Source organism: Carcharhinus amblyrhynchos, chromosome 1, assembly GCF_965287045.1.
Source record: "Carcharhinus amblyrhynchos chromosome 1, sCarAmb.v2.hapA, whole genome shotgun sequence".
NCBI lineage: Eukaryota > Metazoa > Chordata > Chondrichthyes > Carcharhiniformes > Carcharhinidae > Carcharhinus > Carcharhinus amblyrhynchos.
Genome location: NC_137324.1, coordinates 50739154 through 51892586, shown reverse-complemented (window position 1 = coordinate 51892586; position 1153433 = coordinate 50739154). Strand labels below are relative to the sequence as shown.

Here is a 1153433-nt window from a genome sequence, read left to right as displayed (position 1 = left end):
ATGATCAGGTCACACATACACCTAATTTTACTTGGGATACAGTGAAAAGTATTGTTTCCTGCACGCTACACAGACAAAAAGTACCGTACGTAGAGGAGATAGGGGAGAGTGCAGAATATAGCATTACAGTCATAGCTAGGGTGTAGAGAAAGAGCAACTTAGTAGGTCCATACAAAAGTCTGATGGCTGCAGGGAAGAAACTATTCTTGAGTCGGTTGGTATGTAACCTCAGGCTTTTGTATCTTCTTCCTGACAGAAGAAGGTGGAAGTGAGAATGTCCGGGGTGCATGGTGTTCTTAATTATGTTGGCTGCTTTTCTGAGGCAGCAGGAAATGTAGACAGAGTCAATGGACGGGAGGCTGGTTTGTGTAATGGACTGGGCTACGTTCAGAGATTTTAAAAGTTTCTTGTAGTCTTGGTCAGAGCAGGAGTCATACCAAGCTGAGATACAACCAGAAAGAATGCTTTCTATGGTGCATCTGTGAGACTTGCAACTTAAAAGGACCTTAGTTATGCCACACTACAGAAGGACATGGAGGCTTTGGAAAGGGTACAGTAAAGATTTACTAGGATGTTGCCTGGTATGGAGGGCATTAGGGTAGAGGATAGGGTGGAGAAACTTGGTTTGTTCTCACTGGAACCACGAGGTTGAGGGGTGACCTGATAGAAGTCTGCAAGATTATGAGGGGCAGAGACAGAGTGGATGGTCAGAAGCTTTTTCACAGGGTGGAAGAGTCAATTATGAGGGGGCATAGGTTAAAGGAAATGTACGAGACAAGTGTTTTTACACAGAAGGTGGTGGATGTCTGTAACACGCTGTCGGGGGGACATAGTGGAAGAAAATACAATAGTGACTTTTAAGGGGCGTCTTGACAAATGCATGCATAGGATGGGATTGGAGGGATATGGTCCCTGGAAGGGTATAGAAGTTTTAGTTCAGTCGGGCAGCATGGTTGGTGCAGGCTTGGAGGGCCAAAGGGCCTATTCCTGTGCTTTAATTTTCTTTTCTTTGTTCTACATGCCAAATTAATGGACATAGTTCATTTAAAGCTGGATCAGAGTCGCGGGGAATGCGCCCTCAAACATCAGGATTTTAAGCACAGAATTGTGAGGTTTATCACTTTATTGAGATAAGGAATAAAAACTGCTGGCATGAAAATGTAAAACTTTACAGAAATGTTGTTGGCGATTCCCTTCTGGGACTCAGGGCTGACACAAATCGCAATTATCATTTGTGTTATGATTCAGTTGCCCACTGTGTGAGAAAGAACTGAAAAATGTTCTTTTCTCTGGCACGTACACATTTGTGTATTTAAGGAAATAGCAACCCCCTCCCCCTCTCTCCAGTAAAAATAATCTCATCATAAACATAAGTCTTTCCTTTAAGCAGGGTTGGCAAGCAGAAAGATATTTCCAATTAAAACTGTAGTGATTTCCAGGAAAAAGAACGCAACTAGTGGAGGTGTTAAAACATGAAGACTAAAGCTTAAAGGATTATCTTAAAAGAAGCACAAAGAAAATAGGGGCTTATATGGAGGATATATGAATTTCCCTGCTGTTCGACACAAGCAGCCTCATTGACAGAGTAACATGTACACAATGTGATCACTGAATTCCTGCTACAAATCAAAAACACGTATTGAATGTGGTGTGGAGACCGCATAGCTTTGGTTCAGCATAAATCAGAATATAACTGCATCTGTTTTTAAAAACCGTATGTTTACTTCAACTTTAAACAAGTTTTATTGAAAATAAATAGATATTGACGCTTCCTTGATGACATTCATCGTCCAGGCTCACATACAGAGGATATTCACTGGGGGTTGCTGGCATTGATGGAACTGTGTCCGAACATGAATCAGTGCTTCCAGGGTAGTGGGAAACAGGGGAAGCAAGAGCACTCTGAATAAATTGTACATGTATACTCTGCTCTTGTCAATCTCTGTTTCAAAGGTTACTTTGCACTATTTCAGATCCTTGCTTTGTGAGGATTTAAAGTAGGATTCAAAGCCATATATGTATATATAAATGTTACGTGACTCTTTCTGCTCCACAAAACTTTGAAACCTCCTTAAGCAATGAAGCATCCTCTAATGTTAAACAGCCCGATTTATCAGTGCATTCTTCCAGCAGAATTCCTTAGGGCGAGTGGTATCCTCTGATGTACACAGTCCAGTTCTGAAATTTTCTTTTTTAGTGCAGTAACTTACTAATGAGGATGTTAGTAAATAAAGAAAATCAATCTACTTTAGTTACCTTCTTTTCATTCTTGGGAAGAGCTAAAGATAAAAGTTTGCGTCAATTGATGTCAGTGATGTTACTTCTGGTTCACGGGACATGTTCCCACATTTTCTTCACTCTTAGCATTTTAGGTTTCCAGATTATAAGCAGCAAAGGCTACACCTTACTTACAGAAAGAAAGGAGGTGTACATTTCTGAATAAATATTTCAGTTCCTTGCTTTTAATGTTAGTGTGCCAGGAACAGAAGGAAATTCATGATTTGAGAGGGAAAAGATGAACAGTTGGCAACTGAATGGATCCAGGATTCCAACCATAATATCACAGAATTGTTGTGGAGCCGAAACAGGTCATTCGGCCCATCATGTCAAACCAGAAGCAGGGAAGTAAATGCAGCCTGGGATGTGATGGCTATGGCAGTCAGTGCCCATGGCCTGACACTGAGGACTTTCATCCAGTGCCACAAGAAAATGAATGACCTCATTCAAACTGCGAGGGTGAGTGTCCATCCTCTTGGCATCAGTCCCAGCTGTCACACTAAATCCACTCCCCGACAGCCTGTGCCCTCTAGCACCTGACCCTCCCCAGCATCTTCCTCAAATCCCTCCCCATCACAACACTTTCCTGTGCAGACACAGTGCCAACTGTGAGGGAGTGATAGAGATCTCAGGGAAGCCACATGAGAGAGTTGTGAGTGACAGCGAGGTTAGTCAGTGCTACAGAAATGAGGATCAACAGTGGCACACTGGTTAGCACTGCTGCCTCACAGTGCTGGGGACCTGGGTTCGATTCCTGGCTTGGGTCACTGTCTGTGTGGAGTTTTCACATTCTCCCCATATCTGTGTGGGTGTGCTCTGGTTTCTTCCCACAGTCCAAACGATGTGCAGGTTAGCTGGATTGGCCATGCAACATTACCCCTTAGTGTAAGGGGGACTAGCCAGAGTAAATATATGGGATTGTAGGGATAGGGCCTGGGCGGGATTATGGTCGGTGATGGGCCAAATGGCCTCCTTTTGCACTGTACGGATTCTATGATCTAACCTTTATCCATATTGTCTTGTCTCAAGTGAGTTCCAAGCTGCCTGGGCACTAATTCTTCCCTTTCACTGAAATTTTGCAGGATCAACTCCTGGCGAGGCTGGGCCATCAGGAGTCACCGTCCCCCTGCAACCCCAGCCAACACCTGGGAGTAAAGCTCCAAGGAAAGCACTATCCGAGCTTCATAGGCATTACCAGCTCAGAGATACACACCTCGGGTGGTGGAATTAGCAGACAGGCTTCAGGATCACTATCTGGTAAGCACCACACAGCTGCTGATGCACATGTCCATGCGGGAATGCCCGAGGGATCAGGCAGGTGGAGATCTGCTGGATCCCAGGAAACAGCTGACTCCCAGCCAGATGCTGGGCCACTGGAAAAGGCTCTCCCAAAGCTGCTGGAGATGCAGAAGCAGAGCTGGGAACGGCAGGAGGGGCTGTCAACGACATTCTGGCAACTGCAATGACACTTGGAGGAATCAAACAGCTTTCAGGTGCAGGAGATGGTGCCAGCATTGCGTAGCATCCAGACTGACTCCTCAAGGGTGGCAATCGCAGGGGATAGCCTGGGGCAGGAATTTGTAGACATGGGTGTCAGGGTCCAAGGCATGGCTGCTGGCCTCAGCAGCATGGCCCAGATACAGAAGGCCATAGCTGTGGGTCCCAGGAACATGCTCCAGATACAGAGGGCCATTGCTGCGGGCCTCAGGAGCATGGCCCAGATACAGAGAGCCACGGCTGCGGGCCTCATGAGCATGCTCCAGATACAGAGGGCCATGGCTGCGGGCCTCAGGAGCATGCTCCAGATACAGAGAGCCACGGCTGCGGGCCTCAGGAGCATGCTCCAGATACAGAGGGCCTTGGCTGCGGGCCTCATGAGCATGCTCCAGATACAAAGGGCCATGGCTGCGGGCCTCAGGAGCATGGCCCAGATACAGAGGGCCATGGCTGCGGGCCTCAGGAGCATGCTCCAGATACAAGGGCCATTGCTGCGGGCCTCAGGAGCATGCTCCAGATACAAGGGCCATGGCTGCGGGCCTCAGGAGCATGCTCCAGATACAAGGGCCATGGCTGCGGGCCTCAGGAGCATGCTCCAGATACAAGGGCCATTGCTGCGGGCCTCAGGAGCATGGCCCAGATACAGAGGGCCATGGCTGCGGGCCTCAGGAGCATGCTCCAGATACAGAGGGCCATAGCTGCAGGTCCCAGGAGCATGCTCCAGATACAGAGGGCCATGGCTGCGGGCCTCAGGAGCATGCTCCAGATACAGAGGGCCATAGCTGCAGGTCCCAGGAGCATGCTCCAGATACAGAGGGCCATGGCTGTGGGCCTCAGGAGCATGGCCCAGATACAGAGGGCCGTGGCTGCGGGCCTCAGGAGCATGCTCAGATACACAGGGCCATTGCTGCGGGCCTCAGGAGCATGGCCCAGATACAGAGGGCCATGGCTGCGGGCCTCATGAGCATGGCCCAGATACAGAGGGCCATGGCTGCGGGCCTCATGAGCATGCTCCAGATACAGAGGGCCATGGCTGCGGGCCTCAGGAGCATGCTCCAGATACAGAGGGCCATAGCTGCGGGCCTCAGGAGCATGCTCCAGATACACAGGGCCATGGCTGCGGGCCTCAGGAGCATGCTCCAGATACAAAGGGCCATGGCTGCGGGCCTCAGGAGCATGCTCCAGATACAGAGGGCCATGGCTGCGGGCCTCAGGAGCATGCTCCAGATACAAAGGGCCATGGCTGCGGGCCTCAGGAGCATGCTCCAGATACAGAGGGCCATGGCTGCGGGCCTCATGAGCATGCTCAGATACAAAGGGCCATAGCTGCAGGTCCCAGGAGCATGCTCCAGATACAGAGGGCCATGACTGCGGGCGTCAGGAGCATGCTCCAGATACAGAGGGCCATGGCTGCGGGCCTCAGGAGCATGCTCAGATACACAGGGCCATGGCTGCGGGCCTCGGGAGCATGCTCCAGATACACAGGGCCATGGCTGCGGGCCTCAGGAGCATGCTCCAGATACAGAGGGCCATGGCTGCGGGCCTCAGGAGCATGCTCAGATACACAGGGCCATGGCTGCGGGCCTCAGGAGCATGCTCCAGATACAAAGGGCCATGGCTGCGGGCCTCAGGAGCATGCTCAGATACACAGGGCCATGGCTGTGGGCTTCGGGGACATGGCCCAGATACAGAGGGCAATTGGAGAGCAGCTCTAGAGCTTGGTCCAGATGCAGAGGTCCATTGTTGAGAGCTTGTACACCATGATGCAGACAATGTTCTATCTCCAGGACTAGCAGCACCAGGTGACACGGAGGTTTCTGGAGCTCACTCCAGCTGCACCTCTATCTAATTGAGTTTCCCAGGGATCCCTGAAGGCTGAAGGCTATCCCGGGGCCTTCCACCCAGGAGACCAGGAGTTCCCAAGCACATAGATACTGAACCCTGGCACCCATGGCCTTCGGCAGCAGCATGTGGCAAATTGTGCTGAGCTCTATGGTGTTCATGTACACATTCAGTGTGTCTGTGAGAAGGCACTTATGAGGAATGCTCGCAGTATGATTTCTGCGTGTGGCCACCTGGACGTGTGCTACAATGATGTGGAGATGCCAGCTTTGGACTGGGGTAAGCACAGTAAGAAGTCTCACAACACCAGGTTAAAATCTTTATTTGGCAGCACAAGCGTTTGGTGTTTGCTACAAACCAGCCTCCAGGAATGACATGCAATTCAAACAGAACAAAAAATCTCTCCTAACTTCCATGCGATTAGACATTACGGTGCTCATTGCAAGAGGCACTTCAGAGTTTATGCAGTGTGAAGAGCTGTGACAAGTTCCCTTGATTAAGACAACAGCTGCCAGACCTGGTATTTGTAGCTGTTAGTGGGGCCTGAGATGGAATGTCAAAAATAAATCACAGAGCGTTTCTAGCAGACAAGAGCAGAGTGACGAATGCACCATTAGTGGGCTTTGCAATTGGCATCATAGGCAGTTCCTCAAGGGCCTCTCAACAGCCAGTAAAATACTCACCACATGAGCCCCAACCCAGCAGTTGGCACCAGCCTGAAAGACCTCCAAACCCACCAACAACCCCAAGCCCCTGCAGCCTTGGAGGCACCCCGCTCTACATGGCAGCAGCGGCTGGCATACCCCTTTGCACCCCGGATGTTAGTGATAAGTGGTACTCACCACCTCATTCGTCATTGCAATCCATTGCAACTGTACCACATTTCAAGGGACCAGTAATGATTTGGGTCCATTTGATTCCCTGCTGGCTGGGTGGGAACATTCTGGGGGTGGCTGGGGTGAGGGATTGTAGAGGTCATCGTGTGCCAAACTCACAAATGAAATTGAAATTATGCTAATCAGCCCTGCATTTTATCTGGGCAAGATCCAGATTGCACCAGAAAGGGACTGGGGAAATCACAAACCATATGGCACCAGGTGCAATGCCTGTCTTTATTTTTATTTTATTTGATTTTTCATTGTCACATGTATCAGTATGCAGTGAAAATTATTGTTTCTTGCATGCTATATTTGGCTGGTTAGTCTTACTTTGGTCGGTTAGTCTTACTTCAGTGGTCAGTAAATTAATGGAAAAGATCCTGAGGGATCGGATTTATGACCATTTGGAAAGATGCAGCTTAATCCAGGATAGTCAGCATGGATTCATGAAGGGTAAGTCTTGCCTCACAAATTTGATTGAACTCTTTGAGGAGGTAACTAAGTATGTAGATGAAAGTAGAGCAGTTGATGTCGTATACATGGATTTTAGTAAAGCGTTTGTTAAGGTTCCCCATGGTAGGCTCATGAAGAAAATAAGGAAGTGTGGGATAGAGGGTAATTTGGCCAATTGGATAAGTGACTGGCTATCTCATAGAAGACAGAGGGTGGTGGTGGATGGAAAATTTTCAGACTGGAGACCAGTTATCAGCGGTGTACCAAAGGGATCAGTGCTGGGTCCTCTGCTTTTTGTGATTTTTATCAATATCTTAGAGGAAGGGGCTGAAGAGTGGGTTAGTAAATTTGCTGATGACACCAAGATTGGTGGAGTAGTGATAAGGTAGAGGGCTGTTGTAGGCTGCAAAGAGACATTGATAGGATGCAGAGCTGGACCAAAATGTGGCAGATGGAGTTTAATCCTGATAAGTGCGAGGTGATTCATTTTGGTAGGACAAATTTGAATGTGGATTACAGGGTCAACGGCAGGGTTCTGAGGAATGTGGAGGAACAGAGAGACCTTGGGATTCATACCCACAGGTCCCTGAAGGTTGCCACTCAAGTGGATAGAGCTGTGAAGTAAGCCTATAGTGTGTTAGCGTTTATTAACAGAGGGTTTGAGTTTAAGAGCTGTGGGGTTATGTTGCAACTGTACAGAACCTTGGTGAGACCACATTTGGAATATTGTGTGCAGTTCTGGTCATCTCACTATAAGAAGGATGTGGATACATTGGAGAGATTGCAGAGGAGATTTACCAGAATGCTGCCTGGTTTGGAGGCTAGGTGTTATGAGGAAAGGTTTAGGGAGCTGGGGCTTTTCTCTTGCGAGTAGAGGAGGATGAGAGGTGACTTAATAGAGGTTTATAAGATGATGAGGAGGATAGATTGAGTGGACGTTCAGAGACTATGTCCTCAGGTGGATGTAGCTGTTACTAGGGGGCATAACTATAAGATTCATGGTGAGAAATATAGGAGGAATGTCTGAGGTAGGTTCTTTACTCAGAAAGTGGTTGGGGTGAGGAATGGACTGCCTGCTGTGATAGTGGAGTCGGACACTTTAGGGACTTTCAAGTGGTTATTGGATAGGCACATGGAGCACACCAGAATGATAGGGAGTGGGATAATTTGATCTTGGTTTCGGACAAATGTCAGCACATCATCAAGGGCTGAAGGGCCTGTACTCTATTATACTGTTTTATGTTCTATGTTCTATGTTGACAAAGCATACCATACATAGAGAAGGAAAGGAGAGAGTGCAGAATGTAGTGTTACAGTCATAGTTAGGGTGTAGAGAAAGATTAACAGTGGCACAGTGGTTAACACTGCTGTCTCATAGTGACAGGGACCCAGGTTCAATTCCAGCTTCGGGTCACTGACTGTACGGAGTTTGCACATTCTCCTCGTGTCTGCGTGGGTTTCCCCTGGTGCTCCGGTTTCCTCCCACAGTCCAAAGACATGCAAGTTTGGGGGATTAGCTATGCTAAGTTAACCCTAGTGTCAGGGGGATTAGCAGGGTAAATATGTGAGGTTACGGGGATAAGGGCTGGGTACGATTGTGGTCGTTGCATACTTGATGGACTGAATGTCCTCCTTCTGCACTGTAAGGATTCTATGATTCTATGAACTTAATGCAATGTAGGTCCATTCAAAAGTCTGAAAGCAGCAGGGAAAAAAAACTGCTCTTGAGTCAATTGGTACGTGACCTCAGACTTTTGTATCTTTTTCCTGTTGGAAGAAAGTGAAAGAGAATATGTCTGGAGTGCATGGGGTCCTTAATTATGCTGGCTGCTTTTCTGAGGCGGCGGGAAGTATTGACAGAGATAGGAGACTGGTTTGCGTGATGGACTGGGCTTTATTAACAACCCTTTGTCATTTTTTTGCTGTCTTGGGCAGAGCAGGGGAGGTGGTGGTATAATGGTGTTGTCACTGGACTAGTGATCCAGAGACCGGATTTGAATCCCACCATCATGGATGGTGAAATGTAAACTGAATAAAAATCTGGAATTAAAAGTCTAAAGATGTCTATTGTCAATTGTTGTAAAAACCCATCTGGTTCACGAATGTCCTTTAGGAAAGGAAATCTGCTGTCTTTACCTAGTCTGGCCTAAATGTGACTCCAGATCCACAGCAATGTGGTTGATTCTTAAAATACCCCCTGAAATGGCCTACCAAGCCACTCAGTTTGAGGGCAATTAGGGGTGGAAAATAAATACTGGCCTTGCCTGTGACACCCAGATCCCATGAATGAATTTTTAAAAAGGGGCCTGCACGCAATTTTTGCAGATTTGCACAATCTGCGCCTGGAACAATGTGGTCAGGAACCACCGCCAATCTCTCTGACTGCTTATTAAATGGCTAGTCTGCAATAAATGGCTTCAGGACTTTTATTTATTGTGTCAAAAAGTGAAGATGATGCCACTCCATGCCGCTTTGCAGCTTATAACCTTGTTATGAACTGTTATAAATTGACCATTTAGCTTTGCCAAATTATTATGCACTTCAACCAGAATTCCAGTTGACAATATTAAAAAGAGCCCCAATTGTAATGAAGCCCCAATATCCTGCGTATTCACGTTAGCAGATAACAATCTATAATTTGAAGTGGTTTACTTACCAGGAAAACAATGCAATCGGTTTGAAAAAGATCCTCAAACACACGCATGTTAACCATATTGACAATCTGCTTTGCATCTCTTTCTTGGCGCAATCATTGCAGCAACTAATTCTGAAAATGCAGGCAAATGACAAACACATTACAAGATATAAACATTCTATTTAAATCTCCATAAGGAAATATCACATTTAAAAAAAATTATTCTGGCCTTCATTCCTGCTGTGCCACAATTCTCTGGCTGCCTGATTTTCCTCCCTCTAATGATTTTTCCTTCTGTCTGAGTTTAGAAAATGAGCATGAGATTTTCTGCTGGAGTTGTGATGGCTCCCCTAACTCCAGTGGAATACTGTGAAAAGTTCTCTGGGAGCTGTTCTGCCGGAAGTCATGTGAGATGTACTGCAGACCCACCCAATTAGTGCCAGGTGCATTCTCGTTGTAGACAAATTAGGCAGTCCATATATCATTCAATGCATTCTCTATTATTTGTGGCCTAGCAATTCCTGGGACAACAGATTGTATAGACTAAAGCTTTTGTTAAAAAAAATCACTTCTTTGTCAGCCTGTGATAGCCTGTTTGTGAAATAGCTGTAAGGAGTCTGACAACACCAGGTTTAAGTCCAACCAATTTAGTTACTTAAACCTGGCTTACACCTAGTGTTATCAGACTTCTCACTGTGTTTACCCCAGTCCAAAGCCGGCATCTCCACATCGTGAAATAGCTGAACATGGAAGACTGTCTGATGTTAGAGACAGAAAGTCCACCTAAACTGGGATATCATAGAATACCTGCAGTACAAAAAAAGACTATTCGGCCCATTATTTCTTCTCTGATCTTCCAGTAGAGCACTTTACCAAGATCCTATCCCTGGAACGCCACTTATTTACCCCACTAATTCCCCTAACCTACACATCTTTGGACACTAAGGGGCAATTTAGAATGGCCAATCTACCTAACCTGCATGTCTTTGGAGTGTGGGAGGAACCTGGAGCATCTAGAGGAAACCTACGCAGATACAGGTTTAATGAGCAAACTCCACACAATCAGTCACTCAAGGCTGGAAATGAATCCGGGTATCTCTCGCTGTGAGGCAGCATTGCTAACCACTGTGCCACCATGCGGCCCTTGTCAGGGTTCCTATCATATGTCAGAATGCCAGCAATTCCATTACAAAAAAAATCTTGGCCAATGAATCAGCAGTGTTTTTATTACCGAAGAAGACATCACGATGCAGCCCAATAGCATTCTTTGGTTCAGCAATAGATGGTGTACATACCAACCAAACCAACACGAGTCCTCTGAAATTGTTAATTCTTGCATTAAATGAATTTTTGAGGCTAGATTTTCTGTGCTTCCTTCCAGGCATATTTTTGGCCAGGGAGTGAGAATATAAAATATGTCAGGTAACTAGGCTCCCACCTTTTCGCCAACACCTAAGTTAATTCCTACTACATGCGAGATATGTGTGTGTCAAAATCAGCAGCCCAATCACCATTTGTAAACAATTAAGGAGCAATTATGTCTGTTAGCAAGCCTCCTGACTGGGATCTTACACTGCCTACTCTATAATATGGTTGGAATGAGCACGCGGGTGAGAATGGGTAAGCTGCTTTTTGAGTCGTAGTTGAAAGAAGGCACGAAGGATTGGGGGCATCTCATTAAAAGGGTGCATCAGGGGCATCCGCTCCCAAGATGCCAACCTCCTCCCCATCCTTCCTCACTGCCTGCCTTCCTTCCAGAGATGCAGAGAGGGGCAGGGGAACATGAATATCAAAGCATATATTGGCACTGCAAATTGGTGTCCTAGTGGGAACTAGTTGGTCGGATGCCTGGTGTGAGTCAGGTTGATACCAACAGCATTGGGTTCAATCCCTGTTCTGCCTCCAGCCTTGGTGGAGGTCATCATGCTGGGGGTAAAAATTGCCTTTGGACAGAGAAACAAAGAAGAAGAATGTTGGAGGAAATCCCTAGTTGCCTTTGAAAAGGTGGTGGTGTGCCATTTGCTTAAATACTGCAATCTGTGGGATGAAGATATTCCCAAAGCGCTGTTAGGTAGGGAGTTCCAGGACACTGACTCAGTAATGATGCATTACATGTCCAACTCTTTCCATATAGTACAAGATACATTTTTCGCAGTCTCCCATGGAAATCCAACAGTCATAAGAACATAAGAACATAAGAAATAGGAGCAGGAGTAGGCCATCCAGCCCTTCGAGCCTGCCCTGCCATTCAATAAGATCATGGCTGATCTGTCGCTGCTCAGTTCCACTTTCCCGCCCTCTCCCCATAACCCTTAATCCCCTCTCCTATCAAAAACCCATCAACCCGCGTCTTAAAAATATTTAGCGAGGCAGCCTCCACCACTTCAACGGGCAGAGAATTCCAGAGATTCACCACCCTTTGAGTGAAGAAGTTCCTCCTCAACTCCGTTCTAAACCGCCCCCCTTTTATCTTGAGGCTGTGCCCCCTAGTCCTACTGTCTTTTTTGAGCGGGAAGAGTCTTTCCACCTCTATCCTATCCATCCCATTCATCATCTTATATGTCTCAATGAGATCTCCCCTCATTCTTCTAAACTCTAACGAGTACAAGCCCAGTTTATTCAGCCTCTCCTCATAGCTCAACCCCCTCAACTCCGGTATCAGCCTAGTAAACCTCCTCTGCACTCCCTCCAAGGCCAAAATATCTTTGCGCAGGTGCGGCGCCCAAAACTGCACACAGTACTCCAGCTGCGGCCTCACCAATGCCCTATACAGCTGCAGCAAGACCTCCCTACTTTTATATTCAATCCCCCTCGCTATGAAGGCCAGCATCCCATTCGCCTTCCTGACCACCTGCTGCACCTGCAAGCTGGGTTTTTGCGACTCATGCACAAGGACCCCGAGGTCCCTCTGCACCGTCGCCTGCTGCAGTTTTTCGCCCCGTAAGTAATAGTCTTCCTACCATTCTTCCTACCAAAGTGGACCACCTCACACTTGCCAACATTAAATTCCATTTGCCATTTCCTGGCCCATTCGCCCAGCCTATCTAGATCCTTCTGCAGACTCTCCACACCCTCTGCACAATTTGCCGTTCCCCCAATCTTGGTGCCTTGTCTACTTAATTAACTCAAGAAGGATTGAGATCAAGTTTTCTGAAATTGTTCTTTTTGATTTGATTTGATTTATTATTGTCACATGTATTAACATACAGTGAAAAGTATTGTATTTTGCGCGCCACACAGACAGAGCATACCGTTCATAGATAGAGAAATGAGAAAGTACAGAATATAGTGTTACAGTCATAATTAGAGTGTACAGAAAGATCAACTTAATGCAAGGTAAGTCCATTCAAAACTCTGACAGCAGCAAGGACGAAGCTATTCTTGAGTTGGTTGGTACGTGACCTCAGACTTTTGTAAATTTTTCCAGACGGAAGAACATGGAAGAGAGAATGCCTGGAGTGTGGCGGGTGGGGGTGGGGGTGGGGGGTGGTGGGTGGTTCTTAATTATGCTGGCTGCTTTGCTGAGGCAGTGGGAAGTGTAGACAGAGTCAATGGATGGGAGGCTGGTTTGCATGATGGATTGGGCTACATTCACGACCTTTTGTGGTTTCTTGCTGTCTTGGTCAGAATAGGAGCCATACCAAGCTGTGATACAACCAGAAAGACTGCTTTCTATGGTGCATCTGTAAAAGTTAGTGAGAGTCATAGCTGACTTGCCAAATTTCCATAGTCGCCTGAGAAAGTTCTCTTTCTTTGCAATGCCCTTTCCCTTTTTTCAATGGCCTGTGCTGACCTTTCTCTTTCTTCAGGTACCATGTCTGAAAAGGACATTGGCGACCATGGGCATATGATCCATATGACAGCTGGATGTAAGCCATCAAACCAGCCCCACCACAGTAGATGGGGCAAAGCAACCAGATGCATACTTAATTACACCAGGGATAGAAGACATGATGTGGATTCACATTTTACTCCACAGTGAGAGACATTCAGCATCTTCCAATCCTGCCATGGGACTTAGTGCCAAATGGGAGAATTCCACCCAACAGAATGAGGATGTCTCCAGCTAGTTGTCAAGAACTGGGTATATAAGAATCACGTATGATACAAAACTGGGAAGCATGATTTTCGTTTGCCCTAAATTGACTCTTTGTGTTGTCTGCTGCAGGTCCCCATATTCAGGGGGTACATTAACGATAGCCACTAACAACATAGCACTCTGTCTCTGAGGATAATCCTAGTAAGAAGTCTCACAGCACCAGGTTAAAGTCCAACAGGTTTATTTGATAGCACAGATTTTTGGAGTCTCGCTCCTTCTTCAGGTGAGTGAGGAGTTGTGTTCACAAACAGGGCATATATAGACACAAACTCAATTTACAAGATAATGTGAGTGGACAGAAAGAGAGAGAGAGTGGAGTCTTGCGACTCGGCCAATGTTGTCTTTCTGATATGTTGCAGGAAAGGATGTTCCAAGATATAGTACATTGGGGAGACCATGCAGACACTACGACAACGGATGAATGAACACTGCTCGACAATCACTAGGCAGGAGAGTTCCGTTCCAGTCGGGGAACATTTCAACAGTTACAGGCATTCAGCCTCTGATCTTCGGGTAAGTGTTCTCCAAGGCGGCCTTCACAATACATAACAACACAGAATCGCTGAGCAGAAACTGATAGCCAAGTTCCGTACATATGAGGAAAGCCTCAACCGGAATCTTGGGTTCATGTCACACTATCTGTAATCCCCACGACTTGCCTGGGCTTGCAAAATCTCACTCAATGTCCATATCTTTTTAACCTGTGCTTGGCCCTCTCTCCACGCACATTGTCTGTACCTTTAAGACTTGATTACCTGTAAAGACTCTCATCCCAACCACTATCTTGTAAATTGAGTATATGCCCTGTTTCTAAACACAACTCCTCACTCACCTAAAAAAGAAGTGAGACTCCAAAAGCTTGTGCTGCCAAGTAAACCTGTTGGACTTTAACCTGGTGTTATGAGACTTCTTAATGTGCTTACCCAGCCGGCATCTCCACAGCTGAAGATAATGACAAGGAACTCTCAGAGGATGCACCATCATCCCCTGAACCCTCCACAGCACAGAGGCAGGCATCCATTTACGATTAGACTCAGGTCGCTTATTCTGCCATAGTCCACACTATTACCCAGCTCTCATCTGTGGTTCCAGTGGAATATATTAAAAATTACATATGTCTTTACTGGCTGATAAACAATATTGGATTTTAAAATGATGAAAACAACATTCCAGTGACTTAAAACCAACAGTTTCTAAAATGGATGAATACTTGCAATACTGTTCATGACAAATTCCAAAGCCATGAGGTTGAGCCAATCTGTCTGCTGGAACCCATCAAAGACGAGGAGAATGTGAATGACCGCATCTCCTGAGCCATTTGCAGACTCAACTGGGTGGGGAACAAACGTTAGATATAATTGCTTCAGACAAAGGACACTGACTGAGATAGGATTTCACCCAGCTGTAATCTAACCACGTTCCACTAGACATAACCATATTTGGTCACTGATCAGTTGGAGAGAGAGGATCACGTGATGAGCTCTCCTTTGTGTTTTAAGAAATTGTTTCCTCTACTGACAGAAGCAGAAACTATGCCAAAGTAGCAAGATCCCTCTATGGCCATCATCCCCTCTCTCTGTCCATCCAATTTGCAAGTTTGAGCCCTGCCTGTTGTTTGACTATCTATGTGTTGTGGACAAGAACTTTTTGTAAGAAATCAACCCCAACAATACTAACCCTGGAAGAAAAGAACAGCTGGATCCGAGAATGCCGAGTTCAATCTGAAATTTTCCAGGTCGTTGATCTACAAAACCTTAACTTTTGTCAGACTCTGAAAAGCCTACCTAATGTATTCTCCCACTCCATAGCTTATTTTCAAAAATTATTTCACAAATGCTATGCTAATGCCGGTGTTTTTATTGCCCATCACTAATTGCCATTGAGAGGGTGGTCATGAACCACCTTCTTGAAGTGCTGCAGTCCATGTGGTTTGAGAACATCCACAGTGCTGTTAGGAAGGGGGTTCCAGGACTTTGGCCCCATGACAGGGAAAGAACAGTGATATGGTTCTGAGTCAGGAGAGCAGTGACTTGGGAGGGAGCTTTCAGGTGGGATTTCTAGACATTTGTTACTTTGATCCTTTTAGGTGGTAGAGGTTGTGGGTTTGGAAGGTGCTATCAAAGGAGTCTTGGTGAGTTGCTGCAGTAAATCTTATGGATGGTACACATTGCTGCCAACGTGTGCTGGTGGTGGAGGGACTGTATGTTGGTGGTGGTGGATTGGGTGATAATCAAGTGGGCTGTTTTGTTTTGCATGATGTCAAGCTTCGTAAGTGTTGTTGGAGCTGCACTCATCAAGTCAAGTTGGGAGTATTCCATCACACCCCTGATTTGTACCTTGTAGATAGTGGACAGCTTTGAGGAGTCGAAAGGTGAGTTACTCGCCTCAGAATACCCAGCCTGTGACCTGCTCTTGTAGCATGTTTATGCGTGTGTGTGTGCACGCGCGCGCATGTGTGTATGTCTGTATGTGTATGTGAAAGTTAGGAGTGTGTTTGTGTTCTTTTTGTACTTGGATCAAGTTAAGTAAAGTAAAAACTATCCCCTGTTCCTTCATCAAAAGAATTCAAGGCGACCTGTCCGTTGATGTCTTTTATAGTCACAGCACATAGTTAAGCATTTGCTGAGTTGGCAGCATATTCTTTCTTACAAAGTAACAGGTTCTACAGATGAGGAGTGAAAAAAGACCGTAAGATATAAGGAATAGAATTAGGCCACTCGGCCCATCAAGTCTGCTCCACTATTCAATCATGGCTGATAATTTCCTCAACACCGTTCTCTTCCCTTTTCCCCATAATCCCTGATCCCTTTAATCAAGAACCTATCTATTTCTGTCTTAAAGACGCTTAATGGCTTGGCCTCCACAGCCTTCTGTGGCAAAGAGTTCCATAGATTCATCACTCCCTGGTTGAAGAAATTCCTCCTCGTTTCTGTTCTAAAGGATCTTGAGGTTGTGCCCTCTGGTTCTAGTTTTTCCTGCTAGTGGAAACATCCTCTCCATGTCCACTCTATCCAGGCTTCGCAATATCCTGTAAGTTTCAATAAGGTCACCACTCATCCTTCTAAACTCCAATGAGTTCAGACCCAGAGTCCTCAACCGTTCCTCATACGACAAACTGTTCATTCCAGGGATCATTTTTGTGAACTTCCTCTGGACCTTTTCCAAGGCCAGCACATTCTTCCTTAGATATGGGGCCCAAAACTGCTCACAATACTCCAAACAGGGTATGACTAGAGCCTTCCAAAGTGCATAACCTCACACTTCTCCACATTGTATTCCATCTGCCGCTTCTTTGCCCACTTCCTAACCTGTCCATGTCCTTCTGCAGCCTCCCTGTTTCCTCACTACCACCTGTCCCTCTACATTTCTTTGTATCATCTGCAAACATAGCAATGGCGCCTTCAGTTCCTTCCTCCAAATTGCAAAGTGAAAAGTTGTGGTCTCAGCACTTACCCCTGAGGCACACCACTAGAGGGAAACCAATTTATCTTTCCTCAACTGATCATAACAGTAACTGTCAGCATGTAATGATTCTTTCAACACAATCATATGTCACCATCGGCACATGGAACATGTGCAACTTCCTGGACAATGCTACACACAACAGATCTTTTTGGTAGAGATCTGCTGGGTGTAGCATCCAGATCGCCACCCTCAGTGAAACCCGTCTACATGAAGGAGGTCAGTTCAAGGGCATTTGTGCAGGTTACACTTTCTTTTGGAGTAGCCCATAGCTAGGCTTTGCTGTCATTAACCACCTGATTAATAGGTTGAGCTGCTCTCCAAGGATGTTAATTATACATTCACTACAGTGCAGAAAGAGATCACTTGGCCCATCAAGTCTGCATTGACTGGCTGACAGAATATCTTACCCAAGCCTTCCTATCTCCATAACCCCCATAAATATAACATGGCTAATCCACCTAACCAACATGGCCAGGGATACTAAAGGACCATTTACTATGCCAATCCAATTAACCTGCACGTCTTTGGACTGTGGGAGGAAACCGGTGCACTCGGTGGAAACCCCGGCAGACATAGGTAAAATGTGCAAACTCTACAACAGACAGGTACCTAAGGCCAGAATCAAACCTGGGTCCCTGGCGCTGTGAGTCACCATGTCACTTAAATGATCATCTGATGGTACTTAAACTTGCTGCATGGCAGTCATGAGCTTCTCTCATTTTTAGATTAATTCATCACGAACTCCTGGGAGTATTGGCAAATGATGACTGCAGAGGTTTGTCCACATTTGTCTGCTGAGTAGTAATTCTGCATTGGTTCTGCAGTGCAATGTTTGCAAGTTCATAATGGGTATAGGTACTCAGTTCAATCTGCATTGTGTAACCAATTATCTGCATAACTGTGTTAGGTAATCTTCTCCCAGCGTTAGCATTGGATTTCTAATGCCTTCTGAGACCTTATGGTCTCTGACCTTTGCCATTGTCTTGATGGTTCCTTAAATGATAACCAAGGACAGTTCCTTGCACGCCAGTAACCTGTGATTACAGGACCTGTGGTGTCCATGATATAAAGCATATGGGATGACCAGAATGAGTTTTTATAGTGACAGTGAGTGTAATGGATCCCAGGAATGGAATCTTCAAGTCATTGTACATGGTGAGATTAGCAGTGCTTGGTCATCACATGCCCCTCTGTATGTACATATATTTCAATGTGCAAAGTGGAAGGATATTTCTAGCCACTACTCTCAAGACCATAGAATGAAATCCATTCAGACCAGGGAATATACCACAGGTACAACAATTTGCTGAACACAGCGTAGAAAATGGGTTGTGGGTGGGTGATGCTTGCTGGAGAAACCGCCATGAGTCATGTGCAAGTATTGGGGTTGGCCCTCATATCATGCAGTCATGGCACTGCAGTCTGCCAATTTGGAGTTAGGAACTCAGGCAGGCCAATTCAAGGGACTGCACAGTAACTTAGAAAGGAAGTGTATCTCCATCAATAATATAACAAGGTTCAGAAATTCTTTAAGCCTTATATCCATTTAGAAAGAAGCCCTACAAGCAATCACCTGGAAGATGCCTCTAAAAACTCCATCCAGCTATACTTGGCAGTAGCTTCTTTTTTTAATTCATTTGTGGGACATGGGTGTCACTTGCTGTCCAGCATTTATTGCCCAACCCTGAATGGCCTTGAACTGACTGGCATGCTTGGACATTTCACAGGGGCAGTTAAGAGTCAACCATATTGCTGTGGCCCTGCAGTCACATGTAGACCAGACCAAGTAAGGACCACAAATTCCCTTTCCACAGTGGCACAGTGATTATCACTGCTGCCTCACAGCACCATGGACCCAGGTTTGATTACTGGCTTGGATCACTGTCTGTGTGGAGTTTGTATGTTCTCCCCTGTCTGCGTGGGTTTCCTCCGGACGCTCCGGTTTCCTCCCATAGTCTGAAAGATGTGCTGGTTGGGTGCATTGACCTGAACAGGCACCGAAGTGTGGCAACTAGGGGAATTTCACAGTAACTTAATTCAGTGTTAATATAAGCATTACTTGTGACTAATAAATAAACTTTACTTTAAACTTTAGTGAATCAGATGGGTTTTTCTGACAATTTTTCTGACAATGGTTTCATGGTCATCAATAGCTTCTTAATTCCAGATTTCTTTTTATTGAATTTAAATTCCACCAGTGCCATGGCGAGATTTGAATCCGGGTCCCCAAAACATTAGCTGAGTTTCTGGATTAATAGTCTAGCATTAATACTACAAGACTCCCCTACAGATCTCTTTAAGTATCATTACAACTGGCTGCCTCCTAAATTGTACTGTCCATGGTTGGAGGGAGGGGACAGGAACTGACAATAGTCAAAGGGAAAAAGAAATTTGATTAGGGTTGAAAGGATGTCTTTTGACTCCATTTTCACGCATTCATGAAGCTCTCACCCGCTTCTGACGCCAGTAATTAAAACTGTTCAGAAATCAGAAGAGTAAAAGTGACAGTAAGTCAGGACAATGAGAAGCTACTTTATTCAACACAAACAGGTTGGAAAGAAAAATTTCAGCTTATTTTAACTTGATCTGATATATTCTATGAAGGTGTATTCTACACTGTAAGCAGTTTTGAGCACCGTACATTCAAAAAGATCTTTTTACTAATATTTTACCTTTGTCTCTGTGCAGCAAGATATTTTTGTTTCATGCAATAGAGGAAATGAGCACTATCTATTGTACACCTATAATAGGATTGAGATTCTTAATTGTTCCATTCTTTACTTCCTCTCTCTAATTTAACAGAGCTTCATCAGTCTTTATTTTCACCAGGGCTGGAAGAGTTCATACTGAAATTGCTTTTGAATACAGTTCAATGTCATACAAAGCCCTTGAAGCTTTGGTCTGTTATTGAAAAAGCCCTGCTCTATTCTGGAATGTGAGCTTTGAAAATTTTCTTTTGTTGTTTCTTAAACTTCAAAGCATCGAGCTTTTCATGGGAAAATACAAGGTAGCATGAATGGATGATGGCTTCTGTAGTAAGAACACTCTTAATACCAGTGAGAAGGTGTTTTAATACATGTCCCGTCAATCCCATTCTTTCACTTTATTCTTGCAACCCCTTAAGTTTATTTCCCTTAAATGCCTATCCAATTTCCTTTTAAAATTATTCATTGTTTCATTTATAGGCAGTGAGTTCCAGGCTATTATCACTCACTGAGTAAAAGTGTTTTTCCTCACATCCGCCCACATCATCTCTTGCCCCACACCTTAAATCCGTGCTTCCCTAATGGGGTAAGAAGTCTCACAGAACCAGGTTAAAGTCCAACAGGTTTATTTGGTAGCAAACGCCACTAGCTTTTGGAGCACTGCTCCTTTGTCAGGTTGAGTGGGAGATTTGTTCACAAACTGAGCAATTTACAGAATAATGATTGAAATGCGAGTCTTTACAGCTGATCAAGTCTTAAAGGCACAGACAATGTGAGTGGAGAGGGCATTAAGCATAGGTTAAACAGATGTGTATTGTCTCCAGACAGGACAGTTAGTGAGATTTTGCAAGTCCAGGCAAGTCGTGGGGGTTACAGATAGTGTGACATGAACCCAAAATCCCGGTTGAGGCCTCCTCATGTGTGCGGAACTTGGCTATCAGTGTTTATCTTGGTATGGTGGAGTGGGAACAGCAGTTCCTAATGGGAACAGCAGTTCTTTCGATTCACCAGGAACTTGCCTGGCCTCGAGGGTGTTGGCTATGGAGAGAGGTTGAATAAACTGGGACTGTTTTCACTGGAAGACAGAAGCTGAGGGGAAACCTGATAGAGGTTTACAAAATTATGAAAGGCACAGGCAGATGGATAGTCAAAGGCTTTTTCCGAGGGTGGAAGTGTCAATTAAAAGGGGGCACAGGTTCAAAGTAAGAGAGGAAAGGTTTAAGGGAGATGTGCGGGGGAATTTTTCACACAGAGAGTGGTGGTTGCCTGAAACACGCTGCCAGGGGAAATGTTGGAAGCAGACACATTAGCAACATTTAAGAGGCATCTGGATGGATACATGACTAGGGAGAGGATAGAGGGATACAGATCGAGTAGGGTCAGAACTTTTTTTTAGTTTAGTTAGGATATCGTGATTGGTAAGAAGTCTAACAATGCCATGTTAAAGTCCAACATTCGGCAGCACAGGCTTTCGGAGTGTCACTCCTTCTTCAGGTATCTCCACATCATGATTGGCACAGGGTTGGAGGGACAAGTGCTGTACTTTTCTTGCCTACCTTATCTAAACTTATCATAATCCTGGAGACATCCATCAAATCTCCCCTCAATCTCTTATGTTTCAAGATGAACAAGTCCAGCTTCTTCATACTAACCTCTTAGCACAGACCTTGCTGGGATTTTCCAATTTCCTCTGTTCTTGTTATAAAGGTTGGAGTTAATTACAGAAAGCCAGCACAAAGTGAAAAGGTAGATTTGATTTGACTAAGCCAATTGAATATTTTGATGATGTAACAGAAAAGGCTGATGAAGAGAATGGAATGTTTGCTCTCTATATGATTTTTAAAAAATGTTTGACATAAAAGCCTGGTTAATGAAATTGAGGTTTTTGGAATGGTTAATGTCAACATGAAACTTTAAAAAATTGGCTTAAGGACAGAAGAACAAGAGATTGAAATGCTTAATTCCAAAATGGAGGATGGGAGACAGTAGCATTCCCCAGAGGCCAGGGGCAGGTCCTCAGATTTTTTGAGATATTTTTTAAAAACACTTAGGTATTAGAATACAGACTGGCAAACAGTGAGGTTGCATCTGACGGCAATAAGTTACTAACAAGAACAAAAATAGTTAAAATCAAGCTTTATTCAAAATTAACATAACTTTATTAGAATAATAGGTCAGGATTTTCCGCTCTTTTTCTGGACAGGGTTGCTGATGGGAGCAGAAAATCTTGAGATGACCAAATCACATTTCATGCTGACATAAAAGCATGGAACGATTGTCTGCACCCAGCTCCAGCGATGTTACAAGAAAGGCAGGAACAACATTGCCTTACGAACAGCACGGTGGCAAAGTGGTTAGCACCACTGCCTCACAGCACCAGTATCCCTTGTTCAATTCTGGCTTTGGGTAAGGGACAATTTAGCATGGCCAGTCAACCTGACCCACACATTTTTGGAGGATGGGAGGAAACAGGCGCACTTGGAAGAAACCCACACAGACAGAGGGAGAACATGCAAACTCTACACAGACAGTGATCCAAGGCTGGCATTGAACCCGGGTCCCTGGTGTTGTGAGACAGCAGTGCTAACCACTGTGCCACCATGTCAGAAAATTTAGGGAATTAGCGGGGTAAATGTATGGGGTTACAAGGGTAGGGCCTGGGTAAGATGCTCAGTTGGAGAGTCAGTGAATGTTTGATGAGCCAAATGGCCTCCTTCTGCATTGTTGGGATTCTATGATTTTCTCTCATTCATGGAGTAAAAACCCTTCTGGTTGAGAAAGTTTTCTATCAGAGCTTTCAAAGAAATATGGTTGGCATTGATTATCTCCCACAATTCAGGAAAACCAGGAACTTCGTGTAACTAGATGTCCCTCACTTGCATGAAACTTTGCTGGGATGCAAGGAAACTGATAAAGCCTGGCTGATATCAAACAGAACCACACCCTTTGGTTATCTGAAAGGAAATTCAAGGAGTGAAGAAATTGTAGAATTTAGGTGGGTCAAGATCATGGATGGGTTTCTAGGCAAGAATATATAGATTGTGGGGATCACTTTCTCCAATAGCTCATTCTTCAGCTGGAATTCTGGAAAATGGTGTAAGATATGATTCAGAGCCAAGGGGAAGAAACATAGATCGGAGAACGGGAAGAACAGCAAAGGGGGAAAAAAACAATATGAACTTCAAGACAGGAATACGAAGAAAAACTTGCATGGGATGTCAAAATCAACAAAAACATTCCAAACATATTAGGAAAAGGAGGACATTCAGGAGCAATGTGGGTCCCTTGAAAACTGACAACAGTGATGTCATTGACTTGTCTACACTTCTGGCTGCCTCGGCAAAGCAGCCAGCATAACTAAGGACCCCACACATCCCAGACATTCTCTCTTTCACCTTCTTTCTTTGGGAAAAAGATACAAAAGTCTGAAGTCATGTACCAACCGATTCAAGAACAGCTTTTTCTCTGCTGCTGTCAGACTTTTGAATGGACTTGCCTTGTATTAAGTTGACCTTTCTCTACACCCTAGCTATAACTGTAACACTACATTCTGCACTCTCCCATTTCCTTCTCTATGAACAGTATGCTTTGTCTGTTTAGCGTTCAAGAAACAATGCCTTTCATTGTATGTTAATACATATGACAATAATAAATCAAATCAAATCAAATCAAAATGTTGAATAGGTATTTTGTCTTGGTATTTACAGTAGAAAAAGTCATACATGCCAAAGAAAGCAAGATTGAATCCGCCATCTTGTTAAAATTAATGTATCAAAATGATGACAGTAAATCTATCTGTCCCAAAATGAAGAAATTAATGGCACTAAGGATTGACAAGTCTCCAAGGCTTGATGGTTTCCAAGTGGTTGTGTTCCATGGGTTTTAAAGGAAGTGGGGGACAGCATTTCAGATGACCTAACAATAATCTTCCAATGTTCTCTAACTTGGGAACTGTTCAGTTGGATTGGAAAATTGTGCATATCATTCCACTATTTAATAAAAATGACAAATCCAAAAACAGGGCACTGCAGGTCGCCGAGTTAATATCTGTTGCCAAGAAATTCTCAGAGAAGAAGTGGACAAAGGAGATAATTGAAGTCAGGAGAAATTGGTATGGAATATCATTCTGGAAAATCAGTGGAGCCACATGTTTTTGTGCTGACAATTTCATTAATTGAAAGTGTAAGTTCAAAGTGAGGGGGAAAATTTTAAAAAGAGGTAAGAGGCAAATTTTACACACAGAGGGTGGTGAATGCCTGCAATGTGCTGCCAGAGGAGGTGGTGGAAGCAGATTCTATCACAACGTTCAAGAGACACCTGGATAGACACATGAATAGGCAAGGAATAGGGGGATATGGACCACATAGAAGTAAGAAAGTGTTAGTCTAGAGACGTATCTATGTCAACATAGACTTAGTGGGCCAAAGGGACTTTTCCTGTGCTGTACTGTTCTTTATTCTTTGTAATTTCTACATATGTTGGTTGTGTCAGCATCACAGACTAATATTAATAATCCACCAACTTTTGTAAATGTGGTTAGTTAGTTGGTTAGTTAGTTTAATTAGAACTTAATTTTTGTTTCGAACTTTGCCGCTGTTTTTTTTTCAAATATCCCTGGAAACACAGATCCTAACTAGGGTCAGTTCCAAATGTGGTGGTTTGGGATCATGTTTTAGTCTCCGGCCATCCATGGAGATATGTAATTCTTTTTTGGCTTTGGCATTGTATAAAGTAATCAACAGACTAATGGGATACTTGTCTTTATGTTGAGAGATCCAGAATACAAGAGGTAGAAGTTATACTTCAGCCATAGTTAGACCGTACCTGGAGTGTTGTGAACAGTTTTGAACATCGCACCTTCAGATAGATATATTATTCGTTAGGGGGATGCAGCATAGATTTAACAGAAGGATATCTGGATTCCAAGGATTAAATTAGATGGCGAGACTACACAAACTGGGGATAAGTATTTCTTAGAATTTGCAAGGTTAAGAGATGATCTTCTTCCCTGCTGCCTACAGACTTTTGAATGGCCTTGTATAAAGATGATGTTTCTCTACAACTTAGCTGTGACTAACACTCCATTCTGCACTCTCTCCTTTCCTTTCATGTTTTGTCTGCATAACATGCAAGAAACAATAGTTCTCACTGTTTACTGATACATGAGACAATAATAAAAATCAAATCAAAGACTGAAATTTTCAGGATATCATAGGGGCAGATAGAGAAGTTAGGGTGAAACTATTTCACTAGCTGGAAAGTCCAGGATTGAGGACGTAAACTAAAAATTAGAGGTAAGCATCTCAGAAGCTCTACACGCAAACAATAGTAGAAGTTTGGACCTCTCTTCTGCAAATGTCAATTGATGATAGATCAATTATTAATTTTAAATCTGAGATTGCCAGATTTTTGTTAATCCAAAGGTTTAAGTAATGTGGGACAAAGGGCAAAGTTAGGTTGCATATCAGCAAAGATCTCATTGAATGGAAGAATTGGTTTTAGAGGCTTATTGCTGTTCTTCTGTACACTGTAAGTATTGCAAGAGCCAGGAGCAGAATATTGGTCAAGGTGTGAACAGAGGACCAGAGATGGCAGGCAAGGATCAACCAGAATCAAAACCTTGATCCAAGGGCTTTTCAAAGATGTTGAAAACAGCTTGGGAGACAAACAAAAAGGTGCAATACAAAAGTGGAATCGCCTGCTGCTGCCTAAGGACCCTTTAAGACTCGATTACCTATAAAGACTCGCATTCCAATCATTATTTTGTAAATTGAGTTTGTGTCTTTATAAGCCCTGTTTGTGAACAGAACTCCCACTTACCTGATGAAGGAGCAGTGCTCCGAAAGCTAGTGGCATTTGCTACCAAATAAACCTGTTGGACTTTAACCTGTGTTGTGAGACTTCTTACTGTGTTTACCCCAGTCCAACGCTGGCATCTCCACATAAGGACCGCACTAGGGATGAAGAGAACACAAACAGATTGATCCACTGAATAAATATTCCCCCTGTTCCACAGATGATGTAGTGGGCAGTTGTCAAAAGTGGCATGTTGCTGAGTTATATAGGTCTGCCTTCGCTTCCTTTACTGAGCTTGGTGTAGTATTTGAGATACCAAAACTGACCACAGAATTCATAGGTTAGGAAAGGGAGTAAGAAATGCTGTTGGATTATAACAATGAGGCTGTGTCAATTCTGTGACCTAAATATTGTTGAAAATTATCTGAACATAGCTATCTTATTCAGCAGCTGAGAAAGATTAACGGAATCAGCCTACCTATGAAAGCTCTCATATATGTATTGAAACCAAGATCTTTATTCAGAGAAAAATGTAACTGCATTTATGAATTAAGATGAAACCAACTGATCTGCTCCTATCCAATTTAATTACTTGATTTTTGTTTTAGATTTTTGCCTACATCTCTAGAACCTCTGCCTCCTGACTAGGGATTTTCACAGTCACTTCATTGCAGTGTTAATATAAGCCTACCTGTGACACTAATAAATAAACTTTAAAAACTTTATAGTGATTGATTAACTAATATACCATTAACGATGGTGAGATTTTGACATCAGGGCCATGAGAGAACTAAAAAAATAAACATAATTGCCAGCTCCCTGGGTGCTACTTAGCTCCAGATTAAAATACATGCACCCATTCTCCTAGCTTTCCTATTTCAGCTTTCTGGAAATCATCCAGATTTTATTATTGAATTGTGTAGAGACTGAATGAAAGAATTTTTGAGCTGATTCTACATTCGTGGTCCTGAACCTAACACATTTAACAAACTCAATTACTCACAGCATTATATTACTTTCTCGGCTTGCGTTTAAAAATGTTTCAGAGGCAGGAAAGGAGACAGTAAGGAACAACTTTTAATTAAAGATTTAAAGTAAAATGTAAGGGGAGGGGATGATGAAATATTCCTTTAGGGTCACCTGTAAAACTTAATTCACAGCATCTATTAATTATTCCCCACTGCAACCCATTGCAGACAGCAATTCCCAGAACAGTCCATTATATTAGTAAAAGTGTTCTTTTGCAGAGAGAGTTTCAGGCAACATTAGTAAAACCTTTTGCAAGACCCAAATTTGAGTAGATGAATGTCTGGGTTTTATTTATTAAGCGCGGTCTTAATTACTAAACAAAAAGCTTAGTGCATTCTGACTCTAAGCATGCTCAGCATTTTAAAGCAAAGCAGTCATGTACTGCTTGCCAAAGCATCTATTAACATAGTTCTGATTAATTGTCCTTACCAGATTTAGAAAGATAAAATAGCTACTCTATTAATTACAATGATTATTATTTACTGCAAAATGAGTTTCTCCGCAAAATGTAAAATAGTGAACAAATTAATAATGCACTACAAGAAAGAGCTATTTTATCTTTGTGAACAAGATTAGTGTCCAATAGTTTTCCTGCTAATAAAATTATTCATTATCTTTGGTGATAAATTAGTGCACTTCTAGCTAGCATTTTAAGTCTAAATACAGCTTCAACAGCATTGCACCCTGTACAGGCTTCCATAAGTTCATAAAATTCAGTAAGATGTTTAGATAATAGGAGTGTTAAAAAAATTCATATTTTGTAATGGATTACTCATTCATCATGGTCAGATAAGAATAGGTGGGAAGGGAAAACAAAGAGACACTATCGGAAAATATGAAAACCCAACTTTATGAGGCTAAAAGAGGTGTTCTCTTACGGCACATCTTTTTAAACACTTCAGGGCTGGTATTCCTGTAAAATATAGCACAAGAATTGTGCAGTTGCCCTGATGGTTCAATGTGTTTTATCTAGCAGGTATTAGAGCAATGTAAAGAAAGAACATAGTTTTATATAATGCTTCTCTCACACCTCAGGACCTAAAAAATCTACATTGCAATTCTCACACGCAGTTAGGGATTGGCAAAAAATGCTGACCTGGCCAATGATGCCCACATCTTATGAAAGAAAATTTTTAAAAAATGGATTGCTTTTAAAATAGGGGTGGCATGGTGGCACAGTGGTTAGCACTCCTGCCTCATAGCACCAGGGAAATGAGTTCAATTCCCTGCTTGGATCACTGTCTTTGTCGAGTTTGCACCTTCTCCCTGTGTCTGCGTGGGTTTCCTCAGGGTGCTCCGGTTTCCTCCCACAGTCCAAAAGATGTGCATTGGTCATATTAAATTCTCCTTCAGTGAACTTGAACAGGCGCTGGCGTGTGGCGACTAAGGGATTTTCACAGTAACTTCATTAGCAATGCAAAGTGGGATGGACAGTGTTGGCAATGCAGTGGGTCAAGCATCATCCTATGAGGGCAAGTACGTGTCTCCACTGTGATTTTTCTAGCATTTAGTGTCCGTTTTTGTTTTGAACAACATTTCCAAAATTACTTTAACACTTTTTATGTGCAGCATTACTGAAAACAAAAGATTTTAATAGATTTTGTAGCTTGTATCTAAATTACTGCCAAGATAAACTTTTATCTCTCAATTTAAAATAGTATGGGTGATTTAGCTGGTGTGTCAAATAGTCACAAATTTTGTCATGATGTTTGATGTTGGCCAAGGCACTGATTTTAAATCATCAAAAAATAAAAAAAATTGCAGATACAACGGTGAGTTTTAAGGGGCGTCTGGCCAAATACATGAATAGGATGGGAATAGAGGGATATGATCCCGGGAAGGGTAGGGGATTTAGTTCAGTCAGATGGCCTGTTCGGTGCAGGCTTGGACGTCCGAAGGGCCTGTTCCTGTGCCGTAACTTTCTTTGTTCTTTGCAGTGTTAATGTAAGCGTACTTGTGACATTAATAAATGAACATAATCATAGAGCCATAGAGGTTTACAACATGGAAACAGGCCCTTCGGCCCAACTTGTCCATGCTGCCCCTTTTTTAACATTTAAGCTAGTTCCAATTGCCTGCGTTTGGCCCATATCCCTCCAAACCCATCTCACCCATGTAACTGTCTAAACATTTCTTAAAAGACAAAATTGTACCCGCCTCTACTACTACCTCTAGCAACTTGTTCCAAACACTCACCATGCTCTGTGCGAAAAAATTACCCCCCTGGACTCTTTTGTATCTCTCCCCTCTTTCCTTAAATCTATGCCGTCCAGTTTTAGACTCCCCTACATTTGGGAAAAAACTTTTAAACTGGGTATGTGGGTAAACACAGCAGCAAAATTACACACAGCACAGTCCCACAAATGTCAAAAAATTGGGGTTTTTTTGTGCAGTTCAATGCTGCGGATGATTGTTCCAGTAAGAAAACGAAGCAAGTTGACATAATTTTTGGCCTGGCAATCAGCCAGCCTGCCTTGAGATGCTGGAAACCATGCTGATGGAAGAAATACTTGTTTTACAGCCTTTTAAAATTGAACTTGTCAGCTGTGGTAAGACAGTGAAACTAAACAAATCTTAATGGGAAAAACATAGATGGTGCCGTTGCAGAGAAACAGAGAATCCTAGAATCATAGAATGGTTACAGCTCAGAAAGAGGCCATTCAGCCTGGCATGTCTATATTTGTTCTTCGCAAGACTAGTTCACCTGGTGCTTTTCTCCTGTCTTTTCCACATAGCCCCCACAATTATTTTCTCTTCAGAAAATGATGTTTTGAAAGTCATGATTAAATATGCCTCCACCAGCCTCTCAACTAGTCCATTCCAGATCTTAATCATTCGCTGCATATGAGTGATTTTTCATCACGTTCTCTGCAATAAACTTTATCTGTCACTTGTCATGTCCTTTCTATCTTTTGGAAGTGCATGTCCACTTCATTAACATCAGTACCTGTTTGTATGCCCCTATGAACTAAGGGTGCATAAAGAATCATAGAATTTTTTTGAATTATAGAAAGCCTACATTGCAGAAGGAGGCCATTTGGCCCATCGAGTCTGCACCAACAATAAGCCCACCCGGGCCCTACCCCCATATTCCTACGTATTTACCCTCTAATCCCTCTAACCTACACATCTTACGACTCTAAGGGACAATTTTTAGCATGGCCAATCAACCTAACCTGCACATCTTTGTGGCAGGAAACCAGAGCACCCGGAGGAAACCCACGTGGACACAAAGAGAATGTGCAAACTCCACACAGACAGTGACCCAAGCCAGGAATCGAACCCAGGTCCCTGGAGCTGTGAAGCAGCAGTGCTAACCACCGTGCTACCGTGCCGCCCTAAAAGATGGTGAAGTAGCCTCGGTAACTTGAACACCGAGAGCTCTTTATTAGTTGTTACCATTGGCACTTTGTTCCTTGGGCAGTACCAGGGGGCACAGGCTGGCACTGCCAAGGTGCCAGTGCCCAGGGGTACTCCCTGCACCGCACAACCCCACCCCCCTCCCCAGGGCCCCGACTGCTCCCTTTCACTCCAGTGGGGTCGAGTTGCTAGCTCCCCGTAAGTGAGGAGATATTCTAAATCCCACTGGGGTAAACCACTCCTAGCAGGGAGGGGAGGAGAGACTTGTGGGCTTGGAGACTTCAGTCCTGGGTCCACTAACCATATTTAAATTATATTAAAATCCACCTCCCCCCCCCCAACATACCTAATGATGTTCTGCACCTATTTCCGACATGGAGCTGATAGCGCCATTTATCTGGCACTGGGAGGGTGCTCAGGGCAGGATGTCCAGTGCAGATCACCCTAATCGGCCCCACTGAAATCTCCCAGCCTGCTGTGCTAATAACTTAATGCAGTGGGATGGGAGAATCACTCCCATTCTTCCTGTTTGAAAAGGGTAGAGCCCTGTGTGTGAATATATGTAGCTTTTTGTGTGCATTAGCATTCCATAATCTTAAATTGGATCGTTAGTATAATCTTTAGCACGCTCGGGATTTGGTATTCTTGTGATTTTGACCTGAAAAGTGCTAAACAAAATGTTTCAACGACAGATTTTTTTTCAGTCATAGAAAATAAATGGAATCACCAATGCAAAAGTGAAATCCAACAGTAAGTGAACATTCCAAACCAAATTTATGACTCAAATCATTCCATATTTTCACACAACCAGAATATTAGCAACAGCTAGCCAGATGGGGACATGTGCGCTTACATACCCTGGCTCTGATAGAGGAAGCAGTGTTGGCCATTACTAGGATGCCAGTACCTGAGGCTGTGACCAGTGGAGGCTCCAAAACTATTAAAGATGACAATATCCTCAGACCAAATCCTTCTTCTCTGGTTGGGTTTGGCTAGCACAGTTGAGCTTGAAGTGGTGTTTAGTCTTTTAGCATTTTGGGCACCCTACTGTGGCATGCAGCCATTCAGTATGATTCATGCTGGCTACACACTGCATTCAGGTTTATCAGCAGACAGCACAAAGTGCTACCTGTATCATATTGTCAAACACAGGAAGGGTCATTTGGACCTGAAACATCAGCTCTTTTCCCTCCTTACAGATGCTGCCAGACCTGCTGAGATTTTCCTGCATTTTCTCTTCTGGTTTGAGATTTCAGTATGCGCAGCAATTTGCTTTTATCACACAAAGTGATTCCCTTGCCTGTTTCTGAGAACAATCAAGTTTTGCTTTTGATAATTCTGTTTCTCTTTCTGCCTGACTGCTGAGTGCTTTGATCATTTTTTTTATTAGGATGCAGTGAGGTGGATGGAGGCAGGTAGAGAGTACTAAATTCACTGTGGATTGGTTGGGCCAATTGGCCTGTTTCTATGCTGTGTGTTCAGTGCAGGAGAATTCCACTCATTAGTCTAGGCTGGATTTGAATGAAAACTGATGGGTGTAAGTAGAATGATCTTGCATATAGGGCAAAAAGGGGAATAAGATTGCTTTGGCAGATAAGGCAAAGGAGAATCCAAAGAGATTCTACAGATACATCAAAAGCAAGAGTAACTAGAGGTAGAGTAGGGCTCTTTAGGATCAACAAAGTATGGATCCACAAGAGATGGGTGAGATCCAAATGAATATTTCTCATCAGTATTTACTGTTGAGAAAGGCATGAATGTTAGGGAACTTGGCAAAATAAATATTGACGTCTTGAAGAGTGTGCATAGTACAGAAAAGGAGATGCTGGAAGTCTAAAGCACATCAGGGTAGATAAATCCCTGGGATCTGATGAAGTGTATCCGAGGATGTTGTGGGAAGCTAGAGAGATAATTACTAGGGGGTACAGGTTGAAGGTGCGAGGGGCAAGGTTTAAAGGAGATATACAAGACAGATTTTTTTACTCAGAGAGTAGTGGGTGTCTGAAACGCGTTGCCTGGGGAGGTAGTGGAAGTGACTTTTAAGAGGCGATTTGACAAATTCATGAATAGAATGGGAATATAGGGATATGGTCCCTGGAAGGGTAAGAGGTTTAGTTAAGTTAGGCAGCATGGTCAGCGCAGGCTTGGAGGCTCAAAGGGCCTGTTCCTGGGCTGTAATTTTCTTTGTTCTTTGAAATTGCGGGTCCCCTAGCAGAGCTGTTTCAACCATCGCCAGCCACAGGTGAGGTGCCTAAAGATTGAAGCGTGGAAAATGTTGTGCTTTTGTTTAAGAAGGGTTGCAGGGAAAAGCCTGGGAACTATAGATCGGTAAGCCTAACGTCTGTAATGGGTAAGTTGTTAGAAGGATTCTGAGAGATAAGATCTACAGGCATTTAGAGGAGCAAGGATTCATTAGGGCTTAGTGAGTGGAAAATCATGTCTCACAAATTTGATTGAGTTTCTTGAAGGGCCAACAAAGAAGGTCAATGAGGGCAGTACAGTTAATGTTGTCCACATGGGCTTTAGCAAAGCCTTTGACAAGGTACCACATAGTAGGTTATTGCATAAGGTTAAATCTCACAGGATCCAAGGCAAGGTAGCAAAATGGATATAAAATTGGCTTCTTGACCAAAACCAGAGAGTGGTCGTAGAGGGTTGTTTTTCAAACTGAAGGTCTGTGGCCAGCAGTGTGCCTCAGGGATCAGTGCTGGATCCACTGTTGTTTGTCATTTATATCAATGATTTGGATGAGAATGTAGGAGACATGGTTAATAAGTTTGCAGATGACACCAAGATTGGTGGTTTAGTGGACAGTGAAGAAGGTTATTAATTGGGCCAGTGTGCTGACGAATGGCAGATGGAGTTTAATATAGATAAATGTGAGATGATGCATTTTGGTAAATTGAACCAGGGCAGGACTTATTCAGGTAATGGTAGCGTGCTGGGGAGAATTATGGAACAAAGAGATCAATGAGTACAGGTACAGAGTTTATTGAAAGTGAAGTCACATATGGACAGAGTGGTGAAGAAGGCATTCAGCATGCTTGGTTTCATTGGTCAGAACATTGAATACAGGAGTTGGGATGTCTTGTTGAAGTTGTACAAGACATTGGTAAGGCTACATTTGGAATACTGTGTACAGTTGTGATCACTCTATTATAGAAATGATATTATTAAACTAGAAAGAGTGCAGAAAAGAATTACTAGGATGCTACCGTGACTTGATGGTTTGAGTAATAAGGAGAGGCTGGAAAGACTTTTTATCTGGAGCATAGGAAGCTGAGGAGTGATCTTGTAGAGGTCTATAAAATAATAAGGGGAATAGATCAGCTAGATAGTCAACATCTTTCCCAAAGGAAGGGGAGTCTAAAACTAGAGGGCATAGGTTTAAGGTAAGAGGGGAGAGATACAAAAGAGTCCAGAGGTATAATTTTTTTACACAGAGGGTGGTGAGTGTCTGGAAAAACCTGCCAGAGATAGTAGTAGAGGCAAGTACAATTTTGACTTTTAAAAAATGTTTAGACAGTTACATAAGTAAGATGGATATAAAGGGTTATGGACCAAATGCGCGCAATTGGGACTACCCCAATGGTTAAAAAAGGGGTGGCATGGAGATGTTAGGCCAAAAGGCCTGTTTCCATGCTGTAAACCTCTATGACTCTATGGCCCCACTTGTACAGTCAAGTTGCGTCCATTTTTCAGTGTGAATATTTGGTAAAATCGGACGTAAGGTGAGTGGCGAGATTTGGCTCGCCTCCGCGCTGGTTCCCCCTCTATCAAGGCCTGAAAATGGCCACAATCGGGACCATGCCCAAAACGAGTGTGACGCTATTTAAATGTATTTGCATGCATTTACATTGGCTTAATGGGCTGAAGGTCCAACCTTACCAGCTCTTCCCCCTTTACCACCTCATTTACCCATCCAGATTCGGCATGAAACAGACATGTTCCACAAAAGTTTGATTCAGACACTCCAGGCAGTGAGGAGGTAAATGTCTAGCATCCGACGGGTCTTTGCTGGAGAACGGTCAGTAATGTGGTGGGGGTGGGGCAATGCCTGTGGGGGCCATGGGGAGGCATTATCTTATCTGGGTGCAATGTGGCGGGGAGCAGTATTCTATCATTTTTTTTCTGTGCATGTGAACTTGGAGGCACCGATCAGAGCTGCAGGGTTTCGGGCGCATTAAGCCTCCGCCCACAGGCTTGTGTACCACGATTCAGAATCACTGATTTTTTTTCAGGCAGAGTGCGTGTGGGGGTGCCTGAGAACAGGTCGAAAAATCAGATCTGAAACACTCCCAGTTTCAAGTCCACCCAGCAGTTAGGAACAAGATGGTGAAATAGGAGCCTATGACTACAGCACTATCCTGCATCCCAGCACCCCCTACTGTAAACTGAAGCTTTCAATTGCTTAGGCAATTAGATGAGAACAAATGCAAAGTTTTTGAAGCTGAATCTCTACAAATGTAACCAAATATGTTGCTGCATATTTCTGATACAGTTAGATAAGTCCTTCCTTAAGTTCCAGAAGACCATAAGACCATAAGACATTGGAGCAGAATTAGGCCACTTGAGTCTGTTCCACCATTCAATCATGACTGATATTTTTTTCATCCCCTTTCTCCTGCCTTTTCCCCATAACCCCTGATCCCCTTATTAATCGAGAACCTACCTATTTCTGTCTTAAAGACACCTGGCCTCCACAGCCTTTTGCGACAGACTTTCACAGGTTCACCGCTCTCTGTTGAAGAAATTCCTCCTCATCAATGTTTTAAAGGATCGTCCCTTTAGAATAGGCACTAGAGTGTAGCGACTAGGGGATTTTCACAATAACTTCATTGCAGTGTTAATGTAAGCCTCCTTGTGACACTATTAAGTAAACTTAAATTTAAGCTGTTCAGCATCCCACTGTACAGTAAGCTCACAGCGTTATCAGAAGTGAGCTTACTGTAGACACCATTACTCACATTGAATAGGCACACAGATTTCAAAATCATTTGGTTGCTTTGAGTGTTGCACATTTACAACCACATAAAATTAATAAACAGGCCTGTTTATGTGTTACCCTGTAGTGTGCAAAGAGTTCTTTGCAATGAGTAAGGCTTCTGCAAGCTATGGTGTATGAAAAATATTAATCGCACTGATAGGGGTCAGGGCTGGTGGGGGGAGCACGAGAAGAATTAGAATTATGTTCTGAGCGTGATTGAATGTGCCACTTCAATGAAATACTCCACAATTGCCTCCAGTTGCTTGTGAGGTGGAACTACATGAGCACTGCAGGAATCAAAGCTTCGATTGAAAGCTGGCACAAGATAAAACAGAGGGTCCAAGAAATAACAACATTAGGAAATAAAACATAAAGGAATGAAGTCTTGAGTTATGAATCATGCTATTAAGGGTTCACGATGTCCAAAACTAAGCTTGCTGTGCTTTATGTAATTCATATGAACTATTGAAGAAACAAAATATAAATTAAGCTGCATAGATATAGGGTCTGATACTCATTGGTGCTTTAACTGTTCTCATTGCAATCGGTGAGGAAGCCATCCCCACTGGTTTTCTGCCTCAGGATTAAAGCATTAAACTTTAGTTTACATTTTGGGCCTTCCTGCTATTCACTTGCCAGATTGAATTGATTGAATTCTCTTGATATCAGGATTAGTGGGGCAGATGTCTTGATATCCCAGAAGGCTCACCACGTACCTTGAGGTAAATTGGAATGAGAAATGGAAGGGTCTGCTGAGACTGGAGAAATGTATGAGCGATTGAGCCTGAGGATTGACAAAGTCTTCAATCCCAATTGCCAAATCTGGAAACAGGTTTCTCTGTAATTTTGTTTGCACTGGCAGATAGTGCTGGACTCATATCAGACAGGGTTGGAGGGGAGGGGGGATCTGAGAAATTATGGCATCAGTGGGCATTCCTGGAAGCAGTGTGGTATTCCCGGCAGGCATATTTATTTGCCATTATACTGGAGGAGAAGGAAGAACAGGAAAGACTGAAGGACACAAAAGTGAGGGAGAATTTTGTGGAGTAAGCAACTTTTAAGATATTAATCCCACCCAGAAAATAAGTAACAACGATCTGATGAAGGCCTTAATGAAGGGCAGCAGAGCACACTTCACCTGAACTGCAACTGGGGAGCAGTGCGAGCTTTATGGTCATCTGTAACAGTTATAGAAACCCTACAGTGCAAAAGGAGGCCATTCAGCCCATCAAGTCTGCACCAACAACAATCCCACCCAGGTCTTATCCCCATAACCCTACATATTTACCCTGCTAACCCCACTAACCTATGCATCCTGGGACACAAAGGGGCAATTTAGCTTGGCCAATGCACCTAACCTGCACATCTTTGGTCTGTGGGAGGAAACTAGAACACCTGGAGGAAAGGCAAGTGGAGAACATGCGGATTCCAACAGGCAATGACCCAAGCCAGGAACCGAACCCAGGTTCTTGGAACTGTGAGGCAGAAATGCTAACTACTGTGCCATTGTGTCACCCTTAAAAGACATAACAGATGTATACCTCAATAGATGTTTCTGCCTATGAAGGCAATCACCATACTCAAGCTTTATAGAATTAGAGTCATTTTAGAACTAAGAACAAAGAACAAAGAACAACACAGCACGGGAAACAGGCCCTTCGGCCCAATGAGCCCACGCCGCCATCTTAACGAAGCATTTTCCTACACTTACCTTGACCCGTGTGCATGCGTATGGTACCCCCATTGGAAACCAGATTCAGGGGAGAATAATTTAGGGACAATTTGTTACACCAATCAGCCTAAGAGCACATCTTTGGGGTGTGGGAGGAAACCGGAGCACCTGGAGGAAACCCACGCAACCACAGGGAGAATGCGCAAACTCCCACAGTCACTGGCCCAAATCCATGTATCTGCACAGCTAGCAGTGATAGTCACTGAGCTGTTGTGGTGCCCATCTGCTGGTCCAGTTTTAAGCACACACAACAACGCCAAGTACTAGGCCACTCTCGAAACATCCAAGAGCAGCCCACGCACGACCCACCGTGTGCATGCCCCTCGTTAGTCAACAAGGTGGACCGACACACCTGCAGAGTAAAAGAGACAAAACATCAACACATGTAGCATTAGATTTCCAGTAACGTCCCGAGGCTCTGACCCTTATTTAAAACAGTCTCCTATAACCCTCCATCCCTGTTTCGCTCATGTGCCTATCTAAGTAAACCTTAAACAAGTCCAGCGTGCCTGCCTCCACCACCTTACTTGGTAGTGCATTCCATACCCCCACGACCCTCTGTGTGAAAAACCTCCCTCTAGTATCCAAATTACACTTCTCCCCCCTCACCCTTTCAGGCAACAACAGAAGATTCAGTGTTGCGGCTGTGGCTACTATCTTAGGGGATTTAGTGAACTGCAGGATTCAGTTTGGTTTTGATGAAATTCTGGCAATTTTCATGGCCATTTTCTGATGTTTGTCCACAATTGATCATATTTTTAAACACAGGACAAACTATCATTAACCTTCCTTACATCACTATTATCACAGTCATTCCAATTAAATGTTGACCATAATGATAATAAAATGCCAATTGATGCTCCAGGGAAACAGTTTTAATGCAATTTATCTATATAGGAATTATTTTTCATTTGCTGCCCAAGGCTTTCCACTGGGCAGTGAACAATTGAAAATGCTTGGGCTCTCTCCCCCCAGGACCTGACTGCAATATTTAACTGACAGCAATCAGTTTCCTGCCACACAAACTTGGCATGGGGCTGGAACCAGGGTGATCAAAAAAGAGGGCCATTTCATCTCTGTGTAGGTCCAGGGGGAGCAGTAACGCTCCTCTAAGCCCCAGAAAAAAAATCTGAGGACCTTCTGCCATGATCCTGCCCCATTCTCCTAATACCTGGCTTATCAGTTCAGTGGGCTGTGTTCAGACTGCTTCCTGCTGACTACCTAGTCTGAAATCGATGAGAAATTGACTGGTGCCAAATAAGTTTGAGGCCTGGGAATTTTCCCACTTGGTTGAATTTTAAACTTGCATCAAGATTCGCCTGTGGAAAACTGGTCTACGGTTTAAACATAGACAAGTGATAGAGTTAAAGGTAGGTGAACTAGTGGAGTGCCCCAGGGGTGGGTGCTGGGGCCTCAGCTTTTTACCATTTATATAGATGATCTGGAGGAGGGAACCGAGTGTAGGGTGTCGAAATTTGCGGATGACACCAAGATTGGGGGAACGGCAAATTGTGCGGAGGGTGTGGAGAGTCTGCAGAAGGATCTAGATAGGCTGGGCGAATGGGCCAGGAAATGGCAAATGGAATTTAATGTTGGCAAGTGTGAGGTGGTCCACTTTGGTAGGAAGAATGGTAGGAAGGACTATTGCTTACGGGGCGAAAAACTGCAGCAGGCGACGGTGCAGAGGGACCTCGGGGTCCTTGTGCATGAGTCGCAAAAACCCAGCTTGCAGGTGCAGCAGGTGGTCAGGAAGGCAAATGGGATGCTGGCCTTCATAGCGAAGGGGATTGAATATAAAAGTAGGGAGGTCTTGCTGCAGCTGTATAGGGCATTGGTGAGGCCGCAGCTGGAGTACTGTGTGCAGTTTTGGGCGCCGCACCTGCGCAAAGATATTTTGGCCTTGGAGGGAGTGCAGAGGAGGTTTACTAGGCTGATATCGGAGTTGAGGGGGTTGAGCTATGAGGAGAGGCTGAATAAACTAGGCTTGTACTCGTTGGAGTTTAGAAGAATGAGGGGAGATCTCATTGAGACGTATAAGATGATGAATGGGATGGATAGGATAGAGGTGGAGAGACTCTTCCCGCTCAAAAAAGACACTAGGACTAGGGGGCACAGCCTCAAGATAAAGGGGGGGCATTTTAGAACGGAGTTGAGGAGGAACTTCTTCACTCAAAGGGTGGTGAATCTCTGGAATTCTCTACCCGTTGAAGTGGTGGAGGCTGCCTCGCTAAATATTTTCAAGAAGCGGGTTGATGGGTTTTTGATAAGAGAGGGGATTAAGGGTTATGGGGAGAGGGCCGGAAAGTGGAACTGAGCCATGACAGATCAGCCATGATCTTATTGAATGGCGGGGCAGGCTCGAAGGGCCAGATGGCCTACTCCTGCTCCTATTTCTTATGTTCTTATGTTCTTATGAAAATCTTTTACTGATCTCTCCCATCTGACCACAGGATGCCCAGGGTACATTCCTAATAATCCTAACTCTTAATGTTGATCCGAGGCAGTTTAATTCCTTATTGCATTGTCTTTCTCCTCCACAAGAAACACAATTATCACTGTTTTAGTAAACATTATTCTTCCGCATCTTCCATTTTCTTTTGATTTGATTTATCATTGTCACATGTATTAGTATACAGTGTAAAGTATTGTTTCTTGCATGCTGTACAGACAAAGCGTACTGTACATAGAGAAGGAAAGGATAGAGTGCGGAATGCAGTGTTACAGTCATAGTTAGGGTGTAGACAAAGATCAACTTAGTGCAAGGTAGGTCCATTCAAAACTCTGTTGGAGCAGGGAAGAGGCTTAGGGATGTGATCTCAGACTTTGTTGTCCTTAATTAGTAAATATGATCCTTCATTTGTCTGCAGGCCACAAAAGTTTAATTAAATTCAGTTTTCTAACCTTTTCATAACTTTAGCACCTCTCTCAATTTTATTATTCATTTATGGGATATGGGTGTTGCTGGCTAGGTCAGCATTTATTGTCCATTCTCAATTGCCCTGAAGAAGACATGATGAGTTGCCTTCTTGAACTGCTGCAGTTCCTCACTAACAGCACTAACACACACAGTGCTGTTAGTGAGGGAGTTCCAGGATTTTGATCCAATGACAGTGAAGGAACATTCCCAAGTCAAGCTGGTGAGTGATATAGAGGGGAACGTCCAGGTGATAGTGTTCCCATCTGTCTGCTGCCCTTATCCCTCTAGATGGTAGTGATTGTGGGTTAAGAAGATGCTGCCTAAGGAGTCTTAGTGAGTTGCTCCAGTGCATCTTGTGGATGAAACACACTGCAACCACAGTACGAGGGAGCAAATATTTAAGGATGGAATGCCAATCAAGTAGGTTGCTTTGTCAGAATCACGTGGAGCTCCTTCAGCGTTGTTGAAGCTGTATTCATCCTGGCAAGTGGACAATATTCCATCACACTCCTGACTTGTGCCTAGTAGATGGTGGGCTGAATTGGGAGGTCAGGATGTGAGTTACCCACCATATGATTCATCACCTCTGATCTGCTGTTGTACAATATTTATATGGCTGTCCAGTTCAGTTTCTAGAGATTTGATAGAGATGTTCAAAGTCATGAGGGAGCTAAACAGATTAGATAGGGAGAAACTGTTCCCACTTATAAAAGGATCAAGAATGAGAGGGCACAGATGTACTGCTAAAAGAGTAAATTAATGTAAGAAAAATGTTTTTCACCCAGTTAATGAGCAATTCGGGTCTGGAATGCACTGTCTGGAGGTGTGATGGAGGGAAGTTCAATCAAGGCATTCTGGAGGGCATGAGATGATAATTGTGATAGAAGCAATATGCAGGGATATGGGAAAAGGGTAGGGGAATGACACTAAGTCATGATGCTCATTTGGAGAGCAAGTTCAGACATGATGGGCTGAATGGCCTCCTCTGCACTCTAACAATGCAGTGATTCTCTGATTCTGCGATCTCCACCCACCCATGCTAGGAAAAATAAAACAGATGTACTGGCATTTCATTTTGCAGCAAGGTAACAGTTGTTGAATCTAAGGAGCTATTAGGATTGGTTTTTATGTTTCTTCATGGGAGATTTACAAGGATGTTGCCAGGACTTAAGGGACAGAGTTATAGGGAGAGACAACATTATAGTTCAGAAAGCTCACCAACGCCTTTACTTTCTCAGAAGACAAAGGAAATTTGGCATGTCAGCTACGACTCTCACCAACTTTTACAGATGCACCATAGAAAACATTCTTTCTGGTTGTATCACAGTTTGGTATGGCTCCCGCTCTGCCCAAGACTGCAAAAAACTACAAAAGGTTGTGAATGTAGTCCAATCCATCATGCAAACCAGCCTCTATCCCATCCATTGACTCTATCCACACTTTCTGCTACTTTGGTGAAGCAGCCAGCATAATCAGGGACCCCACGCATCCTGGACATTCTCTCTTCTATCTTCTTCCATTGAGAAAAAGATACAAATGTCTGAGGTCACTTACCAACCAACTCAAGAATAGCTTCTTCCTTGCTGCTATCAGACTTTTGAATGGACCTACCTTGCATTAAGTTGATATTTCTCTACACCCTAGCTGAGACTGGAACACTACATTCTACACTCTCGTTTCCTTCGCTTTGCCTGAAGAGCTTGCAAGAAACAATAATTGTCAATGTATGCTAATACATGTGACAATAATAAATCAAATCAAATCAAATTAAATCAAAAGACAGGTTAGAACTTTTTTCTTTGGAGCATAGGGAACCAAGGGGTGATCTTATGGAGGTGTATCAGGTCATGAAAGGCATGGATAGGATGAATGCACTCAGTCTTTTTCCCAGGGTTGGGGAATCGAGAACTAGAGGGTGTAGGCTTAAGTTAAAAGAGGAAAGAATTAATGGGAACATGAGGAGCTACTTTTTTACACGGAGGGTGGTACCTATGTGGAATGAGCTACCAGAGGAAGTGGTTGAAGCAGGACATTGACAATATTTTAAAGGTATTTGGACAGATATATGGGTAGGAAACATTTAGAAGGATATTAGCCAAATGGGGGCAAGTGGGGTTAGCTTAGATGGACATTTTGGCCGGCATGGACAAGTTTGGGCCAAAGGACCTGTCTCTGTGCTGTAGATTCATTGATTCTATGAGCAGAGAATAACTTCAAAAGTACTGAATTAGTGGCAGAAGAGTTTTGGAACACCTTGAAATGGGCATTCCATTCAGATGCAAGTTTTTTCTTCAAATGCTGGAAGTTTAAAGGAAGAACAAAAAAAATGCAGGAAAGCACAGGGGCCTAATTAGCATCTGAAGGCTGAAGGCCTTTCAGAAGAGCAGATCTGGTGAAGGTTTGCACCCATATTTATAATGCCAGAAATATCTCCCTGGTAATGACCTTGTAAAATTAAACGTGGGAAGGGTGCAACCGCAAGCTAACATTCCTTTAATTTTTGGAAAAATAAAATGAATCAAGTAATCAGCAAATGGCTGTTATTAATGTTCTATGTCATTCAGTAGAACAAACCCTCCTGTGCAGATCAAAGAGATGAGCTTGTGGTTTAATATTTTCACCAAACAAATGTTTCTCTTTTTCCAGTCTCCCCATTTTTCCTCTTACTCCCCCTCAATCCAGCACAAAGATGTGCATAAAGGGTAATCAGACGAAACAAAATGCTGATTTTAATTCATACCACATGTGCGGCTTGGGAACTGTGGAGGATGTTTTTCATAGCTCTGCTAACTGTGGTATATGAGAAAAAAACCTTTGTTTAAAACTTCTATATCAAACATATGGGACACATGACCGTGGGTCATGGCAGCGGTGAAATCAGATAAATATTTTCCACTTGAAAGACTGATCAAGACTCAGTTGTGACTGTTGCTTGTGAGTGATCATGGCAGGTTTCTTCTTCCTGTGCCAAGGGCTATTGGATCACATGGGCACGGTGAATGCAAGAAAACTGAAGAATGGAGGGATGCAATCACCTCAGACCAGGCTGAATTTCCTATCCCTGCAGCAACAGAAATGGCCACCAGGGGCTAGTTGCTTTCCAAAATCAGCAAACTGAAGAGATCGGATCACCTTCTTGAGCTCAAAGTCTCTCTTATCTTTTAACTGAAGAGGGGCTGAGCACTGGATCTAAGGTGTGCATTTTCTGAGCACCTCTCAAACTTCACGACCCATTCTTTCAGCAATGTAAGAAAAAGAATAAGGTTCAGGATTGGCAAAAGCCTACGCACCTCATTAACATGGCTTCATTTCATCTCTTACCTTGCATGTCAAAGAAGCTTGAGTCAGAAGAGTGAGAGGATGTTTAACATTTACTGAGAAGTGGGGAGTCCTGACAACATTCTTGGACCAGGGGTCGAATCCGGCCACGGCAGAAGGTGGAATTTGAATTCAGTAAAATAAACATCTGGAATTAAGAATCTATTGCTGACCACAAAACCATTGTCGATTGTTGGAAAAACCCATCGGATTCGCTGATGTCCTTTAGGGAAGGAAAGCTTCCGTCCTTACCTGGCCTGGCCTATATGTGACTCCAGAGCCACAGCAATATGGTTGATTCTCAACTGCCCTCCAAGGGCGACTGGTGATGGATAATAAATGCTGGCCAGCCAGCGATGCCCAAATCCCATGAATGAATAAAAACGGCTACAGAAACCTTGGAGCGGATGAAAAAATGATTTACAACCACAACAGTGAAGTTATACCTATCAGCAAAAGGCAAATCAGCTTGGTCTTTTTTTTTCTTGGAAGGATAAGGCTAAAATTCATCTAACTGAGGCCTTTAAAATTATGAAAGCTTTTGACAGAATAGCTACACAGAGGGTGACTGAAATTTTGCTGCCATTCATGGTGGCTGGATCTTATGATCCTGCTGAGGGTGCACCCCCTAGCCTGGGCTTCCTAGCGATAAGGGGTGCATTCAATGGGAAACCCCGTTGACAATGGAGGCACCAAAAGATCCTGTCACCAATCAATGACATGTCACCTCCCGTCATCGTGAAACACACTGCAGAGAGAGAAAAATCCTGTCTGGTGTTTCCACTTGTCAGGAGGAACAAAACTAGAATCTATCAATGTATCAGCAAGATATCAATTAGGGAATTCAGATGGAATACCTTTGTGTAATGGTGAAAATTTAATTGAGGCAAATAGTATGAATGCATTTAAGGGGATTTGAGCATACTAGAGAGAAGGGAATGGAAGGATTTACTCATAATTAGATGTGGGAGGCTGTGAGGAACTTGAGTGGTGCATAAATATTAACACTGATTTGTTGGGCTGAATATTCTACACTCTATATTGTGTATATTGTATGCAATCCTGTGTAACGTTGGGGAACCATTCAGGATGGAGAGATGCACTTTATCCCCACTCCTGTGAGGAAACTCATTATCATGTTACACAGCTCCTATATAACCAACAGAGTTGTGGCTGCAGCTTGTACAAGGGGGCAGCATTGCAGCACAGTGGTTAGCATAGTGCCTCACTGCTGCCTTACAGTGCTAGGGACCCAGGTTCAATTCTGGTCTTGGGTCACTCCCATGTGGAGTTTGCATGTTCTTCCCTATCTGTTTGGGATTCCTCTGGGTACTCCAGTTTCCTCCCACAGTCAAAAGATGTGTATGGTAGATTGACCATACTAGAGTGCCCCTTGGTGTCCCAAGATGTTTGAATTGTTGGATTAGCCAAGGAATAGGACAGGGTAGTGAACCTGGCTAAGTCTGCAGAGAGTCTCTAATAGAACATAGAACAGTACAGCACAGTACAGGCCCTTTGGCCTTCAATGTTGTGCCGAGCTTTGTCCAAAACCAAGATCAAGCTATCCCATTCCCTATTATACTGGTGTGCTCCATATGCCTATCCAATAACCGTTTGAAAGTTCCTAAAGTGTCCAACTCCACTATCACAGCAGGCAGTCCATTCCTCACCCTAACCATTCTCTGAGTAAAGAACCTACCTCGGACATCCCTCCTATATCTCCCACCATGAAATCCATGCAGACATGGGGGCATGCAGACTCCGCACAGGCCCAAGCCAGGAATCAAACTCAGGTCACTGGCACTGTGAGGCAGCAGTACTAACTACTGTGCAACCATTCTATACATTTATAGACACATACAAATTCAAAAAGATAAAACATCTTAACATATCTATCTTATACTCCAATATTTACAGTATGCATGCAGTACATTTGACTCCACTGGTGCAATGTGGTCAGACACACTGTACTCCAAGATAAATAACAGATGCAACCAAAGCAGATTCTATGGATTTCTGAACAACCCACCCAGATCCATGCCACACCATGTGAAAGGATTAATAATCACACAAGTTTAAAAATCCCAAGTACCTCCATCCATTCCCAGCCAATATCACATCTTTTAAAGTTTATTTATTGTCACAAGTAGGCTATATTAACACGGCAATGAAGTTATTGTGAAATTCCCCTAGTTGCCACAGTCCAGCGCTTATTTGAGTCAACACACCTAACCAGCATGTCTTTCAGAATATGGGAGGAAACCGAAGCACCCAGAGGGAACCAAGGCAGACATGGGGAGAATGTGCAAACTCCATGCAGACAATGACCCAAGCTGAGAATCAAACCTGGGTCCCTGACGCTGTAAAGCAGCAGTGTTAACCACTGTGCTACCATGCCATCCCTAAATGAACTCTCCTCCCTCACCCTATAAGGCCTGCTCCTTGGCACAGCTTGGCACTGCCAGGTTGGCACTGTCAGGTAGGTATGGTGTCAATTTGGCAGTGCCAATTTATGCTAATGGTCAGTACCGGTGGCATTGCCAGGGCACTGTCTGATCATGTCCCTCTCCTTTGGGGTATATTTACCTTTGCACCCTGGGGAGACCCCCATGACATGTTCACTTTCGGTGAATTAGTTGAAAACTGCACCAATGTGACATCACGTCGGCACAGTCAATATACGGCAGGGATCCAATACCTGGTGAGGGGTCAGGATAATGCTATAAAATCCTATTCAAATGCATGTAAAGTAGGTTCACATCTGTCACTAGACATAAACCTAATGACATTGCTGGTGAGGGGTGGGGAAGATCCAAAAGCCAGCGAGAACTCCAACTTTTGGATCTTGAGCTCCCGCCAGCATTCACTCCCTAGGGTTCAGTACATCTGGGGAAGATCCATTGTGAGCAAGGTATTGTGAGGAGAGTTAATTGTTTTTCTGAACCCCTCATATTAACTGGGACAGGAAATGTTTCAGTACGTGGGTCATATTTAATATATAGTGCCTATCACTTTGTTGCTAGACAGATCCAAGTACAAAGTCAGGAATAACATCAAGAACTAGCTATTTCATTCATCGACCTGATCAAAGCATTTGACTCAGTAAATCATGAAGCTCTGTGGATTGTGCACCAAAGATTCAGATGTCCATGAAATTTCATTACAATCCTGCCATTGCTCCATGACGAAATGACTGCAAGTAGCTCGAGTAGGAAATGCAAAACCTTCAAAATCCAAGCTAGAATTAAGCAAGACTGTGTGATAGCCTGTATGCTATTTGTAATTTATCTACAGTGGCTATTCAACTCATCAAAGATCAATTGCATCTCTCATGCCAGTATTAAATACTGCCTAGGTGGAAAATTCTTTAACCTCAGTCATTTCTGTACCAAAACTAAACTGACCACCATAGTCATACATGATCTATGAGGACCACAGTAGTGTCATTGCCTTGTTAACCCCTTGCCCCTAGCCCGAGCACACCTAATCACCAGGGCCACTGGGAATCCTCCCTCTACAGCCTGGCAGTAGCAGAAGGGCACAAGGGTACCAGATCTTCTTTCTTGCCTCTCCCCCTCCTTGGGATCCAACATGCCAGGCCTATGTTGCTCTTGACCAACAACTAAGCCTGCCTAATGGTGGCAAGTAAATAGCAGGTGGCTGCTGAATTGGCTGTGCAGCCCACTAATGATATGTCAGCTGGGGGAAGAGGGGGGGGAGGGGGGGAGATTATTTGGTTATTGGGTTCCCACCAGCCCTGGGCCGCAATCTGATTGGGGACAGCAGAGTGGGCCGGGTTAATCAGGATTCCCGCCATTGGAGAAGGGGGGAGATGAATTTCACCCTCCCCACTCAGAGAAAATGGCCATCATATCAAAATACTCACTTTCATCTCTGTTTGTATTTTGAAATTAAGAAAGCTGAACTTAAGGGAACTTCGGCTAGTGGCCTTGACACAAAATTTAAACCCAAATCAAATTTAGGAAGGGATTTTCTGGCCACGATTGCTCCAGAGCCTGAAATCTCCACCCGATAGACTTTTACATGGTCCACTAAATTTTCTGTCCTATCCGCTATGATTCCCGTGGGAGGTGAATTGGGAGAATTTCACTCTTTGTTTCTATTTTTTGTACTTAATGTTTCTAAGACTAGTTAACCCAATTGCTGAAGACGATTTGCATTGAAATAGTAATGCCAAAAAGATGATTACTTCAATAACTAGTTTTAAGAAGACAGCAGTCATTACAACGGGAAGGGTTTAATTAAAGATGGCACTTTGAAACAAAACCCAATCTACAAAATAGCAACTTTAAAAACTCTGAACTGTTAATTAATTGAATACTCCAGGGGCCATATTTTCTGGCACACCACTGAAGAAGCATCCTGAAAATAATGGCAGCCTGCACTGTGCAACCTATTATCAGGAGTCATTTCCGCTGAATTCTGAGACAGGACTCAACACCTGAGGTAAGCTATTTTTCAACAAATTTATTCTCACTGTCAGCTAAGCCTTAGAAATGCAAATTTACAGAAACATAGTCATTTACATTTTAAATGATTCACCATCCTTCATAAATAATTTGAAAGTTTTACTTCATTCTTTTATTACCGCAAAATGATTATTCCTTTCAAATTTAAAAGATTTGGAGTTTTTTTATACTGGGATTTTGTTCTCATAGCTGGAGGGGAAGAACACAGTTGCATGGGTTAAGTTACACTTCAACACAACAGTACGTTAATAAGCAATGGTGCCATTTTGTCATGATAATTCATCTCATAGCAGGAACTCCTATGAAGGTTCCCTCATTGGTTAGCATCACTTTGGCAGAGGATTGTAGGAAACCTAGCCAAGATAATGGTGGCTGAACTGGGGAAGCCTAAAAAAATTGCTGCTATTCACTTGCCAGTGCATATTCAGTGGGCCAAAGAGACCTTTTCTGCACTGAATGACTCTATGAAGGCGGCATAGTGGCAGAATGGATAACATTGCTGCCTCACTGCATCACAGACACAAGCTCAATTCCCAGATTGGGTCTTTTTCTGTGCAGAGTCTGCATATTCTCCCCATGTTTGCATGGATTTCCTTTGGGTACTCTGGTTTCTTCCCATAGTCCAAAGGACATGTTGCTTTGGTGCATTGGCCATGCTAAATTCTCCCTCAGTGTACCCAAACAGGAGTGGAGTGATTTGGGGATTTTCACAGTAACTTCATTGCAGTATTAATGTAAGCCTACTTCTGACTCTAATAAATAAACTTTATGATGGAATTTTACCACCCTACTCACTACGGGAATCGGAGCAGGCAAGGGGTGGACAATGGAAAGGTCCATTGCCCTCGAACAGGATATTACGATTTTAAGACCAACGAGACTGTAAAATCCTGGTCTATAATTTTACTCATGTTCCAAGTCTGACCCAATATTAGGTCATTAGGATCATTGTTCTTCTCAATGTATATATGTATAAAAATCTGTATATGATCTGGACATGAGCTTGGGACAAAGTGGTCAGAATTTTCCGATCTTGCACATACCCCACCCCCACTGCCAACGAGAGCAGAGAATTTGGCACGCAGCCAAATCTGCGGCCACTGCAGCAGGACCAAAAAATCCCAGCTGCGGGCAAAGTTGGAGATTTCTAGCCAATATCAATATTTTCACATGACGCAAACAGAAAGCATTGTTAATTGTGAAGCTAAACATCGGAAAGATGCTTCGGATAAGATGGCAGGTGGGTTGGGTGATTGGTGGGCAGAGTGAGAGATGGATGAGGTGGTAGTTAGATAGGGAGACAAGTGGGCACGGGGGCAGGAGGGAAGAGCGGCAGGTTGATGAAATGGCAGGAGGGTAAGGTGTCAGGTGGGTCGGGTAGCAGATGCGTGAAGTGACAGGTGACTGAAGTGGATGAGTCGATCGGTAGCTCAGGGGTAATTGGGGTCAGGTCAGGCTGGGGGGAGTTAGAGTTGTGGTTGGAGGGGGTAATTGCGTGGTTGGGGGAGTAACATAGCTGGGAAGAGTAGACTGGTCCATGAGTCACGACAGTAACCTGTTTGGGTGAGGTCGGGAAATAATTGAGGGTTATCAGCAATGGTCAGGGTGTGTGGGAGTAAGGGTGGTACTCAGGTGATTAGGAGGTGTGGTTGGGGAGTTGAGGGGGGACTTTGGGGTGGGGGGGACTGGGCAGGGGGTCAGTTGTGCAGTTTCCAAGGAGTTAGACTAAGTTTTTGCTCACATTTTCTGGCTAACTGTGGAGGTAAATAGTGTGGAATTGTCCAAAGTCTCTGAAGATCTACACAAGACAGAAGCCACTTGCACAAGACAACGCCCTAATTTTTGGCAATCTTGTCAGTGTAAGATCATTGGAGTCAGAGGGTGGGATTTTCCAGGCCTCAAAACCGGAAAATCCTTTCCAAGGTAAATGGGCCTGTGCATGGCCTGCCGCTCTAACCCACCCCTACCCCATGACAATTCCCATTGTGGGCAGGATGGGAAAATTGCCCCTGGAGATACAATGGTCTGCTGATGGGCTGTGATCATTAAAGGCCACAATCATGACTGCATTGTTCTACAAGAGAGGTTTCCTTTTGACATGCCGTCCTCAATTTTGTTTATTTCTTGGTTGCTGTGCTGCCCAGTGAGGTAGCCTCCATGTTGAGAGATCTTTGCAGTGTCCGACCTTACTCAACAGCACCCGGATTGTCCTCTGATTGGGCTGGCAACAAAGAGACCCAACCTGCTGCCTCCAGCAGCCGGTTAGAAGGATGTCACCTGGAATATTGCTCACCCTGTGTCACTATTGGTGAATGCCAACTTGGGAAACTTCAACATCCTCCAGAGTTAACACTTCTGCCTCACAGCGCCAGGGACCTGATTTTGATTCCTGGTTTGAGTCATTGTTTGTGTGGAGTTTGCACATTCTCCCTGTGTTTGTATGGATTTTCACCGGTTGCTTTGGTTTCCTCCCACAGTCCAAAGATGTGCTACTTGGCTTGATTGGCCATGCTAAATTGCCACCTAGTGTCCCATTATGTATAGGCTTTGGGAGAATTGTGGGGTAAGTATGTGGGGTTATGGGGATAGGGCCTGACTGTGATGCTCTTTTTAAGTGTTGGTGCAGATCTGATGGGCCAAATGGCCCCTTTCAAAAAAAAAAGCCATCCCAAAAAGCATGACCAAAATATGACAGTAGGAAGTAAAGCTGTGTAGAGACGATGTAATGTAAATGGAAGAATTTCCACCTAATCTAGCTCTGTCTTTGCTTTCCCTCTCAGTGAGGAACAGAGGAACCAAGGACAGGCTGATGACTCAATGAGCTATGTTTCCACAGATATACTATGGATAAAAAGATTTGGACTGAATGTTGAGCTCGCCACATAATAAATGCATATTAAGGTACAGTAATTTTGCTGGTTAGCACTTAATAGACCAGGGACGAACTTTTGTCAATGCTGCAAAATTGCTCCTATGGGTGGAAACATTAACACAGTGACCTAGTATTCAGAGATATTTTTCCCCCTTGTTAAGTGCTTGTTAAGCAACAATTAACGGAAAGCATACAGATTAACTGAGGATTTACTGGGTATGCATGCTGCATTAACTTTGCACATTTGAAGCTGCCATAAAAGCACCAGAGAGAGCAGGCAAAGTGAGAGGTGAACATAACGGGAGAGAGCTTATGGATCTAGATAAACTGGGGATTACTGTAACAGTGAGCACAGGAGCATCTACTCTCTGTACTTCATTTACCACAGTTCAGACCTAATATACGACAGACAGTTTTGAATGAAAAGCAAAAGGTTACATTCTAACAGGTTTCAAGGGCACAGGAGGCCATACCTTCCAAAATGGCAGTTACCTAACGCATCATGATTCACTGGATTTTAGAAGAGTGAGAGGAGATCTCATAGAAACTTACAAAATTCCAGCAGAATTAGACAGGCTAGATTCAGAAAGAATGTTCCCAATGGTGGGGGAATCCAGAATTAGGGGTCATAGTTTGAAGATAAGTGTAAATGTTTTAGGACTGATATGTGGAGAAATTTCTTCAGAGAGTGGTGAAGCAGTTGAGGCCAAAACATTGTCTGATTTCAAGAAGAAATTAGATATACCTCGCGGGGCTAAAAGGATCAAGTGATATGGGGGAAAGGGAGATTAGGATATTGAGTTTGAAGATCAGCCATGATCATAATGAATGGTGGAGCAGGCTCAAAGGGCTGAATAGCCCACTCCTGCTTCTAGTTTCTATGTTTTTAAGAGTATCATCAGCATGCTGTCTATCTGGCTGGGCTGGGGAAGTGCGTGGAAGGAGGGTGGGGAAGGAGGGTGGGGAAGGGGGAAGGAGGGTGAGGAAGGGGGAAGGAGGCTGGGGAAGGGGGTAGGGGGAAGGAGGGTGGGGAAGGGGGAAGGGGGTAGGGGGAAGGAGGGTGGAAAAGGGGGAAGGAGGGTGGGGAAGGGGGAAGGGGGAAGGAGAGTGGGGAAGGGGGAAGGAGGGTGGAGAAGGGGGAAGGAGGGTGGGGAAGGAGGGTGGAGAAGGGAGAAGGAGGGTGGGGAAGGAGGGTGGAAAAGGGGGAAGGAGGGTGGGGAAGGGGGAAGGAGGGTGGGGAAGGGGAAAGGAGGGTGGGAAAGGAGAAAGGAGGGTGGGGAAGGGAAAAGGAGGGTTGGGAAGGAGAAAGGAGGGTGGGGAAGGGGAAAGGAGGCTGTGGAAGGGGGCAGAAGGGTGGGGAAGGGGTCAGAAGGGTGAAATATACTAGAACATTTGGAGGTAATGGAACAAAGGGAAACATTTAAAGAAGCAATTCAAAATGTTCAACAAAATACATTCCATTGAAGAACAAAAACTCAGTAAGAACAACAGATCCACAGCTCACTCACGAAGTTAAGGAGAGTATTAGTTTCAGATTACAGATTAAAAGAAGCAAAACAACAATAACAAGTCTGAGCATTGAGAATGCATTAGAAACTAGCAGAGGGCCACCAAAATGTTGATAAAAAGGGAAAAAAAAGAGAGTAAACTAGCCAGAACTATAAGAACATATTATAACAACTTTTACAAACATACAGAAAGGCAAAGAATTGCTAAAGTAAACATTGGTCCCTTAGAAGCAGAACTAGGAGATATCATAGGGAATGAGGAAATGGCAAAGGCACTGAAGAAATATTTTGTGTCTGTCTTCACAGTGGAAACCATAACTTTCATACCAGAAATGGATGGCAACCTAGGGGTTAAAAGTGTGACTAAATTAATATCAGCAGAGAAAAAGTATTACAGAAACTTAAGGTATTAAAATGTGACAAATTCCCAAAACCTGATGGCCTACACCATAAGGTTCTGAAAGAGATAGCTACAGAGATAATGGATGAGCTAGCTTTGATTTGACAAAATCCCTTAAATGTCAGGAACAGTCCCACAAAATTGGAAATTGGCAAATGTTACACCACTTTTCAAGAAAGGAGGGAAACAGAAAACAGTGAACAGCAGGCCAGTTAGTCTAACATTAGTCACTAGAAAAATGCTGGAATTAAGGAAACTTTAACTTAGAAAGCATAGTATGATTAGAACAAGTTAGAATGGTTTTACTAAAGAGAAATCCTGCTTGACAAATTTATTAACAGTTTTTTTGAGAATGTAACTAGTAGGGTATATCTGGATTTCCATAAGGTACATTTGATAAGGTGTTGCACAAAAGGCTCATGAAGACGACATGACACACATTTGCATAGATAGAGGATTGGGTAATGGATAAAAAGCAGAGAGCAGGTCAAGTTGGCAGGCAATGGAGTGCTGATCAGCGCTGAGGGCTCAGTGGTTTATAATCTGTATTAATGACATAGATAAAGAGTCAGAGATTTATGTATCAAAGTTTGTTGATGACACAAAGCCAGTCAGAAAGATAAGCTATGGGGAGGACACAGAAGCTGCAAAGAGACAGAGATAGGTTAGCTGAATTGGCAGTCTGATGGCAGATATGATATTGTGAAGTATGAAATTATTCACTTTGTTCATAAGAATAAAACAGCACAATATTTTTTAAAAGATGAGAAACTAATGCTTATGTTCAAAGAAGCTTAGGTGTACTTGTACATGGATTGCAGAAAGTTAGCATGCAGGAGCAGCAAGCAATTGGAAAAACAAATGATATGTTGTTGCAAGCAGATTGGAATACCAAGAATAGGGAAGCCTTGCTACAGTTGTACTTGGTTTTGGTGAGACCACATCGAGATAACTGTCTTACTTTCCACATGTAAGAAAGGATATACTTGCATTGGAGGTGGCAACGCAACGGTTCATTAAATTGATCCCTGGGATGAGAGGGTTGTCCTATGATGTGAGGCTGAGCAAATTGGGCTGATATTCTCTGGAGGTCAGTGGAATGAGAGGTAATCTCATTGAAACCTACAAAATTCTGAGAGCTTGTTTCCTTGGTCAGGGAATCTAACACAAAGGGGCACAGTCCCAAGATAAAGATCCGATCATTTAGGACTGAGATGAGGATACATTTTGTTACTCAATGGATGGTGAATCTTTGGAATTCTCTACTCCATAGCGTTGTGGATGCTCACTGTTGAATACATTGAAAGCTGAGATCGATAGAGGTAAAGTGGAGTTGAAACCCAAAATCAGCCATAATCATATTGAATGGCAGAGCAGATTTGATGGGCCATGTAGTCAACTCCTGCTCCTATGTCTTGCATTCTTGTGTTCGCTCTCAGAGTTGCATATCTTGAATTTCTCTACTGAGAAAACTGTAGAGGTTCTATCAATGAGTATATTCAAGAAAAATACTGATAGATGTTTTGATTTGATGTGATTTGATTTATTATTACCACGTATTAATATACAGTGAAAAGTATTGTTCTTGTGCACTTTACAGACAAAACATAATGTTCATTGAGGAGGAAACAAGAGAGTGCAGAATGTAGTGTTACAGTTATAGCCAGGGTGTGGAGAAAAACCAGCTTAATGTGAGGTAGGTCCATTCAATAGTATGATGGCAGCAGAGAAGAAGTTGTTCTTGAGTCAGTTGGTATGTGACCTCAAGCTTTTGTATCTTTTTCCCAATGGAAGAAGGTGGAAGAGAGAATGTCCAGTTGCATGAGTCTTCAATTATGCTGGCTGCTTTGCCAAGGCAGCAGGAAGTGTAGACAGAGAAAATGGATGGGAGGCGGGCTTGTGTGATGGATTGGGCTACATTCACAACATTTTGTAGTTTCTTGCAGTCTTGAGCAGAGCAGGAGCCATACCAAACTGTGATATAACCAGAAAGAATGCTTCCTTTGGTGGATCTGTAAAAGTTGGTGAGAGTCAGAGCTGACACACCAAATTTCCTTAGTCTTCTGAGAAAGTAGAGGCGTTGGTGGGCTTTCTTAACTATAATGTCGGCATAGGGGGATCAGGGCAGGTTGTTGGCAATCTGGGCACCTAAAACTTGAAGCAATTGACCATTTCTACTTCATCTCCATTGATGTAGACAGGAGCATGTTCTCTTTTACACTTCCTGAAGCCGATGACAATCTGCTTCATTTTGTTGACAGTGAGGGAGAGATTATTGTTGTCGCACAAGTTCATCAGATTCTCTATCTCATTTCTGTATCTATCTCATTACTTTTTGAGATCCGACCCACTGTGGTGGTGTCTTCAGCAAACTTGAAAATCAAATTTGGCCACACAATCATAGGTGTATAAGGAGTATAATAAGGGGCTGAGAACACAGCCTTGTGGGGCACCTGTGTTGAGGATGATCATGGAGGAGGTGTTGTTGCGTATCTTTACTGATTGTGGTCTGTGTTTTAGGAAGTTCAGGATCCAGTCGCAGAGGGAGGAGCTGAGGCCCAGGTCTTGGCTAAGGAAAGAAGGGGTTTTATTCAAGAAGGTAAAGATAATGTTACTGAAAGGTAAAACAGTCTTTTAAAGTTTATTTCTTAGTGTCACAAGTACATTTACATTAGCACTACAATTAAGTTACTGTGAAAATTCCCTAGTCACCACACTCCGGCACCTGTTCAGACACACTGAGGGAGAATTTATCATGGCCAATGCATCTAACCAGCACATCTTTCAGACTGTGCGAAGAAACCAGAGCACCTGGAGGAAACCCATGCAGGCACAGAGAGAAGAGCAAACTCCACACAGACAGTCACCCAAGACAGGACTTGATGGGAGAAAGGGCCTACTCTATAGCTCCTATTTCCTTTGATCTTATGATTTAATGTGAACAAAAGCTATTACGATATGAAATGGATTCCCACCTCAATTTCTAGTTGTATTATTAACCTGGCATTATTTGGACATTTGGGTTTTTTTCAGGACAGGGACATTGTCTTTCATCTGGATTGTATTGAATCCATTAGCTGTGAATGATGTGACTGGAATTTGCCACGATGGATTTCTGCCAAGGAGAGGGTTAAGCATGGAAGGTTTTTGATACTGTTAACTTCAGAACAAATGATGGGTATTAAAAGTCTTCACACTCAGTGCAGAGAGCCCAGGTGTTGGAGAAATTCCATGGGACAAAAATTTTTAATTAGAACTTACTCGAGAGTATAGGAGAATATAGTGACTGGGGTCACAAAAGCAAAAAATAAGGATAATTGGGAAATTGGGACTTTATTAAAGTTTACAAACCAACAGAGGCATGAGCCATTGTACCATGACTGTCTTTGCTTGCTTAGTCATTATTCAAAATATATGCTAGCCAATGATATAAATGATGTAATTAAGATATGCACATTTAGCATAAATTTCATAATAGAAATGTTGCAGTCAGCAGATATTTGGTTGCACTCATAAGCAGCAGAGATACAGAGGCTCAGTCTCAGATGAAAAACACCAGTGGTGTGTTGTACAATTGCCACACAACACATGTACTGGTTCACTGACGTTATTAGTGAGGGTGCCGGGTTTAATTTAAGATATGTCTGAATGGTTAATCGTAAACCATAACACAGTATTATTGGAATAATCACCGAAATGTGCCTTTCCATGTCATCATTTCAGCGCATTTTTTTATTTTTAGTTTTATTTGCTTCTTTTATTTGTATTCCCAGCACAGTAACCTCCCCACCTCTTCTAAATACACTAAGATTGACTTTCATTATCCTAACCTTGTGTTACAGGATGATAACATTCTCAAAGTGGGGATGGGAAAACTCATTGCCTCATTAACCTGTTCCAGTGTAAAAGGAGCCCCCAACTGAGTGTCCAAAATGTACGCCTGATTCAGACAAGAGGTCTGGGTATCAGGGTTCAATGGCATAAATAGGCCTCCAATTGGCAGATTAAGTCAAAAGTAGCTGGAACCTTGGCACCACAAGATCTACCCGGCTCCACAGGCGATGAAAGAGAAGCAGCACTTAATTATTTTGTAGGTCCCAGAGTAGCAGGAATAAATAACCTGGGTCGCTGGCATCCTGGACCCCCACCCTCTGGGATCTGGACCACGATTGCAACTTAACTTGCCGGCAGCCTGCTTTCCTGTCTCTTGCTCAAGCTGCAGCCTCAAAATGGCAGGGATCACTTTGCCGTCAGCTTGACTGGCCGACCAATCTGACAGGATGGGGCTGATTGGGCCATACAAGATTTAGCATCTTAAAAAGGGCTTTAACAGTTGGTGTAGAGAATGCAGGGCACACAGGGTGCCCACATTCTCCACTTTGATTTCTGTGGTACAGTGGCTCAGTGATTAGCATTGCTGTCTCACAGCTCCAGGGACCCAGGATCCATTCCGAGCTTGGGTCACTGCCTGTGTGGAGTTTGCACATTCTCCCTGTGTCTGCATGGGTTTCCTCTGAGTGTTCCGGTTTCCTCCCACATTCCAAAGATATGCTAGTTAGGTGCATTGGCCATGCTAAATTGTTCCTTAGTATCCCAGGATGCGTAGTTTAGAGGAATTGGTGGGGTGGATACACAGGGATTGCGGAAGTGGGGCCTGAGGGTGATTGTTGTTGGTGAGGACTGGATGAGCCGAGTGGCCTCCTTCTGCACTATGGGGATGTTATGATTCTATGCTCCATCCAGCATTGCCTTCGTTGCACATGAAACCCAATAGCAACTTGCGTATTCAAAGTGTCTGTCTCAGCGTCAAGCAAACATTCTGCCCTGGGTAAACTACCAAGAATCTGGGGAGGGCCACACTATCAGCAGGAATGAGAAATTTTCAGGATATTGCTGCCTGTTTCAGTCAAGCAAGATGCTTCAAGCTCTCATTGCGCCAGGGCCTTGGGTTAAATTCCCAGCTTGGGTCACTGTCAATGCAGAGTCTGCGCATTGTCCCTTTGTCTGCGTGGGTTTCCTCCTGGTGCTCCAGTTTCCTCCCATAGTCCGAAAGATGTGCTGGTTAGGTGCATTGACCATGCTAAATTCTTCCTCAATGTACCCAAACAGGTGCCAGTGTGTGGCAATCAGGCATTTTAACAGTAACTTCACTGCAGTGTTAATGTAAGCCTACTTGTGACAGTAATAAATTAGCTTTAAACTTTAGGTATTCATTTCAGTCCACACCCGCAGTTCTAAATTATGAACTTTCCCACATCTGCTGTACAGCAGATAATAAAGAAAGCGGATAAATCGTTGGCATTTATAGCTAAAGGAATAGAATATAAAGGTAAGGAAGTATTGTTGCAACTATACAAAGCATTGGTGAGAGCGCACCTGGAGCTTTGTGCACAGTTTTGGCCCCCATATTTGAGAAAAGATATAGTGGCATTGGAGGCAGTTCAGATGAGGTTAATCAGATTGATTCCAGAGTTGAAGGGTTTGTCATTATGAAGAAAGATTGAATAGTTTAGGCCTATACTCGCTAGAATGTAGAAGAATGAGGGGCAATCAAATTGAGGTACATAAGATGATAGAAGGTATGGATAAAGTAGATATGGAGCAGATGCTTCCACTAATAGGGCACTCTAGGATGAGAGGTCATAGTCTTTGGATAAGAGGTAGCAAATTTAATACAGAGTTGAGGAGAAACTACTTCTCCCAAAGGGTTGTGAATCTGTTGAGTTTGCTACCCCAAATTGAGGTGAATGCTGGGACAGTGAGTAAGGTTAAGGAGGAGTTAGACAGATAGTTAATTGATAATGGGCTGAAGGGCTATGGGGAGAAGGCAGGAAAATGGGGATGAGGAGCATATCAACCATGATCAAATGGTGGAGTGGCCTCAATGGGCCGAATGACCCAATTCTGCTCCTATATCCTTACGAACTTATAAAGTTAGTAGGTTGAACTTTATTTGGATGGCAAAGATCATCGTGGCAACATTGGAAATAGGTGCTTATCCAATTAATGAGTGGGACCGGTGACAAAGTTCAAATGGTGACATCACCTGGCTGATAAACAGGTGCTGCGCCCCCATGAAAGCACTACCAAAGCTGAATGCAGTTTACTTTGGTGCTAAATATTGTCTCTTTATCAGTGCTACTGACCCTTGTAGCTCAACTGAGGAGCCCTCCATCCCTATGTGATCCCCTGCACCCCTGTGACTCAACAGAAAATCCATAGAGAGAACCAGGAAATTTCTGCCACCATGGCAGAGGAATGACACTGGTTTAGCAATGCCTCCCTGCGGGTTTTCATCCAGGTTGTAAGGGCAAGTGCCTCTTAACAAGAGAGGGCAAAAAGAACCTGCCCCACCTTATTAAGTATGCTTGGTCAGAGATTCCAGTGTGGGTCAGCCAATATGGGGTCAGCCTGCTGAACATGTGCTTTCAGTTTGAATCAGGGTTACAAGCAGGTGGACACATCAAAGATGTGCCCAAACAACCAACAAAGACTGTGACAGCCAAGGGTACAGGCAGTCAAAATGCTGCGGGAAGTGTTATAATTCAGGTCAGAAACTCTAAAGTGTTTTATGGAGCCCCACTTGGATCATAAATTTTGCAATTTGAATTTGGCTAGGATAAGCATGATATTTTTCACCTCAGGTATGATTCAAATGATCCACTAGGGAGCTTTCTTCAAACAAAGTTTATTTACCAATATAGTTAACATGTATGGAAAGAAAATTAGCAATAACTTTTATCAATTACAAACAAAAACAAACAACCAAGATAATGTGTAACCCTTTACAAATATATCTAAAATGTTCCAATCAAACAAAATGTCCTATAGACAAAACCTTTCCACAAGTTTAACACAGCAAAGACTAATGTACACATGATACTGAAACTGAGCCCTTTGGATGAATGCTGCAGTCCTTTTGAGGCGAACACAGACAAGCTTGGAGTTAGAACAGCTTCCCAGAACACCAAGGAGATACTCTGGATGAGCCATCAACAGCAGTTTCTCTACTTCAAGAAAGAAAGAAGCCTTGTGTTTAGCTGATCAACAGGACTTCCAAAACCAGGCAGCGAGAGAAACACTTCTTTCCAGCTTGATGCCCCTTCTAAACTAACACTGCTATCAGCCAAACAGAAAATAAAACCTTAAATTCATTCAAAAGGAAAGAAAACTGTCCAAAACTCACGACCTTCCTCCTAACAATGCAGGATCATAAAGCATCCCAGAGTAAAAATAAACAAACACAATTTAAACCACAGAAGGAGCAATAAAAGGACTTCTAGCAGCTGGCCCAGCAGCAATGAAACTAAAACTGCTTATAGCTGCAGAAATCATGACTTTTTAAAAAATCTTACCGGTACACTAATATCACAGAGGCAAGGCCCATTCTGAGTCCTAGTATGATGCTGTACCTCTGGAGTCAGCAACAGGAACCTGTTGCAGAGATAAGAGGTCATATCTGGCCAAGCTGCCAGATGCTATGCTCACCCAACGGAGGATCTCTTACAGGCCTTGAGCGCTGTCATGTCTCAGAAATTCCTGGTGCATGCTACATGAAATGCCTCAATCAATCATAATTGACTTGTCAATCAATCAGTACTATTTTCTCGTGCAATATAAATTGTTGCTTTCGTTGAAAATTGTCCTGTTGAGTGCCAGATGAGAAGTTATGACAACATGTTTCATTTCTAGGAATACGGTGGGCAGCACAGCGGCACAGTATTTAGCACTGCTGTCTTATAGCACCAGGGTCCTGTGTTCCATTCTGACCTTGGGTAACTATGTGGAGTTTGTATGTTCTTCCTGTGTCTGTGTGGGGTTTTTCCAGTTCTACCACAGTCCAAACATGTGCAGGTTAGATTGATCAGCCATGCTAAATAACCTCTTACTGTCCGAAGATATGTAGGTTAGGAGGATTAGCAGGAAAAATAAGTGGAGTTATGGGGTTAGGGTCTGTGTATAAGATGTTAGATGTTGGTGCAGACTCAATGGGCCAAATGGCCTCCTTCTGGATTGTAAGGATTCTATGAACACTTAAGATGGATGTGAAAAATATTTTGCAATGGTCTCACAGGAAATATACTAAGGTGATCAGGGAAACTATGCTCAAACATGGGGCTGAAAATCACTGGGATGAGGGAGATGTTCATTGAAGAAGAACCATGATAAAAAGAAACCTTGACTTTGTCTCTAGGCCTGAAACCTAGAGGTGAGAAAAAAGAGAGGAACCATTCATGCATTCAGCTCTTGATACCATAAAACCATAGAATGTAGGAACAGAAGTAGACCATTTGGCCCATTGAATCTGCTCCACCATTCAATGAGATCATGGCTGATCTGATAAAATCCTCAACTCCACTTATCTACATTATCCCCATAACACTTGATTCCCTTACTGATTAAAAGTCAACATAAGTTATATAATTTACATTGAACCCTAAATTGCTGCCTAAGTTTATGACTACAGTTCACCGAAAAACTGAATAAATACTTTTTTCAGTAAAGGTGATTTACAACTATGCTCACTGCCAAATTACTGACTGAAAAGGGGAGCAATTCCCTCTAAATTCTGACACAACTACTGTTAGGCAGTCTATTAATTACTCCTACCAGTCTTTTCTGAAAACCTACTATTCCTAATTTTTACCCGTACCCATTCTGATTCCTCATCTTCTGAGCCAAGGTCCTTTTTCACAATTCTCAAGATGATAGGGATATTCCTTTACCATTCTGTCTGTTTATTCAAATTGCAGACACTGGAATATTTCCAACCTTGGTCACTTCTGACCATGTCACAATAATAATAAATAGATCTTTGGTCGAAATGTTACCACCATTCAAGCCAGTGGGATTTTCCCACCTCGCTGCAATGTACAGAGATTTGGCTGGGTGCCAAATTCTCTGACCTCGCAGCGGTGGGAGTGTGGCATGAATGGCCGGTAAGATCACTTCCTTTATCTCTGTTTGTGCCACTCATTTAGCACTGTTATTGAGACTGCTTTATGCATTCAGATATAAAGGCTTTGATATTATTTTAATGTTGTATGCAGCAGTGACGCAGTGTTTAATTTTATTTACAAATAGACAAGTAGATTGCAATGAAGTTACTTTGAAAATCCCTTAGTTGCCACACTCCAGCACCCATTTGGATACACTAAGGGAGAATTTAGCATGGACAATTCACCAAACCAGCACATCTTTCAGATCATGGGGGGAAACTGGTGCACTTGGAGGAAACCCATGCAGACACAGGGAGAACATGCAGACTCTGCACAGACAGTGACCCAAGTCGGGAATTGAACCCAGGTCCCTGATGCTGTGAGACAGTGATCCAAGTCGGGAATTGAACTCAGGTCCCTGGTCTGTGAGGCAGCAGTGCCGCCCAGTGAGAGAGGGATCAGGCAATAAAGTGCAATATGAAGGAAATTTGCATTATAGAGTTTATTACACTGATGCTCAAAGGGCATCAGGGTCACAATTGTAAGGTTGTCCTGAAGGTCTCTTTCATATCTCTCAACTTGTCTCATCTCTGTTGCAAGGGGTTTCAACTCTCTGCTGTCTGCTCAGCCCCCTCCTCCACATCTTTCTCATCAGATGAGGAGTGATGGACATTGATGTCCTCATTAAGCAAGATCTTTCCCCTTTGTAATGCTAGTTTGTGCAGTGCACTGCATACCACACTGATACAAAAGGGCTATACAGAGTCAACCCAGGTGCCTGAATCTCAGCTTTAGCAGTTCAATGGCCTGTTCAGTGTTTAATGTGTGGGTCTGTAGCAGACATTGCATCTCTCCTCTGCAGCAGTGGGAGGATTCCTCGCTGGTGTGAGTAGCAATGTTTTCAGTGGGAATCTATCCCTCAAAGAAACGCAGGTGATATGGCAGCTTTGACACACAAGAATGCTGAAGTTAGAACATAGAACATAGAAAAACTACAACACAAACAGGCCCTTCGGCCCACAAGTTGCGCCGATGATATTCATGCCTACTAGACTTACCTATAACCCTCAATTCTATTAAGTTCCATATACTCATCCAGAACCCTCTTGAAAGACCCTATCGAATTTGCCTCCACCACCACCAACAGCAGTCGATTCCACTCACCCACCAAAGTTAGTAGGATTCACCACAGCTTCCTAGAAACCGAGCACATATCTGAGAATTTATTTTTTGTGAATGAAAACCAGCTAATATTTGATGGAATAGAAGCCCTTTCTGTTGATGAAGGCTGCTAGCTGGTCGGAATATCCTGAGATAGTCATGTGCACGCACCCAAGAGAATCCAGCAATGAGCCCAAAGCTGATGACCTGTTCCATCTGACTGTTAGGGTCAGTGTGATAGTACACATAGTCACTGGCACTCCTAAACATGGCACCGGTCACCTCCTGCTTGCTGTGATAGACCGTAGCCTATGAGATCCCAAACATGTTAAATTGATTGGTCATGCTAAATTGACCATCAGTGTCAGGAGGATAAGAGGGGTAAATACATGGGGTTACAGGGATAGGGCCTGCGTGGGATTGTTGTTGGTGCAGACTTGATGGGCCAAATGGCTTCTGCACTGTAGGGATTCTATGATTCCATGTCCCAAGTGGATCCTTTAAAAAGATTGAAAGTCACTTTGATCTCCAATGCTACTGGCATTGAGTATCCACCAAAGTCCATGGGTCTCAGTTCATGCTGCAGCATGGTGTGTATGTAAGTCAGTGACATCCTCCCTGGATACTCTCTGCTGATGCTGCCACTCAAAGATCTGTGGTATTTGAGTCATATACGGTAGAATCAATGGAGGTCTACTGATGAACAGGCGATTACAGCTGTCCAATGCCTGCTTCACCAGTATGAACAGTAGGAGGCTCACACTCAAGAATCATAAAATGGTTAAAGCACAGAAGAAGGCCATTCAGTCTATCATGCCTGTGCCTATATTGGATCAGGAATTGGCTATCAGATAGGAGACAGAGGGTGGTGGTGGATGGTAAATATTCATCATGGAGTACAGTTACGAGTGGTGTGCCTCAGGGATCTGTTTTGGGGCCACTGTTGTTTGTAATTTTTATTAATGATCTGGATGAGGGTATAGTTGGGTGGATTAGTAAATTTGCTGATGACACCAAAATTGGAGGTGTGGTAGATTGTGAGGAAGGGTGTCATAGTCTGCAGGGAGACTTAGATAGGTTGCAGAGCTGGGCCGAGAGGTGGCGGATGGAATTTAATGCGGAGAAGTGTGAGGTAATTCACTTTGGTAGGAGCAACAGATGTGTCGAGTATAGGGCTAACGGGAGGACTTTGAATAGTGTGGATGAACAGAGGGATCTAGGTGTGTGTGTACATAGATCCCTGAAAGTTGGGAATCAAGTAGATAAGGTTGTTAAGAAGGCGTACGGTGTCTTGGCGTTTATTGGTAGGGGGATTGAATTTAGGAGTCGCAGTGTAATGTTGCAACTGTACACTACTCTAGTGCGGCCACACTTGGAGTACTGTGTGCAGTTCTGGTCCCCGCATTACAAGAAGGATGTGGAGGCGTTGGAGAGGGTGCAGAGGAGGTTTACTAGGATGGTGCCTGGTATGGTGGGGAGGTCCTATGAGGAGAGACTGAGGGATTTAGGGTTGTTTTCGTTGGAAAGAAGGCGGCTAAGAGGGGATCTTATTGAAACATATAAGATGATTAGAGGTTTAGATAGGGTGGATAGTGATAGCCTTTTTCCTCGGATGGAGAAAGCTAGCACGAGGGGGCATGGCTTTAAATTAAGGGGGGGTAGCTACAGGACGGATGTCAGGGGTAGGTTCTTTACCCAGCGGGTGGTGAAGGATTGGAATGCCCTGCCTGCTGCAGTTGTAAATGCGTCTAGTTTGGGGGCGTTTAAGAGATCTCTGGATAGGTTTATGGACGAAAAGGGATTGGTATAGGCTAGTGGGTCATTGTTTTTGTAACTGGTCGGCGCAACATCGTGGGCCGAAGGGCCTGTTCTGCGCTGTAATGTTCTATGTTCTATGTTCTATGTTCTATATTTTGCATTTAGTCTCACAACCTGTTTTTTCCCATGTAACACTGCAAGTATTTTCCTTGCAGAAATGGGTGCTATTCAGATTGGCGGATGGTGACTAGTGGAGTGCCCCAGGGGTCGGTGCTGGGGCCTCAGCTATTTACCATTTATATAGATGATCTGGAGGAGGGAACCGAGTGTAGGGTGTCGAAATTTGCTGATGACACCAAGATTGGTGGAACGGCAAATTGTGCGGAGGGTGTGGAGAGTCTGCAGAAGGATCTAGATAGGCTGGGCGAATGGGCCAGGAAATGGCAAATGGAATTTAATGTTGGCAAGTGCGAGGTGGTCCACTTTGGTAGGAATAATGGTAGGAAGGACTATTACTTAAGTGGCGACACTTTGGTAGGAATAATGGTAGGAAGGACTATTACTTAAGTGGTGAAAAACTGCAGCAGGCGACGGTGCAGAGGGACCTCGGGGTCCTTGTGCATGAGTCGCAAAAACCCAGCTTGCAGGTGCAGCAGGTGGTCAGGAAGGCAAATGGGATGCTGGCCTTCACAGCGAGGGGGATTGAATATAAAAGTAGGGAGGTCTTGCTGCAGCTGTATAGGGCATTGGTGAGGCCGCAGCTGGAGTACTGTGTGCAGTTTTGGGCACCGTACTTATGCAAGGATATTTTGGCCTTGGAGGGAGTGCAGAGGAAGTTTACTAGGCTGATTCCGGAGTTGAGGGGGTTGAGCTATGAGGAGAGGCTGAATAAATTAGGCTTGTACTCGTTGGAGTTTAGAAGAATGAGGGGAGATCTCATTGAGACGTATAAGATGATGAATGGGATGGATAGGATAGAGGTGGAGAGACTCTTCCCACTCAGAAAGGACAGTAGGACAAGGGGGCACAGCCTCAAGATAAAGGGGGGGCATTTTAGAACGGAGTTGAGGAGGAACTTCTTCACTCAAAGGGTGGTGAATCTCTGGAATTCTCTGCCCGTTGAAGTGGTGGAGGCTACCTCGCTAAATATTTTTAAGACGCGGGTTGATGGGTTTTTGATAAGAGAGGGGATTAAGGGTTATGGGGAGAGGGTGGGAAAGTGGAACTGAGCCACGACAGATCAGCCATGATCTTATTGAATGGCGGGGCAGGCTCGAAGGGCTAGATGGCCTACTCCTGCTCCTATTTCTTATGTTCTTATGTTCTTAAATGATCATATTCTCTTCCAGCAGCCTTGATTGAACCTACGTCTACCACACTCTGAAGCAGTGCATTACATACCTTAATCATTCATTGTGTGAAAACATTTTTCTTATGTCGCTATTGCTTCTTTTGCTAATCACTTGAACTCATTCCGCCAATAGAAACTATTTCTCCCTATCTTCTATGTGCAGGCCTTTTGAACAACTCTATTAAACCTCCTCTTAACCTTCTCTTCTCCAAGGAAAACAATCGCAGTTTCTCCAACCTTTCCACGTAACTGAAGCTTCTCATCCCTTCTCCATTCTCATGATCCATTCTCACAAATCAATTCTGCACGTCCTCTCATGCCTTTAGATCCTTCCTAAGGTGTGCTGCTTGCATACTCCAGTGAAGGTTGCGCTAGTGTTTTTCACAGGTTTGAACATAACTCCTCTGATTTTGTGCTCTATGCCCCTATTTATAAAGCCCAGGATCTCATGCGCTTTTGCCATCTTCAATGATTTGTGTGCGTATACCCTCCGGGTCCCTTTATTCCCAGATCCTTTATTTTATTTCACCCCCGCTTCATTCTTCCCACCAAAATGAATCACTTCACATTTCTGCAGATTAGATTTTATCTGCTCATTTCACCAGCCAGTAATGCCCTCTTGAGGTTTATAGCTTTCCTCCTCAAAGTTCACATACTTCCACAAATAATTGACAATAATTTGTCAACCATAAATTGTGAAATTGCACACTGCATACTCTGGACAATTTGCTGCTGTTCCTGCTGTGGAGCTTCTAGTACCTGGTCTCTCTCTCACCATGCTCAACTTTTCTAGCGAAGGTCAGTGGTAGGGAGGCATAAAGATTGAATGGGTCAGTATCATTCCAGATAGTCTATTCCCTGACTGTTGTCGTATCTTTTCAGTGCACCTCCCTTGAAACATTCCCTTTGCCATCCCTTGAATTAAGTTGCACAGCCCCTTTTCACCCCTTGACGAATGATCCCCATCCACTGTTGCTGGTACCTCTACACATCTTCCCCCAACCACTGTTACCCTAACATATGTTTCCACCTTCTGTTGATGCTAGCCTTACACACCTCACCCACTTACTGGTGTTGCAACCTTTATACTCATCCCAATTCATTGCTGCTGCTGCCCTTACACTCTTCCCAAATCACTGCTGCTGCCACCCTTAAATGCAAACGTTACTGCTGCTATTGATATACTTACTGAGTCCCTTAAACCCTTACATGATGCCTCCACTGCTGGCAACCTTACGCAATTCCCACCTCCAGGCATCCTTAGGGGCTCTCTGCTGCAGACCAGCAATGGTCATCTTTCTCTACCCTCTCCACCCTACTCCTGTGAGGACATGTTCCTTTTCAGAATAAGAACATAAGAAATAGGAGCAGGAGTAGGCCATCTAGCCCTTCGAGCCTGCCCCTCCATTCAATAAGATCATGGCTAATCTGTCGTGGCTCAGTTCCACATTCCCGCCCTCTCCCCATAACCCTTAATCCCCTCTCTTATCAAAAACCTATCCACCTGCGTCTTAAATATATTTAGCGAGGCAGCCTCCACCACTTCAATGGGCAGAGAATTCCAGAGATTCACCACCCTTTGAGTGAAGAAGTTCCTCCTCAACTCCGTTCTAAACTCCCCCCTTTATCTTGAGGCTGTGCCCCCTAGTCCTACTGTACTTTCTGAGCGGGAAGAGTCTCTCCACCTCTATCCTATCCATCCCATTCATCATCTTATATGTCTCAATGAGATCTCCCCTCATTCTTCTAAACTCTAACGAGTACAAGCCTAGTTTATTCAGCCTCTCCTCATAGCTCAACCCCCTCAACTCCGGTATCAGCCTAGTAAACCTCCTCTGCACTCCCTCCAAGGCCAAAATATCCTTGCGTAAGTGCGGCGACCAAAACTGCACACAGTACTCCAGAATGGTTGGCAGAGCCAGAAATTAACTCTTTACTCACTGCTGCCACCCATAACAAGCCAGGCCTCTGAAGATCATTGAATCCAGATGCAGCAATCATTAATACAAACTACACCCTAAAAATTCAGTCAATCTTATTTCAATTTAGTTTAATTACTATATAAATAAGTTCAATTAGTTCCCACCACATTGTAATGAGACGTCTGCCAACCATTTTTCCACAGCCTGTTAAATTCAGAAGCACCATCCTATTTGCTTTCTCAGGTGCCCCTGCCATACATCCTGTCCTTCTAGCCTGGTAAAATGTCCAATGTGGCAATGGATGGCATCTATCTGTATCTATCCTGTTAGTACTAATTCTTTTCAAAATCAAGACCGGAATTCTGCATTCTCGTTCACCTGCCACTGTTGGCAGCGAGAATGGAGAATTTGGCACTCAGCTGAAACTCCTTTCACCGCAGTGGGACTGGAGAATCCCAGCAAAGGGCGAAGTCGAAGAATTTGGGCCCAAATGTTTGTAAAGTTCCCCTCTTAAAGGAATCAGCCCGACAGATGAAGTTACTTACTTTTATGGTGGAGAATTCCTTCTAATCTTCGAATTGTTTAATCCTCATCTAATTTGTGTCTGTGTCCCCTAGTCTTGCAAGTAAATTTGAAGTTCAATAACTCGATTGCAGACACATTATCCAAGCTGATCTGCGCTTCAAGGACATCCACCATAACCTACTTTCTCTAGGGTATAAATGAATACTATTGCCCTCTCCTCAAAATCAGATCTTTACATAGTTTTTCTATGTAAGGCAGGGAATCAGCTTGCAAAATGCTGGCACATTCCTTCAAATCCCCTCCAAAAAAAAATGAGCCCACTGCTAGGGACCACCTGCAAATAGTGGCTCACTCCCAGGAACCTCCTGCAAATATTGGCATATTCCTGGACCTCCTGCAATTATTGATGCAGTTCCAGAGACCACCAGTAAACATTGGCAATAGACATTCCCTCCTGACACCTCCTGCACTCCGCCCATATCCTGATTCAGAAAGAAACTGTCAGCTACTCAAAGGGTTATGGCACATTACAAGAATGGATTTTTTTTGTAAGAATGCAGCAAGAGAAATAACCTGCAAATAAGTCACTAAAAATAGAAACCCGATGACCTTGTAGACCCCTATGATGTCCCTACAGGGATCCCAGTTTGAAAACATCTGCTCAAAATTGCCGTTAAAAATTGAAAGGAAAAAAAGTTGTTTCAAAAATCTGTTTGCACTTCAGTGCTTTGCAAGCATGAGCAATGACCTTCCCTATGAATAGATATTTTCTAAAATAAATGTCATTTATTTTCCTTTTGGCCAATAAAGTGCTGAATTATAAAACAATTGCAAAACTCTACCTTAAAGCCACATATTTCCATTTTAATAAAGGTGGGATAGTGTGCAGGCAGTGAGCCTTCTCCCAGAAGGCAGCTTAGCTATCCAAATATTATAATGATGCTGGGACCTTCAAGTTTAACCTGTCTTATAGCTTTGCCCCTGGTCAGCATGTTTTCGCAGGCCTTGGGAAACCTGGCAGCTCAAGAGAGTTGAAAGCAGCTTCAGGCGCTGCTTATGGGCCAAAAATGTTTCCTCCCAGCCCACCGATGTCTACCAGTTTCCCAGCAATAGGACCACCCCCCCTCCATCCAATTGAACCACCATCCATCAAAAGGTCCCCAGATTGGGGATTGGATGCTTCAATGGGGTTGGTGGCCAAAACCTTCCTTGCTTCCCTGTTTCCTGGAGCAGCATGGTGGCACAGTGCTTAGCACTGCAACCTCACAGCATCAGGGACCTGGGTTCAGTTCTGGCCTCAGGTCACTGTCTGTAGAGTTTGCACATTCTCCCTGTATCTGCATGGGTTTCCTCCAGACACTCTGGTTTTCTCTCACAGACCAAAGGTGTGCAGGTTAGGTTGATTGGCTGTGCTAAATTGATCCTAGTATGAGGGGGATAAGCAGTGTAAATATGTGGGGTTATAGGAATGGCCCTGGATGGGATTGTTATCGGTGCAGACTTGATAGGCCGAAAGGCCCCCTTCTGCACTGTAGGGATTGCTTAATTCTATGATTCCATTATCAGAGCAACAGGCTGCTGACTTGCTCTTGTGACTACAGTTTGCTTTGGAGCGTTCATTGCTTATGGGAGTCAAGGATGTCAAGTAGACTGAATTCCAAGGAGGGACCTTGTAGAGAAAATAAAAAGGCAGAGACGATGGGGTTAAAACTCCACAGCGTGTAGAGCCTGATTGAAACAGGAATGTAGGAACAGGAGTCAGCCTTTCAACCCATTGTACCTGCTCCACCATTCAATATGACCAAGGCTGATCATCTACCTTACGCAAGGTGCAGCACTCATTAAATACAAACTACACCCTAAAAATTCAGTCAATCTTATTTCAATTTAGTTTAATTACTTTATAAATAAGTTCAACTGAGTTCCCACCACATTGTAATGAAAAGTCCACCGACCATTTTTCCACAGCCTGTTAAATTCAGAAGCATCATCCCATTTGCTTCCTTAGGTTCCCCTGCCATACATCCTGTTCTTCTAGCTTGGTAAAATAATTGTCCAATGGATGGTATCTATCTGCACATTCCTGTTAGTACTAATTCTTTTCAAATTCAAGACCGGAATTCTGTGATCTCGTTCACCTGCCACTGTTGCCAGCTAGAATGGAGAATTTGGCACTCAGCCGAAATTCCTTTCACCCCAGCAGGACTGGAGAATCCCAGTAAAGGGCGAGGTTGAAGAATTTGGGCCCAAATGTTTCCCACATTACCCCAAACCCCTTTATGTCATTGGTATTTAGAAATGTGTAATCTCTACTTTAAACATATTCAATGATGGAGCTTCCACAGTCCCCTGGGTCAAGAATTCCAACACTTCACAGTCATTTTTAAAGAAATTTCTTCTCATCTTGGTGACTTCCTGCTTACTTTGAAATCCTGGTTCTAGGCTGTCCAACAAGAGGAAAGGTTTTACGTGCATCTACTTGGACTGCCCCTTTGAGTATTTTGCAGCTTTCAATGAGATCACCCCTCATTCTTTGGAATTCTCAAAAATACAGATTCAGTTTCCCCAGTCTTTCTTCATTGGACAGCCCTGCCATCCCCAGAGCAAGTTAGTAAACCTTTGTTGCACTCCCTCTTTGGTAATAATATCCTTCCTAAGGTAAGAGGATAAAACTATACATAGTACTCCAAGTGTGGTCCAACCAAGGTTCTCAACAATTGAAGTAAGACATCACCACTCCTGTATTCAAATCCTCTTGTGGTAAAGACTGAAATACCATTAGCCTTCAACTTTCACTTACAAAACCTTCCCCTGCCAATACAGGCCATTAAAACTTATGGCACATAAAGGGCCCATTCAGCCCATTATGCCTGTACTGACCCTTCAAAGAGCAATCCAATTGGTTCCACGTCCTGGCTTTTTCTTCTTAGCATTTCAGTTTTCTCCATTTTATATGTTTATCCAATTCCCTTTTGAAAATGACTATTCAATCTGTTTCCAATACTTTTTCAGACAATGATTCCAGATCAGTGATGCCCATTGAGCTATAAGCCTCTGGCAACAGACTAGTAACTTGTCCTGGGAATTACTAGCTATGGAAGCAGATGAAAGTCTGCCTTAGTGCACTACTAGGTGAGGGAAGAGAATTGGAATTGGAATTTCAGATAACAATGTGTTGCTTAAAAAAATTCTCCTCATCTCACCCCTGCCTGTTTTGCCAATTACCTTAAATCTCTACCCTCTAATTGGTCTGTCAGTGAAAACATAGACTTCTCCAGTCTCACCAAATCACTGGAGTTCCTCCTACATGGTACAACCCTATTAAACACAGATGACCATAAAACATAGGAGCAGAATTAGGACACTCAGCCCATCAAGTCTGCTCCGGTTGGAGCAGAATTATCATGGCTGATAATTTTCTCATCCCCATTCTCTTGCCTTTTCCCCATAATCCCTGATCCCCTTATTAATCAAGAACCTGCCTTTCACTGTCTTAAAGACACTCAATGATCTGGCCTCCACAGCCTTCTGCGGCAAAGAGTTCCACAGATTCACCACTCTCTGGCTGAAGTAATTCCCCCTCATCTCTGTTTTAAAGGATCGTCCCTTTAGCCTGAGGTTGTGCCTTCTGGTTCTAGTTTTTCTTACTAGTGGGAACATCCTCTCCACATCCACTCCAGTTAGGTCTCGCAGTATCCTGTAAATTTCAATAAAGTCTCCCTCATCCTTCTAAACTCCAACAAGTACAAATCCAGAGACATACGACAAGCTCTTCATTCCAGGGATCATTCTTGTGAACTTCCTCTGAACCCTTTCCAAGGCCAGCATATCATTCCTTAGATATGGGGCCCAAAACTGCTCACAATACTCCAAATGGGGTCTGACCAGAGCCTTATACTGCCTCAGAAGCACACCCCTACTCTTGTATTCTAGCCCTCACGACATGAATGCTAACATTGCATTTGCCTTCGTAACCTCCAACTGAACCTGCATATTAACCTTAAGAGAATGTTGAACAAGGACTCCCAAGTCCCTTTGTGTATCTGATTTCCTAAGCATTTCCCCATTTAGAAAATAGTCCATGCCTCCATTCCTCCTTCCAAAGTGCATAACCTCACACTTTTCCACATTGTATTCCATCCGCCACTTCTTTGCCCACTCTCTTAACATGTCCAAGTCCTTCTGCAGACCCCCTGTTTCCTCAATGCTACCTGTCCCTCTACATATCTTTGTATCATCTGCAAACTTAGTAACAGTGCCTTCAGTTCCTTCTTCCAAATCATTAATGTATATTCTGAAAAGTTGAGACCTCTATACCCTCGGGGATTGACATCCAGAATTGGGACCAATCCTCCAGTTGTGGCGAATCAATTATTTCTAAAAGATTTGAAGGACAATGCGGGAAAGACGTAGGGAAATGGAAAGCAGATGAGGCCTGATTTTTCTTTATCTTTGCATATAACATTTCCACATGCCAGTGGGTGAAATTGCCAATCAGCACAGAGTTTATGCCAATAGAAGTGAGGATCCGGAAATGCATTGGTCCTGACAATCCATGGGAATGATGTTGGACTCCCAATGTAACTCCAGTAGAAGTCTGGTGGAAGCCAGCACAACATGGCAGAAACACGGGCCTCCACTGTTTCTACAATATTCCAGCCAGCCTTTTAATTTCTTACATGGCTAAAGTTGCTGAGGGACATACCTGCCCATATTGGATATCATTTACTTCTGAGCTGTTAGGATCAGGTGATTAAAATGAGGCCATTCAATGGGCACAAACAGAGCAATCTGGACTTTGAGGAAGGATGGTCGTTTATCATTAGATCTGTACCTTTTGGAGGAGAGATAGAGCAGGAGTCTTATAGGAGTGGTGGAGGATAGACACCAAAAATGGAGCAGTGACAGAATTTCCAATTGGAGGAGGTAAGTGGTGGAAATGTGTCTGTAGCAGTACCAACTCATGCAAGTTATGACTTCCTGCAAACTCAAGCAAGGTTAGCACCACAGGCCATTCACAGGACAGTGCACTGGACAGGATTGCAGAATGCTCCAAGCCATCATTAATTAACATGGAGACTCTGCTACAAAACTCGACTGAGAGGAAAGGAATTGGCAATGTGTTCTTCCCATTACAACTTTCAGACTCGCATGCGGCAGTGTGCATGCTTAGTGCTTTAGATGCAAGGGAAGGAAATAAACTGCCCAGGAGAAGTTTGTGATTTTTGAAGAATGAATGAGCAAGGACAAACAGAAGGCTTGAATTTTACAGTCTCCTGTTAAGGGACAAGGTAACTTTGCCTTCTATCCGGTCCCAAGTGAAAACCAGCCTGCAGCAATGCTCCTGTTTTAACAGATTGATTCAGCTGGACAGAAAAAGTCAATAGATGTATTGTTCTCTGTTACACTTCGGGGCCATTCCCAGGGGCAGGACACATGTCGTCGTACTGGGATTGCCTGGCTTTCCTGCTAACATACAGCCTGATTGACTTTGGTTGGAAAGTGATATCAATTCTGTCAGACGATCCTCTTTGATGCTACGAGCATCGAACACACATGCCGGTGCCTTTTAAACCTTTTGAAGCCACCGATTCTGCTGGTATAAGCTGAGACTGCTGTAGTGGAGCGTTGTGTCATTAACTGTGAACCCTTTCATTTCGCTGTTTAGATGACTACATTTTTCACAAACCTTAAAAGATCACGTAGCATCAAATGAGCAATGGTTCGTGTAAAAGATATAAATTGTTCTTGATTGCTAAAACGTTCGGTTGTTTATGCCACTTACCTGAGAACTTACCTGAGAACCTGAGACGGCCTCTGCGCAAGGGTCCCTGAGAATGTCAGAACCTTCAGCTGCCCCAAGGCCTCTTATTGACTTTGTACACCACTATCACAGAGTTCAACGCTTTCCCCAGGAAGAGCTAGTTGAAAACAATTGCTAAATCCTGGCACAACCTCGAGGAGATTTTCTCTAGGGCTCCACATTTTGGTTTGATTCTCTAACTCCTGGACAGGAATGTAGGGAAGCAAGTGACATGTCTGTCCTGAAGCAACAGCGCTGGCCAAACAGAAATAATGTGGAGATGCCGGCATTGGACTGGGGTAAACGCAATAAGAAGTCTCACAACAGCAGGTTAAAGTCCAACAGATTTATTTAATAATAAACGCCACAAGCTTTCGGAACGCTGTTCCTTCATCAGGTGAGTGGGGATCAGAACTCTAATCAAACTCTCCACTCACGTGACGAAGGAACAGCATTCTGAAAGCTTGTGGCGTTTATTATCAAATAAACTGGTTGGACTTTAACCTGCTGTTGTGAGACTTCAAACAGAAATGACCAGGAAGCAGCCACCTAGCCATGAAAATGGCATGGGAATAGGCCATAGCTAGTGGCCCAAGTATCCTGTTCCTCACTGTAAAGTAAGTGTAGAATCATAGGATCCTGCAGAATGAGGCCATTGGGCCCAGGAAGTCTGCACCAACAACAATCCCACCCAGGCCCTATCCCTGTAACCTCACATATTTACCCTGCTAATCCCCCTAACACTAAGGGACAATTTAGCATGGCTAATCAACCCTGACCCGCACACCTTTTGAGTGTGGGAGGAAACAGGAGCGTCCGGATCAACACCATGCACAGGGAGAATGTGCAAACTACACACAGGCCGTCAACCAAGGCTAGAATCAAACCCGGGTCCCTGGGGCTGTGATGCAGCAGTGCCACTGTGCTGCCCAGGAGTGTTCCAGGAGTAAAATGCTGGTCATGAGATGGGGGAGCAAGCCTAAAACCAACAAAGCATCTCTCCTGCTCTAAGTTCACAAGGAATTTGCTAGGCCTTTTCTAACCCATGCTGGTTTTCCCAGGTAGTTTGACTTGTTGGGGAAGGCATTTTGCTTCAACACATTCAGGGGATGTGGGAGTTGCTGTCAAGGCCAGTTATCTTTTGCTCATCCCTATAATTACCCTGGTGATGAGCCCTCTTCTTGAACCTCTGCGGTCCATGGTGCACCTCAATATTCACCTGCAGCTCAGGTTAGAATGGCAGACCAGGATCCAGTGTGAGGAACATTGCTTTGTATCCACAAGCCTATCATCTTGTGGTGCAGCGTATTACAGTATTCCCAAGAGTATTCCTGAGCGAGATCCTGGTTGGGATTCACATGCTTGATAACACATTATGGAGTTATGATACCAGGGTGGAATAGTGGCACAATGATTAGCACTGCTGCCTTACAGCACCAGGGACTCAGGTTCAATTCCTAGCTTGGGTGATTGTCTGTGTGGAGTTTGCATGTTCTGCCTGTGTCTGTATGGGTTTCCTTCGGGTGCTCCAATTTCCTCCCACAGCCCAAAGATGTGCAGGTTAGCTGAACTGGCCCTGCAAAATACCCCCTCATTGTACCCAAACAGGAGTGTGGCGGCTAAGGGATTTTCACAGTAACTACATTGCAATGTGAATGTAAGCCTACTAGTGAAATAAATAAACTTTTACTTTATACTACTCATTTACAAAATGTCATTATGTAACAGAATGTTCAGATAGCTGGCATGCAATATACTTTCAAGACTAATTACTTATAAAAGCAACATAAAATGGTGTATATTATGAAAGAGAGAAGTTAATTAATACAAAATAACCAATAACCATCTATTTCTCATGACATTAGATTCATAACAGCAAGGACGGGAGTGAAGAATATACATATTAAATATATATAGGGTATACATTACAGGCTACAATTCAAGGAAGAAGTACACTGGAAACTAAAACGAAATAAAATTAACCTCTTCTGAACATAATGGGGTGGAATTTTTCTGCCATTCACACCAGTGAGATCTTTTCATCCCACTGCAGTGAATGGACGTTTAGCCAACTGCCAAATTCTCCGTTTCACTTGCAGCAGCATTGGGTCACGAACGGCCAGAAAATTCCAACCATCTTCTTTGAAAGACTACAGTCCAAGGTCAGCCTGTGCTGCTTGTGGGCATCCTGCAGTCAGCAGTGAAATCTGCAGTCTCCCCCATTGAAGATCAGCAGCTTTCCACCAGCCTTGCTGCAGTCACATGCTGCATAGAAACATTAGGACTGGTACTCACAGGACAGGGAGACAAAACAGGGACAATCATAGAATCCCTGCAATGCAGAAGGAGGCCATTCGGTCCATTGAGCCAGCACTGACAACAATCCCACCCAGGCCCCATCCTCGTAACCCCACGTATTTACCACGACTAAGGGGCAATGTAACATGGCCAATCCACCTTCTCACACATCTTTGAACTGTGGGAGGAAAATGGAGCACCAGGTGGAAACCCACGCAGACACAGGGAGAATGTGCAAACTCCACACAGTGACCCAAGGCCAGAATTGAACCCATGTCCCTGGTTCTGTGAGGCAGCAGTGCTAACCACTGTGCCATCATGCCACCCTTGATTATTGAACTTCAAATTCATATTAAGGCAGTGGAACCCTTTGTGGTTGTGGCACATTTCCTCATTGATCTGAGGCACCCACAGAGCCATGTGTGTACAATCAGTGTCTGCACCAAACCAAATCCCACTACCCTGGGAAAACCATATGCCCACTGTTCATGCTTTTCACTGATTGGAGCAGAGACAATGAAAAAGAAAGATTTGTTCTAGAAACACCTTTCATGACCATAGGATTTTGCAAATCTCTGAAGTGTCTTTTGAAATGTAGTCACAATTATAGCATGGGGAACGTGGCAGTGTTTCCTACAAACCACAATGTGATAATGGCCAGATAATCTGTTTTCTGTGGTTGGTTGAGGGATGAATGTTGGCCAGAACACTGGGGCTCAGGTAACTACCCTGATGTTGCCATGCACTCTGAACTGGGCCATGTTGGCTTTGCCACAAGGTCCAGCCTGATAAGATCCTGAAGCATGGAGAGTGGTGGCTACAGTAACTTCAAGGTTGTGCAGCAGCAGAACTGGTCAAAGCAGAAGTATTCAGTGACCATCTCCTTGTCTGTATAGCGTTCAAGAAACAATACTTTTCATTGTATACTAATACAATGTATACTAATACTAAGACAATAATAAATTAAATCAAATCAAAAAAGGAATGGAGTTGGCCACCACTTTCATAATGAAGAATGTGGATTCTAAGATCTGCTTGAAGCCTGTGTCATGTTCGAACCAGACTCCTTCATCTTCCTTGACTGTGGCAACATGCTGCACCAAGCATAACTGTGTGCATGCCCATCAACCTTTTCCTCTATGCCATCCCACTAAAGTCCTCAACTGTTGTCTAAAATGGACAGATCAAATAATAGTGATGAGGAGTACCTGCTTCAGACTCTGCTACACAGGTCTGCATGTTTAAGCTCTACCATATTACATTTGTCTAATGAAAACCTGACACATTCCACTGTCACCACTCAGGAACAATTATTTTTCAGATTGACATTTTGCTCCATATTTTAATCTTATTTTTCCTTACTAGTCACTTATCTTTCACCAGCCAGCAAGTGTTTGACAATGTAGGTTGCCAACCCCTGTGTAATTTTTATCTCAAATTTTCCTATCATTCTCTACTATTAGGAAGGGTGTTAACATTTGAACTGATATAATAAGGCAATGTCAGCTTATGCCCTTCTTGATTTTATTTTAACCTCTGGGACTGGAGTTTCATTCTGATTGAATGAAAACCTGCTCCCAGGATGATAAAGCAAAAGGAGACTCAGAAAGTCTCAATCTGTTTCCTAATTACTCTGATTCGTATCTTAAAACTGTTCACAACTTGAGGTTAAATGGCCATTCAAGAGGCCATAGAAGTAACAGAAATGGGAAATGAAAGCATCATATTAGTTCAGTAGAGGGTATTCTGAGGTTGGCAGCCCAAGGCATGTTTTGGGGATAAAGCCTGCATACAAACCATGTTAAACTTGGGAGTTCCTAGTGCCGGGGGGCAACAAAAATAAGCTTTCTGCTGTGTAGCAATAATAATTCTCTCCTGGGCCAACACAAAACAGCAAACCCTTCTGCTAACCCTTCCTGATACAGAAAACCAGCCACAGGGTCATTTAACAAATCTAGGACGACTTCTTTTCTATGTTTCTCTTTATTGAAGCTGCAGCTTAAGTCAGCTATCTAAACAATTGAGGCAGAAAGGAAATGGTTAGCATTCTTGTCCAAATCTAAAGGTAAATTACAGAACAGTAAAAAATCAATGCGTTGGCAGTTGTGAGACAAACCTTGCTGTGTCGAGCAAGAAACATGGATAGTGTCAAGGAGTGAGGAATGACGACAGAATACTAGTGAGATACGGATGCTGCAGTGGATATGTGGAGGGATGAGAAAGCACAAAATCAGTAAGCGGCACATCAAGGCTGAAAGGGTTAATAATCACACAAGTTTAAAAATCACATAAACTGCTATGAGAAAAAAGAAGAGGTCTTTATAAAAATCTTCACAGTTTTAAGTTTAAGCTTATTTATTAATGTCACAAATAGGCTTACATTCACATTGCAATAATCTACTGTGAAAATCCCCTAGTCGCTACAATCTGGTGCCTGTTCGGGTACACTGAGGGAGAATTTAGCATGGTCAATGTGCCTAACCAGCACATCTTTTAGATTGTGGGAGGAAACCGGAGCACCTGGAGGAAACCCATGCAGACATGGGGAGAACGTGTAGACTCCACACTGACAATGAACCAAGCTGGGAATCGAACACAGATACATGGCGCTATGAGACAGCAGTGCTAACCACTGTGCTACCCAAGATAAGCACCCAGGCCTTTAGTCTAGGAAAATGTATTAAATCAGATACCTGCACCTGGAAGGAGGAGTGAAATACTCAGATGCAAACTGGGGCATCAATGACAACTTGAAGGGTGATCAACTCAACATTGTGGCGATCCCAAGTTAAATGGCAGAAGCAACAAGAAGAAAATTAATGGCAAAATTCTAATCATAAAAGTATGATAAGACAATGACGTTTGTTCTCAGAAAAGTAATCACAGATGTTGTACCCAAACACCTATATATTTTGTCTTTCATGAAAAAAACTGCAAGACAGCAACCATGGGAGGGGAGACTATAATTCAAAAACAGAAGATGCATTTGCAATGGATTTGCTGCCTTCATGTTACCAGATGCGTATCATTTTCACATTATATTATCAACTGCGCATAATCTTCTAGGAGCTAGCAAAGGATAAGATGATAAGAACAAATAATTCTTTGTTTTACTCACTGCACAGATAGTATACCAAATCTTCCTGGAAAATTAATAGCATTGTGGTTGACACAGTTTTATTGATACACAAATCAATCAATTCAGGGGATGAAAAGTTCCACCATGAATTGTGAATCCCTGATCAAATATGATCACAACATAATTCCAGCAAAACGTGGAGCAATTTTTTTTTATTTATTCATAGGACATGAACGTCACTACTGGTCAGCATTTATTTCCCATCCCTAGTTATCTTTGAATTGAGTGGCTTGTATTTCAGAGGGCAGTTGAGAGTCAACCAAATTGCTGTGGCTCTGGAGTCATATGTAGGCCGGACCAGGTGAGGACAGCAAATTTCCTTCACTGAAGGATGTTAGTGAACCAAATATGTTCTTCCAGACAATTGACAATGGTTTCATGGTCATCAGTAGCTTCTTAATTCCAGAGAATTTTTAATGAATTCAAGTTCCATCATTTGTCATGACGAGATTTGAATCTGGGTCTCCAGAACATTAGCTGAGTTTCTGGATTAATAGTCCAGCAATAATACCACTAGGTCACCGCGTCACTTAAAGCCAGTTAATTCAGGGGATGAAAAATTACACCATGAGTTGAGAATCCCTCATCAAACTATGATCAGATCACAATTTCAGCAAAATATGGAGCAAGTTGAGCTGAAGGTTGCAGGAAAAAGAGGCAGCCCTTTGCTTTCACATTCGTGCATGTGTTGAAGCCCATTTTGTACTTCTCTGTACAAATGCACATGCAATCTCTCCCCCTCGACCCCAATAATTCAGGTCATCAAAACAGGATATCTGTAAAGATATTCCAAATTACATGCTTGAGACCTGAGCAAAATGGACTTTTACAACCCAGTTACACAATGCTCATGTAAAGCCGACACTAGTTAATTTCATATTTCCAAAAAAATTTGGGTTGTGTTTGTAAATATCCAGGTTTTGCTAAATTCAGATTTGGTGGCTTGGGTGGGTTGGGGTAAAGAGATCGAAAATTGGATATGGGCATATGGAGTAATTACACAGCATTGTTTCGGCACAGGAGGAGGCTATTCAGCCCATTGCAATCCTCCCAATATGCAGGACGTAAAATGGGGCATACATTATTCAAAAGAGAAACAATAAAAATTGCAGTCAACAGGGATGGAGTGTTGTTACATATGTCCTCCTTACCTTTAACAGCTCCAGCGACTAGAGTCAACAAATGACACCATGAAAATTGATGCGCTTCAAGTAATATGAGGAAAACGTGAATGCATTTTAAAATGTTCTGAGCATTACTGCTCTGTTTGTACAACTGATTTTATTTTCATGCAGAGCTATTCCCAGTGAGCACTGAAACCCCTTCTGATGTTGTACTGCGATAATTAAATGAGATAAACATGGCTTTGCAATGAAAAGGTTATTGACCTATCAAATATTGGAGGCCTCAGGTGCAATGCAGAAGGACCTTGTTGGCTTGTTTACGCTTTCCTGCTTGCAATATGTCTATTGTGAGTTCCAAATATTAAATGTGGTCGCATCAGAACCCAGAAGGAGTTCGTGAGCTGCCTTCAGCTGCCACAAGGTGGCATGTGAAAAACTCGGCTGTTTAGTTTGTGAAGTTGCCGAACAAAGTTAGAGGGCGATGTCAAATACTGCATATCTTTCTAGAAAACCATTGTTTGTAAAATTCTCTACTCTGAAGAATTTTACAATTATCACCACATTTACAAAGAAAGGTTGTAGATACAATGTGGACTTGATATGAATTATTGTGAATTTTAATCTCTTTTAATGGAAGTAGGTGGATTTAAGCTGGAATCCAACGGTTTGCATATGAATCATAGAAACCCTACAATGCAGAAGGAGGCCATTCAGCCCATCGGGCCTGTACTGACAACATTCCTGATCATAGCGTATCCACATAACCCTACGTATCCACCTTGCTAATCCCCCTGACACTAAGGGACAATTTAGCATGGCCAGTCAACCTAACCTGCACATCTTTGGACAGTGGGAGGAGACCAGAACACCTGGCAGTAACCTACTCAGACACAGGGAGAATGTGCACACTCCCCACAGTCAGTGACCCAGGGCCAGAATTGAACTTGGATCCCTGGTTCTGTGAGGCAGCAGTGCTAATCACTGTACCACTGTGCTGCCAATGTACATATGTACGTGATGAATTTTTAAACCTTTGCTTCTAGGACTGTCCATCAATATTGACACATCCTGGTGATTCTTCCGAAATCAGTGCCAGTAACTCAAAGGAGAGCAAAGTCCACACTGTTAGATATTTAGATAGAGATACATGGCTAAAGAAATACCAAACTGATAAATCTACTGTAAAAAAGTAGAGGTATGGGTCTGGATTCTCTGCCAGGTCCCAAATAATACAGGAGTCTAAAAGGTAATTTGAACTGAATCTGCTTAGTGAAAAGCTAATGGGATCATATTCACGCTCGGCTTGCACTTTCTCAGCAGCATCTCTTCAGAACATCGGAAGACATTCCAGCTTCGAGGAACCCCAAAACTGCTGTTCCAACCAGGATTTGGCCAAGTGTCAGGGTCAGTCAGGAAACTAATGGTGTAACTCTAAAGTTGCACAGATCAGTTTTCTCTCCAGATTTTGAATCACTTCAGAGAAAAAGAAATAAGTGGGCATGGTTTTTGCTGTCACTCTGGTGGGGCAGGGACTCTGAGAGCCAGGCTTAACAGAGGTGGGGGCGCCATCTTTAAAGGATGCCTCAATCAGACATAAAAATAACTCCCCCACCACAGAAGTATTATGGGATCGAGTCTCACACCACCACCCCCCACCCGCCCCCACCCCAAGAACACAGGGTGGCACCGGTTAGCACTGCTGCCTCACTGTGCCAGGTTCCCAGTTTCGATTCCTGGCTTGGGTCACTGTCTGTGTGGAGTCTTCACGTTCTCCCCATGTCTAAGTGGGTTTCCTCTGGATGCTCCAGTTTTCTCCCACAGTCCAAAAAACATGCTGGGTAGGTGCATTGGACATGTTAAATTCTCCCTCAGTGTGCCCAAACACGTGCTAGAGTGTGGTGACTAGGTGATTTTCACAGTAACTTCATTGTAGTGTTAATGTAAGCCTACTTGTGATGCTAATAAATAGACTTTAAACACACATACAATCATCCCTTGACACTGCCTCTGGCATAGGTTGGCATAGTCGCAGTGTGAACCCGATAGTGCCAAATGGCAGTGCTAGGTGGCATTGCCAGGGCACTTCCTATCTATGCCCCTCTCCCTTGAGAGCTATGCTTACTTTATACCTGATGTGACATATGAATATTCAGTGAAGTAGGAATCATGTGGTGAGGGGACAAGATTTAAATTTATTATAATATATTAAAATCAGCTCCATGCTCATAATGGGCGATTTCTGATTATCTTCAGATTTTGCACCCCCCCACCCCGGTGGTCCTGCACACAGAAGGTCTGGGCCCAAGATCCTGCACAAAATGTAATGAATCATTTCTTCAAGCTATCATGAACTCATGGGATGGCACAGTAGTACAGCACTGATGCCTCACAGCACCAGAGACCTGTGTTCGCTTCCCGTCTTGGGTCACTGTTTGTGTGGAGTTTGCAGGTACTCCCCATGTCTGTGTGGGTTTCCTCCAGGTGCTCCGGTTTCCCCCTATGGTCTGAAAGACGTGCTGGTTAGGAGCATTGACCATGTTAAATTCTCCCTCAGTGCACCGGAACAGGTGCCAGAGTGTGGCGACTAGGGGATTTTCACAGCTTCACTGCAGTGTTAATGTAAGGCTACTTGTGACACTAAAACATAAATATAACTGAAATATAACATTAGCTTTCTGTCCAAATATTAACAGATATTTGTATCTCACTGACCTACTAATTTATGTCATGAGTAACCATGAAACAACAGTAAAGGAGTACCTGATGCAGATGGAATCACAAGAAAGTAACAAAATAAAACAGTTTGGATGGAATGAATAGGGCTTTAGCTCAAACAAAAACAGCAAACTCTGGAAAATCTCACAGGTCTGACAGTATCTGTGGAAATAGAATAAAGCCAATGTTTCAAGTCTGGATGACCCTTGATGAAAATCCCCCAGTGACTTGTCTGGGTACAGTCAGGGAGAATTTAGCATGGCCAATGCCCCTAAGCTAATTATTGGGTTTGTCTGAAGTCAAGGGGAGTGGCTTTAATAGTAAATGAGAAATTACTCATATACCCAACAAACCACAATAACACCAATCATGGAATAAGGAATACAGCGCGAATGTTAACAGAACTCTTTCCAGAGGAGACAAAGTTACAATTCTAGTTCTGAGTCTCGATCTCCAGAGAAGGTCTGAAAGATCCATCAATTTACTTTAAAGGAGTTAGTCAACATGACATTATAACTGCTTTCACTGAAAGTCTACTGCTATTCCATGTGGGGAAAGACATCTTTTGACACAGGTTATTCAAAGATAAATGTGACCCTAAATAAGCATCCCAACTGCTACAGTACTCCCCGATGTGTCACTTCCTGCCTTCTCTCACATTAATAATACAACACAGCAAACTCTAAGAGAAGCATTTCTCATATTTCCTTCTGCATCTCTTACATTATTCTTTCCATCACATAATAAACTTCAAAATAAATGAAAACACTTTTTTTGTAAGTTTACCCCTTGCCACTTCTCCCATTTCAAGAATGTCCATATTTGTGCTGTGCCACATTTCCTCAGGCTATGGCTTGTCCTCCAATACCACTGGCAAGTCCAGTCTGCACTATTAGTCCGAAGAGTATTGGCATTATTGTGGTAGTTCTGGCAGCCAAGCTTAATCACATCCTCATGATGTCATTAACACAATGCATTCCAGAAGGGATCACTGCAGAGTTCGGGAATGGAAATTGTGCTTAATTATTCCCTTCCCTAGACCTGGAACACTGAGACTAATGGTAGTAATGGTGCCAATTTCGACCATGCCTGAGATCAGTTAAGAACAAAACTAGAATTCAACTTGCTGTCTGGTCTGACTCAGTTCTAGACAACAGCCATTGGAATAAGGGAAAGCTACACTATTTTCTTTAGTAATCTTGCTGGATGAAATTTATTCCAGTACGAATAGCCTTGACACAAAAAATCCAGAGGTCTTGTTTATTGTGGCCGGGGTCTTCAATCGAGGCAAGGTCAAGAGCATACTACCAAGTTATCACCAACACATCTCCTGTTACAGCAGAGGCCCAAATATCCTAGGCCACTGATACACAAATATTATGCATGCCTACCGCTCTATTGCCCGCCCACACTTTGGCATATCAGACCACAAGGCTGTGACTGAAGCGGGAGAATCCATCAAAGAAAGTTGTGCAATGGTGGTCTGGGGAATCAGATGATTGCCTATGGGGCTGCTTGGAGTCAGTGGACTGGTCAGTATTTAAAAACTCTGCAACCAGCCTGAAAGAGTACACCACTACAGTAACTGACTTCATTAGTAAGTGGAGAGGACTGTGTGCCAAAGAAGCAAATCCACACTTTTCCCAACCAGAAACCATGGATGAGCAGAGATATCCACTGCTTGCTGAAGTCCAGGTCTGAGGCGTTCAAGTCAGGTAATCCTAACCTATACAAGAAAGCCAGAAACCATCTAAGGAGATCCATCAAAGATGCCAAAAGAGAGTACCAGACCAACCTAGAGTTCCAGGCTAGCCACACAGACCCCCGCTGACTATGGCAAGGTCTGCAAGACATAACAGGCTACATGATGAAGGCATGTAAAATCACCAGCTCCAACGCATCCCTCCCTGATGAGCTCAATGCATTCTTTGCCCATTTTGAGCAAGAGGTTAGCAGGTCCATACCCTCCACCAGGGAAGCCTTGGATGAACCTGTATCTGAAGTCACCATTGCAGACGTCAGAGCAGCTTTCTAGAAGGTCAACCCAATGGAAACAACTGCCCCAGATGGGGTACCTGGACGAGTACTTAGATCCTGTGCAGGTCATCTGGTGGGGGTATTCGCAAACGTCTTCAACCTCTCTTTACAACAATCTGAGGTCCCTATCTGCTTGAACAAGATGACCATCATCCCAGTACCAAAGGAAAGCCAAGCAGCATGCCTTAATGACTAACATCTGCTGTCGCTGACATCCATCATTATGAGGTGCTTCAAAAGGCTAATCATGCACAAATCAATTTCAGCCTCGCAGACTGTCTGGATCCACTACAGTTCGCCTACTGCTACAACAGGTCCACATTAGACACCATCTCCCAAGCCCTGCACTCAAACCTGGAACACCTAGATGACAAAGACACTTATGTCAGACTCCTATTTATTGAATACCGCTCAGCCTTCAACAGCATTACTCCTATAAAACTCAGCTCCAAATTCCGTGGCCTGGGCCTCGGCTCCTCCCTGTGCGACTGAATCTTGAACTTCCTAACTCATAGACCACAATCAGTAAGGATAGGCAACAACACCTCTTCCACCATCATCCTCAATACTGGTGCCTCACAAAGCTGTGTTCTCAGCCCCATACTCCACCCCTCATACACCTATGACAGTGTGCCAAATACCCCTCCATTTCAATTTTCAAGTTTGCTGATGACACCATGGTAGTGGGTCGGATCTCAAACAGTGATGAGATAGAGTACAGGAGTGAGATACAGAATCTGGTAAACTGGCGTAGCAACAATAATCTCTCCCTCAATGTCAACAAAATGAAGGAGATTGTCATCGACCTCAGGAAGTATAAAGGGGAACAAGCCCTTGTCTACATCAATGGGGATGAATTAGAGAAGGTCGAGAGCTTCAGGTTTTGGGTGTCCAGATCCCCAAGAATCTGGCCTGGTCCCTCATGCCAATACTACAGTGAAGAAAGCCCATCAATGTCTTTACTTTCTCAGAAGACTATGGAAATTTGACATATTAGCTATGACTCTCACCAACTTTTACTGATGCACCATTGAAAGCATCAAAACCATAGAATACTACAGCACAGAAATAGGCCTTTTGGCCCTTCTTGGCTGTGCCAAGAGGGTTGTATCACAGCTTGGTATGGCTCCTGCTCCGCCCAAGGCCGCAAAAAACTACAAAAGGTTGTGAATGCAGCCCAATCCTTCACAAAAACCAGCCTCCCATCCATTGACACTGTCTATACTTCCCACTGCCTCGGCAAAGCAGCCAGCATAATTATGAACTCCATATACCCCAGATATTCTCTCTTCCACCTTTGTTCCATCTAAGGTCACGTACCAAACGACTCAAGAACAGTTTCTTTGCTGCTGCCATCAGACTTTTAAATGGACCTATCTTGCATTAAGTTGATCTTTCACTACACCCCAACTATGACTGTAACACTACATTCTGAACTCTCTCGTTTCCTGCTCTATGAATGGTATGCTTTGTCTGTATAGCGCACAAGAAACAATACTTCACTGTATGCTAATACATGTGACAATAATAAATCAGATCAAATCAAAATCAAATTAATAATTTGCTTTAGCGACTGGAAGCCAGTGGTGTACCACATGGATCTGTGTTGGGCCCCCTATTATTCATCATTTATATAAATGACATCGATGACTATGTGTGGGGGTAGGATTAGTAAATTTGTGGATGACACAAAGAATGCACAGGTGGTTAACAGTGACACGGAATATCTTGGGCTACAAGAAGATACAAATGGAATGGTCAAATGGGCAAATAAATGGCAGATGGAATTTAACCCTGAAAAGTGTGAGGTGATACACTTTGGAAGGAGTAATTTTACAAGGAAGCATTCAATGAATGGTCGGACACTAGGAAATTCTTTGAACAAAGGGACCTTGGCGTGTTTGTCCACAGATCTCTGAAAGTGGAAGGACATGTCAGTAGGCTGGTGAAAAAGGCATATGGGACATTTGCCTTCATCAGTCAAAGCATAGATTACAAAAGTAGTGAAGTCGTGTTGGAGTTGTATAGAACTTTGGTGAGGCCACAGCTAGAGTACTGTCCACAGTTCTGGTCACCACATTATCGGAAGGATGTGATTGCACTAGAGGGAGTGTAAAGAAGATTCGCCTAAGTGCTGGCTGGGATGGAACATTTAAGTTACGAAGAGAGGTTGGATAGGCTTGTGTTGTTTTCGTTGACATAGTGAAGACTGAGGGGCGACCTAATCGAGGTGGACAAGATTATGAGAGATATGGACAGAGTGGATAAGGAGCAGCTGTTCCTCTTAGCTGAAGAGTCAGTCACAAGGAGCATAGGTTCAATGTGAGGGGCAGGAGGTTTAGGGGGGATGTGAGAAAAAGCATTTTTACCCAGAGGGTGCTGACGGTCTGGAATGCGCTGCCAAAGTCTGATGGAAGAGGTGGGTTGTCTCACATCCTTTAAAAAATATCTAGATAAGCACTTGGCACATCATAATATTCAAGGCTATGGGCCAAGTACTGACAGATGAGATTAGGTGGGAGTTCAGGTGTTTCTAATGTGTCAGCGAGAACTCGGTGGGTCAAAGGGCCACTTCGATGCTCTATGATACCATGAAATTTATGAATTGTCTCTCAATTCTATTTCGTGAAGTATTTTGAGGATTTTGTAGTATAAAGTAAATAAAGATTTGCATTATATGGTTCCATTTTATCCTATTGTGCTATATAATTTGAAATATCAATTAGATCCTAAAACAGCAGTTTAGTAAAATAAGATGGAAATTATTGACAATGAGATGTTCAAGGATAACTGGACCAACAAGACCAGTTAGAAAAGACTAACACTGAAAAATTATATTCCATACCCTTCACAATGCTGGCCTCTCAGATCCCATTGAGTTCATGAGAGGATTCTGGGGACTCCTAAGATTATGGGCTGGAATTCTCAAGCCATTCATGCCCTGCCACCACTGTCAATATGGATGGAGAATTTGGTGCTCAGCCATTCACTGAAGTAGGATGGGAGAATCAGAGAACCCAGCCCCATGGGTGGCACAGTGACACAGTAGTTAGCACCGCTGCCTCACAGCCCCAGAGACCTGGGTTTAATTCCCACTTTGACTATCTGTGTGGAGTTTGCACATTCTTCCTGTGCGTGAGTTTCCTCTGCTTTCCTCCCACATTCCAAAAGACATGCCAGTTAGGTGCATTGGTGTTATTCTTTTCTAACCAGTCCTTGGAGTAGTGATATTTGAATAATTAATCTTATTGAGCATCACTTTGTCAATAATTTCCATCTTATTTCACCAAGCTGCAGTTTTAGCATCTACATTGATATTTCAAAAAATACTATTCAATAGCACAGTAGAATAAAATAGAACCGTATAAATGCAGATCTTTAGTTGTTTTATAATAATTACAAACTCATGCTAAATTCTCCCTCACTGTACGCGAACAGGACCGTGGCGACTAGAGGATTTTCACAGTAACTTCATTGCAGTGTTAATGTAAGCCCATTGAAACATAACTACATAACCCAATAAAATAAATTTATAACTGATATAACATAGAACATAGAACATAGAACACTACAGCACAAACAGGCCCTTCGGCCCACGAGTTGCGCCGATCACATCAACACCTATCTATAACCCCCAATCCCATAAAACCCCATATACTCATCCAGAAGTCTTTTAAAAGACCCCAGCGAGTTCGCCTCCACCACCACTGACGGCAGCCGATTCCATTCACTCACCACCCTCTGAGTGAAAAACTTACCCCTAACATCACTTCTGTACTTTCCTCCCTGCACCTTAAACCTGTGTCCTCTCGTAGCGACCATTTCAACCCGGGGAAATAGCCTCTGAGAATCCACCCTATCTATTCCTCTCAACATTTTATAAACCTCTATCAGGTCGCCTCTCAACCTACGTCTCTCCAGGGAAAAGAGACCCAGTTCCCTCAACCTAACTTCATAAGGCATGCCTCCCAGTCCAGGCAACATCCTTGTAAATCTCCTCTGTACCCTTTCAATAGCTTCTACGTCTTTCCTATAGTGAGGCGACCAGAACTGCGCACAGTACTCCAAATGAGGCCTGACAAGGGTCTTATAAAGTTGCAGCATTACCTCCCGACTCCTAAACTCAATCCCTCGATTTATGAAGGCCAGTACACCATACGCCTTCTTGACCACCTCTTCCACCTGCGAGGCCGATTTAAGAGTCCTGTGGACCCGGACCCCAAGATCCTTCTGCTCCTCAACACTACCAAGACTCCTGCCCTTGATAGTGTACTCGTTCATCCCGTTGGTTAACATTAATATATAACATTAATATATAACATTAGTTTTCTGACCAGCTATAAACAGATACTTATATCTCGCTGACCTACTTCCAAGTTATTTCAGTTTCTGGATAATTTTTTTTGTCTACAAAGAAGCATGATTTTTTTTTCTTTTGGAAAGTTGGCATTGTCTTTTGGATACAAAAATCGGCTTTCTAGAGAGCCAGAGAATATGTCAAAATTTCCCAAGAGGTGCCCCATACACAGAAGCGTGAAAATTATTGATGCAGACTAAGATTAGTGATTTTCAAACAATTTTTTCATTGAGTCTTATTTGTTTAATGCTCCAGGCTTAATAAACAATTGCAGGATAAAACTTTATTTTGCGGTAACTGGAATTATTGGTTGATTAGAATTTTGGTAAGGGAATTTTCGATCTCGGAAAGCGTTTTTGTTCCAAGTATTTTTATTGGTCTCCTCACTTCAAGGTGTTAACTCTTACTAGGGTATGGTTCCAAACATGTGAAATTGGGTAAGGTCGGATGAGGGAGTCACAGAAATTTTTATTACATGGGGAAACAAGACATGACCAGAGGTCACAGAACATCCTTGTCTCCTCAAGGAACCAGATAATGATATTATTGATGAGGCAAAAAGTTCTCAGAGGTCACCGAATCCTAATACAATTGATGATATACTACTGCTTGTATTACTAATTAAACTCCTGAGGTCATGTAAGCTGATAAGAAAAAGGTATAACTATTGAACTGATTCTTATAGTTGGCGCGGTCTTGGGATAGAATCAGCAGTTTGTGCGGACTGTTCTCTGTTTCCAAGATTCTGCCATATACTACTTGCAGTTTTGTGATAATAAAAGCTAGTTGTTTTTTCAAAGCAAACTTTGTTAAGTTTTAATATCACAGCTCAGAAAACAAGAAATTCTACACTACAACACATTCCAGACCAAAACCACTCGCTCCATGAAAAAGTTTTCTCTCAGATCACTTCTGCTGCTTTTGCAAGTTGAATCTATAATCTCTTTCACGAATAGGAACAGTTTCTCCCTATCTGCTCTATTCAGACTCCTCATGATTTCAGATGCCCCTGTCTTCTTTTCTCCTGGGAAAATAATCCCAACTTCTCCAATCTATCTTCATAACTGAACTTTCTCAGCCCTGTATCCATTCTCATGAGTCCTTTCTACACCCTCCCTCCAATGCCTTCACATCCTGCTGAAAGTCCAGTGCCCAAAACTGGATGCAATAACTAGCTGAGGCCGAACCCAAGTGCAGCATAGCCTCCTTGCTTTTAGTATGTGCCTAATAATAAAGCCTAGGATACTGTATGTTTTATCAACCACTCTCTCAAACTGTCCTGTCTACTCAATGACTAACTCACACGTAGAGACACAGGTCCCTTTGAACATAAGAACATAAGAAATAGGAGCAGGAGCAGGCCATCTAGCCCTTCAAGCCTGCCCCACCATTCAATAAGATCATGGCTGATCTGCAGTGGATCAGTCCCACTTTCCCGCTTTCTCCCCATAACCCTTAATCCCCTTGTCTATCAGAAATCTTTCCTCCTGTGTATCTTTTAGAATTGTACCCTTTGTTTTATATTCATCTTTCATTACTTTCTACCAAAATGAATAACTTGACATTTCTCTACATTGAACTTCATCTGCCACCTGTCTGCTCATTCCACCAACTTGTCTATGTTGTTTTGAGGTTCTGCATTATCATCCTCACCACTATCTGACTAAAGATGTTTCTCCTGAATCCTTCATTGCATTTATCAGTACCTATATGACAGACAAATGAAATATACGCCTTAGCCTTTGTTTTATTTCTGCTATCTTTGATTTCACCTCAGGCATGTCGCATTCATAGATTAGTAACAAGTAACTTGGCTACAGAACTCTTCGTTTGCCAGTCTAGAATAAGTGTAATATACATGAATCCAATCCTTTGCCTACTTTCCAGAACCCTACAGGCATTTTACAAAAAGGAACAAAGAAGAGTACAGCACAGGAATAAGCCCTTCAACCTTCCAAGCCTATGTTGATCATGATGCCCAAACTAAACTAAAAAAAACTTCTGCCCTTACTCAATCCTTATCCCTCCTTCCCCTCTCTATTCATGTATGCATCCAAATGCCTCTTAAATGTTGCTAATATGCCTGCCTCCATCAACTCCTCTGGCAGTGGGTTCCAGGCACCCATTACTCTCTGCATGAAAAACCTACCCTGAAGATCTACCTTAAACTTTCCCCCTCCCACCTTGAACCTGTGCCCCTTTATATTTGACACTTCCACCCTGAGAAAAAGTCTCTGACTATCCACCCTGTCTAAGCCTCTCATAATTTTGTAGACCTCTATCCGATCTCCCCTCATCCTCCATTTTTCCACTGAAAACGATCCCAGTTTATTCAACCTCTCCTCATAGTCAACATTCTCGAGACCGAACAACATCCTGGTGAACTCTCTTTCACTCTCTCCAAAGCTTCCATGTTCTTCTGGTACTGTGATAACCAAAATTGCATGCAATACTCCAAATGAAGCCTAACCGAGGTTTTATATAGCTGCAACACGATTTCCCAACTCTTGTACTCAGTGCCCTGGCCCCTGAAGGCAAGCATCTTAGTCACCTTGGCCACCTGTGTTGCCACTTTTAAGGATCTGTGGACCTGCACACCCAAATCCCTCTGTATGTTAATGTTCTTAAGGTTTCTGCCGTTATAGTCTAATTCATACCTAAATTTGATTCTCCAAAATGCATCACCTCGCATTTGTCTGGATTAAACTCCATCTGCCATTTCTGTATCCAAGTCTCTAATCTATCAACATCATGTTGTATCCTCTGACAATATCAGCAACTCTACCTATCTTCATGTAATCCACAAATTTACTAATCAGATCACCCACATTTTCCTCCAGATCATTTACATATACTACAGCACTACTCCCTGCAGAACACCAACATCTCCATTCTGAGAAAGATCCTTTCACTGCTACTCTCTGTCTTCTATAACTAAGTCAGTCCATCCCAAATCCCATGTGCACCAGTCTACCATGTGGGACCTTGTGAAATGCCTTCCTAAAGCCCATATAAACTGTATCCACAGCCCTTCCCTTTTCAATTATCTTTGTCACTTCTTCAAAAAAATCCAATCAGGTTGGTGAGACATGACCTTTCCTGTACAAACCATGCTGCCTGTCACTAACTAGACCATTTTCTTCCAAATCTGCACATATCCTGTCCCTCAGTATCTTCTCCAAAAGTTTCTCCACCACTGTCGTCAGACGTATCAACCTATAATTTCCTGAATTATTGCTGCTTCCTTTCTTAAACAAATAAGAAGTCTCACAACACCAGGTTAAAGTCCAATGAGCTTTTAGAGTACTGCTCCTTCATTGGGTGAGTTTCTTAAACAAGGGAACAACATTGGTTATTCTCATAGAACCTCACCTATGGTCAAAATAGATGTGAAGATACCTGTTAAGGCCCCAGCTATTTCTCCCCTTGCCTCCTGCAGTATCTTGGGATAGATCCCATTCAGCCCTGGGGACTTGTCTACTTTAGTGCAATTTAGGATATGCAACACTTCCGCCTTCGATTATATTGACATTCACACACCTATCCCTGACCTCAACACCCGTCACATCCTTCGCCTTGGTGAATACAGATACAAAGCGCTCATCAAAGATCTCATCCACTTCCTGTGGCTTCATGCACAACTTCCCTCCACTGTCATTGAGTGTGCCTACTCTTTCTCTTAGATTCATAGAGTCATAAAGCTTTACAGCATGGAAATAGGTCTTAGGCCCAACTTATCCATGCTACCCTTCTTTACCACTAAGCTAGTCCCAATTGCCCGCTTTTGGCCCATATCCCTCGACACTCTTCTGACCCACGTAACTCTCTAAATGCTTTTTAAAAGCCAAAATTGTACCTGTCTCTATTACTACCCCTGGCAGATCATTCCAGGCACTCACCAACCTCTGTGTAAAAAAATTGCACCTCTGGACACTTTTGTATCTCTCCCCTCTCACTTTAAACCTGTGCCCTCTAACTTTAGATTCCCCTACCTTTGAGAAAAGATGTTGACAATCTACCTTATCTATGGCCCTCATTAATTTATAGACCACTAAAAGATTGCCTCTAAGCCTCCTACGCTCCAAGAAAAAAAGTTCCAGTTTATCCAGCCTCTCCATATAGCTCAAACCATCAAGTCCCAGTAGCATCCTAGTCAATCTTTTCTGCATTCTTTCTAGTTTAATAATATCCTTTCCATAATAGGGTAACCAGAACTGTACGCAGTATTCTAAGTACCCTCTTAGCCACTCCCAATCCACATCCCCCAATTCCTATCGAATTTGGATGTAATTGGCCCTCACTCAATTAAGCAATCTCACCCTAGGGCCACTCTTATCCTTATCCCCATGACTGCTTAAAATGTTTTGGAATGATGGTCACTAAACCCAAAATGTTCCCCTACTGAAACACCGATCACCTGGCCTGGCTCATTCCCCATTACCAAGTCTAGTATGGCCCCCTCCCTGGTTGGATGGTCAACTTACTGTATCAAAAAGCCCTCTTGGATACATCTAACAAATTGGTCTCCATCTAAGTCCCTGACTGTAAGGGATTCCCAGTCAATATGGGGGATGTTAAAGTCACCCACCAACTAATCTTTTTTTACATCTTTTTGGTATCTGATACACATCTACTCTTCTGTCTCCTGTGGGCTTTGGAGGGTCTATAGTCCACTCCCATTCCTGAGCGCCACACATAATACCTTACTACGATATCCCCCCAGTGTATCCTCCCTCAACACAGCTGTGATCTGCTCCCTAATCAGCAATATAACCCCCCCATCCCTTTTGTTTCCCCTTGCGCCCCATCTAAAACAATGAAATCTCTGAACTGCCAGTTCTGTCCCTCCTTTAACCCTGCCTCCGTAATTGCAGTAACATCATAATTCCATGCAGCAACCCAGGCTCTCGATTAATCTGTTTACCTCCAGGCATGCTGGGGTCTCAAATGGAGACACTGGCCTCACAGGTATTGCAGTAATCCTGTCCCATGCTCTAAACTGCCAGGATATATAAATCACAACCCTCATTCTCTGCTTCCGTTTTGGCCTTCCTGACTAACGAACTGAGATCAGGCACCGATCATGCGCAGCACTGTCCGTGGTGGGCCATTGCTTTTGGTGTGAAATAAATTACTTCTGCAGATTTACTAAAATCCAAATATTTTCATTATACATAACAGCAGCAAGGTCCTGATATACATCGCAGGAAATGAATTGTGAAACTTTGTAGATTTAAATAAAACCAAAATGTAAAATGCAGGTTGATCAGCATCTGAAATAGGTTAGCATTTCAGAATAACCCTTCATGAGAAATGACATGATTAGGCTGGATTAGTGCCTCTCACAACACGACAAACCACAAGTGCGAACACATGCTGAACTAAACTGAGAGTGAAAAGGAGAGGAGAGGATGGCCTGACTATTATCTGTTAACCTCTTCAGTTTCATCACATCAGAAAATGTTTCCCAAAATACTTATCCTCTTATTTCAGATGCTGGTTGATGACAAGTGTTTGCTTTTTATATTTCAGATTTCCAGTACTTGCATTATTTTTTATTTCTCTTTTTTTTATTTACAGCAAGGAAAAGATATGTGATGTTGATATCAGGCATAGGGAGGTCGATACCATTCACTGCAGCCACAGCCAGAAGCTATGGGTGCAGGTTGTGCTGTCTGTCTGGTGCCAGGTTAAAGGATATCCCCATTCACAGCTGGAGATAAATCTGGAAGAGGAGGGGGAGGGTCCATGTGTTGCTATCCATGTGAGATCCAGCAGCATAGATAGAGTGAGATAAGGCCAGGGTCCAGTTGTGGGAGGTGAGGGTGGGGTGAGGCAGGGTGGGGGGGAGGTCAGATTGAGTCAGCACGCAGGAGGTGATGGGGGTGGAGGGAATCTCATGGGTTGGGGAGTCCCTATCGGGGTGTAGTCTCCGGTGTATGCAGAAAAGAGCCCTGAAGGGGACTAGGAGGTGAGGGAGACCTGTGGGAGGATCAGGAGGATGGAGGAATCCTGTGGGGGCTTGGTGTGTGTCTGTGAGGTGAGAGCTGTTTTTGGAGGCCTAGGGGCTTAAGGACAGGATGTGGTCTGGGAGGGGAAGGTGGGGGGTTGCTTTCACTGGGGACAGGACATCCCTGAAAATGAAGCACCCTTTCTGTCTGACAGCAGCCTGTGCAGTAAAAGCTGCCTTGCCTCCGCCTTCCCTCACTGAAAGTAAAATAACAATGGAGGCAGACTGAAAACTCAAGTGGTTGTTAATTGTCCACTTAAGATCATTAATAGGCCCAAGGGCAGGCGAGCTACCTACGTTAATGTGGATGAGCAGAGGGCGGTGGGAATGCAACTCACTTTATTTTAAGAGAACCTTTAAATATGTTGATGGGGTCCATAGAATCCAACCTTAAGGCTCCTTCAAAATGACCAAATAGTTCACATGCTGTCTTTAGGTTCCTCCGCTATTGTACACAGTTTCCAGTAATAAGTACATGAATGCAGTTTTAATCAACAAAACTGTGGAAAAAAATAAAACTCATTATCATTAGCACTTAACAGGCTGTTTATACTCTAAATACTAATCCACAATGCATAGGTTAAATGCACTTTCCTTTATATGGTAGATAGTAGAGGAAGAACAGAGTAGTGAACAAAGTGTTGACATTTTAAAGTCTATTTAATTGAGGGAAAATGATTGAAAAACTGACTCTGTGAATTTCAGTCACTCCTAATTGCAAAACCTATTGAACCAGTGATGAAGAAAAATCCTGGTTAAGTGCATCTTTTAAAGAGGTTCTTGACATTATTGTTTGAACTACAGCAGTGGAAAATGCCATCAGCTGCGATGCATTGCTGACTAAATGTTGATTTTAGGCATAATTTTACTTATCATTATGCTTCTTTTTCTAAACAGTTATGTCTGAATCGTTTATAAATATCTATCAGATTGTTAACTTTGTCAATGGTGCTGCCTTATTGTGCTCTTCCAGATGACCAACATTTGGAGAAAACTCTCCCAGATTAGTATCTTTTTCATTTGGCTGAGTATTATTTCCTATCACAAATTTGCTCTCTCTCTCTCTTCTTATTCCAAAGGCACTGATTTCCTGATGCTTCAAAGCTCCACTGGTGCCAAATACTAAAGCGACCATTATTCATGGATGAGGCTTGAAGGTCAAGAGAATATTGTGTCAATAGAACATTCACATCGGATAGAATTGCAGCTGAGCTCAGTCCTGTCCCAAACTGACATCCACCCATCAGCGTTTGCTGCAAAGGTCATTGGAAAGGATCCAGGAATAGCAACTCTGGTTCATTTCTTCCTTTTCAACCAGGATGAGAAGGGTTTGATTCCTGGCTTAGGTCACTGTCTGTGTGGAGCTTGCATGGTCTCCATGTCTCTGCGTGCATTACCTCCGGGTGCTCTGGTATCCTCCCACAGTCTGAAAGACATGCTGGTTAGGTGCATTGACCCAAACAGGTGCCAGACTCTGGCTATAGAGGAATTTCACAGTAACTTCATTGCAGTGTGAATGTAAGCCTTACTTGTGACTAATAAATAAACTTTATTTTCCTTTAAGGTGGTGGGGAATGGGGGTGGGCAGGCAGTGCTGAGGTCAACTTTAGCGATCCTTTCTTTCTGTCCTCTTCTGGAGTCAGCTAATTCAACATAGACTGCAGAAGAAAGCTGGATTTGAATAGCGGGGGGAAAAAAGCAAGGATTCTTGATTCTAATCACTAACTGGCTCCAATTTTCCTGGGTTGCGTTCATCAGAGGGTCAGAAATTTTCACAGAGATCCCAGGGAGCAACAGAATTCATTTCATGGAATCATAGAATCTTACAAGGTAGAAGGAGGCCATTCAGTCCAGCGAGTCTGCACCAACCACAATCCCATTCAAGCCCTACCCCCATAACCGTAGCTAGCCCACCTTCACGAAGGGACAATTTAGCATGGCCAATCAACCTAACCCGAGCATCTTTGGAGTGTGGGAGGAAACCAGAGCACCTGGAGAAAACTGACACAGACACGAGAAGAATGTGCAGACAACACACAGACAGTGACCCAAGCCAGGAATCGAATTTGAGTCCCAGGAACTGTGAGGCAGCAGTGCTGACTATAGAAACATAAAAACATAGAAGATAGGAGTAGGAGGAGGCCATTTGGCCCTTCGAACCTGCTCTGTCATTCATTACGATCATGGTTGATCATCCAACTCAATAGCCTCATCCTGCTTTCTCCCCATAACCTTTGATCCCATTCACTCCAAGTGCTATATCCAGCTGCCTCTTGAATACATTCAATGTTTTGGCATCAACTACTTCCTGTGGTAATGAATTCCACAGGTTCACCACTCTTTGGATGAAGAAATGTCTCCTCACCTCCGTCCTAAATAGTCTACACTGAATTCTCAGACTGTGACCCCCAGTTCTGGACTCCCCCACCATCAGGAACATTCTCCCTATATCTATCTATGACCACTGTGCCACCATTTGAACAGCAAAAAAATTAAGGGTTATGGTGAGCGGGCGGGTAAGTGGAGCTGAGTCCACATAAGGATCAGCCATGATCTTATTGAATGGTAGAGCAGGCTCAAGGAGATAGATGGCCTCCTCCTGCTCCTAGTTCTTTTGTTCTTATACCGCCCCTCAGCTCAGCAGCTCAGCAGCAGTTCAGCTGCATTTCTATCCTATGCAAATATTCTATTGACACAATATTCTCTTGACCTTCAAGGCTCATCCATGAATAATGTTGCTTTAGCATCTGATTTGATTTTATTTGATTTGGCTTGCCATCCAATCCATACCATTTTCTCATGCAGTATAGATTGTTTTTCCCTTTGAAATTTAGTATTCTTGTATCTGTCCTGTAGAATAAATGTATCTTTTTTCTTCAACAAAAATACCCTGAGGGAAAATAGAAGATGGCACATTTTCTTTTAGTGAGAAAGAGACTGGTGTTAGTCTGATGACAACTCACAAGAAAAGACATGTTCAGATATCAGTACCATTAACATTAGACATTGCTGCTAATAGGCAAGTATTAAACTAAGATTGGAAACTGCCCAACCCAAGTGACGATTTCAGGTATTGACATGACTTTAATTCTGAGTTTCTCTTTTACCAAGTTTATCATATACCAGTATTTAGAATTTCATTTAAAGTGTGGCTATGAATTTGCCATAGTACCATAGATCAAACACTCATAGAGTTAGACAGTGCAGAAACAAGTCCTTTAGCCCACAATGTCTGGGCCGGCCATCAAATACCAATCTATATTAATCGCATTTACTAGCAATTGATCCATAGCCTGCTATGCCTTGGCGACTTAAGTGTTCATCTAGATGCTTCTCAAATCTTAATCTTAATGGGATTGGGAGTTACAGACAGTTCTTTGGCCTGGTAGGTATGGATATGGTTGGCGCAACTTGTGGACTGAAGGGCCTGTTTGTGCTATAGTGTTCTGTGTTCTATGTTCTAAATACTGTGAGAGTACCTGCCTCCACCACCCTCCCAGGCAGTGCATTCCATATTTCCACCACCCTCTGAGTGAAAAATCTCCTCCTCAGATCCTCGCTAAACAACTTACTCCTCACCTTAAACCTATGCCCTCTGGCTTTAGACACCTCTGTCATGACAAAAAGCTTCTTATGATCTACCCTATCTATGACTCTTCTAATTTTGTATACCTCTGTCAGATCACCACCAGCTTCCTCTGTTCCAGGGAAAGCAAACCTAGCTTATCCAGCCTCTCCTCAAAGCTAAACATTCTATCCCATGCAACATCTTGGCAAATCTTTTCTGTACTCAGTGCAATCATGTCCTTTCGATAGTGTGGCAACCAGAACTGCTCATAATATTCCATCAGTGGTCCAATCAATGTTTTACAAAGTTGTACCAAGACCAACCTGCTCCTATATTCCAAGCCCCAGCTAATGAGGACAAGCATTCCATACATCTTCTTCACTACCCTATCTACCTCTGCTGCCACCTTCACAGATTTATGGACTTGAACACCAAGGTCCCTTTGTTCCTCAATACTCCCAAAGGACTAACCATTCATTGTGTATATCCTACCCTTATTTTACCTCACAAAATGCATCACCTATGACTTTCACCAATTTCTATAGGATGTATCACAGCTTGGTATGCCTCCTGCTCTAACCAAGATAGCAAGACACTACAAAGGGTCAATAATGAAGCCCAATCCAACATGAAAACCAGTTCTCCTATTCACTGACTACGTCTACACTTCGTGCTACCTCAGATCAGCAGCCAGCATAATCAAGGACTTCACATACCCCGACATACTCTCGTCCATCTTCTTCCATTCAGGAAAAAGATACAGAAGTCTGAGATCACATATCAACTGACTCAAGAACATGTTCTTCCCTGCTACCATCAGGCTTTTGCATGCACCTACCATATGTTAAGCTAATCTTTCTCTATCCTTTAGCCATGTCTGTAACACTACATTCTGCGCCCTCTCCTTTTCTTCTCCTCTATGTACTCTATGAATTGTATGTTTTGTCTGTATAGCCACAAGAAACAATACTTCTTACTGTATCACAATGCATGTTACAAGAATAAATCAAATCCATAACACGACCAACTGCAACACCCACCATAGCTTCGATCAGAGAATGAGGAAATATTCCTGGAGATGAATGATTTGATTGAAGTGTTCCCTATCACCATCTTCTTAAGAGAACAATAGATGGACATCAGAGACGATCTTGCCACATTGTCCAGATTCAGAGGAAATAGAATTGATAAGATAGATGACGCTCAAAATTTATTTTTCTAACTGAGAGATTTATAATGAAGAAACATCTATCAGAATTAGATAGAGTGCTGCAAAGTTAATCGAGGAAAAAAATTCTCACCACTAAATCCTGTAGGAGTATAAACACATTCCCAAGAGAATGTTGTTGCATATTTAATTGAGGCATTTAGAAGGTGTAAGTAATTTGGTTCTTAGAACATTAAGTGAAGTAAATCTATCCTTCTGCCACTAAGGTTAGATCTACCATTTGAACAATATGGAAGAGCATGCTTATTGGCCTATTTCCTTGAAGGAACCAGACTGAACTTGACCGTGATGTTTGTTTAAGTGTTGATAATGTCATTCTGAAAGGGAGAGGAATCAATGGATTTCAGAATGGGTGTCCCTGAACAACAGGCTCAAAAAACAACATAACCAATTACCTGCTGTGAGTTAATTGAGTACAATGAAGAGACTTGTTCTGTAACATTTTCTTTTGCATTCATCAGGACAGATGCAAGAACACCAAATTTCAAAGGGAGCAACAATTTATTCTGCATGAGAAAGGGTGTTCATCATTTGGAAAATGAATTTTAATTGGTTGAAGTGTTGCGTTGGGGAATTCACAGGGAACTATTGTCTCCATTAGTTTTGTTCAATTCAAAAGAAGGCACAATGACTGGACATATTCCTTTTGCCCACAGAGGGCAGGCCTATGTGAGAATATATGTACCTCATAGCAAGCAGAGACATTGTGCTCCACATACATTCTTCAAGACAGTGTTCTACCAGCTCCCTCCCATGTAGTTCTCCTGAGGAAGAAATGTGCTCAGTCCACCATTAAGGATGTCTTTCTTCCCACATGATTGATTGAGGGCATTTCTCTCAAGTTCCAAGACGGTTCATCTTGCTCACTAGGGCATTATTTACCCTGTCCTTTCAAGGTAATGTGACACTCATCCATTTTAACCCCGATTCTCTGAACTTGCTTTTGACTTGAAACATCCAAAGTCAGGGAAAATTGACTACTTACATAGTTCAATTTATTTTATGCTTTTTATAAATATTTATAGTTTTTGGATCTCATAGTATTAAAAAAACTTACCTTGAAGTAGTTCAAGCTTAATTAGTGGGCATTTATAAAGAAATAATTAGCTGCATTCAGTGTGAAAAATGTGAAAATGTTCCTTTTGGGAGAAAGACTGAGAAGGCAGATTAATATTTAAATGGAGAGAGACTGCAATCCAGAAAACTAGCATATAAGAGCAGAAGGTAATATGGAATGTTGATTTATATTTCAACAGAGCTAGAGTATAAAAGTAAGAGGTCTTGCTGTAACTGTACAAGGTACTAGTGAGGTCACAGCTTAATTACTGCGTACAGTTTTGGTCCCCTTATTTAAGGAAAGATATATCATTGGTGATAGTACAGAGGAGATTTACTAGGTTGATCCTAGGTGTGAAGGGATTGACATATGAGGAAAGATTAAACATGTTGGGCCCCATTTTACCATTTTGATTCTAAGTGCTGGGCAGACTTGAAACTGGGGGTGTTTCAGATCAGACTTTTAGACCCATTTTCTGGCGCCCCCATACGCACACTGCCTCCAAAAATATCAGCAATTCTGAATTGTGCTGCACAAGCCTGAGGGTGGGGCTTAATGTGCCCAAAACCCTGCAGCTCTGATCAGCACCTCCAACTATGCATGCGCAGAAAAAAAAGATGGAATACTGCTCCCCTGCCACATCCCGCCTGGGCTGGATAATGCCTTCCCCGCGCCCGCATAAACATTGCCCCACTCCACAACAATACTGACCCCCTTATCCCCCTTTCCACAGCCACCCAGATCGATCGTAGGCTCCTCCCCCCACTGACCTCAGGCAGCGTGGGGGCAGACTTCCCTTCCCTTCCACTGATCTCAGACAGAGTAGCAGCAGACCCCCCTTCCTCTCCCCATCGATCTCAAGCAGAGAGCTGTTGGACACTCAGCACTTATCTCCTCACAGCTGGAGTGCCAGAATCGAACTTTTGTAGAGCATGTCTGTTTCGTGCCGATTCCAGATGAACGAACGCAGTGGTAAAGGGGGAAGTGCTGGTAAGGTTTGGGCATGAAGTCCAGTAAATCAATTTAAATGCATTTAAATGGCAGTCGCACCCATTTCAGGCGCAGTCTCAATCACCTTGGTAAAGGGGGAACCAGCGCGGAGGAGGGCACGGATCGCGCTACTCGCCTTACACCCAACTTTACCAAGTTTTCATGCCTGAAAACAGGCGTAACTTGATGGTAAAATTAGGCCCGTTAGATCTGCAATCCTTGAAGTTCAGGAGAATGAGAGATGATATGACTGAAGCATGTAACATTCTTCGGATAAAAGTTGGGAGGCTGTTTTCATTCATGGGACACTATAGGACCTGAGGGCAAAGTCGCAAATGAGTGGCAGCTCACATTTAAGGTGGACTTGAGGAGGAATCCCAACAAGGGTACAACTTGTTATTAATGTAACCTAATACCTGATCCTTCGAAATTGTAAGTGAAATTTTCCCAAAGATTGTCAGAACGGTGAGAATAGGGTGAAACGAGTCGGTCTCTCAGGCGTGCTCTGCATCGATACTCAGTCACTTTTGTGGAAAGTTGGGAGTTTCTTGTTAGTACTGAGGTACGATGCCTAAACACACCAGTGAGCCGACTGCAGGTGCCATTGTGCAAGGGCTTCCCATTCTCACGGTTTCCTCCGGGTGCTGTCTCTCCTCTCCCAGTCCAAAGATGTCAGGTTAAGTTGATTGGCCATGCTAAATTGATCCTAGCATCAGGGGGATTAGCAGGGTAAATATGTGGAGTTACGGGAATAGGACTTGGATGGGACTGTGGTCGGTGCAGACATGATGGGCTGAATGGCCTCCTTCTGCACTATAAGGATTATATGATTCTGTCCTATAAGATCAACAATGATATCTGATTGAACAGCAGACCAGGCTCAAATATCTGAATGGTCAACTCAGTTTATCAAGGCATATGGATTCAAGGCAGGTTAATGTATTTTAGGTACAGAATGATCAAAATAAAAGATGAAAAATGCTTTTGGGGTGGAACTCCTGTTGTGTTAAATTTAAGGCAAAGTGCCCCATCATTGTCCATCATCTACACTCCCTATTCTCTGGGACATCATCACGTGAAAAGCTGTCATTGAATTCCAACACAGTGTGCTGTCCTACCCTAAGTGAAACCCAATGGTTTGCCAAACATAATTTCATCGAGGTGCGGCCCCTGAGACTGAAGGGTCAAACCGTGACATCACAATGCAAGTCTCCTCCTCACAATATGTATCATGGTGATACCAGATAGACATCACAATGCATTTGTAAACTGGATAAGTTTGAAGCAGGAGGAGACTGCACGAGCAATTTAAATGATGGGAATGGAATTGATTACACAATCACTGTTGTTAACTGGCTGACCTACCGGATAGTGAATGTGCTAGAAGATCTGAACAAGTTTAATTGTGAAGGAAGTATGAAGATCAGTAACATAACTACTGAATTTAATGCAAAACTGCAGACTTTCAAAGGTTTGTCAAAATGTAGTTATTTTGTATTGTAATTTGTGACAAACTCAATGGCACTGATTTGATTTGATTTGATTTATTATTGTCCCTTGTATTAGTGTACAGCGAAAGTATTGTTTCTTGCACGCTACTGTTCATAGAGAAGATAACGAAGGAGGGCAAAATGTAGTGTCATAGCCAAATTGTAGAGAAGGATCAACTTAATGCAAGATGAGTCCATTCAAAAGTCTGATGGCAGGAGGAAGAAGCTGTTCTTGAGTCAGTTGGTACGTGACCTCAGACTTTTATATCTTTTCCCCGATGGAAGAAAATGGAAGAGAGAATGTCCGGCATGCATGGGGATTTTAATCATGCTGGCTGCTTTGCCGAGGCAGCAGGAGGTGTAGATAGAGTCAATGGCTGGGAAGCTGGTTTGCATGATGGATGAGGCTACATCAATGACCTTTTGGAGTTTCTTACAGTCACAGAATAAGAGCCACACCAAGCTATGATCCAACCAGAAAGAACGCTTTCTATAGTGCACTCATAAAAGTTGGTGGGAGTCGAAGCTGACATGCCAAATTTCCTTAGTCTTCTGAGAAAGTAAAGGCAAGGCATTAGTGAGCTTTCTTAATTATAGTGTCAGCATGAGAGGGCCAGGACAGGTTGTTGGTGGCTGCACAGTAGGGTGGAATAGTTACATTCTAATAGTTAAGCAGCACCTCTCTCAGCTCCCTTATTAGAGTACCTGACTGATTGTCTCAATCATAATCTGTGAGTTTGGTGTGTATATCCTGTTCTGTAGCTGTCATCTGCAGCATTGCTCATGGGTAAGCAGATTAAGTCACCACAGCTTTGTGAAGGGTAGGTAACATCTGGCTAACCGCGCAAAAAGAATTGAGAATGCCACTAACATAGTGTGCAACTAAGATGCTGTTTATTTGGACTTTCAGTGGTATTTTTACATTTGCTTAACATTAACAGCAGGAGACAAGGAACCCATCATTAAAAGTCGGCCATATTCCCTGTTCCCTGGAACATTATCACATGGAAATGTGTTGAATTCTAGCGCAGTAAGTCATAAGACATAAAAAAACCCAAGGATTTGCAAAACATAAATTTATCAAAGTGTGGCGTCTTGAACTGATGGGTCATGCCATGACATCACAGTGCAAGTTGAGTTTAGGAGTCGGGAGGTAATGCTGCAACTTTATAAGACCCTTGTCAGACCCCACTTGGAGGACTGTGCGCAGTTCTGGTCGCCTCACTACAGGAAGGATGTGGGAGCTATTGAGAGGGTGCAGAGGAGACTTGCAAGGATATTGCCTGGATTGGGAGGCATGCCTTATGAAGATAGGTTGAGGGAGCTAGGTCTCTTCTCCCTGGAGAGACGAAGGTTGAGAGGTGACCTGATAGAGGTTTATAAAATGTTGAGAGGAATAGATAGAATGGATTCTTGGAGGCTATTTCCCAGGGCTGAAATGGTCGCTATGAGAGGACACAGGTTTAAGGTGCTGGGAAGCAAGTACAGAGGAGATGTTAGAGATAAGTTTTTCACTCAGAGGGTGGTGAGTGAGTGGAATCGGCTGCCGTCGGTGTTGGTAGAGGCGAACTCGCTGGGGTCTTTTCAAAGACTTCTGGATGAGTATATGGGATTTATTGGGATTGGGAGTTACAGATAGTTCTATGGCTTGGTAGGTATAGATATGATCGGTGCAACTTGTGGGCTGAAGGCCCTGTTTGTGCTGTCGTGTTCTATGTTCTATGTTCTAAGTCTCCCTTCACAATGTGTATCACGGTGACGATATCAGACATCACAATACCTTTGCAAACTGGATAAGTTTAAGGCAGGAGGGGCTGCACAAGTAGTTGAAGTGAAGGAAGCAGAGATGCAAGCACATTGTTGTTAATTGGCTGATGCATTGTGAACTGAATGTGGTCGTCTGGAAGATCTAATGAGCCTGCTTCATGAAGGAAGTGTGGAAATTGGAAGCATGAACCAATGGATTCAATTACAGGTTGTGACATTGAAAGGTAAGTCTCAGCATGGTTGTTGGTATTTTGGAGGAGGCTGCATGATCAGTTCAAGTGACAAAAATGGAGCTGCCCTGACACCGTTATTAAGTGGCTGATCTATCTAACAGGTCGGCCAGAATATCCGAATGAGTTCACTTTGCAAAGAAAACTTGGTAACGTCATCAATTAGTGGATTCAATGGAAGGCTGTGAAATTGAAAGGTGTTTTGTGTCATTTCTTGAATCTTGCATTGTAATTCATGAATAACATTACAAACTGGAGTTGAGGAGAATAAGAGGGGCTCTCATAGAAACTTATAAAATTCTAATTGGGATGGACAGGATAGATTCAGAAAGAATCTTCCCGATGGTGGTGGGGGGGGAGGTTACAAAATTAAGGGTCATAGTTTAAGGATAAGGGGGTAAACCTTTTAGAACTGAGGTGTTTTCTTCACTTCAACTACTTGTGCAACCCCTCCTGCCTTAAACTTGTCCAGTTTATTAAGGTATTGTGATGTCTGATATCATCACTGTGATACACATTGTGAAGGGAGATTTGCACTGTGATGTCATGGCATGACCCTTCAGTTTAAGAGGCCACACTGATAAATTTGTGTTTTTGCAAACCCTTGGGCTTCATTTTATGTCTCATGATTTACTGCACTAAAATTCAACAAGCTTCCATTTGATAATGTTCCAGAGAACAGGGAATATGGGCAATTTCTTCACCTAGAGGGTGGTGAATGTGTGGAATTCACTACCACGGAAAGTGGTTGAGGCCAAAACATTGTGTGATCTCAAGAAGAAATTAATTATAGCTTTTGGGCCTAAAAGGATTAAGGGATATGGGGAAAGGTAGGATCAGGATATTGAATTAGATGATCAGCCATGATCAAAATGAATGATGGAGCAGGCTCAAAGGGTCAAATGGCGTCCTCCTGCTTCTAGTTTCTATGTTTCTATGCAACTCAGTAATACTGCTGCACAGTATAGGGGAGATGATGATATAATGGTAATGTCACTGGGCTAATAATCCAGAGGTTCAGGCTAATGTCATGGGGACACAAATCCCACCATTGCAGCTGAAGGAATTGAAAGCTGGCCTCAGTAACAGCAACCATAAAACTCATTGAGCTGTTTGACAAATGCCCTTTAGGGAAGGGAATCGCGGAATCACAGAGTGCAGAAGAGGCCCTTTGGCCCACCAAGTCTGCACCAACATGTGAGAAATACCTAGCACACATAACTAATTCCATTTACCAGAAACTGGGATACAGCCATAAATGTTATACAAAGAACAATGAAAAGTACAGAACAAGAATAGGCCCTTCAACCCTCCAAGCCTGTGCTGATCATGATGCCCTAACTAAACTAAAAAATAAACTTTCTGTCCTTACTCAGTCTGTATCCTCTATTTCCTCTCTATTCATGTACCCATCCAGATTTCTTTTAAATGTTGCTAAGGTGCTTGCTTCCACCACCTTCCCTGGCAGAATGTTCCAGACCCTCACCACACTCTGCATGAAAAATTTCCCCCACACATCTCACCTTGAACATATGCCCCTTTCAATTGACACTTCCAACCTAGGAAAACGCTTCTGACTATCCAGGTACAAACCCAGGTACTTTTTTAAAGGATGTCAGGTAACACACTTCTACCACTCTTCCAGGCAGCAAGTTCCAGACTTCTGGTTAAAAAAGATTTTCACTCACATCCCCCCTAAATCTTGTATCCCTCATCTTGAGCCTATGTCCCCTTGTGACTGAGCCTTCAACTAAGGGGACACCGCCACCTGCAGGTTCCCCTCCAAGCCACTCACCATCCTAACTTGGAAATATATCACCGTTCCTTCGTGGTCGCTGGGTCAAAATCCTGGAATTCTCTCCCTAATGGCATTTTGGGTCAACCCGCAGAACATGGACTGCAGCGATTCAAGAAAGGCAGCTCACCACCTCCTCCTCAAAGCGTAACTAGCGATGGGCAATAAATGCTGGCTCGCCTATAGTGCCCAAGTCCCATAAATGAATAAAAAACAAATTCAAGCTTGCTGTTGGCATTAACTGGTTGCACAAGAAATGTTGATCAGTAGTACATTTTCTAAATTGTGGGAAGTTGGAAACAGATAAATAAAAATAAACTCATAAAATGTTACTTTTTACCTCAAAAAGAGCCTGCGAGAACTGATCTTTGGGAGCTATGTCACAATATATAACAAAAAAGACCACATATGAAATTTTCTTTTCAAATCAGAAGGATGACTGCCTGTCATAGATCTGCCTAGTGACAGCATTTAAAGAGAAATACGTGATGTAAATTTACCCAGTAATAAGAATAGCAGACAGAATCAGATGTAAATAGCTTTCTTCAGGTTGTTGGAAGGTATTTTGAGAGCCAGGATCTACAGGTATTTGGAGATGCAAGTACTGATTAGGGACAATCAGCATGGCTTTGTGAGTGGAAAATCATGTCTCACAAATTTGATTGAGTTTTTTGAAAGGGTAGCCAAGAAGGTAGCTGAGAGCAATGCAGTTGATGTTGTCTACATGGACTTTAGAAGGCCTTTGACAATGTATGTTGCATAAGGTTAAATCTCACGGGATCCAGGATGAGATATCTAAATGGATACAAAATTGGCTTGACAGAAGCCATAGAGTGGTTGCAGAAGGTTATTTTTCAAACTGGAGGCCTGTGACCAGCGGTGTGCCTCAGGGATCAGTTCTGGGTCCACTGTTATTTGTCATTTATATTAATGATTTGGATGAGAATATAGGAGGCATGGTTAGTGAGTTTGCAGATGACACCAAGATTGGTGGCATAGTGGACAATGAAGAAAGTTATCTCGGATTGCAATGGGATTTTGATCAATTGGGCCAGTGGGCCGACGAATGGCAGATAGAGTTTAATTTAGACAAATGCGAGGTGATGCATTTTGGTAGATTGAACCAGGGTAAAACTTACTCAGTTAATGGTAGGGCATTGAGAACAGTTACAGAACAAAGAGATCTAGGGGCACATGTTCATAGCTGTTTGAAAGTGGAGTGACAGATGGATAGAATGGTGAAGAAATCATTTAGCTTGCTTGGTTTCATTGGTCAGAACATTGAATACAGGGATGGGATGTCTTGTTGAAGTTGTACAAGACATTGGTAAGACCACACTTGGAATACTGTGTACAGTTCTAGTCACCCTATTATCGAAAGGATATTATTAAACTAGAGCAAGTGCAGAAAAGATTTATAAGGATACTACCAGGACTTGATGGATTGAGTTATAAGGAGAGGCTAGATAGATTGGGGCTTTATTCTCTGAAGCATAGGAGGCTGAGGGGTGATCTTATAGAGCTGTATAAAATTGTGAGGGGCACAGACCAGCTAGATAGTCAAAATCTTTTCCCAAAGATAGGGGAGTCTGAAACCAGAGAGCATAGATTTAAGGGGAGAGGGAAGAGATACAAAAGAGTCCAGAGGGCCAATATTTTTCATACAGAGGGTGGTGAGTGTCTGGAACAAGCTATCAAAGGTAGTAGGAGAGACAGGTACAGTTTTGTCTTTTAAAAAACATTTAGATAGTTACATGGATAAGATGGGTATAGAGGGATATGGTCCAAATGTGTGGGCAGTTGGGAGTAGTTTAGGGGATTAAAAAAAAAGGGTGGCATGGACAAGTTGGGCTGAAGGGTCTGTTTCCATGCTGTAAACCTCTACAACTCTATGACTCTATGATTCTAACAGCTTAATTAGATGACTAAGAGATCAGGGGAGGTATGCAGGTACTAATTTTGAGATTCACAAAATTTTAGAGATACAGACAATCCAATTATAGGTAGGAGAGAATCAGAGAGGAATTTTCAACACCTGCAGAAGTAGGTGTAGGGTAGCTTAGCAACCAGCAATCAAGAAGGCACTGTGACACCTAAGAGCTGAAGAGGCCAATGTTACATACAGTTCATAGCCTGAGAGATCATTTTAACACCTAAGAAACCTTAGATCCAACATAGAGCTGGAACCTTTGCAAAGGCAGCTTAAATATCTTCACTAGACCAGGAAAAGATGTTTCTCAGATTCGATCATCCACCTTGTTTGTATAGTAACTAAAAGCTGGATTTGACTTGTAGGTTTATTTAATTTGGAAGTTGTTTGCGAACAGGAAAGTCTTAAGGAGTTCAGAGATCACAGATATATATGTATTTTGGAACAGGGTATAATTGCTATATAAACGGAGTGTGTGTTTAGTAGTTCACATGGTTAATTATCGTAGAGTATTATAGTCCTATCCGTGTGTATTTGTCTTTTCTTCAGTTTAATAAATAGTATTTCGTAATAGTCATGTGAAGTCTGGGCTGGTTATTCTCACTGGAAGTTTCACATGACTCCTCATGCAATCCAAATCTATATACCACCACAAACATATACTTCAAGTTGAGATGCCCTCGCAGATAGCATCCATGTAGTGACAATACATTTTTGTATCTGAGGCTCCTTCTTCTTCAGCTGTCTGCCGGGATGATTATTCAATGATTATTCATTGAATCACAGCAAAGTACCATGATCTACCTGAACCAGAACAGGTATTGAACCCCACGCTGCTAACGCTAATCTGACCCACATGCTAGCTGTCTAGCAAACAATGCCAAACAAGCCATCCCATATCTAGAATATTGTGTTCAGTTTCGGTACTGCATTCTCCAGAAAGATAAATTGACCCTGGATTTGCAGCATAGATTATGGGGTAGCGTGAGACTGTGTAGCCTAAAGTTAACATAGAACAACATAGAACATAGAACACTACAGCACAAACAGGCCCTTCGGCCCACGAGTTGCGCCGATCACATCAACACCTATCTATAACCCCCAATCCCATAAAACCCCATATACTCATCCAGAAGTCTTTTAAAAGACCCCAGCGAGTTCGCCTCCACCACCACTGACGGCAGCCGATTCCATTCACTCACCACCCTCTGAGTGAAAAACTTACCCCTAACATCACTTCTGTACTTTCCTCCCCGCACCTTAAACCTGTGTCCTCTCATAGCGACCATTTCAACCCAGGGAAATAGCCTCTGAGAATCCACCCTATCTATTCCTCTCAACATTTTATAAACCTCTATCAGGTCGCCTCTCAACCGACGTCTCTCCAGGGAAAAGAGACCCAGTTCCCTCAACCTAACTTCATAAGGCATGCCTCCCAGTCCAGGCAGCATCCTTGTAAATCTCCTCTGTACCCATTCAATAGCTTCTACGTCTTTCTTATAGTGAGGCGACCAGAACTGCGCACAGTACTCCAAATGAGGCCTGACAAGGGTCTTATAAAGTTGCAGCATTACCTCCCGACTCCTAAACTCAATCCCTCGATTTATGAAGGCCAGTACACCATACGCCTTCTTGACCACCTCTTCCACCTGCGAGGCCGATTTAAGAGTCCTGTGGACCCGGACCCCAAGATCCTTCTGCTCCTCAACACTACCAAGACTCCTGCCCTTGATAGTGTACTCGTTCATCCCGTTGGTTCTGCCAAAATGGACGACTACGCATTTATCCGCGTTGAAGTCCATCTGCCACTTCTCCACCCAGTCCTGCATCCTATTTATGTCCTGCTGCAACTTTTGCCATCCTTCCAGACCATCCACAACACCACCGACCTTCGTGTCATCAGCGAACTTACTTACCCATCCTTCCACTTCCTCATCCAGGTCATTTATGAAAATGACAAACAGCAAGGGTCCTAGAGCAGATCCCTGGGGCACTCCACTGGTGACTGACCTCCATTCAGAAAAAGTTGGATTGTTCAGGGACAATGTCACACAAAGGATAATGGAAATCAGGAACTCTTCCCCACAGCTCTACTTTACAAATTAGTGTGTAGATTTATATTTGTTGGTCAGGTGAGACATCAAAGTGGGCAAGGTCTCTGGAGTTAAGATATGGATCAACCATTTATTATGTGAACAGTAATAGATCGATACACCTTTGATATAAAGGGATATGGAAAAATGACATGGCAATATATTTGAGGTACAATATAGTTCAGCCATGATTGAAATAAATGCAGATATAGACTTGGGGAGCTGAACGGCCTATTCCTGTTGTAATATTATATGACTACTTATCAGTAGTGGAATGTTAAAAATAACATCATTCAACCTCCTTTCTGCTTTCTTGTTCTTTGGGATATGATCAACCTGAAACCGGTTATTGCATTCTAACGCAGGAAATCATTGTACCTGAAATGAAGCCCAAGGGTTTACCAAACATAATTTTATCAATGAAGGATCAAGCCATGGCATGACAATGCATATCAGAGTGATATCAGACATCACAGCATGTTTATAAACTGGATACATTTGAAGTAAGAGGCTGGCAATCAGTTTAACTGAAGGAAATGGAACCTCATTGACTTACTAAGTAGCTGATCTATTTAGCATTGAATAAGAACCACTGGAAGAGCTAACACATTTGCTTTATGAAGGGAGTATAAAGGTTGACCCTTAACATGATTATCTTGTATTGCAATTCTTGAATGACATTATAAACTCAGTAATACTGCTAGGAAGGAATAGTTGCCATGGGTAAATCTCCCATATCATTGCCCATAGTTAGTTGAATGCCTGAAGTCTGATTTCAGATGGTTAATATCCACCCTCAGGTCCTTCCCTGGAGAAGCTGACTGACTCTCAATGCCAGGTTGTGCATTTGGTTCACATGCCCTGCTCTGTCATATTATGTCAGGCTTAGGAGACAAGATGAAAAGAAACTCTTAAAAATGTATTTCCCTTCCATAGTTTCTTGTTTTTAAAAATGGAGAACGGCTGATTCCTCAACATTCCAGCCAAACCAATGCGAAAGATGAGCAGATGAGGCATCTGCACCAGCCAAAAAACTGGTCAATTATCCAACTCCAGAATTGATGAAATCCTTAATTCTAAGATGGTACTCGGAAAAACAAAGCAGGCAGTTTTGTCCCCAGAATGAGTTAAATGTTAATACTGTTTTGAGGGGAGCTAAATAAATAATGCTGTTTATATTTGTTGCAATCCAGTATTTCGCCTTAGCCCTTTCTAAATGCCTTGTTACAGGGAATAGCTGAGTTAATTAAGAGAAAGTTACTTAAATATTTGATGCAGTGAAACCTGATTAGAGATTGTAGGTCTCACAGAGACTGCCTAAAGGTCTATAGGTTGTGTTTAGGGCATGATATTCATCATTATCTTCACTGCTTTATTCAGGTATTTATTCCTATTTCTTATAGTCAAATTCCATCATCCATTTAAGGCTGTACCTTTCAAGCTGAGCCCTCATATCAAGAAACAATCCTTTTCCCACTTCAGGCATAGTTTGATATTGTCAATTGAACAAGTTAGGGCCTACCCCACCCAGTCAGTCATCCTTAACCAAAGTCAACTGGGCATCCTCTCTCAAGGAGATAGATGCTCTAGTATCCTGTGGAAGATCAAAACCTCAGAGTACCAACCTCAAATGAACTGGTGCCAAAGGAGGCCAAAGTGCAGGGATGAATTAGCGTCACCAGATAGTAAGTGGATGCCACTGATAAAGAGTAGCTGGTGGTGCCTGGGCAACTTACTCTGGTACCTCGATGCACAGCCATATCAGAGACAGCTGCTGCCAGTAAAAGAGTCTTCCTCTTTATTCTGGGAGGCAATAGCACATGACGGATTGGGGATCTGAGCCAGTGGTGTGGTCTGAGATGTAGGGGATCCATCAGTGAGGGACAATAATAAGCCCAACTCATTCTACACCATCGACTGAACCATCTGTGAGTCACTGAAATGTTCTGGTTTGGGGTGGAAACCGCCAGGTCATCAGGGTGAAAGAAAAGTGAGGGAATAGTCATCCTGTGAAACAGGCAGGCAGGGAAGCCTTCAACCTATTTAACTCAGCTTCTACTTTTTCTTGTAAGACAAATGGAACTGGGCCTTGCCTTTGGATTAACTTAATTCTTCATTTACAAGCCTTTGATTTTGCCTAATTCAGCATGGAAGACATTGTTGTATTTTCTTAATAATTCTAGAAGTCTGCCTGCCTGCACTTAAAACATAGAACATAGAACATTACAGCGCAGTACAGGCCCTTCGGCCCTCGATGTTGCACCGACCAGTAGAACCAATCTGATGACCCTCTAACCTAAACTATTCCAATGTTATCCACGTGCCTAGCCACTGACCATTTGAACGCCACGCAATGTTCTGTGCATGACCGGAGATACAAAGAACAAACAAAGAACAAAGAACAACCCAGCACGGGAAACAGGCCCTTCGGCCCAATGAGCCCACGCCGCCGCATCACCCTACACCTATTCTACCCTGCGTGTCTACAAATGGAACCCCTAACTTAGCCAGATTCAGGGGAGAATAGTGTCAATTTGGTAAACCCAATCAGCCTAACAGCACATCTTTGGGGTGCGGGAGGAAACCGGAGCGCCCGGAGGAAACCCACGCAACCACAGGGAGAGAATGCACAAACTCCCACAGACACAGGCCCAAATCCATGTATCTGCACAGCCAGCAGTGCTAGTCACCGAGCTGTTGCGGTGCCTGTCTACCGGTCCAGGATCAAGCACACACACCAACACGAAGTACTAGGCCACTCCCGGAACCTCCAAGAGCAGCCCACGCACGACCCACCGTGTGCATGCCCCTCGTTTGACAACGAGGTGGACCTCCACCTGCGGAATAAAAAGACAAAAACGTTAACTTACAAGTCTGCATTTCCGGTGTCTCCCGAGGTTCTGACCTTATTTAATAGCCCCTACTATAACCCTCCATCCTCGTTTCACTCATGTGTCTAACTGAACCTTAAACGAGTCCAACGTTCCTGCCTCCACCACCCTACTCGGTAGCGCGTTCTATACCCCCACAACTCTCTGCATAAAGAACCTTCCTCTCACATCCAAATTATACCTCTCCCCCCTCACCCTTAAATCATGACCTCTCGTGTTTGTACCCAGTCTAGGGAGCAGTCTCTCACTATTGACTCTATCTATTCCCTTCAGTATCTTATATGTTTTCCATTTCACAGCTGCTTCTGTAGTTTTAGCATGACAGCTGGCTGCAAGTTCTTATCCTAATTGGAGTAACTTTGTGCGCTCTGCAACTCCTGTGAATCTTTTTCAGTACTTTTCCAGCCAGTGCTATCTCCACAACAGAAGTAAGGCTCACTGGTCTATAATTTCCAGGATGGTCTCTCTTCCCCTTCTTGAACAAGGGGACAACATTTGCTATCCTCCAGTCTTCCGGCACTATACCTGTAGCCAATGACAACATGAAGATCAAAACCAAAGGCTTTGCAATCTCCTCTCTCGCCTCCCATACAATCCTAGGATAAATCCCATCCGGCCCAGGGGACTTATCTGTTTTCATACTCTCAAGAATTGCTAACACCTCCTCCTTATGTACCTCAATCCCGTCTAGTCTAAAAGCCTGTATCTCAGTATTCTCCTCGACTACATTGACTTTTTCCTGCGTGAATACTGACGAAAAATATTCATTTAGTGCCTCTCCTATCTCTTCAGGCTCCATGCACAACTTCCCACTACTGTCCCTGACTGGCCCTAATCTTGCCCTCACCAATTTTTTATTCTTGACATAGCTATAGAAAGCTTTAGGGTTCTCCTTGATCCTACCTGCCAAAGTCTTCTCATGTCCTCTTCTAGCTCTTCTTAACTCTCTCTTTAGCTCGTTCTTGGCTAATTTGTAACTCTCCAGTGCCCTATCTGAGCCTTCATGTCTCATCTTTACATAAGCCTCCTCCTTCCTCTTCACCAGAAATTCAACTTCCTTAGTACACCTTACATTAGTACAATTGAACTTGATTTCTTTAAATCAATCAAGGCCCAGAAGGCTTGGTGCTTCATCCATTACTATTATTACCGAGAGCTGGGTAAATTTCTGCCCATATGTTATAGGTACTATTGGAGTGAGGTGCCTTTTACTTCTATTGCTTCTTCCATTTACATCCTCAACCTTGCAGAAGTGCTTTCCAAGTTCAGTTACAGTGGTTGATCCCTCTGTATCCACTTCTATATTACAGGCTCCCCATTTACATGGAATGTTTCAGTAATAGGGTCTGGCTTGAATGCTTAAAAATGAAAAAGTGAGTAAATATCAGAATCAATGGTGTCAGCCCTATTCACATTGTGTACTTGTCATCTTGGTTGACTGGTTGCTCAGCAGTCTTGACATAGATCTGCACTGTTTTATCAAATGTCCTCTTTTATGACAAAAATAACATTCAGTCTAAATAAACCTACATTATTCAGGAATGTGGTCAACACCAGTAACATTCCACTTTAAGAATCATTCTCTGATTGCCTCTGCTACATCTTTTTGTTCTGTGCATGACCAAAGATGTTTTCCATTTCCCAGCTGCTTCTGTGGTTTTAGCATGACAGCTGGCTGCAAGTTCTTATCCTAATTGACATATGGAGCAACTTTGTGCGCTCTGCGACTTCTGTGAATCTTTTTCAGTACTTTTCCAGCCAGTGCTATCTCCTTTGGTCATTTGAAATGTATATAACTCCTGTGACCAATCAACACTGTATGGCATCATTGTTCACGCTACAAACTAACCAATCCTGCAACATGCCATTTAGGGTTGCTGCAAAATCACAATGCACTGATAATCGCTTCACTTTAATAATGTAAGTCACAATTGATGTACTTGGGGCTCTCAGCCTCCAATTAAATTTGAATCTCTCGATTATGACTGATGATCTGGTTTGAAATAGACTCTTCACTAAATCCACAAGCTCACTGAATGATTTGAAGCCAGGCACTATTGCAGCTCTGAGACAGCGAATGTGGGCCTAATTTCCACAGATACCAAAGAATGGTTTTGCACTTTGTCTCCCCCTTTATTTATTTTGCCTGATACGTACACAAGTCAAATCGGTGTATTTGCCTGAAGAGAGGTGTTCTAGTGAGTATATCTATTTTTCTTCAGTCTTTGTTTAAAATGTGACACTCACAGGTGTAGGGTTAGAGGAGATGCCAATATCATCATTTATCCATGTCAACAGATGTAATGATGAACTCCCCAAAGGCATCTTAAGTTGAACAGAGAAATGTTAGCTTCATTAGCGGCACACTTTGAACTACTCCATACTACACTCTAACTGGGATAACTCTCCCTTAGAGAGATTTCCCGCACTAGGTTTTGATTGTTTGTTTAGACCGTGTTACCCTTACTCAGTAAGGCTGGTCTTAAGAACAAAGAACAGTACAGCACAGGAACAGATCCTTCAGTCCTCCAAACCTGCACCAATTATGTTATCATCCTATCTAGACATATGCATCCCTGTATTCCCTGACTGTTCCTCTGTTTATCCAGATAAGTCTTAAATGTCGCTAATGTGTCTGCCTCAACTATGTCACTCGGCAGTGCGTTCCTGGCCCCCATCACTCTCCGTGTAAAAAACTTTCCCTGCACATCTCTAATGAACTTTACCCCCCACCTTCCCTTGAACTTATGCCCTCTTGTAATTTCTGCCCTGGGAAAAATCTTCCAACTGTTCACCCTATCTATACCCCTCATAATTTTATAAACGTCTATCAGGTAACCCCTCAGCCTCTGTCTTTCCAGAGAGAACAATCCCAATTTATTCAATCCCTTCTCATAGCTAAGGTGATAATCGCCAGATGAGTTGGAAATGCTTCAAGAAGACAGAAATGAGAAATGAGTCTCCTCCTCTCGCCACATGCCAGCGATAAGGCTGTTTGAGTGCCACATCCTGGCATGAAAAGGATTGAATGGACGCTGTCCCGATCGAACTGAAAGTATCCAGAAAAGACAAAGACACCCTCAAAAAAATGAAGGACTCAATCTCAGAACTGGAGCAACTGTCAGCAATTTGGAAAAGTGAGTAGTGGAGCCTGGGAACAGAATTAGCATGTTTCAGGATAGTGACATGGGCAGTGATGGGCTACTCTCTTGTTTACTCCGGAGAAGCAGGCAATTAGAGGATAGATGTGAGATCCTCAGAAATTTCATGACATGGAACAACCTGAGAATTTATGGGGTGCCAGAAAACTCAAAGTGGGGACTTTACCCAGTGGGCTGAAAGCTTTCTCAAAGATCTACTTAAACCCACAGCCAATTTTCCTATACAACTGGAGCAGGATCACTGATCACTGCAATGAAAGCCATCAGGTGCCAATGCACCTCTAAATCTCCCTGAAATCATAGAATCATAGAATCCTTACAGTACAGAATGAGGACATTTGGCCCATCGAGCCTGCACTGACAACAATCCCCCCAGCTCCTATCCCCATAACCTCACGTATTTTTACCCTGCTAATTCCCCAATCCCCACATCTTGGGACACCAAGGAGAAATTTAGCATGGCCAATCAACCTAACACACATATCTTTGAACTGTGGGAGGAAACCAGAGCACACAAGGGGACCCGTGCTATTCGTCTAGTCTCTTCGCTCTTTACTGTTGATGTGGCTGTCATCTGTAAGAACATAAGAACATAAGAAATAGGAGCAGGAGTAGGCCATCTGGCCCTTCGAGCCTGCCCCGCCATTCAATAAGATCATGGCTGATCTGTCTCGGCTCAGGTCCACATTCCCGCCCTCTCCCCATAACCCTTAATCCCCTCTCTTATCAAAAACCCATCAACCCTCTTCTTAAAAATATTTAGCGAGGCAGCCTCCACCACTTCAATGGGCAGAGAATTCCAGAGATTCACCACCCTTTGAGTAAAGAAGTTCTTCCTCAACTCCGTTCTAAACCACCCCCCCTTTATCTTGAGGCTGTGCCCCCTAGTCCTACTGTCCTTTCTGAGCGGGAAGAGTCTCTCCACCTCTATCCTATCCATCCCATTCATCATCTTATACATCTCAATGAGATCTCCCCTCATTCTTCTAAACTCTAACGAGTACAAGCCTAGTTTATTCAGCCTCTCCTCATAGCTCAACCCCCTCAACTCCGGCATCAGCCTAGTAAACCTCCTCTGCACTCCCTCCAAGGCCAAAATATCCTTGCGCAGGTGCGGCGCCCAAAACTGCACACAGTGCTCCAGCTGCGGCCTCACCAATGCCCTATACAGCTGCAGCAAGACCTCCCTACTTTTATATTCAATCCCCCTCGCTATGAAGGCCAGCATCCCATTCGCCTTCCTGACCACCTGCTGCACCTGCAAGCTGGGTTTTTGCGACTCATGCATAAGGACCCCGAGGTCCCCCTGCACCGCCGCCTGCTGCAGTTTTTCTCCACGTAAGTAATAGTCCTTCCTACCATTATTCCTACCAAAGTGGACCACCTCGCACTTGCCAACATTAAATTCCATTTGCCAGTTCCTGGCCCATTCGCCCAGCCTATCTAGGTCCTTCTGCAGACTCTCCACACCCTCCGCACAATTTGCCTTTCCACCAATCTAGTAAGTACTCAGTTAGTTTGTTTATCATGTCTAATCAGACAACTGTCATCAAACATGCACAATGTTTCGCTAGGTCTGAAAATGTAGACTGAACAGAGAATGGGGGTTTCAACATTTCAATATGCCAGTGTGTTAACTAAACTACCTACAAGATACACTGCAGCAATTCACCAAAAATCCTTAGACAGCACCTTCCAAACCTATGACCATATCCATCTAGAAGGACAAGGGCAGCAGATACATGGGAACACCACTACCTGCAAGTTCCCCTCCAAACCACTCATTATCCTGACTTGGAAATATATCGCCAATCCTTCACAGTCGCTGGGTCAAAATCCTGCAATTCCCTCCCTAGTGGCATTGTGGGTCAATCCACAGAACATGGACTGCAGTGATTCAAGGAAGCAGCTCACCACCACCTTCTCAAGGGCAACAAGAGATGGGTAATAAATGCTGGCCAGCCAGTGACACCCATGTCCCATGAATGAATTTAAAAAAACCTCTCAAAAAAACCCAAAAGAGACTGGAATTCTTTGCCCCAAAGGCTGGATCAATAGAACTATTTAAAGTGGAGGTGGATAAAGATTTGATAGATTGAGGAAGGCCATGGGGAAATGACACAGAAAAGGAGTTATGGCTGGCTTACATAGAACATAGAACATTACAGTGCAGTACAGGCCCTTTGGCCCTCGATGTTGCGCCGATCAGTGGAACCAATCTAATGACCCCCCAAACCTAAACTCTTCCAAAGTTATCGAAATGCCTACCCACTGACCATTTGAACGCCCTTAAAGTTGGCGAGTCTACAACTGCTGCAGGCAGGGCTTAGATCAGCCAAGGTCAAAATAAATGGTGGAGCAGGCTGGAGGGGCCAGGTGACCTATTCCTACTTCTACTCCTTGTGTTATTGAGATCATTCAGGGTGAAACTTCTCAGCTTCCAGTCAAAACAATACATTCTTACCAGACCCTGGGGCAGGAAAAACCTCCCTTCAAAGGAAGACAGGTCACACCGGACCAGGACTACTCGCCAGCATGGCAGGGAGCTGAAACATTTCAACATCACCGTCAGCCTCTCATAAGATGAGCGGCAGGAGAGAGACATGCACCTCATCAGGTGGCACACAATTGGTAGAAACCAACGAAAGTGCAGTTCACTGCTTAGCCATCTGATGGTTCGGGATGCGGCAGTACTGCTTCAGAGTTGCAATGAGGGAAAGCGGTATTAAAACAGTGGTGAGGAGGCTTTCAGAGATTAGTGGGACTGAAATGAAAATGGTTAAATTACAGTTTCTTTAACTTATGTGTTACCCTTGGACTGGGCTAGCTAACCAAATAGCTCAGCTACATCCAGCTTGATAGCTGCAGAGCAAGCTATCCAGTGTAAAGCCAGCTAGCTGTTGCAAAATTGTTCTTTGGGGATATTATTTTACAACTATTTGTTTTTTGTACCTTGTTAAAATAACTTGGTTTATTCAGAAATGTTCAAGAAATTCTTTGCCAGTTCTTAAAATGGGTGGAAGGGGAACCATTAGATGGGGAGGGGGAGGGAAGCAGTCTTAGTGGACCGTAGCTAAGCGCAGACAGTCGTGCTTGTATAGACGGGAGAATTCATTCGTTCAGCTGCATCCTCACCAAATATAGCTGAAAGCCCAAGCTCTGGAAGGACTGCTCTGGAGATTATCTTGTTATCCTACACAATTGTTCTGAGACACAATTACGCATTTAACAAAGTGGATTCAGAGATGCTAAGCCTTGCTTTTGTTGATTTAAGCAACTTTTGTTTTCATTCTAGGCCCACTTGGAATTAGGTCAAGTTTGCAGTTAAACATAGTTTTTAGCTCAAAGCAATGTTAAAGCCTCTCTATGGACAGCACATTTTTCTTTCTTTTTCTTTCCCCCTCAATGCTCTCTTCTCTGATACTAGAATATTTGTCAAACTGGGTACACCTGTCATGTCAATTTGAATACAGATTATTGTGGATGCATTAAAAGGGTAATTAGCTATAATGTGAAAGGGTTATGTAGCCCAATGAAGAGAAAAAAGATATTGGCAGCACGGTGCTACAGTGGTTTGCACTGCTGCCTCACAGCGGTGGAGACCCGGGTTCAATTCCTGGCTTGGGTCACTGTCTGTGTAGAGTGTGCACATTATCCCCGTGCTCTGGATTCCTCCTACAGTCCAAAGATGTGCAGGTTAGGTGGATTGGCCGTGCTAAATTGTCCCTTAGTGTGAGGGGGGCTAGCTAGGGTAAATGCATGGGGTTATGGGGATAGGCCCTGGGTGGGTTTGTGGCCGATGCAGACGTGATGGGCCGAGTGGCCTCCCTCTGCATAGTGAGGAATCTATGATTCTTTATTCTGCTCATTGAAACATTTAAACTGCAAAATGATATTTGTCAAGCATATAACATGGTAAGCTGGATAAATCCCGGGCAAGTATAAAAGCAAATGACTGCAGATGCTGGAATTTGAACCAGAAAATGCTGGAAAATCTCAGCAGGTCTGACGATATCTGTCGACAGAGAACAGAGCTAACCATTCGGGTCTGGATGATTCTTCGTCAGAGCTCTGACAAAGATTCGTCCGGACTCAATTGTTTCCTCTCATAGATCAGGGAAAATCTTATTCCACAGATCAGTGAATATCTGTATCCACTTACAACACAAGGACAATGAAGGCAGGGTCACATTGCTTAATAGGACAGTGATGGGCCAGTGGTCTCACTGATAAATGTATATGTCCCCAGCGAGGATGACCCACAACTTATTAAAATGATCTTCAGCCTTATCTTGGATAAAAGTACAGGATTGCTCTCACTGGGTGGGGATTTTAATTGTGTTATGCCCCAAATAGCAGGCAGGCTCTCTCAGCATCATCTCAAGCCCTTTCTCCAAGATGAGCAAGTCATTGAGAAGTCATGTGATGGAAGCTGGGCTAGTATCCATAAAATATGGTGGCATCTATATCCAAGTAGCAGACTTTAGCCAGAATTCTCCCATCCCGCCCATCACTGGAATCCTAGTGGGCAGGGGGCACGGTCAAAGCTGCATTGAAGTAGGGAGGGATTATCTGGTTTTCCGCCGAGTGCAGCCGGTCTTTTATATTTCACTCCAACAGACACTGACTGCTCTTACCCTCTCGCATTAGCTATTTCTTTACAATAAAGTCATAGAGGCTCATAGAATAATTGGCAGTGACATCTTACCAATAACTCGCTCCAACTGTGGGCCTATACTGTGACTTGGGGTCTGGCATATAAAGAAGTGGCGTTTGAATGCATCTCTCCTAAGTGATAAAGAATTTGTCGAATTTGTGAGAAAAGGAATATTACTATAACTAGGAGCAGCCGATATCTTACCCCTGACCCTATGGGACTGCACAAAGGCATGTTTAAAATGTTACATCATTTCATTTGGTTGTGCCAAAAAAGAAGAAAAATGAATTTAACTGGATTGAATTAGAACAGGAAATTGAAAACTTGGATCAGCAACACAAATAGCAGCACTTACCAGCTTTGATGGCTTCGCTTACAAAAGCTTTAGATAGTTTACTTTCAGAAAAGAAATTGAAGGGTATTTACAATTTGTAAAACGATATTAGGAACATAGTAACAGGGCAAGTCATTTGTTGGCATTTCAATTAAGAAAACCACAATTACGGAGTATTGTTCCAAATCTTGTCACAGGCACCCCATCACTTCTAAGAGCAAACCAGAGCAAATTTGTTCTGCTTTTGTTGATTTCTATAGAAAGTTGTACAAGGATTCTAATATCTGTAACAATGGGAGAAAAAAATAATGACTGGATTTATAATGGTGCATTACTCTGGAGACAATCTCTGCAGCTTCCTTAATATCATAATACATGCCCAAACTTGTGGAAGTAAAGGATCTTAGTTGGAATTCTCCAGTCATTCACGCCGCCAGCGGGATTCACCACCATCTGGCATGGGGTGACTACGGTGGGAACTCCCTTTGACAGCGGTGGGACCAGAGAATCCCGCCGCTAGCAAACAATGCACCACCTCGCACCAATGGGTAACACGCAGCTGGGAGGCCTGCTCGTTACCTTATCTGCTCGCTCCTTATCCTTAGAGACTGATGTAACACTTGACTGAATGTCATGGGTGTACCTATTTCAGACTTTAGTCCATCTGCAGTTTGAATCCAATTGGGGTGGCATGGTGGCACAGTAGTTAGCACTGCTACCTCACAGCAACAGGGACTCAGGTTCGATTCCCAGCTTGGGTTACTGTCTGTGTGGAATTTTCATGTTCTCCCTTTGTCAATGTGGGTTTCTCAGGGTACTCTAGTTTCCTCCCACAGTCTGAAAGATATGCATTGGCCATGCTAAATTCTCCCTCGGTGTACCTGGATAGGCACCGGAGTGTGGCAACTAGGAGATTTTTACAGTAACTTCATTGCAGTGTTAATGTAAGCCTAGTAGTGACACTAATGACTAAACTAAGTATTTACCATGATTAATCCACCTAAGCTACACAGCTTTGGACAATGGGAAGAAACTGAAGCACCCGGAGGAAACCTACGCATATACTGGGAAAATGTGCAGGCTCTGCATAGACAGTCACCCATGACTAGACTTGAATCTGGGTCCCTGATGCTGTGAGGCAGCCTCACAGATTCCTTTGGCCACCATTCATGGTATTGTCAAGACAATAACACCCTTTGAAACCCCACACTCACACCTGGAAAAGACTACCTAACACTATGCACCACATGAATATGTATCAATATTCCAAACTTACATGCTTCATTCCACTGCGGATTTATTATTTGGCGGACAAGTCTGAATAATCCTTCCCAGTCTTCGCTCGATACTCCCAGGAATATAAGGTGTTTTGGGTGTCCTACTGTAATGTGGACAAGTCCAGTTAACAACCTTGTAAACTTCCTAAAATGTGCGTGATCTTCTCCCACCAGGGGAAAAAAGTCAGCTTCAGTAATTAAAAGCTTGGAATCTAACCCTCATTCCACAAAATGTCTTTTGCTGTACTGTGCCAACAAATTGCACTGTGTCAGCCAATGAGCAGGTGGGGGTGTATGGCAGACTCACAGCTAGCAGTCTATTTTACAGCAAACAAAGTCTATCTGCTCAGCAATAGAGTTTTAAATAGTGTATGAAAACAAACCATCAAAAGAGAGTCTGCTTGAATTGATTCTCCACAAACGACAGCAAACAGGACATACAACCAATATGGCTCAATGAAAACTGGGTGATTTAAATGCAGTGAATGGAGAGAATAGTTGCCCGATACAAATTGTGTGTAAATTTTCACCGGTGATTTACAGCTCTGCGGTCTCCAGTCAAGATTAATCGGGGAACACCCAACCATCTCCATTTTGAACTGGTGTGGTATTACTATATACAGTCCTCACGTTTACTCTCTATGGAACTCCATGTAAAAGTACATTAGCTACCAGCTTCCCTACTACAACAGTAAAGGCGAGAAAGCAACAGACATGTACTGCTCTCCTGAAGCTGGGTGACGTGTAACGCAAATATCAAAGTACTTCTCACACTCTCCTCCCTTCTACCACCTCTGTGGAAATGCAATGTGGCAGTTATACCATTTGCAGGGAATTAATAGTGCCTGGAGGGGCCTGTAATTCAATTCGCTGCTAAGTGGCAATTTGCAGATCCACAAAGCTTAGAGTGGCTTCTGAATAGCAATGCGTGGAAGAAGGCCTTAACATGAAGTTTAAAAACTGAAGTTCAACAAAAATTTACCTCCATAACAGAGGGCTTTAAGTGCCACCCACAAGTAGATACAAACAGTTTTGCAGAAAAACTTCAAAGAAATGTACTTCTGCTGATTTTTCTAACCAAAGAATATTATTGTACACATTGTATAATGAATGCACAGTGCTTATATTTTATCCATCAATGTCATAGGACTCAGTAAAAAGGTTCAACTGGAAGACTGAGTTTAGGGAACTCATTAGTTTGTTCTGCAGTTGAAGAAAGAGTGGGTTTAGGGTAGTTTTTGTGAGTCTTGGCGAGAGATATGAGTCGGATAAAAAGCATCAACTTAATGTTCAAGAATGTGCTAGTACCAAACAAGAAGCCTTTGTGTCAAGCTAAACGATCAAGGCTAGTAGGCTATGGACCAAGCGCTGGTAAATGATATTAGTATAGATTAGTATTTAATGGTTAGCATAGACATGTAGGATTGAAGGACCTGTTTCCTTGCTTTATGACTCCATGGGTGGAATTTTCCTGTCAGCCTCGGGCAGAATTATCCTATCTTGGGGCAAGCGCGGCAAGAAAATTGCACTCCATCCCTCTTTGACTCTAGTGGCAAATTTTCACTGGCTTATGTACCGCTCAAAACATTGTTGGTGTAAAGGAATAGTGTAAATTTGAATTGTCCTCTTGTGTTTGTATTGAGATCTTTCCAACCTTTGTGTCTGGTATAATGCAGTTCTATTTTCCTTGTTTAATATTTTATTCTTTGTATTAAAAGTTCATCAGCAGACTCCTGTGAAATTATTCAGTAATTTTCCTGCATGGTTTCTAAAGACAAAGGGGGTGATTCACCCAGCCTGCTGTGCTGTTCGAGTAGCGCAGCAGGCTGGGAGACATCAGCGGGGACCATTTCGCAGGATTCCCGCTGGGTGTCATGACCTCCCCAGGTCTGGAGAATCAAGATTTTCAGCATAATAAGCTTCGCACCGGAAAAGGCAAAGGAGCTGATTACAGTTTGGAAACAGCAATTTCCATCTGATTAGGGGCCCAGGACTGAAGTCTCTGGGAACGCTAGCATCTCCCCTCATGCTCCGCCCCCCCCCCCCTCCCCCCCCCCCCCCCCTCCCCCCCCCCCCCCCGCCGCCCACACCCAGGACTGGTTCACTCCAGCGGGATCTACTCCTGCTCCCCACTAATGGAGGAACAGGCGACCAACCCCACTGGAGTGAAAGGAGGCTAATGAGGCTTCCCCAGGAGGTCGGGAATGGTCTACCCTCTGGACAATGCTAGCCTGGCAATGCCAACCTAAACCCTGGCAATGCCCAAGAGAAAAACTGGTGCTGCCCAAGGGACACCTTGGCGCTACCTGCTGGACATCGGGCAGTGCCCGAGGGGCCGCAGGGGATAGGGCCTATTGGGGCCGTGATCGGTTGGGGTGGGGTGAACCTGTTGCCACTCTACAATTGGAATTGCTGGCAGAGGGAGGGAAGAGGGGATTGGGGCTGGCCATCTGGATAGTGTGGAGGAGTCGGGGGCGGTGGAGGGGATGTCGAGGATGGTCATCGGGTGGTGGGGGCTGATTGGGACTGCCGGAGGAGCGTTGATCAGGAGATAGGGGGAGTTCGGGCAGGAGGAGAAGGATTGCATTGTTTGAGGCACCCTGAGAACCTGATAGACTTTAATCATCAAAATAAAATAAGAATCCTGGAAGGAAAGTTTTCCTCACATTCAATTCACTGGCTTTTCTTTCCTCCTGTTATAACAAACCCTGAAATTCTTACATCCAATGTTTCAGTGATCCTGTGACCATTTCTTGGCTAGTGCTGTTAGCTTTGCACTCCAATTGGTGGGAAAGCTTAGACCATCGCATCTGAATGCATTGAATTCAAATAGCCAATTCAGGGGCGGAGCAAAAAGAGGAGCTAGTTCACCGTTGCTGACCTGCTTGTAACAGTATAAATCAGGAGAGGAATATTGATTGCTAACTGTATAGGTGCCACTATAATATTGTCATGACACAGAGAGGTTCACAGCTGAGTGAGACGCACCCGTTTTACACACTTTCTCTAAGAATTCAACATAACAGTTAACCATTGAAGAGTGCTCCCTCCTTTAGAGCTGAAGATTGATATTGTAAATCCTGTTGCAATAATTCTCAGTAATAAAATCGAGTTTACTAAACTCTGAGGTGCCATTTTTTCATTTGCATTTATCAGCCAACTTCATTTGATGAAAGTGAGATTTCACTTAACCTTGCAGCAATCTTTGAGACATCTTGAGGATATGATGAGACACTACATACATGCAAGTTTGTTTGCAAGGAGCGTGAACTAATTACAGGTTGTATTGATTATAAGGTGTTTTTGCTCTGCACAAATACAAATGTGCAGCATAATTTCTGAGGGACATTGATCAGATTCAGTCATGAAGTGTGAGGGGATAGTCTTCCATCATTCTCCGTTACTGTCAGCTGTAGTACTTTGTTAAGTGAAGTGTTATCGCACATTTGGGCTCTGGTTTTAAAACAGAAATTACATGACAGGAAGACACATTGAGCTTTCATCTACAAGTGTCTGTAAAATCTTTACTCAAAGGCACAGATGATTATTTGGTGGTGGGGGCACAAGGATGGCCTGCAATTGTACAGGAAACTCCAAAGTAGTTTGGCATGTCTGTCACTGGCTTTTGAACTGAGCCAGTTCCATTAGCATTTACTCACAAGTTTAGTATCCACTGCGTGGCAATAGGTAAGGTGTTGGTCCGCTTGGTGTGAGCTCAACTCTTGTTCTAAAGAGGTAACACAAAGACGTATTTAACTATATTCTCTTATAAATCTGTATTTAAAGCTGTGTACCTTCACACGTAGACTGGGAGATGCTGGTTATGTCTCAGGCAGACCCAGGGACTGAGATATTGAGAAGGATGGTGACTTTAGTAGCAAGTGGTTACCAGGTCCAGTAGGAAGTGCAAACCTCTGTCCAGGGAACAAAAAATGTTTGTCATCACTTGGCGTGACAGCTTGAACCTTTTGACACTATGATTGGATACATCAATGGAACTCAATCATTGCCTGTACACCCTGTGTATTGGGCAGCACCTCCTGTAAGCTGCACCACTCATAGCTCCCCTCTGTTCCATTCCCCTTTCCGTCACTCTTCTGCCATCGCTCTCTCTGCTGGTGGCACTGATCTTGGAATCATAGAATCCCTACAGTGCAGAAGGAGGCCATTTGGCCCATCGTATCTGCACCGACCACAATACCACCCAGGCCCTATTCACACTAACCCCATGCATTTACTCTTATAATCCCTTGACACTAAGGGCCTGATTTTACCAAAAATTGGCGCGAAATTACGGTAAATATGGGCGTCGGGCCTTTAACGCGATCTGCACCTGAATGTCAGCAGATTGCGGCATAACCAACACTCGATTCGGGCACGGATCCAGTCCCTAACCCCCCAGAGGATACTCTGTCACCCCACCCCTGCCCCCCAGCCCCCCAACCCCCCACCCCAGAGGATGATCTGTATCACAGAGTCGCTCTTTCTGCTTTTCCTTTCTTTCCCGACCCGGGCGCGCTTTTTCAAATTTTTTTCGAACTGCGCTTGCACGGTTCAGAGCTCCGCTCGTTCCGGCAGCGCTAAGCCCTGCCCGCAGCGCGGATCGAACCAGAGCCGGCACAAAGCACATGGGCGTGCTGCAAAGACGATTCCAGGCTCGGACCTGTATTACACCCAGATCCAGCCCTTAGACTCCACATGGTAAAATCAGGCCCTAAGGGTCAATTTAACATGGCCAATCCATCTAATCCAAACATCTTTGGACTGTGGGAGAAAACTGGAGCATCCAGAGGAAACCTACGCAGACTCGGGTGGAACGTGCAAACTCCAACCTGACAGTCACCTGAGGCTGGAATTGAACCCAGGTCTCTGCTGCTGTGAAGAGGCAGTGCTAACAACTGTGCCATCCGTTGGTCCTTATGCGATGTTAAGGATAAGCTTATTCATCTTTAATGGTCCTCAATATTATTGGTCCTTTTCTGAGATCTAATCTAAGGAAAGCAAAGATCTTTCGATCTTGATTTGATTGAGAAAACTTCAAAAGTGTTGAACATAACCAGAAAAACATAATTTCCCTTCGGCTGGTAAGAAACCATTAGCAGTTTGTATGTACAAACATATGAATAAGGAGCGAGAGTAGGCCATTCATTCAGCTGGTCTCCAACGATCAGACCTGCATCCCCGGGGGTGGAGCCTTCTGCACCCCCATAGTTCCCTCCAAATCCAATGGTCAGACCAGCAAATCTGGGGCTGAAGCCTTCATTCCACTAGCACCCAAACCCAGAGAGCTGAGACCTTCTGCAGACCCCAAGCACGCCCCCACACCCGCCTTTCCACAATCATCCCACACTCCCAAAAATCACTAACACTGCTCTTTCAAATTTATTTGCAGGTCTGGAAAAAAATTGGGAGGCTACCGAAAATGGGCACGATATCAATTTAAATGTGTTTGCCCCCATCATAATGCATTTGACAAGCTTCACTCCCAATCATCGCAGCTCGCTTGCTTTTACTACCATGTTTGCCATAGCTGAACTGGTTTGGAAAACATCGTCTCTGTAAAAATCAGATTCTGGTGCTTGATCAGTGAGGTATGAGTGAGGAGGAGGTAAGTTTCTGCATTCAAATTGCTCTGTGTTGCTTAGAAGGGGGATTGTTTCATGGCGGCCATGTTGCATTTCAGGTCAGGGGTAGGGGGTGCTGCCAGTGTGCGGGGGGAATGGGGGGCTGTTGTTCATCGCAGAGTCCAAACTCAGACTCTCAGCATGGACCCAAGTCTGAGCACTGACCACAGGCTTTAGGGATGCTTCAGGGTCCCAGGCAGCAGGAAGCACTGTTGGGCTATGTGCTGGAAACTCTTTGAACTGGCAGTGCTGCAGCCTCAGGACCTGTCAAGCAGCATATCAGTACTCACTACTGCATGGGTTCTGGATGTGTGTTAGTCGGGGGGTTGGGGGGGTGGGAATAGGGGATCTGTGTTACTGGGGGTTAGGGGGAATGAGGGGTGATCTGTGTTGCTGGAGTGGGGGGGGCGAGCAGAGTTCTTTAATCTCTCCATTTGTCTCTCCCCTTCCCCAAATTCTCCCTCCCCCCTTCATAGATGGCTTTTGGAATACAACCTATTGATCTTACTGCTCTTTTCGTTGCTGCTGGGGCTAAGGAGGAGGAGGGGCAGGAGGATGAATTGCAGGCAGACGTGGCCAAGATCTTACCCACCCACTGGAGTAGAGGGAGTCAGTCATTGAAGGCAGGAAGTTGCTGCCATTTGCCACGTGAAGGGCAGGAGAAGGAGGGAGCGAAGATCCCGGCAGTTGCGCACACAAGTGCCCTTCGAGCAACGGTCGGACATCATGTGCTGCCAATGGCAGTACAACACCCGTGCCATTTGTGGCAGGACCTGGCACCTCAAAGCTGGGAGGGTGGGAGGGTGTGGGTGAAGACAAACGTAAGTTCGCTACAGACAGAATCAGGGGAATGTATAAAAGGGGACAAATAAATGGCTGAGCAACTGAATGCATACTTTGGTTGTTCTGTCTTCACAGAAGAGGACACAAATCAGATACCAGAAATGGTGGAGAATACGAGATTTAGTGACAGGGAATAACTGAGGGAGATCAATATTGATAGAGAAATGGTGCTGGGAAAATTGATGGGATTGAAGGCGGATAAATCCCCAGGGCATAATACATCCCAGAGTACTTAAGGGAGTTGTTCTAGAAATTATGGATGCATTGGTGATCATCTTCCAGGTTTCTATATATTCTGGATAAGTCCCTGCAGATTTGAGGGTAGCTAATGTCACTTCAATATTCAAAAAGGGAGGTAGCGAGAACACAGGGAATTATAGATCAGTAAATTTAACATCTGTAGTGGGGTAACTCTCGAATCCATTAAGAAGGAGCATTTAAAAAGTAGTGGCAGGATCAGACAGAGTCAGCATGGATTTATGAAGGGGAAATCATGCTTCACAAATCTGTTGGAATTCTTTGAAGATGTAACTCATAGAGTTGACAAGGGGGAGCCAGTCAATGTGGTATATTTGGACTTTCAGAAAGTGTATGGCAAAGTCAGGCTTACAAGATTATCGTGCAAGATTAAAGCATATGGGATTGGGGGAAGCGTATTGAGAAGGGTAGAAAACTAATTGGCAGAGAGGAAACAAAGAGTAGGAATTAATGAGTGTTTTTCAAAGTGGCAGGCAGTAACTAGTGGGGTGCTACAGGGATCGGTGCTGGGACCCCAGCTATTCACAATATATATTAATGATTTGGATGGGGGAACAAAATGTAACATCTCAAAGTTTACAAAATGATACGAAGTTGGGTGAGAGGATGAACTGTGACGAGGATGCAGAGATCCTTCAGAATGATCTGAACAGGTTGAGTGAGTGGGCTAATCAATGGCCAATGCAGTATAATTTGGATAAATATTTGGAAGGAAAAATAAGAAGGCAGGTTACTACCTGAATGGCTGTAAATTGGGAGAGGGGAGTGTGCAACGGGACCTGGGTGTCCTTGTGCACCAGTCACTGAAGGTAAGAAAGCAGGTGCAGCAAGTGGTAAAGAAATCAAATGGCATGTTGGCCTTCATTGTGAGAGGTTTCAAGTACTGGAGCAGGGGTGTGTTGTTGCAATTATATAGGGTCTTGGTGAAGCCACACCTAGAATATTGTGGACAATTTTATCTCCTTTTCTGAGGAAGGATGTCCTTGCTCTCGAGGAAATGCAGCGAAGGGTTACCAGACTGATTCCAGGGATGGTGGGACTAATGTATGAGGAGAGATTAGGACTGTTTTCGTTGGAGTTCAGATGATTCTCAGAGAGACTTATAAAATTCTAATAGGACTAGATGTATGGGTGCAGAGAGTACGTTCCCGATAGTGGAGTATCCAGAACCAGGGGTCACAGTCTGAAGATTCAGGATAGGCCATTTAGAATGGAGATGAGGAGACATTTCTTCACCCAAAGAGTGATGAGCCTGTGGAATTCATTAATACAGGAAGTAGTTGATGCCAAAATATTGAAGGTATTCAAAAGTCAGCTAGATATAGCACTTGGGGCAAAAAGGATCAAAGGTTATGGGGAGGAAGCAGATTGGGCTATTAAGCTAGATGATCAGCCATGGTCGTGATAAATAGTGGGTAGGCTCGAAGGGCCAAATGGCCTCCTCCTGCTCCTATTTTCTATGTCTTTATGTTGAGGAGCTCGAATATCCCAGAGGTCTTTTAGGTGGAGCCCAGGGTATAGGGGTGGCTCGTGAGGGACATGGAGGTACCTGCTTCAGACTTGACTGATGATGCCTGTACAGATGCCTGAAACTAGGCAGAGATCTGATATAATGAAGCCCACATTACCACGCGTTCAATAGTGGAGCAGTGCACAGGGCTCCTCAAGATGTGGTTCAGGCACCTAGACCACTCTGGCGGGGGCCCCTGGTACCATCCCCATTGTGTTTTGTGCTCTGCCCTACACAACCTGGCGCAGCAGTGAGGAGACCTTCTTGAGGAAGGGGACATGGAGGCCGACCATCAGAGCATTGCTGGGCAGGGGGCCACCGAGCAGGAGGAGGAGGAAAAGGAAGAGGGGGAGGAACAGGAACACCACCTAGGCACTGATGAAGGGCTGGCAGCAGCCAGGATCAGGCATGTGAGGGCAGTGAGCAAGGCCCTAATCAACACTTGCTTTGGGCAATAGGAGACTGTGTTCCTCCCATGGATTCTCTTCCTCTGCCAGCTCCCCAAACCCCCTCTAGGATCCTACAATCTCCTGTAACATTGTAACACTAGTTACAATGTGCTAGCGAGTCTCTTTGGCAGGCAGGAGGGTGATGACAGCTTGCTAAGCATCATTGTGATGATGCCCTGATGCAAAATAGTCTGACTCCTCCCTGTGCTTCACATACACCTGGGGCCAACATCTGGGTAGTAGTAAGGGACATCACTAAACCCCCATACAGGACTTTGGGGCAGGTACGGTGCAGAAGGGATTCTTCATGAATACTGGGGCTGCCATGGCAAATGCTGTAATTGGCTGCCAATGCATGCCACCGACTGGTGCCAGTGATTCATATAAGCACCTTAATTTTCTCAGTGACTCAGCGTTGAGGGGCCTCCCCCACTGACATCAACATGAAGGATCCCTCCAGCCACTGTCAGGGTGAGAGCAATTCTGTTAGAGGCAAAGTTTTGGGCGCCGCACCTGCGCAAGGATATTTTGGCCTTGGAGGGAGTGCAGAGGAGGTTTACTAGGCTGATACCGGAGTTGAGGGGGTTGAGCTATGAGGAGAGGCTGAATAAACTAGGCTTGTACTCGTTAGAGTTTAGAAGAATGAGGGGAGATCTCATTGAGACGTATAAGATGATGAATGGGATGGATAGGATAGAGGTGGAGAGACTCTTCCCGCTCAAAAAAGACAGTAGGACTAGGGGGCACAGCCTCAAGATAAAGGGGAGGCGGTTTAGAACGGAGTTGAGGAGGAACTTCTTCACTCAAAGAGTGGTGAATCTCTGGAATTCTCTGCCCGTTGAAGTGGTGGAGGCTGCCTCGCTAAATATTTTTAAGACATGGGTTGATGGGTTTTTGATAAGCGAGGGGATTAAGGGTTATGGGGAGAAGGCGCGAATGTGGAACTGAGCCACGACAGATCAGCCATGATCTTATTGAATGGCGGGGCAGGCTCGAAGGGCTAGATGGCCTACTCCTGCTCCTAGTTCTTATGTTCTTATGTTCAAATCTGAGACAAATTAGTCGCAGGTGAGTGGTGAAAAAACATTTATTGGTGACAATAAAAGTGTCTGATTTCAAAGTGCTAACATAAAAACATGAACAGGAAGCATTAAGGTGCATGAATACTCTCTTGACATATATTGCCCTTCCCTGTGCTATCTTACTGTCACTACAACTTCCTAACTTTACATGGCCTACCATTATGGGGATGATTCTCCCCCACCCCACCATGTTAATTTTTGAGCGCAGCGCGGTGAGAGAATCACACAGCCGGGCACGTGCAGGATTTACGCATCTGTTCCTGCCGCAATACATTTCCCAGCGCCAGATTTCTGATGCCATCAGATCTGCGTTGGAAACTGGTAGGAAGATCAGATAAGTCATTTTAATCTCATTGTAATGCGATTTAAGTGTAATTAGCAGGCCCAGGAACAAATTCTCTGGGTACCCTAGCCTCTCCCACCCCACCAGAGAGTTTCACTTCAGCAGGGTTTACAGTAGGTCCTCATTTTCGGGGAACTACCAGGATAACCCTGCTGGAGTGAAGTGGGGCAACTGGGGACCCCCCTTTAGATCAGGCAGCAGGGGCTGGTGCCCCCTAGGCACGGGCAGTCTGGCAGTGCCAGCCTGTGGCCTGGCATTACCCAAGGGGCAAATGATCCATGCCCAGGAGCATCTTGGCACTGCCCATCAGGCATCAGGCAGTGCCAAGGGAATGGAGCCTATGCGGCAGAAACTAGAGGGTGATTGGTGGGTGTGGGGTGGGGGAGGGGGGTCCCACTGACACTCAGCATTTGAGATCAGTTGGTACAGGAGGGAGACCAGTGATTATGGCAGGCTGGGGGAATCTGCCTGGGGTTGTCTGCCGATGGACGGGAGGTCAGCCTTGGGGGTGGTCTGCACTGGTGGGGAGTGGAAGATCGTCACTGGGGAGGGAGTTGGGGGTGTCTAGAGTTTGCGGCGGGCTAGCGGGTTCTTCCCACTGGGTGGTCGGCACTATATTGGTGTGGGGGGGGGTGGTGGGGGACAGTGGTGGAGGCGTGAGTGGTGGAACCTGTGGGGGTAGCTGGAGATCAGGATGCTCCGGGATGGGGGTGGTGGGTGTCAGAGCTTGGTCTGGGAATTGTGAGGGGAGCATGATCAGGCATTGGGAGACTTGGGGAAACAACAAAGCAGGGGTCCTGGGCTGGCCAGTGATCGAGCTAGCCAGCAATCGGGAGGCTGACATTTTGGGGTCACAGCACATTCGCAAAGGCTGGCTCTATTCAACCTCTCCAGTGAGTGTAGGTTTTGCCCCCTAAAATTGAATGCAGATGGTCTCTGCATTGCACGGAGTGTGGAAGACTCTAGTCTGAACTCCCACTGGAAAAGAAAAGTGATTTCTTCCAGTTTTCCCGCAGATTTGACATTTAGAATTTTTGGGGGAGAATTCTGGCCTGCGTCTCAGTGTCACCCCAGAATGTACATTGGAGATGGAGGGGGCCAGCTGTCTATCGCACCCCTCGACCTGTGATGCGCTTGGCGGGTATCCTCTGGAGGCCCTGGACCTTGAGGGCCCTGGCCGGCTTCCAGGTGTCAGGAATGTTTCACTGACATCCTTTTCATCCCGCTGCCCCTGAGATGCTCCAGTGTCAGGAAGGGGGGAGTCAGAAGGTGTTGCCTCAGCCACTGTCTCCTGACTGGAATGCTTGGGCTCCTCCCTTGGGATTCCTGTGGGCCCCTGGGTTATTCCATGGGATGGCGGTGCTTCTGCAGTGAGCCCCTCGAAGCTCTAGCATTAACCTGGCACTGCCAGTCCTAGAGGACCACTGGCGTTCAAGCCATGTTGGTTGGGCCGCCTGAGTCGGGGGGGCACTTGTCATTGGCCGCAGCAAGTGCCCTTTGAGACTGGGCCATGCTCTGCACCCTCAGCCATGCTGTGACCAGGTGATGTCCCTCTGGGATTCTATTGTGGCCCTTATGACTCGCTTGGAGCCTGCTACTCATGGTGAGGATCCCCTGCCCCGGGCTTCCCACTGCAAATGCCATCCTTGCAGTTTTGACCTGGGAAGAATGCAAGACAGGCAATATCTGGTCTGCCTGAAAGCTTTGGGACTCATCCCAACAGCCTCGCAGTTTGTCGGTGTGGCCGTCAGCCCCTCCTGCATTCCCTGGCTCTGTTGCTGCACCTCCAGCAGTTGAGGGACAAGTGATCTCAGAGGCCCAGCACATAGCCTGGGGCCAGCTGAGCCCTTACATCCAGCAGGCTACCGAATGCCAGAGGCTTCGAACATTCCCTCCTCCTCCACCCAATGTACATCAGTAGATAGAACATAGAACACTACAGCACAAACAGGCCCTTCGGCCCACAAGTTGCGCCGACCACATCACCTACCAACCTACAGACCTATCTATAACCCTCAATCTCATTAAACCCCATATACTCATCCAGAAGTCTTTTAAAAGACCCCAGCGAGTTCGCCTCCACCACCACTGACGGCAGCCGATTCCATTCACTCACCACCCTCTGAGTGAAAAACTTACCCCTAACATCACTTCTGAACCTCCCTCCCCGCACCTTAAATCTGTGTCCTCTCGTAGCGACCATTTCAAACCGGGGAAATAGCCTCTGAGAGTCCACCCTATCTATTCCTCTCAACATTTTGTAAACTTCTATCAGGTCGCCTCTCAACCTTCGTCTCTCCAGGGAAAAGAGTCCCAGCTCCCTCAACCTAACTTCATAAGGCATGCCTCCCAGTCCAGGCAACATCCTTGTAAATCTCCTCTGCACCCTTTCAATAGCTTCTACATCTTTCCTATAGTGAGGCGACCAGAACTGCGCACAATACTCCAAATGAGGCCTGACAAGGGTCTTATAAAGTTCCAGCATTACCTCCCGACTCCTAAACTCAATCCCTCGATTAATGAAGGCCAGTACACCATACGCCTTCTTGACCACCTCCTCCACCTGCGAGGCCGATTTAAGAGTCCTGTGGACCCGGACCCCAAGATCCTTCTGCTCCTCAACACTACTCAGACTTCTGCCCTTCATAGTGTACTCGTTCATCCCGTTGGTTCTGCCAAAATGGACGACAACACATTTATCCGCGTTGAAGTCCATCTGCCACTTCTCCGCCCAGTCCTGCATCCTATCTATGTCCTGCTGCAACTTTTGCCATCCTTCCAGATCATCCACAACACCACCGACCTTCGTGTCATCAGCGAACTTACTTACCCATCCCTCCACTTCCTCATCCAGGTCATTTATGAAAATGACAAACAACAAGGGTCCCAGAACAGATCCTTGAGGCACTCCGCTGGTGACTGACCTCCATTCAGAAAAAGCCCCATCCACAACCACTCTCTGCCTTCTGCAGGCAAGCCAGTTCTGGATCCACAAGGCCAAAGGCCCTTGGATCCCATGCCCTCTCACCTTCTCAAGAAGTCTTGCATGGGGGACCTTATCAAACGCCTTGCTGAAGTCCATGTACACTACGTCCACGGCACTTCCTTCGTCAATGTGTTCAGTCACATTATCGAAGAACTCAACTAGGCTTGTAAGGCACGACCTGCCCTTGACAAATCCATGCTGACTATTCCTGATCATGTCAAACCTCTCCAAATGTTCGTAAATCTTGTCCCTCAGAAGCCTCTCCATCAGCTTACCAACCACTGAGGTCAGACTCACCGGTCGGTAATTTCCCGGGCTATCTCTGTTCCCTTTCTTAAAAATAGGAACTACATCCGCAATCCTCCAATCCTCTGGAACCTCTCCCGTCGTGTGCACCAGAGTCACCCAGATGCCTCGCCATTAACTTGACCCACCAATATGAGAGGCTCGAGAATGGTGAGTTGTGAGGTGGAAGCTGACGCAAAAGAGTTCCCTTCACCAGCTTCCTCCAAAAAGACCTCTGAGTTGTCAGGGGCAGGACGGATGGGAGCAGCAGTGGGGGCCATGATACCAGATGGCCCGGGTGCATCGGGGTCCCTTACTGCAACACAGGACACAAGGTTAAGTGCAAGGCGGGGGGGGAGAGGAATTTGGGTTGCATGCAGCTTACTTGACATTTCTCCATAAAATGGAGGATTGACAGGTGCTCACTTCTATGTCCAGATCACCAACAGCCTGTCCAGGTCCCTCCATGTCAACACTATAATTAATAAAGCCCACCAAATTTCTCAGAAGACTCGGGAAATTTGACATATCTGCTATGACTCTCACCAACTTTTACAGATGCACCATAGAAAACATTCTTTCTGGTTGTATTACAACTTGGTATGGCTCCTACTTTGTCTAAGACTGCAAGAAACTAACAAGAGTCGTGAACGAAATCCAGTCCATCAGTCAAACCATCCTCCCACTCATTGACACTGTCTATACTTTCCACTGCCTCGGGAAAGCTGCCAACATAATTAAGAACAAACAAAGAACAACACAGCATGGGAAACAGGGCCTTCAGCCCTACAAGTCCATGCCACCCATTTTAACATTTAGTGAGTGCCTCATTCCCATCCTTCTTCTACCTACGACTTTTGTCTACGTCTCTTGGACTCCACAATGAAGGGGTGCAAATTTAGAGAATTATATGTGCACCAGATTAAGGGAGGTCCAATTTAGGGACAATTTGTTAACACCAATCAGCCTAAAAACACATTTTTGGGGTGTGGCAGGAAACCGAAGCACCCGGAAGAAACCCACGCAAGCACGGGGAGAATGTGCAAACTCCCACAGACACCGACCCAAGTCGGAGATCTGACCCGGGTTCCTGTACCTGCACAGCAAACAGTGATAGTCACTGAGCTGTCGTGTTGCCCGTCAGTTGGTCCAGTTTAAGTGTACACTAATGACATGAAGCACGAGGCAACTCTCGAAGCAACATCCAAGAGCAGCCCTCGCACGACCCACCGTGTGTATGCCCCTTGTTAGTCAACAAGGCGGACCGAATCACCTGTGAATGTAAAAAAAAGACATCAATAAGACTTTATAAGACCCTTGTCAGGCCTCATTTGGAGTACTGTGCGCAGTTCTGGTCGCCTCACTATAGGAAGGACGTAGAAGCTATTGAAAGGGTACAGAGGAGATTTACAAGGATGTTGCCTGGACTGGGAGGCATGCCTTATGAAGTTAGGTTGAGGGAGCTGGGACTCTTTTCCCTGGAGAGACGAAGGTTGAGAGGCGACCTGATAGAAGTTTATAAAATGTTGAGAGGAATAGATAGGGTGGATTCTCAGAGGCTATTTCCCCGGGTTGAAATGGTCGCTACGAGAGGACACAGATTTAAGGTGCGGGGAGGAAAGTACAGAAGTGATGTTAGGGGTAAGTTTTTCACTCAGAGGGTGGTGAGTGAATGGAATCGGCTGCCGTCAGTGGTGGTGGAGGCAAACTCGCTGGGGTCTTTTAAAAGACTTCTGGATGAGTATATGGGGTTTAATGGGATTGGGGGTTATAGATAGGTCTATAGATTGGTAGGTGTTGATGTGATCGGCGCAACTCGTGGGCCGAAGGGCCTGTTTGTGCTGTAGTGTTCTATGTTCTATGTTCTAATAAACATACACAGCCTATACAGACATTCACGGAAGATCCTCAGAAGCTCAAACATAAGAGTCAGGTGAGCCATAAAATATGTTGGACGGCCCACAGGAATCTTTTGATTCCCAGGAACGTCCTGAGGCTGAGGCCCTTACCTTAAGGACCCAACACGCCCCAGACATACTCTCTTCCACCTTCTTCCTTTAGATTTGAAGCCATAGCGTCACAGAGTCATAGAGGTTTACAGCATGGAAACAGGCCCTTCAGCCCAACTTGTAATGAAGCCCTTTTTTTTCACCGCTAAGCTAGTCCCAATTGCCTGCATTTGGCCCATATCCCTCTATAACTATCTTACACATGTGACTATCTAAATGCTTTTTTAGAAGACAAAATTGTACCTGCCTCTATTACTACCTCTGGCAGCTTGTTCCAGACACTCACCACCCTCTGTGTGAAAAAATTACCCCTCTGGACCCTTTTGTCTCTCCCCCCTCTTACCTTAAACCTATGCCATCTAGTTTCAGGATCCCCGATGTTTGGAAAAAGATATAGGCTACCTAGCTGATCTATGCCCTCATTTTACAGACCTCTATAAGATCGCATCTTAGCCTCCTACACTCCAGAGAAAAAAGTCCCACTCTATCCAGCCTCTCCTTATAACTCAAACCATCAAGTCCCGGTAGCATCCTAGTAAATCTTTTCTGCATTCTTTCTAGTTTAAGAATTTCCTTTCTATAATAGGGTGACCAGAACTGTACACAGTATTCCAAGTCTAGCCTTACCAATATCTTGTACAACTTCAACATGACATCCCAACTCCTGTATTCCATGTTCTGACCGATGAAACCAAGCATGCTAAATGCCTTCTTCATCATTCTATCCACCTGTGACTCCACTTTCAAGGAGCTATGAACATGTACCCTCAGATCTTTGTTTTGTAACTCTCCAGTACCCTCCCATTAACTGAGTAAGTCCTGCCCTGGTCCAATCTACCAAAATGCATCATCTCGCATTTGTCTAAATTAAACTCCATCTGCCAATTGTCAGCCCAGTGGTCCAATTGATCAAAATCCTGTTGCAATTGTAGATAACTATCTTCACTGCCCACTATGCCACCAATCTTGGCATCAACTGCAAACTTACAAATCATGTGTCCTATATTCTCATTCAAACCATTGATATAAATTACAAACAACAGTGGACTCAGCACCAATCCCTGAGGCACACCGCTAGTTACAGCCTCCAGTTTGAAAAACAACCCTCTATAACCATCCTCTGGTATCTGTCATCAAGCCAATTTCGTATCCATTTAACTACATCACGCTGGGTCTATGATTCAACCTTATGCAACAACCTACTATGCGGTACCTTGTCAAAGGCCTTGCTAAAGTTCATGTAGACAACATCAATTACACTGTCCTCATCGACCATCTTGGTTACCCTTTCAAAAAATTCAATCAAATTTTTGAGGCATGATTTTCCATTCACAAAGCCATGCTGACTGTTCCTAATCAGTGCTTGTATCTCTAAATGCTTGTAGATCCTGTCTCTCAAAATAGCTTCCAACAACTTACCCACCGCATATGCGAGGCTCACCGGCCTATATTTCCCAGGCTTTTCCCTGCAGCCCTCTTTAAACAGACATTTAGGATCTCACCCATCTCTTGTGAACCTTGTTGATTCTTAAGAAGCCTTGCTCTCTGTCTAGTTACTCTTTTGCCCTTTACATATGGCCATTTACTAGCTGACTCAAAAACAGCTTCTTCCCTCCTGCTATCAGATTTTTGAATGGACTTACCTCACATTAAGTTGATCTTTCTGTACAACAGAAGTTTTGACTGTTACACTTTTTCTACACTCTCTCCTTTCCTTCTCTATGAATGGTATGCTTTGCCTGTATAGTACACAAAAGACAATACTTTTCACTGTATACTAATATATGTGACAATAAATCAAATCAAATCAATCAAACCCTTGAACCTGCTCCACCATTTAATAAAAGATCATGGCTGACATGATAGTATCCTCAAATTTATATCTTGCCTACCCCCTGGCTTACCGACCATCTTTCTATTCTGCCTTAATAATATTCAAAGACTCTAGGCAGAATTTTACCGGCACATCCACTCAAGGTTTGTACGATCCTGCCCAAGGCCAACGGAGAATGTCGTTCTCCGAGCCTCACTTGCCCCCGGAATTGGGGCGGCATGCCAGTAAAATTCTGGCCCCTGTTTCTACCACCCATTAATGCAGTGAGTTCCAGACGGCCACCATCCTCTGGGTGAAAAAAGCTTCCCCAAATCACGTCAATCTCTTGCCCCTTACTTTAAATCTATGATCCTCAGGGAATAAGTTACTTCTTATCTACTGTACCTATTTTGTTAATATATGGATCAGAAAGCCCAAACCAAGAAGCCTGATGGGAATTAAACCAGGGGGACCCCAGAGCATTACCCTGGGTATCTGGATTGCAAGTCCAGTGACAGAACCTCTACATCCCTAATTGTCCCATATGCATTCGTAACCACCTTATCTACCTGTCCGGCTGCCTTCAGGGGCCTATGGGTATGCACCCCAAGGTTCCTTGCTTTGTGAGTGCGGGCTAGTGCAGTTCTGAAATTCCCTGAGAAGCCGTGCCCTGTACAGCCACAAAATATTGATAAAAAAGCACAATGAATGGATTGTGATGGTTAATAAATTGGCCTATTTATTAAGATTAAGGCAAACATAAGGGAAAACAAGGAGAGGCTGTTGTGTGTTTCCAAAATCTTCTTACTGTTTATTTCTGCTTTTCTAGATTTGAAGTTTTTTTTTAATTTTTACACATAAAGAATTAAATCTCTTGGAAGATAAATCAGCTGATGTTACAATGAAAATTTGTCCCTGAATTTGAAGAGGCTCTTATAACTCAGGAAATATTAGAAAGGAACAAAAATAGTTCTCCAAACCTACTGTTCTTGAGCAACATACTGTTAATTAAATTAACGCAGTATGTCGGATTGCTCCCAATTTCCTGGCTTCATGACATACATTAAATTTAACTGAGATGGAAACAAATGTTTCTTCCTGCTTCACATCATAAAATGTCTGTATTAAATCTATTTCCTATGAAATCATGGGCAGGCCATTATACGACCAGACTCTCATTTATTTGCCACTAAAGGAGAGTCTGATGGCGGCTTCCTTAAAAATCGTGGAGAACGGCTTTTGTCAAGGGAAGCGGTTTAATATAAGTGAGTGGTTCACTGGGATTTTCAGAGCACAGTTGAGAGCCAGAGGCCATGAAATTGGGCTCTGTTGTGTTGCTGATCCTGGCACCACTGAAAGCCAAAACTGCAGAAACCTTTTGGCTGGCAGTTTTTCAGCCAGATTTGGGGCACATCCTGCATGGTGCCCTGAATGTGAAAGTGCTAAGGGCAGGGCATAATGTGTATGCACAAGAAGCACCGTAAGAAGTCTCACAACACCAGGTTAAAATTCCGGCAGGCTTATTTGGTAGCACAAGCTTTCGGAGAACTGTTCCTTCATCAGGTGAGTCTCACAACATCAGATTGAAGGAGCAGCACTCCGAAGGCTCACGCGTGACCAAATAAACCTGTTGGATGTTAGCCTGGTGTTGTGAGACTTTTTACTGTGCCCACCTCAGTCCAACACTGGCATCTCCACGTCATGGCACAAGAAGCAGGCAAGTGAATTGTGATGTCAAGCTGCCTCCAACACACATGCCGCACCGGTGTGGCCGTTTTGGTCACTTCATCTCTCCCAGTTCTGAACATTCAACTGCACTAGGGATCTACCCCCATCAACAGGGATATTTAGCAGGCAAACCGTCCAGTTTTCTGCCAAGGTGCCTTTAGTATTCTTTTGCTGGTGGTGAGTTGATGGAAGTTAGCGTTCTGTGTTATTGGATGGGTTTTGCTAACATTTTGGATTCACAGGGAAATGGCGCAGGGTTTTGACAAAATAGTCCGACTGGTTGATTGGCCTTCTTCAATAGTGGGATCTATAGTTGTAGCACATGTCTTTTGGGCTGCAGCATGACTGGGGCAACCTGATATTGTCATATTCACTGTACCCTACCTCATATACAATGTCCCAGTCTTATCCATCAGCATCCCTGCTCCACTGGAAGGACAACTCTGGTGGAGAATCTGCAGGGAAGCATCAATGAAATGTGGGGCCTGTTTATCTCCTGGCTCTAACATCTCAAAGGTGACATAGTCACTGCTGTGAGAGGGGCTTGAATGTGATGGGGAGGTGGGACGATAGAGACTAGTAATCTGTGGTCCCAGGACAATAATGATTAATGGGGCGGGTGGTGTGATTGGGCAGAAGTTTGAGGGAGGTTGAAAAGCTTAGGGTGCCACAGAAAAAGTAAAGTGAAAATAGAAATAAAGTTTATTTATCAGTCACAAGTAAGGCTTACACTGTAATGAAGTTACTGTGAAATTTCCCTAATCAGCACAGTCCTGCGCCTGTTCAGGTAAATGCACCTAACCAGCATGTCTTTCAGACTGTGGGAGGAAACCACAGACACGGGGAGAATGTGAAAACTTCACACAGACAGTGACCCAAGCTGGGAATCGAACCCAGGTCCCTGGCACTCTGAGGCAGCAGTGATAACCATTGTGCCACTATGCTGCGCTGACACATGACTTCTGTCAAGAAGGAAATGATGGACAAAAGAATTTGGTCACAACGTAGACCCACCCTGACCTGCTGAACTGTCATGTGACAGTGGAATCTTCCATGAAAAAAATCAACCTCACCAACACAATTGCACATGTCTCACGTGCCCTCTGGTGGCTGGGGGTGTGGGGGAGGAGTGGTTAAGGAGGAAAGTCCAATGCTCATGTGCCCTCTCATGCTACCAAGCTACAGAGAAAGGGCCTCTCAAGGGTCCTGGGGGTTGGGTGCACGAGAGGTTGACTCGCCACTCTCCCCCAGGATACAGATCTTGTGGTTGGACTGCCCCTTCTAGCCCAGACAGACCTGAAGATCAACCTTGGCATGGTGATTTCAGGCAGCTCTGTGATCAAACATCTTCATTCTGCCTGTTAGCTGTGAAAGTATGAAGTGGCCAGCTCACTTTAATCTCTATACTCCCAGCACAGCTAATAGGCTTTTTAATCATAGCAGCACCCCATTCTATAGCAGAGATTTCCCTTTCTGTCTGTCAGAAGCTGCAGGTATGAACAGACCTTTGACGTCCCCTGATAAAGAGGAGATTCATTTCACAGGAGAGTGGGGTGGGAGTTTCCCTCTGCACAGCTGCACAGCATCTCAACCCCAATGTGTTCACACAGCTTTTGTTTGAAGTTTCTGAGCCTTCCTTGAAAGTTGAAACCTTTGAAACTCTCTCTATTGCATTGAAAACCTTTCTTCTCTTTCAATACAATAGTGCAGTGCTTGGAAATTAGCTTTCATTGACAACTTAATGGATTTCTACTCAGCCGCTCATAAGCTGTGTTTATTAATCTTTTCCTCCATGCCCAAATGCAAGTATTCCCATTGTTCCTAACCATAATATTTACATAGTCTCCATGCCTGATTGACAGCTGTGGTTTCTTCAAGGGAATAAATGGTCTTCAAAAGAAGTCATCCCAGGAGAAAGTGGCAAGGTTAATCTCTTGCCCCCAGCCCAAGCCCGCCTAACCACCAGGACACTAAGGAGACACTTTTCTGCAATCTGGCAGTGGCAGAGGGGCACATGAGCCCTGGAATTATCTCCTTGACCCACGGCCCCCCCAGGGCCCAAGGCACAAGGCCATTGTGCCAGTTCCAGGCAGTTTACCATTGGCACTGCCAAAGTGCATGGCCTGAAAGCGGTACGAATGTGGGTCTGTGGGGCGGGGGGGGCTGAGTGGCTTCTGAGAAGGGAGGGAGCTGAGGGACAGCCTGAAGGTGGTATCTGTCAGGGGAGAGAGGTTGAGTGGATATCTGAAGGGGAGGAAGACTGAGGGGAGGCCTTGCAGGGCTCTCAGGTCACCCTTATGTATGACCCTTTATTTGAATGGTGGGAGGGAGGATGCCTTTCTTTGCTAAGAGGTGGGTGATGCTTCCCTGCACAGTGGGGACTCACCAATTCGGTGTTTGCAGGGAGGGGGACCTGTTTCCAAGTGCACAGATCAGGGCACCCCTTAAAAATGGCACCTGCATCTCTGAGCAGCTGTGTCTGGCTCACGGGTTTCTTGGGATGTGCTTATTTGCATCTTTCAGGTGGGTGAATCCCAGCTGACAGACACTGCTGGTGTCGGTGGGAAACATTCCTGTTATCCCACTGGCATGGACATTTAGTCCTGATTCAAAAGAATTGCACCCCTGGTGTGCGGGCAGGATTTTATATCTCATTTGTCCCAAAACTGTAAAACCCTGCCCAAGGTCAATGGGCCTTCCAATTCTCTACCCTTCGCCTGCTCCAATTCCCATAGCGGGCAGAGGCGATAGAATCTCCTGTCCATCTCCAATACTGAGGCTTCCGGCACAACATTGCAAATCCTGGACACCCTCTGCTCAACTTTCCATGCTGTACTTTGCAAACAAGCCTTCCAGTGTTGGTTCCTGCTGTGCCTATTAAATGGATCCAGATCTCCTTAAGAGGGGCAAGCTGCCTTCAAAAGGCGTAGGTGTCATGCAAACCATGATGGCACCTGGCCCTCCTCTGTGATGTGCAGCCAGTCAGTGGTGTGTTTTGCGATGGTCTGCATGCTGAAACCATTTGGATGAATAAACAGCACAAAGTTTGCCTGCTGCTCACTTCCAACAGAACCAAGAGACAGGGCTATAGCACATTGTGAGCCCCATACCCAACACGGCAATAGCACATTATAATCCCCCCATAACTGACAAGACAATAGCACATTGTGATCCCCATACCTGACAGGACAATAGCACATTGTGATCCCCATACCTGACAGGACAATAGCACATTGTGATCCCCATACCCGACAGGACAATAGCACATTGTGATCCCCATACCCGAAAGGACAATAGCACATTGTGATCCCCATACCCGACAGGACAATAGCACATTGTGATCCCCATACCCGACAGGACAATAGCACATTGTGATCCCCATACCCGACAGGACAATAGCACATTGTGATCCCCATACCTGACAGGACAATAGCACATTGTGATCCCCATACCCGAAAGGACAATAGCACATTGTGATCCCCATACCCGACAGGACAATAGCACATTGTGATCCCCATACCTGACAGGACAATAGCACATTGTGATCCCCATACCCGACAGGACAATAGCACATTGTGATCCCCATACCCAACAGGACAATAGCACATTGTGATCCCCATACCTGACAGGACAATAGCACATTGTGATCCACATACCCGACAGGACAATAGCACATTGTGATCCCCATACCCGACAGGACAATAGCACATTGTGATCCCCATACCCGACAGGACAATAGCACATTGTGATCCCCATACCTGACAGGACAATAGCACATTGTGATCCCCATACCCGACAGGACAATAGCACATTGTGATCCCCATACCTGACAGGACAATAGCACATTGTGATCCCCATACCTGACAGGACAATAGCACATTGTGATCCCCATACCTGACAGGACAATAGCACATTGTGATCCCCATACCCGACAGGACAATATCACATTGTGATCCCCATACCCGACAGGACAATAGCACATTGTGATCCCCCCATACCCGAAAGTGGCAATTGCACATTGTGATCCCCATATCCGATTATAACTCCGAGTGTTCCCCCAGCGTTGCTCCTTCTGCTGCTATTATTTTAAATAAGTTTAAATTCAATCAATTACTGAAGAGCAGGATGTGCCTGTGTGGCTTTGACTGCTGGTCATAGATCTTATGTACCAAGGGCAAATCAAAGCTGTTAATTGAAAGCAATTAAACACATACTGCCATATGCAAATAACGTCAGTAAGGGTTCAATAGACTGAATGCAGCAAATCTTTGACAATGTAAGGTAACACGGGCAGCGGAATACGTTTAAGGTGCAAAACCATTAGGTACAACTTCCACCCGATTTTCCTGTTGTGAGCATGCTGAGAACAGTAAGATACTTTATCCTCACAGTTTTGTTGCCATTAGATTGTTAATTTATACCCGATCTGAATTTAGCAGATGATTGGAATTTGTGTTGCAGGAGTGCATCGTAGGATGGAGAGAGCTTGTGAAAATAAATACTTTACCTCATCTACACAGCTTAATATTTGTAAGTCATGGTAAAGGCAACAACCATGAGCAAATCAGGCATGTTAAATGCAATTACACATACTTCTTCTGATGTTTCTCCATATGAAGCATCACTAATTCCCAAACAGATACCTGCAGGGTCCACTATCAAGAACATCTGCTTTGGACAACGATAAATGAACCATATACACTCACCACTGAACAGACACTTAATTAACTGACAGAAATAGGAAGCAGACAGAAATGTAATTATATATCCAATTTGTCAAGTAAGTTCCGAGCTAAGTAATGTATCAGACATCCACTCAGTGTTGACTCCGGACTTTTATTGCATTCAACTGCTTAAAAAGTAATTGAAAAATATTACAGTGATAGCTTGATTTGGTTTTTAATTAATTTCCTCTCCTGTTTCCACAAGCCTCCTTATTTCTGGGATATTCTTGCTCGAGAACAGCTTCACTACTACTTTCCTGTCATTACACTTAAATGGCTTTTCCTCATTTAAGAAGCCATACAAACCATGCATGCGGCTAGAGTCCACTTACCAGTGACTACTGATGATATTTAAATCCAGGATGTATTATCATCAAACCTGACTGGCCGTCATCCAGCACCCAGGCAAAATAACACTTCGTGCTCGAGTTGCTCAATAACAGCCAGCAAGTCAATCCCTACACTAACCTGTTAGGCTTCCATTTTGTCTAAAACCACTTGGGCCACACAACACAATGTACCACCCCTGTCCCCACACACAACCACCACCATTTTTGCTAGATCAGCTAACTCAGCACAGACAAGAAAACCCAACTGTATGACCCAGTTGATAGCTAAACAACTGACTGTAGGATACTTACATGTGCTCTCTTATCCACTTCCCTGGCTAAATTTTCCTTGCAGTTTTCATGCATTTATAGTAACTGTGTGCCAGTGAGCCTTCTTTTGCTTATGCAATAGGTGTAGTTCATTATATTTCCAAACTAATGGCACCCTTGTGGCTAATCAAGAACAGTTAGCCTTCAGATGAAAGATCAGTTATGGTTAAGAGAGAAAGCACGTGCCACTCCAAAGAATGAAAACAAAGCAAACACTACCTGTGAAACAGAGTTCTGGATCCTGTTCCAGCTCAGTGTTCCTGATATTTGCACCCTCCTCAACTGCACTTACCAATGCCACTCACACATTGATCAGTTGAGGATTGCAAGAAAAGAAAACATAAGTTTGATATTAACAAAAAGTTTTGAGAAATGAAGATGGACATTGACAGATCTGCTTATGACTATACATTAGTCATAGTTGAGTTACAGAGAGAGATTGAATAGATTAGGGCTTTATTCCCTGGAGCGTAGAAGAATGAGGGGAGATTTGATAGAGGTGTATAAGATTTTGATGGGTATAGATAGAATGAATGCAAGCAGGCTTTTTCCACTGAGGCTAGGGGAGAAAAAGAAACAGAGGGCATGGGTTAAGGGTGAAAGGAGAAAAGTTTAAAGGGAATATTAGGGGGGGCTTCTTCACACAGAGACTGGTGGGAGTGTGGAATGAGCTGCCGGATAAAGTGGAAAATGCGGGGTCACTTTTAACATTTAAGAAAAACTTGGACAGGTTCATGGATGAGAGGGGTGTGGAGGGATATGGTCCAAGTGCAGGTCAGTGGGACTGGGCAAAAAATGGTTTGGCACAGACAAGAAGGGCCAAAAGGCCTGTTTCTGAGCTGTAATTTTCTATGGTTCTATGGTTTTCTATTGATCCTCGTTAGCACATGAAATAAGGCTATATGGAGTCACTGGATAAAAGCAAGTTACTGTGGATGCTGGAATCTGAAAGCAAAGGGAAAATGCTGGAAAATCTCAGCAGGTCTGGCACCATCTGTAAAGAGAGAAAAGAGCTGGTGTTTCGAGTCCAGATGACCCTTCGACAAGCCCGCTGAGATTTTGGTTGGACACCAAATTCTCGCTGCAGCGGGAGCATGGCATGAATAGCTAGTAAGATTACGCCTTTAAATTTTGTTTTCGTCTCCATAGTTGCTGCCATCTATGGGAGAACACTGGAACTTTTCCAGTGTTTTGTGCTTTTATTTCAAGTTTCCGGCATTCGTAATATTTTGTGTTTACTTTGTTTTCTTCAATTTCTTAAATTTGTTAAATTTAGCCTTCTCAATTAAGTTCCTGCGGGCATTGAAACAAGAACTGAAAGCTCATATGACTTCTTCAAAAGAAGTTGAAATCTCACCATGCACCCCCACTGCTCCCCCCACCCCCACCTTGTTTTGCTATCACATCATCAGTGGTAGTTCCTACAGCATAAATTAGGGTAGTGACCTGATTTTTCTGGTTCTTTTTATGAATCCTGAAGCAGGATTGTAAACCTTGTGAACCTTGTTCACTAGTTGTCCCACTTAATTTATTTATTTAAAGTGTATTTGGTTATTGGTCACAAGTAGGCTTACATTAACACTACAATGAAGTTGCTGAGAATCCCCTAATCACCACACTCTGGCACCTGTTTGGGTACACTGAGGGAGAATTTAACATGGCTGGTGCACCTAACCAGCACATCTTTCAGACTGTGGGAGGAATTCAAAGCACCCAGAGGAAACCCATCAGACACAGGGAGAACGTGCAAACTCCGCACAGACAGTGATCGAAACCAGGAATTGAAGCCAGGTCCCTGGCACTGTAAGGCAACAATGCTGACTATTGTGTAACAATGCTGCCTTTCCACATTCTAACATGGTTCTGGGGGTGCTCGTGTGGAGTCCCTGCTGGGAGCTAGAATTGTTCCTGTGTTTGATCCAATTATTCCACTGCTGCTTGCTATTTTGGGCCTGCGCTTCACTGCTTTCTGTAAAGTAAAAGTAAAGGTTATTTATTAGTCACAAGTAGGCTTACATTAACATTGCAATGAAGTTACTGTGAAACTCAGGTCTCTGGATTGTGTCACAGTAAAAAGTCTGACAACACCAGGTTTAAGTCCAACCTATTTATTATGCCGGCATTGGACTTAAACCTGGTGTTGTCAGACTTTTTACTGTGTTTACCCCAGTCCAACACCGGCATATCCATATTGTGTCACAGTCTCAGCTGCTCCCATTATATTTCAACATTTTAGTGAGTATAGGAATCTTTTTCTTTCATTCTTCCTTTGAAGTTTTCATTTGCTGCCAGCCCATAGGGTCTTTCCGAATTTGCTGGGTCTTTGACTTGCTGTCGCCATGTTTTGTTGGGTGGTTAGAGGTTAGACAGGGTTTGGTCTCCCCAGTGTATAATTCCATAATCTTTTTAACCAGAAATATATATTTACATTTGGACTTTTGCAAAAGGTAATGGCTTATGTCCTCTTCAGGATGTCTCTTGCTACTCATTATTACATCAGCATCATATATGCTCCTGATGTTAAACCTTTACTCCACTGTCCCTCTGCTCTCCCTCTAACTGCTGCTCTGCCACTTTCATATCATTCCACTGATCTCTCCACAAACTCACTCTCACTGCCATCAGCTCTTTTGTCCTACTAGAATCCCTCCAGTGCAGAATGAGACCATTCAGTCCATTCAGCCTGCAAAGACATCAATCCCACCCAGGCTCTATCACCGTAACCCCACATTTTAACTTTACCAGTCCCCCTGACATTAAGGGGCAATTTACCATAGCCAATCTATCTAAGCCACACATCTTTGGAATGTGGGAGGAAACTGGAGCACCCAGACGAAACCCATATAGGCACAGGGACAATGTGCAAACTCCACACAGACAGTCGCCCAAGGCTGGAATTGAACCCGGGTCCCTGGTGCTACAAGGAAGCAATGCTAACCACTGTGCCACAATGCCGTCCCATAATTTTATTCTCCTGTTTTTATCGGAAAGTGCCACACATCTACATGCTTAGAATTATTTTCTGAATGGCCTGGCTCTAATTTTAAGGTCATGTCTCCTTCTCCTCGATTCGCCCAATAACATCAAAAGTCTTTCTCTCATTCTATATTGCTATGTTGTTGGATTGGAGTCATTTCAATGATTCCTAAAGACTGCTGGTTAAAGACACTCTTAATATTTATTTTATCAAGTTTACAGATCCTGGAGAACACTTCTGTAGAACTTCTGACCATGCTTTCTTCCTTTTCACTTTAGGAATCCCAGAGTCAATTCATCACATGACGATGTCACTTCCTTCTCTGACATCACAGGTTGTTACAGTCAACCTTTTCTTTTATAAGACTTTGTCCAACATATTGCATTACATTACACCATTCCGTGCAATCCAATAAGGGGAGATGTCCTAGTGGTATTGTCATAGACTATTAATCCAAAAACTCAGCTAATGTTCTGAGGACCTAGATTCAAATCCCATCACAACAGATGGTGGAATTTGAATTCAATAAAAATATCTGGAATTAAGAATCTGCTGATGACCATGAAACCAATGTTGACTGTCATAAAAACACGCCTGGTTCGCATCTAGTTGAGGCGGCTGAGGGACTTCATTGGTGCACTCTGGGAGAAGTCAGGCCAGCAACATAGAGGGTAGTGGGTGCCTAGAACCCGCTGCGTGGGGGACATAGTGGAAGAAAATATGATAGTGACATTTAAAAGGCATCTTGACAGGTACATGAATAGAGTGGGAATAGAGGGGGATATTGTTCTTGGAAGTGTAGGAGGTTTTAGTTCAGTCAGGCAGCATGGTCGGTGCAGGCTTAGAGGTCCAAAAGGGCCTGTTCTTGTGGTGTAATTATCTTTGTTCTTTGTTCTTAATATCCTTTCGAGAAGGAAATCTGCCGTCCTTACCTGGTCTGGCCTATACATGACTCCAACTGCCCTCTAAGGGCAATTAGGGATGGGCAATAAATGCTGGCCAGCCAGCGACACCTATGTCCCACAAATGAATTTTAAAAAATCGAAGTTTCAATCAAATCCTCTCTGTACCTCCAATATTCCAGTGAATATAAGCCAAGTCTATGTAATCCTTCCTCATAATTGAATTCTTTGATAATCTTCTGGCCAATCTATGCTGCACGCCTTTCTCAGCCAGTATATCTTTCTAAGTTGCAGTGGCCAGAGCTGTACACAGTGCTCCAGATGTTCATAGATGCATAAGTTCACATGATTTTGGAGCAGAATTAGGCCATTTGGCCCACTGAGTCTGCTCTGCCATTCGATCATGGCTGATATGCTCCTCATCCCCATTTTCCTGCCTTCTCTCCAATTTCCTTCAACCCATTATCAATTAAAAATTGGTCTAACTCTTCCTTAAACTTACTCACTGTCCCAGCATTCACCAAACTTTGGGGTAGTGAATTCTGCAAACTCTCCCTTTGGGAGAAGTATTTCTCCTCAACTTTGTTTTCAATTTCCTACCCCTTATCCTAAAACTATGACCTTTCATCCTAGAATGCATCCATTCACGTCTACTTTATCCATTCCATTTATCATCTTGTATACCTCAATTTGATCTCCCCTCATTCTTCTTAATTCCAGAGAACATAGGCCTAAACTGTTCAATCCCTCTCCACTCGACAAAACCCTCATCTCTGAAATCAATCTCATGAATCTCCTCTGAACTGTCCAATGCCACTAAAATCTTTCCTCAAATAAGAGGACCAAAAGTGTGCACAATACTCCCGATGTGTTTTCACCAATGCCTTGTATAGTCAAAACAATAGTTCCTTGCCTTTATATTCTATTCAATTAGCTATAAATGCCAACATTACATTATTAAGATTACATTATTACATTATTTAACATTATTAAGTTGACCTTTCTCTACACCCCACCTATGACTGTAACAATACATTCTGCACTCTGTCCTTTTCTTCTCTATGAACGGTATGCTTCGTCTGTATAGCACGCACGAAACAATACTTTTCACTGTATGTTAATACATGTGACAATAATAAATCAAATCAAATACATTCGCTTTCTGATCTGCTGTACCTGTATGCTAGTTAAACTAGTTAAACAGTCTAACTAGTGCTTTGTATAGCTCTAGTAACATTTCCTCCCCATTATATTTTGGTGTCTATATTTAGAGGCTTAACATTCCATTTACCTTTTTGATTATTCCTGTTCCTGACTATTACATTTTGCCATGAAAAGTTTTTGGGACAACACAGTTCCTGGCTTTTCACCTTTTTACAAGGTACTCAGATTTATCCTTTGTTTCTTCAAAGTGGATGGCCACACATGTAGCTGTATTGAAATACATTTTTCATAGTTTTGACCACTCGCTTAATCTATCGATACCTCTTTAAAAATGTATTAACCAAGAATTCCTGCTGCGGGGTTGCTCCTGCTTCTGAGGTCCTAACTTTGCCACAAACTGAAGGGATTGTCTTGATGTAATTGAAAGAAACTGGGTAAAAACCAATAGTCACCCAGTTGTCATCCACTGCTCTCTGTGCAACACCTCCATGTTGGATGTTCTCGACAGAAAGTAATTTATCTGCAATGGGACTCAGAACTCACCAAGTTGGCAAATCAAAAGATAAAGCCAACAGGCAGCTGTGAAATATTATCTATAAAGTACGGCCAAATTGCTTCTCAGAATGTGATGAAACATAATTCCAGTTAGGAAGCAACTCAGTGATGACAATGTCAACTATCTGCATAAGGCTTGTCGCTATGACTGAAGGTGGCTGTAAATTAAGAAATCTATTATAGAGAATCACAATTGTTTTAGTGCAAAAGGAGGCCACTGGGCCATTGTGTCTGCACCAACACTCCAAATGGGCATCTTAACTTACTGCCATTCTCCTGCCTTTTTCCCGTACATTGTTTAATGAGGTTGACTTACCACCACGAACAGTAACTTCCATTTTCCAATTTTCTCTTCACCCTATTGAAGCACAGTTTGACTGGTAGCAGGTAGGAACTGTACTCAGGTGCCCATTCTTCGCAGGTTAGCGGGTAGAATCTGAGTTTGGCATATGGGTGCATTGCCGTTATATCCAGTCCTCTTTTAGTTGAACATACGCATGAAAGTACCTTGTAGAAATCACAGGCTAGTGATTCAGAGATGAAAGCTCTGGTGGATTGTCCTCCTCACTAGTCCAGGTGCACTGAGGCCTGCAGTTCTGACAGTCACTACAGCCTAAGATCAGTTTATGCTCCAATTAATTTCAACAGAATCAAACCAGATTAAAAGTGTGCATTGCAAGTTCCAGATGCCAAGACTGTTCTGAGCAGGAGACAGCTGAAATCTGATTTCTGCCCAGGAGCAGCTAAAATGTGAAGCAAAACCTGATTCTGGAATGGTTACAGCACTGAAAGAGGCCACTTGGCCCATTGCATCCATGCCAGCTCTCTGCAAGAGCAACACAAACCAGTCTGATTCCCCTGCTCCTTTCTCATAAACCTGGAAACATTTTGCTCTTTATGTACTTGCCCAATGCCCCTGTGAAAGCAAAGATCTAAGCTCACTGTGTGTCAACTGTGACTCAAGTTGGTAGTATGAGTCTCTGAGTCCCACGGTTCTGTGTACAAGTCCCACTTCAGGTCATGAACACTCTGTTGCACTGAAGGAGTACTGCATTGTCGCTGGTGCTGTTTTGCAGCGTGGTACAGTGGTTAGCCCTGCTACCTCACATCTCTATGGACCTGGGTTCAAATTTGACCTCGGGAGACAGTCTGTGTGGAGTTTGCACATAATTGCGGATCATTGTTTAAACAAAAACACGAAAATGCTGGATAAGTTAGGAGCAGCACAGTGGTTAACGCTGCTGCCTCACAGCGTCAGGGACCCAGGTTCAATTCCCGGCTTGAGTCACTGCCTGTGTGGAGTTTGTACATTCTCCTCATGTCTGTGTGCGTTTCCTCTGGGTGCTCCTGTTTCCTCCCACAGTCTGAAAGAAGTGCTGGTTAGATGCATTGACCGGAATAGGCGCCAGAGTGTGGTGATGAGGGGAATTTCATAATAACTTCATTGCAGTTTTAATGTAGGCCTTGCTTGTGACTAATAAATATACTTTAACTTTTGACAGAGAGAAACTGTCTCCAATGGTGGAAGGATCAAGAATCAATGGAATCCAATATAAAGTGAAAATGAACAGCCAATAAAATGAATTTGAAGTGTACTCACTGTCCTGATGAAACAAAATCAGCAACCAACTTGTGGACATCAACGTTCCAGAAACAGTCAGGTGATAATGCCCAGATAATCTGGTTTTGTGATGTTGCACACGATCTGTGCCCGCCTCCATGCCAGTTCCCCCTTTACCAAGACCCGAAAATAGCTGTGATCAGGACCACACCCAAAATGGGCACAATGAATGCATTTAAATTGAACATGGGCAGCACGCCCAACTTTACCAGCACTTCCCTCTTTACCACCGCATTCTCCAATCCAGAATCAGTGCAAAACAGATATTCTCCATAAAAGTCCGGTTTGGGTGCTCCATCAGTGATGGTTAGTGAGGAGGTAAGTGCACAGTGTCCAACGGCTCTCTCTACTCACAGGTGTTCTTTTATTATGGCCATTTTCTTTCTCGGGTCGGTTGTGGCTCCGTGAATGCGTGTGTGTGTGTTTGGGGGGGGTGGGGGAGGGAGAGATGGATTGGGGCTGTTGCTCAACAGGGTCTCCGATGTCTGACTTGCAGCATGATCCCGGGACTCAGCACTGACCTCGGGTCTTGCAGTGCCGCTGGATCCTAGTGCACCCAGCTCACTTCCAGCTGAAGGGTGTGCAAATAGCCCTTGCAAATTGCATTGCTTATTTATAGAGAAGGAAATGAGAGCATGCAGAATGTATTGTTACAGTTATTGTTAGGGTGTAGATCAACTTAATGCAAGGTTGGTCCATTCAAAAGTCTGATGGCAGCAGGGAAGAAGCTGTTTTTGAGTCAGTTGGTACGTGACCTCAGATTTTTGTATCTTTTTCTTGACAGAAGAAGGTGGAAGAGGGAACGTTCAGTATGCATGAGGTCCTTTATTATGCTGGCTGCTTTGCCAACAGAGTCAATGGATGGGGAGGCTGGTTTGCATGATGGATTGGACTACATTCACGACCTTTTCTAGTTTCTTACAATCTTGGAAAAAGTAGGAGCCATACCAAGCTGTGATACAACCAGAAAGAATGCTTTCTATGGTGCATCTGTAAAGGTTGGTGAGAGTCGTAGCTGAAATGCCAAATTTCCATAGTATTCTGAGAAAATAGAGAAATTGGTGGGTTTTCTTAACGATTGTGTCGGCATGGGGGGACCAGAACAGGTTGTTGGTGATCTGGACACCTAAAAATTTGAAACTTTCAACCATTTCTACTTCATTCCCGTTGATAGAGACAGGGGCATGTTCTCCTTTACTTTTCCTGAGGTCGATGACAATCTCCTTCATTTTGTTGACATTGAGGGAGAGATTATTGTTGCTGCACCAGCTCACCAGATTCTCTATCTATTTCTGTCCTCTATCTCATCATTGTTTGCGATCCGACCCACTACGGTGGTGTCATCAGCAAACTTGAAAATCGAATTGGAAAGGAATTTGGCAACAGAGTCATAGGTGTATAAGAAGTATAGTAGGGGGCAGTGAACCCAGCCCTGAAGGGCACCTGTACTGAGGATGATCGTGGAGGAGGTGTTTTTGCCTATCCTTACTGATTGTGATCTGTAGGTTAGGAAGTTCAGGATCCAATCGCAGAGGGAGGAGCCAATGCCCAAGCCAGGGAGCTTGGAGGTGAGTTTTGTAGGAATAACGGTATTGAAGGCTGAGCTGCAGTCAATAAATAGGAGTCTGACTTAAGTGTCTTTGTTATCTCGGTGTTAGCTAGGTGTAATGCAATGACATTACCACTACTGTCTTCCCATAACAGAGGGAAATACAACTTATACATAGCCTGTATCCTTCACCTGCACAAAGTTCCAAATTCCAATCAGGCCCATCTTTTCCAAGTTCTCCTTGCTTCATGTGCCTCAGCAAGTTGAGTTCAGAATTTTCATCCTTACTTCCAAAGGTTCATCCACCTTGTCTTTTTGATCCGCTCCGGTCTTGTATGTTTTCCCTTCTGTAGGAGCTAGCCCCTTTAAGGGACGTGGATTAGAAGGGTCATGTGACCTGATCACCCAAAGGAGAATGAGCTTGGACTTTGGCACCCAGAGTGATCCTGGTGCTGTGAAATGAAGACATTGGGCAACAATGGTTGGCACTACTGCTTCACAATGCAGGGACCTGCGTTCGATTGCTGGCTTGGATCACTGCCTGTCTGGAGTTTGCACATTTTCCCCGTATCTGTGTGGGTGTCCTCCGGGTGCCACAGTTTCTTCCCACAATCCAAAGATGTGCGTTTTAAGTAGATTGGTTGTGCTAAATTGCCACTTAGAGTTAGGCGGACTAGATAGGGTAAATGTACGGGGTTATGGGGATAGGGCCTGGATGGGATTGTGATCAATGCAGACCCAATGGGCCGAATGGCCTCCTTCTGCTCTGTAGGAATTCTATGATCTACTATAGTGCTCTGTAAGTAGTTTGAATAGTAATGAGCCTGTTGTTGTTCACTGGCTAACTAGTGGTCGCCAATCATTGCATGTACTGCATCTTCCTATGCTAATGGGCTTCCCTTGTCCCCTATTGTCTCTAGACTGGCTGGCTGTATCCTGTTTCTCTGTTGCAGTTTCTGTGTAACTCTATGTAACTTGTTTTAGTTTTACTCCACTAGTGGAAATCAGAAGAAAATTGGAATTCAAGTAAAGTGAATTGAAATGTCCACGGCAACAATTTAATACTAATACCCACTGAGATGTATGAAAATGTTATGCGGGTTCATTTATTAATGTGTATGTGTGCCTAAAACATCAGCTGCTCTACAGAATATTGATTACTGGTTTCATGTATATGTATCAAAGTCAAGCAGCAGGGAACAAAGGAGGTGGAAAGCAAGATAACTCCGCACCAGATGGGATATAAGCTGTCAGTTAGCATCATGTTTCGCAGTCATGTGTAACGAGGACAATTTACTGGTGTTTGGAGACAGTTTTTTGAGGAGTTCAAGATCTATATTTTTATCTTGTTGAAGCATGCGCCAACAAAGCCCACACCTTGGGGCAATGTCCCTGACACCTTTCAACAATAGTGCTAAGTCCGAAAAGATGTAGAATTACTTGAATTGCAGTAACTCAAGAACAGCCTCTTCCCTGATGCCATCAGACTTTTGAATGGACCTATCTCATTTTAAGGGTTGCCTCATATCTTTAAGAAGTATTGGATGAACACTTGGCACATTGTAACATTCAGGGCTGTAGGGCAAGTGCTGGCAGATGGGATTAGATGGGAGTTTAGGTGTTTCTAATGTTTCAGTGCAGACTTGATGGGCTGAAGGGCCTCCTCTGCACTCTGTGGTTCAATTCTATGATTCTAAGTTGATATTTCGGTAGATCCTAGCTAGGACTGTAACACTACACTCTGCACTCACTCCTTTCTTTCTCTATGTATGATGCGCTTTGTTAGTGCAAGAAACAATACTTTTCACTGCACACTAATATATGTGACAATAATAAATCAAATCAAATCAAATCAAAAAGACCCTGTAACCTGCAATCTCCACTGTATTACATGTACAAATCTTGTTTTAGCCTTTGCTTGACCACAGCTCTGACTTTATTCCAGACCTTTCCAATTTTTTGTCAGTGTTGTTGCAGTTCTGCTTCTTGGCTGCTAAGTACTGAATAATCCCTTGTGCAATATTTGGAATTTTAAAAAAAGAGTTCATGAAATGTAGCATAGTTTACTAGGCCAGTATTTATTGCCCATCCCTAATTGTCCTGGAGACAGTGTTGGTGAGTTGCCTTCTTGAACTGCTGCAGTCCATGTGATGGAAGTACACGCACAATGCCAGGAGAGAATTCCAAGATTTTGACTAAGCGACGGTAAAGGAACAGTGATATAGCTCCAAGATGAGATGGTATGTAGCTTTATGGGGAGCTTGCAGATGATGGTGTTTCCATTTGCCTGGTGTCCTTGTCCTTTGAATTGGAAAGATGTGTTTTTGGAAGGAGCCTTTGTGGAGCTGCTGCAGTGCATTTGATGATAAAGCTCAGGATGATGATCGTGGGGAATTTAGTGATTGTAATGATATTGAATATCAAGGGGCAATGAGCAATCTTGTTGGACATGGTCATTGTTTGGCACTTGCATGGTGCTAATATTACTTCCCACTTATTAGCCCAAGCCTAAATATTATCTTACTGCATTTTGGAACAGACTGCTTCAGTATCTGTGGATTGTGACTGGTACAGAACATTGTGCAATCATTAGCAAGGACACATCTGACAATATGATGGAGGAAAGATCATTCAGTAAGCAACTGAAAGTGGTAGGCAGGATATTACCCTGAGGAACTCCTCCAGCAATGTCCTGGAGCTGAGAAGATTGACCTCCAACCTTCTTCCTTTTTGCTAGGGGTATGAGTCCAAACAATGGAGAGTCGATTCCCGTTGTCATTACCTGATCTTTGTTTGAAGTCGTTTTCAAATGTCTGTTTGTTAATTTGGGGCAAGATTAAACGTCAGATTGTCCAACCATCAATGAGTTAACTAGAACTTCACATGGCACTCAAGTTATAGCCTAACTAGTGTTTTATGTTTTTCCAACATAACCTCCCTCTTCTTGTATTCTATAGCTCAAATAATAAAGGAAAGAATTCCACAGTACTTCACACCCCATCAATTTATCCTGCCAGCTTCAGGGATCTGTGGACATTTGCTCAAACCTCCTCTATACCTCTCAGTATCCTTGCATTTATTGTGTAATCATTTGCCTTGTTTGACCTCCCCAAATGCATCAAATCACACTTCTCAGGGTTGAAGTCCATTTTCCACCTTTCTGCCCACCTGACCACTTCATTGATATCTTTCTGCAATCTACAACTATCAATTTTGGTGTTTTCTTTAAACCTCTTGATCATTCCCCTTACATTTACACCTAAATTGCTAAAGTGAAGACATGCTTTAAAGTCATGATAAACTATTGGATGATAGCAGTTGAAGTTGGCAAAGGCTTTCTAACTTACCCATTCCTGACTCCCAAACAGTTCCCCAAGATGTATGAATTGACTTACTTGTTATGGTTCCCAAAGTCTTCAGGAACCCACCTGCTTACAACTAATTAGTAATGAGCAGGAAATTTGAATTTGCAGCAGTGATTTGAATAGCAAACCCAAGGTCACTTCAAATGCTCACTGGGACAAAACCCACCACCTGACAAAAATAACAGAGAGCTAGGATCAAAGACAACATTTAAAAACAAGGCTCTGCAGGCCTCCCATTTCATCCTCCAGGTTTGTTCAAAGTCAAGAAAGTCCATTTCAAGAAGTGAATTTGAGTTAAGCCTCGAAGTAACAAAATCCAGGCTGAGGGTTTCAGCATGCTGAGGTAGGTGTAGAGTTGGAATAGATGGTTGCAATGATGTGATTGGACATGTATCTCAGCATCAAGTATGTCAGCAAAGTTGAAAACAATCTGATTCAGCCTTCGATGGTTTACCGAAAGAGGGATGGAATCGATGAGTTGGGAACATAGTTTCTGGCAGTGACTACAGATTCCGTTTCTCCAATATTCGGCTGGACAGATAGAAATGTCATCATGCCTCCTCCATCCCATATTTGATGATAACCATTACCTCGTACATAATATTGAATATCTTGGACTCTGTCATTTCTTTGTTGCATTATGAATATTCACACTTTAATTTATTGCAAGTACAATATTTAAAAGTCTATTTATTTTAAGTGGTTTGGAATACAAAGAGATTGCCGGTGCTCAGACTTGTCCACGGGAACATTACAAAGTAAATACAAAGTAATGGTAAGTACAGGAATTCACCGTATTAAAAAGTTTCAGTTGAAAGTTTAAAATTTATATAAAATAAGACTGGTGACACAGAGATTATCAACTCATCTGGGATGGATAACACCAGAAGCATCTGATATAGTTGAAGGCACCCATTTATTCCTGCCTTTTGCAATGTTTTGCCTGCAGAAACCTCCGCGTCACAGCTGAAGTAGTAAAGAGAAAAGAACTATATAAAATTATATATCCATTACACCTTACTTCAATCATATAGGGACAATGTGATTGGCATTAGTGCCTTCAGCAGTACGTCTGCTACCTCCCTTATTTTATGATCTCCCTTATATCCGCACTTTACTTAAGTGATTTAAGGTCTAAAGTTTTAAAGTTTATTTATTGGTGTCACAAGTAGGCCGAGATCAACACTACAATGAAGTTACTGTGAAAATCCCCTATTCGCTACACTCCCATGCTTCTTCGGGTACACTGAGGGAGAATTTAGCATGGTCAATGCACATTATCTCTGGAAATGTGACTTTCTTCTCACATAAACTTCAAATGACAATTATAGTCCTTGGACATTCCTTTAGCAGGTTTCCCCAGTAAGTACCTGAGGGGCACTGAACAAATCCTGTGTTCAACCTTTGCTTTGTAATAAGCAAGGTGACCAAAGCTAAGGCGGAGGCAGGGATGTTGAAACTAACCTCAGCACCTCAGCTCCCTGCTTTAGGTCATTAGTCAGTGACTCCTGATGCGGCTGGCACATGTGCAGGTCAGATAAGGACAGAACGAGGGGCTGTCCACAACCAAATAGTCTGGCAACATCATGACACTAACATATGTTTGGACTCACTGTCAGATAGTGGCTGAACACAGATGGACACACGTTGACATTCTGCTACAAAGCTGAGATACTGCTGAGTGTGTGGTCTGCTTTCACCAGGAATTTCTAGTCTGGAAGTCCAACAATGCAATACTTCACAGTTTCAACAAAAAAATCTTGCTTGTGACTACAAAAGCAAAGCACAAGGGCTCCTAACTCATGCTGTGCCAAACACGGCATGATGAATCATGCCCCTATCTGAAATTAGCAATTGTGCCGCTGCTATTATCTACAATTAAGTGATGATGTGGGAATTGCCAGGACTGCTCACAGCCAGATTTGTGTATTGTCATTGGCTTCCTTCAGGGAGGCTGCAGAGCTACATTCTGGGCTGGGAAGCAGCGGCACTAAGGTCATGATCTGCCTGTTTCACTTTAAAGAAAACATTATGAAGCACTGTTGACTTGGGCAACTCTAATTTAAATTATGGCTTTAAGTTAGCGAGTATCTGTACTAAGCCTTTAAAAGAACAATGAGGAAGGAAAAAGGGAACAGCACAAACTGCAGGGTGGGAGGGAGAAGAGAGAGCATTCTCATTTAACCTTTGACAAGCCCTGTTCTATAACATGTCAGGAGTCAGAGAGATGCAGTCCTTGTCCATGAAGCTGGGATGTGGAAGTCAGTTGTTGAAATCCTGCTGGCCTGCCACAGATTTCGCAGCAGCAAGGGATGTGTTCTCCATTGACAATGGCAGGACAGTAAGATCCTGCCGCTAGCGAGCAGCACATCGCTTCCCACCGCCATAGAATACCAGGGAGGGGGAGGAAATTCCCACCCAATGAATCAATTAACCTTGGTTTTGGTTTAGCTTATATTCATAACTTGCTATGCATTACAAAAAAATCAGAAGATTGCACAAAGATTTCAGCTACAAGTTATAGGCGCGATACTCCTGGCCTGCTGCACTATTCGAGTAGCACAGCAGGCCGGGAGACATCAGCAGGCGGCAAGTCTCCCAGGCCCTTTTGTCTAACATAATCTGCCTTGTGCCAGAAATCAGCTCGAGGCTGATTACAATACAGAAGTTCATATTTCCACATCATTAGCGAGCCTGGGACGGTATTCCCCAATGTTTCCCCCATTGCCAGGAGAGGTCCCCATCAACAGGGACCAGGTATGATCACTGGTGGATACAGAGGCCATTCAGGCCTACCCAGAAGATCGAGGGCAGGAAGGTTACCCCATTGGGCAGTGCCAGCCTGCTATTATCAGATTCTTAGGAATGTCTATGTCTTCATTTGGCACAGTTTGTTGCGGACTCTCAGTTGACTGTCTCTGGCAAACTCGTTCTAGTTGCTAAAAGTTGTCTTCTCCACACTACATCATCCTGAGTTTGAATAGTGTAAGAGACTGGTCCTGTTTGTACTAATATAATGACAGGTATCCACTCCTCAGTTGACTTCTCTACGTCATCCTACAAATGGTCTTGGAGATTTAGCCTAACAGGGGAGTATAGCTACATCATGTACCCTAAACCGGCAGAGTGGTCCTCTTCTAAGGAGTCATCCTTCGAGACAGAGCCCTGACCTTTGGGAGGGACGCAGATGGAGCTGTGAGGGAAGGAGGGACATCCGCCTAGCCAGCCAGATCAGTTGAATCAACCCTAGCGATCAGTGGCCTGACAGATGTTGCAGCTAGATCGCCCTCACACCCTAAGGTTCTCACTGATGGTGTAGTTCCTTGCCAAGACTTCCTGACCGTTCTGAAAAACATGGTGTTCAGCCCTCATAGATCTCACATCACAAACCCGACTTTGCTGTTTCCTCTAGACAATTTCTCTTGTCTCAGATGACTTCAACAAATAAAATGCTGCACGTAACTGATGCTTATCATGACAATGCCAGAAGAATTTGAGATGTCAAATGTGTTGCATTTCTCTATGTCATCAAGAATTGGCATAGTCGTTTAGACAATGACCCTTTTCTTGAATTACCATCAATGAATGCTTCATTGTCTGAACAAACCTTTCAGCCAGCCCATTTGTGGCAGGATCATTAGGAGTGGATCGGATGTGTTGGATTCAGTTTTGCTTTAGATAATTTGTGAATTCTTGAAAAATGAACTGCGGCCTATTGTCATTAACGAGTTGTTCAGGGTAACCAAATATTGCAAAAAATCTCACCCAGTCTTTCTATTATTCTTTCCGAGGACACTGTCTTCATAATAGTGACTTCAGCTCATTTCGAGTTTGCGTTAATCACAATGAGAAAAAATTGCCCCTTGAATGGTCAGACATAATTGATATAAATGCAGCATGGACAAGCCGGGCTGAAGGGTTTGTTTCCATGCTCTAAACCTCTGTGACTCTAATTCTTTGCCATGGACATTCTGGCCATTCAATAGCTAGGTAACAGGTTTTGAACTTTTGTACAAGCTGAACATATACCTGCCTTCTCCTCAATTTCACTCATTCCCTAGAGGAGACACCCAGCTTTGTTGATCTTAATTCTCTTTTTTCACCCTTTGGAGCTGAACTGTTCCTTCTCAACTCTGCATCTGATATTAACAGTGGTCATTGGATTAACCCATTCCTTATTTGGGGAGAACAAACTCACAGCTCATTGCAGGGTTCATTCTGTTTCTCTTCTGACATACGGTTTACCATGATACATGGTGAGGTGTAAGATGTCTCTTCCTTTTGTGTAGGTGTGACATATCAACGGGTTGCTTCAATTCCACAGCACTGTCAAAATCACGTACCCTCTAGTGATTAATTAGGGTATTGCCTCCTGCAGTGTCCCTGCTCTGATGCTGTTTAACTAGTTAGACATATTGCTCGGTACCATGGCTCATCCCCTTAAGATGGATCTGTGCTGTAAACAGATTTCAGACTGTCTAAAAAAATGAATGGCCTTTCCAAGGGTCAATCTTCCTTAGCTTGAAACATGTCTGAGAGTGCATCATCCAACAACAATGCTGTCACTCATTAGCTCCGATTTCAGGTCACCATAGCCACAGCCTTCAGCCATTCTGTACAGCTCATGAATGAAGGAGTCAATAGTGTTCCCTAACTGTTAGACAAGTTTATTAAACGTTATTCTTTCAAGAATCTTGTTGCTGCTCAAATAAAAAGTTGTGTCAAAGGATTCTAAAACATCAGTGTATTCACCTGTTCAGCTTCTGTCCTTTTATCCGGATCTAAATGAAGCACTTGTGTGTCTAAGGAATTTCTTTTTCCAATGCCCTGAATTTTGTAAGAAGTCTCACAACACCAGGTTAAAGTCCAGAAGGTTTATTTGGTATCTCTGAAGGAGGAAAGGCAGGTTAATAGGCTGGTGAAAAAGACATATGGCACAGTTGCCCTTGTCAATTGGGGTACAGATTACAAAAGCAGAGAGGTCGTGATGGAGTTGTATAGAACATTGATGAGGCTATAGCTGGAGTACTGTGTGCAGTTCTGGTCGCCACATTATATGAAGTACGTGAACGCACAGGGGGAGGTGCAGAGAAAAGTCACCAGGATGTTGCCTGGGGTGGAACATTTAAGTTATAAAGAGAGGTTGGACAGGTTTTCTCTGGAGCAGAGAAGACTGAAGGGCGACCTGATTGAGGTGTTACGAGGTGTTAGGAGGAGTATGGACAAGGTAGATAGAGAGCAGCTGTTCCCCTTAGCTGAAGAGTCAGTTCCAAGGGGACACAAGTTAAAAGTGAGGGGCCGGAGGTTTAGGAGGGATTGGAGGAAAATCTTTTTTACTCATAGGGTGGTGACAGTCTGGAATGCACTGCCTGGGAGAGTGGTGGAGGCCAGATGCCTCACACCCTTTAAAAAGTACCTGGATGAGTATTTGGCATGCCATAACATTCAAGGCTATGAATCAAGTGCTGGCAAGTGGGATTAGGTGGGCAGGTCAGGACGTTTCTGTGTCAGTGCAGACTTGATGGGCCGAAAGGCCTCTTCTGCACTGTAGGATTCTGTGATTCTGTGAATCACGAGCTTTCAGAGTGCTGCTCCTTCAACAGTTGAACTTTGTGACTGGTCTTGGCCTTGGATGATTCTTAACTGATCTGATATGGTTTATTCGATTTTCAAATTTGCTGACAAAACCACAGTAGTGGGTCAGATCTCAAACAATGACAAGACAGAATACAGGAATGAGATAGAAAATCTGATGAACTAGTGCAGTAACAATAATCTCTCCCTCAATGTCAACAAAACTAAGGAGATTGTCATCAACTTCAGGAAGCATAAAGGAGAACATGCCCCTCTCTATTTCAACAGGGATGAAGTAGAAACAATCGAGAGCTTCAAGTATTAAGTGTCCAGATCACCAAAAGCCTGTCCTGGTCCCCCAAGGACGACACTATAGTTAAGAAACCTCACCAATGCCTCTACTTTCTCAGAAGACTAAAGAAATTTTGTATGCCCAATACAACTCTCACCAATTTTTACAGATGCACCATAGAAAGCATTCTTTCTGGTTGTATCACAGCTTAGTGTGGCTCCTGCTTTGCCCAAGACCGCAAGGAACTACAAAAGGTTGTGAATGTAGCCCAATGCATCTCACAAACCATGACTCTGTCAACACTTGCCGTTGCCTCGGCAAAGCAGCCAGCATAATTAAGGACTCCACGCACCCTGGACGTTCTCTCCTCCACCTTCTTCCATCTGAAAAAAGAAAATAAGTCTGACGTCATGTACTAAGCGACTCAAGAACAGCTTCTTCCCTGCTGCTGTCAGACTTTTGAATGGACTTACCTTGTATTAAGCTGCTCTTTCTCTACACTCTAGTGTGACTGTAACACTATATTCTGCACTCCCTTGTTTCCTTCTCTATGAACGGTATGGTTTGTCCGTGTAGCGCACAAGAAACAATACTTTCACTCTATGTTAATCCACGTGACAATAGTAAATCAAATCAAAAATTTTAGATCCATGGCCATTTAAAATTAAACAAGTGTATAGCTTTAAAAAATCCAAGATAGCACTGCCATACACTTCTCACTGAGGTTTCCCACACTTGTCAGTTCTGGTGAACTCCCATGGTAATGGCGGTAGCAATTCCTGTGTTTTATGTTTTCAGCAATGACTCTTTCTGAGTCTTTACCACATTAAGTATTATTCGGTCATGAAAGTATTGATTCCTGGCTTTTGCTGGGTCTTTTAACTGCTGATTCTTTGTGATTTATTTGAATTCTTTTTCTTTCAGACTGAGTTCAGTTACCATGTGTGCAGGCTCCAAATTGGGTTCCTTGTGATGAATTTTAAGATGGCAATTCTAACTGCAGCTAACTTTGAAACATAGGGCCCAATTTTACCATTTCCATTCTAAGTGCTGAATCTGGGGGTAATGCAGATCTGACTCAGAAATCTGCTTCCAGGCACCCCCATACGCACTCAGCCATCTCCAGTCCCATTCGCACTGTGGGCAGGGCTTGGCCCAGCCAAAACATTCGGAGTTCCAGGCACCCACCCACCTCTGTGTAAAAAACTTGCCTCATACATATCCTTTAAACCTTGCCCCTCGCACCTTAAACCTATGCCCCCAAGTAATTGACTCTTCCACCCTGGGAGAAAGCATCTGACTATCCACTCTGACCATGCCCCTCATAATCTTGTCAATTTCTAGTAGGTCACCCCTCAACCTCCGTCATTCCAGTGAGAACAAAACAAGTTTCTCCAACCTCTCCTCATAGCTAATGCCCTCCATGCCAGGCAACATCCTGGTAAATCATGAAACCTTTGTCAATTGTTGGAAAAACCCATGTGGTTCACTAATATCCCTTAGGGAAGGAAATCTTCCTTCCTTACCTGGCCTGGCCTACATGTGACTCCAGAGGAACAGCATTGTGGTCGACTCTCAACTACTCCTGGGCAACTAGACATGGGCAATAAATGCTGCCCAGCCAACAATACCCATATCCCACAAATGAATCATTTTTAAAAAGCACCCAATTCAACAGCCAAATATTATCTATCCTGTTCAGCATTGATTAATCAGCAGCAATAGCAGATATGATGTTATAATGTACTTCAGGAATTAGGAGCAGAAGTAGGCAAATACAGCCCTTTGAGCCTGCTCTGTCATTCAATCAGATCATGACTGATCTCCCCCAATCTTAAATCCACCTCCACATCTGTTCCCCATATCCCCTTACCCCTTTTTTGTTAGAAATATAGCTACCTCCTTCTTGAAACCATCCAATGTTTCAGACTCCACTGCACTATGGGGCAGCGAGTCCCACAAATACACCACCCTCTGCGGGAAGAAGTTCCTCCTCATCTTAGTTTTAAACCCACCACCTCTCAACCTATATTTGTGACCTCTTGTACTAGATTGCCCCATAAGAAGAAACATTTGGTCTAGATATACCTTATCAATCCCTTTTAAAATGTCATATACTTTGATCAGATCTCCTCGCACCCTTCTAAACTCCAGTGAGTATAAGTCCAAACTGTTCAATCTCTCTTCATGCATTAACCCTTTCATCCCTGGAATCAATCTGGTGAACCTCCTCTGAGCTGCGTCCAATGCCATCACATCCTTCCTCAAATAAGGAAACCAAAACTGGACACAATACTCCACATGTGGTCTCATCAATCCCCTATACAATTGCAACGACACTCATGGGCTAGGGAAGGAATGATTACTTGGAGTTCTCAATTGTATTGCCACCTATTGAAGGTCGAATCAGGCTCAGTTCTGATATCCTCCATGATCAAATATTCTGCCGAGCATTTATGTTAACCAACGATGACTAACCAAGCGGCTAGTTTGGCAAAGTACCAGAGATCTGCATGGTGCCAACAGAACAGAGCAAAATTTGTTTCATGATGATATAAAACAGTTCCACTCACTCCATCTGGGGTTAAGTGCTTCATGGGAGACCCACTCAATGATGGGCATCTCACACATACAAACTAGAAATTAGCCTCCCCTGCCTTTAGGAGAGAACAGGAGATAACTGGGCTGGGATATTTTTCATATCAGAAGCAAAATGAATTTTTCAGTCAAGATTTCTGGGTATCCTGAATAAAACCGTAAATCATTAGCCTGCAGATGCCTTCCCAAGATAGAGGAATTCACAGCCCACTGAGGATTTTTTTGTTAATCCATATATTGATCCAAAATGTTACCTTGTGGAATTGGTTGTTTGTTCCATAAAGCTCTCCTATGTAACAGCCTGCTTATGGGTCACCTGGGGCTTTAGCCAATCTAAAGACTCAAGACCACTTACATGGAAATTAATTAGAAGAGGAATGCTGAAGAGCTGCTCTGTGGAAATACAAGATGCCCTGGAGCATTTGAACAGAGAAGGCATCATCCCCAAGGCAACTGTCCAAACATGTTCTTGTGTAATAACCAAGCTCGGCAGCAAACTCAGCCAAAGAGGCGCGATGATTTCTGCAGTACAGCTGTCATCTTATTTCAGAACAATTACACAGGTGATAAATTTTGGACAGGGTAAGAAGGAAAAGATAATGGATTTTTTTTCTCGCATATGGAAGATCTACTCCGGACAAGCCTTTAAGAAAGTACTTCAGAATTTGTCAGAAACTGCAGCAAAAAGACTAGCTTTTGCAGAGATTCCCAACCTTTTGATGTGGGAGCTGGGTACAAGTGTCAGATGGACTGAATGATTAACTTTCCAATGGGTCAGACAGAATTACGATTTGGCACCACTTCCAGCAACATGATCACAGGGCTCTTCATTGCGATGGAGGGACATTTTCATATGCATTGGAGAAGCAGTCTCTACCCAACATGTTGGCTATCTCACTGTGTTAATATAAAATCTGGTCTTGCTGCTCCTTTGCCAGCTTTTTGACTGCCAGTCCCCTAATGAACCATTAAAAGATGCCTTACAAATTCTTGTCTGTGATCCTTGAGTAGAACTGAGGCTCCTGCAATTTCATTCACCATAATACTCACTTATGAACTTCTGTTAGACATATTTTTAATCGGTAGTTGAAGGGTTAAGGGGAGAAGGCAGGAAAATGGAGATGAGGAGCATATCAGCCATGATGGAATGGCAGTGCAGACTCGATGGGCTGAATGGCCTAATTCTGCTCCTACATCTTATGAACTTATCCTATGAACTAATAAATTGGTTTGGCATTGTTATGAAAATGGTTGTAATTTTGGACAAATAGTGGCCTACAGGAGGTTCCTGTAAATGGGCAGTGGTTATGACAGCTGCCTTTGTTTCGTTAGCATGGTAAAAAAAATCAGTAGAAAAAGTCTCAGGATTTGGAGGATAGAGGGCAACTATAAAATTTCCCCACATCTGATTATGAGACCAAATGATGTCAAACAACTTCCAAAATTATCAGCTTTGATTTGATCACATTGAAACGATTTGATCTTTTGGAGGTAGAGATTGATACTAAATTTATTTGCACCAAGATGAAATAATTCAGTGTTCAGAAAAACTAACAAAACCCCAGAGGGGATTTGAACCCAACTCACAATAGATGGAAGAGGGTCAGGATGTTAAAAATTACAAATCACTTGACAGGACATCGACCTGCCACGTGAGTGCCTTCCAAATTTTCTATGGTGGTGGGTTTGGAGGTATGTCTATATCCTGCTCTCGAGAGGCAAGGCACCATGTTAAAACATTTAAGTAAGGCTGCAAGGTTTCCTGTTGCTCTTTCCCCAATTGTTAGTTGATTTTTTCCTATTTAATTCTTTCATGGAGTGTTTGCATTGCTGTCTAGACCAGCACATATTGGCCATCCCTAATTGGCCTCCAGAAGGTGGTGGTGAGCCACTTTCCTGAACCGCTGCAGTCCATGTGCTGTGGGACCATCCACAGTGCTGTTAGGGAGGGAGTTCGAGAATTCAAATGGGGTTGCCCACCTGGAAAGAAAGGGGTCCAAATTCTGACTCCTATGCCAAGTTGGTGCTGCAGCTCTCCATTCTCATTGACATAGGCCGCAGGCTTTCTGGAAGAATTCCCAATACATCAGTCATTGTGCTGTGCATATCCATCTGTGTTCTTCTGCAGGGTGCCCCATCATTATCCTTATTTAAGTCCTTTGTCTGTAACTTCACCCGCCAGCAAGCAGCACTCATCCCTGGTGTCTCATCATGTGCTGATTGCACCTCTCATTCAGCTGTAAGATACAATGCAGTGCCAATACCTGAGCTGGTGACTGTGAATGTGAAATTAGGAGCTGGTGCTGTGTATTCATTCACACACTGCTCTCGTTTTCCCTCGGTGGCAGGGCAGGAGAGGTGTCACAGCAGTGGGAGCTCGTGAAATCCAGTGGGATCCACAGCAATCATACCTTCCGGAAGTGCCTATGGCTTCAGGAGCTCAAATTCATAGAAACAAAGAAACTAGAAAATAGGTGCAGGACTAGGCCATTTGGCCCTTTGAGCCTGTATCACCATTCAATATGATCATGGTTGATCATGCACTTTCAGATTCCCATGCCCACTCTCCATACTCCTTGTTCTCTTTAATTGCAAAGGCCATATCCAGTTCCTTCTTGAACATATCAAAAGAACTAGCCCCAACAGCTTTCTGTGGTAGAGAATTCCACAAGTTCACTACTCTCTGAGTGAAGAAGTTCTTCCTCATCTCAGTCCTAAACGGCTGACCTCTTATTCTTAGATTGTGATCCCTAGTTCTGGACTTGCCCAACATTGGGAACATCTTCCTGCATCTAGTCTGTCCAGTCCCACCAGGATTTTATATTTTTCTATGCGATCGCTCTCATTCTTTTAAATTTCAGCGAGTACAAGCCCAGTCAATCCAATCTCCCTTCATATGTCAGTCCTGCCATTCCAGGAACCAGTCTGGTGAATCTTCACTGGACTCCCTCAATAGCAAGAATGTCCTTCCTCAGACTAGGAGACAAAAACTCAAGGTGTGCCCTCACCAAGGCCCTGTATAACTGCATCAAGACATCCTGCTCATATACTCAAATTCTCTTGCTATGCAGACCAGCATGCCATTAGCTTTCCTCACTGTCGTCTATGCCAACTTTCAACGACTGTTCCACCATGACACCTAGGTCATGTTGCACTTCCCCTTTTCCTAAACTGCCACCATTTGGATAATAACCTTCCTTTCTGTTTTTGCCACCAAAGTGGATAACCTCTCATTGATCCACATTAGATTGCATTTGCCAAGTGTTTGCCCACTCAGCCAGCCTGTCCAAGCCACCCTGCAGCCTCTTAGCATCCTCCTCACAGCACACACTGTCACCCAGTTTAGTGTTGTCCGCAAACTTGGAGATTTTGCACTCAATTCCTTCGTCCAAATCATTAATATATATTGTGAACAGCTGAGTTCCCAGCACTGAACCCTAGTATCCCACTAGTCACTACCACTCTGAATAGGACCCATTTATTCCCATTCTCTATTTCCTGTCTGCAAACCAATTCTCTGTCTACATCAGTACACTACGCCAATATCATGAGCTATAACTTTGCTCACTAATCTTTTGTGTGAGATCTTGTCAAAAGCCTCTTGAAAGTCCAGATACACAATATCCACTATTCACCCTTGTCCACTCTACAGGTCACATCCTCAGAAAATTCCAGAAGATTTGTTAAGCATGATTTCCCCTCAGTGAATCCATACTCACTAATCCTGTCACTGCTTTCAAAATGCCCAGTTGTTACACCCTCAATAATTGACTCCAGCATTTTCCTTAATACCAATGTCAGGCTAACTGGTCTATAATTCCCTGTTTTCTCTCCCACTCCCTTTTTTAAAAGTGGGGATGCATTAGTTACCATCCAATCCATTGGAACTCTTCCACAGAATGCTGGAAAATGATCACCAATCCATCCATTACTTCTAGGATCAATTCCTTAAGTACTCTGGAATGCAGAGCATCAGGCACTAAGGATTTATTGGGTTTTAATCCCCACAACTTCCCCAAAACAACATCCTTTCATTCCTCTTTGATGTTAGACCCTCTGTTCTCTAGTATTTCTGGAAGGTTATTTGTGCCCTCCTTAGTGAAGACAGAACCAAAGTATTTGTTCAGATGGTCTGCCATCTCTTTGTTGCTCATTATGAGAGACCTACATTTGTCCTTTTTTCTTCACATATGTATTGAAACTTTTGCAGTCAGATTTTATGTTTCCAGCAAGCTTATTTCCATATTCCATTTTCCCCTTCCGAATTACGTCCTCCTCTGCTGGATTTTAATTTTCTCCCAGTCCTCAAGTTTGCTGCTTGTTCCGGCCAAGTCATATGCCTCTTCTTGGCTTCAACGCTATCCCTGATTTCCTTGTTAGCCATGGTTGAGCCACTTTCCCCCTTTTACTCTTATGTCAGACCGGAATGTACAGTTGTTGAAGTTCATCCACGTGTTCTTTAAATGCCTGGCATTGCCTATCCACTGTCAACCCCTTAAGTATCCTTTGCCAGTTTATCCTAGTCAATACATACCATCAAAGTTAGTTTTCCTTAACTTCAGGGCCCTAGTCTCAGAGTCAATGAGCTGGAAGTTGAGCTACAGGAACTGCAATGCACCATGGAGGCCAAAGTTACCTGGGCGGTTTGCTCCAGAAGGCAATCACATCCCTTAGGCTAGTGTCATCTGATTTGGTCCATGGTTAGAGACAGGAGGGCGTGACTTTAAGTGAAACAAGTGTGTGCACCCAAAAAGTCTAAGTGGAGAAACCTCAGCCCTTGCAATTGTCCAAAAGGTTCAATGTTCTTGCAGCTTGTAAGGGAAAGAACGAGGTTGCAGAGTGGATGAGTGGATCACTGTGGTACAGTGGCACAGAAAGCCATTCAAGGAGGTGAGTAAATAGAACGTAGCAGCAGTAGGGGTCAGTGTAGTCAGAGGCATAGACACTGTTCCCTGTAACCAAGTGCAAAGGTCCAGATGGCTCTGTGCCAGAGCTCAGGACATCGTTTCTGGCAGAGACGGAATTGCAGCAGGGGGTGGGAGGATCAAATGGTTGTGCACCATGTAAGAGTCAAGTGGTATAAATAAGATTAGGAAAGAGTTTCCGCATCAGGAATATGAGCAACTAGGGGCTAAATTAAAAAGCAGAACCTCAAAGGTAATAATCTAGGAACATGACTTAGGAATAGGAATAGGCCATTAAGCATGTGTATAGCCTGCTCTTTTATTCAATAAGATCATGGATATGATCTCAGGGGAACAAGTCATTTCTAAATGTTATTTTTTGACTTGGCTGGTGGCACAGTGGCACACTGGTTAACACTGTTATCTCACAGTGTTAGGGATTTGTGGGTTAGGTGGATTGGCCATGCTAAATTGTCCCTTAGTATCCAAAGGCGCATAGGTTAGAGGGATTAGTGGAGTAAATGCATGAGGTTACAGGGATAGGGCAGAGTTGCGGGCCTCGGTAAGATGCTCTGTTAGAGAGTCAGTGCAGACTCCATGGGCTGAATCACCTCCTTCTGCACTGTAGGGATTCTATGGCTTTTTTGTTGCTTTCTTGTAGTCCTTTTGCTCCATGTATTCACTGGTTTTACTGCTCTGTCGTTCATTTTTGATTTAGACATTTCATGATGAACTTTATTTACAATTTGAGCACAATGCATAATTAAGATGCCAAAGAGGAGTTTATCCTCAATGAAAATTGAAATCTATCGGCATGCCTTCTCCAGTACATAATACTGGACAGCAGGAGTCCTCAAAGTTTCTTTGACTCCCCAAACCAGGGAATTGAAGCTTTATGGGACATACAAACTTGTCTGAGATCAGTTAAATCACCAGAGGCCAGGGACCAAGACGATACCCTTGTTTGAGAAAACTCTGGACTTGATTTTTATTTAAATTATGAAATTTTATGTCTAGTAAATGTAAAATGCGCAGGAAAGCAAAAGAAGAAAGGAAAACTTACAACCAGTTAAAAAGAAGTATGGGGCGCAACCTATATTCTGATTCATAAATCAGAAGGGTTGAAACTCCTGCCCAATTATTGTCTCCATCCAAGCAGATGGTTCCGCTTTCTTTCAAAATAACCCGAGGCTGTCAACAGACAGAAATATTTCAAGACAATGTCAAAAAATGGGACCAAGAATACCTTGTCCACTGGTCTGTGAAAGATAGTTTTCATTTCTGAACAGGTGGACCTGCTCAAACAGACAGGCGGGTTTTGAATACACAATGATTACTGACAATTCATAACAGATAAATCATTAGCTGTCTGCACAGACAGCTACACATGTTTAAAGTTCTTATATAAGGTTGTGCTTCAGTGGATGCAGTATATCACAGGCCAATCTTTGCCTAAAACTTAAAGTTTTAGTTTATTTATTAGTGTCACAAGTAGGCTTATATTACCACTGCAATGAAGTTACTGTGAAAACCCCCTAGTCGCCACACTCTGTTGCCTGTTTGGGCACACTGAGGGAGAATTTAGCATGGCCAATGCACCTAACCAGCACGTCTTCCAGAGTCTGTACATGATTTTCCCCTGCCTATCCTAACAATTTCACTATTTTTCTTGCCCAATGCCCTTTTTCTTGTAATTGCAGATCATTATTTAAATATAAACAGAAAATGCTGGGTAAACTCAGCAGGTTTGGCCATTCTGCAGAACCAGAGAGGGGTCATTTAGATCTGAAATGTTAACTCTGTCTTTGTCTCGCTTTCTTTCCACAGATGCTGCCAAACCTGCTGAGTTTATTCAGCATTTTCTGTTTTTATTTCGGTTTTCCAGTATCTTGCTTATTTTGCTGATAATTATTAAAATCTAAGTTTCTTGTCTGACAATGTAGGTTTAACTATCACCGATGGAATGTAAGTTCTTTTTTTCCCATTGGCTTTGAAGGGAAGTGAGTGAAATGTTTTTGTAAATTTGTAAATACCATTGAATATTGCCTTCATTAATAGCACTGGATAATAATTTAATAATGTCGACTCAACAAGACCATCTGTAGTTGCAAAAGCCACATTACAGCTGTCAGAGAGAGGGGAATGCACCCATCCAAAGTAATCATTCAGAAATATTGTCAGGGTGAGACAACTAATCAAATTGATCCTCAGATATATATTTTCCATCCCAAATTCCCTGATCCTAGTAAATCAATTCCAAGCAAGTTGTTAATTTGTAACTAATAGTAATATCAAAAAAATGAAATAAAATTTGTCTTTAATGAAAAATAAAGTCTGGCATGTCTTCAAACGGCATATCGATTTGCTATTAGAGTCATAGTTTGAGAATAAGGGGTAAATCTTTTACATTTATTGCCCATCCCCTGTTGCCCAAGGGCAGTTGAGATTCAACCACATTGCTATGGCTCTGGTGTCACATCTAGACCAAACGGATAAACCTTTTAGGACTGAGGTGAGGAGAAACAGAGGATGGTGAATTGTGGAATTCACCAGCACAGAATATAGTTGAGGTCAAAATGCCGTGTGATTTCAAGAAGAAATTAGACAGAGCTCTTGGGGCTAACGGGATCAAAGGGAAGAAGTGTGGGTCAGGATATTGAATTTGATGATCAGCCATGATCAAGATGAATGGCGGAGCAGGCTCAAAGGGCCAATGGCCTACTCCTACTTCTAATTTCTATTTTTGTATGTTTATGCTATCAGTTTCTTTCACACTGCTGCTGAAGACTGATTTTGCCCCCAACGATACCCATGATTTTAAGTTGGAATTGTAATATTAATAATTATTTTTTATGCAGGAGCGGGTTTGATTGTAGGCAACTTGTTGCTGAGAGGGAATGAGTTCCCATTTTAAGATGTTCAATTCTCAAAGAGTTAATAAATGAGCGTTCACTGAGTGTAGCATGAGAAATGATGTTTGCTTCTTATCCTGCAGAGGGATCTGCTCAGCGGGTAGCCTGTCTCATACATTATACAACTACATGATAACAGAAAGCAAGAAATCACAGAGAGACTAATTACTGGTATAAAAGGTACCAAACGACCCATTTCTCTTAGCGTGACTGACAGCTATGTGATCCAAGTGCTTAGTCAATTTTTAGGCTATTCTTCCATGAAGTCAAAAGTTTGCTGCACATTCCAACAAGAAAATGGCCTCTGAATGCATTGCAGAATAACAAGAGATGTCAAACTCAGATTTCAGTAAGAAGTTTCAGGACATGTATTTTTCCATCGTTAACATTAATTTAAGTCTCTGATGAATGAGGAGATGCACCCCATTCCTCCCTCCGTCCCTCTGCACAGAAGTATTTAATTGGAACATACTCGTAGGAATTAAGCTCAGAGCTGAAATATCAGAAACAAAAGGGGTAAAGGGAAAATCCAGGCCTCCGTGAGATTTTGGATCTTTGCGGGCAGCTTTCTTCAAGATCAATGAAAACGTTGTTGCTTTGTTGCTGACCAAAATATCGGGATGTGGACATGCCGGCGTTGGACTTGGGCAAAACAGAAAGAAATCCCACAACACCAGCTTAAAGTCCAACAAGTTTATTTGTAGCAAATGCCACAAGCTTTCGGAACATGCTGTCCCTTCATCAGGTGGCTGTGAGTTCTGGTCACAAACAGGGCACAAAGACACAAACTCAATTTACATGCATAATGATTGGAATGTGAGTCTTTACAGCTAATCAATTCTTAAAGGTACAGACAATGTGAGTGGAGAGAGCACAGGTTGAAGAGATGTGTATTGTTTCCAGACAGAGATTTTGCAAGTCCAGGCAAGTTGTGGGGGTTACAGATAGTGTGACATGAACCCAAGATCCCGGTTGAGGCCGCTCTCAAGTGTGCAAAGCTTGGCTACCAGTTTCTGCTCAGCGACTGCACTGTCATGGGTCGTGAGGCCACCTTGGAGAACACTTACCCGAAGATCAGAGGCCGGATGCCCATGACCGCTGAAGTGTTCCCCAAAATATCAGGGCCTTTGTATCGATCCTCACAAAATAAAGAGAATAAAGTTGATGTTTTATTAGAGGATCAGGAAGTAGAAATTTTTTTATTCATTTGTGGGACAGCATTTATTGCCCATCCCTTGTTGCCCATTGGCAGTTGAAAGCCAATCACATTGCTATGGCTCTGGGGTCACGTGTAGGCCAGACAGGATAAGGCAGATTTCCTTCCCTAAAGGATTTAAGTGAACCCAATGGGTTTTTCCAACAATCGACAATGGTTTCATGGTCACCAGTCAATTCTTAATTCCAGATTTCTTTTGTTGAATTCAATTGCCATCATCTGCCATGGTGGGATTTCGAACCTGAGTCCCCAGAACATTAGCTGAGTTTTTGGATTAATTGTCTAGCAATAAGGCCACTAGGCCATCACCTCCTCCAGATTGGATAAATAAGTTGGCATGACCCGAACTTAACATCACCTGGTCCATAAGGGGTGCATCCTACGTTGCAGAGGGAAATTAAGATGAAAGTAGCAGAATGTCTGGTCCAAATACTCCTTGGGTACAAGAATAGTGCCAGAGGAATGGACATTTGCAAATTTGGAACTTCTGTTAAAAAAGAAAAGAGATGATAAATCTGATAACAATCAGACCAATCAGTGTAATACAAGTGGTGGGAATGTTATGTGAGACAATTGTCAAGAAGGACAAAATTAATTCCCATTTGGAGAAGCCTGGGGATAACCAGCATGGACTTGTTAAAGATAATTTATGTCTGACTAACCTGACTGAGTTATTTAATGAAGTAGCAGAAAGGGTTGATGAAGCTAATGCTGCACATTTTGTATACATGTTATTAAAAGGCATTTGACAAAGTACCTCATAATGGACCTATTCAGAAAATAGAAGCAAATGGTATTAAAGGGACAAGGGTACGTTTGGTATATAATTGGCTAGGAATAAACATATAGGGTTTTGTGAATTAATGTTTTTCTAATCGGAAAGAATTCCACTGTAGTGTCCGCTGGGTGTTTTATATATAAGTAACCTGGATTCTCCCTTTTCCAACATGAAGATGAATCTGGCACCATCTAGGCATCTCCATGTATTCAACAACAATGATGTTATTAAAGTGACAACAAATTGCATTGCAGTATTCTCACAGGCAAAAATGATATCACTGTATTTTTCACTTTTATTTAAATTTTAGACAGTGAAATGATTGAGACATATGTTAGTGGTGGAGGCTGCCTCGCTAAATATTTTTAAGACGCGGGTTGATGGGTTTTTGATAAGAGAGGGGATTAAGGGTTATGGGGAGAGGGCGGGAATGTGGAACTGAGCCACGACAGATCAGCCATGATCTTATTGAATGGCGGGGCAGGCTCAAAGGGCTAGATGGCCTACTCCTGCTCCTATTTCTTATGTTCTTATGTTCTTATGTTATGTTAGCAGCTGAAACAAAGGGAATAAGTGACATTTGTTTAAAGAAATAAGAATGTGTGATTTCATTACTACATTGTGGCATAGTGGTTAGCACTGCTGCCTCACAATGCCAGGGTCCCAAATTCAGTTCCTGGCTTAGGTCACTGTCTGTGTGCAGTTTGCACATTCTCCCCATGTCTGAATGGGTTTCCTCCAGGCGCTCCGGTTTCCTGCCACAGTCTGAAAGATGTGTTAGTTGTGGCATGGATTCAAACAGGCGCCAGACTGTGGCAACAAGGGAAATTTCACAGTAACTTCATTGCAGTATTAATGTAAGCCTTACTTGTGACTAATAAATAAAATCTTAACTTTAATTATTATCTTAATAAAAAAGTTTGATATGCCACAAACATAAAATTAGTTCTTCAGGGACAGAGATGGTAGGGGTGATTTTCCGACCTTGCCACACCTCTCCAGACTGCACCAATCACAGAAAATTAGACATGGCCCAAAAATGGATATCTCACCCTGCATCTAATGGTTTGCAATTGTCCTGGTAATAGTCCTTTCTAATCAGGAAAATCAGGAATATAAGGCTGATTAGCATTTTTAAAGTAGTATTTAAACATGCATAGCCCATTGGAAGATGGATTCTCCCAGCTCCCAGAATCTTCCGATCTTCAAGTGTGACGCAGAACAAGCAAGAATCACTAGTGATCTCCATTATTGGAGACCAGCCATGATAAGAACATAAGAACTAGGAGCAGAAGTAGGCCATCTGGTCCCTCGAGCCTGCTCCGCCATTCAATAAGACCATGGCTGATCTTTTCGTAGACTCAGCTCCACTTACCCGCGCGCTCACCATAACCCTTAATTCCTTTACTGTTCAAAAATGTACCTATAATAAGAACATAAGAAATAGGGGCAGGAGTAGGCCAACTAGCCCTTCGAGCCTGCCCCGCCATTCAATAAGATCATGGCTGATCTGTCGTGGCTCAGTTCCACATTCCCGCCCTCTCCCCATAACCCTTAATCCCCTCTCTTATCAAAAACCCATCAACCCCCGTCTTAAAAATATTTAGCGAGGCAGCCTCCACCACTTCAACGGGCAGAGAATTCCAGAGATTCACCACCCTTTGAGTGAAGAAGTTCCTCCTCAACTCCGTTCTAAACCGCCCCCCCTTTATCTTGAGGCTGTGCCCCCTAGTCCTACTATCCTTTCTGAGTGGGAAGAGTCTCTCCACCTCTATCCTATCCATCCCATTCATCATCTTATACGTCTCAATGAGATCTCCCCTCATTCTTCTAAACTCTAACGAGTACAAGCCTAATTTATTCAGCCTCTCCTCATAGCTCAACCCCCTCAACTCCGGTATCAGCCTAGTAAACCTCCTCTGCACTCCCTCCAAGGCCAAAATATCCTTGCGTAAGTACGGCGCCCAAAACTGCACAGAGTACTCTAGCTGCGGCCTCACCAATGCTCTATACAGCCACAGCAAGACCTCCCTACTTTTATATTCAATCCCCCTCGCGATGAAGGCCAGCATCCCATTCGCCTTCCTGACCACCTGCTGCACCTGCAGGCTGGGTTTTTGCGACTCATGCACAAGGACCCCGAGGTCCCTCTGCACAATCGCCTGCTGCAGTTTTTCTCCACGTAATTAATAATCCTTCCTACCATTATTCCTACCAAAGTGGACCACCTCGCACTTGCCAACATTAAATTCCATCTGCCATTTCCTGGCCCATTCGCCCAGCCTGTCTAGATCCTTCTGTAGACTCTCACCACCCTCCGCACAATTTGCCTTTCCACCAATTTTGGTGTCATCAGCAAATTTCGACACCATACACTCGGCTCCCTCCTCCAGATCATCTATATAAATGGTAAATAGCTGAGGCCCCAGCACCGACCCCTGGGGCACTCCACTAGTCACCATCCGCCGATCCGAATAGCACCCATTGACCCCCACTCTCTGCCTCCTATTTGACAACCAATCCTCTATCCACGCTAACACCCTACCCCCAACTCCATGCCCCCTTACCTTCTGCAATAACCTCTTGTGAGGTACCTTGTCAAACACCTTCTGAAAATCAAGATCCTTGCCTTAAAAACATTCAATGAGGTAGCCTCAACTGCTTCACTGGGCAGGAATTCCACAGATTCACAAACCTTTGTGTGAAGAAGTTCCTCCTCAACTCAGCCCTAAATCTGCTCCCCCTTATTTTGAAGCTGTGCCCCCTAGTTCTAGTTTCACCTGCCAGTGGAAACAACTTCCCTGCTTCAATCTTAACTATCCCCTTCATAATCTTATATGTTTCTACAAGCCCTCCCCTCATTCTTTAGCCTCTCCTCATAACCCAACACTCTCAACTCCAGAATCAACCTAATGAATCTCCTCTGTATCCCCTCCAGTGCCAGTATATCCTTTCCCAAGTAAGGAGACCAAAACTGTACACAGTACCACAGGTGTGGCCTCACCAGCACTTTATACAACTACAACATAACCTCACAGTTTTTAAACTCCATGCCTCTAGCAATGAAGGACACAATTCCATTTGCCTTCTTAATTACCTGCTACAACTGCAAACCAACTCCTTGTGATTCTTGCACAAGGACACCCAGGTCCCTCTGCACAGCAGCATGCTGCAATTCTTTACTATTTAAATAATAGTCCATTTTGCTGTTATTCCTACCAAAATGGATGTCCTGATATTTACCAACATTGTACTCCATCTGCCAGACCTTTGCCCACTCACTTAGACTATCTATATCCCTTTGCAGACTTTCAGCATCCTCTGCATACTTTGGTCTATCACTCACCTTAGTGTCATCTACGAATTTTGACACACTATAACTGGTCCCCAGCTCTGAATCATCTATTTAAATCATAAACAATTGCGATACCAACACTGATCCCTGAGGCACACCACTAGTCACTGATCACCAACCAGAAGAACATCCATTTACCCCCACTCTTTGCTTTCTATTAGTTAATCATGTAAGGAGGATTGGATGGCCATGCCAGGTGGATTGGAAGCTGTGGTAACCCCCGGGTGATTGGGGATAATGCTGAGCAGAGCCCACCTGGTAGTGCCCACCTCTCAGGGCCCACGGCACCCTGGCAGTGCCAACCTGCCATCTTGGAAGTGCCAGCCTGGCATACTGACAGTGCAGTGGCAGTTGAGCAGTGTGTCAGGACAGTGCTAAGGTGTGGGTGTGGGGCCTGAGTGAGCGTGGAGCTATGATTGGGGGGGGTCTATGAAGAGGGGGCTGTCCAGGGATGAAGTGCGGCGGGGGGGGGTGGTCATGCATTGTTGCAGATATGGGGGGTCACCTGGGCAGTCATGAAGTGGGACCGACCAGGAGGAACCCCAATGTCCCAAAGCCCACAGCCTATATCAAAGAGAGGGTGGGAAACATGTACTGATGGGGGAGCCCCCAAAATCTGTGGGTGGAGAGTTGACATCTCCCACTGCACTGAGATTGAGGCACCTCTCCAAAATGGCACCTGATCATTTTGCAGCCAGGCTCACCAGTGCGTCTAGGCCTCATCTCCCCCAGAACCAGCATGCAACTCACAACTCTCCAAAAACATGACTGAGGGTGGGTCACTTACAGTTCTGACCATGCCGGAGAGACCGGCACAGATTGCCCCAGTATTCTCACCATTATGACACTTGTTTATTTGGAAAAATCACGGCCAATGTATAATGGTAGTTATGAACTTAGTATGCTGTTAAAAGCCCAGGTATACCTCTTTCAACAAGTGCTGTTTCTTTGAATGTCTTTATAAGTAGCTTAAAATTCATCTGTTCATAGATTTCTACTCGATTTCAGTCTGGAGGGACTTCCACTTGTAATGAGAAGCATAGATTATCTAATAGCATCTTTTGGAGTTCACTCATACAGTTCAATGCCAAAATTCTGAAGTTGCTGTCAGATTCAGAGTAGCAATGATAGTGAATGGACAGTTTCACCATATTTACTACTACAAAATCTGGTCTAGAACGTCTTTCCAATACCTCAGTCACATCCTCTGCCTTCCTAAGACGATATTCCATTTTTAGGTCTCAACCCTGCCCCACTATTCCCATAAATATCCTTTTACTTTAATTATCATTACCAAAAGATTATTGGTTCCCTTCTATTTATCTATTTTTCTCATACCCTCGCTTTTCCCTTCTTACATCCTTTTCAATTGTCCCTTATGTGCTTTGCATTTCTGCCTGGTTTTTGATTGCATTCTGTACCTGACATTTGTCTTAAACTCCCCTTTTCAACATCATTTAACCTCTATTTAATTTTGTCATCCAGGAACCCCTAGCTTTTACCTTTAGTTTTTACATCAGCCAGGAAAGCTTTTATCTTTCCTGGCTGATAGGAACTTACGTGACTTGCACCCAAATTATCTCTGTCCAAAGGCCTGCCATTGCTCATGTACAGATATCCTGGTCAGTCTTCCTTTCAAGTCCACCTTTTCTGTTCTCAAGTCACATGAAATTGGCACTCATGCAGTTGGTCATTTTCACCTTTGATTATATTTCCCCTTTCCATGACTACATTAAGTCTTAATTATGATCGCTATTACCCAAATATTTGCCACTTGATCTTTTTCATTTGTCAAAAACTAAACCAGCATTCTTCCCCATTGTGCCAGAAATTTATCAATTAAGAAAGTTCTCCTGTATGAACTTTATGGAATCCTCACCTTTCTTTGCCATTCCTAGTCCATATTGGAGTAATTAATCACCTACGATTCCTGCTTTTCTTTTTACGTTTCTTTGAAAATCACTGATGGTTTGACTTCTCATCTCTTTCTCACTACTTGGGAGTCTGGAGCAAACATCCAGCAATAAAAAGACTTCTTTTCACTTCCTGATCAAATAAATTCAGTCTCTGAACTCTTTAGCATATGGTCTCTTTGCACAACTCAAATACCATTTTGATGAATACTGCCTCTCCCTATCCTGGTCAGGATTTTTAGGGTGGTGGAGTTTTCCCTCCGCCATCCAAAGAGTCAATGGGGAACACATCCCTGCTGATATTTGCTGCCCTGCAGACATTTAACACTCAAAAAGCTTTATTTTTTTGGAGGTAGGACTTTAATCCCTCATCTTATGGAGGTCCCATGCAAATACCAACATAAACAAGCAAAGTGTCAGTGATTGGCAATTGGCATTCTTCCATCTGTGAGCGATGATGGAAATGTATCCTGAGCACCTTGATGAGGTGAGGTCAGATCATCTGCTATATTACTTCCAAAGTGTCACACAGATCGAAACAAAGGAACAAGAAGCAAGAATGGGCCATTTGCCCCTTTGAGCCTTCTCCACCATTCATTTTGATCATGGCTGATTATCAAATTCAATATCCTGATCTCCCCTTCTCCCCATAACCCTCGATCCTTTTACTCCTAGAGCTATATCTAATTTCTCCTTGAAATCAGGTGTTTTGTCCTCAATTACTTGCTGTGATAGTAATTCCACACATTCACTACCCTCCAGGTGCAGAAATTGCTCCTCATCTCAGTTCTAAAAGGTTTACCACTTATCCTCAGACTATGACCCCTAATTCTGGACTCCCCCACCACTGCAAACATTCTTTCTGAACCTACTCTGTCTAGCCATGTTAGAATTTTATAAGTTTCTATGCAATCCCCTCTCACCCTTCTAAACTCCTGTAAATATAATCCAAACTGACTTATTCTGTCCTCATATGACAGACCTGCCATCGTAGGAATCAGCCTGGTAAACTTTCACTGTACTCCCTCAATAGCAAGGACATCCTTCCTCAGCTAAGGATACCAAAGCCGCACACAATACTCCGGATGTGGCCTCACTAACGCCCTATACAACTGCAGCAAAACATCCCTATTCTGTATACTCAAATCCTCTCATGATGAAGGCCAATGTACCATTTGCCTTCTTTACCGCCTTGTGTACCTGCGCGCTTACTTTCAGCGACCAAAGTCTTATTAAGTATCCACCTCTCTCAATTTACACACATTCAAGGTATAATCTGTCTTCCTATTATTGCTACCAAAGCGGATAACCTCACATTTATCCACATTATACTCTATCTGCCATGCACTTGCCTACACACTCAGCCTGTCCAAATCACGCTGAAGTATGTCCGCATTCTCCTCACAGATCACTCCCCTACTCAACTTTGTGTCATCTGCAAATTTGGAGATAATACATTCAGTTACCTCTTCCAAATTATTCATCTCTAGCACAGATCCCTGCGGAACTTCACTAATCACTGACTGCCAATCAGAAAAAGACCCATTTATGCCACTCCTTGTTTCCTATCCGTTAACCACCTTTCTATCCATCTCAAGACATTACCTATAATCTCATGTGCATTAACGCCACATAGTAGTCTTAAGTGAGACCTTGTCAAATGTCTTCTGAAAGTTCAAATAAACCACATCCACTGGTTCTCCTCAGTCAATTCTACTGGTTACATCCTCATAAAAGTCCAATAGATTCATCAAGTATGATTTCCCTTTTGTAAATCCATGCTGACTTTGTTTGATTATACCACTGCCTTTCAAATGCTGAGTTATGAAATCCTTAATAATGGACTCTAGCGCCTTCCCCAGTACTGCCGTTAGGCTCACTGGTCTATAGTTCTGTTTTCTCTCCACCTCCCTTTTTGAAAAGTAGGCTTACATTAGCTACCCTCCAATCTGTGGGAATCAGTCCAGAGTCCAAAGAATTTTGGACTCCAGGTGTACCTGCAGGTGTCTGAAAATAATGAACATCTTATTTATTTTAAACAATACGGAGAATGGGCAATGTGTGTTGTTACAAGATGGAGTCGAGGGGGTGGTCAGGTCATAAGATATAGGAGCAGAATTAGGCCACTCAGCCTACCGAGTCTACTCTGCCTTTCAATCATGGCTGATATTTTTCTTATCCTCATTTTCCTGTCTTTATAAGACCATAAAGCATAGTGATATTTCTCCTTGTCTGCCAAATATACTTGAAAATGGCCAAAGCTTGAAGTAGCCTGATTATCTGGTCAAGTCACTAAAATGTAACTAATCTTTTGGAACACTTCTTTGAGGAGACATAAAAAATGCAACCTATCTCTCCAGTGGATTTAGCAGCTACCTTTGCACTGGTGGGCAATCTGCAGCCTGAAGGCCACATGCAGTCTTTTGGGTTCTGAGTGCGGCCCACAAGACATTTTTTGACTGGTGCCCACACGCAGGGTTGCCACATACCTCTGGTTCCGTCTGTGTAGATTTATTCCTAGTAATATGGCTGAAGTGAAAAGCACTCAAAGCAAGGGCAAATGAAGTGAGGTGCAGGCTGATTGCACATTGCCTGTGAGAGCCATACGCTCTCTCTGCAACCAGATACTTATTTTGTTTCCACCATTTGAATTTGCTGATGGTTCTAATAATATATAAATGATTAGCATTTTCTCTAACTCATTATGAAATATTCGGTGTGTATTAAATGTATTTAATCTTATTGTTGGGATTATGGTTAATGAACAAGCCTGATTTCAATCTTGTGGCCCACCGGAATGAAGCAGGGCCACTCATGGAGCCAACTCAATGGCCTAGGTTGCCCATCACTGTCCTATTGCCTGAATGGCTACAGAATACAATGCACAATGACCGCACAGATTTAGTGACTGCAGAAGTAAATTCCAGAGAATAACTGTGAGAAAAAAGCATTCTATGATAGAGAAATGAAAATAACTGAGATTCAAAACCCATTGATTGTCAATACTAACATCCTTAGCAGCATTTGTCTAGGTAATGGAAGCAATGATACTATGGCCAGTGGACAGATTTTGATTTGATTTGATTTATTATTGTCACATATACAAACATATAGTGAAAAGTATTGTTTCTTGTGAGCTATACAGACAAAACATACCATTCACAGAGAAGGAAACAAGAGAATATAGAATGTACTGTTACAGTTATAGAATTAGAGCATTGTTAGAGAGTTTAAAAGAGTTAGAATAAAGTTTTAATAGCACAGAATGAGAGTAAAAGATAGAATTAGAAGGTATGCTGGGCACAGCTTACAAGAAGTCACCTTGCTCTGGCGCCATCTTGGAAAGGAAAGAAACCAGCTTGTGATGAGAAACACCTCACTGAAAATGCACCTTGAGAGCAGTCTCATGCCAGTCAATCTGGAAGACTGGGACACAACAGAGGGAAGAGATCCTGGTGAAGGAGCAGCACACTGAAAGCTTGTGATTTCAAATAATCCTATTGGACTTTAACCAGGAGTTGTGAGACTTCTCACTGTGCCCACCCTGGTCCAATGCTGGCATCTTCACATCATAAAATCCACTGACAGCCAAAGAATGATTTACCTGAAGATTTGAAGGACGAAGCCAAATTTTCACCAAAGGAGCTAAAATGTACCCTCACCTGGAGTAAAGCCAGAAACCTACTGCTGCAAGTAGCTGGTCACTGTAAATTCATCACAGAAACTTCCATTTTCATCAGTGAACCAAAAGAAAATGATCAGAGCTGCAACTTTTCAGCTTTTATCTTGAAAGTTAAGTGCATTAAAGGCTGGAATTCTGTGGCTGTTCACGCCAAAGGGATTCTCTGGATCTGCCAGCAGCTTTCCTGGTGATATGGGGTGAATTCAAGGAAATTCCCATTGACAGTGGCAGGCAGAGAGAATCCTGCTGCCAGTGACCAGCACTTCACCTCCCGCCGCTAAGAAAGATGCTGAATGGAGGCCAGAGAATCTCTTCCAATGTTTTAAAGTGTCCACAAAGTAATAAGTACATGTTACCTCTTCTGTGATCACCATTTTAGAGCCATAGAGCCACAAAAAAATTACAGAGGCCATTCACCCCACCTTGGCCTTATTCTGCACTGTAGGATTCTGTGATTCTGTGATCAGTGTGGCCATCAACTATTTATAATATATACTAATGACCTAGATGAAGAGACAGAATAATGTACCAAAGTTTTCTCATGATACCAAGCTAGGTAGAAAGATAATGTGTGAAGAGGACACAGAGAGGCAGTAAGGAGATTGAGCGAGGTTAGGTGAGTGGGCCACAAGATGTCAGATGGTGTATGACATAGGGAAATGTGAAGTCATTCACTTTTAGTGGAATAAAGAAGTACAATATGTTTTAAAAGGTGAGAATTTGTAAGTATTGACGTGCATGCACATGCAAGGAACACATAATTGTTGTGCAGGAACAGCAAACAATTAGGAAGGCAAAAGTTATATTGGCCTTTAATGCAAAGGGATTGGAGTTCAAGAATAAAGAAGCCTTGTTACAATTACACAGGATTTTGGTGAATCTACATCTGGGGTACTGTGTGCAGTTTTGGGTCTCCACATTTAAGAAAGGATATAATTAGATTGAAGGTGACACAACAAAAGTTCACTAAATTAGTCCTTGCAATGAAGGGGTTGTCCTAGAATTAGAGGCTGAGTAAATTAAGCTTATGTTCTCTGGAGTTCAGAAGATTAAGAAGTGTTCTCATCGAAACTTACAAAATTCCAAAGGGGAAAGTGGACTCTGAAAGATTGTTTCCACGTGTCAGACAACCTAAAGCAAAGGACACAGTCTCAGGATAAGGGGCTGATCATTTCGGACTGTGGAATCATTGGAATTCTCTATCTCAGAAGGTTCTGGACGCTCTATCATTGGATACCTTTAAGGCTGGGATAGACTGAGTTTTGGTCTCTCAGGCAATCAAGGCACATGGGGATGAGTAAGAAAATTGGATTGAAGCCAAAGGGCAGCCACAATCATATTAAATGTTGGAGCAGGCTTGATGGACCTACTTTCTTTTAGAAACTTATGAGAAAACCTGTCTTGTCTGTTTTTGAGAGTCACAGCACTCAAGGAATTAAAACATTTCTTTAAAACACATTTTATTGCGATTAGTCAAGAGATGGAATAGAGGGGAAACCATCTAATTGTATCTCCACTGACAAACATATAGCTGAACAAACAAAGACCACAAGTGCATAAATGAAGTTAGCTTTTGCCACTGCTGTGGGATGATCTCTGCTGACAACTTATTAGCAGGGTTGGATCTGCTTTGGACCTTCATTGGAACTACACCTTGTGGTGCCAAACACCCACCTGCAGCTATTATTGCCATTTGTATTAGCCATCAGTTCAAGTTTCCCACTTGTCACAATTGATGTTGAGGCTTTCATGTCTCATTTGACAGTGTACTTGAATCAAAGCATTGGATATCTTACTGTTTTTTTTGCACAGGCAATCTCTCCATATTGCATTTCCTTGGGAACACGACCATCTTTTATCCTGTGCATATGCCCAAACCTGTGGAGCCAATACCTTGACCTGGGATTTTCACCGTAACTTCATTGCAGTGTTAATGTAAGCCTACTTGTGACTAATAAATAAAATTTAAACCTTTTTTTGATCAAGAATGCCATCACATGGTTTTGTATTTATCGTTCTGGCAGAGGAAAGTGTCTCAGCAGGAAGATACCGTTTACTTTGGGAAAAACAGGATAGGCAAAACCAATGGTTTCACTCCAAACACTGGAATCGAGGCCAATGCTGGCATTAACCTTTACCAGAAGGTGGCAGTGAGGATATCATCAAGGTCAGTAGAGAACTTTTCTTTAACATCTTCATTGAAGTCACTGGAAAGACAGGGGCTGAGGGTAGACCTGATAGTTGTCTTCAAAATTATGAAAGGCATAGACAGGGTGGATAGTCAGAGGCTTTTTTCCAAGGATGAAAGTGTCAAGTACAAGGGGGCATAGGTTCAAGGTGAAAGGGGGAAAGTTTAAGGGGGAAATGCGGGGCACGATTTTCATGCAGAGAGTGATGGGTGCCTGGAACATACTGCCAGAAGATGTGATGGAAACAGGCACATTTAAGAGGCATCTGGATGGGTACATGAATAGGGAGGGAATAGAGTGATACAGACCGAGTAAAAGCAGAAGGTTTTTTTCAATTTAGTTAGGCATCATTGTTGGTACAGATCTGGAGGGCCAAAGGGCCTGTTCCTGTGCTGTACTTTTCTTTGTTCTTTGTAAGTCAAAAGTGGGGGCACAAGTAACAATGACAGTGGCATTTTGGGTTATGACTGGGCTGTAGTTGAAGTCTCAGGAGGCTTATATATTGACAGAGTTCTGGCAGTGCAAATAAGATCCTGGTCCGGATGGTAAAACCATGTACCATTGCTCGAATCAGCATGTTTGGGAGAGGAAAAAGAGTTGGAAAGAAGGAAAAAAATGCCGATTCTTAGTACTGACCCAGAATTTTATTTAAGTTTGAGGAAAAAAATATGAACAGTTTCTGGCTTTAATATTCTGATGTGACAACACCCGGTTTTTGTCACTTTTTGAGTTTTGTGAAATACTCCTTTGACATTAGTTGGCACATCACTGACAAGGTTGTAATAGCATCTCTCCAATATCTGTAATAACTTGTCATAGAGCTGTCATGTTAGGTATGAATTAGTTGATTTTAGATTCTGTTGAATGTATCATTGGCTGGTTTTGTAACTTTATTTCAGTCATTATCTTTTTTAAAATGCAAAAACTTGAAAATGTTGCCTTTGATTAAGCTGTCTGTAGCAATTACCCTTACTTTCTCACCTTCACACCTTTTGAATGAGTCAATTAATCACGGAGAAGAGAACCAGCAACCTGCTAAGTGCTTTCAATTTACATTGTTAACTGCATTATTGGATATTTTGTGGCTGCACTGTCCCAGGACTCATGAAATAAAATAATACAATAAACTAAAACCCAGGGATCATGACTGGGATCATTACAGTTTCTAATTTACACACCTGACATATATTCAGATGCAAAGTGATCAAATTTGCTTTTACACCAAGTTAGAAGTGGCAGTGGAATTCGGAGGAGCAATGCTGAATTCGTTGAATGAGTTGGACATTAGTGGGGAGAGCAGCAGGCAAATTGAAATTAAATGCAGGCAACTATGAAATGCTACCCGCAGGAAGAAATAATAGATAACATGAACAAGGTGAACAACCCTCATGGAGAAAATTAAGGGGCAGCAGAAACATAGAAACATAAAAGGTAGGAGCAGGAGGAGGCCATTTGGCCCTTTGAGCCTGCTCCGCCATTCAATACCATCATGGCTAATTGTCAATTCAATAGCCTAATCCTGTTTTATCCCCATAACCTTTGACTCCATTCACCCCAAGTGCAATATCTAGCCGCCTCTTAACAAGAACATAAGAAATAGGAGCAGGAGTAGGCCATCTAGCCCTTTGAGCCTGCCCTGCCATTCAATAAGATCATGACTGATCTGCAGTGGATCAGTTCCACTTTCCCACTTTCTCCCCACAACCCTTAATTCCCTTGTCTATCAGAAATTTATCTATCCGTGACTTAAATATACTCAACAAGGTAGCGTCCACCACTTCAATGGGCAGAGAATTCTAGAGATTCACCACCTTTGAGTGAAGAAGTTCCTCTTCAACTCCATTCTAAACTGCCCCCCCCTTTATTTTGAGGCTATGCCCTCTAGTTCAGTTTTCCTTTCTAAGCAGAAAGTATCTCTCTACCTCTACCCTATCTAGCCCCTTTCACTATCTTGTACGTCTCTATAAGATTCCTCCTCAGCCTTCCAAACTCCAACGAGTACAGGCCCAGTCTATTTAATCTCCCCTCATAAGCTAACCCCCTCATCTCTGGTATCAGCCTGGTGAACCTTCTCTGTACTCCCTCCAAGGCCAATATATCCTTATGCAAATAAGGGGTCCAAAACTGCACACAGTGCTCGAGCTGCGGCCTCACCAGTGCCTTGTACAGTTGCAGCAAGACCTCCCTGCTTTTATATTCCATCCCTCTCGTGATAAAGGCCAACATTCTTGATCACCTGCTGCACCTGCAGACTGGGTTTTTGTGATTCGTGAACAAGGACCCCCAGGTCCCTCTGCACAGTAGCATGCTGCAGCTTTTCACCCTTTAAATAATATTCCTTCCTACTATTATTTCTACCAAAGTGAATACTTGAATACATTCAATGTTTTGGCATCAACTACTTCTTGTGGTAATGAATTCCACAGGCTCACCACTCTTTGGGTGAAGAAATGTCTTCTCATCTCCATTCTAAATGGTCTACCCTGAATCCTCAGACTGTGACTCCTGATTCTGGACACACCCACCATTGGAAACATCTCTGTCTAGTCCTGTTATGATTTTATAAGTCTCTATGAGACTCCCCCCATCATTCGTCTGAACTCCAGCAAAAACAATCCTAATCTAGTCAATCTCTCCTCATACACCAGTCCCACCATCCCCAGAATTAGCCTGGTAAACCTTTGCTACACACAATATTCCACGTATGGCCTCACCAGAGCCCTGTATGATTGCAACAACACATCCTTTACTCAAAACCTCTCACAATGAAGGACAACATGCCATTTGCCCTCTTTACCTCCTGCTGCACCTACATGTTTACCTTCAGCGACTGGTGCATAAAGACACCCAGGTCTCGTTGCACACTCTCCCCACCCAATTTACATCTATTAAGGTAGTAATCCGCCTTCTTGTTTTTCTTCCAAACTGAATAACTTTCCATTTATCCAAATTATGCTACATCTGCCATTGATTAGCCCACTCGTCCAACCTGTCCAGATCATGCTGACGGATCTCTGCATCCTTTTCACAGTTCGCCCTTCCAGCCAACTTGGTATCACCTGAAAATTTTGAGATGCTACATTTTGTTCCCTCATCCAAATCATTAATACATATTGCAAATAACTGGGATCTCAGCACCGATCCCTGTGGTACCCCACTAATTACTGCCTGCCACTTTGAAAAGGACCCCATTAATTCCCACTCTTTGTTTCCCCTCTGCCAACCAGTTTTCTATCCTTCTCAATACACTTCCCTCAATCCCATCCGCTTTAATCTTGCATGATAATCTCTAATGCAGGACTTTGTCAAACACTTTCCGAAAGTCCAAACATACCACATTGGCTGGCTCCCTCATTGTCAATTCTACTAGCTACATCTTCAAAGAATTCAAACACATTTGTCAAGCATGAGTTCACCTTCATAAATCCATATTGACTCTGTCTGATCCTGCCACTGCTTTCTGAATACTCTGCTATAAAGTCGTTGATAATGGATTTGAGAATTTTCCCCATTACCATTGTTAGGCTTACTGGTCTATAATTCCCTGTTTTCTTTCTACCTCCCTTTTTGAATATTGGAGTGACATTAGCTACTATTCAAACTGCAAGAACTATTCCAGGGTCTATAGAATACTGGAAGATGACCACCAATGCATTCACTATTTCTTAAGTACTCTAGGATGTAGGTTATCAGACCCTGGGGATTTATACGCCTTCAATCCCATCAATATTCCTAGCACCAAAAGAGGGGCCTTCTATTGGAGCTATGAATAAGAAGTCTCACAACACCAGGTTAAAATCCAACAGGTTTATTTGGAGCCTTCGGAGCACTGCTCCTTCATCAGGTGAGATTTCTTACTGTTCCCGCCCCAGTCTAATGCCAGCATCTCCACATCGGAACTATGAAAGTAAGGGACAGGAGGAGAGCAGGTACTGCGCATATGTGAAATTCAATGGTTAGGATTACTGGACAAACAATACCCCATCAGTATGCAACTCAGGACACAGGACAGTGGACTCAGGTACAAGACAATTTCATAAAATAAGGAATGGCTAGTCACCTGGAAGTGAGGGATGTAGAATTAGCTAAGGATGAAGCTGAAACAGACCTGGGATGCTTAGTGGGTTAGACATGAAATATGTCCAACTGGAACACCTGGAGAAAACCCATGCAGACATAGGAAGGACATGCAGACTCCACCCAGACCTCTTAATATGGGTTCTGGGCAGCATCGTGGCATAGTGCTTAGCATTGCTGCCTCATAGCGCCAGGGACCCAGATTCGATTCCTGGCTTTGGTCACTGTCTGTGTGGAGTCTGCATGTTCTCCCTGTGTCTGTGTGGGTTTCCTCCAGGTGCTCTGGTTTCCTCCCACAGAGTGAAAGACGTGCTGGTTAGGTGCATTGGCCGTGCTAAATTCTCTCTCGGTGTACCTGAACAGGCGCTGAAAAGCGACGAATAGGGGATTTTCACTTTAATTTCATTGCAGTGTTAATGTAATCCTACTTGTGACATTAATAAATAAGCTAAACTAAACTGAATTAGTCTGCCTTACCTGCAGTCTTTACACTTCAGCTTCAGAATTTCCTATCTTTCTACCCCTCCCTCCCACAAACCCTCTCTATGACATTCCTTAAAACATAGCAATTTGACCAAGATTGCGATCGCCTGTCCGAATGTCTCATATGTGTCTGCATCAAATATTGTTTAATAGTGCACTTGTGAAGTACCTTGGGACATTTTACAACACTATTGGTGCTATATAAATGTAAATTGTTGCTGAGTTTACATTACAACAGAAAGGATTGTACTCCAAATACACTTAGGGTAAACAAGAAATAAAGGCAACACTCTAAATATAAAAGAAATGCATTTATTAGATATTAATACAATAATAAATCGATAGCAAATAAAAAGACTAAGACCCCCCAGTACACTATTCTCATCTTATTTCTGGAAAGAATTAATACAAATTGATGCTGAGGGGGACAGATAAAAATTCAACTGGATTAATTTTGCCACACCCAATTTGCTTATAATTCCTTATCAGGGTCTAGTTTCTTTTATTTTGTTCAGGGTTTCCATGTGGGTTAGAACATGCTTCCAGCATTGTTAGCTTTTATGTGTCTGCTGATCAATGATAACACAATAGATATGCAGCAAACTGCCTCTGTGCTATCCCATTAATTCACCATAGTTAACTCAAAGAGAAACACCTCCTTCAATTCCTATCATCCATTATCTTAGTGAAACCCTTAGTTTTGTGTTGAATTATGCTCAGCCTTGAACCAGAGACTCATTTTGCACTTGGAAATAGATTACGATCACCCAAATTAATTTTGCTGATGAAACTTGCAAGTAAGGATGAGGAAATTTCAACTTGTCAGTTTGAACTAATTACAATCTGAGAATGCTGAAGCATTAGAATCAAACCATTCCTTAATCATTCAATTTTATGAAACACCCAAGCTTTTGAAATCGGTAAGTCACTTTTTAGGTGGAAGTAGTCAACAAATTTAAAGGTAACATTGCTTCAAATTACATTATGTGAACATAGAAAACTACACCTACGTATATGCTGGTTGACGTAATGGATGAATGAAGTGTGCCAACATTAGATTATAACAATTGTCACACCATGTAATTGAATCCTATATAGGAGAGAGATCCAAACAAGGCAACACAGAAATCTATTCAAAGAAAAGCAATCATTTCTTGTCTCTAACCATGGGAAGTGAGCACAATAAATATTAGTAAGTTTTCCTATCTGAAATTGTGTAAATAGTTCTAATAGCAGAACACATGTGAAGCCCATACAAACAGCATACAGTAGGCATTGCCAGGCCTTCCAGGGTTGGCAATAATTATACATTATATAAACACAGCAAGCTCTTGGCCTGGATTGAGCCTGCCACTGTGAGCTCATTCAATTTATTTCTGTTTGCCAAAAATTCACCAGAACATGGAAATACCCTGAATGTAACACTGTCAGGCAATAGCCTCAAATTTCACAGACTTATCTGTAAAGTTGTTCCTTCATGAAGTGACACCGTGATCTCCCACGGGGACAAAACAATGCAGACCATGTGGGAGGAGGTGTCACAAAGGGAGAAAGCTGTGCCCGAATATTCAGATCATCTGGGTGAGAACCAATTGATTCAACTGAATAAAAGCTGCCAAGGAAAATACTCCCAATATTTTTATATTTCGAATAGATAGAAAATACACACATGACAAAATGTTTCTTCCCAACCTGCTACACTATGATAATGGTCACATGCAAAGCTCTCAAATAACTTAACAGCTTTTTCATAATTCATAGTATTGTATTCAAAATATTATAGCAGTAACATAGAAAAATAGAAACTAGAAGCAAGAGTAGGCCATTAAGCCCTTCAAGCCTGCTCTGCCATTCATTTTGATCATGGCTGATCATCAAAATCAATATCCTGATTCCCCCCTTCCCATCATACCCCTTGATCCCTTTAGCCCCTAGAGGCATCTTTAATTTCTTCTAGCAATATAGCCAAATGCCAGTTTTCCATCACCAATGTCTTTGATTGTGCACCAAAGCAAAAGGCCACACGGCAGCTTACAGTCAAGTAGTCTTCACCTTCGGACCTACAGCACCTATCCAAGTAAAGTTACCAGCTTAAAAACCCCTATTGGCTGCTTCCCATTGGGCAAACCCCCACTTGCTCGGTAAGGTAGCTCATACTCCACGCAGCCGATGGGAAGATCTATTGAAAATCCCCATGGCCAACTTGGTCATCATAACAACAAGCATAAGCTGTACAAACTAAGATACATGTTCATTCACTCACAAACTCCCAATAGCAAATGGGCATTTGGGTGTTACTCATCCAACTTCCAGCATCACAACACTAGCTATCTGCTCATAGAAGTAAACCTTGCAACAGGAGGGAACAGAACTGGACAACTGGAAACCGGTAACATGAAGCCCTTGATTTCCTTTGAAGAAGTTACTCTCAAAATAATAGAGGCAAAAGCATTAGAGGGAATATCTTGTATTTATGCCTCAACTAAAGTCATGAAAACAGGCCATCTTATTATTTATTAATGGAAGATGGCTCACTCAAAGGGTGGTGAATGTCTGGAATTCTCTGCCCATTGAAGTGGTGGAGGCTACCTCGCTAAATATTTTTAAGACGCGGGTTGATGGGTTTTTGATAAGGGAGGGGATTAAGGGTTATGGGGAGAGGGCGGGAATGTGGAACTGAGCCACGACAGATCAGCCATGATCTTATTGAATGGCAGGGCAGGCCCGAAAGGCTAGATGGCCTACTCCTGCTCCTATTTCTTATGTTCTTATGTTCTAAGGGTAAAGGTTGTATTACAGCAATGATGACATTGAAAAATATTTTTCTGACCATGAAACGTGAGGTTATGAAAGGATTCAATGTTTGGGTTTTGGAAATGCCATCCTGTACTTGCTGATTAATTGACTTGCCATAGTTATGTGACTCTGCCAAGAGGCACCCTGCCTCTGGAGGCAGATTTTTTTTATTCATTTGTGGGTCATGGGCATCGCTTGCTGGCCAGCATTTATTGCCCATCCCTGCTTGCCCTTGGAGGGCAGTTGAGAGTCAACCACATTGCTGTGGCTCTGGAGTCACATGTCGGCCAAATCAGGTAAGGAGGCATTTCTCCTTCCCTAAAGGACGTTAGCGAAACCGATGGGTTTTTCCAACAATCAACAATGGTTTCATGGTCATCAGTAGATTTCGAATTCCAGAATTTTTCTTATTGAATTCAAATTCCACCATCTGCTATGGTGGGATTTGAACCCAGGTCACCAGAACATTAGCTGAGTTTCTGGATTAATAGCCTAATAATAATGCTACTAGGCCATTGCCTTTCCAGGGCAGATATCTTAAGACGAGTTCAATAAAGACCTCTGACTGAATATAGACTAATGAAGACTGCTAATCTTATTCATGAAACATGCTGTGGGATTTTACAGCCTTGCCGTCCTGAAACTGTAGAATCCTCCCAAGGTCAACATGGTCCACTTCTCACTTGCTCCGATTTTCATGGTGGGTAGGGTGATAAAATTCTAGCCCATAATGTGTGTGGAAGTGACAAAAAAGATAGAATTTTGAACCCTAGAAATGATTCAGTGAAGACACAGTGAGAAAAGGAACACAAAAAAGGTTCAAAATCTACAAAAAAAGCTGCAAAAGACATAGGAAATCAGGCATAAGGCTATAGCACTAGAAGTTCAAACAGCTCAAAAAGGTGCACAGAAAAGTAAACAAGCTGCTGAAAAATATAAAAGTTGTAAAAAAAACTGAGTGAATAAAAAGTGACTGCAGTAAATTTTTCAATCCCATCTTCATTAAAGCTAAACTGTATCCATAGCAAAACTGTCATTTTTTTCCAATGCAATGGCAAAATTATGCATTTGCAACAGACTTAGTTAACAAGCCTAAAGTGATGTGCATAGCCATACTCGCATTGCTGCTGTGGAATGTATACTATCCTTGATCTCACATGAGCAAAGAAAAATTACAGAGATTTTGAATGCCTTGACTGCCCATTTTGAACCCTAAGTAAACGTAACATATGAACATTATATATTCAACACTAGAATTCAAAGCAAGAACTGTCAGATAAAGACACGTGTGATATGCTGCATGACAATCGTGTGTGGCTGTGATGTGACTCACTATGGCAATCCAAAACTAGAGCCCTCAAAAGTAAGATTGAGGTTATAAGATGACACAACTCATACTGAAATGATGAATTAGTCTGACATACGAATGCAATGGCAGGAAAGAATATCTTGAGTTCCAGATCATAGATGGAATATAACATCCACTCATCTCAGCTACGGCATGTATAAATCTTGGATTGGCAACCCTGAACATGCAAAATACCAACAGAGAAAGGGCAACAAAGTGTCCCCGGAGAGAAAGAGACAGACAGACAGAGGACTCCAAAGAGATGGAGTCAGAGGATTCCAGAGAAATTGAGACAGAAGGCCCCGGAGGAAGAACTCAATAGTCAAGTAAATCACACAAGATTGTTACCAACCCTATCAGTGCAATGAAATGCATGAGCCCAAGGCAAATCTTCTACATGAAAATGTTCATTATAGAACTGACTGGAAGGGGTTGTAGGGGAAGATTCCAGCTGAGTATATACCTTTGAAAATGCATGATCATCTGAAGTCTTCAATGAATCAAGCTGTGTGAAATCTGACCTAACAAATTCCAGTGACAACACAAAGATTCCAGAGGAAAGAATTACCCACAATTCCACAGTTGGCAACTTGAGGTGGGAGTTGAAAAATCTCAACATATATATAGCACAATTTCAGACAGATGCACTTGACTATTGATGCTATTCCTTCATAATGATCAGGGAGAAGTAAAGTAATCTCATTAATTGTACTGAGTACAGAATTATTAGCAATGCCAGAGGTCCATGAGTCCCCGACAACCACAATGGAACAATAGTCACCAAGACAACAGGGGCCAAGGGAACAATGTTCTCTGGACAAAGTACATCAACCAAAAGAACAGTCAATGTTAACACGCACCCATTCCATTAAGAGCGAGCCCCACACAATTTAAGGACTGTGTACAATGCATGTGCAGAGACTGACTAGTAGAACAAAATAGTTGTTAATGCATAAGAACAGTTGGCGTATAGTGGATCACTTGGGTAACTCACAATCGCACGGTATTATGCATGCAAATGTCTCTTCTGTTCACTGGGAAATGGGGGATGTTTGTATTTCCTATGTGAAAAAGGGGATATTTGAGTTTTTGAGAGCAGTCCTATACTACCTGATTATGAGGCATTCTGTCTCTGGAGGCAGACAGCTTAACATCAGTTGAATAAAGACCTCTCGCTGAATACACACTAATGAATACTCCTGACCTTATAACTGAGAGAGGATATAACTAAATGTAACACTTATTGTCTATTTCCTCTTTTTGCTATACGCAAATGGCAAAAAAATCCTGAACTCCCAATAAAATGAAAAGAAACTAATATCCTGCGCACAAATTTTTAAGTTCATTCATGGCATGTGGGTGTTTTGCCTATCTCTAAATGCCCTTGAAGAGATATGGGCCAAATGCAGGCAATTAGGACTTGCCTAGTGGTAAAAACTGGGCGGCATGGACAAGTTGGGCCGAAGGGTTTGTTTTCATGTTGTAAACTTCAATGACTCTAAACATATACACCTTGGATGCAGAGGGAATGCACTGCTCTCGCAGTCAATGGAGTGTGCCATCATCATGCATCTCACTTCACTTGCCTTTGCTTTATATGCATATCATTTCAGTCATACCAGTATGAAAAAGCTATTTACCATTTATATAGATGATCTGGAAGAGGGAAGTATGGTGTCGAAATTTGCTGATGACACCAAGATTGGTGGAATGGCAAATTGTGCGGAGGGTGTGGAGAGTCTGCAGAAGGATCTAGATAGGCTGGGCGAATGGGCCAGGAACTGCCAATTGGAATTTAATGTTAGCAAGTGTGAAGTTATCCACTTTGGTAGGAATAATGGTAGGAAGGACTATTACTTACGTGGCGAAAAACCGCAGCATGCAACGGTGCAGAGGGACCTCGGGGTCCTTGTGCATGAGTCGCAAAAACCCAGCCTGCAGGTGCAGCAGGTAGTCAGGAAGGCAAATGGGATGCTGGCCTTCATAGCGAGGGGGATTGAATATAAAAGTAGGGAGGTCTTGCTGCAACTGTACAGGGCACTGGTGAGGCCGCAGCTGGAGTACTGTGTGCAGTTTTGGTCGCCGCACTTACGCAAGGATATTTTGGCCTTGGAGGGAGTGCACAGGAGGTTTACTAGGCTGATGCCGGAGTTGAGGGGGTTGAGCTATGAGGAGAGGCTGAATAAACTGGGCTTGTACTCGTTAGAGTTTAGAAGAATGAGGAGAGATCTCATTGAGACATATAAGATGATGAATGGGATGGATAGGATAGAGGTGGAGAGGCTCTTCCCGCTCAGAAAGGACAGTAGGACTAGAGGGCACAGCCTCAAGATAAAGGGGGGGCGGTTTAGAACGGAGTTGAGGAGGAACTTCTTCACTCAAAGGGTGGTGAATCTCTGGAATTCTCTGCCCGTTGAAGTGGTGGAGGCTGCCTCGCTAAATATATTTAAGACGCGGGTTGATAGGTTTTTAATAGGCAAGGGGATTAAGGGTTATGGGGAGAGGGTGGGAATGTGGAACTGAGCCATGACAGATCAGCCATGATCTTATTGAATGGCGGGGCAGGCTCGAAGGGCTAGATGGCCTACTCCTGCTCCTATTTCTTATGTTCTTATGTTCTTAAAAAACAATATGGATGGAAATGTGTGCAGTTTTGGGCACCGCACCTGTGCAAGGATATTTTGGCCCTGGAGGGAGTGCAGAGGAGGTTTACTAGGCTGATACCGGAGTTGAGGGGATTGAGCTATGAGGAGAGGCTGAATAAACTAGGCTTGTACTCGTTAGAGTTTAGAAGAATGAGGGGAGATCTCATTGAAACGTATAAGATGATGAATGGGATGGATAGGATAGAGGTGGAGAGACTCTTCCCGCTCAAAAAAGACAGTAGGACTAGGGGGCACAGCCTCAAGATAAAGGGAAGGCGGTTTAGAACGGAGTTGAGGAGGAACTTCTTCACTCAAAGGGTGGTGAATCTCTGGAATTCTCTGCCCGTTGAAGTGGTGGAGGCTGTCTCGCTAAATATTTTTAAGAAGCGGGTTGATGGGTTCTTGATAAGAGAGGGGATTAAGGGTTATGGGGAGAGGGCGGGAAAGTGGAACTGAGCCACAACAGATCAGCCATGATCTTATTGAATGGCGGGGCAGGCTCGAAGGGCTAGATGGCCTACTCCTGCTCCTATTTCTTATGTTCTTATGTTCTTATGAAATTAGCAGAAAGTGGCAACTCTGTATGTGGGCAAACGTCAATAAAATGTTTCATGTGCTGTACTCAGAACCTAGATGGGCTGCATGTAGTCCCCAAGCTGCAGGTTGCCCATCAATGTCAAGGGGGCCTTTGTGCAGATACTCAGCAGTTTGAGGAAAAGGCTGGTGAGACATGCAGCGGAAATATCAGATAATCAAGTTAATGAGCCTAACACATTTCTTCTTTGCGGATAGTTCATTTTTCACAGATACAGCCACACCTGTTGAGCTTTTTCACCATTTCGTTTTTATTTCAGATTTTCCAGCATCCATATTATTTTGCTTTATTTTACTGTTCTCTTTGTTGCCTCCTAGTCTATCGCTGAGGTGTCCAGTCTTCATGTGCCTAGCTGCACCAACTGCAACTGCCTGTTCCTCTCCAAAGCCATTGAATGTGCTGTCACCTCCCAGACCCATGTCCATCTTTCATGCAGCTCCATGTTTGAATATCTCCAAACAGGCAGTTTTAGTTCTAATCAGTCACAAATAACTGTGACCATAAGTGTAGTGCACTAATCCTTCTCATCACCCTCTCCTCAGTTTTCTAGCTTAAGAATAGGACTGGATTACTTAATTCAGACGGTCCTCATTCTTCCCCAGTTGCATACTACCTCTTGGCAACATCATCCAAAGATATTGATCTCAGTGTACATTAATGACAGCCAGTAGGTTCCCAGGTATCAAATACAAGGCTGAAGTTCTCCATTCATGTGCTCAGCCAAATCTCCATTCGCTGTAGCGGGACCAGGGAATCCCACAGTCATGAATGGTTGAAGAATCCAGCCCTTAGACATAAAGGATTCTGTTTTACCCTTTTGATTTTAAGTGCTAGGTAGACTTGAAACTGGGAATGTTTCAGATCCAACCTTTACACTCATTCTCAGGCAGCCCAATACACCCTCTACCCACAAAAGTATCAGCGATTCTGAATCATGCTGCAGAAACCTGTGGGCAAGGCTTAGCACGCCCGAAACCCTGCAGCTCCGATCGGCGCCTCCAACTGCGCATGTGCAGAAAAAAAATGATAGAATGCTGCTACCCTGCCACATCCCTCCTGGGCCGGATAATGCCTCTCCCTGGCCCCCACAGACATTGCCCCGTGCCATAACATTACTGGCCCCCTTACCCCCCACCCCCACCACCCTGATCAATCATGGCCCCCCCCTTCCCCCCACCAATCTCAGGCAGAGTGGTAACAGACCCCCCTTCCCCTTCACTGATCTCACGCAGACTGGCAGCGGACACACCATTCCCGAACCCCCCTACCAATCTTAAGCAGAGAGCCATCGATGCCAGGCACTTACCTCCTCACTAACTGGACAGCCAAATCGGACTTCTACGGAGCATGTCTGTTTCACGCTGATTCCGGACAGGTGAATGTGGTGGTAAAGTTGGAAGTGCCAGTAAGGTTGGGCATGCAGTCCATTAAGTCAAATTAATTGCATGCAAATGCACTTAAATGTCCGTCATGCCCATTTGGGCGTGGTCCCAATCGCAGCCATTTTCAGCGTTGGCGAAAGGGGGGCTGCTTCTGAGCAGGGCGCAGATCACAATACTCACCTCATGCCTGACTTTACCAAGTTTTTGAACTTAAAAATACATGCAAGGCAATGGTAAAATCAAGCCCAACAAGTTAAGTTAGCTAAAGGGTGCCTACTGAACAGATAGGTACGATACAGTCCCTGTACAGGCTGGGAAACAAAGTGGTGTCCTGAACTGTCACATAGCAATGTGAGAAGAAGTGTAAATGAAAGGAGTTGGCAGTTAGACTGTGAATCCTGTGAACCCTCCACAAGATCTATTCTGGCAAAGGCCTCAGGAAGTACTTGGATAGTCTTATTCAGGTAGAGTTGCCCAGTGTTTTCCACTATTGCTGCAACAGTAAAGCTGCTGCTTTACTAAAATACTTAAAGCCTATTGTAAATAAAGATTTATGTGTGTGTGGGTGGGTGTGTATGGGCATGTGTGTGTGTGTGGGTATTTGTATGTATGTGTGTATTCATGCAGAATTCCCAGGTCTGTGCTCAAATTTGACTTGGAGACACAATTCACTAACTATGCTTTGTCAGGTACAAAATAGGAAAAGGTTTCTCCTGTGCTCCAGGTGCTGTACAAATTTAAATACGTTTCTCAAGAAATAGGGTTTTGGTTCATGAAACGCACTGAGGAAAACTTTTAATCCCAAATTCAGATCTGCACTGAATTCACCAATCTGAAACTTCTCATTTCCCACATCAACTATCACTGGGTGAAGTCAACAAGTAAGTTTCAACTTGGGACAAGTTCTGCTCTGTGGCCCATGCCCACAGAAAAAAACCCAAGACGACATTCTTGCATTGTTTGAATTTCTATCCTCGAACACAGTCTTACGCTCTAAAATAGATCTTCATCCCATAGAGTTAGACTGGACTTCTTTCTGCCAGCTGTCACTGCAGTCAACAAAGATCAAGACAGGTTGGATAGTATTTTTCTCTTCTTCACCTCCGCCGAGAAATACATTCAAAGATCAGTCACAGGAAAAACGGTAAATTGACATGAGTTTTTCACATACTTAAACTTCAGAACATGTGGTTTTAAGAATGATGCCTCGACTAGCAGGTCAGCTTAATGAATGAAACTATTCCAAACTTACTTAATGGTCCTCATCTGTATATTCATGCCATGCCTCCACGGGAGGTCCTCGCTACCTAAAAAGTCAAATTCGTGCCTCGCACCTTCCAACAGTGTCAGGTAAGTTTGGGAGGAGGATTAAAGCAGGCACGAGTTGGGGAGCAACAGACCAAAAACAGGAAATGCTGAAAATTTCAAACAACATCAGAGCTCTGATGACGAGTCATCCAGGTTCGAAACATTGGCTCTATTCTCTCTCCCCACAGATGCTGTCAGACCTGCTGAGATTTTCCAGCATTTTCTGTTTTTGTTTCAGATTCCAGCACCAGTATTTTGTTTTGATCTTATTTGGGGGCAGGGTGGGTTGTAGGGTGGCGCTCTGATTGATAGAATGTTGTATCCTGGCTCCATGGAATGGTTTGTTTTTAAATACCAAGAACACTTATCTTTAGATGGCCTGTTTCAGCAAAGACCATTAAAAAATCCGGAGAAGTAGGATTGTCACCTTCCCCACTCATTTGTAACTAATCTGCAGACTAGCCTGTCAATGGCTGTTAGGTCCCTTGTTTATAAATTCACTTATTTCGGAGACTGGTGAGATGCCTTGGAAATGAGTTCCCTGAATTTAGTAGTGGAGCTGGTGTGTGCACAGATTGAGTGCAGATTGTCCCACCATTAGGTTGATATGATTTGCACCATTTGATGCTCAATGAATGGATATAGCACATGCATGTGGCATAACAGTGGTTCATACTGCTGCCTCACAGCACCAGGGCTCAGGTTTGATTCCCGACTTGGTCTGTGTGAAGTTTGCATGCTCTCCCCGTGTCTGCATGAGTTTCCTCTGGGTACTCCGGTTTCCTCCCACTGTCCGAAAAACGTGCTGGTTAAGTGCATTGGCCATGTTAAATTCTCCCTCAGTGTACACGAACAGGCGCGGAGCATGGCGACTAGGGAATTTTCACAGTAATTTTATTGCAGTGTTAAAGTGGGCCTACTTGTGACACTAATAAATAAACTGTTTAAAACCCCTGTTCTCCAAATCTAAGCAGTGAAATTAGTCTAACATCCTATTAACCCATTCTTTAAATTTCAATCATTTAATTTTACATTGCCTTGCACAGTTTCTTATCTCCAGAATCGTGACAACATCAGAGACAGAGTAAAGGATTGTACAATCTAGTTCCTTTGTGTTTTGATGGACAGCTCCCAGAATGCTTTGTAATGAGGACTTCAGTGATGACTTTATTTTTCTCATTCAAGCTGCCAAGTGGAGCTGTGTTCCCAGGGTTTTGACACCTTGTAAAGTCATTTCACTGCATTCAGATACATTGAGACAGATGGTGTGAAGAGATGCAGAGGATGATAGAAGAGCAACTTGCCAGCTTCTAAAGTGTGTTAGGTACCTTGATGTTCCAGGAAAGAGAACAGGAAATTATTTTTACAAGTCTGCTTCAAAGCTGTACACTGCAGGACACTGCCACCGACAACCCAACCTTTATAACTCCAGTGAATGCTATCTAGCCACATAATAACACATTTAATGGTATTTTGCTCAGAGCTCAGCATTCTCTCATGAGAGTTCTGCTGTGGGCAGCAATCCAAACACGAGCTAACTTGTGCACCAATACCTATTTATTTTTAACTTTAATGATGTTTTCAATTGGGCACTAACCTGACAGCTGTCACAGTTCTCATTTTTTTGATATAAAGCTGGCCGTCATCGTCAGCTACACAGGTACTATACTGCTTTGCTTTCCTTAATACATTCCATCATTAATTAACCCCTAGCATTCAGTCTTAGATATAGAACGAACGAGAGAGTTTTCATTTGTGTAGATATGCACATTTTTATACATTAATATATCATGTTTTATATATAACATTAAGGGCAAAATCTTGACAAAAAATGGCAGGCATAGAATCCTACAGTGCAGAATGAGGCCATTCAGCCCATCGAGCTTGCACTGATCATAATCCCATCTACGCCCTATCCCCATAACACCATGCATTTATGCTAGCTAGTCCTCCTGACACTCCCTGAGGGGCAATTTAGCATGGCCAATCAACATAACCCATCTTTGGAGTGTGGGAGGAAATGGAGCATCTGGAGGAAACCCACACAGACACAGGGAGAATGTGCAAATTCCACACAAATGGTGACCCAAACCAGGAATCAAACCTGGCTCCTTGGTGTTATGAGGCAGCAGTGCTAACCATTGTGCCACCATGCCGCCCACACTTTGGTTTTCTCTCTAAAAAAAAATCAAGGGAGTGTGGCAGGTGAGGAACTCAACTCGCTGGAGATCAAAGCATTATCTTTAAAGGACGCCCTGATCATAATCTGAGTAAACCTCCCCCCAGCTCACCACAGAGATCTCACCTCCTCCTCCACCCTTCGCATCATCGACCCTTTCTATTAACCCCGGAAAATGGGCCCGTCCTCCACTCCCACCTCCATCATCAATTCCTCCCCCCACCCATGCCGGTCATCGGCCATTTCCATTGCCCACCTCAATCATTGGCCCCCCTCCCCAACCTCAAATCATCAGCCCCGTCCCTATCCTCTCCACGACCCCAGACCATCGGCATCTCCCTCCTCCCCCCACAGCCAGAGCCGGCAGCCAACCCCCATCCTCAGGGGACTATTGCTGGCAACACTGCTTCCGGTGCACAATCAAATCTAAATGAATCTCCCTCCCAATGAGGTTGCGTGATGCCAACTCGGCAGTGCCAACTTTTGCCGGGGGCAGTACCTGGGGGAAATGCCAGACCACTTCCTGGACATGTTCTCTCCCACAGGGACAATACTTACTTTTACACCCCCGGGAGACCCCCATGACAGGTTCACGTCTGGGTAAACCCATATGGGTTTGTACCCATATTGCTGTGGATCTGGAGTCAGCCACACCAGGTAAGGATGACAGCTGTCCTTCACAAAAGAATATTAGCAAACCAAATGGGCTTTTACAAAGATCGATGATGTTTCACATGATCACTATTACTGAGTCTAGCTATTAATTGAAGATTTCAATCATTGAACTTAAATTCTACTAACTACCAGGCTGGGATTTGAGCCCATGTCCCCAGAGAATTAGCCTGGCCTTTAGGTTAACAGCCCAGTAGTATTATAACTACGCTACCATCTCCTCTTAGCTTCACTTCCGATCACAACAATAAAGATTTCAAGCACTGCTTTTTTCTGTTTTAATGCATAATAGTACTTCTCTCAATAGAAAAGTACTCTCATGCATCTGTAGGAGGTACACTTACGCTTACTGTTAATTCTTAACTTTAAGGTTTTGTAAAAAAAACACATTTATGCAGACACAGGTTTTAGACTCTCCTGCCTTGACACAAGAAACCTAAACTGGTGAAATGAATGTGCATAACACTCAAAACCACTACTTATTAATAAAAGCTTGTACTGAAAAACCAGGGGCAAAACCTTAGGTTTCTGCCAAATTTTCATTGGTTCAACTGAAACCCCTTTGGGATTTAGTTGCTACCCTTAAATTGTCTTTAAATCTCAGCCCCACTATCCCTGGAATCTGGCTGATACAACTCCTCACACAGTTGATTGTAGCAGTGTGATCCGTAAGTCCGGGAATCAAGTTGACCATTCTCCATAGTGCCTGCAGTGCCAGATCCTATTGTCTTGGTCATTTTATTATAAAGCTTTATCAGAAATAACAAAGTATGTTTCTTGGAGACATTCTGTTTGGATGGTCTTTTTCATCTTTCTTGCCTTGGTCCAGACAAACCCATTCACCATGATGTTGTTCCCATGACCAAAACAATGGATCCAATTCAGGTGTGATATCTCTGTCTCTCATGTTGTTAAGTATGTGAAAAAAGCCACATTTCCTCAGCTTTGATTTTGATTTGATTTATTATTATTGCACATATTGGTACACAGTGAAAAGTATTGTTCCTCATGCACTATATAGACAAAGCATCCCAAACATAAAGAAGGAAAGGAGAGAGTTATAGTCATAGCTAGAGTATAGAGAAAGATCAACTTAGTGCAGGGTCGGTCCATTCAAAAGTCTGACGGCAGCAGGGAAGAGCTGTTCTTGAGTCGGTTGGTACATGACCTCAGACTTTTGTATCTTTTTCCCGAAGGAAGAAGGTGGAAGAGAGAATGCATGGGGTCCTTAATTATGCTGACTGCTTTGCCAGGGCAGGGGAAGTGTAGACAGAGTCAATGGATGGGAGGCTGCTTTGCGTGATGGATTGAACTAGATTCAAGACCTTTTGTAGTGCCTTGCAGCCTTGGGCAGAACATGAGCCATACCAAGCTGTGATACAACCAGAAAGAATGCTTTCTATGGTACATCTGTAAAAGTTGGTGAGAGTCATAGCTGACATGCCAAATTTCATTAATCTTCTGAGAAAGTTGAGGTGTTGGTGTGCTTTCTTAAACATAGTGTCAGCACGGGATGGGGGCGGGGGGGGGTGCCAGGACAGGTTGTTAGTGATCTGGACACCTAAAAACTGAAGCTGTTGATGTTTGTTTGTGTAGTAGCCAAGATTGCTGCCCCTCCCCACCAAGTGTGCAGTGAGAAACAATTCAAAATGATTAAAAATTCACTTAATTAAACTAATTAATTATCTCCAAGACCCGATGAACCTCTGGTCTCCTACCCATGTGCCGGCTGGGAAATAGCCATGTGCATGTGATTTAGATTTGTTACGTTGGACAGTCCAATGAACATGACCAATGGGATTTGGAGCTGAAGACAAAGATCCCATGCACCCTCACCAAAAGCAAAAAACCAAAAAGAGTGCAAAAACCCTGGGAGGAGTGAGAGAATAGAGATTTTAAAAAATGGCTTATGCTTTTCTGAAAACCACAATATTGAAGCTATGCCAATAATTTGTATCTATGTTTATTTTTAGCCTAGATATGAGATGAGCATTATGCTGAGCCTTCAGTCCTAACACTTCAGTTTCTCCTATCTTTTTTAATTGTATTCCACTGTTTTCTCATTCATTTTTCCAACTGAGGCCACAGTACTGAAAATATTAATACAAAAGCAAATACTACCGATGCTGGAAATCTGATATCAGAAGAAAAAATGTTGGAAAATCTCAAACAATCAGGGAAAATCTGTGGAGAGAATCAATCACGATTCATGTTGCTGACCATTTCAAATTATTAAATCCTGTATGAACTGGAAAGATTATCGTGAGCATTATTTTTAAGTAAATCAAGCTTCCCTTTACACAGTTTACAGCTATATTGCATTGTTTGCATCTTTCCAAATCAATGGCCCAGATTTCGGAGTAATTGGAATTGAAGCTATCAGTGCTCAGCATCATTATGGCAGAAATAGGATTTTTGGCATCCACATATGCACAGCAAAACATGGAAACCCATGTTTCATCTAATTCCTACTGTGCAGATGGAGACCATTCAGCCTCCAAATGGTTTCCCGCATCGGCCATTCGAAGATCAACTCTCCAACAGAACATTTTACCCAGGCTCACCTCCAGTCTTATTCTCTTAACCACGTGTTATGTGCCACCCTTGTTCTCGCTAAGTTCCATAACTCACACTAAGGGAGAATTTAGCATGGCCAAACCACCCAACATCAGGAACCAGCTCAAAGTCTTGATGAGCCAAAATGCAGCTCTGGAGCCACAAGCTGCCATGCCTTAAAATTTTGGTTTCTCTCTGAATTTGAGTATGTCAGCAGTGGGCTAGCATTCTCCCTGGCGCAGTGATGCCTCCCTGGTAATGTATGATCTTGAGATCTGTGGGTCGTGTGAAAAGGTTAAAATAAGGTGAAAGTTTCTAATTTCCACTTTTTTTCCAATTCAATAAACTGCTAAATTCCAGCTTTCATGAACCTGCCTAACTGATTATCCTTTGTTGCCTCCTTAATCCTACAACTGCCAAACACTGTCACTGTCACCATTCACATCTCTTTTTCCCATTCTCCCTTCAACCTTCTCATTCCCTTCCCCTTCCCAGCACACTAGACTAACTATGTTATTTCAATCCAGTTCTACTCTCCGGTACCACTGATCTGCAGTGCTTTTTTTAAGTCTTTTATATCTGTTGTTTGGATGTGGACATCACTGAAGATCTGAATTTATTGCCCATCCCTAATCACCCTTGAGAAGGTGATAGCTACCTTGTTGAACTGCTGCATTTCGTCTGAGTAATTGCACCATATGGTTAAGCAGTTTCAAAATTTTTACATAGTCCTGTCATAGCCCAATAATTACTCTCCAGCGCTATCACAGGTCTAAACTGCTCTCTGAATCCTTGTCCTACACTGCTATAATGTCGATATACCCCGCTTCACCCCTCACATCCACCACCCACACCCCCCCCCATACCCACCACCCCACCATCTTGGCACATTTGTCCACCATTGCTGTGGTTCTCACACATCTTTAAAAGGAGAAGAGATGTAACTTGTGTATATAGATAAATGAACCTATGTATTTTCTCACAACGCCAACTAGAGATCAATATTCAAAGTATTGCAACACTACACGTTTGCTGTAAGTGTTTCATTTCTACCTCAGTCTGGCAGAAATGGTGAGGGACACGTAACAGCCAGAGATGTGTCAAGTGTGGGGCAGCACAGTGGTTAGCGTTGTTGCCTCACAGTGCCAGGGACCTGGATTAGATTCCAGGCTTGGGCCACTTTCTGTGCAGAGTCTGCTCTTTCTCCCCATGTCCGTGTGGGTTTCCTTCAGGTGTTCCAGTTTCCTCCCCCATTCTGAAAGACTTGTTTGTTAGACACATTGAGCCGAACAGGCACCGGATTGTGGTGATCAGGGAAATTTCGCGGTAACTTCATTGCAGTGTTAATGTAAACCTATTTGTGACTAGTAAATTAAACTTTAAAAGAAATCAGACCAACACCCACTTCTGCTTCTGTGGTCCTGTCTCCCCACAAACTTGTTGCAATACATTCTTGGGATGCGGGTGTTGGGAGGCGTTTATTGACCAAACCACTTCATGGGGCAGTTAAAGTCAACCATGTTGTCATGGAACTGGAGTCATGAATTGGCTCTGCTGAGTAAAGTCAATGGGGTCCTTCCTGAAAAGGAGGTAGTCAAACAGATGGGTTTTTGTAACAATCCAGTGGCTGCTTGGATAGATTTTCTACTTATTCCAGCTTGTTTTATATCCATGGAAAGAAGTTAAACTCATTTTATCAAGAATATCTGTCCAAGTTTCTGAATTACTAGTACAAAAACATAACCATGGCTTCGTTTGATGCAATTACACCAGAATGTCCACAGATTTAGGTTTCTAATTGTTAAAAAAATAATAATTTTTAGAATAATGTTCAAATACACTGAAGTGTTTTGTGTGTCCAAACAGTCTAATTAGTGTTTTATATGAAGTCTTCTGCCTCTCAAAAATGTGAAATTGATAGTGTGGTGGTTATCACACACTGCAATAGTGCCAACCTGAACACTTGCAAATTTCCCATTAAGTATCAATCAGATTCTGTCACGGCAAGTAGCAGTCACGTCTGGAAAGATATATCTCCTCACGTATAAAAACGATTTCTCAATTACTTGAAGTCTGAACAAAAATTGGATATAATTCCACAGTTAATTTTATAGGTAAACTTTCATCAACAGTTGAATTACTACCCCAGAAAGACTTCAAACAGGTGGCAATCTTCCATACTTTTGTTCCCCAGATAATGCTGATTTCCTCCACACACAGAGATCAGAATGAAAAGGAAAGGAGCTGGGATCCCTTCATCTGGATTTCAGCTCCTTTATGCTGCTCATGTATTTCTGCTGCTGATTAAGAGGCGAAATGCTGGACCTGCATCTCCAGTACGGATAGGTCCCAATCTGAGGTACATCTCCTTCCCATCTGATTTTCATGTTCTTTAGTCACTGAGTAATCTAAGTCAGAGTAAAACATGATGGCATTGGCCATTGCTGACTGAAAATCAGTGGGAATTCTGAGGTAAGCCTTAGTTCATCTGCTGTTGAAATCCTTGTCTATGCCTGTGTCACCTCAAGTCTTGACTGCTGGCCAGTTTCCCATCATCCACTCTCCGTTAGCTTGAACTCATACATAATTCCACTGCCATTTACTCAAACCTATCGCAAGTCACATTATATATTAATGATTTAGAAGAGCAAACTGAATGCATTATCTCCAGATTTACAGATGAACCTCCTGCGATGAAGGCCAACATATCATTTGTCTTCTTTACTGTTGGCCTTCATCGCAGGAGGATTTGAGTGTAAGGATAGAGATGCTTTATCGCAATTGTACAATAAGAAGTCTCACGAGATCAGGTTAAATTCCAACAGGGGTTTATTTGGAATAACGAGCTTTTGGAGCACTGTTCCTTAAGCACTCACCTGACAAAGGAGCAATGCTTCAAAAGCTTGTGATTCCAAATAAACCTGTTGGACTTTAACCTGGTGTTGTGAGACTTCTTAATGCGCCCACTCCAGTCCAACACCAGCATCTCCACATCATGGCAATTGTATAGGGCATTAGTGAGACCACACCTGCAGTATTGTGTGCAGTTTTGCTGTCCTTACCTTGCTATAGAGGGAGTACAGCGAAGGTTTATCAGGCAGATTCCTGCGATGGCAGATCCGTCATACCAGGAGACATTAAGTTGGTTAGGAGTATGTTTACTGGAGTTCAGAAGAGTGAGGAGGGATCTCACAGACACTTATAAAATTCTAACAGGATTAGACAGGGTAAATTCAGAAAGAATGTTCCTAATGGTGGGGGAGTCCAGAACTAGGGATCATAGTTTGAGGACAAGGGGTAAACCTTTCAGAACTGAGATGATGAGAAATTTCTTCACCCAGAGGGTGGTGAACATGTGGATCTCATGTTCACAGTTCAGGCCAAAACATGTGATTTCAAGAAGAAATTAGAAATATCTCTGAGGGCTAAAGGGATCAAAGGATATGGGAGGAAGAGGGGAATCAGGATATTGATGATCAGTCATGATCAAAATGAATGGTGGAGCAGATTCAAAGATCTGAATGGCCTACTCCTGATCCTAGTTTCTATGCTTCTGAGTCCCAGTCAGCCATTACCCCTGAGCTCCGTGACCCATACTGGCTCCTGATCTAATAATAGGTCCTCAATTTTTAATACATTTATCTTTGGTTTCAAATTTCACTCTGTTATCATCCCAGACTGCCTTTACAATTTCATCTAATCCCACAGCTTTCTAAGGCCACCTTGTCCTTCAATCTGAGTGTTGTACCAATCCACTAAATGATAGAACAGGCTTGATGGATAGTATGGGCTTGTTTCTATCCTATGTTCCTTTCTGAAATGCTAATTGCTGCTGTACTCTGAGTTTTGATGTATCAATGGCATCAAACAGTAGGCCAACATTTCTGCATATTTCCTTCCGTCTATTCATCAATGAGACCCCACTGGGCCCGCCAAACCTCCCTCATACTTGGGACACACCTCTCCTCATAGTCACCCTTAACAACTGCTCTCCATCCATCCATTCAGCACAATTCATTATTCTTATCCACAATTTTCTTCCAAGCCCCTCATCATCCTGACTTGGAAATATATTGCCACTCTTTCACTATTGCTGGATTAAAAACATGCAACTACCTTCCCAACAGCACTATGAGTGTATCTACACCAGATGGATTGTAGTGACTCAAGAAGGCAGCTCACTACCACCTACTCAAGGGCAATCAGGGATAGGCAATAAATGCTGGCCAGACCAATGACATTCACATCCTGACAAAGAAGAAAAAAAAGTTGGCATGTTGGAGCCGGGACCTCAAGTTGCCTGCATTTGTTTCTGGACCAACCGCACCAGGCGTCACAGTAGCACAGTGGTTAGCATCGCTACCGCATAGCACCAGGGGCCCATGGGTTCAATTCCGGTGATTGTCTGTGTGGAGTTTGCACATTCTTCCCGTTCTGCATAGGTTTCCTCCAGGTGCTCTGGTTTCACCCTGCAGTCCAAAGATGTGCAGGTTAGGTTCTTTGGCCATGCTAAATTGGCCCACAGTGTCAGTGGGATTAGCAGGATAAATACATGGGTTTTTGGGGATAGGGTCTGGGTGGGATTGTTGCTGATGCCGGCTGAACAGGCTGAAAGGCTTCCTTCTGCATTATAGGGATTCTAGGGCCCAATTCTTCCAAAAAAATTCGAAGTGCTGAATTTGTGGGAAAATTCGTGATTGTTTTTTCAGTGGGAGTTCAGACTGGAATCTTCCACACTCTGTCCACACTCTGTGCAGAGGTCACAATCGTGAATATCATTAAATATCATTAAAAGCTTGAGGGGGCAGGGCCTGACAATTCCGGAACTGATCCAAGGCCCTGATCTGTCAGCCTCACATTTGCTGGCCAGCTCAATCATTGGCCAACCCGGGACTCTGGCAGCGTTGCCCTCCACCCCCTCCCCCACAGCTATATCACGGTCCCCATAACCATTCTCAGGCCAGCCCCAAAACACCCCCATTCCAGAGCGCCCCGTACTCGAGCACCATGCCCTCGAGCAGTGACGACCCCCCCCCCCCAACCCCAGCAGCCCCACAACACCTCAAAGACCCCCCTCCCTTGGGAAGCAGACCCCTTGGCAGACCACTCCCCCAATTGCTGGTCTTCTTCCAACCTCAAAAGATCCCAATGGCAGAGTAGCAGCGGGACTCCCTCATCCCCATTGATCACCTCATAAGCCCCACCCACAATAGGCTCCTACCCCTGGTAGGCAGTGACAAGGTGCTTCCTGGGCATGAACACTTTTCCCCTTGAGCAGTGCCGGGGATACAGGCTGACACTGCCCAGGGATCACCCACTGCCTGATTTCTTGGGGTGCCCCAATTGCCCCCCCTTCACCCCAGGGGGTGTATGGCTAGTTCCCAGGTGATGGGGGAGGTGGTGCCCCCTGGGTAGTGTCAGTCTGTGTCCCTGAACATGGGGAGCTAGCCTAAACCCTGCTAGAGTAAAATACTCCTGGCAGCGTGGGAGATGCTATAAGGCCTGGAGAATTCAGTCCCAGGCCCAATAATGACATTTAAATTACACTAAAATAGGGTAAAATCACTTATCTGGTCTTCCCGCCGGTTTCCAGCATGGTTCTGACCACACCTGCTCTCTGGCAATGGGAGTTGCACAAAATGACTGATGCGCGCAACTCCCAACCCAACGCGCCAAAAAAATTAGCCAATTGTGATGACAGAATTGGGCCCATGACTCTATAATTTAATTGCCCATCTACACCCAAGCCCACATGTTCACCCACATTAAAATTCCTCTCATATCCAGAAGTGAATTTACAACCTTATAACTCCACAATAATTCAAACAATAGGTGGCCATCCTTATTCTAAGATCAGTTGTTGCCCACTGAGTGTTTATGGCTACTTACAGCAATGAATTGGTAACTTGAGTAAACTGGATTTGAGATAAGACTGTAGGAGGATCACTCTAGCCATGTACTTTGCAGCAATAGTTTTTCATTCTGGATAGCTAATTAAGTATCCAAGTTCATTCCAATTAATTTCCAACCCACCATTACTAAAATAAACTACAATAACCATGTGTTTATGAAGATAATTCAATTTGCTAATAAATTAATTTAACAATGAACGATCTAATTAGAAAACCTAGATAGCTCATATTAAATACAACTCAATTTACATTTAAAATAACAGTGTAAGTATTTCAATGTGATTTGAATACACACAATCATTTGAAAAAACTGCAGAATTGTTATTCTAGCAATTGGACATAAGGAGACCATTCTTTGCTAGTAACTGTATACATTAGCTGTGAAGCCATTAGCACCACGTATTCCAATGCTGTGCGTTTTAGATCACTGCTCGTTGATGGATGAGTGTGAGTTATTACACAAGTGACAGAAAATGGAGTCAGAAGGATTTTGCACTGGAAGCGAAGACAAAATAGCTTGTATGCGTAAAACATTTACACTTTTCATCATGGCACAGCAAACCTTCATCGATGGTATTAGCTTCTATGCAGGTCAAAAGATTCCAACTTCAGTCCAAAGTTGTTGAATTTGCAGAACTCACTCTTAGCTTGAGTGGGGTTACTGCAACTTGCAAAAATGACCTGGCTTGGAGACAACAAATATCAGTGTTCTATCAGCCAGCGTTCTTCCCAGTGAACTCAATTGGAAAAATAAGTGAGATAAATGGGGATTGGATTAAACTCATTTATATTTTCCATAGCGGGGTTATTGCCACAATTCACTGTCTCTTCTCACAATGTTAAAATTGCCACTTGCACAATTAAGCCTGCAGCATCTACGAACTGTACTGCAACAGTCACTGAAAAATAAATCAGCAGGTACAGCAGGCAGTAAAGAAGGCAAATGGTATGTTGGCCTTCAGAGCAAGAGGATTTGAGGATAGGTTTAGGGATGGTTTGCTGCTATTATATAGGGCATTGGTGAGGCCACACCTGGAGGATAATGCATAGTTTCACCATCCTTATCTGAATAAGGATGTCCTTGCTATAGAATGAAGGTTTACCAGGCTAATTCCTGGGATGGCAGACCTGTCATATCAGGAGAGACTAAATCAGTTAAGATTACATTTACTGGAGTTTAGGAGATTGAGAGGGGATCTCATAGAAACTTATAAAATTCTAACAGGGTTAGACAGGGTAGATTCAGAAAGAATGTGCCAAATAGTGGGAGAGTCCAGAACCAGGGGTCATTGTTTGAGTACCTTTTAGAACTGAGGTGAGGAGAAATTTCTTCAGCCAGAGGGTGATGAATGTTTGGAATTCACTATCAGAAAGTAATTGAGGCCAAAACGGATTTCAAAAAGAAATTAGATTTATCTCTTGGGGCTAAAGGGATCAGGGGATATCGGAGGAAGGGGGGATCAGGATATTGAATTTGATGATCAAAATGAATGGCGGAGAAGGGTCGAATGGCCTACCCTAGCTTCTAGCTTCCATGTTTCTAAAATCAGAAACTTCAAGGAAAGAAGGTGAGAAATTTGGAGCAATAAAAGCAACACGGGAGAAAATCAAGCAAAACTGTGTTGAAATTTAAAGTTGTGTTACAGCAGAATAACAGGCAGCATCTATCAATTTTCTTCTCAGGGTACAGAAAATGTTCACCAGGTTGTTGCCTGGTATGGAGGTTATTAGCTATGAGGAGAGATTAAATAAATTGGGATTGCTCTCCCTGGAAAGACAAAGTCTGAGGAGTGACTGATGGAAGATAATAAATTATGAGGGGTACAGATAGGGTGAACAGTTGGAAGCTTTTTCCCAGGACAGAAACGACAATTATAAGGGGATACAAGTTCAAGATAAGGAGCGACGGTTCAGTGGCAATGTGCAGGGGAAATGCTTTAACAGAGGGTGGTGGTGGCTGAAATGCACTGCCAGGTGAGGAGACAAGATACACTAGTGACATTTAAGACTTATCTGGATAGACACATGAACAAATGGAAATAGAGGGATACCAGTGGTTGGTCCAGGTAGGAAAATGTGATCGGCGCAGGCTTGGAGGGGCAAAAGGCCCGTTCCTGTACTGTACTGTTCTTTGTTCTTTGTTCCATAGAATCCATAGAATCTCCTCAGTGCAGAAGGAGGCCATGTGGCCCACCATGCCTGCATCAACAACAATCCCACCCAAGTCCTATCCCCATAACACCATGTATTTATCCTCCTAATTCCTCTGACGCTAGGAGTAATTTAACATCGCCAATCAACATCTTTGGACTGTGGAAAGAAATCAGAGCTGATGCAGGGAGAATGTGCAGTCCCCACACAGGCAGTGACCTGAGGCCAGAATTTAACCCGGGTCCCTGGTGCTGTGAGGCAGCAGTGCTAACCACTGTGCCACTGTGCCTCCTGAGTTTTGAGTTGGACCTATTTTGCTGTGTTCATCCTAACTTTAAAGATAACAAGCTAATTTCTAGGTTAGGCCAAGGATGCAGATGACGTAAATGGGTCCAAGAGAGAGATTGAGTGATATGGCAATAATACAGGAAGGTGTTGTTAGTCTGCTAGAAAAAGGACAAGTTTTTCAGCCTGCTAGCATGTTATTTTCCTTCAACCTTCTTCAAAGGTGGGTTCAAGATTTGGAACCTTCAAAGCGGGAACAGCAGTCTGGTGGTATCAGTATCTGGTATTCTGATGAATCCGTTGGTGTGTTTTAGTAGCAAGAAAGGATGGGAAAGTTCACCTGGTGAATAGAAAGAAAGGTGATGCAGGCTCTATGGAAGGATGTGAAAGAAGCAGTTGTTGTCATCTCCACCACCTAGAAATATTATATAATGCAGTTTCAGTGGTGTGGAAGGATGACCCAGCTAATTCAAGTCACTGATACAAATATACATTCTTTCACATTCATACCCATTTCCCAATTAACGCTTGAGTGTCAAGGAGACTCCAGCAAAAATGACCAAAAACTCAAGCAGCTTCTTTGCTCAACTTTCCACTCACCTTTCCTGCTAAAAGGCCTCCTGCTGGTTTTCAAACTCAGGTCACTGAAAGGGACAGCACTACACATCATTAATGGTGTGCACGGTCACAGTCTTCATGAGCAGGTTGCAGATGAACTGACAAATAAACAAAACATCACTGAAAACCTTGAATATGCAGAAATATATGTCTTTTTTTATTATTCATTCGTTGACCAGTATTTATTGCACATCCCGAGTTGCCCTTGGGAGACAGTCAACCGCATTGCTGTGGTTCTGGAGTCACATTTAGGCCAGGCCAGGTAAGGGTGGCAGATTTCCTTCCCTAAAGAATACTAGTGTACCAGATGCATTTTTCCAACAATCAACAATGGATTCATGGTCATCAGTCGATTCTTAACTCCAGATTTTTTTTTATTGAATTCAAATTCCTCCAGCTGCCATGGCAGGATTTGAACCTGAATCTCTAGAAGATTAACTGAGTTTCTACATTAATAGTTTAGCGATAGTGCCACTGGACCATTGACTCCCTCTGGTTTAATAGAAAACATAGAAGCGCTGTAGGAAAGAGCAAGATTGCAGATGAACTGATGAGTAAACACGAGAACATTCAGTTCTCAAGTGTAAAATCTCCAGGGCATATCTTATTAATAAAAAACAGGAAAAATCCAAATCTGGCCAATTACTGGTCTACCAGTCCACTCTCAATCATCAGCAAAGTGATGGAAGATGCTGTCAGCAGTGCTATCATGTTGCACTTACTCAGCAGCAACTTCCACCAGGGCCTATTCCAGCCTCAGTCCAAACATGTGCAGAAGACCTGAATTCCAGAAATGAAGTTAATCTTCTCAACACCACAATATTGCTCCAATAGTTCCTTAGGGTAGAGTCCTAGGCCCAACCATAACCTTTCTTCCATCATTAGGTCAGAGGCCTGGATGTTCACTGAAGATTGCAGTGTTTAGTACCATTCACATCTCGTCAGATAAAGGAACTGTCTATACCTGGGCAACATTCAGGCAAAAATGATAAATTACAGCTTTATCAGTTATACCACACAGTGTCTAGGTAATAATCATCTTCAACAAGAGACAACCTACCTGTTATTCAATGACATTATCACTGCTCAAATCACCACTCTCAACATCAGGTGTCACTATTGACCAGGAACTTAACGGGACCAGTCACCAAAGGATTGTGGCTAAAGAGAAAGACTGAATTTGGGCATTCTGTGGAAATAACTCACCTTCTGACTCCGAAAGCCTGTCCACCATCTGTAAGGAATAAATCATATTCCGAAAAGTCAGGTGCAACCTAACAACACAGCATCCATGTCCATTCTGTTACAAATGCAGGAATATAACATCTGATGTACGCATTATTCAAACTGCTTTCATCGTTTTATGGCTTTGACCCTGTCTTTTTTGATTATCCAAAGCTGACATATTGTTTTAAAGAACATGTCAAACCTGCTCACAATTAACTTTGTTCACAGCTTGCAGTGCAGCAGAATGATATTGATCACAAATTACCTTAACATTTTCACTGCCTGAAAAGGCAGTACAATGCTATAAGTACTATGCAAGGTCAGACAGATGTCTGTGGAATTCATTACGGAGATCCCGCCAATGACCCTATTAGTATATGTGCAGTCTAACATGAAACTAAGTCATGATGGTTCGCAGGGTTTCAGTTTCAAATGTTGGTTTGTACTGAGATAGTGAATCTTATTCAGGGCAGCAGTAGTGACTGCAATTGCCCTCAGAATTCTTGAGATAGAGAAAATAGAAAAGTCAGCATTTTAGTGATTTGCACTGGAACGTGTGCATCTGTATGAATGTTGGTTGGATGATGTCAAAATTGGGCTGGGATATTCTACATGCCCCTTATTAAAGTGACCCCTCCAACTCACGAAACATATAGGATTACATTTGAAGAATGGCAACTCCGTGGTCATGCAACTGTATCCCGAAAGTGTCAGCCAATGTAGGATTTTCTTGCAAAGCTATTGGGAGTCAGTGGTTAGAAGAGATTGGTCTAGGGATGGAATCTGGTACAATGGGCTGGACACATGGGATACATGTTTAAATATATCATCCAAAGGCTCACTGAAGATTAGGCATTCAGCCATATCTACATAAAAGCAGTGAGCCTCAGAAACCGAGCTTCTCAATGCAGCTCACTAATTGGAGAGGCAAGGGTGTAATGCAGTTTTTACTGGATGAGTAATTCAGAGATCAAGGGTAATGCCCTGGAGACTGAGAATTGAATTCCACCAAGGCAGATAGTAAGATTTTGAATTCAATAAAAATCTGGAATTAGAAGTCTAAAGATGACCATTAAACCATTGTCAATTTTCAGAAAAACCCATCTGATTCACTGATGCCCTTTAGGGAAGGAAATCTTTGCCGTCCTTTCCCAGTCTGGCCTACACGTGACTCCAGAGCCACAGCAAAGTGGTTAACTCTCAACTGCCCTCTAAAATGGCCCCACAAGCCACAAAGTTGGATAAAACTGCTGGAAAGTCTGAAAGGAATGAAACTGGACAGACAATATGGCATCAACCGAAGCACCAGAAACATCAACAACAAACCAGCCTCATCAACCCTACAACAATTTCCTTACTAACTTTTAGGGGCTAGTGCAAAAATTGGGAGTCCTGGCTCAGAGAATAGCCAAGGAACAGGCTGATTATTCACGTGCATAGAATCATGCCTCAAAGATAATAGCTCAGACACCACCATCACTATCAGCTTTGACAAGGGATCATCTTAACTCAAAACGTCAGCTCTTTTCTGTCCTTTTAGATACTGCCAGGCCTGCTGAGATTTTCCAGCATTTTTTCTTTAGGTTTCAGATTCCTGTATCTGCAATAATTTGCTTTCAGCCACCATCACCATTCCTGGGTGTTTCACATCCCATCAGCAGCACATACTAAGAAAAGTTGCTTCACAGTGGTGTACAGTTCAGAAGGAGTTATCCAGGGAAGCCACAAGACTGTCTCAGGCTTAGAGTTTCAGGTCAAACCTAGGCAAGGAAACCTTCTGCTGGTTACCACTGACTACACCACACCCTGCTCCCACCCACCTCAGCTGCTGAATACAAACAAGAAGCTGCAGACTATTTGGCCCTTGAACCTGTTCCATCATTTAATGAGATCATGGCTGATCTGATAACAACCTCAAATTTGCATCTCTAATAACCTATCAGCCCCTTGTTCACCATGTTTTCAGGAAAAGTGTTCTAAAGACTCACAACTGTCTAAGAGAAAACATTTTGCCTCATTTCCATTTTAAATGGATGACCCCTTATTCTTAAACAGTGACCACACGCCCCCTCCTCCCCCAACCTCCCTGTTCTAGATTCTCTGAATCAGTCCATGTCCATGTTTAACATCACTTGGAAGAAGCATTAAGGATGGCAAGAGAATGTATTCTGGGTGGGGACTTTAATTTCCATCATCAAGAGTGGCCTCCATTGCATCACCACAAGCCAAGCTGGCTAGGTCCTAAAGACAGTAAGAAGTCTCACAACACCAGATTAAAGTTCAACAGGTTTATTTGGTAGCACAAGCCACTAGCTTTCGGATTGCTGCTTCTTCATCAGCTAAGTTACCTGATGAGGAAGCAGCTTTCTGAAAGCTAGTGGCTAGTGCTACCAAATAAACCTGTTGGACTTTAACCAGGTGTTGTGAGACTTCTTATCATGTTTACCACAGCCCAGTGCTGGCATCTCCATATCATAGCTCCTAAAGGACACAGCTATTCATCTGGGTCTGCAGCAGGTGGGTGAGGGGACCAGCAAGAGGGACATACCTGACCAACTTTTCTGTCACAGATGCATCTGTCCATGACCATATCGGAAGGAGTGACTACCACCTAGTCCTTATGGAGACAAAGTCTTGTCTTTACATTGAGGGTACCCTCCATCATGTTGTGTGGCACTACCACCATGCTAAATGGAATAGATTTGATAAGGCACATGGGAGAATGATAGCAAAAGTAAAAACCTGTGAGATCCAAAGAAATTTGACTAATTGGATCCAAATTGGCTGAGTGGCAGGAAGCAGACAGTAATAGTTGAGAGTTGTTTATTGGACTGGAACAATGTGTCTAGTGGGGTCCCACATGGATTAGTTTTGCAGCCCTTGCTATTTGTGGTTTGTATAAATGATTTGGATTTGAATTTTTTATAGTCAGCATGGATTTGTCAAGGGCAGGTCGTGCCTTACGAGCCTTGTTGAGTTCTTCGATAATGTGACTGAACACATTGACCAAGGAAGTGCCGTGGACGTGGTGTACATGGACTTCAGCAAGGCGTTTGATAAGGTCCCCCATGCAAGACTTCTTGAGAAGGTGAGAGGGCATGGGATCCGAGGGCCTTTGGCCTTGTGGATCAAGAACTGGCTTGCCTGCAGAAGGCAGAGAGTGGCTGTGGATGGGTCTTTTTCTGAATGGAGGTCAGTCACCAGTGGAGTGCCCCAGGGGTCTGTTCTAGGACCCTTGCTGTTTGTCATTTTCATAAATGACCTGGATGAGGAAGTGGAGGGATGGGTAAGTAAGTTCGCTGATGACACGAAGGTCAGTGGTGTTGTGGATGGTCTGGAAGGATGGCAAAAGTTGCAGCAGGACATAAATAGGATGCAGGACTGGGCGGAGAAGTGGCAGATTGACTTCAATGCGGATAAATGCGTAGTCGTCCATTTTGGCAGAACCAACGGGATGAACGAGTACACTATCAAGGGCAGGAGTCTTGGTAGTGTTGAGGAGCAGAAGGATCTTGGGGTCCGGGTCCACAGGACTCTTAAATCGGCCTCGCAGGTGGAAGATGTGGTCAAGAAGGCGTATGGTGTACTGGCCTTCATAAATCGAGGGATTGAGTTTAGGAGTCGGGAGGTAATGCTGCAACTTTATAAGACCCTTGTCAGGCCTCATTTGGAGTACTGTGCGCAGTTCTGGTCGCCTCACTATAGGAAAGACGTAGAAGCTATTGAAAGGGTACAGAGGAGATTTACAAGGATGTTGCCTGGACTGGGAGGCATGCCTTATGAAGTTAGGTTGAGGGAACTGGGTCTCTTTTCCCTGGAGAGACGTCGGTTGAGAGGCGACCTGATAGAGGTTTATAAAATGTTGAGAGGAATAGATAGGGTGGATTCTCAGAGGCTATTTCCCCGGGTTGAAATGGTCGCTACGAGAGGACACAGGTTTAAGGTGCGGGGAGGAAAGTACAGAAGTGATGTTAGGGGTAAGTTTTTCACTCAGAGGGTGGTGAGTGAATGGAATCGGCTGCCGTCAGTGGTGGTGGAGGCGAACTTGCTGGGGTCTTTTAAAAGACTTCTGGATGAGTATATGGGGTTTTATGGGATTGGGGGTTATAGATAGGAGTTGATGTGATCGGCGCAACTCGTGGGCCGAAGGGCCTGTTTGTGCTGTAGTGTTCTATGTTCTATGTTCTATGTAGGAGGGTTGATCAGTAAGTTTGTGGATGATATGAAAATTGGTAGGGTGGTGAATAGTGAGGAGGAGAGCTTTAGATTACAATATGATAGAGACAGCCTGGTCAGATGAACTGATCAGTGACAAATGCAATTCAATCTGGATAAAAGTTGGGTGCTGCACTTGGGCAAGACAAACAAGGCAGGGAATACATGATGAATACAAGACCCTGGGAAGCATCGAGGATCAGAGGGACCTTGATATGCATGTATACCAATCCCTTAAGATACCAGGACAGGTGGATAAAGTGGTTGAGAAGGCATATGATACACTTGTCTTTATTAATTGAGGCATAGAGTTTAAGAGCAGGGAGGTTATGCTGGACCTATATAAAACAATGGTGAGGCCACAGCTAGAGTATTATGTGCAGTTCTGGATTCAATATTAAAAGAGGGACACAATAGCACTGGAAAGGGTGTAGAAGTGAGTTATAAGGACGTTGCCTGGGCTGGAGAAGTTTAGTTATGAAGAGAGATCAGATATACTGGAGTTATTTTGCTTGGAATTGAGGAAACTAATGTGGAGCATGATTAAGATGTATAAAATTACGAGGTCATGATGTGGATATGCCGGCGTTGGACTGGGGTAAAATTGATTCACCTGATGAAGGGTTGATTCACCTGACAAAGGGGCTAACCCGAAAGCTAGTGAATTTACTATCAAATAAATCGGTTGGACTGAAACCTGGTGTTGTCAGACTTTTTACTAAAATTACGAGGGTTATAGGGTAGACAATAAGAAACTGTTTCCCCTCGGTGGAGGGATTAATGACTAAGGGTATGATTGAAGGTAAGGGACAGGAGATTTTGAGTGGATGTGAGGAAACACCTTTTAACCCTAAAGGTGGTGGGAGTTTGGACACACTGCCTGGAAGGATGGGGGATTCAGAGACCCTCATAACACTTAGAAGTATTTAGATGTGCATTTGCGATGTCAAGGGGTATAAAGCTACGTGTCAAGTGCTGGCTAGGTGCATGATATGACAAGCCATGAGATGGGATTAGAATAGTTGGGTGGTTTGGCTTTGACCAGCGCAGACACAATGGGCCAAATGATCTTTTTCTGTGCTGTATGACTCTATGATTTTATGAGATTTTGAACAGCTCTACTAACTCAAGACTGGGCAACAATGAGGTGCTATGGGCCATCAGTGGCAGTAGAATTGTAGTCAACCACAATCTTCAATCTCAAGGCCTGTCATATCACGCACCTAGCCAGGGGATCACGCCAGTTCAATGAAGAGTGCAGGAGGACATGCCAGGAGCAAATCTAAGATGATCCATCTATGCCTTCCCCGGAGATCCCCAGCATTACAGTTGCCAGTCTTCAGACAATTCAATTCACTCCATATGATATCAACAAAAGGCTAAGGGCACTGAATACTGCAAAGCTTATGGGCCCTGACAATACTTAAGTTTATTAATTAGTGTCACAAATAGGCTTACATTAACACTGCAATGAAGTTCCTGTGAAAATCCCCCAGTTGCCACACTCCAGCATCTGTTTGGGTACACCGAGAGAGAATTTAGCATGGTCAATGCAACTAACGACTTTCAGACTGTGGGAGGAAACCAGAGAACCCAGAGGAAACCCACACAAGCATAAGGAGAACATGCAAACTCCACACAGACAGTGACCCAAGCCGGGAATGAAAACCTGCGTCCCTGGCACTGTGAGGTAGCAGTGCTAACCACTGTGCCACCAGCTGCCCTATATTAGAATAGTACTAAAGACTTTGCTTCAGAGTTCCACTCTAGCCAAGCTATTCTAATACAGTTAAACACTGGCATCTACTACACAATGTGAAAAATTACACAAGTACATCCTACACACGAAAAGTAGGACAAATCTAACCAATCAATTACTGCCCAATCAGTCTACTCTCAACCATCAATAAAATGATGGAAGGGGTCATCGACAGTGCTCTCAAGCAGTACCTGCTAAGCAATAACCTGCTCAGTGACGCCCAGTTTGGGTTTTACCAGGGTCACTCAGCTCCTGACCACATTACAGCCTTGGTTCAAACATGGACAAAAGAGCTGAATTCCAAAGGTGAGGTTAGAGTATTTGCCCTTGACAACATTGCATTCAACTGAGAGAGGCATCAAAGAGCCCTAGAAAAACTGGAGCCAATGAGAATCATAGAGAAAACTTAATGCTGTCATATCTGGTGTAAAGGAAGGTAGTTGTGGTTATGATCACCTCCAAGTTCCTCAGGGCAGTATCTTAGGTCATATCATCTTCAGCTGCTTCATCAATAACCTTCCTTACATCATAAGGTCAGAAATGGGATGTTCACTGTTGTTCAGCACCATTCGCAGGTCCTCACATCCTGAAGCAGTCCATGCCCAAAAGCAGCAAGACCTGGACCCCCCCTTCCCCCTCACTGATCACGGAGAGAGTGGGAGCAAACCCCCCCTCCCCACCACCAATCTTAAACAGAGAGCTGTCAGACGCTCGGCACTTGGTGCCTCACTATCTGGAGCGCACGAATCGGACATTTGTAGAGCACGTTTGTTTCTCACCAAATCTGGATGGATGAACACGGTGGTAAAGGGTAAGGTTGGGCGTGAAGCCCATTAAGTCAATTTAAATACATGCAAATGCATTTAAATGGCCGTCGCGCTCGTTTCGGGTGCAGTCCCAATCACGGCCATTTTCAGGCCTTGTTAAAGGGGGAACCAGCAGATAGGCAGGCGCAGATAGCACTACTCACTGTGTGCCCAATTTTACTAAGTATTTGTGCCCATGTAACGCAATGGTAAAATCAGGCCCTATGCGTCCGATTCACCCAAAAAAATTCCAAGTGCTGAATTGATGAGAAAAATGATGTCAATCACGACTGTTTCTTCACTACAACTCCAGACCTGAATCTCCACACTCTATGCAATGCAGAGGTCACAATCGTGAAGATCATTGAAAGCTCGGAGGGGTGGGGGGGCCCATTCACACCAGAGAGCCTGAAATCGGCAGGATGTGTGGGAACCCATGCATGTACTCATCTCTGGGAGATCACTGAAAAGACCTCCCAGCATCCTGATCACTGCCCTTCAACATCAACTGACATTGCTGGCCTCACTGCTGGCCTCCACAATCCCTACACAGACATCACTGCTCCCCACCTTCCCCCCCCCTCCCCCCACCCCCTGTACAGACATCACTGGCCCCTCTCCCCGCATAGACATCGCTGCCCCTTCCCCCCACAAACATCGCTGACGCCCCCACACACCCCCCCGCCACACTGACATCACTGCCCCCCATCCACACAATCATGCTGTCCACTCACCCCATGCCCCCACGGATCCGGATAACACAGGTACCCCATCCATCCATCCCTTGAACATACTGACCTCACTGCTGCCCTGCAGAGAACTTGCATTGTGCTGACGTGCACAACCCCAGCTTGTGAGCATTCCCTCTCTTGAATGGGAGTCTTGAGTACTCCACCCTCCCGCTGGACACAGCAGCCTATTGAATGGTAGCCAATCAGCACCCTGAGGGATGCATGGCACTCAGTTGAAAGCAGCCTTCAAAATTTCTCACAATTTGTTGCCATCTGGCCCATGACTGGCCAAAGCCACTGCACCTGCACTCCCCTAATAAACCAGGGCTGTATATAAGCTGCAGCAATGGACACACAACCAGTCACACCTCGAAGATGTCTTCCAGGAAATCTGCCCCAAGGTTGCTGAGACGGACCAGGAGCACCTGCTAGATGCTGTGGAGGAGAGGCGTGAGTGAATCTTCCCCGACCACAGCCCTCACCCAAGGGGTACAGCCACCATGGCATTGTGGGAGGAGGTGGCAGAAGTGGTGAATACCAGGAGCCCAGTGCAGTTCCTGACCACACCCCATGGTAATTCAATGCCACAGCAAAGTGGCCTGGAGGGGAAGGCTGAGCGGGATCCCTTTCTGGGACCTCCCCCATTGAGCTATAGCAGTGCCCTCAGGGGAAGGCTAAGCAGGATTCCTTCAGGGACTCTCATCTACTGAGTTACAATGCTGCCCTCAAGGGAAAGGCTGAGTGGGACTCCTTCAGGGACTACTCAGAGTCCTGAGAAGATAGAAACGCCCCTCCCCATCAACCTTCCCCCGCAACACCCCCCCCACCCCAGCTACCCCCAGCCCCAGATATCACTGGACCATGGGTCAGCACCTGAAGACAGCAGGAGGAAGCCCACTAACATCTCCAGGGCCTGCCTGCAACACACCCCACACTTCATTAACAGCACTTGCCTCCTCACGCCCATTCAAGGCAGCCTCGCCAGGTTAGACTTTTATAAACCTGCTCTGGTTCGCACAAAAGTGACATCACGCCAAAGAGGTGGGAGTTGCTAGCGTGGGTGGAGATTGCCACGTCGATCCCGATACTGGCTAAAGTATGGTAAGTAATGCAAACCAGCAATACGTCAGTGTTAAGCGTGGTCCCAGCAGCACTTTTTTTTTGCAGTTGTGAGTTGCGCACAGGTCATAAACATTCTCCAAGGAACCTGCAAAATTGCCGACACATATGTCTCCTAACCCACCACATCAAAAAACATGCGCGTCGCGATGGGAGAATCGGGCCCTAAATCCTTTATTGTTGCTGCGTCAAAATCATGAAACTGCCTCCCTAACCAGCACAGCAGGTGTACCTACACTACATGGGCTGCTACATTTCAAGAAGGCAGCTCACCACCACCTTCCAAAGGGCAATTAGGTCTGGGCAATAAATGGTGGCCAAGCTGCCAAGTAAGTGCTGCATGCACTGGGAAGACCAGGAGAGGAATGAGGCTGCTGTGAATGTGGAAAATTAATAAAAATTCTGAAACAAGCATGAGGCTGGAAAGGCCTGACATGATCACCCTGGAAGTCACCGGCTGCCAATCTGGTAACACACACGCTTCAGGGTAAATTTCACAGATTGAAAGCTGGCCATTTCAACTGCAGAGAACAATAATGATGGGGATTAATTTCTCCACCATCGTCCCAGCAAAAGAAGCCCATGTGATCTCTAAGACACACAAACTCCAGCAATATCATTCACAGGGGCAGCCACAGCAAAACCCCAGGTCAAAGGTGAGAAGATTTCAAGGGCCAATAAGATTGATCAACTTCAACTAATCAATACACCGGCTGTCATATTCAATTATTCAGTTGTTCGGTATTTGATTATGTGTATCTGTTAACTGTTTTCTGTGCTGTCTGTTAAACCTGGGATGGTTACTAAGAAAGAGGAATTAAGCTAAAAACAAGCTGCTGCAAGCATGAGAGAACAAATGTTTTAAAAGCGCTGTGAATAAAATTTGTGATTGGAAACCGGTGGCAACTAAAATACAAAATGCTGGGAAATCTCCACAGGTCTGGCAGCATCTGTAAGGAGAGAAAAGAGCTGACATTTCGAGTCCAGATGACCCTTTGTCAAAGTGACTCTTTGTCACAGAAACTGGTGATATCTTTGCATATCTCCAAAGCGTTAAACACAACCCCCATAGTTTTGTCAATCCGAAGAAGATGATCCCCACTTAAGAAATTCAACTTAACCAGCTACAACTAATTTGTCAGGAGACACTTTGGCAACTGAGCCAGTTGTATTTAAAACTGCTGCCAAATGACGATGTCTAACTGTAATACTTCTGCCAAAGCCAGTCTTCCACCACCAAAAACCTTTTCATAATAATACAGGAAAGATCCTCATCTGCGGCTTACAGCATGCAAGTCAATTCCCGACGACCTGCGGGATACCTGCCTGGGTTGAAGCAATCCCTAACTGCTCACTTCCCATTGAGTGGGCCTTTACTCACACAATAAGAGAGTTCATATTCCACGAAGCCGGGGGGGGGGGGGGGGGGGGGGGGGGGTGGTCTCTAACACCAACGGTCCAAATTATTTACATATTGGGCACAATCTTATGACCTCGTCCCATCCGAGTTTTGCAGGGAACAAGAAAGACACCCAATTCTTCCTTCCCCAAAATATACCAGCCCAGTTCTGCTGGTGAAATTGGCTTTGCACAGAGAGCAAAGTGGGGGGGTGCGGTTCCGATTTTCATGGAGCAGTTGGGAGGGAGTGGCAGGGGATCTCCTGGTGCACTCCACCTATGTAGTGGCGCCCCAAGTGCTCAGGCTCTGCGCCCCTGCCCACCCCCTGCCCACATCATGACTCTTTTTTTGCACTATAATTGTCCTTGATTGCCTTCATTGATTGATCTGAGGGTGGTAAGGTTTAGAACTGAAGTTACAAAGACTTGACTACATAAGGCGGGGGATGGGGGAGGGCATGGTGGCAGGATCCCTTCCTCAGGAGGACTATAGAGAACCCACTAGTGTCTAAACACCATTTGGCAACTTTCATGATCATTGTTTGAATCTAGACCACGAATTACCAGCCTGACAATGCGCGCCCAGTATCATAACAACTGGGTGAACGTACCCACGCCACATTTGGAATCAGATTCCGGCACTTCCAGATTTCCTCTGGGGCTGAGAGTGTAGCACCTAATGACAAAAATACAAATCACAACTATTAAATTCCCACTTTCAGTGCACCGTGAGCTCAGAGAAATATTTCAATGTTCCATATGTTCATCATTGGCTATTCAGGAATGCAGTTCTTTGCCTCCAAACTGTTCCCTGTATGACAGATAACCATAAAAAGTGTGATGGTGAATAAATAACTCTGACAACCTGCCAAAAACTCATAGAAAAAGCTAAAGTTTATTTATTAGTCACAGGTAAGGCTTACATTAACACTTCAAAGAAGTTACTGTGAAATCCCCCTAGTCACCACAGTATGATGCCTGCTCAGATCAATGCACTTAACCAGCATATCTCTCAGAATGTGGGAGGAAACCAAAGCATCCGAAGGAAACCCACGCAGACACGGGGAGAATGGGCAAACTCCACACAGACAGTGACAAGCTGGGAATCGAACCCAGGTCCCTGGTGCTGTGAGGCAGCAGTACTAACTGCTGTGCCACTAAAGATTAATAATGAAGTTCAATACAACATTAAGTGAAAGATTTCTGTTAATAAAAAGATGAATAAACCATTCTTTTTCTGAATGCCATTCTTTAATTGCAGTGAATGTTATTGTGCTTAAACAGATTTGAGACAACAGGGCTGGGAGATCAATTATGACTTTTATTTTCTTTGTGGCAAATGAACACAACAAACAAATTTTGATCAGCTATTGTCCACAGGTTAAATTTAATGTTAGCCTTCCCTGACACAGCTCAACAGTGAGTCTTAACCCCCAACCTGAGAAGAGCATCTCCAGCTACACGTGTGTGACATTTCCATTTCCCACACCATCTGTCCTTATGGTCTCTCCAAGTGAGATTGGCCAAGTAGTGCTAATTTACGAGCAGATTGTGTTGTGGTCTTGCCGCTACTGGGAACTGGAAAAGCACTGTCCAAACTCATTTTTCACTTAGGACCCTTAACAGCTACTAGAAAGAGGAGTCTTTGATCCCATCTGTTTGATATGGACTAAAAGCCAGATCCCAGAGGTGAAATGATAGTGTTCTAATAAATGTCACCATCTCATTCAGTAAACTGACAGGATCCAATCCTTATGCTTGCATTTATAATTAGGGACAGAGTTCTGTATCAAAATGACAACCCACCATGCCCTAAATTGGGACTTCTATGGTTTTGTTTGTCAACAAGTAAACTTGGCTCAAATTCAACCTCTCTGAGTTCTGCTGCAGTTATTTGTTTAAAGGAAATACATGACAATTTTTATATGTGGTGATAATTACTCGGCATCCAGCTATATTGGGAGGGGTATTAGGCCTCTAATTTGCATATGCAAATATCCTAACATGCGATTCAGCCATGAGCACTGGATGGTGACTTCTTGACCTTTCCCAACATGTTGAATTCAATGTCATAATTTGCCATTGTAGAATTTGAACATTTGTGTCCAACATTCCAATCCCTAAACTATGACAGCCCCTGCTCTATTATTTGTCATTAACCCCAATCAGCCCTGACACACACCTTTACACAATACTTTAATTGCCTCCTATCTTGGGATCATAGAGCCATAGAATAATGTACGACGTAGAAGGAGGCCATTTGATCCATCTAGTCCATACCATAAGGAGTAAATCAGTAGTCCCCCTCCCCTGCCCAGTTCCCATAGTTCTGCAGGTTTATCTTCTTCAAGTGGCCATCCAATTTTCATTTGAAATCGTTGATTGTTTCCACTTTTGTGAGCAGTGAATTACTTGCTGTTTTTCCTCTTCACCTCTTGGCCAAAATCTTAAATCTGTGCCCCTTAGCCTTCGTGTCATCAGTTAATGGGAATTTTTTTTTCCCTAGTTCACTTCCTCCAAATGTATCATAATCTCATGCAACCCTATCAAATCTCCCCTCAATCTCCTTTGCTCCAAGGAGAACAATCTACCCTTTTCAAACTAACCCTGTAACTAAAATGCCCCATTCCTCAAACCATTCCAGTAATCTTTCCTGCATTCCTCTTAAGGGCCCTCAAATCCACCCTAAAGTGTGGTAACCAGAACTGGATGTAATGCTCCAACTGGATGTAAACCAAAATATTAGTAAGCATTCTTTCTCTGCAATACACTCAATTGTTAATGCTATCTGGGAGCAGGATGGAAGAAAATTAGCCCTGGCATCTTCATTATTCATTGAATCATCCATCACAGAAGGAGACCATTTTTGTTTTCATTTACGGAATGTTGGTGTCGCTTGTCAGGCCACCATTTATTGCCTATCCTTAACTGCCCTCAATTTCAGACGGCTTTTGAGAGTCAACTGTATTGCTGTGGATCTGGAGTCACATGTAGGCCAGACCAGGTAAGGATGGCAGATTTCATTCCCTAAAGGATGTTAGTGAGCAAGTGGGTTTTTACGACAATTGACAATGGTTTCATGGTCATAACTACATTTTTAATTCCTTTTATTTATTGATTTCAAATTTTACCACATGTTGTGGTGGGATCTGAATGCAGATCTCTGGATCTTGGGTCTCTGGGCTCCTATTCCAGCAACAATACCACTATGTCACCCCCTTCCTCATTATTTGAGCCATTGTCCTTGTGCCAGCTCTTTGACTGGGTCAGTAAGTAATTTGCATTGTCAGGAAATGATGTCGGCATCTCCCTCTATTTGCAAGACTAGTGATTGCATAGGTTGAGGGGAAAAATTCCACATCAACTGTTGGGTCAGGTAAGGAAGCAAGAACCTATGAACTGGCACAACCAGTACAGGGATTAAACACATGCTGTTGTTGCCTTTCCACACCGTACTCTGGCCCTCTAGCAAGTGGGCTAACAGACACCTGACTAGCGCCTAGGTAAGATGCTTTGTTGGAGAGTCAATGCATACTCAAAGGGTCAAATGACCTCCTGCTACACTATAGATATTCTATGATTCTATAATAGGGGCACAGTCTAAAAACTAAGGCCAGACCATTGAGGAGAAATGTTAGGTACTTCTACACACAAAGGTTGATAGAGGTTTGAAACTCTCTTCCACAAAGGTTTATAAAATGTTGAGAGGAATAGATAGGGTGGATTCTCAGAGGCTATTTCCCCGGGTTGAAATGGTCGCTACGAGAGGACACAGATTTAAGGTGCGGGGAGGCAAGTACAGAAGTGATGTTAGGGGTAAGTTTTTCACTCAGAGGGTGGTGAGTGAATGGAATCGGCTGCCGTCAGTGGTGGTGGAGGCGAACTCGCTGGGGTCTTTTAAAAGACTTCTGGATGAGTATATGGGATTTAGTGGGATTGGGGGTTATAGATAGGTCTTTGGATTGGTAGGTGTTGATGTGATCGGCGCAACTCGTGGGCCGAAGGGCCTGTTTGTGCTGTAGTGTTCTATGTTCTATGTTCTATGTTCTAAATAGTAGTTGTTGCTAAATCCATTGCTAATTTTAAATATGAGATAGGTACATTTTTATTGAACAAAGGTATAGGCATTATGGACCAAAGGCAGGTATATGGACTTAGGCCACAGATCAACCTGAATCTCTTTGAATGATGGAATAGGCTCAAGGGTGACATGGTGACACAGTGTTTGGTTCTGCTGCCTCACAGCAGCAGGGACCTGGGTTTGATTCTGGCCTCAAGTCACTGTTTGTGTGGAGTTTGCAAATTCTGCCCGTGTAGCGTGGGTTTCCTCTGGATGCTCCAGTTTCCTCCCACACTCCAAAGATGCACAAGTTGGGTGGAACAGCCATGCTAAATTGCCCTTAGTGTGTAGGTTAAGTAGATTACCTATGGTGAATGTATAGGGATGCTTTTCGGAGCGTCGGTGCAGATTCGATGGACTATAGGGCCTCCTTCTGTGCTGTAGAGATTCTATGATTCTATGAAGGGCTGAATAGACTACTCCTGTTCATATGTTCCATCCCATTTCAGAGGGCAATTAAGAATTGCTGTGGACCTGGAGTCACATATTGGCCAGACCAAGTAAGGGTGGCATAATTCCTTTCCTAAAGAACTAGAACTAGATGGGCTTTTACAACAATTGCAGATAATTTCACTCTTAGCCTTAAGATCAGCTTTCAATTCCAAATTTTATTATTTAATTTCCACCAGTTGCTATAGGGGATTCAAAATCATATCCTCAGGACATTAGCCTGAGCGTCTTGATGGCTGGTCCATTGACATTATTACTATGTCACTGGTTTCCCCATCTTACCTCCTTTTTTGTCAATCAACTTAAATTAACTCACCAACCTTACTACCTTTGGAAACATTTTTTTTCCTTCAAAGGCCCTAGTGATTTTTAACCTTGTCATAAAATCTTCCTCTAATCTTCTTTAATCTGTCCAAAAAACTGAAGTTATATATTATTGAGTCAACAGCTGGCCTATTTTGAATCAGCCACCCCAAGCCTATAACTACTTTAGAAATCCTGACATTGTTGGGAAGTGCATAGTCTCAATCTCAGGTCAAACACTATGGGAGAGAAATAAGCAACATTTCTTCACTCTCAGCCTTAGCTCAGAGGCAGTACTCGAGCCATCGAGTTAGCAAAGGCTAGGAGTTCAAATGCTGCTCCAGAGAACATGATTTCTGCTGCCTCCTGTCTCTTTAGTATTAAACAGCAATGTGCTGTCAAAGGTGCCATCTTTCAGATGGGATGTAAAACCAAAGACCTTATGGAATGCATATTGGGTAACAGATCTGCCACTTTCTGTTTTCTGCTCACACTGAAAGTAAAAGTAATCCCGTTACCTATGCTCACCTGTAAAGAATGTGCATTTGGATGGAGAACTACAGAAATATTAGTGCTTGTTTAATTGTACCAAAGCAAAAGCTGGGAGAGAAACTTCAACAACACTGCTCTTAAAAAGGCTTCTTTACAAAATAAATATTTGTATTGCGGTTGATTTCATCAAATTGCCAGGCAAAACCTTCTGTGAAATAAAAGCAAATTACTGTGGATGCTGAAATCTGAAACAGAAACTGAAAATGCTGGGAAATCTCAGCATCGGGGGAGAGCAGGGTCATCCAGACTCGAAACGTTAGCTCAAATATCTCCTGTTTCTTTGGCTAGTGTTATGTGTTTGCGAGAATCTTTATGCCCATTCAAATACAGAAATTGCATTTCATTACTTCCCGTTCCTCTAGATCTTATACAGCGGCGAGGAGGCTAATCCCACTCGGAGTGAAAAAAAGCAATTCGGTACCCAAAGAGTTAAAACAAAAGGCTGCCTTGAAGAAAATGGATTGTCTCCAACTGTTAATAACAGCTGATGAGAGTATTTTAGCTGTTGCAGACATTCTGCAGCAAAATGTATAACTATAGGAGCAGAAAGATGGATACATACATTCAAGAAGAAAATCAGATTGCTAAGAAACCACACAGCTGTTTCCATATTAGTTTTTTTCATATGCATAATAGTGAATTCAGGAAATTTCACACAGTGCTAATAATGCACGATTACTTTCCCATGATTGATTAGCTGGAGCAGACCCAACATGGCTTCTGTTTTGTTTTTTGCCAAATGCCTCTTGAGGCTGAAGTAATGAGTATGAAAGCGCCAACAAAATGTTACTCCACACAAGTTGTTAGTTAAAGAAATCTATTGTGGCCTTCAGATGTTTAATTTAGCGAAGGTTTTTCTTTTAGCATTTTAACTTTCAAGAATTAATGGAAAAAGTTTCAAGTAAGATTGCATCTCACGATTTTATTAGCAGGATGCGAACTCCATAAAAATCACTGCGAGTTGAAAATCATTCAAGATTTCTTACTCCACAATTTTGTTTTATTTATTTATGTCTGTATATAAAGTTTCGAGATGCAGCTTTCACACCTCAGGCAACACATTTTGTTAGACATGCAAAATCCAAAAATATTTAATAAAAACCAATTATTTACAGCTAAAGTTCCTTTTAACCTTCAAGAGACGTATGGACTTACAAGCACCAGTCAATCCACGCAAATTTTTTTTGTAAGCAACAGAAATTATACTCTAATTGACTTTCGGATCTACCCAAGAGCTATTTACTGAAATTAGATCATGTTACGTTAAAGGGGCACACCAGCTATATACATATTAGCAGCAAGATGAAAAAATGCATCACATCATGTAACGTCAATAGGAAACAGTGCATCCTGTAACTTACCAAGACAATGCCAGGGAGACCTGTTAGCTTAATTAAAATTAATTGATAGAATTTAACTGTCTGGTTGGTGATCATTAATCTCAAAGAATTCTTTGTTCCAAAACCCTAACTGACAAAGCAAAGCAGCTTCACAATGAGTCTTGAATTCCTTAGCCCTCCAAGCCGGACACAATTCTGGCAACACAAAGCGGGGAGTGTTTCATAAACAGAGAGGTCCCAGAACTGAGAATTGTCCTTTGGCCTCATCATCATAATTCAGGACAGTTGCAGATACCAAGTGATACAGATCACCTGTAAGGGCCTTACCAATTTCAATTGCATAAGTGAGTCAGAGAGGGGGTGCTGAGGGAACAATCAGGAGTTGGGAAGAAGCAGGTCATCAACAGCCTATGCTTGTTCTGTGAAATCAGGAGTCCCCCCCACTGTAATCAAGCAAAATAGAATTTTGTCAAGTGTTGGGATCTTCAGTCTCCAGCGATTGATTTAAGGACCACTGTATCAGCAGGATCCAGAAACACTGATCTGAGTTTAAGCAATGAAAGAGCTGACTAGCCTAGCTGAAATTTGGAGTTCCAGTTTGAAATGGGCACAGGATCCTCACTGGAATATTGAAAGGGGCCTCTTCTCATTGCAGGAAGCTGCCAGGCTGCTTAAAACGAAACGCCCCAGGCAAGTGAACAATGCCCCAAATGCATAGACATGAATCATTGCTCGGCTGAATTAATTATTGTTGCACAATAATGTTGAATTTACCTCCCAATCAGTTCTAATATGCATCACTTGCCATCAGTTTTCCCTTTCTCATAAAAATATAAGGCTTTAAATGACAAGACTGGTGTTACTGAATGAGTGCTTGCTGCTTTACCATACCATTGTTTTTCAAGGAGTGAGCCCACACTCTTGAGAGTTAGTAGGAAGGACGAGTGGAATATTGGATGCATTGTTGAAGCCAGCCTGCACTCCCTGCTCACGCGATCTCACAATGAGAGCATAGAACTGCAGCATCATCTCTGTAGCATTTTTAACCTCGGTTATGGCTCTTCATCTTTATTTATCAATTTTTTAAAAAGTACGTTCTAAAGACCACATTTTAAAAGAATCAAACTATTATTGGTAACATCACAGAAGTCATTACCTTCTGTGCTGGAGCAGAGTCACTGGAGATGATTAGAGCATAGAGCTATTGCTTTAATCAACTCTCTGCCCTCTGTTCTGACAGAGAACATGCTGGCTCCTACACTGTAGCCATAATTATATCAAGTTCCCAATCTTGATTATTAAGTGAAAAAAATCTAATTAGCAGTCATTTCTTTTCTTTACATTTCCCTTATTCATAGCTCTTCTTTGTGTTTTCTGAGTGTGCTTCGATTCTCTGCAGTAAATTAACTGCGTTCTATATTTATTGCTGACTCGTTCCCCACATTGTTCTTGAATTATTTTTAATTCTGCTTTATATATAAATCATGTTTTCTTTCTCTTTGCTGTAAATAAAATAGATACAAAATTCTACAAAACACTGCTTGAGTAATTTCTTTGTAATAGAATAATTGCTTAAATAACTGCTTAAATACAGCCAAACCAAATGAACTTTTCAAAACAAAATTGAACTGTTCAACAGTGAGAAAGGAAGCATGATCACTTATTCTCAGTAAAATCATGAGGGTAATTTTGCCATATTGTGCCCTTCAAACAGAAAGCCTCGGCAGCCAGGAATGCATTTTTGGAATTTTGGTCTTTTGGCCATCAAACCGCAAGAAACTACAAAGGGTCATGATTTGCTTTGATTTGATTTGGTTTGATTTATTATTATCACGTGTATTAGCATACAGTGAAAAATATTGTTTCTTGTGCACTATACAGACAAAACATACCGTTCATAGAGATGGAAACGAGAGAGTGCAGAATGTATTGTTACAGTAATAGCTAGGGTGTAGAGAAAGACCAACTTAATGCATGGTCAGTCCATTCAAAAGTCTGACAGCAGCAGGAAAGAAGCTGTTCTTGAGTTGGTAAGTCCGTGACCTCAGATTTTGTATCTTTTTCCCAACGGAAGAAGGCTGAATAGAAAATATCTTTAATTATGCTGGCTGTTTTGCCGAGGTAACAAGAAGTGTAGACAGAGACAATGGCTGGTTTGCGTGATGGATTGGGCTACAATTACGACTTTTTGTAGTTCCTTGCAGTCTTGAACAGAGCACGGGCCATACTAAGCTGTGACACAACCAGAAAGAATGCTTTCCAATGCTTGCATCTGTAAAAGTTGGTGACAGTCATAGCTGACATGCTAAGTTTCCTTAGTCTTCTGGGAAAGTAGAGGTGTTGGTGTGCTTTCTTAACTATAATGTTAGCATGGGGGGACAGGACAGTTTGTTGGTGATCTGGACACCGAAGAACTTGGAGCTCTCGACCCTTTCTACTTCACCCCCCATTGATGTAGACAGGGGCATGTTCTCTTTTATGCTTCCTGAAGTCGATGACAATCTCCTTTGTTTTGTTGACATTGAGGGAGAGATTATTGTTGCCGCATCTGTTCGCCAGGTCCTCTATCTCATTCCTGTACTGTCTGTCTCATCATTGTTTGAGATCTGACCCACTATGGTGGTGTTGTCAGCAAACTTGAAAATTGAATTGGAGGGGAATTTGGCTACACAGTCATAGGTGTATAAGGAGTATAGTAGGGGTCTGAGAACACAGCCTTATGGGCACTGGTGTTGAGAATGATCATGGATGAGGTGTTGTTGCCTGTCCTTAATAATTGTGGTCTGTGTGTTAGGAAGTTCAGGATCCAGTCGCAGAGGGAGGAACCGAGGCCCAGGCCACTGAGTTTGGAGATGACCTTCATGGGAATGGGCTGCACTCCCTGCTCACAATGTGTTGAAGGCTGGGTTGTGATCAATGAATAGGAATCTGACATAGGTGTCTTTGTTATCTAGGTGTTCCAGGGTTGAGTGCAGGCCCAGGAGATGGTGTCTGCAGTGGACTTGTTGCGGTGATAGGCAAACTGTAGTGGATCCAGGTAGTCTTTGGGGCTGGAATTGATTCATGCCCTGACTAGCCTTTCGGAGCACTTCATAACGATGGATGCCAGAGCCACCGGCCGATAGTCATTAAGGCATGCTGCTTGGTTTTTCTTAGGTACATGGATGATGCTTGTTTTCCTGAAACAGATAGGGACTTCAGACTGTTGTAAGGAGAGGTTGAAGAGTGTGCGAATACCCCCGCCAGCTGACCGGTGCAGGATCTGGGTGCACGCCCGGGTATCCCATTTGGGCCAGTCGTTTTCCATGCACTGACCTTCGAGAAAGCTGCTCTGAAATCTGCAATGAATGAAGTCCAGTCCATTACACAAACCAGCTTCCCATCCATTGACTCCGTCTACACTTCCTGCTGCCTCGGAAAAGCAGCCGGTGTAATCAAGGACTCCACGCACCCCAAACATACTCTCTTCCATCGTCTTCCATTGGGAAAAAGATACAGAAGTCTGAGATCACGTATCAACTGACTCAAGAAACAGTTGTCATCAGGCATTTGAATAGATCTACCTTATATTAAGTTGTTCTTTTGCTATACCCTAGCTATGACTGTAACATACATTCTGCACCCTCTCCTTTCCTTCTCCATGCACGATATGCTTTGCCTGTATGGTGCGGAAGAAGCAATACTTTTCACTCTGTACTAATACATGTGGCAATAATGAACCAAATCAAGATTGTGGCCTCACTTCCACATTCATGCCCTTCCCAGATAATCTTTGATTTCCTTGTTAGCCAAGAATCTATATACTTCTTTAAAACTATTTATTAATCCTGCCTCTACCACTCTCTGTGGCCTCCTCATATGCCACATAATCTCCACACACCTTCCATTCCCACATTGCATCCTCTATGCCTTTTGGTTTTAGGACTTTGACTAGGATTCCCTGTCTGAACTCTTCTCATCAATCTTCCTTTGGAATTTAGTCTGCTGGTAGGATCATTAGCTTCCCCAGGAAAGCCTGGGTATTGGGGGAAGGGGGGGGCGGGTGCATGGCGTGTATTTGAATGCCGATCCATTGCTCCATACATGATCATGGAGCAACCCAAAAGCAACCCACTCAGAACCGTCCCTGAGTTACTTCCAGCCATGTTTCCAGCTTCCTGCTTGTCATAGCTAAGGCACCCTGGACAAAAACACCAGAAGAAACATCCAGGATGAGCTAAGACAACACCATCAGCCACACAAAGAAGATAATAGCCCCGTCCCCTTTGAACTTGTAGAAATAAAGAAGGTCCTGCAGGGCCTGAATTGTGGCAATGCAGCAGGATATGATAATATTGCGGCAGAATTTATGAAGCACTTGGGGCCCCGAACTCCTGCCTGGCTGACCCAATTTTACACCATGGTCAAAAACTCCACCACCACTCCAAAGAAATGGCAGATAACAAACATCATCACCATACCAAAAGCTGGAAAAAGATCCCATACTTGCAGCTGGCTACTGTCCAATCTCTGTCCTGTCAATCCCATACAAAATCCTTGAATGCCTCATTCTTCAGCACATGTCCCCAATCATAGAAGAAGCCCTTAGCATTGACCAAGCTGGTTTCCACAAGGACACAGCACAAGGGAATAGGTACTGGCCCTAACTATCTATATTGAAAATGGCTTTGAGAAAATCTTGCAGATGGTTACTGTGTTCCTTGACTGCACAGCTACCTACAAAACTGTTTGGTCCCCTCCTGAACAACCATCCCCGCCGCACTCCCCACCACCCCACCCCCTCCACTCCCCCGCCGCCGCCCCCCCCCCCCGCCCCCCCCCCCCCCGCCACCCCAACTAAGCCCACGAGGCAGCTAAAATAATCGGAACACTATTAAACAGTCAAAGGTTCAGCGTTCACAATGGACAGGCAAAAAGTACATGGAAAAGACAAACCAGTGGACTCCCCCAGGGCTCAATCCTGGCTCCAACCTTGTTCAGCCTGTCAGATGATCAGCAGAGGCCTATCCAAGTCAACACAGCAGAACTGGAAGAAACTGCTTGGTCTAGGGACTTTGCATTTGCTAAGTATAATAAATCCTCTATCTCCATTCATTCAGAATGCTATATGTAGAAAACCAATGAGCCATATAATAACCATAGTAATTCTTTGATATGCTTATGAAAAACACCCATTCAAGAATTTCCTTTGAAAGAAAAGCTATTTTTACGATCTTATGAAAGTATCAGAACCATTCATCATACCAATGATAGATATTTTATCTCATTTTGTATCTCTTAATCCTGTTGAACAAACAAATATTGAAAAAATATTTTTAAAAATTACTCAGTATAATCTGATAAAGGTGTCAATCAATCAAAACAAACTTTCCCTTTCCACCTGTGTAAACAGACCCCAGCTAAGCATACCCATCACTGAATCTCTGAGCTCAATCAAGCATTCATAATGAGGTCTTATGGGGAAACAGGTGCCTGGCCACATATCTTTATTGATATAGTTGTCAGATGACCTCATTATGAATGCCTGGCTGAGCTTCAAGACTTACCTGACAAAAATCCAGTATTTTAAGTAAGTATCAAGATTTGTTGGTGAGATATAGCCATTAGATACAGGATAAAGTTCTTTACGCTCTACCCTAACAATATGCTTCAAATCCATCTTCAGAAAAGCATTTGAGCATACCAGAGGTACATTCTCCAATATTGAACACTAAGGATCCTGTGGTGTATCCAAAGGGCATTTCAAATTTAGTCTCAATTAAGGTGGTGGGGGGGAAGGTTTCTTTAAATGGCTATCATACAAAAGTATAGAAATAGGTCCTGGGTTTTTTGATCTCAGCCAAGATAACAGTTGTCCATATAAATAATTTCCACAACTTCAACTAGAAAAAGGAAAATTCAGTGTGTTTTTGATCAGTATCCAACAATTCCTGTGGAAAGTATTTGCCTCCAAATACCAGGTAAGGACAGGATACAGTTTACTGGTAATGCCACCTGTAGGTGAATATTCTTTCAGACTTCAGTGTCAAGGTGCACAGGTGAAGAAAAACTTTTGCAGTGATCTGCTGGATCATACTTTCAGGGAGTTCCAGCATAGCATGAGTCGGCAGTTCAGGAAAGTAAGAGAATTTTTGGAAAGATACAGATTTGAAAATATAAGGTAAAAAATATACACCAATATGATTTATATTTGCACTGGTCAACATCAAAGCAGCATGTGTCAGTGTCTGATCTAACACCTATAGTAACTATAAAAATTTTCCATTACAATGATAACTGCAATTCTGTAATACACTGCTAGAAACTCCTTATCACAGGAATTGTACTAATACCTTTTGACTCAACAATTGTCCCCTTGCATTTCACTGAAGGCTACTCCATTATTTAATGAGGGCAGGAGAGGTAAACTAGTAAATTAGACTGATTGGGAAGCTATAAGCTGTTATTAGGTTCAGAGTGACTGAGTATTTGGACAAACATGATCTGATCAGAGAGCTGGAATTATTTCACAGAGGATAAGTCATGTCAAAAAACTCCCCAAACCCGACACACATTGCACCCCATGTCCTTCCATACATTATGGTTTCAATCCCCCTCATGTCCCCACAGGAGAAAATTGCACACAGTTGGTGTGAGAGGGAGAAAACTGATGGTGGAGTACCCAAGCTGAGCTTGCTGATGGGTCTGAGCAGCGTGCCCTGGAGCTGTGGGGGGTGGGGGGGGGGGGGGTGACGCACCTAGAACAGTCACTGGCAGTCAGGTCAGGTTATTGCAGAAGGTCAGGGGACATGGAGTTGGGGGTAGGGTGTTAGCGTGGATAGAGGATTGGTTGTCAAATAGGAGGCAGAGAGTGGGGGTCAATGGGTGCTATTCGGATTGGCGGATGGTGACTAGTGGGGTGCCCCAGGGGTCGGTGCTGGGGCCTCAGCTATTTACCATTCATATAGATGATCTGGAGGAGGGAACCGAGTGCAGGGTGTCGAAATTTGCTGATGACACCAAGATTGGGGGAAAGGCAAATTGTGCGGAGGGTGTGGAGAGTCTGCAGAAGGATCTAGATAGGCTGGGCGAATGGGCCAGGAAATGGCAAATGGAATTTAATGTTGGCAAGTGTGAGGTGGTCCACTTTGGTAGGAAGAATGGTAGGAAGGACTATTACTTACGTGGCGAAAAACTGCAGCAGGCGACGGTGCAGAGGGACCTCGGGGTCCTTGTGCATGAGTCGCAAAAACCCAGCTTGCAGGTGCAGCAGGTGGTCAGGAAGGCGAATGGGATGCTGGCCTTCATAGCGAGGGGGATTGAATATAAAAGTAGGGAGGTCTTGCTGCAGCTGTATAGGGCATTGGTGAGGCCGCAGCTGGAGTACTGTGTGCAGTTTTGGGCGCCGCACCTGTGCAAGGATATTTTGGCCCTGGAGGGAGTGCAGAGGAGGTTTACTAGGCTGATACCGGAGTTGAGGGGATTGAGCTATGAGGAGAGGCTGAATAAACTAGGCTTGTACTCGTTAGAGTTTAGAAGAATGAGGGGAGATCTCATTGAGACGTATAAGATGATGAATGGGATGGATAGGATAGAGGTGGAGAGACTCTTCCCGCTCAAAAAAGGCAGTAGGACTAGGGGGCACAGCCTCAAGATAAAGGGGAGGCGGTTTAGAACGGAGTTGAGGAGGAACTTCTTCACTCAAAGGGTGGTGAATCTCTGGAATTCTCTGCCCGTTGAAGTGGTGGAGGCTGCCTCGCTAAATATTTTTAAGAAGCGGGTTGATGGGTTCTTGATAAGAGAGGGGATTAAGGGTTATGGGGAGAGGGCGGGAAAGTGGAACTGAGCCACAACAGATCAGCCATGATCTTATTGAATGGCGGGGCAGGCTCGAAGGGCTGGATGGCCTACTCCTGCTCCTATTTCTTATGTTCTTATGTTCTTATGTCAGCGTTCGGCATGCGAGTGAGATCAGCTGAATCCCATTCCTAACTAGTCTTTGAAATAAGAGCTATGCTGTATGGGCTGTTTTCACTCCCTTCTCTTAACATGTGTTCTTTCTTACAGTGCTGGATCCCGATGAACCAGCACCGCCCTGCCACGCTGCTTGGGAACCAGCTCCCATAGACACCTTGGAGGGAGGCCATGAAGAATCCTTCGAGGACAACAACAGCGAATAGCGAATCAGCACATGCATCAACAGCACAACCCACCAATACAGAGACTATCACCACGGTAGGTCATGTTGGTGCTGAAGCTTCTGGGTTACTTACTGGTGAGCACACATCACAGAGACTGATGCACATCGAGTGGAGGCAGGCACATCCGATGTTTCGGGCACACAGAAGTCTGCTGGAGGCAAGGAATCAGCTGGCCCCAGGCCAGATGCAGGGCCTCAGGGTTCATTCATCCCAAAGTTAGTAAAGATGCATCGGCAAACCCGGGGAGTTGTTGATGTGCTGTCAGCAATCGTACTGCAACTGCAAGGCTGTTTAGAAGAGTTCAGACAGAGTGTAGTTGCAGGAGGTGGTCTGACACAGCATACAAACCAAGCCAACACTGCAAGAATAGCGTGTGCAGTGGAAAGTCTGGTACAGGGATTTGGCCTTATGGGTGACCGAATGCAGGCCATCCTGGAGACATAGCGGACCATGACAGAGACACAGCAGCCAAGGCTGAGGGCGTCACCAGCATTCAGGAAGCACATTGCCCCATGGCCATAGGGGCATGTTGGAGACACAGCAGGCCACAGCCAACAGTTTTGGTGGCATCATGGAGCTTCTGGAGCTCAGTCCAGCTACTCTGGCATCACATGGAGTGTCCCTGAGGCCTATGGGCACCCCGAGGGAGGAAGAAGAGTTAGAGTCCATGCCGAGGCCTTCCACCTAGGAGACACCGGGCATTGTGAGACCTTCCAATTCCCCCCTTCCTTATCTCAGGGCCATCTGGGTGAACAGGGTGGCACAGAAACATCAGTGTCACCTGCAAGTCAGCCGGGCCCCTCCAGGTCTCTGTCCTGCAGGGAACGGTTGCCAAGTGCATCACAAGCCATGGGGCATGGGATCACAGTGGATACCTCCACCTCTGATGTGCATCCTGAGGGAACAGTAGGCTGCACAAGATTAAAAAGTTGTAGGGTCACTAAGAGGGCATAGGTGAAGGTCACCAGTAGTCAGGGTTAAGTTTTGGTCAATGCTAATAGCACTATTAAATGTTATTTGCACCTCACAGCTTTGACTTATCTGTCTCTGATTCTTCCCCCACAGAGCTGGTGTTCCCCAATCCCATGCACTGGGACACAGGCTGCTGTGCTGCGTGAAACCAACTCCTCAACCAAAAGTTAGAGACCACCTTCCAGACCCTTAGTTAAACAGCGCCCTCTGTCATGGCTTCCACAACCCCCACCCCCCCGTTGAACCCCCGATCCATTGCCCCAAACGTTTGTGTTCCCAACCTTTATTGGTTGTGGGCCCAAGAGGCAGTGTGCACTAGGAGAGCAGATAGGGGTCAGACTTCAGTGGCACCAGGGGCAGGATCCCAACCTGCTCAACAGTGAGTCATCATCATCCTCCAGCCTTCACTAAAGACTTGCTACCAGTGCCAGCCCAGGTCCATTAGCTTGTTGTGATGTTTCTCGAGGTCAGAGGGTGGGCTGAGAGAGGGTGGGGGGTGGACTGAGAGAGTGTGGGGGGTGGGCTGAGAGAGGGTGGGGAAGGGGAAGCATCATGTGGAGTTGAGTGACAAGATTTGGGTTGTAGGGTGTCGTGGCTGCAGTGGCTCCTGGGCGTTGATGGATGGGTGTTAGGAACAGTACTTCCTGCTCTCCAGGGACCTCCCCACACCAGAAGCAGAAATTTTCCAGGCCCGGCCTCCAAACTCCCCTGCACCCTAGGGCTGCAGCTCCATAAAGCTTGCCTCCTTACTCCTGTTCAACGCTGTCACATCAGGTTCCAACTTTTATACAGCAGTTGTAATTATCACCAGTGTGACGTCACACCAGAGAGAGGGGAGGCACCACTGGGGGGGCGGAGATTCTAGTCGTGCATCAGCTAATTAGATGGTAAGGTATGTAAATGCATGCTAATATCCATTAGACTGATTTGCAGCGTGGATCCATCGACACCAAAAATTTAGGCTGGGAGACATACTCAGGCCTGGATGCCCGGATCACACAAATCAGCCGCCACTCGAGTCTCCCAGCCGGCTGCGCTAGAAGAGCAGTGCAGTGGGATGGGAGAATTGCCCCTGTGGTATTCCCCAAATTGCCCCTATGGTATTCCCCAGGGACCTATGCTGAGGTCATGGCTTTTCACATGTTTTGTTATAAGCTGTGATGAGGGAATAGAGAGTTGTATCTCTAAGTTCACAGATGATATTAAGTTAGGTGACATAGTAAGTAGAGTGGATGGGAGCAGTACTTTGCATAGGGACATTCATAGATTAAGTGAGTGGGCAAAACAGCAACAGGTGGGGTTCAATTTAAAAACGTTGAAGGTCACTCACCCTGGACACAAGAGCAGACAAGAAGTGAGGATCTGTGCATGATCAAAGAGATTTAAGGGTTCAAGTAAAGAAACTGCTAAAACCTTATGGACAGTTACAAAAAATGATTTAAAAATTTAATGTAATGTTGGCATTTATCTCAAGGCAGCTGGGATGCAAAGGGATGGAAATTATATTACAATGTACAAAGTCCTGTTTAGATACTACCTAGAGTACACAATCAATTCTGGGCACTACAGCACAGGAAGACATAGTGGACTTAGAGGAATGATACTGCAATAAAAAGGGTTAAATTATGAAGATAGGTGGTATGGATTAAGATTCTATTCGTTACGTACAAAAATTAAGGAGGGGTGATTCTCTGGTCTCCCCGCAGCGTATTTCCCACAGTAGAAGGGGGCGTGCCAATCACCAGCGACTGTATTTTCTGGTGCCGCCAACAGTTCAGCCCTGCCATGGGTTTCCCAGCAGCATGGGGTGCAGTTAATGGGAAACCCCATTAGCAGCGGCAGGATAGAAATCACGCCGGCGTGAACAGCCAGAAGGTTCCGGCCTAAGGGTGAGCTCATAAAGATGTTTAAAATAATCAAAGAAGGTTAACGAGAGAATGTCTTTTTCCCAATAATAAGGCAGCCAAAAATGAGGCTATGCTATCCAGGAGCAATGTCAGCAAACCCTGCTTCACAAAAAGGCTTGTGAAAATCTGGATCTCTCTCCCAAAAAGCTCTGTAATTTGATCAACTGATAGGACTTTGGGCAAACTTATTATGGAATCAAGGCTACATCCTGAAACAAAGATCAGCCATGAACTAATTGAATGCCAGAGCAAGCCCGAGGGGCTGAATGGCCTGCTGGTTTTCCCCTGTTCCTTCCTTTACTGGTGGGCTCAGCAGTTGGATATTTAACCAGTCTGAATAGAAAGTTATTACACTGTTAATTCTTAGGGTATGACTGCATATGGTAAAAGTGATTGGCTTACATGAAAGCTGTCAAAGGCAGTCAATGTGTGTGGGTGTGCGTTGGGATTTGTTCAGCAACATGTTAAGTGGCAGCAACAATGGGGTGCCAAGACACCACAGGGGTGAAAAGAAGAAAATATTACATGAAAATGTATGAAGCCTCCAGTTCCAGGAGTCAACCGACACAAATGTAATTACAGAGAAGACCAATATCATTGCAGGGAAGTGTTCTGATATTGGAGACAACAAAAGAAAATTGGCTGGTACACTCTATTTAAAACAGCAAACTGAATCATCAGCCAGATGCAAAACAATACTTGATATTATTGGCATGTACAGAGGGAGAATCACACTGCACTTATCAAACTGAAATTTTTGCATTTCAAAGAATTATCTTATTGAACCCAGAAACAAAACTGTGAAAACTAAAGTTAAATATCGCTAAGCAAGGAACTTTACAAACATGGGATTATGATAAACAGCAGTTGCAGTAGGCCATTTGGCTCTTTAAGCCTGCCCTGCCATTCAACAAGATCATGGCTAATCTTCTACCATGCCTGCACCTTCCCACAGCACCCCTGTATCTGTTAATTTGCTATGTATCCAAAATCTGTAACCTCTGTTTTGAGTATACTCAATGGTTGAGAATCCACAATGCTTTGGGATTGAAAATCTTAAAGATCACAAATCCTTTCAGTGAGAAATTTTCCTCATGGCAATCCTAAGTGGATGACTCCTTACAGAAACATAGCAGATAGGAGCAGGAGGAGGCTATTTGGCCCTTCGAGCCTGCTCCGCCATTCATTACGATCATGGCTGGTCATCCAACTCAATAGCCTAATCCTGCTTTTTCCCCATAACCGTTGATCCCATTCTGAGACTGGTGGAATTGAATGTGCTCCTCAGAGGCTAGTCAGAAGACCATGGAACCATGCAATAAAGCAGTGGGTAGGTACAGGCTGGAGACAACCATCACCTTCCTGACTCCTCCCCCATTAAGTCTGGGTCAGGAAAGATCAAAGGGGGCCTTCCTGCACAGAGGTTAATGAGGCGCTTAAGGGGCCACTGATGGACCATCTAAGGACCTCAGCCCTCTTCCATTGGTTTTGGCAGTAGATGTCATGCCACTTGGGCATGCCACCAGCTAAACATGATGACCATGCCCGTGGCTTAATAGAGGGGAATCCCTCCTTGCCCAATGGAGACATTCACTGGTGACAAGCCACGCACATGACAATAATCCTACCTGCCCTTTAAATTTGAATCCCTTTCTCACCTTCCTGACCAGCCCTGGTGATCCCATCTCAACTGCCTTTTATCCAGGGCTCCAGTGAAACTCCTTCTCCTGGGGCCAGTTGCAGTACCAGCAATGGCCACTACTCCCAGTGGCAGTGCTGGTGCGGGAGATCCACCAGCCTCTGATTGGTCAGCAGCTCGCAGAGGTGGATCATCTGCACTGAAAATACCAAGGACCCTGTCACCAACAAGAAAAATGTCTGATTGCCATTAGATCAGGTCGGTGGCCCTGAAATGGCCTGGCAGAGTTGCCACTGATTCTCCAGCTCATGGATGGACCCAACACTACAACCATTAAGTTCTATCCTGTGACTCTATGTTCCTAATTCTCCAGCTAAGGGAAACATGTTCTCAACATCTATCTTGTCAAACCCCTTAAGAGTTTTTTATGTTTCAATTAAGCCACTATTTGTTCTTCTAAACTCCAGGGAATATCAGTTTAATCTACTTAATGTCTTCTCATAAAGTCTTTCCTTCATTTCAGAAGCTAGCAGAGTGAACAGCTAGGTACACAAGATAGATTCAGAAAGAATGTTCCCAATAGTGGGGAGCCCAGAAATAGGAGTCATAGTTTGAGGATAAGGGGTAACCATTTTAGAACTGAGGTAAGGAGAAATTTCTTCACCCAGAGGGTGGTGAATGTGGAATTCACTAATACAGAAAGTAATTGAGGCCAAAACATTGTCTGATTTCAAGAAGAAATTAGATATAGCTCTTGGGGCTTAAGGAATCAAGGGATATGGATGGAAGGGAGGAATCAGGATATTGAATTTGATGACCAGCCATGATCATAATGAATGGCGGAGCAGGCTCAAGGGGTTGAATGGCCTACTCCTGCCTCCAGTTCCTATGTTTCTATGAGCTTTCATTGCCACTGCTTCTTGGGCAAGTATGTTCCTCCTTAGGTAAGGAGACCAAAACTGCACAATATGCAAAGTGTGACTTCACTAATACCATGAGTTATCTCTCATACCCTTTATTCTTATACCCCAAACCCAAAGCTAACATACCATTTGTCTACCCAATTGCTTACTATACCTCCAAGTTAACTTTCTGGTATTTATGTGCAAGGACAACCAGTTTGCTCTGAAAATTTCAGTCTCCCACCAGTAAAAAATATTATTTATTTCTCCTCTCAAAGTGGATAACTTAACACTTCACATTTGAAGCCACAAGGTATTAGAGTAATGAAAGGTCACTGAGCAACAAGTATGGATTTTTATGGCTGCAGATGCATTTCTGGAAAGAAAGAGATGAAAGGGTGTAGTGAGAAGGTAATTGATGGATTTGAGGTGTTCTGGAGATAACTTACCTTTTTGCTCCCTCAAACCTTTTAGCAATATTAAGAGGATTATAACAAGCAAGAGGCTGGTAGCTAATTTCAAAATCTGTGATGAGGTTAGGTAAGCAAGTAACATGACCAAGCAGCTAATTACCTCATCATTATGAAAATAGATGGAGTAGTGGCTCCCCCAATGGGTAGTTTTTCATATAGCTCAGTAAACCTATCCATTAAATAGCTGAGCCATGCAGCTCAGAATAATCTGCGGTTTGGCCCCCTAGTTAATGCTGAATTCGCTGATGCCAACAGTAAACGCGCCACAATTTACCTTTTTTATCCTGGGTTAGGAAAGGGAAGATCAGTCAATGATTTCCCTCCTGATTGCTATCTGGTCATCCATGCTGGAAGTGTACAGGCTCAGCTGAAAAGCAAACAGCACATGCCTTTCAGAGAGTCAATAATGGAACAAGGAAGAAGGAGCTTTCCAAGCCTCTAGCTTATTATAATCCCCTTAATATCATATTAAAATCTAACTGATGTTAGAATTAATAGGAGGTAGCATGCCATTGTATTGCTGCAATCAATGTGGTTCATTCCACACCATTAACATCTCTCACCTTCCTTCAAGAAATAAAATAAATTTAAAGGGAAATGGTAATATCTACGAAAGAAAAATTATCAATTAGAAAATAACAAAGGAGCAGCCTCGAAGGGCCAAATGGCCTACTCCTGCTTCTAATTTCTATGTTTCTTTGACTTCCTTTTATCTCAGATCTTGCTTTTAAAAAATCAGCACATTGTCTTCTTTCTGGTAATTGGGGAGATTGAGACATATCAAAGCTCCTGAAGAAAATTGAGTCATTAAAAACTGGCTGCTTTAATTTTTACCAAAACTAAATGCCACTGTTCCAAATAATAAATTGAGAAATAGGGAAGCTATGGTTGAGAGTTTTTCCAGTTCTTTGAACATAAATATGATTGCAGAAGATAAAAAACTAAAAACTATTTCAAATTCTGTCAGGCATCTGTTATCTCGCCACGACTGGGGGCATCGCAAGCAGTTGGTGTATCGGTGTTCTTTCTCGCCAGAGTATCAATTCTCTCAACGTAAGGAATTCTGTAGTAAGAACAGTGGGATAACATGCTGAAGGCACTATTTTACTTGTGAAATGGGTTCCACCCAGATCTTTTTTATATCTATCTCTTTCAGATATAAATTAACTTATACAGTTACTTATTGCGTATTATTAGTGGAGTAATACAATAATGTAACAGTTCTGGTGTTTGACCTTATGTTTAGAATCTAAACCACAAGGCCTGGCTCAGTCAGCTGCCTCCATCGTTATCTCAGCCCACCTGCTGCTCAACTATTCCAATGCTGTCCTGAACAGCCACTTATCATCTCGACTCAGCCAACAATATAAGTGTGAGGTGATTCATTTTGGTAAGACAAATGCGGATTACAGGGTCAACGGCAGGGTTCTGAGGAATGTGGAGGAACAGAGAGATCTTGGGGTTCATATCCATGGATCTCTGAAGGTTGCCTCTCAAGTGGATAGAGCTGTGAAGAAGACTTATACTGTGTTAATGTGTATTAACGGGAGTTTGAGTTGAAGGGTTGTGGCGTTATGCTGCAACGGTACAGGACCTTGGTGAGATCACATTTGGGATATTGTGTGCAGTTCTGGTCACCTCACTATAAGAAGGATACGGAAGCATTGGAGAGAGTGCAAAGAAGATTTACCAAGATGCTGCCTGGTTTGGAGGATAGGTCTTATGGGGAAAGGTTGAGGGAGCTGGGGCTTTTCTCTTTAGAGCAGAGGAGGATGAGAAGTGACTTAATAGAAGTTTATAAGATGACGAGGGGGATAGATAGAGTGGATGTTCAGAGGCTATTTCCTTGGGTGGATGTAGCTGTTACTGCTATTTACCATTTATATAGATGATCTGGAGGAGGGAACCGAGTGTATGGTGTCGAAATTTGCTGATGACACCAAGATTGGTGGAACGGCAAATTGCGCGGAGGGTGTGGAGAGTCTGCAGAAGGATCTAGATAGGCTGGGCGAATGGGCCAGGAAATGGCAAATGGAATTTAATGTTGGCAAGTGCGAGGTGGTCCTCTTTGGTAGGAATAATGGTAGGAAGGACTATTACTTACGTGGAGAAAAACTGCAGCAGGCGACGGTGCAGAGGGACCTCGGGGTCCTTGTGCATGAGTCGCAAAAACCCAGCCTGCAGGTGCAGCAGGTGGTCAGGAAGGCTAATGGGATGCTGGCCTTCATAGCAAGGGGGATTGAATATAAAAGTAGGGAGGTCTTGCTGCGGCTGTATAGGGCATTGGTGAGGCCGCAGCTGGAGTACTGTGTGCAGTTTTGGGCGCCGTACTTACGCAAGGATATTTAGGCCTTGGAGGGACTGCAGAGGAGGTTTACTAGGCTGATGCCGGAGTTGAGGGGGTTGAGCTATGAGGAGAGGCTGAATAAACTAGGCTTGTACTCGTTAGAGTTTAGAAGAATGAGGGGAGATCTCATTGAGACGTATAAGATGATGAATGGGATGGATAGGATAGAGGTGGAGAGACTCTTCCCGCTCAGAAAGGACAGTAGGACTAGGGGGCACAGCCTCAAGATAAAGGGGGGGTGGTTTAGAACGGAGTTGAGGAGGAATTTCTTCACTCAAAAGGTGGTGAATCTCTGGAATTCTCTGCCCGTTGAAGTGGTGGAGGCTGCCTCGCTAAATATTTTTAAGACGCGGGTTGATGGGTTTTTGATAAGCGAGGGGATTAAGGGTTATGGGGAGAGGGCGAGAATGTGGAACTGAGCCACGACAGATCAGCCATGATCTTATTGAATGGCGGGGCAGGCTCGAAGGGCTAGATGGCCTACTCCTGCTCCTATTTCTTATGTTCTTATGTTCTTAACACATTGCTTGTCATGTCCTATCTCCAACTCACTCATCCCTCCTCTCCCTGCTAAGACTAGTCCCACTTTTCCCAATTCTCTCCATCTAAAGTTATTATTTCCAAGTTTTAAATCATATCATGGCCTTTCCCCTTCTCCTTCAAATCTACTGTCACACTTTGCCCCAAATCTCATCACTGCTTCAACCCTTGTGCATTCAACCCTTCCCTTCACGTGGGTAGCACAGTGGCACAGTAGTTAGCATTGCTGCCACACAATGCCAGGGACCTGGATTCAATTCCCGGTTTGGATCACTGTCTGTGCAGAGTCTGCACGTTCTTCCTGTGTCTCTGGTGGGCTTCCTCAGGGTGCTCTGGTTTCCTCCCACAGTCTGAAAGACGTGCTGGTTAGGTGCATTGGCCATGTTAAATTCTCCTCAGTGTACCCAAGCAGGTGCCGGAGTGGGGCGACTGGGGGATTTTCATAGTAACTTCACTGCAGTGTTAATGTAAGCCTACTTGTGACACTAATAAATAAACTTAAGCTCATGCTGGTCATGTAGCCTGCCTGGCTGTTCCTTCCAAAGGCATACAGATATTTCTTTTCAATTCAAGTTTGAGCTTGATAAATTTTTGTTAGGCACAATTATCAAACGATGTGGAGCAAATAGGGTGGTTGGATTTGTAGTGCAGATCAGAATGGTAGAACAAGCTCGAGGGGCTGAATAGCCTGTGCATGCTCTTATTTTCCCTTTGTTATGCCAACGGTAACAATGGCTGGGATTTTCTGGCCCGCTGGGATAGGACCAGCCGCAGGGGAAATGCCACAGTCTAGCCAAAAGTACATTGACTTTCAGCGGGATCGGGCAATGCCAGCAATGAGCTTGGTGGGGAAATCCCAACCAATATCTTTAGCCAGTTGAACCACACTGAAATGCTGGAAGAAATAACAGTTGGTCATATGTTAATGCAGCTACTTAATTATCACACCACTTCTGGGTTTGATAGTGGGTGCACGAGAGCAGGTAATATGTGAATCCACATGATGTGATTACAGCTGGAGAATTTAAGGGATCAATCCAAAGATGGAATTTAAAGGTGTTAAGACTTTGAACAAAGAGAGGAAGAAGTTTTATCGTGAATTTAGGGTGGTTCAACTTAGTGATGCATCTTCAACACATTGCTAGTTTCAGCAAGGAACCATAGAAACGTAGAAACATTGAAGAGGAGCAGCTGACATCACTGTTCATGGGACTGAAATGCCCTGTCATATCTCTATTTATAAACACTTGTTCAAGTGAAATGTCTTACAATGTCAGTGTCCATGGCTTTCCAATTCTCATTGCCCTCTATTTATCACACTAATTAAAACTAATATAAATAAACAACAACTTTTTGAAGATTTATACAAAATAACCATACCACTGACAGTCTGGCTTAATCTCGTTTAATTCTTACAACAGTCATGACAAAAATTGTACAAGCAAATTAATCATTTTGTTGAATCATGTGTAATAAATTCCTAACAAAGATTATTAAACAATGGTATAACAATATAATACACCGCAGCCAAGTCATAAATAAGAACATAAGAATTATGAGCAGGATTGGGCCAGTCAGCGCATCGAGACTGTTCTGCCATTCAGTAAGATCAAGACTGATCTGATTGTGGCTTGACTGTACTTTTCTGCTGGCCCCTATCACCTTTGGGCACCTTGTCAGTCAAAAATATATCTAACTCAGCTTTGCATATGTTCATGGCCCCCACTGCTCGCAGGGGAAGAGAATTCCAAAGACTATTGATTCTCTAAGAGAAGAATTTTTTCCTCCTTAAAATGGAGATCCCTTATTTTGAAACTGTGTCCTCTACTTCTAGATTCTCCCATGAGAGGAAACATTCTCATGGCATACAACTGTCAAACTTCCTTAGAACTTTACGTGTTCCAATAAGATCACCTCTCATTTTTCAAAACTCCAGTGAGCATAAGCCCAAGCTGCAAATACAAGGACTAATTTAAGAGTTCATGCTGATGGAAAGGACCATTCACGTGGCCATTGACCATAACTATCTGACAATTGTGGTCCTCTGAATCCCCATTAGTTGTTGATTTTAACAGTGTCTGCTCATTGTCTAGCTGTCTCATTTGACTTTTCAATTAGCCAGGAGAGTGAGCTTGGTATTAAGTGGATGTTAAGTCACAGCATAGGTAACTACTGCATATTGAGATCTTGTCGCCTGAATCAGAGTGATGTTATCTGACAGCAATCTTCTAACTTTAACTGATTTTCAGTTCCTTAATCCTCACCTATTTCACAGTTTGCACAGATTCCAGCTGAGTGAAATTTATAGCTTCTGAAAAATCTGTTTAATATGGAGCCTAGATCAATGGGGTTCATGCATCAATGTCCAAGCATGTCATACCTTACATATTGTAAATATAGGTGAAGGGTACAAAGTGTGAAATGGCAATTGTGAAAAGTATTCATTGCTAGTTTTTCCTCTTGCAGAATGATGTCTTCCATACCAGAGGTTAAGCCATTCATTCTCATTATGCTGTTCCTATTTCATAAATTATGATGTTTCTAGGCCATGTTTTATGGTTTTGATCAGAAAAATACTGCGCTACTTAATTTACTGTTTGAAATATCTGATGCTCTATTGATGGATAAAGAGTAAGAAGCCTCACAATACCAAGTAAAGTAAAGCTTATTTATTATTAATCACAAGTAAGGCTGACATTAACACTACAATGAAGTTACTGTGAAATTCTCCTAGTCGCCACAGTCCGGCATCTGTTCAGGTCAATGCCTAACCAGCAAGTCTTTTAGAAAGTGAGAGGTAATTGGATCACCCGGAGGAAACCCACGCAGACATGGGGAGAACGTGCAAACTCCACACAGACAATAATCCAAGCCAAGAATCAAACCTGTGTCCCTGAGCCGCCCAGGTTACATAAGAACATAAGAACATAAGAAATAGGAGCAGGAGCAGGCCATCTAGCCCCTCGAGCCTGCCCCGCCATTCAATAAGATCATGGCTGATCTGTTGTGGCTCAGTTCCACTTTCCCGCCCTCTCCCCATAACCCTTAATCCCCTCTCTTATCAAGAACCCATCAACCCGCTTCTTAAAAATATTTAGCGAGGCAGCCTCCACCACTTCAACGGGCAGAGAATTCCAGAGATTCACCACCCTTTGAGTGAAGAAGTTCCTCCTCAACTCCGTTCTAAACCGCCTCCCCTTTATCTTGAGGCTGTGCCCCCTAGTCCTACTGTCTTTTTTGAGCGGGAAGAGTCTCTCCACCTCTATCCTATCCATCCCATTCATCATCTTATACGTCTCAATGAGATCTCCCCTCATTCTTCTAAACTCTAACGAGTACAAGCCTAGTTTATTCAGCCTCTCCTCATAGCTCAATCCCCTCAACTCCGGTATCAGCCTAGTAAACCTCCTCTGCACTCCCTCCAGGGCCAAAATATCCTTGCGCAGGTGCGGCGCCCAAAACTGCACACAGTACTCCAGCTGCGGCCTCACCAATGCCCTATACAGCTGCAGCAAGACCTCCCTACTTTTATATTCAATCCCCCTTGCTATGAAGGCCAGCATCCCATTCGCCTTCCTGACCACCTGCTGCACCTGCAAGCTGGGTTTTTGCGACTCATGCACAAGGACCCCGAGGTCCCTCTGCATGGTCCAATAGACTTATTTGGAATCATGAGCTTTCATCAACTGAGTGGAGAGGTAGGTTCACAAACACAGCACATATAGGCAAAGACACAATTGCAAGATATTGGTTGAAATGTGAAGAACAAATGGAATGCAAGTCTTTACAAGCAATCAAGTCTTTGCAGGTACAGATAGTGCGAGTGGAGAGAGGGGTAATCACAGGTGAAAGAGATGTGAATTGTTACAAACCAGGAGAGTTAGTAGGATTTTGCAAGCCCAGGCCAAATGGAAGGAGTTACATGTAGTGTGACATGTAACCCAAGATCCTGGTTGAAACAATCCTCATGCATGCGGAACTTGGGTATCAGTTTCTGCTCGGCAATTCTGCCTTGTGGTGTGTCCTGAAGGCCACCTCGGAGAATGCTTACACGAAGAATGGAGACTGAATACCCTTGACTGCTGAAGTGTTCTTCGACTGGAAGGGAATACTCCTGCCTGGTGATTGTCACGCGGTGTCCATTCATCCATTGTCATAGCATCTGCATGGTCTCCCCAATGTACCATTCCTCGGGACATCCTTTCCTGCAGCATATCAACCTTAGCCGAATTGCATGAGTATGTACCATATACCTGGTGATTGGTGTTTTCACGTATGATGATGGATAAAGATATCAGTGGAATACAGTGCATGAAAATATTACATAACATCTTGGACACAGCATCCTGCAAGACACTCTTCAAGATGACTGATGGGGCATAGAATTATGGGACAGAAAGCAAATTAGATTAAAAGTTATTTTAATTATTTATTTTATTGTTTACACTAGTGTCACAAGTAGGCTTACATTAACACTGCAATTAAGTTATTATGAAAATCCTTTAGTTGCCACACCTCTGTTCAGATACACTGAGGGAGAATTTAGCATGACCAATCCACCTCACCTGCAATTATTTGGACTGTAGGAAAAAACCAGAGCACCTGGAGGAAACCCATGCAGACACAGGGAGAATGTGCAAACTCCACACAGACAGTGACCCAAGGTGGGAATTGAACTCGGGTCCCTGACGCTATGAGGCAGTTGTGCTAACCACTGTGCCACTCTAAAATGAAAGGGCCAGAGACTAGAATATTATTGGCACACTGTAGATTCCAATATCAGAACCCTGCAAAACTCATGAGTGAAGACTTTTTAAATATTGCTAATTTATTTCATGTATACAATGTAACCTCTCTCCTCTTAACTATCTCTGCTGTATTTAAGTTGTTTTTTCTCAATCTCTTGCACTTTGGTATTGTTGCTTTCTTTCTTTTCCTTAACTCCAATTCACTCTTCTTTTTATTGCTTTTACTTTCTTCCTTTAGGAAAAGGCAGTCACCCAAGGCTGGAATTGAACCCAGGTCCCTGGCACTGTGGGGCAGTACTGCAAATCACTTTGGCACCCATTTCTCATGATCACAAACTCACAAAGTGTTCACTCACCTTCAACACCGATGCTCCATTTGCTTTCATGCCACACTGCTACCCTGATTTCTTCCACTTTCAACCACCCATTCAATTTCTTTATCCACCGATATTGTTTGCTCCATTGTACTGTAACCTCAACATTAAGTTCCCTCTTCCTCCATCCATTCCCATCGCTTTCATTCATTCCTCTAGGGACATGTGGCAAAAGACCAGAGCATGCCTCACCCACAACATATTTCTTTCTTCCCCTCTTCTCCTCTTTGACATTACTTTGACATATGTAATCCTAAAAAAGGAGTCAGAAGGTTGTAGGATCAACTCTTTCTCTGAGACTTGAGCATAAAAATCTTGGCTAATATTCTGGTACATGACTGAGAAAGTGCTTCATTGTCTCAGGTGGCATCCTTTAGATGAGACTTTAAACCAAGGCCCCATCTGCCTAGTCAGGTGGATATAAAATATCCTCTGGCACTATTTTAAAGAGAAGCAGTGGAGATCGCCTGGCTAATGCTTATCCTTCAGTCAACATCATAAGAGTGACTTATCAAGTCATTATCACATTGATGCTTGGGAACTTACTGCACACAAATTGGCTGCCTCATCACAGAATCACAAAATCACTGAATTGTTACAGCATGGAATGAGGCCATTTGGCCCATTTTGTCTGTGTCAACTCTCAATAGGTGCAATTTACCTCGTGTCACTCTGCAGCCTTCTCCTATAACGCAGCTTCTTCCTTTTCAGATATGAATCCAATACCCTTTCGATTAAACCTACCTCTACCACACTCTCAAGCATTGCATTTTAGATCCTAACTACTCGCTGTGTGTTTTTGCAGAGGTTGCTATTACTTTTTTTTCCAATTACCTTATATCTTTGCCCTAATTGTTCTCGACGCTTCCCCCAATGGGAGCAGTTTTTCCTTACCTACTCTGTCCAGAACTCCCATGTTTTTGAATATCTCTATCAAAATGATTCTCAATCTTCTCTTAATATGTCGCCCTCATATGCTTTTGCTTTCAATTTCAATTTTCATTCATTCATGACACATGGGCATCGCTGGCTGGTCAGCATTTATTGCCCATCCGTAATTGCCTTTGAGAAGGTAGTAATGAGCTGCCTTCTTGAGCAATTGATATGTCTGAGTGACTTGCTAGGCCATTTCAGAGGGCAGGTGAGAGTCAACCACATTGCTGTATCTCTGGAATCACATGTAGGCCAGACCAGGTAAGGACAGCAGATTTTCTTCCCTAAAAGACATTAGTGAATGAGTTGGGTTTTTCCCACAATTGACAATGGTTTCATGGTCATCAGTAGATCCTTAATTCCGGATTTTCTTTAATTCCAGATTTTCCTTAATTCCACCATCTGCTGTCCTGGGATTTGAACAAAGAACAAAGATCAAAGAAAATTACTGCACAGGAACAGGCCCTTAGGCCCTCCATGCCTGCACTGACCATGCTCCTGACTTAACTGAAACTCCCAAATCTTCCGGGGACCATATCCCTCTATTCCCATCCTACTTATGTACTTGTCAAGACGCCCCTTAAGAGTCACTACCATATCTGCTTCCACTACATCCCTCGACAACGAGTTCCAGGCACCCACTACTCTCTGTGTAGAAAATCTGCCTCGTATATCTCATGGGTTTCCTCCGGGTGCTCCAGTTTCCTCCCACAGCCCAAAGATGTGTAGGTTAGATTGATTGGCCATGCTAAAATTGCCCCTTCGTGTCCTGAGATGCATAGGTTAGAGGGATTAGTGGGTAAAATATGTAGGGATATGGGGGTAGTGCCTGGGTGGGATTGTGGTCAATGTGGACTTGATGGGCCAAATGGCCTCTTTCAGTGCTGTAGGGTTTCTATGATTTCTATGATCTCCTTTAAACTTTACTCCTCGCACCTTAACCTGGGGCCCAGAATATTAGTTGAGTTTCTGTATTAATAGTCTAGTGATATTACCATTAGGCCATTGCCTCCCCAGTTTAAAATGCATGTTTTAGATGGGTGATAGAAGGAGAAAAGAATAGGTTAGGTTCACCATAAGCTTTAAGGATTTTATAAGCTTTCCTTTTATTACTTTCAGAAGAAAATCAATCATATGAACCATTTCATCAGTTGGTGTACCACATTTAAAACACATTACAGATCAGCTATGATCTAACTGAATGACAAAACAAGTCTGAGGGGCTGAATGGTCTAGATCAGTTTGTTTTGAGTTACAGATCATGCAAAATGAGGAAGAAAAGACAGCAGAAAGGAACATGAAAACTGCATATATTATTTAGTCCAAACCTTTATTCATGTAGAAGTCAAGATCTAATCACAGACATCTGAGATTTGACAGAGGCAAATATCAGGCAAAGCATCAGCAGATGACTTTCCCTTTATATAAAAATACATTTTGTAACACTAATTGTATTGAGAAAACTTTAATTTGCTAAATTCAGCTGTGTGGAGATGAGGGGTCAACTTAATATGAATGGGTTAGCTTTTTTGATACTATCATGGGGAGGGGATTATATTATTGTTCTGAACAAGAATGATTTTCACTGGGTGAAGCCACATTTTAGATGATCGATGGAGGATAATAAAGATTAATTGTGTATACAATACTGAATAAGCAAATGCTGCAAAGTAGACGGAGCAGTATAAACCAAAACAGGGCTTTCATTGCACAAGTTACATATTTTATTTCAGATCTTCTTTTAATGAGCTAAAATCCCCTGACTCTGTTTTTAAAGCCATTGTAGCCATGAAAAAGACAGCTTTTTGAATCTGGATACCCAAGTGACACGAATGATTAATGGGATAATCTTGTAGATTACAATAGTCCAAGGCAGTTAACTGCCATTTTGTAATCTCCGCGGGCTAGTATTTCTTAGACACAATACAACAGCTGCAGATCCAATAATGCCATTACTATGCTTGTTGCGCCCGTTGCGGTGTTCATGTGTGCAGCATGTTTTAATTCCTCAATGATGCATTTAATTGGCTTTGCTACCTATGCCATACAAAGGTTTTTCATCTGCCATTAAAGGTCTCTCAAGATTTCATGATTCCTTGATTGCTAAGGAGTTTTTTTGATAACAACGCAGATAATGATCTATATAATTCTCTACTTTTTCTCTGTAACTAACACATGACTCAGCCTGTAAATTGAGATAATAAGGTCAAGAGTCATAAAGAAAACTATTGCATGCCTCAAATTGTCGTAAATCAAGCATTAGTTGAAAATAAAATTCATTCTATTACCTCTCCATGTACAGCATATAATGCCGTACTTGGTTCATTGTGCTCCAGTTTAGCTTGCACTACAGACCAAATTTTTCAATGGCAGCAAATTATATTAACATCCAAAATTCATAATGAAACAAAACATTGCTCATTGAGCACCCAACATAGATGGTACAAAGTGGAAATGTTTGAGAGCTTCAAGTTTATAGGTGTCCAGATCACCAACAACCTATCCTGTCCCTCCATGATGATGTGATAGATAAGAAAGCCCATCAATGCCTCTACTTTCTCAGGAGACTAAGTACATTTGGCTTGTCAGCTACGACTCTCACCGACTTTTATAGATGCACCATAGAAATCACTCTTTCTGATTGTATCACAGCTTGGTATGGTTCCTGCTCTGTTCAAGACCGCAAAAACTACAAAGGATCGTGAATAAGGCCCAGTTTATCATGCAAACCAGCTTCTCATCCATTGATACTGTCCACAGTTCCCGCTGCCTCGGAAAAGCAGTCAGCATAATCAAGAACCTCACAACCCTGGACATTTTCTTTTCCACCTTCATCCATCAGGAAAAAGATACAAAAGGCTGAGCACACATACCAACTGACTCAAAAACAGCTTCTTCCTTACTGCCATCAGAGTTTTGAATGGAGCTACATCACATTAAGTTGATCTTTTTCTACACCCTAGCTATGACTGTAACACTACATTCTGCATTCTCTCCTTTCCTTCTGTATGAACAGTATGCTTTGTCTGTATAGCATGCATGAAACAATACTTTTCACTGTATATTAATTCATGTGACGCAATAAATAAAATCAAATCAAAGTCTAAAATCCTGGGTTATGCAGTGGAAAATCCTAAATTTGAGTGCAACACAAAGAAAAAATTGTGTTTACATTGTTCCTTGTACATATAAAAAACAACCCAAGGTAGTTCACAAGGATATGAGAGGTGGCACAGTGGCACAGCAGTTAGCACTGCTGCTTCATAGCACCAGAGACCTAGATTCAATTCCAGCCTGGGGTCACTGTCTGTGGAGTTTTCACATTCTCCCCGTGTCTGCATTTCCTTTAGGTGCTCCAGTTTCCTCCCACAGTCCAAAGATGTGTTAGTTAGGTGCATTGACCATGCCAAATTGTCCCTTCGTGTCAGGAAACTGGGAGATTAAATATATGGGGTTCGGATCTGTGTGGGATTGCTGTCAAAGAAATGTCGAAAGGACGAAAGGCCTCCTTCTGAACTATAGGGATTCTATGATTCTATTCTAAAATGTCTGTAAAAGTCAGGTGAAGATTATTTTGGCTCCACCATGATGTCTCACACATTGATTTTCCAGACTCACATGAGGGTGAGGCACCAAAATCAGCAGGACCCGGGAATGAAAATACATTCAGGTGGATTGTAAGAGGGTATTTTCCATTGCTATCTCTGAGTCAGTAGGAAATGGGTACAAACCACATCCGTAATTTAAGCATATAATCAGGATATGCCTGAGGATGGCATGGTGCTCTATAAATGTGTATAACTTCTGTATGAAAATTTCATGATCTCATTAAGACATTTCTTTGACAAAATGTCCCCTTCTCCATTACCTAAAAAGTCTAGTTAAAAGTTTATTCATCACAAGTAAGGCTTACAGTAACACTACAATGAAGTTACTGTGAAATTCCCCTAATTGCCACACTCCAGCATCTGTTCAGGTCAATGTACCAAACCATCACATCTTTCAGAATGTGGGAGGAAACTAGAGCATCTGGAGGAAACCCATTCAGGCAGCGGGAGGATGTGCAAACCCCATGTAGGCAATGGCCCAGGCCAGGAATCAGACCCATGCCCTGGCACACTGTAAGGAAGCAGTGCTAACCACTGTACTACCTATACTTCTGACCAGAGTCATAAATAAGAAGTCTTACAATACCAGGTTAAAGTCCAAAAGGTTTATTTAGAATCACAAGCTTTCAGAGCGCTGCTCCTTCATCAGGCACTTATTGTGCCCACCCCAGTCCAACACTGACATCACCACATCAAAGTCATAAAGCATAAGTTAAAAGAAACAAGAGAAACAAGATGGAAAGATTCATTGCCACCACAAAAAAATTAAATTGTTTTCTGTCTGTCAGAAGTTTTACATTTAAACATAATACCCAAACTTTATGTGTTTATAACTAATTCTGTTCAATATCAAAATTATCAGATAATAACGTCTAAGTGCATGGCTGCTTTGTACATGTTTAGACTTCTTACTGTGCACTTAGGAACATTGGAATTGTTAGTTCTCCTGTTACCAGCCCTGGTAATTACATGGTCTAATGGTAATGAAGCCATTCATACATTATAGCAATTAATCTGCACCAACTATCATAGAATCCCTACAGTGCAGGAGGAGCCCATTTGGCCCATCAAGTCTGCACCGACTCATATCCAGGCTTATCCTGTAACTCAATATATTTACCTTGTTAATCCCCATAACCTATATATCTTTGGACACATCGGGGCAATTTAGCACGGCCAATCAACCTAACCTGCACATTTTTGGACAGTGGGAGGAAACTGGAGCACCTGAAGAAAACCCACGCAAACACAAGGAGACAGTGCAACCTCCACACAGATATTCACCCAAGACTGGAATTGAACATGGGTCCCTGGCATTATGAGACAGTAATACTAATCACTGTGTCATCGTTTCGCTACTCAGCAATAGAATTACATATAAAGTAAGGAAATTGCTCCCAGTGATGGAAGAAGGTTGTGGTAACCATATTTGAAAGTCACTTTGCATTTCTGATCCGTAGCTACAGTGTAAAAATGTTATTCATGTGGTGTCACTCAGACACCATCAGAGAACATAGAACATAGAAAACTGCAGCACAAACAGGCCCTTCGGCCCACAAGTTGCGCTGATTATATCCCTACCTACCAGGCCTATCTATAACTCTCAATCCCATTAAATCCCATGTACTCGTCCAGAAGTCTCTTAAAAGACCCCGACGAGTTTGCCTCCACCACCACCGATGGCATCCGATTCCACTCACCAACCATCCTCTGAGTGACCATCCTCCATTAAAGAATAAGCTTGATGACAAGTAATATCCTCTCACCTTCATCACTCAATCTCCATTCTTTTTCATGTCACATCCTCCCTCACAATGCTATCCCCACATCTTCCCCTTTCAAATACCCTGTTCAACCACTCTATCCTACGTCCCTCTTGTTCCATTGTTCTGTGACCTCAACCATAAATCTCCTCTCCCCTCCTGTCATTCACATTCATTCCTCCAAGGTCATGTGGCAAAAGATCAGTTCCCACCTTATCCTCCTTCAGTGTCACTGAAACTGCTTGCTAATAAATACCAGGACAAAATTACATTGGTTTTGGCAGTCACAGCGAAGATGTCAACTGTGCTAGCAGCAAGAGTGGGAAAGAGTATTTGTTTTCAAAATCAGCCACACCATTGCTGTTTTAGTTTATTTTTATGAAGGGATGAATGGGAAATGAAATTGACATCAGTTGTGATGTAGCCATCATTTGGGGCATCAAAATGTAAGCTTGCTGCGTACAAGCTCTTCAGGAATACCTCTGGGAGTCATGTCGGGCATTCCTTTCAAACAGTTGGTCACTTAATAGAAGTCCAAACTTGTTCTTTGGTGAATGGTGATGTTTGCTGGTAACTGTTCTTCAAGCAATTTTCATTTCACAACAGAAAAGATGAGGATTTTTGTTTAAGTGAAATCTGTAAAGCATAAGAAGTAAAGACCTTTTCTTCTGTGTATTAATCAAGAAACTCAGCTAATGTTCTGGGGACCCGGATTCAAATCCCACCACAGCAGATGGTGGAATTTGAGTTCAAGGAAAGATATATGGAATTAAGAATCCACTCATGACCATGAAACCATTGTTGATTGTCGGAAAACCCCATCGGGTTCACTAATGCCTGTTAGGAAAGGAAATCTGCCATTCTTACCTGGTCTAGCCTATATGTGACTCCAGAGCCACAACAATGTGATTGACTCGCAACTGTCCTCAAATGGCCAAGCAAGCCATTAAGTTCAAGACCGAGTAGGGATGGGCAACAAACGCTGTAAGTTCTCCACTCCCCACTCACCTGATGAAGGGGCAGAGCTCCAAAAGCTAGTGGTGTTTGCTACCAAATAAATCTGTTGAACTTTAACCTGACATTGTGAGATTTCTTACTGTGTTTACTCCAGTCCAACGTCGGCATCTCCACATCACAGCAAATGCTGGCTAGCCAGCGACACACATGTCCCACGAATGAATTAAAAACAATATTATTATGTTAATGAGACTGATGAGAGTAGACTATTTCTGATGTTCTCTTCAATGTTGATGTCACCAACATTGGAAACATAACTGGAATATTTTGACTTATTGCAATTTCCAAAAAATTGTAAACAAATTTTCCTGCAGTGTTATTGATGTTGCTGTTACATAATAATTAAAGGACTCTTGCTCAACATTAGTTGAGCTATAAATGACGTCTGGCTTTGATCTATTAAAGAGAAGACTTACAATGATATCAAGAATTGGAATGATGTTTGGGTGAAAGCTCACTCTCTTGATGTCAAAATCTTTGATTGAGAATTTCGGGGTGCTGCTGTTGATCTGTCACCTTGGGAGATGTTTACTATGAAAAAGGTGCTTATAAACTTAAGTGTTTTGTTGCTTTATTGTAAATGGGGTTCCCACTGCACTCTCAGTGAAGTTACAGTTGTGGAGTAGGAGCAGTTCCAGCCTTAATACTCGTTATAAAAGACCTCTTATTGAACTTTCCTCTCACTTACAAAAAAAAAATCAAAACCAACAGCTGGTCACCAGTATAATCTCCCTTTAATTTAACTTGCAAGACAAATCCCTCATGAAATAAAAGGCAGATTACATTGGCGTCATTGTATTATCCTGCATATACTATTCCCTGAAGAACACAACCTTCCTGTTTACTTGAATGGGTCTGAATTTTTTTTACCAATTTGATTAAATGGTTTGATGATAGACAGTGAGTTAAAAAGTAAAAAAAAAATTCAGATTGAAATGTTTGTTACTTAAGGTTCAAATTGATAAACATCAAACTAGAATGGACACAGATTGACTGTGAAATTTGGCTTTGTAGCACCGGCCATGAAGGCCTAAGATGGTAACAGTGATACTCATGGCCACTACTGGCATGGCCCATCCACCACCTGATAGTCTGAAGCAAACTAACTGGGACATGCTTTGCATGCACTGGTAATGTGGGTAGAGATCCTATCATGACATCAAACAGCCACTCTGGCTTATTTGATGCTTGTTCCCCTAACTTGGTTGATGCATGTGTACTAAACACCTCTGCTAAACACTTATAGCTGAACAACTAATCAGAAGCATGGAGGAACAACTTCCCTAATGGGCTGCACAGTGGCACAGTTGTTAGCACTGCTGCCTTACAATGCCAGGGAGCCGGGTTCAACTCCCAACTTGGGTCACTATTTATGTGGTGTTTGCACGCTCTCCTGTATCTGCTGCATATATTGAGGGAGGTGACAGAACACTGCATAAGGTATGGGGGCTGTGGTTGCAGGGTCTCTAATGCGATCAGGAAATGGAATAAAGATTGCAGAGAAAGGAAGCTGCGTGCAGAAGGAGGGAAAGGACAACTCGCCACAGGAGGCCATTGGTTTTAATTCGCCAACCTCCACCTCATCCAAATCAATGCCTGAGGTAACTCAGGTTCAGCAAGGAAGTAGTGTCAGAGCTGTGCCACCGTCTCCAACCTAGCCAGGAGCCTCATACCAGGCCAAAGTTGGCGCTGCCAATATCAGCAAACGTTGTAGTCAGTGATTCTTTTAATTTTCCTCATGCTGCAGAGCCTGTGTTTTTTTTAACACTGCATGGTCCCTTTAAGATTGCTGCAATGTCACGTATGTGTGTAACTTAAGGGATTGGTTTAAACTGCAGTTATTTCAATGCACGAGGCTTAATAGTTAAAGCGGATGAGCTCAGAATGTGGATTTGCTCTAGGGACAGGAATATTATTGCCATAACGAAAAGATGGCCGAGAGAAGGACAGGACTGGCAGCTCAGTATTCCAGAATTCAGAGGCTACAGCCATAGCAGAGGTACAGGAAAGTGAGGAGGGGAAGCTGCCTTATGATAAGGGCAGCATTACAACAGTCCTTAGAGAGAATATTCTTGGGGGTTTATTAAATGAGATCATATTAATAGAACTTAGAAACAAGAAAGGGTTGGTCACTCTGATGGGACTCCTCCCCAGCCTCCTCAATAGCCAGCAGGAACTAGAGGAGTAGATGTATAGACAGATTGCAGATTGTTGTAAGAATAATAGGATAGTATTAGTAGGAGATTTTAATTTCCCCACTATTGACTGAGCCACCCAAAGTGCAAAAGGACTGGACAGGGTGAAATTTGTTAAACGTGTTCAAGAAAGTTTCCTGAATTGATGTATGGAGGGCCCTACTCGAGAGGGTGCAACACTGGACCTCCTCTGAAGAAACAATGTCGGGCAAGTGACTGACGTGTCAGTCGGGGAGCACTTTGGATCCAGTGACCACAAAACTATAAAATATTTATGGACAAAGATTGGGTGGCATATATACACCGTCCTTTGTGTGGGTGGCACGGAAAGAGTGGATCCACAGGTTAAAGTCCTAAACTGGAGCACGGCCAATTTTGAGGGCATCAGGCAGGATCTCGCAGAGGTTGATTGGGTGAATCTGTTTGAAGAGAAACTAACAAGTGGCAAATGGGAGGCTTTTATAAGTATGATATCAAGAGTCCAGGGGCAGTATGTTCCTGTTAGGGTGAAGGGGAAGGCTGGCAAGTTTAGGGATCCCTGGTTGACGAGGGATATTGAGAGTCTGGTCAGGAAAAAGAAGCAAGCATACATTGGGTTTAGGCAACTGGGGACAAGTGGATCTGTTGAAAAAGCGTAAGAGTACACTTAAAAGAGAAATCAGGAGGGCAAAAAGAGGATCTGAGATGGATCTGGCAGGTAAGGTTAAAGAAAATCCCAAGAGGTTCTATAGCTATATTAAGATAAAAAGATGGCTAGGGAGAATAGGTCCCCTTAAAGATCAGCAAAGCCATCAGTGTGTGGAGTCACAGAAGATGGGTGAGATTTATAGAACATAGAACATAGAACACTACAGCACAAACAGGCCCTTCGGCCCACGAGTTGCGCCGATCACATCAACTCCTATCTATAACCCCCAATCCCATAAAACCCCATATACTCATCCAGAAGTCTTTTAAAAGACCCCAGCGAGTTCGCCTCCACCACCACTGATGGCAGCCGATTCCATTCACTCACCACCCTCTGAGTGAAAAACTTACCCCTAACATCACTTCTGTACTTTCCTCCCCGCACCTTAAACCTGTGTCCTTTCGTAGCGACCATTTCAACCCGGGGAAATAGCCTCTGAGAATCCACCCTATCTATTCCTCTCAACATTTTATAAACCTCTATCAGGTCGCCTCTCAACCGACGTCTCTCCAGGGAAAAGAGACCCAGTTCCCTCAACCTAACTTCATAAGGCATGCCTCCCAGTCCAGGCAACATCCTTGTAAATCTCCTCTGTACCCTTTCAATAGCTTCTACGTCTTTCCTATAGTGAGGCGACCAGAACTGCGCACAGTACTCCAAATGAGGCCTGACAAGGGTCTTATAAAGTTGCAATTATTTTTAATTATTTCTCCTTGCTTTTTTCTGTGGACAACATTATGGGTGCTAAAGAATAAGGTAAACAAGAGGTGATGTCTTGGGCCACATGCATATTACTGGGGAGGAGCCTGAAAGCACATTAAGGTGGATAAATCCCTTGGGTCTGATCAAGTGCATCCTCAGGTCTTGTGGGAGTCTAGGGAAGAAATTGCAGATGCCCTTGCAGTGATATTTGCTTTGTCTCTTCCCACTGTCAAAGTTCTGGAAGACTGGAGGGTGATTAATGTTGTTCCGTTGTTCAAGAAGGGTAACAAAGACAAGCCAGGGAATTGCAGGCTGGTGAGGCTGACGTTAGCAGTGGGTAAGTTACTGGAGGGGATTCTGAGGGAAGGATCTACCAACATTTGGATAGGCAAGGTCTGATTAAGGATAGTCAACATGGCTTTGTGCATCAGAAGTCACGTTTGATAAATCTTTTAGAGTGTTTTTAAAATGTAACAAAGAGGATGGATGAGGATAGGGCAGTAGATGTTGCTTATAGGGACTTCAGCAAGGCCTTTGACAAGATCACACATGGCAGGCTAGTCTGGAAAGTTAGGTCACATGGGATCCAGGGAGAGCTAGCTAATCGGATTCAAAGTTGGCTCTATGGGAGGAAGCAGAGGGTGATGGTCGATGATGGTTTCTCAGACTGGATGCCTGTGACGAGTGGTATGCATCATGGGTTGGTGTTTGGACTCTTGTTATTTGTTATTTATATAAATGATTTGGGTGTAAATGTACAAGTCATGGTTAGTAAGTTTGTGAATTATACTAAATTAGGAGGTATCATTGATGGCAAAGAAGGTTATCAAAATTTACAGGGGCATCTTGATCAGTTAGGGAAGTGAGTCAAAGATTGGCAAATGGATTTCCAAACAGAGAAGTGTAAGGTGTTGCATTTTGGAATGTTAGACCAGGGTAGGACATATACAATGAATGTTAAGGCCTTGGGGAGTGTTGATGTACAGAGGGACCTAGGAGTACGAGTACATAATTTGTTGAAAGCAACGTCATAGACAGACAAAGTGGTGAAGGAGGTGTTTAGCACACTGGCCTTCACCAGTTAGGGCATCGAGTATAGGAGTTCAGACATTATGTTACAATTATACAGGTCACTGGTGAGGCCGCACTTGGAGAATTGTGTACAGTTTTGGTCACCCTGTTGATAAACTGGAAAGCATGCGACGAAGATTTACAAGGTTGTTGCTAGGACAAGTGGGCCTGAGTTATAAGGGGAGGGTTGGCCAGAATAGGGCTTTATTCTTTGGAATGTAGGAGAATGAGGGGCGACCTAGTTGAGGTGTATAAAATCATGAGTGACATAGATAGGCTGATAGCACATAGACTTTTTCCTAAGGAAGGGGTATTGAAAACTAGGGGGCATAGGTTTAAGGGAAGAGGAGAAAGGTTTAAAAGGGAACTGAGGGACAACTTCTTCATAGAATCATCATCATAGAATCCCTACAGTACAGAAGGAGGCCTTTTGTCCTTTCAAGCCTGTACCGAAAATTCCACTCTATCCCTGTAACCCCATATATTTACCCTGCTAAGCACCTTGAAACTAGGATCAATTTAGCATGGCCAACCCACCATCTTCAGACTGTGGGAAGAACATAAGAACATAAGAACATAAGAAATAGGAGCAGGAGTTGGCCATCTGGCCCTTCGAGCCTGCCCCGCCATTTAATAAGATCATGGCTGATCTGTCGTGGCTCAGTTCCACTTTCCGGCCCTCTCCCCATAACCCTTAATCCCCTCTCTTATCAAAAACCCATCAACCCGCTTCTTGAAAATATTTAGCGAGGCAGCCTCCACCACTTCAACGGGTAGAGAATTCCAGAGATTCACCACCCTTTGAGTGAAGAAGTTCCTCCTCAACTCCGTTCTAAAATGCCCCCCCTTTATCTTGAGGCTGTGCCCCCTAGTCCTAGTGTCTTTTCTGAGCGGGAAGAGTCTCTCCACCTCTATCCTATCCATCCCATTCATCATCTTATACGTCTCAATGAGATCTCCCCTCATTCTTCTAAACTCCAACGAGTACAAGCCTAGTTTATTCAGCCTCTCCTCATAGCTCAACCCCCTCAACTCCGGTATCAGCCTAGTAAACCTCCTCTGCACTCCCTCCAAGGCCAAAATATCTTTGCGCAGGTGCGGCGCCCAAAACTGCACACAGTACTCCAGCTGCGGCCTCACCAATGCCCTATACAGCTGCAGCAAGACCTCCCTACTTTTATATTCAATCCCCTTCGCTATGAAGGCCAGCATCCCATTTGCCTTCCTGACCACCTGCTGCACCTGCAAGCTGGGTTTTTGCGACTCATGCACAAGGACCCCGAGGTCCCTCTGCACCGTCGCCTGCTGCAGTTTTTCGCCACGTAAGTAGTAGTCCTTCCTACCATTCTTCCTACCAAAGTGGACCACCTCACACTTGCCAACATTAAATTCCATTTGCCATTTCCTGGCCCATTCGCCCAGCCTATCTAGATCCTTCTGCAGATTCCCCACACCCTCCGCACAATTTGCCGTTCCCCCAATCTTGGTGTCATCAGCAAATTTCGACACCCTACACTCGGTTCCCTCCTCCAGATCATCTATATAAATGGTAAAAAGCTGAGGCCCCAGCACCGACCCCTGGGGCACTCCACTAGTCACCATCCGCCAATCCGAATAGCACCTGTTGACCCCCACTCTCTGCCTCCTATTTGACAACCAATCCTCTATCCACGCTAACACCCTACCCCCAACTCCAAGTCCCCTGACCTTCTGCAATAACCTCTTATGAGGTACTTTGTCAAACGCCTTCTGAAAATCCAGAAAGACCACATCCACCGGCTCTCCTCTATCGACCGCCCTAGACACATCCTCATAGAACTCCAGTAAATTTGTCAGACACGACTTCCCTTTAATGAAACCGTGCTGCGTCTGCTCTATCAAGCAATTCCCTTCAAGATGCCTCGCAATTTCCTCCTTAATGACGGATTCTAACATTTTACCTACCACAGACGTTAAACTAACCGGCCTATAATTCCCTGCCTTTTGCCTGGCACCCTTCTTAAACAACGGCGTAACATTAGCCGTTTTCCAATCCTCCGGCACTTCCCCGGAATCCAGCGACATCTGGAAAATAACCACCAATGCATCCACTATAACCTCCGCCATTTCTTTCAGAACCCTCGGATGTATTCCATCCGGTCCTGGGGACTTGTCCACAATCAGCCCCTCCAGTCTGTCGAGCACCGCCTCTCTAGTAACAGTAATGTCATTAAGACCCTCCAGTCCTACCACCTTTCCATCTCTAACACCCGGCAAATTATTCATGTCCTCCTCCGTGAAGACAGAAACAAAAAAGTTATTGAATACCTTAGCCATATCCAAACTGGAGCACCCAGAGGAAACCCACGCAGACATAGGGAAAATGTGCAGACTCGACACAGCAGTGACCCAAGGCCAGGGAATCAAGCCCAGGTCCTTGCCGCTGTGAGGCAGCACTGCTAATCACTGTGCCACCATGCCACCCATGCAAAGGACGATGCATATATGGAATGAGCTGCTGGAGAATGTAGTTGAGGCAGGTACAATGGCAACATTTAAAAAGCATATGGAAAAGTATATGGATGGGAAAGGACTAGAGAGATATGGCACAAAACTGGGCAATTGGAACAAACTGGGAGCCACCAAGGTTTCCATGGACCAGTTGGAGCAAAGGGCCAGTTCCCATGACTCTATGATTACTGCCTGTACACAGCCAGTTCGTTCCTTGCACAACATACTCCTAATTGTTGTGCAATATGCACCCATGCAGCTTTCAGTGAAGGCTGATGTCAGTGGCATTGATTTTTATGCACCTGGATCTTACAGTTGAAAGTAAATAACCGTTTTAACATTTACCAGTCTGCGACCCAATTGATGCACCTGGGAGGGGACGGAGGCTATCTATGCCAGGAGGAACAAATCCATCATTTGCCCCCCATGGGTCGAGAGAAGCAGGATAAGAGGGTACATATCTTTGCCAGGATAGGAGATTCTTGATGATGTAGAGGGCCATCGATCGCACATAATAGCTCTGCAGGATTCACATGTCAAGGAGGAGAGGAACAGGAAGCACAAGAACTACAATTCTATAAAGAGGTAGCTGGTGTGTGATTATGCACATTACATCATGTTGGGAGTTACCAGCTATCCTGGCAATAGTCACACAAGGAAAACAGATATAAAGGAAGACATGGAACTGCTATGCACATAGTGCAGCAGCCTATCACACACTCAGTCAATGTCTCTGTTATCTTGATTGCTGAGTGAGAGCACTCTGGTACATGCTAGAGTGGGTGTCCGAGTTCAAGGTGATCTATTCCATCCTTCTTAGTATCACTGACATGACATTGCAGCCATTAGCTCCAGGAATCTGAGGGGCATGTGGGGAAAAGAAGAAGATGAGGAGGAAAAGCAAAAGGAGGCAGAGAGAATGCATTGTGGACCCGTTCACTTCAGATAGACAGTCTGAGAGCATTGGCTCAAGCACTTGTTTCCAGGGAATGACTTCCCTTTATCACCACAAGCCCACTATTCCCCATCATTATGTCCACTTGAAAAAAATCCCTTTTCCACAATCCTATCATAAAAGCCACCCACAAGAAATTTCCCAATAATATCTTTCTCCAACAACACATCCAATTACACAAGCAGAAGTAACCTCTTCAACCTTCTGCATTCCCTTGGTCCCTGTCTTACAGGTGCCTTTACCTGTTATAGCACTGCCGAATGGTCGAACCATGACTTGCTGAAGGTTATTGATTTTCAGTGAGGAAGACTTCAGGGGGCCTTAGACCAGAGGATGCACTTGAACTGTCCTAGGCCTCTACATTAGGACAGTAAGAAGTCTCACGACACCAGGCAAAAGTCCAACAGCTTTATTTGGAATCACGGGCTTTTGGAGTGCTGTTCCTTCATCAGGTGAGTATCAGATAAACCTTGGACTTTGACCTGGTGGTGTGAGACTTCTTACTGTACCACCCCAGTCCAACACTGGCATCTCCTCATCATCTCTATGTGTGGTCTAGCAGTCTAATTTGGCTGGCTGATAAACATCAGCAAAAAGGTATGTAGGGTCACAATGATAGGAGTGTAAATAACATCATCCTGAGTGGTAACAGTCGGGTTAGGTTTCTTGGCATCATTGCTACTCTTGCAAGGCAGCACCTCCACAACATAGCAATCTGTTGGAGGACAAACTTGTTGGAGGACAAACTTGTTGGACAACTCTGAGAGCCTGCAAGCCCTTTTGAGTATGTGATCTGCAGTTATACTGGCAGCGGTTTGAGCTTGTACATCAGCAAGATTGGATTCCAGGGCCTCTGAACATCCTACACTGAGACATTTTGCTGCAGTGGAAACTGAGCAAGCAGCCATCATGGGGAGGTCTGCTAGTGATGAGAGGGAGTTGGCCATCACTTTCGTGATGGAAAGGATGATTCCAAGTTCTGTGCAAACTTGGTCAGACTCCTCCATGCTCCATAACAGTGAAAAGAGAGTGGCTGGTAAATGTGCCAATGCACCAAGCATTTTGGTGTGCAATCTCATTAGTGTTCTCCTGTCTGCCACCCCATTGAAATCTTCACCTGAGTCCCCATAGCAAAACACATCAGTGACCTCGTCCTCCTGGCAGCTAGCCGAAGGGTTACTCTGTGTCCTTAGCCTGACTGCAGCCGACTCATGCTCAGTGATTCACCACATTCAGATTTCAACACCATTCTACCCTCAAAGATACTTCCAAGGGATAGGTTGTAGTTTGCACGTCCGTGGTTCACAGAGGCAGCTGTACATGTAAAAGTGCAGTTGCCTTCCAACAGATGTAATTTGCAGTTAGTGGGATGTCCAAAGACGAAACCCGAAAACAAAGATCAAATCATCCATCTATTTTCTCCCCCAAGTCAGATTTGCTGAGTTGGGAATTTTCCTAACTCTGCAATCCTGAGTCAGGAGTAAGAATTTGGCCCCATCTTCCAACCACTTCTTTAAAACTCTTGAATTGTGATACATTGGTGATATGGTACATAGGAATATAGGACTTAGGAATTAGGAGCAGAAGTAGGCAAATTCAGCACTTCGAGCCTGTTCTGCCATTCAATCAGATCATGGCTGATCTCTCCCTGGTCTCAAATCCACCTCCCCACCTGTTCTTCATATCCTTTTGTCCCTTTCTTCAAATTAGAAATATATAAACATATCTATCTCTTTCTTAAAATGGTGTTTGGACATTATCATCTGCAGGTGCATTCACTGACTTTGACTGCCCACGTAAGGTCATTAAACTTCTTCCTGGAGCATTGACTTCCCAGACCACCTGTCACAACTCCTTTCAGAGGGCTAGCCTTGAGAGTCTGCTTGCTTCCCACAGAGAATTGCTGTCTTTTCTCTTGTGAACTTCTATAACTAAAGCCTCTAGAACCATATTTGTGAACCATGGGGCCCTCTGCCTGCCCTTGTATCCTGTTTCCTTACTCTCCATTTATAATAGAACAGTCTGCAACAACATCCTGTGAATCAGTGTAGCTTCCCTTTCAGAGAGACAGATTGCCTTTAGGAACCATTGCCTTTAAGAACTGATAGCTATCTGTTAGGTCTCAGGTTTTGTGTGTGCCCGTTTGATTTTATAGGTTGCACTGGGATTTATACAGAAGTACAAAGTATGCAAACTGCCTGCCTCAGTGGGAATGGGCGCAAGCAGATCACAAGTTGTGACCCCTACCATGCCCAAAAATGAGCCTTGACAACTTTTTCCTCAGTGGCTTAAGCGTTTTGCATGATAACTTGCACCTTTGGATGAAAATTAAGGATTGTGCAATGTCAAAATGGATGGTACAATGGCACTCTACCCCAAATTCTTACAATCTAATTAGAAGTTGTTATTAAAAATGAAATAATACGGAGACAGCTTATTATAGTGATGATGGAAAAGCATCTCGGCTGTGGGGCAAAAATGCTATTTTCTGACTGGCTTACCTTTTTATCAAAGAATGACAAAACTGAGAATGTTCTATCGTATCACTAGTGCGAGTATAAGTTCTTATTTACTTTTCATGTCGCAATACTTTGTATTTGTCTTCATTAAGCATTATTTGCCATGGTCAGCCTAGGTACAAGCACCATCACACTTTCTTTGTAAGATACTGGCTGTCCCCTCAATGTCTACTGTCCTGCTAGTTTTGGTATCATCTTCAAAGTTAATTTTCTTGGACTGAGATCACACTTCCTAGTCATACAAGGAAGAAGAAAGGTCCCAAAAGTAGACTCCGGATCACCCATTCTATCCCTTCCCCATTTTAATTTTGCTTTCTTTTGTATCAATTGAGAATCCATATTCTTGTCTTAGATTTGGAAGCCTCTGAAGCAAACTTCTATTATATTGGAGTTTTGGGTAGCCCATGCACAATGGTAGCCTCAATTTGTAATGCAGTCTTATCAAAAAAATCTTTGAGAATTGTTAGACAAATCGATTCCAACAGGAGCAATGCATAGTTCTCATTTATTACACATGTTGATTAAGCTATGAATTCCTAAATTCTGACTGAACTATCTCAAATTTGGGTGGCACGGTGGCACAGCAGTTAGCACTGTTGCCTCATGGCACCAGGGACTTGGGTTCAATTCCTGGCTTGGGTCACTGTCTGTGTGGAGTTTGCACGTTCTCCCCGTGTCTGCGTGGGTTCCTCCGGGTGCTCCAGTTTCCTCCCACAGTCCAAAGATGTGCGGGTTAGGTGGATTGGTCATGCTAAATTACCCCTTAGTGTCAGGGAGACTAGCTAGAGTAAATATGGGGATAGAGTTGCGGTTGGTGCAAGCTCGATGGGCTGAATAGCCTCCTTTTGCACTGTAAGATTCTATGAAATTGTAGATACTAAGAGCTTACCCATTGGACTGAGTGATACTTGGTTACAGTTGAAGGTGTTGTAACAAGGAAAATTAGAAGTAAAAAAGGTTATTGCTCAACATCTAGAATAAACTTTTATAAGCAAAAAGCAGGTTTGCTAAATAAGAGCTCTGACGAATAAATAAGTTTCCAGTCCAGAATACTGGCGCTGTGAGGCAGCAATGCTAACCACTGTGTCACTATGCCGTCTAATTTCCTAATTTCTATATTTATTTCACCCTCCGCTTTCTATACTTCTCTCTGCTTTCTATAGTAGCAAGTTCTTGGTAGCTGCCATAAGCTTTCCTGTTCCACCTTATCTTACCCCATATACATCTTGACAACAAGGGGGCTCCATATTTAGCCATCCAACCTTTTCCCTTTGTGACAACGTGTTTACTTTGAACCCTTGGAGCTTCTGTTTGATTACTTCTCCAAATATATAGAGTCATAGAGGTTTACAGCATGGAAACAGGCCCTTTGGCCTAACTTGTCTATGCCACCCAGTTTTTACCATTAAGCTAGTCCCAATTGCCTGTATTTGGCTCATATCCCTCTATACCAATCTTACCCATTTAACTGTCTAAATGCTTTTTAAAAGACAAAGTTGTAGCCACGTCTACTACTACCTCTGGCAGCTTGTTCCAGACACTCACCAGCCAGCTTGACATCAGTAGTGGAGAAGCTTTTGGAGAAAATACTGAGGGACAGGATGTTTGTAGATATGGAGAAAAATGGACTAGTTACTGACAGACAGCATAGTTTTGTGAGGGGAAGGTCATGTTTCACCAACTTGATTGAGTTTTTGAAGAAGTGGCAAAGAAAATTGATGACGGAAGGGCTGTGGATGTAGTTTATATGGACTTTTAGTGTTTGACAAGATCCCACATGGCAGATAGGTATAAAAACTAAAATCACATCCCATTCGGGTTTGGCTGGCTTGATGGATATAGAACTGGCTTGGTTATAGAAGACAAGAGAGTAGCAGTGGAAGGGGTTTTTCAGAATGGAGATTTGTAGCTAGTGGTTTTCCGCAGGGTTCAGTGGGACCTCTGTTGTTTGTTGTATATTTAAATGGTCCAGAGGAAAGTGTTGGTGGCCTGATTAGTAAATTTACTGATGACATGAAGATTAGCAGAGTTGCTGATGGTGCCGAAAATTGTCAGATGATAAAATGGGATATTGATAGATTGGAGGCTTGGACACAGGAATGGTAGATGGAGTTTAAATGTGAGGTGATGCATTTTGGAGGATCAAATTTAGGTATCAATTATACTATAAATGGCAGAACCTTTAGAAACATTAACATACAGAGGGATCTGGACTTGCAGGTCTACAGTTTTCTAAAAGTGCTAGAAGTCTTAAAGCGCATCAAAATAGATAAATCCCCGGGACCTGATGAAGTGTATTCCAGGATGTTGTGGGAAGCTAGGGAGGAAATTGCCGCTCCCCTAATGGAGATATTTGAGTCATCAATAGCCACAGGTGAGGTGCCTGAAGATGTCATGTCTTTGTTTAAAAAGGACTGCAGGGAAAGGGTTAGCTTATGAAGAGAGACTGAATAGACTGGGTCTGTACTAGTTGGAGTTTAGAAGGCTGAGGGGGGATCTTATAGAGACGTACAAAATAGTGAAGGGGACAGATAGGGTAGAGGTAGAGAGATTCTTCCTGCTCAGAAAGGACAGCAGGACTAGAGGGCACAGCCTCAGGATAAGGGGGGGTGCAGTGTAGATCAGAGTTGAGGAGGAACTTCTTCACTCAAAGGGTGGTGAATCTCTGGAATTCTCTGCCCGTTGAAGTGGTGGAGGCTACCTAGCTGAATATATTTAAGTCACGGGTAGATAGGTTTCTGGGGAGAAAGCGGGAAAGTGGAACTGATCCACTTCAGATCAGCCATGATCTTATTGAATGGCGGGGCAGGCTGAAGGCCTAGCTGGCCTACTCCTGCTTCTATTTCTTATGTTCTTAACACAATAACTTGCTCAGCCTATCCAGATCTCTCTCCATACTTTCCACTCCTCCACGCAATTTGCTTTTCCACTCATCTTCGTGTCATCAGCAAATTTCGTCACCCTACACTCAGCCCCCTCCTCCAGATCATCTTTATAAATGGTAAACAGTTGAGGCCCCAGCACCGATCCCTGCGGCACTCCACTAGTCACCAACCGCCAACCAGAATAGCACACATTGATACCAACTCTCTGCTTCCTATTAGACAGCCAAACCTCTATCCACGCTAACACCTTACCCTCAACTCTGTGCACCCTAACCTTCTGTAGCAACCTTTTACGAGGCACCTTATCAAATGCCTTTTGGAAATCTAAAAACACCACAACCACCGGTTCCCTTCCGTCGACTGCACTAGTCACATCCTCATAGAAATCCAATAAATTCGTCAAACACGACTTCCCCTTAACGAATCCGTTAAAAGCCTGGGAACTACACGCTAGTGAGCCTCATATCTGTAGTGGGTAAGTTGTTCGAAGGTATTCAGAGTGATAGGCATTTAGAGACAGAAGGACTGTTTATGGTCTGTGAGCATGGCTTTGTGAGTGGAAAATCATGACTCACAAATCTGAATGAGTTTTTTGAAGGGGTAACCAAGAAAGTAAATGAGGGCAGTGCAGTTGTTGTTGTCTACATGGACTTTAGCAAGGCCTTTCACAAGGTTCGACATGGTAGATTAAATCTCACGGGGTCCAGGGTGAGGTAGCCAAGTAGGTAGAAAATTGGCTGGATGACAGAAGACAGAGGGCAGTTGTAGAGGGTTGTTTTTCAAGTTGGAGGCCTGTGATCAGCAGTGTGCCTCAGAGGTCAGTGCTGGGTCCACAGTTATTTGTCTGTTATATTAATGATTTGGATGAGAATTTAAGAGGCATGGGTAGTGAGTTTGCAGATGACACCAATATTGGTGGTATAGTGGAAGGTTATCAAAGACTGCAGCGGGATATTAATAAATTGGGCCAGTGGGCTGACGAATGGCAGATGGGGTTTAATTTAAATAAATACAAAGTGATGCATTTTGATAGATTGAACCAAGGCAGTGTCTTCTCTGCTCCTTTTGCAGCGTTCAAAAATCTATTTTCATTCATTTCTATATACCACATTTCATGTATAAGAACAGCAGTCTTCATTACTGTGTTCTTGGTGACAGCTTTTATTGAACTTATCTAAGATGTCTTCTTCCAGAGGTGACCTCATGGTAAAGTCACATGGCTATGAAAAGTCAGGTGTGCCAGACTGATTACATTTCATAACCCAAACTACTTGGCTCCATTACAGTCCTGAAAAACAGTGCTGTTACTAGCCTGGCTACATCTCATTTGCCTTTTTATCCACATTAGTTATCTTCAGAGTTCCTTTAGATTGCCCCACACTTCCATCACAATCCTCCTCTCACTCTTTGTCAATCGATTCCTGTCTCTCTCAATTGCCTGTGGTTTCATAGAACATAGAAAACTACAGCACGAACAGGCCCTTTGGCCCACAAGTTGTGCTGATCATATCACTACCTACTAGGCCTACCTAGGACCTAGACCTTCCTGGCACTTACCTGAGAGCTATTGTAAAGAAGGTAGCCATCCCAATCTTTTTCCTGTGTACCTGGTGAGTTGCCGCCTGATGCATGATTTAGCATCTGTAGCAAAGGGCCATAGGCCTATATTCCAATACATATCTTGGACCTTCAGCTTTTAGTGCATCTCAGTCCTGAAAATTGGCCAAAACAAATTTCTATTGCCAATCATTTATAGTCCAAAATTTAGTGTCTCTAATCATTTTTGTGTATCCTTGTGAGCATTTCACTATTGATAATCATAACTGGATTCTAATCGTTGCCTTGCTGTCGTACTTTACGTACAATTTCTGGTAAAGTCCTGAAGATTATATCCAGTGGGCCTTCTGACCTCATTGGCTGTATACTGAAAGAAAAAGGAAGTCCCACATCACTGTAAAAATATGTACCTATTACATACAGCACGTGCGAGGATTGGAGGGGGTTCATTTTATAAGAATAAAAATGGATAGCTGTGAAAGAACCTCAGTGATATTCAGCGTTAGCTTGGCAGCATCTGTGTGTCACTCATGCACATATAAACCCTGAACCAGCAAGGGATCACATACATCTCAGTAATCCATCCTTGACCATCTGTTATTTTATGCAATATACATCGTATACTAACCCTTTTAGGAAATATGATGATTTTACTGGAACATAGTCTGTGAATGGATTGTCACATTAAGCACACAACATAGGTGAGCAGATGGTAATGGCAATTCATAACAATACAAACAGAAAAATGATATTGGATAATACAAACCACAGGTTTATACTCCTGCAAATCCTGTTGCATGGTGATACAATGCAAGAGCTTGGATGGTTCTTGTAAAAAGATAAGCATATATTATCAGTCTTAGTGTTCATGTATAGCATTTTCAACATAGACAATATATAGAATTGCAAATCTCACTGCACTTTCACACCACTACCTTATTATTTCATTTTTAAATTAATTTTTCCAGCTGGGTAACGAACGCCAAAGAAACTTTAGATGAGGGTTTTATATGTTGACTGGAATATATTAATTCCTAATTATGAATAAATCCATTGTTTTTTCTTGTACTAACCTTGCCAATCATAAGTAAATTTACTGACTCTTTAATTAAAAGAAAATTTTCCATCCGTAAAGTTTGCTTGTTTAGTGTTGGAAAGGAAGAAAGAATATTTCGGGGATAACATTTATCAAGACTCGAAGTGTTATAGAGTAAACTTCCAATAAAATTAATTAAAGTGAGCAGTGTAAGTGGATTGAAAGGACGTCTAGATGCATTTCTGAAGGATTGAGGGGTGTAAGGAGATGATGTGGTGGGCAGAGTAGCTGATTTCTGAGGAAAAGAATAGGCTCCCTCAGCCGAACGGTCTTTATTGTTGCTGAAAATTATTGTGCTTTGTTGCTTGTTCATATTTGTGTTGTTCTTTTGCCACAAGTGCAGCATATATTTTGTCAGTAAAAATGACCTTGTCCATCAGTAAAACCAGCTTCCAAAGTGACTGCCAGAAGACACTGAGGATTGAGGGTTGTGTGATGGTGACAGCTGCTCCAGTTTTTCACTCTGTTCTAAAAGTGCATACTGACATCTGCTGGATAATTCAACAACTACAAATACAGTCTTAAAATTCATGCATCCCCTGATTTATAATTCAGATTCTTATCATTTAAGTAAACTTTTCAGCATAATAGCAGATGTATTATTTTGACAAGTAAAAAAATCTGCATACCTAGAATAGCTTAGAACAATTTTCACCTTGTTCCACCACTAAAATCAATAAAAATCACAATAGGCAGAATTCTACATTCCCTTGAAGTGACTTCTGAGGTGGGAAGAATGTAAATCATAGTATCATACAGTGCAGAAGGAGGCAAGTCAGCCCGTCAAGTCTGCACCGACTACAATCCTGCCTAGGCCCCATCTCCAAAACCATTTACCTTCGCTAGTCCTCCAGACACCAAGGGGCAATTCAGTACAGCCCAATCCATCTAACCCGCACGCCTTTGGAGTGTGGGAGGAAATCAGAGTATTCAGAGGAAACCCATGCATTCACGGGGAGAATGTGCAAACTCCACACAGACATTGACCCAAGCTGGGAATCGAACCCGGGTCCCTGGAGCTATGAGGCAGTAGTGCTAACCACTGTGCCACCATACCCTACACTTTGGCATATTTTTATGATTTTGGCAAAAATGTGTTGGAATCAAAGACTTACTGTAAGTCCACAGATGTTTCCCACTTACACACTGTTTCAGTGTTTTGCATGCTTTAAATTTGTTGGTCAGTTAGTGAACAGATTTTTAGCCCACATTCTCCATCTGCGGGAATGGCCTGCTCAAAATCCAGAAGGAGCGATTTACTACAGTGAGTTTTTTAGTTCCAATCTACTCAGCCCCTGGCCAGTGGAGTGGCCGGAAGCATAAGAACATAAGAAAATAGGAGCAGGAGTAGGCCATCTAGCCCTTCGAGCCTGCCCCGCCATTCAATAAGATCATGGCTGATCTGTCGTGGCTCAGTTCCACTTTCCCGCCCTCTCCCCATAACCCTTAATCCCCTCTCTTATCAAGAACCCATCAACCCGCTTCTTAAAAATACTTAGCGAGGCAGCCTCCACCACTTCAACGGGCAGAGAATTCCAGAGATTCACCACCCTTTGAGTGAAGAAGTTCCTCCTCAACTCCGTTCTAAACCGCCTCCCCTTTATCTTGAGGCTGTGCCCCCTAGTCCTACTGTCTTTTTTGAGTGGGAAGAGTCTCTCCACCTCTATCCTATCCATCCCATTCATCATCTTATACGTCTCAATGAGATCTCCCCTCATTCTTCTAAACTCTAACGAGTACAAGCCTAGTTTATTCAGCCTCTCCTCATAGCTCAATCCTTTCAACTCTGGTATCAGCCTAGTAAACATCCTCTGCACTCCCTCCAGGGCCAAAATATCCTTGCGCAGGTGCGGCGCCCAAAACTGCACACAGTACTCCAGCTGCGGCCTCACCAATGCCCTATACAGCTGCAGCAAGACCTCCCTACTTTTATATTCAATCCCCCTTGCTATGAAGGCCAGCATCCCATTCGCCTTCCTGACCACCTGCTGCACCTGCAAGCTGGGTTTTTGCGACTCATGCACAAGGACCCCGGGGTCCCTCTGCACCGTCGCCTGCTGCAGTTTTTCGCCACGTAAGTAATAGTCCTTCCTACCATTCTTCCTACCAAAGTGGACCACCTCACACTTGCCAACATTAAATTCCATTTGCCATTTCCTGGCCCATTCGCCCAGCCTATCTAGATCCTTCTGCAGACTCTCCACACCCTCCGCACAATTTGCCTTTCCCCCAATCTTGGTGTCATCAGCAAATTTCGACACCCTGCACTCGGTTCCCTCCTCCAGATCATCTATATAAATGGTAAATAGCTGAGGCCCCAGCACCGACCCCTGGGGCACCCCACTAGTCACCAACCGCCGATCCGAATAGCACCCATTGACCCCCACTCTCTGCCTCCTATTTGACACAGTAAAAAGTCTGACAACACCAGGTTTTAGTCCAACCTATTTATTTGATAATATACTCACAAGCTTTCGAGGGACACCCTCTTCGTCAGGTGAATGGAGAGTTCTGGCCTCAGACAGAGCATATAAAGCACAGACAGTTTAGAGATTACTGATTAGAATGCGAATCTTAGGTGTAAAGATTCGCATTCTAATCAGTAATCTCTAAACTGTCTGTGCTTTATATGCTCTGTCTGAGGCCAGAACTCTCCATTCACCTGACGAAGAGGGTGTCCCTCGAAAGCTTGTGAGTATATTATCAAATAAATAGGTTGGACTAAAACCTGGTGTTGTCAGACTTTTTACTGTGTTTACGCCAGTCCAACGCCGGCATACCCACATCATGACTCCTATTTGACAACCAATCCTCTATCCACGCTAACACCCTACCCCCAACTCCATGTCCCCTGACCTTCTGCAATAACCTCTTGTGAGGTAACTTGTCAAACGCCTTCTGAAAATCCAGAAAGACCACATCCACCGGCTCTCCTCTATCCACTGCCCTAGACACATCCTCATAGAACTCCAGTAAATTTGTCAGACACAACTTCCCTTTAATGAAACCGTGTTGCGTCTGCCCTATCAAGCAATTCCCTTCAAGATGCCTCGCAATTTCCTCCTTAATGATGGATTCTAACATTTTACCTACTACAGACGTTAAACTAACCGGCCTATAATTCCCCGCCTTTTGCCTGGCACCCTTCTTAAACAACGGCTCACTGTAATACATTGGCATGTGTTTGGGGCGAATGTTCTCGGGATATTGAGGCTGCGCAGAATGCTCAGTGGGCACCAGCTTGACATCCCGCCGCTATCATTTAAACAACTCTACAGAAGCATGAACCTGGCACCTTTACCGCCAAGGGGGGATTCAGAGCTAAGCACGCAGACAGCACCCTCCGCAGTGTTCACAGCTCGGAGGCACCTGAGAGGACTTGGAGGGTCATGGATAGGTTCAACTCAGGGCAGGGATGTGAGTCCCAGAATCGCCGTTTTGGGGAGAGGGGTCAGGAGGGGTCACTCGCATGCTTATCCACCCTTCATGTCAAGGCACCCCTAGCCCTAAAGAGGTTGTGAAGTCTGGTATGAAGGCAGCGCTTCCCATGTCCTCCTTCCTGTTGTTCCTGTACATATCACAGTTGAGGGAGTGCCCTTTGTTAGTGGGGGCTGGCATTCTCACACTCCAGGGCGATGAGGCACTGGCTGAACACAGTGGTTCTCCCAAGCTTGGTGGCACAGGGTTGAGGCTGTGTGGGTGAACAAAGTGAAATTAATTTATAAATATTTGGAACAAAATGGTGGCCTTACTGCAATAATGCCTCCATTCACTCATGCCCACTAAGTTTCTTAATCTTTCCCACTCTTCTACCACATCAAGACGTGTCTGCAGGATCCACAGCTGAAGTTGAGGTGGCCTGCTGCCTCCCATGTCCTTTTGCCTGAGTAGACTTTGGCAGGCATCTCCTGGGAAGCTGGAACCTTGAAGATCCAGGCCTGCTTTTGGGCAATGTGGATGTTGGACTGCTTCTCTCCTGTGTCAAGGAATGGAGGTATGGCACTCAGTCACAGGGAGGTGAGTGTGAGATGGGCCAGAGACACCTAGAATCCCCTGGCTGAAAGCCCCTGGGTTGAACTCCTGCTGTTCCTCTTCACTTCAACTATGAGATGCTCACTCATGAGTGACCTAGAAACCTGCCTCCTTATTGAATCCATTGAGGTGTGAGCATCTGCAATGGTGCAGGATATGGCTGACAGCTGTGATGTATCTTCCATAGTGGGACCAAAGAAGTCCCCTCTGCACTGTTGGATGCCAGTGGTTCCAGTAGGAGCGCAGCACAGGAACAGGTCCTTCGGCCCACGATGTTGTACTGAACATGACACCAAATTGAACTAATCCCTTCTGCTTTCCCTAGATCCATATCCCTCTATTCCCTGCATATTTGTGTGCTTACCCAAAAGCTGCTTAAACGCTGTTTTCATATCTGCTTCCAACACCATCCCCGGTAGCACATGCCAGACACGTACACCTCTCTGTGTAAAAAAACTTTCACTTTACATCTCCTTTGAATTTGGTGCATGACCCCTAGTATTAGACATTTCAACTCTGGGGAAAAAGATTCTGAATGTCAACCTATGCCTCTCAACTCTCCTCTCAGCCTCTGCCACTCCAGAGAAAACAACTCTAGTTTGTCCAGTCTCTTCTTGTAGCTCGTACCCTCTAATCCAAACAGCATCCTGGTTAACTCTTCTGTACCCTCTCCAAAGCCTCCACATCCTTCCTGTAATATAGTGACCAGAATTGAACACAATACTTTAAGTGCAGCCTAACCAAAGTTTTATAAAGCTGCAACATGACATCTTGATTCTTGCACTCAATGAAGGCAAGCATGTCATATGCCTTCTTTAACACCCTATCTAACTTTCAAGGAGCTTTGGACTTGAGTTGCAAGATCCCTCTGTACATCAATGCTGTTCAGGGTTCTGCCACTAATTGTATACTTACTCTTAACATTCGATCTCCCTGCATCACACACTTGCCCAGATTAGACACCATCTGCCATTATTCTGCCCACATCTGCAACTGATCTATATCCAGTTGTATCCTTTGATAATCATAGAATCCCTATAGTACAGGAGAATGGTGCACACTAACAACAGTCCTACCAAGGCCCTATTCCTGCAACCCCACATACTTACCCTTCTAATCTCCCTGACACCAGAGTCAGTTTAGCATGGCCAATCAACCTAACCCATGTATCTTTGGAATGTGGAAGGAAACCAATGCAGAAACAGGGAGAACATGCAAACTCCACACAGACAGAGACCCAAGGCCAGAATTGAACCAGGTCCCTGGCACTCTGAAGCAGCAGTGCTAACCACTGTGCTACCATGCTGCCTCTAATGTAGATTATCCACAACTCCACCTATCTTTGTTTCATTAGCAAACTTACTAACTCACCCATCTATGTTTTTATCCAAGTCATTTATATATATATATATCACAAACATCAGAGACCCCAGTCGGCATCCCTGCGGAACACCACTGGTCATGGACCTCCAGCCAGATAAACACCCTTCCACATCTAATCTCTGACTTCTATGGGCGAACCAAGTCTGAATCCAGGCAGCTAAGTAATTGTGGATCCTACACATCTTAATCTTCTGGATGAGCCTAACATGAGGGCATAGAAATATAGAAACTAAAAGCAGGAGTAGGCCATTTGGCTCTTCAAGCCTGCTCTGCCATTCATCTTGATCATGGCTGATCATTGAAGTTAATATCCCGATTTCCCCCCCTTCCTCTCATATGCTTTGATCCCTTTATCTAACCTCTTTTAGAAATCAGGCAAAATTTTGACCTCAACCACATTCTGTGGTAGTGAATTCCACACATTCACCACCCTTTGGGTAAAGACAATTTTCCTCACCTCTGTTCTAAAAGGTTTACCCCTTGTCCTCAGAAAAGGACCTCTTGCTGAAAGCCTTATTAAAATCCTTGTAGACAACATCCACTGCTCTACCCTCATTGATCACCTTCGTCACCACCTCAAAAAAATTAATCAAGTTAGTAAGATATGATTTGCCCCATACAAAGCAATGCTGAATTTCCCTAATTAGGCTATGCTTTTCCAAATGTGCATAAATTCTCTCCCTAAGAAATCTCTCTATTAGCTTCCCATCCACCGATGTGAGACTCTTTCCTGAACAGAGGAATAACTTTAGCTACTTGCCAGTCCTCTGAGACCACTCTAGTGCCTAGCGGGGATACAAAGATCTTTGTCAGGTTCCCAGCAATCTCTTCACTTGCCTCTCTCAATAACCTGCGGTAGATCCCATTAGGTCCAGGGGTCTTATCTACCTTAATGCTCTTCAAGAGACCGAACACCACTCCTTTCTTGATCTCAAAATTCCCTAGCATATTAGTATGCTCCACACTAATCTCACTATCCTCCATGTCCTTCTCCTTGGTGAATACTGACACAAAGTATTCATTTAGGATCAACCACATCCTCTGCCTCCAAGCACAAGTTCCCTCTATCCTTGAGTGATCCTACCATCTCCCTAGTTGTCCTGTTTTTAGTGTATATGGAAAATGCCTTGAGATTCTCTTTGATCTTGCCTGCCAACATCATTTCATGGTCCTTCCTTGCTCTCAAGTAGTTTATGGATGTTATTTAAACAGATTATAAGCAAATATTTGCTTCAACATTTAACAGGGTAATTCACTCCTGACCTACAGCCTTGGTTCAAAATGGACATAACAGTTGAATGCCAGAGGTGAAGTGAGAGTGATTGCCTTTGACATCAAGGCAGCAGCTGAACGAGTGTGGCATCAGGAACCCTCGAAAAACTGGAATCAATGGGAATCAGTGGGAAAATCCTTCATTGGCTAGAGTCCTACCTGACACAAAGGAACATGGTTGAGGTGATTGGTGGTCAATTATCACAATTCCAGGACATCGCTGCAGGAATTCCTCAGGGTAGTGTCCTAGGCTCAACCATCTTCAGCTATTTCATCAATGACAGTTCTTTGATTTGATTTGTTTTGATTTATTGTCACATGTATTAACATACCGTGAAAAGGATTGTTTCTGGCATGCTATATAGACAAAGCATAGCGTTCAGGGAAGGAAACGAGAGTGCAGAATGTAGTGTTACACTCATAGCTAGGTATTTAATGCAAGGTAAGTTCATCCAAAAGTTTGACAGCAGCAGGGAAGAAGCTGTTCTTGAGTGGGCTGGTACGTGACCTCACTTTTGTATCTTTTTTCTGATGTAAGAAGGTGGGAGAGAGAATGTCTGGGGTGTATGGGCTTCTTAATTATGCTGGCTGCTTTGCCGAGGCAGTGTGAAGTGTAAACAGAGTCAATGGATGGGAGGCTGGTTTGTGTGATGGACTGGGCTATAGTCACAACCTTTTGTAGTTCCTTTTAGGCTTGGGTAGAGCAGGAGCCATATCAAGCTGTGATACAACCAGGAAGAGTGCTATGGTGCATCTGTAGAAGTTGGTGAAAGTCGTTTCAGTCGTTTGAATGCCAAATTTCCTTTGTGTTCTGAGAAAGTAGAAGTTTCTTAACTATAGTGCTGGCATGGTGGGAGGAGGAGGAGGAGCGGGGGGAAGGGAGGGAGGGAAGAAGGGACCAGGATAGGTTGTTAGTGATCTGGACACTTAAACACTTGAAAATCTCGACTCTTTCTATTTTGTCCCCGTTGATGTGGACAGGGGCATGTTCTCCTTTATACGTCCTGAAGTCGATGACAATCTCATTCGTTTTCTTGACATTGAGGGAGAGATTATTTTTGTCGCACCAGTTCTAGCATAACATCCAAAGTGGGGATGTTCGTTAATGACTGCATGATGTTCAGCACCATTCACAACTCTTCAGATACGGAGATAGTCCATGAACGAACGCAAGACCTGGACAATGTCCAGACTTAGGCTGACAAATGGCAAGTAACATTCAAGCCACAGTTAGCAGTCAATGAAAATCTCCAACAGAAGGGGATATAACCATTGTTGCTTGATATTTATAATGGCATTCCCAACGCTGAGTCCCCCACTATCAACAACACGGGGGATACCATTGACCAGAAACTGAACTAGAATACTCATATAAATACAATAGCTACCAGAGCCTCCTGGACTCAAATCACCTCGCTATGAAGACCATCATATCATTTGCCTTTTTTGTTTTACAGCCAGTTGCACCAGTATGCTTACCTTCAGCACTGGTGTATGAGGACATCCTGGTCTTGTTGCACATCCTCCTTTCCTAATGTTTTCCTGTTTTTGTTACCAAAGTTGTTTCATCCTAATTAAACTGCATCATTCAATCACACGAAAGAATCTCTGCATTCACCTCACAGCTCACCCTTCACCCAGTTTTGTGTCAACTGCAAATCTGGAGATGTTTAGTTCCTTCATCTAAATCATTAACGTATATAGCGAGCTGGGGTTCCAACACTGATCGCTAAGGTACACCACTAGTCACTGCCGGCTGTTTGGAAAAATACCATTTATGCCTACTTTTTATTTCCTGTCTGCCAACCAGTTTTCTATCCATCTCGATGGATCCTAGCATTTTCTCCATTACTCAGGATCACTGGTCTTTAATTCCTTGTTCTCTCTCCAGATCCCTTTTAAAATTGGAAGGTTACATCAGCTATCTTCCAACCTGTAGGCTCTGTTGGAGTCTACAGCATTTTGGAAGATGACCACCACTGCATCCACTATTTCTCAGTCCACTTCCAGCAGGCCTTGGGGATGTATTGACCTTCAATCTTATTAGTTTTCCCAATACCATTTCTCCACTAATGTTGATCTTCAGTTCCTACCTCTCACAGAATCCTGTTACCCCAAAAATATAGCTGTGAAACTCAACATTATCGATGGAATAAGCTCACATTCCACTAATTTTTGCAAAAAATAAGAATGAACAAGATATGGTGTAATGTCAGTAAAACAGATGGAACATATTTGAAATATTTAGCCCTGATATAATCCTAACAGTGAGCTTGTCACATGTTTCTTAAAGCCTTACTATGTCCATCAGTGATTAATTCATGCAGAATTGAGCAGCCACATAAATGAAAAAGTGACTATTACGCACCAGCAGAATGCCATGTTGTTTGTTGAACTTTCTAACCCAACACAATTTTTTTTCAGATTGAGTGCCAGATACTAAAATGGAATAATGTTGCATTTTCCATTGCGTGCATGTTGAATTTCCTTTGTTTAAAGTCACTCTTGCCAACTGAATGCTGTGAACTTCTGATATCCATAATGTATATTAAATGGTCTTCTCTTTGAAAATGGGAAAATTACTAGGTAGCTGCTTGGTCAACAAAATCTGAAATTAAGGTTCTACTGATGACCATGAAACTACTATCGATTGTTGGAATAAAAATCCATCTGGTTCATTAATGTCCTTTAGGGAAGGAAATCTACTGTCCTTATCTGGTCTGGCCTACATGTGATCCAGAACCACAGCAATACGGTCCAACGGCAATTAGGGATGGGCAATAATGCTGGCCAGTCAGCGACACCCATATCCCACAAATGAATAAAAAACTAATCCCTGTAAAAGTAATTTGAACTTAATTCCTACACCACTAGTAATGCACTTTAAAATAGTTGTTTCTCAATCACTGATTTCACTTGGAGGCAATTAAATCTATTTCTGATAAATCTATTTTTAAAATCAGTAATTAAAATTTATATTGTATAAAGGGTTTTCAATAGAATTTTGAAAATCACACTATTTAATTTAGTCACAGATGTGTAAAATTTCTACATCAAAGTCTCAATAATTTGGAAAACTTGCAGTGTAAGTAAATATTATTTTATAGGAATTAGAGTGAACGCTCAACTAAATCTCTGCATTCTGGGCATGAACATTTTGATTATTGTAAAAAGCCTTGGTGAAACCATATATGGGAGTATTGTGCAGAGTTCTGATTTCCATATTATAAAAACACAGAAGCACTTTGGAAAGATGCAGGAATGATTTCCAAGGGCACCAGAACTGAAGTTTTACCTATGAAATATTGTAGGGTGAAGGGCAAAATGTGATTCAATAGAGATTGACTAGGAAAGGGTTTGCAATAAGATATTATCAATGTTTCACTTGTGAGTTGACCAAAACTATGGGTTGTAAATACTAGATGGTCACTAATAACTCCAATCAGAAATCCAGGAAAGACTTCATTCCCAGTGGTTAGAATGTGGATTTTTTAAAAAACCACAAGGAGCAGTTAAAGCAAATAGCATAGATGCAATTGAAGGAAGGCTAAAAATAGATTATGACTGGTTTGGTAAAATTCCATTGACCTGGGTTGAGGTTAAGCACACAGAAGACAGAAGATGTCATTCAGAAGTCCTTCAAAGGTGAACTGGGTACATTGTGTGTCACAACAGTTAAGTCAGGCTTCTCACTTTTTCAAGCTCAGGGCAGTGCCATATACCATGAAAGGCAAAGTGGAAGAGAAGTTGGAGCTGTTGAAAAGGCTTGGATGGGTCGCTCCAATCGTCCCTGTTTTTAAAAGTGATGGCACTGTGCAGGCTTCCAGAGATCTGTTTTCAACCCTTGCAGGACACAAGACATTCTCAAAACTTGATACAAGCCACAACTGCAGCCAGCTTTTGTTAGGGGAGGCTTCAAAACAGTACTTCACATTCGACACAACTGCCCATTGAAGTTCAGGCTACCTCGTTGAATGCTTTTAAGGCAAAAAATAGATTTTTGAACAGTAAAGGAATTAAGGGTTATGGTGAGCAGGTGGATAAGTGGAGCTGAGTCCTTGAAAAGATCAGCCATGACTTTATTGAATGGTAGAGCAGGCTCAAGGGGCCAAATAGTGTCCTGCTCTTAGTTCTTACGTTTGCTTAAATACAACTGTCTAGTTTTCAGGGTGTCCTCCAGTTCAGCAATTTTTCAGAGGACAATGGATAATCTATTACAGAGATTCCTCAGATAGCAGTTTACTTGGACACAGTCTGATCACAGGGAAAATTGCAATCTGAATCAAGTATTAGAGAGGCAAGGCTGCTCCTGAACTGTAGCAAGTGCATCATCCAATGTGTGGAATATTTAGGTCTCAAAATCACCATGCAGGGTCAGTTCTCAGTGGAAGACAAAGTGGAAGACAAAGTCAAAGCTATCAAGGAAGCTGCAAACCCTGGAAGTATGTCCAAGCTCAGTTCATTTCTGGGCGTGGTAAATTAACCTGGGAAGTTTCTACCAGGCCTTTCAGTGTTGGCCCCATCGTATTGACTACTTCACAAAGGAACAAAACGTCAAAGTGCTGCTACAACCAGCTAATCTGCTGGCTCACTCTAATCAAGATAGATCACATATATTGACAACAGCTGAGAAGGGATATTCGCAGTTGACAAGGTCAAGCCCATCGTCTTGTTATGAAATTATTTCATTCAATACATTTATGGTCATTCCTCCACTAAGGTACCAACAACAAGCCATTGATAAGTCTTTTCAGTGAATCTAAGTGCATTAATCCTATGGCCTCAGCAAGAATGCAGCACCGGGCTCTCACATGATCAGCCTATCAGTAAAACGTTGCATTTATGTTCTGTACAGGGCAGGGAAGGGCAGACTTCTTTACTGGACATTTTCATGGGTCATTTCTTTTTAGTTATCATGAATGTACATTAATTGGTCAGAAGTACACAACATGAGCAACATTTTGTTCTCATTACGATAGAGAAGCTGTGCCAATTTTTAGCAACTCATGGCTTACTGGATTCTCGTGTTTCTGATCAAGGTACAATATCCACATATGATTTGTTCCAAGACATCATACAAAGGAATGGAATATGATATGCATTCATTTAACCTTTTCATCCAGCTTCAAATGGTTTAGCACAGCAAGCTGTTCAAACACACAGAATCAAGGAGAATGGTAGGTGATATGATGGATATCAAGCTCTCATGGTTTTTGTTCCAGTATCATATCACTCCACAAACAACAGGACTCTCACCTGCTGAATTACTAGAAAGCCAAAGTCTCACCTGGATCTGCTACCTCCAGATGTCAAATCAAGTGTAGGAAGGAGACAGGAAAAGCAGGAGACGCATCTCAAACAGCAGAAGATCCAGGTAATGGTAGAAAGAAATGCAGCAATGGACATTCAACAAAAAGTGGCTCTGTTGTAGAAAGACGTCCAGTCAAGACTACTCCAGGAGAGGACAAAGGACATCCATTCACAGATCTACAAAACACAAATCTACTCCTGGAGCCACAAGTTCAGCTCAACAAGCCTCACCAGTGTCGATGGAGTCAGCAGTGGTACTGTGCAAATCACAGTGTAGTTGCAAAGCTCCTGAAAGACTGACAGTTTCATTATGTTTCTTTCCTTAATTGGGATTGAAATTAAGGAGGGGTGGGGGATGGAGAGAAAAGTTAGGGTGTTACAGTAAGCATTTTCCTGTTTGAAAATACATACTGATGCCATTAGCAGATATGTGCAGGTGCAAGTGACGTCTTTGGTACTGCGGGCTTTCGAGGGTTTAGTCTTGCCACAGGAAACCTGTGCAACTAACTGCCTCCAGTTCTGAGTCGATTTTGTTCTGTACTGTATTTCGATTTTTTTTTATATGAGCAAATATCACAATGTGTTTGACCACCTTTTCATAGCCAAATTATTGGCATCCTGGCCAATGTTTATTCCTTAATCAGAAGAACTAATTAGCTGGTCATAATCATGCTCTGTGAATGGGGGCATGCTCTGAAAATAATGGCTCTCACATTTCCCACATTATTTTGAAGTGTAGTCACAATTATAAACTGTAAAGTGCTTTGGAACATCCTTTGAAAGACAAAATAAATGCAGGTTCTTTTCTTTATAACCATACAAATTAATCTTAGTTAAGTACATCTCTAATTGCTTTTCAAACCTCCTTAGGAATCTGTTTCCACCAATCAAGTAGTGCAATCCAGATATTAGCCCCACATAGGTATAATTTCCACACACTCTTCTCTACACTCACATCACCATCCACTCCTCCCGACAACACCTCCCCCCCTCAATTAAGTTGAATCAGACACCTCTGATTACCACTCCATTTGCAAGAAAACATTTCTCCCTACGTAGTCAAAACCCCTCCATTTTTGAATACTTCTAAGGTTTCCCTAAACTTTACTGCTGTAAAGACAGTTCCAGCTTTGCCAACCTCTCCACACAGCTGAAGTACTTCTCCTTGACATCATCCTGGTAAACCTCCTCTGAACCTTTCCAAGGTCTGACATCCTCAAAGTATGATGCTCAAAATCATACTCGATACCGTGATTGTAGTTTGTACGGTCTAGCATGACTTAATTTTTGCACTCTGCTCCAAATACATTACTGGCAAGATTTTCCACGCAACCCACTAAGTGATTTGTGGTGGCAGAGGCAGCTCACCATCAACCAGCAATGGGATGGTCTGGTCCTGCCACTGTCAATGAGATTCCCTTTGAATGCACTCCGCGCTGCCAGGAAAGACACCACAACGGTGTGCCATCTGTCAGACTGGAAGACCTTACCTGTGCCAACAGCTGGAAAATTCTAGCCCTCGTCCCTCTTTTTGCAACCCCCTAAAATACCATTCAGATTATGCTGTCTCTACATGCACACCAGAGCACAACACTTCATACTTGGTATTAAATTGCATCCATATGTGTCTGCCTACAAAGCATTTCACAACACCTTACGGTAGTGAGATGTGCTGTACAAATGCAAATTATTTTTATCCCTAATAGTGGGGAATGTAAAACAGTGCAATTATTGTTTTAATAGTGTTTATTAGTTCTATTAGTTCTAATAGTTCTATTAGTGTTTGTAGAAGTTTATGTTTCTAAGGGGCAGTGACTACGAAAGTGCACAAGGCATCTTGGGCATTCCTGCTGCAGTGTAACCAGTTTTCCAGTATTAACTTAACATTGATCTTGGAACATGCCCCATAATCAAATACAGAAGTAACTTGATACGGTTACCCAAATAAAGTTTGGACCAGCCCCAGCCATAACACATGTTGTGTATAAAGTGTAATTTACCAAGAAAAATTAATATCCAAGTGCATCTTTAATATGTCCACAGGTAGCTCTTTTAAAAAAAAAAATCACAATCAGTTGGCACAATTAGGTAAACATTATTTTAATTACCCAACACTATTAGTATTAGAGTCAACAGACGGCAAATGCAGTCATGTTTATATCTCAAATTTAGAGGAAACAACTACCAGCTTACCATTGGAATCCGTGTGAAATGAAGATCTGAAAAGTACCACCACATTTAGGTTGGCTAGTTACAGCAAGGCTAAGTGCACAATTTTAACTTTCAGGTGTATTCCAAGGTGACTTCCAGAATGACGAATTCTCATGTGCAGAAAATAATTAAACCAGTTCATCACAATCAAGAATAATCCACAAAATATTTTTGAACTGAACAATGATTTGCATGGAAGTCTGGAAGCTAGAGATTTTAGTGAACCAAATCAAGAGTCATGGTATTGATGATATTGCAAGAATCCAGAAAATGCAGTAGGAGCCAAACGTGGTCTTATCAACACACAATCAGCCTTCCCAGTCGTTCCTTCATTCAGTTAATGGCTTTCTCCTTTCTTTCCTGCAATCTGGGAAAATAAATTTACAGTGCATTTATTTGATGATAAATTCTACCATTTAATATTTCAAACATTTTGTTTCATTAATCTGCCACTTCAAACTTAGCTAGAGTTTCTCCCCCAGGATAATTTGAACAATCTGGCATCAGTTTATTGAAATTCTGATTGTAAAATCAAACAAATGGGGGAATGGATGCATATTCTTAACTTTAGCAACCACATATCTACACCAAATGTCTCTCGTAGCATCCAGAACTTCATTTAGTTTCTTCCACCATCCAACAATTCATTCAAGTCCTAGGGTTAAAGGTCAAATATAATACTCCACTAATCTGTCATGTGTTATCAAATTACTGGGGACTCAAAGCCACCTACCATGTCACCATAATAGATCTGGTGTAAAAATTACTATTATTTTTCTTTTTGAGCAGGTTGCACCTTTTTCCCTTCACTTTTTTCTATTTGATTTCTCATGCTGGCACAGTGGTTAGCACTGCTGTTTTACAGCACCACGGACCCAGGTCAATTCCCAGCCTGGATAGTTGTGCAGAATCTGCACATTATCCATGTCCATGTGGGTTTCCTCCCACAGTTTGAAACATGTGCTGTTAGGTGCACTGGCCACGTTAAATTCTCCGTGTACCTGAACAGACACCAGAGTGTGGCGATTAGGGGATTTTCATAGTAACTTCATTACAGTGTTAATGTAAGCCTACTTGTAACACTAAAACAAACTCATGACTGTGCATCTTCCATAACCATGTTTTAGATGCACAAGAAAAACAGTGGAAGTCAGTAAAGTAGCCAATTCTGTAAGATATTGGAACATGTCTTTGAACACACAGTTGTAATAACAGTGAAACAGCAGGATTATGTAATGCCAAAACTCGACTTTTGTCACCAAAAGGTTCTGATGGTCAGTTAATTTTTATGGTTTCTGGATCTGTCCAATAAGATTTGACCCAAGAATACTCAAGGCAGTGGAGATAGACAGCTTGAGTTTATTATTCTTTATTTTTGTTTTAGCGAGTCACCAAGAAATAAATTTCCGTACAATCATCCACCAGCCCTTTTCTCAAAAAATTCTAAAGATTTGAGGGACAGCTTACAATGCTCATTGGCTTTGAATTGCTGTCTTTCTCCTCACACAGCCACAAGTTGGAGATATGCAAGTGTAGCCTCTGGTGTCTTGGCTAATCAGTTTAACAGTTGGATGCAGCAACGAGGTATATGGCAAGTGCCAGATATGCCCACTAGCCCAGTCGCTTCAAAGCGCCAAATTTCAAATAGTAAACTTACTCGTCTGAAGTCCAACATGTTTGTGGTTTGTACAGGAGTTCCAATAAATGCAAGATAGTTAATTCTTGTGGTGTCCTCATCACCTTGGTTTGATTTGATAAAAAGCTGAAAACAAAAAGTACATAACAGATTTAACTAATGTACACACAACACCGAATCACAGTTACACTTTCCCTCTTGCACCACTGTGGTTCCTGAAGCAATTATTTACTCACTTAACACAAACAACAGTGCTGGCTTATGCAAGACCTGCTGGGAAATTGGCAGATCTTCAGTTTGCAATGCAGTTTTCTCTAGTTCAATCAGGATCCGTCATCCCAGAAGGAAAAAGGGCATGTAGCCACAACAGTCAAAAAACTCAAAACTGCATTTTGTTTCCAAACTAAATTACCCAAAACAACTCATTCTATAAACAGCATCAGGCCTATAACCTTAGATATTCAAAAAAATTAGATATACACATGAAACACGGCATTAGGTTTAATAATAGACACCTTTTTAACATGAGTTCTTGATTACTATAAACCAACCTCTACAGATCGGAATGTAAATATAAACTCTAATCTCGCTCCTTCAGACAACAAATTGCTGAGAGGTTTTAAAAAGCCATTAAAAATATTTTTTCTCCCAATCCAGATTTTATTTCTTTGTACCCAATATGATTAATTGCCTTCCTCAGCCATTTGCCTTTATTCCTCAATCCTTAAATCTATTTTGATTTGGAAGTTATCATACAGTATATTGTCAGTGCAGGATCATTTAATCAGATTATGCTTCTGACACAAAGTAAAATGAATTTAGCATCAACAATTTAAGCACAAATCATTGCATGTACTTTGAAACATATTTCAAACATCAACACTCACTGTCACACTATTAACATTCTGAAATTTGACATAGCGCAGTGACACAATTCCATCCTCTTTGAGGTCCTCTATTGTCAACTCCAGGGTTTGGGTTGGTTCACTTCTTTCAGCATCATCAAAATCAAAAGAGCGTGGCAGGTTGGTGAATATTTTTACAAACTTAGGACCTCGGCCTGTGAATGCAAGAATATTATTAAATTATGTAGTGAAACTATGGGTTAGTTGACTAACCATCACCAATGAAAGTTGACATCCTAAACAACTAAAGCAAGTCTTTCCCAAGAGCACAATGAGTCCTATTCAAAGCAGGCCATACAGTCAACATGAAGAACAAGAATGCTTGATTTATTATGCAAACTTCTCTAAAAGCCTGTAGTAAAGTGAAATTCACAGCATTAAATCTGGATCAGTGTAATAAAATACTGTAGACTAGCCAAATACTGTTATTCAGTTGTGTTGTATTGTCATACAGCCCTCAATTAAATTAGTACACATTGCACTGCTGGGCTGCTCAATTTCAAGAAATTCTTTGTTCTAAGTAGTGGAATAGTGAAGACTTTATTGAAAGTCATCTTACAAGATATTTCCAAATGAGCTTCTGTTCCAAGAATGCATCCAAATTCCTCAAATAGAGTTAATTTTAAACTCATTGGGTGCAAAATGTGGGGTTCCGTGGCAACTTTTGTTGTTTGGTGAAAAACCGTTAGGTCAGCTTTGCAGGTTCTGGAACAAAGTTGCCAGCTTAAGGTAAATAAAAGAACTTTGTACATGGCAAAGTCTTTGCACTGTAGTGCAAGAATTAGATCAAACATAAACTTGTATGAAATTACGTCTGAAAAATCACTAACATATTGCACAATGGAGACAGCCAGCACCTGTCCTGGAGGTATTATCAGTAGACCTGATCATTCAAAAGAACACGGTAGCCATGCTATTCAGCACTGTGGTGAGTACACCTGATGAACCTCAACATCTACAGCAATAATGCACATCACATACCACATCACAGGGACACAAATTTATCTCCATCTGGTTATCAAATTGCATGAAAAGTTGGTCTCAAATTTGAATCAACTGATGGTACCTGGACACAGCAATTCCATCCACAAATGACTTGTTCCTTGGGGAACATGATCTAAGACAGGTTGGTAAAACCCTTGACATCATCTTGAGTTGTGGAGGGGCCGTGACATTGTCCATAGCTAGCTATATAATTTGACAGCTTCCCATGCTTATGACGGTCACATTTAGTGCCTCATGACAACTTTCTGAAATATTTGCTAGATGACAGATAAATTCCATCTCAATCAACAGTTTGCCACTGAGTAGTCACAATATTTATGTTGAAAATAGATGCAAGAAATCAAGATCCGTCATCCATTCACATAAGCAGGCTTCACCAACTCCTTCACCATTCTTATTGTACTCTTTGATGAGTACTTCTGCCTCTGCTGCTAGCAAGGAGCATAAACTGTACAACTGCGTGTAATCTTGGATTAGCATGATACAGAGCAACCCAGTTCAACCAAAGCAGTTTTGGTCAACATGCAATACAATGGGACAGTACTGGCTACAAACAGTTTGCAAAACTTTTAAAGTAACATAATTCATCAGAAAGCAGAGATCCAACTTAGGCTTAACATTCTTTTTGACAAAGAACAAAACAGCACAGGAAACAGGCTCTTCAGCCTCCAAGCCTGTGCTGCTCATTGGTCCAACTAGACCATTCGTTTGTATCCCTCCATTCCCAGTCTGCTCATGTGACTATCCAGGTAAATCTTAAACAATCCCAGCATGTCCGCCTCCACCACCCTACTTGGCAGTACATTCCAGGTCCCCACCGCCCTCTGCGTAAAAAACATCCCCCTGATATGAGTTAAACCTCACCCCTCTCACCTTGAGCCTGTGGCCCCTTGTGATCATCACCTCCGACCTGGGAAAAAGCTTCTCACTGTTCACCCTACCTATACCCTTTAAATTTTGTACACCTCTATTAGGTCTCCCCTCATTCGTCATCTTTCAAGGGAGAACAACCCCAGTTTACCCAATCTCTCCTCATAGCTAAGACCCTCCATACCAGGCAACATCCTGGTAAACCTCCTCTGCACTCTCAAAGCCTCCACATCCTTCTGGCAGTGCGGCAACCAGAACTGGACGCAGTATTCCAAACATGGCCTAACCAGCATTCTATACAGCTGCAACATCAGACTCCAGTTTTTATACTCTATACCCCGGCCTATAAAGGCAAGCCTTTATAGTTATCAAAGAAGTTGTAACCAAACTTCTATAGTGACCAAAAAAGTTACTATTTGCTATTGGCAAAAGTCCGATGCCCTCATACAATTGGAGACTAATCTGGTAACAGTGATCCTCAGCATGCTGATGGTGGAGCAGAATGTCATTGATTAAGCTGATTGAGTCAGGGACACTTCCTGAGGAATTCCTGGAGAAATGCCTTGGGCTGTTATGATTGAGCTCCAAAAATGACCATCTTTCAATGCATTTGATATGATTATTTTCACTCATTGATGCCAGAATTCAATTTTACTGAAGCCTTCAACATCACAAGCGCTGCAGTATTTGAATCCTATCTCAATGCTCAGGTCAGCTACTCTGATCTTTTAACATTCTGCTCTTGCATCCATGCCTGTGACATGGTCCAGAGCAGAGTGCTCCTGATGGAATTTAAACTGAGTGTCAAGTGAGCTTGTCCATGAGCAGCTGTTGCTTGATGGAACTGTTAATGACTTCATCCATCACTTTGAGATTGATGAACAGACCAACAGAATTATTTGCCCAACATTTGAGTGTGACATGCCTGGCCAACATTCCAGTCAATTAGGATCCAGTATTTATCGTCACTCAAATAACTTCACCAGGGGTCGTTAATTCTGGTATAGAAGTCTTCAGCATTGTAGCTGGAATGTTGCAAGGAGTAGTACAATCTGCCTCAATGTCAGGGTGAATTGAAGTGGATGGTCATTGGTATCTATTAGTAAAGATATCTGGAAACATTAGCTCCTTTTAGTACCACCGCCAAGGATAAAACGTAGATGATGCTTCATTTTTCTGCCACTGTTCTTGACTGATATGATCTGGCTACTGAGCTTCCATCTGATCCGCTGATTTTAGGACTGATTCACTACATCTATTGAAAGGTATTAGGCTGTTGTCTCAAAACTATCATTGTCTCATGTTCTATTCTGCTCCTCTCACATACCAAGCAGTTCAATACTAATCATACTCAGTTAATAAATTGGGTGCCCATCTTTCCTTACTGAAACAAAGTAGGGAAGACAGGATATTTCCCACAAATTCAAAGTTGATTAGCTTATACATTTTTGTAATTTTATGCTGAGAATGGCTGCAGTTCCAAATTAGTTACCAGACCAAATAAAACTGACTTGCTTTAAAATGCAATGTATTCCCATGGGTCTTTGTACAGGGATTCATCAGCTTTCAGTCCCATTGATTTCTCCAGCACTTTTGAAAAAAAACTCTTTCCTTCAATTCCTCCTCTTCCCTGGACCCTTGAACAAATGTATTTGTTTAATTGCTCTACCATTTTTGCTCTCCATTATAAATTCTCTCATTTTGGAATGTAAAGAACCTAAATATGTCTTCACTAATGTTTCCTTTTACATACTTAGAAAAGCTTTCACAGTCTGCTTTTGTGTTCCTTGCAAGCTTACTTTCATACTCTTATTTTTCTCTTAATCATTGTCTTGGTCCTTCTTTGCTGAATTCTAAACCAAATCCTCAGGCTTGTACTTTTTCTAGCAATTTTATAGGACTCCTCTGAATCAAATATCAAATCTTCATTTATTTTATTAACCACGGATGGGCTGTTTCTTTGTTGCACTTTTGTACCAGAAAGGAATATATAACTGTTGCAATTTATGTACGAATTCTTTAAATATTAGTTACTGCCGAAGTACCATCCTGCCTTTCAATTAAAGTGTTCAATATATCACAGCTAACTCAGCCCTCATATCTTCAAAATTTCCTTTAGTTAGTACCTTAGTTTTGGACTGGACTGCGTCACTTTCAATTTTAATAAATTATATCATGCTACAGTCATTCTTCCCTCAAAGAACCCCAAACAAGATTAATTAACCTCTTATTGTACAATGCTAACTCTAGGATAGCCTGTTCTCTAGCTGGTTCGTTGTAACTGGTCCAAAAATTCTGTACACACTCCAGGACATTTGCCACAATATTATTGCTAACGCGGTTTGACCATACGTGGTCTATAAAATCACGCATCATTACTGTAGCGCACAGAAACCAGAAATAGGAGTAGGCCATTTGGCCCTTCGTGTCTGTTCCATTGTTCATCTTGATCATGGCTGATCAAATTCAATATCCTGATCTCCCCCCACCACTTTCTCCCATATCCCTTTAACTCCAAGAGCTATATCCCATTTCTACTTGAAATCAGACAATGTTTTGGTCTCAATTACATTCGGTGATAGAGAATGCCACATGTTTACCACCCACTGGGTGAAGAAATTTCTCCTCACCGCAGTTTAAAAAGGTTTACCCCTTATCCTCAAACTATGACTCCAGGCACCCTTGTAATATGCATCCCTAGCATCCCATTTAATGCCAAGCCCCATCTTATCATTCTTGTTTGATAGATAGTTCCATTCCTCATACGGGTAAACATTACAGCAAAAGCAAATCAATTGAAGGAAAAAACAAAATTACAAAAACAAATTTTGAAGAATTTGAATGATGTAACTCACCATTGTCAGGGGCTTGAAGCCTCATTGAATAAAGCTTGACTGGCTGGTTAAATGCTATCGTCACAAGGAGCTGTTTAGAACAAAGAAATCAGTCCCTTAAATATTATCAAACTTTTGCTGCAGTTCAAGATTTTCACAGTAACTTCATTTGCAGTTTAAATGTAAGCAGCATGTGACTAATAAACAAACTTTAAACTTTTATTTTTCCTCTATAATCCTTCCTCATAAGGAGACCTAAATGGCACACAATATTCTAGATCAAGGCCCTGTATAGTAGCAGAATGATTTCCCTGCTCCTGTAGACGAATCCTCTTGCTACGAAGGCCAACATACTATTTGCCTTTTGTGCCGCCTGTTGCACCTGCATCCTTAATTCCAGCAATTGGTGTACAAAGACACGCAGGTCTCACTGCACATTCCCCAAGCTATAGCTACTCAGATCTTGATATGGTGGAGAGAACTGAGTTCTGCTGGATCTGAATCAAGCTCACTATGCTCTTGACTTTATTTACTGGTAAGAGCAAAATTAGTGCACCTAACGGCACTTTTCTGAAAGGCATACCTTCCACCTCCAGCATGACAAATCATGCATTGAATTTCAACACCAGGCTTACTGTTGACTGAAAACTTCTGATACTGAAAGATTAAATACCATATTGAGATATCGAATTACCTTTTCACTGAACAGAATAAAGTTTTGGGGCATTTTTCTTGATATAAGATAGAGCAATCAAGATTAAGTTACATGAACGATGTAAAATGATTGTTAAATGTGCAGAAAAACAACCTTCAAATCCTTACTCAAGTTAACATTTTAATCTAAAAACATTGAAAACCTTTACCTGTTCATCACAGTCAGATTCCAAATATGTTTGGTCCTTTTGTAGACAATTGTCAAATCCATTTTCATCACTTTCATTAAGGCATTCACACCCAGTCTTATTTATAAATGGCGTCAAATCCATCTGTAAAGCATAAAATGAATAAATCAAATTTAACTAAGTCTCCTAGTTGCAAAAGCACAATACTGCAGACGCTGGGAATCTGAACTGAAAATACAAAATGCTGGAAACATTCAGTAGGACTGACTGAATCTATGGAGAGAGAACCATCTGTGTGACCTTTTGTCAGAAAGCTATTCTGACGGATAGCCATAAAACTCAATTATTAACTATTTCTCTCTCTCGTTCTCTCTCTCCAAAGACCTTGCCAGACCTGCAGAGTTATTACCAGCATCCGCTGCCTTCAAATACCCTTGTTGACCTCCTGCACATCACACGCCAAGAGAAAGGCCAAACATATCATTCGGGTGAAAAAAGACTGGGGAGTGACTTGGACTAGCACATGCAGATGTAATGTAGCTGCCACTTCAATGGGAAAAGATGGCTGAAATTGACAAAAATACAACAATCCATTTTATTAACAAATTGTGTGCAGATAAAAGTATTTAATATATTACTAATGACCATTTTAAAGTAAAAAGCCATCTCAAATTATGGATTTGACCAGACGTACAGTCACTCCAGGTACTGGGTTTGAAGTACACATCTTTACACTGTAACGAGGAATCCAAACGAACAAATCTGGTTTCAAGAATACCTAACGTGCTGTGCACTTAATTTTAATACAACATCAATTTTATTCCACATTATGTGCCAAATTTTGCATTATATGCTATTTGTTCAAATTCTAACCACTGCATTCAAGACGTGCACTACTTTTAATTCCACCACCCCCCCACAAATTTTCACTCTTCTTTTTCTAACACAATTAAGAAATTTCCTTTGTTTCCAAGGATGCAAGCTGCCCCACCCTCCCATCACCCCACCAATTACTTTCACTTAGTGGCTGCGTCTCACATGAGCTTAAGTAATGATTATTAGCAGGCTAATAGTGAACTGTAAGATACATCACAACCAAGTCTAATCAATCACCCTGGGTAGAACTTGGAATGGGAAACATTACCTTCTTCTTTTCCAACCCAGAGACAGTAGCACTCAATGATCTGCTGTCTGGATCCTTCTGGTCAGCAATCGAGTTTTACCCAATCACCAGGACAGTTCACTGCTGCATAACTAAAGCTCTTTCCGTGAACTATTAAAAGCTTATTCTGCCTTTATAATGCTGAGCAATAGCAGTGTACCCAATTAAGTTACTGTGCAGCTTAGTATAAATTAAAGCAGAATATTAAAGTGCTTTGTGCTATGTGCCAGGAATGGAAAATGGGATGGATTTCATCTGGTTCAGCTTCAAATGTCTTCCTCCCCCTCATTTCACCCTTGAATTTCTGGCCAAGTTGAGGGAATGAAGAAAGAGCTCTGCACTGATCCTAGCCCTTTTTACAATGCAGGGGTAAGGATATCCAAAAATAAATTCAAAGGGAATGACAAGGAAGCTACATTTCATTAAAAATGTCTTTATAGTTTTCACAGCATGTTTTACATACATATCCTCTGGGAATGTCCAGATCTTCAATTCCAGGATCATTTTCCAGATGTTGTTTAATTTTCTCTTCTAATCCATTGGCATCTGCTCCATGAAGGTGATCAATTCTCACTTTATTTCGGAAGAACAAAAATGATGGTGTTGCTGTGATGTTATTGGCTGTTGCTGTTTGCTGAAACAGTAACAAGTTTATGAATAATACTTAAAATATTTTATAAAACAAAAGTAATTCTAAATTCAATTTCTTGGGACTGAAACCAAAACTCCAATTATAGAATAGATAGTGGTCGATGTTGAAGTGAACAACTAAAGATGAGGTGTACTGGCAGAGAAAAGAGCCTTTAATATCAAAATTGTACTTAAATTATGCACATCTTGTTCAATCCTCAGCTAAGTTTCAAATCCTGTAACCTACCCTCTGAAAAACAGTTACATGCTCAACGGTCAAATCACTTACATTGCAGAAATCTCCCAAAGTTTGATTTCTCCAAGAATTTTGTCGCTTGCAAGCTCTATTCTAACTGCATTCCATTTAGAGCTTCACAGCTCTTACCTCACACCATAAAAAAACCATGCAAAATCATCCACATTCTTGCAAATCATAAGGGACATTACTTTGGAATGTCTCAACTTACCAGTCCCTCCAATAACTTCTCAAGCACTGACATTCAGCGCACACACTGCCCTAATCCCGTCCCTCTAATATTTAAGATTGTTTTCAACTAATCAGACCCCTGCATTCTCCATGTTGCCACCTGACCACTTTTCTCTGACAAATTCAAAAGTCACCTCATTTTGTCACAATTTCTTTGCCACACAATTAAATTGGTCACTTCCATGTACTGTTTGGTGTCCACCTTTCAGTGAAACAAAGGTGGAAAAATGTGAGGTCATCACTTTAGTAGGAAGAACAAATATACAAGGTATTTTCTTAAATGGCAAGTGGTTAAAAAGTGTGGATACAAAAAGCGTCCTTACAAATAAGTCAATGAAGGCAAAGATGCAAGTGAAACTAGCAATTAGGTACATTTGTCTTCATCACAAAAGGATTGGAGAACAGGAGTAGTGAGGTCTAGCTTCAATTGTATGCAACTTTGATTAGATGGTACCCAGAGTGCAGTTTTGGCCACCATGCATTAGGAAGGATAGTATTGCCATAGAAGGGGTGCATCGACGGTTCACAAGACTTGTTTCCATGACTGTCGAATGAAGAGGGATTGGGGAAACTGGGCCTGCGTTCTCTAGCTTTTCAAAGAATGAGGTGTGATTTAATTGAAGCATACTAAATACTTAAAGGACAGATGCAAGTAAGGTCTTTTCCCTGGCTGGGGAGTGCAAACTCAGGAGACAATTTCCAAAATAAAGGATAAGCCACTTAGACCAAGATTAAGAGATTGGAGGGCTGAGAATCTTTAGAATTCTCTGCTCCGGAGGACCGTGGAAACAAAACTATTGAATATATTTAAAGCAGAGATTGACAGGTTTTTAGATACCAATGGCAAAGGGATGTGGATGGCACGGAAAAATACTCAAAGTATGATTTTACTCATTGACAAAGCAGGCCCAATGGGCTGAATGGTCTATTCCTGCTCCTACATTTGTGTTCTACTAATATAAACTGCTTTTTTCAATTCATTCATGGGAACCGCTGGCTGATCAACATTTATTGCCCATCCCTAGCTGCCCTTGACAGAGAGCAGTTGAGAGTCAACCACATTGTTGAGGTTCTGGAGTCACATGTAGGCCAAACCAGGTGAGGATGGCAGATTTCCTTCCCAAAAAGGACATTAGTAAATCAGATGGATTTTTTTCCCCCGACAATCGACAACGGTTTCATGGTCATCAGTAGATTCTTATCTCTAGATACTTTTTTGTTGAATTCCAAATTCTACCATCTGCCGTGACAGGATTTGAACCTTGGTCCCCAGACATTAGCAAAGATTCTGGATTAATAGTCTAGAGATAATAACACTAGCCATCGTCTCCCCTAAATCTAAATAAGAAGCTCCTAAAAATCCAATGCAACTTGCCATTAAAAATGCACTTACTGTTCTACTGCAACTAATACTTTAAAAGAGAAAAGTGACAAGCAACTATCATTTGATACATCTCTAACCATTAATGAGCTTATTAATGAAAATGTCAACATTGGGAAAGTAGTTTTCTGCTTTTTGCACCAGAGGGCAACATCAAGCACTAATAGTCCCACTCGGTCAGGGATCTGCAACCTGCTCACGTGGTCAATAAGGCTCAGGCATGGCCCCCAACTTTGCCCAATTAAACCCACTTTAATGCAAATTTAACAGCTTATTCAGCTTTTTAAACTTCTATTCACATAGCATTTGAGAAAATAGTGGACCATAACTCCTGACCCCTCAGCAGTGTATCTGAGGAAATACCCCAAAGATGTGCTGGTGACCCATCCCCGTGAAGTTTCCAGATACAGGGACACACCCTGCTCCCCTCAATTTCCCCAAAATTTCCATGTGGAAGAATGCTTGCATTAGCTTCAGCCTCAAATAAAACACTTTCTATTGCATTGCTAGCTCAGTGCCAAGTATAAATATTCGTTTTAGGCTTTTGTTCCTGCAAGTTGATTACTCGTGCAAATTTTGGTCCATAGTTTGTTTACTCAGTGTAGTTAGAGGACTGTCATTACACACGAGCGTTAGCATGATCATTACACCTTTTGCTAATAGGCTTCACTCAGTAATGCGTTCTGTATTCATTTTCTCAGACAAGCTACGGAGTAGCATTTGTAGAAGCTCTGGGGCAGGACCCTTCCCAACCTTTTTTGCCACATGCCGCACAGCAGAGTTCACACTGGGACAAGAAAGAAAAATGCACATCATAAATTGTATTCACACCAATGTAGTCAATTCAAGTTGCATCATGAGTTTTGCAATGGGCTTTGGAGCTGTCTGAAATTAACTGGGGCAAAAATCTGATCAGGTTACCCAAGTTTATTGTACATGTAGCGCACTGCTGAGTCTATTTGTCTCTGAGTGGGCAGCACAGTGGCAAGCACTGCCTCACAGCGCCAGGGACCTAAGTTCAAGTCCCAGCGTGGGTCACTGTCTGTGTGGAATCTGCATATTCTCCCCACATGCGTGTGGGTTTTCTCAGGATGCTCCCACAGCCCGAAAGATATGCTGGTTAGGTGCATTGGCCAAGCTAAATTCTCATGTACCCAAACAGGCACTGGAGTGTGGCGACCAGGGGATTTTTACTGTAACCTCACTGCAGTGTTAATGTAATCCTACTTGTGACACTAAATAAACTAAACTAACTATAACAGCACATATTTAAATTGAGTGTCTCTTTTGATCTAAATTTACACCAGCATTGTAGCGAGATCATACGTATGCAAGGCAGGGACAACAGGAACATGCCAAATACATGGAGCTAACCATTCTACTGCAGAAGGAGCAATATCAGGTCTGTAACCGAGAGGGTTTCTAGAATTTTGAGGTCCTGGGGAAGTTATAATCTCACGAATCCTTGGTTCAACAGTGTTGGTGGCAGAAAAAGGGCAAAAGAAGACTGCATGGGAGGCACATTAGTTGAAACACAAAAAGGAGAAAAACATTTGGTTTACTCCAGACGATGAACTTTATTTTTAATTTATGAACTAATTATGGGAATTTTCAATCCACTTACCTGACACTGATGCACATCTACTTCCAGAAAGACAGCATGTGGGTATTTGGAACTCAATGCGCTGAAAACTGGAGCTATTCTCACACACGGTCCACATCTTTAAAAAGAAATCACAACTAGCTTATTACTCAAACATCATTAGAGATAAACATTTTTGATCAGTGATTCATAACTGTTCACTAGAGTGAAAAATAACCAGTGAAAGGACTATTATTTTAATGTCACATTCCTTGACAACCATGAATCAAGGGGTGTACTGGACAGGATGTATGCTTTCAGTGTATCACTGAAGTCTGGCTCTTTAAAGAGATGCAAATCATGTGCATTCATGATCTACTTTTCTCCGATGAAAGTTATTTATATTCCTCATTGCACCAAGTTTTAAAATTGCTGCTCTATTTTCTCTTCAAAGCATCATACCATTGATGATAAAATCACAAAATACTGCTGTCTTGGAAATGTGAATCAGTTACAAAAGGTTGATGTGACCCACTTCAATTTTAGGTTCTGTATCCTCAAGAACACACAGGCCATTCGGGTAACAGCTTTACATTTAACTTTATATTTGTAACAAGTAGCAAACATATGCTACTGCTATTTATCCTGCAGCCACAAATTTCATCTCTTTTAAAGCATTCATTCACAGGATGTGAGCATTGCTGGCAAGGCCAGCATCTACTGACCACGAGATGGAGCTAGTGAGTCATGTTCTTCTATACAAATGAGATACTGAATAAGTACTTGGTATCTGTCTTCATAATTAAAAACACAGAAATAATCCTAAAAATAGGAAACCTGGGGGCACAAGTGAAGGAGGAATTTTAAATAATTACTACCACTAGAAAATGGAACCAAAGGCTAACAAGCTCCTTCGAAGGCGTACATCTCAGGGTCATAAAAATCACTACAAAGATGGTGAGTACATTGGTAATAATCTTCCAAAATTCAGATTCTGGAAAGGTTTCAGTGGATTCAAAAACCACAAATGTTAAGCACCTAGTCAAGAAAGAGACAGAGAGCAGGAAACTGTAGGTTAGCCTAATTTGTGCTGAAAAAAATGCTGCAATCCATTACTATGGAAGTAGTAGCAGAACCTTTTGGAAATCGTAAGACAGTGAGGTAGAGTTAACATTGTTTTATGAAAGGGAAATAGTAATTAACATATGAGGATGTAACAAGCAGGGAAACCAGTAGATGCAGTGTATTTGGATTTTCTAAAGATATTCTATGCCACATGGAGTCACTATACAAGATGAGAGTGCATGATATTGGAGAGAAGATATTAGCATGAGTAGAGGATCAACTTACTAAAGGATTCGGGTTAACTGGATCATTTGTAGATCAGCAAACCGTAACTAGTGGAGTGCCACAGGGAAAAATGCTGCGGCCTCAACTATTTACAATCTACGTTAATGACCTGGAGGAAGCAACCAAATGGTATCAAATTTGCTGATGATACAAAAATAGGTAGAAAAGCAAGCTGTGAGGAGGATACTGAGATAGAGAAGCAAGTTGAGAATACCAAGAGGTGGTGATGGCCTAGTAGTATTATTACTAGACTATTAATCCAGAAACTCAGTTCATGTCCCAGGGACGCAGGTTCGAATCCCGCCTCCGCAGCTGGTGGAGTTTGACTTCAATAAAAAAGTATGGAATTAAGAATCTACTGATGACCATGAAACCATTGTTGCTTGTCGGAAAAGCCTATCTGGTTCACTAATGTCCTTATCTCGTCTGGCCTACATGTGCTTCCAGAGCCACAGCAATGTGGTGGACTTTCAGCTGCCCTCCAAGGGCGAATAAGAATGGGCAATAAGTGCTGGCCAACCAGCAGCACCTAGTCCCACAAATGAATAAAAGAGAGAGTTTGCGAAGAGATATTGACATTTTAGGCAAGTGCGCAAAAATATGGCAGATGTACTTTAGTGTGGGAAATGCAATTTACCCACTTGTGTAAGAACAGAAAAACAAAATATTATTGAAATAGAGAATACAGGATGCTGGAGTACAGAGGGATCGTCACACACGAATCACAAAAAGCAAACATGCAAGTAGGACAAGTAATTAGGAAGTCTGTACAGTGTACAGTTTTAGTCTCATTATTACTTGCACTGGAGACAGTTCGGAGAAGGTTCACTCATTCGATCACAGCATCAAGGTGCTGTGATGAGGAACAGTTGAGCTCACACAGGAAGAATGAGAAGTGATCTTTTTGAAAGATAAGATTTTGATGAGGCTCAACAAAGTAGATATTAAGATGCTTCATCTTATGATGGAATCCTGAAGTAGGGTACACTGCTTAAAAATAAGGGGTCTCCCACTTAAAACCAACGGGAGGAGGAATTTGTTCTTAGAGGCATCAATCTTTGGAAATCTGTATCCCAGAGAGGAATGATGGCTGGTCATTAAATGTATTCAAGACCAAGACAGTCAGGTTTTTTTGATCTACAAGGGAGTTAGAATGAGAGTTAGACCATTTTCCTGAATAGTGGAATAGGCACAATGGCCAATTCCTGCTCCTTTTTCTAACAATCTGAAATTGGCCTTATTGAGAAAGGGAAAGTTAAAAGACGAAAAGCAATTAAATGATAAATAATAGAGTATAAGAGCAAAAGGACAGACCCAAATAAGCTTTTTTTTAAAAACACAAATGCATGATTGTAAGAAAAATTATCAAATTAATTACAGACATCTTCAGGTTAGTTGCCATGACTGAGGAATGATTGAGAGAGCCAGGACTGGGAAACTAAATATCTCAGGCTGTATGATCTGCAGGAAAGACAAAAAAAAAAGCCTTAGCACTTATCATTGAAATGATTTCAGGTTGAGGGTACAAGACCAAAGCAGGCAGCATTTTACAAATTGAAGACTATAGTCAGACTTGTGTAGAGGCACCCTCCCCCAGGTACCAGCTTTAGTGGAAACTGCAGAGATCAGGCAAGTGTAACATTAGTGGAAAGAAGGGTTTTAATAGGAGAGTTTCAATTTTCACAGATTGGGAATAAGCAGACCAGATGATGTCAGAAAGGTAGAGTGTTCCTTGCGTGTTTTCAGTATAGTTTTCTGCAACGTATGTTCGAAAACTAATGGGAAGAGGATGGGAGAGAGGTGCCAACTGTATTAATGTGTAATTAGCCAAATTTAATTATCTTAACAGTGCTTCTAAGAAATCATAATGAGTTGAGTTTTGTAATTGAAAAGGAGATACATTCAAAAACTAAGATTTTCAAATTACACACAGCAGACTTTCAGGGCAAATCTACCTTCCAAAACAAACCAAGCACAAATGATGAAAGTAAAATAAAAGCATACATAAATGAACACGCCCCAGAAAATGGAAGAAACACAAAGAACAAGGAAGCGTAAAACAGGTGGCAACATCTACAAGTAGGAAGTATGAAAGAAAACATGCATTGGAAGTCAAAAATCAAACAATTCTAGCTGGAAAAAGGTGGCTTTTTTTATTCATCCAGGGGATGAGGGTGTCGCTGGCTGGGCCAACATTTATTGTCTATCCTTTAACTGAGTGGTCTGCTAGACCATTTGGGAGGATATTTAAAAGTGAACCACATTGTTGTGGGTATGGAGTCACATGCAGGCCAGGTAAGGATGACAGATAGCAAGCCAGATGAGTTTTTACAACAAACAACAATGACTTCGTGGTGATCATTTGACTTTTAATTCCAGCTTTTTCTAGTGAATTCAAATTTCGCTGTCTGCTGTGGTGGGATCTACGAGGCCTAAAGTTAAGGAGAGGGTACAGGTAAGGGTGGAGGCCGAGGATGTCCCAATAATAAAGGGAGTAGGGGGCGTGAGTATGAATAGGGTCCAGGGGAAGGCTGGGATGAAGGCACTTTATCTGAATGCACGGAGCATTCGGAATAAAGTCGATGAGCTGGTGGCGCAGATCGACACAAATGGATATGATCTGGTGGCCATTACAGAGACGTGGCTGCAAGGTGACAGGGACTGGGAGTTGAATGTCCAGGGGTATCAAGTGTTTAGGAAGGATAGGCGAGAGGGAAAAGTGGGGGGGGGGGGCGTAGCTCCGCTGATTAAGGATAGCATCAGGGTGGTAGCAAGGGATGATATTGGAGCCAAGGAGCAGAACGTGGAATCGTTGTGGGTAGAGATTAGGAACAGCAAAGGGAGGAAGACGCTGGCGGGTGTCGTCTATAGGCCCCTGAATAATGATCTGGAGGTGGGGCGGGCTGCTAACGCACAAATAAGTGCAGCGTGCAGGAATGGGACGGCCGTAGTTATGGGGGATTTCAATCTGCACATTGATTGGTCGACCCATGTTGGACGCGGTGGGCTCGAGGAGTTCTTGGAATGCTGCCAGGATAGTTTCCTTGAACAGTGCGTGTTGGAGCCGACGAGGGAGCAAGCTATCTTGGATCTGGTGTTATGTAATGAGGTGGGTAGAATCAGGGACCTTGCGGTGAAGGATCCTCTTGGGGAGAGTGATCATTGTATGGTGGAGTTTCTGGTGCAGATGGAGGAGGACAAAGTGGGTTCCCGGACGCGTGTCCTTTGTTTGAACAGAGGGGAGTACGGTAGGATGAGAGAGGAATTGGCGAATGTGGACTGGGGGAGCGCGTTGGAAGGTAGGTCTGCTGAAGAGCAGTGGAGGATTTTTAAGGAGATCTTTCTTGGTGCTCAGCAGAAATTTATTCCGATGGTCAAAAAGGACCGTAGGAGGAGAGGTAATAAGCCGTGGATAACGAAGGAGGTGAAGGAAAGTGTTAAATTAAAAGCGGAGGCGTTTAGAGTAGCTAAGAGTAGTGGGCGAGAAGAGGATTGGGAGAGGTTTAAATGTCAACAAAGATTGACAAAGAAATTGATAAAGAAGGGTAGGATAAACTATGAAGCTGGGCTAGCGCTTAATATAAAAACGGATAGCAAGAGTTTTTATAAGTATATAAAAAGGAAGAGGCTGGCTAGGGTGAACGTTGGACGCTTAGAGGATGAGAAGGGGGACTTAGTGGTAGGGGATGGGGAAATGGCTGAGGTCTTGAATAACGTTTTTTGTTTCGGTCTTCACGGAGGAGGACGTGAATAATTTGCCGGGTGTTAGTGATGGAAAGGTGGTAGGACTGGAGGGTCTCAATGACATTACTGTTACTAGAGAGGCGGTGCTCGACAGACTGGAGAGGCTGATTGTGGACAAGTCCCCAGGACCGGATTGCCTTGGTGGTTATTTTCCAGACGTCGCTGGATTCCGGGGAAGTGCCGGAAGATTGGAAAGCAGCTAATGTTACGCCGTTGTTTAAGAAGGGTGCCAGGCAAAATGCGGGGAATTATAGGCCAGTTAGTTTAACGTCTGTTGTAGGTAAAATGTTAGAATCCGTCATCAAGGAGGAAATAGTGAGGCATCTTGAGGGGAATTGCTTGATAGAGCAGACGCAGCACGGTTTTGTTAAAGGGAAGTCGTGTCTGACAAATTTACTGGAGTTCTATGAGGACGTGTCTAGGGCGGTGGATAGAGGAGAGCCGGTGGATGTGGTCTTTCTGGATTTTCAGAAGGTGTTTGACAAGGTACCTCACAAGAGGTTATTGCAGAAGGTCAGGGGACATGGAGTTGGGGGTAGGGTGTTAGCGTGGATAGAGGACTGGTTGTCAAATAGAAGGCAGAGAGTGGGGGTCAATGGGTGCTATTCGGATTGGCGGTTGGTGACTAGTGGAGTGCCCCAGGGGTCGGTGCTGGGGCCTCAGCTATTTACCATTTATATAGATGATCTGGAGGAGGGAACCGAATGTATGGTGTCAAAATTTGCTGATGACACCAAGATTGGTGGAACGGCAAATTGCGCGGAGGGTGTGGAGAGTCTGCAGAAGGATCTAGATAGGCTGGGCGAATGGGCCAGGAAATGGCAAATGGAATTTAATGTTGGCAAGTGCGAGGTGGTCCACTTTGGTAGGAATAATGGTAGGAAGGATTATTACTTACGTGGAGAAAAACTGCAGCAGGCGACAGTGCAGAGGGACCTCGGGGTCCTTGTGCATGAGTCGCAAAAACCCAGCTTGCAGGTGCAGCAGGTAGTCAGGAAGGCTAATGGGATGCTGGCCTTCATAGCGAGGGGGATTGAATATAAAAGTAGGGAGGTCTTGCTGCGGTGGTACAGGGCATTGGTGAGGCCGCAGCTGGAGTACTGTGTGCAGTTTTGGGCGCCGTTCTCACGCAAGGATATTTTGGCCTTGGAGGGAGTGCAGAGGAGGTTTATTCGGCTGATGCCGGAGTTGAGGGGGTTGAGCTATGAGGAGAGGCTGAATAAACTAGGCTTGTACTCGTTAGAGTTTAGAAGAATGAGGCGAGATCTCATTGAGACGTAAGATGATGAATGGGATGGATAGGATAGAGGTGGAGAGACTCTTCCCGCTCAGAAAGGACAGTAGGACAAGGGGGCACAGCCTCAAGATAAAGGGGGCGCGGTTTAGAACGGAGTTGAGGAAGAACTTCTTCACTCAAAGGGTGGTGAATCTCTGGAATTCTCTGCCCGTTGAAGTGGTGGAGGCTACCTCGCTAAATATTTTTAAGACGCGGGTTGATGGGTTTTTGATAAGAGAGGGGATTAAGGGTTATGGGGAGAGGGCGGGAATGTGGAACTGAGCCACGACAGATCAGCCATGATCTTATTGAATGGTGGGGCAGGCTCAAAGGGCCAGATGGCCTACTCCTGCTCCTATTTCTTATGTTCTTATGATCTGAATCCTGGTCCCCAGAGCAGTACCCTGGATTACAAGTCCAGTGACAATACCATTTCCATTGGGAGCAAACAGTTAATGGTCATATTGTCAATGAAAATAAGAAAATGGTTGAAGCACGAGATAAGTACTTTCTGCCAGTACTTGCAGTAAAGCTGGATATCTGAAGCAGGGACAAGGTCTCACCAAAATTCTAAGCAAAAGAATAATTAAGAAAATGATGTCACTAAAATGAGAAACTCCTTGGACCAGACAGTTCTCTACACCAGCATTTGAAACCAAGGTGCAAATTTTTCAGATGCCCAAACTATACTTTTTAGAAGTCTTGATTCTTGAACCGATCCCTCAGATGGAAAAACTGGGCATGTCATTCCATTATTTAAAATGAGGGAGGGAGAACTTGTCTTTTTATTATGTTAAAGGTAAGATGAAACAGTCAAGGTGCTTCACAAATCAAAATTTGTCATCAAGACATGGAGAAATTAAGGCAGACAGCCAAAGCTTTACAGCACATCTCTGGAGGAAAGGTGAAGGTTCTGGGAGAGTCTTGAACCTTAGTAGCTGAAGGCACAGCTGCTAAATGATAAAGCAATTAAAATTAGGGATAGACAGAAAGCCAAAATGAGTGAACAGCAGATATCATGAGTGTTGTGGGACAGAGATTTTATTTTATTGATCCAAGGGATGTGCGCTTTGATGGCAAGGCCAACATTTATCGCCCATCCCCAATTGCCCTCAAGAAGATGGTGATGGACTGCCTTCTTGAAATGCTGCAGTCCATATAGTGTATCCACAGTGCTGTTAATTTTTGGAGAAAGTGCCAGGATTTTCACCCTGCGACAGTGAAAGAGCAACAATATATTTTCAAGTCAGGATAATGAGTGGCTCAGATTGGAACTTCCAGGTGGTGAAATATGTCTGCTGCCTTAGGTCTTCTAGATGGTAGTGGTCATGGATTTTGAAGATGTTGTCCAAGAAGTCTTGGTGGATTCCTACAGTGTGTCTTACAGATAGTACACACTGCTCCTATTCTGCGTAGGTAGCACAGGGAGTGAACATCTGAAGAAGGGTCAACGACAAAGTGAGCTGCTTTGTCATGGATGGTGTCAAGCTTCGAGTGTTGTTGCATGCATCATGAGGCCATGGAGGGATTTGAACATAAAAGGTGAATATCTTAAAATTCAGGTGTTTTTCAACCAGGAATCCAATGTAAATCAACATGGAAAGGACTAAGGTGACTTGGAGGCAGAGGTTTGGATAATCTCATGTTAAGAAGTCTCAACACCAAGTTAAAATCCAACAGGTTTATTTGGTAGCACAAGCCACTAGCTTGCAGAACACTGCTCCTTCATCAGGTAAGTGGGAGTTCTGCTCACAAACAGGCATTTAAAGACCCAAATTCAATTTACAAAATAATGGTTGGAATGCTAGTCTTTACAGGTAATCAAGACTTAAAGGTACAGACAATGTGAGTGGAGAGAGGGTTAAGCACAGGTTAGAGAGACAGGAGCACGTTGGAATTGGGAAGTCTAGAGGTAACAAATGTCTGAGCGATTCCGTACCAGATGAACTAATGCAGGGATGAAGCCAGATGATGTTATAGAAATGGAAAAGGCACAGACATGCAATGGAAGTTAATTGGAGTCAAATATAACACCAAAGTTGCGAACTGTCACACTCAGGCTTTGCAACAAGAGATCAAAGACAACAGAAGAAATTTCTATTCATCTAGATTTTAGAATCATAGAATCCTACAGTGCAGGAGGCCATTCAACCCATCGAATCTGCACCAGCCACAATCCCACCTGGCTCTATCCCATAATACTATGCATTTACCCTAGCTAGTCCCCCTGACACTTAGGGGCAATTTAGAATGGTCAATCCATCTAACCCACACATGGGAACCGTGGGAGGAAACCCACAAAGACTCGAGGAGAATGAGCAAACTTAGTGTGCCAAGCTGGGAATCAAACCTGGGTCCCTCACGCTGTGAAAGACTACTAAGCACTGTACCACCCAAAACAGGATTTTGAACAAGCAGTCCAACAAACAGATGGTATAGTGGTAACGTCATTGGACTAGGACCTGGGTTCAAATTCACCTTTGGAAATTGAATTTTAAAAAACCTGGAATTGAAGTCTAAGTGATTACCATAAAATGACACTGGCATAAAAACCCAACTGGCTCACTAATGTCCTATAGGGAAGGAAATCTGTTATCTTTATCTGGTCTAGCCTACATGTGACTTTTAAATATGCTCTGAAATGGCCTAGCATGCCACTCAGTTGTATCAAATTGCTAAATAGTCTAAAAGGAATGAAACCAGATAAGTATCTTGGCATCAACCCAGGCATTGGAAATGACAACTCCGCACTTTTGACCCTGCAAAGTCCTTACTGGGAACTTGTGCGAAAATTGGGAGAACTGTCTCACAGACAAGCCAAGCAACACACTGACATGATGTACTCATGGAATCATACCTTACAGAATGTCTGAGACACCACCAACCCTAGGTATGTGCTATCCCACCAGCATGACTGACAGCAGAGGTGGCAGCACAGTAGTCAGGAGTTTCCATGGGAGTCCTCAACGTTGACTCTGGAAAATGTTTCACCTGATTCCGTAACATGGGCTATTAAACCTTCTGAATACCACAGACCACTTCACCTCAGCTGATGAATCATGTCGAACAACACTTTAGAGAAAGGACTGAGGGTGACAGAACGTACTCTGGGTAGGGGACTGCAGAGTCCATCACCAAGAGTGGTTCAGTAGCACCAAAGATAGAGCTGGTCAGGCTCTAAAGCACACGGAATGCATGTGGGGCAAGTGGTAAGGGAACTAACAAAACAATCATCCTCACTAACCTGCCTGCCACAGATACAGCTGTCATGATAGTATTGCTAAGAGTGACCACCACACAGTCCTCCCAGGAACAAAGTTCTGTCTTCACATGTCGTATTCCACTACCATCCTGCTAAATAGGATCTATTTTGAACAGATCTAGAAACTCAAGACCACGAAACGCTGTGGGCCAACAACAGCAACAGAACTGTTCTCAATGACAATATATGACCTTGTGGCCTGGCATATTATCCACTCTACCATTACCAAGCCAGAAGACGAGCCCTAGTTCAAAGAGGAGTGCAAGAGGGCATGCAGGAAGCAGCACCAAAAAGAGTATCAACTTGGTGAAGCTACAACACAGGACTTGCATGCCAAACAGCATAAGCAGCAAGTGATGACAGATTCCACAGCCAACAGATTAGATACAAGCTCTGCAGTCCTGCCACCTGCAGCAGTGAAGGTGATGGACAATTAAACTCACTCACATATATCCAATTCTTCAATGGTGAGGAGTCCTGCATATCAGTGTAGAAGACAAGACTACAGAATTTACTACAATCTTGAGCCAGAAGTACCAAGTGGATGATCCATCTCAGCCTCCTCCCGAGGACTCCAGCATCACTAATACCAGTCTTCAGCAAACGTAATTCACTCCACATAACAACAAACAGCTAAAGGCACTAGATACTGGAAAGGCTATGGGCCCTGACAATGTTCCAGCAACAGTACTGAAGACTTGCACTCCAGAAGAAAATATCTAACCATTGCCCCATGATATTCAATGGCATTATCATCACTGACTTCCCCATACAAATACTGTGGCTCCAAAAAGGTTAGAGGCTAGTAATCCTGCAGCAACACACCTGTGACTCCCCACATCCTGCCCACTACTTACAAGGCACAAATTAGGAGTCTGATACAACAATCTCCACTTGCCTAGATGAGTGCAGCTGAAACAATACCCAAGAATCTTGACACCATTCAGGTTAAAGCAGCCTGCTTGATTGGTATCACATCGGCCACCTTCAATATTCACTCCTTCCATCGCAAATACACAGTCGCAACAATGCGTATTGTGTACAAGATTTGCTGCAGCAACTTGTTAAGGCTCCTTCAACAGCACTTTTCCACAACCTCTACACAAGGGCAGCCGATCCATGGGAACACTACCACCTGGAAGTTCTTGTCCCAAGTCACTCAGCATCATGACCTGGAACCATATCACTTACTTGACTGTTGCAGGATCAACATTTTGGAACTCCATCCCTACTAACATTGTAGGTGCATCTGCACCTGGTGGAGTTTATTTATTAGTAGGCTTACATTATCACTGCAATGAAGTTACTGTGAAAATCCTCTAGTAGTTCAGGTCAGCAGCACGCCATCTTCTCAAGGGCAATTAGGGATGGGCAATAAATGTTGGCCTAGCCAGTGATGTCCACAACCCACAGAAGAGTTCTAAAAAAATGGTGAAAAGCCAGAAAGTGAAAGTTGAGGAGGCCAGATGGGTTTTTGATAAGAGGGGATTAAGGGTTACGGGGAGAAAGCAGGAAAGTGGAACTGAGCAGCGACAGATCAGCCATGATCTTATTGAATGGCAGGGCAGGCTCGAAGGGCTAGATGGCCTACTCCTGCTCCTATTTCTTATGTTATGTTCTTAAAATCAAAATATCATGACCAGGCACAGAGGATAATCATGAAGGTAATGGTATACTGGTTTTTATATTTACAGGACTCTGGATAGTTGTAATGCTACATTTATACAGACCTCCACTTGGACCACACATGGAATACTGCTTACCTTTGGAAGGTTATAATGGCCTTGGAAGAAGTGCAGTGTAGATTTAACAGAGTAATACTTTAAGTCCAAAAATTAAGTAATGTAGCAAGACTAAAGTTCAAAGTTTAGAAGTTTATTATTAGTATCACAAATAGGCTTACATTAACATTGCAATGAAGTGACTGTGAAAATCCCCTCACCATCACCCTTTGGCACCTGTTCAGGTACACTGAGGGAGAATTTAACATTGTCAATGCACCTAACCAGCATGTCTTTCAGACTGTGTGTGTGTGTGTGTGTGTGTGTGTGTGTGTGTGAGTGTGAGAGAGAGAGAGAGAGAGAACAGGAAGAAACCCATGCAGGTATGGGGAGATGCAAGATCAATTGCTGACTTTAAATTGGAGATTGAGAGATTTGCTCACCAAAGGTATCAAGATACTCTGGGGAAAGACAGGAGCTAACTTGCCTTTTTCTGTTCCTACATGGAAGAAGACAAGTGAAGGCTTAGTTGGGGAATGCCAGAGCATCTGCGACTGGTGGAACAAAGAAAATAGAGGTCGCAAAAGAAGCCAGAATTGGAGGGGTACAGGGACCTTAGGAGTACTGGAGTAGAAAAGGGCTACATCAGAACATGCAAAGCCATGGAATGCATCAAAACAAGAATGATAATTTTAAAACGAAGGTGTTGCCAGATCAGGAGCTAATTAAATGTAGGTCAATGGGTGAACAGTACTTGGCTCAAGTTTGGACATGGGATATAGAGTTTTGAATGAGCTCAAGTTTATAAAGGATGGACGTGGAAGGGCAGCCAGGCCTTCAATGAGAACAGATCAGCAGAGGCAGGAGTGGAGTCATGTAATTTTACAGAGGTAAAAGTTAGAAATCCTGGTGATGGATAGGACATGGGATTGGCAGTTTAGCTTACAGTCAAATTGGTGAATCAAAAGGGTGAGCCAAAAGGGTGAGCTATTTGAGAAGGTGGGTGACAATAGAAGATTTGAAGGGAAAGGATCCATTAATACTATGTCAACATAGAACCCCAGAGAGTAATGAGCTTGTGGAATTCATTATCTCAGGAAGTAGTTGATGCCAAAACATTGAATGTATTCAAGTGATGGCTAGATGTAGCACTTGAGGCAAATGGGATCAAAGGTTATGGGGAGAAAGCAGGATTAGGCTATTGAGTTGGATGATCAGCCAAGATTGCAATGAATGTTGGAGCAGGTTCGTAGGGCTGAATAGTCTGCTCCTATTTTCTGTGTTTCTATTCAACAATTCTATGTAGTTTATCATAGAATTGTTGAATAGAAACACAGAAAATAGGAGCAGACTATTCAGCCCTACGAACCTGCTCCAACATTCATTGCAATCTTGGCTGATCATCCAACTCAATAGCCTAATCCTGCTTTCTCCCCATAACCTTTGATCCCATTTGCCCCAAGTGCTACATCTAGCCATCACTTGAATACATTCAATGTTTTGGCATCAACTACTTCCTGAGATAATGAATTCCACAAGCTCATTACTCTCTGGGGGAAGAAATGTCTCATCTCCATCCTAAATGGTCTAGCCGGCAGCCTGAGACTGTGACCCGTTTCTGGACTGTCCCACCATCAACAACGTACTCCCTGTCCAGTCCTTTTCAAATTTTTTAAAGTCTCTAATGAGATCCCCCCACCTCACCCATCTGAACTCCAGTGAAAACAATCCTAACCTCGTCAATCTCTCCTCATTCATCAATCCCGCCATCCCCAGAATTGGCCTGGTAAATCTTTGCTGCATTCCCTCAAAAGCAAGAGCATCCTTCCTCAAAGGAAACCAAAACTGCACAAAACTAGGTGTGGCACCAAAGCCCTGTATAATTGCAACAACACATCCCTGCTTTGATATTTGAAACCTCTCACAATGAAGGCCAATGAACCATTTGTCTTCTTTACTGCCTGCTGCACCTGCATGCTGATCTTCAGCAACTGGTGCACAAGGACACCTAGGTCCCACTACACACTCCCCTCTCCCAATTTACAGCCAGACAGCAACCTGCTGCATTGTTTTTGCTTCCAAAACGAATAACCTCACATTCATCCAAACTATACAGTATCTGCCATTGATTTTCCCACTCACTCATCCTGTCCAGATCATGCTGAAGGATCTCTGTGACCTTGTCACAGATCACCCTCCCACCCAACTTGGTATCACCTGCAAACTTTGAGATGTTACATTTTGTTCCCTCATGAAAATTATTAATATATACTGTGAATACCTGGGGTCGCAGCACTGATCCCTACGGCATCCCACTAGTTACTGCCTGCCATTAATGCCTACTCTTAGTTTCCTCTCTGCTAACCAGTTTTCCATCCATCCCAATACACTTCCGCCCGTCCTGTGTGCTTTAATCTTGCACGATAATCTGATACGGGATTTTATCAAACACTTTCTGAAAGTCCAAATATACCATACTGAGAAACTAGTAGAGTTGACAAGGGGGAGCCAAACCCTTGGCAACTCTACTAGTTTCATCGTCAAAGAATTCCAACAGATTTGTCAAGCATGATTTCCCCTTCATAAATCCATGCCAGCTCTGCCCGATTCTGCCACTGCTTTCTAAATGTTCCGCTATAAAGTCCTTGTTAATTGATTCGAGAATTTTTCCCACTACCAATGTTAGGCTTACTGGTCTATACGGCATGGAAGGCTATTCAGCTCATCATACTCATACCTGATCTTCAGCAGAACATTCAATTAGTCCCAATCCTATTCTTTCCCCGTAGCCCTGAAACATTCAATCCCTTCAAGTACACCTCCCCATTCATGTTTGAGTGTTGCAATTGAATCTGCTTTCACCACCCCTTGAGAATTGCAGAAACAAAAGATAACAAAAGATTCCTCATGTCGTCTTAGGTTTGTTTGCAAATCTTCAGTAAAGCCTTTGACAAGGTCCCTCATGGCAGACTGGTACAGAAGGCGAAATTGCATGGGATCAGAGGTGAGCTGGCAAGGTGGATATAAAACTGGCTCGGTCAAAGGCAGAGGGTAGCAGTGGAAGAGTGCATTTCTGAATGGAGGGCTGTGACAAGTAATGTTCCTCAGGGATCAGTGCTGGGACCTTTACTGTTTGTAATATATAAATGATTTGAAAGAAAACGTAAATGGTTTGTTTCTGAAGTTTGCAGATGACACAAAGGTTGGTGGATTTGCGGATAGTGATGAGAACCAGAGGATACAGCAGGATATAAAACAGTTGGAGACTTGGGCGGAGAGATGGCATAAGAACATAAGAAATAGGAGCAGGAGTAGGCCATCTAGCCCTTCGAGCCTGCCCCGCCATTCAATAAGATCATGGCTGATCTGTTGTGGCTCAGTTCCACTTTCCCGCCCTCTCCCCATAACCCTTAATCCCCTCTCTTATCAAGAACCCATCAACCCGCTTCTTAAAAATATTTAGCGAGGCAGCCTCCACCACTTCAACGGGCAGAGAATTCCAGAGATTCACCACCCTTTGAGTGAAGAAGTTCCTCCTCAACTCCGTTCTAAACCGCCTCCCCTTTATCTTGAGGCTGTGCCCCCTAGTATGGCGGATGGAGTTTAATCCGGACATATGTGAGGCAATGCATTTTGGAAGGTCTAATACAGATAGGAAATATATAGTAAATGGCAGAACCCTTAAGAGTATTGATAGGCAAAGGGATCTGGGTGCACAGATACACAAGTCACTGAAAACGGCAATGCAAGTGGAGAAGGAAGTCAAGGCGGCATATGACATACTTACGTTCATCAGCCGGGGCATTGAGTTTAAAAATTGGCGAGTCATGTTGCAACTTTCTAGAACCTTAGTTAAGCCGCACTTGGAATATAGTGTTCAATTCTAGTTGCTACACTACCAGAAGGATGTGGAGGATACAGAAAAGATTTACCAGCACATTGCCTGGTATGGAGGGCATTAGTTACGAGGAGAGGTTGGAGGAACTTGGTTTGTTTTCACTAGAACGACAGAGGTTGAGAGGCAACCTGATAGAAGTCTACAAGATTATGAGGGGCATGGACAGAGTGGATAGTCAGAAATTTTTCCCCAGGGTGGAAGAGTCAATTACTAGGGGGCACAGGTTTAAGGTGTGAAAGGCGAGCTTTAAAGGAGATGTATGAGGCAGTTGTTTTTTAAAAAACAAAGAATAGTGGGTGCCTGGAACTCGTTGCCAGGGGGAGGTAGTGGAAAAGGATACAGTAGTAACTTTTATGAGGCATCTTGAATACATGAATAGGATGGGAAAAGAGGGATATGATCCCCAGAAGGATAGGGAGTTTTAGTTCAGTCGGACAGCATGGTCAGTGTTGGATGGCTGAAGGGCCCGTTCCTGTGCTGTAATTTTCTTTGTTTGCTGGCGGCACAGTGGTTAGCACGGCTGCCTTTCAGCACCAGGGACCCGGGTTTGATTTCCGGCCTGAGTCACTGTGACATTTTCACATTCTCCCCATTTCTGCATAGCTTTCCTCCCACGTTCTGAAAGACGTGCTGGTCAGGTGCATTAACCGGAACAGGCGCCGGACTTCATTGCAGTGTTAACGTAAGCCTTTACTTGTGACTGATAAATAAACTTTTAAAAACTTTATAATCTGTGCCACCTGGTTGCTGATCCTTCTGCCACTGGAAACAGTTTCTTACATAAATTATCCAAAAACCTTAATCGTTCATGATTTAGAACACTTCAAATCTCCTCTGTTTTGAGCACAACCCTAGCTTCTCCAGTAATTGTACTGTAAACCCTCATCCCTGATACTATTTGAGTAAATTTATTCTGTACAGGCCTTGTCATCCTCTCAAAGTAATGATATTCAGAATTGAACACAGCACTCTAGCTGCAATTTAACCTGCATTTTATGAAGGTTTAGTGTAACTTCCTTGCTCTTATACTCAAAAACATGGAACCTCATGCTTCAAAAACCGTCTTCTCAAATTATCCTGTCACCTTTACAGATGTGTGTACATATACCCGAGGATTCTCCATTTTAAGGGAATGCAGCTACTCTGCACTTCAACCATTTCCTTTTGAAGACCTCCCCAATGTTCAATTATTGTTTGGTTGACAAATTTTTGATTCTTTCTTAAGTCACGTTTCTAAGCATGATGACATTATGATCACTGTTCTCTAAAATTCTCAACTTGCTTCACTCCATTCCCTGGAACCATCTAACATTAACAGCAGATCTAACATTACTTCCTTCTTCACTGCGATGGAAGCGATGATCAAAAGTGTTCCTTTGTACGTATCAGGATTTCCTGCTCTCTGTATTAACACTTATTAATAAGCTGTAGTTAGTACAGGATGTCTCTTTTCAAATCTGAGCTTGCAATATTCATGAGTTTCTTTATTATGCTAGCCCTAAATTTGTTATGCCTTTCATGTGTTTGGTGATTTATCCAAAGGCACAAGATTTTGACAAGGATCCTTTTTCACCATACAGACATTTACTTTCTGCACTAACCTCTAACTTCTCATTGCTTATTTTGTAAACTTTTACATTTTTTTCTGTTCAGTTAATTTTGGCCAGATCCAAAATGTGCAAGTTAGATAGATTGGCCATGCTGAATCATTGAATCACTATAGTGCATGAGGCCGTTCAGCCCATCAAGCCTGCACTTACAACAATCCCACCCAGGCCCTACCCCTATTCTCACGTATTTACCCTGCTAGTCCTCCAACATTAAGGGGCAATTTATCAGGGCAAATCCACATAACGTATACAGGTTACGTGATTAGAGCCTGGGTGGCATGCTCTTTTGGAGATTCAATGAGTCAAATAACCTCTTTTGGCACGATAGGGATTCTATGATTAACTATCCTCATGTCACTGTTCCCAATTGTTCTATTTTTCCATTATTTTTTCCCTCTTAATTTCCCAAAACTCAATCATACATTTCTCTTCTCGGTTTCAAAACTAATGCAGGAAGCATTCCCAGACAAAAAGCACTACCGGTTTTCACCACACGCATGATTTTATTACACCGATCCTCAAACGCTGCCTTCTGGAAGTTGACTGTTTTGAAGGGATGGGCAGAAGCAAAAAAAAATCTCATGCGGCTAAGAGCCCAGAGAAAAGACCAGAAAATCCATGCACCTTGTCAGCCCATCTTCCACTACAACAGAAGTGGCAAACGCTGCCATGACAGAATGGGCACCTGAGCCACACCTGATAATGGTTAATACTAAGCCACCACGGCACAAACCACCGTCTCACAAGACAGAAGGCTGCGAGGATCCATCCCAATAAAGGCTTTTCAAAAACAAAAATCAAAATTATTGCCCAGTGCTCACTCGGAAGTACCCTTATCGCCGAAGCTTGGTGTTCTGCAATGCCTACTGACAAGTATTATCTCTATTCCAATTTCGCAATCACCCATCTGGATTTATAATGGCAAATGATGCCCAGTAACAGCTGGGCTACGGTTTTGCTTTCTTAAGTTACCCATATGGATCTCCTCCCCAACATACACATCCTTTACAGTGAGACCGGCTCTTTTGCGAAAGCTGTCAGCCCTGCCCAGCCTCGCCTCCGCTCAGAAGCAGCTCCCAGTCCAGATCAGAGAGGCCTTCAGACAGGAAGCGGCAGCGGCGGCAGCAGCAGCGTCCATGGGGCGGCAAGAGCTACCGGAAAAGTCACTCTCTCCCGGGTCACAGCACACGATGCATGGGGGAAACTATCTAGGCCGCAAAGCCTGAGCCTGACGCAGAAAGCACCAACCTCTCCGGGCTGGGGCCGCGGTCACTCACCCTTTCATGGTGAACTTCACCACCGTTAACCGGCAGCCGGCGTTGGTCAGTTCAGGCTGAAACTCGGCGTCGCCCACCACCACTTTCACCCTCATCCTCAGTGAATAGTGTCCAATATAGTTTTAAATCAGAAGTAGATCCCTATCCAGTCCAGGCCTCAACTTTTATTTCTTTAAAACAGCAAAATTTAAAATAAAAAAACGCGCTTTCGGACAGTCACCCACAGACACAGAGAGGGGGGAAGGGAAAGGGGTAAAAACACTTCCACCGGCACCGACCAAAACCAGGTTGGAAGCTCCCGCCCACCGCGCATCCCCGCCGCCCATTGGCCAACCACCGCGGGCTCCGTGAGCGCGACTGCCGGACGCCTTGTGTCGATTGGAGGAGGGCCTTGTCTCTCAAATGACGTTTCCCCGCCTGGCCCCGCCTCCCCCTCGCCCTGCGTCACCGGGCGCGCTCCAGCTTCTTTGCTAAGTCATGGCGGCGATTACCCAGCGGACAAGGCGTATGTGCGCGTGCGTTTTCCCACCCCTTCCCAGCCCCTCTACTGAATTCCTTCATTGGTCAAGTGGTCTTACCGGGTGTTTGGTGTGGGGGCTGACTTCATTCTGATTCAGTTTTGGGTTGCTTTCTCAATTCTCCTTTACTCTAGGGCCGGCCTTCCTTCATTCTCCTTTAGTCTTGGGGTCCTCCCTTCATTCAGCTTTTGTAGTCTGGAGGCTCCCCTTCATCCCGCTGTAGTTTGGAGGCTCTCCAATCTGCTTGAGTCTGGGGGCTCCATTTCATTCTGCTTACACTTTTTAAAATTTTTACTCTTAAAGTTACAAAGCCAATGCTTACAATGGACTGGACAAACACAAATCAATTCCTTGTTTGCTTCAAAAACCAAAGTCAAAATCCAATTGAATCCACTTCAAGGGCCCACAAGGGAAATAAAAAAGATCCAAGCTTACAAGAGGAGGCACTGCACCCCATCTTGGGCTTCAACTAATGTTTAATCAGGACCAAAAGGCCGAGAAGCTTCCACTCCTATTTTCCCAGTTCAGCCAGTCCAGGAGGCTTGGGTTTACCAGAGCCCAGAGGCAAGTGCATCCCCTCACATACCTTCTTGCTTCAAGGTGGGCTGAAGCCAGTGACCGGGCAGCAGAGTGGCCTAGTGGTTAGCACTGCTGCCTCACAGCGCTAGGGATCTGTGTGTGGCATGAGCACATTTTTCTCCATGTCTGCGTGCTATGGTTTCCTCCCATACTCAATAGATGTGGAGGTTGGATTGATTGGCCATGATAAATTGCCCCTTACTGTCAGGGAAATTAGCAGGATAAATACGTGGGGTTATGAGGATAGAGCGTGGGTGGGATTGTTGTTGGTGCAGGCTTGATGGGCCGAATGCCCTCCTTCTGCATTGTAGGAATTCCGTGATTCTAGAAGTGAAAAGTAAAATGCTCAAAACTTTTTTCAGTTGCTAGACCCTGCATCAGAACTAGAATATATTACAAATGCTGACTTTTTTTAAAGAAAAGAACAAGGGGTCTTCTATTTTTAAAAAAGTCACTGGTCTTTACCACGATCATAACAGTACCCAGAAAAACTCGACTCACATTTGAAAATTCAAAAATAGCGAGGAAAGGGAAGTTAAAGTTGGAACTTTTCTGGCCATCAACGCTGCACTGAACTGCACAGTGAGACTTGGCAACCGTGTCTCTGATTTACTGCTCTATGGCATAAATTTTAAAGCAACTTTGGTCATCTTCCAGCTTTCCTTACTGCTGCTCTCTCCTGAGCCTGTGCCTTGCTTGCTGGTTCTACTGGCCTTTCAGTTTCAGTTACAGTCTGATTCATTGTCAGACATTCAAATCATGCACTGACATAAAATCCTTTGCCACGCTAGATGTTATGGCCTCATACTATGTCACATACTTTGTTTTGTCCCACAACTGATTCTGCATGCCTTGGGGATCTTGATTCCCACGGAAATATCTCCAACAATGCATCCTCTAATACAGAATCAAAGAATCTTTATGGAGCAGAAGGAGGCCATTCGACCCATCAAGTCTGCACTGGCTTGCTAAAAGACCATTATCTAATCCCATTCCTCTGTTTTATCCCTTGTCTGCCCCACCTGTCGACAAACCTGGATAACAGTTCACTGGTGCTGCACGATGCTTCCACCCTACCTGCATCAATTTTATCCCATTGTGGGATCTCTGACTAACTTTGGACTCTCTCCGATTGTCTTCTCTTGAAAGTAAAGGAACATTTGCATTTTTGTAGTGTTTTTCATGAGCACCAGATATGTCAAAGCACTTTAGAGTCAAAGATGTACTTTTTGATCACTGTTGTCATATTGAAAATGCTGCAGCCACTTACTTATTTTTTACTATCATTTTATGTTTTCTAACATTTGCAATGTACCATAAGCTTTGTGGTTTGAATTTTTCTTGAGACCATATGCATTTGGCTGCCATTCCAAAGTGCACAAATTCACCTTCCTTTTTTTTAACCCCTTCTTACTTATTTTCTGCTTTTTTTCCCTAGATTCCTTTATTCTATTGGAATACGTCGTTTCATCTGTCACTGGAAAATGTTGGTGTCCATTATAAAGGATGTAATCCATGATCATCCTCAACACTGGTGCTCCACAAGGCTGTGTTCTCAGCTGCTAACTATACTGCTTATAAATCTATGATTGTGTGGCCAAATTCCCCTCCAATTCGATTTTCAAATTTGTTGACAATACCACGGTAGTGGGTCGGATCTCAAGCAATGACGAAACAGAGTACAGGAATGAGAGAGAGAATCTAGTGAACTGGTTCAGTGAAAGTAGTCTCACCCTCAATGTCAACAAAATGAAGGAGATTGTCATTGATTTCAGGAAGCGTGAAGGAGAACATACCCCTGTCTATATCAACGGGGACGAAGCAGAAAAGGTCGAGAGATTCAAGTTTTTAGGTGTCTAGATCACCAACAAATTGTCCTGGTCCCCCATGCCGACGCTGTAGTTAAGAAAGCCCACCAATGCCTTTACTTTCTCAGAAGACTAAGGCAATTTGGCATGTCAGCTATGACTCTCACCAACTTGTTCAGATGCACCACAAAAAGCATTCTTTCTGGTTGTATCACAGCTTGGTATGGCTCCTGCTCTGCCAAGACTGCAAGGAACTACAAAAGGTTGTGAATATAGCCCAATCCATCATGCAAACCAGCCTCCCATCCATTGCCTCTGTCTACACTTCCCACTGCCTCAGCAAAGCAGCCATGCATCCCGGACATTCTCTCTTCCACCTTCTTTCGTTGGGAAAAAGATATAAAAATGTCTGACATACCAATCGACTCAAGAACAGCTTCTTCCCTGCTGCTGTCAGACTTTTGAACGGACTTACTTTGCATTAAGTTGATCTTTCTCTACACCCTAGCTATGAATGTAACACTACATTCTGCACTCTCTCGTTTCCTTCTCTATGAACAGTATATTTTGTCTGTGTAGCGCATAAGAAACAATACTTTTCACTGTATGTTAATACATGTGACAATAATAAAATCAAATCAAGTAGCAGAGTATTTAAAAATGTGTAATATAATAACTTCATGAACGAGATATCATGTCTGACAAATATATTAGAATTCTTTGAGATGGTGATGAGCAAGCTAGATAAAGGGGAACCTTTATATTTGGATTTCCAAAAAGTGTTTGATAAGATACCACACAAAAGGTTTTGCCAGGCGCAAGCATATAAGCTAGTATTGGGGTAGTATATTAGCGTGGATAAAGGATTGGCTAACTGATGGAAATCAGAGAGTTGGGATAAGGGACATTTCCAAGATGGCAACCTGCAAAGAGTGAGTTGTCACAGGGATCAATTGTTTAAAGCGATGACTTGGATAAGGGGCCCCATGCCAACACTATAGTTAAGAAAGCCCTCCAGCCCCTCTACTTTCTCAGAAGACTAAGGAAATTTGGCATGTCCGCTACAACTTCCAGCAATTTTTACAGATGCATCATGGAAAGCATTCTTTCTGGTTGGATCATAGCTTGGAATAGCTCCTGCTCAGCCTAAGACCGCATGGAACTGTAGTCCCTTCCACCTTCTTCTGTAGAGAAAAAGATACAAAAGTCTGAAGTCACATACCAACCAACTCAAGCACAGCTTCTTCTGCTGTCGGACTTTTGAATGACCTCCCTCACACTAAGCTGATCTTTCTCTACACCCCAGCTCTGTCTATAATACTACATTCTGCACTGTCCCCTTTCCTTCTCTATGAACGGTATGCCTTGTCTGTATAGCATGCAAGAAACAATACTTTTCACTGTATACTAATACATGTGACAATAATAAATCAAAATATTGCTAAGTTTTCAGATGTCGCAACAATAGGTGGGAAGGCAAGTGATAAAAATAACACAAGTCTACAGAGAGATAGAGACAGGTTAAGTGAGAGGGCAAAAATTAACAGATGAAATATAATTTGGAAAAATGTGAATTTATGCACTTTAGTAGGAAGAATAATGGAGCTGAATATTATCTAAATGGGGAAAACTGCAGCACAAAGCGATTTGGGAGTTCTCATGCTTAAATCACAAAATGTTTCAAGAGAACAAAGTATGTTGTGTTATGAATAATCTTTTGGCAACTTATAGAAACACAATTTATGTGACTACTCAAAGTTCACCTGCATTACTACTCTTAAAGTTGAAAACTATGTTTGAAACTATGTTAGAAACTGTAGAGATTGCAGAGCATCAAAAACAATCTCAAGTTGCTAGATGCAAACTGAGGGCAAAACAATGTTCATTTCAACAAGGAGGTCGAGTGTTAATACATAATTATGTCACAACTGAGAAATAAGACCATAAGATATAGGCATCAGTTTTAGTTTTAGCAAATACTGGTCCAATTTCTTAAACCATTCAAACCTAAGATGAATTAGTTTGGCAATACTATGATGACCAATTGTTGTCACCTCAAAATTATTTCTCACAGTCATCTTCAGAAGTACCACTTCTTTAACTCCAAATGTTGTGAATACTACTATGAAAGACTTAGTTGAATTTGAGTTGCTTTATGACAATCTTTTAAGTTCTTCTTCTTAATTTGGTGCTTAGGTCCTCATAGTGACTATGCAGAACCTCCTTCCTTGTACTGCTTATGTCATTAATACCTACACGGACCACAGCATTTGGATCTCCACCCCCACTGCAAGTTCCTCTCCCGGCTTGAGCATATGTCCTAAAATCCTGGCATCGGACAGGCAATATAGATGTCTGGACTTGTGGTCTTTGCTGCAAAGAATGGTATCAATCACTTGAACTATACTATTCCTTATTAATACTACATTCATTTTTGCTCCCCCACTTGAATTTGTACTATGATGCCATTGTCAGTTAGCTCATCCATCCTGCAGTCACTGCACTCACCCAAACAAACTGAAAAATCCTCAAACGTGATCTCTGGATGGTCGCACCCTAGAGGTGCTCCAGAAGGTATGCTAAAGTTTAAAGTTTATTTATTAGTCACAAGTAAGGCTTACATTAACACTGCAATTAAGTTACTGTGAAATTCCCCAGGTGACCTTTCAGAAGTCCCAACACAAGGAGATTGCACAAATTGCCCTGAAAGCTCCATCTTTCATGAGGCAATTACCCTGAAGCCACAGCCCTTCAAACTCTGAGCTAGATTTGGACACTTTGCATGGTTCAGGGACCCAGGTTTGATTTGGCCTTGGCTCGATGCCTGTGTGGGCTCCTCACATTCTCCCATGTCTGCATGGGTTTCCTCTGGGTGCTCCAGTTACCCCACTGCAGTCTGGGGCATGTGCTGTTTCATGCATTGACCATGCTGGGTTCTCTGTCAGTATGCTTGTGCGGACACTGGGGTGTGGTGGCTGAGGATTTTTGTGGTGGCTTTGTTGTGTTGTTGATGTGGGCCTACGTGTCACTAATAAATAAATTATATTAAAGATGATACTATGTATTACATTATATATTAATGATTTGGAAGAGGGAACTAAATGTATTATCTCCAAATTTGTAGATGATACAAAATTGCATGGGAGGGTGAGCTGTGAGGAGGATGTAGAATGTTTCAGAGTGAATTGGACAGGCTGAGAGTGTGGGGCATATGTATGCAGGTGCAGTATAATGTGGATAAATGTGAGGTTATCCACTTTGGTAGCAACAATAGGAAAACAGATTATTACTCGAATAGGTGCCAACTGAAGGAGGTGGATACTCAGCGAGACCTTGGTTTCCTTGTGCATCAGTCCATGAAAGTAAGTGCACAGGTACAGCAGACAGTAAAGAAGGCAAATGGTATGTGGAATAGACATCCTCCCACCCAACTTTGTATCTTCTGAAAATTTGGAGATAATACATTAAGTTCCCTCTTCCAAATCATTAACATATAATGTAATATATGATATAATACATAAAGTTTATTTATAAGTGACAGATATAGGCCCACATGAACACCACAATGAAGTCACTGCAAAAATCCCCCGCCTCCGCACCCCGGCGCCTCTGGGATAGGAATGTTTTGCTGCAATTGTGTAGGACATTGTATGAGGTCATGCATTTTGGAAGATCTAATGCAGATGGGAGACAGTAAATGGCAGAACCCTTAAGAATATTGATAGGCATAGGGATCTGGGTGTACAGGTACACAGGTCATTGAAAGTAGCAATGCAGGTGGAAAAGGTAATCAAGAAGGCATACAGCATGCTTGCCTACATCAGCCAGGGCATTGAGTTTAAAAATTGGCAAGTCATGTTGCAGATTTATAGAAGCTTATTTCAGCCACACTTGGGATATAATGTTCAATTCTGGTCACCACGCTACCAGAAGAATGTGGAGGCTCTGGAGAGGGTACAGAAAAGATTTACCAAGATGTTGCCTGGTATGGAGGGCATTAGTTATGAGGAGAGAAACTTGGTTTGTTCTTACTGGAACAAGGGAGGTTGAGGGGCTGACTTGACAGAAGCCTATAAGATTATAAGGGGCTTGGACTATCAGAAGCTTTTTCCCAGGGTAGAAGAGTCAATTACTAGGGGGCACAGGTTTAAGGTAGGAGGGGCAAGGTTTAAAGGAGATGTATGAGGCAAGTATTTTACATAGAGAGTGCCTGGAACTTGCTGCCAGGGAAAGTAGTGGAAGCAGATCTGAGTGACTTTTAAGTGGCATCTTGACAAATACATGAATAGGATGGGAAAAGAGTGATATGGTCCTGGGAAGAATAGGGGTTTTTAGTTTAGTCGGGCAGCATGGTCGGTGCAGGCTTGGAGGCCCAAGGGCCTATTCCTGTGCTGTAATTTTCTTTGTTCTTTGTTGGTGAGGCACACCTGAGGTATTGTGTGGAGTGTTTGTGTCCTTATCTGACTTGCCATAGAGGATGTACAGAGAAGGTTTATCAGGCTAATTGGTGGGATGGCAGATCTGCCAAATGAGAACAGGTTAAGTCAATTTGGATTATATTCACTGAAGTTTAGAAGAATGAGAAGGAATCTCATAGAAACTTATAAAATTCTAACAGGGTTAGGCAGTGTAGATTCAGAAAGAATGTTCCCAACGGTGGGAGAGTCCAGAATTAGGGGTCATAGTTTAACGATAAGGAGTAAACCTTTTAGAACTGAAGTGAGGAGAAATTTCTTCTCCCAAAGGGTAATAAATGTGCGGAATTCACTACCACAGAAGTCAAAATGTTGTGCAATTTCAAGAAGAAATTAGATATAGCTCTTGTGGCTATAATGATCAAGGGATATGGGGGGGAAAGGGGGATCAGGATATTGAATTTGATGATCAGCCATGATCAAAATGAATGATGGAAGACACTCAAGGGGCCGAATGGCCTATTCCTACTTCTGGTTTCCAATTTTCTATGTTCCAACTCATAGAATAGGTAGCCAGGAAATTAGAAAGAGTAAAGCCAGTTTTAACTCCTGGGTAACTAAAATCCTAACACTACAACTGGACTCTCCAACACCCCACCATTAGCCGACTGCTCTCCCAACGCCCCCTCCCACTCTGATTATCCATCCCAACTACCTGACTACCTTCCAGACCCTTGACCCACTCTACCCTATCACCTACCCACCTGCCATCCTAACCCTTCATCACTTACCTTAAACACTTACTTTCTCTTTGTAATTTCTCAAAGTGGCTTTTGGGGCACTTAAACTTACCAGTATATGACAACTATTGTCATAAAAAGGGGGCTTGGCTTGACTTCCTCTGACACTCCTGCACTACGATGGAGGACTTGATGCTCCACATTTCTGAGGAGGTCTTGTTTGGAATTCCAGGTGAGAAATTTGAAGCTCCAGTGCAAGTTAAATAAATAGGAGTGGAGTAGGAATCCAACAATGATTTCTAGTTGTTTGAATGTTCAGCCCAATGAACTCAGAACCTGTGATGACTTAAAAAAAATTGGAATGAAAAGTCGGCCAAAACCTTTGTCCAATTTGACAATGTCAACATCTTTGATACTGTTGAGACATCAAAATCATACAACCATGTGAAAAATCCTGCAACTCCTAACAGGTACGCACAGTGGGCAAGTGCAGCAATATTTAACACAACTGATCATTATGATGTACATACAATTCAAACTACTGAATAATAGTTGCCATGGCAATGTATCATGTACATTTTATGATACACATAATGAACATAACATGTGACAAAGAAACAAAAAAAAGTAAATGAAATACTTTCCCCTTCTTACAAAATCATTTCTGCTGACACTTGAATTTTAGACAGTTCTTTTCAGTTCTAGGGCAGCCTGACAACCTAGAATTCAAAGATTTTACTTTTTAAAAGTAACAGGACATAACTTATTTGAAATTATTTTTAGAAATAAATCAGAAATTCCAATGCAATTGTTGCTTTGAAAAATTATGTTACTATAATCCAGCTCATTTCTGAATAAAAGATGCTTTCTTAATTACATTTTACTTCCGAGACGTTAAAATCTTTCACATGCATTTGAAGGCATACACATACACAAATCAGCCCGAGTCAGCAACAAATACAAAAGATTGACTGACAACAAAAAAAGCTATCTTGGTCAATATGTAGTAGAAGCTCTGATAATAGAAAAGTTAATGCCTAAATTCCAGTCACTTGGACAAAAATAAATGTGACATTAGATTTCAATGGTAAGTGTGAAATAAATTTTTACTGCATAGCCAAGTTGCCTAACCCCTAAAGGTGAATAATGAAACATATTTCTGTATCCTGTTTGCATATTGCAACATTAAGATAATTTAACACTACTGCAGTTTAGTCACAATGCACACATATGTTTGTCGAGCCCTGGTTGTTATACTTTCCACTCAATTTCTCAGACTGTCATTGTTTATAATATCAAATCAATATTATTCAAACATAAGAACATAAGAACATAAGAAATAGGAGCAGGAGTAGGCCATCTGGCCCTTCGAGCCTGCCCCGCCATTCAATAAGATCATGGCTGATCTGTCGTGGCTCAGTTCCACTTTCCCGCCCTCTCCCCATAACCCTTAATCCCCTCTCTTATCAAAAACCCATCAACCCGCTTCTTAAAAATATTTAGCGAGGCAGCCTCCACCACTTCAACGGGCAGAGAATTCCAGATATTCACCACCCTTTGAGTGAAGAAGTTCCTCCTCAACTCCGTTCTAAACCGCCCCCCCTTTATCTTGAGGCTGTGCCCCCTAGTCCTACTGTCTTTTTTGAGCGGGAAGAGTCTCTCCACCTCTATCCTATCCATCCCATTCATCATCTTATACGTCTCAATGAGATCTCCCCTCATTCTTCTAAACTCTAACGAGTACAAGCCTAGTTTATTCAGTCTCTCCTCATAGCTCAACCCCCTCAACTTCGGTATCAGCCTAGTAAACCTCCTCTGCACTCCCTCCAAGGCCAAAATATCCTTGCGCAGGTGCGGCGCCCAAAACTGCACACAGTACTCCAGCTGCGGCCTCACCAATGCCCTATACAGCTGCAGCAAGACCTCCCTACTTTTATATTCAATCCCCCTCGCTATGAAGGCCAGCATCCCATTCGCCTTCCTGACCACCTGCTGCACCTGCAGGCTGGGTTTTTGCGACTCGTGCACAAGGACCCCGAGGTCCCTCTGCACCGTCGCCTGCTGCAGTTTTTCGCCACGTAAGTAATAGTCCTTCCTACCATTCTTCCTACCAAAGTGGACCACCTCACACTTGCCAACATTAAATTCCATTTGCCATTTCCTGGCCCATTCGCCCAGCCTATCTAGATCCTTCTGCAGACTCTCCACACCCTCCGCACAATTTGCCTTTCCCCCAATCTTGGTGTCATCAGCAAATTTCGACACCCTACACTTGGTTCCCTCCTCCAGATCATCTATATAAATGGTAAATAGCTTTCTGAAGAACATAAACATATAAGTTCCTGATCTCATCTGTTGTTTTGAAAATGGAGAATGAAGGCAGACAACAATCTCACAAAGGTTAAAAACAGTGAAAATACTGGGAATGGCTCGGAAATATTGGTGGAAGTCTAAGAGCACATATTTTTGAATTATAGCAATAACATATATAAAAAAAGACTCCCTGGCTTTGTTCCTGTTGAAGCAGACCAGTTAGCAAATATTTTGTTGCAGTAATATCTTTTACATGACGATGTGTTTTGATATTGAAAGTTAAAGAAAATAAAGTACTTACAGGATCTGCCAAATAATTCAAAACCCATATTATTTCACCTTTTGTGTTTGGTGAAGGAACTAAAATTATATGTCATGGAATTAATTGTGTCAAATAAATTCAATTAATATTTATCATGATGCAAAATAGCCAAAACAGTTGTGTGTTTTTAGCTTGATAATTTAAACATTTATGGTTTGCTATGTAAAGATATGGCTAATTTGATTTAGATATAATTGTTCAGAGCAATATTAAACAATTGGATGGATTTCCACAGTTCTGTAGTTACATTGGAGCTTCCTACCTAAAAGTTAATGGGGTAGACACAATGGCTCAAATATTTCACTGGCTCAATAAACAAGATCAAAAATGAATTTGCAGTTCCTGTTCTTGAAGCCATTAACATGTTGTTAAGGAATTCTTAATTTGTAAACATGTCTTTTCTAGTTAAATCATCTCTTTAAATTATTGATCTGATTGCCCAAATGTTCAGTGGTATTCATAGTAAGGGATTAAAGATAAACTATCTTTCACTAAATTTGCAGGAGATTCTGAAGAAACTTTAAAGAATGTTTCAGCAATCAGTGAAGTGGTTATGCAAGATTTTGGAACGGGATTGTGAAAAATGAAGATGACAAAAAGTGATCAACTGATGAAGGAGCAGCGTTTCTGAATGCTCGTGATTCCAAATAAACCTGTTGGCCTTTAATCTGGTGCTGTAAGACTTCTTACCAATAGCAAATCAAAACGTTTCATGTCGTTGGTTGAACTGCCCTTTGCGAGAAACCAAGAAATGCCCACACGGAATCAATCTACTGCAGAGAATTGGTCAGGGAGATGTAGTGGGAGGTTGCTGCAGGTGGCGCTGCCGAGGGAGTCAGAGAAGCGGGCTGGCTGCGAGGCCGGGCCGGGCTGGGCGGAGCCGGGAGTGCAGCTGTTGCCAGTGAAGCAGTGTCAGAGCTGGAGCTGCAATATGGAGTGAAAGTAGACGGGAAATGGTAAGAAGCAGACCGGCAAGGGGAGCGAGTCAGGTCGCAGTAGGGTCAGCCTTCAGCGCCCGCCCCTGTGACAGCGTGTGTTTGACAACTGTTATTTAAACAGCAAGCAGGAATGCAGCTGTTAACAGCTTTCATTCAGGCCTTTCACCCCTGCAGCCTTGTCTGTAATGGAAGCAGTTGGGCTTTTTGAGGAACACCACTCACTCACATCTGTCCATTTTGTAAAGATCATTTGCCCTGGCTATCCTCACCTATCGTTTAATGAAAAGCTGTTTATTAATTAGTGCTGTCTGTCTGCCATGTGGCCTTCCTCGATGACTGCTCAGCCCTGGTGATAACGATGGGATTTGGTACAAAGTGGATCTGATGTTTAAAAAGTATTTTATTTGCTCCCGTGTTTAGTCAACTGGCATTGCCTATTTTTTCCCTAAAAAGTGACAAATCAGGGCTTGTTTTGATACACGAACATGTGGGAACCACCAGATGAAAGCTGAAATTTCACTCCCCACCTTCCCCCCGGCGTTTTAAGCCTGATCTGTTTTGAGGAAGTCGTCGTTTTTCTGTGTTTTGACTCGTTTTCCGTGCTGAGCCCTCTACTTTCTGCCCCTTGTGTCTTGAATTCACACTGTTGTTGGCAGAAGCTGATATTGATCTCTGCAAATGATTACCAACACCGTCTTAAAGAGGACAATGATTCCCTCTACTTCCCCCACCCCCGTCCCCGTGAGTTGGAGTTTGTGGATTGCTGTTGGGGTGGCCTGGGAGTTGTGATTCTCAAGCTTTGGAGGAAAACTGTATTGCAGGTGTGATTTTAATAATGTCAGGAGCTTTGCTGAAACTTCTTGTCTATTGATGGTCTTGGCATGCTGCAAATTCGTGAGTGCTGACCTGTTCCCTTTGTAATTCCAAATGATTTTTAAAAATTTATATCCAATTCAATTCAAAGCCTCAGCAAGTGAGATATTCCAGATCCAAGCTGACAAGACAGGCATCCCACTTCCTGTCTTGGGCTTGATCTACATGATCCAAGCTGATTGGAGCAGGCATTGCACCTTCTCCAAGACTTGAACTAATTTGCATCTTAGACAAACTGCCTCGATGCTGCTTTAAAAAATTGCTTCAAATGAAGCCTCCGTTCATTTCAACCAAGTGTTGGATCCAAAAGGCTGAGAAGTGTAGTGTAGTGTAGCACGTTATGATAATTTTAGATTAGCCTTGGCGCAGGCTTGATCAGCTGCATGTCCTTTTAATTCCAGCTGATTTAAAGTATCAAGAAAATAGAGGAAATAAGAGAGAAAGTGAGCTTTATAAGGAATGCAGTTTTAGTTTTGTGACTTGAGTTGTTGTTTGGAGATCTTTTTTGCAGCAAGGTGTGCATCGACCGTCAAGAATGTCATAGCTGACATTGTACTGGCCTGTTATCAGCCTCAGTTCAGGTCTTTTGTTCTCCTGAAGCTCTGTTCTGATATTCTGGCATTCTCCATATTGCCGAAACATCTATTAGTGCATTGACACTGGTGTTCTGGGAGCTCAATCCCAGACAATCATCAGTTGATTGTTTCGTGGCAGAGCAATGAAATGGGAGTGGGAAGTGGGATAACTGCATTTGGGGTAAATTATTTAATTAGAAATTGTGGGCAAAAAAATTTCATTTTAAGGTTGAAACTATTCAACAGGCATGTGCTGACTTTGTATCTACTTTTCCTTGAATCACTGTGGGAGAGGTCCAATGGGTGGCACAGTGGTTAGTACTTCTGCATCAATGCCAGGGTTCAATTCCAGTCTTGGGGTAACTGCAAACTTCACACAGATATTCTCCCCATGTATGCGTGGGTTTCCTCCAGGTGCAGGTTTGGTGGATTGGCCATAGTTAAATTGCCCCTTAATGTTCCAAGATGTGTAGGGTTAGATGGCTTAGCCATGGTAAATGTGTGGGATTACATATAGGGTGAGGAAGAGGGCCAGTCAGAGAGTTCAGACTTGATGTGCCGAATGGCCTCCTTCACAGTGGAGTTTCTGTAATTCTATAGCTTAAAATCTTTGATCTACTTCAGTGAGAAACTGCATTAGAACCAACTATTGTATGATTGGCTCCAGAGTACTGTTTCTATTATATTCTCATCCATCTGCCTTGACAGATGATGGACTGTGCCTAGAGTGTATGTCACTTCTGTACTGAACATTTTTTGTGACTGTAGAGGCCAATTCATGAATGTCAGTCTCTTCTGCAGCTGACACAGGCCTGAGATTGACCAGTGTTTTTCCCTAATGGTGGGCTGTCTTTTTCACTGTCTGCTCATTTCTTTAACCTCTGTTTTGTCTATACCCTTCCACTGTTTTTCTCCAGGTACTTCATATCAGGGTTGAATTGTGTCGGCTGGGTTTAACCCATCCATCTGAATATTGCTGAAAAGAGAGATCTGTTGCTGAAGATTTTTGTCTGGGTACTTGTCAAGACAATGTGCAAGAATACCAAATTTTAAATGATCACCTGTAGTCTAAATTGTTATGATCCACCTCTGTATCATTGTCCCACTACCTAGTGCATAACATCTGCTGAAACTTTCATTAATGACTTTGCGTTGGAATAGACTTGTCTACAGCATTCTGCTCTCCATAAACTTGAGGTCATCCAAAACTCTGTAGTAACTCATGTCAACTCCTGTTCATCTATCTGCTCTGTGCTCATTGACATATATTGGTTCCCGATCAAGCAATATTTTGATCTTAAAACTCTCATCCTTGTTTACAAATTCCTTCACAGTCATGCCCCTCTCTATTTTTGTAATCCCCCGCTCTGAGATCTCTGTGCTCCTCTAGTCCTGGCCTCATGAACATCCCTAATTACTCCACCAGTGGTAGATATGCCCAAGCTCTGGAAGTCACTCCCTACACCTCTCTGTCTTTCCATTTCATATGCCTTCTTTAAACCCCTCCTTAAACCAACCTCATTCATCAAGATTTTGGTAAATGACCACGTATCTCCTTTGTGGTCTGGTGTTTTATAATATCTCTATGAAGCCCCTTGGGCAGTTTTCTTAAGATAGAGAAGCTATATATACAAGTTGTTATAACCAGACACTGTTCCTTGTATTACTATGTCCGAGTCATGATATACAATGAACTAAAGCAGTTCCAAAGCAGAACATTGTGAAATACTACTACTTCCATGTCACTACCCTAGTCTCCAACACTGTTTCCTTTGTTCCATCCAATTTGTTGGCATCCTGCTAATTCCATATCCCTTAATTTTCTGTAAGATACCTGCCCAAAGGCCTTCTGAAAGCTCATCATCACTCTATATATCTTACTTCCTCAAGTCTTGCTTGTCTTTTAAATTTTTCAATTGTTTCCTTTTTTCCCTTGGCCGTCCACCTTTTTATTGTCCTGTCTTTCCTCTATTTCTCCCTTGGTCTTGTATATACCTCTCCCCTTGTGTCTTTTTTCAGTAGATTTTGTTTTCAATTGTCTGTCCTTTTCCTCATTTACTGAAGGGGTCTGTTGAGATGTGACCCATTTTTCCTTAGGTTCTTGTGTAAGAGACTCGCCATAGGAATAATGGCCCAAATCTTCCTGGTAGTGGCAATCACTTCTTTCTTCTACCATACTCCACATTCCTATTTGGGATTTCCGATCCTGGCTTCTCCAGAAATGTAAGATATTTGATCCCCTAAAGAGCTTCGTTGTTTTTGTAGCAGTGCATTGTCAGGGAGGATAGTGCTGCCTATTATATTCTGCTTATCATATTCTGATAAGTAAGATTAAATGTCTCAAAGCTTCTTTGAAAAGCTATGGAGAGATGGTGAGTGGGAGGGGGTAGGTAGTTGAGCTGATAGGATGGCAGATTGGTGAGTGTGGGTAGGTTGAGGTGAAGGCAGGTCAGGGTGGGTTGTCAGATTAAGGGCTAGTCAGGTCGGGGTGTTGGGTAAGGCCAGCAGTGGGGGCGAGTTTGAGGCTAATTATGTGGTGGTATTGGGTTGGGGGTTGGAGTTGGCTGGTCAGGGAGCAAGGGAATCATCCATTGGAAGTTCAGACCTCCTGGGCAACATGTACAGTGTGTTTAGACTTCCAAGGGGTACTGTACGGTACCTTCCAGGGTATGTCAGGTCTCTTGACCATCCGGAAATCGAATATCTAGGCCCATTTGTCAGCCTGATTCTAATAGCACTTGTACCTCTTAAGTCAGAACTTGTGTCTTAAAGCATCAAGGTGGCCTTCATCACATAACTTTGCTGGCATTTGCAGTATTTTGTCTTTATATAAATGCACATCTATCAATCTACTCGCTCACATTCAAAGTGCCCTTCAATGTTACTTGGTCCCTGCTTTCTTCTGACAGTAAATTTGCCACTTGTTATCTTGAGTGAGATTGTGGATCTGAACATCATTGAATGCAAATTTTTGTAATTGTTTAATTTTTTAAACCTAAAATCTGTACACTGGTTGTTGTATTTGTTCAATGCGTTTTCTTTAGACCATTTAGTGGTGTCCTTTGGCCAGGTACTGACCATTATTCATTGCATTTTTATACAGAAACCAGTTCAATTTGTTTGAACATTGATTGATACTGGAAGTTGTGGAGTACTTTGTGCTAACACTCACAGTTTTTGACAGAACGTGAAAGTCTTACTCCAGGGGCAACAAGTAAGTGACCAAATCTGACTTGGAGGCTGCATGTCTGTGTCAAATGAATTGGTCATTTTCAGAATTCTGCTACTTGGTATGAATATCCATAGCCTTAAAACACACCCCTTAAATGTCTTTTTATTTCAGATGTTTTGTGATTAAATTGTTTAAAAAAAGTCTGCTATTGGTTAATTCATTGACAAGATTGTTGAAACTATGCTGTCAAATATCAGATAACTTGTTTTTTGTGGAAGTGTGGAATATTGTAATGTGTGCAGAACCCACTGGACAATAGTTGCTCTCTGACTCAACAAGTAATCCAGAGATGTGTTCAAATCGCAAATTTAATTTCAGTTGAAAAATCTGGAATCAGGAGCCAGTGTCAGTAATGATGATCATAAAGCTATTGGATGTTATAAAAATCCACTGATTCACTCATGTTTTTCAGGAAAGCATATCTGTTGTCCTTTTGCGGATGTACGTGACTCTAGATTCACAGCCGTGCCGTTGAGTCTTGACTGTCTTCTGGGCAGCATTGTGGCACACTGGTTAGCACTGCTGCCTCATAGCGCCAGGGACCCAGATTCGATTCCCAGCTTGCGTCACTGTCTGGGAGGAGTTCGCATGTTCTCCCTGTGACTGTGTGGGTTTCCTCTAGGTGCTCCAGTTTCCTCCCATAGTCCAAAGATGTGCAGTTTAGGTGAATTGGCCATGCTAAATTCTCTCTGTGTACCCGAACAGAGCAGGAGGGGATTTTCACAGTGACTTTACTGCAGTGTTAATGTAAACCTACTTGTGATTTACAAATAAACTTTAAAAATTTTGAAATGGAAGTTACTTAGCTGATTCAAACTGCTCTAAATGATCTTAAGAATAAAGCCAGAAAGACCACCCACCATTGATCTGGGCACAAAATTTGGACACAACAAAACAGGTTTGTTGATCAGAGTGAAGTCCACCTCATAACACTTAATGTTGAAGTTAGGAGACAGGTTTGAATTTGACTACGACTATCAGTCAGTATTCCAGACTCCCTCATCACCATCCCATATAAAATGTAGGAATATACTGAAAATGACCCTGGAAATTCTCACCATTAATCCTGGACTCCCTGCAGAATTGTATTCCAGTATAATCTATAACCTCTTGATCTGGCATATTCCTTATTCTAGCACCATCACCAAGCTAGCCCGACTAACCCTGTGCTCTCTTCAGAGTTTCAGCATGTGGAACATGTTTATTTTGTATCATTTGAAGAAATTTAAGTTAGTAAATTGCTTGTGGACAATACATCCATAAATTAGGCAAGTAGAATTGGTCAAAGGATATCGTATGAATCTTTTCTTCAACTCTACTTGGGAAAAACGATTAGAATTTTACCATCCGTATGCAATGTTTATTGTTTGCCTGAAGTTTACTTTGTTTGAATTGTTTGAATTATCTTTTTATGACCCAGTATATTGACAGATACATAAAATAAATAAAGTGACACCATTGTGTAACACTAGTTGTACAATGTCAATGGAAGTTAATTAATTTCCTCTTCCTTGAGTCACCTAAACCAATATTGAATCTGGATATGAGAGCTAACATCACTTTAACATATCAAATATTATTGTCCTGCTTGTAGCTCCTATAAAGAAACCTTCTGTCATGTTATGTCACCCTCACCTGTTTTACACATCCATTATAACTTGTCTGCAACTGCCCGGTGACACCTGTTATTTGATAATGCTTAGGTTTGCTGCCCTCTACTTTGCTCTTTAGAAGAGATTTCTAGCTTTTTATCTCTGGTCAGAGTGTGGCACAGCTCCAGGGGTCTACATTTGATTCCTGCCCATGCGGAGACTGCATATTTTTCCTGTGTCTGTGAGGGTTTTTTCCAGGTGATCCTGTTTTCTGCCACAAAGATGTAGGGGTTAGGTTAATTGGTTATGCTAAATTGCCCCTTACTGTCCCGGGATGTGTAGGTTAGAGTGATTAGCGGGGTAAATATGTGAGGTTGTGGAGATAGGACCTGGAGTGGGATTGTTGTCGGTGCAGACTTGATGGCCTCCTGCACTGTAGGGTTTCTATGATTTCTATGACTGAAATATTGACATTTTCTTTTCTAGATGTCATTTTTTACTATTGCAACTTCATGCTCCTCACTTGTCATATGGTCTGTATGTGGAACTTTTCGCATATGTCTTAGAGATCTTTGAAATATGGGTGCTATTTTCTTTCACAGATCTTATTCTCCAGGTTTCTGAGGCATAGAGGAAAGTAGATAGAATGTAGCATCTTGTGAGTTTTTTGTTGTTTACATCTTTCATTTTAACAAAATTGCTTCTGGCTATCTCTATCATTTTTCTGACTTTGGCATTGCACCTACCATCTGCTGTTATTGTTTGTCCTAGACAAAATTACGACACATTCCGGTGTAACACCATCCACTTAAATCTTCACTGTAATTTCTTCTAATGCATTCCTTTCGATGACCAATGTCTTTGCCTTTTGATTTTTGTATCAAATCATGTTCTAAATCTCTAGCTTTGCTTGATCCATGACGTTTTATAGATTGCGTATTGAAATTAAGCATCAAAGAAAGCACATCATTTAGACAGTTTTAATCTTTATATGCTTGCACAAATGTGTTGTACTTGATCAAAGTCACTTTCAATACAGTATATTTAATAGTAATATAAAAAGAAAAAAAAACTTAATTTCTAACGGGAGTTTCTCTTTATCTAACTTGTTTCCTCCCTTTTAAGAGGTTTGAAAATTTCAATCTAATCATCACTTAACTGTCTAAATTCCCGGAAATATAACACTAGTTTGTACAATTCTTCATGGTAATTGAACCCTTGGAATTAGGTATGATTGGTAGGACTGAAGTAGGGAAAGTATGAATGCATTTTGTACCTGAAGAAGAGAAAGGGTTAATGGATTTTGTACCTAGGATATATCACAAACATAACCCTTCATCATGGCTGATCTTCCCAGGCTTAATTTGCTCCTGGCAGTAATATAAGTTATTTGTTCATGTGTTACATGCTTTAATTCTCATTTTTATAAAGACAGTTTAATGTGGCTGTTGTTTTGTAGACTTTGCAAATCTTACCTATTTGTGTTAGTTGAACGCCGTTACGCAGATGGTAGTTTACAACACTGTCTTTTGACAGCTGTTGATGGCAGATCACAATACCAGCTTTTAATGGGAAGACTCCCACTGGGGCAAGCGCAATTGCACAAGTAAATTCAATGATAGCGATGCTGGTACTTCTGCAGAAGGGTTCTGAATCATGACCGGATTAAGCCTGTGTCATGACTGTAGCTGTCAGCTGGACAGTAATCTCTGGTCAACTCTGAAGCTAAATCATGACCAGGGAAGGTAGACCTGGAGGTCTGGCCGGAATTAGAACTTTGAATCATGATTACTGCTCATATTGAACAAATGCCCAATTGTGTTTGTGTTCTATAAGAAGTCTGGCAGTCCATTGTTACCAGTTCTCCCAAAGCTCTGGAATAAACGCCAGAGCTTTGAAATAAAAACCACTGTATTTTGACTCACTAACAGTCTCAGATATTATTTTACCTACAACAGGACAATCATGCAGGTTGCCTTTTGGAACTTTTTACAGCCAATTCAGAGGATTGACTTTGGAGGCTAGGCACAAGTACCTTATTCCCAATGCATGTTGAAATCTGCAATGGAATCTGAATACAAAAACAAATTTCTTGTAGAAGATCACACTGTCAAGATAACTTTTTCATTTATTTTTATGATTCTAATTCCACCAAGTTGTTGGCATAAGTGAGGAGGCACGGACAGGTTGATAGAGGGGCCTAGTAAAATATTATGTCCTGCACTTAATAAGTGTTTATCAAATGGCACATCAAAAATTGCTGAATTTGTGCTGATGTCCGAATTGTGTCAAATTAGACCAAACTAACAAGGGAGGAAGGGAGGCATTGCTGCATCTGGTTCTGGGAATAAAGTGAACCAAAAGTGACGGGAATACTTCAGGAATAGTGATATTGTTGATATGAATCTCAAGATACTATTGGAGAAAGAGAGGGAGCAACCTACGGTAAAATAATAATTAATTGGTGGAGGGCCACTTTAACTCAGCTGAAAATGGACCTGTCCTGGGTATGATTTTTTTATTGTTGACACCAATTGCAAGGCCAGCATTTATTGCCTATCCTAAGTGCTCGTGAAAAGGTGGTGATAAGTTCCTACCTTGAACCATTGCAGTGTTGTGTAGGTACATCCACAGTACTGTTAAGGAGGGAGTTCCAGGAATGAAAGCAAGCCAACACAGATTTCTTAAAGACAAATCATGTTCAGCAAACTGAAATGAATTTTTTGATGAGCTACCTGTGAGGGTTGATGAACGTAATGCTCTTGATAGAAATTTGTCTGAGTGAAGAGTAGTAGTATAGCGGTAGCCAGTTGTTTTTTGAAGTAGACAAAGATATATAGGGGTTGGTACTATGAACACTGTTTCACTTGATCTATGTTAATGGTCTAGACTTGGATTACAGGGTACAAAATTTGGAAATATTTTGAATTGTGAGCAGGCTAGCAATAGACTTTGAGGGCATGTTGAAATGGGTGAGTACATAGCATATGAAGTTTAATGCAGAAAAATGTGAAGTGATGAATTTTGGTTGAAAGAATGAGGAGAGGCAATATAAAATACAATTCTATAGTGGATGTAGGAACTGAGATTTGGGGGAATATATACAAAATAATTGAAGTGGGCTGGGCCAGTTGCGAAAGTCCATAGAATCACAAGAAATCGGAAAAAGAATAGGCCTGCTGCAACATTCATTGCTAAACTGACTGTGTCTTAAGTGCTTTTTTGTCTGCCCTCACCAACCCTTAACTCCCTTTTAGATCAAAAATCTGTCTAACACAGCCTTGAATATATTCAATAATGCAACCTCCACTGCTTGCTGAGGGAGAGAATTCTATGGATTACTAATCCTATGTTAGAATAGATTCCTCATCAATGTCTCAACTGGGAGACCCTTGTTTTAAAATGTATCCTCTAGTTTCAGATTCCCACCTTCGCAAGCCACTTCAAGATCTATGTTTCAGTTAGATCACTTCTCATTTTTTAAACTCCAATGAATATAGGACCAAGATGCTCATCCTTTTCTGTAAGGCAGTCAGCCTAATGAATCTTCTCTGGATTGCCTCCAATGCAAGTATGTCTCTTCAATAAGGATACTAAAAATGTATTCTAGGTGTGATCTACCCAAGACCTTGTGAAGTTGTAGCAAGTCTTCCTAACGTTTATATTCCATCCGCTTGTAATATAGATCAAGATTCTATTTGCCTTTCTATCTACTTGCATGCTTACTATGATTCATGTGAAAGGGCATCCAGATGCCTCTATCGCAACATTGTACAACCTCTCTTCATTTCGATAACACTTTACTCTTCTATTCTTCCTGACAATATGGACAACTTTACATTTACCCACATTACACTCCACCCACCAAATCTTACCCACTCACTTAATCTGTCTGTATCCCTTTGCGTCCCCTTGTATCCTCTTCACAACTTTACCACTTATCTTCATACAGACAGCAAATCTGATTGCAATATAGTCATCCAACTCATTAACATGGATTGTAAATAGTTGAGGCTTCCGCACTGATCCTCTAGTCATAGTTTGCCATCCTGAAAATGACCCATTTATCATACATTTCACCCCCAACACAGTGAGCTCTGAGCTTGTGCAGTAGCCTTTTATGTGACACCTTGTTAAATGTATTTTGGAACTCCATCTACACTATATTTACTGGTTTCCCCTTGATGCACCCCGCTTATTGTTCAATTTGTTAAGCATAATTTCCCTTTCACAAAACTACGTTGACTCTCTCTTACTGCATTATTATTTCCAAAATGTTCTGCTCCTACCACCTCAATAATTGATTCCAGCAGTTTCTCAATGACATATAGTAAGCTAACTGGTCTACAGTTTCCTGCATTCTCTCTCTCTCAAAGAGAAGTGTTAGAATTGTGCATGGACCTTTCCAAAATTTAGGGAATTTTGAAAGATTACGACAAATACAGTCACCATCTCTGCAACCACTTCTTTTGAGGCTCAAGGATGCAAGCCATTAGCTCTGGGTGATTTGTCAGTCTTTAGTCCTGTTCTATTTTCCAATACTGTTTTTCTAGTGAGAGTGATCGTTTTAGGCTTCCCTGCCCTTTTACCTTTTGATTTTTTTAAAGATTACCAAGGTAAAGAGGAATTTGGGCTTTATAAATTAAGGCACAAGAGTACAAAATCAAGGATGTTATGAAAAGGTTTGGTCTCAACTGGAGGATTCTCAATTTTGGGCACCAAACTTTAAGAAGGATGTGAAGACATTAGAGAAAATTTACTAAGTGGAGAGATTTTTCCTGCTTACAAAGGATAGCAGGACCAGAGGGCACAGCCTCAAGATAAGGGCGGGGGGGGAAGCGCAGTTTAGATCAGACTTGAGGAGGAACTTCTTCACTCAAAGGGTGGTGAATCTCTGGAATTCTCTGCCCGTTGAAGTGGTGGAGGCTACCTCGCTAAATATATTTAAGTCTCGGGTAGATAGGTTTTTGATAGATAGAGGAATTAAGGGTTATGGGGAGAAAGCGGGGAAGTGGAACTGATCCACTTCAGATCAGCCGTGATCTTATTGAATGGCAGGGCAGGCTCGAAGGGCTAGATGGCCTACTCCTGCTCCTATTTCTTATGTTCTTAATAATGAATTTCAGTCACAAGGACATATTGGAGAAGCTGGGGTTTGTTATCTTGAGAGAGGTAATTTGATTTGAACTACTTAAAATTAATTTCAAGTCTAAACACCGAAGAACATAGTGGGAGAAACTGTTCTATTTGGTGGAAGGGTGGAGAATTGGAAAACAGATTTGAGGCGATTGGCTAAGATAGAAGGTGACATAAGAGAACATTGTTTTATGTAATGAGTGGCTAGGATCTGGAGCGCACTTCTTGAATGTGGTGGAGGCGGATTCATTTGTGGTTTTCAGCAGGAAATTGGGTAGCTAAGGTTTAGGAAAAAAGCACAGCTATGGGGAATAGGTGGGGAGATTAGGTCTACCTCTTGCACAGGCTGGATGGTTGCCCCCTGTGATGTGACCATTCTGTAATCTCAAACGTTGTTGTGGTAATTCTGGAATGTGCAGAAATTATATGGCTTTAGAAGAAATTGTACTAGACTTTTATTATATGTGTACAATGTTTGGATGGAGAAGATTCCTGTCACCTAGGTTAGATATTTTCATGTATAAGCTGGAGAGTTTTATGAATTGTGTGTAGTACTGTTGTGTTCCTGTTGATGGTGGTGCTGAGCTATCAATTCCAGTTCTTGGCAGCATCCTCGCCAGGTGACTAATGGTACTGCAGTTCCTAATTAGACAAGTGCAGTGATACAGACAGCGATTCTCTTTGAGCAATCTTAGGATCTTCTGCCCATGTTACCTCATCCAGGACAAATTGAAACATACTGCAGTCAGCATCTAACTGGTACTTATGGTCTAGAAAAAATCAACTGATAGTGTTGATAAGTCAAAACCAAACATCTGACTCTATTTGAAGACCTTACAAAATGTGGGTAGACAAATCAAAAATTAAGTTGAATTATCCTAACTGGAGAGCAGATGCTGTAAATTTCAAATTGCAGTATCTTTTTGCAGTATAAAGCATTTGCTCGTTGTAAGTGATAACCTTATTATGTTATTGAGAAACAATTTGATTATTGATTTTAAACCACATCATTGAAACTAATCTGGATACTGGAAATATGTTGCATATTGCTAAATTAGTTTAAAATAACTTATGCTTTGGTTTTATGTCATTGGAAAGCAACTGTGTATACTGGACACAGAAAAATATTCCGATGCATTTTTAGCTGTTTTGCCTGGCCTCCTTCTGAAGTCTTGACAATTCAAGACTGGTTTACACTGCTGCCTGACAGCACCGGGGACCTGGGTTCACTTCCCAGCTTGGGTCATTATCTGTTTGGAGTTTGCATGTTCTTCCTGTGTCTGTGCGTATTTCCTATGGGTGCTCCAGTTTCCTTCCGCAGTCCAAAAGTTGTGCAGGTTAGGGGCATTGGCCACGCTAAATTCTTCCTTAGTGTACCCAAACAGGTGCTGGAATGTGGCGACTCGGGGATTTTCACAGGAACTTCATTGGAGTGTTAATGTAAGCCTACTTATGACTAATAAATAAACTTTTAACTTTCACTCTTTAACTTGGTTTGTTTTGTGTGACATAGTTGTGCATGCTGGGCACGGCAAACCGGCTGTCATACTGAAGACCTGCTCAGTGCAACTAGAGATTTTGATTTCTTGATGTTTGCATGTACAAGGCATAATTTCAAAATTTGTGGATGACACCGACCTTGAGGATGAATATGATGGACTTCATGAGGATATAGACACGCTGGTGGAATGAGCAAATATCTGGCAGATCCAATTTAGCGCGAAGATGTGCAAAGTGGTACATTTTGAAAGGAAGAGCAAGGAGAGATAATATCAATTGAAGGGTCAAATTCTAAAAGGGCATATGTGCACAAGAAGCTAATGGTAGTAGATGGACAAAGTGGTTAACAAGGTATATGGGGCGACTTTCTCTGTTCTGCCTGCCATGGGAATCAAAATGAATGAGGAATAGACCATGGAAAGGTCTGTTGAATTTATATAGCACCATTAATATTGGAAAATGTCCTCATGGCCTTAAAAATGGTGTCATCAGACAGAATTTGACATCATGTCACAAAAAACATATTGGGGCAGATGACTGGAAGTATGGTTAAAGAGGTGGGTTTTAAGGAGCGCTTAAAGTTTTAAAGTTTATTTATTAGTGTCACCAGTAGGTTTACATTAACACTGCACTGAAGTTACTGTGAAAATCCCCGAGTCGTCACACTCCGGCACCTGTTTGGGTACACTGAGGGACAATTTAGCATGGACCATGCACCTAACCAGCACATCTTTCAGACTGTTGAAGGAAACCAGAGGAAATCCACAGACAACGTGCAAACTCAGCACACACACAGACTCAAGGCTGGGAATTGAACTCAGGTCCCTGGCACTGCAAGGCAGTAGTGCTAACCATTGTGCTACCTGAGGTGAAGATTTTTAGGGAGGGAATTAGTGTTTAGGGCATCAACAGTTGAAGACATGGTCACCAATATTGGAGCAATTAAATCCAGGATGCAATTCCAAAGGCATCTGGCAAGGTATGTGGAACAAGTTAGGCTCAAAGTTGTGTAAATTCAGGAGAAAAATATGGACAAGGAATTGATAGGTAGAGAACATTGGTTATGAGCTAGAGGGAAATGCTAGTGTGGGGAACATGCTGAGTGGAGAGATCAGTTTTAAATTTATATCATGAGTTGAAATCACAAATTTAATATAAATATTTGCAGACAGTACCAAACTCTTAACGGACAGTAGACGTGAAGGAAGTGGCCCAGAAGTTGCAAAATGAGAAAAATGAATAGGTTGTGGGATGCTGTCTATGGTTCATATGTAAAAATTGGCGAGAGTCGTAGCGAACATAAGAACGTAAGAAATAGGAGCAGGAGTAGGCCATCTAGCCCTTCGAGCCTGCCCCACCATTCAATAAGATCGTGACTGATCTGAAGTGGCTCAGTTCCACTTTCCCGCTTTCTCCCAATAACCCTTAATTCCCTTGCCTACCAAAAACCTATCTATCTGTGTCTTAAATATATTTAGCGAGGTAGCCTCCACCACTTCAACGGGCGGAGAATTCCAGAGATTCACCACCCTTTGAAGAGGTTCCTCCTCAACTCCGTTCTAAACTGCTCCCCCCTTTTCTTGAGGCTGTGCCCTCTAGTCCTGCTGTCCTTTCTGAGCGGGAAGAATCTCTCTACCTCTACCCTATCCATCCCCTTCATTATCTTATATGTCTCTATAAAATCCCCCCTCATCCTTCTAAACTCCAACGAGTACAGATCCAGTCTGTTCATCCTCTCTTCATAGTCCAACCCCCTCATCTCTGGTATCAGCCTAGTGAACCTCCTCTGCACTCCCTCCAAGGCCAAAATATCCTTGCGCAAGTGCGGTGACCAAAACTGCACACGGTACTCCAGCTGCGGCCTCACCAGTGCCTTGTACAGTTGCAGCAAGACCTCCCTGCTTTTATATTCTATCCCCCTCGCTATAAAGGCCAGCATCCCATTCGCCGCCTTGATCACCTGCTGCACCTGCAGACTGGGTTTTTGCGACTCATGCACAAGGACCCCCAGGTCCCTCTGCACTGTAGCATGCTGCAGCTTTTCGCCCTTTAAATAGTAGTCCCTCCTACTATTATTCCTGCCAAAGTGGATAACCTTACACATGCTAACATTGTACTCCATCTGCCAGGTCCTTGCACACTCGCTCAGCCTATCTAGGTCCCTCTGCAGACTTTCCACACCCTCCTTAGTGATTATTTTCTGAACCTCGCTGGATTCCGGGGAAGTGCCGGAAGATTGGAAAACGGCTAATGTTACGCCGCTGTTTAAAAAGGGTAGCAGGCAAAAGGCAGGGAATTATAGGCCGGTTAGTTTAACGTCTGTTGTAGGAAAAATGCTTGAATCCGTCGTCAAAGAAGAAATAACAAGGCATCTTGAAAAGAATTGTTTGATAGAGCAGACGCAGCATGGATTCGTTAAGGGGAAGTCGTGTCTGACGAATTTATTGGAATTCTACGAGGATGTGTCTAGTGCGGTGGACGGAGGGGAACCGGTGGATGTGGTGTTTCTCAATTTTCAGAAGGCATTTGATAAGGTGCCGCACAAAAGGTTGTTACAGAAGATTAGGGGGCATGGAGTTGGGGGTAAGGTGTTAGCGTGGATAGAGGATTGGCTGTCAAATAGGAGGCAGAGAGTAGGTGTCAATAGGTGCTATTCGGATTGGCGGTTGGTGACTAGTGAAGTGCCCCAGGGATCGGTGCTGGGGCCTCAGCTATTTACCATTTATATAGATGATCTGGAGGAGGGAGCTGAGTGTAGGGTGTCGAAATTTGCTGATGACACAAAGATGAGTGGAAAAGCAAATTGTGTGGAGGGTGTAGAAAGTCTGAGGGGGGATCTTATTGAGACATATAAGATGATGAAGGGGATGTATAGGGTAGAGGTGGAGAGGTTCTTCCTGCTCAGAAAGGACAGCAGGACTAGAGGGCACAGCCTCAAGATAAGGGGGGGGGGGGGGGTGCAGTTTAGAACGGAGTTGAGGAGGAACTTCTTCACTCAAAGGTTGGTGAATCTCTGGAATTCTCTGCCCGTTGAAGTGGTTGAGGCTACCTCGCTAAATATATTTAAGACGCGGGTAGATAGGTTTTTGGTAGGCAAGGGGATTAAGGGTTATGGGGAGAAAGCGGGAAAGTGGAACTGAGCCACTTCAGATCAGCCATGATCTTATTGAATGGCGGGGCAGGCTCAAAGGGCTAGATGGCCTACTCCTGCCCCTATTTCTTATGTTCTGCACAATTTGCTTTTCCACTTCGTGTCATCAGCAAATTTCGATACCCTACACTCAGCCCCCTCCTCCAGATCATCTACATAAATGGTAAATAGCTGAGGCCCCAGCACCGATCCCTGCGGCACTCCACTAATCACCAAACATGCCTAATTTCCTTAGCGTCCTGAGAAACTAAAGGCGTTGGTGGGCTTTCTTAACTATAGCATCAAAGTGGAGTGATCAGGACAAGTTGTTAGTGATTTAGATACCTAAAAACTTGAAGTTTGCGACCATTTCTACTACATCACTGATGTAGACAGAGCATGTCCTCCCCTACCCTCTGAAGTCGGTGACTATTTCCTTCATTTTATTGATATTGAGAGAGATTATTGTCATTGCACCAGTTCACCAGATTCTGTACCTCTTTCCTGTACTCAATCTCTTCGTTGTTTGAGATCCCACCCCCAAAGGTAGTGTCATCAGCAAACTTGAAAATGGAGTTGGAGGGAATTTGGCGACGTAGTCATAAATGTATAAGTAGTATAGTGAGGGCCTGAGGACAAGATCTTGCGGGGTACCAGTGTTGAGAAAAATCATGGAAGAAGCATCGTTGCCTATCCTAACTGATTGTGGTCTATGGCTCAGGAAGCTTAGGATCCCATAGCAGACGGAGGAGCTGAGCCCTAGGCCATGGAGTTTGGGGATGAGTGTTGGGATGATGGTGTTGGTGTTAATAATCCAATAGATCAAAGTATGTACACTCCTATGGCCTTCAATGTTTCTTCTAGTTGCCAGCGAAACGGCATCATGATTGACAACAAGAAGCTCCCAAGAAGGATTCCAAAAAGACCATCAAAAAAATGGCCCCGAAGGGCGGGAAGAGGAGGAAGAATTTCATGAAGGAGTGTTATGCTATCTACATGTACAAAGTGATGAAGAAGATTCATCCCGACACCGGTATCTCCTCCAAGGCCATGAGCATCAAGAACTCGTTTGTTAGTGACATCTTCAAATGCATTGTCAGTGAGGTTTCCTGCCTGGCCCATTACTACAAGTGGCAGATCATCTGCTGCCTGGAGGTCCAGATTGCTGTGTGTCTGTTGCTGCTCGGGGAACTAGCCAAGTGTCAGAGGAGACAAAGGTGATGATCAAGTACACTAACTCCAAGTAAACCATGCCATGTAGTGAAAAACAGACAAGCTAATTGAAAGGCTATGTCATCCCTTTGGATTGCCGAGCAACTCCAGTGCTGGTTGAAAGATAACACGTATTTCCTCGTAATTTTCCCCTTGTGATTTCTTAAAACCAATTTGAATCTGATAATGCTAAATGTTTTCTCCATTTCATTCAGAGGTCTTTTCTTCGAGTGTTCCTTTTGAATTGAAAAATGTGACCACATGACGACTGTGGTCTTGGTATAAAGTTGCTTCATTTTCTACCTTTGCTGCAATTACAAAGTGAATGTAAAAACAGAAAATGCTAAAATTACAGAGATCTGTAAAGAACAGATAAATTCATGTTTCAGGTGTAAATCCTCTGTCAGAACAGGCCAAAATGCGCATGAGCAGCATTTACAAATGGACAGAATAAGGCAAAGGGGAAATAAAAATTAAAAAAAACTTAGGTAATTAAATGCTTAAATCAGTTGAACAATTGAAGGCTGAAGAGAAGTGGAAGTTAGGTTGAGCTGAGTATCACCAGAATAACCTGAGCAAACACATGTTGATGAAAATAGAATAGGTTAGATCAGTGGGGGATACCAGAGTAATGGTGGAGAGAGAAGTGAAGGTTAAATAAGAGGGGAACCTGGAATATGCAGTTCCACCTAGCTGGGTGATACAGACAGCCTTCGACTCTGATGCTCGAATTGCGACGAGCGACACAACTTTTATAAATTGACACCTTATTTTGATTTTACAACATTGGTTTCGACTTTGATGCCATGTCAGCATGTTCATACATGTGCATTGACATTTTGCACTGCTGACCTGTATGACTGGACAGGTCAAACTACCTTTATTTGGTTGGAAATGAGTGTTTTATTGTGTTAGATTTTCACCACAGCCATTGCAATTTTAATGCACTTATATGCATATGTTGTGTTTAACATATGCACAGGTTAGCAGACACTCAGGGTTAAACAGGAACTGACAGTGAGCGATGGCTTCATTTTCTCCCACATTAACCGTGGAACTTAAGCATGTAAGAATCGACAGCTGCCTGAGTGACTTGATAGGCCAAGAGTTGAGAGCATTTTACACTGCTGGATGCCCCGAGTGATTTCTGGCCTTGGTTCAAAGCCCCTGTTTATATCATTGTTCCTACAGGAAAATCAGCTCAGAGTTATGACTTTTGAACTTCTAGGAACCGATTGTGTTGTAAGACCAGGCACTGGAGAGATGTTGGAGTAGAATTTTGCAGTCGACCATGACCAAAGGCTGTGAGCAGGCCTGGAAAGCTAGGAAAGGAAAATTTAACCTGAAAGCAAATCAAATGCCATTTGAGACTTTGGTACCATGGTCGGATGGATTCAAACATGAATTTCAAAGAAAATTGAGGATGGATTTGAGAGGAAAGGAACATTGAAAATGGGGTGCTAATTTCCAAGGATTGAGGAATCATGTCAGTTTTTTTTGAGGAGAGGTGGATGGCAGATTTCAAGGTGAAGGACCAATACCCGAGGAAAGGAAATCATTAATAATATCAGGAGCCAAAATAAGAAGGTTGGTTAATAGTTTGGTAGGAATAGATGATGGTGGTGAGCGTATGCACAGGTCTCATGCATAAGATGAGTGTGGGAGAAAAATTAGAGAAAGATGCATATTTATGGTTAGTGTAGGGGAATCTTTAAATTGTGGGCAGTTAAGGCAGTTGTGGGCTGATCAGGGGAACCTGACTGGGGTGCCACAATGATTAGCACTGCTGTCTCACAATGCCAGGATCCGGATTCAATCCCTGCTTGGGTCGCTGTTTGTGTGGAGTCTGCACATTCTACCCATGTCTGTGTGGGTTTCCTACAGATGCTGAGGTTTCCTCCCACAGTCTGAAAGACGTGCTGGTAAGGTGCATTGGCCACATTAAATTCTCCCTCAGTGTACCTGAATAGGCGCCGGAGTGTGACACTAGGAGATTTTCACAGTAACTTCATTGCAGTATTAATGTAGGCCTACTTGTGATGCTAATAAATAAATAATGTTTTAAGTGATCCAGCTACATCTGATAATGGAGCAAAGGATTGAGGAACAGGAATAAATCATTCAGCTCTTTGAGCCTGCTTTGCCATTCAATAAAATCATGGTTGATCTGGTTGTGATCTCAACTTCACTTTGCTGTCTGCCCCATAACCATTGACTTCTTCGTTTATCAAATATCTGTCTAACTCTGTCATAAAAAAAATTAGATGACCCATCTTCTACTGCTTTCTGGGGAAGAGATACTAATATAACACAGACTAATGTCCCTTTGCCTTAAATAATAGACCTATTATTTTTAAACTAGTTCAACTCCCTCCCACTTGTGGATACACCCTTTCAGTGTGTAACCAAGTCCTCAAAGTGTGCAGACCTGAATCCCTTAGATTTATGGGAGCAAAGGTAGGGAGATGCAGGTAAACCAGGATGAAAGAGAATTTAGTAGGGGCTAGAGCATCAAAAGTTATATATGTGTGCAATTGTTGTCACCCTATTATAGAAAGGATATTATTAAACTAGAAAGAGTGCAGAAAAGATTTACTAGGATGCTACTGGGATTTGATGGATTGAGTCATAAGGAGAGGCTGAATAGACTGGGAATTTTTTCTCTGGAGTGTAGGAGGCTGAAGAGTGACCTTAGAGGTCTATAAAATAATGAGGGGTGGAGATAGTCAATATCTTTTCCCAACAGTAGGGAAGTCCACAACTAGAGGGCATTGGTTTAAGGTGAGAGAGGAGAGATGGGCAATTTTTTCACACAGGGTGGTGACTGTCCAGAACAAGCTGCCAGAGGTAGTAGTAGAGGCGGGTACAATTTTATCTTTTTAAAAAGCACTTAGACAGTTACATGGGTATGATGAGTATAGAGGGATATGAGCCAAATGCAGGAATTGGAATTAGTTTAGGGATTTAAAAAAAAAGGGCAGCATGAACAAGTTTGGCCTCTATGACTCTATGTAACCAAAGGTTATATAATGGAGAATTTTCAAGTAAGAGATTTGACAGAAGAGATTTAAGGGAGCATTTTTTCAAGGGCATGACATGGAAAGAAATGGAATATGTAAGGAGAAAGAAATTTATTTTTATTCATTTGTGCGACTTGGACATCGCTGGATGGCCAGCATTTATTGCCCATGTATTGCAGATCTCTTGTTCCCCTTGAAGGTGGTGGTGAACTGCTTTCTTGAATTACTGTAGTCCATGTGCTATGAGTTGATCCACAATGACATTAGGGAGCGAATTCGAGGATTTTGACCCAGTGACTACAAAGGAACAGCAATATATTTCAAGTCAGGATGGTGAGTGGCTTGGAGGGAACTTGCAGGTGGTGGTGTTCTCATGTATCCGCTGCCCTCGTCCTTCTAGATGGAAATGGTTGTGTGTTTGGAAGGTGCTGTATTTGGTGAATTTCTGCAATGCATCATGTAGTACACACTGCTGCAACTGAGCATTGGTGTGGAGGGAGTGGATGTTTGTGGATGTAGTGCCAGTTGAATTGGCTGTTTTGTCCTGGATGGTGTCGAGTTATAGGAAAATATAAGAAAATATGGATCAATACAGGGAAATGATCTGAACCTGCCTTTTCTGTGATGGATACCATGGAAATAACAAAATTGCATAAGATATCAAGGCCAAAACCGGGGTCGTAAATATGGGTGGGATAGACTTGGAGAGGGGAGCAATACATTGAAATTGAGCTTGAAATTAGTCAGAATATTAAGGTGTTTGGTTCAGAGGCAGAGAGAGGAAAACTGAGAAGCTATCTCACTGTGAAACTTAGATTGTGTGCTTGGGTGACAGATGGCACAGGGAAAGGATTTTCTGGGAGAGATTCAAAGGGAGAGCAAGGCGCGAGCTGCGGAAATGGAGCTAGATTGACCAAGGCCACCAAGTTGTGCCAAAGAGAAAGTGGCAACTTGAAAACTGCAGTTAGCTGAGCCTATTGGAGAACTCAAGGGTACATGTGTGAAGATACATATGGTTCTTAATGAATGTAAGCAGAAGTTATGCTGCAGACATTGAGCTAAGGAACTGAAGTATGAAATACTGGATGTGTTAAACATAGTGAGAGAGGAAATGGTAAGGAGGAATTGGCACCTTTGAAAGAAGATGGATCGCTAGACGCGGATGAAATGTATCCCAAGCTGTTAAGAAAAGCAACGGAGGAAATAGTGGAAGCACTGGCCATAATCTTCCAATCCTCTCTGGCTGCAGTGGATGGGAAGAGTGTTAACATTGTGTCTTTCTTCAAGAAGGGAGAAAGAAGTAGATCAAGAAATTGTAGAGCAAAAGCACAAATTTTATGCCTTAACTGATAAATATTCAGTTTTCCTTTTTAACCCTCCTTAGAAATAGTCAACTTATCCTTGGTGGTGGGATAGTTATTAGGAAAATTTCTGAGGAATGGTATGAATCAATAAAATGGGCAATGCATCAAAGACGGTCATCTTGGATTTATTAAGGGAAGGACACATCTGACTAGATTGAAGATATAATAAGGTGAGTCAGCGAGGGTAGTGAGTTTGGTGTGGTTTTTGCGAGGCTTTTGGGAAGTTCCCACATGACAACCTGATCAGAGAATTAAGCCTATGGGATCCAAGGGCAAGTGGCAAGTTGGGTCTAAAATTGGCTCAGTGGCAGGAAGCTCTGTCATGGTTGACAGAGAAATTTGTGATTGGAAGACTGTTTATGTTGATGTTCGATCCCATGCTTTTTGTGGTGTGTATCCAGAATTTAGACTTAAGCATGGGACATTGATTAAAAAGTTTTCAGATGGTATGAAAATTGGCCACGTAGTTGAAACAAGGAGGACTGTAGACTCTTGGACAATGGCAATGACGGGTCAGATAGGGACAGGCAATAAATGCCAGTGATGCTCATGTCGCATAAAATGAATTTTAAAAAGAGGTGGGCAAAGAAGTAACAAGTGGAATTCAATGCAGAGAAGTGTAAGGTAGTACATTTGATGAAGGCTGACCAAGCAAAGAAAGATGTAGTAAATCATAGGATGCTGAAAAAAATGGAGGACCAGAAGGACCTTGGTGTGCATGTCCACAGATCCTTGAGGGTAACAGGAATGGTGGATAAGAGGGTTAAAAAGGAAAACGGAGTATTTATTAGTGAAGGCATAGAATTTGTGCTTTTGCTCTTGTGTCTATTAAGCTTCAATAAAGTAAAATGAGGGTAAAGACAGATTATATTGGAATGGTGAATTAAAGTTTGAAATGACAGGAGTTTAGGGTCATAGAAGGAAGGAGTTTGGCAAAATAGTCACCTGCATTTGGTTTCACCTGTGCAGGAGAGACCTCGTATAGTCTCGTATTTGTAACAGTTCAACTGTTTCTCACCCTGTCCCCACTTTTCTTTTAAATGCTAGTCATCTATAATTTATTGGGATATACAAGGCTGTACATCTGAAAAATTAACTAAATCTGTTCTCCTCACTTGAGTGTTTTCATTATTTTCTATTCTGTTTCATGTTTTTGTTTACAGCATGAATGCAGCCCGTAGAACCTGGGCTTGACAGGTTTTGCTGGAAGAGATAATCTCTGTTCTCCTTGGTTAAGAGCGCATTTGAACTTTGCCTTATGACATGCACTTTATAAATTCAGAAAATAATTCAACCAATGAAAATTTTGTCATCCCAATTAGCTGATTTCTCATTCTACTTCATAATGTTACATTAATTGCTGAAATGTACATGAAGGCAAACGTAAGAATGCAAGATTAGGGTCAGAATTTTCCAGCTGTTCATGTTCTGGCACTGCTGCAAGTGAGGATGGAGAATTTGTCACTGAGCCAAATCATTGTTCACTGCAGATATAACCCGAGAATCCAGCTCGTGTAAAGGGCTGGAAAATTCCAGCCGAGGTCTTTATTGAGGCACCAGTACCTCACAATCCAATATATGTGCTCAGGTACATAACATTTCATGATTCCAGACTACAAAGTGTTACTCAAAATTTTATACTAATTCTACATTTGATCTTTACGTTTCATGTATTGCACCGATTAGTGAGATGCATGGAATGAGAATAGATAGCAGAATAACTGGAGCCAGCAAAATGCATTTACTCTTTCCTAATTCCATCTAGTTATTGTTATCATATTTATTTTGCCTTTTAAACTCGATGTGTTTATTGCCCAGTCAAATGTCTCCCGCTGTTTTATTCCTGGAGGCACAAGTAACCAAATTAATACATTCAAGATCATTGCAAACATAGATGAGCACGCCCCATCACTCCCTTATCTAAGAAGATATTTTTGTTTTAGGTCCACTTACACAATGCATACCATGGTCAGCGAAAAGCTATTTGAATGCCAAATAATATTTCCACTTGTGATCCAGGATATTGAAGACACGGAGTGTGAATTCTCGTCCATGCAGCCCCTATAAAGCTGAAGTTGAATCTGTTTTGTATAATGCAAAATTTGTACTCTACGCTGTCGCTGTATTTCTAAAGGCCAGTCAGAGCAAACCCTATCAATATGTTTATTAATGTAGAATCAGAAATGGTAATAGGCTAGTTGAGCAGATTACACATGTGCGATTTAAATAGATTTAAATAAATTTAAATGAGGGAGGGTGGGATGGAAATGGATAGTATTTAAAATGTGCTGAAATGGTGATACTCTTAGTCTGAGCAAGAGAGGGTTAAGTTGAATGTTCCATTAAGCTTGCCCTTGCCTCTAGCTATTTTATCATAACACACAGATTAAATAGGTTTTCATCTAAACATATACAGTAGCCAACATTTCCTATTGCAAATCAATTATCCTTGGTGTATTGGCTGCATGACTCCAGCTGAAGTTTGTTTTAGTAACACAAAAATGGTAATTTTTCAAGTTATATTTATGCTGGAAACAACATTGTTTTCTGTAACAAAAATTCTGTTTCCTGAATTGGTTCCAAGTATTTTCTTCCTGAGTAAGTGTACCTTGATATCAATAGAGGGAATTGGTTAAAATAAACAAATAATTGGGGAAGTGGGGTTGATCAACATAGATGACAAATAGCTATTGATTGAGTTTCAGTATTGGTTGCAGAACTATTTAATGCTGTTGGGGATGGGGCGTGGTCACAAGTGTGAGTGAGCAAATGTTCAATGGTTGTTTTATTTGCACAGTCAACTTGGCCATGAGTGCTGCAGATAAAACTGTTGGAGATAATTTAATGGAAGGAAATTACATGAGCTATTGCCCTTCCTTCTCAAATTAACATGGTAATTGGTTGCTCATCCAAAAGTTATAAGAATTCTGTGCTTAGCATGTTGGTGGGGAAGTCCTCGAGTTGTAATGTGCAAAGTTACAAATCCATGATTGTGAATGTTACTTTACAAAGAATTGAGCCTTTTTCATCAGTCTGTAAAAGCAAAATTCATATTTATTTTCAAGAATTCAGAGACAATGGACCACAACATACTAATTTGATTTTTTTTTAGTTTGAGGGATGATTCACTTTTTAAAATCCGTTTTGATAGAAATGCAATTTGAGTTGATATGCCTACCCACATGAAGTGCATGCGACTAAAGTAATTTTCTCTTATTCTGCACGCTGCATCTTTGTTTATATTTCAGCGCTGCAGGAATGAGGAAGGAAGCTGAAACACCTAAAATGCACTTGGTCACCACCAGCATTCAGTTATAGTGCACTTGAGGGAGAGCCGATTTGTATTGTGTTGAAAAGAAATGGAGTGAAAATAATTCACTAAAGATATGGTTTCCCTATTAAATTATTTCCACTGCAATTTTAAACCTAATTTTACCCGCCTTGGTTTATCATGTTACAATATTTTATGCATAGTGCAGATTTCAGGGCAATTAATATACACATTGAGCATGTTATATAGCTTTTTAGATTTGGGTAGGACTGCTCGTTGTCTCAATCCTTACCAGCAATTTGGATCAAGTTGGATCAATCGCCGCAAGGTGTTCCTCTGCAATGTCCTAGCCCAACCATCTTCAACTGCTTCATCAATTACCATTTTTCAAACATAAACTCAGAAGTTGGAATATTCATTGATTGCAATGTTCTGTACCATTCTCAACTCTTCAGATGCTGAAACAGTCTCTTACCATATGCAGCAAGACCTGGACAACATTCAGGCTTGGGCTGAGAATTGGCAAGTTACATTTGCTCCACACAATTTTCAGGCATTAGCCAGCTTCAGTAAGATAATCTAACCATCTCCCTTTGATATTTCAATTTCCATAATTGAAACCATCCATTTATAACATTCTGGGGATGACTATTGACTAGGAATTTAACTGGACCAGCCATGTAAATCCAGTGACCAAAAGAGCATGTCAGAGGCTAGGAATTCTGTGTGATTACTCTTCTAACTTACCGAAGTCTGACCACTATGTACAAGGCACATGTCTGCAGTTTGGTGAGATGCTGTCCACTTGCTCGGATGAAAACGTTTCCAACAATACTCAACACTCAAGACACAGCCATTTGCTTGTTTGGCACCCCATCTACCACCATTGATATTCATCCCCACCATCACTGACACGTACTGGCTGCAGTATTTGTATACAAGATGCACTGCAACTTGCCAAACCTCCTCCAACAACACGTTCCAAACATGTGACCTCTTCTACCGAAAAATTGGAACTTCAGATGGACATCAATGGTCCAAGAAGGTAGCTCATCGTCACCTTCTCAAGGGCAGTTTGGGATGGATAGAAAATGTTCAACTTGCTAGCGACACTCTCAAACCTAAAAAGGAATATAAGGAAATTTGTATGACGAAGGAGACATGGAAATCATATTGACATTTGGTTAAGGTACCTTGAGATGAAGAGAATTTGTATTGCAACATTTGTTATTTGCCACCTGCTTTCATTTAATGTCTATGATCAGCATTCTGATCCTCTTTTCCACTTTCTTGTGCATTTTGGGATCTTAAAATGGGCTCATAACAGCTAGCAAATGATCTCTTGCTGCATGTTCAGGAAGGATCCTTGCAATGTACTTGGGACAATTCAAAGAACTTGTTTGTGTTCAGTTATGAGTATTAGTAGCCAGCCACCAATTGTCTCCCAATACCCTTGCCATGGGATCAAGACCCTACTTTGCTGAAACTGTGTGGTAGTCAATGCATAGCAACCACCCCACATTTTAAAAAAAAATCTTGCACAAACATCTTCCACTCATCAAAATGAAGCTTGGAACCTGGGACTGGTCATGGATAACCACAACAGTCATGATGTGGGTATGCCGGCGTTGGACTGGCGTAAACACAGTAAAAAGTCTGACAACACCAGGTTTTAGTCCAACCTATTTATTTGATAATATTCTCACTAGCTAGTGAGAATATTATCAAATAAATAGGTTGGACTAAAACCTGGTGTTGTCAGACTTTTTACTGTAACCACAACAGTGACAGACCTGAAGGCTGTACAGCCATCGATGCTTGGGAACCCAGATGCCTTGACATTGATGTTGCTAGTCTAACTGAGAGACAATTTGCAGAAGAAGGCCAACTGAAGAATCAAAGTGATGACTACAACCTTTTTGGAAGGGTCTTCCAGAAACAGAACATTTCCTCTGCAGGCTGGACTTTGCCATCACAAATCAACCTGTTTGACACTTCAGCCATCCCCCCTCAGGGATGCACAAGTATGTCATGATTGCCTGGCTGACCTTGATCAGGAATCAGCATGACATTGGCATCAGTGCGCCTGCCTCTGCATATGGGGCAACAGGCAAGGTCAAAGAGGGGTTATACACCAACCTTGAGAAATTTGTAGCCCGAGTCCCAGCAGGTGACAAACTTCTCCTCTCCTGATTTAACTTCAGAATTGGGTTGGATGTGCACTTTGGAAGGGTGTGATAGGCAAAAAAAAAGGAGTAAGGATAGCAAACTCTTCCAGAATTGGCCTCCTGACAAAATGCCCCAAACGTGACCTTATCATAACCAACATCATGTTCCACTAGTACGATGAGCATGAGATCTCATGACAACTCCCATGGCTCAAACATTTGCTTAACCACCACATCATTCATGCAAGAGATCATAGAGATGTCCACAGCACCCATGCTGTGACAGACATCAAGACTGATCATCATCTTGGCTAACTTACCATCTGCATCAGCCTAGCTTCCAAACAATAGAGGCAAAGAAGCAATACTGCAAGAAAATTAGGTCTCAAAGATCCTATTAAGGTGGTCCTTCTTAGTCAGCGTCTTACTGCTTAATTTCAGCTGTCAGGAGCTACAGAGTGCTGATAGTGCCTGTTCAGTTCTGGAATCCACCATAATAAGCACCTGTGACAAAATCCTTTACCAGGAAGCATCATAACTGGTTTCACAATAATGATAGAGATACAGGACTAAATCTCTGAAGTGTTAAGTGCAAAGTTTTGACAGAGAGCAGGGGGTGCAACAATTTGCAGACACTGATGGCATGCATGGTTTCTTCAGCACTGTCATGACAATCTATGGTCCAAGCACTCGAGGACCACCTGCTGACAGCCAAACATGGAGGGGGCAGCTTTTCAAGAATAGGGAGGCAATCAGTGCTCACTGGAGAGAACATTTCAAAGATATCTTTTACACTAACTTTGGCTCAGTCTCAGTCTCAGCACTAATCTGATAATGAGTGATGTTGGAAAAATGAATTTTGTATCTGAGAAACACCAAAGCTCCTTGAGCAGGTGGAATCCCTGTCAAAATTGTGGAAGACAGTGGAAAAGGCTGCTTGACAGCCACATAAATTCATTTGATTGATCGCCAACATTGACCTAGGAACTGCAATGATTCAAGAAAGACACCTCATCACCATCTTCTGAAGGGCAATAAATGCTGGAGAATCATTATGCATTCTATTTGAGTTGGTCTTGGATCCATGAAGGGATGAAAGAGAAACTCGTGTAAATATAGAATGTGGCTGTTGAGAATGGAGGTTCAAATGCTCAGAGACTGAACCATGTTGTGAGCAGCAAGATTTTTGCAAGGCTGCTTGGTGTCATTTGCAGTTCTACCTGGAATTAATGATTTTAAGACAATTTTATACATTCATCAAGTTACCCTGTATATTAGATTGGCACCAATTTTTCTTCTATCTATTGCTATAATACGGTGTAGCAATTGTTTGAATATAGTTTTAACTCCCGAAGAATCATTCTGAAACTCCTGGGAAGGGACAGTGGCCACATTTGCCCAAATATTCAGACACTATACATTTACTTGACAATGTTGCACGATTGCAATCATGTTAAGGAACTGGGTGACAAACGAAAAAAATGATCACAGGAGATATATTAACCTAACTTTTAATGTTCAAGAGCAATAGGGGTGTAGGTTTACAAAGTTGCCTAAAGAGGGCCTGAAAACCTTATAGATCTCCAATTTTAAGCAGATCCCAAGCCTCAAGAGTCTTTGAGAGGATGCACAGGATTAAAAGCTAATATATATAATATATAAGCTTGCTCCACTCTTCAAACCTATAAAACTGTGTGATTGAGTGCATAAAATTAATCAGAGCTTAGTGGCTATCCATTTGCTTGGATTCAGACCCACTCTGTCGCAGCTTAATTTTAGTTCTACTATCCTGTTTCGACATGTGCATTACTTCAATAGTGGTTAAATGATCCACGTAACAGTTCTGTTTCAGCAACATCTGGTTTCATCATTTTAGGAATAGAAGCAGTTCATACTTTGTGCTGAATTTAAGGCAATTTTGTCTATTTTCGTGAATAAAGTTTTAGGCAGTTTGGTCAAGTTTAGTTGGTTATGTCATATCCTGGAAACTCATTAGGCATTTCAAAGGGGAACTTGTGGAGTATTGAGCCTGGCAGTAACTATTTCTTAAATTACTGTGCACTGCATTCCCATTGTGTAAATCCTTTCTGATTGTTTGGCATGCATGAGGTCACTTGATTTATTTTTATAAGCAAATTAGATGGGAGAATATGACTGTACAATAATAATAAGACCCCTGAAATTCCAGAAAATAAAAAGGAACAAACTTCAGTGGCCTTGATAAGCTTTTGTCAAGTGCCAAGTTCCAACTGTAATTTATTTGTTTGAATTGTCAGGTTTTTTTCATGTCAGTCCTTTTGGAAACTCAGTCTTGTAGATTGACATTCGTGCAGTATAAAAATACATTTATTGCCTTTCTCTGTAAAACGCGTGTATATTGTGTACAGTTTACAGTAATGATAGGAGTGAAGTTAAGCAGCACATTTCATGTTCGTAAAAATGTTATGCCTCATCGAACATGTAATGTCCTCTCCACCGATGTCTCTATAACTATTGATTGTCTGGTGCAAAGCTGTGCAGATGAATCAGTTCCTGAAATTGTTTGTTTTGTTCAGTCAATTAATGCGAGGTCTTGGGTCTTCCAGTCACACTAAGGCAGGGTGGATAAATCTCTGACTTCATCATGCGTTCCTTTGCTTCCAAGAACATGAGAAAAATATTTGTGAAATGCCGACGTTTTGCTTCTGTCAAAGGGAAATGGAAAATGCCAGCCAGGTAGATCTGTATTTCTTTCTGACACAAATGTGCGAAATATTTTTTAATGGATGATTTTTGTCCTGTCAGTATTTGCTCATTATGTTCTCCTGTGCGGCGTAATTCCTTGGGAAACTGATGAGAGGATGGCAAAATTCATGCTTGGCACCGTACTGAACCTCTTGAAGTTTGTTTTCTTTGCACTGTCTCTGTTACAGAATGGTTAAAATACCTAAATTATGATTGTGGCAATGTAACTAATTTCCACAACAGTTTATTTTGAAAATCAGTACTTTAGTGTGTGTTAATCCTGAGTCTTTTCTGGTTGAAACGCAATCCAGTAACAAAAGTTCCATCAAGAAAGAAAAGTTTTAAACATTTTGTGAAAATCAAAATAGAATCATTTAATGCTGGCATGCTGATGTTTTGTAATGTTTTAAGTTGCCTCCAGGACAAGAGAGACGTAGTCAACTGTTCTAGTACAGTTCCAACACTGGACTCTATCCGGCAATGCGGAAATTTCTCTAGGACGCCCTGTCTGCGAAAAGCAGGGCAATTTTTTTCCAGCAAATTACAGCCCTATTAGTCTGTTGTCAATCATCAGTAAAATGATGGACAGTATGTTCAACAGTGCTATTAAGTGGCATTTTCTCAGCAACAACCAGATCGTGGGCTGAGTTTGAATTCTTCCAGGGGCACTCAGCTTGAGACCCCTTTCCAGCCCTGGTCCAAATATGGACAAAAGGGCAGAACACCAAAGGTGTAGTGAGAGTTGATGGGCCTTGATTTCAAGGTGGTATTTGACCTAGTGTGGCACCAAGGAACCCAAGCAAAATTGAAGCCAAAGGGAATCAAGGGAGTTACATGTGACACAAAGGAAGGTGATTGTTGTGTTGGAGACAATCAAAACCTCAGGACATTGTGCAGAGTAGTGTCCTAGGCGCATCATGAGTGCCATCTCCAACAAAAGGAAACCTAATTGTCATCCCTTGACATTCAATGACATTCCCATTGCTGATTCCCCCAGCATGTAGATGCTGATGGTTACCATTGACCAGAAACTGAACTAGCCCTATAAAAATTGCAGCCACAAGAACAGCTCAGCTTGGGAATTCTGTAGTGATTAACTCACCTCCCTACTCCCCAAAATCTGTCCATCATCTATAAGAACATAAGAATATAAGAAATAAGCCCCTCGAGCCTGCCCCGCCATTCAATAAGATCATGGCTGATCTGTTGTGGCTCAGTTCCACTTTCCCGCCCTCTCCCCATAACCCTTAATCCCCTCTCTTATCAAGAACCCATCAACCCGCTTCTTAAAAATATTTAGCGAGGCAGCCTCCACCACTTCAACGGGCAGAGAATTCCAGAGATTCACCACCCTTTGAGTGAAGAAGTTCCTCCTCAACTCCGTTCTAAACCGCCTCCCCTTTATCTTGAGGCTGTGCCCCCTAGTCCTACTGTCTTTTTTGAGCGGGAAGAGTCTCTCCACCTCTATCCTATCCATCCCATTCATCATCTTATACGTCTCAATGAGATCTCCCCTCATTCTTCTAAACTCTAACGAGTACAAGCCTAGTTTATTCAGCCTCTCCTCATAGCTCAATCCCCTCAACTCCGGTATCAGCCTAGTAAACCTCCTCTGCACTCCCTCCAGGGCCAAAATATCCTTGCGCAGGTGCGGCGCCCAAAACTGCACACAGTACTCCAGCTGCGGCCTCACCAATGCCCTATACAGCTGCAGCAAGACCTCCCTACTTTTATATTCAATCCCCCTCGCTATGAAGGCCAGCATCCCATTCGCCTTCCTGACCACCTGCTGCACCTGCAAGCTGGGTTTTTGCGACTCATGCACAAGGACCCCGAGGTCCCTCTGCACCGTCGCCTGCTGCAGTTTTTCGCCACGTAAGTAATAGTCCTTCCTACCATTCTTCCTACCAAAGTGGACCACCTCACACTTGCCAACATTAAATTCCATTTGCCATTTCCTGGCCCATTCGCCCAGCCTATCTAGATCCTTCTGCAGACTCTCCACACCCTCCGCACAATTTGCCTTTCCCCCAATCTTGGTGTCATCAGCAAATTTCGACACCCTGCACTGGGTTCCCTCCTCCAGATCATCTATATAAATGGTAAATAGCTGAGGCCCCAGCACCGACCCCTGGGGCACCCCACTAGTCACCAACCGCCAATCCGAATAGCACCCATTGACCCCCACTCTCTGCCTCCTATTTGACAACCAATCCTCTATCCACGCTAACACCCTACCCCCAACTCCATGTCCCCTGACCTTCTGCAATAACCTCTTGTGAGGTACCTTGTCAAACGCCTTCTGAAAATCCAGAAAGACCACATCCACCGGCTCTCCTCTATCCACTGCCCTAGACACATCCTCATAGAACTCCAGTGAATAAGTAAATAACTCCAGTAATAAGGCCCAGGTCAAGAATATGATGGTCGTGAAAAGTGTACATCTTTTAATAAGGACATTGTCTTGCTTTGTATCGCTGTGGTGCTTGCATATCAGTAATAAGCTATTTTGTGTATCTGTAACTGAAGTGAGTTAAGTTCCAAATTAATAAAATCTTTTTTAGAATTTTTTGCTACAGCTTAAAATATATAACGAAGGAAAATCAAGCTGAATGATTTGAAAATGTTACAGACTAAATAATTAAGACAACTTTGCCTAAAGTCAGTAGATGGAAAGCATATGCAAACAAAATAGACGCTTGAAACAACATGGCTTAATAAATGACAGTCAGCATGGATTTGTTAAAGACAACATGTCTTTGACAACCTTGCAACAATGGAAATGTTGATGAAGCCTATGCGTATGGACATTAAGAAGATGTTTGATAAAGTGCAGCATAACATAATCAGCAAGATTGAAGCCCATGGGATTAAATTGGCAGTGGATAAGAAATAGGCTATTGTACAGATTACATTGGTGAATGGCTGCCTGGCAGATTTAAGAGGAGTATGCAGTAGTGTCCACCAGGTGTCAGTATTACATAAGAACATAAGAACATAAGAAATAGGAGCAGGAGTAGGCCATCTGGCCCTTCGAGCCTGCCCCGCCATTCAATAAGATCATGGCTGATCTGTCGTGGCTCAGTTCCACTTTCCCGCCCTCTCCCCATAACCCTTAATCCCCTCTCTTATCAAAAACCCATCAACCCGCTTCTTAAAAATATTTAGCGAGGCAGCCTCCACCACTTCAACGGGCAGAGAATTCCAGAGATTCACCACCCTTTGAGTGAAGAAGTTCCTCCTCAACTCCGTTCTGAACCGCCCCCCCTTTATCTTGAGGCTGTGCCCCCTAGTCCTACTGTCTTTTTTGAGCGGGAAGAGTCTTTCCACCTCTATCCTATCCATCCCATTCATCATCTTATACGTCTCAATGAGATCTCCCCTCATTCTTCTAAACTCTAACGAGTACAAGCCTAGTTTATTCAGCCTCTCCTCATAGCTCAACCCCCTCAACTCCGGTATCAGCCTAGTAAACCTCCTCTGCACTCCCTCCAAGGCCAAAATATCCTTGCGCAGGTGCGGCGCCCAAAACTGCACACAGTACTCCAGCTGCGGCCTCACCAGTGCCCTATACAGCTGCAGCAAGACCTCCCTACTTTTATATTCAATCCCCCTCGCTATGAAGGCCAGCATCCCATTCGCCTTCCTGACCACCTGCTGCACCTGCAGGCTGGGTTTTTGCGACTCATGCACAAGGACCCCGAGGTCCCTCTGCACCGTCGCCTGCTGCAGTTTTTCGCCACGTAAGTAATAGTCCTTCCTACCATTCTTCCTACCAAAGTGGACCACCTCACACTTGCCAACATTAAATTCCATTTGCCATTTCCTGGCCCATTCGCCCAGCCTATCTAGATCCTTCTGCAGACTCTCCACACCCTCCGCACAATTTGCCTTTCCCCCAATCTTGGTGTCATCAGTATTGGGGTAAGAATTTATTTAGTTCCTGCGATGTCAAATGTGGCTGGCAAGGTCAGCATTTATTGTCTCATATCAGATGAGTTGGTCGTAGGTATGGAGGCAGAATTTCAAAATTTGCCAATAATGCAAAGCTTGGAAATATAGTAAACAGTGAGGGAAAGCCGTAGAATTACAGAAGGACATGGACTGTTGAGTTGAGTGTACTAACGGCAGACAAAATTCAATGCAGAGAGGTGAGAGATTTTGGAAAGAAGAGTGGGACAGGTTATTTAAATTAAATGGCAGAATTCTAAGTGTGATCTTAATGGGAAGATGCATATAAATATGAGGTTGTCCAGGCAGGTTTTTTTTTTAAAGATACACCAGGGTCCTTGGCTTTATAAATAGACACATAGAGTATAAAAGCAAGGAAGTTATTAGAAGTTGTACAGTAACTCTTTAGTGAAGTCTCAGCTGAAATATTGTGACCAGTTCTGGTCACCAAAATTTCAAAAAGATTTCAAGGCGCGTAATTCTCCAACAGAAGTTCATGACTGAACAGTTAATAGATCGGTAGAATGGTGTTGCAGTATTTCTCAAATGAGGAATGGGAAAATCAGCAGACAAGCATCTGAGAGCAATGTTCATGCAGCTCCTGGTTGAGGTTACAGATGTCTTGACACACAGTTGACACACCCATCATGACCAAAGAACTGAAAAGAGAAACACACTGAAATTAAAAGGAAAATACCAGAATGGAAATAGCTATGTAGCAATTAAATGTACCATTTCAAAAATAAATAAAAAATTTGTGACATACTTGGAAATTGGATAGCATTCGTTGAATTAGAATGCAACCTATTTAGCATTAACTTAATGATCTTAAATACAACCATAGAACATTATAGCACAGAAACAGATCTTTTGGCCCTTCTTGGCTGTGCTGAACCATCCTTCTGCCTAGTCCCACTGACCTGCACCTGGATCATATACCTCCACACCCGTCTCATCCATGTACCTGTTCACGTTCTTCTTAAATGTTAAAAGTAAGCCCGCATTCACCACTTCATCTGGCAGCTCATTCCATACACCCACCTCTCTCTGTGTGAAGAAGCCCCCCCTAATATTCCCTTTAAACTTTTCCCCCTTCACCCTTAACCCATGTCCTCTAGTTTTTTTTTCTCCCTTAGCCTCAGTGGAAAAAGCCTGCTTGTATTCATTCTGTCTATACCCATTGAAATTTTATATACCTCTATCAAATCTCCCTTCATTCTTCTATGCTCCAGGGAATTAAGTCCTCACCTATTCAACCTTTCTCTGTGAGTTAGAGTTTCTCAAGTCCCAGCAACATCCTTGTAAATGTTCTCTACACTCTTTCAATCTTATTAATATCGTTCCTGTAATTGGGTGACCAAAACTGCGCACAGTACTCTAAATTCAGCCTCACCAATGTCTTACACAACCTCACCATAACATTCTAACTCATACTCAATACTTGGATTTTGATTTATGAAGTACCAAAAGCACTCCTTACGACCCTATCTACCTGTGATGCCACTTTTGGGGAACTGTGTATCTGTATTCCCAGATCCTTTTGTTCTACTGCACTCTTCAGTGTCCTACCATTTACCTTGTATGTTCTACCTTGGTTCGTCCTTCCAAAATGCAATACCTCACACTTGTCTGCATTAAACTCCATCTGCCATTTTTCAGCCCATTTTTTGAGCTGGTCCAAATCCCTCTGTAAACTTTGAAAACCTTCCTCACTGTCCACTACACCTCCAATCTTTGTATCATCAGCAAATTTGCTGATCCAATTTCGCACATTATCATCCAGATCATTGATATAGATGACAAACAACAATGGACCCAGCACTGACCCCTGTGGCACATCACTAGTCACAGGCCTCCACTCAGAGTAGCAATCCTCCAATACCACTCTCTGTCTTCTTCCATTGAGCCAATGTCTAATACAATTTGCTACCTCTCCATGTATACCTAGCAACTGAACCTTCCTAACTAACAAAATTATTAAAAATCTTTATTTGTGCGCCAAATCCTATTCACCCATCAAACCTTCAGCTTGCTAACCTACATTAGCTTCTCATTTAGCAACCCCTTGATTTTTGAACTTTTCTTTCATACTTCCATCTACCTCAGTGGTTTTGTCTTTCCCTAACTCTGTAACCTCCATTAGCCTGACAACCCTGCAAGGTCTTTGTTCCTCTGGCTTTTTTTTGTTTTTATTCCAATTCAATCATATCAAGTCCAATTCAGAGTCTCAAGTTGAGACATTCCTAATCCAAGCTGACAAGACAGGGCTCTCACCTCCTGTCTGGGGTTTGATCTACATGATCCAAGCTGATTGGAGTAGGTATAGAATCATTAAATCAAAGAACCCAAAGTGCAGAAAGAGGCCCTTCGGCCCATGGAATCTGCACCGAACACAATCCCATCCCATGCCCTACACCCATATCCCTCCATATTATACCCACTAATCTCTTTAACCTATGCATCCCTGGACACTAAGAGACAATTTCTTAACATGGCCAATCAACCTAACCCGCATATCTTTGGACTGTGGAAGGAAACTGGAGTACCCGGAGGAAACCCACGCAGGCACGAGGAGAATGTGCAAACTCCACACAGACAGTGACCCGAGCCGGGAATCAAACCCAGGACCCTGGAGCTGTGAAGCAGCAGTGCTAACCACTGTGCTACCGTGCTGCCCTCCTCCAAGGCTTGATCTCATTTGCATCTTAGCCAAAAGACTGAAATGCGGCTTTTAAAAATTACTCAAATGAAGCTAAAATGTAACCTAATGACTTCAACCAAGCACAGCATGTCGATACTACACTTGATCTTGTGCATCATGATATGGAGATGCCGGCGTTGAAGTGAGGTAAACACAGTAAGAAGTCTCACAACACCAGGTTGAAGTCCAACAGGTTTATTTGTAGCTAACACCACTATCTTTCAGAACTGGCTGTTCCTTTGTCAGGTGGATGGGAGTTCAGACGAAGGAATAGTCAGTTCCGAAAGCTAGTGGCGTTTGCTACAAATAAATCTGTTGGACTTTAACCTGGTGTTGTGAGACTTCTTCTTGTGCATCCCCAGTTTTAATTCTTCTACGTTTGGTGGCTGTGCCTTCTATGGCCTTGGCCCTGATCTCTGGAATCCTACCTGTCGACCTCTTTCACTCTCTACCCTTGTCATCTCCTACACTCCTTGGACTAAGCTTTTGTCACATGTTCTCATATCTGTGTGTCAAAGTTTGCTCCTTGGGATGTTTATCTACATTTAAAGGTACTATATAAATGTAAACTGTTACTGAAAAGTGATTTGTGTTAAAAAAAATAAATTTTGGGTGTAAGTGTGTGCATGAGAATATTCATTGCATAATGGACTTAAAGTAACTTTAATGAATGATGAGTTGTCTTTCGATTTCAGAAAATTGTGTCTGCACAATAGATACTTCTTGCGCGTACTGATGTTAAGCATCGGTATTCAACTGGGAGGACACGTTATGTTCCATGCCTAAAGCTAGATCATTAACTGTGAGTGTGTAGGGGTGTTGTGAGCAGTGGAAATTCACAGCAACACTTTGAGCAGTGATGTGAAGAACTGTGAATTGACAGTTGAAATGATTGCATGTTGAGGCTGGCACATTTTTCCAGATTGAGCAAAATAGTTATCAGTTTCAACCTAATTGCAGATTAACAGTTTTAATAAGCTAAAACAAGTGTCATATTTTGCACACAAGTATATTACAGCTATATATAGAACTTGGTAATTAATTGAAACAATAATTGTAGGAATTGATTCAGCCTTGGCTGATGGCAATCTAATGTAAGACTGTACACAGTGAAATGAATATAGAAAATGCTTGAAATAGACATGGGAACAGTTAGCTTTGTAATATCAAAATAGCAATGAGTGAATTTTTGGTATGTAACCATTCATGAGGTCTGTACGACTGAGCCACTTCTGCAAATATGTCGGTTGCAAAATTGAATGTGAAAGTCACATCTGGTTGATTATTTTTTCAAAGACACCATTACTTCAGTGTATTCAGCTTCAACCTCCTGAATTGCTAGTTTCAGAAAAATCTGCAACAGACATGGCATTCTGGTACATCAATCTTCCTGCAAGTATGTTGGCACTTGCAAAGTTTTCTCTCAATTCTATAGAGGCATGACCTTCCATGCAGAGTCCAGCAAACAAATGATGGCATAAAAACTTCCCTTACCCAACCTGCCCACTGGGAGTTTATGTATTTAGGGATTTTAACTTTGGTTTTGGGGTTCAGGTGAGCAAGGGAACATAGGGGTGAAGAGGTGGTGTGCAGAGTGCAGTTAAAAGAAGAAAACAAGCCTGGCTGGTTCCCCTTTTGTACTTAATTCGTACCTATCTTATTCAGTTTTGTGCCTCTCCCATTCTTGAGTTGGTAAGTGAACAATTGAGTTAATGTACTTTTATCCACTGGAAACTGAGAATTAGAGTCAAACAACTATAACTGTTCTAAAGTTTATGTTCCTGCAAAGAAACATGTATTTTACATTCAGATTAAAAAGTGTCTCAACACTAAGTTAAAGTCCAACAGGTTTATTTGATAGCACAAGCTTTCAGAGTGCTGCTCCTTCATCAGGTAACTGATGAAAGAGCAGCACTCCAAAAACTCATGTTACCAAATAAATCTGTTGGACTTTAACCTGGTGTTGTGAGACTTGTTACTGTGCCCATCCCAGTCCAATGCTGGCATCTCCACATCATGCCTACGTTGAGATTAGAATTGAACTTTGATTGTGAATTGATCACTATATATGATTCTGTGAACATTTCCTAATATGGAATAGGTGGACAAGGACCTAATTAATAAAAACTGCAAGTGCTGACATCTGAAATTAAACAAAGTACTGGACATGGTTTGGTTCAGATCTGTGAAGAGAAAAGCCAGATTCAAGTTTCATGTTGTGATGAAAGTAAACACTGAACCATTAACCTACCCGAATTAAGGACGACTGGTGCAATAGTTAGAGATTACCTTGTTTCAGGAGATCAGAGTGTAGAATCAGTCTGAGTGAAGAGGAGGAATAGTTGGTGAAAGAGGTCGAGGAGGGATGATCTATAGGTCCTGTCTCTCTCTCTCTCTCTCTCTTCCTTCCCCCCCCCCCCCCCCCAACAGTAACCACGCAGTAGGGCAAATTATAAACAAGAAATATTAGGAGGCTTGTGATAGAGGGATGGCAATAATCATTGGTAATTTTAATCTACATATACACTGGAAAAATCAGATTGCCAGCAGTAGCCTGGAAGAAGAGCTCATAGTGTTTTAGGGACAGTTTCTGAGTGGCAGAAACTGTCCCTAAAACAATCTCAAAAGCGAGTTCTTTACATAAAAAATAGAAGCAGAGTAGTCCATTTGGCCCTTCGAGTGTGCTTTGTCATTCATTATGATCATGGCTGATCATCAAATTCATCCCTTCAATTCCAAGAGTTGTATCTAATTTCTTCAAATCACACCATGTTTAGCCTCAACCACTTTAGTGAATTCCATATGTTTTGGACCTCAGTCCTAAAGGTTATGATATAACGTGATCCTAACCATCTTGGTCTCTCCTCATTTGACACCTACCATCCTAGTAATCAGCCTGGTAAACCTTTGCTCCCTCGATAGCAAGAACATTCTTCCTCAGAAGAGGACACCAAATCTGCACACCCTACTCCAGGTGTGACTTGACCAGTGCCCTATGCAATTGTAGTAAAACATCCTGATTCCTAAAGTTAAATCCTCTTGCAGTGAAGGCCAACATACCATTTGCCTGTATTTTGCCTGCATGTTTATTTTGAGTGAATGATGTATGAGGGGACCAAGGCCTTGCTGAGAATCCATTTGTTGGTGGAGTAACATACTGTGGATAGGGAGTCTGTGAACACATTCTGGTTGGATTTCTAAAAGGCATTTGATATGGTGCCACATCAAAATTTGTTGTGGTAAATAAAAAAAAACCATGGTGTAGGAGGTAATTTATTAGCATTGATAGAGAACTGGCTAGCTAGAAGAAAACAAGTATGCATAAATAGGCCTTTTTCTGATTGGCAGAATGTGACGAGTAGAGTCCCTCAACGGTATGTACTGGAGTCTTAGCTTTTACAATTTATATCAATGAATTAGACGAGAGGAGCAAAGGCGTGGTTGCTAAATTTGCAGATGATGCAAAGATAGGAGGAAAGTATCTTGTTAAGAGGACAAGAGATTGCTGATGTATACAGACGAGTGAGTTGTCAAAGATCTGGCAGATGGAATATCATGTGGAAAAATGTGAAATAGCTCACTCGGACAAAATAAAACATCAAGCTGTTGTGGGGGTTTCACCGCTATTCGAATATAGTGTATCTCACTTCTGACTGACCAGACAAAACTGAGTTCCAGTTCAAGATTTATATTCGAGCTGTAACAAGGAAGTCTTTTTGCTACTGAGGCTCACAGACTCCCCGAACAAGGAAATACAATGGTTATTATATCTTGTGGCTCAGCTACAAGCAATTAACATCTACCAATCAAAGGTGTTGCAGAAATTTTCTATATCACAACTAACAGATGGGATCACAGAATGTATAACAAATGGGTATAGTTGTCCAGTTACAATTTGTGCATGCCTACCTAATTATAATATCACCGAGCAGTTATTTCTTTCTATTTATCTATTACCTTCCAGACATAATTATAATAGCTATATTTCTAATTCTAATTCCCTTGGATGGTAGGAGGCTTAGGGGTGATCTTATAGAGATGTGCAAAATAATGAAGGGCAGAGATAATGTTAACAGCATATTTTCCCAACGGTAGGGGAGTTTAAAACTAGAAGGCATAGGGTTAAGGTGAGAGGGGAGAAATACAAAAGGGTCCAGAGGAGCATTTTTTTCACCCACGGGGTGGTGAATGTCTGGGACAAGCTGCCAGAGGTGGTAGTAGAGGCAGGTACAATTTTGTCTTTTAAAAAAACATTTAATAGTAACATGGGTATAGAGAAATATGGGCCAAATACGGGCAGTTGGGACTAACTTAGTGGTTTTAAAAAAAGGGCAGCACGGACAAGTTGGGCCTGTTTGCATGCTGTAAATCTCTATAACCTTGGTATATCCACCCTTATGTCCTCCCATGTTCACTGTCCTTTGTTAGACACATTCTAACGAGCTCCAGCTCTGCATAATTGAATGGCAGCAGCCTTGTGTCTGCTGTGACTGAGGTTTTCCTGATAACAATCAAGGACAATAGACTCCAAGTTATCTGGGTCCACTGGTTTTCTCAGTTTTCCCGTTGTGATTGAATTTAGCAGCTTGTAGTTTATGTGATTTTTAAACGTGTGATGATTGACCCTTTCACAGACTGTTACTTAAATGGAGAATGGCTGTAGAATCCTGAGGTGCAAAGGAATCAACGTGATCTAGTACATGAGTTACAAAATGTTAGTTTGTAGTTGCAGCAAGTAATTAAAAAGGCTAATGGAATGTTATCCTTTATTATGAGAGGAATTGAACATTAAGGATTTTATGCTTCAATTCAATTATACTGGGCATTGGTGAGACTACATGCCTAATAGTTTAATTTACTTACTAGTGTCACAAGTAGGCTAAAATTAACACTACAATGAAATTATTGTGAAAATCCCCCAGTCGCCACACCCTGGCACCTGTTGGGGTACACTGAGGGAGAATTTAGCATGGCCAGTGCACTTAACCAGCATGTTTTTTGGACTGTGGGAAGGAACTGGAGCACCTGGAGGAAACCCATACATAGAGACTATGCAGATTCTGCACAGACAGTGACCTGAGCCAGGAATCGAACTCAGGTACTTGGCACTGAGGCAGCAATGCCACCCCACTACTATATACAGTTTTGGGTATCCTTATTTAAGGAAGAATGTGAATGCATTTGAGATGGTTCAGAAGTGATTTAGTAGATTGATACGAGGGAAGAGTGGGCTGTCTTCTGAAGAATGATTGGGCAGATTGGATTTGTTTCCAATGGAGTTTAGTACAGTGAGGAGTGACTTGATGGGTGTATCCAAGGTCCAAAATAATCTTGTGAAGGTCCATATGGAAGGGATGATTCGTCTTGTGGGTGAGCCCAGAACTAAGGGGCACTGTTGTAAAATTAGGGGTTGCCCTTTTAAGACAGAATTATTTTGTCTTGAGGATTGTGCAACTTAGGAATGCTTTGCCTCAAAGTGGGGTCATTGAATAATTTTAAGACAGAGTGGTACATAGATTCTTGTTAGGCAAGAGAATTAAAAATTATCCGGGGAATTTGAAACGCAAACAGATCAGGCATGATCTAAATAAATGGTGGGGCTGAATAATAATCTATTTTGTATGTTACTGTTATTAACTCCTACGCTCCAACAGCACTTGAACTTTCTGATTCTTTTCCCCTTGTTCATCCTTGCTCCCTTTGTCCATCATAGTGGCCATGCTTCCCAATTTCCAATCTAAACCTCCACCTCACTCTCCTCTTGTGATGCTTCTTCAAACCAACTTGCAGGACAAATCTCTTTTTGTCACCCCATAACTAGCTCTTCTGTCTCAACTTCCATTTTGTATGATTACACTTATCTGAACATTTTTCCATGTTTTCTTAATTATTTTTGAAAATAAAAGTAAAAAGTATGTGCCCTTTGATTTGTTATTGTCACATGTATTAGCATACAGTAAAAAGTATTGTTTCTTATACAGACAAAGCATACCATTGATAGAGAAGGAAACAAGGGTGCAGGATGTCATGTTATAGTCATAGCGGGTAGAGAAAGATCAACTTAATGCAAGGTAGGTCCAGTCAAACGTCTGACGTCAGCAGGAAGAAGCTGTTCTTGAGTCAGTTGGTACGTGACCTCGGACTTTTGTACCTTTTTCCTGATGGAAGAAAGTGGAAGAGCGAATGGCTGAGGTGCTTGGGGTCCTTATTTATGCTGGCTGCTTTGCCAAGGCAGTGGGAAGTGTGGACAGAATCAATGCATGGGAGGCTGGTTTGCACGATGGATTGGGCCACATACACGACCTTTTGTCATTTCTTATGGTCTTGGGCAAAGCAGGAGATTTACCAAGCTGTGATACAACCAGAAAGAGTGCTTTCTATGGTGCATCTATAAAAGTTGGTGAGAGTCGAAGCTGACATGCCAAATTTCCTAAGTCTTCTGAGAAAGTGGAGGAGTTAGTGGGCTTTCTATAGTGTCGGCATGGGGGAACCAGGACAGGTTGTCGGTGATCTGGACAACTAAAAACTTTTCAACTCTTTCCACTTTGCTTCTGTTGATGTAGATGGGAGGCATGTTCTCCTTTATACTTCCTGAAGCCAATGATGATCTCCTTCATTTTGTTGATGTTGAGGGAGAGGCTATTGTCACCGAACCAATGCACCAGATGCTCTTTCTCATTCCTGTACTCTGCCTTGTCATTGTTTGCGATCTGACCCACTAAGGTGGTGTCGTCAGCAAACTTGAAAATCAAGTTAGAGGGAAATTTGGCCACACAGTCATAGGTGTATAAAGATCATGGTCAGGGGCTGAGAACACAGCCTTGTGGGGCACTCGTGTTGAGGATGCTTGTGGAGGAGGTGTTGTTGCCTGTCTTTACTGATTGTAGTCTGTGGGTTAAGAAGTTCAGAATCCAATCGCAGACGGAGGATCCGAGGCTCAGGCGACAGAGTTTGGAGGTGAGTTTCAGTGGAATAATGGTGTTGAAGGCTGACCTGTGGTCATTAAATAGGAATCTGACATAGGTGTCTTTGTTATCTAGGTGTTCCAGGGTTGAGAGCAGCGTCAGAGTGATGGTATCTCCTAAGGACATGTTAGGTTGGTAGGTGAACTGTAGTGGATCCAGGCAATCCGGGAGGCTGGAATTGATTTGTGCCATGACTAATCTTTCAAAGCACTTTATAACGATGGATGTAAGAGCCACCGGATGATAGTCATTAAGGCACACTGCTTTGCTTTTCTTTGGTACTGGGATGATGGTCGTCATCTTGAAGCAGATAGGAACCTCGGATTGTAAGGAGAGGTTGAAGATATCTACAAATACACTGGCCAGCTGATCTGCGCAGGATCTGAGTGCTTATCCAGGTACCCCATCTGGGCCAGTTGCTTTCCGTGGGTTGACCTTCGAGAAAGCTGTTCTGACATCTGCAATGGTGACCCCAGATACAGGTTCATCCATGTCTTCCATGGTGGAGGGCATGCTCTCGCTGACCTCTTGCTTAAAACAGGCATAGAATGCATTGAGCTCATCAAGGAGGGTTGAGTTGGAGTCTGCGATTTTTACATGCCTTCATCTTGTAGCCCGTTAAATCTTGTTATATAGGATGTGTCTTGCTATGTTTTACAGGATAATAAGACTGAAAATTCTCCTTGACCCATGCACAGTCATTTAAAATGATTATATATTCTTGATTTTTCAATTGTTATTCAATTGTTCTCCATATGTAACACTTCCATACTTTGAAAGCAATTGAGTTTTGCACCAGTTTAATAACAAAAACAGAAAATTCTGGAAAATCTCAGCAGATCTGACAGCATCTGTGGAATGAGCACAAAGCTAATGTTTCAAGTCTGGATGACTCTTCTTCATTCATTATATTTGTCCAATGAAAATATTAATCAAAATAAGGTCAACTCTTTTGGATAAAAGACTTGAGTTTATTTCATGATCACCAGATGCCTGAAAGCTCTTCGCAGCCGATGAAGTAATTTTTGGAGTGTAGTCACTGTTGTATTGCAGGCATTGCTGCAGTTAGTATATGCTTAGCAAGTTAATACAAAGAGAAATATAATAATAACCAGATAAACAGTTCATTGTGATATTGACTGGAGGATAGATATTGTACAGGCCACTGGGAATAACTGACATGCTCTTTGAAATAGTGCATGGGATCTTCTACATCCAACTGAGAGGAATGGGGCCTTGGTTTACCATATTCTAAAAACAGTATCCCCAACTGTATAGAACTTTCCTGAACATGGGGAGAGAAGAGGGGCAACAAACAGAATGAAGAATCCAACTCTGTTAAATCCTGGCTGATATGATTTCATTAAAGGAGCTCTTGTAATATTTCCTAGTTTTCTTTGAGGTGTGATAAAACAGCTTGATATGACAAGACAATAGATAGAGACATTGAAGATCGGAGCAGAAGTCATTTGGCCCTTCGAGCCTGCTCTGCTTTCATGACGATCATGGCTGATTAACCAACTCTGTAGCCTAATCCTGCTTTTTCCCCATAACCTTTGATTCCATTCGCCTCAACTGCTGTATCTAGCTGCCTCTTGAATAATTCAATGTTGTGGCATCAACTACTTTCTGTGGCAATGAATTCCACAGGCTCATCACTGTTTGGGTGAAGAAATGTCTCTTCACCTCCGTCCTGAATAGTCTACCCTGAATCCTCAGACTGTAACCCCTGGTTCTGGACTTCCCTACTATCAGGAACATCCTCCCTGCATCCACTTTGTCTATCCTATTAGAATTTTATAAGTCTCTGAGATCCTCCTATCATTCATCTGAACTCCAGCAAAAATATTCCGAACCAAGTCAATCTTTCCTCATACACTCAGTCCCACCATTGCCGGAATCAGCTTGGTAAACCTTTGCTATGCCCCCTTGAGAGCAAGAACATCCTTTCTCAGAAAAGAAACAAAAACTGCACACAGCATTCTAGATTTGGCCTCACCAAGGCCCTGTATAATTGCAACAACATATCCCAGGCCCTGTACTCGAACCCTCTCGCAATGAAGGTCAACATATCATTTGCCTTCTTTACACCTGCTGTACTTACATGCTTACCTTCAGCAACTGGTGCACGAGGACACCCAGGTCCCACTGCACACTCCCCACTCCAATTTACAGCCATTCAGATAATAATCTGCAGCCTTGTTTTTGCTTCCAAAGTGAATAACCTCTCATTTATGTATGTACTGGATTTGAGTAAGTTCTTTAATGTAGATTCTTTGAAAAGCTGGTATTGAAAATTAAGTGGGAATCAGTAGAAGTACGTTACAAAAGACACATTGGTTAACTGTTGGAACAAAAATAGGGTAGTGGTTCAGGAAATGTTTTGTTTAACTTCTCGAAAAATGATCTGCAGCTTTGTAATCAACTTTGTAGATAGAAAACTAATGAATATGGTAGACTCCAAAGCTGGATAGGTTAGGTTGGCGGAACATCTGAATATGTGTGGGAAATACAAAGTGAAGCACACGGGTAGAAAAATAATCCAGGAAAGAATATTATCTGGAAGAGTTGGAAGAAGATAATACATAAGACCTGAGATCTGGGGACTTGATGAATGATAAATTGAATTCTTCGTAGTAATGCTATCCCTGATCAACCCTTGCCCTTCCAAATGGAGATAGATGCTCTTCCTTTAGAAATTTCTCCGTAATAATGCTCAGTGGCAGTGATTAAAGCAAATCTGATCTATGAACAGAAAATGTTGGAAATACTCAGCAGATCTGGAATGATCCAGGGAGAAGGGAAACAGCTAATGTTTCAGGGCCTTTTGTCAGAATTGGAAAATGATGGAACATGTTTTAAGCAAACACATTCTCTTTCCAAGGGCACTTAAGGATGGGCAATAAAAGCTGGCCTCGACAGTGATGCTTATATGCCATGAGTGAGTTTAAAAAGTCAGGGAATGAAAGGGATGAAATTGGTTGGTCATCCTACTTTAGCAGAGAGATAAATAACAGGGAAGATGTGCGATAAGATGAAACACAGGAACAATTAAATGAAAAAAGGAATTTTGGTGATAAAAGGGCAAGCGAAGAAACAGAAGATGCATTTAGAGGAGCTGTAAATGATAAGAGATACTTTGCTAGTATCTTTTGTCTAAAAAGAAATACGGGTAATGGTTATTGAACTGGATGTAGAGTCCAGAAAGCTTTAAGATGCTTAGTTGAAAGATGAGGTGAAATTGAAAGGTCGAGAGCTTCAAGCTTTTAGGTATCCAGATCACCAACAACCTGTCCTGGTCCCCCCCATGCCTTCACTATAGTTAAGAAAGCCCACCAACGCCTCTACTTTCTCATACGACAAGAAAATTTGGCATTTCTGCCATGACTCTCACCAACTTTTACAGATGCACCATAGGAAGCATTCTTTCTCGTTGTATCACAGCTTGGTATGCTCCTGCTCTGTTCAAGACTGCAAGAAACTACAAAAGGTCGTGAATGTAGCCCAATTCGCCATGCAAACCAGCCTTCCATCCATTGACTCTGTCTACACTTCCCACTGCCTTGGTAAAACAGCGAGCAAAATTAAGGACGCCATGCACCCCGGACGTTCTCTCTTCAACCTTCCTTTGGGAAAAGGATACAAAAATCTGAGGTCACGTACCAGCTGACTTAAGAACAACTCCTTCCCTGCTGCTGTCGGACTTTTGAATGGACTGACCTTACATTAAGTTATTTTTCTCTACCCACCTGAGCTATGACTGTAACACTATATTCTGTACTGTCTCATTTCCTTGTCTGTGAACAGTATGTTTTGTCTGTACAGTGCACAAGAAATAATATTTTTCACTGTGTGTTAATACATGTGACAGTAATAAATCAAATCAATCCATCATGCAAACCAGCCTCCTATCCATTGACTGTCTACACTTCCCGCTGCTTCGGATATACAGCCAGCATAATTAAGGACCCCATACACCCTGGACACACTCTCTTGCACCTGCTTCTGTCAGGGAAAAGATAAAGTAGTCTGAGATCACATACCAACTGTCTCAAGCACAGCTCCTTCCATATTGCCATCAGACTTTTGAATGGATTTACCTTATATTAAGTTAACTTTTGCTACACCCTATCCATGACTATAACACTGCATTCTGCACAGTCTACTTATCCCTTAAGTACTCTGTGAACGGTATGCTTTGTCTGTATATCATGCAAGAAGCAGTACTTTTCATTGTGTAGCAATACATGTGACAACAATAAACCGAATCAAAATCAAATTGTTAGAACTGTGTGGAGAAGACCGTGGACAGAGACAGCAAGATGGAAGTCAGGCAGAGACTTAAAATAGCAAATGGTGGGCCCTCACCCAAATTTTTAATTCCTCTCTGGCTATGAGATAGTGGCCAGAGATCTGATGAACAGCTAATGTGGTTCCACTATTTAAGAAGGATTGTAGGTAATAACCAGGGAGCTATATACCAGTAAGACTCACGTCAGTGTTCGAGAAGCTATTGAAGAAACATCTGAACGAGATAATCTATCTCCATTTGGAGGGGCAAGGCTTGATAATGGATAGTCAGCATGGCTTTATCAGAGAGAGGTCATGCCTAACAGATTTGATTGGATTTTTTGAGAGAGTGACCAGATGTGTAGAAGAGAGTAGTGTTGATATGGATTTCAGCATGAGATTTATAAAGAAGGCAAATGCACATGGGATACAATGTCATTCGATAAAGTGGATTCAAAATTGGCTCAGTTGCTGGAGACAGAAAGTGATGACAGAAGGCTGCTTTAGTAACTGGAAGTCAGTGTCTAGTGGTGTGTCACAGGGATCTTCAGATCAGCCATGATCTTATTGAATGACGGGGCAGGCTCGAAGGGCTAGATGGCCTACTCCTGCTCCTATTTCTTATGTTCTTATCTTAGGTGGGTCCCTTATTATTCATCATTTATATGTATGGCATATGTGGGGAGTATGATTCGTAAGTTTGCTAATGAAACAAAATTAGTTGGGTGGTTAACAGTGAGGTTGAGTGTCTTGGGCTGCAAGAAGATGAGACGTGATGGTCAAATGGGCAGATGGTATTTAACCCTGAAAGTTGGAAGGAGTAATTTGACTTGGAAGTATTCAATGAAATAGCATGACACTAGGAAGTTCTGTGGAACAAAGAGACTTTGGCAGGTTTGTCCATATGTCTTGAAGGTGGAAGGGCATCTTAATTGCCATATAGGACACTTTATCAATTGAAGCATTGTTTACAAAATCAGGGAAGTCATGTTAGAGTTGTATAGAACTTTAGTGAGGCCACAGTTAGAGTACTGTGTGCAGTTCTGGTCACCACATTATTGAAAGGATGTGATTGCATTGGAGGGAATTCAGAGGAAATTCACCAGGATGCTGCCTGGGATGGAACATTGAAGTTTTGAAGAGAGGTTGGGTAAGAACATAAGAACATAAGAGATAGGAGCAGGGGTAGGCCATCTAGCCCTTCGAGCCTGCCCCGCCATTCAATAAGATCATGGCTGATCTGAAGTGGGTCAGTTCCACTTCCCCGCTTTCTCCCCATAACCCTTAATTCCCCTGTCTATCAGAAACCTATCTACCCATGACTTAAATATATTTAGCGAGGTAGCCTCCACCACTTCAATGTATCAGCCTAGTGAACCTCCTCTGCATTCCCTCCAAGGCCAATATATCCTTCTGCAAGTGCAGCAACCAAAACTGCACACAGTACTCCAGCTGCAGCCTCACCAGTACTCTGTACAGTTGCAGCAAGGACTCCCTACTTTTATATTCTATCCCCCTTGCTATAAAGGCCAACATTCTGTTCGCCTTCTTGATCACCTGCTGCACCTGCAGACTGAGTTTTTGCAATTTGTGCACATGGACCCCCAGGTTCCTGTGCACTGTAGCATGTTGCAGCTTTTCGCCTTTTAAATAATAATCCCTCCTGCTATTATTTCTGCCAAAGCGGATAACCTCACACTTGTTAACATTATACTCCATCTGCCAGGTCCTCGCCCACTCGCTCAGCCTATCCAGATCTCTCTGCAGACTTTCCACACCCTCCACGCAATTTGCTTTTCCACTCATCTTCATGTCATCAGCAAATTTCATCACCCTGCACTGAGCCCCCTCCTCCAGATCATCTATATAAATGGTAAACAGTTGAGGCCCCAGCACCGATCCCTGCGGCGCTCCACTAGTCACCAGCTGCCAACCAGAATAGCACCCATTGATACCAACTCTTTGCTTCCTATTAGACAGCCAATCTTCTATCCACGCTATCACCTTACCCCCAACTCCGTGCACCCTAACCTTCTGTAGCAACCTTTTGTGAGGCACCTTATCAAACGCCTTTTGGAAATCTAAAAACACCACATCCACCGGTTCCCCTCTGTCAACCGCACTAGTCACATCCTCATAGAAATTGAATAAATTCGTCAAACACGACTTCTCTTAACGAATCCATGCTGCGTCTGCTCGATCAAACCATTCTTTTCTAGGTGCCTCGCTATTTCTTCTTTGATGACGGGTAGGCTTAGGTTGTTTTTATTGAAGTAGAGAAGACTGAGGGTGACCTGACCAAGGTGTACAAGATTGAGGGACATGGACGGAATGAATAAGGAGCATCTGTACCCCTTAGTTAAACAGCCAGTGATGAAGGGACATAGGTTTGAGGTTTAGTGGAATATGAGGAAAATGTTTTTACCCAGAGGGTGGTGATGGCCTGGAGTGCATTGCCTAGGATGTGCTATAGGTGAGTTGCCTCTTGTTCCTTTAAAAAAAAATACCTGGATGAGCATTGGCACGGCATGATGTTTAAGGCTATGGGCCAAGTGCTTGCAAATGGGGTTAGGTGGGAAGTCAGGTGTTTCTCACGTGCCGGCGTGGACTTGATGGGCCGAAGAGCTTCTTCACTGTATGATTCTATGGTTCTATGAAACTCAGGGTCAGGCTTATGGTCTGAATGGTGGTATTTAGCAAAGTGATGAATCAACTGAATTTGTTCTTTCTAATGTAGAGGACACCACGTTAAGAATAGTGAAAACAACATACTAAATTGAAACAGGTACAGGTAAATTGCTGTTTCATCTGGCAGAAGTGTTTGGAGTACTCTATGGTGAGAAAAGTGGAGGTGAGAGAGGGCAGGTGTTGCATCCGCTATCTTGCATGGGAAGCTCAAATGCAAAGGGGAGCAGGTGTTGATCATGGTGTCACGAAGGGAATTGTGCTTTTGAAATTCTGGGAGAGGAGGGGAAGATGTGCTTGGTGGTGGAAATGACAGACAATGATGTTGGGATGCATCTTCAGGTCAATATTGAGCCAAAATAGTGAGATAAACCATTCCCTTAATAAAGCATTGGTGTCCATACTTGGATTTATGTATGAAGAGTTCTGGACAATATGTGTGAACTAGAATGATTGTGGAAATTGAGGGATTGGATTATAAAGAACAAATTAAAAACAGCAATGAATGTCATTTCTGTGATTTAGAGACACGTTCTCAGAAAAGGATTTGTGGTGGACCAGATAATGGAAGCTCATTTTTTTTTTACATGCACAGGGGCACCAAGGTAACCACCATTTGTAACTTTAGGAAGTGCTGATCTAAGTGCAATTGAGCAAAGGGGAAATCATCTTGTATAGGGACAGGACACAGAGGAGCAATTTTCAGGAAAAGGAAATTTGTATGACAAGGGGAGGTGGTGGTGTAGTGGAATTATCACTGAACTAGTAATCACGCAACCCAGGGTTTGGTTCCCACCACGGCAGATGGTGAAATTTGAACTCTCAAAAAATCTGGAGTTAAAAGCCTAATGATGACCATGAGTGCATTGTTGATTATTGTAAAAAAAAGATTCACTAATGCACCTGTACCTGGTCCAGCCTACATGTGACTCCAGACCCATAACAATCTAGTTGACTCTCAAATGCTGTCTGAAATGGCTTAATAAAATGCTGAGTTGAAGGGCAGTTAGGGATGGGCAATAGATACTGTCCCAGCCAGCAACACCCACTTGTCCTGAACAAATGTAAAAAGAAGATGGCAAGGGCAATTTAAGATCCATCCATTTTGTTTTTGATCAGCATAACACTGACATCACTTGACGGCAGAAACTCATGTGAATCTGGAATCTTTCTCGTTTGTACACATCTACTCGTTGTAGCCAGAAATGAGTTGGGGAGCAACTATACATAACAGAAATGGACACAAGAATAGAACATTTGCTGCTTCTTGCTGATTTGATATAGAAATAGTACTTGTTTCTTAAGTTACTGGCACCACACTTTACATCAATATTTGCAAATAATTCTGAGTTCAGCTAGCTGATCAAACAGTTGTAGAGTTTTGAGAACTTTGATTGTATAGAATAGTTCCATTGTTGCATCTTGATTTTACTTATCTCCTCATGTTTCTAACATTTTATTTTTAAACAGGCCTAGAACAAAAATGGCTGCAAATAACCTGGTATTGCCCATCGTACTGTGGGGCCCCAAAGCACCAACACATTGTATTTCAGCATTACTGGTGATGGATGATTTGGCAACCATCGTTACAGGATGTCATGATGGGCAAATTTGTCTTTGGGATCTGACTCCAAAATTAGAGGTCAGTCTGTAATACTGCAAATTATGTTGCACTTTAGAATGAAGGAGTAAAATCATGGAATATCATTTTATGAAAATTGTGAATTTGGATCATCAATTTGTGCAAATATTTATCTTTACTTCCACGTAACTTGGACATATGTGATTTTGTGTGTCATTTCACGATGTTAATTAAAGTAAATTATGACTATCTCATGTTGATATTTGCCTTTGTCTCCTTTTGGTTTCTGTCTCTTCCTTTATCTTTTCTTTCTCTCTCCTCTCCATCTAGCTCTTGTTACTTTTCCCCATCCCTGTTCTTTTTGTTTCTTTCTTTCCTGGTGGTGGATGTCGTGATGGGCTTTGGATATCCAGCAATGATTGTATTCAGGATGGTGATAGTGGCGTTAAATATTTAATGTTCAACGTTTTATCTTCCCTTTCCCTGGTTTTGCTGTTGCTCGCCTTACCTTTAATCCTCTGTCCATGATTCCAGCCTGCTCCTTACCTGTGCCCTTGGGAGATCTCTCCTTCCCTCCTCAGGTTATTTCACCAAGTTGTGTTTTAAAAAGAAACTGTTGATTCAAAAATAATTGAAATTAAGAAATAAATTACCTCTCTGCCTTTCACTCAGTTTGCCTTTGTCACTTTAACCCTTCCATTGGGTGTTAGATGCAAGAGATTAGAATTTCAAACTCAAGTAAACAATTAGCATCATCCTTTCTCCTGGTCAACACAGTTGAGATAATTAGGCGATTTTAATAAAACAACTGGTTTGTCAATTGTAGTAATATTCAATTGAAAGACACACTTCCCCTCCTTGCCATTGGCTGCTTCCTTTCTTTCTGTCTTGAATAAACTTGAAAAAAACTTTGAGTAGAAAATCAAAGCTGTAAAAAGTATGCCATCAGAATATTTTCTCAAAAGTAGAGTCTCTTTTCTAATCATAGAATCCTTACAGAGCAGGAGGCCATTCGGCCCATCAAGTCTGCACCGACCACACAATCCCATCCAGGCCCTGTCCCCATAACCCCATGCATTTACCTTTGCTAGTCCCCCCTGACACTAAGGGGCAATGTAGCATGGCTAATCCATCTAACCCGCATATCTTTGTAGTGTGGGAGGAAACTGGAATACCTGGAGGAAAGCCCCATGCAGACACAGGGAGAACATGCAAACTCCACACAGACAGTGATCCAAGCTAGGAATTGAACCCAGGGCCCTGTTGCTGTGAGGCAGCAGTGCTAATCACTATACCAACATGCCGTCCAATTTAATAAATTTATTTACTGATGATTTTCATTTCACACTTTACCACAAGTTGCACCAAATCCCCAAAATCTAGTACAGTACAAAGTGATCATTATTCCACACATACAAGAAAGACGAGGAAATATTCATACAAATGGTTCAAATTATATTGTTATAGTCAATGTTTCGTTTTGTATGGATAATGCAAGCTTGCCAGAAAAGACTGGGAAAGTCTCAGAATAACAAGATAAAGTCATGAGCACAGGGCACCAAAGTGCAGGCCCTCCTCCGCAGGATAACAAAGACAAATCTAGCTAATATACAAAATCCCTTGTAGGGTAACATACAATCAATCAGGACTTAACTCACCACCTCTAAGCAATGAAAGGATACCCTAGAAAAAATGGACCATTAGGTACTGCCATTGGTACAAGTCATAGATGGTAATGCACATTCTTGTTGACAAGAGCCAATAAGCTAAGGATTCTTGCACCACACTGAGACACTCAGCACTACAGACCTCGCTTCTCTCTAGCCATATCAGAGGCGCTGTTCAGACCTTGCCATCACCAGAAAAAAAGCTTTACCAACAAGTAGAAGAAGAATAGTCAATGCACCCATTAACGGGATATCTCAGCGAGAGATACAATTCTCTTACTCCTGACAAAATGAGGGAAACCCTCTAAAATTGCGCAGCCTCTCTTTCCAAAAGAAACAGTCCAAATTTTACTTTGATCATGCTTTTTGAAATTTGTTCTAAACACAGTTGGTTTGGAAAAAAAACTGGAGTTTATTACAAGTCTAACCTAAAGTATTTTACTTTACACATTCAAACTTTATTCATTAACAGTCAAACATGTTGACTGTTAATGAATAAACAACCACTCAAAACCTGGCTGTAAGTAGGAAGAGTCTGATGTCTGCTGTAGAATTTATGCACTAACCACTTCTTGTACTCTGTGTATAAATAGATCATTCCAAGGGCTTTACTGTTTGGCCACACATCGTCCATCACTTGTCTTTCTAAAGCGAATGCCACCAGTGACAAACAGTTTGTCGTCAGTGCATCTGAAAGTGGGTAAGATTGAAAAATTTGCACCATCCTGTGGAACTTACATTGGGAAATGCCGTTTTTAATCAAATAAGTAATTCCACATTTTGAAAAAAGTATGTATGATGGTAAAAATGTTTATACTGTGACAAAAAGTGCAATGATTATTTACTAGAGGTCAAAATATGGAAGGGAAACGTAGAAAAAAATTCAAGATCCTTAAAAGGTGACTCTCTATGGAGATATGACATGCTTAAGAGGAAGATGTGCAGGTTCTGTGATGGTTTAAAGTTTGTTAATGTGAAAGCTGAAAGACTGAGATAATTGGATGGACTTTACACGTTCTCCCTGTGTTTCCTGTGGGTGCTACAATTTCCTCCCACAGTCCAAAGATGTGCAGGTTGGCTATGCTGAATTGCCTTTTATTGTCCTGAGGTGTGTAGGCTACATGGATTTGTGGGATAAATACATGGGATTACAGGGATAGGGCCTAGGCAAGATTCTCTTTTGGAGAGTCAGAGCAGACGCAATGGACTGAATGGCCTCCTGCATTGTTGAGATTCTATGATGCCTTTGGTATGTTTGTACATTTCAAATAATGAAAGGAACTTGTTGCTGCTAAATCTTGAAAGGTTCCGTGTGCTCAGTTCAGATGTTTTCAGTAATCAGTTGATGTGAATTCCTGCAGTACTCCTGGAACAAAAGATCATTAGCATAATACCACATTGCAGTGGAATGAAATGTTTTCAGTCCTGGTAACAAAAGGGTAGAGTGCTAATTGACAAAGTTGATGTTTCTGTAAAAGGGTTGTTACCAACACCATCTTGACAATTACCCTGTGTGTTGATTTGAACAATTTTCAAATGGAGCTGGTTTCCTAATCATAGAAGAATATTTTTTCCCTGAGAAGAAATGAATAACAAACATAATTCAGGGATTCAGGAACTTGAGTGATTGGATTAAGGAAATTGAGTCTCTTCTCTTTGGAAGAGGGAATCGAAGGTAATGTAATAAAAGTTTTCAAAATCATGAAGGAACTGATGGAACCGATCCAAACAAATTTTCACCATGATGAAGGTTTCAGACCAGGCAACATAAATTTTGAAAATTTATAAGTTGGGAGTAATGAAATAAGGAACTTCTTCAAATCAAACAATGGTGATGGCATGTGGCAGGTTATCAAAGAAGGCCATTGAGGTGAATTGTGGGCTGCACAGTAGCACAGTGGTTAGCACTGCTGCCTCCCAGTGCCAGGGTCTCGAGTTCGATTCCCACCGTGGGTCCCTGTCTGTGTGGAGTTTGCACGTTTTCCCTGTGTTTGTGTAGGTTTTCTCCCATGTTCTGAAAAACGTGCTGGTTGTTTGCCTTGACCTGAACAGGGACCAGAGTGTGGCATGTAGGGGAATTTCACAATAGCTTTATTGCAGTGTTAAGGTAAACCTCACTTGTGACTAATAAATTGAAAAAAAGTCAAAATGTTGTGTAAATGACTGTGATAATTGGATGTACAGTCAATTAGTAGTACGGGACTTGAGTGTTGCAAAAATTTTTTTGTCTTGCATTCTTGAGGATATAGGCAATGTGATGGCACTGCTGCTTCACAGCCCTAAGGACCCACATTTAGTTCTGGCCTCGGCTGACTGTGTGGAGGTTGCACATTCTCCCCATGTCTATGTGGGTTTCCTCTGGGTGCAGTGTTTCTCTTTTCCTCCCACAGTCCAAAGATGTGTGGGTTGGGTGGATTGGCCATGTTAAATTGCTCCTTAGTGTATAGGGATAAGCAGGATAAATATGTGGGGTTACGAGGATAGAGCCTGGGTGGGATTGTTATCAGTACAGGCTTGATGGGCCAAATAGCTTTCTCCTTCAACATAGGGATGCTATGATATTGCAAGAAAACCATTATAAGGGGGAAAACAGTTTATACTGTATGAGAAGAGAGTGCTGAGTAGTTGGCAAGTGGACTCTGGTAGTGGCATTGCCACGGAGAATGTACCAGTCAACGATGACTGAGTGATAACTGCTCAACATTGTTTGAAATTTAAACTTGGCAGCTTGCCCCTGATTGTTCAAGGCATTGTCCGTCTCTTCTAACATAGTATAAATTGTTGCCTTCCCTTTGTGCTGATATTCTTGCAAAGTGTCCTAATGAGTGCCAGATGAAAAGCTTCAACATATCTCTTCTTTCAGCAATGCAATTAGATGTATTTTTGAAGGCAGATTTGAGAGCTATAAGCTAGTTGAACTCTGTAAAAGAAACAGATGGCCTCAATGTACTGCGGCAATCAATGGGCGGCACGGTAGCACAGTGGTTAGCACTGCTGCTTCGCAGCTCCAGGGACCTGGGTCGATTTCCAGCTTGGGTCACTGCCTGTGTGGAGTTTGGACATTCTCCTCGTGTCTGCGTGGGTTTCCTCCGGGTACTCCGGTTTCCTCTCAAAGTCCAAAGATGTGTGGGTTAGGTTGATTGGCCATGCTAAATTGACCTTAGTGTTCTGAGATGCATTGTTTAGAGGGATTAGAGCCTGGGTGGGATTGTGGTCAGTGCAGACTCGATGGGCCGAATGGCCTCTTTCTGTGATGTAGGGTTTCTATGATTTTTATGATTCAATGATTTCAGTGATTACTGGCCTTTTTACATTTTCTAAACATCCATCAGTTCACATGCTGTGGCTTATTTCATATGGCTGTGACCCCTGTGCAACACAGCATGTCCATTCTTCAGCCCAGCTGGGCATGCCAGAAATTGAGCCCAATCAGGAGGAAATATCTGGAGAATGTCTTTACAACTCCTTTACTACTTCAAAATACAATCCAGGAAATCTTTCTAGGTCTGATTAATATTATAAAGTTTACCTCCCTTTTATATGGGGAGATCTTGGCTGCAGGCAGTTTGCCTGGAGGGCTGGGTTGAGAAAATTTTTGCTTGAAAGAGTTCAGTAGATCAGCGTCCATCTCGAGAGCTAGTGACCTATGACACAGATTCACTATTTTTTGATGGAGTAGGTAGGGAAGAACCTCTTCACGTTCAGTCTAATTCTGCTGAGATGAGTGTGACCTCTGAGCCCTCCCAGGCCAAATTGGTTGAAACAATTTGTCTACACAAAGACAGTCCCTTCATCACCTTGTAAACCTTGGTCAAGTCATCCCTATGTCTGTGCTTGTTGTCTTGGAAACTAAGTTAACTGAATTATCTCCCAACATTTTGTGGAACCCTGTTGATGGATCTTTTGCATAATTTAAGACCATTTTGTGGTTTTTCTTAAATATATTGAATTATATTTGCAACGTGATCTAAATATATTGCTCATATTAAAAAAAATCTTGCAGAGAGATGTGCCTTTGGGATGTGAATGATGGAAGATGCATCGAATTTACTAAACTGGCATGTACTCATACTGGCATTCAAGTGAGTATATGTGAATTTGCTAAAATCTTTATAAAGTTGAAAAACAATTCAGGAATGTGAAATAGTTATACCCAGTTTCTATCTTGTGTGTTGCAATAAAACAGAAATCACTCTCCCATGATGTAAAATTGATTGTATTACTGTGTAATTTGGGCCTTATTTGTCTTGGGAGCAGATCACTGTAAATCACTTGGGCATTCTTTCAATAGCTAGGTTTAGCACCATATGTATAACTTTATTGCAATTCATTGGACCACCTGTGCACTTGATTCCTTGTGCAGGGTATTTTGTAACATGTTGAAAATATAAACAATAAAGAACAAAGAAAATTAGTTCGGCCCTCCTGCATCGATCATGCTGCCTGACTGACCTCAAACCCCAACCCTTCCAGGGACCGTGACCTTCTATTCTCATCCTATTTGTGTATTTGTCAAAGCGCCCTTTAAAAGTCACTATCATATCTACTTCCACTACCTCCCCCAGCAGTGAATCCCAGGAACCCACCAACCTCTGTAAAAAAAAACTTGCCTCATACATCTTCTATAAACTTTACCACACATGTTGCTATGTTCGAAACAGTTAAAACTTGCAGGCCAGAAGAAGGCTTTGCACATGCATGTAAGCAGGCAGATTAATGTTCAAGTGCCACTTAGAGTCATAAAGTCACTGGCAAAGAAGCCATGATGTGGAGATGCTGGTGTTGGACTGGGGGGTAGGCATAGTAAGAAGTGTCACAACACCAGGTTAAAGTCCAACAGGTTTATTTGGTAGCACGAGTTTTTGGAGTGCTGCTCCACTCGCCTGATGAAGGAGCAGCGCTCTGAAAGCTCGTGCTACCAAATAAACCTGTTGGACTTTAAGCTGGTTTTGTGAGACTTCTTATTGCCAGAGAAGAAAGCCAATCAGCCCATCATGGGATAGAATGCAGGTGGTGTTGGATTGGGGCTGGGCAGGGAAGCCTGACTGGGATGCACTGAAATTGTTGAGTCTGTACGTGTCAACAGCATGAATCAGAGTTTTGACAGCAAATGGGCATTCACAAAGGTGGAAACATGCAATATTATTGAGGTGGAAATGGGTCGTCTTTGTGGACCAAATCTGTACTCAAGTGGACACTTGAAATTGTGAGCTGTATGGTTCTATCTGAGGCAATCCGTTGGGAGGCAGTTGTAATTAGTGGTGGGTGTATGGAGTTTGTGGTGGATGCCAAGGATATCTGGATGTGGTTAAAACCCTCTGACAGGACAGAGACAGTGAGAGGTTCTAGAGAGCTGAGGGTGAGGTAGAGCTGGGTGTCATTGGTGTGTGTGTGGATAATGATCTAGTGGATATGATATTTCCAGTAGGCAAGATTTAGAAGAGGAGCCAAATATTGTTGTTTGGAATAGTGTAAAGCAATCATCTCCAGTGAGGAAATTGTGCTTGACAGGAGCTTGTGCAATCAGAAATTGGTACTGACAACATATTTGGTTAAAGAGATGGGTTTTGAGGAAGTTGTTGGAGGATGAAGGAATGGTTTTAGATTGGGATTTCAAGAGTTTAGAGCTTCAGTGTTTGAAGGCATGCCAGACATGAGCACAAAAGGATTAAGGGATGCACAAATGGCCAGAGGTGGAGGAACTCTGAATTTTTGGAGCATTGTAGGATTGGAGAAGGTGATAGAAATAGGATGCCACAGAGCCATGAAGAAGTTGAATATGAAGATAAGAATTTTAAAATCATGACAAAATTTCACTGCAAGTTTTGTGGTGGAAAAATAAATTTTATTTTCCAGTAAGGCTGTATTCTTGGTCAGTTGGCATTTTCAAGACTATCACCAATTCATTCTTGTTAGTTAAGAATATCAAGAAGTGATGTAACAAACACAGATAAATTGAGCTGAGATTGTCGATCATCCATGATGTAGTTGCGTGGAAAAGCAGCTTTGGGAGTCGAATGGCTCATTCCCAAATTTACTCTGGAGGTAGTGGGATTGACAGGAAAAGAAAAACAATTGCTGGAGGTAATGGGGTTGCAATCAGATTGGGGAGAGAGAACAAGTTGTGGGTATTTCTGAATAGGCAGGCAGATGAATTGGAGGAAGGTGGTGTGGTCAACCATGTCAAAGGCTACAGAGCATCACAATCACACAAGAGGGTTAAGTCTGAGATTATGTGGAAACCTAAGGGACAGATTCAAACTTGGTATTGTGTGAAAGATGGGCACTAATTTGGGAAGTAATAACATTGACAAGGTTTAAATAAACAGGGATAGGAATATAGTTTTAAATTTTCCCTTTCTAATATTGTATCAAAAATAGTTTTATCAGTTCAGCATCGGAAGTCAAAGAGAAGGAAGATTGCTATGCTACGGACATTACCCAGAAATCCTTGTCATTGATGCCATTAGCCTGGAGGTCCTTTATTCTTTGGTATCCAAGATTTCTCCTGATTGGATTAGCTCAGTGAGCATTATTCGTTCACTGAGAACACAAGGTGAGGAATGAATTTTGTGAACCTGCATTGAGACCTTTTTTCTTTGTATAATTATTGCAAGTTATAATGGAGCTATAATTAGAATTTTTGAAAATTTGTTAGAGGTACCTGTGAATGAGCTTAATAAACAATAGTCATCCATTATTTCAATTCTGTGTGTCAAATATATAGAACTTCTTTGCAATTGCATCCTACTCAATCCAAAAAAAAATTAGCTGTTCAAGCTGCTTTAGTTCCAACATTATTAGAGATTGTAGAAGTGAAGCTTAAAACAATATAACCTAGTGTCGCAGTTTGTATTTTACTGGTTTTCCTTGAGCATGACTCATGATATTTCTTGCATTGGAAATGCTGCATTTTTGACTTAACCATCAGTTAAAGGACAAAAGGCAATTTGAAATTCTAATTCACTACCAAAGAGAGAAGAGCCAACTCTAAAGTTACTTATTTACACAAGTTTCTGTAGCTTTAAAATGATTGAGGAGCGGTCAACGGTAAAAATGGTCTCTCTTCACAGTTGATGGAATTATCATTGTTGATCAGTTAAATTAGCAACTATAATTTGTGCATAAACAGATGTAAGACAGGACATGGGGAAACACTCTAGTTAGGGAGACATCAGAGAAGGTTATGTGACCATGTGTGACCACATGTTACTTGCAATAGTGAAAGGTGTGGTCAGTTACCTTGGATTTTGATGACTTGAAAATAAACTTTCACTCAGAACAGTGACTGTTACGTTTTAAAAATATTTTATCGGCAAAGAAGCAAGCTGTGTGACAACCACACTGTGAAAACTTTGTTGTATCCATTCCTGTACATTGTGTAAACTCTCCCAGTTTCCTGGTTTAAGTTTATGCTGCCTTCAACAAAATTATTTTCCAGTTGCTTCACTAAAAGTTGGGTAAATAGACCTAATGGCACGGATGAGATTGTAGTAGTTTGTACCCACAGTAAAAATTCTAGGTTATGATTCGCAGCTTTAACTATACGTTAGGTTGTTAAGTTTATAAGGGGCACCAAGTTCTTAAATGGGAGTGAATGATGATGGTGAAGGTGCGATGATGCCATTTAACACCTAGGTATTAAAATACTATTTGAGTATGTGCCTGGTTGGAGAGTAAAACTATATTTCAAACTAAATAACTTGTCCAAGTTAGCCAAGTTGTTTCATATTATCAGTAACTTCATAAGATTTAATTCCATCATGATTGTTGACTGTTGTGAAATCACAGTGTTTATGAAGCATCTGTGTAAAGAGAGACCTTTATAGATGCATTAAAAAATTGAACAACTAAGACTATTTAGTTTTTCTGTCCTGAAAAAATATTTTTAGGAAGTTGCTTTTAAGTACTGGTGGTAGTAGTCCTGAGTTAAAAATGCAACTGTATGCTGATTTTTTTTTTAAATGAATGGAACACGACATTACTGGCAAGGCTAGTATTTATTGCCCATCTTTATTTTAACTGAGTGACTTCCTAGGCCATTGGAAAGGGCAGTCAGAACGCAACCACATTACTGTAGATCTGAAGTTGTATAGGCTAGACACTGTAAGAGCAGCAGATTTTCTTTTTAATGACAAAATGGTAGTTACATAGTCACCATTAACAAAGTTAGCTTCTTGGTACAAATTTTATTTATTAACTGAACTTAAATTTCTTAGCTCTTGTGATGGAATTTGAACTTCTGCTTGTATTTTGTTAATGTGGGCATCTGGGTTACTCATCCAGTACCAAAATCCCAAATGCTCTTGTTCCCTGAATGACCAGACTGGTTCAGTACTATGCAGTTGCTGATAAAATGAAATAGATGATCACTGTATGTAATACCTTGCGTTTTCATTCTGAGTTGAGTTGGCTTCTCTAGTTCAAAGATAATTATTTGTCATTTATTGTCAGTGTTGACCATAAATGCATATTTTTTGTGGGACTGGTTTCATTGGTCATTTCTATTCCATTCTCTGTTTATACTGTGCAGTGGAATTAGAGTACTGGTCAGTAACAATGAAAGAATCGTGCATGTATAAATCTCATCATGCTTTTGTGATTTCATTATACTGAATAAGAATTTTGTTCCATTGTCATGGTCCAGTTGATCAACGGTATTAAAACATGGCCTCTTGTAGACTGTGAGCTCACCCGTTTGTAACCAGAACAAATGGCACCTGAGGGTGCTACCTTGTTGCTAGTGGCAGTTTGCCCCAGGAAGTTACATGATATGTGCCTCTGGAAGCATAAACTCTCATCTGTAGTTGGTTACCAGACTTGCTTCAGAAGCAGTTCTGCAGTAGAAATAGTGTATAATGCAAATCACATCATTGTGCGTGACCTTTAGCTGAACTGTTATTGTTAAATGATCAACAATTTGTTCATTTTCTATTCTCAGAGGATACAGTAGTAGCTGTTTCAGTAACTGGAATTTTGAAGGTGTGGATTATTACTGCTGAAATCAGTCGAATGCAGGTATAATTTTAAGCATTTGGATAGTGTATTTTTGTAAATCGGCAAGTTCTCTTCTGATTGAAAGTTTCATGTCTAATCTACATTATATAGACATTGTACTCCATGAATAACTATATTTATTGAATGGTGAAGCAGGCTCATGGCCGAATGACGTACTCCTGCTCCTAACTTTATGAGCAAAACTCCCAGAAAACTATCTGCTGCTGTTTGCAATTTCCATGGGATCTCTTAGACCATATAAAGAAGCTGATGGGCTCATTTAATACCTGATGTGAAAGGTGAAATTTCTGACAATGCTGTAATCTCTACAGTGAAGTATCAATCTAGGTTATATTTTGAAATCCTGGAGCAGGGATCGAACTAATGATCTCTGGACTGAGTGTTACAGCACTGGATCAAGTTGAAAAAGTTGAAGGACCTATGAGTGCTCGAGGGAATATACAAGATTCCACTGGTTGGTGGAACAAGGGTTGGAGGTCTACGAAGATTAAAAACGAGGATTCAAATTCAATGCGCTCATTTTTGTACGTCATTGAAGACAAAATGATGGTTAAAATACTTAATTTGACAGAATACAGGTAATGTAGTTAATGTTTGAACAAGTTGGAGTTTACACAGGTAGGATATTGGAACCTGGCAAAGATAACTTTGGAAAAGTTTACTGTAGGGTGACAGAGGTTACGAACATTTTTGGTAATAGTTTCAAGTAAAGGTCTGTCCTAAAAGTTGAACATTTCAGGTTATCTGAGGAATATTGGAAGTATGCATTCCCATGATTCTCAAAGACCACTTAAATAATTGGAAGAGTAATTGAAGTTTTATGATTCTTATAGACCAAACTCATCTGATGAATCATGGTGTGAGAAGATGACCGTATCTCACTGTTTTTAGTAAAATGAATAAACAAAATTTTAGGAATAACTTGTTTCAAAGTTTCCCTTAAAAGCAGATATACACATTCAGCTCAAGTACAATCAGCACTGGAGGGCAAGTACCTGTCACAGGTGCTATATTGAATTCTTTGGGTATGTAGGTTCAGACTAGGGAATATTGACTTAAAGATATTACAGTAGAATCAAAGTATGATGAAGTTGACAAGGATACTTGAAGATGTGGGATTACTTTATAAGCTTAGTTTTCTAGCTCAGTTACTGAATGAGAAAAGTATTGCGCAGCTAGTAACAGGTGATTGAGTTTGCACGGTGGCACAGTAATTAGCACTGCTGCCTCACAGCGTCAGGGACCCAGGTTCGATTCTGGCTTCCACTCTCGACTTGGGTCACTGTCTGTGCAGAGACTGCACTTTCTCTGTGTGCGTTTCCTCCCGCAGTCCAAAAGACTTGGTTCGTTGCATTGGCTATGCTAAATTCTCCCTCTACCTGTACAGGTGCCAGAGTGTGGCAACTGGGGGATTTTCACAATAACTTCATTGTAGTGTTAATGTAAGCCTATTTGTGACACTAATAAGGTTTAAAAAACATGTTAACTTCAATTATTGATTGTTATACAACTAATTGCAATGTATTACTTCCTCTAAATCTGGATCAGAACTGTGAGCACAAAAATGCTTCATCTACTTTTTCTAATTTATAGGATACTGAGCCAATATTTGAAGAAGAATCCAAACCCATTTACTGCTTAAACTGTCAAAGCATTTCATTTTGCACATTCACACAGCGATCCTTGCTGGTGGTTTGCTCCAAATATTGGAGGGTAAGATTTTTATCCAGTTTTGCAATTGAACATTAAAATATAAAGCTAGAATTTTAAAATATTTTTAATCCATCTAGACATTCTGGAATTTGTAATGCAGTGCTATAGGTAGGATACATTTCTCGACTTTCTCTTTCAGGTGTTTGATGCTGGAGATTTTTCATTGCTATGCTCAGTAAACAGTGAGAACGACCAATCTTGGACTGGAGGTGAATTTGTAGATGCTGACAAGGTTGTCATTTGGACAGAAGATGGAAGTAGCTTCACTTATCGGCTGCCATCAAGGTATTTGACTTGATCTTTATTTTGTATTTTTTTTTCCCTTTATTCTTGCATAAGTCATGGGGTGTTGCTGGCAAGGTCAGCATTTTTTGCCCTTCCCAAACTGCCCTTGAACTGAGTGACTTGCTAGGCCAGTTAGAGAGTAGTTAAGAGTCAACTACGTCACTCTGGTTCTGGAGTCACAGAAAGACCAGACCAAGTAGAGATGGCAGATTTCCTTTTCTAAACATAGAACATATAGAACATAGAACATTACAGCGCAGAACAGGCCCTTCGGCCCACGATGTTGCGCCGACCAGCTTTTAAAAAAAAACACTAACCCGCTAATCTAAACCAATCCCATTTCGTCCATAAACCTATCCACAGATCTCTTAAACGCCCCCAAACTAGGCGCATTTACAACTGCAGCTGGCAGGGCATTCCAGTCCCTCACCACCCTCTGGGTAAAGAACCTACCCCTGACATCAGTCCTATAACTACCCCCCCTTAATTTAAAGTCGTACCCCCTCGTGCTAGCTTTCTCCATCCTAGGAAAAAGGCTATCACTATCTACCCTGTCTAAACCTCTAATCATCTTATATGTTTCAATAAGGTCCCCTCTTAGCCGCCTTCTTTCCAGCGAAAACAACCCCAAATCTCTCAGTCTCTCCTCATAGGATCTCCCCACCATACCAGGCAACATCCTGGTAAACCTCCTCTGCACCCTCTCCAAAGCCTCTACATCCTTCCTGTAATGTGGGGACCAGAACTGCACACAGTACTCCAAGTGCGGCCGCACCAGAGTTGTGTACAGTTGCATCATGACGCTGCGACTCCTAAATTCAATCCCCCTACCAATAAACGCCAAGACACCGTATGCCTTCTTAACAACCTTATCTACTTGATTCCCAACTTTCAGGGATCTATGTACACATACACCTAGATCCCTCTGCTCCTCCACACTATTCAAAGTCCTCCCGTTAGCCCTATACTCAACACATCTGTTATTCCTACCGAAATGAATTACCTCACACTTCTCCACATTAAACTCCATCCGCCACCTCGCGGCCCAGCTCTGCAACCTTTCTAAGTCACCCTGCAAACTATGACACCCTTCCTCACAATCTACCACACCTCCGACTTTGGTGTCATCAGCAAACTTACTAATCCACCCAACTATACCCTCATCCAGATCATTAATAAAAATTACAAACAGCAGTGGCCCCAAAACAGATCCCTGAGGCACACCGCTCGTAACCGAACTCCATGACGAATATTTACCATCAACCACCACCCTCTGTCTCCTATCTGCTAGCCAATTCCTGATCCAATTACCTAGATCACCCCCAATCCCATACATCTGCATTTTCTGCAGAAGCCTACCATGGTGAACCTTATCAAACGCCTTACTAAAATCCATATACACCACGTCAACTGCCTTACCCCTATCCACCTCTTTGGTCACTTTCTCAAAAAACTCGATAAGGTTAGTAAGGCACGACCTACCCGCTACAAAACCATGCTGACTGTCTCTAATTAATTCATTACTCTCCAAATAACTATAAATCCTGTCTCTAGTAATCCTTTCCAAAACCTTACCCACCACAGAAGTAAGGGCCAGATGGTGAACCAGATACATTTTTACAATAAGGTGACTAACTTTATATTGCAGATTTATTCATTTGAATTTAAATTCAACCAACTGCCATGTTGAGATTTGAACCCAAGACCTCAGAGCATTAAACTGGGCCTCTAGACTGTTGGTCCGCATCTCTCCCAAATGTTGATTTAACAATTAGTTGGAAGTCTTTATTGTGGTTGTTTTACTTCCTGCACTTCTCATGTAAAGGTACCAGCCTTTTAACATGTAGTGTCCTGATGCTTGTGCTTATTAACATTTGATTATCACATTGTAATGATGGTATGATATGGAGGAGGGAACTGAGTGTATGGTGTCGAAATTATGATCTGGAGGAGGGAACTGAGTGTATGGTGTCGAAATTTGCTGATGACACCAAGATTGGTGGAACGGCAAATTGTGTGGAGGGTGTGGAGAGTCTGCAGAAGGATCTAGATAGGCTGGGCGAATGGGCCAGGAACTGGCAAATGGAATTTAATGTTGGCAAATGTGAGGTTGTCCACTTTGGTAGGAATAATGGTAGGAAGGACTATTACTTACGTGGCGAAAAACTGCAGCATGCGACTGTGCAGAGGGACCTCGGGGTCCTTGTGCATGAGTCGCAAAAACCCAGCCTGCAGGTGCAGCAGGTGGTCAGGAAGGCAAATGGGATGCTGGTCTTCATAGTGAGGGGGATTGAATATAAAAGTAGGGAGGTCTTGCTGCAGCTGTATAGGGCACTGGTGAGGCCGCAGCTGGAGTACTGTGTGCAGTTTTGGTTGCCGCACTTACGCAAGGATATTTTGGCCTTGGAGGGGGTGCAGAGGAGGTTTACTAGCCTGATACCGGAGTTGAGGGGGTTGAACTATGAGGAGAGGCTGAATAAACTAGGCTTGTACTCGTTAGAGTTTAGAAGAATGAGGGGCGATCTCATTGAGACGTATAAGATGATGAATGGAATGGATAGGATAGAGGTGGAGAGGCTCTTCCCGCTCAGAAAGGACAGTAGGACTAGAGGGCAGAGCCTCAAGATAAAGGGGGGGTGGTTTAGAACGGAGTTGAGGAAGAACTTCTTCACTCAAAGGGTGGTGAATCTCTGGAATTCTCTGCCCGTAGAAGTGGTGGAGGCTGCCTCGCTAAATATATTTAAGACACGGGTTGATGGGTTTTTGATAGGCAAGGGGATTAAGGGTTATGGGGAGAGGGCGGGAAGGTGGAACTGAGCCGCGACAGATCAGCCATGATCTTATTGAATGGCAGGGCAGGCTCGAGGGGCTGGATGGCCTACTCCTGCTCCTATTCCTTATGTTCTTATGTTAGCAAATGCTAATGTTCTAATTGGTGATATAAATTAAATAGAGAGCTTGAGGGAGGACAGGTGAGTGAATATGATTCAAATTAGGTTTTGTGTACTGCAGGTTAGGCTAGTAGAGTACGTTAACATTGTAGTCAATGATGTGTGAATTAGTGTATTGGGACAAACAAATTGTGCTTCATCTTAACATGCGTTCTTTCTTTCAAACAAAAATTTTAATAGCTCTAATTCCCTGCCATATTTCAGTGGTAGTATGTACAATGGTTAGATTTTATTAAGTAAAACAAAACAGAATGCTAGTAATACTAAGCAGGTCAGCTGCATTTGTGTGGAGAAAAACATAGTTAATAATTCAGTTCGCTGGCCTTTTCCGTTCAGATTTTCAGCATGTGCCGAAATTTTCATACGCTTTTAGATTTTCGTTACGTGTATGCATGTGCCTGACAGGGAGAGTCAGACAGACATTTACATTCAGGAGTCTATGACAAAATACTAAATTCCATGTTTGTTGGGATCCTTTAAAGTTCAACTCCCATGCTTCTGGTCATGGGATCCCTCCACTTCGTATCATGCCTTGCCCCATCCCAACTGATAGAGTAAAAAATCTCCCAGATTCAAATTTTGCATTTAATGCCATTTGTGCCAAAACTTGGGATTACCTACCAGTTTTGCCAAAACTTTAGTTTCTTTCCACAGAATGATTTGGATCATGATGAAAGGATTCATGCTTCTAAATGTGAGCACCTGTTCTGTGTTATTGTGAACCCCTAGGATCATTGCCTGATATTAACAAAGCCCTGGACCATTACCAGTTATATTCACAGTCCATTGTTGTTCCTATTTATTAGTGAAACGCGAGACCACTTCCACCTCAGTATTACTGAACCTCATTATTTCTGACCATACAGTTGCATTCTATTTCCCTTTCTGAATTTTGCTACATGCCAAATACCTATTTCTAACTTCTGCATCATGCGTATTGTTATGTTGTATATTCTCAGTGTTAAACATAGTAATGGATTAAAACTAAATATATTGAAAGATGCTGACTGTTTACACAGAATAATAGAATTGTAGTAATTAATCCCTGAAGTACCAGTAACATTCGGAAATACCATTTAATAATCAAATTTGGCTTACTCAGCCCCTGTGGTTCGGCTGTGATGTTTGATTAACTAAGCAGAACCACAGGAGATTTACTTAATTAATTGAATCCAACCAGATATTTTTCATTCTGTTTAAAGTTTCAATAAGTTATTTCTAATGATGTATGTTATTAGAATAAGGAATATCAATGATATATTTGAATACACGTCAAATAGATCTCTGCACCAGCTGTTTCTTAAGGTAATAATTATTAGCAACATTATGTGGGGTTCTGTTTTTAAGCTAGTTATTGTAGTAATTAGCATGATGCTTAATAAACCTAAATCTAGGTCTCTGTGAATGAAGTATTGAATTTGTACATTTTATTATTTGCTTTTTGAAATTCTGTTAAGTGCTTCCCTGTGGTAAAGTTTATTGCAATATGTGGTGATGTATGGAAAATTAAAAAACATTTTTCTTTGTATTTTTCCAACAGCTGTTTACCAGCCAGTGAATCATTCCGCAGTAACGTTGGCAAAGCCATTGAGAACTCCATTCCTCCATTACTATACAGTGTGCTGGACACGGAAGAAAAATCTGTAAGCAATATTTTGTTTAGCAATGTTTTGTTTGATTTGAGTAGTCAAATTTATTTTGTATAATATTTTATATAAATACAAAAGAGATGGGCTAGGCTATTAGGCTATTTGCTAGGCTATTATTCCAAAAACCCGGCTAATGTCCTGGAGACCCAGGTTTGAATCCCGCAATGGCAGATGGTGAAATTTGAATTAAATAAAAAAATCTGGAATTAAGAATCTAATGATGACCATGAAACCATTGTAGATTGTCAGAAAAACCCATCTGGTTCACTAGTGTCCTTTAGAGAATGAAATCTGCCATCCTTACCTGCTTTGGCCTACATGTGACTCCAGAGCCACAGCAATGTGGTTGACTCTTAAGACTGACTAGGGATGGACAATAAATGCTGGCCTGTCAGCAAAGCCCATGTCCCAAGAATGAATAAAAAAAAATTTGCTTGATTTGTTGGTGCATTTATTTTAGGGAATGGATATCTCTCTTTCTGGTACAGAATTTAGATCCCCATTGTATGTTCTTGATGGGATCTATTAACGTTAAAATATTGCACTGTTGTCATATTTCAATTCCTCATTCTGATATTTTCAGAATGAGATTTGCATCCTATGCTGCATTGTGCAGGGATTTTCTTTGGAATGGATCTATATCCCTATGACAAGGCTTAAGATTTGTCAGAATCTTGCAAATTACAAAGAAAGAATACCTTGGATAGATTTGACTCCAGTTTGAACTCAGTATGCTACTCCGTGACTGTACCGTACCATTGCCATATTGTAATAACTGAGATAAATTTTTGCATAGGAATGCCACCACCTGTAAGTTTCCCTCAAGCCACACACCATCCTGACTTGGAACTACTGTCCTTCTTTTACTGTTGCTGGATCAAAATCCTGCATGGTGAATGTATCTACACCACATGGATTGCAACAGTTCAAGAAGGTTGCTCACCAATACCTTCTTGAGAGCAATCAGGGATGGGCAGTAAATGCTGGCCAAGCCAGCAATGACCACGTCACATGAAAGAATAAATTTGCCAAAGTAAAGCTTTTAGGATTTTGAAGTTATTGTGAACCATTATTAAATGCAATTTGGAAATCCAGGCATACTACATCTATTGGTTCCCACTAGTTCCTACTAGTTCCATCCTCAAAAAATTTCAATACGTTTGTTGAGCATAATTCCCTTTCATGTTCAACTTTGACCATATTTTAGAATAGAATAGAGTAGAATCTCGACAGTACAGAAAGAGGCCATTTGGCCCATCGAGTCAGCACCGACCACAATCCCACCCAGGCTCCACCCCCATATTCCTACATATTTTACCCACTAATCCCTCTAACCTGTGCATCTCAGGACACCTAAGGGCAATTTTAGAATGGCCAATCAATCTAACCTGCACAACTTTGGACTGTGGGAGGAAACCAGAGCATCTGGAGAAAACCCACACAGACACAAGGAAAATGTGCAAACTCCACACAGACAGTGACCCAAGCTGGGAATCAAACCCAGGTCCCTGGAGCTGTGAAGCAGTAGTGCTAACCACTGTGCTACGTGATTTTCTAAATCTGTTGTTGAGACTTCCTTAACTGTATATTCCAGCCCTTTCTCAATGACTAGATGGATTAGCCATGCTAAAATACCCCTTAGTGTCAGGGGAAGTTGCAGGGTAAGTACGTTGGGTCACAGAGAAAGGGCCTGGGTGGGATTGTTGTCAGTGCAGACTTGACGGGCTGAATTGCCTCCTTTCGCTCTGTAAGGGATATATGACTGTCATGTCGACTGGGCATAGTTTCCTGTTTTCTCTCTTTATTTGCTAATTTCCAATCTGCTAGGACCATTCTATAATCTAGAATTTTGGAAAATCATAGCTGAAGCATTCACTGTGTCCACAGTTGTATCTTTTAGAAATTTCTGATGTTAGCCTGGGGATTTGTCAGATTTTAGTCCCATGAGTTTCTGTAGTATTTGTTTTCTACTAACCATTTCCTCACTTTTTTAAAACATTATTAAGGTATCTTCAATAGCTGAAGATATCTTCAGCTACTCTCTACCGTTTTACATACATCACTGTTTTTGCATTCTGTATTAACCTTCAATTATTCAGTTCTTTCAGCCTGGGTTATCTCTCAACATAGAAACTAGAAGGAGGAAAAGGCCATTCAGTCCTTTGAGCTTGCTCATCTTGAACCTGTGCCCCCTTGTAAGTGGCACTTCCTCCTTGGGAAAAAGCCTCTGACTATTATACTTGTATAATTTTGTAGATCTCTATTAGTCACTTCAGCCTCCATCTTTCCAGTGAAAATAATCCTAATCTATTAAATATTTCCTCATAGCCAACACCCTCTAGACTAGGCAGTATCCTGGTGAACCTTGTTTGCATTTTCTCCAAAGCGTCCACGTTCTTCTGATAATGTGGTGACCAGAACTGCACGCAGTACTCAAAATGCAGCCTAACAAAGGTTTGATATAGCTGCAACATGTTTTCCCAACTCCTGTACTCAATGTGCTGGCTGATGAAGGCAAGCATGCCGTATGCCGCCTTAATCACCTTGGCTACCTGTGTTGCCATCTTTAGGGAACTGCACACCAGATCCCTCTATGTCAATGTTCCTAACGGTCTGCCATTTATAGTATAATTCATACCTAAATTTGATCCTCCATAATGCATTTGTCTGGATTAAACTCCATCTGCCATTTCTGTGTCCAAGTCTCCAATCTGTCTATATCTTGTTGTATCCTCTGACAGTCTCTGGCACAGTCGGCAACTCCACCAACCTTTATGTAATTTGCAAACTTACTAATCAGACTTCACTTCGTTTATACATTACTACAAACAAAAGAAGTCCCAGCACTGATCCCTGTGGGACACGACTAGCGAAGTTTCTCCATTCTGAAAAACACTCTTCCACCACTAATCTATGTCTTTAACCAAACCAGATCTGTATCCATCTAGCCAGCTCAACCCGAGTCCCATGTAACTTGAGTTTTTGTACCAGTCTGCCATGTGGGACCTTGTCAAATGCCTTACTAACATCCACATAAACTGCATCCACAGCACTTCCATCATCAATTATCTGTGTCATCTCTACAAATTGTCTGTGCCACCTTTGCTTGCTTTTGTCTGCATCACTACCTTGTTCTGTTGCCTTGACTTTTCTCTTTGGAGTTCTAAGTCTCCCTACACCTGAACGCTCCTTCACATCCCCCCATCTCCCTGTTAGTTTCAAACTGTCCACAACACTAGTTATACAATTTATCAGGACACTGCTTCTTGCCTGGTTTAAATGAAGACCGTCGCAGCCAGACAGCTCCCCTTTGCCTGATTATTGATCCCAGTGCCAGTGAATCAAAACTCTTTTTACCCACCCCACTCTTTGCCATGTGTTTAATTCACTAATCTGCTCAATTCTATCCCACTGGCACTTGCTCCGTAACATGTTCTGCAGTTTAATTTGAACTTTTCACACTTTCTCAGCAGAACTTCATTCTTAGTTTTAACTATACTGTTGGTTCCTAAATGTACTTGGATCCTTGCCCTCCTGCATTAAGTTAGTCTCCAGTCATTCAGAAGTGTCCTTAGGTCTGGCATGGGACAGGCAACCCCACTTTTGGAGCTCCTGCCCACAGCTGGAGATTTGTCCACTTTTAAGCTTGCCAACACCTCCAAAGCGTCATCAGTCTTGATGTCAATTTGCCCAAGAGCCTCGCAGTCTCTCCCCGAGTTCCATTCCTTTATGCTCTTAGAATCATACAACGCAAAGGAGGCCCTTAGACCCATCAAGTCTGCACTGACACATTAGAAACACCTGAACTCCCATCTAATCCCATCTGTCAGCACATCACCTTGAACTATGTTCCCCTTGAGAGTGATCCTTTAACTAAGGGGACTAGCTGCTCCTTGTCCACTCTTCCCGTGTCCTTTTATAATCTTGTACATCTCCATCAGGTCACCCCTCGGTTTTCTGTACTCCAATGAAAACAACCCAAGTGTCTCATAACCTCTTCTCTTATTTTAAATGTTCCATCCCAGGCAACATCCTGGTAAATCTCCTTTGCACCCCCTCCAGTGCAATCATATTTTTCCGATAATATAATGATAATATAATGACCATTATATTATAATGATAATATAATGCAGACAGTACTCTAGCTATGACCTCACCAAAGTTCTATGCAATTCCGACATGATTTCCCTGCTTTTGTAATCTATGTCTCAATTGATAAAGGCAAGTGTCCCATGTGCCTTTTTCACCACCCTACTAACATGCCTTTCTGCTTTCAGAGATCTGTGGACAAATATGCCAAGCTCCCTTTGTTCCACAGAACTTCCTACCATTCGTTGAATACTTTCTTGTCAAATTACTCATTCCAAAGCGCATCACCTCACATTTTTCAGGGTTAAATTCTGTCTGCTGCTTAGCTGTCCATTTGACCATTCCATCTATATCTTTTTGTCACCCAAGACACTCTAAACTACCTGTCCAATCTTTGTGTCATTCTGCAAACTTACTAATCATACAATGCCATTTATATAAATGATGAATAATAGGGAGTCCAACATCCCTGTGGTACCACTTGACTCTCCACTTGAAGAGACAAAACCTGCTCAGGGATAGTCAGCATGTCAGAGGGAGATCATGCCTAACAAATTTGATTTTTTTTTTGAGGAGGTGATCAGGTGTGTAGACTTCCTGGCTCCCAGTCACTAAAGCAGCCTTCTGTTATCGCCCTCTGTCTCCTACAACTGAGCCAATTTTGAATTCTCTTTCTCAAATTACCCTATGTCCCATACGAATTTACCATTTTTTTTTTAGAAGTCTCCCATGTGGGACCTTGCTAAAGGCTTTGTTGAAATCCATAAACTACATTGACTGCACTACTCTTGTCCACACACCTAGTCACCTTCTCAAAAAATTCAGTCAAATTTGTTCGGCATGACCTCCCTCTGATAAAGCCAAGATGACGGTCCCAGATCAAGCTCTGCCCCTTCAAGAGGAAATTGATGCTCTCCTTCAGAAGTTTCTCCAATAGTTTCCCTACCACTGATGTGAGACTCACTGGTCTAGTTCCCTAGTTTATCTCTATAACCCTTCTTAAATAACAGAACCACATTAGCAGTTCTCCAGTCAAATGGCACCTCCCCAGTGGCTAGAAAGGAATTGAAAATTGGGTCAAAGCCCCTACACTCTCCTCCCTTGCTTCCCACAGCAGTCAAGGACACAGTTCATCTGGACATACTAATTCTCTTGGGTGAAGACGGATGTGAAATATTTAACACACTACCGATGTCCCCTGGCTCCACTCATAGATTTTCACCCTGACCCCTCATGGGCCCACTATTTCTCTGGTTATCCTCTTCCCGTTGATATACTTAGAGAACATCTTGGGATTTTTCCCTATCTTTACCAGCCAGAACTTTTTCATGTAGGTACAGAGGAGATGTCAGGGATAAGTTTTTCACTCAGAGGGTGGTGAGTGAGTGGAATTGGCTGCCGTCGGTGGCGGTGGAAGCAAACTTGCTGGGGTCTTATAAGAGACTTCTGGATGAGTACATGGGATTTAATGGGATTGTGGGTTATAGATAGGCCTGGTAGGTTGGGATATTATCAGTGCAACTTGGGGGCCGAAGGGCCTGTTTGTGCTGTAGTGTTCTATGTTCTATATCCCCTCTTTACTCTCCTAATTGCTTTCTTAAGCTCAACTTTGCACTTTGTGTGCTCCACTAATGCCGCCACAGATTAGCTCCCCTAGTCCTGCTAAAAGCCTCTCTCTTTTTCTTCTCGTCGTATCCTTTCATTATACATTGCACTTCATGATCTCAGTTGTCACAAGAGTGCTTTTCAATGAATTATGTACTTTTGAAGGGCAGTCACAGTTGTAATGTTGGAAATACGGTAGCTGATTTGTACACAATGATGTTCCACAAATAGACAGAGATAAATAACCAAGTCATTATCTTTAGATGGTGGTTGAGGGATGAATTTTGGCCATGATGCTGGGAGAATTTCTCTTTACTTTGTTTAGGGGAGATGGAGCCTAAGTTTAAAAGGTGGCATTTCTGACAATGTAGCATCAGCCATGATTACATTGAATAGCTCTTCAGGCTCCAAGGGCCACGTGGTTATCTACTAACTCATATTTCTCAGGTTGCATATCCTCCGCTTTGCATTGTTGGCTGAGACAATGAAGCTTAAACCTTCAACCTCTGACTCTGAGATGTAGTGCTACCTTTGAAACATGACTAGCACCTTGAGGAGGCTTTGCGACTATTTATCTGTGGTGCAGTCCCACTTTAACTGGAGTTGTAATGACATTTGTCTGCACTTTTTATTTGTCATTTTATATTCTTTAATCTCATGTTTAATTCAATTTTTTATTCCATATCTAGTTGCCATTGGGTCTGCACGACAGTAACAGCTCTATTGCTTTTTAACTTCCACTCCAAAATAGTAAATAGTAAATGTTAAAAATAAATAAATTATTGTTTATTTTTTGGTTTGTTTGAGCAAAGGCATCTACTATTGTCGTGATAAAAACGATAACTCTTGAATCTGAGGGTTCAAGCAAAGAATTTATTTCAACATATAATGTCAGAAGTTGTAGTGTGACATAGATAGGATGCAAGACTGGGTGGAAAAGTGGCAGATGGACTTCAACCCGGATAAATGTGTAGTGGTCCATTTTGGCAGGCCCAATGGGATGAAGGAGTATAATATCAAGGGTAAGACTCTTAGCAGTGTAGAGGATCAGAAGGACCTTGGGGTCCGGGTCCATAGGACTCATAAATCAGCCTCGCAAGTGGAGGATGTGGTCAAGAAGGCGTATGGTGTACTAGCTGTCATTAATCGAGGATTGAGTTTAGGAGTCGTGAGATAATGCTGCAGCTTTATAAGACCCTAGTCAGACCCCACTTGGAGTACTGTGCTTAGTTCTGGTCGTCTCACCACAAGAAAGATGTGGAAGCTATTGAAAGGGTGCAGAGGAGATTTATAAGGACATTGCCTGGATTGGGTGGCATGCCTTATGAGGATAGGTTGAGGGAACTAGGTCTTTTCTCCCTGGAGAGACGAAGGATGAGAGGTGACCTGATAGAGGTTTATAAGATGTTGAGAGGTATAGATCGGGTGGATTCTTAGAGGCTATTTCCCAAGGCTAAAATGGTCGCTACAAGAGGACACAGGTTTAAGGTGCTGGGGAAGTAGATAAGAACATAAGAAGTAGGAGCAGGAGTAGGCCATCTAGCCCCTCGAGCCTGCCCCGCCATTCAGTAAGATCATGGCTGATCTGTCGTGGCTCAGTTCCACCTTCCCGCCCTCTCCCCATAACCCTTAATCCCCTTGCCTATCAAAAACCTATCAACCCACGTCTTAAATGTATTTAGCGAGGCAGCCTCCACCACTTCAACGGGCAGAGAATTCCAGAGATTCACCACCCTTTGAGTGAAGAAGTTCCTCCTCAACTCCGTTCTAAACCGCCCCCCCTTTATCTTGAGGCTGTGCCCTCTAGTCCTACTGTCCTTTCTGAGCGGGAAGAGCTTCTCCACCTCTATCCTATCCATCATCTCATATGTCTCAATGAGATCTCCCCTCATTCTTCTAAATTCGAACAAGTACAAGCCTAATTTATTCAGCCTCTCCTCATAGTTCAACCCCCTCAACTCTGGTATCAGCCTAGTAAACCTCCTGTGCACTCCCTCCAAGGCCAAAATATCCTTGCGTAAGTGCGGCGACCAAAACTGCACACACTACTCCAGCTGCGGCCTCACCAGTGCCCTTTACAGTTGCAGCAAGACCTCCCTACTTTTATATTCAATCCCCCTCGCTATGAAGGCCAGCATCCCATTTGCCTTCCTGACCACCTGCTGCACCTGCAGGCTGGGTTTTTGCGACTCATGCACAAGGACCCCGAGGTCCCTCTGCACCATCGCATGCTGCAGTTTTTCACCATGTAAGTAACAGTCCTTCCTACCATTATTCCTACCAAAGTGGACAACTTCACACTTGCCAACATTAAATTCCATTTGCCAGTTCCTGGCCCATTTGCCCAGCCTATCTAGATCCTTCTGCAGACTCTCCACACCCTCCACGCAATTTGCCGTTCTACCAATCTTGGTGTCATCGGCAAATTTCGACACCATACACTCGGTTCCCTCCTACAGATCATCTATATAAATGGTAAATAGCTGAGGCCCCAGCACCGACCCCTGGGGCACTCCACTAGTCACCAACCGCCAATCCAAATAGCACCCATTGACCCCCACTCTCTGCCTCCTATCTGACAGCCAATCCCCTATCCACACTAACACCCTACCCCTAACTCCATGCCCCCTGACCTTCTGTAATAACCTCTTGTGCGGCACCTTATCAAACGCCTTCTGAAAATCAAGAAACACCACATCTACCGGTTCTCCTCTATCCACCGCCCTAGACACATCCTCATAGAACTCCAATAAATTTGTCAGGCACGACTTCCCCTTAACGAAACCATGCTGCGTCTGCTCTATCAAACAATTCTCCTCAAGATGCCTCGCTATTTTCTCCTTGATCACGGATTCTAACATTTTACCTACAACAGACGTTCAACTAACCGGCCTATATTTCCCTGCCTTTTGCCTGCCACCCTTCTTAAACAATGGCGTAACATTAGCCGTTTCCCAATCTTCCGGCGCTTCCCCGGAATCCAGCGACGTTTGGAAAATAATCATCAAGGCATCCACTATCACCTCCGCCATTTCTTTCAGAACCCTTGGATGCATTCCATCCGGTCCTGGGGACTTGTCCACAATCAGTCCCTCCAGTCTTTCGAGCACTGCCTCTCTAGTAACAGTAATGTCATTCAGGCCCTCCACTCCTACCATCTTTCCATCGCTAACACCCGGCAAATTATTCACGTCCTCCTCTGTGAAGACCGAAACAAAGAAGTTATTCAAGGCCTCAGCCATTTCCCCATCCCCTACCACTAAGACTCCCCTCTCATCCTCTAAGGGTCCAACGTTCACCCTAGTCAGCCTCTTCCTTTTTATATATTTATAAAAACTCTTACTATCGTTTTTTATATTAAGTGCCAGCCCAGCTACATAGTTTATTCTACCCTTCTTTATCAACTTCTTTGTCATTCTTTGTTGATATTTAAACCTCTCCCAATCCTCTTCTCGCCCACTACTCTTAGCTACTCTAAACGCATCCGCTTTTAATTTAACACTTTCCTTTACCTCCTTCGTTATCCACGGCTGATTATCTCTCCTGCTACGGTCCTTTTTAACCATCGGAACAGAAGAGGTACAGAAGAGATGTGAGGTGTAAAGTTTTCACTGAGGGCCGTGAATGAGTGGAATCGGCTGCCGTCAGTGGTGGTGGAGGCGAACTCGTTGGGGTCTTTTAAGAGACTTCTGGATGAGTACATGGGATTTAATGGGATTGAGGGTTATAGGTAGGCCTAGTAGGTAGGGATATGATCAGTGCAACTTGTGGGCCAAAGGGCCTGTTTGTGCTGTAGTGTTCTATGCAAGGGAGAGAGATTTTCAGTCACACGAGGATCCCCTCAATGATGTAGAGTTCACAGCAAATTTTTATGCATTTCTAATTTTTTGTTTTCACAAAGCATTTTGGGACAGTTATTAATTCTTAACTATACTATGTCAATGTCATGTAGGCCTAGCAGATGTTTCTGTTATATCAGCCTTCAGATTTTAGTTTGCTAGTTTCTATGGTGACCCAGTCATCAGGTATGATCTTTGGTTCCCCTCCTCCTTCCTCTGTATAGCAATGAATGGTATATTTATACAGGCTGTTAAGGCTGTTGTTGTTAGCTGCTAAGGTTCAACCCCAGCCACCTTTCGTCAAGAATCCTATCAACCCTAGGAAAGGAAATCTTGTAATTAGAGCACTTATTTTAAGATTAGTTAAGCATTTTAATATTAACTGTATTAGTATGAGTCCCCTAGTCCCCATTTTGCTATGATTGCAATGAGGCCTGATTATTGTGGACTCTGCATCATACAGCCAGCAGCAATTTCTCCTGTGCTCCGATGTCGGGATCAGGATCCAAAAGCATTGTATCTGGAGTAAACCCTTGGTTTGTTGAGTGTATGTCTTATTTATATGGTTGCAACATTTAAAGAAATTCAGGTATTAATCAGAGCACAGATGGCCTGCATGCTTTGTTAAAAGTAACTAAACAGAATACCAAAATTCAAGTTTGAAACCTGTGATGTGATGTGCTTTAATATTTGTCCATGAAAGTACTTGATCCTCAAAAAAGTAGAAAATGTTAACTTGAATTGGTCTGCGAGGGAGACGATGACCCAGTGCTATTGTCGTTAGACCATTAATCCAGAATCTCAGCTAATGTTTTAGGGACCTCGGTTCAAATCCTGCAATGGCAGATGGTGGAATTTAAATTCAATAAAAAATATCTGGAATTAATAATCTTACTGATTACCATGAAACCATGGTTGATTGTCAGAAAAACTCATCTGGTTCACTAATGTCCTTACTGAATCTGGCCTACGTGTGACGTCAGACCCACAGCAATGTGGTTGACTCTCAATTGCTCTCAGAAACGAAGTGCTGGCCAGCCAGTGACACCCATGTCCCATGAATGAATGAAAAAAAAATCTACTTTTAATACAGTTCCATCATCCTTTTAATGCAGTTAGTCTTACTTATATATCACTCCCAATCTTTTTCCTACTACGTTATTTCTGTTAGGAGTATTTTTGATGTGTGATATATTTGGTATTAACTGTGTAATAATACAGTAATGTTATGTGCTGCCTTCACTAGAAAGGACAGACTTGTATCTAGTTGGAACTTTTATAGTCAAGGGTTGTGGGGAATATTGTATGACCATCCAATAACAACCATCTAAAATGCCTGTGTATTCTTGAAAGCGCATTAGATTTTATTTTAGGAATGAATTTATGAATAGTAGTGTACAAAGTCTTACAGTGAGCTGTTGGGCTCTTTAGCCCATGTTTCGGCTGCGATAAATGCCCTTATAGTTCAAATGGCGTCCAGGGCTCAAGCACACGTTTTGGGGTGACTTACCTGGATTGCATATTTATGTAGACATTTCTCACATTTTTGCACACTAGCAGGATGGAAGTCCCCCCTCAATTGCTGGCCACCCTGACCCCATCACCACCAGTGCTACTAAAAGGAATCATAATCTACTTACAAGATAATTGGTGTTTGATTTCTTCTGGCATTTGCTACGATTGTACAAGTGTTTGCTGTTTTCTACAGTTTTTCTGTAGGATCTTTTTGCTGACTTTAAAGCTTTTGCACTATCCATTTGCTCCCAGATATGGATGCGTGCATCAGCCTTTATCCTTGAATATATATGTGTGATATCAGTTTCTGAATTGGTAGCTGAGTGTGAAATCAAGTGATGATGTTTTCATTATCACCTTCTTGGTGTTTCTTCATTGCTTGGGTATTTGCATCTCTTGGGTGTCTGAAAGGGTAAAGGTACAAGAGGAGAGAGGGGCCATCTGTAGCTTGCAAATAAGGTAAGCGTGGGATGGGGGGTAAGTGGGATGTGTTTAGAAAAGTTAAGTATGAGGATACAGTTATGTCATCACTAGCCAAAACCTTTGCACTGGCCATACTGACACTAAGAGCTAAAACTTGGCAAGGTCTCAGATTTGTTGATCCAGAAAACTCAGGCGACGGTGCAGAGGGACCTCGGGGTCCTTGTGCATGAGTCGCAAAAACCCAGCTTGCAGGTGCAGCAGGTGGTCAGGAAGGCGAATGGGATGCTGGCCTTCATAGCGAGGGGGATTGAATATAAAAGTAGGGAGGTCTTGCTGCAGCTGTATAGGGCATTGGTGAGGCCGCAGCTGGAGTACTGTGTGCAGTTTTGGGCGCCGCACCTGGGCAAAGATATTTTGGCCTTGGAGGGAGTGCAGAGGAGGTTTACTAGGCTGATACCGGAGTTGAGGGGGTTGAGCTATGAGGAGAGGCTGAATAAACTGGGCTTGTACTCGTTAGAGTTTAGAAGAATGAGGGGAGATCTCATTGAGACGTATAAGATGATGAATGGGATGGATAGGATAGAGGTGGAGAGACTCTTCCCGCTCAAAAAAGACAGTAGGACTAGGGGGCACAGCCTCAAGATAAAAGGGGGGCGGTTTAGAACGGAGTTGAGGAGGAACTTCTTCACTCAAAGGGTGGTGAATCTCTGGAATTCTCTGCCCGTTGAAGTGGTGGAGGCTGCCTCGCTAAATATTTTTAAGACGCGGGTTGATGGGTTTTTGATAAGAGAGGGGATTAAGGGTTATGGGGAGAGGGCGGGAAAGTGGAACTGAGCCACGACAGATCAGCCGTGATCTTATTGAATGGCGGGGCAGGCTCGAAGGGCTAGATGGCCTACTCCTGCTCCTATTTCTTATGTTCTTATGAACTGTTCAGTCTTTGTCCTCTGGCCTCTTGATGGTTTGGCGCATAAAGACACCTGAGGGCCCCCAACACTTCTCACTGACAGTGAAGACCTGTTTTGTTCTATCATCCTGCTTTGTTGCTCAGGAGTCTTTTGATCTTTCTACCTTGTAAGATTACTGTTAAAATAGAATCCAATTACACCCCTTGAATTAACTAAGATCGAATAATATCACACACCCAGGCAGAAGAAATTCTTCAATTTCAACAGAATGGAAAAGATTCTGTGCATTTTATCTGCTTCGCAGTTATTGAATCTTATCCTCTTCCACCCACCAACCAATATTTATTTATTCTTTATTAGTGCCATTAATATTACAATGAAGTTATCGTGAAAATCCCCTCGTCACCACACTCTGGCACCTGTTCAGTTACACAGAGAGAATTTAGCATGGCCAATGCACCTGCTCAGCACATGTTTTAAACTGTGGGAGGAAACCGGAGCACCCAGAGGAATTCCACGCAGAAATGGGGAACGTGCAGACTCCACACAGACAGGGACCCAAGTTGGGAATTGAACCCAGGCTCCTGACACTGTGAGGCAGCAGTGCTAACCGCTGTCTGTACCACCGCTGGACTTTGTGCCGTATGGGCACAATGACAGTAATGTGCAGAACAAATTAATGAGGGCTGAGGCAGTCACCAAAATCAATGTTATTGTCTACACTGTGTTATATAAATAACTAATGTAATATTTTCCTGTCAAATTAATAATGCACAATGCTGTTAAAATAAAACTTTTACTTTCTGGTTTGTTTAATGGTCATGATGGAATCACATGTAGGGTGCACACAACACTTACACTGCATTATCTTTGCTACTTTTAATTTTTATAACTCCTGCAGTACTATATTTGTCACCGGATGCCAATAATGGGTATTATCATTTTACTTGGACTTTTCTGTGTTTGTTGAATTGATTGGTGAAATGTGAAAGGGGAAAAATATCATGCATGATTGAAGGGCAGGTTTAAAGTGGTGGAAGGAGTGTGAGAGAGGAATAAGGGACCGGGGTATGAATGAAGGTTTGGCTGACTGGCAGAAGGCGTAGAGTGGGGATAAAGGTGTCTTTTTCAGAATGGCAGCTAGTGACTAGTGATGTGCCTCAGGGGTCAGTGCTTGGATCATAACTTTCAGTAATATACATTAATGATTTGGAAGAGGGAACTGAAGGCATTGTTGCTCAGTTTGCAGATGATACAAAAATATGTAGTGGGACAGTTAGTACTGAGGAAGCAGGGGGGCTGCAGAAGGACTTGGACAAGTTGGGAGAGTGGGCAAAGTAGTGGGGCATGGATTGGGGCAGCATGGTAGCACAGTAGTTAGCATTGCTGCTTCACAGTGCCAGGGTCCCTGGTTCGATTCCCGACTTGGGTCACTGCCTCTGTTTGCATATTCCCCCGTCTGTGTGGGTTTCCTCCGGGTGCTCTGGTTTCCTCCCACATTCTGAAAGACGTGGTTAGGTTGACCTGAATAGGTGCCGGACAGTGGTGACGAGGGGAATTTCACAGTAACTTCATTGCAGTGTTAATGTAAGCCTTACTTGTGATTAATAAATAAAAACTTTAAATCTAACATGGAAAAGTGTGAGGTTATGCACTTTGGAAGGAGGACTGGTGGCATAGACTATTTTCTACATGAGGAAATCAGAAACACAAAGGGACTTGGGAGTCCTTGTTGAAGATTCTGTTAAGGTTAATGTGCAGGTTCAGTCAGCAATTAGGAAAGCAAATGCAATGTTAGCATTCATGTCGAGAGAGCTAGAATACAAGAGCAGTACTTGAGTCTGTATAAGGCTTTGATCAGGCCTGTTTGGAGTATTGAGAGCAATTTTGGGCCCTGTGTCTAAGAAAGGATGTTCTGGCCTTGGAAAGGGTCAAGAGGAGGTTCACAAGAATGATCCCTGGAATGAAGAGCTTGTTGTATGAGTAATGATTAAAGACTTTGGGTCTGTAGTCGTTGGAAGGATGAGGGGGGATCTTATTGAAACTTGCAGAATACTGCGAGGCCTGGGTGGAGTGGATTTGGAGAGGATGTTTCCACTCGTAGGAAGTGCTAGAACCAGAAGGCACAACATCAGGTTAAAGGGATGGTCCTTTAAAACAGAATGGGGAGGAATTTCTTCAGCAGAGTGGTGAATCTGTGGAACGCTTTGCCACAAAGGACTGCAGAGGCCAGGTCATCGAGTGTCTTTAAGCTAGAGATTGATAGGTTCTTAATTAGTAAGGGGATCAGGGGTTATGGGGAATGGGAATGAGAAAAATATCAGCCATGGTTGAATGGCAGAGCAGACTCGATTGGCCGAGTGGCCTAATTCTGCTCCTACGTCTTATGATTTCTCCCCCTGGCCTTATAAGTGTCTTGCCAATATTTATCTCTCAACAGAATCACGAAAACAGATATGTGGCTGTCTATGGCTGAATGTACATTGGCTGCTGTTTCTCTACATTAGCAGTGATTATACATTAAAAGTACTATTGACATTAAAGCCAGATGTGATTCTGAGGTTATTCAAGGCATTACATAAGAAACTCTTTCAATTCCATTATTTTGTGTTCTCTTCCAATATTGTATACACATTAGTGTTTAAAGTTTACTTTGAATTTGAGGTATGTCAGTTGTGAGTGGCCTTGTGTTAACCCTAATTTGTCTCACCTTAAAGCATTAACAAAACTTGTCTGAGCCAAATTAAATTGAGCGAATTGAGGATTTGCGTAGTATTCCTTTGTTAAAAAGGGCTGAAATCAGAAAGCAATAAATGAGTTATAATCTACGGAAGAATAACTTGAGCAGTAATATCAAGATCTAAAAAAGGAATAATTTGTGTTTCTATAATGTTGTTTATGTTCTCAGAACATCAGAACTTTAAGACCAGTTAATTATTTTTGAAGTGCAATTATAGTGTCATAGGACAACGCAGCAGCCAGTTTGCAGTGAGCAAGTAATCTGAATGGACGGTTAAAATAATCTTTTAGCTATGTTATTCAAAGTAAAGTATTTGCGAAAGAAGCATTTTATTCAAACCCAGGTAATCTTGCATTTTTATGTACACTTTTCATTTTCCATTAAGCTCATTTATGAATTGCATTTTTTCACAAGATATAGTTAAGGAAGATTCCACCAACCTGAGATACATTGAATTACATTTTCTTGGCTTACTTGCTCTTTATAAGGACCAAGGTCGAAGCAATTGGAAAATGGCTGCTGAGGTGTGAAATGACAATTCTGCATTGTGGTTGTAGGCACTGTGTAGGGACTGTCCCTTTTCAATATGATCTCTAAAATGTTCACTAGCTGGCAAAGCCTGGAGTAAAAATATTGCTTAAAAATAATGTACTGGAGGTGGTGGCATTACATCTACTATTTAATTGGTGATTGATTTTAATAGCAACAATATTTTAGTTTTAATTGCATAAATTGGAACAGAATGTAGTTTTCTTTGATTGTGACTGCAGCAGTGGTGTCAGTTAACCAGTAGAGGATGCTGTAATATCAGTAGGTGCCATATATTTTATTTTGGAATTACAGCCTGTACCATTTTCCCCTTTAATAATGGTTTCATACTGTGTAACTGCAATCTTGGTGAGAAACGCTACAGATTAAATAGACAGCAAGATTTCAGTTCTGTCCGCAAATAGTACTGCGTGTGCACATTTCACTGAAAGTAGAAACGAACAAATCTTCTCCTGTTATATTTTGGTTAATTGACTTGAAAATTTCCAAAGCCCATTTATTGCTTTAGTATCAAAAGACTTTCACTTGTAACATGAAAATTAGTTGGGTTTTTTAAAAGTACGGTGAATTGAAATAAGGAGCAGCTTGTTTGATTTTGATTTGATTTGTTATTGTCACATGGATTGGTATATAGTGAAAAGCATTATTTGTTGTGCACTGTACAGACAGAGCATACCATTTGTAGAGAGTGAAGGAAATGTGAGAATGCAGAATGTCGTGTAACAATCATTGTTAGGATGTAGAGAAAGGTCATCTTAATGCAAGGTAGGTCTCGTCAAAAGTCTAAGGGCAGCAGGGAAGAAGCTGTCCTTAAGTCAGGTGGTATGTGACCTCAGACTTTTGTATCTTTTTCCCGAAGGAAGAAGGTGGGAGAGAGAACGTCTGGAGTTCGTGGGGTCCTTAATTATGCTGGCTGCTTTGCTGAGGCAGCAAGAAGTGGAGACAGTCAACGGATGGGGAGGCTGTTTGATGTGATGGATTGGGCTACGTTCACGACTTTTTGTAGTTTCTTGCGGTCATGGGCAGAGCAGGGGCCATACCAAGCTGTGATACAACCAGAAAGAATGCTTTCTGTGGGGCACCTGTAAAAGCTGATGAAAGTCATAGCTGTTATGTCTAATTTCCTTAATCTTCTGAGAAAGTAGAGGTGTTGGTGGGCTTTCTTCACTATCGTGCTGGCATCGGGGGACCAGAGAAGATTGTTGGTGACCTGGATACCTAAAAACTTGAAGCTCTCAACCCTTTCTACTTTGTCCCCGTTGATGTAGACAGCGGTGTGTTCTTTGTTTTCTGATGACAATCTCCATCGTTTTGTTGACATTGAGGGAGAGATGATTATTGCTGCACCAGTTCACCAGGTTCTCTATCTCATTGCTGTACACTGTCTCATCATTGTTTGAGATCTGACCCACTACGGTGGTACCGTCAGCAAACTTGAAAATCGAGTTGGAGTGTATAAGGAGTATAGTAGGGAGCTGAGAACACAACCATGTGGGGCACTGGTGTTGAGGATTATCGTGAAGGTGTTGTTGTTGCCTATCCTTACTGATTGTCAAAACCTGAATAATTTTACCTTCTTTTAGATCAACTGGCATGCATTATTTATTTTATTATTAGTGTTACAAGTGGGCTTACATTAACAGCAAAGCAGTAGCAATGAAAGTACTATGAAAATGTCAGAAGTTGCAGCGAGACATAGATAGGATGCAAGACTGGGTGGAGAAGTGGCAGGTGGACTTCAACACAGATAAATGTGTGGTGGTCCATTTTGGCAGGTCCAGTGGGATGAAGGAGTACAATATCAAGGGTAGGACTCTTAGCAGTGTTGAGGAGCAGAAGGACCTTAGGGTCCGGGTCCACAGGACTCATAAATCGGCCTTGCAGGTGGAGGATGTGGTCAAGAAGGCATATGGTGTACTAGCCGTCATTAATTGAGGGATTGAGTTTAAGATTCGAGAGGTAATGCTGCAACTTTGTAAGACCCTTGTCAGACCCCACTTGGAGTACGGTGTGCAGTTCTGGTCGCCTCACTACAGGGAGGATGTGGAAGCTATTGAGACAGTACTCCAGCTGCGGCCTCACCAATGCCCTATACAGCTGCAGCAAGACCTCCCTACTTTTATATTCAATCCCCCTCGCTATGAAGGCCAGCATCCCATTCGCCTTCCTGACCACCTGCTGCACCTGCAAGCTGGGTTTTTGCGATTCATGCACAAGGACCCCGAGGTCCCTCTGCACCGTCGCCTGCTGCAGTTTTTCGCCACGTAAGTAATAGTCCTTCCTACCATTCTTCCTACCAAAGTGGACCACCTCACACTTGCCAACATTAAATTCCATTTGCCATTTCCTGGCCCATTCGCCCAGCCTATCTAGATCCTTCTGCAGACTCTCCACACCCTCCGCACAATTTGCCGTTCCCCCAATCTTGGTGTCATCAGCAAATTTCGACACCCTGCACTCGGTTCCCTCCTCCAGATCATCTATATAAATGGTAAATAGCTGAGGCCCCAGCACCGACCCCTGGGGCACCCTACTAGTCACCATCCGCCAATCCGAATAGCACCCATTGACCCCCACTCTCTGCCTCCTATTTGACAACCAATCCTCTATCCACGCTAACACCCTACCCCCGACCTTCTGCAATAACCTCTTGTGAGGTACCTTGTCAAACGCCTTCTGAAAATCCAGAAAGACCACATCCACCGGCTCTCCTCTATCCACTGCCCTAGACACATCCTCATAGAACTCCAGTAAATTTGTCAGACACGACTTCCCTTTAATGAAACCGTGTTGCGTCCGCCCTATCAAGCAATTCCCTTCAAGATGCCTCGCAATTTCCTGCTTAATGATGGATTCTAACATTTTACCTACCACAGACGTTAAACTAACCGGCCTATAATTCCCCGCCTTTTGCCTGGCACCCTTCTTAAACAACGGCGTAACATTAGCCGTTTTCCAATCTTCCGGCACTTCCCCGTAATCCAGCGACGTCTCAAAAAAGACAGTAGGACTAGGGGGCACAGCCTCAAGATAAAGGGGAGGCGGTTTAGAACGGAGTTGAGGAGGAACTTCTTCACTCAAAGGGTGGTGAATCTCTGGAATTCTCTGCCCGTTGAAGTGGTGGAGGCTGCCTCGCTAAATATTTTTAAGAAGCGGGTTGATGGGTTTTTGATAAGAGAAGGGATTAAGGGTTATGGGGAGAGGGCGGGAAAGTGGAACTGAGCCACGACAGATCAGCCATGATCTTATTGAATGGCGGGGCAGGCTCAAAGGGCTAGATGGCCTACTCCTGCTCCTATTTCTTATGTTCTTATGTTCTTATGAGACGGTGCAGAGGAGATTTACAAGGATGTTGCCTGGATTGGGTGGCATGCCTTATGAAGATAGGTTGAGGGAACTAGGTCTTTTCTCCCTGGAGAGACAAAGGTTGAGAGGTGACCTGATAGAGGTTTATAAGATGTTAAGAGGTATAGATAGGGTGGATTCTTGGAGGCTATTTCCCGGGGCTGAAATGGTCGCTACGAGAGGACACAGGTTTAAGGTGCTGGGGAGCAGGTACAGAGGGGATGTCGGGTAAGTTTTTCACTCAGAGGCTGGTGAGTGAGTGGAATCAGCTGCCGTCAGTGGTGGTAGAGGCAAACTCGTTGGGATCTTTCAAGAGACTTCTGGATGAGTACATGGGATTTAATTGGATTCAGAGTTATAGATAGGCCTGATAGGTATGGATATGATTGGCACAACTTGTGGGCCAAAGGGCCTGTTTGTGCTGCAGCGTTCTATGTTCTGTGAAAATACCCAAGTCACCACAGTCTGGTGCCTATTCAGATATGCTGAGGGAGAATTTACCTTGGCAAGTTCACCTAAGCAGCACATCTTTCAGACAGTGGGAGGAAACAATGTGCAGACTCAGCAGAGACCGTGACCCAAGCCAGCAATCAGACCCAGGTCCCTGATGCTGCGAGGCAGTAGTGCTAACCACTGTGCCACCATGCCACCCATGACACTTGTCTGCCACTGTTAACATAGAACATTACAGCACGATGCAGGCGCCCAATGTTGCATCGATCTGTGAAACCAATCTAAAGCCCATCTAACCGCCACTATTCCAATATCATTCGTATGTTTATTCAATGATCATTTAAATGTCCTTCGTGTTGGCAAGTCCATTACTGTTGCAGGCAGGGCATTCCATGCCCTTAGCACTCTCTGAGTAAAGGACCTACTTCTGACATCTGTCCTATATCTATCACCCCTCAATTTAAAGCTATGTTCCCCCATGTTAGCCATCACCATCTGAGGAAAAAGGCTGTCACTGTCCATCCTTTCTAATCCTCTGATCATCTTGTATGCTTCTATTACGTCACCTTTTAACCTTCTTCTCGCTAACAAAAACAGCCTCAAGTCCCTCAGCCTTTCCTCATAAGGCCTTCCCACCATGCCAGGCAACATCCTGGTAAATCTCCTCTGCACCCTTTCCAATGCTTTCACATCCTTTCTATAAAGCGGTGACTAGAACTATACTCAATACTCCAAGTGCAGCTGCACCATGACCTCATGACTCCATGACCCCTAAACTCAATCCCTCTACCAATAAAAGTTAACACACCATACGCCTTGTTAACAACCCTATCAACCTGGGTGCCAACTTTCAGGGATTTATATACATGGACACTCAGATCTCTCTGCTCATCCACACTACCAAGCACCTTAACGTTAGCCCAGTACTCTGTGTTCATGTTACTCCTTCCAAAGTGAATCACTTCACAGTTTTCCGCGTTGAACTCCATTTGCCCCCCTCAGCCCAGCTTTGTAGCTTACCTATGTCCCTCTGTAACCTGCAACATCCTTCCGCATTGTCCACAACTCCACCGACTTTAGTGTCACCCACAAATCTACGCCCTCATCCAGATCATTTATAAAAATGACAAACAGCAGTGGCCCTAAAACAGATCCTTGCAGTACACCACTAGTAACTGAACTCTAGGATGAACATTTCCCATCAACCACCACTCTCTGTCTTCTTACAGGTAGCCAATTTCTGATCCAAACTGCTAAATCACCCTCCATCCCATGCCTCCGTATCTTCTGTAATAGCTTACTATAGGGAACCTTATCAAATGCTTCACCGAAATCCATATACACCACATCAACTGCTTTACCCTCATCCACCTCTTTGGTCACCTTCTCAAAGAACTCAATGAAGTTGTGAGGCATGACCTACCCTTCAGAAAACCATGTTGATTATCCCTAATCAAATTATTCCTTTCTAGATGATTATACATCCTATCTCTTATAATCCTTTCTAAAACTTTGCCCACAACGGAAGTAAGGCTCACTGGTCTATAATTACCAGGGTTGTCTCTACTCCCCTTTTTGAACAAGGGAACAACGTTTTCTATCCTCCAGTCTTCTGGCACTATTCCTGTAGACAATGATGACATAAAGATCAAAGCCAAAAGCTCTGCAGTCTACTCCCTAGCCTCCCAGAGAATCCTAAAATAAATCCCATCCGGGCCAGGGGACTTATCTATTTTCACACTTTCCAGAATTGCTAACACCTCTTTATGAATCTCAATCCCATCTAGTCCAATAGCCTGTATCTCAGTATTCTCCTCAACAACATTGTCTTTTTCATGTGTGAATACTGATGAAAAATATTCATTTAGCGCCTCCTACCTCTTCAGACTCCACACACAACTTCCCATTACTGACCTTGACTGGCCCTAATCTTAGCCTAGTCATTCTTTTATTCCTGACACACCTATAGAAAGCTTTAGGGTTTTCCTTGATCCTACCTGCCAAAGACTTCTCATGTCCACTCCTGGCTCTTCTTAGCTCTCTTTTTAGGTCCTTCCTGGCAAACGAGTAACTCTGAGCCTTCGCGTCTCATCTTTACATAAGTCGTCTTCTTCCTCTTCACAAGAGATTCAACTACTTTATTAGACTACGGTTCCCTCGCTCAACTGCTTTCTCCCTGCCTGACAGGTACATACTTATCAAAGACACGCAGTAGCTGTTCCTTGAACAAGCTCCACATTTCAATTGTGCCAAGCCCTGCAGTTTCCTTCCCCATCCTGTGAACCCTAAATCTCACCTAATCGCATCATAATTTCCTTTCTCCGAGCTATAGCTGTTGCCCTGCAGTATATACCTATCCTTTTACGTAGAACACTACAGCACAAACAGGCCCTTCAGCCCACAAGTTGCGCCGATCATATCCATACCTTCCAGGCCTATCTATAACTCTCAATCCCATGAAATCCCATTTCTCAATCCCATTTTCCATCACTAAAGTAAACGTAACCCAATTGTGGTCACTATCACCAAAGTGCTCACCTACCTCCAAATCATAACACCTGGCCTGGTTCATTACCCAGTACCATATCCAGTGTGGTGTCGCATTTTGTTGGCCTATCTGCATATTTGTGTCATACATTGGACAAAAACTGACCCTTCTAAAGTACTCGAACTATAGCATTTCCAGTTAATATTTGTAAAGTTAAAGTCCCCCATAACAATACCCTGTGACTTTCACTCCTATCCAGAATCATCTTTGCAATCCTTTCCTCTATATCTCTGGAACTTTTTGGAGGCCTATAGAAAACTTCCAACAGAGTGATGTCTCCTTTCCTGATTCTAACCTCAGCCCATACTACCTCAGTAGATGAGTCTTCATCAAATATCCTTTCTGTCCCCATAGTACTGGCCTTGACTAACAATGCCACACCTCCCCCTCTTTTACCACCTTATCTTGAAAATGACCAAAAAAAAAGGCATAAACAGCTATAGTCAGCTCAGTCAGATCACATGTAAAAAGGGTCCATGATGTGGTAGTCAAGAATGCTATATTTGTAATTAAATGTACAGTTCTTTTAAAAAAATTACAATGTATATTTTTGCTGTTTCCACATGAAGTGAAATGAAATAAATCAACATTATGTTAAACTCAAAATCCAAGTTTGAGAGAGGGGTCTTGCAGCTTCTTGCTGTCCTTTAATTGCATTTGTTGGAAGTGGATTAGAACTCTTTCCTCTGCTGCAAGTTGCAACTGATTAATTTGCGGAACTTATAGACCGGAATGGTAAGGATATAATGCATCTCCAGGATCAAAGTGACATTGGAGAAGTCAGCTTTGCTCTCACTTAATGCTGTGTTAAGCATCTGAGCTATTATCTTATTATCCACTCTAACCCATGTATTCTACAAAACTCAATTAGATGCTGCAGGAGAATAATTTTAAGATCTTTCGGGATGGATAAATTAAAATAGGCATTTATCATCTATAATATTTTTGTCATTTGCCTCAAGCATTGAATTAATTGGGCTGATTTCTTGTTAATCTTGGAGTGATAATATATCAATTCTTCTCTTGCATTCACTTATTTTCTGTTGTCTGTTGTCTACCAAACAAGTTCATGGTTGGTGCCTGCGCTAGCAATTATTGCTGGTAGAATTTGTGGGGCGAGGGCATTACTAGCTGGCCAGCATTTATTAAAGAACAAAAGAACCAAGAACAACCCAGCACGGGAAACAGGCCCTTTGGCCCAACGAGCCCGCGCCGCCGCATCACCCTACACCTATTCTACCCTGCATGTCTACGAATGGAACCCCTAACTTAGCCAGATTCAAGGGAGAATAGTGTCAATTTGGTAAAACCAATCAGCCTAAGAGCACATCTTTGGGGTGTGGGAGGAAACCGGAGCGCCCGGAGGAAACTCACGCAACCACAGGGAGAATGCGCAACTCCCACAGGCACAGGCCCAAATCCATGTATCTGCACAGTTAGCAGTGCTAGTCACCGAGCTGTTGCGGCGCCCGTCTACCAGTCCAGGATCAAGCACACACACCGACACGAAGTACTAGGCCACTCCCGGAACTTCCAAGAGCAGCCCACGCACGACCCACCGTGTGCATGCCCCTCGTTTGACACGAGGTGGACCTCCACCTGCAGAATAAAAAGACAAAAACGTTAATCTTACAAGCCTGCTTTTCCAGTGTCTCCTGAGGTTCTAACCTTATTTAATAGCCCCTACCATAACCCTCCATCCTCGTTTCACTCACGTGTCTATCTAACTGAACCTTAAACGAGTCCAATGTTCCTGCCTCCACCACCCTACTCGGTAGCGCGTTCCATACCCCCACAACTCTCTGCGTAAAGAACCTTCCTCTCACTTCCAAATTATACCTCTCCCCCCTCGCCCTTAAATCATGACCTCTCGTGTTTGTACCCAGTCTAGGGAGCAGTCTCTCACTATTAACTCTGTCTATTCCCTTCAGTATCTTATATACCTCTATCATGTCCCCCCTCAATCTCCGTCTTTCCAAGGAGAATAGCCCCAGTTTCTCCAACCTTTCCTCGTAACCCAGCCCCTCCATGCCAGGCAACATCCTGGTAAACCTCCTCTGCACCCTTTCCAGAGACTCCACGTCCTTCCGGTAGTAAGGTGACCAGATCTGGACGCAGTACTCCAAATGCGCTCTAACCAACGTTCTGTACAACTGAAGCATTAGACGGCAGCTTTTATACTCTATACCCCTTCCTATAAAGGCTAACATTCCATAAGCCTTCCTAACAACCTTCTCCACTTGTGACGCAACCTTCATGGATTTGTGAACCTGCACTCCCAGGTCCCTCTGTATGTCTACACTCCTAATCTGTCTACCTTTTATCACATAGCTCCTCTCTGCATTATTCCTTCCAAAATGCATCACCTCGCATTTGTCAGGATTAAATTCCATCTGCCACCTATCTGCCCAATGCACCAACCTATCTATATCCTGTTGTATCACCTGACAATCCAGTTCAGTACCTGCCAACCCTGCTGTCTTGGTGTCATCAGCAAACTTGCTGATCACACCACCTACGCTCTCTTCCAAGTCATTTATGTATACTACAAAGAGGAGAGGTCCCAGTACTGAGCCCTGCGGCACACCACTGGTCACTGGCCTCCAGCCCGACAAGGTCCCCTCCACAACTACCCTCTGTCTCCTATTACCCAGCCAGTTCTCAATCCACCTAGCCACCTGGCCTCGTATCCCATGCGCCTTAACCTTTTCTACCAGCCTACCATGAGGGACTTTGTCAAATGCCTTACTGAAATCCATATAGATGACATCAACGGCTCTCCCATCGTCAACCGTTTTTGTCACCTCCTCAAAGAATTCCACCAGATTCGTAAGGCAAGACCTCCCTCTAACAAAGCCATGTTGCGTATCCCTAATCAGATCGCAATGCTCCAAATGCTCATACATCCTACCCCTAAGTATTCTTTCCATTAATTTCCCTACCACCGATGTCAAACTCACTGGTCTATAATTTCCAGGGTTATCCCTACTACCTTTTTTGAACAGCGGTACCACATTTGCTACCCTCCAGTCCTCTGGGACCTCACCTGTGTCCAAAGAAGAGACAAAGATTTGCGCCAGAGGCCCAGCAATTTCATCTTTCACCCCCCTAAGCAGCCTGGGATAAATACCATCAGGCCCCGGAGCTTTATCCATCCTTACGCTACCTAAAAGCCCTAGCACTTCCTCCCTCGTAATAGATATCTCCTGCAACTGATCCTCAGCTCCCTTCAAGAGACCGCACGATTCCGAACCGCTCTGCTTCGTGAATACCGACGCAAAGTATTCATTCAGGAGCTCCCCCATTCCCTCCGACTCAATACATAACTCTCCACTCTTGTCCCTAAGAGGACCAATTTTCCCTCTAACTACTCTCTTGCTCCTAATATAGGAATAAAATGCCTTTGGATTTTCCTTAATCCTACCAGCCAAAGCCATTTCATGCCCTCTCTTCGCCCTTCTAATTCCCCTTTTTAGCTCCCTCCTACTCTCCCTATATTCCTCCAGCGCACTCTCCGTACCCAGTCGTTTCGACCTAACATACGCCTCCCTCTTCTTCCTGACCAAGTCTTCAATACCCCCTGTAATCCACGGCTCTCTAATCCTACCTTTCCCATCCTTCCGCTTAACCAGAACATACTTCCCCTGCAACCATTTCATTTTGCCCTTAAAAGCCTCCCACTTGCCAACCGTGGACTTTCCAGCTAACAGCCCCTCCCAATCAGTGTCCTGCAGCTCCCTCCTAATCCTGCTATAGCTCGCCTTTCCCCAGTTCAGCACACTCCCGTTCGGCCGGCACTCTTCCCTTTCCATTTTTATCCTAAAGTAGTTATTGCCCATCCTTAGTTGCCCTTGGAGGGCAGTTGAGAGTCAGCCACATTGCTGTAGCTCTGGAGTCACGTGTAGATCAAACCAGGTAAGGACAGCACCTATTAGTAAACCATATGAGGTTTTTCAACAATCAACAATGGTTTCATGGTCATCAGTAGATTCTTAATTCTAGATTTTTTTTTATTGAATTCAAATTCCACCATCTACCATGACAGGATTCAAACCCGATCCCCAGAATATTAGCTGAGTTTCTGCTTGAATGGTCTAGCGATAATATCACTAGGCCATGCCTGCATTAAATGGTAGCATGAGAAGATAAATCACCAATGTAAGTATTGCTTCAGTTTTCTTTTTTGTTTAATTTCTTTGTTACTAAGTGTACTTTGGATGGGAATTTAGGAGGCATGGTTAGTACATTTACAGACGAGACCAAGATTGATGGCATAATAGACAGTGAAGAAGTTATCTCTGATTGTAACAGGATTTTGATCAATTGGGCCAGTGGGCTGACGAATGGCAGATGAAGTTTAATTTGGATAAATGCGAGGTGATGTGTTTTTGGTCCATCAAACCAGGACAGGGCTTACTCAGTTCATGGTAGAGTGTTGGGGAGAGTTACAGAACAAAGAGATCTAGGGGTACAGGTTTATAGCTCCTTGAAAGTGGAGGCACAGGTGGGCAGAGTGGTGAAGAACGCATTCAGCGTGCTTGGTTTCATTGCTCAGAACATTGAATATTGGAGTTGGGGTGTCTTTTTGAAGTTGGGGTGTCTTATTGAAGTTGTACAAGACATTGATAAGGCCACACGTGGAATACTGTGTGCAGTTCTGGTCGCCCTATTATAGAAAGGATATTATTAAACTAGAAAGAGTGCAGAAAAGATTTACTAGGATGCTACCGGGACTTGATGGTTTGAGTTATAAAGAGAGGCTGGATGGACAGGGACTTTTTTTCTGGAACGTAGGAGGCTTAGGGGCAATTTTATAGAGGTCTATAAAGTAATGAGTGCATAGATCAGCTGGATAGTCAATTTCTTTTACCAAAGGTAGGGGAGTCTAAAACTAGAGGGCATAGGTTTAAGGTGAGAGCGAAGAGATACAACAGTTTCCAGAGGGTCAATTTTTTCAGAGGGTGGTGAGTGTCTGGAACAAGCTGCCAGAGGCAGTAATAGAGGCGGGAACAATTTTGTCTTTTGAAAAGCATTTAGACAGTTACACGGGTAAGATCGATATAAAGAGATATGGGCCAAACGCTGGCAATTGTTACTAGCTTAGGGGTTTAAAAAAAGGAGCGGCATGGACAAGTTGGGCTGAAGGGCCTGTTTCCATGCTGTAAACCTCTGTGACTCTATGACTTTGTATGGAATGGAGTCATGTAGATCAAAACATCATGGTTTTCACCAACTTCTGTGTTTACGACTCTCAGCAATCTTGGGCTAGGCAGCTGGGAGAAGATCAGCTAAGTTTTGTGCAATTGATCACGATCCTTATTCATATTAGTAGGTCTTTGATTTTCACTCAGGAGTGGATTGCACTTAGCTGTGAAGCTTCCAACAATTGAGAAATCTGCAAATGCTTGTTGCTCAGAATCATATTTGAATGGTCACTGGATATGGTCCTGGAGAGCAAGGATATTTGTGCAACAACTCTTGCAACACAAAGCAGAGTCATAAATCCATAGCCCTTCTGATTGTATCATTCCACCAAGGCCAACAAAGGTCCAAATCTCATGCAGTACTACACTGGTACCTGAGTAGTTTGACACCTGGAGTAGACAGAAGGCTCTGGATTCAGGTGGTTGTTGGTAAGATACGGCGTTATTGGTGCTGACACCTGATCATCAACTCATGATGTGTAGAAAATGTGCTAAGAGACAGAGTAAGTGATTTGGAGTTAGGTTGAACTGACAGGGCAGATTAAACTGCAGCAGCCTTCGAAGTTTCATAAAGTCAATGCAATTTGATTGGCTTGATTGAAGCAAAACAATTCAATATGTCTGCAGGTTAAATAAATATCATGATTTGTGGAATTTGCTGAATTCTCTCAAGTAGATATTATCCTGTGTCATTTCATGGCTTTTGTGCTTCTGGCTTGGAGGCTGTGGGTTCAAGCTCCACACCCTTGAACGCATAAGGTAGCAGACAGTGTACTGCTCTACTGTGCAGTGCTGCTTTGTCCAAGCTGTGATCTTTAGGATAAAATCAAGATCCTGTTTGAATGGATTTGAGCAATTCCACAATAATATTTGAAGATCAGTTCTCAACAAATATTACAAAAATAAATTACTTAGATATTTAGCTTGTTACTTTTGTGATGGCTACATAAGTGCACTATTACACTGCCTCTCCATGGCATATTTTAATGCAATGAAGCCTGACGTGAATTCAAGTAATTACTTACAAAAAAAAGTGGTGACTGCTGGAAATTTGAAATGAAATCAGACACATAAAACAAGCCCATCAGCATCTGGGTCACATCGTAAGTTGAGACCGATATCAAACTTTTCCGATAGAGAGCTTCCACGTGAAACATTAACATTATTTATCTTTGCATGTTATTGGCTCTGTGTATTTCCAGCATTTTCTATCTATTTTTATAATTAGTACCATATCATTTGCTGACCTTGTATGCAGGTTGTTCTTGCAGTGATAATTTAGTTGATTTGTAAATTAAGGCTTTTATTACATAGCTCCACCTGGATTAAGGTGCTGTTAAATCCTAATAAAAATAACTTTATTTTTCAGTGATATTATCTCCAACTAATTTTCAAATATTTCAGCAACTTGTGTTTCGCTCAGAAGTTAAACTGTTGTGGGTTATTAAAATGAGTTCCAAGAATTGAATACTGATTTAAAACTAATTTTTATATGTTTACGAAAATATTATGAAATTAAGAAACATTCTGTGGTACCATCCATTTGTATTACTGAATGTTGCATCAAGCTATGCCTATGTGAACATCACAATGGTCCAGTTTGAAACACCAAAGGACACTCAGTGTACATAAGGTTCAGCAAATTAATGCAACAGGTGGTATTGTACCAAGAAGACTGTATGGGTTAATTTCAAGGGGACGGTGATCAGGCACGAGAATTTTCCTCACGCACATAGAAAACAAAAATTTGCCTGGGTTTCTCTTTATGCTTAATATCAAGTGACCAAAGATGAGGTTCATATGTGAAGACAAGAACACTCCTGGCTGAGATTCCTGCTGAGATCAAATCGTGTGGTGACATTGCCCAGGCTTAAGTAGAAACAATGACCAATTAGGCAATATGCCAAAGAGCAACTAATGCCGTTGGCAAGAAGTCAATAACTTCAAACGTGGAACAGAGTAGAAATGTGAAGGGGAAATGAATGTTTTACTTACTGTTTTAACAAGCTTGGTGTTTGGGGCACTTCTTTCAGGGCATCTGGCCCAAAACTCAGCTCATCATGTCTATTTCTAAACTACTCCCTTGAGGTTAGACTAAGTAGAGAGTTAGCATAGAAATTATAGCAGTGCAGGAGACCGTTTTGTTCTTGGTACCTCAGATATGACTACTAGCTCAGGTAACCCATTCCTCACAAATACTTTTATATTCTTCCTTTCCAAGTATTTTCTTTCGATTGATGGTGCATTCTCTACCTCAACCAGTTGTGGTGAGGCATTTCATGGTCCAATAGCCCTCAGTCAAAAATGTTCCTTTTCCCCATTAGTTTTTCCAATGAGAATCCTCTAGTTCTGTTCCCTATTTGCCCACCTGTGTGAACAGTCCTATACAGCTTCAGCACAGAAGGAGCCCATTTGATCCCTAGTGTCCGTGTCAGCTCACCCAAGAACACCTCACCTTTTTCTCACAGCTCTGCAGTTTTTCTGGTCAGTTAATTGCTGCACTTTGCGAGTGCTTTCCAGATCCTAACCACTCTCTAACACTGAGAGGTCTTTCCTCATGTCATCCTGCCTTCTTTAAATTTCCCTGGTTCTGGACCCTTCTACGATTAGAAACAGTTTATTTCTATTTACCCTGTTCAGACCTCTCAAGATTTTGAAAACCTCTATCAAATCTCATCTTTGATTTTGATTTGATTTATTATTGTCATATGTGTTCGCATACAATGAAAAGTATTTTTTCTTGTGCGCTATACAGACAAAGCATACCGTTCATAGAGAAGGAAATGAGAGAGTGCAGAATGTTTAGTGTTACAGTCAAAGCTAGAGTGTAGAGAAAGATCAACTTAATGCAAGGTAGGTCCATTCAAAAGTCTGACAGTAACAGGGAAAAAGATGTTCTTGAGTCAGTTGACACGTGTCCTCAGACTTTTGTATCTTTTTCCCAATGGAAGAAGTTGGAAGAGAGAATGTCCAGGGTGTATGGAGTCCTTAATTATGCTGGCTGTTTTGCCAAGGCATTGGGAAGTATAGACAGATCAATGGATGGGAGACTGGTTTGTATGATGGTTTGGGCTACATTCGTGACCTTTTGTAGTTTCTTGCAGTCTTGGGCAGAGCAGGAGCTATACCAAGCTGTGATACAACCAGAAAGAATGTTTTCGATGGTGCATCTGTAAAAATTGCTGACATGCCAAATTTCCTTAGTGTTCTTAGACAGTAGAGGCATTGGTGGGCTTTCTTAACTGTAGTGTCGGGGGCCAAGACAGGTTGTTTGTGATCTGGAAACCTAAAAACTTGAAACTTGATTTTCTCTTCCAAGGAAAGTTTCCCAGCTTCTCCATCTATCCAGACAACTGAAGCTCCTCAATCCCTGAGCTATTATTGTGAACATCTTCTGCACCCTTCTAATGTCTTCACAGTGGTGCCTAGAGCTGTTACACCAGTTGACACCAAAACAGTGTTTTCTTGCGGTTTATCATAACTTACTTGTTTTCATAATAAAAATAAAAATGCTAGAAGTACTCAGCAGGCTAGGCAACATATGTGGAAAGAAGCAAAAATAATGTTTCAGATCATAATGACCTTTCATCAGAACTGAAGAAAGATGGCAGTGTAGAGGGGCAGGGGGCAGAAAGAACAAAAGAGTCTCTAATAGGTTGGAATCTAGGAGAGCTTAAATAACAAAAGATTTCACGATGCAACAGCCAAAGAATGGAATGGGTACACTAGAGAAACCTAGGTTGTTGCCAAATGAGAAATGAATAGTTGTATAACGGCCATCTAAATGCAATGTGAAAGAAAGAAGCAAGACCAATCCAGAAGTATAAAAAATGGAACATAGAGGCTATGATCCTAAATAGTTGAACTTGTTGTTGAATCTGGAAGATGGTAGAGTGCAGAGTTCATAGATAAATTGCTGTCTTTGAGCTTCACCGGGACACTGTAGCAGGCTATGGACATACCAGTTTTAAAGTTTAAAGTTAAAGGTTTTATTTAATAGTCACAAGTAGGCTTACATTAACACTGAGTTTACAGTGAAAATCCCTTAGTTGCCACACTCCGGGTACCTGTTCGGATACACTAAGGGAGAATTTAACATGGCCAATGCACCTAACCATCATGTCTTTGGACAGTGGGAGGAAACCAGAGCACCCAGAGAAAACCCACACAGATGTGGGGAGAACATGCAAACTCCACACAGACAGGTCCCTGGCACTGTGAAGCAGTAGTGCTAACTCCTGTGCCACCATGCTGCCAGTAGCCAGTGTGAGGGGAAAAAAGTAGAGAGCTAAAATGACAAACAACTGGAAGCTCAGGGTTATGCTTGTGGACTGAATGGAGGTGTTCTGCAACTACAACCTGAACGTCTGACGGAATGCTCATTTGTCAATGGCGGTATCCTTTGGACCAGTGGTTGAAATTGCTTGCTTTTTAGATGGATCAAAAGGATTCCATTGCAATTTTGAAGAAAGTATGGGGAATATTTATGCCTCAACCGACACCGAAAAGCAGTGATTTGGTCATTTAACCCATTGCTATTTGTGGACTTTGCTGTTCACAAACAGACATAACCTGCATTAAAGCAATGATCACACTTTGAACAATACAGTGAAGAATCCACTGACGTTAAATGCAAACGTATCCCAAAAACCAGAACAATAACTTGGAACACTGATTCTCAGTGGTATATATTGTTAGTTTGGTATGATGTGAGAATGAAATGAAAATCATAGAGGAACAGTGCTATCTTGTTGTGATCAATTAATAAAGAATATTTATACAGTGGTGGGGCAATGGCCTGGTGGTATTATTGATAGACTGTTAATCCAGAAACTCAGCTCATGTTCTAGGGATCCGGGTTCGAAGCCTGCCATGGCAGGTAGTGGAATTTGAATTCAATAAAAAATATTTGGAGTTAAGAATCTACTGATAACCGTAAAGGTATTGTCAATTGTAGGAGAAAAACCCATCTGATTCATTAATGTCTTTAGGGAAGAAAATCTGTCATCTTTACCTACATGTGACTTGGTAGGAAGGATTATTACTTACGTGGCGAAAAACTGCAGCAGGCGACGGTGCAGAGGGACCTCGGGGTCCTTGTGCATGAGTCGCAAAAACCCAGCTTGCAGGTGCAGCAGGAGGTCAGGAAGGCAAATGGGATGCTGGCCTTCATAGCGAGGGGGATTGAATATAAAAGTAGGGAGGTCTTGCTGCGGCTGTATAGGGCATTGGTGAGGCCGCAGCTGGAGCACTGTGTGCAGTTTTGGTCGCCGTACTTACGCAAGGATATTTTGGCCTTGGAGGGAGTGCAGAGGAGGTTTACAAGGCTGATGCCGGAGTTGAGGGGGTTGAGCTATGAGGAGAGGCTGAATAAACTAGGCTTGTACTCGTTAGAGTTTAGAAGAATGAGGGGAGATCTCATTGAGACGTATAAGATGATGAATGGGATGGATAGGGTAGAGGTGGAGAGACTCTTCCCACTCAGAAAGGATAGTAGGACTAGGGGGCACAGCCTCAAGATAAAGGGGGGGGCGGTTTAGAACGGAGTTGAGGAAGAACTTCTTCACTCAAAGGGTGGTGAATCTCTGGAATTCTCTGCCCGTTGAAGTGGTGGAGGCTACCTCGCTAAATATTTTTAAGAAGCGGGTTGATGGGTTTTTGATAAGAGAGGGGATTAAGGGTTATGGGGAGAGGGCGGGAATGTGGAACTGAGCCGAGACAGATCAGCCATGATCTTATTGAATGGCGGGGCAGGCTTGAAGGGCCAGATGGCCTACTCCTGCTCCTATTTCTTATGTTCTTATGAGACCTACAGCAATATGTGGTTGACTCTCAAATGCCCTCAGACCAAGGGCAATTAGGGATGAGTAATAAATGCAGGCCAGCCAGTGACGTCCATGTCCCATGAATGAATTAAAAAAAACTTAAAAAGAAAACACAAAAGAAGGGCTATAGAACACTGTGATAGTACGCTTAACCATACTGATACTCTCACAAGATGTCATGATGTTACCCCGGTTCCCAATTACCTATGTTTTCTGAACTCTGCAAAATGCCTCTTTTTGCCAAATAATATCCAATATTATATAACTCTGAACTAAATCCAACAGTTACCACCTGCAGGTTATTTGTCCACATTTGAGAAAGCCACCTTTAGTTTCAGTGAAGGAATAATCTTTGTTCAAATTTTAGATTTTAAATAGCAATCTTTTAGCAATAACTTGTTTTCGGGTGAACCTGCTTTCTACTGCTGGTGTGGCTAAGCTATTTCTACTGTGTCCCTTTCTCTAGTTATCATGTTCTGAATATATCGTTCTTTCCTTTTGTTGTTACCCATCCTTTTAGCTTTTAGCATACATATACCAATTCCCTCATCTCTCCACACTGAAGGCTGTACACCGTTGTTTCCTCCAAGTCACATTGGCAAACACTTGTTTTACCTATTGGTATGCTAATTTGCATAACAAAACACCTTTACAGAAAGCTGCGCATATCAGCCCTCTTTTATTCTCTTTCTTTTATCCCAATTCATTTTTTAATCTTAATTTACCTAGAGACCAAGCAACACTTCAGCTGTAACATGGTTTGGCACATCCAAAGGTTGTAAAAGGTGCTGTGTGAATGCAAGGTGCTTTATTCACATTATTTTCCTTTTCTTTTTATTCCCCTCTCTATTTCTTCCCCCTCCTCCTTTCCATTTATCACAATATTTTCAATTACCAGCTATCTCCTAATTTAGCTGAGTATTATAGTTGGGCTCAGTAATAACTTGCAACTATTATTTTCCCGGCCATTATTCTCCTAACCACCCAACCCCAGTGGATATCACCCAATATTCATTTAACCAATATCTTTAAATGTGTTAGTTTAACACGATACAACTGGTGAGCTGTTTAGTGCCTCAGCAATCACAATTTACTCTGTCAGAAAACGACAGTGTAATTTTCCTGATTTGGTCATTGCTTATGTATTAGTATAGAATAACAGCAATTATACACTTGACATTTTCAAGAAATATGATCCCAAGAGTCAAGATATTTGTAAAATATTAAAATATGTTGTGAACTTGTTCCGGGAAGAGCTGTCTTGTTTTCGGGATTTTGTTTTCCCAGAACATGAATCATACTAGCATATCTCTTTCACTTACTGTGAGTGAAATATTTTAGTTTAAGATCTTTGTGTAATTTGAAACTGCCTGTGTGATTACAACTTATATTATTTTAAATTCAGGGACTATGTAGGAGTCTGATGAGGAACATTATTCTTGAGTGGGGTGAATTCAGAAAATGAAATCTCAGAATATATCCATCAAAGTACTACTTTTCAGACTGTTTTTTGTGATGCAATTTTGCTGTTGAATACAGTGCAGGTGACCATCCATGTGCTGTTTTCAATTTTCTTTCACCAAGTATCTATTATCTAATTATTGGAAGGCAGTAATCTCGTTGAGCGATTTGGATGCCATGTACTGCCAGTGTAAAGCTTGAGCAGTTTATTTTTAGCATCTGAAGTCTGAAATTGGATTATAGTCTTAAATTAACTGAGGAGTGTACTGCAATGAATTTTCCTTTCTCTTACCATTGTGCTGTTGTTCTTTTGTTCACAAACATTTTATGACATAAAGTAAATGATTTAATTATGTGGATCCTAAAGGTATATTGAATTTGACTTTGAGCATACAAGAGTACAGTTGTTATCAAGAAAATTTTCTGTCCTGTGTAGGTTTGTTCAAATAATACAAAAGCAGAATATATATCACTGATCAACAAAATAACTGTTTTTGGTATCCAATAGTATCAGCCAATAGTTTGATCCTCCCATTAGTACTTAGGATCAGATATGCTTATGGAAGGAATGACAATGAATGAATGAATTCATTATTTGAATGAACTGAAGTGTCATGGAGATTGGTCAAAGGACATGCCTTTATATCCTAAATTACATGTTGTAATTTGAAACTGTATATGTTGGAAGTAATCACTTAGATAATTCTGTAATAAATATTAAAGTCATTAGTTCAAAGTGAGCATGTAGATTTTAGTTTTAGAGTTTATAATTCGTCCTACCATTGTTTTAAACTGTTGTGTTGTATAATTTTCAATATGTCACTGAATTAATTGTCTAATAGTAAATAAGCTAAAATTTAACTTAGTGCATTGTACAATGTGTTTCATTTGGCTTTGTAGAGATTTTTAAATTTGTTTCACCATTGATCTATTTGCACATTTCTTATTTATCTTGACATTTGTTAATACCATTATTGTTCTATATGATTTGAACATTCATTGTTTTTATTTACTTTTTTCTTTTGCTCTTTTTCTCTTCCTCCAATATTTATTTACCCTTTTGGCAGGGTGTCCAGCATGTAGAATCTAGGTATGTGGGGGAGGCAGTTGTCCACGTTCCTCATGAATATTACCCTGACCCTGTAAAGGCCTGGGAGCTCTACAGACCGCAGGTGTTATCTTATGCTCGGCCTTTTGAGGCACCAGTAAGAATCATCAACCATTCTCTCCCTCTATTTGTGTGTCTCTGTCTAGCCATGCAATGTTTGGTACCTAAAACGCCAATAGTTAATCTTAAGCTGGTGGCTTGCTGCTTCTTTCATCATTTTTGACATAGTGATATGTAGTCAGGTATTCTAGCACACCAAAACATTGAATACAAGTTATTCAAATGTTCAAGTTCAAATGTATGTTGCAACTTCTGATCAAATCATTTCTGATTTTTCTTTTAAGAGGATATTATTGAGACCTAGCATAATGTTTACCAAACTGGTGGTTAGATAGTCGTCTTATGCTCTGAAGAATGTTACTTACAATTAGTGTTTCTGTTTATCCATTTTTAAACTTGCATAATGAAAGACAAATTCATCATTTGGTTTGCAGCTGCACAATGTTCTTGGTGGCAGTCACATAAAAATGATTTTGTATAACAAGACTTAAAAACAGAAAGTTCTGGAAAAACTCAACAGGTCTGACCACATCTGTGGAGAGAGAAAAACAGTGAACATTGAGTTCATCTGATTGCTCTCTGTATCTATCTCCCCAGATGATACCTGACCTGCTGAGTTTTTGCTGAATTTTCCGTTTTATTTCAGATATCCAGCATCTATGGTATTTTGCTTTTACTCGAGGTTATTTGGTTGTTTTGCTGTATCGAACTTGGTCACCTTTCAAAGAATGATCTTTCACAGCCCATTTTTTACCTTCTCCCCTAACAAATCCCAGTGCCTGTTTTCCCTATAGCAATGTGTGTAATTTTAGCAATCCTGGAATTTTCTGGCTGTTGTAATTATTTAACATTGATCATTGTTAAGCAGCCAATGTCCAAATGCAGAATGACCTGGGCAATATCCAGACTCAAGCTGATAAGTCGCAAGTAACGTTTATGCCACACAACGCAATGACAAGCATCAAGAGGAGAAAATCTAACTATTACTTCTTGACATTCATTAGCATCACCATTGCTGAATCTCCTACTATTAACACCGTTGCAGGGTGGGGCGGGGGGTGGATGTTACAATTGAACAGAAGTTGAAGTGGACTAGCCATATAAATATTTGGCTACAAGAGAAATCTTGTGCCAAGTAATTCATCTCTTGACTCCCCCAGTGCCTGTCCACACTCTACAAGGCATAAGTCGAGAGTGTAATGGAATGTACTCTAGTTGCCCAGAGAAGTACAGCAACAACAATACTCAAGAAGCTTGACACCATCCAAGCCAAAGCAGCCTGCTTGTTTAGCATCCCATCCATAAACATTTACTACTGATGCACAGTGCCACCAGTGTGTCCCATCTACAAGATGCACTGAAGAAACTCATCAGGGTCACTGAGATGGCACCTTCCAAACGCACGCAAGCTACCATCTAAAAGGACAAGAGCAGCACACACATGGAATGCCACCACCTGGGAGTGCTCCTTCAAGTCACTCAATATCTTGACTTGGAAATATATTGTTATTCCTTTACTGTCACTTGGTCAAAATTTTGGAATTATCTCAACAGCACTGTGGGTGTACCTAAACTACGCACACTACGGTATTTCAAAAAGTATGCTTACCAACATCTTAAGGGAAATTAGGGATGGACAATGAATTCAAGTCTAGCTAGTGATGTCCACATCCCATAATTGGAATTGGAAATATAAATTCTGTATTCTGCCATTTTAATCGCTCACTTTATGTACTTAGTGCAACCTTAGAGTGTGATTATGTAACTTGAGTTTACCTACCAGTGGAATTAATCCATGAATATTTTGTCGTCGTTTTGGAGAAATCAGAAATGAATTTTCAGTAGTTTTGGTGTAATTGAATAGTTTGTACTGCATACAAAAGGGGAACTATTTCCAAGTGAAGATTCATTCCATTTGTGTGCCGTGTTGGTATTTGTATACGTGTTGGTACTGAATCAGACACTCTAAATTGAAATATTTTGCTACTTTACAACCTGAAAAGTAAAACTTATTGATGTAATACCAGTTCAATTTCTGCACACTTGTTACATTGAAATATTGCTGAAGAAGTAACATCTGTGGAAGCTTTTCTTCTTGCCCTCATCAGGACAGATTTGCAAAAATACCAATTGCACCAGTGCAGGAATCTCCTGTGGCTATTCCCCTGCAAAACAAGTATACTGCTTTGGATACTGTTGAGAGAAATGACCTCTTTTGGTGCTGGGGATGTGTAATGAGATCCTAAAAGCAGAATATAGAGTTAAGAAGTAAGTTGAAAATTCAGACCTCAAAGATAGTGATCTCAGGACTATTACAAGTACCACGTGCAAGACTGAGCAGAAATAGCAGGAAATATTGGATAAATATGTGACTGAAGAGATGGTGTGAGGGAGAGGGTTTCAGATTCCTGGGACATCAAGACTGGTTCTGGGGGAGGTGGGACCGGTACATACTGGTTATTTAGACTTTGAGAAGTCTTTTGACAAAATCCCACAAGAGATTTGCATGTAAAATTGAAGACCATAGGATTGGGCGTAGTGTATTGAGGTGGATAGAAAACTGGTTGGCAAACAAAAAACAACAAGAAGGCATAAACAAGTCTTTTTCCAAATGGCAGGCAGCGACTTGTCAGGTACCACAGTGATAGTTGCTAGGATCCTAGTTAATCACAATATGTGTTAGTATAAATTTATATGAGAGAACTAAATGACTATCTCCAAATTTGCAGATGACACAAAGCTAGGTAGGTGGGTGAGCCATTACTAGTTGGATGATGAGCCATGATCATAACGAATGGCAGAGCAGGCTCAAAGGGCCAAATGGCCTACTCCTGCTCCTGTTTCTTATGTTTCTCTGTAAAGGGAATAACAATTTGTACTGCATGTTCTCTTCTGCGGTCTCCATGTAATGGCTCCGTCAGAGCCTACTTGCCAACCAATCAGATTCTTTTCTCATGCACTGTGAATTGTTATTCCTTCATAATTGATATTCTTGTGAATCTGTCCTGATGAATGCAAAACTTGCAACAGCATTCACTTTTTTTCACAATACTAAAGTTATGTTCCTTCAGATGAAGTTTCTTTGTTGAGGTATTTGCTCATGCAGTTGACTTGAAAACTAAAATGTCTACATATGTAAAAGAGCAGCTGTTCGTCTTTTTTCCTGGCCAGAAAGTTCTTCTATTTGTTTTGGAACCTTGGTGACATGCAAAGATTGCATTTGGTCGCCATTACTAGTTGTTTTGTAATGGTGGTGGTGGATGGCTCTAAGAACATAGAACACTACAGCACAAACAGGCCCTTCGGCCCACGAGCTGATCACATCATGTTGCAGATGCTTGTATTAAATAATAAAATTTAAGATATTAATTAAAATAAGTGAAGGACTGTTCTTGTATGTCCAGGCCAAGATGGTTTGCAGTTTGGAATTTGAAGTTGTTTCAGCTACATTGTTGCACTTAGTTTTCTCTGTTGGAGAGGTTGCAGGGAAGGCTGATGCCGTCCAAATAACTTCCAAATGTTGCTGCACTGTATCCTATAGATTATACAAGCTTCAGCCATTGTGCCTCTATATTGGAGGAGATGGAATCCAGCAACAGGTAATCAATCAAGCACTGTCTTGAATGATGTTTAAGCTTTTTGAATGTTACTTCCTTGTCCAGATGTGTGTCAAGTATTTCACCACATTTTTGATTTGGGCTTTGTAGAGTGGAGAGGCTTTCCTAGTCGGAAGTGACCCACTCATTGCAGATTGTCAACCTTAGAACTCCTTTAGCTGAGGTATTAAGATGGATGAATGAGTTCGGCTTTTAGTTTGTAGTGACCACAAGAAGTAGCTGATGGGTGTCTGCTGATGCTGATGCTGGTACTTTTGAAAGCTCAGGAAGTGGTTTGGTATTATCTTCAAGATCATCACCTGGGTATTATTTGTTATGTACCGAAGCTTGGATGTTATCCTGTTGTGGATGGACATGTAGTTTCATTACTTGTACAGCTTCCTTCACAACCTTTCAGTTTGGAATAGTCAATGAACAGCATAGTCTAATTCCAGACCATACAAACATGCAGTATTATTGTGCTTCTGTCGGTATATGTATTTTGACCAGTTGATGAATTTGAATTTCTGTTCATTAAAACTTGAACTGATTAGTGTAGCCCCAATATATTCAGGGATTTCCACAGCCATTTTTGAGCGTCGCATCTGCTTTTCCATATTTCTTTCATATTTTCCATATTTCTGCTTGCTCTGTAATGCATGGAATGGCTTCTTTTCTTTTAAAAATCATTTTTGTGATTTTAAAAATGTGTAAGATGGTGTATGCTTAATGTGGAATTGTTATGGATTGCAAGTCAATACTTTGAATGTATATGCACTTGGACACCAATTTATGATTTCAGTTGCAGGTTGAACTGATAGCCATTACAGAGAAGTGGCTGCAAGGAAACTAAACCGGGACCTGACTATCCAAGGCTTTTCTACATTCAGGAAGGATAGGAAGTTGGGTGGTGGGTAGGCATGTTCATTTTTAGTGGGCATTGGTATTGTAGTGAGAAATGAGCTTTTAATTCTACAGGTCAAGATGAGACATTAGTTTGGGCGCAAGTAAGAAACAGCAAGCGTCAGAAAACATTATTGGGCCGCTAAAGAGCAGTGATAATGGAAATCTCAGCATAAATCGGAAGTTTATGTATAAGAAGCATAATGTAGTAATCGTGAAGGATTTCAATCTACATATACATTGGGTAAACCTAACTAGTCCAAATCTTGTAGAGGACTTATTCTTGAAATGGATGCAAAATGGTTTTCTAGAGTAGTACGTTGAGAAACCAACTGGGGAATGGGCTATTTTAAACCCAGTGTTCAATGAATGAAGACTAACTAATCTTGTTGTAAAGTATCCTTTAGAAATGAGTGATATAATATGATAGAATGTTACTTTAAGCTTGAAAGTGATGAAGTTCAATCAGAAACTAGTGTCTTAATCTAAACAAAGGGAACAATGAGGCAATAAAGGGCAAATTAGCTATGGTTTATCTACGTTAAAAGGTAGACAGGCAGTGGCGAACATTTAAAGAACTAATACATAGTTTGCAACGAAAATCACATTGCTTTAATGTGCAAAAAACCAGCAAAGGACAATGTTCCAACTATGGCCAATGAAAGAAATTAAGGATTAAATCGAATCATAGGAAGAGGCAGATAAAGTTACCAAAAATGGTAAGCCTGAGAATTGGGAATGTTTTAGAAGCCTGCGAAGGAGGACCAAGAAAAAAAAAAGTAAGGAAGGGAAACTAGAATATGAGTAATCTGGTCAGAAACACAAAGATGGGAGTGTAAAAACTTCTGAAGGCATGTAAAAGGGAAATATGATAGTCACTCTCCATCTTGATGAGAAATTCTAATTGATTCTGAGACTAGAGTCCTGAATCTTAATGGAAACTATGCTGGTGTGAGGCACAAGTTGGCTGTGACAGATTAGCAACATTAATTCAAGTGATGATGGTGGATAGGCAATGACAAACATTCAAAGAGTGCATAGATGAACTGCAACAATTGTTCATTCCTGTCTGGCGCCAGAATAAAACTGGAAATGTGGCCAAACCCCAATTAGAGATAGTATTAGATTCACGGAACAGCATTCAATTTGGCCAGAAAAAACAGGAGACCTGAGAGTTCGGGTAAACAAGACAAAGGGATTGATTAAGAAGGGGAAATTATAAAGTGAGAATAAGCTTGCGGGGGGCAAAAAAGCAAACTGTATAAGCTTCAGTAGGTTTGTGAAGAGAAAAAGATTGATGAAGGCAAATGTAGGTCCCTCACAGTCACAGGGGAATTTATAATCGAGAACAAAGAAATGGCTGACCAACTAAATACATACATTAGTTCTTTGTTCACAAAGGAGAACCCAAATAACATATCAAAAATGTTGGGAACCCAGGGCTTAATGAGAAGGAGGAACTGAAGGAAATTAGTGTAAGCCATGAAATGGTGCTGTGAAAATTGATGGGATTGAAGGCTGATAAATTCCCAAGGCCTGATAATCCACATGCTGAGTACTTGAGACCCTCTATCGTGGATGTATTAGTAGTCATCTTCCAAGTTTCTGAGACTTGGAACACTTTACATAGATTGGAGGGTAGCTAATGTAATCTCAATATTTAAAAAGGGAGGCAGAGAGAAAATGGAATTCTGGACCAGTTAGTCTGACGTTGGTAGTCAGGGGAAAATCCTAGAGTCCATTATCAAAGATTTTATAGGAGAGCACTTGGTAAACAGTGGTAGAATTGCATAGTCAGGTTGGATTTACGAAAGGGAAATCATGCTTGACAAATCGATTGGAACGGCTTCATCACTCCAGGGATCAGGATGCTGCCTGGTATGGAAGGACTGGGTTATGAGGAAAGATTGGGTAAACTGGGGCTCTTTTCCTTAGAAAGACGGAGATTAAGGGGGGATCTGATAGAGGTGTATAAAATAATGAAGGGTATTGATAGAGTAAACAGTGGCAGGCTTTTTCCTAGATTAGAGACAAATATCACGAGGGGCCACGAGCTTAGGGTGAGGGGGGAGAAGTGTAATTTGGATGCTAGAGGGAGGTTTTTCACATAGAGGGTTGTGGGGGTATGGAATGCACTACCAAATAAGGTGGTGAGGCAGGCACGCTGGACTTGTCTAAGGTTTACTTAGGTACATGAGCGAAGCAGGGTTGGAGGGTTTGAGGAGACGGTTTTAAATAAGGGTCAGAGCCTCAGGACGTTCCTGGAAATCTAATGCTACATGTGTTGATGTTTTGTCTCTTTTACTCTGCAGATGCATCGGTCCACCTTGTTGTCTAACAAGGGGCATGCACACGGTGGGTCGTGCGTGGGCTGCTCTTGGATGTTTCGAGAGTGGCCTAGTACTTTGCATCGTTTGTGTATGCTTAAAACTGGACCAGCAGATGGGCACCACAACAGCTCAGTGACTATCACTGCTAGCTGTGCAGATACATGAATTTGAGCCAGTGTCTGTGGAAGTTTGGGCATTCTCCCTGTGGTTGCGTGGGTTTCCTCCCACACCCCAAAGATGTGCTGTTAGGCTGATTGGTGTAACATATTGTCCCTAAATTATTCTCCCCTGAATCTGGTTTCCAATGGGGGTACCATAAGCATAGACACGGGTCAAGGGACGGGTAGGAAAAATACATTGTTAAGATGGCGGCGCGGGCTTGTTGGGCCGAAGGGCCTGTTTCCCGTGCTGTGTTGTTCTTTGTTCTTTGATTCGATTCCCAGCTTGGGTTGCTGTCTGTGTGGAGTTTGCACATTCTCCTCGTGTCTGCAGGGTTTCCTCCGGGTGCTCCTGTTTAGAACATAAAACATAGAGAACTACAGCACAAACAGGCCCTTCGGCCCACAAGTTGTACCGATCACATTGCTACCTACTAGACTTACCTAATAACCCTCAATCCTATTAAGTCCCATGTACTCATCCAGAAGTCTCTGAAAAGACCCTCTTGAATTTGCCTCCACCACCACCGATGGCAGCCGATTCCACCCACCACCCTGTGAGTGAAAAACTTACCCCTGACATCTCCTCTGTACCAAATGCTTCAGTCGGAGTAGAGAAGGAGGTAGAAGGTGGGGAGGAGTAGTATTATTAGTCAAGGACTGTATCACAGTGACAGAAAAGAAGTTTGATGAGGACTTGTCTGTTGAGGTAGTATGGGCTGAGATTAGAAATAGGAGAGGAGCAGTCACCCTGTTGGGAGTCTTTTATAGACCTCCTAAAAGTTCTAGAGAGGTAGAGGAAAGGATTGCAGAGATGATCCTGGACTGGAGTGAAAGTAATAGGGTAATTGTTATGGGAGACTTTAACTTTACTAATATTGATTGGAATAGCTATAGCTCTAGCTCGTCAGAGGGGTCAGTTTTTACACAAAGCGTGCAGGAAGGTTTTTTGACTCAGGATGTAGATAAGCCAACTAGAGGTGAGGCTATATTGGATTTGGTGCTGGGAAATGAGCCAGACCAGGTGTTAGTCTTGGAAGTTGGTGAGCATTTTGGTGATAGTGACCACAATTCGGTTACATTCACCTTAGTGATGGAAAGGGATAGGCATGAACCTCGGGGCAGCAGTTATAGCTGGGGTAAGGGTAATTATGAGGCTATTAGGAGAGAATTAGGGAGCATAGGTTGGACAAGGAAACTACAGGGGTTGGGAACATCGGAAATGTGGAGTTTATTCAAGGAGCAGCTACTGCGAGTCCTTGATAAGTATGTCCCTGTCAGGCAAGGAGGAAATGGTCGAGCAAGGGAACCGTGGTGCACTAAAAAAGTTGATTCGCTGGTTAAAAGGAAAAAGGAGGCTTATGTCAGGATGAGGCTTGAGGGCTCAGGTAGTGCACTGGAAAGCTATAGATTAGCCAGGAGGGAGTTAAAGAGTGAGTTAAGAAGAGCTAAAAGAGGACACGAGAAGACTTTGGCTGATAGGATTAAGGAGAATCCTAAGGTTTTCTTTAGATATGTTAAGAATAGAAGATTGGTTCGGGCAAGATTAGGGCCAGTCAGAGACAGCAGTGGGAAGTTATGTGTGGAACCGGAAGACATTGGAGAGGCACTGAACAAATATTTCTCTTCGGTATTCACGCAGGGAGATGTAAATGTAGTTGTGGAGAACACTGGGTTACGGGGTTGTAAACTGGATAGCATTGCAGTGGATAAGGAGGATGTGCTAGATATTCTTGAGGGTTTGAAAATATATAAGTCCCCTGGGCCGGACGGGATTTACCCTAGGATTCTCTGGGAGGCAAGAGAGGCGATTGCAGAGCCTCTGGCTCTGATCTTCAGGTCGTTGTTGGTCACAGGTATAGTGCCAGAAGACTGGAGGATAGCGAATGTTGTCCCATTGTTTAAGAAGGGGAATAGAGACTTCCCCGGGAATTATAGACCGGTGAGTCTTACTTCTGTTGTGGGCAAAGTATTAGAAAAAATTATTAGGGATAGGATTTATAGTTATTTAGAGAGTAATGAATTGATTGGAGATAGTCAGCATGGTTTTGTGAAGGGTAGGTCGTGCCTTACTAACCTTATTGAGTTTTTTGAAAAAGTGACCAAAGAGGTGGATGGGGGTAAGGCAGTTGACATGGTATATATGGACTTTAGTAAGGCGTTTGATAAGGTTCACCATGGAAGGCTTCTGCAGAAAATGCAGATGTATGGGATTAATTGGATCAGGAATTGGCTAGCTGATAGAAGACAGAGGGTGATGGTTGATGGAAAGTATTCGTCATGGAGTTCGGTTACAAGTGGTGTGCCTCAGGGATCTGTTTTGGGGCCACTGCTGTTTGTAATTTTTATAAATGATCTGGATGAGGGTATAGAAGGATGGATTAGTAAATTTGCTGATGACACCAAAGTCGGAGGAGTGGTAGATAGTGAAGAGGGGTATCATAGCTTACAGAGAGACTTGGACAAGTTGCAGAGCTGGGCCGAGAGGTGGCAGATGGAGTTTAATGCGGAAAAGTGTGAGGTAATTCACTTTGGCAGGAATAACAGATGTGTAGAGTATAGGGCTAACGGTAGGACTCTGAATAGTGTTGACGAACAGAGGGATCTAGGTGTATATGTGCATAGATCCCTGAAAGTTGGAAATCACGTCGGTAAGGTTGTTAGGAAGGCATACGGTGTCTTGGCGTTTATTGGTAGGGGGATTGAATTTAGGAGCCGCATCGTCATGTTGCAACTGTACAAAACTCTGGTGCGGCCGCACTTGGAGTATTGTGTACAGTTCTGGTCCCCACATTATAGGAAGGATGGGGAGGCATTGGAGAGGGTGCAGAGGAGGTTTACCAGGATGTTGCCTGGTATGGAGGGAAGGTCCTATGAGGAGAGACTGATGGATTGAGGTTGTTTTCGTTAGAAAGAAGGCGGCTAAGAGGAGACCTTATTGAAACATACAAGATGATTAGAGGTTTAGATAGGGTGGACAGTGATAGCCTTTTTCCTCGGATGGAGAAAGCTAGCACGAGGGGACATAGCTTTAAATTAAGGGGTGGTAGTTATAGGACGGATGTCAGAGGTAGGTTCTTTACCCAGAGGGTGGTGGGGGAATGGAATGCCCTGCCTGCTGCAGTTGTAGATGCGTCTAATTTGGGGGTGTTTAAGAGGTCCGTGGATAGGTTTATGGATGGAAAGGGATTGGTTTAGGTTAGAGGGTCATTGCTTTTCTCTTAATTGGTTGGTGCAACATCGTGGGCCAAAGGGCCTGTTCTGTGCTGTTATGTTCTGTGTTCTACTCTCCAGCACCTTAAACCTATGTCCTCTTGTAGCAACTATTTCAGCCCAGGGAAAAAGCCTCTGAGAATCCACCCGATCTATACCTCTCAACATCTTATACACCTCTGTCAGGTCACTTCTCATCCCTTGTCTCTCTAAGGAGAAAAGACCAAGCTCCCTCAACCTATCCTCATATGGCATGCCACCCAATCCAGGCAACATCCTTGTAAATCTCCTCTGCACCCTTTGAGTAGCTTCCACATCCCTCCTGTAATGAGGTGACCAGAACTGAGCACAGTACTCCAAGTGGAGCCTGACTAGGGTCTTATAAAGTTGCAGCGTTAACTCCCAACTCCTAAACTCAATCCCTCTATTGATGAAGGCCAGTATTCCATATGCCGCCTTAACCACATCCTCTACCTGTGAGGCCGATTTAAGAGTCCTATGGACCCGGACCCCAAGGTCTTTCTACTCCTCTACACTGCTAAGAGTCTTACCCTTGATATTATACTCCTTCATCTCGTTTGACCTGCCAAAATGGACCACTACACATTTATCTGGGTTGAAGTCCATCTGCCACTTCTCCGCCCAGCCTTGCATCCTAACTATGTCACGCTGCAACTTCTGACATCTCTCCGAACTATCCACAGTACCACCAACCTTTGTGTCGTTGGCAAACTTACCAACCCATCCCTCCACTCCTTTATCCAGGTCATTTATGAAAATTACAAACAACAAGGATCCCAGAACAGATCCCTGGGGCACTCCACTGGTGACTGCCCTCCATGCAGAAAAAAACCCATCCACAACCACTCTCTGCCTTCTGCGGGCAAGCCAGTTCTGGATCCACAAGGCAACACCCCTTGGATCCCATGCCCTCTCACTTTCTTCAGAAGTCTTGCATGGGGGGACCTTATCCAAACACCTTGCTGAAGTCCATATAAACCACATCTACCACTCTTCCTTCGTCAATGTGTTTAGTCACATTTTCGAAGAGCTCAACCAGGCTCATAAGGCACGATCTGTCTTTGACAAAGCCGTGCTGACTACTTTTGAGCATACTAAGCTTCTCAAAATGTTCGTAAATCCTGTCCCTCAGGATCTTCTCCATCAACTTACCAACCACTGAGGTTAGACTCACTAGTTGGTAATTTCCTGGGCTATCCCTATTCCCTTTCTTGAATATAGGAACCACATCTGCAATCCTCCGGAACCTCTCCCGTCTCCATTGATGAGGCAAAGATCATCGCCAGAAGCTCTGCAATCTCTTCCCTCACCTCCCACAGTAACCTGGGGTACATTCCATTCGGTCCCGGCGACTTATCTATCTTGACGCTATTCAAAAGTTCCAACACGTCCTCTTTCTTAATGTCCACGTACTCAATCTTTTCAGTCCACCGCAAGCCTGCAGTATAACCACCCAGATCTTTTTCCACCATGAATACCGAGATAAAGTATTCATTAAGCACCTCTGCTTTTCCACTGGTTCTATACAAAGTTTCTCACTGTCACATTTTATAGGTCCTATTCCTTCAAATCTCATCCTTTTACTCTTCACATATTTGTAGAACGCCTTAGGGTTCTCCTTAATCTTACCTGCCAAGGCCTTCTCATGACCCCTTCTGGCCCTCCTAATTTCCTTCTTAAGTTCTTTCCTACAAGCCGTATACTCCTCTAGATCCCTAACATCGCCTAACTCTCTGAACCTTTTGTATGCTTACCTTTTCTTTTTGACTTTTCGTTACAACTTTCATGCACCATGGTTCCTGTAACCTACCAAAGTCACCCTGTCTCATTGGAACGATGTCATGCAGAACTCCAGGCAAACGTTCCTTGAAAATCTGCCACCTTCGGTACTTTTCCCCGAGAATACCTCCTTCCAATTTATTCATCTAATTTCTTGCCTGATGGCTTCATATTTCCCCTTACTCCAGATAAACACATCACACTTCCAAGCAGCGATCCACGCTCTAAGTTCATCCACTTCATTCACTGCACTCCTGGCGTTAAAATAGACTTATCTCAAACCTTCGGTCTGAGTGCTCCCCTTCTCCATCACCCATCTATCCGCTGTCTTACACTGTCTACAATCCTTCTCTATTTGCGAGCTAACCTCCTCGTTCCCAGTCACCTCATCTCGATTCCTTCCCACAGTCCAAAGATGTGCGGGTTAGGTTGATTGGTCATGCTAAAATTGCCCCTTAGTGCCCTGAGATGCGTAGGTTAGAGGGATTAGCAGGTAAATATCTAGGATATGGGTGTAGGGCCTGAGTGGGATTGTGGTCGGTATGGACTCATAGAACATAGAACACTATAGCACAAACAGGCCCTTCGGCCCACGAGTTGCGCCGATCACATCAACACCTATCTATAACCCCCAATCCCATAAAACCCCATATACTCATCCAGAAGTCTTTTAAAAGACCCCAGCGAGTTCGCCTCCACCTCCACTGACGGCAGCCGATGGGCCAGATGGCCTCTTTCTGCACTGTAGGCTTTCTATGAACTAAGGTGAATGGCATGTTGGCCTTCAGAATGAGAGATTTGAATATAAGAAGAGGGATGTCTTGCTGCAATTTTATAGGGCCTTGGTGAGACCACATCTGCAATATTGTGTGCAGCTTTGGTCTCCTTATCAGAGGAATCATATTCTTGTACCGGAGGGAGTTCAGTGAAGATTGACCAGATTGATGCCTGGGATGGTGGTACTGACGTATAAGGAGAAATTGAGTCAGTTTGAATTATATTTGCTGGAATTTAGAAGATGGGAATCTCTCCGAAATTTATAAAATTCTAACAATTCTAGACAGGGTGGATGTAGAAGGAATGTTCTGGGGAGTTTTGAAGCAGGCATCCCAGTTTAGAATATGGGCTGTACTGTTTAAGAACATAAGAAATAGGAGCAGGAGTAGGCCATCTAGCCCCTCGAGCCTGCCCCGCCATTCAATAAGATCATGGCTGATCTGTCGCTGCTCAGTTCCACTTTCCCGCCCTCTCCCCATAACCCTTAATCCCCTCTCTTATCAAAAACCCATCAACCCACGTCTTAAAAATATTTAGCGAGGCAGCCTCCACCACTTCAACGGGCAGAGAATTCCAGAGATTCACCACCCTTTGAGTGAAGAAGTTCCTCCTTAACTCCATTCTAAACCACCCCCCTTTTATCTTGAGGCTGTGCCCCCTAGTCCTACTGTCTTTTTTGAGCAGGAAGAGTCTCTCCACCTCTATCCTATCCATCCCATTCATCATCTTATACGTCTCAATGAGATCTCCCCTCATTCTTCTAAACTGTAACGAGTACAAGCCCAGTTTATTCAGCCTCTCCTCATAGCTCAACCCCCTCAACTCCGGTATCAGCCTAGTAAACCTCCTCTGCACTCCCTCCAAGGCCAAAATATCTTTGCGCAGGTGCGGCGCCCAAAACTGCACACAGTACTCCAGCTGCGGCCTCACCAATGCCCTATACAGCTGCAGCAAGACCTCCCTACTTTTATATTCAATCCCCCTCGCTATGAAGGCCAGCATCCCATTCGCCTTCGCTGCACCTGCAAGCTGGGTTTTTGCGACTCATGCACAAGGACCCCGAGGTCCCTCTGCACCGTCGCCTGCTGCAGTTTTTCGCCACGTAAGTAATAGTCCTTCCTACCATTCTTCCTACCAGAGTGGACCACCTCACACTTGCCAACATTAAATTCCATTTGCCAGTTCCTGGCCCATTCGCCCAGCCTATCTAGATCCTTCTGCAGACTCTCCACACCCTCCGCACAATTTGCCGTTCCCCCTATCTTGGTGTCATCAGCAAATTTCGACACCCTACACTTGGTTCCCTCCTCCAGATCATCTATATAAATGGTAAAAAGCTGGGGCACTCCACTAGTCACCATCCGCCAATCCGAATAGCACCCGTTGACCCCCACTCTCTGCCTCCTATTTGACAACCAATCCTCTATCCACGCTAACACCCTACCCCCAACTCCATGTCCCTCGACCTTCTGCAATAACCTCTTGTGAGGTACTTTGTCAAACGCCTTCTGAAAATCTAGAAAGACCACATCCATCGGCTTTCCTCTATCCACCGCCCTAGACACATCCTCATAGAACTCCAGTAAATTTGTCAGACACGACTTTCCTTTAAGGAAACCGTGCTGCGTCTGCTCTATCAAGCAATTCCCTTCAAGATGTCTCGCAATTTCCTCCTTAATGACAGATTCTAACATTTTACCTACAACAGATGTTAAACTAACCGGCCTATAATTCCCCGCCTTTTGCCTGGCACCCTTCTTAAACAACGGCGTAACATTAGCCGTTTTCCAATCATCCGGCACTTCCCCGGAAACCAGCGACGTCTGGAAAATAACCACCAAGGCATCCACTATCACCTCCGCCATTTCTTTCAGAACCCTCGGATGCATTCCATCCGGTCCTGGGGACTTGTCCACAATCAGCCCCTCCAGTCTGTCGAGCACCGCCTCTCTAGTAACAGTAATGTCATTAAGACCCTCCAGTCCTACCACCTTTCCATCGCTAACACCCGGCAAATTATTCACGTCCTCCTCCGTGAAGACAGAAACAAAAAAGTTATTCAATACCTTAGCAATATCCTCATCCCCTACCACTAGGTCCCCTTTCTGATCCTCTAAAGGACCAACATTCACCCTAGCAAGAACTAAGATGAGGAGAAATTTCTTCATCCAGCGAGTGGTGAGCCGATGAAATTGGCAACCAGAGAAAGCAGTTGAGGCTGAAATATTTTACGTTTTAAGAAGAAGATAGATACAGCAGTTGAAGCTAAAGGGGTCAAAGGATATGGGGGTGGGGGTAGGGGAAGCAGGAAGAGCCTACTGAGTTAGATGATCAGTCATATTTGTAATGAATGGTGGGTCAGACTTGAAGATCTGAGTGACCTACCACTGTTCTTATTTTCTATGTTTCCATGTTTCTAAAATGTTAACAAAGACAAATATGGGTCCATTATAAGTTGAGTCAGCTAAATTTTTAATGGGGACTAAGGAAAGTAGTAATTTGGGATAGTGGGGTGAAGGGTATTGACGCTGTCCTTTGTCGCAATGACAAAGTGCACAGAAGGATGTGTTGTCTGCCTGGTGCTCGGGCCTGGGATGTCGCATCTGGGCTGCAGAGGAACCTGGAATGGGAGGGTGAGAATCTGGTCGTTGTGGTACATGTGGGTGCCAACGACGTAGGCAAAATGCGAAGTGAGGATCTGGGGAGGGAGTATGAGAAGCTGGGAATGGAATTAAAAAGTAGAACCGACAAGGTGGTTATCTCTGGGCTACTGCCTGAACCGAGTGCAGACGGGCGTAGGGTTGATAGGATTAAGGAAGTGAATGGGTGGCTCAGGGATTGGTGTGGGAGGAATGGGTTTGAATTTATGGGGCATTGGCATCAGTATTGGGGTAGGTGGGACCTGTTCGGGCGGGATGGGGTTGGTCTGAACCGTGCTGGGACCAGAGTCCTGGCAAATTGTGTAAAGAGGACTGTAGACAGGGCTTTAAACTAATTAGCTGCGGGGAGGGTGCGAGGGTAGGTGACATTACGAGGCCTAAAGTTAAGGAGAGGGTACAGGTAAGGGAAGAGGCTGAGGATGTCCCAATAATAAAGGGAGTAGGGGGCGTGAGTATGGTTGGTGGCGTTCCGGCAAATAGGGCCCAGGTGAAGGCTGGGATGAAGGCACTGTATCTGAATGCACGAAGCATTTGGGATAAAGTGGATGAGCTGGTGGTGCAGATCACCACAAATGGATACGATCTAGTGGCCATTACAGAGAGGTGGCTGCAAGGTGACAGGGACTGGGAGCTGAATGTCCAGGGGTATCAAGTGTTTAGGAAGGATAGGCGGGAGGAAAAAGGGGGGCGCGTAGCTCTGCTGATTAAGGATAGCATCAGGGTGGTAGCAAGGGATGATATTGGAGCCAAGGAGCAGAAAGTGGAATTGTTGTGGGTGGAGATTAGGAACAGCAAAGGGAGGAAGACGCTGGTGGGTGTCGTCTATAGGCCCCCGAATAATGATCTGGAGGTGGGGCGGGCTGTTAACGCGCAAATAAGTGCGGCGTGCAGGAATGGGACGGCCGTAATTATGGGGGATTTCAATCTGCATATTGATTGGTCGACCCATGTTGGACGCGGTGGGCTTGAGGAGGAGTTCTTGGAATGCTGCCGGGATAGTTTCCCTGAACAGTGTGTGTTGGAGCCGACGAGGGAGCAAGCTATCTTGGATCTGGTGTTATGTAATGAGGCGGGTAGAATTAGGGACCTTGTGAAGGATCCTCTTGGGGAGAGTGATCATTGTATGGTGGAGTTTCTGGTGCAGATGGAGGAAGAGAAAGTGGGTTCCCGGACACGCGTCCTTTGTTTGAACAGAGGGGAGTACGGTAGGATGAGAGAAGAATTGGCGAATGTGGACTGGGGGAGTGCGTTGGAAGGTAGGTCTGCTGAGGAGCAGTGGAGGATCTTTAAGGAGATCTTTCTTGGTGCTCAGCAGAAATTTATTCCGATGGTTAAAAAGGACAGTAGGAGGAGAGGTAATAAGCCGTGGATAACGAAGGAGGTGAAGGAAAGTGTTAAATTAAAAGCGGAGGCGTTTAGAGTAGCTAAGAGTAGTGGGCGTGAAGAGGATTGGGAGAGGTTTAAATGTCAACAAAGATTGACAAAGAAATTGATAAAGAAGGGTAGGATAAACTATGAAGCTGGGCTTGCACTTAATATAAAAAAGGATAGCAAGAGTTTTTATAAATATATAAAAAGGAAGAGACTGGCTTGGGTGAATGTTGGACCCTTAGAGGATGAGAAGGGGGACTTAGTGGTAGGGGATGGGGATATGGCTGAGGTCTTGAATAACTGTTTTGTTTCGGTCTTCACGGAGGAGGACGTGAATAATTTGCCGGGTGTTAGTGATGGAAAGGTGGTAGGACTGGAGGGTCTTAATGACATTACTGTTACTAGAGAGGCGGTGCTCGACAGACTGGAGGGGCTGATTGTGGACAAGTCCCCAGGACCGGATGGAATGCATCCAAGGGTTCTGAAAGAAATGGCGGAGGTGATAGTGGATGCCTTGGTGGTTATTTTCCAAACGTCGCTGGATTCCGGGGAAGTGCCGGAAGATTGGAAGACGGCTAATGTCACGCCGTTGTTTAAGAAGGGTGGCAGGCAAGGTGGGGAATTATAGGCCGGTTAGTTTAACGTCTGTTGTAGGTAAAATGTTAGAATCTGTCATCAAGGAGGAAATAGCGAGGTATCTTGAGGGGAATTGCTTGATAGAGCAGACGCAGCATGGTTTCGTTAAAGGGAAGTTGTGTCTGACAAATTTACTGGAGTTCTATGAGGATGTGTCTAGGGCGGTGGATAAAGGAGAGCCGGTGGATGTGGTGTTTCTTGATTTTCAGAAGGCGTTTGACAAGGTACGTCACAAGAGGTTATTGCAGAAGGTCAGAGGACATGGAGTTGGGGGTAGGGTGTTAGCATGGATAGAGGATTGGTTGTCAAATAGGAGGCAGAGAGTGGGGGTCAATGGGTGCTATTCGGATTGGCGGTTGGTGACTAGTGGAGTCGGTGCTGGGGCCTCAGCTATTTACCATTTATATAGATGATCTGGAGGAGGGAACCGAGTGTATGGTGTCGAAATTTGCTGATGACACCAAGATTGGTGGAACGGCAAATTGCGCGGAGGGTGTGGAGAGTCTGCAGAAGGATCTAGATAGGCTGGGCGAATGGGCCAGGAACTGGCAAATGGAATTTAATGTTGGCAAGTGCGAGGTGGTCCACTTTGGTAGGAAGGATTATTACTTTCGTGGCGAAAAACTGCAGCAGGTGACAGTGCAGAGGGACCTCGGGGTCCTTGTGCGTGAGTCGCAAAAACCCAGCTTGCAGGTGCAGCAGGTGGTCAGGAAGGCAAATGGGATGCTGGCCTTCCTAGCAAGGGGGATTGAATATAAAAGTAGGGAGGTCTTGCTGCGGCTGTATAGGGCATTGGTGAGGCCGCAGCTGGAGTACTGTGTGCAGTTTTGGGCGCCGTACTTACGCAAGGATATTTTGGCCTTGGAGGGAGTGCAGAGGAGGTTTACTAGGCTGATGCCGGAGTTGAGGGGGTTGAGCTATGAGGAGAGGCTGAATAAATTAGGCTTGTACTTGTTAGAGTTTAGAAGAATGAGGGGAGATCTCATTGAGACGTATAAGATGATGAATGGGATGGATAGGATAGAGGTGGAGAGACTCTTCCCGCTCAGAAAGGATAGTAGGACTAGGGGGCATAGCCTCAAGATAAAGGGGGGGGCGGTTTAGAACAGAGTTGAGGAGGAACTTCTTCACTCAAAGGGTGGTGAATCTCTGGAATTCTCTGCCCGTTGAAGTGGTGGAGCCTGCCTCGCTAAATATTTTTAAGACGTGGGTTGATGGGTTTTTGTTGAGAGAGGGGATTAAAGGTTATGGGGAGAGGGCAGGAATGTGGAACTGAGCCACGACAGATGAGCCATGATCTTATTGAATGGCGGGGCAGGCTCGAAGGGCTAGATGGCCTACTCCTGCTCCTATTTCTTATCTTCTTATGAAATGTCAGGGAAATGAAACCAATAGTTTGTGTATATTTTTGTGGGAGAAAAATATGAAAAACATCCCAGAAATGACAATCAATGGACTAATGCAAATGAGGAACTGCAACATATTAGTTTAAAAAAAAAGTACTGGAGAAATTAATGGGACTTAAAGTGGATAAATCCCCTGGATGTGATCAGTGTTAAAAGAGATGGCAGTAGAAATAATAGATGCACTGGTGGTCATCTTTCAAAATTCTGTAGACTCTAGAATGGCTTTTGCAGGTTGGAGAGTGACAAGTGTTACGCCACAATTTGAAAAAGGAGGGAGAGAAAAAATAAGGAACTATAGCCCTATTAGCCTGACCTTGATATTGGGGAAAGTGCTAGAACCCACAATAAAGGATGTGATAACAGGACACTTAGAAATAATGGTAAAATTGAACAGAGTCAACATGAATTTAGAAAAAGGAAATCATGTTTAACAAACATGTTGGAGTTGTTTGAGGATTTAACTAGCAGAATGAGTAAAGGCTGATTGGAAAATGTGGTGTATTTAGATTTTCAGAAAACTTTTTTGATAAGTTTGCGAAGTTGGTAAACAAAATTAGAGCATGTGGAGTTGGGGGATATACTGGCATAGATGGAGAACTAGTTAGTGGACACAACAGCGAGTTAGGAAAAATGAGTAATTTTCAGGCAATGACAAATGGGGTACCAATAGGATTAGTGCTTGGGATCCAGCCACCCATAATCTACATCAATGATTTGGATGTGGAGATTAAAGGTAATTATTCAAAGTTTGCAGATTGCACAAAACTAGATGGAAGTGTGAATTGTAAGGAAGATGCTTGATGGATGTTTGGAGAGACTAAGTGATTGGGCAAAAAAATTGGCAGATGGAGTACACTGAAAAAATGAGAGGTTATTGATTTTGGGAGGGAGAAGAGAAAGGTAGAGTATTACTCAGTTGCTGAAATGCTGGGAAATATTGAAGTTCAAAGGGATTGTACTTGTTCACAAGTCACTGAAAATTAATATGCAGATGCAGCAAAATTAAGAAGAAAATTTATTACAAACAGATTTGAGTGTAGGACTCGGTGTATTGTGCTGCAATTATATAAAAGCTTGGTGAGACCTCACTTGGCATATTGTCTAATCTTGGTCTTACTGAAGGAAAGATAGAAGGAGTGCAATAAAGGTTTTCTAAATTAATTTCTGGGATGGAGGGATTCATCTATGAGGAATGATTAAATAGAGTAGGCCTTTATTCACGAGTTTAGCGCAATGAAAGGTGATCTCATTCAAACATACAAAATTCTTACAGAAGTCAGCAGCTAGTTGCAGGAAGGATGCTTCCTCTGGCTGGGGTGTCTAAAATCGGGGATACAGTCTCAGAATAAGGGGCAGGTCATTTAGGACTGAAATGAGGTAGTGAATCTTGGGCATTTCCTATCCCAGAGGGCTCTAGTCACTCAGCTATTGAATGTGATCAAGACTGCGATCGATAGTTTTTTATATGTTAGAATGTCAAGGGATTCAGAAGTAGTGCAGGAAAATGGTATTGAAGCAGAAAATTAGCCATGATTTCATTGAATATTAGTGCAGGCTTGAAGAGCTGAATGGATTATTTCTGCTCCTATCCCTTATGTTCTTATGTATCATCTGTTACAGTTGCACTGTGAGGCACAGTCACTGGCTGAAAGGAATAAAGTTCCTTTGTGTATAGATTGATGGAAATCTGTTTAAATAATTCTGATAATCATGCTATGGGTTGACAGATGATCTATACATTCACAATTCATGCCTCCAGAGTATCTGATGTCAAGATGCAGTGATATGCTAACACACGCAATATAGAAATCCCTCAATAATCACACTCTTTCCTTTTTCAATCTTTCTTCTCTCATTTAGATGATTTTGTCCAGTACTTGGCTAATTAATTACAACAGCAAAGATAGATCCTGAAGAGTTTTCCTTGGTTGAAGGTGATTTTTATGGTTCTACAGTCGAAACAACATGCTTGGTTTGACCTCCCCAAACCATATTGCTAATGAATATTAATTGTACAACACAGAAGATTCAGATATTCTAATACAGCTAAAATTGACTCATTATTCAAGAAGACCACCACATTAATCCAAAGAAAGGCCCTTGATTCTATTTATATCTGCACACTGCTGCACTTCATCTTGCCTTGCTTGCTTACTCTGCTTGGGAGAGGAAATCAATTGGATTCTTCTAGAAGAGAAAAGGTTCCAGATTGTGCATTCACTGAAAAAACAGAAAATAAGTAGAAAGTGGAAATTAAGCTCTGCATTTTTACTTGTGTGAATTTGCTGCTAAGTGTAATATTTTTAATGGGAATTATCACAGTGGATTCCTGAGAGCTGCACAATTTCATTGGAAAACCTGTGATGACAAGCAGCTTACAGAGGGTGTTGACGCTGTGTGGTAGGAATTCTGTACCATTAGATTCCCAATACTTTATATTGGGTTGAGGACATTGGTTACCTTCAAAATAAATCTAGCATATATGAGTTAGTAGAAAAAATAGAACTGAACACATGAGTGACAGTGTTCTGACTTTATATACTTAGAAATAATTATACATTTTTCAAGATAGGGTAATATTATTAGTGAAGCTGTGTGAACAGCGTGGTAACACAGTGGTTACCTCACAGCGCTAGGGACCCAGGTTTGATTCTGGCCATAGGTGATTGAGTGGAGTTTGCATGTTCCCCTCATGTCTCTGTGGGTTTTCTCCAGGTGCTCCAGCTTTCTCCCACAGTGCAAAGCTGCACAGATTAAGTGACTTGGCCATGCTAAATTGCCCTTTAGTGTCTTAAAATGATAGATAAATAGGATTAACCATGATAAATGCACAGGATTACATGGATAGGGCAGGGAAATGGGCCTGGGTAAGATGTGCTTTCAAAAATCTCTAATTCCAGATGATTTCCTAGTGAACCAATGCTGCACTTTTGCATTATTTCAGTATCCTTGTAAATGACTACACAGAATTGTCCTGAACTCTTCATCTGAAGCCAAGGATCTTGTACCAGTTCAATATGCTTTCCTTGCATTTGTAATCTATAGCTGCAGATAGAAAACACAACTGTTAACATGCAGAAGGAGGCCATGTGATCCATTGTGAGCATTATAACTTAGTGCCATTCTTGTGCCTTTTCTCCATACCCTTGCACATTATTTCTGTTCAGCTAATCATCTAATGCCCTCTTTACAGCTTCTATTGAACTTGCCCCTACCACCCTTCCATATTGTGCATTCCATGGTTGCACAGAGGTTAGCACTGCTGCCTCACAGTGCCAGGGACCCAGGTTCAATTCCCAGCTTGGGTCATTGGCTGTGTAAAGTCTGCATAGGTTTCCTCCGGCTGCTCCAGCTTCCTCCCAAAGTCCAAAAGATGTGCTGGTTAGGTGCATTGGCCATTCTAAATTCTACCTCAGTGAACACACATAGGCACCGGAGTGTGGCAACTAGGGCACTTTCACAGTAACTTCATTGCATCATTAATGTAAACTGTCTATGACACTAATAAATAAACTTTAAAACTCCAGGCTTGAACAACTTGCTGTGTGAAAAGGTTTTTTCTCGCATCACATTTGCTTTTCTTGCAATTAACTTTGAATCTGTTCTCTTGATCTCGGTCCTTTTATGAGTGGGAGCAATTTCTCCCTATCTAATCAGCCCAGCCTGCTTATTATTTTGAGCATCTCTATCAAATATCCTCTTGATCTCCAAGGAGAGCAGGCCCACACTTTTCAACCTGTCTTCATAACTGTAGTTTCTCATACCATTTACTTCCACCCTTAGTTTTCTGTCGTCCAATCATGTCTTAAGATAGAATTTTATATTTGAGTGATTTAGTGATGCATAAATCTAATGCCCTAAATTTGAAGCAAACTAAGTTGGTAAGAAACTTGCTCTGGTTAAGGTAGATTGAGAAACGTTATCATAAATTGAGGCTTGGCTAGTGGATTTAAAAGAAAGTCAAGAATAAACAGGTTATTTGGTGTTACTTCTAATGTATATGATTAATTTACATGAGGGAATTGAGTCTATTATGTCTAGATTTGCTGATAAGTGGGAAGCAGGCAGTAAGGTAGACATAATAAGGCTCTCGACAAGTTAGAGGTGGGCAAGGACATGGCAGATGGAATGTAACGTGAAGTTATCCATTTTGATATGGGAAAGAAAAGCAGATTTTCAAAAAACTGTTTTTGAGGCTGGACAAAGCTGTTATTCAGAGGAATGTGGGTGTCTTTTACCACAAATCACAGAATGTTAACATGCAAGCAGGAAGACGGATTATAATCAGCTTTGATCTGGAATCAGTGTAGAAAGAAAAGAAGTAATTTATTTGAAATATCTTGGGAACTTTTATTTGTTTTGAAGAATGTTTGAAAAGGGCTTTTAAACGTGTGCATTAAAACTAAAGGGATCAGTTGTAATTTTCTTGGATAATAAATACTAGTCATGTGATCTGCTGACACTTGACCTCGAAACAGAAACAATGCCAAGGTTGAAGCTATGTGGCCAGACATACAGCATTGCTGTACATAAAGGAGAGAACTATAAGCAGAAGGCGTGAGGGTGAAGGTCATCAACACAGATGTACACAGAAAGAGAAAACAGACAGCGACTTAAAGGGGAAGAGGCAGAAGAAGCAAATCATTCTTAGGAGGAGGTCAGTTTTTATGTTTGCAAGGAGGAGGAGATGGAAGCTCTTGGAGGTAATACTGTGAGCTAACTTCCAAAGGTCTAAAACCTGTAAAGCTTTGTGAATAGTTCCAAAGTGCCAAAGATGTGTCTGTTTTCCCTGAAGTGATCATTTGAAAAGGAACTCTGGAAAGCTACATCATCAGGACTGTTTTTCTTTATTTGTCCATGGGACGCGGGTGTCACTGGCTCGATTCACTTTTATTTCCGATTGCTTTTATTTCCTATTGCTGTCAAACATAGTGGTGAGCCCATGTGTTGTAGAAACACTACAGTTCTGTTAGGGTGGAAGTTGCAGTATTTTGACCCTGTGACAGTGTAGGAATGGCGAGATATGTCCAAGTAAAGATGGTGATTTATCTTGGAGGCGAATTTGCAGGTGATGTTCTTCCCATGCTTCTGCTGCTCTTGTCCTCCTCGGTAGTAGATGTCAAAGTTTTGAAGGTGCTGTTAAAAGAATCTTAGTTTGTTGCTCCAATACGTCTTGTACACTTTGCTGCGACTGTGTATCGGGGTGGAGGGAATGAATGAGAAAGGCGGTGCCAATCAAGTGAGCTGCTTTGTGCTTAATGGTGTCAAATTTCTTGAGTATTGTTGAGCTGAACTCATTCAAGCAAGTGGCGAGTATTTCATGACACTCCTGACCTGTGCCTTGCAGATGATTTACTGGCTTTGGGGATCCAGTAAGTGAGTTACTCTCACAAATTTCCAAGCCTCTGACTTGTTCTTATAGCCACAGTGTTTATATGGCTAGTCCAGTTCACTTTCTGGTCAATGGTAACTCCGAGGATGTTGATTGTGGGGGCATCTTTGACGATCATGCCAGTGATCGTCATGGGGTGATGGTCAGATTGGGTTTGCTAGAGATGATCATTGTCTCCATGAATATTACTTGCTGCTCAACAGCTCAAGACTGAATACTGTCCAGGTCTTTCCATGTATTGACATGGAATGCTTCAGTTCCTGAGGCATCACAAATGGTGCTGAACATTGTGGAATTGTCAGCAAGCATCCCCATTTCAATGATGAAGCATCTGAAGATGATTGGGTCTACAATATTGTCTTGAGGAACTCCTGCAGTGTTGTTCTGGGACTGAGTTGATTGATGTCAACAATCATAACCATCTTCAGTTGTGCTAGTTATAATTACATTTGATGGTGAGTTTTCCCCTGATTCCTGGAAAAAAGGCACACTTCTATGAATCCTCTGTCTCTCAGGTCATGACAGTTCTGAAATGCTAAGTGAGTAATCCATCTCAACCCCCATCCGAGGAGCCCATCATTATAGATGTCAATATTCAACACCAGTTGTCTATCTCAGACTTAAATGTACACAAATATTCTGCCTCCACAGCTCACTGTGGCAAGAAATTCAAAGACTTTCAACCTCTGAGAGAAGAAATTCTTCCTCAGCTCAGTTTTACATCGGCTGTGCCCTTTGGTCCTCGACCCTCTCATGAGGAGAAACAACATCTCACGTTTGCTGTTAAGCCCCTTAAGAATCCTATTTTTTAAATGAGACCACCTCTTATTCTTTGAAATTCCATTGAGTATAATTCCAACTTATTTAACTTTTGCTCATAAGACAATTCTTCCATGTCAGAGATCATCCTAGTGAGCAGTTTCTGAACTGCCTCCAAGGAAATCATATCTTTCCTTAACTAAGGGGTCCAAGACTGCTCATGATGCTCCAGATGTGGCCTCACCAGTACCTTGTATGGATACAGTCAGATTTCCCTACTCTTTTACTCCAAATCCCGCAAAATGAAGACCAACATTCTGTTCGTCTTCCTGATTATCTCCTGCACTTGTGTACTAGTTTTCTGTGTTTCAAGCAGAAGTATTCCCAGTTCTTTTATGTTGCAACTTCCTGCAGTTTTTCTCCCTTCCAAAATGAACAACTTTACATTTTACGTATTATACTGCATTTGCCAACTTTTTACCCACCTAATTAACCTTTCAGTATCTCTTCATAAATGATTTGTATCCCTCTCACAACTTTCCTCCAATTTTTGAGCTGTTTGCAAATTTGGCTAAAATACATTTGCTTCCTTCCTCCAAGTCATTAATACACATTGAAACAATTGCGATCCCAGCACTGATCCCTGTGAAACTTCACTGGAAAAATAACCCTTCATCCCCACGTGCTGTTTCTTGCTCATTAGCCAATTTTCTATCCATGCCAATACACCACTTCACAACATCCTGTGTCATGTCTCATGCTTGTAATTGCCTGAAACATATCTTTGTTGTATCAACTTTTTATTGTGAAACTTTCCTTTTTATTTGAAGTATCATTTGGTAGTTCATGTGTAATCTGTGTTCTGATTTGTTTTAAAGTAAAAGCTATATGGACAAACTTAGGTTGTTTTCTCTGGAATGGATGAGGCTGAGCAACGACCTGATAGAAGTCTATAAAATTGAGAGGTATAGATAAGGTTGACAGTCAGAACCTCTTTCCCAGAGTTGAAATGCCCAATACTAGGGGGTATGGACTAAAGATGAGGGGGGAAAGTCCAAAGGAGATGTGAGGGGCAAGTTTTTTCTTCAGAGAGAGGTAGGTATCCAGAACCTGCTGCTGGGAGTGGTGGTGCTGACAGGTACCCTCGGCGTTTAAGGGGCTTTTAGATAAGCACATGACTGTGCAAGAATTAGAAGGACATGGACCTCGGGCCGGCAGAAGAGATTAGTTTATTTAGATGACATGTTTGGCACAACATTGTGTACTGTTCTATGTCCTATAATTGGAATCTTGTTGGCATTTTTTTCAGCTTGGAGAGTCATTCAGTAAATTTGATCATTTGGGTTTGGAGATTGTAACAAAATCCCTTTATTACAAGGAATTGTTTGAAATTTAAGGCACTTGTTCAAGGCCTTGATGAGGTCATGCCTAGAGTGTTGTGTACAGTTTTGGACTCTTTACCAATGGAAGAATATTCTTGAATTAAAGGGAGAGTCATGTGGATACATCAGACTTAATCCTGAGATCTTTGATGAGAGATTCAGTAAACTTAAGTTTATGAGTTAAAAAGAGTGAGAAATATTGAAACATGTAGCATTTTTATGGAGTTTGATTCAGTCGATGTGGGGGTGGAGATGCTTTCCCTGATCATAGAGTCTCAGCCTCAAAATAAGAGGCTGACTATTTAAGACTGAGATGAGAAATTTCTTCACTCGGATGATTGTGAACTTTTGGGATTGTGTCCTTTTGCAGTCGTTGAGTATATTTAAGTCTGAGATGGGCAGATTTTTGGATAGCAAGGGTGTAAGGAGATATGGGAATAGTGCAGGCAAATGTAGCTGAAGTTGAAAATCAGTCATGATCTAATTGAATGGTAGTTCAGGCTTGAGGAACCAAATTACCACCTCCTCCTATTATAAATTCTTACGACTGTATTAATGTAACCACATTCCCTTCACTTAAAGGTCAACTAATTTTGTCTTATGACTTTAACTTGGAACTGTACTAAAAACTGTTAATAGGCTTGATGTCTTGTTTAGCATGTTATGCCATCTGTGTAGTTGCATTTAAAAAGCACTGTGACAGTTTGAAGAGGCATCAGAATACAAGTTAGAAGCTGCAAAATAATTATTGCTTCACGTTGGAACTTGGCTGAATGCCAAAGGACTAAAGGTGGCGTTGATTTTATAACACAGTTGGCTGCTGTATCAGAGCTGAATTTGCAGTTGTATTTTATCTATTTTTGGGAATAGCTACACCTTAATGTTCTGTTGTGTGGCATAGCAAATTAAACTTATTGTTTCAGAATGGGGAAATTTCCTCCAATGTTATTAAATGTTTCTTTAGTCTTCCTGAAGCAGTTGTGTCTGCTGTGACCAATGGAACACAACAGATTTTTTTCCTACTTGTGGATTGTTTTAAATTACAAAAACCCTTGACATATTGGAAACATACCAGCTGCTGTCTAGAAGTCTTAGTGATCAACAGGATTTTGTGAATATATTAGTAATTTTGTCTAAAGGTGTTTCTATCGGCTAAAATATGTAATAAAATCTAATTGCTTTACTGCTGCTTGCATTTGTGCGTGTTTTGTGCCTAGGGGAATTTCACCATAACTTCATTGCAGTGTTAATGTAAGCCTTACTTGTGATTAATAAGTAAGCTTTACTTTTTCCTTTGTTTCTGGTGAATTTAGGTTTTGTTTATTTTTCAGGATTTGCCATCACTGTAGAACACAGATTTTTCCCCCAATGCTTTTTAACCTGTATTTATTTACACCTGTAGCTAATTTTGTGAATTAGTAGTGCAAAGTAGCACAAATTGTTTCATATCTCGTATTTCAAAATTGGACCCAAGGACAAATACAGGATAATGTTTCGTTAATTTTCTCTCCAAGCTATAGTTGCTGAATTTCAAATCCAGTTCCATTTCCTAGATCTTTCTGCTTTGTATTTAATTGCTTACACTATTTCTTGCTTTTTACAAGCATTTTGTTATGCTATCCACTTGTTCAGCTCATCTAGTTTGCCATGACCTATGTTTAAAGTTTCAGTAACTTAAATAGTAGTTCATATTTCTTGTGCAAAGCATTTGTTAAGACATCTTTGTTAAATTGGAAAAGATAATGAAGGGAAATGGTCCTTGCGTTTCCTAACTTTTCCCCAAAGATGCCGTGTTGGCTTCATCGGATTAGCATTTAACTGTGTTTAAGGCATGCACTATTTGGATTCAGTCTAAAAACACTAACTTGCCACCAAGTTACTCGAGAATCTTAATCAGAATTCTTTCAAAAATACAATATGTGCAACATTTTTATTGCAATGATTTTACTGTTGAACTATATTAAGTCTGAAGTTGTACCACAATTCCTGAAAGTTGCTAGCATAATGGCACAATGGTTAGGGCACTGCTGCCTCACAGCCATAGACCCGGGTTCGATTTCTGGTTTGGGTCAGTGTCTGTGTGGAGTCTGCACGTTGTCCCTGTGGGTTTCATCCAGGTGCTCTGGTATCCTCCCAGAAGTTCAAAAGATGTGCTGGTTAGGTACATTGGCCTTGCTAAATTCTGTTGTGTACTCAAACAGGTGCCGGAGTGTGGTGACTAGGGGATTTTCACAGTAACTTCATTGCAGTGTTAATGTAAGCCTACTTGTGACACTAATAAATAAACTTTAATTTTTCCTTACTTTAAGGTTCATTAAGTTTTTTAAAAAAATCCGCTGATGTCACTTCAACCCTTTTTCTATTAAGAATTAATTTAAAAAGGAAAGTATGTGTCTCTGATGAAAGCCATGATTTAAATATTTTGTTGCAGCTAACAACCTTAAAACATAAGCTACAATGCAAGGGCAGTCCTTTTGGCCCAGCCTCTGAATGTTGGTGTTTATCCTCCATGTGATAAAGTAGTTCTACTCAAATTTACTCACCTTGTTCTCAAAACCCTGCAGTTTATTTTCATTCATACACCTATCTAATCTAATCCTGATACTTGACATAGTTTCAGTCTTGAGCAGCAAGCCTGGAGGTCAGTTGCAAAATCTCAAAACTCTGAATAAGTTTTGTCCCTTGTTGTAAATCTTTAATATTTACAATTATTCTTGTGTTTAATACTATTGCAAATACTGACTTGCCCAAAGGATCCTTTCATAATTTTAAGCAATTGTATCACTCCATCAACTGCTTGGATGAACCAGAGCAGATGTTAGACTTGGAGGTAGGTGAGCACTATGGTGATAGTGACCACAATTCAGTTACGTTTACCTTAGTGATGGAAAGGGATAGGTATATACCGTAGGGTAGAAGTTATAGCTGGGGGAAAGGAAATTATGAGGCGATTAGGCAAAATTTAGGATACATAGGTTGGAGTAGGAAACTGCAGGGGATGGGAACAGTTGAAATGTAGAGCTTGTTCAAGGAGCAGCTACTGTGAGTCCTTGATAAATATGTACCTGTCAGACAGTGAGGAAGTGGTCGAGCGAGGGAACCGTGGTTTACTAAGGAAGTTGAATCTCTGGTGAAGAGGAAGAAGGAGAGTTATGTAAAGATGAGATGTGAAGGCTCAGTTTGCGGACTAGAGAGTTACAGATTAGCCAGGAAGGCACTAAAGAGAGAGTTAAGAAGAGCCAGAAGAGGACATGAGAAGAATTTGCCAGGTAGGATCAAGGAGAACCGTAAAGCTTTCTATAGGTACGTCAGGAATAAAAGATTGATATCGGGCAAGGTTAGGGCCAGTCAGGGACTGTAGTGGGAAGTTGTACATGGAGCCTGAAGAGAGAGGAGAGGCACTAAATGAATATTTTTTGTCAGCATTCACGCAGGAAAGAGCCAGTGTAGTCGAGGAGAATACTGAGATACAGGCTTTTAGACTAGACGGGAGTGAGGTACATAAGGAGGAGGTGTTAGCAATTCTTGAAAGTATGAAAATAAATAAGTCCCCTGGGCCGGATGAGAGTTATCCTAGGATTCTCTGGGAGGCGAGAGAGGAGATTGCAGAGCCTTTGGCTTTGATCTTTTATGTTGTCATTGGCTACAGGTATAGTGCCAGAAGACTGGAGGATAGCAAATGTTGTTCCCTTATTCAAGAAGGGGAGTAGAGACCATCCTGGAAATTATAGACCAGTGAGCTTTACTTCTGTTGTGGCCAAAGTTTTGGAAACGATTATAAGAGATAGGATTTATAATCATCGAGAGAGAAATAATTTGATTAGGGAGAGTCAACATGGTTTTGTGAAGGGTAGGTTGTGCCTCACAAACCTTATTGAGTTCTTTGAGAAGGTGACCAAAGAGGTGGATAAGGGTAAAGCAGTTGATGTGGTGTATATAGATTTCAGTAAAGCGTTTGATAAGATTCCCCATGGTAAGCTACTGCAGAAAATATGGATGCATGGGATTGAGGGTGATTTAGCGGTTTGGATCAGGAATTGGCTAGCTGATAGATGGTGGTTGATGGGAAATATTCAACCTGGAGTTCCGTTACTAGTGGTGTACCACAGGGAGCTGTTTTGGGGCCACTGCTGTTCGTCATTTTTATAAATGACCTAGATGAGGTTGTAGAAGGATGGGTTAGTAAATTTGCAGATGACACTAAGGTCAGAGGCGTTGTAGACAGTGAGGATGGATGTTACAGTTTGCAGAGGGACATAGATAAGCTGCAGAGCTGGGCTGAGAGGTGGCAAATGGAGTTTAATGCAGAAAATGTGAGGTGATTCACTTTGGAAGGAGTAACAGGATTACAGAGTATTGGGCTAATGGAAGGACTCTTGGTAGTGTGGATGAGCAGAGAGATCTCGGTATACATGTGCATAGATCCCTAAAAGTTGACACCCAGGTTGATAAGGTTATCAAGAAGGTGTACAGTGTGTTAGCTTTTATTGGTAGAGGGATTGAATTTCAGAGCCATGCGATCATGTTGCAGCTGTACAAAATTCTGGTGCGGCCGCACTTGGAGTATTGTGTACAGTTCTGGCCACCGCATTATAAGAAAGATGTGGAAGCATTGGAAAGGGTGCAGAGGACGTTTACCAGAATGTTGCCTGGTACGGTGGGAAGGTCTTATGAGGAAAGGCTGAGGGACTTGAGGTTATTTTCATTAGAGAGAAGAAGGTTAAGAGGTGACCTAATTGAGGCATACAGGATGATCAGAGGATTAGATAGGGTGGATAGTGAGAGCCTTTTTCCTCAGAAGGTGATGGCTAACACGAGGGGACGTAACTTTAAATTGAGGGGTGATAATTATAGGGCAGATGTCAGAGGTAGGTTCTTTACTCAGAGGGTAGTAAGGTCGTGGAATGCCATGCCTGCAGCAGTTGTGGACTCTCCAACTTTAAGGGCATTCAAATGGTCATTGGATAGGCATATGGATAATATTGGAATAGTTTAAGTTAGAGAGTCATTAGGTTAGTTCGACTGGTTGGCGCAACATCGAGGGCCGAAGGGCCTGTACTGTGCTGTTATGTTCTATGGATCTGAAGGGGTCTCAAGCCTTTGTTTGTTTCTGTGCTTCTTCATGACACATGTCTGTAGTTTAGGAGTTTATTCAGGAGGTAATCTAATGAGGATTATTTCCACAAATAAAGCCTTTAAAAATACTGTCAGTATTTTTTTAACTGTAGACATTTTAAGTAATAACTCAAATCAGCTGCTGTGCATTTAGTCTTTACAGTTTTTAAACTGTGCACTTATTTAAAAAGCAATTAAAAGTGAGAGATTGGGCGATATTAGCACCAGCAATATCCTGTTCACTTTTGCAGAGTTGTAATTGGACCCATTAATTCCTTTTTAAGGTTTTTCATGTTTACTTCAGGCAACATTGTTCACTGAACTTCTGGCTGTATGTTGCTTTGCTTTCTTTTCATTTTGCTATGTCTGTGAATGAACTTGATAAGTAATGTCTGCAGTACAGTCTATCTTGCTTTCCCCATGTTAAGTGAAACTGACCTCTTCATTTTGTGATATTGCAGCTTCTCATTTGCCCACCTGTCACACGGTTCTTCTATGGTCGCAGAAGTCCTTTCCATAAACTGTTGATTCAGGGAGATTCATCGGGGAGACTCTTAATATGGTGTATCCCTGAAATAGTTGACTTATCTCAGAAAAGTGCTGTTCAAGGTAAGATACTTGCATATCTGCTTATTATAATTCATATAGATCTGACTGTGATTTAATTATTGAGGTTTGCTGTTTATATATTTTGTTTATGTGGCTGTTCTCAATAATTCTACAAAAACAATTAATACAAAAACCGTGTGGGCAGCATGGTAGCACAGTGGTTAGCACTGCTGCTTCACAGCTCCAGGGACCTGGATTTGATTCTCGGCTTGGGTCACTATCTGTGTGGAGTTTACACATTCTCCCCATGTCTGCGTTTTCTCCGGGTGCTACGGTTTCCTCCCACAGTCCAAAGATGTGTAGGTCAGGTTGATTGGCCATGTTAAAATTGCCCCTTAGTGTCCTGAGATGCGTAGGTTAGAGGGATTAGTGCGTAAATATGTAGGGATATGGGGAAAGGGTCTGGGTGGGATTCTGGTCAGTGCAGACTTGATGGGCGGAATGTACTGTTCTGTACTGTAGGGATTCAATGCTTCTAAAAACCATTTTGCTGTTAATTACTGGATACTGTAATTGTCATGGCTGTGAAAATTACTGAATTATATAATTCCTCATCTTTGTGTACATCAGAAAAATAATTTTCAATTTAATAGCTTGACATTGAGGTAACAATATGGTTGGGTGCCCTTACTTGACTGGTACACACTTCTTTCTTTTGCTGCTAATCAAGTGCTGATAGGCACTGTGATGAGTAGTTAATCGCATTATTTTGTAATTTTATTTTCTAAATTTTCTGAGCGTTTGGACCAGGTTTTGGACCTGATTTGACCAAAGATAGTTTATGATTCAGGATGTAGTATCTCTAAGATGCAAATTTCTAGAGCTCATTGTAACACAAAAATTGAACACTGATAAATGTGGTTTCAGATTGTAACAAAGTGTAAGTCAATAGGGCAGTTGAAGTTTGTGTTCTATGAGTGGGGACAACTAGCACCAGGATGAAGTTAGTAATGGTGAAATTTTAAGTAACAGAACATGCTTATGCAGTTTTAGATCTTTTAGTGAAAATATAGGGTGGGATTTTCTGGCTGTGCTCGCCTCAAAATGGGAAAATCCCACCAGAGGTCAGTGGACCTTTGCATGGTCCTCCATGATTCCCCTCTGCTACGATTCCTGTGGCAGGCGGGATGGGAAAATTCTTCCCACAGAGTTTCCAGGATATATGATTATGCCTGACCTGCCAACTATTTCTAGTGTGATGAAAATCAAAATATATCAAAAAATGCTGGAAATCTGAAATAAAACTTGCAGCAGATCAGAGAAACAGATGTTACGAGGGATTTTCAGGATAGCAATGTTTTCGTCTCTTCAGTAAATGTAGATTTTATTTAATTTGAGTTCGTTGTGATGAAAATATAGCTATTTAAATCCTTAATAAAATGAATATCTCCTTCCATCTAAGAAACCAAATTTACCGTGTCTTATACATTATGTATTGAATTACAAATTGTCTTCACAGAGTTGAAAGTCACCACTTCTGCATGCTTGCAAGATACATTTGATCATCTCCTTCCAAGACCTGCTGGAATTATAGACCAGCTGAGCGCACTTCCTGGCAGTGAGGAGCCTTTGAAGGTGACAGCTAGTGTTTATATTCCCTCTCATGGACGTCTGGTGTGTGGACGTGAAGATGGCAGTATTGTTATTGTGCCAGCTACTCAGACTGCTATAGTTCAGCTACTGCAAGGAGAACACATGCTGAGACGAGGTAAAATATCATCTGTGCTGTAGCTTGAATTTCAGGTTCAAGTCTATTATCAGAGATGTATTAAACAGAGATATGACTAGATTTGCTTAAGTATTTTTCAGAACTATTTGATTTCATATGACTTAGTAAGTAAACATAGAGCAACAATACTTTGTTTAATGGAAAGCACATTAAATTCAGAAAATGATAAGTGATGTATATATGCAATATATGGTAGTGTATTATCTGTCAAAAAGTGGATCGAATTAGTAAGTCTATTGCCTTTCCTACTTTTAAAATAGTGCCCTGTTCAATGATTAAAATAGAAGTTAAACTGGTAAGTGTACTTTCAATAAATATTTAAACTCTGATCGTCAACTTAATAACCACTCAGTTGACTTCAGTATCGTCAATATCAGGGAACCATGATCTCTCAATCTGTATTGTATTGATTATCGGATAGAACCATTACAACTCGTTGTTGAGGTGTGTCTATCGCAATACAATTTTTTACCATTTAATTATAGCAGGGACTTGAAACATATAATTCCTCAGGTTGTTTTAAGCAAGGGTGGCACAGTGTCACAGTGATTAGCACTGTTGCCTCACAGTACCAGGAACCCAGGTTCATTTTTGACCTCCGGTGACTCTGTGGAGTTTGCACATTCTCCCCGTGTCTTCATAGACTTTGTCTAGGTGCTCCGGTTTCCTCCCACATGCCAAAGAAGTGCAGTTTAGGTTGATTGGCCATGCGAAAATTACACTTTGTGTCAGGGAAATTAGCAGGGTAAATATGTGGGGTTACAGGGATAGGACCTGGATGGGATTGTTGTCAGTACAGGCTTGATGAGCTGAATGGCCACCTCTTGCACTGTAGGTATTCTATAAAACTATAATCTCATAAATTCAAATAAGGCATTTGGATGAAAGATTGTGCATATGCTAAAGTAATTTTTTCCTGAGTGTGAAATTGTTGGTTGGACAGGGTATTCAAAAAAAAACTAGCAGAGTAGTATAGAAAAATACTGTGACTACAGTACTAATGGGAAATGGTGTGGCTGCTCGGGGTAATGGACGGGTTCTGATAGCTGTATTGGTGGATAGGTTTTTTATAGAACAAAGCTTTAGCCTGGGTTTAAGGATTAGGAGTGCTGGAATGACGTTTAAAAAATATCTTCAGCTCATGGAACATGATCTGCTGACGCATAATAATGAAAAAATGTTATGCAGTTTGAATTGTGAATCTCATTTGACTATTGTGTGTAATTGCTTAGTGTCAAATAAAGCAATTTTACCATTTGCTTTCTGGTACTTGTCCATAAATCTCTCAATCCATCACTGTTCTTCCTTTCTTTAGCTGTCCCAGGCTTAAATTCTGTCTAATGTAGTTTTCAGTTGCCCGCTGTGCCTTCCTTTCTTGGCATTCTCCAGTCGGCACATTAATGCACCCGTCACTACTCTGATGCAGCAACCTGAACCTCCCATCCTCTCTTCGTGAACTTGCATCAAGTACGTTGGGTGGGGGCTCATCTGGCTAATTATTGCAGATCAACAATCAATGTTCTTTTGCACTTCCCTCCAGAATGCCCACTTACAACCAAGTAAAGTTATTGCCGTTCGCGAACTTAGAATGAAAAATTTAATTCAGTGAAATTTGGTTAATCTATGATGACACCTTGCCTCTTACCAAGACGTCCACAATATTTTCCAAAATACAACCTATGATGGTTGTTGTTGGCCTTTGATATCAAATCACATTATGGTCTTACCTCAATCTATTCTGGTACCTCTTTTGAGCATCTCCTATTTTTTGTTTGCCTCCTATAAGTTTATTGGCACATACTGCCTGTTCCAAGTCACACTCTGAGTTTCTCCCAAAGTTTCCTCCCTCAGCCTTTGCTCTGAGTAACCAATTATTCTCACTGATTTCAGTCTTCATCTCTGCCATTCTGGCTCCTTTTCTCTGAAATGACTCCTCTCTCTCCCTCTCTTTCCCTCTCTCCATATAATATCTTTGACCTATATTTATGGCTACTGTTTCGATTTTAACATCTCCCATCATTTCTGTTTATATATTTGATCTCGTATCACAAAGACCATCTCTGAAAACGTCTTTCTATCCCTTATCACTAACCTTCCATTTCCAAGATCACTTGCTTTCATAGAATCGTAGAGGCAGAGGTGACGGCCTAGTGGTATTATCGCTAGCCTATTAATTCAGAAACTCAGCTCAAGTTCTGGGGACCTGGGTTTGAATTATCCATGGCAGTTGATGGAGTTTGAATTCAGTATAAAGTATCTGCAATTAAGAATCTTCTGATGACCATGAAACCTTTGTCAGAAAAACCCATCTCATTCACTAATGTCCTTTAGCGAAGGAAATCTGTCATCCTTATCTGGTCTGGCTGACATGTGACTCCAAAGCCACCACAATGTGTTGACTCTAAATTGTACTCTGAAATGGCCTAGCAAGCCACTTAGTTCAAGATAAACTAGGGATGGCCAATAAATGCTGGCCAGCCAGCGATGCCCATACCCCATGAATGAAAAATAATTTTTTAAAAATTTCCTACAGTGCAGAAGAAGGTCATTCGGCCCATTGAGTCTGCACCAGCAACAATCTCACCCAGGCTCTATCCTTGTAACCTCACGAATCCCCCTGATGCTAAGGGGCAATTCTACCCAGACCTATTCCCTATAACCTACACATCTTGGGACATTAAGGGCAATTTAGTATAGGCAATCCACCTAACCTGTCCATCTGTGGGAGGAAACCAGAGCACCCAGAGAAAACCCATGCAGATGGGGAGAATGTGCGAACTCCACACAGACCGTGACCCAAGGCCAGAATTGAACCCGTGTCCCTGGTGCTGTGTGGCAGTAGTACTAGCCACTGTGCTACATTGTTGCCCGGGATCCATTCATGGCAAAACACTTCTTCTGAACTACTTACAGACTCCCAGTTGCCCCAACTTTGACTTTCACTTAGTCATAATACTGCTGCAGCCGTTAATCTGCTCTGCCACTTCATTAACTCTTATCTTTGAATGCCGTATCATCAGAAATCATTTACGTTTTTCTATCCTTGTCTTTTACTCTGGTATAGTCCACATCTCTGCTCCTTCAAATCTTGCGAGCGTGAACCTTTAGTCAACCATTATGAGACCTGAAAGCACCACATAAAGCATCATCTGGCCTCGTGAATTTGAATCGAGAACAGAGTTAAACATTTCTGTTCTTGTATTTTATCAGGCTGGCCCCCTCATCGAACTCTTCGCGGCCACCGGAGCAAAGTGACTTGCCTGTTGTATCCACATCAGGTCTCAACACGGTATGATCAGCGCTACTTGGTGTCAGGCGGAGTCGATTTCTCTGTAATCATCTGGGATATAAACTCAGGGGAAATGAAACATATCTTCTGTGTCCATGGTGGAGAAATCACCCAACTGGTAGTACCACCTGAAAATTGCAGTGTAAGTTCATTCTGAGAATATTGTAATTCAGCTTTGAATGTATTTAATCTTTGTATTTAAATATAATCTCAAGTTTTATGCCACTTGTTATTTATTTCAGAATTCTCATTTTTATTTTTAGTACAAATTTTGGAGCTCAAAACATGTTAATTTTTTCATATAGATTCAATCTGGTTGTAGGCTTTATGGGAGGATTTCATTTTTAAGGAGCGTTCATAGAAATATTCTCTTTAAATTTTAATGAAAGTAATCCAGTTTTTTTATCCAAAATAGTTTCTTTTGGCTATTAAAAATTTATGGATAGTGATTAATTGGGTCAACTCAACTCATTTCAGAATGATGAATTATCAGATCTCTCAAACTACTAGAATTTATTATTACATTTTGTTCTTGTTTGAACAAACATATCCAAAATCTCTCTCTCTTATTGAGAATTCATAAACTTGTGGAATAAATTGCGAAGGAAGGCCTTTGAACTGAACCTTTCAGTTGGTTAGAGGGTCAATTGGTGTGTTTTTGGAGAGCAAAGGGGATAAATGATGTGCGGGTGGCTCAGTGTAGTTGAAAAATATCAAAGCGAATAACTTTGAATGGGAATGGAAAATGTTTTGATTTCCAGCTTAGTAAAAAGCATCGATCAAATTCAGAAAGGAATGAGCATACTTGACTTTTTGAGAAAGTGACATCAACGTTTTCTGAAGTTACGAATTAAGCTCAAAGTTATAGGAATTTAAGGTAAACAAGACATTATGCTAATCTAGGAGAAAATTGCTGAATTTGAGACAACAGCCTAGAAACTACATCAAACAAAATAAATGTTAACAAATAGGTGCTTCAGGTTTGATTAGAGACAAGATTCTTGAAATGACCCATGATGTGGAGAATTCTGAGGAGAAGGATGGAAATGATGAGCGCAAATAAATTACTGATTACAAAGAGCCTTATTGCTGCAATTAATTGTTGGTTACAGAACTCTTCAATAGTGTTTACATTTCAGTATGTGGAACATTTTGGCGAAATAGTGCGGTTTTTTTATTATTCATTTGTGGGACATAGGTGTCGCTGGCTGGCCAGCATTTATCGTTCATCTTCTGTTGAGAAGGTGGTGGTGAGCTGCCTTCTTGAAGTGTTGCAGTCCACAGTATTGTGGGTTGACCTACAATGCCTTTAGGGAGGGAATTCCAGGATTTTGGTCCAGTGACTTCTAAGTCAGGAAGTTGCAAATTTTAAGGAGTTTAAAATGCTGCTTGCTTTAGATTTCTTAATGCATTGATATCATGAAAGAGATGTAAATTAGTTGGAATAGGTCATCTTATAAGTATTCATGTAATCTCTTGTGAGATATCTCTGCTATTCAATAAATCTTCGATGAAAAGTGCATAAATGAAACTTGACATGGAGTAGGATAACTTTTTTCAAGTTATTGGATTGGCAGTTCACTCAGTCAGCACGTTACTGTATCTTTTTAACAAAGCAGATTTTTCTTGTCAGAGTAATTATGGCACAAGACCATAGAAATAGGAGTAGGCTGTTTGGCTCTGCCAATCGATAGGGTCATGGCTGATCCAGCATTCCTCACGTCCACTTCCCTGAGCTTTTTCCCAGAACCCTCGATTCACCAACTGATCAAGAATCTATCTGAGCCTTAAATATACACGATGACTCTGCTTCCGTAGCGTCTTGTGGCAAGGAGTTCCGAAGAGAGACAACCCTCTGAGAGAAGAAATTTCTCCTCGTCTTAGTCTTAAATTGGCGTCCCTTTATTTTGAGACTATGTCCTCTGGTTCTAGACTTTCCCATGAGGGGAAACATCCTCTCAGTATTTACGCTGTCAAACTCCCTTAGGGGTTTGATCCCTTAGGAATCCTATATGTCTCAATGAGATAACCTCTCATTCTTCTAAATTCTGATGAGTCTCAACTTATTTAGTCTTTGCTCTTAAGACATCACTCCATACTGGGAATCATCCAAGTGAACCTTCTCAGAACTGCCTCCAATGAAATAATTTTTCCTTAAATAAGGGGACCAAAACTGCTCACAGTATTCTAGATGTGTCTCACCAGTACCTTGTACAGTTGCAGCAAGACTTCCCTATTCTTGTACTCCAACCCCCTTGAAATAAGGGCCAACACTCCATTAGCCTTCCTGATTACCTGTTGCACCTGTGTGCTCGCTGTCTGTGTTTCATACATAAATATCCCCAAGTTTCTATGTTGCAGCTTTCTGTAGTTTTTTTCCGCATTTAGATAATTCTCTGTTCTTTTGTTCTTCCATCCAAAATGAGCGTCTTGACATTTTTCCACATTATACTCCATTTGCCAATGTTTTGTCCACCTGATCAGAATCAGGGAGGGGAAAAACGATTGTGCAAAATATATAGACAATTGTTAAAGGTTAATAATCTGATGAAAAGATGTAGGGATGGTTGATGACTATGCAAAGCCTATTGCAGAGATTTGTGTGAAATCTGTGTTTAAAAATTCTGTGGATTCCACCATGTCCTGTTGACAAGCAGTTTTAACAGTACTAGGCTGATACCGGAGTTGAGGGGGTTGAGCTATGAGGAGAGGCTGAATAAACTAGGCTTGTACTCGTTAGAGTTTAGAAGAATGAGGGGAGATCTCATTGAGACGTATAAGATGATGAATGGGATGGATAGGATAGAGGTGGAGAGACTCTTCCCGCTCAAAAAAGACAGTAGGACTAGGGGGCACAGCCTCAAGATAAAGGGGAGGCGGTTTAGAACAGAGTTGAGGAGGAACTTCTTCACTCAAAGGGTGGTGAATCTCTGGAATTCTCTGCCCGTTGAAGTGGTGGAGGCTGCCTCGCTAAATATTTTTAAGAAGCGGGTTGATGGGTTCTTGATAAGAGAGGGGATTAAAGGTTATGGGGAGAGGGCGGGAAAGTGGAACTGAGCCATGACAGATCAGCCATGATCTTATTGAATGGCGGGGCAGGCTCGAAGGGCTAGATGGCCTACTCCTGCTCCTATTTCTTATGTTCTTATGTTAGTTTTCATAGATCTAAAGCCATAGAACAAAGAAACATTTTCATTTAATAGTTTTTAGACCTGGTGACCAGAGTTAAACTTTAAATAACAATGCGTAGCAAGGGTAAAGGTTATTTTGTCAAAATGATGGAAATATGGCTTGGGACTAATTGATGGAAAATTCGTCAATGATGAGTTCAGTGACTTGGATGAAAATATAAATCAGAGAAAAAAATTTATTGAACATGAAAAGTTGGAATATTATACAATGCTTCTCTAGTCTACTTTATTTTAACAATTAAACAAAGATTTGAAGATTAAGATTACAAAATACATTTTACATTACAATGGTCTTGTTAACACATACTAAAGTTTATTTGTTAGTCACAAGTAGGCTTACATTCTCACGGCAATGAAGTTAATGTGAAATTCTCCTAGTTGCCACAGTCCGGTGCCTGTTTGGGTACATTGAGGGAGAATTTATCATGGCCAATTCACCTAACCCGCACATCTTTGGATGGTGGGGGGAAACCAGAGTACCCGGAGGAAACCCACGCAAACGGGAAGAATGTGCAAGCTCCACACAGACTGTGACCCAAGCCGGGAATCAACTCGGGTCCCTGGCTCTAAGAGGCAGCAGTGCTAACCGATGTGCCGTCATGCTGCCTATTTTAAACATGCATGGGACTGGGAAGACACACTCCTCTCTGAACTCAAGTAAATTTCTGTGTATTTCTCCTCAAACTTCCCCAGATGATTCTTACACCATGAACTTGTCTCACTGAACTCTGGCTTCCACTTTAGTAATTTCAAATTCCACTTTCAAAAGTCACATTTCTTTTAAACTATGCCTTCCCTTCGCTGTTTCCATCAAAGCTCCACTTTCAGGTTTTACCTCCCTCCCTTCAGGTTTCATTTGTCTTTAAGGCTTTTACACAAGCTCTGAGGTCCAGCTACCAATAGTCACAATTATTTCAAATAATGTCGCCCAAACTGTAGCAATTTCTCTCAACCCTTAGCACTGTTGCAGAAATCATTTGGACATCTCATGTTCAATGCCTTTTTTTACTCTTAGAACATAAGAACATAAGAAATAGGAGCAGGAGTAGGCCATCTAGCCCTTCGAGCCTGCTCCGCCATTCAATAAAATCATGGCTGATCTGAAGTGGATCAGTTCCACTTTCCTGCTCTCTCTCCATAACCCTTAATTCCCTTGTCTGTCAAAAACCTATCTACCCGTGACTTAAATATATTTAGCGAGGTAGCCTCCACCACTTCACTTAGTGTGACCTTACTGAATGGTAATCGATTACTGGAGGATTGCTTGGAGGCAAATGTAGCTGGTTTGATTGGTAAGTTTGCGGATGACACAAAAATTGGTGGAATTGTGGATAGTGATGAGGACCATGAGGATACAGCAGGATATAGATCAGTTGGAGACTTGGGTGGAGAGATGGCAAAAGGAATTTAATCCAGACAGGTGTGAGGTAATGCATTTTGGAAGGCTGAATACAGATAGGAAATACACAGTACGTGGCATGCTTGCCTTCATCAGCTGGAGCATTGAGTTTAAAAATTGGCAAGTCATGTTGCAGCTTTATAGAGCCTTAGTTAGGCCTCACTTGGCATATAGTGTTCAATTCTGGTCGTCACACTACTGAAAGGATGTGGAGGCTTTGGAAAGGGTACAAAAAAGATTTTTAAAAATTCATTTGTGGGACTTAGGCTTCGCTGGCTGGCCAGCATTTATTGCCCATCCCTAGTTGCCCTTGAGAAGGTGCTGATGAGCTGCCTTGAATCGCTGCAGTCCATGTTCTGTGGGATGTTGCCTGCTCTGGAGGGCATTCATTGTGAGGAGAGGTTGGAGAAACTTGGTTTGTTTTCACTGGAACAACGGAGGTTGAGGAGCAACCTGATAGAAGTTTACAAGATTGAGAGGTATGGACAAAGTGGATAGTCAGAAGCTTTTTCCAAGGTGGAAGAGTCAATTACTAGGAGGCATAGGTTTAAGGCGCAAGTGCCAAGGTTTGAAGGAAATGTGCGAGACAAGTTTTTAACACAGAGGGTGATGGGTACTTGGGACTCGCTACCAGGGGAGGTAGTGGAAGCAAATATGGTAGTGACTTTTAAGGGGCATCTGGACAGATACATGAATAGAACATAGAACATTACAGCGCAGAACAGGCCCTTCGGTCCACGATGTTGCACCGACCAGTTTTTTTAAAAAAACACTGACCCACAAATCTAAACCAATCCCTTTTCGTCCATAAACCTATCCATAGATCTCTTAAACGCCCCCAAACTAGGCGCATTTACAACTGCAGCAGGCAGGGCATTCCAATCCCTCACCACCCTCTGGGTAAAGAACCTACCCCTGACATCCGTCCTATAACTACCCCCCCCCTTAATTTAAAGCCATGCCCCCTCGTGCTAGCTTTCTCCATCCGAGGAAAAAGGCTATCACTATCCACCCTATCTAAACCTCTAATCATCTTATATGTTTCAATAAGATCCCCTCTTAGCCTCCTTCTTTACAACGAAAACAACCCCAAATCCCTCAGTCTCTCCTCATATGACCTCCCCTCCATACCAGGCAACATCCTGGTAAACCTCCTCTGCACCCTCTCCAAAGCCTCAACGTCCTTCCTGTAATGTGGGGACCAGAACTGCACACAGTACTCCAAGTGCGGCCGCACCAGAGTTGTGTACAGTTGCAACATGACGCTGCGACTCCTAAATTCAATCCCCCTACCAATAAATGCCAAGACACCGTATGCCTTCTTAACTACCTTATCTACTTGATTCCCAACCTTCAGGGATCTATGTACACATACACCTAGATCCCTCTGCTCCTCCACACTATTCAAAGTCCTACCGTTAGCCCTATACTGAACACATCTGTTACTCCTACCGAAATGAATTACCTCACACTTCTCCACATTAAACTCCATCCGCCACCTCGCGGCCCAGCTCTGCAACCTATCTAAGTCACCCTGCAAACTATGACACCCTTCCTCACAATCTACCACACCTCCGACTTTGGTGTCATCAGCAAACTTACTAATCCACCCAACTATACCCTCATCCAGATCATTAATAAAAATTACAAACGGCAGTGGCCCCAAAACAGATCCCTGAGGCACACCGCTCGTAACCGAACTCCATGACGAATATTCACCATCAACCACCACCCTCTGTCTCCTATCTGCCAGCCAATTCCTGATCCAAGTACCTAGATTACCCCCAATCCCATACATCTGCATTTTCTGCAGAAGCCCACCATGGTGAACCTTATCAAACGCCTTACTAAAATCCATATATACCACGTCAACTGCCTTACCCCTATCCACCTCTTTGGTCACTTTCTCAAAGAACTCAATAAGGTTAGTAAGGCACGACCTACCTGCTACAAAACCATGCTGACTGTCTCTAATCAATTCATTACTCTCCAGATAACTATAAATCCTATCCCTAATAATTCTTTCTAAAACCTTGCCCACAACAGAAGTAAGACTCACCGGTCTATAATTCCCGGGGAAGTCTCTGTTCCCCTTCTTAAACAATGGGACAACATTCGCTGTCCTCCAATCTTCCGGTACTATACCAGAGACCAACGATGACCTGAAGATCAGAGCCAGAGGCTCTGCAATCACCTCTCTAGCCTCCCAGAGAATCCTAGGGTAAATCCCATCCGGACCAGGGGACTTATCTATTTTCAAGCCCTCTAGAATATCCAGCACATCCCTGGTTTCAACTGCAATACTTTCTATTTTACACCCCTGCACCCCAGTGTCCTCCACAACTACATTCATGTCCCCCTGCGTGAACACCGAAGAGAGATATTGGTTCAACGCCTCTCCAATCTCTTCCGGTTCCACACACAACTTCCCTCTACTGTCTATAACTGGCCCTAATCTTGCCCTAACCAACCTTCTGTTCTTGACATACCTATAGAACGCCTTAGGATTCTCCTTAATCCTATCAGCCAAAGTCATCTCATGTCCTCTTTTAGCCCTTCTTAACTCCCTCTTCAACTCCCTCCTGGCCAATCTAAAGCTTTCTAATGCACTACCTGAGCCCTCAAGCCTCAACCGAACATAAGCCTCCTTTTTCTTCCTAACCAACGAATCAACTTTTTTAGTACACCACGGTTCCCTAGCCCTACCAAATCCTCCTTGCCTGACAGGGACATACCTATTGCAGACCCGCAGTAGCTGTTCCTTGAAAAAATTCCACATTTCGGACGTTCCCAGTCCCTGTAATCTCATAGTCCAACCTATGCTTCCTAATTCTCTCCTAATAGCCTCATAATTACCCTTCCCCCAGCTAAAACTACTTACCCGAGGTTCATGCCTATCCCTATCCATCACTAAGGTGAACGTAACCGAATTGTGGTCACTATCACCAAAATGCACACCAACTTCCAAGTCTAGCACCTGGTCTGGCTCATTACCCAGCACCAAATCCAATATAGCCTCACCTCTAGTTGGCCTATCAACATACTGAGTCAAAAAACCTTCCTGCACACTTTGAACAAAAACTGACCCCTCTAACGAGCTAGAGCTATAGCAATTCCAATCAATATTAGTAAAGTTAAAATCCCCATAACAATTACCCTATTACTTTCACTCCTAACCAGGATCGTCTCCGCAATCCTTTCCTCAACCTCTCTAGAACTTTTTGGAGGTCTATAAAAGACTCCCAGCAGGGTGACCTCTCCTCTCCTATTTCTAATCTCCGCCCATACTACCTCAACAGACAAGTCCTCATCAAACTTCCTCTCTGACACTGTAATACAGTCCTTGACCAATAATGCTACCCCACCCCACCTTCTACCTCCTTCTCTACTCCGACTAAAGCATTTGTACCCCGGGACCTGCAACATCCATTCCTGACCCTGCTCTATCCATGTCTCTGAAATGGCCACAACATCAAAGTCCCAGGTACTGATCCACGCTGCAAGTTCATCCACTTTATTGCGAATACTCCTCGCATTAAAGTATACGCATTTCAAACCCTGCTCCGCCCCACCCCCACAATGCTGTGCATTGCAGTCCCCAACTATGCCCCCCTCACTTTCACCCCCTCTACTCAGGATCCCAGCCCCCCTCTGAATCAGTTTAAACCACCCCGCATAGCCTTCACAAATTTACCCCCCAGGATATTTGTTCCCCTCTGGTTCAGGATGGGAATAGAGGGATATAGTCCCTGGAAGGATAGGGGTTTTAAGTTCAGTTGGGTATAATGTTTGGTGCAAGCTCGGAGAGCCAAAGGGCCTGTTCCTGTGCTGTAATTTTTTTGTTCTTTCTTATTTGATTCAAATTCCCAGTTTCTGCTATTCAGTTAACTCAATACATTTTGGAAACTTCTTTGTTTCTCTTGTTTCCTTAATTCGCTGGACTTTAGTTTTTCAGCATTAGTTTCCTGAACCATTACTTCATAATCTGTCTTTGGCTCAGAAAGAAGCTCTCTCTTTAACTACAAAACCGTACACAATATTCTAAGTGCGGTCTCACTAATGCTATGTACAGTAGCAGGAACATTTCACTACTTTTACCTTCTATTCCTTTAGCAATAAATGCCAAGGTTCCATTTGCCGCCTTTATTATCTGCTGTACCTACATGCTAGTTTTCTGCAATTCATGCACAAGAACACCCAGATCCTTCTGCAATGAAATACTACAGAGTCTCTCTCCATTTAAATAATTTGCCTTTGTATTTTTCCTAGTTATCCACATTGATCTTTGTCACAAATTTTGACCCATCCACTTAGCCTATCAGTATTGTTATGTAAATTTCTTATTTCTTTACTGCCACTTAATATCCCACCTCCTTTAATGTCATCTACAAACTTGTTTGTGGTATCTACCATCCTTGTATCCAAGTCATTAATATAGATTGTAAATAGTTGGGGCCTGAGATTGAACCCTGTGGTACCCCACTAGTAATATATTGCCAACTCGAGAAAAATCCATTCTGACTCTGCTTTCTATTGGTCAGCCAATCTTCTATCCAAACTAATAAATTACCAGTAATCCCATGTGAACTAACTTGTTTTAACCTTTTTACGTGGCATCTTATCAAATGCCTTCTGGAAATCCAGATTGACTACATCTACAGGATCACCATTATCCACCTTGCTTGTTACATCTTCGAAGAACTTGAGCAAATTAGTCAAACATGATTTACCCTTCATATAACAATGATGGATTGCAAGTCGATTTTCTAAATGTCCTGCTAGTATTTCTTTTATAATGGATTCTTGCAATTTCCCAATGGCAGACATTAAACTAATTGACTTATAGTTTCCTATATTTTGCCTCCCTTCCTTTTTGATTAAGGACATTACTTCAGCATTTTTCCAATCCATCAGAAACATTCCCACATCCAGTGAATTTTGAAATATTGTAACGAAAAGATCCACTATCTCCAACCCCATTTCCTTTAAAACTATATATCAGGCCCTGGGAACTTGTCTGCCTTCAATCCAAATAGTTTGCTCAGTACGTTTTCCCTACTGGTGATGATAGGCCTAAGTTCTTTCCTTTCTATAACCTCTGCATTTTCTGTTGCTATTGGGACAACACTTGTGTCCTCTGACATGAAAACTGTGGCAAAGTATCATGTCTCAGCCATTTCTGCATTACCCACTGTTAACTCCCCAGCCCCATCTTCCAAGGGACCAACATTCATTTGAATTACTCCCTTCCGCTTTGTATACTTACAGAAGCTTTTGCAGTTCATTTTTATATTCCGCGTGAGTTTTCTTTCATAATTTACCTTTGCTTTTTTTATGAGTTTTTCAGGGACCCTTTGGCGATCTTTAAAAGTTTCCCAATCTTCCACTGTGGCACTGGTCTTTGCAATGCAGTGTGCCTTAGCCTTTGTCTTTCTATTATCCTTAACTTCCTTGCTTGGCCATGGAAGTCTTTCCCAGGCATTAAATGCTGACCCAGTCAATGACGCTCATGTTCACGAAATAAATTAACAAACCTTTTTAACCATGTTTTTGTCCTCTCCAATCTTCACCCTCATTTTCTTGCTTTTCCTCTTGTGCATAATCCTCATATTCTTCTTCTTATTTTTCTCATGTGCAACCTATCATTTTTATCTCTTGGTGTATTGGGACTCTGCTCTCCCTGAGATATGCTATAGGTTTGTTGCAAGTTCTGCGTACTTTTGAGGGGTTGTTATTTTTGTGACACTTGCGAAAACCTGTCATTTTATGTCATTTGGAACCTAGGAACATTTTAAAGCTTGCTTTGCATCAATTGCGTGCATTTGTACTGCAGATGCAGTGTGCAGCTTTACTTTTAAGGCTCCCATATACATTTTCAAACTTTATTGTGGCTTAAGCAACATTTATTGAACATCGCCCACCTTGCATCTAAAAGCCTTGTGCTCTCATAGTCTGAGTAGACGCTCAATTGGATTTTTTTTTGGTTTTTATTATTTTTAAAAATTATTATGAGCATTTATTCCTCCCTGGGGAAGTATATAGAATGTGCACTTCAGACTTCTGCGCCAGCGTTTTCTCTTTCACTTAGCTAGAGTTTGCCCTTGTCATCTCAGATATGGAGATAGAGCTGTCGTTTATGGCACGAAGCAGAAGTGGGCAATTTTCACATTATGCAAGACTTTTTGAAATAAACTCTGCGCTATATGTAAACAAACAAAGTTGTGTCACTGTCTATAGTACCTGGCATAATCCAAGATTACTATCTGTATTCTCGCTACAAAATGTACTTTGATGAGGCTGAGAACTTGTCCCTAGGGATCACCGTTCAGAGTGGTTTTAGAGTCAACTTTCCTTTTAGATTGGCCAGTGGGGATTTTGTTTCCCCGAATGTCTTCAGCTCTTACTATCAAAGGGTTATAAAAAGCTAGCTATCCAATTTTACTTGAAAGTACAAAGGCATGCTTTCAGAGGTGGAATCCATGTCACTTAGATATCTATATATGCACTCACAATGACAGTGTTCTTTTGCATATGGTTCTTATTCCCAATGCCATCAATCCAAATTTTAAAGCAAAAGTAGGGACATTATCAAAATTTTTAGGGAAGGGCCATGACCTTGGATTCAGACAGGGACCTTGTACCCTCAAGCACAAAGAAAAAAATATACACCCAACTTTGAGACTGGTGGGTAGAGACTGCTTTCAGTGGGGTTAAAAACAGTCCCTTCCAGAATGTTGAAAGTTATCTTTTTTGTGAAGAATTGTTCCCAACTGAATTACGTGTATGGCACTTTGTGTAATCGATCTACATTTCAGATGGGAATCCAGACTAAATGTAATTATCAGGTGCAGCAGGGTTAGCCAGTGGGGCTAATTGGGACAGAGCAGATATGCATAATTTAGTCCCCATGTTAGATTTGTCTGTTCTGTTTGCATTTTTATATTTCCATTATAAATTCTTATATCCACATTAATATGAAAGCTATTTAAGTAAACTCATCAAACTGTATTGCAAAGGGAATGGAACTTGAAAGTAGGGAAGTTTTGCCACAGTTTTATAGATTATTGATAAGACCAGACCATCGTAGCATCATAGATTCTCTATATTACAGAGGAGAAGCCATTCAGCTCATTGAGTCTTTACGGAGTAACTTACCGAGGCTTTCTCCCCTGTCCTTTCCCTATAATCATGATGTGGGTATGCCGGCGTTGGACTGGCGTAAACACAGTAAAAAGTCTGACAACACCAGGTTTTAGTCCAACCGATTTATTTGATAATACAAGCTTTCGAGGTTTCCCTCTTCGTCAGGTGAATGGAGAGTTCTGGCCTCAGACAGAGCATATAAAGCACAGACAGTTTAGAGATTACTGATTAGAATGCGAATCCTTGCACCTAACCTGCTGTTCAAGACCTGAAGTGGCTGACAATGTGAGTGGAAGGAGCACTGATCACAGGTTACAGAGATGTGTATTGTCTCCAGACAGTACAGTAAGTGAGGTTTTGCAAACCCAGGCAAGTCACGGGGGTTACAGATAGTGCGACATGAACCCAAGATCACAGGGATCTTCCCTTTGTGGGAGAGACTAGAACTAGGGGGCAAAGTTTTAAAAACAAGTCTCCCAGTTAAGGTAGCCAACAGAAGTTTTTTTCATTTGAGTGTAGTGAGTCCATGGTACTCCCTTCCCCAGAGAGAGAGAGAGGTGGAGCAGGGTCCTTGAGTATTTTTAAGGTAGAGATGGATAGATTCTTGGTTAATAGTGGAGTCAGAGGGTATCCTGGTAGGCAGGAAAGTGGTGTTGAGATCACAGTTAAATCAGCAATGACTTTATCAAATGGCGGAGCAGATTTTTGAGATCGATTGGCCTTCTCCTAATTCCTATGTTTGTATGTAATAAGGCCACTGGTTAAGTTAACAAATTCATCATTGAGACTTCTGGATTAACAATGCAGAGATCACAAATTCAAAATTCTCCAGTAGCAGTTTGAGTCTTTGTACATATATCTTAAAAAATTCAGCCAGCCAAGAAAACTGATAGCTGTCAAATCAGTTTGCCTGAAAACCAATTGCTTACGTACTTATTTTTAACGCTCAAAATTTCAGTTGCTGAGGAAAAAAATTGCAGGTGAAAAGCTTTCATAAAGTTGTTCGTGATTTGCGGGAACACAGCGGGCAAATTGTATAAGCCACGACAATACCAGCAATTATTGATGAATTTACATAGGAAGAACTTGATGGCAACAGCAACTTTTTTTTTACAAAGCATCTTCGTGAAGTCAGTTTTTCATGCAGAAATTGTGCACATGTAAGATTTCTGTGTGTGTGTGTGTGTATGGATATATCTATTTCTTTTTGATTTATTATTATCACCTGTGTTAGCATACAGTGAAAAGTATTGTTTCTTGTGCGCTTTACAGACAAAACATACAGTTCGTAGAGAAGGAAACAAGAGTGTGCGGAATGTAGTGTTACAGTCATAGGTATGGTGTAGAGAAAGATCAGGCAAGGTAGGTCCATTCAGTAGTCTGACAGCAGCAGGGAAGAAACTGTTCTTGCGTCGGTTGGTATGGGACCTCAGATTTTTGTATCTTTTTCCTGACAAAAGAAGGTGGAAAAGAAAATGTGTGGGGTGCATGAAGTCCTTAATTATGCTGGCTGCTTTGCCAAGTCAGAGGGAAATGTAGATAGAATCAGTGGATAAGAGGATGGTTTGTGTGATGGATTGGGCTGCATTCACAACCTTTTGTAGTCCCTTGCAGCCTTGTGCAGAGTAGGAACCCTACTAAGCTGTGATATAACCAGAAAGAATGCTTTCTATGGTGTATCTGTAAAAGAGTGCACATCTGAGTACCCCATCCGGGCCAGTTGCTTTTCGTGTGTTGACTTTAAGAAAGTTGCTCTGACATCTGTGACCCAGCTACAGGTTCATCCAGGATTTCTAGGATGGAGGGCATGCTCTCACTGACCTTTTGTTCAAAATGGGTGTAGAATGTATTGAGCTCATCGTGGAGGGGTGTGTTGGAGCTGGCGATTTTACATGCCTTCATCTTGTAGCCTGTTATGTCTTGCAGACCGTGCCATAGTAGGTGTGGCTAGCTTGGGACTCTAGCTTGGTCTGGTAATGTCTTTTGGCATCTTTGATGGATCTCTTTCGATTGTACCTGGCTTTTTTGTATAGGTTAATGTCTCCTGACTTGAATGCCTCAGAGCTGGACTTCAGCAAGCAGTGGATGTCCCTGTTCATCCATGGTTTCTGGTTGGGGAACACATGGATTTGCTTCTTTGGCATACAGTCTTTGGCACATTTACTAATGAAGTCAGTTACTGCAGTGGCGTACTTGTTCAGGCTGGTCGCAGAGTTTTTAAATACTGACCAGTCTACTGATTCCGAGCAGCACTGTAGGAGATCATCTGATTCCTCAGGCCAACACCGCGCAACTTTCTTTGATGGATTCTCCTGCTTCAGTTTTTGCTTGTAAGCTGAGAGCAGGAGCACAGCCTTGTGGTCTCATTTGCCAAAGTGTGGGCGGGCGATAGAGTGGTAGACGTGTTTGATTTTGAGTAGCAGTGGTCTAGGATATTTGGGCCTCTGGTGGAGCAGATGATGCGTTGGTGGTATACTGTTGAGCTTGGCCTAGTTGAAGTTCCCAGCCATGATGAACAAAACCTTGGGATGTTTCGTCTCAAGGCGATTCGTAGTGGTGTATATTTCATCTAGCGCGATCTTCATGTCGCATGGGGACCTGAAGATCACGCTGGAGTAATACATCTATTACTCTGAGTATACTGTGGAAATTGAGTTTTTGTTCAGAAAGACGTTGAAAAAAATGAAGATTGAATTCTCAAAGCTAAAGTGAAATAATTGTTACTACTTTTTACGTTACAATGATAATTCTACTTCACAAAGTAATAATTGACTGTAAATGCAGTTTGGGATATCCTGAGATTGTGAAGAAATTATATAAAGACAGACTTGTTTGGATTTTTACTAATAAATGTGATGTTGAATTATAAATGAGCAGTAAGCATAATTGATCAACAGTACCTGGCTTTCTACTTTAGTTTTTTGCCTTTTCAGTTTGATTGTATGCTTCATGAGAAAAGTCTTTTTAGAACCACTTTTGGGGCTTATTTCTACGATTGAAGGGGTGATTTTAATTTTTAAATGTGAAACTTGTCTGAAATCAAATTTAGTATACCCAGGCTAAAGTTGATTTTAAAATGCTTCACAAAAGACAAAAAAGTTTTGTCACAGACTGAGGGAAGGCATTCTTCTGCATAGTACAGAGGGGACAAATTAATGCAAGCATGCAAATTTTGAAAAGTAGCGTACACATGTTGAGAGTACACAGCTGTAGTTGATAACGCCATTTGATTGTTCTGGGAGGAGAAAAGAGTTGAAGCCCAGATTACTAGTCCAAAAATACTTAATGGAGGTTTTAAAAGTCACAAAAATAGTGCATAAATTTAGAAATTATAAATATTGAAAGAAATGGACTAATTTAACATCTTTGCTTTTAGTTTTTTTGAGAGTGAATTTAGTTTACAGTTGAGAGTGGGTGTCAGGGTCAACTGCAGGCTGATCTAGGAGCTTGTGGTGTATCCGCAGACAGGGAATGGGTTGCATGTGTACAGTTCTACAATTTTTATATTCTGCGGTCCTGGCATGCCTGTGCAGGATGGAAAATGGCATCAAGACCTAGGTGAGGTGACTGGGGGTGGAACACCATTGTTTACCCGAAGCCCTGAAAATCCAAGATGGCAGCAGAAAGTCGGTGACTCTGTGTTGCAGATCGTTGGGACACTAGCGTGAACATCTGAACTTGTGCTTGTGAGTTAGTGCTTGAGTGCAGCCTCGTGAATCCAGAGCAATGAGATCTTGGGAGACAACATTGAAATTCTCAGAGGTGGGCTGTTGTTGGTGCCATCCAAATTGGAGCAACCTTTGGGGAGAATTCTAAGATTGGAACTCTGAAGTTGAAGATTGGAATTCCTTGTGAGAGAGACAGCTTCATGACTGGTGTGTGTGACTTGATATGGTTTAGTGTACAGGAAACACAGTTTTGGACGATTGGAAGTTTGCAGAAAATAGAAAACTGAAGAGGAGAGAATTGAAATCGTCTGCACTTTCAATAGTGCAACAATTGGTGTTCTAAAAGTAGATTTTGTTATCCTCAGTTGAATTTTATCCTAGCCTATGCCCTTGAAACTAAAATCCGTAACTTCCCCCTGGTTGTCCAGTGTTGGATTTGGGGAGCACCCCAAAGATGTGCCAGGGGGTCTCTCTTGGAAGTTCCCAGTTAAAGGTTTACCTGGCTGTTGTCCAAAAAGGCTAACTTCCCCTGAACATTTGCACTGTGCTTGGAGCCATCCAGCAAAGTGATTTAAATTTCTAACTTTGGATGGTTCAGCCAGTTCTAACTCTGAAAGAGTTAGAAATGTAAAAGCACATCCAACTTCAGCGTAGCTATTTTAAAGGCCCAAACTGAGCCCACATGGGATACCCCATCACACCTGCCCCACCCACCCACCTGATGGGGCCCGCCATCCCTGCTCCTGATGTCCAAACTACCCCACATCCCATTCACTTAATTTTTTAGGAATTTACCTTCTGCCTTTCATTGGGACCTTTAAACTCACCTGCTTTACAGCAACTGGTTGCAATCTGCCGCTGATTGGCAGTCTGAGCAAGTTACTGCAAGTTTAGTCTATAAGCAATTTGTATTTCGACCTTGTATGCTGAGGTTAATTTAATGAAGTTACATTGTCTTATTCAAAACAGAAAATGTCCTTTTCAATAAGCATGTCTCTAAGTCAAAGTATCTAATGTTAAAAAGTATATGTTTTGTTTTTGGCTTCGGCCGTAGTCTCGAGTTCAATACTGCATCTGCTCAGTCGCCAGCGACCATTCAGTGGGTCTGCTTAGCCTTCGAGACAAGAAGTGCATAATGCTGGCATCGAGGCATCTATTTCCAATTCAAACTATCAAGTGGAGACCTTCAGATGATTACCTAGTGGTTGGGTGTTCAGATGGATCGGTGTACGTGTGGCAAATGGACACTGGTGAGTCTATACTTCTCGCTTTGCATAGCTGTTAATATTGTATGATGTTTGCAGTCAAAAGGCTTAACAACTGAGAATTTTAAGTCCTCAATTATTTATGTTAAGCTGTTTACGTTCGATGCAAAAATAAATTTCTCTTCAAGTAAGGTAACAAAGAAGTTTACAGTTGGACATTTTAGGTCAAGAAATTACCTACCCCAAACAGAAGTGTTTTGTGAAGGTGCAGTAAATGTTAAATATACATGCTAAGTTGAGGAGAAATTGTGAAGAAGGGAGCTGGATGCAGTTTAAACTTGTGTCTTCTCTCATTGCTCTGTTGGAACTTGAGTAATATTGTGGGGTTGATCTGTTCACTTCGTTCTGTCAAGCTAATAGAACTCTAACTTTTCTGCTTTATGCCTGGGATCACTTCTATTGCTCTTCTTGAACGTGCGTATGTATGTTGTTCAAAACTATACATATATGGTACATTTTTACTGTCTGGAAATGGCAGACACTTTGACCAGTTTATGTTAAAACAGTTTACCCAGGTGCCCTTACCCATGAGATGGACAAAGGACAAGACTCAGTTCACTAATCAACCCAAATTTTATTTAACTAGTCCTTAATGCTGGGCATCCAAGGTGCCAGGGAGTCTGACTGAAACTGGGGAATACACTAATACTGTTCTTATTTGGTCAGGGCTGAGCACCTCCAATCCAGCCTCCAGGCTAAGTCCAGGCTTGCCGTTCCTCATCTCTGACTGGTTTGTGTTTTAAACCTGGCCTCTCTGAATTTCCGTCTGGCTTGGCTATTGGATGCTGTTTAATTTAGATTGCCCAATTCTGTGTTAGGCCTAGTTTTGCTGCTGAATAAACCTGTTGGACTTTAACCTGGTGTTGTGAGATTTCTTATTGTGTTTAGGCCTAGTTTCTCAGACAGTTGGCCACTTGGCCATGTTTTTAAATATTTCAGCTTCTTTTTATCATGGCTCCTCTTATTCGTCCCCTGAAATCAAAACACACTCATCATTCATGAATTCCATAACTTTGTGACACAATGGTTAGCACTGCTGCCTCACAGTGCTAGGGACCTGGGTTTGATTCCCAGCTTGGGTCATTGTCTGTGTGGAGTTCGCACATTCTCCCTGTGTCTGCGTGGGTTTCCTCCGGGGACTTTGGTTTCCTCCCACAGTCCAAGGAAGTGTAGGTTAGATGGATTGGCCATGCTAAATTGCCCCTTAGTGCCAGGTGGATTAGGTAAATGCATGGGGTTATGTGAATAGGGCTTGGATAGGATTCTTTCAGTGCAGACCTAATGGGCAGAATGGTCTCCTTCCACACTGTAGGATTCTATGATGTCTCATCTTATTCCTAAATCTAAGCAATATTTGCTCATGATTCTTAAGAATAATTTATGATAAAGAAATCATTTTTAAATTTTCCGTGCATAATCAATGTGTTTGTCCGTGTGAAGGGTATTAATTACCACATGGATACAATCAGCATCAAGCACTTTCAGAATGGTATAATGTGTCATACCATGTGTAAATAGAAAAACCATAATGGATCATGGATTATGATTTATATTCCACAAAGGGATGACCTTGGTGAATTACGCAAATACCACAAATAGAGTATAGATTGGATGTCAAGGAACTTCATAATCTGCTCAGTCAAGGTAAATTAAAATAAGATGCAAATTGTAAATGAGAGCTAAATAGATCCACAGATTTAAGATGAATTTAGATGATATCATAAAACTTACAAGATGCGAGGCTTGTGAGTGAGAAAAATAATTCTAGCGGTATTTGTGAATAGCACAATAGTTATCAAATGAATCGACTAGGAATCCCATGGTGAATGAAGCACCTATTGATTTTGATTTAGTTTATTATTGTCACATGTATTAGCATACAGTGAAAAGTATTATTTCTTGCATGCTATACAGACAAAGCATACCATTCATAGAGAAGGAAATGAGAGCGTGCAGAATTAGCATTACAGTCATAGCTAGGGTGTAGAGAAAGATCAATTTAATGCAAGGTAGGTCCATTCAAAAATCTGATGGCAGCAGGGAAGAAGCTGTTCGTGCGTCGGTTGGTACGTGACCTCAGACTTGTGTATCTTTTTCCCAACAGAAGAAGGCAGAAGGGAGAATGTCCGGGGTGTGTGGGGTCCTTAATTGTGCTGGCTGCTTTGCCGAGGCACCAGGAAGTGTAGACAGAGTCAGTGGATGGGAGGCTGATTTGTGTGATGGATTGGGCTAATTCACGATCATTTGTAGTTTCTTGTGGTCTTGGGCAGTGCAGGAGTCATACCAAGTGTGATGCTACCAGAAAGAATGCTTTCTACAGTGCATCTGTAAAAATTGGTGAGAGTTGTAGCTGACATGCCAAATTTCATAGAAACATAGAACAGCACAGGCCCTTCGGCCCTCGATGTTGTGCTGAGCTTTGGCCGAAACCAAGATCAAGCTATCCCACTCCCTATCATTCTGGTGTGCTCCATGTGCCTATCCAATAACCGCTTGAAAGTCCCTAAAGTGTCCGACTCCCCTATCAGAGCAGGCAGCCCTTTCCTCACCCCAACCACTCTCTGAGTGAAGAACCTACCTCGGACATCCGTCCTATATCTCCCACCATGAACTAGTTTTGTCTCCAAGTAACAGTTACATCCACCCGAGGAAATAGTCTCTGAACATCCACTCTATCTATCCCCCTCATCATCTTATAAACCTCTAAGTCGCCTCTCATCCTCCGCTGCTCTAAAGAGAAAAGCCCTAGCTCCCTCAACCTTTCCTCATAAGATCTACCCTCCAACTTGGCAGCATCCTGGTAAATCTCCTCTGCAATCTCTTCAATACTTCCACATCCTTCTTGTAGTGAGGTGACCAGAACTGTACACAATATTCCAAATATGGTCTCACCAAAGTCCTGTACAATCGCAGCATAACCCCACGGCACTTAAACTCAAACCCCTGTTAATAAACGCTAACACACCATAGGCCTTCTTCACGGCTCTATCCACTTGAGTGGCAACCTTCAGAGATCTGTGGATATGAATCCCAAAATCTCTCTGTTCCTCCACGTTCCTCAAAACCCTGCCATTGACCCTGTAATCCACATTCAAATTTGTCCTACCAAAATGAATCACCTCGCACTTATCAGGGTTAAATCCATCTGCCACTTTTTGGCCCAGCTCTGCATCCTATCAGTGTCTCTTTGCAGCCTACAACAGACCTCCACCTCATCCACTACTCTACCAATCTTGGTGTCATCAGCAAATTTACTGACCCACCCTTCAGCCACCACCTCCAAGTCATTGATAAAAATCACAAATAGCAGAGGACCCAGTGCTGATCCTTGTGGTACACCACTGGTAACTGGTCTCCTATCTGAAAATTGTCCATCCACCACCACTAGCCAGTTACTTATCCAATCGGCCAAATTTCCTTCTATCTCACACCGCCTTGTTTTCTTCATGAGCTTGCCATGGGGAACCTTATCAAACGCCTTACGAAAATCCATGTATATGACATCAACCGCTCTACCTTAGTTACCTCCTCAAAGAATTCATTCAGATTTGTGAGGCAAGTCTTATCCTTCACGAGTCCATGCTGACTATCCCAGATTAAGCTTCATCTTTCCAAGTAGTCAGAAATCCTATCCCTCAGGACCTTTTCCATTAACTTGCCAACCACCAAAGTAAGACTAACCGGCCTATAATTACCAGGGTCGTTCCTATTTCCTTTCTTGAAGAGAGGAACAATATTTACCATTCTCCAGTCCCCTGGCAGTGTCCCCATGATGTGGAGATGCTGGTGTTGGACTGGGGTAAACACAGTAAGAAGTCTGACAACACCAGGTTTAAGTCTGGCTAAGTTAGGGGTTCCATTCGTAGACATGCAGGGTAGAATAGGTGTAGGGTGATGCGGCGGCGTGGGCTCGTTGGGCCGAAGGGCCTGTTTCCCGTGCTGGGTTGTTCTTTGTTCTTTGTTCTTTTGTAAGTCCAACCAATTTATTTGACAGTAAACTCACAAGCTTTCGAGGTTTCCCTCTTTGTCAGGTGACTTAAAACTGGTTTTGTCAGACTTCTTACAGTATTCCCATGGACAGTGAGGACCCAAAGATCAAAGCCAAAGGCTTTGCAATCTCATCCCTTGCCTCCCAAAGAATCCTAGAACACATCCCATCTGGCCCAGGGGAATTATTGACCCTCAGGTTTTTCAAAATTACTAAAACATCTTCCCTGTGAACACCTACCTCCGCCAGCCCATCAGCCTGTATCACACACTCATCCTCAAAAACATGGCCTCGCTCCTTGGTAAACACTGAAGAAAAGTATTCATTCATTGCCTCTCCTATCTCTTCTGACTCCATGCACAAATTTCCACTACTATCCTTGATCAGCCCTAACCTCACCCTGGCCATTCTTTTATTTCACACATAAGAGTAAAAAGCCTTGGGGTTTTCCTTTATCCGATCAGCCAAGGACTCCCCATGTACCCTCCTAGCTCTCCTAAGCCCTTTTTGTAGCTCATTAGTCTTCTGAGAAAGTAGAGAAATTGGTTGGCTTTCTTAACTATAGTGTTGGCATGGGGGGACCTGGACAGGTCTGGACACCAAAAAACTTGAAGCTGTCAACCCTTTCTACTTCATCCCCATTGATGTACACGGGCATGTTCTCCTTTACTTTTCCTGAAGTCGATGACAATCTCCTTAGTTTTGTTGACAGTGAAAGAGAGATTATTGTCGCCGGATCAGTTCACCAGATTCTCCATCTCATTCCTGACTCCAAAAGCCTGTCTACCATCTAGAAGGCATAGGTAAGTTGGCATTGCAGTGGAATAATCTACAATTGCCTGAATAGATGCATATGCAAAATCTTCCCAGTATACCAGCAGTTGTTAATGCATGGGTGTATAGTGAGTAACAGGAGCATGCATGTAAACGTATCTTTTGTTTGTTATGAAAAAAGGGATGTTTTCTACTTGTAGTTTAGTATGAAACCGGGGATGTTTGAGTTTTGAAATGTAACAGGTTTCACACCTCAGGCTTTTCATGTGACTAGGCATTGAGTCCTCGGGAGGTGGGGGCGGGGTGCGGGGGGGCCGTGGTGGGCAGACATTTTAAGATCAGTTCAATGAGAGCCTCTCACAGGGGCATACTAATGAAGACAGCTGCCTTTTATATTTGCAAGAATCATCTTCTCAAGGTCAATTAAGGCTGGAGAATCAATGCTGTCTCTGCCAGTGACTTTCATGTCCCATGAAAGAATAAAAAGCCATACTTCCAATTAGCATAGTGTTCATACTGCAAGGTATTCTCGATTGTATTAAGTATCCAGGAAGACATTTGGGGGTATTTCATTGTCAGAAGTTTGCTGAAGTTTTTTTTAAAGAATGTTTTTAATGCAAGTTTTTCACTTAACACAAAAGGCAACAAATCCCAAAACCTAATACAGTACAAAGTAATCATTATGTTACATGATCATAAGCTAGAGGTTGGGTAGTTTCCTTCGCTCAATGTTTGAGTGATGTTTGTCCACACTCTTGAGGTTTGGGCTCCCCTGGGGGGAGGAGGGAAATGGGAGTCAGTATCCTGTTTCTTGTGAAGTTGTACTGTTGTGTTTCTGGTATCCTTCTTGTGAAAGTATATGCTGAAAGACCACATCTGGCATCTGTTGGATAATTGTGATGCTCCTCTCTCTTTGGGGTAATTTAGCATGGCCAATCCACCTAACCTGCACATCTTTGGACTGTGGGAGGAAACCAGAGCATCTGGAAGAAACCAACACAGATGCAGAAAAATGTGCAAATTCCACAGTCACCCAAGGCTGGAATCAAGCCTGGGTTCCTGGAGCTGTGAGGCAACAGTGGTAGCCAGTGCGCCACCCTTTTTGGATGTTGGTGGGATGGGATGTCTGAGTTCAGGTGAACATTGGTAATTTTGGGGACCCAGCAGGAGTTTATCAGTATCCTTCACTGTTGTAGATATTCAGTCCTCCTTGTCATGTGCATTTTTTGTTTTCTTGTTTATTAATTGTTCACACATTGACTGGACTGCTTCCTCACTAGGTTGTACATCACTACCTTCATAATACCAAATAAAAAGCAGATACTACTGTGTAACATTACAAGGGGGCACATGTTCAAGGTGAGAGAGGGAACGTTTAAGGGAGATGTGCAGGGGAGGTTTTTCACGCAAAGAGTGGTGGGCGCCTGGAACACGCTGCCAGAGGAACTGGAGGAAACAGGCACGTTAGCAACATTTAGGAGGCATCTGGGTGGGTGCATGAGTAGGGAGGGAATAGAGGGATATGGACCAATAAGGGCAGAAGATTTTTTTAGTTCAGTTAGGGCATTATGATCGGCATTGCTTGGAGCGCCGAAGGGCCTGGCCCTGTTCCTGTACTTGCCTTTGTTCTTTGAATCGCTGTTCCAGGTTATCCTCCTGGGTTGCATTGAACATGCGGATTGGCCATCCATGCCTGGGCATGCACCAGTATGTAATTCCCCCCACTCTGACAATGCCAGAGACGCCAGTGACAGTAACGTTTTGTGTGGGACTGTGTCGAAAGCCTTTTGAAAATCCAGATACACTACAGCCACTGGTTCACCCTTGTCCACTCTACTGATCACCGTCCTCAAATGATTCCAGAAGATTTGTCAAGCATAATTTCCCTTTGGTGAATCCATGCTGCTTTGAACCGATCCTGTCACTAGTTTCCAAGTGCTCAGTTATTACATCCTTAATAATTGAGTCCAACATTTTCCCCACCAGATTTCAAGCTAAGTGGTCTATAATTTCCCATTTTCTCTCTCCCGCCTTTTTTAAGAAGTGGGGTTACATTAGCTACCCTCCAATCCACTGGAATTTCTTCCAGAGTCTATAGAAGGCTGTAAAATCATTACCAGTGAAAAAAATGGCTGATGGAGTTTATTGCAGACAAGTGTGAGGTATTGCATTTTGGAAGGACAAACCAAAGTAGGACATACAAGGTAAATGGTAGGACACTGAAGAGTGCAGTAGAACAGAGGGATCTAGGAATACAGATACATAATTCCCTAAAAGTGGTGTCACAGGTAGATAGGGTCGTAAAGAGTGCTTTTGGTACATTGGCCTTTATAAATCAAAGTATCGAGTATAGGAGTTGGAATGTTATGGTGAGGTTGTGTAAGACATTGGTGAGGCCAAATTTAGCGTATTGTGTGCAGTTTTGGTCACCTAATTACAGGAAAGATATTAATAAGGTTGAAAGAGTGTAGAGAACATTTACAAGGATGTTGCTGGGACTTGAAAAACTGAGTTACAGAGAAAGGTTGAATAGCTGAGGACTTTATTCCTTGGAGCATAGAAGAATGAGAGGAGATTTGATAGAGGTGTATAAAACTATGATGGGTATAGGTAGAGTGAATGCAAGCAGGCTTTTTCCACTGAGACAAGGGGAGCAAAAAACTGGAGGACATGGTTAAGGGTGAAGGGGGAAAAGTTTAAAGGGAATATTAAGGGGGGGCTTCGTCACACACAGTGGTGGGAGTGTGGAAAGAGCTGCCAGATAAAGAGGTGAAAGCAGGCTCACATTTAACATTTAAGAGAAACTTGGACAGGTACACATGGATGAGAGGAATATGGAGGGATATGGTCCAGATGCAGGTCGTGGGACTAGGCAGAAAGATGGTTTGCCACAGCCAAAAATGCCCAAAAGGCCTGTTTCTGTGCTGTAATGTTCTATGGTTCTATGTGTCCATTATTTCTCGGGCCATTTCCTTAAGTACTCTGGGATACAGAGCATCAGCCCTGGGAACTTATCGGGTTTTAATCCCAACAATTTCCCCAATTTAGTTTCCTGACCAATAAGGATTTCCTTCCATTCCTCCATCATGTTAGACTCTCTATCCCCTAGTATTTCTGGAAGGTTATTTGTGTCCTCTTTAGTGAAGACAGTTCCAAAGTGTTTGTTCAGCTGATCTGCCATCTTTTTGTTGCCTATTATGAGGGACCTGCATTTGTCTTCACCAGTCTTGTCACTCATCTGTAGAAGGTTTTGCTGTCAGCTTTTATATTTACTGAAACCTTACTCTTGTATTCTGTTTTATATATTATTTTACTCTATATTTTAAACCATTTGTCCTCCTCTGCTGGATTTTAAATTTCTTCCAGTCCTCAGGTTTGGTATTTTTTCTGCCCAATTTATATGTTCCCTCTTTGGCATTGACACTATCCTTGATTTCCCTTGTTAGCCATGGTTGAGGCACCTTCCCTGTTTTATTCTGACACATTAGTGATATGATAAGTAAAGCAATTTGCTTTGATGAGGTGCAGTTCAGATTGGCTTGATACCAAAGCAAGGGACACAACTAAACAGTTGAGAAAAACAGCAAGCTGTTGGGAATTATGTAGGATTCAGTCTGATAGAAAAATTGGAATGTTGATCTCAGAAGGTAGAAGAAGAGACAGCTTGCAGACCTGGGGATGGTTGAGGCTACAGGTGGATTTGAGCACAAACATGAGAATTTGAAATAAAGTTGTTGATGGAGCAATGCTGGTATAGCTCTGAGTAGAATGGTGATAGATGTGCAGGATTTGGTATGGGTTAGAGTACAAGAAGTGAAGTTTATAAAGGGTGAAAGCTGGCACGTTGGTCATGAGACAATTGGAATGGATGATTCTGGATAAAGCAAAGCACAGATGAAGATTTTAGTTGCAGGTAGCAAAGGCAAGTCCAGAGACCAGGATAATGAGGTTGGAAATAGGCAGGTGAGAAAACCATCTGCTGATGTGACTCCATTTGTGAGATACAATAGCAATCCTATGGCACTATCTGAAGAAAAGTGGGGAGTTCTCACAGGGATCAGCATTTATCCCTTGGGCATCATCAAGAAAATAGATTTTGTGGTCACCTATCTGATTGTGAAAGCATTGTGTGCCATTATTCTTCTCTGTTGCATTTTCATATATTATAGAAGGTTAGGGGACATGGAGTTGGGGGTAGGGTGTTAGCGTGGTTAGAGGATTGGTTGTCAAATAGGAGGCAGAGAGTGGGGGTCAATGGGTGCTATTCGGATTGGCGGTTGGTGACTAGTGGAGTGCCCCAGGGGTCGGTGCTGGGGCCTCAGCTATTTACCATTTATATAGATGATCTGGAGGAGGGAACCGAGTGTATGGTGTCGAAATTTGCTGATGACACCAAGATTGGTGAAACGGCAAATTGCGTGGAGGGTGTGGAGAGTCTGCAGAAGGATCTAGATAGGCTGGGCAAATGGGCCAGGAACTGGCAAATGGAATTTAATGTTGGCAAGTGCGAGGTGGTCCACTTTGGTAGGAATAATGGTAGGAAGGATTATTACTTACGTGGCGCAAAACTGCAGCATGCAGCGGTGCAGAGGGACCTCAGGGTCCTTGTGCATGAGTCGCAAAAACCCAGCTTGCAGGTGCAGCAGGTGGTCAGGAAGGCGAATGGGATGCTGGCCTTCATAGCGAGGGGGATTGAATATAAAAGTAGGGAGGTCTTGCTGCGGCTATATAGGGCATTGGTGAGGCCGCAGCTGGAGTACCGTGTGCAGTTTTGGGCGCCGTACTTACGCAAGGATATTTTGGCCTTGGAGGGAGTGCAGAGGAGGTTTACTAGGCTGATGCCGGAGTTGAGGGGGTTGAGCTATGAGGAGAGGCTGAATAAACTAGGCTTGTACTCGTTAGAGTTTAGAAGAATGAGGGGAGATCTCATTGAGACATATAAGATGATGAATGGGATGGATAGGATAGAGGTGGAGAGACTCTTCCCGCTCAGAAAGGACAGTAGGACTAGGGGGCACAGCCTCAAGATAAAGGGGGGGCGGTTTAGAATGGAGTTGAGGAAGAACTTCTTCACTCAAAGGGTGGTGAATCTCTGGAATTCTCTGCCCGTTGAAGTGGTGGAGGCTACCTCGCTAAATATTTTTAAGACGCGGGTTGATGGGTTTTTGATAAGAGAGGGGATTAAAGGTTATGGGGAGAGGGCGGGAATGTGGAACTGAGCCATGACAGATCAGCCATGATCTTATTGAATGGCGGGGCAGGCTCGAAGGGCTAGATGGCCTACTCCTGCTCCTATTTCTTATGTTTTTATAACTTTGCCAAATCTTCAAAACTTTTCCATCGGCTGTTAAGCAATCTGGCACAACAAAAAGATATGGAAAATACAACATAAATGCAGATGTTTTATTTCTGTGTACGAGCAACATAGTTACATGATCTAATACTCTAGTTTACAATCCTAAATAATAGTTATGTTGGATGAACAAAATGATGCATCCCATATTTTTATTGAGGAAAGGGTGTCAGCCATTTGAGAATTCAATAGGTGATTTTGAGCATTAATGACCTTTGCAGAATTTAGTAATGTTTAAAGTTCTCAGATTTAAAACATCTGTTTTTGTACCATCAAGTAGTGAAGTGGACCAGAGATGTATGTATATTCCAGTCTTAATATATTATGAAGATGTGAAACCATTAACTGGAAAATGGGGTATTTTCCAATTCGTTAATTGTGTTCCTTCGCTTTTTTATAATTGCAGCATTGTTTGCAGTGTGGTGTATATCAGATGCTTTGTTTACTTGATTTCATTTCAGAGCAACAGAGGAACATAGATTGGGCATGTGGCTAAATGAATGGGATAGTTTTCTGATGGTCAATTATTAGTGCAAAATACTTCTGAACCTCGTGTCCTGTGGTATTCTTTTCAGTGCATAAAATGGGAACCGCTGTTGGAACTGTCAAATTGCATAATAGTTTGCTGCATATAGTGTTATAAAATATTTTGTGTTTAAGTCCTGACCAATTTTATGTGCCAGTTATATTTTTAAAATGACTTGTTTTTTCACGTCTGTGATGGTGAATATTGATGAGCTCCAGATACAGCATCTCTAAATTTTAATAAGTGTACCTTCTTCCCCACCCCCACTTCCCAGAGGACCAGTCCATTTCACTTACTTACTTAGGACCTCATTCAGTTCAGCTTCAATGAGCTTATTGCCTGAAGTATAGCCTCAGAAATTCTTGTTTAATTGATGCTGTAAGTGTGTATAAAGACAGAAAATAGAGACCACTCATCTCAATGCAATTTTCATTTCTAATAAATCTAAGTGTGCTAATGTTGAAAGTCAACATTTCAGGCTGCATTAGACACATCAACTACTGTGGAAAACTGAAGGAATAAAAACATAGTTTGAAGGGCATCATGGTTCGCTGAGTGTGTCACAAACTTGAAGAGCTTTCTAGAGAGCATTCTTATGTGCTCATGCACATTGCTGAAGGCAGTTGGGTTGAGTTGACCAGATGGTTTTACGGATGATTCTATTTGAAAGGTGATACTTAGAATTATTTGAAACTATTTGCTTCTGTGTGACTTGAGAAAGATTGGAATTGTGGAGATTCTCTCTTGATTTACTGAAACTTATTTGGAATTAATGGACCGGATTTTACATGAAAAATAATGGTGTCTCAACAAGGCACACACCATTATTTATGTGCAAATTGGCCATAGCTTTCATCAATACGGGAAACCCCAGGCTGGAAATTATCACAAGCTGCTGACTGATTGCACAGCTGAGCTGTTAGCCTGACGCAAAAGGAAAGTCTTGCTTAACTGTCAAGCAGTTGTCATGAATTTGCTGTATTTGCAAGTTTATTATCCCATAAAGTCTTCATGAATTAAACAGAGGAACAAAGGAACATGAGTTGACCATTCAGAGAGATCATGGCTGATCTATATTCTAACTCCATGGACCTGCCTTGACTTGAGCAAAAATCCATCAAATTCAAATTCAGAATTACTAATTGAGTTAGCATCAACTACATTTTTGGAGAGGAGACATCCACATTCATACCATCCTTAGTGTTACTGCTGAATGGTTTGGGTGCTGATTTTGAAGTTATGTATCATTGTCCTAGACTCCAAATTTGCAGATGACACTAAGCTGTGTAGCAATGTATGCTGTGAGGAACATGCTAAGAAGCTGCAGGGTGATTTGGACACACTGGGCAAATACTTGGCAAATGAAATATAATGTGGATAAGTATGTGGTTATCCACTTGGGTGGCAAAAACAGGAAAGAAGATTATTATCAGAATGGTGGCGGTTTGGGAAAAGGGGCAATACAATGTGATCTGGGTATCATGGTGGAACATTCACTGAACGTTGCATGCAGGTACAGCAAATGATGAGGAAAGCTCATGGCATGCTAACCTTCATAGCATTATAGGAATAAGGATGTTTTGCTGCAATTATACAGGGCCTTGGTGAGGCCACACCTTGAGTATTGTGTGCAGTTTTGATCTCCGAGTTTGAGGAAGGATACTCTTGCTACTGAGGAAGTCCAGTGAAGGTTCACCAGACTGATTCTTGGAACGGCAGGACTAACGTATGAAGGGAAGCTGGGTTGACTGGGCTTGTTCTCACTGGAATTCAGAAGAATGAGAGGGGATCTCATAGAAACATATAAAACCCTGTTGAGACTGGAAAGGCTAGATGTGGGAAGAATGTCCCCAATATTGGCCAAGTCCAGAACTGGGGGTCACAGGCTAAGAATAAGAGGTAAGCCATTCAGGACTGAGATGAGCAGAAACTCATCTTCCTCAGGGCGGTACAGTGGTTAGCACCAGGAACCAGGGTTCAATTCCCGATTTGGGTCGCTGTCTGTATCATTCTGCCCGTGTCCGCGTGGATGTCCTCGGGGTGCTCCAGTTTCCTCCTACAGTCTGAAAGATGTGCTGGTTCGGTGCATTGACCTGAACAGGTGCCAGAATGTGGCGACTTAGGGAATTGCACAGTAACTTCATTGCAGTGGTAATGTAAACCTTACTTGTGAATAATGAACAAACGTTTTTAAAAAAAACTTCTTCATTCAGAGAATTGTGAACCTGTGCAATTCTCTACCACAGAAAGCTGTTGAGGCCACTTTGTTAAATATGTTCAAGAGGGAGCTGGCCCTTGTGGCTAAAGGAATCAAGGAGTATGGAGAGAAAATGGGAGTGGGATACTGTAAGTGTAAGATCACAAAGAAATCACAAAGAAATGTGGGGTTTCTTTGTGTTTTACCCCAGTCCAACGCCGGCATCTCCACATACACTGTAAGATCAGCCATGATCATATTGAATGGTGGTGCAGACTTGAAAGGCCAAATGGCCCTGCACCTACTCCTGCACCTATTTTCTATGTTTTTCCTCAGCACAGATTTAAGAAAATGATCTCTCTTCACCCTTTTGATTCCTTTCGAGATCCTGAAGTTCAACATAATTATTCCTGAAATTTCTATATTATAGGATCACAAGCCTTGTTTATGTAATCTCTCCTCATAATTTCACCCTTTTAACACTGGTACCATTCTGGTGAATCTGCATTGCACTCCTTCCAAGGTTAATTTGTCCTTTCAAGTGCGCAGTACCTTCAGATGTGGTCTAACTAAACTTTGTATACTTCTAGTAAAACTTCCTCTCCTTCATGTTCTAGCCCTTGATAGAAGAGGATGAGCAGAAACTCATCTTCCTCAGGTGGTATGGTGGCACAGTGGTTAGCACCAGGGACGCGGGTTCGATTCCCATCGTGGGTTTCTCTTCTTATGTCAGAATGCGCAAACTGCAATAGCGGAGTTCTTCCCCCTATTTATTTTGCTTTTACAGTTACAATCCCACCACTCATACTGTCCACTTTTACTTTTACCATGATTATCCAGCAATATTGGGCAAATTGAACTCAATATTTGCTTTTGCTATACTTTAGGCATTAATTACAAAGGCATGACTTATACCATGTTGAACAGCTCACATATCCAGCCTTTTTGCAGGTAATAGATTTTAAAACCATAAAACAGGCTATTTTGGGCAGTGGGAGATCAAATTATGGTTATTGCAGTTCATAGGATAATATAGCACTTGACCCAACATGCCTGCGCTAACTTTGTGGTTAAGTTATCCACTTTATCCCACTTGCTTTTTCTCCATGTCCCTGGAATTTCCTTCAGTTCAAATATTTATCTAATTCTCTAAAGTGTTAACACTGAATCTGCTTCCACCAATCTTTTAAGTGGTGCATAAATTGCTGTACAATAAAAAGTCTCCTCATTTTACACACAGTTCTTTGACAATCATGATATAAATCTGTCCTCTCATTACCAATTCTTTTGCCATTGGAAACCATTTGTAAAAAAACTCGACAGTTTATGATTTGAGCAACTCTACCAGATCTCCTCATAATCCTTCATGATCTGAGAATAGCTGCTACTTCTCTTGTCCTATATAAATGAATTCTGGTAGTCTTCAGGAACACATGACGGAAAGGGGATTTGGCATGTGTAAAGAATCAGTATGTCAATGTTCATAAGTTGTCACTGTATAATGCTGTTAACCTCTCGATCCCTCAACATTGAGAGTTCCGAAGAGTCTTAGCTTTTTGAATGGAGAAATTGCTCCTCGTCTCAGCCTTGAATAATTGGCTGCTTAGTCTGAGACTGTACCACCCCGAATATTGATTCCCCAAGGGTGAATAGGTCTTGGGTCCTGGTGTGAATAAGGACACAAGCAGTTGGGCTTTGGATGATTTCATGCTTAGACGATAGAATGAAGGTAATATTGTATTCAAAAGCTATGTTGCCATAGTTTGCTTTATACTAATATCATGGAGTTGTCCTTTAACAGGAGTAATTCAAAATAAATAAAGACACATGTCTGATAAAGCTGCAGTGTGATTGTTACAACATTATTATTTCATAAATTAAATTTTAATGCTTTCAAAAATATATGTAGATCTAAATTAAGTTAGTGAAGTAATATTTAAACTTGATCAGTTAGTTTCTTCCAAAGTTAGGAGTACCAATCCATTCTGGCCTTGAAGATAAAGAATACAAATCCCTAAAAACAAAAAAAATGTCACCACATTCTGGCATCTGTTCAGGTCAAAGCATCTAACCAGCATGTCTTTCAGACTGTGGAAGGAAACCGGAACAGCCAAAGGAAACTCACTAGACACGGGGAGAATGTGCAAATTCCACATAGACAGTGACCCAAATTGGGATTTGAACCTGTTGTGAAGCAGCAGTGCTAACCACTGTGCCACCATGCTGTCCTATTTCTAAGTGAGTGATAATAGCAATTATAAATAATTTGTCACTGATTTTTCTCTTTTTCTACAGGTGCGTTAGACCGTTGTGTCATGGGAATTACTGCAGTGGAAATTTTGAATGCCTGTGATGAAGCTGTTCCAGCTGCTGTGGATACTCTAAGTCACCCTGCTGTAAACCTAAAACAGGCCATGACTCGACGGAGCCTCACCGCTTTGAAACATATGGCACACCACAAGCTGCAGACGCTTGCGACCAACCTTTTGGCCTCTGAAGCTGCTGACAAGGTATTTGAAAATTCTGACACATTCTAATTTAAATTGATTTGAGTTAATTTCATGAGTTTGCCTGGGAAGTGTAGATTTTTGTTTTGATGTAAACTCAAGCCTATATTGTCGAGCATCACTAAGCCTGAAGAAGAAGGCACAAATCGATGCAATGCTCAACTTGGGTATTAACGATATAGACTGGAGACAGGAAAACTTAAGCTGGTAACAAATTCTGCAGTTTTGGGATGCTGCAACTGTTTAGTTGGAGGGTAAGCTGCTACATTGTATTCGGATATCAGAAGAACAAGAATGCAGTGAATAGGCAAAACATATGCAAACAAGAAAAAGAAGCATTGACTATGAGCAATACTTGCACTCACATTTATTATTCTCTCTTTAAGCTATTGTAACATTTTAAATGAGTGTCGAGCTTGTATTGATTTGTATCTCATTTGTTTACCCGGTGCAGATTATGAAAAATATCATTTTTCATTCCAAAATGGGAACATGTGGTTCGTTCTTCAGTGCTGAAATGAATTGTAAATGAATGCGTTTATAAGCAAATCAGAAAGTTTATCTATGACCTTTGGAAGATCAGCTTGATGTTGTTTATTCACATCATGCTTTGTGTATAGTGTTACAATTACTTTTATTTTCTGTTGTGAATTTTTAATAGCAAGGTTTTATAGTGCAATTAGAGATAATAGCATTAGAAATGGCAACATTACTCAGGCTTCCAACTATATGGCCTGTAAAGGCCTGTTGGGGTCTAGGACATCTGCAATTATGTCTTCACCTACGTGGTAACAATTATGAAGATGAAGGATTAATCACTTCATGAAAAATGTATGCTGTTATCATGGATTTTGCAGTACTCTTTTGCAGAGATTAAAGCTGCAGCTGAAAAGCATAAAATCTCTTGGAAAATAATAGAAAAGCACCATCCTGTTGGTGAGCAGGGTTTCCTCCTTCTGTGAAGAGACTGCACCTTGACAATGAGGATGTTTAAATTAGCCCATGAAATAGACTACAAGAAACTCGTAGATTATGAGCAAATGAATTGAATGTGCAGGATTTCAAGAAGTAATGTTGTAAGAATTTATAGGAGTGAAGAATTGAATTTGATCCTCTTGGGGATGTGGGTACAATATTTTTCCCCACTTGTAAATGCAGAGGTCTTATCAAGTGTCAGGTGCAGTTTCTGGAAAAATGTTCTTTTGTTTTACAGGATGTTAGAAAATCCCAAGGTTAAGTGCTGAGTTTTGTTTTCAGTTGACTTCAGATTCAAGCCCGCAAAATCTCTTTGCCACTATAAAATCAAGGTCATATAGCAAAACTACCTGTGTTTGCCGTCATTGCACCAGTAAAAGTGATAGCAACTTATAAACACAATAAGCTGTCAGTGATCCTGTATTACTCCAGAGAGTGCATTGCCGATGTTCCACAGAGTGCAATTCCGAAGCAATGAGTGAGTTCATGAAATTTTCAAGCGAATTCCTTGAAGGTTTCCACTTGGGGATTTTCTGGCCTCCCCGCGCCATATTTCTCTCATTAGGACATGGCATGCCATTTACCGACGGTGGGATCTTCTGGTCCGGTTGCCATCAATGGGAAAATTCCAGCTGTGATAGGTCAAATTTTTCCATAACGATATAATGGAAATTTTAGAAGTTTATTTTAGCTTCTGTCTCAATCCAGTCAATGTTTAACTTACATTCTCAGTGAGATGAAAGTTGAAACATTTTAATTGCTTTTAACTTACTGATTTGCTGTGTTGATTGGCTGCTTGGTTATATCATAGTTGCTGCGCACTGATAGATTTGATGACAGATTTAAACTGCCATTGGAAAAGGGGAAAAACTGTGCCATAGCAATCATTCGGAGGTGGGAGGGTAAACTTTCTCATCCCCGGTGCCCTAATTTTGTAGCCCAGCAGGATGGCAGAATCACATGTCAGTCGATTCACAGGATTCCCTAGGAGTTTTCAAAAAAGAGCTGGATACATATTTGAAAGTGATGAATTTAGAGGGCTGTGGAGAGACGGCTGAAGAGTGGGACTAGCTGGGTAGCTCTTTTGGGTGCCGGTGCAGACATGATGGGGTGAATAGCCTCATTCTGTGCTACAAAAGTCTATGATTTATGGTGCGGTCTCACCAATGCCCTATGCAGCTGTAGAAGAACAAAGAAAATTACAGCATAGGAACAGGCCCTTTAAGTCTGCACTAACCATGTTGCCCAACCAAACTAAAACCCCCTACACTTCCGGGGACCATATCCCTCTATTCCCATCCTATGCATGTATTTGTCAAGACGCCCCTTAAAAGTCACTACCATATCCGCTTCCACTACCTCCCCCAGCAACGAGTTCCAGGCACCCACTATTCTCTGTAAAAAATCTGCCTCGTACATCTCCTCTAAACCTTGCCCCCTGCACCTTAAATCTGTGCCCCGTAATAATTGATTCTTCCATCTTAGGAAACGGTTTCCAACTATCCACTCTGTCCATGCCTCTCATAACCTTGTTGACTTGTATTAGGTCGCCCCTCATCCTCCGTCGTTCCAGTGAGAATAAACCCAGTTTCTCCAACTTCTCCTCATAACTAATGCCCTCCCTCCCGGGCAACATCCTGGTAAATCTTTTCTGTACCCTCTCCAAAAGCCTCCACGTCCTTCTGGTAGTGTGGCAATTAGAATTGAACACTATATTCCAAGTGCAGCCTAACTAAGGTTCTATAAAGCTGCAACATGACTGACTTTTATACTCTGTCTCCACACCCCTGCCTTGCAATAAAGACAAATATTCCATTTGCCTTTCTGATTAATTTGTGCACCTTCATATCCTTCTTTACCCTGTCAAAATTGTTCATAATTTTGAATACCTCAATAAGGTCACCTCTTAATCTTCTCTGCTCCAAAAAATTTAAGGCTAATTTCTCATCTTCCTGTAGCTCAAGGCACTTCGCCTCACCATTAACTACCCGGCCAATCTTTGCGTCATCTGCAAATGTACTAATTCTACCCCCCACCTAGTCATCTATGTTGTTTATATAAATGATGAATAATAGGGGATCCAGCATAGATCCCTACAGTATGCCACTGGACAATGACTTCCAGTCACTAAAACACTCTTCCGCCTGTCATCACCCTTTGTCTCATTCAACAAAGGCATTTTTGAATTCATTATCAAATTATCCTGTCCCATATGCATTTGCATGTGGGATCTTGTCAAAAGCTTTGCTGAAATCCATATAAACTACATCAAATGCACCTCTTCTACACACCTGATCACCTCCTCCACAAAAATTCATTAAATTTTGTTAGGCATGACCTTCCTCTGACAAAGCCATGCTAACTATTCCTAATCAAGCTATACCTCTCCAAGTGGAGATAGATGCTGTTGTTCAGTATTTTCTCCAGTTGGTTTCCAACCACTGATATGAGACTCACTGGTCTGTAATTCCCTGGCTTATATAGAAAACCCTCAAATAGTAGAACCACATTAAGGGTTCTCCAGACCTCTGGCACCTCCCCCATGCTATTAAACAATTGTGTCAGGGCCCCTGCAATCTTCTCCCTTGCCTTTCACAATAGCCTGGGACACAATTCATCAGGACCTGGAGGTTTGTCCGTTTTTAAGCCTGCCAACACTTCCAATCCTGTGTCCCTCTCTGTCAATTTACTCAAGAACCTTGCAATCTCTCGTCCCTGAATTCCATACCTTCATCCTCACTCTCTTGGCTGCGGATGGATATGAAGTATTCATTCAACACACTACCAATGTCCTCTAGCTTCACCCACAGTTTGTCTCCTTGGTCCCGACTGGGCCCTTCTCTTTCACTGGTTATCCTCTTACCTATTTCCACCTCGTTCAGTGCCCTGGAAACGTTAGTTCTAACAAATTCTGTCCCTTGGTAAAGATGTAGAGTATTAATTCAGAAGTTCAACTATTCTGCCATTGAGTTCAAACAATTTTAGATGGCAATTTGTGTCCATTTTGTTTCAGTTTGCTTGTTGTTTTGGTCTTTTAATCAGCAGCAAACATACCATTGCTGCAGCTCTTGTTTCTTGGCTTCTTTTCTTCCTCCATCACCATTTTCTTTGGCCCTGGAAGGCTAACTCTTCTGTCATTCATTCTCTGCTGTCTTTCACCCTATAACAGACTTTCCTTTTGTCCTTGTCCCATCCACCCCTTTGCTTAAAAACCCATTACATTTTCAACTTCTACCAGTTTTAATGGAGGGTCGTTGACCTGAAACATTAACTCTGATTATCTCCACAGATGCTGCCATAATCTGCTGAGTATTTCCAGTATGTTCTGCTTTTATTTCAGATTTTCAGTATTAGCAGTTTTGTATTTGCCGATTAGTGCTAATACTTAGATCTGACAGAAGAGGGAACCAATGCACCAGCATTAATTGATATCTATTAACTTTAAACAAAGTTCAGCTCAGCAGAAGTATTGAACTCAATGTTGTCATGCCAATAGTTTTTTTTAAACATTGGGGTGATTTTGAGCTCCCTGCCTGCGGGAATGGCAGAGTGCACTCAAAATTTGGAGAGACACAGCGAGATTCGTGACAGCAAATTTCTGAATTCCAATCTTCCATCCCCCTTGTTGGCAGAGCAGTGTGAAACATGCTGGGGGACGCCAGGAAACTTAATTTTGACCCATTAGCATGTCATTAGCGAGCACTCTCTCTGGAACTTCCCTGCCTCACTAGATATTCAGCAGGCACCGGCGTGACATCACATCAGTGCAGTTTACAACAGCTCTACCTAATCGTGAACCTGACACCTTCACCTCCAAGGGGGATTTTGAAGGTAAGTGCTCAGGCAGCAGAGGATGCAGATTAGTGTAACTGAGGGCCGGTGGTGGGAGTCCCAGAATTGTGATTCATGGAGAAGAATCCAGGAGGTTCACTTAGAGGCCTTATCTTCTCTTGATTTAAGGCTGCTCCTTGATTTAAAAGGGATGTGAAGGCTGTAATGCAGGAAGTACTTCCTGCATGCTTCTTCCTGGGTTCTTGTCTATGTCGCAGCTGAAGATGTACCCTTAATGTAGGCTGGCCAGAAGGTTGGAGGGCTTGAAAACAAGAGGCTCAGCAGTGAGGACTGTTGTAGGTAAAAGATACCTCTGAGACCAATTGTGAGTCAAAGTACAGCAAGTTTATTCAAAAACTTTTGGGAAATGCACCTGGTTCCTAACAGCGGTTCCCCAGGATTCTCCCCGAACACAACTTAAGAGTATTACGCATGCATCTTCTCAGTCTCAGCAGTTTCCCGGGCTGTGGATTGTTCTCCATCGTGGGAACATGGCTGCCTTGGCATTTCTTCATGGTTATCTCAAGGCCACAATTGTCATGTGTGATTAGCCCTTAGCTAACATACAGGCCGGCAAAACAAGTTAAAATTAACAGGACCAGTGTAACAATTTATATTCATAAGTTGTATAGCATATAATATGTATAATATGTTGGTACGTGACACATGAGCAGTACATAACGAATATATATGAATATATATTTAGGGCATGCAATCTTCACTATGTTAGGCAAAAGTCCACGAAATTAAAGACACAAACATCGATACGAGCTGGGTCAGCTACATTTCTGAACGGACTATCATAAACTTGTGTACAGCAGCAAGGACAGCTGCAGTCTTTGTCTGGGCACACAGAAGTAAATCTTGCATCTATCTGAGATACGTGAAAACAAGCTACATTCAAGTTGTACAATACTTTTTTCCACTCTCCAAGTATTACAAAGTTCATTATCCCAGCCCATACTGCAGGACGACTCTGAGTTACCCAGGTGGGGCCCCATGAGAGGTCAGACTGTCAGGGCACAGTAGGGGATTCAATAATGGGCTGAGACTCCCCCCTTGCGGCCTGAAGAACTTTGCATTCTAGGGAGGATGATGCAGTGTTATTGGTACCCACACTCAGGCAGCAGTGTGACGACAAAGGAGAGAAGCTGCCAGGCAGTACAAAACTACAAAAGGTCATGAATGTAGCCCAATAAGAACATAAGAAATAGGAGCAGGAGTAGGCCATCTAGCCCTTTGAGCCTGCCCCGCCATTCAGTAAGATCATGGCTGATCTGTCGCTGCTCAGTTCCACTTTCCCGCCCTCTCCCCATAACCCTTAATCCCCTCTCTTATCAAAAACCCATCAACCCGCGTCTTAAAAATATTTAGCGAGGCAGCCTCCACCACTTCAACGGGTAGAGAATTCCAGAGATTCACCACCCTTTGAGTGAAGAAGTTCCTCCTCAACTCCGTTCTAAACCCCCCCCCCCGCCTTTATCTTGAGGCTGTGCCCCCTAGTCCTACTGTCCTTTCTGAGTGGGAAGAGTCTCTCCACCTCTATCCTATCCATCCCATTCATCATCTTATACGTCTCAATGAGATCTCCCCTCATTCTTCTAAACTCTAACGAGTACAAGCCCAGTTTATTCAGCCTCTCCTCATAGCTCAACCCCCTCAACTCCGGTATCAGCCTAGTAAACCTCCTCTGCACTCCCTCCAAGGCCAAAATATCTTTGCGCAGGTGCGGCGCCCAAAACTGCACACAGTAGTCCAGCTGCGGCCTCACCAATGCCCTATACAGCTGCAGCAAGACCTCCCTACTTTTATATTCAATCCCCCTCGCTATGAAGGCCAGCATCCCATTCGCCTTCCTGATCACCTGCTGCACCTGCAAGCTGGGTTTTTGCGACTCATGCACAAGGACCCCGAGGTCCCTCTGCACCGTCGCCTGCTGCAGTTTTTCGCCCCGTAAGTAATAGCCCTTCCTACCATTCTTCCTACCAAAGTGGACCACCTCGCACTTGCCAACATTAAATTCCATTTGCCATTTCCTGGCCCATTTGCCCAGCCTATCTAGATCCTTCTGCAGACTCTCCACACCCTCCGCGCAATTTGCCGTTCCCCCAATCTTGGTGTCATCAGCAAATTTCGACACCCTACACTCGGTTCCCTCCTCCAGATCATCTATATAAATGGTAAAAAGCTGAGGCCCCAGCACCGACCCCTGGGGCACTCCACTAGTCACCATCCGCCAATCCGAAAAGCACCCGTTGACCCCCACTCTCTGCCTCCTATTTGACAACCAATCCTCTATCCACGCTAACACCCTACCCCCAACTCCATGTCCCTTGACCTTCTGCAATAACCTCTTGTGAGGTACTTTGTCAAACGCCTTCTGAAAATCTAGAAAGACCACATCCATCAGCTCTCCTCTATCCACCGCCCTAGACACATCCTCATAGAACTCCAGTAAATTTGTCAGACACGACTTCCCTTTAAGGAAACCGTGCTGCGTCTGCTCTATCAAGCAATTCCCTTCAAGATGCCTCGCAATTTCCTCCTTAATGACAGATTCTAACATTTTACCTACCATAGACGTTAAACTAACCGGCCTATAATTCCCCGCCTTTTGCCTGGCACCCTTCTTAAACAACGGCGTAACATTAGCCGTTTTCCAATCATCCGGCACTTCCCCGGAATCCAGCGACGTCTGGAAAATAACCACCAAGGCATCCACTATCACCTCCGCCATTTCTTTCAGAACCCTCGGATGCATTCCATCCGGTCCTGGGGACTTGTCCACAATCAGCCCCTCCAGCCTGTCGAGCACTGCCTCTCACGCAATCCGTCACGCAAACCAGCCTCTGTCTGCACTTCCTGCTGCCTTGGCAAAGCAGCCAGCATAATCAAGGACCCCATGCTACCCCGTCATTCTCTTTTTCACCTTCCTCTGTTGGGAAAAAGATACAAGTCTGAGGTCACCGAACCAACCGAGTCAACAACAGCTTCTTCCCTGTTGCTGTCAGACTATTGAATTGACTTGAATTGCATTAAGTTGATCTTTCTCTACACCCTAGCTATGAATATAACACTACACTCCCTCATTTCCTTCTCTATGGACAATATGCTCTGTCTGTATAGTGCGCATATTTTCACTGTATGCTAATACATGTGACAATAATAAATCAAATCAAATAAAAATCAAATCAAACGAATTGTCAAGGGTGTTTGTGTGTAAATGGGCCTTGGAAGGCTGTTCCACTCTGTATCTCTTGTGACTTGAGTGAAAGAGGATGCCCTCTAGGAATGTGCTGGACATGCTAATTGTTGGCCTCACGTGAAACAGTTGTGCCTCGTCTACCTCGACAGCAAGGCACTTGGCTGAACAGGCACCCCAGCCTATCCTTACTGATGAATATGCCATTACATGTTGTGCAGCCAAAAATCGCTGTCATTTAGTTGAGGTCAACTTTTAACCCTTTCCAAGCCAATGTCCCAGGCATGTCAATTGGCATTCCCAGAACAGCTGCAACCTTGTTCACATACCACTGTTGTGAACCCCTATGTAAGGCATGATGGTAATGGCTTTCACGATGCACCCTAGTCGAGGTCAAACAGGTTGCGTCAACAAGGCCCCATGTCAGGATGCAAACACTAGTCCCGTGCAGCCATTCAATTGTCCAACATGACACCAGGTTACTTTGGGTGTTTTTGGATGCTGGGGGAATGAGAACGTTCAGTACCACTGACACCCTGGTGGATGCATGTTTACAGGGACCAATGTGGAGATGATTCAAGGTGGAAGGTGTGTGGGACGGCATTAAGGCACCTACTGAGTGTACTGCAATTAGGTAGTAATTTCTGAAGGATAAGGCTCAGAACTTTCTCTCAAATCCTTGTAGTTCACTGTGATTTACTCCTTACAGTGTATGGTCTGGAGGATCATGGAGCCTGTCGAGTTGGCTATTCTAATTATTGCCATGGAGCAGCAACAGAGATCCCAACATGCTGCAGCATCTGGCCAGGTGCCCTGCAGAGGGGGGAAAGGCTGGGTCTGTCGCTGTTCCGGGAGCAGCACCACAGATATGTAGGTACCACCTGATGGTTTTCTGATGCCTGTCGTCATACCTGCAGCTGTCAGAGATGTTAGTGCAGTGCTGTAGAAGGCTGAGTCTGTCCCAGGAGACAGTGGAACATTTCTGCCAGACCCTACAAGAGCTGACATTAAATGAAATGGGAGGACACCCATTGCTTGTGGCCCTTAATTCAAAGCTGCTCTGAATTTCTGTGCAAGTGGCACATTCCAGGGCAGCACAGGTGACATGCATGGCATTTCCCAGTCAGCCACACTCACAACCATCCAGGAGGTCCCAGATGCTGTTTATGCAAGGGCTCACATATAAATCAACTTGATCTAGGACCAGACGAGACAAGATGCCTGCTTAGCAGGCTTGCCCCAGGTGCAAAGTTGACTGCACCCACGTGGCCCTCTGGGCTCCATGGTGCCACACGTGCCACGTGAACAGCAAGGGATACTACTCCCTCAACGTGTGGCTGGTCTGTGACCACATGATGCACATGCAGCTGTGAGATCGTTTCCCAGGGACCGTCCATGACAGCTACAGCTTAGAGTCATAGAGATATACAACACAAAAACAGCCCAACTCATTCATGCTAACCAGGTTTCCAAAACTGTCTTTGGCCCATATCACTTTAAGCCTTTCTTATCCATGTACCTGTCCAAATGTCTTTTAAATGTTCTAATACCCGCCTCTACCACCCCGTCTGGCAGCTCATCCATATACACACCATCCTCTGTGTGACAAAGTTGCCTCTCAAGCACCTTTTAAAACTTTCCCTTCTGACCGTAAACCTATGTCCTCTGGTTTTATTCTGAGGAAAAGACCTTGGTTATTCAATGCTCTCAAACCCAGTTGTCTTTGATGGAGGGATGGCTCCTTGGGGACAGGGGCTGCTCACTCAGCAGGTGGCTGATGATGCCAGTGCAAAGACCACAAACATCAACAGAGACTTGTTACAACGAAGCTCATGCTTTATTGTGCATGTTGGTCAAGCAGGCGATTTGTCTTCTGAAGATGTGGTTCAGGTACCCGGACCAGTCAGTGACTGCCCTACAATATAACACCCATTGTAGTCTGCTGTGCTCTCCACAACTTGGCAGTTCAAAGGGAAGACCACTGAAGGAGAAGGAGAAGCGTCATATCCCCTTGGATGAGGAGGATGTCGAGGTGGATGGTGATGATGACCACGCAGAGGAGGAGATATTAGAACCCAGGCCATGGACAGGACCTGATGAGTAATAGGGATCTCTCGCTTCAGGGGTGAGCAGGTCTTGGGAGTGAATAGCTCTCCCACAATGAGGATTTACATCTAACCAGTTATATAGGGCCAGCAGTATAGCCCACGCTGTTGCCAGGCTTCATGGCAGGATGCTGAAGCTATTGGCTGGATTCTGCGGGAGAATGATGACTTGCATTGAGGACTAAATGATGCTCCTCTCATCCTCAGAAATATATCTGACTCCTGCCTGACAAGAGCATAACACATCCTGCCATCGAATGGTCTCATCGGGCTCAGAAACACAGGATATGCAGCGTCAGCTACTACAGGGCCCACCAACGTCAGGGGTCCTGGTGTTTACATCCATTTTACAGCTGAAATGGCAACCTGGCAGCACCTCAACAACTCTTGGTCTCCTGATCACTAGACAACACTGTTAGACATGAAAGGGGTGTGCTTTGATAGTGGGTGAGCAAGAGGGATTCACCCTTCCATGCATGGGGGTTGGGGAATGAATCTCCATGGATGGGGTGAGAGGGGTGCATGCCAGCAGCAGCATCTCTTTACTGCAACACCAGTGTGGGAGAGACATAGCATTGCCATTCTCCAACTTAACAGGAACAAGGCGCCGGGTAAACATGGTGGTTCCCCAAGCTTGGTGGTGTGACCAAACAGGATGGAGACTCTGGGTGAACGAAGTGACATATAATGCAAATCATTCAATACAATGATGAGCTATCTGCACAAATGCCTGTATTCACCTCTGCTTTCTTAATCTTCGCCCTCATGCTACGTCTAGGTGTAATCCCAGGATCCACAGCTGAGGTTGAGGTGGCCTGCTGACTTCAACCCCCTGTTGCGTGAGATGACCTTAGCATGTGTCCCCAGTACCTGGAGGGTCCAGGCCTGCTTTTGGGCAGATGTTTGACTGTTGTTCTCCTTGGTGTCAGGGGCTGGACATGTGTCACACACAGGGAGAAGGTGTCAGCAGGGACCTATACCTGACAGGCTCTAAGCTTTTCCTTTCAGGCTACCATGGGATCCTGTGCTCCTCCAGGGACGGTGGAAGTGAGATCCAGAAATGCTGCCATCCTCTGGCGCTTGTGGATTCCCACCAATGTCTGCATCATGCAGGCGAAGCCCAGCACCATGAAGCTCATGTGCTGAGTCATAAGTACGGACGTCTCAGGATGGAGTGCTCATCCTGCACCAAGCTCTCCACTGCAAACGTCAACTTCACAGCATGGGCCTCATTGCCCTGAAGTGATGGCACCATCTCCTCTGATGGAAGGCGATGGGACTCCTCCAGGTGGCCTTGTGTTATGAGGAATGATGCTGTTGTGTCTTCCTGATTGTCATGACTCTGTCTTTGCAGCTCCAGCAGCTCTGGAGTGATTGGATTTAGAGACACAACAGTGACAAGGAGTCAGCAGAGTTCTGGGCTCTGACATCCCTGCCAGTGCTGATTCCCTGGGATGTCCTTCCCTCCACCTGTTATGGATTGTCAACAGTGAGGTGGTCACCAGTGGGTGTCTCAGAAGCCTACCTACCGAGTGATCCTGCCAAGGTGTGAGTATCTGCACTGGGTGCAGGTGACAGCTGTGACATAACTTAAGCAGTGGAGTTGGAGAAGCTCCCTTTGAGCTGCTGGAATTTGATAGGTCCAGGCAGCACAAGGATGGTCCAGCCTGTTCTGCTGGTCGGCCTCCAAAAAAATGGAAGATAACATCAATCTAATACAGGGCGTACGGAGGGAATGTTGATTACTCACTTGAGACTTGAGGAATGGCAGCATATGTCTTGAGAATTCTCAAGTTTCTCTGCTGGCCTCACTTCAGCACAGGCACAGTCTTCCTCCTCCTCAGCCAGCTCAAAGACTTGCTCCTCAAAACACGTGAGGATTCAAAGATCCAGCATTATCCAGATGGCGAAGCCGGCTCATGCTGTTTGTGGTTGAGTTTGTTTCATGATGGCACAGTTCGGGAACGTGTAGGTGGGAGTGTTGACATTTAAGATGATGGTGAGGTATGGCAGCCATGGGACTTGACTGTGAGCTCGAGTGTGAGGAAAATAGCAGCTACAGGGGGAACATGATATCTGTGGGAGGGAGGGGGAACCTGGGGCCTGGTGTTGACAAAGGCCAAGGTACCTGAGTGAGAGAAAGAGTTGGGGGTGCAAGGGGTGTCCATGTGGGTCCATAGAGAGACTGGGGGTGGTTCACTTACTCTGTCGGAGTAAAGAAGATCAATCATCTTCTGACACTGCTACCTCATCCTCTTCTGGATTACACTTACACTCACCAGGGTTGGCATGACATCCCAGGCAGGGGTGGTTACTCTGCTGGAAGACCGTCGCCCAGAACGTGGGACTGTCTATGTGGAGTTTGCACGTTCTCCCCATGCCAGTGTGGATTTCTTTTGGGTGCTTCAGTTTCCTCCCACAGTCCGAAAGACATGCTGGCTGGGTGCATTGGCCATGCTAAATTTCTCCCTCAGTGTACATGATCAGGTGCCGCTGTGGCAACTGAGGGATTTTCACAGTAACTTTATTGCAGTGTTACTAAATTAATAAATAAATTTTTAACTTAATGTGTCCTGTCTCTGTTCCACTCCATCCAACGTCCTGACGAGGGGCCCCTCTGAATTTTTTTTTATTATTATTCATTCGTGGGATAGGTGTTGCTGGCTGGCCAGCATTTATTGCCCATCTCCTAGTTGTCCAAGGGCAGTTGAGATTCACCCGCATTGCTGTGGCTTTGGAGTCATGTGTAGGCCAGGCCAGGTGAGGTAGCAGATTTCCTTCTCTGAAGGACATTAATGAACAATGGTTTCACGATCATCAGTAGATTCTTAATTCCAGATTTTTTAAATGGAATTCAAATTCCACCATCTGCCATGGTAGGATTTGCACCTGGGAGCCGAGAACATTAGCTCAGTTTCTAGATTAATCGTCTAGTGATAATACCACCAGGCCATTGCCTCCCCAAGTGGGCTTCTTGGCTGTCGTGCTCTGCAGTCTTGGAATGAGTGTTGGGGAGTCATTTATATGGAGCTCCCCAGTTAGCCACACTATTGACCATTCGTGCAATTTTAGAGTGCGCACATGAGGATTCAGGAGAAAAATAACTGAAGAGGGACTCGGTACATTGACTTCCACCAATTATGCACAAATAAGTCACCACTATTACCATGAAGGTCTTCTTCATAAAATTGATCTGGAAATTTATCAGACTCTGTCTTTTACTTGAGTCCTCTCTTAAAAATGACTGCCACTTTCAAACTTTTCATATAATGATTAAATCTTCATGAGGCCATTTCAAATCAGTTGTGGATCATTGATAGCACTCTTACCTGTGACTCAGGATCATGATGCACTCCAGAGACATGCATACACAATCGAGGTTAATATTTCAATCCAAGAATCATAGAACCTACAATGCAGGAGGAGGCCATTTGACCCATCGAGCCTGCACCAATGACAATTCCACCCAGGTCATATCCCTGTAACCTCACATATTTACCCTTGTAATTCCCCCTCACACTAAGGGGCAATTTATCATGGCCAAGCAACCTAACCTGCACATCTTTGGGCTGTGGCTGGAAACCAGAGCAGCTGGAGAAAAACCCACGCAGACATGGGGAGAATGTACAAACTCCACATGGACAGTGACCCAAGCCAGGAATCGAACCCGGGTCCCTAGCACTGTGAGGCAGCAGTGCTAATCACTGTGCCACCATGTTATAAAATTCATGAATGATGAGAGTGTTTTGACTTGAGGGGATGACAGAAGATGACTTGATGACGAAACAGAGGGTAGTTGTAGAGGGTTGTTGGAGACTTGTGACCTGTGATGTGCCTCAAGGGTCAGTGCTGGGTCCACTGCTATTCGTCATTTATGTTAATGATTTGGATGAGAATATAGAAGGCATGGTTAGTAAGTTTGCAGACGACACCAAGATTGGTGGCATAGTGAACAGTGAAGAAGGTAATCTGAGATTGCAAGCAGATCTTGATCAATTGGGCCAATTGGCTGACGAATGGCAGATGGAGTTTAATTTAGATAATGCAAAGTGTTGCATTTCGGTCGAATGTACCAGGGCAGGACTTAGTGAATTAATGGGAGGGCACTGGGGAGAGTCATAGAACATAGAGATCGAGGGGTACAGGTTCATAGCTCCTTGAAAGTGGAGTTACAGTTGGACAGAATGGTGAAGAAGGCATTCAGCATGCTTGGTTTCACTAGTCAGAAAATTGAATACAGGAGTTGAGACGTCTTGCTGAAGTTGTACAAGACATTGGTAAGGCTACACTCGGAAGACTGTATACAGTTCTGGTCACTTTATTATAGAAAGGATATTATTAAACTAGAAAGAGTGCAGAAAAGGTTTACTAAGATGCTACCGGGACTTAATGGATTGCGTTACAAGGAGAGCCTGGATAGACTGGGATTTTTTTTCTCTGGAGTATAGGAGCTTAGGGGTGATCTTATTGAGATCTGTAAAATAATAAAGAGCATGGATCAGCTAGGGAAGTCTAAAACTAGAGGGCATAGGTTTAAGGTGAGAGGGGCAAGATACAAAAGGGTTCAGAGGGGCAATTTTTTCACACAAAGGGTGGTCAGTATCTGGAACAAGCTGCCAGAGGTAGTAGTAAAGATGGGTACAATTTTGTCTTTTAAAAAGCATTTAGAAAGTTACATGGGTAAGATGGGTATAGAGGGATATGAGCCAAATATGGACAATTGGGACTAACTTAGGGGCATCACGGACAAGTTCTGTCAAAGGGCCTGTTTCAATGCTGTAAACCTCTATGACTCTACATGTAAAGAGACAAGTAGTATTGTTGAAACAAGGGGGCTGCAGAAGGACTTGGGCAGGCTAGGAGGGTGGGTAAAGAAGTGGCAGATGGAATACAATGTGGAAAAGTGTGAAGTTATTCACCATGGAAGAAGAGATGGAGGCATAGACTGTTTTCTAAATGGAAAAATGCTCAAGAAATCAGAAACAGAGGGACTTGGGAGCACTTGTTCAAGATTCTGTTAAGGTTAACATGCAGATTCAGTCGGCAGTTAAGGCAAATGCAATGTTGGCATTCATGTTGAGAGGGCTAGAACACAAGAGTGGAGATGTACTTCTGAGGCTGTAAGTCTCTGGTCAGACCCCATTTGGAGTATTGTGAGCAGTTTTGGGCTCCGTATCTAAGGAAGGATGTGCTGGCCTTCGAAAGGGTCCAGAGGTCGTTGAGTGTCTTTAAGACAAAGATAGATAGGTCCTTGATTAATAAGGGGATCAGGGGTTATGGGGAAAAGGCAGGAGAATAGGAATGAGGAAAACATCAGCCATGATTAAATGGCAGAGCAGAATTGATGGGCCGAGTGACCCAATTCTGCTCCTATGTCTTATGGTGTCCTATAGTCTGTCTTTTATTACTTAATTGCTTGTTTTATTACTGAATTGTGAACTATATCACTAGAAATTTTAATGATGACATTTTCAGTGACCAGCATCACAATAAAAAACACGCAGCATGAATTTCAATTTGATTTGTAGATCTTTTTAAAATTGCTTTTGTATTAGTTGGTGTGACTGTGCACAAGTCTGATGCCTCTCTTGGACACAATTAAGCACAGTTAAGCAACTGATTTGAGTGGTGGGGATGGAAGCAGAAGTAAACTGGCTGTACTTGTTGTAATGAAACAAATCCAGTTTAAAATGTTGACCATGAATATGCAACACTTCTGTTGGTGTGCAGGAAAGAATGTTTGGATACAATAAGATCTGTCCCATAATGGCCCAGAATTTGCTGCAACTGGATAATCAATACCTTTCACAGCTCTTTCTCTCAACGCACCCCCACCCCCCACCCCACAAACTTTATAGGCTTACGCGTGCTCATTTAATCACCATGATATTTTGCACTGCAAGTTGCTTGACCTGCGTGATGCAACAACCTGACACTCTTGTAGTGTTCTTTGTTGAATCGGATATGCAACGGTGTATCATCTTGACTAATCAGATTGAATGATTCTGAAATTAACAGTTTAAGAACTGTGAAGAACCCGCATGTTAAAATGGGGGGATATAATGACAAATCAGGTACAGGATGAGATAGAGACAAAAAGCAAGATTGGATCAAGTGTGAGAAAAATGAGGCAGAAAGAAGTTAAAGGCAGAAAGGAATTTCATTTAAAAGTCTTGAAGAACAATTAAAATCTTATAGAATGAAATCTGTACTTAATATCTGTAGTTAATTTTCAGTACTGTAAGATTTGATATCCCATGGCATAGGTCACAGATTACTCAAGAGTTGAGGAATCACGAGTGCTGTCTCAGCACTAAAATATTTATAAGATCAAGAGAAACCAGAGCATTTACACCAGGATGCCAGCCTGGATTATGTATGCAAATCCCTTAAGTATGGCTTGATTCAGAGTCCAAAGTCTCTCAACACTACATTAAAGTCCAACCAATTTATTTGATGGTAAACCCACAAGTTTTTGGAAACGCTGTTCCTTCGTCAGGTGTGTGGAAGGTTCTGATCAGGGAAGGGCATATAAAGGCACACACAGTTTACAGAATACTGATAAGAATGCAAGTCTTTACAGTGAACCTGCTATTCAAGTCTTAAAGATACAGACAATGTGAGTGGAGATAGCATTAGACATAGGTTAAAGAGATGTGTATTGTCTCCAGATCTTGTGTTCATGTTGCACTATCTGTAACCCCCATGACTTGCCTGAACTTGCAACATCTCACTTACTGTACTGTCTGGAGACAATACACATCTCTTTAACCTATGCCTAATGCTACCTCCACTCAGATTGTCTGCATCTTTAAGAGTTGAATAGCAGGTTAGCTGTAAAGACTCGCATTCTTATCAGTATTCTGTAAACTGTGTGTGCCTTTATATGCCCTTCTCTGATCAGAACCTTTCACACACCTGACGAAGGAACATCGTTTCTGAAAGCTTGTGGGTTTACTATCAAATAGACTGGTTGGACTTTAACCTGGAGTGGTGAGACTGTTTACCCCAGTCCAACGCTGGCATCTCCACATCTTGATTTAGAGTCAACAGTGAGAATGCTGCCTATAATCCACAATTGCAATGAAATGGCCCAATGAAAATTTAGCCGTCATGAAAATTTATTTAAAAGTGACAGACCAATAGCTCAAATACAATCAGACTAAGTTAACCCACAAGTTGTAACAGGTAAGGCTGGTTTACTAATCCTGGTTTAAATGCCCATACGGATGAGGTCAAGTGATTTGTTCTCTGTGGACAGAGGTAACAATCTTCATCTTGACTTCCTCTTGAGTTGGCTGAAGCTAGCTTTGATTAATCTCTGAATGTCCTGCCCCCCCACCTCTGGATTTAATTTTTCTGATATTTGTTTGTATACCTTATCTGTGGGGCAGGTGGATACCTCGTATCAATCACAAATTCATTGTTCAACTTAATTACATAGAATGAAGCCCAGTCCATCAAGCAAACTAGCCTCCCATTCATTGAGTCTGGCTACACTTCCCGCTGCCTCGGAAAAACAGCCAGCATAATTTAGGACCCCAACACACCCCGGACATTCTCTCTTCCACTTCCTTCAATCAGGAAGAAGATACAAAAGTCTGAAGTCACGTACCAACAGACTCAAGAACAAGTTCTTCCCAGCTGCCATCAGAGTTTTGAATACCTACCTTATAAGTTGATCTTTTGCTACACCCTAGCTATAACTGTAAACTACATTTGGCACTCTCTTCTTCTGTTTTCTTTGTACGATATTCTTTGTCTATATAGCTCACAAGAAACAACACTTTGCACTGTATACTAACACGTGATAAGAAATCAAATCAAAATCACATCAAAGTTAGGATTACATCAGATATAAGCATACTGCCAGGGATTTGATTTTGATTCCCAGCTTGGGTCATTGTGCAGAATCTACATGGGTTTCCTCCAGGTGCTCCGGTTTCCTCCCACAGTCCAAAAGACGTGCTGGTGAGGTGCATTGGCCATGTTAAATTCTCCCTCATTTATCTAAACAGGTGCCAGAATATGGCGACTAGGAGATTTTCACAGTAACTTCACTGCAGTGTTGATAATATAAACCGAATTGGGACGAATAAATAAACTAAGTACACAGCACTGAAACGTACCTATGAATTCTGCCTTGTGGGATTGTACCTTAACTGAGCCCGAATTGTTTCCTCTTCAAAAGCAACTCATTATTTTGTTTGAAATGAGTTTTGTTTGACAATTACACAAGACTATATGGGATATATGTACAGTAACAGGCCATTTATCTGACCATTCCTTGTCAATATTTAAGCTTCTCGTGAGCTTGACCCCTTTATCTTTTCTCATCGAAATTATCATCGTTACCCTGTATTCACTTCTCTTTCATCTATGTCTCTATTTGCTTCCCCTACTCCCTGAATTAATCATCTGCTCTAGGCTAAAGTTGCATTTTTGTATAATGTTTTCATTCTATCCCTCTTTGAGAAATCACATGCAGACTGAAATTGCTGTTGTGTTCGTCAAAAAACTGAGTACATGTCTGATCTAGTTTCTCAGATCCACAGTGTTCTTTTATTCTGGATTTGTAATGACACTTAATCAAAATTAACGGTCTTTACAAAAATCTTATGAAGACAGAAAACAATTGTATATTCATTTGTATGAAGTATGATCAACAAAGTAGTTTTTGTGATCACCAGAAAACCCAAAAATACTGCTGATTTCTGATGGATAGAAGCAATGTAAAAACAAAAAAAAGCCTGCGATATAGTTCTTAAATGCGGTCTTGTCTTTGACATACGTTGAAAGATATCAACAGGAAAAAGACTGCCCAAATCAAATAACTGAGAAATCCAAAGAAGTAAAGTACTTTTTAAGGACAGATGGACTCCCCAATGAATACCCCCCACCTCCATTACCTAACATAAGGATATATGATAGGATATTTCTGGAATCTAACTGGCAAAAACTTTATTAATATCTAATACCTGCAAGCTTTCAATTATTTACCAGGTGAGGGTCACCTTGCTTGTTAAGGCAATGGGTTTGTGCGTTAATTGGAACTGAGTGGTAAGAGCCCCAGCCCCCAGTCTTGGTTCTAGTCCTCTTGGCCTGTCAAAGAGCCAGATGCCCTGGAATACTTTGGGCCTAATTAGCTCAGAGATTATATTACTAAGGCTATCAAAGGATTGAATTTCTCATTGCTGAGCATATTATCTTGAACCCAACCTGATCCTAAAGAGACTTCTTCCACAAAGAAAACGCCTGCAGAATTGTCTTTAGATATCATCGTACTAAAGTTTATGCCATTTCATGGGAGAATCTGAAGAAAAGTGCCCATGCACATAGTTCTAGCTAGATTCTATACATAATTATTTATGTTGATGCATCAGATCATTCAACCCTGTTTTAATTGTAACAAATGACTCTATCATATATTTTCTGTGTTTATATTTCCACATACCTTATACCCAGTGTAAAAGAAAATGATTTCCAAAAGCACGAAACATTAATGGAATATTTTTTGAAGTGTGGGAAATGCAACGGTTGGTTTGTGCACAGCAAGGTCACCAAAACAGCAGTGAGATAAAGACGAGATATTCTGTTTCTTTTAGTGATGCTGATAAGGAATAAATATTGGCCAGACTCCTTTGCTATTCCTTAAAGGTTTTACTGCATTGCAGTAGCATGTAGCATCCAATCTCTAACTTGGCTCATGAAATTTTATACTTTAATTCTTCAGCCGTGTGTACTTTTTTCAAATTAACTGCTTACTTCATTTCATTATTTTAAAGGACAGTGAGAAGAAATATGCTTATTTGAACTGTACTTCTCAATTTAATCCCGTAAAACCTGAACTCTGTGTGATGATTCTTCCATGAGTCCTTTCTGATGTATCTCCGCTTTTCTGGTGTAGGGTAACTCAAACCATATGTTATGGTGCATGTTGACCTTGACATTGATTTGTGGAGTAAGTGTATTATATCTAATAGATATTATTAGATATTTTCAGAATGTAAAATAATTGTGAATGTTTACAGGACAAAGGGCTTGCTGCCTTAGAGTGGAATTTTCCCATCCTGCCCGCCACAAGAATCATAGCGGACAGGACACAGACCATGCAAAGGTCCATTAGCCTCGGGCAGGATTTTCTGGCCTTGGGGTGAGTTCGGCCAGACAATCTCGCCCATAGAGTTTTACGGCGAGACCCTTGGACCTCTTGTGTCTGCGCCAGCCGTGAAGCACATATCCATTCTAATCCCGCTTTCCAACGTTGGGCCCATAGCCTTAATAAGATCATTAGACGTAGGAGCAGAATTTAGGCCACTCCACCCATCAAGTCTGCTCCGCCATTCAATCGTGGCTAATATTTTTCTCATCCCCCTTATCTTGCTTTTTTTCCCATAACCCCTGATCCCCTTATTAATCAAGAACCAACCTATCTCTGTCTTAAAGACACTCAATGACCTGGCCTCCACAGCCTCTGTGGCAAAGAGTTCCACAAATTCATACCCTGGCTGAAGAAATTCTTTGCCATCTCTGTTTTAAAGGATCGTACCTTTAGCCTGAGGTTGTGCCCTCTGGTTCTAGTTTCTCCTACTAATGAAAACATCCTCCCCACATCCATCCAATCCAGGCCTCGCAGTATCCTGTAAGTTTCAATAAGATTCCTCCCTCATCCTTCTAACGAGTACAGACCCAGAGTCCTCAACCATTCCTCATACAACAAATTCTTCATTCCAGGGATCCTTCCTGTAAACCTCCTCCGGACCCTTTCCAAGGCCAGCACATCATTCCTTAGATACAGGATCCAAAACTGCTCATAGTACCCCAAATGGGGCCTGACCAGAGCTTTACACAATCTCAGAAGTACATCCCTGCTCTTGTATTCCAGCCTTTTTGACATGAATGCTAACACTGCATTTGCCTTCCTGACTGCCGACTGAACCTGCACATTAACCTTAAGAGAATCTGGAACAATGACTCCCAAGTCCCTTTGTGCTTCTGATTTCCTAAGCATTTCCCCATTTAGAAAATAGTCTATGCCTCCATTCCTCCTTTCAAAGTGCATAATCTCACACTTTTTTCCACATTGTATTCCATCTGCCACTTCTTTGCCCACTCTCCTAACCTGTACAAGGCCTTCTGTAGCCCCCCCACTTCCTCAATTCTACGAGTCCTTCTACGTATCTTTGTACCATCTGCAAACTTAGCAGTAGTGCCTTCAGTTCCTTCTTCCAAATCATTTATGTATATTGTGAAAAGTTGTGGTCCCAGCACTGACCTCTGAAGCACACCACTAGTCACCTGCTGCCATTCTGAAAAAGTGTAAAAAGTCTGACAACACCAGGTTTAAGTCCAACCGATTTATTTGATAGTACACTCACTCGCTTTCAGGGTTAGTCCCTTCGTCAGGTGAATGAAGAGTTCTGGTCTCAGACAGAGCATATAAAGGACAGACAGTTTACAGATTACTGATTAGATGGGCGGGATCGCATTCTAATCAGTAATCTGTAAACTGTCTGTGCTTTATATGCTCTGTCTGAGGCCAGAACTCTTCATTCACCTGACGAAGGGACTAATCCCGAAAGCTAGTGAGTGTACTATCAAATAAATCGGTTGGACTTAAACCTGGTGCTGTCAGACTTTTTACTGTGTGTTTACCCCAGTCCAATGCCGGCATATCCACATCATTCTGAAGAAGACCCATTTATCCTCACTCTCTGCCTTCTGCTTGTCAGCCAACCCTCTATCCATGCCAAGATCTTACCCTTAACACCATGGGCTTTTAACTTATTTAAGTCTCCTGTGCAGCACCTTGTCAAAGGCCTTCTGGAAATCTAAATAAATCATGTCCACTGCTTCTCCCTTATCTAACTTCTTTGTTACCTCCTCAAAGAACTCTAACAGATTTGTCAGACATGACCTCCCCTTGAAGAAGGGGACTCAGTCCGATTTTATCATGCACTTTCAAGTATTCCACAATTTCATCTTTAATAATAGACTCCAAAATCTTGCCAGTGACCGACGTCAGTCTAACCCGCCTGCTGTATCCCTCCCTCCTCAAGCAGCAGTGTTACGTTAGCTACTTTCCAGTCCTCTGGGACCCTTTCTGCCGTAAGAAGTCTCACAACACCAGGTTAAAGTCCAACAGGTTTATTTGGTAGTAAACGCCACTAGCTTTTGGAGCGCTGCTCCTTCGTCAGGTGAGTGGGGAGTTCTGATCACAAACAGGTCGTATAAAGGTACACATAGTTTACAGAATACTAATTAGATTGTGAGTCTTTACAGCTAATCAAATCTTAAAGGTGCAGACAGTGCGAGTGGAGATAGCTTAAGCATAGGTTAAAGAGGTGTGTATTGTCTCCAGACAGGACAGTAAGTGAGATGTTCCAAGTTCAGGCAAATCATGGGGGTTACAGATAGTGTGACACGAACCCAAGATCCCGGTTGAGGCTGTCCTCGTGTGCGGAACTTGGCTATCAGTCTCTGCTCAGCGACTCTGCGCTGTCGTATGTCATGAACGCCGCCTTGGAGAACATTTGCCCGAAGATCAGAGCGTCTGCATTATCTCCCACATGCAGACGGTAGTACAACGGATGAATGAACACCACTCGACAATCACCAGGCAAGACTGTTCCCTTCCTGTTGGCGAACACTTCAGCAGTTATGGGCATTCGGCCTCTGATCTTCGGGTAAGCATTCTCCAAGGCGGCCTTCGTGACATATGACAGCGCAGGGTTGCTGAGCAGAAACTGATAGCCAAGTTCCACACACATAAGGACAGCCTCAGCTGGGATCTTGGATTCATGTCATATTATCTGTAACCCCCATGACCTGCCTGGGCTTGCAACACGTCACTTACTGTCCTGTCTGGAGACAATACACATCTCTTTAACCTATGTTTAAAGCTATCTCCACTCACATTGTCTGCATCTTTAAAACTTGATTATCTGTAAAGACTTGAATTCCAACCATTATTTTACAATTGAGTTTGTGTCTTTATATGCCCTGTTTGTGAACAGAACTTCCACTCACTTGATGCAGGGCAGCGCTCCGAAAGCTAGTGGCTTTTGCTACCAAATAACCTGGTGTTGTTAGACTTCATACTGTGTTTACCCCAGCCCAATGCTGGCATCTCCACATCATGATTCTCATCCCCATTCTCCTGCCTTCTCCCGTAACCCCTGATCACCTTATTGATCAAGAATCTATCTTTTTCTGTCTTAAAATCACTCAAAAGTAAAGATTTGCATTCTAATCAGTATTCTGTAAATTGTGTGTGCCTTTATATGCCCTGTTTGTGATCAGAACGCCACACTCACCTGATGAAGGAGCAGCACTCGAAAAGCTAGTGGTGTTTGCTATCAAATAAACCTGTTGGACTTTAACCTGGTGTTGTGAGACTTCTTACTGTGTTTACCCCAGTCCAACACAGGCATCTCCACATCATGACTCTTTCTGCCTCCAGTGATTCCTGAAAGATCACCACCAGTGCCTCCACAATTTCCTCAGCTATCTGTTTTAGAACCCTAGGGTGTAATCCATCCGGTCCAGGTGATTTATCCACCTTCAGATCTTTCTAGTTTTCCTAGAACCACCTTCTTAGTGATGGCCACTACACACTCATGTGCCCCCGATTCTCCTGGAGCTCTGGCATCCCACTGGTGTCTTCCACCGTGAAGATTGATGCAAAGTAACTATTCAGTTCCTGTCACTTCTTCGTTCCCTATTACTTCTCCAGCCTCGTTTTCCAGTGGTCCAATGTCTATTTTTGCTACTCCCTTGCCTTTTTACATGTTGAAAAGAAAAAGCTTAGTATGTCATAGCTCATCTCAATTCTTAAAATTCAGACAGTGCTCCAGATTCCTACCATCCTTTGAGTGAAAAAATATTTCTTCAAATCCCTTTTAAATCTTCTGCCATTACCTTAATCTGTCCTTCCTAGTTATTGACCCCTCGAGTAAGAGGAAAAGTTTATTTTTTCTACCCTCTCTATGCCCTTGCCCTTCCAGGTGGTAGAGCCCTGAATTCCCAGAATCAGAAAATTATTACATCACATAGGGAGGCCATTCAGACCATCAAGTCAACTAATACAGTTCTTCCACCTTCTCCTTGTAACCCTGCCCATACTTCATTTTCTGATAATGAAATAAATTCCTTTTGAATGCTTCAACTGAATCTGCTCCTCCATACCTGTAATCCAAATTCTATGTGGAAAAAGTTCTTCCTCATGTCGCAGTTGCTTAACATAGAACATAGAAAACTACAGCACAAACAGGCCCTTTGGCCCACAAGTTGCGCTGATCATATACCTACCTACTAGGCCTACCTATAACCTTCAATCTCATTAAATCCCATGTACTCATTCAGAAGTCTCTTAAAAGACCCCAACGAGTTTGCCTCCACCACCACCAATGGCAGCCGATTCCACTCACCCACTACCCTTTGAATGAAAAGCTTATCCCTGACATCTCCTCTGTACCTACTCCCCAGCACCTTAAACCTGTGTCCTCTTGTGGTGACCATTTCAGCCCTGGGAAATAGCGTCTGAGAATCCACCTGATCTATACCTCTCAACATCTATAAACCCCTATTAGGTCACCTCTCATCCTTCGTCTCTCCAGGGAGAAAAGACCTACCTTCCTCAACCTATCCTCATAAGGCATGCCACCCAATCCAGGCAACATCCTTGTAAATCTCCCCTGCACCCTTTCAATAGCTTCCACATCTTGTAATGAGGTGACCAGAACTGCGCACAGTACTCCAAGTGGGGTCTGACTAGGGTTTTATAAAGCTGCTGCTTTTGTCAATTACTTTACTTTGTGCCCTCTCATTTTCCATCCTTTTGTGAGTAGGAAACGGTTTTTCCCATCTGCTATCCAGATCCCTCGTGATTTTGAATGCCTTTATCAAATCTCCTTCATTTTCTTTTTTCTAAGGAAGTTAATCTCAACTACTTGAATTTTCTTTGCGTGAATCTTTTTTGCACTATCTCTATTGCCTTCATATTTTTCCCAAAGTGTGGCACCCAGTGTTGGATGCATTACTTCAGTTGACAGGTTGAAGGTGCTGTTGAAGGAGCTTTGGTGAGTTGCTGCAGTGTATCTTAGTCGGTGGTTCAAACTGCTGCGACTGTGCATCGGTGATGGAGGGAGTTGATGATGATGGTGGTCAATGAGGATTCAATGTACCTGGATGGTGCTGAGCGTCTCAATTATTTTTGGATTGATTCAGGCAATTAGAGAGTATTGTATCACATTCCTGACTTGTCTTGTTCATGAAAGACAGGCTTTGAGGAGAATGGAGATGAGATACTTGCTGCAGAATTCCAAGTCCCATCTACACTTGTAGCCATAACATTTATATGGCTACTTCAGTTTGGTTTCTGGTGAATGGTAACCCCAAGTATGTTAACAGGGGAGGGAGTTGCAGGGCAGGGGGAAAGAGTGTCGCGATGGTAATGCCATTAAATGTTAAGGGGAGATGTTGAATTCTTTCTTGGAGATGGTCATTGCCTGGCACTTGTGTAGAATGTTACCTGCCACTTATCAGCCCAAACCTGATTTGCTGGATTTGAACATGGATTGCTTGAGTGCCGTAGGAGTTACAAATGGTACATCGAACATTGCACAGTGTTCAGCAAACATGTCCACTTCTGACCTGGCCTAGGACACAACTCTGAGGAACTCTTGCAATGATGACTAAGATACTCGACCTCTAGCAACCACAACCATCTTCCTTTCTGCCATGTATGACTCCAAACAGTGGAGGTTTCAACACTTGGTTCCCACTGCCTAACATTTTGCAGGAGTTCCTTGATGCCACAGTTGGTCAAATGGTGTTGAGGGCTTTCACTCTCATCTCGACTCAAGTTCAGCTCTTTTGTCCATTTTGGATTAGGGCTGTAATACGATCTTTAGCTGATTAGTGTTGGCGGATCCTAAACTGAGCATCACTGAGCAAGTTATTGATAAGCAAGTGCCACTTGATAACACTGTTGACGACCCTTTCCATCACTTTGCTGATTAGTGAGAATAGATTGAAGGGGCAGTAATTGGTCAGCTTGGATTTTCCCTGTTTTTTGTAGTGATGATATAGCTGGACAATTTCTGCATTGCTGGTAGATGCCGGGCATATACTAGGCCATGAGGTTACAGATCTTGGAGGATACAATTCTGCTGATAGTGGCCCAGAGTGTCTCATGGATACCCAGTTTTGAGTTGATAGATCTGTTCTGAACCTATCCCATTTAGCACAATCGTAATCTGACACAAACGATGGAAGGTTTCCATAGTGTGAAAATAGAATTTGGTCTCCACAAGGAGTCCAAGTATTCTACCAATACTGTCATGAACAGATGAATCTGCAGCAGGTAAATTGGTCAAGTATATTTTTCCCTCTTGTTTACCTCCTCACCACTTGCTGCAGATCCAGCCTAGCAGCTATATCTTTTAGGGCATGATGAGCTTGGTCAGTGGTGGTCAGCTATTGAGCCACTCTTGGTCATTGAAGTCTCTCACTCTTGCCACCCTCAGTGCTTCCTTCCTTTAAATGGTGTTTAACATGAAAAAGCACTGATTCATCTGTGGAGGTTGGGGTAGGAGTGTAAGTGGTAATCAGCAGGTTGCTTTGCTTATGTTTGAATAGATGCCATGAGATTTCATGGGATCCAGGGTCAGCGTTGAGAACATTCAGGACTACTCTTCCCTGACTGTACATCACTGTGCTGCTACCTCTGATGCATGGGACAGGGCGTACTTGGGGATGGTGATGCTAGTAAGGAGGACTTTGTAGAGTCAACAGGGTTGGGATAACCAATGACATTTCTGATGCCTAGGTCAATGTTGAGCGATCTGTGCAATTCTTTCATTTTTGTAGACTTTGCTACAGTTTGATACAGCTGAGTAGCTGACTAGACCATTTCAGAGGACATTTAAGTCGCGTGTAGGCCTGGTAGCAATGGATGATTTCTTCCTCTAAAGATGGGTTTTTACACCAATCAACAATGGTTTCATGGTCACTATTACTGAATCTACAGCATTCATTCTAGAATTATTCACTGAATTTAAATTCTTCCAGCTGCCACAGGCCTCAGGATTTCTAGTTTGGTGACATTACCACTACGCCACTGCGTCCTGCTTGTCAATGTCTACTACTTTTCCATAAGAACAAAAGAAATAGGAGCAGGAGTAGGCCATCTAGCCCCTCGAGCCTGCCCTGCCATTCAATAAGATCATGGCTGATCTGATAGTGCTTCAGTTCCACTTACCTGCCTGCTTCCCATAACCCTTAATTCCCTTGTTGATCAGAAATCTATCTACCTGTGACTTAAACACATTTAACGTGGTAGCCTCCACTGCTTCAATGGGCAGAGAATACCAAAGATTCACTGCCCTCTGAGAGAAGAAGTTCCTCCTCAACTCTGTTCTAAACTGACTCCCCCTTATTTTGAGGTTGTCCCCTCTAGTTCTTGTTTCCTTTCTAAGTGGAAATAATCTCTCTGCCTCTACCCTGTCTAGTGCCTTCATTATCTTACATGTCTCTATAAGATCCCCCTCAGCCTTGTAAAGTCCAACAAGTACAGGCCCAATCTACTCAATCTCTCCTCATAAGCTAACCCCCTCATCTCTGGTATCAACCTGGTGAACCTTCTCTGCACTCCCTCCAAGGCCAGTATATCCTTTTGCAAATAAGGGGACCAAAATTGCACACAGTACTCGAGTTGCGGCCTCACCAGTACCTTGTACAATTGCAGCAAGACCTCCTTGCTGTTATACTCCATCCCCCTCACGATAAAGGCCAACATTCCACTTGCCTTCTTGATCACCTGCCGAACTGGCAAACTGATTTTTTGCAATTCATGCACAAGGACCCCCAGGTCCCTCTGCACAGTAGCATGTTTTGCATCATCTACGTGCTTGACAATGCTCTATTCTGCATCTAGATTGGTTATAAAAAATGAAAGAGGTAATGAACTCAACACTAACCTGAGAGGACACCAATGCAAACTGCCTCTGAGTCCGAAGAACATCCATCCACCCTCAGCCTTTGCTTCCTGTTACTTTGTCTTCTCACTACCACTTTCACCTAAATTCCATAAACTTCCATTTTCACTTGCATGATGCTAAAAAGAAAAGCAGATCTGTGCAGCTGTTAGGAAGAAAAAGGGTAGGGCTTCGGGGAAGGGATAGGGAATGGGCCTAACTGAGCTGCTCTTGCGTGGACATAATGGGCCAAATTGCCACCTTCTGCGCTGTAATAATTCAACGATTAGAAGAACGAGAAAGTTGGAAAAAGCTGACATTGACCCTGTAGTTGGTAACTTACGAGAGTCTAAAACTAGACTTCATGACACGTGAAAGCCCCAGTTTACTGTTATCATAGCTTTGATTTATTGAAGGTGAAAATGCCTAAAAGCGCAAAGAACATTTTTCAGCAAGATCAAATTTTGAGATTACTAATTGGGCCCAGAACACCTGAAAGAGCAGACCCTTATTTGAACCTCCCCAGAAAATTTCGATGTTTGAGATTTTATTTGGTGTATTTTGAAGCATTGTTGAAGATCTGTTTTTAAAAGAATTATTTCTCCTGGAAGGATTACAGATCATTTAAATGTGAAAAATATGGGCATTTTAATGTAACTTTAAGAGTCTGTGGAAAGACATATAAACATAAGCAGTCATCTGCTATTTTTATCGAAGTCATTTCTGGACAATGGGAGTTTGTTTCCTTGCATTGGAAATATGTAATTTTACCATGAAATCACAAATCAGATTATGTACAAATATATGGTTTGCAGGAACAGGCATGTGGAGCCAATTTTGTTCTTTACTGTTGACCTAACTGACTACCCTCACCGGCATTTTCGATTTGTGTTTCTTTATTCATTATTAATACCATTTCTCATATTTCCCAATGAATGTCAACTACTCTAGTATGGACATCATGGTTGCAAACCAAAAACCACTTTGTGTTACAGAAGATAGCCAGGCATTCTAAGTCACCCAGAATTGGCCAGAAGTTTATTTCTCACAACACAGTCATAGACTATTGGAAATTTCTAAGTACTCCCTGTATAATTCTAATCACTAAATCCACAACTGCAGTGACTAGAATTCTGAAGTAAAGCTAGTTAATGCACTCATCCTATATTTTGAGGAAACAGCTGCCACTAATCTTAAAAAAAGCAATCCTTTGCTATATCCAACAATGATCTAAAGTTCTTTTGAAGGACATTTGTGTTTGTACAAACTGCAGTTAAGTCTCATTTGTCCTGTGTAACTTCTGGGAATGAACTTTTAAAAAATTCTTTTTTTAAATTCATTCATGGGACGTGGGCCTTGCTGGCTTGGCCAGGATTTATTGCCCATCCCTAATTATAGTGTCATAGAGGTTTACAGCATGGAAACAGGCCTTCAGCCCAACTTGCCCATGCTGCCCTTTTTTTTAAAAACCCCTAAGCTAGTCCCCATTGCCCGCATTTGGCCCATTTCCCTCTATACCCATCGTACCCATGTATCTGTCTAAATGCTTTTTAAAAGACAAAATTGTACCCCCTCTACTACTAACTCTGGCTGCTTGTTCCAGATGCTCACCTCCCTCTGTGAAAAAATCTGGACACTTTTGTGTCCCCGATCACCTTAAACCTAAGCCAAGTAGTTTTAGACTCCCCTACCTTTGGGAAAAGACACTGACTATCTAGCTGATCTGTGCCCCCTATTATTTTATAGACCCCTATAAGATCATCCTTCAGCCTCCTATGCTCCAGAGAAAAAAGTCCCAGTCTATTCAGCGTCTCCCTATAACTCAATCCATCAAGTCCCAGTAGCATCTTAATAAATCTTTTCTGCACTCTTTGTAGTTTAATAATATCCTCCCTATAATAGGGTGACCAGAATTGCACACAGTATTCCAAGTGTGGCCTTAGCAATGTCTTGTACAACTTCAACAAGACATTCCAACTCTTGTATTCAATGTTCTGACCAATGAAACCAAGCATGCCAAATGCCGCCTTCACCACCCTGTCCACCTGTGACTCCACTTTGAAGGATCCATGAACATGTATCCCGAGAGCTCTTTGTTCTGTAACTCTCCCCAACGCCCTACCATTATCTGAGTAAGGATGCCCTGGTTTAATCTACCAAAATGCATCACCTCGCATTTGTCTAAATTAAACTCCATCTGCCATTCGTCAGCCCACCGGCCCAGTTGATCAAATCCCGTTGCAATTAGAGATAACTTTCTTCACTGTCCACTATGCCACCAATCCTGGTGTCATCTGCAAATTTACTAACCATACCTCCTATATTCTCATCCAAATGATTAATATAAATGACAAATAACAGTGGGCCCAGCACTGATCCCTGAGGCACACCGCTGGTCACAGTCCTCCAGTGTGAAAAACAACTCTCTACAACCACCTTCTGGCTTCTGTCAAGAAACCAATTTTGTATACATTTAGATACCTCACCCTAGAAACCAGTGATATTTAACCTTTTGCAACAATGTACCATGTGGTACCTTTTTAGAGGCCTTGCTAAAGTCCATGTAGACAACATCAACTGCACTGTCCTCATTTACTTTCTAGGTTACCCCTTCAAAAAACTCAATTAAGTTTGTGAGACATGATTTTCCACTCACAAAGCCATGCTGACTGTGCCTAATCTTTACTTGTGTCTCTAAATGCCTGTATATCCTGTCTCTCAAAATACTTTCTAACAATTTATCACCACAGATGTGAGGCTTACAGGCCTGTAGTTCCCAGGCATTTCCCTGCAGCCCTTTTTAGACAAAGGCACAACATTGGCCACTTTCCAATTTTCAGGCACCTCATCCATGACTATCGATGATTCAAATATTTTGACTAGGGGACCTGTAATTTCCTCCCTAGCCTCCCACAATGTCCTGGGATACACTTCATCAGGCCCCGGGGATTTATCTACCTTGATGTGCTTTAAGACTTCCAGCACCACCTCCTCTGTAATATGTACACTCCTCAAGACATCACTATTTGTTTCCTCAAGTACCCTAACATCCATGCGTTTCTCAACAGTAAATACTGATGAAAAATATTCATTTAGGATCTCACCCATCTCTTGTGGATCCGCACACAGATGACCTTGTTGATCCTTAATTGCCCTTGAAATGGCGGCGTTGACTGCTGCAATCCATGTATGTTAAATGCAGACACATCTCGCTATTTTTTTTAAAAAAGCTGGTAATTCACAATAAAATATTCAAGTTTGCATGTGAATAACAGGACGAGAAGTAATGGTTCACGTTAACAGTCTCCCACTGCATGCTTTGGTTATAACAGCCTTCAGTTTCAGCCTCTTACCAATTTGGTTCTCTTGGCATCTAGACTTTTCCTTCAAATGATTTGATTGGTTTGGGTGGCTCTGGTTTAACCCTGAAACTAATCTGGTTAGTTAATACAATTCCAGACAAATGCGAGGTGTTGCATTTTGGTAGACCCACTTCAGGTGGGAGCTATAAAATAAGTAACAGAACCATCAGGAGCATAGAGACATTGAGAGATCTGGAAGTACAGGTCCACAAATCCTTAAAAGTGGCAGCACAGATGGAAAAGGTTGTTGAAGAAAGCATATGGCACGCTTGCCTTCATCGGACAGGACATCAGGTACAAAAGTTGGCAAGTTATCTTACAGTTGTATAAAATGCTGGTTAGGCCACATTTGGAATACTGAGTCCAATTCTGGTCACCACACGACTAGAAGGACGTGCAGGCTTTGGAGAGGGCAGAGAAAAGGTTTACCAGGATGTTGCCTGTTATGGAGGGTATTGGCTATGAGGAAAGATTGAATAAACTGATTTGTTCTCCCTAGAGTTTGTAAAATTGAGAGGTGTAGATAGGGTGAACAATTGGAAGCTTTTGCCCAGGGCAGAAATGACAATTACATGGGGGCACAATTTCAAGATAAGGAGGGAAAGGTTCAGTGGAGATGTTTTTTACACGAAGGGTGGTGGGGGCCTGGAATGCACTGCCAAGTTAGGTGGTTGAGGCAATTACATTAGCCATATTTAAGACTTGTTTTGATAGACATATGAACAAACGGAGAATAGAGGGATATAAGCAGTTGGCCCGGATAGGTAAACATGATCGGTGCAGGCTTGGAGGGCTGAAGGGCCTGTTCCTGTGCTGTACTGTTCTTTGCTCAGTAATAAAAATTGATTTCCCCTTTTCTCTGCTGGTGAGGACAAACTTTGCACAGTGTCTTTGGAACTGTTGAGGAAAACCAAATATATAAAGCATATTGATGTGTTCTGTGGAAGAAATTGATTAATAAAGTCACCCTCTACTTCCACAATTTTAATAGTTTTCTTGTTGGAAAGTTTTAGTCAGCCTATTCATTTAGAATGCTAGGTTTTGGGAGAGAAAGCTTTTGATCTATTTAGTTTGAAATGCTTTGTTTCAGATCTTCAGTTTGTTAATTACAGATTTTTGTACTGGCTAATTTATTTTCCTGTGTTGTTTTTCTGTAGGGGGCTTTGCCTAAATACTCCCATAATGCCCTTATGGTTCAAGCCATGAAAACCAACTTGACAGATCCAGATATTCATATATTGTTTTTTGATGTGGAAGCTCTGATCATCCAGCTGCTAACGGAGGAAGCATCCAGACCCAATCCCACTCTTATTTCTCCAGAGAGCCTCCAGAAAGCACAAGGCAGCACAGACAAAAGCAGTTCCTTCCTGACTGGGAAGAGAGCAGCTGTCCTCTTCCAACAGGTGAAGGAAACTATCAAAGAGAATATTAAGGAGCATCTGTTGGATGATGATGAAGATGATGACGATGAGATCAAGAGGCAGAAAAGGGGAGAAAGTGACGCAGAATATAAGGGCAGTAAATCGAAACCACTCACACTGTTAGAGTACAACCTAACAATGGACACAGCCAAACTATTCATGTCCTGTCTTCATGCCTGGGGGTTGAATGAAGGATTAGATGAGGTTTGCCTCATCCGTCTTGGCATGCTAAAACCTCACTGTCCTGTATCTTTTGGTTTGCTTTCAAGGGGAGGACATATGTCGCTGATGCTTCCTGGCTTCAAACAGACTACTTGCAAGACACTAGATGGTGCCGTTGAAACAGGAAAGAAACTAATTCTGGGAAACAGTGCATATAATGTGTCCAGGGCAGTCACAACTCAACACCTGCTCTCTCTTATCTCCTTAGCCAATACCTTAATGAGCATGACCAATGCCACCTTCATTGGAGAGCACATGAAAAAATTGCCACAAAGGTGTGAACCATTTCTTTGTTCTCGTGCATCTTTAAAAAAAAATGAATTTATCTTCTGAAAGTTAATATTGAATTTTGTATTAAGGTATTGTGGTAACGTTATTCCTTAACTTTTAGTAAAACATTTATTTACTTTCAATATAGTAGTAGAAATATTTTTCTTCAAAAGCACTTTTAGGTAACAGGCTCCACATTGTAATCATATTTTCCAACTGTGACCCATTATTCAACTTTCCCTTTCCCTCCACTGTCTGTTTTGTTGCTGGGTAAGAACATAAGAACATAAGAAATAGGAGCAGGAGTAGGCCGTCTAGCCCTTCGAGCCTGCCCCGCCATTCATTAAGATCATGGCTGGTCTGTTGTGGCTCAGTTCCACTTTCTCGCCCTCTCCCCATAACCCTTAATCCCCTTGCCTATCAAAAACCTATCAACCCGCATCTTAAATATATTTAGCGAGGCAGCCTCCACCACTTCAACGGGCAGAGAATTCCAGAGATTCACCACCCTTTGAGTAAAGAAGTTCCTCCTCAACTCCGTTCTAAACCGCCCCCCCTTTATCTTGAGGCTGTGCCCTCTAGTCCTACTGTCCTTTCTGAGCGGGAAGAGCCTCTCCACCTCTATCCTATCCATCCCATTCATCAATTTATATGTCTCAATGAGATCTCCCCTCATTCTTCTAAACTCTAACGAGTACAAGCCTAGTTTATTCAGCATCTCCTCATAGTTCAACCCCCTCAACTCCGATATCAGCCTAGTAAACCTCCTCTGCCCTCCCTCCAAGGCCAAAATATCCTTGCGTAAGTACGGCGACCAAAACTGCACACAGTACTCCAGCTGTGGCCTCACCAGCACCCTGTACAGTTGCAGCAAGACCTCCCTACTTTTATATTCAATCCCCCTCGCTATGAAGGCCAGCATCCCATTTGCCTTCCTGACCACCTGCTGCACCTGCAGGCTGGGTTTTTGCAACTCATGCACAAGGACCCCGAGGTCCCTCTGCACCGTCGCATGCTGCAGTTTTTCGATGCTTCCACATCTTCTCATCAACAGCCTCTTCCGTGCCCCCACCGAGTTCTGGAGAGTCACAAATCTCACATCTGTCCCAGTCGCACCACTGAGACTGGGTTGGTTAGTTATGTGTCTGTGACAGTGACAATGTTTCTCCTCAACTTCACTTCTCCATTGTCATCTGCTGCCATATTACTTTTCCTACTGTTTGTTTCCCTGGCATTGCATTTCAGTGGTTCCACATGCACCTTTCTGATTGTAGACGTTGCTTCCATTTAACTCTTTCCTCTATTGCCTGCTCCATCATGTCTGGGCTATGACGAGCTTTATCTTCTGATTCTTTGTTCTTTTCCCATTACTCTTTATTTATATCATTTGAAGCATGTGAGCAGTTTCACAATGTATGTCAAAACTACATCTCCTCTACTTGATGTCAAGATTAATGTCACATTATCCAAATGACATTACATGACATTGAGTTCTGGGTGAATTGAAATTAATATTGAAGATGACAAAAAGCCACCACTTTGGCTTTGGCCAGCACTCACTGATCTTTGAAGCTTGATTTGTTCAGTGTACCCAGCTGCTTTTTTGGGTCAAGGTGTGAAATCTCAATTCAGTATTTGTTACCAAGCGCACCTTTCTTCCCTGTGTGAACCATGTGTTCCTCTGTGAATACATCTTCCATCCCATTTCTCCAGTACAGCTGATGCAATCCTATTTCACATCTATATCCTTCATCCTCCACAAACAGCAACTTATTCAGATAACTACATGCCCCAACCTCACTTGCACACAGTCCCTCTTTGGCTAACACTATCAAATTCATGTTTCTGGCCTTTAATCTATCAACTGTTTAGCTTATTAGAGGGGTGGAACCCTTGCATATTGTCAACATCTGCTTTCTTTACTTCCAGTTATCCATCTCTGCCATCCAAACCATCACTGATAGTAAACCTTTTATCATTTTAATTTGAGTGGAACTAAAGTACATTCCTACGCAGGGGAAGGTACGACAAACAAGTCCAGAGCTCTCTGAAAGACAACAATGACAGTCTGCAAGATAAAACAGAAAAGTGTGCATACGTAGATGTTAGGTGAATAATAGGGGAAGGTCCGAAATTCCTGTATTGCATTCAGAAGAACTTTATGGAACAGAACATTTCCAATCTGACCAAGGAGGAAGCTGTGCTGGATCTGGTCCTCGGAAATGAGATAGGCCAGATGGAGAATGTCAGAGTGGGGGAGCAGTTGGAAACTAGCAATCACAATATAATAAAGTTCAATATTAAGTTGGAAAGGGATAAAAAAAATCAGTCATCGATTAAGATCCTAGACTGGAAAAGGGCAAATTTTATAGGTCTAAAAGTTGAACTGGAGCAGGTTAACTGGAAACATGTTTTGGTGGATAAAGCAGTGGATGGAAAATGGGAGACTTTCAAAGGAGAGATGAATAGTTGCAAGCTGGGTACGTACTACGAGAAATAAATACAGGGTATCCAAAGCTAGAGTACCCTATGTGACTAAGGATACTGATGAAAGAAAAAAAAAGAAGCATATGAGGCATGACAGAATAATAATAGCAATAGAAATCAGGAAGAGCCTCTCAGCAAGAGAGAGACTAAGTCTGGAATAAGCAAGGCTAAGAGGAAGCACGAAGAAAGGATGAAAGAATGTGCTTAAACAGATAGTAAAATGTCCTTCAAACTTATTCAAGGTAAAAGATTAGTGAAGGACAGAGTGTGGTCCATATGGGACAAGCAGGGTAAACTGTTCACTGAAATGGGTGGTGTGGCTGAGGTTCTAAATGAGTACTTTGCGTCTGTCTTTACCAAATTATATGATGATGACAATGGCCCAATTAAAATCTGGGTATTCAGCAACTGAGCAGTATAGTGATAGATAAAGAAAATGTGCTAATAAGCTGGCAGCACTCTGGGTAGAAAAGACAAAAGGCCCAGATGGGAAGCTCCCTAGATTGCTGAGAGAGGTAAGGGAGCAAATTATGGAGCCATTGACAGAAATTTTCAAGCCTCTCTGAATGCTGGATTAAATCCTGGGATACTGGAGTATTGCAAATGTGACATTGTTGCCTAAAAAAGGGCAAAGGATAACCCAGGAAACTACAGACTTGTCAGCTTGACATCAATAGTCAAAAAACTGTTTGGGACCATAATATGGGATAAGATAAATATACACTTAAAGAAAAATAAGTTAATACTAGGCAGTCAACATGGTTTGTCAAGGGCAGATCACATCTGACAAATTTAGTTGAGTTCTTTAACGAGGTGACGCAGACAGTGGATGAGGGTAGTGCCATGGACTTTGGACTTTGAGAAAGCAATTGATACAGTGCTACATGATAGGTTGGTTAGCAAATTAGAAATATTTGGGATTGATGGGTCCTTGGCAGCAGTGATTAGAAGCTGACTAAGACATGGGATGATGTGGGTATGCCGGCGTTGGACTGGTGTAAACACAGTAAAAAGTCTGACAACACCAGGTTTTAGTCCAACCTATTTATTTGATAATATTCTCACAAGCTTTCGAGGGGTTACCCTCTTCGTCAGGTGAATGGAGAGTTCTGGCCTCAGACAGAGCATATAAAGCACAGACAGTTTAGAGATTACTGATTAAAATGCGAATCCTTACACCTAACCTGCTGTTCAAGACCTGAAGTGGCTGATAATGTGAGTGGTAGGAGCACTGATCACAGTTTAAAGAGATGTGTATTGTCTCCAGACAGTACAGTAAGTGAGGTTTTGCAAACCCAGGCAAGTGACTTGCCTGGGTTTGCAAAACCTCACTTACTGTACTGTCTGGAGACAATACACATCTCTTTAAACTGTGATCAGTGCTCCTACCACTCACATTATCAGCCACTTCAGGTCTTGAACAGCAGGTTAGGTGTAAGGATTCGCATTTTAATCAGTAATCTCTAAACTGTCTGTGCTTTATATGCTCTGTCTGAGGCCAGAACTCTCCATTCACCTGACGAAGAGGGTAACCCCTCGAAAGCTTGTGAGAATATTATCAAATAAATAGGTTGGACTAAAACCTGGTGTTGTCAGACTTTTTACTGTAAGACATGGGAAACAGAGTTGGTATAAGTGGGCATTTCTCAGAGTGGGGATGATTTGACAGTGATCCCTGGGGAACACCTATGTTGGGACCGTTGCTTTTTCTGATTTTATATAAACAATTTGGAGATGGGTGTTGAGGGCAAAATCTATAAATTTGCAGATGTTACTAAGCTAGGGAGAATGGTGAATTGTGAGATGACACTGAGCAACTTCTAGGGATGTTGATAAGTTTGCCAAATGGGCAGACACCTGACAGATGAATTTCAAGACAACAAAATGTGAAGCAATGCATTTTGGTAGAAGAAACATCGGGACACAATACAAGCTCAATGGTACAGGGTTGAGGGGAATACTAGAGCAGACGGACCTTGGGCTTTACGTGCATAATTCTGTGAAGGTGGCCAGGCAAGTTGAAACAGTTGTTAAGTGGGCTTATCGGAGCCTTGATGTATAAGTGTAGGCATAGTGTATAACAGCAAAGAAGAATGCTCTTCCCCTCTGAATCATTGGTCAGATGACGTTTGGAATATTGTTTTCAATTCTGGCACCTTATTGAAAGAAGGATGTTAAAGCCCTAAGGAGGGTGTGAAGCAGACTTACTAGTGTTATACCAGGAATGAGGAACTTCAGATGCAAGAAAAACGTCAGAATCAAAGAGGTTTTTCAGCATGGAAATAGCCCTTCGGCTCAACTTGTCCATGCCACTCAGTTTTTACCACCAAGCTAGTCCCACTTGCCTGCATTTGGCGCGTATCCCTTCATACCCATCCTACCCATGCAACTGTCTAAATGCTTTTTAAAAAGACACAATTGTACCCTCCTCTGGCAGCTCATTCCAGGCACTCGCCACCCTCTGAGTGAAAAAATCGCCCTTCTGGACCCTTTTATATTTCTCCTCTCTCACCTTATACCTATGTCCACTTTTAGACTCCCCTACCTTTGGGAAAAGATGCTGACTATCTACCTTATCTCTGTCTCATTATTATAGACCTTTATAAGATCACCCCTAAGCTTCCTCCACTCCGGGGAGAAAAATATTAAAGAAATTGGGCATATCTCCTTGGAGCAGAAAAGATTACGAGGTGACCTTAATGAGGTGTTCAAAATGATGAACAACTTTCATAGGGTAAAGAAGGATTTTCTTTCTCCGCTAGTTCGTATATCAGTAACCCAGGGTCTGAATTTCAAGATGGTCAACAAAAGAGCTAGGAGTGAGGAAAAGAGAAATTTCTTTATTCAGAGGGTTCTGCCCCTTTACCTTCTCCCTGCTCACCATGCCAAGTCCGAAGCACCCTTTTGAGGTGAAGCAGTGCTTCACATGCACCTCTTTCAATCTGGTCAATGGCATTCGCTGCTCTCATCTACCTCTACATCAGAGAGACCAAACATAGACTGGGTGATTTCTTTGCTGAGCACCTTCGCTCCATTTGCAAGCAGGACTTTCCTGTCATTTGCCATGTCAGCACACCACCCTGCTCTCCTGTCCAGATGTCCGTCCTTAGGCTTCTGCAATGTTCTAGTGAACCATGACTGCAAACTGGAGGAACAGAGCCTCATCTTCCAACTGAGCACTTTCCAGCCTTCTGGACTGACCATTGAGTTCAACAACTCGAGAGCATTAACTCTCTCCTCCAACTTCACCCATTTCCATTTATTTTATTTCATTTTGTTTTATCCTATTCGTCCATTGTATCATCCTTCTTTCTACCTCCATTTTTCCACTTCTTGTTCCAGCTCTCCTCTTTGCCCCCTACCCCGTTCTTCAGGACAATTGCTACACTCAGGCAGTCCCTGAACAACCTGCACCTCTGTTCTGTCTTTCACACATTCTGATTATTTAATGGGCACTTTTTAGCACCTTCTGAATCCTCTTTGTCCCATTCCACCCCTCCCATCCTCACAATATAATCTCCACTGATTCTCTTCGCTCTCAGTTCTGATGAAGGGTCATCTAGACTCTGAAAATTGGCTCTATTCCCTCCCCACAGATACTGTCAGACCTGCTGAGATTTTCCAGCATTTTCTGCTTTTGTTTCAGATTGTAGCATCCACAGTTTTTTGCTTTTATTCAGAGAGTTGTTGGGATTTGAAATGCGCTGCCTGGAAGAGTGGTGGAGGTGGATCTCATAGGGCTTTGCAAAAGAGAGGTGTATACATATTTGAAAATGATGTGCTGTGGGGATGGGGCTGGAGAATGGGGCTGACTGGGTAGCTCTTTCGGGAGTCAATACGCTCATGATGGGTCAAATGGCCTTCTAATACAATTGAAACCTGGCTGAAAATGGATAGTTCAGAGCAGAAGTGATAAAAAGAGAACAGATGTGATAAAGATTAAAAGAAGTATGTAAGGAGACTAACAGCTAACATAAAAGAGAATCCAAAAGTCTACCATAAGCAAATAAATAGTAAAAGCATAGCAAAAAGAGAAGTAGGACAGGTTAGGGACCAAGTAGGGTTTAGGCAATAGGATTATTTATGTATCGGGGCAGAGGCATGACTGAGATGCTACATGATTACTTTGCATCTGCCTTTAACAATGACTTGGCAGCATCTTCATTTTCCGTAAAGAGGACCTAGTTGAGATACTGAGTTAAAAACTGAAAGAAGAGATATTAGCTAAGCTTGCTATGATTGTATTCCACATATGGATATGAGGTATTCAAGGATATTAAAAGAAGTGAGAATGAATATTGTAGAGACACAGTTCATAATTTTTCAGTCTTCCTTCAACTCATGAATGGTGCCAGAGGAGTGTTAAAAAACGGTGTTGAGATAAGCCCAGCAGATAAGGATCAGTCAATTTAACCTTGGGAAAGCTGTTAGAAACAATTCAGGCCAAGATTAACAATTACTTGGATAAATTAAGGAAATATAGCAAGCATTTGTTCGGAGCAAATCATGATTCACAAATTGATCTATCTCTGTAGCCTGACAATGACTATAATACTACATTCTGCATTCATGTTTCATAAGAACATAAGAAATAAGAGCAGGAGGAGGCCATCTAGCCCTTTGAGCCTGCCCCGCCATTCAATAAGATCATGGCTGATCTGAAGTGGATCAGTTCCACTTTCCCGCTTTCTCCCCATAACCCTTAATTCCCTTGTCTATCAAAAACCTATCTATCCGTGACTTAAATATATTTAACGAGGTAGCCTCCACCACTTCAATGGGCAGAGAATTCCAAAGATTCACCACCCTTTGAGTGAAGAAGTTCGTCCTCAACGCCGATCTAAACTGCACCCCCCTTATCTTGAGGCTGTGCGCAGTAGTCCTGTTATCCTTTCTAAGCAGGAAGAATCTCTCTACCTGTACCCTATCCACCTGGTTCATTATCTTATATGTCTCTGTAAGATTCCCCCCTCATCCTTCTAAACTCTAATGAGTACAGACCCAGTCTATTTAGTCTCTCTTTATAGTCCAACCCTCTCATCTCTGGTATCAGCCTAGTGAACCTCCTCTGCACTCCCTCCAAGGCCAATACATCCTTGCGCAAGTGCGGCGACCAAAACTGCACACAGTACTCCAGCTGCGGCCTCACCAGTGCCCTGTACAGTTGCAGCAAGACCTCCCTGCTTATATTCTATCCCCCTTGTTATAAAGGCCAATATTCCATTCGCCTTCTTGATCACCTGCTGCACCTGCAGACTGGGTTTTTGTGACTCGTGCACAAGGACCCGCAGGTCCCTCTGCACCGTAGCATGCTGCAGCTTTTCGCCCTTTAAATAGTAATCCCTCCTACAATCATTTCTGCCAAAGTGGATAACCTCACACTTGCTAACATTATACTCCATCTGCCAGGCCCTCGCCCACTCACTCAGCCTATCCAGATCCCTCTGCAGACTTTCCACACCCTCCACGCAATTTGCTTTTCCACTCATCTTCATGTCATCAGCAAATTTCGTCACCCTACACTCAGCCCCCTCCTCCAGATCATCTATATAAATGGTAAATAGCTGAGGCCCCAGCACCGATCCCTGCGGCACTCCAGTAGTCACCAACCGCCAACCAGAATAGCACCCATTGATACCAACTCTCTGCTTCCTATTAGACAACCAATCGTCTATCCACGTTAACACCTTACCCCCCCAACTCCATGCACTCTAACCTTCTGTAGCAACCTTTTATGAGGCACCTTATCAAACGCCTTTTGAAAATCTAAAAACACCGCATCCACCATTTCCCCTCTATCTACTGCACTAGTCACATCCTCATAGAAATCCAATAAATTTGTCAAACACGACTTCCCCTTAACGAATCCGTGCTGTGTCTGCTCTAGCAAACCATTCTTTTCTAGGTGCCTCGCTATTTCTTCTTTGATGACAGATTTAAGCATTTTTCCAACTACAGACGTTAAACTAACCGGCCTATAATTCCCTGCCTTGTGCCTGCTACCTCTTTTAAACAGTGGTGTAACATTAGCTGTTTTCCAATCTTCCGACACTTCCCCGGAATCCAGCGAATTTTGTTAAATAATTACTAAGGCATCCACTGTCACCTCTGCCATTTCTTTCAGAACCCTGGGATGCATTCCATCCAGTCCTGGGGACTTGTCTACCTTCAGTCCCATTAGTCTATCAAGCACTACCTCTCTAGTGACAGTAATTGCATTGAGGCCCTCAACTCCTACCATCCTTGTATCTTTAAGATCCGGCAAACTATTCATGTCCTCCTCTGTGAAGATCGAGGCAAAAAGCTTATTTAAGGCCTCAGCCATTTCCTCATCTCCCACAGCTAAATCCCCCCTCTCATCCTGTAAGGGTCCAACGTTGACTCTAGCCAGCCTCCTCTTCTTTATATATTTGTAAAAACTTTTACTGCCCTTTTTTATATTTAGTGCTAGTTTAGCTTCATAATCTATCTTTCCTTTCTTTATCACCTTCTTAGTCATTTTTTGTTGATTTTTAAATTTTTCCCAATCTTCTAATCGCCCACTATTTTTAGCCACTCTGAACGCATCAGCTTTTAAAGCTGCAACATGACTTGCCAATTTTTAAATTCAATGCCGCAGCTGATGAAGGCAAGCATGCCGTATGTCTACTTGACTGCCTTCTCCACTTGCATTGCCATTTTCAGTGACCTGTGACCTAGATCTGCCTATCAATAGATCATAAAGGATGGGGGAGTGCTTATGAAAATATCCCCTTCGAGCATCTAAAGCAACTGATATGATCAATTGCATCATTCCTGTTTGTGAAAACTTGTGTGCAAGTTGGCTATTGTATTTCATATGTTACAGCAATAGCTGCATTTCAGTTATATTTCATGGGCTGTAACAATTTTTGGAGCATCCTGAGATTGTGAAAATGCGCAAGAGATAAGAGTAGATTGTACAGACTGTCGAGGCTGCTGTTCAATTCAGTATGATCATAGCTAATTTTCATCTCCACTTTCCTGCTGACTGTCCATATCCTTTGATCCCCTGAGAGATCAAAAATCATTCTATCCCAACCTTACCGAAAGTACACGATGGAGCAGTCACAATCCTTTGAAATAGAGAATTCCAAAGATGGACAATCCTTTGGGTGAAGTAATTTCTCCTCATTTCAGTCCTAAACGAAAGCCCCTTATGCTGAGACCGTTCCCCTATGTTGTAGAATTCCCAGCCCGGTGAAAACAACCTCATAATGTCTACCCTGTCAAATGACTTGAGAATGTTGTAAATTTAATGAGATCCCTCATTTTTTAACTCGAGCGAATATAAACCCAATTCACTCAGCCTTTCAGCACTGGACATTCCTCCCATCCCAAAGACCAATCTAATGAATCTCCGCTGTACAAATGCAGGTTGAGCCTGCTGCTGATACAATGTTCCTCCATCAGATTAATTCATTTACCATGCCCTTGATTTCAGGAATACATTGAAAAGCCGTTTTTACTTTTCTGTTCCTCTTGTCCATGGAAATAATATTGAAATCTGTAAAAGTTTGGTCAACCCGAAATTCCTCCTTGCACAATTTGCACCTTTCCCCCTTGTCAAGTTTTAAGAATTTCGTTTACATGTTGCTGATTTGCTGACCAAAGTGTATATCTATAGTCAGAGTGCAGCCGATAAGGTTCATATGTTGAGTGAGCTATTCATAATTTGTATCAGAGAATTTTGTTGGTTACAGTAAGGAACTATCATAATTAAATCATACTGAGAAAAGAGAAAAGAAAATTGAAGTTTATGAAGTGTAGCATCCAATGCGTCAACGACACAGTCGACTTTGATCAAAATGTGGAATTTTTATCACGTTCTTTGAGCATTCAAAATTCAAGGTTTAAATGGCTGATGTTTGGTTCAGTGCAAGATTGCCTTTTACATACGAAGCAGTCAAACAAGGACATCAAATGATCTAGGTTCTGCTAAATAATGGAACAAAAATTACACAATTTAACTGAAACTGTATCAGCTTCAGGACGTGGTTGCAACTCATTATAATCTGAATTAACAATATTTATAGCATTATATATCCGTGCCAGTAGTAACATTTTATTGCTGAAATAATTTTATATCATCTGTATTTCTCTATGCTTCACTTGCATGGAAAGGTAAAATACTATGCTGCGAAAGAAGTCTTCTGTGCTTAGTTATTTGATAGCAGACTTCAAAGACACAAATTTTATAATTTAGTGGCCAGGTGATTATGAGTGAAAGAAGTGAAACAGCAAAGGTAACATTTTTCAAAACAAATTTATTAGAAAACAATGGAAAAGAATGGAAAACTAAAATTAAGCTTTTGTCAAAACTGAAGCTGAATTATTGTAACCAAAGACTAAGCTAAATTTATTGTGTTGTGCAGACTGTCATTAATTAGTCTGCACAACACAATAAATTTAGCTTAGTCTTTGGTTACAATAATTCAGCTTCAGTTTTGACAAAAGCTTAATTTTAGTTTTCCATTCTTTTCCATTGTTTTCTAATAAATTTGTTTTGAAAAATGTTACCTTTGCTGTTTCACTTCTTTCACTCATAATCACCTGGCCACTAAATTATAAAATTTGTGTCTTTGAAGTCTGCTATCAAATAACTAAGCACAGAAGACTTCTTTCGCAGCATAGTATTTTATCTTTCCATGCAATGAAATGGAGATGAAATTAATATTAATGCTGTAGTACTACTGCTATTTTCCCAACAAAACAATTTTATTTTCAGGAACTAAGAATATTGACATTTTATTACCAAAAAATATATTTTCATTTGATTGCTACACAGAGTTTTAACTTTTCACTAAAAATAGTCTGATCTTCATGCTGAAGATCAGATCTTTCAATTATTTATTTCTCCCTATAGTATATGTAGGAAGTCTGTCATAATTACCTGCATTAAACTTATCTTTCCTGACACTGTTGCATTCACAATGGCTATCTGGCATGAGACCACATAAACATATGACTTAACTGATGTGCTATTAATCGATGATAAATACCTTTGACATGTAGTCTGAAGTATCTCTTTGATATGTTTTAATTCTGAAGAACAATTTTCTGAGATTTGTGTCTTTCATTTAAAGTTGTAACCATAAGGCTATCATTGCTTAGTGATTTGTTGATGTGATGAGGAAACACTAAAACTTTGAACATATGACCGATACGGTCGAGCTTCAAACCCTGAACATCAAGCAGGCTTGACCTGTTCTGAAAGTCTGTAATTAATATTTGATTGTTATTCCTTGCAGACCACAGAAACCAAGCACCCTGGAGATGACTAAAGGGAAACCTTCCCCTCCAGTCTCCTCCACTGCTGTACAGGGACAGATCAAACAAGGTAACTACAAAGCAAAGCTTGGAGAGGAGCACAGTATTAAAATGACAGGGTAGCGGGGAGGCTAAATGCAGTGTGTGAAATGATTCCTTATCAGTCTTTTTTTTAACGTTCCGAAAAGTCCAGAGTTAAGCAATCTGAGTATTTTTGCATATGTTTATGTTTATCACAGAGTTTCAGTATACAAATAGATTAAAGTTCTCTGATTCATATAGAACATGCAAGAGGTTATTATGGAATGTCAGTGTTGTTTGCTTTAGATTATGTAATCTCATGTTGTCGTCAAATTTTCTGCTATTTCATTGAGTATTGAGTGCTCGCTTTGTCTTGTGAAATCTAAATCTTGAACAGATGAAGTTGAATAACTGGAATGTATTGAACAATCTGTGAATGCATGAATGATCTGTTTTTCTGAAGATCTTTTGTTCAACCAATTGATTAACTTGTATGTTATACTTGAGAAAAAGAAAAAAAATCACCACTGAGAAGGTATTGAGCCTATGATCAGAAGAAAAATCAGATTGTAGTGCATAAAGAGCAGAAAATCTTCTCAAAATGTCACAGAGCTTATTCTTCCATTTATTTTTTCTGTCTTTCAATCCTTTCTAATAGCCATTTCCCCTGCAAGCCTGTCCCTTTTTGCGAGTGCATTAATTGAGTTCATAATGACATTCTCTACAAAGTAACAGACTGAACCTTCCAGAAGGCAGTATTGCCCTGCTGTGCAAGCATTCTACAGATTACAGCTTCCAGAATGCAGATATAAGTAGCTTCTCTTTCAATGAATATAGCCATAATTTCATATGGTTTGGGTTGTGTCACATGCTAGATTTTTACATCTGTGTTTAAGAACATAAGAACATAAGAAATAGGAGCAGGAGTAGGCCATCTAGCCCTTCGAGCCTGCCCCGCCATTCAATAAGATCATGGCTGATCTGTTGTGGCTCAGTTCCACTTTCCCGCCCTCTCCCCATAACCCTTAATCCCCTCTCTTATCAAGAACCCATCAACCCGCTTCTTAAAAATATTTAGTGAGGCAGCCTCCACCGCTTCAACAGGCAGAGAATTCCAGCGATTCACCGCCCTTTGAGTGAAGAAGTTCCTCCTCAACTCCGTTCTAAACCGCCTCCCCTTTATCTTGAGGCTGTGCCCCCTAGTCCTACTGTCTTTTTTGAGCAGGAAGAGTCTCTCCACCTCTATCCTATCCATCCCATTCATCATCTTATACGTCTCAATGAGATCTCCCCTCATTCTTCTAAACTCTAACGAGTACAAGCCTAGTTTATTCAGCCTCTCCTCATAGCTCAACCCCCTCAACTCCGGTATCAGCCTAGTAAACCTCCTCTGCACTCCCTCCAGGGCCAAAATATCCTTGCGCAGGTGCGGCGCCCAAAACTGCACACAGTACTCCAGCTGCGGCCTCACCAATGCCCTATACAGCTGCAGCAAGACCTCCCTACTTTTATATTCAATCCCCCTCGCTATGAAGGCCAGCATCCCATTCGCCTTCCTGACCACCTGCTGCACCTGCAAGCTGGGTTTTTGCGACTCATGCACAAGGACCCCGAGGTCCCTCTGCACCGTCGCCTGCTGCAGTTTTTCGCCCCGTAAGTAATAGTCCTTCCTACCATTCTTCCTACCAAAGTGGACCACCTCACACTTGCAACATTAAATTCCATTTGCCATTTCCTGGCCCATTTGCCCAGCCTATCTAGATCCTTCTGCAGACTCGCCACACCCTCCGCACAATTTGCCTTTCCCCCAGTCTTGGTGTCATCAGCAAATTTCGACACCCTACACTCGGTTCCCTCCTCCAGATCATCTATATAAATGTTAGCAACGTTGTTCATTCACACGCAAGGCGAGTACTTGCTGTAGAAATAAGCTATTGAACTTGTTCTGAGCTAACTTTGACAAGAAAAGCAATGTAATAGGCTTGTACTTTATCATTGGAAAAACTTTTTATTTGTTTATCTAGAATTAACTGTTCATGCTGCTGTTCCAACCTCCCTCTCAGCCACAAACGTTACAGCTCTCTTTTGTCAGATAAATTGATATTACTGAATTTCATCTCAGGCCTTGTATGTAGTTTGGTTAGAAACATAGAAAATGGGAGCATGTGAAGACTGCTCAGACCTTCAATTCTGTACTTCAACATGATCACGGCTAATCCTCTATCTTAACAGTCTGCTCTCGATTATCAGTATAGTGATGGAAAGTGGCAGTGCTATCAAGTGGCACTTACTCAGCAATAACCTGCTCATGCTCAGTTTGGGTTCTGTCAGGGTCATTCAGCTCCTGACTTAATTACAGTCTTGGTTCAAATATGGACTAAAGAACTGAAATCCAGAGTTGAGGCGAGAGTGAATGCACTTGACATCAGGGCCCATTTGACCAAGTATGTCATCAAGGAAACTGAACAAAACTTGTATCAGTGAGAATCAGAGGGAAAACCCACCATTAGTTGGCGTCACACTTGGCACAAAGGAAGATAGTTGTGATGGTCAAAAGTCAATCATTTCAGCTCCTGGCCATCACTGCAGGAGTTGCTCAGGGTAACGTCCTAGGCCAACAATCAATGACCTTCTTTCCATCATGAGGTTTGAAGTAGGGATGTTTGCTAATGATTGCACAATGTTTAGTAACATTTGCAACTTCTCAGATACTGAAACAGTCCATGACCAAATGCAGCAAGATCCGGACAATATCCAGGCTTGGCTGACAAGTGGCAGGTAACATTTATACGACACAAATACTGAGCAGTGAGCATCTCCAACAAGAAAGGATCTAACCATCACCACTTGACATTCAATGGCATTACCATCGCTGAATCCCCAACTAAACTTACTGGGGGTTACATTTGACCAGAAACTCAACTGGACAAGCCATCTAAATACTGTGGCTACAAAATCAGATCAGAGGCTAGAAATACTGTGACAAGTAACTCATCCCCTGATTCCCCAAGCCTATCCACCACCTACAGGGCACAAGTCATGAGTGTAATGGAATGCTCTCTATTTGCCTGGATGAGTGCAGTTCCAATAACAGAGAACACTTGATAACATCCAGGGCAAAGCAGCCTGCTTGATTGCTACTCCTTCCATAAACATTCACTACCTTTGTCACTGATGAACAGTGGCAGCAGTGTATACTATCTACAAGAAGGAATCAACAAGGTTCCTTAGGCAGCACCTTCCAAACCTATGACCCCTATATGTAAAAAGACAAGAACAGCAGATATGTCGGAATACCACCACCTGGATGTTTCCCTCCAAGTCATTCGCGATCCTGACCTGGAACTGTCTCGCTGTTCCTTCACTGTCACTGGATCAAACTTGTGGAATTCTCTCCCTAACAGCATTGTGGCAATTCAAGAAGGCAGCTCACCATGACCTCTGAAGGGCAACTATTGATGGGCAATAAATGCTGACCGAGTCAGCGATGCCCAGATGCTGCAAATTAGTAATTTAAAAAACAGTATTGTAAGTATGTTGAGCAGTCACCATTGATCAGAGGCTGAACTAGGCCAGCCATGTTAACATCATTGTTACAAGAGCAGGACATGGGCTGGATGTTCCAAGATAAATAGTTCAATATCTGATCCTTGAAATCCAATCTACAAAGCTCAAGCCAGAAGTGTTGTAGTACACCTATCACTTACATGGATGGATGCAGCTCCAACGACAGTTAAGAAGTTTGACACCATTCACAATAGACCAGTGTGCTTGACTGCCATTCCTGACACCAAGTTCTATATCACTGTCCTGTATCTGTAACATATATGAATTATACAACTGTGACCCAATGTTACTTGAAAACACATCCATCTCTGAAACTTCTACTATTAAGAAGAATGTATAGCAAAATTGTGGAAACTCCATCACTTTCAAGTTACACTCTAAGTTGCACATCATCTTGACTTGTGCATCTGTTACTCTCCATTATTGTTACTTGTTTAAAATTCTAGTTGAAGCCTGGACCCACCATCACCGTGGGAGCACTACCTCCACAAAGGCTGCAGATATGCAAGGAAAAAAATCCACTACTGTCTTCCCAGGAGCAGTTGATATAAGCAAGCTCACTGGAATTGCCCATGTTAGAAGAAAAATATATACAGAAAGGCAGTTTCAGTAAAGGAGTGTTCATTAGTAAATGAAATAGATTCTGACGAGTATTGGTTACAAATTTCCAAAATGAGAATATTTCATTTCAGCAACTAATCAGGTACTAAAGAACATCTGATTCTAATTTGGTCTTGACATAGTTTAACGGACAGAAAGGAAACCCAATCCAGGCATTTAAAACTGAATAGCACATTTTAATTTCTAACTCAGATGGATACAAAGTTGGCTGAGTGACAGGAAACGGAAAGTGATGGTGAAAGGTAGTTTCATTGAATTGAAGAAAGGTGTGTACAGTGGTGTTCCCCAGGCATCAATACTAGGACCCAGTGCCTTTTTTAGTGCATATTAATTACCTGGATTTGGGTATCCATGTCACAATATCGATACCTTAAATATTCCCTCCCTCCACAACTGGCACAGTGCAGTTTTGCATACAGTCTCTCTCTCTCTCTCTCTCTCTCACTCTCTCTCTCACTCTCTCTCTCTCTCTCATGTGCTCTGTCCCTTGAAATGAGGGAGATGCTTGCCTTAAAATTCAGCTCTTGGCAAGAGTTTAGAGTAGAATCTTTTAACATGAGGCTGTTGTGTTATAGCTATCACATGGCTCTGGCTGACCAGAAAACAATTCTGGTCTTAATGCCTGCCTTGGGTGCATTGTAAGGATTTACAGGTTGATAATCAACCTGTGTGGCCACATTACAAATACACTTCTGTGGTTATCAATTCTGGAGCGTTATTCAAACCCAGAACTTTTAGCTCAGAGACATGTACACTACCCCCTGTGCCATAAGACCTCCAAAATGAAACTTCCTTCAGTGGCACCTTTCAAACTTGTGAACTCAAATACCTAGAATGACAAGGGCAGCAGATGCATGGGAGTACCAACACCTGCAAATACCATCCTGACTTGGAAATTAATCATCGTTATTTCATTGTCACTGGGTTAAAATCTTGGAATTGCCTCTGTAAAGGCAGTGTGGGTGTACTTACACCACACAGACTCTAGCTGTCCAAGAGGACAGATGACCACCACCTCGAGGTCAATAAAGTGTTGGCCTTGATAATGGTGTTCCTATCCCATAAAGATGAAAAACAAAAGAATGCCTGTTAACAGGTATTTGTTTTCTGTGTTCTGCTTAATCCATATTCTTTCCCATAGGTCCAATGATGACACTTCACTCAGCAGATTCCCAATTCAATATTAATTGCAAAGATTACCTTAACTTTTATAATGAGGCATGCTGTGTTTTGAGTGTTCAGCCATTGGGTCTGGAATCATCTAATATGATCTAATGAAATTCTTTATTGCAGTTACTATTTTTTCAAAAAAGTTAATGTGTTTAAAACCAGATTCAAATTTAATGCAACAAGTCATATTGTATCGAAGTTTCAATCTAATACAATATTGCAAAGTGCTTTGCAGGAATGTTAGCAAATTAATTTTGACACTAAGCCATATTAGGTCAGGGTGGCCAAAAAGGTAAATTTTAGTGAGCATCATAAAGGAATAGAGAGCTGGAGAGGTTGAGGGAGGAAATGCTGGAACTTGGGGCCTTGGCAAATGAAGGCACAGTAGTGGAGCAAAAAAAAAATCAGTAATGCAGAAGAATCCAGAATTGAAGGGGTGCAGAGATCACAGAGAATTGTTAGGGCTGGATGAATGGGAGAGACTAGGTCATGGAGGGATTTGAAAACAAATATTAGAATTTTAAAACAATGAATTGCAGGACTACGAGCTATTGCAGGTCAGTATGCACAGGGTTAATTGATGAATGAGACTTGATGGTAAGAGCAGTTAGAAGGATGGAAGTCCAACAGAAAAGCATCAGATAATGCTTTCCCCTGAACGGTGAGCTATATATGGTTACAGTTTTAAGTTGGCTGCCTCTTTAATATTTGTGTGAACTATACATAAACATATATATCGATTGTATATAAACAGAAGAGTTCATAATAAGTCCCTCATTGACAGTAAAATACTGTGGAACAGAAACTAGTAAAGGGATGAGAAGAAAATCAAGAAGAGTATTTTAACTGATATTCTTCACCACAAATAACAGTGAATGTTGGTTTGAAAAAAACCTTCCCCTGTACTACTAAAAGTCTATCTGAATGACTGGAAGCAAGTAGGAGAAATCTATTTCATAATTTGAAATTTGCCCACAATGAAATAGGTCACAATTAATTCAAATATTAACATGCCTGAAAAAATCAGTTTTACAATTTAAAGTTGAGTACATATCTGATATTTTGATAGCAAAACATAGCAGTTAGAATAATAATGTGGGCAGTACAGTGGTCAGCACTGCTTCCTCACAGTGCCAGGGACCTGGGTTTGATTCACAGCTTGGGTCATTCTCTGTGTGGAGTCTGATCATTCTCCCTGTGTCTGTGTGGATTTCCTCCCAGTGCTCCAGTGTCCTCTACAGTCCAAAGATGCGTACGTTAGGTGCATTGGCCATTGTTAATTCTCTGCCAGTGTACATTTACAGGCATCGGAATGTGGCATTTAGGGAATTTTCACAGTACTTCATTGCAGCATGAATGTAAGCCTACTAATAAATAAAAATGACTTTATAAATGGCATGTTGTAAACATATTCAAGAGTATCCTTTCAGAGTTCAGTTTCCATAACCGTCTTATGGGTAGCGTATCAACTTCTAATCCATAGACTCCCTTATATTTCACTCATGTTGCTTGGAACAAAGCTACATATTTGTACATGTCTTTAGTTCAGTAGTGAGTGGAAACTAAGCAATGTGTAAATCTCTGATATGCTGGGGTAAGACCTGTAAACAGGACACCAACAAAATAACAAAAGAAGATAAATCATGGCCACTTCAAATTTTCAAAAGTCTGTTTTAAAGTAATCGTAAAAGAATTGGTGAAGCTTCAGCAGGCGACGGTGCAGAGGGACCTCGGGGTCCTTGTGCATGAGTCGCAAAAACCCAGCTTGCAGGTGCAGCAGGTGGTCAGGAAGGCGAATGGGATGCTGGCCTTCATAGCGAGGGGGATTGAATATAAAAGTAGGGAGGTCTTGCTGCAGCTGTATAGGGCATTGGTGAGGCCGCAGCTGGAGTACTGTGTGCAGTTTTGGGCGCCGCACCTGCGCAAGGATATTTTGGCCCTGGAGGGAGTGCAGAGGAGGTTTACTAGGCTGATACCGGAGTTGAGGGGATTGAGCTATGAGGAGAGGCTGAATAAACTAGGCTTGTACTCGTTAGAGTTTAGAAGAATGAGGGGAGATCTCATTGAGACGTATAAGATGATGAATGGGATGGATAGGATAGAGGTGGAGAGACTCTTCCCGCTCAAAAAAGACAGTAGGACTAGGGGGCACAGCCTCAAGATAAAGGGGAGGCGGTTTAGAACGGAGTTGAGGAGGAACTTCTTCACTCAAAGGGTGGTGAATCTCTGGAATTCTCTGCCCGTTGAAGTGGTGGAGGCTGCCTCGCTAAATATTTTTAAGAAGCGGGTTGATGGGTTTTTGATAAGAGAAGGGATTGAGGGTTATGGGGAGAGGGCGGGAAAGTGGAACTGAGCCACGACAGATCAGCCATGATCTTATTGAATGGCGGGGCAGGCTCGAAGGGCTAGATGGCCTACTCCTGCTCCTATTTCTTATGTTCTTATGTTCCCAGTGTGAGATCCTAAAAGAATGAGAATAGATTAAGTCTTGTATTACAATCTCCATTGAGGCTAATATCTTTGAAAATTAAATTTGATTCCCCACATTAAAGGATTACATGGCAAGATTTCAAGTTTCAAGACTTTCACTGTATCAAAAAAAAACAACAGTACCTTGGATAAACACTTTTGTAGGCAACTTGTTCTTTAAACAACGGAAAAGAACATTCATCTTTTACTTTTAACCCAACTGAAAATCCTATTTCAGTTATATTTTAATCTTTTAAGTTCAGTTCTCCAAGAGCAAGTCCAAAGTGATTAGTGTCTGTTAAGATTTTACATTCATTCTTTTCCTTTCCCAATCTGATAACTTTTAATCCAAGAAAAATCTTTCACCACGAGGGTTTTCCTGGAGATTCTCCCTACCTAAGCTCAAGCTAGGTGCATCTTCCAGGCTTCTTTTAAATCCTCATAAACTTCAATCCGAGCATGAGCTCTCTTATGGTTCAAATGTTATGGTTGAAGAGCGTTCTTTCAGAGTTCAGCTTCCATAATCCTTATAGTTCACCAGGCCTCATTCCAGCCTGGTGAACCATCAGACTTTTGATCTGATTTATTATTGCCATGTTTACTGGGATCCAGTGAGAAGTATTATCTCTTACGGACAATGCAGGCAAACATACTGTTCATCAAGTACATAGGGGAAAAGGATAGGGTGCAGAATATAGTGTTGCAGTTACAGGTAGGGTGAAGAGAGAGATCAGCTTTCTATATGATCGGACTATTAAAAGTCTCTATTTGCTCCCTTCCCCTCTGATTTTGGAAGACTGATCTGTCTGTGAAATTAAGGGATCTTGCTTAGAAAGAGCCTTGTAGTGTGCTCCTACATTGGCTTCTCATGGACTCATCCCTCTCAAACCCTTCTCCATGCCAAGTGAATCACAGGGACCTTGTGTGCAAGTGGACATACTAATTAACTATCTTTTAGACTTTCAACTTCATAATAGCTTGAAATTAAATCTACAGCGAAAGTGTAATTGTTTACAAACTTAATATTCTTAAATGTATTCCTGGGACTTTGGAGACTAAGAGTGGAATTTTCTCATCCCGCCCGCCACTGGGCAAGACATCGACCACGCAAAGATCTGTGGACCTCGAGTAGGATTTTCTGATCTTGGGGGGAGTGCAGCTGCAAAATCCTATCCGAACAATTCAGCTGTCATCAGTACTGATGCTGTTGCCATTGTTGATGTGTGTGAAATCCTTTCACCTTCTTTCCGGTGAAACCTTTGGCTCTCTTTAATCTTAAACAGTCATACAATCTGGGTTTTGTGTCAGCAGAATTCAGAATGGGTCAGAGCCCGCCTGCCCCCCCCCCCCCCCCCCCCCCCCCCCCCCATTAGCCTTCCATTTCACTCTTTTAGTGAAACATGCTCTGAAAACATAACTATCTTATAATCCCATATTGATTTCTACATGAGGAAGACAGCACATTGGAAGCTCAGAAGAGTTGCCAAAATCTCGAGGAATACTTACCACAGTAATTTGAATAAGACCAGGGAAAACAGAAGTGTATGATGGTCTGGAGTGCTGAAGGTAAAAGAGGAACTTGTTTTCAAATAACCGCTCTTTTTAACGCATCGCTTAGACATGTGCGACACATGCCAAAATGTATATATGTTATGAAATATAAATGTTTGATCAATTAGAAAAATTGATCAAATTGAGAGGAGTACAGCATAGGAACAGACCCTTCGGCCCTCCAAGCCTGTGCCCATCATGATGCCCTAACTAAACTAAAAAAAATCCTTTTGTCTTTACTCGATCCATATTCCTGTATTCCCTCCCTATTCATGTACCCATCCAGATGCCTGTTAAATGTTGCTAATATGCCTGCTTTCGCCACCACCTCTGGCAATATACACCAGGCACCCACAACTCCCTGCGTGAAAGATTTCCGCCGCATATCTCTCTGAAACGTTCCCCCTCTCGCCTTGAACCTGTGCCCCCTTATAATTGACACTTCCATCTTTGAAAGAAACCTCTGACGATCCATCCTGTCTATGCCTCTCATAATTTTGTAGACATCTACTAGGTCCCCCTTCAGTCTCTGCCTTTCCAGTGAAAACAATCCTAGTTTTTTTAACCTCTCCTCATAGCCAGCACCTTCGAGATCAGGCAACATCCTGGTGAATCACCTTTGCACTGTCTCCAAAGCTTCCATATCCTTCTGGTACTGTGGTGACCAGCGCTGCATACAGTACTCCAAACGCGGCCTAATGGCCAGCCTCACCGGTCGTTTTTTTTTCCAAGATGGCACCAATTAGAGGCAACCTCTTGCAAGCTGGGCCCAGCGTACCTTCTAATTTTTTTGCTCTCATTCTATGCTTCCAAAACTTCATTCTAACTCTTCTAAATTCTCTAACAATGCTTTATGACTGTAACACTGCATTCTGCACTCTCTCTTGTTTTCTTCTTTATGAACAACATGTTCTGTCTGTATAGCACACAAGAAACAATACTTTTCACTGTATGCTAATACATGTGACAGTAATAAATCAAATTAAAGGTTTTATATAGCTAATGCAGCCTAACCAAAGTTTTATATGGCATTTGCATTTGGAAGTTTTATTTGAGATCAGAAAGGTAAGATGAACAGTGGTAGTGAATGCAGTACTAAGAATCTGACTACGCTATGTGCAACACATTGGAGTCTTCTAGGCAACATGTGCCACCGCTAGTCTAACAACCATAGATTGTGGCCTTATAAGCAACATATTAAAACACTAGATGAACTGTAATCATTTCTACAGCCATGAGAAATCCAGTAGCTTTATTTGTACACGTTTACTGTATATAGAGATTCTGCTATAGTCAAACAAAAGAGAGATTGTATGTCTTGGATTTCAATTGTCAACTCAATTCTCTTGTTGCTTAAGATTGCTTTTAACTGTATCCAAGCTAATCACGCTTGCAAATTTAACTGAATTGTGAATAAGGCTACAGTATAACCACAGAAACGCACATGACTCCCTTGAAATTCAAGCTGCCATAGAGTAGTGGTCTGCCTGCAAGCTATCTGTTTAAAATAGACACTAAGGTTAACTAATATTTCTTAGCCTGACGAAAGCACGTGAGCTTGGGGAAATCCCAAATGGTGTTGACCAGAAGCTGTAAGTAGTTCATTGTTACAAGCAAATGACAATGTTAACACATAGGTGTACAAGGAGAAACTAAAATGTATTCATTGACTATGCAAGAAATATGCCAACAGTTGCACATTTTTCAGGCAATAGGTAGTTGAGTTGTAAATCTGAGGTGTACTCAATAGAACATTGCAGGCCAGGGATGAATAATAGGTGCCTTCTAAATTATGAAAGCATTTGGAAGGATTATACTTGTAACACAAACTAATTCAAATATAAAGAACATTGTACACAAATCCACTTTGCTGGTCTTCTAGCCCAACTTCAAATCAGAAATTCTGAATACCCTTTTATTACCCAGGACTTCTACAACTTCACTTTCCCTTGGTGCTGCTGTCATGAGTTTAGGCCTTTTCTTCAAAGATGAGTAGAGATCAAAAGAATTGAGCAACATGAAGATGCCTTCCAGACATTATCAATGAACTGGACATTTTTTTTTAGGAAACAATTGCCTATTCTACATTTCTTGCTTACTGATCAAGTAGTCATGTTGGGAAGTTCTTGCCAAAATTTTTAAAAATTGAAGTTTGTATTCCTTTGTGCATAAATGGTTAAAGAGTTTCAAAAAAATTAGCACTTTCATTTCCTCGACGTGAGCTGAGAAATCCGTGAACAGATTCAATTTGAGAAATCACTAATACTGTTATCACAAGCCTATATTCACCAGTCAATATACATATTGGGATTCATATAGCTTCGCATTGGTTTAAAAGCACTCTGCTGGTTGTTGCTGAAAAGAGAGACACGTTATGGAGAAATAAAAGGAGAATTTTGATTCCCAAACTCTTGGGTAATTCAAAAAAAGGTGCAAGACTTGAATAAATGTATTTTGTTTGCAGAGACTTGGTTCCTGCATATGAATGCATAGCACTTCTAGCAAACATAAATGGGCCATGTTATGAGCTCAGTTGATTACTTTAAATTGGTTGTTACGTGTTACCATTGGCACATTTAGGATTATTCAGCAAGTGTAGTCCAATTGTGGAGTCGCATCTAACAGCAGATGTTTTGTTTTGTAACCGTAGATTGGTTGTATATGGTCTGTAATCTGCCTGTTATGAACAATTGAATATGGTTGATTTGATCAGCCAATTGCTGAAACATACATCCTACATACTTGGCATCACAACAATATTGTGGGCAAGGTTTTAGAAAGAATTATTAGGATTTATAGTTATTTGGAGAGTAATGAATTGATTAGAGACAGTCGGCATGGTTTTGTAGCAGGTAGGTCGTGCCTTACTAACCTTATTGAGTTCTTTGAGAATGTGACCAAAGAGGTGGATAGGGGTAAGGCAGTTGACGTGGTATATATGGATTTTAGTAAGGCGTTTGATAAGGTTCACCATGGTAGGCTTCTGCAGAAAATGCAGATGTATGGGATTGGGGGTAATCTAGGTACTTGGATCAGGAATTGGCTAACAGACAGGAGACAGAGGGTGGTGGTTGATGGTGAATATTCGTCATGGAGTTCGGTTACGAGTGGTGTGCCTCAGGGATCTGTTTTGGGGCCACTGCTGTTTGTAATTTTTATTAATGAGCTGGATGAGGGTATAGTTGGGTAGATTAGTAAGTTTGCTGATGACACCAAAGTCGGAGGTGTGGTAGATTGTGAGGAAGGGTGTCATAGTTTGCAGGGTGACTTAGACAGGTTGCAGAGCTGGGCCGCGAGGTGGCGGATGGAGTTTAATGCGGAGAAGTGTGAGGTAATTCATTTCGGTAGGAGTAACAGATGTGTTGAGTATAGGGCTAACGGGAGGACTTTGAATAGTGTGGAGGAGCAGAGGGATCTAGGTGTATGTGTACATAGATCCTTGAAAGTTGGGAATCAAGTAGATAAGGTTGTTAAGAAGGCATACGGTGTCTTGGCGTTTATTGGTAGGGGGATTGAATTTAGGAGTCGCAGCGTCATGTTGCAACTGTACACAACTCTGGTGCGGCCGCACTTGGAGTACTGTGTGCAGTTCTGGTCCCCACATTACAGGAAGGACGTGGAGGCTTTGGAGAGGGTGCAGAGGAGGTTTACCAGGATGTTGCCTGGTATGGAGGGGAGGTCCTATGAGGAGAGACTGAGGGATTTGGGGTTGTTTTCGCTGGAAAGAAGGAGGCTAAGAGGGGATCTTATTGAAACATATAAGATGATTAAAGGTTTAGATAGGGTGGATAGTGATAGCCTTTTTCCTCGGATGGAGAAAGCTAGCACGAGGGGGCATGGCTTTAAATTAAGCGGGGGTAGTTATAGGACGGATGTCAGGAGTAGGTTCTTTACCCAGAGGGTGGTGAGGGACTGGAATGCCCTGCCTGCTGCGGTTGTAAATGCGCCTAGTTTGGGGGCGTTTAAGAGATCTGTGGATAGGTTTATGGATGAAAAGGGATTGGTTTAGATTAGTGGGTCAGTGTTTTTTTTTTTAAAAACTGGTCAGCGCAACATCGTGGGCCGAAGGGCCTGTTCTGCGCTGTTATGTTCTATGTTCTATGTTCTAATATTGATGCTTACATAACATTGCTCAATTGTGCGCTAAGCACAATGTTTTTTTGGGCTGACAGCAGCAGCCTGCTCTGGAAAATCCCACTTGTATAGCCACCTCATAGTAGCAGTGTGAAACAACTTATTTATTGTTAAAATTTTTCAGATACCTTGCCTCACCGGGGCATTAGGAGGCAATGTTCCAACCCAGATGTAGTGGCCTTTGACCCATTAGCAAGTTTGCACGATATATGACTGATACTGATCTGATCACGATAGTCATTGTTCCGCAGGATAGTTTTGATTTGCTCGACAAGCAATAAGTTTGCAAGGTGAGCAAATAAATAAACCTAATGCCTTCATCGGCCGGGGTATTGAGTTTAAAAATTGGCAAGTCACGTTGACGCTTTATAGAACCTTAGTGAGGCCGCACTTGGAATAAAGTGTTCAATTCTGGTCACCGCACTACCAGAAGGATGTTGAGGCTTTGGGGAGGGTACAGAAAAGATTTATCAGGATGTTGCCTGATATGGAGGGCTTTAACTATGAGGAGAGGTTGGAGAAACTTGGTTTGTTCTCACTGGAGCGACAAATGTTGAGGGGAGATCTGATAGAAGTCTACAAGATTATGAGAGGCTTGGACATGGTGGATAGTCAGAAACTTTTTCCCAGTGTAGAAGTGTCAGCTATCAGGGGCACAGGTTTAAGGTGCAAGGGGCAAGCCTTAAGAGATGTACGAGGCAGATTTTTTAAACACAGAGTGGTGGATGCCTGGAACTCATTGCTGGGGGAGATAGTGGAAGCAAATACGGTAGTGACTTTTAAGGGGCGTCTTGACGAGTACATGAATGAGATGGGAATAGAGGGATATGGTCCCCGGAAACGTAGGGGGTTTTAGTTAAGTCAGGCAGCATGCTCATGCAGTCTTGTTCCTATGCTATGATTTTTTTTGTTCTTTGTTAGTAATAAGTCAAAGCTCCAGTCGACTGGAGTCTACTAGCCAACCAACCAGCACCCTTTTTAGCAATGCTGTAAATTATTATAAATATTTGAAATTTGGCATTCTTACATTTATTCTGAAAAGTACAAGATGGTAATGTGCATCTGTCTTCAACAATGACCAGCAGAGTACTTTTGAAGTAATGTTGCTGTTGCAAAGTAGGAAATACAACAGCCAACTTCCAACAACTGCAGTGTGATAATTGCCAGATCCGCCTTTGTGAAGATCCTTGAGGGATCAGTCCTGGACACGACTTGATTTGATTTATTATTGTCATGTGTATTAACATACAGTGAAAAGTATTGTTTCTTGCGCGCTATACAGATAGACCATACCGTTCATAAAGAAGGAAACAGGAGAGTTCAGAATGCAGTGTTACAGTCATAGCTAGGGTGTAGAGAAAGATCAACTTAAAGTAAGGTAAGTCCATTCAAAAGTATGACAGGTTTTTTATGGTCTTAGCTATTGTGCTGCCGTCTTTTACAATTTGCAGATTATGGTTCGTCTGCTTACTTTTAGACAAGATAGTTATACTGACGGTAGGATAAATCCAAGATGCCAGGGGAAATAAGGGGGGAAAAAAGCACTGGACCTCTAAGTTATATTGCAGGGCTGGATTGAAAGAGAATATTTAGTGGAGAGTGGGCAATGTTGATCCCATTTTCAAAAACAGAGACAAAACTAACCTGAAATACTATATGGGTATATGGAACTCAGAAATGAAAACAGAAGATGCTGGAAATACACACCAGGTCTGGCTAGCAGCGTTTGTGGAACCTGTTTCTCTCTCCACAGATTAACCTGACCTAAGTATATCCAGCATTTTCTGTTTTTGGTCTAGGAAATTGCAGACCAGCTGATTTAACATCTGTGTTAGGGAGATTAGAATCTTTAATTAATCATCTTGCTATCTAGAGAAATGAAAATAATTCAAAGCTGCTATAACATATTTTGCAAGATTATGCTTGCCAAAGCTGCTAACAACTCTTTGAGGAGGCAATGGATATGGTGGATGGGGAAAATGCAATGAATAAGGTCTTTGTGGACTTGCAAAAAGGTAGGATGTATTGGAGACGGTTAAGAGTTATGGAATTAAGAAAACACAGATTAAAATCGATTTTAAAAACAGGGATGAAAGACAGAATATGGATTGAGGATATTTCCTCAGATTGGCTGGAAGTAGGTTGTTGCTTTTTAAAGGGTTCTGCTCTGAAATGGCTGCTGTTCATTGAATACAGCAATGATTTAGGAATTGGCTGGAAGGTGTGATTTCCAAATTACAGACAGTAATAAAATCGAACTAACTTTTGAGACGGTGAAATAGGCAGAAAGCGGTAGTTGGAATTCCATGTATGTACAGCTTAGCTGATGCATATAAGATTGAAAGAAGGATGTGAGTTTTTTTTTGTTGAATGAGATGCAGACTGGTTGATTGTAAAACAAAGAATTCGGGGTTAAGATTCGCAAGACATTAATAGACATCAGTTACAAACGGTCATAAAAAAGGCTAATGAGATTGGATTTTATAGAAAGTGGTATGGAATATTAACGTAGAGATAAAATGGTGAATCTAAGTAAAATCTTACTGAGACCTGGAAGCTTCTAGAAACAATAATTTAGCACAAAATTAATAGTGATTTGGGCAAATGTTGATTACTTAAAGAAAGCCAGCCCAGACTTGGTAGGAGTAAATTGTGTTTAACTATCTTACTGGAAGTTTTTGATGAGGTAAGAGAGGTTGAAGACGATAATGCCGTTGACGTGACAGACATGGAGTTCCAGGAGATATTCGATTAAAGTGCTGCACCGCATGCTTGTGGGCAATGGTCTCTCTTATGCAATGGGGGATAGTGACAACATTGATACAAAATTGGCTGAATGAACAGAGACAGAGTTGTGGTTAATGGATGCTTTCCAGATGGGAGGAAGGTTTGTGGTGGAGTTGGACCCTTTCTCCTCCAGATATTTATTAATGAACTAGATCTTTGTATACAGGGCACAATTTTAAAATCTGTGATGATACAAAACTTGAAAGCATTGTGAACTGAGAGGGGGTTAGTGTAGAATTCAAAAGGACGTAGGCTGGTGGAATGGGCAGATGAGTGACAGAAAACGTTTGATGCAGAAAGACAATATAAAGGCTAAAATTCTAAAGGGGCTACAGGAGCAGAGGGCACTGGGTTATCTGAGCATAATCATTGAAGCTGGAAGGACAAGTTGTACGTGATTAATAAATTGTACATCTTAGATGTTATTAATGGGAACTGATAGGAAATTTCACTGATATCCTGCAAAATGCGTACTTTGCAGCCTCGGTTCATTCATGCTATAGAGAAGAAGCCTGCCTTCCATCAGGTGTTGTACAGACTTGCTGAGTGACACATGGCTTGGGTGGATATATTACTGCTTATCGTACAAGTGATTTGCATGTACCAATCGCAGGTGTACATTTGTTCTGAAGTCATTGATATCCAAGTAAAATGAATAATTCTAGTTACTTCATAAATATTACAGCCACTATATGCTTGACTAATTGTAATGATTTATCACTAATGAAACATGCCTAAATGGTTACATAATCTAACTGTAATACCAGTTATTGTGGCTATTACCCTGTGGCTGTCAACATCCCCTTGTTCTCTGCCAGCTTGTTTGTGCAGTCTATCTGCACACATGCGAATATATTCATAGCAGCTTCCCAGGAACTCTATGCTGTACTCAATTGACAGGGGAACTCTGCGGCATTCAACAACTTGAGTGCTTCTAACCTTTCAGGAACATGTATAAAATAAAGCAAGTTAAGTTTGTATAGAACACTGGATCGGCCTCAACTGGAGTATTGCATCCAGTTTTGGACACCACAGTTTAGGAAAGATGTGACAGCATAGTATGTGCAGACAAGATTCATGAGAATGGACCCATGCATGAGAAACTTTAGCTATATGATTGATTGGAGAAATTGGGACTATTTCCCTCGATAGACGAGATGGTTGAGAGAAGATTTGACAGAGGTATTCGCAATTACAAGGGTTTGGACTGAGTAAATAGGGAAAAAAAAGTGTTTCCATTGGTAGAAGGATCATAAACAAGAGGGGACAAATTTAAATTGATTGGCAAAAGAAACAATGGCGATAAGGAAAACTTTTTCACGCTGAGTGGTTGGAATTATAAATGCACTGTCTGAGTGTGTGGTAGAGGCGATTTCAGTTGAGACATTCGAGAGAGAATTGGATTGTTATCTGAAAGGTAAGAATGTGTAGGGCTACAGGGAGAATGTGGGAAGTGGAACAAGATAAATTGCTCCAGAGCCAGACATCATGGGTCAAATGAACTGTAATACGCCAATACGTCGCTGCAGACCATATTTGCATAATGTATGCAATTTTGTTCTCACACTTCTGAAAGCTGCAGAAATAATAAAGAGGATTCAATGGATAGTTGCCTACTGTAAGGAAAAATAGAGTTGAATTATATGGTGCAGCAGATTGCTTGCCCTCACCCTCAGCTTCAAAAGTCAGGTGAGGGAGCTCACAGATGGGGGAGCATTGGCTGCCCCACAGCCATTTAATTGGCTATTAATAGGTTGGAGTGGGGGTTTCCACCAACCTTTAGGCGGCCTATTATTCAGGAACCCCTGTGTCAACCGTCAATCCGTGCAAGGAAATCTGTCAGGTTGGGTACTTGACATAGGCCTCTCGTACTGCTGATTACAATGCATCTTCAATTGACCCACTGGTAAGCAGACTGTCCAGCTCAGGGTATGATTGTAGTGGGGCAGGGACGAGTGGCTGAGCAGGCTATCCACTGGAGTTGATGTTCCCTTCCTATCTTCATATCCGCTGGGAAGGATGCGTCCGCCCATTGAAAATAGAAAAATACACAATTAGGGCTTTAAGTTGAGTTGCATTGAGCTAACAGCCAAGCTCAACTGGTTAATGCAAGTGTTTATACTCCCATGAACCTCCTATTCCATCTCTCTTTCTATTCCCTTAAAATCGTAAGAGATAGGAGTGGAAATAAGCCATTTGGCACCTGAGCCCGTTCTGCCGTTCAGTAAGATCATGGCTGATCTGATTATGGCGTGAACTCCACTTTACTGCCTTCCCACTCACTCACCCTTGAGTATATTCTAATTTGATTTATGATTGTCATGTATTAACATGCAGTGAAAAGTATTGTTTCTTGCATGCTATACAGACAAAGCAAACCATTCATAGAGAAGGAAAGGAGAGAGTGCAGAATTTGGTGTTATGGTCATAGCTAGGGTGTAGAGAAAGATCAACTTTAATTAAACATTACAGCGCAGTACAAACCCTTCGGCCCTTGATGTTGAACCAACCTGTGAAACCAATCTAAAGCCCATCTAACCTACACTATTCCAATATCATCCATATGTTTATCCAATGACCATTTAAATGCCCTTAATGTTGGCAAATCCCCTACTGTTGCAGATAGGGCATTCCAGGGTCTTATTACTCTCTGAGTAAAGAACCTACTTCTGGCATCTGTCCTATATCTGTCACCCCTCAATTTAAAGCTACGCCCCCTTGTTCTAGCCATCTCCATCCGAGGAAAAAGGTGCACACTGTCCGCCCTATTTAATCCTCTGATCATCTTATATGCCTCTATTAAGTCACCTCTTACCCACCTTCTCTCTAACAAAAACAGCCTCCAGTCCCTCAGCCTTTCCTCATAAGATCTTCCCACCATACCAGGCAACATCCTGGTAAATCTCCTCTGCACCCTTTCCAATACTTCCACATCCTTCCCATAATGCGGCGACCAGAACTGTACACAAAACTCCAAGTGCAGCTTCACCAGAGTTTTGTATAGCTGCAACATGACAACACAAGGTAGATCCAGTCAAAAGTCTGATGGCAGCAGGGAAGAAGCTGTTCTTGAGCCAGTTGGTACGTAACCTCAGGCTTTTGTATGTTTTTCCTGACGGAAGAAGGTGGAAGAGAGAATGTCCGGGATGCATGAGGTCCTTAATAATGCTGGCTGCTTTTCCGAGGCAGAGGGAAGTGTAGACAAAGCCAATGGATGGGAGGCTGGTTCGCATGATGGATTGGGCTACATTCACGATCTTTTGTAGTTCCTTGCAGTCTTGGGCAGAGCAGGAGCCATACCAAGCTGTGATACAACCAGGTAGGAAGCTTTCAATGGATCTGTAAAAGTTGGTGAGAGTCGTAGCTGGCATGCCAAATTCCTTAGCCTTCTGAGACAGTAGAAGCATTGGTGGGCTTTAAACATCCATAAACATCCAACAACCGTTTCTCTGCTTTCTGTCTTTTAACCAGCTTCCTCTCCACACTGCCATATTAACCTTTTTATCTTTGGCAAGCCTCCTATACAGTATTGTTAGGAACACCTTTTGACACAGAAGGCAATGTATTAAACATTAGCTCCTTGAATAACTATATTAAATTTGTCACACATGAATTGCTTTTTACAAATCTGAGCTGGCTGTCCTGAATTACCTAACTGTTGATTGTTTCCGTTTTACAGACTCTGCAAGCCCACTGGCTACCGATTTCAGCTTGAGTAGATGATAGTTGACGGATTTAATTTTTTTTACACAGATTCATTACGGAAACATTGAAAGATCCTTGTCCTTTCTGGAGGAAAAAAATACTGAATATCAATTTAAAATGTCACACCATAACGATGCCAATTTTGAACTCTGAGATATTCCAAGTAGCAGTATTAATATCTAGAACTGAATCCTTACACAAGCATTTCTGGTAATAACTAGATGAGATTTACACCAGTGAGCAGAACAACATGTGGAAAAATTAATAATTTAGAGGCAAGAAAACCATACGGGCTTAAGTAAACAAACATAGGGATTTTATTTTTGATAGTCTCATAGACATTTCATTGTCTGGACCGTTTTCCAAAAAAGTCATATTCATACTGTTAGGTTTGAGATGATCTAACTAGTAGATTATAGAAACTGATATCTTTTCCCTACTATCTAACGCAGAAAATTGTTAACCATTGAAAATATTAATTTTTTTGGTGAACTACTTTTCAGAGTAGCAAATTTAATTAAAATTTGTGGGAATTTTAATTTTGTCAGGCCATAATTTGTCATTTCATTAAAAATAAGACAATCATTTGAAGGCAGTTTAACTTTTGTGACAATAGGGTAGAAGTATAAATGTTCACTGAGACAGTTCTCAAGAAAGTCACTTGATCCACAGAGCATGGCACGTTTATTGCACAGGCATTTTGCAGTTTATTAAAAACATAGTGAGTTTAAAGTTTATTTATTAGTGTCACATTAGCTTACATTAACAGTGCAATAAAATTACTGTGAAAATTCCCTAGTCGCCACACTTTGGCACCTGTGCGGGTATGCTGAGGGAGAATTTTGCATGGCCAATGCACCTAACCAGCCTGTCTTTTGGAGTGTATGAGGAAACCGGAGCACCTGGAGGAAACCAGTGCAGACACAGGGGAAATGTGTAGACTCCTCACAGACGTTAATCCATGCCAGGAATTGAACCTGGGTCTGTGGTGCTGTGAGACACTGTGCTAAAGTGTTTCAGTAGATGACAAGCCAGAGAATCAGTCTTAATTTTAAGGTGAAACAAAAATAATGAGACAAATATTTAAATGGTATTTGGACACAAAATTAAAACTGACCAGACATGACTTTTCTTCTGCCCGTGGTGGTTAATTAACATAAAAAGGAAATGAGAAAAACAGTGCTTTTGGTCAAGCAATGTTAACTGTGACACCTTTAGAAGAATGAGGGGAGATCAGATTGAGACATATAAGATGTTGAATGGGATGGATAGGATAGAGGTGGAGAGGCTCTTCCCACTCAGAAAGGACAGTAGGACTAGAGGGCACAGCCTCAAGATAAAGGGGGGGCGGTTTAGAATGGAGTTGAGGAGGAACTTCTTCACTCAAAGGGTGGTGAATCTCTGGAATTCTCTGCCCGTTGAAGTGGTGGAGGCTGCCTCGCTCAATATTTTTAAGACGCGGGTTGATAGGTTTTTGATAGGCAAGGGGATTAAGGGTTATGGGGAGAGGGTGGGAATGTGGAACTGAGCCACGACAGATCAGCCATGATCTTATTGAATGGCGGGGCAGGCTCGAGGGGCTAGATGGCCTACTCCTGCTCCTATTTCTTATGTTCTTATGTTCTTTATTAATTCTTAATCCTGATTTGAATAGCATCCAGATAAAAAACTGCTTTTATTTTCTTTTTGGGGGTGAAAGGTGACATAATCAGTAAAAGTGGTAAAACAAGAGTAACTTTCACCAATTTTGATCGGAATTTGAAACATTATCAGCAAAAATAAGCATTTTTTGAAAAGTTTGTGGAACGGTCATCCACCCAGAAGTCAACATCAAGCTTTAACCGTTGTGACTTGTAGCTTGGCACTTCTCACTTTATCGAAAACAACCTATGCCCTACATTCAAAATAAAATCCTGATTTACCTTACTATGGAATTACAGGAGAGGCAAAATCCTATAAGGATTAATTAGTGTTGTGCAAATATTCATTTTCTCCTCGCAACTTTCAGTTATTAAATAGAAATTATTATGTGTATTTCATTCTGCCAGTGAGCAATGTTATTTTTATCAATGTAATTAATTTGCAAATAATGTACAAAAATAAATTATACCAGACTTGTTAGCTGTTGTGCTGTAAAGTTGGCATGAATGCAAAGGTATTTCAGCTGCACAGAACTGGCTGCACAAATCAAGCTTTGAGATTGATCTAATGGCAGAGTGTGAGCCTCTGGACAGGGTAGTTTCAGATAAACTTCGTACAACTCCTGGAAGGGAAATTAAGTGAGGAATCAAACTTCGCTTACAAAGTGCTCGAGTGCTTTGAAGAACTATGGGACATTTTATAATCATGCCAAATCTCAGTTTAACTACTGCTGGAGCTGGGATTCTTTTCCCCAATTTCTGAACATTTTAAGTTTTAACTGGTAGAGGAGAATTATATCCATATTGCCACAGGCTTCCATTATTTAGAACATAGAACATAGAACACTACAGCACAAACAGGCCCTTCGGCCCACGAGTTGCGCCGATCACATCAACACCTACCAACCTACAGACCTATCTATAACCCTCAATCTCATTAAACCCCATATACTCATCCAGAAGTCTTTTAAAAGACCCCAGCGAGTTCGCCTCCACCACCACTGACGGCAGCCGATTCCATTCACTCACCACCCTCTGAGTGAAAAACTTTCCCCTAACATCACTTCTGAACTTCCCTCCTTGCACCTTAAATCTGTGTCCTCTCGTAGCAACCATTTCAACCCGGGGAAATAGCCTCTGAGAGTCCACCCTATCTATTCAAAGAACAAAGAACAACCCAGCACGGGAAACAGGCCCTTCGGCCCAACGAGCCCGCGCCGCCGCATCGCCCTACACCTATTCTACCCTGCATGTCTACGAATGGGACCCTACTCAGTCAGATTCAGGGAAGAAATAGTGTCAATTTGGTGGAAACCAATTAGCCTAAGAGCACATCTTTGGGGTGTGGGAGGAAACCGGAGCGCCCGGAGGAAACCCACGCAACCACAGGGAGAATGCGCAAACTCCCACAGACACAGGCCCAAATCCATGTATCTGCACAGCTAGCAGTGCTAGTCACTGAGCTGTTGTGGAGCCCGTCTATCGGTCCAGGATCAAGCACACACACCGACATGAAGTACTAGGCCACTCCTGGACTTCCAAGAGCAGCCCACGCACAACCCGCCGTGTGCATGCCCCTCGCTTGACACGAGGTGGACCTCCACCTGTGGAATAAAGACAAAACATATTAATCATACAGCCTGCCCTTCCAGTTTCTCCCGAGGTTTAACCCTATTTAATAGCCCCTACCATATCCCTCCATTCTCGTTTCACTCATGTGCCTATCTAACTGCATCTTAAACGAGTCCAACGTGCCTGCCTCCACCACCCTACTCGGTAGCGCATTCCAGACCCCCACAACTCTCTGTGTAAAGAACCTTCCTCTTACCTCCAAATTATACCTCCCCCCCCTCACCCTTAAGTGATGACCTCTTGTGTTCGTACCCAGCCTAGGGAGCAGTCTCTCACTATTAACTCTATCTATTCCCTTCAGTATCTTATATACCTCTATCATGTCCCCTCTCAATCTCCTTCTTTCCAAGGAGAATAGCCCCAGTCTCTTCAGTCTCTCCTCGTAACCCAGTCCCCCCATGCCAGGCAACATCCTGGTAAACCTCCTCTGCACCCTTTCCAGAGACTCCACGTCCTTCCGGTAATAAGGTGACCAGAACTGGACGCAGTACTCCAAATGCGGTCTGACCAACGTTCTGTATAACTGAAGCATTAGACGGCAGCTTTTATACTCTAAGCCCCTTCCTATAAAGGCTAACATCCCATAAGCCTTCCTAACAACATTCTCCACTTGTGACACAACCTTCATGGATTTGTGGACCTGCACTCCCAGGTCTCTCTGTACGTCTATACTCCTAATCGGCCTACCTTTTATCACATAGCTCCTCTCTGCATTATTCCTTCCAAAATGCATCACCTCGCATTTGTCAGGATTAAACGCCATCTGCCACCTATCTGCCCACTGCACCAACCTGTCTATATCCTGTTGTATCACCTGACAATCCAGTTCTGTACCCGCCAACCCTGCCATCTTGGTGTCATCAGCAAACTTGCTGATCACACCACCTCCTCCCTCTTCTAAGTCATTTATGTAGACTACAAAGAGGAGAGGTCCCAGTACCGAGCCCTGCGGCACACCACTGGTCACTGGCCTCCAGCCCGACAAGGTACCCTCCACAACTACCCTCTGTCTCCTATTTCCCAACCAGTTCTCAATCCACCTAGCTACCTGGCCTCGTATCCCATGCGCCTTAACCTTTTCTACCAGCCTACCGTGAGGGACTTTGTCAAACGCCTTACTGAAATCCATATAGATGACATCAACGGCTCTCCCATCGTCAACCGTTTTTGTCACCTCCTCAAAGAATTCCACCAGATTCGTAAGGCAAGACCTCCCTCTAACAAAGCCATGTTGCGTATCCCTAATCAGATCGCAACGCTCCAAATGCTCATACATCCTACCCCTAAGTATTTTTTCCATTAACTTCCCTACCACCGACGTCAAACTCACCGGCCTATAATTCCCAGGGTTATCCCTACTACCTTTTTTGAACAACGGGACCACATTTGCTACCCTCCAGTCTTCTGGGACCTCACCTGTGTCCAAAGAAGAGACAAAGATGTGCGCCAGAGGCCCAGCAATTTCATCTTTCGCCTCCCTAAGCAGCCTGGGATAAATACCATCAGGCCCCGGAGCTTTATCCGTCCTTACGCTACCTAAAAGCCCTAGCACTTCCTCTCTCGTAATAACTATATCCTGCAACTGCACCTCCGCTCCCTCCAAGAGACCGCACGATTCCGAACCCCTCTCCTTTGTGAATACCGACGCAAAGTATTCATTCAGGAGCTCCCCCATTCCCTCCGACTCAATACACAACTCTCCACTCTTGTCCCTAAGAGGACCAATTTTCCCTCTAACTACTCTCTTGCCTCTAATATAGGAATAAAATGCCTTAGGATTATCCTTAATCCTACCGGCCAAAGCCATCTCATGCCCTCTCTTCGCCCTTCTAATTCCCCTTTTTAGCTCCCTCCTACTCTCTCTATATTCCTCCAGCGCACACTCCGTACCCATTTGTTTTGACCTAACATACGCCTCCCTCTTCTTCCTAACCAAGTCTTCAATATCCCCCGTAATCCACGGCTCTCTAATCCTACCTTTCCCATCCTTTCGCTTAACCGGAACAAACCTCCCCTGCAACCATTTCATTTTGTCCCTAAAAGCCTCCCACTTGCCAACCGTGGACTTGCCAGCTAACATTCCCTCCCAGTCAGTTTGCTGCAGCTCCCTCCTAATCCTGCCATAGCTCGCCTTTCCCCAGTTCAGCACACTCCCGCTTGGACGGCACTCGTCCCTTTCCATTTTTATCCTAAAGTAGACGGACTTGTGGTCACTGTTTGCCACATGTTCGCCTACCTCTACCTCACCCACCTGCCCTGGCTCGTTTCCCAACACTAAATCCAGTATAGCCCCTCCCCTAGTCGGGCAAGTTACATACTGTTCTAGCGACCCTTCCATAACACATTTCACAAACTCCTCTCCCTCCGTACCCCCAGCTCTAGGCCCCCTCCAATTAACTCCGGGAAAATTAAAATCACCCACTACAACCACTCTATTCTTTCTGCACCTGTCCAAAATGCCCCTGCAAATTCCCTCCTCCACTGACTTTGGGCTGTTGGGTGGCCTATAGTACACCCCTGGCAGTGTGATCTCTCCCTTTTTATTCCTCAACTCCACCCACAACGACTCAATCCCTATCTCTTCCATATCGCCCTCCCTCTGCACTACTGTGATGTTTTCCTTGACTAACAGTGCCACTCCACCACCTCTCTTCAACACTCCTCTGTCATACCTAAAACACCTGTACCCAGGAACATTCAGCTGCCAGTCCTGCCCTTCCCGTAACCACGTCTCCGTTACAGCCACCACATCCAACTGCCTCACAAACATCAAGGCCCTAAGCTCATCCGTTTTCCCTGCCACACTCCTAGCATTGAAACAGACACAGTTCAACCCACAAACGTCCCTCGGAACCACCTTCTCCCTTATAATTTTCCTTTCACCCGCCTCTCTCCCAGCCACCTCCCCACCCCCCCTCCCTATTAGTTTAAATCATTCCTGAACACCCCAGCTAACCTCCCTGCTAAGACACTAGTCCCCCTCCCGTTCAAATCCTCCCCACCCCTCCTATACAGTTGCCCTTCTCTCCTAAACACCTCCCAGTGATCTACATAAATAAACCCCTCTCCCCTACACCAGTCCCTCAACCATGCATTCAACTGCATGATCTCGTCATTCTTAGCCCTGCTCGTACTGGGCAGCAACCCAGACAGTGCCACCCTAGAGGTCCTGCTCTTTAGTTTGGCCCCCAACTCCCTAAATTGCCTACGGACCTCTCCCCTACTCCTCCTTCCTATATCCCCCTCCCCTACATGTACTATGACCTCTGCCTGGGTCCCCTCCCCTTTCAAAATTCCCTCTACCCTTTCCATTATATCCTTTACCCCTGCTCCAGGGAGGCAGACCACCATCCTGGAGTCGCGCCCTTGTCCACAGAACCTCCTATCAATCCCTCGGACCCTCCCATCCCCTACCACTATCACCTTACCAGCCCCCTTCCGTCCCTCTAAATCAGTCTCCCCTTCCTTCCTATTTTTCTGTGCCCCTGCCGACGAACCTTGGGGGGCCTCCGGGGAGGCCGGGGGACCCTGACTACTCTTCTTCTTCCTCTTTCCCCTCCTAACAGTCGTCCATCCTCCCTTCTCTTCAGCCCTTGAGACCTCCTCCTGCTCATGTTTCCCAGCCATTATCTCCTCATTCTCCCTAACTAGAAACACATCTTCCAGTCGCCCCTCGAGTTGCCTGACCCGGGCCCTCAATCGCTGCAGTTCTAAACATTTACTGCAGATGTGTACCTTGGGGACCCGTGACACCACCAGGAACTCCCACATGTGGCACCGGACGCAACTTACATTCCTCCCTATATTCCCTGCCATGTCCCAACCTCCTGTAAGTGCCCAAGGTAGGAATCTGTCACTCACCTACTCCAAGCCTGCACTCGCCTAAGCCCAGCAAGCCAAAGCCCTTCTCACTCAGTTCCCACTCACTCCGCTGCCCGCTCCCGACGCTGCCCGCTCTATACTGCTACCCCTTTTTTATACCCCCCGCTCCCCCTTAACGACTATCCCCTGGCCTAACTTCCGGTACGGAAGTAAACTACACTCTAACAAGCCCCGAGAACCGGAAGTACAGGAAAAAAGCGGTTTTCACTTTAAATCAGTCACTCACCACAGCCACCAGGTTCAATGCTCCGGAGAACAATGACATTGTTCAACATTTTGTAAACTTCTATCAGGTCGCCTCTCAACCTTCGTCTCTCCAGGGAAAAGAGTCCCAGCTCCCTCAACCTAACTTCATAAGGCATGCCTCCCAGTCCAGGCAACATCCTTGTAAATCTCCTCTGTACCCTCTCAATAGCTTCTACATCTTTCCTATAGTGAGGCGACCAGAACTGCGCACAATACTCTAAATGAGGCCTGACAAGGGTCTTATAAAGTTGCAGCATTACCTCCCGACTCCTAAACTCAAACCCTCGATTAATGAAGGCCAGTACACCATACGCCTTCTTGACCACCTCCTCCACCTGCGAGGCCGATTTAAGAGTCCTGTGGACCCGGACCCCTAGATCCTTCTGCTCTTCAACACTACTCAGACTTCTGCCCTTGATAGTGTACTCGTTCATCCCGTTGGTTCTGCCAAAATGGACGACTACACATTTATCCGCGTTGAAGTCCATCTGCCACTTCTCCGCCCAGTCCTGCATCCTATCTATGTCCTGCTGCAACTTTTGCCATCCTTCCAGACCATCCACAACGCCACCGACCTTAGTGTCATCAGCGAACTTACTTACCCATCCCTCCACTTCCTCATCCAGGTCATTTATGAAAATGACAAACAACAAGGGTCCCAGAACAGATCCTTGAGGCACTCCGCTGGTGACTGACCTCCATTCAGAAAAAGCCCCATCCACAACCACTCTCTGCCTTCTGCAGGCAAGCCAATTCTGGATCCACAAGGCCAAAGGCCCTTGGATCCCATGCCCTCTCACCTTCTCAAGAAGTCTTGCATGGGGGACCAAGTCCCCCATTTGTTATTATACTTTACACTAAAAGTTTAACAAAATCAGATTAACCAACTTTAACAAATTCTTTGGAGACAAGGAGGGTTTTCAGAAGATCTTTGAGATGCCTCTTGAGACACATAGCTAAAGTCAAAGATCACTGAGTCAGAAGACAGATAAGGAAATCAATTTAGAGATAGTTACAAAATAGGGTAGGAGTTGTGAGATATTTCTCAGAATAGAAAAATGTGACAAGCTAAGGTCCATCTATGCTGGAGCTTCTATCATTCAACATATGTAAAGATGAATTGAAATTTGCAGATGATTCCAAATTGAGAGGTATTGTGCAGAAATTTTGCCAAAATACAGGAAGACGAAAATAGTCTTGCAAAGTGAGAGATGGTTCATTTTGGTATGAGAAATAGAAGCTAGCTAGTTGCACGCCCCAGTGATGCAACCTTTATGAAAAAATGGTACAATCCAAATGTTATTTTTGAATACCATTAAAATGTCCAAACACTCACGGATACTTGTCCCTTGAAGCCAAAATAATTATTCCTGCTTGAAATAAAAAGATACCTGTCAAGAACCCAGCTGATTTTACCTGTGAGTTTGTGGTGGTGTATAGTTTTGTTTGCAGGAATGCTGTGAGAAGTCACATGTAAGACCCACTGAGAACAGTCATCAGACCAATTGTAATTTGTTTATTAGCATTAGAAGGAGGCTTACATTAACACTGCAATGAAGTTACTGTGAAAATCACCTCGTTGCCACACTCTGGCACCTGTTTGGGTACATCAAGGGAGAATTTAGCATGGCTAGTGCTCTTAACCAGCATGACTTTGGACTGAGAGGGGAAATAGGGGAAATTGGAGCACCTGGAGGAAGCCCATGCAGACATGGGGAGAATGATCTGATTGAAACATGAATCCTAATGTGCAGCCTCTGCACAGACAGTGACTCAAGTCATGAATTGAACCCGGGTCCCTGACACTGAGGTAGTAGTTCTAACCACTGTGCCACAGTGCCTTTCTGTATAATGCTAAATGAAGACCATTTCTTATAATAAAGGAAAGACGCATATATGTAAACAGGACTATAATGATTTAAGATAATTACATACAAGAAACTATTAAACACACCCACACAGTTTAAGAAAGAATTACCCTTTTGATGCCAAATGCATTTCAGGACTTAGTTCTTCCCAACAACATTCAACACAATAGATCTTTAGATAGAGACCAGCTTACAATTATCACACTCCGTACAATTGAGTTGCGCTAGGGAATGTCTCTTCCTGTTTCAGCCAAGATATATGAGTTTTAAATGCCTCCACAAAGTTTTCTGCATTATTGAGACCAGAACAAATAGGAACACAAATTGGCCCCTTAAACCTTTGCCATTCAATACGATCGTGGCAATCCAGCATTCCTTACATCCACTTTGTCTTTTCCACTTAAGCTTCAATTCCCGTACCGATCAACGATCTATCTCAGCCTTAAATATACTCAAAATCTCTGTTTCCACAGCTCTCTGAAAAGGAGTTCCTAAGACACACAACTCTCTGAGAAGAGATTTCTTATCTCAACCTTGAATCGGTGGCCATTTATTCTGAGGCTCTGCCCTCTAGACCTAGACTCCCTTGAAGGGAAACATCCTCTCAGCATTTATCCTGTCAAGCTCCTTAAAAATCCTACTTGTTTCTATCGGATCACCCCTCATTCTTCTAAATACCAGTGAGTACCAACCTGTTTAACCTTTCCTCATAAGACAATCCCTCCTCATGAACCTACTCTGAACTGCCCCCAATGAAATAATATATTTCCTTAAATAAGGGGACTAAAATTTCTCTCAGTGCTCCAGATTTGATCTCGTCAGTATCTTGTACAGTTGCAGCAAGATTTCCCTACTCTTATACTCAACCCCCTTAAAATAAGGGCCAACATTCCATTAGTCTTCCTGATTACCTGCTGCATCTGTGTTCGTTTTCTGTGTTTCATGCACAAGCTCCCTCAAGTCTCCTGGTGTTGCAGCTTTTTGCAGTTTTTCTCCATTTAAATATAAGTCTGTTTTTGTTCTCTCTTCCAAAACGAACAGCTTCACATTTTATCACATTATACTCCATTTGCCAAATGTTTGTTCACTTACTGAACCAATCTTTGTAAACACTTCATATTCCTCTCACAACTTGCCTCTCCACCTAGTTTTGTGTCACCTGCAAATTTGGCTGCAGTACATTTGCTTCTTTTTCCAAGTCATTAATATTTATGTAAATGGTTGTGGCCCTAGCACTGGTCCCTGTGGAACCTCACTGGAAAAATAACTCCTTATCCCCACTCTCTGTTTCCTCCCCATGAGCCAATTCTCTGTCAATGCCAATATACTACCTTCAACACCATCTCAATGACTTAAACCTTTTGTGACATACCTTGTTGAATACCTTTATGGAAGTCCAAATACAACACAATTGCTGGTTGAAACTTCCTTAAAGAACTCCAATAAATTAGTCAGACAAGATTTCCTTTTTAGGAAATCATGTTGACTCTGTTTGATTAGATCATGACTTTCTAACTGTGCCGCTATTACTTCCTTAATAATTGATTCCAATATTTTTCCAACAATAGGTGTTACCCTTGCGTCTGGTCTGCTAGCTAGAACTGGCTTGCAGGCTGCTAGATGGAAACCTGCCCTCCCTGCTTCCAGGAAAAGATTGCCAATGATATTATTATTTCCCTTTGGTTATTTCTGTGTGTCGGTTGTCTATCCCCTCAGCCTCTGCAATTCTAAAAGATTAACCTATGTATGCCTTCCCTGAATAGTGCAATCATTACATTCTGCACTCTTTCACTTCCTTCTCTATGAATGGTATGCTCTGTCCGTATAGCACGCATATAGCTGTATGTTAATACACGTGACAATAATAAATCAAATCAATATCAAATCAAATCATTTATCCAAAGTTATTTTTCCCATTAGCAGAGTGATGTATTCTTCTGGTTTGTCTACAACTGTTAATCTTCTTATTGGGATTCATATCCTGTGAAAAACATTTTGAAATGCTGGTAACTTTTAACCTGCTGGTGTCATAGAGGTTTTGCAGCATTGAAAATAGGCCCTTTGGCCAAACTTGTCCATGCCACCCTTTTTAACCCCCTAAGCTAATCCAATTGCCCACATTCGGCCCTTTTACCCCTCTATTCCCATCTTACCCATGTAACTGTCTAAATGCTTCTTAAAAGACAAAATTGTGTGCACCTCAGCTACTATCTCTGGCATTCATAATTTATCCAACTGAGCCATCTAGTTTGTGATTTCTAGCAATAGTTTAGAGTTTTTTTAGTTCTGGGAAGATTGAAGTTTAATTGTAGAAAATGGGATAAATTCAACTAAAGCTGCCTGTAATCTATTATGATGAAAAGGTTGAGGCCATATTGACTTAAGGGGTTAACAACTAGAAAAGTATGCACAGTAAAACAGCAGATAGGCTTACTTAGTTGCTGAGCTGGAGGTATGATGTCTATACTGCTTGCAAAGAAGTGCAGTCCAGTGGGATGTTTTCTTTTGAGGTTAGAGCTAAATTAGTTTGGAAGCATTCAGGAAAAGACTATGTTGTAATGGAGATGGGTGGACCTTCAGGTTCTCTGGTTTTAGTTTGTGTATGTGCTGGGCAAGTGAGTGTTCTACTGCAGGGAAATAGGTTATTTGGTGAGACCAGAAGACATAGGAGCAGAATTAGGCCACTCAGCCTATCGAGCCTGCTCCACCATTTAATCATACCTGATATTTTTCTCATTCCCATTCTCCATCCTTTTTCCTATAATCCCTGATCTCCTTATCAATCAAGAACCTATCTGTCTCTGTCTTAAAGATACTCAATTACCTGGCCTCCACAGTCTTCTGCGGCAAAGAGTTCCAAAGATTCACCACTCTGTGGCTGAAGAAATTCCTCCTCATCTCTGTTTTAAAGGAACGTCCCTTTAGTCTGAGTTGTGCCCTCTAGTTCTAGTTTTTCCTAGGTGTAAATATCCTCTCCACGTCCGCTTTATCCAGGACTCGCAGTATCCTGTAAGTTTCAATAAGATTCCTCCCCCCCCCACCGCCCCTCATCCTTCTAAACGCCAATGAGTACAGACACAGAGTCCTCATAGAAGAAGCTCTTCATTCCAGGGATCATTCCTGTGAACCTCCTCTGGACCTTTTCCAAGGCAGCATATCCTTCCTTAGATATGGGGTTCAAAACTGCTCACAATACTCTGAATGGGGTCTGACCAGAGCTTTATACAGTGAGGGTGTTGCTGTTAGTTAATTCAGCCAGGTGGGGCTCCAAGAAATCCTGCAAGTTGTTTGGTACAGTTCGGAGTCACGAGAAGTTCTGAGGAACTAGAAGATGGTGGAATGTCTTTGGTGCTATGCTGGAGAAGGAACCCTATTTATAGCTTGATACAGCTGCGAATTCGGAGAAACTCTGTGGAAGCGCCAATTAATGAAGCTAGAAGTCTGTGAAAGATTTTGAACTGAGGTGGGAATGCACTTTTAGCAGTCCCGTGGAATGCAGTTTCAGGAGGAGAAATTGAATAGTCAAGAGGCAAGCATTCATTGAGGCTGCCTGAGTCACAGTGTCTTTTGTGGGAATTTAGGTGATCGATCTATAACAGTGAAAAATCCCTCCTGAGAGAGATCATTTTACCAAAATGTTGTGGCTCACAGTGGTCACTGATGTCTGGGTGGATTGTTGAGAAACCTGTGGATCATTTGCAGCTGCCATTTAATGTACAGTGTTTAAACCATAGTTTGCCCATTAATTAATATTTATCACGTCTCATGTTAATTCTGCATGTTAGTGCTTCAATTGAATATTGTAATTTGTTTTACTTTTCTGACTTTGTAAAGTTTATTTTGTTCGTTTGTTTGTGGCTTTACTCTTCTCATGGGTATCTGGATTACTGGTCCCTAATTTCATCATATAATACTTTAGGATAGAGTATCGAAAGTATACTAATCTCTGAATATTTATGGTCACTCTTCATGCTTAGTGGATTATTTCCAACACTAACTATAACTTGCATATATTTGGCAGTTGGGATAGTGGGTTAGGGGAATTAATTTTTATTAATTTATTGTAATGATTTACCTCATCTTGATTTGAAATATGTCTAGTTTATAGTTATTACATTGCACGTTTGACTGCTTTTCACGAAATATAGTTTACTAGAGCTTTCAAATCACTTTGTGTATGCACATTAACTTACAGTAGATGCAGATATCTAAAAACAATGTATTGCTTTTTAAGAACTTCATAGAAAATAGCATAAGAATTTCATGTGCATTTTTAATGTGAAGGTTTTACAGTTAAAAGGACTATGGATTTTACTTAATGTAAGTTACTAAATCATGACTTAATACTTCATTAATATCTTTTAAAGTCTCATTTTTCCATTCTTACTAATGCTATTATTTTTATTTTGTCCTCTAAATATTACTCTGCTTCTCTTCTCTTTTCTGTCTTCCTTTTCCTTTCCAAGCTGCTGTTGCTGCCCATGAGGCTGACTGCTCTGGCAATGTTTTACATAATTGCCCCTCAGTCAATGAAGGTATTCTGCTCCCTCTCTAATACATCATACCAGCTTTCATCCTTTAATTTCAGTAGTTATTTATTATTCAGCTTTAACCACTCTTACATAGAGGTAAGTGCATTCATGCCGAAGAGAATTTTCCTTGAGCTTTTGCATTAAAAAAAAGTTAGAATACACGTTCATTTTTTTCCCACCATATAATTTTCCTCAACATGGCATGAAGAATGTTTCATTTTTATAGGTAAAACATATAGATGTGTAAAATTTACAAACCATTCAAATTTTGACCTAACTGGACCAAATGTGTCATGATAATAGTTTCAGCTGTGTCTTTTCCTGATTCACTGCCAAGTAGAGTGGATAAAAATGAGAACTTTGTTGTTACAGCAAATTAAACAGACATTCAACTTTAGAAGGAATAGTCAAAGCCTATTAGGAAATCTGAAAAGCTATCCAAAATGACAACGGGACACAACTCTTGGCCATTCAGAGTGCCCAATACAAGTTTTGGTGTTGTTCAGTTGCCCCTTGTTTAAAGCTGCTGGTCGAAGATTGTCTGAGAGCAGGGGAGTTTTTGCAGCTTTTGTTGCAATGAAGATCCTTTTCAGTGACATCATCAAGTCAGTCCTGACCACATCCCATCACTGAACTGAAAATTAATGTTGTTGGATCAGAGAGAAATCTGCGTGAAATGTATGCTCAGTTCCTTCTAATTCACAGCATAAAACAGAAAAATTGTGGCAAGGGAAGACTAAATTACACCAATAAGAGTACAATTTTCTGGACATTATACTGGTGATGATTTAAATAAAATATCTGTTTGTTTGTCTCCCACATTTTGGATTATACCTGAAATTATTTCAGATATTCAAGCATCCTCAGATTTCCATTTTTTGGTTCATGGTCTAAAAGAGTTTGCAAACTAGAAAATATTTTTTGTATATTTTAAAGCTATGAAAGTATGAATATTTTGTTAATTGTAGCTACTGATTATACTGATTCTTGTAAAAATCCTTGTTAAATATTTTGCCAAAATAATACATTTTGCTCTCTTTGTAGTCCACAATACATCATCGCCGTTATTATTTTTCACAATTTTATGTATTGTCATTACATTACATTTAACCATTACAGTTTGAATGGATAACATCTTTGTGGAGGTGGATAACATCTTTTTAATTTTATGATTAGATTTGTTTCTTATATTAGGTCACCATAGAAACTGCAGTTAGCTTCTGTTGATTTATTTTTTCTGTTAAAATTGCTTAAGTAATGCACACAATTTGATTTTCAATCGACACATTTTCATTTGGCCTAAAAATGAGCAGTTGAAAAAGATGCTTTTTAAATATGCTTGTAAAGTGGTGTTTGTGATTTTTATTAAAGAGCTGCTTAAAGAAGTAGTCAACAGTGTAGGTGCTGGTATCTTTCATAATACAGGCTTCAGGAGTAATTCCAGTTCAAGTTGATTTTGACACCTAATTTTGAATATAATGTGTGCAAGACTATTAGGATTGTCATAACTTTAGATCAGTATTCAATGTATCATGATGCACAATGCATTTGATGTACCTTTGTAGGTTGGAGTCAACTAGCAGCCATGCATTGTGTAATGCTTCCTGATTATCTGGGACAGGACAACTTTAGACCTCCGCTCCTGGAGATGTTGGCCCGTCGATGGCAAGATCGTTGTTTAGAGGTAAAAATTTATTTAAGGACCTGCTGCTGATTGAACAGATGAGATATTTGCTGAACAGAATGTTGTTTCCTAATGCAAACTCTGTGGAGTTTGCACATTCTCCTCGTGTCTGTGTGGGTTTCCTCCAAGTGCTCCAGTTTTCTCCCACAGTCCAAAGATGTGCAGGTTAGGATGATTGGCCATGCTGAGGTTGCCCCTTCGTGTCCTGAGATGCGTTGGTTAGAGGGATTAGTGGGGAAAATGTGTGGGGATATTGGGGTGGGGCTGGGTGGGATTGTGGTCGGTGTGGACTTAATGGGCCGAATGGCCTTCCTGTACTGTAGGGTTTTTAAAATATTGGCAATGCATTCTGGCAGTGAAAAAAATGCACATTTTAGCCTTATTTTTTCCTTCAATATTGGATGTTATGCTAAAGTATATTCTGGATTTCACAGTCCTGTTTATCATACCCAATGGAATTTGAGCTTATACTGTGTGGATTTGCTTGTTAATTGATATTTAATGTTAATTATGGTTTAATTTGTTTTGGCCTTAAAAAAATTAAAGTGAAATCTTGTAATTTCATCTGGGAGTTGTTTGGTAAATTTGTTTTAAGATCACAATGGACATTTTAACAATATTCTAATTTGATATTTCCAGCTTTTTGTTGGAATAAGTTTATTCGAGGCTGTTAAAGTGACAGAATTTGTACGGAGTAGTTACCAATGACATGTTGCTGATTGTTACAGTTTTAGAACTTTTTATAGAGACTGGTAAATGGTTTTTTGTACCTATGTTTGATAAATGAGTAGGTAGCCTTGACATCGCACCTTTGCTGCTGTGGCAGAAATTTTGTTGAATGTGCAGCTTTGTGAGAAAGGTTCTATGAGGAGTTGAATGAGGGGCAGCTGGGATTTTACCATTTGATAAATAACTTGAACACAAAATACTGTTTGCTTTTTTAAGCATTGTAAAGGCTCACATTGTAATACTTGTGAGATATTTGAGGACAACCCCTCCCCCCCAATTTTAAAAGTTCTTTCACAGTTCAATTTGCAATTGAATTTCAAACATTCTCCCTTGCCTCACCCATCATTCTCTTTCTTAAAATACTTTCTGCATTATTCTTGTTTAAGTTATCAAGGTTTACATGAGCATAGTATTCTTTTAGAGAACAGATGAAGCTGATCATTTAGAAGTCTTCATGTTGGTCTCCAGCTCTGGAATTCCCTTCCTAAAGCTCTGCACAGAGGACTGAGGCTTGGTGATTATGTAACTAGGCTAGTAATTTAGAATCTAGGGCTAACAATTCAGAGACACAAGTTTAAATTACACCACAGCAGCTAGGGAGATTAATTTAAATAAGTCTGGAATAAAAAGCTACTATTAATAAAAATGACTATGTAACTACTGGATTCTAATAAAAACTCACCTTGTTCATTATTATCATTTAGGGATCAAAATCTGCCATCCTCACTTGATCTAGTCCATACGTGACATCAGATCCAGAAAGAATGTAGGGCCGAATGACATGGTCCTTTTTTTATATCCAATAATTAATCCCTTAAAATTTATAAATGTTTCCAAAAGTATGTAAATTTAATGATGTTTTCATGTTTCCGTTTGATTTAATGTCTGTTATATATCATTTCAGACCTGAATGCATCTATTTTAACTATCTTTTCTTGAAAGGTGAGAGAAGCTGCTCAAGCTTTACTGTTGGCAGAGCTTCGTAGAATTGAGAAAGAAGGACGAAAGGAAACTATTGACATGTGGTCACCGTACCTGCCACAATATGTGGACAACATTATGTCACGTAAGTACTACTTGGTCTCTTAATTAGAAGATTCTAAAATCTGGAAATAGAAGCTGTTGGTTGTAGAGGATTGTTTTTCAAACTGGAGGTGTGCCTCAGGGATCGGTGTTGGGTCCACTGTTGTTTGTCATTTATATTAATAAGTTGGATGAGAATATAGGAGGCATAGTTAGTTAGTTTGCAGATGATACCAAGATTGGTGGCATTGTGGACAGTGAAGAAGGTTATCTTGGATTGCAACGGGAACTTGATTAATTGCACCAGTGGGCTGACAAATGGCAGATGGCGTTTAATTTAGATAAATGTGAGGTGATGCATTTTGGTAGGTTGAACCAGGGCAGGACTTAGTCAGTTAATGGTAGAGCATTGGCGAGAGTTACAAAACAGAGAGATCTAGAAGTTAAGGTTCATAGCTCCTTGAAGTGGCATCACAGGAGGACAGAGTGGTGAAGAAGACATTCAGCATGCTTGGTTTCATTGGTCAGGACATTGAATAAGAAGTTGGGATGTCTTGTTGAAGTTGTACGAGACATTGGTAAGGCCACACTTGGAATACTGTGTCCAGTTCTGGTTGCCCTATTGTAGAAAGGATATTATTAAACTCAAAAGAGTGAAGAAAAGATTTACTAGGACACAAGTGGAACTTGATGGTTTGAGTTACAGGGGGAGGCTGGATTAACTAGGACTTTTTTCTCTGGAGCGTAGGAGGTTAAGGGGTGATCTTATAGAGGCCTATAAAATAATGAGGGGCATAGATCAGCTTGATAGTGAATATCTTTTTCCAAAGGTAGGGATGTCTGAAACTAGAGGGCATGGGTTTAAGGTGAGAAGGGCGAGATACAAAAGTGTCCAAATGGGCAATTGTTTCACACAGGGCAGTGAGTGCCTGGAACAAGCTGCCAGAGGAAGTAGTAGAGGTTGGTACAATTTTGTCTTTTAAAAAGCGTTTGGACAGTTACATGGATAAGATGGGTATAGATGGATAAGGGCCAAATGCGGGCAATTGGGATTAGCTTAGGGGTTTAAAAAAATGGCAGCATGGACAAGTTGGGCCAAAGGACCTGTTTCCATGCTGTGAACCTCTATGTCTCTATGCATCTGCTTCACTAGTTTTATTAATTAGTATAGAAATCCATTGCCTGTTCTTGTGCTGAGCCAGACCAGGTTTGTGTTCTAATCCATCTGGGGTTGGATGATCTCAGCTGAGCTAGCGGTTGTTATGCTACAATTGGTAGTGGCATCTCTGGGTACAGAAAGGCAAAAAAACAGAGCTCCAACTCTAGACGACTCTGTAGAAAACACCATATATGAATATTGGCTGAAGACAAGCTTTTGTGTCACGCCCGTGTATATCAGCTTACTGATCTATTGTCAAGGCTTACACATTAAAAACATCCACTGAATGAGTGATCCAAAGTTTCCCTGAAGGGCTTCATGATTTGATTTATTATTATCACATGTATTAGTGTACAGTGAAAAATATTGTTTCTTGCATATCCTTGTACAACAGTCGCTGAAGGTAAGCATGCAGGTAAAGCAGGTGGTCAAGAAAGCAAATGGTATCTTGGCCTTCATAGCAAGAGGATTTGAGTACACGAGTAAGGATGTCTTGCTGCAGTTATACACGGCCTTGGTAAGATTACACCTGGAATATTCTATGTAGTTTTGATCTCCTTATCTGAGGAACGATGTTCTTGCTATGGAAGGAGTGCAGCAAAGGTTGACTGATTCCTGGGATGGCAGGACTGACAAATGAGGAGAGATTGAATCAGGATTATACTTGCTGGGGTTTAGAAGAATGATGGGGGGGCGGTCTCATAGAAACCTAGAACATTCTAACAAGATTAGACTGGGTAGAAGCAGGAAGAATGTTTCCGATGGCAGGGGAGTCCAGGGCAAGGGGTCACAGTCTGAGGATATTGGTATACCATTTCGGACAGTAATGAGGAGAAATGCCTTCACCCAGAGTGATGGGCCTGTAGAATTCTCTACCACAAAGAAGTTGGGGCCATACATTCTATGTTTTCAAAGAGTTATATATAGCTCTTGGGGCTAAAGGAATAAAGAATAGTGGGGGGGAAGTGGGAACAAGTTACTGAATTGGGTGATCAAACATGATCAGAATGAATGATGGAGTAGACTCGAAGGTCGAATGATCGATTCCTATTTGTTATGTTTCTGTGAACTGATTCACAGCTGACACCAATTCATGTTAGGCTGTTTTGTCCTATGTATGCTATCAAATATCTATAGGAAACAAATGGAAGGCACATTCTATGTAGGTCTTCATAGCACAAAGATTCAAGTACAAGAGCAGGGATGGCTTGCTACAGTTACGCAGGACTTTGGTGAGACCACACCTGAAATATTGTATGCAGTTTTGGTCTCCTTATCTGAGGAAAGATGTCCTTGCTATGGAGGAAGTGCAGTGAAGATGTACCAGACTGTGACACATTTCTCTTCATCACTGTCCTAAATGGGCTGGCTACCTGTATCCTCAGACTGTGATCTCTGGCTCTGGGTTCTCCTGCCATCAGAAACATCCTTCCTGCATCTGTGCGGCCTAATCTTCTTTGAATTTTATAGATTCTTATGAGATTCCCCCCGATTCTTCTAAATGAAAATTACAGATCTTCCGGAGTCCATAGAAAGAAGAGAAGGAACTTGCATTTATATTAGCACCCATTTGCAGCCAGAAATACTTCTCAGCCAGTATCATGGTTATAATCTGAAAATTTGCTGTGACAGTGAAGGGAATGACCAGATAATTTGTATTCGTAAACTTACTTACGGGATAGTAACATCGAATCATAGAAGCTGTAGTAGAAGACTCATGGGTCTTGATTTAATGATGTTGCAAGCTGGACAGAGTTATGTGGCCACGTTTCGGTGGTTGGCTTGATGTTGCAACCGAGTGACTCAGAGTTGTGTGTGTTACCATTACACTGAGGCTGACACCTCATGATCCCATATAAAGCTGTTGAATTGAGAATCCATTTTCTTTTACCACACCCCTCATTTTAAATATGTTTTATATTTATTTTGCATGGTGCTTAATATCATATGCAATGGAGTTATTACTTGTTGACCTTGCATGTCACTGTATATTCATTAATCGTATGAAACATTTTATTTCATGGTGTATTTGTAGGTGTATTATGAATTTATTCTGCTTTTGTGTATTGAAAAGAGGTTTGTAGTTGTGGTTTTAAAATTCCTGTTCTCAGAAAAAGTACACTCAATTGTTTATCGCCCGATTATATTTTCAGATAATTATTGTGATTAGTTTCAATTCCTTGGAGACAGCAAGCTTTTGCAGTAATTGAGTGAGAAACAATGTCAAACAATAGGAAAGATAATTTTGCTGCTATTGTACCACATATCATTATTTAAACCCTGTTTGAGTTGAAATCACCTAAGTGCTGTGTAATGTGAGACTGATGAATCTGCTAATGGTGTTGTATTAGGAATGAGGTTATTATTTATTACATCCCAAGAGGGAATTAATCTAATGCCTGTTGTGATTATTTTTTGACAGCAGTCAGTCAGTTGAACAACAACTTAATTGATTTTGGATAACAAAAAATATTAATACACTTAACAATTTGGTGAAGAAAATATGTATTTTTGATTGTTTACCTTTCACCTCCATTGATTATGTTTGCAAATTTTCAAGGTTGTGCATCTTTTGGCATTCCAAATGAAGAACTGTCAGCCATCTAGAAAATTGGTTAGATTAAAAAAAAGTTCTGGCAGTGTGTTGGCTATAAAATCACCAGGGCACTGCACCTCACAAACATGGAGCATTGCAGTTAAGATATTTGTATTCTGTATGCACTTTGCATTATGTCATTTGCTTTATCATGTGTCTCAAGATGTTTTGAGATTTGTGCGCAATCGATTATCTTTTGAAATGTAGTCATGTTATATGGGGACACTGCCAGTTAGTTTTTCACAAAGCATAATCCCATAAATAAATAAGGTGAATATCCAAATAATCTATTTTTGGTGGTGGTCATTGAGGAAGAAATACTGGACGAGGAGAGTGCCTTGTTTTTCTATGAATGGTGCAATGGAATCTTTTATATCCACTAAAATCACTGGATCTGGCAGACAGGGCTTTACCCTAATGTTTATTTCAAGGACTATATTTCAATAATGCAGTCAAGCGCTGGCCTAGATTATAAGTTTTTAAGTCTTGAAGTAGAGCCCAAACCTATATCTTTTTGACCTGCACTACCAACTGGGAGACGGTGATAGTTTTGCCTTGTCGCTTTTTTCTCTTCTTCCCTACCTCACTAATTAATTGAAGGAGAAATAAGATGTATTGTGTTGACCGTTATTATGTCAAATGTTGAATTCAGGACAAGATCAACTCATTCAGCCTATCAAACTAGTTCTGCCCAGAAGCCAGTAGAATTCTTCTATCATAGATTTTCAACTCACAATATCTTACTTAAAAAAAACTGTGCTAGTGGGGAGATGGATAAGTCAAGTTATGTTGCCCTAGCCCTGCTTTTAGCAGTTATTAATCAAATTCCTTTTTAAAAATTTTGAATTAATAATTTTACCATCTTTGGAGAGGCTGAATAAACTAGGCTTGTACTCGTTAGAGTTTAGAAGAATGAGGGGAGATCTCATTGAGACATATAAGATGATGAATGGGATGGATAGGATAGAGGTGGAGAGACTCTTCCCGCTCAGAAAGGACAGTAGGACTAGGGGGCACAGCCTCAAGATAAAGGGGGGGCGGTTTAGAACGGAGTTGAGGAGGAACTTCTTCACTCAAAGGGTGGTGAATCTCTGGAATTCTCTGCCCGTTGAGGTGGTGGAGACTGCCTCGCTAAATATTTTTAAGACGTGGGTTGATGGGTTTTTGATAAGCGAGGGGATTAAGGGTTATGGGGAGGGGGCGGGAAGGTGGAACTGAGCCGCGACAGATCAGCCATGATCTTATTGAATGGCGGGGCAGGCTCGAAGGGCTAGATGGCCTACTCCTGCTCCTATTTCTTATGTTCTTATAACTGTTGTATATTGCATTGAGTAACACATGCTTAGCTACAGTCAGTCATCACTGAACTAACTTTATTTACCCTTCCTCAACAAACAGGGTAGCAGAAGGGTAGCTACACTCCTTCCCCATTTCATAGAATGACTTGGACATCAAAATGTTAAATGTCATGGGTACATAATTTGCCAGTATATATGTCTTAACCTATAATATGTCTAAACCAGCATCAGCTATACGGATGGCATGGTGGCATAGTGTTGCCTCACACTGCTAAGGACCCAGGTTTGATTCCAGCCTTGGTGACTATCTGTATGCAGTTTGCACGTTCCCCCTGTGTCTGTGTGGGTTTCCTTTCTCAGACCAAAAATGTGCAGGTTCTGAAGATTGGCCATGCTAAATTGTCCCTTAGTGCCCAAAGATGTGTAGGTTAGGCAGATTAACCATGATAAATGCAAGACAGATGGGGTGCATCTGGGTGGAATGATCTTTTGGAGAATCAGAATGGACTCAATGGGTTGGACAGCCTCTTTCTTAAGTGTACATATGCTATAGTTCTAAAATCTGATACTTAACAGTTATGTTGCATGGGTTTTTTAACTGTACAAAAACACACAAATTACAAAATTGATTAAAATGTTTTCATGTGAAAAAAATTATTTTCCTAATCTTAACAAAAATGTCTCCTTCTTTGCTACGTATGTTCAGTTTACCTATCTTTTTCTTCTACTGTATGAGCTGAGAGAAACTATTACTACCAGATCATTAATTAATCCTGACTCATTATACGTTTTCTATGAAAGTATTGAAATCCTACACTTGCTTTGCAATAAATGCCAGCTCACCTTGCGGGCGCTCGCTCATCTTGCGGGGTTTGACGAGGAAGGGTTGGTGATCACCATCAGCAGTAACCAGAAGGATCAGAGAGTAGGAAAGGCAGAAAGCTGGAGGGTCAGCGAAGAGGGATGGCATCAAGCTGGGGGTAAGTCGATAGAGTCAGTATATTTCTTCCATATTCTGCATTTTATTTCATTTGTGAATATTGGAATTTAGGAGTATAAAGTATTTTAGCGTAAGGGTAATATTTTAATGTTGTTCTCATATTGAGAACCTAACGACAGCTTTTTACATTGGTTTTAATGGAAAATTTGATTTGTCTATTTTTTTTCATTTAAATAAAAGCAAATTACTGCGGATATTGGAAAGTGAAACCAAAAGAGAAAATGCTGGAAAATCTGAGCAGGTCTGGCAGCATCTGCAAGGAAAGAAAAGAGCTGATGTTTCGAGTCCAGACGATCCTTTATCAAAGTTAAAAGGCATAGAAAGTGGGAGATATTTAAGCTGTTTCGGTGTTGAATTCAACAACTTCAGATGATTAGCTCCACCTTGCCACAACCCCTTTGTTTTCATTTTATTTAATTTTACCTGCTCTCTTCCTTTTTATTTCTTTATTGTCTGTATTTTTTCATCTCCCCTTCCCTTACCTTTTCTCCCTCCTTGCTTCTCCTTTTTCCTTTTTTCTCAGTTTTACCTCTCTCCCACCCACCTCTCCCCCACTTCCCCCCCTTCAATTTCATCTGTCACAGATTACCCTCTGATTCCATTCACACTTCCTGTTTGGTCTATAGACTGCCATTAGCAGCCTTTCCTCTTGGTTTTGTGGCTATAACTCATCTTTCATTCCCTCACCCTACAGTAAAAATATCTTTTACTTTCTGTGCCTTTTAACTTTGACAAAAGGGTCATCTGGACTCGAAACGTTAGCTCTTTTCTCTCCTTACAGATGCTGCCAATGCTGCTAAGATTATCTAGCATTTTCTCTCGTTTCATTTGAAGTTTCACTTTGTAATTGCATTGCCATCGTTAAATGAGGACTTACTGCGTATGTAAACGCCATTTCTGACTTTTAAAATATTTTTAGTTTTTTTCTCGTACTCCAATTTCTCCCTCTTTTTTCCAGTCATCTCTCATGTTATGATTAATCTCCTTCCTGGAGGATCCTTTATTACCATGTCATTAATTAATCCTGTCTCAGTACACATTTACCAGGTCCAAAATGGCTTGGTCCTGTTCGGTTCCAGAATGTATTGTTCTAAGAAACTGTCCCAAAACACTCACTTTGGCTACCTTTGCTAATTTAATTTGTCCAATCGATGTGAATATTAAAGCCATCAGCGATTGCTGCAGCATTTTTCTTGCAAGCCCCCAATATTTTTTAATATATACTCTTTCTGAATGTGTAAGGGTTTGTCAGCTACTACCACCAGTGAATTTTATTATTTTCTATTTGTTACTTCCATCAAGTGTGTTGCTGTATCTTGATCTTCTGAACCAAGATGTTTTCTCACTATAGTACTAATCTCATCCTTTTCCTTTCTTCCTCTCCATCCAAAATGTCAAAAACCTTTGAATATTCAAATTCTTGGTCACTTTGCAACCATGGTCCTGTCATCACTATTATATCAGACTCATTTATTTCTACTTGTGTTATCAGTTCTTCCATTTTGCGGTGAATGCTGCAAGCGTTCTGATAAAGGGCCTTCAATTCTGCATTTTCACCTACTCTGACCTTATTTGTTGATGCACTCTTACCTTTATATACACTGTGCTTTCCTGTTGTACTCTTGTCATCGATGCACTTTTCCTTTCCTCTTTAACTTTCTAAATCCCTCCTCACATAAGCCATCCCCTCACTAATTAGTTTAAAGCTTCTTCTACAGCCTTTGTTCTATGATGCGCCAGGGTACTTGCCCCAGCAGGTTCAGGTGAATGGTCTGCCAATGACACAGCACCCTCTTCCCTGCGTTGTGGTGCCAGTGTGCCATGAACCGAAACCCATTTCTCTCTCACCAACCTTTGAGCCACAAATTCAACTATATTATGGTATTTATTCCATGTTATTTGCTGGTGGCTCAGTTAGTAATCCAGAGATTATTACTTTTGTGGTTGTGTTAATTTAACCCCTGGCTGCTCTTGCTCCCCTAGCAACTGTTCTTTGTGCTACCTGTGTCATTGGCACCCATCTGGATCGTGAATCCTGGCTCATACCCTACCCACTACAGGTCCGTTACCAGCTCAGAGGGGCTTTCCATAAACCTGGCAGCACAACCATTGGAGCTCATGCTGTTGGCTGAACCATATCTATCCCCAAGCCACGCAGTCCCCTACTACAATGACATTTCCTTTAATTTCCACCACTTGAATGGCTTCCTGCGATAAGGTACCATGATCAGTCTGCTCACCCTCCCTGTGATCCCCCCTCAGCCACACAGCTTCAAGAACATTAAACATTGGACAATTGCAAGAGCTGCATCTCCTCCAGTATAACTTTCTTGATTCCTAGACTTGCCTTACGCTGTCTCAAGTTGCACTCGGCCATGAGCTGCCACCTCTGTGCCTGCTTCACAACTTCTCACCAACTCTTCAGTGTCTTTATATATCTTTGGATACCAAAAAATAGTCTCCCTTCTGCTTTCATACAGACCATCCCTGTGTTCTTTTGATGAAGTTCTTCTCACAACTCTCTTAACCTTGGTGGAAAAATAGCTCCTAAATCCCATAGAAAACAGCTTTGATCTACATTCATTTATATATATGCAATATTCCTGTAATTTCTCATCACAGCCTTTAGTTCAGCCATTCATGACATAATTGAGCACACTCTACCACCAAGGGATGAATCATCATACTATATAATCAGTTTTAAACTGTGGAATCTTGTGCCTTCATTGCTTTTGTAAATAACTAAGATTTCAATCAAGACTAACAAAAATAATTCACAGGTAATTCAGTGGTTAAAATGAATTAGTATTCACAAGAAACTTTGAAAGAGCAATTGCATATCTGTTGACTTAGAATATTTAGTATCATGTTGATGGCTGATTTTGCAGTTTGGTTCTCCTTGCTCAAAGACCTCTTGTGCTCCCTTTGTACTTCTTCAATGTCAGATGTATTGTATTCTTCAATGTCAGGAGTATTGTGAGCAGTTTTGGGCCCCGTAACTAAGGAAGGATGTGCTCGTTTTGGAAAGGGTCCAGAGGACGTTCACAAGAATGATCCCTGGAATGAAGAGCTTGTCATATGAGGAATGGTTGAGGACTCTGGGTCTGTACTTCGTTGGAGTTTAGAAGGATGAGGGGAGATCTTATTGAAACTTACAGGATGCTGTGTGGCCTCGATAGAGTGCGTGTAGAGAGGATGTTTCCACTGGTAGGTCAAACTAGAACCAGAGGGCACAACCTCAGAGACAACCGTTCAAAACAGAGTTGAGGAGGAATTTCTTCAGCCGTAGAGTGGTGAATCTGTGGAACTCGCTGTTGAGGTGGGTGTGGAGGCCAAGTCATTGAGTGTCTTTAAGACAGAGATGGATAGGTTCTTGATTAGTAAGGGGATCAGGGATTAATGGGAAAAGGCAGGAGAATGGGGATGAGAAACGTATCAGCCAAGATTGAATGGTGGAGCAGACTCGATGGGCTGAGTGGCCTAATTCTGCTCCTATGTCTCATGGTCTCATATACTCTGATTATTGTAAGTACTTGGTCCTGCTTAACTGTACTTTGTTGAGCAAATTTTCTCCCATCAAGGAGACATTATTCCTCCTACTTCCAATGGATTCATCATCACATTCCACCTTAACAGAAACTTCACCTAACGCTTGTTAAAAGAATAAGTAGTCAGTTTAACACTGGTCTTGCATAAGGAAATGTGACTGAGGGACTTTTTTGCAATCTCCTTCCAAGATAACAGATACTGCTGCAGCTATTTCAGGAAGGAAACTAAATTGTAAATCTGTGACTTTAATTTTACTTTGGATACTCAAATTTTATCTTCAGCCATGTTACTCTCATCTTCCATGTGCTGCTTTTCTTGCTCTCTGACTGAGTACAACTCTTAACCAAAAGCAGAAAATGCTGGAAAAGCATTTGTGAAGAGAGAATAGAGCCAATGTTTTGAATCTGGATGACACTTTGTCTATCTCTTGACCATCCCACTTGATAACATCAACTTCTGTTTTCACCTGTATAATACGCACAATTGAGAACACCCAGATTTTTGAACTAGCTTTCATTGTCCCACACCCTGGTTCATGGCTACCACAACCTAAAGCATTTCCTCTGGTCCTGCACGCTGTCTGGATATGAACCACTTTCCCCACAGGTGCAACATCTTTATTAGGAACGGGGTCAATTAAATGGCTGGTGGCTATCATGGCAATGGGTGCATCTAAATTTCTGTTTCTAACAGACTAAATCAGTCTGCAATCCAGTAGACCTATCCAGCTGGTTCAGAGAAGAAAAAAACTCCCTTGCAATTTGCAACTTCTCTTTCTGCCATTTTCATGGCTATGGGCCCTCACTTCCATGCCAGCTTGTTGCCTTTGCTCAAGGTCTGGATTTTATTGTTCTTTAGGTCTCATTCAGACATCTGTCAGGCTGATTTCTAAGCAACGCTCACAGTGACGAGAGTTTCTTTAATTTGAGAATGCAATTTATAGTAGTTGCAATTGACAACTACTTCGCTTCATGGAGTATAACTCTCAGCGCAATTTCATTCTTAGTCATGCCATGAGTCCAAAATCTCCTCAATTTCAGAATAGTCCACAGTACTGAGGTTTTGTTAGTAACGTTGGTTAGACACTACCTCAAAAGCATCTGGCCCTATCATTTACTTCACTCTCAACTTTTCAATTCATTTTCAGTGAAATATGTATCTTTCGTTGGTTACCAGTTTTCTTTGTTAGGATTTCCTCTTTTGTCCCCAAATTTTCTTTCAGTTTCATTGTTCAACTCTAACCATGCTGACTCACGTGTACCTAAACACAATGTTTACACGTGCAGCAATCTTTCACACTGCTCAAACTTCCTCAAAAACAACTTTGTGTTCCAGAATATGTCATATGTTTTCTTCGTACTTAATTTCTTAAATCAAAATGTAAAGGATCGCCATCTTCTGTGTGTTGTACTGAGCGAGAGTAACACCAATTCAACTGCAGGCAGCCAGTATTGAACTAACCTTTTTTTACTCTTCCCCAATAGAGAGGGTAGCAGAAAGAGCTGCACACTAAGGTAACGCATAGGGCTACCAACCAAGAGTTGAAAGTGAAATTAGAATTTTTTTTTGTCTGGGTGGCCTTCCTGTGAGCTGTAAATTTTCTATGGTATTGTGTTTCTAAGAATTTGGGATCAAAAAGAACAGTCTGCCATATGGACCACAACTTGGACTCTTTTGTACAGCTCATCACCAAAGCCTGTTGGAGATACTGATGCGTTTGAACCAGCATGGAGGTTAGATCATCTCTCTTCACTCTTCACTCTTCTCAGTCTTCCTTACAAACTCCACTCCTGCAGGGAGTTAGTTAAATCACAGAGCAAATGGGAGTCTGTTCAATCTCTACTATCTGCAGGCCATAGCCAAGGTTGTCCCATTGTGTCACTGATTTACTGTATGCAGAGTGTGCTTGTGTCTGTGCAAACTTGGAGGCCAAGCTCCATGCCATTGTTGGCATGGAGGTAATTGAGAGCATGGGCCTTGACTAAAAGTTAAGTTTAACGTCCTCTACCTGTCTGGTTTAATTCCCATGAATCAGGTCCAGCGCAGCTCCCTCCCTTATGGACCCTCCAAATATTGATTTAAAAAGTTCTCCTGTATACATTTCAAGAATCTACTACATTCAAACCCATAACTCTATATATATCAGTTAATTTTGGGAAAGTTGAAATCACCTAATATAATAACCTGTTATTGTTTTTACACACCTCCACAAACTGAGCACATATTTGTTTCTCAATATCCCTCTGACTATCTGGGGGCCTATAGTAAACACTTAACAATGTCGTTAGAACATATCCTAGAATGTTGAGTTGCCAGTTGTGCCCTTCCTTCAATCATGCTCTGTTATTACTACTATGTCACACTTCTTTGTGTCAATCATTGCCCTCAACACATCTGTTTTACTTGCAGTACTCCTGCCATTGAAGTAGAGGCCATCCAGCACAGCCTTTACTCCCTTGAAATGTAATACAGTTACACTTGCTCTGACTTTGGTTTTGTGTATGATTCCATGCCCTTAAACTGCAAATTGTCTGTGTCCTCTCCCCCTGCCAAATTAGTTTATACTTCCCCCAACAGCCCTAGCAAAACATCCTGCAAGGATGTTCGTCCTGTTCTGTGATTGTGACATTGGCCTCTTCCTTATATTTCACTGCTCTCATACTCTCACTGAGTCAGCAGATGCTGAGGGACAGGCTAAACAGATACCATTTCCAAATTTCGACAGCTCCAATGTCACCCTTTGGCCTTTTAGAACTTGGAACATAGAACATTACAGAGCAGTACAGGCCCTTCGGCCCCTGATTTTTGCACCGACCTGGGAAACCAATCTAAAGCCCACCTAACTTGCACAATTCCAGTATTATCTATGATTCTCTTGAAGATCACAGGGGTCGGCTATGTATGGAACCAAAAGAAATGGGGGAGATATTAAATGGGTTTTTTGCATCTGTATTTACCAAGGAAACTGGCATGGAGTCTATGGAAATAAGGCAAACAAGTAGGGAGGTCATGGAACCTGTTCAGATTAAAGGAGAGGAGGTGCTTGCTGTCTTGAGACAAATCAGAGTAGATAAATCCCTAGGACCGGACAGGGCATTCCCTCAGATCTTGAAGGAGACTAATGTTGAAATTGAAGGGGCCCTGGCAGATATATTTAAAATGTCAGTATCCACTGGTAAGGTGCTGGATGATTGTAAGATAGCCCATGTTGTTCCGTTGTTTAAAAAAGGCTCAAAAAGTAATCTGAGAAATTATAGGCCGGTAAGTTTGACGTCAGTAGTAGGTAAATTATTGGAAGGAGTACTAAGAGATAGGATCTACAAATACTTGGATAGACAAGGACTTATTAGGGAGAGTCAACATGGCTTTGTGCGTGGTAGGTCATGTTTAAGCAATCTATTAGAGTTTTTTGAGGAGGTTACCAGAAAAGTGGATGAAGGGAAGGCAGTGGATGTTGTCTACATGGACTTCAGTAAGGCCTTTGACACGGTCCTGCATGGGAGGTTAGTTAGGAAAGTTCAGTTGCTAGGTATACATGGAGAGGTAGTAAATTGGATTAGACATTGGCTCAATGGAAGAAGTCAGAGCTGTGGAGGATTGCTTCTCTGATTGGAGGCCTGTGACTAGTGGTGTGCCACAGGGATCAGTGCTGGGTCCGTTGTTGTTTGTCATCTATACCAATGATTTGGATGATAATGTGGTAAATTGGATCAACAAATCTGTTGATGATACAAAGATTGGAAGTGTAGTGGACAGTGAGGAAGGTTTTCAAAGCTTGCAGATGGATTTGAACCAGCTGGAAAAATGGGCTGAAAAATGACAGATGGAGTTTAATGCAGACAAGTGTGAGGTATTGCATTTTGGAAGGACAAACCAAGGTAGAACATATAAGGTAAATGGTAGGACACTGAAGAGTGCAGTAGAACAGAGGGATCTGGGAATACAGATACATAATTCCCTAAAAGTGGTGTAACAGGTGGATAGGGTCATAAAGAGTGCTTTTGATACATTGGCCTTTATAAATCAAAGTATTGAGTATAAGAGTTAGAATGTTATGGTGAGGTTGTATAAGACATTGGTGAGGCCGAAGTTAGAGTATTGTGTGCAGTTTTCGTCACCAAATTACAGGAAGGATATTAATAAGGTTGAAAGAGTGTAGAGAAGGTTTACAAGGATGTTGCTGGGACTTGAGAAACTGAGTTACAGAGAAAGGTTGAACATGTTAGGACTTCATTCTCTGGAGTGTAGAAGAATGAGGAGAGATTTGATAGAGGTGTATAAAATTATGATGGGTATAGATAGAGTGAATGCAAGCAGGCTTTTTCCACTGAGGCTAGGGGAGAAAAAAACTAGAGACATGGGTTAAGGGGGAAAGGTTTAAAGGGAATATTAAGGGGCTTCTTTACACAGAGTGGTGGGAGTGTGGAATGAGCTGCCAGATGAATTGGTGAAAGCGGGTTCACTTTTAATATTTAAGAAAAACTTGGACAAATTCATGGATGAAAGGGGTGTGGAAGGATGTGGTCCAGGTGCAGGTCAGTGGGACTGGGCAGAAAAATGGTTCAGTGCAGCCAAGAGGGGCCAAAAGGCCTGTTTCTGTGCTGTAATGTTCTATGGTTCTATATGTTTACCCAATGACCATTTAAATGCCCTTAATGTTAGCGAGTCTACTACCGTTGCAGGTAGGGCATTCCATGCCCTTACTAGTCTCTGAGTAAAGAACCTACCTCTGACATTTGTCCTATATCTATCACCCCTCAACTTAAAGCCATGTGCCCTTGTGCTAGCCATCACCACCTGAGGAAAAAGGGTCTCACTGTCCACCCTATCTAATCCTCTGATCATCTTGTATACCTCCATTAAGTCACCTTTTAACCTTCTCTCTAATGAAAACAGCCTCAAGTCCCTCAGCCTTTCCTCATAAGACCTTCCCACTATACCACGCAACATCCTGGTAAATCTACTCTGTACCCTTTCCAATGCTTCCATATCTTTCCTACAATGCAGCGACCAGAACTGAATGCAGTACTCCAAGTGCGGGCGCACCAGAGTTTTGTACAGCTGCAATATTACCTCATGGCTCCGAAACTCAATCCCTCTACCAGTAAAAACTAACACACTGTACGCCTTCTTAACAACCCTATCAATTTGGGTGCCAACTATCAGGGATCTATGCACATGGACTCTGAGATCTCCCTGCTCATCCACACTACCAAAGATCTTACCATTAGCCCAGTACTCTGTATTTCTGTTACTCCTTCCAAAGTGAATCACCTCACTCTTCTCTGCATTAAACTTCATTTGCCACCTCTCAGCCCAGCTGTGCAGCCTATCTATGTCCCTCTGTAACCTGCAATATCCTTACGCACTGTCCACAACTCCTCCAACTTTAGTGTCGTCCACAAATTTACTGACCCATCCTTCTACGCCCTCATCCAGATCATTTATAAAAACGACAAACAGCAGTGGCCCTAAAATAGATCCTTGCAGTGCACATCTAGTAACTGAACTTCAGGATGAACATTTCTCATCAACCACCACCCTCTCTTCTTACAGCTAGCCGATTTCTGATCCAAACCGCTAAATCACCCTCAATCCCATGCCTCCATATTTTCTGCAATAGCTTACCGTGGGAAACCTTATCAAACGCTTTACTGAAATCCATATACACCATATCAACTGCTTTACTGTCATCCACCTCTTTGGTCACTTTCTCAAAGAACTCAATAAATAAGCTTTTTGATGCACGACCTACCCTTCACAAAACCGTGTTGACTATCCCGAATCAAATTATTCCTTTCCAGACGTTTATAAATCTTATTTCTTATAATCCTTTCCAAAACTTTGCCCACAACAGAAGTAAGGCTCACTGGACTATAATTGCCAGGGTTGTCTCTTCTCCCTTTCTTAAACAAGGGGACAACATTTGCTATCCTCCAGTCTTCTGGCACTATTCCTGTAGACAATGCCGACATAAAGATCAAAGCCAAAGGCTCTGCAACCTCCTCCCTAGCATCCCAGAGAATCCTAGGATAAATCCCATCTGGCCCAGGCGACTTATCTATTTTCACACTTTCCAGAATTGCTAACACCTCCTCCTTATGAACCTCAGTCCTGTCTAGTCCAATAGCCTGTATTTCAGTATTCTCCTCGACAACACTATCTTTTTCCTGTGTGAATACTGAATTGGATCGGAGTTTCAGATTCCACATCCTTAGATTGCAGTGAACCTGGCAGTGACCATCTTGATGGGACTGGCTTGGATATTCCTGTCATATCATCCAATGTTTGGCTACACTGAAGAATCGGAGTTTGGATCACACACCAATGATGTCATTGAACCTAATGAAAAACTCAAAGTGCAAGCATAAATGGGTGTTTGGAACGTTAAAGGGCTTGGATTGGGGGAGAGCAGATCTTAGTTAAGTAAGACAGATCTGGCCAAGGTAGACTGGAGGGCATTCAAAAAGAAAATGGGGTGGGTGCAAGCCCAGCCTGTTCCTTCTTGGGTATAGTTAGGAATAACAAGCTCAAAGAACCATGGATGACCAGAGATATTCAGGATACAATGAAAGGAAAGAGAAAGGCTTTTAAAAAATACAAGGGGAGCAAATCTGTGGGGGCATTAGGTATAGAAAGTGCAGGGTGGAGCTGAAGAAAGCAATTAACAATGTGAAGAGGGGATATGAGAGAGCTCTGGCTGGTAAAAGCATAGAAAATTCCAATCATATCAATGGGTAGAGGATAACCAGGGAAACAGTAGGGCCCATTAGGGACCAAGGAGGCAATCTGTGGGTGGAGCCAGGGGACATTGGTAGAGTGTTGAATGAATGCTTCACATCTGTCTTCACCCAAGGGAACGAGAATGAGAATTCAGGGACAGTGACTGTGAGGTTTCTGAACAAATTGACAGGAAAGACAAGATATTGGAAGTGTCGGCAGCCTTAAAAGGGCCTAAATCTCCAGGTTCAGATGAATTGTACCCTAGCCTGCTGTGGAAGGCAAGGGGGAAGTTTGCAGGGGCTTAGACTCAAATTTTCATTTCCTCTCTGACCACTAGGGAGGTGGCCGATGACTGGGGAACAGCTAATATGGTTCTGCTATTTAATAAGGGTTAAAGAGATAAACCAGAGAACTACAGACCAGTGAGCCTCACAGCAGTGGTAGGGAAATGGAAAGAAACTTCTGAAGGAGAGCATCTATCTCCACTTGGAGAGGCGAAGCTTGATCTGGCACAGTCAGCATGCCTAACAGATTTGATTGGATTTTTGAGGAAGTGACCAAGTGTGTAGATGAGGACAGTGCAGCCGATGCAGTTTATATGGATTTCAGCTAAGCCTTTGAAAAGGTCCCATGTGGGAGACTTGTAAAGAAGGTAAATTCACATGAAATGCAAGGTAATTTGTTAAAGTGACTTCCAAAATTGGCTCAGTTGTAGGAGACAGAGGATGGTGACAGAAGACTGCATTAGTGACTGGAAGCATGTGTATTGTGGCGTACCACAGGGATCTGTGTTGGGCTCCCTCTTATTTGCCATTTATACAAATGACATAGATGGCTATATGGGGATAGGATTTGTAAGTTTACAGATGACAAAGGTATTGCACAGTAGGTTGTTGCATAAAGTTAAATGTCACGGGATCCAGGTCGATGTATCTAAATGGATACAAAATTGGCTTCACCTCAGAAGGTGGCTGTAGAGAGTTGATTTTCAAACTGGAGGCCTGTGACCAGTGGTGTGCCTCAGGGATCAGTGCTGGGCCTACTGTTATTTGTCATTTATATTTATGATTTGGATGAGAATATAGGCTGTGTGGTTAGTAAGTTTGCAGATGACACCAAGGTTGGTGGCATAGTGGACAGTGAAGAATGTTATCTCCAATTGCAATGGAATCTTGATCAGTTGGGCCAGTGGGCTGACGAACGGTAGATGGAGTTTAATTTAGACAAATGCAAGGTGATGCGTTTTGGTAGATTGAACCATGGCAGGTCTTACTCAGATAATGGTAGGACACTGGGGAGAGTTATAGAACAAAGAGATCTAGGGGTACATGTTCATAACTCCTTGAAAGTGGAGTCACAGGTGGACAGAGTGGTGAAGAAGGCATTCGGCATGCTTGGTTTCATTGGTCAGAACATTGAAGACAGGAGTTGGGATGTCTTATTGAAGTTGTACAAGACACTGGTACGGCCACACTTGGAATACTGTGTGCAATTCTGGTCACCCTGTTGTTGAAAGGATATTCTTAAACTAGAAAAAGTGCAGAAAAGATTTACTAGGATGCTACCGGGCCTTGATGGATTGAGTGATGAGGAGAGGCTGGATAAACTGGGACTTTTTTCTCTGGAGTGTAGGAGGCTGAGGGGTGACCTTATCGAAGTCTATAAAATAATGAAGGGCATAGACAAGGTAGCTAGTCAATATCTTTTCCCAAAGGTAGGAGAGTCTAAAACTAGAGGGCATAGGTTTAAGCTGAGAGAGGACAGATACAAAAGTGTCCAGAGAGGCAATTTTTTTTCACACAAAGGCTGGTGAGTGTCTTGAATAAGCTGCCAGCGGTAGTAGTAGAGGTGGATACAATTTTATCTTTTAAAAAGCATTTAGATAGTTATATGGGTACGATGGGTATAGAGGGATATGGGCCAAGTGCAGGCAATTGGGATTAGCTTAGAGGTTTAAAAAAAAAGGGGTGGCATGGACAAGTTGGGCCAAAGGGCCTGTTTCCATGCTGTGAACCTCTATGATTCTATGACACAAAGATTGGCTGGGTGGTCAACAGTGAGGCAGAGTGTCTTGGGTTGTAAAGAAGCCATGGCCCTGATGATATTCTGGCAGTAGTACTGAAGACTTGTGCTCCAGAACTTGCCACTCCCCTAGCCAAGCTCTTCCAGTACAGTTACAACACTAGCATCTACCCAACAATGTGGAAAATTGCCCAGGTCTGTCCTGTACACAAAAAGCAGGACAAATCCGACCCAGTCAATTATTACCCAGCCTACTCTCGATCATCAGTAAAACGATGAAAAGGGTCATCAAGAGTGCTATCAAGTGGCAACTGCTCAGCAATAACCTGCTCGATGACACCAAGTTTGTATTTCACTCAGCTCCTGACCTCATTTCAGCTTTGGTTCAAACATGGGCAAGGGAGCTGAATTCCAGAGGTCAGGTGAGAGTGACAGCCCTTGACATCAAGGCTGCATTTGACTGATTGTGGTATCAAGGAGTTGTAGCAAAACTGGAATCAATGGGAATCAGGAGGCAAATGCTCTGCTGGTTGGAGTCATACCTGGGTACATAGGAAGATGTGGTTGCGATGGGTCAGTCATCTCAGCTCCAGGATATCATTGCAGGAGTCCCTCAGGGTAGTGTCCTAGGCCCAACCATCTTCAGTTGCTTCATCAATGACCTTCCCTCCATCATAAGGTCAGAAGTGGGGATGTTCGCTGATAATTGCACAGTGGTCAGCACAATTTGTGTCTCCACAGATACTGAAGCAGTCCATAACGTTAAAGTAAAGCTTATTTACTAGTCACAAGCAAGGCTTACATTACATTGCAATGAAGTTACTGTGAAATTCCCTGAGTCACCACATTCTGGCGCCTGTTTGGGTCAATGCACCTAACCAGCATGTCTGTTTGAGAATTTAGCATGGCCAATTAATTTAACTTGCGCATCTTTGTGGGAGGAAACCAGAATACCTGGAGGAAACCCATGCAGAGATGGGGAGAATCTCCAAACTCCACACAGACAGCGACCCAAGCTGGGAATCAAACCCGGATTCCAGTCGCAGTGCTAACCACTGTGCCACTGTGCTGCCCCTATTTGGCATTTGTTGCATTTGACAACATGTTACAGCATGCCCATGTTCAAATGCAACAAGATCTGGACAATATCCAATCTTGGGCTCACAAGTGGCAAGTAACATTTGCACCACACAAATGCCAGGCAGTGACCATCACCAATAAGAGATACTCTCACCATCGCTCCTTGACATTCAGTGATGTAGCCATCACTGATTTCCCCACTTTCAACATCCTTGGGGTTACCTTTGACCAGAAACTCAACTGGACTTACCACATAAATGCAGCGCTACAAGAGCAGGTCAAAGACTAGGAATATTGCGGTGAGTATCTCACTTCCTGACTCCCCAAAGCCTATCCACCATCTACAAGGCACAAATCAGGAGTGTGATGGAATACTCCCCACCTGCCTGAATGGGTGCAGCTCCAACAACACTCAAGAAGCTTGACATCATCTAGGATAAAACAGCCCGCTTGATGAGCACCACATCTACAAACATTCAATCTCTCAGTAGCAGCAGTGTGTACTGTCTACAAGATGCACCGCAGCAATTCACCAAAGATCCTCAGACAACACCTTCCAAATCCATGACCACTTCCATCTGAAAGGACAAGGGAAGCAGATAATGGGACCACCTGCAAGTTCTCTCTCTCTCTCTCTCTCTCTCTCTCCCCCCCCCCCCCCCCCCCACCCCACCTCCACCCCCCCATGCCACTCACCGCCCTGACTTGGAAATATATCACTGTTACTTTGCAGTCACTGGGTCAAAATCCTGGAATTCCCTCAGAACATGGACTTCAGCGATTCGGGCAACTAGGATTGGTCAATAAAAGCTGGCCAGCCAGTGATAAGTGGCAGATGGAATTTAAACCTGAAAACTGTGAGGTTGTGCACTTTGGAAGGAGTAATTTGACAACACAGTACCCAATGAACAATAGGACATGAGGAAGTTCTGAGGAACAAGGGGACCTTGGCATATCTGTCCTTAGATCTCTGAAAACAGAAGGGCATGTTAGCAGGTTGGTGAAAAAGGCATATGGGACACTTGCCTTCATCAGTCGAGGCGTAGATTATTAAAAGAAGCGAATTTGTGTTGGAATTGTGCAGAACTTGGCCACAGCAAGAGTATTTGTGCTGTTCTGGTTGCCATGTTATTGGAAGGATGTGAAAAGCACTTGAGGGGATATGAAGGAGATTCACCAGGATGTGGCCTGGGATGGAACACTTAAATTATGAAGAGAGGTTGCGTAGGCTTGGGTTTCTTTTCATTGGAGCAGCGAAGACTGAGGAGCGACCTGATCGAGATATACAAGATTATGAGAGACATGGACAGAGTGGATAAGGAGTGGACGAGGAGCAACTGTCCCCCTTAGTTGAAGGGTCAGTCACAAAGGGACATAGGGGCAGAAGGTTTAGGAAATCTTTTTTAACCAAAGGGTGGTGACGGTGTGGAATACGCTGCCTGAGCGGATGCTTGAGGTGGGTTGCTTCACACCTTTAAAAAGTATTTGGATGAGCACTTGGCACATTGTACCATTCAGGGCTATGGACCAACTGCTGGCAGATGGGATGAGGTGTTTCTGATGTGGCAGTGCAGACGCGATGGGCTGAAGGGCCTCTTCTGTGCTGTATGATTCTGTGATTCCAAGGGATTGCCGAAGAAAGGGAGATGGAAATTGGGCAGAAAGTGGATCCCCAGTGTAGAGATAAAATGACATAGATTAATAATTTATCGCTGGTATTAAGAAAATATTAACAAAAATGCATGATTCACGGCAGACTAAGTAGATTTGCTCATTGAAAGTCATCTTGTTATCCCTCTCTTTTGAGTGATGAACGAAGAGAGCAATGGAGGATGACATGCAGCATGCCCACAACCCATCCTAACTGAACAGACAGCTTTAGTTGGTGAAAAAGAGCAGCATTATGTTTCCTATGATTTGCAGGCGCTACCTCCATTGCAAGGAGATCTTGTCAAAGCTAGGAAGTAGAAGGCGAAACTGTTGCCTATCTGCCATGTTGATGCGCTCTAAAGAGTTGTGCAAAATCCAGGTCAATGTTCTATTTATCTTGCAACAAATTTAATCTCTAGATATTCTCCCAGTGAAAAATATATCCTTACTGACTGGTAGCACTTGGGGAACATCAAACATTCTTGAACATGATGTCATCAGTAATCACATTATGAAGAAAAGTAATAAAATACCTGTTCCAGTCAGCAGACTAGATGCATGCTTTCTGTGGCCAACTGTGTATTAATGTTGAACATATATGATGTGAACTGTATGACTTTTTGGGATTTTTAGCACTGTTCATTGTTTGAATTGTGGGGAATGTTAGCATGGTGGATTGTCTGAACTGTTGTCCAGTGTAGTTCCTGCATGTGATAAAAGTCATTGAATAAATTAAAAATATTGAGGCGAGTTCACTGTATTGACAGAGAGACAGCTCTCTCTCCAGTAGATGAATATGGAACAAAATGGACATGAAATTTCAGCTGAGATCAGTTATAGAAAATGTGGAATGCACTGCCCCGGCTACAGATCTAGAATCAATTTCAGTGTTCACATACAAAGTAGAAGCAGGAGTAGGCCATTATTGGCCATTATTAGACCTTATTGAGTTTTTTGAGAAAGTGACCAAAGAGGTGGATGGGGGTAAGGCAGTGGACGTGGTGTATATGGATTTTAGTAAGGCGTTTGATAAGGTTCACCATGGTAGGCTTCTGCACAAAATGCAGATGTATGGGATTGGGGGTGATCTAGGGAACTGGATTAGGAATTGGCTAGCGGATAGGAGACAGAGGGTAGTGGTTGACGGTAAATATTCATCATGGAGTTCGGTTACAAGTGGTGTGCCTCAGGGATCTGTGTTGGGGCCACTGCTGTTTGTGATTTTTATTAATGATCTGGATGAGGGTATAGTTGGGTGGATCAGTAAATTTGCTGATGACACCAAAGTCGGAGGTGTGGTAGATTGTGAGGAAGGGTGTCATAGTTTGCAGGAAGACTTAGACAGGTTGCAGAGCTGGGCCGAGAGGTGGCGGATGGAGTTTAATGCAGAGAAATGTGAGGTAATTCACTTTGGTAGGAATAACAGATGTGTTGAGTATAGGGCTAACGGGAAGACTTTGAATAGTGTGGAGGAGCAGAGGGATCTAGGTGTATGTGTACATAGATCCCTGAAAGTTGGGAATCAAGTAGATAAGGTTGTTAAGAAGGCATACAGTAGAACATAGAACATAGAACATAGAACATTACAGCGCAGAACAGGCCCTTCGGCCCACGATGTTGCGCCGACCAGTTACAAAAACAATGACCCACTAGCCTATACCAATCCCTTTTCGTCCATAAACCTATCCAGAGATCTCTTAAACGCCCCCAAACTAGACGCATCTACAACTGCAGCAGGCAGGGCATTCCAATCCCTCACCACCCGCTGGGTAAAGAACCTACCCCTGACATCCGTCCTGTAGCTACCCCCCCTTAATTTAAAGTCATGCCCCCTCGTGCTAGCTTTCTCCATCCGAGGAAAAAGGCTATCACTATCCACCCTATCTAAACCCCTAATCATCTTATATGTTTCAATAAGATCCCCTCTTAGCCGCCTTCTTCCCAACGAAAACAACCCTAGATCCCTCAGTCTCTCCTCATAGGACCTCCCCACCATACCAGGCAACATCCTAGTAAACCTCCTCTGCACCCTCTCCAACGCCTCCACATCCTTCTTGTAATGCGGGGACCAGAACTGCACACAGTACTCCAAGTGCGGCCGCACTAGAGTAGTGTACAGTTGCAACATTACACTGCGACTCCTAAATTCAATCCCCCTACCAATAAACGCCAAGACACCGTACGCCTTCTTGACAACCTTATCTACTTGATTCCCAACTTTCAGGGATCTATGTACACACACACCTAGATCCCTCTGTTCATCCACACTATTCAAAGTCCTCCCGTTAGCCCTATACTCGACACATCTGTTGCTCCTACCAAAGTGAATTACCTCACACTTCTCCGCATTAAATTCCATCCGCCACCTCTCGGCCCAGCTCTGCAACCTATCTAAGTCTCCCTGCAGACTATGACACCCTTCCTCACAATCTACCACACCTCCAACTTTGGTGTCATCAGCAAATTTACTAATCCACCCAACTATACCCTCATCCAGATCATTAATAAAAATTACAAACAACAGTGGCCCCAAAACAGATCCCTGAGGCACACCACTCGTAACTGCACTCCATGATGAATATTTACCATCCACCACCACCCTCTGTTTCCTATCTGATAGCCAATTCCTGATCCAACTTCCTAGATTACCCACAATCCCATACATCTGCATTTTCTGCAGAAGCCTACCATGGTGAACCTTATCGAACGCCTTACTAAAATCCATGTATACCACGTCAACTGCCTTACCCCCATCCACCTCTTTGGTCACCTTCTCAAAAAACTCAATAAGGTTAGTAAGGCACGACCTACCTGCTACAAAACCATGCTGACTATTTCTAATCAATTCATTACACTCCAAATAACTATAAATCCTATCCCTAATAATTTTTTCTAAAACCTTGCCCACAACAGAAGTAAGACTCACCGGTCTATAATTCCCGGCAAAGTCTCTGTTCCCCTTCTTAAACAATGGGACAACATTCGCTATCCTCCAATCCTCCGGGACTACACCAGAGACCAATGACGACCTGAAGATCTGAGCCAGAGGCTCTGCAATCACCTCTCTAGCCTCCCAGAGAATCCTAGGGTAGATCCCATCCGGACCAGGGGACTTATCTATTTTCAGCCCCTCAAGAATTTCCAGCACATCCTCTTTATCAACCGTAATACTTTCTATTTTACACCCCTGCGACCCAATGTCCTCCTCAGCTATATTCATGTCCCCCTGCGTGAACACCGAAGAGAAATATTGGTTCAATACTTCTCCAATCTCCTCCGGTTCCACACACAACTTCCCCCTGCTGTCTGTAACTGGCCCTAATCTTGCCCTGACCAACCTTCTGTTCTTGACATACTTATAGAACGCCTTAGGATTCTCCTTAATCCTATCAGCCAAAGTCTTCTCATGTCCTCTTTTAGCCCTTCTCAACTCACTCTTCAACTCCCTCCTAGCCAATCTAAAGCTTTCTAGTGCACTATCTGAGCCCTCCAATCTCATCCGAACATAAGCCTCCTTTTTCTTTTTAACCATCGACTCAACTCTTTTAGTGCACCACGGTTCCCTAGCCCTACCAAATCCACCATGCCTGACAGGGACATACCTATCAAGGACTCGCAGTAGCTGCTCCTTGAAAAAATTCCACATTTCAGATGTTCCCAGTCCCTGCAATCCCCTAATCCAATCCATGCTTCCTAATTCACTCCTGATAGCCTCATAATCGCCCTTACCCCAGCTAAAATTGCTGACCCGAGGTTCACGCCTATCTCTTCCCATCACTAAGGTGAACGTAACCGAATTGTGGTCACTATCACCAAAATGCACACCAACTTCCAAGTCTAGCACCTGGTCTGGCTCATTTCCCAGCACCAAATCCAATATAGCCTCACCTCTAGTTGGCCTGTCTACATACTGAGACAAAAAACCTTCCTGCACGCTTTGTACAAACACTGACCCCTCAAGCGAGCTAGAACTATAGCAACTCCAATCAATATTCGTAAAGTTAAAGTCCCCCATAACAATTACCCTATTACTTTCACTCCTAACCAGGATTGTCTCCGCAATCCTTTCCTCAACCTCTCTAGAACTTTTAGGAGGTCTATAAAAGACTCCCAACAGGGTGACCTCTCCTCTCCTATTTCTAATCTCCGCCCATACTACCTCAACTGACAAGTCCTCATCAAACTTTCTCTCCGACACTGTGATACAGTCCTTGACTAGCAATGCTACCCCACCCCCCCTTCTACCTTCTTCTCTACTCCGACTAAAGCATTTGTACCCCGGAACCTGCAACATCCATTCCTGACCCTGCTCTATCCAAGTCTCAGAAATGGCCACAACATCAAAGTCCCAGGTACTGATCCACGCTGCAAGTTCATCCACTTTATTGCGAATACTCCTCGCATTAAAGTACACGCATTTCAAACCCTGCTCCGCCCCACCCCCACTATGCCGTGCCTTGCATTCCCCAACTATGCCCCCCTCACTTTCACCCCCTTTCCTCACTATCCCTCCCCCCCTCCGAATCAGTTTAAACCTTCCTGCATCGCTTTTGCTTGGCGTTTATTGGTAGGGGGATTGAATTTAGGAGTCGTAGCGTTATGTTGCAACTGTACACAACTCTGGTGCGGCCGCACTTGGAGTATTGTGTGCAGTTCTGGTCCCCACATTACAGGAAGGATGTGGAGGCTTTGGAGAGGGTGCAGAGGAGGTTTACCAGGATGTTGCCTGGTATGGAGGGGAGATCCTATGAGGAGAGGCTGAGGGATTTGGGGTTGTTTTCGCTGGAAAGAAGGCGGCTAAGAGGGGATCTTATTGAAACATATAAGATGATTAGAGGTTTAGATAGGGTGGATAGTGATAGCCTTTTTCCTCTGATGGAAAAATCTAGCACGAGGGGGCATGGCTTTAAACTAAGGGGGGGTAGTTATAGGACGGATGTCAGGGGTAGGTTCTTTACCCAGAGGGCGGTGAGGGATTGGAATGCCCTGCCTGCTGCAGTTGTAAATGCGCCTAGTTTGGGGGCATTTAAGAGGTCTGTGGACAGGTTTATGGACGAAAAGGGATTGGTTTAGGTTAGTGGGTCATTGTTGTTTTTTTTTAACTGGTCGGCGCAACATCGTGGGCCGAAGGGCCTGTTCTGCGCTGTAATGTTCTATGTTCTATGTTCTATGTTCTATTCAGTCCTTCGAACCTGCTTCACCATTCATGATAGACTAATGGGACTGAAGGTGGATATGTCTCCAGGACCGGATGGAATGCATCCTAGGGTTCTGAAGGAAATGGCAGAGGTGATAGTGGATGCCTTAGTGATTATTTACCAAAATTCACTGGATACCAACTCTCTGCTTCCAATTCTGTATCCACGCCAACACCTTACCCCCAACTCCGTGCACCCTAACCTTCTGTAGCAACCTTTTATGAGGCACCTTATCAAACGCCTTTTGAAAGTCTAGAAACACCACATCCACCGGTTCCCCTTTGTCTACTGCACTAGTCACATCCTCATAGAAATCCAATAAATTCGTCAAACACGATTTCCCCTTAACAAATCCGTGCTGCGTCTGCTCTATCAAACCATTCCTTTCTAGGTGCCTTGCTATTTCTTCTTCAATGACGGATTCAAGCATTTTTCCAACTACAGACATTAAACTAACCAGCCTATAATTCCCTGCCTTTTGCCTGCTACCTTTTTTAAACAACGGCGTAACATTAGCCGTTTTCCAATCCTCTGGCACTTCCCCAGAGTTGAGCGAATTTTGATAAATAATTACTAAGGCATCTGCTATTAGTTCTGCCGTTTATTTTAGAACCCTGGGATGCATTCCATCCGGTCCCGGGGACTTGTCAACCTTCAGTCCCGTTAGTCTATCAAGCACTACCTCTCTAGTGACAGTAATTGTATTAAGGACCTCATCTCCTACCATCCTTCTATCTTTAATATTCGGAAAGCTATTTGTGTCCTCCTCTGTGAAGACCGACACAATAAACTTATTTAAAGTCTCAGCCATTTCCTTGTTACCCACCGCTAAATCCCCCCTCTCGTCCTCCAAGGGTCCAACATTCACTCTATCCAGTCTCCTCCCCTTTATATATTTGTAAAAACTTTTACTATCAATTTTTATATTTAGAGCTAGTTTAGCTTCATACTCTATCTTTCCTTTCTTTATCGCTTTCTTAGTCATTCTTTATTGTTTTATAAATCTTTCCCAATCTTCTGATTCCCCACTATTTTTAGCCACTCTGTATGCATCGGCTTTTAATTTAATACTCCTTTATCTCCTTCAATAACCACGGCTGATTATCGTCTTATGCACCTCTATCAGGTCACCTCTCATCCTTCGTCTCTCCAGGGAGAAAAGATCAAGCTGTCTCAACCTATTCTAATAAGACATGCCACCCAATCCAGGTAACATCCTTGTAAATCTCCTCTGCACCCTTTCAATGGCTTCCACATCCTTCCTGTAATGAGGCGACCAGAACTGAGCACAGTACTCCAAGTGGGGTCTGACCAGGGTCTTATACAGCTGCAGCATTATCTCCCGACTCCTAAAAGCAATTCCTCGGTTGATGAAGGCCAGTACACCATACGCCTTTTTAACCACATCTTCTACCTCCGAAGCTGATTTGAGAGTCCTATGAACCTGGACCCAAAAATCCTTCTGATCTTCTACACTGCTAAGAGTCTTACCTTTAATATTATATTTCTTCATCCCATTTGACCTGCCAAAATGTACCACTACACATTTATCCGGGTTGAAGTCCATCTGCCACTTCTCCGCTCAGTCTTGCATCATATCTATGTCATGCTGCTACTGCTGACATCCCTCCAAACTACCCACAACACCTCCGACCTTTGTGTCATCGGCAAACTAACCAACCCATCCCTCCACTTCCTCATCCAGGTCATTTATAAAAATCACAAACAGCAAGGATCCCAGAACAGATCCCTGGGGCACTCCACTGGTGACCGCCTCCATGCAGAAAAAGACCCATCCACAACCACACTCTGCCTTCTGTGAGCAAGCCAGTTCTGAATCCACAAAGCAAAGTCCCCTTGGATCCCATGCCCCCTCACTTTCTCAATAAGACTTGCATGGGGATCCTTATTGAACGCCTTGCTGAAGTCCATATAAACCACATCAACTGCTCTTCCTTCATGAATGTGTTTAGTCATACTTTCAAAAAACTCAACCAGGCTCTTAAGACACGGTCTGTCTTTAACAAAGCCTTGCTGATACTTTTGATCATACTATACTTCTCTAAATGTTCATAAATCCTATCTCTCAGGATCTTTTCCATCAACGTACCAACCACTGAGGTCAGACTCACCAGTCGGTAATTTCCTGGGCTAACTCTATTCCCTTTCTTGAATACAGGAACCACATCCGCAATCCTCTAGAACCTCTCCCATCTCCATTGATGATGCAAACATCATCGCCAGAGGCTCTGCAAGCTCTTCCCTTGCCTCCCACAGTAACCTGGGGTACGTCCCATCCAGTCCCAGCGACTTATCTATCTTGATACTATTCAAAAGCTCCAACACATCCTCTTTCTTAATGTCCACACACTCAAGCTTTTCAGTCCGCCACAACCACCAAGGTCCTTTTCCACCGTGAATACCAAAGTAAAGTATTCATTAAGCACCTCTGCTATTTCTACCTTTCAAACTTTCCCACTGTCACATTTTGTAGGTCCTATTCCTTCGCATCTCATCCTTCCTTCGCATCTCATCCTTTTACTCCTCATATATTTGTAGAACGCCTTAGGGTTTTCCTTAATCTTACCTGCCAAGGCCTTCTCGTGACCCCTTCTGGCTCTCCTAATTTCCTTCTTAAGTTCTTTCCTACAAGCCGCATACTTCTCTAGATCCCTAAAACTACCTATCTCCCTGAACCTTTTGTATGCTTTTCGTTTATTTTTGACTAGATTCGTTACAACTTTCGTGCACCACGGTTCCTGTAACCTACCATAACCCCTCTGTCTCATCGGAATGTTGTCGTGCAGAGCTCCAGACAAACATTCCTTGAAAATCTGCCACTTTCCTTCGGTACATTTCCACGAGAATACCTCCTTCCAATTTACGTCTCTAATTTCCTGCCTGATGGCTTCATATTTCCCCTTCCTCCAGATAAACACTTTCCAAGCTTGCCTGATCCTATTCCTCTCCAATGCTAGTGTAAAGGAGATAGAGTTTTGCAGCAAAATTGCAGCAAAACATTCCTATCCCTACACTCAATTCCTCTTGCTATGGAGGCCAACATACCATTTGCCTTCTTTACTGGCTGCTGTACCTGGAAGCTTAATTTCAGCGACTGATGCACAAGGACTCTAAGATCTCGTTGAGTATCCACCTCTCTCAATTTACACTCATTCAAGTAATAATCTGTTTTCCTATTATTGCTACCAATGTGTATAACCTCACATTTGCAGCTGCCATGCAAATGACCGTACACTCAGCTTGTCCAAATCACACTGAAGCATCTCAACATCCTCTTCACAGTTCGCCCTCCCACCCAATTTTTTCATCTGCAAATTTGGAGATAAAGTTTATTTATTCGTCACAAGTAAGGCTTACATAAATGAAGTTGCTGTGAAATTCCTCTAGTTGCCACATTCTGGCACCTATTCGGGTCAATGCACCTAACCAGCGCGTCTTTCAGACTGTGGGAGGAAACTGGAGCACCCGGAGGAAATCCTTGCAGACGTGAGAAGAATGTGCAAACTCCGCACAGACAGTGACCCAAGCTGGGAATCAAACCCGGATCCCTGGCGCTGTGAGGCAGCTGTGCTAACCACTGTGCTGCCCATACAATACCAGATAATCCCTCTTCGAAATCATTAATATATAATGTGGGGTCCCAACACAGATCCCTGCAGAGCCCCACTAGTCAGTGACTGCCAATCAGAAAAAGATCCATTTATGCCAACTTTGCTTCCTATCTGCCAACCATCTTTCTATCCACCTTAAGACATTACCTGTAATCCCATAGGGCTTTAACTTTACATAGTAATCTGTTATGTAAGACTTTATCAAAAGCCTTCTGAAAACCTAAATAAATCACATCCACTCGTTCTCCTCAATTAACTCTACTACTTAGTTACATCCTCAAGAAATTTCAATAGGTTCAACAAGCATGATTTCCCTTTTGTAAATCCATGCTGACTTTGTCTGATTATACCATTGCCTTCCAAATGTTGAGTTATGAAATCCTTGATAATAGATTCTAGCAACTTGCCCATTACCAACATTAGACTCACTGGTCTATAGTTTCTTGTTTTCTTTCTATCTCCCTTTTTAAATACATTAGCTGCCCTCCAATCTATAGGAGCTATTCCAGAGTCCAAAGAATTTTGGAAAATGACCACCAATGGATCTCCTACTTCCAGGGCCATTTCCTTAAGTACTCTGGGATGAAAATTCTCAGGACCTAGAGATTTATCCACCTTTAATTCCATCAATTTCTCCAAAATCATTTCCCTATGTGTGCTGATTTACTTCAGTTCCTCAGTAAAAGATGTTTCTGTCAGCACTTCTGGTATATTATTCATGTCTTCCTTTGTGAAGACTGAAGCAAAGTAGAAATTTAATTCCCTGTCATGAATTTTCCCGTTTTTGTCAATCTTTTTCTCTTTACATATCTGTAGAAACTTTTATAGTCAGTTTTTACATTCCCCTCTGGCATCTTTTATTTTCTATTTTTCCCTCAATCAATCTCGAGTAGTGTTTAGAGCACAAAGGGCCGTAGATATTTTGTAGAAAGGGTATGAAGGGATATTGGATTGAAGAATTGGGATTAAAAAGATGGTGCACTGTCATAGTTAACAAAATGGAGGATGATGCTTTATGGGCTGGTAAATAACTAAATGTTTAATCCTGAACACTTCATGTATCTTTATAAAACTGGCAAGATAAATTAGGACGAAGAGTCTGAAGAAACAGATATGTCATCCGTTGTTAGCAATGGGTTTTCTTTTTTAATTCTTCTGAATGCACAAAAAGATAAATTATATAAATATCATTTTGTGGATTTTGATTAGTAATATAGAGAGTGGACATGTCTTTTTTGCAATATTTTGCATTTGACCTATTTCCCCTCACCAATCGATTTTTTTCATTAAAGTACAGTTTCTTGAAGGATGTTTAGGAGACTAAAGGGTTAATGATAAGTGTTTTATTCAGAAGCTGAGAGAGGCACAGCTCATTAGTTGTGAATCCTATGGTTTTAGTTTTTACATTGCCACTGGCATTAATCCTGTTGTATACCCAATACATCAAAGTGATGAATAGGTTTTTAACATCCCAGTCATAGAAATCAGTGGGCTACAAATAGTATCCTGAGCTAAGGTCAGGGAAAATTTTGCAGGTTTGCCTTTATGCCCACAAATGTCTGCGATTTATCCTGTTTCTTAATAAAAAAGGATCATCTACTGCTGAAGCATTGATGAAGTAGTAGCAGATTTGTTTAATTTGCCTGTTTTTATATATCTGTAAAATAAAGTGGGACCTACAAAATAATTCATTTGTTTTTGACATTCTGCACGGGTCATTTGTCAAAACTCTTTTTCCCCCCCATCTTTCTCTGTTGTTTTGAAATTTCATATTAACACAGCCAAAGAACTGCAGCACTGGATTGTTAACTGGGAGTTGAGAATTTGAATCCTACTGACATTTGCATACAAGCTTTCCCTTGACTCAGTCTTAGGTCATTGGTGATGGGGACATACAGGTACTGTACTTTTAACTGACCTGCAAGTAAGCAAACTTTGAGGTACAGCATTATTGTTGTCTGCGAGCACAATGAATCATGGAGAACACTGCAGAATCTAATTCTCTGTTCTCTTTACTAAAGAAGGGTAGATCATCCTCATTTCACCTCTTTGTCTACAATAGCCATACAGAGACATGGAATTTATACTTAGCAATCTGACCAACTGGAGGCAGGAACAAAGACTAGCATCTCAACAGTAGATCTGATGAAGTGAAAGGTAGATTACTTCCCTATGCATTAACTCTTACCAATGCCAACCTGATGATGGTTGTGAGCACTCTGCATTCTTAAGCTAACACTATATGTTGCAGCATTTAGTATAATGCACAAAACTGCACTATAGCAACACAGCTATTTTGCTAATTTGAACTATTTTCTGGCACCTTTTGTTCTATTGTAATATACATAATGCATCTTGGATTAATTTCAACTTTAGAAATTTAATTCATGATTAAAATCAATAACAACCCAAGTTACTAGGTTAATTGCTTGCTCTGTATTTATACTTAGGGGTGTGCTGATTGAAGTTTGACTTTCAAATGCATTTTAAAACACACAATGTGTGTTTTAAAACACACTCTGTTCATGCTATTCTCTGATGGGCAGTGAATCAACAAAGGTTTCGTACTAATCTTGCAGTTTTATCTTGCCTTTTGAAAATATGAAGGTAGCTTTATTTCAAGGAATTGAAGTTGTAATCTTCTTTGTGAATGACATTGCAAGCAACTCTTTATTCAGCCAAGATTTTAAAACATAGCTTATATTTAAACAATGCTTCTAAAATAATAAAGGAACCCACAATGTTTCTCTGGAGTATTATAAAATGAAGCATGACATCGAACCATACAAGCAGATATTCACTGGGTGATCAAAGGTGTGGTCAAACATTGGATTTTAAGAAATATTTTTGAGGAAAGTGAAGTGAAACATATTGGACAACTTGAAGGTGGAGCAATTAAAGTCAGATATACAGAAGGCCAGTTAGAGAAGTGCAGAAATTTTGGAGGAATGTGGGCAGTAGGACATCACAGAGGGGGGAAGGATGTTACCCTTGGAGGATTCCAAAAGCAAAGATGAGAACATAAGTAAGACATTGCATGTCCAGGAACTAATGTAGGTCAGTGAGCACAGATGATAAGGAATCAGGACTTGGCACAAGTTAAGCAATGGGCAGCAGAATTTTGGATGATCTTGAATAGACTGTAGAATAGTGTATTGGAGTCGTCAAATATGGAGGTAATGAAGCCATGATTGTGGGTTTCAGAAACAGGTGAGCTGAGATTGGGGCAAGTAAGGTGATGTTACAGAAGTGGTAAAGGCGGTCGTAGTGATAGCATGAATATGAAGTTAGAGCTTATCTCAGAATCAAATGTGACATCATGGTTCTGGACAGATGGGCATAATCCGCAAGAGAGAGGAATGGTGTCAGTGGTTAAGGAATGGAATCTGGAGGAGATTGAAAACAATGGTTTCAGTCTTCCCAGTATTTAGTTTGAGGCAATGTTCTTCGTGTATGTCTGATAAACAGTTTGAGCACAGCAACAGCGAAGGAACTAAGATAGGTGTGTAGAGGTGGGTGTCATCATTATTTCTGAAAACTAAGCCATGCTTTCTCTTGATGTTGGCAAGGAGCAACATGTAGGTCATAGAATCATACTGTGCAGAATGAGGCCATTTGGCCCATCGGGTCTGCACCAACTACAATCTCCTTAACCCCATACATTTACCCTTGCTAGTCCCCCTGACACTGAGGGGCAATTTATTATGGCCAGTCCACCAAACCTGTACATCTCTGGACTAACCTGCAAATGTCAAATGAGAAACAGGAAGGGGCGCAGGATAAATCCTTGGGAGATTCCCGGGATTGGGTGGGGGGGGTGGAGGTTGTCGACAGCAGTGGTGGGATAAGACCGGCCATTGAAAGTGATTTTTGGCTGAGTGTAGTTAGATAAGAATGGAATCAGGTGAGAGTAGCCTCACCCAGCTGGAGGACTGTAGAGAGGTATAGGATGAAGGTGGTATGGCCACTCATGATGAAGGCTGTAGAGAGGTTGAGCAGGACAAACTTACCTTTATTGAGCTCACATAGGAAGAGCTGTTTCAGTATGATGATAGGGTGGAAGCTTGATTGGAGAGATTCACATGTAGAGTTCTAGCAACAATGGGATCAATTTGGGAAGTGACAACACTTGCAAGGATGTTGGAGAGGAAAGGAAGATTGGAGATTATGAACAAACACATTGACCACCAATATTTAGGTTCTGTTATGATTCCCATAGAGACCCAATAACTTTGAAAAAACAAATTCAGATTTCCACTTGATTGCTGAAAGGATGACACAACATTTCATGTTTTGAGACTTTTACTGTGACAACCAAAATAGAAGCATCATTGATTAAACACTATTTTTGGTAACTTATACTTAACACTGTAGAATGGGACTTTTCCCTTTTTTTAGTATAACTGAGAAAACTAGTGAAAGGTTTTTCAACCTGAAATGTCAAATCTTTCTCTCCACAGATGCTGCTTAACCTACTGAGTATTTCTAGCATTTTTTGTTTTTATTTTAAGAAACCCATTTCTCAGGTATATTTTACAAGGTAGATGTTCAGTTCTTCTGGAATCAGTTCAAAGTGATTCTTTGCTCCCCAGGATATACTTCCCTTTTCCTTTCTCAGCTGGTAATTTTTAACCCCAAAACCGCCCTTTATAGTTGGGGTTTTCCATAGTGATTCTTTCTGTAGTGTAAGCCAGGTGAACCTTCCGACCTCATTTTAAATCCTAATAAATTTGGTCTTTTTAAATTGAGTGCAAAGTCTCATTTACATCCCTGCGTGATGTCCCAGTGGAGATTTTCAGCCTCTAGCTGCTCTCTCAGATCCTTGCAGCCTCCTATGCTTAAGGAAGTTCTTCCCTTTCCAAAGCAGTTGAATTACATAGGCCTTGGATCCAAATAGAAATACTGATCAGTTATTCTTGAGATCATTCTTGGAAATATATGGACAGATAAGTGTTGGCACGGTGGTTAGCACTGCTGCCTCATAGTGCCAGGAACCCAGGTTTAATTCCTGGCTTGGGTCACTGTCTGTGCAGAATCTGCACGTCTTCCCTATGTCTGTGTGGGTTTCCTCCTAACTCTCCTGTTTCCTCTTACAGTCCAAAAGACATGCTGGTTAGCTGCATTGGCCATGCAAAATTCTCTCTGTGTACCCGTTCAGGTGCTGGAGTATGACGGCTAGGGGATTTTCACAGTAACTTCGCTGCACTGTTAATGTAAGCCTACTTGTGACACTAATAAATAAACTGACTTATTGAAACACATCACGTTGTCCGACAGAACATCTGTCTACCTTGTAAAGCATATCTCTGAAATGGGTTCTTGTAGCATTTGCATTAAAGAAAGCACACACAGTTTATTTGATTTACTTTAAGGGCACATAGGCAGGAATATACACGCGAACGTATTTAATATAAAACATCAACTTTTCAACAACTGTGCTTGGTCATACATATATGGTCATATGTATACCTATGCATCTAACACCACATACGTACAAAAAAAAAATTAGGAGCATAAGTAGGTCATTCAACACTCAAGCTTGCTCTGTCATTTGTTAAGATGGCTGATCTGATTGTGGACTTAACTGTACTTTCCTACTGACCCCAGATCTCTCTTGACTCCTTTGTTAGTCAAGAATCTATCTCTACCTTGGTCTTAAAAATATTCAATGGCCCTGTCTTCCCTGCTCTGCGAGGACGAGTGTTCCACAGACTGACGACCGTCTTGAGAGAAAAGAATTCTCTTCATCACTGTCTTAAATGGGAGACCCCTTATTTTTTAAATTGTTCCTCATATAGCCTTTCACACAGGAGGAAACATATTTTCAGCATCCACTTTGTCAAGTTCCTTCTGGCTTGTACGTTTCAATAAGATTACCTCTTATTCTTCTAAGCTCCAATGGATACTGGCCCAAAATGTCCAACCTTTACTTTTAATATGACCCCTTCGTCCCAGGAATCAATCCACTCAACCTTTTGTGAGCTGCTTCTGACACAATTATGTCCTTCCTTAAATAAGGAACCCAAAACTTTGATTCTGAGCATTCGGGATGTGGTGTTTGATTTTTAATCCATATTATGGGATGTAGGTGTCACTGGCTGGCCCAGCATTTGTTGCCCATCCCTAATTACCCTCCATTTCAGAAGGCATTTGAGAGTCAACCACATTGCTGTGGCTGTGGAATCACATGTTGGCCAGACCAGATAAGAATGGCAGATTTTCTTTCCTGAAAGACATTAGTGAACCAGGTGGGTCTTTACGACAATCGACAATGGTTGCATGGTCAGCATTAGACTTCTAATTGCAGATTTTCTTTTTACTGAATTCAGATCCCACCACCTGCCATGGTGGGATTTGAACCCAGATCGCCAGATCATTACCCTGAGCCTCTGGAATTTCACAGTAACTTCATTGCAGTGTTAATGGAAGCCTTTCTTGTGACTAATAAATAAACTTTAACTTCGGATCACTAGTCGAGTGACAATTCCATTATGCCACTGTCTCCCCTCACAACTCCCCTGCACAGCTGTCGGCAAGGCATCCCTAAATTTAAATTGCATTCTCCTTGCAATAAACAGCAACATTCCATTCACCGTCCAATCACTTGCTATACCTTGTACTACAATTTGTGATTCATGTCACAGGGCAGATCCCTCTGTATAATCACTCTGCATTATACCTTGTACTATACCTGTACTAAAATTTGTGATTCATGTCACAGGGCAGATCCCTCTGTATAATCACTCTGCATTTTTTTTCCAGCTAAAGTGGACAAGTTAACATTTTCCCACTTTATACTCCATCTGAAAAATATTTGTTACTCAACCTATCAAGATCCCGTTTCTTATTCCTTGGGACAAACCTTCCGGCTGCACTCACCGCAAAGCCGGAAGTTACCGCCTGAGGTCAACAGACTTTTGTACGGTCTACCCTTGCCCCCTACAATTCTCATGGTAGACAGGACAGGAAGATTACACCCCAGATATCTTCACAACTTATTACCCTACCTATCTTTGTGTCATCAGTGTTCAGTCCCTTAACACAGTCATTGATATAGATTGCAAATAATTGAGCCCCCAGCACTGATTCTTTGGCACTCCACTTGTCCATTTTGGCAACTTGAAAATGACCCACTTTCTACCTTCTGTTAGCTAACTGATCCTCTATCCAGGCTAATATGCTACCCCCTACTCCATGAGTTCTTATTTTGTGTAGGAACCTTTGATGTGGCATCTCACCAAATATTGTAAAGAAATCCAAGTACAGCATATCTGGACATTCCCCCTTTTCCACAAATCTTGTTACTTCCTCAAAGAGCTTGAATAAATTAGTCAACCATGATTTCTCTTTCAGTAAAATATCTCGATTCAGTAAAATATCTCTGATTGCATTGAGATTTTCTAAGTGTTCTGTGAGAATTTCCTTTATAATAGGTTCCAGAATTTTCCTGATGACAGACAAAACCGTTAAACCATTAAACCACCTTAAATACAATAAATGGAAATAAATGGTTACTTGTTAGTACAGAATTTGAGTATTGCTGAAAAAGAGAAATGCTGTTGAAACTTCTTGTCTTGCACTCATCAGAAGAAATGTGAGAATGCCAAATTTCAAAGGAAGCAGCAATTTATAGCAGCATGCATAAAGGATGCTGATTGGTTGGCAAGTTGATTATGATTGGTCAATTCTTAGCCATGGAGAACGCACCAGAGGACTAAATTTTGATTTCAACAATTTTGTGGGGATCGGTAGTTCGCTGGCACATTCTCCATGGCAACACTTGGTCCAGAAGGCTGGTGCCCTTGACTTGACATGTATGCCCAAGCCATCAGGAGGTGCGTCAACATCTGATTCATCTGCCGCACTCGACAGCCCCGAACATCACTCAAGCACAACACAACACCATCTGCGCTCTCAAGACCGTGTCATCAAACCAGCAGACAAAGGAGGGGCCATCGTCATACTGAACAAAATGGATTACCACAAAGAAGTGTACTGAACAATGGGGAACACTACAGACAGTTACCCGCAGATCTGACCAAAGGACACACCATCAACTTAACAGATTGATCAAGACCTTTGATCTGGACCTTCAGAACACCCTCCGTGCTCTCGACCCACATACTCCCCGCATTGAAGATCTCTACTGCCTCCCGAAGATACACAAAGCAAACACATCTGGACATCTCATTGTATTGAACAATGGAACCGTGTGCAAGAACCTCTCTAGCTACGTCGAGGGCATCCTGAAACCCATCGTACAAAGAATTCCCAGCTTTTGTCACGACACTGTGGACTTCTACAGAAACTCATGCACACATGGAGCAGTTGAACCAGGACCAGTCCTCGTCACAGTAGATGTCTCGGCACTCTACAGCAGCATCCCCTACAACAATAGCATTGCTGCAACTGCCTCAGTAGTCAACGCCAACAACTGCGAGTTTCCAGATGCAATTTTCCAACTCATCCGCTTCATTGTGAACCACAATGTCTTCACCTTTGACAACCAGTTCTTCACCCAGACACATGGAACAGCCATAAGGACCAAATTTGCACTTCAATATGCCAGCAGCTTCATGCACAGGTTTGAACAAGACCTCTTCACCACACAGGACCTTCAACTGATGCTATACACGAGATACATCGATGACATTTTCTTTCTTTGGACTCGTGGTGAACAATCACTGAAACAACTAAATGATGACATCAACAAGTTCCATCCCACCATCAGACTCACCATGGACCACTCTCCGGAATCGGTTGCATTCTTGGAGACACACAACTCTATTAAGGACGGTCACCTCAGCACTTAACTGTACTGCAAGCCCATGGATAACCTCACGATGCTCCACTTCTCCAGCTTCCACCCTAAACACATTAAAGAAGCCATCCCCTACAGACAAGCCCTCTGTATACACAGGATCTGCTCAGATGAGGAGGCTCACAACAGACACCTTCTGACGCTGAAAGAGGCCTTCATAAGAACGGGATATAGCATTCGACTCATCAATCGACAGTTCCAACGTGCCACAGTAAAAAACCGCACTGACCTCCTCAGAAGACAAACACAAGACACGGTGGATAGAGTATCCTTCGTTGTCCATGCATAAAGGATGCTGATTGGTTGGCAAGTTGATTATGATTGGTCAATTCTTAGCCATGGAGTACGCACCAGAGGACTGGAGAAGCTATGATATCTTCTCCAGAGCCTTCGGCATGTCATTGATGAAGATGAACATCTCGCCGAGGCCATCCCCACACCCCGACTTTTTGCCTTCAAACAGTCGCACTTCTAACAGACCATTGTCCACAGCAAACTACCCAGCCTTCAGGAGAACAGTGACCACAACACCATACAACCCTACCACAGCAACCTCTGCAAGACATGCCAGATCATCGACATGGATGCCGTCATCTCATGTGAGAATACCATCCACCAGGTACATGGTACATACTCTTGCAACTTGGTCAACGTTGTCTACCTGATACGCTGCAGAAAAGGATGTCCTGAGGCATGGTACATTGGGGAGACCACACAGACACTATGACAACGAATGAGTGAACACCACTCAACAATCACCAGGTAAGAGTGTTCTCTTCCTGTTGGGGAACACTTCTGTGGTCACGGGCATTCGGTCTCTGGTCTTCGGGTAAGCATTTTCCATGGCGGCCTTCACGACACACGACAGCGCAGAGTTGCTGAGCAGAGAGTGGTAGCCAACTTCCGCACACAAGGACAGCCTCAACCGGGATCTCGGGTTCATGTCACACTACCTGTACCACCAACCAACAACCACACCACCACCACCCTCCCCCCCCCCCCCCCCCCCCCCCCCCTCCCCCCCCATGACTTCCCTGGGCATGCAAAATCTCACTAATTGCCCTGTCTAGAGACAATACACATCTCTTTAACCTGTGCTTAACCCTCTCCTCACTCATGTTGTCTGTACCTTTAAGACTTGATTACCTGTAAAGACTCGCATTCCAATCATTATTTTGTAAACTGAGTTTGTGTCTTTATATGCCCTGTTTGTGAATAGAACTCCCACTCACCTGAGGAAGGGGCAGCCTCTGAAAGCTTTTGCTACCAAGTAAACCTGTTGGACTTTAACCTGGTGTTGTGAGACTTCTTATTGTGTTTACCTCAGTCCAACGCCGGCATCTCCACATCATCAGCACTTGGTCCAACCAGAATCAATTTATCATCCTTTTCTCATGTGATATAAATTGATGCTCCCTTTGAAGTTTGATATTTTTGTGCCTGTCATGATGAGTGCAAGAAAAAAGTTTCAGCAAGTTTCTTTTTTAAGCAAAGGGAAAAATGTCTAATGTTGAAGTACATTTTGCTGTCAGCAATGCTGTATGTTCTGACTGCTGCAGCTCACTGCTGATGAATTCTGTACCCACTGCAGACCATAATGATTTCCAATGTTCATTTTACCAGTAAAGTTTTCTTTTCATTGGCTTTCGTACATTTAAATATTTTGGTTTTGTGAATGTTGCAGGGATCAGTCAATAATGGAGAGTATTCTGGGGAACATTGATCAAGTCAGTAGGCAAGTTATAGATATTCCAATACAATAAAGCTCACTGCTATAACCTAAATTATAACTTTCTGAACATCTCTTCCCATCTAAAATACTGAGTATTCTGTGCTATACAGCATATGTCTCTGTAACAGTTGCAAAGTAGTTTGAAAAGAAATCTTAGATTTTTAAGAACTTTTTGGTGATTATTGCACTCTGTATTCTTGATTAATGGCTTTACTTATGGTTTGCCTATTAACTTTAAGTTTTTCATGAGGTAACCTCTTTTAATGCACATTTGTCTTGTTTCGACTTCTTGGTATCAGAATAGTTACAGCACAAGAGGAGGCCATTCAGCCCATCATGTCTGTGCTGGCTTCTTGAAGGAGCAATTCACTTGGTGTCACTCCCCAGCTTTCTCCCAGTAACCCTGAATGTTCTTCCTTTTCAGTGAATCCAATTAACTCTTAACTGCCTCAATTAAACCTGTCTCTACTACATTCTCAGGCAATATATTCCAGATTCCAACCATTCACTGTGTGAAGAAGGTTTTCCTCATGTCTCCATTATTTATATGCCAATTACCATAAACCTATGCTCTCTTGATCCTTTCACCAATGGGAACAGTTTTTTGCCTATCTAATTTATCCACAGACTCCTCAAGATTTATACCCCTACTAAATCTCTTCAGGGAAAGCAGTTCTCATTTCCAATCTATCTGCGTAACTTAAGTTCCTCATCTATGGAACCATTTTTGTGAATCTTTTCTGTGTTCTCTCTAAACAACTTTACTAAAGTATGTTGCCCAGGACTGGCCACAGTCTTACTGTTGAGGCTGAACCAGCGTTCTATACAGCTTTAACGTAACATCATGACATTGGTATTGTATGAATTTATTAATAAAGCCTTGGATGCTTGGTGTTTTATTAACTGCTTTCTCAACCTGCCCTGCCACCTTCAATGGCATATGCACATACACATGTGTTGCTGTATCTTCTTCAGAATTGAACTCTTTACTTCATATTGATTCTCTGCGTTCTTCCCACCAAATCACTTCTCATGGTTGTCTGCATTAAATTTCATCTGCCATTTGGCCACTCATTCCACTAGTCTATGTCTACGTCCTTTTGAAGTTTTACACTCTCCACCTAACTCTTCATAATGTTTCCAAATTTGCAGCATGGGTGGTATTCTCCATGAGCAGAATCAATGAATAATGTGATTAATGAATTTCACTACTGGTGCAAAGCCAGTTAAGAAGGCCATATTTCCCAATGACAGGCAGATCATAGCAAACTGCCATACTCCACCAGCCATAAGACAGTAAAACATAGGAGCAGAATTAGGCCATTTGGCCCATCGTGTCCGCTCCACCATTCAATCATGGCTAATATTTTTCTCATCCCCATTCTCCTGCCTTTTATCCATAACCCCTGATCCCCTTATTAATCAAAAACCTATCTATCTCTGTCTTAAAGACACTCAATGACTTGGCCACCCACAGCCTTCTGCAGCAAAGAGTTCCACAGATTCACCACTCTCTGGCTGAAGAAATTCCTCCTTATATCTGTTTTAAAGGATTGTCCCTTTAGCCTGAGGTTGTGCCCCCTGATTCTAGTCTTTCCTATTAGTGGAAACATCCTCTCCACATCCACTCTATCCAGGCCTTGCAGTACCCTTAAGTGTCAGTAAGATCCCCCCCCCCATCCTTCTAAACTCCAACAAGTACAGACCCAGAGTCCTCAACCATTCTTCAAACGACAAGCTCTTCATTCCAGTGATCATTCTTGTGAACCTTCTCTGGACCCTTTCCAAGGCCAGCACATCCTTCCTTGTGTATGGGGCCCAAAAATGCTCACAGTACTCCAAATGGAGTCTGACCAGAGCTTTATACAACCTCAAGTACATCCCTGCTCTTGTATTCTAGCCCTCTCGACATGAATGCTAACATTGCATTTGCCTAACTGCCGACTGAACCTACACATTAATCTTAAGAGAATTTTGAACAATGACTCCCAGGTGCCTTTGTGTTTCTGATTTCCTAAGCATTCTCCCATTTATAAAATAGCCTCTGCCTCCATTCCTCCTTCCGAAGTACATAACCTCGCACTTTTCCACATTATATTCCATTTGACCATTCTCCTAACGTGTCCAAGTCCTTCTGCTTCCTCAGTACTACCTTTCCCTCTTCATATCTTTGTATCATCTGCAAACTTAGCAACAGTGCCTTCAGTTCCTTCCTCCAAATCATACAAGCTTGTAGAACTTGGAACATTATATGTGATTCCATGGTAGCTCATTGTTTACTGAACAAACGTGAATTTGCTAAGTATTACACTAATAACAAATTCAAGATTATCAGTTGGACTTGGCATTGTGGCTCGTTTATGCTTGCTGGAAGCTTTGCATATTTATATGTAGGGACTTACTTATCCCTTGCAGTCAAGTAAAGCTTTTCAACTTGAAAAGCTTCAATAGCATGTCCTTTTTTTTTCAGTAATACTCAAGTTATGTCCTGTATATCAAAGCCTAGGTCATCAGTATATGTCAGGAAGAGCAGGGGCCAAAAGACCTACCACTTGTGAACTCCACCGTAAACTTTCCACGAGTCCGAAAGAAAATCCATTAACCGCTATTCTCTGTTTCCTGTCGGTCAATCAATTTTAGGTCCGTGCTGCTACGGTCTCTTTTCTTCGAAGAGTTCCAGCTTTGCTCACAAATGGTGTGCAGAATTTGATCAAATAATTTCTGTTAATTTTCATTAATTTACATGTTTGAAAATCCTGTAATATATATACTAGTAAAGTATCAAACTATCAAAATAATCAAACTGTATTGATGTGATTTTCAGCGTTCCTCATCTTTTATTTAAATTAACATCAGGCATGACAGCATCATACTACTGGACAATAATCTGAACATGAATGACCAAAATAGCAAGCAAATTTAAGCTCAATTAATTAAATCTGAAATAAAAAAGCTAACATTGATGATGAGGATAATGAAACTACAGAATTGTTGTAAAAACTGCTAATGGTCACTAATGTCCTTTAGGAAAGGAAATCTGCCATTTTTGCTTAATCTGGCCGACATTAGACTCCATACCTGCACCAATGTGATTAACATTTAACTACCCCTCAAACAGCCTAGTATGCCGTTCAATTGTATCTATCTGATGGCTTTCCACAGAGTTGTCAAGTGCAATTAAGGATTGGCTATAAATGTTGGCCCTAGCAGCAACATCCATGCCTTTGGAGTGAATAATGTAATTGATCTCTAATGAATTTACTCCATTGCATTTTTTGTCTTACAGATTTTGAGATTTCAAATATTGTTGAAAAATGTTGAATGCCTGTCAGAAATATTGTAGTTCCAAGATTGTTTATCATTTTCTTATAGAATTGCATTCATGGTTCCAAATGCATCCCTTCTCTTCACTCCCCAGTCAATGATTTCATTCCATTGAATCTTAGAATTGTTGCAAAAAGAGGCCATTCAGCCCATCAAGTCTGCACCAACTCTCCAAAAGAGCATTCACCCAGGCCCCATATCTCCATAACCCCATGTAATTACCATGGCTAATCCACGTAACCTGTGGGAGAAAACCGGAGCACCCGGAGGAACACTGCACAGTCACGGGAGAAAGTGCAAACAACATCTGGAATAGAACTCTTGTCGCTAGTGCTTTGAGGCAGAATTGCTAAGTACTGTACCACCCTGCTGCCCATCCCATTAATGTCACATGCTGTGATCTTTGTTACATTACTAGCTAATTTCTGCAGGTAAATGTGAAGGTTGAGTGAAGTGGGTTTCTTGATTTCTTTCAGAAATATGAGTCTGATTTAGATAATGGGTAGCTGGTAAAATTATTCTGCGTAATAATGACATGGCGTAGAGTTAACATTTCCATATGGATGCTATTTTAGAGATAACACATTCGGGTGACACCTCATCAATGCAACGTCATTGTTAGAGCTATGAATTTTCCTTCAGCACCAAATGTCTTATTTTTAAAGTGAAATCATGATAAGTTCTCACAAATATGACTTGTGATGATTGCTGAGGAGTTTGACCAGAATACTGTGTTCCTAAGTTTTGATCAAAGATTATTGACCTGAAACATGAAATGTTAATTCTGTTTTATTCTCAACACAGATGCTCCCTGACATTCTGCTTCCTTCATTTTCTTATTTCAAATCTCCAGCTCTCTGGTGTTGATTTGATTTGATTTTATTATTGTCACATGTATTAGCATATAGTAAAAGTATTATTTCTTGCGCTATACAGATAAAGCATACAGTTCATAGAGAAGGAAATGGAGAGTGCAGAATGTAGAGTTATAGTCATAGCTAGGGTGTAGAGAAAGAACAATTTAATGTGAGGTAGGTCCTTTCAAAAGTCTGATAGCAGCAGGGAAGAAGCTGTTCTTGAGTCGGTTGGTACGTGACCTCAGACTTCTGTACCTTTTTCCCGAAGAATGTAAATGGAAGGGAAAATGTCCGGGGTGCACGGGGTACTTAATTATGCTGGCTGCTTTGCCAAGGCAACGGGAAGTATAGACAGAGTCAATGGATTAGAGGCTAGTTTGAGATGGACTGGGCTGCATTCACGACTTTTTGTAGTTCCTTGCAGAGTAGGAGCCATACAAAGCTGTGAAACAACCAGAGAGAATACTTTCCATGGTGCATCTGTAAAAGTTGGTGAGACTTGTAGCTGACGTGCTAAATTTCCTTTGTCTTCTGAGAAAGTAGAGGCGTTGGTGGACTTTTTTCACCATAGTGTTGGCATGGGGGGACCAGGTTGTTGGTGATCTGGACACTTAAAAACTTAAAGCTCTCGACCCTTTCTACTTCGTTCCCATTGATGTAGACAGGGATATGTTCTCCTCTATGCTTCTTGAAATCGATGACAATCTCCTTCATTTTGTTGACATTGAGGAAATGATTATTGTTGCTGCGCCAGTTCACCAGATTTTCTATCTCATTCCTGTACTCTGTCTCGTCATTGTTTGAGACCCACTATGGTGGTGTCGTCCCCAAACTTGAAAATCGAATTGGAGAGGAATTTTGCCACACAGTCATAGGTGTAAAAAGAGTAGGGTAGGGGGCTGAGAACATAGCCTTGTGGGCACCGGTGTTGAGGATGATTGTGGAGTAGGTGTTGTTGCCTATCCTTTCTGATTATGGTCTCTGAGTTGGGAAGTTCACGATCCGGTCGCAGAGGGAGGAGCCGAGGCCCAGGCCATGGAGTTTGGAGATGAGTATCATGGGAATAATGGTGTTGAAGGCTGAACTATCGTCAGTAAATAGGAGTCTGACGTTAAGTGTCTTTGTTATCTAAGTATTCCAGCATTGAGTGCAGGGCCGGGGAGATGGCTTTTGGTGTGGCCCTGTTGTGGCGGTAGGGAAATTGTAATGGATCCAGGTAGTCCAGGAGGCTGGAATTGATTTATGCCATAACTAGCCTTTCGAAGCACTTCATAATGATGCAAGTCATTGATGGTCATTGAGACAAGCAGCTTGGTTTTTCTTAGGTACTGGGATGATGGCCATCTTAAAGCACGTAGGGACCTCAGATTGGTATTTTGTTTTCTGCCAGTGGTTTGCTAGTCTAGGCCTTTGATATTCCTATATCGTAGTATGATGTATATGGCGTATAGTTCTGCGATTGCAGATTTCCTCTTCCAAAGAGGATAAGTGAACATGGTGGGTGTTTATGACAGTCTGTAGTTTTACGATCATTATTAATGAGACCAGCATTTTCTTCCAGATTTATTAATTCAAATAAAATTGAATTAATAAATCTGGAAGAAAATGCTGGTCTCATTAATAATTTCCTCCAGCTGCCTTGCTAAGATTTCAAATCGTGGCTTCAGAGCATTAGTCCAGACCTCTAGATTACTTGTCTAATAACATCATCATAATACTACTGTCTTTGTCTAATTCCAAGCTGAAAAATACATTGGCCGATTATAGAAAAACATATCATTACCTGAATTTTTGTTGTTGTTGGACCTTTGCATTATTAAATGCCTATTTCTTTTGGATGGGACGTGGATGTAAAAAAAATCCATGGCACTATTCTAAGAAGGGCAAAGGTGTTAATCCTTGGTATGCTGATTGATGACGTCAAAAAAACTGATAACTTGGTCAATATTGCATTGCTATTTTGTAGAAGCTTGCAGTGTGCACATTGGCTGCCATGTTTCCCGTATTTTCACAGTGACTGTGTTTCAGAAGAACTTAATTTGTTGTAAAGCATTTGGAAAATCCGGTGCTTGTGAAAGGTTCAATATCATGCAAGTTTTTCTTTCATTCTTTTTGCTATAACTTCAATAAAGGATACCCAGTGCCAAATATCTCAAGGAAAAATTAATTTTAAATACAGTTTGCAAAGCATCTTTCCCATTGCAAACCATCTATTTGATTTAGAATAATGTAGGAAAAGATATTTTCTTTGAATTAGAGAACATGGCACAACGTGGCGCAAGATTAATTAAGTAGACTGCATTCATTTCCTGATATACAGTGTTATCTGTGGTCAGTTGTTGGAAATGACTATATTCTAAAAGCAGCTAAAGCCCTGCTCTGGGGATTAACTTCCATAGCAACCACTGATGGTCAGTATTTTGTTTCAGCTGCAGTGATGTTGCCTGACCCCTCTGTGACTTGGGTCGTAAGGTCAAGAAATTGTGTTTTATATTCAAAAGCAACATGCCCACCAAACTAATGTATTTTTTTAAGGATGCACTATCTGGAAAGATCTTGTGCAGATTTTTATGCCTTGGAAATGAACATTTTGACACTAAATTTCACACATGTCGAGTTAACACCAATCCTCTAGAATAGCAGATGATACATTTCCTGTTTTCCAGCCAATTGCCCGTCCTTTCTAAATTGGGTCACAATGGATTGCAGTGAGCAATTGGAAAAAAAAACCCTTCTGCTTGCAGGAAATGCTGAGAGGAACAATTTTACTTGCAATAAATGTACCATAATTAATTCCACAAGATTTTATTTTTGGCTATTGATACCAAGTTGCACACTTGTTTGTTCATCCCTGTGTTTAAACACACATTTACTCAGTAATTACAGTTCTTACTGTAAAAGGTAATATGTCAGGAGGTGGTCCCTGAAGACCTTGCTGATAGTACATCAGGGACTGAGCCTATCTCATTTCTGCCCATTTTTCAGCTAAATGTGAATGTCCATGTGATATGTCAGTTGGTATATTATCCAGTGTTTGATTAGTCTCTGTCAAATGATGATTTACTAGAGCACATAGCTTAGTGATGCAGCCTGCATTACAAAGCACTGGTAACAGATGCTAAACCATTGCTTCAAATAATCAGTACTTGTAAAAGCAGCTGACTATAAGTAATTATCTCTTCAAAATCATATCTCCTTAACTAAGCGAAATTAGTATTGTCACTGAAGTAACAACATCAAAGGCAGAACATGTCAGAAATATTTTGATGTGCTACCGTTTTTCAAAATATGTGGTATGCTTGAATTAAGACGTATTTTTCCATTAAGTTCAACTTGTAGTGTATTAGTGAAGATATCTAAGCACTTTGTAGAATAAATGACAATGCTTTTCTTTTACACTTGTTTGGAAAAACTGCCTAGTTTCTTGGTTTCCTACTATAGCCTTTGTGCAGCAGAGTTAAATACAGGGAGACAAAATTGCAACTCTCTGGAAATTGAGATGATCATAACTTTGTGTTTGCAACAGTGATGTAAATACAGTTATAATGTCAAACACTGATGATATCTTCATCTTTTGAGATAATAGCAGCAACTTGTATTTATATAGTGCCTTTAACAAAATCAGACATCCCAGGGCAACAAAGCATGATGCTGGGCCACATAAGGCAATAAAGGTCAAATGACCAAAATTAGGTTCAAGTTATAGGTTTGAATGAGTGTCTTAAAGGAAGCAGTCCTGCTGTTGGAATAATCAAGTCTAATAGTAACAAAGGCACAAATCAGTAGCAGATGAGCTGAGACTAGGGAGAAGTCAGGTGATGTTATGAGAGTAGAAATAGACATTCTTAGTGATGGTGTGAATGTGAAGTCAGAAGCTCACCTTAAGACTAAAAATACTATCAAAGTTGCTGGCACACTGGCTTAATGTTGGATTGTTGCCAGGGAGTTGCAGACGAGAGGACAGAGTTTAGAACAGAATTCAAAAATAATGGTGTTAATCTTATAATATTTAATTGGAGGACATTTCCGCCCATCCAGCGTTAGATGTCAGTTAAGTAAGCTGATAATCTAGCAACAATGGAGGAACCGAGAGATGATTGAGAGCTGGGTGTCAGTGACATACATGTGAAATCTAATGTATGCTTTCCAATGTTGTTGACGGATGTTGCAGTGTGTGGATGAGAAATAGCAGAGGGCCAAGGATAGATCCTTGGGGCATACCAAAGGTACTGGTGCAGGAGCAGGAACAGAAGCCATTGCAAGTGATTCTCCAGCTATAACAAGATGCTTCAGAAATAAAGCCAGGTACTTTATTTAGTCAGCTATCCTTGTTGAATCTTATTGCTTGATAAACCCTAAGCTGAGATGTACTTCAAAGCTTAACCGAACTGAAACAGTTCACGAGAAAATGGGCAGAATTCTGCCTGCCAGAGCTGACATGACCATGAGGTGGTCAAGAGACCTTTCTTATGGCCACAATCCCTCAGAATCTGAGGTAATTAACAGTCATTTTAATCCTGAAATCCTTTAATGCTGAATTCGCTGTGCTCACTCAGGTTGTCTCACATTACTTCTTAAAATTCAACTGTCTTTTTTACTTTTAAGATTCCTCTTGAAACAACACTGTGTTCATATTTTGAATTCCACACCTCAGGAAAAGCCTCCTGACTCAGTGAAAGCTCAGCGGTTACTCACCAGATTCATAGTACATAAAAGGACTATGCACTATGTCCTTTTAATGAGAGATTGGGTAAACTCTAGGTAAGCTATAACTGCTGGAGGTGCAAGTCAAGAGGTTATTCAATTTAAATATTTAAAATAATGGAGAGCTGCTAAATGGATTGAGAAAGGAATTTTCACACAAGTAAAAGAAGGCGTGAGCTGAAAATTTGGATTAAGCCAGTTTTTTTTTATCCCACATAGTCATTGAAATACAAATGTTTTATCTTAGAAGGCTGTAACTATAGAAGTGCAGTAATAGTCCCAACAATTTCCTCCCTTGCCTCCCTCAGTATTCTGGGGTAGATCCCTTCAGGTCCTAGAGACTTAGCTACTTGAATGCTTCTTAAGACACTCAAAATCACCTTTTCAGCATCAGCGTGACCCAGAATATTTACACATCCTACCTGAGGCTCTTCATCCATCAAGTCCTTCTCTTTGGTGAATACTGAGGCAAAGTATTAATTTAATATCTCACCCATTCTCTCTGGTTCCATGCATAGATTCCCTCCACTATCCTTGAGTGGACCATCCCTTTCCTTTGCTATCCTCTTAAGTAGTTGAAACACCCTTGAAAAACTTTTTCCATCATTTGTAAAATTCAAACAGAGTAAATTTCTTTAATTGATTTTGAAAAAAAAAATAGATGAGACATTTCTCTTGCTGGCGGTAATGTATTATATTTTTGAACCAAATTTGATTTTATAGGAAGTGTTTTAAGGAGTCTGTGAACATTATGAATTTATTTAAAGATGTCTTGAAAAAAGTCATCAAGTAAAAGGAAAACAGTTGTGTATTTTGCTAACTAAAGGTTTTTCACTAGTTATAGTTAATGATTTTTTAAAAAAAATTGAAACTGGAATATGAAATAAAGTCAATTATGCTTAACTAAACTTCTTGTCACCTTGATCAGCTAGAAGCCAAGTGCATCTAGAAATGGATGAAAAATTGGTACAGCAGCTCAGTGCAAATGGCCTTGTATAGTTCCCAGTCATTGTGCATAAAGTAGCTGGTTCGCCATTTACTGACCTCACTCATAATGGAGCTTTAAATAAGCTTGAAATAATCAGAGCAAGGGAAATGTTAATTGTTAAATAATTTAATATCATTTGTTTTATCAGTTCCACAACAGAAATATTTTGATTTATTTTGCTTTTTCCATACAAATTGGCAGGATTTCAGTAATTTCTTCATAGATTTTCTTAACTTTCTCCATATTAAAACCATAAAATTAAAGAAAAAAATGTATCCAGTGAGGAAACACTTTCTGGGCCCCACGGTTCCTAAACGAATTGTCAAAGAAGTTATTTCCTGCTACAAATATTTTCTGTATCTTTTTATTTTTTTATCACAGTTTTTAATTCTCCACTGATAGTCCTAAACAGGAGCTTATGAACATTTGTTCACTAAATTTAAGCAAGAGTTATGTATACTGCCATGTCATACTGCAAAATCCATTTGCAATGTTAAAGTAATATCAAAGCTATTCTGAATATATGCAATTCATGGCAGTACAACAGGCAAATTGCAATCGGACTTGGGTTTGCGAATTCCAGGAAAAATCTTAATAGTACTGTTTTTGACAATGGGGGCAGTTCATCAGGGACAGTGGTCTTGAGAATTGACCACAACTGCAGTCTTGCACTAAAACGTAACTAGGAGCCAGGCTGCTTTTTTTTTTGAGAAATGTTTTTATCTTGTAAGTTTACCCCTTAATGGCATTGATTCTGAAGGTTTAACAGGAAATGTATAAATACATCATTGTGGTTACCTGTAGATGGAAGTTTATTTTTTTTTAGCATTAAAGTGGCATTGTTTCGTGGAAATATCTGCAAGCTTTCAATACAGCATGTGTAGCACAGTTGCATTGCCTTTTCGCAATAAGTAAAACATACTAGAAATACATGAGCTTTTTTTTGCTAACTTTGTCTTCGTTGAGAGAAAGCTGCTGCACAGACAGCAAAATTAAATGTAACCAAATGAGAAATCTCATTGGAAGATAATAAAGGTGAACAAAAATGTATCTGAAAAAACATTTTTAGAATGGTGATTTTTTTAAAAAATATTCATTCATGGGATATAAGCATCATTGACAAGATCAGCATTTGTTGTCTATTCTAATTGTCCTTGAGAAGGTGGTAGAGAGTACATTTTCGAATTGTGGGACACCGTATGGTGTAGGTACACCCACAGTGCTGTTAGCCAGGGAGTTCCAGGATTTTGGCTAAGTGACGATAAAGGAACAGTGATGTAGTTCCAAGTTAGGTTGGTATGTGTTTTGGGGGAGAACCTCCAGTTGGCGATGTACCCATGTGCTTGCTGTTCTTGCCCTCCTAAATTATAGGGGTTGGGGGAAGATGCTGTTGAAATTGACTTGATGTGTTGCTACAGTGCGTCTTACAGATGGTCCATTCTGCTTTGGTCATGGAGGGATGAATCTTTAAGATGGTGTTGATCAAGTAGATTGCTTTGTCTTGAATGGTATTGAGCCTTTTGTGTGTTGTTGGAGCTGCAATCATCTAGTCAAGTGGAGAGTATTCCATCACCCTACTGACTTGTGCCTTGCTCAGGCTGTAGAAAGTCAGAAGATTATATTACTTGCCATAGAATTCCAGACTCTGCCCTCTTCTTGTAATTGCAGTATTTATATGGCTGGTTCAGTTAGGTCTCTGGTTGATGATGACCTCTACTCCCAGATTTTAATGGTAGGGGATTAAACAATAGTAATAGTATTGAATGTTGAGGAGAGATGGTTCAATGCTTCCGTTTTGGAGAAGGTCATCCCTGGCATTTATGTGGCGCAAGTGTTACTAACCTAAGCCTAAATGTCGTTCAGGTTTTGTCACATGCAAGCTTCAGAAACCAAAGAGGTGTGAATGTTATGGAATGCTCTAAGTAAGTAAGTGAACGTTTCACTTCTGACGTGATGGAGGGAAGATCATTGATGGAGCAGCTGAAGATGATTAGGACTAAGACACTATCTTGAGGAACTTCTGCAGCAATGTCCGAAACTTAGGATGATTGGCTTCCAACAAACACAACTGTATTCCTTTGTGCTAGGTATGGCTTCAAACAGTGGAAGGTTTCCACTGAATCCCCCGGTTTTCCTTTGACTTCAATTTTTATGTCTCGTTAATGCCACAGTTGGTCAAATGCTGTTTTGATGTTAATGGTAGTCAATCTCACCTTATCTCTTCGATATATCATCCTACTAGTGAAGAAATTCCAGAGTTTAATGCTGAAGCTGGCAGCTGAAGCTGCTACTTCAATGACCTTTCTTCCATCATAAAGTCAGAAGTGGGCAGTTCATTGCTGATTGCAATATCTACAGTACTATTTGCAACTCCTTGGATACAGAAGTAGTCTATAGCTGTATCAAATATGACCTGGCCATTCAGGTTTGGGCTGTTAAGTATCAAATGTCATTCATGTAATGCAAGTGCCAGACAATGACTGTCTCCAAAAAAAGAAAGAGAGAATCTGATCATCTCTTCCTGACATTCAATGATGTTACGATCACTGAAACCCTCACCATCAACATCCTGGGGGTTGCCATTGACTAGAAGGTTAGCTAGACTAGTCATACAGATAAAATAGTGACTATAACAGGCCAGAGGTTAAGAATTCTCCAGTGGGTAACTCATCTCCTGTCTCCCCAAAGCTTGTCCATCATCTGTGAGGCACAAATAAGGAGTGTGATGGAGTATTCTCCACTTGCCTAGATAAATAAAGCCTCAATCTGATTCGAGAAGCTCAGCACTATCCAGAACAAAGTGGCTCATTTGATTGGCATCCCACCAAACCCATTCTTGCCATCACAAGTACGCCATGCTATTAGTGTGTACTCTATACAAGATGCACAGTAGTAATTGGCAAATCTCCTTCTGCAGGACCTTCCAAACCTACAACCTATGCCATCAAGAAGAACAAGAGCAGCAGATCCATGAGGTCATCTGTAAGTTCTCCTACAAGCCTCACACCATCCTGACATGGGCTATATTGCAATTTCAAACTCCCTTCTTAGCAGCACTGTGGGTGTATTAGACAAGATGGGCTGCAGCTGTTCACATAAGAACATAAGAAATAGGAGCAGGAGTAGGCCATCCAGCCCTTCGAGCCTGCCCTGCCATTCAATAAGATCATGGCTGATCTGTCATGGCTCAGTTCCATATTCCCGCCCTCTCCCCATAACCCTTAATCCCCTCGCTTATCAAAAACCCATCAACCCACGTCTTAAAAATATTGAGCAAGGCAGCCTCCATCACCTCAACGGGCAGAGAATTCCAGAGATTCACCACCCTTTGAGTGAAGACGTTCCTCCTCAACTCCATTCTAAACCGCCCCCCCTTTATCTTGAGGCTGTGCCCCCTAGTCCTGCTGTCCTTTCTGAGCGGGAAGAGCCTCTCCATCTCTATCCTATCCATCCCATTCATCACCTTCTACATCTCAATGAGATCTCCCCTCATTCTTCTAAACTCTAACGAGTACAAGCCTAGTTTATTCAGCCTCTCCTCATAGCTCAACCCCCTCAACTCCAGTATCAGCCTAGTAAACCTCCTCTGCACTCCCTCCAAGGCCAAAATATCCTTGCGTAAGTACAGCGCCCAAAACTGCACACAGTACTCCAGCTGCGGCCTCACCAATGCCCTATACAGCCGCAGCAAGACCTCCCTACTTTTATATTCAATCCCCCTCGCTATGAAGGCCAGCATCCCATTTGCCTTCCTGACCACCTGCTGCACCTGCAAGCTGGGTTTTTGCGACTCATGCACAAGGACCCCGAGGTACTCCGGTTTCCTCCCACATCCCAAAGATGTGCTTTTAGGCTGATTGATTGGGTAACAAATTGTCCCTATATTGGACCTCCCTGATCCTCACACATTAGGCGTAGACTAAAATCATGAATAGGTCACTGAGACAGTGGGACGGCGGCGCGGGCTCGTTGGGCCGAAGGGCCTGTTTCCCGTGCTGTGTTGTTCTTTGTTCTTTGTTCTTTGTTCTTTAGAGGTCCCTCTGCACCGTCGCCTGCTGCAGTTTTTCGCCACGTAAGTAATAATCCTTCCTACCATTATTCCTACCAAAGTGGGCCACCTCGCACTTGCCAACATTAAATTCCATTTGCCATTTCCTGGCCCATTCGCCCAGCCTATCTAGATCCTTCTGCAGACTCTCCACACCCTCCGCGCAATCTGCCGTTCCACCAATCTTGATGTCATCAGCAAATTTCGACACCCTACACTCGGTTCCCTCCTCCAGATCATCTATATAAATGGTAAATAGCTGAGGCCCCAGCACCGACCCCTGGGGCACTCCACTAGTCGCCAACCGCCAATCCGAATAGCACCCGTTAACCCCCACTCTGTCTCCTATTTGACAAACAATCGTCTATCCACGCTAACACCCTACCCCCAACTCCATGCCCCCTTACCTTCTGCAATAACCTCTTGTGAGGTACCTTGTCAAACACCTTCTGAAAATCAAGAAACACCACATCCACCGGCTCTCCTCTATCCACCGCCCTAGACACATCCTCATAGAACTCCAATAAATTTGTCAGACACGACTTCCCCTTAACGAAACCGTGCTGCGTCTGCCCTATCAAGCAATTCCCCTCAAGATGCCTCGCTATTTCCTCCTTGATGACGGATTCTAACATTTTACCCACAACAGACGTTAAACGAACCGGCCTATAATTCCCTGCCTTTTGCCTGGCACCCTTCTTAAACAACGGCGTAACGTTAGCCGTTTTCCAATCTTCCGGCACTTCCCCGGAATCCAGCGACGTCTGGAAAATAACCACCAAGGCATCCACTATCACCTCGAACTCTACTTTCTACCATCTTCCCCAAGCCAGTTAAGGATGGAAAATAAATGCCAGTGCACTTACCAGTGCTGCTCACATTGCACAAAAGAATTTTAAAAGTGAACCTGCCTGTGGTGCAGCCTATGAAAATGCTGTTGTGTACGTTTTAAATTTTGCAGCCTAGCATTGAGAAATTATTTCAGAGTCTTTTTTTAAATCTTGCAAAATTAATAACGAAGAGCATTGTGGACTGTTGTACTGCTACAATGAAAATAAAGCAGTGCTCCACAACTGTTCTTTCAATTTGATGATGACATGGAGGAACTGGTTTTGTTCCTTCTGATGTTATGTCAGTTTGATAGGCTGTGCCTGATCCAGCAAGGCTATGTTGTGTTTGGAGAATTTTGCAAATTTTCACAACTGTCATAACGATCGTATTGCCTCTTTTATAAATGATTGCTATTTAACTTGAGTACTGCTGTTGTTAGCCACTCTAATATTCCTCATTTTGCCAAGTGGAAAGATTATGCTTTGGTAATAAATGCTATTGTACTCTTTGAAATAAGTCAAATTCAAAGATAACATTATTTAAATGAAGCTTTATCTTTCAAAGAAAATTGTTAATTTATCCTATCTTTAGTTAATCAGTAGTATTGGTGAAAGACACAAACATAACATCTATTTCTGAATGCTAGTACAAGGAATTCTTGTCATAATGAAACTGAAAATAGCATTCGCAGTATTGTTACTTCAGCGCTATGCCTGTGCTTGATTTTTGCATCACATCGTAGGTTTCCATAGAAAAGCACGAGTATAAAAGTGTCGTGGACCGCCAAAATGATCAATACAAAGTCAGCTGCTGTGTTTTCCTTGGAAATCTGTTTCTTTAGAGCTGCTGAAATTTTTTAAATCAATATTGATTGAAGAGAATTGGTGTTTGAGAGAACGCTTGGACTTGCTGAAAATGCCAGCTACTTTGTGATATTTACAGAGAACAGAGCTGCTTCAGAAGGTTTTAGAAATTTGAAAGGGTTGCTGGATGCATTTGAAAACATCCTTATAAAATGGTGGAAATACAATGATGGTTTTATCATTTTCTTTTTCTAAATCTACAGTTATTTAATTTTGTATTCTTTTAAACGTTGTTCAAGTTCTATGATTTAATCATAGAAATTCTTAAGCCAGAAATTGGCTTAAGAATTGGAATTTTCCAAATAAAAAAAATCTGGCTAAGGATTATCTAATCTTCATTGTTTATCGCCTGCTAGAAATGATTGACATTCATATCCATTAGTAAAGCAAAGTTAGTATATTAGTTTTTTGGAGATGTAATTTGTTTACCATTTTTTAGAAGTAAAAATTGATCTTCAGGTTTATGTAGTTGAGAAAATTCTTGCACTAGTTGCAGTAAGACCCGTAAGCTGAAGTAAAAAATGATCAATTTTGCACTATTTTATAAATTAGACAACCATTTTCCGTGAAGAGAAATCAAACCCGATTTCAATGGATGGCGATGTATAGGGCTAATCTCCAACAGCACACAAATGCTTGAATTTGTAATGTACCCCTTTGTATAAGAAAGTAACTGTTAGCATTGACTTTAAGTTGTCATATGCCATTCTTCCGAAATCTGGATGCAGCGCAACAGCAATTTATAGAATCCTAATACTGCTTTTGACTGTATTTTCATCTTCAGAACAAACATTTCGTATCATTCTTAAAAAGCATATCTGAAAACGTATTCAATGAAAATAAATTATTGTTTAGTCTGCTTTTAGGTTATTTAGGTAACAACACACGGTTAGCTGAAATTTTATTGCTCGATGGAGAGTTGGATAGAAAATAACTGTTCAGAGTTAATATAACAAAATTGATATTCTAAGAATGTGAATGGACACATGAACAAGCATTCTAGATGATTCCATTATCTAGAATGGAGCTCCAAAGGTGGGCATAGTATTAGTACTTATGTTTCACGAAGATTTCTGGCCATTACTTCAGAATAAAGAGCATTTTTCTGAATTCATAGTTTATATGTTGCAATATGGTGAAGCACCACAAATGGTAATTAGATTATGCAGCAAACTTCTCTGCTTTCGCACAGATTTGATTTATTATTATCTAATCTAATATATGTATACCTACCTTGCATTAACTTGACCTATCTCTGTAGCCTAACAATGACTATAATACTACATTCTGCATTCTTGTTTCATAAGAACATAAGAAAAAGGAGCAGGCCATCTAGCCCTTCGAGCCTGCCCCGCCATTCAATAAGATCATGGCTGATTTGAAGTGGATCAGTTCCACTTTCCCACTCTCTCCCCATAACCCTTAATTCCCTTGTCTGTCAAAAACCTATCTACCCATGACTTAAATATATTTAGTGAGGTAGCCTCCATCACTTCAATGGGCAGAGAATTCTAGAGATTCACCACCCTTTGAGTGAAGAAGTTCCTCCTCAACTCCAATCTAAACTGCCCCCCCCTTATCTTGAGGCTGTGCCCTCTAGTCCTGCTAACCTTTCTAAGTGGGAAGAATCTCTCTACCTCTACCCTATCCATCCCTTTCATTATCTTATACGTCTCTATAAGATCCCCCCTCATCCTTCTAAACTCCAACAAGTACAGACCCAGCCTATTTAGTCTCTCTTCATGGTCCAACCCCCTCATCTCCGGCTACGTAGTCCAACCCGCTCATCTCCGTTTCCTGCTCAGTGAGCAATATGCTCTTTCTGTATAGCGTGTAAGAAACAATTCTTTTCACTGTATGCTAATATATGTGACAAATAAATCAAATACAGTGAAAAGTGTTTCTTGCACGCTGTACAGACAAAGCAAATAGTACATATAGAAGGAAAGGAGAGAGTGCAGAATGTAGTTTGAGTTGTATCTGGGATGTGGAGAAAAATCAATTTAATTTGAAGTAGATCTATTCAGTAGTCCGACATATATTCATAGCGAGGGGGATTGAATATAAAAGTAGGGAGGTCTTGCTGCAGCTGTATAGGGCATTGGTGAGGCCGCAGCTGGAGTACTGTGTGCAGTTTTGGGCGCCGCACCTGCGCAAGGATATTTTGGCCCTGGAGGGAGTGCAGAGGAGGTTTACTAGGCTGATACCGGAGTTGAGGGCATTGAGCTATGAGGAGAGGCTGAATAAACTAGGCTTGTACTCGTTAGAGTTTAGAAGAATGAGGGGAGATCTCATTGAGACGTATAAGATGATGAATGGGATGGATAGGATAGAGGTGGAGAGACTCTTCCCGCTCAAAAAAGACAGTAGGACTAGGGGGCACAGCCTCAAGATAAAGGGGAGGCGGTTTAGAACGGAGTTGAGGAGGAACTTCTTCACTCAAAGGGTGGTGAATCTCTGGAATTCTCTGCCCGTTGAAGTGGTGGAGGCTGCCTCGCTAAATATTTTTAAGAAGCGGGTTGATGGGTTCTTGATAAGAGAGGGGATTAAGGGTTATGGGGAGAGGGCGGGAAAGTGGAACTGAGCCACGACAGATCAGCCATGATCTTATTGAATGGCGGGGCAGGCTCGAAGGGCTAGATGGCCTACTCCTGCTCCTATTTCTTATGTTCTTAAGTTCTTATGACATCTGCAGGGAAGAAGCTGTTCTTGAGTCGGTTGATGCATTTCCTCAGACTTTTGCATCTTTTTCCTAATGGAAGAATTTGGAAGAGGGTATGTCTAGCTACATGAGGACCTAATTAATCTGGCTGCTTCTCTGAGGCAGCAGAAGTGTAGACAATGTCAATGGGTGAGTGATAGATTGGACTTTGTTCGTGACCATTTGTAGTTTCTTGTGGTCTTGGACAGAGCAGGAGCCATACCAAGCTGTGATGCAAATGGAAAAAAATGCTTTCTATGGTGTTTCTGTAAAAGTTGGTGAGAGGCATAGTGTACATGCCAAATTTCCTTAGTCTCCTGAGATGGTAGAGGTATTGGTGGGCTTTCTTAACTATAGCATCAGCATGGAGAGACCACGATAGGTTGTTGGTGATCTGGACACCTAAAAACTTGAAGCTGTCAACTGTTTCTACTCCATCTCCATTGATGTGGGCAGGGGTACGTTCTCCACTGCGCTTCCTGAAGTCAATGACTATCTCCTTCGTTTTGTTGACATTGAAGGAGAGATTGTTGTCATCTCACCAGTTCACCAGCTTAGTCACAGAGTCATAGACATTTACAGCATAGAAACAGGCCCTTTGGCCCAACTTGTCCATGCCATCCGTTTTTTAATGACTAAGCTAGTCCCAATTGCCCACACTTGGCCCATATTCCTCGATAGCCATCTTACCAGTGTAACTGCCTGAACACTTTTTTAAAAGACAAAATTGTACCTGCCTCTAATACTACTTCTGGCTGCTTGTTCCAGGCACTCACCACCCTCTGTGTGAAAAAATTGCCCCTCTGGACCCTTTTGTATCTCTCCCCTCTCACCTTAAATCTAAGCCCTCTAATTTTAGACTCCCCTGCCTTTGGGAAAAGATGTTGACTACCTTGTCTCTACCTCTCATTATTTTATAGACCTCTATAAGGTCACCCCTCAGCCTCCTGTGCTCCAGAGAAAAAGTCCCAGTCTATTCAGTGGCTCCTTATAACTCAAACCATCAAGTCCTGGTACATCCTAGTAAATCTTTTCTACACTCTTTCTAGTTTAATAATATCCTTTCTATAATAGGGTGACCAGAACTGTACACAGTATTCCAAGTGTGGTCTTACCAATGTCTTTTACAACTTGAACATGTACCCCTGGATGTCTTTGTTCTATAACTTTCTCCAATGCCCTGCCAGTAACTGAAAAAGTCTTGCCCTGGTTCGATCAATTAAAATGCATCACCTTGCATTTATCTGAATTAAACTCTATCTGTCATTCATCAGCCCACTGGCCCAATTGATCAAGATCCAGTTGCAATCCTCATGACCTTCTTCATTGTCCACTATGTCACCAAATTTGGTGTCATCTGCAAACTTAGTACCCATGCCTCCTAAGTTCTCATCCAAATCATTAATATAAATGACGAATAACAGTGGACCCAACACCAATCCCTGAGTCACACTGCTGGTCACAGGCCTCCAGTTTGAAAAACAGCCCTCTACAATTACTGTGTCTTCTGTCATCAAGCCAATTTTGACTCCATTTGGCTAACTCACCCTGGATTACATGAGATTTAATCTTATGCAATACCTTACCATACAGTATCTTGTCTGAAGTCTGAAGCCTTGCTAAAGTCCATGCAGATAACATCAACTGCACTGCCCTCATCTACCTTCTTGGTTACCCCTTCAAAAAAACTCAATCAAATTTGTGTGACATGATTTTCCACTTTCAAAGCCATGCTGATTGTCCATAATCAATCCTTGCCTCTCTAAATGTCTGTAGTTCCTGTCTCTCAAAATAGCTTCTGATAACTTACCCACTACAGATGAGAAGCTCAGCAGCCTGTAGTTCCCACGCTTTTCCTTGCAGTCCTTTTTAAACAAAGGCACACCATTTGTCACCGTCCAATCTTCAGGCACCTCACCTGTGGCTGTCAATGATTCAAAAATCTACCTCTTTCCTGTGCTACATCTCATCACTGTTTGAAATCCAACCCACTTTGGTGGTGGCATCAGCAAACCTGAAAATCAAGTTGAAAGGGAATTTGGCCGCACAGCCATGGATGCAAAAGGAGTAGAGTTAGGGGCTGAGGACACACCTTGTGGGACACTGGTGTGGAGGAGCAGGAGTAGGGTATTTTTCGGGAAGGACTTCTGTTAATTTCCCAACATTTTGGGATGAATTGCATATTTAATTTGAGATATGATGTAGTGAGGTGTAACATGCATGGAAAGATAAAGATAACTTTGGATCTCTGGTGCCAAAGTCTTTGAGTACTGGAGTTGTCACGTTACTTCTGAGTCTATTGTGGACTAATTGATGATGATCGATTGCTTAACAACTTCATTATCGTTGTAACATATGAGTACTAAGATGCCAAACTAGTTGAATTATTCAATCTAGTTGAATCCACATTCCTGAGTTATGAGAGCTCTTGGTTATTGCTCTTAGACTGTACTTATCAAGTAATATCTTAAACAATGTTTGCTGCTTTTCAAATACACTCTTAGAGAATATGGTAGTATTCTTATCTGTGCTAAAAGTAAGATATGCTTGTGCAAAAGCACTTTTTGATCCTTTTGTGTTCTGTTTTTAACAAGAACATGAAAGGCTGAAAAATTACCTTTGTGCTGTTATTTCATAATTTAAAAAGATCAGACCTATTTCAGATGTTATTAGAAAACTATAAACAGAAGAAATAATCACAGCTTTTAAAGGGTTAAGAGGTACAACTAAGTTGTGTACTGTTCTCATTATCACTCAAATGCATGCCACGTAGTCATCTGCTGTAGTCACAAATGAACAGAGAAATTGAAACTGGTTCACGTGACATGCATGATCAGCCAATCTGAATGGCAGAGCATGGATTCCCATCAGACTCCACCTTCAAGGCCTTGACTACAGTGAACTCTCAATCTGTGCACGCTCCTGAGCACTGATTTGTCTGAGTTGGTGTGCTCCTGTGCATGCAGACAGCCAGACAGGCACTGTCTAAAGTGGCTGGGGAGCCTGCCATTGATCGATTGAAATGGTGTGAAGTGAATTAATGTGAGGCAGGCAGTCTGTCTATCAAAGCACACTAAGAATCTAGGGCAGAACTGATCTATGGTAGAAAGCTCAATTTACTGGAGTACTGAACCGCATATATAATGGAGATGTTTTGTACCAAATTTGTATGTTCTCATATGAATTGAGGGAATCAAAGAATAGTCAGTGAACATTTTATTTTCAAAACCTATGTGCTGAAGCAGACTGGTATCTACTATTAAAATAATGTCACCAGTTAACAGATTATAAAGCACAAACTGTAATTAATCTACTTGGAAAGTAGAACTGCCAAAAATTCTCAAGATCTTACAATTGGTAGAACAGGAATCAAATCTGGAAAACACAAGATAATCCAAATTTATGAATCCACAAATGTATGAATGCGGAGGCACCAATTTAAGAAAACTTTAGAGCTATAACATTTGATTGGAAGTGTGAAAAGGCCAAGTACAGAATGTAATTTGGTAGTTCAAGAAATCAGCACAGCGAAGAAAGATGGTGTAAAAATATATGTTTTCGGTTCAACACTGCCTCAGAATACTGCATGTTGGTCAGCTCATCACCCCCTTTTCAAATTTAAGTTATGAAGATGACAATTATACTAGCACTAATTAAAAGCAGAGGCTGATAAAAGCATTCCCAGCTGAATTATAAAGTTCATTCTTTTAAAACAAATTCTCAAGATAACATATAATTCTGTATGTGGGAGCAGTATTATTTGTTCAGAGGGCATCTAAGTCAATTACCTAGAAATAAAGGTCAAGACAACTAAATCCATTATTAGAAAACAGTAGTTTGTGGAAAAGTGGAGATGAAGTAAAAGTTGAATGATATAAATTTTCATCAGATTATGTCACACTTAATGTATATATTCAAAAATAGGCAAATGACTGATCAATCGGGAAAAGAATGATAAAGGCTTGGCACCAAATGACAATTTAGATTTTATGTGACACCTTTAATGTAGGATAATATTGCACGGCACTTCACAGATGCATAATCAAGAAGAAAATCAATAAGCCAAAGCAGGAAGTATTAGGAAGAATATTTTATGGAGGTGGCCTTAAAGGACAAGAGAGAGATTTTAAAGAAAAAATTGAAGAATGTTAGGATTAGACATCTGTAGGTATGGCCACCATGGAATCAAAGTGGACTAGGGTGAGATGGCTGGTTAGTTTGTGGGGCTTGACTAGGCAGAAAGGCTGCAGAGATAGAGAGTATGAAACTGAAGGGATTTAAATGCTCGAATGCAAATCTTAAATACCAAGTGTAGTGAGACTACGAGTCAAGGCAGATCAGCAAGAAAAGCAATAAAGGTTGATTGAGATTGATGGATAAGATGCTGGTAGAAAAGTTTTGCATGAGCTCAAATTTACATCTTGTGAAAGATAGAGGGATTTATAGGGAACCATTGAATTGTTCATTGGAGTGATGACAATGGATGAAGGATGCAGCAGATGGGGTGAGATAGGGGTGCTGATGAGTCATGCTGCAGAGTTGGATTAATGTTTCTGTGGCCTGAGAAGGGAATGAAATTGATGTTTAAGGCATGGAATTTGTGATGGGGCCAAAAATGAATCAACAATGTCATCCAGCACTGGGAGCAGCGATGCACTGAATTTGTACTGTTGGTGCATGTTGGGATCCTGAGGGGGCCCTGATGTGCACATGTACTGTAATTGCCCTGGAAGTTTAAACTTCGGACAAATTTGCACTGCCTGGGAGCCTCTGTGAATGTCTCTTGCACTGATTTTAGAGTTGGAGACTTGGGCTAGGTATGCTGTAGTTTGCTGGACACTTAGCTAGAATTGTTGCAAGCTAAATCACTCCTCCCCCGCCTTTATTTCCTCTCCTTGCATTATCATTAGACCTGCCAAGATTTCAGCTGCTACGTTGAATATTCTCCCACTTCTTGGTCTTATCCGCTGCTTTTAATGTAAAATGTTTTGTCACATGAAAAATACACTAAGAGTAAGTTTTTGCATGTTTGAAGCTTGTTTGGCCAACAAGTAATTGATATGACTGAGCTTTTTAGTCACACAGTGCTTTAGAAAGAAAATGTGATATTGTATGTGGCAATGGGGATTTAAAGGCCAAAAATTGAATTTAATTCAAATGTCACTTTTCAAGAAAATCCCTAAAAACTAATTTTTTCATGGATTGCTTTTTAGCTGGTGTGACAACAGAAACTTTGCAAGCTGTTGGTGCAACTCCTGACACACAAGGGGCAGATGCCAAAGTTCAGGAAGAAGAACCTGACCTAGCAGATGATGACATTACTACAGGTAAGTGGTTCTGTTTCCAAACCTGTGAAGGGCCTTCTTATTAAAGAATGTTTCCTTGATTTTGTTTTGAAGAATTCTCATAATGGGATCCATAATGGGAACAGGCTCAAAGGGCTGAATTTGCCTTCTGCTACTAATTCGTGCGTTCCTAAGATGCTTGTGAAACAATGAATTTGTTGTGTTTACGTTCTAAGATGATGCAAAATGTTTGTTCTAATTATACTATATAAAGCAGTCATTGTCAAATTAGGATCATGTGATTCTTTTTTCTTGCAGTCAAACTGAGAATTGCCATGTAATTGTCTCTACTAACCTTTAAATTTAAACCTTTGTGCTTCATACTTTTTAATAAAAGTTAATTTTGTAATGCAGTGTTAATCATCATGCTTTGCTATGTTCAGAGTGCCCATTTATTGATAAAATACCTCTGCTTGTAACCTTTGAATTTATGTGTATAATAGCATTTATAGACTTGTGCTATCTAGATAGATGGAAATTATTACTCTGGTGAATGTTGCCTTGCATAATGGTGTTGCAGATCTTGGTAAACACTGCAGGAATTATGCTGTTTCCTGATGGCATATCTTGGTAAATTAGCATGTATGGTACATTTGTATTTTGACTTGTGTAATTTAGGATTTTGTTTTGATGTTGTTATTTTACCCTTAATTGCTTATGTACTGGTAATCCAATAGATGCTCTAGCTTCTCCAGTATTTTGATCAGGAAGGGAGGTAATTGAATGTGACAATTATGATACTAAAATATTCCAGCATACACAAAGTTGATATGTTGGAATTTTTCACCTGCTGTTCTTATTTCCTAAACAGATTATTGACTCTCAAGTTATCTGTAACAAATTGAATGCATACTCTGGCTTTCTTTCTGCCTTGCCTTTTAAAATCCAAAAGTAGTTAAATAGAATAATAGTCACAGTCCTTTAATAATATCACATGGAGATGCATAACCATTGGATAACATTTATTTTTGAGCTGCTTATAATAAATTCATAATATTTTGAACTTTACACTGTATGACACCTTTTCCTGTTGTGGTTTTTCAAGATTGACCTAGCAGAATATTATCATTTGATGCTAACAATAAAGTAGAACCCATTGTCAAAAGACTAAAGAAATTTAGCATGTCAGGTACACTTTCTCCAACTTTTACAGATGCACCATAGAAAGCAGTCTTTCTGGTTATATCACAATTTGGTATGACTCCTGCTCTGCCCAAGACCGCATGCAACTACAAAATGTCATGAATGTGGCCGAATCCATCATGCAAACCAACCTCCCATCCATTGACTCTCTCCACACTTCCCACTGCTTTGGCAAAGCAGCCAGCATAATTAAGGACCCTACATACCCCGGACATTCTCTCTTCCACCTCCTTCCGTCAGGAAATAATATAACTGACTCAAGAACAGCTTCTTCCCAGCTGCCGTCAGACTTTTGAATGGACCTAGCTTGCATAAAGTTGATCTCTCTCTACACCTAGCTACGACTATAACACTACATTCTCGCGTCTCCTTCTCTATGACTGATTTGCTCTGTCCGTGCAGAGCACAAGAAACAATATTTTTCACTGTATGCTAATACATGTGAATAATAAATCAAATCAAATAAAATCAGATCAAATCAAACAGACAAACAAGTTTTAAAATATCCAGTTAGGATATTATTAAAAGAATCTTCCAGAATGAAGTACAAGAAGTACAAGTACCTTCTTGAGAAGGTGAGAGGGCATGGGATCCAAGGCGCTTTGGCCTTGTGGATCCAGAACTGGCTTGCCTGCAGAAGGCAGAGAGTGGTTGTGGATGGGTCTTTTTCTGCATGGAGGTCAGTCACCAGTGGAGTGCCCCAGGGATCTGTTCTAGGACCCTTGCTGTTTGTCATTTTCATAAATGACCTGGATGAGGAAGTGGAGGGATGGGTTAGTAAGTTCGCTGATGACACAAAGGTCGGTGGTGTTGTGGATGGTCTGGAAGGATGTCAGAAGTTGCAGCAGGACATAAATAGGATGCAGGACTGGGCAGAGAAGTGGCAGATGGACTTCAACGCAGATAAATGTGTAGTCGTCCATTTTGGCAGGACCAACGGGATGAACGAGTACACTATCAAGGGCAGGAGTCTTAGTAGTGTTGAAGAACAGAAGGATCTTGGGGTCCGGGTCCACAGGACTCTTAAATCGGCCTCGCAGGTGGAGGATGTGGTCAAGAAGGCGTATGGTGTACTGGCCTTTATTAATCAAGGGATTGAGTTTAGGAATCGGGAGGTAATGCTGCAACTTTATAAGACCCTTCTCAGGCCTCACTTGGAGTACTGTGCGCAGTTCTGGTCGCCTCAGTATAGGAAGGACGTAGAAGCTATTGAAAGGGTACAGAGGAGATTTAAAAGGATGTTGCCTGGATTGGGAGGCATGTCTAATGAAGATAGGTTGAGGGAGCTGGGACTCTTCTCCCTGGAGAGACGAAGGTTGAGAGGCGACCTGATAGAGGTTTATAAAATGTTGAGAGGAATAGATAGGGTGGATTCTCAGAGGCTATTTCCCCGGGTTGAAATGGTCGCTACGAGAGGACACAGATTTAAGGTGCGGGGAGGAAAGTACAGAAGTGATGTTAGGGGTAAGTTTTTCACTCAGAGGGTGGTGAGTGAGTGGAATCGGCTGCCGTCAGTGGTGGTGGAGGCGAACTCGCTGGGGTCTTTTAAAAGACTTCTGGATGAGTATATGGGATTTAATGGGATTGGGGGTTATAGATAGGTCTATGGATTGGTAGGTGTTGATGTGATCGGCGCAACTCGTGGGCCGAAGGGCCTGTTTGTGCTGTAGTGTTCTATGTTCTATGTTAAATCCAAAATTCTTCAGCTGGTCATACTTCAGATTATTTTTGAAAAACAAAGTGTTTTTGTTTATTTTTTGTGATCCTGTGGCTGGATGCCTTAATTTCTTTCTCCCCATCCCTTCAAAAAACGTTGTTCGGGTGTGTACCTGTGTCCATCAAGGACGGTCACCTCAGCGCTTCACTGTACCGCAAGCCCACGGATAATCTCACGATGCTTCACTTTTCCAGCTTCCACCCTAAACACATGAAAGAAGCCATTCCCTAGGGATGAGTGCTCTATATACCCAGGAAATGCTCAGATGAGAAGGATTGCAACAGACATCTCCAGACGCTGAAAGATGCCCTCAAGAACAGGATATGGCACTTGACTCATCGATCGACAGTTCCAACGTGCCACAGTGAAAAGCCACAGTGAAAAACCGCAGTGACCTCCTCAGAAGACAAACACGAGACACGGTGGACAGAGTATCCTTCGTCGTCCAGTACTCCCCCGGAGCGGAGAAGCTATGACATCTTCTCCAGAGCCTTCAACGTGTCATTGATAAAGATGAACATCTTGCCAAGGCCATCCCCACACCCCCACTTTTTGCCTTCAAACAATCACATAACCTCAAACGGACCATTGTCTGCAGCAAACTACCCAGCCTTCAGGAGAACAGTGACTACAACACCATAGAACCCTGCCACAGCAATCTCTGCAAGACATGCCGGATCATTGACACGGATGCCGTCATCTCACTTGAGAACACCATCCACCAGGTACACAATATGTATGCTCTCACAACTCCGCCAAAGTTGTCTACCTGATATGCTGCAGGAAAGAATGTCCCAAGGCATGGTACATTGGGGAGACCATACAAAGGCTACGACAACAGATGAATGAACACCGCTTGACAATCACCAGGCAAGACTGTTCTCTTCCTGTTGGTGAACACTTCAGCAATCATGGGCATTCAGCCCCTGATCTTTGGTTAAGCGTTTTCCAAGGTGGCCTTCAAGACACACGACAACACAGAATCACTGCGCAGAAACTGATAGCCAAATTCCGCACACATAAGGACGGCCTCAACCGGGATCTTGGGTTCATGTCACACTATCTGTAACCCTGACAACTTTCTTGGGCTTGCAAAATCTCACGAACTGTCCTGGCTGGAGACAATGTACATCTCTTTAACCTGTGCTTAACCCTCTCTCCACTTGTTTGTACTTTCAAGACTTGACTACCTGTAAAGACTCGCATTCCAACCATTATTTTGTAAATTGAGTTTGTGTCTTTACATGCCCTGTTTGTGAACACAACTCCCACTCATCTGATGAAGGGGCAGTGCTCTGAAAGCTTGTGGCTTGTGCTACCAAATAAACCTGTTGGACTTTAACCCGGTGTTGTGAGATTTCTTACTGGAATTCTCTAACCCTTCATGCCAGCTGTGCACTGCCTGCTGTGGGTTTCCTGGTGTTCCATTAACAGCGGGGAGACCAGATAATCCCAATGCCAGCAGGCGGCGTGCTGCCGCAAAAAGCACTGAGAAGAGGCAAGAAAATTTTGCCCATTGTTTATTGTTCCTGAGATGATATCAATGCATTCCAGAATAGGATATTTAACCAATCAAGTTGTTCTGGAGGTTCACCTGTTTTTGTTCTCCGAAGACAAGTGACGATGCCCTTGTTAAGATTACGGCTCTCTCGCAACTTTGCTCAAGTCTTTGGAAAATGGCAACTTGCATAGGCAGACTATGCCTTTTAATTGTCCAAAATTTGTAATAATGCTTTGATTTAATTGACTTGCTTGTTTCAATATTAATAATTATTGTTATACCGAATTACTCAGAACCTGAATTATGTGATTTGTCTGATCTTTCTGAATAGGTGGAAAATGGTTATATTGACATACAATATATCCAGCTTTAACATCTGGCTGCCCCATAATTTATTTGCTGATGGAGTTTGAACAATTGAATATATTGGGTCAAATGGCCAATTTCTGTTCTGTTTAAATTTACCTGCTTCTTCTTGCTATATAATTTTGAAATGTTATGAAGAAAGTCCTTGATTATTTTGTTACATTTGCTCAGTTGCTTCATGGAAACTTGTGTGCTAATTCTTTCTTACTGTTGAGAAGCTACCAGTATTCTATCTAAGTGACTATGCTTTATTAATTTCAACCTCTTTTTAAAAGAAGCTGTCTTTGTTTAAGCTATTGAATGTTCTGGTATGGCAGAGAGCATGCTTGTGGCTGATGATCTGCAATCCATTTTGCAGATTAAGAGAATGTCAGGACCAGTTTGTTGTTTAAATTTATTTTATTAAAATATCACATTAAAGCATACAGACAGCAATAAAGATGATATTCCTGGGATAATATCTGGTGCTGTCAGCCTTCTTAACTTAAGTAACCGCTGTATCAAGAAATGCAGAGTTTGTCTTGTTTGCGCTCTCCATATCTGCGTAAATGTTTTATAATCAAATGTGCTTAAGTACAGGGGATTAACAAAAAATGATAGCATTTTCAGCTTGTGTATGTTGCACACGTTGAAATATAAATTTTATAGACCATCTACGTAGAGCATGGCTAAGAATATTAAATGTAACAGAAAAGGAAAAGATCCTCCATTGACTTACTTTGAATAGACAAATCAGTTTTTGTTTGATGCGTTTTTGAAGAGCTTGTGCTTGCATAAATGTAAACCAGTTGGATATTTTATTGAAAAGAATTTGACACTTTTTTTAAAAAAAATCTTTGTTTCAACATCGAAACGCAGTCTAAGGCTTCTGAGAACTGAATACAGTTGTTCAATAATTCTGTTACAATATGTGACTTCAGAGTCATTAAAAAACTTACAACCAAACAAAGACTTTCCAACCCATTTACTACTATCTATAAACATGAGGCATATTTTAATTGTCATTAATGTTCTGTACTGTAAATACTGGTGAAATGTGCAAGATTATGTCATCCCTTTGCGACCTCGTACTGAATATAGGTAAAATAGTGCTTTGAATAAAAATGCAGGTATTTTTCTCCTTCAGAAGTTATCTGAGCTCCAGCAACCACTAAAAATAATAATGTCTTTAAACATTACTTTGATCTTCTTTGTGCTTCCTCCTCTTCCTTAGAAGCATTGTAAACTCAAGCTAACGTTTCAGTCAATGTTCAATAACAGCATCAAAAGCTCAATGTTCTAATTCAATGATACAGTTGCTATTTTGCTCCCTTGCTAGTTGCTCAGATTGTCATTGCACAAATACAGTGTAATGAAACACGTTTATCGTCTTTACGCTCTTCGTCATCTTTCAACGGGCTTTCATCTGAGCCAGACTTTTTGAGGCATCATAATAGCATGGCACCACTCATCTTTCTCCTGTATATCTTCAGTTTTAGCTGCCTCCCATTTTCTATTTCCTCCCATAGAGTTAGCCCTTTGCTTATGTTATCTTCTGTTGCTACAGGTGAAAGTACTCCCTGCGCATTTAGCTGAGCTATCGATGGGTGTTTCTTGAATGTATTTGTAAAAGTACTGTGGCTGTCTTGTTTGTGTCACTAACTTAAGTTATTTTCATAATTTGTTGCATATCCTCATTTTAATGTCACTGCACTTGGCTTCTACCTGTATTTTCCACCAAAAGAATATTTCAAAACTGGAAATCCTGTCTATCATGTTTTGATGATGTAGAGGTGCTGGCGTTGGACTGGGGTAAACACAGTAAGAAGTCTGACAACGCCAGGTTTAAGTCCAACCAATTTATTTGATAGTAATCCCACAAGCTTTCGGAAACGGTGTTCCTTCGTCAGGTGTGAACATAAGAAATAGGAGCAGGAGTAGGCCATCTAGCCCTTCGAGCCTGCCCTGCCATTCCATAAGATCATGGCTGATCTGAAGTGGATCAGTTCCACTTTCCCGCTTTCTCCCCATAACCCTTAATTCCCTTGTCTATCAGAAATCTATCTACCCATGACTTAAATATATTCAACGAGGTAGCCTCCACCACTTCAATGGGCAGTAAATTCCAGAAATTTGCCACCCTTTGAGTGAAGAAGTTCCTCCTCAACTCCTTTCTAAACTGCCCCCCCCCCCCCTTATTTTGAGGCTGTGCCCTCTAGTTCTGCTATCCTTTCTAAGCAGGAAGAATCTCTCTAACTCTATCCTACCCAGCCCCTTCATTATCTTGTAGGTCTCTATAAGATTCCCCCCTCAGCCTCCTAAACTCTATCGAGTACAGACCCAGTCTATTCAATCTCTGTTCATAAGCCAACCCCCTCATCTCCGGTATCAGCCTGATGAACCTCCTCTGTAGTCCCTCCAAGGCCAATATATCCTTTCACAAATGCAGGGACCAAAACTGCACACAGTACTCCAGTTGCGGCCTCACCAGTGCCCTGTGCAGTTGCAGCAAGATCTCCCTGCTTTTATGTTCTATCCCCCGCGCTATAAAGGCCAACATTCCATTCGCCTTCTTGTTCCTTCCACACACCTGACGAAGGAACACCGTTTCCGAAAGCTTGTGGGATTACTATCAAATAAACTGGTTGGACTTAAACCTGGTGTTGTCAGACTTCTTACTGTATCATGTGGTGTCTATGGGGATGAAAATAATATGACAGGTTGGCAGTTCTTTTTGTTGACGACTTATCAATGCTTATCTAGTCGATCCTGATCTTAATTAAATCTGGCTCTGTTCATAGCATAGAATCATAGAACCCCTACAGTACAGAAGGAGGCCATTTGGCCCATCGAGTCTGCATAAGGCCACAATCCCACCCAGGCCCTATTCCTGTAACCCCATGCATTTACCTTGTTAATCCCACCGACACCAAGGGATAATTTATCATGGCCAATCAACCTAACCCACACACCTTTGGACTGTGGGCGAAAACCCACGTAGACACAGGGGGAATGTGCAAACTCCACACAGACAATGGCCCAAGGTCAGAATTGAACCCAGGTCCCTGGCACTGTGAGGCAGCAGTGCTAACCACTGTACCACAGTGCTGGCCCTGTGATGAGTTCTTTGCTGTCCCTCAATTCGTGAATGGTATCTTCTTGAGTTGTGAGTTACTGCCATTAGTCTTCATGTGACTGAGCAGGCTGATTTTGACACACAGATCTTTGAGCATGGGCAGGACGCCCTTGACTTGGTCAGATCCTATTTGCAGTATTTGCTTCCTTTACTTCCTCCTTTGTTGTTGCTCTGCTCCTTCATTAAGGTGTTGGTAGGACAAGTTGTTGTTCAGTCTAGTCATTGAGCTCAATGCCACAATGTAGCAAAGAGAACTTCAGAGTCTCTTTGAAGCATTTCCTTTGTTCTATCATTCGAATGTTAACCATTTCAGAGTTGCGAGAACTGTCTCTTTTAAGGTGAAAGTTTTCAGACGTTCAGAAACAGTGGCCAGCCCATCAAAGTTAATTTTCTAAGAGTTTTGCCTGAGTGCTTCGGGTGGCACAGTGGTTAGCACTGATGCCTCACAACGCCAGGGACCCGAGTTCAATTTCTGGCTTGGGTCACTGTGTGTGTGAAGTGTGATGTTGTCCCCATGTCTGCGTGGGTTTCCTTCAGGTGCTCCAGCTTCCTCCCACACACTGAAAGATGTGCTGATTGGGAGCATTGACCTGAACAGACACCAAAGTATGGCGACCAGGGGAATTTCACAGTAGCTTCATTGCAGCATTAATGTAAGCCTTACTTGTGACAAATAAATAAACTTTTAAATTTTGTTTGATGCTCCTCCCATTGATTTGGAAGATGGAATTTCTCTTATGCTATTTTGTGTGGCTAATGCTCACTCCAGGCCTTGTTGCTGTGCTGGAGTGTGGCGACGAAAACTATTCTGCACGCTATGACTTCTATTGTCTTGCGGAGGCCTTTGTTGTCAAACACTCACTGCCATCTTCCTAAAAGGTTGAAGTGACAGCAGTATGATGTTGGATCCCCTCATCAATGATGATCTAAGTTTGAGAGGCAAGTGCTGAGGTGTGGGAAGTGCTCAGTATATTCCAGTGTCTCTTCAAAAAGCTGTATGGCCAAGTGTGAGTTTGTGCATTTTGTTTTGATAACATTCACGGACAAATTGAGTTTCTTGTTTACACAATTGAAGAGATTGAGAGTGGTTTGCAAATTTGATGCAGGTTGAACATCGACCTGTCAACAGTAGATCCTATTTCTCTGTAGTGGTTAGTTTAGTTTTAGTAACCAAGATTAAAGAGTTCCCCCATAGACAGTATTTACACTGACACTAGAGAACAGTTGATCTTTGAGTGAATAGCCACCTGCTCCTGGTCTGTCCAAGACCACAAGAAACCCGGTCCATCAGGCAAGCCAGCCTCCATCCATTGACATTGTCTACGTTTCCTGCTGCCTCAGAAAAGCAGCCAGCATATTCAAGGACTCCATGTACCCCAGATGTACTCTCTTCCACCTTCTACTGTTGGGAAAAATATACAAAAGTCTGCAAACATGTATTAACCAACTCAAACAGCTTCTTTCCTGCTGCCATCAGACTTTTGAATGGACCTACCTTATATTAAGTTGATCGTTCTCTACACCCTGACTATGACTGTAACAGTACATTCTGCCCCCTCTCTCTCTCTCTTCTCTGTGAATGGCACACTTCGTCTGTATAGCATGTAAAAAAAAAATACTTTTCAATGTATACTTGTACATGTGACAATAAATCAAATTAGATCACCATCGGATATATTCTAAATACTATGGGCTATCTCACAACCTTGCTCCACCCTAGTCTGGATTTTGGGGTTACCTGTTATCTCCCGTTTGAGACAATCGCAGCCAGCCATCATGGAGCAATTGTCAGACTTTTGAATGGACCTATCTCACATTAAGTTGATCTTTCTCTACACCCTAGCAATGACCATAACGCCACATTCTGCACTCTCTTGTTTCCTTCTCTATAAACGATATGTTTTGTCTGTACAAGAAACAATACTTTTCACTATATGTTAATACGTGACAATAATAAATCAATCAGATTGCAAAGAATATCTTGGACTTCCAAATTGTTGTAGTGCAAGAGCTGAATTAATTGTGATAATTGGCCTGTGACAAGCATTATATCCTACCTGGATGTTACGTATGATTTCAATGGTTAGATTAGAGGATGGTCATTATTATATTACAGATGATAATTGTTTCACTGATTTGCAATTTACTACTGTTCCACAAATTGCTGCACTGTATCAGGGTGCTTTCTTTTCCATGCCATTTCTAATCTCTATTTTAGGAACACTAATCTATTTGCCTAGTTACTTTATCAATCCCACAAACTGGTTATTGTGCGTCTACTTTCACCCATTATGTAACAATGACCACCCTCTAGTCTAGTTGCTGAAGTTATACTTAATATCCAGGTAGGGAGTAATACTTGTTAGAGGCCAATTATCACAATTAATTCACCTCTTTCATCTGGACAATATTTGTTGGATTGCATTAGTTCCTCAGGGTGTCATGCTTGGTCTAGCTTTCTTCACCTGTTTTTTCAATGACCTTCCCTCCATCACAACGTTAGGAATGTAGCTGTTTGCTGCCAATTCGCCATTCACCTGACGAAGGGACTAACCCGAAAGCTTGTGCGTTTACTATCAAATAAATCGGTTGGACTAAAACCTGGTGTTGTCAGACTTTTTACTGTGCTGCCAATTCTGCAGGGTTCACCTGAAAAATTTCCTGATACTGAAACAACATGTCAGCATAGGCAGGGCCTCAATAAAATCTTACTGTGTCAGATGACAAGCAACATTCATGCTAACAAGTATTAGACTGTGATGGTATCAGACAATGATTAGTTTGTTCTCCACAGTAAACTAATTTGAAACTGGAATGTTGTGGACAAATATTAGCTCAATCAATTATTAGGCAAATATTTTATCTTAATGTTTTAGCGTGTATGTGCATAAAATATACTTGTAGTTTTATCATTTACGGGTTGTGGGTTCTCTGGCTAGGCCAGTGTTTATTGTCCATCCCTAATAATCATTGAGAAAGTGGTATGAGTTGCCTTCTTGAAACACTGCAGTTCCTGAGGTGTAGGTACATCCACAGTGCTGTTAGGGAGGAAATTCCAGGATTTTGAAGCAACAATGAAGCAATGGCGATATTTCTCCAAATCGGGATCAGTTGAGCTTCCGATCAATGATGTTGGTAGTGACGGATTTTGCAGTGGTGATGTTTGAGATGATGTTGTGAACACCTTCGTAATTCCTATGTTTTCAAACATAACTCTTTCTTTTAGCACTTGAATTCAAACTGTAGAAAATTGGGCCTCCGGTTAAACTGACAAAGAATTAAATGCAATTTATACAGGCTTGGAGCGAATTACTGTTAAAAGGTTGGGGCCACTACATCAGATTTTAAAAGAGAGAAAACTAAGTTCATAAAATGGCAGGTGGACTTGGCTAAAGAACTGGAGACGTGACATCTGCAATTGTTTGAATAAAGGAAAGTTTTTCAAATTCAAAGGTAGTTTATTACCATTTCTAATTGAAAACAGCCCATGTGTGTGTCACATGGCTGTGGGGATGGATGGAGCTTAGATAGATCCTTTGTCTTGAGGTTAAATTTAGTGCATAGCTAACAAGCAAAATTCGTTGATGTTTGGAAAGAAGCTAAGAGACTATCAGCTTTGGGTCATATGAAGCGCATAACTCTTTGGAAGTCAAGGTAAAGGCAAAATTATCCTGAAGTAGAGTAAATGCTAGATGATAAACGGGCACTGATATTCATTATAAATAGTTGGTCAGGGAAAGGAAACAACTGGAAGATTTGTTTATTCTCTCAGTGAAAGGCAGTTAAGCTTTTTGCACAATACAATCTGCAAAATAGAATTCTGAAAGTAACCAGCCTCTTTGCAACTTGAAACCATAGCAGCGAACTATTGGAAACCAATGTTATAAGCCATTGTACAGAAGTTGCAGAGAGACCAATGATTGAGATGTGGAATCCCTAGTCATAAAAATTTAAAGGGAGAACATAAGAACATAAGAAATAGGAGCAGGAGTAGGCCATCTAGCCCTTCGAGCATGCCCCGCCATTCAATAAGATCATGGCTGATCTGAAGTGGCTCAGTTCCACTTTCCCGCTTTCTCCCCATAACCCTTAATTCCCTTGTCTGTCAAAAACCTATCTACCCGTGTCTTAAATATATTTAGCGAGGTAGCCTCCACCACTTCAACAGGCAGAAAATTCCAGAGATTCACCATCCTTTGAGTGAAGAAGTTCCTCCTCAACTCCGTTCTAAGCTGCCCCCCGCCCCCCCGCCTTATCTTGAGGCTGTGCCCTATTGTCCTGCTGTCCTTTCTGAGCGGGAAGAATCTCTCTACCTCTACCCTATCCATCCCTTTCATTATCTTATACATCTCTATAAGATCCCCCCTCATCCTTCTAAACTCCAACGAGTACAGACCAAGTCTATTCAGTCTCTCTTCATAGTCAAACCCCCTCATCTCCAGTATCAGCCTAGTGAACCTCCTCTGCACTCCCCCCAAGGCCAAAATATCCTTGCGCAGGTGCGGCGACCAAAACTGCACACAGTACTCCAGCTGTGGCCTCACCAGTGCCCTGTACAGTTGCAGCAAGACCTCCCTGCTTTTATATTCAATCCCCCTTGCTATAAAGGCCAGCATCCCATTCGCCTTCTTGATTACCTGCTGCACTTGCAGTCTGGGTTTTTGCAACTCATGCACAAGGACCCCCAGGTCCCTCTGCACCGTAGCATGCTGCAGCTTTTTGCCCTTTAAATAATAATCCCTCCTACTATTATTTCTGCCAAAGTGGATAACCTCACACTTGCTAACATTGTGCTCCATCTGCCAGGTCCTTGCCCACTCGCTCAGCCTATCTAGATCCCTCTGCAGACTTTCCACACCCTCCGCACAATTTGCTTTTCCACTCATCTTTGTATCATCAGCAAATTTTGTTACCTTACACTCAACCCCCTCCTCCAGATCATCTATATAAATGGTAAATAGCTGAGGCCCCAGCACCGATCCCTGCGGCACTCCACAAGTCACCAACCTCCAATCAGAATAGCACCCATTGATACCAACTCTGTGTCTCCTATTAGACAACCAATCCTCTATCCACACTAACACCTTACCCCCAACTCCATGCCCTTTAACCTTCTGAAGCAACCTTTTGTCCGGCACCTCATCAAACGCCTTTTGAAAATCGAGAAACACCACATCCACTGGTTCCCCTCTGTCTACCACACTAGTCACCTCCTCATAGAAATCCAATAAATTCGTCAAATACGACTTCCCCTTAACAAATCCATGCTGGGTCTGCTCTATCAAACCATTCCTTTCCAGGTGCCTCGCTATTTCTTCTTTGATGACGGATTCAAGCATTTTTCCAACAACAGACGTTAAACTAACCGGCTGGTTAGGTTGGAAGGTTGCTTAGTCAATGGCAAATGGAATGACTCCCATGAAATTTGTCCCCTTGGAGACAATAGCTGAAATAATGAGCAAACTCAAAGTACAAAATAGAACTGTATTTCCAACGTAAGTCATTATTACTATAGGGTTAAATTAATTGTGCTTACTTTGCTTAATTCTTTTTGAAATACACTAAATTTGTTTTTGTTTAAAAAGAAATGAAATCTTGTGGCAATTAATTGATCTGTGTTTGGATTTCTTAATGATCCTAACATGGTCATCATAATGATCATTGCCTTGCCACTCTTGTGTTCTGAATGTTACTTTGCATTTATTAAGCCTAGCCTAGTTGTTCAAGTGTTGCTGCAGTGTGGGAGCGGAATTACAAATGGATCTGATCACTCTGTAGTTGTCAGAGAACAGCCTAATTTTGCCCTTATGAGAAATGGAAAGTTATTGGTGAAGCAGTTGAGTTAACTGAGTCACGAATTTCGAGATACTACGACAGCGTTGATATTTGGCCTCTAACAGCTGCAACTGTCTTCCCTTGTGCTACATTTGATCTCCCCACTGATTCCCATTGATTTCCGTTTTACTTGAGATCCATGATGCTAACTTCATCAAATTATGCCTTGACATCCAAATAATCACTTTTGCCTCACCTCTGCAATTAATTTCCTCTCCATGTTTGGACCAAGGCATTAGTGGCACTGGTATAAACCAAACTAAACATTGCTAACAGGGTTGGTAACTAACTGTGACTTAATAATACTTGGCAACTGCTTCCACGCTATGCTGTTATCTGAAGGACATATCTGTTACTCTTGCGTGCAGCAGTTGCAAAGAGAGTCAACAACACTAATTTTAAGAGACTGTTTCATTACACCTTTGGCAGAACAAGTAATATAGAGTGGATGTAGATTTCATTACTGTCCATGTGCAATCACCCAAAACGAGATGTTATCTGAGAAATCATGGCAAATTTTACAAGCCCTTAGTCCACCTCAATCCTACCTCCTAACTCTCTCTCTCTCTTGGAGTCCCATCTGCTATTCAGCATTCTATCAAACAGTTCACAAAAGCTCAGAAATACTGATAATAGCCATATCTGAATTTCAGCCCTGATTGGAAGTTCAATATTTTACTAAAATCAATAGTCACCACTGAAGTGTATTTTTATTGAGATACGTGAAAAATGTAGGATTGTTTTTAATTTTGTGAAGTTTTGAAGTTGACAATTTTGAAGTAATTTTGAAGTTGACAAAGTGATGAGATAGAGGAACCAAGAACTTGAAGACTAATTGAGAAGAGCATATGTATGACAATGGCCAAGGTACTGGAATTGGAGAAAAATTAATGTTGAGGGGCAGAGGATGGAACTTTGACAATACAATGAACAGCAATTGACAAACGCAGATGTAGAAAAGCATTGGAAACATTTAAAACGGTATTCACCAGAGTCCAGAAAAAAGATACTATGCTAGTAAGAAGCAAGAACAGCTAAATTATGAATGAATAAACAGGAAAAGAAAGAGACACAAAATCTGTGCATGGATAGCAGGGAAGAGGTTGAAAAGGAAACGTGTAAAGAAATTAGGAGAGATGTCAAAGAATTAAGAAGCAAAGAGGATAATAAAATCATTAGAGAACATGAATTAGTAATTCTACAGGCATATAATTAAAAAAGCCCAGGATGGGATTAGATCCATTCGGGTGGACAAAATCAAATCACAGGGAAGAGCATTAGTAAAATGGCAGAAATATTAACTAATTACTTTGCTTCAGCATTTAACAGGGAAACACATCAGACAGATGAATCATTGGAAGATGAGATTTGAAGTTATATATTAGAATATAAAATAAAAACAAAAATATTGAAGAAACTAAACATGTCCAAATTGCATAAAACAAATGGTCTGAATGGATTATATCCGTGCATTTTAAAATCTAAGGAAGAGATAGTATAAATGATTTGTTAGAAAAATATGTAAAGCCAAATTCTGCAGACAGCTAAGGTAGTACCTATATTTAAAAAAGATGATGGAACGTGTCCAGTGAACAATTGGCAGGGAAAACAGTAGAATTCCTATTAAACAAGAAAATAGCAAACTTTTAGACACCAAAAATATAATAAATATGGATTACATAAGGGCAAATATTGCTTGACCATCATCGTTGAATTATTTGAAGAGGTTTCAAAGAGAATAGATGAGGTTAACAGAGTAGATGTAATTTATACAGATTTTCAAAAGGCATTCAATAAGTTTCCACGTAATAGACTAATGAATAAGGTTGGAGAGTTGGGGGGCAAGGGCAGAAAAGATAAGCAATAGGTTATTCAAAATGGAAAGCAGGGGAAGTAGCTACTTAGAATGGCAGAGGGTGAGAAATGGGATGCCATTCGAATCAGTGCTGTAACCAATGTTGTTCTCAATTTTTGTCTATGTTACTGATATTGGAATCAAAAACACAATTTCTAAATTTGTGCATAACACCAAATTGTGAAGGATAGTCAACATTGAGGAGTATTGTAACAAATTACAAGAATCATGGAATGGTTACAGCACAGAAGGAGGCCATTTGGCCTGTTGTATCCATGTTGTTCATCTGAATTAGCCTATTATGTGGACACTTAGAGCTTTTGGAAATCTGGATGAATTATATCTATGTTACCATTGTCTAAGCCCTTTGATATCTTTTGAAAGAATTCAATGAGGCAAGACTTTCTGATTTGAAATCAATATTTGCTATTGTATCTTTCATCTCTAGAAGATATTAAAAAACCTTGTAGAATGGGCATATAATTGGCAAATGAATTTTACACACGTGAGGTATTCTGTTTTAGTAAGAAAAGTAATGACATCACATTATTTGAAAAATAAGGATCTAAGTAGTGTGGAAAACAAAATAGATCTCCGGGTATAAATACACAAATCACTAAAATTGATGATGCAGGTTAATAAAGTCAAGTAAAAAAGCAAGCCAAGCACTAGTGTTTCTTTCCAGAGGAATAGAATTGAAAAATAGAGAAGTAATACTGAACTTGGATTGAACCTTGGCTAGATATCATTTGAGGTATTGTGTACCGTTCTGCTTACCATACAGCATGGTGGCACAGTGGTTTGTACTGCTGCTTCACAACTGGCATGGACCCATTCAACCAAATGGCCTCTTTCTGTGCTGTATTTGATCCATGACTAGAGATCTGACATTGCTTGAAAACATACTTTTACCATCCTAATGTAAAAATCCATTGTGGTTTCATAATTCCCATAACGTGCACTACGCATATTACTACTTTGCTATGAAGTATAAAAACGAGGGAAAGGGGAAACAATTTTCTTTTTGTATATGTGAAAGCATATATAAACTGGATAAAATTATGGACAAATATGAGCCACTCAAGGGTAGCAGATGTAGTATCAATGCTTTTTTTCAGGGTCAGCCCTAGAGATTGACCCTTATTTCCTGAAGAAAAATCATACAAAAATCAAGCTGTGTGGCAAATAGCCTATTACTCCCACACCACTGCTTTGAATCCTGGAGTCCAGTTGAGTCACGTGTGCAAAGCGATTCTTTTGGCAAACTACCAAAGTACTTTGAACTCTTGATTAATGTTAGTTACATATACCTCAAATGTTTCAGCAACCCTTGGGGGAAAATCTTAACTCAATAGGAGAAGATTGAAGTAATCTGTCAAACTTGAGTCTTTTTTTTGAATTGAGCAATGGGTTTTACCAAAATAATGCATTGTTATAAGGATTCGGCCTTGGTTCAGTGATAGGGATTATGCCTCTGAGTCAAAATGTCATGGGTTCATGCTCAATTTAAGAGATTGGAACTTAATGCAGTACAGTGTTCCAGGGAATTCATGTCGGGGGATTAGTAGAGTACATACGTGGGGTTACAGAGATGGAGCCAGGGTAAGGTTGTTGTTGGTGCAGGCTTGATGGGCCAAATAGCCTCCTTTTGAACTGTAGCGATTCTGTGATGATTATGACACGGGAAGGGACCTCAGCCATCTGTTGGATGACATGCTAATTAATGCAATGTTCACCTGTTCATTTGGATGTGCAAATGCCTGCAATGTTCAAAGAATGAGTATTTTCTCTGTTGACCTGATCAACATTTATCATTCAATCACCATCACCAACCACTGAACCAAGTCTTGGAACTTAGACTAAGTGCTATCAGGTGGCACTTGCTCAGCAGTAACCTGTTCACTGATGTTCAGCTTGGGTTCCACCAGGGCCACTCTACTCGTGGTCTCATTACAGCCTTGGTCCAAACATGGACTAATGAGCTAAAGTCAAGAAATGCAGCAAGAGTGATTGCCCTTGACACCAAGACAGTATTTGACTGTGTGTGGATTCAAAGAGCCCTTGCAAAACTGGAGACAATGAGAATTCAGAGGTAAACCTTCCATTGTTTGAACCTACCAAAAAGGAAGATGGTTGCCGCTCTTAGAAGTCAAGCATCTCATCACTACAGGAGTTCTTCAGGGTCGTGTCCTAGGCCTACCTTCCATCAATGACCTTTCCTCCATTGTAAGGTTAAAAGGAAAGTAGTTTGCTTATGATTGCGCTGTGTTCAGCACCATTTGTGACTCTTCAGATATTTAAGCAGTCCGTGTTAATATGCAGCAAGACTGAAGCAGTCCATGTTAATATGCAGCAAGATCTGGACGACATTCAGACTTGGGCTGATAAGTGTCAAGTAACATTAGTGCCACAGAAGTGCCAGGGAGTGACCATCAACAAGTGGCAATCTAACCATCAGCGATAGTGAAGGTACAGCAATATAGTACCAAGTCAGGATGCCGTGTGTGTTGGCAGGGAACTTTATTGTCCCAGGCTGATTTTGTTCTCAGTGGTAGGGATCATGGATTTGGAAAATGCTGGCAACAGAACTTTGAGTTGCTTCAGTACATTTTGGAGATGATACACACTGCTACCATTGTGCATTGATGTTGGAAGAAGTGATTTTTTGATACTCAAATATTAGTAGCATTAACATGTACATATGGCGTATCACGTACGTAAAATCTCCAAAGTAGGAATGGTGGGCATAGAATCAAAACAATTACCTCTGAATCAAACAGAAGTTGTGTTGATGGGCAAATGGTTCAATCTGTAGATATTCTTTTTTGTGAAGATATTTGCCTCTAATTGATTTTGTGGAGATAAGAAGAAGAAATAAGAGATGAACTTGAGAATTGGGATGGAGGCTATAGGTATTTTAGCTGGAATTTAACAGCTATCTGTTCCCACCGATGGCGCACTCCCAGTGATGACGCAACTCTGCCATGACTTTCCCAGGACCAGAAAATGGCACTGCTGGTAAATGGTACGCTACCTCTTGCCGTGAGAAATGCAAGCAGAGGCGAGAAATAACCCACATTGTAGAGTAAGGGACAAGGATGATGTTGTAAATCGTTTATTAGAATTGTTCAGGGTAGGCATTCTTTAGTCAGCAGATGTCAGAAATATAGTTATTTCTCTTTAAATTTAATTTATACATCCGGTCTTGTTTTGAACCGGTACCATCTAATACTATGCTCAAGTGTCTTAAGTAATTGATGCATCATCCATCTGTCTAATATTGGAAGAACTTGGTTGATGTTTTCTTATCTCTAATCTTTCCTTCAGTAAAAACTTGTTGCCTGTCCTCATAACACTAAGTGTCCACATTTTCTTCAGGGTGGAATGAAAATTGTGGAATGGACTGTATTGTGCATTAAAGCTGATCCAGTGAGCAGGTCTCTTGTGCCATGGAACAGCTCAACTCAGTCATCTATCCCACCCCCTCACCTGCAGCTGGTTTTGAGAAAAATGTGACATCCTTCTGGATGTCGTGCCGACCTGTTACTCTGGTTAAAATTCACCATCTGTCATTGTTTAGTTACTTTAGTTCAAGAATGTTGCAGATATTTTCTCTTTGCAGGTTTGAAAGCTTTTATATTGTCCCTATGCAGTATAATCTGCTGTTGGGCTTCCTGTGGTAAAAATTGTACGTGAACTGTTTTAACTGGTGTTGCTCTTGAGCATGCCACAAGAGGGAAGTTGGTAGCATCCAGATAGTAGTTCTTGCTTTGATGTCCTTACCCCCAGGATAAATGCCTTTCCACAGAAGTGCTGCTGAGATCAGAATATCAGGGAATTGAGGATGATCAAGCCTGTCTTCCTGCACTCCATGCTGGCTGTGTGCCTTTGTGACACCATTATAACCTTCCAGTTTGGGTTTTGCCAAAAATAGTGTGTGTAATATTATTTTACAATGTAACCTAATGTTTTCAGTAGAAAATCATTTTGGAGGCAAGAGATTCACATTGTCATCCAGGAAATTGCTGTTGAGATTTTATTAGCAACTGCTGTACAGCGTAAATGTATTGAAGCTGTTAAAGGCAAAATGCTTATGAATTATAAATACTTTTCAGAGATCTAAGCTTCTGCCATTGCCTCCAGGTCAACTTTGCACTGAAAGTCCTTGCATATGATCCCAAAGAGTTGTCTCTTTGTGGGACACTTTCTGAGTTGCAGTAATACAATCTTGGTTTTATGATTTATAATTCTACATTTCTTAGCTATCTAATCAAAGGGAACTGCTACTTTTTCAGAAGAATACTAAAATGAATGGGAATCAAAAAACTTCTTTTTAACTTGAGGCTCCATTTTTGAATATTATCCAGTAATGCGAAGTGAATTGTAGGATACATCCAGGCAAATTTTAGTCTTGCATTTTGAACTATGTGCACTAGCCAAGTGAGAATAACATGAAAACAGTGTTGGAATCTTATTTTGCAATAAAGGATAAACTAACTTAAGGTTGCTTCAATAGCCAAGTAATTGCACTAGTCAAATAGGAGACTAAGAATTTGCCAATTTATATGAAAATGATATATCTTTCAATTAGTGCTGGACCAGAATGCAGACTTCGTGGTCAACTTTGGGTTCTGATACTGACCAGCTGGTATATATCTATTGATTTAGTCTTCAGTGGATTCCCGGTTTGTTGGTCTCTTAATGAACGAGATTTGTTTTTCTTAAGGTGGATACTAAATCCAAGTGATCTGTCATAATTCATATGCTATCCATTGCTAATAAGGCACTGATAATTGTCTCTTCATCTCATGACTTGCATGGAAAACTGGCAATTTATGTCCAGAATCTTGCAGTCTACCATGAGATATGTGGTTACAAAGACTTTTATGCCAGCTTGAGAACTAAGATTGCATGTTGCATTTGAATTTTAAAACTAGATAACAATATTTGACATTGGCATTGTAATTAAAAGGTTTTGACCTGCAACTTAATTTGCAAAAGACATTGATTCAGTTCTGGATCTGTTGATGACAGATCCCTGAGACATGTCATTTTATCCATCTTGCTGTTTCATTATCAAATATCAGAAAGCCTGATACTGGCCTATGTCTCAGGCAATTTAACAGAAAAAGCCAGCAAAGACACAAGATTTAGGACCACAATTAGTTCATTCGGCCCTTTGAATCATAGAACAGAATCCCTACAACGTAGAAGGAGGCCATTCGGTTTATTGAGCCTGCACTTACAATGATCTCATCCAGGCCCTATCCCTATAACCCCAAGTATTTAGCCTAGTTAGTTCTCCCCTGACACTAACGTCAATTTTGCATGACCAATTCACCTAACCTGCAAATCTTTGGGCCTGCCCTGCCATTTGCTGAGGTGATGGCTGATCTAGTTGTGCTTTCAATTCCACTCTCCATCTGCCTCCCCCATAATCCCTGGCTCCCATGTACTGAGAAAAAGTCTGGACATAACGGAAAGCAATTGAGGGTAGCTTTAGCTGAGGTAGGATGTAGCTTATGTGCATCTGTTTGAGATGTACTAAATGCACGAAACTTATTCCAACATCGGATAATTCACCATTTCATCTGTAGCAATTTGGAAAAAGGGACGAGTCTTGAGCAGTGTCAAAAGAGCTGATGTAGCACTGCAGAAAGCAAATGATTCTAAATAATTGTGCATATTGGCCCAGAGACGCACACGATGAAAAAGCAGTGGTAGCCAATTGTCATCATTTACATTATTGTATCTGAAATTGTATTCTCAATGAAATGAACATTTATTTTAATATTTAAGATGCCCTCAACATTTGCAGGACTGATTTGTTTATAATTTAAAAGACTGGATTGAAGTAAGTTTTGACATTCACTGCAATAAATCACTTTTATTGCAAAGGATAAAATAGAATACAATGCAGAGAAGTTGAATTTGCAGCATTTGAAGTTGATGGGGAACGAATGTGGAGGTGAGGGGATTTTACCTTTGAAGGCCAAGATTATACACCACTCGCTCCCAGATTTTGAATTTTGGTTCTTCGAATTTTCTGGTATTTTTGAATCTATTTTAACTACTGTAAGTTAAAGATTGATCCAGCATAGCTTACACATCATTTAAATGAGGAACAGAACTGAAGGAACTTGACAACTATTTTAAAATGGCCAGTTCCTACTTTTGACGGCATAAGTTCAACTATATCTTGAGAACCAAAACCTTTAGCTATGCACAACAAGCCCAACTAATGGTGCATTTTCCATTGAACTGCTTCACTATTGTCTCTGTCCAAGGCCTGGACCTTCTGCCTCTCCAATGGCAACAACATTCCCATGTGGAGAATGTGCACAAACTTTTATTTTTAAATAGCTTCAAGAGAGGCAAGGTAAGGTAAGCTAATATTGTTAAAACAAAGCTTTAGAACCCAGTTCTGAGAGTCACAATCATGAATCCAAATATGTCCTCTTTTTCTTATTAGGTGCTAAAAATTTCTGTCATTTTCTGAGCAACATATGATGCTGGTTTCGTTAGTGGCAATACTCACTTGAAATACGTACATTCTGTCCTAGTTTAGTGAGTATATTAAAAATTTTACAACTACATCCATTTACTGTCACACTTTCCCAGTATAAATTTTCTGTATCCACATTTATAATGAAAACTGCTTCTGTCATGCTATAATTGCACCTTCCTCCCTAGCCCCCACCAGTAGTGCACTGTCACTTCCATTATAAATGGTGACATTTTAATGACTCCGATTTTTCTGCAAAAATAACGGCAACATGGAGGAGATTACCTTGTGAGTTGTAAAAACAGATTGCTGGACAATTTGCAGTCCTCTGTTGTTAGCCTTATAAAAGCAACAGCTCACCCGAAACCAGCCGGTGTGTTTCATGAAATTGCTGGATTTGTGCACTAATTACCAATTCAACTTCTTGAAGGAAGTTAGGGCAGTTACCCTACGGTCTAAGTACTGTTTTAGTGAGATTTATTTTCTTGCAAAGTAGAATTTGGAATCTCATTTTGGCAAGTAATAAATAGTTGGACACACTGTTTTAAAATTATATAGTTTTTCTTACTTTTTCCTTCTGCCTTGTTTCTATTTTGATTGTCTGGGGACACCCTGGATCATCTGCAAATTAGGGAGTATTGGGGATGACACATATTGAGAGATGGTCACACCACAGGCAGGAAGGGAATGGGTGACCCACCAAGCGGAGCAAGAGGACTATGCAGGCAATGTAGGAATCTCCTGTGGCCATTCCCCTGCAAAACAAATATACCACTTTGGATACTGCTGAGGGGAATGGCTTCTCAGCGGATAACAACAGCAGCCAAATTTGCAGCACCACAGTTGGCTCTGCTGCACAGAGGAGGAACAAAAGGCAAAATGCGATAGCCATAGAGGATTCAAATCGTGAGGGGGGGGGGGGGGGGGGCAGATAAATGTTTTTGTGGTTGCAAAAGAGACTCCAAGATGGTATGTTGCCTTCCTGGTGCTAGGGTCAAGGATGTCTCAGCAACTACAGGACATTCTAAAGGGGGAGGGTGAACAGCCAGTGTCATGATACACATTGGTACAAACAACATAGGTTTTAAAAAAAGGGTACCATGTGCTAGTCAGAGTGGAAACAGCAGGACATATGGGATGAATAGATGGCTGAAAAGATAGTGTGAGGGCAAATTTATTAGTGTGTGGGGGGGGGGGTGCTTCTTACTAGAGAGTGGGGATGACCATGCCTCCTTGTGAGAGGTGGGAGTGGGAAGAAGCCAAGGTTGGGGAAGCAGGGATGCGGAGGCTCTTGCTAGAGTGGGTGGGGAGGGTTTAAACTAATGTGGCAGGGGAATGAGAACCTATGCAAGAACTTAAAGCAAAGAGAATCAAGAACAAGAGGAAAAGACAGCAAGGAGAATAACAAAAGTGGTAGGCAGAGAAATCAAGGGCTAGTGTCAGATAAGGACACATTTTTTTAAAAGAAAGTAGGAACAGGACAAGGAACGTTAAATGGACCAGCCTTAAGATTTTGTACCTGAATACTCTGAGCATTCAAAATAAAATTAATTCAGTGCACAGATAGATGTAAAGGGATATTCTATAGGTGGGATTCTGGAAACATGGCTCCAGGATGATCAAGGATGGGAGCTAAACACTGACAGCTATTCAGTATTTAGAAAGGACAGGCAGAAAGAAAAAGGTGGGGTTGAATTGTTGATTAAAGAAGATAGTGATACAGTATTGAGAAAAGGTGTTAGCAGACAATGTAGTATGGGTCCAGTTAAGAAATACCAAAAGGCAAAAACAGGAAAATGAGAGGGGAACTTATAAAATTCTAACAGAATTAGACAGAGTATATTCAGAAAGGGCAGCACTGTGCAATTTTGGTCTGCATATTCAAGAAAAGCTCACCTCGCATTAGTGCAAGTACATTGAGGCAAGACAAGATTTGTCCCTGGGATGAATGGGTTCTCCTATGGCTGAATAAATTGTGCTTATAATTCTCTGGACTTTAGAAAAATGAAAAGTGATCTTGATGAAACATTCTAGATTTCATAGGGGCTTGACGGGTTAGATATTGAGATGTTATTTCCTGTGGCTGGAGAACCTTAAATGAATAATCGAAAAGGGGACACAGTCTCATGATAAAAAGTCGAGCATTTTCAACTGAGATGCAAAATCTTTTCACTGAAAGTGTTGTTAATCTTTATGATTCTCTATCCCAGAGGATTATGAATGCACCATCAATGAGTATATTTAAAGTTGAGATAGTCAGGTTTTTGGCGTCTTAGGGAATGGTGGACATGCTGAATAATTTTTTTTGTCAGTATTTACAGGAGTCATGCCAGACATCAAGAGTATCAGAATCCTAGAATCCTGATAGTGCAGAAGGAGGTCATTCAGCCCATCGAATCTGCACAGCCCACAATCCCATCTAAGCCCTATCCCCATAACCCCACATATTTACTCTGCTAATCCCCTGACACTAGGGTCAATTTAGCATGGCCAATCCACCTAACTCACAAATCTTTGGATTGTGGGAGGAAACCAGAGCACCCAGAGGAAACCTGTAGAGACACGGTGAGAATGTGCGGACTCTGCTCAAACAGTGACCCGAAGCCAGAATTGAACTCAGGTCCTTGGCGCTGTGAGGCGGCAGTGCTCACCACTGTGCCACTGTGAGGCAGCGGTGCTAACCACTATGCTGTTGTGCCACAACACTAATAAGTAAACTAATATTGAATCAGGGGCATACACTCAACTAACATAAGAAAGATAGCCATAATGGAGCAAATGATACTAAGGAATGACAAATCTACAAGTTTCCATCCCATTATGTTAAAGGATGTGGGTGAAAATGTTGATAACCAAGTTCTCTTGATTTGGAAAGCCCCTCAATAGTTTGGAAAATTGCATTTGTCTCTCTGCTATGTACAAAAGGTGAAAATGTAAAACCACGTATGTATAGAGCAGTTAGTCTAAAACAGTTATTGGAAGATTTGCAGTCTAGAATAAAAATAGGAAGACACAACAACTGAAAAATTTCAGCTGATCAAAGCATAAATTGGTGCAGGATAGGTGTTACTTGATGAATTACTGACTTGCCTTCCTCTTGACCCCTCCATCTGCAGCAGCCCCCTCCCGTTCTTCTCAGCCTGGCTCCCCCTGTTCACCGCCGCCCCGCCCCGCCATCTCTCCTTGTTTCCCTCCCTTCATTGCCTCCTTCCTCTCCCAGCACCACTCTTCTCATCTCCCTCCCCTCTTGTCTACTTCCAGTCCCTTCCTCCTTCCACTCTTTACAGCTTTATTTTGTAGTTAGATAGATAAACTTCCTTTTCATCATTTTGTGTTTAGCATTGTTTAGTTTGACATTTTCATTTTTTAAATTCTATCCTGCTGTGAAGAATTTATTGAGTCTTTTGCTCTTTTTTTTAGCAAAAACTATGGCTAAGTCATGTTTCTTGCATGTGCAATACTCATTTGAATTGCAAGAAATAGCTCTGAGGTTCTACTTCTGTGTAAATGCTGCACTGTGTTACGCTCATTTGTCAAACTTGCAGAGTGGGAAATCTTTAGGAATGCACAGAGATAGGATAGTTTAATGTTTCCGTTTACTGTAATGTACGAGAGATGGTGCTGATGGGTTTCTAAAAAGTAATTAAATTCAAATTAAAAGGGCCTTTGATCATTGTGAGATGTGCTTGCATGAGACTGCTTAAATAAATGCATGTTGACAGGATCTGAAGCAAGCTCTTGGGTTTGTCTAAGCTCTTTAAATGGAACCCAGCAGGAACTTTGTCAGTGCCTAACATCTTTGACACAATCATTGGATCCAGCAGTGGGTCCCAGATCTGTTTGTTTGGACTGACAGATGGCCTCAGTTACTCAGTTTTAGATCTTTCAAAAGATTGGGGACTAGCTCATGCAAAGCTAGGGGAGTAAGGTTATTCATAGATGCACCTGTCGCACTGGCTTCAGAAAACCGATTGCTACAGTTTTTTTTTCAGATTGATGAGAGTAGTAGGCTATGGCTTTTTAAACACATCATTAGAACTTTCCATTTGTTTTATAAAATTGCAATGAAATTGAACTGTTAATAAATAGAGGGTAAAAGTTGGAAGTTGTATTTTCAAATTTGCTCAAGACAAACTACAGGTTTTAAAGTTTATTTATTAGTGTCACAAAGCTGACATTAACACTGCAATGGAATTACTGTGAAAAATTCTGATAGTTTTCCAAATCTTTTCAGCCAATCAAGAGATATGCCACTTGAGTTTCAACCTTTTATTGAAGGGGTAAGAACATTCAAGAAAATATCCAACAAATGTAATCTATTGGCAATCAGGTGCTTTTCAAAGTTTGATTACATTAGAAAGCATTTTCATACCCAATTGTACTAGGTTTATTACCGTGACAGCAAAATATTTATTTACTGCCTGTTTATTTTTATTTTGTTTCTAAAAATTTTAATTTTGTACTGGAAAAATTAATATCTGATGCTGTATATCATTATTATGGTGCGGAAATTCTCAGAAATTGTCTTGAGGTACATATACGATTGCATATGCTGCACTATAATTCAATGTAATTTTTGTACCATTCTCAAGATCCTTGCCAAAGAGTTGACCAGCTAATCGTTACAGTTTATCCCCCACAAGATCAAGTTTGCTGAATCAACGCTGCTACGATGAACCATTAGTCCATTATACCAGAGGTCCCTGAATTTGACAATTTGGATGAAGTTTTGACTAAACAAAATTGCCTCAGTCTAAAATATTCAAAATTTGCCAGTAATTCCAAAGTTGAAGGCGTGCTAAACAGTGAGGTTGGTGCAACTTAACAGAACATCAGCTAGCAGAATGAGCAGACAGGTAACAAATGGAATGCAATGCAGAGATATGTTTAGTGATGCATTATAGCAGAAGTGAAAGCTTCATGGACATTCCAAAGTACTTGATCACCAATTAAGTCCTTTTGCAGTTGTTACTGCAAACATTGGATTGGAGGGAAGGGTACTGCAGAGACAATGAGCAAACTGACCATGGCACCGTGATACAGGGAGCCATTCAAGTGGGGGGGCGGGTGGGGTGTGGGGAAGAAATGTAGTCATAACTGGAGATTGTATAGCTTGGATATTGATGCTGCTCTCTGTAACCAGGATTGAGAATCTGGAAGGTTGTGTTTCCTGCCTGGTGCTTGGGTTCAGGATATCTCATCTGGGCTGCAGAGGAACTTGGAGTGGGACGGTAAAGATCCAGTTGTGGTGGTTCACATGGGTACCAATGACATAGGTAGAGCAGGAACAAAGGTTCTGCTAAGGGAATATGAACAGCTGGGAGGTAAATTGAAAAGCAGAATCAAAAAAGGTAATAATCTCGATGTTGTGGGCACCACAGAGACATGGCTGCAAGGGGATCAAGGCTGGGATCTAAATATCCAATGATATGTGTCCTATCCAAGGACAGGCAGATGGGCAAAGTAGGTGGGGTTGCATTGTTAGTAGGGAAGGAAGTTTACTCACAAGAGTTTCTATGCCTTCTGATCCTATATTGCTTTTTGCTATTGATTTGAGTTGAGGAATCACAAAGGTAAAAAGAGGCTGATGGGAGTTACATACAGAAAATAAATCAGGAGATAGAAATGGCATATAAAAAAGGCAGTATTACAATAATCAATACGCAGGTGGACTTGGAAAATCAAGTAGGTAGTGGATCCCGAGAAAATGAATTTGTGGAATGGCTAAGAGATGTTTTTTTGGAGCAGCTTGTGACAAAGCCTACTGGGGAACAGACAATTCTGGATTTGATGATGCATAATGAAGCGGATTTGATTAGGGAATTTAAGGTGAAGGAAGCCTTAGGGAGCAGTGACCACAACATGATAGAATATACCCAGCAGTTTGAGAGGGAGAAGCTGGCATCAGATGTAACAATATTATAATTAAATAAAAGTAACCGCAAAGACATGAGGGAGAAGCTGGCCAGAGTTGATTGGAAAGGAAGCCGAGCAGGGAAGACAGTGGAATGGCAATGGCAGGAGTTTTTGGGGGTTATTCGGGAGGCACAGCAGAAATACATCCCGAGGAGGAGGAAACATGGGTGGGCAAGGCATTCATGGCTGCTGAGGGAAATCAAGGACAGCATAAAAGTGAAAGAGAAAGCATACAAAGTGGTGAGCATTACTGTAAAGACTCGCATTCCAACTATTACCTTGTAAATTGAGTTTGTGTCTGTATATGCCCTGTTTTGTGAACGCAAATCCTCACTCACCTGATGAAGGAGCGAAACTCTGAAAACCTGTGCTGCCAAATAAACCTGTTGCTCTTCAACCTGGTGTTGTGAGACTTCTTACTGTGCTTACCCCAGTCAAACGCCAGCAGCTCCACATCATGGCAGCGAGAATCCCAGAGGAGTGGAAAGGAGCTAATGTAACGCCGCTGTTTATGAAAGAAGAGAGGTAGCAAATGGGAAATTATAGGCCGGTTAGCCTGATTTTGGTCATTGGGCAAGATTTTAGAGTCCAAAGATGAGATTGCGGAGCACTTGGAAGTGCATGATAAAATAGAACTGAGTCAGCATGGCTTCGTCAAGGGGAAGTCATGTCTGACAAATCTGTTAGTGTTCTTTGTGGAGGTATCAAGAAAGTTAGATAAAGGGGAACCAGTGGACATGATTTATTTTGATTTCCAAAAGGCCTTCGACAAAGTGCCACATAGGAGGCTGTTAAGTAAGTTAAGAGCCCATGGTGTTAAGAGTAAGATCCTGGCAGGGGTAGAGGATTGGCTGAGTGGCAGAAGGCAGAGAATGGGGATTAAGGGGTCTTTTTCAGGATGGCAGCCAGTTATTAATGGTCTATCTCGGGGTCGGTGCAGGGACCACAATTTTTCACAATATACATTAACAATTTAGAGAAAGGAACTGAAGGCACTGTTGCTAAGTTTGCAGATGATACAAAGATATGTAGAGGGACAAGTAGTATTGAGGAAGCGGGGGGCTGCAGAAGGACTTGGACAGGTTAGGGGAGTGGGCAAATAAGTGGCAGATGGAATGCAATGTGAAAAATATGAGGTTATGCACTTTGGAAGGAGGAATGGAGTCATAGATTATTTTCTAAAGGGGAAAATGCTTAGGAAATTAGAAACACAAAGGAACTTGGGAGTCATTGTTCAAAATTCTCTTAAGTGATGTACAGGTTCAGCTGACAGTTAGGAAGGAAAATGCAATGTTAGCATTCACGTCAAGAGGGCTACAGTACAAGAGCAGGAATGTACTTCTGAGGCTGTATAAGGCTCTGTCGGACCCCGTTTGGAGTATTGTAAGCAGTTGTGGGTCTCATATCTAAGGAAGGATGTGCTGCCCTTGAAGAGGATCCAGAGGAGGTTCACAAGAATGAACCCTGGAATGAAGAGCTTGTCATATGAGAAACGGTTGAGGACTCTGGGTCTGTACTTGTTGGAATTTAAAATGATGAGGGGGGATCGTTTTGAAATTTACAGGATACTGCGAGACCTGGATAGAGTAAATGTGGAGAGAATGTTTCCACTAGTAGGAAAAATTAGAACCAAAGGGCGCAACCTCAGGCTAAAGGAACAATCCTTTAAAACAGAGATGAGAAATTTCTTTAGCCAGAGAGTGGTGAATCTGTGGAACACTTTGCTGCAGAAGGCTGTGGAGGCCAGATCATTGAGTGTCTTTAAGACAAATTATTATTAATTAATAAGTGGTTGGGGTGATGGAGAAAAAGCAGGAGAACGAGGATGAGAAAAATATCAGTCACGATTGAATGACAGGGCAGACTTGATGGGCTGAGTGGCCTAATTCTGCTCCTATGTCTCTTGGTTTTATGCAAAATTTGAATAGAAGGTATTGATATTGAACTAATTTAAAAGTCATATAATCTGTTTGTTTGATATAATTCCATTATAAATTGTTCTGCAGTAATGATGGGTCCTGCCTCTTAAATTTGTGGTATAACTGCAGCTTTTTATCAATAATAACACTTGAGCGCCTCCATGAAGGAAAGGTTTAACTGCAGCCTGACAAGTTTACATAGGTAGTTTCAATTATAAATGTAAGGAAAACTTAAAAAAAAACTGACACGAGATGTATGTGGACATGTAATTCTTAATATAGTTAAAGTTATAATAGTTATACTTGATAAGACAACCTGAAACACTATTACACTTCCAATAATATAAACACGAGTTCCTTTTCTTGCCATTGCACCAAAAATTTCACTAATCTGATAATTACTTCTAAATGACTTATAAGATTAGTCTGCAATGTGCAGTATCATGAAGCAGACACAATCTAAAACCAACAGTTAGATGTTAATTAACAGTGCTGAGTAAGGTGGTGCTTATCAATTAGTGATTAATGTTCAATAACACTACGGGTGCAAAATGCTTCAAGCTGTCCACTCTATTCTGTACTGAATTAAATTAACCACATTAAGATTAATTATTTTTGTTCATTAAAAGTTAACGGATGTGGCGGGCCATTATAAAGTATTGGAGCCATAAATGTATCAATTTACTTTGTGCAAATCTCTTGGAAAGAGACAAATAAAACAACACCTTGGAATTCTGTACTGGAGTTTTACTTGCTGAAAAATGTGTAGTAGAGCAGAGTAGATTCAATTTCACACACGCTCCCTTAAATAAGATCAATAGTGTATTGGCAGTGTTTTGTTTTACATTTTTCTTTTGCGTATTGTCACCCTAGCCATCTCTCTTTTGGTTCAGTCCATTTTCCTCTCCCTTTCAATAATTTTGGAATAGATGTCTGCATTAAAGGAATTCAATAAATGTGCATTGTTGTGTTTCACACCATTTTATTGATGACTTTTTTCAAGATATTAGTTCTCACATAGCAAATACAGTGCAGTACCAGCACTTCTGACAGCATGTCCTACAATGAGGAAGGAGTATTGCGAACGAGATGCCAGATAGGGAAATTAGTATTACTTAGAACATAGAACATAGAACATTACAGCGCGGAACAGGCCCTTCGGCCCACAATGTTGCGCCGACCAGTCTTATTTTTAAAAAAAAACATTGACCCACTAATCTAAACCAATCCCTTTTCGTCCATAAACCTATCCACCAATCTCTTAAACGCCCCCAAACTAGACGCATTTACAACTGCAGCAGGCAGGGCATTCCAGTCCCTCACCACCCTCTGGGTAAAGAACCTGCCCCTGACATCCGTCCTATAACTACCCCCCCTTAATTTAAAGCCATGCCCCCTCGTGCTAGATTTCTCCATCCGAGGAAACAGGCTATCACCATCCACCCTATCTAAACCTCTAATCATCTTATATGTTTCTATAAGATCCCCTCTTAGCCGCCTTCTTTCCAGTGAAAACAACCCCAAATCCCTCAGTCTCTCCTCATAGGACCTCCCCTGCATACCAGGCAACATCCTGGTAAACCTCCTCTGCACCCTCTCCAAAGCCTCCACATCCTTCCTGTAATGTGGGGACCAGAACTGCACACAGTACTCCAAGTGCGGCCGCACCAGAGTTGTGTACAGTTGCAACATGACGCTGCGACTCCTAAATTCAATCCCCCTACCAATAAACGCCAAGACACCGTACGCCTTCTTAACAACCTTATCTACTTGATTCCCAACTTTCAGGGATCTATGTACACATACACCTAGATCCCTCTGCTCCTCCACTCTATTCAAAGTCCTCCCGTTAGCCCTATACTCAACACATCTGTTATTCCTACCGAAATGGATTACCTCACACTTCTCCGCATTAAACTCCATCCGCCACCTCGCGGCCCAGCTCTGCAACCTGTCCAAGTCACCCTGCAAACTTCGACACCCTTCCTCACAATCTACCACACCTCCGACTTTGGTGTCATCAGCAAACTTACTAATCCACCCAACTATACCCTCATCCAGATCATTAATAAAGATTACAAACAGCAGTGGCCCCAAAACAGATCCCTGAGGCACACCACTCGTAACCGAACTCCACGATGAATAATTACCATCAACCACCACCCTCTGTCTCCTATCTGCTAACCAATTCCTGATCCAAGTACCTAAATTACCACCAATCCCATACATCTGCATTTTCTGCAGAAGCATACCATGGTGAACCTTATCAAACGCCTTACTAAAATCCATATATACCACATCTACTGCCTTACCCCTATCCACCTCTTTGGTCACCTTCTCAAAGAACTCAATAAGGTTAGTAAGGCACGACCTTCCCGCTACAAAACCATGCTGACTATCTCTAATCAATTCATTACTCTTCGTGAACCTCTGTCAAGGACCAAAGCACTGACCCAGACTACAAATCCAAAATCTCAGCTAATGTTAAAATTGGTTAAAATACTGCCATGGCAGATGGTGGAATTTGAATTCAATAAAAAAAAATCTGGAATTAAGAATCTACTAATGATCATGAAACCATTGTTGATTGCCGGAAAAACTCATCTGGTTCACTAATGTCCTACCGGGAAGGAAATCTGGCCTACATATGAGTCCAGGGCCACAGCAGTGTGGTTGACTGAATGAATTTAAAACATCATATTTGCTGGAATTGGGCCTGCCATAGTATACTGAAGCCTATTTTGCATTGCCATATTAATTCCTAGCCCAAACAACAGCTTCTATCAGTAAAAGTGGGACAACTGCTCACTTGAGTTTCTGATTTGTTCATTGTAGTTATGCAACCTCCATTGTTACTATATATTTAAAAGAACTTGCCTGTCTGGCTTGGGAGATGAGACATATACTGTTGGCATGCTTATTTAGATTCAAGCAAATCTTCAAGGAAGCTCCTCAATGGCACTGCACAGCAAGGATACAATGTGGGTCAGAGATCAAAAATAAATCAATTAAACAATTATTTCCAGAATCTCAGAAAATCTTTCAAGGAAGTCCCAGTAGGAAATAGATGGATTATACTGAGAGAAATCATATCATTGATTTGAGCGCACTAATAATTTAAATCCAATAAAAATAGACACTATGGTAGATCCAGAAGATGTGGAGAAGGCTGCCAATTCCTCCACACTTATTCAGCACTTTACTGTAGGATTCCAACTAAGGGTTTGGGTGGTTAACTTAATTGGCGTATAGTTTTCATCTGCTCTTTTTTAATCTTGATGGGATGAGGAGGTGGCATTGTTAAAGAATAATTATAGAAATTGGGCATGTTCTCCCTGAAAGAGAAAAGGTTGGAAGATGATATGATATGCATTTTACAGGATTCTGAAGAGACAAGTTAATGTAGACTGTGATGAGCTGTCTTCATCTTGTCTCAAACAGAGATTGTAGCCTATACCTGAGGAGGATCAATTCAGAATTAATCTGTGGGAACATTACTTCAGAGTCTGTTTATAGAATTGGCTCCCAACAGAGTTAATGAAAGTAAATAGTGTTGATTTGTTCAAATGCAAATGAGTCAATTGTAATTCAGAAAATAATGGTTTGAATATAGCATATGAGTATTGTGAAATGTCTTGCATGGAAAGTGTAAGCAACCTGTCTGGAAGTAGCAATTGATGTTGAACCTGTGATTCTCTAAGCTTTCTTTGACTAAATATTTCTTTGTCTCATGCCTAGGTCTGTTTTAGACCAATCCATAGATATTTATTGCCAGCATTACCAAAATATTAATCATCATTTTACATGTTGCTGCCAGGATGGTGTGAAGTGATGGAATCTTTTCTCCTATAGCAGTCCTTATGTTCTTAATCCTGTCAGTATTTGACATGGAAAAATGAACCAAGTATATTGAGGCTGCAGATGAAATCTTAGCCCAGCAGCAGCAAAACTCCTGCTCTTTTGGTGCTGCAAATATTCAGTCATTTATATGGATCCCATGGATGAAGTTCGATTTATTTCCATATAAATACAGCATTCCCAAAACACAACATGACTCACTGGGAGGAGTGCACTAGGGAAAAGGAATCGGTTATGTGACATCAACAGTTCTTAAAAGGCTATTGTTTGTTAAAGCTTTCTTTCTACTGAGTAGGAAAAAGGGTTAGGGCACATTCCAATGCTTTCCAGGTTGCTCTAGCTGTAAGAGGCGCTGGTGCAATTTTGGTATAAAGGAATATGGTCCAATAAAAATCAGAGCTTTAACATCTGTCATGTTGGATGCTGAGTAAATTCTCTGACAGAATGCAGTGAAGAAAATTGCTGGTTCTGCAAGATTACCAAGCTTACAATATCATCTTACGATGTGTTCTAACTGAACTTGGCTGTAAACTTGATGGAGCATTGTTTAAAAGGAAACAACATGGACAGTCCCTTCTTTCTTTTTTTTTGTAATACTCTGATTTAAAATGATCATTCTTGTGTATAAATTCCTTCATGCCCTTATTCCTCCTTATCCTAAACCACTTACAAGCCACTCTGAACATTGCAGTTTTTACACCTACCTCTGTTTCTCCACCTCTTTAGAACATCATTGAAACTCATCTCTTTGATCGAGGTTTTGATCACAGCTGGTAATATCGTCTCAAATGGCATTTTTGTCTAATTATGCTTTTGTCAAACATGTTGGAGAATTTTCCTGTGCTAAAGTTTCTATATAAAAGAAAGTTGTTAATCACCCTGCAACCTTCCAGTAAGTGAGTTTTCTGCAAAATGGAGCTCATATCCAAGGACAATGATTCATTCTCTTGTACAAGATTAACCCAAAAATGGAAATCTAATTGTTTCCAATAGTGTACCTGAATTATTATTCCAAGTTAAACAGAGAAGTTAAAATGTAAGCATTCCTTTTTAGTGGGTAGTGGTTTCATTGTATCAGAAATGCTAATTGATTCAGTTACATAGCAATTGAAAGAACTGTCAATTAAGCACACTTTCTTGCAAATAGATTGAAATGTAATGTTTGCATTGTCTGATTTTTGGATTTATGCACTTAGATTTTGATAAACATTCATTTTAATTTCAAGGGAGGGATTGGGCCACTGATGGAAATCCTTACTGAATCATAAGGAACTGTTAATTGTTTTCATATACATACAGAAAGTATTTATCATCAATTGGACTTTAAAGGTGATTATGATTTAGAATAACGAATTGGTGTTCTGTGTGTTGTCTGGATACGATCTCTCGGAAAAACAAGCCAGTTGCCTTTAAGGTCATTAATCTCAATTCTCCTTTTGTTAAATAAATATAACCATGTGAGCAGTGCTCGTTTTGTCTGGTGCCTTTCTTAAAAAAGGACAATTTTATTCATTCAAGTTTTTTTAAAATTACATACTGGTGGCGGTTTATTATTAGGCAGAAAATACTGTCGCAATAACAGTGATGGTGTTCACTATTAATTGTACCCAAATCTGTCAGTAATTCTAGGTGAGAGCAGATAGAACATAGAACATTACAGTGCAGTACAGGCCCTTTGGCCTTCGATGTTGCGCTGACCAGTGGAACCAATCTAATGACCCTCTAACCTAAACTATTTCAATGTTATCCATATGCCTATCCACTGACCATTTGAACGCCCTTAAAGTTGGCGAGTCCACAACGGCTGCAGGCAGGGCATTCCACGACCTTACTACCCTCTGAGTAAAGAACCTACCTCTGACATCCGCCCTATAATTACCACCCCTTAATTTACAGCTATGTCCCCTTGTGTTAGCCATCACCATCCGAGGTAAAAGGCTCTCACTGTCCACCCTATCCAATCCTTTGATCATCTTGTATGCCTCAATCAGGTCACCTCGTAACCTTCTTCCCTCCAATGAAAATAACCTCAAGTCCCTCAGCCTTTCCTCATAAGACCTTCCCACCATACCAGGCAACATCCTGGTAAACCTCCTGTGCACCCTTTCCAATGCCTCCACATCTTTCTTATAATGCGGCGACCAGAACTGTACGCAATACTCCAAGTGCGGCCGCACCAGAGTTTTGTACAGTTGTAACATGACCTCACGGCTCCGAAGTTCAATCCCTCTACCAATAAAAGCTAACACACCGTACGCCTTCTTAACAACCTCATCAACCTGGGTGCCAACTTTCAGGGAGCTATGCACATGTACCCTGAGATCTCTCTGCTCGTCAACACTACTAAGAGTCCTTCCAATAGCCCTATATTCTGTACTCCTGTTATTCTTATCAAAGTGAATCACCTCACACTTTTCCGTATTAAACTCCATCTGCCACCCTCGGCCCAGCTCTGCAGCTTATCTATGTCCCTCTGCAAACTGTAACATCCATCCTCACTGTCTACGACTCCTCCAACTTTGGTGTCGTCAACAAATTTACTAATCCATACTTCTACACCCTCATCTAGGTCATTTATAAAAATGACAAACAGCAGTGGCCCCAAAACAGATCCTTGAGGTACACCACTTGTGACTGAACTCCAGGTTGAATATTTCCCATCAACCACCATCTTCTGTCTTCTATCAGCTAGCCAATTCCTAATCCAAACTGCTAAATCACCCTCAATCCCATGCATCTGCATTTTCTGCAATAGCCTACCATGGAGGTGGCTATCTCTACCATGGGTAGAGATGCATGGCTAAGTATGAAAGTCTCGATCTTGCTGCCAGTGATGCACCATTCCATCATCAGATTCCAAAAATAAATTCACCACTCAAATGCATTTAGCAGTGTAGAGGCAAGTGTATGGTGTCGAAATTTGCTGATGACACCAAGATTGGTGGAACGGCAAATTGCGCGGAGGGTGTGGAGAGTCTGCAGAAGGATCTAGATAGGCTGGGCGAATGGGCCAGGAACTGGCAAATGGAATTTAATGTTGGCAAGTGCGAGGTGGCCCACTTTGGTAGGAATAATGGTAGGAAGGACTATTACTTACGTGGCGAAAAACTGCAGCAGGCGACGGTGCAGAGGGATCTCGGGGTCCTTGTGCATGAGTCGCAAAAACCCAGCCTGCAGGTGCAGCAGGTGGTCAGGAAGGCAAATGGGATGCTGGCCTTCATAGTGAGGGGGATTGAATATAAAAGTAGGGAGGTCTTGCTGCAGCTGCATAGGGCATTGGTGAGGCCGCAGCTGGAGTACTGTGTGCAGTTTTGGTCGCCGTACTTACGCAAGGATATTTTGGCCTTGGAGGGAGTGCAGAGGAGGTTTACTAGGCTGATACCGGAGTTGAGGGGGTTGAGCTATGAGGAGAGGCTGAATAAACTAGGCTTGTACTCGTTAGAGTTTAGAAGAATGAGGGGAGATCTCATTGAGACATATAAGATGATGAATGAGATGGATAGGATAGAGGTGGAGAGACTCTTCCCGCTCAGAAAGGACAGTAGGACTAGGGGGCACAGCCTCAAGGTAAAGGGGGGGGCGGTTTAGAACGGAGTTGAGGAGGAACTTCTTCACTCAAAGGGTGGTGAATCTCTGGAATTCTCTGCCCGTTGAAGTGGTGGAGGCTGCCTCGCTAAATATTTTTAAGACGCGGGTTGATGGGTTTTTGATAAGCTAGGGGATTAAGGGTTATGGGGAGAAGGCGCGAATGTGGAACTGAGCCACGACAGATCAGCCATGATCTTATTGAATGGTGGGGCAGGCTCGAAGGGCTAGATGGCCAACTCCTGCTCCTATATCTTATGTTCTTATGTTGTGTTCTTAAGTGTCCCTTGTGGAGGTGAATGGGAATGAGTGACTCAGTTCAAAATAATGCGTGAAAACAATTTTTATTGAACAGTTAGGGATGATATTGGAGCCAAGGAGCAGAAAGTGGAATCGTTGTGGGTGGAGATTAGGAACAGCAAAGGGAGGAAGACGCTGGTGGGTGTCGTCTATAGGCCCCCAAATAATGATCTGGAGGTGGGGCGGGCTGTTCATGCGCAAATAAGTGCGGCGTGCAGGAATGGGACGGCCGTAGTTATGGGGGATTTCAATCTGCATATTGATTGGTCGACCCATGTTGGACGCGGTGGGCTGGAGGAGGAGTTCTTGGAATGCTGCCGGGATAATTTCCTTGAACAGTGTGTGTTGAAGCCAACGAGGGAGAGAGCTATCTTGGATCTGGTGCTATGTAATGAGGCGGGTAGAATTAGGGACCTTGCGGTGAAGGATCCTCTTGGGGAGAGTGATCATTGTATGGTGGAGTTTCTGGTGCAGATGGAGGAGGAGAAAGTGGGTTCCCGGACACGCGTCCTTTGTTTGAATAGAGGGGAGTACGGTAGGATGAGAGAAGAATTGGCGAATGTTGACTGGGGGGAGCGCGTTGGAGGGAGGGTCTGCTAAGGAGCAGTGGCGGATCTTTAAGGAGATCTTTCTTGGTGCTCAGCAGAAATTTATTCCGATGGTTAAAAAGGACCGTAGGAGGAGAGGTAATAAGCCGTGGATAACGAAGGAGGTGAAGGAAAGTGTTAAATTAAAAGCGGAGGAATTTAGAGTAGCTAAGAGTAGTGGGCGAGAAGAGGATTGGGAGAGGTTTAAATGTCAACAAAGATTGACAAAGAAGTTGATAAAGGAGGGTAGGAGAAACTATGAAGCTGGGCTAGCACTTAATATAAAAAAGGATAGCAAGAGTTTTTATAAATATATAAAAAGGAAGAGGCTGGCTAGGGTGAACGTTGGTCCTTTAGAGGATGAGAAAGGGGACCTAGTGGTAGGGGATGGGGATATGGCTAAGGTATTGAATAACTTTTTTGTTTCTGTCTTCACGGAGGAGGACGTGAATAATTTGCCGGGTGTTAGCGATGGAAAGGTGGTAGGACTGGAGGGTCTTAATGACATTACTGTTACTAGAGAGGCGGTGCTCGACAGACTGGAGGGGCTGATTGTGGACAAGTCCCCAGGACCTGATGGAATGCATCCGAGGGTTCTGAAAGAAATGGCGGAGGTTATAGTGGATGCCTTGGTGGTTATTTTCCAGACGTCGCTGGATTCCGGGGAAGTGCCGGAAGATTGGAAAACGGCTAGTGTTACGCCGTTGTTTAAGAAGGGTGCCAGGCAAAAGGCGGGGAATTATAGGCCGGTTAGTTTAACGTTTGTGGTAGTTAAAATGTTAGAATCCGTCATTAAGGAGGAAATTGCGAGGCATCTTGAAGGGAATTGCTTGATAGAGCTGACGCAGCACGGTTTCATTAAAGGGAAGTCGTGTCTGACAAATTTACTGGAGTTCTATGAGGATGTGTCTAGGGCAGTGCATAGAGGAGAGCCGGTGGATGTGGTCTTTCTGGATTTTCAGAAGGCGTTTGACAAAGTACCTCATAAGAGGTTATTGCAGAAGGTAAGGGGACATGGAGTTGGGGGTAGGGTGTTAGCGTGGATAGAGGATTGGTTGTCAAATAGGAGGCAGAGAGTGGGGGTCAACGGGTGCTATTCGGATTGGCGGATGGTGACTAGTGGAGTGCCCCAGGGGTCAGTGCTGGGGCCTCAGCTTTTTACCATTAATATAGATGATCTGGAGGAGGGAACCGAGTGTAGGGTGTCAAAATTTGCTGATGACATCAAGATTGGGGGAACGGCAAATTGTGCGGAGGGTGTGGAGAGTCTGCAGAAGGATCTAGATAGGCTGGGGCGAATGGGCCAGGAAATGGCAAATGGAATTTAATGTTGGCAAGTGTGAGGTGGTCCACTTTGTTAGGAAGAATGGTAGGAAGGACTATTACTTACGTGGCGAAAAACTGCAGCAGGCGACGGTGCAGAGGGACCTCGGGGTCCTTGTGCATGAGTCGCAAAAACCCAGCTTGCAGGTGCAGCAGGTGGTCAGGAAGGCGAATGGGATGCTGGCCTTCATAGCGAGGGGGATTGAATATAAAAGTAGGGAGGTCTTGCTGCAGCTGTATAGGGCATTGGTGAGGCCGCAGCTGGAGTACTGTGTGCAGTTTTGGGCGCCGCACCTGCGCAAGGATATTTTGGCCTTGGAGGGAGTGCAGAGGAGGTTTACTAGGCTGATACCAGAGTTGAGGGGGTTGAGCTATGAGGAGAGGCTGAATAAACTGGGCTTGTACTCGTTAGAGTTTAGAAGAATGAGGGGAGATCTCATTGAGACGTATAAGATGATGAATGGGATGGATAGGATAGAGGTGGAGAGACTCTTCCCGCTCAAAAAAGACAGTAGGACTAGGGGGCACAGCCTCAAGATAAAGGGGGGGGGGGGTGCGGTTTAGAAAGGAGTTGAGGAGGAACTTCTTCACTCAAAGGGTGGTGAATCTCTGGAATTCTCTGCCCGTTGAAGTGGTGGAGGCTGCCTCGCTAAATATTTTTAAGAAGCAGGTTGATGGGTTTTTGATAAGAGAGGGGATTAAGGGTTATGGGGAGAGGGCGGGAATGTGGAACTGAGCCACGACAGATCAGCCATGATCTTATTGAATGGCGGGGCAGGCTCGAAGGGCCAGATAGCCTACTCCTGCTCCTATTTCTTATGTTCTTCTGTTATGTTATTAAACAATTATAGATGATAAAAAAACTTTATTAAAATGAAACGGAAGATGATCAATTTTATTGTAACACAAATGGTAACCCCAGATTGATATGTCTAAGACAGTTTCGTGAATGAAAAAGCAATTCCAAATTAGATTGTTTGAGACAATCCCTTAAAATGTCCCATTCTTCTTGTTTCATGTATCATTAAGTCTCCGAATAACTTTACATGGGTGGATTCTCCAGTCAGTCACTCTGTCAACATCCTTTTCTTTATAGTCTTAAGTGGTTGACTAATCCAGTCTAGCTGCAACCCTGACCACGGGGATGGGGATAGAGCTGGGGGCAAGATTAAAAGGTTGGTCGGTGCAGCCTTGATGGGCCAAATGTCTGTGGGGATTCTATGATTCTGTGCCACATAACTCCAATTTCTGGTTCTATTCCAGTCTTCCAAAGTCTCAATTTAGACTTACTCAGAAAAAGAGTCTGGCAACCATAATCCTTGTAAGAAATCTCTCAACACCAGGTTAAAGTCCAACAGATTTATTTGGTCGCAAAATCCTTTAGCTTTCGAAGCACTGCCCCTTCGTCAGGTGAGTCAACTGATGAAGGGGCAGTGCTCTGAAAGCTAGTGGATTTTGCTGTTGTGAGACTTCTTACTGTGTTTACCCCAGTCCAATGCTTGCATCTCCGCATCATGACAACCATAATCCTTACCAAACTCTTCTTGCAGGTACTGCGAGGCTTGTAGACTTGCAATATTCAGGCTGTTTACACATCTCTTTGGTGTGTCCCGTTTCCATCAATCAGGTTATACTATCTATCAATCAAACCCCTATCTCCTGATTCAATTATGACCACCCCTTGTGCAAGGTTAACCATTGTCCTGACTTCTAGTTTAAGGATCATTGAATGCAATAAGAATTGATTGTTGTAAATAACCTCTATTTTTGCAGATGTAGCATAAAAAGGAAAAAAAGTAGTTTAGACAAAGCAACAAGTCAGATGAGGCCCTGACCAGTATGGAAACTAAATCTTGTGGGGAAAAACAGGTCCACAGTTAGTAATAATCACTTTTGATTATTGATTCATTATTTGACTTGATCAAAGCACAATTGCAGTTGATTTTAAATCAGTCTATCAATCAATTTTTAAAAAATCAATGCAGGCTTAATACAGGTTCATTTTAAAATCAAGAGCAAAGCAGAAATAAAATGCAAAAATATAAAATTGCAAAAATTAGTGGTTGCAGGCCTCCAACAAGAGGAGGTTCAACTACTTACGTGGAAAATGCAAACTGTACCCATCACAGAAAGTTAGAGTTTATGTATTGCCCCTTATAATGAGTCTTAATTACTGCCAAACAATCTTTCTGGTGCTGTAAATTAACTTTTACAAGTATTCCTTCAGCTTTGAATTGTTTTGAGCTATTTAAAAAAAACTATTTTACTTTTTGTCTGTGCTTGTCAGTCCATCAATCTTGCATGGTTAAGGAGATATTTGTCCTGTTGACATGGTTCCCAGATGCCCTCTAGAGGGCTCCACACCATTTTGTTCTCCCATTTGCAGCTGGTTGCATTGCAAAGCCTCCTGGAAAATTTAATAGGCTGAAGCAAAATTAATGTAAGGTACAGGCCAGGTACGGCGCCAGTAAATTCTGGCTCATAATAGCTTTTTGTGGATAGTACAGGAGAACAAATAATTTAAGGGGCATTGATCCCCTTAGTGTCCAAAACTGTGTCCATCTTCCTTCATCTTCTTCGCCATGTTCGATACAGCAATATTTGGCATAGTGGATTGGAGGAAGAGAGAAATTCAGTGTATATTTGCTAAGTGGGATACTAATATGGACCCTTGCCTATAAAAGTCAAAATAACTATTTAACCATTTTTGTATTTTTGTTAAATTTTTTAATGCACATCTGGGGAAAAGTATAAAACATTTATTTACAATAGTTTTGAATATTTAGACCAATTGTACTTTTTTATCTTGAAACAAAAATATTTCTGAAGTTCTCAGAGTAAATTTAAAGGGAAAAATGCCCTTCTGTTCGAAACAGGAAAGTCTTATTTCTTTAGCAGGTTGGCAGATTTCTAATTTGGTCCCAACTAACTGGAAAAATACCAGTGTATTCTCCATCTTCATGTTTGCAATCAGAAAAATAAAATTGCTGGAAAGAATTCGCAACCAACACCTCAAGAATCAGCCTTAGCCGTCTTCCTCCCAGCTCTGTCATGATTCAGAGCAGTTTTGCCAGCGTAAATGAAAATTTGTGACTGATTGGTACAGCCACCAGCAAAAAATATGTTATCTATTAAAAGTGTTCAATTGGAACCTCGCCCTGAATGGTACAAACAGCTACATTTGCTGCACTTTGTTCATAAAAATGTCAAGGTAAGGAAATGATGTACCAAGGGTAAAATTTAAACTGATATCTACCTAGAGTACTTTAACCTATAACTTGAAATTGCCTTGCATCATGTTCAGTGTTTTTAGGTAGTGTGACCTAATATAAGATAAGGGGATAAAGTCCCTTCATTACTTTAGTTCTCATGTAAAAATAAATGAACAATATTCCAGAATAGAGACAGTGCAGTATTTGGTGTTAATGTTTTTACATCTTGCTGTTGCTCTGCAACCCATACCAACTGCTTAATTAGCAAGCAAATTAAGACTGATAATTGTATTGGGGAATGCTATTCTGAGGCACATTGTTGAGTAGACGAGAGTAAGTTTTGTTCTGCATTCATTGTTACATCTTGGAAGTGCTTGAAGTTAATGACGAGATCTGATTTGCAATCTGGAGTTCCAACAGCCCTGTTTTAGTAGAGAAAACCATTTCACGCAAAAAAAGGGTATTAAACCAAAGATGGATGCCCTCATGTTTTTTCAGGATATTTTTGTCTGGAGGAAAGAAGGGGTGTTGAAGAAGCTTTGTAGCTTTCTACCTCTACTGATTAGGCCTCGTGAGAAGGATACACACATTTATGTCTTCAGTTGAAAGGACTTCAGATGGGATAAAGCTAGGTAGTGGTAGTGTTTTCACCAGTGGTGCATACAGAGGGTATGTCCCAAGGAGTGACTGTTTAGTTTTTGGTGAAGATGTGAACCTGAATCCTGGAGTTTGTTTAAAGTGTCCGTTAACATTGGGGATTGAGCAATTTTTTTTTTAGATGTTTTGTGTTGTTTCATTTAGAATGTTGTTCATTGTCTCACCTGCTATCGTGGAATTTGCCACAGCTGTAAACATGCAAGCAGAGTTTTCAGAACAGGTTGTTGGATATGAATGGGCCTGAAGCTTCCTCATTGAAAGGGTAGGTCCACTCAGACACAGTGAAGGGAATTTGTGTGTGGAGCCAGATGAGGTGGGTGAGGTCCTTCATGAGTACTTTGAATCAGTATTCACAAAGGAGAAGAGTGTGGTGGATGGTGAGTGTAGAAAGGAGGATGTTGACATTTTAGGACTTTTTTTATTCATTTGTGGGACATGGGGGCGTTGCTGGCAGGCCAGCACTTATTGCCCATCTGTAATTGCCCTTAAGAACATGGTAGTGAGCTGCCTTCTTGAATCGCTGCAATCCATGTTCTGTGGGTTGACTCACAATGCCGTTGGGGAGGGAATTCCAGGATTTTGACCCAGAGACTGTGAAGGGATGGCGATATATTTCCAAGTCAAGATTTCCAAGTGGCTTGGAGAAGAACTTGCAGGTGGTGGTGGGTCCCCTTTATCTGCTACTCTTGTCCTAGATGGAAATGGTCATGAGTTTGGAAGGTGCTGTCTAAGGAGCTTTGGTGAATTGCTGCAGTGCATCTTGTAGATGGTACACACTGCTGCTACGGAGCATTGGTGGTGGAGGGGTTGAATGTTTGTAGATGTGCCAATCAAGTGGGCTGCTTTGTCCTGGATGGTGTCAAGCTTCTTGAGTGTTGTTGGAGTTGCATCCATCCAGGCAAGTGGAGAGTATTCCATCGCACTCCTGACTTGTGCCTTGTAGATGGTGGATAGGCTCTGGGAAGTCAGGAGGAGAGTTACTCGCCACAGTTTTCCTAGTCTCTGACATGCTCTTGTTGTCACTATGTTTATGTGGTGAGTCCAGTTGAGTTTCTGGTCAATGGAAACCCCAACAACGTTGACAGTGGAGAATTCAGTGATGGTTACACCATTGAATGCAAGGACCAGTGGTTAGAATGTCTCTTATGGTGATGGTCATTGCTTGGCATTTCTGTAGCGCAAATGTTACTTGCCACTTATCAGCTCAAGCTTGGATATTGTCCAGACCTTGCTGCATTTGAACATGGACTGGTTCAGTATCTGAGGAGTCGCAAATGGTGCTGAACATTGTGCAGTCATCAGCAAACATCCCCACTTCTGACCTTATGATGGAGGGAAGGTCATTGACAAAGCAGTTGAAGGACACTACCCTGAGGGACTCCTTGAGAGATGTCTTGGAGCTGAGATGACTGACTCTCCACAACCACAACCATCTTCCTATGTACCAGGTATGAACGTAAGAACATAAGAAATAGGAGCAGGAGTAGGCCACCTAGCCCTTCAAGCCTGCCCTGCCACTCAACAAGATCATGGCTGATCTGAAGTGGATCAGTTCCACTTTCCCGCTTTCTCTCCATAACTCTTAATTCTTAATGACTCCAACCAGCGGAGAGTTTACTCCCTGGTACCCATTGATTCCTGTTTTGCTTGGGCTCCTTGAAGCCACACTCAGCCAAATGCGGCCTTAATGCCAAGGACCATCACTTTCACCTCACCTCTGGCATTCGGCTCTTTTGTCCGTGTTTGAACCAAGGCTGTAATGAGGTCAGGAGCTGAGTGGCCCTGGTGAAACCCAAACTGGGCGTAACCGAGCAGGTTATTGCTGAACAGGTGCTGCCTGATAGCACTGTTGATGACCCCTTCCGTCATTTTACTGATGATCGAGAGTAGACTGGCAGCAATTGGCCAGGTTGGCTTTGTCCTGCTTTTTGTGTACAGGACATACCTGGGCAATTTTCCACACTGTTGAGTAGATGCCAGTGTTGTACCGGAAGAGCTTGACTAGGGGAGCACAAGTTTTCAGTACTATTGCCGGGATATTATCAGGGCCCATTGCATCTGCAGTATCTAGTGTCTCCAACCATTTCTTGATATCATGTGGAGTGACTCAAATTGGTTGGAGACTGCCATCTGAGATGCTGGGGACCACTGGAAGAGGCCGAGATGGATCATCCACTTGGTACTAAGAGCTGAAAATTGCTGTGAATACTTCAGCCTTCTGTTTTGCATTGATGTGCTGGGCTTCTCCATCATAGAGGAAGGGGATATTTATAGAGCATTTGTAGAGCCTCCTGCTTCAGTGAGTTGTTTAATTGTCCACGACCATTCTTGACTGGATGTGGAAGGACTGCAGAGTTTAGATCTGATTCGTTGATTGATTCTGCCTCATACATCTCCTTTAAACCTTGCCCCTTACACCTTAAACCTATGCCCCCTTGTAATTGACTCTTCTACCCTGGGAAAAAGCTTCTGACTATTCACTCTGTCCATGCCTCTCATAATCTTGTAGACTTCTATCAGGTCTCCCCTCAACCTCCATCACTCCAGTGAGAACAAACCAAGTTTGTCCCACCTCTCCTCATAGCTAATGCTCTTCAAACCAGACAACATCGTGGTAAATCTTTTCTGTACCCTCTCCAAAGCCTCCACATCCTTCTGGTAGTGTGGCAACCAGAATTGAACACTATATTCCAAGTGCGGCCTAACTAAGGTTCTATAAATCTCCAACATGACTTGCCAATATTTAAACTCAATACCCTGGCCGATGAAGGCAAGCATGCCATGTGCCTTCTTCACTGTCTTCTCCTTCTGCACTTCCACTTTGTGACCTGTGTACCTGTACACCCAGATCCCTTTGCCTATCAATACTCTTAAGGGTTCTGCCACTTACTGTATATTTCCTATCTGTATTAGACCTTCCAAAATGCATTACCTCACATTTGTCCAGATTAAACTCCATCTGCCATCTCTGTGCCCAAGTCTCCAACTGATCTATATCTTCTGATGTCCTCATCGCTATCTGCAAATCCACCAACCTTTGTGTCATCCATAAACTTAGTAATCAATCCAGTTATATTTTCCTCCAAATTATTTATATATATATATATTTTACAAACAGCAAAGGTCCCAGCACTGATCCCTGAGGAATACCACTTGTCACAGCCCTCCATTCAGAAGCGCACCCTTCAACTGCTACCCCCTGTCTCCTTTGACCGAGCCAATTTTGTATCCACCTTTCCAGCTCACCCCTGATCCCATGTGACTTCACCTTTTGCACCAGTTTGCCAGGAGGGACCTCGTCAAAGACCTTATTGAAGTCCATGTATTCAACATCCTATCCTCATCAATCATCTTCGTCACTTCCTCAAAAAACTCAATCAAGTTAGTGAGACACGACCTCCCCTTCACAAAACCATGTTGCCTCCCACTCATATGTCCTCTTATTTCCAAGTGGGAAGAAAGCCTATCTCAAAGAATCCTCTCCAATAATTTCCTTACCACTGATGTACGGCTCACCGGCCTGTAATTACCTGGATTATCCTTGCTACCCTTCTTAAACAAAGGAACAACATTGGCTAATCTCCAATCCTCTTGGATCTCCCCTGTAGCCAGTGAGGATATAAAGATTTCTCTCAAGGGCCCAGCAATTTCCTCCCTTGCCTCTCTCGGTTTTCTGGGGTATATCCCATCAGGCCCTGGAGACTTGACTACCTTAATGTTTCTCAAGAACCCCAATACCTCCTTTTTGATCTCAACATGACTCAAACTATCTACACATCCTTTCCCAGACTAATTATCCACCAAATCCTTCTCTTTGGTGAATACTGATGCAAAGTACTCATTTAATACCTCGCCCATTTCTTCTGGCTCCATGTGTAGATTTCCTCCCTTCTCCTTGAGTGGGCCAACCCTCTCCCTGGTTACCCTCTTGCTCTTTATATATGTATAAAATCCTTGGGATTTTCCTTAATCCTTCTGGTCAATGCTTTTTCATGACCGCCTTTAGCCCTTCCTACTCCTTGCTTACGTTTCTTTCTACTATCCTTATATTCCACACTTACTTTGTGAGTTCCCAGCCTCCTTGCTTTGACAAATGCTTCCTTTTTCTCTTTGACTAGGCTCACAATATCTCTCGTTATCCAAGGTTCCCAAAACTTTCCATACTTATCCTTCATCCCTTACAGGAATGTGCCGGCCATGAATCCCTATCAACTTATGCTTGAAAGTCTCCCACATGCCTGATGTTGATTTGCCCTCAAACATCTCCATTCTTCAGGTTGAAAGTGAGAGGGGGAATGTTTAAAAGAGATGTAAGAGGCGAGCTTTTTACACAGAAGGTGGTGAATGTCTGGAACACACTGCCGTAAAAGGTGGTGTAAGCAGATTCTACAACAATGCTCAAGAGGCATCTGGATAGATACATGAATAGGCAGGGAATCGAGGGATATGGACCATGTAAAGGCAAGAAAGAGAAGCATATGTGTCGGCACAGACTTGGTGGGCCAAAGGACCTGTTCCTGTGCTGTACTGTTCTTTGTTCTTTGAAATAAAGATATATTTCCAAAATATATATATACTTCTAGTTTTATATTTAGAGCTATACCATGCAGGGAAACACCTGAAGGAAGATCTGTGTAATGTTGTTTGCTGGAGCAGGAGAGTGAGGGAGCAGAGAGTCAGATAAGAAATTACCTGTTAAAAACCTGTTTAAATAAGTTTAAAGCACTTTCGTTGTAAGAACTTTCCTTGTAGAACTGTTTAAATCATTTAAAAGCAATTTTGCGGGCTTTTTGTATTTACTGCTTTAAGAATTCTAAGGGAGTGGATAGCAGGGATTTGTGGGTGAGCAGGCTTTAAAACAGCGCCAGGTTTAAAAGGAGGCCTGGTGTAGGCAGCGTTGGAGCGGGCAGCGGAGTGAGAGGGAAGCAGAGTGAGCTATTTGGGCTTAGGATCAAAGGGCTGGGGAGAAAAAGGGCCAGGTAAGTTCATGTGGAAATTTTCAATACTACTACAGTGAATAATGGAGGGGCATGTGATGTGCTGTTTCTGTATGATGTGGGAGCTGGTGGACCCCAGGGTCCTTCCCAGTGACCATGTCTGCAGTAAGTGCAGGTTGCTGGAGGAGCTCCAGCTCAAGACAGATGAGCTGGCCTCTGAGCTTCAGACACTGAGGCTCATCAGGGGGAGAGAGGGTGCCATTGTCAGTGGGGTGCAAGAGACATCCACCCCCCCCAGACTGGCTAACTCTAAGGGTCAGGAACAAGAGGGGGCTGCTGAGAGGAGGAAGGAGGGTGGGGACCAGAGGAAGGAGGGTGGGGACCGGATGCCTCAGCCTCTCAATCTGCATAACAGGTTTGAGGTTCTTGCTTCCAGTGTGGACGAGAACGAGGGAGGTGAGGTTGGTGAGCAAACTGCACACAGTACAGTGATGCAGACGCAGGATATAGGCAAAGAGAAGGTGATAAGGAATGTAGTCGTAATTGGGGACAGTGGGGTGAAGGGTATTGACACTGTCCTTTGTCACAGTGACAAAGTGCACAGAAGGGTGTGTTGTCTGCCTGGTGCTCGGGTCCAGGATGTCACACCTGGGCTTCAGAGGAACCTGGAGTGGGAGGGTGAGAATCCGGTCGTTGTAGTACATGTGGGTGCCAACGACGTAGGCAAAATGCAAACTGAGGATCTGGGGAGGGAGTATGAAAAGCTGGGAATGGAATTAAAAAGTAGAACCGACAAGGTGGTTATCTCTGGACTACTGCCTGAACCGAGTGTAGACGGGCGCAAGGTTGATAAGATTAAGGAAGTGGCTCAGGGATTGGTGTGAGAGGAATGGGTTTGAATTTATGGGGCATTGGCATCAGTATTGGGGAAGGTGTGACCTGTTCGGGTGGGATGGGGTTGGTCTGAACCGTGCTGGGACCAGAGTCCTGGCGAATCGTGTAAATAGGACTGTAGGTAGGGCTTTAAACTAATTAGCTGGGGGGAGGGTGCGAGGGTAGGTGACATTACGGGGTCTAAAGTTAAGGAGAGGGTACAGGTAAGGGAAGAGGCCGAGGATGTCCCAATAATAAAGGGAGTAGGGGGCGTGAGTATGGTTGGTGGCGTTCTGGCAAATAGGGTCCAGGTGAAGGCTGGGATGAAGGCACTTTATCTAAATGCACGAAGCATTCGGAATAAAGTGGATGAGCTGGTGGCGCAGATCAGCACAAATGGATATGATCTGGTAAGAACATAAGAAATAGGAGCAGGAGTAGGCCATCCAGCCCTTCGAGCCTGCCCCGCCATTCAATAAGATCATGGCTGATCTGTCGCTGCTCAGTTCCACTTTCCCGCCCTCTCCCCATAACCCTTAATCCCCTCTGGTGGATTAATCTGGTGGCCATTACAGAGATGTGGCTGCAAGGTGACAGGGACTGGGAGCTGAATGTCCAGGGGTATCAAGTGTTTAGGAAGGATAGGCGGGAGGAAAAAGGGGGGGGCGCGTAGCTCTGCTGATTAAGGATAGCATCAGGGTGGTAGCAAGGGATGATATAGGAACCAAAGAGCAGAAAGTGGAATCGTTGTGGGTGGAAATTAGGAACAGCAAAGGGAGGAAGACGCTGGTGGGTGTCGTCTATAGGTCCCCGAATAATGATCTGGAGGTGGGGCGGGCTGTTAACGCGCAAATAAGTGCGGCGTGCAGGAATGGAACGGCGATAATTATGGGGGATTTCAATCTACATATTGATTGGTCGACCCACCTGAAAAAACAGATGTCGAAGAAAACTTCCTCTTTTCTGTTAACTTGAGATGAGCAATACACGTGATAAAAAGTTGTATCAAGTCTGTTTAATTGCTTTCAATTTGTGTATGAGTTCACAAAATTTATAGTCCATTGTATGTATCCATTTGTTCACCTAAGAATTACTCTTTACAAGTACTACCTCTCCAATCAATTGTTTACCTGACAAGATATGAGCATTGCTAAGAATTCCCAGAACTAAATTTATTTCTGAGAAGCAGTTAAGGACAGATTTCAAAGGAGCTCTTTTTGCATTAAAGAGAAAGACCAAGTGATGCTCTTGTGATACCTAAAATCACAGGGTAGAATTTTCCGGCCTCGCATGCCCCAAAACAGGAAAGTCCAGCCCAAGGTCTGTGGATCCTTTCATGATCCGCCCCTCGCCTGCTCTGATTCCCGTGGCAGGTGGGATGGTAAAGCTCGCCCCATTATGTCGTGACTGTTATAGTTACCATTTGACCCATTGTGTCCATGCCAGCTCTCTTACTAGCTTCTCAGCTCGTCTCACACCTCTCCATTTTCTCATAACCCGGTAGATTTTTCTTCTTCAGATAATCATCCATTCCTTTTTGAAAGCTACAATTGAATCTGTCTCCATCACACTCTCAAGCAGTGCATTCCAGATTCTAATTACTTGCTACATAAAAAATGTTTTTCTCCTGCATTCCTGTTGATTCTGTTGGTTCTTGACCTTTCTGCCTTTGGGAACAGCTTCAACTACACTATTCAGATACCTCATGATTATTGAATTTCTCTATTCAATCTTCTCTCAGCTTACTCTCCAAGAGAAAGAGCCTCAACCATCTATCTACATAACTGATGCCTCTCATCCTGAGAACTATTTTTGTGAATCTGTTCTGCACCCTATCATTCATATTCTTCCTGCAGTGGAGTGCCCAGAATTGAACGCACTATTCCAAAGGTGGTCAAAGTAATATTTTATGAAGATTTACCATAACTTTGCCTTTGCACTCTATGCCTCTATTTATAAAGCTCAGGTACCTTAATAACTGCTTTCTCAACCTGCTCTGACACCTTAACTGATTTGTGCACGTAAACTGCCAGGTCTCTCTTCCTGCACATTCTTGAGTAGTGAATCCATTTTGTTGTCCTTACTTGTTCTTCCTCCCAAAACATATCACTTTACATCTAGTCTTCTATTCATTTAGGATTTAATGACTGATGTGAAATGTAACCTCCTATAAGTAATCATTTTGCATAAATTGCCATCTGAAGATGTACTCTTGACAATTTTGTGAAACTAGCTTTAAGAACCTTGAATTTACTTTTGTTTGAAACAATCAAACTGTCATGTATGTTGTTTAAGTTTGGTTATTGTTTTGTTGTATTTATGTTATATACTTTATATTTTATCTGAAAATAAACCTAATCGAATAGTTTGGTTTAAGGATTGTGATTCAGACATGGTAGGATGTGGTAGCTATCCAATTAATTTTTCAGCAAGCATTTTATCACAATTTGGGGTCAGTTATTGAGGCTAGATCAATCAAATAATTGGCATTCATGTTTTGGCTCCAAAGGGACTTGCTTTGCTTATGGATGCTGGAGTCTAGTTGTGAACGTAAAAAGGTAATAAGGATGAAATCTGATTTGTAATATCAAATTCTGGATGATCTTTCACTTACCCAGTATGATAAGTCAAATAGCTTTTTGTCTTCTATCTTTGCGTTCACAAAATGGTTGTTATGGTACAAGTAGAATAAACTTTCACATTTTTAATATGCTGAGAGCCTTATGGCAGAATAGCACAAATAGATGCATGCTCCTACTTCTTTAGACTATCAATTGCATAAATGTTTTTTCCTCAGTTAAAATGCCTGAGTGGATGAAAATCCTTAGCATGCAATGGTAGACACATTTGGCTTGGCATTGTTTCCTTGAGTACAAAACATTGATGAGAGGAATTCAGTAGATTTAATATACCTTGTCTTCGCCAAGTCTTTGATACCATGTCACAGTGGAGATTACTTAGAAATGTGTGAAGTAGGAGTGAAGGGGATAAACTAACTACTTGAATCAGAGTATGAGAAGTTAACTCAGCAGAGCAGCACATCATGGAAAGAGGTGACTAACAACGTACAGTAGATTTAGAATCATTCTTCAAGTTTATTAAGTGAAACAAACTGCAAGTGACTAAGGAAGAAAAACATTTGTTTCTGTGGGATCTGAACAGATGGGGATAGAGAGCAAGAAAGTGGAGAAATTGTTTAATTATGGAAAATGTAACCTCAGGAAGCAGGGGAATAAGAAAAAATGAATACTGTGCACACCAAATAAATCATAACTCTGCAAGAGAAACAAAAGGGCTCTCAAATTTAGTGGAAAACACCTATAAAATGTCAGTGCAATATGTAGCTATTGTATCAATGAAAAACAGAATCTCAGGATACACAAGAAGACAACATGTTGAGAACATTCTGGAAACATCTGAGGGAAACCGTTAACAGACTTGGTTATACACTGAGGACAGCACACTGGGCCACTGGCTAATGCCTATGATAATATAGAAAGAAGAAAAGATAGTTTTCTTATATATTGTATGTCAGAAGTAAAGAAGAAAGACATTTTTTTAAAGCACAAAGAGTAACAGATTAGTCTGTTCCATGACAGCTCCCCAAAATGGAAAAACTCATATCCAAAGACAGGACCCTAAATTGATAGAAATTTTCCCTTTGAAGTGTACATTCTCAAGCCTAGATAATCTTGCACAAGGGTGGACCTTTCAGTCAGTCACTTCGATGCCCCTTCTTCTCCTAGCCTTTGTAGCTGATTAATCCACTCCCATCTGCAGCAACGAATCCTGGAAGCAGTGTCCCATTATGCCAAATTTCAGGCTGCATTCCAGTTTTCTGAGGCCTTGTTCAGACTTTACCAAAATGCAGGTTCGAACAACTTGTTCTAAAAATTTCCCTTGAAACCTTGAAAAGGGAGTCAAAGGGCACAGAGGGCAGACAAAGAATGTCAAGGCCACAATCATATCAGCCATGATCTTATCAATGGAGGAGCAGGCGTGAGGGACCAATTGACTTGCTGTGCTCCTAATTTGTACATTTGTATGCTCTGGAGTAAAATACCATTAGTTAGGGCACGTCCACATCTGACCAGGTGAGAGGGGAGGTCTTTCCTGTAGACAACATGAATGAACAAGCACTGTTAAACTGGAAGATGTCTGAGAGTTTCAGGTTCCATGGACATTTGAGAATGTTGAGATTTTCATGACTTTGATAACAGCATGGAACGTGAGCCTTTATTTGGATGAAAAAGCTACAGTGTGTGGACATGTTCCTTCAATCTGCAAAGGACAGGGCCCTGTGTATGAGTATTTATGGCTTCCAGCACACTTAAGTTCAGTTCATCAAAAATAAGGAAGATGGCAATTATCCATTGTTGTGAAAAGTCATCTGATTGATCAGATTTCAAAAGTCGTTAGACTTAGCTCACTGATATCACACAAACACCATTTGGTTCCTGCTTGTTTGGATTCTAGAATGAAAAAGGGAATAGCAGAGACTTCATACGAATTTAATTGGATATGGAAATCTTGGTAGAGGCCTGGAAGGTTGCCAAGAAAGTGATGAACTGGCTACCAACATCAGTAGTGGGTAAGCTTCTATGAACCAATAGGCATATAAGAATACTGTTCACATAGACTCAATGAAAATAATTTCGAAGGCCTTGTTCATTGTTTTCAATCCCTGCCACTGTCTCAGGTGTGTTCATAGCCCTGCATTCTATTTTGACCCTGCTTGAGCTTCGGAAACCATATCCATCACAAAGATTGCAAATTTTTATCTCTATTGTTGCCACTCTCTTGTCCTGCCTCATGCTATCTTCTGCTTTCATATCCTTATTCACCCTTTTATTACCTGCAGACTCACTTGTTGCATTGCTGGATAATGTAGGAATTTATGAATTGCTGAATGTAAAAAAAGAAGTAAAATCCATTGGGTTTGCCTGCTACCGTGTTTAGTCATATGGTACAATGATGATGGAACAATCAATCTTTATCAATTAGACCTGAAGTGAAATGAGGATCATCCCAGTGGTGGATTGGAACTACAGGTCTGAAGTTACAATTTTACTTGAGCAGGCTACACTAAGCAAATGGCTTGCCTTATGCTGTATTCAGATGCTGAATTCTAAAATGAACTTGTCATAGAATCTCTACAGTACAGAAGTAAGCCATTCGGCTTATCAAACCTGCACTGACAACAATCCCACCCAGGCCCTATCCTTGTAACCCCGTGCATTTACCCTCCAAATCCCCCTGACTCTAAGGGGCCACTTAGCATGGTCAATCAACCTAACCCGCACATTTTTGGAGTGTGGGAGGAAATTGGAGCACCCGGAGGAATCCATGCAGACACGGGAGAATGTGCAAACTACACACAGACAGGGACGTGGAATTGAATCCACGTCCCTGGCACTGTGAGGCAGCAGTGCTAACCACTGTGCTCACAAGATTCAAACCTGCATGGGAAAGACCCCAGTGGATTTCAAATCCATCAACTTAACCACTTAGCCAAGACTACAGTCCTTACAAAGAGGCTGATGTTATTTGTATGAAATCATAGCAGAAGGAGAGGGCATTTGGCCTCAACAATTCCACTCTGAAAGACATAAGCTTATCCAAAGCTCTATTGCCATATCCTCACCAATTCTCGTTTCCGATCATCCCTGCAGCTTCCATTCCAGCAGCAGTTCACTTTTAAAATTTTCTTCCTCATGTTCAAATGCCTCCTTGGCCTTACTCCTCCCTGTCTTTGACTTCTTGTGCAGTATCTGTTACCTTCGCCTGACCGTTGATGGCCATGCTGTCAATGCCGTAAGGTCTGACATTCCCTTCCAAAATCTCTTTGGCTGTTTCACCCCCTCTAGAGCAGCTAAAACTGGTTTCACTTTCACTTGTCCTAATATCATTTCACTTAGCTAACTGTCACTTTTTGGCTAATTATGTTGCTGGGGACATTATATCCATGAGAGATATGTGGATGCAGGTTGTATCGAGGTGAAATTTTTGGAGAGATATGTGAGAATATATTTTGTTAATAGAAATCCTCCTTATAAATCAAATATGGTAGATTTTAGCTGCTAGAAAATATGCTGAACTCACATAAAAACTATACAATATACTTTTGATCATAAAATTTGGTACACAAACCTGTAGCTCTACAAACTATGTTTTAACCGTTAGATTTTGATTATTTATCCAGCATGTCAGAAACAGAAGAGCTGCATTTATATGGCACTTTTTATGATCTCTGGATGTCCCAAAGCACCTATGCAGTACAATTCGCATATATTCACTATTGTATTATGGAAATGCAGCAGCCAGCAAGATCCTACAAGCAGCACTATGATAATGACGAGATTATCTCTTGTTACCAAAATAATTAAGGGATAAATCTTGGCCAGGACTCCCTGAAGGATGTCCCTACTGCTCTTGAGAGTCATAGCATCTTTGTCTTTCTGACAGGCCATCCCAAGGGCCAAGCAGGGCTTCGGTTTAATGTCTCATTTGAGAATCAGCATCCCCGCAGTCATCCTTCTACAAAGGTCTCTTCACAATCTGTACACTACTTTGTGCAGAGCCATTCGATGTTGGGTGACATAGTGGTTTTAGTGTGTGTTTGACTTCAATCTTTCTTTACTCAGAAATATTTGAACTCTTCTAATGCAAACTGTAGACCATTATCTGATGACAATACCTCTATCAACCCATTATTGAAAACCAATTTCTTAAAACCTCAATCACTTTGGCACCTGTGCTATTGGGCACAGACAGAACATTTATCTAATTCTTGTAGCAGTCAGCCAAAACATGATACCCTTCTCCTTCCACTTCAAAGAAATCTAAATACACTTGTTCCCACAGTTTTCTTTTAGGTGATCATGGAATGAAAGAAACCTTGGTTGGATCATTTCTCATTCACAGATGCTTCAAAAGAACGTAAGAATTAGGAGTAGGAGTCAGCTATTTGGCCCCTCAAGCCCATTCTGCCAATTAATAAGTGCATGGCTGACCTGGTTGTGGCCTTTATACCACTTTTCTACTTGTGCCCCATCATCCTAAACTCCATTGTTGACCAAAAATCTGTCTAACCCAGCCTTGAAATAATCAGTGACCCAGGATCCACTGGTCAATTGTGGAAGATAATTTCCAAGGTTAATGAGAGAAGAAATACCTCCTCATCTTAAATGGAAGAACACTTATTTTTAACGTGTGCCCCAAGTTTTAGATTCCCCGATGAGGGGAAAAGTCACCTCAGTATTTACCCTGTCAAGATGCCTCAGATTCTTAGGTGTTTCAGTATGATCACCTCTCATTGTTCTAAATTGCCATCTAGAAGAACAAGGTTAGCAGGCCATTGGAATCTCAACTGCCGGTTCCCCTTGAAGTTACGCATCATCCTACTTAGAAGTGTATCACTGTTCCTTGGTTGTTGCTGGTCTAAACCCTGGAACTGCCCACCAAACAGCCCAATGGGTGTACCTACACTACATGGACTGATTTCCTTCAAGAAAGTGGTGGTGATAATTAGGGATAGGCCATAAATGTCCACATTAACAGCAAAAAGAAGTCATGAACATAAAGCAAAGAGAGGGGTTAGGAAAGAGTTTTTTTTAACATGGAACCCACTCAAAACAATGGTGAAAGTGAGATCTTGCTTAGTAAGGGGAAGTGGATAACTGCTTGAAAAGAAAGTTTAAAGTGAATGGGTGCTATTCGGATTGGCGGTTGGTGACTAGTGGGGTGCCCCAGGGGTCGGTGCTGGGGCCTCAGCTATTTACCATTTATATAGATGATCTGGAGGAGGGAACCCAGTGCAGGGTGTCGAAATTTGCTGATGACACCAAGATTGGGGGAACGGCAAATTGTGCGGAGGGTGTGGAGAGTCTGCAGAAGGATCTAGATAGGCTGGACGAATGGGCCAGGAAATGGCAAATGGAATTTAATGTTGGCAAGTGTGAGGTGGTCCACTTTGGTAGGAAAAATGGTAGGAAGGACTATTACTTACGAGGCGAAAAACTGCAGCAGGCGACAGTGCAGAGGGACCTCGGGGTCCTTGTGCATGAGTCGCAAAAACCCAGCTTGCAGGTGCAGCAGGTGGTCAGGAAGGCGAATGGGATGCTGGCCTTCATAGCGAGGGGGATTGAATATAAAAGTAGGGAGGTCTTGCTGCAGCTGTATAGGGCATTGGTGAGGCCGCAGCTGGAGTACTGTGTGCAGTTTTGGGCGCCGCACCTGCGCAAGGATATTTTGGCCTTGGAGGGAGTGCAGAGGAGGTTTACTAGGCTGATACCGGAGTTGAGGGGATTAAGCTATGAGGAGAGGCTGAGTAAACTAGGCTTGTACTCGTTAGAGTTTAGAAGAATGAGGGGAGATCTCATTGAGACGTATAAGATGATGAATGGGATGGATAGGATAGAGGTGGAGAGACTCTTCCCGCTCAAAAAAGACAGTAGGACTAGGGGGCACAGCCTCAAGATAAAGGGGAGGCGGTTTAGAATGGAGTTGAGGAGGAACTTCTTCACTCAAAGGGTGGTGAATCTCTGGAATTCTCTGCCCGTAGAAGTGGTGGAGGCTGCCTCGCTAAATATTTTTAAGAAGCGGGTTGATGGGTTCTTGATAAGAGAGGAGATTAAGGGTTATGGGGAGAGGGCGGGAAAGTGGAACTGAGCCACGACAGATCAGCCATGATCTTATTGAATGGCGGGGCAGGCTCGAAGGGCTAGATGGCCTACTCCTGCTCCTATTTCTTATGTTCTTATGTTCTTATGAATGAGGTAAGGGCAGAACTTAGGGATAGCTCTTTCAATTAGCTAGTGTTGGCATGATGGTCAAATTCACTACATTTTGTGCGGCCCATTTGGGTGGCACTGTAGCACAGTGGTTGGCACTGCTGCCTCACACTCCAGGGACCTTGGTCCAATTCCCAACTTGGGTCACTGTGTGGAGTCTGCACGTTCTCCCCTTGTCCGTATCAGTCTCCTCCAGGTGCTTTTTCCCACAGTCTGAAAGACTTCTGATTAGGTGTTTTGGCCATGCAAAATTCTCACTCAGTATACCCGAACAGGCGCTGGAGTGTGGCAACTAGGGGATTTTCACAGTAACTTCATTGCAGTGTTAACATAAGCCTACTTGAGACACTAATAAATTAACTTAAACATAATTCCACAATTTTGAAGCTAGCTTACTTTTGCATATGTCCTTTTAGTTATACCATTGTTGTTTAAATGACACAGTCTGCTTTTGTTGATTTTAACAACGTATCTCATTATTCTGAGGATGCAAATTTCACGTTTGCTCTTAAATAACCTTTGTTTCCATGAAATAAGTGAACTTCTGGAATCCGACTTTGAAAATTTAATTTAACTACCCGAATTACTCGTTGTTGCTTTCTGAATCTTCCCAGAAACACTCATGCCCGTTTCGAGGGAGAGTGTCAATGCTTTGTCATCTTTTTTCTAATTGAAACACTCTTATTGCTTGGAGCAGTTAAGATAATAAAATTTGGAACGTACAGAATTAAGTTAAAGTGCTCCACATCTGTCACTATGGTCCTTCAGCATAATCACCATCTTTGTGGGTATTGAATAAATAAGCAAAAGTGGCAGAATAATTTTCTTTGGTATAGTCTTCCTTATCCTTTGTAGTTCAACCTTCACACACAGATTTGAATGTAATTATTGACCATACGCTTAAAGTATTCAGTCAATGTGAAGCTGTTATCAGTGAGACTGATCAAATACTGAGATGCATCCCAAGGACATTTGATCATAGGTTATTTTTAACCTGCATGACTAGTTGGTGAGGCCAAAGAAGCTTGATGGATAAATGCACAATGTGGTGTGATACTGAACCATAAAGATCAGACAATGCAAAATTAAATAAGCTGAGTTTGTTGATTAACAATTGGGAGCTGTATTACCACTGGAGTTGGGAAGGAAAAAAATTAATTGTGCTGGTTCTGATACCTGTAGTAGGTGACTTTGATTTTGCACTTAGTGGGTACCATCCAAGGCTATGAAGTTAATGTCTGGCTGTGGGACATGGCTGTATACCAACTTGTCTTGGCCATATATGGTCTTGATCCTGACTGTTTAACCAGGTGTTACAGGCCCGACCTGTGAGCATTGTGTTCATGGCGCATTTCCCTCTTAATCAGTATTCCATGAGGGTATGACTCATTGGTTTTGAGTTTGGTCCGCAAAAGAGCCTTGGCAGTAAGAACTGTCATCCTGGTGCGCCTGTAGAAGAGTTGCGATGTTGATGAGGGCTGACCCTATTGTGGCATGTTTCACATGCCAAGGAGTGTAACGTTGTAATCTGTGATCCCGAGCACGCTTCTCTAGAAGATGCTTAGCTGGGCATGCTGTCCATACCACGAAGCTGTTGGATTCCGGGTATAGTGGGCTGCTCATAATATGTTCAAAATTCCAAATGTGGGCAAAGTTTCTAAATTCAGTGGAGACAAACTGCTGAACATTGTCTGTATTGAGTCTCTGAGTTATGCCATGTGTGACAGTTTCTGTTAAGCATGATGATGACTGTGCTGCTCATGTTTGGCACGTAATCGAGTTCAATCACCTGGAATACAAGTTGCCTAAGACCAAATGTTGTTTACCATTCTGTTTGAAAATGTCAGCAGCTGTGAATGACCTAGGCCCAGGACTTCATTTTGGCGCAGTGGATTCTTTGTTTGATGCGACTTGAATGCTTTGCATGGTGCATATCTGGAGACTTCCCTCTCCATATTAGTGTATGTGGAGGGCCAGTATAGTGATGCCTTGACCCTCTACCTAGTCATTTCCAACGCAGGGTGCCCCTGGAGAGATCGCTGGTTGTGATACCTCTAAGTGAAGTAGGGATAACAAATCACTTCCCATGGAGCATCAGTCTGTCTGCATAGCTAGTGCACTTTCAATGGCGAATAATGTGTGGTGCTCATGGGGAAACGCCCTTGAGTGCTGCATGTGATGTCTACCTGTAAGGCATCTTTGAGTTCCTAGATTCAACAAGAGGACAGTACTTCTATTGTCATGATATCTGTTTTCTCATGATTTGCCTGGTCTGTGGTGTATAGAAGGCTCTTGAAAGAGCATCAAACAAGGACAGCTTCTTAGCATTTTTTCAGATAATGATGTGGCTGTATTACTGCAACTTTAGTATCATGTATTGCAGTTGTGGTGCAAACAGGCTTTTTTAAAATAGACATGAGTGGCTGCTGATTAGTTTCAAGAATTGCAGGATGACCATATGTAGAGTCATGAAATTTCTGACAGGTGAAGATAAAGCGAGGAGTTCCCTTTCAATCTGAGCACAATAGGTCTTGGTGTCAGTGGGGGCCCATGAGCAAAGGCATTCTGGATGGAGACTGTGTCAAGTCTGTGCTGGGAGACATGTGAGAACAGGTTTGTTTAAAAGTTCATTTATTAGTCACAAGTAGGTTTGCATTCACACTGCAATGAAGTTACTGTGAAAATCCTCTAGTCGCCACAGTCCGATGCCTGTTCAGGTACACAGACAGAATTTAGCATGGCCAATGCACTTAACCAGCACACCTTTGAACTATGGGAGGACCCGGAGGAAACCCGTGTAGACACTGGAAGAATGTGCAAACTCCACAAAGATAGTGATCCAAGCTGGGAATCGAATCCGGGTCCCTGGTGCTGTGAGGTGACAGTGCTAACCACTGTGCCACCATGCCACCCTGTGGTTGAGGTACTCAAACGCCGAAGCATTGTGGAACTGCTGAGGCTGAATGTGCCTGTTTGAATATTTTGAACACAGTTGCGTGGAGTTCCTGCCAGCACTATTCAACATCTTGAACTGATGAAAAGACCCAGTACCTCACTGTAGCAAGGGATGAATTTAGAAAGATTAAAGCAAATTGCTGCAGATGCTAGATTCTGAAACCAAAACACAAAATGCTGGAAAATCTCAGTCACTCTGACAAGCATCATGGAAAGAGAATAGAGCCAATGTTTTGAGCCTGGATGATCTTTGGTCAGCTCTGAGCCAGGTATCATATTTGCAAAAGAAAAGTGGGGTGACATATTCCCATAAAGATTTTTTTTTGTGAAATGAAGGCAATGTGTGGGTAAAGTTTGAAACTGCTGCTCTTGGCCAAAACCTGGTGTATCATTGGTACGTTTTAATCACAGAATGCTTATGCATGGTGCTGTAACCAACTGACTTCTGTGAGTTCCCTTTCTGAAGACTATTGTAGAAGCCATTGAGATTTTATTGCAATGATCATGTAGTGGATGGAAATAGCAAGGGAAGATTTCCTCTGGGTACTATATATATTGAAATCGTAAATCTATTCTGTACAAATGGATTCATAATTTTGTTGTACATAGCAAGCAAAATCCAACCCCTCTCCCCCTTGCCAACTTCCCCCAAACGCACCCCCCCGCCACACACACACACACACACACACACACACACACACACACACACACACACACACACAACCCCATCATGAGGTCGAACAAAATAACTTATTAGTGTCTGGAAGAACTACAGAATGACTAGAAACAATTAAAAACAAGTTGATGTCCAGTCACCATATGGAGATTTTTCAAAATGTAAAAAATTATCAATCCTACAATGAGGAATATGCTGGTTGTCTTGCTGATATAAAATATTCTGATTAAAGGCACAAAAATTAAATGTTAACCTGGTCTATTTGATTTTTGAGGTACAGACATTTATATCAGAGAGCAGGGCAGGACAAGGGATGCATGAAAAAAAACGAGTACTGACATCACAATCAATCAGTCGATTAAAATGTCTTGATATTGATTTCATCCCATAGTGGGGAGGTCATCTTCATGGGAAGCATACTAACCTAAAGAACATCACTAGACATCTGGGGGAAAATCTTACATTCTTCAGGAATGGGGTTGGGAATGGCCCATAAAATTTCGTGGATATCCTTCCCACTGGGCTCCTACCCATCCTGAACTCTGGAATTTTCCTGTTAGATGGGAAAGGCTTTGGCCAGCCCCTCTGCCCTTGCCTTGGTTGAGACCATTAACCATCCAATTCATGACACTTGAGGGCTGTTTCCCACCCAGCCTCAATATTCAGCCTGATGGGAGGAGGCATATTGCTAGATTTTCCACTTAGCTCTTCTAAGGGTGTTGTATTTACAAATAGAACCTGGGGGCCTTTGAGCAGGTGCTCTGCATATAATTGTTAACAGTGCCCAGCTTTGTCAGTATTATGATGCAAGGAAGGCAGTCCTCCGACCCAGAGTGCGAGCTGCTGACAAAGCGTATTTTACACCAGACTACTTTCTACTCCAAAAGACCCTTTATTGAGCTTAACTGACAGTGGCCAGAGGCAGGGTTCAGACAAGGACCCAGGAAGATGAAAACCAGCAGATAAATCCTGTCAGTCATTTGCACATCTGGTGCTGTGTTAAGATCATTGCAGTTTCTTACCTTTGTAAATAAGTGGCAATGTGGTGGGGCGTATTATGCCACTTGCTAGTAAATTTGAATTTTAATATTATGCATTAATTATGCGATTTTGTTTTATTCTTTCACGGGATGTGGGAGTTGCTGGCTAGGCCAGCATTTATTGCCTATCCGTAAGTGCCCTTGTGTGTCAAGGGTAGTGGTGAGCCGTCTTTTTGAACCACTACAGTCCATGTGGTGTAGGTACACATACAGTACTTTTAGAGAGGGAGAATGAACATACTGCTGCATTGTAAAGTACAGGGGAAAAGAATGATCACAATATTTAGGCAAATATTGTTTTAAACTAAATAGCAAAGCACTGTGAATGCTGGAAATTGGAAATGTAGGAAGAAAATGCCATAAATACATGGCAGGTCAGGTAACTTCTGTGGAGAGAGAAACCGAATTAGCATTTCAGAATGTTGATCTATTGTCAGAAGTCGAAAGTGGTTAAATGTAAAAGGTTTCAAGCAAGTACAGGGGCAAAGGTGGGTAGGTAAGATGGCCTATAATAGTGTGGAAGATAAGACAGAACTAAAGATGAAAAAGATGATGGTACAAAGTAGAGAGTATGTAATGTAACAGGTAAAGAAATACAACGATGGTCTAGAGGAGCTGTAAAAGTCACAAAGATATTTTGCAGCACCCATTGTCCAAAATGGGAGTAATGGTTATGATTTGAAATTTTTTAACTTGATGTTGTGTCTTGAAGTTTTTAAGTGTTGAACCAAAAGATGAGCTACTGTTATCTTGAGCTTTGTTGGAACAGTACAGGATTTGATTTATTATCTTCACATGTATACTATGTACACTATACAGACAAAACATAATTTCATAAAGTGCAAAGGGGAGAAGGAAAGGAAGGTATGGAGAATATAGTGTCACAGTTACAGGTAGGGTGTTGAGAAAGATCAGCTTCTTATATGGTAGGAGGCCGAAGTCAGAGTGGAAGTGAGGCAATGTATTCAAACAGCAAGCAACTGGAGCCCAGGGTCATGCTTGCAGATTGAACATAGTTGGTGAGTAAATAATCCCCGATCGGTGTTTGGTTCCCTCAGGGTAGTGAGCAGAAAATGCAGAATAACACATTGAAAAAGTACAAATTGTTGTTTGAACCGGAAGCAATGTTTGCAGTGCTGCACAACGGGAGGGTAGGTGTTGTTGCATTTCCTGGTCTGCATGTGAAGGTGCCATCAGGACAAGGAGCCAGTGTTGGGAGCAGTTGAAGAGTGGAACAGGATAGTGTGAAGGAATGTCCCCTTTGCATTACGGAAGGGTTAATAAGGAAAGATGGGTTTAATGAGAGCATTGCTTTTGAAGTGCCAGAATTAGAGAATGATCCATTGAACATGGAGGAACACATGGAGAGAGGTGACCTACATCATTGCTCTGGAGGAGGGGGAAGAGAGGAGTAAGGACAGAAGTGCAGGAAATGGGATGGACACATGAAGAAAACTCGTCAGTCATGGTGGAGGGAAATCCTTGGTTGGAGTAAATGTAAGACCTAACGGAAGCACTGCTATGGAAGGTGAACAGATGAAATGGAGACACTGAGAATGGAATGGAATCTTTACACGAAGCAAAGTAGAAGGAGCGTAATCAAGGTTTCACATGCTAAAAATTTCTTGCAGTAGCCTCTCCTGTATTCAGAGATTGAATATCATAAGCAATCAGTGTACATATTCTACTGGGGGAGAGGAGAAAGCTCCTTGGGATTTACAGTATACTCTTCTCATGGGGTCATGATTAGCTGTCAAAATACCTGAGGGGTAAATGACACTCACCATTATTTAAGCATAAATATTGCAACAGCTTCAAGTAGGGAGCAGATGTGCAGTTTGTCAAATATCCAAAGGTTGCTGTCCATATCGAATCACCCTGCCATTAGATGCACAAAAATGGCATTTTGGAATTTTAAAATGCAAGTTCTGTTAAGTCCTGTCCATTTCAGTCTAAGTTTACAACATGATAAGTGTGAATTACTGATGGTCAGTGCTCTAATGCTGCAAAGTAAGAATTGTAAATATGGAGTCTCAGTCCTTCAGGATTTAATTCTTGTTGAAATTGATAAAAAGGTAGGTTTTTTTTAAATTGCGGTACAAATTCGTCTTGTCCTCTCAGTCATAATCCTTCTCTTTATTCTTTTTCTGAATCTAATTTGAAACGGAATTCACTCACCCCATTTTCTGTTTTTGCATGGTTAATTTCACAATCCTTTAATCTGGTTCATTAAAGATATACATAGGCCCAAATTCTGATCAGAGTTGGAGCCGCTAAATCTGACACTGATCAGACAGAAAACTTAGTTGAATATGTTTAAGAAGTCCAGACTTCTGATCCATGATGTAGAAGAGCTCCCTCACTACAGGAATCCATGCAAGAAGTAGTAAAGAGAATCAGTGCAGAAGCCACATTCCCTCTTCATGGCTCTAGCTGTCATATGATATGTTTAAATGTCACTGTGAACGTTAGTCAATCGATGATTGATTGAATGTAAGTGAATGGGTCGGATAGGTGAAGCAAGAAGGTAGGGGGACAGATAGGTGAGTGCTAGAGTGGCAAGTGGGTAGGGTGGGCAAAGTGAGCTATGTGGGTAGGTTGGCAGGTGAGTGGGCTGATAGGTGGGCGGGGAAGGAAATTTCAGACAGAGAATTCTCTGTCTAACATTTTTGTCTAGCATGTAACTTTTAACGTAACTACTGTGGAATTGTCCGAAGTCTCTAACTCGAACTTCGTGTCAGAGACCTTTTTGGAGGGTCATGCGAAGCTGGGAAATTGCCCACTGGAAGTTTAGACTTCCTGAGCAATTCCCATGGAGTGAGTGCGTTGGGACTTCGCCAGCGTCCTGACACACCTCTTGGATCATACACCCTGCCCTGATGATCCAGAGGCTGGAAGATTTCAGCCAATGTTGCTTGCTCCATTTAGTCAAGTCCCAGATACCTGCTTTCCCTTGCTGTCAACTGCACTTTCAGCTACTTATCATGCAAAACAATTTAAAACCTAAATGCGCAAGGTCTAGTGTAACTCATGCTAGATGCTGTTCAATGTCCTGCAAAAACAAAGTATAGCCCATTATATTCACAGCAAATCTGCTTGAGAAGCAGTAAATTATTTAAGATTATTGTTGGTATAAATGGAAGATTTTAATAATTTAATAACTAAGCAAGTGTTTCCATTAGAATTAAAAAAGAAATGCATGCTCATGTAAATTTTAGTTGAGTTAAACCTGCACAGCAATTTTCAATATTGGGGAATATTTTCCAAAACTTGCAACTTGCCCCTAGTAGCACTGCTGTCACTTTGAGTTAGTTGTATAACACTATTATTAATGATCGGGAGCTGAGGTTCCTTTCAGTAGGAGAAATGTTGATATGAATTGAAGAAGAAAAAGCTTGCGTTTATATAACGCCATTCATGTCCTGCTGAGGTTCCAGAATGCTGCACGATCAATGCACGATGTTTTGTTGTCCCTTGACTGGAGCAAACTACCCCAATTTGCTGCACAGGAGTGTAGTGCAATCGGACGAAATTTGGTACCCACTCACAGCGAGATATTAGGACAGATGGTAAAAAGCTTGTAACTAGGTAAATTTTTAAGGAGTGTCATAAAGATGGAGACAGAGACATTTGAAGAGGTTTAGGGAAGGTTTTTTTTAGGGCCAAAATAGTTAAAAGCGTAAGTCACAAATCAAGGCGGGGGGGAGAAAATCAGGGATTTACAGGAGGACACTATTTTTGGAACAGAGTTCTCTAAGGGTTGGAGAAAGTATGGGAGCAAAAACAAAGGATTGGGAGAGACAAATAGCACTCAAGTATGAAATAGTGAAGTATTTGGTGGAGTTAGTTTAATATAGAATACAACAGGGTCTATAATAGCTTTACAGTGCACTCATATAAATGCATAAAACGTCGTAAATAAGGTTGGTGAACTGCTTGTGCAAATAGCTAGTTGGGGGTACGATGCAATATTAATGCTGGAGACCTGTCTCATAAAAGGGCAGGACTGAGTACCAAGCTACAAACAGTTCAGGAAAGATAGAGAAGAAAAGAAGGAAGAGAAAAGGCACTATCGTTTCAGGAGAACTTTGCTATGCTGAGGAGAGAGGATGTCCTCGAGGAATCAGGTATAAAATCTACTTGGGTTGAGTTAAGAAGCAAAACATGTGGCATTATATCCCTGGGTGTACAACTAGTAGAAAAGGAACAGAAAAACAAATTTGCAGGGAAATGAGGGAGAGTTGCAATTAGTTTGGAGTAATAATAACAGAAGCCTGCAATTATCTTAAACGTAGCATAAAAAATAGAAAAAGACTATCCAGCTCATCAAACCTGTTTTGTCACTTAATATGATAATGGCTGCTCTTAGGCTTCAATTCTACTTTCCCACCTGCTCCTACTTTCCCACCTGCTCCCTCTTTCCCTCAAGTTTCTGAAAGGTCAAAAATCTGCCTGTATCAGCCTCAAATGTATTCAATGATGGCACATTCGCAACTCTTGGGTAGAGAATCCCAAAGATTTGCAACCCACTATGTGAAGAAATTTCTGCTCATCACACTCCCAAATGATCAGGCCCTTATCCTGAGATCTGCACCGGATTGTAGATTCCCAACCAATGGAAACAATCTCTCAGCCTCTATCCAATCAAGGTCCTTCAGAATCTTGTATGTTTCAATGCGATTACCTCTCATTCTTCCAAATCCCAGAGAATATAGGCCCAATTAACTTGGCTTCTTATCAAAAGAAAACCCCCTCATCCTTGGGACCAATTTACAGAATCTTTGCTGTACCACCTCCAATGCAAGTATAATGTTCCTTAAACATGGAGACCAAGACTACACACAGTATTGCAGATGTAGTCTCACCACAATCCAGTATAATCTCTGCAAGACTTAATTTTTCTGTACTCTCCTTCCTGTATTTTCCTGTATCCCTTGCAATAAAGGACAGCATGTCATTTGCCTTCCTAATTGTTTGTTGTACCTTTACGTAACTTTCTCTGTTCCTTGTACCAACACCTGAGTCTTTGAACATCAGAATTTATAAGTTTCACAATTTTTTAAAAAATATTCTGCCTGTCTAATTCTAGGACCAAAGTGATTAACTTCACACTTCCTCTCATTAGATTCCATCTGCCACCTTGTTGTCCACTCAGTTAACCTCCTTTGTAGCCTATTTGTGTCCTCCTCGCAGCTTGCATTCCCACCCAACGTTATATTGCCAGCCAGCTTAGATACACAAAACTGTCTCTTTGTCTAAATCAGTGGATTGTAAATTGCTGAGGCACTAGCACTGATCGTTGCAGTATCCCATTGTTGGATCTGATACTGGAATGTTGTTGATCAAGTGGATCAAATCTCATTATGGAACATTTGCAAAGTTGGGTGACAGGAAGTAGAGTAGTCATGAACAGTTGTCTTTTTTTGGAAGATATACCCGTGGTTCTCCAGGAGATGTAGAATCACTGCTTTTCTTATTCTACATTAAAGACTTAGACTTGAGTGTACAGGGCAGAATTTCTAAATTTTGCTGCTGGAGTGGGTGACTCTTGTTAGGTGAAATTTAATGCAGAGAAGTATGAAGTGATATGGATTGGTCATAAGAATGAGGAGAGGCAATATAAGCTGAAGGATAAGATTCTAAAGGTGAGTGTAGAACAGAGAAATCTTTGGGTATACGTGCATTGAACATCCAAGGTGGCATAGAAAGTTGAGAAAAGGCTTATGGGATCTTGATCTTTATTAATGCAAGTATAAAAGTTAGAAAGCTAAGGTGAATTCTTATGAAACATTATTGTGCCCTCTTCTGAATGCTGCACTTCAGAAGAATGCAAAGGTTTTAGAAAGGTTGCAGAAAAGATTTACAAGAAGGGATGAGGGATTCCAGTTATGTGATTTGAGGCTGTTATCTTTGGAGAAGTGAAGGTTGAAAAGATATTTAACAGAGATGTTCAAAAGCATGAGGGCTCTAGATAGTATATAGAGAAAAACTATACCCATTATATAGATTTCAGGTGATAGACAAAAGAATTCAGTGGCATGAGGAAAAGCAAACAATGATGATGGCTTTAAATGGAGGGGGTAGATAATTCCAGAGCTTTCACAGCAGGTTTGGATAAGCACCTGAAGGACAAACTATTCATTCTATATAAAATGTTAGATAAGCGATGTGACAAATCACAAGCAGTGGAGTGGATCGAGAGAGGTGGTGCTAATGTAGAGCTCTGTCTCCAGCACTCCTGTGGAATTTGGTATGTTTTTGGGTGATGTCACTAAGGGCAACATATATTTGAGAAACAGGAGGGGTCTAAAGGAGAGAACCTTGGTGTGGTCCTAAGTTGACAGTGCAAGAGCCACAGTTCTTATGTAAGTAAATTCTATAGACCAGTTGCCTACATGTTCAAGTCCCACAAATACCAAGTGTGTTAATTGCCAGGTAATTTAGGGGTGGAATTGTGGCATGTAATCCCTGATTGTCTTTCAGTGGTGTGACAGATATTTTACTTCCATCCAAGCAGACAGAGCAGATTTAAGTGCAACATCCCATGCCAGAGACAGCACTTCGATCAAAATCAGCTTGTACACTAAGTGCCTTTCTTAAACATGCCATTTTAAATTTGGGTGTTTGAAAGTGCTGTTTCATATAGTGGACCATTATAAATAAGAACATAAGAAATAGGAGCAGGAGTAGGCCATCTAGCCCTTCCAGAGATTCACTGCCATTTGAGTGAATAAGTTCCTCCTCAACTCTGTTCGAAACTGCCCCCCCCCCACCTTATTTTTGAGGCTGTGCCCTCTAGTTCTGCTATGCTTTCTAAGTAGGAAGAATCTCTCTACCTCTACCCTATCTAGTCCCTTCATTACCTTGTACGTCTCTATAAGATCCCTCCTCAGCCTTCTAACTCAAACGAGTACGAACCCAGTCTTTCTGGGTTTCTGAATTTACTGAAAGTTTACAGGTAGACAGAGCTTATGGAGTGATTCATTTTACATGGCACCACATAGAATATACAGCATAGAAACAGACCATTTGGCCCAGCCAGCACAATGCAGCATTTACACTGCACCGGAACATCCTTCTCTCCTTTCTTAGCCAACTAGATTAACATAACCCTCATTCCCTTCTATTTTGTCTGAATTCATCTGTGCTAGTTACTGTTACTAGAGAGGTGGTGCGCGACAGACTGGAGGGGCTGATTGTGGACAAGTCCCCAGGACCGGATGGAATGCATCCGAGGGTTCTGAAAGAAATGGCGGAGGTTATAGTGGATGCCTTGGTGGTTATTTTCCAGACGTCGCTGGATTCCGGGGAAGTGCCGGAAGATTGGAAAACGGCTAATGTTACGCCGTTGTTTAAGAAGGGTGCCAGGCAAAAGGCGGGGAATTATAGGCCGGTTAGTTTAACGTCTGTGGTAGGTAAAATGTTAGAATCCGTCATTAAGGAGGAAATTGCGAGGCATCTTGAAGGGAATTGCTTGACAGGGCAGACGCAACACGGTTTCATTAAAGGGAAGTCGTGTCTGACAAATTTACTGGAGTTCTATGAGGATGTGTCTAGGGCAGTGGATAGAGGAGAGCCGGTGGATGTGGTCTTTCTGGATTTTCAGAAGGCGTTTGACAAGGTACCTCACAAGAGGTTATTGCAGAAGGTCAGGGGACATGGAGTTGGGGGTAGGGTGTTAGCGTGGATAGAGGATTGGTTGTCAAATAGGAGGCAGAGAGTGGGGTCAATGGGTGCTATTCGGATTGGCGGTTGGTGACTAGTGGGGTGCCCCAGGGGTCGGTGCTGGGGCCTCAGCTATTTACCATTTATATAGATGATCTGGAGGAGGGAACCGAGTGCAGGGTGTCGAAATTTGCTGATGACACCAAGATTGGGGGAAAGGCAAATTGTGCGGAGGGTGTGGAGAGTCTGCAGAAGGATCTAGATAGGCTGGGCGAATGGGCCAGGAAATGGCAAATGGAATTTAATGTTGGCAAGTGTGAGGTGGTCCACTTTGGTAGGAAGAATGGTAGGAAGGACTATTACTTACGTGGCGAAAAACTGCAGCAGGCGACGGTGCAGAGGGACCTCGGGGTCCTTGTGCATGAGTCGCAAAAACCCAGCTTGCAGGTGCAGCAGGTGGTCAGGAAGGCGAATGGGATGCTGGCCTTCATAGCGAGGGGGATTGAATATAAAAGTAGGGAGGTCTTGCTGCAGCTGTATAGGGCATTGGTGAGGCCGCAGCTGGAGTACTGTGTGCAGTTTTGGGCGCCGCACCTGCGCAAGGATATTTTGGTCCTGGAGGGAGTGCAGAGGAGGTTTACTAGGCTGATACCGGAGTTGAGGGGATTGAGCTATGAGGAGAGGCTGAATAAACTAGGCTTGTACTCATTAGAGTTTAGAAGAATGAGGGGAGATCTCATTGAGACGTATAAGATGATGAATGGGATGGATAGGATAGAGGTGGAAAGACTCTTCCCGCTCAAAAAAGACAGTAGGACTAGGGGGCACAGCCTCAAGATAAAGGGGGGGCGGTTTAGAACGGAGTTGAGGAGGAACTTCTTCACTCAAAGGGTGGTGAATCTCTGGAATTCTCTGCCCGTTGAAGTGGTGGAGGCTGCCTCGCTAAATATTTTTAAGAAGCGGGTTGATGGGTTTTTGATAAGAGAGGGGATTAAGGGTTATGGGGAGAGGGCGGGAAAGTGGAACTGAGCCACAACAGATCAGCCATGATCTTATTGAATGGCGGGGCAGGCTCGAAGGGCTAGATGGCCTACTCCTGCTCCTATTTCTTATGTTCTTATGTTCTAGTCCCAAACGCACCATGTGGAGTTCCATATTCTCAACACTCTGTGTGAAGAAAATCCTTCTGAATTCCCTGTATGATTTCTTGGTGATCATTTTATATTAATGTTCTCTACTTTTAATGTTCCCTACAAGTGGAATTTTCTCTATCTGAATCATAGGGGTTAAAATGTTGGAAGATTAATGAACGTTAACCAATAGTTGACATGAAGTCACTTCTTTAAACTGTCATCCAGCCACTTATTTAGGCACACGGAGCTGTGCGTGTATCAGATATTATTACTATGCTGCCAACTGTTTGGTACAATGCAGACTCATTGTTTTGTCAAAGCTTGTTGACTTTTTTAAATAAAATCAATGAACTGCAGCAAAATTCAAGAAGCCATCTAAGCAGCTGCGGGGAAAGAATAATTGAAGTTCTGAATGAGAAATCAGCTTGTGTATCATGGGATTTTTATGTTGGTGTGTAGCCCTTGAAAGAATGAGAAAAGGAAGAAACATGTCTTTCAGGTCCTTGGGATATGCCAAAAAGAGTCATAGCTAACTTGTAGATTACAGTCACTTTGGTAACTGTGACAGACAATCTATATGTGGAGATGTCCCATATATGTGGAGAGGTCACCTCAGCACCTCACTGTACAGCAAGCCCACAGATAACCTCACGATGCTCCACTTCTCCAGCTTCCACCCTAAACATGTTAAAGAAGCCATCCTCTACGGACAAGCCCTGTGGATACACAGGATGTGCTCAGATGGGGAGGATCATGACAGACACCTCCAGACGCTGAAAAATGCCCTCATAAGAATACAATATGGCGCTCGACTCATCAAACGACAGGTCCAACGCACTACAGCGAAAAAGCACACCAACCCCTTCAGAAGACAAACATGGGACACGGTGGACAGAGTACCATTCATCATGCAGTACTTTCCCAAAGCGGGGAAGCTACGACATCTTCTCCGGAGTCTTCAACGTGTCATTGATGAAGACGAACATTTTGCCGAGGCCATTCCCACACCCCCACTTCTTGCCTTCAAACAACTGCACAACCTCAAACAGACCATTGTCCGCAGCAAACTACCCAGCCTTCAGGAGAACAGTGACAACGGCACCACACAACCTTGCCACAGCAACCTCTGCAAGACATGCCAGATCATTGAAACAGATGCCATCATCTCATGTGAGAACACCATCCACCAGGTACACGGCACATACTCTTGCAACTCGGCCAACGTTGTCTACCTGATACGCTGCAGGAAATGATGTCCCGAGGCATGGTACATTGGGGAGACCATGTAGACGCTTTGACAACAGATGAATGAACACCATTTGATAATCACCAGGCAAGACTGTTCCCTTCCTGTTGGCGAACACTTCAGCAGTCACGGGCATTTGGTCTCTGATTTTTGGGTAAACGTTCTCCAAGGCGGCCTTCATGACATACAACAGTGCAGAATCGCTGAGCAGAAACTGATAGCCAAGTTCTGCACACATGAGGATGGCCTCAACCGGGATCTTGGGTTCATGTTGCACTATCTGTCACCTGCTCCCCCCATGACTTGCCTGGGCTTGCAACATCACACTTACTGTCCTGTCTGGAGACAATACACATCTCTTTAACCTATGCTTAATGCTAACTCGCTCACATTGTCTGCATTTTTAAGACTTGATTAGCTATAAAGACTTGCATTCTAATCAGTATTCTGTAAACTATGTGTGCCTTTATATGCTCTGTTTGTGATCAGAACTCCCCACTCACCTGACGAAGGGGCAAACCCCAAAGCTACTGGCGTTTACTACCAAATAAACCTGTTGGACTTTAACCTGGTATAGTGAGATTTCTTACTGAGCCAATCTATACACAAAAGTGAGATAAACAACCGACTTACTGTATTTACCAAGGTTGCAAATGTTAAACTGAGATGTTGCATTGACTCAGCTTCTACTCCTTTTAGTATAGAGCATTAAATGTGATATAATTGAGGCATTTAAGATGCTAGAATTTAATCAGGTATGTAGATGAGAGTGAAATTATTTCCTCAAGGGAATTCCAGGACAAGGGACGACATTAAAATCAGAGCAAGATCATTCAGGAATGATGTCAGAAAGCATTTCTTCTCATGAAAAGAGCTTGGTTCCATGTCTTAGTTGAACCACAGCCATTGTTGCATCCCCCTCCTCCCACAACCCACACACATACTGTTGAGAGCTGACAACTGATCACAATGTAGAGATGCTGGCATTGGACTGGGGTAAGCATAGTAAGAAGTCTCATAGCACCAGGTTAAAGTCCAACAGGTTTATTTGGTAGCATGAGCTTTTAGAGTATCACTTCTTTTTCAGGTGAGTGAAGAGTTGTATTCACAAACAGGGCATATATAGGCACAAACTCAATTTGCAAGATAATGATTGGAATGTGAGCTTTTACTAGTAATCAAGTCTTAAAGGCACAAACTATGTGAGTGAAGAGAGGGTTAAGCACAGGTTAAAGAGTGTGTATTGTCTCCAGTCTCCGGAGCCTTCAACATATCATCGATGAAGACGAACATCTCACCAAGGCTATCCCCACACCCCCACTTCCTGCCTTCAAATAATCGCACAACTTCAAACAGACCACTGTTTGTAGCAAACTACCCAGCCTTCAGGAGAACAGTGACCACAACATCACACAACCCTGCCACAGCAACCTCTGCAAGACGTGCCATCATCTCACATGAGAACACCATCCACCAGGTACACTACATATTCTTGCGACTCATAAGAACATAAGAACATAAGAAATAGGAGCAGGAGTAGGCCAACTAGCCCCTCGAGCCTGCCCCGCCATTCAATAAGATCATGGCTGATCTGTCGTGGCTCAGTTCCACATTCCCGCCCTCTCCCCATAACCCTTAATCCCCTCTCTTATCAAGAACCCATCAACCCGCGTCTTAAAAATATTTAGCGAGGTAGCCTCCACCACTTCAACGGGCAGAGAATTCCAGAGATTCACCACCCTTTGAGTGAAGAAGTTCCTCCTCAACTCCATTCTAAACCGCCCGCCCTTTATCTTGAGGCTGTGCCCCCTAGTCCTACTATCCTTTCTGAGCGGGAAGAGTCTCTCCACCTCTATCCTATCCATCCCATTCATCATCTTATACGTCTCAATGAGATCTCCCCTCATTCTTCTAAACTCTAACGAGTACAAGCCTAATTTATTCAGCCTCTCCTCATAGCTCAACCCCCCTTAACTCCGGCATCAGCCTCGTAAACCTCCTCTGCACTCCCTCCAAGGCCAAAATATCCTTGCGTAAGTACGGCGCCCAAAACTGCACACAGTACTCCAGCTGCGGCCTCACCAATGCCCTATACAGCCGCAGCAAGACCTCCCTACTTTTATATTCAATCCCCCTCGTGATGAAGGCCAGCATCCCATTCACCTTCCTGACCACCTGCTGCACCTGCAAGCTGGGTTTTTGCGACTCATGCACAAGGACCCCGAGGTCCCTCTGCACCGTCGCCTGCTGCAGTTTTTCGCCACGTAAGTAATAATCCTTCCTACCATTATTCCTACCAAAGTGGACCACCTCGCACTTGCCAACATTAAATTCCATTTGCCATTTCCTGGCCCATTCGCCCAGCCTATCTAGATCCTTCTGTAGACTCTCACCACCCTCCGCACAATTTGCCTTTCCACCAATTTTGGTGTCATCAGCAAATTTCGACACCCTACACTCGGTTCCCTCCTCTAGATCATCTATATAAATGGTGAATAGCTGAGGCCCCAGCCCCGACCCCTGGGGCGCTCCACTAGTCACCATCCGCCAATCCGAATAACACCCATTGACCCCCACTCTCTGCCTCCTATTTGACAACCAGTCCTCTATCCACGCTAACATCCTACCCCCAACTCCATGCCCCCTGACCTTCTGCAATAACCTCTTGTGAGGTACCTTGTCAAACGCCTTCTGAAAATCAAGAAAGACCACATCCACTGGCTCTCCTCTATCCACCGGCTCTCCTCTATCCACCGCCCTAGACACATCCTCATAGAACTCCAGTAAATTTGTCAGACTCGATTTCCCTTTAACGAAACCGTGCTGCGTCTGCTCTATCAAGCAGTTCCCCTCAAGATGCCTCGCTATCCAACATTGTCTACCTAATACGCTGCAGGGAAGGATGTCCTGAGGCATGATACATTGGGGAGACCGTGCAGACGCTATGACAACAGATGAATGAACACTGCTTGACAATCACCAGGCCGGAGTGTTCTCTTCCTGTCAGCGAACACTTCAGCAGTCACGAACATTAAGCCTCTGATCTTCGGGTGAGCGTTCTCCAAGGCGGCTTTCACAACACATGACAGTGCAGAGTTGCTGAGCAGAGTCTGATTGCCAGGTTCCACACACATGAGGACAGCCTCAACCGGGATCTTGGGTTCATGTAACACTATTTGTAACCCCCACAATTTGCCTGGGCTGGCAAAATCTCACTAACTGTCCTGACTGAAGACAATACACACCTCTTTAACCTGCGCCTAACCCTCTCTCCATTCACACTGTACCTTTAAGACTTGATTACCTGTAAAGACTCACATTCCAACCATTACCTTGTAAATTGAGTTTGTGTCTATATATGCCCTGTTTGTGAACACAACTCTTCACTCAACTGAAGAAGGAGCAATACTCCAAAAGCTTCTGCTGCCAAATAAATTTGTTGGACTTTAACCAAGTGATGTGAGACTATTACTGAACTGATCAGAAGCCAGCATCTCCATTGTAGGTAGTGCCATTGGTGGTAGCTGCCAGTAATGTATACGCCAGAGGTTATGGGGAAGGCGTTGCTGGCTGGCTGGAGCTAGGGGAAGGTTAGTTAGGAGTGGTGTGAAGAAAAGGAAATGGGGTGGCTCTTACTGAGTCTTTGACTTCCCGATGCCTCATCCCTCAGTAGGCACAGTGGATTTGAACCAGGGATTCCCCCTTGCTGTGCTCCCATGAGCATGTCTTTGCTTTTCAAACTCCCTTGTGGCAAGTACCCTGCTTGCTGCTTATTGAATAAAAGTGGCAATGAATGAGGCCCTTAACTGGCATCCCCAAGCCTTCCCAGCCCAGACTTAATCTGAGCAGAGGTGGGAAGGTGCAGTGTTCCCACCCTACATCCTTTATCCTGATTAAAGCCCTTGGCTTCAAACACACCTTGGGAGAGGGTATAAAATTCAACCTTCAGTTGGAGACTTCTGAGTTACCCCAGTGCTGCAACCTGTGTATCTTTTCTCTTTTTCGTTCAATTTTATGTGTCAGTGAGTTTTTCCCAACTAAAAGGGGAAAAAATCCCAGAATTTAACCTCTGCTACCCCGGAACTTGCCTCTGAAACATAGCTGTAAATTATCATCTTAATGAGGTCCTGTAATCTCATGGATTGTCTTCCTGCAGTGTTAAATTGGAGATGCAAATGTATCAAACTGGAGGATTAGAAGTTTGAAACGATCTCTTGTTCTGGATGGGCCAGTGTATGAGTGGCCCATTACTCTGTAATTACAGTGGAAGATAGTTCCATTTAATTTTTGTATTTAAGTCCAAAATGTCATGGTTTCTTTTGAAAATGAGCTAAATGCCAGCTTGCAGTCAATATCTTCAAAAGAGGGAAAAATTGGCAAAAGAATTAAAATTAGCCTTTAAAGATGGAATGCTCATGACATTGTGGCAGTATTGGCATAGAAGCCAGTACAAATGTAAACCAAATGAGAGCATACAATTTATACTGAATTAACTTTTGGTGGAAGTGCCGCTTCATAAACCTGTTAAGAAAATTGAACCAAAAAGTCATTCAATCCCTATAGTGCAGAAAGAGGCCCTTTGGCCCATGGAATCTGCACTGACCACAATTCAACCCAGGCTCTATTTCCATAACCCCTCTCATTTATCCTGCTAATCCCCCTGACACTAGGGTTAATTTAGCATAGCCTATCAACCTGATCTGCACATCTTTGGACTGTGAAAATCACATGAAATTAATTGAGCATGGATACAAAATTGGCTGGGAGATGGAAAGCAGAGTAGCAATAAATGGTTGTTTCTTTAGATCGGAATGAAATCCGGGGGTTGATGTTGGGACCTATGATACAACATGTCATGTATGGGTATGGGGACATAATTTTGAAAGTTTTCAGATGACAAAGCTTGGAAATGTAGTAAATGGCGAGGAAGTTGGGAGCAGGCTGTAGGAGGTCATAGATCTGAAATGTGTTGGCATATGGCAGATGAAATTTAATGCAGAAGAAAATGAAGCAGTGCATTTCGGATAGGAAAATATGGAAAGACAATGAAATGGTAACATTTCTAAAAGAAAAGCAAGCTAGAAAATCACCTGAGATTCTCTCTCAAATCTTTGAAGTTGGAAAGACCACATGGATAGGGATACCAGGGCAGCACGGCACAGTGATTAGCACTGCTGCCTCACTGTGCCAAGGATCCGGGTTCAATTCTGGCCATGGATGAGCAACTGTGTGTGGAGATTCCATGTTGCAAATAATGAATTTGTATATATTTAATGAATAATAGAAATGAAGCCGAAACCTATTTTTATATCATTTTAAAATTTTCACATAATCTTGTGCAGCATTATATCTTGCCGTTGGGTGTGCACTTGCTTTCCATAAGCTGTATTCTAGTTAACACAATTTTTCATCATGCTTTCCTGTCAATGTTTAATATTGTTAATTGCCATTTAATGACTTAGATATTGAGAATGAAAATATTTTGCATGTAATTTTTTCTTGGATTAATGCACTAGATCTGTAATTGAATAATACAGTTTAAAAATACCTTTGTTTTATGATCTTTATTAATATGAAGCATTATTAAAGAGCAGTGCACAGTGTAACCAACCATTCAGTTGCACTTTTGATAAATAGATTAGCTAAGATTCAATAGACCTATCACAACACATAATGGCTGTTCAAGGCAATTAAACTGTCCTTTTTCATGTCTGTGTGTGTGCACGCGCCCTTTCACAACCTTCAACTTGATTCTCAGTGATTCAAAATTAACTTAAAAGTGTTGTTTGCTGACAGCTTAAAGCTTAATTGACTGAAAGCCAAATAGACTGAGTTCTATATTCAGCACTAAGGCTATTGATAAGCCATGTGCAAATTGTGTGGGTTGAAAGAACAGCAGTTCCCACTCCTTTTCTAGTATTCAGTGCACATCACGTTGTGGCTGTGCAGTCAAAATTGCTTTGTTGAGCCTTTTATCACATGGAGTTAACTCTCTGGAGTCCCCAAGTAGTGATTCTGTACTGAGCTGCTGAGTATTTTAAGCTCTGTACAGTTCTGATAATGGATTAACAAATCTAATTGTAGACCATTTGACAAAAATCCTTTCTATTTTGTTACTTGTGCTGTAAGTATTAAGTTGTTCAGTGAAAATCCTTTTCATTTCATTACATATGCTAAGTAATTTGTAAATTTAAAAGGAAATCTATTTTCATTCTTGGAAATTAGGGTGCTAATAACACTACCCGTGACCAAGGTATGTGCAACTCTATGTAGATAGGGTTCACATATTTTAAATAGTTACCATAGATAGCTATTTCTCAGATTATTGGGACAAAATGCTTTTGAATAATTTTCCACTTAATTAACTCAAATGCATCACTCTTTGTATCTATAGTTTAAATGATTGATAGTATGAAAGGAAAGAAACTTATGTGACAATCTTTGAATGAAGCACGTGATCTTATGCAGACTGCAAATTGTGTATCCTTTAAACATGACTTCTGAGCTTATTTGTAAGATATTCGTTTAACACAGGAAAATGAAATATCAGCAGTTTCACATTGTTATTTGTAATTTGAGATTAATTAGAACCCTTAGCTTATTATTAGGTAACTAAGTAAGTGCACAAAAACATGTTTAAAAAATTTGCATTATTTCCCAGTGGCTGAGATAGTAAGTCACGAGAACCAAAATTATTGCTACTGCTTGGGATTTCAATGCCAAAATATTCTTGAATCAAATTCTGTGATGCTGTTTTATTAGCAATAAGCATTTCATAAAGAATTTTAATATATTAATCATGATTAAGGAATTAAAATAATTAAGTTGCTCGCAGTAATTTTGCAGGTTTGAAATTGAAATACTGATGATGGGAAAGCAATATTGATCTCAATGCTCTGTGGGAATTTAGCTTCAGGAGAACAGTAAGGCTTTAAAATATTAACCACTACCATCGTGTTTGATCTGCCCTGCAGTATAAAATATGAGGCACCAAGTTGTTTAAATTACTGTGTAAAGGTATAGTGCATATAAATTAATCTCTTAATTGAGACATAATTTATACTTCAAATAGCTACATAACTTCTGAGTTGTTATTTGTTCATGCTTATTAGCTTGTCTTTCTGTTTCTTAAGCCATGACTTATTAAATTACAATCATATAAGACATATGAACTTATTAAATACTGCAGCTACAAATACTAAAAAAAAATTTCATGTTCCTGGTTTTGTTCTCATATTGTCATTTGTATTATTTTGAGTGTATGCTACAATTTCAATTGGAAAAAATCTAAATTAAAGCTTGGAAACCATTCCTACATATTCTGATTTCACTTGTCATGTTAGATTTTCAGTGGCAAAATTCGATTTATCTGCTGTGTTTTGCTGAGTTCTTTACAAAGCCATCAGAACAAATATCTACTTTGGTTGAGTTGCTTTAATTTTAAAACAGTTTTAAAGATGAAATAAACAGTTCTATTTTAAAATATATAACTTCATTTTCATGGAACCTTTGAATCAATATTTTATTGCACTGTCCGTTCAGTGTAACACACATTTGCATAGCATTCAAATATCTGTAAGCGCCCTCTCCAGTCATATCGACATTGAAAATTGCTTGATCCTTAATTCCAAACACTTTGGAGCCATACAAAAAAGATTTCTATAACAAAGACTAGATTTTTTTAATAACAATTCTCTGAAACTGTAAAGCATTCTGGATTTCAGTCAATTTACAAAAAAAGTAAAATATGAAAAATCATATGTGTCATGGGGTTGGGAATACGCCATAAGCAGAAATGCGCTAACTGCTGTGGCTGGACGAGACTTTGCAGTCAGCAGCAAAGCAACAATATTTGCTGCTGATCTCAAAGAAAGCTACCCACAAAGATTTTGTATATCTGTAGCAAGCACTCCTCCTCTCCCAACAACAGTTAATCAGGCATTAAGTGGAGATGTCCAGCTGCAGTGATGCCAAGAAGCAACCTGTCACAGTGAAGTATTCTCACAGACAAGGAACCAGGAAGTTAACACTGAATTTCTTTAATTTTACTGTGAACCTTCAGATAGAGAATGATTATGACTCGATTAAGAAGGCATAGAGAAAAGTTAACATAAAGACAAAGGTTGTTTTCTTTAAACCATGACGGAGAAATTTGACATTCCACAAATGTAAAATTGGTTTTTCAGGGCCAGGAGGATATTTAGTGGTAATTATAAAGTTAGTATGCTTGTTAAAAACTCAGTTACACTTAACAAGGTGTAACTTTCTCAACAGTTTTAATAATGAGACTAGCAGTGACAAAGTGGAGGTTTTACTCAGTTCACTGGTTAGGGGATGAAATTTGGGAGAACTCAATGGCATGTACTTTGGAAGGATGGAGAATCACTGATGGCAAATTCTGAATTTTTGCATTACTGTGTGCATGACTGGACAAAGTTGCTGTGTATTTCAGTTGGGTAATGATGGAGAGTGCTGCCAGTTTTGGCATCATTATCACCAGAAAATTGGGTCTAATATCTTTCGGATTCCCTGTTGTCCATCCACACTCACACCAAAGGAGTGTAAATGTTTATCCTGCCAGCAAAATAACTAGTGACATTATATGTAGGACTTCAGGGGTGGAGTGCTTCACTCATTTAAAGATTCTGGATAATCATGCTGGGTAAACAAATGTGTGACACTGTTTGATTATAGAGTCATAAAGGTTTACAGCATGGAAACAGGCCGTGTGGCCCAACTTGTCCATGCTGCCCAGTTTTTAACCATTAAGCTAGTCCCAATTGGCCATATTTCCCAATACCAATCTTATCCATGTAACTGTCTAAATATTTTTTAAAAGACAAAATTGTAGCCACTTCAACTAGTACCTCTGGCAGCTCATTCCAGGTACTCACCACCCTTTTTCAAAAAAAGAAATGCCCCCCACCCCCCCGGACCCTTTTGTATTTCTTCCCTCTCATCTTAAACCTATGCCCTCTAGTTTTAGATTCCCCTACCTTTGGGAAAAGATATTGGCTATCTACCTTGTCTATGCCCCTCATTAATTTATGGACCTCTGTAAGATCACTGCTAAGCCTCCTATGCTTCAAGGAAAAGATTCCCAGCCAATTCAGCCACTCCTTATAATTCAAACCATCAAATCCCCAATAGCACCCTAGTAAATCTTTTCTGCATTCTTTCTAGTTTCATAAGAACATAAGAACATAAGAAATAGGAGCAGGAGTAGGCCATCTAGCCCTTCGAGCCTGCCCCGCCATTCGATAAGATCATGGCTGATCTGTCTTGGCTCAGTTCCACATTCCCGCCCTCTCCCCATAACCCTTAATCCCCTCTCTTATCAAAAACCCATCAACCCGCGTCTTAAAAATATTTAGCGAGGTAGCCTCCACCACTTCAACGGGCAGAGAATTCCAGAGATTCACCACCCTTTGAGTGAAGAAGTTCCTCCTCAACTCCGTTCTAAACCGCCCCCCCTTTATCTTGAGGCTGTGCCCCCTAGTCCTACTATCCTTTCTGAGCGGGAAGAGTCTCTCCACCTCTATCCTATCCATCCCATTCATCATCTTATACGTGTCAATGAGACCTGTTATAATGTAATCCTTTCTATAATATAATAATATCCTTTCTATAATAGAGCAACCAGAACTTAACACAGTATTCCAAGTGTGGCCGTACCAATGTCTTATACAACTTCAACAAGATGTCCCAACTCGTGTATTCAATGTTCTGACCAATGAAACCAGGCTTGGCAGAATGCCTTCTTCACCACCCTGTCCATCTGTGACTATTACCATATAACTCTCGCCAGTGCTCTACCATTAACTGAGTAAGTCCTGCCCTGGCTCGGCCTACCAAAATGCATTACCTTGCATTTATCTAAATTAAACTCCATCTACTATTCATCAACCCATTGGCCCCATTGATAAAGATCCCATTGCAATCATAGATAACCTTCTTCAATGTCCACTATGCCACCAATCTAGGGGTCATCTGCAAAGTTATTAACCATGTCTCCTCAATTCTCATCCAAATCATATAATATAAATGTCATTTAATATAAATGTCAAATAACAGTCGATCTATTACCAATCCCTGAGGCACCCACTGGTCACAGGCCTCCAGTTTGAAACATAATCCTCTACAACCACCCACTGTTTTCTGTCATCAAACCAATTTTGTGTCCAATTGTTACCTCGCCCTGGATCTTGTAAGATTTAACCTTGTAAACAACCTACCATCCGGACCCTGTCAAAAGCCTTACTAAAGTCCATGTAGACAACATAAGCTGCGCTGCCCTCATTTAACTTATTGGTTACCCCTTCAAAAAATCTCAATCAAATTTGTGAGGTGTGATTTTCCACTCAGAAAGCCATGCTGACTGTCCCTAATCAGTTCCTGCCTTTCTAAATGCCTGTAGCTCCTGTCTCTCAGAATTCCTTTGAACAACTTACCTTCTAGGCTCACTAGCTTGTAGTTCCCATGCTTTTCCTTGCAGCCCTCCTTAAACAAAGGCACAACCTTTGCCATTCTTCAGGCACCTCACCTGTTGACTGTCGGTGATTCAAATATCTCTGCTAGGGGACCCACAATTTCCTCCCTAGCCTCCCACAATGGCCTGGGATACACTTTATCAGGTCCCAGAGATTTATCTATCTTGACGCACTTTAAGACTTCCAGCACCACCACCTCTGAAATATGTACACTCCTCAAGAGATCACTATTTATTTCCCCAAGTTCCTTAATATCCGTGCCTTCCTCAACAGTAAATGCTAATGAAAAGTTTTCATTTAGGATCTCGCCTATCACTTGTGGTTCTGCACATAGATGACCTATTCTTTCCCTAGTTACTCTTTTGCCTTTTATGTATTTAGAATAAAGAATAAAGGAAATTACAGAACAAGCCCTTCGGCCCTCTGAGTCTGCACCAACAATGCTATCCGTGTGAACTAAAACTCCCTATCTTTCCAGGGACCATATCCTTCTATTCCCATCCTATTCATGTTTGTAGAGGCTCTTTGGATTCTCCTTTGCCTTATCTGCCAAAGCGATCTCATGTCTCCTTTTTGCCCTCTGAATTTCTGTCTTAACTCTACTCCAGCACCCTCCATATTCTTCAAAGGATTCACCTCATCCTAGCTGCCTGTGCATGTCATATGCCTTCTCCTTCTTGACCAAAGCCTCAATATACTGTGTCATCCAGGGTTTCCTACTTCTACCAGCCTTGCCCTTCTCCCTAAAAAGAATGTGCTTTCCTTGAACCCTGATTAACACACTTTTGAAAGCCTCCCACTTACCACCATCCCTTTGCTTGGCGACAGACTCCCCAGTGAATTTTTGAAAGTTCTTGTCGAATTTAAGAAAATTTAGAATTTTAACTCTTGGGCTAGACCTATCAATTTCCATAGCTATCTTTAAACTAATGGAATTGTGGTCACCGGTCCCAAAGTGTTCCCTCATGGGTGGCGACATGGACAAGTTGGGCCAAAGGCTCCTTTCCATGCTGTAAACCTCTATGACTGTAACACTCCAGCCATCTGCCCGTCCTTATTTCCCAAGAGTAGGCCCCCTTTTTAGTCGTGCCATCCATATACTGAATGAAAAATTCCTTCTGAACACACTGAACAAATTTCTCTCTGACCCTAATACAATGGCTTTCCCAGTCAATGTTGAGAAAGTTAAAGTCCCCGACAATTGCCACCCTATTTTTCTTGGAGGCTAATTATTCAGTCTGTGTTAATTGATAATGTTGTTAACTGTGTATGAATGCATTGCTCTCTCCATGTATTTGTGTGCACCTTAAAAGTGTTGATGAGTATGTTATTGCTGGATTGTTGAGCTTTCTTTTCCTCAAGTGAGATCAATAAAAAAGCAGAAGTAAAGAGACAGACAGGAAGCTAAAAGTATACTTGTTGTGTATGTGTGCAAACAATTTGTTGTCATAACTTTTGGAATTTAATGCATGTCAGATTCTTACTGTTTAAAAACATCTCCTGACATGGTACTTTTTTAAGAACATAAGAAATAGGAGCAGGAGTAGGCCATCTAGCCCTTCGAGCCTGCTCCGCCATTCAATAAGATCATGGCTGATCTGAAGTGGATCAGTTCCACTTTCCCGCTTTCTCCCCATAACCCTTAATTCCCTTGTCTGTCAAAAACCTACCTACCCGTGACTTAAATATATTTAGCGAGGTAGCCTCCACCACTTCAACGGGCAGAGAATTCCAGAGATTCACCACCCTTTGAGTGAAGAAGTTCCTCCTCAACTCCGATCTAAACTGCCGCCCCCTTATCTTGAGGCTGTACCCTCTAGTCCTGCTATCCTTTCTAAGTGGGAAGAAACTCTCTACCTCTACCCTATCCATCCCTTTCATTATCTTATACGTCTCAATAAGATCCCCCCTCATCCTTCTAAACTCCGAGTACAGACCCAGTCTATTCAGTCTCTCTTCATAGTCCAACCACCTCATCTCCGGTGTCAGTCTAGTGAACCTCCTCTGCACTCCCTCCAAGGCCAAAATATCCTTGCGCAAGTACGGCGACCAAAACTGCACACAGTACTCCAGCTGCAGCCTCACCAGTACCCTGTACGGTTGCAGCAAGACCTCCCTGCTTTTATATTCTATCCCCCTCGCTATAAAGGCCAGCATTCCGTTCGCCTTCTTGATCACCTGCTGCACCTGCAGGCTGGGTTTTTGCGACCCATGCACAAGGACCCCCAGGTCCCTCTGCACCGTAGCATGCTGCAGCTTTTCACCCTTCAAATATTAATCCCTCCTACTATTATTTCTGCCAAAGTGGATAAACAGTGTTTTTCTACACCCTGCTGTTACCCCACACTCCAGCCACCCAATAATCTCCCCTGATAAAAACATGGAGAATTTATAGGACACAAGAAGGACATTTGCCTCAGCTTGTGAAGAAATATACCAGCATGTAAATTAGAAGCAACAATGGGTCATTCTGATTCTCGAGATTCCTGTGAATCTGCTTTTGCCATCCTTTCAGCTGTGAGCTTCAGACCCTCATCGTCCTCTCGTGAAAAGATTTTTTGACTCCCATTTGCCAATTTACTCTCTAGTTATTGACCTCTCTTAAGGGAAATAGATCCTTGCTTTCCACTCTAGGTTCCTCAAAATTGTATACAGCTCTATTATCTCCTCTCTCGAACCTCTGGAGGAAACATGCCTGACCGATCCCTAAATGTAACCAGAAGAGAAAACGCTGGAAAATCTCAGCAGGCCTGTCAGCATCTGTAAGGAGAGAAAAGAGTTGATGTTTCATAAGAACATAAGAAATAGGAGCAGGAGTAGGCCATCTAGCCCTACGAGCCTGCCCCATCATTCAATAAGATCATGGCTGATCTGAAGTGGCACAGTTCCATTTTCCCGCTTTCTCCCCATAACCCTTAATCCCCTTGCCTACCAAAAACCTATCTACCCGCATCTTAAATATATTTAGCGAGGTAGCCTCCACCACTTCAACGGGCAGAGAATTCCAGAGATTCACCACCCTTTGAGTGAAGAAGTTCCTCCTCAACTCTGTTCTAAACTGCCCCCCTCTTACCTTGAGGCTGTGCCCTCTGGTCCTGCTGTCCTTTCTGAGTGGGAAGAACCTCTCCACCTCTACCCTATCCATCCCTTTCATCATCTTATACGTCTCAATAAGATTCCCCCTCATCCTTCTAAACTCTAACGAGTACAAACCCAGTCTATTCAGCCTCTCTTCATAGCTCAACCCCCTCAACTCCAATATCAGCCTAGTAAACCTCCTCTGCACTCCCTCCAAGGCCAAAATATCCTTGCACAAGTGCGGCGACCAAAACTGCACACAGTACTCCAGCTGCGGCCTCACCAGTGCCCTGTACAGTTGCAGCAAGACCTCCCTACTTTTGTATTCAATCCCCCTCGCTATGAAGGCCAGCATCCCATTCGCCTTCCTGACCACCTGCTGCACCTGTAGGCTGGGTTTTTGCGAGTCATGCACAAGGACCCCCAGGTCCCTCTGCACCGTAGCATGCTGCAGCTTTTCGCCCTGTAAGTAGTAGTCCTTTCTACTATTATTCCTACCAAAGTGGATAACCTCATACTTGCCAACATTGTATTCCATCTGCCAGGTCCTCGCCCACTTGCTCAGCCTATCTAGATCCCTCTGCAGACTTTCCACACCCTCCGCACAATTTGCTGTACCACTTATCTTTGTGTCATCAGCAAATTTCGACACCTTACACTTGGCTCCCTCCTCCAGATCATCTATATAAATGGTAAACAGCTGAGGCCCCAGCACTGATCCCTGGGGCACTCCACTCATCACCAACCGCCAATCCGAATAGCACCCATTGACACCCACTCTTTGCCTCCTATTTGACAGCCAATCCCCTATCCACGCTAACACCTTACCCCCAACTCCATGCCCCCTAACCTTCTGTAACAACCTTTTGTGCAGCACCTTGTCAAACACCTTCTGAAAATCGAGAAACACCACATCCACCAGTTCCTGTCTATCCACCGCACTAGACACATGCTCATAGAATTCCAATAAATTCGTCAGACACGACTTCCCCTTAACGAATCCGTGCTGCGTCTGCTCTATCAAACAATTCTTCTCAAGATGCCTCGCTATTTCCTCATTGATGACGGATTCAAGCATTTTTCCTACAACAGACGTTAGACTAACTGGCCTATAATTCCCTGCCTTTTGCCTGCTACCCTTTTTAAACAGCGGCGTAACATTAGCTGTTTTCCAATCTTCCGGCACTTCCCCGGAATCCAGCAAGGTTTGGAAAATAATCACTAAGGCATCCACTATCACCTCCGCCATTTCCTTCAGAACCCTTGGATGCATTCCATCCGGTCCTGGGGACTTGTCCACCATCAGTCCCTCTAGTCTGTCGAGCACTACCTCTCTAGTAATAATGATCTCATTCAGGCCCTCCACTCCTACCATCTTTCCATCGTTAACACCCGGCAAACTATTCACGTCCTCCTCCATGAAGACCGAAGCAAAAAAGTTATTCAAGGCCTCAGCCATTTCCTCATCCCCCACCACTAAATCTCCCCTCTCATCCTCTAGGGGTCCAACATTCACCCTAGCCAGCCTCCTCCTTTTTACATATTTATAAAAACTCTTACTATCCTTTTTTATATTTAGCGCTAGCCTAGATTCATAGTCTATCCTTTTCTTTATCAACTTCTTCGTCATTCTTTGTTGATATTTAAACCTCTCCCAATCTTCTTCTCGCCCACTACTTTTAGCCACTCTAAACGCATCAGCTTTTAATTTAATACTCTCCTTTATCTCCTTCGTTATCCACGGCTGATTATCTCTTCTCCTACGATCCTTCTTTACCATCGGAATGAATTCCTGCTGACCACCAAGAAAGATCTCCTTAAGGATCCTCCACTGTTCCTCAGCAGACCTACCGACCAATCTGCGCCCCCAATCTACATTCGCCAATTCCTCTCTCATCCTATTGTACTCCCCTCTGTTCAAACAAAGGACATAGGTCCGGGATCCTACTTTCTCCTCCTCCATCTGCATCAGAAACTCCACCATACAATGATCACTCTTCCCAAGGGGATCCCTCACAACAAGGTCCCTAATTCTACCTGACCCATTACATAACATCAGATCTAAGATAGCTCGCTCCCTCTTCGGCTCCAGCACATACTGTTCAAGGAAACTATCCCGGCAGCATTCCAAGAACTCTTCCTCAAGCCCACCGCGTCCAACATGGGTCGACCAATCGATATGTAGATTGAAATCCCCCATAATTATCGCCGTTCCATTCCTGCACGCATCATTTATTTGCGTGTTTATAGCCCACCCCACCTCCAGGTCATTATTTGGGGGCGTATAGATGACACCCACCAGCATCTTCCTCCCTTTGCTGTTCCTAATCTCCACCCACAATGATTCCATGTTCTGCTCTTTGGCGCCTATATCTTCCCTCACTACCACCCTGATACTATCCTTAATCAGCAGAGCTACCTCCCCCCGCTTTTTCCTCTCAGTTTCAAGTCCAAGTAGCGTGGCTGTGACTCATCTTTCATCCCCTCACCCTGTAGTATAAATATCCCCCACTTGCTATGCTTTTAGCTTTGACAAAGGGTCATCTGGACTTGAAATGTCAGCTCTTTTCTCTCCCTACAGATGCTGCCAGATCTGCTGTGATTTTCCTGCATTTTCTCTTTTGGTTTCAGACTCCAGCATCCGCAGTAACTTGCTTCTATCCCTAAATGTGTTGGGTTATGGGGCCATGAAGACAGGATGTTCAGTTGCGTAGATCATTCAATATCTGTTTGAACCAGAGAGAACAGTTTATGTATGTTGCATTTAAAGTCTCAAACAATACATGAAGTGGAAAGTCACTGTTTAATTCTCAGTCTCCATCTTTGTTTTAATTGTCTGTATTTTTGTTCACTAATGTATTATCATATTCGTGTTCTGTTTGTGATTTTGATTTTTCAAAGTGACTTCTGAGTGCGCGCCTGCGTGCTACACGCTTTGAGAGAATTGCTTGCAATGTAATAATTCTTTCCTATTTTTACAAAATTCAGTACCTACCCTTGCAAATGCTGAAAGTTTTGAAGTTTGTTCTAGTTTTAACTAATGTTTTAACTTGGTCCCCATTCATCACACAAGCTGCAAACAACCTCAAGGTACTGAACTTGCACTTGTGTGAGACGATCGATTGACTTACATGTTCAATCCCAGTGGCTCACCTGAGTAAAGTTAAACAAAAATATGAAAACATTTTTCTCATATGGCATCGCAAAAGCTCCAGTAAATATTCTACCATTTCCTCCCTGTCTAGGGCTGTTAGGAATACTTCTTAGACTCCTACTTTTGATAGCTAATATATATTTCAGCCAGATTAAATGGAATCTGTTTGAGATATTTCCAAAAAAGGGAATCAGTTAGGAGAGCATGTATGTTTTTTGATATTTTCTTGCAAATGGCCATGCATACAAACTGGTTAAGTTTGGAACTGAGTTATATATTTGGAGATTTTCCTTTACTGTGAAAACCATTTACTTTTGGAATAAGTTGCTGGTTCATGTAATGGCTGTAGATTAATTGAGTTTCACAGCGAGTTGGAGAAGACTGGTAGTGTGCCTTATAAAGGCAGGATGGTATGTGAATCAGTGCCTGTACTGAAACTTTTTTTTTGTAGCTTTTTGGAGATGAAGATTTCACCACCACCATGCTTATGGGGCTAAGATTTTTTATTTCTCTCCCAGGAAATGATATGGCTGCTGATGTATGGACAATAGAATTCTACAGTGCAGAAGGAGGCCATTTGGCCCATCAAGTCTGCACAGCCCACAATCCCACCCAAGCCCTATTCCTGCAACCCTATGCATGCATTTATCCTAGCTTGTCCCCCAAGGGGAAATTTAGCATGGCCAATCCACCTAACCTGCACATCTCTTGACTATGGGAGGAAACCAGAGCACCCAGAGGAAACCCACACAGACACAGGGAGAATATGCAAACTCCACACAGACAGTGACCCAAGACTGGAATTGAACCTGGGTTCCTGGCACTGTGAGGCAGGTTAAAGTGATGGTTGATTAGGTTTCTGTAGTGTGATAATTTTCAAACTATATCTGGCGAACCCCCTTTTTCAAACACAAATGGTTAAACTAAACTAATTTCATAAATATTTCCCTTTGAGCGTTTTTTTCTGTGAAGTGGGAGAACAAAGTAATGTCTGTTAAAAGTAAGAAAAACATAATTTTTGTGAAATAGCATAGCATAGTGCTAATATCATCAGGTTTTAACCTTCAGTTCTATCTCTTACGAAGAGTAGATGATAGGACCTTTGTCAAATAACCATTGTTCCTGGGTTAATTAGCTGATCATCTAGAACAAGCAATGATTTTGACAGACATATTGGTAAATGGAGAGCATTATGTTTTGTAATAATGAGTACTTTAAAATCTATTCTAGTGTTTGTTGGTTTATAGGATGACTGTTGCTGTTAACACGGTGAAGATGTTTGATGATTAATTATTACTCTTGGAACATAAAGGGCACTGAATGCAAGTCATGAGCTACTTGGCCTATTTTTCATAGCCAGGCAATATTTTGTTGAGTCTTTTTTTTGTTGAGTCTTTTTTTGTAAGTGTGTGATGTTGGTATTATTAGACAAGATTACTTGTGTACCTACACCACATGGACTGCAGCAGTTCAAGACGAAAGCTCACTGCCACGACCTCAAGGTGAATTAGGGATGGGTAATAAATGTTCGCCAGCAATGCTCAGATCCTGTGAAAGAGAACACAATATTTTTGAAAGACAGACAGCATGGCAGAGGAGGAAGTGTAGCCCTCAAAGCAAAGGTTGACATGGGGTTGGCTGGCTTTCCTATCAAGGAGTTCCCTGGTGGCCCCGGCTTGTCCAGCTTGTGGCATTCAACTCAATGCTATAAAACTACTTGTCGACCAGAGGCTGGTTGCTCCCTGCATTGGCTGCAGGTGGTAAGTCTATCAGCTATTGGAGTGAGTGACCAGCGTGTGATTTGATGAGCTGGAATGAGTGGGGAAGTTTTTCAAATTTGAGTGAGCGAGGGAGAGCGTGGACCAACTGTTGAGCAAGGAGAGAGCAGACCGTGGAGCAAGGTAGAGAAGAGAGCAAGGACCACAGAACGAGGGAGAGTGGTAATTGGAGTGAGGGGCTGCAAACTTTAGATAGAGGTGTCGACCAGGCCTCAGAACAACGGAAGGGGTGGGTGAATGGGGTTTACAGGCATATGAAAGAGAGCAGGGAGTGTGTGGGCGAGATGTGTGGTTGTGAGAGAGGGGAGTTTTTGAGAGAAGGGCAAGTGTGTTTTTTTAATGTGTGTGAGGAAGAGTGTGAGTGTGTCTATGTGTGTATGTGGGAGAGAGAGGAGAGGGTGTGAATATATGTTTAAAAGTGAGAGCAAGGAGAGGATGTATGCGAGAGAGAGGGGAGAGCATGTGTGTGTGTGTCTGATATGAAAATTTAGCTCTCCAACAGCATTCCTAATATTGAATTTGTGAGTAAAAGAAGCAACATCAAGCCTCATTAAAAATGTTAAAAAGAAGTGAGACTTCTGTACTTCATTGAATAATATAAGTTGTTACTTATAATACATGTGTATATAAGAAATAGAAAAGACTCCTATAAATTTGTTTTGCAATGTTTGTTCCTATTGCAAAAAAACAATCAATTTTTCATGGTTTAACTCTTAAAGAGTGCTCCTTAAGGGTTCCATTAATAATCAGAGAATGTCAAAAAGGATCAGTGACTGGAAAAGTTTGGGAAACACTGACGTAGAGACATTATTTAAAAAGGATCACAAGTAGAATTGGTATGAGTGAAAATTAGACACAGCAAGAGTCAGAAAACATTGATGGGATTGTTTTATAGGCTCCCTAACCACAGTTAAACCATTGGATGAAGCATTAAACAAGAAATTGATGGAGCTTGTAACAAAGGAAATGTAGTAATTGTGAGGGAACTTCCATTTTCAAATAGACTGGGACAATCAAACTGGCAAGAGTTGGCTCAAAAATGTGTTTCTGGAATGTTTTTGTGACAGTTTTTTAAGCAATGCATTGTGGAACTGACAAGACAAAGCTTTCTTCGATCTGATATTGTGTAATTAAACAGGGTTAATTAGTATTACCATAGTAAAAGATTCACTGGGAAATAGTGATCATAATACCGTTGAATTCCATGTTAAGTTTTTAAGTCACTTCATTTCACTTTCACTAACCGCCCACTGCAATTCTGGGTCATGAGGAGTCGGAGTCTCTCCTGATCGAGGCTATGCGTTAGGCAGAAAACACCCAGGATGTGACGCCAGTATGTTTTTTTCCAATTGCAAACAAGAATCTTAAACAAAGCAAATTGCATAGGTGTGGGGGGTGGGGTGGAGTTGCAGGGGCAGTGGAGCTAGGCATTGTTAGCTGAGTAAATAGGCTAAAAGTTTTGGAGGTAAATGAAGAGTGGGAAACATTAAGGAATGCATCTGAAATGCATTCCACTGAAAAACACAATTTCAGCAAGAAAACCCATCCATGGCTCACTCAGGAAGTTAAGGATAGTATTAGATTAAAGAAGAGCCTTACAATGTTGAAGATGAAAACAATCTCTTCTAAGGATTGGGAGTATTTTAGAAACCAGCAGAGGGCCACCAAAAAAGTTGATTAGAAAGGAAGAAAATAGAATATGAGTAAACTAACCAGAAATATAATAAGATATTGTAAGAGGTTTTACAAGTAAATAGAAAGGACAAGGATAAACGTTGGTCCCTTCAATGCAGAGACTAGAGAAGTCATCATTGCGAATGAGGAAATAGCAGAGGCACTGAACAAATATTTTGTGTCTGTCTTCATAGCAGAAGACACAAGTTTCATATCAGAAATAGATGGCAACCTAGGGATTTAAACGTGAGAAAATTAATATCAGCAGAGAAAAAGTATTGGAGAAACTTAAGGGACTAAAATCCAATAAATTGCTGTCACCTGATGGACTACACCCTAGGGTTCTAAAAGAGATAGCTGCAGAATGTGTGGATGTGTTAGCTATGATTTTCCAAAATTCCTTAGATCTTGGAATGGTCCCACTAGATTAGAAATTAGCAAATGGTACACCGCCTTTCAAGAAAGGAGGGAGAGTGAGCTACAGGCCAGTTAGCCTGACATCAGTTGTAGGGAAAATGCTGAAATCTTTCATTAAGGGAATTTTAACAATGCACTTAGAAAAGGATAATACAATTTGAACAAGCCAACATGGTTTCACTCAAGGGAAATCCTATTTGACAAATTTATCAGAACTTTCTGAGGACACAGCTAGTAGAGTAGATAAAAGTGAACCAATAGATTCATGGATTTCCTAAAGGCATTTGATCAAATGCCACACAAAAGGTTAATGCACAAGATAAGGGCTCATGGAGTTGATAGAAGATTAGTTAATGGACAGGAAGCAGAGAATAGGGATATGTTGGGAATTTTCAAGTTTGCAGGCTGTGACAAGCGGAGTCAGTGCTGGAACCTCAGCTATTTACAACCTTCTTCAATGACTTTGATGAAGAGACAGAAAATAACGTATCAAATTTGCTGATGATACCAAGCTAGATGGGGAGGTAATGTGGGAGGACACAGAGACTGTAAAGAGATATAGACAGGTGAAGCTGTTAATTCCAACAATGTTGAGGAAAGAATGAGTCTGAAGCCAGCCTGTACCTAAGACAAGTTTATATCCAATCCTGTCAAGTAAATGCATAGACTCTTTCAATTTCCCCCAGCATCCAGGGTGAACATCTTTATACTCTTGTAATGAAGCTCTAATATTTCCCCAATTGATTACCAGCTTAAAGTAGACACTTTATTGCATCACAGTTAAATCATTAGTATAATTTAGGGGGCAGCAAGGTGGTAGATCGAGTATAATGTTGGGAAGTTATTCACATTGGTTTTAAGAGTAGAAAAGCAGAATAATCTTTAAAAGGTGTGAAACTTGTAATTACTGAGGCTTGAATAGACTTGGATGTGCTCATACAAGAAATGCAGAAAACTAGCATGGAGGTGCAGCAAGCAATTAGGAAGGCAAATGACATATTGGCTTTTATTGCAAGGGGGTTGCATACATGAATAAATACATTATGCTATAGTTGTACAACTATAGATGTGGTGAGACCACATCTGGAATATTGGGTTCAGTTTTAGTGTGCACACTTAAAAAGGATATACTTGCTTTGGCAAAGGTCCACTAGATTGGACGCTGGACTTGGGTGTTTGACTAATGGTAAGAGTCTAAATAAATTGGGCTTATATTCTGTGGCGTTTAGAAGAATGAGAGGCGATCTCATTGAAGCATGCAAAATTCTGAAGGAGCTTGATAAGGTGTTTCTGCTGGTTGGGGAGTTTAAAACAAAGGAACATAGTTCCAGGATAAGTGGTCAACCATTTAGGACTAAGATGAGGAAAAATTACTTCATTCAAAGGGTTATGAATTTTTGGAATTCTCTAACCCAGGCTGTTGTAGATGTTCTATCATTAGATATATTTCAGGCTGGGCTAGGCAGACTTTTAGTTTCTTAGGGTATTAAGGAGTATGGGGAATGGGTGGGAAAGTTAAGTTGAAGTCCAAGATCAGCCATGATTGTATTGATTGGCAGAGCAGGTTTGAAAGGCCTCATGGCCTACTCATGCACCAATTCCTTGTATTCTTGCAAATAAAAAAAAGGGTTAGGTTTTGTTGGCAGCAGTTGGATCGTTATCCATTTGCTTTGCTCAATTTCCTCCTCACATTCAAGATCTGGTGATGGGAAGTCATATTAGGACTAATTGTTTTCAATCATTAGGTCTGATTACACCGCATTATTACTTTTTCTTCAGAACTGCTTGATAGATCTGAACTTTTGACAATGCTCCAGAATTAAGGTGACATTTTTAGAAGTGTTATTCTACCAGCCAAAACTGGTTGAAGGGAACAAGATAATTAGAATGAACTGAAATAGGTATTTTATGGGCCTGAATTCCTTTATCTCTTTTTTAAAATTTTTTTTGAGGGGATACCTTTTTTCATCACACCTTAATTGTGGATTTAGCTTTTTTGTAAGTAAATAGTTTAGTCAATCTATTTTATTAAATTTATTACAGAAAATAGACTTCACTATATCTAGCAGCTCAAATTTCACCTTGAGGCCTGTCCAGGATTTCTATAAAGTCTTGGAGAGAGAGTTTCATACACTAGATTTCCTTGGAACATAACCTTCTCATTTTGCACTTCTGTAAAAAAGGGAGCAGTAATGGATGCCCTCTAACATGGAGTAGAATTCATTGCTGCTTTGTGCACGTGCATTAATTTGCAGTGGTCCTTTCTAATTTGAGTTTCACATTTGATTTCATTTCTGTGCTCGGTCTGTTCCTTGTACTGTTGCCAATTTTCAGGCAGTCAGATACAGAGTCAGTCCTTCCAGTTGTGCATTTAGCAGATGAAGGGTACCAATAATAACTGAGTATATTAAACTCAGCCTTGATTTTGTAAAAATGCCTCAGCTTTTCAAAAACACATCTTTAGAATAGGATACCCTCTTGAACCCTTTCACTCTTAATGTTTGCCTGACTTTGATTGCCCAGTTATGATTCACGAGTGTGAATTTTAAAATAAAATCTGTTATTTGCTGCCTTTCCTTGTGCTGTAAAACCATTTGCTCTAAACGGAACTCTGAGTACCGTAAGTTAAGTCGTCTGCAGCTCCATCTTAGTCTCTTCCACTGAATTGATCACATACAAAGAGAGCAAAGAATATGGAGTTCTCCATTTTGTATTTGGTATTCATACAGATTAAAGTAACAGGAAGGACTGTTGGCTTAAGACTGTTAAAGTTCAGAAGATAAAATGGCAGAGATCTGTCAGGCAAGGTGGGAATTGCTCCCTTGATTTTTGTTTCAGTGCAATGCAGATATAGTATTGATGGAAATCAAATGCCATAGATTGAACTTCAATTGAAAAATGAGGAAGGTCATATCATGCCTTTATCTACCCAGCCTGCACATCCATTTCCATTCTTCCAATAAATATCCGACTTGAATCCAATCTGAATCAAATTTTTCGTAGATAAGCTACTTCTTGGTGTGCACAATCATTGCACTGTAGGTGGTGCCAAATTCTGTCTTTGTTTTTACATTTGGAATATTTGATCAAGAAATTAGATGACCTCAGAATAGGTCCCAATGAATATGGGTTCAGGTTGTGTCCAGCCAGACAGATAAACATGAGTTCTCCCTGGAGATTTTTAAGAATGTCTACTGAAATGAATTTAAGCAGACAATCATGTTACAATTAATGTAAGATCAGGTTACAAAAATTGAGTTGAGCGCAGTATGGATTGGTGTTATTTTCATGGCCTCATCAAAAAAACTACGAGTACTGAAATCCAAGCTTGTATGGAACTATATTGGACAATTGATGGACTTCAAAAGATTACTCTTCAGACATGAGCTAAAAAAAAAATTGTACACAGTTTTCCCACACTTCTACTTGAAAGTTGTTACGCTTTTCATTCTTTTATAATATTACTTTGTTTTACTGCTTAAATCTCTCTTCCACTACAAAGATTATTGTTGTTAGTTGATCAGTAGGCTACAAACTGTTGTGAATGTGAGCCCTTACTTGTTGGACAGCAGTTAATGGATAATCACCAAATTTCATTGATGCAAGTTCCACCATGTCATGTCCCCTCTTTCTTAGGCAGTCTCTTGGGGTTGAGGATGACTTACTTCCACTTAGGCTCAATTGGAGCCTCAGTAGCTGCCGCTTGCTTCACTTACAACTTTATCAAATTAAAAAGCAAGCCATAGGAAACTCTTACATCGCATGCCTCAGCATTTTAAACTTTGAAGAAGAACTTTTTTTTATTCTTTCGCTGGATATGGGTGTCACTGGCTGGGCCACATTTATTGCCCATCCTTAATTACCACTGCAGTCCATGTGGTGTAAGTACACCCACGGTGCTGTTAGTCAGAGTTCCAGGGATTTTGACCCAGTAACAGCAAAGGAGGTGTAATACGGAATTTTGCTGTAACTGAAGAAAGATGAGATAAATCCGAGAACCTTCTCATGACCTGGAGGACTGTCTCCAAACTAAAGTTATTACCTATCGAGGTGCCCAGGCAGCAATATGAATCAACAGTAAAGACAGATACAAGTTTTCTAATCCAGCCAATATCTGCTGTATTCTTGTTGAGATGTGAAAAGTCATATCTTGCACTTGGAGGTATCCACAACTTTTATGGCTAACATTGGTTAGCCCATTGCTCAAGATTTTTAAAATACATTTGATCCTCAAGTGTGTTTGTCAACAACCTAATGTTGTTTGCAAAGTGTCACCATATTTTCAGAAATGTCTAGAAGAGTCACTGCAACCTCATAATGCCATGCAAAATGAAGGGAACAAACAGGATGAATTGCAGTGAATAACCTTGGCATACCTCTCCTCCAAGAGAGATACATTCAATGTTTCTTTGTACCCTGGTATGAATCTTGCAACTCCTGTACTCATATTGGTTAAAACACAGGACAGGACTTATATTTCTGTTAATTTACATTTTCAGCATTTGCACACTTGCTTCTCTTGTCAAAACAGAGCAGTTGCTATTCTATTATAAAATGCAGCATATTGGTTAGACTCTCGACTTTTATGACAAAGTCCCCTGAGTGCAAAAGTAACATCACTTTGCAATAAAATGAAGATGCAACATATGCTAATTTTACAGTTCTTTACTTGTTTTTAAAATTTTATTTAAGACTTAAATGGACTATTTTGAGAGAAGAATATGGAAAGAAATAACAATTTTCCTCATATAGCTGTACAAGCCCATAAATAACAGAATGGAACCCTAGTTGTCTTAGTAATTCAAGTGAGGGAATTCCACTTGCATTGCTTCCACTGATTATCCTGAGGCTTTCAACATAAAATGGGCCTCATTGTAATGCTGTGCCAGTAGATAGATTTTGAACAAATTAAAATCCTGCCTAACACCTCATGTGGCTTTCTCAAAGAAACTGAAAGCTACAGGAATGCACAGCAGGTTAGTCAACATTTGAATGTAATTTTGTAAGTGCACTGAATTCAGATTTTCCTTTTTTAATTCTAACAACCTGTGTGTTTACATCTTTTAATTCTGATTTTTATTTTGTTCTGTTGCAAAACTTTTCTTACTGGTACAATGGTAGATTAGCAATGCAAGGAAAGGAGCATGTAACAAACAGCCTGTCTTCTAATATTGTTTTCCTTTCTTTTCCTTCCTGCGATCTATGTAATAACTGAGACACAAGTCTAGGTTATTAAGAGCAATGTGCAATGAAATTGTGATACCCAATGATGTTTCAGAAAGTCAAAATCTGATGTGAAATGAAATTCAGCATTGAAATGGTTACTTCAGGTTATTAACTTTCTTGCTGTGATAGGGTAATCAAATGTCTTGTCAAGAAAATAGATCTTTATGTCACCTGGACTATGATTAAATGGAACGCTATTGTCCACAAAGAAATCATAGTTATAACAATAATCTGTTCAAAATCGGTTCAACATTTCTTTTAAAAATCATATTGCCTTCTATTTATATGAATTTCAGTGTAATTGAGATAGTAGATGATAATACTTGCACCAATTTAAATTTAAGAAAGATCTATCTTCATTAGTCTTTCACTGACTTAAATACTTAAAGTAAATGGGCTAGCTGAAATCATAATTTAATGTGATCATATTTTTAATAATTACAATAAATCAGCAATACAGTGGATCACAAGTATACATTCAATTTTAATGCATGGCATGCATGTTATATATAAAATTTAAAAAGCTGTTGTTCAAGGTACTTGATGTGAATCCTACATGAACAAAATTTACATAATCATGCAGATTATGTGATAAGGCATGAGAGAACTGTGTTTTTAAATGTTATTTTTGATTATTTTCTTTCTGTATAGTAATTGGTTAAGGATGGTATTAGTCTCAGCCACAGGAAAGTAGCAACATGGGGACAAAATTGAATGAAAATTAAATGCGTGAGTAGTGGCTAATGGATGTTTTCCAGGCTGGAAGAAGGTTTTTCGAAGAGTTCCTCAAGTGTCAGTATTGATACCCTTGCTTTTCCTGATATATGGGTATTAATTATCTAGACCTTTGAGTACAGGGCACAATTTAAAATTTTGCAGATGATACAAAACTTGGAAGCATTGTGAATTGTGAGGAGAATAGTGTATTGTGTAGAACTTCTAAATGACATGCAGATTGGTAGAGTGGGTGGAGAGGTGACAGCTGTGGCTTTTTAAAAAAAAATGTTATCATTAAAAATTTTCAACTTTATATTTGGAATGAAATATGCAACAACATCCCAGGATTCGGCACAGTACAGGACAATTATCATTTCACGTATATACTTGAAGACCTGCAAAAATCAATACAAGTAATTCAAAAAATCCCTGTTGTTACAGTCATCATCATCTCCTGTATGGATATTGAAAGAACAACAGGAAAAAAATGTGGGGAATCAGGACATCAGGATAAGGCCATGAAAACATGGCACTATGATGCACCCCCTCTCACAGAGCAACAAGAACTATCAACACTGCTCAGGTGTGCACCACCACCGTAGACCTCCCCACACACTCACCAACCAGAAGCACCGACCGCAAGGAAAAGACGTCCAGTTCATTCCAGGATATTTAGTCTGCCTGTACCACCAGGGAATTTCTTAGATTAAAATAACTAACAAAAAACAGGGCACTAATAGTTCTGATGAGGACTTTCCTCACCTGCAATGAGGATTTAAGGCCATATCAGCCACATCTCAATCTATCCAATGCCCTGCTGTGGTGCAACTCATCTTTTCTATAACTAAAACAAAGGGTACTGCGAAAGGGTACTCTTCCATGAAAATGCAAGGGTTACTGCACGTAAACAAACATGTATCACATGACCCCCAAGAGGGGGCGTGCTCCCCAACAACAGAAAAGAGAGAAGTGGGCCCCCACCAGAGAGCCAAGCCTCCCTCCCTCCCAAAACCAGAGCACTCTGAGGGAAGGACCTAAGAAGGACAGAAAAAAAAATGCCACATTATCAGGAGCAAAGTCGCAAGAGAGAAAATCCAGGATCAATGATGAACTGTAGAACCACAAGTGTACACAGAGCTTGAAAAGGCCACAGCCATGCAAGCAGCTCCCTGAAGAACATTCAGAACTCGAGGCACCCAACCCTAAAATAAAGGACTTACTTACTTATAATTGATATAAGACTAAGCCAAAAAATAAAGCATTTTATGGGACAGAAGAATTAATGTTTTTAAATTTACCATGTCACAGATTAGTTTATTATTTTACTCTCTCCAGATTGCCTGTTTCATGGTACTAGGATTATATTCACTGGAGTTTAAAAGAGTGATAGGGGATCTCATAGAAACTTATAAAATCCTAACAGGGTTAGACAGAGTAGATTCAGAAAGAATGTTCCCAATGATGGGAGAGTCCAGAAGTTTGAGTCACAGTTTGAGGATAAAAGAGGTAAATCTTTTAGAACTGAGGTGAGGAGAAATTTCTTCACCTAGAGGGTGGTGAATGTGTGAAATTCACTACCACAAAGTAGTTGAGGACAAAACATTTTCGTTATCTCACCTAATCACTCCTTACGTGGCTATGTCATACTTTGTTTTATAATGCTCCTGTGTGAGCCTCATTGGGGGTTTCATTACAATAAAGACATAATACAAATATCAATTATTTATGTACATTTTTCTAAAATCATCTATTATGCATTTTTTGTCTAAATTGAATCCTGCACAGTGACACAGAAGTGTGCACTTCTGTTGATAAATATCCTGTGACTTGTTCAGTATTTGGGTCCTTAAACTCCACCTGATTGATCTGTGAATGAAGGAAAGGACTGTTTGGGATATTGATGTGACTGGGCAATGTTTCTTTCTGCCCCTCGTTGATTGCTGAACACCATAACTTCGAAGCTTGCAATAAAATATTGCAAAACAAAAATAAAAGCAAATTTATGTAAACTCCAGATTGTACCACCTCAAAATATTAGGATTACCTGTTGAATTTTGCAGCAGATTCTAAAATGTAGTCAAAAATTACCTTTTAATCCAATCATTCACATTGTCAATAATTATGTTGTTTAATCAGACAAAATGTGCAAGTTTGAAACCAGAATGTATTCATAGTCTACGTATTTAAAAACAAACTAGAAATAATTAAAGCGCAAAGGAGTTATTCTTGTGTTCCTTGTGGATCATTTCTGACCGGAATGAGCACACTTGGCTTTGCTTTTTCCTTCAAAGTATAGTGGCCATTGCTAGGGCTGAGAGCGCTGAGGTCAGGGCCTTGCCTATTGATCGGTATTCCTGCCTCTCCACTCCAGCATCTGCTTCATTGGCTCCTTTCAGGCCTGCTCCAGTACATTAGAATAGAAATCCATAACCAGACTGTGCTCATCCAAGCAGGGGAAGAAACTAAATTAAATGCTATAAAACAATCTTGGCTTGGAGTTTGCACCAATTCATCTTGATCTGAGATGTCATGCTGGCTCACTGTCCAAGCACCTGGACTAAAGGCTGCAGCAGTAGAAAATATAAGGAGCTTGGATCATTCATTTGTCAGCTAAGAAGCACAGGATCACCTAAGCATTGCTTCTGCAGAGGTCAGCTGACAGAACAATCAAAGTGAGGCTGGCTGTGCTCAGTCATTCTGTAAGTTGTAGGCTTTTGTATATCTTTTTGGCCCAACTGGCTGTGTCCATATTTGTTTTAACGAGAAATAATGGGTCATTGAACACTGCACATTCTATACAACAAGGTCATAGGGAAAACAACATCTCAAAAAACTCGGGCTAGTTATGTCAGGTGATTTTTGTTCTACAATTTACAGATTAAACCGAACGTTATAGGAATTTAATTCCAAAATTTTGCAGTGCACAAAACACAAACTTTACCTTTACACTCAATGGCATTTTACATCAATTAACCTGTAGAGATGCTGTGGAAAATGATTGTTGAGTAGTATTTCTCATGTTTTATATATGTTGTAATATATGTTTTCTGCTCTGCTTAGATTCCCTTTATAATACATTGCTGGGTTCATAAAAATTGTTACAATTTGACATATTTTAAACAGTGTTTCGCTTTCAACCTTTTCACATCACTCCCTTAAGTATCCCTTGCCCATGGCCTTGCAAGGATATAGGATTCTGGAAATTAATTACTACACATGAAGTCATCTAGTTACTGGTATAAAACAACTTTGTAGTACACCAAATGAGCTCATTGTAGCTATAGAACATAATCATCTGCTGTGATTTTACAGGCGAGAAGCAGTTAAATTTTAACTATAAATAACTGATGCTGTCAAGGGCAAGTATTCATTGTTATAGTATGAACTAAGTGCCTAGTGTGTTTATTACATTTTTCAAGAAATATCTTTGGATTATAGATTCTGGATTGGGAAATCCTACTTACATTTGACCTCTCAATGTCTTTCGTCCTTTGGTGTCAATTTCAATTAAAGAACATACATGGCACAAGTCTTGGTTTAGAATCTTCCACCTGATTAAATCTTAAATTCAATGTACTTTGAAGAACTTTGCATTTTGTAACACATTGGGGGATTTAAATTGTTCCTCTTGGGAAATCTGAAATGTTTCATATTCTAGTAGGGGCAAATAATGGCTTACCGTATCTGATTAGCATCTAAAATTGTTTTTGGGTGCTGGCATTTGTGTTCCTGAGTTAACGGACAATGCTGAATTATATCACACTTCAAAATACAAATCACTTATTTCACCATTTAATTAAACACAATATCTTAGAGAAACTAATATACTTTTAGTCTGCATAACTCATGCCATTTACATGTTACCAGGCAAACATAGTGGAACTCTGGTTCATTGGATGAGGAAACAGGATATTGTACTTTTGTCACTGCAGATATTGACAACTTGAATCAGCTATCACAGCCTAAACTAAATTTTAACCAAAGTCATGTATTTGTGATACCACAAAGCTGACACTCATCAAAGTCATTCAAGATTGTTTGTATCAATACGGTTTAAAAAAAAATTAATCAAGGGGAATCCGTGAGTATGCAAGTGTTTGGAAAAAGTATTAACTTTTTTATGTTTAACCTTCTTTTTATTCTCCATTTTACGTAAACAGCACACTGATACTTGCAGTGTGCTTTTAATTATTCTAACTCAGGTTCTATTGTTATACTTATTGCAAGTATTGTAGAGCACACTTGGAAAGGCTTGAGAAGTGTTTGTGCAAGTTAGAACTGGTGGTTCGTGAGAAGTACAAAGGGGACATAGCCTAGTGTCAATATGAGAAGGTGAGAGGGCATGGGATCCAAGGGCCTTTGGCCTTGTGGATCCAGAACTGGCTTGCCTGCAGAAGGCAGAGAGTGGTTGTGGATGGGTCTTTTTCTGAATGGAGGTCAGTCACCAGTGGAGTGCCCCAGGGATCTGTTCTAGGACCCTTGCTGTTTGTCATTTTCATAAATGACCTGGATGAGGAAGTGGAGGGATGGGTAAGTAAGTTCGCTGATGACACGAAGGTCGGTGGTGTTGTGGATGGTCTGGAAGGATGTCAAAAGTTGCAGCAGGACATAAATAGGATGCAGGACTGGGCGGAGAAGTGGCAGATGGACTTCAACGCGGATAAATGCGTAGTCGTCCATTTTGGCAGAACCAACGGGGTGAACGAGTACACTATCAAGGGCAGGAGTCTTAGTAGTGTTGAAGAGCAGAAGGATCTTGGGGTCCAGGTCCACAGGACTCTTAAATCGGCCTCGCAGGTGGAGGAGGTGGTCAAGAAGGCGTATGGTGTACTGGCCTTCATTAATCGAGGGATTGAGTTTAGGAGTCGGGAGGTAATGCTGCAACTTTATAAAACCCTTGTCAGGCCTCATTTGGAGTACTGTGCGCAGTTCTGGTCGCCTCAGTATAGGAAGGATGTAGAAGCTATTGAAAGGGTACAGAGGAGATTTACAAGGATGTTGCCTGGACTGGGAGGCATGCCTTATGAAGTTAGGTTGAGGGAGCTGGGACTCTTTTCCCTGGAGAGACGAAGGTTGAGAGGCGACCTGATAGAAGTTTATAAAATGTTGAGAGGAATAGATAGGGTGGATTCTCAGAGGCTATTTCCCCGGGTTGAAATGGTCGCTACGAGAGGACACAGATTTAAGGTGCGGGGAGGAAAGTACAGAAGTGATGTTAGGGGTAAGTTTTTCACTCAGAGGGTGGTGAGTGAATGGAATCGGCTGCCGTCAGTGGTGGTGGAGGCGAACTCGCTGGGGTCTTTTAAAAGACTTCTGGATGAGTATATGGGGTTTAATGGGATTGGGGGTTATAGATAGGTCTATAGATTGGTAGGTGTTGATGTGTTCGGCGCAACTCGTGGGCCGAAGGGCCTGTTTGTGCTGTAGTGTTCTATGTGGGGGACGACTATGAGGGACATGTGGAAGGTGGCATTATCACTTGCATGGCATATACCAATGTTCCATTTCCTTACTCCGATCTTAACATTTTTCAGGGGTGAGTATTTGCAAGCTGTTCAATCTTGGGTGCACTGTGTCAATGGGATGAAGATGCCAGCAGTGAGATCTGTGACGGACTCTCCCTTGATTTTCCTTTTCTGTTTCTCTTCTCCTAACCCATTAAAAGAGAATGAGACAGGCCTCCAACCTCAAATCAGTTAAACTGCCTACTTCCATCTCTGTGGAAGGCAATGGCCTAGTGGTATTATCGCTAGATGATTGATCCAGAAACTAAGCTATTGCTGTAGAGTCCTGGGTTCGAATCCCACCTCGGCAGATGGTAGAATTTGAAGTCAACAATAAAAACAATCTGAAAGTATGGATTTCGGCAGGAGTCCCCTTGCTAGCTTTTTGTGCTGTCTGCTAATTGGTATGCATTCTTTGTTCTTACTGGAATGACGGAGGTTGAGGGGCAACCTGTTTGAAGTCTACAAAGATTATGAGGGGCATGGACAGAGCAGATAGTCAGAAGCTTTTTCCCAGGGTGGAAGAGTCAATTATTAGGGGGCACAGATTTAGGGAGCAATGTTTAAAGGAGATGTATGAGGCAGTGGGTGCCTGGAACTCGTTGCCGGGGGAAGGTAGTGGAAGCGGATTCAGTAGTGACTTTTAAGGGGTATCTTGACAAATACATGAATAGGATGGGAATAGAGGATATGATCCCCAGAAGGGTAGGGGTTTTAGTTAAGTCAGGCAGCATGGTCGGTGCAGGCTTGGAGGGCTGAAGGGCCTGTTTTTGTGCTGTAATTTTCTTTATTTTTCATCAGTACAAAGAACAATCTGAATTTACTGATGACCATGAAACCATTGTTGATTGTCAGAAAAACCCATCTGATTCACTAATGTCTTTTAGAGAAGGAAATCTGCTGTCCTTGCCTGGTCTGGCCTACATTTGACTCCCGAACCACAGCAATGTGGTTGACTCTTAGCTCCCTTGGGCAACTAGGGTTGGACAATAAATGCAGGCCAGCCAGAGATGCCAATGTCCCCTGAACAAATAAAACAAAATTGCCCATGTCTGCCCTTGCCTTGGTTCATTTGCTGCTGGAACCCTTATCCAGGCTCCCTCTTAACTCCAGAATCAGCTATTCCAATGTTTTCCTGGTCAGCCTCCCAGCTTCAATAAACTTAACAACAAATCTGCTGTCTGCAGACTAACTTGCACCAAATTCCAACAATCCATCAATCCTATGCTTGTTGACCACCGTTGACTACCATTGACTCCCAGTTCACCAATCGTTTGACTTTTAAGCTTCTCATCTTCGTGTTTCAATCTCTCAAAGGCCTCACCCTTCCCTATTTCTGTAACCTCCTCCAGCCCTGCAGCTCTTGAGAACTCTGCATTCCTCCAAGTTTCACTTCTTGTGTACTGTCTCCCTCTTCTTCATCATTGCTGTTAGTGCCATCAGCTGTCTAGGCCCCCAGCTCTGGAATTTCCTTGCTTGTTGTTCATTCTCTTTCCTCTTTTAAAGCAATACATATAACAACACTCTTACCATACCTTTAGTCAGCTTTCCTGATATCTCTTTGGCTCAGTGGCAGTTCTATTTGAATTGCACTCTTGTGAGATGCTTTGGAATGTTTAAATGTTAAAAGTCAGATGTAATTGCAAACTGTTGTTGCAAAGTTTCAAAGCTCCCTTTGTACTAGCGATCATGGTCCATAAGACCATAAAAAATAGGAGCTGAAGTAGGCTGTTCAGCCCTCAAGCCTGCTGTATCATTCAGTAGGATCATGGCTGATTCAACATTTTTCACGTCCACTTTTCTGTCCTTTCCCCACAAGTCTTGATCAAATATTTAGCTATCTCAGTCTTAAATATAGACTCTGCCCTTACAGCTCCCTGTGGCATGGAGTTCCAAATACCCTTAACCCTCTGAGACAAAAAATTTCTCCTCATCTCAGTCTTAAATTGATGTCTCTTTATTCTGTAACTATGTCCTCTGGTCCTAGACACTCCTACGAGGGGAATCATCCTCTCCGTATTTCCCTTGTCAAGCCCCTTAAGGATCTTATATGTTTCAGTGAGATCACCCCTCATTTTCTAAATTCCGTTGAGTAGAGTTGCAATCTGTTTAATCTTTCCTCAAAAGACAAACCCTTCATACTGGGGATCATCCAAGTGAGTTTTCTCTGAAGTGTCTCCAATGCAATAATATCTTTCCTTCGATAAGGTGACAGAACTGTTCACAGTACTCCAGGTGTGATCTCACCAGTACCTTGCACACTTGAAGCAAGGCTTCCCTATTTTTACCTCCTTGAAATAAGGGACAACATTCCATTAGCCTTCCTGATTACTTGCTGCACCTGTGTTCTAGCTTTTTGTATTTTGTGCACAAGTACCCCCAAGTCCCTTTGTGTTGCAGCTTTCTGCAGTTTTTCTCCATTTAAATAATACTCTTGTTCTTTGGTTCTCCCTTCCAAAATGAACAACTGGAGCAGCACAGTGGTTGGCACTGCTGCCTCAAAGCGCCAGAGACCCAGATTCGATTCCTGGCTTGAGTCACTGTCTGCGTGGAGTTTGCATGTTATCCACGTGTCTCCATCTGTTTCCACCAAGTGCTCCGGTTTCCTTCCACAGTCTGAAAGATATGCCGGTTAGCTGCATTGACCTGAACAGGCGATGAAGTGTAATGATTAAGGGAATTTTGCAGTAACTTCATTGCAGTGTTTACGTAAGTCTTAGTTGTGACTAATAAATAAACTTTACTTTAAAACTTCACACTTTCCCACATTGTACTCCATTTGCCAATATTTTGCCCACTTAACCTATCGATATCTCTTTGTAAACTGTTGTATCCCTGTCCCAACTTGCCTTTCTATTTATTTTTGCGTTGTCTGCAAATTTGGTTACAGTACATTGGCTTCCTTCCTCCAAGTCATTAATATATATTGTAAACAGTTGCAGTCCCAGCACTGATCTGTGTGGAACCCCACTAGTTACAGTTTACCAACCTGAAAAAAAACCTTATCCCTGCTTTCTGTTTCCTGTCCATTAGCCATTTCTCCATCCATGCAAATGTAATACCGCCAACGCCATGAGCTGTTATCTTATGACTTAACCTCTTCTGAGGTACCCTTTAAGAACGCCTTCTGGAAGTCCAAATACAACACATCTACTTGTTCCTCTCTATCCACTCTGGTGAGTTCCTCTCTATCCACTCTGGTGAGTTCCTCTCTATCCATTCTGGTGAGTTCCTCTCTATCCATTCTGGTGAGTTCCTCTCTATCCATTCTGGTGAGTTCCTCTCTATCCATTCTGGTGGTGACTTTCTTGAGAAGATCTAATAAATTAGTCAGACGTGATTTCCCTTTCATGAAGCCATGCTGACTCTGCTTGATTAGATAACGATTTTCCAAATGTGCTGCAACCACGTCTTTAATAATTGATTCCAACAATAGATGTTAGGCTAATTGTTCTATAGTTACCTACTTTATATCTCCCTCCCTTTTTGAAAGGGGATATAGCATTGGCAGTTTTCCAATTCTCTGGTACTTCTCCAGGATCCAGGGAGTTTTGGAAGATTATATTGTTCTAAGTTCTGGGTGCAATAATACTTCAAAGTTTCTTCCTCTGTTTCCTGAAAATATTGACCAAAGTATGTTTCAGTCATCCATAAATGTTGTTGTTCTACCTCACCCATGTAGTAATTTTTCATGGCCAGAAGTGTTTGTATGGATGGGCAGAAAACTCACCCTGACTCTGCGGCTGCCTCACAATCATTTAACACTTCGTGGAGCATTAAGTGGCTAGAGGTGGGCCTTCTGTCCCTTTCTAAAGATGAAAGCCTATCTCGCAGTGCTGATGGCCATCTGATTGGCTGACAGTTTTCTTATCCAAGCAGCACTACTGAGGCGAGTATCCATTGTTGGGACTACACAGAGTCTGTCAAAACAAAGTGCCAGGATGCAACTGAGTCGAGGAATCTCTTATTGGAGCAAAGCGAGGAGGCCACTAGGAGAGGAGTGAAAACTAGGTCGCAAAGGTTAAAGGGAAGGGGACACCTGGGGTGAGTGGTAGCTGGGTTGTAAAAGCCTGGATGGAGGTGACACCTAAGGGAAACATCCCACTTTCCTGTTGAGGGCCCTAGTATGCTACCCTGCTGGGCTCCACCGGGAAATCTGTTTAAACTTTCTGCGTGGTGAGTTCCCCTCTATCCACTGAGGATACTGAGCTGTGTACACCAGGAAAATTCTAATTTAGCACTGTCTCTGGCTGTTTGCAGAGTGAAGAGAAGTATGTAGGAAGGGAGGAAGTAAATAGGTGAGAAAGGAAATTGACAATATCTGTTTCTTTTTCAGTTGCATCCTTTAGAAGAGAAATATATTGAGATGTTTGTAATTTTTGGTCCTGTATGACAGTCTAGAATTGATTTCTCCTGAACAAATGCAACGGAACATCACCATCTGCAGGCTCATCCTGACGTGCAAGTGTAACACCATTCCTTTAGTGTTACTGGGTCAAAATCCTGGGACCCCCTTCCTCACAGTACTGTGGCTGTGCTTAGACCTCATGGATGACAATGATTCAAAATGGTGGTTCATCACCACCACGTCTAGAATAATTAAATGCTGGGAGCCAGTGTTGTCCACATCCCGTGAACAAATTTTTAAAAAACTAAGGCTACGGCATTCTCCTGTCTATTCAGTGTCTTTAATGCTTATATTTGTCAAAATATTTGATCTAAACATTGAGAGTGAGTTATGGGTGCCACGCTATGATCTCAGCTTGAAAATGGTTATTAGCACTCTTAGCCAAGAGCACTTAACACATTCATATTGCATGCATTCTCCCATCATTTTAATGCAAGCTTAATGCTTTTGCTACCTACCAGAGTGTCATATGAAAATGTTGAGTATTCACCTAGTAGTTTCACTGCAGCAACGTCAAAACTATTAGCTTTAAAAGGGTTTGTATTAGGGGCTTAATGGTTTTGGAGATTCACATGAAGGTATTTATTTCTTGGAATGCATGTTCAACTCATTCTCATTCTTTGGGTGATTAAAAATTGCTGTGCTGTTACATTTGTTGTTACTGTGCATGAAGTGGAGGTGAGATGCAGATTGTTGGATCTGCACCTGAATTCTGTTTGTGTCTTGGGATGATTTTCTATGCTAGGTGTGCTACATAAATTCATTTGTCTACTTCACAAATGCAAGTTAGCAGCCTTGATGAGGTGGGTTCTGTGCTGTCTACTCGTTGTCAAAAAGAATTGCATTTTCAATTTTTACATTTCTGGCATAATGACTGTATTGACTGGGAAACCAACTGCACAGTATGGTTCTTAAGAGTATAAATGTGCAGATACTGGCATTTTTGGCCTACCTCTGTGCTATACATCCAATGTAACATTGGTGAGGCTTTGCCATGACATTTTTACTAATTTTAAAGTTTATTCTTTTGTGGGATATGGGAATGACTGGCTTAGCCAGCATTCACTTCTCATTTCTCATTTCTAATTGCCCTTGAGGTGGTGATGGTGAGCTTTCTTCTTGAGCCGCTGCAGTCCATGTGGTAAAGGTGCAGTCACATAACTGTTAGGAAGAGTGTTCCAGGATTTCGACCCAGCAACAATGAAGGAACAGTTATATATTCCCAAGTCAGGGTGTTGTGTGGCTTAGAGGAGAACTTACTGTGCGTTCCCATGCCCTTCAAGGTGGTAGAGATTATGGGTTTGAAAGGTATTATCAAAATAGCCTTGGTGAGTTGCTGAAATGCATCTTGTCGATGATACTCACTTCTCCCTCTGCGTGTTGGTGGTGGAGGGTGGGACTGTTTAAGGTGGTGGATACAGTGCCAATCAAGTGGGTTTCTTTATCTCAGACGTTGAGCATGTTGGAGCTGAACTCAGTCAGGCAAGTGGTGGGTATTTGATCACAGTACTGACTTCAGCCTTGTAGATGGTGACAGGCTTTGGAGACTAAGGAAATGAATTAGTCACTACAGAATTTCCAGCCTCTGACCTGCTTTTGCAGCCACAGTGTTTATATTCTTTCATGTAATGTGACTGGTTCAGCATTTTTTTTGTCCGCCCCAAATTGCCTTTGAACTGAGTGGTTTGGTAGGCCATTTTAAGGGCAGCGAAAAGTCAACCACATGCCGTAGGTCTGGAATCACACCTCGGCAGTTTTCCTTCGCTAAAAGACGTGAGTGGACAAGATGGATTTTCACAACAATCAATAATAATTGATATGGTTACCATTACTGAATTAATTGAATTAAAATTCCCCCAACTGCCATGGTGGAAATTGAATCCATATCCCAGAGTCTGGGCCTCCAAACTATGAGCCCAGTGACATTACCACTACGCCACCATATTGGGAAGAAATGAACACCATATATTAGACTATGGTCGACATGATAGCACAATAATTCACACTGCTGTCAAGGACCAAGATTCAATTATGGTCTTGTCTGACTGTTTGTATGGAGTTTGCGCGTTCTCTCCGTGTCTGTGAGAGTTTCCTCCGGGTGCTCCGGTTTCCTTCCACAGTCCAAAGATGGGCGGGCTAGATTGATTGGCCATGCTAAAATTGTCCCTTGGTGTTAGGGTGATTAGCAGGATAAATAGTGTTGTTGCGGGAAAAGGCCTGGGTAGGAATGTTGTTGGTGCAGGCTTGATGGGCTGAATGGTCACCTCCTGCACTGCAAGCATTCTATGTTTGCAGAGGTATGGGCTGAAGTTTCTCTACCGAGAAAGGAGACTTCCTTTTCTGTTTTAGGCAAGGGTGCAACTTCCCTTTTAGCCCAGAAACTTAATTTAGCGATATTGAGATACTTGGTCCAACCAGGGAGATAGAACCCGTTTACAGATCAGTTCGAAAGCATTGTATTCTATCCATGTTTCCTTCCTTTCATTGTATTGTTGCATAAATAGTGAATGCTGGTGACAGCTAGCTCAGTACCGTGTTGGAACTCAAATGATCCTTAACCTTGTCTGCTTTGTTAATTGTGCTCTTTTAGATGAACGGTTCTCTTGCGGTCCTCAAAAATCAATGTTTAAAAATAACCTTTAAAAAAAGGCAGAAACAAATAAATAAAGGAATGTTAATGGCCGCTGACACTCTGCATGAGTCGTATTGAGGAGCCTGTCTCTCCAAATATTTGTAGTTTGAAAATATGTCAATGAAGACTTTTCCAATATGAATCAGAAAAAATAGCCCCTCAAAAGGACGAATGGCGACTTAGCTGCTTGGATTCAGAATTGGCTTCCCCATAAATGTCAGAGAGTAGTGGTGGGAAGGATGTTTTTCTGGCTGGGGGTCTATGACTGCCGGTGTTCTACAGGGATCTATACTGGGACCTCTGCTGTTTGTGATATATGTAATGTCTTGGATGAAAACATAGATGGGTGGATTAGTATGTTTGCAAATGACACAAAGGTAGGTGGAGGTGTGGATAGTGTATAAAGTTGTCAAATGATATAATGAGATATACATGAGTTGCAGATATGGGTGGAGAAATGGGAGATGGAGTTTTATCTGGACAAGCGTGCAGTGCTGCACTTTGGGAGATCAAATGTTAAGGGTAAGGATACAATTAATGGCAGGACCCTGAACAGCATTGATGTATAGAGGAATCTTGAGGTTCAAGTCCATAGCTTCCTGAAAGTGGCCACACGAGTAGATAGGGTGTTAAAGAAGACATATGGCATGCCTGTCTTTATTGGTTGGGGCATTGGGTACAAGAGTTAGGATGTCATGTTGCAGCTTTATAAAACAATGGTTAAGCTGCACTTAGAACATTGCATTCAATACTGGTCGCCACATTACAGGGAGGATGCAAAGGCTTTGGAGAGGGTGTGGAAGAGGTTTACCAGAATGCTGCCTGGATTAGAAGATATATAATGTAAGGAGAATCTGGACAAACCCTATCTGGCATAGATAGGGTTGACATTCAGAATCTTTTTCCCAGTGTTGAAATGCCTAATACTAGGGGGAATGCACTTCAGGTGAGAGGGGGAAGTTCAAAGGAGGGGCATATTTTTAACGCAGAGAGTGGTAGGTGTCTAGAACTGCCAGGGTTAGTGGTGGAAGCAGGTATAATCGGGACTTTTAGAATAGCACAGGAATTTTCAAGGAATAGAGGGACATGGACCAAGGGCGGACAGAAGGGATTAGTTTAATTTGACGTCATGCTTGGCACAACATCATGGGCCAAAGGGTCTGTATCCGTGCTGTACTGTTTGATATTCTAAAACAGCTGAGAGCAGAACTTTAAGGGAATTCCTGTACATTTTACAGTGTGGGTATGTGCCGTATACATCTTCATTAACGTAGCATTTCTTTGGTTTGTATTTTAGGCTGTTTGCCAGGTTTTCTGGTACACACAAAGAAATTGTCGTCATCTTACGAAGAGCGCCGTAAACAGGCTACAGCCATTGTTCTCCTCGGTGTCATTGGAGCAGAATTTGGTGCTGAGATTGAACCTCCAAAGCTGCCAACTCGGACTCGGAACACCAATCAGGTCCCAGAGGGTTTTGGACTGACGAGTGGAGGGTCCAATTATTCCCTGGCTAGACACACCTGTAAGTGTTCAGATTTCATAACATCCCTTTCATGTCGGAGTTTGAAATTAAAATCATTCATGCAGCTGGCCCTAGAATGCATTTTTCCAGCAGCTGCTTTTGAAGTTTTACGGTTTATGTTGCTATACTCCTTTCATTTTGATACGTTACTGCTTCTGATCAGTATCATTGCAAATTTGATAAATTCAGGCATCTGTTTTGTGTTTATGCATTAGAAGTCTAATTGTAAAACAACATGTCAATGGCAAGAGCATACTTTCAAACAGCACCTCATTCATCTCTTGAAATGTGCCAAATTATTTCACACACTTGTTCTTGTATTCCTGGAGATTTCCTGACATGCCTCCCCCAATGTTCCAGCCATTTTTTTGACCAATGCGTCCATCCTTGTGATACATTTCCTTCCTTCCTGGAAAGAAAAAGGCTCATTATCTTATTGGGCAATGCTTGACAGATTGCCTTTTTCTCCCCATTTTCAATATTTTAATATCTGAGAAAGAGTTTAAACACAACTTCTAAGTAGTATTGTTTTTTACTATGATTTTTCTTCAGGGTTACATAGGGTAGTGTCCTGGAGTGGAGCAGACTCGATGGGCCAAATTGTCTACTTCTGGTCCTACGTCTTTTGGTCTTATCAAAGGGTAGTGAATCTGTGGAATTCTTTATCACAGATGGCTGTAAAGGTCAGCTCATTAAACATGCTCAAAGCTGAGATGGACAGATTTTTAATCACTAAGGAAATAAAAGTTTGTGAGGGTAAGTTAGGAAAATGGAGTTGAGGATTAGCATGTGAGATTGGCCAGGGTCTCATTGAATGGCGCAGCAGACTCGATGGGCCAAATGGCCTATGTAATGACTCAAAGACCTACTGGAATGGAACATGGTTTATTACAGAGCATAAAGTAAAACTACTACTGTGGTGTATGCACATTAATCCCTGCCTGGGACTGTCTTATAAAAGAGTAAGGTAATAAGTTCCAGTTGGGCAAGCCACTGCCTATATCCAGGGGAACTCATACTCTACAGGCTCCATTGGGAGGTCAGTCAGTAATTACTAATGGATCTCATAGGGATTGTTTGTCATGAGAACCTTGGGTATCCTGTGTGTACCATTTCAGCACACCACGCTGTTCTCCTATCCATTTATCTGTTCTTAGCCTTTTGCAATGTTCAAATGAAGCACAATGAAAACTAGAGGAATAAGAACATAAGAACATAAGAAATAGGAGCAGGAGTAGGCCATCTAGCCCTTCGAGCCTGCCCCGCCATTCAATAAGATCATGGCTGATCTGTCGTGGCTCAGTTCCACTTTCCCGCCCTCTCCCCATAACCCTTAATCCCTTCTCTTATCAAAAACCCATCAACCCGCTTCTTAAAAATATTTAGCGAGGCAGCCTCCACCACTTCAACGGGCAGAGAATTCCAGAGATTCACCACCCTTTGAGTGAAGAAGTTCCTCCTCAACTCCGTTCTAAACCGCCTCCCCTTTATCTTGAGGCTGTGCCCCCTAGTCCTACTGTCTTTTTTGAGCGGGAAGAGTCTCTCCACCTCTATCCTATCCATCCCATTCATCATCTTATACGTCTCAATGAGATCTCCCCTCATTCTTCTAAACTCCAACGAGTACAAGCCTAGTTTATTCAGCCTCTCCTCATAGCTCAATCCCCTCAACTCCGGTATCAGCCTAGTACCGATTGGGCACTTCCCTGCATTCTGGACTGAACATTGAGTTTAACAATTTCAGAGCATGAACTCTCCCCTCCATCTTTACCTTATTTCCATTTATTTTATTTCATTTCTTCTTCCATTCTTATTTTTGTTTTTCCAATTCTGAAATTTCACTCTCCATCTTGTCTCCAACATCCCCCCCCCTTTCTCCCACAAGGCTAATTGCTACATTCCTCAGATAGTCCCCTAACAATCTGTACCTTTTTTCTGCCATTCACACATTCCTCAATGAGGAGAGGCGCTGGCCTAGTGGTGTCATTGCTTGACTATTAATCCAGAAACTCAGCTAATGTTTTGGGACCAGAATTCAAATCCCACCACGGCAGATGGTGGAATTTGAATTCAATAAAACAAATCAGGAATTAAGACTCCACTGATGCCTGTTGATTGCCGGGAAAACCCATCTGGTTCACTAATGTTCTTTAGAGAAGAAAATCTGCCGTCCTTACCTGATTTGGCCTACAGGTGATTTCAGAGCCATAGCAATGTGGTCGACTCTCAACTGCCCACGGGCAACTAGGGATGGGCACTAAATGCTGCCCAGCTAGCAATGCCTAGCTGAATGAATAAGAATGAATAAAAAAAAAATGGACACTTTTAGCACTTTTCTCAGTCTTTATCACTATTTACATTCCCTTTGTCCAATTACAGCACCCCCCGCGCCATAGTATAAATCTTGTTTGATTTTCTTTGCCTTTAGATCTGATAAAGGGTCATCCTGACTCAAAATGTTGGCTCCATTCTCTCTCCACAGAAGCTATTAGACCTGCTGAGTTTCTCCAGCATTTTCTGTTTTTGTTTTTATTCCAGCATCTACAGTATTTTGCCTTTATTTCAGACAAGCTCATACTTTCCTACATTATAGTCAATTTGCCAAATGTTTTCCCCACTCACTTAGCCGATCTATATCCCTTTGCAATTTACTTTCTGGCATATCTTGGTGTTATTGTCAAATTTAGCTGCCATGCATTTGTTTAACTGCATCCAAGTTGTTGCTGTAGATTGTAAATAGTTGGGGCCTCGGCACTAATTCCTGTGGCACTCTGAAAATGACCCACTTGTGCCTATTTCCGGCTTCTTTTGTCATGCTAATATGTTACCCCAACACTGTGATTTTGTTAAATAACCTTTGATGTGGCATCTTACCAAATGCCTCTCAGAAATCCAAGATTACCACACCTACAGCACCCCCTTTATCTTTATTCTTACTTTCTCAAAGGACTGTAATAAATTAGTGAACAATGATTTCCCTTAAACAAAGCCATGTTGCATAGCAGCTTTATTTAATTCTTCCTCCACAGGTACCAGAGCCTCCTTTCTAAGATCACAATAATAATTGAATATTAGCTCTAGCAGTTGCACAGCCTGTCCATATAGTTATCATAGCATCTGATATCCAGAACAAAGTGTAATTACCTAACAGAGGCACTCAGAAGCAATATATAATATCAAGTGATCACTCAAAATAAATCTTTTCTGGTTTTATTTGTATCCCTGGGAGAAAATGGGCACAGCATGCAGAAAAATAAATGTTTTTATCAACAGTTGTTATTATTTGAGAATGTCAATGCTGCAAAGAGGCAGACAATTTGAATGAAATTATATAAGCTTTTGCATTTTTGACTGCTATAACTGTGGGTCACATTGAAGAAGCTGTTTTCATCAAAACACCCATCCATTTGGCATACGTTAGAATAAAAGTTGCCTTGGCTCCAAGATCTGGAATCCCTTCCATAAACCACTGTGCTTCTAGTTCTCAAGTCTCCTTCATGATGCTCCTTAAAACATACCACCTGCACAAAGATCCTGATCACTGTCTCAGTGTCCTCTGTGGTGGCTCTAGATCAAATGTTGTTCAGGAACACACTTGCAAAGTTATGAGGGATGTTTTGCTATGTTGAGGATGCATTGGCTCAGTTTTTGCAGCAGTAGTGTTAGTTTTCTGTAATTACAGTTGCAAGGTGTTGGTTACGTTTTGATGAGTCTGTAAAAATCTTTGTGGTCATGTACAGGTTAACTGTACATGCTTATTGACTCTAAGAGCTATTTACAAAGATATAGTAAAGGTTACAAGCTAGGAGCTGTCTCCATGCTTGCTGGTACACACAGCTCTGTCCAATATGAGACTGATTCTGCGTGGAGGTCATGTCTTGCTGCAGCTGTATAGGGCATTGGTGAGGCCGCAGCTGGAGTACTGTGTGCAGTTTTGGGCGCCGCACCTGCGCAAAGATATTTTGGCCTTGGAGGGAGTGCAGAGGAGGTTTACTAGGCTGATACCAGAGTTGAGGGGGTTGAGCTATGAGGAGAGGCTGAATAAACTAGGCTTGTACTCGTTGGAGTTTAGAAGAATGAGGGGAGATCTCATTGAGACGTATAAGATGATGAATGGGATGGATAGGATAGAGGTGGAGAGACTCTTCCCGCTCAAAAAAGACAGTAGGACTAGGGGGCACAGCCTCAAGATAAAAGGGGGGCGGTTTAGAACGGAGTTGAGGGGGAACTTCTTCACTCAAAGCGTGGTGAATCTCTGGAATTCTCTGCCCATTGAAGTGGTGGAGGCTACCTCGCTAAATATTTTTAAGACGCGGGTTGATGGGTTTTTGATAAGAGAGGGGATTAAGGGTTATGGGGAGAAAGCGGGAAAGTGGAACTGAGCCACGACAGATCAGCCATGATCTTATTGAATGGCGGGGCAGGCTCGAAGGGCTAGATGGCCTACTCCTGCTCCTATTTCTTATGTTCTCTTACGGCATTGTGTGGGCAGCACTGAACTCAGTCCCACATTAACTCTATTTTTCAATTCATTTATGGGATGTTGGCATCATTGGTTAGCCAATATTTATCGCCTACCCCTAATTGCCCTTGAGATTGTGGTGCTGAGTCATTGCCTTGAGTCACTGCCCTCTGTTGGTACACAATCAGTGCTGTCAGGGAGGGTATTCCACGATATTAACCCAATGACAGTGAATGAACGATGATATATTTCCAAGTCAGGATGCTGAATGACTTGGAGGGGAATTTGCAGGTGGTGGTGTTCCCATATATCTGCTGCCCTCTAGGCAGTAGAGATCACAGGTTTGGAACGTCAAAGGAGCCTTGGTCAATTCCTGAATTACATCTTGTAGATAGATGGTACATATTGCTGCCATTGTGCATCAGTGGTGGAGAGGGTGAATGCTTGTGGATGGGGTGCCAATCAAGTAGGCTGCTTTGTCCTGGATGGCATCCAGCTTCCTAAGTGTTGTTGGAGCTGCACTCATCCAAGCAAGTGGAAAATAATTCCATCACACTCCTGACTTGTGCCTTGTAGGTGGTGGACAGACTTTAGGGAGTTAGCAGGCGAGTTACTGAATGCAGGATTCCTTGCCTTTGACCTCTTCTAGCCACAGTGTTTATATGGCTAATCCAGTTCAGTTTCTGGTCAGTGGCAGCCCCCTTGTAAACTATTCCACATTTCATTCACACTAGAGTCAGAGGAGTGGTAGACTCAATCATTGTTGGTTCTTCCTGTAGGTTTAGAGGTTGTTCTGGCATCTGGATATGTTTTCATCTCTTCCTTCCATTATTCTTATTGAACCACTCCTGATCAGTTAAACTGTTGTACTGTAGGTGCTCTATCTTATTTCTTGCAGGGTGGATGAACATTGCACTTTGCTCCTTGTCTTTTCTTTCGCTTCTTCCATCATTGTGTGGGTCGTCATGATGTATGTGGAAGTTTACGTTTCAAAAATGGAGAACTTGTTCCAACTTGTTTCTCAATTTTACCAAAATGTTTTGAGCACTTTGCGCTTTTCTAACTGTTTTTTGAGCTAATGAATCTTTTCATTCAGCTCAGCAACTACTACTCTGATAAGTTGAGTTGTCTTCACTCAAAGTTACCTTATATGTTTGATAGCTTCACCTGAGCATCCAGTTCTGTTTAGAATCTTTTTCCCGTAGTCACTGACTGTTCCTTGGGTTCTTTCAATTCACTTGTTCGATTGTCAATCTGTTTGTAGAGTATCCCTTCCCTGCTTTCAAATTGTGGATTTCCTCTTCCATATTGCATATCTCTTCCTTCATGTTGTTCAAATTGGACCAAAATTCAAGAAGCTCATCACTCTTTGTTAATTCTGCTTTCAAGCAACTGTTCTGATTTACCAGCAATTCTTTCCCCTGTTCCAGGCATTTTACACGATGCTAACTAGAGATGTCTGATGTTTAAAGTTAATCAAGGAATCTTGAGCCCAGATTCACTGTGCATAGAAATGGTGGTGCACACTCAAAATGCAGAAAGTTTTGAAACACTTGATTCTCGCTGGCTCGATGATGTTTTGCAGTTTTGGACCAGGCCCGCTGATGGACTGTTGCAAAACACACTACGGAACATCCGGAACCTCATTTTAATACATTAGTATCTCACTATTGAGCACTCACTCTGGATATTGAGCCCACACTGAATATTCAGCAGGTAGTGGCATTTGCAACAGCTGAACAAAAGCTTGAACCTGGCTCCTTCACCTCTCATGGGGATATCGTAGATGAGTGCTGAGGCAGCCATTTCTTCTCAGCCTATCTGATACTCAAAGTGCACCAGGGAGAACATAGGGGACACAGATAAGTGCCACTCGGGGCCAGTGGTGGGGGTCAGTCTCAACTCATCAGTGGGTGGGTTGGGGGGGAGGTCGGTCTGATGCCATGAGAAAATGGAGCTCAATGCTGTGCATCCTGGTGGTGTACAGGGAAGTAATGTGGGGATGTGCTGTTGTGACAGAGGGGATGGGGAGGGGAAAACAGATATTCACTCAGTGAATGGGAAGCACTTGAATGGAAGTCACAGAGGAATGGAGGGATGAGGATCAGGACTGTGGTAAGACCTCTCCCAACTCACTTTGGTGCCCTCACCCTTTCTGTGCATGATTTAGGAGAATCATGGAGCCTGTGGAGTTGGTTTTTCTACCGATTGGGATAGACCAGCAGCGGAGATATTCTTGTGCTACTGCTCGTTCCCAGGACCCAATGCTTGCAGGAGCACAGGATCGACCTAGGAGATGGTACTGGCGTAGAATCTTCCAGCAAAAGTGCTCATACCTTCAGATATACAAGCTTTAGTGCTGGAGAAGGTCTGTCCTGAGGGACGGTGGACCACCTCTGCCACATACTGAACGAGCTAGCATCCCATGGAACTGGAGGACACCCAATGCCTGTGGCCCTTAAAGTCACAGCTGCACTAAACTTTTTTTGCCAGTGATTCCTTCCAGGATAGCACAGGGGACATTTGTGGCATCTCCCAGTCTGCCACTCACAAATGTATCAGAGAGGTCACAGATACACTGTCTGTAAGGGCAGAGACGTTTATAAATTTGGACCGGGATCAGGCAAGCCAAGATGCCAAGGCCATGGGGTTCTCCCTCGGAGCAGGGATGCCCCAGGTGTAAGGTGTTATTAACAGCATCCACGTAGCTCTTAGGTCACCATTATGGCAGGCAGCACCATTCATGAACCACCAGGGATTCCACTCCCTTAACGTCCAACTTGTCTGCAATCACACAATATGTATCATGCAAGTGTGTGACAGTTTCCCAAGGAGCATCCATGACAGTTTTATCTTGAGTCGCTCGCAAATACCAGCCATCTTTGAGGGAGAGAGGCAGCTGGGGGGATGGCTCCTCGGGGATAAGAGGTATCCACTCAGGAGGTGGCTGCTGACCCTGGTGCCAAAGCACCAGCAGAGACTTGATACAATGAGGCTCACGTTTCAACATGCATGCTGGCGGGGCAGGACATTGGATTCCCAAAGATGTAGTTTCAATTCATGGACTGGTCGGGGAGCTGCTCTACAACATGGCCCCCAGAGGGTCTCCTGCATTATTGTGGTGTGCTGCATGCTCTACAACTTAGTCCTGCAAAGGGAAGGCCACCTGGAATAGGTGGAGATGGGTGAGTGCCACATCTCCTCGGATCAGGCGGTTTTGAGGATGCACATGGGCATGATGAAATACAGGAGGTGGCAGAAGAGGAAGGCAGAGTTATGGACAGGGTCAGAATAAGCCGCCAAGAAAGGGAGGCCCTTGTAAGATCTCATTTTGAGGATGAGCAGGAGTAACCCATGTTAAGTCCACTCCACCATGGATGTTAGAAAAAACAAAGAATGTGGTGGCAGAATCCTCACACTAACATCTTCATGGGCAGAGGGCTGAAGCCATTGGCTGGATTCTGCAGCAGAGTGATGATGACTTGCTGCAAAGGCAGAGTAATCTTCCTCTCAGCCTCAGCGTTATGTTTGATTGACTAACAGAGAGCTGAATGATCCCTGCCATTGAATGGGTACATTGTGTTCTTCATAAATGGTTCAAGGTGAGCATCAGGAGCTGCAGGGTAAGTGCTGTGCTTTGCAGTTTCAGCTTTCACTCAAAGTGAGCGGGCTCTTAGCATCTCCACAGCCCCTTGGCCCCTTGCATATAGGTGCAATGTTGCAGCCATGAAATGCTATTAATGAGGGGGGAACAGGATAGGGGCAGAAGAGGGATGCCCCTTCCATTAATGGGGATATGGGAATGGTTTCTACGGTTTGGAGGTGGTTGACTGCGGGCAGCACGGTGGCACCGTGGTTAGCACTGCTGCCTCACAGCACCAGGGATCTGAGTTAGATTCCTAGCTTGGGTCTCTGTCTGTGTGGGTTTCCTCCAGCTCTTCCAGTTTCCTCCCAAGTCCGAAAGATGTGCTGGTTAGGTGCATTGACCCGAACAGGTGCTGGAGTATGGCAACTTGAGAAACTTCATTGTAGTGTTAATGTAAGCCTACTTGTGACTAATAAATAGCAGGGCATCTATAGATTCGACAGTGCAGGGGAGGCATTGCACAGCCATTCTCTCTTACATCAGCAATGAAGTGCTGGGTGTACGCAGGGGTTCTCATAGCTTTCAGCACCAGATGACACAGTGGAGGCTCTGCGGGTAAACAAAGTGAATATTTATTCTGGAGCCATATACAGTGGCAACCTTTCTAGATTTGCGCCTGCTTTCACCCATTCCAACTAGATGCCGTTAACTTTTCCCCCTTCCAAACTCTCACACTCCTAGATGCTTCCCCAGGACAGAGAAGCTTGCTGACTTCCATGGCCTGTTTCCTTGAGATGATCCTGGCGGGCATACCTTGTTGGGCCTGGACCTTATGGGTCCTGGCCTACTTTAGGATAGCATGGGTATTGCAGTGCTGCCCTTCTCGGTGTGTGGGGTTGGAGGTGTGTCACTCACAGGAAGGGGGGAGTCAGATGGATTGGGTGGAAGGCCACGGGCTGTGCCCCAGACGATCCTCATCCCTTCTGGTGCCCGAAGGCTCTAGTGATCCTCCGTGGGATAGAGGAACAACTGGAGTGAAGTCTGGCACTGAATTCCCACTAGTGCTTGCACCATGCAATTGAAACCCTGCAGTTTGGAGTTAATTCCCTCTGACATGGAAGTCATGGGCTGAACTATGGTGCAGACATCCTGGCCTTCAAGTGTATGGCTTATTCCAGACATTCTACTGTGGATGCTACCCTCACAATGTTGGCCTCATTGCACCAAAGTGGCAGCACCATCTCCTCGGACAGAAGACAATGGACTCCTCTAGTCGGCCTTGCAATCGAAGAGAGCTGCTGTCATCCCTTCCTGATATTCACAATTCTGCCTATGCAGTTCCATCAGCTCTAGAACGATCAAACCCAGGGGCACATCATCAGGCAGGGCTTAACAGCATCCTGGCCTTTGGCATCCCTCCGCGTGCAGGTTTCCCTGGATGTCTCTTTCTCCATCTGCTGTAGATCTTCAGCTATGAGGTGCTCACCATGAGTGACCCAGAGTCCTACCTGCTTAGTGAACCTATCTATGCTGGTGCCAGGTGTGAGTGACAGCTGCGACACATCTTTGGCAGTGCGGTCCGAGAAGATTCCTTTGGAGCTACATGTGTCCGGAGAGTCCAGGGGTGGCGAAGATGGCGCAGGCTTCTCGGCTGCTTTGCTTGCAAGGGAAGGGAGGTGGCCTGGTGCAGTACAGAGGTTAAAGGACAGGGCATTGACTACCCACTTGAGACTTGTGGAATGACAGTTTGTCTTGAGGATTCTCACATTTGTTTGCTGCCCTTAATTCATCCTCAGTGCAAGTGCTTGGTTCCTCCTCCCCCGACCAGCTTTGAGTGCTTTCTCCTCGAAGCATGAGGGTTCTGAGCTCCAGCATGACTCTGGCTGGGTTTGCTTGCTAAGCCTGTTATGGTTAAGTTTGTCCTGCAATGACACACCGTGTTGACAGAAGTTGTGATTTGAAGATGGTGATGAGGTGTGGCAGGCATAGGGCTTGTTTAGAGCTGGAGTTTGAGGAGCATAGCAGTTATAAGTGGGAATGTGATGATTGGGGAGATTGTTTATCTTCTTGTGATGCTGCTCTCCCATCCTTTTCTGCAGTGAGTTGGCCCTCACTGCATCCCAGGTTGTTGACTTTGCTGGGTAGCCTCCTTCTGGAATAGGGGTCAAATGTATCCCACTTCTGCTGAACGTCATCCAGCTGTCTGGTCAGGGCTCTCTCTCAAATGCAAGATGCGGACTTCTTGGCTGGCATCCCTGGGGCAGATTTGAAACAAGTGCTAGGGAGCCATTTATTTGGAGCTCCCCAGTGATTGCAGCAAGTAGTTGCGGCAGGGTGGGCGAATCAGAGGGAGCATGCAAGTGCGGCAAGATTCTTGTGTGTCTAAAAATTTTTATTAATAAGGCATTACATTCATGCAGAAATCATGCCGGCAGGAATCACTCCGTTTTTGCATCGGAACCAACACTCTGCCAAATTCTTTTGAGATTCCAACCCAAGTTTGTTGGACTTGCCTTGATTAATTCATTATTTAAGCATTTTGATTCCTCTTTTACATGTTCTACTTCCTATGAGCGACATTCCAGTATTCACTATCAGTTCTCATTTTCTTCACAAATGGATCCTTTGTGCATAAAAGTTGGTTTTTATGCCAATCAGTTTTTTTTGAGCAGAGTATAATTAATGCATAAGATCCTTCAAATTCTCATTCTGTAATTGCACTTCTACCAACTGTTTGTGAGACTCTTTTGTGAGTTCTTGCTGCCATTCTAGGTTAATTTTCATCTCTTCACAAAAATCTTTTCCACGCTTTCTATCAAACGTTTTTCTTCAGTTCCATGTTTGGCTCAAATTTTGTGTCTGTAATCTTCCAATTCACCTTTAATGTGAACATTTTCCAACCTTATTTAATTTTCCTTTTGCAGAGTTTGTGTATTTTAGATTTCATCAGATAGCTTTCAATTAAACCAGGAAATGCAAGGGAGAGAGGAACTCTGAAAAATTACAGTCCCCTGGCAAGTAGTACTGAGAACATTGTAGGAGCAGCGAACTGACAAGTATCCAGATCCTGATCGACTTCATTCTAGAATCTTAAAAGGAGTGGCTAGTGAGGCAGTTGATGCATTGATTTTAATTTACTGAAGTTCAGTAGATTCTGGGAAGGTCCCATATTGGCATCAATAGAAGATGAGGTGGCTAACAGGAAGCAGAGAGCAGACATAAATGAGTTATTTTCAGTTTGATAAGATGTAATGAGTCACATGCCACAGGGATCAGTGCTGGGACCTCAACTATTTATAAGTTATATAAATGACTTGGATGAAGGGCCGTGTGTGAAGTTGTCCATTTTGGCAGGAAGAATAATATTATCTAAATGGTGAGAGATAGCAGAGCTTTGAGATGCAGATGAATATGGGTGTCTTAGTGCATGAATCACAAAGTTAGGATGCAGATTCAGCAAGTAATTGGAAGAGCTAACAGAATGTTATCATTTATTTTCAGGGGATTTAAATATAAAAGTCAGGCTCAGTTTCCATTATACAGAGCACCAATGAGATCACATCTGGAGTATTATGTACAGTATTGGTCACTTTATTTAAGGAAGGATATAAATGTGTTAGAAGCAGTTCAGAGAAGGCTTATCCAGACCAATGCCTGGAATGGGTGGATTGTTTTATGAAGAAATGTTGGACAGACTAGACTTCTATCTAACCATGTTTAGAAGAGTAAAAAGCAAATTGATTGAAACGCGTAAGCTCCTGACAGGTCTTGACAGTGTGGATGCAGAGAGGATGTTTCAGCTTGTGGAAGAATCCAGAACAAAGAGTCACTGCTAAAATATAAGGATCCACATTTAAATTGGAAGTGAGACAAAATCTTTCCTCTCAGAGGATCGAGAGTCTTTGGAACACTTTGCCAGAAATGGCGGTGAAAACAGAAGTTTTGAATATTTTTAAGGCAGAGAGAGATAGATTCTTGGTAAACAAAGGGGTGACAGATTAGGTAGTTCAAGCATTATATTGAGTTTTCAAGTGGAGATAGATGCTCTCCTTCAGAAGTTTCTCCAATAGTTTAGAGTGTTAGATTAGTTACATTTGGTATGGCCGTCCTCATTTTTTCACTCTGGATACACACACTGTATACAATATTTAGCTTCATCCCAGCTGACAAATAACAAAAGCAGATATGGAGATAACCTAATGAAGATGTAATTACTCAATAGGTGGAGCATAGAAACAGGAACAGGCCATGCATCCTGTTTAAGTCTGTCCCCTCATTCATTTAGATCATTAACAGTTTACCTCAACTCCAGCTCATTGCTCTTAACCTTTCTGTCAGTCTTGAATATTTGAATTGACGAACATTTTACAGCCTTTTGTTCTGGATTCCCCCAACAGAGCAAATAGAGTCTGATGCTCAGATTACTGCTGCAAAGGAATTGCATTGCCCTCCTTAGAGAATCTGCTGAGTTTTCCTGACCATTCTGAAGATACCGTGCTATTGCCAAATCCAAATGTACTCACTTTTGGTGGGATCCTTTGTACTAATAAAGATCAGCAGTGTTAAAGGTGGTGTAAACTGAGGATTCTTTATTTGTGTGTTTAGCATTTATTTAATAAGTTGACAGACAAGTTCTACCCAAATTCCAAGTGCATCTCAGCTGACAAAATAGCACTTCAGCAAGGAAAGTAGTATAGTATAGCCAGAGTAAAATGGTTTTCCTAGCCTTTTCATTTGCCAGCATTCAGAAGGGTTAATAAAAATAGCATCTGGCAGTCTCAGCATTATTTGTAATGCTTTTATATGTGACAGCTGGTTTGGAATCGGAAATCACTCGAGTACATTTAAAACGCACTACTTATCTGTTGCCGGAAACATAGAGGAACAGTTATCAAGCTGTATGGTGAATTTGGAATTCTGTGCAATATATTATGCATTTGCTGCATTATAATACACTTGTTCATAATTGCAAACCATTCTTTACCTCCAAGTGATTTTTATAACATCCATTAGATTTAGGTCCTGTTGGATTTGAGTTTAGTAAAAAGTCTGACAACACCAGGTTTTAGTCCAACCTATTTATTTGATAATATTCTCACTAGCTTTCGAGGGGACAGCCTCTTCGTCAAGACCTTCAGGTCTTGAACAGCAGGTTAGGTGTAAGGATTCGCATTTTAATCAGTAATCTCTAAACTGTCTGTGCTTTATATGCTCTGTCTGAGGCCAGAACTCTCCATTCACCTGACGAAGAGGCTGTCCCCTCGAAAGCTAGTGAGAATATTATCAAATAAATAGGTTGGACTAAAACCTGGTGTTGTCAGACTTTTTACTGTGTTTACGCCAGTCCAACGCCGGCATACCCACATCACGATTTGAGTTTTACAGAGTTATCCTAAAACATCATATCTTACACACTTGACAATATATCGTCACTCTTATCCAGGAAAACACATTGGCTTAATGTCCTTTATTAAAAGGAGGAAGTGGATTTATGTATGTGCATGCAAGTGGCAAAAGCAATGGCAAAACATGCTCCTTGAAATGTAGTCAGCAATAAAAGGGGGGAAAACTTATACATTTTGTTGAGGATCTCAAATATAACCTCCTGGACCTCATATGCCTGCTGCATTTTCATTTCATACAATTAATGCAAATGTATTTAATTAAATAGCAGCCTGCTGTATCATAGCAATAAATTCACAGGTATTTTCTTTTTGCCTCTGGTAAAGAAATAGTGATGACACTTATTAGGATGACACTCCTGGCTACCTCATACCAGAAATATCAATGATAGAATATATAATGCTATTTCTCTCCTCAGGAAAGATGAATACCTTACATTGGACTAGGTTTGGGTCTTGTATTTTGTAGTTTGTGGGTACATCTATTTTACTTGCAAAAAGTAGCCTAAATTAAAATTAATAGGAAAAATGAGACTTGCACCATGCTGTATTGCAAACATTTTTACTCCACCGTTTCATGAGTCTGCTTCTATTATTTCAGTAAAAAGTCTGACATCTTTTACTGTGTTCACCCCAGTCCAATGCTGGCATATCCACATCATGTCTATTATTTCATGAATGTGAGCAAAGTTGCAAAGACATGTTGCCTGTTAGGGACTGAGTTCTGATGTGGAGATGATGACGATGGACTGGGGTAAGCACAGTAAGAAGTCTCACAACACCAGGTTAAAGTCCAACAGGTTTATTTGGTAGCAAAAGCCACTAGCTTTCGCAGCGCTGGCTGCCCCTTCGTCGGACGAGTGGGAGTTCTAATCACAAACGGAGCATATAAAGACACAAGCACAATTTACACAACTATGATTGGAATGCGATTCTTTACAGCTAATCAAGTCTTAAAGTTACAGACAATGTGAGTGGAGGGAGCGTTAAGCACAGATTAAAGAGATGTGTATTGTCTCCAGACAGGACAGTTAGTGAGATTTTGCAAGTCCGGGCAAGTCATGGGGATTACAGATAGTGTGACAGGAACCCAAGGTTCCGGTTGAGGCCCTTCTCATGTGTACGGAACTTGGCTGTCTCTGCTCAGGGACTCTGCGCCATCGTGTATCGTGAAGGCTGCCTTGGAGAGCACTTACCGAACATCAGAGGCCGAATGCCCGTGGCCACTGAAGTGTTCCCCAACAGGAAGAGAACTGTTTTGTCTGGTGATTGTCGAACGGTGTTCACTCATCCGTTGTCGTTGTGTCTGCATGGTCTTCCCAATGTACCATGCCTCGGGACATCCTTTTCTGTAGCGTATTAGGTAGACAATGTTGGCCGAGTTGCAAGAGTATGTACCATGTACCTGGTGGATGGTGTTCTCACATGAGATGATGGCATCCGTGTCAATAATCCAGCACGCCTTGCAGGGGTTGCTGTGGCAGGATTGTGTGGTATTGTGGTCACTGTTCTCCTGAAGGCTGGCTCAACAATTACCTCATTATCTCATAGACCTCTTAAGATCACTCCTAAGCTTCCTATGCTCCAGAGAAAAAGTCTCTCCTTATAACTCAAACCATCAAATCCCAGTAGCATCCTAGTAAATCTTTTCTGCATTCTTTCTAGTTTAATAATATCCTTTCTATAATAGGGTGACTGGAACTGAACACAACATTCCAAGTGTGGCTTTACCAATGTCTTGTACAACTTTAACAAGACGTCCCAACTCTTGTATTCAGTGTTCTGACCAATGAAACCAAGCATGTTGAATGCCTTCTTCACCACCCGTGACTCCACGTTCAGTGAGCTATGAATATGTACCCCTAGATCTCTTTGTTCTATAACTCTCCACAAAGCCCTATCATTAATTGAGTAAGTCTTGTACTGATTCAATCTATAATATTGCACCAACTTGCATTTATCTAAATTAAACTCCATCTGCCATTCATCAACTCACTGGCCCAATTGATGAAGATCCTGTTGCAACTCCAACATAACCATCTTCACTGTCCACTATGCCACCAATCTTGGTGTCACCTGTAAACTTACTAATCATGCCTCCTATACTTTCCTCCCAGGCATTAATGTAAATGACAAATAACAGTGGACCCAGCTGAGGATCACCTTCTTGAACTTATGTTATCCATGTGCTATAGTATACCCACAATACTGTTGGAGAGGGTATTCCAGGATTTTGATTCTGCAACTATGAAAGAATGGTGATATAGTTCCAAGTATTTTGTAGTGAGTGGCTCACCTGCAGATTTCCCCAAAGCACTATAACCTATGAAGCATTGATCAGGTGTGCAATGGGCAACTCTACATTTGCCTACGTAGAGCTGGGTGTTCAAAGCAATTCTCAGGCAATTTGACACAAACCCAGATAAAGCAATCCACTTGATTGGGGCAATCTATTCATGAGCTTAAATACTGAATTTTCTCCATCAGTGTGGATGCCGTACGTACTATTTACAAAATACAATGCAGAAACTTGCAAAGGCTACTTCACAGCACCTGCCAAATCTGTCAAGTCTACCACCTGGAAGACTAAAGGAATGCCATCACCTCCAAGGTTCTTCCATATTACGTACATCGTGACTTGGGCCTATAACACCAGTCCTTCGTTGCCACTGGCTCAGAATCCTGTAACTTACTACCCATCAGAATTGTGAAAGAACTTTCAACACACAAGCCAGCTACATCAGATGGCAATCATCCAGTCGCTTTCTAATGCCGCAAACTGGATCGCACGCAGAAAGAGCTGCATTAGCATATTTAAAGTAGCATTTAAATATGCATAGCCAATTAAGCTCCAGATTCTCCCACTTCTTTGGATTTTCCAGCGTGACAGGTGAGAATCTCTACTGGCCTCCACCAACAGATACCAGACGTAATGGCCACACGGGAGGACTCAGAGACCCTCAAAACTTCCTGGTGGCCGGCGACATGGCTGGGCAGTGCCCACTAGGCACCCTGGCATGTTTAGCCTCCCTCTATCCCCCAGAACTAGCTCAAAACTCACCACTCTCCCAAAGAATGACTAAGTATGGGATGATTATGGTTCAGACAGTGCCTAATGGAACGGCACAGATTACTCCCTTATTCTCACCATTATGACACTTCGTTTCATAACTAAGGTCCAAGATCACTTTAATTGAGTTAGCTCCAAAATGATCCATTGTTGGTTGGGTGGATTGGACCATTTACATGGTCCCTGATATCTGAATTCTCTATCAATTATGCCTGAAATACTGCCGAGCATTATTGCTGGTTGTTCCGTCAGTCTTGCTCACTAATGGGACCTTGAGGAGTAGATCTATTACCAGAGTTAGATTTTACCCCTTCAGCTCCAAGCAAATAAGCAGGCAAGTAGCCTAATACAGCACTTTATCCTAGCTGGACAGAGAGCAGGGAATTTAAAGCATGATATGTGCGAAGAAGCTAAGCAGTTTTAAAAGATTTGAATACTGACAGGACCTCCAGCAAGACAGGTCTGTAAGCCTTGGCAATGTTTCAGACAACATTGCTCTAATCAGTATAATTGAAGCAGCCTATTATCTTCAGTTTCAAATCCTACCCTCTTATTTAAACGTAAAACCTTAGCGCACACAGCAGTGCTTTTTACTTCTGAATAAAACTGGTTGTCCAGCTGCTTGTGAACAGTCTAATTTACAGACCCTTTAAGAATGTGCATTAAATTTTGAAATGCTTGTCATGGCCTGTTCTCAGATCGTACGTATCTTGTGTGCTTATTAGCTGTGCACCTAATATTAATAAATGGTGATTTTCCTTTGTAGTGTAGGACATGGGCAGCTTGTTTCCACGTTGGAAATAATTTAAATAAAGTCCATAAAATTTCAATCACAATACAGGAAAAGAAATTGGCCAATAAAATTAGGCAGCGAAATGAAGCAATCAAAAGAGTTGTGTGTGTTTGACATTGCCTTTTATAATTACTGGCTGACTTTGAGCTTCCTATTGTACTGATAATAGTTCACTGCTTCAAATTCAAAGCTTTCTTTTGCACTCCAATTGGCACTGACAAAATTCTACAGAAATGCACATGCTGACCCTGGTTGACTCACAACATTAATCTTTTGTTGACCTTACAAATGGTTCATGAGCTATTTAATTATAAAATGATGCCACCCATTGAGCTGCTCATTACTGATGCGCCAAATGACATCTACAATGTGGGTCACACACCTTTTTGTTGAAAAATAACAGCCGTTTAAAATTGATCCACTTAAAAAGCTGCCCTATGTTAAAAAGCTGTTTAGTTAAATTCCAGGCAGCTGTTAATTTTTTTCTCCTGCCTTCAAGTATTTAATCCTGTAAGTGTGTCATATTTGATCCTTACACAATGGTTCAACTCCAGATCTAGCAACTGAAGCACAAATTGAATGTAAAAATGTGCTTGATTGCAATTATACTTCTGCATGGAAAATTATTGTTTTTATGGATTAGCCTGCAGGATTAAACATAAAGGCAGTTTAAATTGAAATGGGCCCCAGAGTAAATCACTGCTTAATGATTATTGTAATGAAATGTGTAATATTTTGTTTCTTATTGTCCTTAAAGTGAGCCCCTAACCTCATAAGCCTGATACTAAATCTTATTTCTCATCCTATAGAGAATTGCATGTATTAGTTGTTCTCCTCATATGCCCATATGTGCCTACCTGCAACAAAATGGTTGCTGCCACTTAACTCAAGAGGGACTACAGGACACTCCAGAATTTTATAAGCTCATAAGATTGCGGAGGGATAGCCTACTTTCCTTTTAAATAATGAATCAGTCAGATTTTAAAAAATTGCGGTGTCACTAGAATGCTTGATAAATATCATTTGAAAGTAAGCGTGCATTCTCATCTTGGTTTTCTTGATTTGTCACACAAATTCTCACACTGTTCAGTCTCTTGACTTGGCTTCGATATAAAGGATCGAACTTCTATGCTTTACTAAATTCCTGATCTCAGGTGACGCGTTCTAGAGAGATGCTAGGTGCAGGGAATGAAATCTGAGGAAGAGATGCTTCTTGTCTGCAGTTGTGCAATAATTTAGTGAGCGCAGAATAGAATTAGCAGAATCTTGGAAGCAGGACTGTTGAAGGATATCAGTCCTGGCATATAGGGATGTAGTAGGAAGAAGAAAGCAGTCAACAGTACAGAACCTGTGTATTGCTGAAAAAAAGACTTGTCAAAACTTTGTCTTGCACACATCAGGGCACTTTGTAAGAATACCTATATAAGGGAGACGACAACTCTCACTATGAGAAGAGATTGCTGATTGGTGGACTCTGATTGGTAGAGATATTACCATGGAGAATGCACCAGTTGATGATGACTGTCAGTTAACTGCCACACAGTGTTTGAAATTCTAACCAGGTAGCTTCACCCTGATTGGTCAAGATATTGTCCTGAAGAATGAGTCAGCAAATACCTGTCACTTATTTTGTTAGCTGACACAGGCATATGTATAACAAAAACAGAAAATGCTGGAAAATCTCAGCAGGTCTGACAGCCTTTTTGGATCGAGAACAGAGTGAATGTTTTGAGTCTGGATGACTTTTCGTCAGAGCTGTGTGTATATGTTCTTTCCGTCTACAAAGAACAATACCTTGTGTATGTAATTGATATTCCATTAATATATTTAATGTGTGCAGTAAGCATAATTATTCATTTTGTAAATCGCAGAATCACATTTCATGCTGGACACTCTGTTTTGTGTTTTGCAACAATGGGTTGGTTGGGTACAGTCTGAAACTTGCCCATTGCGAATAGTGGCTGAGACATGATTTTTGATACTATTCAGCGCTCTGTGGTATGTGAATTTTAATGCAGGTGTGATGCTGGCTATGTAGGTCATGTCTACCTGTGTCAAGTGGTATCATCCTTATCTCTCAGTGCTGATTAATAGGCTCAGGTCGTATTCTAGGCTTTGACTATATCATCTAACTGACACTTCAGTGCAACAAATAGCAAGTGTTGACTTGTTGGAGGTGCTGACATTCAAATGCAACATTAAACTGTGACACATGTTGAGGTAGACAAGATATCCTGTGGCACTATTTGTAAAAGAACAAGTTCTCGCCAATGTTTTGACCAATATTTACTCATTCACACCACCAGAAATAGATTATTTGGTCATTCATATTGTTCACCATTTTCATAGAATCCCTACAGTGTAGAAAGAGGCCACTCGGTCTATTGAGACTGCGCCAGCAACAATCCCACCTAGGCCCTAGCCATAACCCCACGCATTTACCCTGCTAATTTCCCTAATACTAAAGGGCAATTGAACACAACCAGTCAACCTAACCTGGACTGTGCAAGGAAACCCATGCAGACACAGGAAGAATGTGCAAACTCCACAGAATTACCCGAGGCGGAATTGAGCCCAGATCCCTGGTTCTGTGAGGCAGTGGTGCTAACCACTGTGCTACACCGTTTAGGGATATTCCCATACATAGTTGCCTATGTGACAGTTTCTTCAAAATTAATTCTTTGAGTCCAAAGATGTACAACCTAGGTGGATTGGCCATGTTAAATTTCTTCTTAGCGTGTAAAGATGCATAGGGTGGTGAATTAGCGATGGTAAATTCATGGGATTACAGGGATAAGGAAGAGGGGAGGACTTGGATGGCATGCTATTTCGATGAGGTGGTACAGACTTGATGGACCAAATGATTTTTCTGAACTGTAGAAATTCTATATTCTGTGAATGTGGGTGACCTGAAATGTGATTAAATACAGTATGAATGCTAGTTCATTTATTTAAACAGCCCTTCATTCTACAGAGAGACCATAAAATCTCTGCCAAATTTCTCCTCTTAGCTAAATACAGAATTTAAGAAGTATTATTAAAAGATAGCAATTTATGTGCCAATATATCAACTGTTACTCAAATCCTTTGCAGTCGTAGGCCTTGATGTCTTTGTGTGCCACAATTAAATATGTGCGTACGATGCTACCAGGTGTCCTGGATCTTGTGAATTATTTATAAATTGTTTCTGCAATTAGAAATTGAAAGAAAATATTTTATATGACATAAATCCCTTTCGACATAGGTGATGTTTCTTGTCATAGGTACAGTAAGTCAAATTGCAAAGTTATTCCATAACCCAAATACATCATCTTCATTTAATTTTTTTGATTTGACTGTCCTTTGGATTTTAGATTACTTGACTGAAAATTCGATTGGGATAAAAACAGTTTTTTTTTGGAAACTGTTAACAAAACATTGTGACCTTGTAGAATTGGGATATGATGTACTCGGCTGTTTTCAGTTCTTGTGTCTTTTTCCTTGTATTGGTGCCATATGAGCTATACTCAGTCTTCCAATGTTGAAATTGTGTAATTTAACTTAAGTGCTATATTTTAGCTTTATCTGCAAGGGTAGATTTGAAAAATGCAGATCCAAAGTGAGGTCTTGACTGCGAGTAGCTCTTAAAAGACATTTCTAATTCTCTTCACCAACCCAGAAGTTTCTAAAAGATGTACAATGTCAACCTTGATCCCTAATAATTTGATCCCATGAAAAATTGCACTTACACTTTGTAACACAACTCTTTATGAATAAAACGGAATTGTTTTGATGTTTGGTATGAATTGATTGTTAAAGGATATGTTTAAAGGCTGTGTAATGTAAAGCAATTTTTCAAAGAATAATTGCATCAAAGATTTAGGATTTTCTGTAACTGTAATTATGCGGTTTATGCTCAACTGGTATAGTCTTCCTTTTGTTTGTTTGCTAAACCCTTATTGGCACATTGAAAGATTTTTGCATGTGGGCATACTAAAATCTGCCTTGGGCTCTTTGTTTCCCCCTTTTCTCTCAGTGATGGGTAACCTACAAGAGCATTACGATAGCGATGCCTCAGGGCATGTTATTATGGAGGATAAATAGGATGTTCAGGGCTCCTTTGTGTCCTATTTAAGGAGACTGGGGCCCCATGAAACCTGATTATCTATTTCCACAAAATTAAATTTTGAACCACTATGACTAGCGAATGTGTGGGATATCAGTGTGCCACAGTGCATAGTTTTAGTCATCTGGAATAGTTACCTTTGCATGCATTTGTGATTTGTCTGCAGCTATTATTCTTCCTGTTCCTCAGTGAGGTTCTGTGGAGAAAATGCTCAACATAGATTGTGGTTGGCTTATTAGAACAGGAAGCTATTTTTTTAAAAAGAACCTAACATTTAGCATCTGTAACAAATTGGGAGAAACGATTTATTTTCCTCATAGAAGGTGAATCCTGTGAAGTATGCTTCACAGTAATCTTTTAATACAGTAATTAAATGAGAGTCACATTTGAGTCACAAATGAGAATTACATTTAAGTACTGACCAGCAATGATGCTGTCTTTTGTAACTGAGGTACCACAAGATTACTCTTGCTATTGACAATAGTCAGAAGATGGCTACATGCCTCATTTATTTATTGTTCAACTTCTTGCTTTCATACTTTCTATTCTGTGGTCAAACTCTCCCTTTTTCCAGAGCTATAATATTGTAATGCATCTTTTCTAATTATGATGTTTAAAAAGCCAAAACTTTTATAAATGTATATGTTTTAGTGAAATTATTAGCTTGATACTACAAATGAGGAATTTGAAGGCAGTGTGAAAGGATGATGTTTTGCTGGGCCCTCACAGAATTTTGCTGCTGGTTTGCATTTAAATATTGAATAATTTTAAGACAAAGTTGTCCAATTATCTTGTGTTTCTTTTACAAGATTCCATTTGTGTGCTGGTCAATAGCCTCGCCATGAGAGTGCTGATCAGTGACACGAGTACACAAACGACATATTCTTGTAAATGACTTGCTGAAAATTTGTAATATCCTCCTAAAAGATACTGCTGTGTGAAGAATATTTTTAACTGATCAGTTAATAGGCAAGAAGGGAAGGAGGACTAAAACTATTGTGTCAGCTGTTAATCTGCCAGTTTGCAATTTGGTATTTAGCAAAGATGGTTGACTCTCTCTTATGTAAACAACAGCACATGGCTGGGAATCGTTATAAGATGGCAATGTTAATAAAGGGCTTTGATGTCATAAGTGAACAAAACCTATGGCATTTAGAATGGTCTGCCTTTGTTACTCAAGATGGGATGGTAGTTTTGAAGTTACCTTTGTGATATTTCTACAACACCTAATATTGGTTTACAGAGTAGGTATTCAGATTTTGGAGCAATTTTATCATTATAAGTAATTGTCACAGCAAAAGTGAATGACGGTTCATGAATGATCTATTTTGCCAAGTTGCCACATGAGGCAGTGTTCATCCAGTTGGGTAAAAATAAGGGGTGACTTGCCGGCCCTCTGCAGAGAATAAAAATGTGAAGACGCTCAGCAGGAAACCAAATCAAAGATAAGGTTTACCTTGGGGAGATGTAAAGAAATGGCAGGGAAACCGTAAAATCAAGTGGCAAAGTGAGAAAGTTGCGTATTTGGAACACACGACAGAGTAAAACCAATACAATAAAAAAAAAGCAAAGAGGAGCAAATGGGTTGAAAGAGAGTTGAATTTATGACGCAGGAAATTCAATAATACCATGTTGTTTCCAACAGTGAATTACAAGGAGGTTGAGTACTTTGTGTATATTGTAACATAATAAAATCAGTCTCCTCACACAATATAACCCCAATTGTGCACTGCTACATGGTATAATTCAAACTAAGGACAAATTGGGATTTTACCATTTGAAAAAGTTCCAAAGAAAATCATACATATAAATCTGCTGTTTTTTAAAATTTTATTGTTAATTGGTTTGGACCCGAGAAGCATCAGGTGATTTTTATTTTTGATTTGTGATTATTTTACTGTGTTTATTTTACTGGCTTGCTTTATATTTTAAACCTTTTTGGAATTGTACATTTTTTTTTCAAACTGACTACAGAAAATGTGTTTTGGTTTTATAGGTAAAAAGATAACTTGTTGTGGTAAAAATAATGTAATCTTTCTGTTCTGTACCTTCAAATAATAGGAAATAAATATAAATTGAATGTTGGCACTTATTGAAAGGGAGAGGAATATAAAAGTTGGAAAGTTTGACTGCAGCTGTGCAAGGCCACATGTACAGCTTTGGTGTCCTTGTTTGGAAAATGATATATTGTTTTTGGAGAAGATTCAGTTCACTCATTCCTGGGGTGAAGAGATTGTCTTATGAGAAAAGGTTGACGAGTTTGGGCCTAAACCCATTGGAATTTAAAAGAATGAGAGATGATCTTGTTAAAATGTAGGAGATCCTAAGGGGAGTTGATTAGATGGACACCAGAAGGATGTTTCCCCTTGTAGGGAAGACTAGAACTCGAGGGCACAGTTTAAAAGTAAGATGTCTTGCTTTTAAGGTGGAAATGAGGATATTTTCTTTTGGGGGTCATCAATCTGTGGATTTCTCTTCCCTAGAAAGCAGTGGAGATTGGATCATTGAAGTTATTCAAGGTTTATTAGATAGATTTTTGACAGATAAGGGAGTTGAGGTATATGTAGTAAAAAGAAAGACAGAGTTGAGAACACAATTAGATCAGCTATGATCTTATCAAATGGTGGAGCAGGTTCAAAAGGCTGAAATGCATATTCCTGCTCCTGAGTCCTACGTTCCTATCAAACATTTCAGCAAAAAACACAATACTAAGCAGAAACTACAAGTTGGAGGATAGAAACAAATATATAGGAAATTATACCTATTTTTCAGGTTCCAAAGTAAATTTTAAGCCACTCAAGCTTTGTTTGAGTTTAAAACATTTTCAGCCTCACTTTCTTACTGCAGTCTTAAATGCAAAATTGGTTTATTTTCCAGTAACATAGAAACAAAACCTTACATTTATGTAGTGCCTTATAAAAGCTCCAAGGCATTTCACATGAGTGTTGTCAGATGAAACTTGATTCCAACCCCTAGAAAGTGATATAGCCTGAATGGGTGACAAAGATAGATTTTAAAGAACATCTTAAAGGAGTTAAAGAGGCTAAAAGGCATAGGGAAAAGACTCTCTAGTTAGGACCTAGACATAAAAATTTGGTTGTCAGAAATAGGTCAAAGAAAATCAGGTGTGCTAGAGAAGCTGGAGGTGGAGGAATGTAGATTTCCTCGAGGCTAGTGGGGCTGATGGATGTCACAAAGATAAGAAAGGATGAGGCCATGGAGAGATTGAACATTTGGTGGGTCATGTTGAACTAGCGAGTCAAGTGATGCCACCAAACTTAGGGGGATAGCTCAAAGGGGCTTGATGGGATTTTGGATATGGCAGCAGAGTTTTGAATGAGCTGAAATGTACAGAAGGTGAAAGATGGGATACATTAGAGTAGTCAAGTTTGGAAGTATCAGAAATGGATTAAAGTTTTAGCAGCAGATTGGCTGAGGTAGGAATGATGTTGGATGAATTGTCGAACATGGTGGTAACCAACAGAATAAAATCTGATATTAATATTTCAACTTTTCTTTGGTTTGATGTCATGTAATTCATTTTTAGAGGCTAGGACTCATCATAATACTTATAGCTGGACATGTAAAGACATGCTGAAAATTGAATTAATCATGCCATCCCACAAGCTCCATTTGTGTACATTACAGTATATACCGTCAGTTACACATTTTAGGGTTGATGTGACGTTGATAAACTACCTGAGTTCTTTATGGTTTAAGCTACTGGACTCTGTTTCTTTGCTTGTACTATAGCCTTTTTGCCATCCTCTATGCAAAACAGAAAATAACTTTTTAATTTTTTTTGCTTGTCACTTTATCACATGGTGATTTTGCAGTCTAAAATCCATTAAAGGGTTAACTGATGACAAATGGAGGATAATTCATAATTCTTACTGAAGTATGATATATATTTGCATGAGTGGGGTTGGCTGATTCATTCATGCATTCCTTCAGCCTCTCAAGTCAAAAGAGAAATTGTATTTCTTCAGGAAGGTAGGTATCACTAAACTGCTGTAACAAGCAAAATATTTGCAAAGGTACAAGTGTCAAATAGGGAACACATAAGAGAAAGTTGAAATATACTTGTGTGCCAAAAGCCTGAATAAATTTAGAAATGGTTTTATAGATTGTTCACCAGTGTGATGCAACCTAAATTGTTGGAATACTAAATGTGTAGCAATTGTTGCATAAACCTAATTTTGCTTCTGTATCTTTTCCATTGAGTGGAGGAGTTTTGAAGTTCGTAGTTTTAATGATAAGTAACAAATCTTGCAGTGGTGACTTCTTGTTTCTGATATTATTCATGGTAGAATGTATTTTTTTTAAACAACACATAAAATTTTAATACATGGAAGCTCAAAATTCACACTTATGGTCTAAGCTAATACTAACTAAATGCTGATGAATACACACTATCTTCCAAGCGACCAAGCTGTCAGCTGTGAATTCAGATTAGCATAGCGGCGTATGTCCTGTGCCAGATAATGGGCTCAAAGGTTAAGAGCAAAGGATCTCAACAGCTCCAATCAGCAGTGCTTTTCCAGAGCTAATTACCTCTTTACTGTGCTGACTGTAATGTGACATGTTTATTGCCTTAACTAACAATCATTAGCTTAGTTGATGTTTTGTCAATATTAATTCGTTCATTTAAGCCAAGTCAAAGCTTAAACAAAGATGTCTGTTCTCAGAAATGGGCAGCAGAATGAGGACTCTTTGTTCTGACCACTTCATGTGTAAGATGGTGAAAAAAAAAACTACAATCGTTTTGCTTTCAGAAATAGCCTTTTCTCTTTCCTTAGTCTGTAAAGAAGTTTGTTAAGATCTGTCCAGGTTGAAGCAGATGTAGATTTCTGCTCCTGCACAACACATCTCTAGAATCTAATAACATTTATTGAATATTTATTATTTTCAACCGCCAATAAAAAGGCAAGCTTTTTCATTTGTCAGTTATGTAACTGTTTTTCTGTAAATTTAAAATGATGACCATTATAAAAGCTAAATTGGAGAAACATAACATAATTGTGGTTTGTTCTGTTTACTTCTGTAAAAAAAAACTCATCCAGGTATATTGCTTTATTATTTTGTTGCATCACACTATGAAAGCTGAACAGTGCAGTACCATGATATGGTAGAGTTTATATCTTTTGCTATTTGGTTATTGTATTTCAGTCAAAGTATAAAATTATTTGGGTATTGGAGATTACTCTTGAATATGTTTAAATTTCAACAAGCCGCTACATGGAGAGATTGGTAACAAAACAGATCCAGTTGATGACCACATACGGGAACTGCAATATCATATCACATAAGTGATTTGGAAGTAATGCAAATCAGATTTTAGGTTTCCACCAGAAGAGTTATCTGTTAACTGGAGAGGTCAACTGGCATGTTTATGTTTTGTTTCTTTCCCTGTAGATTTGCATGTGGTCTCTGTTTAACACTGACTGGCACAGAAAAAAAAGCATGTCAATGGATTCACTCTGTCTCTCTCTGGTGCAGTGCATTGGTAGTCTCTCCAGCACTACAGCTGAAATGACAAAATATACTGATAAAATTAAATCTCTAGAGACCAAAGAGCTCTGGAGACCAAACCCCGAGACACCAAAAAGAAATTTGAACTTCCAGTTGATAGCTGAAAGGATGAAGCATAAAGATTTCAAATTTTATGACTTTTACTGTAACAAACATATTAAAACACCATGGCTAAACACTTACTTATACTTCTAACTTGCAACACAACTGAAAAACCCACTTCACTGTCCATTATGCAATTATTTGATTTTTCAGGACCCATTCCAAAGTGTTTTTTTAGATCCTGAGGGTTTATTTCTATTCCTTCCCTTGGTAACTTTTAATCTGAAACCTGCCTTTTATGGTGAGGCTTTTTCCTGGAGGTTATCCCTCTCGCATAGCCTCAGCAAATCATCCAGCCTTGTTTTAATTACTCATGAATTTGGTCATTCCAATCTGAGCATGAACTCTCTCCCACACCCCAGCAATGGTTCATTACACAGTGGACCATATGAACTTTTGGTCTCTGACTGCTCTCTCTTTCTCCTGGATCTTGGCAAGCTACCTATCAGAAAAAGCTTAGAAACCCTTTCCCACTACAGTCCACTTCAGTGACAGTGCTAATCACATGAGCCTTGTATCCAGGTAAAAATGGTGATTAAAGTAAATGCCAGATGTGTTTTATCTTGGAAGTAAATTCACATATTAAAACATAATTGTCTATAACCAACATTCTCATATCTCCCTGGGACTTTGGAACTAGCAGTCTAACTGCAGTAAACACTGATGCTGCTGCCATTGTCTCTGACTGCGGACATCTTACACAACTGGGCCTCCTTTTAATCTTTAGCAGTCACATCACCTAGTCCTGGTGTTGGGGAGACCTAAACACAGGCCACATGGCTTCCTTCATTTTAGCCTAAATTAAAGACACAGCCTCAAAATGTAATAATCTTGTAAAACTTTATATTTGTAACATGTTATTTAAATCTCTCATTTTGATTTGTGCCTGTTCTTGGAGCTCTGGCAGTATGAAATGAATTCAGTTCTATGTTTTGTTCACTGCATTTTCCAGTTCATTGCAACCCGGGGTTTTTTTTCCCATTGTGGAAGGAATGTCTTCATTCTGGGATCTACTCCAATAGCAGCCAACACAGCATAGGTGGCTGCAGTAGGGAGGGATTGCCACACTCCCTCTCTACTTGTTCCCTCTTTTTCCCCTTTCTCCTTTGATGCCCAGGTCCTATTTCCCAGGCAAGTTTCAGGGCATAAATATGTTGCATTGAGTTTTAAGTTTGCTTGGCTTACACATTGTACTCATTTGCTCACAGTCTCTTGCGTGGCTGTTTTCGTGTTTGCATGCTGCTCTTCTCACTTCAGTTGGAAACATGGTGAAGGATCCCACAATTGAAGATCCTTCCCTTTGGTTCTTCCACTTTATTGGTGCTCCTCTCTAGGTGATTCTCCCAATCCAATTTACTGCTGTTCCTGGCTCTACAGAGAATGATTGGTTCCACAGCCCCTCTCTACTTGTTCCCTTTTTTCTCCCCTTTCTCCTTTGATTCCCAGTCTCCATCTCTGGCTCCAGAGATCCCCCACCCCCCAACCATACCTATATTTGAGCCAATGATTGCTGCATAAATCACCTTAAGAAAGCATCTTGGAGATCCAAATCCCATTTCAAGAGAATATCCATCATTTTGGTGCAATTCCTGAATTTTGAGGAATGCAGAGCTCATGAAGGGCATAGCACCTGTAGTGGATATACATACCCTTCTCAATGTGATAGAGCAATGTAAGCATAGAGATTTCTCTGCTCCAGTGAATCTGGTAACAATGTCTCCATTTAACAAAAGCCATCTTATTTTCATGGGTTGTCACCTCACACTTGTCCTCGTGTCTGATGTTTTCAACTTCCAGATTTGAAGGCTGCCTGCCCACAATTTGTGAGTAGTTGTAATTTCCAAGGATGATTTGTTGATTTTGATGTAATTTGGGACTGTTAATATGAGTCCCATTTTTTCAATCTGTCGGTGCAAAATTTACTCTATATTCAACCTGTTACAAAATACAATGAGCAATTGTGAATTTCTATATTTTATTCAAAGAAACTCTGTAATGCTCTTTGGATATCTATTTTTATTGCCGTTTTACCAGCCACGTTGTTAAACTTGTGAAATCAAAGTTGAAACCTGTATCAAATCACTTAGTGATGCATTGCATTTAGTTTTCTAATTTTTAAACTGCATTTTCTTGGTATTTTGTTGATTCCAAACAAAAATGGGACTTGAATCTTTTTTTGCCTTTTTAGCCAGGGCGCTGCAGCTACTTTTCACCAGGTATCCTCTAGCAACCCTATTGCACAACTTGTCCAGCACGAGAAAATTAAATTTACAGAAGTATCAAACAGCCTATGATTTTTTTAACAGCAATTACTTGGCATTTATATCACACATTTAACATGGTAAAACATCCCAAGGCACTTCACGGTTTTGTCACTTAGATTGGAGTGCGACAGGGGTCATGTTTAGGCTAGATCAGGAAAGGACATGAGTTTCCTACCCCAAAGGATGTTCTGAAGCACTTGGGTTTTCAACAATCGCTCGATTCATGGTCATTTTCACTATTGCTCGATTTTTATTTCCAGATTTTTTTTTATTCAATGCAGATTCTGAAACTGCCACAGTTGGATTTGAACCAGCATTCTCTCTACTTCTAGTCTAGGCCTCTGGATTACTCGTCCATTAACATAACCACCACATTACTGTATTACACGAAATAGCTAGGCCAAAATTGCATTTGTTGGTTTTGGCTTTATTTTTCAAAAATGTGACATGTGCTTTTTAAATTTGTGGTTTTTAATTGCATGTCACTCACATGCAACACTTTAAAGTTTATTCATTAGTGTCATAAGTAGGTCTGCATTAAAACTGCAATGAAGTTACTGTGAAACCAAATTAGATTGACGGTAAAAACGGCAGTCGATCTGCTTGACTTTCTTCAATGGCGCCATAACTGATAACTGAGGATTAAAAAAAAAATTTTCCTGAACTTTTGTTTTTGTTGCTCTGTTAGCCCAGGCGAGAGTCCAGTTCATTATGTGGGTCGTTGCAGTATAGAGCTACGTAAAATTACATATAATCTACAGCACAGAATCGAACCATTCATCCCAAAAAGTCTACGCCGGTGTTTAGTCTGTCCCCACCCATCTTAGTTTAACTCTTATCAACATATCCTTCTCTCTATCACTATATATTCATTACAATGGCCTTGTTTAAAAATATATATGATAACTGACTATGGAAATTAATTACATCTCTGCAAACTTGCAGTTATTACATTTTAGTTTATTAATCCTCCAGTAAAGTTCTTTTACTTTGAGAAATGAAGACAATTGCAGAGAATCTGAAAGACACTGTCCATCAGAATGTCTGCTGCAGACAAGAATAAAGTATAATACTCTGCTCAGGTTCAGAAATGCTTCAATCTCAGTTTCACACTCAACATTTGTTATCTGCATCTGTGACTTGAAATCTAGTTTAGCTATTCATTTTTGTATTTCCCAGCACATGTCTACATTAGCAATTTGCTTTTCTATATTTGTTTTCTTAAGTTCAAAATGTCACTTGAATTGGTTTCAACATTTATTATTGAACGCCATATGTAATGTCCATTTAGTCATAAACACACAAGCTAATATGTAAAGATGTCCATTTCTCAATTGAAATGTTTAGTCTATGTGATGCGTGTTAGTTTTTAAAATAATGTAGCTCTGAAAAAATGCACAGGAGCTGGGGAATTTAAAGTAAATCAGAAGTACAGTATTCATTGGTCCCAGTTAACGCTCCTATTTTACTGAGAATATCCATTTCCTTCCTCTAGATAATTTCTGGTCATCCTTAACATAATTTATAGATAAATGTCGCTGTTCAGAAGTAATATTCTGATGACATTACATTGTATTTCTAAGAATTTCGATACAAGTTTTTTCAGGCTGGGCCCGAGAGGGGATAGATTATTAATTGTAATCAACACAAATAATTGGTGGGCTATGAGGGAAGAACAAATGTTAAAACAGGATGCTTGATTAACCAATTTTATATATAGCACAATCTCTACATTACTATATTGCCACTGCAGTTAGGTAATTATTGTGACTATTGATTGATTTTGGCCCAGTATTGCCACATATACTTCAGGTAGCTAGACATTTTTATAAACAACATTTCCAGTTACACAATTGACTTACATGACTGAATTCTTAAAGGATTAAATAAAATCTCACCAAAGAAATTTGTGGATGTTAAATTTGAAATTATGATAAGTTTTTGCTTATGATGGCTATGGAATGTTAATTCTAAAACACATTTGCTTTGTGTCCTGCTTGCGTTTAGTTCCTCAGCTGAAACCTAAGCCACTAATGTCCATGTATTTTTGTTGCTGCATCACTGCTGTCTTATTTTATTTTCATTGTTATTTAATTAGGCTGCTGGTCCAGTTCAAGATGAATATCTGTGTTGCACAAATGTTCTTTCTCTGCAAGAGAAGAAAATTGCTTAGTCTGGCTGCTTCCTTTCTAAACTGACATTCGTGGATTTTGTACTTGAGCTTTAGATTCTAATGAAATGTGAAAGATGTTAACTTGTTTAAAAAAAAGTAATAGAGTTACACAAAACATTATTGAAAAATCAGCTTTAAAAATTCAACAATTACCTTCTGCCTGTCTACATTTGGCAAAAACTGTAGTTGTGGTCCTCTCTACTCTTATCATTATGTGGCCAGATAATTATCCAGCACAGAGTGATGCTGTGAGCTAAGGCTATAATTCACCCTATCCTTATCTGTAAGCAATAGCCAAAAGGTTTCCGATAAATGCCAGCATAAGCTGCCATGACACTCTCTTGAGACCCTTCCCCTTCGTGCACTTTGCTGACCACTGCAGAAACATAGCTACATTCACAGGGTCTACATCTTGTAACCTAAAGATGCTCTTCTTTTCTGTTTGGGAGACTGATACTAAGTCAGTGATACATTGCTAACACTTTGTCATAATGCTATAATGTGAGGCAGCAAAGAGCAAATACAGCCTATTTTCAGCTGTGCTTTGAAATCTTTCTGAGGTTTTAACAAAAAAGGCTTATTTGCAACTGACATGAACCAGATTTTTTGACCTGTGATTTTGAGTTATGATATTCCTTGGGCTTAATGTTTTGCTAGATTTTTGCCTTTATTTTAAAAGCATCAATTAAAAATAGTTATTTGAAGTATTTGCCAGCAACAAATTTTGGCCAGAATGCTACCACTGTTCACACCAGCAGGATCTTTGATCCTCCTGCAGTGAACGGAGATTTGGCTTGCCACCAAATTCTCTGACTTTGTTGCAGTGGAAATGTGGTGTGAACATCAGTTAAGATTGCACCCTTTATCTTTGTATAAATTATTGAGTAACGTATGTAAATGCAAGTAGCAATGTCAAACACCACACAAATTCTCTTTTTTCCCAAAAAGGTGTGTAATGTAATAACAGAGGCTAAACTTCACTTTCCCAATTTCCCTATTTTGTCAAAGGCTTCTTCCTAAACACTTAGGCAAGACCTGAAGGCACTTTCAGGTTTATAGAGCCCAATAACTGTTATCAAAAATGCTTTCTAAAATTATTGACTAATGAATTGTCTGCGCTTTGCTAAATTATAAAGATCCAGCTCTCTAAGCTTATGATAAGAACTAAGGGCTGTTAAATATGCATGGCTCTCTTTTGAATCTTTCCCACCATCTGAGGGGACTGAAAATGGACAAGGCCTAACCAAGATCTTGTATGAAGACAATATATACTTTACTGTTTTAGATTGGAGCATGCTAGCTGTGCATCCCTGTGCTTTATTAGCCCTTACGCTAGACTCACAGCATGCATTTTTAGTGACTGATGTGCTGTAATACCCAGGTGATTTCAAATTCAACGCACTTTGTACTGTGCCCTGCATAATATATGCATGCTTAATACTAGTCCTGTCATCTGCAGAACATTATAACTATCTTCATTAAATGTTATATATTATATACATGCCACTTCCTCTAATACCTTTAGATCTGATGTTAATTTTGTTTTTCATATCAGGTAAAACAACTCTTTGTGCTATCTGCTAACTGCCATACTGTCTACCACCTTCACCTTCATTCAGGGCATTAATGCAGATAATGAAAGCACTGATAGAGGTCACTGATGGTTTAACAAGTCTCAATTACTTACCAATAATCTGCTCAACGATGCTAGGTTTGAGTTCCACGAGGACCTCTTCACTCCGGACCTCATTATTGCCTCGGTCCAAAAGAGCAGGACTGCACAGATAAGAGTGACTGCCCTTGACATCAAGGCAACATTTAATCAAGTGTTCCCCAAAACACCGCAGTAAAACTGAACTCAGTAAAGAAACCCATGGTGTACATGTGATAGCCAAGATGATGTTGCTGCTAATGGAAGCAAGAAAACTGCAGGTGTTCAATTTTCCAGTTTCGTTGAGTGGTGGTGATGCAATGCTCTCTGGTTCATGTTTGTCTATTGGTTTTTCTATTCTAAATCCATGGAATACTGATGGGAAAAGCACTACTCAAGAAGAGAATACCATAGCTCCCTTCGACTAATGAATATTTATAATTTTGCAAAATATAGTTGACTGGTATGGCTACTACTGGTAAAGAGACAAAAATAGGCACATCATACGTATGTACATTCGTTGGCAATAATAGCATGACACTGCCAAGTTAGCTTGCCAAATCTAAACATCAGTGCACTTGAAAGTAATTCTGCAATCGCTGTAGTCCAAATATTCACCAATTGCCAATTTCTGCAGCATATCTGAAATTGGAATTTTCAGTTGATGCTGTAGCTTTTTAGAATCAAGTTGAAGTGGTGGAGGCTGCCTCGCTAAATATTTTTAAGAAGCGGGTTGATGGGTTTTTGATAAGAGAGGGGATTAAGGGTTATGGGGAGAGGGCGGGAAAGTGGAACTGAGCCACGACAGATCAGCCATGATCTTATTGAATGGCGGGGCAGGCTCGAAGGGCCAGATGGCCTACTCCTGCTCCTATTTCTTATGTTCTTATGTTCTTATGTATAGAACATCTGGAGGTTCCTGTATTTTAGTTGTAATAATTTTTCACTTGTGTTTTATTCTAACTTCTCCTATTTTCATTAACAGGCAAAGCTTTGACATTCCTCCTGCTACAGCCTGCGAGCCCTAAGCTTCCAGCACATAGCACAATCCGCAGAACTGCCATTGATTTGATTGGGCGTGGTTTCACTGTGTGGGAGCCCTATATGGATGTGTCGGCTGTGCTGATGGGACTTCTGGAGCTCTGTGCTGATGCTGAGAAGCACCTCACTAAGTAAGTAAAGAATTGAAAAAACATAAATCCAAAACAGTTTGAGAAGGGTGGTTTAATTGCAACAATTTTATCTTATACTTGTGAAAAATAATTTCCCATTCAGAAATTGGTGGTGTCTTACACCACTCGGAATTTAGAGGGCTTCAATTGAAAGCCATGCAACGGGAACATTAAAGTGTTTGGATTGTTGTCATTCTAATTAGTGTGATGTATTTACAACAACGATCAAAATGTATATTTATATAGTGCCTTTAATATAAGGAATCACCTCAAAGCACTGCATAATGGAGCACAAAGGCAAAAAAGAAATATTTGAAGAGGCCAGAAGTTCTCTGAAGCGCCTTTGAGGATTGTGATTACAGTAAGGTGCTATGTCAAAGCAAATTGTTATTATAAAGTTCTTTGTATCTGTGACCTTGGATCTTTCCTTCGCATTAAGAATCTTACAGTAGCTCCTTCTCATGTTTTTCTAAGGGTCACAATTCATGTTCGTTTGTATTGAAGTTTGAGTGCTCACTCTTCTATCTTTGTCCCCCAATGATCTCCTACCTTTTTGCATTTTGTCACACCCCTATGATTTGTGTTATTATCACATTGTAATATAGTTCCTGTACAAGTACAACATTGCCAGTATTCTACCAATTCAGAAAAAGTTCCAAAAGGCTTAATAGTTTTCTGACATCTAACCTCCTGTCTATCTATGTAGCTGCATTCATTCAATACAATAGATCCGATTTTACCTCCGTGCAACTAGATGAGTTTTGAATGAGAAACTCCAGTGTCTATTTGGGTACGCTGAGGGAGAATTTAGTATGGCTAATGCACCTAACCAGCACATCTTTCAGACTGAGTGGAAACCTGAGCACCCGAAGGAAACCATGCAGCCATGATGAGAACGTGCAAACTCTGCACAGGCAGTGACCCAACCAGGGAATCGAACCCGGGTCTCTGGTGCTGTGAGGCAGCAGTGCTAATCACTGTGCCATCATACTGTCCTGGATGTAGCACAGTTTCTAAAAATAAAATCATTACTTTGGCTTGGGGTGCCGGGGATGGGGGTGGGAGGTGAAATTAGCAAAATATAAGTCATAGTGCTGTTCGCACCTTTGAACTTTCAATTTTAGCATTGATGATAAAGAAGTTGCTTTAAAATTGACACTTGTATTTATTTTTCATTAAAAATTTATAAGTGTCAAACTATGATATTGCATTTGCACCAGCCAAATAATTTCAGAGAAAAATGTAACCTTCACGAATAGGTTCATCATTAAGCATCTCTAATTTTAAATTGATACTTAACATGCACTTTTGGTAATTCTTTGCCCAATATAGTTACCCAGTGATTATTTTTAGATCTTGAATTTTCAAGATTAGAAAACAGAAACAAATTCAGTGATGAATGAAACCATTCTTTTGCCTCTGGCACGATTTGTTCAGGGATTTATGCTTTTTTTCATCACTTGGAAAACACTTGAATTGGCCCAAGTCCAGGGGTGTTATCATAAGCTGTCTTTTTTGTCAGGATATTAAAATTGTTAGTTAGCAATATTCCATTATGACATTATCATCTGGTATTGCAGAAAGTGAAGTGCAAGGACTATCCGCTAGTAATCATTATCTAGTCAGCAACCTGAGGGAGGATGTGAGCTTCAAATTGCTGAGTGATTACATCACTCAATGTAGATATACTACATAAATGATTCTGACTTGCTGTGACCCCTTCTAATATAGTTACACTGAGAGTGTAATCTTTCAATGTTTATTAGAAACAGGCTAATGCAAGGCAGCACAGTGAGCTGAGCACAGCTCAAGTTAGAGATGAGATGTGGTTGCTGCTTAGAAATTAGATTTTGTTAGTAAATTTATTTTGCTCTCTGCCCAGCAGCAAGCTGATGTCAGAAATTAATATTTCTACCTTTGCTCAAAGCATAGTAATTAGCTTGCTGAACAAGTGATTCACATATGAGCTTTTTTTTTAAAGTGTGTTTATATCATTTGGCATGTTTCAAAAGTGTGAACACGTGCTTTAATAGCCTGATATATTCACCTGGTTTTCAATACTGTTTCTTCTATGATTGTAACTGTTGCTAAGATGTTTTGTGGCAGCATGTATGCAAAATTAATGTTGACAGCAGGACATTCTCCAAGATATTAAAATTACTGGAAAGAAAGACAGACTTGCATCTGTGCAGTGGGCTGAATTTCATGTGCCCCCAGGGAGGCACATTTCCCGTGGGGGGTAATGTGGAATGGGGTAGGCAACCATCCCACCACCTTCCTGCCCACCACCTGAGTTCACCCCTATAATGTGGTCGGGGGACACAATATTTAAATGAAACAATTCAGGGTCAATTAGGCTTGTTATCAAATCTGTTGATCCTGATAATACAACACCCATGCCATAATACATTTAATGTGCCCTTTTTTTACATGAAATGTTTAAAGGGCGAATGGGAAGGGGAGTGTGCCATTCTTTAAAGGCTGTCCTTTGCCGATTGTGGGATGGCCCTCCCCTTAGACTGAATGCACTTCTTCTTTCCTACCCACTCCCTCCCTTAACCCTGCCACCCCCATCTCCCACACTACCCTCTCCCTGAGTTACCACTATCTTTTCAGCCCGAGACCCCAGACTTACTGGCTCTGGGAATTCTAGGCTTTAGACTCCTCTCTTCAGCACAGCTCTGAAACTATGAAATCATGTCAAGTACAGCCCAGGAGATCAACATGACTTGTCGTGAAATGTTACTTGGTCCCTGAATCAGAGTGCCCCAATGCTTTCCTGATGCTGCAGGGACTGCTGGATCTGCTGCCTCGAAGAATTGACCAGCAGCTCCAGCGGGCAGGATGTCAATGAGGGGTGGAGGTTCCAGTGCAACCTCATTAATCCTTGCCACAGCACTTTATGGCTGTGGGGTGGGTCATCATGGACCCTCTCGATTGCTTGCTGATTTCCTGCATGTGGTTTCCTGGTTGGTCCACCACACTCCCCACGTCATATCACCACCGCAATCTGTTCCAAAGTGCTTTACATCTAATGAAGTTTTTGGGGACTTTTAGAGAGGGAAATGTGGCAGTCAATTTGCACATTGGCTCTCATGCACAGCAATGTATTGATGACCAAATGATCTCTTTGTAATGTTGACTGAGGGATAAACATTGTCCAGGACAACAGGGCTCATACCCTTGCCTTTCTTTGAAATAACATCATGGAATCTTATGCACCCACCTGAGAGGGCAGAAAGTACCTCGATTTCATGTCTCATCCAAAAGCCAGTGCACTCCTTATATTGGATGTCAGTTTGATTTTTGCGCTAAAACCCAGAAGTTAAAAGTGCAATTATTAAATCAGATTAGTATTTTAGTTATCACTCAGTTGATTTGCACTATCGCATAACAATGCTGCATTTGCAGAAAACGTGATCCTTAGATATTCTGTGCCAATGTTTTGAAATTACTGAGTTGAAATCCAGTTAATTCCCATCCATGTTTTTATTTCTCCTTAGTTTTTGGTTGAATTTACATTCTAAGATTAATGTTGGTGTGAAACCATGTTCACGCAGGGGGACATGAATATAGCTGAGGAGGACATTGGGTTGCAGGGGTGTAAAATAGACAGTATTACGGTTGATAAAGGGGATGTGCTGGAAATTCTTGAGGGGCTGAAAATAGATAAGTCCCCTGGTCCGGATGGGATCTACCCTAGGATTCTCTGGGAGGCTAGAGAGGTGATTGCAGAGCCTCTGGCTCAGATCTTCAGGTCGTCATTGGTCTCTGGTGTAGTCCCGGAGGATTGGAGGATAGCGAATGTTGTCCCATTGTTTAAGAAGGGGAACAGAGACTTTGCCGGGAATTATAGACCGGTGAGTCTTACTTCTGTTGTGGGCAAGGTTTTAGAAAAAATTATTAGGGATAGGATTTATAGTTATTTGGAGTGTAATGAATTGATTAGAAATAGTCAGCATGGTTTTGTAGCGGGTAGGTCGTGCCTTACTAACCTTATTGAGTTTTTTGAGAAGGTGACCAAAGAGGTGGATGGGGGCAAGGCAGTTGACGTGGTATACATGGATTTTAGTAAGGCGTTCGATAAGGTTCACCATGGTAGGCTTCTGCAGAAAATGCAGATGTATGGGATTGTGGGTAATCTAGGAAGTTGGATCAGGAATTGGCTATCAGATAGGAGACAGAGGGTGGTGGTGGATGGTAAATATTCATCATGGAGTACAGTTACGAGTGGTGTGCCTCAGGGATCTGTTTTGGGGCCACTGTTGTTTGTAATTTTTATTAATGATCTGGATGAGGGTATAGTTGGGTGGATTAGTAAATTTGCTGATGACACCAAAGTTGGAGGTGTGGTAGATTGTGAGGAAGGGTGTCATAGTCTGCAGGGAGACTTAGATAGGTTGCAGAGCTGGGCCGAGAGGTGGCGGATGGAATTTAATGCGGAGAAGTGTGAGGTAATTCACTTTGGTAGGAGCAACAGATGTGTCGAGTATAGGGCTAACGGGAGGACTTTGAATAGTGTGGATGAACAGAGGGATCTAGGTGTGTGTGTACATAGATCCCTGAAAGTTGGGAATCAAGTAGATAAGGTTGTTAAGAAGGCGTACGGTGTCTTGGCGTTTATTGGTAGGGGGATTGAATTTAGGAGTCGCAGTGTAATGTTGCAACTGTACACTACTCTAGTGCGGCCGCACTTGGAGTACTGTGTGCAGTTCTGGTCCCCGCATTACAAGAAGGATGTGGAGGCGTTGGAGAGGGTGCAGAGGAGGTTTACTAGGATGTTGCCTGGTATGGTGGGGAGGTCCTATGAGGAGAGACTGAGGGATTTAGGGTTGTTTTCGTTGGAAAGAAGGCGGCTAAGAGGGGATCTTATTGAAACATATAAGATGATTAGAGGTTTAGATAGGGTGGATAGTGATAGCCTTTTTCCTCGGATGGAGAAAGCTAGCACGAGGGGGCATGGCTTTAAATTAAGGGGGGGTAGCTACAGGACGGATGTCAGGGGTAGGTTCTTTACCCAGCGGGTGGTGAGGGATTGGAATGCCCTGCCTGCTGCGGTTGTAAATGCGTCTAGTTTGGGGGCGTTTAAGAGATCTCTGGATAGGTTTATGGACGAAAAGGGATTGGTATAGGCTAGTGGGTCATTGTTTTTGTAACTGGTCGGCGCAACATCGTGGGCCGAAGGGCCTGTTCTGCGCTGTAATGTTCTATGTTCTATGTTCTATGTTCTAGATACAGCCTAAGAGATCAACATGATTTGTAGTGAAATCTTATTTGGTTCCTGAATCATATTGAATCCTAACTCCAGATTTATACTGGTTTAAAATAAAGTCCAGTATTAAATTTGTACAATATTAAATTTCTGCATCTTAAATGCAGTCAAATTCTGTGCTCAAAAAAGGACATGTTACGGAAAAAAAACAATTTTCATACACTGTCTTTATCAAAGAGAAAACTGGGATAATATAGCTTTTCCTGATAATATATGCAAGGCAAGCAACTTGAATTCAGCCTGATTCTTTTCTAAAGACAGCTAAAATTGTACTTAAAATTCCAGAATTTGCTAATAAAAATCTACCTGTGAAACCATATCAGTGACTTGAAGGGTTGAATGCATGGCAGCTAAACTTTCTAATGACTTAAATGAATATAGAAAAGCAAGTAGTGAACAGATGTGGTATTGAAGTTGATTTTTGTGGAGGCAGAGAGACTTCCCAGATTTTTAAAAATAGCATCCAGGTCTTGTTTCTGGGAATCCCAGCCAGATACTCTTGGCCTTCAGTTATCATCTAGGCAGGGATATGGGTGCGGGCATGTACAGGTTGCAAGCAGTGCACTTCCCTACTTGGCTGGTACCATTGCAACATTAGCTTCTTCTAATCCTCTGCAGTTTTCATGGGAGTCATGCCAGCTTTTCAAAGAGTTCACAACCCCTCAGAGGTTTCACAAATCATAATCTGGATGAGGGAATATGTATGTAGAAAGGTGAGTGCTAAGCTATGCCCCTCTACTCACCTGCCATGGTGCCTCATACCCACCAAGCTATGCATCTTTATCCATCTGCTATTGCCCTTCATACTTTTCATGCAAACTATGCACAGCATACCCGTCATGCAAAATACAATACTTACATATTCATTCACCTGTACTACCATGAATCCTGTATTAACAATAGCAGACATAGAAAAGTTTTTAAATAAGTTATTCATTCATAGCTCTATACTTCCTAAATAAACCTGGTTTTGTACAGCTCTATAAAATATCTAGAACTTTAAAGTGTCAGTTGTAGAAACTACAAGTCCTTACCATTTCTTGTATAACTAAACATTGTGCATTTGACAGAGAAAGCATTGTCAATTGAGCAATATTTTGAAATATATATTGTGTCAGCATGGCCTAGTTCATAATCTAAATGTTTTAGGATATAAACTTGTGATTTAAGGATTTGAATTTTTTTAATCATTCGCAGGATGGGTCAGCATTTATTGTCCATGCTAATTGCCCTTCAGAGGATGTTTGTGACCCACCTTCTTGAACCACTGCAGTCCATTTAGAGAACTGGGGAAATCCCAATTTAAAATAGGTAAACATCTGACGTGAATGCAATATAAACAAACCTAAATAGGTTATAATTCAAAGAATCAGTGTTGCTAATCAAAAGGCTGGGCTATTTTGAATTTAAACTACTTGGTATTTTGAAGAATATTTTACACCACTCTAAAAGGAGCAAAGTCAATGCATGGAGCAGGTTGGGCAAGCCCTTAACCCATCTCCTTGCTTGCACCAAAAACCAATTCAAATTGAATGCAATTCATGACCCCTCGAGAGAAATCCAAGATCCAGGCTGACAAGAACTGGCATTGCACCTGATCATGGCTTGATCTGACACTTGGGGCACTCTTTTACCATTGGATTTTAAGTGTTGGGCAGACTTGAAACTCGGAATGCTTCAGATCTGACTTTTAGACCTGTTCTCAAGTGCCCCCATACGCACTCTGCCTGCAAAAATATCAGCGAGTCTGAATCGCGCCTATAGGCGGGGCTTAATGCACCCGAAACTCTGCAGCTCCAATCGGCGTCTCCCAACTGCACATGCACAGGAAAAAATGATACAAATGCTGCTCCCCTGCCACATCCCTCCCAGGCCAGATAATGCCTTCCCTAGCCTGCACAGACACTGCCTCACCCCCACAACATTATTGACAGCCTTATACCCCTACCCCCTCCACCACCCAGACCAATTGTGGGCCCTCTCTCCCTTACCCCACCCGATCTCAGACAGAGAGGCAATGGACCCCCTTCTCACTCCCCATGCCCCCAATCTCAAATGGAGTGGCAGCGGAATTCCCCACACTGATCTCAAGTAGAGAGCCGTCAGACGCCTAGGCACTTATTTCCTCACCAACCCTCACAGATGGAGTGCCCGTATCGGATTTATATGGAGCATGTCTGTTTGGCCGATTCCAGATGGTAAAGGGGAAGTGCCGTTAATGTTGGGTGTGCAGCCCATTAAGTCAATTTAAATGTATGTAACAGGGACAACATGATGGTAAAATTGTGCCTTTGATCTTCGCCAAAAGGCTGAGAAGTATTAGTGCTAAATTTGCTTTGATTCACTTTAACAAGCATTCTTGTTTAAGAAATAAAGAGGACTGCTGCAAAAGGATTGACTCGTGATACCAATGACTTGTAAGGATAGTATAGTAAAGAAACTTTTCTCGTGTCATAGAGGTCATAGAGTTTTACATCGGCCCAATTTGTCCATGCCATCCAATTTTTACCACTAAGCTAGTTCCAATTGCCCACACATGGCCCATATCCCTCTATGCGAGGTGATGCATTTTGGCAGATTTAACCAGGGCAGGACTTACTCAGTTAATGGTAAGGCGTTGGGGAGAGTTACAGAACAGAGAGATCTCAGGGTACATGTTCATAGCTCCTTGAAAGTGGAGTCACAGGTGGACAGAGTGGTGAACAAGGCATTCGGCACACTTGGTTTCATCGGTCAGAACATTGAATACAGGAGTTGAAATGTCTTGTTGAAGACATTGATGAGGCCACACTTGGAATACTGTCTGCAATTTCGGTCGCTCTATTATAGAAAGGATATTATTAAACTAGAAAGAATGCGGAAAAGATTTACTAGGATGTACCGGGACTTGATGGATTGAGTTATAAGGAGAGGCCAGATAGACGGGGACTTTTTTCTCTGGAGCATAGGAGGCTGAGGGGTGACCTTATAGAGGCCTATGAAATAATGAGGGGCACAGATTAGTTAGATAGTCAGTATCTTTTCCCAAAGGTAGGGGAATCTAAAACTAGAGAGCACAGATTTAAGGTGAGAGGCAAGAGATACAAAAGTGTCCAGAGAGGCAATTTTTTCACACAAAGGGTGGTGAGCGTCTGGAACAAGCTGCCAGAGGTAGTAGTAGAGACGGGTACAATTTTGTTTTTTAAAAAGCGTTTAGATAGTTACATGGATAAGGTGGGTATAGAGGATTATGGGCCAAATGGGATTAGCTTACGGGTTTTAAAAAAAAGAGTGGCATGGACAAGTTGGGCTGAAGGGGCTGTTTCCATGCTGTAAACCTCAATGACTCTATGACTATGACTCTATACCCATTTTACTCATGTAACTGTCTAAATGCCTTTTAAAAGTCAAAATTATACCTGCCTCTATTACTGCCTCTGGCAGCTCGTTCCAGACACTCACCACCCTCTGAGTGAAAAAATTGCCCCTGTGGAGCCTTTTATATCTCTCCCCTCTCACTTTAAACCTATACCCTCTGGTTTTAGATTCCACTACCGTTGGGAAAATATGTCAGTTATCTAACTGATCAATGCCCCGTATCATTTTACAGACCTCTATAAGATCACCCCTAAGTCTCCTACGCTGCAGGGAAAAATGTCCCAGTCTATCCAGCCTCTCCTTTTAACTCAAACCATCAAGGTCCAGTAGCATCCCACTAAATCTTTTCTGCCCTCTTTCTAGTTTAATAATATCCTTTCTACAATAGGATGACCAGAACTGTACACAGTATTCCAAGTGTGGCCTTGCCAATGTTTTGTACAACTTCAACAAGATGTCCCAACTCCTGTATTCAATGTTTTGATCAATGAAACCAACATGTCAAATGCCTTCTTCATCACACTGTCAGCTTGTGACTCCACTTTCAAGGAACTATGAAGTTGTATTCCTAGATCTCTGATTTTTCTATAACTCTTCTCAATGTCTGACATTAACCGACTAGTTCCTGCCCTGATTTGATTGACCAAAATGCATCACCTCACTTTTCTCTAAATTAAACTCATCTGCCATTCATCGGCCAACTAGCCCAATTGATCAAGATCCCTTTGCAATCTCGATAGCCGATCTTGGTGTCATCTGCAAACATACTAACCGTGCCTCCTAAATTGTCATCCAAATCATTAATATAAATGACAAATAACAGTGGACCCAGTATCGATCCCTGAGCCACATCGCTGGTCACAGGTTCCAGTTTGACGTGATAAATTTTTGAATTCAATATTCATCTATACTGATTCAAAATGAGTGTTAGCAAAGTAAATCTGAGTTTGGATATCTTTTAATCAAGGCAGGAAGCATCTGATTATATGTTGGACATGGTGAGTTCTTGCTAGTATGTCAGCATCTGTCCTCAGAGTACTACACCTTCTTCACTCATCTGATGAAGGAGCAAATAAACCTGTTGAACTTTATCCTGGTGTTATGAGACTCCTTACTGTGCTCACCCCAATTCAACGCTGACATTTTCACATCATAACGTCTGCCCTATTAGCAGAATCTTAATTTGTAGCTTCTAGTGGACCGTGGTCTTCAGTTTGAAGTGTGAGACTCTTCAAGAGACCACAGTCATTTACAGAGAACTGCAAAGCCTTTTTGTTTGACAAACCCTTGAAATGATGATGGAATTCAGATCAATGTTAAAAATGTCATTCAAATGAAGATGCTGTGCAGCTGATTCAGATTTTGTGAGATATATAAGCCCCTTAAGCAGCACAGACTATTCTTCTATAACATTAATTTTTTAATCCAGTTTAGTTAACAAATAGCATCCTATTACACAAAAAAATCACATTGCAGTAGGTTTTGCCATTGAACATAATGCTGCTTAATTCTTTTTGTTAAAATTCACGTTTTCTGACCTCCGATTTATATTTGATGTGTGTATTATGTAGAGCAAAATGTATGGCATCCTTTAATGCTTCAAAGGATATTTGCTTGGAATATCTGTAGCATGAAAGCAGAAAATGCAGTTATTTGTTGCATACAGTTTTCAGTTAGTTACTGAAAAAATTGACCTGCATGGCCTTAATGCATTTGGATAATTAAATGCTATTTTTTGAAACTTAACCAAAAAGGTATTGCATTCATAACTCTTCATAGATGGCATCTTGTAAATAATTTCAATGTTTCTTCATCTTTCTAAGAACATAAGAAATAGGAGCAGGAGTAGGCCATCTAGCCCTTCGAGCCTGCTCCGCCATTCAATAAGATCATGGCTGATCTGAAGTGGATCAGTTCCACTTTCCCACTTTCTCCCCATAACCCTTAATTCCCTCATCTGTCAAAAACCTATCTACCCGTGTCTTAAATATATTTAGCAAGGTAGCCTCCTCCACTTCAACGGGCAGAGAATTCCAGAGATTCACCACCCTTTGAGTGAAGAAGTTCCTCCTCAACTCCGTTCTAAACTGTGCCCCCCGCCCCACCCCATCCCTATCTTGAGGCTGTGTCCTCTAGTCCTGCTGTCCTTTCTGAGCGGGAAGAGTCTCTCTACCTCTACCCTATCCATCCCTTTCATTATCTTATATGTCTCTAAAAGATCCCCCCTCATCCTTCTAAACTCCAACGAGTACAGCCTCTCTTCATAGTCTAACCCCCTCGTCTCCTCATCTCCTCATCATCTTTCTTATTGAAATCAGATGATAGCTGATTTATTTTATTCTCCCTTTTACTCTGCCCACTCATCCTCCTGATCTTTGGTGATGTGCTATTATAGAAAATCATAGAAATAGAATCATAGAAACCCTACAGTGCAGAAAGAGGCCATTTGACCCATCAAGTCTGCACTGACCACAATCCCACCCAGACCCCACTTCCATATCCCTACATATTTTATCCACTAATCCCTCTAACCTACACATCTCAGGACACTAAGGGGCAATTTTTAGCATGACCAATCAACCTAACCCGCATATCTTTGGACTTGGGGAGGAAACTGGAGAAAACCCACGCAGACACAACGAGAATATGCAAACTCCACACAGACAGTGACCCGAGCTGGGAATCGAACCCAGGTCCCTGGAGCTGTGAAGCAGCAGTGCTAACCACTGTGCTACCGTGCTGCCCTTAATTAGCTACCCTTAATGGAGTGCGATGCCTTGTCTTCCTCTGTGACTTTTGATAGACATATGATCCTCCCTAAACAATATACGAATACTTTATAATCCAAACACACCTGAGATACTGTCATGTTAATACCGTATTATTTAATCTATACCAAATTTATCTCAGAAGATAAATGCTCCTTGCCAATTTATATGAGATAGACACACAAGTGTTCAAAAACAAATCCATATAAAGATAAGTGCAGAGAGCATCAGTAGAACATATACTTCTGCCACACTTTTAACACAATACTATTACAATTATGTGTTGCTTCCTTGAGATTTTTCCTTGCATGGCAGATACTTTATAACTCCAAAACTGACAAAGAAATTTGTTAAGAGCTGCCATCCCACTTCAGGCCAATCCACATCTAATAACCTGCTCAGAAAACTCTACTCACATTTTTACAGCAACGACAAATTCCACCACAGCAGCTGAGATAATCACAGCATTATAAAATAATCAATATCATTCTACAAAAACAACCCACAACATTCTTTCAAAAAAAATCAATTTGCCCTAACTCCCGATGTTAACAGATCCTTTAAAAAACTTGCAGGATTCAGACCTGCATCTTTGCCAAAAACTAGTAAGTTCCTCTTTGGGTCATATCCTGTGCACCAAGTCTGAAATGCATCCACTACTTTTTGAGATATGTTTTTTACAGGCAAACAGATAGGTAAATGTACAGGAATGAAAACATTACCTCCACCCTCTTCAGTTTGGAGGCAAAAATGCTTTGTGATACATATAAATGTAAAATCTAAATGCTTGGCTGAAAATTAATGATACATAATTTTGTCAAAAACTCCAACAAAATTAAATAAGGAGTGGTTGTGCCTTAGTATACATTCAAAACTGAGAGACCAAGACCAGGAAACTCATTTGCACTGCATTTTTCTCTTGAAATAACTGCAATTTCATCACAAGATGTTAATATCTGCTGTGCTATTCCAATCTTTTTGTTCCATACATGCTACAATTTAGAAAAACAAGGGTGTGACCGCAATACAATAAAGTTTATGGAAATGGATGGGGTGTGGGATGAGGGAGAAACTGAGCGAAGGAGAGATTTTGCAAGTAAATCCTGCCTTTTTTCCTTGCTAGACCTGTTCAAGACAATAAATGATTATGGCCTTGGATGTTGTTTCTTTTAATCTCTACTATGCGATAGGCAAAAAATTCCCTTAAGTATTTGATGCAAAGCGTGAACGCAGTTGGCAAAGAAAGAAAAAGCTCTTTATAGAAATGACTAAAACATGATTATGCTTACCTTGAAAATCAGATAGTGGCTTGTTAGATACATATATTTGTAACAACGTTGATTTTTGGTTGCATTACATTTTCAACCTCTGTCAGTTCAGCTCAAGCAGTCAACCCTCTTTTTCCTCAGCACAGGGTGGTGCTTTTGCTTCACAGCATTTAAATCAAACAAAATTAAAATCTGATCGCTATATCTTGCAATATATAAGCTATATCTTGCAATCAATGTTGCAAATTTACCTAGAAAAAGTATTTTGCTTTGCAATTTAATAAATGCTGTGTCGTCCTTTTGCTTTAGTGCATCAGAAATGAATATTTAATAAAATATTTCATTTATTATGTGTATTGGCAAGACTTGTTTCAACCTTCCAGAATATAAGAATAACACTGGAGTGCAGTTAAATCATTTGACGAATATAAAATGAAGATAAAACTACTAAGAAAATAATACCTATGATCAGAAAACTATGTGTGGATAAATTTAAGCTGATTTAACTTTCAAACACTGAAATTTTACGTTCAGCATTCAATAATTTGCTCAGTTTTATCTCACACCAGAGTTAGATGCAGGAATATTTTTTCTGTCACCCAACCCCTTCCCCCAATTTGTAACACTCAAATTGCTGCGTTTTTGACCTGTCAAAATAACCTGCTGTACAATATTTCAGTAGTAGTTTGCTGGTTGCTATAGTGTGGAAGGTCATTCTATAATTGTATGATACATTTTCAATCAATATTATTGGGTGAGAGAGATTATTGGACCACATATCAAAGTGAAGCTTTAAAAAAGGTTTCACAAATGGACATTCAATTATTGGCATGCTAAGCAGTAGAGGATCCACGTATAGAAATATTCGATTTTGCTCTCTCATTCTAACTGCATTTTAATTATATGGAAATTATGCATAACGTAAAAGTACCTATCAGAGAAAGTCTAAAATCAGAACATCAGGTAAAATTTTTTTAAATGTCACCTGTTGGTGATGCTTTTTAATTAAAATAGTTTTGGATTTAAATGTTTGTATCTATCTTTAAAGCTGAATATTACATTTCTGTTTTGAAATATTGAAATGATTACTATAAAATCTACTGATCTTGTTGGCGTAAAAGTCATAATTATGACTTTAATGAAGTGTAGCTGCTCAGAACCCTTGTGCTCCAAAGTTCCCCGAATGCAAAAATGCACCTTGTGTTTTAAGTAAGAAATATGGTTGATTCTTAGCAGAAAATTGATTCACTGCTATTTGTCATTAATCCTACAATGCCAGCAGGAAACTAGATGGTAGCATTAATGCAGTTAAATAGCATGGATGCGCATTGTGCCAAGTGGCAGCCCTATGGTTGTAAGCAATGAAATTATTAGAGGGATTACTTTTAATTTGATTTATTATTGTCACAAGTATTAGTATAGAGTGAAAAGTATTGTTTCTTGCACGCTATACAGGCAAAGCATACTGTACATAGAGAAGGAAAAGAGAGTGCACAATGTAGTGTTACAGTCAAAGCTGGGGTGTAGAGAAAGATCAACTCAATGCAAGGTTGGTCCATTCAAAATTCTGAGATGGCAGCAGTGAAGAAGCTGTTCTTGAGTTGATTGGCATGTGTCCTCAGACTTCTGTATCTTTTTCCCAGCAGTAGAGAGTATGTCTGGAGTGCATGGGGTCCTTAATCATGCTGGCTGCTTTTCCAATGCAGCAGGAAGTGTAGATGAAGTCGATGGATGGGAGGCTGGTTTGAGTGATGGGCTGGGTTTCGTTCATGACCCTTTGTTGTTTATTGCAGTCTTGGACAGAGCAAGAGCCAGATCAAGCTGTGATATAACCAGAAAGAATGCTTTCCATGCTGCATCTGTAAATTTGGTGAGAATCATAGCGGACATGCCAACTTTCCTTAGTCTTCTGAGAAAGCAGAGGCATTGGTGGGCTTTCTTATCTAGGACAGGTTGTTGGTGATATGTACACCTAAAAACTTGAAGCTTTCTGTTTCTACTTCATCTCCATTGATGTAGACAGGGGCATGTCCTCCACTATGCTTCCTGAAGTCAACGACTATCTCCTTTGTCTTATTGACGTTGAAGGACAGATTGTTGTCATCGCGCTGGTTCACCAGATTTTCGATCTCTTTCCTGCACTACATCTCGTTTTTGTTTGAGATCCGACCCACTGTGGCGATGACGTCAGCAAACTTGAACATCGGGTTGGTGAGAAATTTGGCCACATGGTCATAGGTGTATAAGGAGTATTGTAAGGGGCTGAGGACACAACATTGTGGAGCACTGGTATTGAGGATGATCGTGGAGGAGGTATTGTTGCCTATTATTAGTGATTGCAGCCTGTAGGTTAGGAACTTCAGGATCCAGAATTTAATCCTGACAAATGTGAGGTGATGCATTTTGGAAGGAATAATGTAGAGAGGAGCTATGTGATTAAAGGTAGACAAATTAGGAGTATAGAAACACAGAGGGACCTGGGAGTGCAGGTTCACAAATCCATGAAGGTTGCGACACAAGTGGAGAATGTTGTCAGGAAGGCTTATGGAATGCTAGCCTTTATAGGCAGGAGTATAGAGTTTAAAAGCTGCCGTCTAATGCTTCAGTTGTATAGAACGTTGGTTAGACTGCATTTGGAGTACTGCGTCCAGTTCTGGTCACCTTACTACCGGAAGGACGTGGAGTCTCTGGAAATGGTGCAGAGGAGGTTTACCAGGATGTTGCCTGGCATGGAGGGGCTGGGTTACGAGGAAAGGTTGGAGAAACTGGGACTGTTCTCCTTGGAAAGACGGAGATTGAGGGGGGACATGATAGAGGTATATAAGATACTGAAGGGAATAGACAGAGTCAATAGTGAGAGACTGCTCCCTAGATTGGTTACAAATACAAGAGGACATGATTTAAGGGTGAGGGGGGAGAGGTATAATTTGGATATGAGAGGAAGGTTCTTTACGCAGAGAGTTGTGGGGGTATGGAACGCGCTACCGAGTAGGGTGGTGGAGGCGGGAACGTTGGACTCGTTTAAGGTTCAGTTAGATAGGCACATGAGTGAAACGAGGATGGAGGGTTATGGTAGGGGTTATTAAATAAGGGTTAGAACCTCGGGAGACACCGGAAAGGCAGGCTTGTGATTAACGTTTTTGTCTTTTTATTCCGCAGGTGGAGGTCCACCTCGTTGTCAAACGAGGGGCATGCACACGGTGGGTCGTGCGTGGGCTGCTCTTGGAGGTTCCAGGAGTGGCCTAGTACTTCGTGTCGGTGTGTGTGCTTGATCCTGGACCGGTAGACGGGCGCCGCAACAGCTCGGTGACTAGCACTGCTAGCTGTGCAGATACATGGATTTGGGCCTGTGTCTGTGGGAGCTTGTGCATTCTCCCTGTGGATGCGTGGGTTTCCTCCGGGCGCTCCGGTTTCCTCCCACACCCCAAAGATGTGCTCTTAGGCTGATTGGTTTTACCAAATTGACACTATTCTCCCCTGAATCTGGCTAAGTCAGGGGTTCTATTTGTAGATACGCAGGGTAGAATAGGTGTAGGGTGATGCGGCGGCGCGGGCTTGTTGGGCCGAAGGGCCTGTTTCCCGTGCTGGGTTGTTCTTTGTTCTTTGTTCAGTCACAGAGGGAGGAAGCAAGCCCTAGGCTACAGAGTTAGGAGATGAGTTTCGCAGGAATACTGGTGTTGAAGGTTGAGCTGTAATCAATAAATAGGAGCCTGACATAGGTGTCTTTGTTATCTGTGTGTTCCTGGGTTGAGTACAGGGCCAGGGAGATGACGTCTGATGTGGATCTATTGCTGCCATGGGCAAATTAGTGGATCCAGCAATTTGGGAGGCCAGAACTGATTTGTGCCATATCTACCAGAAGAATGGCACCAGATGTGAATAAGTGCCCAGTTTTACTAACATTCTCACATTTACAGAACAGGTAGAACACTGCTGGATTTCTAATATTCAATTGGCTGGTCAGACACTGGCCTCAACATATTTAACTGGGCTTCTTTTTCATTTGCTTCTTCTTTGGAGCTGAGTACTATTATGGCACCAATTAATCACTGTTGCAATAAAAAAGGAGAATAATTAAGCATTATTTGGTCTGCTTAGGAGATCCTTTCTGTGCTCCTGTATCGGCTGAAGTTCCTGAAATTAGTTTCTCACTCAATTTGCAATTCAGTGGGCTGTTAGAGCTCTAAATTGAATATTTTGGCTTTATTTTCAAGTTTTATGTTGAGGGCCTGGAATGTAAACTTTTTGCACAGAAAATTTCAAAATTATGGACAACTTTGATGGAAATAAAACCCTTCATATGCAACATGACAATAAAATATAGTTTTTGGTTCCTGTGTACTCCAGTAATACTTGTGCAAACTGCAGTCAATCTCAGTTCAGCTGATAATGTGTTTTTCATGTAACAATGAAAAACTGTAATAATTTTCTGCCATGCAGTTTATTGTAATATAAACTTGATTGTAAAGTAATTTGTTCTGTACCATCACTAGAATTAGCATGCTTTAAGCTGATGTAACGAGTTCTGCATCGTACAATTTGGACTGTAAATATGATGAACCATTTTCTTTAGGTGAAGTATTCACAAAGGTGTAAACAAATAAATCAGATAAGAGTAATGGCCACTGGAGGTTACTTCCCCTTGCTGGTTTTTCATGTTTCTATTTCCATTATTCCCTTCCAGCAATTCGCACTTTGCCATGGTGCCTGTTTGTGTCATCCACTCATATCACTTCTGCTGTTTAACCCTCTTATGTGCTCCGCCTGAATAGGGTCATTTTATTTCCTTTGCTATATGTGTGAGCTTATTCCCTTCTCTCTTTCCCCTATTTTAGTTTTGGAATGCTGTTCAACATAGCTTCCTTATGACGTGAGACATTGACTGACTTATCTCTCTCCATGGATGTTATCTCATCTACTCAGTGCTTCCAGTTTTCTTTTCTGTATTGGTTTTCAGACTAAGGAGGCATTTACACAACAACTGCAATATTAACAAATTACTAGGCTTCACTGATATGTTACCATTTGAATGTAAATATACACTAAACTTGGAGCTTAAATCTGGAACCTGAGAGAAATGGAGTAAAAATCAGTGCAGAATCAGAGTGGGTTTTAACTTCTGATTTTTATTATGGCAGTGGTGAAAAGAAGTACTCGCCTTGTCCAAAGCTAAACCTTTGGATGGGTTTCAATTTTTAAAAGTGGTTCAATTCCATAGAGCTACAATTTGGACATTGTCCCCACCCTCCTCCGGTGTGTTTTCAGTTTGGGGAGGTGTACACAGGAGGGGTGAAAAGCCTTTCCACCTGTCCCCCATCCATTCCCCATAATACAGTGGGTGGGCAGGCTCTGAAATTGGTAGGCAACCTGCCGTTATTTAAAAAAAGTAATTCGCAGGCTGTTGAGCTTGTTGTCAAGCCAATTGACCCGTACTTGATGCTGCCGACTGCATAAAACATTTGACATGGGCAGGAGTGAGGTACGTGTCAGTTGGAGTGGGAATCTTGCATTTGAGAGAGATTTTTGAAAAGGCAGCAAGGGAGGAGGTCACAGCAGTTGGGGAACCCTTTGCACTTTGGGAACAGCCCCACCCCTCGAGATGTTATCCTTTTTCTTCCTCCCCACCTGACCTCCAAAACCTTTGCCCTAAGTAGCCTGATCTTCCTCCAGCCCAAAAGTCCATGATTTACCTGGCTCTGGGATCCATTGAAGTTCTTTGAGGAACTGCTCACAGTCCCAGCGATGTCCATTAGTTAGTTCTGGTGCTGCTAGGACAACTAAAGCTGACAATCAGGTTGGCTGGCAGTTCTCAAGTGCAGGGTCTCCTCCCACTCAGCCTAAGCCGCATTCTCAGGTCTTGCCGGCAGCTTGTTATTGCTGCACAATGGGCTCCTTTTGGGCCCATCATGTGCTAGCTGGCTCTTGCAATGCCCTTAACCCCACCCATGGCTCCTGTGAAATTTAGCCCACAGTATTTGTTTATTTAGTAAAACTCTCTACTTTGTCCAATACTCAGCAAACTGATGACAGTAATTGTACAATAAGTAAGTTTGCGCTCACTTTGTTTCTACTCTTTAGCACAGTGAAACAAAATGACATGGCATCAGGTCTCAAATAATGAAGTCCACTCTAACTTAAAATAAGTTGTAGAACCTGCAGAAAATGAATCGACACAGGACAGCAAAGCTCTAAGAACCTGGTGTAATGAAGGGCTATATGCTGTATTTGATCAATCAAGAGCTGTAAACGGTGCATGTTGCGCAAGTTGCCGCATTATGTCATAGTCCCTATAGTGCTTTAATTTTATAATTTATGCTGGAATATTTAATATTAATGAAATGGTTCCAGAACCTTGCATTGCAATGTAAGCAGTCTTCTCTTCATGTGATATCACAAAAATTGCAAAGTTAGTTGCTATAACCAGCTTCCATTTTTCACCAAGACTACTTAATCCAACGAAAGGCTGAAATAAGTGTTTATGCCTTCGTGTGACAAAGCCAGAATGGTAAGACACAAGTGGCCTGATACGTAATGCTTCCAAATAAAGCTGCAGTTTCAACCACTGCAACCCCTGATCTCATAAAGAAGCTCTATGTGCTACTTTACCATAGAGGAGATGGTGTATAGTTTGATAGCAATAAATAAAGAAAAATAATCAGAACATGAAATCTCACAAGACAAACAATTAGAACACAAAATCTTTTAAATAGACTCCTTTTTCTGTCGCATACTGTAACACTGATTATTTTATTCAGAATATGTTTCAATTCTTTTATCACAAATTCATATCTGCATGGGTTTCCTCCGGGTGCTCGGGTTTCCTCCCAGAGTAGTCATGATGTGGATGTGCCGGCGTTGGACTGGAGTAAACACAGTAAAAAGTCTGACAACAGATTTTAGTCCAACCGATTTATTTGATAGTAAACGCACAAGCTTTCGGGTTAGTCCCTTCGTCAGGTGAATGGAGAGTTCTGGCCTCAGACAGAGCATATAATCAGCAATCTGTAAACTGTCTGTGCTTTATATGCTCTGTCTGAGGCCAGAACTCTCCATTCACCTGACGAAGGGACTAACCCGAAAGCTTGTGCGTTTACTATCAAATAAATCGGTTGGACTAAAACCTGGTGGTGTCAGACTTTTTACTGTGTTCCTCCCAGAGTCCAGAGATGTGAGTTAGGTTGATTGGGCATGCTAAAATTGCCCTTAGTGTCCTGACATACATAGGTCAGAGGGATTACTGGGTAAATATGTTGGGTTATTGGGGTAGGGCCTGGGTGGGATTGTGGTCAGTGCAGACTTGATGAGCTGAATGGCCTGTTTCTGTACTGGAGAGTTTCTATTTCTAATTAAATTAAACTCCAATTTAAATGAATGTACAAACAAACCACTTATGGGACCAAAAATCTACGGACCTTGGATCCTGGTGCTGAGTTTGGGGGATTGGTCTGGGGATTCTTCATTTTCTGAGTCAACAATCTCTCTCAGTCAGGATCTCCCATCATGGCAAGTGGCCACCTGTGAGACAGTAGTACGATGACCTCATCCTGAACCTGTAAATCTACATCAGATTGGCCTCAGGCATCGCTGACAGGCGCTGGTTGTTGGTCTCATAAGTGGTTTAATTGTACATTTGTTTAAATTGCAATTTGTGACAATAGTCACTGCTGAAATATATTTTGAAAATAATATAACAATATTGCTTTGTAAGTAGGCTACAAAGTCCAAAAAGAGTCACCACAATTTTCAGAGTTCCATAATCCAAGTTGGCTGATATCGACAATCTAACAGTCAGCTTTCATTTAGCTCAGTGCTCATCAGTGGTTTTCTAGACACATTGCAAGCAGGTATAGTGTCCCCATAACCTCTCTCAGACATACTGCTGACTTTGTCTGGGATTGTGGAAGCTCCAATTCCCAAAAAAGGTCTGTTGAAAGTCCAGAGGAAGAATGGAGCAAAAGTATATCTGGATCTTGGCCTAATTTGTGCCCCTTTATACTCTTACCATTGTACATGTCCAGGCAGTGCGAAAACTGAAGAATGGCTCCTCATTGCAATCCTTGTTTTGTTCATTGAAGTGAGGGTTAAAGAAGCAATTTAAAATTCATGATGTTCAGGTCAGAATTTTACCCCTAGATGGCACTTTAGTAACTGCATTGAAAGATGCATCTTAAAGTTGAATGATCAGATTTTAATTTTCTTTCTGTCTTCCTCTGCACACATACCACATGGTAGAATGGACTTATCCCTCATCTGAATTTTTTCAATGTTGACATGAGGTTTAATTCCTCAATTTTTCGTGCAGTGTTTTATTGGGAGAAAAAAAGCCGCCTAATATTTTATATGGCCCGCAGGATGAATTGATTATGAATGTGAATTTTCATTTTTAGCATCAATTAGAAGAATGTAACAATTTTGCTTTTTGATGCCAAACATTAGACGTTTGAAATATTTAAAAATTCAAGCATGAAATTTATTTTTTATAAAATTACTGTTTTTTTCAATAAAAAATATGATTCATTGATACTGTGATGATATACCGGAAACCTATGAGCAATGAGAAGTAAAGGGAAAATGTGTGTTTTTTTTGTGTAAGGGGTGAAGATATTAAGAGTATGTCTTCACCCATTAGAAAATGACTAATATCATGTTCTGAGCATTTTTAATTTGTTCATGGGATGTGGATGTCACTGGCAAGGCCAGCATTTGTTGCCCATCCCTAATTGTCGTGGAACTGAGTGGCTTGCTAGACTATTTCAGAGTGCAATTAACAGTCAACTCCATTGTTGTAAAACTGGAGTCACATGTAGGTGAGGACAGGTAAGGACAGCAGATTTCCTTCCCTGAGGACATTAGGGAACCAAATGGGGTGGCACGATAGCACAGTGGTTAGTACTGCTGCTTCGCTGCTCCGGGGATCTGGGTTCAAATCCTGGCTTGGATCACTGTCTGTGTGAAATTTGCGCATTCTCTCTATGCCTGCGTAGGTTTCGTCCTGGTACTTCAGTTTCCTCCCACAGTCCAAAGATGTGCAGGTTAGGTTGATTGGCCATGCTAAATTGCCTCAGAATGTGTAGGTTAGAGGAATTAATGGGTAAAATATGTAGGGATACAGGGATAGGGCCTGTGTGGGATTGTAGTTGGTGCCGACTAGATGGGCTGAATGGCCTCTTCCTGCATTGTAGGGTTCTATGATTCAAATGGGTTTTTACGACAATCAACAATGGTTTCACGATCATCTTTTAATAGCAGATTTTCATTGAATTCAAATTTCAACATCTTCATTGGTGGAATTCAAACCTGGCACCCAGAGCATTACCCTTGTCTCTGCATTATTACTCCAGTGAGAATATCACCATATCACTCCATATTGTGGAAATTAACTGTGGAAATTTTGAGTAGTGGAATTTTTTTTTCTGTAATTTGAGATACTTCAAGGGTTTGGCTTTTATATTCAGTTTATTTATTTAATAAAATGTACACACTGAAACTGATTATTATAATCTAATTATAGCATCAACCTGGTCCCTATTAGCCATTTACAATTGCTTTGAACCTGGCAGCATTGTAAATATCAGTAGGATTTTTTACCAAAAAAAATCAAGGGGGTGTGTTTCATGCTATCATATAGGGGACAGAGCCTCAGCACAGCCAAAAAACCTGGCTGCACAGAGAGTAGCGCCATTTTCATCTGCCCAGATGTCCTTACATTTCATGGTCTCCATTTAGTGGTTTCTGAGATCAGGATCTAACCAATAAAATGTACCAAGTTTACTAATAGTTGGCAAACAAATGTTAATGTGGGGGTGAAATGTCAATCCAATGTTGAAATTTAGGTATCTGTGAAATTATGACATGAATAATCGACAAGTTGTAGACCTAGATTTCCAAACAATCCTGTTACCAATATAAAACCTTTTTAATGTTTTTAAAAAGAAGTCTCCATAATGGCATAGTCTTTACACTATTATAGAGTCACACAGCGCAGAAAAGGCTCTTTGGTCCATCGAAGGTGGCACAGTGATTACCACTGCTGCCTCACAGTGCCAGGGACATGGGTTCAGTTCCCAGCTCAGGTCACTGACTGCATGGAGTTTGCACATTCTCCATGTGTTTCCTCGGGGTGCTCCGGTTTCCTCCCACAATCCAAAGACGTACAGATTAGGTTGATTGGCCATGCTAAATTTTCCCTTAGTGTGCTGAGATGCTTAGGTTATAGGGAGTAGCAGGGTAAATATGTGGGGTTACAGGGATAGGGCCGAGGTGAGATTGTTGTTGGTGCAGCCTCAATGGCCAAATGGCCTCTTCCTACACTGTAGGGTTTCTATGTTTTCTATGAGTCTGCACTGACATTAACTACTAGTAAGGTTACGCTAATCCTATTTTCCTGCACTTGTCCAAAATCTTTGAATGTCATGATATTTCAAGTATTCATCAAACCGTTTCAGGGTTATAAAGTTTCCGGCCTCCACTACCTTTCCAGGCAGTGTATTTCAGATTCACGTCATCCTCTGTGTGAAAAAGTTTTTTTCTCAATTCCCCTCTGAATCTTCTGCCCCTCACCCTAAAACTATGCCCTCGTGTGATTGACTCCTCAACCAAGGGGAACATCTGCTTTTTATTCACCCTGTCCATACCCCTCATAATCCTACACACCTCAATTATGTCCCCCTCTCTGCTCTAAAGAAAACAATCCAAGCCTATCCAGTCTCTCCTTAAAGCCCAAAAGCTCCATCTCAGACGATATCCTGGTGAACCTCTTCCATACCCCTCTAGCGATATCACATCCTTCCTCTGAGGTGACCAGAACTGCGTACAGGACTCCAACTGTGGCCTAACCAATATTCTGTACAGCTGGAACATAACCTCCTTGCTCTTATACCCTTTGCCATCACTAATAAAACTAATATCCCATGTGCATCTTAACTACCCTATTCACCTGCTCTGCTGTCTTCAGGGATGTGTGAAAAAGTACCCCAAGATCCATCTGTTCCTCTGACCTTCCAAGTGTCCTGCTATTCAACAAATATTCCCTTGTCTTGTTTCTTTCAAACTGCATCACCTTTTTCAAAAAGTGTTTTTAATTTATTATTGTCACAATTAGGCTTATGTTCACACTGTAATGAAGTTACTGTGAAAATCCCCTAATCGCTGTACTCTGGCGCCTGTTCAGGTACACTGAGGGAGAATTTAACATGGCCAATCCATCTAACCTGCACATCTTTGGACTGTGGGAGGAAACCAGAGCACCCTGAGGAAACCCATGCAGACATGGGGAGAATGTGCAAACTCCATACAGACAGTGATCCAAGCCGGGAATCGAATCTGCTAACCACTGTGCCATCCCACCTTGCACTTTTCAGGGTTAAATATTGTCTACCATTGCTCTGCCCATCTGATCAACCCAGCCATATCTTTCTGTAACCTACCACCTTCAATATTAACCACCCTACCAATTCAGTGTCATCAGTAAATTTACTTATCATTCCCCCCGTGTTATCATCTATATCATTTATGTAAATAATAAAGAATCAAGCATCCAGCACTGAACCTTGTGCTACACTGCTGGACACTGGCCTCCAGTCACTCAAACAGCCTTCTACCTCTATCCTTTTATGTCCTATTACTAAGCCAGTTTCAGATCCATTTCACCAAGTTTCCCAGAATTCCATGTGCTCCAGCCTTCTCAGTCAGCTTCCCATGTGAAACCTTTTCAAAGATTTTGCTAAAATACATATGGACTACATCAACTGCACTTCCCTCATCCACACACACAATCACTTTCCTGAAAAATTCCATTGAATTTGTGAAGCATGACCTCACTCTGACAAACCCATGCTAACTATCTCTAATCAACCCATGCCTTTCCAAGTGAAGGTTAATTCCCTCCTTCAGATTTTCTCTGATAGTTGCTCTACCACTGACATGAGAATCACCAGTCCGCAATTCCATGGTTCATCTCTACCATCATTCTTGAAAGTGCAACAACATTAGCCACCCTCAATTCTCTGGCACTTAACCTTATGGTCAAAGAGGAATTAAAAATTTGTGTCAGAGCCCCTGCAGTTTCCTGTCTTGCCTGCCACAGCAGCCTGGGATGCCGTTCATCCGGGTCTGAAGATTTGTCCACTTTTAAGCCCATCAAAGTCTCTCATACCTCCTAATTTCCTATGTGAAACTGCTCAAGATCCTCACTGTCCTTTTTCCTGAATTCTGAACCTGCGTTTTCCTTCTCTTCAGCGAAGACCGATGAGAAGCATTCATTTAACACCTCTCTAATGTCCTGTAGCCTCATACGCAGGTTGCCCCCTTGGTCTCTAATTGGCCTACTGTCCCTAGTTATCTTTTCCTTGATGTATTTGTAGAATATTTTACGATTCTCCCTAATCTTGTCTGCAAGTCCTTTCTTCTGCTCCTTTTAGCTCTTTCATTGCTTTCTTAAGTTCCGTCTTGCACCTCCTCTAGGGCCATATCATTTCTATTCTCTGCCATCTGTCATTGCAGTGGTGCTTCCATCTGGACGAGGCAAAGCTTGTATGAAACCAGGGTTGCAAAGATTTGGGAACAAATTGGTCACACAGTGGAGCAAATCAGTGGCCCGCCCTTTCAATAGTTGTGAGAGTTTCTTGATTACCACAATGGCTTATTAAGGATGTTTTTAAATTCAGTTTTCTTAACCCATTGCTGTTTCTGGAGCAATTTAAATTGATTTTCTTAAAGTCCTTTAAAGATCCATTCATTAAATACAAATAGCCATGTCAGACATTACTTTGTAGTAGATATCAAAGGCTGTTTGTTGCTGTTGGAAATGCTATAATTGCAGATGTAAATATAACCGTGGATGATTTACTATTTAGACTAGTTTAATGTAATTTCCGATGTTAATTGATTTAAACATGCGAGTTATTTTTACTGCTTTGCTTTAGCATTGGTATTTCAGTTCCTGATTCCTTTCATTCACTGAACTTTTAAAAAATGCATTCAGCATTGCAGTTCCATTCTTCCTGTGCCCAAATGAAGCAATAAAATAGCCCAATTGCTCTGCTTGCAGAATCAATACTTCACGCGTGTAAAAATTCAACAGTAACATGAGTGAAGTAATCTGTAGGCAGCTGAAGACAGAAATTCTTCCTCCAGATTCAGGAAAGAGATACAGTTGTGCAAGATATTCTGAGTGCATCATTGACTTCTGATGTGGCGTTTTGGTTTGCTACCATTGCTGATTATACAGAATTTCGGTGAGAAAATTCCTAAAATATAAAGTAACGTCAATCACTTTATTTTCCAAATGTTCTCTCCTCCACCCACCCTCTTTTGCATTGAGTTATCTCACCCTGAGATCTTTTTAAATATAAACTCAGGAGTAAGTTGATTTACTTGACAGTTTGTGTTCATGGAATTATACAGCAATTTGCCCTTATTTTACAGAAAGCTTCCTCCACATGGGAAAACAGTTCAGCATTTTATTGTGTTTAAAACAAAATAATAAATGCCTCTGCAAAGCAAGTCCATGTCTACGCTGACCAGAAGAGATATAAGTTTTAGACATCTTAAACACTTGGAGCTAAAGGGATCAAGGAATGTGGGAGGAAGGGGGGATCTGGATATTGAATTTGATTATCAGCCGTGATTGAAATGAATGGCAGGGCAGGTTTGAAGGGCCGAATGGCCTACTCCTGCTTCCAGTTTTGATGTTTCTATGTTTAACACTTTCCAGTCAGTGAAAAAAATCAAACAAATGAAAACACATCACTGCAGATGCTGGAATCTGAAACAAAAGCAGAAAATGTTGGAAAATCTCAGCAGGTCTGACAGCATTTGTGGAGGGAGAACAAAACTAATGTTTTTAGCCTGGGTGACTTTTTGTCAGAGTTGAAGGCAGCTGGAAATACGATAAGATTTATACAGTTGTGGGGTGGGAGGAATGTGTACTGAGTAAAAAAAAATCAGATGGCTAAGCCATCAAAAAGCCTGTGATAAGAGATTTACTTCTCAGACAGCTGAAATTACTGTATCACATTCAGCCAAAATCTCCCACCTCAATTCCGCTTCTGATTGCTTTATCTGTCTTCCTGTAGCAAGTGATGTATTTAGTTAGCCCAGCACTTGAGTGTCATCAGGAGAGAAAAACTGAAGCAGTGCCCAGTTTACGTAGCTCTTATATTGGCTAATATGCAGAATGAACAGATAGGATGCCAGAAATTAATAAAATAACATTAATATATTCATGCTTCTCATCCATAATTTGTTGACTGTTAAGATGATCTTCAAGGTTGCTTGTTTCAGAACTCAGCCCAATATTTGTTTTGTGGTGTTTTTAAGTAGGATTTTTGTTTTGAAGTTTTTTGTACCAAGAACGCCCTCAAAATAATCAAAAAAATTCTGCAGCTTTTCACACTCAGTTTAAAATTGATATGAACCATTAGCAAACTTCTTGGCTTGCATATATTATGTTTTTATAATGATTGTATAAGCACTAAAAGGAATAAAAACAACATTGAATATTTGTGAAGCAGAGATCTGGAAATCTACAACACCTTATCCTGGAAAAGCTTCAGAAGTTAAATTAATTTTATAATATCCAGAATGCCAATGTTTTCACATGAACATATATGAATTAGCTTTTGTGTTTCTGTGATTGGTAATGTTGTGCAGGCAGTTACTGCTCTCTCCCTGAAATGAAGGCAATATAGTGTTTGATTTTCATGTCAGAGGCTGAAATCAGGAGGCCATTACCCTATGCCATTCCCATTTCCATATCAAGACTGCAAGGAAACAGGACTTTCCTGGAATCTGAGCCCTAAGTGGTGATAGGGGCCAGAGCCCAGAGTGAGCAGATCCAACTATATTCCCAAAAAACACACACCTTACCCCTTCACTCACCTCACCCTGACCCCCTCACTCTTTTACCCTCATGCTCGCACCCTCTCAGTTGTCTTTTATGAACAGAACTCACAAACCCTATTATAACAACTGGAAGCCATTGAATCGCCCATGAAATTTCCTGAATAAGCAAACAAACTGAAGAACTGCTATCTCAACAGATTTTAAACTGAATGGATAAAATCACTGGGAAAAAATTACACATTTATGCATTATCATCATCCTAGGCTACCCTTTCAATTGTGTGTAATGTACTCAACCTTTTTATTTTTTAAATTAACTTCTTTTTAACTCATCTGAAGAATTTTTCGCCTCTACATTGCTGATCTTTTACTTGGTGGTTTGCCAACTGGCAGAAGTAACAATTTGGCAAACGTGTTGTCTAATGGGTAGTTACATCTTGCAATTTCAGCATTGTCATAACTCACTTTAATGGACATAGGTACAGCTCATACTACATATTACCTGGTGAACTATAAAGGAGGCAAAACCATATTATTTGCCTTTTAAACTCTTCCAATCCCTAAATCATGGTTCATGCCTACTGGTGTAAAACCTAAAAGTTGTTTGATTTGATTTATTATTGTCACTTGTCTTGGGATACAAGAAAATGTATTGTTCCTTGTGCAGTACATAGACAAAACATACCTTTCATAGAGTACATTAGAGGAGAAAGAAAGGTTAGGGTGTAGAATATAATGTTGCAGTTACAGATAGGGTGAAAAGAAAGATCAGCTTAATATACCCAAAGATCTGCAATTTCGGTTGATTTGCCATGCCAAATTGCCCCTAAGTGTCAGGGAATTAGTAGGGTAGATAAGTAGGGAATACGGGGATACGGCCTGGGTGGGATTGTAATTGGTGCAGACCTGATGGGCCAAATGGCCTCTTTCTGCACTCTAGGGACTCTATGATTCTATGTGATAGGACCATTCAAAAGTCTGATGGCAACAGGGATGAAACTGTTCTTGAATGAAAGGGCTTGCCTGGAGCAAGTACTGTCAATTGTCAAACTAGCAGGAGAGGTGGGTTTAAGGGTCCACTTCCTCACCTGCCCTCGTAAAAATGGCCAAGGGCAGAAACAGATGCGAGATCTCTGGGGTGCTGCTAGGGAGCCTTTTTTCCCATTCACATCTATGTTTGGTCCAGTCCATAGAGTACAATTTCACTCAAACCTATTTTTCACCATTGTCTTTCAGGATTATAACATCTAGGGTTTCCTAGTTGAAATTGTGAGAAATTGTTGATAAGTTCAACTAATAATTTGCAATGACTACATTTAGCTGTAATTGTGCTATGCAACCATGACATGTTATAGGAGGGAAATGTTTCTACGCGTCTGTTAACCATCCTTAATTCACAATCTTAACCAGGAAGTTTAGGAGAGATTTATAATTTGGCCAAAGAGCAGTTGCTTATGCAGTAACAGACACCAGACCAAAAGGACAGGCCAATTCACTGTACTCGTTCACAATATGGTGGGGGCATACTGAGACAATACAATTCTGTGAAGTACAATGAGGCACGGTTTTCAAGTTCAACTGGTCACAGCAGCAGGTGAGGTTGAAACAGTTGAGTGGTCATGGTGACTAAAGCATGCCATGTAGTCCAACAGGGCAGACGAATCCGGAGTTGGAAAATCAAGTTTTAACAAAGTTCTGGCTGTCGAAGAGCGTACCATAAGAACGTAGAGGGGAATGGGCAGTGTGCTGTGCACCAGCAGTGTTACAATTGTAGGTTAGACTAAATTATATTCTCTGATGGTCATAAATAGTGAAGGAGCAGTGAAGGGTGAGCAATGGATGGCCACAAATAAAATTGGAAGAGGGAAGAGTTCATACATATCTGCCAGCCTAAAAACCACCTTACTTTAAAAAAAAAAGGACAGCATTATCTGGGCATTAGGATAGATGGGCACTGGTTATCTTACAGACTTCTTAAGTGAGCACCATGTAACATGGAGAATCAGCAAAGGAAGAGAAATAAGTTTTGACAAAAAAATTGAATTTTTGATTATTCGTCTTTTGTAACAGCTACACTTCCAAACTCAGTTACTCAGGCTCACTCTCAGGACTGCAGCCCCTTGAAATGATCTGGGGGGAGGGGGCTTCAGGTTTCTGACTTGGCGTGCAGTGAACTCTTAGTTTGAATCATGCCACAGTGGAGAGTTGCAAAGTACAGATCAGGCATTTCTTCCCGGGAGAGAGTAAATCTGTCAGGTAAGCAGTCAAGTAAAACAATTCTGTTTTAACAGGGACTTTGCACTTGCCATTTAGAAGCCAAAATGTTCAGCTTCATAGTGGCATTCTTTTGCTCAAATGCAAGCAAAAAGATGGAATACAGTAATGAATCCCAGCTCAGCCAATATCTCACAGCCAAGCTAACCATCACTGTGAGGTTAGAGACTCAGAAGATAAAATGGAGGCAGAGTGTATGGAACTGGTGAGCTTTAGTATAAATACCATTATGTAACCTTTATTCTGACATTGTTAAATATTCTGGATTTCAGTTTCTGACTACTTGCATAACAATCTAGAAAAGTAGCAAAAATGAACCTGTAACTTCAGAGAAAATGTCAAACCTGAATATTAAGCTCATGTTGCAAGGAGACACAAAATCAGAGTGGGTCACAATTTATCATAGTTCATAGAGCACAAAACAAGGTCACTCAGCCCATGTGCCTGTGCCCTTTTTTGCAAGGAGCTATCCAATAAGCCCCATTTCTCTGCTTTTTCCTGACAGCCCCGCATGCTTTTTCTTTGGGACGACACGGTGGCACAGTGGTCAGCGCTGTTGCCTCACAGAGCCAGGGACCCAGATCCCCTTCCAGGCTTGGGTCACTGTGTGTGTGGAGTTTGCACATTCTCCCAGCGTCAGCATGCGTTTCCTCCAGGTGCTCCAGTTTACTCCTACAGCCCAAAAATGTACAGGTTAGGTGGATTGGCCATGGTAAATTGACCTTTAGTGTCAGGGGGACTAGCTAGGGTGGAATTGTAGTCAATGCAGACTCGATGGGCCGAAAGGCCTCCTTCTGCACTGTAGGACTCTGTGATTCTGTATGAGGTATATATTCAGTTCCCTTTTGATAGTTCCATCACCATTACAAGCATTGCATTCGCGTTCATCAAAATTTGCTAGGTAATTTTTTTCCCCTCAGCTGCCCTCCTCACTTCACCAGAAATCTTAAATCTGTGTCCTCTGGTTACCAACACCAGTTCCCTTATATTTACTCTGATCAAAATCCCTCATAGTTGATCATAGTATAAGGGGCAGATGTAACCAGCAACAGTAATTGATTAAAAATTACTTCAGTTGATGTATGAGATTTGTTTTCAGGGGAGATTTGAGAGATTGCTCTGTAAAAGTTTAAGAATCTTAAACTAATGTGGCAAGGCCACACTTTGAATACTGTGTACAGTTCTGGTCACCCTATTATAGAAAAGAAATTATTAAACTAGAAAGAGTGCAGAAAAAATTTTACTTGGATACTACTGGGACTTGATGGTTTGAGTTATAAGGAGAGCCTAGATAGACTAGGATTTTTTTTCTCTGGAGCACAGGAGGCGAGGGGTGATCTTTTGGGGTCTATAAAGTAATGAAGGGCATAGATCAGCTAATAGTCAATGTCTTTTCCCAAAGACAGGGGAGTCTAAAACTAGGAGACATAGGTTTAAGATGAGAGGGGAGAGGTACAGAAGGGTCCAGAGGGGCAATTTTTTCACACAGGGTGGTGAGTGTCTGGAACAAGCTGCCAGAGGCAGTAATAGAGGCAGGTACAGTTTTGTCTTTTGAAAAGCATTTAGACAGTTACATGGGTAAGATGGGTATAGAGGGATTTGGGCCAAACACAGCCAACTGGGACTAGCATAGTAGTTAAAAAAAAGGGTGGCATGGACAAGTTGGGTCAAAGCTCCTGTTTCCATGCTGTAAACATCTATAACTCTATTTCATTTAATGTTCCAACATTTTGACCAAGCTATAGTCAACTTTTGAAACTATTTTTTTCCTGGAAGATTACCAGATATTTGAAGTGTGAAAATAAAGTTCGTTGTAAGGACTTCAGCTCTCACACTGTGGGACATTATTGTCAACAATAATTTTGACTCTATGCGGTTCCATCTTCCTATACTGGAAGTAAAAATCATTGCACTGCACCATCATAAAAGAAAATCTAACAGTGTACAAAAACATAGTCTGCATGACTTAGCACAGAGTGATTTTATTTTGCACTCGGATACACTTGACTATCTCCACTTTGAGATTTACAGTCTATTATCCTATTCCCTGGAAGTTTAGATTGCTTTTAATCGGAAAGGTTGAGTTTATGCTTCCACTACGACTCCATGGTCGCACAATGATCTCCAGTCTGGATGCATAAACAAACTGGAGACAGTGTTTAAAGTTACACCAGTGAGCATTGTAACCAACACACAAAGGTAAAATGTGCAGGCTGTAAGGAAAGAGCAGGAGAAATGGTCTAATTGAATTGTTTTTGCAAAGAACTGGGACAGACACGAAGGGCTGAATGGTTATTTCTTTACTGGATGATCCTATAATCTTATGGTTACGTCACTTTAGTAGACTGATAAAATCCTGAATATGGGAATTTTAATATTACAAGCTTAAAATTAAGCAGAACTCATGACTTCAATCCTCCTTCCTCCTTTATTTCTAAGCTTTGGAAATGCACTGATAAGAATGTTAAACTGAAGCTAGTTAATAAGTCCCCAATGAGGAACGTCTCTCTTTTCTCAAAAGGGCAGCTGCGGATTGCCTTGAAGAAAATAGACTTCCACATAAGGGTATATTAACAGATGCACTGCAACAAGTTCCTTTGAGGAAAATTAGTTTTTGAAACCATCATTTTGGCAGCTAATTTGTTATATATTAATCTTGGAGGCATACTTGTATGATTGTAATACAGAAATGCCAACAGCCATTTTAAAACTTTCCTGCCTCAAATTTATAAGTGAACCAAATTAGGAACGAAGGCCTAGAATTTGCTAGTGCAGGATATCACACATTGTGCTATGTTCATTTGAAAAAAGTCGTTATCCTTTCTTATGCCACAAATTGAAGTGGAAGCTGATGATGATGTAGTAAGTGCAGTGAGGACAGAGATCGAATATGCAGTAAGACCATAAGAACATAAGAAATAGGAGCAGGAGTAGGCCATCTAGCCCTTCGAGCCTGCCCCGCCATTCAATAAGATCATGGCTGATCTGTCGTGGCTCAGTTCCACATTCCCGCCCTCTCCCCATAACCCTTAATCCCCTCTCTTATCAAAAACCCATCAACCCGCGTCCTAAAAATATTTAGCGAGGTAGCCTCCACCACTTCAACGGCAGAGAATTCCAGAGATTCACCACCCTTTGAGTGAAGAAGTTCCTCCTCAACTCCGTTCTAAACCGCCCACCCTTTATCTTGAGGCTGTGCCCCCTAGTCCTACTGTCCTTTCTGAGCGGGAAGAGTCTCTCCACCTCTATCCTATCCATCCCATTCATCATCTTATACGTCTCAATGAGATCTCCCCTCATTCTTCTAAACTCTAACGAGTACAAGCCTAGTTTATTCAGCCTCTCCTCATAGCTCAACCCCCTCAACTCTGGTATCAGCCTAGTAAACCTCCTCTGCACTCCCTCCAAGGCCAAAATATCCTTGCGTAAGTACGGCGCCCAAAACTGCACACAGTACTCCAGCTGCGGCCTCACCAATGCCCTATACAGCTGCAGCAAGACCTCCCTACTTTTATATTCAATCCCCCTCGCTATGAAGGCCAGCATCCCATTCGCCTTCCTGACCACCTGCTGCACCTGCAAGCTGGGTTTTTGCGACTCATGCACAAGAACCCCACAGTCCCTCTGCACCGTCGCCTGCTGCAGTTTTTCGCCACGTAAGTAATAATCCTTCCTACCATTATTCCTACCAAAGTGTACCACCTCTCACTTGCCAACATTAAATTCCATTTGCCATTTCCTGGCCCATTCGCCCAGCCTATCTAGATCCTTCTGCAGGCTCTCCACACCCTCCGCACAATTTGCCGTTCCCCCAATCTTGGTGTCATCAGCAAATTTCGACACCCTACACTCGGTTCCCTCCTCCAGATCATCTATATAAATGGTAAATAGCTGAGGCCCCAGCACCGACCCCTGGGGCACTCCACTAGTCACCATCTGCCAATCCGAATAGCACCCATTGACCCCCACTCTCTGCCTCCTATTTGACAACCAATCCTCTATCCACGCTAACACCCTACCCCCAACTCCATGTCCCCTTACCTTCTGCAATAACCTCTTGTGAGGTACCTTGTCAAACGCCTTCTGAAAATCAAGAAAGACCACATCCACCGGCTCTCCTCTATCCACCGCCCTAGACACATCCTCATAGAACTCCAGTAAATTTGTCAGACACGACTTCCCTTTAACGAAACTGTGCTGCGTCTACTCTATCAAGCAATTCCTCTCAAGATGCCTTGCTATTTCCTCCTTGATGACGGATTCTAACATTTTACCTACAACAGACGTTAAACTAACCGGCCTATAATTCCCCGCCTTTTGCCTGGCACCCTTCTTAAACAACGGCGTAACATTAGCCGCTTTCCAATCTTCCGGCACTTCCCCGGAATCCAGCGACGTCTGGAAAATAACCACCAAGGCATCCACTATCACCTCCGCCATTTCTTTCAGAACCCTCGGATGCATTCCATCCGGTCCTGGCGACTTGTCCACAATCAGCCCCTCCAGTCTGTCGAGCACTGCCTCTCTTGTAACAGTAATGTCATTAAGACCCTCCAGTCCTACCACCTTTCCATCTTTAACACCCGGCAAATTATTCACGTCCTCCTCCGTGAAGACCAGCAGGTTTATCTCCATGAGATTGGATACAGAGCGAGAACTAGAACAAGAAAAAGAAAGAAATGGGGTGAATTGAAGTCAAACTTGGTACAGAGGGAGAAAAGAAAATGGAAATAACAATCAGATTAAGACACAAAAAAGACAGAGCAATTAAGAAATATGTTTTAATATTAAAAACCTCCGAATGAACAATTTTACGCTGTGTAGGGATGAGACTTTATAGTTTGAATTGTTCCTTTTTTTAGCTGGAGAGGTTGAGTGGCATTGCAGGAAGCCTTGTCATTAAAAGGGCCCAGCCTTAACTTTGTGGTAAGGATAATTCATTTTAACAGCTCAACTACAATTTCTTAAAGTCTCACACCATTCTGACTTGGAAGTATTTCACCATTCCTTCACTGTCACTAGGTCAAAATCCTGAAACACCCTCCCCAACAGCACTGGGTGTATCTCGACCACATGGACTGCAATGATTCAAGAAGGCAGCTCACCACCACTTTCTCAAGGGCAGTTAGGGATGAACAATAATGCTGGCCTAGCCAGCAACACTCTCATACCTTGAATGAATAGAGAAAAAGGTTGTGGGGAAATTGATGGGGAACTTATATTTTCCCCGAGACTAAGGACAGAGTAGTATAAATCATAGAAGATAGAAAAACTACAGCACAAACAGGCCCTACGGCCCACAAGTTGCGCCGATCATATCTCTACCTACTAGGCTTGCCTATAATCGTCAAGTGCCATGTACTCATCCAGAAGTCTCTTAAAAGACCTTATCGAATCTGCCTCCACCACCACCGCCAGCAGCCGATTCCACACACCCACCACCCTCTGAGTGAAAAACTTACCCCTGACGTCTCCTCTGTACTTACTCCCTCGCACCCTAAACCTGTGTCCTCTTGTGGCAGCCATTCCAGCCCTGGGAAAAAGCCTCTGAGAATCCACCTGATCAATACCTCTCAACATCTTATACATCTCTATCAGGTCACCTCTCATCCTTTGTCTCTCCAAGGAGAAAAGACCGAGCTCTCTCAACCTATCCTCATAAGGCATGCCACCCAATCCAGGCAACATCCTTGGTAAATCTCCTCTGCACCCTTTCTATGACTTCCATGTCCTTCCCGTAATGAGGTGACCAGAACTGAGCACAGTACTCCAAATGGGGTCTGACCAGGGTCTTATACAGCTGCAGCATTATCTCCTGACTCCTGAACTCAATTCCTTGATTGATAAAGGCCAGTACACCATACGCCTTCTCAATCACACCCCCTACCTGCGAAGCAGATTTGAGAGTCCTGTGAATCTGGACCCCAAGATCCTTCTGATCTTCCACACTGCTAAGAGTCTTACCCTTATTTTATATTCCTTCATCCCATTTGACCTGCCAAAATGAACCACCACACCCTTATCCAGGTTGAAGTCCATCTGCCACTTCTCCGCCCAGTCTTGCATCCTATGTATGTCACGCTGCAACTTCTGACATCCCTCCAAACTATCCACAACACCCCCAACTTTGTGTCATCAGCAGACTTACCAACACATCCCTCCACTTCCTCATCCAAGTCATTTATAAAAATCACAAACAGCAAGGGTCCTAGAACAGGTCCCAGTGGCACTCCACTGCTGACCGACCTCCATGCAGAAAAAGACTCATCTACAACCACTCTCTGCCTTCTGTGGGCAAACCAGTTCTGGATCCACAAAGCAACGTCCCCTTGAATCCCATGCCCCCTCACTTTCTCAGTAAGTCTTGCATGGGGGACCTTATCGAACGCCTTGCTGAAGTCCATTTGACCACATCTACTGCTCTTCCTTCATCAATGTGTTTAGTCACATCTTCAAAAAACTCAACCAGGCTCGTAGGCATGATCTGCCTTTGACAAAGCCGTGCTGACTACTTTTGATCATACTATACTTCTCTAAATGTTCATAAATCCTGTCTCTCAGGATCTTCTCCATCAACTTACCAACCACTGAGGTCAGACTCATTGGTCGATAATTTCCTGGGCTCTCTCTATTCCCTTTCTTGAATATAGGAACTACATTCGCAATCCTCCAATCGTCCGGAACCTCTCCCATCTCCATCGATGCTGCAGAGATCATTGCCAAAGGCTCTGCAATCTCTTCCCGTACATCCCATCCAGTCCTGGCGACTTATCTATCTTGATGCTATTCAAAAGCTCCAACGCATCCTTTTTCTTAATGTCCGCTGCATGCCTGCACTACAACCACCAAGATCCTTTTCCACTGTGAAAATTTCACTACCCCACAGCAAAGTTTTTCCTGAACACAGGTTGTGGGGCTATTTTTACACTAAAAAGGCATGAACTGATGTTTTCCCAGCAAATTCTGGACCAATAGCTGGTTGGTTCTCGGAGTCTCCAGTTCTGCATGTCGACAACTTGACTACCAGTGAGACAATGGCATGTGAGTTGTCGCATCAGTTGTTAACTTCACAAGCTGACAATTGAAGTGTATGGAAATATCAACATAGTTAATTTTCCAACAGTGCACTCAATAGTGGTTAGTGCAACAATATAAAATATCTTCTGTTCAAACACAAAATGTGACAAAGAAATAAGCATGGATCACTAATTCTGTTTCAGAATATCCTTGACAGATGGATGATGATGAAAGTGCTTCGTAGACTTTGAAAAAAGCATTGAGTCATTACAGCACACATAGGCAATTCTGAGGGCAGCACAGTGGTTAACACTGCTGCTCGCAGCATCAGGGAACCAGGTTCAATTCCAGCCTTGGGTGATCATGTGGAGTTTGCACATTCTTCCCATGTTTGTGTGGGTTTCCTCTGGGTACCCCAGTTTCCTCCCACACTCCAAAAATGTGAGGGTTAGGATAATTGGCCATGCTAAATTGATCCTAGTGTCAGGGATTAACAGGGTAAATATGTGGGGTTACGGGAATAGGGCTTGGGTGGGATTATGCAGACTTGATGGGCTGAATGGCCTGATTCTGCACTGTAAGTATTCTGTTATTCTGAGTCCCTGCCGGTTTTTTGTGGATCAATCCAGTCAGTCCCGTTCCCCTGCTCTATTCGTCTAGCCCTGCAAGTTTAGTCCCTTGAAGCGTGCATCCAATTTAATTTTGAAATTGTTTTTTATCTTCACTTTCACGACCCTGGTAGGCAACAAGTTCCAAGTTACTACCACTCACTGCATTAGAAAGGTTATTTTCCCCATCCCCTTGCATCTCTTGCTCAAAGCATTAAAATCCATGTCTCCAAGTCCAAGGAGCCAATCAACTAATGGAAACAATTTGTTTTTAATCCACCTGATCTAAACCTGTGGAATCTTATATACATCTATCAAATCTCCCTTCAATCTCCTTTAAAACAGAAAATGCTGTTAATGGGCAGCATTGGCGATAGGCAATCGACCTGTAACTTGAACTTTGTTTCAATCTTCCACAAAATTTTCTGTTTTTCTTCTTAATAAATGTATCTAATGCAAGCTTTCAGGGTCATCCCAACTGGACTGTTGGGACTGTGATTAGAACCACAAATGTTTACAGCACAGAAGAGGTTATATGACTCATTGTGTCTTTGCTGGCTCTTTGTCAAGATACATCCTCTCCTCCATTGTTTCACTTTTCTTCTCAATGATGCAATTATCTCTATTGCAATTACTCTCCCTATTGAAAAACATTCCACGCTTTAATAACTCTCTTTGTTTAAAGAAATTTCTGATTTGTGTCCTTCCTGTCATACTGATGACTTTCAACTGGTGAACCATTGTTGCTCACTTTGAACTATAAAAGACATGTTCTCATTCACCATTTCAGACCCTATGTAATTTTAAAAATCTTTATGAAATCTCCTTAAGCTTTCACTTACCTATTGGAAATAGTGGCAGGTTATGTCTCCTTGTAATAGTTTTTCATTCCTCATATAATTTTGCAACAGCGCTGTGTACTTTTGTATCATTTTTTAAAGGGTGCACACAGCATTATACCTATACTTTTGTCATTGCTTTATACAAATTTATAATTTCCTCTTTGCTCTTGTAGTTTCTGCCCATATGTAAAACTCAAAGTACTCCTTTTGATGCTTTATCTATCTGGACTATAACATTCAATCCCTGGAGGGCCTTTCTGTTGACCATAGATTCCCATTTTCTAGAATGTATTACCTCATACATCTCTGTATTAAACTGCATCCATCACCTCTCTACATTCCACTAGCTTGTCCATATCCTCCTGAAATCTGTGAGAACTTTCCTTTGATTTATCAGCTACTTTTGTGTCACCACATTTTGATACCCAAGTCCAAATTATACAGAGAAAAGGAGACCAAATATTGATGCATGGGTATATTGCTTCCATTGTTTAGAACCTTGCTATTCAATCTAAAATCTATCCTATTTGGTTTCTCAATGTACTTTTTGAATTTGAACATCACCCCTACAGATTACTGAATTTATTTCGCAAGTGTTTCTGAGTTGTTTTAAAAACATGAAGAAGTGCTCAGGAAAACTTGTGGTATATACAGATGATTACTTGTACAAAAAAAGGATAAGCTGTTAACAATTATTACAAACGTCAAGAAACCCAACTTGGGGCCAAACCAGGTTATTTTGTGTAAACATGTCTTATTTGTCATAGAATTTTAAAGAACAGTAAAGATTCATTAGTCCATCATTCCTGTGTCAGTTTCATCTAATTAGTTATTTAATTAGTCATATGCTCCTGCTCTAGTACTGCGCCTTCTCATTTTTTTCTTTTCAATATTTATCCATTTACTGTTTAAAAGCTGTTATGGATATTGTTCCCATCTCTCTTTTTAATGGGCATTCCTTGTTCGAATCACATTCTTTTAAAGAAATAGTTTTTCCAACCTCTCCCTTATTCTTCAAACAACCTTGAATTGTGCCCCCAGTTAGTGATTATTCGGCCAGCGGAATTTTTTTTTACTGATTTTTATCAAAATGTCTCTTAATTCTGATGGTTCTACTGGATACTCTTTTAATTTTCTTTGTTTTATTGAAAGCCATAGTCTTCCTAGCCTGTCCTTGTATCTCTGCTGTCAACTTACTGATCCTTATCTGCATCATCTTCACGATCTTGGTATCCTGAAATAGGGTGCTCTAAACTTGGTACAGTTTTGTAATTCTGTCCTCACTAGTGCTTAATATAAATTTATCATTATTGCTGTTTTCTTATATCATGACAGCACCATATATTAACCTGATCTTACACTAAATCTTAGCTATGATTGTAACACTACATTCGGCACCCTCTCCTTTCTTCCTCCCCTTTGTACTTTATGAACAGTGTGTTTTGTCTGCACAGCACAAAGAAACAACACTTTTCATTGTGGCTCAATGCATGTGACAATAATAAATCAAAGCCATATGCTTTTTAATAGCTTGCCTTGATTCTCTGTTCGTGTATTCATCTTAAAGTTTCAGATTGCCCTTGTTTGTTATAATTTTGTTTCAGTGTGGCATCAATGCGCAAATGAACAAAATGTTGTCCTCAGAGTCTGCAATTTCACTTCAAGCTTACCCTACTGTCATGACTGGTAGACTACTGCTGCTAGTTGGTGGGAGACAAAACATCAAAGGGATCCTAATTGCTAAGAATCTTGTGTTTATTGAGGAGGGAGAGGAGAGAAAACCTTTATGTGGCCTCTTAAGTGGTGATGATTCTGTCCAATCTTTTGTTCACTGAGCAGGATGGTGCATGAGGTGGCATTAATGCATCCATCCATATTGTACCAAACTCCATATTCTGTAAATTACCACTCTATAATCCTGGCATTCCCTGAAATAATTCAGAAATTGACAATGGTTAGCCACTTGTAAGGAAATGCAATAGATTAATTTTAATAGTGGAGTTTCAAATGCAGATTTTAGATTTGCAGTGTTCAGGTTTCCATTCTTAACTATCCAAAATCTAAATTATAAATCCCATCCTTAATTTAGAAAAAGACAGTAGCAGCAGTAAAATTTTGTGTAAATTAGGTTTTATTGGTATTTTATATCATCTTGTTTTTATGTTTACCTTTGTTTTCTGATGCTGTCTGTTTTAAAATAAGTGAAAGAAACAGAAAAATGTAACCTATGCATTAGTCTCTCATTTTCTTGGGATATGCTTCTGATTTGGCAACAGTAATAGTCCAACCGTCCTTCCAGGGTTAAAAGGCTCAGGTGTTAATCCCCAGGTGTTTTCATGCTTGAATACCGATTTCCGCCCTTGGTCCTCTTGTCTAGTAATCCAGTGTAAGTAATTCACTTTGGCAAGACATTAGCAGTTCATGCTGTCAATAGTGAAGAGCAGCCAAAGATCTAGAATGATTGCATTGTGGCTAAATTGATTTTTTGTTCAATAGACAATGTCTAATTTTTCATTCAATTTGTAATAGATATTTTATGTTTTTATATGTTAATATGTTGTCAACGCATTTGCTAAAATAATTCTACTGTAGGCTTGTCTGAAGTTAATGCTGAGTTTCCTTTTGTTGTGTATGCAAGCAATATTAAGAGCGTGTACAGTTTGACAGAACAAGTGCAGCAAACTGAGTATACATATGAATTTTTGGCACTGTCTGGCAATAATTGTAGTACAATGTTCCAGCTGTGTTCCTTGCATGATTTAACCATTCCTAACTACAACGAAGATTATTTAAAAGGGGAGGTAGAGTGAAAACAAGGAATTATAGACTAGTCAGCTTGATGTCAGTAATGGGCGAAATGCTGAAGTCTATTATAAAAGATTGAATAGCAAGGCACTTGGAAAACAGTGGCAGGATCGGACAATGTCAGCATGGATATGCAAAAGGAAAATCATGCTTGACAAATCTACTAGAATTCTTTGAGGATGTAGAGTTGATGAGGGGGAGCCAATGGATGTGGGTTATTTGGATTTTCAAAAAGCTTTTGACAAGGTCCTGCATATAAGAGATTAACATGTAAAATTGAAATGCATGGGATTGGGGTAGTGTATTGAAATGGATAGAAAACCAGTTAGCAGACAGGAAACAAAAAGGGTCTTTTTCCAATTGATGGCTAGTGACTAGTGGGGTACTGAGGGATCAGTGTTGCGACCCCAGCTATTCATAATGAATATTTATGGTTTAGGTAAGGAAACTAAATGTAGTATCTCCAAATTTGCAAATGACAAAGTAGTAAAGGCAGTGTCAGTAATCCTAGTACCAGTCAGATCAGGCAAAAGCAGGACAGAGAGCAAGCGAAGTCCAGATTAAACTGCATTTATTTCAATGCAAGAGGCCTGACCGGCAAGGCAGATGAATCCAGGGAATGGATGGGTACATGGGATTGGGATATTATAACAATTACTGAAACATGGCTAAGGGAGGGACAGGACTGGCAGCTCAATGTTCCAGTGTACAGATGCAATGGACAAGATGGAAGAGGAGGGGGAGTTGCACTTTTGATTAGGGAAAGCATTACAACCATACGGAGAGGGGATATATCCAAAGGTTCAGCCACTGAGTCTATATGGGTAGAACTGAGAAATAAGAAGGGGGAAATCACTTTGATAGGGTTGTACTATAGGTCTCCAAATAGTCGGCGGGAAATTGAACAAATATATAAGGAGGTTACAGATAGCTCCAAGAAAAATAAGGTGGTAATCATTGGAGATTTTAACTTTCCCAACATTGACTATGATAGCCATAGTATTAGAGGGTTGGATGGAGAGAAATTTGTTAAGTGTATTCAGGAGGAATTTCTCCTTCAATATGTGGATGGCCCAACTAGAGAGGGGGCAAAACTTGACCTTCTCTTGGGAAATAAGGAAGGGCAGGTGACAGAAGTAAGGGATCACTTTGGGACCAGTGACTATAATTCTATTGTTTTTAAGATAGCTATGGAGAATGAGAGGTCTGGCCCAAAAGTTAAAATTCTAAATTGGGGCAAGGCCAATTTTGATGGTATCAGGCAGGAACTTTCAAAAGTTAATTGGGAGAGTTTGTTGGAAGGCAAAGGGACGTCTAGTAAGTGGCACACTTTCAAAAGTGTGTTAACCGGGGTTCAGGGTAAACACATTCCTCTTAGAGTGAAGGGCAAGGCTAGCAGAAGTAGGGAACCTTGGATGACTTGGGACGTTGAAGCCCTGGTCAAGAAGAAGAAAGAGGCGCATGACAGACATAGGCAGCTGGAATCAAGTGAATCCCTTGAAGAATATAGGGGTGTAGGAGTAGAGTTAAGAGAAAAATCAGGAGGGCAAAAAGGGGATACAAGATTGTTTTGGCAGATAAGGCAAAGGAGAATCCAAAGAGAGAGCTTCTACAAATACCTGAAGGGCAAAAAAGTAACAAGGGAGAGAGTAGGGTCAACAAGATCATCTGTGTGTGGATCCACAAGAGATGGGTGAGCTCCTAAATAAATATTTCTCATCAGTACTTACTGTTGAGAAAAGCATGAGTGTTAGAGAACTTGGGGAAATAAATAGTGGTGTCTTGAGAATTGTACATATTACAGAGGTGGTGATGCTGGAAGTCTTAAAGCACATCAAGGTAGATAAATCCCCGGGATTTGATGAAGAGTATCCCAGGACATTGTGGGAGGCTAGGGAGGAAATTGCAGGTACCCTAGCCAAGATATTTGAATCATTGATAGTCACGGGTGAGATGCCTGAAGGTTGGAGAGTGGCAAATGTTGTGCCTTTGTTTGAAAAGGAACTACAGGCCAGGGAGTCTCACATCTGTGATGGGTAAATTAAGAACATAAGAACATAAGAAATAGGAGCAGCAGTAGGCCATCTAGCCCTTCGAGCCTGCCCCGCCATTCAATAAGATCATGGCTGATCTGTCGCTGCTCAGTTCCACTTTCCCGCCCTCTCCCCATAACCCTTAATCCCCTCTCTTACCAAAAACCCATCAACCCGCGTCTTAAAAATATTTAGCGAGGCAGCCTCCACCACTTCAACAGGCAGAGAATTCCAGAGATTCACCACCCTTTGAGTGAAGAAGTTCCTCCTCAACTCCGTTCTAAACCGCCCCCCTTTTATCTTTAGGCTGTGCCCCCTAGTCCTACTGTCTTTTCTGAGCGGGAAGAGTCTTTCCACCTCTATCCTATCCATCCCATTCATCATCTTATACGTCTCAATGAGATCTCCCCTCATTCTTCTAAACTCTAACGAGTACAAGCCCAGTTTATTCAGCCTCTCCTCATAGCTCAACCCCCTCAACTCCGGTATCAGCCTAGTAAACCTCCTCTGCACTCCCTCCAAGGCCAAAATATCTTTGCGCAGGTGCGGCGCCCAAAACTGCACACAGTACTCCAGCTGCGGCCTCACCAATGCCCTATACAGCTGCAGCAAGACCTCCCTACTTTTATATTCAATCCCCCTCGCTATGAAGGCCAGCATCCCATTCGCCTTCCTGACCACCTGTTGCACCTGCAAGCTGGGTTTTTGCGACTCATGCACAAGGACCCCAAGGTCCCTCTGCACCGTCGCCTGCTGCAGTTTTTCGCCCCGTAAGTAATAGTCCTTCCTACCATTCTTCCTACCAAAGTGGACCACCTCACACTTGCCAACATTAAATTCCATTTGCCATTTCCTGGCCCATTCGCCCAGCCTATCTAGATCCTTCTGCAGACTCTCCACACCCTCCGCACAATTTGCCGTTCCCCCAATCTTGGTGTCATCAGCAAATTTCGACACCCTACACTCGGTTCCCTCCTCCAGATCATCTATATAAATGGTAAAAAGCTGAGGCCCCAGCACCGACCCCTGGGGCACTCCACTAGTCACCATCCGCCAATCCGAATAGCACCCGTTGACCCCCACTCTCTGCCTCCTATTTGACAACCAATCCTCTATCCACGCTAACACCCTACCCCCAACTCCATGTCCCTCGACCTTCTGCAATAACCTCTTGTGAGGCACTTTGTCAAACGCCTTCTGAAAATCTAGAAAGACCACATCCATCGGCTCTCCTCTATCCACCGCCCTAGACACATCCTCATAGAACTCCAGTAAATTTGTCAGACACGACTTCCCTTTAATGAAACCGTGCTGCGTCTGCTCTATCAAGCAATTCCCTTCAAGATGCCTCGCAATTTCCTCCTTAATGACAGATTCTAACATTTTACCTACCACAGACATTAAACTAACCGGCCTATAATTCCCCGCCTTTTGCCTGGCACCCTTCTTAAACAACAGCGTAACATTAGCCGTTTTCCAATCATCCGGCACTTCCCCGGAATCCAGCGACGTCTGGAAAATAACCACCAAGGCATCCACTATCACCTCCGCCATTTCTTTCAGAACCCTCGGATGCATTCCATCCGGTCCTGGGGACTTGTCCACAATCAGTCCCTCCAGTCTTTCGAGCACCGCCTCTCTAGTAACAGTAATGTTATTAAGACCCTCCAGTCCTACCACCTTTCCATCGCTAACACCCGGCAAATTATTCACATCCTCCTCCGTGAAGACAGAAACAAAAAATTATTCAATACCTTAGCCATATCCCCATCCCCTACCACTAGATCCCCTTTCTCATCCTCTAAAGGACCAACATTCACCCTAGCCAGCCTCTTCCTTTTTATATTTTTATAAAAACTCTTGCTATCCTTTTTTATATTAAGCGCTAGCCCAGCTTCATAGTTTCTCCTACCCTCCTTTATCAACTTCTTTGTCAATCTTTGTTGACATTCAAACCTCTCCCAATCCTCTTCTCGCCCACTACTCTTAGCTACTCTAAATTCCTCCGCTTTTAGTTTAACACTTTCCTTCACCTCCTTCGTTATCCACGGCTTATTACCTCTCCTCCTACTATCCTTTTTGACCATCGGAATAAATTTCTGCTGAGCACCAAGAAAGATCTCCTTAAAGATCCTCCACTGCTCCTCAACAGACCCTCCCTCCAACACGCTCCCCCAGTCCACATTCGCCAATTCTTCTCTCATCCTACCGTACTCCTCTCTATTCAAACAAAGGACGCGTATCCGGGAACCCACTTTCTCCTCCTCCATCTGCACCAGAAACTCCACCATACAATGATCACTCTCCCTAAGAGGATCCTTCACCACAAGGTCCCTAATTCTACCCGCCTCATTACCAGATCCAAGATAGCTCGCTCCCTCATCGGCTCCAACACACACTGTTCGAGGAAACTATCCCGGCAGCATTCCAAGAACTCTTCCTCGAGCCCCCCGCGTCCAACATGGGTCGACCAATCAATATGCAGATTGAAATCCCCCATAACTACGGCCGTCCCATTCCTGCACGCCGCACTTATTTGCGCGTTAACAGCCTGCCCCACCTCCAGATCATTATTCGGGGGCCTATAGACGACACCCACCAGCGTCTTCCTCCCTTTGCTGTTCCTAATCTCCACCCACAACGATTCCACCCTCTGCTCCTTGGCTCCAATATCATCCCTTGCTACCACCGTGATGCTATCCTTAATCAGCAGAGCTACGCCCCCCCCTTTTCCCTCCTGTCTATCCTTCCTAAACACTTGATAGCCCTGTACATTCAGCTCCCAGTCCCTGTCACCCTGCAGCCACGTCTCTGTAATGGCCACCAGATCGTATCCATTTGTGTCGATCTGCGCCACCAGCTCATCCACTTTATTCCGAATGCTTCGTGCATTCAGATATAAAATTACATAAGAACATAAGAAATAGGAGCAGGAGTAGGCCATCTAGCCCTTCGAGCCTGCCCCACCATTCAACAAGATCATGGCTGATCTGAAGTGGATCAATTCCACTTTCCCGCTTTCTCCCCATAACCCTTAATTCCCTTGTCTATCAGATACCTATCTACCCGTGACTTAAATATATTCAGCGAGGTAGCCTCCACCACTTCAATGGGCAGAGAATTCCAGAGACTCGCCACCCTTTGAGTGAAGAAGTTCCTCCTCAACTCTGATCTAAACTGCATCCCCCCCCCACCCTTATTTCAAGGCTGTGCCCTCTAGTTCTGCTTTCCTTTCTAAGTGGGAAGAATCTCTCTAACTCTACCCTATCTAGCCCCTTCATTATCTTATATGTCTCTATAAGATCCCCCCGCAGCCTTCTAAACTCCAACGAGTACAGACCCAGTCTATTCAATCTCTCCTCATGGGCTAACCCCCTCATCTCCGGTGTCAGCCTAGTGAACCTTCTCTGCACTCCCTCCAAGGCCAATATATCCTTTTGCAAATGCAGTGACCAAAACTGCACGCAGTACTCCAGTTGCAGTCTCACTAGTGGCCTGTACGGCTGCAGCAAGACCTCCTTGCTTTTATATTCTATCCCCCTCGCAATAAAGGCCAACATTCCATTCGCCTTCTTGATCACCTGCTGCACTTGCAGACTGGGTTTTTGCGATTCTTGCACAAGGACCCCCAGGTCCCTCTGCACTGTAGCACGCTGGAACTTTTCACCCTTTAAATAATAATCTTTCCTACTATTATTTCTACCAAAGTGGATAACCTCACGTTTGCTGGAAGGTTGTTGGAAGGTATTTAGTGAGACAGGATCTACAGGCATTTAGAGACGCAAGTACTGATAGGGACAGTCCGCATGGCTTTGTAAGTGGACAGTCATGTTTCACAAATTTGATTGAGTTTTTTGAAGGGGTAACCAAAAAGGTAGATGAAGGCAGTGCAGTTGATGTTGTCTTCATGGACTTTAGTAAGGCCTTTGACAAGGTACCGCATGGTAGGTTGTTGCATAAGGTTAAATCTCACGCAATCCGGGGTGAGATGTCTAAATGGATACAAAATTGGTTTCTTGACAGAAGCCAGAGGATGGTTGCAGAGAATTGTTTTTCAAACTGGAGGCCTGCGACCAGCGGTGTGCCTCAGGGATCAGTGCTGGGTCCACTGTTATTTGTCGTTTATGTTAATGATTTGGATGAGAATATGGAAGCCATGGCTAGTAAGTTTGCAGATGACACTAAGATTGGTGGCATAGTGGACAGTGAAAATGTTATCTCCAATTGCAACGGAATCTTGATCAACTGGGCCAGTGGAAGACGAATGGCAGATGGAGTTTAATTTGGACAAATGCGAGGTGATGCATTTTGATAGATTGAACCATGGCAAGACTTACTCAGTTAATGGTAGAGTACTGGGGAGAGTTACAGAACAAAGAGATCTAGAGGTACTTGTTCATAGCTCCTTTGAAAGTGGAATCACAGGTGGACAGAGTGGTGAAGAAGGCATTCAGCAAGCTTAGTTTCATTGGTTAGAAAATTGAATACAGGAGTTGGGATGTCTTGTTGAAGTTGTACAAGTCATTGGTAAGGCCACACTTGGAATACTGTGTGCAATTCTGGTCACCCTATTATAGAAAGGATATTATTAAACTAGAAAGAATGCAGAAAAGATTTACTAGGACGCTACTGGGACTTGATGGATTGAGTTATAAGGAGAGGCTGGATAGACTGGGACTTTTTTCTCTGGAGCGTAGGAGGCTGAGGGATGATCTTATAGAGGTCTATAAAATAATGAGGGGCACAAATCAGCTAGATAATCAATATCTTTTCCCAAAGGTAAGGGAGTCTGAAACTAGAAAGCATAGGTTTAAGGTGAGAGGGGAGAGATACAGAAGTGTCCAGAGGGACAATTTTTTCACACAGAGGTTGGTAAGTGTCTGGAGCAAGCTGCCAGAGATGGTAGTAGAGGCGGGTACAATTTTGTCTTTTTAAAAGCATTTAGATAGTTACATGGTTATGATGGGTGTAAGGGATATGGGCCAAATGCGGGCAAATGAGATCAGCTTACGGGTTTTAAAAAAAAAGGGCAGCATGGACGAGTTGGGCTGAAGGACCTGTTTCCATGCTGTAAACCTCTATGACTCTGTGATGCAAAATTGGATAGGAGCTGTGAGAAGGTTGCAGGGATGTTTGTGTGATTTGGGCAAGCTGAGTGGGCAAATGCAATATGATGTGAATAAATGTGAGGTTATCCACTTTGGTAGCAAAAATAGCAAGACAGATTATTATCTGAATGGCTATAAATTGAGAAAGTGGAATGTGCAACAAAACCTGGATGTCACCAGTCACTGAAAGTAAGCATGCAATGCAGCAGGCGATAAAGAAGGCAAATGGTGTGTTGGCCTTCATAGCAAGGGGGATTTGAGTACAGGAGCAAGGATGTCTAGTTGCAGTTATACAGGACCTCACTGAGGCCACACCTGGAATATTGTTTGCAGTTTTGATCTCCTTATCTGAAAAAGGATGTTCTTGCTGTGGAGGGAGTGCAGAGAACATTTACCAGACTGATTCCTGGTATGATGTCACTGACGTAAGAGAGATTGAGTCAGTTATAATTATATTCGCTGAAGTTTAGAAGAGGACGAATTGCATAGAAACTTACAACATTCTAACAGGACTAGACAGGGTGTACACAAGAAGGATGTTGGGGCAGTCCAGAACCTGGGATCACAGTCAGAGGATAAGAGTAAACCTTTTAAGACCGAGATGAGGAAAAATTTCTTCACCCAGAGAGTGGCAAGCTTGTGAATTTGTCTTCCACAGAAAGTAGTTGAGGCCAAAACATTTTTTGTTTCCAAGATGTAGCTCTTGGGGCTAAAAGGATCAAAGGATATGGTGGAAAAGTGGGAACAGTTGCACGGTCAGCCATGATCAGATTGAAAGGCAGAGCAGGCTCCAAGTGCCAAATGGACTACTCCTCTTCCTATTTTCTATGTTTAAGACAGGTTTTTCCAGTTATATCGCAATGGCTAAATGGGCTCACAACTCCAGGGATCCGGGTTCAATTCTGGCCTTGGGTGACTGTCTGTGTGGAGTTTGCACGTTCTCTCTTGTCTGCATGGGTTTCCTCCAGGTGCTCTGGTTTCCTCCCACAGTCCAAAGATGTGCGGGTTAGGATGGTTGGCCCTTAGTGTCGGAGGATTGGCCATGCTAAATTGGCCCTTAGTGTCGGAGGATTAGTTAGGTAAATAGCTGGGGTTACAGGGATAGGGCCTGGGTGGGATTGTTGTCGGTGCAGACTTAATGGGCCAAATCACTTCCTTCTGCACTATAGGGATTCAATGATCATTGCTTCGTAAGAGAACTAAAATAAGATCACTCGGGTAAAATCTGTTTCTTAGAAGGATAATTGATCAATTGGAATTGAAACCTAAATGTTCAGAATGCACAACAGTGTGATCAATACCAATGCAAATTAGTGGTTAGGCTGTGTAGGTGCAGAATAGGGCAGAGGATCAAAAATTGGGCAAACAGGTCTAAGGCAATTTTCAGATCTGGCCTTTGCTGCACACAATTTTCTGTCTGGCTGCAGTTTGAGAGCTGCAGTGGTAGCATACCGTTTGTATCAGAGCCTTGTTGGGCCCCAGACTTGGTGTAAAAACAAATCTGTTGCCATCTCTCAGTTTTTGTGCCAAGTTGGCCTTCTGCCTTCAAACCCCACAATAAGGGCTTGGTGAAGTTTTTTTTCCAGATGATTGTTTCTAAGAGCTTCCCCATTGCTAACATTAAATTGACTGCTCTGTAATTACCAAGCTTTGTCATCCTCCCATTTTTTTGAGTTGGCTGTTAAATTCAGTAGTTTGACACTGCTAATGTTATCTGAGGAGGGTTGGAAGATTGTTGCTAGCTCCACTACAACTCTGACTCTTAGTTGCCTCAGCAAACTAAGATGCATCCCATTTGAGCTGGAAATTTACCTACTTTTAGATCTGCTAGCCTAATATTCCACCTCTTCATTATTATCTCACCTAGTATTTTGACAACTTCCTCGTTTGCCATAGCTTTTGCAAAATCCACCTCTTTGATACAATTACATCGATGTTTACCATGGGATCCTTTGTGCCTTTTAGGATAGGCAGAGATTTAAGATCCCATCTTGAAGTTTGTGATGAAATTCAGGGCTGGAGCTAAACACCCAACTTTCTAACTCAGGCAAGACATTTATGTTGGGCGATGTGATAATAAAAAGTTTATGATGGTGGCATTTTGGATGCTGTACAAATGTAGGCTCCTAATTTGCTGCAGCAAGGAATTTAACAGCATCATTGGTGTCCAAGAGGTTATTCATAAGTAATTAACACATCACCTTATCAGAAGGGCACTTAGACTGAAATGGACGAGGCTTAACTTTCTGTGGCGAGTTTAGTTTCATCTATTGTGTGAATATAGCAACTTCAGACACTTCAGTGCAGTTCAGTGGTGAGGCAAATATTGTGATGGCATCTTCACAAAGCTAATACTTAGAAATATACAAAGAAAATAGAAGTAGGAGTAGTCTGTTCCGTTCTTTAAGCCTCCTCCACCATTCATTATGATCATGGCTGATCATCAAATTCAATACTCTGATCCTGCCTTCTCCCGATATCCCTTATCTCTTTAGTCCCAAGGATTATATCTATTTTCTTCATGAGACCACACAACATTTTGGCTTGAACTTTCTGTGGTACTGAATTCCAAAGATTCACCACTGTCTGGGTGAAGAAATTTCTCCTCACCTCTGTCCTAATGCGTTTAGCCCCATATCCTCAAACTACAACCCCAAGTTCTGGACTCCCACATATTAGGAACATTCTTTCTGAATCTACCTATCTACTCCTGTTAATTTTTTAAAAAGTTTCTATGAAATCCTCTTTCAGTCCTCTAAACTCCAATGAATATGATCCTAACTGGCTTGGTCTCTTCTCATATGACAGACCTGCCATCCCAGGGATCAGCCTGGTAAACATTTGCTGCACTCCCTCTACAGCAAGAATATCCTTCCTCAGATAAGGACACCAAAACTGCACACAATACTCCAGGTAGGCTGAAGGCACAACCCAGACAGAAACCTTAGGATATCTGTGTTTAACCACTTAACTGCCTGAAGCTTTTGCACTAAATCCACATAGGTAACAGCGAGCACTGTCAGCTGTGCTGCTATTTTGACAGAAAATTCTTGCCCAGTGTATTTTATGTTTGAGGTGGCACAAAATGAAAAGCTATGTCTTAAAGACCAAGCTCTATCGGAGGGTGGCACTTTATGTGGATGCTTTCCCCGTTTACACAGCTTTGTGGAGAATCATTGCTTAGATTTGTTTGTTAGTGCCATGAAAAGTTATCGTATAAAATGGCATTTCTGTTTAAGAACTAGAACAAAGAAAATGATAGCATACGAACAGGCCCTTCGGCCCCCCCAAGCCTGTGCCGACCAAGCTGCCCGACTGAACTAAAACCCCCTCCCCTTCTGGGGACCATATTTCTTCATTCCCACCCTATTCATAAGAACATAAGAAATAGGAGCAGGAGTAGGCCATCTAGCCCTTCGAGCCTGCCCCGCCATTCAATAAGATCATGGCTGATCTGTCGTGGCTCAGTTCCACATTCCCGCCCTCTCCCCATAACCCTTAATCCCCTCGCTTATCAAAAACCCATCAACCTGCGTCTTAAAAATATTTAGCGAGGCAGCCTCCACCACTTCAGCGGGCAGAGAATTCCAGAGATTCACCACCCTTTGAGTGAAGAAGTTCCTCCTCAACTCCGTTCTAAACCACCCCCCCTTTATCTTGAGGCTGTGCCCCCTAGTCCTACTGTCCTTTCTGAGCGGGAAGAGCCTCTCTACCTCTATCCTATCCATCCCATTCATCATCTTATATGTCTCAATGAGATCTCCCCTCATTCTTCTAAACTCTAACAAGTACAAGCCTAGTTTATTCAGCCCCTCCTCATAGTTCAACTCCCTCAAATCCGGTATCAGCCTAGTAAACCTCCTCTGCACTCCCTCCAAGGCCAAAATATCCTTGCGTAAGTGCGGCGACCAAAACTGCACACAGTACTCCAGCTGCGGCCTCACCAGTGCCCTATACAGCTGCAGCAAGACCTCCCTACTTTTATATTCAATCCCCCTCGCTATGAAGGCCAGCATCCCATTTGCCTTCCTGATCACCTGCTACACCTGCAGGCTGGGTTTTTGCGACTCATGCACAAGGACCCCGAGGCCCCTCTGCACCATCGCATACTGCAGTTTTTCGCCATGCAAGTAATAGTCCTTCCTACCATTAAAGACACCCCTCAAAAGTCATTACTGTATCTGCCTCCACTACCTCCCCCAGTAGCAAGTTCCAGGCACCTACACTCTCTGTGTAAAAAAACCTTGCCCCTCGCACCTTAAACCTTTGCTCCTGAGTAATTGACCCTCCACCCCAGGAAAAACTTCTGACTATCCACTCTATCCATGCCCCTGATAATCTTGTAGACTTCTATCAGATCGCCTCTCAACCACTGCCGTTCCAGTGAGAACAAACCAAGTTTCTCCAACCTCCCTTCATAGCTAATGCCCTCTATACTAGGCAACATCCTGGTAAATCTTTCCTGTACCCTCTCCAAAACCTCCACATCCTAGTGTGGCAACCAGAATTGAAAACTGTATTCCAAGTGCGACCTAACTAAGGTTCTGTAAAGCTGCAACATGACTTGCCAATTTTTAAACTCAGTGCCCTGGCCGATGAAGACAAGCATGTTGTATGTCTTCTTGACTCCTTCTCCACTTGCGTTGCCACTTTTAGTAACCTGTGCACCTATACACCCAGATCCCTCTGCCCAGCAATACTCTTAAGGGTTCTGCCATTTACTGTATATTACCTACCTGTGTTAGACCTTCCAAGAAATTAGCTTTTCAAATTGAATTGCTGGGGCTCCAGTAGCCTGGTGAATTTATTCCATAAGTGGCCGAGCTAAATTGATCAGGAGTTAGCAGATTTGACCTCCAGTTTGGACAGTTAGTTGATGTCAACCTTGACAGTATTGCAATTGCTATAATTATCCAAAGATCCTACTCCTAATAGCTAGTGAGTGACCCATGCCACAAGCACACTGCAGTGAATGTCAAGTGGTAACAAGATCAGGCTGAACTTTGTTGCTTTGAGTAGTCAGATAACTAGATTTACTAGAATGCTACTGGGACTTGATGAATTGAGTTATAAGAAGAGGCTGGATAGACTGGGACTTTTTCTCTGGAGCATAGGAGGCTGAGGGATGACCTTATAGAGGTCTATGAAATAGTGAGGGGCACAGATCAGCTAGATAGTCAATATCTTCTCCCAAAGGTAGGGGAGTCTAAAACTAGAGGACAGAGTAAGGTGAGAGGGAGAGATACAAAAGTGTCCAGAGGGGCACTTTTTTCACACAGAGACTGGTGAGCATCTGGAACAAACTGCCGGAGGTAGTAATAGAGGTGGATGCAATTTTGTCTTTTAAAAAGCATTTAGACAGTTACATGGTTATGATGAGTATAGAGGGATATGGGCCAAATGCGGGCAATTGGGATTCTCTTAGGGATTTAAGAAAAAAGGTAACATGGACAAGTTGGGCCAAAGGGCCTGCTTCCATGCTGGAAACCTCTATGACTCTAACCTGTGAACACCCAGTGCCAAGGCTCAAAAATGAATCATACCCATTTGGATAGAGTACAGTAGCACCGAAGTACCTGTGGAACCATATCTTATCAAGGGATCAATAACTTTGAGGGAAGATGGCAAAATAATTAAATTAGCAGTGTTGAATGCTAATTCTCAAATTTTAAAAGGCAGAAATTGAGATGAGCGATGCAACAACAGCATCTAATTTAAACTTCTATACTAGTGTACAGTGTGCCTAAAATCAAATAAAGACTTGGGTAACAAAAATCTGAATTTATTTTGGAATAATGTGCATTTGTTTTGGACTTCTCCATAACTTTGGATCACAAAATCTGAATATATGTATACATTTATGAACAATCTTAAGCTTATTTTAATATTTCATTACATCGCCCATTCTCCGTAAATTGAACTCACTTTTATTATTTGCCTCAATGATCATGTGATGAGGGGCTAACTTGTTCAAATCACTGGGATACCAAAACATTGACTGATGAGATTATTATCACTGGGTCAAACTCCCACCGTCACAGTACAGTGACTGTACCTAGGCAGCTCACCACCACCTTCTGAAGGGCAATTAGGGATGGGCAATAAATACCGGCCTAGCCAATGACGCCCACATTCCGTAAATTAATTTTAAAAAATTTATCTGGAGAAATCCTAACTTGTTGCTCGGACTTCTCTACCTTATTGAAAATTCCAGAGCCTGACCACTCTTGGTGCAAAGAAAGATTAACTGATCAATGGGTCCTAAAATGATTGTGTACTGCTTTGGATCCATGGGTCTTAGTACATTACTTTCACTTGAAGTAATGTTCCATACTAACTTTTTCAGTATCATTAATGACCTCTGTACCTCAGTGCGATCCTGTCTCTGAGGCCTCTCTACCTGACCGAATTTATGTCGAATTGAAGCCCGACGTAAAATTACTTTAATGGGTGTAACTAACTAAAGTAATTTTTTAAGAAAGAGTTACTCAAGTATAATGTGCTGCAAATTTGTCATGAGTAGTGACACAAAATGTGTGACAGGAAACTTGATGGCATGTTCTACACTCCAGTGCACCATTATGAACTTTACACTACAGTGCAGGGTGATTTTCTATCCCAGTGCTTCTCCCTTTGAGTTCATGAAATTTCTATGTCTATGTATTTAACAGAAATGCAACTGGATGGATCCTGCAGTGATATTTTAAGCTGCATTTCATATCTTATTAAATTATTCATATCTTCTTTTCAATACAAGGGCAGAACCCATATTGAATTTATACTTAGTAAACCAATCTGATACTGAACGAAATCTTATTCTGTGCGCAAAAAAAAATATGTTAAATTTGTAATGTTGTGTTATAGCATTTTACATTTAGGAATGATTACATATCCCCAGGAAAGCATCCATAGTTCACAAATCTCATCCTGAATTGACTCCCCTAAATAGTAATGGCTGTATGTGTTCAAATCACGAGCCATGTAACCTGAGTTACCACAATCATTAAGTAGGTGGGCTTGTCTACCAGGGAGGCTTCCAACCGGTGAGGGCATCAGTCTCTTTTTAACTAGTAACAGGAGTGGGCTCACTGAGAGACTTTAATTTATTCAGAGAGGCACTGTTATGACAGTGCACATGCTCCCCTTAACCCCAAATTCCTTGTGAAATGTGGTAGTCATGATGTGGAGTTGCCAGTGATGGACTGGGGTAGGCACAGTAAGTAGTCTCACAAGCGTTCGGAGCGCTACTCTTTCATCAGTGCCTCACCTGATGAAGGAGCAGCACTCTGAAAGTTTGTGCTACCAAATAGACGTATTGGACTTTAACCTGGTGTTGTGAGACTACTTACTATGAAATGTGGTTAAAGAGAAAATGCCAAACCGTCCAAATAAAAGGAACCACTGAAAATCGGACTATTGAGTGGCAGCCAGAATTAGGCTGAGTGGATACCCCAGGAGCCATATGTTCCACAGCCTCGGGTGATGTGGGTGAATATTGTGCTGTGACTTCCTAGATTGGTTTTGAAAATTCTGCTCATATTATTTCACACTTTTTTTAATTCATTCGTGGAACATGGGCGTCACTGGCTTACCAGCATTTATTGCCCATCCCTAATTGCCTGAGGGCAGTTGAGTCAACCACATTGCTGTGGCTCTGGAGTTGCATGGAAGCCAGACCAGATAAGGACAGCAGATCTCCTTCCCTAAAGGAAATTAGTGAACCAGATGGATCTTTCTGACAATCGACAATGGTTTCGTGGTCATCAGTAGATTCTTAATTCCAGATTATTTTTTATAGAATTCAAATTCCATATCTGCTCTGGTGGGATTCGAACTCGGGTCCCCAGAACATTAGATGGGTTTCTGGCTTAATAGTCCAGTGTTATGCAATTTAATTTTGCAGCATACTTCTTGCATTTGGCATTTTAATTTCAACATATTTATATATTTGCAATATATTCTGATTTGCATTGTGCACTTCAGTGTATTAAAGCAAACATAATGACAAAAAATATATTTTGTAGGGACAAAATAAATGAAGTTATTGCATAATCACAGATAAATAAAATTGAAGTGCTGGAAAAACTTAGCAGTCTGGCAGTATCTATGAAGAGACAAACAGTTAACGTTTGACGTCCATATGACTCTCTGGAGTTGAAGAGAAGTAGAAAAGTGATGGGATTTATACTGTTGAAGACAGGGGATGGAGTAGGTCAGTGATAGGTGGGAGCTCAGGAGAAATTTGACAAAGATGTGATGGACAGTAGTAAAAGGGAGTGGTAATGATAGTGTTAATTAACTTGTTATTAAGGGAAGCATTAATAACAACATAAAGGCCAGATAGCAGAATAAGGGAGAGCACACTCTCAAAGCAAAACATTAGGACATGTTACAGATTGGCCCCGTGGGGAGAGGGAGAATTGGGAAAAAATGTATCAAAATGGAAGACAGAGTTTTTTGGTCTGAAGTTGAAATTGCTGTTAAATCCAGACAGGTGTAAATGTCAAACCTATCACATCGATGGGGTAAAATAGTTTTCATTGTGTTGTTCGGAATATATATGTAAAATGTTCAGCATTCAAATTTCTTTTTCTTTAATACACTTATGGAGGTGGAAGGATTAAAAAAAATCCAGTAGTTGACGACTTCTGACTTCCTGTAATGTCCTCATGTGTTACTAAAACAAAACTTATACGTTGACCAACACCTGGTCAACCAAATATTCCACCACCTATGAAGTTGGAGAAAGTGGAAAATGTCGAACACTTTTATAGCTTGGCAGCCTCCAGATTGCTTCTACTACCTCATAGAATGAACTGCCCGACGTACTCCAAGACCTGTGGTTCGAGAATTGCTGTGTTCAGTCACATGAAGATGCAAGGTAGAAACTCTCAAACCTGAGTAGATGTCGCCCTTGAATTGAGGAACAGTCGCCATTGTCAACTTCTTATAATGAAACCATGTAATACCATGGGGCTTGTAGCATCAATGCAATTAAGGCGAATACACCTAAGCAGATGAGAGGAAATAGGAATAGAGTGTAATATGATAGGATTAGATGAAGAAGAGTAGGAGGATCCTCTTGCAGAGCATAAACACCAATGAGGGCCATTTGAGCCAATAACTTATTTCTGCCTGTATGTTGTATATAGTTATGCTTAAAAAAAGTCATTAAAACAGTGCACGCCCGTCCATCAGCTCCTTTGATATATAATCATTGCTTTTTCTTCTTTAACAATATTCGTAAGTTTCTACAAAATAAATCATTGTATTAAAATATTTCATATCACCTGTTGAAAGGTTCTGAATATTGTGTTACTTAAATTTAAGTGCATCGTGGAAGTATTCAGCTTCTATATCTGGATTTTGCAGTCAGCAGCTCCCGCTAACCTCCCAAGAAAATGGCCTCCAAAGGTTTAGTGACTTCCATGGCAGGGAATTGACCTTTTCCAAGATCAGTTTGAATCTGGTGCCAACCAGATCTTCTGCATCCAGAAGCCATGGTGTTGTCAGGCAAGCCAATCACATTGAGGAATTCTCACAGTCAACAAACCAGAAGTAAAATGCATCAATTATCCTTTATTTCTTGATCTTTTTACAGAATGCCAAACGATTGGGACATGGATATTGGAGTGAGGAAGAAGCTAAAATATAAACTGACTTTAAAACAATCGTTTTTATCCACCTATGTATTTTTATCATAATGAAGAAAAATGAAATGCTACAAGTAGGCAAGTAGATTTTCAGGGTCAGAGAGGTTGTCCAACTATAGGTATGACTTAGTACGCCTTTGAAAATCCAGTTGTATAATATTTGACATCAAAAACTTTGTCAGGATGTTATTGAACGTACTGTGGTGGGATTAGCAAATCCAAAATTAACATTCAAGTGATTCCTAAACATTTCGAATTTATTTATTATTAGTGTCACAAGAAGGCTTACACTAACACTGCAATAAGGTTACTGTGAAAATCCTCTAGTCGCCACACTCTGGCATCTGTTCGGGTATGCTGAGGGAGAATTTAGCACGGCCAATGCACCTAACCAGCTCACTTTCAAATTGTGGGATGAAACCAGAGTACCTGGAGGAAACCTACACCAACAAGGAGAATGTGCAGACTTCCGCACAGACAGTGACCTAAGCTGGGAATCGAACCCGGGTCCTTGGCGCTGTGAGGCAGCAATGCTAACCACTGTGCCAACGTGAGAGTCAATAGTGCAGCCTATGGAGGAAGAAGGATAGCAAATTTTGGGTTTCTGCATTTAATTGTGCCTGTGCAGACAGACTTGATGGTGAAAAACTAATCTGCTAGGCCCTTTCCAGAATTAGGGAATTTTGGAAGGTTACAACCAGAGTATCACCATTTTTGCAAACCTTTAAGGTGCTAGGTGCTAAGATGCTGCATTTAGGTCCAGGGGACTTCTTAGCCTTTAATCCCATTCGTTTTCCCATTACTTTTTCTTCAGGGATAGTGATTGTTTTGAGTTACAAAACTTTGTTGATTTTCTCCTGTTCTGGGGATGCTTTTTGTGTATTCTATCATGAAGATAGACACGAAATATTTGTTCAAAGTCTCTGTTATCTGTTTTGTATTCCGATAATAAATTCCACAGTCTGGTACTCAGCAGAAGTTGCTGTCAGTTTTGGTTTTGCTATCCATTGGTACAGCAGAATCTGGGGCACAGTCATTGCTGAAGGTTCAACATAGCATTCATCTCAACAGATTGCAGAACTGAAACCAGTAACACTGTAATGCAACTGAAAGGAGCTGCATGAAATCTGTCTCGGAAGTAATAGCTATCACTGGGGGGGGGAAAAATATATTTTCAATTAATGTAATCTTAAAATAGCTTAAGATGAAGTCATTTTTCATTATTTTTCCTCTTGTTGCTGATCTGAAGTATCTGTAAAATTAACAGCCTCACATGAAAGATAAATTCTCGATATATATCATTTTAGGTGACAGCTGCAATAGTTAATGCCATAATTTATTTAAAATGTGATGTCTATACAGAAGATACTGGATGAACTGTTGGAAGGCATGATTTATTATTCAACTGCAGGTGACCTGCTAAGTCATGAGTGACAAAGTCATATGAAATACCAAGGTCTCCCTCACAAAAACAATTAATGCTGAATTCTGCTATCCTCCATTCACTAGTGTGGTTCAAGAGTGTAAGAATTTTTAGAAACCAGAAGCAACAAACCTCCATCCCTTTGTGAGTGACTTTAGCACCAAAGCTCAATTTCTTCTCTGTCCAAAAATATGCTTCGATCTGCTATATAATGATCTTCTCTGATATTTTATTCAACAATTCATTTGCCTTTTGAAAGAGAAATTCTGCCATCTTCCCTTTCTTATTTCTAACATTCAATTTTTTAGCTTTGTTCTTATTTGATCATTTCACCAGAGGAAATAATTTGTCAGCGTCACATTTAGCATGTCCCTTGTAATCTCAAAATAAATTTAGTCAATCTAAGGTTTAAAAAATAGTCCAACTTCCTTAACCTTTTCTGAAAGTTCTGATGATTGGTCACAGACATAAAATGTTAACTCTGTTTGTCTCTCCAAAGATGCTGCTTGACCTAAGATCATGAGTAATTGAAACAGGAGTTGGTTGTTCGGCCCATAAAGCCTGGTCCGTCATTCAATAAAATCATGACAAATTTGATTGTCACCTTAACTTCACTTTCCTGTCTGGATCCCATCACCCTTCGCTCCCATGTCGAGCAAAAATCTTTCTAGTAAGGAGGTCTTGCTGCAGCTGTATAGGGCATTGGTGAGGCCGCAGCTGGAGTACTGTGTGCAGTTTTGGGCGCTGCACCTGCGCAAGGATATTTTGGCCCTGGAGGGAGTGCAGAGGAGGTTTACTAGGCTGATACCGGAGTTGAGGGGATTGAGCTATGAGGAGAGGCTGAATAAACTAGGCTTGTACTCGTTAGAGTTTAGAAGAATGAGGGGAGATCTCATTGAGACGTATAAGATGATGAATGGGATGGATAGGATAGAGGTGGAGAGACTCTTCCCGCTCAAAAAAGACAGTAGGACTAGGGGGCACAGCCTCAAGATAAAGGGGAGGCGGTTTAGAACGGAGTTGAGGAGGAACTTCTTCACTCAAAGGGTGGTGAATCTCTGGAATTCTCTGCCCGTTGAAGTGGTGGAGGCTGCCTCGCTAAATATTTTTAAGAAGCGGGTTGATGGGTTCTTGATAAGAGAGGGGATTAAGGGTTATGGGGAGAGGGCGGGAAAGTGGAACTGAGCCACAACAGATCAGCCATGATCTTATTGAATGGCGGGGCGGGCTCGAGGGGCTAGATGGCCTACTCCTGCTCCTATTTCTTATGTTCTTATGTTCTTAACTCACACTTGAATATATTCAATGACCCAATCTCCACTGCTGTCTGAGCAAGAGAATTCCAAGATTAATGACCACTTGAGATAAGAAATTCCTTCTCACCTCTGGCTTAAATGGGAGACCCCTTATTTTTAAACACTGCCTCCAAGGGGAAACAGCATCTACCTTGTCAAGCCCCCTCAGGATCTGCTCTGACAAGGTCATCCAGACTTGAAATGTTGGCTCTCTTTCTCTTTCCACAGACCTACTGAGCTTCTCCAGCATTTTTTGTTTTTTGTTTCAAATTCCAGCATCCGCAGTATTTTGCCTTTATCCCCTCAGGATTTGATAAGTATAAGCCAATCTGCTCAACTTTTTCCTCATAAGACCACACCTTCATCCTAGGAATCAAACTTTGGAACCTTCTCTGAACTACTTCCAATACAAATATATATAATCTTTAAGTAAGGTGACCAAAACCTTACATGTTGCATGCTCACCAATGCCCGTTGTAAGATTTCTGTCTTTATACTCTATCTTCCTTGCAATAAAGACCGACTTTCCATTTGCTTTCCTAATTACTTGCTGTATGCGCATGTTGATGTGTGTACAAGACCCCCCCCAGATTTCTCTTTACTACAGCATTCTGCAGTCCCACTCTCTCTCCATTTAGATAATATCCAGCTTTTTTTTATTATGATGTGGAGATGCTGGCGTTGGACTGGGGTAAACACAGTAAGAATTCTGACAACACCAGGTTTAAGTTCAACTGATTTATTTGATAGTAAACTCACAAGCTTTCGAGGTTTACCTCTTCGTCAAGTGAATGAAGAGTTCTGGCCTCAGACAGTTTACAGAATACTGACTAGAATGCGAATCTTTACACTTAACCTGCTATTCAAGTCTTAAACGGTCTTGAGACCGTCTCGGTCTCAACAGGGATCTTGGGTTCATGTCGCACTATCTGTAACCCCCATGACTTGCCTGGGTTTGCAAAACCTCACTTACTGTACAGGCTGGAGACGATACACATTTCTGTAACCTGTGATCAGTGCTCCTTCCACTCACATTGTTAGCCACTTTAAGACTTGAATAGCAGGTTAAGTGTAAAGATTCGCGTTCTAATCAGTAATCTGTAAACTGTCTGTGCTTTATATGCTCTGTCTGAGGCCAGAACTCTTCATTCACCCGACGAAGAGGTAAACCTCAAAAGCTTGTGAGTTTACTATCAAATAAATTGGCTGGACTTAAACCTGGTGTTGTCAGACTTCTTACTACTTTTATTATTCCAGCCAAAGTGGACAATCTCACATTTGTATTATATTCCAACTGCTAATTTTTTGTTCATTCACTTAACCTATCCTGTATCCCTTTGCAGACTCTTTGTATCTTCACAACTTGCCTTCCTACTTATCTTTCAATATCTATATCAACAAATCTGGCTCCAATACAGTCTGTCCTTTTATTAAAGTCTTTGTAAACAGTTGAGGCACCACCTTGATCTCTGCACACAGTGCTAGATACCATTTCTGATCATGAAAATGATTCCTTTATCCTGACTCCGGTTCCTGTTAGTTAGCTAATCTTCTAAACATGTTAATATATCAGCCCTGGCACCAAGACATTCTTGTTCTGTTTGGCCCCTTATCAAATTTATTTTGCAATTACAAAAGTATCATACCTTCTGTTTATTTTGTCTGCATCTTGCTTGTTATATCGTCAGAGAGGGAGGTAGTGATGTAGTGGCATTGTCACTGGACTAGTAATCTAGTAACCCAGGGTAATGCTCTGGGGACCCCATTCAAATCTCATCATGGTAGTATGGTGAAATTTGAATTCGGTAAAAATCTGGAATCGAATCATTACCATGAAACGATTGTCGTAAAACCCTATTTTGAAGGAAACTTGCCATCTTTACCTAGTCTAGCCAAAATTTCAGACAGTGTTTAAGAGGCAACCACATTTAAGAAAGCTTTCAGTAAAGTACCACATAAAAGGCTAGTTAACAGAATTGGCATTCATGATTAGGGTTATGTTACCTTGGTAAAGAAAATTGGCTTAATGACTGAAAACAGCAAGTCGTCGTACCAAACTTGGAGGAATTCAGACAGTGAAGATGAAGCCCATTAACTGCTCAGAACATAGGCTGGTAGAATTTAATACAGAAAAATGTGACGTGATATATTTTGGTAGAAATTATAGGGTGAAACAATATAGACTTCACACACCTCTAAAGAGTGCGCCAGATGGAGGGACCTTGGGGTCTTTAAAGATGGAAAGACATATTCAGAGAATAGTTGGCAAAATATATGGGATCTTGGGCTTTATAATATTGAGTACATAAGCAGAGACGTTACATTGACCTTTAATTGTGGCCTCACCAGCGTTTTACTGATATTGCTTCCAGTCCTGTTCACAATTTAGGAAGGACTTAAAGGTCTTTGAGAGCATTCGGAGAAGAGTTGCCCGAGTAATTTCAAGGATGGGAGATTTTAGCTCCAAAGTTTGGATGGAGAAGCTTGGTTGTTCTGTTTGGAGTAAAGGAGATTGAGAGGAGATTAGACAGAACCCTACAAGATTGTGACAGGTTTAGAGTAAATAGATGAAAAAAAGTTGTCCCCATTAGGTGAAGGTATAAGGACCAGGGGACACAGATTTAAGGTTTTGGGCAAGAAATGGGGTGATTGGAGGTGAGGAAAAACTCTTTCACACAACAAGTCACTTGAAGCTCATTGTCTACAAAGGAGGTGGGAAAACAACCAATAATTTCTGAAAGAAATTGGATGCACACTTGAAGGAAATAAGCTTACAGAGCTACGGGAAAGAGCAGGTGAATGGAACTTACTGGATTGCTCGATGAAGTGTTAGCATCAGCCCAATGGACTGCCCTTCTGTGCCATTATAACTCTTGATTTTGACTGTTTGGCAGAGACAGTTCAAATTTACAGATGTGGGGTGAAGATTTTTGAGATTTGCTAATCATTTGATGCATACTTATTCTGAATTGGTAAAAGTCAAGAAGAAAATTATTTGTATCTTTAGAGCTAGTGTAAGGTAAACGGACAGATGAATTGTGGCCAATTATCATGCGCATTATAAAAATAAGAGCGCTTATTAACAGAAAGGAATCCTCTGTATATTTCATGTGTGTTCATTTTGGTCTAGGTGTGGAACCCCTTTCTTTCAACCCTAAAATGTAACTTCATAATTACAGTACCTACAGATCAAAAGAATGTACGTGCTATACTTTGTCTACATACAGCAACTAATTTCAACAACTGAATACTGCAGTTTGAAGCTACATTTTGCAAGGTTATGTCCCCTTGCACTCCAGTGCACTAAGACGTTCAAAGCAGACATTAAGGGCATGATTTCATTGGCCATTCACACCCCGCTGCTGTTGCAAGTGAGGACAGAGAATTTGGCGCTCAACCAAAGCTTCGTTCACTGCAGCACGACCAGAAAATACTGCCAGCGTGAATGGCTGAAAAGCTCTTCCCAGTAAATTTGAAAATCATTCACGGTTTTAACTCAGCAGATCTTCCCCTCTAAAAGGGCATCAAGCAGATTAAATCACTATTGCAAACACGATTTCGAAATAATATATTAATAATCCGTATCTATCGCTGGTTTATTTTCAATATGTACTTTTGAAAATCTTCCTGTACAAAATTTAAGATGAATTTTCGGTTCTTCAGTCATTGATTAACTAAAGTTTGCAACCTGGAATGCATTTTTGTGTTATCTGTTTCACTTCAAGGAAACATGCAGTTAATAATTGTGGAGTGACATAAGGTAGACCTATTGTCTAATCAATTGGTTCTAACAGGTTTTTATTTTGTAGCACATGTAATTTTCTATTTCCCACTCCTTGCACCAAATACCATTCCAGACTGCGACTACAAGTTGGTGACCTAGTCCTGGGGTGGCACAATGGTTAGCACTGCTGCCCCCCAGCACTAGGGTCCTGGATTCCATTCCTCTTGTGTCACTGTCTGTGCGGTGTCTGTGTGGGTTTCTTCCACGTGGTCCGCTTTTTTCCCACAGCCTGAAAGGCATGCTGGTTAGGTGCATTGGACATGCTAAATTCTCCCTCAGTACACCCAAACAGGCGCTCGTGTGGTGACTGGGGGACCTTCACAGTAACTTCATAAGCTTACTTGTGACGCTCATAAATAAACTTTAAGCTTTAGATCTCTGTCAAGGATGCTTTTGAATTTCCCATAAAAAGGAACACAAGAAATGTAGTTTCAGCATGCACCTTAAATTGTGCTAATGTTTTTGTAAACATCACCATCCTAAGGGTGGTTGTTGGACTCTATAGAGGACATTGCCATGACTGCTGGGCAGAAATCTGAGAAATTGTTTGAAGAATTTTGCATTCTGAACCTGCGTTTTGTAGCATAGCACAGAACACTGCCTGATTTTTTTTTATTCCCCCCCACCCTTTTCATCTTTGTGGCATTGGAAATGATCTGTTTCAATTGAATTTGTTTGAAGAAAGTTGATCAGCAAGTTATAAATATACATTCACTTGGTAAAGATTATAAGGTTTGCTGTGTGTGCAAAATGTCAGCTAACGAATATATCACCAAGCAGCCTCCAGGAGTCCAATGCAATTTTCAATGTGATAAATTGTATAATAAGCGAGAAACTGTTTACTTATTAATCCATAACTAGATTTAGATTGAAAATGGTGCATTACATCCTTGAAGCTTACAGAACGGAGGAGAGGGCAGAGGGAAGACATTGAAATAGCAGATGTATTATGAAGTGTGCGTCTTGCCCTCTTGGTGCCCTGCTGTGCTGCCCCCTTTGTGCTTGATTTACCATGTACACAATAAAATGCACACAGCTGCCTTGCTTCTGTCTACGATGTTAAGCATGCTTCACAAGAGAGCTTTTATGTTGAGCTCGTGGCTTTTTTTTATTTCAATTCACATTTATTGACTCGAAAAACAGCAGGCTGTGTTCATCAGTTTATGTGCATTGACTGAAACGAATTTCAGCACCCCAGCCTGCCGGCATTAGGGATAATCCCCCTAGAATCCGCTGCATTAAGCATGCTGTGTGGAACTGCCTGTGCATGTGGCTAATCAGAGTTTTAGCAGTATCCTTTAAGTGGGTGGGGGACTCTTTTCATCTCTGCAAAGTAGAAAGAATATATAGAATAGTGGAAAACACCCCTTTCATTTTTGTTCAGCCTGTACCTTTCAAACATATTACAGTTGCAGTACATCAGAGCATCGGAATTTGTTTTGCTGAGTTTTTTACAGCTATTTTCACTGGAGTCTCATAAGTTGGACCTAAAATGACAGCTCTATCTTTCTATTTCATATAATGGTTTCCTTTACTTCAGTTAGCCAATCATTTTGTTGTGCCACAGGTTATAGTCCTTGATGCAACTTATTACTATGTGCCTGTCATCTCCCTTTCACACAACTTCCTTCTGCTCTTGAAATTTACTTTCTCAAACAAATTGGCTGAAGTAATTTAAAATAAAAATAATCCTCCGGGGATCGAGCAGGGTAAATAGGGCTGACTAGTTTACTCTACAGGGAGCCAGCATAGACCCGAGGGGCCGAATGATCACCTGCTGTCCCAAATATGACACTCTAGACAAGCTCTCTGCTGCGGAATCTTATTTCTCAAATGAATTCACTGAAATTATATATTTTTAAATGATCCAAGTCTGCTAAATTTCATGTAGTAATGCCCATTTATAATGTGTTTGGTGCTGTTCTTTTATGAAATAATACAAAGCATATTTTAAATGACATATATGTGTTAAAGGATCTCCCAAGCTGCTACCTACAATTAATGTGAGGTTTTATAAGAATGGAAAATTATGTCAAGCACTTTTACCAACGGGCTAATTGACATTATGCATTTGAATCGTGGAGGAAGGGCAGAAATACCATAAGAACATAAGAAATAGGAGCAGGAGTAGGCCATCTAGCCCTTCGAGCCTGCCCCGCCATTCAATAAGATCATGGCTGATCTGTCGTGGCTCAGTTCCACATTCCCGCCCTCTCCCCATAACCCTTAATCCCCTCGCTTATCAAAAACCCATCAACCCGCGTCTTAAAAATATTTAGCGAGGCAGCCTCCACCACTTCAAAGGGCAGAGAATTCCAGAGATTCATCACCCTTTGAGTGAAGAAGTTCCTCCTCAACTCCGTTCTAAACCGTCCCCCCTTTATCTTGAGGCTGTGCCCCCTAGTCCTACTGTCCTTTCTGAGCGGGAAGTCTCTCCACCTCTATCCATCCCATTCATCATCTTATACGTCTCAATGAGATCTCCCCTCATTCTTCTAAACTCTAACGAGTACAAGCCTAGTTTATTCAGCCTCTCCTCATAGCTCAATCCCCTCAACTCTGGTATCAGCCTAGTAAACCTCCTCTGCACTCCCTCCAAGGCCAAAATATCCTTGCGTAAGTGCGGCGACCAAAACTGCACACAGTACTCCAGCTGCGGCCTCACCAATGCCCTATACAGCTGCAGCAAGACCTCCCTACTTTTATATTCAATCCCCCTCGCTATGAAGCCAGTGTTGTCCTTTTACTGCACATTGCTGCTGGATGTGTAAACATTAGAATCCGCTGTGAGCAAGCCTCACCCAAAAACCCTATTTTTAGCCAAACGTTGACAGGCTTGTAAACTTATCTTTCAATATTTGACTGTGTTCAAGAATGTTCCTTGAAGAATTTTGGAAACTGCTTACAGTGTTATATATTTGATTGCCTGAGCCAAGTTGTTTGGTGTGGCAACAATTAAGAAAATATTGTGATGATCAGTCATAAAGAATGCCCAACTTATCACTTTCTTTATTAGCCTGAGACTAGCAGGCTGAAAAGAATGTTGTCTCCTCTTCAGATACAGTTTAATTTTTTATCAGAAACATATAAAAATTATAATTGCGGTATATTGTTTTATATTCATTTATTGAATGGGCATTGCTGGCTAGCCAGCATTTATTGCCCATCCCTAGTTGTTGTTGAACTGAATGGCTTGCTCAGCCATTTCAGAGTGCAATTGAGTCAACCACATTGCTGTGGCACTGAAGTCACATGTAGTCAGACCAGGTGAGGACAGCAGATTTTTTTCTCTAAAGGACATTAGTGAACCAGATGGATTTTTCCATCAACAGTGGTTTCACTGCCATCAGTAGACTCTTAATTCCAGATTTTATTGAATTCAAATTCCACTTTTGGCCATGGCAGGATTTGAACCAAGGTTCCCAGGACATTAGTTGAGTTTCTGGATTAATAGTCTAGCAATAATATCACTAGGCCATCACCTCCCTTAACAGTCTTTGTAACATTAAATATCTCTGTCGCTCAGCAGGCTGCATCTCAGGAGGCTTGACTGGATAGATACTGAGAGGTGTTTCTCTTTGTGTAGAAGTCTAGGACCAGAGCGCATAATTCCTGAGGAAGGAGTTGCATGCTTAAGACAGAGATAAAGAAGAGCTTCTTTTCACAGAGAGGAATGAATCTGTGGAATTCTTTACTGCAGAGAGCTGTAGACGCTGGGTCATTAAGTATGTTCAAGTCTGAGATCGACAAATTTTTAATGAATAACAGAACCTTTGGTTTTGGGAATAAGACAGGAAAGTGGAGTTGAGGATTATCACGTGATCAGTCATGATCTCATTGAACGGTGGAGCAGACTCAGTGGGCTGAATGGCCTACTTCTGCTTCCACTTCTTATTCTAGGTGGAGTGTGTCAGTTATGGTTCAGTCAGTAACACTCACTTCTGAGTCAGAAGGTTTGGTATTCATGTCCCACAAAAATCCAGGCTGACAGTTCATTGCAGTATTGAGGGAGTGTTGCACTGTCAGATGTGCCATCTTTTGGTTAAGGGGTTGAGTTAAGTATGCCCCCTCAAGTGGTTGTAAAAGATCCCCATGGCCCTATTGCAAAGAGAGGGGCGTTATCCCCAGTCTCCCAGCCAATATTTACCATTCAATCAACATCACAAAAATAGTGTATCCTGTCATCATCATGTTGCAGTTTGTAAGAGCCTCTTGTGTGCATATTGGCATTTTCTGTTACACCAGTAGCCACACTTCGGAAGTCCTTCATTGGCTAAGTGCCTTGATGTGGAGATGTTGGCGTTGGACCGGGGTAAGCACAGTCAGAAGTCTCACAACACCAGGTTAAAGTACAACAGGTTTATTTGGTAGCACAAGCCACAAGCTTTCGGAAGAAAGCCTTGAGACATACAATGATGATGGAAGGTGCTATTTAAATGTAAATTATTTTGCTTGAGCTCGCAAATTTGGAAAGTGCTAACAAAAATGTTTTGCTAAGTTGCTTAAGTGCATCTTGCAGTGAGTACTCACTTCAGCCATGGTACGCAGATAGAGAAGTGATGGAAAGTGTTCCTGACACACTTGCATGTTATGGATGGTGGAAAGGCTTAGAGGAGTCAGGGGCTGAGTTACTTGGATAGAATAGAATAGAATTTTGCACGGATAGAACATTACAGCGCAGAACAGGCCCTTCGGCCCACGATGTTGCGCCAACCAGTTTTTTTTTAAAAAACACTGACCCACTAATCTAAACCAATCCCTTTTCATCCATAAACCTATCCACAGATCTCTTAAACGCCCCCAAACTAGGCGTATTTACAACTGCAGCAGGCAGGGCATTCCAATCCCTCACCACCCTCTGGGTAAAGAACCTACCCCTGACATCCGTCCGATAACTACCACCCCTTAATTTAAAGCCATGCCCCCTCGTGCTAGCATTCTCCATCCGAGGAAAAAGGCTATTACTGTCCACCCTATCTAAACCTCTAATCATCTTATATGTTTCAATAAGATCCCCTCTTAGCCTCCTTCTTTCCAGCGAAAACAACCCCAAATCCCTCAGTCTCTCCTCATATGACCTCCCCTCCATACCAGGCATCATCCTGGTAAACCTCCTCTGCACCCTCTCCAAAGCCTCCATGTCCTTCCTGTAATGTGGGGACCAGAACTGCACACAGTACTCCAAGTGCGGCCGCACCAGAGTTGTGTACAGTTGCAACATGAAGCTGCGACTCCTAAATTCAATCCCCCTACCAATAAACGCCAAGACACCGTATGCCTTCTTAACTACCTTATCTACTTGATTCCCAACTTTCAGGGATCTATGTACACATACACCTAGATCCCTCTGCTCCTCCACACTATTCAAAGTCCTCCCATTAGCCCTATACTGAACACATCTGTTACTCCTACCGAAATGAATTACCTCACACTTCTCCGCATTAAACTCCATCCGCCACCTCGCGGCCCAGCTCTGCAACCTGTCTAAGTCACCCTGCAAACTATGACACCCTTCCTCACAATCTACCACACCACCGACTTTGGTGTCATCAGCAAACTTACTAATCCACCCAACTATACCCTCATCCAGATCATTAATAAAAATTACAAACAGCAGTGGCCCCAAAACAGATCCCTGAGGCACACCACTTGTAACCGAACTCCATGACGAATATTCACCATCAACCACCACCCTCTGTCTCCTATCTGCCAGCCAATTCCTGATCCAAGTACCTAGATTACCCCCAATCCCATACATCTGCATTTTCTGCAGAAGCCCACCATGGTGAACCTTATCAAACGCCTTACTAAAATCCATATATACCACGTCAACTGCCTTACCCCTATCCACCTCTTTGGTCACTTTCTCAAAGAACTCAATAAGGTTAGTAAGGCACGACCTACCTGCTACAAAACCATGCTGACTGTCTCTAATCAATTCATTACTCTCCAAATAACTATAAATCCTATCCCTAATAATTCTTTCTAAAACCTTGCCCACAACAGAAGTAAGACTCACCGGTCTATAATTCCCGGGGAAGTCTCTGTTCCCCTTCTTAAACAATGGGACAACATTCGCTGTCCTCCAATCTTCCGGTACTATACCAGAGACCAACGATGACCTGAAGATCAGAGCCAGAGGCTCTGCAATCACCTCTCTGGCCTCCCAGAGAATCCTAGGGTAAATCCCATCTGGACCAGGGGACTTATCTATTTTCAAGCCCTCTAGAATATCCAGCACATCCCTGGTTTCAACTGCAATACTTTCTATTTTACACCCCTGCACCCCAGTGTCCTCCACAGCTACATTCATGTCCCCCTGCGTGAACACCGAAGAGAAATATTGGTTCAATGCCTCTCCAATCTCTTCCGGTTCCACACACAACTTCCCTCTACTGTCTATAACTGGCCCTAATCTTGCCCTAACCAACCTTCTGTTCTTGACATACCTATAGAACGCCTTAGGATTCACCCTAATCCTATCAGCCAAAGTCATCTCATGTCCTCTTTTAGCCCTTCTTAACTCCCTCTTCAACTCTCTCCTAGCCAATCTAAAGCTTTCTAATGCACTACCTGAGCCCTCAAGCCTCATCCGAACATAAGCCTCCTTTTTCTTCCTAACCAACGAATCAACTTTTTTAGTACACCACGGTTCCCTAGCCCTACCAAATCCTCCTTGCCTGACAGGGACATACCTATTGCAGAATACCCTGTCTGACGTACTTTTGAAAGCACAGTATTTATGTGACTATCTAATTAAATTTCTGGACAATGTTGATAGGGTGTTCAGCAGGGGTTTTCAATGTCGTGGAGAGATGGCTAGACTCACATGTCATAGGTCAGTTTAAAGAAATGAAATGAATATATTAAAATTTTGTTTTGATTCATAATTTAAAAAAAAAGTTTGTATTTATAAAATTCCTTAGCCAAGGAACTTTACATCCAAGACCAACTTGTGGACATGTTGCAGATATTAAGTTGGTGAACTTGAAACCCCCAAATTAAACATCAAATAACATGAATGGCAAATGGTATTCTTCATGCAGCCTTTTTAGTTTTTCTTATCAATACATTTGTTTCACAAGAATTATCTGATTTAGTAACTATCACAGTTTAATTTTCTATGCCCACATGTCCACCAGAAAAAATAAACCAATGCCGATTGTTGAAAATCCGAAACAAAAACAGAAAAATCTAGAGACACTTAGGTCAAGCAGGATTTGTATAGAGTGCAGACATTGGCATGTGGCCCCATTGTTGAGAAATTTGTCAACACCTTCCTTCCCGCTCCCCCCCACCCCGCCCTCTCTGCATCTAACTTACACATCATTGAACATAATGGAAAATTTAGTATGGCCAATCCACCTAACCTGCTCATCTTTGGACTGTGGGAGGAAACTGGGGCATATGGAGGAAACCCTTGCAGTCATAGGGAGAACGTGCAAACTCCATATGGTCACCCCTTAACCTTCTAGATTCCAGAGAAAACAAGTCTAATTTGTATCGTCTTCTTTCATAATTAAACTCCTAAAGTCCATGTATCATTCTTGTAAACCTACATTCCACTCTCTCCGAGGCCAATACATCTTTCTTAATGTATGGTGTCTAGATCTGCTCTCAGTACTCCAAGTGGGATCTAACCAGGGTTTGTGTAGCTGTCGTATTACTTTTGCATCCTTAAACTTCAGTTCTCCAGATATAAAGACCTGCATTCCATTAGCTTTCTTGATTATTCTCTGCACCTGAACCCTCAAGTCTCTTTGGACATCCACTGTATTTCACTCTATACCATCTATAAAGTACTCTGATCAATCTTTTTTGTTCCCAAATGTCTTCTTTTGACATATAATCTTAGAATGTTAGAGGACCGACTCATGCCAATTGACTGGTGCTGTTAAGTTTCTCCACTTGTGCCAATTAGACTAATCGCTTTCTCCTTCATCTCTGCAACCTTTAATATTCATCTTCTGTCAAGCAACTATCTAATTCCTTTGTAAATTATTTATTGCCTATACTGCCATAATCCAGTCACCCTCTGTGTAAAGAATCTTTGTCTGCTCTTCAATTCTTTCTTTGATTGCCTTAAACTTGTGCATCAGAGAACATGTTATTTTCTTCTTGTATGGTTGGAATTCATGATAATAGTTGGAAACAGGAATTTGCTTGTTTTCAGGATAAACCGAGAATTTAAAGAATAGGGGAAAAAAGTGAAGCATTATGGTACAGCACAGATATTGAAGTATTCAACCATCTCAGAAAGCTTGAATGGCCAAAAGTGTAATAATAGTTTGTAGGTAAAATGATAACTAGTTTGTGCACCACAATGTCTCTCATAGAGAGGACCATCTGTCTTTGGTGGTGGTGTTTGAGAAAGGAATGTTGACCAAGACATCAGCGGAAGAAACCCTGCTTTTCTTTGAATAGAATCCCTACAGTGTAGAAGGAGATCAGGCGGCCCATCAACTGTCCTGACAGGGTATCTTACTCAGCACAGCCCTCCACCACCCCAGCCCTGCAACCCCACGCATTTACCATGGCTAAATCGATCTAATGTACACATCTTAGGACACTAAGCATGGCGAATCCACCTAACCTGCACATCTTTGGACTGTGGGAGGAAACCAGAGCAGTGGAAGGAAACCACAGAGACGTGAAGAGAATGTACAAACTCCACAGAAGCACTCACCTAAGGCCAGAATTAAACCCAGGGCCCTGGTGTTATAAGGCAGCACATACCATGTCTTCCTATCTATGTAAGAAAAGATATGAGCAGCTGAGCAAGCAGACCAGAGACTCATTCTCACATTTAATTTGAAGAATGGCACATCCAACAATGCGACATTCCTTTGGTCCTGCACTACATAAGAAATAGGAGCAGGAGTAGGCCATCTAGCCCTTCGAGCTTGCCCCGCCATTCAATAAGATCATGGCTGATCTGAAGTGGCTCAGTTGCACTTTCCCGCTTTCTCCCCATAACCCTTAATTCCCTTGCCTACCAAAAACCTATCTACCCGTGTCTTAAATATATTCAGCGAGGTAGCCTCCACCACATCAACGGGCAGAGAATTCCAGAGATTCACCACCCTTTGAGTGAAGAAGTTCCTCCTCAACTCCGTTCTAAACTGCCCCCCCTTATCTTGAGCTGTGCCCTCTAGTCCTGCTGTCCTTTCTGAGTGGGAAGAATCTCTCTACCTCCACCCTATCCATCCCCTTCATTAACTTTTACATCTCTAAAAGATCCCCCCTCATCCTTCTAAACTCCAACGAGTACAAACTCAGTCTATTCAGCCGCTCATCATAGTCCAACCCCCTCATCTCCGGTATCAGCCTAGTGAACCTCCTCTGCACTCCCTCTAAGGCCAAAATATCCTTGCGCAAGTGCGGTGACCAAAACTGCACATAGTACTCCAGCTGCAGTCTCACCAGTGCCCTGTACAGTTGCAGCAAGACCTCCCTGCTTTTATATTCTATCCCCCTCGCTATAAAGGCTAGCATCCCATTTGCCTTCTTGATCACCTGCTACACCTGCAGACTGGGTTTTTGCGACTCATGCACAAGGACCCCCAGGTCCCTCTGCACCGTGGCATGCTGCAGCTTTTCGCCCTTTAAATAGTAATCCCTCCTACTATTATTCCTGCCAAAGTGGATAACCTCACACTTGCTAACATTGTACTCCATCTGCCAGATCCTCGCCCACTCGCTTAGCCTATCTAGATCCCTCTGCAGACTTTCCACACCCTCTGCACAATTTGCTTTTCCACTTATCTTCGTGTCATCAGCAAATTTCGACACCCTACACTCAGCCCCCTCCTCCAGATCATCTATATAAATGGTAAATAGTTGAGGCCCCAGCATCGATCCCTGGGGCACTCCACTAGTCACCAGCCGCCAATCAGAATAGTACCCATTGATACCAACTCTCTGCCTCCTTTTAGACAACCAATCCTCTATCCACGCTAACACCTTACCCCCAACTCCATGCCCCCTAACCTTCTGAAGCAACCTCTTGTGCGGCACCTTATCAAATGCCTTCTGAAAATCGAGAAACACCACATCCACCAGTTCCCCTCTGTCTACCGCACTAGTCACATCCTCATAGAATTCCAATAAATTTGTCAGACATGACTTCCCCTTAACGAAACCATGTTGCGTCCGCTCTATCAAACAATTCTCCTCAAGGTGCCTCGCTATTTCTTCTTTGATGACGGATTCAAGCATTTTTCCCACAACAGACGTTAAACTAACTGGCCTATAATTCCCTGCCGTTTGCCTGCTACCCTTTTTAAACAGCGGTGTAACACTAGCCATTTTCCAATCTTCTGGCACTTCCCTGGAATCCAACGAGGTTTGGAAAATGATCACTAAGGCGTCTACTATCACATCTGCCATTTCCTTCAGAACCCTGGGTTGCATTCCATCCAGTCCTGGGGACTTGTCCACCATCAGTCCCGCTAATCGATCAAGCACTACCTCTCTAGTGACAGTGATCACATTCAGGCCCTCAACTCCTACCAACCTTCTATCTTTAATACTCGGCAAACTATTTGCGACCTCCTCCGTGGAGACCGAGGCAAAAAACTTATTTAAGGCCTCAGCCTTATCCCCCACCACTAAATCCCCCTTCTCATCCTCTAAGGGTCCAACATTCACCCTAGCCATCCTCCTCGTCTTTATATATTTATAAATCTCTTACTGTCCTTTTTTATATTTAGTGCTAGTTTAGCTTCATAGTCTATCCTTCCTTTCTTTATCATCATCTTCGTCAATCTTTGTTGATTTTTAAACCTCTCCCAACCTTCTACTCGCCCACTACTTTTAGCCACTCTAAACGCATCAGCTTTTAATTTAATACTTTCCTTTAATTCCTTTGATAACCACGGCTGATTATCCCTTCTCCTACGATCCTTCTTTATCATTGGAATAAATTTCTGCTGAGCACCAAAAAAGATCTCCTTAAAGACCCTCCACTGTTCCTCAGCAGTCCTACCAACCAATCTGTGCCCCCAATCTACATTTGCCAGTTCCCCTCTCATCCTATCGTACTCCCCTCTGTTCAAACAGAGGACACAGGTCCGGGACACTACTTTCTCATCCTCCATCTGTATCAAAAACTCAACCATACAATGATCGCCCTTCCCAAGAGGATCCCTCACAGCAAGGTCCCTAATTCTACTTGCCTCGTTACATAACACCAGATCTAAGATAGCTCGCTCCCTCGTCAGTTCCATCACACACTGTTCAAGGAAACTATCCCGGCAACATTCCAAGAACTCTTCCTCAAGCCCACCGTGTCCAACATGGGTCAACCAATCAATATATAGATTGAAATCCCCCATAATTATCGCCGTTCCATTCCTGCACGCGTCGCTTATTTGCGTGTTTATAGCCCACCCCACCTCCAAGTTATTATTTGGGGGCCTATAGACCACACCCACCAGTGTCTTCCTCCCCTTGCTGTTCCTTATCTCCACCCACAACGATTCCACGTTCTGCTCTATGGAGCCTATATCTTCCTATATCTGACCTATATGGAGGGTTATGGTAGGGGCTATTAAATAAGGTTAGAACCTCGGGAGACACCGGAAAAGCAGGCTTGTAAGATTAACGTTTTTATCTTTTTATTCCGCAGGTGGAGGTCCACCTCGTGTCAAACGAGGGGCATGCACACGGTGGGTCGTGCGTGGGCTGCTGTTGGAAGTTCCGGGAGTGGCCTAGCACTTCGTGTCGGTGTGTGTGCTTGATCCTGGACCGGTAGACGGGCGCCGCAACAGCTCAGTGACTATCACTGCTAGCTGTGCAGATACATGGATTTGGGCCTGTGTCTGTGGGAGTTTGCGCATTCTCCCTGTGGTTGCGTGGGTTTCCTCCAGGTGCTCCGGTTTCCTCCCACACCCCAAAGATGTGCTCTTAGGCTGATTGGTTTTACCAAATTGACACTATTCTCCCCTGAATCTGGCTAAGTTAGGCGTTCCATTCGTAGATATGCAGGGTAGAATAGGTGTAGGGTGATGCGGCGGCGCGGGCTCGTTGGGCCGAAGGGCCTGTTTCCCATGCTGGGTTGTTCTTTGTTCTTTATATCTGACAATGTCAGCTTGGCCCGAGCGTTTTTTTTTAAATTTGCAACAATCTGACCTGTATCCTAAAAAATGGATTTTCCTTCACATATTCAAAGGTTATGGATGTGTGTTGAGGCAAGTCTACAGGAAATAAAAATTTGCTCCTTTTCTCATCAGGACGTGACTGAAGGTCTCGAGTGTAGGGTGTCGAAATTTGCTGATGACACCAAGATTGGGGGAAAGGCAAATTGTGCGGAGGGTGTGGAGAGTCTGCAGAAGGATCTAGATAGGCTGGGCGAATGGGCCAGGAAATGGCAAATGGAATTTAATGTTGGCAAGTGTGAGGTGGTCCACTTTGGTAGGAAGAATGGTAGGAAGGACTATTACTTACGGGGCGAAAAACTGCAGCAGGCGATGGTGCAGAGGGACCTCGGGGTCCTTGTGCATGAGTCGCAAAAACCCAGCTTGCAGGTGCAGCAGGTGGTCAGGAAGGCGAATGGGATGCTGGCCTTCATAGCGAGGGGGATTGAATATAAAAGTAGGGAGGTCTTGCTGCAGCTGTATAGGGCATTGGTGAGGCCGCAGCTGGAGTACTGTGTGCAGTTTTGGGCGCCGCACCTGCGCAAGGATATTTTGGCCTTGGAGGGAGTGCAGAGGAGGTTTACTAGGCTGATACCGGAGTTGAGGGGGTTGAGCTATGAGGAGAGGCTGAATAAACTAGGCTTGTACTCGTTAGAGTTTAGAAGAATGAGGGGAGATCTCATTGAGACGTATAAGATGATGAATGGGATGGATAGGATAGAGGTGGAGAGACTCTTCCCGCTCAAAAAAAGACAGTAGGACTAGGGGGCACAGCCTCAAGATAAAGGGGGGGCGGTTTAGAACGGAGTTGAGGAGGAACTTCTTCACTCAAAGGGTGGTGAATATCTGGAATTCTCTGCCCGTTGAAGTGGTGGAGGCTGCCTCGCTAAATATTTTTAAGAAGCGGGTTGATGGGTTTTTGATAAGAGAGGGGATTAAGGGTTATGGGGAGAGGGCGGGAAAGTGGAACTGAGCCACGACAGATCAGCCATGATCTTATTGAATGGCGGGGCAGGCTCGAAGGGCCAGATGGCCTACTCCTGCTCCTATTTCTTATGTTCTTATGTTCTTATGTCTCTTCTCTGTTCACAACCCCCAAGGTGCAACTTCCTATTTTGATCTTGAAGCTGTTACTATATTTAAGCATTAATTCTCACACTGATTTAGGCAATGCAGAACTGTGCTGCATTGCCAATTAGAAACCAGGAAAAGGCCACAAGTGGACCTCCCCCAGTTACAACTGCTGCATGCACCTCCAAGTATGTGGCATCCATGACTTGAATATTTGCTGCTAGATATAACAACAATCATTATTGGTGTATTTAACCGTGTCAATCTAATTTTCATTTTTAATCATTTTGATGTGATGTCTATTAGATATATGTGTGTGTAGATTATGGGGAGACCATAGACTGGATTAGTATTTCAGAGGCCAACATAAAGGCAAAATATTGTGAATGCTGAGTCTGAAATAGCACGGAGAAGGCTGGGAAAACCCAAGTCAGGCAGCATCAAACAAAGAAAATTACAGCACAGGAACAGGCCCTTCGGCTCTCCAAGCCTGCACTGCCCATGCTGCCCAAATGAACTAAACCCTCTACCCTTCCGGGGACCATATCCCCCTATTCCCATCCTAGTCATGTATTTGTGAAGGTGCCTCTTAAAGTCACTATTGTATCTGCTTCCACTTTCTCCCTTGGCAGTGAGTTCCAGACACGCACCACCCTCTGTGTAATACTTCTAATGGTCTAGCCTCCACCGCCCTTTGGGGCAGAGAATTTCCCAGATTCACCACCGTCTGTGAGGAGAAATTTATACATACTGCAATTTTAAATGACCAGATCAGTGGAGAGAAAAATAGAAATAATGTTTGAGTTCATATGACTCCTCTTCGGATACATACATTTATGTGTAGATGCATAACGGTGTGTGTGTGTTGGCGCATATGTATATGTGTGTGCAGATCTAATTGTGTGTAAATTCAGATATATGTATGTGTCTGTCTGTAGATGCATATGTATATGTGTTTGTGTAGATGCATATATATATCTGTGTGTGTATAGATAATTGCGTGCATGTGCACATGGGAACATATGTAATTGAATTCTATCTTTTAAATGTAGTTTAATTCTAGCTTTTAAACTGAATTCAAAGATTTTGTTATATTTATAAATTTGACCTATAAGAACATAAGAAATAGGAGCAGGAGTAGGCCATCTAGCCCTTCGAGCCTGCCCCGCCATTCAGTAAGATCATGGCTGATCTGTCGTGGCTCAGTTCCACATTCCCGCCCTCTCCCCATAACCCTTAATCCCCTCTCTTATCAAAAACCCATCAACCCGCGTCTTAAAAATATTTAGCGAGGCAGCCTCCACCACTTCAACGGGCAGAGAATTCCAGAGATTCACCACCCTTTGAGTGAAGAAGTTCCTCCTCAACTCCGTTCTAAACCGCCCCCCCTTTATCTTGAGGCTGTGCCCCCTAGTCCTATTATCCTATCTGAGCGGGAAGAGTCTCTCCACCTCTATCCTATCCATCCCATTCATCATCTTATACGTCTCAATGAGATCTCCCCTCATTCTTCTAAACTCTAACGAGTACAAGCCTAGTTTATTCAGCCTCTCCTCATAGCTCAACCCCCTCAACTCCGGCATCAGCCTGGTAAACCTCCTCTGCACTCCCTCCAAGGCCAAAATATCCTTGCGTAAGTACGGCGCCCAAAACTGCACACAGTACTCCAGCTGCGGCCTCACCACTGCTCTATACAGCCGCAGCAAGACCTCCCTACTTTTATATTCAATCCCCCTCGCTATGAAGGCCAGCATCCCATTTGCCTTCCTGATCACCTGCTGCACCTGCAAGCTGGGTTTTTGCGACTCATGCACAAGGACCCCAAGGTCCCTCTGCACCGTCGCCTGCTGCAGTTTTTCGCCACGTAAGTGATAATCCTTCCTACCATTATTCCTACCAAAGTGGACCACCTCACACTTGCCAACATTAAATTCCATTTGCCATTTCCTGGCCCATTCGCCCAGCCTATCTAGATCCTTCTGTAGACTCTCCATACCCTCCGCACAATTTGCCTTTCCTCCAATCTTGGTGTCATCAGCAAATTTCGACACCCTACACTCGGTTCCCTCCTCCAGATCATCTATATAAATGGTAAATAGCTGAGGCCCCAGCACTACTAATCAGTATGCAGGTTAACAGTGAGACAAAATCACAGATAAAGCGTTTCAGTGTTTTTTTTTAAGTTGCATTTATATGGAACCTTTCACACTGTCACTGAAGTACTTTTGAAGTGTATTCACTGTAATTTTGGAAATTTGAATAGAACTCATTCTCACTGACAGCAATGTTTTACCGACCAAGTTGGGGAATAAATATTAGCCAGAAATTGGGGACCATTTCCCTGCTCTTTGTTTGAAACACAACAGGAACTTTTACACCCACCTGAGAGAAGATGGGTTAACATTTCATCTGACAGGCAGCACTTTCAAGACAGTACTTGAGTCACATCAGCCATGATCCTATTGAATGGTGGTGGAACAGGCTCAATGGGCCAAATGGCTTAGTCCAGTTTCTATTTGTTATGATCTCATGATTAGTCTCAGTGTCACAGCGGAATGTCAGCCTAAATATCGTGCTCAAATCCCTGGAGTCAGATTTGAATCCACCATCTCTGTCTCCAAAGTGAGTGTGTTATCAACTCTCAACAGCCAAGGCTGCCACCCCCATCATTCAAACACGATGGGTAGGTGAATGGCGGTCTAGCACATCATAAAAATATATTTATGGTTGTGTTGTAATATTTTTAGTTTCACTCACCTCAGTTTCAAAATGTACATGGATGGTTTAATAAACCTGGTTCCAGACCTGCTGCTGCTGTTGTTGGAATCTGTGCAGCAAGTACTGATCCAATCACACTCTGCTTCCTTCAAAGAATGACAGATAGTCCAGCTGGACCAGCTGCAGGAGGGACTAATCCCTGCCTACATACTATCACTAACTACTGGGCTTTGTTAAGAAAGGGATAGGCAGCCAGTTGCTTTTTTTGTAAAGAGTCAAGCATTGCCAACTTTAAAGAAAGAACACTTTTCCAATAACAGGTGCAATGCATGAGGTCAATGATGCAGATTGTAGTAATCGACCAAAGTTAACAGATTTGAACAGACTTATAGCACTGTGATCTTCTGGGTTTGAGGTAATTGAAATTTTAATGATGCAAAAGTTCTAATTTTCATAATTTTATGGTACTTTCTTGTCCCCTTGATAATTGAAAGCAAATGATATAAAAATAATTTGACAGAAGTTATTGTCACTTTTTTCTGACTTATTTATACATAATTTTAGGAATCAAGAAACATTCGAGAATATTGTTTGAATAAATGAATAAGTGTTTTGATTGGTTGCTGTTTGTAAGAGTTCTAGCAACAAAACTGTAATTTGATCAAAAATGTATGAAAAGTTGTCAGACGGTCATACTTTCAGTGTGATGCTACTTTATTTTCTAATTTCTGCGCAACAATTGTAATGACAGAGTTATGAGGAAAATATGTATTTTTATGTTTCATTTCAAGGATGTTGCCTGGATTGGGAGGCATGCCTTATGAAGATAGGTTGAGGGAGCTAGGTCTCTTCTGCCTGGAGAGACGAAGGTTGAGAGGCGACCTGATAGAGGTTTGTAAAATGTTGAGAGGAATAGATGGGGTGGATTCTCGGAGGCTATTTCCCAGGGCTGAAATGGCCGCAACGAGAGGACACAGGTTTAAGGTGCTGGGGAGCAAGTGCAGAGGAGATGCTAGGGGTAAGTTTTTCACTCAGATGGTGGTGAGTGAGTGGAATCGGCTGCCATCGGTTGTGGTAGAGGCAAACTCGCTGGAGTCTTTTAAAAGACTTCTGGATGAGTACATGGGATTTAATGGGATTGGGAGTTACAGATAGTTCTGTGGCCTGGTAGGTATGGATATGACCAGTGCAACTTGTGGGCTGAAGGGCCTGTTTGTGCTGTAGTGTTCTATGTTCTATTTCATTTCTGTAAAATGTTGAAAATAGAAATACAGGTATTGATGGATTAAGAGTTGGGAAAATATTTTCAATATAAAGTTACTTGATTGGTGAACTGTAAAATACTGATTCTAGGTATAGCAGTAACAAATTCAAAAATGTGCAGAGCTTTGTATAAGTCATTTGTTTTTGTTTTTCACTCGCCAGATTTCCTCCCCATATTGCCCTGTGTTAGGGTATATTCTGCTGGTGTTGAATGCTATCAAAGATCCTACTGGAGTGTGCACAGGAGCCATCACACCCAAACATGGATCACTGGATAGCAATCAGGACTGGAAACAGTAAACTTGAAGTGCTAATGCTACTTAGGAATACCAGAAACTGGGTAGACCATTCAGCCCCTCAAGCCTTTTACATTATGGCTGACTTGCAACTCGATGCTTATTTGTTTGTCTTTCCTCCATAGCCATTGATACCTTTATCAAACAAAATATTACCTATCATGTTGTCTTGAAAGCTCCAGTTCTTCTTGCCTTTTTAGAGGAAAAGTGTTACAGATTTCTACTAACCAAATTCAGGTTCAGAATGATTGTCCTTGTCATTGATACGGCCATAAAGTAGGAAGACACAAATCTAGAATCCCTATGGCAATAAGAAAATTAAATGCTTTTTGATGGTCATCAAAAATTTCATATGTCGAATTTTTTTTAAGAATACTTTCTTTTATGCTAATGAAACATCATTCCTAGACTTTCCTTTCCCTCCAGAGCTCATAAAACCCAAAATAGCGTGATTTGTCAATGTGCACTGTAAGATGAATAATTCAATATATGGAATACTGTGATGCATGCATTGTATTGCTGGTACAATAACTAACCCAGCTAACCCGGTGCTTCTACCATTCATACATTAATTTAATACACACCAGGCTTGACAAACACACCTTGATCATTATGACATGACACTTATTCTCCAGATGATAAACCTAAATCCTAAGCTGCACTCAATGCGAGTATTGGTGTTAAGAATTTATACAAATACACCATTACATTTTGGCTTTCATATTGTGTATCTCTTGCATTGAATATTCTATTAGCTTTGTTTAATGGCCTCTTCAACTTAAGATCCTGCTTTTAATGTCTTGTGACCTGAACTTCCAAATCCCTGTACCGTTCTGCATCATTCATAATGTAATTATTACTTCTATTTTCTTAACAGAATATGCCACATCACACTTCCCAAAGTTGGCATCCATCTGTCACTTTTTAATTTTCTGTAATAATTTTCTGCTTACAACTGGTGGGTTTGATTTTCCTCATTTATATGTACTATTTGTGCTTCATTTCTTTCTTTTTTTTAATTAGTGTATTCTGCCTGCACTTTCTGATTCCTTTTGTTCATCCTCTTTCTTCTAAATTTAAATTGACACCTTTTACTACTGTATTCCTAACTGAATTTCTTAGAATCCCTACAGTGCAGAAGGAGGCTATTTGGCCCATTGAGTCTGTACTAACCGAATTGCTCATCATCCTCTTCCCATCACCCACCCAACTAACCATGGGCTGCGTTATTTGGCACTATTACCATTTGATTTCATTTTACACTTGTCGATGATGATTTACGTTGAATGTTCCTACTCTAATTTGTCCATTTTCAATTCTCTTGATTTCCTTTATCCCTTCCCCAGCGAAACTGAAGCAATTGCTCCAAAATCTTCCATCTCTTACTGATGTGTCCAATACATTTCCTCAGGTTATGAGATCTTTCAATGATGGCATTTTCAGCAGGTGTGTTTGTTAGTGTCTCCATCTGTTAGATGCTCACATCAGAAAGTAAACAACACTGTCCTTTTGTTTGCATTTTTATTACAAATATTAGTTAAAAAGGGAAATATGAAATTTGAAAAACTAACTCCAAGTGCTAGAAACAGCCAGCAAAAGAACTAGAATCTGAAAAAGACATTTAAGTTTATCAAAACTTGAATCAGTTAACCTATCTTATCTTTCAGAAGCTGATCAAGTTGCTATATATTTCTAGTTTTGTTATTTTAAGAGTTCTTAAGGCTTTATAAAGGGAAACAAAGTTTCCCTGCCAGAAAGATCCCTACTAATATTGTGTTTCAATGATCAAACCTTTGGTTTTGTGCATAGAAAGACAAACTTGGTGTTTAAAATGAGGATTTTTTTTTCCTGAACAGATGAATGCTACAACAATAGGCAGCATGCTTTGGTGTTTTGCCTGGTACCAAGTTCAAAGGAGAACCCTGCTATGCAATATTTTATGCTTTTTTGCATTCACAAAGGAAGAGGATGGTGGGAGATTGCAAGAGGCTTTGAAAATGTTTGTAGCATATGCTACCAAACTGATGACCTGCAGTTTTGCAGAGACATTCTGAATGCTTCGCACACCATTTGTTAATAGGACAAATTACAGCAGGTCAGTTCTGACTGACTGTTCCAACTGAGCACATGAGATCCGCTTCCTGCATTTTTGATGTCTGTTGGCTTATTTGTTTCACTGTAAGACACTAACATGTTTTCTAGTCTTTGAGAAAGTGAACTTGAATGCTTGAGCCTCTGTTTTGTAAATTGAAATTGTGTGTGTGTCTGATAAAACATAAACAATTTACACATCGTCCTCACTGTATTTTTAATAAATGCTGCCAATTCAAAAATGTCAAGTGCCACAGTGAACTTAAAATTAAGTAAAGCCAAAGTCTTAAGACTTTTCAATATGATGTGCGTTTGCTGCTCTATTACTTTTGACATTTTCTCACGTGAAATAATTTTTGTTAAATAGGGCATTCATTCGAGAAAAAGAAATTAATTGATCATTTTTAACTTACGATATCTTTAAAGCAGATTCTGTCTCTGGCAAATAATTATTACCAAAATGAAAATCTTTATTGTTGATCAGTTCGTAACATGGAAACAAATGAAACTTTTTTCAAAATTTGAAAATTTTTTCAAAATTCTTCAAGCTTTGAAGAATTTTGGGAAGAAAATCGAAATGGCCAAGTATAATCAATGATGGCTATTTGCGAAGTAGAATTGTGCAGGCCATAATTTATAGGCTAGTGTTTTGAATTCATTTTCTGATTTTGTACTGGTTAACATTTTGCGAGCAGGGTATTTGCAAGAGTTTTATATCTCATTGATATAATTAGGCTTGTAGCTGGAGCCATGTTAAATGATGTAATGGAAGCAGTAGGATAGGAAGAGACCTGGGTTAGACTTTTCAGTTATGTTTCCCTAGTGTGAAACAGCCATCCAATGTTCTTTTTGTGTGTTTACAACTATGCAATTCCATTTTGGTTAACATTGTAATTGCTGATTTTTTTTTTAAGAACAGCAGAATTGATTACTAGCTCATAAGTGGTTTAGGTTGCCATTTGCCTTTGACCAATGTTGGCTTGAAAATTTCACTTTGAGATCCCAAAGTACTAGTTTGCATATTCACTCCTCGCCTTGCATTAACAACTCAAGTCAATTTATCCAATTTAAGAGCAATTAAATAATGTATTCCAATAGCTTTTTTCTGTCCTAATTAAGAAGAAAAAAAGTGAATTTGTGAATTTGAAATAAAAGCAGAAAATATGCATCACAAAATATCAGTATTCAAAATTCAGATTTGAAAATCTGAAAAGAAATGTTGAACTTTCCTACACTCGAAACCATTCTTTTCCATTTTCAGACACTGTTGGATATTTTAAGCACTTTTTGTTTTTATGCTCACTTCAGTTATTTTAAATTACACTGATCAGAGTTTTTGTTGAGTATGTGGGTATTTGTAAGAGGGAAGATGAAGATACTTGAACGGGGCACTGAAGATAAAAACAATCCTTTGACAAAAATACATAACCTTCATTAAAATACCAGGTGTATAACAAACTCCAGTTTGAGATATTTGCTGTTTTCAGTGCTAACTTTGAGATATTTACTATTTGTTGTTTTTAGCTTTAAGATATTCAGATATTGTGGATTTCCCTGCCCAGTGAAGCAGTTGAGGCTACCTCGTTGAATGTTTTTAAGGCGAGGATAGATAAATTTTTGAACAGTAAAGGAATTAAGGGTGGGTAAGTGGAGCTGAGCCCACAAAAAGATCAGCCATGATCTTATTGAATGGCGGAGCAGGCTCGAGGGACCAGATGACCTACACCTGTTCCTAGTTCTTACGTTCTTGTTGTCACTTCTTGACCTATCTAGATTGATAAGCATGATGATTATTCTATTAGTTAATCTAGAATTGCATTTTTTGTCGAACTTGGTGATCAATTTGCAATTTTGAGTTTTTTCTTTCAAAACTTATCACCACACAGCTGCTAAATGTTCATTTGTATATCCAAAGGAAAATGCTATTATTGACCAGTGTTATTCTTTATAAAAAAAAGTTCAATTGTTTGTTTGAAATAAAACTGTGTGTAGCTATTCTGGCTCAGCTGGATATTCCTCAATCAAATGGGTTCACTTGTTAATATCCCTCTTTCAGATGTTAAGTAGATTCGCTGTATTTTGATACATATGATTACTTGACTTTGAAGGTGATGTTGAGATCCACAGAATCTTAATCCCACCACCTTGTAGCAGTTCATTATTTTCAAAATGTTTGACTGTTTCCATTGACCTTGAAATGACATTATAAACTGGTAATCTTTTCACCCTCAGCTTCTCAGTGTGTTTTTTCTCTCTTTCCTCCTTGTTTCATCCTGTTTAGCATTACAATGGGGTTGCCACTCAGCCCAGCAGCTGACTCCTCCCGCTCAGCACGTCATGCTCTTTCACTCATTGCCACAGCCAGACCACCAGCCTTCATAACTACTATTGCACGTGAGGTGAGTCATTGTGCTGTGTCTTAGCAAACCATAATTATTAAACAGCAATTATACTCCTTTCTCAGTTGCAAACCTGATGAACCCTTTCAGGGAAAAATGCCTGTTTTTAAATCCTGCATTCGTTCTCCCTCAGAAACAGTTTGATGTTAAGGAACAGTCTTTATGCTAAAAGCTTAGGACCACATATTCCTTTTTAGGCCCTTCTATTATTTTCATTTCCCAGGCAGAATATGAAACTGAATTGTTTTGATACAAATATTTTGGATCTAAATTTTGCATCTGTGTTTATGGATTCAAATACACAAAGCTGATTACGTTGGTAATTAGGGCCAATATCAGTGTGATCGATTGCAGGGTCCCTAGTGGAGATATTTGTATCATCATCAGCCATGGGTGAGGTGCCAGAAAACTGGAGGCAAACAAATGTTGTGCCGTTATTTAAGAAAACCAGCAGGGAAAAGTCAGGAAACTACAGACCAATGAGCCTAACATCAACGGTGGGTAGGTTGTTGGAGGAGATTTTGAGAGAAAGGATCTACATGAATTTGGAAAGGCAAAGACTGATAAGGGGTAGTCAGCATGCTTCGTGCATGGGAAATGGTGTCTTACAAATTTGAGTTTTCTGAAGGGGTGACCAAGAAAATAGATGAAGGCCATGGAGTTTAGCAAGGTCTTTGACAAGGTATTGTATGCTAGACTGGTCAATAAGGTTAGACCACATAGCATTCAGGGAGACTCGCCACTCACCTGACAAAGGGGCAGAGCCCCGAAAGCTAGTGGCGTTTGCTACCAAATAAACCTGTTGAACTTTAACCTGGTGTTGTGAGACTTCTTAGTGTGTTTACCCCAGTTCAACCCCAGCATCTCCACATTATGGCCAGCAATGTATTGCAAGGATCGGGGCTGGGAGAATATGGGAGGTATGGTTTATAAGTTTGCATGTGGATAACATGAAAATTGGTGGTGTAATGGACAGTGAAGAAGGTTATTTAAGACTACAATGAGATCTTGATCAACTGGATCAGTGGGCCAAGGAATGGCAATGGAGTTTGATTCAGGTCAATGTGAGGTGTTACAGTTTGGTGAAACAAATTAGGGCAGGAGAGTGTTGTTGAACAGAGAGACCAAAGGATGCAGATTCTTTGTTCCTTGAAAGTGCTTTCGCAGGTAGTTAAGGTGTTGAAGGTGGCATTTGGCACATTTGCCTTCACTGGTCAGAACATTAAGTGCAAGAGTTAAAACATTATGTTACAACTGTACAAGACATTGTGAGACCACATTTGGAGTACTGTGTACAATTCTGATCACTCTGCTATATGAGGGATGTTATTAAAGTGGAAAGGGTGCAACAAAGATTTACAAGGATGTTACTGGGACTGGAAGGTTTGGATTATAAGGACAGGCTGGGACTTTTTTCCCTAAAGTTTAGGAGGATAAGCTTATCATTGTTTCCAAAATCATGAGAGGCATAGATAAGGTGAATAGCCAAGGGTTTTTCCCTTCATGGTAGGGAAATCCAAAACAAGAGGGCATAGGTTTAGGTGAGGGAAAAGATTTATCAGTGACCTGATGGGCAACGTTTTCTTAGAGAGAGTGGTGCGTAAATGGAATGAGCTGTCAGAGGAGGTGGTAGAGGCGGGGTATCATTACAACATTTGAAAGAGATTTGAACAGATACATGGATAGGAAAGGTTTAGAGGGATATGGGTCAAACGCAGGCAAATAGGGCTAGTTCAGTTTAGGAAACCCAGTCGGCATGTGTGAGTTGGGTGGGAGGGCCTGTTTCTGTGCCGAATATCTCTGTGAATCTATGAGGGGTAAGAAACCGGACACGAAACCGGTTTTCCGGCTCTCTCGCGATCTTATTGGCTCATCACACCATTAATTGGTGTGGCAAGTTGGTAAGATTGCCCCTATGACTATGACTATTTTTTACTACTGTGCTAACTGTTTCTTCCACTTCTTTGCGTAACTTGTTTTTCATGTTTTCTCCTCGTTCCCATCACCCTTCTATGGTAACTTAAACCTTCCTCAGTGGCACTATCAAATCACTTTGCAAGGATACTGGTCCCAGCTCTGTTCAGGCTCAATCTGTCTGCTTGCGCAGGTCTGCTATCCAGTACCCAGAACCATGTAGTCCCAATGTCTCCGGAGAGGTCAGGAAGTGGAATCATTGGTCAATGTGCATTGTTGATTAGTCATTCGAAATAAGCCTGTTAACAGTGAACTGTAACTCTTAGTTTTTTTTAACATTAGCTGAATATGGCTGAGTACTGTATTGTGGCTTTTCCACAGCAGCCTCAGTTGCAGGTTAGCATTGCTGAGCTATTCAGTAAGACAGCTTGCTGGAATTTTAAACAGCTAAGCAGTGCCCTGCTCAGTTTCCCAATTTGGCATGAAAACTGCCTTGTAGGGTATTTTGGAATGGTTACCTTATGATTTAGTGAACATTTGATTATAGTGATCACTTCAGTACCTGTCCAGATCAATCACGGTAACTGGATTCCACGATATCCCAACATTCTATTAGCTCTTCTAATTGATTCACCATTTTCCCTAGACATTGAAAGTAACAAGTCTATTGCTATTCCCAGGTCCCTTTCAAAATCTCTTTCTGCTAATTCACACTTATGACATTTTTTTTCAACCAGTCTATTATTTCATATTTGTATACCGAAGAATATTAGTTACGTTACTGGACTAATAATTTGGAGATCTGTATATGGAATCAAATCCCATCCTGGCAGCTGGGGAATTAAAATTCAGTGAATCAAATGAGTAAAATGGAATTAAAAGCAAGTGTCAGTAATGGCGAGCATGAAACTACTGGATTGTCATAAATATTCATCTGGGACATTAATATTCTTTAGGGGAAGAGACAGGTTCTAATGGGGCACAACAGTGGAAAACACACCAAGATCCCTGTTGAACCCACTGCAAAAGCCCAGCTAAAACCGCTCCATCAATTCTGACAAATTCATACAGTTCAATTTTTTAAAAATCACCCAGGGCTAAAATTAGCACTCCTTTTACCTTGAGTCTCAGCAGGGAAAGTGCTGAGCTAATTTTCAAGCCTGCAGCCCAGCGCTTACTCCCTTTACCTCCTTGAATCTCCTGCTTGGCAGGAAACGAGAGGCAATAATGTTCCTGAGCACAGCTCGCATGCACGACCCATGTCAGTGCCAGTCTATGCTTTATTTCATTATGCTGCCAAGCATGCAATCAGTTTACCATTTTACAATGAATGTTGAGCTGTGTGCAAATCATGTGCCTACTAATTAATTTGAGTCGTAGAGGTTTACAGCGTGGAAACAGGCCGCTTGGCCCAAATTGTCCATGCCGCCCAGTTTTAACAACTAAGCTAGTCTCACTTGCCCACATTGGGCCCATATCCCTCTATACCCATCTTACCCATGTCACTAAATGCTTTTTGAAAGACAAAATTGTGCCCACCTCTACTATTGCTTCTAGCAGCTCGTTACAGACACTCACCACCCTCTGAGTAAAAAAAAATTGCCCGTACATCCTTTTGTATTTCTCTCCTCTCGCCTTAAGCTATGCCCTCTAGTTTTAGACTCCCCTACCTTTGGGAAAAGATGTTGACTAGCTGCTTTTTCAATGCCCCTCATTATTTTATAGACCTCTATAAGATCACCCTAAGCCTCCTACGCTCCAGGGAGAACAGTCCCAGTCTATCCAGCCTCTCCTTATGACTCAAACCTGCTTAAAACATTGTTCTGAAATCTGCTGCATTGTTTTCAATACTCACAGGGAAATTGATGCTGATTCCAGTAGACTCCTGGCCATTCCAGGAGGGTTGGCAACTGTTACCCATATGTGGCTGCAAACTTACTGTTGACTCTGTACTCCCTTTCAAAGTGGTGAACAAGCCACTCCATTATCAAACCATTCACATCTCATGAATGAACAAAAACTTTACATTTAGTGTTATTTACCAATTGTCAGCCCCTCTGCATTAACATTTACTTACTGCTGTCCCTATTTTAACATTATCAGCGTATTTGAGATGCTAATAGTTTTGATAAAGATCATTAATTTGGTCCAGAAACTACAACCTGAATTTTCCAATGGGATTTTCCAGTCCTTCTGACGGCGCACCCCCACAGTGGGTTTTCCAGCCATGGGGCCTGTATTCTGTGGGAAAAGCCGTTGACAACAGTGGAGCCAAAAGATCACACCAATGGCGGGCTGCCTCTGCTGCTGTAAAACACGCAGCGGGGGGAAGGGTGGGTCCAGAAAATCCCTCCCTTCAGAGGTTCAAATGTTGACTGCTCGCTGCAGTACCACCCCTCCCCAAGCTGCCACACACCCCTCATCCCCCACCCCCATACCAACATTACATCTTCTCCAGAGTGCTTTCTCCTTTGCAAAAATCTTTGTGTCCCTAACCAAACCACTTTACCTGACCTGATATTCTGTCCCATTTTTCATGTCACATAGCTGTTGTTGTCACATAGGGAAACACAACATTTATTGTGTAATCAGCAAGGTCTTACAAATGACAGTGAGTTAAAGGACCAGTGGAATAATTTTAGTGATGTTAATTGAGGAATAAATTGTACCTGCCTCTACTACCACCTCTGGCAGTTTAATCCAAGGACTGTGTTAAAAATGGTTGAAGATGGCCAGGCAAAGAGTTTAAGGGAGTAAATTCCAAATCTTAGGGCTCAGGCAACTGAAAACATTGGATGAGATTTTCCTGGAAATTGGGAAAAGCTGATAGTGGATGGGGAAAATGACGTTGAAACCGCTGACAGCAATGTGGCTTTCTCCACTGTATAGTGCAGGACTTGCAAAAGAAAACCAAGGGGTGGGTTCCACAATCTATTGCCAGCAACTTAATAACTCAAGGATCAGTGCACCATTTTAAAGGCCACTGCACGTAAGAAGTTCACCCTCAAACCCCCACCCAGGCACTACCTCTGGAACTTCCCCCAGCTGCTTGGACACTACCCCTGTGCATGGAGAATATCTCTTTGGGCAGGATTTAATAGTTTCAGGAAGACCGAGGCTGTAAAATCCTGCCCAAATCCTCTTGCATCTTACAGAATATCTACAATGTCACATCAACCTTTTACTGCAAATATTTATGATTCAAGTAACTTATTTTAGCTGCTTCAGGTTTATAAATTTTTTATAATTTTATCCTATTATCCATTTTTCCTATTACTTACATTTGCCAAAAGCAAGACTCTTCTCTTTGATATTTTCAGCATATTTTTAATCATGTTTTTCATGAAGCTTAGAAGAGTGCTTAGGATGCTTTATATACTTCCATTTTTTTGACATTGCCACTGCCCTCATCTCTTTCTTCTGCAGTTGTGTCTATATTACCTTCTGTCTTGCCATTCTTATACACTCCTGCCTCACTTCTTTTATAAAATGTCCCCTTTTGATTCTAAACCTCTGATTATGTTTGATGTGTTTCTTTGGTAGGTGCACCGACACACAGCTTTAGCAGCCAATACACAGTCCCAGCCAAATGTGCACACCAGCACTTTGGCTCGTGCGAAGAGTGAGATTCTGCGAGTAATTGAGATACTGATAGAGAAGATGCCGACTGATGTAGTAGACCTTCTAGTTGAGGTAAGTGGAGGACACATCAGGAAGTTTTGTCGGATCTGTTTTCAAAGTTGAGAGAATAAATTGTCAGTTGAATCAGATATGAGGATGGATTCTTCAGCCACAGTGCAAATCGTACGGGATCGGAGAATCATGCATGTTTAGCGCCGGTAAGAACCCCCTCTGAGATGTTCCCTGCCCCCCAACTCGGATGTAATCTGGTTGCTCCCCAGTGAGGATAGGAAACAGATTAGCATATTTAAATCTCCATTTATGCTTAGTCAATTTCGAGCCAGATTCTCCTGCTTCCAGGATACTCAGTCTCGGGGCAGAGGGAACCCAACATGAACCACTACCGGTCGCCACAAACAGGAACAATGTATGATGGCTATGTTGGGGAGCTCGGCTTCCATTGAAGCTCCAGGTGATTGGAGAAATGGCTGGATAGTTCCCTAGTATTGTCGCTGATACTGTAGCAGTGCCAACCTAATGCCAGGAAGTGGGGGGAGGGGGGAGGCTCTTAGCCAGTGAGTGGGGAGGGCTTGTATAAGGTTGACTGGAGATCAGGACTCTCTTTAAAATTTACACTCTGATCTCTGAGAAACTGGCCTTGGGGGCATCGTTAGATCCTCATTCCATAACATATTCTAAGGCCAGAATCCTCCAATTTTGCCTGCGGCTGGGATTTTCTGGTCCCACTGCTGTGAATGGAGTTTTGGCTGAGTGCCAAATGTTCCTTTCTTGATGGCAGCAATGGCAGAATGAATGAGATCACAAAATCCCAGCCTAAATGTGGAAGAATTGAGTGAGAATTTCCCCAGGCTCCACAATGATTTCTACGTGTGGTTGAATTGTGAATTGAATTGTATCGGCACCTCCAACAGAATCTCACTGATTTTGCCATTGGGGACAACACTTAAAAATCTTTGGATAGAATTGCAACCCTTATCTTGGCTTCAAAGCTGCAAGTTGTTACAGTTTTGGAAAGAAAAGGGAATTGAGTGATGCACTGAAGAGGTGAGATTGATCTATTAAGAAGGAGGACAAACCTATTGGACTTAATGACCTATATCTTAAGAATATTGGGATGTCACTCTGAGCTTCCCATGTCAGATTGTAGGAGTACCCCAAAGAGGCATAGGGGAACTGTCTCAGAACTTCACAGATAAGGGTTTCATCAGCAACTACCCCGAATTACAAACTTCCTCTGGGCAATTCCCCTGTCCTGGAGCTATCTAAAAGTGCAATTTAAATTGTAAACTTTAGATGGTTCAGATAGGCTTACACCAATAGTTGCCCAGAAAAAAGTGGAAGAACTAAAACTTTTTCAATTTCTGTGTAACTATTGCAACTACAGTTATCCCATTCTCATGGGGGTTCACTCACACCACCAACCCCCAGCGGACTTACCCTATCCCTCGACTAACCACTGTATTACATTACTCTTCACTTCCCGACCCCTCTGGGATTCACCACACCTGCATGGGACGCTTTTGCTGCACCAAACTGCAACCCCCTCCACCACCGCTGTCAATCCCAATCCCACAGGCCCAACTCTTGCACACACACCAACGCACACACACACTCCCCCCCCGCCGCCCCCCCCAAAAAAAAGCTTGGGCCATTAAAACAGGGCATGTCTTCCTTCACTTTGACACTGGGTCTTGCGCTTCCTGGATCACACATGGCCTGGGTTGAAAGATTCAGTGAGACAGGATTGGAAGCAAATAAATCACGTAACTAATTGGGCACAGAGTGACAATTCAATACTGATTGCCACTCTTAGGAAGTTACAGCCCCTTAATGTTCTTAAGCTTATACATGTTTTCTTACTTCGTGTTTTTTAAATTAGTCATTTTTAACTTCGTTTCGCGTGGCACAGTTTTCCTTCAGCTATGGGATGAACTTACAATTTCACACTTTTCTTGTGCTAGCCATCTGATCAACAACATAAGGTGTCCTTAACTTAGGGAGAAGTGATTGGGCTTGGCACCTATGCTGTCACAGGAGGGTTTCTTTCATGTGAGAAAAGAGGACATTCTCCCTCAACCTTTCACAGTGAATCTCTAAAGTAGGTTTTATATTTCTCTGTTATACTGGTTACACATGATTCATTTCGCTTGTAGCCTATTTGGGCAGAGGTACTTCAGTGGCCAAAATGATCGCATTTTAATAATATAAAAAGAACCAGCAATTTTCACAGTAACTTCATTGCAATGTTAATGGAAGCCTACTTGTGACTAATTTGAAAACTTTGAATCATGCATTTTCGGCTGTAGGATATAACTACTTCTTGGGGGAAAAAATCCAGTGATAGTCAGTCATTGACTGTCACTTCCTCAGTCACTTTGCAATATTTATGCACTTCTTCTGAGTGGTCATTGGGCACAGGGGTGGTAGAGTGTATCCTGTGCACATGGTAATCACAGCATACCAGTAGGGCTAATTCTGGGCTAAACATTGAGTGTACTGATAGATGCTGATCAATTGGAATGGTCTGTCCACAATGGGGTGGATTCCTTGATTGTTATGATTGTGGCTGAACCCAATCAGGGAAATACCATCCCATTCCTGATTTTGGCCTTGTGATAAAGAGCCAATGAAATTGCTCATTTAAAGAGCTAAAAGACTCTTACAAAAGGCAAATGATAATATAATTGGAGAGTATATCTTTATTGTTGAAACAATGGCATCCTTACTTACTATTCCAGGTTATGGACATTATCATGTATTGCCTAGAAGGATCCTTGGTCAAGAAAAAGGGGCTTCAAGAATGTTTCCCTTCAATTTGTCGGTGAGTAGGCACTGCACTGCAAGTTTGTCTTTCGCGTAATGTTAAACCTCTGAATTAAAATTTGGCCTGATGCAAGTTCCTTTTCCAGCTTGACTTTTAGGGTTCAGGGCTTGAGACTGTTTTTACAATACAGCTGTCCCATTCATTTTTAAATTAATTTACGGGATGTGGGCATAGCTAGCTGGACCAGTATTTACTGTCCATTCCTAATTGCCCTTGAGGAGGTAGTGCCCTATTTGGTGTGATGAAATCACTGAGGTGTAGCTGCACCCATAGTGCTGTTAGAGAGGGAATTCCAGGACTTTGATCCAGAGGCAGTGAAGGAACGGTGGTATAGTTCTGAGTCAGGATGGTGAGTCACTTGGAGGGGAATTTCCAGGTGGTGGTGTTCCCAGGCATCTACTGCCCTTGTCTTCAACATGGTAGTGATTGTGTTTATAGAAGGTTCTGCCAAAGGACCTTTGGTGAGTTCCTGCAGTGCACACTGCTGCCACTGTGTGTCGGTGGGCTGTTTTGTCCTGGTTGTCGTCAAGCTTAAGTATTGATGGAGCTGCATTCATCCAGGCAAGTGAAGAGATTTCCATCACACTCCTGACTTGTGCTTATATATTCTGGACAGGCTTTGGGGAGACAGAAAATGAGTTACTTGCTGCAGAATTCCTATCATCTGACCTGTTCTTGTATCTACAGTATTTATATGGCCAGTCCAGTTCAGTTTCTGGTCAATGGTAATCTGCAGGATATTGATCATGGGGGATTCAGTGATGGCAATGACAGGGAGTGATGGTTAGATCCTCTCTTCTTGGAGATGATCACTGCCTGGCACTTGTGCCTGATGGTGGCAAGAGTGACAATTTAAATTATTTTTTTCTGAATTAAAGGCATTAAGACAAAGTGGAATGATGCAACTCATCAAGTAATGAACATTCCCTAGCCATCCTCCCCCAACAAAAAATAGCCTCTGGCACTAATATAGTTGCACAGTTATGATAACAGTTATTGCTGGAGTAAAGGTGATCCATGTGGAATTAAGGGAAAGTGTTATCCGATGGTAGCGTAGGACTAAGATATAAGAACATAAGAAATAGGAGCAGGAGTAGGCCATCTAGCCCTTCGAGCCTGCCCCGCCATTCAATAAGATCATGGCTGATCTGTTGTGGCTCAGTTCCACCTTCCCGCCCTCTCCCCATAACCCTTAATCCCCTCTCTTATCAAAAACCCATCAACCCGCGTCTTAAAAATATTTAGCGAGGCAGCCTCCACCACTTCAACGGGCAGAGAATTCCAGAGATTCACCACCCTTTGAGTGAAGAAGTTCCTCCTCAACTCCGTTCTAAACCGCCCTCCCTTTATCTTGAGGCTGTGCCCCCTAGTCCTACTGTCTTTTTTGAGCGGGAAGAGTCTCTCCACCTCTATCCTATCCATCCCATTCATCATCTTATACGTCTCAATGAGATCTCCCCTCATTCTTCTAAACTCCAACGAGTACAAGCCTAGTTTATTCAGCCTCTCCTCATAGCTCAACCCCCTCAACTCCGGTATCAGCCTAGTAAACCTCCTCTGCACTCCCTCCAAGGCCAAAATATCTTTGCGCAGGTGCGGCACCCAAAACTGCACACAGTACTCCAGCTGCGGCCTCACCAATGCCCTATACAGCCGCAGCAAGACCTCCCTACTTTTATATTCAATCCCCCTCGCTATGAAGGCCAGCATCCCATTCGCCTTCCTGACCACCTGCTGCACCTGCAAGCTGGGTTTTTGCGACTCATGCACAAGGACCCAAGGTCCCTCTGCACCGTCGCCTGCTGCAGTTTTTCGCCACGTAAGTAATAGTCCTTCCTACCATTCTTCCTACCAAAGTGGACCACCTCACACTATTTTGAGTACTTTTTTTCTTTTGAATGGAATGTTCAGCTAGTGGATATTGCAAATGTTTTGATTTAATGGACATATCTTAAATAAAACAAACAGTTGTTGCACCTGACGTTTAGCAATTGAACATCATGGCATAGATTTTTCAATTTTAACACCGATGCTCATCCTCATCTTTCTTTAAATGGATTAGTGTCAGTGCTAAAAGTAGAAGATCCCAATACAAGCAGTCTATGACAGAAAAGTCATTTCACAGTATTTTGATGCGAGTATTTTTTCCAGATCAGAGCAATGAATTAGTATAGTGTTTTTGTCAAGAAGTAGCATGAGTAGCTATAGTTTTCAAGAAAGTACACAACTAATAGTTGTTTTATTTCCAAGAAATCTTGCTGATCATGCTCAAGTAGAACATAGAACACTACAGCGCAAACAGGCCTTCGGCCCACAAGTTGCGCCGATCATATCCCTACCTACCAGGCCTATCTATAACCCTCAATCTCATTAAATCCCATGTACTCATCCAGAAGTCTCTTAGAAGACCCCAACAAGTTCGCCTCCACCACCACCGATGGCAGCCGATTCCACTCACTCACCACCCTCTGAGTGAAAAATTTACCCCTGACATCTCCTCTGTACCTACTCCCCAGCACCTTAAACCTGTGTCCTCTCATAGCGACCATTTCAGCCCTGGGAAATAGCCTCTGAGAATCCACCTGATCTATACCTCTCAACATCTTATAAACCTCTATCAGGTCACCTCTCATCCTTCGTCTCTCCAGGGAGAAGAGACCTAGCTCCCTCAACCTATCCTCATAAGGCATGCCACCCAATCCAGGCAACATCCTTGTAAATCTCCTCTGCACCCTCTCAATAGCTTCCACATCCTTCTTGTACAAAGAACAAAGAACAACACAGCACGGGAAACAGGCCCTTCGGCCCAACGAGCCCGCGCCGCCGTCCTACTATCTCAGTGACCTATTCATGATTTTAGTCTACGCCTAACGTGCGAGGATCAGGGAGGTCCAATTTAGGGACAATTTTAGTACCCAATCAATCAGCCTAAAAGCACATCTTTGGGGGATGTGGGAGGAAACCGGAGCACCCGGAGGAAACCCACGCAACCACGGGGAGAACGTGCAAACTCCCACAGACACAGGCCCAAATCCATGTGTCCGCACAGCAACAGAGATAGTCTGAGCTGTCATGTTGCCCTCAAGATGGTCCAGTTTAAGCACACTAACGACATGAAGCAATAGGCAACTCCCGAAGCAACATCCAAGAGCAGCCCACTACAACCTGCCGCCTGCATGCCCCTTGCTGGACTTAAATGCCTGTGGAGACAAAAAAATTCATTATTAAACAGGCAAAGACTAACATTCCTGAGGCAAAACGTATTCCCAAGCCTACAATGTTCAGTAAGGCCTACTATATCCCCCTATATGTAGCCCGCTCATATGGCTGTCTAAGTGACTCTTAAACAACCCTAGCGTGCCTGCTTCCACCACCTTACTCGGCAGTGCATTCCACACCCCCACTACCCTTTGCGTGAAAAACTGCCCTCTAATATTTGTCTTATACCTAGCCCCCCTCACCCTAAGCCCGTGACCCCTCGTTCTATCCATTTCTTGTAATGAGGCAACCAGAACTGTGCACGGTACTCCAAGTGGGGTCTGACCAGGGTCTTATAAAGTTGCAGCATTATCTCCCGACTCCTAAACTCAATCCCTCAATTAATGAAGGCTAGTACACCGTATGCCTTCTTGGCCACATCCTCCACCTGCGAGGCCGATTTAAGAGTCCTGTGAACCCGGACCCCAAGGTCCTTCTGATCCTCTACGCTGCTAAGAGTCCTACCCTTGATATTATACTCCTAATAGATACGAGTAATAAAAATCTAATAAATAGATGTGTTAAATTTCAAGGGGGTTTTATACCCATGTTTATAAGCCGGTAATTTCATTCATAGTCTTTCATAGCATCCCTACAGTATAGAAGGAGGCCATTTGGCCCATCAAGTCTACACCAACCACAGTCCCACCCAGTCTCTACTCCCATAATCCCACACATTTACCTTGCTAATCCTCCTGACACTTGGGTCAATTTAGCATGGCCAATCAACCTAACCTGAACATCTTTGGTCTGTGGGAGGAAACCGGAGTACCCGGGGGAAACCCACACGGACACAGAGAATGTGCAAACCCTGCAGTGACAGTGACCCAAGCCAGGGATCGAACCCGGGTCCCTGGAGCTGTGAAGCAGCAGCCCTAACCACTGTGCCACAGTGCTGTCCCAATAGCAGCAGGTTATCTATTTAACCAGTTTAACAACTTTGTACCACTCGCAATTTAAAACAAAGTTTTTTTTCTCTTTTACACTTCTGTTAAGTTCACGTTTTTGTATCTGTATGCAAACATGTTGTTCAGCCAACTGCTGAAGCACCTTCTGAAATGGAACTGCATCAGTGGTATTGTCTGAAAAATGAGATAGAAGGAAGTTAGCACAGAAGATTATCCCTGCATCATTTTTTTGGAATACCCTATTTAATGGGATTGTTCATCAGCTTATGAGCAAGTGCTGTGCAGAATCAATAAATAATATGTCAGTGATCACCTTACCCAATCACTTCAATAGCAAAAAAAAATTCTGAAACAAAATGGCAGATAATATTTTTCACAAATGTTTAAATAAACCATGCAATTTAAATCAAAACCATCATTGTGTATTGAGTAATATTATCTTTTTTATTTGTAATTTTTAAATGCTTGGATTAGTGATCTCAAAGCACGTTGCTGCTGTTACTGGTTTGTTACTGTGACATGCCAGTAGATTTTCAGTCCTTTTGTTATTCTCCTTGGATTTCAGGTTCTACATGGTAAGCTACTGTGAGAGGAGCAACAGAATAGCAGTTGGAGCTCGACATGGCTCAGTAGCTTTATACGACATTCGCACAGGAAAATGCCAGGTAAATAAATCATTGTGACTTCCTCTCCATAAACTTTGAAGGTGATTGAAGAGAAGGACTTGCATTGCAGCCTTTGACTTGTCATGATGGGGTAAGTCTATGGATAAGGCAAACTAATCAATAATTTAAGGAAGGCCTTGACCTTATAGAGAACCCCCTCCTCTGCATGTTGCCATTCACTGTAACAAAATGCTACCTTAGGCAGGAAAGAATGACAAAAATAGATGCTATAGTTGCTGCAGGAAAACTATCAAATGAATTGGATGGCATTATAAGTTGTCATTAATACATTCTTTTCCCTCAATTATTAGTAATCAGACCTTATGCCACGAAGGAGTATTGAATGTTCCTGACAAATGACATATTTAATAAACCTTGAGATATTGCTGTGCTTTTTCATCCATTAGTAACGATTTGCAAGTTTTAGAACTTGTGATATGGTAGTGGGGTTTTATTGGTGATAATTGCTGGATTTTGTGCTGCTTGGTCATTTGCATGCACTGACTCATGACTACCCCTACATTTGTAAGGAACTGAGCCATGTTTATGCAGATATGCTGAGTAATTACTTAGAACATTAATGGTTAGAGATTTTCCATGTTGAATTGCAGTCGTCTGAGACATTGTGCTTGCATTTCAACATTTGAGTTTTTTTGCAAAAGATCATCCCTATTTTTCAGGTTTATTCTGATTTTGTTATCATTCCAAGTTGCATTGTGATCAAAAGGATCTAGGCTAGCTATAGAGATCTCCATAGTCTCTTAAATAGTGGTCTGTGAATACCTTGGGCCATAAGAATTAAAATGTGTCACAGGTGAATATGTTATCCTATTCTCTGACTTTTCCTTCCTCACCGTACTCGAATTAGCACACTGCTGTAACTGATCTATTCCTGCATTTCAATTGATCAGAAGGTTAAAAAAGGATTTGCACCTGTGAGTACTGCTTGATGCAGTGAGTTTGTGCATTGCACATATTGAACCCAAATCTTGTCCTCAATGATAAAATGAAAAGTCTTCTCTTTGAAGTCTTCTCTTCATTGTGCATCTTGCTCAAGACATAAAAACTGTTCCTATTCAACACTAGTCAGCAGTCGCAGTTTTGGGTGTTTGATGTGTGAAATAGAGAAATGCCACTCTAGTGTATTTGTATTTGGGTTATGTCAAGGTATCATCCTGGAAAATAGTAGGAGGGAGGAGTGGACTGGCTGTGTAAGTGGAGGGAAGAAGGGAGAATGTCAACTGGGAACTATCAGATAAAAAGTGCTAGTGCTTAGTGAGTGGCTGAGATGTGCCATCACAAATTGAAAGAGGTGAGATGGTGGGGTGGGGGGAGTTTCAGAGGATTATAGTACATACAGTGGGTGGCAGGTGACAGGTGTCACCAAAAGCTGAGGTGCAGTTGAAAGTTGGCATTGTGAACCGCAGGAGGAAGAATAGGAAAAGGATATTTTGTAAAGTGGTGCGGGAAAACAGTGCAGGTGCACACTAAGGGAGATGGGGGAAAGAGTATCTCAATGAAGAGGAGGGAAGAGTTTATAGGAGGCTGGTATCTCTGAATCCGGGGGTGTGAGATGTTGGTAGATGTGTGAGAGGGAATTCCTCTGTTAATTGTGGGGAGATGGCTCTATGAAAGGGAACAGAAATATGTCTGTGAAGTGCAGGGGAAATAAAATGATTTGAGTTGATTTTTGGAGAGTGATGGTCTGGTTGATGGCTTGCTTACAATAAAGGAGGCCATGTAGTCCATCACATTTATTCTCTCTAGTCCCTTTTCCTTTCACGGCTTTTCCACATCAGAAATTTAAAGAATTCTCAATGATTTGTCATTATCAATGCTAAATGATGCACCTTAACTTTTGAAATATAGTTATTTCTGCAATATAAGGGGACTTTTTTTTTTAAAGTGCATTCTTCAAACCTGTTGGTAAAGATCCATGGGTGTTCTGTAGTTTTTTGTTTAACTTGGGCCCTGAAAGATTGAAATAGCTCAAAGGTGTGTTTGAAAAATAGCACAGATAGGTTTTTCGTTAACAATGTGGTTTCTTTAAGAATTGTAATGTAGCTAATGCTTGAAATGCACTGTTGGCACTATTGGACTGTGTTGTCTCATTTAAGGTTAAAGTTGTTGATGGACAGGGTTATTGCTGCCTGCAGCCATATTGTTTAGTTTGCTGAGTGCAAAGTGACAAAGCTGCCTGTGGGCCCCGTTACCCTTGGGTTTGTTGACACGCTAAAGTATCTTATGATTTTCAAATCCTTTCAGAATCCATTGTCTGGCTGTTTGGTAACATGATTGTATCTGTTCACTGTCCACTGCTAGCTGTGTTTTGCCATGGACTGTAAAGAACAGCATAGTGATCAATTCACTTTGTGGGTTTTTTAAGGCGGCATGCTTGCTGCAGACCTGATTGTTGAATATTATTAAAACCGAGTTATGAACAGAGTTGCATACTGAAATTAAATTCTTTATTTCTGACAAAGCAAGCATTTGGTGATAATAGTAGTGTAAAATAATAGCATTTCAATTTAACCGTTTACCTTTTATCTGGCTTACTTTGTGCAGCATTACGCAAACATCGATTCTTTTTTCTGTTTACTTCTACACATATTGACTGGATCACAAGTTTATGCAGTTAGTACAGTACACTATGATCCCCAGGTATCATGGAGGGCTTACAGAGTATTACAGAGATCTTATTTTCAAGCTAAAGAAGCCTCCTATATTCGAGTATATTTTAAAGACTTGAGACACATCAGTGCTCAAGCAACAATGTCATCTTTTGTCAAGTGGTGCAATGCAGATTCAGTTACGAAAGATGAGTCCTCTCTCAAACTTCCAAGAAACCATTTCATTTGAAATCAAGGGAAAGCTGACAGCATTCTGCCTGTCCACCCTACTGATAAAGGAAGGGAATTTCCTGAGAGCTTTTTCCACTCTGCCTCCATAAGTGACTGGAAGTCTGATGGAAACCCCATTTATCCACTTAAAGTTAAGATCTAATGATGGACTGAGAGCATCAGCAAAGAAATTCCAAATCTATTGTTTCTTAACACAAACAAGTCTCACAACGCCAGGTTAAAGTCCAACAGATTTATTTGGTATCAGGAGCTTTCGGAGTGTTGTTCACCTTCATCAGGTGAGTGGCTACCCCAGTCCAACACCAGCATCTCCATGTCATGGTTTCATAATTGAGCTGGTAAGACTGGGGAAAAAGGAGAGCAATACAAATGAAGTTTCTAAACAGTAATGTGATGCAAACCTGTCATTTTAAAATAAGCTAGGATGCATTGAGTGGCTCCCTAATCAGTGTTGCCATTTTATATCAAGGCCGTGACCCTAGGAAATAATTTTGTTTAATTCAATAGAAATCCCTTAATCTGGAATTAAAAGTCTAATGATGACCATGAAGCCATTTTTGATTATCATAAAAAAACCCATCTGGTTTACTACTGTCCTTTAGAGAAGAAAACCTGCCTCCTTATCTAATCTGGTCTACATGTAATTCCAGATCTACGGCAATGTGGTTGACTGTCAAATGCCCTCTGAAATGGAGGGCAAGTAAGGATGGGCAATAAATGCTGGCTCAGCCAGCGACTTTCACGCCCTATAAATGAATTTTTTTTAAAAATCACTTGCATATACATATAGAACATAGAAAACATCTCATGCTGTTCACAGAAAAGGGTTTAAAGTTTATTTATTAGTGACTCAAGTAGGCTTACATTAACACTGCAATGAAGTTACTGTGAAAATATCCTAGTCGCCACACTCTGGCATCTGTTCAGTTACGCAAGGCAAATTTACCATGGCCAATGCATCTAACCAGCACATCTTTTGGACTGTGGGAGGAACCTGGAGCACCCGGAGGAAACCCACACAGATACGGGGAGAACGTGCAAACTCCACACAGACAGGGACCCAAGCCTGGAATTGAATCTGGGTCCCTGGCACTGTGCTACCATGCTGCCTGGAGAAAAGAGGAATACTGAGGTACAGGAAAAGAGACTCAGGTGGGTGACTGAAAACTGAGCAGGAATAGTGGGTTTTCAGGTGCTGAGGTAATTAGAAAAGCAGAAGATTCAGGAAGGAATATCCCAGAGAGTGAGGCCAAGGAGGCTGGAGATGAAAGAAAAAGAGAAAGAAAGCTAAAAGGATAAGTAACAAAACCAAAGGGGATCTGAAACTGAAAGAGGAGCCCTGGAATAAAACCATGGGTAACACTGAAGAAGAAGATGTCAATTTTAATTTGATTACATTTGGTGCCATAAGCTCAGAATAGATCATCTTATTATGATCTATTCATTCCTGCTCTGTAACGTTTGAATGTGCTCAGTGTTCAATCTACTAAGGTAGGGTGTTGGGATTATGTAACTGAGGGCAGCATATTCATGGTGTTTAGGAAATGGTGAACAATGAAGGAAATATTGGAAACTCGTATTTCAAATAGCTATGGATGAAATTGAAAGAACCAGGAGTCTTAGTAAATGGAGCACTGAGCACGTCCAAACATTACTGAGCAGAAATTAATAAAACCAACGGGATTTTTAACCATATTGCCATGTCAATGATATTACATATGAAAGGAAGTCATAACGAAACTGCATAGAACGCTGTTAAGGCTCACCTTGAACATTGCCTCCAACTTGACCTACAGAAGGGAAATATTCAAATAATGGGAGAGAATGCAGAGAAGAGCTAGGAAATTAATCCATGATGTCAGCCATCTGGTTACAAGGACGTGCGAAAGAAATGACGGTATCTCATCCTTTAAAAAGGCATCCAAGCAGTAATCTTTTTGAAAAATATACAGTGTGCAAAAAGTAAATTGATTGAATAGGAGGATGGAACATAGGTTCAAGCTGGTTAAAGGGTTAATTTCAGACTGATAATTATTTTTTTCACACAAAAGAGAACTTGCAATGGACTTTCATTTGTGTGAGATGGAATGATTGCGGCAATACTGTAGTTATTTCAAAACAAATCAGATGATAATTTGTACTTGGTAGCAGAAATAAATATGAGGCTATATGAGGCTCAGTTAAGGCATAAATTGGATGTCAACAAAAGCATAGTTTCATGCAGAAATTAGAAAGTCATTATCTTATGCTTTACTGTATCTTGGCAAGAGACTCAACATTCACATACGTGTGAATACGTGTTGTCATACTCATCTTTTAGTTACCCACTTGTTCATTCAAATATACGTGAGTTTCTAATTGTGTGTTAAGTTTTTGTCACTGCAAAAATTTCTCTGGAACTGAAAATTTACATTTAAAAGTGTGCTGTCTCATCCCTTCAAACTTCAATTGTTTTTGGAGGTGAAGATGACACAGGTTTATTTTTTTCTGTCTGTTTCCTTTATTCCCATTTTTCTCTTCCTACCTATGACTTTCCTCTCTGTTTCTGATTTTACAGCGAATTAAATATTCTAACTTACACTTCCTGTTTTAGACTCTGCACCTCAGTCAGGATATTTCAATCTGAGGTACACTGATGCTTGTCCTGTTTAAAGCTTATATTAGAAAGTTTATTTATTAGTCACAAATCATGCTTACATTAACACTGCAATGAAGTTACAGTGAAATTCCCCTAGTTGTCACAGTCCAGCGCTAGATCGGGTCAATGCACCTAACCAGTACATCTTTCAGATTGTGGGAGGAAACTGGACCACCCAGAGAGAACCCACACAGACATTGGGAGAACATGCAAACTCCATACAGACAATGACCCAAGCAGGGAAATGAACCCGGTCCCTAGCGCAGTGAGGCAGCAGTGCTAATCACTGTGCCACTGTGTTCCGCAGACCTCATCTGCCATCTCGCAATGGGTTGCTGATGCCTGGACACCACAGTAGGCACTTTGCCTGACTGAAAAATTCAGTGTCTGCCTCCCTCAGGCACTGGCAGTCATTGAGTTCTGTGGAAGCAAACAGCAGAATTAAGCTGATTGCAGGTGCACTCTTGTTCCACCTGGTAGCATGTGGGCCTTGGCATATCCATTTTAAATGAAACAAGTTTAATGAACTTTCTACCCAGTTAAAATTTCCTGGTCCTTTGCATCTCTGCCATTCAGTTTTATCCAGTTCAAGGTTCTCTTGATTCTAGTGTTAGATCCCATTCCTGCTAAAATTTTTAACCTAAAAGGATTAGATCAAACAGCAGACGCAGCATTCAGTTATTTAAACCAGGCATTTACTTTTCTGTGTTTCTCTTTTGAGTTTTCTAAATCCCAAAGATATTCTATATCGCATGGAAAACATTAAAAAAGGATGTTCTTCCAAAACATGTACAAAAGAATGATTTATATTAAATGGTAATAAGAATGGTTGTTCCTTTGCTTTCAAAACCTCTACAGATTTCAAACTGTACAGCATTTGTTATGCAAGGGATAAAGGCACACCTGAAAATTTTACACCAAGCTCAGGGAGTGTTCAGGGAGGGGTATGGATAGGGTGAGCAGCTGTTCCCCTTGGCTGAGGAATCAATCATGAGGGTGCATAACTTGAGAATAAGGGGCAGGAGATTCAGAGGGGATTTGAGCAAAACCTTTTTCGCGAAAAGAGAGGTGGGAATCTGGAATGCACTGCATTGGAAGGTAGTGGAGGCCGGAACCCTTACAACTTTTAAAAATATTTGGATGAGCACATGAAATATCGTTACATTCAAGGATATGGGACAAGTACAGGAACAAAGTATTACTGCACCTTTAGTGATAGTTATTATTAGTGTAGACTCGGTGGGCTGAGTCTAGGAGAGCGATGGTGATATATTACAGTGGGTAATCCTGGCCTCCCTCTACGACTGGATCCTAGACTTCCTAACCAGTAGACTGTATTCAGTAAGGATAGGCAACAACATCTCCTCCACGATTATGCACAACACTGGTTCTCAAGTGCTGTGTCCTCAGCTTCCTACTATACTCCTTATGCACCTATGACTGTGCAGCCAAATTCCGCTCCAGTTCAATTTTCAAATTTGCTGACGACACCACCGTGGTGAGTCAGATCTCAAACAATGACTAGACACAGTACAGAAAAGAGATAGAGAATCTGGTGAACTGGTGCAATGGCAACAATCTCTCCCTCGATGTCAGCAAAATGAAGGAGATCGTCATCAGCTTCAGGAAGCATAGTGAAGAGCATGGCCCTGTCTACATCACTGAGTTCAAAGTAGAAATGGTCAAGAGCTTCAAGTTTCTAGATGTACAGATCACCAACAACCTGTCCAGGTCCCTCCATGTGGATGCTACAGTTAAGAAAGTCTACCAATATCTCCATTTTCTCATAAGACTAAGGAAATTTGACATATCTGCTACAACTGTCATCAATTTCTACAGATACAGCATAAAAAGCATTCTTCCTGGTTGTATCACAGCTTGGTATGGCTCCTGCTCTGTCCAAGACCACAGGAAACTACACAGGGTTGTGAATGTAACCTAGTCCAACATTCAAACCATCCTCCCAACCACTGACACTATCTAATATCCTGCTGTCTTGGAAAAGTAGCCAGCGTAATCAAGGAGCCCACACACCCTGGACATACTCTCTTTAACCTTCTTCACTGGGCAAAAAATACAAACGTCTGAGATCACGTGTCAACCGACTCAAAAACTGTATCTTCCCTGTTACCATCAGACTTTTCAATAACCCTACCTCGCACTAAGTTGAGATTTTTCTATACCCTAACTATGATTGTAACACTGCATTCTGCACTCTCCTTTCCTTCTGTATGAATGGTATGCTTTGTCTGTATAGCACGCAAGAAACAATAATTTTCACTGCATAATACATGGGACAATAATAAATCAAATTAAAAGAAGAGGAATTCAAATTCTTTGCAAGAAGAAGAGTTTTAAATGACTTTTTGACTGAGATTGATGACCTATTGCTGAACTAACTTGTAAAATCTATCTTAATTATATCAACCATTTAATGTGTATTTTATAGTATATAATTGACCCCCAATTTGCCTGGAAATCATGTTTAAATATTTAGTGTTTGCTTTGCTTCTTTCTTGGTAAGATGTATTTTTTAAACCACAGTCTCATAGCTTCATTCTTTCAATAAATAACTGAAATTTTGCATTTCTTATTCTAAAAACAGTCGCTGTTCTGTTCTGGGATTGCAACAACTTGCAAAGTACTTAATTGGCTTTAGAAGTCACGAGGTTATGAAGGACAATTTATGAATGCACATTCTCTGTTTAATGGAAAAACCATAAAGTGAAACACTGTACAAGCAGGTAATTTGAAACCAAAAACAGAAAAACTGAACGTACTCATCAGATCCAAAAGCATCTGCAGAGGAAGAGAAAAAAGTTTATTAGTCACAAGTAAGACTTAATTAACACTGCAGTGAAGTTGCTGTGAAATTCTCCTAGTCACCACACTCCAGCACCTGTTCGGGTCAATGCATCTCTCCCTCAACATCAACAAAACAAAGGAGATTATCATTGCCTTCAAGAAGTATAAAGGAGAATGTGCCCCTGTCTGCATAAATGGAGACGAAGTAGAAAAGGTCAAGAGCTTCAAGGTTTTAGATGCCCAGATCACCAACAACCTGTCCTGCTCCCCCCATGCCGCCACTATAGTTAAGAAAGCTCACCAACGCCTCTACTTTCTTAAAAGACTTAAGGATATTTGGCATGTCAGCTATGACTCTCACCAACTTTTACAGACGCAGCATAGAAAGCATTCTTTCTGATTATATCACAGCTTGGTAAGGCTCCTGCTTTGTCCAAGTCCTCAAGGAACTACAAAAAGTCGTGAATGCAGCCCAATGCATCATGCAAACCAGCCTTCGAGCCATTAACTCTGTCTACACTTCCTGCTGCCTTAGCAAAGCAGCCAGCATAATTAAGGATCCCACACACCCCAAACATTCTGTCTTCCACCTTCTTTCGTCAGGAAAAAGAAACAAAAATCTGAGGTCACGCAACAACCAACTCAAAAACAGCTTCTTCCCTGCTGCTGTCAGACTTTTGAATGGACTTACCTTACATGAAGTTGATCCTTCTCTACATCCTCGCTATTACTGTAACACTACATTCTGCACTCTCTTCTTTCCTTCTCTATGAACAGTATGCTTTGTCTATATAGCGTGCAAGAAACAATACTTTTCACTATATTAATACATGTGACAATAATAAATTAAATCAAATCAGCATGTCTTTCACACTGTGGGTGGAAACCAGAACACCTGGAAAAACCCATGCAGACACTGGGAGAACATGCAAACTCCACACAGACAGCAATGCAAACCGTGAATTGAACCCAGGTCCCTTGCGCTGTGAGGCAGCAGTGCTAACCATTTTGCCACCGTGCGGCCCCAGAAGTTAACCTGTTGACATTTTTCAGATCTAAGACCCAATCCTGAGGACTGATTTTACACCTGAAACATTGACTAGTTTACTGATTTTTGTTTTTTCCAATGACATTGACTGATCTCCTGAGTAATTTTAGCATTTTCTGTGTTTGTTTTTAGGCAATTGTAGTAGTTGTGGTGGACGACGGTTTGATTATTCAGCTACAGAAAGGTTTTGGCATAAAATATAGACGAATTTGGAAACCTTGTGTTAGAAATGTAATACAGTAATTGGGTGAAGGAGTCACCCATATGCCTTTTACTGCCTCACAAATCAGTTTTTACCTGCATCTCTTTTGTTTGGAGTTACCTGCAATTTATTTGTAATTCCTGCATTTAATTCAAGACCTTTTCTTTCTGTGATTTTTTTTTAAATTCTTTTAATGGTTATTTACAGATATTATTTGTCCAGCAGTTAGAACTGATAGATTCAATGGATGTAATCTACACATGGTTTCTCTGTGCACATTTTTTTCAGATCCCCCATGTAAGCACATCTCATTGATCCCCATTTTCAGTAATTGAATGCTGGCCCCAGTGGCAGGCCAGTAGAAGGAAAGGAGATTAAGACCTTCCTTCACTAAAGGCTGTTGAGAATCACAGGTGAATCGAATTTTGTGGTGTCAATTTATTGCCGGCAATAGCACAGCAGCCCCAGATTTGACACCTATTTCAGCTTGATACTGTTTTGAAGCATAGGAGCTGCTTGCTGTTTGGCAGGAGAAAAGGAGACCCACAAGAGGTTTCAGGAGCCTTACTGCTTTGATCCACTTTCACTGTGCACAAAGCAATAAATGTTCCGATACTCATTAAAGTTCAACAGAATGAGAGGTAATCTTATTGAAATGTATAAGAATTTGAGGGGGCTTGATAGAATAGGTACTGAGAGGATGTTTCTTCTTGTGGCGAATCTGAACTAGGGAGCACTGTTTCAAAATGAGGTGTCTCCCATTCAAGGCAGAGATGATAGATGAGGAGGAATTTCTTCTCACAGAGTACAGTTATTCTTTGTACTTCTATACCCTAGTCAGAGGATGTGGGGAGGTTGAGGTGGTGGGGTGGTGCAGGTAGGCGTCAAAATTGATTTGACAGGATTTTGATCTATAGCTATCGGGGGGTTATCAAAGATTGTGAGGAGCAGGCTGGAAAGTGGACTTCAGGCCACAGTCAGATCAGCCGTGATCTTGCTGAATGAACATAAGAACATAAGAAATAGGAGCAGGAGTAGGCCATCTAGCCCTTCGAGCCTGCCCCGCCATTCAGTAAGATCATGGCTGATCTGTCGCTGCTCAGTTCCACTTTCCCGCCCTCTCCCCATAACCCTTAATCCCCTCTCTTATCAAAAACCCATCAACCCGCGTCTTAAAAATATTTAGCGAGGCAGCCTCCACCACTTCAACGGGCAGAGAATTCCAGAGATTCACCACCCTTTGTGTGAAGAAGTTCCTCCTCAACTCCGTTCTAAACCGCCCCCCTTTTATCTTGAGGCTGTGCCCCCTAGTCCTACTGTCTTTTTTGAGCGGGAAGAGTCTTTCCACCTCTATCCTATCCATCCCACTCATCATCTTAAATGTCTCAATGAGATCTCCCCTCATTCTTCTAAACTCTAACGAGTACAAGCCCAGTTTATTCAGCCTCTCCTCATAGCTCAACCCCCTCAACTCCGGTATCAGCCTAGTAAACCTCCTCTGCACTCCCTCCAAGGCCAAAATATCTTTGCGCAGGTGCGGTGCCCAAAACTGCACACAGTACTCCAGCTGCGGCCTCACCAATGCCCTATACAGCTGCAGCAAGACCTCCCTACTTTTATATTCAATCCCCCTCGCTATGAAGGCCAGCATCCCATTCGCCTTCCTGACCACCTGCTGCACCTGCAAGCTGGGTTTTTGCGACTCATGCACAAGGACCCCGAGGTCCCTCTGCACCGTCGCCTGCTGCAGTTTTTCGCCCCGTAAGTAATAGTCCTTCCTACCATTCTTCCTACCAAAGTGGACCACCTCACACTTGCCAACATTAAATTCCATTTGCCATTTCCTGGCCCATTCGCCCAGCCTATCTAGATCCTTCTGCAGACTCTCCACACCCTCCGCACAATTTGCCGTTCCCCCAATCTTGGTGTCATCAGCAAATTTCGACACCCTACACTCGGTTCCCTCTTCCAGATCATCTATATAAATGGTAAAAAGCTGAGGCTCCAGCCCCGACCCCTGGGGCACTCCACTAGTCACCATCCGCCAATCCGAATAGCACCCGTTGACCCCCACTCTCTGCCTCCTATTTGACAACCAATCCTCTATCCACGCTAACACCCTACCCCCAACTCCATGTCCCTTGACCTTCTGCAATAACCTCTTGTGAGGTACTTTGTCAAACGCCTTCTGAAAATCTAGAAAGACCACATCCACCGGCTCTCCTCTATCCACCACCCTAGACACATCATCAATGGCAGAGCAGGTTGGAGGGACCAAATGTAGAGACAACTTCAATTTCTTATGCTACCGTGTTGTATGTCTGCCAACACTGCCTTGCTTGTGAGGGTGCGAGTACAGCTATGCCATACCTGTGCCAAAGGTATGTAATGAGCAGATTGCGACATCAAGCTGCTTTCCAAGGCTGATTTTCTGCCAGTTTCGACTGTGCAGATCCAGTTACTGCCCTCAAATGCAAAGACCCCACTAGCCCTTCCTCTCCCCCAGTCAATAATGCTATCTAAAGGGTCAGTCATTCAACTTGCAGAAGAGTTGCTTTTGACTTAGTTTTGCTCTTACAAAGTTTGTGAAAGCACTCTGCTGTATTTTTGGAGGGTTTTTTGCTTCTTCTTGAATATTGAAGGACGTGTTGCTGCACGCTCACGGAAGTCACAGCATCTTTCTGCCATATCAATAGAAGGTCTGACAGAATTACATATAATGGGCTTCAGGTTGGGTGTCATTCAACTGCTTCATTTCTTTCAACCAGAACCAAAGCCTCAGAGCGGGGTGAGGATGGTGCTGCCATTGACCATCAGTGTCACCATCTCCTTCAATGTCTACGCAAATGAATCCCTCCAGGTAGAAACAGGTCATCGCCAACATTTCTCAATTCATCATGTGCCACTGCATCAGGGAGGTGATGTAGGTACATCAAAAGAGGAGATCATCATCCTTACCAGAGAGAAACAAGATGACCAAGCATGTGGCTTTGCCAATGTCATAGGATTCCCAGTGCTGCAGAAAGCCATTGAGCTCTTCGGGCCCTGCCTCTAGACAGAGAGACATACCAGCACCACAGGGGCTGCCACTCCATCAATGTGTTGACAGGATGCACAATGCACAGTACATCATGTTGGTGAAGATCCACTATTCCAGCAGCTTTCACCCTGAAGCATTCAGCCATTCCCATTATCTTTGGGCCACTGCAATGGTGTAAAGACTGGTTGCTGTGTGATGAGAAATGTTCTTCATCTACCTGGCTCATGAATGTCCTCCATCACTCAAACCACACAAGGGTAACACACCTGGAATGAGAGCCATGTGGTCACAGAAACTTTTATAGTCCTCGTTGCCAGGCATTTGGAGTCCACCTGTGGAGGCATCCAGGAACTCTTTATTCTGGACTGACTGTTGCTGAGTCACCTCTTGCCTTAAAACTTCACCTTATCACCAGCATTGCTCCACGATTTCCCAGCTTTCAATCCATCTGCTACATTCCATCACCATCTCTTCTTGCTCAAATTCCTGAAATAAAAGCCACCAATAAAACATTTTTCCATACCAAAATTAACCTTAGTGGCTTTGGACTGCATCATCTCAGTGTAGGCCAACTGGATGAGCAGCAAGGACAGTGGCGGGAATACAAAATACTACCTGAGAGAGCACAGCAAGTCTGGAAACAGTGGAATCACCAACACTTCTGGATGGCACCTCGGGAATCCCCATAACCTGTGGTTTGAAAATTGCTAGATTGCTGTGAGGGTCTGCATGCCCCTTTGAGCACTGAGATCCATAACCATTATGACTTCAGTTTGAGTCTATATAGACACAGGGGTAATGGACTGGGAACAGAAAGAGACACCATTGAAAGTGATGTTTAGATAGATAAGAATGGAACCTGGCAGCTTAACAGTGGAGAGCCACAAGACCAGCACAAGGTGACAGAAAGAAAAACATTATTTAGAGCAGAAACATAATATTTGAATAGGCATTACATAGGAAAGCATGGAATGAGAAACAACCAGGCAGCCCATTGAGCCTGTCCTGTGGACTACACACCACAGATTCTACCATTGTTTAATGGATCCATTGGGTGCAATTTTTCTATTACTTCACAGAGTGCTGGTTGAGGTGAGAAAACTGATGTGCAGTGACTGCACAACAGGCTTTCCTCGCCACATTGTGTAGCACTCTGAACAAAACAAGATGGATGCATGGCACTTTCAGACAGGAAAAGGCAGCAACACTGGGAATCCCCAGATCGGGGCATCAGTTTTAAAGGATACAGATATGGGAAACCCCTGTCACAGATATGGGAAACTCCTCTTTCACTCCCATGAAGATCCCAGAGGGCAGTGCCAGTATACTGTCCAGGCTTGTTCTGCTACCCCCAGGAGCTGTACTTACCTGTGGACCCTGGCTTGGTGCCCTTTGGCTGCTTCCCATATTTTTTAAAATAGCTGTAAACCTCAATGGCGATCCCTATCTGGGTGACAATATGGCAGGGAAGACCTTTAATATTATTATAATGTATTTAAATGATATTTATGCCCTTTCTGGATAGGAGCCTTATTACATCATTGGTGGGAAAAATTTGCAAGCTATGGGGCATTGTGCCCATTTTGCAGGTACAAAATTCTGTTTCCATTACTTTTTGCCTTGGAATCAATAATAGTGAATAATTGACATCTCCAGAAAAATTTAGTAGGGACAAAAATCTGACAAGTTGGGCATCCAGTCTCCATAACATCAATAAAATCTTGTGTTTTGAGAAACGTAAATAGTTGGTAAAGCAGAATTTTTCTGTATGAAAATGGAAAACATTGAACCAAACAAAAACACAGCAGATCCCAACCAGCACAATGGAATCATGGACCCACTCAGGGGCTTGCTTTATACAGGGCTCAATATACGAGCTTCTACTGGTGAGTTAATTACCAATCCCCATGGAGCTTGTGTTCAATGAGTCCTACAGGGAGGTCAATTAGTGATTTCCCCATGCAAGTCATGGAGGTTATCAAACTCCCATACTCTTCTCGACACCAAGATTGGTGGAACGGCAAATTGCGCGGAGGGTGTGGAGAGTCTGCAGAAGGATCTAGATAGGCTGGGCGAATGGGCCAGGAAATGGCAAATGGAATTTAATGTTGGCAAGTGCGAGGTGGTACACTTTGGTAGGAAGGACTATTACTTACGGGGCAAAAAACTGCAGCAGGCGACGGTGCAGAGGGACCTCGGGGTCCTTGTGCATGAATCACAAAAACCCAGCCTGCAGGTGCAGCAGGTGGTCAGGAAGGCTAATGGGATGCTGGCCTTCATAGCGAGGGGGATTGAATATAAAAGTAGGGAGGTCTTGCTGCAGCTGTATAGGGCATTGGTGAGGCCGCAGCTGGAGTACTGTGTGCGGTTTTGGTCGCCGTACTTACGCAAGGATATTTTGGCCTTGGAGGGAGTGCAGAGGAGGTTTACTAGGCTGATACCGGAGTTGAGGGGGTTGAGCTATGAGGAGAGGCTGAATAAACTGGGCTTGTACTCGTTAGAGTTTAGAAGAATGAGGGGAGATCTCATTGAGACGTATAAGATGATGAATGGGATGGATAGGATAGAGGTGGAGAGGCTCTTCCCACTCAGAAAGGACAGTAGGACTAGGGGGCACAGCCTCAAGATAAAGGGGGGTGGTTTAGAACGGAGTTGAGGAGGAACTTCTTCACTCAAAGGGTGGTGAATCTCTGGAATTCTCTGCCTGTTGAGGTGGTGGAGGCTGCCTCGCTAAATATTTTTAAGACGCGGGTTGATGGGTTTTTGATAAGCGAGGGGATTAAGGGTTATGGGGAGAGGGCGGGAATGTGGAACTGAGACATGACAGATCGGCCATGATCTTATTGAATGGCGGGGCAGGCTTGAAGGGCTGGATGGCCTACTCCTGCTCCTATTTCTTATGTTCTTATGTTAAAATAGCCCCATGGAATCTTTATGTTCTCTGAAAGAAGCGGCTGACCTCAGTTTAATGACATATCCAAAAAGAGGGCACCTCCAGCAGCACATGTTCCTTCAGTTCTGCCCTGAACTGTACCGTTAACTTAGATTTTTGTGCTTGAGCCCTGAACTTAGAACCTTCTGACTCAAGAGACAAGCAAGCAACCAACTGAACAACAGATGACACATGTTGGACATTAACTTGTGACCTCAATAATACTCATCCGAAGTTGAGTGTTTCGTTCACATTATAGTAAATTTGAAATGTACTTAAGTGAAACAGCAGTTTAATATACTACCAAACATGAACACAATATTACTAATGTAAAGCATTTTGAAAGTGAGAAGCAGACATAAAAGTAATTAACATTCATTTGCGATTTTTGAAAATTCTACTAGTTTTGATTTGAAGTGTAAATGTAAGCTTACCTTTCTGGTGACTTGATGACATTTTTCAAAATTCATAACCATTCTCACAATTACACTTGTGATTTCATTATTGAATGACGACTGCATTCTGTTTTGTGTCTGGCAATACATGACATAAAAACTGACAATTGATCATTTTGGTTACAAATTGGTGCAGCTGAAGATGTATGGTAAAAATTAAAGGATAGCTGTAAAAGCTGTTGAAAGCTGATTGCAGAGATTGAATCCTGAGTGTGCAATTCCATCCAAACTACAAAATGTTACTTACTCCAATTTTTCATAAAGGCATATACATGCCTATTAAAGGCCATGTGTTGCATTACTTCATGATTAAAAAACTAACACATTTAAATATTATTCCTTTTAAAAAGAAAGGCTTAGAAATAAGGTATGCTGTACTCTTTTCATAAGGAAAGAAATAGGCATCACCAAAGGATTCAGTACTGTTCGTAGCATGTGAATACTGCTTCCAAGCTGAAAGAACGCTGCCTGCCATATTGAGTCTGGCTAATTGTCCAGGGCAACGGCTATAAGCTGGTAGCGAACATGCCTTAGTCAGTTTTTTCAGGCACAACAGCCAAACTAGTGGTCGTGAAGAGACTGCTGAAGACAGCCACCCAAATCATAGATCATAGAATCATCGAACCCTACAGTGCCGAAAGAGGCCCTTCGGCCCATTGTGTCGGCACTGAACACAACCCCCATATCCCTACATATTATACCCACTAATCCCTCTAACCTACTGTAAGTAGGTTTAACATAAAAGGTAAGTTTAATATTTTGCACTTGCCTCATTGTGATTCCACGTTAAAACTATGAACTGTTTTTGACCACTGTTTATCCCTGACCTAATTGCCACCTCCCAGTCTACTGTGCCCCTCAGCCAGCATCTGGACCAGCTGATCTTGCTGTACCATTCCCATTCAGGGATCATTGCTAGGTCTACTGTTATTTGTCATTTATATTAATGATTTGGATGAGAATTTAGGAGGCATGGTTAGTAAGTTTGCAGATGACACCAAGATTGGCAACATAGTGGACAGTGAAGAAGGTCATCGAGGATTGTAGTAAGGTCTTGATCAATTGTGCCAGCGCGCTGACAAAGGGCAGATGCAGTTTGATTTAGATAAATGCGAGATGATGTATTTTGATCGAACCAGAGCAGGACTTACTCCTCATTATTAATGCCCCTCATTATTTTATAGACCTCTACAAGATCACCCCCTCAGCCTTCTACACTTGAGAGAAAAAAGTCCCAATCTATCTAGCCTTTCCTTATAACTCAAACCATCAAGTCCCTGTATCATCCTAGTAAATCTTTTCTGCACTCTTTCTAGTTCAATAATATCCTTTCTATAATAGGGTGACCAGAACTGTACACAGTTTTCCAAGTGTGGCCTTACTGATGTCTTGTACAACTTCAACAAGACATCCCAACTCCCATATTGAATGTTCTATTGAAGCCAAGCACGCTGAGTGCCTTCTTCATCAATCTATCCACTTTTAAGGAGCAATAAACCTGTACCCTGAGATCTCTTTATTCTGTAACTCTCCCCAGTGCCCTACCATTAACTGACTAAGCCCTGCCTTACTTCAGTCTACCAAAATGCATCACCTCGCATTTATCTAAATTAAATTTCCATCTGCCGTATGTCAGCTCACTGGCCCAATTGATCAAGATCACATTGCAATCCTAGGTAACCTTCTTTACTGGCCACTATGCCACCAATCTTGGTGTCATTTGCACCAAGGGTGATCTTATAGAGGTCTATAAAATAGATCAGCGAAATAGTCAATATCTTTTCCCAAAGGTAGGAGAATCTAAAACTTGAGGGAATAGGTTTGAAGTGAGAGGGAAGAGGTACAAGAGGGTTCAGAGGGGCAATGTTTTTTCACAAGGTGGCTGGTGAGTGTCTGGAACAAGTTGCCAGAGGTAATAGTAGAGGCAGGTACAATTTTGTCTTTTAAAAAGCGTTTAGATAGTCACATGAGTAAATGGGTGTAGAGGGATATGGGCCAAACAAGAGGCAATTGGAGCTAGCTTAAGGGTTAAAAAAGGGGGCGACATGGACAAGTTGAGCCAAAGGGCCTGTTTCTATGCTATAATTCTCTGACTCTATGTCCAGTGAGCTCCCTCTGCGGCCACAAATGTTGCCTGTAGACCACCAACACTATGCTTCTGAGGCCAGCAGAGAAACTTGTTGTGGTCCTGCTGTCAGTTGCGTGCATCCCAGGATCAGGGTTCAATTCCAACAAGAGCTAATTTTGAGGCCGCGGTTTAAATTATTCGAGCAAATTTGCAGTGTATGTTGTTTATTTGGATAAACAAGTCACTTGCAGCATTCCTATGATATCGACAGCTTCTACTAAATGCTAACTTGACAGAAACATACAAACAAGTGCGTAAGGTGCATTGTTATTTGTACAACAAAGTAAATGAGTTTTGTTGTTAGCCCGAGTGATTCACACTCCTTAGAATGGTGTCATTGGGGAGAGGCTTCATTTATCATAAAGAGAAAAGGTGGTGAAGTCAATTCCGCTTTCAAATCATTGTGTCATTCACACTATAACCTGTGCCAATGAATTTAGCTATATGATTAAGCTCACATTCTCTCTAATGCTTTGCTCTGCAATATTCACCTTACTGGAATCAAATCAGAAAAAGGTGAGCTGATTGAGACTTGATACATTGACTGAAGTATTCATCACCGTTTCTTCATAATCATGAGAAAATGTAGGCTGGCAATCACAGAATTGTTACGGCACATGAGGAGACCATTTGGCTCATTGTGTCTGCCCTGGCTGTCCAAATGAGCACCTCACCTTAGTGCTAGTCCCCTGCCTTTCGTCCAGCAAGGATGATGATAAAAATTACTACCTAAATAAGAAATTGCTTGAAGGAAAAGATTTGTATCATTACTTGAATTTTTAGTCCCCTTTAAAAATGTACTGAGCTACACACCACGTGATGTAAGCTGATAAGTCTTTACTAAATTGTAGTTAATTGATTCTGTTTTAAAGATAGGTAGTTACCAGATTCCTAAACCACTGAATATGCTGGCTATTTGTTATCAATTGAGCTGAAACTTGCCTCTGCCCTAATACTGCTCAGTAATGTCATCTGACATCAGGATTGAAGGTTGTCTTTCACAAAGCATTACTGACATTAATTATTAATAACGTAAATGTTTTCCAGGGGAGGAGAGGTGGGAGGTGAACAAATCATTGCTTTCCTGCAGTTGCCTTATTTCATGAAATATATAGATCCAATATATGTGCACTGATCAGTCAGTTCCAATTGTTTGCATAATTCAAGAAGATTCAAAGTAGAACTTCGTGACATTGTGACATAAAATTAGAAGGCCCACTTGGCATCATGCGTCAAGGAGGTTTCTGAAACAACTGGATAAGATTTTTGTATTTCAGATGCCGGATTGTGGTGAATGTGGAATGCACTTCTAATTTAATGGACCTTTTCGTGTGCACTTGGGTGTACAGCTGCATATGAAGTTATAAGTGCAAAAAATAAATGGTGCTATTAAAGCAAAGCCTTTTGGCACTGGATTTCTGCTGATTGCAACCAGTGTATGTTTACTGGCTGGCAAGGTTTATTATTGTTAGTAAATGGGATTACTATCAACCGTAGCCCAGTACAAGATCCAGATCATCAAATCTCTGCTTCCATGATTTTGACTAATAGCTGCTCTATTTATTTTTTAAGTAATTTATCACTGGTAAAAGTTAATATTCTCAAAGGCATCAGCTTTATATTTTTACTACTTCCATTCAAAATATGTTCAGCACAAGTGTTGAAGTACAACTATATCTGAAAAATATGACTTAAAATTATTAAATGGACATCTGTAACTGAAATGAGATGATTCATCAAGCATATATTTTTAATGTATATAATAATGGAAAATAATGATCAGCTTTAAGGTAAGAATAAGCTCTGTTTAATGAACCATGCCACTTGTGATCTATCCTGTTTGAGTGTAAACAAAAGTTTGTCGTCCATAGAAGTATTAATGAGTTATATTTTTTGCCATTTTGGCCACCTCTGTGCTACTAGAGTAATGACTCTCTGATGTGAGTGCCATTGTTTCAAATTCTTCAAATCTATTATTCGAGATAGAATTAGTTGAGCATTTAGAAACACAAAGGGTAATCAGAGACAGCATCAATTTGTTAATGACAAGTGTGGTTTGGCAGATTTAATAGGACTGTCTCTGAACTGATAAAAAGAATGCAGCAGGTGTTTATATGGCTTTACCCAGTATGCTCAAAAAAGTCATTGTTGAGGTTTCTTGAAAAATCAGATGCGTGGGGCCAGAACTGGGGCAGGTAAAAAAAAATCAGCAGCCAGAAGTCTCATCTCCATTTCCACCTTCACCAATCTTCCTGAGAGCAAAGGAGAGCAGGGTCTTTGGAACTGGCCCACACTTACTCTCATGGCCTTTAAGATTGTTGAGGGTTTATTAAATAGTAAAATTCCTGGAAGGAGCAGGTATTCAGTCTCAGTCTATGTCAGAGTAGCTGCTTGGAGATGAGCACCATCTTGAAGCAAATCGTGGAGGCGGGAAGAGTTTTTAAGAAGTTAAGTAAACATGTTGTTCAGTGGTTAGGGGCTTAACTCTTTGAAGTGAAAGCTGCAGCAATCCATCACAGGCCAAAGGTTCAGTCAGCATTTAGAATTTTTGGCAGTTCAGGGGACCGTCACCCTCCTGGCATTGTCAGAGCATTGTCAAGGCATTATCTGGGCATAGGAGCAATGGCACAGTGCTCGGAATCTGCCCGAGCATCTGAGAACGGCCGCTGGGTGCTGCACCCTCAGAAATTGAGGTCCTTGGAATTGAGAACAGCAACCTGCAGGGGACGGATTAACCGCAGTGAGGGAAAAAAAGACGTCCAAAGACCTGAGTGAATGTGACAAGCAACGTTGTACCTCAACCCGTCAGATTGGTAGATTGCAAAGTCGGAAAAGTGTAAGGACTGAAAGTAAAATGTAAATTAGAATTTGATATCAAATCAGATACAGAAAGAGAAATAGAGGGGAAGAAGGATTGAATTAAGAGACAGAGCAAAAAGAAGGACAAGTTAAAAAAAAAGTTGTATTTAAAATTTTACATTTTTAAAGTCTCAAACAACAATTAAACCTTGACTAGGCCTATTCAATACCAGATTTTCAATACCAGAAAGATTGAGTTTTGGTAATTAACACTTGTTGTATTGTTAAAAGGCTACTGAGACTAAAATGGATAAGTCTATACTGCCTTTGCTGAGTTTAGTTAATTTCTACTGGGCAAATACTGGAACTTGACAATATTTAATGCATTTCAGTGATGAGGCAGACGGTGAGATGTAATTTTCATGAAGCTTATGGCAGAATGCCACAAATCAGACAACAACATTTCAGTTTAACCGTACACCTACCCTTCTCAGAATCCCTACAGTGCAGAAGGAGGCCATTCAACCCATTAATCCTGCACTGACAGGAATCCCACCCAGGCCCCATCCGTGCAACTGCACGTATCTACCTTGCTAACCCCCCGCCCACCCCCGGGGAGAACATGTAGATTTCATCCAGACAGTGACCCAAAGTTTGTCCCATTGATGAGAGCAAAACTAGAGTACCTGTTTACCTTTTTTATCTATAGAACATAACAGCCGCAGAGAGCGTAGGGCATAGATTCACCAAGATGTTATTAAGAATAAGTAACTGTATTCGTGGGTGAAATTTAAAATATTTAGGACAAATTCAACCAGAGCGGAACAAACATTAAGCTATGAAGAGTTTAGTAAAGTCTAGGGGAGTCAATGATGACGGATCAGCACTTTAAATTTGTCACCGAGTCTCAAGGTGGTTAGGGAAATGTATTTACACAAAGGGTTATTGGCATACGAAATGCTTTGTTACTGCAAGTGAATGAAGCAACATTATTGCATTTTTAATGGATGGTTGGATAAATAAGAGGAGGCAACATGATTGAAAGATCCTGAGGGGTCTTTGATACGGACATGGTTAAAACATAAAATAATTATTTTGTGCCCACTTTGTTTTATTTTCTCCACCCCCCGCCCAAAAGAAAATGAAACAGGTGGACATGGCATTGAATCATGAAAGTGGAAATAAGGTAACTATTTAAAAGAAAGAGGAGAAATATTGAATAAAGAAGAACAAAGTAAAGCAGAGTACAGAACAAGCCCTTTGGTTCTCCAAGCCTGTGCCAATCATGAGGTCCTAACCAAACTAAAACAAAAACTTTCTGCCTTTCTTCCATCTTCCTATTCCCCCTCTATTCATGTACCCATCCAGATGCCTCTTAAATGTTGTTAATTTGCCTGCTTCTACTGCTTCTAAGTAAGAAGTCTCACAACACCAGGTTAAAGTCCAACCAGTTGGACTCTAACCTGGTATTTACCTCAGTCCAACACCGGCTTCTCTACATCATGTCCACCGCTTCTGGCAGCACATTCCGGGCACTCACCACTCTGCGTGAAGAACTTCCACTGCACATGTCCCTTAAACTTTCCCCTCTCACCTTGAATCTGTGCCTCTTTGTAATTGATACTTCCACCCTGAGAAAAAACCTCTGACTAACCACCCTGTCTATGCCTCTCATAATTTTGTGGACCTCTATTGAGTAAACTAATCTAACAACGAATATAAAACCTCTGGTTATATCTTGATGTGGAGATGCCGGCGTTGGACTGGGTAAGAAGTCTCATAAAACCAGGTTAAAGTCCAATAGGTTTATTTGGTAGCAAATGACACTAGCTTTCGGAGCACTGCTCCCTGACAAAGGAGCAGCGCTCCGAAAACTAGTGGCTTTTGCTACCAAATAAACCTGTTGGACTTCAACCTGGTTTTGTGAGACTTCTTACTGGTCACATCTTCACATTTGAAACAAATCTAGGGAAGAGATAGTAGACCCTACTAGATGTTTCTAATAATTCATTCGAGAATATTTTAGTGCCAGATGATTGGGAGGCAGTTAATGTGATACCTGTGTTTAAGATGGCAAATAGAACGCATTCAACTATGGACTAGTCAGTTTAACATCAAAGAAAGGAAAGATAATAGCCTGAATTTTTTGGATGATGGGGGCCTGACCCCCACCATCCAGAGGATCAGCGAGGGCTGCATGTATTTAGATGAGTGCTTACTGGCAACAGGCGGGACTACCATTTGCAATAAATGCTAACCCAATCAGCAATGCCTTCATCCCATGAAAGAATGAAACAAACTTGGAAAGAAGTCCTACCTTAGAACGCTGTCAGCCAGGTAGCTCGGCCAGCACTTGTCAAGTCTATCTGGGCACAGAACTGCAGTGGCCAGGAAAAGCACAAAATGTGTAGGCAAGGATAATGCAGTGGATTTAATTTGTTTAGATTTTTCAAAGGCTCATAAATAAGGTCAGAGAAGGCAGAGTTGAAGACAAGTTCCTAAATAGATAGCTTTCTGGTTTCAAGACAAAACAGAGTAGGGTAAATGGATTCCCACAGGGATCTGTGATAAGGCCACTTTCATTCACCATTTATATTAACAATTTAGATTTTGAAGTCAAAAGCACAATGTGATTCTCAGGGCCCATTCACCATGGGTACTAATTCCATTATGGCCATTCCCAGTGGTAAGATCTCAGCTCAAGGTTCCCACCCCCATCCCCTGCTGGCGATGTAATCTGGGCATGAATTTGATTTCCATTATACTGACTGTATTTAAATATCATCAAGCGGCTTAACACCGTTGTTTCCAGTCTCCCGTTTGGCTGGTGTGGCATCATAATTGGTGGGAATTGCTACTAGTTTTCCAACACCCACCATTAATATGACACTCTGGAACTCAGAAATTACTGCCCATTATTTATTGGAGTGATCACAGCATTGATCATTAACATCAGCCGTGTTAAATTGCCCATTAGAGGGGTGAGCTGAGATAAATGCATGGGGTTATGGGGATAGGGCTGGTTGGGATTGTGGTTGGTGCAGACTTGATGGACTGAATGGCCTCCTTCTGCACGGTAGGACTCTATGATCAATGATCTAAATACAACTTGCAGTCTGTCATATTCCTCTCATGTTAAGATTGAGTGCTAGGATTTCACCTATAACTAAATATTTGAATGTTGTAACTTATTATGTGGTGTTTTTTAAAAGTAAAAATGTAATCCATTTTTAAACACATACTAAGGCAACAAAAGCCATACCATTCAATTTCCCCTCTTTTGCAAGAAAAGTTTGAACTATGCTGAAAAGATTCTTCTTTCTTTTGCCTGGAATCCCAATTTAGTTTGTAGTCATGAGATTTATCTTTGCTTGTGGCACCCAACACACAATAGTAGACTTTTTCCTTGACTGAAAAATGCTTTTATGCTAGCTTCTTTTTTCGTGCAAACTCTGGCAAAATTCACACCAGTGTATTTGAAATCATAAAACGAGAAGAATATCGGGACTTTTTTTTCAACATATTCTCCTCATTTCGCACAAGAATATGTAATTCTAAATATATTTGCTACCATTTCCTAAAAAATCTTTAAATTTCTGGCTTCAATGAATATTGGAGCATATGATGCCCCAAGCTTACCACATCATTCAATAAAATCACAGCTGATCTATTTGGGGCGGCACAGTGGTTAGCACTGCTGCCACGTAGCACCAAGGACCCAGGTTTGATTCTCGGCTTGAGTGATTGTCTGTGTGGAGTCTGCTCATTCATAAGAACATAAGAAAGAACATAAGAAATAGGAGCAGGAGTAGGCCATCTAGCCCTTCAAGCTTGCCCCGCCATTCAATAAGATCATGGCTGATCTGAAGTGGCTCAGTTCCACTTTCCTGCTTTCTCCCCATAACCCTTAATTCCCTTGTCTGTCAAAAACCTATCTACCCGCGTCTTAAATATATTTAGCGAGGTAGCCTCCACCACTTCAACGGGCAGAGAATTCCAGAGATTCACCACCCTTTGAGTGAAGAAGTTCCTCCTCAACTCCATTCTAAACTGCCCCTCCCTTATCTTGAGGCTGTGCCCTCTAGTCCTGCTGTCCTTTCTGAGCGGGAGGAATCTCTCTACCTCTACCCTATCCATCCCTTTCATTATCTTCTACGTCTTTATAAGATCCCCCGTCATCCTTCTAAACTCCAATGAGTACAGACCCAGTCTATTCAGTCTCTCTTCATAGTCTAACCCCCTCACCTCCGGTATCAGCCTAGTGAACTTCCTCTGCACTCCCTCCAAGACCAAAATATCCTTGCACAAGTGTGGCGACCAAAACTGCACACAGTACCCCAGCTGCGGCCTCACCAGTGCCCTGTACAGTTGCAGCAAGACCTCCCTGCTTTTATATTCTATCTCCCTCGCTATAAAGGCCAGCATCCCATTCGCCTTCTTGATCACCTGCTGCACCTGCAGACTAGGTTTTTGTGACTCATGCACAAGGACTCCCAGGTCCCTCTGCACTGCAGCGTGCTGCAGCTTTTCGCCCTTTAAATAGTAATCCCTCCTACTATTATTTCTGCCGAAGTGAATAACCTCACACTTGCTAACATTATACTCCATCTGCCAGGCCCTCGCCCACTTGCTCAGCCTATCCAGATCCCTCTGCAGACTTTCCACACCCTCCATGCAATTTGCTTTGTGTCGTCAGCAAATTTTGTTACCCTACACTCAGCCCCCTCCTCCAGATCATTTATATAAATGATAAATAGCTGAGGCCCCAGTACCAATCCCTGCGGCACTCCACTAGTTACCAACCACCAATCAGAATAGCACCCATTGATACCAACTCTCTGCCTCCTTTTAGACAACCAATCCTCTATCCACGCTAACACCTCACCGCCAACTCCATGCCCCCTAACCTTCTGAAGCAACCTTTTGTGCGGCACCTTATCAAACGCCTTTTGAAAATCGAGAAATACCACATCCACCGGTTCCCCTCTGTCTACGGCACTAGTCACATCCTCATAGAAATCCAATAAATTCGTCAAACATTCTCCCCGTGGGTTTCCTCCAGGTGCTCTGGTTTCGTCCCACAGTCCAAAAGTGTGTGGGCTAGGTTGATGGCCATGATACATTGCCCTGTAGTGTTAGGGATCTTAGTAGGGTAAATATGTAGAGTGACAGGGATAGGGCCTGGATGGAATTGTTGTCAGTGCAGACTTGATAGGCTGAATGGCCTCCTTCTGCACTGTAGGGATTCTATGATCTTGGACCACAATTCAACATTTCTGCCCAATCCCCATTGCTGTTGATTTTCCTAGTTTCCAAAAATATATCAATCTTAGCCTTTAATATGCTTAAAGGGTGAGCATCCATTTCCCTCTGGTGTAGAAAATTCCAAATAAATTCTTCTTAAATAATCAACCCTTTATCAGTAGACCTGAGCTCCCAAGTTCTAGATTTTCCAGACAGCTTCATCAGCATCTACCTTGTCAAGACTCCTTCAAATCTTATAGTTTCCAGTGAGAGTTACCCCTCATTACTCTAAACACCAGAGAGTATAGGCCCTACCTACTTAATGTCTCAGCATAGAATGACCTTCTCGTTGCAGGAAATAATGTTGTGATCTTTTGCTGCAAGTGTACCCTTCCTTTGATAGGAGACCAAAAACTTAAAAAAAAATTAGGAGCAGGAGTAGGCCATTCAGCTCCGCCATTCATTAAGATCATGGCTGATTTGATTGTGGTCTCAGCACCACGTTCTACCTTTCCCTGATAACCTGTGACTCTTTCTTGATTAAGAATCTATTAATTGAACCTGCATCCACTGCTCTTTGGGGAAGAGAGTTCCAAAAATTCATGGCCCCTTGAGGTAAAAAAAATTTTCTCATATCCATCTTAAATGGGAGACCCCTAAACTATGTCCCTTAGTTCCAGTCTCTTCTCCATCCTTGCAGCATCCACCCTGCCAAATCACCTCAGAATCCTATATGTTTCAATAGGATGGCTTCTCAATTTTCTAAACACCATAGATACAGGTTCAACCTGTCCAACCTTTCCTTGTAAGATCAGCCACTTCCTTCCATCCTAGGTATCAGTCGACTGAACCTTCTCTGAACTTGTTTCTAATGCATTTATCTCATTCCTTAAATAAGAAGGCAGAATGTACCTTTTCTGTATATTTGAAATATCTCTAGATGTGGAGCCACCAATGCCCTGTGGGATTTTAGCAAAACATCCCTGCGCTGTAGGGATTCTATACTATCTATAATGATGAGATTCCATTCCCTTTACAATAAACAGCAACATTCCATTTGTCTTCATCATGCTGTAAATGCATAATAACCTTTTTGTGATTTAGCTGGCAGGGTACCCAGTTTCATCTGCACTGTAGAGTTCAGCATCTACTATCTCAGCAGCTACTTCTTTGAGACCCAGAGTGATGTCTGCCCAGGACCGGGGGACTTGTCAGCTTTTAGTTGTAATAATTTTCTCAGTAACCTTTCCCTGGTGATCCTATTTATTCTTATTTCCTCCTTCCCTTTCACCACCTGAATCACAATTGTTCCTGGGATGTTATTTGTATCCTCTACAATGAAGATAGATGCAAATATATATTCAAACCCTCCGCCATTTCCTTATTTCCTATTATTAATTCCCCTTTCTCAATCTCCAGGACACCAGCACTCATTTTACTTTTTTCCTTTTCTATTGCCCGTATAAATTTTTTAATATTTCAAGGTTACTTTCTTTCATACTCTAATTTCTCCCTCCTCATGTTTTTAGTCATCCTTCGCAGTTTTTTATATTCTGTCCAATTTTCTGATCTGACGCTCATCTATAAGCATCCTCTTTCAATTTGATACTATCTTGAACTTGTTTAGTTAGCCACAGATGATGTGTCCTTCTCTTAAAATCTTTATTTCTCACTAGAATGTACCTTTTCTGTGTATTTGAAATATCTCCTTAGCTATCTGCCACTATACCTCTACTGGATTATCCTTTAACGTAATGTCCCTTTTCACCTTTGCCAGTTCTGTCTTCATGCCCTCATAATTGACTTAAATTAAGTTTAACATTCTTAGAGCCACTTCTGTCTTAGAAACATAGAAACTGGAAGCAGGAATAGACCATTCAGCTCTTTGCGCCTGCTCCAAGATTCATTTTGATCATGGCTGATCATCAAATTCAGTATCCTGATTTTCCCCCCTTCCCCGCATATTCTTTGATCCCTTTTGCTCCCTCAAACTAAATGTAAAATTCAATCAGGTTATGATCACTACTACTGAGGTACACCTTCACTGCGAGGTCATTAATTAACCCTGTCTCATTATGCATTACCAGATCTGGTACAAGTTTGTTTTCTGGTTGGTACTAAGACGTGCTGCGCTATAAAACTGTCCCAAAAGACTCAATGAATTCATCATCCAGGCTGCCTTTGCCAATCTGATTTATCCAAATAATATGTCAATTAAAATTGCCCATGATTATCATCATACCTTTCTGACAAATTCCTATTATTTTATCCTGTATACCTCATCCTAAGTGGGCTACTGTTAGGGGCTTATAAACCACTATGAGTGACTTCTTACCTTTACTCTTTGTCGTCTCGACCCAAACTGATTCTACATCTTGATCTCCAGAACTAATCTCTCTCTATCGTACCAATGTAAACCTTAATTAACAGAGCTACCCCTTCACCTTTTGCTAACTTCAGGTCCTAGTCTTTGTCATCCAGCTGTTTATATCTCTGTAATGACTATCAGAACTAGTCAAGATGGTGCCGGAGCGAGGTGACTTCAAGTTGTGCCCAGCATACCTTCTAATTCTATCTTTTACTCTGTTTATGACTATGTGGCCAAATTCCCCTCCAATTCGATTTTCAAGTTTACTGATGACACCACCACAGTGGGTTGAATTTCAAACAATGACAAGACAGAGTACAGGAATGAGATAGAGAATCTGGTGAATTGGTGCAGCAACAATAATCTCTCCCTCAATGTCAGCAAAACAAAGGAGATTGACATTGACTTTAGGAAGCATAAAGGGGAACATGGCCCTGTCCACATCAACGGGGATGAAGTAGAAAGGGTTGAGAGCTTCAAATTTTTAGGTGTCCGGATCACCAACAACCTGTCCTGATTCCCCCCAATGCTGACATTATAGTTAAGAAAGCCCACCACTGCCTCTATTTTCTCAGGAAACTAAGGAAATTTGGCATGTCAGCTCTGACTCTCACCAACTTTTGCAGATGCACCATAGAAAGCATTCTTCTTGGTTGTATCACAGCTTGGTATGGCTCCTGCTTTGTCCAAGACTGCAAGAAACTACAAAAGGTTGTGAATGTAACCCAATCCATCACGCAAACCAACCTCCCATCCATTGACTCTGTCTACACTTCCTACTGCCTCGGTAAAGCAGCCAGCATAATTAAGGACCCCACACACCCGGACATTCTCTCTTCCATCAGGAAAAAGATACAATAGTCTGAGGTTATGTATCAACCGACTCAAAAACAGCTGCTTCCCTGCTGCTGTCAGACTTTTGAATGGACTTACCTTGCATTAAATTGATCTTAATACCCTAGCTATGACTGTAACACTACATTCCTCACTCCCTCGTTCCCTTCTCAGTGAATGGTATGCTTTGTCTATATGGAGTGCAAAGAAAGATACTTTTCACTGTATGTTAATACATGTGATAATAATAAATCAAATCAAACTCCTTAAAGCAACTTCTGTTTTCCTGATATCTTAAATCCAAGTGCAGCTGTAGCAATTGGAGTTCCAGGATATGTCAGACCCCTTGCAATGAAGTCAATGTGCTATTTGCCATCCTAATTGCTTGCTTTATCTGCATACAAACTGTGTGTTTCTTTTAACACTCGCATTTTTCTCAACACCAACATTTAAAATAGAGATCTGTCACTTAGGGTAATCTGGGTGATCTCACCTCAAGAATGCTTTGATAGTACTATTGATGGGGGTAAATTGCCTATTCCCCCAAAGCAGTGAAATTTAATTGAACAAAAGGCAGCAGCTTCAGATTGACTTGAAGTCTCTATCTGAAGTCACTTAGCTGTTTAAAAAGAGTATCAGTTGGGAGTGCACCGTACTCTGCTGATAGTATTTCATTAGGGGCCAGCCAGCTCCAAAACAGCTCCCAGATTCAATCTCAAATTGGAGTAGACTGGCAAGGAGGAAACCTGAAATGGTGATTCTGCACCTAGGCAAGAAAATAATTAAAAAATAATAAAATGATCATTCTCGTATTTACATTTTACAAGAGCTTTGTCAGGAGCAGCTTTTTACTCTTGCCAAATAGTGCTGCGCTTTAACCCATGTCATTTGGAAGTAATATCATTGTATTTTTAATGGCATTATACTTTAACAAATGTATATGGCATGGTGATGTCAAGAAGTCTTTCTTTTGAATCAAAATTATACCTTTATTTTAAAGGGCTATGTATATTTTAATATAAATGTGCCCTAATACAGTTGATTCTGTAGCATTCATCTCAACACTGGTTCTGCTCTTCCAAAATAGGCAGTGTCATAACATTGATTTCCTCATGACTACTGTCAATATCTTTTTCAAATTACTTTAGATATTTTCCCTTTTTACTTTGGCCTGAGGAAATGTTTGTACCAGTACAATGAAAATTTGAATCTGAAGTTTTCAAAACAGTCATTATTACCAGACCTCTACTCCCAATCCTCTGCAATCTAATGGTGATATTTGATGCCAGTTATCCTGGTAATACTCATATATTTAACAGCATTTCCATTGCATTATTTATTAGAATCATGGAATGTTTACACTACGGAAAGGGGCCATTTGGCCCATTATGTCAATGCCATGTCTCTTCAACTCTGCTGATTTTCCTTCCCAGCCCTTGCCTTGTAACTTTTCGGGTACTTATACACTTCTCTTGTGAAATTCATGATTGAAGCTGCCTTCACTACAGTGTCACACAGTGCATTCCAGATCCCAACCACTCGCTCAGTTAAACAAAATGTTCTTCCTCAGGTCATTGCTTCCTTGGGCAATTATCTTAAATCAATATTGTCTGGTTCTCCAGCCTTTCTTTAATGGTTGTGGTTTCTCTCTGATTTTGAACACTTCTATCTGGTATCCTTTTAATATTCCCCAGTTCTCCAGTATAAACATATGCTGAAGCTTATTATCTCTGGACCTACTCTTGCAAACCTTTTCTGCATCCTCTCCAAAGTGTCCATATCCATCCTGAACTGCAGTGCTCAGAACTGGACACTATTGCTTCATTATGTGATAGTTTAAAAGTTGCTGATAAACTACAGGTACCTGTGCTCAGCGACCTGGTGCTGTCAGACCTTAGCTATACTGTCAACTCCACTTGTAGTCAGTTAGTTCAAATGTGGATATTTGGGAACAATGTAATTTTAATTGCGTGTCCAAATTTGGTACAGATTACCTCAGCACAAATTATACAGATTTACCATCAGTCTGATCTGCTGTATAAAATCTAAAGATTTGTCAGTAGTTGTTAACATTATAGAAACTATCAAAGGCATTTTATTATGTAATCAGTACTTTATTTGATGTATAATAATGATAATTTATTGATGAGATAGTCTTAGGCTGTCCAGAATTGTAAGTATAAATATTCATCATCCAGCTGGTGGATCTCTCCATTCTTATTTATCCAATCGTAATGGAGATCTCAAGGATCTATCCTGTCTCCCTTCAGCTTCTCATCAGCATTCTCCAAAAGCACAGTGTTGCAGATATACCGACGATGCCCAACTCTACTCTGCCACCAAATCTTTGAACTTCTCCCCTGCTTCCGGTTTGTCATGCTATTCATCCAACTTTCTGTAATGGATAAGTTTTAATTAGTTAAAGATCAGAAGACACAAGCCATTGACTTCAGGCCCTGTTGTTTTCTTGTCACATAAGAACATAAGAAATAGGAGCAGGAGTAGGCCATCTAGCCCTTCGAGCCTGCCCCGCCATTCAATAAGATCATGGCTGATCTGTCGTGTCTCAGTTCCATATTCCCGCCCTCTCCCCATAACCCTTAATCCCCTTGCCTACCAAAAACCTATCAACCCGTGTCTTAAATATGTTACTGTTTAAAGTAGTCTGGTTGCACCTTAACACCTGTTTCACCCTGTGCAAAGTTTTAGGTCACATATTCCCTCCTTCACCAAGTTTGCCTTCCTTGCATCCACACTATGTCAACTCATTTGCGACTGAAGCCATCATTCATCTCTTTCCTTTACAACTCTGGTGCTCTTCTGTATGGTCGAACTCATTCATTTGAACATACTGCTAGGGGCTTGGATGGGGCAGAATTTGTAAGGAGTATCCAGGAGGGTTTCTTGAAACAGTATGTAAATAGCCCAACTCAGGAAGGAGCCATATTAGACCTAGTATTGGGGAATGAGCCCAATCAGGTGATTGCAGTTTCAATAGGAGAACATTTCGGGAACAATGATCAATTTCGGGAACAATAAAACTCCATAAGTTTTAAGATGCTTGTGGATGAGGACAAAAGTGGTCCTTGGGTAAAGATGTTAAATTGGGGGAAGTCTAACTGCAGTAACATTAGGCAGGATCTGGAGAGGGTAAATTGGGTTAGGCTGTTTGAGGATAAATCAACGTCCGACGTGTGGGAGTCTTTCAAATATCAGTTGATTGGAATTCAGGATTGGCGTGCACCCATGACGGTGAAGGATAAGTGTGGCAAGTATTGGGAACTCTGGAAAACGAGGGCTATTATGAGCCTTGTCAAAAAGAATAATTTTGATTTGTTATTGTCATGTATTAACATACAGTGAAAAATATTGTTTCTTGCGTGCTGTATAGACAGGGCATACAGTTCATAGTGAAAGAAACAAGAGAGTGCAGAATATCATGTTACAGTCACAGCTAGGGTGTAAAGAAAGATCAATTTAATGCAGGGGAAGTCCATTTAAAAGTCTGACAGCAGCAGGAAAGAAGCTGTTATTGAGTCGGTTGGTACGTGACCTCAGACTTTTGTATCTTTTGACGGAAGAAGGTGGAAGAAAGAAGAAAAGAAGAAACATCAAAGAAGAAATAACAAGGCACCTAGAAAAGAATGGCCTGATCAAGCAGACGCAGCACAGATTCGTTAAGGGGAAGTTGTGTTTAACAAATTTATTGGATTTCAATGAGGATGTGACGAGTGAAGTAGACAGAGGGGAACCGGTGGATGTGGTGTTTTTAGATTTCCAGAAGGCGTTTGATAAGGTGCTTCACAAAAGGTTGCTGCAGAAGGTTAGGGTGCACAGGGTTGGGGGTAAGGTGTTAGCGTGGGTAGAGGATTGACTGTCTAATAGGAAGCAGAGAGTTGGAATCAATGGGTGCTATTCCGGTTGGCAGTTGGTGACCAGTGGAGTGCCGCAGGGATCAGTGTTGGGGCCTCAACTGTTTACTATTTACGTAGATGATCTGGAGGAGGGGGCTGAGTGTAGGGTGACGAAATTTGCTGATGACACGAAGATGAGTGGAAAAGCAAACTGGGTGGAGGGTGTGGAAAGTCTGCAGAGAGATCTGGATAGGCTGATCGAGTGGGCGAGGACCTGGCAGATGGAGTATAATGTTAGCAAGTGTGAGGTTATCCACTTTGGTAGAAATAATAGTAGGAAGGATTATTATTTAAAAGGTGAAAAGCTGCAGCATGCTACGGTGCAGAGGGACCTGGGGGTCCTTGTGCACGAATCGCAAAAACCCAGTCTGCAGCTGCAGCAGGTGATCAAGAAGGCAAATGGAATGTTGGCGTTTATAGTGAGGGGGATAGAATATAAAAGCAGGGAGGTCTTGCTGCAACTGTACAGGGCACTGGTGAGGCCGCAGCTGGAGTACTGTGTGCAGTTTTGGTCGCCGCACTTGCGGAAGGATGTATTGGCCTTGGAGGGAGTGCAGAGGAGGTTCACTGGGCTGATACCGGAGATGAGGGGGTTAGCCTGTGAAGAGAGACTGAATAGACTGGGTCTGTACTTGTTGGAGTTTAAAAGGCTCAGGGAGGATCTCATAGAGACGTACAAGATAATGAAGGGGATAGATAGGGTAGAGGTAGAGAGGTTCTTCCCGCTTAGAAAGGATAGCAGGACTAGAGAGCACAGCCTCAAGATAAGTGGGGAGGCGGCACAGCTTAGATCAGAGTTCACCACTCAAAGGGTGGTGAACCTCGGGAATTCTCTGCCCGTTGAAGTGGTGGAGCCTTGTGGGGCACCAATGTTGAGGATCATGAAGGAGGTGTTGTTGCTCCTCACTGATTATTGTCTGTGAATTAGGAAGTTCAGGATCCAGTCACAGAGAGAGAAGCCAAGGCCCAGACCATAGAGTTTGGAAATGGGTTTCATGGGGATAATGGTGTTGAAGGCTGAGCTATTGTCAATAAATAGGAGTCTGACATACGTGTCCTTGTTATCTAGGTGTTTTGGTGTTGAGTGTAGGGCCAGGGAGACGGCGTATGCTGTGGACCTGTTGCAGCGATAGGCATACTGTATGGATCTACTAACGGAAGCATTCTAAGGTCTAAAAGGCATAGGACAGATGAAGCCCTTGAAGAATATAAAGAACATAGGAAGGAACTTAAGGAAGAAGTTAGGAGGGCTAAAAGGGGTTAAGAAAAGTCCTTGGCAAACAGACTCAAGGAAAATCCTACGGCATTTTATACGTATGTAAAGAGCAATTGGGTAGACAGGGAAAGGGTTGGTCCACTCAAGGATAGTGAAGGGAATCTCTGCATGGAACCAGAGGGAATGGGCGAGATACTAAATTAATACTTTGCATCAGTATTCACCAAAGAGAGAGACTTGATGGATGGGGAGCTGAGGGTAGGGTGTGCAGATATTCTGGGTCATGTCACTATCAAAAAGGGGCAGATTTTGGGCATCCTAAAAAGCATTAAAGTAGATAAGTTCCCAGGGCCTGATGGGATTGACCACAGAGGGAAGCAAGGGGAGAAACTGCTGGGGCCTTGACAGAAATCTTTGCATCCCCTTTGGCTTCAGGTGCACTTCCAAAGGACTGGAGGATAGCCATTTCTGTTCCATTGTTTAAAAAGGGCAGCAGGGATAATCCAAGACATTATAGGTCGGTGAGCCTTATGTCAATGGGAGGGAAATTATTGGAAAAAATTCTTAGGGACAGGATTTACTCACATTTGGAAACAAATGAACTTATTAGTGATAGACAGCATGATTTTGTGAAGGGGAGGTCATGCCTCACTAACTTGATCGAGTTTTTCAAGGAAGTAATGAAGATGATAAATGAGGGAAAGGCAGCGTATTTTGTATACATGGACTGCAGTGAAGCCTTTGATAAGGTCATGGCAGACTGGTACAAAACATCACACAGGATCAGAAGCGAGCTGGCAAGATGGCTGTAGAACTGGCTTGGCCATAGAAGACAGGTGCTTTTCTGAATGAAAGGCTGTGACTGGCGATGTTCCACAGTGATCAGTTCTGGGATCTTTGTTGTCGTAGTATATATAAATGATTTGGAGGAAACTGTAGCTGGTCTGATTAGCAAGTTCGCAGATGACACCAAAAATTGGCGGAGTTGTGAAGAGAACTGCCAGAGGATAATGCAAGGTATAGACCTGTTGGAGATTTGAGGGGAAAAATGGCAGATGGGGTTTAATTCGGACAAGTGTGAGATAATGCATTTTGAAAGGTCCGATGTATGTAGGAATTATACAGTAAAGGATAGAATCCTCAGGAGTATTGACAGGCAGAAAGATCTGGATGTACATGTCGACCAATCACTGAAAGTGGCAATGCAGGTGGATAAGGTAGTCAAGAAAGCATACGGCATGCCTGTCTTCATTGGTCAAGGCATTGAGTATAAAAATTGGCAGGTCATGCTGAAGCTGTATAGAACCTTAATTAGGCTTCATTTAGAATATTGTTTACAATTCTGGTTGCCACACTACGAGAAGGATGTGGATGCTTTAGAAAGAGTACAGAAGAGGTTTTACCAGGATGTTGCCTGGTCTGGAGGGTATTAGTTATGTAGAGATTTTAGAGAAACTTGGTTTGTTCTCACCAGAACGATGAGGGTTGAGGGGTGACCTGATAGAGGTTTACAAGTTTGAGTGGCACAGAGTGGATAGTCAGATGCTCTTTCCTAGGGTAGAAAATTCACATACTAGGGGGCATGGGTTTAAGGTGCGTGGGGAAAAGTTTCGAGGGGATGTGCGAGGCAAGTTTTTTATGCAGAGTGTGGTGAATGTCTGGAACACGCTGCCTGGGGAGGTGGTGGGAGCAGGTACAATAGTGCATTTAAGGGGCAGTTAGATGGAATACATGAATAGGACCGGAATGGAAGGTTTTAGTTTAGGCAAGCATCATGGCTTTGAGGGCCAAAGGCCCTGTTCCTGTGCTGTACTTTTCTTTGTTCTTTGTTCTTTGTTCTTATCTGAATTAGGAGCAGCAGTAGGTCTTGGCCCCATTCAATAACGTCATGCTGATCTGATTGTAACCTCAACTCCAAATTGCTTCCTGCCCCCAATAACCTATCCTTATATCATCAGTAAATTTAGCACCTATTTCTTCAGTTCTTTCATTCAAGTTATTTATATAAATTCTAAAAAGTTGATGTCCCAGCACTGATCCCTGTAGCACACCTCTCATCGCTTTGTACCAACCAGAAGAAGACCCTTTATGGCTACCCTTTGTCCCCTGTTCACCAGCCAATCTTCAATCCATGCCAACATATCTCCCGTTACACCATGAGTTATTTTCTGCAATAATCTTTGATGTGGTACTTTATCAAATGCTTTCTAGAAAGCTAAGTACAGTATGTTACAAGGACAGCATGGTGGCAAAGTGGTAAGTAATACTTCCTCACAGCACTGGGGATCCGGATTTGATTCCTGGCTTGGGTCACTGTCTGTGCAGAGTTTACACGTTCTCCCCGAGTCTGTATGAGTTTTCTCCAGGTGCTCCAGTTTCCTCCCACATTCGGAAAGATGTGCTGGTTAGGTACATTGACCATGCTAAATTCTCCTTCGGTACACCTGAACAGGTGTTTGAGTGTGGCGACTAGGGGATTTTCACAGTAACTTCATTGCAGTGTTAATGTAAGCCTACTTGTGACTCTAATAAATAAACTTAAACTTAACTTGTTCCCTTTATCTACACCACGTGTAACTCCTGCAAAGAATTCCAATAAATTGGTTCACAAAACCATGTTGACTCTGCCTGATTGCCTTGAATTTTTACAGGTTGCTTCTTTAATGATGGCTTCTGACATTCAAAACTCAGTTGTCCATATCAGAATTAAAAATTAACAGGCAAAATTGTAACTGAACAGTGAACTGCCTTTATGGTCCCAGATAGTCTAGTCAACTACAGTCCTATGAGGAAAAAAGGTGGGGCAAACAAAACCAGAGGTCCATGAATGATGTCAGATGGTTATCAAATTGTGAAGCGAAGTTCAGAAGAACGAAAAAGTTCTGAGGGGAAGTGATGAGAGAAACAGAGTGAGGTGACTGGCAGCTAACACAAAAGTGAATTCAAAGGTGTTCTCTAGACGTATAGCAGTAAAAGGGGAGGTGGAGTTGATGAGGGACCAGAAAGGGACTTGCATGTGGATGCAGAGAGCATGGCTGAGAGGTTGCATCTGTCTTTACCAAGTAAGATGATGCTGGTAAAATCATAATGGAAGTATTGAATAGGTTGATTCACTAGGGCATATGAGATCCATGGAAATGGAGGGAAGTAAAAGTTTGAAATTGCGGAAGCACTGGGAATAATTTTTTAATCCTCCTTGGACACAAGGATGGTAGCCATGATGTGGAGATGCCAGCGTTGGACTGGGGTAAGCACAATAAGAAGCCTCATAACACCAGGTTAAAGTCTAACAGGTTTATTTGGTAGCACAAGCTTTCAGAGTGTTGCTCCTTCCTCAGGTGAGTGAAGAGCTGTGTTCACAAACAGGGCATACATAATCACAGACTCAATTTACAAGATAATGGTTGGAATGCGAATCTTTCCAGGTACAGATAGTGTGAGTGGAGAGAGGGTTAAGCACAGGTTAAAGAGGTGTGAATTGTCTCCAGCCAAGACAGTTAGTGAGATTTTGCAAGCCCAGGCAAGTCGTGGGGGTTACAGATTGTGTGACATGAACCCAAGGTCCCAGTTGAGGCCGTCCTCATGTATGCGGAACTTGGCTATCAGTCTCTGCTCAGTGACTCTGCGTTGTCATGTCATGAAGGCAGCCTTGGAGAATGCTTACCCGAAGATCAGAGGCTGAATGCCCGTGAGTGCTGAAGTGTTACCCAACAGGAAGAGAACACTCCTGCCTGGTGACTGCCAAGCGGTATTCATTCGTCCATTGTTGTAGCGTCTGCATGGTCTCCCCAATGTATCATGCATTGGGACATCCTTTCCTGCGTAGTATCAGGCAGACAACATTGGCCAAGTTGTAAGTGTATATTCTGTGTACCTGGTGGATGGTGTTCTCACGTGAGATGTGTTGATGATCCAGCACATCTCGCAGAGGTTGTGTGGTATTATGGTTGCTGTTCTCCTGAATGCTGGGTAGTTTGCTGTGGGCACTGGTCAGTTTGAGGTTGTGTGGTTGTTTGAAGGCAAAAAGTGGGGTGTGGCGATGGCCTTGGCGAGATGTTCGTCTTCATTGATGACATGTTGAAGGCTCTGGAGAAGATGTTGTAGCTTCTCTGCTCTGGGGAAGTACTGGACAGTGAAGGGTACTCTGTCCACATGCCCTGTGTTTGTCTTCTGAGGAGGTCTGTGCGGTTTTTGAAGGTGAAGAACTGGTTGTTGAAGGTGAAGATGCTGTGGTCCAAGATGAGTTGAGGAACAGCCAAGGCGTCCAAATTCGTACTTCAATATGCCACAGCTTCATGCACAGGTTTGAACAAGACCTCTTCACCATACAGGGTCTTTAAGCAATGCTATATACTAGATGCATTGATGACATTTCCTTTTTTTGTTCGCCTTGAGTCCAATCATTGAAAAAGCTATATGATGACATCAACAAGTTCCATCCCACCATCAGACTCACCATGGACTACTCTCTGGAAACGGTTGCATTCTTGGACACATGCATCTCCATCAAGGACGTCACCTCAGCACTTCCTGTACCGCAAAGCCATGGATAACCTCACAATGCTCCATTTCTCCAGCTTCCACCCTAAACACATTTAAAGAAGCTATCTGCTACGGACAAGCCCTCCGTATATGCAGTATCTGCTCAGATGAGGAGGATCACAACAGGCACCTACAGATGCTGAAAAACGCCCTCATAAGAACAGGATATGGCGCTCGACTCGTCGATCGACAGTTCTGATGTGCCACACCAAAAGACCGCACTGACCCCCTCAGAAGACAAACATGGGACATGGCGAACAGAGTATTCTTCGTCATCCAGTAATTACTTTTGGAAAGCCGGCACAGGTTTGTTAAGGGCAAATTGTATTTAGCTGAAGTTCTTTAATAAAATAGAGTTGATGAAGGTCATACAGTTGATGCGATATACATGCGCTTCCAAAGCTATTTAATAGCTTGCATGGTGGCACAGTGGTTAGTACTGCTGCCTCACAGCACCAGGACCCGGGTTCAATTCCCGGCTTGGGCCACTGTCTGTGTGGAGTTTGCATATTCTTCCCATGTCTGCATGGCTTTCCTCTGGATGCTCCGGTTTCCTCCCACAGTCTGAAGGTTGTGCTGACCCGAGCAGGCACTGGACTGTGGCGGCAAGAGAACTTGCAAAGTAACTTCATTGCAGCATTAATATTAGCCTTACTTGTGACGAATAAGTCAACTTTACTTTAATAAAGGGCCAGATAGTATCTTTGTCAGCAAATTAAAAGCTTATGGAATATGGATATGAAATAGAGATTCAGGGATGGTTGTTCAGACTGGAGAAAGGTATACAGTGGGGTTCTTCAGAGACTGGTGCTGGGACCACTGATCTTAATCTGTGTTAATAATGAGTGTTCAGGGTACAAGTCCAATATTGGCTGGTGACACAAAACTTTTGTTGTGAGAAGCGATAATTTTCAAGAGAACAAGCTGGTGAAGCAGATGACCCTTTAGGTCTTGGAGGGAATACAAAGTAAACTTAAAAGAATAATACTTGGACTTCAGGGGTTAAGATTGTACAAATTAAGATTGTACAAATTCTCTAGAATTTAGAAGATTTACCTGTGATTGATCAAAGTCTTCAAAATATTAACAGGAAAAGACAGGGTAGATAAAGATAAATATTTTCATTGGTTAGTGATTCTAGAACTAGGGGGTGCAGGAGAGATGTTAGGAAGCACTTAACATAGAACACTACAGCACAAACAGGTCCTTCGGCCCACAAGTTGCGCTGATCACATCTATACCTACTAAGCCATAGAACTATCTGTAACTTCCAATTCCATTAGATCCCATATACTCATCCAGAAGTCTCTTAAAAGACCCCAGCGAGTTCGCCTCTACCACCACTAACGGCAGCCGATTCTACTCACTCACCACCCTCTGAGTGAAAAACTTTCCCCTAACATCTCCTCTGTACTTGCTTCCCAGCACCTTAAGCCTGTGTCCTCGCATAGCGACCATTTCAGCCCTGAGAAATAGCCTCCAAGAATCCACCCAATCTATTCCTCTCAACATTTTATAAACCTCTATCAGGTCGCCTCTCAACCTTCGTCTCTCCAGGGAGAAGAGACCTAGCTCCCTCAACCTATCTTCATAAGGCATGCCTCCCAATCCAGGCAACATCCTTGTAAATCTCCTCTGCACCCTCTCAATAGCTTCCACATCCTTCCTGTAGTGAGGTGACCAGAACTGTGCACAGTACTCAAGTGGGGTCTGACAAGGGTCCTATAAAGTTGCAGCATTACCTCCCGACTCCTAAACTCAATCCCTTGATTAATGAAGACCAGTACACCATACGCCTTCTTGACCACATCCTCCACCTGTGAGGCCGATTTAAGAGCCCTGTGGACCCTAGGGCATTGGTGAGGCCGCAGCTGGAGTACTGTGTGCAGTTTTGGTCGCCGCACTTACGCAAGGATATTTTGGCCTTGGAGGGAGTGCAGAGGAGGTTTACTAGGCTGATACCGGACTTGAGGGGGTTGAGCTATGAGGAGAGGCTGAATAAACTAGGCTTGTACTCGTTAGAGTTTAGAAGAATGAGGGGAGATCTCATTGAGACGTATAAGATGATGAATGGGATGGATAGGATAGAGGTGGAGAGACTCTTCCCGCTCAGAAAGGACAGTAGGACTAGGGGGCACAGCCTCAAGATAAAGGGAGGGCGGTTTAGAACGGAGTTGAGGAGGAACTTCTTCACTCAAAGGGTGGTGAATCTCTGGAATTCTCTGCCCGTTGAAGTGGTGGAGGCTGCCTCGCTAAATATTTTTAAGACGCGGGTTGATGGGTTTTTGATAAGCGAGGGGATTAAGGGTTATGGGGAGAGGGCGGGAATGTGGAACTGAGCCACAACAGATCAGCCATGATCTTATTGAATGGCAAGGCAGGCTCGAAGGGCTAGATGGCCTACTCCTGCTCCTATTTCTTATGTTCTTATGGACCCGGACCTCAAGATCCTTCTGCTCTTCAACCCAGCTAAGGCTCCTACCTTTGATATTGTACTCCTGCATCCTGTTGGTCCTGCCAAAATGGACCACTACACATTTATCCGCGTTGAAGTCCATCTCTTCTCTGCCCAGTCTTGCATCCTATCTATGACACACTGCAACTTCTGACATCCCTCCAGACTATCCACAACACCACCAGCCTTCGTATCGTCGGCGAACTTACTAACCCATCCCTCCACTTCATCCAGGTCATTTATGAAAATGACAAACAGCAAGGGTCCTAGAACAGATCCCTGGGCACTCCACTGGTGACCGACCTCCATACAGAAAAAGACCCATCCACAACCACTCTCTGCCTTCTGCAGTCAAGCCAGTTCTGGATCCACAAAGCCAAAGCCCCTTGGATCCCATGCCCTCTCACCTTCTCAAGAAGTCTTGCATGGGGGACCTTATCAAACTTCTACAAAGAAAGGTGGTAGAGGTTTAGAGACCTCTTCCACAAATGACAGCTGATGCTAGATCAGTTGCTAATTTTAAACCTAAGGTAGATAAATTTTTGTTCGGCCAAAGGCAAGTATATTGGAGTTAGGCCACAGATCAGCCATGATTTCATTGAATGGCAGAACAGGGTCAAGGGCTGACAGGCTTACTCCTGGTCCTATGTTCCTACAAGTACACTTTAATTCTGGCCCAGTGTGTGATCCCAATTTTAATCAATCTGTCACTCAGGCCATGCCTTCAGTTGCCTTGGCCCTGTGCTCTGGAATTCCTTCCTTCACCCCTTCTACTGCTTGTTCCTCCTTTGAGGCATTCCTTAAAACCTACCTCTTTGATCAAATTTCTTTGATCAAAGGTATTCTTTGAATTTGTATTCTTTGAAATTCTTCGAATTTCTTTGATCGAATACCTCTGTGTGGCTCACAGTCATATTTTGTTCTATAATGCTCCTATTATCACTTTTAAACCATAGAAACCCTACAGTGCAGAAGGGAAACCCTACAGTCCATCCAGCCCATTGAGTCTGCATCGACAACAACCCCGTCCAAGTCCTATTCCCGTAACCCCACTATATTAACCCTGCTAATTCCCCTAGGGTCAATTTAGCAGGGCCAATCAACCTAACCCACACATCTTTGGACTGTGAAAGGAAACCCATGCAGACAAGAGGAGAACGTGCAAACTCCACACAGACAGTGACCCAAGCCGGGAATCAAACCTGGGTCCCTGGCGCTGTGAGGCAGCAGTGCTAACCACTGTGCCACCCCTCAATCTTTAGGCTAATATCGAGTGTCAGATCAGATGGGGTGCAATGCCTTACCTTGTTAGCTTGGAGCTTGCTTGTCTCTCTTGTGGGGACCATGAATTGGGTTCAATTGGAAATTTGAATTTGGTTTTTGGAGCAAGCAAGCTGATGGATTCAGGACAGCCCATTACAGTCTGAGGATTAGTTTTGTAACTTTAAGAATGAAATGCCTTGGGAAGTTTTATAATGTTAAATCTGCTATATAAATATAAGTTGTTGTTGCTATTCTTACACATCCCTCGTTTTCATTGCTCAGTTGCTGCCAGCTGTGCTTTCAGCTGTTCTGGGCCTAAGGTCTGTAATTCCATCCCAAAACCTTTCTGCTTCTTTAGCTTTAAGATATTGCTTATGAAGTATTTAATCATTTTCCTAATGCCTCCATATGTGGCTTGGTGCCAAATATTATTTGATAATGCTCCTGTGACATGCTTTGGTATGATTTTACTAGGTGCTATACAAATGCAAATTGTTGCAGCAACTGTTTATTCCCAGTGTTGCTGTGACTGACAGCAGGTTCTTTGTTTATCACATTCTGAGGCACACTAAAAACCAGCAGATAAGCATATGAAAAATGGATCCGTGCAAATTCATACCTTTTTGGATCTACTTTTCAGATAAAATATTTTTACTGTTTTTATTTTTTCATGTCCAGGGAAACAATATGGTGAAAACATCTTTTACTAAATTTAAAAGACAGTAGTCAATAACTAAATTTTTAAAAATTCATGTAAATAGGAAAGTGATCAGTTTTAATGTTTTTTGTTTCAAAAGAATGGCTGAAAGTGCCTGTTAAATTCATCCGATCAATTATACTTTAGTAAGGTTTTTTTTCGTAAATTTTAACACCATTTGAAAAGCTTTTTTCTCCCTATCTTAAATTGAGGAAATATTTGCATATTTCATAGACGAAGCCAGTTTATCGGAATACCTGCTGATACATTGTGCCTGATAGGATTCCACACTATTAGAAATAGAAATATTGATAATCTGATTGATGCACAACTGAAGTAAGTAATTATTGAAATGTTTTGAGAATTTATTTCAACCACTGTAGTTAGAAATTATTTTTTGAAATTTTCATTTTAATGCCCGCAGAACAAATTCAATAAGGTTTTTTTTGGGCTCCTTCGGTACTTATTGATGGTGGATTGTGGGAAGGAGAGCTGGGGCTGCCTTGTTCCCATTGCTGTATTGATTTGCCCTTCAGCTGTTTGCACATTGAAGAGAACCAAGGGCCCTGTTGTTGATTATCTACACAATGTCTCTGTGTGCGTTATTGACCTGGTTGCAGCTACTGCCCCGTGGCTCTTGGTTTTCCACACCGTCGCCATGGTGATCGTAATAAAACATTGTATCTCCTGCATCCTGTCTCGACTGCCACCTGATTTTTTGTTTCTTTTTTGCCCCCCTCCCCATCCCCTCCCTGACATAGCCTGAAAATTTCCAGAGAGCACTAATTGGAAATTATTATTGTTTTTGAAGGAGAGATGAGGGGAGAGTGCAAAATGCTGAGCCCCCATAAGCTGTGAAATAGGAGTTGCAGAAAACAAAGAACATCTTAAAACAATGGTAACGAGATTGAAATTGATAACTGCGGTTGAAATGATCATACATTTTTAAAATCATTTGCGACCTTAAGATATATTTTTGTGCAAGCCCACGTATTTATTTTCCACTCAGGCTTTTTAGCAGATTGGATTCAAATTGTAACAGCTGATTTTAGTAAAGCAAATGTATGCAACTTTGAATACAAAAATGCACCAAAAAAGTCCTGATAATTGTTTTAAAGTTAAGGAAAAACATAATTGTCAAGAGCATTCACCCCCCCGCCCCATGTCAGTCAAGAAAAATACAATAACACATAGCAAATTTTGCTGCAGAAGTAATAGTGACAACTCACGGTTACTTATGTGGAAATCAGATAGTAACATCTGGCAAGCACAAACGCACAGTTAAGCATGGAAATCCAGAGGTTGTGTCTGGAATGCATTACTCGTCCAAAAGCTTCCTACAAATGGTGTCTGGCTACTTTCAAAGCCTCTGTACCATATAGGTATGAACAAAATTTTTCACCAAAGTTAGAAGTTGTCCATTCCCGTGTTAGCACTATTTTAGCAACATGGAAAGCCTTACATTTTGTCAGGCAAACCCTCTGACAATGAAAATAAACCTTTACAAGAGTTGGAGCCTCCTTTTCTTGTAAATTTCAACGAAGTTAGACTTTTTTTAATTTCACTTTTTTCTTTCATTGCCCTGGGAACATAGTTTAAATCACACCATGACAGCGGTAGAATCAAATTCAGTTAATAAAACCCTGAATATAACATCATGTAATACAATGTTAGTAATGGTACCCATAAAACTATTATTGATTGTTTTAAAAACCCACTTGACCTCATCGCACCAATCTACCCTAACAGTATGAAAAGAGTGACCACAGCACAGTCCTTTTGGAGACAAGGTCCTGTCTTCTCATTGAGGATACCCTCCATCATGTTATGTGGCACCACCACCATGCTACATGGGATAGATTTTGAATAGATCTAGCAACTTTGATTTGATTTGATTATTGTCACGTGTATTAACATCAAGTGAAAAGTATTGTTTTTTGCACACTATACAGACAAAACATACTATTCATAGAAGGAAACGAGAGAGTGCAGAATGTAGTGTTACAGTCATACTAGGGCGGGTGTAGAGAACGATCAACTTAATGCAGTGTAAGTCCATTCAAAAGTCTGATGGCAGCAGGGAAAAAGCTGTTATTGAGCCGTTTGGTACATGATCTCAGACTTTTGTATCCTTTTCCCCAAAGGAAGAAGGTGAAAGAGAGGATGCCCTGGGTGAATGGGGTCCTTAATTATGCTGGCTGCTTTGCCGAGGCAGCGGAAAGTGTAGACAGAGTCAATGGATGGGAGACTGGTTTGCATGATGGATTGGGCTACATTCACAACCTTTTGTAGTTCCTTGCAGTACTCGGCAGAGCAGGAGTCATACCAAACTGTGATACAACCAGAAAGAATGCTTTCTATGGTGCATCTATAAAAGTTGGTGTGAGTTGGAGCTGCCATGCCAAATTTCCTGAGCCTTCTAAGAAAGTAGAGGTGTTGATGGATTTTCTTAACTATAGTGTCGGCATGGAGGGACCAGGACAAGTTGTTGGTGATCAGAATTTTGAATGGACTTACCTTGCATTAAGTTGATCTTTCTCTACATCCTTGCTGTATCTGTAACACTCTCTCATTTCCTTCTGTATGAATGGTAAGCTTTTTTTTGTAAAGTGCGAAGAAACAATACTTTTCATTGATAAATGTAACAATAATAAATCAAATCAAATCCAACTCGACCAATCACCGCTCTATCAGTCTACTTGCAATCATCCGCAAAGTGCTGAAACGGGTCATTGAGAGTGCTGCCAAGTAGCAATAACCTGCTCAGTGATGCCCAGTTTGGATTCTGCTAGTGCCATTCAGCTCTTGACTTCATTACAGCCTTGGTTCAAAACATGGACAAAAGAACTAAACCCCAGAGATGAGGTGGAAGTGACTGCCATTGAATCCAGGCAGCATTGACTGAGTGTGGCATAGCTGGAACATAGAAAGGTGGGAGATAATTTCTTGAAGATAATTTAATTTTTACAGAGCCAGCATGTCCAGAAATACTTGTGTGTTCCTGGACTAGCCATTTTTAAGTTTATTGCTCATGTACTGTTATAATGGAACAAAACCAATATTACAATAGCCAAGCTAATCAAATGTAAGGAGTATCCTTATTACAGTTGTTAACTGTTAACTATATAAATATACATTCTAAATACATTAATTATAAAACAAAATGTGCAAGATACTGTAATTCTGTTTAGCCTGTTTAGCTTGTTTTTTCCATTTTTACATTTCACATTTATTTGTTTCCGTTGCTGTTCACAGTTCATCTTGGAATTGGAAGTGATGATTAAGATCCTGGGTTTTCATTCATCTGGGTTTAGAAGCTAATTTTTCAGTCATAAACTTGGAATGTAAAGGCTGCCTTGATCACACCTTGAGTGCAGCCAGACCATCCTCTGACAAATTATTCATTACAAAGCCCTTTCTCTGGAAAGGGCTTTGTTAATTAATAAGTTGAGAGCTGGCTTCCAAAGCTGAACCCAAGTGTGTAAACCTATTCATGGGCCTGAAAGTTAATAAATACCGATGCTAATAAAATACCAACTGACAGAAGCAACTACCACTCTTGATGTTACTTATAAGTGCAACATAGATGTAATTTTATGAAAGTATTATCTGTTTATCATGTCCTGTGGTGTATATCCATCCCTGGAATTTAATGCAATGTTTTTACTCTAACCCCAGTTGAAGGGGCGGCATGGTGGCACAGCGGTTAGCACTGCTGCCTCATAACCAGGGACCTGGGTTTGATTCCTGGCTTGGGTCACTGTCTGTGTAGCGTTTACATGTTTCCCCAGTGTCTGTGTGGGCTTCCACTAGGTACTCCGGTTTCTTCCCACAGTCTGAAAGATGTGCTGATTAGGTACATTGACCCGAACAGGTGCCAGAGTGTGATGACTATGGGAATTTCACAGTAACTTCATTACAATGTTAATGTAAGCCTTACTTGTGACTAATAAATAAACTTTAATCAGTTTGGGTTTCACCTTTGCTAAACTGCCATTTTTGAACATTGCTTGGCATGCACCAGTGAGAATATTATGCAGAGATTGGTACCATTGGTTAATCAAGAGGTGGCCTGATAGTTGCTGGATCCTCGTGTTGTTTCCTTGTGGAAGGAACCTTGATTCTACAGAAATGAGGAAGAGACTAAACCAAGCCATCTGCTTCAACTTTGAACAGGGTCTGTGAACTGCAGTTAGCCAGGTGCAAATTACCAGGCTTGTCTCGTATGAAGTCAAAGATACTAATTGAAGTGTTCTATCATCTGAAGCCAAGGATGCAACCAGTTGTCTCATCCTTTGTGTGAGATGAAGTGGATTTTGTTAAATTTATGAATTAATGTCCTCCTGTGCCTGTCAGACTGTCCCTAAAATAAATGGCTGTGGTTAGAGCTACAGCAATTATTAATCTGTGCAATTCCACATGGATAGGATTTTGTTTCCTCCTCTATTTCCAGAGGTTATTTGTTTTTTACCTTTAAAGCGTGGTTAGTAGCAGTGCAAAGGTTATAGCTCAGGCTGAGAAAAATTCATTGCAATATTTGCTGTTTTCATTTTCTGTCCTGTGTAAAGTTTCTAAATACCACTTGTGGTGAAATTGGGACTGAAATCAGTATAAAGTAATCAATACCTGAGCGTGATTACAATGCACTTCTCCTATCAAGGTGATGTCATAAACTGCAAGAACAAAGCTTGGGCAGTGTATAACAGTAATCTGTACACATAATACCATTACAGCCTTCCAATCAGTCAGCCCCATATATGTTTTTCTTACAACACAATAATGTGACTTTGACAAAGCGACTTCATTATATTTCCAGTGTTTCTTTCTGCTGTAGATACTGGTGGTCAGGATGCTGCATCTAATATGTAATGACAATGTTTGATGAGTCTAATTGTTACGTAATCAACCAGGATAATAGTGTCAGTCAGCAGCTCATTGTTGGTGTATGATGCAATCAGCATATGAGCTGATTTTTTTTTTACAAAGTTCAACTACCTATCCATGAAGCTGGAGCTGTTTTCAATTCTCAGTGGTATGGTGATGGAAAAGCACCCCAATCTCTCATCAGCTAGGTTCTGGCAGATGGCTTGGCTGTAAGCTCTTTTTGTTTTCACACGATCAGGATTCCTTCAGGATGAGAGGGAACCAGTAATGGCCAATAATCATGTCACTTTATATCACGTGAAGGTTATGTTGTGTGCATTCTATTCCAAGGAATTTTACAGTGTCAGAGCAAGCGCACACCAGTCTCGATCTTGTGTAAAATCACCCCGGAAAACACTGGGGGTGGAGGGATGTTGTGACATTGTGCCATTGCATGATAGAATGGCTGGCAGGCAAGTGCAGATGTATGAAGAATGCCACCAACAATTAAAGGGGAATTAGGCCAAATTAAAGGGCAATTCATTGGAATTCTATGTGGCCTGTGCGATTTCACTCAATCCAGGGCAGGATAAAAAGTGACCAGGATCTTGGCAAATTGGGTCAGTAGGAGGTGATTTACTGGCATTTCATTGCATTTTCTGTGTGTTCTGGAGGACACATGAATTACCAGAAATTTCAGAGGCTTTTTGCCAAGTAAACCGTCAGTGCACTGCCCTGTACAATCTATTTCACCAAATAGCTCTGGAGGCTAAAGGGAAAAGTGGAGCAGGCTCGAAGGGCCAAATGGCCTACCCCTGCTTCCATTTTCTGTGCTTCTGAATGGGAATTAACTATTCTGCTGGAGGGACCTCATCTCTGAAGAAGAGGAAAGGAACTTAAAGGAGAGGAGGCCAGGCACCCACAAGCGGTGTCCAAGAATGCAAGCTGTGGAGAAAGAGATGCAGCCAAAGGGGTTCAGGGCCAGCAGAAACAGCAAGGCAGAAAGGTTTGCAGAAGAAGCCATTATCCTGCAGCCAGAGTTTACAGGCAGTCTCCTTGATAACTGGACATGTCTGAGGTTCAGTGAGATTCCATCTCTGGAGAGACACTGTGACCTCTGTTTGCCCAGAGGTCTGTTTACACGATTGGCCCAGAAATCACCTCAAACTATATGTGGGGCCATCCCCTCTCCCTTTGATTGTTCAGGTTACAGGGGCCCTGAATTTTTTCACCTCAGGTTTTTTCGAGGACTTAGAGGGAGATCTCTGTCATATTCCCCAATCTGCTGCCCACAGCTGTGTTGAGCTGGTCACTAATGTCCTGTTCAGAGAGGTCAGTAACTTTATTCGCTTCCAGACAGGAATAAACAGCCAGCAGGCGAGAGGCTTTGCTGCCATTGCTGGGTTTTCCCAGCTTCAGAGTCATAGATTGCCCGCATGAGGGCACAAAGCTGCCAGCGGATGAACCCGATGCTTTCATCAACAGAAAGAGGTTCCACTTTCTGAACGTTCAGCTTGTTTGCGACAAGACTCAGATATTGCAGGTCTGTACCAGGTACCCTGGCAACTGCCATGATGTCTATGTCTCCGACACTCCCAGGTGCCAAGGATATTTGTTACTCCAGCTCTGTTGAATGGTTGGCACCTTGGGAATAAAGGCTATTGCCGAAAAGGTGGCTCATGACACCACTCAGACACAAGGACAGAAGTGAAAGAGAGCTAAAGCAAAGTCATGCCTGGAAAAGGGCAGTAATTGTGAATTCCATTGTGCTCCTGAAGATGAGTTTCCATTGCCTGAACTGTTCAGGGGGAACACTTCAATATCCTCGAAAGTACTTCTCACTTATTGTCATAGTCTGCTGTGCACTGAACAATCTGGCTCTGTCAAGAGGAGTTGATTTGAGGATGAAGATAGTAATGTTGCTTCACAGGCCACAGACAATGACTCCTATTGAGTCTGAGCAGGAGACAAAGGAGACTCAGTGTGAAAACCATATGGGAGGAGGGTGGCTTTGATTCTCCATTCTTTCAGGTAGGCCTCCAAGCCATGCTTTAGATGAGGGCAATGGTGCTGTCCCATTTCTGATCATTCCTGATTCGGCCATCCCGGGTCACACACAATTCCCATGTCCATCTCATCTGAAAAAGATGAAGCACATTCAGGCCATTAATGCTGTGTCTTGGTGCCCTCCGCACCTCCTGGCATTGGAGACAAGCTGCTAACTGTGATGTCCTGTCAGCCTTGATGGCTATCCTCTGGCAAGACTGTTCCCTTCCTGTTGGCGAACACTTCAGTGGTCACGGGCATTCAGCCTCTGACCTTCGGGTAAGCGTTTTCCAAGGCAGCATTCACGACACACAACAGCACAGAGTCGCTGAGCAGAGACTGATAGCCAAGTTCCACACACATGAGGACGGTCTCAACAGGGATCTTGGGTTCATGTTGCACTATCTGTAACCCCCGTGACTTGCCTGGGTTTGCAAAACCTCACTCACTGTGCTGTCTGGAGACAATACACATCTCTTTAACCTGTGATCAGTGCTCCTTCCACACACATTGTCAGCCACTTCAGGTCTTGAACAGCAGGTTAGGTGTAAAGATTCGCATTCTAATCAGTAATCCCTAAACTGTCTGTGCTTTATATGCTCTGTCCGAGGCCAGAACTCTCCATTCACCTGACGAAGAGGGAGTCCCCTCGAAAGCTTGTGAGTTTACTATCAAATAAATCGGTTGGACTAAAACCTGGTGTTGTCAGACTTTTTACTGTGTTTACCCCGGTCCAACGCTGGCACATCCACATCATGTCCTCTGGCTGGCAGAGCCTGTGCCAATACCATCCGGAAGGTAGCATCCAACACCAGTCATCACTTTCTCAAAAAATGCGACAGTCACAGGGCAGGGGAGGAGCTGCAACATTCAAGAACATAAGAACATAAGAAATAGGAGCAGGAGTAGGCCATCTAGCCCTTTGAGCCTGCCCCACCATTCAACAAGATCATGGCTGATCTGAAGTGGATCAGTTCCACTTTCCCGCTTTCTCCCCATAACCCTTAATTCCCTTGTCCATCAGAAACCTATCTACCCGTGACTTAAATATATTCAGTGAGGTAGCTTCCACCACTTCAATGAGCAGAGAATTTCAGAGACTCACCACCTTTTGATTGAAGAAGTTCCTCCTCAACTCTGATCTAAACTGCACCCCCCCCCTTATTTTGAGGCTGTGCCCTCTAGTTCTACTATCCTTTCCAAGTGGGAAGAATCTCTCTACCTCTACCCTATCTATCCCCTTCATTATCTTATATGTCTCTATAAGATCCCCGCTCAGCCTTCTAAACTCCAACGTGTACAGACCCAGTCTATTCAATCTCTCCTCATAGGCTAACCCCCTCATCTCCGGCATCAGCCTAGTGAGTCTTCTCTGCACTCCCTCCAAGGCCAATATATCCTTCTGCAAATGCGGCGACCAAAACTGCACACAGTCCTCCAATTGCGGCCTCACCAGTGCCCTTTACAGTTGTAGCAAGACCTCCTTGCTTTTATATTCTATCTCCCTCACTATAAAGGCCAACGTTCCATTCGCCTTCTTGATCACCTGCTGCAGCTGCAGACTAAGTTTTTGCGATTCTTGCACAAGGACCCCCAGGTCCCTCTGCACCGTAGCATGCTGCAGCTTTTCGCCCTTTAAATAATAATCCCTCCTACTATTATTTCTACCAAAGTGGATAACCTCACACTTGCTAACATTATACTCCATCTGCCATGTCTTCGCCCACTTACTCAGCCTATCCAGTTCTCTCTGCAGACTTTCCGCGCCTTCAACGCAATTTGCTTTTCCACTCATCTTCATGTCATAAGAAGTTTGACACCATTCAGGACAAAACTGCTTGCTTGATTGGCACCGCTACTTTCGCTCATTCCATCATCGACTAACAGTGGCAGTGTGTACCATTTGCAAAGATGCACTACAGGAACTCACCAAGGCTTCTTAGACAGAATCCTCTAAACCCACTGCCATGTATAAGGACAAAGACAGCAGTTACATGGGAACATGACCTTCAAGTTCCCCTTTAAGCCACTCACCGTCCTGACTTGGAAAGATATTGCTGCTCCTTCAATGTCACTGGGTCAAAATCCTGGAACTCCCTCCCTAATGGCTCTAGTGTATCTGCAGTGCATGGATTACAGTGGTTCAGGAAGGCAACTCACCACAACCTTCTAGAGGGCAGTTAAAGATGAGCAATAAATGCTGGCTTAGCCAACAAAGCCTGGATGACTGAAAAAAAAAGGCCTCATGATCAACCCCCTTGCATGCACCCAAGCTAAGTGGGCACATTTTCCAGTCTTCAACTCCACAGGGGTATATGCTATTTGGTATTCTGCACATCACATCCCTGTGCACTATGAAGTCCAGCCACCCTGCAAGATCCAGCTCAGTTTTCACCCTTATAGAGTGCAGACAGTCATCTTTTCCAGCACTGAATCCATATGCGATGCACAACGTCATGTCCACTCACCTGGGCTGCTACCTCGACCCATGTCATCATGGTTTGGTAAGGTGACCTCCGCTTGTCTCCCCCACCCTGCAACTCTGACGCATACTCTGCCTCTAGCAGAGCGCACAGCACTTGTCAGAGAAGTTTTGGGGGGGGTGGTTGGGACAGAGAATGCACCAGCATTGCCCTCCCACTTGGTGTGGGTGTGGCTGCTTTTTTGAAAAATCCACTTTACAGGATGTGGACACTATTGGTAAGGTAGACATAGTGAAGACATACCATTTGTGGGGAGTATTAAACAAGGGTTGGGATTTTCCGACCCCATCCACAGCTGAGATCTTCTACTCCCACTGAAAGTTGTAGACTGCTGACCATAATTTCCTTTCAAGGTCAATGACACAGTGTGTGCATTTACAACGACAACAAAGGCAGAGTTCCCACAGTCTATCCTCAAGCTAAGGGACAAAGGCATTCCTTAGCTGATGCAAGACAATCAAAAGAAAGAGCACTCCCTTAAATTATGAGACAGATGGTCACCCCGACTTCAAGAACAAAATAGGCAAAGTGTACATGAAAGGACAAAATGCTGTCAAGTCTTCCCTGACCAGCAATACATACGTCCTAACCAATTATACTGGTGGCCCAGGAACACCAGCCGGAGAGTGGATATGGTGGTGTGGGGGGAGGAAATTTAAACATGAATGAGAAAATAATTCAATCTTGGGTCCTTCTGTGACATATTCTATCTGGTTCAAAGATCAGAGCAATGGATTCTGTTCGGAAGCCAATTAAGAATTGCAGTCCTGACAACATTTCCCTGGGGGCAGCTTTTCCAGTTTGGTCTAATTCTCATGCGGGAGATGGGAAAGATGATTTTCTGTTTTGCTCAAACCAATGTTTTTGTTGAATGGGTGAAGCAGAAGCACAGAAGTTATTGATGAAAATTTTGGGTATTTCCAAGTTAAAAAGCAGGAGACAGAATACAGACAAAGAACAAAGAAAATTATAGCACAGGAACAGATTCTTTGGCCCTCCAAGCCTGCATCGACCATACTGCCCGACTGAACTAAAACTAGCTACCCTTCCCGGTACCATATCCTTCTATTCTCATTCACGTATTTATCAAAACGCCCTTAAAAGTCACTATCGTATTTGCTTCCACTACCTCTCCCAGCAACGACTTCCAGCCACCCACCACCCTCTGTGTTTAAAAAAAAAACCTGCTACGTACATCTCTTTTAAACCTTGCCCTTTGCACTTAAACCTATGCCCCCTAGTAGTTGACTCTTCCACCCTGGGAAAAAGCAGACGATAAACACACATATACAAAATAATCAAAATGCATTGTCCCAACCGTCTAAATATCCATGCTTATTGTCAACATCAGCACTGAGTCAACCCCCCCCCCCTCCCCCACTTCCCATCAATACCACTCCTAACCATCTCTGAATTTAAAAGGGATATGTTGGAAGGGTATAGAGTTGAATGCATCAAAATGGCTGGGGGAGAGTAGGAGTGGTGATGGTTGGAATGCTGATTTGAACTGGAGTGGCAGAGCTCAATGTTAACTTGGGAGTTTGACTGCTGAGATGATTTTTGGGGCTCTGATGACCCAGCTGATCTACTTAATGCCCACTTTGCTAGATTTATAATCCCTACAATAAATTAACAATCATGACATATAAAAGCATTTAAAAGGAACCATAATGCATCATTGTTGATGTAAATGTCTCCTGTACCTCTGGGAAATAAAACTTTTATCTGCAACATTTACATTTGCACTTCAATCACTCATGCATTTCATTTTCATTTGTCGGCACACCAAAGTTTCAAATCCAATGTTGCTATTTGTTTTCACGTTCACAGATTTGTACCCAGGGTAATTGTTGATTTTTCAGGTGAAGCAATTTTCACCTGTACCTCTTTTAATTTGATTTGCTGCATTTGCTGCTCTCAACGTGGTGTCATCTTCATTGGAGAGTTTAAGTGCAGACTGGGTGACCACTTTGTGGATCACCTTCAATCAATTTGCAAACATGACTCCAACCTCCTGTTGCTTGCCATTTCTACTCAGCATCTTGTTCTCCTGCTCACGTTTGTCCTTGGCCTGCTGCAATGTTCCAGTGAAGCCTAATGTAAATTGGAGAAGCAGCATCTTCTCTTCCAATTAAGCACATTACAGTCCTTGGTACTTTACATTGAGTTCTATAACTTCAGACTATGACTTTTCTCCTCTACCTTGACCTGTTTTTGTAAGATCCAAAGCATTGTTTGTCCCAATGCAACCAAACACTCCTTCGCCACTGGGCCATTTGTTCTTAAGTTTTGCTTTCATTGAGTATTCTCCTATTAACACATTCTGATATTTTACCTTTATGCCACTATCAGCAGCTTCTATAGTCCTTCATACTGCCATTAACATTTCATAGAACATAGAAAACTACAGCACACACAGGCCCTTCAGCCCACAAGTCGCGCTGATCATATCCCTAACTGCTAGGCCTACCTATAACCCTCAATCCTATTAAATCCCATGTACTCATCCAGAAGTCTCTTAGAAGACCCCAACAAGTTCGCTTCCACCACCACCTACAGCAGCCGATTCCACTCACCCGCCACCCTGTGAGTGAAAAACTTACCCCTGACATCTCCTCTGTACCTACTCCCCAGCACCTTAAACCTGTGTCCTCTCATAGCAACCATTTCAGTCCTGGGAAATAGCCTCTGAGAATCCACCCGATCTATACCTCTCAACATCTTATAAACCTCTATCAGGCACCTCTCATCCTTTGTCTCTCCAGGGAGAAAATACCGAGCTCCCTCAACCTATCCTTCATAAGGCATGCCACCCAATCCAGGCAACATCCTTGTAAATCTCCTCTGCACCCTTTCAATAGCTTCCACATGTTTATTGTAATGAGGCGACCAGAACTGCGCACAGTACTCTAAGTGGGGTCTGACTAGGGTCTTATAAAGCTGCATTTCCTCTGTCTCATGCCCTACACATCTTTGTTGCAATCTTTCCCTAGCTTCCACCCGCCACTGACCCCTCTGTTCCAGCTTCTTTTATGCAGTGGATAATCCAACACATTTCTCCCTCTCTTTAGTTCTGTAGAAGTCACACAGATTTGAAACTTTAACTCTGTATCTCGCTTCACAGATGTAGCCAGATATTCTGAGTATTTCCAGCGTTTTCTACTTTTAATCCATTTTTCAGTCACATCGTTTTGGGGGCTGCCCTAACTCCTTCAAAGTTGTTTGATCAGCTTTTTCTGCATTTATGTGACTAGGTAATGACAATTGGATCATTGATCCATTTGTTAATGCAAAATAATCAATGTAGTTTTTTACATCAGGCAAGCCTGCAACACATATAATCCAATTTTGTCAGTTGTTTCCTATAAACCAAAACCCCTGTAGAATGCTAATATCCAACACTTAAGTTTAGTTTCTGACGACTCAGTTTCTCAGTTCATCTGAATCTGCCATTGTATAACTGATAAAAAAAAGCCTGTTTCATAATTTATTCATAAGAAATAGGAGCAGGAGTAAACTATATGGTTCCTCCAATCTGCTCCAGCATTCAGCAAGATCTGGCTGAACTTTGGGTCCACTTTTTCACCCTGTTCTCACATTCCTTATTTCTCTTGGTAATCTATTAATCTGAGCCTTGAATACACTCAGTGACTGAGCATCACTGGGAATCATGATAGTCACATGTGTATTTCACACCTGTGTGATGGCCGTCTGTGACTTTGTGGACTTGAAAATCTAGGCAAAGCAGAGAATCCAAGTGTCCAGTCATTCTGACTGGCCTCAACAAGTGGGCAAAGTGCAATTAATATGCACAATATAACTCTGGCAGACATGACATCCATCACTGTGAAATGCAATTGTGAGCATATTGTGCAATCCTGCAAATGTGACCAGCAGATCCCTGCAAGGAGGTGGAGGCAAAGAAGTTTGGGACTGTTGTTACCTTGACCAATACAGGCAGTGCGTGTTACCTTATTCAGTTAAAATGCTGGAAACCCCTTCCCGAAGAGCACAATGGGTGTACTTGTGCCACAGTGACTCAGCAAGGCAGCATGGCACCACCTTCTCAAAGACAATTAGGGATGGGTAATAAATGCTTGCCATTCCTGTAGCACCTGCATCTCACGAATGAATTTAAAAATGCTTTGCACATTCTAATGCTATAACTTCTAATTTAATCTTTTTTCTATTTTTCCTTGATGTGGTGGTAGTCGCTGATGTCCGTATTACCATTGTTATCTACTATTTGTCCCTTCCTGGCACAGAATGCTTCATTTTACCCAAATTGCTATTCTACTTCACACACTTGATTTTATTCTTTAGACTATCACACAAGTTATTTGATTTGTCAGGACTCTGGTCTTAACCAATTTAAATGCAGCCTGTCACAATGAAACACTCCCTCTTTCCACAGCACTGATGTCTCCCACACCACTGCTTCAGACACACATTTATATCTTCACTCTGTTTATTCCTATGTTTGTTTGTACAAAAATGAGTAGTGATCCAGAGATTATTATCTTTGAGGTTCTGTTTTTTGTAAATTTGTACCCTAGCTCCTCAAATTTCCCAGCAGAACCTCATTCCCAGTTCTGTATATGTTGTTTGTTCTTATGTGGACCACAACAACGGGATCCTCCCTTCTGCTTCTCCAAGCACAGATACCTTATTACGGGAAAAAATTAAATAGCTTTTTTTTTAGAAGTCTTGAATGGTGTGAAGGTGTTCTAAAAGGTTAAACTCTGTCCCCAGCAAAACTGTCAAGATTTCATTAAATGTCCGAGCCGCAATATGTTGACCACAATTTGATAATGATTATTGATCATTTCAGTCTTTCAGTTGCTATTTGGCACTGTAACCAGTTCTGACAAAGATAGGGCTGCAGACATTTGCCGACTGGCTAAAATAAGACTCCATCTTGATAATGAACTGAGATGAGATTCCGTTGCTGATAAAGATAATTGATGGCTTGCAGTGAATTGGAAAGTGGTTGCCATAATATCTGCTGTAAAGCCAGGACTCAGCGACGTCCATTGAGCTGTTTGTTGATCTGGGAGAGCAATGGTCAAATACAGCTAAGAACATTTACCGAGTTACTGCAGTCCAAATATATTTATTGATGACGTGAATTCTTAAACAACTGCATGTAATCTGGTTTGACATGGCTAAATGGCTTCCCACATTGATTAGCCATTTTGTTAATTGTGTTGGTTACAAGGTTCCGTTATTTATTTCTTTGGGCTCTTCGTTTCTGTTTCATTTTCTGTACTTAAAACAGCATGAGTAGTGCCTTTGTAGTATGTTTAGCACTACAAGGTTGTAAATGTTGTGAATTCCCAATGCAAAATGTATCTTGGATTTTCAAGATGTTTAGAGAAAGATTATGGAATAAATGGAAATGTTTTTAGAGTTTAGCAAAAATTAATGTGGCCTAAAAGATTTTCATACTCTCCAGTTTATTAGATTTAAATGACTTTATCTATTTTTGAATTAATATTTGCAACCCAATAAATTAAATTATCGCTCGTACATTGATTCCAAAAAAGGATTTAAACATGCTTCAACAGGATGAAATTTATTTCCTTTTGTTTCTTGGCCACTCTACTTACGACTAAGAGTTACCGTTTTTATTCCAATTTTGTGAAAATTGTTCTCTTAAGAAGTTCCTTGTTGCTTGCTAGCTAAACAAAACCATAGATAAGCTTGTGTTTGGAAAAATGCTGCGGCACTTAGCCAGAAAACAACAGGGATTCAGTGTAAGAAAAATACCTAACAAGGTTATATTTTTCAGTATTTGTTTACAGCAGCGTATCAATTTCACAACTTAGAGTTTTGGCAAAGTTGTGTGTTTAGTGGAGGCATCCCTAATTATTGCCTTGTTGCAAAGTAGAAAAAGATTACCATTGATCATATTGAAAGTTTAAATGTCCTTGATTCTCATAGTTTTTGAGGGTTTTTTGGTGGAAATATAAAATAATATTTGGAGGATCCAGATTGTATTATAAATAAATAATTACCTTCAACAAGAGGCTGTGATATTTGTAAAGAAATCCATACTGACATTTATTAGCATTAATTCTATAGTCATTCAATTGCAGTCGCAATGTCTATAAATACATGTTGATTTTCGGTGTATATTAATATTAACCCTATAAGAACTATGTTACTTTTACATCTTATCCTGCCAATTGAACACATTTTAGGGAAATTGATCACTGTGGTGAAGGTTTCAAATACTACATGACACAAATTAATTAGGAAGTGAAGAGTAAGAAGGGAGTTCAGGTTTGGTCATTGGAATTGAGAAGGGCTTACAGGTTGCATATGCTCTTCAGGTCTGTAAAAAAAAAATCTATGTTGTTATTTGTCCTGGTAACTTGTATAATATATGCTGCTCATAATTTTTGAAAAGGATTCAAAAGCTTTAAGAGGGTTTAAAGCTGCACCAACACTTCTCAGATAAATCCTTTCATAGATTTCATGACCTCATATTCAATTGACCAATAATCCATGACTAATGGACTTAATTTTCTTGGCAGATGTGCGCATCAATTAATTATTTATTTAAAAAATATCTTCAGATAAGCCCCTTGAAGGCCTAAACAAATGGGAATTGCAACTTCTGTTCTTAAAATCTGCAGTTATCTCTGAAGTTCCTTTAGGATCTATTCTTGGCTGCCTTGTATTTCTGATCTGATGTTGCCCCTCGGCAATATCATCCAGAAGACATGAAGTTGCTTTCATAACATCATAAGAATTCAGAACAGGGATAAGCCATTTGGCCCGTCGAGCCTGCTCCACCATTCAACAAGATCATGGCTGCTCTGATTGTGGCCTCAGCCCCGTTTTTCTGCCTGCCCCTCGTAGTCTTTGACTCTCTTGTACATCAAAAATCTAACTCAACCTTGAATGTATTTAACGACCCAGGCTCCACTGTTCTCTGTAAAGGAGAATTTGGCAGACTAATTACCTCCTGAGAAATGAAAATACCCCTTTGTCTCTGTCTTAAATTGGAGACAATCTGTTTTTCTAAATTGTGCCCCCAGTTCTAAATTATGCTACATTTTTCAACTTCCACCCTGTCAGGCCTCCTCAAAATATTGTATTTTTCAATAAGGTCACCTCTCCTCCTAATTTCAGTTCCTGAGTTTTTTGATGGTAGGGCCTTGCTGTCTGAAGAGTCGATCAAGATCAAATTCCCGCCCAATCTGAGTGCCCCACAGCCATTTCGCACTTGAATGAATGTTAAGTGGCTGCAGGTAGAGCTTCCCTCCATTCACTCGCAAGGAAGTCCTGCTTAGACAGTTGCTGAATAATCAGAGTAAGCCCAGCCACTGGAAACCAAGGTAAGTTTAAGGGGTCCCTAGGTGGGAAGGGTAAAGAAGACTTGGAAAAGGTACAAAGGGGTGGTCAGGCTTTTGGAGAAGAGAAGGGGGTTGGGGAGGGTGGAGATCTGGAGGCTACTAGACTTTAAGGTGGAGGCACCCAACTACAGAAGGGAGTTTCTGATGGCGCCCGCCCATCTCTCCAACAGTCCACCCAAGTCCATTAAATCTAAGTCCATTAAATTTTGGCTTCCCCCATGCAAGGTCTCCTGCAACGGAGGCAATGGCATGGTGGTATTGCCCCTGGACTAGTGGTCCAGAGAATCTCATCATAGCAGATGGTGAAGTTTGCATTCAGTAAAAATAACGTCCTTTCGAGAAGGAAATCTGTTGTCCATGCCTGACCTATATGTGCCTCCAGATTCACAGCAATGTGGTTGATTCTTAAATGCCCTAAGGGATGAGCAAGAAGTAAGCACTGACATCCCTTGAACAAATTTTTAAAAATCCTCCTGCCAGTCTAAAAAATGTGGGAAACGGCCCCAAAGTGGCCACTAATTGACCATTTAGAGGCCTCATTTGGAGCAAAGACTGACTTCCATCTGAGACCTTGCCCACCCTAGAGTAAAATTTGTGTGATTTCAGGGCGGGCACGAACTCGGTGGGAATCCCATTCCTTCGATTTCGTGCTCTCCCGCTGCCTGAAAACCCACCAGCGGGGGAGGATACAATTCTGGCCCAATCTGCTGAAACTTTTGTCGTAAAATAAACACGTCATCCCAGAAATCAGCTTAATGAACCTTCTCTGAACGGCTTCTAATATATTTAAATCCCACTTTAAGTAGGAAGACCAAAACTGTCAACAGTCATCAAGGCAAGGTCTCAACAATGCCCTGTACAGTTGTAGGAAGACTTCCTGACCTTTATAGGCCATACCCCTTGCAATATAGGGCAACATTCCATTAGCCTTTCTAGTTACTTGCTGTACCTGCAACTTTTGTGACTCGTGTAAGGATCCCCCTCTACCTGCATTCTGTAATCTCTTTGCATTTAAATAATATTCTACTTTTCAGTTTTTCTGGCTAAAAGGACAACCTCATATTTCTCCTCATTATACTCCATCTATAAAACTTTGCCACTCACTTAACCTATTGTGCCCCTTTGCAGACTCCTTGGACAGGATTTTCTGTCCGCGTTTATCCCAAGGCCAGAAATTCCACCTGAGGCCATGGACAGAAAAATACTGTCCCTTGTATCCTCCTGACATTTTCCTCCCTATCTTTGTGTCAGCAAATGTAATAACAATACAGTCAGTTCCTCCATCCTAGTCTTTAATAATGATTGTGAAGAGCTAAGGCACCAGTATTGATTTCTGTGGTCGTCCAACGGTTAGTTTGGCAATCTGAAATGTACCTACTTATTCTGACTCTTATTTCCTGTGATTTAATCTATCCTTTGTCCATGCTAATGTATCACCACAGCACAATGAACTTTTTTCTCATGCAATAACCTTTTGTGTGGCACCTTATCAAATGCCTTTTGAAAATCCAAATACAACACACCTTCTAGTGCCTCTTTATCCATCCTGCTTCTTACAGCTTCAAAAAACTTTAATAAATGTATCAAATGCCATTTCCCTTTCACAAACTCATGTTAACTCTGCCTGATTGTATTATGGTTTTGTAAATAATTCTGCAACTGCTTCCTTAATAATGGATTCTAGCACTTTGCCAATAACAGGTGTTAAGTTCAGATGTCTGCTGATAACACCCAAGTCTTCCTCACCACCAGTTCTCTTGACCCCTCTATTGCATTGTCAGGTTGTTTGTCCAGCATCTAGCCAGGATTCCTCGAGTTGAACGTTAAAAAAATTAAAACCATTGTCTCTAGCCCACCCTTATAAATTCTGTCCCTTGATTATTGATTCGACCCTCCCTCCTTGGTAACTATCTTTGGCTGAACCAGTCCTTGGAATCCAATTTAACACTGAACTAAACCTTGGGCCCTGTAACCTCTACTACGAAGATTGCCAACTTCCATTTATGTAACATTGTGTGTGTTTGTCCCTGATCATTTAAACCTTCCTGCATTCTTTTGTTGCCTCCAGAGCTGACTTTCCAAATGCTCTCCTGACCAGAATGTAAATTCTCACATGTGCTTTTACAGTATGCTTAGCGTTGTATAAGCTTAATCTCATCCAAATCTCTGCTACCTGTACCCTAATCCTGTGATCAAACCCTGTTTACCAATCACTGTGCTTGTGAACCTATGTTTGCACATTGTTCACCAAGAGCTCAATTGTAAAATCTCATCATAATATTCAAATCCCTCCTTGGGCTCACTCACTTGGCAATCTTTAGCTCTATAGCTGCTTGGTCAAACATGGTTGTGCCTTTAGCCATCTGGGCCCTAAATTTTGGAATTATTTTCCCAGCACTCTCTCTTCTCTCTCTCCTATTTTAAAGCTTCCTCATAACATCTTCATCTTTGACACAGCTTTTAGTCACCTGACCTAATATCGTCCTTTTTGGTTTATTGTCGATAACTGTCAGATTACATTCCTATGAAGTTCCTTGGGATGTATTTCTATGATGATGGTGCTATTTAATTTGAATGATGTAAAGGGAAAAATGTAATTAATTTTTTTTCAGTAACCAGTTAGCATGGGGGCTGAGCAAAAACACAGAACCCTTGTGAAAGCACTATCCTCACCCTTACCAATCTGAAAAATGCACACTTTGCCCTATTCTTTACTCTTTGTCCTCATCCCCATCCCCCATGTAAATATATTCCCCTTAATAATGCGCGGATGAATTTTCTTAACAAATCATTTCAATGGCAGCCAATCAAACAGTTACAATAAGCTATATATGCAACATTTACCACATTTTCTTCATCTGTAAATTTCCTCAAAAATTTCAGTTAACTCAGGCATCGTCTTTGTACACAAGTCTATGTGGACTGTAACCTGATCACTTTTTTTTTATAATGTTGCAAGAAATGTGGTATTAATCATAATACATAATGTCAAAAAAAGTTTACATGCGGGAAATATTTTTTACGTGTCCTTCAAAAAGACAAACAAACTTGGCTTGGGCAGTGACATAAAATGGGTTGCCACCTGCTCTGGGCAGTATCTGATATTCAGTTGCTTTGCAGTTTTATTTCATTGCCCAGGATGAGTTTCTACCCAAGTATTTTTCTTTGTCTTTTTTTTCAAAGGAAGTTATTTCCTAAATGTCTCTTTGCTCATTTCTGTTATAATTTGAAATATGCAAATATTTTAGTGCCATTTTTGAATCCAGAATGTAATTCCATAATGTTATAGTTATGGTTGAACATAGAGCGGATAAGAATAACCGGGCAATCTGGAGATTTCTCCATTAATTTATGGTTGGTTCCTGTTCAATGAAAGGTCTGTTGCAAGATTAAGTTACCTCTGAATGTAGGGGCTGTGCCAATTTATTATTTTGCTAATTAAATATTCAAATACATTAAACTATCATCAGAATGGTACAGCTTCCTGATTAAATGCTGCTTCACAGTCGTACATTGCCAGGCCCCTATCTAGCTGCACAGACCCTTGCTTGTTTCAGATTTTGCATTTCAGTCAATACATACATTTCGCAAATGTGCGTCTGAATAAAAATCCAGTTCTTATAGATGTGTCGGTAGTTCTATGGACCAACTAGGATCTGAAGGATCAAATCAAATTTTGGTACAGTACATGTATGGGTCTAGCTTATTACCAAATCACCAATTTCAGTTGTTATTCTGATGCATAAATAATTTGACGTACATCAGATAAATTACATGTTGGATAGGTAAAGCATGTCTCTGCAAAGTACTGGGGCAAAATGTGAGAATGAACTGCTGATCACAACTCTGACTGTCTGCATCACAGAAGCCTACTTTTTTCATAGGTGTAGTCCCTTGAACTAGGATATTGCTAGATGCATTCCCGCATCAAAAACAATTCAACTGAGTTGGGAAACTGATGAATAGCAAAAGAAATTTGTTTAATGTAAGTATAGATTTCTGTGTGTATATATTCTTATTGAAAATCAGAAATCCCCCTCTAACCAGAAAATCTTCTAAGTCAAAAGGAATAGAGGCAACCACTCCACCATTTAACCAATTTATTGATTTATTAGTTTCAGGAGTTAATCCATCCACAGTACTCAGCAGTAAATCACATGAGAGTATCTTGCCAAAAAGACAAAGCGTGTTATATCCCTTATCTACAATTTAATTTAACATTTTCCCCTACTGTAGAACTTGACTATTACTAAAAACAAAGAGATGTGTTGTCAAAACTTTTTGTCTTGCACTCATCAGGACAGACGCTAGAATGCCAAATTTCAAAGAGAGCAACAATTTATACTGCTTGAGCAAAGGATACTGATTAGTTAGTAAATTGAATCAGATTGAGGCATTGCCATGTGGAATGCACCAGGGAACTATTGTCCCCCACCTACACCCCTCCCGTGCTATTGTCCAGTTCCAAAAAGGCACAATGCATGGATATGTTCCTTTTGCAGGCCCCGACATATGCATATGTGTAGTTTTTAACAAGCATAAGTGAGCCACGTTGCGAGCCTGACTGATAACCTTAAAGTGGTTGTTCATGCAATTCATAGCATGCGCAGGATTATTCAGCAAGTGCTGTCCAATCACAGAATCACATCTAACGTTATGTGATACAACTCTGCCTATTAGAATAGCCAGAGGGACAGCCTTATTGATATAATCTGCCAGTTGTTTGTATGTGGGCCGTGTAGTCTATGTACTCGGTGTCACACTGGCACCAAAATTCATATGCCACATTAATTATTTGTGTGGTAGGCAGAACATCTTTTTTGCTCGATAGCAGAATCCAGAGAGTGGAAATGATCACTCATGTTGCTCCTGCATAGCAACAGCACAAAATGCCTGGCTTCACTTAATCAAATGACAATATTGTGAAACTACATACTTTTAAAGGAAAAGCATAATCATTTCTGCAGCGAGATAAAAGATTGTGAAGTTTGGTGTGAATGTTTAATGAAAATGCTCAGATACAAATATAAATATTCATAAGTAGAGCGTCACTCCAATTGTAAATTATTAAATTAATCTTAAGTGTGAAAATAACATTGTTCACAAATAAGAACATAAGAACATAAGAAATAGGAGCAGGAGTAGGCCATCTATCCCTTCGAGCCTGCCCCGCCATTCAATAAGATCATGGCTGATCTGTTGTGGCTCAGTTCCACTTTCCCGCCCTCTCCCCATAACCCTTAATCCCCTCTCTTATCAAGAACCCATCAACCCGCTTCTTAAAAATATTTAGCGAGGCAGCCTCCACCACTTCAACGGGCAGAGAATTCCAGAGATTCACCACCCTTTGAGTGAAGAAGTTCCTCCTCAACTCCGTTCTAAACCGCCTCCCCTTTATCTTGAGGCTGTGCCCCCTAGTCGTACTGTCTTTTTTGAGCGGGAAGAGTCTCTCCACCTCTATCCTATCCATCCCATTCATCATCTTATACGTCTCAATGAGATCTCCCCTCATTCTTCTAAACTCTAACGAGTACAAGCCTAGTTTATTCAGCCTCTCCTCATAGCTCAATCCCCTCAACTCCGGTATCAGCCTAGTAAACCTCCTCTGCACTCCCTCCAGGGCTAAAATATCCTTGCGCAGGTGCGGCGCCCAAAACTGCACACAGTACTCCAGCTGCGGCCTCACCAATGCCCTATACAGCTGCAGCAAGACCTCCCTACTTTTATATTCAATCCCCCTCGCTATGAAGGCCAGCATCCCATTCGCCTTCCTGACCACCTGCTGCACCTGCAAGCTGGGTTTTTGTGACTCATGCACAAGGACCCCGAGGTCCCTCTGCACCGTCGCCTGCTGCAGTTTTTCGCCACGTAAGTAATAGTCCTTCCTACCATTCTTCCTACCAAAGTGGACCACCTCACACTTGCCAACATTAAATTCCATTTGCCATTTCCTGGCCCATTCGCCCAGCCTATCTAGATCCTTCTGCAGACTCTCCACACCCTCCGCACAATTTGCCTTTCCCCCAATCTTGGTGTCATCAGCAAATTTCGACACCCTGCACTCGGTTCCCTCCTCCAGATCATCTATAAGGCATACTTGTGATGAATAAATCTTTCTCACTGGCTGGGTGGTCCCAGTGACTTATCAGGGAATATTTTATTTTAACTTATTTACACAAGTTAGAAAAAAAACACACGAAATTGATTGAGTTTTATGATTAGCTTAACTGAGAAGGTGAATGAGATTAGTGCAATTGATATTCTTTATATAGATAGATTTTTAAAAGGCATTTGACAAAGTGCTACATAGTAGACTTGTTACCAAAATTGAAGCCCATACAGAAAAGAACAAGTAGTAGCATGGGTACAAATTTGACTCAGGGATAAATAACAGAGTTATGGTGAATGGCTGCTTTTCAAACTAGAGGGAAATATACAGTGAATTCCAGCTGTTTTCAATACTCGAACCATCCCTATTTTTACCATACGTTAATGACCTCTAGTTTATTTATTAGTGTCATAAGTGTCTTGCATTGACACTGCAATGAAGTTACTGTGAAATTCCCTTAGTCGCCACACTCCGGCGCCTGCTTGGGTACACTGAGGGAAAGTTTAGCAAGGCCTCTGCATCTAACCAGCGCATCTCTGAACTGTGGGAGGAATGATGTGTAGAGGTGGAAGCTACTTTGCTGCGCCAACTTCTGGTGGACGCTGATGAAGGGCAGTGGTCCGAAAACTAGTGGCTTGTGCTACCAAATAAACCTATTGGACTTTAACCTGGTGTTGTGAGGCTTCTTACTTCGGGAAGAAACCAGAGCACCTGGAGGAAACCCATGCAGACTCGAGGAGAATGTGCAGAGTCCACACAGACAGTGACCCAAACCAGGAATTGAACCCAGATCCCTAGTACTGTGAGGCAGCAGTGCTAACCACTGGGACACCATGCCATCCAGGTATAGGATTAACAAGATTGCTCTTTGAAAGAACTGGCACAGACTTGATCAACCAAATGGCCACCTTCAGTGCTGTATCTTTTGTCATTCTGTGTTGTGATTTTTGTTCTGTTAAACTTGCTAGCAGTTGTTCTGGATGATACTAGAGGTGCAACTCTGAACAAACAATGCTACTTATGAGCTGCTTGTCATCTTTTTGAATAATGCACCTGATAGCAATGTTGTATTAAAAAGGACATCTACTTTTTGCTCAGACTTTGACATTTCTGGTAATAGTGCAGAAACAGAACTGTTTCATGGCTGTGCATCTCAGTTGGTCTGGATATTTCTGTTCAGCCACCTCATAGAATCCCAACAATGCAGAAGGAAGCCATTCAGCCCAATGAGTCTGCACCAACTCACCAACAGAGCAACCAAATGGCCACCTTGATAGCAGTTGCTATGGGTGATACTAGAGGTTCAACTCTGAACAAACAATGCTACTTATGAGCTGCTTGTCACCTTTTGAATAATGCACCTGATAGCGATGGTTAGTTAGTATTTTAACCTTTATTTTTTAATTGCAACAAAAGAGGACAAAGAACACCAAGCCTGCACCGATCGCATTGTCCTCACTAGACCATGAAAGGCCCTATGCCCGTAACCCCATGTATTTACCCCACTAATCACCCCTAACCTAGAGATCTTTGGACACTAAGACGCAATTTAGCATGGCCAATCAACCTAACTCCCACTTCCCATCACATTAATGTTCTTAGCTCTGGCACATGTTAATACAGCAGAGTACCCTAGTAAATGTTTTTTGCAGCTGTGTGTTGAGTGGTCAGAGAGGTATATTGGAATAGCTGCAGTGTATATTTGCTGAGTTTCACAAGGAGGAGGTACACCATGGGACCATCTCGACAGAAGATCAGGTGCTGTGTGTGCCGCTTTAATGCAATACGTATCCCCAACTGCTGCCAAGCTGAAAGTTAATGAATTGTGGTGCCACATGCTCTCTTTCATTTTTTTATGCCCTTCACTGCTAACCTCCCCTCAACCCCCACCACTCCCTTTTTCTTAATTCCATTCTCAGCTTCTGGTCTACAGCTTAGATCCCAATTTTTTTCTTTATTATATTTCACCTCCTCTTAGACTCATCAAAATTACAGCTTAAAAAAAAAGCCTCAAATGAGGAGCTTAAATCTAAACCTGTAAATATGCAGTCAGCGTGCCTCTTTTTCTTCCTTTTCCCAACCCTCCCCCCATCACCACCTCCTCCCCCCCCCACCCCCCCCAACTCCATCTCCGACAGAAAATTCAATTATAGTAGAAAGGAAGTGAACAACACCCGTCAGTGGATGAACAACATTTTAAATTATTGTAGGCTGTGAAACTGGAGCCTAACATCGTCGATAGATGAGACCAATCAATTTGAAATTCCTCTAATCGCCCATGTAATTCTGAGCTGAACTATGCTAAATGTATCACATCTTGAAGTGATGAAAACCAGAGGGAGATATATGGTGGGGAATCTTTATGCTCCCTGTTCTGAAGTACAAAGGCAGGGAGCTATCTTTTAATTTTTTTTTCTTCTGCACCTTGAGTGACATTTTACCTGTTTTCTTTTTCATGGTCCTAATACGCTGTCGATATCTTTTTTCATTGGACATTAATGATGTCTGTGTCACAAATGAATGCATTTTTTCTTTATTTCACAGAGCTTTAACCCTTTCACACTGTACCTATTTATCATTAGGTTTTCACCATAATCTTTATTTTATGAAACTAAAGTTGAACATCTGCCATTTTACACAAATAAAGAACATGCAACAAAAATTATACTTGTCACTAGCTTTAGCGGTGAGGGTTCTGCACGTTAATCAAGACAAGAGATATAAATTCTCCTTAATCAGGTTGTACTAATTCGTTGAAAATACTTGATGCAACTCACGATATGAACACGAACAGGCTGGGGATAGCCAGCATGAAGAGCATGCTTACAGTTTAAAGCATAACTGTAGTAGGGCATGGACTATAGTGATTCATCTATATATACTAGTGTTTTATTCGTAATGGTTCAAGGTCTCAACAATTGGAGCCATTTTCTAGCACTTTTGCATTTGTTTTCTTCCTGGCTGCAGTCTTATTTTTAATTTTGTGGTCTTCCTCTTCTGCCTGAATTGATCTATTGGACTACTGGTTAATTCCTTGCTTAGGCAGTTTATCTTTCCTCCATTTAATGGTTTAAATTTACAGAACTCCAGTTATGAGCAGCGGGCCTGAAGTTACAGATGGCTTTTTGGATGTTTCACAGCTAATTGTCCCAACAAAAAGAGTTATCAGTCTGTCAACCAGGCCACTTTTTAGGAGGACTTTACTAAAATGAAAGAGAGAACAGTTTTGGAGCAAAAATCACGAGAATCTGTGATGATCAAAATGTATGTTAGTTTGTTAGCCTGCACAAACAAAACCACTAGTGCCATTGCTGCTTTAATACATGTGCACCTACAATTCCTCTATAAACAGCAGCTGAACGTTGTATTTCTCCTTGTGTGTGCAAAAGGATTTGCATTTTTTGTTTGAGAAAAGTATATTTTTGCTACAAGTGACATTAAAATATATGTTGATGGTCGAGCACAGAAAGGTATCTAAGCTGTAATTAATGAGGATGTGTTTTTCTGTACTCAGCATTTTGTGTGTGTGTTTGTTAAATAAACCAAGTAAGGGCTTTTATTAATAGAGGTACAGACGATTAAACTGATGTTATACGTTCAAGATTGTGAAGTTAGTACTGCTGTTTAATATGCCTTCATAACCCATTGTTCTGCAAATTGTAGACTTGCAATTAGTCAGGAGAATAAATGAGGTACTGAAGCAACAATGTATGTTGCTTCTATAAAACGCAGTGAACAGGAATGCATTTTCAACTTCCAATGCCTACATTTCTGTGGAGAAGTATTAAGTAAGTACTAAGATGGAAATTTGAAAACATTCTATTCTGTGTCAATCTTTGTTTCAAAGCAGCACATTCATAAACTTGGGGCAGGATCTCTGCTTTCCTGGTCACTAAATATGCATTGCAAGCAGAAAAAGTAGATCTGTTCCCTGATATGACTACAGAATATCTGTAACTGGGGAGGCGATGGCCTAGCAGTATTATCAATAAAATTTTGGTATTAAGAGTTCCACTGATGACCATGAAACTATTGTTGATTGTCGGAAAAGCCCATCTGATTCACTAATGTCTTTAGGGAAGGAAATCTGCTGTCCTTATCCGGTCTGGCCTACATGTGTCTGCAGAGCCATGGCAGTGTGGTTGACTCTCAACTGCCCTCCAAGGGCAACCAGGGATGGGCAATAAATGCTGGCCAGCCAGTGACGTCCTTGTCTCACAAATGAATTTTTTTAAAAACCGAAACAATGTGGTTAAAATGGAAGATTTTAACTTAGAGTCATAGAGGCTTACAGCATGGGAACAGCCCCCTCAGCCAACTTGTCCATGCCACCCTTTTTTCAAAACCCTTAAGCTAATCCCAACTGCCCGCATTTGGTCCATATCCCTCTATACCCATCGTACCCATGTAACTATCTAAATGCTTTTAAAAAGATAGAATTGAACCCGCCTCTACCACTACCTCTGGCAACTTGTTCCAGACACTCACCGCTCTCCATGTGGAAAAATTGCCCTTCTGGGCACTTTTGTATCTCTTCCCTGTCACCTTAAACCTATGCCCTCTAGTTTTAGACTCCCCTACCTTTGGGAAAAGATATTGACCATCTACCTTGTCTATGCCCCTTGTTATTTTGTAGACCTCTATAAGGTCACCCCTCAGCCTCCTACCCTCCAGAAAAAGAAATCACAGTCTATTTAGCCTCTCCTTATAACTCAATCCATTAAGTTCCAGTAGCATCCTAGTAAATCTTTTCTGCACTCTTTCTAGTTTAATAATATCCTTTCTATAATAGGCTGACCAGAATTGTACACAATGGCCAATCGCTGGCTGGCCAGCATTTATTGCGCATCCGTGGTTGTCCTTGGAGAGCAGTTGAGAGTCAACCACACTGCCATGGCTCTGAAGACACATGTAGGCCAGACCGGGTAAGGACAGCAGATTTCCTTCCCTAAAAGACATTAGTGAATCAAATGGGTTTTTCCGACAATCAACAATGGTTTCATGGTCATCAGTGGACTCTTAATACCAGATTTTTTAGTGATAATACCACTAGCCCATCACCTCCCCAGTTACAGATATTCTGTAGTAATATCAGGAAACAGAGCTATTTTTCCTGCTTGCAATGCATAACTAGTGACCAGGAAAGCAGAGATTCTGCCCCAAGTTTGTGACTGTGCTGCTTTGAAACAAAGATGTACTCAGAATAATATTTTTCCAAATTTCCATCTCTGTCGTTACTTGATACTTCTCCACAGAAATGTAGGCATTGGAAGTTGAAAATGCATTCCTGTGTGCAACTGTGTTGCACAATTGCACACAACTTTGCAGAATTGCAAGTGTTATTCCATTATTTAAGACAAAAGGTAAGGAGAAACTTAGTAATCAAAGACCTGTCAGTTGCGCATCAATTATGGGGAAGTTATTTGAACCAAACTTCAAAAATAAGGGTCAAAGTTTTCCAGCGGTGCAGGTGGTTTGTCATTGGTAGGATCTGCTGTCCCCATCAAAGTCAATAGCCATTTACATTGCTAGCTGGCTGCACTGATGGGAACCCGCCAGCCAATAGCAACCCACGTCTGCCACTGGAAAATCAACTGTGGGGGGACTGGAAAATCCTAAGGATTGAGCACTTGGGACAAAGCATCAGCCAATTGCAGAGTCAGCATGAATTTGTGAAAGGTAGGTCCAACTAATCCAGTTGCATTTCTTGATAAGGTCCATTGTAGATAGCAATTGTCTGTGAATGCTGTCGATTTGGATTGAAGGAAGCAGTTGATATGTTTTTGACAGAAACATGAGTGCATGGATTAGACCAAGAGTTTTTTCTCTGATTGCTTGGATGCGGCAAGTAAAGTTCCCCATGGACAGGTGATCCTCCAGATTTGAAATGTTAACCCTATTGTCTCTGCACAGATGCTGTCAGACCTGTTGAGATTTTCCAGCATTTTCTGTTTTTGTTTCAGATTCCAGTATCTACAGTATTTTGTTTTTATTCCTCATGGGTCTGTTCTGAGGCCTCAACTTCTCCATATACATTCGTCACATTGACTAAGAATATAAGGTTATATATCCATGGTAAATTGTATAGATGGGAGTAGAAAGTTGTGAACAAATGCATCATCTGTAATTCTGGAATCTTCCTGGCAATATGGAAAATTGTCTATGCATGTCTTGCGGAGGGCATGGAAGTCCTCTGCAGGTTGGAGTTATACGTGACGCAGTGGAAGATGGTTGTGGTTGTTGGATGGCAATCATCTCAGTCCCAGGGCATTCCTTAGCATAGTTGCTGTGTCCAACCATCTTCAGCTGCTTCATCAATAAGCTTCCCTTCAACATAAAGTCAGAAGTGGAGATGTTCACTGCTGATTATACAGTGTTCAACACCATTCATGATGACTCAATACCAATGCAGCTCATGTCTTCATGCAGCAAGACCTGGACAACATTCAGGCTTGGACTGATAAGTGGGAACTAAAATCCATTCCACATAAGTGCCATCTGCACAAGAGAGAATGTAAATCTCTCCCCTTGACATTCAATTCATTGCTGAATCCCTCACATCAGTATCCTGCGAATTACCATTGACCAGAAACTAAACTGGACCAAACGTACATAATTACTGTGGCTACACGAGCAGGTCAAAGGCTGGGAATTCTGCAGGGAGTATCTCACCTCCTGACTCCCCAAGGTCTGTCCATCATCTCCAAGGCACAAGTCAGGACTATGATGAAATCCTCTCCATTTGCCTGGATGAATGCAGCTCCAACAGCATTCAAGCTTGACACTATCCAAGACAAAGCAGGCTACTTGATTGGCATCCAATCTGCCATCTTAAATGTTGACTCCCTCCATCACCAATACATAATGGCAACAGTGGATAACAACTACAGGATGAACCATAACTTAATTCAGAGGGCCTCCTTCAACAGCATCTTCAAAACCCATGACCTATATCACTGAGGAGGACAAGAGCAGCAGGTGCATAAGAACATCACTTCATACCAGCCCCCGCCTCCATCTCCCCCCCGCCCACTTACACACACGCATACATGCACACACACCCCGTTTCACCAGCTGTTCACTGTCCCGCAGTCAACATCTGGAACTCTCTTCCTAGGAGTATTGTGGGTGCACCTACACCAGTGGACCATGGCTCACCACCACCTTCTCAAGGACAATTAGGAATGGCCAATAAATGTTGGTTAAGACTAGCCACCATCCTGTGAATTAATATATTTTTTTGAAAACCTACATTGAATTTGATTTGAAATCCTGTATAAGAATTCAGTATCCCAAGCACCCATATATTTTGGAATTCCCTTAGAGAATTGGTCAGAGTAACTCCCACACTTTAAAAAATAGTCTTTGCCACCATTCCAAAACAAATGTGTTGTGGTATGCTCTGTCTGGTTAATTATAAGGAAATGCTCTGAATCTAGGTGTATTATCTCAAGGCTAAATATATTTATATTTACAATCATTTTACTTAGAAGTATCAAAAATAACGATTTGGTTTTGTTCTTACTTGGCTATTATTTTTCATTTAAATTTCATTTTTGATAGGATCTTGGGCAAGCTAAGACCTTAGCACGGGCAGAATGCACAATTGACATATTTAGTAGCATTTTACAGTTGCAAGTATCCAGTCAATAAATCTAAATGGCAAGTGTAGTTGACATGATAGTGAACTGAAAGTGGTTATAGATATTTACATATGATAGGGTTGCAGCTATAATTCCCTGCACAGTCTAGTTTTAATTTCAGATAAATGCATAGGATAATGTCTGATGTTCAACTCAATGCCAGCAAAGCCTTAGGAGTAAAGTCTCTGTCTATACTCTCTTAGGAATGATTTTTAGCTTAAGAAGAACCTAAAGAAAGGAGAGGAAGCACTAAAACAGGGCAAGAGGTGCATCTTAAATTAACTGACCTGGTCTTATTTATTAAGGTTTACTTAATAGAAAGTATCACTTAAGTAGAGTGAAATATATGATGAAAGCTGCATGTAGACTTTTTTCTAATGGTGTTGATTGTATATGGAAGATCTTATCTTGCATCCTTGCAATGAACTGGCCTCTGTCTGATATATAGCTACACGATCTATTTCTTGCCCTCCTTTTCATTAGAAAAAAGTGTCTGGTTATCTATAATGTTGTTTACTCGACAGTAGTCTTTAGTACTGCAGCAACCGTTCTAGAAACCTCCCCTTCAATAGATGAAATAAAGTCATGAGATAATGTGCAGTGATAGAGCTACTTCAGATCAGTAATTGGAGATGCAGAGGGTAATGGAAGAGACTGTGCATCTCTATTTATAGAATATAATAAGCTAAGGTCTCCAGTGATGTGGGCTGAGCAATAGAAATCTGACAGGTTCTTGGACACTACTTCGATAAGATTAGGAGAATGAACAAGAATGTTAATAATTAGTTCACCTGCAGTTTTATAAATCATCTCCTAGCACCTTGACTTCTTTGCAAGTTTGCTAACTTGTTTGACAGATATCTTTGCGAAAAAGTTCAACTTCAACCTGTTTGCCTTGTTCCATTCAGTGCAGTTTGCCTGGTAACCAGATAATTGGCCATCTCATTCACAGTTAATGTTTAAAGGTTGCTGTAATAGAGACTCTATTGGCATCTGTGAATTTATTGATCATCTGTTGTCAAGCCTGCTGCTCGAGCCTTGGTTATGCTGGTATGGGGCATTACTTTGCAAAAGATAGGATTGTATGGTTTGTTTCCAGGCACAGAAATTGGTTTGTAAACTAAAAGGTGACTCAAATGGTTAGTGCACTTTAAAGTCTACTTCTGAGCAATTCAGACCAGGAAGGTTCTAGTCTGTGCTGAGATAGCTGATTTCAGAATGACATTCACAATGCATAAAAAACTTCCGTCATGCATTTCAAGCATCCATACCTTGCTTTCAAAAACTTTCTCAAAAACACCTCCTTCAACTGTATTTTCATTTCCCTGTCCTAATCTCCACATTTTCCTGATTTTTTTACCATGCTTGATGTCTACTGAATCACTTTCCTCCTTATTAACACTCAAAGACACATTCCTTTATCAGTGTTGTTGTTGCATTTTTCTGTTCCATGTTTTTCTTAAGTTGGGCTCTTCAGGGTTGCACAAAATGTGGCTGAAAGAACAAGCTAGTGTCCAGATGAGAATTTGTTGCTGTCATTCTAAGACATCCATGTGAGACATCCTGCCCCATGTGCCAGAAGATGTGTGGGTTGAGAATCAGCGTATTAAGTCAGATGAGGACCACGGCAGGAACTTGTAACCATGGATGGGCATCACCATCAAACCAAGGTGCCACTGACAACAATCATAATCAGTCAAATGCTACCTTCATGTCAAGGACAGGCACTCTTACATCATCTCATGAGTTTAGTTTTTATTTCCATGCTTGGGCCATGCTTTTCTGTTGCCTTATGAATTATTGTATTTGTTTGAAATTGGACATTTTTGCATTTGTCCTGATGAGTGCGAGTTGGAAAACTTCAACAACATATCTCTTTTCAGCAATATTCAAGTTTTGATTTACCAAACGACAATGCTGAATTTATGGTCCTTGCTTCACACTGACCAATGGAAGTACTTTCAAACAATTTCAAACCTGTGAAAACTTCTATTATAACCCCCTCTTAACGTTCTCTGCTCTAGTGAATGCAATCTGAGTTTTTTCAAGCGTCTCATCATAACTTTATCCTCTTATCCCTGGTACTATCCTGGTAAATCTATGTTACAACTTTTCATTGCTCTCACATCCTGTCTATAATGACTATACACACTATTCCAACTACAAATGTCTTCTGCCGATCCACCATCACCCTTTCTTTGGTATTCATCGCACCTCTATATAAAACAAGAATCTCATTTCATCTTTAATGGGTTTTTTTCCTACCAGCAGTTCTGCTTTCATAGATCACTGTGTTCTGGATTTCTCTTTTCCCCACTCCAATGGCAGTTATTTTCATTTATTATTTATTGAGGATGCTGGAGGTTTTGTGAAAGAAGGCTTGGAAGCTGCTGCAGTCCATCTTGTATATCATGCAGTTGTGATGGGAGGAGTGAATGTTTCAGATGGAGTGCTAAGCAAGCAGGCTACTTTGTCCTGCTATTGACCTTTTTGAGTATTGTTGTTGCATCCAACCAGTTGAGAATAATCCATCACATTGCTGTATGGTGCTTTTTAGATGGTGGAAAGGCTTTGGGAAAGCAGGTGGTTGGCCACTGAAAAATCATGACTTATATTTGCATTGTGTGCCTCTAACATAATAAAACGTAGAAAATAGGAGCACAAGGCGGCCATTCAGCCCTTCGAGCTTGCTCCACCATTCATTATCATCATTGTTAATCATCCAACTCAATAGCCTGACCCTGCCTTCCATCCATATCCTTAGATCATCATCACCTCAAGCCACAATGACAAGACGGAGTATAGGAAAGAGATGTAGAATCTGGTGAACTGGTGCGATGACAATAATCTCTTCCTCAATGTCAACAAAACAAAGGAGATAGTCATCAACTTAAGGAAGCATCATGGAGGGCACGCCCCTGTCCACATCAATAGGGACAAAGTAGAAATGGTCGACAGCTTCACATTTTTAAGAGAGAATGTCCTGGGTGCATAGGGACCTTAATTATGCTGGCTGCTTTGCCGAAGCAGCAGGAAGTGTAGACAGTGTCAATGGATGGGAGGCTGGTTTGTGTGATAGGTTCAGCTACATTCATGACCTTTTGTAGTTTCTTGCAGTATTGGGCAGAGCAGGAGCTGTGATACAGCTAGAAAGAATGCTTTCTGTGTAGAATCGTAGAATCCTACAGTGCAGAAGGAGGCCATTTGGCCTCGAATTTGCACCGACCACAATCCCACCCAGGCCCTATCTGCATAACCCCACGCATTTACCCTAGCTAGCCCCCTTGACGCTAAGGGGCAATTTAGCATGGCCACTCCATCTAACCCGCAATTTTTTGGACCGTGGGAGGAAACTGGAGCACCTGGAGGAAACCCACATGGACACAGGGAGAATGTGCAAATTCCACGTGGACAGTGGCTGAGCCGAGAATCGAACCTGGGTGCCTGGCGCTGTGCCACCATGCCACCCATGTTAACAATGTGCCTTCTACATTTCCTTCAAATGTTGCCTCTCACACCTCAAACATATGCCCCTAGTAATTGACTTTTCTACCCTGAGAAAAAGCTTCTGACTATCCTTCTGACACAGGTTTAAGGTGCTGGGGAGTAGATACAGAGGAGATGTCAGGGGTAAGTTTTTCACTCAGAGGGTGGTGGATGAGTGGAATTGGCTGCCATGGTGGTGGTGGAGGCAAATTCGTTCAGGTCTTTTAAAAGACTTCTGGATGAGTACATGAGACTTAAAAGGATTGAGGGTTATAGGTAAGCCTAGTAGGTAGAAATAAGATCGGTGCAACTTGTGGACCGAAGGGTCTGTTTGTGCTGTAGTTTTTCTATGATTCTATGATCCACGCTGTCCATGCCCCTCATAATCTTGTAGACGTCTAAGGGGTCGCCCCTCAACCTCTGTCATTCCAGTGGGAACAAACCATGTTTCTCCAACTTTTCCTTTTAACTAATGCCCTCCATACCAGGCAACATCCTGGTAAACCTTTTCTGTACCCTCTTCAAAGTTTTCACATGTTGGTGCATGCCCGATGGGCCAATGGCATCCTTCTGCACTACAAATTGTATGATTCTATGGTACGCAGAAGAGGCTATAATTAGGGAGCATCAACATCTCAGGTGGTTGCAGGACTGGAGGAGATTACTGAGATAGGGACGGACAAGGTCGTAGGGGAGTTTCAAATCAAGGTTGAGAATTTGAAAATCAAGATATTGCCTGATCGGGAGTCTGTGTAGTCAACGCGCTCGAGAATAATATGGGAACAGAACTTGGTGCAAAGGGATGGACCAGTTATTTCATCTTGAGCTTAATGCTTTCATTTGCTCTTATCTGCGATCTATCTCTTAACCTAACCCCCATTTTTCACTGCCATTTTACTTTTAATACAGTAAGCCTTGGCTTAACCTTCATAACAAACATGTTATGTGCTACTTTATCATGTGGTATATCATTTGGTATTTAAATATTTCTCAATATTCAGCTGCTTTACATGAAGAGTTATTCAAACTTCAAACGTTAGCTCTGTTCTCTCTCCACAGATATTGTCAGACCTGCTGAGATTTTCCAGTGTTTTCTGATTTTGTTTCAGATTCCAATGTCTGCAATAGTTTGCTTTTATCTCAAGGAGCAGCACTTTATCTTCTGATGTACATTTTACAGCAGTGTGGACTCACTATTAAGTTCAACAACTTCAGACCATGAACTCTACCCTCCATTTTGATTTTTCTTTTGCCATGTACCAGTCTTAAACTTGCTTTTCATGTTTTGTTTTTCAACAGAATTGTTCATTATTCTGTCATTCACACTCACTCTGGATAAATGCTTTGTTTCTTTGCCTTGCCATTCAACCTCTCCCATTCTCTAATTTCTCAGATATTCCTTTCTGCTCTTCCTCCCTGCCGCTCCCACCACCACTTTCAACAGCATAAAGATCTCCTTCCTTCTACCATTTCTACCTTCCTTCAATTCTGGAGAAGTCATTTTCAACACTAAATATTAACTCTGATTCTCTCTCCAAAGATACTACCAAACCTGCTGAGTATATCCAGCATCTGTAATATTTTGCTTTTATTTCCGTAGGGTAACTCCATCAGTTGGAAGAAAATTTCAGTTTTTCTCTTTGAAATCACGATACAATGAGCATATGCTTCCTTAATACCTGTCTAAGTAAGCACATTTATGTAAAGCTGTCAAAGATTTTACAGATTGCACATACTTATAGGTTTTTAAACTGTACTTGGGATTTTACAGAGTATTAAAATCATTATGACTTTATCTCAGCATTTTTGATGACATGACCGTTCAGTCTATTAGTTATGCTGAATGAGATCAATTAAAATTATTAAAACACTGTAAATAAAAACACAGCCACTCGGGTCTTCTGGTAGTTTAACTCAGTGGTGGACAACCTACAGCCCAGAGGGCCACATATGATTTTGATCACTGTTGTCATATGCAAAGTTGCCACGTTCAACTTACTTCCATCCAGATAGTTTTTCCCACAGGTATGAATTGTGCAAGTGATTTGAGGTGCATGCTAATTGCGCACAACATTGACTGAGTGAGCTGTGTGCTCCCAAATGTGTAAATAAGTCCTTTAGGAAAGAAAATCTGTCGTCCTTACCTGGTCTGGCCTACATGTAACTTGTGTAGACTCTTAAATGCCCTCAGGATGGACAGTAAATACTGACTCAGCTCGCAACACCCACATCCCATGAACAAATTTTTAAAACATTCCTTTGTTTTACCATTTGAAGCTGATGATAGTTCTAATAATATATAAATAATCAAGCACTTTCTGTAACTCATTATGAAGTGTTTGGCGTGTATTAAATGTATCTAATCTTGTGGGGTCATGATTGTGAACAAGCCTGATTTTAATCTTGTGGCCTGCTGAGATGAAGGAGGGCCACTCATGCAGCCCACTCACTAGTCTAGGTTGCCCATCTACTGGAAAGATATTTCCTGCTGCAACAGTCATCAATAGGGCTGATCTGTTCTGATTTAGCTGTATAGAGGTCATTGGGTTAGGGAGGAGGAAAATTAGGCCAGATCCTTTCGCATGTTTGCTATTTCACAATTGTTGTTGGGTAAGTACACATGTTTGAATGTCAGAATTAGATCAGAATAGCATCTGCCTTAGAATAGAATGCACAGAAAGGATGTAACTTGGGTAAGGTACTGGAGTACTGTATTATCGATCTTATACAGAGGCAGACCTCAGGACTTGAAGGGAGGAAAATGACAAAAATTTCCTGTTGAATATTTATTAATAAAACATAGCCCTTCCTTAGACTAAGTACTGTATATCAATGCATGCCATTTATCCAAAGAATTTTAAATGAAGACACCATGCAGCAGGTCATTGCACACAGGACCTACGGAAAAACTGCAATGTGCTTTGCAATTCTAGAGGGAACTACTGTAGCATTATTTCAGTGGAAGGGCAAATCTCAAAGCTTTGTAATGATCTGCAGCATCCTTCATGATCAATCTATCCAGAAAGGTCAGGCAGAGACTGCATAATATACCTCCCCCTCTCCAGGCACAACGCAGAAACTTACCAGTGCATTTTTGGTTTGTTATTTGTATACCTGTGAGGTCTCAAAATTCATTGCATTTTTCAGTCACACAACACCATGATGATCAGTAACCAATTGGGAAGGGAAGCACCCCTGTTTTCTTTGGGGTGTAATTGTCTTCTACTTGTACACTGAAACCTAATAGCAGATTTTTCTTTATAATTTATTTGATAAACGTAACATTGCAAGCACTGCAACTGAAAAGCACACGAATGTGAGATGTTATATACTCATTTAAGCTGCAGTTTGGGCTCTGTTCACATAGTCCAAATCTGGGCTGAAGTGTTGATCTTCTATTTCAAGTTTATAGAGATAATTGTATTATAAATTAATATTTAAGCAGAAATTAAGACCTAATGTATAATATTAGCAACTCCTCATTTCATCAAATGACTCTTAATTTTCATGAAAAATGATCTTCGTCCTGCTGCAAACATGCGATGTGCTCTCATTAAAATCCATTCATATATTACTTGCACGTGATGCCACCATGAACAGTTGGGCTTTTTTGCCTTTACAAATTGAAACAAATTAAAACAAAGTATGGTGATGGTGTTTCTGGTGTCAGAAAATGCTCCTCCAGGTCATCCATTATATTTAAGAACAGGGGAAAACAGTGGTGGAAGGGCCATTGTATTCCTTCCATTCTCTTAATGCAGAGACAGAGGTGCGATCTGAAAGTGTCAGTGTTGCCCTTAAAATACTCTGGCAAAACTGGCAAGATTGCAAAAACTGAGAAGAATTCGAAAAGGAAATCTGGGAACACTTTCCAGACTACTGAAATGAGACTCTATACCTTTAAATATCCCTTTTTTTGTCCTATCAGATTAAGTCATGTGAGGGCCATAAATCACATCAATACCAGGTCATCTCTACCATTAGTTTACAGTCTGTGACTGTCATGAAAAAATTGGTGTAAATCCAGGAAATTCACTATCACCATTTACTGTGATGTTGGATGGAACTATGATGATGAATTTTTCTCAGTTTCAGCAAGGGCTTCACCAGAGCAGTGAAAATGTTTGAGTTATGGTGCAGAATGAATAATGGCATAACTTTTCAACTCCATTATTTCCTGGAGCATCTACACTGGAATTATGTCACATGCTAAGCATATAGAAAAGACAGAGGAGTTTTTAATGGAAAGTTTTAATTTTCATTTAAATTGGCACAAGCAGACTAGCACGACAGAAATGTTGTGGATTTCTTAACTGTGTTTGGGATAATTTTCTGAAATAACATGGCCTAGCACCAACATGGAAAAATTCCATATTAGATTTCATAATGATTTAGCTAACAGCTTAATGATGCACAGATACTTAATAGTGATCATAATATGATAGAGTTTGAAAGGGAGAAATGGCAAGTAGCTTCAAGATTTCAGAAGAATTGATATCAATGTGATGAGGCAGAGACTGGCCACAATAAACAAGGCAAATCTGATCATTGGTAAGGTGACAGAAGAACAGTAAAAAAAAGTTTAAAATGATACAGAGCTAATTTATATCCCAATAGATCACAAAGTCTTTGAAAAATACAGCCTTGGATGATTAAAGAGGTAACAAAACTAAAAAAAACACAAAAAAGCAGAAATCCTTACAATTTAGAAAGATATAAAGAATGGCAATGGTTAACAAAATATGTGGTAAGAGCTACAAGAAGGAAGTATGAAAACATTTTTACCATTTTATTTGGAAAAAGAGAATGGTATGGAGCAATATGGAGAACTTGAAAACTGATATTATTTATGAAAACATGGAAATGGAGAACATGTTAAACAGTTACTTTGCATCAATATTTACAGTCAAGAAATTTTGTAAGATATTGGACGTTGCCCATGAGGTTTTATTGAAGTATTCATAGTCTTATCTAGCTAACATTAAGTATTTATTAACTATTAAAATCTATATGATGAGGCACAGTAAAGTTCCAAGCTGGGAGCTGTTTCCATGCTTGCTTGTTCACACAGCTCAGTCCAGCACTACACTGACCCCTAGTTGCAGGTCAAGTGTCCAATGCAAGGATGATACAGTACTCATTCCCATGTTAATGCTTTATGTGCCCGTACCTTGTATTGCAAGGAAGAGATCAACGTTCCAGGCATCCTTAAGAAGGCAATGTTATATCAGGCAAGGACTCACCAAATTTAACTTGAGCAAAATAATAGCTGTGAAGAAAACAGTGGCACTAAAGGCTGGCAAATCCAAAGAGCAGATTTTTCTTTTTCTCCCAGGATTTTGGAGAATATAAGTGACAATATTAGAGGTGTCCTAACGATACAATTTTCCACAAAGTTTTTTTGATTTAAAAACTTTTCAGATTGTAAACTTGTTCATATCATTCCACTATTTAAGAATGGTATTAGAGGGAAATCAAGGAATCTAACATCTGGTGTCAGGAAATGAGTTGAATCTATAATTAAGGTGAACACATTGAAAATTTTTACCTGATCAGAGAGATTCAAAGGTAGGTGGCACTGTAAGCAGAGAAAATGGAAGCATAAATTACAAAGGGATACTGTAGACTAAGTGAATGATCAAAACTGGCAATTGGATTTCAATGTAGGCAAATGTGAGGTCATCCACTTTGGACTGAAAGGGATAGAACAGTTTATTTTCTAAATGGTAAAAATCTAGAGACTGAAGGACCAAAGTGACTTGTGGGTATGGATTCATAGATCCTTAAAATGTCATGAACAGGTAGAGAAAATAATCAAGAAGGCTAATGAAATCATGGTTCCAATATCTACAGTTGCAGTCAGATGTTAACTGTACAAAGCTGTGGTTAGACTACATTTGGCATACAATGAGCAGTTCTAAGCATACATCTAAGGAAGGATATATTGGCCTCACAGAGAGAACATAAGAACATAAGAAATAGGAGCAGGAGTAGGCCATCTAGCCCTTCGAGCCTGCCCCGCCATTCAATAAGATCATGGCTGATCCGTCGTGGCTCAGTTCCACATTCCCGCCCTCTCCCCATAACCCTTAATCCCCTCGCTTATCAAAAACCCATCAACCCGCGTCGTAAAAATATTTAGCGAGGTAGCCTCCACCACTTCAACGGGCAGAGAATTCCAGAGATTCACCACCCTTTGAGTGAAGAAGTTCCTCCTCAACTCCGTTCTAAACCGCCCCCCTTTATCTTGAGGCTGTGCCCCCTAGTCCTACTATCCTTTCTGAGCGGGAAGAGTCTCTCCACCTCTATCCTATCCATCCCATTCATCATCTTATACGTCTCAATGAGATCTCCCCTCATTCTTCTAAACTCTAACGAGTACAAGCCTAGTTTATTCAGCCTCTCCTCATAGCTCAACCCCCTCAACTCCGGCATCATCCTAGTAAACCTCCTCTGCACTCCTTCCAAGGCCAAAATATCCTTGCGTAAGTACGGCGCCCAAAACTGCACACAGTACTCCAGCTGCGGCCTCACCAATGCTCGATACAGCCGCAGCAAGACCTCCCTACTTTTATATTCAATCCCCCTCACTATGAAGGCCAGCATCCCATTCGCCTTCCTGACCACCTGCTGCACCTGCAAGCTGGGTTTTTGCGACTCATGCACAAGGACCCCGAGGTCCCTCTGCACCGTCGCCTGCTGCAGTTTTTCGCCACGTAAGTGATAATCCTTCCTACCATTATTCCTACCAAAGTGGACCACCTCACACTTGCCAACATTAAATTCCATTTGCCATTTCTTGGCCCATTCGCCCAGCCTATCTAGATCCTTCTGTAGACTCTCCACACCCTCCGCACAATTTGCCTTTCCTCCAATCTTGGTGTCATCAGCAAATTTCGACACCCTACTCTCGGTTCCCTCCTCCAGATCATCTATATAAATGGTAAATAGCTGAGGCCCCAGCACCGACCCCTGAGGCACTCCACTAGTCACCATCCGCCAATCCGAATAGCACCCATTGACTCCCACTCTCTGCCTCCTATTTGACAACCAATCCTCTATCCACACTAACACCCTATCCCCAACTCCCTGTCCCCTGACCTTCTGCAATAACCTCTTGTGAGGTACCTTGTCAAACGCCTTCTGAAAATCAAGAAAGACCACATCCACCGGCTCTCCTCTATCCACCGCCCTGGACACATCCTCATAGAACTCCAGTAAATTTGTCAGACACGACTTCCCTTTAACGAAACCGTGCTGCGTCTGCTCTATCAAGCAGTTCCTCTCAAGATGCCTCGCTATTTCCTCCTTGATGACGGATTCTAACATTTTACCTACAACAGACGTTAAACTAACCGGCCTATAATTCCCTGCCTTTTGCCTGGCACCCTTCTTAAACAACGGCGTAACATTAGCCGCTTTCCAATCTTCCGGCACTTCCCCGGAATCCAGCGACATCTGGAAAATAACCACCAAGGCATCCACTACCACCTCCGCCATTTCTTTCAGAACCCTCGGATGCATTCCATCCGGTCCTGGCGACTTGTCCACAATCAGCCCCTCCAGTCTGTCGGGCACCTCCTCTCTAGTAACAGTAATGTCATTAAGACCCTCCAGTCCTACCACCTTTCCATCTCTAACACCCGGCAAATTATTCACGTCCTCCTCCGTGAAGACAGAAACAAAAAGTTATTCAGGACCTCAGCCATATCCCCATCCCCTACCACTAAGTCCCCCTTCTCATCCTCTAAGGAACCAACGTTCACCCTAGCCAGCCTCTTCCTTTTTATATATTTATAAAAACTCTTGCTATTCATTTTTATATTAAGCGCAAGCCCAGCTTCATAGTTTCTCCTACCCTTCTTTATCATCTTCTTTGTCAAACTTTGTTGACATTTAAACCTCTCCCAATCCTCTTCTCGCCCACTACTCTTTGCTACTCTAAACGCCTCCGCTTTTAATTTAACACTTTCCTTCACCTCCTTCGTTATCCACGGCTTATTACCTCTCCTCCTACGGTCCTTTTTAACCATTGGAATAAATTTCTGCTGAGCACCAAGAAAGATCTCCTTAAAGATCCTCCACTGCTCCTCAGCAGACCTACCTTCCAACGCGCTCCCCCAGTCCACATTTGCCAATTCTTCTCTCATCCTACCGTACTCCCCTCTGTTCAAACAAAGAACACGCGTCCAGGAACCCACTTTCTCCTCCTCCATCTGCACCAGAAACTCCACCATACAATGATCACTGTCCCCAAGAGGATCCTTCACTGCAAGGTCCCTAATTCTACCCGCCTCATTACATAACACCAGATCCAAGATAGCTCGCTCCCTCGTCGGGTCCAACACACACTGTTCGAGGAAACTATCCCGGCAGCATTCCAAGAACTCCTCCTCGAGCCCACCGCGTCCAACATGGGTCGACCAATCAATATGCAGATTGAAATCCCCCATAACTACGGCTGTCCTATTCCTGCATGCCGCACTTATTTGCGCGTTAACAGCCCGCCCTACCTCCAGATCATTATTCGGGGGCCTATAGACGACACCCACCAGCGTCTTCCTCCCTTTGGTGTTCCTAATCTCTACCCACAACGATTCCGCTTTCTGCTCCTTGGCTCCAATATCATCCCTTGCTACCACCCTGATGCTATCCTTAAGCAGCAGAGCTACACCCCCCCCCCCCCCCCTTTTCCCTCCTGCCTATGCTTCCTAAACACTTGATATCCCTGGACATTCAGCTCCCAGTCCCTGTCACCTTGCAGCCACGTCTCTGTAATGGCCACCAGATCATATCCATTTGTGCCGATCTGCGCCACCAGCTCATCCACTTCATTCCGAATGCTTCGTGCATTCAGGTAAAGTGCCTTCATCCCAGCCTTCACCTGGACCCTATTTGCCGTAACGCCACCAACCATACTCACGCCCCCTACTCCCTCTATTATTGGGACATCCTCGGCCTGTTCCCTTACCTGTACCCTCTCCTCAACTTTAGCCCCCGTAACGTCACCTACCCTCGCACCCTCCCCCCCCCAATTAGTTTAAAGCTCTGTCTACAGTCCTCTTTACTCTATTCACCAGCACTCTGGTCCCAGCACGGTTCAGACCAACCCCATCCTGCCCAAACAGGTCCCACCTACCCCAATACTGATGCCAATGCCCCATAAATTCAAACCCATTCCTCCCACACCAATCCCTGAGCCACCCATTCACTTCCTTAATCCTATCGACCCTACGCCTGTCTGCACTCGGTTCAGGCAGTAGCCCAGAGATAACTACCTTGTCGGTTCTACTCTTTAATTCCATTCCCAGCTTCCCATACTCCCTCCCCAGATCCTCAGTTCGCATTTTGCCTACAAAGTGCAGAAGGATTTATCAGAATGATACCTGGAATCCAAATGTTAGATTATGAGGAGACATTACAAAAACTAGGATTCTATTCCCTGGAATTGGGAAGGTTATGGGTGATTTGAGCAAAGTTTTCAAGATACGGGGGGGACTGATAGGATTCTGGCCATCAAGGAGTCTTGGACTAAGGAGCAGAGTTTTAAAAAAAGTAATCTTTCAGGAGTGAAATTCATGGTAGAAGTTTCCAACTCACCTGCAGATGGCAAATGACACGAGATCAATTGTAAATTTTACATCTAAGTTTAAATGTTTGTTCTCTAAAAACGCAGTAAGAAGTCTCACAACACAGGTTAAAGTCCAACAGGTTTATTTGGTAACATGAGCTTTTGGAGTGTTGCCCCTTCATCAGGTGAGACTCACCTGATGAAGGGGCAGCATTCCGAAATTTCATGCTATCCGATAAACCTGTTGGACTTAAACCTGATGTTGTGAGAATTCTTATTGTGCCCACCCCTGTTCAACGCCGGCATCTCCACATCATCTCTAAAAGTATTAAGGCATATGGACCAACAGTAAATATGTGGAATATTCTAATTGAATGACTCTCAATCTAAATTATACTTTGAGAAGAACTTACCAGAGATCATAAAATCTACAGCATGGAGACAGGCCCTTCGGCCAAACTGGTCCATGCCGACCAAAATGCCCATCTAAGCTAACCCCATTTGCCTGCATTTGGCACATATCCCTCTAAACATTTCCTATCCATGTATCTGCCCAAATGCATTTTAAATGTTGTCAATGTCCCTGCCTCAACCGCTTTCTCCAGCAGTTTATACATACCACCCTCTGTGTAAAAAAAGTTGCTCCTCGGTTCCCATTAATCCTTTCTCCTCTTAAACCTATACCTTCTAGTTCTTGATTTCCCAACCCTGGGAAAAAGTTTGCATATATTCACACTATTCATGCCTCTCACGATCTCTCACCTGACGAACGAACAGCGTGTTCCGAAAGCTTGTGGCGTTTGCTATCAAATAAACCTGTTGGCCTTTAACCTGGTGTTGTGAGACTTCTTACTGTGTTTACCCCAGTCCAACGCCAGCATCTCCACATCATGACTCTCATGATCTTATACATCTCTATAAGATCACCCCTCAGTCTCCTACGCTCCAAAGAGAAAAGTCCTAGCCCGCCCAATCTTTCCCTGTAACTCCATCCCTTGACTCCTGGCAACATCATTGTAAATCTCTTCTGCACTCTTTCCAGTTTAATAACATCTTTGCTATAGCAAGGCAACCAAAACTGAACACAATACTCCAGATGAGGCCTCACCAACATCCTGTACAATTGCAACATAACTTCCCAACTTCTATACTCAATGCCCTGACTGATGAAGGCCAGCATGCCAAAAGCCACTTTCACTACTCTATCTAGCCATGACTCTACCTTTAGAGAACTGTGCACCTGAACTCCAAGGTCCCTCTGTTCCACGATACTCCCTAAGTTCTTATCATTCACAGTGTAAGTCCTACCTGATTTAACTTGCCAAATATAACACCTTGCATTTATCTTTATCGAACTCCATTTGCCATTTCTCAGCCCCCTTCCCCAGTTGATCAAGATCCTGCAGCAATTTTTGATAGCCACCTATTTTAGTGTCATCTGCAAACTTACTGATCATGCCACCTGCAACAAATTAGCAGTCATGCCACATCACATTTGGTCATCTCCACTCTGTGCCTCTCAGTGCAATCAAGAGACACTTTCACAGCAATAAACTGCTCACCAATACTCAGTTGGTTCTATCAGAACCGCTTGGCTCCTGACCTCATTACAGCTTTGGTTCAAATCTGGTAAAAAAGAGGTGAACTTAATGCGGTGAGTGGGAATGACTGCCCTTCACTGGTTGCACAATGGAACAGTGGTTAGCACTGCTGCCTCACAGTGCCAGGGACCCAGATTCAATTCCAGCCTTAGGTGATTGTGCGGAGTTTGCACATTCTTCCCATTTCTGTGTGGGTTTCCTCCAGGTGCTCCAGTTTCCTCTCAAAGTCCAAAAATGTACGGGGTTAGGTTGATTGGCCATGCTAAATTGACCCTTAGATTAGCAGGGTAATTACATGGAGTTATGGGGATAGAGCCTGGGTGGGATTATTATTGATGCAGGCTCGATGGGCCAAATGGTCTCCTTCGCTGTAGGGATTCTATGATTGATTGAATGTGATATCAAGGAGCCCCAGCAAAACTTACGGGAATCAGAGAAAAGGTTTTCCTCTGGTTGGAGTCATATCAAGCACGATGGAAGATGGCATCCAACAATCAAAACCACTCACATTAGGCCTGAGGTCCTCAGGGTTGTCCTTGGCCCAATGATCTTCAACTGCTTCATCAATGGCTGCACTCCATATACGCTCAGAAATGGGGATGTTTGCTGATGATTACAGTGGTGGCACAGAGGTTAGCACTGCTGTCTCACAGCGCCAGGGACCCAGGTTCAATTCCTGGCTTGGGTCACTGTCTGAGTGGGGTTTGCACATTCTCCCCATATCTATGTGGGTTTGCTCTGGGTACTCTGGTGTCCTCCCACAATCCAGCAGACTTGCTGGTTAGGTGCATTGGCCATGCTAAATTCTCCCTCAGTGTACTCGAACAGGCGTCAAGAGTGTGGCAACTAGGGGATTTTCACTAACTTCATTGCAGTGTTAATGTAAGCCTACTTACGACACTAATAAATGAACTTTAAACTTTAGCATTTGTGGCTTCCCAGACACTGAAGCTGTTCCGTTTTTATATGCAGCAAGACCTGGACACATTCAGGCTTGGACTGATAAGTGACAAGTAGCAATCACATCACACAGATGCCAGGCAACATGTCCTACAAAGAGAATCTCACTATCTCCCCTTGACATTCAACGGCATTCCCATTGTTGAATCCTCAATTATCAACATCCAGGAGCTTAACTGAACCAACAAAAGAAATACTATGTCTCCAAAAGCAGTTTAGAGTTTGGGAATTCTGTGGAGAGTAACCCACATTCTCACTCTTCGAAGCTGATTCATCATCTACAAAGGCACAAGATGCATACTGAAACACCCTCCGTTTGCCTGGATGAGTTAAGTTCAAGCAGGACTCAGGACTTAACTCAGTTCTAACACTATCCAGAACAAAGCAGCCTGCTTGATTGCCATCCCATCCACCAACTTAAACCTTCACTCCATCCACCACTGGTGCACAGTGAGCAGCAGTATGTATCATAAACAAGATGCAGTGCAGCAACTCATCAAGGTTCCTTCCAAACTTGTGACCTCTACCACTTAGAGAGACAAGAACAGCACATAGGAATAACACTAAGTTCTCCTCAAATCACACAATCCTGACTTGGAACTATATCACCATTCCTTCCCTATTGCTGGGTCTGAATATGGGCACTTCCTCCTATACAGCACTGTGGATATCTTTACATAAGGTTCAAGTGATTCAAGAAAGTGACTCGCCAATACCACCTTATACAAAGGCATTAAGTTTGGGCAACAAATGATAGTTTAGCCAAATTTAAATCCCATGGAAGAATTACAAAAAATACATTATTCCTTATCACTTTTGTGATATGAATGTTACCTTCTACTGAGTACTCCCAAGTGTAGATGCACTCATGTACTGCTGTATGCTGTCACTGTTGCTTCTTTATTAGAGGAATTATAAACGGAGAAGTCTGGAATCATTAACAAACAGCTCCACTCCTGAATTACTTTTTAGTCCATTGAAAGTAAATCCCAGAAAAATTTGTTCACCCAAGGGTTGTTAAAATGTGGAATATACTGCATCAGAAACATGGACACAAAATCAATTGAAGTATTTAAAAGGGAGATATATACTGGGTAAGTAAGGTTATTATGGGATATGGAGAAAAGATAGGGAATTGGGCTTACAAAAAAATATAACTGCCATACCTAACAAAATTACAAAGCCAGCTTAGTAGGATAAGTGGCCTATTTATGTTGCTATTAGCAGTAGTAGCTGTTGGTTAGATTTGAAGAAACTGATCTTTGAAGAAAGAATAAACTTGGATTTATATAGTGCCTGATAAGGAATTCAAGTGCTTTGCCACCATGGATTGCTTCTCCTGTGCAGGCGCCATTCTTGTTCATCTTTCGAGGCAAAGGGAACTATGTTCATTACCTAGTACGTTTGGTAGGGTTCCATCATGTGCTTGGCAAATGCTAAGGCTGATTTGTGCCTGAAAGGTTCTGCTGAAAATAGGTCAGGGTACTACAGATGATTAGGTTTTGGATGAGTTGCAGCCTTGGGATTTCCTTTCCTGTGTTTTCTTTCTATCTCTAATATGCACTTGCTGTAAAGGAGGCCACACCTTTCGCTTTATTCAGTTGCCTTAGATATAATGATTCTGGGCGAGCTTCTCTCAAGACTTGAAGTTGAGATCAAAACTCCAAAGTGAAGCCTTCAGAGTGTCTTGGTAATATTTCCTTTGACCATCATAACTTTCAGTTTGGTAAGCAGGCTTACTTCTGTTCATTCCCAGACTGATGTTTAAAGTCTGTCAAAAGACTGCACTTGCTTTGGAATTTCTTATATGTGTCTTGTCATCAATATAGATAGCACGAGCAAGTGTGCAGCTGAGATAAGTAAAATTATCCACTGCTGACAGGATCTAGTCGTGCACTGAAATCTTGGGATTGAGATTGGGCTTTCTGGGAACAAGCTGGTACATTAATTTTCTTCACACGTTTTGTAAAGTTAAAGTTGTTGCTTGCATTCATTGAAGCACAAGTCCAAGCTCCATTGCCTGTTTATCTATGAACCAGCAGCCAGTGCCCAAACAGGAAATCATGAAGATTGTCTTGGGAGATCTTGCATTTGGTCTGGAGTCATCTCAGATTGAGTAGCTTCCTGCCTATATGATACCTGATTTCAGTGCCCTGATCATTATCATCGAACATAAGAACATAAGAAATAGGAGCAGGAGTAGGCCATCTAGCCCTTTGAGCCTGCCCCGCCATTCAATAAGATCATGGCTGATCTGTCGTGGCTCAGTTCCACATTCCCGCCCTCTCCCCATAACCCTTAATCCCCTCTCTTATCAAAAACCCATCAACCCGCGTCTTAAAAATATTTAGCGAGGTAGCCTCCACCACTTCAACGGGCAGAGAATTCCAGAGATTCACCACCCTTTGAGTGAAGAAGTTCCTCCTCAACTCTGTTCTAAACTGTCCCCCCTTTATCTTGAGGCTGTGCCCCCTAGTCCTACTATCCTTTCTGAGCGGGAAGAATCTCTCCACCTCTATCCTATCCATCCCATTCATCATCTTATATGTCTCAATGAGATCTCCCCTCATTCTTCTAAACTCTAACGAGTACAAGCCTAGTTTATTCAGCCTCTCCTCATAGCTCAACCCCCTCAACTCCGGCATCAGCCTAGTAAACCTCCTCTGCACTCCCTCCAAGGCCAAAATATCCTTGCGTAAGTACGGCGCCCAAAACTGCGCACAGTACTCCAGCTGCGGCCTCACCAATGCCCTATACAGCTGCAGCAAGACCTCCCTACTTTTATATTCAATCCCCCTCGCTATGAAGGCCAGCATCCCATTCGCCTTCCTGACCACCTGCTGCACCTGCAAGCTGGGTTTTTGCGACTCATGCACAAGGACCCCAAGGTCCCTCTGCACCGTCGCCTGCTGCAGTTTTTCGCCCCGTAAGTAATAATCCTTCCAACCATTATTCCTACCAAAGTGGACCACCTCGCACTTGCCAACATTAAATTCCATTTGCCATTTCCTGGCCCATTCGCCCAGTCTATCTAGATCCTTCTGCAGACTCTCCACACCCTCCGCACAATTTGCCATTCCACCAATCTTGGTGTCATCAGCAAATTTCGACACCCTACACTCGGTTCCCTCCTCCAGATCATCTATATAAATGGTAAATAGCTGAGGCCCCATAATACCCATGCACAATAATAGCTGAAGGCATCGGAGAAAACGGTGCTGACAATTGTGGTGAAGAAAGTTGACACTGGCACTCAGCCCTGTTTAACTCCACTAGTGACTGTGTATGAGTCAGAAGGCTCACCATTACCCAGGACATTTTGTCATGAAACTGTCAAAATTTGTGATGAATTCTTCAGGGCAGCCAAATTTTTCTGTTACCTACCAAAGGCATTTACGGCTGTCTGTGTCAAAGGCTTTGGTCAGGCCAACAAATGTCGTGTAGTGATCTATGTTATGTTCCTAGCATTTTTTTCTGGAGCTGTCTAACTGCAAACATACAAGAATATAAGAAATGGATGAGCTGCTGCCTTGGGATTTCCTCTCCTTGTGTTTTCTCTCTGCTCTGATATGCGCTTGCTCTCAAAGGAGGCCGCACCTTTTTTTATTCAGTTGCTTCAGGTACAATGGTTCTGGGCAAGCTTCTCTCAAGATGAATAAGAAGGAGTAGATCACCAGGCCCTTCTAGCCTTTTCCACTATTCCGTACAATTGTGGCTGATATATGCTAGCCTCAACTCCTTTTCTGTGCCCTTTCCCCATAGTCCTCTATTCCTCAATCTATCAAATATTTATCCACCTCCACTTTGAATACTTCTCATTATCCAGCCTCCACTACCCTTTGAGGCAGAGAATTCCAGAGATTCAGCAGCTTCTGCGAGACGAGATTTCTACACATTCAGTTTTAAGTGACCGGCCCTTTATCTTGTAGTTAACATCCCCTTGTTTGAGACTCTCGTACTAGCGAAAGCATCTCACGTCCACCCTAACAAGCCCACTCAGGAGCTTATATGTTTGAAGAAGGTCATCCCTCAACACCAAGGAATACAGACACAAGTATCTAACCTCTCTTCATAGGACAACCCTCTCATCCAGGAATTAACTTGGTGAATCTCCTTTGGACTGCCTCCAATGTTACTATATTCTTCTTTAAGGTAAGAGGACCAAAACTGTACACAGTATTCAGAATTAGGCCACCCCAGCACCCTGTACAATTGCAACAAAGCCTCTCTATTTTTAAACTCCAATTCCTTTGCAATAAAGGCCAAAATGCCATTTGCCACCTTAACTACTTATTGGACCTGCCTGCTAACTTCATGTACGAAAACACCAAGATCCCTTTGTACTTCACTCACCTGTATTCTCTCTAGATAATCTGCCCTTTGATTCGTCCTATCTCACACTGGTGCATGATACCACACTTCCCCACACTAAACCCCAGTTTTCAACCAGTCACCCAATCTATCTATATCCTGTTACAGAATCATAATACCCTCATCACAACATGTCTTTCCCCCTATCTTTGCATCTTCGGCAAATTTGGAAACCTTAAATTCTGTTCCTTCCTCCAGTTCATTAATGTATCTAATGAACAATTATAGGCCAATAACTGATATCTGCGATATTCCACTAGATTCATCTTTTGACTCTGTAAAGGACTCATTTATTCCAACTTTTTTTTTATGTGACAGCAAATTTTCAATCCATGGTAACACATTTCCCCCAATTCCGTGGATTTTACTTACGCAGCAGACACTTATGCGGCATCTTGTCAAATGCCTTTTAGAATTCTAAATACACTACATCTACAGGTTCCTCTCTGTCTACTCTCCCTGTTCAATCCTCAAAGAACTTGAGCACATTTGTTAAACATAAGTTACCTTTCATAAAGCCATGTTGACTAGGTTTGATTATATTTAGCTTTCCTAAATGCTTAGCTATTTTCCCTTGAACTTCAACTTGCCAATAATAGATGTTAAACTAGTTAGTCTATAGTTCCCTGCCTGTGCCTTTCTTCATTTTTGATCAAGGGAGTCACATTGGCTTTCCAATCTTCTACAACCCTCTTAGAATTCAATCAATAAGTCTACTTGTCTCTGCAGCCACTTACTAAAGGCGTAGTATGCATTTCATTGGGTCCTGGAAACTTGTCTGCTTTTAGCCCCTTAAGTCTCTCCAATATTCTATCCCTTGTGATTGGGATTTTAAGAACATAAGAAATAGGAGCAGGAGTAGGCCATCTAGCCCCTCGAGCCTGCCCCGCCATTCAATAAGATCATGGCTGATCTGTCGTGGCTCAGTTCCACTTTCCCGCCTTCTCCCCATAACCCTTAATCCCCTTGCCTATCAAAAACCTATCTACCAGCGTCTTAAATATATTTAGCGAGGCAGCCTCCATCACTTCAATGGGCAGAGAATTCCAGAGATTCACCACCCTTTGAGTGAAGAAGTTCCTCCTCAACTCTGTTCTAAACAGCCTCCCCCTTATCTTGAGGCTGTGCCCTCTAGTCCTGCTGTCCTTCCTGAGTGGGAAGAGCCTCTCCACCTCTATCCTATCCATCCCATTCATCATCTTATATGTGTCAATGAGATCTCCCCTCATTCTTCTAAACTCTAACGAGTACAAGCCCAGTTTACTCAGCCTCTCCTCATACTTCAACCCCCTCAACTCTGGTATCAGCCTAGTAAACCTCCTCTGCACTCCCTCCAAGGCCAAAATATCCTTGCGTAAGTGCGGCAACCAAAACTGCACACAGTACTCCAGCTGCGGCCTCACCAGTGCCCTGTACAGTTGCAGCAAGACCTCCCTACTTTTATATTCAATCCCCCTCGCTATGAAGGCCAGCATCCCATTTGCCTTTCTGATCACCTGCTGCACCTGCAGGCTGGGTTTTTGCGACTCATGCACAAGGACTCCGAGGTCCCTCTGCACCGTCGCATGCTGCAGTTTTTCGCCATATAAGTAATAGTCCTTCCTATCATTATTCCTACCAAAGTGGACAACTTCACACTTGCCAACATTAAATTCCATTTGCCAGTTCCTGGCCCATTCGCCCAGCCTATCTAGATCCTTCTGCAGACTCTCCACACCCTCCGCACAATTTGCCGTTCCACCAATCTTGGTGTCATCAGCAAATTTTGACACCATACACTCGGTTCCCTCCTCCAGATCATCTATATAAATGGTAAATAGCTGAGGCCCCAGCACCGATCCCTGGGGCACTCCACTAGTCACCAACCGCCAATCCGAATAGCACCCATTGACCCCCACTCTCTGCCTCCTACCTGACAGCCAATCCCCTATCCACGCTAACACCCTATCCCCAAGTCCATGCCCCCGACCTTCTGTAATAACCTCTTGTGCGGCACCTTATCAAACGCCTTCTGAAAATCAAGAAACACCACATCCACCGGCCCTCCTCTATCCACCGCCCTAGACACATCCTCATAGAACTCCAATAAATTCGTCAGACGCGACTTCCCCTTAACGAAACCGTACTGCGTCTGCTGTATCAAACAATTCTCCTCAAGGTGCCTCGCTATTTTCTCCTTGATCACGGATTCTAACATTTTACCTACAACAGACGTTAAACTAACCAGCCTATAATTCCCTGCCTTTTGCCTGCCACCCTTCTTAAACAACGGCGTAACATTAGCCGTTTTCCAATCTTCTGGCACTTCCCCGGAATCCAGCAACGTTTGGAAAATAATCACCAAGGCATCCACCATCACCTCCGCCATTTCTTTCAGAACCCTTGGATGCATTCCATCCGGTCCTGGGGACTTGTCCACAATCAGTCCCTCCAGTCTTTCGAGCACTGCCTCTCTGGTAACAATAATGTCATTCAGGCCCTCCACTCCTACCATCTTTCCATCGCTAACACCCGGCAAATTATTCACGTCCTCATCCGTGAAGTCCGAAACAAAAAAGTTATTCAAGGCCTCAGCCATTTCCCCATCCCCTACCACTAAGTCCCCCCTCTCATCCTCTAAAGGTCCTACGTTCACCCTAGTCAGCCTCTTCCTTTTTATATATTTATAAAGACTCTTACTATCCTTTTTTATATTAAGCGGTAGCCCAGCTTCATAGTTTATCCTACCCTTCTTTATCAACTTCTTTGTCATTCTTTGTTGATATTTAAACCTCTCCCAATCCTCTTCTCACCCACTACTCTTAGCTACTCTAAACGCATCCGCTTTTAATTTAACACTTTCCTTTACCTCCTTCGTTATCCATGGCTGATTATCTCTCCTCCTACAATCCTTTTTAACCATCAGAATAAATTTCTGCTGAGCACCAAGAAAGATCTCCTTAAAGATCCTCCACTGTTCCTCAGCAGACCTACCTTCAAATGTGGTCCCCCAATCAACATTCGCCAATTCCTCTCTCATCCTATCGTACTCCCCTCTGTTCAAACGAAGGACACATGTCCGGGAACCCACTTTCTCCTCCTCCATCTGCATCAGAAACTCCACCATACAATGATCACTCTTCCCAAGAGGATCCTTCACCACAAGATCCCTAATTCTACCTGCCTCATTACATAACACCAGATCCAAGATAGCTCGCTCCCTCGTCGGTTCCAACACACACTGTTCAAGGAAACTATCCCGGCAGCATTCCAAGAACTCCTCCTCGAGCCCACCGCGTCCAACATGGGTCGACCAATCAATATGTAGATTGAAATCCCCCATAATTATCGCCGTTCCGTTCCTGCACGCCGCACTTATTTGCGCGTTAACAGCCCGCCCCACCTCCAGATCATTATTTGGGGGCCTATAGACGACACCCACCAGCGTCTCCCTCCCTTTGCTGTTCCTAATCTCCACCCACAATGATTCCACTTTCTGCTCTCCTGTCCTCTAACCTTGATATATTCACCCCCTCATTTTTGCCTCTTTCCTTTTTAATTACTAGATCTTTCAATTTTGACAAATGCTGTGAATGGGTTGAGATCTCATTTGAAGTTCTTCAGAGATTTTTCAGAATTTGTCACACTGGTTTGTTGCTCACTTTCAATTGTCCACACCTCTTAAGATTTGACTTATAAATGTTTTCCTTCTCACACTACTGGTATCTTTTGCTGAGTTGCTCAAACGTGCACCTGATTACGTACCAGATGAGTAAGAGTATGTATGGAGTCACATAATATTTGTAAATTGATTTATTGGTGAAGCACTGACATGAAAAGCAGAAATCTCCACAATCTCGTTCTGAAAGATTATAGCTGTGGCATGTGTGACAGTATTGGAACTATGCACAGGAAGAGCTATTCTCTTCTACAAACAGACCTCAAGGAGAAGGGGGAGAAGCTGGAGCTTAAAAACATTGTTAATTTGTTGCTCTACAGCTGGACGTGGTCAGGCTTTAAATATTTCCCATTTTTTCCTATGACTAAGAGCTTGCACTTGGCTTTAATACCAAGTCCTACTACCTAGAACAAACTGGTGTACTTTACATTATTTTTATAACTTTTGTTTCAAGACCATCAGCATATAATCACCATCACATAATCTATACACCCATTTGCTAAAATGAAATATGTTTCTTCATCATGATGTTTTGCCCCGTCTTGCTTCTCTTCCAAAATGAATCCATCCAGCTGAAAACATAGGTTTAAAAATAAACTTTAACTGCAAAAATTTCAGTTCCATATATACAAGCTGTATTTTTGCACATATTTTTTGTGGATAAAAGCCTTTGTGAGCTATCACCCAGTATTTTTGGTTAGCACATGTATTATTTTATCAGCTGTTCATTGTTGGGTTACTATATTGATAAACACTGAATGTACAACATTACTGGCCATTATGAATAATCCATATCTGTAAGGTGAGTGAGAAGTTTATTGCTACAGTGTCGATGATGTTGCTCTGTTTCGTCAACTGCAAGTCTAACATAGATCAGGTCATACACGAACTGCCGATTTAAAATGTGATCAATTCTCCAGTTAATGCAAGTGCAATTAACAGACATTAAAAACGTGGAAATTGAAATTACATTAAAGGAAATAATGCCTCAGCATAGATACTGTGTATTATGCCTTGTCATGATTATGAAGTAATTGTTTAGCTTTCTAGTAGGCTGCTGTCAAACATAATGGGCTGTTGTACCGTTACAGTAGCTCTCTCTGCACTGTATAATGTTGGAATCAGCTTCTTTTGTACAATTAAGCAAATTATGCAATTAAATCCAGTTGAATTAGACAATAAAGGGCATTCACTCTGAAAAAAAGTGATCCAATTTGTTTGCAACAGTGCCAGAGTCACCGAATGCAATTTTCAGGGCCTGTTTGCCACAGGCACAAAACCCGTTATGGCTACTCGCCCTTGTGCATCTGGGGAATTAATAGTGGAAAATAAGGAAGTGGTGGATAAGTTGAATAGATACTTTGCAGACTATTTTCAGAATGACTAGTTGTGAAGAGTGGCACGCCAGAGGGATCCATTGCTGAGCCTCAACTATTCACTACTTAGTGATGACTTGGATGGTTGCAAAATTTGCTGACATAAGTAGGTAATAGGTTGTGTTTCGAGAAATAAGGAATCTGCAAAGGGACATAGATGGGTTAAGTGAGTTGGAAAAATGTGAACTTGTCCACTTTGGCAGGAAGAACAGAAAAGGAATGTATTTTTTTTTAATTGGAGAGGGATTGCAGAGCTCTGAGGTACAGAGGGATCAGCTGTTCTGGTACATGAATCAGAGGTCAATGTGCAGGTACAGTAAGCATTTAGGAAGGCGAATGGAATGTTATTTTTTAATGAAAAGTAAAAATTTATTTATTAGTCACAAGTAGGCTTCCATTCATACTGCAATGAAGTTGCTGTGAAAATCCCCTAGTCACCACACCCCAGAGCCTGCTTGGACACGCTGAGGAAGAATTTAGCATGGCCAATTCACCTAACCTGCACGTCTTTGAAGGGTGGGAGGAAACCGGATCACCGGGAGGAAACCTACACAGGCACAGGCAGAATGTACAAATTCCACACGAACAGTGACTTAAGCCGAGAATCAAACTCAAGTCCCTGGCGTTGTGAAGAGCAGTGCTAACCAATGTGCCACCTTGTCGCCCTAGTCATAACGAGAGGGAAATAGACTATAAAAGTAGGGTTATTTTGTTACAATCATACAGGATGTTGGTGAGACCACATCTGGAGTACTGCACAGTTTTGGACTACTTATTTAAGAACAGATATTAATGCGTTAGAAGCAGTTGGGAATATCTGGGATTGCGTTGTTATTTTATGAGGAAAGATTGGACAAGCTGGCATGTATCCATTGGAGTTCAGAATATTGAGAAGTGATCTCACTGAAAGCTCCTGACGGGACTTTCCCCTTGTGGGAGAGACTAGAGGGGCACAGTTTAAAAATAAAAGATCTCCCATTTAAGGTAGAGATTAGAAGATTTTTATTTCCTTGAGGGCCATGAGGCTTTGGAGCTCTCTTCCCTGGAGAACAGCAGAGGTAGGGCCATTGAACATTTTCAAGGCAGAGGTAGACAGATTCTTGACTGACAAGGGGTCAGTCAGAAATGTGGTGTTAGGGCCATAATCAGAACAGCCATGATCTCTGTGAATGGCAGAGCATTTACTCCTAATTCCTTGTAAGAGAATTGCAGCCATGTTAGTCTTCTGAAGATGCAGTGGAACATACGAATATCAATTAGGCTGATAGAGATTTTTGGTAGTAAATTAATGGTGGTGTGAATTGAGCTGTGGCTGAGGTTTGTGATGTAGTTGGTTGAATGTGACACTTGAAGATAGGTTCACTGACCTTGACCACACATGTGAGGTTATTGTGGCATTGCATCCAGGTCCTTGGGGCACGACTCCTGTCATTGACCTCCATGGTTTTCTGCTTCCACTGCTTTCTGAGCATGTGTTTGGAGACCCTTCTCCCCATCCCTCAGGGACACAGGCCCTCTATCCCACCTCCTCCACCAAGGTCTCCAGAGCAACATTCAAAAATCTTGGAGTCCATTCTCTCCCATCTGTCATTTTTAATATTTCCCAGGTTGGATTCCCTTCCTGCACCACTGCCACCACCTGCTCTAGCCACAATGCTTCTCCTGTTTGCAGATGCAGACTAGCTATCAGCAGCGCAGTCTAGCTTTAACTGGTGCTCGCCTCTTAAGATATTGGCCCCCTGCTGAAGCATCCAGCCAATCAACAGCACAGTTAGCACTGGCTGACTGCTGAAATCATTTAAAACAGCAGGCAGTACAGAGTTGGCATGCTGCCTGCATTACATTGAACGGGCAAGGGTTGATCCCGATACCGGCGCCCATTTTTGGGGGCTATTGAATTTAGTCCCCATGGTGTTTTAATCTTGATTTTTAAAAAGCACCCCTTATAGTGAAACCACGGGTGAGAACTGTTGACAGGTTTCACTGTATTTGACTGGCTACATCTGTCGACTTAAATTTTTCAGCAGTGAGTCTCGTTCAGGAAAAAAAGAGGTTGCTTTGTCTTCTGACCTGTCATGAATACAGGAAGCAAAAACAGGCTGCTGTGAGGGAATCTCAGCAGGGGAACTCTTAACAAATGAGAGGCAGATATTGACAGACGGTGTGCAGTTTTGGTGATGAATGTATTTCATACACTGCTGCTCAAGGTCACTTCATGCTCAGAGCATTTACCAATCATCAAAACATCCTCGGTTTTTTTGATGCTGTAGTACAGTGTGAAGCTCAAAAATCAGCTAAGAGATACTCCAAGTCTCCTCTTTACAATACGTTAAAGTGTCTCTTCTCAGGATGTTTATCAAATCTTCAACTTAAAATACGCATGCAGTATTTGCATAATTGCTCTCTTTTCTTCTGATTCTGAAGGTGCTGACTTGTGCTGAGTTGCAGTGCTCACTTTTGCCAGCAACCTCCACACCTAAATGCCCATTCAAAATAGACATTGATTAATTGAAAAGCGTACAGGACTCTGGAAATTGATTGTTAAGCCCAATTTTGTCTTCTCCAGGTGCAAACTTTCCAAATGGTCACTTGGTAACATTGATTAGTTTGGCTGATTTTATTTTCTTGCCCTGAGATCAGTTAACTCTATCACAGCTAAGACCAACCTGAGACCGCTGCAGTGCACCAAAGGAAGCTACCATGGTGGCACGGTAGCACAGTGGTTAGCACTGCTGCTTCACAGCTCCAGGGACCTGGATTCGATTCCCGGCTTGGGTCACTGTCTGTGTGGAGTTTGCACATTCTCCTCGTGTCTGTGTGGGTTTCTTCCTACAGTCCAAAGATGTGCATGTTAGGTTGACTGGCCATGCTAAAATTGCCCCTTAATGTCCTAAGATGCGTAGGTTAGAGGGATTAGCGAGTAAATATGTAGGGATATGGGGATAGTGCCTGGGTGGGATTATGGTTGGTGCAAACTCAAGGGCCAAATGGCCTCTTTCTGCATTGTAGGATTTCTATGATTCTGTGATTTTGAATATAAATTTAAAAACCGTTGCATTAATTGCTGCTTCTGAATCTATTTTCCCCAGAGGATAATAAGAACATAAGAAATAGGAGCAGGAGTAGGCCATCTAGCCCTTCGAGCCTGCCCCGCCATTCAATAAGATCATTATCCAAAGAACACAATTGAAGTGGATTCAAGAGATAATTAGTTGCACTTCTGGATTGAAAGATTATATTCAGAAAAGAGGAGTTCAGAGTTTTCAAAAACATACAGATTTGTTGATCCTAATTATCTGCTCCCTGATTAAATAGAATTTTATATATGCATAAATAAAAGCAAATGCTGGAAATCCAAGTTAAAAACGAAAGTGTATGGAAACGCATCAATCAACCAGCATTTGAAATTCAAAAGAGAGCTTAGTACTTCTCAAAGAAGTATGGTCACGGTTGTCAAAATGAAACAAAACGTGCTGTTACTTCTTGCTTTGTTCAGATTTTTCAGCTAACTGAAACATTTCTTACAAATGTTGAGTATGAACCATTGAATAGATTCCTCTTTGTGGTAGCATCGACTCAGCTGTACATAATGTGACTTATTTCATCGTTCACTCCGACATCAGAAGTGCCAAAGCTATTGTCCTGAAAGTCTTTCTTAAGATGTCCTAATCTGCTTTGTGCCCTATCTGACTAATCAGTGTGCAATATTGTCAACAGGAAGAGAAGGGGCCAAAATATTTTCTTCACCCAGCTTTGCCCATCGTTTATCCACAAAACCAACAATGATTTAAAGCAGATTTAAATTTCTGAGAATTAGGATTTTTGGGATCTATAAATTGTACTATTCATATCTAAACTGATGTTGAATCTGTTCCCAGAGGAAATGCCTTGCATCTCACATAAAGGCTTGCATTACAAGAAACAAAAGCATTTTACTGAACCAGTTTTCCATCTCCAATATGTTTGAGTCTCGGTGGACTGACTGATGTTGCAGATTTTGATTATGTAATAATTGTATTGAAATGCATTAAATCTTAGTCCTTGAGAACTTTTCCACAAATCTATAAATAATTTTCCATGTAGTGTCTTGTCTCGTTTGCTATAAGGACATTGGAACATTAAAGTTGCATGTCTCAGAACTCTTTGTCTGTGTTACCTCCTACAGACTATTCATGGCCACAGTGGACCAATAACTGCAGTGTCCTTTGCTCCTGATGGACGATATCTAGCCACATATTCCAATGCTGACAGTCACATCTCCTTCTGGCAGGTATGCCTATATTTCTTTTTGTTGGCTATGCTTCTGAGGGTAGACCTTTTCTTTTACTGCAAGGGGAGACCGATAAGCTTATTTATAAAGGACAAAGAAAATTACACCATGGGAACAGGCCCTTAGGCTCTCCAAGCTTGCACCAACCATGCTGCCTGACTGACCTAAAACCTCCTACCCTTCCAGGGACCATACCTCTTTATTCCCATCCTATCCATGTAATTACCCAGGCGCCCCTTGAAAGTCACTATCGTACCTGCTTCCACTACCCCAGCAGCGACTTCCAGGTACCCACTACCCTCTGTGTAAAAAATTTGCCTCGTATATCTCCTTTAAACATTGCCCTTTGCACCTTTTACCTATGCCCCCAGTAATTGACTCTTGTAGACTTCTATCAGGTCGTCCCTCAACCACTGTTGTTCCAGTGAGAACAAACCAAGTTTCTCCAACCTCCCTTACAGCTAATGTGCTCCAACCTTTCTATAGCTAATGTGTTATCATCCTGGTAAGTCCTTTCTGTACCCTCTTCAAAGCTTTCTGTACCCTGTCCAAAGCAATAACCCAGTTCTGAGGTTGGATCCTTTTCTTTACTGCACGGAAGGACTGATAGGCTATTTAAGTAAGCCACTTCTGGGGGTGTGCACTAGTAGGGGCCCTAAGCCAGGGGCTCTAAGTCTATTTGAAAATTCTTTAAGGTTCTTACCTAATCTGCTGAACTCGGATCTTGTAACAATACAAAGGTTGGCCTTACCTTTCTACCATCGACCTTCGCTTGTTACAGCTGGGAACCCTGCCTGACCATGACAGATTGTTGAATACAAACTTCTAAAGAACCAGGAGTTGGCAGCAGAGACTATGATTTAGTTGCACAGGAATCAGAATGGTTAGCATCTTGTGTTGAGAGGTGAATAAAGAAGCAATTATATTGCCAATTCCTTGAAAGTTGGCTTCAGAGGACTATTAAACAGAACTGGAGCTCGAACTGCTCACTCTGAAGATAGGCTAGAGGAACTACCCGAGGGACTAGGGCCAAGTACTATCCTGATTATGTGATTTTATTGATTAACAGCATGTTCATTTTTTCTCACATTGGGTGTATTTACTGCTATTTTCCCAGATACATACCTCTGTTAGTGGAGATAAACTTGACTGGCTTTTTCATTATGATAAATGTTATACAGGATGGAAAAAAGAAGAAACGTTTTTCTAAATCCATTCTTGGGATGTGGGTATCGCTGACTCGGCCAGCATTTATTACCTATCCCTAGTTGCCCTTGAGAAGGTAGTGGCAAGCTGCCTTCTTGAGTTACCACAGCCCAAGTGGTGTAGCTGCACCCACTTTGCTGGTAGGGAAGGAGTGAAGGTACAGCGATGTACTTCCAAATCAGGATGGTGAATGGCAGCTTCCAGGTGGTGGTGTTCACATGTGTCTGTTGCTATTTTGAAGATTGTGTCTCACGGAAATGCCATTTTTGTCACACTATCTCTTGGAAGTTTTGCTAAGAAGGTCAACAGGACTGGCCTTTTTTAAATTCATTTGTGGGGCGTGGGCATCACTGGCTTATTTAAAGTCATTGAGTATTTTTAAGATAGAGATAGGTAGGTTCTTGATCAATAAGAGGATCAAGGGTTATAGGGAAAAGGCAGGAAAATGGGGATGAGAAAATGTCAGCCATGATTGAATGGTAGAGCAGACTCAGTGGGCCGAATGGCCAAATTCTACTCCTATGTCTTATGGTCTTATTGCCCATGAGTACAGACAAATCCAAATACTGCATTTGGAACTAAAATTTAAAGACATAGCTCTTCCCTGGATTGAGTAGAATATGCTAAGTAAGAAGTTGAATGAAACTGATGGCTCATTGCTCACCATGTGTGTCCACCACATTCTCAGGCACTAACTTCCAAATCCCAACCACATGATGCATTAAGTAGTTTTTCCTTATGTTGCCTCTGGTTCTTCTGTCATTCACTTTAAATCTGTGTTTCTCTGGTTCTCATACCTTCCACTAGTAGGAACAGTTTATCCCTTCCTACCCTGTTTGGATTTTGAACACCGCTATCAAAACTCCTCTCAACCTTCTTTCGTTAAAGAGAACAGCCCCAGCTTCCTTCATCTGTCCATGGAGCTAAAGTCCCTCATCCTTGGGACCACTTTTGTAATGTTTTCTGCAACCTCTGTATTGCCTTCATATCCTTCATAAAGTGCGGTGCCCAGAATTGGACACTATTACTTAGTTATGTGGTAGTGGAATATTCCAATATGGACAGCACAGTGCTAGAGTGGTTAGCTGCCTCACGGCACCAGAGACCTAGGTTCGATTCTGGCCTTGGGTGATTGACTGTGTGGAGTCTGCATGTCTGCATGTGTCTGGGTGGATTTCCTCCAGGTGCTCCACAGTCCACAGATGTGCAGGCTAGGTGGATTGGCTGTGGTAAATGTGCACGCGATTAGAAGGGTAGTGTGAAGGGGTGTACCTGGGGAAGATACTCTTCCGGAGAGTCAGCACAGAATCAATGGGCCGAGTGGCCTCTTCCTGCACTGTTGCAGTTTTATAGTTTCAATTGAGGCTGAGCCGGTGTTTTATAAAGGTTCACCATATCTTCCTTTAAATAGCATCTTTGACATAAATAGTGTTCCATGGCATTTACCATGGTGGTGGAGTCAGTGCAGAATCAATGGGCCGAGTGGCCTCCTCCTGCACTGTTGCAGTTTAATAGTTTCAGTTGAGGCTGAGCCAGTGTTTTATAAAGGCTCACCATATCTTCCTTTAAATAGCATCTTTGACATAAATAGTGTTCCATGGCATTTACCATGGTGGTAGGTCAAAGTTATGGAAGGAGAGTTTAGGAAAAGTAGGTAGCAGATTAAAAACGCCTGAAAGTGTCGACATATCAAGAATCCGGCAAGAACCTAGCAACTTCCACGTTTAATCCTAAACAGCTCACCAACACATGGAAAATACCCAGGCGGTAGATCTTCCATTTAACTATGATAAACACTCGTTAGCTGCCAGGAATTAAGTCTTTAACTCTGTGCACTGGCTTCCTGACTTCCAGATGAAGGAAGACAAGAGGGCAGCAGAAAACAATAGGGCTGATCAATTGACAGCCAAGAAAGACTTTAAATACTGTGATCTGACACCTGCTTCCTTGAGTAAGAAGACTCGTTCTTTGTGAAAGTGTGCTTTCACAGCTTTGAAGGTAATTTCCAAAACCTTGCAGGTCATTTTTGCTCTCCAGGAGTCAGCTACCCTTGTTCTACACCTCTCAGCTGTCAATTTACACAACACCTGTTGGACTTTAACCTGGTGTTGTGAGACTTTTTACTGAACTTACACAACAGCCAGGCAGCTGCTTCTGAAACGTTACATTGGATCTCTGATGATGAACAGAAGGAGAAGCAGCAGCAACCTTCTCAACCATCTTCCGCTCCACAGGACAGAGGCGACGCATACGTAACTCCAATTCACAGGAGCTGATACTCCCAAAACAGGATACACAAGCAAGAGGGCATGTCAGTATCAGTCCCTCATGAGGCTCAGACTTTGCTGATGTTAACAACTTCACCTTTAATTGTTTTCCTTCCAAGGAGTTGCTGGTAATATTTGTCGGATCTTACAAGCTGCTGCCCACAAGTGCATCTCACTGGATGCACTATATGAATTTTGCTATTGAAGAAGTGAGCCAGATGGAGGGCCCTCGGATTTGCTGCTCTGACTGGAATTCTCACAGTTTGAGAGAGACGTGCATTGAGCACATGGCAATTGAGATGCCCTCAGACTAACCAGTAGTAATTATCAATCAAATGGGGTTACAATACTTTAATGGTCTGCATCTACTGAAAGATCATCTTGCATGTCTGTGCAAGAATCCACGAAGCTACTATGATGAATTTCTCCCAAAGATATTCACACCTGGTAGCTTATTCAGTGGATGGTTCCTCAGAGACAAGGGTTACCCTATAAAGATGTGATTGTTGATACCAGTGTGTTGCCCCAGGACAGATTCCACGGAAAGCACAACAGAAACTATATAAACACAAGAGTTGTAATTGAGAGTACAAATGGGATGTTGCAGATGCAGTTCAGGTATCTGGTCAGATCCTGGGTGTCCTTCAATATTCACTGGCTAAAGTTTCTGGAATTATACTGGTTTGCTGCATCTTATACAAAATTGTGTAACAATGACTGGCCTTGCTGAAGTAGTTCAGACTGGATGTGAATTACTGCCTGCAATTCTGACTATCAGTGTAAGGAGGCTATCCAGACCCTGGTAGCTATTTGTCAGAGATAAATGTCAATGAATGGGTTATAAGCAAAGCTTCACCAATTTTATGAAGAAACTTGCCAGAGGAATTTTAATATAATTAAGATAATTAGAACAAATCTTAAATAGCAGTTTTACATATTTGAACACACTTTTGACAGAGGGCACAGATACAGCCTAGTTTTATGCCAGACATGAGGAAATATTTCTTTATATGCAGTCATGGCACGGTGATAATGGTTAGCATTGCTGCCTCACAATGCCAGGGACCATTTGATTCCCAGCTTGGGTCACTGCCTGTGCAAAGTCTTCATGTTCTCCCCATGTTTGCATGGGTTTCGTCCGGTGTTCCAGTTTCCTCCCACAGTCTGAAAGATATGCTGGTTAGGTGCAGTGGCCATGCTAAATTCCCACTTAGTGTACCCGAACATGTGCCAGAGTGTGGCGACTAGGACATTTTCACAATAACTTCATTACAGTGTTAATTAATGTAAGCCTACTTGTGACACTAATAAAGACACTTTAAAATAATCAGCAGATAAATCAATTTGCTAGAAAATGTTTTTGGTCACATCACTGGACCAATTTAAGGAATGGCTGGATGCTACAAGTGGAAGTTAGTAATCTGGTAGAATGAGATCAGTTGCCACAACCATCTTATCCAAACCTATCTTGTGATTGATTATTTCCCTGAGTAAATTCAGTACATAGTATCACCTCAGCCAGGCAAACTACAAAGATTCTGTGATGGATCCATGCTCTATGCTGAATTAGCAATTTCAAATGACCCCCGCATTCCTGGCTGATAAATTGGGCTCAGCTGAGATGCTTCTGCTCAGATGAATAGTCATAACCTCGCCAAGATTTAGACGATCCAGTTGGAGAGTTCATTTCTGATTCATTAAATCGAGGTGACGGCTTGTTTAATAAATCATTTGCTTAATTAAAAATTGTATTTCTAAATTAAGGTTCATTTCCAAACGTTTCAATTCCCAATGGTGATCATTACTGAGATCTCAACATAGAATTTACACTTTTATCAGCTGCTCCGTGATCGACCAGACGATCACTTTTCATCACTTATTCCCTGTTCGTCAGCTAGTTGTCTGAACCAACAGACTCACCCCTGAGTTTACATTCCTACGGACAGGAAGCTGAGAAATGTTGATGGCCTTGCAATGCAGATGATTTAAACAAAAAAATATAAAAGCATCTTTTCCGAATTAAAATTACCAATAAGAAAATAAATGATGAGTCACAATTCGAATTGAGTAAAATGCCTTTTGACATGACAGTCAGACCCTAATCAGCTTCCTTCCCTTCACAAATTTTTCTCTGTATTAATTTTTTTGGACGTATTTATGAATTGTGGAGTTGCTGCACACTCAGGCAGAGTACGGCACTTGCATTTAAAATGTGACCTCAGGCTACATTCTGTACAGTTATTAATGTAAAAAAATGAGTAGCATTAGTCATCTTCTAAGGGTGATTACTCAACATGAATTAAAACGATTCTGAAAATGTCACTAATGTTTTATGTTTGCTGCTAGAGCGTATTATTTAGAGTCAGTGCTAGGATTCCAGAGATATGCCAGATGAAACTTGCTCCTTCATCCCTATAAACCAATGTTTAAATCCGGTCCAACAAGAGATGATGTCACCCTTCTGGCTACTGGTTTATAAAAATCAAGAGTGACTTTAATTGTTTTGGCTTCATGTCTGTGTACAGTGGTCAGATGCTGCCTCAGCACTTAACAGCCCTAAATATGGCAGCAGTCTGATGATCTTAACCTGAGAAGAGTGAGAAGAAATTCGAACTGGCACAGCCACAGCATTATCTTGAATCAGCAGAGATATAACAAAGGTACTAAGTTTACCACTCACCCATATCTCATAGGTAGCAGCTGTGGCTTGGTGGTAACAATCTCATCTCTGAATTTGTGAGCTTAAAGCCCCACTCCAAAGAATTAAGCGCAAAATTTATGTTTGCATTCCTGTGCACAACTGAGGGTGTGCCACACGGCTGTTTCCAGAATAGATGTTACATAAGAACATATAAGAACATAAGAAATAGGAGCAGGAGTAAGCCAACTAGCCCTTCGAGCCTGCCCCGCCATTCAATAAGATCATGGCTGATCTGTCGTGGCTCAGTTCCACATTCCCGCCCTCTCCCCATAACCCTTAATCTCCTCTCTCATCAAAAACCCATCAACCCGCGTCTTAAAAATATTTAGCGAGGTAGCCTCCACCACTTCAACGGGCAGAGAATTCCAGAGATTCAGCACCCTTTGAGTGAAGAAGTTCCTCCTCAACTCTGTTCTAAACCGCCCCCCCTTTATTTAGAAGAATGAGGGGAGATCTCATTGAGACGTATAAGATGATGAATGGGATGGATAGGATAGAGGTGGAGAGACTCTTCCCGCTCAAAAAAGACAGTAGGACTAGGGGGCACAGCCTCAAGATAAAGGGGGGGCGGTTTAGAACGGAGTTGAGGAGGAACTTCTTCACTCAAAGGGTGGTGAATCTCTGGAATTCTCTGCCCGTTGAAGTGGTGGAGGCTGCCTCGCTAAATATTTTTAAGAAGCGGGTTGATGGATTTTTGATAAGAGAGGGGATTAAGGGTTATGGGGAGAGGGCGGGAAAGTGGAACTGAGCCACGACAGATCAGCCATGATCTTATTGAATGGCGGGGCAGGCTCGAAGGGCCAGATGGCCTACTCCTGCTCCTATTTCTTATGTTCTTATTTCTTATGTTTATCTTGAGGCTATGCCCCCTAGTCCTACTATCCTTTCTGAGCGGGAAGAGTCTCTCCACCTCTATCCTATCCATCCCATTCATCATCTTATACGTCTCAATGAGATCTCCCCTCATTCTTCTAAACTCTAACGAGTACAAGCCTAATCTATTCAGCCTCTCCTCATAGCTCAACCCCCTCAACTCCGGCATCAGCCTAGTAAACCTCCTCTGCACTCCCTCCAAGGCTAAAATATCCTTGCGTAAGTACGGCGCCCAAAACTGCACACAGTACTGCAGCTGCGGCCTCACCAATGCCCTATACAGCCGCAGCAAGACCTCCCTACTTTTATATTCAATCCCCCTCGCTATGAAGGCCAGCATCCCATTCGCCTTCCTGACCACCTGCTGCACCTGCAAGCTGGGTTTTTGCGACTCGTGCACAAGGACCCCGAGGTCCCTCTGCACCGTCACCTGCTGCAGTTTTTCTCCACGTAAGTAATAATCCTTCCTACCATTATTCCTACCAAAGTGGACCACCTCACACTTGCCAACATTAAATTCCATTTGCCATTTCCTGGCCCATTCGCCCAGCCTATCTAGATCCTTCTGTAGACTCTCTCCACCCTCCGCACAATTTGCCTTTCCACCAATTTTGGTGTCATCAGCAAATTTCGACACCCTGCACTCAGTTCCCTCCTCCAGATCATCTATATAAATGGTAAATAGCTGAGGCCCCAGCACCGACCCCTGGGGCACTCCACTAGTCACCATCCGCCAATCCGAATAGCACCCATTGACCCCCACTCTCTGCCTCCTATTTGACAACCAGTCCTCTATCCACGCTAACACCCTACCCCCAACTCCATGCCCCCGACCTTCTGTAATAACCTCTTGTGAGGTACCTTGTCAAACGCCTTCTGAAAATCCAGAAAGACCACATCCACCGGCTCTCCTCTATCCACCGCCCTAGACGCAACCTCATAGAACTCCAGTAAATTTGTCAGACACGACTTCCCTTTAACGAAACCGTGCTGCATCTGCTCTATCAAGCAGTTCCCCTCAAGATGCCTCGCTATTTCCTCCTTGATGACGGATTCTAACATTTTACCTACAACAGACGTTAAACTAACAGGCCTATAATTCCCCGCCTTTTGCCTGGCACCCTTCTTAAACAACGGCGTAACATTAGCCGTTTTCCAATCTTCCGGCACTTCCCCGGAATCCAGCGACGTCTGGAAAATAACCACCAAGGCATCCACTATCACCTCCGCCATTTCTTTCAGGACCCTCGGATGCATTCCATCCGGTCCTGGGGACTTGTCCACAATCAGTCCCTCCAGTTTGTCGAGCACCACCTCTCTAGTAACAGTAATAAACAATGTTAAACAATGTACAAGTTTTCTTGGCACTATTTTGAAGGAGAGCAGGGTTTTATCCCAACCTGGTCACTATTTATTCCTCAACTAATATCACTAAATCAGATGATCTAGTCATTATTACAGTGGTCTGTGACAATTTACTGTGCACAAATTCGGTGCCATGTTTCCAACGTTACAGCAGTGACTATGCTTAAAAAGCACTTAAGAACATAAGAAATAGGAACAGGAGTAAGCCGCCTAGCCCTCGAGCCTGCTCCGCCATTCAGTAAGATCATGGCTGATCTGATAGTGGGAGCTTCATTGTTTTAAAGTCTTTTCGAGGTCTCTTTGGGATATCTTGAGTTCTGAAAGGTCCTATCTAAAGGTAAGCATTTTTGACATTTGAGTTGTGTGTTTGATAACATTTAAGAAGAAAACTAGTAATCATTCTAGACAACATTCTAGGTTGTACTTTTTTCAGAACTTCCTCAGAGTCTCAAAATCCCACACAGTGTTAACTCCAATCTCATCAAAAGTGTGCATGTGCCTACAGCACAACACTATCAGACAATAAGAGCCTGGATATTCACTAAGCCTGGTTGACTTTGAAGTCCTTTAAAAATGGTGAGCAGATCCCCATTCTGAGATTTCCAAACCTGTTCCCAGGTAATGTGATTTTTGGAAGTGTTTTGAAGAATGTGGCCTGCTTCGAGTCAGAAGTGCACATCTGGCACTCCCAACCTGGCCAACCCCATTGCGAAGGAAGATAGCTGTTGTGAAGTCAAGCCAGGTTTTTAAATAGTTGTGGTTCATGGCCTCTTAGAGAAGTCCTGAACCCAGTATGCATGAGGGGGCCTTTTAACAGCTAAGTTCAAAAGATCCCCTTGTGTACCTGAGGCCAACCTCTGACTTTTACCTGTCCCTTAAGTCCCCTTATGCCAGGCTTTGTGTGGGTGGAAAGGCAGAAATGGAATGAGGGGACATTGGAGGTTATGGAAGCGCAGAGCTTGTTTATGGAAGACAAAAGGCAGATCGGGGCAAGTGGTGGCATGGATAGAGGATGGGGAGTATGTGATGGGTGAAGATAGTGTATGATGAGGTTTGGAGAGCTTTTGTTTTTTTTATCACTGGCACAATGTCCCATGACATCAATGCAGGCCTTTTAAACAGCCCAGTGTGGCACCCGCCAGCTTCTGTAGATGCCTCCCCACTTCCCGAGTCAGCTGCCTGACTAGAGTCCAGAGAAAAATTAATGCCCCAAAAACCCAATTTCCCCCCATCCTTGGCAGTACTTTCAAGTATCTTAGCTAAATGAACATTTGTAAGTTTTCACACTGGCAGTTCATAAAGCTGTGGGACCCATTTCAACTAATCCTAATGAAATTTGGTGGTTGGGAGACACATTAAACAATAGGGAGCGAACCAATGTGTAGGAATCTGGCAGGTTAAAAAGTTGAACTGATATTTATAAATGACCTTTAACACAAATCAAATTAAGGTGGTCATGTCAGAGAAAGTAAATAAGTGGCAATACAAACTAAGTGATTCTGAGTAGGAGAGGGGACATAATATATGAGAGAGAACTTGGGTACTTTGCTAGATAGCTGACTCAAACCAAGAGCACAATGTGTATCAACAATATGGAAATACAACTGGATCTTTGGTTATATCGCCTGAAGGAGTGAGAACAGTCCTCATAGATGATAATGAGTCTCCACAAACTTGATACCTAATTTAAGGCATCTGGGCTATGAGGAGAGGTTGCACAGCTTGGGATTGTTTACTTCGAAGAAAGGCTAAGGAAGATAATGAATTATTAAAATATTTAAGAGAATAGACAAATTGAAACTTCGTTAAAATATTGAGACTGCCACAAACTCCATACTCAGGAATCATGGGGTCATGCTTACAAGAGGACAGTACACCACCATTTTAATTTAACAACTTTGTTTGAGGGAAGAAATTAGTCCTTGTTGTATCCAGCAACAAGATAATCAGGAACAAAAACTTTGGCTAAGCCCCCAGAGCAGTTTTCTCTGAAAATAAATTGCTTTCTGTCCATCTCAATGTTATAAAATAATTTTCTGTAATTTGATTGCTGTGATGAGGTTGAGTCATGCTGTGTTTTATGAAATATATTTATATATATCATGGCTAGTTCCTAAAATTTTAAAACTGGCCAATGACTGCAAAGACCAAATTCAAAGGGAAATACAACTATTATTTTCTCTCCTTCGGACTATACAAAGATCCATTTCATACTTTGGGTCTGGCCAACTGGAGCTGAGTTGTCTGACAGGACAAAGGATTCTGAAACCTGCCCTTGAAACTTTTAATGGTTGGAACATTAACAACCTCAGGCACCAAGATAAAGGAATATTCACCTTTTGTAAAAGCCAAAATAAAGAGATGGGAGTTATATGACATGACCCCTACCGCTCCCCACTCCAAGCTAGGAGATCCAGCTATACTATCTTGCTGTATTGCAAATCAGTCTTCCATCTTCCATTTACCAAGCAACTACACAGAAAAGGGGCTCCTACTAGATTTGCATGCCTGGCATCCATCTACACTGTTTCTGCTGGAACTTTTGAACTTTATACCTTTGCCTATATGACTAAATCATTTCTGCATGCCTGTCTCATCATGGAAATCATCTGTGGTACAAAAATGAATTATCGAGCATCAGTTTTCTGCCTGCTGGTCTCGCTGAAGGAATTCACATTAGATTTTGATTCTGGACTCACATTAAATAATAAATATTTCCTCTGTGCTCTTTGCCTTTCTTTCTTTCTTTCTCTAGCCTTCATTTATTCTGTGAATGTGTAGAGGACTATATTGCAGCCCTCTTCTTATGTTTGAGTATATGCAAATAAACTAACCCGCTAACTTCACCCTGTTGCAAGTTTACTATGAGTTTATTAATAATGATGTGGAAATGCTGGCATTGGACTGAGGTGGACACAGTAAGAAGTCTTACAACACCAGGTTAAAGTCCAGTGTGTTTATTTGGAATCACAAGCTTTCGGAGCACTGCTCCTTTGTCAGGTGAGTGGAGAGGTTGGTTATTAATAGGAATTAGTCATACCAAAACTGAGGTTAGGAAATACACCACTGTAAATGGAAAATCAAAATCCTTTTAGTTTACAGACAGGTGGTGAAAGGAAAAATCAGAACTGTTTGAATTAATTCTGTCCTGTCCACAACATAGTTTTCTTTTCTGTGTTGCTTTCATGTTTTATTTGTGTTTCATTTCTTTTATCTTTTTTATTTCTTTACAGATGAACACTTCACTATTGGGAAGTATTGGTATGCTAAACTCTGCCCCCCAGCTCAGATGTATGAAAACATACCAAGTGCCCCCTGTTCATCCTGCTTCTCCTGGTTCTCAGAATGCATTGAAACTGGCACGCCTGATCTGGACATCCAACCGCAATGTCATCCTTATGGCACACGATGGGAAAGAGCATCGATTTATGGTTTGAAGCCACCACCTTTAATCACATACAACATACTAAAGAAATAAAAATGTGTGTGCTGTTTGCAATGCTGGTTAATGTTTACATTAAGATATTTACGTGTAGATTTTTTTCTTAGAATAATTTGCAATGTCAACTTTCTGTGGGTTTTTGAAAAGAGGTGAAATGGCTGCCCAATACTTACACCCGATTACTAAATGTTAATTGCTTATTCCAGACATTGATAGTTTAAGAGTTCAGCTTTGTGTGGTTGTACATCATTTCCTTCCTGTTGTTAGTGCACATACAATCTGTTGAGATAAAAGTCTAAAAACTGTAATTGCTGTACAAAGTGTGTCCCACGCATTGCACCAACATTTGGCTCCTCCAGCTTCTATCCTAGGAACACAGTGTAAGGTAGTAGACCAAAGTCAAATTTTCATCGTCAAGAGTTGTTACAGAGACAGTTTCTTAAAATTCATCACAATGGTGCACTGGCTTTCAACACTGATCTTTCACCTCAAGGACATTGACTTGAAATAAGGCAAGATGATTACGGTTGAGGATCCTATGTGGAATTAAATTGTGAACTCTCAGCCCAGTCCCTAGTGATGCGGGAACACAGTGCAATTCTGTCCTAGCTAGCAGCCTCACGATTCAAAAAGGTCAGATCCAACCGGCGAGTTTTTGACATTGAGAGTTGGTAACAAGGAAAGGAATTTGTTTCACTTGCAACAACTGGTGAATTGTGTATTAGACAATTTGACCTGGCCCTTTGCCATTCCATTTGTAATTGATCTATCACACTCTGTTAAGGAGCCTTCTTCATTTATTTTGAAGTTGTTAATTTGGCTCTCATTATTGCCAACTCCTGACAACACTTTCATGAGTTTCAACATTTTCCACTTAGGTTATGAGTCTTGTCATCCCATTAAGAGTGTAACTTTTCAGTTCTTTTATGAAGGAAACAGGATTAACCAGCATAAGATATAACACCCAACTGTAAACCTTCTCATTAGCAACTAACCATAGTTATTTGATGTGTGATGCTGTACGAAACATAAACCGTGAACTAGATATTCAGTTTAATACACTGTTGAATTCTTCTTCAATTTTACAGAAATTCATTGTTATGTATTAGTCAGTGGTAACAAAACGAATACGCTTACCACAGCTCTCAAATATTAACAAATGGTGACATCTTGAGCTTGGTTTCTTGCATTCTTTTTCATTGTACTGGAACGTTAATTTAACCTTTCAATTGCACACAGTCGCTGCTATAGACACCTAACTAGTGCACGTAAATGAATGGAGCAAAACATAGTTAAGTGAAGAATTACGGCTTGTCGAAATTTCAGGATTCTGCGAATTTACCTGTCACTGATGAATCTAACACTTGCTATTGGAGATCCTGTTTGGATGCCTTAAGGAAGGTGTTGCAAGGAGAATTCATGCCTGGTGTTTGTTGGATTACGAATTTCACAAATTGCCAGTTTCCTGAAATATTTGACACGTTTCACTAGTTTTTTGTGGCACCCGATCCATGTTTTAACATGGCTCATCCACGTTGTGACTACTCCCAGAGAGTCCACAACCAAGGAAAGGGACCTCAATGTTGTGGGAGTCATGTAAAGCTACTTACCCTGGGTCTCGCTTTCAACCAACTGTGGGATGTCATCCAAACAGGAACTTAATAACAACATGCACACCAACACACAAAATAACAGTCAACAGGTTTTATCCAGTTAAATGCCAACCACCATCAGTCACAGTCAGTCAGAGTAACGCAGTGTACCTCGTCCCTGATGTTCAGGTATAAACAGATGTTTTTCCTCCACTAAGGTTCTACAATACCTTTCGTTCAAGCATGCCTGGTCTTCAATCTTGGGTATGTTCCTCCCAGCAGACCTGTTTACGAATCAGCAATCAACTGTTTCCAAAGTTCAATGACTGTGATATCATCAAACTTGAGATTGGATGGGCGAATGACTTATATTTTGCAATTGCCAGGAACCTCAGTAGGCTGCTGTTCATCTCTAACCATTTCCCTTAAATGTCCATTACGAAACTAAAGAAGTTAATTGACGTGCCTCCAGTTGGTCCCATAATTTTGCCTTTCAGATGTTGATATTTTAGCTGTTTCTCAGCCCATGCTTTCTCCAGCGGGTTACTGTTATCCTCACACCGTACTGTCACATCCACAACCATAACTTTATCACTTTTAATGAATACCAGGTCTGATTTCCACAGTGACTTATCTCTAGTGAGAAGTTTCGACTCGAAGGATTTCCAGCCGGATTTGGAGATGAGCTGCTGCAGTTGATCCAAAATTTTGTTGTGTTTTTTTGAACTGTGCATTTTTTAGGAATGGGCAAGTGCTAGAAATATGAACAGGAAATTTGAAGAGGGCCTCACATCTCCCACACGATTTAATAGTGTGAATTTGCCCATGTGTCATGTACATCTCATGGGATATAGGTTACATTGTGGTAGCAAGTTATTGATGAGTCTTGTTTGATGCAACTGCATATTTTAAGCCAAGTGTTTGAGGAATAATCATTGCCGTAGTATTTGATCCCATTTCCTTGAGTCTGGAGTTTGGTCCATTCAATAAATACAATCTTCTGCAAGCTAGATATTTATTGACCAGTTTTGAGATTGCAGGTGGGTCAGTGCCTGCCCCTTGCATGTCCATGACTTCATGGGAAACATCCTTTTCTTGCATCACTCTGTCACCGTTCTCCTCTTTCAAGATGATCTCAGTTTCCCTAAGAACTTCCGTAAGGTTTCTCAGGGATTTGATTGTCGCTTGGTTATTTGTACCACTGAATTCAAATGCTTCCATTGGATGTTGGAATTTGAACTTCCAGTTTAGGTAGGCCTGGTCCTCCGTTGCTATGGCTCCTGTAAAGGATATCATTCAGGATGTATTGTGCAAGATGGAGAATGTCCTTTACAGCATTTTTGATGGTATGGTCCAACTTCATGAGAGTGTTCTGAAATACTTCTGCTAGAATCCAATGGAAGTCAGTTCTTGGAATCAAAAGATTTCAAACCTTTGGATAAATCTTAATTCTGCAGCTTTCAGACTCTTTCCAGTTATCTAGCTTGGGCCTCCACTTTTCTTTAGCCACCTGCACCCAAGGGTCAATTCTCACTTATAGAATTCCTACAGTGCAGAAGGAGGCCATTCAGCCCATTCAGTTTGCACCGACTCTCCCATAGACCATCCTACCCAAGCCCTATCTCCACAACCCCACATATTTACCCCACTTACCCTCCTAACCTACAAATCTTTGGACACCAAGGGATAATTTAGCATGGCTAATCCACCTAACCTGAAGATCTTTGGATTGTGGGAGGAACTGGAGCATCTGGTAGAAACCCTTGTAGCCACAGGGAGAACATGCAAACTCCAACAGACAGTCACCCAAGGAATTGAACCCAGGTCCCTGCCAGTGTGAGGCAGCGGTGCTAACCATTGTGCCACCATGCTGCCTCACAGCACCAGGGACCCAGTTTGGGTCCATGTCTGTGTGGAATTTGCACATTGTCCCCATGTCTGCAAGGGTTTCCTCCCATATTCTGAAAGACGAGCTGGTTAGATGCATTGACCTGAATAGATGCCGGAATGTGGCGACTTGGGGAATTTCACAGTTACTCCATTGCAGTATTAATGTAAGCCTAACTTGTGACATTTTTATATTTATAAAATCCTATTCGAGCAAGTATATCAACTACAATTTCCCCCAATTAAGTCTCATCCAGATATATTGCATTATCTGCACAGGTACAGTTACAGGTTTCTCTAAGCCAACTTTTCATTAATGAGTATTTGAACAAAAGAGCTCAGCAAAACTGGCTCGCCCTAAAGGGTTTCATGCAGAGTTTTTAGTATGGCACAGTGATAACTTCAAATATGCAAGGCTCAGAAGGATGCTACATTTGGTAATGAAATATCTTGAAACACTTTCAAACCCAATTCAAATACATAAACTAGTAAATGACAGAAAAACCATTTTGAAATCTGCTCAAACTGAAATGATAACACACAACCTTGTCCTTGCAGAGGTCATGTGATGCAGAAGATGCCTGTAATTTGATCTAGAAGTCATAAAGAGTATAGTTTGGGCAAAAACTGTCGCTTGTCGATTCACTTAACAGGAATTTATGACTGAAAGAATCATTAAATGACTGATTACAGTGGGCAAGGTACATAATTCTTCTGTGCTAATGAAAGCCTTTTATTTGTCAGATATTCATAGAAGGGCAAGGGCTATGTTAATTTTTTTAATGAAGGCCAAAATTACCTTTATTAATTCTTGGCAAAACGTTCAGCATTTTGTCAAAGTATCTGCCCTCTCTTAACTTGCATTTTGGCAAATGGTTCTTTTTCATAATGATTTAATATTTATACTTTATGGCTATGAATGTGTGTCTAGGATGTTTGTTCTACTTGTGCATTTTAAGTTCCACTGTTTTGCACACACACTAAACTCATTTTGCACTTTGAATAGATCCCAATTCATTTCATTTTACTTTTACGGCCCAGAGGAAGAGTTTTTTTCTTCCCAGTCAGTTTTATACCAGGTCTAGAAAAGAACTGTCCACTTAGTTTCAGTACCCTGCCCTTCTCCCATAACCATTTCATTTCTTTCATTTCCATATATCCATGGCCCTTTTAAAAATTGATGCAACTTCTGCTTCCACTATCATTTCTGGTAGGACATTCTATATCATAGAAACTAGAAGCACAAGTAGGCCATTCAGCCCTTCAAGCCTGCTCTGCCATTCATTATGATCATGGATGATTACCAAATTCAATATCATGATTCCCTTTCCCTTCATATCCCTTGATTTCTTTAACCCCAAGAGCTATATCTAATTTCTTGAAATCAGATCATGTTTTGGCATTTGAAAATAAAAACCCTCAATCTCCAATTTGATCTTTTGGTGATTGTCTAAACCATTTACTGACTCACTATTTGGTTGAAATAGTTTTTTTTGATTCAGCATTTCAAATCACTTTATTATGCTTTGCTAAAAGAGTCACACCTAATTTTCATAATTGAAGTTTGTCCTCCTTGTTATAGCCTTAATGATCTCTCCTACATTCTCATAAGAACATAAGAAATAGGAGCAGGAGTAAGCCATCTAGCCCTTCGAGCCTGCCCCGCCATTCAATAAGATCATGGCTGATATGTTGTGGCTCAGTTCCACATTCCCGCCCTCTCCCCATAACCCTTAATCCCCTCGCTTATCAAAAACCCATCAACCCGTGTCTTAAAAATATTTAGCGAGGCAGCCTCCACCACCTCAACGGGCAGAGAATTCCAGAGATTCACCACCCTTTGAGTGAAGAAGTTCCTCCTCAACTCCGATCTAAACTGCCCCCCCTTTATCTTGAGGCTGTGCCCCCTAGTCCTACTGTCCTTTCTGAGCGGGAAGAGTCTCTCCACCTCTATCCTATCCATCCCATTCATCATCTTATATGTCTCAATGAGATCTCCCCTCATTCTTCTAAACTCTGCCTCTCCTCATAGCTCAACCCCCTCAACTCCAGTATCAGCCTAGTAAACCTCCTCTGCACTCCCTCCAAGGCCAAAATATCCTTGCGTAAGTACGGCGACCAAAACTGCACACAGTACTCCAGCTGCGGCCTCACCAATGCCCTATACAGCCGCAGCAAGACCTCCCTACTTTTATATTCAATCCCCCTCGCTATGAAGGCCAGCATCCCATTCGTCTTCCTGACCACCTGCTGCACCTGCAGGCTGGGTTTTTGCGACTCATGCACAAGGACCCCGAGGTCCCTCTGCACCGTCGCCTGCTGCAGTTTTTCATCAAGTAAGTAATAGTCCTACCATTATTCCTACCAAAGAGGACCACCTCGCACTTGCTAACATTAAATTCCATTTGCCATTTCCTGGCCCATTCGCCCAGCCTATCTAGATCCTTCTGCAGACTCTCCACACCCTCCGCGCAATTTGCCGTTCCACCAATCTTGGTGTCATCAGCAAATTTCGACACCATACACTCGGTTCCCTCCTCCAAATCATCTATATAAATGGTAAATAGCTGAGGCCCCAGCATTGACCCCTGGGGCACTCCACTAGTCGCTCCCTGTGCCTCAACACCCAAAACGTGATATAACATTCTAAACAGTGGTTTGTATAGAAATGCACTATTTCTTTATTATTTTATCCCTTTATTTATGACTTTAAAGACCCTCAACTCAAACTCCCACCAATGAGTTTCTAAATTGTGAGGTATGAAAAAAGGATTTGCTTCTAAAGTAATGACGTGGAATCAGCGTTGGACTAGGGTGTAAGAAGTGTCTCAACACCAGGTGAAGGAGCAATGGTCTAAAAGCTCATGATTCCAAATCAACCTGGTGTTGTGAGACTTCTTACTGTGCCCTTCTAAAATAAGATACAGGGTTATGACGTAGTTGCATGGTCAGTAGTTAATTTTTTTTGCTCATTTTGCTTAATTTATTTCCATTATCTTTTCATACGAAATTATTTTTATTTTGAAATAAGAGAGAACTTCTTTCATTAGCTGTTCTCTTTACAAACTGGTTTTGTAGACTCTTACACACACTGAAGAACAATTTTATTTTCTGTACAATTATTCACCATCTAAGACAAAGTACTTGTAATTCAAAACTTTACAGAAGTAGCAATAAGTTATCAAGGTCATTCTATGAGTTGAGGTGATATTTGTTTGATATATCAGATAGACAATAGGAATGGATGTTGTATTCTAAATTAAATAATATTACAGAATGTTTTTTTCCATCATATGCACATGCTGACAATAATAAAGTCCAATGATCAGTACTAATTGACAGCAGGCGAAGTGGAAAAGCATTAATCTGAGTAATACATTTAAAGATTTGTGTCCTAAGGATTTTTTCTCCATATTTTGCATTGTGAGTTTTTATTTCCTGTCTGATGGCTAAGCTAGGACATACAAGCTAGGTCAATACCAGGTGTTAGCTGTGGCCTACATTGAATTAGTTACAATTAGCTTCCACGGTCCCTCGATTAAGGATAAATCAACTAAGGTTTCCACATTTAAACATTATCAGTGATCTTTATTAAATATGTGAGCATCAGGTGAGGACGCAATTAGGTTTGACTAAGATTATGTAAAATAGCCTGTTGATATTCACACTCCAAGCTGTCTTATGAAGGATGGCTACTGGAACAACGCTAACTAATGCCGCAGAAGCAGAACCCAGGGAGATCAGATATCTTCATGAAAGAAGAATGGATGGGAGAAAAGCAGCAGCAAAGGGCTGGAAATATTCCTTAAAGAAAAACAAAGAACATCTTGTGTTCAAATCTGAAGGAGAAAACATAACAAGTATAAATTACAGAATACGGGCGATTGAGATGTAATCAGGACAACTAGATTTTGATTATTTTTCAAGAAATAAAATTCATCACGTTGTTTTATTTTGTGTTTTCCAAATTCTATTCTCTGAAATATTGGTGGGCTGCTTCTAAAATAAATGTTCTTAAATTTCCATAAATGCAAACAACAACAAAATGTATTTGATCTAGTGCCTTTAAAGTAAAAAAAAGCCCAATGTGTTTCACAGAAGCATTATAAAACAAGCTATGAAACCAAGCCACTTAAGTGTACGTTACAACAGATGATCAAAAAGCCAGGACAAAGAGTCCATTTTAAGGAGGAAAGGGAGGTGGTGACGTGCAGGGAGGAAATTCCAGAGTATTGGATGTCGACAGCTTAAAAAAAGGTCACGAGTGGTGGAATAATTTAAATTGTGGATGCTCAAGAGGCCAGAATTAAGTGAATGTGGACCTTTTGTAAAGTTGCTGGACTGAAGGAGAGTAAAGAGATCAGGAGATGTGAAGCCATGGAGAAATTTGAAAACAACAATGAGAATTTTTAAATCAGGATGTTTTTTGACCGGGTGGCAATGTAGGTCAACAAACACAGAGGTGATAGATTCCCGACAATGCAGAAGGAGGCCATTCGGCCTGTCAAGTTTGCACCAACTCTCCAACAGAGCATCCCACCAAGGCCCTATTCCCCACATATTTATTCCATTAATCCTCCTAACCCACACATCCTGGGACAATAGCGTAGCCAATAGACCTAACCTGCAGATCTTCAGACTGTGAAAGGAGGAAACCAGAGCAGACACAGGGAAAATGTGCAAACTCCACACAGTCACCCAAGGCTGGAATTGAACTGGGATCCCTGACGCTGTGAGGCAGCATTGCTAACCACTGTGTCACTGTGCCACTCTAGTTGAACAAACCTTTGCGTGAGTAAGGACATGGGCAGCAGAGTTTGAATGATCTCAAGACGGTAACGTGAGAGATTAGTCAGGAGTGTGTTGATACAGTCAAACAGTATAGCAACAAAGACGGCTGGGGATTTCTGCAGCAGATTGGATGAAATGGGTGATTTTGCAGAGGTGGAAATAGGCGGTCTTAGTAATGGCATAAATATGTGGTCAGAAACTCACCTTAATAAAAAAAAAATCAAGATTACAAACAGGCTGGTTTAGTCTCAATCCATTGACAGGGAGAGTGATGGGGTCAGCAGCTAGGGAGTGGAATTTGGAGCAGGAATCAAAAACCATGGCTTCATACTTCCCAATATTTTATTGAAAGTAGTTTCTCCCATTCAGTACTTGATGTTAGGTAGACAATCTGATCATTTAGTAATGGGGAGGAATCAAGAGAGGTAGTGGTGCATTAGGGCTGAGTGTCATCAGTGTACGTGTGAAAATTGCACCAAGGTGCAGCAGCAAGGTGAGAAACAATAGTCAAGGACAGTTCCTTGGGGCATACCAGAGATAACGCTTTGGGAGTGAAAAGCAAAGCCATTACGTGTGATGCTCTGGCTACTATAAGAATGGAACCAGGTGAAAGTAATCCCATTAAGCTGGACAACAATGGGTAGGTATTGGAGGAGGTTGCTATGAGCGAGTGTGTCAAAGGTTAAGTGGAAATGAGGGGGGTTAGTTTACCTATGGCACAGCCACCGTCATGTGAGCAAATAATGACTGACCCCCTTGGGGTCTTTCTGGAGTTGAGTTGGCTCTAAAGTAACATGCTTGGCAATGGAAAGTTGAAACTATGTCAGTCTTTTGTGGTAAACTTGTAAGTTAATATAATGGTGCTGACTAGACATGCAGTGGACAGTTTACCGTAAATGCTTGCTGGAGAGTAGCATTTGACTTAGCTGCTTAAACTTTTTTTTTATTAGTACAACATTATTCTTGCACATACCTAGGGAAAATAAGTCTCTGGACTAAATGGGATGTATCCCAACAGAGGAATGAGTGTGTGCTCCATGTCAGATTAATAGAAATTATACTTATATGAATTTCTCAGTAGCATGGTTTGGAAACTCTGAACCATGTTCCGATCTTTCTGTTTGTCAATAGCTTTGTTGGTTTAAAAAATGTAGTCAAGTGGGAGGAAGATTGGTCAAATCTGTATTGTTTTTGCTTTCAATGTGCTCAGTGTCTTTTGACCATAGTTTGTTAAGATTATAGGCTGTATATAAAAACATTACTTTGCTGCAAAACTACCACAGATAAAACAATACCTTTATTAAAAAAATACATAATCTATTTTCCAGCTAACATATCTGATTGAGTCAGTTCCATAAAATATTAATTAGGCAATTTGACACACCAGAAATTGCCTTTTAAACAATTAACAATGCTATAAGTTTGGTAAGATTTTAATGATGTTTACATTAATGGAGATTTTTTAAAAATTGGTCACTTAAACCTTTAGTTTAATGGTCCAGAAATAATGTGGCTAGTTTAAAAGGTGACCACTTAATACATAGTACAGGTAAAAACCACAAAAGGGGGACATTGCTTTGATTTTTTTCAGAAGAGTCAAAAATGAATTGTAAATTCCTGTTGAAAATATGTTTATGAGAAGACCTAAAATTCTGTTCGAAGTCTCTGTGATTGTTTGTAAACTGGTAGTTTTGTATTGTGTAAGCATTGTGCATTTGAAGTTGCTTTGATATCAAATTTAGTCTCAATACGTGGTGTTGTGTTATCCGTTATCTTCTACAAAGGTGTTGATTTGCAGTACAAAGCCTGTCTTCAACACTATACAATGAATGAATATTTCTCTTGTAAATTATATCAATGTGAAATGCTAGAGATGTAAAGTAGGATTTGGGACCAATTCAGGTGTTTCTTTGACTTGTATTCATCCAGGTGTTATCAAATGCCCCATATCCAGTTGCAGAGTTGATTCCAATTATTATTGACAAATAGACACAAGTTGGATTAAAGATTCCAACCAATCTTAAGTCAGGAAAGTTTGAGTTCTTCCAACAAAAAAAAGGAATGCTTTGTGTTTCAAAGTGGTGGTTTCTCCTACTGCATCTGCTGAAGTTCAGTCATTTCTCTGTCTCCTTAAGTTAGGGAAAAAAAACTTTGCTTCATAAATTCTGATGTTAAATATTTTAACCTGAATCTGAAATGACTTCCCTCATCCACAGTATTTATTGCCAATTATTATTAGCCTTTTCCTTTAAATTCATGTAGAATCTCTTTCAGTATTGATACACAGTTTCTACTGTATTATAATTGGGAATAAACTGAGCAGTGTTGGTTGGTTTCCCTCTGAGAATTCCTTGTGTGAAAAATCACAGGTAACTTACCTGAATGATTGAAGCCAGTGTTACTTTGGAGTTGTGGCTTGGATAGCATGTTCTTCCTTTCCTTTTAAGTGTCCAAAATTCCAGAATTTTGCTGAACTTTTAAAACATCTATAATTCGCATTTGTGTATTTTTTGATATTGGTTATATCTCTCAAAATTAAAATAATTACAATAGACATCTTGTTTTTGTACATTGAATCATAGAATTTTACATCGCAGCAGTTATTGTCAGTAGTGTTGATTCTCTGAAAGAGCTGACCACTTAGCTCTATTCTTGTCCTTTTAATCCTTTTAATTTTCTAATATTCATACCACTCCCTTTCAAAAGCTATTTTGCATCCTACTCCCAAAACTATTTGCTATAGGGTATTCCATGTCCTAACAACCCTCTACATTAGAATAAAACACACTCCCAAGCACTCCTTCATAGTTTTTGTGATTACCTTAAATTTTGCCCTGTATATTGTGAAGGAAAAATATGTGACACCTGAACTTATGGGAAGAAAGTTGTATATCGAGCAACAGCGATTTTGCAGAGTTAAATACAGCCAAATTGAAATTTCCGCTTCTCTAAACACTTTATAGTAAGTGCAAATTTCCCTTTAAAGCTGAACCACAAGTCAGGATCTCATAATCACATCCTAATTGAATCCAGTAAAGTATCTTGGAAACATAACACCAGAGAGTAATAAAAAATCAGATTTGGCTACGTTAGACAAATTTATAACATTTGGTTGGGTTGCATTGGCAGAGATAAGGCAAACAAATTGAACCCCTAGTAATAAGGAGCAAAATTGTTTAGTTGAACATGTAAAATGAGCATTCTGATGATTTTGATCACCTACTTAGAGCTGTGTATTCTCCCACCCATTAATATTAAATTCTTTATGGGGTGGGGAGGGGAATGATATCTCATAATTCATCTCAAAACTCGACTCAAAATCTCATAATTCGACTCAAAACTCCTTGTTTAACCCATGAGGTAAACATGAATAGAATAGCTTTTTATATCCTGTTGCTTTCAACTTCCCCCAACCCAACTTCCCCCGTCCCTCAAGACAACCTGGCCAAATCTGGCAAAAATTGTACACTTGAAGGTAACATTGTATACGAATGTCAGTTAATTGGAATTCAAGCTCCGGGTAATTTGATGTACTAATAATGTACCTTTTGGTGGTCAACAATGCTTCTTAGAAACTGTGAGTAGTCCTGAGCAAAAGAGTTGTCTGGCTTGCAGACCAAATATTGTGCAATAATTTAATCCAATTTCATTCAGTTCAGTTCAGAATTACAATATCGCTTTTCAGATTTGCTGCACACCTGCTACAAAAAATGGTACTACGAACTTTATCTTTAGTCAACACCATATTTGGATTAGTCATTTGTGTACATGATATGAAATTAACTGTCTGGCTTTTCGCCACATCTGATTGTAAAACAAATTACTTGTAAAAGTAATAATTTACTGTCATTTGTTCATTTAAATAGTTGTAAATGTCTCTCTGTCCTGTAAATTATTTGCTTTGCAGTTTGTCCCATCATGTTGCTTTTGGTTTCTGCAATTCTATATCCGTGTGTCTAATTAAAGTAGAATTTTAGTTCAAGTTATTTGTTGTTATTTTTCTAATATACCAACTAGAGATATTCTCAAAGAAATATGACTTAAACATTTAAAAGTTTAAAGTTTATATATTAGTCATAAGTAGGCTTACATTCACACTGCAATGAAGTTAGTGTGAAAATCCCCTAGTCACCACACTTCGGCACTGTTCTGATACACCAAGGGAGAATTTGGCATGGCCAATTCACCTAACCTGTACATCTTGGACTGTGGGACGAAACCAGAGCACCCAGAGGAAACCCACACACACACACGGAGAATGTGCAAACTCCACACAGACAGTGACCCAAGCCGGGAATCAAACTCAGGTCCCTGGTGCTGTGAGGCAGTAGTGCTAACCACTGTGCCAGCGTGCCACCCATTTAAACTGTGATGTGGCTAGTTAGAGGGAAAAACCTTCACTTTTGAATTTAATAGGTGCTGGATGGTGTGTTTTCCTCTGTAAGGTAGCTCCTGTTAAGCAACATTTCCAGATTCCTCAGCCAATTTAGTGGTGACTGCCCACTGTGGTACTGAATCATATTGACCCTCAGGCTGTGCTGACTTAGCACATGCCTCCTAGAGTAAGGGGCACTAGAAGTACTTATATTGAAACAGTGGCACCTTTCACAACCTTAAGACATGCCAAAGTGGTTCACCTCCATTGAAATTACGTCTAAGTGAAATTCTGTAGGGAAATGTAACACAATATTGCACACACCAATGTCCTCCAAACACTAAATTTGAGGGATAGGATAGAGGTGGAGAGACTCTTCCCGCTCAGAAAGGACAGTAGGACTAGGGGGCACAGCCTCAAGATAAAGGGGGGACAGTTTAGATCGGAGTTGAGGAGGAACTTCTTCACTCAAAGGGTGGTGAATCTCTGGAATTCTCTGCCCGTTGAAGTGGTGGAGGCTGCCTCTCTAAATATTTTTAAGACGCGGGTTGATGGGTTTTTGATAAGCGAGGGGATTAAGGGTTATGGGGAGAGGGCGGGAATGTGGAACTGAGCCACGACAGATCAGCCATGATCTTATTGAATGGCGGGGCAGGCTCAAAGGGCTAGATGGCCTACTCCTGCTCCTATTTCTTATGTTCTTATGAGATAAAATTCATTTTTACAGCTCTTTGCTTTCCACCTCCTTTAGCCCCTCAAGATAAACTGCGAAAGATGTGGCCTTCAGGAAATCTTGAATCTGGATGCCAGTAAATTGGAATGCAAAGCCTGGGAGTCACACAGTTCCAATTTAGATTCAACAGTGTTCCTTAAAAAGTGATAGTGCTGAGCAAATATTGTTTGATGAATTTGCTGATTTGATTCATTTTAGGATTGTGATGTCACTCCAACCCTAAACTTTGGTGAGGCCACAGCTAGAGTACGGCAGTTCCGGTTGCCACATTATTGGAAGGATGTGATTTCACTGGGGGGGTTGCAAAGGAGATTCAACGGGATGCTGCCTGGGATGGAACATGTAAGTTGGGTAGAAGAGAAGGTGGGTTGGGTTGTTTTCATTGGTGTGGGTATGCCGGCGTTGGACTGGCGTAAACACAGTAAAAAGTCTGACAACACCAGGTTTTAGTCCAACCTATTTATTTGATAATATACTCACTAGCTTTCGGGGTTAGCCCCTTCGTCAGGTGAATGCCAGAACTCTCCATTCACCTGACGAAGGGGGTAACCCCGAAAGCTAGTGAGTATATTATCAAATAAATAGGTTGGACTAAAACCTGGTGTTGTTTTCATTGGAGCAGAGAAGACTGAGGGGCAACCTGAATGAGATGTACAAGATTATAAGGGGCATGAACAGAGTGGGTATGGAGCAGCTATTCCCCTTAGTTGAAGGATCAGTCACATTTGAACATAGGTTCAAGGTAAGGGGCAGGAGGTTTTAGGAAGGAGGGATGAGAGGAAAACATTTTTAACCCAGAGGGTGGTGATGGTCTGGAATGCGCTGCCTGTGAGCATAGTAGAGGTGGGTTGCTTCACATCCCTTAAAAAGTATCTGGATGAGCACTTGGCAAGTCATAACATTCAGGGCTATGGGCCAAGTGTTGGCAGATTGGATTAGGTGGGACTTCAAATGTTTCTAATGTGTCAATGCAGACTCAATGGGCCAAAGGGCCGCTTCTGCACTGTATAATTCTATGATTCTATATCTGCTGCTCAACTAAACTTGCAGCTTCATGTGTTCCAAGATTTAGTCAGCACCATATGGAGAAGCATGGACAGATAATCTGATTTAGTAACAGTGGTTTGGGGATAAATACCAACCAGGACCCTGGGGAAATCCTTTTGTAAATAGTGCCATGGCGTGTTTTGTATCCACTTGAAAGGGAAAACTGATGCCAGTTTAATGGATTGTCTGAAAGATGGCATCAGTGATGGTGCTGTCCACATTCAGTACTGCACTGAAGTGGCAGTCTATGTACAAAGTATGAATACATATTGGAATATTCTTCTAACACCAAGGGAAGATTTATGGAATCTAATTTCCAAACATGTCATTTCAAATGTTAATAGGAACCATCCTCTTCCCGCTCAGAAAGGACAGTAGGACTAGGGGGCACAGCCTCAAGATAAAGGGGAGGCGGTTTAGAACGGAGTTGAGGAGGAACTTCTTCACTCAAAGGGTGGTGAATCTCTGGAATTCTCTGCCCGTTGAAGTGGTGGAGGCTGCCTCGCTAAATATTTTTAAGACGCGGGTTGATGGGTTTTTGATAAGCGAGGGGATTAAGGGTTATGGGGAGAGGGCGGGAATGTGGAACTGAGACATGACAGATCAGCCATGATCTTATTGAATGGCGGGGCAGGCTCGAAGGGCTAGATGGCCTACTCCTGCTCCTATTTCTTATGTTCTTATGTTCTTAATTATAAAGAGACTTCTGAACGGGAGTGAATGGCCTGTGGGAATCTTAATTTATCCAACAGTTATGCTGGGCCGAATTCTTACCTGCCGGATCTGCTGACAGTGAGTGGATCAGAAAATTGTGGAGAAGCCAAAAAATTGGGATTTCCTTGCATGCTGTGGAGTTGCCACCTGGAAGACTTGGGGGGGGGGGCACTCAGAGAACACCATAGGATCAGTTGGATCAGGGATGGAGGTGAGTTCTTGTGTACGCTGTTCAAGTATGTACAATCCTCTTTCTGTTGTTAGGTGTGGTCCTGATCCATAAACAATGACTTGAGCACCCCAAAAAGTATTTACATTACCAACCAACATCCATTTTAAGATGGAGATCTTTCAAATGAGCCAGTATCCACTGACTGCTGAGCTAACACAGAGTCCATTCAGCAACTGGGTGTAAGATTTTACTGTGAACACCCCCTCACCCCCTCATCTTTCCTGAACATTGTTGTATAAGAGAAGTTTTGCATGAAAGGGATATTGGTCATTGCAAAGTGACACTGGTGCTACAACTCCGATGGAGGATCAGTAAGTCTGCAGTGGCTTTATATACCTTTGTATTCCTGATGCCAACAAACTTCTTCCTCATTTGCTTCCAGCTACAGTGTAACAATAAGATTTCCCCATGAGCAAGCAATACACTCACTTTCAAAAGACCATTCCACTTCCGAAATCCTTTTCCGGTAACACTTATGGAGCTGATGGCTCACTTATGATTACATCATCTGGACAATTACCACATAGGATTGTTTCTCCCATGCAATGGGAGGCTACAAAATTCCTACCCCAGTCCAATGTTGGCATCTCCTCCCCATGGCTATTACTGACATCACAAACTGCCAGCTCAAAATGGAGAGGATCTCCAAGAAGATCGTGCAAATCGACACAAATATCAAATTTTTACAAAGATGCAAAAAAGCAGAAGACTTACATTCCAACCATTATCCTGTAAATTGAGTCCATGTCTATATATGCCTGGTTTGTGAACCCAACCCTCCACTCATCTGATGAAGGAGCAGTGCCTCGAAAGCTTGTGCTACCAAATAAGCCTGTTGGACTTCAACCTGGTTTTGTGAGACTTCTTATTGTGCCCACCCTGGTCCAACACTGGCATCGCCACATCATACAAAATTAGGGGAAGGGACTGCTCTCAAAGAATTAATGAGGCAAGCCCTCGCAAATGCTAGCAGCAGATGTAAATGTTGGTACTTGGAAGTTTACTCACAACCAAGGCAAAACTAACAGACCGACAATTCCTTGAAGTAATCTTTTCTCTTTGGATACAGATCTGATATTTCTCACCCTCATGGCAGATATTCCTGTTTGCAATGTGAAAATTTTGATTTGTGTTTCCATTATCTTTCCCCAGCATTTTGGTAATCCTATCATTTGGCAATTTTTTACTTTTAGCCACAATAACCTTAAAATACTGTTTCCCTTAGAATATATATCTGCAGCATTTTATTCACATCCTACTGAAGCACTACTTACTTCCACTTTCATTCATTTATGAAAAAAGATGAAATGCTTTGTGGAATCCCTACAGTGCAGAAGAAGGCCATTCAGCCCATTGAGCCTACACCAATGATCCCACCCAGGCCCTATGCCCATAACTCCACATATTTATCCTGCTAATCCCTCTGACGCTAAGGGGCAATTTAGCACGGACAATCAACCTAATTCCGCACATTTTTGGAGTGTGGGGGGGAAACCCACACAAGACATGGGAAGAATGCACAAACTCATCACAGACAGTCACCTGAGGTCAGAATTGAACCCGGGTCCCTGGTGCTTAAGGCAGCAGGGCTAACCACTGTGCCACCGTGCCATCCCAAGGTGGTAAGTACCACATCTGTTCCTTCACTCTCATGTGTCCCTTTCACTTATTTGACAATCCTTTAACAGTTGTGTTTATTTAACAGTTAGTGCTATTTATTTTATGTTGACTGCCATAAACCTTATTCTTTCTTTTTGCTTCCCTTAGGTACTTTCAAGATATTTCTTAGTTTCGTTCTTCATTATTGTCTCTTATAATTATCATATGCTTTATAAAATCTAATTTGTCTCTACTCTTTATTTGGCCATGGAGCCCCAATTTTTAACATTAATGGTGTATGTTATGATAGTAAGGTTTATAAAATTATTGTAGTACTGTTTATTTAGCGTCATAAGATTGTCATATTTTATGGCTGTATCAATATAAGGTAAATGAATGGAGTCATGTGCTGGAATCTGCCAGGCTCACTCGCCTGGATTGTTTGATTCTTAAAAGATCTAAAGAATCAAATTATTTTATTGAGAGGAAGATGCTAAGTAATTATGCTTGGAAACAATTACAATAGTTTCTAAGTCTACACTGAGTAGGTCTTGAATCTCCCAAAGTCCCCAGAAAGGTATTATAGAAATTACATTGTAAACAATTGTGCTGTCAACTATCCATTTATTTATAAAATGAAAGGAAATTGGGAACAATGATAGTTAATTAGCTTTGTATCTAAGTAGAAATGTTAGGTTAATGTGTTTCCCATTGCCATGGGGAAGAGGGGAGGAAAAGCTACTTTGAGATCATGTTACAGGCTTCCTGTGATAAGAACTGTTAATCTGTGGAGAGTGCTGTGTATGATAATTAAAAAGGAACCATTTATTTCTGTAGTTCATAAAGTATAATTTGCCTACAAAACAAAAAAAAGTGTTTAGTCAACAGTGTTGTAATTCATTTGATCCAGTAGAAGTTTTAAAACATGAAATCTTGATGTGTTTTTCAGCTGTTAATTTAAAGTTCAAATATTTCTTTAAATGTCTGCAGTCTCCACAGAGATCATAACATGAAAAAGACAATCAAAACTAACCTGTCTTAATGATGCAACTCTGAAGGCTATTAATGTGTCCTTTACCCATGTAATTTAAAGTTTATTTATTAATTTCACAAGTAGGCTTACATTAACACTGCAATGAAGTCACTGTCAAAATCCTCTAGATGACAGACTCTGGCACCTGTTCGGGTACACTGAGGAAGAATTTAGCATGACCAGTGTACCTAACCAGCACATCTTTCAGATTGTAGGAGAAAACTGGAGCACTTGGAGGAAACCCATGCAGACACAGGGTGATTGTACAGACTCCGCACAGACAGTCGGAAATTGAATCTGGGTCCCTAGTGCTGTGAGACAACAGTGCTAACTATCGTGCCACTGTGCCACAATTTATTGGGAAAGGTGAAAAAAGAAACAAAATCTGCGATCAATTAAACAAAAGTGTGAAATTGCTCTTTGATTTCTCGACAGCTGAACAAAGCTCAAGGAGACAATGTTGGCCCATAATTTGTCAGAAATTTTATATTTTAACATCATTTGGTTAAGTGATACAACATGGCAATGTGACCAAGGACAAAATTAACATTAAGAAAATAGTGGAGCTGCAGTTTGTACACCTGTGCTCAATTCCATTACGATTGTCTAACTTGGCTGTCATGAGACAGTGTCCTTTTCTTCACACCACATAGAGTGTATCCGCAGCCACTCATCCTTTTTTAACAAAGGAAAATGAAGGGCAACCATAGAGAAAAGTGTTGGATTTCACAAATGCTTTAAAAACTAAATGCCCAATCTTCACATTGAATTGCAATGTTATTCAAGGTAAATTGCTTTGGGGATCTTTAAATAGATTTAACTGGTTCCATATGAGTTATTCAATGACCATTGGCTGCCTTGTTCGCTGCATTGTATTCTGAGAAGAAAATCAGCAAAGTAAGCCATTTATCAACAATGAATTCAGCACATTGGATGTCAAATAATAGGGTACATTGTGAGATCTCACCACTGTAGAAAAATCTGGGCCAGTGCATCATTTGCATTGTGCAGCTATCGTTAGTTGTGAGATGTAGCTTGCTGTTACTTGGTAAAAAAGGGGTATAAAAATTGAGGCAGCAGTAATATCAATGGAAAAATTGCTCTGTCCTTGAAGTATTTTCAAGCTATAGCTGCTGGCACCATGCTAATCCAGAGAGTTGCAAACCTGGAGCTGCTGTAAAACAAGGCAATCGGAGCCAAAACCAGAAAATGTTGGAAAGACTCAGCAGGTCTCACAACCTCTATGGAGAGAGAACCAGTCCCTTGATCACTCAGTTTTCCAATATCACTTTAATTTAGATTTTCCTCTATCATGGTGAGCTGCTGCCTCAAAAGAGTGTGGGCTTGATTTACCATTATTGTTAATTCATTTGTGGGTCATGGGTGTCGCTGGCTGGCCAGCATTCATTGTAAGAAGTCTCACAACGCCAGGTTAGAGTCCAACCAGTTTATTTGGACTCTAACCTGGTGTGTGAGACTTCTTACTGTGTCTACCCCAGTCCAATGCTGGCATCTCTACATCAGCATTTATTGCCCATCCCTACTTGCCCTTGAGAAGGTGGTGGTGAGCTGCCTTCTTGAAATGCTGCTGTCCATGTGCTGTGAGTTGGCCCCCATTAGGGAGGGAATTCTAGGATTTTAACCCAATGACTGCGAAAGAACGGTGATGTATTTCCAATTCAGGATGGTGAGTGGCTTGGAGGGGAACTTGCAGGTGATGAAGTACCCATTTATCTACTACCCTTGTCTTTCTAGATGGGAGTGGTTGTGGGTTTGGAAGGTGATGTCTAAGGATCTTTGGTGAATTGCTGCAGCGCTTCTTGTAGATAATGCACACTGCTGCTACTGACCATCAGTGGTGGAGGGAGTGGATGTTTGCGGATGTGATGCTAGTCAAGTGGGCTGCTTTGTCCTGAATGGGATCAAGCTTCTTGAGTGTTGTTGGAGTTGCACCCATCCAGGTAAGTAGGGAGTGTTCCAACACACTCTTGACTTGTGCCTTGTAAATGGTGGATAGGCTCTGGGGAGTCAAGAGATGAGTTACTCACCACCATACTCCTAGCCTCTGACCTGCTCTTGTAGTCACTATGTTTACGTGGTGAGTCCAGTTGAGTTGAGAGTCAATAGTAACCCCAAGGACGTTGACAGAATGTTAAATAAATGGCTTCAATTGAATTGGAGTTGAGAACTGGTTCCTGTTATATCAGCCTTGATGTGGAGATGCTGGTGTTAGACTGGAGTAAACACAGTAAGAAGCCCACCAGTTTGTGAGTGGCTTTTGCTACCAAATAAACCTGTTGGGCTTTAACCTGGTGTTGTGAGATTCCTTACTATGTCAGCCTTGGCTCAGTGGGCAGAAGGTGATGGGCTAAAACTCTACTCCAGAGATTTGATCACATAATCAAGATTGATGCTTCAGTGCAGCATCAGGGGTAGTGCTGCCTTATTGCAGGCGCTGTTTTACGGATAGAAAGTTCCAAGTCTTTTATAATAGATCCAATGTGTTGCTTGAAGAAGAGCATAGGAGTTCTCCCAGTGTCCTTGCCTAAACTTATCCCTCAATTAACAGTAAAATAGACAATTGATTTATTGTATCATTGTCTGTAGGACCTTGGTGGGCGCAGATTGGTTGCTGTGATTCTGACATTACAACAAAGGTTATAATTCTAGGTACTTTGTCAACTGCAGTGCACTTCAAGGAATTATGAAAGGTGCTACAACAGTGCAAACTCTTTCTCCCTTTGAATTATGACAGGAGTGGACTCAAATCGTTCTGCATTTATATTTTTATTTTAAATGCATTGAACGTTATATTATTCACACTTTTAATTAGTGGCATAGTTAAAGTAACGTAATTACAGACGCAATGGGGGAAGAGTATTACCCTGGCAGGGTTGGCAAATACTGATACATATGGGAGATCAAAACATCAAAACTGCCAGCATGCTGGAAAACCAGCAGGAAACCTGCTGACTTCCTCATTTAACTAGAGCGAGTTTATTCACACATGGGAGACCCCCGTGGGACAGGCAGTTCTATTATTAACATATGCTAGAAGGCAAGTGAATGCATTTTAATTATGGATTATGGCTGTAAAGACCAGTGCAAGGGTTTCCTGGAACTTGCCACTTGAATAAAGCAAGAGGACAACAGGAATTGACAGGGTGGAGTATTTAGCAGGCTGGAAATTTTTCACAGGTACAACTGCGATATGATACCTGTTTCTTCACGTAAGTGCAAGGCTTTTGTTCTGAGAATGTGCTTCAATTACCTTGGAGGTACATTCTGTTACTTGAAGTTTTTTTCCTTTAACCTGTTGTTCCCAGCTGACAGCTTTCTCAGCAACCCCTCACGAGAAACAAGAGAAAAAGCAACAAAACCATGAGTAGACTCATTCCTGCAGAAGGCAATACGCACAACACAACATAAGGGCAGATAATATACTTCCTGGACATGACTGAGCACCCGTTCCTCACGAGACTCAGATTTAATAACACATTATTACTGAACCTCACAGAAGAAGGCCTTCTATAGAATGAACCAAGTCAGCATCTACTGCCAGTCAACATGATCGCAACTTGAATTTTTTCACCTCCACTTCCAGAGTCTCTCAATCTGCTGCACATGAGCGTATCTCCTAGGTGAAGAATGTCACGTTTGCCTCTTTAGCCACATTGCTGTAGATGAGACTAGTCGCAATGAAAGAGTGCTCTAATTTCCTGGTCTGGCTAGATTCTTACATGCCTAAGGTGCGATAGATTAGACATATGTCAAGTTAACCAGCGGTATTCATCAGTTTAAAAGGATTCTACTATGTCCAGCAAGTACGTAACTACAGAATGATAATCGTGTACCTCTGTGTAGGGTACCCAGACATCGCTGTGGTGCTTTCATTCTGCACTGTGAAGTCTCCCACAGACAATTGAACCTTCAAACAAAGTTATTGATGGCTTCTTGAAAAGAAGGGAAACACTCAATGGATGTGGCTGATGAGACCTGTGAGAAATAATAACTCTGACACCTAGAAAAAGACGCAAGCCAGGCCAAATGAACAGAAGACTGATGGTTGAACAGGCTATTGCGCTGCCAAGGATGCAATTAAGATCTGGCGATGCCCTTCATTATTCACCAGCAAGTACGGCAAGAATGATGGTGTTCTGCTGTGCTTTGCATAACATTGCATAGCAGAGAAGACTGGAGCTTCAGGAGGGGGCTGATGTTTGAGCACTCTGCATTCTTCAGAGGAGGAAGAGGTGGAGCAACAAGAGGAAAGGAGGAAGAGGAGGAACCTATTGTGTCGAGGGTTCCTACAGAAACTTATTTGGCCACCCAGGGATGCTCAGCACAAATTTATTCAGGCAGCTTTGACATCTAGCACAGCAGTACTGAATCAATTATCCACACCCTGACAGCCCTATCAACCCCCAAGCATAAAGTATTCCCAAAGTCAACAATTCATCACTCTCATTGACACCCATGATTTGTTTTCTACTTTGATCATACTTCTTTCCTCAAGGTTAAAGGGTAACAGTGGAGGTGACTTAGATAATGGAGCTTTGAACATAGAAGTGATAAGTCAACGTGTTTAAAACATTCCTTTATCATGCTTAAGGTGGCAGTCTGTGTGTGCAAGCCAGTGTATACTCAGTCTCTGAAGCTCCATGCAGATAGCCACTCTTTTCATGGAGGTGAACATGGGACAGAGGCCTGAGACATCATGGCACAAATGATGGAGGCAGGCTTCTCCAAGAAATTACGAAAGATCATGAACGTATCCCAAACCATCACATAAACCAGCCTCTCAACCATTGACTCTGTCTACTCTTCCTGTTGCCTCAGAAAAGCAACCAACATAATCAAGGACCCCTTGCACCCTGGACGTTCTCTCTTCCATCCTCTTCCCTCAGGAAAAAGATACAAAAGTCTGAGGACGTACCAACCAACTCAAGAAAAGGCTTTTTCCCTGCTGCCATCCGATATTTGAATGGAACTCCCTTGCATGAAGCTGATCTTTCTCTACACCCTAGCTATGATTCTAAGACTACATTCTGCACTCTCTCCTTTCCTTCTCTATGTATGGTATGCTTTGTCTGTATAGTGCGCAAGAAATGGTACTTTTCACTGTACACTAATACATGCGACAATAATAAATCACATCAAATCAAATCCTCCAAAGCCTCTCCATTTGTGTACAGTGCCTTTGGATTGCTAGCAGAACCTCAGTCTGAATAGCTTTCCTCATTTGATGACCTAGATGGCTTAGCATCTATGTCCAGTTGAGGAAATTCCTTTGTCTTCCAACAGGGACACTCCAGCAGTATTTTGGTCTCCAATACCTGCTCCTGCTCACTTGTGATGTGTGCCTCACCATGTGACAATCCAACTGTCTGTGCTGGAATTCCCATCTGAGCTGGTATAGGGCAATGGTGTGTGTGACAGTGCGTCGTCACAGTGACTGAGCTCCTCGGAGGAGTTTTCATTCTCTGGAGGGATCCAATGGAAATAAAATGAAATTTTATTAATCATAACCAAGAAAGTGAAAACATTCTCAGTTATCATTGTGCCAATCACATTACCCCCTGACATTGAGTCACTATGAATGGGTGCTGCCTGCTGTATGGATGTGTGATATCTCATTATGTCACCAGGTAGGTGCAAAACCTCATCTCTACAATGCTGATGGCTGGATATTTCAAAATTCTGCTTGTCCCCCAAAGTGTTGTCCTCCACAATTTGTGTGCATCATTCCCCATTCCCCCAGTTCTCTGTCTCTCACTGGTGTTCTGTGCTCTCTTATCCCATAAGCAGAGAAAGAAATGAAACATACTGAAAAAGACACAAACGTTTATTTAATATATTTCATGCCTACGTGTCTCCAAAGTGCTTTAAGCAAATTTTTGAAAGATCGTCGGTGCTGTTAGGGAGGATATGTGGTAACTAATTTGTGCGCAGCAAACTCCCACAAACAGCAATGTGAACATGACCAGCTAATCTGTTTTTGATCAATGTGGTGACTAATAATAAGTCCCCTACTCTTCTTCAAAAAAGTGCCACAGGATATTTTACGTTCACCTGAGAGGACAATGGGGCCTCAATTTGCCAACTCATCTGAGAAACAGCACTGTGCAGCATTCCTTCAGTAACCACTGTTCTCTCTATGGGCTGCCATTAGCAGCCTTTCTCCTTGTTTTTGTGGCTACGAGTCATCTTTCATTCTCTCACCGTACAGTATAGATATCTCCCACTTTCTATGTCTTTTAGCTTTGACAAAGAGTCATTGAAACTTGAAACATCAACTCTTCTCTCTCCTTACAGATGCTGCCAGAGCTGCTTTGACTTTCCAGCATTTTCTCCTTTGGTTTCAGATTCCAACATTTGCAGTAATTTGCTTTTATCCAGCATTCCTGCCATACTGCACTGTTAAGTTTGAGTTTTCTGCTAAAGTCCTGGAGTGGGAGTTGAACCCATAACCTTCTGACTCAGAGGTAAGTGTGCTGCTTACTGAGCCACAGCTGATATGATGAAAGGGCAACATTTATGGAAGGATAGCTATAACATGACAATATGAAGGTAGGAATCATTGGTGGGTGGTCAAATGAAATGTGAGAATGTATCTCAAAAGAGAGGAATGGGTGCAAGGTGTGTTCGGCTGAGAAGTCAGGATGAGGGAGTTTGCACTTAAATAAAATCAGAGAACCATAAAATCCCTACAGTACAGAAAGAGGTCATCTGGCCCACTGAGTTTGCACCAACTCTCTGGAAGTCCATCCCACCCATGCCCTCACCTCCACCCCTTCCCTGTTACCCCATGCATTCACCATGGATAATCCACCTAACCTGCATATCTTCGGACACACTACTCATTTTTCCTGCTGTGATGAGGTAATTGAACCTCTGCATCAGAGGCAAGACAACGCACTTCTGATCCATATCTTCTCGTCTCTTCTAGCCATGCCTGCTTGATCTCCAAGATCGCCTTATTCCTCCATTCCAGGAAACAGAATCACTACACAGACCCTTAAAGCTCACAAGATGATGTCCAGGTTTGTTCTAACAAACTATGGGTAGCCTTCCTTTGTTGCGAATCCATTACTTTCACTGTTTCTTTCTCTTTGTAGTATAACACTTCCATCCTGAATCTTCCAGCATCCCTTTAAAGAGTAAAACTTCAACCACTAAATGCAGGTCATCAATACATCCACCTACACTAATTGGACAGGAAGCAAAGGAGTGGGATGCTGACCCCATGTCTCATAGAAACATAGAGTCATAAAGGTTTATAGCATGGAAACAGGCCCTTTGGCCCAAATTGCCCATGCCACTCTGTTTTTTAACAATTAATCTAATCCCTATTACACCCATTTGGCCCATATCCCTCTCTGCTCATCTTACACATGTAATGTCTAAATGATTTTGAAAAACAAAATTGTACCTGCTTCTACCACTACCTCTGGCAGCTCATTCCAGACACTTACCTCTCTGAGTGAAAAAATTGCCCCTCTGGACCCCTTTCTATCTCTCCCCTCTCACCTTAAACATTTGCCTTCTAGTTTTAGACTCCCCTACCTTTGGAAAAGATGTTGACTATCTAACTGATCTATGCCCTTCATCATTTATAGACCTCTATAAGATCATCCCTAAGCTTCTTATGTTCCAGAGAAAAAAGTCTCAGTCTATCCAGCCTCCCCTTATAACTCAAACCATCAAGTCCCCGTAGAATCATTTTCTGCACTTTTTCTAGTTTAATAATATCCTTTCTATAATATGGTGACCAAAACTGTGCACAGTCTGGCTCAGCACAGCTAAAACAAACCATGGGAAATCTGCTGCTCAAATCTTTGGATTCCTAATGCACTGCCAGATTCTGCCACAGAATGTGTCCAAATGATAAAATGCCCCTCAAAGACTGTGCACAGGCTTCCCTCAACTTCCTTTCTTAAACTGATTTCAGAGTTGCATCTGTAATTATGCAATAGTGTGAGGAAGGGTTTACTGTTGAATGGAGGTGTTACTTCAGCTTTCATATTTCTGCATCATGGATCCCAGCTGAAATTCACTCTTTTTTTACTCAACAATGCACCCCTTTTTCCAACACTGCTACCCAACCGGCGGCACAGTGGTTAGCACGACTGTCTCAGGGCGCCTGAGACCTGGGTTCAATTCCTGCCTTGGGTCACTGTCTGTGTGGAGTCTGCATGTTCTCCCTGCATCTGTGTGGGTTTCCTCCGGGTGCTCCGGTTTCTTCCCGCAGTCCAAAAGATGTGTTGGTTAGGTACGTTGACCATGCTAAATTCTCCCTCAATGCACTCGTACAGGAGCTGGAGTGTGGTGACTAGGGGATTTTCACAGTAATTTCATTGCAGTGCACATTTAAGCCAACTTGTGACAAATAAATAAACTTTAATAAATTAAACTTAAGATAGACAAATGAGAAATAAAGAATCTGTACGTGATCTCTTGTTTGATTCTATATAGTAACACAGTTTATTACCATCTTTAACTGAATGCTCTTAACATTTGTGCAAAAGCACTCTGAAACTTTGTGTCACATAACTTTCACATATGCACCACATCATCACAATTTGTCAAATTAAAATTTTCTTTAAAAAATAAGATATAATCTTTTGCAAAGTTTTGAAGTTCAGCTGATTTTTTTTTAACATGCAAGGCTTAGCTTTTGGCTCAGTTAAACCTTTTTGCACATTTCAAAAAGCTTCCAGAGATGAAACCTTTTGTACGGGCAGCACGGAAGCACGGTGGTTAGCACTGCTGCTTCACAGCTCCAGGGACCTGGGTTCGATTTCCAGCTTGGGTCACTGTCTGTGTGGAGTTTGCACGTTCTCCTCATATCTGCATGGGTTTCCTCCGGGTGCTCCGGTTTCCTCCCATAGTCCAAAGATGTGTGAGCTAGGTTGATTGGCCATGCTAAAACTTAGTGTCCTGAGATGTGTAGGTTAGAGGGATTAGTGGGTAAATGTGTAGGGATATAGGGGTAGGGCCTGGGTGGGATTGTGGTCAGTGCAGATTCGATGGGCCAGATGGCCTCCTTCTGCACTGTAGGGATTCTATGATTGTATGATCCTGAGCATATGTGGAGACACTAGTTAAGTACAAAAAACTTAAAACAAAAATTCCAAAATTCCTAGCTTGGGTTAATTAGAGTATTGAAAGATACAAAGAAGCTGCAGGTTTAATTTATAGCCTGTGCTGAGATAAGGCATCTCAGCTGGAGCAGCAATAGGATTGATACAGTTAAAGTTTACTTATTAGTATCATAAGTAGACTTATATTAACCCTGCAATGAAGTTACTGTGAAAATCCCCGAGCTGCCATACTCCTGTTTGGGTATACGGAGGGAGAGTTTAGCATAGCCAATGCTCCTAATCTGCACATCCTTCGGACTATGGAAGGAAATTGGAGAAAACCCACGCAGACACAGGGAGAACGTGCAAACGCTGCAAGAACAGGGACCCAAGCTGGGAATTGAAGGTTGGTCGTTGGCACTGTGAGGCAGCAATGCTAACCACTGTGCCACCGTGTTGAACTGTTAGTTGCAAAGCCTCTTGGTGTTATCTATCCAGTGACCTGTGTGAAAAATGAATGTCAGGCAAGGGCAGGAACGGTGCTGGGCATAATGCCCGGCCTTTGTCAGTTGCCATCATTTGTGACGGCCACTTCCATGAGGATTGGGAGGGCTGCCAGAGTTCATGCCGTGAATGAAACATGGGGTGGCACGGTAGACCAGTGGTTAGCACTGTTGCCTCACAGCACCAGGGACTCGGGTTCAATTCCTGGCTTAGGTCACGGTCTGCATGGAGTTGCATGTTCTTCCTGTGTCTCCAGGTGGGTTTCCTCCAGGTGCTTCAGCTTCCTCCTACATTCTGAAAGATATGCTGGTGAGATGCATTGACCTGAACAGGCACTGGACTGTGGTGACTAGGGGAAATTTCACAGTAACTTCATTGCAGTGTTAATGTAAGCCTTACTTGTGACTAATAAATCAACTTTACTTTAAATTGTACTCCAACATGAGTTGGTGTTGGCCAGAGGAGAAGGAAATGAGAACAAAGACACTGTAAAAAGGAATACGCTATAGTTACATTGTTAAGCAACAATATAGGAAACCTGATGACAATATTTATGTAAAAATGAGCAGGTCTGATAAGGAAGATGCAGTGATTTTCTTATGAGGCTGCAATGCAGCTCCTGTGTAGCGATCAGCAAATCACTTGAAAGTTAAATCTGCTGATGTGAACATATTTTTTTCCTGATGTTTCATGTGCAGTAATTTAATGCAGTAAATTTACTGACTTTTTAACAAATTAAATGTAAGTAATTCAGCATGTGTTGGGCTCTTTCTACCTAGTTGGTCTGTACTTCATTCAAAATAAAATGCATACGCTGAGTTAATTTTCTCATCAGAATGTTCAAATCCAATTCAAATGAATTTAAAATCTTCCTTTTTTTAATTTTTTTTTAATGAGAACAGCCTGTCCCTTGAAAACCAGGTCAAGTGGTTTTCTGCCTTTCCCTCTCCCCATCCCCCACCCACCCTCATTCTGACGGTTAATTCCAACACTTTGATTTTTGGTCTCTAACCCCCCAATGTCCACTGTAGATTAAATGCCTGAGAAGGAGGTTGAGGGGCTGGGGGGATGGGGAGGAGAGGATGTGATAATATGGTCCTCTGGAAAAAATGAGCAGATGTGACCTATCTGTGCTTCATTCTGCAGTTCATCATGTCACTGCGAGTTCGCTATAGGCTGCATAGAACATGTGCAAGGCTGTGACCTCGGGTGACTTTGTCCACCTGCAGTGACAGCTCGAATTTTTTACTGCGCCCTGCCACAATAAGCTGCTGTCCTTTCAGCACTAGAGCAGCTCCATATTTTCATTTCTTCAACAAAACATTCCTGTTACTTGGCTTGCTCCTTAAATTCATCTGTTGTCAGCACGTAGTCCTGAAATTGAAGTTGCAGACAAAACATTTGGGGTAGATGAAATGCCACAGAAAATATGCTAAGAAAATAAATGATCTATTTTAGAAGTAAGAACTGAAGTCTTGCGCCGTATCAAAATTCAGTAAAATGATTTGTGTCACAATCACGTGCAGAGCAAATGTTTTAGAAAAGAGAATCATTGAATGTATCCAAGAAAATCTGCTGTTTACATATTAAAGCAAGTCTGTTCCTACTGTCTCTGAATGAAACGTTGGCTGTGGCTCCCTAGAAGGGTAGAATTGATCGATTAGTGCTGTAGAAATTCATATTTTAGCCCAATTAGTCCATGTAGCCTGTGTAAATGTAATGCTAGTCCACAATCAAATGCCATTCGTTTACTCCAACAGGGTAGTCAGTAAATGGATTTTTAGCCGCTGTTATTGGTCACCTGCGGTAATCGTGCTGATAGGAAAAAATAAAGCCAGCCCATCTGGATTGAACTTTCACCTTTCACCTCTTCAGTTCACAGACATGGCTAGCGTGGAAAATCAATACTGCAGAGCCAGGAGGGAAATATTTTTAGGTTCTAACTAGAAAATGCATTTTGACAAGGCCAGGCTAATCCGAGCAACAAAGAAAGAGGGAGAAGGAGGCTCATTCTTAAAGCTTGACACTTCAAGGTTTCATCATGGTAGGGAAGGAGAAAGAGTCAATAAGTACAGACACTGGAGGTCAACTGTACAACAAAAGAATGTCGAAAATTCTGCAACTGCTATGAGGAACAGATTTTTCAGTGTGACTGTTCTCAAGCACCTTACATGCAATCCCTTGGGCATGTTTTTAATGAATTCTTAACCTTACCGTTATAAAATTTGTTATTCTGTAGGACTGTGTCTCCCTTAATGATTCCACAATAATTACTAGTTGCTACTAACCAGAAGCACTCTCTTTTCTGTAACCTACTGTTCTGTAGATAATTACCCTATTTACTGGAAACAACATGCAGGCTTAATCATAGTTTTCAAATACAATATCCATGTCTTCGAACATCACAGTCCAGGATTTTTGCAGCCTAAATCAACTGATCATTTATTTACAATTCAATGGGGCAATAGATGACAAAATAATTCACGAAGTACTGTCACAGAATACTATAGTGCAGAAGAGGCCCTTCAGCCCATCAAGCCTGCAAAATAAATATAGCATGGGAACATAACAGGAAACGCCCATAATATGTTTATTATGCCCTTAGAGAAAAGGCTTTGTGAAATAACACCTGTATTGGCACATTCTGCCTCTCTGTGTTCGATTGACCCCTTTTGATCTTGGTGTCAATTAGTCTTGAACGTGATGCTTGTAATGCAAGCCTCTTGTTATGAATCTTCTACCATTTTGTCAAATCTCACCACTTAAGAAAATTAATGACTGAATTGGCAAATATTGCCTTTATACTTTGGACAGTCTGAAAATCCTGCACTGGAAAATTTCCAATATTTCATTTCCCAGTAAGAGAAAATAATGATTCACTGGAACATGAGATTGCATTTGTGATGCTTCTGGATGGATTTCTGGACAAATAGATAAACATAACAATGTTATGCTTCAAAAATTAGAAGCAGCTATCTACATCATGCAACTAAATGTAAAATTCTGGGGATGCTGAGATACCTTTTTTTGTTACATACCTGCATGTTATTTTCTATTTCCAAATACACACACACAGATTACGGGATAGATTACTCGACTCCCCTCTTCCCACTCCTTTTTAAATTCTGTCACTGGATTTGGGCTTCGCTGGTTTGGCTAGCATTTATTATCCATCTCTAATTACTCTTGAGAAGGTGGTGATGTGTTGCCTCCTTGAACCACTGCCATCACATATGATGTAGATACACACACAGTGCTGTTAGGGAGGGAATTCCAGGATTGTGGCTGAACAACAGTGAAGGAATGGTGACATGTTTCCAAGTTAGGATGATGAATGGCTTGTGGGAGAACTTGGATGTGATGGGGCTCCTATACATCTAGATATCAAGGGTTTGGAAGATGCTGTTGAAGAAGCATTGGCGAGTTGTTGTAGTGTATCTTATCTATGGTATACACTACTATTCCTGTTGGTGGTTGTGAGAGTGGATATTGAAGGCGATGGATGGAGTGCCAATCAAGCAAGCTACTTTTTATTAAATGATGTTGAACCCCTTGAGTATTGTTGGAGTTGCACTTGCCTAATCATGTGGAGAGTATTCCATAATATTCCTGACTTGTGCCTCGGAGATGGTGAACAGACTTTGGGGAAGCAGAAGCAGAGTTACTCGCCACAGGATTCCCAGCCTCTGACCTGCTCTGGTAGCCACAGTATTTATATGGCTAATCCAGTTCAGTTTCAGGTTAATAACCCCGTTGATAGTGAGGAATTCAGTGATGATAATGTTGTTGAATATCAAGGGAAGATGGTTGGATTTTCATTAGTTGGTGATGGTCATTGCCTGTCACTTGTGTGACACATACCTGACTTGCAACTTATTAGCATTAGCCTGAATACTGTCCAGGTCCTGCTGCACACGACAAAGTCTGCTACAGTATATGTAATTGTGGATGGTAAGCAGAATCATCAGCAAACATCCCCAGCTTATGAGGTAGGTAAGGTCAGTGATGTAACAACTGAAGATGGTTGGGCTTAGGGAACTCCCTGAGGAACTTCTGCAGTGATGATCTGAAGCTGAAATGATTGACATCCAAAAACCATAACCATCATCGTTTGCGCAAGGTATGACTCCAATCAGTGGAGTGTTTTCCCCTGATTCCCATTGAACAGTTTTGCTAGAGCTCTTTGATGCCATACTCGGACAAATGCTGCCCTATATCAAGGACAGTCATTTTCACCTTACCTCTGGAACTCAGCTCTTTTGTGCATGTTTTGACCAAGACTGTAATGAGGTCAGGAGCTAAGTGGTACCTAAACTGAGCAGTTTAATGCTGAGCAAGTGCCGTTTGATAGCATTATCAATAACCTGTTCCACCCCTTTGCTAATAACAAGAGTGGACTGACAGAGCAGTAATTGTTCAGATTGGATTTGTCCTGCTATTTGAGGAGAGGACATACCTGGGCAGTTTTCCAGATTGCTGGATAGATGCCTGTGTTGTAGCAGCATTGGAACAGCTTGGCTAGGGGTGCTGAAAGTTCTGGAGTAAAAATACTATTGTTGGAATTTTGTCCCAAAAACATAAACGGCTCTTCATAAATGCAATCTCTTTCTTCAGGATTCTCTAAAATATGCATTTCCTTTCTTAATCAGTTCTGATTGAGGGGCCTGCACATTCTGTTGTTCTCTGTATGGGAATAGAAATTTGAGAAGTTTGGGCCATTGAGGAGAAGCACATGTTGAGTGCACTGAGACATCAGTTTGTAAATACATTTGAAAAAAAGGCAAAATGTAGATTTAGTAGGAGCATAAGAAACAAAGTAGGCCATTTAGCCCTTGAACCTGTTTTGCCTTCCAATGAGATCATGGCTAATCTGTAACCTAACTCCATATCCCCTCTTTTACCCCACAATTCTTAAAGTCTTTGGTTAAGAAAAAATCTATAAATCTCAGAGTTAAAAATAAGAATTAATCAACTACTGTTGTGGAACAGTGTTTAAAATTTCTACCATCTATACACCTAAAGGTTTTCCCTATCATTACTCCTGAAAAGTCTGGCTCTAATATTTCAACTATGCCCTCTTGTCCTAGTTTCTCCAAACAGTAGCATTAGTGTTTCACTATCTATCCAGAATCAGAGAATTGCTACAGTACAGAAGGAAACCATTTAGTCCATCGAGTCTACACTAAGTCTCTGGAAGAGTATTCTACCCAGACACACTCCCCTGCCTTATCCCTTAACTTTTCACATTCTCTCTTTTCAGATAACAATCCAATTTTGAATACCTCAGTTAAACCTGCCTCCATCACATTCTCTTGTATGTGATGAAGAAATTTGTTCTAGATACCAACCAACTGTTGGGTGGAAAACATTTTCCTCACATCACTTAGATACCTTTTGCCTATTATTTTGAACCTATGCCCTCTTGTTCTTGATTCTGTCTTGACAGGCAACAGTTTTTCACTGTCTACCTTGTCCATATCTCTCAGGATCTTGAGCACATCTATCAAATAGAAAGTCATCTTTTCTCCAAGGAAAATAATCCTAGCCTCTCCAATCTATCCTCATAGCTACATTTGTTTACCCCTGGATCATTCTTGTGAATCTCCTCTGTACTCTCTCCAATGCCTTCACATACATAGAAACATGCCTCATAAGAACAAAAGAAATAGGAGCAGGAGTAGACCATCTAGCCCTTCGAGCCTGCCCTGCCATTCAATAAGATCATGGCTGATCTGAAGTGGATCAGTTCCACTTTCCCGCTTTCTCTCCATAACCCTTAATTCCCTTGTCTGTCAAAAACCTATCTACCCGTGACTTAAATATATTTAGCGAGGTAGCCTCCACCACTTCAACGGGCAGAGAATTCCAGAGAGTCACCGCCCTTTGAGTGAAGAAGTTCCTCCTCAACTCCAATCTAAACTGCCCCCTCCTTATCTTGAGGCTGTGCCCTCTAGTTCTGCTATCCTTTCTAAGCGGGAAGAATCCCTCTACCTCTACCCTATCCATCCCTTTCATTATCTTATACGCCTCTATAAGATCCCTCCCTCATCCTTCTAAACTCCAACGAGTACAGACCCAGTCTATTTAGTCTCTCTTCATAGTCCAACCCCCTCATCTCCGGTATCAGCCTAGTGAACCTCCTCTGCACTCCCTCCAAGGCCAAAATGTCCTTGCGCAAGTGCAGTGACCAAAACTGCACACATACTCCAGCTGTGGCCTCACCAGCACTCTGTACAATTGCAGCAAGATCTCCTTGCTTTTATATTCTATCCCCCTCGCTATAAAGGCCAACATTCCATTCGCCTTCTTGATCACCTGCTGCACCTGCAGACTGGGTTTTTGCGACTCATGCACAAGGACCCCCAGGTCCCTCTGCACCGTAGCATGCTGCAGCTTTTCGCCCTTTAAGTAGTAATCCCTCCTACTATTATTTCTGCCAAAGTGGATAACCTCACACTTGCTAACATTGTACTCCATCTGCCAGGTCCTCGCCCACTCGCTTAGCCTATCTAGATCCCTCTGCAGACTTTCCACACCCTCCACGCAATAGAGGTGATAGTGGACGTGTCATCAGCAAATTTCATCACCCTACACTCAGCTCCCTCCTCCAGATCATCTATATAAATGGTAAATAGCTGAGGCCCCAGCACCAATCCCTGCGGCACTCCACTAGTCACCAACCGCCAATCAGAATAGCACCCATTGATACCAACTCTCTGCCTCCTATTAGACAACCAATCCTCTATCCACGCTAACACCTTACACCCAACTCCGTGCTCTCTAACCTTCTGTAGCAACCTTTTATGAGGCACCTTATCAAACGCCTTTTGAAAATCTAAAAACACCACATCCACTGGTTCCCCTCTGTCTACCGCACTAGTCACATCCTCATAGAAATCCAATAAATTTGTCAAACACAACTTCCCCTTAATGAATCCGTGCTGCGTCTGCTCTGTCAAACTATTCTTTTCTAGGTGCCTCGCTATTTCTTCTTTGATGACGGATTCAAGCATTTTTCCAACTACAGACATTAAACTAACCGGCCTATAATTCCCTGCCTTTTGCTTACTCCCTTTTTTAAACAGCGGCGTAATATTAGCCATTTTCCAATCTTCTGGCACTTCCCCGGAATCCAGCGAATTTTGGTAAATAATTACTAAGGCATCCACTAACACCTCTGCACCTCTGCCTCATAGAAAATAGGAACATGAGTCGGCTATTCTGCCCTTTGAGCCTGAGCCACCACTCATTTTGATGATGACTAATCATCAAATTCAATACCCTGATCCTGCCTTTCCCCATATACTTGATCCTTTTAACTCCAAGAACTACATGTAATTCCTTCTTGAAATCGGACAATGTTGTGGCCTCAACTACTTTCTGTGGTAGTGAATTCCACAGATTCATCATTCTCTGCGTGAAAAAAATTCTCCTCACCTCAGTCCTAAAAGGTTCACCCTTATTCTCAAGCTATGACCCATAGTTGTGGTCTCCCCCACCATCAGGAACATTTTATCTGAATCTACCCTGTCTGATCATCTTATAATTTTGTAAGTTTCTGTGAGATCCAGTCTCATTTTTCTAAGATCAAGTGAACATAACTCTAACCGACTTAGTCTCTCCTCATATGACAGATCTGTCATCCCAGGAATCGGCCTTGTAAACCTTTACTGCACTCCCTCTATAGCAAGAGCATCCTTCCTCAGATAAGGACACCAAAAACTGTATACACAACTCCAGGTGATAAGGACACCAAAACTGTATACACAACTCCAGGTGACAAGGACACCAAAACTGTACACAATACTCTAGGGAATTTTCACAGTAACTTCATTGTAGTGTTAATGTAAGCATACTCGTGACACTAATAATTACATTTTAAAACTTAGGTGTGGCCTTACCAATGCCCTATACAATTGCAGTAAAACATCCCTATTCCTATACTCAAATCCTCTCGCTATGAAGACCAACAAACCATTTGCCTTCTTTATTCCTGCTGTACCTATGTGCTTACTTTCAGTGACTGATGCACGAGGGCACCAAGCTCTCATTGAGTATCCACCTCTTTCAATTTACATCCATTCAAATAATAGTCTGCCTTCCTATTTTTGCCGTCGAATTGGATAACATCACACTTATTCACATCACACTGCATCCACCAAGCATTTGCCCACTCAATCAGCCTGTCCGAATCATGCTGAAGCATCTCTGTATCCATCTCACAGCTCACCCTCCCATCCAATATTGCAAATTTGGAGATAAAAATGCAATTCCCTCATCCAAATCATTACTATTTAACATGAACAGTTGGGGTCTAAGTACACATCCCTGTGGTAGGTACCCCACTAGTCACTGACTGCCAGTTGGAAAAAGTCCCATTTATTCCATCTCTTTGCTTCCAGTCTACTAACCGCTTTTTATCCATCTCAAGACATGACCTGCAACCCCATGCACTTTAACCTTGCATTGTAATCTGATGTGTGAGAGCTTGTAAAAGCCTTTTAAGAGTCTTGTTAAACCACGTCACCTATTCTCCTTGGGCAACTCTACTCATTATATCCTCAAAGAATTCCAGGAGATTTGTCAAGCACGATTTTCCTTTTGTAAATCCATGTTAACTGATTATTCCACTGCCTTCCAAATGCTGAGCTAGAAAATCCTTGATAATGGACTCTAGCAACTTTCCCAGTACCGACGTTAGGCTCACTGGTCTACAGTTCCCTGTTTTCTCTCTAGCTCTCTTTTTGAATAGTGGGCTTACGTTAACTACCTTCCAATCTATAAAAACTACTCTAGAGTACAAAAAATTGTGGAAAATGACCACCAATGGATCAACTTTCCTCTTCAAGAAGGGTGCCTAAAACTGGAAGCAATTCTCAGATAACATCTGGGCTCCATTATATCTTACATACTTCAATCAAAACATCCTCTAACCTTCCAATTTCTAGGGAAAACAACCTTAGTTTGTGTAATCTCTCAACATAATCTAAACCTTGGAGTCTAAGTATCATTCTGGTGAATCTACACTGAGTTCTCTTAAAGGCCAATATATCTTCCAAAGACGTGTTACCCAAAACTGCTTACAGTACTCCAGGTGTTATTTAACCAGGGTTTTGTATTGCTGGATCATTCATTCGACTGCTTGTATCTTAGTCCTCCTGATATAAAGACTGACAGTCTATTAGTCTTTTCGATTATTTCCTGTACCTGTTCGTAACATTTTAATGATCTATGTAAACCAACTCCCAAATCATTTGGGACCTCTGATTTTTTACATTTTCACCATTTAGGAAGTTGGTCCAAATTGAATATCTATTATCTATACTCTCTCGCTGGAATTTTACTGGCATGCCTGCCCCGATTCTGGGGCTGGGCAAAACTTGGAGTACAGCATTCTATGTTGGCCATGGGTGGGATCGTACGAGCCTCGGGCAGACATGCTGGTAAAATTCTGACCTCTGTCTCCTATTTTCCAGTCAATTTCCTAATTAGATCGATAATTTGCCTTTGATTCCACGAGCTTCGACTTTAAATTACAGTCTATTATGGGGGACTTTATCCAAAGCCTTCTGGGAGTCCATATAAGTAACATCCAGATACATTCCTTCGTTCACTATCTTAATAATTTCTTTAAAATATCCGATCAGATTTTTCAGGCATGACCCACAGTTTCCAAACCCATATTGACTTTCTGTTTCTCTCAAAAGCTAAAACATTAGCCTTTTCAGCCTCTTTTGACCATCTATCTCTTTGCAGCTAGACTTGCTGATTGGGGAAACTAAATGATGCTTCCTGCTCCAAGGGAGAAAGCAAATGAGTTAAGATTGCAATTGGATCTCAGTTATATCATTTTGAGGGATCAAGGGATATGGGGGGGAAGGCGGGATCACGATATTGAATTTGATGATCAGTCATGATCATAATGGCGGAGCAGGCTCAAAGAACCGTATGGCCAACTCCTGCTTTTATTTTCTATGTTTCTATGAGCCAACATCCATATGTTAAAAAGGACCCCAGTGGCTTTAGGCAGGTATCCTTGCTGCCTGCTCAGGTACAAATTACAATCTGTTAGTTCTCAGTAGCTTTTGTGTGGGTAAGTAGCTTTGGATTTTTGACTGATTTCATCCAGGCAGATGTGGTTAAAGTCAACTTGATATAGAGGCAGTGTGTGAATGTATGAGGAAGCCCGTGATTCATTGACAATCGCCTAATGACACTAGGTTCATCCTGAAAAATTGCCTTGGCCAAGGTCCTGGAACTACACTTCAGCAAGGAGTGGAATCGAGGAACATAAAAATAATATTACAAAGAGAAAGGGAGAGACAGAGATTAAAGGCAGGCTTTGTGCTGTTCTGTACGTGCAAGTAGGTGAAAATGTTCATCCTAACCCATCTGACTGCATTTTCCTTCTGTCATTTTACAAGCTAATTAGTAAAAATCAGGCAGCAAGTTGCTTCAATGGTGCTTGGGATGTGAAGAGAAGACAAAATAAAGGAAAGAACATAATACATTCTCGCAGATCAATAAAATATCCAGGGAAAAATGTCACCATGAAATAAAATTAATGCCTTTGTTTGAAGTAGATCACCTGGCATCAACAATAAAACAGGTTCAAGCTTCAGCATGTTATATAAGCTGCTCAAATATTGAATCCAGAGCCAGCAAGCAACATGACAGAATGACATAAGCTAACTCCAGGATTCATATGGAAGCATGTACTTAAGTTAATCACTCTGCATTCATTCAGTATTTATAACACCTACAATATCATATTAGGTTTTAGGCAATCGTTTAGCCTCAACAAAGAGTTAATCCATCAAAACAGTAGCGATTAAAATTGTGTTTGTTTATCTTTTTGTCATGCTTTAACCAAGTTGCCGTAACCGGCTAGGTTTATGATCTGTGAGCCTTCATCAAAGAGAATTAATCATTGTGAAATGGTAATTTCAAACCAGGAGACTCTTATTTTTTCCTCTCTTTGTTTTGTATATAGCTACTAATAACCATGACAACATGGGGGCTGTAACAAGGACATGCAATAAACGTACCAGTGACCCCCGAGAGCCCAAAGCCTGAGAGAATCTGGCATGCAGCACAGAGTGTAAAGTCTGTGCCTCCCACTTGCTCCGTAGTCTTGATTCAGCAAGTGACGCTTAGCCCTGTCTTTAAACGTTCACACAAAGGGCAGAGATCCAAATGGGCAAGAGACACAAAAACAAGAGAATTACTCCATAAAACTCTGTCATTGGCATTCCATACTGACCTGTTGACTGGGTGGTAACGGCCAATGGGTTTTGTATGGATGGAAAAGAAACCCAGGTCACTTTTATTGTCAAGCCAGCTAGTTTCCAACAGCAGGTAGGTTTAAGATTACCATTAGAATCTTGAGGCATAGGGAAAAAAAGAGCTCTTACATTTACTTAGTGGGTGGGATTTTCCAGCCGCGCTGGCCCCATAAGCAGAAAATCCTGCCCAAGGCCAACAGACCTTTGCATGGTATCCCCCCTTCCCCCTGCCTGCTATGATTCTCGTGGCAGATGGGATGGGAAAATTCTCCCCAGTATCTTTTATGTAGAAGCAATACCCATATTATTGCATTAAAAAACATTCTGTCTCTTTGTATAATTGGGTGAAAACTAGCACTCAGCCCAATAAAGAGATATTAATTTTTGTTTTAAGTTTATTTATTTATTAGTGGCACAAGTAGCCTTACGTTAACACTGCAATGAAGTTACCGTGAAAATCCCCTAGTTGCCCCACTCTGACGATGCCTGTTCCGGTACACAGAGGGAGAATTTATTGTGGCCAGCACGTCTTTCAGAGATATCACAAACCTCCTGGTCAAAGAGGATGGCGGTGGAGAGACTGAGAGGTATAGGGAGGGAAATCTAGGGCCAGGAAACCAGATAGCTCAAAGCATAGCCATCAATGGTGGGGCACCAAGAATGTGTCCCAGGGTCAGAGGAATTCAGAATTCTTGGAGCATTGTAGGGTTGGAGGATGTTATACAGATATTGAAGGGTGGGGCCAGGAAATGAATCGTGTGCAAGCGCCAATTTAGGTCAAGCATGATGAGTGAAGAGGTCTTAATCTGTCTTAACATATTGACAGCAGTTTTGGATAAGCTGAAGTGTACAAAATATTGGCGAGTATTAGATTAGTTAAGTAATAAATGCATGTTAAGAAGTTTTCAGAAGCAGAGGGTAAGGAGCCTCCCTTGATGTCAGGAAAAGGTCTGTAAAGAACAGTCATACAATTGTGAAGACGTGGTGGTGTATTTTTGAGCCACCTTGGTTACACTTCAGTGAAGAAGACATGAGTTCTGCTTCTTCACAACCTACCTTTATTTATTTGATTCAACTCCATATAGAATTCTCCCCAATACCGAGTGCCACCTTTAGCCCCTTTATCTATCAGTGACTTCCATTGAATAATTGACATCAAATTAGAACTTAATTGAAAGGTCTGTTAACCCATTCCTAACAGTGTCGTAATATTGTCATGGGTTGGTAATCCAGAGACTCTGGGTAAAGCTCTGGGGATCCAAGTTTGAATCCCACCATGGCAGATGATGATATTTGAATTCATTAAAAATCTGGAATTAAAGGACTAACGATGACCATGAAATCATTGCCGATTGTCAGAAAAAAACATTTCATTCACTAATTTTTTTGGGGGAAAGAAATTTGCCATCCTTGCCTTGTCCGGCCTACATATGACTCCAGATCCACAGAAACGTAGTTGACTCTTAAATGTCCTTTGAATTAGGCCGGCAAGTTCAAAGACAATTAGGGTTAGGTTAATAAATGCTCACTCAGCCAGTGATGCCCAAATCCCATGAATGAATTAAAAAAAACAAGAGTCTATCTACTTCTGCCTTAAAAATATTCTAAGACTCTGCTTCTACTGCCTTTTGAGAAAAGGATTCCAAAGACTCATTATCCTCTGAAAGAAAAAAAATTTCCTCATCTGTCTTAAGCTTTGTCTCAAGGCTACAGACCAAATGCTGGAAAATGGGATTAAAGTAGATAGATATTTTATGACTGACACAAACATGATGGGCCGAAGGGCTTCTTTCTGTGCTGTAAAACTCTATGGCTGGAATTCTTCCATCCTGCCCGTCACAGAAATTGGAGCGGGAGAGGGGTGGACCATGGAAATGTCCATTGATCTTGAGAGGGATTTTCCGGTTTCAGAGTGAGTGAAGTTGGAAAATCTCACCCAATGACTCTTAAATAAAGTAAATTTATTTATTAGTCACAAGTAAGGCTTACATTAACAGTATAATGCTTCACTTACTGTGAAATGGTCCGCTTATTTTTAAACAGTCGCATGAAAATTGCATTGTTGGTCTGTGTTAGTTTCAGAACAAAATAGTAAACTGGGTGGAAAATGGATACTTGCTGCAGCCATCTGTTTTCCATTTGCTTCATTTATTCATGGCCCTTCTGATTTTTCCTGATGTTGAGGGATGTACATCGTTGATACCACGGTTATCGTATCATTTAGATATCAGCGACTTTTTGCTGGGGATATTAGCATAAGATAACTTTTCATTATTCTGCAATTTACAGAATTTATTGTTTCAAGAACTCTGATCCTTAATTATGATACTGTCATGATCTTGACAACTGTGTGGAGTTTGCATGTTTTCCTCTTGCTTGCGTGGGTTTCCTCTGGGTGCTCCGGTTTCCTCCCACAGTCGGAAAGATGCGCTAGTTCAGTGCATTGGCCACGCAAAATTCTTCCTCAGTACCCGAACAGGTGCCTGAGCGTGGTGACTAGGGGATTTTTACAGTTAAAAATAAACTGATTGGCACTTCAGCAGCAAACTTCAATATTGCTCAGCTCCTCAAGCAAATTCTGAAAGAAGGTGCTTGGTTTGTAGGTTCCACACAACAAGGGCCTGGCAAATGTACAGCTCATTTGTCATAATGTCCATATAGAAACTATAAAACACAAGAGTTCTTTCAGATCCATACAACTGAAAGATTGTTAATTTTTTAAAAAAATATTTTATTCCCTGATGCAGACTGCAAACTTTACACTTCATAGAATCAGAGAATACCTACAGTACAGAAGGAGACCATTTGGTCAATCAAGTCTGTACTGACCATAATCCTGCCCAGGCCCTATCCCCGTAACCCCATGCATTTACCCTTCTAATCCCCTTCACACTAGGGCCAATTCACCTATCCTGCACATCTTTGGATGGTGGGAGGAAACCAAGAGCACCCAGAAGAAACCCACACAGACAGAGGGAGAACATGTAAACTCCACAGAGACACCTGATGTCAGAATTAAACCTGGGACCCTGACGTTGTGAGGCAGCAGTGCTAACCGCTGTGCCACCTTGATTATTTAATGATTTCATTTTCTTGCTATATTGCCATAAATAGATCCATTCAACATGGGAAATCATCATTCTTTAGAAATGAGCACATATTGGTACAGACTTGGTGGGCCAAAGGGTCTGTTCCTGTGCTGTACTGTTCTTTGTTCTAGACCAAGTGTAAAATTATGATTGCTGTAGTTTCCTGGTAAAGATTATGTTGATTGATTGGAACTATTTCCAATTTAGGGGCCTGGGTGGGATTGTGGTCAGTGCAGACTCGATGGGCTGAATGATCTCCTTCTTCACTGTAGGATTCTATGATATTATGATTTCAGATCTGTACAACTAGCTGCCACATAATTATTTTGCAAATTATACCCATCCTATATAGTTGGCCTTCTGAGTTTATGGGCTAAAAATTTTTCTGCCCGTTTTCATGATCCTGCCATACCTGGTTTCACTCAGGCCGGCACACAAACCTTGTGCTACCCCCTCATTTGCTTGATCGTAGAATTCAGCCTGACCTGGTTGTATACTTAATAAGGGTGCCTAACAGAGCAGGAGGCCAATACATACTCCAGTGAACCTCCAGTTCTTAAAACGTGTGCTGCTCTGAGAGAAAGGAAACTGCTGCTGACTGCATGTGCTGCTATTAGTTGGTGATTAGAAACACAAGAAAATGGAGCATCAGTGCAGAGAGAAGGCACACAAGCTCATGGATATGGTAGTTGACAGGAAGAAGGAGGTCATCATTCTTCAGGGCCACTGGGAGGCCATCAAGGAATGTCCTTTGAAGGGACTGACAGCAGGTCGCAGGGGAAGTCAATGGAAGAAATCTGCTGCCGAGGGCTTGACAGCAGGGCTGACAAAAGTTCAGTGACCTCACACAAATGGTCAAAGTCAGTGACCGCATCTTAAATGGCCTCTCTCATCTACCTCCCGTGCTGCTCAATGTACCACACCCATCATCATCCACCACGGCATTCTGGAGTCAGGCTTAACATTCTGACACTCCACCAAGCCCTTACTCAGAAATGATGCCAGCAATAATGCCAGACAGTGGCATTATTGCAAGACCAATAATCCAGAAACTCAGCTAATGTTTTGGGGACCGGGGTTCAAATCCTGTCACGGCAGATCATAGAATCACCACAGTGCAGGAGGAGGCTATCTGGCCTACTGAGTCTGCACTGAACAATAATCCCACCCATTCCATCAACCCAACATATATACCATGTTAATCCCTCTGAAACTAAGGGGCAATTTACATGGTCAATTCACTAACCCGCACATCTTTGACTTATGGGAGGAAACCAGAGCACCCAGAGGAAACCTACACAGACACAGGGAGAATGTGCAAACACCACACAGACAGTCACCCAAAGCTGGAATTGAACCGGGGTTCCTGGTGCTGTGAGGCAGTGGTGCTAACCACTGCGCCACCATGTCACCCCAAGTACTTCAGTTTTATTATTTCAGCTGTATTATTGCTGAAGCGTTTCCCAGATGAATGGCAGTGGCACCGTGGAGTACAATCCTATTGTTCTTTCTCAGGATTACTGCATTCATGGTCCCACCACTGCCTCACTAGTGGCTGGATACTATGGCTGCTACTTTGCATTGCCTCACTCAAAATATTGCCTTGATCGCTGAACACCACATTTGTCCGCAGTCAAGTGCTTTCCCAATCTTAGTTAGTCAAGAAGTGCAGCAGACAGGGAAAATGGAGAAAGGAATGAAAAAGTGATTTTAATCTTCATTTAGACTCAGACAATTAGATTGGCAAGAGTGGTCCAGAAGATGAGCTTGCAAAATGTTTTCATAATAGCTGCCAGAACAGCACATCATGGAATTGAATTGGGATAAAATTATTTTATATTCAGCATTGTGTAATGAGACAGGTTTAACCAGTAATAACACTGTAAATGATCCAGCAGGAAATAGTGATCATAATACTATGAATTTAATGTTAAGTTTGAAAGGGACATAAGAACATAAGAAATAGGAGCAGGAGTAGGCCATCTAGCCTTTTGAGCCTACCCTGCCATTCAGTAAGATCATGGCTGATCTGAAGTGGATCAGTTCTACTTTCCTGCTTTCTCTCCATAACCCTTAATTCCCCTGTCTTTCAGAAACCAATCTACCCATGACTTAAATATATTTAGCAAGGTAGCCTCCACCACTTCAACAGGCAGAGAATTCCAGAGATTCACCACCCTTTGAGTGAAGAAGTTCCTCCTCAACTCTGATCTAAACTGCACCCCCACTTATTTTGAGGCTGCGTCCTCTAGTCCTGCTATCCTTTCTAAGCAGGAAGAATCTCTCTACCTCTACCCTACCCATCCCCTTCATTATCTTATATGTCTCTATAAGATCCCTCCCTCATCCTTCTCAACTCCAATGAGTACAGAGCCAGTCTATTTAGTCTCTCTTCATAGGCCAACCCTCTCATCTCCGGTATCAGCCTAGTGAACCTCCTCTGCACTCCCTCCAAGGCCAATATATCCTTCCGCAAGTGCGGCGACCAAAACTGTACACAGTACTCCAGCTGCGGCCTAACCAGTACCCTGTACAGTTGCAGCAAGACCTCCCTACTTTTATATTCTATCCCCCTCGCTATAAGGGCCAACATTCCATTCGCCTTCTTGATCACCTGCTGCACCTGCAGACTGGGTTTTTGAGACTTGTGCACAAGGACCCCCAGGTCCCTCCGCACTGCAGCATGCTGCAGCTTTTCGCCTTTTAAATAATAATCCCTCCTACTATTATTTCTGCCAAAGTGGATAACCTCACACTTGCCAACATTATACTCCATCTGCCAGGTCCTCACCCGCTCGCTCAGCCTATTCAAATCCCTCTGCAGACTTTCCACACCCTCCACCAAATTTGCTTTTCCTTACTCTTGGACTTAGTGGACTTTCCTTAATGGACTTACTCCAGTTATAGCCAAGTAACTTATTAAATAGGTATGTCACAATGATGTTATGTGCGCATGTTTGATATTAATCTTTAATTTCATCAGCTAATCAATTACCTACTGAAATCACTGGGGAGAGAGGCCATGTGACCAGAATAACCATTTTGAAAATGTCCTTTAGTACAACACAAGCTACTAAAAATAAAGGAAGCTGGATTAAATCTACCAGGGGGCCAATATCACCAGCTCTCTTTCAAGTTCAAATTCTCTGTTACAGTTTGAAGTCCCATTGCAGAGAATTTTCAAATGATCGGAACATCAAGTGCAAAAATCATCGACTTTTGGAAAAAGCTGATATTGGGTAGGATTTTTCTCACCCTCCACAGTGTGTTTCGCTGCAGCAGGAGGTGATGTGCCACTCATTGGCAGCGGGATCTTATGATCTTTTAGAGTAAACAACAGCAAGATTTTGGCATTTTTTTTTAAAATGGCCTCCAGAAATTACAGTTTATGTCAGCAAAGGTCAGAACATGGGTTTACTTTTTAAACTCTTGTTAGCTGGATGGATTTTTTGTTGTGTTGTGAATTTGGGAAAGCCTGTCAGCCTTGTGTCTTTGTAATCTGCATGTAATTAGTTCAGTACAAGGGGAAGCAGGAAACAGAATTGAACAAATATTTTGTGTCTGACTTTATAGTAGAGGGCAATGGTTGAATGCCAGAAATAAAGTGTACAGTTCTGGTCATCCTATTATAGAAAGGATATTATTAAACTAGAAAGAGTGCAGAAAAGATTAACTAGGATGCTATTAGCACTTGATGGTTTGAGTTATAAGGAAAGGCTGGATAGACTGGGACATTTTTCCCTGGAGTGTCGGAGGCTTAGGGGTGATCTTATGGAGGTCTTTAAAATACTGAGGGGCATAGATCAGCTAGATAACTTTTCCCAAAGATAGAGGAGTCTAAAACTAGAGGGCATAGATTTAAGGTGAGAGGGGGAGATACAAAAGGGTCCAGAGGGGCAATTTTTTCACAGAGGATTGTGAGTGTCTTGAACAAGCTGCTAGAGTAGAGGCGGATACAATTTTGTCTTTTAAAAAGTGTATCGATGGTTACATGGGTAAGATGGGTATAGAGGGATATGGGCCAAACATGGGCAATTAGAACTGGCTTAGGGCTTAAAAAAAGGGGCGGCATGGATAAGTTGGGCGAAGGGCCTGTTTCTGTGCTGTAAACTTCTATGACTCTACAAAAAGGGGCTGAAAAAAATGAGGAAATTAGGGTAATTATTACTGGCAAAAAAAAGGTATTGCAGAAATTTAAAGGACCGAAATCCAACAGATCCCCAAGACCTGATGACCAATATCCTACTGCTCTAAAAGAGATTGTTGCAGAGGTAGTGTTACATTAGCTATGATTTTCCAAAAATCCTTGGATTCAGGAACCGTGCCATCAGTCACAGACTGGAAGTTGGCAAATGTCACATTGCTTTTAAAAAATGAAGGGAGAGGGAAAAAATGGTGAACTACAGTTCAGAAAATCTAACAACAGTTATTGGAGAAAAAAGCTGGAATCTTTTATTAAATAAGTTTTAACAATGCATTATTAGAACAACTTGATGTGGTTTTACAAATAGGGAATCCTAATCCTCTAATCACAAATTAGAGTTCCTTGCAGATGTAACTTGTAGTGTAGACATAGGGGAATCAGTAAATGCAGTATATTTGGACTTCCAAAAGGCACTTAATAATGTTCCACACAAAAGGTTAATGCGCAAGACATGGGCTTCCCTTATGGTGTGGATTTCCTTCAGCTGCTGACAAAATACCATAAAACTTTAGGTCGGTCAGAGAAGGCAAATAAGGTGGATTTTATATACCTCACTACCTTTAAACCCACAGTGTCAGCACTAATTTTCATGGCACTTTACTGGTCATAGCCCGCCATCTCAAAAAAATCTCCATTTATGTCCACAGTTTGCTTCATGTCTTTTACTGAATCCTCCTTCCATGCTAATATATTACCCCCAACTCCATGACCTGAGAGTCTATCAGCTAATAACCTTGTCAGTATCCTTTCCCTGGTGATGGTAATTGTTTTAAGTTCCTTCCACTTTCCTCCCCCCAACCCCCAATTCCCCCTACCTTGTCGTTTGTCCTACAATTACTTAAGAACATAAGAACATAAGAAATAGGAGCAGGAGTAGGCCATCTGGCCCTTCGAGCCTGCCCCGCCATTCAATAAGATCATGGCTGATCTGTCATGGCTCAGTTCCACTTTCCCGCCCTCTCCCCATAACCCTTAATCCCCTCTCTTATCAAAAACCCATCAACCCGCATCTTAAAAATATTTAGCGAGGCAGCCTCCACCACTTCAACGGGCAGAGAATTCCAGAGATTCACCACCCTTTGAGTGAAGAAGTTCCTCCTCAACTCCGTTCTAAACCGCCCCCCCTTTATCTTGAGGCTGTGCCCCCTAGTCCTACTGTCTTTTTTGAGCGGGAAGAGTCTCTCCACCTCTATCCTATCCATCCCATTCATCATCTTATACGTCTCAATGAGATCTCCCCTCATTCTTCTAAACTCCAACGAGTACAAGCCTAGTTTATTCAGCCTCTCCTCATAGCTCAACCCCCTCAGCTCCGGTATCAGCCTAGTAAACCTCCTCTGCACTCCCTCCAAGGCCAAAATATCTTTGCGCAGGTGCGGCGCCCAAAACTGCACACAGTACTCCAGCTGCGGCCTCACCAATGCCCTATACAGCTGCAGCAAGACCTCCCTACTTTTATATTCAATCCCCCTCGCTATGAAGGCCAGCATCCCATTCGCCTTCCTGACCACCTGCTGCACCTGCAAGCTGGGTTTTTGCGACTCATGCACAAGGACCCCGAGGTCCCTCTGCACCGTCGCCTGCTGCAGTTTTTCGCCACGTAAGTAATAGTCCTTCCTACCATTATTCCTACCAAAGTGGACCACCTCACACTTGCCAACATTAAATTCCATTTGCCATTTCCTGGCCCATTCGCCCAGCCTATCTAGATCCTTCTGCAGACTCTCCACACCCTCTGCGCAATTTGCCGTTCCCCCAATCTTGGTGTCATCAGCAAATTTCGACACCCTACACTCGGTTCCCTCCTCCAGATCATCTATATAAATGGTAAAAAGCTGAGGCCCCAGCACCGACCCCTGGGGCACTCTTCTGAGCTTCTATTTGGGTTTTCTACAGTGAAGCCAGGCACAAAGTATTTATTCATTTCATCTGCCTTTTTTAAAATTCATTCATGGAAGGTGGATTTGCTGGCTGGGCCAGCATTTATTGCCCATCTCTAATTGAGTGGTTTGCAAACCCATGTCAGAGGGCATTTAAGAATCAGCCACATTGCTGTGGGTCTGAATGTCACAGGTAGGCCAGACTAGGTAAGGATGGCAGATTCCCTTCCCTAAAAAGCATTAGTGAATCAGATGTGTATTTATGACATTTTTAATTCCAGATTTTTATTGAATTCCAACTTCACCATCTGTTAAGGTGTGATCTGAACCTCTGTCCCCAGAGCGTTAGCCTGGCTCTCTGGATTACTAGTCCAATGACAGTACCGCTCTGCCACCACCTCCCTTGCCTTGTTTCCCATTACTAACTCCCCAGGCTCAATCTCCAGAGGACCAATGCTCACTCTGGTTCCCCTTTTCTTTGTTAAATACTTGTAGAAACTGTCTGTTTTCATATTCCTCGCACACTCTAATTTCCCCCTTGTTTGTCATTCTTTGCTCATTTTTATATTAGATCCAATTTTCTGACATACACTAATCTTTGTGGAATTGTGTGCTTTTTCTTTCAACTTAATATTATCTTTAATTTCCTTAGTTAGCCATGAATGGTGTGTTCTTGTCCTAGAGTCTTTCTTTCTCATTGGAATTTATATTTGATGAGTGTTAAAATGTTTTCCATGCATCTTTACTGACCTATCCGTTATCATTATCCAACTCTGTTCATTAGCCCTTATAATTTATTTAAGTCTAAAATACTAATCTTGGATCACTCTTCTCTCCCTCAATCAAAATGCTAAACTCAATCATATTATGATCACTGTTACTAAATGATCCTTATGCTACCTTGCCCCGTCCCTTTAAATTATCTCTTGATCCTTGCCCCCACTATTTGGTTTAAAGTTCTGACTACTGCCCTAGCCATACTACTCACCCGAACACAGGTTGCATGATTCAGATGAAAACTGTTTCAGTGGCGCAGTTCCAATTTCCCCAGTCCTGATGTCAGTGCCACATGGATAAACCCAAATCTTCCATATAGATTTTTGAGCCATCCATTGAACCCTCTAATTTTATTTATCCAATGCCAGTTTTCTCATGGCCCAGGCAATGGCTGTTACTTTTGATGTTCTGCTTTTTAATTTAGTATCTAGTGGCTCATATTTCCTAAGCAGAACTCTTTCCTACTCCTATCTATTTCATTGATACCCACATGGATCATTCTCATGAATCCTTCTGCTCCCAAGGCAAGCTGCTCTCTGGCCCAGAGCAGATGTACTGAACCCTGGCAGCAGACAGGCAACAACATCTTCTGGACCCTTGCTGCCCCTCAGAGAACTGTGTGTATCTCCCTAACTATACCATAATAGAATCAGAGGTTTACAGCATGGAAACAGACCGCTTGGCTCAATTGTTCATGCTGCCCTTTTGTTACCACTAAGCTAGTCCCAGTTGTCCACATCTGGCCCATATCCCATCTTACCCATGTAACTGTCTAAATGCATTTTAAAAGATAAAATTGTCCTTGCCTCAACTACTGGCTCCATCTCTGTGTGAACAACTTGCTCCTCTAGGCCCTTTGTATCTCTACCGTCTCATCCTAAACCTATGCCCTCTAGTTTTAGATTCCCCTACCTTTGGAAAAAGATGTTGACTATCTTCCTTATCTACGCCCCTCATTATTTTATAGACCTCTATAAGATCACTCCAAGCCTCCTACACTCCAAGGAAAAAAGTCTCAGTCTATGCAGCCTCTCCTAATAAGTCAAACCATCAAGTTTCTTACTACCACTACATTCCTTTTCACTTGCCCCACTTGAATGGCCAGGAACTGGCAAATGGAATTTAATGTTGGCAAGTGCGAGGTGGTCCACTTTGGTAGGAATAATGGTAGGAAGGACTATTACTTATGTGGCGAAAAACTGCAGCAGGTGACGGTGCAGAGGGTCCTCGGGGTCCTTGTGCATGAATCGCAAAAACCCAGCCTGCAGGTGCAGCAGGTGGTCAGGAAGGCTAATGGGATGCTGGCCTTCATAGAGAGGGGGATTGAATATAAAAGTAGGGAGGTCTTGCTGCAGCTGTATAGGGCATTGGTGAGGCCGCAGCTGGAGTACTGTATGAAGTTTTGGTCGCCGCACTTACGCAAGGATATTTTGGCCTTGGAGGGAGTGCAGAGGAGGTTTACTAGGCTGATACCGGAGTTGAGGGGGTTGAGCTATGAGGAGAGGCTGAATAAACTAGGCTTGTACTCGTTAGAGCTTAGAAGAATGAGGGGAGATCTCATTGAGACATATAAGATGATGAATGGGATGGATAGGATAGAGGTGGAGAGACTCTTCCCGCTCAGAAAGGATAGTAGGACTAGGGGGCACAGCCTCAAGATAAAGGGGGGGCGGTTTAGAACGGAGTTGAGGAGGAACTTCTTCACTCAAAGGGTGGTGAATCTCTGGAATTCTGTGCCCGTTGAAGTGGTGGAGGCTGCCTCGCTAAATATTTTTAAGACGCGGGTTGATGGGTTTTTGATAAGCGAGGGGATTAAGGGTTATGGGGAGAGGGCGGGAATGTGGAACTGAGCCACAACAGATCAGCCATGATCTTATTGAATGGCGGGGCAGGCTCGAAGGGCTAGATGGCCTACTCCTGCTCCTATTTCTTATGTTCTTATGAATGGTTTCTTGTACCACAGTGCCATGGCCAGCTCACTCGTCCACCTTGCAGCTCTCCCTTTCATCCATACAATCTGCAGGGACTTTGAACTCATAGATCAATTGCAAGGGCTGAGGCTCCTCCACTTCTACCTCATTGATCCTCATACTTGCCTCACTTGCAATCACATCCTCCTGTCTCTGACCATGGATCAAATCAGATGAGTCAGGTTTTAGGGCTGTGACTGCCTTCTGGAACAGCACCTTGATGCAGCAAGTAACTTACCCCTTCTATCATGCATTGTAGTGTATACAGTTCAGCCTCCAGCTCATTAACTCTGAGCCAAAGTTCATTGAGCTGCAGCCATTGGAAATGTGGTTGCCTTGGAGAACCAAAAAAACTCCCACATATTGACTGAAGCTGCAATGTATCATCTGCCCACGCGCAGTTATTGTATTTTAATTAGTCAATTAATTGTTAATTATTGCCTCAAGTTTTGCTTATGCTTATATTTCTTCATTTGATTTGATTTATTATTGTCACATGTATTAGTATATAGTGAAAAGTATTGCTTCTTGCACGCTATACAGACAAAGCATACCATTTATAGAGTACATAGAGGAGAAGGAAAGGAGAGCATGCAGAATGTAATGTTACAGTCATAGCTAAGATTATAAAGAAAGATCAACTTAGTGTAAGGTAAGTCCATTCAAAACTCTTCTGGCAGCAGGGAAGAAGTTGTTCTTGAGTCATTGGTATGTGTTCTCAGACTTTTGCATGTGGCATGACCTGATGGAGATTTACAAGATTATGAGTGGCATGGACGGAGTGGATAGTCAGATGCTCTTTCCTAGGGTAGAAAAATCAAGTACTGGGTTTAAGATGCGTGACGAAAAGTTTAGAGGAGATGTGTGAGGCAAGTTTTTTATACAGAGGGTGGTGAAGGTCTGGAATGCCTGGGGAGGTGGTAGGAGCAGGGACGATAGCAGCATTTAAGGGACAATTAGACAAATACATGGATAGGATGGGAATGAAAGGATAAGGATGCTGTAGTTACATACAGTTTTAGTTTAGGCAGGCATCATGATTGGTGTAGGCTCGGAGGGCCAAAGGGCCTGTCCCTGTGCTGTATTTCTCTTTGTTCTTTGTTCCCTTTGTTTTGTATCTTTTTCCCGACAGAAGATGATGGAAGAGAGTATGTCCGGGGTGTGTGGGGTCCTTGATTATACTGGCTGATTTTCTGAAGCAGCGAGAAATGTAAATGGAGTCTGGGAGGCTGGTTTGTGTGACAGTTCACGGTCCTTTGTAGTCTCTTGCGGTCTTGGATGGAGCGGGAGCTATACTAAGCTGTGATACAACCAGAGAGGATGCTTTCTATGGTGCGTCTGTAGAAGTTGTATTTTTTTTCAATTAACATTCTGCTTAGCCCAATTTAAATTCCTTGGTTTGGACAAGATACGATGGGTATAGAAGACTATGTACCAAATGCTGGCATTTAGGACTAGCTTAGGGGTTTAAAACAAAAAGACGGCATGGACAAGTTGGGCCAAAGGGCCTGTTTCCATGCTGTAAACCTCTATGACCCTAAATAGAATTGAGTCACCAGCCAGACACCTATCTGCTTCCCTGTGATGCTACACGTTGATTTTCCTTTCCAAACCTCGTTCTGACTGGCTTCTGGCAGCAGCAGGAACCTCCATTCATCTTCTGAATTCTCACGCTCTCCTCTCTCGCTGTTGATGGCTCCACTTGGCTTTCAAAGTCTCATTCCCTCCTCTTGGTGTACAATCTTCACTCCAGCATTGGAAAACCTTGCTGCTGCTCTTCTGCATTCAACCATTCGTCTGTCTTTCCCTGGTGAGATGCACCCCCCACAGGACTCCAAACACCTGCCCCTGCCGCAATGCATTGTTAGCTTTAAGCATTGTTAGCCAGAATCAGTTTTGACCCATACTGATGTGTCCTGAGCGTTGGCTGCATGCAGAACTCATGTAAATGGGCAGACAACATGAAAATGTTCTGCCTGCATTATATCTGATAGACGTGTGATCTGTCCATCACAAGCCATGTACTCAGTTTTGGAGGTATTCAATTTAACCACCACAGGATCTCTGCTGCACTTCTTGTGGAGATATGTTGATGAAGGGGGTGGGGGGGTGCTGAGAAAACTCCTGCCTTTAGTGGTAGTTACTGTCGGTGCAGATACCATGGGTCGAAGGGCTTTTTCTGCACTGTGAAAAGTGTTTTAGGTGGATATCCTTAATATCAACAATTGCATTAAAAATTGTGACAGGACTTTGAAAATATTTCCTCAGTGACAAATGTTTGTTTTAGCTTTAGAAGCATTAGAAACATTGGGAGCACAATCTGATAACGTGTCAAAAACTGTGGAAGATCCACTGACAAAAGAACTATTTGAGGACATCAAAATAGTAGGAGAAATCATTTTATTCAACTGACTCCTCCATTGTTACAGCTGTCTCCCAGGAATCCACTGTCCTCTTTGAAGCCAAATACTTCAACAATACTTGAAATAGTTTCCCTTCAACAACCCTTTATAAAACCCAAGTTCCAAGACTTAAATGCTATTCGCATGAAGAGTAATCTATAATGTTGATGTGATCTCAAACCTCATTCTCTTTTTTGTAATTTTCTTTGTCCTCAGAGGCTTTTTCTCTGACTCCTTCTCAGCTGAAATCTGCCATCCTCTAAGCATTGCTGCTCCTTACATGCTCCCTCTGTTAACATTGACACTCATTACACAATCTTTCTTTCAAATCATTTATTTCCTCCACCTGAAAATTGTCAGATGTGTGGATTGAGCTTCTGAACTCAGTTTTAGATTGGAGTCTTGGTTTGGTTTGATGGTTCTATCATTATAAATATATCCAGTAATGATGATAAACTTTTTAAAATAAGTTGAAGTGTGGTGAAGTTAACTGGTAACTTGTGCACTGTTGGCCAGGGACTGAAAAGGGGCAGTTAAAGTCTGGAAACTCTATTTGAACTGAAGTAACCTGAAGCTTAAAACTGGCATGAAACTGATTAAGCTTACTGAGTTACAAAGAAAATGTCACAAGGCATAAGCCCTTATTTAGCCAGAGAGCAATGAGATAATTCTACCCAGAACCCTAGGCTGGCCCAATGACAGAAAGGTACAAAATAAGTGAGGAAATTTGAATCAACAATGAAGAGGCAGCATATCTTGGAAGAACTAACAAAAGGATAGGAATGAAAACTTCAGGATCAACTGCAATAAAACTCTAGGGACTAAACGCACAGAAGAGGAAAACCCTACGTCGGAAGATGTGGAGACGGCATCTAGGGAGAAGACGGACGTTGGCCAGCGTAGCTCTTTTTCTCGGGTAATACCTCCTTTTCTGTGAGTACTCACGAATTGCCGTGGAAACCAATGGGAGTGTTTTTCAGATTGCACAGTTTTGATACGAGCTGCATGCTTAGGTTGTACACTGCCTAACAATGATAAGTAATGATGTGAACTGGTCAGCCTCTTCTTCTCTATGTACTGAGCTGATAACCGTTGCCGGAAAGATACGGACAACATTCTGGCTTCTTGTGGGCAGCCTTGAGAATAATCTCTTCATTGAGTCAAACAAAGTGAACCAAATTAGCAAAGTACAAAGAGAACAAGAGGTTTTAGTTAAATTATGTTTAATAACACGAATTGACGAATTAAGGGAAATCTCCAAGTCCTAGGGACTTGGACTCTTTAAACTGGAGGGTACTCTTCCAAACGTATGTAATGGGCTTCGATGCGGGGGGTATGCTGTTCACACCAGCAGCAAGGAAAAACTGCTGGCGAAGCATTACGGAAGTTAGCCCAGGAAACATTGTCAGCCAGAAAAAATTAAAAATGCAGAAGCCAGTGGTAATTGAGTGTCTGCTTGAGAATTGGATCCAATGCAGACAGCAAGCTTAACTAGAACAGGGTGGATTAGAGGAAGAGAAGAAAAAAACTCCTTGAAAAAGCTGCGTGAGGAGGTAGCCCACCTCAAGGAGAAGGTAGCTGAGTTGCAGGGACAGAGAAGCATGGATTTGATGCAGATGGATCAACATCAGTTAGAGTGTGAAAAGCTGGTTAAAGAAAAGAATAAGCAAGAGGAAGAAGCACAAGCAGCCAAAAAATGAGATGGAGGGATGGAAACAAGTGTGTAGTGATTTAAAAACTGCCATGAATGTAATTCAGAGAGCAGTTTAGGAAGGTAGGATTAATGCTGGTGATCACGCTAAGTCTCAGAGACAGATAGCAAGGTTGCAAGATCAGCTGGCTGCAGAAACGGTTCTTTTGGACCTAAGAGGGGTGAGGGAGGTGATAATAACGACATAGATTGGGATGTTTTAGAAGACAGAGCAGCCAGATACGGTCATGATGACAAGGAACATCTACCAGAGGATCCAACACCAGCATATGCTCCAGAAACTGTGAAGCCGTCATCCCAATGTAACAATCCCTTGTAACTACCAGAGCAGTGGATGGGGCTGCTGATCAGAATATAACATGCACCACCCTTTTTGGAGTGCAGCAACTGAGGGATATTGCAAAAGATATTGGAATGTGTGTGCTCGTGGATGATTCTAGGGAAGTGTCCCAAGCAACTAGCCAACAGAAAATAATTTGTGGATTAGAGGACAGAGGAAAAAAAATTAATTATCATGAGCCTACATCTATATATATATTCTGCTCTACCAGAGGAACAAAAACATGTTGGAGGCACAAATGAGGAATTAAAAACCAAGTGCTGATAGTCATGTACATTAACAGAGGGGACCCTGTAGACTCACTAACTAAATGTTATCGGAGAAAGAATGAACACACCACTGCATTTGTGGCCTGCCTCTGGGAGATATTCCAAGAGGTATATGGCATGGCCCTAAATAGAGATAACTTAGGGCCCAAATTTACGAAGAGATGGCAAAGAACGCTGGTGTCTCCTGGCACCAAGGAATCAAGGTAAGCGCTGAATCAGTTTGATCCCATTGCTAACATGCACACAGAGGCCTGGGTAATTAGGAGAATGATCAGGGTATGGGAAAAGGAGACAACAAAAACATCTAAAGCCTCTGGGGAAGGGCGATGCCTGTCAAAGACCAGGCAATACCCTGGAAAAATGAGGGTAAGGGACCCAGCCTGTGGACCCCCCTCCCCCACTCCGCCTGCCCATCAGACAGTAGACAGAGGCAGTGGTAGAGGGAGAGGAACCATGTCAAGAACAGGATGGAGCCAATGCTAGATTTTGTAACTGCAGCCGAGAGGGACATTTCGCAAGGAAGTGTCTTAACCTGAGATGAGACAGTGCAGAATGAGGAGGAAACCAGAACTTGCCCAGAGAAGGGGCACAAAAGCCAAACCCACAATGTGATATAATGGAGATACCATCATCAACGGGGTTGCACCCGATGCTTCCATAATGGTGCCAGGCCTCTCCATTCTAGGTGTGTGACGTAAGGTGGGATAACACAGGAAGATCTCCAGTGAAGGGTAGGGTCGGAGGCCACCCTGTCACTTTCCTTTAGGACACTGGAGGATCTCAAATCACCATCAACGCCACTAATATATGTAAAGTGATTTGGAAAATACAAAGTAAATTTATTTTAAGCGGGATCATGGGACATTTGCAAGTGAGGTATGTGAGGTTAGTGTAGGGAATGTGATATTCAGTAATTCAGTTGTCTTGATAAAACTGCCCAGGAAGGAAGAATATATACTGGGGAGTGATCATATGCCCAAAGTGGGATTTTGTTTAACCTGGTTAACTGATTTGCAGATGCCCTTAGATATGAATACCATATGCCCTACGCAGGTTCCAGTGGGAGAATATCAGGACAGAATATGTACAGTAGGAGAAATGTGGATTAGACCAGAGGAAATGAGCAATGATTAGAAAGTGCAGCGATCTTTGTACAGAACTCTGGAGTATTTGCCCAGCATAAACATGATTGTGGCGAAATGATTGGGAGCACCTGTATGCAGGGTCCACACCCCAAACCACAGAAACAGTACGGTTTTCTGAAGCAAGCAGAGAAAGTGATACAGAGTTTGCTGTAACAGGGGATACTAAGCTTCCCCTAACAACTCACCAATCTGGCCAGTAAGGAAACCAGACGGTAGCTGGTGACTGACAATAGACTATTAAGAATTAACCCCGTTGACCACCCCCACTGCAGTCACTAGCCCAGAAACAGTAGTAAAACAAAATGAGGAAGCACAATGGCTATCCACAATGAGAGCTGAGTGCCAGGTGGGGACAAAGGATGGACAAACCTCCCTGAAAGGACATGACATGTTCCCCCACCAAAGGTACTACACCCTGACACCCCATACACGCCCAGAATATATACTGGGGAGTGATTATGTGCCCAAAGCTGGTTAACTGATTTGCAGATGCCCTTAGATATGAATACCATGTGCCCTATGCAGGTTCCAGTGGGAGAATATCAGGACAGAATATGGTCTATCCTGTTGGAAAAAGAGAGTCAATATAAGTTTGCATTTACATTCCAAGGACAGCAGAATACGTGGACCGCCTTACCACAGGAATTTCACAGATCTCCATCCATATTTCACCAACATTTGCAGGAAGGGTTAAAAGCATTCTCAAAGCCAGGCTGTTTAGTGCAGTATGTAGACGACTTGCTTCTACAGACTGAGACTAAAGAAGGACATTACTAGCTGTTAATAGAGTTATTGCAACTGTTTCATAAATTAAGACTAAAAGTAAACCTTAAGAAAGCACAGCCAATGAAGCAAGCGGTTGCTTACTGAGGAATGATTCTGACACCAAGAAAGAGGAAAATTGACAAATGAAAATTAGAGACAGTTAGCCAACTTCCTGTACCGCAGGATTTATAAAGGTTAAGATCTTTCCTGGGTTTGCTGGTCTATTGCAGAGATCACATTGATCCGTCACAAAGGCAGCCTTGCTGATGGAGTTGTTAAAAAAGAAAGGGGACTGGGAGTGGAAATTGGAACACACCCAAGCGATTGTAGCCCAGAAACAAGCATTGGCTGCTGTGCCCACTCTAAATGCCCTAAATCTAAATGGGCTGCTTTCATTGGAGTTGGCTGTTATAGACACCACACTCTCGGCAATCCTGTTACAAGAGACACATGGGAAGTTGAGACCAGTAGTGTATGTCTCGCATATGTGAGAAACATTTGTTGGCAATCTTTTGGGCAGTGCAACATTTTAATTACATTGTGGGACTGAACCCACTTATGATATTAACAGAATATATCCCTGTGCAGTTATTGTTGGATGGAAGGATTAAGGATGGTTCAGTAAAACAAAACCCCATTGTTAGATAGACACTGTTATTACAGGGAAGAAACATAACCGTAAAAGGAATGAAGACCACCATCATGCTACTGATAACTTAGTGTATGGGGGATAGAAACATGAGTGCCAATTGTTGGTAGTAAGTGATCCCAAAGGCCCATTTGTATCAAAACAAAAAGGGGGTGGGGGGCAGTGGTAAGGCAATACCTGGAAAAGAAATGGAATGACCCTGGCTTAATTTTTTTTTGATAACTCCTTATCAGTACAGAAGGGAGAAAGGAGAACTGGATATGGGATATATGTAGAAGGTAAACACAATCAGGAAAGGTTTAGCATAGCCTTAAAGTTACCTAAGACTATGTGTGTTTAGGCAGCTGAATTAGCAGCTGTAGCATATGTGGTCAGCCATCCTGAATCTTTCCCATCCAGATCAGTTATACACTCAGATAGCATGTATGTGTGTAACAGTCTCACAGAACACTTGTCTTTTTGGAAAGCAAGGGGTTTTGTGTCAGCTGATGGAAAACCCCTCCCACCTGCCCCGTTATTACAATTCATATTTAAGGAAGCGAGAGGGAAAGAATTTGGAGTTGTAAAAGTGAGAGCCCATTCAAAACTATCTGCTGAAGGGAGTGAAAAAGCTGACAAGCTAGCAAAGCAAGGTGCCATAAAGGGGCTAGAGTATCAGCCACCGATAGAAGAAATTGTGGAGCAGAAGGAACATAGGTCAAAGTGATGGATTTAATGGAGGAGCAAAAGGAAGATGAGGAATTGGAAAAAAACTAATAGAAGGAGCTGACTTCGACACATACAAAGAATACAAGGGGTCTAAACTAAGGATCGGGTAGTCCAATGTGAAGGGAAACTTGTCATAGTAGAGGGAAGACAAAATCAAATAATCCACTGGTACCATGGACAGCACGTTGGTGTAGTGGTTAGCACTGCTGCCTCACAGCGCCAGGGATCTGGGTTCGATTCCCGGCTGGTCGCTGTCTGTGTGGAGTTTGCACATTTTCCTCGTGTCTGCGTGGGTTTCCTCCGGGTGCTGCAGTTTCCTCCCACAGCCTGAAAGATGTGCTGGTTGGGTTCACTAGACCCAAAAAGGTGCCGGAGTGTGGTGACTAGGGGAATTTCACAGTAACTTCATTGCAGTGTTAATGTAAGCCTTACTTGTGACTCATAAATAAATAAACAGAAACTTATGGGGGCATAAAGGGACTGAAAGTACTCTGGAGAAGATAAAGAAAGTTTGCTGGTGGCCTGGAATGAAAGAGATGTGGAACCTTATGACCAGAACGCGACCACCTCACATACCGCAGAATTGGAGTAGACAAGGGTCCGCCAAGGAAATCTCCATTGACCTCAGGTGGGAATTTCTGGTCTCACTAGAACAAGGCCGTAAAATCCTGCCCTGTGTCAAGAACTGCTTAATCTGTGCACAACACAACCCTGGTAGAAATGTCAAGAAAGGGCCCTCCAGCACACTAGACAAGTAGAAGGGTCTTTACAGATAGACTTTGTGGGACCTCCACCTCCCACTCCAGGGGGATACAAATACATCCAAATTGTGGTAAACAGCTTTACCAAATTGGTAACACTTTCTCAATCAGAACTAACACGGCCAAAATGACTGCAAAAATTCTACGGGCAAAGGTATTCACTCGCTGTGGTTTACCTCGGAGTATAGAGCCGGCACAGGGAACACTTTTACAACCCAAGTAATGCAATATATATTGATCCTCTTGGGGATCAGGCAGAAATTTCGCATACCCTTTAGGTCACAGTCTAGTGAAATTGTGGAAAGAATGAATTGGACATTGAAAAATATGATGGCTAAAATGGCACAGCAGCATAAGATGACCTGGCAGGTCATTTTACATTATGTTCTGATGATGGTTAGGAATACGGTAGCCTCATCAACAGGCTACACCCACTATAAACTCATGACTGGGAGGGATATGAGTGGAGTCGGGTTTGGACTTGTCTGAACTGAGGTGGATAATATCGTGCCAGAAAAATGGGTACAACAACTTGTAGAACCAGTGAAAGAGGCAAATTATATCGCAGCTCACCAACAGGGAAAGAAGAAACAGCAGAGTAATGCTTACTTCAACGTGAAGACTAGCCCAACAGAACTAAGCCCCAGACAGAGAGTTATGATTAGAATACATCATCCCACCTCATTCCTGAGTCCAAAGTTTGCCAGTCTCTATGAGATAGTGGGTAAAGCCAGCCCATCTGCATACAAGGTATTAACAGCACCATTTAGGAGTGTTTGGTATCATATTCATTGGCTAAAATTAGGAGAAAAACAAGATAATCACAATTAGTATGCTTTGATATGATTTAATTTCATTTATTATTGTCATATGTATTAACAGACAGTGAAATGTATTGTATCTTGCACGCTATACAGACAGAGCATACCGTTCATACAGAAGGAAGTGAGAGAATGTAAAATGTAGTGTTACGGTTATAGCCAGGTTGTGGAGAAAGATCAACTTAATGCAAGGTAGGTCCATTCAAAAGTCTGACAGCAGCAGAGAAGAAGCTGTTTTTGAGTCAGTTGGTACGTAATCTCACACTTTTGTACTTTTTTCCCGATTGAAGAAGGTGGAAGAGAGAATATCCAGGGTGGGTGGGCTTCTGAATTATGGTGGCTGCTTTTCCGAGGCAGCAGGAAGTGTAGACAGTGATATTAGTGATATTTGATACCAATGATGTCTCAGAATCCGAAGGCCAGGGAAGTCAAGAACCCGACCATCTACAAATCCAAGATGAGATTACCAAGGAGCAGCGTAATATTGTCTGACCACATAAAAGGGAAGAAATGAAAAAGAAATAATCAAGGCAAAGGCAGCCATTGGGTGTGGAGAATTGCTTGGCTAGAGTACAAAACAAATTGGGAACAAGATGTAGCCATGGTGACAATGGATGTAAAATAAATTAAGAAAGAAACAGTAGATAAGAGCAGAAATTACACTTATATGTTGCAAGTCCAGTCCAGAATGAAGGGACTAACACATTGCGTTGCCATCAGACTGACCTTAATCCAGATCACCCCAGAACCATTACAACAAATGACTACGTCCATCGGAGTGTCAATACTGGAAGGATACCCACTGATTAAGAACAGCTTTGTTCAGGAAAACAAGGTAACCTGAACCAACAAAGAGAGAGGACTTAAATTTGTATTACACAGGGGCGGATGATTTGGTGTGTGAGGGAAGAACCGTAGGTATTCTGGAAGGGGCAGGAGTACACTATTCATGCAATAAGGTCTTGGAGATGACATTATTAGTAAGCCGGGGGGAGAAATCTTGAGTCAATTTGTGGGACTATTTATTGAACGACCATCAGAAGATGATGGCGGGGGGAAATTATGGTTCACTGGAATCATACAAGGATAAAGGGAGATATTATGTTGGAGCAGTGTTTCATATTTCCTAACATGGAAACAACCTTTCCTACCCTTTGAAAAAGGTACATAATGTGGACAAGTATCATGAAGGTACTTGGATATCTTTAAGTAATCCACCATCTCAAGCAATTGGAATGAATGGTGTTGGCAAAGGGAGGGGACCACTGGGTCTGCCCAGAGGAGATGACAAAACAAAAACTTAAAAATTGCAGGTTCAGTACTTACGAAAATTGTTCATTGTCCATTCTGCTTATCAGTAACCAGTCCTTGTTACAAATATGCCCTTTTGGACAAACATACTATATAGATATGGCGGCTACGATTATAACAAGGGATGGAACCAGTGCCTTCTAAAATATGGTCATTCTGCCTCAGCCAAAACTGAGGGTAGTACTGAAGGAAAACCTTACAATCCAACCTATGGATACAGATTGTGACATATGGAAGTACGTTGCCACTGAACTACCCCTATTCCACATCTGACAGCAGATTGGATGCAAATTGTGGACAAAGCGAAGGAAATAATTCACCAATAGACTAAATACACTAAAACAATTAAAACTCATGCTGATAAAGCCAATGAGATGTTACAGGACCCTGGGTTTTGGAATAAGTTTTGGAATTGGAGTTATGATGATCCTAAGTATCTCTGGATCAAGAGGAGAGAAATAAAAGTAAATTACTGTGGATGCTGGAATCTGAAACCAAAAGAGAAAATGTTGGAAAACCTCAGCGGGTTTGGCAGCATCTGTCCGAAGAGAAAAGAGCTGACGTTTTGAGTTCAGGTAACTCTTTGTCAAAGCTAAAAGGTGTAGAAAGAGGGGAGAAGTTGACCAGGGACTGAAGCAGGGCGACTGAAGTCTGCAAACTCTACTAGAAACTTGAAACTGGCTTGAACTGGTTTAGCTTACTTAGTTGCAAAAGGAATTGTCGTGAGGCGTAAACCCTTATTGAGCCAGAGACCAATGGGATAATCCTACCCAGGACCTTGGGCTGGCCCAATGACAGAAAGGTACGAAATAATTGAGGAAGTCTGAACCAACAATGAAGAGGCAGCATATCTTGGAAGAGCTAACAACAGGATAAGAATGAAAACATCAGGATCAGCTGCAAAAACATTCCAAAGACTAATTGTGCAAAAAAGGAAAACCCTACGTCAGAAGGCGTGGAGACAGCATCCAGAAGGAAGACTGACATCTAGCCAGTGCAGCTCTTTTTCTCGGGTAATATCTCTCATATTCTGTGATTACTCAGGAATCGCCATGGATACCAATGGGAGTGCATTTCGGATTGCATAATTTTGATACGAGCTGCATGCTTATGTTGTACACTGCCTAACAATGATAAGTAATGATGAGAACTACGAACAGAGACAGGACTGCCTCCTCTTCTCTTTGTACCAAGCTGATAACCGTTGCCACTGACATATAGGCAACAGCACACATACTGTAAGCCATCAACAGGTTTTAAATACAGACTACGATCTGAATGTTTCCTTTTTGCGTTGCATAGACTGTAGCTAGATTCCATCCATCTATAATGACAAGAAAAGTGATCTCAGTGTTAGATAGAGCTGCATTCACAAACATTCAACAAAGTGACGACAGTTCTGAAATATGGAACTTCCTTTTCTGCTTTTGTGCTCAGTCACACAATCAAGTGCTTTGAGGTCAAATCAAGTCAGAAATCAGGTGCAATTCACGCCCTCCTTCACATTGTCCGTCAATGTGACTTCAGGTCCATGTCCTGCTGCACTGCCATGTCACTTCCACTCTTTAGGTCTCAAAGAACAAGGTTGCCAAATTTGTGACAACTCTCTGCAGTTCTGTGCTGTGCAATCATCCACTACAAAGCAGTTGACTTTTGACCTTCTCTGTGGAGTTGCATTTAAATCTGAACTCGAAAGTTGAAAGAACATTGCTTCCGAATGATGTTCCAACACATTGTGTCACCCAGTTCTTTGAGTGTGCTTACTGCTGTTGCAACATGAAAAGAAACTAGTGTATGGATTTAATTTCTTTTCTTTTGGAGACAGTGGTGAACTACTGACCCGTGCAGACCTTCAGAAGCAACAATGTCACTTTTAAAGGACACTGAGCAACTTCTTCTTAGTGATCCCGTGATGCACCAGAAGGCTGACAAAGCCACTTTTACGGTCACAATCAGTGTCCAGTAGGAGAGGCCAGCTGTAGATTACATCTCAAGGTGATAGCCACCTCTGACCTTTACGCAGTCCTGGTGCTCACTGCCCATCCATCATATGGTCACTTGACAGCAACCTCTTTAACCATTTTACAGTCAGTGAACATTATCTATTGATTTCATTGATTGTTGTCTACATCTGCTAGGGACTCTTGGAGCCTATCTCAGCTCCCCAGCATTCCTGACATGGATTTTTTTTCTCTTGTTATAAGAGCACTTAGCTTGTCAGGAACAGGGGGCAGAGCCCAGGGAAGCCTGGGAGAGACCCAGCAGATGGTAAAACAGCTAGCTGCAAACTAACTGTCTCTCTGTCAATGCTGAGGATTTTGTTTGAAAGTCAAAGATGCACCCCCTCCTCCTGATGATTACTTTTTCTTCAATGTTTCACAGTGTTTCTTGTCAAATCTCTTTCCAAGAAGCAGATTTCAGAATAAACCATGAAAAATGCAATAATTTACCCCTCTTCTGCTGATAAAGCTGAGTTCCTGCTCTGTAAGTGCTGAGCATCTTTCACTGCCTTGCCCAAATGGCCATTCTTCATCAGTAAGTCTGGACTGTGGCTAATAGCAGGCTATTCAGCTATAGTGGCACCACATCTGAGCTTACGTTCTGAATTTTACACGCTTGCCTTTCACCACGTGGTATTGGTAAATGATCTGTGGTGGAAGCCTATCAGAGACCAATTGTAGTGCCATTAATGCTACCCTGATGAGATTAATTCCTTCAACATAGACACGGAATTGAATGAAAACACATTTCCTGCATTCATTTCAAAAAATAAAGAAAAATAAGCACAGGAACAGGCCCTTCCGCCCTCCAAGCCTGTGCCGATCATGATGCCCTAACTGAAAAAAGCCTTCTGCCATGACTCGGTCTGTATCCCTCTTTTTCCTCCCTATCCACGTAGCCATCAAGATGCCTCTTAAATGTATTTTGTGGAGCTTTTTTCTTGATTTTCAGATACCTTTGCATCTGGATGCGGAATGATGCACAATTTTCAATCACATTAATGTTTTTATATATGTTGATGTTGCACGTATTATTGCATTATAATAAATGGAAAAACAATAGTTTCCCTTGAAAAGCAGATTCTATTGAATATATTTCAAAAGTATGGAAACCTGAGAGTTGATGCAAAACTTTACAAGATCCACTTTTGCTTTGTATTAACCAGACCTTCATTTTTAGTTTTATTTTGTATTTAGCAAAGCCTGGGTTGTCAGCATTTCAAAGACCTTTCCACTTTTAGCACCCAGTGTCAGGTCAGGCACGTTTTTGTTCTCTAGAGAAGAGATCACACACAATTTGTCACAGTAAAATGCTGAGATCCAACTTCAGAAGAAATTCTGTATCTCTGTCACGTTTTCATTTTCCACACCATCTGTCCTGTTTTTGGGTGAAGTGGCCAAATTACTGCCAATGGCAATTTGTTTGCTTTTGGCCAATCTCCCCATAGGAAGTAGATTCTAATAGCATAAAACTGTTCTTTTTTAATCCATTTTATAGGCCATAAGCATCACAGGTTGGACCTCCACAGGTTGGGACCTGTACAAGAAGGGCACAAATATTCTGGCTGGGCGGATTGCTCGTGTCACACTGGAGGATTTAACCTAGTTTGGCAGGGGATGGGAACCAAGGCAAAGGTGAATTAGCTGAAGGGGAACCAGAGAGTAGGGCCAGTAAGACTCAGAGAAATAGCACGCAGGGTGGGATTGCTAATCAGAGAGGGTGTGGTAGACTTAGAATTTGTTTTAGTGCAAGAAGTGTAACAGGTAAGGCAGAAGCACTTAGAGCTTGGATTAGTACTAGTTAAGGGCGGCACAGTAGCACAGTGGTTAGCACTGCTGCTTTGCAGCTCCAGGGACCTGGATTTGATTCCTGGCTTGGGTCACTGCGTGGAGTTTGCACATTCTCCTCGTGTCTGCATGGGTTTCCTCCGGGTGCTTCAGTTTCCTCGCACAGTCCAAAGATGTGCGGGTTACATTGATTGGCCATGCTAAAATTGCCCCTTAGTGTTCTGAGATGTGTAGTTTAGAGGGATTACGGGGCAAATATGTAGGGATATGGGGATAGGGAATGGGTGGGATTGTGGTCGGTGCAGACTCAATGGGCCAAATGACCTCTTTCTGCGCTGTAGGGTTTCTTTGATTCTATGATAGGAACTATGATGTTGTTGCCATTACAAAGACTTGGTTAAGGGAAGGATAGGATTGGCAGCTTAACATTCCAGGATACAGATGTTTCAGGTGGGATAGAGGGGATGTAAAAGGTGTGTGGGAGTTGCACTACTGGTTAAGGAGAATATCACAGCTGTACTCCAGGAGGACATCTCAGAAGACTCATACAGCGAGGCAATATGGGTAGAGCTCAGGAATAGGAAAGGTATAGTCACTATGTTGGGGGTTCACTATAGGCCACCCAACTGCCAGCGGGAGATTGAGGAACAGATATGTAGGCAGATTTTGGCAATGTGTTAAAGTAACAGGGTTGTTGTGGTGGGAGATTTTAATTTCCCCTATATTGACTGAGACTCACTTAGTGCTAGGCAGGTGGATGGGGCAGAGTTTGTAAGAACATCCAGGGGGTCTTCCTGAAACAGTATGTAGATAGTCCAACTAGGGAACGGGCCATACTGGACCTGGTATTGGGGAATGAGCCCATCCAGGTGGATGATGTTTCAGTAGGGGGAGCAGTTTTAGAATAGTGACCACAATTCAGTAAGCTTTAAGGTACTGATGGATAAAAATAAGTGTAGTCCTCAAGGTAAGGTGCTAAATTGGGGAAAGGTTAATTACAACAATATTGGGCAGGAACTGAAGAATGTAGATTGGGGGCAGATGTTTGAGGGCAAATCAACATCTGGCATGTGGGAGGCTTTCAAGCGTAAGTTGATAGGGATTCAGGACTGGCATATTCCTGTAAGGATGAAGGATAAGTATGGCAAGTTTTGGGAACCTTGGATAACGAGAGATATTGTAAGCTTCGTCAAAGAGGAAAAGGAAGCACTTGTCAAAGCTAGGAGGCTGGGAACACACGAAGCAAGTGGAATACAATGAAAGTAGAAAGAAACTTAAGCAAGGAGTAAGAAGGGCTAAAAGGAGTCATGAAAAAGCACTGGCCAGCAGGATTAAGGAAAATCCCAAGGGGTAGCCAGGGAGAGGGTTGGCCCACTCAAGGACAAGGCAGAGAATTTATTCGTGGAGCCAGAGGAAATGGGCAAGATATTAAATTAATACTTTGTATTACCAAAGAAAAGGACTTGGTGGATTATGAGTCTGGGAAAGGGTGTGTATATAGTTTATTGAGATCAAAAAGGAGCAGGTATTGGGGTTCTTGAGAAACATTAAGGCAGACAAGTCTCCAGGGCCTGATGGGATATACCCCAGATTAGAGGCAAAGGGCGAAATTGCTGGGGCCTTGAGAGAAATCTTTGTATCCTCACTGGCTACAGGGGAGGTCCCAGAGGACTGGAGAATAGCCAATGTTGGTCCTTTGTTTAAGAAGGGTAGCAAGAATAATCCAGGTAATTACAGGCCTGTGAGCCTTACATCAGTGGTAGGGAAATTATTGGGGAGGATTCTTCAAGACAGGCTTTATTCCCATTTGGAAATAAGTGGACGTATTGGTGAAAGGCAACATGGTTTTGTGAAAGGGAGGTTGTGTCTCACAAATTCGATTCAGTTTTTTGAGATGATTGATGAGGGTAGGGCAGTGGATGTTGTCTACATGGACTTCAGTAAGGCCTTTGACAAGGTCCCTCATGGCAGACTGGTGCAGAAGGTGAAGTCCATGGGATCAGAAGTGAGCTGGCAAGGTGGATACAAAACTGGCTCAGTCAAAGAAGACAGAGGGTAGTAGTAGAAGGGTGCATGTCTGAATGGAGGGCTGTGACAAGGATCAATGCTGGGACCTTTGCTGTTTGTAATATATATAAATGATTTGGAGGAAAATGTAACTGGATTGGTTAGTGAGTTTGCGGATGACACAAAGATTGGTGGATTTGCAGATAGCGATGAGAACCATCAGAGGATACAGCAGGATATAGATCAGTTGGAGACTTGGGCCGAGAAATGGCAGACGGAGTTTAATCCGGACAAGTGTGAGGTAATACAGTTTGGAAGGTCAAGTACAGATAGGAAATATACTGTAAATGGCAGAATCCTTAAGAGTATTGATAGGCAAAGGGATCTGGGTGTACAGATACACAGGTCACTGAAAGTGGCAACGCAGGTGGAGAAGGTAGTCAAGAAGGCGTACGGCATGCTTGCCTTCATCAACTGGGGTATTGAGTTTAAAAATTGGCAAGTCACGTTGCAACTTTATAGAACCCTTAGTTAGGCCGCATTTAGAATATAGTGTTCAATTCTGGTCGCCACGCTACCAGAAGGATGTGAAGGCTTTGGAGAGGGTACAGAAAAGATTAACCAGGATGTGCCTGGTATGGAGGGCATTAGCTATGAGAAGAGGTTGGAGAAACTTGGTTTGTTCTCACTGGAGTGAAAGAGATTGAGGGGAGGCCCGATAGAAGGCTACAAGATTATGAGGGGCATGGACAGAGTGGATAGTCAGAAGCTTTTTCCCAGGGTGGAAGAATCAATTATTAGGGGGCACAGGTTTAAGGTGCAAGCGGCAAGATTTAAAGGAGATGTATGAAGCAGATTTTTTACACAGAGTGTAGTGGGTGCCTGGAACTCGTTGCCAGGGGAGGTAATGGAAATGGATACGGTAGTGACTTTTAAGGGGCGTCTTGACAAGTACATGAATAGGATGTGAATAGAGGAATATAGTCCCCGGAAAAGTAGGGGGTTTTAGTTAAATCGGGCAGTAGGGTCAGTGTAGGCTTGGAGGGCCGAAGGGCCTATTCCTGTGCTGTAATTTTCTTTGTTCTTTGTTCCTTGTTCAATTTCATGAGCTCATTGCTGTGGGTAAAAGAACAAAGAAAAGTACAGCACAGGAACGGGCCCTTTTGCCCTCCAAGCATGATGCCTTAACTAAATTAAAACAAAACCTTCTGCCGTTACTCGGTCTGAAAGCCTTTATTTTGTCCCTATTCATGTACCCATCCAGATGCCTCTTAAATGTTACTAATGTGTCTGCTTCCATCACGTCCTCTGGCAGTGTGTTTCAGGCACCCACCACTCTCTGTGTGAAAAACCTACCCCCACATCTCCCTTAAACTTTCCCATTCTCGCCTTGAACCTGTGCCCCCTTATAATTGGCGCTTTCACCCTTGGAAAAAGCCTCTGACTATCCACCCTACCTATGCCTCTCTTAATTTTGTAGACCTCGATCAGATATCCCCTCAGCCTCCGTCTTTCTAGTGTAAACAATCCTACTTTATTCAACCTCTCCTCATAACCAACGTCCTCGAGACCAAGCAACATCCCTGGTGAACATTCTTTGCACTTCCTCCAAAGCTCCCATGTCCTTCTGATAATGTGGGGAAAAATTGGCATTGTCCGAGTAGTTCTGATAGCTGAAAATGGGATTGGTAGTGGTAACCAATTGCTATGACACCAATGATGGTCTCGCTGTAGCTGTTCAAAGGCCTACCTGAAACAAACCCCTTTTCTATCTGAATCTGGGCCTCAATGATGTGGTTAGGACTTTGATTGCAATTGTAAATGCATGCAGATGCAGCTTGCAATGTGAACGTGCTGCTTCTGTTTTGCTCAGCAAATGGTCGGGGAAAGATGTTGAAACTTCTCCTGATTGTAAAGAAATACAGCAAGTTATTTTCAACCCTGCAATGCCCCACATTGACATCACATGTCCTTGCACACATCCCTTACCTACCTTGGAACACCTACCTATGTTTCTCTGCTGGCCCATTCCACCATTCCACCCTCCTCCCCCTCCCACCCCCCCCCCCCCCCCCCCCACGCTCCACCCCCCCCCCCCCCCCCACCCTCCACCTCCGCCACCACTCACCTCCCCAACCACCACCAGCCAGTTGACTTTGCTCAAGGATGACAAACTCCGACAAGACCCCTCTGTAGCATTTTCTGCAAGCCCACCAAATTCACATGAGATTGGGTCACAGATTCAAGGCTGCCTTTTGGCCACCATCTGGTTTCAGAGTTGCCTCATAATGTTTGGGTAGGTGGGGGAAATCAATAAGAGGCAATTTTCATTTGGGAAGATTGGCAGTAAAGGGGTAGGAAGGGCCACAAATGGTGCTGGTGGTCTCATCACTCCTGTTCACCCTAGTAAATTCCTACAGTTGAGCAGTCAAAATTGAACCCCTGGAGTATTTGTCTATAAATTTACAATCAATCATGCAAAATACTAATAAAATTGCTTCTCTCCACAGTTTTATGCAGCCTCTCTCGTAAATCTCATGTAGTCTTTCCTGTCTCAAATAATTTCTTTGATCAGTCTCATGTGACCTCTCTGATCAGCTTCATTTACCCTCTCTTGTCAATTTGATACAGTCTGTCTTGTTAGCCTTGCTGCTTGGTCACCAGTTTTGCACAGTCTCTCTTAACCGCACTTTGCCCTTCCTCCCTAACCCATGCCCTATCCCCCAGATGAAACACCATTCCTCCTCATTCTCATGACCAAAGGTTCCCTTAGCCAAGTTACGCAGCCATCCTCTGCAGTCTCACAAAGTCTCTCCTCTCTGAGGAAGAGAGGACAGCAGAACAAAACTCACAGGTGGAAATGAGAGAAAGCGTTTTTTCTTATAAGATATCAGCCTTTTGGCACAGATTCCTCGAGAAGTAGCCATGATTCAGAGTCAACTGACTCCATTACTGGGGAAGCCGGATTAATTGATGTTGAAAAGGGGGATTGAGATTAAACGAATATCAATTGCACAGGCCTCATTTCAGGCCTGAAATTGCTAAATTGGAGCTTATGACAAGTAAACACTGACATGATTTTCAGGGTTCAAGAGGCCTAATCAGTGGACTGTTAAAGTAGCTCTCAAAGAAGGCACAAACTCTTCGAAAATGTTTCTAAGTATTAATTGCAGGCTGGTCAAGTGCAATGTGTTGTCAGCCTACCCTTATTCTCCTGTTTCTCTGCTCTCCCCAATCTTCTGATTTCATTTTATTAATGTGAGTTCATTTATTAGTGTCATAAATGGCTTACGTTAATACTGCAATGAAGTTGCTGTGAAAATCTCCTAGTTGCCTGTTTGGGTACACTGAGGGAGAATTTAAAATGGCCAATGCACATATCCAACATGTCCTTCAGACTGTAGGAGGAAACTGGAGCACGCAGATATGAGGAGAATGTGCAGACTCCACAGACACAGTGACCCAAGCCGGGAATCGAACCTCGATGCCTGGCGCTTTGAGGCAGCAGTGTGAGCCACTGTGTCATCCTAATACTTAAATATTCCTTTCAGTGGAAGAGATGGGGCAGAAAGTGCATGAGAGACAGCGACCATGTACGCCCTAGGACAGGTCGAGGCTTGTTGGATTAGGTGATCTTCCTTTTTCCCCCGAACTTAACAATTTTCTTCCACCTTTCTTCCCCTTTACTATTTCTCTCCAGATGAGGATATGAATGAACTATGAGAGAAGAGTAGCATATCGCAGATGAACATATTTTGTTACTTAGTGTACATCTGGTAAAAAAAATCTAAGCTTAATTATAACATACGGTGATCAATAGCCAATTTTCAGCCCCTATTGTGAGAGACATAAATCCTGTGAAGCAGTTTAAATGTGATGGTTTATAATGGCAATAAACTAAGCTAAGGTTACTGTCTGAGTAGATCTCATAAACCTTCCTGTACATTTTAATTAACAATTTTCTTAAGTGGAGAAAACGTCTTGGATTTAGTTACTCTTTGCACCATCTCATGAAAGATCTATAACCAGATACATTTCCATAAGAAATCACTCATCAGGAATTGTGTCTTTTTTTAGAAAAAGATTGATATCCTTCCTCAGTCACTTTGAACTCTGCTCCATCCACCCCTTCGCCTAACCCCAGGTTTCCTCATTGCAAATTGTTTCCATATCAAGCAGGTTTACTCATACCACTTCCTGCCAGTGCTTGTCATGAACCAGTTGCTGGAGCTTATGTATAAGCAATTTGAATTGCCCTCTGATGTTGCCAAGTTTGGAGCCTTCCATTTAGATAATCTTTTTACTTATAAAGAAGTGACATATTGCAGAACTGCACTTTTAAAATAGAATTTTTCATTTCCATATGAGAATCAACCAGTTGTCTTCTCTCCCAATTCTGTCAGGAAGTGCCAGCTTCTTTTCTCAGTGAAAGACAGAATGGTGTTACAGGCAGGAAGAGGTGGTGGGATAATGTAATGCTGTACACTCACAGACTTCATCAGAAACACAAAGGGTGTTAATTAACAAGGAAAAGCTGTGCAGGGGCCAGTTGATCTGGAGTTGCCCACAGGCTGCCCCAGTCCCCATATGTCTTCTTCATGTCCTCCAGATGTCTTCCACCTAAGAGAGGACTCCACCCCTTGGGGTGATTGCCCATTCTCAGTCCCAATTGCTCCCTCAAGCCAGGTGACCCTCTTCAGCTGTGTTGCCCTTTAACTCCTTTATACAATATTCAATAACTATGTTACTCAAGCCCATCTTCTAACTGAACATTATACACATGAGTTGGACAATATTAAATCTAGTCTTTGAGGGGATTTTCTGCTTCTTATAGAGCAGTATAATTCTATAGTCCATAGGATTGACACTACGAGGAACTCTCTCTTCTGGCACAGTAATTTATTACTACTTGCTTCCATGGATACCTCAGTTATATCTATAACAGATAGATCAGGTACTTTGGTGCTTACAGGTTCAAAAACATTTCTTGATGGCAATACTGACTGCTGGAGCATCTCTCTACTCCTCCAATGATCCATATGTTTATGAGTGATCCATCCCTCCATGGACTACTGGGTATGACAGGTGTCCACTCTCAGAGACAATAATTCCACGAAATTAGCTTGATCCGTGACTGAAGTTTCATATTATGTCATCATCTCATATTATATACTTAATATGGGTTTTTGTTTATTGTTGCAGCGGTGATGGCTCATTGATGAGATTTTGAGACTTGTGTGTCCAGACATAAACTCTTTTATTGGTATGTTTTAACTGTGCACAGGTCGAAATATGATCTTGCATAGTATCTACATGCAGTCTTGTTGCCTTTCCATTCACAACCATTTCAGCAGCCTTGTTCCGGTATGTAATCTTAGTTTCTTTCTCTGTCTGAGTTACTGATTCTGCTTCAACTTCAGTGTTTTTACCTTTTCAGTTAATTTCTCATTGTCAAGCTTCCTTCTTCAAGCTCGTATTCTCCCAAATCAATTCTTCATTGGACTTGTTCTTATTTTCTTGTTACTTTTTCATAAAGATAAGCTGGATATAGAACTTGGGGCAAATGGGATCAAAGGTCCGCCATGATCGTAATGAATGGTGGAGCAGGCTCAAAGGGCTAAATTGCCTCCTCCTGCTCCTATCTTTTATGTTTTCTATTGTCTCATTCGGGTCGCCTTCTTCTTAACTTCATTTTGTAAATTTTTGCAACTCTCTTTTTTCAAGTTTTCAGTCAGTCATTTCATCTTATTCTTTTAATGTCTTCTCTGGAACTTCTTTGTATTCAATATTCTTAGCTTCTTTTGAAGTCGTTAATTCCTGCGTTTCTTCCGAAGTGAAGATTGTCATGTTCTTACTGGACAAAAACATTTCACAAATGGAACCTTCATCTCTCCTTGTCTTTAACTTTAGTCAAACCCTTTTTGGCTTCACTGTTGATTAGGTCTATCTTCAACAATCTGCTCCTCATTTTGTCATTTTTTTTATTATTTGCTATCCTTCTGGGGTCTTCCATCATTGCCCTCTTTTTGAGGTCAATAATTTCCCTCCTGAGGTCTTTCATTTTCCTCCTGGGGTCTTTCTTGCTCTCCTGAGGACTTTCAGTGCCATCATCCTTGGGTCTTTCATTATTCTCCTGGTGACTTTTGGTGCTCATCTTCTGGATTCATTTGGTGCTCTCACACTCTTGGGTCTTCCTGGGTGTGCTTCTTCTGGGGTCATTTAGCTCCCTCCTTCCAGTGTCTTTCTATTGCCTCCTCCTCTGAGGTCCTGTGTTATCTCTTCCTTGGAGTCTTGATAGATTAAGAACCTTTTTTAAGAGTTGCTCTCCATCTAGGGTTTGTCTGCTGCCCTATATTTTTTATTGTGGTTGCTGCTTTAAATCTATTGTTACGTTAGATGTGTTACCAGTTTAAATATGTGGGTAAATATGTGGGGTTATGTGGATAGGGGTTGGGTGGGATTGTTGTTGGTGCTGGCTTGATGGGTTGAATGGCTCCCTTCTGCACTGTAGGGACTCTATAATTCTATGAAATGCATTCCCTATTTAAATGCTTTAAAACTCACAACTTTTTTAACTGTTAGCAGCTGCTGTTTATCTCTGGGTGACAGTCTTGAGCTTTTGAAGTTTTGGCAGGAATCTTGGCTGCTCCTTTTTGAATCTTATTAGAACTTTTAAAGCTTCTCTTCTTCCGGTAGAAAGCCCTTCCTGTGATCTCTGCAACTTTTTTTTCTTTGGTGGCTTGGAGAGTTTGTTCTCTCTCCTTTCCCTGATGTGCCTTTCCTTTCATCAATTTCACTGAACAGCCTGCATTTTTGAGGTCTGGGAATGGGGGTGTGGTATGGTGGGGAAGGGGATGTTATTTTCAAAGCTTTCTGAATTAAAAATAAACCATGCTGGGGACCTCGCCCCCTCCCCAGCACTAGAACTTCACTCCCTGCAGTCCATCGGTACAGGGACTGCTGCAACGGCAGCTCTGCAGGGGTTGGGAGCCTGGCAATCTCAGCCTCTTCAGTTTCCCATGCTTCTGGAGACCACACTGCTGTTCCCTGAGGAATTTCTTTACTTTGTCACTCAGAACACTGCTCTCTGTGCTGTCTTCTTAAAAAAATACTCGCAGCAGCTCCTTGGATGGGATTTTCCAGCCACATTCACCCAAAAGCCAGAAAATGCTGCCCGAGGTCAATGGACCTTTACATGGTCTGCATCCCGTCTGCTCCGCAGGTGCGTCGGTCCACCTTGTTGTCTAACGAGGGGCATGCACATGGTGGGTCGTGCGTGGGCTGCTCTTGGATGTTTTGAGAGTAGCCTAGTACCTTGCGTCGTTTGTGTATGCTTAAAACTGGACCAGCAGTTGGGCACCACAACAGCTCAGTGACTATCACTGTTAGCTGTGCAGATACATGGATTTGGGCCTGTGTCTGTGGGAGTTTGTGCATTCTCCCTGTGGTTGCGTGGGTTTCCTCCGGGTGCTCCGGTTTCCTCCCACACCCCAAAGATGTGCTCTTAGGCTGATTGGTGTAACAAATTGTCCCTGAATTATTCCCCCCTGGTTTCCAATGGAGGTACCATAAGCATAGACATGAGTCAAGGGTGGAGGAGGAAAAACACATTGTTAAGATGGCGGCGCGGGCTCGTTGGGCTGAAGGGCCTGTTTCCCGTGCTGTGTTGTTCTTTGTTCTTTGCTACAATTCCCATGGAGGGTGGGGTGGGAAATTCCACCCTTATTTAATTTAAGGTCCTTTTTTTTCCAAACTCAAAGCCACAGATCTTGCTTCTGAAGGTTATATTCTCTTGCTTTTTTTATTTTTTATTCATTCCTGGGATATGGGCATCACTGGCTGGCAAGCATTTATGGCCCATCCCTAATTGCCCTCGTTCACATGGCAGTTGAGAGTCAACCACATTGCTGTGGCACTGGAGTCACATGTTGGCCAGTCCAGGTAAGGACGGCAGATTTCCTTCCCTAAAGAACATTAGTGAACCAGATGGGTTTCTTTTCTGACAATTGACAATAGTTTCATTGTCATCAGTAGATTCTTAATTCCAGATTTTTTTATTGAATTGGAATCTCACCCATCTGCCGTGGCAGGATTTGAACCCGGGTCCCCAGAACATTACTTGAGTTTCTGGATTGATAATCTAGTGATAATGCTACTAGGCCATCATCTCCCCTTTTATTGATATATTTCTAAACTTCTGACTACACAGGCTAATCCAGGCTCATTCCACATCTTCCCTCAGGGTCTGGCAATAGCATATCTCTGAGTCCTTTTTGCCCAAAGACAGGCATTTGGGTGAGTATCTTTTTCTTCAAACTTTGATTACTCACAGGTACTTACGCAAGGATATTTTGGCCTTGGAGGGAGTGCAGAGGAGGTTTACTAGGCTGATGCCGGAGTTGAGGGGGTTGAGCTATGAGGAGAGGCTGAATAAATTAGGCTTGTACTTGTTAGAGTTTAGAAGAATGAGGGGAGATCTCATTGAGACGTATAAGATGATGAATGGGATGGATAGGATAGAGGTGGAGAGACTCTTCCCGCTCAGAAAGGATAGTAGGACTAGGGGGCATAGCCTCAAGATAAAGGGGGGACGGTTTAGAACGGAGTTGAGGAGGAACTTCTTCACTCAAAGGGTGGTGAATCTCTGGAATTCTCTGCCCGTTGAAGTGGTGGAGGCTGCCTCGCTAAATATTTTTAAGACGTGGGTTGATGGGTTTTTGATGAGAGAGGGGATTAAGGGTTATGGGGAGAGGGCGGGAATGTGGAACTGAGCCACGACAGATCAGCCATGATCTTATTGAATGGCGGGGCAGGCTCGAAGGGCTAGTTGGCCTACTCCTGCTCCTATTTCTTATGTTCTTATGTGTCGGGCCAGAGGCAGTGTTCACATAACCCATCCCATCCTCATTGCTTAATCAGGAACACAAAGGGTATTCATTCACAAAGAAAAACTGTACAAAGTTCAGCAGCCCCCTACATGTCTTCCACATGTTTTTTTGATGCCTTCTGCCTAAAAGAGGACTCCACCCCTGGGGTGATCATGCACTCTTAGTCCCAATTGGTTCCTCAAGCCAGGTGACTCTCTTCTGCTGTGTTGCCCTTAAAGGGACACCAACCACAATCACCACAGATAACTAACTATTCCCCTTTCTTCTCACCTCTCAACTGCCCGCAGCAAGATGTGTTTTTGAGGGGGTGTCACAAACATGAAGCAATTCTTTGGGTAAGTTTAAATCAAAATAATTGATAATGGGTGGAATTTTGTGGCAAAGTGTTATTTCTAGCGTGAAAATCAGTACAAATCCTGCCACTGCTAGCAACGTAATCTGGAACGAGATTTATAGGATACTTAGAGAAAACTTTCCATGCCACATGAAAAAGGCCACGGCTGAGGCACAAAGCATCTAATTTGCCCACTGTGAGGGTCATCTGTGCACTTCAATCAGGCAGCTCCATGTCACTCATTCTCATTAAAGCTAGGAGGAGGCCACTCGAAGACCAGCTCCAAGACTTTTAGAGGGGGCCCTAACACGACTTTTCGATATGGTGAAGGAGAAGTGGGCAACAATCTGCCCATGGGTTGGTAGGAGATCCCCCTAGCAATGTGACGAATCCAGCCTGGGAGTTAGTGGCAGCAGTGGTCAATGCAAGCAGCAAGGTCAAGAAGACGGGAATTCAATGTTGCAAGAAGATGAATGACCTACAATAATCAGAAAGTGAAGTACCCTCTGTCTCCTCTTGGTATTTATTTCTGTCCTCCCCAGAATGCCACACTGAGCCCACAAGTGGCCATCTCTCAGCTTCCCAACACCGACCGCCTAGCATCATCTTCAAACCTCCCAGCAATCCTCATTAGAACCCCTACCTGCATCGGAGTGGTGCCCGTACATGCTAGTTGTCTCTATGATATTTGACTTCTAACCTGTCAGGCTCACAATACCTACTTTTGTGTACTTGTAGGGGGAGATAGCACATAACATGTGGAAGAGAGAGAAAATGGGTGGGGGTATGATGGAGTTGAGGATTTTGGCATTCGAAGAAAGGGCGATGGAACTCGCAGGAGAGGACGAAGGGCAGGCCGTCACCAACAGCAAGGTTGCTTGTAACATAGAGTCATAGAGTTATAAAGGTTTACAGCATGGAAACAGGCCTTTCAGCCCAACTTGTCCATGCCGCCCTCTTTTTCTAAATCTCCTGAACTAATGTCAATTGCTCATATCTCTGTATACCCATTGTACCTATTTAAATGTAACTGTGTGTCTAAATGCATGTAACTATCTAAATGCTTTTTAAAAGATAAAAATAACGCCACCTCTACTACTAACTCTGGCAACTTGTTCCAGACACCCTCTGTGTGAAAAAAATTGCCCTCTGGACATTTTGTATCTCTCCCCTCTCAATTCAAACCTATGCCCTTTAGTTTTAGACTCCCCTATCTTTAGGACAAGATATCAATCTTGTCTATGCCCCTCATTAATTTATAGACGTCTATAAAGTCACCCCTCAGCCTCCTATGCTCCAGAGAACAAAGTCCCAGTCTTTTCAGCTCTCCTTATAACTCAATCCATCAAGTCCCGGTAGCATCCTTAATAAATCTTTTCTGCACTCTTTCTAGTTTAATAATATCCTTTCTATAATGGGGTGAGCAGAATTGCACACAGTATTCCAAGTGTGGCCATAGCAATATCTTGTACAACTTCAACAAGAGGTCTCAACTCCTGTATTCAGTATTCTGACTGATAAAACCAAGCATGCCAAATGCCTTCTTCACCTGTCTGTCCACCCGTGACTCCACTTTCAAGGAGCTATGAACATGTACCCCTAGATCTCTTGTTCTGTAACACTCCCCAATGCCCTACCATTAACTGAGTAAGTCCTGTCCTGGTTCAATCTACTAAAATGCATCACCTCGCATTTGTCTAAATTAAACTCCATCTGCCATTTGTCAGCCCACTGGCCCAATTGATCAAGATCCTGTTGTAATTGGAGATAACTTTCTTCACTGCCCATTATGTCACCAATCTTGGTGTCATCTGCAAACTTACTAACCATGCCTCCTATATTCAAATCATTAATATAAATGACAAATGACAGTGGGTCCAGAACTGATAATTGAGGCACACCGCCGAGAAGTGAGAAGCCATTGCACCTTCAACCAGATGACCTGTCTCAAGTGAGTCTTTAAGTGCCCAAACCTTTGACCATGTCTAAAACCATGTCTCATGCCTTGCAGGAACACCACCTGATAAAACTGGGCCACCCACCAGCTGAGGCCCCTATAAACCCTCAACAACACCTTGGAGGAGCTTTTGAAGGAGGACACCAAGTCACAGCTACCTCCTGCACCATCCACCATTGCAAAGACTATTACCTCAGTGGTAGCAGGCAGGCTTTTGGGTCACGATTTGGTGAGCATAGCACTGTTTGTGATGCACATCAGGTGAATGTAGGAATGTTAGGTTGAGGGAGCTGGGACTCTTTTCCCTGGAGAGATGAAGGTTGAGAGGCGACCTGATAGAAGTTTATAAAATGTTGAGAGGAATAGATAGGGTGGATTCTCAGAGGCTATTTCCCCGGGCTGAAATGGTCGCTACGAGAGGACACAGATTGAAGGTGCGGGGAGGAAAGTACAGAAGTGATGTTAGGGGTAAGTTTTTCACTCAGAGGGTGGTGAGTGAATGGAATCGGCTGCCGTCAGTGGTGGTGGAGGTGAACTCGCTGGGGCCTTTTAAAAGACTTCTGGATGAGTATATGGGATTTAATGGGATTGGGGGTTATAGATAGGTCTATAGATTGGTAGGTGTTGATGTGATCGGCGCAACTCGTGGGCCGAAGGGCCTGTTTGTGCTGTAGTGTTCTATGTTCTATGTTCTGTCTCAGGGATTGGGTGGTCGGAGGTCTGCTGGATCCCAGGACTCAGCTGTGCCCCAACCAGGTGCTGTGCTCCATCCCTTCATCCCAAGATTGAGCTGAGAATAGCAGGAGGCATTGACAACAACATTCCTGCGACTGCAAGGCTGAATGGAGGAGTCTCAAAACCTTCAGTAATGTTTCTGGCATTATGTGGCACCCAAGCCAACACTTCGAGGGTCATAGTGAAAAGCATGGGCCAATACATCAGAGCCATGTCTGGCGAACTCCAAGGCATTGTTCAGTTTCTGAGGAATATGTCTAAGGGATTTGAGAGCATGCCGCAGACACAGGGGACCATCACTGAGGGGTTTGAGATCATGGCGCAGACACAGGAGGCTTGCTGTAGGGATTCTATGATTCTATTCTATGAGAGCATGGTGCAGACAGAAGACCATTGATGAGGGGTTCGAGAGCCTGGTGCAGACACAGAGGAGCATCGCTGAGGGTTTTGATACCCTGTTGCAGACAAAAAACAAGCGGAGGTATTTGCAACCATTTTCAATCAAAAGTACTGAGTGGATAATTTATTACGGCTGCCCCCTGTCAGCCTTCAGCCAATTTGATTCACACCACGGAATATTGAGATAAGGCTGATAGCATTGGCTACAGCAAAGGCTGACAAAATCCCAGCACTGAAAAGACTTAGACACGCCCCCGCCTCAGCCAAGCCATTTCAGCACAGTTACAATGTATGTTCTAACCTCAAAAAGCAAGACAAAGCCAATCTGGCCAATTTCCGCCCCATCAGTCTCTCAATCATCAGCAAATTGATGGAAGGTGATGTCAACAGTGCCATCAAATAGTATTTACTCAGCTCACAATCTTACTCTGCGACCAGCCTGTATGAGTAAGCCACCACAGTAACTGACTTCATTAGTAAGTGTGCAGAAGACTGTGTGCCAAAAAAGCAAATCCATATGTTCCCCAACAAGAAACCATGGGTGAACAGGGATATCCACCCTTGCTGAAGTCCAGGTCTGAGGTGTTCAATCAGGCAATCCTAACCCATACAAGGAAGCTTGATATGACCTACACAGATCTATAAAAGATGCCAAGCTAGAGTTCCAGGCTAGCCACACAGACCCCTGACAGCTATGGCAAAGTCTGCAAGTCATAACAGGCTGCAAGATGAAGGAATGTAAAATCACCGGCTCCAAGGCACCCCTCCCTGATGAGCTCAATGCATTCTATGCCCGTTTTGAGCAAGGTGTCAGTGAGAGCATGCTCTCCACCCCAGTAGCCATGGATGAATCTGTATCTGGGGTCACCATTGCAGATGTCAGAGTAGCTTTCTCGAAGGTCAACCCACAAAAAGCGTCTGACCCGGATGTGGTATCTGGCCGAGCACTCACGTCCTGCGCAGATCAGCTGGCAGGGGTATTTGTAGACATCTTTAACCTCTCATTACAACAACCTGAGGCCCCTATCTGCTTCAAGAAGATGACTGTCATTCCAGTACCAAAGAAAAGACAAGCAGCATGCCTTAATGATTGTCAGCCAGAAGCTCTGACATCCATCATTATGAAATGCTTTGAAAGGCTAGCGATGGTAGGAATCAATTCCAGCCTCCCGAACTGCCAAAATCAACTATAGTTCACCCACTGCCACAACAGGCAGATGCCATCTCACTGGTCCTGCACTCAATCCTGGAGCAACTAGATAACAAAGACACCTAAATCAGATTTCTATTTATTGACTACAGCTCAGCCTTCAACGCCGATATTCTTACATAACTCACCTGCAAACTCCGTGGCCTGGGTCTTGGCTCTTCCCTCTGTGACTGGATCCTGAGTTTCCTAACTCACAGACTACAATTAATAATGATAGGCAACAATATCTCCTCCATGATCATCCTCAACACCAGTGCCTCACAATGCTGTGTTCTCAGCCCCCTCCTATTCTCCTTATGCATCTATGACTGTGTGGCTAAATTCCCCTCCAACTCGATTTTTAAGTTTGCTGACAACACCACCACAGTGGGTTGGATCTCAAACAATGACAGGACAGAGTATAAGAATGAGAGAGAGAATCTGGTGAACTGATGCGACGACAATAATCTCTCCCTCAACATCAACGAAACTAAGAAGACTGTCATCAACTTCAGGAAGCATAGAGGAGAACATGGCAACATCAATGGGGATGAAGCAGAAAGGATTGAGAGTTTCAGGTTTTTAGGTGTTCAGGTCACCAACAACATGTCCTGGCTCCCCCCATGCAGACACTGTAGTTAAGAAAGCCCATCAGTGTCTCTACTTTCTCAGGAGGCAAAGGAAATTTGGCATGTCAGCTGCAACTCTCACCAGCTTTTACAAATGTACCATACAAAGTATTCTTTCTGGTTGTATCACAGCTTGGTATGGCTCCTGCTCTGCCCAAGACCACAAGAACTACAAAAGGTCATGAATGTAGCCCAATCCATCACGCAAACCAGCCTCCCATCCATTCACTCTGTCTACACTTCCCTCTGCCTTGGCAAAGCAGCCAGCTTAATTAAGAACCCCATGCATCCCGGACATCCTCTCTTTCACCTTCTTCCATTGAGAAAAAGATACAAAAGCCTGAGATCACGCACTAACCGACTCAAGGACAGCTTCTTCCCTGCTGCCATCAGGCTTTTGAAGAGACCTACCTTGCATTAAGTTAATCTTTCTCTATACCCTAGCTATAACTATAACACTATGTTCTGCACTCTTTTGTTTTCTTCTCTATGAACGGTATACTTTGTCTGTAAAGCCAGCAAGAAATAGTACTTTTCATCGTATACTAATACATGTGACAATAATAAATCTAATCAAATCAAATCAGCTGTGTCTCAGTTTGAGAATATCCATTCCCAGTTGAGTCCCTGTTCTGGGTCTTCATGTAACTGAACAGGCTGATTCTTAACCCACAGGTTTTTGGGTACTTGGGGCAGGACGTTCTGGAGTGCGGGATTTGTTTCCTTCCTTGCCACCTCTCAGCCTCATCATTAAGATATTTGGACATAAAGTATGATGCAACGTGATGGACAAGTCATAATCACTGGAAGTGATCATTAGCAATCTCTTCTTCTTTAATGCTGGTCATTTGAGAGTTGAAAAATTAAGATTTGTGTCAGCACTGCCCTCTACAAACTACAGCAGTGAGTGTTTGACAATGCAGATCAGTACGAGTCAAGGAAAGTTTTATTTCACAGGCCTCCTCTTTAACTACAATGTCTGCTTCATCCCTCTATTTGTGAAAACAGATGCAAAGTATTCATTAAGAATCGTGCCCATATCTTCTGCCCTCCCACATAAGTTACTGTTTTGTTCTCTGATTATTTCTTGGTTATCCTTTCACTTTGTTTATTTATTAAACACTTTTATGTTTTTCTTTATTTTAGTATCTTTTCGTGCCTCTCTCTATTTTCTTAATTTCTTTTTTTAATTTCACCCCTGCACTTTCTATGTCCCTCTAAGTTTACATCAATGTTAAGTTCTTAGCATTTGACATAAACTTTCTTATAATTTTGTCTTACCTACTCGAAATGTTCTTTAGCATTCAGCATCTAAATTTGTGGAAACATATTCATTCTGAACCAACTTTTCTTTGAATGTCTCCCACTGCTCTGACGCTGATTTACTATTTGGTTCCTTAGTTCCCAAAGTATTACTGTTCTATCATATCCTTTTCGATAATTACTGTAATTATGAATTATGATCATTTCCATTAAAATTTTCTCCCACTGATACCCCTTCCATCTGCTTTGATTCATTCCCATGACCAAGTCCAGAACTGCATCTCTTGGTGGGCTTGCAATGTACTAGCTAAAAAATACTGCTGAATGCACTTTAAAATTCTGCATTTTTTGCACCTTTTATACTCTTTTATCCCAGTTGTCTATAGTATAATCCCAGCAGTGTGACTTCTTTGTTTTTCAGTCCGGCCTGTATGGCTTAATTTGATGGTCTTTCTAGCATATCATCCTTCCTCATGTATGTGATTGTTCCTTTAACCAATATTATGATCACTCTCTATTCTTTATCCTCTCCCTCTCCCAGTCCCCCTGTAACCAGCAATATTGAACTCCTATTCTTGCCCGTTAAGCAACATGCCATCCTGGCACCATGTCAACAATTTCAGAAATACATGTATGCACCCACGACTATTGAGCTCCTATCAGTATCATATTCTTGAGCTTTCTTTTCCCTCCTTGCACAGCGGCATCACCCATGGGACCATCACCCATGGGACCATGCAATTAGTTTTGGTTATACTGTCCTGAGAAGCCATCACCGGTATTCAGAACTGCTGTTGAGGAGGAACTTCTTCACTCAAAGGGTGGTGAATCTCTGGAATTCTCTGCCCGTTGAAGTGGTGGAGGCTGCCTCGCTAAATATTTTTAAGAAGCGGGTTGATGGGTTTTTGATAAGAGAGGGGATTAAGGGTTATGGGGAGAGGGCGGGAAAGTGGAACTGAGCCACGACAGATCAGCCATGATCTTATTGAATGGCGGGGCAGGCTCGAAGGGCCAGATGGCCTACTCCTGCTCCTATTTCTTATGTTCTTATGTTCTTATTCAGAACTTGATACTGGTTTGAGAATGAGGTTCACTCAGAGGACCCTGCCTGATGTTGCTTGGTTCAGAACGGAGTTGAGGAGGAACTTCTTCACTCAAAGGGTGGTGAATCTCTGGAATTCTCTGCCCGTTGAAGTGGTGGAGGCTGCCTCGCTAAATATTTTTAAGAAGCGGGTTGATGGGTTTTTGATAAGAGAGGGGATTAAGGGTTATGGGGAGAGGGCGGGAAAGTGGAACTGAGCCACGACAGATCAGCCATGATCTTATTGAATGGCGGGGCAGGCTCGAAGGGCCAGATGGCCTACTCCTGCTCCTATTTCTTATGTTCTTATGTTCTTATTCAGAACTTGATACTGGTTTGAGAATGAGGTTCACTCAGAGGACCCTGCCTGATGTTGCTTGCAAGCAACCCAATCTTGCTGCAGCTGTATAGGGCATTGGTGAGGCCGCAGCTGGAGTACTGTGTGCAGTTTTGGGCGCCGCACCTGCGCAAGGATATTTTGGCCTTGGAGGGAGTGCAGAGGAGGTTTACTAGGCTGATACCGGAGTTGAGGGGGTTGAGCTATGAGGAGAGGCTGAATAAACTAGGCTTGTACTCGTTAGAGTTTAGAAGAATGAGGGGAGATCTCATTGAGACGTATAAGATGATGAATGGGATGGATAGGATAGAGGTGGAAAGACTCTTCCCGCTCAAAAAAGACAGTAGGACTAGGGGGCACAGCCTCAAGATAAAGGGGGGGCGGTTCAGAACGGAGTTGAGGAGGAACTTCTTCACTCAAAGGGTGGTGAATCTCTGGAATTCTCTGCCCGTTGAAGTGGTGGAGGCTGCCTCGCTAAATATTTTTAAGAAGCGGGTTGATGGGTTTTTGATAAGAGAGGGGATTAAGGGTTATGGGGAGAGGGCGGGAAAGTGGAACTGAGCCACGACAGATCAGCCATGATCTTATTGAATGGCGGGGCAGGCTCGAAGGGCCAGATGGCCTACTCCTGCTCCTATTTCTTATGTTCTTATGTTCTTATTCAGAACTTGATACTGGTTTGAGAATGAGGTTCACTCAGAGGACCCTGCCTGATGTTGCTTGCAAGCAACCCAATCCATCTTTGCTTGTAGCTAATGGATGACCACATCCAGAAACAAACTAACCATATAGTTTTCATCCTTCAGGTGTCCTGTAGTAATGCCAACTGTTGCTTAAGCTCGAGCTACTGCATCTGATGTCACTTCTTGCACATACGGCTGTCCAGGACACTAGGAGCACCCTTTAGTTCCCACAGGGAATAAGATGTGCATCCCAAATGACTGAAGCACCTTGCCATGTCTCTATTTATTTGGCTAATAATTGACTTTACAGCAATATTTATTTTAAACAAACACTTAGAAATCATAATACGTTTTATTTGAAGATGAGAGAATAATTAATATACCGCAAAAAATATTCTAAAAGATTTTGCTACTTTTTGTTTTATATGTAAGTTTGGACTTGTTTCCTGTCCTGTAAGGTAAGTTTATTAGTCACAAGTATTACATTAACACCACAATTAACTTACTGTGAAATTCCCCTAGTCACCATGCTCCAGCACTTGTTCAGGTACACTGAGGGAGAGTTTAGCATGGCCAATGCACCGAAGCAGCGTGTCTTGACCATGGGAGGAAACCAGAGCACCCAGCGAAAACCTATGCTGATGGGGAGGACGTGCAGACTCCACACAGACAGTATCCTAAGCTGGGAATTGAACTTGGACCCCTGGCGCTGTGAGGCAGCAGTGCTAACCACTGTGCCATCGTACTGCACCCACGTACCTATATTTGTACCTATCTAAGGTTTTCACTGCATTTATCAGCTTTTGAACAGGAGGTGATAACAATACAGCCAATGCCCCTTGTTATATATCTGCAGCAAAGTAATCAGTGACAGTGGCTGATCACATTATTTATTTATTTGTAAATGTACTAACTCTTACCATGTAACTGACAAATTCCAGAGAACTGAATGTTCTTCACAGATTTCAAAGTACAGACCTATCTTAATGATGGGTTTATTTTGATCTTGCATTTTCTCTCATTCCATTCTTAGGACCCACCCAGGGCTAAGCACAGCAAACAAAGTGAATGGGGGTTGGGGGCTACATTCAATGATTCTCTACAACTGTCTGCTAGGAGATATTTGTGAGAGCTGTCTTGCCCTGAGATGTTATTTCTTTCTTTTTAGTGTGGAATTGTGTGTGCAAAGCAACAGCCACTGAGTGCAAAGTGAGACTGTTATTCTACCGCATGGAGAATTTCATGATATGAATCTTTGTCAAACAGAATGCAATGTTTCTGACTGCACTGAATTTCTGCACAATATTTCTGACTGCTTCTGTCAAAAAGTATTTATAGAAGAGGATTCTATGTGTATTCATAATACTGATCGCTGTAATGTAAAATTAGAAATCTAGATCTGAGAGGAGTTTGTAAGAATGACACACAAATATATGGAAGAGCCTGACAATGTCCCTGGAAATGAGACACAAGTGCCTTTTGAGATCCATTGTTGCTAAAATTATGGAAACCCTCATGGGAGACAAACTGATGAGACACCTAGATAGAAATAAAATCATAAAAGATAGTCGATTCAAACGCATATTGGAAATCACATTTATTGGTTGCCTTTGAGGGTTGACAAAGGAACTTGATTGGCATTACCCAAAGGGTGTAGTGTGCTTAGAATTCAGTAAAGCTCTTGGTCCAGTTCCTTGATTGTTACTGAAAATAAAGCAAGTGGTAATAGTGAAAATATTTTACCATGGATATATGATGAAAGGTAGTGGTGTTAGAGATAGTGATGGTGATGTGGTACTTGGTGATGGAGGTTGGTGGCGGGCAATAAAGATAAACATCGGAAAAGATGTAATGAGCTATCACTCATTTTGCCAGAGCTCAAAGTCAAAATTTCCCCCAGGGTCCCATATAAATATGTTTTTGGTCCCCTTTTATTTGGGACGGTGTTGGTTAGCTCAGTCAGCTGGATGGCTGGTTTGTGATGCTGAGCAATGCCAACAGCGCATGTTCAATTCCCATATCAGCTGAGGTTATTCATGCCTTCTCAACCTTGCCCTTGCCTGAGGTGTAGTGACTCTCAGGTTAAATCACCACCAGTCAGCCCTCCTTCTCAAAAGGGGGAGAGTAGCCTATGGTCCTCTTGGACTTTGGCAACTTTCATATAATATGGAGCTAAAGTCCGAAGCATGGTGGCTGAATTTGCAAATGATGCAAAGCTAGTGAAAGTGGTTGACTGTAAAACTGAACAGGAGTGTTTGAATAGATTTGGCAACTGAGCAGGCAGGTGGCAAATAAAATTCAGTGCACGAAAATGCAAAGCACCTCACACAGGGACAAAGAAAGATCAACAACCTATTGCTTAAATTGAATAAAATAACATGCACAGGAAGTGGACAAGATCTGAGGGTCTTGATTGGCAATAAAGTGAAACGATAGCAATAATGCATGTTCGCAGTGAGTAAAAGAAATCAGATGTTGGGATGTATTAAAAAGTCAATATTGAGCCAAAGTAGAGAGATAACCCTGCTCCTTTATAAATCATTCATGCAACAACACTTAGAATACTATGTGCAGTTCTTTTCCTTGTCATATGAAATGCTATTGCAAATATTTTAAGGACAGAAGAGGCTAAAAAGAATGATTGAGGGTGTGGAGGAATTGAATTATGAGGAGTAATTGTCTCAACTGAAGTTCTCACTGGAAAAGAGAAGGTTGAGAGATAATGCGATTGCTTTTTGTGTGATTCTAAAAGGACTAGATAAGGCAGGCCAAGGTTTCCTGCACTCTTCCAGTCCAGTGATCTCCCAAGAGCATCGGGGAACTCCAAGCTTTCTCATAATGTCAATGCCCCTCTTTTTGTCACAAAATAGGTACAATCACACAAATTAAATTTAAGCGAGTTATTTTTCTAACTACATCTATGCATGTATTAGGAATTAGGGAGAGGCGCACAGTCACAAACATATTTGCCAGCTACACAGCCCACTCACATTAACTCCTGGCCAAGCCACCCTCCCATTATCCCTTAACATTAACCCCTGGAAGTAGCACCCACATTAGGAGTGGTTAATCTGATAATAATTAAAATATATTTTTATTTAAAGATATTTAAGTCTTATCTTACATCATTTTTAATGGGAGGACTGATGCTGGGAAGTTGATTCTCACATTGGACACACACCTCTCTCTTCCCCACACACCACACATGTACACCTCACTCCCTCATACACACACACACATATACACCTCTCTCTCCCTCACACACATACACCTCACTGACACACACACACACACACACACACACACACACCTCTCTCCCTCACATACATACATCTTGCTCCCTCACACTTACACATACCTCTCTCTCCCTCACACACACACACACACATAACACACACTTCACTCCCTCACATATACACACACACACACACACACACCTGTCTCTCACACACATATACCTCACTCCCTCACACACGCTCACACACACCTGTCTCTCTCACACACATATACCTCACTCCCTCACACACGCTCACACACACCTGTCTCCCTCACACACATATACCTCACTCCCTCACACACGCACACACACCTCTCTCCCTCACACACTCACGTGCATGCGCACACAAACACACGCACACACATACACACAGTCATCCCACTCTCACATGAGTTCCTGCACAACATTCTAACACCCTGTTCCCATTTGTCCTCACTGTCTCACTGTCAGACACAATTTAGTGACCAGTAGAGCCCACAGGAGACTTTGGGTTTGCAGCAACTTCGAGTGTCCCAGAGACTCAGAGATGGAGTGTCGATAGAATCTATCATTTTATAGTTTGTTATTTTAGCCAACTTCATCCTGTTATGGTCAGTGTTAATTGTGGTTTCTATGTGGAACTGGATGTTATATTTTGGGTACAATTCTGTATGGTTACATTATTGTGTTTGAAAAATGGCCTTCATGTTGCAGCTTGTGAGTTGCTGCAGAAATAACATTATTTACACTATGAACCAGACTAATTTCAGAGAGCAGTTAAAGAGCATGCTGAAATATCTTTTTACACTATTTCCTCAATTACTTCATTGATGAGAAGAAACTCTGAGATTTTCCAGAATATTTAGGAGAGCAGGGGTGGGCAGGGTGAGTTATTTTATTGTGACAGTTCAAGAAGAGAGCATGCTTGGCATGGTGATCAGTGACTGAGGGTAGAATCTGTTCTCCCTGGTAGCCTATATATGTATGTGGGACCTGCTCCCTTCGTTGAAAGTCAAAATTGTACTTGGTCTGTTCCCGCGGTAACCGCAAATGTAGGCAGGGCTTTTTGTCCCTGTTGAATCTATCAGCTATTAAGGTGAGTCATTCATACCAAGCTAATCAGCCATGATGGGGCATTGCACACACCAAAGACATAAAAAAAGGAAAGATCACACATATTGTGACCCCATCGGCTATGCTAGAGATCACACAAAATGAGCACTTTGCCTATGATAGGAATCACAGACAACAGACCCATTGGCAGGGGAATGACTCACACACCAAAATCATTGGCTGTGGTGGAATTAGATACATCAATCTCCTTGGTTACAAGGGGCTCATCCTCTCCTAGCCCATCAGCTATGGGGCTCACGCACAATAAGCCCATCGGTACAATATGCAATCCCACATAACAAGCTCATTGGTGTCTGGTATAAAATTGAACAAAGAAAGCTCATCAGCTATGGAGGGGTGAGGAGGGGAGAGCATAAACATCAAGCTCCCCTTCTAAGGTGGGAAACACGCTCACCAATATCATTGATGCTTGCTGGTAATCACACACTACTTTCATTGACTGGGTCATGGAGGAATAATTCATAGATGTTATTTTTCTATGAGAGAAACACACACACCAGACTCATTGAATCTCAGGGGTAATTACCTATGAAGCTCATGAGCAAACAGTACAATCACACATCCTGAGGCCAGTGGCAATGGGCTAGTTGCACACATACCGAGATTCTGGGCTAGGGGGAAGGTACACACATCAAATGACAAGTGGGGAAATGATATAGTCTGGGCTGGTTGGCTTAGAGGGTGAATCACATAAATTGAGAATGTCAGCAGAGGATTGAATCAAATACACTGAGTTCAGCATCTATGGTGGGTATCACACACACACTGAGCTGATCGACAAAATGATGGAATTCCAACACTAAGCTGACCCAAATTGGGGTGAAAGACAACCAAGTTCATGGGTCCAGCACACATCAAATTGTAGGCAATCGGGGAAATCAGACACACACAACCTTTTGGTTTTGGAAGGCCTGTAATATCAGGAGGGACTAAGTCGGTTAGGATTATATTCCCTGGAATTTAGAAGAGTGAAAGAGGATCTCATAGAAACTTATAAAATTCTAACAGGGTTAGACAGGGTAGATTCAGAAAGAATGTTCCTGATGGTGGGGGAGTCCAGAGCTAGGGGTCGTAGTTTGAGGATAAGGGGCGAACCTTTTAGAACTGAGATGAGGAGAAATTTCTTCATCCAGAGGGTGGTGAATGTGTGGAATTCACTTACCACAGAAAATAGTTGAGGCCAAAACATTGTGTGATTTTCAGAAGAAATTACAGACAGCTCTTGGGGCTAAAAGAATCAAGGGATATGGGAGGAAACGGGGAATCAGGACACTGAATTTAATAATCAGCCATTTTTTTTATATTCATTCGTGGAACATGGGCATCGCTGGCTGGTCAACATTTATTGCCTATCCCTAGTTGCGCTTGAGAAGGTGGTGGTGAGCTGCCTGCTTGAATCGCTGCAGTCCATGTTCTGTGGATTGACCCACAATGCCGTTAGGGAGAGAACTCCAGGATTTTGACCCCGTGACTGCAAAGAAATGGCAATATATTTCCAAGTCAGGATGGTGAGTGGCTTGGAGGGGAACTTGCAGATCGTGGTGTTCCCATTTATCTGCTGCCCTTGTCCTAAATGAAAGTTCTTGTGGGTTTGGAAGGTGCTGTCTAAGGATCTTTGGTGAATTGCTGCAGTGCATCTTGTAGATAGTACACACTGCTACCACTAAACATCAATGGTGAGGGGAGATCAAAATGAATGGCAGAGCAGTCTTGAAGGGCCAAATGGTTTACTGCTGTTTCTAGTTTCTATGTTTATATGAAAGCTTCCTCCACAGTGCTGTCAAGCTCCTGATACAGTGAGGGCAAGGAGAGTTGCAAAGCTAAGGGAATCAAGCCTTGATTGGTTGGTGCCAAGTGATGCGATCTTCATCAAGCTGCCAGGTGCAACTTGTTGGCCACAGGGCTGAAGAGTGGGGTCAAATTCATCCACTTATACCCAGACACTGGGTGGCACAGTTGCACAGTGGATGGCACGATTTCTTCACAGTGCCAGGGACCCAAGTTCGATTCCCTGCTTGGGTCACTGTCTGTGTGGAGTTTGCATGTTCTCCCTGTGTCTGCATGGGTTTCCTCCAGATGCTCCGGTTTCCTCCCACAGTATGAAAGACATGCTGGTTAGGTGCATTGACCCAAACAGGCACCGGAGTGTGGTGACTAGGGGAATTTCACAGTAACTTCATTGCAGTATTAATTAATATAAGCCTTACTTGTGACTAATAAATAAACTTAACTTAAACTTAACACAGCAATCAATTATGAAATTGTGATGGCGGTGGGTTAGAATGAGGTTAGTGGTCTATTTTCTCATTGGAATGATGTCTGGCGCATGTGAGTCTAAAAGATGAGTGGAAATAGCCGAAAAAGTAAAAATAAATGATACTTGAAAAATTCAAACAATATAAAATTCAAGAAAACATAGAATGATTTGAAATAAACAATTGTTACAAGCTTTGTGGTTTTTGAAGCAAAGTTAATGAAAGCATCAAAATTTATATTTGGGTGGCACAGTGTGATTAGCATTGCTGCCTCATAGACTCACAGCCTCACAGGGTTCGATTCTCAGCTTGGGTCACTGTCTGTGTGGCGTTTACATGTTCTCCCCTTGTCTGGGTGGGTTTCTCCGGGTGCTCCGGTTTCCTCCCACAGTTGGAAAGGTGTGCTGGTTAGGTGCATTAACCATGGTGTATCTCAGTGTACCCGAACAGATGCCAGAGTGTGTTGACTAGAGATTTTCACAATAACTTCATTGTACTGTTAATGTAAGCCTACTAGTGACTAATAAATAAGTAAATAATAATAAATAAATAATTAACAAGCTGCCTCAGTGGTTTATTGCCCAGAATCTTAAACTAATTTAGTAGAAAAATAAGCTACAGTTTCAAACCTGACAACTCTGATGGTCCATGCTATACACGGTTTGTTTCTTATAATAGGAACACATCCATGGTCGTAGGGGTGAGAACCAGGTCAGAGGTCAGGGCATTGGTGGTCAGAGGTCATGCACAAAGGAGAGAGGTCAGTTGACAAGTATCCTATCTTCAAGAAGCTGAAGCTTTTTGATTAATTAATTTGAGGTTCAACGAAGTGTCATCGAGAAACTGTTTGAGTAAATGTTATTCTTTCAAAAGATAAAATCAGTTTTTCCTTTCAAAACCTCACTTATTCATTTATGGGGACAGCGACAAAATATGATCTGATTAGTCTGATTTTATTAGCTGGGAGTAGTAAGCTAATAATATATCATAGTTCACGTTATATATATGTAAATAGTGCATTAGGATTATGAGATCCCAAGTTTAGATTTCAAGTTGGAACTTTCTCCAGACTTCCAAAATTTGAAATTTTAAAGACGGTGCCATCATCAAAGTCCTGCTTTAAATTTCTGTTTCACAGGAGAAGATGCTGTACTAGTCTTGGAGCTGCATTTCCCCGAACTGGCCCACATGTGCTGGCCGTATGATCCCAGATGCTCCAAGCTAGGCAGTTTCTGGCAAAGTAAACAGAAAAGCTTGAATTAGTACAGTGTCTAAATGACTGGGTGGAATTGTACGGCCTTGCTTGTCCGGAAACCATAAAATCCTACCCAAGGTCAACAGCCCTTTCCGTAGTCCGCCCCTTGCCCGCTGTAATTCCATTGATGGACAGGGCGGTAAAATTCACCCTATTGAACTTTGCAGCACAGAAGGAGGCCATTTGGTCTCTTTTGTCTGTGCCAGCTCACTCCCATTCCCTTTTCCAGCACCTTCTTTCTCTTTCGATAGAAAAAAGAAAATTACTCTGTAGGAACAGGCCCTTTGGTCCTCCAATCCTGCCTCAAACACTGTGCACATAGAAACTGGATCATTGTAGAATGTATTAGAAATGAGTGGCTCTTCATGAAATGTGAATCCAAAGTTGATTTGAAATTGTACATTTTTACCAGTGATTCCTGACATCATCTTAGCTGGTTGTGTAGCAGTGATGTGATTAAAGCAGAGTGCTGTGACATACATAGACAGAGAGAAGTATGGATGGCATCACTCTACAATGGACTTAGTGCAGTGATCTTTATGGCACGCTTTGACCATCTTCTGCTTAAACAAGGAAACGGAGGCAAAAATGAGGGATGTATATAAATTACACAAGAACATAAAGGGCGGGATTTTCCAGCCGCACGGGCCCCAGGGTCAGAAAATCCCAGGTCAACAGACCGTTGCATGGTCTGAGTGCTGCCCACTATGATTCCCTTGGCGGGCAGATGGGAAAATTCCATCCAAAGTGTATACAGATGCCAAATTCAAAATAATTCATTTGTTGCAACCTGATTGTGATTGCACGATAAAAGAAATGCAATCAGCCCACACTTTAGTACCTATTTTGTTTTTAAAGATGACAACATCAGAATCCCTGGATCACAAAGGAGGAATATCAGCAAACGTTCCTGCTCCTGATCATTACCTGATGAAATGTACAAGTCTATAAATATTAAATGAGAACAATTTCCAAGTTGGATGCGCTGCCCTTAATAATCTCATGATAGGCACCTTACTATGTAGTCTCACACATAAAAAAAGACTATTTGGAATAAGTATGTGTGGCTGCTCCTCATTAAACCATGATGAGTCAGCAAGGAGTTAAAGAAAAAAATTCCATTATCAAATGGACAATACTTTACCAAATTCTAAGCTCCATCAACCATCCAATGACAGATGGCAGTGAATTTAGTTGAATTCATACAAGCTGAAATAATTCTGCACAACTGTCTGTGATTTCCTGCTGTCGTCTGTTCTATTTTCACCTTGGTTAAATCTCTGTTCTTTCTCGAGGATGTGAAGTTTAAAGGCCGTGCTAACTCGTTCCATGCTCAAGGGAGGGAGGGGGATGCCATGGAAACAAGGTTAGCATAGGTTTTGGGCAATTCCATCCCCTGGGGAGTGACAAGCATGATTTCAGATGCGTGATTCCAGAAAGCCACTGTGGAAGATATCAACTCAGTTTTCCCAGGGGCAAAGGGATGTCTAAAAAGATGTGTAGGATATTGCTAATCCTTTACCAGGATCAGCTGGAGGGGAAATTGATCAGGATTGCAATGGATCATTTTTCCATCGTTACAGTTAACTTGACTTGGAGGTGTGGAAATTTCTAGAAATATTGGAAGAAGTAATTTAATATTCATATGCACGATTATTGGTTAACTAAAGAAAAAAACATTGTGGATTCGTTCAAGGCAAATTGTGTCCAACTAATTTTCTGGAGTTTTTTTGAAGAGGTGACAGAGAGGGTTTATGAGGGCAATGCTGTCGATGTGGTGTACATGGACTTCCAAAAGGCATTTCATAAGTGCTGCACAACAGACTAGTGAGCATAATTAGAGTCCATAGAATAAAAAGGATAGTGGCAACATGGATATGAAATTAGCTGAGTTACAGGAAACAGATAGAAATAGTCGTTTGATAGTACAGAACTTAAGTGTTGCTGAAAAAATAGAGAAGCGTCAAAGCTTTTCGAAACACCATTGAGTGAGGGCAGCTCAGCTGCATTGATATTCTAGTGGCATCTGTGATTCCTGAGTGGTAGTGACAGAAAACTAGATATGCTTGGAAGGAGAGGATCCCTACTATGTCGTCATCTCAGTCACAGCAGCATTTGTATGATTAGCAACGAAAGATTCAAGTCTTCGCAAGCATCATTCTCGTTCCTCATGGGCTCTCAGTTCCCAAAGTGAGTTCATTCACAGGGAGCCACAGACCAAAGTGGAGATCATGGCCCGGTGATTCATGATGCCAGAGCATGCAAGTGTGAATGTGGGACTTGTTCTCACTGCAAACAGTTAGACATCCCCTGAGATGAAAGAGAATGGCATTGAGGGCCAGGGTAGATATGGCAATATGCCCTCCCTTAACTTTAGTTTTTCTAGAACTTGTCAGCAATTAAAGTGTCACAAGCACACCTCCCACATCTTTCTTCCCCCATGTCATCATTATACTCAAATTGTCCTCTGGATCTTCATCCTTTGATGACTTCTTAGCCTCCTCCATTTCATTCTCTAGTAAAGGACGATCTTTTTACATTGCTTTTTACATTGATCTTTTTACATTGTAAAGGGTGCAACACACTGTGATAATGTGCTAAATTGATCAGGATTCTATTGCACTGAACCATTTGAGTGGTCCAAGCATCTTAGGATCCCATACATTCCCTACAGTGCAGAAGGAGACCATATGGCCCATCAAGTCTGCACCAACTCTTGGAAAAAACATCTTACCTTGGCCCACCCACCTTCTCTATTCCTGTAAGCCTAAGCATTTACAATGGCTAATCCTCTGAACCTACATTTTTCTGGTCACCTTCAAAGCCACTGGCGGGGAATTCTGAAGAGCCCCTGCTAAGAGAACATGGAAACTGCACACAGCCACCTAATCAAATGCGGATTTCTGGTGCTATGAGGCAGAAGTGCTATCCGTTCTCTGAAGCACACCTTCAGAAATCTTGTGGTCTGCTCTGTAAGGGAGCATGTAGAAGACTCTGAAGGTGATGCACCAGTGCCACCAGCCAGAGTTTCAGTCGGCACACTTTATCCCGAAGTAGCCATTCCAGCAGACATACTGCACCCTCAAAAACCTCAGGGACCTATGAGTGACTCAGGATGTAGGAGTTATGGCAACTCCCAGGTACCATGCACAAATATGCAGGATGAGCTTCTGATGATCGCTCACTGGTTGTATATTAATGGAAAGATTGCCATTGTGGTTTATAAACATGTGGGACTGCTGCCATATAGCCCATATAGCCGTATGGGTGTAATCTATTGCACTCTGCATTTCTGGAAAACTAGAGATGTTAGTGAGGCTCGTGAAAATGGCATATATGATATCCCAGATCTTGGGACAAGCATAGAAGTGTCTGGCATTGTCTCTCACTCATTTGTACATAAGAAACTCTTTTAGATACACTCTCTGTCTGGAATTCACCTCCATTGTCTGAGCTACCTTAACCTTCCTGTTCATACCCTGGGTCCCTTGACCAGACCCCTCAGATGGGGCCTCCTGCTGGAGCTGTATTTGGCAGCGTTTTTCTCTCCTTCACCTCCTCCATTGTATTCAGGCTCTGACAGAGAGCAAGCCCTGGGTCCACTTGTGTTTTTCTCTTCTTCCTGAAATGAAACATTGACAACATTAGTGATTCAAGAAAGTGAAGCTCAGATTATGTGTCCAAGGTTTCTCCTGCCCTACTTGCAATGTGGCTGAAATGGCCCTGTTCCTGAGACACTAACACACACAGATGTCATCCCAAAATGTAACATCTGGAGCCCTGTACGAGAGGATAACATGTAAATGAGGTGCAAGACTCAGGCTAGCTTCGTGCCCCAATTTCCGATGGGCAGCTATTTTAATGAACATTCATAAGATATTAATGAATGCAATGGGGGTTAATGCCATTAGTTGGCAGGATAAGCGACCCACCATTAACCCACGATTGGGAGAAGAGCTAACTGTTTTTATGCTGGTGCATTTCCGACTTTGTGCCTGCCGCTGGGTTCTCTGCTCCTGCCCACCTTGAAACCCATCGCGGGTGAGATGGGCAAATTCTGCCCTAAATGTTTGTACGTGAACATCCACTGGATCTGACATAAAGAAAAACCAGCATTTAGAAGATAGAAACATCAAAGTTTCCATACAGTATTTCCCCCAGTGCAGTGTATTTACTGTGCATGCACCATCTGTAACTGCATGTGGCTTGCTGTGATTTACAGTAACTCCTGATCAGTATTATATTTACAGAACAGCACTTTACTTAAAATGAGTGAGACAGAGCCAAGTGGAAAACATCCCAGGGAAGTGTTTTCTTGATTTGTTGAGCAATTTCTCCTGTAATGTTGTCTTGAATTTACTCAAAAACATAGCTTTTATTGTTCCTTTGCCTTTAAAAAGTCAAATTTTGGGATGGCTGGAATCAAACTAACTCATTCCCATTAAAAAATTTAAGTTCACCGCTGTTCTTGAGTTTGTCCTTTTGCAAGAATTTGTGGGAACGTAACCCTTGTGAACAGCGGGACTTTACCGTCATATAATGATGCACTTATTTAATTAAAAAGCAACGTTGGAAAAAGTAATATCCTGGAATCCATGTGTTGTACTGGGAGAGAGGGGTCCTAACACTTTGAATGGGGTCAGCTAAATATCTGGGCTAGAGCATCAGTATTTGCAGTGGTGCCATGCAGATCCTACCCTGCCAATAATGACTAGTCAGATTAGTATCTCACCTCTCCAAAAGGACACAGCAAACGATAAATTGGTCCAAAACAAGGAGTTAAATTGTCCCAATTCCCTTCAGGGAATCTCTTGTATCTTGTCATAGGGCCTTTTGGAACCTAGTTTTCAGCAAGGGAAAGTATAAGAGTTTTAGGAAAGCTTCAGACACAGCGAAAATATTTGATTTGATTTATCTTGATTTGATTTGATTTATTATTGTCACATGTATTGGAATGCAGTGAAAGGTATTGTTTCCTCCATGCTATACAGACAAAGCATACCATTCATAGAAAAGGAAACGAGAGAGTGCAGAATTTATGTTACAGTCATAGCTAGGGTGTAGAGAAAGATCAACTTAATGAAAGATAAGTCTATTCAAAAGTCTGACATCTGCAGGGAAGAAGCTGTCTTGTGTCAGTGATTATGTAACCTCAGACTTTTGTGTTTTTTTTCCCGACAGAAGAAGGTGGAAGAGAGAATGTCCAGAGTGCGTGGGGTCCTTAATTATGCTGGCTGCATTGCCAAGGCAGCAGAAAGTGTAGACAGAGTCAATGGATGGGAGGCTGGTTTGTGTGATGGATTGCGTTACATTCACAATCTTTTGTAGTTCCTTGCATTTTGGGCAGAGCAGGGGCCGCACCAAGCTGTGATACAACCAGGAAGAATACTTTCTATGGTGTACCTTTAGAAATTGGTGAGATTCGTAGCTGACATGCCAATAGAATCCACTCGTAAGACTAATTTCTCAATGCAGTTTCCATGGGGCAGAAACGAGTGGATCTGGAATTGCCAAATTATCACTGTCTGACCAGAATTAAATCCTTCTTTTACTTTTGTGGATCATCAGTAACATTTAAACAATTATTTCATATCTAAAGTTGTGCCAGGTATATAAAAATTGTGTCATTATACAACTTGCTCCACCTGGGACTTGCAGCTTTATTGGCTTGAGATTTTTAAATGTCAGAATTTGGAGTGTTATTTAAGTTAGCTGGAATCTGTCCAGTCATTATTAGTTTAACTGGTGTTTTTAAATCACTGTATTAGCCTGGAACTGTGGCACGCAGACTTCTAGAAATTTAATTAACACCAACATCAGCATGGTTGCACAGTGGTTAGCACTGTTGCCATGCAGTGCCAGGGAACCAATTCAATTCTAGACATTGGAGTTTGCACGTTCTCCCCAGGTTTCCTCTGGGTGTTCCAGTTTCCTCCCACAGTCTAAAGACATGCAGGTTAGGTGGATTGGCCATGCGAAATTGCCCCTTAGTGTCCCAAAGACGTCTACATTAGGGGAATTAGCAGGGTAAATATGTGGGGTTATGGGGATAGGGCCTGGGTAAGATGCCCCATCAGAGAGTTGGTGCAGACTTGATGGGCCAAATGGCCTCCTCCTGCAATGTAGAATTTTATGATTCCATGACCATAAACTTCTGCCTGACAATCTGACTGTAAAATTAACAACAATTAATGATGGTCCAAGTACTTTCCCCATCCCCCCGCACCCACACTCTTAACACAACTGAACAACTCAGTAACCTTGAAAAACAACTTTAGATTAAGAAGTGTTTCCCTCCCCCAAGTGTCTATTGATGAGGTTGTTTAAGAGCATACAGTATTAAAGCTCCTAATGACAGTAGTCCAATATGCTGCAGTAGGTTAAGCAGTGGTCACTAAAACTATTCATAAAATATCTCTTAATCAGAATTGATGCCTCTCCAGCAATAGACTGGCTAAATAATATACCCACAAAGCAGTAATTTAGCCTAAATGGCTCCCGTACAGCAGCAGCTTCAATTTAGTGCTTTTGGGAAATTAAATTTTACCAAGTAAATCTTCCCCTCCATCCCCAGAACGTCCTCCTTCCCTTTCTCCCTTTTGCTGAGGTAAGACTTCACATATACCAGCAAAGCTTCCAATACCAGCCTGCCTTCAGACATGAGCCACACAGTGTATTTCATCATTATATTCAGCAAGTATTTCTTTTTCAAGCCGATATTCAAAATCAAGGTGATAATTAGCATTTGCCGAATTTACATTTTTCTATATTTTTCAAGTCTTGCTGTTTATTTTTATGGGCAATTATTAACTCATGATATGTTGTATAATAATTTCTAACATCAATCACCTAGCCTACTCCAACCAAGTAAAGTCGGGAGTTCCATTGAGAATGTTTTGAGAATTCCAGACACAGCTTGGTATTCAGTTGTATGACTGAATTCACAATTGTGTAGTTTAGCAGGGGCTATGCTAACAACACCCAGGAAACTCAGTTACTCCTGGCTGAAGATCACAAGGCGTGCTAGGATCCTACATTGCAGCAGGAGGCCATTTGGCCCATCAAGTCTGCACCAATTCGCTGATAGGGCATCTTACCCAGGCCCTCAGGCATCAATCTGGCCAATCCGGTTCTTCTAGTAGTCTTAGTCAACACTTCTCCAACATTGTCCAGCTGGCTGACACTGCTCCCACCTTCTATCACAGCCAGAAAATCATCTGTATTACCCTTTCCTTCCATTCCCACAATTACTTCCAGTGCTTTCCCAAGCAGCCAACCATCTCAGCTTGGTCCCCATCTATCTCTCGTCTACATGCTGTCCTTCAGTGACATCATCTGAAAACACAACTTTAGTTTCCACGTGTACACTGACAACACTGATCTCTACCTCACTGGCACCTCTTCTAATTCCTGCCCTGTCTTAAAATAGAATCTCTGGGACAGGACAAATAGAAATTTCCTCCAGTTCAATATTGAAAAGACCAAAACCACCGTCTTCAGTCCCTGCTTTCCAGTCTGTGACTCCATCCTTCTCCCTGGTAACAGTAGGAAGCTGAACCAGACATTTAACACAACCTCAGTGTCATTCTTGACCTTGTGAGTTACTACTGACAGTATATCCACACTGTAACACGACATTCTGCACTCTCTTGTTTCCTTTTCTAAGAACAGTATGTTTTGTCTGTATTGTGCGTAAGAAACAATACTTTTCAGTGTATGTTTATACATGTGACAACAATAAATCAAATCAACTATTGCTACACTGCAAAATCACCAGATTTGGCCCCACCTCAGCTCATCTGCTATTAAAACCCATATCCATACCTTGGATACCTCTAGATTTGACTATTCTAATGGCCTCCACTCAGTCCCCATGTTCTGTTCCTTATAAACTTAGCATCATTCAACACTCTACTGCCTGTGCCCTAACTCAAACTCATTCTGTAAAGCACCCTGGGATATCCTGTGGCCATAAAAGGCATTATATAAATGCAAGGCTTTCTTTATATGTTTTCAATATAAGATTCCCCCAAAAATATATCTTGAGGCTACAAAAATTGTAGTCATTATGGTAACGAATAGAAGTATTCTAATCGTACATCAATGATTGTTTTGCATTGGGATGGATTTTACAGAGCCCAATGTTCATAGAATCCCTACAGTGCAGAAAGTGGCCATTAGCTCATCAAGTCTGCACTGACCACAATCTCATCCAGGCCTATCCCCATAACCTTATTTACCCTGGTTGTCCCCCTAATGTTAAGGGCAATTTAGCATGGCTAATCAACCTAACCCGCACATTTTTGGACTGTGGGAGGAAACAGAGCACCCAGAGGAAACCCACACAGACACAGGGAGAACATGCAAACTCCACACTGACAGTGCCCCCCCCCCCCCCCCCCCCAGGCTGGAATTGAACCCAGGCCCCTGACACTGTGAAACAGCAGTGCTAACTATTGTGGCACCATGCCACCCTGTGTTCCCCAACCCTGGACAAAAATATTAGGTTGAACTTGTCCCCTCATTCAAGTAGCTCACCATAAGGGCATTTAACTCTTGAAGGGACACTAATTCCTTTAAGGTAAGAACTCTGCCCTCATTTGATCAGGAAGTCCCACCTCTAAGAGTTTCCAGTCTCTCCAGTCCTAGCAGTGCTGCCAGGAGTGGAGTGGGCTCCACCACTGAGCAGCTATAGTGACTGGGCCCTGGCTGAGAGGCCAAGATGAGTAAGGTAGGAGGCTGACATAGATAAGTCAGGGATGGAAGGGATTGGTGACCGGAGATGGTCCTGGGGAGGGGGCCTCAGATGGGACCAAGGCGGTCCATTTACTCAGCACCTTCTATTTCCTGTGTATGGAAATCTATGCTTGCTGTGGGCTTCTTCTGCTGGTTAAATCCCAGCTGCCATAGAGTGAAGCCCTTAAGTTGATATTACTTGACCACTTAAGCTCCTCAGCTGGCAGACTAAAATTCAGAAGAATTGTAAATCGCTACTCTTATGTTGATTCCAATAGCGTGATTTATCTACCAACAGCAAAATTGACACCGGAAAGGTTTGGGATAGGTCTTCTGCAAAATCAGTGTGAACTTGGTGAAATTATAGACAACTTTCCCATCTTGGGGGTGAACAAAGCATTCAAGACTAACTCCTAGTAAATAATCATTGCTTGGCGGGAGCCTGTACTGCAGGGGAGAGCAATGATACATCATCACATTGGTACTTCATTGGTGCAGCAGCATAAATGGCAAAGCCAAAATTTAAAGTGGAAGGAATTGATAAATGGCATCATCCTGACTAAATCCTGTCGATAGTTGGAGGAGGTGGGAATGAACTGAATGATCAAAGCATTCTGACAGGGTGATCTTTAATTGTCTGTAGAATTGGGGAAATGGTCCAGCTCCTCTGGTTCCCCCCAGGAGCATTTTAAAATCTTCAAAACCTATGATTCCTGATAGGGCCAAGCCCAACACCTACCCTTCACATCAGGGAGGAAATAATAAAATGTATCCTCCATTGGCTTAGATATTTGTTTATGAAGTAAGTGCTCTAACAATTGTTTTAAGTTTTCTTAATCTTCTTTGGTTTAGCTTTCATTTTGCACTGTTGTGGGGCGCCCTTGGGTTATTTTTTGATATTACAGACCTATAGAAATGCAAGATGATTGTTGACATGTTCAATATATGTTCCCATATTCTAGCTTATTCTACTGCTACAGGCTACATTGACTTATTAGTAGCAGTAAAGTTTATTACAATGCGATCAGCAAGAGGACTGGGTACCTTCTGCTAAGCAGCAAACACCATCTGCAAAATAAGACAAAGTGTTATGTTAGGCTACTACTGAAATTATTGATTTAACAGAGTTTATATTGTACTAGAACCCTTTGAAATCAATGTATTGATAGAATAATATATCACTACAGCTATAAACCCTTGCTTCTTTGTGATGGTTAACCACTACAGCTGCTATATAAGGAAGGCTCTTCGCCTGCTCTCAGCGAAATTGGTATGTTTGTTGAATCACATTCAATCTGGTCTGTAAACTTTTAAGTAATGTACTCAGAGTATTTTACACACTTTTCAAATTACAATTCTTTTTAGTTCACGTACATGGAACAATAGACATGAATGGACTTTATAGGTGATTTATTTCCAAATTTTCAATTCATAGAATTGTTAATTCAACTATTGTTAATATTCTGCAAAGCTAAGTTTATTACTTTTAAACTGGGGTGGCACAGCGACACAGTGGTTAGTGTTGCTGACTCACAGAGCCAGGGACCCAGGTTCAATTTCCTGTTTGGGTCACTGTCCGTAAGGAGTCTACACATTCTCCCTGTGTCTGTGTGGGTTTCCTCCAGGTGCTCGGGTTTCCTCCCACAGTCTGAAAGATGTGCTGGTTGGGTGCATTGGCCATGCTAAAATCTCCCTCAGTGTACCCAAACACATGCCAGAGTGTGGTGACTAGGGGATTTTCACAGTGACTTCATTGTTTTGATTTGATTTGATTTGTTATTGTCACATGTATTAGTATTCAGTGAAAAGTATTGTTTCTTGCGCACTATACAGACAAAGCAGACCATTCATAGAGAAGCAAAGGAGAGAGTGCAGAATGTAGTCTTACAGTCGTAGCTAAGGTGAAAGATCAAGTTAACATGAGGTAGGTCTATTCACAAGTCTCATGGCAGTAGGGAGTAAGCTATTCTTGAGTAGCTGGTATGTGATCTCAGACTTTTGTATCTTTTTCCCAATGGAAGAAGGTGGAAGAGAGAATGTCCGGAGTGCATGGAGTCCCTAATTATGCCGGCTGCTTTTCTGAGGCAGCAGGAAGTATAGACAGTGTCAATGAGTGGGAAGCTGGTTTGAGTGATGGATGGGGTTTCGTTCACGACCCTTTGTAGTTTCTTGCGGCATTAAGCCACCTTGTGATGTTAATAATGAAACTTAAAACTTAATCAAAGGTAGGGCAGCTTTCCACCTTCAGTTTGACTCTGTCTCCTGCACTGCCAATGTCACATCTGCCACTTTTTCCAGGATCATCAATAATAGACCAACTCCTGTTTTTCAGAACACCACAAAGTTAAAGAGAGGAAAGAGGGTGAGGCCAATTCTAAGTCTTTCTGCTGAGCAGATCAACTGAGAGCCTCATTAGAATACTGAATACTGATCAGCTTGCTGTGGTGTATATAAGACCCCAGCACAAGTTTTAGGTCACAGTGGATTGCGTATAGTGATCAAGAAAATCTTTCTCCCATTTTATCTTGATTTTTATGAGACGGTGCAAAAATTCCTAGACTTACTGCCGGCACATCCAGCCACACCTTCCCTAACCTTCTGTCTGTAAATGGGCCTGATTTTACCATCGCGTTGCCCTGTTTTTGGGCGTGAAAGCTTGGTAAAGCTTTCTGCGCCCACCTCCTCACCAGTTGCCTCTTTACCAAGGCCTGAAAATGGTGGCGATCAGGACTGTGTGACAACCATTATTTGCATGCATTTAAATTGACTTAATTGGCTGCATGCCCAACCTTACCGGCACTTCTCCCTTTACCACCGCATTTGCCCATCCATAATTGGCATGAAACAGATATGCTCCATAATAGCCTGATTTGTGTGCTCCAGTTAGTGAGGAGATAGGTGCCTAGTATCCGACAGCTCTCTGCTTGAGATCGATGGAGAGGGGGAAAAGTGGGTCCACTGCCACTCTACTTGAGAATGGTGGAGGGAAAGGGGGTCCGCTGCCACTCTGCCTGAGATCGGTGGGGGGGACGTTGGGCGGGGCCCACGATTGATCTGGGTGGCAGAGAGTTGGAGGATAAAGTGGCCAGTACTATTGTGGAGGTGGAGCAATGTCAATGGGAGCCAGGGGAAGGCATTATCTGGCCTGGGAGAGATATGGCAGGGGAGCAGCATTCTCTCATTTTTTTTCCACGCATGCGCAGTTGGAGGTGCCAATTAGAGTTGCAGGGTTTCGGGTGCATTAAGCCCCACCCACAGGCTTCTGCAGTGCGATTCGGAATTGCTGATATTTTTGCAGGCAGAGTGCATGTGGGAGTGCCTGAGAATGGGTCTAAAAGTTGGATCCTAGGACCAGCCAGATCAGGCAAAAGCAGGACAAAAAGCAAGGGAAGCCCAGATTAAACTTCATTTATTTCAATGCAAGAGGCCTGACGTGCAAGGCAGATGAAGTCAAGGCATGGATGGATACATGGGACTGGGATATTACAGCAATTACTGAAATATGGCTACGGGAGGGACAGGACCAGCAGTTCAATGTTCCAGGGTACAGATGCTACAGGAAAGATAGAACAGAACGTAAGAGAGGAGAGGGAGTTGGACTTTTGATTAGGGAAAGCATCACAGCTTTACTGAGAGGGGATATATCTGAGGGTATGGCTATTGAGTCTATATGGGTAGAACTGAGAAATAAGGGGGGGGAAATCACTTTGATAAGGCCCCCAAATAGTCAGCAGGAAATTGAGGAGCAAATAGGTAAGGAGATTACAGATAGCTCCAAGAAAAATAGGGTGGTAATATTCGGAGATTTTAACTTTCCCAGCATTGACTGGGACAGCATTGTATTAGAGGGTTGGATGGAGAGAAATTTGTTGAGTGTATTCAGGAGGAATTTCTCAATCAGTATGTGGGTGGCCTGACTAGAGAGAGGGAAAAACTTGACCTCCTCTTGGGAAATAAGGAAAGGCAGATAGAACAAAGAACAAAGATCAAAGAACAATGCGGCACGGGAAACAGGCCCTTCGGCCCAACGAGCCCGCACCGCCATTTTAAAGCATTTTCCTACATCTACCTGACAGAACTGTTAGTGAGGGATCACTTTGGGACCAGTGACCATAATTCTATTGGTATTAAGATAGCTATGGGGAGTGATAGGTCTGGCCTAAAAGTTAAATTCTAAACTGGGGCTAGGCCAATTTTGATGGCATCAGGCAGGAACTTTCAAAAGTTAATTGGGGGAGTCTGTGGGAAGGCAAAAGGATGTCTGGTAACTGGCGTACTTTCAAAAGTGTGTTAACCAGTGTTCAGGGTAAACACATTCCTCTTAGAGTGAAGGGCAAGGCTGGCAGAAGTAGGGAACGTAGGATAACTCAGGATATTGAGGTCCCGGTCAAGAAGAAGAAAGAGGCGCATGACATGCATAGGCAGCTGGAATCAAGTGAATCCCTTGAAGAGTATAGGGAGTGTAGGAGTAGAGTCAACAGAGAAGTCAGGAGGGCAAAAAGGGGACACAAGATTGTTTTGGCAGATAAGGGAAAGGAAAATCCAAAAAGCTTCCATAAATACATAAAGGACAAAAGAGTAACAAGGGAAAGAGTAGGGCCTCTTAAGGATCAACAAGGTCATCTATGTGTGGATCCACAAGAGATGGGTGAGATCCTAAATGAATATTTCTCATCAGTATTTACTGTTGAGAAAAGCATGGATGTTAGGGAACTTGAGGAAATAAATACTGATGTCTTGAGGAGTGTACATATTACAGAGGAGATGCTGGAAGTCTTAAAGGACCTGATGAAGTGTATCCCAGGACATTGTGGGAGGCAAGGGAGGGAATTGCGAGTCCCATAGCCGAGATATTTGAATTATCAATTGTCACGGGTGAGGTGCCTGAAAATTGGATAGTGGCAAATGTTGTGCCTTTGTTTCAAGAGGTATATATTTGCCTTGGTCATGCTGAGATCATATTGGATTTGGACAAAAATTGGAAAAGGTTGTTGAAGTGAGGATACATAACCATAACCATTGTAATTTTAAAAAATTCAATATTAAATAATAAACAATTTTAAACAAATAAAATAAGCACCTCTTCTTTAGGTTACATTTTTAAATTCCATTGATTTTTACAAATCTCATTTTTAAAGCCTATTGATAATACAACTTTTTACCATTCTAATTTTATTCAAACAATCCTGCCAAGGCATTATCCTAATGTGAACAACACAGTCTATCGTCTAAAAACAGGCTAGAATGTTACCATCATGCCCACCATGGAAAGAAAATTATAGCGCAGGAACAGGCCCTTCGGCCCTCCAATCCTGCACCGACTATGCTACCCAACTTAATTAAAACCCCCTACACTTCCGGGGATCATATCCCTCTATTCCCATCTTATTCATGTATTTGTCCAGACGCCCCTTAAAAGACACTATCGTATCTACTTCCACGACCTCCATTGGCAATGAATTCCAGGCATCCACCACCCTCTATGTAAAAAAATCTGTCTCGTACATCTCCTTTAATCCTTGCCCCTCCCACCTTAAACATATGCCCCTAGTAATTGACTCTTCCACCCTGGGGAAAAGCTTCTGAATAGCCACCTTGCCCATGCCTGTCATAATCTTGTAGACTTTTATCAGGTCTCCCCTCAACCTCCGCTGTTCCAGTGAGAAACTCATTGCGGGTGAGGGGCAGATCATGGAGAGGTCCATTGGCCTTGGGTGGGGTTTTACAGTTTTGGGATGAACATAGAATCCCACCCATAGAGTCAAATGGCGGAATTTCCCTGTCCCGCCCATCACGGGAATCATAGTGGGTGGAGGGGAAAAGAGGGCGGACGATGCAAATGTCCATTGACCAAGAACAGGATTTTCTGATCTTGGGGTGAGCATGGCCATAAAATCCCACCAATAGAATTTTACAGCACAGAAAGACGCCCTTTGACCCATTGTGTCAATGTTGGCCATCAAGCACCGACCTATTTTCCCTTTAAATGTACACTTCCATTCTGTGATTATTCATCCCAAAGTGCATGAGAGGAACTGTCTATTAGATATCAAGGAAACTCCCGCTCAAGAAAGACAGTAGGACTAGGGGGCACAGCCTCAAGATAAAAGGGGGCGGTTTAGAACGGAGTTGAGGAGGAACTTCTTCACTCAAAGGGTGGTGAATCTCTGGAATTCTCTGCCCGTTGAAGTGGTGGAGGCTACCTTGCTAAATATTTTTAAGAAGCGGGTTGATGGGTTTTTGATAAGAGAGGGGATTAAGGGTTATGGGGAGAGGGCGGGAAAGTGGAACTGAGCCACAACAGATCAGCCATGATCTTATTGAATGGCGGGGCAGGCTCGAAGGGCTAGACGGCCTACTCCTGCTCCTATTTCTTATGTTCTTATGTTCTTATGAAAGGATTAGCTATAAGTTACTCCAATGAAAAGCTAAAAGGCCTCAATTCATTCTCTGAACTTTTGTAATGCATTGATTTCCAAATATTTAATTCAAAGTTTGGATGTTCCCAGGCTTTTTTAAACCTTCTTATTCAGTCTTGTTTTATAATTGTTTGCAGGTATTTTATATATTTATAAGTCACCAGAAGCCTTTGCTTTAAAGTACTCTATTTTAGTGATTCCTTTCCATAATTTGTTCTATGTATAAACTTAATTCCTTGACCAGGTTAATGACTGGATTCACTCCAAGCTATTAGTTTTTATCTTTTTTTTTGCTGGTAGAGTAATTATGACTGTCCTCTTGTAAATTAACTAACAAGTTTGAATTTTTAACATTTTTCTGAACCTTTTCTTAGGAAAATCTGTGCAGCTCTGTTAGAATCTTCCAGGATTCCCTCCTGTATTTACTCAATGTGTTTGCTGAGTATATCTGCACACAGCCTTCTACAAAATTCTATCTACCTGGTGCCTATCAGTGAGATATTCTTCGATCAGTTTGTCTGTTGTGTTTGAGTAACTGGCCTCAATGTAAACTGAGCTATATTGATAAGGGTAAGTGGAACGATAAAAGAATTACATAGAACTAGTTATCCCCTCATTTTGTATAATATTTTAGATAGAGTTTTAATCTCATTTCTTACAGTACATATATTTCACTGGCAAGGTGGAGGCTGAGGACCGAAGTCTACAAAATCATGAGAGGCATAGTCAGGGTAGATAGTCAAAGGCTTTCTCCCAGGGTGGGAGGGTCAACTACAAGAGGGAATAGGTTTAAGGTGAGAGGTGGTAAGTTTAGGGAAGACCTATGGGGAAGGTTTTTCACACACAGGGTGGTGAGTGTCTGGGATGCACACTGCCAGTGGAAGCAGGCATATTAACAATGTTCAAAGTGTATTTTGATAGACACATGAACGGGGGGCCAGCAGAGGGATAGAAACAACACATCGGTGCAGGCTTGGTGGGCCAAAGGACCTGTTCCTGTATTGTATTGTTTTTTATCCTTCTTTGTTCTGTACCCAACACGGAAGCTTTTCCAATAATGGTCATTGCTGTTCGATTCTGAGGTGTGTTGCACTTGAATTAGCATCATGTTTAAGTTGGCCTTTTTGTAAACCGCTCCCCCCCCCTTTATCTTGAGGCTGTGTCCCCTAGTCCTACTGTCCTTTCTGAGCGGGAAGAGTCTCTCCACCTCGATCCTATCCATCCCATTCATCATCTTATACGTCTCAATGAGATCTCCCCTCATTCTTCTAAACTCTAACGAGTACAAGCCTAGTTTATTCAGCCTCTCCTCATAGCTCAACCCCCTCAACTCCGGTATCAGCCTAGTAAACCTCCTCTGCACTCCCTCCAAGGCCAAAATATCCTTGCGTAAGTACGGCGACCAAAACTGCACACAGTACTCCAGATGCGGCCTCACCAATGCCCTATACAGCCGCAGCAAGACCTCCCTACTTTTATATTCAATCCCCCTCGCTATGAAGGCCAGCATCCCATTCGCCTTCCTGACCACCTGCTGCACCTGCAAGCTGGGTTTTTGCGACTCATGCACAAGGACCCCAAGGTCCCTCTGCACCGTCGCCTGCTGCAGTTTTGCGCCCCGTAAGTAATAGTCCTTCCTACCATTATTCCTACCAAAGTGGACCACCTCTCACTTGCCAACATTAAATTCCATTTGCCAGTTCCTGGCCCATTCGCCCAGCCTGTCTAGATCCTTCTGTAGACTCTCCACACCCTCTGCACAATTTGCCGTTCCACCAATCTTGGTGTCATCAGCAAATTTCGACACCCTACACTCGGTTCCCTCCTCCAGATCATCTATATAAATGGTAAATAGCTGAGGCCCCAGCACCGACCCCTGGGGCACTCCACTAGTCACCATCTGCCAACCCGAATAGCACCCATTGACCCCCACTCTCTGCCTCCTATTTGACAACCAATCCTCTATCCACGCTAACACCCTACCCCCAACTCCATGTCCCCTGACCTTCTGCAATAACCTCTTGTGAGGTACCTTGTCAAACGCCTTCTGAAAATCAAGAAAGACCACATCCACTGGCTCTCCTCTATCCACCGCCCTAGACACATCCTCATAGAACTCCAGTAAATTTGTCAGACACGACTTCCCTTTAATGAAACCGTGCTGCGTCCGCTCTATCAAGCAATTCCTCTCAAGATGCCTCGCTATTTCCTCCTTGATGACGGATTCTGACATTTTACCTACAACAGACATTAAACTAACCGGCCTATAATTCCCTGCCTTTTGCCTGGCACCCTTCTTAAACAACGGCGTAACATTAGCCGCTTTCCAATCTTCCGGCACTTCCCCGGAATCCAGCGACGTCTGGAAAATAACCACCAAGGCATCCACTATCACCTCCGCCATTTCTTTCAGAACCCTCGGATGCATTCCATCCGGTCCTGGCGACTTGTCCACAATCAGCCCCTCCAGTCTGTCGAGCACCGCCTCTCTCGTAACAGTAATGTCATTAAGACCCTCCAGTCCTACCACCTTTCCATCTCTACATACCAAGCTGTGATATGGTGCATTATAAATATTGGTGAGAATTGTAGTGGACATGTCGAATTTCCTTAGCCTCCTGAGAAAGTAGAGGCATTTGTGGGCTTTCTCAACTTTAGTGTCTGTGTGGAGGGACCATATGACATAAACTTGGATTGTGTTTGGCAATTGTGGAGGTGAAGCTATCAACAATGTCCAGAGTTATAGATGCTGATGGATATCAATATCCTGGACATTTGTCTTTCTGATGCAGATGGAATGCTGATGAAGTATTGTCGGCATAGACTCTCCGTTGAGGATTTGGTGCACTTCTGTCTAGGTTCTCAGGCGAGCTGGATTTAACAGCTTACAGCTAAAATCTGCAGCCTGACAAGACAAAACTGGCAAACACCTTTCCGATCATGCTAAACAGAGCGATGCATCAATGAATGTTGCAATTATTGTAATCGCCCTCATTCTTGTTCTTTGTGTCATTCATATCTTGGGGCACTGCTTCCCTCCCTCCAGCAGGGACAGAGAAGTTTGAGCAGCTTCTGTAGAAGTGCCAGTTTTCCATGCTTGATAAGTTCAGGTGGCATAACATCAACACCTGGAGCTTTTCCATGGCAAGCAAGTCAATAGCTTTGCTAAGCTTCTCTAATGTGAGTTCAATATCCAGGTTTTTTAGGATGTCTGGAGCTTCCTTGGTGGCAGTGTTTTTCCTGGAATAAAGTTAAAGGTAATGTTCCATCCATCTCCCAATGATGGTGACCTCCTCTGTTTTTATTTTGAATGGAGCCAAATTATTTGCTGATAGACTAGCTTGCCTTGTTGATTCCTTTATCCTTGACATCCTCAATGTCAAAAGACATCTGGATATTCTAGCAGAGTTGTAACTGGTAGTCATTGGTGCACTGCCCAGCAATCAAGGTTGCATTGAACAGAGTCTTAGTGCATTCTTAGTGCATTCAGAGTCTTCTTTTTCAGATTTCTTTTGTAATTATTGAGAGCAGACTTCTTAGCTTTAATGACCCTTGTCAGACCCCACTTGGAGTACTGTGCGCAGTTCTGGTCGCCTCACTACAGGAAGGATGTGGAAGCTATTGAAAGGGTGCAGAGGAGATTTACAAGGATGTTGCCTGGATTGGGAGGCATGCCTTATGAAGATTGATTGAGGGAGCTGGGACTCTTCTCCCTGGAGAGACGAAGGTTGAGAGGCGACCTGATAGAGGTTTATAAGATGTTGAGAGGAATAGATAGGGTGGATTCTCAGAGGCTATTTCCCAGAGGGCTGAAATGGTTGCTACGAGAGGACACAGATTTAAGGTGCAGGGAAGCAAGTACAGAGGAGATGTTAGGGGTAAGTTTTTCACTCAGAGGGTGGTGAGTGAATGGAATCGGCTGTCGTCGGTGGTGGTGGAGGCGAACTCGTTGGGGTCTTTTAAAAGACTTCTGGATGAGTATATGGGATCTAATGGGATTGGGGGTTCTAGATAGGTCTATGGCTTAGTAGGTATAGAAGTGATCGGCGCAACTAGTGGGCCGAAGGGCCTGTTTGTGCTGTAGTGTTCTGTGTTCTACGAGAGGTTCCATTGCAGTGTTGTTTAGCATTTTCTTGCTCTTGCTTCCCGTGTATTGAGAGTGCGACATTGTAGATGGTGGCTGGAATTATACTGTCCCAGCCCACCCCCGCGGGAATTGGAGCAGGCGAAGTTGGACCTTGAAAAGGTCTGTTGACCTCGGGCAGAATTTTCCAGTTTGAGGGTAAGTGAAACTGGAAAATCCCACTTGCTATCTCAAATGTGCAATATTGCAGATGGTGGTCAGACTTATGCCACCCGCCAGCACTCCACCCCCTTCCCACGGGGATCGGAGTAGGTGAGAAATGAACCATGGAATGGTCTGTTGACCTCAGGTGGGATTTTTAGTATTGGGATGAGCGAGGCTGGAAAATCCCACCCGGTGTCGCAAATTGTGTTTTATTTCACTTCTCTTGTGTGAGAATTCCAGAGAACACCCATTGAATTGAGTCACAGAACTGTTGCTTGTTATCTGGGTTGGCAGTCTGGTTGATGTTCTAATGAGGGTGGTATTTCTACTTTGAATGAAGAAGCTCCAGGCATTGCACCCTCATCCTAATGCACACCAAAGAATGGTGTATATCACAATCAGCGCTGTGGTAGTTGAGTGTGCTGAGAATGCTGTTCAGAGTGTCACATCTGGTGATGTTCAGATCCATCTGGTGCCCATGCCCTGATATCAGATGTCTCCATGGAACCTTGTGGAATGGTTTGTTCCGAAAGAAGGTGTTAGTCACACAAAGTTGGTAGTAAAGTAAAGTTTATTTATTAATCACAAGCAAGGCTTATGTTAATACTTTAATGAAGTTACTGCGAAATTCCCCAAGTTGCCACACTCTGGCGCCTATTCGGGTCAATGCACCTAACCAGCACGTCTTTCAGAATGTGGGAGGAAACTGAAGCACCTGGAGAAAAACCACAAGATATGGGGATCATGTGCAAACTCCACACAGACAGTAACCCAAGCCAGGAATCAAACCCGGTCCCTGGCACTGTGAGGCAGCAGTGCTATCCACTGTACCACTGTGCCATCCAAAGTGGCAAAGCTCAGGTAATCCTGTAGCCTGGGTCACCATCATAATCACTATGAAACTGTGACCCAGACAGGAAACCATCTTCTGGGCCTCAAGGACAAAATTAAATAAAGTATATGAACAAGAGAAGATACATACACCAATTAATTCCATTTCTGCTGTGTATTAGATTTTGAAGGTTAGGTTGATATTTGTGGGAAAATAACTGTATTCCGAGAGACTGGAAAATAGGCTGATTTTATTTTGTTTAGTGGCACTGATTAATGGTGGGATCTTGTGATTAAAAATGAGAGTTCTGAGTTATGTCCTGCCAATATGGTGACGCAATCAATAGATATTGATGTATTAGAACAACTGTGGAATACAATCGGTTTTGAACTATATTCTCTAAGTTTTTTTTAAGTAGCTTTCATTATATCACAAATAAATAATATTTTAACCATCCTAATGCAATTGTTAATTTGATCTTCACTTTGATTTTATTTGAAGACAACATTCGGTATTTAACTTCTTACTCAGGTTAGATTAATTCAGACAATTGAAAGTTCACATTGGTTCAATTGTTTATTTATGTCAAGCCAAACACTGAACCATCATTCCACTTATTTGTTGTTGCCAGTGAAGCATCAAGACTCAAGGGCTGAAAGTATTGGTTTTGTTATTTATGGCCCTGTTATTCTGCAGGAACCAGTTTGCTTTAGAACAGTGTGAACTAAGAACAGAGCATTTTACTGCTACAAAATGAAGCTCTGAACGCAAGTGATCACACAACAACAAAATGCCTGAGTGCTTAATAAGGTAGAATGGCAGACCCTGAGCAAGAAACAAAAGGAGAATGTTACAGGGACTGAAGAGCAGAGGCTTGAGGAGACTTTGAAGTACAAAGTGAAGAGGCTTTAGTGGCTAAAAGATTGGCTTCTGGTACTTGAGCACAGTGATTGAGGAACAAGCAATAATCCTATGTCAGGCAGGCTGAGTGGAGGGGATGTATGCCTGGATAAACTCAAATAGGGTGGGACAAGGTCATGCAAAGATTTGAAGTTGTCCCAAAGGAGTCATCTCAGTCGCAGATAAAGCCATCTCAAATCACTATTTCGTATTCCTCACCATTCACTTCCCAATCCTCCCTACAACTCCCACTTTCTTTGATGGAACCATCCCCAAGAAGGTCTCCCATACATCATTCACAACTGGAATTTTACCGGCACGCCCACCCCATTTCTGGGGGTGGGTAAGGCTCGGAAAATGACATTCGCATTTGACCTTGGGCGAGATGGTATGATCTTCGGGCGGACATGCCTCGTTATTGGTCTGCTATTCAATGCAACAGTTCCATAGCCGGTGCAGTGCACAATCACTCCTTCACCCTCCACCCTTGTTCTTCTGGTCAGCCTCCTATCCTCCATAAGCTTCACTTCAGCTAAAGCTCTGCTGCCTCTATCCTAACACAAGCCGTGTTCCAGGTGCCCGATGCTGACTGGCATGCTGAGCCTCAATGCCTCAAATTCAAAACTCCCATTCCTGTGTTCAGATGTCTTCATGGCTTTGCCCTTCCCAAGCTCTGCAACCTCCTTCAGCTGTACAATTTTCAAAGAATTCTGCATTCCTCCAACACTGGACTCTTATACATCATACACTCCTTTCATCTCACTATCAGCAACCTTGCCCCAGCCATTTAAACACTAAGCTAGGAATTTCCCTCCACAAGCCTTTTCTCTCCCACTCCAGCCCCTCATCTTCTTTAAGACTCTCTTTAAATTTCACTGGGGTTTTGGTTGAATAATTTAGACACTGAAGAGGCCATGAAGTGCCCAATATAAGATCTTGAGTTGTAGTGCTTGTTTAATCAATACTTAACACAAGATGCCATCTTGGTAAAAAAAGTTAACACCATTGCTATAAGGGGATGATTGAGAATTAATTGCCAGCTAGTGCTTATTATAAAGGCTGCATGCAGCTGTTGTGGATGACACTCTATTTAATGACTGATCCTAACAGTGGCTGGCTGAACAGGGTAGACTAAACAATGAAATTTTGAGTGCCACAAAAATGAATATGACATTGCAATCGCAGTTTGAAGAGGACTTTCTAGGATACTTTCTAAGATAGACTTTCTTGGATAGGCCAAAAATGTGTGAGTCAGCTGGATTGGCCATGCCAAATTGACCCTAGTGTCAGAGGGATTAGCAGCGTGAATATGTGGGATTACGGGAATAAGGCCTGAGTGGTATTGTGGTTGGTGCAGACTTGATGGGCATCTCCTTCTGCACGGCAGAGATTCTATGATTCTACTTCACCAAGATTTCATACTATCAATATTTATTCTAGAAATTCTCTGAGAACTTAATTTAAACAGAGTGTGTACATTGCTACTCTAATATATTGTATATCTTACAGGAGTCACCAAGAGTGTTTGGTCACCGGCATTTTGTTCATGAATCCCCATGATCTTTGGGTGGATGATCAGGTGGGGATGAGGCTAGTCATAGCAACATCAGCCGCTGTAGGAGACAAGGGATAGGATAGCAATGTTGATTGCCACCCTACTACACCCCCAACCTCCTTTGAGTATAGGGTATCACCTCTCTTCCAGATTTCCTCCAGCAGGTCCTCAAGTGCCACATTCAGAAGAAACCTGAGCTCCCTCTCACTTCGTCCATGGGTCAACCTGAAACACGTTGTATGTCAGTCGTCCAAAACTGTGTACAATTTTGGTCTCCCTATTTGAGAAAAGATATAATGGCACAGGAGAGGGTGCAGAGGAGATTCACTAGGTTGATTCTGGAGTTGAGTTGGTTGGCTTATGAATAGAAACTGAGTACACTGGGACTATACTCATTGGAATTCAGAAGAATGAGGGGAGATCTTATAGAAACATATAAGATTATGAAGGGAATAGAGAAGATAGGGAGGTTGTTTTCACTGGCAGGTGAAACTAGAACTAGAGGGCACGGCCTCAAAATAAGGGGGAGCAGATTTAGGACTGAGTTGAGGAGGAACTTCTTCACCGAAAGGATCGTGAATCTGTTGAATTCCCTGCCCAGTGAAGCAGTTGAGGAGGCGGTTTAGAATGGAGTTGAGGAGGAACTTCTTCACTCAAAGGGTGGTGAATCTCTGGAATTCTCTGCCCGTTGAAGTGGTGGAGGCTGCCTCGCTAAATATTTTTAAGAAGCGGGTTGATGGGTTCTTGATAAGAGAGGGGATTAAGGGTTATGGGGAGAGGGCGGGAAAGTGGAACTGAGCCACAACAGATCAGCCATGATCTTATTGAATGGCGGGGCAGGCTCGAAGGGCTAGATGGCCTACTCCTGCTCCTATTTCTTATGTTCTTATGTTCTTATGTTCTTACTGAATGTTTTTAAGGCAAGGATTGATAAATTTTTGAACAGTAAAGGAATTAAGGGTTATGGTGAGGGGGTGGGTGAGTGGAGTTGAGTCCATGGCTAAGATCAGCCATGATCTTACTGAACGGCGAAGCAGGCTCGAGGGGCCAGATTGCCTACCCCTGCTTCTAGTTCTTATGTTCTTATGTTCCACTCCACTGATGGTGGAATTCACCCAGACAGCTCAAGGAAAGTTGTGTCCAATCAGCATTTGAATGCTAACTCTGCAGGTTTCTGCACTGACACTTCTTGGCAAGTTCACATTAAGGCCATCAGCAATTAAGAACAAAATGCTAAAACCAGACTTTCAAATAGACACAGCTTGTTAGCGCAACACCCATTTGGCACACTTCACTCTTTCACTGAAACCCCCCCCTTGCCCCCACTCCCCAGCTCTTTTATCGTGCTTTTGGCTCTACCTTCTTTGCCCCTGTGTTCAATTTCATTTGTTTACACTTTTATGAAATGCCTTTTGCTATTTCTCTACATTATTATCACTTTATATTGGTTCTGATGCCTGGAATTAGCAACCTGATTGGATTCAGAAACCCATACCATAGAATCATAGAATCCCTACAATCCAGAAGAGACCATTTGGCCCATCAAGCCTGCACCAACAACAATCTCACCCAAGCCCTATCCCCACATATTTACCCAACTAAACTGCTTGACACTAAGGGGCAATTTAGCATGGCCAGTCAACGTAACCCGCACATCTTTGGATTGAGAGAGGAAACAGGAACATGTGAAGGAAACCAGAAACATGCCATACTTATCCTTCATCCTTATAGGGATGTGCTAGTCCTGAATTCCTATCAACTTACACTTGAAAGCCTCCCACCTGCCAAATGTTGATTTGCCCTCAAACATCTGCCCCCAATCTACATTCTTCAGTTTCTGCCTAATATTGTTGTAATTAACCTTCCCCAATACCAGGTCCAGTTACCTCCTTAGGCACCTTCCCTAGTTAAACTATCTGTATATTGTTTCAAGAAGCTCTTCTGGATGCTTCTTACAAACTCTGCCCCATCCATGCCCCCAGCACTAAATTACCCCCAGTTAATATAGGGGAAGTTAAAATCTCCCACCACAACAACCCTGTTGCTTTTACAGCTTGCCAAAATCTGCCTACATATCTGTTCTTCTATCTCCCATGGGGTGTTGGGAGGACTGTGGTAAACGCCCAACATTGTGACTGCACCCTTCCTATTCCTGAGCTCTACCCATTTTGCCTCACAGTACGATCCTGCTGAGGTGTCCTCCCGCAGTACAGCTGTGATATTCTCCTTATCCAGTAGTACAACTCCCCCACCCCTTTTACATCCCCCTCTATCCTGCCTGAAACATTACCCCTCCCCCCCCCCCCCCCCCACCCTCCAGTCCCCAACAAGCTTCAGGACACACCCACCCCACCATCCCCCCCAACAAATATCGGGATATTCCACACCTCTCCCCCCCCCACCCCAACAGGTATCAGGGTACTCCCCACACCCCCCCAACAAGCTTCAGGACTCCCCCTCCCCTCCCAGGAAGTATCAGGGCACACCCCCTCACCACCCTCACAATGTATATAAAGGAAGTTCTCCCACCATATTCTGTCACCAGTGAGGGGACAAGGAAAGTCAAAGAATGAGATCTCCCTGTCCTATTTCTCGTTCACCCGAGGCTGAAAATCCTCTCTGCAACCACCCCCCTCCCCCCCCACCCCCACCCCCACGTCCCCAATGTCAGACCTGAACCAGTGTCACTCTCTCAGCTGATTTAATTTGAGTTTCTCAAACACCACTTGGACCCATGGGTTTAAAAACATTATTTTAATATGAAACTATAGGGAAAAAAATATGATTTAAAGATAATTGTTTATAATCTCTTGATTTCTAAAAGATGACCCGATGATAAAATTCATTCCTAGAGATTTCTGCCCAATTCTTTACAATATCCGTTTATAAAATTTCAAAGCAATTAAAATTTGACAGGAGCTAGATAAGGCTTATCCACAAATGTGCTCTGGTGTATAGGACACAAAGATAATCATGTCAAAGGTGAACAAAATGATCAGAATTTTCACCTTCCTATTTCCACAGAAGATAGAATTCACTTTGGATGTGTTGTTCCAAAATCAATTCAATCTCCCTCAGCATTCAGAGCCTTCTCCTTGGAGCAGAACATGTGTTGGATGGTTTCAAATTACAGTGCTGCTGCCATGCTGCACAGTGAGCTGGAAAACATGGTGAGGAGCTGGGCTGGACCAGACTCAGGGGAACCTGATCCCTTGGTTATGATCAGGCCATAGTTTTGAAGTGAACAGCACTGGTACCGACTGCAGTTATCAATCCCTGTACCGACTGCTGTATTTATGGCAGCCTGCTTCCTTATATTAGAACATAGAACACTACAGCACAAACAGGCCCTTCGGCCCACGAGTTGCACCGATCACATCAACACCTACCAATCTATAGACCTATCTATAACCCTCAATCCCATAAAACCCCATATACTCATCCAGAAGTCTTTTAAAAGACCCCAGCGAGTTCGCCTCCACCACCACTGACGGCAGCCAATTCCATTCACTCACCACCCTCTGAGTGAAAAACTTACCCCTAACATCACTTCTGTACTTTCCTCCCCGCACCTTCAATCTGTGTCCTCTCGTAGCGACCATTTCAACCCGGGGAAATAGCCTCTGAAAATCCACCCTATCTATTCCTCTCAGCATTTTATAAACTTCTATCAGGTCGCCTCTCAACCTTCGTCTCTCCGGGAAAAGAGACCCAGCTCCCTCAACCTAACTTCATAAGGCATGCCTCCCAGTCCAGGCAACATCCTTGTAAATCTCCTCTGTACCCTTTCAAAAGCTTCTACGTCTTTCCTATAGTGAGGCGACCAGAACTGCGCACAGTACTCCAAATGAGGCCTGACAAGGGTCTTATAAAGTTGCAGCATTACCTCCCGACTCCTAAACTCAATCCCTCAATTAATGAAGGCCAGTACACCATACGCCTTCTTGACCACATCCTCCACCTGCGAGGCCGATTTAAGAGTCCTGTGGACCCAGACCCCAAGATCCTTCTGCTCCTCAACACTACTAAGACTCCTGCCCTTGATAGTGTACTCGTTCATCCCGTTGGTTCTGCCAAAATGGACGACTACGCATTTATCTGCGTTGAAGTCCATCTGCCACTTCTCTGCCCAGTCCTGCATCCTATTTATGTCCTGCTGCAACTTTTGACATCCTTCCAGACCATCCACAACACCACCGACCTTCGTGTCATCAGCGAACTTACTTACCCATCCCTCCACTTCCTCATCCAGGTCATTTATGAAAATGACAAACAGCAAGGGTCCCAGAACAGATCCTTGAGGCACTCCGCTGGTGACTGACCTCCATTCAGAAAAAGCCCCATCCACAACCACTCTCTGCCTTCTGCAGGCAAGCCAGTTCTGGATCCACAAGGCCAAAGGCCCTTGGATCCCATGCCCTCTCACCTTCTCAAGAAGTCTTGCATGGGGGACCTTATCAAACGCCTTGCTGAAGTCCATGTACACCACGTCCACGGCACTTCCTTCGTCAATGTGTTCAGTCACATTATCGAAGAACTCAACTAGGCTTGTAAGGCACGACCTGCCCTTGACAAATCCATGCTGACTATTCCTGATCATGTCAAACCTCTCCAAATGCTCGTAAATCTTGTCCCTCAGAAGCCTCTCCATCAGCTTACCAACCACTGAGGTCAGACTCACCGGTCGGTAATTTCCCGGGCTATCTCTGTTCCCTTTCTTGAAAATAGGGACTACATCCGCAATCCTCCAATCTTCCGGAACCTCTCCTGTCTCCATTGACGACGCAAAGATCATCGCCAGGGGCTCTGCAATCACTTCCCTCGCCTCCCACAGTATCCTGGGGTACATCCCATCTGGTCCCGGCGACTTATCTATCTTGATAGAATTCAAAAGTTCTAACACATCCTCCACCTTAATATCCACAAACTCAACCTTTTCCATCTGCTGCAAATCCGTAGCAAAATCTCCCAGATCAGCTTCCACCGTGAATACTGAGGCAAAGTACTCATTAAGCACCTCTGCCATTTCTTCTGGTTCCACACAGACCTTTCCCCTTTCACCTTTTATAGGTCCTATCCCTTCTCTTCTCATCCTTTTATCTTTCACATATTTATAGAAGGCCTTGGGATTCTCCTTAATCTTACCCGCCAAGGTCTTCTCATGACCCCTTCTGGCTCTCCTAATTTCCCTTTTAAGCTCCTTTCTACAGTCCTTATACTCCTCAAGATCCTTAACCTCTCCTAGTTCCCTAAACCTTTTGTACACCTTCCCTTTCCTCCTGACTAGGTTCAACACAGCCTTCGTGCACCACGGTTCCCGCGACCTACCAAAACCCCTTTGTCTCATCGGAACGTTGTCATGCACAGCTCCAGACAAACATTCCTTGAATATCCGCCACCTTCCTTCGGTACTTTTCCCTAAGAACACCTCCTTCCAGTTTATTTGTCCAAGTTATATTGTCCAAGTTTGTCCAAGTATATTGTCCCATACTTGTTCATAGAATCCCTACAGTGCAGAAGGAGGCCATTCGGCCCATCAAGTCTGCACCGACAACAATCCCACCCAGGCCCTATCCTCATAACCCCACGTATTTGCCCCACTAATCCCTCTAACCTACACATAGGTATGCTAAGGGGCAATTTAGCATGGCTAATCAACCTAACCAGCACATCTTTGGACTGTTGGAGGAAACCCTTGCAGACGTGGAGAGAATGTGCAGACTATGCACAGACAGTGACCCAAGCCAGGAATCAAGCGCAGGATCCTGGAGCTGGGAGGCAGCAGTTCTAACCGTTGTGCCACTGTGCTGTGTTGTGGCATGGTTCCCCTCAAGTCATGTAACTAATTCTTTAACAAAGAGAGATGCTTTATGGTTATTTGTGGACCACAGCTAATTACCAACTACCAGCATCAGTTTCATAAAAGAACTACAGAATAGTTAACATATCTGTAAAAAAAAAAGTAATGGTGTCCTTTGAGCAAAATTATTATTTTACACTGTGAAAGGTTTATCATACGTTATGTACAATTATGCAGTGTTGTTTGTTTGCCTTTCCCTCAGAATTGGGAGCAAGTGTCAGTCAACAATCACAGGGCTGGTAAGGTGAATGGAACTTGGTGTGAGTTAAGGTACAGGCAGCAGAGTTTCGGAAGTCTATGGAGGGTGGAATATATGGAGATCAGTAAAGAGGACAATAAAATAGACAAGCCCAGATGTACCAAAAGCATGGCTGAAGGTTTCAATAACAAACTGACTGTGGCAGAGTAGAGGTTTGGACCTTGATATTAACACAAAGTAGGGGTGCCATTTAGCAGCAGTTTAAACCAGAAGAATGCATTTCCCCCAAGGTTCTGCCAGAATTAAAGATCTGATTAACATTTTTGGAATTTATTTCCAGGTCACAGTGAGCCCAGATGGGAAGCTGGCACAAAAACAGAAAATGCTGGAAAACCTCAGCAGGTCTGACAGCATCTATGGAGAGAGAATAGAGCCAATGCTGTGAGTCTGAATGACCCGTCATCAAAGTTGAAGTGTCAGTTTGATAGGTGGTGGGAATAGGGGAACACCTTAGAAGGGACCATGAGGGATCGAGGGAAGAGTGAACTTGTGGTCAAGGTCAGGAGAAGGGGATGTAAAAAAAATTCTTATCTCCCATCTGGTGCTTTTGCCGGTAGCTGACCTGAGTTGAAACGGCCAAAAGAATGTAATCCAATTCCCATGGGGAAAGGAGGAAGCAAATTCAGTCCGCGTCCTGTATTTGCTTTCCAGTGACTTTTTTTTATTCATTTGTGGGACATGGGCATCACTGGTTGGTCATTGCCCATCCATAGTTGCCCGAAGGCAGTTGAGAGTTAACCATGTTGCTGTGGCTCTGGAGTCACATGTAAGCCAGATCAGATAAGGACGACAGATTTCCTTCCCCAAAGGACAGATGGGTTTTTCTAACAATCAACAATGGTTTCACAGTCAGCAGTAGATCCTTAATTCCAGATATTTTTATTGAATTCAAATTCCATAATGGGATTCGAACCCAGATCTCCAGAACATTAGTTGAGTTTCTCATTAATAGTCTAGCATTAATACCACTAGGCCTTTGCCTCTTCTTACTTCCACAGAAACCAGTTATTTATGGATGCTAGGTGAAGTCCTGAATGGCAGACAATGTCCCAGCTCACATATAAATAATGGACATATGAGCAAGGCGCTCTGATCCTGTTGGCTCGCATAATAACATCTGAGTCAGCTGCTTTAGGATTTAGGGGAAGATTGAGGTGCAAAGTGTATGTTAAACATGTAGCTGAGGTCATGGTACATTGAGGAATGTTTGAATGAGAGACTGTGATGCATATCAAGCCAGGGAATCTGATCTGCAAATACGCAGAAAGAGGATTATTGTAAAGTTTGCACATAGTTGTATTCCCATGTTGTAGCTGGTCATTAGCTATCCACCCTTTCAGCTTTCTAAGGTCTAATTGGCATTTCAAAATAAAAAGTGTTGTTGAAATCAAGATACTGTTTGCTGACTTATCAGGGAGCAGTTGACTTGATTGATTTATAGTTTTATTTTAATAATACAAAAGTAAATGATCAATAAAATCTGCTTATCTCCAGAGTGTCTAAGAGCTTGGGAGGAGTCGGTAATCACAGTACTACCAACTCTCTTGGTTGCTCACATTGATAAAGGTCTCCTGAACTGACTTCTGTCACTCCTGTTTGAACGTTTTCAGCTCCTATCTGCCCAGGTAATGTTATTATCTACTGTGTAAAACTTGCCACTATGTAAACTGAAGAACTGGGAACATTGCAACGAATGACTGGTTGGACTAAGTCCAAGGTACATGCAGGCTTATAACCTCTTCTTCCTCTCCCCACTCATCACCTCACAGATTTAAGACAACCACAGCTTTAAAGTGATTGGCAAAAGAAGCAAAAGAAACATTTTCACTGAGCGAATGGTTAAGGAATGGAATGCATTGCCTGGTTGTGTGGTGGGGACAGGTTCAATGAAAACATTCAAAACAGAGTTAGGCTGTTAACATGGTAGCACAGTGGTTAACACTGTTGCCTCACAGCACCAGGAACCTGGGTTTGATTCCTGGCTTGGATCACTGTTTGTGTGGAGTTTGCACATTCTCCTTGTACGTGCGTGGGTTTCCTCCGGGGGCTCCAGTTTCCGCTCACATTCCAAAGAAAGGTTAGGTTGATTCCAATTCTAAATTCTCCCTTAGTGACTTAGGGGGACTAGCTAGGATAAATGCATGGGGTAATGAGGATAGTACCTGGCTGGGATTGTGGTCTGTATAGACTCATTGTAGACTCGATAGGCTGAATGGCCTCCATCTGCACTGCAGGATTATATGAACTGAAAAGAGAGAATGTGCAGGGTTAGTGGAAGAAGACAGGAGAATAGCATAAAGTGAAATGCTCATTTGGAGAGACGGTGCAGACACACTGAACTGAATGGCCTCCTTCTGCATTGTAACAGTTCTGTGGCTTCCAGATTCCACTGGGCAAGCAAGCTGTACACTTTCTGCATGAACATAAATTATCTACACGGCCAAAATGTAACTATGGGGGTGGTTCTCCCAAAAGTGCTGAATTGGCGGGAAAACTGTTCTAAATCCCGACTGGTCAGTTCAGCTTCTCACCTGACTGTCCCCACTCTGTGTACTGCAAAGGTCCCAGTCGTGAATCTCATTAAAAGCCCGTGGGGGCGGGGCCTACTCGCACCAGAGTTTGACAGTTCTGGAACTCTGTGCATACGCAGTGTCAGACTCTCCGCTGGCCAGTTTAATCGCTGGCCAGCCTGGGACCCCCGCCCATAACAAAGCGCCCCAATGCAAAGCCCAACCCTACCAGCAGTGGCAATCCCCCCACCCGCCTCACCCTGGCAGACCCACCCCACTGACCCCCTCCCCTGGCATTAGAGCTCAACCCCCCGGAGGCAGATTCCCCTGCCAGCAGACCACCTCCCCCAGCCCACCCCGATCACTGCCCTCCATCCAGCCTAGATCGATCCTGTCTGCAGACTAGCAGTGGGACCCCCACCCCCATCGATTGCCCTTAGGTTCTACCCACAATAGGCCCTGCCCTATGCCCAGTAGGCAGTGCCAAGGTGCTCCCTGGGCATGGGCACTTTGCCCCTTGGGCAGTGCCGGGGGCACAGACTGGCACTTCTGGATGCCCATATCCAAGGGGCTTCACACGCCCCACTGACTGACATCCTGAGGGGCCCTGATTGCCCCACTTCACTCCAGCAGGGTCTCCTGCTAGTTCCCTGAATGTGGGGGGCTAGTCTGAACCCCGTCAGAATGAAGTACTCCTGGTGAGGTGGGAGATTCAATCAGGACCTGAAAGTTCCCGATAATGAATTGCTAAGCATATCAAAAACATATTTTAAAAAGATTCAAATTATTTCTCGTCGGTTTCCAGCGTGGTCTGACTGGCAACTGTTGCATTCATGCATTCCCAGCATATGTGCAAATCCTAGTACAAGGCTGGCGACCTGCATCTCCCACCTTGACCTGCCAAGAAAGTTACGGGTCACAATGGGAGGATCATGGCTTTAGTTATTAAATAGTAAACAGTAGAATAAAAAGATACCTTTACTTTAACTTTAAAAATGCATTGCCAGGACAGGAATATCACTAGAAAAGCCAGCACTTATTTCCCACCCCTACCTGCCTTTGAAACATGGCAGTGAATCACCTTTATGAATAGCAGCAGTGTTTCTGGTTGATGTATACCCAATGTGCTGTTAGGTAGGGAGTTTCAGGACCTTAACCCTTCCATTAGTGAAAGAATGATTTTGAATTGATTTATTATTGTCACATGTATTAGTCTATAATGAGAAGTATTGTTTCTTGCCTACTATATAGACAAGGCATACCGTTCATAGAGAAGGAAAGGAAAGTAGAATGTAGTATTATAGTCATAGCTAGGATGTAGAGAAAGATAAATTTAGTGTGAGGTACGTCCATTCAAAAGTCTAGCGGCAGCGGGTAAGAAGCTGTCTTTGAGTTAGTTGGTTCTTGACCTCAGACATTTTTATCTTTTTCTCGACGAAAGAAGGTGATAGAAAGAATCTCTGGGGTACATGGGGTCCTTAATTATGCTGGTGGCTTTGCCAAGACAGCGGGAAGTGTAGACAGAGTCAATGGATGGGAGGCTGGTTTGCGTGATGGATTGGGCTACATTTATGATCTTTTGTAATTTCTTGCAGTCTTGAACAGAGCAGGAGCCATACCAAGCTGTGATACAACCAGAATGTTTTCAATGGTGCATGTGTTAATACATATTCAAGTGGTAATGATACATGGACCAGAATCTTCTGTTTTGGATTCTACATTTGTTGGTGAGAATGAAAATGAGAGTGATTTCTGCTAGGGAGTTGGATGGCTGGCTCTCAGAGACCTTACATTACTTTTGCATTTGCGAGGAGATTGGTGACTATTGTGGTGGGAGCAGGCAGGATATTACCCTCTCTGACATTGCCACTTGACATCGAAGGTCCCGGAAGCAGACAGCCATTCACTCACTGCAGACCAGGAGCTCCAGATTTTTCACATCACAGGCGATATTTCCTAGAACAGAAATGTGGCCTGATGGCTCAGCCTGCCTGGAGGTTCTCCCCGAGGCCATCCGGGAAAGGTGGAGAGTGCTGCTTTCCAAGGATGACCGCAGGAAGTCCTCCCATTTGACCACATTGGCCTGGCTGGACATGGCAGCAGAGGTTAGCATCAGTAAGGCCCACAAGAGAAACAGTCTAGTTGTGCAGAAAAAGGATGATTGATCTGCTGTGCCTTGCCAGTGTCTGGGAAAGAAGGCAGGAGAATGGCGTTAAGTGAATTGCCCACTCAAAGAGTAGGCGCACTGTCTGTATCGTCTACTTACTGTAAAGTGACATTCATGAGGGCTTGAGGCAGTCTGAACATACAGGGATACCAGACAGCAGTCTGGGTTGCAAAACTCTCCAGCAGCAGGGACGTGTGCACTGACTGTTTGCCAACTACACGTGCTCTTAATGTTCTATCAGTTGTAGGACATGCTGCTTGTTAATCACACACTGGGGCCAACTCAGGAGCAGGAATAAGCATGCATGGTCCTAAATTGCTCACGCACCCATTGGGATGACACTCAGTCCTTCGTTTGTTTACAGGACAAGAGCTCACACAACAGCTGACCAAGACTGGAAGCTACCTGCCTAACATCTGAATCCTCATCCCATTCGAGGGAAAGGTCACTGAGCTACATGGTGAGGGGCAGGACCATGCTTGTGCTGAAGGCAGGATACGACTACCCCAGTAAACAAAGATGCCTCCAATGTGCAATAATCAGATGTGCCAACAGAGTGAGACATTGCTTTAATATAAGGGAGCCTGCTTGGGTATTCACTAAACCTTTATGTTCCCCATTCCAGGTACTAGCAAGAAAAGGGAGAGGCTCACCAGGGAGAGCAACCTCATTAACAAGCCCCAACCTTATATCTGCGGATGATGCCTCAGAATCCTCAGACAATGCACCATCATGGCATTCACCTAAACCCTCCGCCAGTGCAGATACAGTCACCTCGGTGAGTGAACTTTTTAGAATAAGTCTAGCTCACAATCATGTGAGTACTTCACTGACACCTGTCCATTTCTGGTGGAGGAAGTAAACAGCTGAAATCTCTGACATTCAGAAAACTGCTAGAGTCCAGGCTCCTGCTCAGACCCATGCAGATGATCAGCCCTTGGACTTGATCTTAAGAGACCTAATGGAGATGTAGACACAGGCAGGAGATCAACTAGTGGAGAACCCAAAGTCTATGTGCAGATTGGACTGAAGGCTGGGGAAGTCTGTCCATGTTCTGTCTGCTGTTGTGGTTCTGACGTGGGAGCGTTTGGCTGTATCTCTTTGATAGCGGCAGTCTTGGATAGCCAGGTCTAGCAGGACATATGGTGGATATGCATTTAGACCTGCACGCCATCATTCTAGCCACAGGTGCAGCGCAGCAGTGGTTTGGCAAGAGAAGGATGGGGCACCTTGACCTTGCCCCAGGTGCCCCTTCTTCTGGAGTCAGGGACATGCCATCGAGCACACACAGGAAGGAGGGGTGCCAACCAAAGATCCAGGGAGTCTCATCCCAGGATACACTTGGGGTATCCTGCCAATCCAGCACCCCTCCCCCCCCACCCCTGCCAGTGACCCCATCGCCTCCATATGTCAGGCCAAGGAGGATGCATTTACACCTGAGCAGAGGATATTTTGCAGTCCAGGACTTTCTAGACCTTGGACCACCCGGGGATGCCCACCAAATTCAGTCAGGAGGCTGCCTCCACCTCAGCTATGGATATCAGGGCTGCACATAGGCATAGTGATAGAAAGACAAAGAAGTTTTGATGTTGCATGGGTGTAGAACTATTGTATATATTTGTACTTGTAAATAGATATTAACTTGCACTATCTGGAAGTGTCTCCTGGTGCTGCTAATTGCTTGGTGGGGAACTTGTGCCCAATTATTAATAATGAACTCTCATAAATATACTTCTCACACATTATCAACATAGCCATTACTCAATAATCCCACATGTGTATGATAAAGCTTTGGCCATCATTTTGATCAGTGTACAGCCTTGGCACACATTATGCATTACTTACAGCTCACTCCATTCTGAGCTTTGAAAATGATGAGTTTGTAGATTGTTCAGTGAGGCCATTGCATCCCCTGCTGCTGTCATCCTGATGTGAGATGTGGGTGGATGCATGGAGTACTCAAAGGGAATGAGACATGCTATGTGAACAGCAAGGGATCCCGCAGTTACAGATTCATGGTTGAAAGAATGAAATCTCCATTGTCTTCTTGACAATAAAAATGAGAGGCTTTCCTCCATGTTTAGAGAAAGCCCAATCGTTAATCACTGTCCTTGGTGATTTGTCTTTTTGAGCTAATATGTGGGTGAAGGCTGCAAGTAAGGAGGCAGTAGGTAAGCTAGGATTGACTCCTATCTAATCCACTCCGTCATGCCCCACGAGCGAGAAAACAAAGAGTAGGAATTAATGAGTGTTTTTCAAATTGGTAGGCAATAACTAGTGTGGTGCCACAGGGATTGGTGCTGGGACCACAGTTTTAAACAATATATATTAGTGATTTGGCGGAGGGAACAAAATGCAACATGATGAAATGAGAAGGGATCTGGGAAGTGTGGATTGGTACAGGCTGTTCTCTGGTAAGGATGTAAATGGAAAGTGGGAGGCCTTCAAAGGAGAAATGTTGAGAGTGCAGAGTTTGTATGTTCCTGTCAGGATTAAAGGCAAAGTAAATAGGAATAAGGAACCTCGGTTCTCGAGGGAGATTGTAACACTGATTAAGAGGGAGAGAGAGTTGTATGAAATGTACAGGCAGCAAGGAACAGATCAGATGCCCGAGGAGTATAAAAAGTGCAAGAAGCTACTTAAGAGGGAAATCAGGAGGGCTAAAAGCAGACATGAGGTTGCTTTGGCAGACAGAGTGAAGGAAAATCCAAAGAGCTTCTATAGGTATGTAAGGAGCAAAAGGATAGTGAGGGATAAAATTGGTCCACTTGAAGACCAGAGTGGTAGACTGTGTATGGAACCAAAAGAGGTGGGGGAGACATTAAATGGGTTTTTTGCACCCGTATTTACTGAGAAAAAGGGCATGGAATTAGGGCAAACAGGTAGGGAGGTCATGGAACGTTTACAGATTAAAGGGGAGGAGGTGCTGGCTGTCTTGAGGCAAATCAGAGTGGATAAATCCCCAGGACCGGACAGGGTATTCCCAAGGACATTGAGGGATGCTATTGTTGAACTTGCAGGGGCCCTGGCAGACATATTTAAAATATCAGTATTCACAGGGGAGGTGCTGGATGATTGGAGGGTGGCTCCAATGTTGGCTCCATGTTGTTCCATTGTTTAAAACAGGTTCCAAAAGAAATCCGGGAAATTATAGGCCAGTAAGTTTGATGTCGGTGGTGGGCAAGTTATTGGAAGGTGTGATAAGGGATAGAATCTACAAATATTTGGATAGACAGGGACTTATTAGGGAGAGTCAACATGGCTTTGTGCGTGGTAGATCATGTTTGACCCTGAATAAACTAGGCTTGTACTCGTTAGAGTTTAGAAGAATGAGGGGAGATCTCATTGAGACGTATAAGATGATGAATGGGATGGATAGGATAGAGGTGGAGAGACTCTTCCCGCTCAAAAAAGACAGTAGGACTAGGGGGCACAGCCTCAAGATAAAGGGGAGGCGGTTTAGAACGGAGTTGAGGAGGAACTTCTTCACTCAAAGGGTGGTGAATCTCTGGAATTCTCTGCCCGTTGAAGTGGTGGAGGCTGCCTCACTAAATATTTTTAAGAAGCGGGTTGATGGGTTCTTGATAAGAGAGGGGATTAAGGGTTATGGGGAGAGGGCGGGAAAGTGGAACTGAGCCACAACAGATCAGCCATGATCTTATTGAATGGCGGGGCAGGCTCGAAGGGCTTGATGGCCTACTCCTGCTCCTATTTCTTATGTTCTTATGTTCTTATGTTCAATCTATTAGAGTTTTTCGAGGAGGTTACCAGGAAAGTGGATGAAAGGAAGGTAGTGGATGTTGTCTACCTGGATTTCAGCAAGGCCTTTGACAAGGTCCCTCATGGGAGGTTAGTTAGGAAGGTTCAGTCACTAGGTATACATGGGGAGGTAGTAAATTGGATTAGACACTGGCTCAATGGAAGAAGCCAGAGAGTGGCTGTGGAGGATTGCTTCTCTGAGTGGAGACCTGTGACTAGTGGTGTGCTGCAGGGATCGGTGTTGGGTCCGTTGTTGTTTGTCATCTATATCAATGATCTGGATGATAATGTGGTAAATTGGATCAGCAAATTTGCTGATGATACAAAGATTGGAGATGTAGTGGACAGTGAGGAAGGTTTTCAAAGCTTGCAGCAGGATTCGGACCAACTGAAAAAAATGGGCTGAGAAATGGCAAATGAAATTTAATGCAGACAAATGTGAGGGATTGCACTTTGGAAGGACAAACCAAAGTAGAACATACAGGGTAAATGGTAGGACTCTGAAGAGTGCAATTGAACAGAGGGATCTGGGAGTACAGGTACAGAATTTCCTAAAAGTGACGTCACAGGTGGATAGGGTCGCAACGAGTGCTTTTGGCACATTGGCCTTTATAAATCGGAGTATCGAGTATAAAAGTTGGAGTGTTATGGTAAGGTTATATAAGGTATTGGTGAGGCCGAATTTAGAGTATTGTGTACAGTTTTGGTCACCTAGTTACAGGAAGGATGTAAATAGGTTGAAAGAGTGCAGAGAAGGTTCACAAGGATGTTGTTGTGACTTGAGAAGCTGAGTTACAGAGAGAGATTGAATAGG

General features: G+C 42.2%; 3 protein-coding genes across 8 annotated transcripts; 2 read left to right on the top strand and 1 right to left on the bottom strand.

The window, feature by feature from the left end:
- Positions 1-296320: 296320 nt before the first annotated feature.
- Positions 296321-328295, bottom strand: txnl1 (thioredoxin-like 1). The gene is made up of 8 exons (XM_080182851.1): positions 327995-328295; positions 309899-309995; positions 306240-306410; positions 304636-304758; positions 303794-303863; positions 299046-299218; positions 298180-298284; positions 296321-296889 (listed from the first exon to the last, which is right to left on the bottom strand). Exons 1-8 carry the CDS (start codon positions 328087-328089, stop codon positions 296860-296862), a joined length of 864 nt encoding a protein of 287 aa, XP_080038977.1. The 5' UTR covers positions 328090-328295; the 3' UTR covers positions 296321-296859.
- Positions 328296-339562: 11267 nt separating this feature from the next.
- Positions 339563-1034719, top strand: wdr7 (WD repeat domain 7). 6 transcript variants are annotated; one of them, XM_080182523.1, is made up of 30 exons: positions 339563-339645; positions 344179-344289; positions 391487-391658; positions 393859-393965; positions 397269-397347; positions 399647-399821; positions 402207-402283; positions 403877-403996; positions 404136-404281; positions 408773-408875; positions 444453-444590; positions 476513-476660; positions 478120-478368; positions 481600-481820; positions 498134-498329; positions 513478-513692; positions 546300-547060; positions 558812-558900; positions 592590-592658; positions 594221-594339; positions 596011-596134; positions 660081-660194; positions 773299-773523; positions 807649-807835; positions 894043-894160; positions 899618-899767; positions 902455-902537; positions 907272-907371; positions 1010509-1010613; positions 1022259-1034719. In XM_080182523.1, exons 3-30 carry the CDS (start codon positions 391500-391502, stop codon positions 1022460-1022462), a joined length of 4581 nt encoding a protein of 1526 aa, XP_080038649.1. In that variant the 5' UTR covers positions 339563-339645; positions 344179-344289; positions 391487-391499; the 3' UTR covers positions 1022463-1034719. The 6 variants fall into 6 exon arrangements, with proteins under 6 accessions (XP_080038649.1, XP_080038722.1, XP_080038574.1 ...); XM_080182596.1 differs by lacking the exon at positions 344179-344289 and having other exon boundaries at positions 339585-339645; XM_080182448.1 differs by lacking the exons at positions 339563-339645; positions 344179-344289 and adding an exon at positions 369383-369415.
- LOC145349329 (histone H2B 1/2-like) lies at positions 356602-356886 on the top strand. The gene has a single exon (XM_080197832.1). It carries the CDS (start codon positions 356602-356604, stop codon positions 356884-356886), a length of 285 nt encoding a protein of 94 aa, XP_080053958.1.
- Positions 1034720-1153433: the final 118714 nt, after the last annotated feature.

Coding starts and splice junctions, on each gene's coding strand:
- wdr7 (XM_080182448.1), top strand. Junction 403,997..404,135: donor TTTGCTCCAAATATTGGAGG/GTAAGATTTTTA, acceptor TTTCTCTTTCAG/GTGTTTGATGCTGGAGATTT. Junction 444,591..476,512: donor CTCGGCCTTTTGAGGCACCA/GTAAGAATCATC, acceptor GTGATATTGCAG/CTTCTCATTTGCCCACCTGT.
- txnl1 (XM_080182851.1), bottom strand. CDS start 328,089: ATGAGGGTGAAAGTGGTGGTGGGCGACGCCGAGTTTCAGCCTGAACTG. Junction 309,996..327,994: donor GTGAAGTTCACCATGAAAGG/GTGAGTGACCGC, acceptor TTCTTTTTAAAG/ATGTGGACCGTGTGTGAGAA. Junction 296,890..298,179: donor ACATGTTGGACTTCAGACGA/GTAAGTTTACTA, acceptor TTATTTTCCCAG/ATTGCAGGAAAGAAAGGAGA.
- LOC145349329 (XM_080197832.1), top strand. CDS start 356,602: ATGGCCCCGAAGGGCGGGAAGAGGAGGAAGAATTTCATGAAGGAGTGT.